This window comes from Chlorocebus sabaeus, chromosome 21 (genome assembly GCF_047675955.1).
Source record: "Chlorocebus sabaeus isolate Y175 chromosome 21, mChlSab1.0.hap1, whole genome shotgun sequence".
Taxonomy (NCBI): Eukaryota; Metazoa; Chordata; class Mammalia; order Primates; family Cercopithecidae; genus Chlorocebus; species Chlorocebus sabaeus.
Window position 1 is genome coordinate 46703820 of NC_132924.1, and position 1057013 is coordinate 47760832.

The window sequence follows — 1057013 nt, forward strand, 5'->3', positions numbered from 1 at the left end:
GAATATAAATGATTAAAAAAGTAGTCTTTGTGAAGAAAATGTATTACTTGTAAACAGAGCTTTATGCTGGGCCTCTTTTGCAGTGCTGGATTTTTTTTTTCATTTGCATGTAATACATATTTAATTAATTTTAATTGTTAAAAATATAAAATTTGACTACTGTTCTCCTCTATGTTTCCACATGCTATCAACATTTAGCTTAAAGACACTAATGTCATAGGAATACTTAGGACACCACTTAGCATGTTGCAAATTTGAAATTATTACCTGTTTATTAATTAGCTATCCTTTAATAATTCTGTCTTTAGTTCATGAAAAACACCAGGACTGTGTTCCATATGTTTCACCTTCTGACTCACTGCATGCCAAATTTGTCTGTAATTTTAGTTTCAGAGGTTCTGAAATAACAGTTAATTTCTTATTATCATCTAAATCCTATCAAAATCTTATTAATCTAAAAAAATAAAATTTGACTATCACAGTGAAGTGGTATGATCTAGTATAGACCACAGTAATGTAAAATATCCATTTTTTTACCTTTTGAATTGTTCTAATTTTAGTTTATTACATAATATCTATTAAGTCTAATGTATATGGTCAAAATTCCCTGAGTAATTGCTTTATTAGATAACTCTTAAATTATATTTTGGACTCAAAATGAGCATTGAGTTGTTCTTGTGTATTTAGTAGAGACTGGATCAATGAAACACCAATGACTTCCTGATAGACAAACTTAATATTTGCTTTTCAACCTTTATTCTATTTGATCTCCTTCAAGCATTGCATCGCACTATCAAACACCTACTGATAGATAACTGTATTCTAACTTTACTTCAAGATATTATGCTGTCTTGAATATTTTTCTTTTCTACTATTACTCCTCAGGTTCTTTTACTGGTAGCTCCTCCTCTTGTGTATCACCCTGAAGAATTCATTCTCCCCAGTGTCTGTCACTCCAAGTCAAACATTCTTAACTTGAAGGTTCATAGGCTCAAAGTTGTTCCTAGAATTCAAGGTATCTAGAAACTTGGATAAGAAAAAAAATATCTATCTATATAGATAGATAGATATAGATATATATATATATGTGTGTTATATTTTTATTATTACTTAAATTTGGAATATAGGTAAGAAGCCACAATAGTATTACAGTACCTATATCTTGTCACTGACAGAAATTGAGTATGTTGATATCATGTCATAGTTATTATAGATACTCAGTATACCTTTCACATCCATCACTAGTTTAAAGTTATAGTAGTTAGATTTTCCACAGAGCTTGTTATCCAAGTTGTGAGTAAAGATGCAGATGTATGTTCATAACTCAAATATGTTTTATAAATATTTTGGTAATTATATTTTAATAAGTGGTTTTCTTTCAGATCCTATATATTTAATATGACACATTTAGAAGATTTATCTAAGAAGTTTTCAGAGACTTTTCCATTTTATCAAAGATGCCAATAACATAGAAAAGTGAATTCTTTCCTTTGAGAGAAGAGAGAAGGAAACCCCCCGTCCCCATACTCCTCTATACTGTTTTATGCTCAGTACCTGATTTAAGACAAAGACAAGCAAGCGAAATCAAAGGCAGGCAGCCCAGTGCCAGGCACCAAACCCAAAACCACGCCTGGGTCTGCCTGACCTTAGTCTGATAGTTAAAATTCAACCCATGATTTAGCAACCGATGTTATCCATAGATTCCAGACATTGTATGGAAGGACCCTGTGAAACTCCTCATTCTGTTCTGTCTCACTCTGATTACTGGTGCATACAGCCCCATCACATGCCCCCTAGATTGCCCAATCAATCACGGCCCTGTCATGCAAAATCTTTAGTGTTGTGAGCCCTTAAAAGGGACAGAAATTGGGCAACCAACAAACTTGGATTTTGAGATGCTAGTCCGCTGATGCTTCCAGCTGATTAAAAGCAACTTCCTTCACTATCTTAGTGTCTGTGGGATTTCGTCCCAGGCTGGTCCTGCTCCATTTCTTGGTTCCCTGACCGGGAAGCAAGGTGACTGATGGACAGCCGAGGCAGCCCCTTAGGCAGCTTAGGCCTGCCCTGTGGAGCATCCCTGTAGGGGACACCAGCCCACCTGAGCGAGGCGATCCAAACAGCGCTCCCGGGTAAGCAACTGCCCTGGTGGAACGCCTCACCAGAGCAGTGCGTGGCAGGCCCCCGTGAAGGATCAAGGCAGTGGCTGAACACTGGGAAGGAACTGGCACTTGGAGTCTGGACATCTGAAACTTGGTAAGACTAGTCTTTGGAACTTGCCCACTCCATTTGAGTGGAAGCGTGGCCTTATAACCTAGGGTGTGCCTGTATCGGCACTTTTGTTCTGGTTTTGACTTGACCTGATTTGCTGGATACTTTGGTTTTGGTTTTAACTTGGCTTGAATTTGTTGGTATTCTGATTTTGGTTTGGTATAAACGATAAAAGTGTGCGTGGGGCCGGGCGCAGTGGCTCACACCTGTAATCCCAGCACTTTGGGAGGCCAAGACAGGCGGATCACGAGGTCAGGAGATCGAGACCATCCTGGCTAACATGGTGAAACCCCGTCTCTACTAAAAATACAAAAAACTAGCCGGGTGAGGTGGCGGGCGCCTGTAGTCCCAGCTACAAGGGAGGCTGAGGCAGGAGAATGGCATGAACCCGGGAGGCAGAGCTTGCAGTGAGCCGAGACTGCGCCACTGCACTTCAGCCTAGGTGACAGAGCGAGACTCCGTCTCAAAAAAAAAAAAAAAGCGTGTGTGTGCCCTCTTTACCTGTTCTTTGTTTTGTGGTGAGTGTGTGGTGTGAGTGTGGTATTTTGTCTTGAGAAAACTTGGGCCAGGCACAAAGTAAGCCCACCCCATTGGGAACTATGTTAAAGAATTTCAATGGAGACTATGGAGTCACTATGACTCCAGGAAAACTAAGAACTTTGTGTGAAATAGATTGGCCAGAATTAGAGGTAGATTGGTCATCAGAAGGAAGCCTAGATAGGTCTCTTGTTTCAAAGGTATGGCACAAAGTAACTGGCAAGCCAGGACACCCAGATCAATTCCCATATATAGATTCCTGGTTACAGCTAGTTTTAGATCTCCCGCAGTGCTTAAGGGGACAGGCAGCAGTAGTACTAGTAGCAAAGGGAGAGTTAGTTAAGGAAGGTTCTCGCTCCACCCGCCAAGGGAATTCAGCCCCTAAAGTTCTGTCTGACCCTGAGCCCAAAGACTTGTGGCAGGAGATGGCACCAACAGTGCCCCCCCCTTACCAAGCGGAGAGGCCCCCTACTCCTAAGCCCACAGCCCCTACACCACCCAGAGTAGGCAAGAAAGGAAGTGAAGTTGCAGGAGAAACTCTTCCCTTGGCGGCCTGCTTACGGCCCAAGACTGGAATCCAAATGCCCCTGAGAGAGCAGCGATACACTGGGGTAGGTGAGGATGGACACATGGTGGAAAAGTGTGCCTTTGTATATCACCCTTTCACCTCTGCTGACCTCCTCAGTTGGAAAATTAGTACTCTATCTTACACTGAAAAGCCTCAAGCTCTAATTGACTTGCTCCAAACTATTACACAGACTCATAATCGTACTTGGGCTGATTGCCACCAGCTACTCATGTATCTCTTTAACACCAGTGAAAGGTGAGGCGTGCTCTAGGTGGCAACTAAATGGCTAGAGGAGTACATTCCAGGCGATTACCAAAACCCCCAGGAATACATAAGAATTCAGCTGCCAGGAACGGACCATTGATGGGATCCAAATGAAGTACTAGACATGGAGAGGTTAAGATGATATCGGGAAGCATTAATTGAAGGGCTAAAAAAGGGGCTCAAAAGGCCACCAATGTAAATAAAGTTTCTGAAGTCATCCAAGGAAAGGAGGAAAGCCCAGCCCAACTCTATGAAAGACTGTGTGAGGCCTATCGTATGTACACTCCTTTCAATCTGGATAGTCCTGAAAATCAGCATATGATTAACATGGCCTTAGTCAAAGCACGGAAGATATCCGGAGGAAATTGCAAGAACAGGCTGGTTTTGCAAGAATGAATGCCTCGCAGTTACTGGAGATAGCTAATCAAGTATTTGTAAATAGATATGCAACAAGCTGCTGAGAAAGCCTTAAGAAGGGTGAACGCCAGGCCAGGCGGAACGCTGATTTGCTGGCGGCAGCAATTAGATGGATCCCCCAAAAGGCAAGGAAAGGGGGGTTCTGGGAGGAATGCCCAGTCCAACCGCTCACGTCTGTAGCGTAACCAATGTGCCTACTGTAAAGAAATAGGACATTGGAAAGATAAGTGTCCCCAACTAAAGGAGAAGCAAGGTGATGCGGAGCAAAAGACCACAGATAAAGATGAAGGGACTTCGTTTAATCTGGCCAAGGGGCAACTAGACTGAAGGGGATACACACACACACACACACACACACACACACACACATAAAAATACATCTATATATAAAATATATCCTGATAAATTCTGGGGGAAAGGACATAAAATATCAACAATAAATTATGCAATTATTAGAGGCAGTATGGAAACCCCAAAAAGTGGCAGTCATGCATTGCAGGGGACACCAGCAAGCTTCCACCTCGGTAAGCCAAGGAAACTCCTGAGCTGACACAGAGGCACAAAAGCAGCATCTATTCCTTACTGGACATCAAACCCTACTCCCTCAAACACTTGATCTAGTGCCTACTTATTCTAAAGAGGAGAAAGACTTTCTTCAGGCAGAGAGAGGACAGACAATAAAAGAAAGATGGATAAAGTTACCAGATGGGAGAATAGCTGTGCCACAGCTGCTAGGAGCTGCAGTCGTGCTGGCTGTACATGAAACTACCCATTTAGGCCAGGAGTCAATTGAAAAACTGTTAAGCCGGTACTTCTACGTCTCACACTTGCCAGATCTTGCTAAAACAGTAGTACAGTGATGCATTACCTATCGACAGCACAATGCAAAGCAAGGTCACTCTGTTCCTCCCGCCATACAAGCCTATGGAGCAGCTAGCTCCCTTTGAAGATCTTTAAGTGGACTTCACAGTGATGCCCAAATGCGGACGTAACAAGTATTTCCTGGTTCTAGTGTGTACTTACTCTGGGTGGGTAGAGGCTTATCCGACAAGAACTGAAAAAGCTCATGAAGTAATCCGTGTGCTTCTTCGGGAACTCATCCCTAGGTTTGGACTGCCCCTACGGATTGGCTCAGATAATGGGCCGGCATTTGTGGCTGACTTAGTACAGAGGACGGCAAAGGTATTGGGAATCACTTGGAAGCTACATGCCGCCTGCCGACCTCAGAGTTCCGGGAAGGTGGAGCCAATGAATCGGACTATCAAAAATAGTTTAGGGAAAGTATGTCAAGAGACAGAATTAAAATGGATACAGGCCCTTCCTATGATATTGTTTAAAATTAGGTACACCCCCTCTAAGAAAACGGGATACTCCCCTTATGAAATATTGTACCATAGGCCTCTTCCTATACTGCGAGGACTTCCGGGTACTCCCCGAGAGTTAGGTAAAATTAAATTGCAGCGACAGCTACAGGCCTTGGGGAAAATTACCCAGACAATCTCAACTTGGGTAAATGAGAGGTGCCCGGTCAGCTTATTCTCCCCAGTTCACCCTTTTTCTCCAGGTGACCTTGCGTAGATCGAGTACTGGAACGTAGCTCCTTTACGGCCATGGTGGAAAGGACTCCACACCGTAATCCTGACCACTCCCACAGCCGTAAAGGTGGAAGGAATCCCGGCCTAGATTTACCGCAGCCGCATAAAGCCCGCAGCCACTGAAACCTGGGAGACCAAACCAAGCCTGGACAATCCCTGTAAAGTGACCCTGAGGAGGATGACAAGCCCTGCTCCAGTCATACCCGAAAGCTGACTGGTCTACGCAGGGCGGAAGCATGAGGAAAATCATGGTGGGACTTATTTTCCGTATGACATGGACTTGTGTGGTAAAAGCTTCCACTGCCTCTTTTCATATGGAGGACTGCTTTCCATGTATACATCAGGTCACTGAGGTAGGACAACAAGTTAAAACAATCCTTTTGTTCTATAGTTATTACAAGTGCCTAGAAACTCCAAAAGGAACATGTTTATATAATAACACTCAGTACAAAGTATGTAATCCAGGGAGTGATCAGCCTGGTGTGTGTTATGACCCCTCTGAACCTCCCATGATCACGGTTTTTGAAATAAGACTAAGGACTGGTCCTTTTCTAGGTGACACAAGTAAAGTAATAGCTAGAACACAAGAAAGAAGGGTCCCCAAACATGTAACTCTAAAATTTAATGCTTGCGCCACTATTAATTTAATCAGCAAGGACTAGGATGTTGTTCTCTAGATTGGGAAAAAAGCAACATGGCAGAAAATAAGTATATCTGCTATGAATCATATTTATGTACAGATGTGTGTTAATACTGGTCTTGTGTCATCTCGGCTACTTAGAAAAAAAATAAAAAGGATCTTGTTTGGCTTCAAAAAAGAAAAAGTAGCCCCTCCTGCACAAGTGGAAGCTGTAACCCTTTAAAATTAATAATTACAAATCCCTCAGATCCAAAGTGAGAAAAAAGAGAATATGTATTTTTAGGCATTGATGGAAAAGGACTAGACCCTAAGGTAATACTTTAATAAAAGGAGAGATTTGATAGTGCTTTCCAGAGCCAGTATTTCAGACTTTCTATGATGAGCTAAATGTGCCAGTACCTGAAATGACAGGAAAAGCTAGAAATTCGTTTTTGCAGTTAGCGGAGCATGTAGCTCAGTCTCTAAAAGTCACTTCATGTTATGTTTGTGGAGGAACTGTAACAGAAGATCAATGGCCATGGGAAGCCCGAGAATTAGTTCCTACAGACCCAGTTCCTGACCCAAAAGAACCACCCTGCCAATTTCTGAGTTCTAAAAGCCTCAATCTTTGGACAATATTGCATAGCTAGGGAAGGAAAAAATTATGACTTAGTTGTCTTGGACAAAACTATATAATGGTACCACAAAAACAGTTACATGGTGGAGTTCCAATTACACAGAAAACAGTAAATTTCCACAATGGCAGTCTATTTGGGCCCATCCAGAATTCCACTGAGACTGGACCGCCCCCACCAGGTTATACTGCATACGTGGACAGAGAGCCAATGCTAAGCTACTTGATCAGTGGACAGGTACCTGTGTAATTGACACTGTTAAACCATCCTTCTTCCTACTGCCCATAAACACAGGCGAACTCCTAGGATTACCTGTCTCTGTTTCCTGTGAAAAACGAAACATAGCCATAGTTAACTGGAAAGATGATAAATGGCCCCCTGAAAAGATTTTGCAATACTCTGGGCCTGCCACTTGGGCACAAGATGGCTCGTGGGGATATCAGACCCCGATCTACATGTTCAACCGAATCATACGGTTGCATGCTGTTTTAGAAATTATTACTAATTAAACCTGTCAAGCCTTGACTATTCCTGCCTGGCAAGAGACTCAGATGAGGAATGCTATCTAACAAAATAGACTAGCCCTCGACTACTAGTTAGCAGCTGAAGGAGGAGTTTGTGGAAAATTTAACCTTACTAATTGCTGTCTACATATAGATAATCAAGAACAAGTAGTTGAAGACATAGTTAAAGATATAACAAAACTGGCACATGTACCTGTGCAAGTGTGGCACAGATTTTGTCCTGAGGTCGTGTTTGGAAATTGCTTCCCAGCAATAAGATGATTTAAAACCCTCGTAATAAAAGTTATAATAGTAATAGGAACCTGCTTACTTCTCCCTTGTTTGCTTCCTGTATTTCTTCCAATGATAAAAAGTTTCATCGCTACCTTAGTTCACCAGAATGCACAAGTATATTATATGAATCACTATCAATCTATTGCACAGGAAGACATAAGTAGTGAAAATAAAAGTGAGAACTTCCATTAATAAAATGAATGAGAATCTCAAAGGGTGGAAATGAGAGAATAGAGGAGACCCCTCCCATATTTTTCTATATTGTTTTATGCTCAGTACCTGATTTAAGAAAAAGACAGGGAAGCGAAACCAAAGGCAGGCAGCCCAGTGCCAGGCACCAGACCCAAAACCACGCCTGGGCCTGCCTGACCTTAACTTGATAGTTAAAATTCAACCCATGACTTAGCAACCGATGTTATCCATAGATTCCAGACATTGTATGGAAGGACTTTGTGAAACTTCTCGTTCTGTTCTGTCTCACTCTGATTACTGGTATATACAGCCCCTGTCACTCTGATTACTGGCATATACAGCCCCCTAGATTGCTCAATCAATCATGGCCCTGTCGTGTAAACTCTTTAGTGTTGTGAGCCCTTAAAAGGGACGGAAATTGTGCACCCAACAAGCTCTGATTTTGAGACGCTAGTCTGCCGATGCTTCCAGCTTATTAAAAGCTACTTCCTTCACTGTCTCAGTGTCTGTGGGATTTTGTCCACAGCCCTTCCTGCTATACCTTGTGTTAGTTCACCACTTCTAAGACTTCATTAATCACTAAAATGCAAGTAATCCTTCAATTTGCATCTTCAATAAAGACATTTCTCCTGAATTAGACCATACACAAATCTCACAAATTTGACTCATCCAGGTTGAGACTCTATTTGTCCATCACTCCTTCCTTTCTCCATCTCCACCTTCAAACCTGAACCCTCCTATAATCCCTGTATTTGGTCATATTGCCCACATCAATCTAGTTTTGTAAACCAAAAATTATACAATCACTCTTCCTCTGGCTTTATTTAAAAAAAAAAAAAATAGAAAAATCCCACTTGACAATTTATGTGCCAGGAGTTATTCAGGATTTGCACCTCAATTTCATTTTATCTTCCCAACAATCCTACACACAAAGACAGTTATTGTAGGCGGGAAGACTACTTAGCATAATAAACTGTGTATTACTAATGGACAAAATTAGGATTCAAGCCCATTTGTCCAATTTAAAAGCCTATGCTCTCTCTTTCACACAGGAGGTGAATAGAGTTCATTATTGTTTTTCTTAGCCCACCAGGAACTCAAGGAAGCAGGACCCACACCTCTTCCATTTATTCATTCTTCAAAAATTTATTGATCTTGTTCTATGCTTTAAAGAACCTAAGTTCTTTGTTCGAAGGAAACATAAATTTATGTGAGACAGACTCTCAAGTACCTTAGAGTTTACTTTTTCTGCAATTTAAACATTACCTTCAGGCAAAGCGATTTCCATGAATTGGAAGACATTAAACATTGCCTTAACATCCTTAACTTTAATAATAAGGATACCGATTATTATTGTTAATGCCAATTGAAATAATAAAAAATAAGTATGGCTAAGGATAGCTTCCAAGCAGCAGTACAAAATTTGTTCTGCTATGTTGGATTTGTTACCCAACCACATTTCTTTTTGGTGAACATATTCCATGCAAGGTTTCCAGCACTGTCACAGAGAACAAATTTGCTTACAAATGTGTAGACTGCTATGACAGAGACCATATATTATTGTCAGTGATAAAATCCGAGTTTCCACATTTTTTAATTTTCTTGCTGTGACTAAAATAAATAGGTTTTGTAGGTTCTTGAGAATTTTCACCATAAGAAATATAACTGTATTTAAATATTTGAATAGTGGTTTTGGAATGACTGATTTAATTTTTTTGAAAAATAAACAATTAAAAATTATATATAAATTCAAAAGAAAAAGGTAGTAGATCATCTAATATCTTATATGCACATAAATATGATTGATAGATTACCATCTCAGGCAACTCTATCACATGCACAAATGGAAGAATACATAGATAGAGACATATAGGTAGAAATTTTTAAATTAAAATTTGATTATACATGCCATTTTGACACAAAGCATGAATAAATAGTCTTTTTTTTTTTTCTTTTTGAGACAGGGTCCTGCTCTGCTACCCATGCTGGAGTGCAGTGGCATGATCACTGCTCACTGCAGCCTCAACCTCCTGGGCTCAAATTATCCTCCTACCTCAGCCTCCTGAGTGGCTGGGACAACAGGCACATACCACCATGCTCAAGCTAATTTTAAAAAATTGTTTGTAGAATCAAGGTCTCACTGTGTTTTCCAGGCTGGTCCCAAACTCCTGGACTCAAGCTATTCTCCCACCAAAGCCTCCCAAAATGCTGGGATTAGAGGCATGAGCTACTGTGCCTGGCCAATAAAGTCTTTTAGAAAGGAATATATGGCTGGATGCAGTTGTTCACGCTTGTAATCCTAACACTTTGGGAGGCCAAGGCAGGTGGATCACGAGATCAGGAGTTTGAGACCAGACTGGCCAATATAGTGAAACCCCGTCTCTACTAAAAATACCAAAGTTAGGCAGGCATCGTGGTGCATGCCTGTAGTCCCAGCTACTCAGGAGGCTGAGGCAGAAGAATAGCATGAACCTGGGATGCAGAGGTTGCTTTGAGCTGAGACTGTGCCGCTGCACTCCAGCCTGGGTGATGGAGCGAGACTCTGTCTCAAAAAAAAAAAAAAAAAAAAAAAAAGGGAATATATTTTGCATCTCTCGGCAACTTTTAATTTCCTAAATGTTTTCAAACAAAGGAGAAAAATCTGGTTCAGAGTCTAAAAATGTGTTTAACTTCTCAATTGGGTGAAGAAAGTGTGTTGTAATTGCTTATTTGACAGCTTTAGACATTGTTTATGAGGCATCCAATAAAATTAATTAAAGAAGAAAACATTAGCGTAGAGGTGGTCCTCAATAATTGAGAGGAAGAAAACCTTGCCCTCAGAAACAACCTGGAGAGCTGTTCCATTGTAGTAGCTGCCTTCATGTTCTTTCCATAATCACTTTGGCTTTTTGAGCCTTACTTAACCTTGCTGGTGGGTCTTTCTCATTTTGTCTCCTACTATGGTTACTGTTGGACACACGGTCATTATTCCTGGATTTATTTATTTTTATCTCTGTGCCACCTCACTTAATTTTCTCCTCCATTTGCAGCCATAACAATTACCTTTTTGTTAAGATTGTATGTTTATCCAGGGACTAATAGTTCCCATATGAAGGAATTGTGAATTTTCATACCTATATTACTTTCATAAACTGTATGTCCACATCACATCAACAAGAGGAAGTTGCTGAACACATATAGTTTTATACATTTGTATGGTGCTTTGCATTTTTTAGTTTATTTATTTACTAGTCTCACAAATCTTCAGAAGGAGATATGTTGTATTGCTCTTTTAAAAGAAGAAAGAATTGAAAGAGTAGCAGTTTTATGGTTTACCAGAAGGTATAAAATGGATTATAGCAGTTATAACTAAAGCCGGGAACCCAGTGTCCTGGTTCCTAAAGCAGGACATTCTCTACTACATCAAGACATACACCTTAATTGATATTGCCAGTGAAAAAGAAAATACAGTCATCACTTAGTATCCATCATTCCAGGACCCCTGTCACATACCAAAATCCAAGGATATTCAAATCCGTTATATGAAATGGTATAGTATTTGCATGTAACCCATGCATATATACTTTAAATCGTCTCTACATTATTCATATCTAATTCAATGTAAATGTTTTGTAAATAGTTATCATATTTTATTCTTTAGAAAATATTAACAAGAAAAAAAGTCTGTGCATGTTGAGTAGACACAATTATCCTTTTTTTTTTTCCTACTAGATTTTAGTAGAATCCATGAACATGGAACTCACAGATACCAAGATCTAACTGTAGTAAGAAATTCACAGAAAGTACAGCAGGAATATTGCCTATTGCATTTTAGTATATATGAGCTATTAATGTTATTACAAACTTATTCTAACTCCAACATACTATGGTTAATTTGATTCTGGAATCACATTTTACTTGATTTCTTTTAATTCATTGCAGTCATTTCCTTTGAGAAAAGCTCATTAGCTGAACCAAAAATAGAAGAATAAGTTGTTCGATGCAATTTAGAACGTCTGTAACTAGGTGCAATTTGTGTGTGTGTGTGTGTTTTAGTCTTAACGAAACCAAATATAATTATGCCTGCCAGAAAAAGAATTTGGGGTAGGCAAATTGGGTATCTTAAGTTTGATTCACTATATTTTTATGTAAAGTTATATTTTTCTTCCTGAGCTAAGATGTAAATTTTAGAGACTTAAAGGCTGAGCAGTTTAAGTATCAAATCATAATGGATCGGTGAGCTCCGAGTATCTGAGACAGGTCTTAGTTAATTTAGAAAGTTTATTTTGCGAAGGTTGGGGACGCGAACCCATGACACAGCTTCAGGAGGTCTTGATGACATGTACCGGAAGTGGTCAGAGCAGTTTGGTTTTATACATTTTAGGGAGACATGAGACATCAATCAACATATTGAAGATGAACGCTGGTTCAGTTTGAAAAGGTGGGACAACTCAAAGCAAAGGTGGGAAGACTCGTGCAGGGAGGGGCCTGCCAGGTCATAGGTAGATAAGAGACAAATGGTTGCATTATTTTGAGTTTCTGATTAGCCTGTCCAAAGGAGGCAGTCAGATATGCATTTATCTCAGTAAGCAGAGGGGTGACTTTGAATAGCATGGAAGGCAGGTTGGCCCTAAGCAGTTCCCAGCTTGCCTTTTCCCTTTAGCTTAATGATTTGGGAACCTCGAGATTTATTTTTCTTTCACAGGTCTTTAGTTCTAAATTCCAGTGATTACATGGTATTTGTCATTCCTGCATATAATAATAAGCCCAGAAAAAATTAATGTAGGAAAGTCATTCTAATGGAACCCCAATGTCCCCTTTCTTGGTTCCCTTCCTCAACTCTTTATGTCCTCCAGGGCCTCTGTATTCATGGTCTGGCTTCCCTTCAAAATCCATTAAGGCCGAGTTATTGTCCTCAAATGTGATGATGATTTATCTGAAAACAGAACTGGTTGATTGACATAATTCATTTTACTCTTGAGTTCTATTCATTGTGATTGCTGTGTTGAACCAGTATATGAAGGCAAAGTTGTTCCTCGTGGCTGCTCACCCTTTGGCACCTCCATACTTGTCTTGAAACACATTCAGCCAGCTGAAAGCTAGAGTTGGGTTTCACAGGCTCAAAAGGATTGTCTTGCATCATTATTTTGTTTCAGGTTTATAATCCTTGCACAGCTACAGACCATTCACTATAGCAGCTGAGGGACAAATCACCAAGTTTTACATATTTAATCTAGGGGACTAGAATGTCAAAGTGTGTGGCCTTGGCAACACCTGGCCTTTCCTTAATGGAATGAGAATGGCTTCCGCAGATCTAGCCCTGACTCAGCTGGGAAGCTTTTTCATTTTACTGAAGCTCAGAGGTTTGATTTAACTCGTCTTAAATGATCCTTAAATGACTCTAATTTCCAGCCAAAGTTAAGGCCTACTGGTATTGCATTGGTAATCATAAATGCTTAGCAGCTGGTTAGGAGACAGGATGCCAAGTGATACCTTAAGGTAGAACCCAGTTGCTTTACCTTTGCTATGATCTTGATTTCACAGCAAAGCAAACCTGTGGCAAGGTAAATCTCATAATCAGTGTATCTACAAATATTATCAAAATAATTGATGGCAGTTATTTGACTAAGGATTACTCCTTTGGTTTATGTTTGGTTTCAGCATAGAATATATATTCAGTCCATTTATATACCCACAATTTGGCTTGTTTTTCTATAAGTAAATTTAAATTGGTTTTAGTGGCTTTGGTCTCTAGAACTCTACTACATCAAATATTCTGTAATAGAAATACAAATATAATAATTTTAACGACTCCTGTCTTTGTTTTAAGGGTAGCTCTACTACCAACTAATGTGACTAGGGCACTTGGGGCATAATAATCATGATTTCTCAATGGTATCTGGCTTCTGTAGCTGACAGGCAATTGGGGAGATATGATTCCAATATCCACTGAGAGGTACTGGAATCATTGGCTGATGTCAGTAGTTTGGGGAGCATTTACAATTTTCAGCCTTCCTGGAGAATAAGAATCTTAGTGTGGAAATTATATACATACTGCATAGTAACAAAAACATACCTTCAACAAAGGCAATTAACAGAAAAAAGCAACTATACTTATATTGGAGTTCTATAAAATGAACTCACAAACAAAGCAAACAAATCTGAGGTTGTGAGGTTGTAAGAATATTGGAAAGTTAAGGAATGGAAAAGACACCAAAGAAAGGATAAGAAAGTAGTTGGAAAGTCAAAGTGTAATAAAATATCTCAGTTCCATTAGAGGTGTGTGTAAATGTGTGTGTGTTTATGTGTGTATGTTAAGCAAGCTTTCCCAGAGAAGGAAAATATTTTGTTAAATTTTTTAACTATCGAGTGAAATATAATAATATAAGTAGAGCAGAGCATATAAATTGTATTAGCCTCATTTAACACAAGGGGGTTGTAAAATATATAATTTGATAGTTAAGTACAATCAATCATAAAGTCACTATAACCTCAAGTGTCATTAGAACAAAGCTCTGTAATTTTTTCAAACTGAGATTATTTTTAGAGGGTATATTACTGCTAAATCTCTCCTCTTTCCATCTCCCTTCTGTAATTGTACAGTATCTCATGTTAAGTAGATGTGGGGTTTCCTCTTGGTGCCATAAAGGAATAATGCCTACTGTTTTCAGTCATACAAAAATGCCTTTAAAACAAAAATATCAACAGTTTTCTGATGATTTGTAATAGCTGTCTCTCCTTGAAATATATTTTAGGAAAGTCAGCAGGTAGGTATAAAGTTTTCATGGAGGAATTATAAAGTTTTTATATATTTCATAAATATATACGTATATTTCTGCATGATTCTTTCTTGGTGCCCTTCCTGCCTAGAAAGAAGAGCAAGTTCATTGATGAATAGTATGGGTTATACCAGGCTTTAATGCTGATGTCACTGAGCTTCTGGGGGGAATGGTGTGAAACTGGAGGAAAGCTGTGAAATAGTTACTATTATTCAGTAATGACAGTATCACACAAGTCACGACTATACAAAATACTAGCAGCTGTCACTGATGACTGGGTATTTGACTGTCCTCAGGGGATGAGTCTAGTGGGGGACTGCTTTTGTCAGCCCCGCTAGTATTTGAATCTCAAATGACAGGTAAACCAGTTTTCCAAGGCAGAGTTTTAGAATCAGATGAACTCTGCAATTTAGTACATGCTCGATGAGAAAAAGTGTACCTTGCTCTTAAAAACTGACATAGGTACAGATACCCATGTACATATATACATGTTTATAAATCCATTTACTTTTATTGTAATTTACAACTGGTCTTATTTATAAACTTAACTCAATTTAAATCATATTTCTTATGCCCCAAAGTCTTCTACTCCAAAGAAGAAATTGTCCTTAATTTACCTTCTATTTATTGTGGAAATGGATGTAAGTTTAGGATTTTCCCATATTGATCACAGAAATGTTCTTAGAAATGCTTTCTCTACAACGTAATATCAGATACTGTGAAAAAGGAAAGAGATACCATTAGCTGTTTTTCTCCTAGTGTGGATAGTTCCATGGTCTAATCAATGCTGAGATGAGAAAATTACTTTTTCTAGATCACAGCTGTGCATAGGCATCTGGCTTAGAATTAGAAGACCAGGTGTTATTTCTGGCACAGTCATGTAGTATTCTAGGCCCGTCATTTAGCTTTTCTGATTCTCACTACTCATTTTTAAAGTGAAGGTAATACTTTTGCCTCACAGAGGAATTTTGAGGATTCATTTTTTAAAAATCCTTTGTAAACTTGTAGTGAGTGGATTATGCAAATAACTGTTTGCTAATTTTTAGCATAATTTATGAAGGATATATGAAGTAGCAAGCATGTAGTGTTTCATACACTTTATTTTGGTTTGTTTTCAAAACAACAGGTTGTTTTGTTATCGATTGCCACCTAAAAAACTACCCCCAGATTAGTGGCTTAAATCTTTTTGCACAATTTTGTGCATCATGAATTTGGAAAGTCTCTGCTGAAGGGTGTGTCTCACATCCACTTGTGTTGTCAGTTAAGGCAGCTGGGACCAAAGGCTCCAGCTTCCATATGCTTCTGGACTCACATGTGTGGTGTCCCAGGGCCCCTTGGGGGTTCTCTCTCTCTCTCTCTACCTGGCTTCATATCCTTTACAGCTTCTCTATGTGGCTTCTCACAGCTTGGTGATCTCAGAGTAGTCACTCTTCTTATGTGGTTTCAAAAGAGGGGAGCAGTCGAGCTCAGTTAAGGGTTTTGTACCCAGAATTTGTTGCATCATCTCCACTGGAGTCTTTTTATTCGTCAAAAACAGTCCTAAGGACTATGTGGGTTTAAGGGTCTGGAAATATCTCTTCACCTGAAAATTCCACTTACTTCTGTTATATTGAAGATTGATAGTTGTATAATCACTTTCAGATGCTGAAATTTTTCTTGTCTGATACTGAAAGATAGAATATTTACCCTTTATTTTGGCCAAGTCACGAAGGCAGCTACCTCCTCTGCATGAAAGCAGTCATGCTTTTCATAAGTTTGAAGTGCGGAAATACATTTGTGGTATATGTGGTATATCAATGGGACTTATATCACCACTATTCCTTGGAATAGTTGATTAACTAGACCACCACTTTCCAAGTCAGAAAACAGAAGACTTGTTTTTCTAAAATTGCCATGAGTTTAGAGCCATAATAGCATGACCTCTATATGAAGCTTAGTTACCGTGGAAAAATCCTACTGTGGCCATTCTTCAATACTGTGAACTCGACGTTGAGGGACAGTTTGCTTTCTGTGTTTGTTTTTAACCTCATTATTTTCCATCTATTCTGGAGTAATCTCAATATCACTTTTCATCATCTATCCTTTGTATCATCTCTTGGCATCTGTTTCTCTTGGCATCTGTTTCTCTGACTTTCTCCTCTCGTTCTCTGCTTGCTCCCTTTCTAAAAAGATTTGGCCAGGCACGGTGACCCACAACTGTAATCCCAGTACTTTGAGAGGCTGAGGGGAGAGGATTCCTTGAGGCCAGGAGTTCAAGAACAGTCTGGGCAAGATAATGAGACACCACCTCTACAAAAAATAACAAATAAAAAAATTAGCGGGTGTGCTAATTAGTATATGGTGTGCACATATACTCCTAGCTACTTGGGAGGCTAAGGTAGGAGGATGGCTCGAGCCTAGGAGTTCAAGGCTGCAGTAGAATATAATCTCACCACTGTACTCTAGGATGGATAACAGAGAGAGACCCTGTTAAATAAATACATAATATTGTTTAAAGGATTTGGTTGTTCATCACAGTGAAGTACACCCCAGACAGAGTCACACCATTTATAAGCATCAGGATCTTAAACTGTATCATGAGCCCTCTTCTCACTTCTGTCTATAATACGGGCTGGACATAAGTGAAATTGGGCCTTCAGACTTTATCTATTTTTCCCTATTTTTTTTTTTTCATATTTGTTTACCCTCTTGAGACATGAGTAAGCAAGTATTTCTCTACTATAAAAAATTTCATCAATCGTAGGTGATACTCAGCCTCATTGTGGAGGAGACAGTGAGGTGTGGTGAACACAGCAAGTGCAAGGACATAAGCCCTATGGAAGAGGCACAGGCATCACTGAGCTCCAGGTGACAGAGGTCATGTGAAAATGCAGAGCTGCTATATTAGTATCACATCTCATTGTGATAGGAATTCTCCTGATTTATACAAGTTGATGACTATTTAAAAATTAAAAACACAACAAAATATTATATAGGCCAGTGGAACATATCTGTGAACCAGATTTTCCCCATGGACCACTAGTTTGTAAATCTGTTCATGACTCTAGACTCTTATCTTCCTCTTGAGCTCGAGATTCATACCCAACTGCTTCTAAATTTTCATCAAATATCTAAAACTGATCATGCTTAATATATCTAAATCAGAGCTTTTACTATTTTCCTTAATTTTTCCTATCTCAGGAAATGGTTATCAACTTAATAATCACTTAATTATAACTTTTTTCTATTTACCCATAACTCAATGCACCAACAACTTATGTCACTTCTAATACTCAAAAGATAGCTATAATGCATCTATGTTTCCCTGTCTTCACTACTACTAATCTTTACTGTAATTTTAAACTCCTGGATTAATACAGTAACCTTTAGATTGATCTCTGTGCTTTGATTCTTTCTCCTTTTCGATCTACACTCTGTCAGCAGTGGAAAAATATTTAACAATAGTAAGAAAAACAACAACATTTTTTCCTCCATATATCTTTCAGTGACGTCCGTTGCTGTTGAAATAAATGCCATAATTTTCTCTACGGCCCACTTCTTAAAAATAGACTATTCCCATCATTCACTATTCTTGCCACATAATCCTTCCTTCTGTTATTGAAGAAGTCAAGCTGTTGTACCTCTCAGGATCATGGTGTTCGCTTCTCTACTGGTGATTGGCTCCTTCTCTATTTCATGTCTCAACTCAAATGTTTCTTCAGAGAGACAGTTCCTGACCATCCTATCTAATGCAACCCCCTCCACTCCATTTCTCTCTGTAATATCACCCTATTTATTTCATGATTTTATTAATGAATATTAATATAAACTCTATGAAGGCAGTAAACTCTATGAAGGCAGTTACCTCATCTTTCTGTCTTGTTTGCTATAGTAGCAATAGTATCTAGCCTGGCGCGTGGTACTTTCGGAACAAATATTTGCAAGAATAAATGGTTTGAATATCTATGGAAACATACTTAGCATGAGGACATCACAATTTTTCAATGAGTTTGAAATTATTAACATGTTCTATGTCATCTGGACCTACCTACATGCATCATGTTGGTCAGCACCAGCCTTCTGCACTCTTTTGAACCAGTCATGTAACTCCCTCACTCAGTCATAGATGCTGTTTCTTCTGCCCATAGTGACCTCCCAACTCTTGCTCCTTTTAGCTAACTCTTCCTCATTCTGTTATCCCATCAAATCTCAACTGAAAGTTATTTTGTCAGTGAAGTTTTCCCTGCCTGACTCCCATCCCACCTCCTGAGTCTTGCATAGGTTCCCTCCAAACTGTGGTTTTATGTATTTTAAATTTGTATCCCTATCTAATTTGTATCCCTATCTAATTTATAATTAACCTATCTTATTGATAGAAGCATTTGTTTACCATCCTTAAGGACCAAGTCTGCCAAATTTACTGCAACCTTATCAGCTTCTTACAAACTTCCTAGAGCAGAACTGAGACTAAATAAGTGTATTAGTCAGGGTTCTCTAAAGGGACAGAACTAATAGGATAGATCAATATATGAAGGGGAGTTTGTTAGGAGAATTGACTCACACAATCACAAGGTGAAGTACCACAATAGGCTGTCTGGACACTGAGGAGCCAGGAAGCCAGTCTCACTCTCAAAATCTGAAAAGTAGGGTAACTGACAGTACGGTCTTCAGTCTGTGACCTAAGGCCCGAGAGCCCCTGGCAGATCACTGGTGTAAGTCCAAGGTCCAAAAGTTGAAGAACTTGGAGTCTGATATTTGATGGCAGGAAGCATCTAACATGGGAGAAAGATGGAGGCCAGAAGACTCAGCCAGTCTAATCCTTCCATATTCTTCTGCCTGCTTTTAATGCAGCCGCACTAGCAGCTGATTAGATTGTGCCCACCCAGATTGAGGGTGAGCCTGCCTTTCCCAGTCCACTGACCCCTCAAATGTTACCTCCTTTGGCAATACCCTCACAGACACACCCAGGAACAATACTTTGCCTCTTTCAGTCCCATCAAGTTGACACTCAATATTAACCATCACAATAAGTATCTGTTAAGTGTTTGTAGACAAGAGGCAAATGAAAATTTAGAATTCATGAATCTGTCATTCCTGTTCCCCCACGGTACAAATTACTTAACATTAATACAAATCAATTTGTATGACACTGGCTGTTATCCTCACTTACTAATACAGGATATTCATTCTCTGAAAAGTTATCTTCCATTATTTTTTGGAAGTCTTGAGGGATTTGCTTGTGTGCTCATGAGCCATTTTCATCAGCCATCATGAAGTCTGCTGTTTTGTCTCCTCCTCTTTGACCCATTGCTTTCTTAATATTTGTCACCAGCAGAGTCATGTGTAGGTACCGTGCTACTGTCCCCCAAACTCTCAGAAAGACAGACTTCCATTCGTTACCCTTTAATAACATCACCAATCTCTGCCAACCTCCATGTCACTGCTGCTCTGGAAGTGTCGGGTGAAACATTTTGTGTACACTTACTCTGTTGAGTAACATACAGAAAAAGAGAGAAGGCTCCTTGCTTTCTCCTGAATTACACCTCATGAAATAATAACATCTTGTATTCCAGTGTTCTGAAGATTTTTTAGAGAAGAGTTTAATAATTTATTTATGTTATTTAAATTCATGGCTACCTCTTTTAGAATTCAGGCATAAATCCATGAGGCCCCGAATGAGATACAAATCTAGAGACTGTTCCATGCTTTTCTCATAATCACTTTACCCTTCTGATAATTGAGGCTTTGACGTGATTCAAAAGCAGCTCTCTCTCCACGGAGAGTCGTTTTGCATCCCGTACACACATACATATCTAGAGAACAATTCTCAACTGTTTTCTGGACATGGAACACAACTGAGGATCCCCACACCTCCAAATTTTGTTTCAGTAAGGAAACAAACATAGCAGCCAGGCAGCTTCAGATCTGTGTTCAAGTCTAATTGTGAATGCTTTGCAATTCAAGCATGATGATCCACCTGGCATTGCTATGGGTTGTGACATATACAAAGGCAAAACAATGAGTGTGGTTTTTGCATCACAGAGGCAGCAATTGGCCTAGGATACAGATACAGCAAATCCATCAAAATCATCAGGGATCCCAGCCAAAACTCCTTTCTTTCTCCTTTTCGCGTACCACCACTGATGATTCCAAGGAATTTCATATACATATAAAAGGAGAAAACACTAATGTGAGCCTAAGGACTAGGAATGATGAGGACTCTGTATTTTTGCAGGGAACGTTCTTTCAATGTGCACAGCGACTAAACTTTTCCATTGAAAAAATTTTCCACCCGGATAAATCTGCCACACTTTATGAGCAAATGCAAAACAGGATGATAGACACTGAACAGTGTAGAGACAGCCTGACCTGCCTTTTATTGCCTTCAAGGAGCCAATTTGAGCTCTGAGCAATGAAATGAGTCAGTGCTTGAGAAATGTAGAAACACCAGGTGAAACTTCAGAAGAGGTTTTTTGTTAAAATGCAAAAGGTTTTTTTTTGTTAAAATCGAAGTCTTATTCTTAGGAAAATTAATAGACACAGAACCACCCTGAGAGCAAATGTTTAATTCAAGGATAATAAAAATCGTTAAGGAAAGCATAGACCGAAGAAAGACTTTACCATTTCTTAGACCTTGTTTGTAAAAAGGAACCAAAAGGAAGAATGAATATAACTGGAAACAAAAAGCATTACTGTGAACAACTTACTTTAGCACAGAACTTCTATGTGTTACTTTTTAAATACTTAGAGTAAGATTTAAGAAAGTATCCACATAGCAATTACAACTACGTGCATCACAATGTATTTGTTGATTTTTACCATATGCAATAGTGCTGTAAGCTAACACTCCATGTCAGTGACTAGAGATGATAAAACAGCATTATTTACAGTAGGTATTTATTCAGATGTGCACAGAAGCTGGGATTCTTGTTGTAATTAAATAGAACTCCCACTAGGGGGGGCAAGAAAATAAATCTCAAGGCCCTGTGTACAGGCACCTTTCCAACCGAAGGTACGCTAGATAGCAGACGAAACTGCTCGGTATTTATTTATTTATCTTTCTTCCTGGTGAATCATTTGCAGCCTGCTTTTTCACTGTGGGAAGTTTCTTTCAGATTTATTTTCTCTGGTTTTTCAGCAGCTTTCTTTGGTTGTAAATCCATGCTGTGGTTGAGCAGCAAAGCAATATTCCAGCAAGCTCCAACAGGGATATATTTTTCTACAGGATTTTTAAAACCTTGCATACTCAGTTTCAGCGGAGCCTTCCCCAGTTCCTTGCCAAAGGTAGCGCTCTGGTAACTGAGCCTGGAGCTGATAGAGGGATAAAATTAGATGAGGAGGGACACATTGCTAAGGGAAGCTTTTGGAACTGCTTAGTGACTCAGAAAGAAGAACTGGGGAAGCAGGCAGGTCAGCACAATAGAATGTAATTAACAAATGCAATTAGCATCAGCGCATAAATTCCTCCCCCTTGACATTCTCCTTTGTATTGCCAAGGCAACCCAGGCAGCCTCCTCCTTTCCCACCTCCTCCATTCCAGCAACCCCAGGCTCCCCGCCCTTCTCACTCACTGACTTTGCCCTTGGAGTTGATTTTAAATAGGTCGCACCTGGATTAACATGTGTGCGGGTGGAGAATGGGGAAGATGGAGGAGTGAAGGAAAGGCGAGGGAGAGGGTTGACCTAGGTTTAGCAGTTGCAATTTTTATTTTTTGCTGGTTCGTACTCTTCGGAATATAACCCATGCCAGTTTGGGAATATTTTATTACTATTTGTGACCATCAGCTGGCTTGAAAAATGCCTATCTTTTTATCTATCCAGTTTGCAGATGGTTAGATGTGCACTCAGGCACTTCACTCTGTGCTCTAAGTGTACATATTCTACACTTTGGTGTGTCATTTCAAGTAGTTTGTTGTCAGATAAACAATGTTTCAAGTTAATTTTCAGGATCACTAGCAGCCAGAAAAGAAATGAACAGCACTAATACATATATACTTTATTATAATATATTCAACATTAAATGTTATATCTATATAATATGTATATTTATATATGGACAGTAGTAACATCTGAGTGAGAAGTACTGTTGAAGGCAAAAGTAGGTACTTTAATTTTTATTTAAATAGTTTTGTTTTTTATCATATTAAACACAAATGTTGTGCTTTTTAAAAGCATAAAACTAATCCAAAAATTAAAATAAAATGCCTTTAAAAATAAAGATATTATGATCAGTTGGAAAAAAATATGTTATAGAATATAAATGAAGCAAATAACTCCAATCATTACAAAAACCTTTATTGAATGTTTTCTGAATGCCAGGAAGTATTTAAGTACCTAGTTAAGTCTCCAAAAATAAAAATAAAAAAAAAAAATAAGTATTTTTATCCCATTTGTTTTTCCAGATAAGGGAGCTGAAGAACAGATACTTTGTTCAATATTTCTTAGCAGTATAAACTACCATGTCGTAATGCTTCTCATAATAAAAATTATGTTGCTCTTGCTCATGACATTATATTAGTTGTATATTCATTTAAGAGAGAAATTACAGAGGAAAGGTAGGCAAGTTGATAACATTAAACATAATTAACCCTCATGTAAATGTGACTTTGGTGTCCTGAATAATCTTATGGATTTTGGAGTCACCTAGAAGTGAACTCACATCCAGGTTTCACCCGTTAGGCTTGGTAGGCTGCAATCTGGGCCTCAGTTTCCACATGTGTAAAATGATCTAGTAATAGGCATCTCTCTTCTGATCTGCCCACTTCCCTTTAGGACCTCATTTCCCCCACACCCACCACCACCCTGATTTTAGATACTGTCTTCTTTTTGACGAGGAAGGAAAGACCTGATAAATGCATTCAGATAATACTTAGTTTCGTAATGCCTTCTCTAGAGTATTGGCACTATTGAAAAAGATCCAACCAGAAGTAAAAATACTTATACCAAAGGCATGGTTTATTTATGAAATATTGTGGCTTCCCTAGAGTATTGGCGCTATTTAAAAAGATCCAACCAGAAGTAAAAATACTTATACCAAAGGCATGGTTTATTTATGGAATATTGTGGGGATGAGATCCTTAATGCAACTACACCCTGATTTGCACTCTCTTTGTTATTTGCACTTTCTGTTTGTTCTGTGGTAAGCAGGTCCCAAAGTTAAAGGAAGCTGAGAGGCTGAAGAAAGAGACTGACAAATCTAGTTTCTCAGAAAGAAACATTTAACAGAGACTTATGAATAGCAGCTATAGACTTGGGCAGCAGTGAGATACGACGATCTGCCTCACTACCCCTAGACTCAGGCTTATATACCATAGGGAAAGGGATATGTACAGCAATAGCTTAAGGACTAAATTTATGGTACATACACTAAAATCGAAGTTGTTTTGACCTAAGGGCAGGAATTACAGTAAGTAGTACATGCTATTGTACGAGGAACAAGGGATAGACTAGAAATCTTAGAGGCATTCCTGAAACTGAGGTTAATCAGAAGTCAACATGGTGAGGCAGGGCAAGGTGGCTGATGCTGTAATCCCAGCACCTTGGGAGGCCGAGGTGGGAGGATCACTCGAGCCCACGAGTTTGAGGCTAGACTGGGCAACACAGGGAGACCCAATCTCTGTTTAAAATATTGAAAAATAATAATAAGAAGTCAGCATGGTGGATAAACATCCAAGATGGAGTTGCTTTAGCCTCCACACTACCTAGGACTTAAATGTAGTTTTCCAAATTAGTCATATATGTACAGCACATACAGAGATTTAGAAATGCTGGGAGACTTCGCAGCACACTTCACATAAACGCAAAGCCTTTCCATAAGGACGAGTTCACATGGATGACGCAGCCACAAATCAGGCCCCTCAATTGTTTTCAGCTGCTTTTTCCTCCACAGGCTATTTTATGAGGAAAAAATATATATCAAAGACTCCTGTTTCACTTTATATGGTGCCCTTGAGTGTGAGCTTTAAATGGCTTATATAACTCACAGAAAAACCTACTGTCCTCATTGCAGACTCTGGACTTGAGAAGTAAACAACTATTAGTCCAAAAGGGACCCATATCGCTTTACTGGATAGGATACTTGCTTCCAGAATCCAGGAATCAGAAACTTTCCTTCAGCTATGTTCAGGCTACCACTTGTTAAACGCCAAAAACAACGTGTTAAACACCCAGAAATATATATATATTTCTGTGCAGGCAGGGAATTTGGTTGTATGCCCCAGATGCTTGGTTGGTGCCACAGGGTTTGGCAACTTCCTGATAACAGATTGTAGGAGAGGACAGTTTGAATCTGGAAGGGACCCTCCCACACACACGCTTGGGAATCCATCTTTTTAGCTGGCATTTTCAGCGAATATTAACATGACTAAGGGAACAATATCTCGGCTTATTAGAAAATGGTAGTCAAATGGGGTAGAGCTAGAGGGTTTTCTGTCCCTGAGAATGATTTTGGCTTCACCTAAAAGAAAACTTCAACTCAAAATGTCTCAAGCGATTAAGAAAATGTATTATTTCACGTTGTAAGGAGCTTGGCAAAAGCCGATTCAAGGGTGGGATGAATGAGTGAATCAACAATGCAATCAAGGACAGAGTTTCTCGCTGTCGTTCCCTTCTGCCATCCTAACAATGTTGGCTTAGTTCCTTGGCTTTTTCCCCTTATGAACACAATATGACCTTGCGCTTCCAAGAGTCGCATCCTCAAATACAACATCCAATGTTCCAAAGCAGGAGCAGGGAGTGGCATGTGGGGAGGAGAGTGTGACCTCCTTGTACACTTTTGAAGAGCCTGGGAATTCTCCTGGCAGCTGCTTCAGTTGACTTGCCTCTCACCTCTCATGGGCCCCGCATCATGTTCCTATGTCTGAATCAGTCATTGACAAGGAGAATGCCAGTACTGTGACTAGAATAGAATAAATAAGATCCCTCCCTGCCTTATCCTGAGATAATAGCCACATCTCTGGAACCAAAGGAGTTCCATTAGCAAGGAAGAAGTAAATGAATGTCAGCCAATGTTGTCTGGGCGAGGGCCAGTGAGCATGTTCCAGAGACAACCTAGGAAGTTAATTGCAAATTATCTTCTCTGCTGTAACTCTGGTCTGTTATCCTTGAACCTTGAATGATATCTGGACAACCTTTTTTCATTTTGCTGTGAGCCTTACAGGAAAGGCCTGTGGTGTACCTGAGCCAGAGGGGTAAGCAGAAAGTGGCATCTGGACAACCTTTTTTCATTTTGCTGTGAGCCTTACAGGAAAGGCCTGTGGTGTACCTGAGCCAGAGGGGTAAGCAGAAAGTGGCATAACCTGGAACCTTTAATGTCGTGGCGGCTGTGCTTAGTAGATCACAAGAGAAAAAAGAATCTGGGGCTACGAGTTGGGGCTTCGAGATCCATCTGCTGTTTCTTAAGTGGATATCTCTGTCCCAATTTTCTCCTTGGAGGATCCATTTGCTCATTCAGCAGATTTTATATGAATATCTAGCATATAATCAGGCTTAGTTCCAGGCACTAGGGATGCATCAGCAAACAAAACAAAAGTCCATGCCCATGGTGCTTATGTTTTAGTTAGGTTAGTGGGAAAAGAAACACTAAAAAACAAAATAAATAAGAAAATTATTTAGCACATTGAAAGGTCATAAGCCCTATGGGCGGGGTGGGTGGGGGGGGAAAGCAGAGCAAGGAGCAGAGGGGACTAAAAAGTGAACAATTTTAAACATGGTAGTCAGAAACAATGACACTGAGAAATAGCATTTGAGAAAAGTCTTGAAAGAGGTGGGGGAGTGACCCTTGCAAATGTAGTTGTGAGAGGAGCATTCTGGGGAGTAGGAACAGCGCATACAGCCCCACAGTATGAGGATGCTGGTGCATCCCAGTAACAGGAAAGAAACCAGTGAGGCTGGGGAGACAGACTTTGCCTATAAGAGCCACAGCAAAATGAAACAAGGTTGTCAAGAGGCCTGGCTTTTGTCTGTCTAATTTTTGGGACACCAGCTGTTGAATCTAAGATAGGCAGAAGAAAAAGAGAAAAAATACCCTTTTTATGTGTCATATTTCTATAGTGATTGCATCCTCCAGTGCAAAATGGGTTGAGGGTTTGCCTCCAATCCTGACTCTGTTAGTAGCTCACTTTCTCACCTTGGACCAAGTCACGTCATCTTTCTGGATCTCATTGTTTCTTTTATAAAAGTAAAGTGGCTTCACCAGATTATCTGAGGTTCATTTCAGATTCAGCATTCTATGATTCTTTACGTCTATTATCTGATAGAGCAAACAGCTCACTCTTCAACTGTAATTGAGAATAATTGTAAAAATATCACAGAAAAGATGGTCCAAATGACTTTCTAGATGTGTTTGGGAACCATTTTAATTCAGAAAGGAAGGCATAATTATTTTAAAGCATTACTAGTATATAAATTATAGATATTTCTAAAGGTCCAAATATTTGAGCATCAGAAATATTTGTTTACAAGTAAGATAATATCAAGTAAGATAGTATATTTTTGTAAGTTTGAATGAATTGCAATATTTTCTTCCCTCAAGAGAAGAGTCTCCTGTTGGTCTTTATAGCTTAATTATAAACCATTTAAGAAACTTCAATTAAAACCAAAGGTATTTCTCAGTAAAAGTTACAGAAAACATCATACCGAATAAGTGGATCATTGACAGATTACCAAGTTTACATTATCTATCCATTTATTTCAATAACATTTATTTTTAAATTAATCCAAAATTTAAATTTGCTGATCATGAAGCATTTATTCTATGGCCCAAATCATCCTTCAATGAGTCATTTCAAATAGTCATTCAAAATAAAGCCATTCAAATAGTCATTTCAAAAAAGTTCTCTCAAAGGGTCTCATTACAAATTTTCTGGGAAACTGAGATTCTTGTATAAATTATTCTCATAGGTTGACTGTTCAAAAGCGGTTAATTACTTCATTCACTCAATAGACATGTAAAGAGCCTATTATGTGCCAGGCACTACTTTGTATCTTGGAGACAGAGCTATAAAAATAGTTCCTCGGCCTACAGAACTTTGCTTTTAGTTTATTCATGTTTATTTTTAAGTGTGAAATAGAATAAGTTAGAAGAAACTAGGGTGCAATATTGAGTATTTAGAGATATAATTCTCAAACCAAGGTTGCTGCCTCATATGTTTAAATTCAATTATTAAGTACTGCTTTCAATTTTTTAGTTTTTAACTCTTAGTAGTACTGCCTGGCACTGATAAGTAAGGTGGAACTTTTAATAGCTTTTCACAGACAAAGGATTTTTTTTAACTAGAACAAAAAAGTGTACTTGTTTGTTTCAATAAATACAGGTACAATTATTTGGAGTGAAGAAATTGTTTTAGAATCAGAAGTTTAAGCTCTAGCTCTGTCATATACTGTGGACTCCAGCAAGTTGCTTATCTTGACTGAGCTGAGGCCTCATACATGAAATGGAGCCTAGGAACGGGTGCCTCTCAGGGTTAAATCTCCAGTAATAGGAAATATCCTATTATTCTAAACTCTAAAAGCATATCCTATTATGCAAAAGTGAAACACTAATTTTTATTTAAAACCATAACAACTAAATTTATTGTAGACCTATAATATAATACACACCCATTAACAAGAATAAAAATATAAATAGCATTTAAATAACTTGAAAATTTTATCACATCACTTCATTTATTGAATATACCAGATAAGTCCTAAAAATGTATCAATGCATTTCTATGTTTTTTTAACTTAGATCAGAATAGCACACTCAAAACAGAGTGTGACAGAAAAGAAAATGTGTTTACTTCTGCTGATCTAAAAAAAGATGAGCAAGGATAATTCATTTTAAAATGAGACTTTTATGCATCCCAAATAGAACACACACATGACCTAAGAGAACATTTTTCTCATTTCTAGTATTATATCACCCTTCAGAGATTTATTAAAGGTGACAAAAATATCCCACAGGTACTATTGATTAACTCTCCAGGATTTGTTAGACTCAATGAGATAATAAGATAAGGTACCCACTGAGAGAATTTAGAATCTAAATAGAGAATGGAAAATGAACAGCACCAACCAAAAATATATCCCCACAGATAAGTTAAAATAGTCTTTTAACCTTTCACAATCAATTTAAAGACTCCAATGAGAAGAATATAAATAACGGCAATGCCCTGTCTGGAATGAAGCATAGGTTATATACTAAGTGCCTATCACTCATCTCAAGCAGAACAAGCCATCATTTTCAGCCAAATGTCAGTCTCATATTTTACTCTCTATGTCTCCAAGAATGTCCTAGTTCTAAAGTCTTGCTAAAAAGATGTCATATTTTAAAATATATACCTTAAATATTTACAGGGTAACATCTTATCCTTACTCATTTAGCGTTTGTCATAAATGTTGTAAGATTTCAAGATGATGTCACAGAAACTAATGCTTGGAAAAAGAAAAAAAATCTAAGTATGATGATGTACATTATTAACTAGCATTTCTTGCTATAAAATAATTTGAGTAACTCATTAAGCTGAGGCAGGAGGATTGTGCGAGCCCAGAAGTTCAAAGCTACAGTGAGCTATGATCATGCCACTGCACTGAAGCCTGGGCAACAGAGCAAGACCCTCTCTCTTAAAAAAAAAAAAAAAAGAAATGCAAATAAAAATGAAAAAGAATTTTGTGCCTAGTCCTGTGATCCACATTTTACAAATTACTTATTTAGCTTCCATTTTGCTTGATGAAGTGCTAGACATAGGCTTTGTGGACCTGAGGACTGCAACAGGAAATAGACTTTAAAAAATCAACATTTATGTGATATTCAGAAATTGAATGAAGAAAATGTTTTAAAAATCATGCAGACATATGTATACATATGTAACAAACCTGCACATTGTACACATGTACCCTTGAACTTAAAAGTATAATAAAAAATAAAATATTTAGAGATAAAAAATAAAAATAAATATAAAAAATTAATAATCTCACTAAGAAAATACAAACATAAATGGTTGTTTTACATTATATCACCATTTAAATAAATGAATCAAGTGGCAACAATTTCTTCTGTAAACCAAATGCACTTGCAATCATATATTAGCATGTGATTTGTGTCCCACATAAATTCCCCTAAAGCTGTTCCTTTCTTCTATGCAATATCAATTGAATAGTCTATGGAGGAAATTTAATAGCTATGCTGCACTTGGTACACCACTTGTCTCATGCAGCTTCCCACCAATTTTGAGTAAGGAAAAGAACAAAATTAGAGTTAAACTGTTATGCCATTGACAAAATAATAAGTAGGAACCCAATAAAATATAGTGAAAGAATAAAGGCATGAGAAACCCATTACTGAAGACATTTATTTCACCCCCACATAAACCTAGTTAAATATTCCAAAGAGTAAATACAGATCAGAAAAGTGAGGTAAAAACTGCAGCACAATCATCTACATGCACAAAAGAGATGAGTAATTAATTTAAGAAAGTCTTAATATTAAGTTTAATAATAGAGACACATTCAAACTCCTTTTCTAAATAAATCTTAAGTTAATATTTAGCTTTGCTTACATTTTCAAAGGTCAAATAGAAGCTGAACAGATATCATGTCCTAAAACACGACAGTAAATAAATGTGTCAGTTTGCTGTAGTGAATTGGCTCCTTTAAGACCAAAGCACTAGTTTCCCCAGGTGCTGGGAGTGATGCCTGGCTCACAGCAGAGTCCTTCCCCAATAACTGCTTTCTTCCAAAAGGAGCGATCTCTCTCCACTGGTCCAGGAGTGGAAGAGTATAAAGGCTAAGCCCTCTTGCCTCAGTCTGGGAAAATTCTGAAGGGCCATACCAACTCCAGAGCTCCCCCTGCGGATCAGCCTAGTCCTGTTTCAAATCTGTCGCTCTTCACCTTCTCTCTCTGTCCAATTCTGTATCCTTCACTCTCTTCCTGGTGTTGCTCTGAAGAGCTCCACCTGATAAAAGAGATGCATGCAAATATAAAATCTCAGAGTTGGCCTCTGGACCTTGGCATTGATCTCCTTTCTAATTAATATTTTGAAACTGCACACACTATAACAGGAAATTGAAAAATCTGTGCATGTTCTCATTATTTTGCCATCATTTTATTATAATATTTTTCCTATTTGTCTCAAAAATCCTTATAATGCTTTCCTCTTTTTCCTCTATTACATCCTTGATCAAATTCTGATCATATCAAGAATGCAGGACACTGACTTTTTCTTTTCTAGATGATAAAAATCATGATTTAATAAGGACAAAGAAATTTGAAAGGTCATTGAATTCAGTTTTAGTTAGAGTTTTTAAAAACCAATAGACTATGAACATTTTATTTAATCCTCCAAATTAACATTAGTCATCTCTGTTCAAAGACGCCCTTGTCCGATAGTTCAGATTTATATTTGCAGACATTGGGTTACTATGAAAATTAAGTTTAAAAGAAATAAACCAGAGGTTATATCCAGAACACTGTTATATTTCTATTAGGGGTAATGTATATTTTTTTAAAAATAGAAATAAATCCAATGTAGTGATTCCTGAAAGACCTAAACACAGAGTTACCATTTGACCCAGCAATCTCATTACTGGGTATATACCCAAAGGAATAGAAATCATTCTGTTATAAAGACATGGACATGTGTATGTTCATTGCAACACTATTTACAATAGCAAAGGCATGTAATCAACGTAAGTGACCATCAATGATAGAGATAAATCAAGGATAAAGAAAATGTGATACATACATACCATGAAATCCCATGCAGCCATTAAAAGGTACAAGGTAACGTCTTTTGCAAGGACATGGATGGAACTGGAGGCCATTAACCTTAGGAAACGATCACAGGAACAGAAAACTAAATACCACATGTTCTCACTTACAAGTAGGAGCTAAATGATGAGAACACATGGACACATGGAGGGGAACAACACACAATGGGGGCTATCGGAGGGTAGAGACTGGGACAGGGGAGAGGATCAGGAAAAATAGGTAATAGGGACTAGGCTTAATATGTGGGTGATGAAATAATCTGTACAACACCCCTGTGACACAAGTTTACCTGTGTAACAACCCTGCACATGTACCCCTGAACTTAAAAGTTAAAAAAAAAAAAGTTTGACAGGAAAGAATAAAAAAGTTAATGGCTAAATATATATAATACTTAAAAGCAGATTAAATAAAGGCCAAGAAAAACAAAACCCATAAATCTATTAATTTTAAAATGATTTATTATTTACTATTTAAAATTTTTGAATCTACTATGTATCATACTGGATACTTTTTATACAGCTTTGCTAGACCTCTCAACATACTGATATATATTTATCAGTATTATACAAAGAAAAATAAATGAGGTTCATGAGTATTAAGTAACAAGGCAAGACTACGTGTTTAATTAGTGGTAGTTTTGAAGCTCATTGACCAAAGGCTGCCAGGAATACATCAGAGCTTGCTGTAGCAAGGAAGAACACTCCACAGGCAAGTTTTAGGAGTTTCTGAATCTGAGGAAGTCAGGACAGGCTTTTTAAATAGAGTCTTGGGGCTTGGTTTAAGTGGCTTTAAGAAGGGTTGTGCAAAACAGAGGAAGTTAAAAATGATAAACTGAGATAAGCAAGGGCTATTTGCTGATCTCAGCTTATATGCAGAATCTATTCACCACTTTCTGCACACATTACCCCTAATGGAACTAGGGATGTTTAAAAGGCTGCGCTCACTAAACATCACCCATCCTGAACCCTTGTGGTACCTTTTGCTGAAAATATATTATTTGACCTCATCATAGAAAAATGTAGCTTGGAAACAATTTAGAGTGCTCACATTCACCAGTTCTCAAAATGATCGACTTTAGTTATGATGTAGATGATAGCTGGAACTAGCAGAAACTTCTGACAAATATATATGTTTAGACAGGACATGAGCTCTGCTTTTAATTTTTCTAGGTCATATAATAAGTATACACATTTTTTTATTTAAGAAAAATTATTATTTGAATTTTATATACATAACTTACACTGAACTCAAGTTTGAAAATACGTTGGATTCTTAAATGGGACTATTTTTTTAAAGAGGACTTTTTTTTCCTTTGAATATTATTTACTTAAATAGATTTCCAAAGCAAGAATTTCTTTATTATCAATTTGCACATTTAAACAAAATAATATATCTAAGGTTACTAATTAAACTAATAGTAAAATACATGTGCTCTTTTTTTCAATCAACAATTCATTAACAAGTGCATAAATTTCAATGTTTGACATCCTCAAAAATCATAAATTAAGAGTTGCTGGTTTGTAAACATGTCACCAAGTAAAATCATCATTGTAAACTGTATAATTGGCAGTGAATTACAACTAGAATAATTTTTGTAAAGTTTAAATATCACCACTGGCTTTACTTTTAATAAAGCTATGTTTTATAAATTATCTTTATTATTTGGACAGATTAAAATATTTAATCTATATTTGAAATTATTTCCTATTTTCATAACTATTATTTTATGAGATAACTTTATTCACTTGGTAAGCATTAATTGAGCTTCTACTCTTGTCAGACTGTTATAGGGATATAATAATGCACGAGACCAACTCCATCCCCATTGTTCTGAAACTTACATTTTTTCTGAGTGTTGCAAACAAAAAAAAAAAAAGAAAAATAGCTAAATATAATATGACACAGTAATTAGTGTCATAAAAAGTTAAGTCAGAGAAAAAGACACAGAATAAAGGGTAGAGTGGGCAGGGATACTTTTTCAGGTCATGTGGTCACCCAAGTCTTTTCTATGTAGGTGCTATTTGCAGATGTTAATAAACTGAGAGTGAGGCATGCCTGACTCTGCATCAAATGATCTCTCCTTCCCTGACTAGATTGCTGAACTGTTTTATGGCACTAATTAATATCTCATTATATATGTAGCTATTTTGTTATCTGCTCCCTTGGAATGTGAGCTTAAGGATGACAGAAGTTAAATCAGTCTTATTCATCATTATATCTTCAAAGAGAGTACTATAAATATATCTAGTTTTACAGATGAGGCAGCAAAGGCCCTTCGGAAATCAAGTGCCTTAACCAAAATATCACATAACCTAATAAATAGGATGAGAAGTTAGGAAGAAGAACAGAAAGTATGTTAAGTGCTCATATGTGCCAGATACCATGACAGTTACTTTATATTATTAATCCTCAAAGCACATGTAGCAAGCTGAGTAATGACCCCCTAAATATCAACATCTCAATCCTTAGAAACCTTGACTACCACCACATAGGTAAAATGTGTACCATATAGGTAAAATGTGCAGATGTGATTTAGCTAAGCATCTGGAGATAAGGAGACTGTTCTGGATTGCCCATGTAGGCCTGGTGTAGTCACAGCAATTTTGTAAGAGGGAGGCAGGAGAGCAGAAAGGAAGTGACTTTGGAAACAAGAAATGGGCATGATGAGAGGAGGAAGCATGAGCCAATGAAGGCAGGTGGCCTCTAGAAGCTAGAAAAGGCAAGGAGATGGATAACTGCCTAGAGTCTCTAGAAGGAACAAGTCCTGTCAACACCTTGACTATAGCCCAGTGGAACTGATTTTTGACTTCTGGCCTGTAGAAATATAAGAGGATTCATTTTGACTTTGTGTTGTCATAAGCCATCAAGTTTGTGATAATTTGTTATAGCAGCCAGAGGAAATTAACACAGCTGCTCAGATGGGGAACTCAGGTAAAGGTTAAATAATTTGTCCAACATTACAATACCTCTGTAGCAGAAAGTTAATGTAATTTTCCTGTGCTCTCAGCCAAAGCTCCAAAGTTGATAATACTAGGCAGAAATTGCCCCCATATTTTAGAGTGTCAAGTAGTTACAAGTAACCCTTATAGTATTTAATCCAAGATGGCAGCGTTAAGTCTTTTGACCCTCACGCCCACAACCCATCCATACTAAATAAGGCCAGGTCTAGAGGAGTTTACATATAGAGGGAATTCATTTGGGTTGTTGGCTTGTCAGACCAGAGGAGAGTAATGGGAAATGGAAGCATGGGAAATGGAAGCTTTTTCTCTCCAAAGCAACGTAACCTTAGAAAAGCGTGTAGAAAGACTGGCAGTGGCTTTAAAAGATGTAGACTCTTTCTCACACCATGGTTGAATGTTTATGAGCCACAGATTTTCAGTCTCATCTTGGGGCATTTCTTGGAGGAGAGCACTAGACAGTGCTTAACTGAGTCCTATGAAGGGTGGATGCATTTATGCATATGAAAGCTTAGGCCTCTTTACTGCATGGAATCTTCAATGGATGAGAATGTGGCTTGAGCAGTCCACTACTGCACAGGAATGTGTAGGGAAAAGAATAAAGGGACTCGCACTTCCACCATTGGAACTGGCAAAGGTGCATGGGCCAATAGAGTCAGAATAACATAGCCCAGCTTAAGTCTTTTTGAATGTACCCTAAGAAAGAGGGAAGCCTACCAAAAGGAGAGTCTTCAGAGCCTGACACCTATGTGACAATAGTGTGCAATGTAGAGGTCCTTACAAGAACTCTTTAAATATTCACACATACACCTTATATAAACAATCGTATATGGATGCTGCCAGGCAACAAAAACAAAGGCACAACTATAAAAATAGGGGGAAGGAAGACATTTGTATCTCTTCTACCAACTCCCCTTTCTCTCCGCAGTCTAGAAGGAGGTAGAAAAAGAAAGAAAAGGATGATGGAAAGTGAAAAAAAGTCAACATGCCTTTTGTCACTAGAAGCCTTTGAGCCACGGATCAATCTTGAGTTGTGCAGAAGAGAGAAACTTTGAATGGAATTAGAGTTTGGAGCTCTGATTTAGATTGGAAAAGAACATCTGAATAACAGAGAGTGAGTCATAATGATTGAAAAGAAAATAGAAGTGACTTGAAAGTTATGGGATGTTCATAATGTACCATCAGGGGGTGGAAAGATTTTGAAGAGTTCATGAAAAATAAAGGGGCTTCTTGAACACATTTTTAAGTTTAGCTCACTCAATAAGCCAGTTAACCTTGTAAGGTATGGAATGAAGCAGCTGGGGCTTGAGAACAGACCTCTAATATTTTTGTCAAGTTTTCTACACCATAATTGGTTTCCAATCCTCCTAGAAATCACTTTAATATTAAAATATAATCTCTTATGGATTTTACTTCCAGTGAATATGCCTTTCTAATACATTATACGATGTACTGATTTTAATAGTCATCCATCACTTCCCTTCCTGCGTTAAAGAAACCATTTGAACTTTACACTTCCTCAGTGAGATTTTTTTTTTTTTTTCTTACTAATTTATCCTTTCATTTTCGGGTATGCCTAACTTTGTTCTTCCTTGGAAATTTGCCCATTTTTTATATAGTAGCCAAGACGGGGAGAGATAAAATTCTAAGCAATTAAAAGATTTGTTTCCAGGAAAAAAAAATTAGGTTACCTTTAATAACCTGGGGACAATTTTAGTGTAACCTTTAGGATTTATGATTAAAATGAAAGGAATGAAGAACATGAAACAACAATAAACAAGAAAACAAAAAACTGGGGAACATTCTTTTGTCTAAGTGCTTTCTTGAACAATTCAAGGTGGCTTGAATATCAACCAATCAAGAGACTGTCAATTTGAATAACTCAGTTCTGCTAGTAGAAAACAAATAAGCAATAATGAGGGAGAAAAAAAAATTGTGTTCAGTTATTAAACAGCCTATTTACATTTATAAGATATTAATTAAGCACCTCTTGAGACAAATTAAAGCACAAAATATTAGTTAAGCTGCCAACCTTATCCAACCCAGGACCCGCGGGCCACATGCAGCCCAGGATGGCTTTGTATGCAGCCCAACATTAATTCGTAACCTTTCTCAAAACATTATGAGATTTATGCATGGACCTTTTTTTTAAGCTCATCAGATATTGTTAGTGTTAGTGTATTTTATATGATGTGGCCCAAGACAATTCTTCCTCTAATGTGGCCCAAGGAAGCAAAAGATTGTACACCCCTGTCAATTATACAAATCGTCGTTGGAAGAGTGAAAGCACGCTTCTTTGTCCCTATTACTTGAAAATTGCTAAGACTCAAGATTTCTCAGTTTTCTGTTTCATATCATGAAGCTTAACACTATGGTATTTAAACTGACATATATTAAGTATAAGCCTGGATGGCTCCTTCTATTCTACTTAAACATCGTAAAATATATGTGTCTATCAAAAATGTTTCAGCCTACTATATATGTGTTATTACAGTATTTAATGGTCGTATTCTTTCCCTTCTGATAAGACAAGCAGTTAGTTACCGAGTTGCAAATTGTCAAATCTAGTTGGCATATTAGCACTTGTCTAGATTATACTCCCCTTATAGTGGAAGTCTGTTGTCCAAGATTTCTCACCTAATCGTTTGTAGAACTTGAATCCATGAGCAATTCGACTGAGTGCTGACTCCTATCCAGTGCGTCCACCCTCTCGGAACAGCATTTTTTTCTAAGCTCCGAACAGCGTATATATTTACCGTCCCCACCCAAATAATACAAGATAAATTGTGGGACAAAATATTATTTGCTATTTCCGATTTTCAACATGCAAAACCATGTTGTTTTGTGAAGTGCCTTTCCTCCTCTTTTTTTGCCTCCTCATTTCTGTGGCTCTAATCCTTAATACTTTTAATTATTCATGCATTTGAACAACTTTGAAGTAGAAACTGCTACCTGGGACCTGGGGAATCAGTTTTAAGAGACTAGCACAAAAAGTAGGAAGATGACAAACTGGAGAACTTGGATACTGTAGTTTGACCCATTTTCCAATCACTCAATGTTACCTTATAAGGGTTTGCTGTATTTTATGCCAAATTAGGTGCTCATGACAGCATAAAAATAAAATAATTTCCATCAAGTTTCTGTAATCATTTCTGAATGAGTTAGGGAAGACTAAAGCTCTTTAACAATAGACTCAAAATCTAACGACTCAGAAAAAATAGACATTTGTTTCATTCTATGCCACAGTCTAAGGCAGTGCTCCCCAAGCTAGGATCCGTGTAGCCATAACCTGGGAGCTGTTAGAAAAAAATTCTTGAGCTCCACCCTCTATCTATTGAGTCAGAAACTGATACTGAAGGCCAATAATCTGTGTTTAAACAAATCTTCCTGGGTGATTCTGATGCAAATCAAAGTTTGAAATTCACAGAGCAATCAGTCCAGGAAAATGTGTGTGCACAAGGATAAGAAGGAGGTTATCTCTCCTCCATAGAGTCATTCAAAGACCCAAACTGACTGAATCTCTGTCATCCTCAACATGCCCACATGAAAAAGGAAAGTGTAAGTATATGTGGGATGTTTTCTAGGACAGTTACAGTGCTTCTTTATAAAAAATTCAGCACATGGTCACAGATCACTGCAAGGGAGGGTGAAAAATGTAATAGAGTTTAACAATAACATACTCATCTACTGTAAAAGAAAGGAGAAAGGATTTTGGTAGTCATCTGATAGTCTCTACAATGATGACATAATTATCTGTGGATGATCAAGCCTGCTGCTCATGTGTTGTACCTGTTTTTTTTTTTTTTTTTTTTTTCTTACATTCCCATTGTTTTTGCTTTAATGCAGGTACTTGTTTTAATTCTGGCATTGGTCAAGTATATTGCATAAAGAGAACTGATGATTAAGCTGATGAAGTAACAGGGTCTGTTAGTCTGTTGGTGTTGCTAAAAAGGAATACCTGAGACTGGGTCATTTTTTTTAAAGAGGTTTATTTAGCTCATGTTTCTATAGACTGTACAAGAAGCATGGTGCCAATATCTGCTTCTGGTGAGGGCTTCAGGCTGCTTCCATACCTGTTGAAAGGTGAAGGGGAGCCAGTAGCATGTTCAGAGATCACATGGTGAGAGAGGAAGCAAGGGAGAGGGGAGCGAGGTTGCAGACATTTTTTCACAACCAGCACAGGGGCAGTGGGGCCTGGGGGACTAAGAGAGAACTCACTCATTACCACAAGGAAGGCACCAAGTCATTCATGAGGGATCTGCCCCCATGACCAAAACACTTCCCTTTAGGCCCCACCTCCAACATTGGATATCAAATTTCAACATGAGGTTTAGAGGCTCAAATATCCAAACTATAGCAGAGGATAATTCAAAAAAGAGGAAACAGTGTCAGATGTTGCTGAGAAATCAATTAAATGGAGACTAAAACTGTGCCTTGGATTTGGCAAAATGAGGTCATTGATGACTGTAGGAAGGAATGTTCCATAAAACAATGCTATAGAGCCATGTTGGCATGGAGTGTCTTAGTAATTGGAGAACAGAGACAAAAGAGTATAATTTTTTTTTTTTGAGATGGAGTCTCGCTGTATTACCCAGGGTGGAGTGCATTGGCGCAATCTTGGCTCACTGCAACTTCTACCTCTCGGGTTCAAGCAATTCTTTCTGCCTTAGCCTCCCGAGTAGCTGGGACTACAGGTACCCACCACCACACCCAGCTAATTTTTGTATTTTTTTTCTTTTTTTTTAGTAGAGACGGGATTTCACCATATTGGCTAGGTTGGTCTTGAACTCTTGACCTCAGGTGATCCACCTGCCTTGGCCTCCCAAAGTCCTGGGATTAGAGGCGTCAACCACCATGCCCAGCCATAAATAATTTTTAAAAGAAGATTATCTATAGAGTGGAGGAGAGATAGGGCTTTAAGTACAGGAAGATATGGGATAGAAGTCTGAAGATTAATATATTTGATGGAAAATATATAGTTGAGAAGTTGTAGTTGAATACTCCGGAAAAAGAAGTTGGCTAATATTCCTGAGAAAGTATAATGGAGCACAAACATACCAATGGGAAGGATGATGGAATGTAATAGAAAGTCAGGAGACATTCACAGATGTGGAGAAAATTGAAGTAATCATTGGGAAAATTGAGACAAAATTTATAGAGTAACACAGATGGATTGCTGAGCAGTAGTAAAGAACTATTTGAAGTTACCTTGCACACATCTACACAAAACCGTTATAACTGCACATTCAATTGCTATATTAACTTGGATGTCGAAAAGCCCTAAAATTATATCTATTATAGTTTCTGTTAATTTTTTTGTTTTATAAAACAATTTACTGGCCAAAATTAGAAAAAGCTATAATATTTTACTCTGCCTAATCCTGCTTAATTAATCATTGTTAAGAATTGTTTAGTCAGTAGGTTTATGATAAATACCAAACTTCATAAATTTAGTAAGTCTCCCAAAGCTTCAAAATTAACACTCATGTAAGAGGGTTTAATAACGAGACATCCCATTTCTCTTTTATTGGAATTACAGAAAATTCTAAAAAGAAACTCGTCAAATAAGCCAATACTTCATGTTTATTAAAAATAATTAAGAAAATTGAGCACACATATTAACATTCAGATTTTTTCCCCAGGATTAAAAACAACATGCATTTCTTCATCATTAAACATATTATTTTAAAAATCAAGTCTCTAGGTGCTTACAGATTGTGAGCTGGGCACTTATCTAATGCCATGCTTTCATCCTAGCAGTGGAACTGCTTTAGACTTCTGAATGTCTCATGCACTTTGCTAAAGCTCACCATGTTGCTCTGAAAAGTTGAGTCAAGCCTAGGTGTTCTCTGAGAGCAGATTCAGAGATTCTAACTACTGCTTGAGACTTAAGATTCACCACTTACCTACAGGCTGAGTAATCCAGGATGCCCTACCTCTCAAAGCACAATACACTAAAATCATGTAGAAATTATCCTGAAAATTCATTGTCAATACATTCACATACAATTTCCAACATTTGTTAGGAATTGAAATACTTAATTTGATGCATTAAACTGTATTTGCATGTCCCAGGTTGCTTATCTTTCTAAGTAGGCCTATAACCTATTTTTGAAAATAATTTTCAGATGGTTGTTGGTTGGTGGTTAACATAGGTTTTCAAATAACATGGGGCTCCTTTGAGTCATTATTGGTAGAGACATATGTAAGTATCTTTGCTACCTGAGATCTCTGTGATTTGTATCTAGTTCTTTTTCTACCTGGTCTCTACCTTTAAAAGTGGGTCTCATGAGAGGACATATTTATGGTTGGCTTTTATAGGAACATTTTCCCACCTCTTCAGCAGATGTGAGAACACAAATGGGCTTTATCAAATTAGATTGTCATAATTTTTACAAATCTATATTGGATGATTTCTTTTTTGATTTTTGCAAAGCAAAGCCTGGTTTCATCTGACTGTGAGTGTTGAAGAACTTTGTAGAATTATCAGTGCTTTCTAGAAGTAGTATAATTTTTTAAATGATTTATACTGTCTCAACTACAATAAAGGAATCCAAGAAAGACCACAGAATCAGAAGAACTATCAGTTATTTAGCCATTTAGATAAATAGTTTAATTTCTATAAGTGAATAATTCTTTTAAATAATTTCAACATATATAATGCTGTGGTCAACAAGTTAAATATCCCACCCTTAAAAAAACATAAAACAGGCTGGGCACGGTGGCTCACGCCGGCTCACGCCTGTAATCCCAGCACTTTGGGAGGCTGAGGCGGGTGGATCACAAGGTCAGGAAATCAAGACCATCCTGGCTAACACGGTGGAAACCCAATTCTACTAAAAATACAAAAAATGAGCCAGGCGTGGTGGTGGGCACCTGTAGTCCCAGCTACTTGGGAGGCTGAGTCAGGAGAATGGCGTAAACCTGGGAGGTGGAACTTGCCGTGAGCCAAGATCGTGCCACTGCACTCCAGCCTGGGTGACAGAGGGAGACTCTGTCTCACAAACAAGCAAAGAAACAAACAAACAAAAAACATAAAACAAAATGAAACAAATACAGGCAGATGGCAATTTGGCATAATTGCATTCCATTTTTATGGAATTGCATTCCACATTAATTTCATTTTTATATTCCTCAACTTTAGTGAAAATGGATTATGTATTTATCCACATAACCAATTATTATTTTGCAATTATATTTAAAAGTTTAGTAATACAAAGGTTTCTTCATTGATTATATACTAAATTTTAGTTGTTGCTGCATAACAATAGAGCAAAAATGTCTATTTTCAGGTTCACATCCTTACTGTCTTATTTGACAATGCTAGGTTCATGAATAATTGGTATTTTTATTTCTTCTCTGATCACTTATTCATTCAACAAGTAGTTATTAGGCTTCCTATCATTTGAGAAGCATTTTATAAGGATTGTGGATACATAGAGGAAAAAAAAATAGACAAAACTCTGCCTTCCTGACATTGGAGAAACCCTGAAAATAAACAAATTAATATATATTTGTTGATGAAAACTGGAAAAGAAAATAAAACAGAACAAGAAAGCTAGAAAGCACTGGGTTTATTTTATACAAGACACTCAGGGAAGATCTCTGATATGATGACATCCGAGCAAAGACCTGAGCAGGTGACTTAAATGAGGACATTTTGAGGAAAAAGAATTACCCTGGAGTGCATTTAAGGAAGTTCAGAAAGACCAATGAGACAGAAACAGAGTAAATAAGAAGGTGATACAGGTATGGTCAGATGGTTAGCAGCATCAGATGGGGAAATTAGGGATTATAGGCCGTGGTAAGGACTTTGACTCCTACTCTAATTAAGGTGAAAACCCATTATAAGAGTTGAACAGGGAAAAGACATGTTCTGATTTAGTTATAAAAGGATCATTATTATGGCTTATTTGTGGAGTATATCCTTCAGAGGAATGAGTGAAAGCAGGGAAGCCAGTTAGGAGGATATGTTAATAATCCAAGTAAAATATATTGGTGACTTGGACAAAGAAGAGGTGAGACACTTAGAAGCATACTAGGTATATTTTGAAGGTGAGTTGGCAGAATTTGCCGATGGGTGGTTGTGGGTATAAGAAAAATGTATGAGGAGAGAGTCAATTATGAATATTCCCTATCCTCCAGCTACTGGAAATTGGAAGAATAGCATTTCGACTTATTTGTATAAGCAAGAGTGCAAAATGTGAAAGTGAGGTGGGGGTGGGGGCTGGAGTTTGGTTTTAGATATGGTTAGTATGACTAATGTAGATTGATATTATTTATAATTACAAATGTAAGATAGATAATTGAATATATGAACCTGGACTTAATTGGAGAGTACCACAGTAAACATAAATTTCAGAGTTTCAGATGGCTGAGATCATCAAGGGAATGGATGTACATTGGAAAAAAATATATATATATATGTTAGGACCAAGGACTGAGCCCTTAAATATTTAAGGATTAAAGTTGGAGAAATGAGGGAAAGCCACTTAGACTGAAAGGAAACCAGTAAGTTAATAAAGCACCCAGAAGAGAGTGATAACTTAAAGACAAAGGGGGGCATTATCAACCAGATCTAATATTGATAATGATAAGAAAGAGAGGGAGTAAGAATTGGTCATCAAAAGTGAGACTGGTAAGTAACTACTTCTCTTAAAAAAAATCACAAATAAATCCACATTATTTTATTTTTGTTGTTAGTGTACTTGCAGTCTTGATGTATTTCACCTTAGTTTTCCCTCTAATTTAATGTTCCTTATATTTTGATGCTAAATTATTTTCCAATAAAAATGCAAACAAAATATTTAATATCTCTTTTCTTATTCCCAGATCTGTTATTTGGTATTGCATTTTGCTTTGAAATATAAAATTCGCAGCAACATTTTAAACATTTCATACTTGTGGTCTGTATTAAATGGAAAAGAAAGTTTTATTAGCAAGTGAAGTATCACTTATTGGAGTTTTACTCTAAAGTTAGTTTTTCATGTCAAGGATTCATAGTCCCTGATAGATTGAGTCAGTTATCTTTATTAATTTACGGCTGAATAATGCTTGGAACTAAATTTTGTATTAGACATTCCTCACCTTAAGTGAATTATAAATGATACACTAAAACACAACATAATAACATTTACAGTATTAGCAAGATAACTTTGAGGTTGAAAACCCCTAAACCATACATCTTATTACATAATACAAAACACTTTGCCCAATATTGTTACGTGACTTCATAAAATAATTAATATCAAGTTTTTTATTCCTTCATAAAAATTCCATATATTTGTTGAATTTTTATTAGAGTACAATGTGCTTTTACAGCTACACTATATATAGTATACCCACACTGTATTTTATATATATATATATCATACTGTATTTTTATTTGCAGAACTTATCAAAATTACGGCTAAATAAAGATTTGTATAATTATGCAATTCTTAATAGATCATATACTCACACAATTCAAAAAGTATTCATGCAGTTTAAAGTCTCCAACCTGCCCTGGGTGCCTGCCAATAAATCTCACCCACCTCTATCCTTGACTTTCATTTACCATCAAAGTTAATTGTTAATGTCAAATTTTTAGCATATGTATACACATGCACGCACACACACACACAAACATACATCGCTTATCAAGCAAGTACAAATAGGATTCCTGTTTTCTACCTTTTTTAACATAGAGGTTGTTGTTAGATACATTGTCCTATACTTTTTTACTTAACAATTTACTCATAAAATAATATAAAGCTTTTTGTATTACTTCATAAAATAATAATACTATATATTTTTTGAGTTTTTACTAGAGTACAATGTACTTTTATAGCTATGCCATGTACTATATATGATATATTCATACATCTATGGCGTTTCAGGTGTATTAACTATTATTGAGTACCTACTGTGTTTCGGGTGCTATTCTAATAAGTGCATATACAACAGAACACTGTAGTTTAAAAACTGCTGCCTTTATGGCTTTCACATTCTAACATGAGATAGCTTGAAGATATTGTTGTTGTTAGGGTTTTTGTTTGCAATTTGTTTTTTCCGTACTTACCATTTCGTTGAAAAGATGGTTCATAATTTAAGTAACACTTACTGCTATTACCAATAATTAAACTTTCACATTTATAGTTTTAGCATGGCTTTAGAGATAGCTGTAGAATAAATGTTCCACAGGGGGATGTCTAGATTATAGGTATTTGAATTATAACTTTTGTATGTTTTATCAAATTGTCATCCATAGCATATATAAGATGCTTCTATCTATTCTTCATTTATGGAATATTTTTATCAAGAATGATTGCATACATTTCCTGATATGAAGTTCATTCTCACATTGTTATGCAGAAAATCCTATAGAATCCACAAAAAAAAGCTATTAGACAAATAAGTGAGATTAGTAAATTTTCAGGATCATATTATCTGTGGATAAAGACAGTTTTATTTATTCTTTATCCTTCTGGATGCCTATTATGTATTGATTGCCTTATAGCACTGGAAAGAACCTCCAGTGCAATTTTGATATAAATCAAACCCACACAAAATCATCACAAGAAAACTATGTAACAATATCACTTCATGAATATAGATATACATATTATAAACAAATCAAATCTTACAATATAAAGAAGATCATACATCATGATCAAATACGTTTATCCCAGGAATGCAAGGTTGGTATTTGAAACCAATTAATGTAATACACCAATATTAACTAAACAGAAACTCCTATGTGAACAAAAAATTTTTTTGAAAAAAATTTAAATTCCATTACTAATAAAAATCTTCTTCAAACTAGGGATACCTGTATAAGAGAAGTTCCTTAACCTGATTAACAGCATCATTGAAAAACCTAAAGCAAACATTATACTTAATAGCAAAAGACTAAATGCCTTTCCTTTAAGTGTAGGAAAAAGACAATGCTGATTGAGATGTGAAAGACTTGGAAAGAACTTCAAAATAATTGTTTTTGTTAGTTTCCACTTCCCAAAATTTCTAATCTTCATTGTTTGTGTCTAGAATTTAATATTTTTGATGCTACTGAAAATTTTAATTTCAAATTGTTTATTGTTAGTATATAGAAATGAAATAAAATTTTTATATGCTAATATATCCTGCAACCTAACTTATTGAATGTATAGGCATATAGATGTTCATAATATTCTCTCATTATTTTTTAATTTTTCAATAATTTTACTGATACAACATTTCTCATTCTTGATATTGGTAATTTGTGTCTTCTGTGTATTTTTTCTTTTCAGTCTTGCTACAGATTTACCAGTGATATAGATAATCTCACAGAACATGATTTTAGATTTATTAATTTTTGTGTATTCCTTTCTGCTTTGTACTTCATTGATTTGTGCTCTGATCTTTAGTTTTTGTTTGTTTGTTTGTTTGTTTTTTGATTTTTACTTGACTTTGCATCTTTTTCTAGTTTTTAAAAGTGGAATTTGAAGTCATTTATTAAAGACTTTTTTAAAAAATTTTAAGTTCAGAGGTACATGTGCAGGTTTGTTGCATAGGTTAACTTTGTCACAGAAGTTTGTTTCATCACCCGGGTTTTAAGCCTAGTAACCATTAGTTGTTTTTCCTGATCATCTCCCTCCTCATAGCCCACTGTGTGTGTTGTTCCCCTCTCTGTGTCTATTTGTTCTCATCATTTAGCTCCCCCTTATAAGTGAGCATGTGGTATTTGGTTTTCTGTTCTTGTATTAGTTTGCTAGAGATATGGCCTCCAGATCCATCCACAGCCCTGCAAAGGACATGATCTTGATCTTTCTTATGGCTGCAGAGTATTCCTTGGGGTATATGTACCACATTTTATCTATCCAGTCTACCACTGATGGACTCTAGGTTAAGTCCATGTCTTTGCTATTGTAAATTGTGCTGTAATGAACATATGAATGCCCGTGTCTTTATAATAGAATGATTTATATTCCTTTGGGTATATATCTTGTAATTGGTTGAATCGTATTTCTGTCTTAGGTATCACCATACTGTCTTCCACAATGGCTGAACTAATTCACACTTCCACCAACAGGATTTAAGCATTCCTTTTTCTCCACAACCCTTTCAGCATCTTTTATTTTTTGACTTTTCAGTTGTTGCCATTCTGACTGGTGATAGATGGTATCTCATTGTGGTTTTGATTTGTATTTCTCTAATGATCAGTGATGTTGAGCTTTTTATCATATGATTGTTGGCCACATGCATGTCTTCTTTTGGAAAGCATCTGTTCATGTCATTTGCCCACATTTTTATGGGTTTGGGTTTTTTTCTTATAAATTTGTTTAAGTTCCTTATAGATCCGGTATATTAGACCTTTGTCAGATGTACAGTTTGCAAAAGTGTTCCCCCATTCTGTAGGTTGTCTATTTACTCCATTTATAGTTTCATTTGCTGTGCAGAAACTCTTTAGTTTAATTAGAACCCATTTGTCAATTTTTGCTTTTGTTGCAATTGCTTTTGGCTTCTTTGTCATGAAATCTTTGCCCAAGCCTATGTCCTGAATGATATTGCCTGTGTTGTCTTCTTCCAGGGTTTTTATAGTTATGGGTTATATTTAAGTATTTAATCCATCTTGAGTTAATTTTTGTATATGGAGTAAGGAAGGGGTCCAGTTTCAGTCTTCTGCATATGGCTAGCCAGTTGTCCCAGCACCATTTATTGAATAAGGAATCCTTTCCCCATTGCTTGTTTTCGTTAGGTTTGTTGAACATCAGGTGTATGGTCATATTTCTGGGTTCTCTATTCTGTTCCATTGGTCCATGTATCTGTTCTTGTACCAGTACCGTGCTGTTTTGGTTACCGTAGATCTATAGTATAGTTTGAAGTCAGGTAACATGATGCCTCCAGCTTTGCTCTTTTTGCTTAGGATTGCCTTGGTTATTTGGGCTCTTTTTTGGTTCCATAGGAATTTAAAAATAGTTTTTTCTAGTTCTATGAAAAATGTCAATATAATGGAAATAACATTGAGTCTGTAAGTTACTTTGGGCAGTATGGTCATTTTAACGATATTGATTATTTTTATCCTTGAACATAAATAGTTTTTCATTTGTTTGTGTCCTCTCTGATTTATTTGAGCAGTGGTTTGTAGTTCTCCTTGTAGAGATCTTTCACCTCCCTAGTTAGCTGTATTCCTAGGTATTTTATTCTTTTTGTGGCAACTGTGAATGTGCATTTGTTGGTGATTTGGCCCTCGGCTTGACTGTTGGTGTATAGGAATGCTAGCATTTTTTTTACATATTGATTTTGTATCCTGAGACTTTGCTGAAGCTGCTTATCAACTTAAGAAGATTTGGGCTAAGATGATGGGGTTTCCTAGATGAAAGATCATGTCATCTGCAAACAGGGTCAATCATATGTGTGTGTGTGTGTGTGTGTGTGTGTCTGTGTATGTGTGCTGAATTGCATCCCTCCAAAATTCATATGTTGAAGTCTTAACCCCCAGCACCACCTCAGAATCTGATGACATTTGGAGATAGAGTCTTTAGAAATGTGATTCAATGAAAATGAGGTCATTCAGGTAGGCTCTAATTCCATATAACTGGTGTCCTTATAAGAAGAAGAGATTATGACTGAGTAAATAGAGAGGGAAGAGCATGGGGAGAAGATGGCTATTTACAACCTAAAGAGAATGTCTCAGGAGAAACCAACCCTGCTAATGCCTTAAACTTTTAGCCTCTAGAATGATGAGAAAATAAATTTCTGTTGTTTAACCCAGGTTGTGGAACTTTGTTATGGCAACCCTAGCAAACTATCTATCTATCTATCTATCTATCATCTATCTACTTAATCTATCTATTTTTATATGTAAATATGTAGAGATGTATACTGACATATTTGATTAAGAAGTATGAAATTTGTTACTTTAAATATAGACAGCTTATTTTATATCAATTGTACTTCAGTAAAGCCACTTTTTTCCCTGAAATTTGTGCAATATACCTGTGAAAAGATATATAATTTATTGTAACTGTCACTACCATTTATTCGATATAAGAGATAAAAATTATATTAATTTATCACGTTAGCTGTATATGCAACTTTTGAGAGTCATCAACAGAACAAAGAAAGCATTAATACCTGTTCTTTCTTCTGAGACACTTTTTGTTTGGACTTATGCTGTTGTTTTAGCTAGCAATTTATGTCTGTAGTTTCTTGGGAATTTAGAAATGTAAAAGACACTTTTTTTCTTCCTCACTGTCTCAGGAATGGACATTTAAAATATGCAGATAACTTCCTAATTCAATCATTTTAGAATAAGAATTTTCAAAATGAATTTAAAAAATTAAAAATTATTACCCCTATTAATTCATAATCCTGTTTTACCTGTGGTATAATGTAGACATATAGTTTTTTAGTTTGGGATTTTTAATTTTTTAATATCTTTACTTAGTTTTGAGATTTTGGCTAGAAACTGGTCAATTGCCCTTTCTCAGAGCCTGATTTCTTCCACACTCCAGCCACTTCCTTAATCAGGTCATTATGCACAAGCTCCAATCGCCCCAGGCAAAATACCAGACAAGTAGGAACAGCATTATAGCCAACGAGAAGGCAGTCTGAGAAACCTAGCTAACCACGCCTTGCTTGCCATGGATACCCTAAATAACTGCCTCCTACAGCTCTCTTTTCCTGCTATCCTGTCCCTGAGTACAATTCCCTATATGGCCCTGCCTGGCAGCTTTCTCTTATTAATAGCTGAAAGTAATAAGATATTCTGCCTTTCATATATTTGAGTGACAGTGTGTTGTATCCTTCCATCAAAATAATCCTTAAATCTTATAAAACAATTTGCACTGTGAGCAGATAGCATGGCCGTGACTGCTGACTCTTGGATAGCTTTTCAAGAGGCTGCTCTTGGCTTACTAATTGGTTCCAGACCTCTATGAGAGTGGCTTGGACAGAACTTGAGCTTGTGCTTTAGCCTTGTTGCCTGCTGGCTGTGTCTGTCTGTGCTTGCCATGTATCCCCACATCTCTCAGAATATTCTAATGAGCAGTGCTACCAGATTAAACTCTGGAGGCTCAAGAAAAGCCTTGGTGGAGGCTCACCCCATGGATATGCGAGCGATGGGCCGCTAAAGCTGCACTTTCTGGAGCTAGGCATTCTATCCTCTTTCTAGTCACTGTGTTCAACAGAGGCTGACCCCAGATGCCCTTACCTCTTTGTTTCCTTTTTTATTATGTATACCAGAAATAAAATGTTAAGCCCACCAACTGACTCTTAGACCCTCTCCTTGGCCAAGGGCATTCCAAAGTTAACCTGAAACACTAGTTCAGGGCCACAATGGGAAGTAGAGGCTGGAAATGCCTCATTATACTCTCCTCCCTTTGAAATTCAGGCACAACTGACCAACATTAACACTAAAACAGAGACCCTATAACTGATAGAACAGACTATTTCAGTTTGATAAGAAACATTTACAATCTATTCTCTGTGAAGTCTGCTACCTGATGGCTTCACCTGCACGACAAGAACCTTGATCTCAATAAAACTTGTCTTAATGCAGTCACTTTCTTCTATTCCATATCTTTAGATAAACTCTTGCAACAAAGTGCCAATCAGAAAATCTTTGAATCTACCTGTGACCTGGAAGCCCCCACCACTTCAGGTTGTCCCACCTTTCCAGACCAAACTAATGTACATCTTACATGTATTGATTGATGTCTTCTGTCTCCCTAAAATGTTTAAAACCAAGCTGTAGCACAACTGCCCTGCACATATTGTCAGGACTTCCTGAGACTGTGTCACAGGCATGTCCTTAACCTTGGCAAAATAAACTTCTAACTTGATTGAGACTTGTCTCGGATACTTTTTGGTTTGTAATTATTACTTAGGGCAGAATGATGATTTGTCCATGTGTTTCAGGCAACCTTTAAATACAGATGTTGACTAGGTTCCCCCATGGTAAAGCAATGGCACCCCGTCTCATAGTCAATGTTGCTCTGGTCGGGTAGCCATCAACCTGTCTTCTTTGCTGCATATTTTGTTGCTGTTTTTAGGGAACTTCAAGTTCCCCAGATCCTCAGGAATATCATGGGCTACCCCGTTGGATACCAGCCATTCAATGTTTAACCCAGAGAGGCTGTCTGTGGCAAGGAAACAAATATCTCACCCCAGCAACCCCCTTCTGAACACCTGCAAAAGTTACCCAGTTGTTTAAATGATGTAAGGCCCCTAGCCAGTGTGATTGGGCTTTAGTAAGTGCCCCTGCACGTCAACATGAAAAGGGACAAAAACTTAAAGGAACTTATTACCTGTCCCAAGCAGAGGTGACTACAGCTCTCAAGTGAAATCCCAATCTTTCACAGGTAGACTGAGAAGCCTTAGGATGAAGAATGGCTACCTATGAGGCAGACCACTGGGCTCTTTCTTCCACTCCTTTCCTGTAACTGTGAGACACAGACGGAAACTAACAACCATGACTTCAGGAAGCTAGAAGCCCAAACAGAGGAAAAATAATGGAATAAAGAGAAAACCTTGACACAGGAGAAGAAATTTTAAAATAAATAGTTTGTGTACATAGATATATATTTATTTACTTATATAACTCTGTATATATATGTATACACAAAAAAATTATACATAAATTAACCTAATTAGAAATCCAAAAATCTGCTAAAATATTTTTTATAAAACTAATATAAAAATTGTACTGATTGGGCTTTTGTGTCTGTAAAAGATAGGTTCTAACTTAACTTTAAGATCTGCTAAAATACACCAACTGACACAGCTTTACAGACTTAATCATACTGGGTCTCAACTTGTAGTTCTACTCAAGGATCTCACTAAATTTAAACATAATACTTCCGATATTCTTGGGAGAGTAACTAAATATAAAATAGAGCCCGGTCCAGTAGTACATGCCTATAGTCCCAATTACTTGGGAGGCTGAGGAGGATCACTTGAGGCTAGGAGTTTGCAGTTATAGTGAGCTATGATTGCATCTGTGAATAGCCACTGCATGCCAGCCTTGGCAACATAATGAGAACCCCATCTCTTAAAAAACAAAACAAAACAAAACAACAACTTAAAAAAATTTAAATAGAGAAAAAAATAGGTATTCTTTTCTTTCATTATAGTATTTTCTAAATTCCATTTTTAGCATATATGTTCTGATACAATGAGTAATGCATTAAAATTAAGTTAAGTTTTTGGCACGGAAAAATTAGCTTGAGAAACAAGACCCTATGGGTCCCCTTATGAAAACAGTTAAGATGTTCCAATGTAAAATTTAAAAGGACCGTCAAGAATTCAAACTTATTTATATAAAACCTAACTAATATTTGCAAATCTCAAAAAAAATAGGTAAAGACAGATGCATCAGGGTGGTTTATTACAATGCTGTGGTTTCATCTATTGTGATTCTCATGTATAATACCTAATATTAAAATTATTGACATCATTTAACTAATAACCAGTAAATACTTTGCTATTATAGATTTTGTTAATATTTATCTTTGGTGGCTATTTCAATGGCCTCTTGACTGTATTTTGCCTTTATCTCCAAGGAAAAAAGTATACTTTTCCTAGGTCACCTTGTAGGGCAACTCAATAGTGTTGCCATTGCATGCAATCTTTGCAGACAAGAACTTAACTGCACCCACCTTCCTCCAGCAGCACAGGTTTTATGTTAAGTTGATAACATCTTCCCCCAAGAAGTTTTATTTGACATACTCATTATAAACATAAACATTCAACATCTTTTAGTTCTTTTTACATTCTGCAGACAATATATTCCAATTTACAAATTCTACTTAATGTCTCTGATATTGCTGTTTCCAAATAAACTCACCTTAAATGGGGATCACTCAAATAAAAGGCTCTAAATTCTGTCCATCTTAAATTTAGCTGATCCTGCAGAGGCCCGTGACTACAAAGGGTGTGGCAAAGCATTCATCAGGAGCTACCCTCTGAATTGCCACATCCTGATTCACATTGGAGAAAAGCCTTTTATTTGTTCTGCTAATGGCTGTGATAAAAAAAAATCCCACACAAAATCCAACTGGAAGAAACATTTTGCATGCAAACATGAAAATCTGCAAAAGCAATATGTATGCAATTTTGAAGGATGTAAGAAGACCTTTAAGAAGCATCAGCAGCTGAAAATCCATCAGTGCCAGCATGAAAATAAACCACTATTCAAGTTTAACCTTGAAGGATGTGGAAAACACTTTGTTTCACCCTGTAGGCTGAGAGGACAGATGCAGGTTCATCAGAAAAATATATGTCAATAGGGATGTTCTTTTGTGGCAGAAACATGGACAGAGCTTCCAAAGCACATGAGAGAAATCCATAAAAAGGAAATAACATATGATGTATGCCAGAAAACATTCAAATGTGAAGATTATCTCAAATAACCTGTGAAAACTCATGCCTCAGAATGAGATGTATGTCAACATCCAAGAGACGGCTGCAGCAGAACTGTATTTAATCTCCAGAGCTGTCTTCTTTCTTTTCATACGGAGAATCACCCATTTATGTGTGAACATGCTGGCTGTGGCAAAAGGTTGGCTATGAAACAAAGTCTCACAAGACATGCTATTGTGTATGAGCTTGACAGGAAGAAAATGAAGACCAAAGTAAAGCTATCTTCTGAAAAATGAAATTTGTCTTCTCATCTCAGTAAAATATCCCTCATAAGAGGAAACAAGAACAAGGTTTATCTTTGCATGAAAATGGAGAGTCATTGAATAGTATTGATCTCGACAGCTTCAATACTTACTGTTAGCTAAAAATCAGATTTCTCTGTTTAAAAGACTACAGACCAATGAACTCAGTTATTTTCCATCAGAAGTACATTTTTTTTGTTATTAAAATCATTGATTTAGGAAAAAAAGAATGACAGACACTTGATAGATTCACTATAGAAGATTTAGCAACCTCCTTTCATACCTCCTGAAGTCTGTAGACAACTATGATGGTCATAGGCAGCCCACAGACTTTTGAAATGAGAAACTGACATTCCTGACCCTGCACTATATATAGCATTAAAGCAAAAAATGTTGGCCACATACTGGAACCTCCTGGAAACAGAGGCCCTTGCAGACCTTGAGCCTGTGATTCTCCATAACCAGTTGCCCATTATGCCTTGGGTCATAAATGCAGCATCCCAAAAACTCAGCACTGCTACTGAGTCCTCCTTAATATAATATGGAGCTGAACCTGGTCCCTCTGGATTATTAACCTGGAAGGGGTGGTCTCCACTGTCCTCAATTCTTTGACAGATGCAATGGTGTTAGATGAAGTCACCTTTCCCTCAAACCCATTGGCTATATTAAGAGCCCCTTGGGATTAACTGAGTGTTCAGCAATGGGAGTTTGTAGGCTGTATGGATGACACTGTCACCGTTGTAAGTGATAGAACTCACTGAAATTTTGTTGTTTTACCTTCCGATAAAAGGACAGAACCCCAGGGTCAGCACGATTGGCTGGACTTCAGGCAGTCATCTTAGCACTGGATGCCCTGGTCAGCAAATTGCCTCACAAGCAAATGTTCACAAATTATTTGGTCATTGCCTAAGAGTTGTCCCTTCAGAATAAAGAACTCTGTGAATCCCTTGTTTCACAGATATCCAAAATATAAATCAAAATCACACATATATGAAACTTCTCTAGGACGTTCCTTTTTCTCCTTGGAGTTCCAGATATTAGTGGTAGTAATCAAAGCACACATTTCATGTCTCAGAATCACACTAGGCTCTTGAAAAAGGCATTCAATATAACTTTCATATCCCAAGTATGTCCAAGACAACTGGTTTAACTGTGAGGCCTAATGGGCTCCTCAAAGAACTTGTATTTAAGTTACAAAATAACCAGTTAACCCCTAAATGGATATCTCAGTCCTGCCCCAGGCATTAATATCTCTCAACTCAAGGCCCTTCAGCCAACTCAAACCACTTTAAACAAATCTTATTTTGGTGTTTTAGCCATGAAGTCTTTGCCCATGCCTATGTCCTGAATGTTATTGCCTAGGTTTTCTTCTAGGGTTTTTTATGGTTTTAGGTCTTATGTTTAAGTCTTTAATTTCTCTTGACTTGATTTTTATATAAGGCATAAGGGAGGGTTCCAGTTTAAGTTTTCTACACATGGCTAGCCAGTTTTCCCAACACCATTTATTAAATAGGGAATCCTTTCCTTATTGCTTTTTTCAGGTTTTCAAAGATCAGATGGTTGTCAATGTGTGGTGTTATTTCTGAGGCCTCTTTTCCGTTCCATTGGTCTATAAATCTGTTTAGGTACCAGTACCATGCTGTTTTGGTTACTGTAGCATTGTAGTATAGTTTGAAGTCAGGTAGCATGATGTCTCCAGCTTTGTTCTTTTGGCTTAGGATTCTCTTGGCTATATGGGCTCATTTTTGGTACCACATGAGATTTAAGGTAGTTTTTTCTAATTCTGTGAAGAAAGTCAGCAATAGCTTGATGGAGATCACATTGAATCAATATATTACTTTGGACAGTATGGCCATTTTCATGATATTGATTCTTCCTATCCATGAATATGGAATGTTTCTCCATTTGTTTGTGTCCTCTCTTACTTCCTTGAGCAGTGGTTTGTAGTTATCCTTGAAGAGGTCCTTCACATCCCTTGTAAGTTGTATTCCTAGGCATTTTATTCTCTTTGCAGCAATTGTGAATGGGAGTTCATTCATGATTTGGCTCTCTGTTTGTCTATTATCGGTGTACAGGAACCGAGATCTAAGTAAACTAAAGAGCTTCTGCATAGCAAAAGAAACTATCATCAGAGTGAATAGGCAACCTACAGAATGGGAGAAAATTTTTGCAATCTGTCCATCTGACAAAGGGCTAATATCCACAATCTACAAGGAACTTAAACAAATTTAGAAGAAAAAGACAACACCATCAAAAAGTGGGCAAAGGATATGAACAGACACTTATCAGAAGGACATTTATGAGGCCAAAAATATATGAGAAAAAGCTTATCATCAGTGGTCATTAGAGAAATGCAAATCAAAACCACAATGAAATACCATCTTACACCAGCTAGAATGCCAATCATTAAAAAGTCAGAAAACAACAGATGTTGGAAAGGATGCGGAGAAATAGGAACACTTTTACACTGTTGGTGGGAGTGTAAATTAGTTCAACTATTGTGGAAGACAGTGCAGCAATTTCTCAAGGATCTAGAACCAGAAACACCATTTGACCCAGCAATCCCATTACTGGGTAAAAACCCAAAGGTTATAAATCATTCTACTACAAAGACACATGCACACATATGTTTATTGCAGCACTGTTCACAATAGCAAAGACGTGGAACCAACCCAAATGTCCATCAATGATAGACCGGATAAAGAAAATGTGGTACATATACACCATGAAATACTATGCAGCCATAAAAACAGATGAGTTCATGTCCTTTGCAGGGACATGGATGAAGTTGGAAACCATCATTCTCAGCAAACTAACACAGGAACAGAAAAACAAACACTGCATGTTCTCACTTATAAGTGAGAGTTGAACAATGAGAACACATGGACATAAGGAGGGGAACTACACACCGGGACCCGTCATGGGGTGGGGGACTAGGGGATAGATAACATTAGGAGAAATACCTAATGTAGATGATGGGTTCATGGGTGCAGCAAACCACCATGGCATGGGTATAGCTATGTAAGAAACTTGCATGTTTGGCACATGTATCCCAGAACTTAAAGTATAATTTAAAAAAATAAAAAAATTAAAAGAAAACCTTTCTTATCACCCTCTGCTATATTTTTAAATAGAGGGAAATATCTCATTTCTGTTATTATGAAGACTCATTTTATATGTGGCCCCTTATTAATGTCTCCTCCTATCTTTTTAGATTTTCTATTTTGCTTCTACCCCATAAAGTCAATACACCAGATCTAAGCAAAGAGTCCTTTGAAACCCATTAACTATGGATTGTCCCATAGGCCAGAACACTGCCCATGTGCTATGGGAAGCATTTGAGTCAAAATTTCCACCATCCAATTAACTTTCTTTAATATTTACATTTTACAAAGTGGATGATTACTTCAGGCTCTCCCTCTGATTCTCTGTAGAAAAGTTAAAATTGGTTTTCCAGGGCCATTCCCATAGACAATGTGGACTACCAAGAAAAGAGATAGAAAACCTTACTTACTGAATAAAATAAAAGTCTTTTATTCAGTTTCTTATAAAAGTTTCAAAGATAATAGTGAAATCAATGTCATATCTCATAATGACAAAAGCAGACAACACCTCACTGGCAATAATACGTGCTGGTGTAAAATTAGCATGAGACAACAAAGTCCTGTCAGGTGCAGCTACACACCATTCTGTTGACCATTGGTTTCACTACTGTAAGTCTGGATACTTACATCGATTTGCAACCCAGAGGCTCAAACTCTCTAAGTTAGCAATTGTTTGACCACAACAAATGCTTAGGTCCAGATTCGATTGATTTTGACAAGGTGAGTAGAAGCCCTACAAACAAAATACTCACCTAGTTTTCTCATCTGCAATCAAACCAGCAACTGAAGCAAAAGGCACATTGGCTAAATTGGAGGGCCTGCCTACATGCTGATGCTGATCCTCCAAGCTCAATCACAGGTATTTTAATGGCAAAATTATGACACCCTATTAACCACATGCATGCAAATCTGGGCACATCATTTGGAACCTATTTGCAGCAAAACCCTCCCCATCACCCATCCAGACAAAACCTTGGACTATTGGGAGCTTTTTGGTTCAGGTACTCTTAAGGCCTTAATTGTGCCAGCCAGGTTACAGGATTTGGTTCAATTACAACAACATCACAAATGCCAATATCACCATTCTTAGCTATGTACTCATAAAACCCTGTCTTAAAAGATATTTATAAGTCAAATTCCCAGGTGAAACTTTGCCCTAAAATTTTCCAAGGGGTTCAGTCTTACCATAATACTGGTGAACAACACCCACAGCAACTCAAGCGGGTACCTACTTAAAAAAGATACCCTAGTTTCATAGACCACATCACATTGACCTGTCCTAGGAGTTCACCGTTGGGGATCACATCACTTCAGGCAATGTCAACCCATCCTGAGACCACAGAATTGGTGATGGCTTCATCCCCTGTGCCAAAGACAACTTCACCTCAACACCAAGACCACCATATCAACAACACTCCCGGGATACCTCCCGTGACGTTCTTTCAAATTGAACACTGGACATTTGTTACTATTTTTTCTTTTGATATTAGGTTTTATACTACATTTCCTGAGCCTGCTGTTTGGTTAGCCCAGAATCCTGGCATACTCCTTGCTCTCTATCTATACTCCCATTCCTAAAGGGAAACCTTGTGAGGTTCCTTCTATCTGCACCATTCTAAAATTAATGCGCATTATTGCCTCGTATTGATCCATACTTGGACTGGACCTCTCACTCCTCAGAAAACTTCTCCTACCCTCCCGCATCCCCCAGCTTGCCACTGCAACCTCCTGCCTTGCTTCTCTGACCATGACCACTACAACTACTCCTCCCCCCAGTTACAAATACTGTTAACCTTTATATATATCTTATTAAACTTTCAGTTCATATTCTCAGCAACAAAACTGCCGTACCTGCCACCTTGATTCAAGAAATACACTGAGTTAGTATTACCACAAAACATAATATAACTCATAATTTAAGTATACTTTATTGGAAGTCTCTGAGCGTACACTGGTGTAAGAGGTTTTCAATATACAATAATAGTGAAAAGAAAACACAGGTAATAACTCCACCAACATACTGTTAAAGACCCCAAAATTTCAGAATGTTTTTGCCATATACATGGGAAACCTGGTAACAGGATGGCCTGCAAGGACACTGCATATTTCTACTTGTTTTCTTCCTTTCTACTCTTATACTGAAATGTTTTTTCTACACTGCTTAGGGGAGCTTATACCCTACTGTTTAAAAGTCTCCATTACTCTTTGGGCCACTGTAATACCCCTGGTAATTGAGTTTATCACTAATGTCAAGACAACAAGGGGTCCAACTAGGTATCTTGACTTAGTTTTGAGTCTCTGACTAGAGGCCAGTCAGTTCCCCCTTCTGAGAAGTTAATGAAATCCACACTCCAACCCCAACTTATTGGTTTCTTGTATGCTGGGACCAATATACATCCCCTTATGCCCAGAGCCTGTAAACTTATTAACCAGCAAATTTGCAGGGGGTCCATGTAACTAGCTAAACCCATCCTACTTGCCCCTACAGCTATAGATTGTCATTACCCTGTTCCTACATACAATTTCCTATCTGGCCCTATCTGGCAGTCACATCTTGTTTTGAGCAGTAAATAGCAGAGTTCTGCCTTTATCTATCCTAGTATCAATGTGCTATGTCCAACTATCAAAAAACTCTTTACATCTCATAAAACATGTAACTTATCCTTTTTTACTATAAAGCAAGTAGAATGCCCTGCCCAAATCTGAAATGTTCTAAATGCTTAGAATTGTCCTCAAATAAAAAGTCACATCATTTAAACAGAAATTGATAATACGACATTTCCACCTTAATAAAGGCATGTAACCCAAATGTCAAAAGAAGGTTAAACTGATAGATATTGATTCTTCATAAATATTATTTTTTTGTCTTAGTGTTTATTTTTTTCCTTCTGTTCAAATCTATTGTATCTGTTTCTTCTGGACTCAATATTTTTTTTATCATTGGTATTCTAAATTGCATTCTTCAATACAGTAGCTACTAGTCAAAATTAAATACAATTAAAGCATTTAAAATTTTAAATTAACCAAAAATTAATTTGTAAATAAAATTAAAAATTAATTTCCTAGTGACTAGCTATATTTCAAAGGCTCAATAGGCACATATGACTAGTTGCTACGATATTAGTCAGTGCTAGAGAGTCTTTTTTTCACAGCAGAAAGTATGATTGGAGATCTTTTCTCTAGAATATGCATGCCTATTAATTCCTTCATCTACTACTGGTATTATTTGTTAGGAAGAGTTTTACGGAGTATACCAGAGATATTTTATTTGAATATATGTTAACCTAAGTGTAAGATCAGCTAGTCTGGGAGAAAAAGTTATGGGAAGTAAGACACAAAACACAGTTAGCAGAATTTTTTTTTCAGTTTTTTAAGCTAAAGGAAACAAAGATGAAGTGTCTGTTATGATATACCAGAAGTAACACATTATCTTAGATTTGACCTCTACTCTTCTGGGTGGTAAAGGTTTTTCTTAACATGTTTGGGAAAAACAAAAACAAAAACAAAAAAAACAAGTATATGCTGTTTCACAAAACCAAGAAGCCTTCCTTGGATGGCTCTGAAAATGTGTTCATCACAAGATTGTTAGCCCTCCAGACAGGGCTTGTTCATAATGTTAACAGTCTATCCTTTGGGATTAGACTTTCTGGCAAGGCCTGCTGAATTGAAGGATGGTTACTTTCCCAATTATGTATGCATTGCAGCAAGACATATTCACTTTGATTCAATAAATTACATGCCCATGTATGTGTTACATAACCTATAAGAAATAGTGTTCAACACGGGTACTGGTTTTGAGGTAGCCTAGTTTTCATTGTCTGAAAACTAGGATGGTACATCACATACCATGTTTAAGATTAAGCCTTGTTACATTAACATCCTTATAAGATGCAAATGATCTAATCTGTTCTTTAGAGTCAATGAATGTGGCCCTGATTATCATTCAGTTTTATGTATCTTGTATATGTGTGTATATATGTGTACGTCTATAGCAGTGTTTTCCAACTTTGGCACTGTTGATACTTGAGGCATTTGAGACAGTATAATTCCTTGTTGTCAGGGTCATAGTGTCCTATGTATTGCAGGATGTTTGGGATCAACCATGGCCTCTACCCACTAGATACCATCAGCACCCCTCCACCTCACCTAGTTGTGACAACGAAAAATGTCTCCGGACATTGTAGATGTCTCCAGGAGGGCAAAATAGTCTGTATTTGGGAAGCACTGATCTATGGTAACCTTTTAAAAGTGAGACTGCAAAAAAGTGATAATGACTAAACACAAATGATGCAAAAAGAAGTACATTTCATTAGACAGTGTATGTTTATAAATATATTTCTATAAATGAAAATATAATGTGCTATTAGGAACATTTATTTAGTGCTGCTTTTGGCCTTCAATACCTTCTTACTAACAATGTAGTAAAACTACTGGGACTGGGAGGTATTTATTTAAGGTCTGGACCTCAACCCTCCATTCTTTCATGATAATTTTTAAAATTTGATAAAAATATTATATAAATTACATAATATTCTTTACTACATGGTCAAATCTCTGTATTAGATCTTTTAATAACAATGAATAATCTTTTCAATCTCACTTTAAGCATAGTTTCACAAATTTCTAGTGAGGCTTCTACCTCTGTTCTTAGTTATCTGGTATGAACTTGGAAATAGCAGGAAAAAACAAAAAACACAAAACAGAAAACCTTCAATCCTTTGCTAGGCTCATGCAGAGGGATGTCTGGCGGTCTTTTGGTTTGAGTGGAAGGAAAGCACACTCTGAGTTGAGAATCCTTGGTCAAGTTCTCTATCACTATGCAAAAATCATTAACTCCTTGATACCTCCTGTATTGCAATAGCAAATGTCTCTCTTGAGTATAGCCACACAAAGTTATACTGTTTAAAACAGACATGGCTACATATTGTATGGCACAGTATTATAGGGTAGTGAAAAGTGAATTTTCTTTATGACTTTAGAGCTTTACTCATCTACTTTTTTTTAGTTACAACGATGTACTGACTTAGACGTAGTTTAATCAAGCTTCTCTAATTCTACATGACATTGGGCTGGGCACATTGTAATTAGAACTTTGTTTTCTTACGTATAAAACAAAAATCGGATACCAGTTTCTGAGGTTGTTAGGATTTGAAAAACTAGCATATGAAAAGGCCCTGGTCTAGTGGCATTCAGGGAAGGTCGAGTCCTTTTTCCTAATAAAGGACAGATAGAGAAAGTAGTTATTATATGCTATGCTGTAGAATGCTCTTCTTAGGCTCTGATAATATAAAGAAGCAATCCTCCTGTCTGGCTGAAATAGGCCCGGGCTCAGATTTCATAGCAGTTGTAGGTAACAGCAGAGTAGCAATGGTTGCCAATGAACCTCATCCCTGGCTCAACTCTATTGGAAACAGTTGCAACTTTCTGCTTCAGTGGCAGCCCCAACAAACATTAAGATAGGACAATCAGGGCTTAGGAAATGTGAGAGACTGGCAGGGATTCAGGCTGTACTGGAGTGTCAAATCAACTAAGAAAGAGATGGTGCTTAGAAGCCAAAATAGCCACACCATCTTCTGTCTCTTTTGTCTCAAATGGCTCACGTTTGAAACAGTCTGAGAATGTGTGGCATAAAATACATATTCAAAACATCATATGTCAAATCTGTGGCTTGTGAAAATTTCTGTACAAAAAGAAAATTCTTTATTAACAATATGGAATCAAAATTAGCTCTATGAAAACCTTTCTTAGTAGAGCCCTTAATAAACACATCAATTTTTTAATCATCTCAAAGATGGCCTTTACAATGTAGACTATTATATATGATCATATTTCTGAAGTAAAATTACAAGGGTTACAAAGGAGCAATGCTGCTTTTCAGAGTCCAACCAATGAGAATGATAAATGGAGTGAATAGTTAATTGAATGTAGTCACATTGCAATTCTCATGGTTTATCATCTACAAACTGAGAGTTTTAACACAAATCAAAAAATATTTATGAAAATAATGTTACTTTGCCCAGAGAGCCTCTGATACCCCTTTATTTAATTATAATTATTTAAAATTATCTTAGCAGATGAAGAGTTGATGTCGGTCCAGATTCACACATTCATGAATGACATCATGGTCTTCTCAAAATGAGGCTGCACAAGCCATCAGAGATACGCTTCCAAGACTAGAACAGGGAGTAACTTCCTTCCAGATGTCATCATGGGAACAATATGATCAAAATCCATCATTGATATAGTTTGAATATTTGTTCTCACCCAAATTTCATGTTGAATTGTAATACCTATTGTTGGAGGTGGGGCCTGGTGGGAGGCATTGAATCATGAGAACAAATGCCTCATGAATGGCTCGGGCCATCCCCTTGATGATAAGTGAGCTCTCACTCTGAGTTCACATGAGATCTGGTCATTTAAAAGTGTGTGGTACCTTCCTTCCCATACTCTCTCTCACTTGTTCCTGCTCTTGCCATGTGACATATCTGCACCCCCTTTACCTTCTGCCATGATTGTAAGCTTCCTGAGGCCTCCCCCAAAGCCAGGCAGGTGTTGGCACCATGCTTCCTATAAAGCCTGCAGAACCATGAGCCAATTAAACCTCTTTTATTTATATATTACCAAGTCAGGTATTTCTTTATAGCAATGCAATAATAGCCTAACACAATGGTTCATTACGAATTATTATTATTTCAAAAATAAATCTTACAACATTTGTCTGAAAAGTTCAATTATTTTTATTATAGTTTAGTGTTAAAATAGTTTACAGGAAAATATTTAAATATTTTAAAAAATTATAACACTTTATTTTTTCATTTTTGATATGATGGTGACCTAAAAATTGGAGCTCTCTATCTCTGAGAGCTTTGCTAATGTCATTCTTATTGTTTATTGTAATGGCAACCTGCATAGCACCAGAGCAGGAGGTAACTGGGCCACTAAATAACATCTGAAGTTTCAATAACAGCCCTTTGTCATGAAAGATGATGACTGAAAGCATTTTGTCAATGTTCTGTAGGATAGAATCCAGAATTCTGGGCTATCACCACTATATCACTCCTGGAGTCCAAAAAACATTAAAAAGGATTTAACAAAATAATTAAATTGAGCTCATGACTTGAGGAGATTTTGTATTTGGCAAAGGCACTTGAGAGCAAAATCTTCCCTAGCAACCGGTTAATTATGATCTCTTGGCTATGTTCACCAATACCCCCATCATCCATTCAGACACTGTTTTTGTCTGCATTTCACAGATACATATAGCTATCAATTCATCTAAAGTCCTGGGTGCTCTACTTAAGAAAGGAATTTACCTGTAATAGATTAAACAGTATACTTGATGACATTTTGAAATGTAAAATACACTAGAAATCGGTGCTGTTATTTTTCTCAGATAAATCGCTGCACTGATTATCATGAAGTACATTGATGTCACTATCACTATGACAACATTGTGACAAGAACTAGTCACTCCAAGCTACCTAGTAAAAGGAAATGTCATCTATATTTCTGAATAAAATATAACACACAGGACCTCTGCTTTTGTACATAAATTAGTACCTTACTGGCTAGGGAATGTTGAATCACAGTTGGATGAAGAAACAATTCATATTAGTGTTTCTCTAAAGGTAAGATTTGAATATTTGAAAAATGTATACTGTAACTTTTTGATCAATTAAAAGGGAAGCCTGGTTTTATCATAATATAAGGACCTATTTGATGGAATAAATGCCCTTCTCTTTATTTGATTATATTTTGCACTTAAAGTACAATTCAGTTATAGGAACAAATAGTCTAAATAGGTGAGTTTTGAGATATATTTGAAGATTATTACGTGAAGCAACATTTGAATCAGCCTTTATACTTTTAGGATGTTGCATAATTTTTAATTTTCAGCTTTTAAAGATAGAAGTGAGTCATCTACTTGTACTATTCCTTTTTTAATTAAGCAAAGATTTAAAATCTTTGTTGCTGTTGAAAAATAACTTGTTTCTCATGTATTTTCTTCCCCCTTTCCCCAGGGGTGTCCTACAGAAAATACATGCAGCATGTTATAACCGTAGGAATAAAGTATTAGTCATCACAAACACTACTCATTTACAAATGCACAGCTGCCAGTATTTTTGGGTTATTTATGCTCAATTTTGTACTTGTTTTAGTTTGTACAGTATAGTGTCAGTATTCTGACATTTGGTGTTTAAAGAACTGTATTACCACATGATATGACATGGAACAGTTGACAAATGGCAATTTTCCCAGTAATGTTTGCCTTTTTATTTGATCTGAGCCAAATCCAAAACTCTTAAGAGGAATTCCTTCCTGATAAGACTTGGTTAATTTAAATAATATATTTTAAATAATATGATTTAAATTTATTTTAAATAATTTTAAATTTATATGTTTTAAATTTATTTTACATATTTAGATATTTAAATATTTTAAATTTATTATTATAAAAATATATTTTAGATTTATTTTTATATGTAATTTATATATACACAACCTGTCTTAAATTTAAAATTCTACTATTTATTTTGGTCAATTAAGACAATGTGACTGTTATACATCATATATAATATGGGCTGTAATCTCAGAGATGGTCACTTTAATGCCTTATAATTTCTTAATTGCATAAACATGATTAAAAGGCTATTTTTTTTCTAATGCATTATATGGTGCTAGAGACACTGAAAGAAAAACAGAAATATCTTTGGTGAAGGGTGTGTTATTCTGAGTGTATTAACTAATGCAAAAACTCAAAGTATGTTTTTAGTATTACTCAAATACCTATTTAGAACAATTGAGAAATAGAAAAATTGAGCATGGAAAATAAGTAGCTCCAGGTCTCTCTGATAAATAGTATGATTAACTTAATTTTCAATCCATATGTTATTGTATCAATTTCTGTTTTAGAGTCCAGACACATATATTTTGATTATATTAATTTAACTAAACAATATTTTCTAACTTATACTGACTGTGGCTATAATATACACAATATAGACAAAGAAGAAAATACATTTAATTTCAATTAAAATGTTTTAAATATTCTTAATAGTATTTAAATAAAAATTAAATAGAGGTAAGCATAGACATAAGCAGAGAATAAATATATTCAAAAGTCTGTTGGATACATAGAAACTTCAAGATGGGAGGATTTCAGACTTGTATTTTTAGTGAAAAAAATTCAAAATTGATTGCCTTGTAAGAGATTTATTTTCTAGAGGCATACTTCCCCTACAAATTATAGTTTCTATTTTAAAATAAGCCTTTAGCAGAGCATATTGTATATCATTAAAAAAATCTGTTCCAAACCATCCATCTAACCTATTTTTATCATATAATACAAGCATTAGTTGGATTTCCTAGACCCTATATAACATTAACTCACTTTCTGCAAGCTCCCACCTATACATATATGTACACACATATGCAAACATACATTCACATGCTTTGTGTTTAGAGTGGAAAGATAAGTATGTGCATATTCTTCTTTGTAATCCAATGATATATTTCACTATAATTACATTTTAATCTCTCTGTTAAAAATTTTAAAGAGATAAACAAACTTAGAATCCAATTTCCTAATAATAATTTTTTATTTGAAGATTTAAGCAACGTAGATTTTGTCTTCTTTTTTTTTTTTTTTTTTTTTTTTTTAACAATCTTTGAAAGGACATCAGCAATCATGTTCTTATAAGAGGCATTCAAATCTTAAGAAACTGAGTTCAGATCTAATGGAATACTAGTCATGTCTTTAATTCATCACTTCAGTGTGATGATTACTCCTTCATCTAATGTTTTAAATTTATTTAAGTTCAGTGATTTTAGAGTAAGTCAGAAGGAGAAGGTAGCAAGTTATTTTTTTCTTTTCCTTTCCTATGGATTGGAAAACAAATGCTTTAGTTAACCAATCTGGAAATGAATAAAAAATTGTTGCTTATAAATTTAGGATAAAAGGAGACGCACAGTCTCTGTTAGTCACAAAATGATATAGTCCAGTTTGCCAGCAAAAGTTACATCAAATAGCTTTTAGAGTACATAAGGAATTCTAAAATTTAGAAATATATTAAATCAAAAATGGAGATTTTTACTAGTATTTATGTTATAGAATGATGATATGTTAAGCTTTAGTTTATTTTCAATACATGGTGAAAATGGCACTTGTGAATAAAATAAGCATTCCAGACTAATTTTTTTCACACCTAGAACCTAATGTAAAGTGGCCTGCCGTTATTGTCTGTAGTAACATCATCTTGAGTTGCTTTAAAAATGCCTTCAATAGGCCGGGCGCGGCAGCTCACACCTGTAATCTCTGCCCTTTGGGAGGCCTAGACTGGCAGATCACCTGAGGTCAGGAGTTCAAGACCAACCTGGCCAACATGGTGAAACCCCATCTCTACCAAAAGTACAAAAAATTAGATGGGCATGGTGGTGCACACCTGTAATCACAGCTACTCAAGATGCTGAGTCAGGAGAATTGCTTGAACCCAGAAGGCCGAGGTTGCAGTGAGCCGAGATTGTGCCACTGCACTTCAGCCTGGGCAACAAAAGTGAAACTCCATGTCAAAAAAAAAAACAAAAGTGCTTTCTATATCCTTTTGTAGGCAAGCCTAGGCATTGCTGTGACTTTTTAAAGGAAATAAAAATAAATAAAAGGTTTTCATCTATCCAGGAATTTTTCCAGTGTTGCATTTGATAAGTTTAATTTTAATGTACTTATTATTTCTTTTTTTATCCTTTTTCCTAAATAAGCCTAGTTGGTCTCACAAATGTTGCTTTAAATTCAATTGACTGTCTTGCAGTTAGAATATGAAAAATTGGCTAGGAATTTTTACTCAGCTACAAATCTTGAACCAAATAATTCTTGTAAAAGTACTGTATTTAATGTTCACACAGTCAGCTATCTTGTGGCTAGAGTTTTCTGCCAAGAGTACACCACAAGCTTTTTGTTAATATTATTCAGAAGTGGGAAAGGAGGTAGGAAACTTGATTTCCTGCAATACGAATGAGATTTTTCCCTCTAATATCTCAGAGCTCAGTCAACATAGGGGCACTTTGAAATATATTTATTTATGACTATTGTTCCTTTCATGAGCCCAAGAATTCTCCAGCTTCTGAAATACACGTCTTATTTACTTGCTATCACCATCTGTCAGAAAATATTTTGAGTTGAACAGAAGCAGCAGAAGAATAATCCCACCTGCAGATGCTGTTCAACTGAGAGATTAATCCCAGCAATTGAAATCATCAGGAAGAGAGTTCTGACTTAGTTTTCTTTTCATTGTGACACAAAAGTTTACCTTATTTGACTCTTTGGGAAAAGGAAAGTAAATGCTAATTATATTTCATTCAGATTTGCATTTGAAACTTTAGAGCTTTACGAAAATATTATTCAAGAATTCTGTGACACCTTCCCTGCCATATCCTGACCTTGTTTCCCTAGTATCTGTGCCATCCTAGTGTACACTGTCCATCTGCACTCCAGCCTGCCATTCAGAAATGGTGTCCATGGCTGGGGAGGAGTTTGGGGTTAACATTTGAAAAAGAGATTCAAAGAATACTATGCAGTGTATTCCTGGCTTCAAGATTTGCATCCCTGTTAAAGCAAGATAAAAGTATTGCCTTTGAGAGTCAGGGGGAGAATTACAGCAAGGCAGTCATTCACCTTTGGGGAAAGGGTATGAAAACAAGTGGGCAATTTTACCTGCTTTCATTTTGTGATTGATGACATGGGAGCATTTTGAGGATATGCTATGTGTTTTTTTCTCCTTTGGTTGATTTATTTATTCCTTCCTTCCTTCCTTCCTTCATTTCATTTTTCCTATGAGTAACTCACTTTTTCATGTATTCAATCAACTAACATTTATTGAACATTATAGCTTTATAAATCTTTTTTTTTTTTTTTTTTTTTTTTTTTTTTTTACTTTATTTGCCAAACTTCTTTCTGCCTCAAGTTTCTACAGTTTCACATTACGCTGTTTTATTTCTTCATAGCACTTGTCACTTCTGGAAGCCATACTATTTTTTTTTGGTATATTATCTGATTCCCTCTTAGGAAGTGTTAAGTTTCATGAGAAAAGAAACTTTATGTTGTTCATTGCTGAATTCCCCAGATGTAGGAGGATGCCTGGCATGTGATGCTGATAGTTCGTCATCATCATCATCATCATCATCATCATCATCATTGGTAGCAGCCAATCTTTACAAAACTTTTAATTTTTTTTCAGTAAATGAAGGAATGAATGATTGAAGTCACATAATATAATTTGTTGGCATTAATTAAGCCCAACCCATGTTACTGCACCTAATGATCTATTGATCCCATACATTTTCACTTTCAAATACAGTCACATGCCACATAATAATGTTTCATTCCAGGACAGGCTGCATGTGCAAGGAATTACATGATAATTACACTATAATAATTTATAGTAAAAATGAAAATTTTCTATAGTCTAGTGATGTCTTAGACTTCATAATGTCATAATGTGTTGGTATAACACATTGCCTTTTCTATGTTTAGATGTTTAAATACATAAGTACTTACCATTGTGTTATAATTGCCTACAGTATTCAGTTTAGTAATGTGTTATACAAGTTTGCAACCTAGAAGCAATAGGCTATAACATTTAGCTTAGTTGTATAGTAGACCAGTGGTCCCCAACCTTTTTGGCATGAGGAACCTATTTCATGAAAGACAATTTTTCCATGGGGGTTGGGGAATGCATGATTTTGGGGTCATTAGCCATTAGACTGTCAAAAGGAGCACACAACCTAGATCCCTCGCATGCTTAGTTTACAATAGGGTTCATGCTCCTGTGAGAATCTAATGCTGCTGCTGATCTGACAGAAGGCAGAACTCAGGCAGTAATGCTCATTGGCCCACCACTCACCTTCGGCTGTGCAACCTGGTTCCTAACAGGCCACAGACAGATACTGGTCCCTGGCCTGGGGTTGGGACCCCTGTAGTAGTCTGTGCCATCTAGGTTTGTATGAGTACAGTTACAATGTTTACACAAAGAGGAAATCACCTAACAACATGCTTCTCAGAAAGTATCCCCATTGTTCATTGAAACCTGACTGTAACTCAGTTTCCTAAGCTGGAGGGTATCTGCAATCACCCTTCTTTAGTATCACCCAGACATATTTGTGTTAGACAGGGATTAGCATCAGTGTTTTGCAAGATCTGAAAGTATGAAGTTGATATTCATCTAAATTTATTTATGATACAAGAAGTCTTAAGAAAAACTGATAGACGGTAATGTCACGATCCTGCCTTCCTTTGGTTGTTCTCTGGTATCACCATCATCTGTTGCTGCAATTGTTATGATTGTTTTTGTTAAGTCTTTTACAAATAGCATAATGCTGGTCAAGACAATGAATCATCAAAATAAATGACAGACTGGAAAACCAGTAAAAATAATTCTGCAAAAATGAATGGACACTCTTATATTTAGGTTTAAATATGTAGCTGAAAATACATAGTAAGAAAATGCCCAAAATAGTAATATTAACTTTTAAACAAATACATCACATTATTTGCATGATGCAAATATACAGTCAATATGCTAAAAACATTAAATTACCTGTGATTTAATAAATGTGTACGTTCAAATAAAGAATGTCATATGCTACATTTCAAGAGAAATGTCACGTTTTACTTCCATTTTGACAGGGTCAGTTTAAATATTCCATGCTTTTCCAGAGCAAAAGGCCTGAATTTTTTCACTGGGAATTTTTGGGTAAAGAATGAGTAACTCTCTCAGTGGCCTTGTAGGGAGAATCCAAACAATGGCTAATAGAAATGGTTGGATGACACTCAGCTTCCTTCAAAGTTGAGATTTGGTTATTAGGTAAATTACTCAAGGCAAAAAAGGAATCCCGGGAACGTGAATGGGAAAAGATAGTTAGGATTTTTATATTTCCAATCATCAAAGAACTTATTAAATATTTTTTTCACAAAGAGTCCTCTTGAAATCCTATGATTTTGATTCCATCTATATTTAAAGGAGCCACAAGTAGGTAATTTATTACCATAGATGTTTTTTACTGTGAAAACAATATTACATTTAGCTTGATTCAAGTAGTCATATACACAAACACAATAGATCAAAGATTATTCAAATAAAATATTCTAAAGCCTCAAGTTAGAAACTAATTTTAAAAAATTGTTCACGTTCTAATTGTTACTTATCAACTAAAAGCAAGCTTAGTGTTCCTTCACTAATGTGAAAGTACATCAATGGCAGTTTGTTTTTATACTTTCCATACTTTAATGTTTTGTTGAAAAAAAGGAGATGGAACAAAGATCAAACTTGTCTTGAGATAAAAAGACGTAAAGAGGATCATGTTAATATTTATTACCTATTTGCAACCAGTAGCATTAAGCAGAAAGTGGACAAAGATATTTCAGTTTTGAATTTCTCTGCTATATCGAGTGTAGCTGAATGAGCTGTCAGTCCTTTTTCCTCACTATACATTTGTCAGAAATAGAAATACTCATTGATCCTCAGCAATTATTAGAGTAAGTTATTGCCTTGCACTAACTTTAGATTTTGTTTCTTTCTCTCTCTCGATCTCTCTAATACATTTTGCTCTAATTATTTTATCTGTGTAAAATTTTCCACTGCAATTCATTAGTCTTACATAAGTTACTTACTTTTAGCATTTTAAACAATTCATCAGTAAGAATATTTCCAGTTTCTTAAGCTCTGTAATTACATTTTTACAGAAAAATAAGTATAAAATTGGGCCAAATCAAAAAATAAAGGTTTGTTTTTAATTATGAAAGATATATATATATATATATTTAAAGAGTCAATCACATGCTTCTAAAGTCAGAAAACAGGGGGTGGGGGCGGTGGCTCACACCTGTAATCCCAGCACTGTGGGAGGCTAAGGTGGGTTAATCACTTGAGTCTGGGAGCTCAAGACCAGCCTGGCCAACATGGTGAAACCTCATCTCTACTAAAAATACAATAATTAGTCAGGCATGGTGGTGCATGCCTGTAATCCCAGTTACTTGGGAGGCTGAGGCAGGAGAATTGCTTGAACCCAAGAGGCAGAAGTTCCAGTGAGCTGAGATAGTGCCATTGCACTCCAGCCTGGGCAACAAAGACTGTATCTCAAAAAAAAACAAAAATCAAAAAATATATATGAAAATAAAAATAAATCAAGTCAGAAAACATTTGTTCTTTAGGATGTGCTGTGGATGAAATAGTTTGTTTGCATTCTTATGTAGGAGTTTTGAAATACTCCTAGATTTTCCCCAGCACATATGGATTAAGGTTTTCATTTAAAATTTTCCATCTTTCAAGTAAAAAATTCTGCAGCTAACCAGCTAAAGTTTCAGTCTAAAAATAAAAGTTAAAATCAATTCAGTAGTTTAAGTGAACCAATAACTACCACAAAGCATTTCACTAAATTGGCTCATTTCAAATAACTGGTTTATTGCAAAGGTTTGCATTATATATAAAATGAATAAAATACATCAAAAGCTATTGTACAATGTACAATTCATGCATAATATTTCCATAAGATGAAATTTGAATGGGCTTTATATATTAAGCATCTTGCATCATTTTATTTTTATTTAACATTCTGCAATGTAGATTGTATATGGTATGTAATGAAATATTCTCAGTAATTATATATAGTCCCTTCTCTGATTCTCAATTATTTATCTTTATAATATCTCTATATTTGAGCTGACAAAAAAGGAATGAAATCAAAAATTAATTAGATTGCCTGAGGTTATTCCATGGAATGGAGCCAAAAATAAAAATCCAAACAAATCTCTCATCTGGTCAGTCTGTTCTAATGGAAGCAGCACAAGCTCAGGCAGTAAACAACTTTGATTGAATGTTCCCTTAAAGGCCAGGCGTGGTGGCTCAAGCCTGTAATCTCAGAATGTCAGGACACTGAAATGGGAGGACTGCTTGAGGCCAGGAGTTCAAGACCAGCAGCCTGGGCAACACGGTGAGACCCTGTCTCTATTAAAAAAAAAAAATACACATATATATGCACAAATGTATGTATGCATTCCCTTGAAAATTTCACCATTTATATCTAATTAGAATTTTCCCTTGAATAAGGAAAGGGATGTGAATCCATTCTGATAGTACCAACTTGAATCATTAAAAATTATTTAGTAAGCTTTTATTACGTCTTTCATGTTGTGCTATGTGAGATATAAAAAAGTCTCTTAAGACTTGGTTCATCAGTGTACTATATGTCTAATCAGGGGGACAAATTTAAGAGTCAAATTATATTTTACTTTTTAACCTGTAGAAAATAGGAGAAGGAAATTGTTAGCATGGACTGTTGTAATAAAAATTTTATGGAGGAAAAAACTTCAGCCAATATTAAGATTTTATTTCAACCATTAAACAGAAGATTTTAGACATTTTAAGTTTAAGAATTTTTGAAATTATTTTAGAATATTTATAAAATTATTGTCAATAAACATATTCTTCAAGGAAGAGAAAAAAAAAAAAAAAACTTCAACCAGGGTGTCAGATTTGGGAGGATACAGTTTTTTTGACAGAAGTATAGAGTCATATGATGCACAAAAATGTAATCAAAGGAGCGAAATGGAAATTGCTATTTTAGAGTATGCCTATGTGTGAGTTGAAAAATGGTTTTCATTATATAGGTCCAGTGCCAAATAAAAGAGAGCACTGAAGGGCCAAACATGTGATTTTTGAAATAATGAGACTTCTTTTTTAATAGTTTTATATTCTTTTGATGTCAGGCCAATGTATGTTTAACAAGGTATGAAGGGTGGTTTTACTGTATTATTATCACTCAGTTCTATTTCATTGCTGTGTGTTAAACCAAATTATAGTTTTACTTATGAATGTACGTGAGATTAGTAATCATTAATTGATAACCACGAATATACCCTGCTACTAATCCATAATAAAAAATTATTTTTGTTTTGTTTATTTGTTTTATTTAATGTTCTAAAACTTGGGCACATTTTTCTTAGAAACCATGCTATAAATGGTGTCAAGTTTCTATTAGCAATTTTCACAAGAACTCGTAATAAATTCCATCTACTTGAGATAAGTTATTCATATAAAAATATGCTCTGAGTTCTACTTGGAGTATTAAAAACTATTCTCCTACTCATACTTGCATATCAGTTGTACACTAATTTTTATAACTCCTCTCATTCTTAACTATATACTTATGGCAATATATTTATTTTCAAAGTACAGTGTACACAACTATCTCCCAAATCTGTGTCTTTAAAATGACTTAACCCCATTCAAGTATAAACCAATATAACCCACTGCTTCTAGGATTTTTCTACTTGCATATCTAGAGTATATTCAATACTACATATCAAAATAAAATGTATTCTCTTCCAACTAGCCCTGTATCTTATATTCTTTTCATCCTCCCAAATGAAATTTGTGTTAACATCATAAAACCAATCATCAAGAAAGAAATGTTGTGAATCCATTCCCTCTACCACTGCTTTTTTCACTACTCAGATTTAGTCAATCCATATCCCTTGTTTATTTTATCTTCTTTACTGTATTCAAATTGTCATCATAGTTGGGTTATGATCCAGTACTATCTGTTGCATAAGCCATTCTTAGTTGAGTTTCAGTCACTTGCAACTAATGAAACCCTGAATACCATAAAAGCCTATAATGTAAATCTTCAGTGTCATTGATTTGGTTCAAGAAATTATCCCTTTTGCATCTTATCTCATTTAATGACCAACAGTCAATTCGTCCTCCATATTTCCTCCTCAATCTTGCCAGCAGAATCTCTTAAAAATGAGAGCTTCATCTTCTCACTTCCCCCTAACTAGCCCAACTTCTTTTTACAAACTTCCAATTATGATCGAATAAATTCTAGTATCCTCTGCATAACCTACAAGATCACTGATTTACTGGCCTTTACTAACCATCTAAAATCTGTCTGTAATACTCATATGTTTTATCTTTTATTTTCCATTTATTTATTTATTTATTTATTTATTTATTTATTTATTTATTTTTAAGACAACATCTAGCTCTGTCACCTAGGCTGGAGTGCAATGGTGCGATCTTGGCTCACTGCAGACTCTGCCTTCTTGGCTCATGTGATTCTCCCACCTCAGCCTCCCAAGTAGCTGCGACTGCAGGTGTAATCTACCCAGCAAATTTTTATAGTTTTTGTAGAGATGAGGTTTTGCCATGTTGCCCAGGCTGATCTCAAACTCCTGAGCTCAAGCCATCTGCCTGTCTGGCCTCCTAAAGTGCTGGGATTACAGGTGAGCCACTGGGTTGGGCAATCTTAAATATTTATAACTCTTCAAAATATGATGTCATTTTGTAACTCTATGCCTTAACATACATTATGTAACTCTATTCCTTATTCTTATTCATAACTCAACTGATAAGCAGACTGATTCTTCCCAGTGTTCACTGGACATCACCTCCAAAGTAAAACCTCTCCCTATTCCCAAATTTCCACACTTTTTCTTATAAATAATTTTCCTACTGAAAATTTTTCAGTATATCTTTATTATAACAAATATCCTACATCTGTGTATATATATGTATATATAATTTTATTTTTACCTTTGTGTCTTCCTCATTGTGCTACGTGCAGCTGCAGAGCAAGATCTGTGCCATGTGCCATATGTATTCATGTTTGCCAGTGACTGATTGTAGCATGGTAAATTTTATTAATATTGATCAAATGAGAGCAAATCTCCCGGAAGACCAAAAAAACTCGATAAATGTTAGCTAAGAAATGGGAATTTAGCACATATTTAAAACCAGGAGCACTACAACAAGCCTATCTGGCAATCTAATCTTTCTCCATCACTCCCTAGCACATCAAACAATTGTCCAGCCATTGTCTTTGAATTTTAGTAAGTGAATCGATTCTCAACAGGCAGACCACCATCCCCCCACTCTGATGTGAATTTACTTTTAAGGAAACACCTGATTATTTTTTCATAAAAGGGTTAAATACTTTTTTGAATTCTCAAATATTTGTTCATCTTACCACTTACAAACTAAATAAATTGAATTCTAACTGTTCCACTGAACTTTTATTTTGGCAAATTTGATTACTTCAATCAAATACTTAGTAGGAACTTCCACTGAAATAGATCAAAGGAACAAATGTGCACATCAACTGATTTTCCCTGGCTGCCATACTTCCCGTCATTTGTTAGACAATGAAAAGTACATTTTACATATTTGCGTATTTATTTTTTCCTTCCAAAGCTCAGGGTTCTCAGAGCAACTATTTAGTTTTATATAAGGTTCTCCTTTCAGTAACCCCCCTCTTGGAAACAGAAAAGAGCATCCACCAAGTAAAATAACAAAACATTTCTGCTCAGGTATTTTTAAAGCTGGGGTTATGGGATAAGGATTCTTTATTTTGGAATGGAAACCTAAGAGGGGAGAACCTGAAAACCATCTGGTCAATGTTTTTAGCTTTATAAAGACAGTTTGAGAGAATAAGATAAGCAGGACAAGAGAAACAAATATGAGAAATGAAGAGAGAGAATGAAAGTGCTCAACTGGGCAAGTGGCTTATAAATTTTTGGCTCTGGTTATTTTGAGATCTATAGTTTAATTGATGAGTCAATATAGTTTATATCTTGCCTAAGCTCATTTTTGTTGAGTTTTTGTCACTTACAACTGGTAGAATCTTGAATTATATAATAGCTTATACATTAGTAACTGTGACATTGTATGTTTAATGAAAACATTAAAATGGAAAAGAAAAATTGTATCTCACTTGAAATCATTGTAAGGAAGTTTATTAGCCTTGCCAATTTTACTAACATGTTTTCTAGTCATTTGCCTGTATACCTGCGCACACACATACACACAAACAGCTATAGCTATTTACAAAGCACTTCATAAATATTAATCTGTTATGTGAAAGCACAGGTAAATATTTCATTACATTTTGAATGAGTAAAAAGAAAAAGACAAAATTTGACCTATCCGGATCATGATGAAAGGCATCTATTTATAAACATGAACACATACTCTCTACCTCCAAATAAATTATTTCATTCAAAATCTAAAAATATTAATGCAATTTTGATCTTTAAAAAAGATCAACACAATGCATATGTTGTTGCTGCTGCTATTACTTTAATCACTACAGCAGGAAAGGTCAGATGTCTTTTAAAATTCTGTTGCTGAAGTAAAAGATGCAAATGGAAACAGCCATTCTCACGCTGAAAATTACCTTATTCACTTCTGAAATTGAAGAAGTGGTACTCAGAGCATGGACATACAAGTTTTTTCTCTATTTTGAATATCTGGAAATGCCTCATAAAATATGTAAACCATTACATACATAATGAATTAAACTGATGATTGCGAATTATACACTTGTGTCACATACTATTCAAAGTTACAATTTTTAAAGTTCTAGACAAATGGTTTTATGTTGGTGACATTGTAATTTTAAATAATTTGTAAATATATCATCCCACTTAATATCAAGGCTGAGAGGATATGTTTTTACCCATTGGATAGATAACATAGTTAATTAGTCTGCAATACTGTGGGCTGTGTTACTAGTAGATCATTTCTGCATTGTGTGAAACTTAGATCCTCTGAGCAGCAGAGGCTGAGACTGAAGTTTAGAGGGGCTAGAAAAGTTTATTGGAGAGTAACACCTATTAAAAAAAAGTGCTGTGGGTGGGATGAGAAATAAGTAGGATTGTATAGGAGGAAATTTCAGACTACATTTAGGATTTTATAAAATCTACCAGCTCAGCAGGGAGATCTGAAAGAAACATTTCTGGTTAAGAGAGTTCCGTGTGTAGCAAAAATGGCCCAACATTTGTATCATAGTTTGCTCAGTTATCTGCTGTGGCCACTTCAAGAAGAGTGACCCCAGCTCAAAAGCTGTGATGAAACAGAAGGAGCTGATAGGTGAAAGCTGTTGATCCCAACTACACTTTTCAGATCTGGGCAGTTGGTTCTCCCTTGCATCTCCATAGGCAGGGCCATGGCTGCCACATCTCAGCCACATGAGACTAATAAAATGGAGTTCAGTTTAATCAACTTACTAAACACAATTCATTGAGACAGAACCATTTAATAAAATCCTAAATTGTATGTGCTTAAATTAGAAAGGTTTGGTTATTAAAGAGTCTTGGCGTTACCACCAGGGTGTGTCTGAAGAGAAAACGGAGGAATATGGAAATAAAATCAATGTTTTGTTCAAAACACTTTATTATATGGAAAAAAATAAAAGCTAAGCTGCATGCACACAAGTCTTCCAAACAAATAGAATAAAATGCAAATATTTTCAAAATAAGTTTAAAATTCAGGAAAAAGCAGAAATAGCATTATAACTGAACATATGTCAAAGATGGATGGAATTGAAGGCTCCCCTGTATACACATTAAATAGATTTGTATGCTTTTTCTTCTTCGTCAGTCCACCCCATGTCAGTGATTTTTAGTGAACCGTTCGGGAAAACAGCCTATAGCCCTCACAATAAACTGTAATAAATCTTTAAATTTTGATGTCATGTTCTCTGATGTTTGTCCTAAGCCCTCCGCCCGTGATCATGGGTAATAAAACACTTACCAATGGCTTATCTTTGGCTTAATTTGACAAGAGAAATATTTGTTAGTATAAATTATCACATCTGGGAGGAAGGTAAGATAAATGTATTCACAGTACAAAGTGTACAGTATTCACATTGATGTCAGAATGGACAAAAAGATGATTTGTGATATGACATTGATAGTAATAACACAGATTGACCTTCGTTGGGATCAAATAAAGTTTAGGGAAACTCCTCACTTTCACTGTTTGATTGGATTTTCTCTAATTTCATTATACAAAATTATATTTGTATAATCAATTTTTCTCAAATTACAATGTACGGGAGCTTATATTTATATTCTTCCTACTCTTATTTACCTTTACCACAGTAATATTTCTTTATTGATGATACTTTCAAAATATATTTTATTTAAAAATAATACAGTTCTTAGGTCCATCTTGTAAAACACAATAAAAAAAAAGTTAGGGGATTACTTGTAGTTTTAGTATACAAATGTAAGTACTGGTAATATTTTGGATTCATTAATAAAACTTTTTAGGTGAAAACTTGTTTTCTATAATCAAGTGGTATAAAAAATTCAGATTTTCCTTCTTTAAATAGATCACAATTTTCCAAGCTGTTATATATTCTTTAAGTACTGTTTTGAATGGCAGCAAAATATTCAAAGTGAACTAAATGCATTCGTCACACCTCACACTTGATTCTTACGTTTCACAAATTCATCTTCAAAATATATAAATACATCAAAGTTAAGAGGCTGATCTTAGTTATCATCTATCTGTAACTTCAAAGTTAAGTTAGTCTTCCAAAAGTCACACTGAGGTAAATTTCTAATTTGTAACTCATGCCTGTGTTCATAAATGACTGATAATGAAGTTGTCTTCCCTATAAAAATACAGCCAATGTGACCACTTTGTGGAAAAGTGATGAAAGAAAATGTTATGTTTTTCCTCATGAATATTAGAGTCATTTTGCTTAAGGAAAAGCATGAATAATTCTTATAATAAGGATATGTGTACATATTTAGATATTTTTATGTATATAGATGTTTTCATATGAAGTGGGATAAAATCTGGTAGGTAAATGAATTTAAAGTGAAGGATAAATACTATAGAAAATGCTGTTTGTTTTTTTGAAAATCTCAGTGATAAAATCTAATGCTATAGAGCTTTTCATTCATTTCTCTCCACAGCCATGATTGTGGAGGAAATACAATCACCTCTTCAGAAATGAAATTCTCAAATTAACTGAGCTTTCCAGTTACTTCTTTCAGGCACACTGAAAGAGCACACTGGAGCAGTTACTTAGTAAGCATGGCAATATATAATTTGGTGACAAACCTGGTTACTAGGTTACAAATTAGTTATGTTGTCCTTAGTGAATCCTAGGGCTGTAAATATCCAAATTAGTTTCCTCCCCCAAATTTAAAAATATTAAATTCAAGAAACTGGATTATGATGTCAGATTGAAGGAACAAAGGCATATAACTCCCCTCCCATCTAAAATGCCCTGAGGATAAAACACATATATTTTTAAAATCTCTCTATTTCACTGGAAAATGCAGGTATAAAATCAGTCAGCTAGGTATAAAATCAGTCTGTCAAAATCAATAGCTTTCACATAAACCAGCTGTAACCCATTAGCAAATATAACTGAAAAAAACTATAAAGTACCTAGAAATAAACTTACCAATAAATGTACTAATTATATGATGAAATGTATAATAGTTTTTCTGAAGAATATAAAATAACTGAACAAATGGTAAAATATTCTATTTTCCTAAATGAGAAGACACATTTGTAAAGATGTCACATTTCATCCTACTGTCCTCCTGTTGATCTATACAACAATAAAATCCCAAACAAACTACTATATAAAACACCACATCAATATCAGTGGTGATTCTTCAACCAAATGACAGAGATGAATGCCAGAATAAAACTTTGGAATCATGCGGTTAGGTTTTTATTTGGATTCTGATATTCTGAATCTGGATTATTCATTCAGAAATAAACACAGTCATTTTCTTGTAGATAGGATTTTAATCCACCTAAAGGCTTGTTCATTTTTTTTTTTTTTTTTTTGGAGACGAGTCTCGCTCTGTCGCCCAGGCTGTTGTGCAGTGGCCGGATCTCAGCTCACTGCAAACTCTGCCTCCCGCGTTTACGCCATTCTCCTGCCTCAGCCTCCCGAGTAGCTGGGGTTACAGGCGCCCGCCACCTAGCCCGGCTAGTTTTTTGTTTTTTGTTTTTTTTTTTGTTTGTTTGTTTGTTTTGTTTTGTTTTTTTTTTAGTAGAGAGAGGGTTTCACCGTGTTAGCCAGGATGGTCTGGATCTCCTGACCTCGTGATCCGCCCTTCTCGGCCTCCCAAAGTGCTGGGATTACAGGCTTGAGCCACCGCGCCCGGCCAAGGCTTGTTCTTAAGGGAGGCTCCCATGGAGGAGGAGAGATTCCAGCATGCTACGTGGGGACAACATCCTCACAACATACAGCTCTGTGCCCAGCAGGTGCCAGGAAACTTGCTTTATGGAAACAGTTACATTTACACATGAGGAGGTGATAAAAACATGGCAAGGATATGCAGTCATATGACACAAACAGGCTAGAGCTGAAAAGGCTTGAAGCAATGAAAAGACTGGTTACTTTCAGAAAAGGAAATGGCATCTTTGGGACATTTTGTCATAAAGCCAATAATTAAAGGAAGAATACTGAAAGAGAAGTTTCCTGAAGTTTAGGCTTCTTTTTTGTTTTTCTGACTTTATTAACATCTCCTGGAGGGTGTGTGTGTGTGTGTGTGTGTGTGTGTGTGTGTGTGTTGGGAGAGGTATTGCTGTGAGATTTGGGCTTAACAATTAGGAAAACTCATAACTGTGTAACACGTTCACTCTCTTACATCTACTCCCTTTATTTGTCTAGCATAAAACCATTGTGTTGTATGTAGGTTTCCCTCAAGGGATGAGCCCTTCCTCATGAGACCATTCAGCCCTCTCAAAAACTTTCTTCATTCTATCCTTGAAAACTTTGAGGCTCTAAGGAAAACTAACCTGTTAGATGTGTGAGTCTCCCCTATAGAGTAATATGGACACTAGGATTGACTGGATGTTGACTTAATTTTTATAAACCAGTGCTGCCAAAATTGTTTGAATAATATAAGAACAATCTAGAATTTCTATAAGGGTTACAAATTAATGCATTTAAGTGGTACATATACAATATAACAGATTCTACCCTAAACTGATTCTACATAAACACAATATTTATCAAGTAGTAATTTGTTAACAAGGTTGTATTTCTATTAAAAAAACATTTTAAAGAAATATTTTTAAAATTTATGATTTTATAGTGCTACGAGTATCAACTGAATTTTGAACTTTCACTATTTTTTATTTGTATCATTCATTTAAGAGTCTAAATCAATCTATTTACTTTATTGTCAGATAATTTCAGGTACACTATATGAAATACTTTGGGGCAAGTAAGAAAAAACCTTGAAAAAAAGTAATAAATACAAATGGTAATACAGAAAAAGTAATAAATAGAAACAGGCTTGGTTATATATTGTGGCAGTGTCATATGAAATAGAAACAGTTAACAAAGCAAGATACAGTATATGAATGGCAATATGTAACTTATAAAGAAGGAGTTTCAAGATTATTGTTGGGTGCACAAACGCTAGCCTCGGGAAACATACTCATATATTCCTCCCGATTGTTTGAGGCACATTTCTATAGTCTCTTCAACTTCTTAGTTGAAATTATTCTCTCAACTTCTTAAATTATCATGCTCTTTTGTACCCCAGTTATCACATTCTACTTTGTACTATAGTTGGCTACATAAGAAACCGTCTCCAGTGCTAGGTCACTTTATTTATTGTACCACTCCCATTAGTATCACACAATAAATAACTCTTCAAATAGACCAAAGCAGCGTTCTAAATCTTCTCAGGATATCACTAGAAAACTCCATAAGTAATGTAGTCTTTTTAAACAAAGGATTCAATTTCTGTGTGGGGAACCCTCTTTTTAGTCATTGAATCAGGCTAAGCATTTTTAAAAATGTTTTTTTATGCCCTTTGTTTTTTAAAAACTGAGATATTAGATTTAATTAGACGCTAAACTTTAAACGGAAATTTTCAACCATGAAACTAGAAAGCTCGAAAGGTTCACAGATTCCTATTTGGGCATTTGATAGCCTCTGAAAAATGTTTGTGTATGATTGACAGGCTTTAAGTGAAATTTTTAATTCCTCTGCAATGGACATGTGAAGGTTGGGTTGGAGGGAGGAAGCCAGGAGGTAGCAGACAGGAATAAAGGCTACAAGAATGTTTAATTTCGTGTTAACTGCTCATTTGCCTTAAAAAAAAAAAAATGAAATGACTTTTCCCTCTAGTAGAAGTATCACAGTTCAGATAGAAACAAAAATTCACCTTAATGATGACACTTACGGATCTTTACATCTGCTCCGTTGCACTCATGGGGATATTTATCTTCTTCTCCTCAAGTGCCTGTATATTTATATGCAACTACATTGGTCTTTGATGTTACAATAATATTTCTTGTATAGACAATGAAGTTTTGCTGAAAGCTAAGAGCTTCTAGAGGTTGAGAAGTTGTCTTATTCATGTAGCCTCTTTAATGCTAATAGAATGTGTATTAATTCTTGATTAAAAGGAATTAATTAGCAGTTCATTTTCACATCCCCTAAAGATATGAGCCCATTAGTAAATTACTCACTATTTTGCAGCATCTTTTGATTTTTAACAAAGGCTTCCTAAAATCCTTCCTAAATATTGACCAAAACTTAAATTTATTAAATTGCAGCACATAGGTGTGTGCTGGTAGTGAACTTTGCTGAGTAATAGGACTCAAACTTTTAACAAATTTATTGAGTCCTTTACTATGTGGACATAAGAGTCATTGTAGGGGGCAAGATTTATTCTGGTATTGGAAGGATCCTACTATTCAAATGCACTGCATTTGAAATTATCAAAATGTGTGAAATCTCCTTTATGGATAAATGGAAAAGGCAGTTAGTTAATTTCCTAATCTCTATTTGAAACATTTTTACATCTATCGATTATCATTTTTTTCTTAAAGTTATTCTGAGATGAGTCTTAGCATATTTTGAATTGCTGTTCATTTGTGTTACATTTTCATATACCTTGTTATCATGAGTTTTGCCAATGTTATTTGTATGATCTGTCTTAGAATGATCATATTTACTACATGACAGGTGCTACTCTTATTCAGGCTACACACACCTCATGCCTACCTCTTCAATGTAATTCTAGTAGTTCTTACAAAGTAGTTAATCTCCAATGGCCTAAAAATCATATTAGGTTATGAGGATCCTACAAATATTCCATCTGTTTATATTATTTGTAATAAGAATGACTTACATGGTGGTTACCTATATACTTACGATTACACATATCATCTGTGACGTTTTCTCTAAAGAGAGCAGCTACATTTATCAGCAGGAGCATTGTTTCAGCCAGACATTTTAACTAGGTTTATCATTGCCTTCCTGTTTCTTTTGTGTGTTGAAGTTTTCAAGCATTTCTTTCTATTCTTTCAGCTACTTCATTCTTTCCTTCCAGCATCTTGTTGGGCAGGGAGCTTTAGGCTTTACTTAAACTGAATATTTACATTAAGGCTGTTAGTTATTTCCCTGTGAGATGCCTACACTCTTCTGAGATGCCTCTGAGATATGTTTATCTTCAGTCACTTGAGGCTTCCAGAAGGAAGTTAGTTGAATATAAATAGCTCTGAGGACAAAGTTTTGCTTAAAGGAAAGCGTATAGTTCAGATAGAGTAGGAAAAGTGTATACAACAAGAGAAAAAAAGAGGAATTCTAACATTTTGGAAATTGAAAGAGAATGAGATTCTTATGAAGGAGATTAAGAAGCACTAATTTTGGCAAGAATTGTTAACACACATTTTATTTCTTCTCCTCTTATTCACTCTGAAACTGGAAGAATGGTAACAAAAAATCTTGGTTCTGCCCTAAATTTTTCATTAGATTTGTTCTTGCAAGTGATTTTTGTTGTTAAATTAAATGTCCACATTTATCTCCTAATTTTATTTGATTTCTCAGCAATTTTTTTATAGTGTTGGTCTCACCATTGTTCCAGAAACATTATTTGCTTGCCTTTCACAGTCCTACAGTCAGCTGGGAGCTCTTCCAGACTCGTTAGCTGCTTCTCTTGTCTCCTCTGTTGTACTCTTCCTGTTCCAAATCTTTTAATGTTGAAGTTTGTTCAGGCTTAGTTGTAGATCAGTATATCTTTGTATGCTCTACCTATAGTTTGTCATGGATTTGGAAAAAATACATACATACAAAGTATATGATATGTAGAATCTCAAATTTGAACTTGAACCTAAACTTCTCTTGAGCATTTCAGCTCAATGTAACCAGCTATTTACTGGTTATCTCCACTTGGCTATCTAGTAGGTATCTACAATTTTATATATTTTATTATACATATGTCTTATTCTTCATATCTCCTTTTCTTTCACCTTATATCCAACACATAAATAATTATTTGTTCTTCCTGCAGAATGCATCTTAAATATGTCCACATTTTATATCTTACCACCATTATTTTTAACCCTCCCCAAAAAATCACACTTGCCTGGATGCCTATAATAGCCTCTTAATCTTCTAACCTTCAAGTTTGGTTCTTTGGAGTTTGTTCTCAATTCAGTGGCTGGAGTAAATTTTTAAAATGCAAATCAAGTCAAATCACTATACTGCTTAAATAATTAATGATTTGCTTTAACTTAGGATAAATTAGAGGCCTTGCAAGGCTTTGCAGGATTTTGCTTTTTTTCTTTTTAAAGCCTTATCCCATACCTCTCTGACACTTAATGTGTTTCTCTACACTTTTTCATCTTCAGTGCTCACCTGCCTGAAATGCTCTACATCCTCCCTACCAATAGACTGTTCTTATGGTCAGCACCATGGACATCATTTGCCAGCTTGTTAGAAATGCAGAATCTCAGCACGGAATGAACAATTCAGTTTGAAGGTAAAGAAGACAGAGATGATGCCAAGTTTATTGACTTAGGCAAACAGGTCCACACCTCCTTCCCTTTCTACACCTATTGTAGGCCTCAGAATAGATAAAACATCTTCAAGGAAGCCTTCTTTGATCCCCTAATAAAGTGATTAGACCGGTATCAAAGTCACCTGGAGGGCTTAGTAAAACACAAATTGCTGGGCCCCAGTCCCAGAATTTCTTCTTCAGTTGGGCTGGTGGGGAAGGCTCAGAAATTGCATTTCTAACAAGTCTCCACGTGATGCTGATGCTGCAGGTCTGGGGGCCCGTACATTAAGAACTGGTGGCGCTCTCATAAGCAACTCTTAGCCTTTGCTGTGCAGTACAGTCAACTGGGGGAGGATTTTTATTTTAACCCTAACATTTGGATTCTTTACAGTTCTTGTCTAGTATGAATAATGTTACTATGAACATTTATGCACAAGTTTATGCATAAGCATATGTTCTCATTTTTCTTGGGTCTACACCTAAGAGCAGATTTGCTAGATGAACTGGTAACTCAAGGTTTAACTCTGAGGATCTGCCAAAATGTTTTCCAGTGTGGCTGCACTGTTATATGTTCCTATCAGCAGTGTGTGAGTTTTCTAATCTCTCTATTTATGGCAACACCTGTTATTATCTGTCTTTATTATAGTCATCCTAGTGTGTGGGAAGTGATATCTCATTGTGGATTTGATTTGCATTTTCCTGATGACCAGGTATTTTGAGCATTGTTTTATGTGCTTATTAACCATTTGTATATATTATTTGGAGAAATGCCTGTTAAGATATTTCTCCTATTTAAAAATGATCAGTCTTTTTATTATTGAGTTGTAAGGGTTCTTTACATGATCTTGATAGAATTCCTTCATCAGATAAATAATTTACAAATACTTTATCCATTCAGTAGTTTTGCTTTAATTTTTTTTGATGGTGTTCACTGAAGCACAGAACTTTAAACTTTTGAAGTCCAGTTCACTTATGTATTTTCTATTTTTGCTTCTGTTTTAGTAAAGTATGTAAGAAGCTATTGGCAAATCCAAGGTCAGAAATTTTACCCTGATATTTTCTCTAATAGTTTTATAGCTTTTATACTTACATGTAGGCCTATGGTGTATTTTTAGAAAATTTTTATATTGGACATGAGGTAGGTAGGGGTCTAATTCTATACTTTTGCATGTTCAATTGTTAAAGCACCATTTGTTGAAATGATCATATTTCCCCCATTGAATTGTTTTGTCACTGTTGTTGAAACAAATTGTAAATGTGATGGTTTATTTCTAGATTTCCAATTATATTCCATTGATTTATATAGTATCCTCATGCCAGAACCACTTTCTTAATTACTGTTGCTTTGTGGTAAGTTTTGAAATCAGGAACTATAGGTCCTCAAATTTTATCTTTATTTTATTTTATTTTATTTTATTTTATTTTATTTTAAGACAGAGTCTTGCTTTGTCACCCAGGCTGGAGCGCAGTGCCACGACCTCTGCTCCTGCTGCAACCTCCTCTTCACAGGTTCAAGCAATTTTCATGTCTCAGCCTCCTGAGTAGCTGGCATTAGAGATGTGCACCACCACGCCTGGTTAATTTTTGTAGTTTTAGAAGAGATGGGATTTCACCACGTTGCTCAGGCTGTATTTTTTTTGTTTTGAGGATTATTTTGGTTCTTCCGGCTTCGTTGAATCTCTATATGAATTTTAGAATCACTGTATTAATTTCTTCAGAGAATTCAGCCAAACTTCTGACTTCTTAGATGTCAGTGATTCTGTAGATTAATTTGGGAAGTATTGCTATATTAACAATATTAAGTCATTCAATCCATGTACATGGGATGTTATATCAGTTTGCTAGGGCTGTCATATCAAACTATCACAAATTGGGTGGTTTGGGCAACAATGATTTTTAGTCTTATAATTTTGGAGGCTAGAAGTCTAAGCTTAAGGTACCATCAGGGTCATGCTCCTCTGAAGGTGCTGAGGAAGAATCTGTTCCAGGTCTCTCTCCTGCTAGTTCCTTAAATTGTACCAGCATAACTCCATTCTTCACATAGCATTCCTCTGTGTATATGTATGTGTCCAAATTTTCCCTTTTTGTAAGGATAAAGTCATATTGGATTAACTGCAAACAACTGCCTGACCTCATCTACATCAATAATATCCTCAAAAATCCTATTTCCAATTAGGTTCACGTATTGAAGTACTGAGAGTTAAGACTTCAGCATATCAGTGGGGTGGGGGGGACACGGTAACCTATAGCATACCTTTCCTTTTGTTTAGAGCCTCTTTTTTTTAAATTTATTTATAATTATTATTATTATACTTTAAGTTCTAGGGTACATGTGCATAATGTGCAGGTTTGTTACATATGTATACTTGTGCCATGTTGCTGTGCTGCACCCATCAACTCGTCAGCACCCATCAACTCGTCATTTACATCAGGTATAACTCCCAATGCCATCCCTCCCCTCTTCCCCCTCCCCATGATAGGCCCCAGTGTTTGATGTTCCCCTTCCCGAGTCCAAGTGATCTCATTGTTCAGTTCTCACCTATGAGTGAGAACATGTGGTGTTTGGTTTTCTGTTCTTGTGATAGTTTGCTAAGAATGATGGTTTCCAGCTGCATCCATGTCCCTACAAAGGACATTAACTCATCCTTTTTTATGGCTGCATAGTATTCCATGGTGTATATGTGCCACATTTTCTTAATCCAGTCTGTCACTGATGGACATTTGGGTTGATTCCAAGTCTTTGCTATTGTGAATAGTGCCGCAATAAACATACGTGTGCATGTGTCTTTATAGCAGCATGATTTACAATCCTTTGGGTATATACCCAGTAATGGGATGGCTGGGTCATATGGTACATCTAGTTCTAGATCCTTGAGGAATCGCCATACTGTTTTCCATAATGGTTGAACTAGTTTACAATCCCACCAACAGTGTAAAAGTGTTCCTATTTCTCCACATCCTCTCCAGCACCTGTTGTTTCCTGACTTTTGAATGATCGCCATTCTAACTGGTGTGAGATGGTATCTCATTGTGGTTTTGATTTGCATTTCTCTGATGGCCAGTGATGATGAGCATTTTTTCATGTGTCTGTTGGCTGTATGAATGTCTTCTTTTGAGAAATGTCTGTTCATATCCTTTGCCCACTTTTTGATGGGGTTGTTTGTTTTTTTCTCATAAATTTGTTTGAGTTCTTTGTAGGTTCTGGATATTAGCCCTTTGTCAGATGAGTAGATTGAAAAAATTTTCTCACATTCTGTAGGTGGCCTGTTCACTCTGATGGTAGTTTCTTTTGCTGTGCAGAAGCTCTTTAGTTTAATTAGATCCCATTTGTCAATTTTGGCTTTTGCTGCCGTTGCTTTTGGTGTTTTAGACATGAAGTCTTTGCCCATGCCTATGTCCTGAATGGTACTACCTAGGTTTTCCTCTAGGGTTTTTATGGTATTAGGTCTAACATTTAAGTCTCTAATCCATCTTGAATTAATTTTCGTATAAGGAGTAAGGAAAGGATCCAGTTTCAGCTTTCTACTTATGGCTAGCCAATTTTCCCAGCACCATTTATTAAATAGGGAATCCTTTCCCCATTTCTTGTTTCTCTCAGGTTTGTCAAAGATCAGATGGCTGTAGATGTGTGGTATTATTTCTGAGGACTCTGTTCTGTTCCATTGGTCTATATCTCTGTTTTGGTACCAGTACCATGCTGTTTTGGTTACTGTAGCCTTGTAGTATAGTTTGAAGTCAGGTAGCGTGATGCCTCCAGCTTTGTTCTTTTGACTTAGGATTGTCTTGGAGATGCGGGCTCTTTTTTGGTTCCATATGAACTTTAAAGCAGTTTTTTCCAATTCTGTGAAGAAACTCATTGGTAGCTTGATAGAGCCTCTTTAATTTGTTTCAACAATGTTTTATGGTTTTCAGAAAATAGATTTTTTTACTTGTTTTGTTTTTATTTTTAATAGACTTTATTATTTGAGCACTTTAATGTTTATAGGAAAATTGAATACACAATAGAGTTCTGAATACACCCTTAATGCCTCCTCTCCCCAGTTCATTATTAACATCTTCCATTAGTGTGGTAAACTTTTTATAATTGATGAGCTAATATTGATATATTATTATTACCTAAGCACATAGTTTACATTGGGATTTGCTCTATATTGTACATTCTGTTGCTCTATATTGTACATACATAATGACATGTATTCACCATTATTGTATTATACAGAATAATTTTACTGCTCTAACAACTTCCTCTGCTTTGATTGTTCATCTCTTTTTCCTCTACCTTATCCCCAAACATCTACAACCCCCCTGATGTTTTTACTGTCTTCATAGCCTTTTCCAGAATCTTACATAATTTGAATAATACAGTATGTAGTCTTTACAGATTGGCATCTTTCACTTACATTTAAGGTTCTTCCATGTCTTTATGTGGCTTTGTCCATTCCTATTCCCAGTTTGTGTATCCATTCACCCACTAAAGGACATCTTGGTTGCTGCTAAGTTTTGGCAATTATGAACAAAGCTGCCAGAAATATTTCCGTGAAGGATTTTGTGTGGAGTAGAAGTGGTAACAGCAGATACTTTTGTCTTGTTCCCATCTTAGGAAGGAAAATTTTAGTCTTACCACTATTAAGTGGGATGTTAGTTGTGGAATTTTTAAAGATGCCCTTTATCAGAGTGAGGAAGTTACCTTCTGTTCCTAGTTTTAGTGATTTTTTCCCACTAATCATGAAAGCATGATTAGTGGAATTTTGTCTAATGTTTTTACTGTGTCTATTGACATGATCATATGGTTTCTGTTTTTTGTTCTATTAATATGATATATTTTATTAAATGATGTTTGGATGTAAACCAAGCTTACATACATGGAACAAATCCCACTTGATCATGGTGTATAATCAACTTTTTGTTCTCTGGATTTTATTTGCCAGTATCTAATTGAGGATATTTGTATTGATATTCATAAAATATATTGGGCTGTAGTATTTTTTCTTGTGATATCTTTATCTAGTTTTGTTATCAATGCAATCCTGTCTTAATTGAATGAGTTAGAGAGTGCTTATTTCTCTTCTATTTTTTGGAAACAATATTTATTCTTTAATATTTGATAGAACCCAGCAGCGAAGCTATGTATGCCTGGACTTTTCTTTGTAAGTAGTTTTTTGTAATTGATTTAACCTCTTGCCTTATTATAAGTCTATTTGGATTTTCTCCTTAATTATTGATTTTAGTAATTTGTGTCTTTTTTCTTGATCAGTCCAACTAAAATTTTGTCAATATCTGATCATTATAAATAAAAAGTTTATGGATTCATTAATTTTCTCTACAGCTTTTCTGTTCTCTGTTTCATCAATTTCTGCTCTAATATTTATAATTTCCTTTCTTCTGGTTGGTGAAGCTTTGATTTTTCTCTTCTTTTTTCTGATGAGTAAGCTGAAAATTTAGATTATTAATTTGAGCTATTACTTCTTTTTAATATAGGAGTTTACAGCTATAAATATCACTTTATACATTGCATTAACTTCATTTTATTGGGGTTTTCTTGTAAGAAATGAGTCATGTTTTCCTAACTGCTTTCAAGATTCTCCTGCAGTCCCAGCACTTTGGATTTTCTCTTTGTCTTTGTCTTTCCCACATTTTTACTATGATGTGCCTGTGTGGATATCTCTGCATTTATACTACTTGGAGTTTGTTGTGCCTCTTAAATTTGTAGATTAATGTTTTTCATCAAATTCTGTAAGTGTTAAGATATTATTACTTTTTCTTTTTTCTTTTTTCTTTTTTTTTGAAACAGAGTCTCGCTCTGTCGTCCAGGCTGGAGAGCTGTGGGGTATCTCGGCTCACCGCAAGTTCCACCTCCCGGGTTAACGCCATTCTCCTGCCTCAGCCTCCTGAGTAGCTGGGACTACAGGCGCCCGCCACCACGCCCAGCTAATTTTTTTGTATTTTTAGTAGAGACAGGGTTTAACCGTGTTAGCCAGTAAGGTCTCGATCTTCTGACCTCGTCATCCGCCCGCCTCGGCCTCCCAAAGTGCCGGTGTTACAGGCGTGAGCCACCGCGCCCGGCCTCAGGTATTATTACTTTGAATACTTTATTGCTTCTAAATCTCCACTCTTATTACTTCTGTTATACATATATTGATTTGTTTAGTGAGTACCACATTTTTCTGAGCGTGTGCTAATATTTCTTCTCTTTTTCCTCTTTTATCTTTGAGTATAATGTTTCTGTATTATGTTTACAATTTTTTCAGTTAAAGTATCTCTAACATAAAACTTATTAAAAATACAATTAGAAGTGGTTTTCCAAAATACTTGTACCAATTTAACACAATCATATGCTATAATACAACCCTTTGCTATAAGTCATCTCCAACGTGTGGTATTGATATTTGCTTAAGCAATGAGTGTAAACTAGCATCTTATTGCTTACTTAATTTGCATTTCTCTATTTTCTCTATTATAAATGAGATTGAATATTTATAAATAGCTTGTTTTATAATTAACGTTTCTTAGTAAAATACCTGTTTTTTTTCATATTTTTAAAAAATGTTGTTTGGTTTATAAAATTTCACTTTGTATAGTGAATATAAATTCTGTGCTGCTCATATGAGTTGCAAATGTCTTTTCTCAATTTGTGTTTTGTTTCTTCATTATTCCTTTCTGTATCTTAAATCTCTCATCTGGGTTCACTTTATTATATCTTGCAATATATCATTTAGTTGTTTCTTGTTTTTTGATTTTTATAATGCAAATCTTTTGGCATATTTCTATTTATTTCTTTATTTTTTTCTCTCTTTTTAAGGAGTTTGTTCTCTCTTTACTGAAGATGTTACTCCCCTATGTTCTAGATTCCGTTATTGCTGTTGAGAAATCTGGTATTAACCTATTATGTTGTTAATGTTTTTATTGATTCTCATTCTTAGTAGTAGTTTTGATTGTAGATCATATTTTACTAAGTGTAATCGATAGAGAATACCATAACCTTAAATTGGTAGTAGATTGGAAAGTATCTGCTTCCTGACAGAATTTTAGTCTGTTTCTGATGATGACCAGAGATGCTACTGACAAGTTTAATCTTTTTCATGGTCTTTAGATTAATGTGAAAGATTTAGCTTCAACTTCTTCACATTCCTGGAAGATCTATTTTTTAATATACAGATCTCTGATTGCTGATATCTTAAGGAAGACCATTTTATGTTTATATTTTCCTTGCCTTGTATCACTGCTACATTTGTTGCTGTTGTTTTAAGCTTCAGAAATTTCCTTAACATTCTAGTGAAACCAGTAGTGCATGACACTTATTGTGTGTTGTAGTTCATGCAGAGGCTTAGTTCTATCTGACATAACATGATTTAAATGCCATACTTCTAAATCTGAAATGTTACAAGGAAAATTCTGTGCAAAGACAAGAGATAAGAGTTGTTTAACATTTTTATAATAAATAAAGTTAAAATAAATTATCCCTTATTATAGATTAGAAAAAGAAATCTGGTAAGATTTCCTATTCTATTTCAGATGTTCTGATACATTCTTGCTCCTGAATTTCATTCTCAGAGTGCCATAAAAATTATTTGCTTTTGTTGATACGGTCCCCTTCAGATAAGGAAAATAAAATTGCCAATATATTAGCTTCAAATTTGTGAAAATGTAACCATTCCCTCTTGCAACCATTTAAAGTGTTGCTTCAGGTGTGTTGGTTGAGCAAATGTCTGAAATCCCTTCCCTAAAGGAAGGGATTGTTTAATTTTTTCCTTTCAATCATCACAATATTTTGGTTTGGTATGGAAGTCAATGAATTGGAAAGAATAAGAATGAATAAGGGGAGAAGTTCTGTAATGAAAGTAGTAGATGAATGATAACGTGTTTGTTGGAATTATGGAACATGTTGCTCAGGGAAAGAATAACATGCTTGGACCAAAAAGGTTCTGGGGAACTGAGTATATACCATTCATCTAATGTAACTCTTTCCCCAACTTCTATTTGAATATACATGTTAACATATATATGATATAAATTAAGATACCTACACACAGACACACACATAAAAACTTTCAGGTTTGTTTTGAAAGCTCTTCATATATCTATACAAGGAAGAACATTTTTCTCCTATGAGTATCATTTAATATATGCTATTGTATGAGCATATAATTACATTAAACTGACTCTTTTCTGATTCTTTATTTTAACCTAAATGCTTCAGTTAAAGATATGCATAATTTCTATATATGTTTCAAAAAATTAAGGTTTGGAGAATAAATCTTTTGAAGTAAAAGTTTACATGTTAACAATAATTCAACCAGAAACAAGTGGAATGCCAGAAACATAAATTAAAAGATCCTTAACAGAACAGTTTTGTTTTTCCATTTCTATATAAAGAAGTTTGTTTTACAAGCAAAGTAACAAATGGCTTAAAACAATTTTCTTGTTGCTAGGTTCTCAGATACCTAAACAGACCTTATACTTTTTAGGTTTAAACCTAATGAACTGAAACATTATAAAGATACATAGTAAAATAAGAAGGTGAATCATCTCAAAAATTAGAATTTTACTTTCCTAGTAAATGTCCTTGATATTGTATACAATAAATATTGATTTCTTTTTCTTTTTACTTTCTCCCTTTTTAATCCTTCTCTTAAGTAAAACAAACTCTCTATGCTAATTAATCTTTTAAAAAATATAACACTTCTTAAAATATGTTCTTAGAATGTAACTTATTTCCTAATTGTTATAAATAAACTATTTCATTTTGAAGTATTCTAAAATTATTTATATCAGGTAATAAATGTGAGTTTGATGATTTGTTGGATTATAAAATGTCAAGTATAATATAAAAATAAATTGAAGAACTTGATTCAAATGTTAGAGGAATCTTACTAAGTAGTACAGATATAGTGGTAAATAATATTGAGAAACGAGCTTAGAACTATACTTTCAGAAGACCCAAGTGACTTTCCAGTTTCTATTCTTCAATGGCAAGGATATTTGCTACAAGTCACATTCCGTTTGAAAACTTCTTTGTTTCCCACTCATATAACAGATTCCTTTGTGGTGCAAGACATTTTGAAACATGAGGGCCTGATACATGTGTGTATGTGTGTAGTTTCTAAGTGGGGTTGGGGATTGTTGGGGACTGTTATTGAACTATGTTATATTAAAAGGTAGGATTAAATATCTCATTGTAGATTTTGTTTTATTTTATATGCTGTGTGTATGTGTGTTAGATGAGGGGATTCAGCTTGAATAAAATAGTGCCATGATCTTGATGCAAATAAATATATTAAGAAGATAGTGTAAAAACAAATGGGAGCTTGGCTTGGATAAATGTACTTAAGGAAATGGAGGGTCCATCCATTTTCTCTTCAAGCCTTGGTCTATGATTTCTTTTTCTCCTTAAAACTCTGTCAAAAGTCAAGATTAAATTCTACTGGAAATGTTAAGCAGATTATGAAAAACCAAAAGTACAAATGCTATAAAACCTATATGAAATAAAACTACAAAATCAACTGGGAAAATTATGGAAAACTTAGCAAGAAACACTTAATACTAAACAGTATATATATATATATATATATATGCTCAGCAAATCAAAATGAAAGAGATCTCAAGAATACCCATATATTAATAATATTTTATCTATTCATGTCAAAATAATACATTAGATATTTAATATATATTCATTTTGATACATCTGAAATGCAAATATTTAATTATGCAGTATCTCAGTAATATCAATAATGAAATATTTTCCCCTCGAAATTCAATACTTTTTTCTTAGATTATAGATGCAGAAAACTTCAGGAAAAAGTTGTGACTTGTCTACTATAAATAAAAGTTTGTTAATTTATTTAATATAAATATATTACACATGATATTGATAAGTAATCAAAGAATAGGAATTTTACTAATTCTAACAAAAGTACAATAAATAAACATAAATAGCTGGAATATTGATGTTTGATTCTACTTTGTTTTTTCATTTATCTTCATTTTAAAAAGTTGTATTTCTATTAACAGAATATTTGTAATAACATCTATCAATTGCCTCTGTTTAGTGGCATGTGTTCTGATTTAGTTGCTTCTGATATGTGCAGTCTTCTTGCACTTTTGCGTGTGCCTGTGTGTGAACGTATAGGAGAACAATTATTACAGTTACTAAAAATAATGAATGTTTATAAAAGATCTGATTGTATGTTTGTTTGTAACCAGAGCAGTTTTTAATATTGTAAGTACATGTTTAATTGATAACGTAAAATAAAGAAAGTGGGCAAATTATAAGTGTGCAGGGCAATACATTTTTACAAATGAAACACCCCCATGTAACCAGAACCACGTTCACGAACTAGAACGTGATCAATGTGCCTACTTCCTTCTAGTTACTACTGCCTCTCCAAAAACAAGCGTACCCCCACCTTCTAATTCTATAGATGAATTTTGCCTGCTTTTACGTTTCATGTAAACACAATTATATAATATATACGTTATTATGTCTTTCTCAGCATTATGCCTGTGAAGACTTATCCCTGTCATTGCTCGTAGTTGTAGCTGATTACATTTTGTGTTGTGTAGTATCCATTATGTGAATTATACTGCAATTTATTTTTCCATTCTTCTGATGTGAATATTTAGGTTATTCCCACTTTTATGTTATTATGAATATGCTGTTATAAACACATGTATATGTACTTTAGAGAACACATGTAAGTCATTCTGTTACATATATACTTCAACGATTGTTATTTTTCTACTAGATTTTTTTCAGGTGATAATCATATGATTATGGTATGATTATCACTTGAAAAAATAAATTATTCTGATTCTTTCTAAGATTTATGCCTTCTGATATACTTATGGTCTATACAAACTAAATAAAATGCAGATTTAATTCAGGTTTTTTTCCATCAATCTTAGCATTATTGACATTTTTGATAGCATATCTATTGATCGTGGGGGTCGTCTGTCCTATACATGGTAGGCTAGTTAGCAGATCTCTGGCCTCTACCTATGAGATGTCCCTATGAGTAGCAACTTTCTCACACACACAGTCATGATCAAAATTGTCACTAGAAGTGCCAAATGATCTGGGCAAGGTGGGAGAAATCATCCTCCATTAGGAGTCACTGGGATGAAATTTCCAGAAAAATTAGTAAGTAATAGTGATGTATGTATTACAGAAAAGAAATTATGTGATTTGATTCTCAAGAACGTTCATAAACAAATTCTTAAAAAAATTTTTTATTATACAGGCAAATGTGATTATGAACTTCTCATTTTCAAAAATAATCAATTCCAAAAGAACAATGTTTAGCTACTCTAGATTTCAAAATCCCTTGTCGTCAACTGTTACTGTCTTCTGTTCTCTTCACAAATATCACAAATTCCTATTTTATTAGGTAATTTCAATACCGACAATTCTATTACCTGCTATTGGGGTTAAGTGATACAAAATAAATTCGTATTCCTGGATCTATCATTTACTAATTTTATGATCAAAAGTGAGCCGGTTAGTCTCTGCAGTCCTCAGTTCTTCCAGCTGCAGAACATTTCTGCCACTAGCATGTAGAATTATGAGAGCTAAGTGAAATTCTGTTTGTAAGGTATCAGGATAAGAAAAACAACACTAATGAATTTATTAGGTAATAGAATGAAATATAATTTTAACAGTGACATCAATGATGAGCTTTAATTCATTTATCAACCTGCAGAAAAGCTCTGCTGTGTTAGTAAATTGGCCTGTGATGAATACGTTTGTCAAGAGGGTGAGAAATAGCCTCTTAGGGTAGTGAGTTAAGAGTGATCCACTAGAGAAAAGAAATGAAACCTTAAAAGAAAATAACGAGTTGTGGGGGCCAGGTAAGGAGTTAATTGACTTAATAATAGTGAAATGTAGTAAATAATTCAGAAGTAATAGATTTTTAATATTCATTTCCTTTTATTTTTAATATAAAATTATAAGTTAATTTAATTTTAATGATAGCTGTGTTTGACAACTGCATCACAAAATTCTTGAAAATTTAATGATCAGCTCTTGTCTCTTGTGAGTGGTTACTGTGGAAACACATGAGTTATATATATATGTGTGTGTGTGTGTGTGTGTGTTTTACTTCAAAACTGGTTATTACAAATCAAAGTTATTTGTAACAAATGTCTGGCCACAAAATGTCTCTGGATTATCAAAACATCTAAAAACCCAAGTTTAAGACTTATATTTATTATTCAAGAACAATAAAAATAATGAGGATGATTTCTTCTCAGAATTGTCTGTTTAAGCTTATCTACTGGAGTGGTCCATGAACACAAAATGTGTCTATTCAATAAGCATCTAGAAGTAATCATTCTATCTATTGTACACTTCATTTGATTTATTATGTCAATATGACTTTTAATTATAGAGGTTTTTTTCTTACAGCATATTAAGCATAATACTGGAATTCAGGAAAGAAACTAATTGATGTATATGAACATGATTTTTTTCATTATAAAACTGGGACTTCATTAACTTTAGTAATGTATAATATATATCTAAGAACAATGTTATAACACAACACATAGACAAGTTTAAATATATATCTCAAGTGAAGGAATGCAAGCATGACATTTTAAAAACATTTTTCCATATCAAATATAAAAAGAAAATAAAGCATACCATTACCAGTAAGTCATTCAGTCATACAACTAATATTTAATGAGCAAATTACAATGTGGCCGTTTAATTATTCTACATATGTATGAAATAGACTACGTTCCTATACTCAAAGAGATTTTATTCTAGGGATAAAAACAGACAATGAGTAAATGAAAAAAAAATCACATGTAATTCTAGGTCACACTTTGAGACAAATTAAGTAAGTGCTATGAAATGAAATAATGCATGATAAGAAGATTGCAAGTGAAATGCAAAAAGTATTTTACGTAAAGGGATAAGGAGAAGACTCTTGAAAAAAAATAATGACTTTGTATTGGGGACTAAATTAAATAAAGAATTGAGTCATGCAAATATCTGGGGAAAGAGAACTCCAGACAGACAAAATGGAAAGGTCAAAGAACCTGAAAGGGAAGCATGTTTGGAGAAAGAGTTCAGGGAACAGAAAGAAGTGAGTAAAGCCGGAGCACTTTAAACTGGAAGAAGAGTGGTGGATGGGAGAGATACCAGGTGCAAAATCACAGCCTGAAGCTGTCATTACTTCAGCACTGTTAGAATATATCCCACTATTAAGCCACGAATGAGACTATGACCCCAATCATCCACTTATAAAAACAGAGAACATAAAAGAACTTTAAAATAAGGTTGTGATTAATATTAATAATATAAATATAATGTAATATAAATGAACAGGAATGGAAATAATGTTATTACTATTAAATTAAGTTGTATCCTGTTGCTGAATATGTCATGTTTTAAACCAGCCTAAAACAGAAGTAAATCATAAAGCATGCCTTTCTCGCCCCTCTTTTTCTTTTGAAAACGGATGGAGCCTTCTCTTCATTTTCAGTGGTAAATTAATCCTTAACAATAGTCAGATTACCATTTAGGACAAATCTGATTCAGGATCCGGAATGAGGAAAAGAGGTCACCTTAATTAAACAAATTGCTTTGCCTAATCTAAAAAATTTTCTTTTTAATCTGGGGTCTGCTAACAAGGAAGCAGGGATTGAGCAAAATAGTGGTTGAGTGGACAAACAATAAATCTACCATTTTATATTACTTAATTTACTTAAATTGACAAGTCTTTCATTCAGTTGCAAAAATAAGTTTATGAACCAATAAGCAAAAATGAATGAGGCGCCAAATACATGATTACTTACTGAAATCTAAAATTAACTGTTACTAAAGGTTGAGTTGAAAGTAATGAATTAATACTTTTTGAAATTATACCTTATTATATCTATTTTGCTTCTAATCATCCCTTTTATTCATCTGTATCTAAATCATTTAGCACAATCTTTCAGTGTCTTTCCATTATATTCAAACCTGAAATCTAGTACCGTTAAAACATTTTATGTAATCTTATTGTATGATTAGGAATTGACTCCTTTAGCTACCCAATTTGTCATAATGAATAAATCAATTGGTTTTTACATTTGGTACCATTCACCAATATTTAAAACATCCTCATTAGTTGTTTGGGTGCCATTTCAAGAATTTTAGGTAAACTGTAAACCATCTCCACATCTCCACAAATAACTATATATGTTTACAAATTATGCATACATTTTTTGGAATGAACACTCACTCACTTTGTATGAAATCCATTTAACTATGCTATAAGTCCATGGACCTCAGGATAAGAATCTTAATGTAAATTAATATTTGAAAAAAAACTCCTTCGTATTCAATTCAATCAGCTAATTTTAATTAGCTGGATCTCAAAATGATATAGTTCTATCCAAAAATCACATATCAAATACTTTTGTGGATAAGGCTGTCAGTTCATAAGACCAGATTCCACACAATCTCAGATTGATTCTTTTTCATCACATAGAGCACTACTGTTTTAATTATTTAGTTTTTTGCAAGTACTTGAAAAGTGGTAACTTTTAATGACAAAATCAGTTCTATTTATATTAATTCCTGCATCCATGCCCTACTGAAGTTAGTTGGCTTTTGTTTTTAGCCAGAATAAGTAATTCATCTCATATATTTTTATGAAAAAATATAACTCTGTCTTCCTCACATCTAGTATTTAAATTATGGTCCTTACCATAACAAGAAGTATGATCTGTACACTTTGAGAATTCAATGATACATTTATGTTCTCTCCTGTCAAGGTCTTATTTCAGACCTACGCTATTTGAGAGAGACAGTCTAATAAATTGTTAAAAATCAGTAAATATCATGCTGTAAATTCATAAAATAAAATACTTGGAATCTCATCTCTCTGTCCAAAGCTACATACCTAAACTGAAATAAAGTTTATCAATGTAAATAGTTTTTATAGACTAATAATACAAGAAATGTTAGATTTTGAATGGTGATGTTGGGTTCTTGATAAAATGTGGTCCCAGACAAATGTGCCTTACAGAGAATTTCAGAAATATGTTTGTCTTTCTGTCTACAGATTTGTTTATACATTTTATCAGATAGGAAAAATAATGTAACCAAAAATTTTCTTTATTTATTTTAGTTAGAAGGAAACTCAGTCCCTAATTATGTGCTTATCTATTATCAGTCCATCTCAAACGTCTAAACATGTTTACTCTCCAGCTCTTCTTACTTGCTCTGTATTCTGTTTAATCTCTTAGACACCACCTTTAAAATTATATTTGAAGCCATTTCAGCATCAATAGGCATAATATGCACATTTTTAAAGCACCTTGATTGTGTGTTCTGAGGACTAAGGGACCACATACAGAATATCCATAGTTTTCTAGATTCCTCTTTGCATATGGGCACACATACAGATGTGTACCTACTTAAATACTTGTGTATTTGTATGCACATATTCATATAAAATTGACCCTTAAACAATATGTGGGTTAGGGGGACCCATCCCCAGCACAATAAAAAATTTACATATACCTTTTGACTCCCCAAAACGTTGACTGTTGGCTGAAGCCTTAATAAACAGTCAGCTAATACATGTTTTGTTGTATTATATACTGCATTTACAACAAAGTAAGCTAGAGAAGAGAAAATGTTATTAAGAAAATCATTAAAGAAGAGGAAGTATATTCACTATTCATTAAGTGAAAATGGATCATCGTAAAGGTCATCATCCTGTTGTCTTCACAGTGAGTAGGCTGAAGGGGAGGAGGAAGTATATGGTTGTTTTTGCTGCCTCGGGGGTAGCAGAGGCAGAAGAAAATCACATATGAGTGGACCCACAAAATTTAACCCTGTGTTTTTCAGGGGCCAACTGTATATTAGAGTAAGGAAAAGGAAGAAACCACAAAAACAGTAGGGAAAAAAAAAGTCAAGAAACACATACATATTTCTCATTGTGTGTCAGATGCTAAGATTACTTCCTTTGATATTAGCAATGATGCTTTGAAGCTGGTATTAATCATCTTCCTATTTTACAAATTATACACACACACACAGACTATATATAATAATGTTATTTAAAAAAATAAACTTGGAGTCTCCATTAATATGTACCTGTGAATGTGATTGTTCACTGACTGGAGCTGATTTGCCTATATTATGCTGAAAATATGCAATGTATCTGTATTCTTGTAAATATAGATATACATGATCGTCTCCTTTCCTTGAAAGGAGAGCATCTTTTTATAGGGGAGTCTTCATTATAACCTTTATATTTAATCAGAATTTAAATACACTTAAAACAACCAAGCTATATTTAGAAACATGAAAACTTGTTTTATTTAAATTCTATTAGTAATAGATTAATTGATTAAAACATTGATAGTATATACATTGTAAAAACCATGAAGACATGTATTACATAGACAATAAAAACGTTAAAAATATAGCATAATTATAAATTTAACAAAAGGGGTGTGTGTGTGTGTGTGTATGTGTGTGGGCAGTGAATGGACATAATCAGATCAATAGCTGGTTTTATAACACTGAAGCAGGAAGTCATTACAAGGAGATATTTAATCATTTATATCATGTGAGAAGTAAAGACGGGGCAGGGACCACCCTGATATAAATTAAAGGCTAGTCCCTTCCAAGTGCCACCACTGCAATGATTTAAGTATTCTCTGCCCTTTTGTAACATTGCTCAAGGTTCACATTCCTAGAAAGGCAAGTTTTATTGGCCTAGAAACTTGGAGGCCTGATAAACAGCACAGCAGGATGACATGGGAATGGGAGAGTAATCATTTACCAAAGGAAAGTCTAAGTCTGTTTGCCAAAAGAAGGTGGGGGTGAAAGATGCTGAGCCAGCAAAGAGGCCTGCCCTGTGTTTCCCTGCAACCCAGAGCTATGACCACCTCCATTCCTTTCTTTCCTTCCTTTCCTACTACTTTTTGAAGACATATGAAAAATCATTATAGACAAATCAAAGCAAGGCATTTAAGACATTTGAGGATTGGTAAAGAAATAGAAAGTGTACTTTAGAGGTATTTGTCTGCCACTTTATGAGTTCCTCCTATTGTGTCCTTCAGAAGGTTCCAAAACCTGTCTTTAATTACTCTCTAAAAATGGGGACAGTGTACAAGGAAATTACGTACCTCCTATGTAATTTTGCAAAAAGTAATGACCCCATGCTCAATTTTAGCCTCCTTTTCACTTTGCTTCTGAAATAGGAGTTTCTCTTCATTCAAATGTAATACTTCTACTTGTGATTTTGATTCAATTTAGTCTATTTTTACAAAGACAAGTTCTCCATCACTTTTCAGCATTCTTGTTTGTATAGTCCAATCTCTATCTAGTGACCTCACTTTCCCTGAAAATACATTAGAGTTTACCTGTATAAACCATGTTAAAAACCTGCAGAGGCTCCTTATCGCTCAAACTCATGACTCTGAAAAATCACACATCTTAGTTTCTTCTTTCTGAGACTCATTGTCAACATCCTCTGTTTAGCCACCCATTCATTACTTGCTGCCTGGATTAGCATTTCCCAAACTGAGTTCTATACTCTTGCTACTCAAAATGTAGTCGATGGACAAGCAATGTGGGCATCACCAGAGAAGTTTTTGGAAATGTAAAATCCCTAAACATTTAGAATTTGAATTTACATTTCAACAAGGATCTAGGGTGACTTGTTTTGAGAAGCACTTTTCTACAAAATATTAGTTCCATGAGATTTTTTGGGGGAAATGGGGAGAAAGAGAGAGTGAGAAATGAGAGAAAAGGAGAAAAAAGAGGAGAGGAAAGAAGAGGAGAAGATGAGAAAACAAGTTACTTGCTTCTCGGGTATCCACAATATAATTAGTCTGTTTAAAACTAATACAAAGTCTTACCATACAGAAATACTATTCTGCATGTATATACATTGAAGATCTTGTAAAGATCATCATATACATAGTAACTATTTTATATTTACTCATTTCCTCATTTTCTATAAAATTACTGCTGCTGTTTATGGTTACTATGATCTGACTGAAAATAACTAGTGGAAAGGTTTATTTGCATGTATTTGGTAGAAAATGCATATATAGTTTCATTTGTTTTATGTAAATGTCTTTTTTTGTCAAAAATTCTCTGATGGGATATTTTAATTAAAAAAAAAAAAAAAAAAAAACCTTTTGGGTAGGCATTCTAGTCATTCATGCCTGTTATTAAGCCTTGGTGAAACTCTTGTAATTCAATCAAAACTCAAAGAGTTCATCTTGCTGTTGCTGTAAAAGAAACATTTTTCCCCTTGATAAATAACTCAGTGTGACACACCTACCTCTTTTACAATAAACACTGTCTTTTTTGTTAGTTATTCCCTTTAAAAACAGTCACAATTCACAGATCGATAAGCCTGCCAAAGCCACTTTAAATTGGAAAACCATTTGCAGTCTCATTAGAGCACATAAAGAGACAGGCCCCAGCACCACGATTTGTCAGCTGATATTCTCAGAAAGAAGCAGGCACTTGAATGTTTTCCTGTACAATAATACTCAAATTAGCTCTAAGGCTTCTCTCAATGTTAGTACATAATGTGCTTTCAGAACCAGGAGTCTCTAAATGTGACATTAGGCTGTAAGTAGAATTATGACTGCAAAGAAATTCAGTTATATTGGTTTACTTGCATTGGTTTCAGTCACTGATAAAAATGCATTAAATTTAAAAAGTTGGACAGATGTCAAAGGACAGATCAATAACCACATGGAGTTTTAAATCAAGTTAGGGGATTGATTGAAATAGACATTCTTTATTATAATAATTTGACTTTGTTTCTCACCTGCTTCAGTATTAATTCTGAAATATACCCAAATTTGCATTTTAATTTTACATGATAAATTTTATTATGTTAGGTAGAATATTATTTTAGAGTTATAAACAAAACAAAGATTGGTGGAATGTATGTATAAAGATCACTTTTCCTTGTTAAAATTAGTATTTGATGATTTCTTATTGCTTGTCTCTTCTCTAGTTTGATGTCTACTTTGCACATTCAGAAAGTAATAGCTTAACCCTAAAATGATTAAAAATAAATAGACAAAAACCAAGTTTTAATTCAATGAGATTATAGTATGCCAAGTAGTCTGGCACTCACAGAATTGATAATCTAGCATATTTTCACATAATTGCTTGCTTTTCTCTATATCACACTTTTAATTCATATTACAAACACTTATTTAGAACATCAACACACAAATACATAATGTTTCTGTTGAAACTTTTTAAAAAGAGATATTTCTCTCCTGTGAGCAATTTATTACATACGTAATTTTGGATATTAGTGAAATCAAGAGGGAAACATAATCTAAATTATTTCTCTGCTGATCAAATAAATGGAAGTTGAAATTATTCATGAGGTTGAAGCACTGAAATCTTGTTTATTGAATCCAGAGCTGACAAGTTATTCAAATGCTCATTTTTTCCTGAGGAAATTGATCTTCTGCAGAAATAAGACAACAAAAGAGTATTCAAGACCATAGTATATTGCTGTGCTATGGAAAAAAATTATTATTGACAGATCGTCATTTTTTTACAGACTCAATAGGTGGATTTCAGAGAGGGACATATTGGGATATCATATAGTTAGGAACACAAGCTTTCATAGTTTTTGGCTTATGTACCATAATTGATTTAAAAGAGCAATTTTTTTGTATTTTTTTTGTAATTTTCAGATATCAACCAAACAGAGGAACTTCTAGGGCTGTTGAAAATTAGATATTTTAAATATCTTAAATATTAATCATGATGGAAGAGCAGCAAAACAAAAGACACAAACTAGGAAAGTTGTATTCTGTAGAAGCTTGGTAAACTTATCAGGTTCCTAAAATTTAAATTCATGTATTAATAAGACCTTAGTTGCTCTTTTATCTTTTTATACATTAGTTTTGGAAATTGCATAGGTTAATAAACATTTAAATTCTGAGGACTGCAGAGAGGAATAAGACATAATTTCTAACCTGAAGGAACTTTTGGAGTGATGCAATTAGCACAACAATATTTGTTTGAAGACAGAGGCAGAAGAGAGATACAAATGTCAATGAAAAATGCATTCTATTCATTCAATACATAGAGTACTCATATATGATATGCAAAGCACTATGCTAACAGTAAGAATTTAACTGGGGGCACAGGGAGAATTTTTATAGGCCCATCAGATTTAAGAGAGGAACTGAAGGATTGATAGATCCAATTTGCAGTTACAGAGAAGGAACAGGACATGTCCTCCAGCGATACAAAATGGTTGTGATATAGTGAGCATTACGGGAAAGTTTAAATATGTTCTGTTGATAGAAAATAATCAAATAGAAAAAATTAGTGAAACTTTAGTAGTAGATTAACAGGGAAACAAAGATTTATTGTAAGGGAGGGAAATGCTGGTGGTTAGTTCCTCTCAGTGCCGGGTTCATCATTTTTATAATATGCTCTGTTACAACAAAGGTGTGAGTTTGCAAATCCATCTCTAAGATTCCTTTACCATCTGAGAGGTAATAGTGAGAGATTGAAAAGACAGAGGAACAGATAGGAGATGATTCTTACCCCCAAGTTGTTTCAGCTTCAGCAGATAGTAGCAGCTGCAGTGCCATTTGATATTACTGGACCGACCAAATAGCACTTTCCAAGGTGGCCCAAGACCACCCATAAATTCCTATCACTCACTCCCTCTTTTTCCCCCCCAGCCTCCCACTAGGTACCAACGCCAGTTGCCTGGAAGCCCTTTCGTGGTCAACAGATTAGCTTTGATAAACTCCTAGTTTCTGGTGACCCTTATGATACTTCCGTTCTCAAGCCTAAGGTGTTATAGCTACTTCTTTTATATCCTATATAGTTTTGCATTTTTAATACCTGAGGAACCAATTATTTACATTAAGTGACTTATGTTTGAAATTCCTAGCATTATGTCTATGTGTTGAATGTGCCTTACCTGATATGGAAAGCATTGAGATATTTCGCCCATAGGGATGGCATAAAGTGAGGTACTTTTAAAAGTGTAATTTTGTGGTTTGCAGTATTAACAGAATATACAATAATCTGGCTAATGATGTTCATTAGGAAGAATTATTAGTAGTTTGGGTGAAGATAGACAGTCTTTATTTGGGTGAAGATAGACAGTCTTTATTTTTTCTAAGATGGCTGAGTAGAAGCATTTCCATCATGCTTCAACCGCTTAAAAGAACCAAAACAGTGTGCGGTCAATCACACTTTCAATACACTATCAAAGAGCATACATGGGAGTTCAACAGAAAAGTAAAGGGAAGATTTGAAATCTAGGATGAAGAAGGAAAATAGGTAGCCTGAGTGTCTAGGACTGGCTGGGAATCAGGAGTAAATCCCCACCACAGGAGAGAGTGGGTGAGTGCCTTTCTGCAGTCCATCTTCCCATGTAGGATTTGTACAGTCCAGAAGATGGGAGAGCACCTTGACCCTCCCAAGCTATGAGCCTAACTTGGGTAGCAGCTGGGAGACTGTGAGGAGAAACTTCTCCAATCTAGGCAGCTGTTTTGGAGTGTCATTTTCAATCCTAGCTCTTAGGAGTCTGTCCATGGTCCTGGGAACCAGCAGTGTTTATTGCAGCTGTTGGAGAAACTCAGGTGGTACTTGCAAAACCAGGGCTTGAGCAGGGGATGGACTCCTGCAGCCATTTCTGAGAAGTGAGTGTGGAGTGGGTTCCAGAAACTGGCAATGAAACCAGGTATGCCCACCCGCCACTTACCCTCCCCCACCCTGCTCCCTGGGACCTGAACAGGAGAAGAGTTGCCACTGAGGCTTAGTCTTGAGCCTGGTGGTGTATTTTATAATCCAGGACTTAGCTGCAGAATAGGTGCAAACTTCTGGGAGTGACTGAGCGGCAGATTGTCTGCCACAGCCATGGCCTGAGAGGAATCCATGCTGGGACTGGGTCATAAGAGGAATGCAAGTTCCACTCCCTCCAGCCAAAGCTGTGGCTGCAAGGACTGTCCCACCCTCTGCATACCAAGACCTCAGCACAGCAATGGTCACTTCACACCCAAGCATTTTCACCAAAGGTCTGAGGACTACCCCACTCCCCCTATCTAGATACCAAAACCAGACAAGGACACAACAAAAAATAAAACCCTACGAACCAGTATTTCAGATCAACATAGATACAAATATGCTTTAAAAGTACTAGCAAACTGAATCTAACAGCACGTCAGAAAGTTAATACACTATAATCAAGTAGGTTTAATACCAGTGATGCAAGATGGTTTAACCTATATACAAATTAATAACTGTGATACAACACACAAACAGAATTAAGGACAGAATCATATGATCATCTCAATAGACAAAGAAAAAGCATTCCATAAAATTCAACATTCCTTCATGATAAAAAATACTCAACAAACCAGGCATAGAAGAAACATCCCTCAAAACACTGAACATTATATACAACAAACCCACAACCAACATCATACTGAACAGGAAAAGTTGAAATCATTCCCTCTAAGAACTGAAACAAGGCGAGGATGCCCATTCTCACCACTCCTGTTTAACATACTACTGGAAGTCCTAGCCAGAGCAATTAGACAAGAGAAAGAAATACAAGGCATACAAATTGGAAAAGAGGAAGAGAAACTATCCCTGTTTACTGATGCCATAACATCATATCTACAAAAACCTAAACGCTCCACCAAAGAACTTTTATATTGATAAATGAATTCAGTAAAATGTCAAAATAAAAATCAACTTACAAAAATCAGTAGCACTTTTATATAATAATGACCTAGCTGAAAACAAATTCAAAAACACAATCCCATTTACAATAGCTATAAAAAATTAAATAGTTAGGAATATATTCAAACAAAGAATAAAAGGTCTCTACAAGAAAAAATACAAAACACTGATCAAAAGAATTATAGATTACACCACCAAATAGAAAAATATCCCATGCTTATGAATTGGAAAAAATAATATCATTAAAATGACCACACTGTCCAAAGCAGTGTACAGATTTAATGCAATCCCTATCAAAATGTGAATTTCATTTTCATAGAATTAAAAAAAATCCTAAAATTCACATGGAACCAAAAAGTCACAAAATAACAAATCAATACTGAGAAAAAAAGAACAAATTTGGCAGAATTACGTGACCTGACCTCAAATTATGCTATAAGGCTATAGTAACAAAAACAGCATGGTACTGGTGTGAAAATAGACACATAGATCAATGGAACAGAATAGAGAACCCAGAAATAAAGCTACATATTCTCAGCCAAGTGATCTTTGATGAAGCTGATAAGAACATACATTGGGGAAAGGACACAGTTTTCAATATATGATGCTGGAAAAATTGGATCGCTGTAAGCAAAAGCACAAAACTGAACCCCTATCTCTCACCATATACAAAAATAAACTCAAGATGGATTAAAGACTTAAATGTAAGACCATAAACTACAATAATACTAGAAGAAAACTTAGGGAAAATTCTTCTGGACATTAGTCTAGGCAAAGAAGACCTCAAAATTATGGGCAACAACAAAAATAGATAAATGGGACTTAAGTAAATTAAACAGCTTCTACACAGCAAAAGGAAATAATCAACAGAGTGAACAGACAGCCTGCAGAATGGAGGAAAACATTTGCTAACTGCATTCTACAAGGGTCTAATATCCAGAATATACAAAGAACTCAAATAACAACAACAAAACAAATAATATTATTAAAAATTAGGCAAATGAGATGAATAGACATTTTCTAAAAGAAAGCATACAAATAGCCAACAGGTATATGAAAAAATGCTCAACATCACTAACCACCAGAGAAATGCAAATTAAAACCACAATCTTTCTCTGATCAGAATGGCTACTATTAACACATCAAAAAATAACAGATGTTGATGAGGATGCGGAGATAATGGAACATTTATACACTGTTGATGGGAAGTACATTAGTACAACCTCTATGTAAACAGTGTGGAGATTTCTCAGCTAACTAAAAATTGAATTCCCAGTTGACTCAACAATCCCACTACTGGTTAGCTACCCAAAGGAAATAATATCATTTTACTAAAAAGATACCTGCACTCATATGTTTATCACAGCATTATTCACAAGAGCAAAGCTATGGAATCAACCTAAGTGTTTATCAATGGATGACTGTATAAAGAAATGTGATGTATATACACAATGCAGTACCAGAGTGTATAAAGAAAATGTGATTTTGTGTGTTTGTGTGTGTGTATGTGTGTATGTGTGTGTGTGTGTGTATGTGTATATATGCACACACAATGCAGTACTTTTCAGCCATAAAAAAGAATGAAATTATGTCCTTTGCAGGAACAAGCCTTATCTTAAGTCAGACTCAGAAAGATAAATATTGCTTGTTCTCATTTCTAAGTTAGAGCTAGAAAATGTGTACACATGGATGTCAATTGTGGAATAATAGATAATGGAGATTCAGGTGGATGAGGGAGTAGGAAAGGGATGGATGATGAGAAATTACTTAACCGGTACAATATACATTATTCTGGTGATGTATATCCTAAAAACCCTAACTTCACCCCCATGCAATCTACACATGTAAAAAAAGTATTGTACTTGTCCCCCATAAATTTATGCAAATAAAAAAATTAAAATAAATAAAAATGAACATACACACAAAAAGAAAGAGTGTGATTCTGTTTTGATAAGAGGTCACTGATGACATTCTTAAAAGCAATTTCTCTGCCAAATTGAACACAGATTGTAGATAACGGTAGGATGAGGCACTGAAGAAGTTAATCTAGCATGTGTATATCACTAATTAGAGAAGAAGTATTTATTTGTGAAAGAACAGAGAAATTCTGTAACATAAAAAATATGTGTGAAAAGAGATTATTTTTAAGTGAACAGAGGAAACAAGATACATATTTGTTCATTATTTTGAGAAACCAACTCAAGTGAATTTCTGAGAAAATTTTAGTAAAATCAGTGTATCAGTAGGATAACTAGGTATTTAGATGGTTAAAGTTTTTTGAATATTTGAAAATTCCTTGTGTCTCCATGATTGCAACTAAATAGATTTCTATAAACTCATGCACTAAGATGCAAGCTCTACAAGTTCAGGGCTGTATGTTCACATCTGCTCATGAAATATCTGTTGAAAGAATCTATATTTTAGCATATTTATCTTAACGCTTATAAATATAATGTTAAATATATTCTGTTTTCAAGTTGAAAAGACTTCTATTTAATTAGATTTTTCAAATTCACAGACTATTTCATTAGTTACACTTGTCATGTCATCTAGATGTAGCACTATGAAGGATATATTTGTAGTAACTATCTTGCCTTTTTATAGACTTGCTCAGAATTTACTATAAATTGCCTCCAAGATACTAGCCAATAACACAATTCTTGTAAATTGAATCTTTACTGAGATCTCAAAATCAGAAATTTTAGAGCAGATTTTACATATAAATATTTAGGAAAAGAGAAGATGCAAATGTAAGTCAGCTGCTACTTTATGTACAACTTGTTATCATGTTTTGAAATATTCTTTTGATGATCCTGAGTTTGTTTTTCATTCTCTGATATTTTTCTATGAACACAGATATTGTAGCTTAAGAGAAAATGGGGAAATGATAACTGAAAAAGGTGTATTTTTTCTTCATAAAAAGCAGAAAACAGTACACCTTTCTTAAAAGTATATATAATTAAACTTTCATTTTAATATCTTTTGACCATGACTTCTGTGTTTAATACTGCCAGATTTGTGTAGGAGTTTGCTTTGAATTTTTTATAGTTTTAAAATGTTTCAATTAGGGAGCTGATATAAAGCAAAGCAAAGCAAAACAAAACCTACCTAGCATCCTCATAGATCAACATGGGTATTTTTTAAAAGATAAGGATAGTGTGTGGTAGAACAGATGTTTTGCCATACCCACTTTCAGAAAGCAAACAAACAAAAAAGTTAAATAAAATGTTTCAAACTTAAATCAATGAACTGGAAATAAAATTAATTCTTAGTGATTCAAACTAGGAAAGAGAGGAAGCTCAAACTAAGGAAAAGAAGGAAGTCATACTTAAGGAGACCATGCTAATTAGCTACTGTCCTCCTTATCCCTTAATAAAATCAAACCCCACAAATTCTAAATCATCATTTATACAGATAAGTAAAAGTATCTACCAGCCAACCCCTCCAAAAAGAAACTCCGAGAAACATGGCCTGTCTTGAAAGTTGATGCTTGGTATAGACAAATAATAATAGTAAACATCACTCCAGTGAATCTGTAATAATAAACATGCTTCTTCAAGAGTATGCAGGCCAAATTTTCACTAACCTGGTATTTCAAATTATACTCAAATGAAAGGGTCACCCTTCCAACTGGATGGAAGTAAATGCAAATCTTCTGTAGGGAACCACATTCAGCAAAGCATCAAAGGATTTCCATGGTAAATTTTAAAGGAAAATGAACAGATTGCTGAAACGTACAAAACACAATAAAAGAAAGCAGGCACTACCAACAAGAGCCAGAAGAAATAATTAATACCAGATTCATCTTCAGAGATACTAAATATTGGGTATATCAGAAAGAAAATACAAAATACTTATGTTAAATATATTTAAAGAAATAAAAATGATGGTTGAGAATATGAGACAGCAGCACAAGGCATAAAAATTGACCAATTAAATTTGTAAAAACAAACCAAAAACATAAAAAAATCTTGAAATATGGGACTTCTGGTTCCATGACGATAAAGAAGCATATTCTTCACAGATCCTCCCACTGACCACTAAAAAAAAAACTAAACATAATGCAAAACAATGAGAAAAAATAGGAAGATTCCAAAAGGTGGAAAAAAAGTAGGCGAGCTGTCTAGGAACTGCAGGACTTGAAAAATGAAACATTCAAATATTCAATCAAAAATGACTCATTATATATCAAGTGCAAGGGAAATCACAAATTGAATGAGAAAAGAAAGTCAACAGATGCCAATATGAAAATGAATCAAATGGTGTGGTTGTCTGACAAGAATTTCAAAGCAGCCATAATAATTTGCTTCCTAAAGCAGTGATATGGTCACTTAAAACAAGTGAAAAAAATGCATGAAATGTAATCCATCACAGAAACAGTTTAAAGAAAAATCATATGATTATACTAATAGATGCAAGAAAAAAGTGTTTGGTAAAAATCAATTCATGATAAAAACTACCTGCAAACTAGGATTATAGGATTTTTCTTTCAATTTGGTAAAGAAAATCTACAAAAACCTACAGTTAACCTCATACTCAATGGTGAAAAGCTGAATGTTCAAGATCAGACAAGGATTTCTATTCTCTCTACTCTTATTCAACACAATATCAGAACTTTTCTACCCACTGTGGTAAACCAAAGAAATAAAGACATGCGTATTGGAAGTGGGGGTAACCTAACTATTCCTATTTGCAAATGACATGAATGTCCACATAGAAAATCACATCAAAACTAAAAAACTAAACTAAACAATACCTTGGAACAATAAGTGAATTTTACAAGGTTATAGGACGTAAGATCAAAATATAAAATAACTTGCATTTGTATACACTAATTATGAACATATGACAACTGAAATAAAAACACAATACGATTTACAATTGCTCTAAAGAAGATGAAATATTCAGGTACGAATCTCACCAAAGATGTATAGAATATATATGCTGAAACTTAAAAATTTTTGATGCAATAAATCAAAGAAGACCTAAATAAGATGCCATCTTCATGAATTAGACAACTCAACATAATAAAATCTATCAATACTTCATTAATTGACCTAAAAGTTTAATCCCTTTCCTATAAAAATTCAAGCAAAGCCTTGTATCTGGAGTACATTTTAAAAATCTCCAAACTCTACAGTAAAAATCAGACAATCTGCCTAAAAATATGCACAAAAGACATGAACAGATATTCATCAAAGAAGATATATTGATGACAATTGCCATTCAATGGTTTTACTCTTCAGCATTAATCCCAGAGAAGTAAAGCATATGTTCACACAAAAACTTCTTATTGGTGATCACAGTAGATTTCTTTGTAATGGGCAAAAACTGGAAGAAACTTAGGTATCCTTCAGTGGATGAATAGTTGAGCAGACTTTGGGGCAACTGAATCATCAGATACTACTGGGCAATCAAAATGAAAACATTATTAATACATACAAAAACTTGAGAGAATCTACAGAGAATTATGGTGAGTGCAAAAAGCCAATCATTATAAGTTACCTATTGTATGATTCTATTTATATAATGAATTTAAAAAGACAACATTTGAGAAATGGAGAAAACATTTGTGGTTTCCAGGTTGGAGACAGGGGGAGGAGAGAAGCTATGCAGCAGGGAGGTTGATGTGCTTATCGAAAGGCAACTTGAGGAATCACTGTAAGTCTATTAAATGTAATAAAATTGTAAAGTTTCCCATGAGAGGAACTGCATAAAGGGTACAGTGGTGTTTCTGTATTATATCTTATAACTGCATGTGACTCTACAATAATCATAATAGAAAGTTTAATTTTAAAAATATGCTGTGGCAAATTACACAAAATTCAATGATTACTATTAAAACAATCTAGAAATTAAAAAATATTAGAAACCTTTGATGGATGAATTTTTATTAGATTAACCCTAGCTGAAGAAGGCACTAGTGAACTATAAGATAGATCTGACCAAATCGTCAAGAATGCAACTCAGAGAGGAAAAATATGAGAGTTTCAGGATTGTAGAATGAGAAAGAGTCTAATGGATATCTGATTAAAACTCCAAAAGGAGAGAAGAACAAAAGTAGCACAGGGGAAATCTCTGAAGATATAATACCTGAGAACTTTTTATAACTTTGGAAAGATTCAGGAACTCCATAAACTAAAAAGAGAAATAAGTATCATAGTGAAATTAGAAAATACCAAAGAAAATAGAATTTGCCTTCTAGGAAATCACAATTTGACTAACAGCGGAATCAATAGCAATATTAGAACCCATATGACAGTGGAATAAAAGCTTCAAACTGCCTAGAGAAAACACCTGTTTAGAACTGCATACCCAGCAAAAATATTTTTAAGAACTATGGAAAAATAAATACAATTACATAATAGGAACAGAAATCCACAAAACCAAAAAACTAAACAGTTGGAATGAGGACATGAGGACAGTGTCATTAGAGCTCAGTCACAAATAGTAACCAAGACAGACCTGCCTTCAGGTCATATTCGGAAACTTTATTGTGAGAATAGGACAAAGCCCTTTTTTTTTTTTTGAGATAGAGTCTCACTCTGTCTCCTAGGTTAGAGTGCAGCGTGGCACGAACTTGACTCACTGCAACCTCCGCCTCCCGGGTTCAAGTGATTCTCCTGCCTCAGCCTCCCGAGTAGCTGGGATTACAGGCATACACTACCACACCTGGCTAATTTTTGTACCTTTAGTAGAGACAAATTTGTACTTTTAGTAGAGACATTTTCATCATGTTGACCAGGCTGGTCTTGAACTCCTGACCTCAGGTGATTCACCCACCTAGGCCTCCAAAAGTGCTGGAATTACAGGCACGAGCCACCATGCCCAGCCAGGACAAAGCTTTTGTATACAGGAGTTTAAAAAGATTTTGATGGCTGCTCCATTGAGAATGCATTAGAAAAATGCAAAAATGAATGCCAGATATCAAAAGGGATGAATACAATGTTTCAAGGAGGAAATAATGATGGCTTGAACTACAATACAGAAAAGGAAAACGAGGATGTATTTGAGATTATGAATTTCAAATAATTTTAGATAAATTGTCTTCTAACTTGCATATTCTACAAATAAGGAAACAGCTTTGAGTGGAAAAGTGACTTGCTTAAAAATCATAAAACCATACAATCTTATTTATATGTGGAATCAACAAAAGACAATCTCATAAAAATAAGTAGAAAGGGTCTCGTAGATATCTGACTGGAGCTCCAAAAGGAGAAAGAACAAAAGTACAATAGGGAAATCACTCTAGATATAGCACCCGTGAACTTTCTATAACTTTGGAAAGACTCAGGAAGTCCATAAACTAAAAGCAAAAATAAATATTATAGTGAAATTAGAAAATACCAAAGAAAATATAAATTGCCTTCTAAAAAATCACAATTTGACTGACAGCTGACTCAATAGCAATATCAGAACCCACAGGAGAGTGGAATAAAAGCTTCAAACAGTGTACCAAAAATACCTGTTTATAATTGGATACCCAGGAATTCTGGAAGAATGGTTACCAGAGGCGGTGGCAGAAAAGAAGGGATGGAGAAAAGGGAGATATTAATCAAAGAATACAAAGTTTCAGTTAAACTGAAGGAATATATTTTAGTGCTCTATTGACTGCATAGTGATCACAGTAACAATATGTTGTCTATTTCAAAACTGCTAAAAGAATAGATTCTTTAATGTTCTCATCACAAAAAACGATGAGTTGGTAAAATGATGGGTATGGTTTTTAGCTTGACTCTATCTTCAATTTACACATAGCTCAAAACATAACATTGCATCTCATAAATATACTCAATTATTATTGGTCAATTTAATAAGAGTTTTAAAATCACACAACTATTTAGTAGCAGAGAGAGGATAAAAATTCAGGTAACAATAATATCCTCGCTAACAACTTAGGATATTCTTGGCTACATCACGCTGAAATGAAGCAAGGATATATGCTCCTGCCTCCTGTGTTCTAAACTCTGCTGGTATACTAAATCATTTCTGTAAAGAATTTCCCACCTTCTCTTTCTCTCTCTCTCGCCATACCCACCCTCTTTCCCTCTTTGACTGATGGCACTAGCTAGAACAATGTAGTATGACAATATTTATTTTTATGAAGAGCCATACTATTCCCCTAGTAAGTCTGATACACACACACACACACACACACATACACACACAATGGATACACATATATATGTAGACATATATACATACATAATCTTCATGTTATACTGGAGACAGTGGGAGTATAGAGGTACATTGCACCCCATCCCTGGAATCTATTAAATTAATCACCTACTCCCCCTTCCCTTTCTAACTATCATTGCTTTGGTTTAGCCTTTTTAATTCTCTGCTTCAGTCATAGAAACAGTTTGTAATTGCTCTTCCATCTTGCTTTTCTTTCCATTTTTTTTCTACATTGATATTTATAAACATAATTCCACCTCTACTAAACATCATAGTGCATATCATTCAGGAAAGACACTCTTTGTGCAAGTCATCATTTTAGCATCTCTTCTGAAAAATGCACTTATTGTAGGTTTTTTTTTTTTTTTTTTGGTAAAGATTTTTAAAGTTCTGATTGAACGATAAATAAGATAGTTTGCAACATACCTCCTAATCAGAACACAGTGGATTGGGAAGATACTGAGGTTAAGAAAAGCTTTTCTATACTGCTACCAAAATGACTGTTATAAAATGTAAATTTAATCACATTGTATCTTGCTAAAATTTCTTTGAATGACATCCACAATATTTAGGGTAAGCTTCAAATTCCTTAGTGTGGTTGTCAAAATAATCTATGGTTTAAGTCTTGCCTTCCACTCTTGGGCCCACAAAACGCATTAGCCCAAGTTTTCTTGATTTCTGCCATATTGATATTTTGGACCAATTATTTTGAGGAACTTTCCTGTGTATTATAGGATGGTTAACAGAGTCCCTGGCCTTTACTCACTTTATGTCACTAGAACTGCCCGCACCCTAGTCATGACAATCAGAAACATTTGCAGACATTGCAAATGTTTCCTGGGGAGCACCTGAGGTTCTCCTTGGTGGAGAACCACTGTGATATACAAACAACTTACATTTTTCACATAGGTTGTTATTTTCTAATTATGTTTGGTTTGGTATAGACATCACTTTTTAAGAATTAATACCCTTTATTTTTTAGGAGAATATTACCTTTGCAGAGAAATTAAGCAAGTAGTTCAGAATTCGTATATACCCTTCTCCCCCATTTTGCCAGCACACATCTTGCATTAGTGTCCTACATCTCTTGTAATTAATGAACCAATATTGGTACAATGTTATTTCGTGCATCCACAATTACAGTTTCATGTAGAATAGTTTTGACACCCTAAAAATCTCACCTACTCACCACTTCCCCTCTCCCTCCAAAACCTCTGGAAATCACTGATTATTTTCCTATCTCTCTAGTTTTGCCTTTTCGAAAATGTCAGATGGGAGGAGGTGAGGATTGAAAAACTACTTATTGGGTACTATGCTCATTACCCAGGTGACAAAATAATCTGTACACGAACACTTCACAACACACAATTTACCTATGTAACAAATCTGCACATGTATCCCTGAAAGTGAGAATGGAAAATCTAAAGTGAGAATGAAAAAAAAATTTATTTAAAAAGAAAATGTAATTTAGTATGGGAGCCTTTTCACGCTTACTCAGAAAAATACATGTAAGTTTATTTATGTCTTTCCTTGGCTTCATAGCTCATTTCCCTTTATCACCAAATAATATTTCATTTTAGAGACGTACCATAGTTTACTTATCTTTTCGTCTGTTGAAAAACATCTTGGTTGCTTTCAGTTTTTTGCAATTATGTATAAAGCTGCTATAAACATTCCTGTGAAGGGTTTTGTGTGGACATAAGTTTTCAACTCAGTTGGGTATATACTTAGGAGTGTTATTGCTGGATCATATGATAAGACTATGTTTAGCTTTTTAAGAAACTGCCAAACTGTCTTCCAAAGTCACATTTACATTTTGTATTCCCACTAGCAATGAATGAAGTTCTTGCTGTTCTACTTCCTCACCAGCATTGCATATTGGAGCATTTTTGGATTATAGACATTCTAATAACCATATCATGGCATCTTATTATTCTTATAATTTGCAATTACCTAATAACATATGATGTTTTACATATTATCATGTGTTTATTTGCCATCTGTATGCCTTCTTTCATGAGGTGTCTTTCACATATTTTTCTCATTTTTAAATTGTTTCCTTATTCTTGAGTTTTAAGAGTTCTTTGTATATTTTTAATAAAATTGCTTTATCAGATATGCAATTTGCAAATATTGTCTTTGAGGCCGTAGCATGTCTTTTTATTCTCTTAACAATATCTTTTGCACATAAATTTTATATTTAATGTCCAAATTATCATTTTTCTTTTCTTGCATGGATTTCATTTTTGGCAATGTATCTAAAATCTCATCAGGAAACACAAGGTTACCTAGATTTTCTATGTTATCCTCTACATGTTAGTATTCATTAGACTGTTTTATGTTGCTATAAATTAATACCTGAGACAGGGTAATTTATATAGGAAAGAGGTTTATTTTGACTCATAGTGTGCAGACTGTACAAGAAGCGTAGTGCTGGCATCTACTTCTGGTGAAGGCCACAGGAAACTTACAATCATGGTGGAGGGGGAGCAAACATGTCACATGGCGAGGAAGGGAGCAAGAGAGAGGGGAGGAGGTGCCAGGCTCTTTTAAACAGGTCACATGTGAATTAATAGAGTAAGAACTCATTCATCATGAAGGGGATGGCACCAAGCCATTCATGAGGGATACACCCAATGACCCTAACACTTTCCACTATGCTCTACCTCCAACACTGGGGATCACGTTTTAACATATTTGGAGGGGACAAATATCCAAGCGATATCAATGATTTGTAGTTTTGTGTCCTACATTTATTTCTATAATCTGTTTTTAATTTTTTTGTGTGTGAAACTTGTAAGGTCTCTGTATAGGTTTCTACATATATGTATGTATACATTTGCATATGGATATCTAATTTTTCCAGCAGCACTTGTTGAAAAGACTATTTTTTCTCCATCGAATTTCCTTCACTCTTTTCTCAAATATCAGTTAACTATATTTCTGTGGGTGTATTTCTTGGCTCCCTGTTGTATTCCATAGATCTAATTTTGCTATTTTTTGTCAATAACCTGCTGACCTAATTACAGTAGCTGTATAGTAAATATTGAAGTTGGGTGGTGTCAGTCCTCTGGCTCTGTTTTTCTTCAGTATTGAGTCACCTATTTCTGGGTCTTTTTTTTTTTTTTCTTTTTTGTGAGGTGGAGTCTCGCTCTGTCACCCAGGCTGGAGTGCAGTGGCATGATCTCAGCTCACTGGAGCCTCCGCCTCCTGGGTTCAAATGATTCTCCTGCCTCAGCCTCTTGAGTAGCTGGGATTACAGGCACCCACCACCATGCCTGGCTAATTTTTTGTACTTTTAGTAGAAGCGGGGTTTCACTGTGTTGGCCAGGCTGGTTTTGAACTCCTGACTTCGTGATCCACCCGCCTCGGCCTCCCAAAGTGCTGGGATTACACGCATGAGCCACCGTGCCCAGCACCATATAAATTTAAGAATAATTTTGTTAATACCTGAAAATAACTTGCTGAAATTTTGATTGGAATTGCATTGATTCTATAGATCAAGTTGGCATATAGATCAATATTGACATAAAAGAATAGAATATTCCTACTATGGATATGAAACATCTTTCTATTTATTTAGATCTTCTTTGATTTTTTTAGAACTTTGTAGGTTTTGTCATATACATCCTGTATATATTTTGTTAAATTTGTACTTAAGAATTTTACTTTACTGTTTCACTAATCTTAGAGTAAATTGTATCGTGTTTTAAAATTCAAATTCCAATGGTTCATTGTCAGTGTATACAAAGGCAATTTAATTTTACATATTATCTTCGTATCCTGCAACCTTGCTACATTTGTTTATTAGTTCCAGGAAGCTTTTCCTTTGTTTGTTTCATTTTTGTTGTATTTTTTGTACTTTTACGCAACCATGTCTCCTGTAAGAGTTTTGTTTTTCACTTCCCAGTATGAATGCCTTTTATTTTGTTTTCTTATCTACTATGTTACCTAGAGCTTTTAGTACAATTTTGAGTAGGAGTGGTAAGAGGAGACATGTTTTTATTGTTTTGGATTTTAGAAATAAGCCCTTATTTTCTCATCATTAAGTATGATGTTAGCTATAGATTTATTGTAGATATTCTTTATCAAATAGGGGAATTTCTCTCTTGTTGGCAACTGAGATTTTTCATGAGGAGTGGGTGTTGAATTCTGGCAAATGCTTTTTCTGCATCAATTAATATGATAATATAATTTTTCTTCTTTAGCTTGTTGATGGGATTTATAAAATTACTGATTTTCAAATGTTCAACTAGCCTTGCATTCCTGGAATAAATCTCATTTGGTAGTGGTGTACAGTTCTTTCCATACATTGTTGGATTAAATTTGCTAATATTTGGTTGAGGATCATTTATGATATATAATTATCTGCAGTTTTTCATTCTTATAAAGGTCGGATTTGGATATGAGGGTAATGTTAGTTTCATAGAAAGAGTTGGGAAATGGTCTTTCTGCTTGTATTTTTTGCGACAGATTTTAGATAATTGGTATTATTTCTTTCGTAAATGTTACAATTTAGTAATGAAACTGTCTGGGAATGGTGTTTCTGCTTTAAAAGGTTATTCATTGTCCATTTAATTTATTCAGTAAATATAAGCCTATTTGGATTACCTGTTCCTACTTACGTGAGTTTTGATAGATCATGTCTTTCAAGGAATCGGTCCGTTTTAACTAAATTATAACATTTGCGAGAATAGAGTTGTGTATAGCATTTCTTTATTATCTTTTTATTGTAAATGAGATCAGTAGTGATGATCTCTATTTCACTACAGATGCTAGTAATTTGCATCTTCTCTTTCTCTCTCTTGTTAGTGGCCTGGCTAGAAGTTCACTAATTTTATTGCTCTAAGATCCAACTTTTGCTTTCGTTGATTTTTTTTTCTATTGATTTCATGTTTTCTATTTTTATCTCTGCTCTTTTGTTATTTGTTTCTTCTGATTGTTTTACATTTACATAGCTTTACTTTCTCTGGTCCTAAGATGGAAGCATCAATTGTTGATTTTAGATCTCTCTTCTTTTATAATGTAGGAATCAGCGCTACAAACTTACCCTCTTAGCCTGCTTTTGTTGTGTTCCACATATTTTGACATAAGTATTGTTTTCCTACTCATTTAGTTTAAAATATTTTAAAATTTCTTCTGAGACATTTTATTTGACTCATGTTATTTTAAAATGCTGTTTAATTTCTAAGTATTTTATTATTTTCTAGCTATCTTTCTGTTATTGATTTCTGTGTAGTTCCATTTGAGAGCATACGTTGGTTGACTTATAACCTCTTAAATTTGTTAAGGTGTGTTTTATGGCCCAGAATGTGGTCTATCTTAGTGAGTGCCCCATGGGAACATGAAAATAATGTGTATTCTGTTGTTGTTGGACAAAATCTTTTGTGTCAATCAGATACAGTTGATTGATGATGATATTCAGTTCAATTGTATCCTTACAGATTTTCTGCCTGTTGGAGCTGTCAATAGCAGTTATAGAGGTGTTGAACTCTACAACTATAATAATGAATTTTCTATTTCTCTTTCTATTGCTATTATTTTTTGCCTCATGTTCTTTGATGCTCTGTTTTTAGGTGCACACACAAAAGAACGGTTATGCCTTCTCAGGGAATTGTCCACTTTATCCTTACATAATGCCTCTTTTTATCCCTTATAATTTTTCTTGCTCTAAAATAGACTTTGTCTGAAATTAATACAGTTAATCCAGCTTTACTTTGGTTATTATTAGCATGGTTTATCTTTATCCACCCCTTTAATATATTGATTGAATCTGTTTTACATATCTTCTGTCAAGTTTTTATTGTATGTATTTAGATCAATCATATTAAAAATGACTATTTATATAATGGGATTGGCATGTAGCTTGATTGTAACTGCTTCTTACACACTACGCTTGTTATTTTAAAAAAAACTTTCCCTCTTTCACAGCTTTCACTTCTTTTAATTGACTATTTCATATGATTATATTATTTTCTTTTATTAATTATACCTCTTCGAAAATGTTAAGGGTCATCTCAGAGTTTGCAATATGTATTGGCAACTAATCAGCGTCCACTTTGAAGTACAGTATACTGTTTCAAAGATGGTACATGAATGTACCAAATAATAGCATATAGCCTATTTTTCACTTTTATTCCGTATAACATTGTTGTCATCCATCTTACTTATCGATAAACTATAATCACTCCATACATTATTCTTATGAATAGTTATCTATTAGATTAAAAATAAGAAAAGCAAAACATTTTATTTTACCTTCATTCATGCCTTCTCTGATACTCTTTCTTTGATAAATTCAGATTTCTGAACTGTATATTTTTATTTTCTCTGAGGAACTTGTTTTAACATGTCCTGCAAGACAGTGTTACAGGTGACAGATTCCCTGTTTCTCTTTTGTTTGTTGTTTGTTTTTTCTGAGACGGTCTTTATTTATTCTTCCCCTTTGAAGGATAATTTTACTGGATATAGAATCCTAGGTTGGTGGGTTTTTTTCTTTCCACACTTTAAATACTTGACTCAACTTTCTTCTTGTTTGCATTGTTTCTGATTAGAGGTCCAATGTAATTCTCATTCTTATTCTTCTATAGGCAAAGCATTTATTTTCGCTGACATTTGTCAAGATTTTCTCTTTGTGTTTGTTTTTCTGCAGCTTGAATATAATATGCCTGGGAATATGTCCTGCTTAGTGTTCTCTGAGCTTCTTGGATCTGTGGTTTAGCGTCTGCCATTAATTTTGGAAGAGAGCTGTTATAACATCAACTACTTTTTCTTATTCTTTCTTCCTTTTTTTATGGCAATAGGGTCACATTCGGTGACTAAGGCTGGAGTGCAGAGGCTTGATAATAGCTCACTGAAGCCTCGAATTCCTGGGCTCAATTGATTCTCCCATCCCAGCCTCCCGAGTAGCTGGGTGAGACTAGAGGCATGTGTCACCAAGCCTGGCTAATTTTATTTGCTGTATGTCCCAGGCTGGTCTCAAACTCCTTAGCTCTAACAATTCTCCCAACGTGGTCTCCACAAATTCTGGAATCACAGGTGCGAGCCACCATGTCTGGCCTCTTGTTCTTTCTTATTTCTTCTCTTTCAGATGATGCTTATGTTTGTAATTATCCCATAATTCTTGGTTAGTATGTTATACTTTTTAAATTATTTTCCTCTTTGTATTTTATTTCAGAAAACCTTTTTTTCCTCCTATCTTCAAGCTCATTGATTCTCTTCTCAGTTCTGTCCAGTATACTGATGAGGTCATCTTAAATCTTCTCCATTTCTATTACAGTGTTGGTATTGTTTTGTTTTTTAATTTCTAGCAATTCCTTTTGATTCTTTGTTAGAGCAGTCTTCTCTCTGTTTACATTAATTGTCTGTTCTTGAATGTTGTCTACTTTCTCTGTTAGATCCTTTAACATATTAATCCTAGCTTTTTAAAAATTCCCTACTTAGTAATTTTAAAAATCTATGTCATATCTGAGTCTAGTTCTGATGCTTACTTTGTCTCTTCAGACTTTGTTTTTTTCTTGCTTCTAGTATGCTTTACAATTTTTTGTTGAAAGCTGGACATGCTGTATTTGGTAACTGAGGTAACTTAGCCTTTGATGTGATCATTTATGTTAATGTGGCTAGGAGTGAGGGTTGTGCTTGATATTTGCTATATTGTACGTGCTAAAGGACTTAGTTTCTTTTTCTTTCCTTTTGTTATTGGGTTTCCCAAAGAACTTCTTAATTAGAGTCTGTATCTTGTAGCTCTTTCAGTGGTAAGCCCTGTTGATGAAGTTCTAAGTATTTGGGAGTGTAGTTTTCTATAATCTTATTATTAAATCTCAGTTTTCTTAGTGGGTCTATTCCTTTGGCAGAGACCTGAGATGCATATATCAGCCTTTCTTTTCCTTCCCCTTATGTGAAACAAGAAGGGATGATGGAGCTGAACTTTTTAATTGATATTTTTCCAGGTCAGAGAAGGCTCTGGCAAAGTATTTCTTTTGAGAGCAATTCTTCATTATAAATACTATGGACTTATTTCAAAATCATTAATTTCTCCTGTGATATTTTAAAACAATTACTTTTTCCCTTCCTCTACCTAAAGTATGAGGGAAAGTAATTTTTCTCCAATTTTCACCATGAGAACCTAGTAGGGCTACATTTAATTATTAATACCAGTTACTTGCTCAAATGTTTTCTTCTAGGTAAGTTGATCTCAGCTGTGATTCTCTATGTTTGCTTGCTGCTTTGATTTTGTGGGTAGTAGTTTACTCTGTGAATTCCATTTGTTGATTAACCTAAGAAAAGTTATTGATTAGCTTGTTTAGCTTTTTCTTGATGTGTGGATGAGAGTGATGACTTCCATGCCCTTTATATGTTGGAGTGAGTGGAAAGTACAAGTCAAAAGATTTTACCATTATTTTTTATCTACAAAGTCATCCTTGAAAATTCTCCCCAAATGTCAGCTACCCTAGGAAAACCTTCCATGTCATTTTCTTCCCATTTTAATTTAGTTTGCCTGCTTCTTTGCTCTTCCATACCTACTTTTCCTATTGTTATCACTCTCCTCTGAAATATTAGAATTGTTTCTTGGATTTCACCTAAAGGTCCTTAACGTCAGAGAAATATGTGGCATTTGTGTTTGTATTTACAGTGATTAGCACAATATCTAGCACGTAGGACACAATTTTCTTACTCAAAGATAATAAATATTATGATGATTAGGATACATAACCTCAAGAAGTTACATGTTTTAGTGGGAGCAACAGGAGCATTCACAGAAATTTTCTAGAAAATGTAAAAAGTGCCATAATGGTGAAAACAGAATAACTGCTCAGTATGCATGTGCAAAGGGAGTCAACAGGAGGGGAAAAATCATGTATTTTCCAGAGGAGAAGAGAACAGAGCTGAATGTGACATAAGGAGTTACTGTGTGCCAAACAAAGCAAGGAAAGGTCACAGCATCACCAATGTTTCAGGGCAGGGAAGACATCTTGAGTAAGGGTATAAAGGTGAATGACAGGACAGTAGTATGAAGACTCACTGATCTACAATGCTGGAACATTATGAGTGAGGCTGGTAAAGCTAAGAAGAGTGCTAACCAGTACCACATTTCTTGATGAAATGGAAGGAAATGACATCTTCTATGAGAAAGGTTGAACAAAGTGAGACACTTGAAGAGAACCACAAAATCTGAAAGACATGGGGGAGAATAATTACATTTGACAAGTGAAATAAGGAACATTCATTTAAAATAATGAGGGATAACTTAAAGGAACAGGGAAGTATTTTCTGTACAAGGCAACATGAAAGATGGTCTGTCTGTAGGTAAGAGGTAGACATATGGGACACACATATGTGTGGGAAACTCTGCACCCTACAAGAGAAATGGAGCCTGGAGCCACAATTGACATCATAAAATGACATAAGTGATAAAACCTATGATGACAGATTTCCACTACAATATTTAGCCTTGACATTGGCATCCACTTAGTCCTACTTTGTTGAAGATAAGGAAAGAAATATTGATGAATTTTGTGGCTGAATCTACATAACACTAAATACTTTTTATTTTAACTCCTTTAAAACAGTTCTGGCTTCTCATGTAAGCTATTAACAGCCTCCTGCGTGATCCTACAAGTACTTGTCTCATTTTGTTCCAGCACATTCTACCTATTACCATTGGATGAATTGCCCCAACCAGTCCCCCAGTGAACTCATTCCTCTGAGGCACACTCTAAATGTTTCATTGTTGCTTGATCTAACTGCTAATGTTCTTATTGCAGGAAAGTGAAATAAATTCTGCTTACTTGATGCAAAATTATAATATTCAACAAATATGAAGTAGTTGACTGACTAAAAGAAACCACCATAGGACTGGACTTAGAAACATTAGGAAATAGGCCTATTTGGAGATCTAGGTATGAAACATATGAGGATGTTTCTTGAATTTATCACCTCCAACAGCTTTGAATGCTTTGGAAAGCTTAAATTTCCAGACAGAGAATCCATTTCATCTCATATATGTCCACTTGGCCTTGGAAACAAAGTTGCCTTTATTTATATTCCAATAAAATTTCATTCAAAGAAAAATCAAAATTTGTTACCAGAAGAAGGGCACTGGACACTGAGTAGAAGCAAACAAACTAAAACAAGTACAAAACAACCAGAACTCAGATGTGTTTTGAACATAATCCAAACATTTTAGATATTAGCCAGACTCCTTTTTTCTTGCATCTGCATACTGTTTTATTGACAGATAATATTCTAACATGTTATTATGTAAACGAAGTTAGAAACTCTATAACAGAGAATGGTCCATTAATTTTACTAATTGCCTTAATTTTTATTTGCACATCTTTGGTCTCCCATCTGAGATCGAATGAAACAGTGTTGTTGCAGTTTTGCTGTCCTGGATCATAGTACCCGGATGCTTTCCCTATGGCTAAGGCACTTGTGAAAACCCCAGGTGGACACATACACTTTTTCAGGTGATATAGATTTGAAAAAGCCAGTCTGTTTTTTAAAGGGAAACACAGAAAAAGAAGAGATCTATCAACAGTTCCTGAATTTGTTAATTCAATTTACACTTGGGCAGTTAATAAATCATTAAAATTCAGTGACAAAGCACCAGGCATTGAACTAGTGTTGGAGCCATAGTGGGAGAAAAAACTGAGAATCTTGGTACTTAAAGAGCTTATATGTTAATGATATTGAAAAATGTTTAAAATAATAAATATACTGTATAATTAATTATCCTAAGCCCAATGAAAAAAAATGAGAAAATATAAATAGTTATACTCCAACACCAAACTATGAAATAACTTAAGATCAACTATTTAAAATATTTTCAGCATTTGGACAGATCCTTACACAACTACGCTTATTGATACAGTGATAATTTTGGTAGTGCTTCTAATTCTATGACTTTTTTCAAAGAATTAAAGATAAGCAAATAAAATGTGGCCATTCTGTCAATGAGTTCATACTGTAATTGGAAATCACTATAAAAAATTGATAACTATAACAACATAACTTGTTTTACTACATGTATACATTGTAAGGTCAATAGATATATATAAAGATTAATGTATTAATGACTGTATACAGTTATTTCTTACTTTGGCATAAAGTGTATGATACATACTATACATTGCATTAAATATGCATATGCTTGAGATGGATTACAACATGAAAAAATGAAAGAAAGCTTGAATTTGGAGTTTAATTAGGTTATTAGATTATTACCCCCCAGATGATTTAAAGCTAATACAAAATATCAAAATTTCAAGCATTAGTGATATTCTATACTGATTAAACATAGATTAATCAACTACCTGTTGTATTGCCCTCACCATTCAAATTTCAAATATTAAATTTATTTGTCTCTTTAAAGTGGAGAGACGATATAGCAGAGGTGTTAAGAATAGGAACTTTGGAGCCAGATTAGAGAGATTCAGTGCTTTTGTCATTCCCACAGACTGTATATCTTTGGATAAATTAGTTAAGTTCTTTGTACTTCTGTTTGTTCATCTGAAAATTGAAAGTAATAAGAGTATCTGCTTCATAAGATAGTTATAATAGTTAAATAAGATGTTACTTCTTGATTATGTATTGTAGACTAAATCCTAACATAAAAGTATTTTTTCTCACTAAAATGAGCAATTTTGGTGGACAAAAAGGGAAACAAAACTTTCCATAAAGGTGTATGTCTTCCAGTCTCCTAATATATAGGGTTCTTTTCTTTCTTTTCTTTCTTTCTTTTCTTTCTTTCCTTTTCCTTCCTTCCTTCCTTCCTTCCTTCCTTCCTTCCTTCCTTCCTTCCTTCCTTCCTTCCTTCTTCCCTTCCTTCCTTTCCTTTCTTTCCTTCCCCTTTTCCTTTCCTTTCCTTTCCTTTCCTTTCCTTTCCTTTCCTTTCCTTTCCTTTCCTTTCCTTTCCTTTCCTTTCTTTTCGTTTCTTTTCTCTTTTCTTTTCTTTCTCACTGTGTCACCCAGGCTGAAGTAAAATGATGCGATCTCGGCTCACTGCAACCTCCACCTCCCGGGTTCAAGCAGTTCTCCAGCCTTAGCCTCCCGAGTAGCTAGGGACTACAGTAGTCACTAGTCCTAAGTAGTTGGGACTACAGGCATGACCCACCATGCCCAACTAAGTTTTTGTATTTTTAGTGGAGACGAGGTTTCACCATATTGGCCAGGCTGGTCTTGAACTCCTGACCTCAAGGGATCCACCTGCCTTGGCCTCCCAAAGTGCTGGGATTACAAGTGTGAGCCACTGTACCCAGCTAATACATGGTTTTGATTATTTAAAGCATCATTAAGTCATAATGTCCCAAGATTATCCCAATGGAACATAATTTTCCCCTCCTAATTTTGATGTCAGTTTCTATTGATGTAAAAATACATATTATGTGCTAATGTTTTATTAAAAAAACTATTCAACCTCCAAAGCCATTATTAGATAAATCACCCAGGACAAATATAGTTTCTGAATTCAGGTCATCCCAATTGAGGAATAAAGTGACTGATTTTTAAATATATATTTAATCCTTGTTTTAATTATGCAATGTATTCTGATTTTGCAATCTGACATGTGATAAAGGCCATTGCAGATTTAAATTTTTATACTAGCCAAGAAACATCAATTTTAAACATTGGGCTAGGTATAACTATTTTAAATATGTTAAATGAAAAACAATTTTATTTACATTTCTATGAATTATTAAAGTGCTTCTTAACAACCCTAAAAAGACCTATGAAGCTAAATCTCAATAGTGCTTGCATAATATTGATATTCATAAGAATAAAGAGGCTATTAAAAGCATATAAGAATGATTAGTAAAAGGCAACATTGCACAAAACACCCCCTCTTTCAGCATGTCTTTCTTTACGTTGAGTTTTGTTTGAGAATCTGACATTTTAAAACATGGTTAAAATATAAAGACATTATTCACTGTAGGATGCAACCAATTGGCTTTAATAGACATAGCTGTGTGAGCTGCACAGTATATACATGACTAAGTTTTTCTTCTTCAATTCTTCAAGTTGGATGCAGGGAATGTACAATAGAAAGTCATCACTAAAAGCATAAGAGTTCAATTTTAAGGACATTTAATTGAGGCTTAGAATGAGCCTTTCTATTTTACAAATACATTTTATTATTTTAATATCTGTATTTATCTTCCAGCCAGTCATAGACTGAGAAGGTTAATTGAAGAAATGCATCCTCACTTTTTCAAACTAACTTCAAGGACAAATACCACACAGATGGCTGATTTACAACAGTGAAGATAATGATAATGAATTTTGTTATTAAGTTTCCACAATTATATAGCATCTGTTTTTTCAACAAAGTGCTTTGTTAAAGTCACCCCAAAACCAGTCTATATGTATATGCATTTTGATGCATACTGTGTGAGGCTATCATTACTGTTACAAATTTTTCCACTCTTCCTTTAAAGTTATCTGTCTGTATGGAAGTTACAGAAATGTAGTATTTCATTTAATAAATAATAACTTTAAGGTTAATCATAAGATATAGAAAACTATTCAAGCCCTCCCCAACTCTACCAAAAATATCTGCTTTTATCTTAAGGCATTCTTCTCTAAATTGTAAACAATATAATTGTAAACAGATTTAATCATTCAGATGGCTTAAAGCTAATGTATTTATTTGCTTGCAATTTATAGCATGGTGTTTTAAAGATTTAGCTATTAGATGAAGGTTATCTGTTTTCTTTCAAAACTGACATTTAAAATGATTATTTGATTCAAGTCCATATCAATGCAACTGAAAATCTTTTGAGTGCCTTCTGTGTGCAGGGCTCTGTGTAAATATGAATATAATTTGGCCTGTAAGTCTAATGTGGAGACACATAAATTACCTCCAGAGTGTTAGGAAGAATGATGGGATATTGTTCAAGGGTTAGAGTGGGTATAGAAGAACTAGTTAAATAGGCCTATGTAGTTTCTCAAAAAACAAAATAAAAAATCACAACAATATGTATGCCTTCTCTTTTTTTAAACCATTGGTCTAAATAATAAAGTGAGGTCATGCAATATAAAACATGGGCATTTTCAGGAACACTGTGTAGATGACCATTGCTAAATCAATCATAGTTTACTCCACATCCATCACTGAGACAGCCAAATAAATGGCTGGGCTATATTACAGCCTGCTAATTTTCCACATAAAATTTCAGTTGGACAACTACAATTTCTCTGTCATAGAATTTCTATGCTGTACTTTAAATCGTGTTTTGCTGCATTTTCTGTGATTCCTTAATTATGCGTCCAGCTTAGGACTTCACACATTGTGGGTACCTCAGAAAGTTTGACTGAATATCTTCTTCACTAATTCATATTATGTATCATTGCTCAGACCACTTTATAATACCAGGTACCTTCACTGAAGCAGAGGAAGAATTCTCTTTCTGATTTAAAAAATTACCTACTAGGTCAACAATAAGCTTGTTGCCCCTAAGAATCATTCAGATTCTGCCACTACCATTCAATTACATTTTATGTATAAAGAAATAAGAATAATTTGAAAGTCATATACTTAAATATTAACTTCAGAAATTATGGTTTCAATGAAGATAGGGTACACGGTTATGAAAACCATTACACCTGTGCACATGTGTGTGTGTTCATGCACGTATACATGTAAGTGCACATGCAGAACGCTACCAGGCACTGTGCTATGTGCTTCACACATGACACGTTATTTGATTCTCTCAACCACTCTGTGGGGTAGGTCCTATAGGCATCCTCATTTTATAGGTGAGGAAACTAAGGTGTAGAAAAAATTATTTTCCCAAGGTCATAGAGCCAGTAATTGACCTAGCTGGGCATTGAAGCAGGTCTGTTTTGTGACAATGCCAGGAAGTCCAGTGGAAAGACCTGTAAATGGCCTGCCCAGAAATAAGTGACAGTGATCTACTTTGTTAGTTTCCTCTCCTGTAAAAGAGGAGAATTGGACCCAAAGAGATCCGAAGGCCTATCAAATCCCATATTTTGTGATCATTATTCTTTTCAAGGGGAGCGCAATATCATGTCTTTTCTAAATCTCTCCTAGCCTTCCAGTTTATGTCCCACTGATTCATTGATTTAAAACCAGTGGAAAAGTTCCCATATGACACTTTGCTAAATTTAGGAAGTAGCTCTCCTCTCATCATTAAAGCCAAAGTTGGTGAGGATTTAAATTATTGAGCAATTTAGTTTTTTGAAAGATAAAATACTCATATAAAAAATTAAAGTGAGAATACCTTTATTTATGGGATTGTATATTCTTTAAAAGACAAAGCTATATCCTATTGAACTATGTTTCTTTTCCCAATGCTTTGCAGATAATAGATGTTTAATAAATGTTTGTTAAATAAAATTAACATGACAAAGTAATTTTTAAGCACCAGTTTACATAAAGTGCTGTGATTAAAGATGGATTTCTGGAGGCCGAGTACAGTGGCTCATACCTGTAATCCCAGCACTTTGGGAGACCGAGGTGGCTGGATCACGAGGTCAGGAGTTCGAGACCAGCCTGATCAACAAGGTGAAACCCTGTCTCCACTAAAATACAAAAATTAGCTGGGCATGGTGGCATGCGCTTGTAATCTCAGTTATTTGGGAGGTTGAGGCATGAGAATCGCTAGAACCCAGGAGGTGGAGGTTGCGGTGAGCTGAGATCATGCCATTGCACTCCAGCCTGGGTGACAGTGCAAGACTCCATCTCAAAAAAAACAAAAACAAAAACAAAAACAAAAATGATACATTTCTATCTAATGTCAATAACTTCTGATACTTTACAATTTAAGCTCTATCTCTCATCATTTATTTTGTTTGTTTAAGAATTACTTTATTAAGAGTGATGAAAGATAAATGAAAGTTGTCTTGCTTGTAATCCTTGATATATGACTAACATTTTAGGAGCAAGCACACATAAATGTGTAACAATCTGTTTTTTTTTTAAGGCTCTAGTCCAGTAATCACAAGACTAGGTAGGGATATAGAAGTCAAAGGGGAGTAGAGAGCTGTGCATTTCTTAGGGATTAAATAGGACCTTGAAAATGGTCAGGAAATTAGATTCTAGATAACTTTATTGATTGAATCTGTATAGTAGAAAATTCATTTTGGAGGAATCTTAAGGACAGGCATTATTGTGCAGTTTTGTGGAGCCTGTGAGTGATAGACATGAAAGGACACTTGGAAACCCTGAGAAGTGCATCACATCCTTAAAGTGCCAGTTATTTAGCAGCAGAAAAAAAGACGAAAAGAATTCAAACACCCTTATTTCCAGCTCACTTATCTTCCCAATGCCCTGCACTCATAGATTAATTCATTCACTCACTTATTCCAAAGTTATTTTACTGTGCACATACCACTTTCTAAGCAGTTTAATAGATGCTAGAGACACATGGATGAACTAAGCAAACATAGCTTGCTTCTACTGTTGTACAGTTTGCAAACTTTTGGGTTCTCTTCAGTAAATGAGTGTCATTAAAGTACAGAATTTAGTTTGGGAATACTTGTTTTGATGATGAAGGAGATGTAGATGAAAATTAATATGATTCCTTTCTATGTATTTTCACAAACTGATGATGATGTTGACAAGCGAGTGTTCATAGAGCAAGTTCATTTTTCTCTTACTTATTTTTTAGATTGATGAATGATGAACAGATTCCCATGAAGTTTCTGATAATATAGTGATGGGAGCAGAGAGGCATCTTGGAGAAATGGGCACAGTGTTATAAGGGAGTGATTTGTAAGTTTTCCCACAAAATGGAAAATCTTGAGTGATGAGTCAGGAATAAAATTCAGTCATCAATCCTTAACTGAAAATTTTCTTCCTCTGTTACTAAATCTTGTAGTTTTAAGAGAGTGTTTTTTTTGTTGTTGTTGTTAAAGTGAATCTTAGTAATGCTATAAGCTGTGAAAAAAAAAAAAAAAACTAATAAGATAGATGCTAAATACTCATTACCAATTATTTTAACATGTTGTGATTCTTCCATCTCTACCCAGACCAGATGTTTAGACTACTTATTTAGAATGAAGATAGCTAATAAATTATGTCTCTCAATAATGTTTAAAGTGTTAGTGTTCTTCCTAAATATTATTTAATTTCAAAATAGAAGTAAAGGTAAAAACAAAAAACAATAACCAAAAAATCAAAAAGAAAACCCTGCTAATCTATAAATAGTAATATCCTGCTAGTTCTAGTAAGGAATGAATGTGTGGAGCAGGGTAAGTTTAAGTTTGTACCATTTGTGGATAAAGTTGGCCTTTTGTATCAAAATGTATTTCTATGTGCTAGAGACTTCTTTTGCCTACTTCCTTACACTGCAGTGTACACAGTTATAAAACAGGTACTCTTTAGACTTAATAATATTAATTTTGTGATATAATAATTATTTAATGGACAGACAACAAATGAAGAGAAAAAATAACCGCTATCTGGCATCATGTTTAATTAGAATTTTGACGTTAAAAAATTCTGGATACTCTTTGCATTTAAGGCATTATATGATTTTTTTTTAAAAATTAGCCTCTGATAAAAATCTGTTAAAATTGAAGTTAGACTGGCTTTGGCAAATTGATATTTATTGGATAATTGATAAATGCTTTGCTCATTAACTGGTCTTTGTTTAGCTAAAGGCAGTAATTTTCTAATATAAACACATCAGGAAAAGATATATTATTTAATCCTTTTGGGTTCTTTTCTTCCTTCTGGGTCTTTTCTTATACTTTCTTTTTTTCTGTGTTCCCCTATGTTTAATTTAACCCTGATTACACAAGCCCTAAATCTGGGAAAAAATATGGCCAATATGAAAAGTACTCAGAGGCAGAAATAATTAAAGGTGTGCATTACAAATGAAATCAAAAGGAATTAAGTTTATTTTTAGCTCAGACAACTGGAGGCTGAAAGTGGATTAAAAGTACTATTCAATTAAGCGGGGTGTGTGTGTGTGTGTGTATTTAGAAGGGCTTGTTCATGATTACTCAATCTACAGAACAAGAAAGTGAAGACAGATTATTACTACAGCAAATGTTACTAGTAATTAAGAAGTATTCTATTCTTTGGGGGATTTGAGAACGTCTTCCATTTCTTAGTTCTGCTGAATGTCATATTTTTTATGAGAATATATTGGAGATTAATGAGAGCAGCCAATAAGGAGAGCAAATGAAAGTTAATAGAAAACAGAAACAAGTTGGTTTTACCAGAGTCTGTAGCTGAAGAAGAGATGTTAATGCATTGAAATAACTGAGAATATTATATAGGTAAGTTAAGAGCAACCAAGGGACTTCTATGTCAAGATACCCTGTGTGTAAGTTGGTAAGCATATTGCTTAATAACTGTCTGGTTTGTACACAGTCCACAAAAATCTTGATTATTGACTGACTTACATTTTTCTTACCCTAATACACTATTTTACACACATGGCTCAAAATTGTTAATTTTATCTGTGCCCTGATTGGTTACACATACATAGAGTTTCCCTCAATATTTAACTGCCTTTCTACTTCATCCATCCTCCAGTCACCTGCTCCGAGGTTACCAAGCCGGAATGCAGCAAGAACGTCTGCAGCTGCTACAATTGGTAGAAGTGGGTTAGGCAGATGGTTGCTGAACAATGACCCATCAAGGACTATAGTTGTAGAAAGGAGAGGGGAGACAGGTATCATATTTCCTGCCTGAGATGTATACTGAGTGGTAGTAATTGCAGTGAATCCAGCTCACTGTCTCAACAGCCACTCACCTGCACCGTCTCCTCCCCTGTCTTATAACTGGACCAGCAGTTAAACAGCTGTATAGCCTTGTCTCCCTGTCTCGTTTTCCCCTGAGCTCCATCAGCAAGAGTAGCAACAGCAGCTGGAGAAGCGGCAGCCAGAGATAGGCAGGGCTGGTTCTCGCAGCCGCGCAAATCGCCTCCTCCTCAACACACACACACACACACACACACACACACACACACACTGCACAGACTTCCGATATCAACGCGTCTTGACATAAATCAAGGACTAAGAGAGACTAAAGAAGAGCGTTAGTCATGGACAACAGGTATTTCATCTCTGACAAATTGTTTCCTTCAGCTGCTTACTGATTTGGATGATAAAATAATCATTTGTGATAGCTAGCTTGAGTGGGAGACTGGAGGACTGGGGGGTGGCCGCGATAGAGGAGCGGGGATGAAGTGGGAGGAGTGAGAGGTGGGGAAGGGGGACGCCAAAGATGACTTTCAGGCTCCGGAAACCTACGTCTTTCAGCCTCGGCTGTTTTTGAGTTGCAAATGATCAGAGAAGGGTGAACTGCAGGCAGCCTGTGTTGCTGCCTGGAAGTAGATTTCCATCTTTCAGACACTAGTTCCAATGGGCCGGGTGTTCTGGAAGGGGGTGGCAGTGGAGAGGAGGATGCTGTGAGCAGAGTTCTTGAAGCTCCACTCCTCTGGGGAAGCCGAGCTGTGTGGGAGCCTTCTTACTGTGCGGGAAGCGTGTGAATTGGAAAGGATCCTGAGAGCTGGCTAGTCCCAGTTCCTCTCCGGAAAAGCAGTGGCTCTCGCTTCAGAGATGCGCCCAGCTTTCGCCTGCATCACACTGCAGTAAGTTAAACTGGACATGGTTGGCAAATTGAGTGGCTTCTGGGTATGTGGTGCGGGGGAAGGGAAGCTGAGAAGAAATGGGGAGGAAAGTTAGAGAAGCATAGCTTTGAATTCTCCGTGAAATGTTAAATCGGTTCGTCTCCCTGACTCCTGTCCTAGTTATGCTATAGTAGGGGTGCTCTGTGATTTGCAGGCGGATGCCGCTTGTGTATTAGCTATGCAGAAAGTGCCCTGTCCATTGTGATTTTAGGCAACACAACTGGTAAATGTTTTCTAAATTTAATTCCAAGAGTGGTCTCCTCAAAGTTACCAATGAGATAGCAGCTTGTCTTTTCAAAAGGTAATTCATAAAGAGGTTGGCTTAGACTTTCAAATGCCCTAGTTAATTGTTACAAGTTCCAGTCCAGATTTATTCCTAATCTGTGAACTAAACAAGCAAGCAAGCAAACAAAAGTCTTTGATTTACCTTATTACATTAAAATAAAATGTGAAGTAGGTCTCTAGATAACTGCTAGGCAACAGCCTAGGCCACACTGATGATATGATAAACATTCAAATACTATTTAGTGAGTGTCACATGGAGGGTTCCCTCAATTTCTTCCTGCTGTAATAATCTCCTCCACTTGCTGAACAGTTTCTTTCTTGTGATTTCAAAGTGGAGGTTTTTACATAGATGGCTCTATACTTAGAAACCAAGCAGCATTGTGTTCACTGGCAGAAAATGAAGGCTTAAAACTTTTAAAAAACAGCTTCAACTGGTTGCTCAAATTGCAGATAACCAACTCTTTTAAAAACAGGTCAGCAAGGACCAGTCCATTGTAAAGCAAATGACCGAATAAACATGAATGCAAGCAGAATACTGAAGGTCTTTTCTAGAAAAGAGATCAGAAATAATTAATCTAAAAATGTTGGGGTACCTAACCAGGTCCTGACGCATTCACCAGATTTTTATAATGGTTGTGAGTGGTGGGGAATCCCTCAAGCAGAAAGGAGATATTACATAAAAAAAGTTAGACTTAGTTAGATGATCATTGGAGAAAACACTGTATTAGTACATTTTTCTCCAATAAAAATTATTGACAAAACAGAAATTACCTAAAAGAGAACGTAGGATTTTAATCTGGATACGTCCACAGGCTAGCATAAATTCCACAGGATAAGAAGGCTTCAAATTTTATGAAATAACAATTGTGAAAAGCAAAATAATTCTAAAATAATCTGTCCTTAGAAAAATAGGTAACTAAGGACTACTCTTATCCTATAATTTCAGTTTTAAATTGTGCTACTCTTTCTCTAATCCCCCAAATTTCATGCTTTTACCAAAAATAAAACATGTCAAGAATGTCATTGGAATTGTGTTGGCTAATTTTCTACTCATCATGAGGATCTCTAGGTATAAAGGCTTACTTAATATTTTTTGGCATTGTTGGAATACCCAATTTGTTATACGTGATCCATTCCACACACATACATAGTATCCCTGTGCATAAAGTCTACATGTGACTTTGTGAATCACTGAGTAAAATATAATTCAGGAAATATATTTGCTACAATAGTGCATACATGAGGGTGATTAAATTTTTTTTGACACCAATGAGAAAGAGAACGAAAAAGTCTATATGAAGAATAGAAGAATATGGTTGGAAGAAATTTGCAAGCAGTTCCCTAATACTCTAGAGTCAACTATTATTAACTGAAACCTGTATGTAGCTAAGGAGAAGGAAAATTAGGTTAAGATCACTGATGAAAATTTGACAAAATTTTTTAAAATATAGAAACTTATGTAGTTGGAGTTGAGTGGTCGCAATGCCTTTGCTTCATGCTTTCTTGTCCTACTGGTAAGCAAAGCTCATGTTTTGACTGAGAAGAAGGTTATCAAAATCATTTGTATAATAAAACAATTATTTAAATTTTTTTAACAATTTAAGTTAAAACCATTGGTAAGTTTTGCTGGGATAGTATCTGAACTAGTATCCTATGACTGATACTTTTTCTTGCACACTATTGAAAGAAGGGAGAGTCGTAGCCAGACAAGCCAGATGAAGATAGCTGCTGATCACGAAATCTAATTTTGTCTACTAATAATGACTGTGATGTGATGGATAGACTTGAAATGACATTTTAAGATGATCTTCTCCTGGATGCCACTTCTAGCTGCCTTCAGGAACAGAGCTGTATTTATATATGCACAATACTGTTGCAGTATCCTCTAAAGAGTAATACCTCTATCTGAGAAGCACTTGCCCAGAGCAAACTCTAGGAAAAATTGTGAAGAAGCCTATTCCTGTTGCCCCTCTCCCAGCAATAGCATTTTCTTTCTCTTGTAAAACACCAATGCAAATTCTGACCAAGTGAGTCACGTATAGTATGTCCCAATACCACAGTCAATATCTTGGGTATTTACTATGAAGTAGGTTCAACTACTTGATAGCCCTGGATTATTTCCTCATATGCTTTGTTCATCACACAATGAATGAGTAGTGGGCGGTTATTTTGAGTATGGCATTTGCACGTACTGGGTCAAGAGCTTTACATATGCCTTCTCATTTATGGTATAACAGCTACAGGAGGGAGATGGCATTTTCTCCCCTTTAGAAAAAACTCAAACTCAGAGGAAATAAACAAATTTCTGAAAGCAACATATTTAGTGAATGCTGGGTTAGAATTAACCACTCAGTGTGACTAACTCTAATTCTTAATTGCTTTGCTTCTTAAAAAAAAATTAAAATGGTACTCCATTATGGATCAGGGTGGGGTTGAGCATATTATTTTGTGGATGCCGTGGGTGGGTAGTGCTTGAGTGATCTTCTTTCTCTGATGATACCCAACCTTGGATCCACCTAAACTGAAATCCACCTGCATTGACCCCAGATCCAAACTTGGCACACTCACCATTCCAATTTCAGGCTCTGCTTTGGCTACACAAACTCTGAAAATGAACATGGGGACATTGCCAGGAAGGAAGATAATGCAGTTAATATGGGAGGAGAAAAGCTGGAAGACCTAAACACAGACGGGTATAAAAAGAAAATAAGGGAATCATATAGTGGAAGGCTGGTCCAAAAATATGTCCACATTCTTTGTCCTGAGGGACACTAAATAACAAACTCTTTGGACTGTGTGTGGGGTAGAGATCTTTAGTCACAGATAAAGTGCAGACTCAAAACATCTCTTTAAATAGTTGTAAGGTCTTATTACAAAAATTAGATTATGCTTGTCATCAGATAATCTCCTTTACATACTCCTTTTAAAAGTGGAAAAACAATGATTCAAAGAAAAGTGGGGGAGAAAGGCCAGATGCTGACTGAAGAGGTAAAAGAGTAATTGGAAATATCACTGGTTCTTGCATAATCACTTTATGAAAACGTGCCAGGAAGCAAAAGGCCATCTTTAACTGGTGAGGATAAAAACAAAATGGTTCATTTAGGTAAAATGTGAAGTGTTACAGAGACTAACATGATTACTGTCACTTGTCTTCTTATCACAGAAGACAAACACTAACAAAGAATAAAGTGAAAATGTTATGGGCGTAGAGCCAAACAATATTTTAAGATTGGTCTTTCTCAGCATGCTAAATTTAAACAGCCGAAATTCTTTTTTAAGGATTTTCTGAGTCAACAATTTGAAATGAAGGATTTGCCTTTTAACAGGGAATTTGTATTGCATTGTGAATTTGAAACACAATGTCCTCAGTCAGTTATTTTTGATTGGCAATATGCCGATCACTATAGATGCAAGGAGCACAAAAGCTGTTACCTCCAAAATCAGAGAAGAAATGGACACGCTTCATAAACTAACTTGATGCTCCTGAGTTATTGTCAGATGTGTACGTGGTGACAGGGCTTTGCAAATACATTCACATTGTTGGCCCTGATTCATTCTCTTGTCATTTGTGACACTTCAGGTTAGGACTGGGAATAGAGTTAGTTTTCAGGGTTGATTTTTGAATGTGGTGCTAAAATCAGCTCTCTTGCCCATTGGCTCTCTTCTTCTTCTAGTTTAAAAATAATGAAAGTAACTTTCATTGAGTGCTTACTACATGGCATTTGCCTTTATAAATATCTTGCATATTTAATCTTGATCATACCCTTTTGGGATAATTTTATTATTATCCTCATTCCCATTTTATAAAAGAGCAAACTGAAGGACAACAGGGTTAAGTGACTTGTCACAGTTACAAACTGGTAGGAATAGAGCCAGGGTTTGAACTCAGGCAGTCTAGCTCTGGAGACCACTCTTCTAACCAAAAGGCTCTAAATCCACTATTAACTACCACTGGCTTATTATAACCCTCCACAGTTCACACAATGTTGCACCTTCTTTGTCTCTGCTTACATTTGCCTCTTTGTAATTTACTTTTGGACACCCAAACTCCTCTGCCCTCTCTCTACGCTAATGTGTTTCATTTGATAATGTGTCTTTGTCCTTTAATCTCCTACTCTAGTATCATGACACTTTGAGGTATCTAGTTGGTTTCTGCCACAGACCCAACAGTTTTTCTATGTGGTTCCACTGAAACTTGTGCTTGCCTTTATTATTGAATATGCCACGGAGAATTGAAATAATCTGTTTTCTACATTGAGGAAGGGGTTCAAACTTATTTATCTTTGAAACTTTGGTGCTTAACACAGTGTCTAATATAATATTGGAGCTTAATGAACACTTCTGTTAATAACTGTATTATTATAGGCTCTAATTCTATCCACTGAAGGAATAGGTAGTCCCACTTCTACAATATTTAGCCTTTGCCCCCTGCCCACCAAAGACAAGAGAATTAGCTTTCAAATAAAAACTATGATGTCTGATAGCAAGTGTGTATTTTAATAAGTAGAAGTCATGATTAGCATAAAATTACTCAGAACACATTTATTACCTTCTATGGTATTATATATTTAGAATACATGGGGCAATATTTTGGAATATGACAGATAAAATATTTATTTCCAGATCACAAAATCAAAATTTTTACTCGTACGTATTTTCTGGTTTCAGGTTATTAACATATCTTTAGAGGGGGAAAAAACCCAAATAGTAGAATAAGTGGCTCATCAAAGATGTTTTGCTCTTGTGGGACAATAATGTGAAGTTGTGAAAAGGTGATTTTTAATTGTTTCTTAAACTCTATTTCCCTTGAGGAAAGACACACTGATTTTAATTCAGTCATAGCTCATAAATTGTGAATCATATCTGCAAGCAGACATTCAAGACCTCACTACCACTAGAGAAAAGTGATGGTTGATGGTAGGAAAATCAATCCAGAAACCCCGTCCTACAAATTATCAGGTTATGTGATCATTCAAATTCTATTTTTAAATGTTTTTATACATTTATTTCATTTACTATTCTAATATTGTATCTATGTGAACTGTATAACACATAGGGCTTTCCAAATACATTTCTTTTTTTAAAGTACCATCTTAGGTCAAACTATTCTATTTTAGTCTTCTTTCTAATCCACATGAATCAGTTATCGAATAATCAGGGGAAGGGCAGATGGGATGAGAATTGCGTAGCTATTTAAAATGTCTTTAGAGTTCCATCAATAGAGTAATCTCGGAATGAGTTTCCCCCAGTGAGGCAGCTGGGCTGTGCTTTATAATACACGTTTTTTTTTAGAATCCCAAGTTGTGTATTGTGTTTTGATTGTTCATAATGAGATGGAATTGTGAATAAGGGTATGGAGAAGTCAACTCCATATATAATTTCTCAGTATGAAAAGAAGCTTTGTTGAGTTTCATCATTTTCTTAGGTTTGACTTGAAACTTAGTTTCTGCATTCAAACTGTCTGGATATAAAATCCTTACTTTTTGGATGAATTTAAGGAAGTAACTTAAATTCTATGCTTTAGACTTCTCCTTGTAAAACAGTGATAATGAAAATGCAATCCATTTCATAGAATTAAATGATTTAATCATGGATGTAAGGGGCTTAAACAGAATACACATAATAAACACTAAAAAGTATTAGCTATTATTTCCAACTTACTTGGAATATTGTCTCAGAGAAAAAATATCAGTAGTAAAGAAAATGTTCTAAATAAAATCTAAATCTAAAAATATTTCTTAGTTTTATATTAATAAAATATTGAGGCTACAAAATTTATTAAATACTATTATAAACACTTTGTAAGATTTCATTACTTACCATTGTGGCCCAAATGTTCTTATTAAACTATAAAAAGTGGTAACTATTAACATACATAAGTTAACCCATACACATAAACTACCCAGAAGAATAGCTGGCATGCAATTAGTCCTCAGAAATTTTAACTCCCTTTCTCTTACCTAAACTGATGATGAAAGGTCTTTCATTCTTTCTTCTCTGATCTTCTTAAAACATAGTTATAGCTATCATCATTTGATATACAAAAGGATATTCTGTTTTGCTCTATATTGACTACTCCGCTATTTGTACCTAAGCATGTTGGGGAAACATGACCTCTGATGTGAGGAAACCTATTAGTTTCTAGATCAAACTCCCTTTGGATTATATGGACTGGAAAGGAGGAAGAAACAGAGGTGCTATAGAAAAACATGACAAGATCCTTGACCTGAAAACAAAACTTCAGGCAGAAAACATGAGTTTGTAGTTTATTCAGTAACTTATTTTGCTGAGACAGAAAATATAAGGAAGTGTTTCTTGTTTGGCTCTTAACTAAGGAATCTGTTTGTTGGTTCCTTAATGAAAAGAAATAAGGGCTGGGGAATTCTCACTTGTCTTGCCTTTCCTAGTGTGTATGATGGAGATTGTCAGTAATACTCAGCTAGTTCTGGGAAGTCTAAGATTCATATAGAGATATGAAAACTATGCCGTAGGAGACAGAAGTACTTACTTATACCACAGCCCTGTATCCTATTCATCCTTCAGTCATTGATGGGCTACTCTGTCAAGCATTCTGCCAGGATCGGTGAAAGAAGAGGAATGGGTGGAAAAGTTCTTACAGTACTAAAGAGTTACACTTTGGTGGAAGACGGATGTGAATAGACCTAAACAAGGAAACAAGTGCATACTTTGTTGTGGTGATAGTGCTGTGAAAGGAACAAAGAGCTGTTGTTGAGATGAGCAAAAGATCCTATTTACACAATAGGAATAATACAATTAATAGGAAAACAAGCTGGTTTCAGGAGGCATAAGGACCACTCCTGCCCCACCTGCAAACCCCCATTATGCTTTGTTTTCATTGTAGACCTCGTCTGTCTTGTGGACAGTGAGTGTAAGAGGTGACAGTGAGTAGAAGAGGCTTAAACACCTGAAGTAATTTTTAAGACCAAAACAGATGAACTCATAGTGAATCAGAATTTTAGAATTATTAAACAAAACATTTTCATTCTGTCAAAAACATAACTCCCACATTGCTTTTCCTGTTACCTGTATATTATAGGATTATTCAGCTTTGGACAGCTTTTAAAGATTAGAAAAATGCAAGTATTTAATGTTGCTTAGTAACTTCTCTTGCCTGTCATTTTGGGTTGCACATAAACAACTTGTAACTTCCCCACACTTGTCCCAAATAGAAAAAGAGCACAATAAGCTGATGAGTCATTTTGCTATCATGTTGTTCTTAATGAGAATTCTGATTACTAGGAGGGGTGCTCTATTGTTATATAATGTTGTTTGTCATGATATATATTAAAAGTTTCTATTTGGCAAATAGAGATTTCTTCTTTGTTACACATTAAAGATAACATAACATAAAAGCCATTTAGGGGAGGACTGGCGTTTTACATTCTGATTTTGAATGTACTCTATCCAAACTACTAGACAACATGTTCTGAAAGTAAAGTGATAAGGTTTTTGAGCTTGAAGTGGAAATTTTGTTTTAGAGCTATTAATGCTTTTTTTGTTCAAGCTACCTGCATAACTGCATGGTGGTACATTTGGTGCTTAGGCAACTATATTAGCAAAAAGATAATATCAAAAGTGAAAGAGCACTTTCAGTAAACAAAACAAAACAATGACTTGAATGTGGCTGTAATTATATTGCTATTCTTTATGGCTAGGCAATGTCCTGAATTAGTGACTTTGTAGAAAACAAAACACAAAAAGAATATGTTAGATTTGATGTATTTGTCAATACATAGCAGTGCCATGTTGATAAAAAAATTTTCTCCACTAAGAAGTTTCAAAGTTATATTAAAGAAATTAGAGCCTGTATCTTATCATCATGGAGCATCTGGATCAAAGAGAAGGTGCCATCCTCTCTGGTTCTTTAATATGTGTTTTGCTGATCCTCATGAGTTAAAATTCAAACTATATTAAGAGATAAAGAAAGACTGTTTGAGGAATGCTAATACATATGTTAAAAGAGGAAAGGAGAAAGACATCTTCCTTATTTAAATATTAAATAAAGTTGAACAGTTTTTTATTTTAAGGACTTCTTATAGGCCTTCACATGTGAATCAGCATCTCTAAAACAGAATTTAGTATAAACTTCCCTGGCCTTATTTAACCACAGAATCCATCCTTCTGGGAGCATCTATTAATATATATTTGAAAACCCTGGAGCACATTTTAGGAAGTACTGGTCTATTGGCATTTAAATGTTCACTTAAAAGTTTTGAGCACCTACCAGACATTAGAGTAGTAGATTCTGGAAGAAAATTATGAATAGAACCTGATTTTGACATTATGGAGATCCTATACTGGGAGTTGGAGGAAGACACATGTATAAATTATAATACCATGGGCTATGTGCAGTTGTAGAAGTAGGCGCATGTTGCTATAGGAGATGGGGAGAACAAGAGACTCAGGAATTAATCACAGATAATTTAGAATTTGAGTTAGATCTTGAAGGAAGAATAGAAACTTACTCGAGAAGGGAAAGTAAAAGCAATTCCTAAGATATATCTAGAAATCATTATTCTTTTATCCTCTTATAAAAACTGGTATTTCTTTCATTTATTCAAGCATAATTCTAGATTGAACAGTTGGCTATGTGATTAAAGAGATAACGGCAAAAAACTAGGAAAGAGATATAAAAATTTGGTGGTATAGATGGGGAATGAAGTCTTGGCATCGCTACAAATCCCTGGGAAGAGAACGTAGAATGAAAAAGGAGGTAATTTTAGGAACAAATCTTGACATCCTAATACTTTTAAAGTGCACTGGAATAGATGAGTTTGCAAAGAATGAAAATGAATTGTCATGGAGGAGGAAAACAGCAACAGAAACCTGGCACATTCTAAAGACCAGGAAAAAAAGTCTTATAAGAATGACAAAGTATTCATCACTGTTGGATGTTGCTGAGAGGTTAATTGAGATGAGAACTAAAACATACCCGTTGGATTTGAACACTGGAAGATCACTGGTGATTATAGCTAAACGTGTATTGCTGGAGTGATGAGGGGTGAAACCCAGAAAAAAACTTGTTGAGTGAGTAGGAGTTCAGGAAATGGAGACAGAGTGACTCATTCAAAGAGTTAATCTATGAAGGTTTAGAGAAAGGTAGAGCTGTTTCTGGAGAATAATAGAAGTTTGAAAGAGCTTTTACTTTTCTGAATTGGGAACTTTTGATTATATTTAAACATCTATGAAAAGTAGGGTGTGAATAGAAATATGGGGGGAATCAACATACACTAGGGCCTGTAAGGTGTGGGGTGGGGGGAGGGAGAGCATCAGGAAGAATAGCTAATGTATGCTGGGTTGAATACCTAGGTGATTGGATGATCTGTGCAACAAACTACCATGGCACACATTTACCTATGTGACAAACCTGCACATCCTGCACATGTACCCTGAACACATATGTATATGTATGTATATATGTATATATACGTATATTTATGTATACGTATATATACATATATACACATATATGCATATGCGCATATATACATATATACACACACGTATATGCGCATATATATGTATATATACACACACACACATATATATAGGATGTTGGTTGACTTTGACTAGAAGGTACACTGCCTATAAAGAAAAAGCAGAGAAAAGAAATAATACAGCAATTTGAACAGGTATTTAGGTTTTATAGTCATAAGTTAGGTATATTTCTTTAATTTAAATTTTCTCTGTAGAGTTTGAACAAGGTGGAGAAAATTTGAAGTTTATGGATAAAATTAGACAGATTTTGGACCAGAGTCATGTATTGTGATCTAGGTTGTATTGTGGGGGCAGGTAGGGGTGGATATTTGACAAGATGATCATGAATTTATAATGATAACAATTTACCTTAATGTGTAACTTTATTCATATTTATTTATATATGTGTGTATATATATACATATATATATGTTTTTCATTTTGCCTTGACTTACATTACCACCATCTACCCCTCAGTGACATCTATTATCTTCCTTATTACTCTTTCTGATTTAGAAGTCTGTATGGCAATGTTCCTTTATTTATATCTCTTGTCATCATTAGGATTGGTTAAAGTACATAGGTAAGATAAGTCAATTACCCTTGGCAGAAATCCCTTAATCACCTTACCTTCATTGACATTCCATATCTTTCCATGTTATCCACTGGACATTGCCTCCATTCTGGATCTTGGTATTACCTGGAGCTTCTCCACTTTGAAATCATGAGATACTCTATCTTTTTTTTTTTTTTTAATTAATTTATTATTATTAAACTTCAAGTTGTAGGGTACATGTGCACAACGTGCAGGTTTGCTACATATGTATACTTGTGCCATGTTGGTGTGCTGCACCCATCAACTCGTCATTTACATCAGGTATAACTCCCAATGCAATCCACATTGCTCTCTCTTCCTCCCCCAATATCCAGTAGCTTGACCACCTCATTTTCTTCCATGACTTTTTTCTCATTCTCCCTCCCCTTACTGTCCAAACAATACCTCGTATACAACACAAATAGCTCTATTGCACAAATCTTTATTTCCCTGTATTACTCTTTTCCTTCCTTTTTCTATCTGGCAAAATCCTTACCCTTTCTCAGTTGAGCAATCTGGCTTTGCATTTTCAACTGGGGTATTGAATGCTATTGAAAAATCACAAAACTATGAAAACTGGTGTCATAATAAGTCTATGATCTCTCACTTCAGTCTGACCCTGGTAATTCTTCTAAATGTCCACGTTTTATTTTTCTTTTCACTGTCCACAGCAGTTTTCTTACAGAGCCCTGCTGCCCGTGTACTTCGTATTTTCTTATGAAAAGAGAGAGAAGTATTTTGACTTCTTCTTTGTGTCATTTATTTTTATTTTGGGTGCTGGCATTTAGACATTTGAATTAAATTTGGATTTTAATTTAAAAATCATTAATATCCACAACGACTTTAACCCTACTTCTCTCTACTCACCACCTTCTCTGTATCCATTGCTTTTAGGCAAAGCTTCATAGCATGGTCCTTCTTTATCTCTTCAACAATGTCTATTGTCACCTTGTTCTCTTCCAATCTAATGTTCCTTTGACATTAAGCTGCTTATTCATTCCTTCAGTGCTGCTTTTCCACTTTACTTGCACTCCTATTGTGTCTCTGGTTCTCTGTTTTTTTTTTTTTTTTTTTTTTTTTTTTTTTTTTTTTTTTTTCCCGGTGTTTTGAACATTGCCTGGCACAAAACAGGTACCTAAAAAGCACTGAATAAATAGGTGAACTCTAATAATGCATCTTTCTTGATTGGGGATGATGAGTTATCTCATAAAGCATCTCTCTGGGTCAATAGTGTTTTTTATTGTTTTGTCTACTTTATTAAAGAGGTAAGTGACTATTTTCTTCATTCTCTGAAATGCACTACATTGTAGTACAGAGTTTGGTACTATTCGTGGTTTCGGGCATCTACCTGGTGCTTTGGAATGTATTCCCTGTGGATAATGTGGGAGTACTGGTACATCCTCTTGGTCCATTTATCAGTATGGTTTGTATTGATGCTGAACAAGTACCTGTACATTAGCATGTTTCCCCCTCTTTTATATTTAACAGTAATACCTATGTTTTCTCATTCTGGAGATAATATTCAATAATGCTATTATATTTTGAGAGAATGAAATTATTTTTAATTCGACCAAGTGTAGTCATTGGAACTTTCTTTATTCAATTTCAGAAGCATATGTTAGATTTAGGGATTTTTTTTTTTTTTTAAATTTGTGGCATTCTGTGAATTGGCCATTGGTATTCAGATTGTGAACCTGGATATAAAGAGGAGGGATAAATGTTATTTTCAGTGTCTGACAAGAACAAGTATGGAGGCTTCGAGGTCTTACAGGAAGTAAACAGAAGGCTAAGAGGTCACACACATGGGGAGAATAGATGATTAGCTGGTGTGTTTTCCCCAGTGCTATGTCGCTTTCTCAGAGTCTCATTTAAATGATAATATGCCCATGGTAACAGAAAGAAAACATTTTTCTCAGACATATCCCATATTTACTATATGAACTGTGGAGAAATGCTTATTAAAGATTTTTGTCATGGTTTCCAGGTTCAGTTCAGGAGTGGGTGGTCACTTGTGCTAGGACTTTGTTTCTTACAGCCCTATCCCCACATCATTCTTTCCAAGGAAGCAAATATTATCTAATGAGATAAGTGAAGGCATTTTAGGGGAAAAGCATGATTTATAGCAAACTATAGCTTCAAATGGATTTATCCATAGTAGTATACTAGTCTGTTTTGCAAGTGTACATTTCTCATCTATCAAAAATCATGTTATTTAGCTTCAGAAATCATAAAATGAGATTGTCCCTGGAATAACTTTTAAATATCTGACATTTCTTTCCTATGTAATTTTACGTAAGCTATATAAATAGGGTTAGCTGCGACCTAAAAAAAGTATACTCAGTCATTTTGTCTGAAACACAATATAGCATGTGCCCTCATTAATTTTATCTGTGGGATTTTTAATGGTATAACTTCGCAAGTTAATGAAAATGGTATGGAATGAAAACACTCTCAGGCTGAGGAATATCATTAGATTTTATAATTAGGTAAATTCTGACAAGTTGCTGCATTTTTTAATGCATACTTCTTTTACTTTTCCTCTTTTTCATTGGTTTTAGATATCACCCAAAGGGGTTAATATATTTCTGTATTATATTTATCGCAGACGAAACAGAAAAATAATTGAAAAACTTATTTGACTTTGAAGAAATATTTCCTTGACATGTCTGAGTTAAAAATTATGTCTACTTCTATCAAGTCAAAGTTGTCCCTATCTTATGCTGTTCAGATTCCAATTCCATACTTTTTGTTTTTGTCGATTTGGAGTGGAATTTTATGTCTTTATTTTAGGACTCTTTTCCTTTCCATTTCAACTTTAGATTGCTTAGAGATTGAGTATAAACTATTAATTGATCCCTATGAAACTTGTTTTTTCTTTTACAATGGGAAAAACTTTGGTGGTCTGTTACTACCCAAGGATTATTTATTCTGTGCTAGCTGGATACGCAACTCCAATTTCCCAAACCAAGCACTGATTTGTGAGATGAGCTTCCTCTCTCATCTCCCTTCTCCTTTTCAAGTGGATTTTTCAGTGGGCCATAACCAGGCCTACCACACTGGAAGTTTAGATGGTCTAAGAAAGCACTAAGAAATAAAATGCAGAAGTGTTTATCTGAAATACGACAAGAAGCTCCCCAAAATGGGCTAGCCCTTTAGTCCTGACACAACCTCCCATTCAGATGGTTATAAGAGATCAAATTCCCATATTTTGAACTTTGCTGACTGAGAGGATTGCTCCCTCTGCATTGAATGCTGGTAGAGCTGAACTTTGGATATGCCCTTGTGTGGAATAAAACCAAGCCTCAGGGAGCATCTATTCACTTGCATTCTTAATCTTGTGTTTATTCTTCACAAGGATAATTTGCTGGTATGATAGTAAATCAAAGTGAATGCTAAATATAGCTGAGTCATGGTCCTCATTCTTGCCAATGCTAGAACCTGAACAGCCTTTTTGTTCTGACCAGCTTAGAGTCTTTTGTGGACTGGTTCCTACATTTCTAACTGCTTTTAAAATAATGTAATTAACATTTCCTGGCTGCTGCAATCCATGGTGTTACTCTTTCACCCAGCATCAAACATCCAGATGCAAGCTATATAGTCTAGCTAAGTGTTTTCAAAATCATTAAACTTAGAAAATTATGACAGGCCAGTAAATATTAGGCTAACCAAATACTTATGTACTTATACTTCCCAATTTCAATATTTAAATAAGAAACTTCAAACACTACCTAAATGTAGCCACCTTTGAAACTTAATTTCACAACGATGTTCTACCCTGACAATTTTCAGATATATAATACCTTCTTTACACAAAGATGAAAGTGAAGGAATAGAACCAAGGGAAATTTTGAAGAATTAACAAATATTCTTTTTTAGATTGCTCAGTCTTTTATTGGTATTCCAGTTTCACTTTGCTTTTAAATCTACCAGTGACGTTTTATTTTCCTTACACTAGCAAATAAATAAGGGGGAATATCATTTATATTTTCGCTATAAAGCCTGAAATGCAAAATGAAATGTAATGTATTCTAAACAATGATTGATCCTCACAAGTTTCAGATGTACGGATCCTTATTCACACAACGAGGAAAATGAAGAGGGGCGATACTTTAGGATTTAAGATGCCCATAAGGAAGAGGACTCTTTAAGTATGGGTGAGAGGGGCATGGCTATGTTTGCGCAGGAAATTTCAACACTGGTGTATGGAATGAAAAGAACCCATGTGTTTAGAATAGTATCTACCATATCATGCTTACCTTTGGAGCCTCTGTCTCTGTGCCTCCCACTACTTCCTTAGCCAGTTACCATCTGCTATCAGCATGCACCATACTTAAATTGGCCTTAAAATGATTTGATAACTTCTTAATTATTAAATACATTTTCCTTTTACCAGTTCCTGTCATTCTCACATTTCCTGTTTTTAATAGATTTACACCTTGTTGCAACTCTGTCCTCCTTTGTCATTGTTAAGATTGCACTATCCTGATACTATTTCTACTTATTCAATCAGTCAAAAAGCATTTAATAATTCCCATTCAACAGGTATTGGGAAAACAATGGTAATTAAACACATAAGAAGTTTCTGTCTCCATTGAGTTTTCAGTGTAGTGACAGTGATTGATATTATCTGTGATGTAATTTCACAAATATATTTTGAGCAGCTACTTGATGCCAGGTGCTGTTCTAGACACTGGAAATGCAGTTTTAAAGTAGCATACTTTAAAATTTACATTTTCTTGGAGGAGATAGCAAGTAAAAATTAAATATGTGATACAATTTTATATATATGTCATGAAGAAAATAAGTCAGGGCAAGAAGAACAAGAGTGATGGAGAGTGGGTGCTATTTTAAATAGTGTGCTATTTTAGATTTATTTTTAAAATGTGTTCCATTCTTCTATTGACATAATATATTTGAAATGTCTCTAAGATTTCCAAGTGATGATGTTAAGTAGACAGTGTGTATATGAGGCTGAAATTAAGGGGAGTTGTTGGAGACAAAAATCTGGGAGTTGTTTGTAGACCTGTAACCAGAAGAGACCCCATAGGGACTGAGTGTACATAGAGAAGAAGGTCCAATGCTAAGCCTTGGAGTAAACCAATTTTTTGCAATAGAGAAGAAGTACAGAAATCTGCAAAGTAATTAAGAAGGAACAGGAAGAGAAAGCCAAGAGAACACATTGCCCCTGGTGCCAAGAAAGGAAATGTTTCAAGAAGAAAGAGCTGTGTCAATTGCTACTGAGAAGATCGGCAAGATGATTGCGGATCAACTACAGGGTTGGGAAAGATAATCTTTGCTGGCCTTTTAAAGGGAAATTTCAGTGGTGTGGTTGAGTAAAAGCCTGATTAAGCCAGGTAAACTGTGAATTGTTGGTGTTAAAGTGGAGAGAAAACATATATAATAACCACACAATTAAATAGTAAATCACACCAGAAATGTTCTAAATAACACAGTATTATCTGTCCTAGTGAAGAAGATTGGAAAGGCTTTTTGAAGAAATAATTATAAACTGAGATTTGATGGATGATCGGTATTAACTAGATAATAAAAAGAATGCAGAAAAGCATGTAAAAACACTTTATTGTAAGACTGACTTAAGAGCTAGAAGTCCATTTTGGCTGGAGTGGGTATGATACGAGATTAAGCAGGAGTCAGATGGCACAAGGCTGTTTTATCTTTAACCTTAGAGTATTGGAAATAATTGAGGATTTAAGGGAGGTGAGGATATGTGGACAGCATAATTTATGTTTTGATAGGATTACTGTAGCTGCAATGTGCTGGATGAACTGCAGGTCGGCCAGATGGAAGGTGGTAGCCAGTCAGCCATTGTAGTAATAAAGGTGAGTGATTATTTTAGCCCAGATTACTGCAGTAATGGTGTCAACAGTGAGAAAGATAAATTGTAGTGATATTTATGATGTGAAATTGGCGGGGCTTGTGATAGTATGAAATGAATATATGAGGAAATGATATAGAAAAGTCAAGAATGACCTTTAGCCTTCTGGTATTTGCAACAGGGAAGCCAGTGCCTTGTACCAATTGAGAGAGAGTTCGAACAGAAGTCTTTGGTTTGCTATTATTTTTGTGTCTCATGAATTCAGTTTAAACGTGTTGAATTTGAAGGACTTTTGAGCCATCCTCATCTACCTACTAGATTTTTCTGTCTATATATCTTGCTGTCACCTCAAGAATAGTACCAAAACTGAGTTTATCTACATCCTTCCAAACATTTCTTCCCATGTTCGGATCTCAGTCACCTTGAAATGGTCCCTCTTTCTATTATCCTCCCAGCTTCCATATTGGCTAATTCAAATTATATCTTTTAATCTTTTCTGTCTCTATTGCGTCTCACATTTGTCCTTTTCTTTCAATTTCTGCCCGTACTAGACAAACTCCTACATTTCACTCGACTGTATTCTTAACTTGCTGTATGGTTTCTTCATTTCTAATCAATTCTTGCTTAATACTTGCATTCTATCATCCTCACTATCAATTTTCTTGTACAGGGTTTCGATTTTACCATGTTCTTGCTCAAAATAATTCAGTAGATCATTCCTTTATTTTTTGTAAGTCAGTCATAGATTCACCTTGACCTGGCATTCAAGCAAAAAGAAAAAAAATCTGTAGATTCCCCCTAGCTTGCTACAATTGTTTAGTATGGTGATTAAGAAAGACTTGGTTTAAATCCTGGCTTTAGCACTTACTAGTTGTCTGATTTTGATTAAATAATTTAATCACTATGTTCAGTTTTTCAAATGGGATTAATAATAGCTACTCATTAAATTGCTGTTTTAAGGCCTAAATCCATGATATTATGGATTATCCAACATAATCCATAAATTATCTTAGCACAGTCCATGGTACAAAGTTAGCATGAATTGATGCAATTCCTATTATTAATCTATTAATAATAGAGTAATTTTAACCGTGCCCCATACATGTATGTAGGCACATTTAACCACTTAATGAAGCACACCTTTTATTTTGTTTCTATGTGCCACTTTATACTCCTTGCATTCTCCTTCTTCTCTCACAGCAGTTGACCCTCCTCACAACGGTTTCTTCCTAATTTCTTCCATCTTTCCAGGAGCAGCTCTATTCTCACTATCTCCAAGAAACATCGTTTTCTCTCCCAAACTTTTCTTCATCCACAACTTCAGGTTCTGTTATTCCACCTTTGTATGTATTTTCATGTTAATCTTGTTTGCCTCCTGTATGTCTGTAGCTTTCTTAGATCTTCTACTACATGGTTGCCCTTGAGTACAGGAAATTTATTTGTGTAGTGCCCATAGTTATAACAATATTTGAGAAAAAGTGATTGCAGTGTTAGGAGTCCCTTCAGTTACATGTAGATATTCTCTCCTTTCCTTCCTACACAGACTGATTTTGGCTGTACTCATCATTCAAGGAACATCAAGTTACCTCGCTGGGATGTTTCTTAAATATAGGAGCTTTCAAGTCAGCAATCATCTAAACCAATCAAGGCTAATGCATTTTTCTGTGCTCCCAGGAAGTCTAAGAGCATTTCAGCTAAGCCCTTCTGTCAGTGATGAGCCTGCTTCTGTGTTCTAAGTCCTTAGTTTTTTGTTGTTTTTCATTTTCTCTGAGTTTTACGTAATTTAAAGAAAGCAGGCTTCAGAGAAATCATGAGGTTAATACTGTTTCACTCAGAGATCTCTAATCATTGGCTTCTTAACAAAAAATGACATGAAAGAGAATATTTAGTGTCTTTTCTGTTTCCTACCTAATTTCCTCTGGTCTAGGTTCTGACAATGGCCTTTGGAGCATGAGTTGCTGTTTTGTAGGATGTTCTAAAACATGAATCAGGATTGATTCTTATTTTATTCATGGCTATACTTGGCGGTAATTTACAGAGCCTGAGATGAGGGTTTATTTTTCCCTTCTGAAGGTTTCAGGGATGTTTTTGTCAGGATTTGGAAAATGTGCTCAAGGAGCAGAGTGATAAATTGAGTGCTGCCTCAGAAAAAGTCAGGCTGTCAGGGAACATATTTATCTCCACGTTTGGGAAGCAGGCAGGAGAAGTACAGATATTTTAAAAAGCTGTGTGAAAACCTTCTAAGGTAAGGGACAAGGTCAATCTGACATGGCTTTCTATCCATTTTATTTATAACTAAAGGCTGCCTGGACATAAAGAATGAACTGAAATTCACAATCATTCAAGGATGGACTTTTTTTCTCCCGTAATACTGAGAGAAAATGGATAGTTAAATGGTTCAGTTTCAATAATGGATATAGTATAAGAGAAATAAATAATTATTTTAAAAATTCTTTCAGTGTTGCCTGGAACAAGGGTCTGATTGTATTTTTAAATAAAGTTTTATTGGAATATGGCTGAATTCTTTTGTTTACATATTTTTTTTAGGACTGTTTTTGCACTGCAACAACAGAGATCACTAGTTGCAACACAGACCTATTGGCCCACAAACTCTAAAATATTTTCTATCTGGTACTTTAAGAAAAAGTTAATTGACGCCAGGTCTAGAAGGACACTTTAAGATTCAAAGATGTTTATTCCTTTTGATTCACTTTGTTTTCTATAATGACATTAATACAGAGTTGGCTCTCATTGTGAAAAGTGGCAGAATGGTGATGGAAGCAGGTATTTATTAATTGGTGGTGTTATTCTACTGATTCACTTGTTTGTTGGGTATAATTGGGTTTAGAACAGGGCTAAAAGTGAAAAGAAAATAAATTTATATGTACTTCATTCACTACAGCATTTGTTATGATCTTAGTTAGATGTGGCACATAATTAGGTATTATTTGCCGAGCTCCTGAATCCATTTATGTGCGCAAAATGCCAATTAAGGCTTTAAGTTCAGGTCTCTCCTTTTCATAAGAGATTCCGAAAAAGGGACTCTCAGATTTGTTCAAAAGTATGAATAGTCACAGTGGTTAATACAAAACCACATGGCTCTGAGTGTACACTCAAAGGAAAAATCTTGCGCTATCTCAAACTCTTTATAACTAAGTATCATCTCTGTATCTCTGTCTTCATCTCTATGTGTATATGTGTGTATTCTCCCATTTTCATATTTATTTAAAAAAACTAGAAAATTTGATTTCATTCAATATATTATAGATCTACATATTTTGTGTTATAGTATGCATTTGTTTGTGGTTCACTGACATTCAGTGATACTCATTTAATCAAACATTACCACTGTGCTCCATCCCAAAGGTGAGCAAAATGGCTTGCTTCCTAATTTTATTGAGGCTCCATACTTCAGGGGAAGACAGACTCTTAAAACTTTGCAAACAAATATATAGATATCTATTATATACATGTATACATATATGTATATATGTAACATTTATAAGTAAATTACAAATCTAAGTTAGGCAAAGACAAGAAAGGAGGAGGAGAAAATATATCCCAGAAAATATCTTTATACATTCATGATTATAACCAAGTACTCCACTGTAATAATGTTACATTTTTTCTGGAAAGCATGCTTTCACATCATCAAAAATGACACAACTTTTCTATTCTTCTTAAATCTTCAGCCATTACCTTTCACCCTACTCTCAGATAGCCATATTCTGTATTTCATATAGAAATAGAAAACGAATAATATGTCAAAAGATACCTGCGTGCCTGTGTTTATTGCAGCACTATTTAAAATAGCAAAGATTCAACCTAAGTGTCCATCAACCAGCTGATAAGATAAAGAAAATGTGGCGTATATACACAACGTAGTACTATTCAACCATAAAAAAGAATGAAATCACGTATTTTGCAGCAATGTAGATGGAACTGAAGGTTATTATCTTGAGCAAAACAAGTCAGACATGGAAAGGAAAATATTGCATACTCTTACTCATAAGTGGTTGCTAAAAACTGTACACATGGATATAAACAGTGGAATGATAGACAATGGAGACTCAGAAGGGAGGAAGGATGGGAAGAGAATGAAGGATGATAAATTATGAATGGGTCAATGCATGTTGTTCTGGTGATTGATACACTAAAAGTTCTGACTTGACCACTACACAATCTATGCATGTAACAAAATTGCACTTGTAAGCCAAAAATTTACTTAAATAAGAAAAAGAAAGTAGAAATTAAAACATTAAAACAAAAAAAAATCAATACTACCTACTAATAAATCTACCTCATCCCTACTCTTTCTACTCTTGCTATTGTGAGCAAAGAAGATATGGTCCTTGTGTGAAATTCAAGACTCTGGTATAAACTCTGACTGTCAAACAATAATGCCCTTTTGTGGACTACATCCTTCAGGTATGCATTCTCATTCCCTCCCTCTTTCTTTCTCTCTTATCCTCAATTTCTTTTTACCCTCAGTCTCCCAAATACATCCATATTTACTTTCTCATTTTTTTAATTCCAAACTTTCCTTCTCTCTATTAATCATCTTGAGACCATGAAAATCTCTTGCCTGGGAATCTTCTGTTGAAGTAGAATTTTTTGAAGTTAAAAATATAGCTTATATAAAAAATACAAAATAAGCTTATTTCAAATATGTTATTTGGCTCATTCATTAATAAAGGAACTAGAAAAATAGCAGGAATGATTCAAAAAAATTAAGAAATGTGAGATTTATAGAGTTGAACAGTTAAAGGAATGCAGAAATAAATTTGCCAAAGGTTACTGGAGTGGTTAATGGTGTACAAGGCAATATATACTAACCTTTGGGTTATGGTATAAAAGTCATTTGCACTTCTTTTGGATAAAAAAATATTTAAATTTTTCTGAAAGAAGAATCATTAGCATTTTACTCAGTCTTCTACAGGTTAACAAACTATGGCTCTTAAAGAGTTCAACATATTCAGGTCAATAGGAAATATAAAGTTGAAGAAAGGCACACAACCCTACAAAATCAGAAATCTCCACCACAGTGTTCCTGGTATAAAACAACCAGCATTCTACAAACATAATATCTAGCAATCTTTTTTTTTTTTCTGTTTCCTAATGCTAATAAATGTTTATGACTTCATTGTTCTGCATACACTCTTAATTCCCAATTTACTTTTGAGAAAATGGCAAGAATGTTCTTTTGGTAATTTTGTTACATAGAAATTTAAAATATCTTAGAAAATTTATCTTAATAAAAATCAAAAGCAAGTGACTTGTTGAGAGAAAATACTTGTCATAATAGGCAAAGGGTTAATTTCCCTAGTGTTCAAGGATGTGCTAAAATGCTTCAAAAAAGGTGACAGAACTATGGAAATAATTCAACATAATAAGAGCAATCAATTTATAGTGGTGACTGTAATGGCCAAATATGTGAAAAGATGCTCAACTTCAATAATAGTCATAGAACTGAAATAATGATCACAATACCAACAATAACATTATAAGCCAAAGTTCTCTCATCAGATTGGCAAAATTTTAAAACATTTGGTAACATCTAGTCTGGCAATGGTATAAGGAAGTGGTTTCTTATAAATTGTCATAACTGAAAATTACTGCAAAATATTAGAAATATATTTTATCATAACTTATTAAAATTCAAATTTCCTATAATCTTTGGCCTAACAGCCTCATTGTTATTTATTTATTCAATAAAATAGACACTTGAATAGAAAGACATATGACAAGGAATTTTTAATGCAGCATTGTTTACTATAACATAAAACTGGAAACGAGCAATTAAACATAAATAGGAATATGTTTGAATTAGTAGCAACACATTATTCACTATATATTATGTAGTTATATAAGCAAAGATAAATCTATACACTAAGTTTTAATGGTGATTAAATTAAAGTTACAAGCTTGGTGTGAGACTCCTAGAGACAACGTTAGTTTTGATACTTAAGCATTTTGTTAAAAAGAGCATTTATTTCATAATTATAGGAATGAATAATTATAAATTGTTATATGTTATTATGTCTCAGCTTCCCTGCTCAGAGTCTTTTGAGGGACTTCTTATGGCATGAGGATGCAATCCAAACCTCTTCCATTTGTAAGATCCTTGCAATTCGACTATGTTATTGTTCCAACTTGACCTTGAGTAACCCTAGCAATCGGTTGCTTCATCTAGAAACAATATACAACTTTTATTTGCTTTATTTTATTTATTTATTTATTTATTTATTTATTTATTTATTTGAGATGGAGTCTCACTCTGTTGCCAAGGTTGGAGTGCAATGGCATGGTCTTGGCTCACAGCAACCTCCACCTCCCAGGTTCAAGCAATTCTGCCTCGGCCTCCCAAGTAGCTGGGATTACAGGTGTGTGCCACCACACCTGGCTAATTTTTCTATTTTTAGTAGAGACAATGTTTCACCATGTTGGCCAGGCTGGTCTTGAACTCTTGACCTCGTGATCCGCCCACTTGGCCTCCCAAAATGGTGACCAACTTTCATTTTATTTTGAAAGAATGCAACTCTTTCTTACCTTAGAACCTGCCCTTTCCTGACTCACTCCCTCTGGCTGGATACACTTTTTCCATATACTGTTACTTCACTTTAAATATCACTTTCCTGAAATTACCACTTTGATCCTTCAACTGAAATTATTTCCCCCAGTTATAAATTCTCATAAGGATTCTTAGGGACATAATTTTTTAAATAGAAACCAAATTGACATCTTGTGAGGCTGAGAAATGCTAAGTAATAGGACAATTTTGAGTATGCTGGGCATGATGAACTAGAAATTAAATATAAGTTTTTAAAACTAGAGTCTCATTATGAGAGAAAACAAGAATCAGACACACAATTGTCATTTATTAGTCATTTTGCACAGTTTCTGGATTATTTCACTTTAAGAGGATTTTAACTTGTCATACAAAAGTCTTAAGAGGAAAGATTCTTTCAGCATTGAGGTATTTTACCATGGAGAAGAATAAATGGCTTATTGATTATTCTTCCCAACTAAAGGGACTGCTACTATGAATGTTTTTGTTGGGTCAAAGAAAGGGGTTTTACAAGTTTGTATACTAGCAGAAATATTTAGGATCATAGGGAGATACTTGGGGCTTCATAGCTTTAGGTCATTTCAGATATTTTTAAAGAGTTTCTGCCACTCAGGTCAGTACCTTCTAAAGACATAAATATTTACATAGAAAGCAAGTTTTACTTTAAGAGAGCCTGGCAAGATAACATATGAAATAGCCAAATAACTCAAAAAAAAAAAAAAAAAAAAAAAAAAAAGCAAAGTGTTTTACATTTAAAGAGCAAACTCACATCTGAAGTGATAGAAACAGTCATTCAAATGACTGACCCTGACCGCATTCATTTACTGAATGCAAAGCATGGAAGTTTACCATATTAAATATTCTTTTAGATAGCCTGGGCTCCCTAACATAGACAAATCAGGAGTCTAAACAGAATATTCTGTACCTCAGGTCATGGATATTTTGAAATATATTAAAATAGATTATTTTTATTTGTCATTATTTGAGAAGAGCTACTTTACCTTAATCTGAGAATCATTGTCTTGCTATACATTAGTTCTTTGCTAAAACAAATATATCAAGGATCTGCATGACATTTGGCTGTGTCTAGTAACAAGACCATGAGTATTTAATTTAGTATAACATAAAAGAATGTGTTTTTGAGCACCAGAACATAACAGTTTATAGAGCTATAAAATTCGTTTTGGTAGTGATGTTTAATTAGATATTGATGACTTTTGATACGAAGTAGAATGGCCGGCATATCTTATAACCTACAGCTCATATGCTAAAACATACGCAAGACTTGCAGTGGATTCAATAGAAGGAAAGCAAAATTAGTTTGTGAGATGTTTTAATAAATCACATGATATAAATAATAAATATTTAAGTCTTTTTTTTTTTTTTTTTTTTGAGACGGAGTCTCACTCTGTAGCCTAGACTGGAGTGCAGTGGTGTGATCTCAGCTCACTGCAAGCTCCGCCTCCCTGGTTCACGCGCCGTTCTCCTGCCTCAGCCTCCCAAGTAGCTGGGACTACAGGCGCCCGCCACCACGCCGGGCTAATTTTGTGTGTGTGTGTGTATTTTTAATAGAGACGGGGTTTCACCAAGTTAGCCAGAATGGTTTTGATCTCCTGACCATATTATCTGCCTGCCTCGGCCTCCCAAAGTGCTGGGATTACAGACGTCAGCCACCACTCTTTGATATTTTTAATACCCAAATAAAATTATAGTTTACAAGTGACTCTTCACTTACTTTGGAATTATGGAGTGAAATCTATAGTCACATAAGTGCTCTGACTGCTGACGATCTTTTAAAGCTATGATGTAGAAACAGAGCAATTGCAAAAGAGAAATATAAAGCAATCAGTAAAAATTTTACTCTACATTTCCGTTTAAGAATGCAGATGAAATCAAAAGGTGAATGTAAAAACTATTGTTAACTTGTGAATCATTATTGCCATGAATATTTTCTTGTCAACTTGGTTTAAAGATTTATATGTGCAAGGGTAATACACAAATAATTTTTGTTGAACAGGCTCTATTTGTGTATGTACATGTTTCACTGATAAGATACTGTTGGCTTTTCTTTTTTTTTTTTTCTGTTTTGAGGCAATCCCAAAGTCACCATAAGTTCGATGAGTTAAAAGTGTCTATATTTGTCCTTCTATAAGAATTATTGTCAGAAGTAGAGATTCTTCATTTGAACAAATACATAAAAATTGGCACTAAAGATAAAAACATTTATAACATGATAATCAGCCCCTCAAAGCTGGGAGTTTGATTTAATTTTTCTATATATGATTTTTCCTGATAGCAAGTCAGTATATTTTCATAATCTTCAAGGAACTATTGTTTGTGGAACTTAGCATTGTGAAGAATTATTTATTTCTTGGTAAAAGGTTAAAATTTGAAGTCAACTTGGTAAATAAACATTCCTTAAGCATTTATCACAAGCTCAGTTTTCTGCAGAACATTTGAAAACAAAGGTTATAAGTTATAAACCATTTACTTATGCAAACTTCACAGGGTGATGGAAATGCAGTGCCAGAGGGGTCACCCAAAATAAAATTTTTTGTTTACTTTTCTTTTCTTTTCTTTTTTTTTTTTTTTCTTTTTGAGACAGAGTTTCGTTCTTGTTGGCCAGGCTGGAGTGCAATGGTGCTATCTCAGCTGACCGCAACCTCCTCCTGGGTTCAAGCGATTCTTCTGCCTCAGCCTCCCAAGTAGCTGGGATTACAGGCATGTGCCACCACACCTGGCTAATTTTTTATTTTCAGTACAGACGGGGGTTTCTCCGTGTTGGTCAGGCTGGTCTCGAACTCCTGACCTCAGGTGATCCACCAGCCTCAGCCTCCCAAAGTGCTGGGATTACAGGCGTGAGCCACCGCACCTGGCCATAAAATTTTTCAAAAGGATATTTAAGTAACAATGAGACCAAAAATTTGGCCAGCTCTCAGAAATAATATAATAGGGAGTAAAACACATGTGAATTTTGAATTCTCTGAGATTAAAAAGAGCGACAACATGTGGTATATAGTTATAAAACTTCCCTAGCATCCCAGCATTGTTATATGAGAAAAAAGTTATTGATTAACTGTGGTCATATGAGTTCTTTTATGTATTTTCCACATATTTAGTGCTTCTTCGTAGCACTAAACACAGTTTTAGCACATAAAATGTGCAAAATATTGAAATCACAGGCATGTCTAATTTTTCTATTCTGTAAACAGAATTTGGAGGATATTACTAATCTGGTTTAGTAAATAACATATAAAAAAAAGTAGTGTTTTAGCTAGTCCTCAATTTGATATGGTGTCCAAAACCTGCCTTTGGAGCAGAGTCCTGCCTCCTACTTTAAAGGCAAAAATGTAGATATGATAGTTATAAAGGTCTTATTTTTTACCTGAATGATGCTCAACCATGTAAGGAGATGATTTCCTTTTATCCCAAGGGTGTCCAATCTTTTGGCTCCTCTGGGTCACATTGGAAGAAGAATTGTCTTGGGCCACACATAAAATACAACTAACACTAACGATAGCTGATAAAGAACAACAACAACAACAAAATTGCAAATAAAATCTCATAATGTTTTAAGAAAGTTTACAAATTTGTGTTGGGCCACAATCAAAGCTGTCCTGGGCCACATGTGGCCCAAGGTGGGTTAGAAAAGCCTGTTTTATCCTAATTTGTTCACTGGGGTTAAAATATCACACTCACACAAATATGCAATGTATTCAACACGTACACACTTATTAATTCACATGAATTTCATAATGATCTTCATTGATAATTATTGAACAACAAGATCAACAGTGGTCCTAACAGTTTTGCCTTATCTACTTTTACCAATAAATAAATAAGCAAAGGTGAAAGCAAAAGACATTATATTATGCTTGACATGGGCATTCTTATTTCAAAATGTTGCAAATTGGTGTATTTCAGATTATAGTGTTTAATTACCTTTGTGGCTTAATTTTTTTAAAAAGCATGGTGACTCCTAAAAAGTGAATGATTAAAGTACTCCCAGATTTTAAGTTATAAGCTGGTAGAAGGAGCAGAATTCTGTTTTTGAATTAAAGAAAATAGCATTTGGCAGTCAATGAGGATGTTAGAAACAGCCAGGTGGCAAATAAATATAGAGGTATGAAACTTATTTTGTTTGTAATTAATAGAGACAGATTCATTTCTTCATAATCATTTATCTTACTATGATATTGATCAAACTGTATGATCAGTTATTGTTATTGTTTTTGTTATTATTATTATTTTGGTGTGCTCCCTATGGCTTTCAGGGAAATTCATCTTAGCTCCATCACATCTATTTAATGGCACATCAAACTTCTCCCTAAACAATGGGTATTTTTTTCTAAAAGAAGAAAAACCCCTTACCTTGTAAAGGCCCTTGTGGGATTATGTAAAATATCTAGCTGTTTAATTCTTTTTTTTTTTTTTCCTGTTTTTCCCTTACGCTAGCAAAATAAAAAAGAGTTTGGGAAGGGAAGATACTGTAAAGCTGGTTTTTTTTTCCTGCTTCTTTTGGAAAAACAACTCGAATATTTATATGCAGGGGACTGTGTGATCTAAAACTTTATATTGTGTCTATTAATAATCTGTGTGGGGGAATTGATTTTGAATAATGCCTAGATAGGGATACAATTAATTTTATTGCAGTTCTTGCTTTTTTCAGTTGTAACTATAAAAAGCAATATTTCAGATGGCTTTAATCTTTTATAGCAATATTCCCCCACATCTTTTATTATTGTTTTTCCATACAGAGGAAACATATTATCTACCCCATTTATATATAGATATGTGTGTGTATATATATCCTTCTATATATAGAAAAAGAGAGAGACAGAAAATTATATGGTATTACGTGCTTTGTAAAATATTGTAGTGTATTCTCTACATTCTCACTATTTTCTCATAGGATTTTTGTAGATACAAAAATTGGGATACTCATAGATTATGTTCATCTGATAATATTAATACAAATGAATGAAAACTATACATTAATGTTAGTGGACTAATCTGAAATGTGGAAAATGTATGCTGTTTCCAGTGCTAAGCTATCAACTAACTTGTCTCTCTAAAAATTGTATTTTTGTAAATGTATGTCTGCTTAAATTATCAATGAGTTCAAGTGTGGTTTAATAACTCCTAATTAAAGAAAAGTGAGTAAGGCAACCAAAGAGCCTGAAACATACTAGAGAATATCAGGCTCTGATTTTTTCATGTGTTTTTAAAACAAGTTTCTCAGGGAAATGTTTGTTTATGTGTAAGTGGTACTGCTGGATAACTGAGTACATCCCTTCTTTATCTTCAACTAAAGAAACTTAACCTTTGTTTGATACATAGGTGTACTGGTAGAATTTTATTTAAAGAGAGATTACTGTTACTAAAAATGTTTTAAAATTACTACTGCCTATTATTTGTTTCATTCTTAGTAATACAGCATTCTATTTTATGTTTCGATTAATAAGATTATTATTCCATATTTTATACCAACTACTTATGTCATATTTTACAAAGAGGTTACCAATGTAAGACATAAGAGTCCTTACTAAATTCTAACTAATATATTTCTTTTTAGAAACTTAATACTTTTAAAATAATTTTCATTTAATTCAGACTGTTGACAATTGTGAATCTATAATTTTGGACTGTAAGGGCAACTTTGCTAGAAACAGTGGACTCAAAGTTAACTATAAATTGTTGTGTATGTACAGACTATTGAAAAACGTTTGCATACATATGTATGTATATATATAGTATATATAAACTTCCATAATAAGAAGCTAATGGAGATTAAGTTGGCAATATTTATCTTTATTCTTTTGATTTGAGTCTTTTCCCACCAAAATTATAGATGTATTGTTCAAAATAAAAAATCTAATGTTCTTGAATTTCTATAATTCAAGTTGTTAAACTTGAGTAAATTTCTAAATTTATAGCAGCCTTATTATCTTCCTGCCTTATATCTTTACTCTTACTGTGATCAGAATATAGAAAAATTAATTCATTATATGTTTTAAGACGTTTTCAGTTACGGCACTATTAAGCAGGCTATTATCATGATTAAGAAAAAAATATGAAAATTCCTATTTGTCTTTTATATTTGAACAAGTAAAAATGGGCTAAACTGAGTATTTGATTGCAAGACCACAGAAAGTATAATAGAAAGGGGTGCTAGCCCCACTGACCTTATGTCAAGAAAATTATTACCAGACAAGAACTTCCCAAAGATAAAAGTTATTCCTGATAAGTTTAATGAACATTCATGAAAATTCTATTTCTCAGCAAGGATGCTTTTTCATAACAAAATCTTTTAGGGTAGTTTGAATTTCCCATTACCTGAGTCAATTATTGTAGATTATTTTTTTTTGTTTACTTTTTAGAGCTTACACTTTGGCATCAGGGGAAAGGGATTACATTTTAATGTGTTAAGATTATCATTAAATATTTGTGTTCTTACTCTCTTGATTACCAAATAAAATGTTGAATTCTTAGCTCCTTTTGTATTGGCTCTGATTTGTAAATTAGAAAATCTTTTATATATTAAAACTTTATTACATATATTATATAATATATATTATAAATATAAATTCTATTATATAAATATATGTTATATAAACAATCAAATTTAGGATTTTAGGAAGCAGGTCTCCTTTCCCAGAAGCCAACAGTGAAGCTGAAAGAGTGTCCTTGAGTAAAGAAACCTTAGGCCACACAGTATCTAATGTCTGTGAGACAAGCTTCAATTTCAGAATTCAGAACTTGGGTTCTTTAAACAGTGAGTATAATGGTGTCGCTGTGCTTTATAAACATTCACCAAAATACTACATTATTCGTTTAACCAAAATTTATCCAGTATCTACATTAAATCAGGAATTACGTTAAGCATAGAGAGTTCATATAACATAAGGCAGAAACTTAGCTGTGAAGTTACTTTCTGTCAATTCTGCAATTCTAGAGCAGGTGTTGACAAATAGTTTTCATCACATATGCCAACATCGGTCAACTGGTAGTGTTTGCCTATCGTGTGCTCTGTGGAGATCCTGAGTCTGCTGCCTCTGGAATCATCAGCAAAATGTTTTAATCATTTATTTATGATTGTTGCTAGTGGTAGCAGGTGTAGCGTATGTTTGTTATTCCTGTTCTACCACTCTTATTTAGAAATAACATTTCATTGGAGATTGGTATCATTTGTAAGTACCATATTTATGCAATGAGAAATATGAACAGATTAATATATGACAGGTTCTTATTATATTAAACCCCAGAGATGACTTATGATGCTTGATCCTTCATCTTTGAAAAATTCATATTTATTTTTAGATCTAGTGAATCACCACTTTGCCCTTGGCTTCACAAATAACTTGCAAAGGTTAATGTTCTTGAGAATCCAAGTCCTGTGTCAAAGATCGCTTTATTTAGGGCAAAGTGCTGTATAAATCATAGAAGTTTTGGCAAAAACTTCAGAGAATACTTGTGTTTCAAACTTCTAAAGATTATGTAAAATAAAAGTATGAAAACTAAATGGATAGAATTGAAAATTCATTTTAATTATAATCCACTAATGTCTGTATGATGCCATCCATCCCCATACCTCCCCATATACAGCAATCTGCATAATAAAAATGTTAATATTTTTATAAAATATAGACAGTGCCAGGCACTTAGAAAAGGCTTATAAAATGCTTATTAATGATTTGATAGACAAGTGAGCTTCGTGTTCCTAAAATATTTTCTCAGCATTGTGTTATGCATATTTTACGAGAAACAAAAGGCCTAATTCTTCTCAGTCAGTCTAAATTCCAGGTACCAGATACCAAATATCTAGGCATATTAACATCCCCAAACCAGACATCAACAGCTTCATAAGTACGTGAGAAACTGTACAGGATTGACTCCGAGGATAGTAAATTGGAGTAGGCTGGATCATGGTAACTAAAGACAATCTTTTTCAAGATGATTAGACTTTTTACTCTTTGACCAGCATCTCCCCTTTCCCATCACATTTTCTCAATCCCCACCAGCCTCTAGTAACAGGAGGAATGTGTTCTGGTGGTCTATTGCACAGCGTGGTGACTATAGTTAATAAAAATGTATTACATATTTTGAAATTGCCAAAAGAATGGATTTTAAGTCTTCTCACTACAAAGAAATGATATATATACAAGGTGATGGATAAGCTAATTAGCCTGATGCAATCATTCCACAATGTATATAGGTACCAAAACATCACATTTTACCCCATAAATATATAGTTGTTATTATTATTATTATTATTATTATTATTATTATATATTTTTAAGATAAAGTCTCACTCCGTTACCTAGGCTGGAGTGCAGTGGTGCTATCTCAGCTCACTGCAACCTCTCACTACTGGGTTCAAGCGATTCTTCCACCTTAGCCTCTTGAGTAGCTGAGATTACAGGTTCACGCCACCATGCCCACGTGTTTTTGTATTTTTAGTAGAGACGCGTTTTCACCATATTGGTCAGGCTGGTCTCGAACTCCTGACCTCATGATCTGCCCACCTCGACCTCCTAAAGTGCTGGGATTATAGGCATGAGCCACTGCACCTGGCCAATTATTTGTTAATTTAAAGTTAAATATAATGTTAACAAAAGTTCGTACTTAAATCTTTGTCAGGATTTCCGTAATTAGAGAAAATAGGAAAATAATTTTTCAGAAATGCTTGGGAAATTTTTCTGAGCAGAAGGCAAAGGTATTTTCTAAAGAATTAACTCATTAATTCATGTGTTTACTCATTTCATTTTACTCATGTATTCAATATCTATTGTCTGAGCACATAAAATACAGATTACGAGAAGCTACAAGGTAGGAGAAACAGGATAGCAGAGAGGACACTTTATCTGAAGTATCTGTAGGTTACCTAGTTAAAGATCTCCAGTGAGTATATGGCTCTGTGGGCCTGGATATTAGGTGAGAATGGTGGGCTGTAGATAAGTTTAGAAAAGTTTTTCATATAGGTGTCAATGGAATCCATAGATGCGAATAAGACCACTCAGGGAATAGCATGTACAGCCAAGACACCCAAGATGGAACTCTGGGTCTCAATATTTAAAATGATGATAGACAAAAATGGATACAGAAAAATTTTAAAGTAAGAGAGGTTGGAGAAGTCAGGAGAGAGTGTAATAAAAAAATCATGGGTAATAAAATATTATTTAATATTGTCTTCCAAATCATAAACTAGATCTGGTATAGCATGAGCATTAGTGAGTAATCTCTTATTTATTTATTACTGTGTCATAACCCATCAATACTGACTGGATATGTGTAAATGTATGTAAATATAAAGCAAAATTAATTTAAATATATGAATATATATTGTGTATATAACCGTTGAAAAACATTAGTAACTGAAGTATAGGATAGAGAAGTGCCCATGTGTGGTAATTATGTATAATATATTCTTCCCTATTAATGATCTATTTTCATATAGTTCAATGAGAATAAACTCACAGAAAAGCTTCTGTTGAAGTACAATTGATTATATTTCATTTTAAAAGTAAAGCATGTAATTGCTTGATATGAATTAATTTACTTTTTCAAGAATAAGCATTAATAAAAAATACTATGATAGCACATGACAGTTTAAACACTTTCTAAAACTACAAAGAATGTTTCTTAATTGGAGGAGTGTATATTGATTGTAAAGTTGTAATACAATGTGTCAGAAAAATTGAAAGAAAACCTTTAAACTTTAAAATGCACAAGAAATTACGGACCCAGTTAAACCTTTATAATCCTATCAAAATCTGACAAGATTTCAAAGTCTCCAAGGTAAACCCCAATGTGAAGTAAAAGGCAAGGCTAAAATCTAAATTGAATTTTGTTTTCTAAGAACTACAATAGGTTATTTTTAGTTTTCGTTACTCATTTTGATGAAGAACAACTTTTTTAAATGTAATATTCCCTTTGGCAAGATGCCTTTCCTTATCTGTATGGGCTTGGTTATTTTAGAGATTGCTATGCCAGGTCAGAAATGATAACATTTAGTCATGAAGAATTCTGACAATGTTTAGATTATAACATCTACAAGGACTGTCCTTACAATTTGATAAAAATGTTCTATCTTTACCTCTAAGACAAACAGTGGTGAGGATTTCTTTCTCTAAGTGTCTTCATGGAGCTGTTTTATGTCTTGATCTTCCCTGAGGAATTTAAAATTTGCATCCGTGCAAGGAAGCAAAGAACTAACAGTTTACTAACACTGATTTAGTGCTTAAATATGCAACAGAAGCTGTGCTAGATTCTGAAGTATTGTCTTTAATTTTACCTCAGCTTTTGAGGTAGATATCACTTTCCCACATTATATTTAAGAGGGAAAATTTACCTTCTCTTCCACTTCTAAGGAGGAAGGGGCCGGGCGCAGTGGCTCAAGCCTGTAATCCCAGCACTTTGGGAGGCCCAGACGGGCGGATCACGAGGTCAGGAGATCGAGACCATCTTGGCTAAAACGGTGAAACCCCGTCTCTACTAAAAAATACAAAAAACTAGCTGGGCGAGGTGGCTGACGCCTGTAGTCCCAGCTACTTGGGAGGCTGAGGCAGGAGAATGGCATAAACCTGGGAGGCGGAGCTTACAGTGAGCTGAGATCCAGCCACTGCACTCCAGCCTGGGCGACAGAGCAAGACTCTGTCTCAAAAAAAAAAAAAAAAAAAAAAAAGAGGAATGGAAAGTGGAAAATTGGAGAAATTGAGGAGAAGAGCAATGCTCATTAAAGGTAAAATGATGAGACGAGTTTAAAGGGAAGAAGGTGAGAAGAAATTGGAATGAGGGGCAGAGCTAGAGCTACTATTCCACTTAGAAGGTCTGTGAAGTCCGAGGTCAGGAGTTCGAGACCAGCCTAGCCAACATGGTGAAACCCCATCCCTACTAAAGATACAAAAAATTAGCTGGACATGGTGGCACATGCCTGTAATCCTAGCTACTCAGGAGGCTGGGGCAGGAGAATCGCTTGAACCCGGGAGGCAGAGATTGCAGTGAGCCGAGATCCTGCCACTGCAGTCCAGCCTGGGTTATAGGGAGAGATGCCATCTTAAAAAGAAAGAAAAAAAAAAAAAAGAAAAAAAAAGAAGGTCTGTGAAGTCTGACTCTAGAAAAATGTGGCAAGAGGCAAGCGTAGGGCGCAGTGACAGAAGGGGCATTTTACTTTGAAAAATGTGTACCATAGCTGCTGCCTCTGTATTTTTCCACAAAAGCGTCCACAAAATTCACATTATTGTAAGTGAAAGACTGACCCTAGGAGGGCTCTTGGTTACATCACAGCCAGAAGAAGAAGGTCCAGTTACATGGACATATGTTGATGATGAAATGGAGACGCAGAGGTGTTAATTAGGATTAAAAATTGGGATTCAATCCAGGCCAGTCTGATTTCAAATCTCAGTTGTTTTGTTCCTATATCTCTTTGCGTGAAATTTGAAATAAGCTATAAATCCAATGGGGAGCACCTCAAGAATGCTGCAGGATTCTTCCCTGAAGCTACCTTAATTAGTGCTAATGATGTTTGACTGGGACAGCTGATTTGATTGTTTTGGCAGATAACTCAGTTAAAATTAGACATAGGTTAAGGAGTCCATGCTAATTGTTTTTACATGCATATGCTAAGGAACTGTATTTTCTCTGCTCGGCTAGTATATTTATAAAGAGCATTCTCAAAGGAGTAAACATGAGCTTAAATTAGCTTTATGATCTATTAAAAGAAAATGAAAATATGATTCATTAGGGATATTTATATGAGTTAATTACTTTTATATTTTAATAATTTATACATATTTAGAGCTTTATAATTAGTTTTCACAAACAGTATGCAGCAAACGAGGTTGAAAAAAGTTGTGCTCCAGGCCGGGCACGGTGGCTCAAGCCTGTAATCCCAGCACTTTGGGAGGCCGAGACGGGCAGATCACGAGGTCAGGAGATCGAGACCATCCTGGCTAACACGGTGAAACCCCGTCTCTACTAAAAATACAAAAAACTAGCCGGGCGTAGTGGCGGGCGCCTGTAGTCCCAGCTACTCAGGAGGCTGAGGTAGGAGAATGGCGTAAACCTGGGAGGCGGAGCTTGCAGTGAGCTGAGATCTGGCCACTGCACTCCAGCCTGGGCGACAGAGCAAGACTCTGTCTCAAAAAAAAAAAAAAAAAAAAAGTTGTGCTCCAATATCAGGAAACACAAAATCCGTTTTTAAATGTAAGAAGTAATACATTGGAACAAAGATAGTCTTTCAACAAATGAACATCTACATTTAAAAAATATGGAACAAGTGAACATCCACATTAAAAAAAAAAAAACAGAATCTAGACACAGACCTTACATTCTTCATAAAAATTAACTTGAAATTAAATATAGACCTAAATATCCAATGCAGTAGTACAGAAATCTTAGAAGATAAGAGAATACTTAGATGACCTTGAATATGATAATGACTTTTTAGATACAACACCAAAGGCAGAGTCCATGAAAAAAACTGATAAACTGAATTTCATTAAAATTAAAAGAAAAACTTCTGTGAAAGACAATTTTCAGTGAACAAGAAGACAAGGCACAGACTGAGAGAAAATATTTGCAAAACATGTATCTCATAAAGGACTTTTATCTAAATTACAAAGAACTCTTAAAACAATACGAAAATGAATAACTCAATTAAAAATGGGCCAAAGACTTTAGCAGACACTTAGCCAAAGAAAATATACAGATGGCAAATAAGCATGTGAAAAGATGCTCTACCTCATATGTCATCAGGGAAATGCAAATTAAACAACAGTGAGATATTACTACACACCTATTAAAATGGCCAAAATCTGGAACACTGACATCAAACGCTAATGAGGATGGGGAGCAACTGGAACTCTCACTCATTGCTGGTGGGAAGTAAAATGGTATATAGTCACTTTGAGAAACAGTTTGGTGGTTTCTAACAAAATGAAATATATTCTTTCTGTATGATCCAATCATCAAGTGCCTTAGTATTTACTCAAAGGAGTTGAAGAATTGTTTCACAAAAATCTTCATATGAATGTTTTTAGCAGTTTCATTAATAATTGCCAAAACTTGAAAGCCACCAAAATGTCCTTCTAGGGTGGCTAGATAAATACATGATGATATATCCAGACAATGGAATATTATTCAGTGCTGAAAAGAAATTAGCTATCAAGCCATAAAAAGACATAGAGGAAACTTAAATGGAAATTACTAAGTGAACAGCTATATACTATATGATTCCAAATGTATATAACATTCTGAAAAAGGCAGAATTACAGTACGGTACAAAAGATTAGTGTTTGCTAGGGGTTGGGGGGAAGAGGGATAAATAAGTGGAACAATAAGCATTTTTAAAGCAGTAAAACTAATCTATATAATGAAGAATACAAGTCATTACAGAATTTGTCCAAACCCATAGAATGTGCAAGAGAGATCCTAATATAAACTATGGACTTTGTGTGATTATGATATCTCATTGTGAGCTCATCAATTGCAACAAATGTACCACTCTGGTGGGGAATTTTAAAGAGTGGAGGCTATGGATGTATATGGACAGGGAGTACATGAAAAATTACTGTACCTTCCTCTTAGTTTTGTTATGAATCTAAAATTGCTCTTTTAAAAAAATTAAGTCTTTAAAAAATAAGTCTATGCTTCTCTTAGCCAAGACTCTTGTGTTGGAAGTAACCTTGCTCTATTACCACTTCTCATCTCCCTTCTATTATTATCTGTATTTTTGTATTCATCTCTGTGTCCTTGCTTATACAGTGAAATGCTTTATTTTCTACCTTAATTCATGGAAGTTATATTTTCAGTGGTCTCTTTAGGTTTTACTTTTTCTTGAGTAAATTTCAAATTATTCTGAGCCATACAAAGTCCTCTGTCCCTCAACCTTACCTCTCTCATTTTCGCTTAACTCTATTCATGGTCTTCTTTTTACTCAGCACATGCTCTTGGAGTAGTTATCTCGCTTATGCACATCAGGACTCCCAAATCTTTAAATTTGACCTCTAACTCCACCCTGGATTACCACTCTGGTATTTAATCATTCTCACTGTATATGATAGTTTGAATATTCTGCATAGAATCCACCAAAGTTCAGCCAAGATACAGGAACCATTTTAGGCATTTGGTAAAAAAGACAATGGAAAAAGAAGCCAAACAGAGAATGGCAATAGCGGGAAGCCACTAGTACTTTAGGATTGAAGACAGTAAAGAGAAGTTGTAGCAATAATCCAAATGTTAAAGCTGTCCTGGGGGAGCTTAGTCCACAGTGGGATGGCCAAGAAGGTGAGGAGCTAGAATTATTTTGAGATGCAACCAACTGCCAGAAATAGAACTATCTGCATGCAGGCAGGGCAAGAGAGAAAGAAATACCTTGAGGACTCCTACTTCCTATGCTTCATTCCTATGAGATAGTTTGGTAAACCCAGATGTCAGGGGAGTCCAGGAAATGTAGCAGGAGAAAAGGCAATGGAACTGAGGATAAATCAGCAAGAACTGGGATTCACAGATAGAGAAATGCAACATAATTTGTATTAAAGTCAGTTTTTCTTAACCCTAACACAAGTCTGTTGCTCCTCCAGAGTTCCATTAATGGAATTAACATTTACATGGGTCATCTTGATCACATTTTAGTTCACCAATAGGTCATCAATTCTTTATAATTTTAACTCTGGAATTGCCTTTTCCTCTTTATCCCTCATCTCCGCTGCTATGGCTTTTGCATCTAAGCTTAATATGTCTCTTCTAGTATCCATGCAAGGCATTCTCATTAGCAGCTCCACCTCCAGTCTTTCCTTAAATGCCAGCAGAATTCTGTCTGGAACATGAATGAAACCATGAGATCCTCCCACTTGTATATTAAAAATAGTTACCCATCCCTAAAAGATTAAGTCTTAAGACCTGATCTGGCTTCTGGCGCCACCCCCCCCCCCTTTTTTTGGTCATCATGTCTTATCCCTTTGTCCATAGCCTCTGCTCAGTCCCATTACATGGCTTGTAACACCCCTGACTATTGTACATTTCTCCGTCTTTAAGTATATTGTTCTTTCCACCTGGCTAATCGCTACTGCTTCTAGAGGATTCTGCTCTGATATCCTATTTTCTGTGAAACCTCTTCTTTAAAGCCTGGAATCAATTGTTTCCTATCACTCAATATGCCTGGGTGTAACTCTATTTGTATTTTTCTTTCTATATTCAAAATACATATATAACATTTATTTCCAATCAGACTGTATAATTTTCAAGGGCAAATATTGTGTTTCATTTACCTGTGTATCACTAGAATTTGGTAACAGGCTAGGCCTGTTGTGGATGCTACATAAAGGCATACTGATTGAAGGGTGGTGCATTTCAAGTGCTCATATGATCCTTTAAGATAGCTCTACTCTGATTACGTGGGTGTGTTTGTATGTGTATGCGTATGTTTGTTGTTATTGTTTTTTAGTGAATATTTGACATAGATTCTGCTATTTAAATGATTTAAACACAACTAGGAAAACACAGAAACTTAACTGTACAAAACTATTATGTGAAATAAAAATACTATAATTATAAAACAACAAATACAATTGGTTATAAATTTTCAAATAATTTCAATTTTCCAATGTCAATGTTCTTTTTTTTTTTTCTGAGACAGAGTTTTGCTCCTATTGCCCAGGCTAGAGTGAAGTGGTGTGATCTTGGCCAATCACAACCTCCACCTCCTGGGTTCAAGGGATCTCCTCCCTCAGCCTCCTTAGTAGCTGGGATTACAGGCATATGCTACCACGCCCAGCTAATTCTGTAGTTTTAGTAGAGACGGGGTTTCTTCATGTTGCTCAGGCTGGCTCGAACTCCCAACCTCACATGATCTGTCCTCCTTAGCCTCCCAAAGTGCCGGGATTAGAGACGTGAGCCACACCCGGTCTCCATTTTTAAGTTAAGATTTTTTTTTTTTAATTTAACATATACTACCCCAAAGTCATTCTTACCACAAAAAAAGTGAAAAGTTGATGAGGTGATGGATGTGTTAATTAGCTTGATTGAATCTTTCTATAATGTATAAGTAGATCAAAACATTTCATCATATCCCATAAATATACACTATTATTATTTGTGAATTACAAGTTAATAACTTTAAACTATATTTTAATTCATATCATAGCATTTTAATTTAGTTACCAATATAAATATGTAGTATATGCCCATCTCTATTGTGTTTACAGTGACTTTCTACTTTCTCCTATATTAAAGTGATGTGATTTAGAATTAATATAAACAAAAAATTTTCCAAATAGTGTATTGGGAAATTTTAGTTTTATAGTTAATTCTAAATTATTTAATTTTTAATATAAATATTATTACTTTCTTGAACATAGTTTAAAAATACGACTAATACTTTTTAAATCTAAATGAGAAAAATATTTATAAAACCTAAAAGACACAGATGGTTAGTACCTAACATAAACTATTGTATTAAGAAAATTGGTAGAAAAAATTCAAAACTTTGAAGAGGCAATTCACACACAAACTCACACACACACAATTACAAATGCTTAATAAATATAAAAAGTTTCACAACATCTCTAAAATGGAAGGTGATACAATTTAAATGGTTTGGGGTTTTAAACCACCACATAAAAATAAATTAAAAATAATATTATTAAAAATAATATCAAGCATTTAATTTGAGCCCTCCACCAAAACCAAATCTACATTTCCTGACTTTTTATACAAGTGTTCCTATTGTGACCTCTTACAGTATCTAATGTAAAATGAGCTCTGTTGAAAGTCATTTAAAATAATAATTTCAGAGCAAAAGCATAGAAAAAAAATCAAAGGTTAGTATACTAAATTTTGTGGCTGTATAATATGTTTAACATAGTAGAATTAAAGTGGCTGAGAGAAAACACAAATATCCAAAATAATTGAACATTGAATGAGGATGTAAAGTTGCATTATATGTTAAAAAACAGTGAACAATTTGCACAGAGAAGTTATAGGAGTTCTTGATTCTTTTCTTTTGCCTTTTTTCTCTTTGAATTCTGTACTTTTAAATACGAGCAAAAAGCATTTAGTCCGTATATAAGGGAGGCAACAGAGTATAGTGTAATTACAGTTGGCTAAGAGTTGAGACTCCTTTATTGAACTCTAAGAGTTTGAATTCTGGTTTCATTGTTTATTAACTGTGTGACTTTTGGCACATAATTTAAACTCTTCATGTCAGTTTTCTTATCTGTAATATGAAAATAATATTATTATAATACCTCACCCAGAAAGTTGTTATAACCACTAAATAAACATAAATTCTAAAAAAAATACTTAGGTTATAGAGAACACTTAGAAATCATTAGCAGCTGTTGTAATGTACAGCATGGTGATTATAGTTAAGAACACTGGATTATTTACTTGAAATTTGATGAGGGTAACATTAAGTGTCCTCATCATGTACATACACACACATACACACAGTGGTAACTATGTCTGGTGATGAGTGTGTTAATTCGATTGTGGTCATTTCACTATGTGCACACATATCAAATCACCTCCTTGTATGCCTTAAGTATACACAATTTTTATTTGTCAATTTTACCTCAATGAAGCTGAAGGGAAAGAAAATAAGATTATCAAGTTCATTAATAGCTAAGGAAGCAAAAATTTAAAATCACAATATCATCTCATATGTATCATGTCGACTAAATATAAGAAGTCAGATATTATCAAGTATTGGTTATAATGTGGATCAGTGATAAGTGCTGACAGTCATATAAATGAGAAACACTCTTTGGAAAATGGTGACGCATCACCTTACAGGTAGAAGAATGTTCCTAAGAGCATTTCCATAGGAACAAATCTTGCAAGCAGCTCAAATGTCCTTCAACAGTAGAGGAGAATAATTAAGATGTAGTCAGACAATGGAATTGCCACAGCAGTGAAAATGAAGGAATTCAGTTCTATGCCTCAATGTAGATGAATCTCAAAAAATATAATACTGAGGAAATGAACAAAACACAGACAAATAAATAGAGTATGATTTCATCACTATAAAGTTCAAAATAGGCAAGGCCATAATAGGTGGTAAAACTATATAGATAACCATAAAAACATAATGAGAAACAGTGTGAAAGGGAGTGCTCTAAGAGACAGGCAAACAAGTCTCTAATGTGCTGGTAATGTTCTATTTCATAAACCGAGCAGCAGGTACAAGGGAGGGTATTTTATTATTTTTCTTTCAACTTTTTATATAATTTTATACATTTCCTATATGTAAAATATATTTCACAAGTGAAATGTTTAAATAATGAAAAAAAAAAAGATCAGCTATGTTTACTATATTTGAAAGCTTATTGCTAACTTTTTTTTTGGTTTTTATTTGTAGCCATATCAGAAATTTCTTAAATATGGATTATATTGAAAGTCAAATATTTTAATTCATTTTTATACTTAAAAAATCTATGTAGTACCGGTATTTTCTTTTTGAACATATAACTGAGCAGAAATAGTTTTGTACATCTTATTGGATACCTTATGGTTGGAGAATATAAAATATAAAATATATAAACAGTATGATTTATATAACAAGTATGGTGGTCAGAGAATTTCAGTGGTCTAGAATTTATTATGCACATATGCCGGATACCTGGAAATACAAAGAGATTGTGTGAAAATCACTCAGGTTTTGCATTCTGAGTCTGAATTCTCCCTATATTGACCTCTTACATCTCTGCTCAGAAAGTGATTATTAATAGCAACTAATTACCAGGGATATAATGTGGCATGCAGTGTTTATGAAGGACATACACTGTGTCTTTTTTAATTCTCAGAAAAATCTATTATCTTAATATTTATAATTGTATTTTCCTGAGAAAATGTTGCAAAATCTATAAATTTTCTAGGTATGCACCCGTATTCATATAGTTTTGCACATAAAATCGGGTTGTTCAAAGATCCCCTGAAAATATACATGAACAACTTAATGCCATAGGGAAAAGTCTCAAGCCAAGGAGGTTGTTCTTGCAATCTTCTAAACATAGTATAACTGTGTGCTTTGAAACTCCAAAATCAATAAATAACTAACAGTAAAAATCATCTAATTAAAATGTTTCTCTAGATAAATATTCAGCCACTGAAATCTTAGGATTTATGTATTACTCATTTATAAGAGGTGACAAAAAAAGAATGGAACATATGTCTTTGGAAAATTATAGTAAAATACCATTTTTAAAATCCTCTCTTCCTTACCTACTTATCTTGGATTTTGTCTGCCCTTCATGAAATAATTTCCTGAAAATTAATTTATTAGGCATCAAGCATATATACAAAAGAAATAAACAATGGGAGACATATATGAATGTATGCAATTGTCATCAAAATTCAAATTTGGTCTAAGAAACACTTACGTTACAAGGCGGGTGATAAATTAGAAAGAATGAAAGAAATTTTTATAAGGAAATGCTTACTTATTTATAGATTTGAAATCTAAAATATTTTTAAGTGATTTATGCTCTGAAATTTCATAATTTCTAAAATGATATTTTAAGTATACATTATGCTGTCCTTTTTAGTCAAAGGCAGTGTTTAACAAGGAAAATAGTTGGCATATTGTTGTTAGAGTATATCACGTAAGTATGAAAATGCAGAGCTGAATTTTCCATTATTTCAGTGCTTAATGAAACTGTTTTCTTTATGTCATTTTGTTTTCGACAGTGAAAAATCAGTAAGTAGGTATCATCAAATTGCTTCTTATTTCTTAAGAAGAAAACTTTCTGGTTCATATTGCCTATCTTTTTATTTCTGGGCTTTGGGTACAACTTTGGCAAAAGTTGGTGCTGTGTCCAGTCAACTGCCCATGTTGTGTACTATAAAGTGACGTTATTACATAGATGGGATCATTGGTTTTAACACAAGCTATTGTGAAATGCACAGTTATGCATTTCAGGTATTTGCATTTAGTCAGGGAAGGAGGTAAGGGGAGATAGGAAAATATTTATTAAACAACATGTAAATTTCATAATTAAAATTCCAAAGTAAATGTTGCATCAAGATAATGTAGTTGCTTTCAGTGGGTTGGATAGAGAATGGAAAAGAAAATTTGTGAATTCCAACAACAAAAAAGAAAACAAAAACCCTGAAAATGTGTATTTTCTCTCATTCTCAGCTTTTTCTTTTATACCATTGCTTGTATATCTATTATAACCCACTAGTTACCTCTTTCTCACTCTTGCACATTCTAAAGATAGAGTGCAGTATTCCCCTGTACTTGAGCTCTCTGCTTCACTTTTTGAAGTCGTTTTCTTATCTTCTTTCTGACTCACCTATATAGTCTGTTTCTGACTCTGAACAAATATATCTAATGAAGTAATAACATTTTGTGGCTTTCACATATTGCTGGGAAATCAAATCTCATTACTGAGACTGACAAAGGAGGCTCAGACTTTGACTCTGCCTCCCTTTTTACCTTCCTCTTTTCTTGATATTCAGGTCTTTTGTCCAGGTACAAACCACCTTTTTCCCAGACTTCAGTTTCTATTTCCAACATCCACCCACAGCGCATACTCTCTGCCTCGATCATTTCTTGATTACTGATCATGACATTTCTGCTGCCTGGAATTTGCCTTCTCTCATGTTCTCTCTTTTGCTCCTGGTGAACAACACATAATCTCAGGTCAAACTTTGATTCCACTTCCTCTTTGTAGGTTTCTCTAATCACTCTAGTTAGAATCACACTTACACCTCTATGCTTCTCAAGCATTCTGTTATTTATCAAGCTGTCTCATATAAACATGAACATGTTTGTCTGTTTTCCCTAATAGACTGAGATTATTGAGATCTGAGGCACTGCTTTATCATGTTTACTTTTCCCAGAACCTATGACAGTGACATGCACTTGACACTCATTAAATGTTTGGTTAAGATATCCGTACCCCGTTTTGCTGGCTAGTCTTTATCAACTACCTTGATGATTTACTTTGTCTCTATCTTTTGTTCAATTACTTACAACTCCTACTAATATCTCTTGGCTTTCTATGGATCTGGTTGATCTTTCTCTTTTCCTCTACTCCTTGATCTTACCATTTGACACTGTGACAACTTAATATCCCTCATGGTGCTCTGCCACCTAATGATAATCCACCTTCTGCAGGCCCAGTAATTACTGCATAACCCTTTGAAGCTGCCACCCCACTTAACAAACCTTGTTTGTTTCTGCTCCACAGGGCAATATCTTAATCAAATGTGGAGGTTATTGTCCCCTTTTACAAAAGTCTTTCATTGCTTTTGCATATATTCATATTTTTCTGTACATATTTTCTATTTTTATTTTCTCAGAAGAAATACATTCATATCCTAAAATGAGTAAGAGAAAAGTATATTCATATTTTTATTTGATGTGTATTACTATTTATTTTCAAAGTCCTACAGTTAAATTGTGGTCATTCTTGAACATAGATATCTGCTGTAGACAATTTGACTGTGGCAATTAGACCCAAGAACATAAACACGTTGAAATACTGGCTGTTTCCAGTGAAGCAGCATTGTATTGTAGCAATTTAAAGCAAAAGAGAAGCCCTCAAATTGGTTCCAGGGTATGTTTTTAAACTGCTGAATGTTAATATTGGAAAACAGTTTTACCATCACATACCCATTCCTCACTCCTGCCATGAATATCCATTTGCATTACAATGAAAAATGCCGTTATATGTGACTGGAATATAAGCTTTAATTATGGCTGAGAGCTACTATCCTTTGAGCATTTATTATAAAGGTTCACCAGTCAAGTAAATAGTTATTCATATGGCCAAAGATACATTCACATTGGACACATATTTTCTAGACTTCATGTTTCTTAACTGAGATAGTTAAAACTGAATGTGGTGTGAAAAAAGTGTATAATAAATTATAAAATATATATTGATACATTTAAATAAAGTAAAATTTAAAATCCTAACAAAAAAGGCACCAACTAGTACCACCAACTGAAAAATGCTTTAATCAAAGAAGCTATATATGAGTAACCCCTATATAGAATATTTGGTGTTTCAAAAAGCACATAAAATATGTTTAGTGTTTTAGAATTTGAAATATGGAAATTAAAACAAAAGCAAGATGCCATCTCATAACCATTCTATTACTTTATGTTTTAACAAATTACTACAAATTTTGCAGCTTCAAACATCCACTATTTATTATTTCAGTTTCTGTAGATCAGAAATCTGAGCCTGGTGCAGGTGAATTCTCTGCTTAATATCTCACAAGGCTGAAATCAAAGTGTTTGTGGGCTGTGTTCTCATCTGAAGATCTGACTAGAGAAAGATCCACTTTGGGGCTCCTTCAGGTTGTTGACAGAATGTATTCCCCTGAACCTGTGGAATTCATAGAAGCTCACTCCTTCAGTGCCAGAACACACACACACACACACACACACACACACAAACACACACACACAGCAGGGGGTTAGATGAGAGAGAGAGAGAGAGAGAGAGAGAGAGAGAGATCTTACTTGCTGCTTCAATTCTCTGACCTCTAGACCTTATTTTTAAAAATTCATCTACTAGATGGAGTTCACCCAGAATAAGCTTCTTTCGATGAACTTAAAGTCAACTGACTAGGAATTTAGATTGCACTTGAGGTTGTACATATAATGTCATCTAATGCAGGGAATGACATCCCATTCATGTTGCCATGTTCTATTGGTCAGGAACATGTTTCAGGCTTTACCCACATGCAAGGGGAGGGGAGATGATGTTAGGAGTGACTCATGGGTGCTTACCCTAAGGTGTGTTCCCCATACTCATTTATGGGCAAACACTTAAGAAGCTGAGTAAAGTAAGTCCAGTTTGAGAGGAATTTGGCAGCCTATAATAAAGCATACCCTAAAACCCAGTAGTACTATGCATAACAATGTGTCCAAGAAATGTGGGTGTGTTTATTGCATTATTGATTTTAATAATGAAAAAATAAAAATAAACCCTAAATCTTCATTAATAGAATACTAGATGAATAAATTATACACACACACACACACACACACACACACACACAATGAATACTTTCACTCTATAGCAGTGGCATCAATGAGCCAGAGCCACATACACTAATATGAATACATCTGAAAAACTTGAATAAAAAATGCAAGTTGCAGAAAAAGGCCATCTGACACAAGTTTTATAAAAGTTCAAACATGTAAAATGGTACTATGAAGTGTGGATAGTTTATATATTACACATTCAGTAAAAGAATAAAGGAAGCATAGAAATAATAAACAGTAGTGTTAACATCTGGAATTTAAAAGGTGTGAGTTTTCTGTGAATGTGGAATAAAATGTAGGCTTACCAACTGAAAAAGCATCAATCATCGTTGTATACTTTTATTTTTGTATTTCAATCAGAATCTTATTTCAAACGCAGTTCAGGATCTTTGTGTTTTCTGTTCTACTGAGATAGTTTTCAAATTTTAATCTGGAATTTTACAACTCTTAGAAATAAGCCTCAGGAGACTAATAAGGAAACATTCATAAGTTGAAAGTGATTCACTTATGGATTCCTTATAAAAAGTATTCTTAATGCCATTAGACTTGTATCTGACTTTCAGATCTGATTTTATCTGTCATTAAACTTGATAAGCATATGTGCTTCAAAAATTCAAGTGCACTGTAGAGGTTTAGGAATATGTTAATTATTAGTATTTGTGTGTGTGTATATATATATACACATTATCTAAGTTAGTATATTGTGACTAAATACTACTAGTATTATTAGAAAAGCAATAATATTTTAATATAGTGTGTCCTACATACTGTATGTTAAAGTTTTATGTTTCTATTATTTATGATATATTACTCAGGATAAATATTTTTTAAAGGCATTTATGAGTTACTCTTCACAGAAATAGAATGGAAGTTGTATCAAAAGTCATATCTAATACACATCAAATAAGGTGTTAATATTTAGGAATAAAAATGAGGACAAGAAATTAAATATGAAAAGAATCTGGGCTTTCCAAAAACATTATAATCCAAAGAATCTTTTGGTAAGTAAAGCAATAACTGAGACTTTCCTTAAAGAGCTTACCTATAACCTAGGAAGGCAAAATGCTGAATCAGCATCTGACAAAATGTATGCATATGCATGGGGGTATGTATGCATTGCGTGTGGGTGTGTGTTTGTGTGTGCCTGTGTGCATGCATGTGTGCTTATTTGGGTTGGAGGTCAGCTATGTCTGTTGGTCAATGGAAATATAGATTTATGTAATGAAAGTTTCAGTTCTATATCTTTTTTCTAGTATGTCCTACTGTTATATATAGCACATATTTATAATAAATACCTCAAGATTAAAACTATGTACCTAAGTAGAAGGGATATATATTCTGTTTCTGAAGGAACCTTGAAGAAGGAATCTGTTAGTTGGAAGTCAATGTCACGGTGTGATTTAGGCTCTCCCTGGATTTCCAAGTGTTGCTAAATTTAGTCCATTCTAACCAGGAGAGGCTGAGGCATGCTATTTCTCTGCTGATCTCCAAACAGCTGCTGCTGTTCACCAATCTTTTTTTGAGATAGACCTAATTTAAAATATTACAACCTCATTTCACACCTTGAATTTGTCTTAAAAAGGAGTAATTTATTTCTAGTAGCTTTTTTTAGAAACCTACATTAGAACCTTTATAATACGGTTCAGTTTTTTAGAGTTTCTGTTCATTTGAAGGGTGTCTCTTGGGTTCCCTTGAATGCATTACATCTCATCATGCAATTATTCCATTTCACAATTTGTTCATTTTTTAAAATCATTCTTTGGTTTTAAGAGCTATTACATGTCTTTTTCCCTTCATCTTGGCCAAGTAACACAGAGTAGACCAATTTTATTAAGCAATTAGTTATTTTGTAATTCTGTGAATAAACTTCTATAGATTAAAAAGAAAATCATGGCTTGTACTAACAACCCCTCTTTCAGTTCTGTCCCTACTACAGGGGTCTCCAATCCCCAGGCCACATACCATTACTGGTCTGTGGCCTGTTAGGAACTGGGCCGCACAGCTGGAGGTGAGCAGTGGGCCAAGAAGCATTACCGCCTGAGCTCCGCCTCCTATTGGATCAGCAGCCGCATTAAATTATCATAGGAGCACAAACCCTATTGTGAACTGGGTATGTGAGGGATCTAGGTTATGCACTCCTTATGAGTATCTAATGCCTGATGATCTGAGGTGGAACAGTTTCATCCCCAAACCGTCTCCTCCACTCCATAACCACCTGCCTCCACCCCCCATCCATGGAAAAATCGTCTTTCATGAAACCAGTCCCTGGTGCCAAAAAGGTTGGGGGCCGCTGATCTACTATAATAAACATTGTGGCAGGCACTAAGTGGCTTACGCAACAGATTTAGTCCTCCTGAGATCATTTGTATTATCCTTTTGCTCACCATGAGAATGAGGTATAAAGAATTTAAATATCAAAGTGACAGTTTTAGGCTCCAGAGATTAAGCTCCAGAGTTACCTTACTGAAATGTCACATGCTAACCAGTTCAGAGTGTATGGCTAAATTATATATGTTTGAGTTTGCAAACTGCATATAATCCTATAGGTAACATAAAACTATTAAAAGATGCCAGATGAGGAAATCACATGCAGATAGACTTTTAGAAACGGTACTTTGATTTTACTGCAGATAATGAAATAAAGGGAGCTTACTGCTAATGAGTCAGGCAAGATGTGATAAAGGTGTGAAGTAATTCAATGACCAGAAGGATAAAAGCAAAATATATTTTGCTAATAGAATGTCATGTGAAGTTTCTACCAATTACCATTTTATGATAATTTTTATTTATTTATTTATTTTTGAGATGGAGTCTCACTCTGTCACCCAGGCTGGAGTGCAGTGGCGTGACCTCGCCTCATTGCAACCTCCGCCTCCTTGGTTCATGCCATTCTCCTGCTGCCTCAGCCTCCCAAGTAGCTGGGACTACAGGTGCCTGCCACCACACCAGGGTCATTTCTTTTCTTTCTTTTTTGCATTTTTAGTAGAGACGGGGTTTCACCATGTTAGCCAGGATGGTCTTGATCTGACCTCGTGATCCACACATCTCGGCCTCCCAAAGTGCTGGGTTTATGGGCCCGAGCCACTGCCCCCAGCCCCGATAAACTTTAAAGAATAATTATACTTCAAAAATTTCTGAAACTCACTTCTCAAAGTGTTTGCAATTTATGGTTTAAACATTCCTAGTCATGTATAATTTTTTTAAAAATCAAATCACGCTTAATATTCTATCAAGCAGAAAAAGGCAATATTATAGATTTTAGTACTAGTAACAGTACAGAAAATAAGTGATAAAATGATATTGTAAATGTTTCTTAATGGTGTATTTGGTGAACCAGTATGCACATGAAAGGTTTAAGGCAATGGTTTTAGAAGAAAATAAAACCATGTACAGTCAAAATATATATTTTTCTATTGGTGACATCTATGCCTGTGTAAATTGACTCCATTTCTCTGTTTTTATACTGTGATTTACTATAAGCATTATTTGTTTCTCAGTGCAAACATCAAATATCATTTGATAAAAATGTCCCTCACATACTTCAATAGTGATTTTCCTTAGGCAATTTTGTACTCTGTCTTGAGGTTGAATAACAGCATTAGAGTAGATTATTTTCCAGGGATTAAAGGTTTGAAAGATATTAGTTCCTTGCCAGCAATCATCAGTTTCCAGGAAGTGCTCATTACTAAATTTATTATTTTTTAATTAATAGAAAAATTTGTATAATTGGTTAGCACATGAATTCCTAATTCAATACAAAGTCAGAATACATATTATATCATAGTTTCCTTGGGAAAGTAGTTTTTCATTGGAAAATTATTTTTAGTAAGTTTCTATTTTCTTAAGCTGGGGATGGAAAATAAAGATAAATTTATCAACTTGCAATAATCAACATTCTAGGAAATATCTGTTTCTGTTGAAAAAACCACAGGTCAGACAGATTGAGAAAGCCATTCAACTGTGTTCTTCCTTAATTGGTATTCTATCCTGGTGGGGAAGGAAAGAGTTATACTTTATTCACAGTCATTTTTTTTCCTCTTCATTTGGGCTCATGTTTATGAAACGTCTTTATGAAAGACACAAACAAATATAACAGAAATAACAAAACATATCCTACAAAATGGATCTTCTCTCTTTCTGGGGTTAGAATCTTTTTATTTTTCTAATGTACTATGCTTGATTTCTGTTTTTTATTTTTTGACTTTCACTATTTCAACTATTCCTCTCTGTAAAGTCCAAAGCAAGAAGAAAACTCAGATTAAATATTTATATTCAACTCCCAAAGCCCTTATTCTTCACTTCAGAGGGAGATGAGAATTGATAAATGATATGCACCTGGCTATATAATGTAAGAATGATAAATTAAATTAAATACACACACATGAACACACACATACACACTTCTTTCAGTATATGCTAAAATGTAAAAATGGTAACAATAATAACTTAATAAATTAAGAGTTAAACATACACACATACATACTTCTTTCAGGGCATGCTAAAATATAAAAATAATAACTGGAATAGTAACAGTATTTTAATTTCATTTGATATGTGTCAAATGTTGCCTGAAGTAACTTGTTCTAGTTAATATTGCATAACCAACTACCAATAATCAGTGCTGTAAAATAATCATTTTACTGTGTTTATAGATTTGGTAGGCCAGGAATTCAGAATGGGCATAGTAGAATTGGCTTGTTTCTGTTCTTTGGTATCCTGGTAGCTCAGCTGAGAAAACTTCAAGGTTGGAGAATGGGGCTACTAGGCAGACAGCTTGGGCTGCAAGCATCTGAAGGCACCTTTACTCATATTTGGGGGTGGAAGCTGGTTTGTCGACTGGGACTTCAACTGGGCTGTTGCCTTGTATACTTATACGTGGCTTCTTCAAGTGATCTCTTCACATGAGCTACTTTGAGCATTCTTAGGATATGTTGGCAAGCTTCCAAGAACAAGTATCCCAAGAAAGAAAGGCTGAAGTGTGTGACAATTTATGATGTATATACAGATGTCATATAGCATCACTTCTGCTATAAGTTTTAGCTTCAGAAAGTCATAAAGGTATTCGCAAGTGCAAGGGGAGAAGCCATAGACACCACCTGCTGAAGAAGTATAATAGTGTTCCTGAAGACCATGTGAGATAAAAGATATTGTATCATCGTTCTTGAAAAATAGGATCTATCATAGCATTTTACATTATTTCATATTAAGAAATATTCTATCCCTATGGGTAGAATCTATCCTTATTTTCACCTAACCTGCCAGTCTCAATTCTAAAAAATGTTTTAAAATTATATGTGAAAAGCAAAAGAATAGAAAATTCACTGGAAATAACTTTAAGAAAAATAAAATAATAAACCAAATTCAAAATCTTAACTTTAAAAACATACACAATACAAAGCTTGCTATATTTTCCTCTTTTACATCACCAAAGATTTCCCTTGAAATTTTATTTTAGATTTTTTGTGTCAGCAGAGTCCAAAAATAACAAAATTATGAATTTTATATTAAGCCACCCACATACTCCTCTAAAAGAGTTTAGATTTCCAGTCTTTTTTCCTCCTATATGTACTGTATATATGTCCACTTTCAATTCTACTAATAAAAGCAATTCTACTTGTAAAAGCAAAGAGAAAATAACCATTATTGAGAATCTCTTATTAGTTAGTATTGTGCACGTGCTATTTCTTTAAATGCTAATGCTCCGTGAAGTGGGTGGTATTATCTACTTTTCATGAGAAAGGAAATTGAGGCTCAGATTTAATGATTTACTACACAGTGAAGACACATAGCTCAGAAATTGAATGAGGATGCAGGTCTATTTGACTCAAGTGTGTAAGAATATGATTATTTGTCCTTTAGATTCCTTCATCTATAAATTAATCATTAAAATTGTTTAAAATTGTTATAAATTGAACTACAACAAGCTGATTGTTATAGTTCTCAGTTAATGAATAACAATATGCATTGACTTTTAACTCTGTCTGCTGTTTTTACCTCATGCCTTTAGTGAGATCACTTCACCACATTTTTATGTAATTTTTTCATATCTTCACACTGTTACTTCCCTCTTCCCCCATCATTTCCTCCTAAGTCAACTCTCAGTTCATCACTAAGCCTTATACATCATTGAGAAAACAGAAATAATCAACCGGACATCCTCCATTTCCTAAACACTACGTCCACAAAACTACTCATCTGTATCCATCCTTAAGATTAATTTTGGCCCTCACAGACTTTCTGGGACTTACTTCCCCCTCTTTTCTAGGTAGTTTAAAACACTACTCAGCTTCTCTCTCCTGCAGTTTGAACCAGTCTCACTAATAAACTCTTCTCATTAACTTTAAAATTGATTCCAGTAATTTCTACAAGAAAAAAAAAAGTTTCTTGATTTCACATTTTTTCTCTGGATAGCTACTTCTCTCTCTCTACTTCTCACAATCACACTCTCCAAGGGTTGATGAGTCAGTCTTCATTTCCTATACTCAGTTTCACCATGCCACCTTTACTATCTAACATGCCCAACTTCAAAGAAATTGCTATTGCTAAAGTTGCCAGTGGCCACCATGTTGCCAATGGATGCTTCAATTGTCATTTAGTTGCTCAGAAACTTTTGAAAAGTGTCTTCTAGTCTCTCCTTGGTGGATTCTTTTCATTCCCTTCTGTTGTCTTTTTTGACATCATATTCTTTCAGTTGCTTTTAGGGGACGGGCGGGGGTAGGATAAAGTGGGGGAGGACTTTTTCCACCTCTAATCTCTAAATAAAAGAACTCATCACCTCAGAGTTTTTTTCTGTGTGCCTTTCTTCCACTACACTCTTGCCCCAGATGTGATGGACAGTGTATATTTTTCCCCTTTAGATCCTCCATTATCCTTGTCTCGAGGCTCTGTGCCTCAAAAGATTGTTTGAAATTGGTGAGACTGATCAGTGGTGGTCTGTGTCCTCTGGCTTATGATGAGTTTTGGTCAGTGTGAGGCACTGGAGGAGAATGGAGATTTGAAGAAGGATAACATTAGGGAATGTATTACTCCACCTCATGCCCAGCTAGGACACTCCAAAAATAAATGTGTCCTGTTATCAAATGAAATGACTCCTGTCTCAGTCTATTTTGTGCTGCTCTTAACAGAATTCCTGATACTGTGTAATTTATAATAAACAGAAATTTATTTTATAACAGTTCTGGAGGCTGGGAAATCTAAGATCTAAGTGCCAGCATCTGGTGAGGGCCTTCTTGCTGTATCGTCACATGCTGGAAGATGGAAGGGCAAAGGGGCGAAGGAGGCTGAACTTGCCCTTTTATAATGTCATTAGTCTCATCTAGAAGGGTGGAATCTTCCTGGCCTAAATACCACTCAAAGGTCCAACTTGTTAATATTGTTACAATGGCAATTAAATTTCAATATCAATGAGGGGGACAAATATTCAAATCATAGCTGCTCCTATCAAATGACCCTCTATATACAGCTACTCTGGGGTTCGTTAGCTAAAACATCCTTAGTCCCTTCAGGAGGTTCAATAAGTTTCCTACTATTGCTAGTTTAGGATACTTCATTAGTCTCTAATAACTTTCCTTACCTGTCCACATTTCCTAAATAATCTTTTCATTAAACTCTTAATTATCAATTTTAAGTGTGCCATCTGTTTCCTACTGGGATCCTGACATGTGGGATTCTTCACTAGGAAACAAATACCAAGATGGAGATAGGGATGCAAACACATATTAGATAATTATTCCTATGAAACATATAAATGGGGAAAAAACAAGCAGAGTTGGGCAAGGAAAGCTTTCAGATTGTAATACAAAACTGATGCTTGTGAAAAGAGAAGGGGATATGCAGGATTGGTCAGAAATAGCCTCAGACCCCAGTGCAGATCTGATAAATTCTCAACCAGCCCACTGGGGAGCTCTAGAACAAAAATGGACCATTTAAGTGGTCTCCATTGGACAGAAATATCATGGCCCTAGTACATCCATCATCTTTTTGTTATTGATTCTTGTCTGGGAAAAATGTGACCTCAGTTCAAAACCTAAGTTGACTTCTGAAGACAAGAAGTATAGGCTGTCAGAAGTACAGACTGCTAATTGCAGTCTTTGCCCTGAATGACAAGTTCTATCTTGAAGCAGAGCTTAGGGGCATAGCTTCTTTGTCACCACATCAGGAGAACAGCCATTCCCAATTCTTGAAATATCATCTATACAGGAAACTCATAATATTTTACCTATCTCTTATCTTAGCCTAAGCTTAACTCAAAATCTACTAGTACATTCAATTCAGATATATGATAATCATCTCAACTTCAATACATCCCAAAACAATATAGTGATTTTTCTGTTCTCATCAATCCTGGTTCTATTCTAGTATTTGGAAATTGTTTAAATTCTACCTTTCCATTTCCAGCACTCAAGCCAAAATACAGGAGTCACTCTTGATCCCCTCTTTCTGCACAGAACTTATCCTATTCATTATCAAGTCCTACTTCAAAAACATGTCTTGAGTTCAGTTTTTAACCTTGATCTTTATTGCCATTCCCTAAAGCCACGAGCTCTCACACAATATTGGAACAGCCTCTTAATTGGTCTTCCCTCTTCCATTCTTGTCCTATTCATATCCATTGATTAAAGTGGACTTCTTAAAATATAAATCAATCATGTTAATCTGCACAAAAATGTTTCAATGGTTTCATAATTTACTTATGACAAATTGTACTGTCCTTAAGATGGCCTCTAATAATCTCACTTATGTAGCTCTTTTTAACTTTTTCGGCCTAATTGTGTTCTCCTCTACTTCTTGCTTACCAGGATCCAGTCATAACTGACTTCTTTAGAGATCTTATAATATTTGTAGTTTTTTTTTCTTTACTTCTAAGTTTCTGCTCAAAATGTTTTTAATCTTCATTCAAGTTTACAATTATTTAACTTTTATCAGTTAGTTTAAATAAACCTTGCTTTCTGAATTGCTCTCTGAATCTCTTAAAAGAAATAAGGAGTTGCTGTTGTGTTATAGACTTTGTTGCCTTTTTTTCATATAAGTTATCACAGTTTGCATTTATTTATGGGCATAGTTGGTTTAGTTATTGTAGCTCTTTCCCACTAAACACGATTTAATAGCTCAGGTATCATATCTGTTTAGCATAACACTACATCCCCGGGATCTGACATGATGCCTTGCATCCCATTCATTGGGTCTCAAATTTAGACTTCTTTTTATGGTTAAATGAACAAGCAATTATAAACCAACTATAGAATTTATATTCCATGTAATTTCATCCTACTTTTTCTTCAGCAATTCTATAGTTTTTATTTTGGCTCTACATCCTTTCCCATCCCTAGGATTTTTTTTTTTTTTTTTTTTTCTGTTGGAAATCTTATAGTTTGGAGTTTATGACCCTTGAGACCCAGTATACATATATTCTTCAGTGTGTCTTTTTTTTTTTTTTTTTTTCACTGCAAACGCTGCCTCCTGGGTTTGCCATTCTCCTGCCTCAGCCTCCCTAGTAGTGAGTGGAGAGTAGTTGGGACTACAGATGCCTGCCACCACGCCCAGCTAATTTTTTTGTATTTTTAGTAGAGACAGGGTTTCACCGTGTTAGCCAGGATGGTCTCGATCTCCTGAGCTCATGATCCACCTGCCTCCGCCTCCTAAAGTGCTGGGATTACAGGCATGAGCCAGTGTGTCTGTCCCAGTGTGTCTTAATGTTTATTAATTTATCTTCAATGATTGAAGTCATGGCATACTGACTTCTAATAATTACTTATAAATTTACACTTGATGTGACTCACAGATAACACATCCAACCCAACAGATTGACTCATCTAGATATTGCCTAATGGCTTCTCCATGAGGAGGTTGATTTCTCCCCTAATTATAGGGATTGTGTTTTAGCCCAGGTACAATGGCCCAAAGAGTCTTTTTCAGCTCTTCCAACGCAATTATTTCCTGCTACAAACTAAGCAAAGCGGCACATCCACTGACTAGAAGAGAAAGCCAGAATTAGACTGCTTGCTAAAAGCCAGCAAAGTACATCCCTCCTGACGCTCATTTTATGTACCTAAAGAAAGAATTCTGCAGGGGAAGAGGAGATTTGTGAATGCACCATAGGGAATCTCAGCTGAATATTATCACATTCTTTCTACCCATTTATGAAGAGGCGGAGACTGTAAGAATGTGCTGCCATCATTTTCATTACCTTCTGAGGCATGAGATATAGCTGTGCCTCTGTATTTAAAATTATACATGAAACATTTATCTTTTCATAGGTTTGTGTATGCCAATTCAAATAGTAAAAAGATTTGACTAAGAAAAAATTATTCACTTGTACCCCACCCTTATTTTTACTATTTAGCTACACGTTACATCACATGATGAGAATTATGAGAAATCAATGGCTTACACTAGAAGAAAGGTGAGAAAGAGAGGATTTATTCAAAGCATTCTGGTATTGGAATAAACAAAATCCGACAGCCAAAGTAAATTTACTGTGAACCCCTCAGAGATATCATTATTTTGTAAATATCACATGTCAAAATGCAAATGGGGTAGATCAATCCAGAGAAGCTTTTCTTGTTACAAAAAGTGAAGACCTAAGTTGACCAGGTCATGCTAAATGAAAGAAAGTTAAGTAGTATTTTTGTTAGATATTGATAAATAATTTAAAAATATACTTGGTAGTCATGTGTAAGTGTTGTTATGGTAAATTGGTTAGCTGACATCACAGGGCGTCCCTTGGGAATGATGCGTATTTATATGGAGTTAGTTAAAAAAATTCAAAAAATGTGAAATAATGCCATCCATTTTCAACTCTAAAAGCTTTGTACCCTGAAAGTGCACTTTTTTTTTTTAAATGCCCATTCAGTTGAAGAAAATGGATGTAGTCCCTAGGAAAATTGAAGCCCAGAGTGACTTCTGTTCTTGTCTCCTTTATGCACTATTTTCTCTCTCAACCTCAGGGCCTCCTTCTAATTAATTCTTCCACTCAACCTTTTCTTTATGAACAAAAAGGAAATAAGTGAATTCATTCAAGAAATATTTATAGACCTGAGACTATATACCAAGCACTCTTCTAAGCACTGGGAAAACATCAGTGAATAAATGAATAAAAATCCCTGCCCTCCATGGGGCTTACATCATGTAGTGTAGGACAGGATGGTGATGCAGAATCTAACATACAGTTTGGATGAAAATCAAGGGCAAACCTACTACTTTTAGTTGCTTTGTCCTTTTTGTGAAATTCCATCAAGGCTCAAAACAACTTACATTTCCCCTAATTGTAGTGTGTGGAGATAAATGTTAAATAAAATAATATACATAAGTGAAGTATTTGATGTTAAAATATTATATTCAAAACAAATAAAAAAATGAATGAAGGGATGATCTGTATGACTGTACAATTTTAAATTCAATAACCAAGTGAGCCTTGATACATGGTTAGCATTCCCCTACAGATCTAAGGATGACAGTTCACCAGTCATTTTAAATTTCAATTTCTCATAATGAACTTAATGAACTGGGGGATATTTATCTTCCTTCCTTTTCTTTTTTTTTTTTTTTTATACAAGGCCTTGCTCTGTCACTGAGTATGGAGTACAGTGGTGCAATCAAAGCTCACTGCAACCTCTACCTCCTGGGCCCATGCCATCCTCCCACCTCAGCCTCCTGAGTAGCTGGGACTACAGGCACATGCTACGATGCCCAGCTAATTTTTGTATTTTTGGTAGAGACAGGGTTTCTCCATGTTGCCCAGGCTGGTCTAGAACTCCTGAGCTCAAGTGATTCACCTGCCTTGGCCTCCCAAAGTGGTGGGATTACAGGCTTGAGCCACTGTGCCCAGCTGGGGGATTTTAATAAATTTCAGAGCACTTTCCAGGTGGAAAGATATAATTAAGACAATTATCACAATTATAATTTATTAATTAACTTGTTGTTGGTAATTTGTCAGACAGGCCTCAGGAATCATCCTAGTTCATGACCATCCAATGACTCCAAGGGGGTTTGAGAAATGGCCATGTTAAGAAAGGGAGAGACCTCAGGGAGTGAGTTAAGAAGCTCTCACAACAATGTAAGTGAGAGAGAAAGGAACTCATTGAAAATACTGACATTTCAGAAATGTAAGAGTGATCAGGTTTGTGGGTTTTTTTGTAGTCCTTTTGTTGTATTTTATTTCCCCTGAGGATAATGCCCAAGCCTCTTTATTTAGTATTGAAATCCCTTCAAAAACAACCTATTGCTGGTTTCTCTTATGGATATGTGCTTCAATCACCTATACTTACAAAAACAGGTGGTGGACCAAATTTGCTCCCTAATTAGTTATTTGCTTACCCCTGTCTAGTTTATGTGGGCCTCCTATCCTTAATATATAGCTTCCATATTAAAGTTATCTATTTAGTACAATAAACTTCTGGATTTGCAGCCAATATGTCACCATTTCAGGTAGTAAGTTGGAGGAAAAGAATAAAAGGTTGCTTTAAAGGGCACTTGCCAGCAACTATTTCCTCTAACAGAACTTTTCTATATGCTTCACCAACATCTACTTACATCTCATTGTCCACTTCTTCATGTAAGGAACCTGGGGAATTCAGTCATTTAAACAGATTTATTTTCACCATCTTTCTTGTTACCAAGTAAGCAAAAGAGAATGGATACTGGGTGGGCTTGGAACAGTCTGTGCTACACCTACCAGATTCAGTCACCAGTGTCACTTTCTCCATTTGTCAAAAGGGGAGACTATTAGCACCTACCTCACAGAGTTGCTTTCTGAAGATTGAATGACTTAACACAGTAATGTGATTAGGAGAGTACCTTTTGCTAACTGTAAGTTCTCAATAAAGCTGACACATTGTGGAGTAACATTATTTTCATCTTTTATATGTTTTGATCTTTGCTCTATCTTCATTGCCTAGAAAGCTTTCTGGCAGACAGCAAGGCTCAACAAATATTTGAATAAACAAACTGTTGTTATCACCAGTTAAAATTTTTGCATTGTTGGCAATTGAAAACTTATTCTGTCTCACTTAATCCTTGACTTAAAAAAAAAGTTATTAACATTTAACTAACAATACTTGTATATATTTATAGGGTACAGTGTGATGTCTTGGTATATGTATACATTTAATCCTTTTTTTTTTTTTGAGACTGGGTCTTGCTCTGTTGCCCAGGCTGGAGTACAGCAGCATGATCACAGATCACTGCAGTCTCAACCTCCTGGGCTCCAGCGATTCTCCCACCTCAGCTCCCCCACTATTCCCCCGGAGTAGCTGAGACCACATATGTGCACTACTACATCCAACTAATTTTTTTAAAAAAATTTTTTGTAGAGAATGGGGTCTCATTATGTTGTCCAGGCTGGTCTCAAACACCTGGGCTCATTCCATCCTCCTGCCTCAGCCTCCCAGTGTGCTGGGATTATAGGCATTAGCCACCTGCCTGGCCTTAATCCTTTATTAAAAGAATATCACAAGCTCCTGGAAGTGACAAGATAGCTGGAGAGTCAGGTTTAGACAGGAACGAGTATCCAATTATTTCTGTTATGATTTAGGTACAGCTGTTTTCACCCTGTCCTTGAATCACTCCACTCAATATTTAAAGCCCTGGAAGACAGGGTGTAATGTGCAAATGTGACAGAATCATCTGTCTCCCTTTGGTTAGAGGGCAGAATACATCATTTCACAGTCCCACCAAAACTGCCTGTAACCAGAGAGAGACAGAGAGTTAGGATGAAATTAGTGTGAAAGATGAAATCAGCAGAAGGAAACTGGGTGGAAGATGTCCACAATTGTCATTGCATATCCCCATTCTCTTTTACTTGTATTGCATCCCCAAACCCATGGTTGCCCCTGGGAGAGAAAAGAGAAAAGATATCCAGCAATTTGGCTTCTGTGAACACATCAATATCATCATTTTCCCCATTGTATAGTAAACTACTATATTGTAAAACAGTGCAGGGATGTGACCCCACGAGACCAAAAAGAACAGTTTTTAAAGGCAAGGATGACAGGATTTAACAGTGAGGTCCTGGGGTTGATATTGGAAGACAGTAAAGAGATGTTGAAGAAAGGCAAGGTACTAAGACTAAATGAGTCTTGTCCGTAGAACTACGGTGACTTTAAGTAACGCCATATGTAATGACATAAATAAACCTTGCAATGATTATAATTTTACAAATAATTCTTATGAAATACTTCATTTTCTATAAGGAATACAGTGCCAATCTGGCTGATTATTGAGCAATTGATTATAGTCTCTGATAAAAACGTTGAAACCAGATGGTTTTTCATTTTGTTTGCCTTTACAGATATAGCCAGTAAATGTAGGTCCATGACAACCTAGAGATTTATTTTAAAGCGTGATTCACAATAGAATCATCTACTGTCATTACACAAGTCTTTCAGACATTTAGAGTTGCTTTAGTTGACCAATCTTTTGGATATTTTTTAAATCATAAAACTAAAACTTTATTTCATTGCTAGAAAAAAAAATTATATGACTTCTCCAAAATTAATTCATATGATTGGAAATATATATACTAGTGCTGATGAACATTCCAAGCAATTATTGGCAGTCTATACTGTAAACTAGCCAATCATATGCATAGGGAGCTAGAGAGCTTATTTTAGCCTCCTTGGATAATTTAGGTCTAGATTTTATATGTAATGTTTACATATTTAAAAATTGGTACAGACTGATAAAAATGATACCACTGTCTACTCTTGGAATGTGGAATTTGTAAAACTGGACATAAAAATTTACATTTATGAAAATGTACTTTATAAGATTCTCTTCACAATTTGTACTCTTAATTTATATGATTTAAAAAATATTTAACATTCTGTACCTTGACATTTTTTTTTCCTTTGTGCAATCACGTTAATCTTTTTTTTTTTTTTTTTTTTTTGCAGTTCTTTAACACATTATTGAAATTACAAACATCCAAAGCAGTTTCATGTGGACAGATTGCATATTCTGAAAGCCTGAGATATTTTATCATGAAACACGCCATGTGGAATCTTTGAAGCGTAGATCTCTGTGCAGCAGCTGAATAAAGAATCTTTCACCTGGTATGTGACAGAGCTTCTCACCACCACCATGACAAACCAGGAAAAATGGGCCCACCTCAGCCCTTCAGAATTTTCCCAACTTCAGAAATATGCTGAGTGTAAGTATTCCTATTGAAATTATGAGATTATTTGACATTTGTGCTAGACAAAGTATCATTTATTTATAAGAATGGATCATAGATCCCGTTCATCATGGGGATAGATCCAGGTCTGCCTTTTGTGTTTACAAGTCAGGTTGACTTGAGACTACCTTTCTGACATAAGAGAAAGGAAAAGATAAATCAAATCAAGTATTACATCTTGCAGGAAAGGAACTAAAATGTTAGATGCAAAATTAGGCTTGGAATACACTCTAGCTGTAATAGAAATAAAGCAGAGGATGAGACAGCCTGGCAAAATGGAGAGTGGTAATACTGTAACAGACAGGGAGAAGGACAAACAGGGTGCAGAGAGTGAGAAGGAAGGAAAAAGAGAAGAGAAAAGCAATGCTGTTCTTGAGACAGTATGGTCTGACTCATAGATATCAAGAGGGAGGGAGAAGGGAGAGGGGTGTGTGTGTGTGTGTGTGTGTGTGTGTGTGTGTGTGTGTCTGTTTCTGTTTGATAACCTAGCATTTCAAAAGAGAGTAGACAGTAGGGAGTCATAGATACATTATGGAATTAGAATCAGAGTTTGTAAAAGAAAGAGGTGTCAGGACCTCAAGTTAGGACAACACAACTTTTTTAGTGTGTGCATTGATACAAGTGATAGGCTATGATCATTCACTTCACTGTAAGTTTTTTTTTTTTAATATTGTTTCTTTGCATATGTAGAGTAAGATTTTATTTATAAGATTTTTTTTTTTTACTCTACATGATCAGGAATACATCTATTTCATAAAGTGACTTTCAACTATAAATATGAACAGCAGTTGATTCATGTGTTGAAGAGAGGAAAAGAAGCAACTGATTAATAGCAAGCACCAAAAGGCTTGCAAAATGATGAGTACAGAAAAAGCAATATATAGATAATGCAGTAAGAATAGTAAGAACAGAAAGAATAACATGGTGACAGGGAGAATAAAATGAAAGTAGTGGAAAGGAGAAAAAGAACCAAACAGCACATGATAGTGAAAGAGGTAAAAATTAAGGCATCTGGGCGACTTGTGCAGAAAGATGTTGTGGGATATAAGAGATGCGTATCAGGAATGAGTTGAATGCTATTACAAAGTAGAAGCAGAGAAAAGGGTTAAACACATATTGGGACTTAGAACATGAAGATAGATTTGATGGTAATGGTGAATACTATGACTCACGTTTATAGAGTACATATGATGAGCTGGGAACACTAATAAATGCTTCATGTATGTTATCTGAAAAGACTAGTTTCCAGGGTATTCTAGAACCTTCCTAATCTGTGGATTGAATGAGGGTATGAGAATGCTGCTGGGTATTTGTAAGGAAGTTCAAAATCTATGATTTCATGGGCATTTCAAAAAACTTTTAGGAAAATGCCTATGACTATTGACTGAGTCAATAATAATAAATATATGATTACAAAATATATGATATTTGGAAATTTTGACATCAACATATGGTTCTCACACTCAAAACTGTTTAGGGCCTCTGAATGTACAATATATATGCATTTATCATATTACGAATATTTACATTTAGGTTTGGGAGGCGTAGGCAGAAGGATTGTTTGAGCTCAGCAGTTCATGACTAGACTGGGCAAAACAGTGAGGCCCTGTCTCTGTGGAAAAAAGGAAATTAGCCCAGCGTGGTGACATGCAGATGTAATCCCAGCTACTCGGGAGGTTGAGGTGAGAGGATTGCTTGAGCCCAGGAGGTTGAGGCTTCAGTAAGTCATTGTGCCACTGCACTCTACCATGGCTGACAAAGCCAGAACCTGCCAAAAAAATAAATAAATAATAAGAAGAAGAATAAAGAAAATTTAGTTCAGAAAGGCCTAATTCTTCTTTTTCACTTGCAGTCTTATACTCAAAACTTTCTAAATTGGTTAAAAATTGATTTGCCTATGATTTCAAATTTCCATATGCTCTGCTCTTTGCTGCTGTGGTAACCCAATCATGAAGTAAATATCTCTGAGCAGCTTCTTTAGAGTGAGTTTTCTGCTTGGTGCTGCAGGAGATGCAAATATGACGAAATATGTGTCCTCCCTTCAAGGAATTTACAGTTTAAAGAAGGCTAGAAACTAATAGAAAAATAATTCTATGTCTAGCCAGAATATTGTATGTGATACAAGCAGACTTTAAGGTTATATTGGGTTTTACAATTCCACTGGAGATAGGAAAGGAAAGGGGAGTCTTCAAACACGAGGCAGGATTTGAAACAAATCTTTAAAAATTAGGTTTAAGGTAAATGACAAAGGAAATGATATGAATAAAAAGGGAAATTTAGCATAAATTTAAGGAAGGGAGGTGAGGCACATTTAGCCCATCACAATTTAAGGGAGTGAGTAAAGTCTGTAAAAATGAAATGGTATCAAAATATACCATACTTGAGTCAAACAATGAAGTCATTGTACAGTTATAAGTCGTAGAGTGACAGAAACAATGTTATGCTTTGAGAAGTTTACTTTGATGACTGAGAAGATATGGTATATGGTGATGAAAAGATACTAGAGACTAGTTAGCAGGGTGTTGGCATAGACTGTATAACATAGATTATGGAAGACGACTGGAAAAGTGAGGATTCAGATTTTATCACATTGAAATTAACAGAGGATATCTTGGAAAATAATAAAATACAACAACTGACAGAGAGAGACAGGAAGAGAGAGAGAGATCTGACATTTTCCTCCAGCTTTAAAAGAAGGGATTATAGTGGTATCTGGCAAGTAAAGAAATCACTGAGTTTGGCTTAGGTTATGTTGAATTTGACTTGTTTATTAAAATACATTTTCCATGTTTGGGTACTCATAAGAAAAGTTCCTGTATTATATGAAACATTAATATAAAATATGCAAATTATTGCTGTGATAGCTAACTTATTATTCACAATTGCTATTACTCAGATATAGAAAGAAATTCCATTTGAATTGATTAGCAGAAACACATTTCTACTAAATTATTAAATGTATTATAGGCTGCTACTTATATTTCATTGGCTAATGAATATGGTGGTGCATTTAATTATATCATAAGAATGCACAAATTAGTAATAAATTTGTGAAAATTCCTAAAACAAGTAGTAACAAAAATTATCATAAGTGTAAAACTTATACAGAGACAAACATCAATGGATGTTCAGTAAATTGGTAGTATGAAATGTCACACTGAGTGTAACAGCATTATTAAAATGGATTCAATGAGAAGACAAATTAGCAGATGAAATGCAACTTTAAAAAAAAAAGTGCCAATTCCAAGATTATTACACTCTTTTTAAATAATGAAGACAACATGAAAAGTGCTAGATTTACTGCTCCAAGGACTTTCCTGTATAATTAGGAAGCAAAGAATATCATGATTAGAACGTATTCTTGTGTGATAAATTGCCAGTGCCAAAATATAACAGGAAACAAACATCATCCTGAAGATTGCAGAAGTCATTGATTTTTCATGCTGTTCAACATGCATGATCAGTTTATCGGGGGTGTTAAAGACTAGACTTTTCATGTTGCAATGCAGTATTGGTAAGTGACATTCCTCCATACTCTATTAGAAAAATGATACATTGCGTTCACTTTCTTAATTTTAATTGATTTGTATTTTTAGTAAGAATTTCTGTATATGTGTTAAAGAAGTATAAAAAAATCAAGTTATTGATTTAAAGTTAAATTTGCAACATGCTAAGATTATATTTGGAATGTATCAAAGAAGTGTTTAATTTGCTTTATTGGGATAAGGTGGGGCTGTGGAACTCTTGGGCAAGATGAGTGAGCTCATGGGACCCCAATTCCAACAAAACCAAATCATTCAATGTTGGACCTAGAGAATACCATAAAGATAATTGTCTCAAGTTATCTGATTTTACATTTTCTCCACAATTGCCAGAATGCACCTTGTAACTATGATTGTTCTCCTAAATGCTACACTTTTCTTAAAAATAATTAAGGATAAGTAGGATGATACTGGCACAACATTCCTGGATAGGTATCTAGCATACCAGACAGCTTGTGTTTAAATACTGCTCCTATCATACTTCAGATATCTGACTTTGGGTAACTTAACATATCTGTGTTTTATATGGAAAAAATATGTCCAGTGCTGTAAGTATTAAGTTGAATGAATTAGTATATATGAAGTAATGAAAGCCGTGCCTGGCAAATTGCTAGTGATATGACAGTTTACAATTATTATCTTACTAGAGAGGGAGAGTGTTCTTCTGGCTGTTTGAACATATTGTTGATGATCAAGCAGAAAAGAGCCACATTTTGGAGCATGAAGAGTCAGTGTCTGTTTTTCTGCCACGAGATTAGACTCTTCTCACAAGGTAGAAGCTTCTGGTGTAATTGGCAGCCTCCGCTCTGTGTTGTCCCTACAAATGCGGAAGGCAGCTGATGTGGAGCCTGCTGTGGCTGCCTACAGCATGCTGTGACCGCACTCCTGTTTAGGGTTTCAGGCTGAGTCACTTCATGGGAAGCATTTCCCTTGATATGTGGGAGAGGAGTATAATTTTCTTCCTCACTCTTGATATAAAGTCATCCAAACTGTTGTTATAGGATAGAAAGCTCTCACTCCTGCCCTTTAGAGAATTAAGCTTATTACATATTGGTCTGTCAGTGCTTTCTGCTATGGTTCCATGGAACAGCAAAGGGTTAAGAAACTCCTGGGCTTTTCATGGATAACAATATTTTCTATGTGAAATCTACGTGATATTTCCAAATGATTCATTATCTGCCCACATATTGTCACTTAGGATTAGCTTTTTATTTGCTATATATAGCATGTGTTATATAGCATGTAAATTATTTTTGAAAAATACTGTGTTATTATGGTGGGAACTTTTCCAAACTTTCATAAATATCATACTGTTTATAGCAGCTGGCATTGTAAGGAGTTGCAAAATTACGGTGAATTTGTTCTTTTCAATAAGGACCAATGTGCATAATGTTCAGACCTGATCTGCAATTTCTTCCATTGGAGTGAGGTATGTGGTGTGACTTAGTGGAAAGAGCTTCGGTTTTGCAGGCAAATATTTAACGGTGTGGAATCCCAGCCCTGTTTTCTACTTATTAGTGGCACGGCCTTCGTAATGTAACATAAACTATCTGAGCCTCAGCTGTCTCACTTGAAAAAGTAGAATCCCACCTCAAAATCTTGTTGTAGGATTTATTGAGACAATAATCAGCATCATACTAAATAATGGATTTTTAGTGCCTACTGTAAATAGTATACAAGTATTAACTCATTTAATCCTCAAAATAATCCTCAGAGGGAGACAAATTACTGCTGTTTATAGCAGAGTAGCTGGACCAGAACTGTGGCACAATAAGTGATAACAAAAGTCAAGCCAGTAATAATTTGTTTACGTTTTTTATGAAGATTGATATGTTAATAAACAGATTCTTAGTCATGTTTCCAAAATAGGAAAAACTAGAATCCAGGATTCAAATAATATAATATCTCGGTCATGAAAGGGAGAGAGCCTTGACCTCCTCACAGGTGTGTAGTCAATTTATTTTTAGGCAAATTTAGATTACACGCTAGCCCTCTTGCCCATTTGTCATGCTGAGATTAGCTTTTACTTCTGTCCTGAGCCCTGTGTTAGATTGGCTCTATTTTGGGAGGCCCAGCCACTTATTGATAATTACCCTCTTTGTATGAGACAGAAGGATAAATGGCACAGGGCCATTTTGCAGTGTCTGAGAACACATAATTTGATGTCAGACAAAACTGGGTTTGAAGGCTAGTGCTGTGATGTATACTTCAGTTTCCTCTTAGGGTTGCCTTGCTGATTAAATATGGAAATGTGTGTGAAGTGCTTGGAATTCGATATATTACTGTTATAATTAGGATTGTGATAGTGGTGGCTGAGGCAGTTGAATATGAAATGTGGACTTTTAAAATATTTAAACCTTTTCAATTAAAACACTTATCTGAAATGTTTTGACTTACTGGAAATATCTTGACTTTACCCTGACACTTGGTCTGAAACTTGAATCTGAAACTCTGTTTTAGGTAATTCGTGTCTCTCATTTCTGACTCTTTCTTCTGATTCACACTGATTAACTCAGCCGTTCCTGGCTCTGACCCAGATTATATTTCTAGAATGTATGTTGGCTTCATAATCTCTTTTGCTTCATCTCTGGCTCTGGTTCCTATTTGTTGTACTGCTTCAGACACAATTTCCTGTTGGTGGCTTCTCTGTGTCCATATGTCTTAAATCTCTCAATACCTAAATTTTGCAATAGTAAAAGAAGAAAGTAACTGTGAATGTCTAAATTCCCATTATTTTTGTACCCTAAAGATGCAAAACTTTGGGTAAGTTCTTTTTAGACTTGACTCCCCCCCAAAAAAATCCATTCGAGTCCAATTTATGGTCAAGCAATCATTGATATTGAAGTAATGGCATCTGTGGAATATTGGTCAAAGTGAGCCAAATCATGCCGTGTCTGAAAAATTCACAAAGTCTCAGTGGGTTAACACACCAGAAGTTTATTTTTTGCTCATATTACATTTCCGATCTGAGTCAGCAAGTGGTTTAATCTCACATTGTCTACAATGAAGTCCAGTCAGATGGAGCAGGCATCAGCTTTAAAAATTGGCAGTTGCTGTGATAGAGAGAGAGAGAGAGAGCGCGAGCGAGAGAGCACTTGTGACTGTGTGCTGGCTCTGAGACCTTCTCCCTGGTAATGATACACTAATATTTCTTTGGCCTAAGCAATTAACGTGACCATATTTAATTTTAAGGGAGTAGCATTTCTTCCATCTGTCCAGTGCCAGGGGAGAACTGAGATATTTGGTGAAAACCATTAATTTGGCCATTATCACAGGAGTAAATAGAACCTACCATTTACCTTGGGACATTAGCCAAGTCATCACAATTTCTTTATACTTTCATTTCATCCTCTCAGTTTATAATGAAGCTAATAATCCCTGTGTATAAATGATAGCTCTTATTTTTATTAGTGATATTATAACGATTTATAACAAAAATTATCACTAAGGCTTATGTATCTTAATATGATACTTTATCCTTAACTCAATTATGGTTTAAAGGTTGTGATTAACTAGAAGTTTCCAAGTTTCCTTAGTTACCACTTTCTACATTATTATGGAAGCACCACAATAAATAATAAATAAATAGAGTACACAAGTTAGAGGAACTTAACTGTACTCATTATTCAGCAGCCTGTTCGGAGAGACAGATCCGGTGGCAAATGATGGCAAAGCAATGAAATGCATTCTCTGAATGTTATGTATGCAAGATTCTTGGAGAGCTTTTAACTCTGCTGCATATGGATAGAAGTTGAGAGAGGAATGGGATTTTAATTTGAATAGAAAGTATTGAGTAGAGGTGGGGGAAGAAGAGAAACTCCAACCAGTTATCAGAGCATGTGGAGAAGCAGGAATGAATGTTATGTATCAGGGAAGAACTTGAAGTGTGTGTTGGTGTATAGACATATTTGTGTATGAGCATGCATGTTATGCATGTGTGTACGTGGGCATGAGTATAAGCACTGAAGTTAAGGCTGAGGAATTTAGCAATAGTCACAAAAAGTGGGTCTTTAGATGCCATTGATAAAATATTATCCATCAATATTGCCTAACAATGAAATGAATACACACTTGAGAGGAGGTCAAGCCCCTCTCCCCTTTGCTGATGGAGGTGTTAAAATCTGAATCCTGGAGTCTAGCTTTTCCTATTTCTGAAACATGATTAAGAACCTATTTATTAATATATCAATCTTCATAAAAACACAAACATAAACATAAGTCTTCATGAAGACATAAACAAACAAATTTTTACTATCTCCAGAATTAATATCTTCAATATTAATTAATTCAATATTAATATCTTCAATATTAATTCTGGAGATAGTAAAATATCTGAAATACTGAAGATTTTAATTCTGGAGATAGCAAAATTGTAAGATTTAAATTTCAGAAAGAAGTAAATAAATTGTATCTTTGATGAAAAGGAGACTAAAAACCAATTAGGAGATTATTTTATTAGGGCAGCCTATTTAATATGTGGGGTTCCATGAAGGTTAAGGCATTGTTAACTGAGAGAGAGGTAAGAGGTAAGCACATGTTACGGGGAGTATCTAGAGGCAGAATGAACCAAATTCAATCACCAATTGAATATGGAGACTAAGGAAGAAGGATGGGGCATTTCAGCTTTTAGAAGTAAGTCAGTGTGGGTCACCCAATCCAGGAAAGGAAAACAAAAATAAATAATTTAGAGGGAAAGTAGAGTGGTTTGGGTTTGGACATATTGAACCCTAAGTTTACAGGTTATGAGATTGATATATAAATTAGATACTTGGAAATACGTATCTGAAGCTCAAGAAAGAAATCAGAGCCATACATATAGAATGGGTGTGCCTTTACATTGTGAGTAGTTATCAAATTATAGGCATAGATGAGATGATTTAGTGGAAGCAGATTGAGCAAGGAGAGAAGGATGGAGATGAAACTCTAGAAAGATTTATTTATAAGACAGTTGGAAGAAAAGATATCCATGAAAACAACTGAGAAATCATAACCAGAAAGAAAGAAGAGAATACGTGATTGAAAGTATTCCGCAATTCAAAGAAGGAATGTGTTTTCAAAAAATGAGATTGAACTTGAGATAATAACCAAAACACATCCAGAGTCTTTATCATTTAGAATGTCACTGGTGATTTTAATATGGATTTTTTAAAAAAAAACAGTAATAGATGAGATGGATGGAAAACAGGAAAGACAGAGAGAACACATGTAAGCTACCCTTTATATAATTTCACCGTGAAAACAAAGTGGAAGGATTGTAACTAAAGTAAATAGTGTAAATAGAGGGATTTTGTTCTTCCACATAGGAGAGAAAGACATGTTCACAGGGGACAAGTGGAAGATTTAAAACAGAAAGGAAATAATTCGTGACAAAAGATTGTGATCCTAGGGCCAAATCTTGATTTTTGTTTTTGGTTTTATTCAGTTTGCTTGAATCTATATCAATTGTTTATTTCTTCAACTTACTAGTTTTGGCCGTCAGCAACTTATGTAACCTTTTCTAAACTTTAATTTCCTCAACTGTATAATTAAGAAAATAAAAAAGACTATTTCAAAGGTTGTTATAAGACTCAAATAAAATAATATGTGGAAATGCGTTGTAAACTGCAAACCACCATATGTAAGTTAATTATGCTTTCATTGGTATGATCAGAATGTACTGAGTTATTGTTCTACTATATTTTCTTTTTCTGTAGTTCTATATCTTGGCTTCTCCCAGATATATTATTTATTGAGTTTTGCAATTGCTTTGATGAGACTATGTGAGAAATATCCTTATGCTTATAGTGGTCTGATTTTCTTCTTTTACCTCTTGGAACGTAAATAAACGAAGTTTATCTTCAAATCCATTAGGAGCAACGATTATTTTCTCATACTGAAAAATGTATTTTATAAGAAAGACCATTGCCCAGATGGTGGAAGGTCTGAGATATTTCTGTAATAACAATGTAATAAGTTAGCCTGCTGCAGATCCTTGGATGCTAGGAGAAGACATGAGACTCCTGACTCTGACACAAAGAACTGTATATTATGTCATAGCAAACAGCATGTACCTCATGTTTGTTTCTGTTCCCCTACTTCAGTTTTATTGGGAAACATGAAAAGGGCCAGGTCACATATGCACAAGCAGAGAATTGTGTCAGGAGGAAATCCCCAAATTTAAGGAATCTGAGTCTTTTATAAACACAATAAACACATCTTCTTTTTGCTCAAGGGAGAGTTATAATTTCTGTCTCCCAAGGCTTTCTACTACAAAAACATCTTTGGAATGACAGTCTGGAACATAGGCTGTAAATGCTTATACTTGTAAAATATACAGAAACATGAAGGAAACATTGAGAATTATCTTTCAATAAATATTAACATAAAGTAGCCATTAACATCATTATCAGTGTCCAGAAGGTAATGAAAATACATATTTCCCCGTCAGGTTGCCTTTTGGTTCATGTAAATATATCCTCAGATTTGTGCACAGAAGTCTCCTTGTCTTGGTCTCTCATTGTTTTGTTTTGTTTTGTTTTATCCCTTTGCTCTATGACTAAGTTCTCAGATCCATCTTATTTGTGCCCTACTTTTTCAAAGTAGAAGGAGATTTACTCACTTTTCTATATTTATCCAGGAAGAATGAAGGGGAATTCATGTATTTGCCGTGTTTAGTAGAACCTACCCATGAAAAATAGTCTTAATTCTTCCATTTCATTTAAAAAACTGAGTCTCTTAAGACACAGATATTCACACACACACACATGCACGCACACACAGACACGTACATGTGTGTGCACACAGTTTTTCTTACAAATATTAGTTACCATTAAATTATTTTCAGTACTTTATTGTAAAATGAACATAGAAAAAAAAAGAATTTCGGGCAAGAGGTCAAATGGCCCTTATCCAGCTGCAGCAACTCCTTTTGTAAAATGTCTTGAAAACTCTTGCAAGTGAATGAATCTCCAGCATGCCATTGATATCTCATATGGTGTCATAGTGTCTTTAGAGCAGGGTATGTTCCTTTTTGAGTGACTGCAGCTGCCAAATGATGAAAAAACTTCCAGAATATTTTTCAGGTTAGTTTCTTACTGAATCAAGACAATCCATTTTCTCTTGAAACATATCCCAAAACTGAGGTCAGTGGAAAATGAAAGCTTTAGGGTAGGACATCAGGAAAGGAATAAAATGCTAGTAATTATAGCTTTGACTTTGAAAGAAGAGTTCCCCAGATATTTACAAAGTTCTGCTAAATATGTCTGGTTTATAGTCTTACTATGGATATTAGAGAATAGTCATGGTATTTTTTTAAAAATTTCTGCCTAATAAAATTATTTCTCTAGAAATGGGCTCTTCAAAGCTATGCCTTGGTTAGAAGGAATTCAAGGAGGAAGTTTGTAATGAACAAACACCCACAGTATTCAAGGAACAGAGAGAATAGATTCTGATTATTCATAGGATATGATTTGGTATGACTGCTGTAAACTCTATTACTAATATCAGATTAGCTGTTTCTAATGGGAAAAAAATCAACACATACAATTTTTTTTTATTATTATACTTTAAGTTTTAGGGTACATGTGCATAACGTGCAGGTTTGTTACATATGTATACCTGTCCCATGTTGGTTTGTTGCACCCATCAACTCGTCAGCACCCATCAACTCGTCATTTACATCAGGTATAACTCCCAATGCAATCCCTCCCCCCTCCCCCCTCCCCATGATAGGCCCCAGTGTGTGATGCTCCCCTTCCCGAGACCAAGTGATCTCATTGTTCAGTTCCCACCTATAAGTGAGAACATGCGGTGTTTGGTTTTCTGTTCTTATGATAGTTTGCTGAGAATGATGGCTTCCAGCTGCATCCATGTCCCTACAAAGGACACAAACTCATCTTTTTTTATGGCTGCATAGTATTCCATGGTGTATATGTGCCACATTTTCTTAATCCAGTCTGTCACTGATGGACATTTGGGTTGATTCCAAGTCTTTGCTATTGTGAATAGTGCTGCAATGAACATACATGTGCATGTGTCTTTATAGCAGCATGATTTATAATCCTTTGGGTATATACCCAGTAATGGGATGGCTGGGTCATATGGTACATCTAGTTCTAGATCCTTGAGGAATCGCCATACTGTTTTCCATAATGGTTGAACTAGTTTACAATCCCACCAACAGTGTAAAAGTGTTCCTGTTTCTCCACATCCTCTCCAGCACCTGTCGTTTCCTGACTTTTTAATGATTGCCATTCTAACTGGTGCGAGATGGTATCTCATTGTGGTTTTTATTTGCATTTCTCTGATGGCCAGTGATGTCGAGCATTTTTTCATGTGTCTATTGGCTGTATGCATGTCTTCTTTTGAGAAATGTCTATTCACATCCTTTGCCCTCTTTTTGATGGGGTTGTTTGTTTTTTTCTTGTAAATTTGTTTGAGTTCTTTGTAGGTTCTGGATATTAGCCCTTTGTCAGATGAGTAGATTGCAAAAATTGTCTCCCATTCTGTAGGTTGCCTGTTCACTCTGATGGTAGTTTCTTTTGCTGTGCAGAAGCTCTTTAGTTTAATTAGATCCCATTTGTCAATTTTGGATTTTGTTGCTGTTGCTTTTGGTGTTTTAGACATGAAGTCCTTGCCCATGCCTATATCCTGAATGGTATTACCTAGGTTTTCTTCTAGGGTTTTTATGGTATTAGGTCTAACATTTAAGTCTCTCTTCCATCTTGAATTAATTTTCGTATGAGGAGTAAGGAAAGGATCCAGTTTCAGCTTTCTACTTATGGCTAGCCAATTTTCCCAGCACCATTTATTAAATAGGGAATCCTTTCCCCATTTCTTGTTTTTCTTAGGTTTGTCAAAGATCAGATGGCTATAGATGTGTGGTATTATTTCTGAGGACTCTGTTCTGTTCCCTTGGTCTATATCACTGTTTTGGTACCAGTACCATGCTGTTTTGGTTACTGTAGCCTTGTACAAAGCTAGAGGCATCACACTACCTGACTTCACATACAATTTTTTTTTAAAAGTACTGGTCAGATGCATTTTAAATAAGCCTTCCTGGAGGGCTCATTTTACTTTCCACTCTCATCCCCATACTCATCTTGCAGGTGCCAGAATTAAGAATAATGATTCTTACAACCTTTTTATTTCCAGGCCCAGAAATACTGCCCTGTCATCTCCAGAGCCTCCTCTCTTCCTAGGTATGAGATGATATCCAGTGCCTTCTCTCTCCCTTGGTTTCAAAGACATGAGGCATTGCTCTCAGCAACTCTGGGAAGTATTTCTAAAGTAGCAATAGCTGCTGCCACAAGCCACTTATGAGGCACTACTATGTGATACCCCTCAATTAATAATATTTTTTGTCTTTTCCAAAGCTGCTTTCTAGTGAAGGCATCTTGAAGGATTTTTTCTTCTTCTATTGGCTGCCATAATCATAGAGTTCTGTGTTAATTTTCCTTTTGTTACTTTGTCTACAGTATGACCAAAAAAGCATGGAGTTCAGAATTTAAAAAATAATACCATTAACATAAGAATTGCTTCACGCTAAGAATCCATCTTGGAGACACAGACGTTCCTAAAATGTTCACTGGTAAAATTCCATGTGTCCTAGAATTGCATGTTGCTCCACTGTTCCTGAGGCCACGTTGCACAAAACATGAGTGAGCTTTCCCTCTTCCCTTCTGGTTTCCCTGTCACAGACTCTTTCAAGTGCTTGGGTACCTAAAACCTTCCAGTGTCAAAAAAGCTTATACTTTGTGTGTGACTTCTTTTCCCAACAGCCTGTAGACTGAGATATCTGAAAATTTTCTTATGGTACTTTCTGACTTCTATCTGATTATACAAGTAGGCACAAAGGCATTTAAGGGGAGCACGATAAGATGTCAGACACTCTCTTCCATAAGTGGTAATGAATAATGGGTCAATACCAAAAAGAAGTTAGAATTTGCAGACAGCACTGGTAGCAGAAGGTAGGGTACTTTTTTGAGGGGAATGCCATGAGCTTGCCCATGATGCACCCCGACCCATGAAGGGAAAGATTGGAAATTCTCATTCCAACCATCCAACACATCCTGTCAGCTTTCAGTGAGACACATTATCTGAGTTGATTTATGATCTTTGCCTCATGAACCATTTCTATTTTTTTTTCTAGGTTGTTGATAAACCTCTGACTTATATTCTGGCTTAGCAACATTATTTAGCAACATTAGTCTGGTTGCAAGTTCTGGCTCCACATGTGTCACTTCTCTGATCTCCTCTGGCAACTTCAGGGGCTCTTCAGCACAGCTTGCCCAGGTGCAGATAGTGTCCTACATTCAGACTACTGAGTGTTATGTCAATAATCACTGTGGGAAAATGTGGACACTGATGCCCAGAAAAGGACTAAATAATAATGGTGCCTTGAGAGTCTTTGTCCAGAATTCGTCTTTATCTGTTAGTGCAGAAACTTTAGACTGCTTACACTTCTCTCAGAGTATTGCAAGATAGGAGTTCCAGTAGGATGCTATTGCCAGAACCCAAGCAAATCCAACACCATGACATTTTGTCCAACTCTAGGAAAGAATTCCTTAGAAGTATAATTTACTACCATGTACTAAATGCTTTCTCAGATAGTACTGGTAGCAGAAGGTGGGGTGTTGTTTTGAGGGGAATTCACCAGCTTGCCCATGTTACACCCCTTCCCATGAAGGTGAGGACTTGCCCATGTTACACCCCTTCCCATGAAGGTGAGGACTAGAAATTCTTATTCCAACTATCTAAGGTATCTACCAATATGCGAGCTTTCAATAAGACACATCATATGAGTTGATTTATGATTTTTGCCTCTTCAACTATTTCATTTTTTTTTCTTGGTTGTGAATAACCTCTGACTTCTCATCTTGCTTCTGTTTGAATTAATGAAAATCACAGGGATGCTCAGACATCTTGGAGAGATTGATGTTGTTAGGCAGAGCTTGGCACTAGGCTATATATTAGGGATCAGCTGTTAACTGAGTCTCAATTGGTTCTCTTTTCCTAAGCCTTCCTCTCTAATGTCCTTTTAAAAAACTTTCTAGGATATCACAAAATTGCATATGTTTTATCTACTCTTGTCTAGGTGGTTAAGAACTTGCATATGTATCTTGGCATTTTCTAAACTACTGAAGAGTTACTTTCTAAACTACTGATCACACAGACCTCAGCAAAACAGTGGTGCTGCCACCTTCTCCAAGTTTCTCCAGATTTTCCTCCATAAGCCACCTCGAAGCTGACATTCTAGCCTCCCACATTTCACATTCATTTCGGAGTTCATATTTCTGTTGTATATCTACTGCTTGTTCAAATTTTCCTTCCCTGTAACTTTCTCAATAGCCTGAAAAATATTTTGAGTTTTCAGTGCCTAGTGACACATAGCAGAAGCTATGCTACTTATCCATCACTGTGTACAACACAGGGTCTGTGTGGAGATTACCCAGGTATTATGTAGACCATCAAACTAAACCATATCCCCCATAAGTCTTTCTTCTCTGTAAGACGTCTCCACATTTTAAAAATAGAAAATGCATAATAAATAAGGGATAAGTTGTTCTATAACAGGCTCCTTGACTCAATATTTCCTGGAATAAATTTATTTGAGGGATCAGTCTGATAAACATACATAATATGGGTTAGTTATGACTTTGGAGTAGAAACAGCATTTTCAAAGAGTAGGTTCTGTCAGCAAGTCCACTGCTAGAGGCTGAGATTTCTCCGTCTAGTCTCTCTCTCTCTCTCTCTCTCTCTCTCACTCTCTCTCTCTCTCTTTCTCTCTCTCTCCCCACTCTCCTCTCTTTCTGCCCCACAAATGCTCTAAGTCTCTTTGTTATTCAGTTTAAATGCCACAGAAGAGGCTTTTGAAACTTTCAGCGGCATACTTGGATTCAGGTGTGACCATTCCACAGGTCAAAAATTCTGGGTAATGCCTTATCTAGTTGTTCTCATGCTATTTATTACTTCACACAATGTTTTAAAGGTAGTCCCTGTATAGTCCACGTTCCACAGATAATGTGATACTATGAGAAACTAATCAAAAAACACACCTGGAATACACAGGATGGCTCAAAACACTTGCTTATTAGTTGTGTGACCTTTCTTCTGTTTCCCTTCCTTCTTTCTTCTTGTAGAACATTCTGAGTATTTTGACTCCATCCTACCTGAGTCCCACAGTGTCAAAGCTGGCAATGCCATTTTTTTGGCATCATGTGTCTTCAGGGTTAGCCATTATTCATGGATGTACCCATAAGAGCAAAAGATGGCTCAATGAGCTGTTTTAGAGTATTCACAGTAGTGCATTTTAAAGACAAGTTGAGTGTTTACATGCTGATATTTATTATCACTCAGAGAATATCTTAGATGGCAAATATAGTATCTAACACTTATAAAGAGCTTATTATTATAGGTCACATTATTCTAAATGCCTAAATGTTAACTATGTTAACACATTTAATCTCCATAGCAACTCTACCAAGCCAGTACTTATTATTATTATTGTCATTTTTCAGATGAGGAAATTAAAGCCCAGAGAAGTTCAATAATTTCTTTGCCTAAGGTCAAAGAGATCTTAAACTATAGGATCATGGTTCAAATCAGGTAGATTGTTTCCAGAATCCATGCTGTAAGTCACACTGCTATACTGGTTCTTTATACGTTATCTTTTAGGTAATCATTATAATAAAAACGAACTACAAACTAGCAAAACTGCTATCCAACAGGAATGCAAATAGAAAGAAAGAAAATAAATATAGGGACCAGGAAACCCTCTTCTGCTACAAGTTCAAATTATTCATAAAAGATGAAAATGTTTGATATGACTAAGACAAAATATAAAGTATGGTAATTCCTGGAATCAGTTGGAACAAGAAAGGATAATTTTGAAAGCGATTCCTTTAAGAGAGGTTTGAGATAGTTCTGATTAACAGGGAATACGGAGTCATTTTGAAAGCATCGACAGTCTCACAAAATAATTAGAACTTATAGGCAGAAGCTTCCACAAAGAAAAGGATCTATTTCTCCCAGGCAGAATCCATTTCCAGGTGTTAGTAGGAAGAAGAATGATGAGGTCAGCCAAGTTGTTTGAGTAAGCACTTGAAGGCTTGGCTCACTTTCACTGCAAGTTTAACACTGCTACTTTGTGCAAGCCCCAGAGCAATGTAGGCAAAATCAAATAGGCTGCCTCAGGCAGCAGCAGTAAGGAGAAATGCTCAAGTTATAATCCAATAAGTGGGCAAAGGGAACTTTGGAGAGTTAATGCAATTGACAAAAATGACAAGAATTAGTCAGAAAGCCCGAGGGACCTCCGTGTTTGTGTTCCTTCAATCCTCCTTCTAATAGTATATCATCTGTTGATGTAATACAGAGGTAAGAGCTCACTTATAGTTTTGTTTTGCATAGAGAGTTAATTTTAAGGAAGGGAAAAATTGCCTGGATCATTTGTTTAAATTGTGAACTTCTTTTAATGTATTTATGGAGAGCTTAGTTGATCTAAAACAGGGGTCCTCAACACCCCTACCACTGACCTGTACTGGTTTCATGGCCTGGTAGGAACCAGGCTGCACAGCAGAAGCTGAATGGCAGGTGAGCCAGTGAAGTTTCATCTGTATTTACAGCCGCTCGTCATTGCTTGCATTACCACCTCACCCTTGCCTTCTGTCAGATCAGGGGTGCCATTAGATCTCATAAGAGATCTAATGTATGTAATGTATCTAATGTATGTATGTGCATGTAAACTGCACATGCAAGGGACTAGGTTGTGTGATCCTTATGAAAATATAATATCCAATGATCTGTCACTGTCTCCCATCATCCCCAATGGGACCATCCAGTTGCAGGAAAACAAGCGTAGGGCTCCCACTGTTTCTATATTATGGTGAGTTGTACAGTTATTTCATTATATATTACTACAATGAAATAATAATAGAAATAAAGTACAATAATTCAAGTGCACAATAAATGTAATGCACTTGAATTATCCTGAAACCATTTCCCCACTCCCTGATCCATGGAAAAATTGTCTTCCATGACACTGGACCCTGCTGCCAAAAAGTCTGGGGACCAGTGATCTAGAACACAGCCCTGCTCTGAAGGGCAGTTCCTCCATTCAAGTCAATTGCACTCCAGACATTTCACACCACTCAGGAACACATAGAGAACCATGGTGTTGATAAATTAATGCTCTATATATTTCTGCTTACCTAGTACATGTGACATACACACACACACACACACACACACGAGATAAATATATGGATCTATGTACATATTAGTTTGCTAGTTTGTCTTCAGTTTATGTGTCCAGCAAATCAGCTATTTTTCTTGAGACTAGTCAATGTAGGATAGATTATATTATTACAACAATCAAAAAAATCTAAAATTATGTAACATTGTAATCAATAAAAATAGACCTCTAAATGACGTTTTATATAACTTCATATACTGTGATCTTGAAAGACAAAGATTAGATCAATTTAATAATTTTTAAAAGGGTAAATGTACATAAACAACACATTCTCTGATTTCTCATGTAACTCACCTTGGATCAGAGCTCAGAAAACATGTTGTGACATGCTCTGACAAAGCAAATCTTTACCAATATTTCTCTAAGTCTAGACGAATGAAAACATTTTTGAGGGTCTTGATTATTTTTTCAACTATATGATATAATGTAGCTTTCTGAATTCTGATTAGGAATAAAAATAACTTGGTAATTTCATTTCGCAAAATATCTAAATTTCATCTATCTCCCACTCCCTCTTTTGCTCAGTCTGTTTTCTCACTTATTTCTATTTCTCTCCTATTTTTTCTCCCTTATACCTTCTATGTCCATACCTAATTTTAAAGCCAGACAGAACAAAACAAGTATTCTAAAAAGCAAAAACAAAATTATTGTATTTTTAACATGAAAACTTAATTCATCAATTACTGTTTAGAGAGGAAAAAAAACAATAAGGAGAACAAGGTTATACAGTGATATGCTTTGTCTGTGTCTCCACCCAGATCTCATCTTGAATTGTAGCTACTGTAATTCCCACGTGTCCTTGGGGGGGACCTGGTGAGAGGTAATTGAATCATGGGGGTGGGTCTTTCCCGTGCTCTTTCCCATGGTAGTGAATAAGTCTCATGAGATCTGATGGTCTTTTAAAAGGAAGTTCTCCTCCACAAGCTCTCTTGCCTGCTGCCATGTAAGACTTGACTTTGACCCTCATTCACCTTCTGCCATGATTGTGAGGCCTACCCAGCCATGTGGAACTATGAGTCAATTAAACCTCTTTCTTTTATAAATTACCCAGTCTCAGGTATGTCTTTATTAGCACCATGAGGACAGATGAATACATAGGGCTAAAAGAAAAGTCAATGGTGATACAGGTGATGTTAATATAGATTAGTAGGCAAAGGCAACTGATGAAATTACATTTTATTTTTAAAAGCTATATGAATTCCTTTTAGGTAACCTGCAGTATATGGAGAAGCAGGGAAGGCTTAGAAGGGAAGCTTGAAAGAAAGCCTCACTTTCTTCTAAGATTGTTTTCACTCACAGTTTTATTGTATTTTTTAATTACTGTTATTTTGTTTGGGGTAACACATTTTAAACATTGTTTGTTTGTTTTTTTTCTTTTTCCCATTGTCAAAAATAATGATGTCTTTAGTGCAGAGATGAATTTTAAAATCTGACATTTTAAAGCATGGATAGTCAACTCTTTCAATTAGTTCTCTCAGTTTTCCCAAACAGTTCTCTCAGTTGAAATTAACAAAAAATCTGAAAATCTCTATGTCTTAGTGATTTTCATCTTGAATAATACATTATAATAACTGTGTTTTTTTCTCCAAAGGCTAATTTCTAACACAGCAAAAGCATTCTATGTTTAGTCTTACCACAGAGATCAAATTTTAAAATTGAGAAAATATTTTTAATCTGCTGGTTTTGGAAAGAAAAAGTAGTAATTAATCAGAAATAGGACTTAAAAATCAGTTAATAATTATATGTTATAGCTTATCTATGTATTTCAATCCTCTATTCATTTGCCTAATTTTATATCCTATGTAATTTATTTTATATATAAATCTCACTGCTTCTTTACAAATTTTGAATAGCTTTTTGTAACTTAATTTTCTTTTAACATACAAAGATATCTTGAACTCTTTGTAGTTGTATGAAATGAGATGATTAGACATATATGTAATTCTTAATTTTTTTTTAAAAAAAGTACTATTTACATTAGAATAGGTAAATTGGGTTAAATGCTTGGTAAATTCAGCTGAAAATGGATTGAATCATCCAATTATAATTAAGATATTAAGTAGAAAAATATATTTGAAGACAACTTGATTTCTGAGATGAAAGAACAAGGTTGGTAGAAATAGATTGTCAAATCAAGTTCAAGTCTTTAATTTGCAATTTCGTGTTTGTTAGAACAGTTGTGGAAGAAACTAACACTTCGATCTGTTATTGGGTAGTTAATATTTAACCTTCTATTAACTCACTAGCTCTCAAGTTGATTGATTGCAAGGACTACCTCTCTTCTGTAGACCTACAACTACAATTCTTATTTCTTATTTTCTCTATGATTCTATCAACCTCGAAATATACTGTAGAATAGCCTGTCATATAGCAGCTTGACCAAACATATCTACTCCCCATTCTACTTATCTGTCTGGCTTCTGCTCTTAACAATCTCTAAAAGTATTAAGGCTAAGGTTATAATGGTCAATAGTTTTTTACTTCATTACCTGAGCTCTTCAAATTATTTTTGACTTAGTAACCATTCATTTCTCCCCCAAACCCTCAACTGTCTTGCTTCTAGATCTATAATTTCTTCTTTCCTACCATATTTCTGATCATCATTTTCATTCTCCTTTTTAGAGTCTTCCTTCTGAACCTGACCTCTAAATCTTTGCTGGTTCCTGGATTATGTTCCCTTTTAAAACTTAACTTTCATTTCCTCTGTGATCATCTGTTCCAAAGCTTTAAATATCACACGTGTGACAATGACTTTCAAATATATATTTCTAACCCAAACCTCTCCTCTCGATTTCAGGGTTGAATCAGCAGCTGTCTAATTGACATCTTCAATTGGATGGCTCACTGGAATTATACATTTAACAGTTTAAAAATACATTATTTATTCCCTTTCTGCCCCATTAAAATAAACTGAAAATTAAATACATCTCTCTCTCCCTTAGGCTATTACATTTTTAATTTGTGCTACCATCATTCCATAACTTTGGGGGAAAATAAAGTTATGACTCAACCTTAATGCATCCAAGATGGCTTGTCCTCATTCTCAACATACCAACTACCAGCAGGTCAACTCTCTAAAATAATTTCACCATTTCTCTTAATTTATGCTGTTCCCACTGTAAGCTTAGTCAGCACTCTTTCCTGAACTACCACAGGATCCTCCTTCTTGGTCTTCCTGCGTCTTCTCCACGCCTCTCTCCAATATGTCCTCCACACAGAGAGGCCAGTAAAATCCTTGAAAAATATAAATCCAACTGTGTCATTCCCCTGCCTAAAATCTTGATGTCCTGATGTACATAAAGCAAGATTAAGAATCCTTATTATGTCCTATAAGACGTATATGGATTTTCTCTGGCTCACCTTTCAAACCCATCTGAAAAACCACTCTCTTTTGCCTTCTATGATCAGCTACACTAGTCTTGTCGTATTCTGCTCCCTTTTTCTGAATGTATTTTTATATTTATTTTTCCCAAGCTTCCTTTTCACCTTTCAGTTTTCGGCTGAAATGCCAACCCCTCTGTGAGACCTCTCTTGACCATTTGAACTTCCTCCTCCTTGATGTTATCTACATCTATAGCCTGTTCATTTTCTTCAACACAGTTAATATGATTGGATTTATGTATTTCCTATTTAAATTATTTGCGTTCATCATCTTTAGTTTCTGAAGATAGTTTGCTTATTCACAAATACGTATTTGAAGTATAAACATAGCATTTAATATATAATAGGTGTTCAGTAAGTATGGGTCAAATGAATCAATGACACCTAGGGTAAATCGGAAAAAAAAAAAATCAAACAAACAACAACAAAAAAAACTATAATCTTCATATATAGAAGGAAACTTGTTAGGGGATAAAAGATGCTTTGATACAAAAATAAACTTTTCTAACTTTAAGATTTTACCCTTTTTAGACAAAGGTATGTTATTGACTTAAATGTGAATAGACCTTTTTTTTAATCTCTAAGTAATTAAGTGATTATGGGGTAGGAGCATAGGCCTTTCCCGAATCAGGTGAAACATGTTCCTAGAGAGGACAGATAATTCAGTATATTTACTATGTATACCTAAATTGTTTCTAAAAGCCTGGTCTAAGATAATAAGTCTGAAATTTGGCCCAAAAAGTCTTCTGTGGACTCAATGCAGTTCTCTGGGTCTAGTTTGACTTAATTATCGAGCCACCTTTTGCTCCCGAATTTTTCAAAGTTCTGTCTCTGAGTTAACTCACTATGTTAATTTTGGGTTAACATAGTTAGAGTTTCTTGCCTTAAACCCAACAGAATGGTCATGTCAAGGAAGGACCATTATCCTCCATAGCATTTCATATACAACACACTCGCATGAAACATTCCCCAACTATCCATCCAAGGATATTTAAAGTATTTGCTGTTTTCTTGTACTTTTCTTGATTAAATTTGAAATAGTTTGAAGTTTGCAATAAGCTTAGCTAATGTAAAACTTTAATTAATTGGAAACAACAAATGATAAAACACAATTTCCTGATTATATATGCAGTTTAAAATGATTTGAAATGTTCTAAAATGCCCAACCCAAGAAAATTGTTGCATGCACTGTAATAAGAGGCATTGCAGAATACCATTGCCAGGCTTTGTATAGGATTTTAGCATTTGGCACACCATACTGTAGCATTTAAATAATACACTGTGGCACAAGCAGTTCGGAAAATAATGAAAAACCATTACTAAATTCCAAGTTTATTTAATACGAAATTGCCTAGATATTATTATAATAATAAAGGAATAGTATTTTCTAAAAGATGTTTTTAAAAAACATGAATTAAAATTTGGTTTGGAAGGTTTTTTTATTGATCTAAGATCTATATTATTTATATAAAAAGTGACCAAGCATGGCTTAAAGCCATAAATCATCATTAGATAATCGAATGTTACTAGGTAATTCCTACTACAGTGAGCTAGCATCAGTCCAGTATTAAAAGAGAGATTAAAAAAATTGTAATTTCTACCTCTCTTTTCTTTACCTTCTCTCTTTTTTAAAAATCTCTCTCCCGAAAAGAACCCAAAAAATGATATGGGTTGTGTGTTTGTTGGGGTGGAGGGTGGCTGTTACAAAATCCTCTCTGAATATTTATACCTATTCTAATCTAATCTTGGTCTCTGGAATTTATTGCATTTCTTGGCTATGCCATTTATTTGACCCTTCTATTAGTTTTAATATTTTACCTAGTGTGTTTACTTCATATACTTTTTTTTTTGACTCTTAAAGATATATGGTACAGATATTAAGAACATGGGCTTGGAATTTAACTGCCTAGGTTTAAATTTTAACTCTACAAACCATACAACTTTGTGCAAGTTACTTTATCTCTGGGTATCGGATTTTTCATCCGTAAAATGTGGGTAATTATAGTACCATATGTATGTCATAGGGATGTAGTACTAGAAATTATTATTATTATTTTAGTTTTCATTTTTAAGACTGTGTCTTACTCTGTCACCCATGCTGGAGTGCAGTGGTGCAATCTCAGCTCACTGCAACCTGTGCCTCCCAGGCTCAAGTAATCCTCCCACCTCAGCCTCCCGAGTAGCTGGGACCACAGAGATAGGCCACCATGACTGGCCAGTATTTTTTTGTATTGTTTTGTAAAGACAGGGTTTCCCTTTGTTGCCCAGGCTGGTTTGAACTTCTGGGCTCAAGCGATCGCCCACCTCTGCTTCCCAAAGTGCTGGGATTATAGTCGTGAGCCACCACACCCAGCCAGCAATTATTATTATCATTACTCACTATTGTTATACACTTAGGAAATTATTTATCCAGAAAGAAAACATGTAACTTAAATGCAGGGCCCATATGTCCCATTTATCCAGCAGGGTTATACATACTAGGTACTCTGTATGTATTAGACGAATGGAAGAGAGTGGAAAAAATAAATAGAATATGAAAAGAGAATGAATCATTGGCATCTGGAAATGACGGGCATAGACTAAGAGAAAACTAGGAGGAAGTGGAAGGTAGACACATGAGAGAGCAGATAGCCTAAAGATTTGATACACTCAGTTCCATAATCAATAATTAAATATTTGCTATCATATTCATTTTTAGATTGCAGAGCTATGCCTATTTATGTAGTAGATACTTAAATCTAACTTCAAGTCTTGGTGCTTCCACGTAACACCATCCTCTCTTACTGTTTTTTTTTTTCTCTTCCTCAAATCCTACCACCCCTAATATATAGAATTTTGAGCATAGAGTAGTCCAAATATAGATTCAACTGCAATTAACATATTATTGCCTTTATCCTCATTCCCTTCTCCTCACTAGAAAACTTGCATTTCACAACTAAATGTTGAATTTAGAATCCTGACTGATAAACTAATCTGACTGGAGGTGATTGTATTTTTCCATTTTTTTTCTTTTCCAAACAGCCATTCCTTCTATTTCTGTTTCCATTATGTTGTAGCTGTTCTATAGTTCCTTGCTTCATGTCCTCTACTCAGAGTTTTACCCAATTTTTGGATGCTGCGGCAATACGGCAGGAGGCAGAAGGGAAAGGGTTACTGCAGAAGTATAGTGAGCTGTTTCTCCTTACCACTGGGGAGCAAAGTGGGCAGCATAGCCTGGCTATTTGTCACTCACTCTTTATGTTTTCAGGCTGCCATTCCCATCAGAGCCTGATGGTTCAAGATTCTAGAACTGCATGCATTAGAGGGGACAGAATTAAGTATGTGAATTAATAAAGAAAAGAAATTGGACCTCCCTTGAGTTAGTCATTTTATTCATATTTCTGGAAAATACCTTTAAACTACTTTCAATAGTCACTTGTAGGAGGATTATTCAATGGCCCTTGATGTTTTTGAAATAAATGTGCCTTAGTTGTTAAGGGGCACCCTTCAGTGAGCATATACAAGTTTAAGGCTCTTAAGAATTCACGTTCTAATCTTCTGCAATATTGTTATTATCACGGTTTCCTAAGAGAAGTCATAATTTGTGTACCCAAGAGAAAATTTGGAGTTTTTCCCAGTTGGTATCTGGGCTGCTCTCTCTTATATTAGCACCTAGTAGAGAAAGTCAGAACTAGGCTTGGCAGATACATGAAACGCCTACTGATTTTTTTTTTTTTTTTTTTTTTTTTTTGTCACCAGAATTGATTCTTTCTGTCAGCATCATGCCATAATTTGTGTGCTTCTATATGGACATGTACATTTGCTTTATTACATTTCAATAGGAAGCATTTAAAAATAGACTTTACTTTGCGCTATATCATTATTGTCAATATCTGTGGCAGCGATATGGACATAGACACTAAGTAGACAATTGGTTTTGACAATATAATCTAAACATTGTGTCATTTGTGCTTATTTTAGATGAAAACATGTATTTCCCTGGCAAGAAGGAAAAATGTATGTTAATTAAAAGACCTAACTCTTATTCAAATTCTAAAACTGAGTAAATTACTGTAGAAGCATAGAGATATGAAATGCCTCAATAAAGAGAAAAAATTTTAACATCTTACAAATTAAAATGCAATGTTTACTTCATTTTTAAATTACTTTGCTACCACTCTCTGATTGTTTTTATTGTCCGTAATACCTTAGAAGCTTTTCTTTATTTCTATTTGATTTTGTTTGATTTTTTAAAAAATATAATAGCAGCTGGCTAGATTTCATCCTTTTTGTTTGTTATTTTCAAACTAAAACCAAATTTTGAGCCTAGACACTTGCCAGTCAGTTCTTATTCTGGTGTAACTATACATGTATTATGATTGACAAATTAAAACTTTACAACATTCATCAGGCTATGAGATGAACTCTCAGTAGAAACAGTAACTAAAATATCTCAATAACATTTAGTCAGATATGTGCATGTGTTAGGGGCAACCATAAAGCAATATTATCAGAAGTGAAAGTCACGATCCTGAGGAAGATGATCTTCCAATCAAAATAACCTGGAGATGGACTTCAGGAAACTATTAACCCTTAGCTATTTCCTGAAATCTCAAAAATTAGAACTGGATCTGAGCTTTAGAAGGGATTAGAAAGTAGGAAAATAAAAAGATAAAATATTAGTGCATATTATGAAAAGAAATATCTTACATACAGAAAACTGTGTTAATAATCTGCAAGTTTTCATATTAGTGTGTCCCACTTGTAGCAGAGAACACAAACTCACCAGTTTATCCCTGAATAGCATTACATAAATAGGCTGGGTACTTGGAGAAAGTCATTGTTATTATCAGCATATATTGGTTCACAGGTGGTTTTATTTTTGCTATTACAAAGTATTGACAGAATGCAGATACCATCCTACTGGAATAATTAAATCCATGCACATGTAAAAAATCATGCTAAATCCTTTGCTCTCATCATCTCATTTAATCTTTACATCAAATGTATGAGATAGTATTGTTTTTACTATTTTTTTCAACCAAGAAAATTAAGGTTTAGAGAGGTGGCACAGTTACAACATGCAGTCAGAAGTGTAAATCTGGTCTGATTCCATAATCCATGCCCTTTATTCACTTGCTATTCTGATGAGTAGCCACGAATCCTTTTGCCTAACAACAACTAAAGACTAAAAGCAATGATCAAGGATTGTTTCAATAACTTCCAGGATTCAACATGGACAAGAGTTGAGAAAAACAAACAGCAAATTGGCAGTCTGGGTGGAGAATGAAAAGGAACATAAGGATTATTTCTTTCTTTCTTTCTTTTTTTTTTTTAGATGGCATTTCACTCTTGTCACCCAGGCTGAAGTGCAGTGGCATGATCTCGACTCACTGCAACCTCTGCCTCCCAGGTTCAAAGATTCAAGTGATTCTCCTGCCTTGGCCTCCAGAGTAGCTGGGACTACAGAACCATGCCACTATGCCCAGCTAATTTTTGTATTTTTATTAATAGAGACGGGGTTTCACCATGTTAGCCAGGCTGGTCTCGCACTCCTGACCTCAAGTGATCTGCCCACCTCAGCTTTCCAAAGTCCTGGACATGAGCCACTGTGCCCACCCGAGATAATTTTTAATAAAAGAGTAGGACTTTGTGGTTACTCTCTACAGAGATAAAATATAGCCATGCCTAATATTATAACAGCTTGCAGCGTGAGCCATTTACATTTAAAAGTTGCATATTCTTCCTTCAGTTTCACCTGAACAGTTATATTTTATCCATCCCCTGGTGCCCAACAAATCTGGTCCAGGGAATGCTTTCCCCCAGTGTGTTCCCAGCAATGTGTTCTTACCGTGATTGTACATAGTCTGTGACCTCCTCATGACCTCTTTTTGTGCTGCTGTTGAATAAGGAAATAATCAAAGGGAGGAAGAGGAAGTTCTGAGTCTGCTTGGTGGGTAGTTCTATGGCTTGACGTTCTCCATCCCCAACACTAAAACCAGGGAATGGGGTCTCCAAGAGAGCCACTAGTAGAGATCAGGATGACTGGAAGAGAAAAAGGCACACAACTCTTTGTCAGATCTCCAGTTAGACCTAGATAATGTGCCATAGCACCTATGTAAGCGAGAGAAAAAAAAATCATGTGGAATGAATAGCTGCAAAAAGAGAGGGCAGAAATGGGACAACCTGTATCTCATCTTTTGGCATGGCAAGGATGTGTGAGTTCCCCATAGGTTAAATGGATTTGCCAAAAGATATCTAGACTTGAGCTATTTTGTGAGTGCCCTAATCAACGGGGAGGCCTGCTGTAAGGGGACCTGGCAGCAAGGACTCTACTAATTTAATTTGGGCGAGAGAGGATGAGCTGGAGACACATTTTCTGTATCAGGGTCTGTGAATGGGATGCCCTGAATGCAGACTTTATACCTACACATGGGATTGCTGACATTTGATACCTGTCCCACAGTGAATAGTGACAGCCAGCAGTCACAGTTAGATAAGCAGCCACCATAAAGATGGAAACAAGGAGACTTCAATAAACATAAAAAACAAAGTGGAACATGTTTTCTTACTTTCTATATCAATCCATTTTCTGTTTATACCCTTCTGTATTCATTCTTAATTCATAATATTTCACGTGTAATAATGTAGAATGACAGGAAAAGGATTAACTATTAGAAACAAGAAGAAATATGGAAGTTAGAGAAACTATAAAATCTGTAATTAAAATGCCAGAATAAAAGAGCAAAAGGAATCGATCACAAAAATATTAATTAATTATATGTTAGAATAAAACTTTTCTGAGCTGAAGAGCATAACCCTGTTGATCAAAAGGGTTAAATGAATAAAGTTACCTGGAGTATATTCATAACATTTTAGAATTTGAAGGATAAAGAAAACATTTACAAGCACCTTAAGCAAGTAATCTAAAAGAGGAATATTTGGTCAGATTTCATAATTTACCTCTTCTGAACCAATTTTCAGAGAAAAATAATGTTTGTCAGTTTAATGTTGAGGGGGAAATGACTCCAGAATTCTTAGCTCAATCACATTTCCATTCATAAATGAGTGTAATGGATACCAATACCAAAATACTTATATAAGGTCTTTTGATCTTGAAAATTACTCATTTTTAATAAAAAAAAATTAATTTAAAAAATTCTTATTTTTAAAAATACATATCTCTGCGTTTTTTCATACAACAAGAATGGAGAGGTAATGTAGACTTCAGGCTTGATAAAAATAGCTCAGTGTTATCATTTTTAAAATCCTGTTTTTTTCCATCACTTTACTTTGCTGTTCTTGGTACTGGTTTGACCTTACTCTGGTAATAAAGTGGTTGTGACAGTCATAGCCAATGTCCAGAGAAAGAAGAGAGCCAACTTTTCTTGTGGTTATGTCTTAAGAGAGAAGACACTTTTTCTGGAAGCTCTCTGAAAGGTATCCTTTTACATCCCATGAAATAGAATTGGGTCACTCACCATCCCTGAACCAGTCTCTAGTTGTATACCTATGAAACAAATTTCTCCAACTTTTCCCAATGAGGATTGCTCTTGGGAATGTCAAGATTGGATTACCATCTTCGGTGGAATAAATATTGAGGAATCAATTATAACCACTATGGTCTTCCAACGACTGGAAAATAAACTAAAATACAGAATTGAGAAAATATATGGACTATAAAGATTAATAGCAATTACTAAAATTGAATATAAATAGAATGAATTGTAAATATTTGTTTAAAATACGGTGATAGAATAGAAATTTTCAAAATTGTTCATCAAAAGCAAACACCTAATATAAAAACACAAGTAAACAATTGCATTTCTTAGTTTTCAGATAACACCAATAAAAATGTGTAAATATAACGAATGGATCATGATAACTGCTGAAGTTAATGAAGGATTTAAAAAAATCACTACAGTAAAAGATTCAATGAAAGAAAACATTATATATTACAAAAGATATAAAACAAAACAGCTTAAAAGCATAAAGCAAGATAACAGAAGTAAGTTATTACAGTAAATGTAAATAGATGTAATTTTTCTGTTAAGTGGTATACAGTTTAGTTTTGAGTTAAAAATAACATACAGCTGTATACAGTCTGTAAGAGACAAAGGTAATACAAGGTGAAGCAAAAAGGTTAGATAAGAAAGAGGAGAGAAATGTTCTTTGGGGAGAAAATATCTGGTGGTTGCTAAAGGGCTCCACAGCCATCAATCCTGGTCGCTCTCAGGCGCACTCTGCCAGCCTGAGGTTGTGCTGCAGATTGCTTTGTTTCCATGTGATCTCTCTCATTGCTACTTATTTATGTGGTTGCTTGACATTCCCAAGAGCAATCCTCATTGGGAAAAGTCGGAGGAATTTGTTTCATAGGTATACTAAATAGGAGAGTAGTTTGTTTATTGCACTTGAAGCAAAAATTAAATGTTGCATTATTTACAACTGCTTATCTTTATATATCTTCCTTCTAAGACTTGCAAATGAAAATAGCTTAAAGCAAGGAACGACAAGCGTTAGAAATTCAGGCAGTGAAGGTCCTTCGAATAGTTCTGGTTATTAATAAAATTACTGAATGCTTCTCACACATCTTTGAACATTCCAAATATGGCATTGAAAAAGTTAGATAACAGTCTACTTTTTCTCAGGATTTTATGAGCTTTGCTCTCCTATTTTTAGATCATATTTGTTACTTCACTGTGTTTATTTATTTTTTTCCTTGGTTTGGATCATGTGTTCTCAAAGTCATATTTACTAGAGAGGAATAAATCATAATGGAAAGTGAGTTATGGATTGTGGATAAAAGGGAATTGGAGATAGGGGAAGCACTTAACTGATGCTGCAAAGTTGCTAAAGTGCAGTTTCATAGGACTAAATTTACCCTAATCAAGCACACATGACATTTTAGTTGTTGAAATTGTGTTGCTTTAAAAATGAGTTTTTAATACCAAGAATAGTTCACGTGTGGGAGCTAAGAGAAGAATTAATAGAGTGAAGAGGGTTGAAAGATTGAAACCTGGGATATTTGACAAGATAAATTCCGACAGAAAATGTGAAACTGGGATAATTTATCTGGGAGCCTGGGAGCTGTAGCTTAGAATATTCTATAGACATTTTTAATTTTCGGAATTCAGTATGCTAATATTTCTACAGGTGAAATGATTTAATATTCAAGAAGAATGACTTTAGAAAATATATAGTGGAATCAGAACTGGAAAATAAGGGGCAGAAAAAGTTTAAATGTCCACGTGAGTGAATGTATCTGTTCTATTAGGAAGAAGGACTATGAATACTATCAACATACACACATAAAAATACTTTATTTATTTCATTCTAAAGTGAAAGAAAACTTCAATACCATTTTAATGAGATGAAAGCATGAAAAATAACTGGGCCCCAAACTAAAGCCAGATAATAAAAGTTAAAGCTCATGACTCAAACAGGTATTTGGAAATTATGTTCAAAGTAGCATTATTCATAAAAACCAAAAGCTCCAAAAGCAACCCACATGTCTATAGAAGCATGATTTGGTAAACAAAATGTAGCTTATACATGTAAAGAAATATTAGCCTGAAAAAAGAAGGAAATTTTGACACATACTACAACATGAATGAAGCTTGATGACATTATGCTAAGTGAAACAAGCCAGTCCTCAAAAATACAAATGTATGATTCCATATACATGAGATACCTAGAGTAGTCAAATTCACAGAAACACAAGTAGAATGGTGGTTGCTAGGGCTGAGAAGGCATGGAAGGAGGGAGTTAGTTTGATGAGTAAAGAGGTTTCAGTTGGGAAAAATAAAAAAGTTTAAAGATACATGGTGCTGATGGTTGCACAATACTGTGAATATACTTAATGCCACATAACTGTACATTTAAAAATGGTTAAAATAATACAATTGTTATGTGTGTGTATATATACATACATATATATTTATGTTACATATATATATATTTACTTACCTAAAAATAAGTGATAGCCTAATTTTTAAAACTCTAGTGGCAGGATAAAAATGATCAACTCAGGGAATTCTGAGATTAGAATATTGTTTTAATCAATTACATAAGTAATTTAAATTGTCACCTTCACCTGAAGTTGATATGATATACTCATTTTTCCATTTCCACTCTCATATATTTGGAATAATTAAAAATCATAGGAAAAGAATTTCAGGTTGAATAATTTGAATAATTTCACATTTGAATAATAAGAATTTCATGAGAAGCATGGGTTTTCATCTAGAAAAGCCAATGTTTAAAAGCATGTAATCCTTCTTATTTTGTAATTCTGAGTAAATAATTTAAAACTGAGGGCAACTTAAATATTATTAAAAATTTCTGTCACTAGGCCAGGTGTGGTGGAGTTCTCCTGTAGTCCCAGCTACTCAGGAAACTGAAGTGGGAGGATCACTAGATCCTGGGAAGTTTGAAGCTGCAGTGAGCTATAATCACACCACTGCACTCCAGCCTGGGCGACAGAGCAAGACTACATCTCTCAAATAAGTAAATACATTATTTTTATAGGGATTATGCTAATAAATGTTGAGGAATCTGGCATATTTCAGCGAGATCTATTCTGAGCTTCCAGAATGCCACTTTTTAGTTATACCATGGCAATCAAAGAGCATTTTAATAATCTTCAAGCTCATGGTGCTCTGCTTGGACTGTTTAAAGGATTTGAAACTGTAACTTCATTGTCTCAAATGGTAGCCACTAGCCACACATGGCTATTGAGGTGAAATGTGGCTACTCCAAATTGAGATGTGCCATAAATATAAAATGAACATCACATGTCAAAGACTTTGTAAGTAGGCCGGGCACTGTGACTCACACCTGTTATCCCAGCACTTTGGGAGGCCAAAGCAAGCAGGTCACTTGAGTCCAGGAGTTCAAAATCAGCCTGGCCAACATGGCAAAACCGCATCTCTACCAAAAATATAAATAATAGCCTGGCCTGGTGGCACATGCCTATAGTCCCAGCTACTTGAGAGCCTAAGGCATGAGAATCGCTTGAGCCTGGGAGATGGAGGCCGTAGTGAGCCAAGATCACACCAAGATTGTGCCACTGCACTTCAGCAGGCTGCATGACAGTGCAAGACTCTGTCTCAAGAAAAGAAAAAAGGCTTAGTAAGAAAAAAGTATTCCTTAGTATTTTTAAAATATAAATGACATTTTCAAATGTTAATATACGGGGTATATTGAATAAAATAAATTATTAAAATTAATATCTGTTTTTATGTTTCTAATGTGGCTACTACAGAGCTTTAACTTGACATTTGCAGAACACATTTGTGGCTTGCATTATATGTAAATGACAGTGAGCTATCCCATAATGTTGTAGCCTAAACATGGCTGAGAATAACAGCGAGAGTCATGTTCAAACCAAGATCCATTTGGTCTGAATATAGATTAATTACCATAAGTGACCAGCTTTCACTAGATTGGTAGAAACCAGACAATAGGTCACTTGTTTCCAAATCACTGTAGCATCTTGAGAATGGCACCATGACTGCTTGTGCCATTGACCTCTGAGCCTAGCCTTTAAGGGTCGTATTTCCTACTTTCAGGCCAATTCCCAAATATAAAAAGTAATTCGTGTTTGCAATATGCATGAATTCTTTCAAGTCTCCAGGAAAAACTGAAATAAATTAAAGGACTCGATGAAGAAGAATCTGATTTGAACGAGTTAACACAGAATCCGAACACGTTTAACACTGATTTGCTTGTGCGTCAGATTTAGTGGAAAACAGGGAAGTCAATGCAATCCTAGAAGTTTCAGATTGAAAATCAACAGAAATACATTTTTCTTGTTAATGCAAACACCCCAATATTCCTAAAATTTGCTAGGGGATGCTGAATCAAGGATGCTATTGGTCACTTTTATACATGGTAGTTTAGAGCAACAAGACTACAATTTTCTTGAGGTAACAACTATATTCACCATTTTTAATGTTCCCCACTCCTTGCAGTTTTGTGGTCTAAGCCACTGCTACATCATTGGCACTGAATTATTATACACGTTTGATTAAGATGTTTGTCAGGCAGATATTCAAATTAATTATGCAAAAGATATTAAAATTTAAGAAAAATGCTTTTGGAAAAAAAAAATTGTCCCAGTGTTATGCATTCTTTACTCATGAAAACTAAGTAGGGGACTCCAAATTTCTTACATGTCTCTTCGAAAAGCCCTACATTTCTTACATGGATGCTATTAAAATATGACCTCCATATTCTTGGGATTGGTGACATCTCCTACATAATCCTCACACTCCTTGGTCCCAGCTTTGCTTGAACTTGAAATCTTAAACTTCATGACTCCCTCCCCCTTGTTTCACTCCCATGTTTCATGACGTTGAAAACATGGCCTCTATTTGTATTTGACCTGAAATGCCAGAGATGAGGAGCACTAGGTCTATAGCAGAAATCCAAGTGCTACCAGGTGAGTAGTTAAAACTATTGTAAATTAAATCACAGTCTGTACATATAAAATACTATTAAGTGCCTGATATAAATAATATAGTTAGAATTCTTAAATTTCCAGATAGAATTTCTCACGAGATATTCTGATCACATGTTGCTTTTTTAAAGTGGTTTTATAATGCAGTAACTGTAAAGATAATACTAAGAGAAAACTCAACCTACATTAAAGTTATCACTTTCTCATTATTTGTTTCTGGAGTTCTCTTTAATCTCTGTTAAAACTAAATGTTTTTATTTCTACAATATTTGCAAACTTCAAGCAGCTACAAGTATAATGGAGTATGGCTGATGTGGCAAAGGTACTCTGGAATTAGTAGGAATTTGGAGCTGTACCTTAGTTGTCATCTATTTCATTCCTGTTTTCAGTAGAGGAATAGATCTGCTTCTTGAGTTACACAAGGTCACATAGCTGATTTCAGATCTAAGATAAGGACTTGGAGTACCTATACCCTAGTGTAGTTAATTCCACTGTTTCATGAAGAGCCTCTTGGCATTTGCTGGCCAAATGAAACCTACAAATTAAAAGCAAACATTCTATTCTCATCAGTTTTCACCTGGGTTACTATAACAGCCTGTGTTTTACTTCTTTTTTACAATCTCTTTTACTGCATTCATTTTGTACCCAATTATTATTCCCATCAAGTCTTTATCCCATGCAAAACTTCTTCACTAATGACAGATTCAAGTTCAGTGTCCTTATTCTATCCTTGAAACTCTTTACAGTGAAATCTCTCTTTTTTTCTAGTTAATCGTATTACATTTCATTTGGACTCTTCATAGTTATAGTGAAGGATGATGAACATTTAGGAAGTATTAATGTATGATTTGGACATTTTCTATAACTACCTCATTGTGTAAGTCTATTTACTCTTTTCATGTTTCTAAGTATTTATTAGTTTTGTATAGGATTTTCTACTGTAAAAACTTAATACTATTTTCTGTGTAGCAAATATTGTCACTTTTGGGACTAGTATTTTGGGGAACATTCAGGAAATGATCATCTAATCTATTTGTTCATATAAATATCACTTGCAAAAGACTGTTTAGTTTATAATAAAGAAAACAACAATTTGCAATACTTCTGTCTATCTAAAAGAGGAACCTCTAAAGAGCATTCTTACGACAACTGAAGATATTAGAATATGGCTTGGATATTATATTGTAAATGGTTGAAAATTATTTTAGTCAGTATAATGACATTGTAGCTTTGTGAGAGAACATCTCTATTCCTAGGAGTTACATATTAAAGAATTTCTGATGAGACATCACGATATCTATTCCTGGCTTTAAAATAACACCAAAATATGCATGACCACAAATGAAATATAAACAAATACGACAAAATATTAAAATCGTTAAAGCTATTTTGAGGACATGCTTTTCATAATATATAAATTTTTATAACAAAAACAAATAAAAAACCCAAAAGGAGATGCTTTAAAGAGCAATAATGCTCAAAATTCTTCTACCATAAAAGTCTGGTTGATGACATCATCATCGAAAGCAAGAGCTTCTATGGCAGAGAAGAGAGGATGCATGTTGAGCTATTTCCAGGACTATATTTTCAAATCCATTTCTACATCATTTTGTGTCACTTCTGAAACACAAGAATGTGGATCTTATTTAATCAATATGATTTTGACACCATAGTTGATAACTATTTTTCTAATTTGAATTCTAATTCTTCATAATAATTTTCCATGGGACAGAGTAGGAGAAAAGTCATATTTATTTTCTGCCAACTTCATATATCAAACTGAGAATTATACAAAAAATTATCTGTTGATCATTTTACTTAATAACTACAGTAATATATCTATGAAAATTCATATATTTATTCATGTATTCTTTATTTATTAAATATTTAAGTTGGTCATTGGGGTAAGAACTGTGCATAAAACAGGTAATAAGAAATTATCTCTGTTCTCAAGAATCATAAAACATAGTAGGTGATACAGAGGAGAGACCAGACAATTATATAATGTGTGAGGTAGAACTCCTGCAGTTAGAGAAAAACAAAACTCTTAATTGACTACTATAGAAAGAGACACGGAAGGAATTTATAGACTTAACTGAAAAATACCAGAACTGTTATAGCTTCAGGCATAGCTTCATGCCCTCAGGAATTTGTCTTCATTTCTCACCTTTTTTTTTTTTTCCTCCAAGAGCTTCGTTGTCTTTCCTTCTGATCACAGGATTACTCCAGCAGTGATAGGTAAATACCCTACTAGTTTACAAACCTGGCAGAATAGGCTATCATTGTTTTTAATTTTTCAGGATAAGTCCTGAAACTCGTATCTCAGCACACTTGCTTACCCGTACAACAAATGCTCTGGCTCTGATTTTCTGGGCCTAGGTTATATTTATCCCTGTTGCCCTGTAATAAGGGAGACTTCTGGAGCAAAATGATCTGAGAATAGGAGCATCAGGGATTCTTAAAGGAAATTTATATGTTATCGGGAAAAGGAGGGCAGTTTATGAATACCAAATAGGCAAATATAGCAGATATTCATTATCTAGAACAAAAAGATGAGACTGTTACAAAGTACTACAGAAAAACATAGAGAAGACACTATATATCCATAATGGAGGTGCCACATGAGTTAAGAACATGAGTACAATGCCTTATTTTAATATTTTTGCATTAAAATCTAAAACAATATAGATGCTGTTCACATTTTTACAAAACAGAGAATAATTATTAATTGCCCATTTATGTTTACTATTCTCTCAATTTGAAATTACATATTTACATCACTAGTAGTAAAGAGCTAGGTATTAAATGTTATGAGCTTAACCAAATTTTAATGTATACATGTATAAGACCCAGATTATGTTTAGGAATTTTAGTGTAGACTCTATAGCCATATAATGTATATATAGTACAATGTTAAGCAATATATATAATCCTATTATATATATATAATCCTAACATATATATGAAAGTATTAATTAAAACCATTCAAATATCAATTGGATGAAGAATAGATTTTGATCTTTATAAACATCACAACACAGCACTTTGAGTTAAAGTTAGGTCTTCATGAAGACTGCAAATTAAGCTAGAGTCATAACAAGAATAGAAACTAAGCTTCTCTGCAAACCTACGATGCGGGAAGGAAAGAATTTTATGCCATTTTGTAATGTAAATTTATAAAAAAAAGATTTCAACTACTTTCTGGGTGAAATAAATTATTAGTGATATTATTACATGAAAATTTTTAGAAAAAGAATCAAAGTTAGAATAATCTGAAACCATTTGAACTAGTATAGGATATTTTCTAAAATATTATTATAATTATAAAATATATTTTAATTAAAGAATGTAAATATACTTTAGACTCAAATTCTCTAAATTTTTGGTAAAATTACTCTATACGGAAGTTTCGGAACCAGAAAGAAGCATAAGGATAATTTCCTTGGGATTCTTGCCAAGGTAGAATTGCAAGTTCGTATCATTTTATTACAAACATTTACTATGTTGATAAACTAGATATTTCAAAAATTGGAAAAAAAATATTTCTCTAAAGAATAAGATAGACATCTCCATGGACTAAAAATTGGGAGAAATAAAAATAATATATGTAACCAAATACGCACACATGTTGGACTTTGCTTTTTGTTCAAATAAAAGAGGCTGAGGCTTCCGTTGCTTTAAACCCATGGCAACTGGAAAAAAAAAAAAAAAAAAAAAAAAAAAAAAAAAAAAAAAAACCACGAAAAGTGAGACACCGGAAGCAGATTCGAAGGTCAGATCCAGGTACTATGATGAATTTAACCAGTTAGTGAAAAGAACTTTAAAAATGAAATGCCTGCTGCTTGGAACAGTACATACAGAGAAAAAAAAGAAGCAGCTAGAATCTTACATTAACCCACTCACAGGTTTATTCCCACTTTTACTGTTGGATGGTGTCCCCTAAGGCAGCAGCCTACAGTGTATAGATGGCGTATTATACAATTCTCAGAACTATCACTCACTTTGGAGTCCAATTAAATGAGTCCATTGGAGTTGCGTAGTGATAGCGTTATGCTGCAGTCCTGGAAATAGCAATTCACTAACATAAATTTTATTTTTTGGCAATTGGATTTAGGATTGAATGGAGGCAACTAAAAAAATTCTATAAAGGAAGAAGTGAGAGTAATACAAGGAGAAGAATATATTCTACTCAAAATGTGCCTAAAACATCAAAGTGCAATAACTAATAAAACCAATTGAATGAAAATCAGACAATAAAAATTGGCTCTAAGACAAGAATTAATAATTATATAATGTCTAAACATTTTGAGAGGTAGGAAAGAAAACATACAAATAGACAACAGCAATAAGAAATAATGAATTAAACAGAAATGAAACAATAACAGTGTACTTGAAAGGAGACAGATCTAAGAAAATATGGTCACTGAGATGCTATAACCTCATTTGATGGAAAAAATGGCTATATTGGAAACAATCAAAGAGATTAGTGGATTGAACGAGAGTAGAGGATTATTCCCCAAAAGTATTATAGAGGAAGTTAAAGTAACAAAGGAACGGTTAACAGATACCAACAATAGTTTGAAAATAGGCCAAATAAGAGTGTTAGGAGTGCCAAGGAAAGAGAATAGCGGTTGAGAGTTGCTATTTGGAAGATGATTTCCATGAGTTGTCTAGAATTGAAGGAGGACACACGTTTTCTACCTAAAGGTGAACACCTAGCGCTGGCTTGGAAAGATAGACACAAATGGACAAATGACGGATGGATGAATTAATAGAAATAGGTAGAAATAATAATACATGCATACATAGGCATTTATGTTTGTAGAGAAATAGATAAAAATATAAGCATAGAAACGATATACTTAGACTATCATGCTGAAGCTGCAAAATATATAGGATAAGGAGAAAAATCTTAAAAGTGACTAGAGAAAAAGGCAGGTTACCTATGTTTTTTAAAGACAGAAGATATCCCCTGCAATAAGAGACATCAGAAGACAATGGAAAAATAATCCAAAATTGTCAAGCAAATTAACTGTAAAATAGAATTCTGTAAATTGATAACAACCTGTTCAGGAATGGAGGGACATAAAGCATGCAGTCACAGAATTCAGTACAAATATGCTCTCAATGAAAAAATTACTAAACACACACACTCAAAAAGTGAAGTCAATGTGAAGAAATAATTGGCAAATGTAATGAGTTATCGGGTGGTATAAATAATAATAAGTAATTTTTTTATGTTTCAAAAGAAAAGTACTAAAATTCTGGATAATGATTCCACAGAAACTAAGGGATATGTTCACTTGTGAGTAAAGCATGCTAAGAATCTTTTGGAACAGTAATAAAGATATTGAGCTATTTTAGACTTTGTTGAAAATTGTATTGATTATTTGTATTAAGCATATAAGAGTAATTAACTTGAAAAGTGGTGTACACAGTTTTCAAACACCATAGTAAATACCAAGAAAATACAGAAAGCTTTATCTGTCTTCAGAAGCCAGAGAGGAAAAACAAGCCAAGAAAGATCTTAGTATACCAAAACACATGCATACACAACAGGTTTCAGAAATAAATTACATTAAAAAGCAATCATAATAAATTCAAACATACCTAACTCAGTCCCGAAGGGACAGTATCTGAGAGTGTTGAAAAAACAAAAAGCCATTTGATTCTTTAAAATCAACCAAAAACTAACAAATGAGAAGCATACAATTAAAAATCAACAGGTAAAAATAAAATAATGGTGAGAAATGTTTAGTTACATTGCAATCACTTTTTACGCTTCTTACATCTTACACACAAACACACTCACGTAGAATTAACTGGGATAATAATATTAGATACAAGGATTAAAAAATAAAAGCATCAATAAGGAAAAAGAGGGTTTTATCCTTGTGTTTGGAGACCCAGACCACTGTAATAGTAGATGAGGAAAATAAATCACTTTCTCTTCTCCTTTAATTGTTTGCTCAAGCCTGGTGCTGTGACTCACACTTATAAGTTCAACTCCTCCAGAGGATGAGTCTGGAGGATCGCTTGAGACCAGGAGTTCAAGACCAGCCTAGACAACATAATAAGATCCTGTCTCTAAAATAAATAAATGAGTAAATGGAAAAAAAAAAGTTTGTGCAAATGATACCTTCTCCAAGAGGCCTACATTCACCTCTCTATTTAAATTACAACCTATTCCCAGTTAACATACTCCAAATTTTCCTTATGTGCTTTATTACAGCACTATCATTTTCTAATTTTTTAAAATTATGTTTTCTTAATTATGAGTGAGATAAGTTTGTGAAAACTTTTATAGCCATTTATTTAAATATTAGAAAAATAAGCATTCTCTATGTGAACATATAAATAAATATGCAGCAACATATGAAAAATTGTGATGGTAAGGAGACACTTTACTTTCAGGAATGTAGCTATTTTCAGGGAAGGTGAGAGGAATGTATGTGCAGATTTTAGTAGATCTGTGATTTTTATGTTTATTTTTATAAATGAACTGAATAAAATGAAACATTTAACATTTGTTAAATCTTTGTGGTAGGTTCACAAGTATTCATGCTTTTTGTCTCTAAACTTTTCTGTATATTTGAAATATTTCTAATAGGATGATAATTTCATCTACCTATTAGATAATTTGGTAAGACTTCAATTCAGCATTGATTTATAAATTGAATTATATCAAGAAAGTTACCACAATTTTTTAAATCTTCAGAGACATATGCAGAAATTAAAAATAATACTTGCAAAATCTTCAAAAAGTAGTCTGAGAGAAGCCAGAAAACATACTACTGACATTATTAAGCTGACTAGTTTTTAGTGGGTCTACTAATTTAAATGCTACAATGCCCACTATAGCCTACGGTTTGCAGTGGAAATTTCCAGAAAAATGATTGCTTTTGTAAAATTAATAAGAAAAGAAAACATGAGAAAGCTAAAATTTGTGAATTACAGATATAACTACTACGTAGAAAATTCAATTTCAGTATTAGTGGTGGCAGTAATTGGAATCACTGGAAATTAAATCAAGATTAGCAATGATTAAAATTATCTTTACAGTTTGTAATAAAAGTTAAAGTAAGCCAACTCTTACTTTAAAAGGACTATAAATAAGTGGGACAAGTCCCAGACTTGGACAGCAATCGTAATATTATATATTAGCCAGGGATCTCTGGAAAAACTGAATCAGTAGCATATATTTGTGTGTTTCTCTCCAGAAGAAAACCAGAAACACATATATGTATGTGTGTGTATGTGTGTGCATGTGTGTTTGTGTGTGTATATGTGTATATACACATATATATACACATATACATACATATATACATACATATGTATATACATATATACATACGTATATATACATGTATATATAGATACACACACGCATATATACATATGTGGGGGTAGAGAGAGAAACTAATTTATTGTGAGTAATAGACTAATAAGATCATGAAGGCTGTAAAGTCCCTCAATGTGCCTTCTGCAAGCTGGCAGTCCAGGAAAGATGGCAGTGTAATTACTTCAGACCCAGTTCAAAAGCCTGAGATGGGGGGAGCTGATTGTGAAACTGTTAGTCCCAGGAAATGAGAAAATGAGACAAGATGTCCCACCTCAATCAGGCAGGCAGGAAAAATGGGGCAAATTCTTCCTTCCTACACCTTTTGTTCTATTAAAGCTCTGAGTGGACCGGATGATGCCCATTCACATTGGGAACGGCAATCTATTTTACTAAGTTCACCAATTCAAATGCTAGTCTCATATGGAAACATCTTCACAGACACACTCAGAAACAATGTTTAATTTGGGAACTCCACGCCCAGTCAAACTGACCCACAAAGCTAACCATCAGGTGTCCACTGCTTGTCAGCTGAGCATCCATGCACACCCCTTAAACCATTCTTAATCTCCAAACAAAGACAGTAACAAGATCATAATTCTGCCTAACATGATGCAACTATCCTGCATACAACCGAAAATGCATTGGCCTTTTCCCAGAAAAGGAAATAGAGTTCATGGAGTGATGTCTACTCTTCTCCTTGGTATCCTGTGACATAAGCCCTATGATGTATCCTGTGACATAAGTCCTGTGACATAAGTCCTATGATGTAGTCCTATGATGTAGATACGTCTTATGCCACATGATAAGGGAATAAAAAACGGAAGGAATCAAATATACATATGCACACACACATACACTTATTCATAACAAAATAAGGAGGAAACACTTATGAACATTACAGTCTTTGTTTCCTTGTTTCTATAGGTGATCACATGGTCATAGGTGGTGTTTATAGCTACCTTCTTCTACTACTCATACTGTATTCTCTTTGCTTTCAACATGTACCTCAACTGTTCGTGGCTCTTTTCCTGGTGGGATGACTCACACCTCCATTCCTGAAGGATTGGGGCCATTACTATTTCTGCTGGATGGGACTGTTGTAGTTTTCCATTGACAAGACATGGTAATACTAAGCCAATGTTGTAACTCAATTCTTTGCTTGTTGATTCAAAGGCATGAAAAGTCCAAGTGGCCTGGCAGTCTTAACTTCCAGTTCAGTAGAAACATTGGGCTTCGTGGTAGAAGCATTTCTCCCTCTAGAACCAAAACCTGTAGACCAGCATAGCATAAAGTCAGGAGAACAGGAAGAAAAAAAAAAAAAAATGTTAGTGAGTCTTACAAGTAAGAGAAAGTAATACCACCCACATTTCCACCCCTTGATTCATGGCCCCAAGAATCCTGGCCATGAAAGAAAGGGCACGTTTATTGGACATTGATTCAGGGCATATACAGCCTTCTGAAAAACTTGCTCCAGCCCTGCAAAGTATTGTTATGCAGCCGATGTCATAACTAAATCTTTAAAAGGCCATTAGACCAGTATATAGAGCCAATTCCTTTGGGATGATGGGGAACATGGTAAAACCAGTGAGTTTCATGAGCATGAATGGGTCCATTGCCACCCTTCCTTTGCTGTGAAGTGAGTTCCTTGATCAGAAGCAATGATGTTATAGACTACCTCGATGGAGAAGGCATTCTGTAAGTTCACACATGGTAGTTTGGGCAAAAGCATTGTATGTAATGAAGGCAAATCCATATCAGAATAAGTGTTGATTCCAGTTAGAGCAAAATTCTGTCCTCTCAAGATGGAAGCAGTCAAATTTAATCACCTTGCCACCAGGTAGCTGGCTGATTATCTAGGGGAAAGACGCCATATTATGGAGTCAGAGTTGATCTCTGCTGCTGGTGGTTTGGGCACTTAGTGGTGGCCACAGTCAAGCTGGCTTGAGTGAGTGGAAGTCCTTATTAGGGAGTCCATACATAACCTCCATCCCTCCCACCTGGCCACCTTGTTCATAGGCCTGTTGAGTGATGACAAGCATGGCTGGGAGAAGAGGCTAACTAATATGCACAGAAATAGTCAGCCTATCCACTTTATTATTTAAATCTTCCTATACTAAGGTCACCCTTTGGTAAGCATTCATATTCAAATAGCTTCATGATTTTTGCCCGTTCAAGGACTATCCACATACCTCTTCCCAAAAACTTGTTTGTTACTAATTTTCAAATCGTGTTCCTTCGAAGTTCCTGACCATCCAGCCAAATTATTGACCGCAACCCATGAGTTGGTATATAATCACAATACTGGCCATTTCTCCATCAAACAAAGTGAACATCCAGGTACACTGCTCCAAGTTCTGCCCCTGGGAAGATTTCTCTTCACTACTGCCTTCAGGAATATTCCAGGGATGGACTGTAGTGCTGTATTTGTCCACTTTGGGGTGGTGCCTGCATATCCTGAAGAACTATATGGAAATCAGGTTGGAGTCTTTTCTCCCTGTGCCAACTTATCTTAGGGAACTCTCCATGCAGCCAGAGATGTGGGCTTGGGGATAGAAAACAGTGTATAGCAGGAATGGGAACTTGGGCACTTGGGTCAACAGCTGCTCAAGCCTGATCATGTGATGAAATGTTACCATAAATACCAACTTTATGGCTTGATGAGTCAGGTAACATCCAGTTCATGGGCAGCTCAGGTTGCATGGTAGCTTGGTGACACATGGTTAAGTACTTAGTCTTTACTCTGTAAAAGGCAGGGTTCTCCAGAGGGACAGAACCAATAGGATATATATATATATATAAAGGAGAGTTTACTAAGTATTAACTTATAAGATCACAAAGTCCCACAATAGGCTATCTGCAAGCTGAGGAGCAAAGACAGTCAGCCTGAGTCCCAAATCTGAAGAACCTGGAGCCCGATGTCTGAAAGCAGGAAGCATCCAGCATGGGAGAAAGATGTAGGCTGGGAGGCTAGGCCAGTCTCTCCTTTTCACGTCCTTCTGCCTGCTTTATATTTGCTGACAGCTGATTAGAGTTTACCCACCAGATTAAGAGTGGATCTGCCTTCCCCAGCCCACTGACTCAAATATTAATTTCTTTTGGCAACGCCCTCACAGACACACCCAAGATTAATACTTTGTATCCTTAAATCCAATCAAGTTGACACTCGGTATTAACCATCACACTCCAGCCTAGTAGCAGGACCAGAGTTGTTTTGGAAAAGCAGAATAGGCCAGGCCTGGGGGCTCACACCTATAATTCCAGCACTTTGGGAGGCTGAGGTGGGCGGATCATGAGGTCAGGAGATTGAGATCATCCTGGCTAAAATGGTGAAACCCCGTCTCTACTAAAAATACAAAAAGCAGGGCGTGGTGGTGTGCACCTGTAGTCCCAGCTACTCGGAAGACTGAGGCAGGAGAATCACTTGAACCCAGGAGGCGGAGGTTGCAGTAAGCCGAGATAGCACCACCACACTCTGGCCTGGACAACAGAGTGAGACTCTGTCTCAAAAAAAAAAAAAAAAAAAAAAAGAAAGAAAAGAAAAGGAGAATAATTATCTGCATGCAGGCCCTTGCATCAAAATACTAAAGGTCCACACTGTGCTTCACCAATAGAATTCTACCAAAGACTCCTCACACTATCCCAATATGCTGGTTCATATGGCCCAATTGCCATGGCAGCTTGCACAGCAGCCTGTACTTGCTGCAAAGCCCTCTCTTATTCTGGGCCCCATTTAAAACTAGCAGCTTTTTAGGTCATTCATTAAGTGAGCTGAGGTAACATATCCAAATGAAGAACATGTTCCTTCTAAAATCCAAATAGGACCATTAGAAGTACCTCTCTCTTAATTGTAGGGAGAGCCAAATGCAACGACTTTTTCTTCACCTTAGAAGGGATGTCTTGAACTTCCCCACACCACTGGACCTCTAAAAATTCCACTGAGACAGAAGGACCTTGAATTTTAGTCACAGTTTACTTTTTACCCTCTGAAAATCAAGTGTTCTACTAATAAATCTAGCGTAGTTGCTAATTCTTGCCCCCTACCTCCAGTCAGCATGATGTCATCAATGTAATGGACTGCTGCCATATCTTGTAGAAGGGAAAGGTGATCAAGATCCCTGTGAACTAAATTATGAGGCAGAGGGAAAGAATTTATCTATCGCTGAGGTAGGACAGTAAGAATGTATTTCTGGCCTTCCCAGCTAAATGCAAACAGCTTCTGGTGGGCTTTATGGACAGGGATGGAGAAAAAGGCCTTTGTCAGATTAATAGCTGTATACCAGGTACCAGCAGATGTTTTAATTTGCTCAAGCATTAAAACCACATCTGGTACCAAAGTTTCAATTGGAGTAACCACCTGGTTAAGTTTATAATAATGCACTATCATTCTCCAAATTTCATCTGTCTTCTGCATGAGCCAAATACACAAATTGAATGAGGATATGGTGGGAATTGCCACCCTTATACCTTGCAAGTTCTTGAAGCTGGCACTAATTTCTGTAATCCCTCAGGGACATGGTATTGCTTTTGATTTACTGTTTTTCCTAGGTATTGCCAGTACTATTGTCTTCCACTTGGCCTTTACCACAATAGTAGCCCTCATTCCATAGGTCAGGGAATGAATGTGGGGAGTTGCTGACTATATCTGTTAAAATTATGCATTCTGGAACTAGGGAAATAACCACAGGATGGATGTGGGGACCCACTGGACACGCTGTAAGATGAACCTGAGCTAAAATTCCACTTTAAACCATAAGTCCTATTATAACTGGTGGGCCAAAGTGATGTTTTGAGTGTCCTGGGATTAGTGTCAGTTTAGAGTCAGTGTTCAGCAGTCCCCAAAAGTCTGATTATTTTCTTTTCCCCAGTGTGCTGTAGGGGCCAAGGGAAAACTTCCCCTTTGCTCTCTGATGATTCACTGAAAATCTACTGACAAAAGTAAGCTTAATAGGAGGGAAAGTATACAAATTTATCAGCATGCAAACGAGGGTTACAAAATATAAGAACTCAAATAAAAGGCCAGATGGTGGACACTTTCATACTCATCTTGTGGTTACAGCAATAATGTGGAACTTGAAGCATGGCAACACAGGTTATGTGGGCAAAATAGGTTGTGGGAAAGGGGGAAGATGCCTGACTAACAAAGGTAGCCTTATTGATAGCAATAGGAAACAGACAAATTCCTAGGCAGACAGGGACAGGTCTCTGGTGAAAACCCAATATTCAAGCCAAAGAAAATTTAAATCCTGAAAACACAACTGGCAGTTCTGAATAGAGTCCAAGATCGGAGGGAGAACTTCCATCCTCATCGTACCCACTCTCTCGATTGCTTACTGCTGAATTATGGCTTTTAACTAATTGAATGGTGCTTTTTCCAAGACCACCCATGAACCAATCAACATATATTCCCCCATTCTAAGCCCATAAAACTGTGGACTCGGCTTCACAGACAGCAGCCTGATTTCGGGTCCCCTCTCCCTGCTGAAAGCTTTCTTTCTGTTGCTCAATAAAATTTCACTTTGCCTTACTCACTCTCCGGTGTCCGTGTACCTTATTCCACTTGGTCTTGGGACAAGAACCCAGAACTTGGCAAGCTGCGGGCAGCGGGAGTAAAAGAGCTGTAACCCTCCCTCCTGCTCTGTGAAAAACAGGAGAAAGAGCCACTGGGCACCACTCCCTCCAACTCACCAAACAATGGGAGAGAAGAAGGAAAGTCACTGGATGCCACTCCCTCCTGCTCACAGAACTACAGGAGAGAACAAGCTCCAACATTGTTATGTAGATGAAACCTCACAGATGGCGGTCCTTAGGAAAAAAAAAAAAAAAAAAAGATGGTAAATAATCCTTTCAGAATTTTAAAGATTTCCGACTCTCAGTTATAACTTTCTGAGATCCAGACAAGGGAGAGCCTCTGAAAAGTCCTGATTTTATCCATGCAGATTTTCTTTACAGATGTAAATATATTCCACAAAGGACAGCTTTTCAGTTACTCTTATATTTGTAGCCCTTCTGGATAAGCATCTTGAAATATGTCAAAGAAGTATATTTGTGAGTGAATTATTTGGGTTTCCTTGATCATAATTATCCTGATAAAATGCCATAGGTCCTTTGGGGAAAGGTTAGAAAAAATATTAACATTATAATATTTTGGAAGTGCACAGGGGTCCTTCCTCAAGAGGACCTGGACTAGCCTTCATTCAAAGAATTCTAGGTTTGTAAACTGATTCAAATATGGAAAATGATTGAAGGGCCATGACTCAGGTTAGACTTTTGTTCACTTAACCTAGAATTTTTCTGCTTGCACAAGAAGACTTCAAAAAGATCATGAAAAACATGAAAGTAAAATATAAAAATTAAAAACATTGACTTTATTTTTCAACATAAACTCCACCAGTCAAGATGCGTTTGTAAGCAATGATTCCAATCATTTAGTCCATCCTTAAAAGACTGAGGGTTTTCAGAATTTAGCCATGTCAGTTTAGTCTCTACATTAGTAACTAAAGAAAAGTGAGTAATTTTGCCTTTAAAGATTTTTTAAGGTTTGAAAACAAAAAGATGTCAAAGGAGTCAAATCAGGACTATAAGGTGGATAATTAATGATTTCCCATCAAAACTCTTGCAAAATTGCCCTTATTTAATAAGAGGAATGATCAGGAGCATTGTTGTGGTGAAAAAAGACTCTCTGGTTAAGCTTTTCTGGGAGATTTTTTGCAAAAGCTTTGGCTAACTTTCTCAAAACTTTCTCAAAATAAGCAAATACTTTTTTTTTTAAACTTTCTAGAAAGTTTACAAGCAAAATACCTTCAACATTCCAAAGACTGTTACAATGATCTTTGCTTTTTAGCAGTTCACTTTTGCTTTCACTGGACAACTTCCACCTCTTGGTAGCCATTGCTTTGATTGTGCTTTTGTCTTCAGGATTGTACGGGTAAAGCCATGTTTCATCTCCAATTACAAGTTTTCAAAGAGATGCTTTAGTATCTCTATCCCACTTGTTTAAAATTTCCATTGAAAGCTTGGTCTGATCTGCAGCTGATCTGGGCACAACAGTTTTGGCACCAATCAAGTGGAAAGTGTGTCCAACTTTAATTTTTTTAGGCAGAATTGTGTAAGCTGAAACAATTGAGGTGTCTATAGTGTTGGCTACTGCCTCTGCTGTTAATTATTGATCTTTTTAAACTAGAGAATGCAAAAGATAAATTTTCTATGAAAAATTGACTTGTGGTCCTCTGCTGTGGGCCTTGTTGTCAAAATTGTCTTGCTCCTTCTTAAAGCAAGTTATCTATTTGTAAACTGCTATTTTATTCTGGGCATTGTACCCATCAACTTTTTGTAAAGCATCAGTGATTTCACCATTTTTCCACCCAAGCTTTACCATAAATTTGGAGTTTGTTCTGACTTCCATTTTAGCAGAATTAATTTTGAGAACAAAATTAATTCCTATTAGAGATAAGGGCTATTTTCAAACTGATGTCTTAACTTCCTTAGTGCCTCAAATTAGATCCTGTTAAGACATGTCATAATGTTAGTACAAGTTTATTTTGGTGCAAACATTTTTGAAATTCATGCCTAGTTTTTTCATAATATGCTATTAAATAAACTTTTAAAAGACCTCTTGTACAGATTAAGTAATGATTTAATAGATTTTCTATTTCATATCTAGAAATGCCATGATCAGTAAGCCTAGTCCATAGGTCAACATAAGTCAGACTATTATGATTGTTGCTTTAACTCTGCTGTCCATTTGTAGGAACCTAGTTTTTAGATTCCTTCCTGGGCAGGGGTCGTCGCGAGAGACCACTCGACACGGAAGTCACAGTGGAGAGATTTATTGCTAGCGCGCTAGGGTCCTATGTCCGAAGTTGGCCACAGGACCCCGAATGCTTGTTACAGACAGTTTATAAAGGCAAAAAACCACAAAATTTTACAAAGCTTGAGGCGCAAGATGATTGGAGCAGGTTCTGGCCTGAGCGAGATGTCTTACTTTAATTGGTTGGTTTGAACCTGGTTTGAACCCGCGCGGGGTATTTCCTGGACTTGTTCTTCTGTTTGAATTCCAGGAATTTGGGTGGGTGTTTTAGATAGCCACACGGACATCGGGCGAGTGCTTTAGATGGCCACCTGGTCATTGGGTGGGTGCTTTTAGATAGCCACCTGGTGTGGCTTTTCTAAGCTTCTAAGTTTCTAAGTCTAAAAGTCTAAAGGTTTCTAAGTTTTTAAAGTCTATAGGTCTCTAAGTTTCTAAAGGTTTCTAAGTTTCTAAATCTATTTTCATTTCCTCCTCTTTTTGTGACCAAGAGGCTCAATCTTGAGCCTCCTCTTCTGTCCTGAGGGCTTGGTACTGTTGGGTTAGGACCATAGCCTGCACAATGTTTAACTTATCTTTAATAAAGGCGAGTAAGCGGTTAAGTATACACGGCCCGAAAGTCAGGATGAGCATGAGTAGGATAAGGGGGCCTAAGATAGTGTAGACTAAGGTGCTGAACTAAGGGGACTGGCTGTACCAGCTTTTAAACCAATTTTGTTGAGACTTTTTTTCTTTTTTCCGTTTGTCTAATCTTTCTCTTAGTTTTGCCATAGAATCTTTAACCACTCCTGAATGGTCTGCGTAAAAGCAACATTGTTCTTTGAGGGCTGCACAGAGCCCGCCTTCCTTTAAGAAGACAATTTCTAGTCCTCGCCGGTTTTTTTTTTTTTTAATACAACTTCAGACAGAGAGGTTAGAGATTTTTTAAGTTTTGAAATAGAGTGTTCTATGGCTCTAAGGTCTTTATTTATGGCTGCCCTAAGTTGTTGCAGATGGTAGCTACCACGTACTAAAGCTGCTGTTCCGGTCCCAACCCCAGCTGCTACCCTCACTCCTAGCATTACAGCGAGGGTGAGTGAGACAGATTCCTTTTTGGGTCTACTATAAGCTTTCTGTTCATACTGGAGGTCAAAGGAGTCTCCAGAGTGATAGTATACTCGGGGAACAACCTGTACTAACACGCAGTAGTCTGTGCTGCGGTTAAACGCTGCTGTGGATACACAGGGAGTGAGTCCAGTGTTGCAAGCCCACCAGTCTGTCCTAGAAGGGACCAAATAGTGATTGGAGCTAGGCACTGTCAGAGTCTTGTCACAGAGATGCTGATGGCTAGTGGGCACCTTTCCTATACAGATTCCTGACCCAGAAACTTCAGCCAGGGTCAGCTTTTTATGCTGATCCCATGCACATCCAGTAGGATTAGTGGAGTTGGTGAAATTATTAGTGGAGGCAATGCCCTCATAATAAGGGGGGGCTGTCGCTAGGCACAGCCAACAAGAGGAGGTGGATTCTGGCCTGGTCTGGTTCAAGGCAAAGTAAGAGCCCTTTATGAGATTAAGGAGCCTGTCACCTAAGCCCGGGGAACTCAAGGGCAGGGTAGTGCCTTGAGGGGCCTTTGGCTGAGGGCCCTGAGGGGCCTCCGGCCGAGGGCCCTGAGGGTCCTCTGCCTGGGAGCCCTGAGGGTCCTCCGGCCGGGGGCCCTGAGGGGCCTCCGGCTGAGGAGGCCTTGCTTCTGGTAAAACTGGGTTTTGCCCTATTGAGACAGGAGCTGAGGCAGGGCTAACTGCTAGTCTAATTTGGATGGGGATCCTAAACAGTGGCTTTTGGTGTAAATATAGGCCCCGTATTAACCCTGACATCCAGCGGCCATCAGATTTCGCTGCTTTTTTGAATTTGATGCAGACCAGATTACAACCAGCCGAATACCGGGTTCTGGTGCAGGGCTTAACAAAGGACATGGATATGTACCATGGTGTTGTGGCCCATTTCCATTTTCTATTATTAGTAGTTACACAAGTCCAGCTAGCACAATACAGGGAAGTTATATCCCCGCAAGTTTGTTTCATTTTTCCTGTCCGGAATCCGGGGCAGGCATAGAACCCGTTCCGGCTTATGGACACCTTTTTAGCCTGTTTTTTCTATACTCCCCCTTCCATGTTATTTACCCCTGCTACTTTATCTAGGTTGAGATAAAGGTCAGGAAACCAAGTTCCCACAGGGGCAATTTGTGAAGTCTCATATAGGACTTCATGGGTATTAAAATTAGTTACTCTCCAGGTTAGGTTAAAAGGTTGGTGGGGGTTTTTGGTGTCAGCGACGCGAGGAAGGAGGGCTAGTAGTAAGCACAGGGTTAGGTACGAGAGAGTCTTATCTTGAGGGGGTCCTCGGAGCGACGGAGTCTCCATGTCTCAGGTGGTCCAGGCGTCTCTGGAGCAGCCTTGGCGTGGGATGCGTGGATCCAAGTGGCGATTCCGTCAACCTTTATGGCTGTGGGTGTGGTCAGGAGAACAATGTAGGGTCCTTTCCACCGAGGCTCCAGTCCTTGAGAACGGTGTCGTCTAACGTAGACGGAGTCCCCCACCTGGAAGGGGTGGCTGGTCTGCGAATGTCCTGGCCGGTACAGTTCTGCCAAGGTGGCCCAGATTTGGGCCTGTACTGCTTGTAGTCCTTTTAGCCGGGCCTGCAGGTCAGTCTTAGAGTTGGAGGGAGAAAAGGAGTCAAGTAGGGTCGACAAAGGGGGAGGTCCTCCGTAGAGGATTTCATATGGAGTGAGTCCAAAGTGGTTAGGCGTATTCCGGGCTCTTAAAAGAGCTAGAGATAGGAGGCGTCTCCAATCTTTTAAGCCAGTCTCTAAGGTCAATTTAGTAAGGGTCTCTTTTATTGTTCTATTTATTTTTTTTACCTGTCCTAAGCTCTGGGGTCTATAAGCACAATGCAATTTCCAATTAATCCCCAGTATCCTGGCTAGCCCCTGACTTACCTGGGAAATGAAGGCCGGCCCGTAGTCTGACCTAATTACCTTGGGAAGTCCAAATCTAGGAAAGATTTTTTCCAGAATCTTCTTGGCTACTATGTGTGCTGTTTCTTGCCGGGTGGGGTAGGCTTCTACCCATCCTGAAAAGGTATCTACAAACAGTAGTAAGTACTTATACCCAGCATAGTGAGGTTTTACTTCAGTGAAGTCTACCTCCCAATAAGCCCCCGGGCGGCTGCCACGGGTTCGTATTCCTGCTGGCACTCGAGTAGCCCCAGCGTTCACCTGCTGACAGACCTTGCAGGCAGAAGTCACCTGTTCTATTAGAGTACTTGCCTTAGGAATTAGAAAGTCAGTTTTTTTCAATCAACATTTTTAACTTCCGGCTACCTAAGTGTGTCCAGGCGTGCATCTGCTGGATCATAGCCACGGCTTCTCTTTGTGGGAGGACTGTCTTCCCTTCTTTTTCCCAGTTCTTGGTGTCCTTGTTTTCTATAGCTCCTATGGCTCTTGCCTCTTCCTGGTCTTCTGGGGTGTAGGTGTGTCTATCCTGGTCGGTTTTGTTGGGTTCTGAGGCTAAGGTTAGTACTTTTGCCATGGCTGCCTGCTTGGCCACGTGGTCTGCCTGTCTGTTTCCCACTGCAACTGGATCCTGTCCTTTCTGATGTCCGGGACAGTGGATTATGGCTACTTCTCGTGGGAGGAAGAGGGCTTTTAATAAGGCAATTATTTCAGCTTTGTTCTTGATTTCTTTTCTCTCTGATGTTAGGAGACCTCTTTTTTTATAAATACTTCCATGGGTATGAGCCGTTGCAAAAGCATATCGGCTATCTGTATAAATATTAGCCTTTTTCCCCTTGGACAGCTCTAGGGCCTTTGTTAGTGCTATTAGCTCAGCCTTTTGTGCAGATGTGCCAGGGGGCAGTGACTGTGCCCAAATGGTGGTGTGGTTATCTACCACTGCCGCTCCCGCCCTCCGGGTACCTGAGTCAAGATAGCTGCTGCCGTCTGTATACCATGTGTGGTCCGCGTCTGGGAGTTCTGTCTCCTTGAGGTCCTCCCGCGTTCCGTGGGTTTCTGCCAACACCTGCCGACAGTCGTGAGGGCTCAGTTGGTCTTCTGGTGGTGGCAGCAGCGTTGCAGGGTTCAGGGTGACCGGAGGGCCAAACCGGACGCAGTTTGTGTCCAATAGGAGGGCCTGGTAGTGGGTCAAGCGTGCATTGGTAATCCACCGGTCCGGGGGCTGTCGCACTATGGCCTCTAGAGCATGTGGAGTAATAACAGTCAATGGCTGCCTAAGGGTTAACTTAGCAGTGTCTTTGACTAACATGGCAGTGGCTGCCATGATGCGGAGACACGGGGGCCAACCGGCTGCTACAGGATCTAGCTTTTTAGACAGATACGCTACCGGTCTCTTCCAGGGCCTTAATTTCTGGGTTAAGACTCCTTTTGCAATTCCTTGCCTCTCATCTAAGAAGAGGGTGAAAGGTTTTGAGGTATCCGGTAACCTAAGGGCTGGGGCAGAGAGGAGTGCTTTCTTTAGAGTCTCAAAAGCCAATTGATGTTCCTCCTGCCAGGTAAAAGGGGTGCTTCCCTTGGTGAGGGTATAAAGGGGGGCGGCCAGTTCAGCGAAACCGGGTATCCACAAGCGACAGAACCCAGCAGTTCCCAGGAATTCACGCACCTCTCTGGGATTCCGGGGCAGTGGAATGCGAGCCACAGTCTCTATGTGCCCAGGGGTGAGCCACCTTTTCCCCTCACTCAGTATGTACCCCAGGTAGGTTACCTTGGTCTGACAAATTTGTGCCTTCTTGGCGGATGCCCGGTATTTTTTTCTTCCAGTTCCTGGAGTAGATGCCTAGTACCTTGCATGCAGGCTTCCTTTGTGGGGGCCGCCAGGAGGAGGTCATCTACATACTGGAGCAAGGTCACTTCTGGATGCTGGGTCCGGAAGTCGGTTAGGTCCTAGTGGAGAGCCTCATCGAAGAGAGTGGGAGAGTTCTTGAACCCTTGGGGAAGTCGGGTCCAGGTCAATTGGCCTGAGATTCCTTTCTCAGGGTCTTTCTACTTAAAGGCAAAGAGTTCTTGGCTTTAAGGGGCCAGGGGTAAACAAAAGAATGCATCTTTTAATTAAGGGGCTGAGCAAGTTGTAAGGCACTCAGCTCCTGAAGTAGATGCCTGGTAGGCACACTGGTCTTTTTTACCTTAGGCCGCCTCCGTTTTTTTTCCCTTTCTTCCTGGCCTTTTCTCCGTTACTACTGCTGCCAGGATTTTTGTTAAATACTTATCTCTCTTTTATTTTTTCCATCCTCTCGTTCCTCCTGTTCTTTCGCTAGTCTGGCTTCCCTTTTCTCGGGAGTTTCTCTTTTATTATATACTTTTTCTGCCTCTCTGACTAATTTCTGTAATCCATAGGTCTGGATCCTATCTAATTTTTGGAGTTTCCCTTTAATATCTGGTGCTGCTTTGTCTATGAACGACATGGCCACGGTAGCCTTATGTTCTAGAGCCTCTGGATCAAATGGGGTATACATTCGGAACCCTTCCAGAAGTCTTTCCATAAAGGCTGCCGGGTTTTCATCCTTTCCTTGAATTATGGTCCTTACCTTGGCCAAATTGGTGGGGCGTTTCCTTGCCCCCTTGAGACCCGCCAACAGAGCCTGGCGATAGATTCAGAGACTCTCCCTACCTGGTGCTGTCTCATAATCCTAGTCCGGGCGGGTGAGGGGAAATCCCTCGTCTATTTCGTTGGGGAGCTGGGTTGGAAGGCCTCTTGGCCCCGGCACATTTTTCCGGGCCTCCAGGAGGACTTGTTGCCTTTTTTCGGTGGTCAGAAGGACCTGCAAAAGCTGTTGACAATCATCCCAGGTAGGCTGGTGGGTGAGGAGAATGGATTCTATCAATGAGGTTAAGGCCTGAGGGTCTTGGGTAAAGGGGGGGTTGTGAGTTTTCCAATTGTAGAGGTCGGAGGCAGAAAAGGGCCAGTACTGGATTGCGCGGTTGACCGTGCGAAGGGGAGAAGGGAAGACTGCCAGGTGGGAGTGCCATCTGGGTCTTCAGTCCGCCGCAAGCGGAGATGAGGTGTTGGTGGCGGCGCGGAACGGCGGTGGGGAGGAGGGGCGCGCGACCTCTCTTCCCCCCCCCGCGCAACCTTTTCGACCTCGCCTTTCCGCGCGACAGCGGACGCCGCCACGGCGTCCCGCGGGTTACCGCCGGAGGCACGCAAACCCCGGGAACGCGGCTGCGAGCGCGGCTGGGCTGGCCGCGGGGCGGGCTTCCGGCCCCCTGATGCACGGAGCGAGCGGGGAGGACGGGACGGTGGCGGCATTCTAGGGGTTAATTTGGGCGGCGTTGGAGAGGGAGGCGAGGTCGAGGAAGGGACCGATGAAGGGGCTGGAGAAAGAGTAGGGGCTGAGGGAGTAGTGGGAGGGATTGGGGATAGGGTAAGGGACGAGGGTGAAGCGTAAGGTGGAGGCCTCAGGAGGGGGTTGTGAGGAGGAGGAGGAGGCGGAGGATCGAAAAGGAGGAGGTCTTGCTGAGTTCCATCAGGGAGGACTGGCTTAGGGGGATCCGAAGTCTGATTCTTTGGGGCTTCCACGGCAAGGAGGGTAGATTGGGACGGGGAGGGGGAATGAAAGAAGGGTTTCACCCAGGAAGGGGGGTTTCGGACCAAATCTTCCCAGGTGATTATGTAGGCCACTTGGTCCTGGTGTCCTTGTGGCCCACGATTCATCACTTTTGCTTTAACCTGTAAGATAATGGAGAGGTCAAATGTTCCGTCCTGGGGCCACCCAACCTGGAGGGTTGGCCATTCAGACGAACAGAAAGTTTGCCATCGTCCTTTACGGACTTCCACGGAGAGATCGCGGGCTTGCGCCCGGACATCAGGGAAGTGGGTCAAAGTCAAGGCTAAAGGAGTTGTTAGTGTCTGTCCTATAGTTTCGTCCAGAAAGTCACGCACACACAAGGACAAAATGACAACAATAAACACAGTGACCAAACAAACACAGAGGAGCCTCGCGGCCCGAGAGTGGCGCCACAAGTTTACAAAAGATTCAGACGGCAGGGGGCAACCTGCCTACCGATTTGAGGAGGCCAACAGAGTCGTCAGCTTTCCTCCCGACAACCGCCAGGGCGTCCCCTGGGGCGCAAGGGGGAAGGTGCCGGACACATCTGTCCCCCTTCCCCACCTGATTATTCAGACGGAGTACTCCTCAGAGCTAGCCGGCAAGACAAACAGAGCACAGAGTGAAACGAAAGTACCTGACAGAGTCCGTTCGTCAGCAGTCGGTGGCCCGGGCCAATTGTGTCTCCACCGGAGGGGTCGAGGGTCCTCGGGCGACCCCCATTCCCGGCCAACGCACCAAATGTAGGAACCTAGTTTTTAGATTCCTTCCTGGGCAGGGGTCGTCGCGAGAGACCACTCGACACGGAAGTCACAGTGGAGAGATTTATTGCTAGCGCGCTAGGGTCCTATGTCCGAAGTTGGCCACAGGACCCCGAATGCTTGTTACAGACAGTTTATAAAGGCAAAAAACCACAAAATTTTACAAAGCTTGAGGCGCAAGATGATTGGAGCAGGTTCTGGCCTGAGCGAGATGTCTTACTTTAATTGGTTGGTTTGAACCTGGTTTGAACCCGCGCGGGGTATTTCCTGGACTTGTTCTTCTGTTTGAATTCCAGGAATTTGGGTGGGTGTTTTAGATAGCCACACGGACATCGGGCGAGTGCTTTAGATGGCCACCTGGTCATTGGGTGGGTGCTTTTAGATAGCCACCTGGTGTGGCTTTTCTAAGCTTCTAAGTTTCTAAGTCTAAAAGTCTAAAGGTTTCTAAGTTTTTAAAGTCTATAGGTCTCTAAGTTTCTAAAGGTTTCTAAGTTTCTAAATCTATTTTCACATTACAGTAGCCAGGTAACCAACTCTACCTTGTAGGTGGTGGCTGAGTGGATCCCACTCCAGGATCCAATTACTCCAATTGCCTTTAGGCTTCTCAATTCAGTGACTACAGTTCCCACTCGGAGGTCTAGCCTACAGACAATGATCACAGAGTTCTTTAAGGATGACAGGGCTCCACTCACAAATTTATTACTCACACTATTGGTGAAAGGTATGCCTTCTGGACTCTCCCACTATGAATAAGTAGGCCTTAAATGACAGATCTACCCTAACATTACAATATATCTCTAAGCCTTTGTATTTCTTCTACATTTCAATAAGGCATGTCAAGTATTTTCAACTTTCTCATGCTGGGCTACCATTTGGTCCATATCTCAGCAGTTAACCAACCAACCTGTTAGAACCAAACTCCACAAGCTGCAACATTTAATACAGAACTTTTACGTAATGAGTTCATGCCAAATTCGGCCTGATCCAACATTAACTTCCTTCCACCATTATCCCACATCCAGTTATCAATTCCTGTATATGTTCTCCAGATTTCTTTCTGTGTAAATTAAAAACTCAAGTAGTTTGTTTGAGTTTCACATACTTCCTCATGGGTCACACATTGTACCTCACCTTTAGGAGACTGATGAGATTGGAGTCTAATTATAGGTCTAGAAGCAAAGAGCGGGGGTGAGGGTTGGTTCTGCAGAGAATCAGCATTGTATGGCAACTGCATTGTATGGCAATTGCCTTGGGGAAGGTCGGTGTAAGGTCAGTCTTTTATAACTATAGAGGCCGAGAGACCAGTACCACTGTGGGTGGGAATACTGCTGTCACTGTGGGTAGGAGAGGCCAATTCTGCTGGTAGTTGGGGAGATCTCTTTTACTGGTAATGAAGACTCACCAGAATTTAGGGGCTCTATGTCCACAGCTTCATCAGGATCTCTCCCACATGTTCCCTTTCCAACTTAGAGGATCCCATTCTTTTTCGATTAAATGCCTTCATTTAATTAAATGTCTTCAGTGTAGACCTCCTGCCAGACTGAAGCTCAACTTGCTTTGTAATTCAGCCAGTTTCAAGATAATGTAGATTATGTAGATTTTAATTGTTGACAGTTTCAGTCCTGCAACTCTAGGAGATAAGGCTATTCTTCAGGGCATACATAGAAGCTCTTAAGTCATTTATGCAGCACTTGAGCTGGGAATTCAAATCTTTAACTTATCCTTTTCTCTTACCACTTGATCAGCAACATCAGGAACTACCAACCCTTGTCATTTTATTAGTTAGTTTTCTGAAAATCTTCAAAAGTATTTTATACAGAGGTATTTAGCTCTTTTCTTCTTGTAAGTAGTTGATTAGGAGTATCCAATGCAGATATTTTCTATATCTCTATTAAAATTTTAGGTCATAGTCTCTCAGTGCTCCCTTTACTCCTGAGAATAGAGTTATTAGTGTCTTGAAATATTATCAAACACAGAATTGATTCTAGAGACTCCAGAACCAATTTTGAAAACTCATCTTTAAAATTAGGTTTCTCTAGAACCACTCGTGTTTCCAAAATCTATGTTAATCAGGGCTCTTCAGAGGAACAGAACAGATTTATTGTGAAGAATTGATTTGCAAGATTATAGAGGCTGAGAAGTCTCACAATGTGCTTTCTGCAAGCTGATGACCCAGGAAAGCTGATGGAGTAATTTAGTCCAAGTCTGAATGTCTAAGAACTAGTGAAGTAGTTGGCGAATTCCTATCTGAAGGCTGGAGAAAATAAGATGAGCTCAGTCAGGCAGGTAGGAAGCAAAAAGAAGCAAGTTCTTTCTTCCTGCACCTTCTGTCTTACTCAGGCCCTCAGTGGACTGGGTAATGTTCACTCACAGTGGGGTGGCAATGTACTTTATTGAGTCCACAGATTTAGATGCTAATTTATGCCACAACTCCCCCACAGTGACACCCCAAAATAATGCTTAATCTGGGTATTCTATGGCCAGCCAAGTTGACATACAAAACTAACCATCACAGATGTAATAGGATAATTCCTCATAGAGATAGTTAATTTCGTCACAATTTTTCTGTCAGCTTATGCATATACTCTTCACAAACACAGAGAGTCTGTACATCCTTCTCCTCCTGGCAAGCAGTATTAATTATCATCATAAAAACTGTTGTGTATTAATTACAGAAAATATTTGAGTTATACTTTAGAAAGTATGTAGTCATCCCTGATTTCTAGCGGCTGAAGATCCTGAGACTCAGGAACCTAGGCATAGAATACAAAGCAGACAGAAGGCAAAGTGTCTTCAATCCTTTCAGGAAATAGAAAGGAGCAATATGGTATTTAGAATGTCCTAACTGAGATGTGTAGGAGAAAAGACAGGAATGTTTTCTTGAGGTAGCTGTGGTAGGAATGCATGTCCCAATCAATCAGACAGCATTGGGGGAGAGCAATTCAACCACTGTCTTTTCTGAATCTAAACAATTTTACATGACATTTCTATCATATAGAATGCATTTCTAATATTCTTCTATGAGAATAATGTCAGTATTTTTCTTAAGTGTCATTATAATATTTATGTAGAATTGTTATTAAACCCTTTAAGCATTCTAAGAAGTCTGTGGCTCCCGTGTTTACCTTCTTTCCTCTAAAATGTGTATTACATACACATATGTTTGGTAGGGGAAGTCTTTTTGCAAAAATCTCATTTGGTGTTTTTGCCTCACATGACTTTTTGTGTCTGTGTATATCTTCACATACCTGTGTTTTTCTTCTCTATTTCATTCAAATATTAGTCCTTGTGACAAAAGAGCATTTTTCTTTATAGAGTTAATTTATATGTTCATTAATTGATGAATTCAAGGAATTTAAAGTAGCAGTAATTTCCTATAGAATTTATTTTTATGGCACTAGTATTATGAGATACGTTTCTTTAAGTGGATTGAAATGGAAGTATTTGAATAGAACAAAATGTCAGGGGATAATAATCATACTGTAGACATGGTGTCTTTTCCTAAAAGATTACGTAAAAAGATGAAGTGTAACTATATTAAGCAAGCAAAACATATTTTAACTTACATTTGCAAAGTAATCTTCAAACTTTGCTCAACAGATATTTTTTTGTTTGGTTTAGTGTTCCTCTTCACTTGACTCTCTGCCAGCCTATTTTTACTGTAGGTATGAAGATACTTCAGGGAACCAGGGTTGTCATTTACAGAAAGATTAGGAAAAAAAGGATTCATTTTGCCGAAAACGGATGAGTTCTTTTTCTTAGTTGTGCCTATCACTGTCCACCTACTTGAGTTGAGACTTTCCTAGTCCGGGGCCTTCCCTGAGTGGCTTCTAAGAGATATTATCTATTCCCATTCTACTTCTATTACCTGAATTTAGTAATAAAGGATAAGAGTGCTGGTGATGATAATGGATATTTTAAAACACCAAGAAACCACTTAATGTATACCAGATACCTTATATTCATTATTATATTTAACTTTCATTACATTCTTTTGGATTCAATAGCAAAATTACTGCAAATAATACAGTTGAAGTTTACAGAGATGCTAAGTAACCTGTAGATGTCATGTAGCTAGAAAACACAAAAGGTAGATTTCAAATTCAGGGTTGTTTGGTCTAGTGTCCAATCTTGTTCCAACTGAGATCTCAACGATGCCTCCTAACCATTCATTTGAAAGAAACAAAAAATTAGTTATGGCAAGTCTCATTTCCATAGCAACAAGAGGGTTTCCCCATTCATCCCTGTCCTCATCTCTGGTTCTCTATTGGTAACTCTTTTTATTAGTTTCTTATTTACCATCCCAATATTTTGTCTTGAAAATATAAGCAAAATCTAAATATATATTATTATATTTCCCCCTTCTTAAACACAGCTTTTCTAAGCTAGATATTCTCTTTCACTTTGCTTTTTTAGTTAAACCCTGGAACTATTCTTATAGCAGTCTACAAAATCCATTCTCATTTTTTTTTCTTTAGAGCTACATTGTATTCATTAGTATTTAATGGAATTTTCTCTCTAACAGTCCTTGGCTTCATATCCACAAAGCTATGTATTTTTTTTTTTATTAATTGGGCAGTATCCTTCTTTGACTTATGGCAGTTATCAAATTAATTTGGCAGAGGAGGTAAATGAAAATCAAAGAGGCTATCTTCTTTGTAAAATGGGGGAAATAACATATATCTTGGAATATCATATTAAATGAATTCATTTGTTCATTCTAAAGTCATTTAAAATAGATATCTCAAAGACTCAGCAAGGTTATTGAAAGAAGGTATAATTATTGAGAAGCAAAGAATTTAATTGATAAATTAGAAGATAGAAATACATAAAGGTAGGCATGGAATACCAACCATACCTACCTTAATCACACCTTGGTCTTTATCACAACTTGGTCTTAAAGAAACTTGTATTTGAAGTCTTCTCTGCTACTTACTGTATCCACAAACATAGGTAAGTTGTCTAGCCTCTTTCATTTTTCATTTATCGCCTCTATAAAATGGGGAAAATAACATGTATCTTAGAGGATCATTATAAAGATGAATGAGATGATTAATATAATTCTAAACAGTATGTGATATATAGTAGGTACAATCATTATGTTGTTTACTTTCTAGATCATATTGTTCAAATTGATATTTTAATAATGAGTATTGTATGATTTTACATCTTCCTCGTATAATTTTATCAATGAATTGTTTAAAGCAAAAATGTCTTTCTTGGAATATATCAATGTGGTTTTCTTTTCAGCTATTATGTAGTCTCTGTCCTTCTGTTGGATCTTTTTCTCTGCAAGGCTCCCAATGATTTTATAAGAGACAACATAAGTGATCAAGGCCACTCACTGTTTTTTATCAGAGCTCCAGAACTGCACATAGCTGAAAAGGCCTATGTGGCAAGGCTGAATGCTAATTGGATTTGGGGATTAGGGTGGCATGAATAAACAGCAGGATTTCCTCATTGTTATATTGGTGACTATTAGAGAATTTTGCTCTGGGAAGGCAAAACAAATGATAGGTCTGAAACAAGGTGAGTGACTGTAAAACTGTCAATCAGAATTCTGTCAAGGCTCCTTGACTTTTGTAAGCAAATCTATTTCTAGAATAGTAACAACAATCCCACCCCCCTAGCTGGCTATTTGAAGGAACACACTACTGAAAACTTTGTCAGAATATTCTTTAGACAATTCCAACTGGCTAGATGCCCTTTGATCTGTATTCCATCTTACTATCTGTTTTTGCCACAAAAATAGATCACTTTGAAACATTTGACAAAAGAATAGCCAATAAGAAGAATGACGTGCCCATATTTAATTTCCAATAGAAAGTATTAGATGCTTTATATTAAAGCTGAAAGTAACCCCTGTGGACTAGTCATAAAACTAAAGACCTAATTTATAAGATATGCCAAATAGATTTGTTTTAAAATTTATTTAAACTATACGTATACATATCAGCAAAATAAAACTGATTATTCTGCCTTTATCATGCTTCTGTTATTTCTCTTCAAGGACTGGTTTGTGCCTTCATAGGCCTCTCTGTGTTAATATCTCACCCCATTGCTCCTGTAGCCTTCCCTGTAAAAGCCATCTTTTAAAAAACATGGTTGGATTTGTTGACTTACCTGGAACACCCACTCTACTTCAGGTGTAAAGTTTTATAAACCATATACTGGCATAGAATAGCATACTAGTACAAAGATTATAAGTGAATGATATACAGAAAATTTACAGATAATCCTGTTCAACTGCAGTCTTATTGCTTCTATTTCCTTCCCCACAATTATGAATAATGCTGCTTTGAACATGTGAATACAAGTCTTTGTATCCATAAATATTTTCATTTCCCTTGGCAAGTGCATAAAGGTATGTAGAGTAAATATTTAAGACAATTATATTATTAACAAAGGCTGGTAAAGAGATGTAAGGGAAGGTATAGAACTGAATAGATAGCTAATAAATAAATCCACACATTTACAGCCAACTGATTTTTGACAAAAGCACAAGAACACACAATAAGAAAATGAGTCTTTTCAATACATGGTACTGAGAAAATTAGATATCCATATGCAAAAGAATGAAACTAGATATTTTTCTTATATCACATACAAAAGTCAATTCCAAGTGGGTTAAAGACTTAAATGTGTTACTTGAAACTGTAAAACTACTAGAGGGAAACATAGGGGAAAAGCTCCATTACATTAATCTGGGCAATGACTTTGTGGATATGACCCTGAAAACACAAGCAACAAAAGCAAAAATAGGAAAAGGAAATTACATGAAACCAAAAGGACTCTCCCCAGTGAAGATAGGAATCAACAACATGACGAGACAATCTATAGAATGGGAGAAAATATTTATAAACTATACATCCAATAATGGGTTAATAGCTACAATATAGAGAATGACAACTAAATAGGAAGAAAACAACCTGACTGAAAAATGGGCAAAGGACCTGAATAGACACTTCTAAAAAAGACACATGCCAATGGCCAAGAGGTATGTGAAAAGAAAATGCTCAACATCGCTAGTTACTAGGCAAATGTGTGTTAAAAACACAATGAGATATATTTTCACACCTGTTAGACAAAAGGTAACAAGTTTTGGTGAGAATGTGGAGAAAAGAGAGTATTTGTAAACTGTTGGTGGGGATATAAATTATAATAGTATAGCCATTACAGAAAACTATATGGAGGTTTTTCAAAAAATTAAAAATAGAAATACCATATGATCCAGCAAACCCACTATTTGGTATATATAGAAAGGAAATGAAATCAATATGTCTAAAAGCTATCTGTATTTCCACGTTTATTGCAGCTTTATTCACAATAACCAAGATACGGAATCAACCTAAGTGTCCAACAAACGATCAATGTCAAAGAAAATATAGTATACATACAGAATGTGATACTGTTCAGCCATAAAAAGAAGGAAATTTTGTCGTTTGCAACAGCATAGATAAACCTGGAGAACATTAGGTTAAGTGATATAAGCCAGGCACAGAAAATCAAGTACCACATTATCTGACTCATAGGTGGACTCTAAGAACATGAATGTCATAGAAGTAGAGAGTAGAACGATGGTTACCAGGGCTGGGGTGGTTGGAGTTAATGGTGGCAGAGATAATGGTTAAATGATACAAAATTTCAATTGTATAGGAGCAGTAAATTCAAGAAGTCTTTTATACAACATGGTGAGTATAGTTAATAATGTATTTTATTCTTAAGAAATGCAAAGAGAGTGAATGTGAAGTGTTCTCACCACAGAAATGGTAATAATATGAGGTAATGCATATGTTGATTAGCTAGATTTAGTCATTCCACAGTGTATATGTACTTCAAAAAATCATATTGTACATGGCAAATACACACAATTTTATCTGTCAATTAAAAAAAATTAAAATGTAAAGAAAAAACTGAGAATTACAGTTGAAGAATTCAATACTCCTATCTCAACAATTGGTAGAACCATTATATAACAAAGAAACAAGGATGTAAAAGAACTATCAGTCTTTGGTATCAGGATGATGTTGGCCTCATAAAATGAGTTAGGGAGGATTCCCTCTTTTTCTATTGATTGGAATAGTTTCAGAAGGAATGGTACCAGCTCCTCCTTGTACCTCTGGTAGAATTCAGTTGTGAATCCATCTGGTCCTGGACTTTTTTTGGTTGGTAGGCTATTAATTATTGCCTCAATTTCAGAGCCTGCTATTGGTCTATTCAGGGATTCAACTTCTTCCTGGTTTAGTCTTGGAAGAGTGTAAGTGTCCAGGAAATTATCCATTTCTTCTAGATTTTCCAGTTTATTTGCGTAGAGGTGTTTATAGTATTCTCTGATGGTAGTTTGTATTTCTGTGGGGTCGGTGGTGATATCCCCTTTATCATTTTTAATTGCGTCGATTTGATTCTTCTCTCTTTTCTTCTTTATTAGTCTTGCTAGTGGTCTGTCAATTTTGTTGATCTTTTCAAAAAACCAACTCCTGGATTCATTGATTTTTTGGAGGGTTTTTTGTGTCTCTATCTCCTTCAGTTCTGCTCTGATCTTAGTTATTTCTTGCCTTCTGCTAGCTTTCGAATGTGTTTGCTCTTGCTTCTCTAGTTCTTTTAATTGCGATGTTAGAGTGTCAATTTTAGATCTTTCCTGCTTTCTCTTGTGGGCATTTAGTGCTATAAATTTCCCTCTACACACTGCTTTAAATGTGTCCCAGAGATTCTGGTATGTTGTATCTTTGTTCTCATTGGTTTCAAAGAACATCTTTATTTCTGCCTTCATTTCATTATGTACCCAGTAGTCATTCAGGAGCAGGTTGTTCAGTTTCCATGTAGTTGAGCGGTTTTGATTGAGTTTCTTAGTCCTGAGTTCTAATTTTATTGCACTAGGCGGGAACTGAACAATGAGATCACTTGGACTCGGGAAGGGGAATAGCACACACCGGGGCCTGTCATGGGGAGGGGGGAGGGGGGAGGGATTGCATTGGGAGTTATACCTGATGTAAATGACGAGTTGATGGGTGCAGCACACCAACATGGCACAAGTATACATATGTAGCAAACCTGCACGTTGTGTACATGTACCCTACAACTTGAAGTTTAATAATAATAAATAAATTAAAAAAAAAAAAAAAAAAAAGAACTATCAGTCAACAGGATCCAATCACTATTTATTGAATTGTCTGTGCAATGATAGAAGAATATATATTTGTTTCAAGTGGCCCTAGACCATATCAATAGACATATCCTGGGCCATAACACAAACTTAACAAAAGAATTGAAATAAACATTGTGTTTTCCTAACCACAATGGAATCAAACTAGAAATCAATAATAGCAATGTAATAAGAAATCTTAAACAGATTGAAAACTAAACAAACACTTCCAAATACACAACTAGTCAAAGAGGAACTCTCAAGGGAAATGACACATATTGAGCTGAATTAAAATGCAAATATATCAGTATTTGTGGAAGACAGTTAATGAAGTATTGAGGGGAAAATTTATAGCACTAAATGGATATATTAAAAAAAAGTAAAAGAAAAATTCCAAATCACTCCTCTAAGCTCTTACTGCAAAAACCTAGAAAAACAAGAGCTAAGTAACCTGAAAGTAAGCAGCAGGGATGAAATAATAAAGGTAAGAACAGAAATCAGTGAAATTAAAAACAGAAAAGCTGGAGGGAAATTAATTTTTTTAAAAAGATGATTCTTTGAATACATCAATAAAATTCACAAATCTCTGGGAAGAGTGACAAAGTAAAGAGAGGGAAACAGAAATTGTGCCAGAAATGATACAGGGTATACTACTAAGGATTCATTACACAGAAAAAGGATAAGGGAATATTATGAACAACTCTTCACACAGAAATTTGATGACATATAAATAGAACAATTCTTGGGGAAAAAAAAAAAAAAAGACTACCATAACTTACCCAATATGACATGGAGAATAGTCCTACAACTATTAAGCAAACTAAATTGATAATTTTATTTCTTCCAAAAAAGAAATCTCTATGCACACACGGTTTCTCTGAGGAATTTTATCAAACATTTAAAGAAGAATTAATACCAATTCTACACAGTCTCTACCAATAAATAGAAGGGAAGGGAATACCTAGCAATTCATCTTATAAAGCTGGTATTACCCTGATACCAGAACCAAAGAGTAAAAATGTAGAAAACTGCAGACCAACATCCCTCATGAATACAATGAAAAAAAATCTTAATAAAATGCACAGTGTAGAATTCAGGAATGCATAAAATGATACATCATGTCCAATTATGGTTTAGTGCAGGGATATTAGGTTAGCTCAATATTAGAAAATGAATGTTATATTTCATTTTAACAGGATGAAAATAAAAATTTCATATTTATATTAACAAATACAGAAAATGTGTCTGACAAAATCCAACACCCATTTGTAAAATAACAAGAAACAAAACAAAACTTCTCTGATAAAACAGAAAAAGAAGGGAATTTCCTCAACTTGACAAAGAGCATCTACACAATATCCACAGCTAACATCTACATAATGGTAAAAGAAGGCTTTTCTCCAAAGATTGGAAATGAGAAAGATGTCCATTATCCCTTTTTTAATTCAACACAGTGCTTAAATTTCTAGCCAGTGCAATAAGACAAGTAAAGAAAAAAAAAAAATTATATCAGAAATAAAGTAATAAAACTACCACTGTTTACAGATGACATGATTATTTTGAAAATCTCCAGGAATCTCCAAACATAGCTCCTTAGAATTACTGAGTTTAGACAGTTTTCAGGATAGAAGATAAACATCTCAAAGCCAATCGTATTTCTATATATTGACAATGAAATTCAAAATGCAATATCAATTATAATTCCACAAAATACTTAGGTGTAAGTCTAACAAAATATGTGCAAGACTTATGTGGTGAAAACTAAAAAATTCTGCCAGGCACAGTGACTCACGCCTGTAATCCCAGCATTTCAGGGGGCAGAGGTAAGAGGATCACTTGAGCATAGGGCTTCAAGAACAGCTTGGGCGACATAGTGAGGCCCCGTTCTTTACAAAAAGAAAAAAAATGTTTAAAAAATCTGATGAAGGAAATTTAATAAAATCAAAATAAATGGATAGATATACAATTCATGATTGGGATTCTGAACATAGCAAAGATGGCAATTCTCTCTAAAATAATATACAGATTTTAATGTAACTGTAATCAAAATGCCAGGAATTTTTTTGGTAGATATAGACACGGTTATTCAAGTGTATGCAAAAAAGGCAAAGGAACTAGAATGGCGAAAATGATTTAGAAAATTAAGAATAAAGTGGAAGGAATTTGCCTACCCAATTTTAAGACCTTACTATGTACAAGCTACATTAATCAAGTCTGTGATATTTGCAGGATTAAAGCATAGATCAACAATGACAGAGAGAACCCTAAAATAAACCCACAAAAGTATGCCTAACTAATTTCCGACGAAAAGACAAGAGCTCAATATTAGAAAGATACCCTTTTAAACAAATGTGCTTGAGTAATTGGACATTCATTAAATAAATAAACCAGTCAACAACAACAACAAAAATGAGCCTAAATTATGCACCTCTGAAAAACAAAATGGATTGTGGCCTTATATTTAAAATATAAAACTGAACAGTTTTTAGGTGAAAAATGTAACATAAAAGAAAGTCTTTGGGAACTAGTGCTAGGCAAATATTTCTTAGACTTGATACTGAAAGGGCAGTCTATAAAAGGAAAAATAAATTGGACTTCATCAAAATAAAAAACTCATGGTCTTCAATAGATTCTGTTAAGAGAAATGAAGAAAAAGGTAGACAATGGGAGAAAATACTTGCAAAACACGTATAAATCACAGGACTAGCATGCAAAATATATAATGAACTTGCAAAATTCAGAAGTAAAAACAAAACAAACAATCTAATTAGAAAATGAGCCAAAGGCATGAACAGATATTTTCCTGAAGAGAATATTCAGATGGTAAATAAGCACATGGAAAGCTATTAAACATCATTACCCATTAGGGAAATTCAAATCAAAACCAAAAAGAGATATCATTATTCAGCTATTAGAATAGCTAAACAAAAAGTGGTAACAACATCAGCTACTGGAAAGGGTGTGGAGACACTGTATTGGTCATCCTTTGCTGGTGGGAATTGAAAATGGTTTTCCAGCACTCCGGAAAAGATTTTGGCTATTTCTTAACAAACTAAACATGGCACTACTATATGACTCAGCAAATGCATTCCTAGGCAAATGCACTCTGGGAGGAATGAAAATATGTTCATATGAAAGCCTGTATGAGACCCTAACTCGGCAAAAATTTTTAAAAATTTGCCAGATGTGATAACATGCACCTATAAGTCCCAGCTACTGGAGCGGCTAAGGCAGGAGGATCACTTGAGCCAGGAGGTCAAGGCTTCAGTGAGCTAAGATTGTGTCTTTTTTTATGAGACAGGATGAGACTGTCTCATAAAAAGAGAAAAAGGCCTATACACAAATCTTTAAAAGCACTTCATTCATAATAACCAAAAACTGAAAACAACCCAGATTGTCTTCAATTGGTGAATGCTTAAACACATTGTGGTAGCTCTACACCACAGAATAGTATTCAGTGATAAAAAATTGATGGATCAATAAAAAATGCAACAACCTGGATGCACATAGCATTTTTGAAATGACACAATTATAGAAATGAAGAACAGATGAAAGTTTGCCAGGGGTTGAGGAGGAAGTGAGAGACAGAGGGAATTGTGTACGATTACTAAAAGGCAGAATGAAGGACTTTTGTGGTGACAGTGTTGATCTGTTTATTGACCATATCATGTCAATATTCTGCTTATAATTTTGTACTATTATTTTGCAAGACATTACCATTTAGAGAAAATGAGGAAAGGAGACACGAGATCTCTATGACTTATATCTACAAGTGAATCTGCAGTTGTCTCAAATTTCAACATTTAATTTTAAAAAAAATTCCTCCAGTGGTAAGCTGCAACTTTTTTGTGCTTAAGGTTGGGTCTGGAGTACTGAGTTTTTCTGTCTTCCTACTCCACTGTTCTCCTTCGTCAGGCCTGCAGTGCTGTGACACAGAGGAGGCTTTATCTGTGCTGCCTCCCATCTTTGGGGAGAAGACTGCTTTTGGATTTTCCTGGGCATACGGTATTTTAAAAAGCAAGTTTTGTTATTTAGGCATCACAAAGCCAACAGATTAGGAGCTGAGTGCCTTTGAGAAGGTAGTTTGCTGTACCCACAAATCCCAAGAGAAAGGTACCCACTGTACCATTGGGCAGGCGGTACCCAGCAAAACATCATAGGAGACAAGGAGGAGAGAGGGTGAGGAGAAAAGGTGGGCAAGAAACTTGCTTGTGTTGGCTGGGCACGGTGGCTCATGCCTGTAATCCCAGCATGTGGGGAGGCAGCGGTTGCAATCCTAGTCTCTGATTAAACAGACTTTAAACCAACAAATATCAAAAGACACAAAGAAGGCCATTACATAATGGTAAAGGGATCAATTCAACAAGAAGAGCTAACTATCCTAAATATATACGCACCCAATACAGGAGTACCCAGATTCATAAAGCAAGTCCTTAGAGACTTACACAGAGACTTAGACTCCCACACAATAATAATGGGAGACTTTAACACCCCACTGTCAACATTAGACAGATCAACGAGACAGAAAGTTAACAAGGATATCCAGGAATTGAACTCAGCTCTGCACCAAGCAGGCCTAATAGACATCTATAGAACTCTTCACCCCAAATGAACAGAATATACATTCTTCTCAGCACCACATCGCACTTATTCCAAAATTGACCACATACTTGGAAGTAAAGCGCTCCTCAGCAAATGTAAAAGAACAGAAATTATAACAAACTGTCTCTCAGACCACAGTGCAATCAAACTAGAACTCAGGATTAAGAAACTCAATCAAAACCGCTCAACTACATGGAAACTGAACAACCTGCTCCTGAGTGACTACTGGGTACAATATGAAATGAAAGCAGAAAAAAAGATGTTATTTGAGATCAATGGGAACAAAGATACAATATACCAGAATCTCTGGGACACATTTAAAGCAGTGTGTAGAGGGAAGTTTATAGCACTAAATGCCCACAAGAGAAAGCAGGAAAGATCTAAAATTGACACCCTAACGTCACAATTAAAAGAACTAGAGGAGCAAGAGCAAACACATTCAAAAGCTAGCAGAAGGCAAGAAATAACTAAGATCAGAGCAAAACTGAAGGAGATAGAGACACAAGAAACCCTTCAAAAGATCAAAGAATCCTGGAGCTGGTTCTTTTGATAAGATCAACAAAATTGATAGACCACTAACAAGACTAATAAAGAAAAGAGAGAAGAATCAAATAGCTGCAATAAAAAATGATAAAGGGGATATCACCACCGACCCCACAGAAATACAAACTATCATCAGAGAACACTATAAATACCTCTTTGCAAATACACTAGAAAACCTAGAAGAAATGAATAAATTCCTGGATACATACACTCTCCCAAGACTAAACCAGGAAGAAGTTGAATCCCTTAATAGACCAATAACAGGCTCTGAAATTGAGGCAATAATTAATAGCCTACCAACTAAAAATGTCCAGGACCAGACGGATTCACAGCCGAATTCTACCAGAGGTGCAAGGAGGAGCTGGTACCATTCCTTCTGAAATTATTCCCATCAATAGACAAAGAGGGAATCCTTCCAAACTCATTTTGTGAGGCCCACATCATCCTGATACAAAAACCTGGAAGAGACACAACAAAAAAGAGAATTTTAGACCAATATCACTGATGAACAGCGATGCAGAAATCCACAATAAAATATTGGCAAACTGAATCCAGCAGCACGTCAAAAAGCTTATTCAACATGATCAAGTGGGCTTCATCCCTGTGATGCAAGGCTGGTTCAGCATATGCAAATCAATAAATGTAATCCAGCATATAAACAGAACCAATAGCAAAAACCACATGATTATCTCAATAGATGCAGAAAAGGCCTTTAACAAAATTCAACAGCCTTTCATGCTAAAAACTCTCAATAAATTCGGTATTGATGGGACGTATCTCAAAATAATAAGAGCTATTTATGACAAACCCATAACCAATATCATACTGAATGGGCAAAAACTGGAAGCATTGCCTTTGAAAACTGGCACAAGATAGGGATGCCGTCTCTCACCACTGCTATTCAACATAGTGTTGGAAGTTCTGGCCAGGGCAATCAGGCAGGAGAAAGAAATAAACGATATTCAATTAGGAAAAGGGGAAGTTAAATTGTCCCTGTTTGCAGATGACATGATTGTACATTTAGAAAACCCCATCATCTCAGCCCAAAATCTCCTTAAGCTGATAAGCAACTTTAGCAAAGTCTCAGGATACAAAATCAATGTGCAAAAATCACAAGCATTCCTAAACACCAATAACAGACAGACAGCCAAATCATGAGTGAACTCCCATTCAAAATTGCTTCAAATAGAATAAAATACTTAGGAATCCAACTTACAAGGGATGTGAAGGACCTCTTCAAGGAGAACTACAAACCACTGCTCAATGAAATAAAAGAGGACACAAACAAATGGAACAACATTCCATGATCGTGCATAGGAAGAATCAATACCGTGAAAATGGCCATACTGCCCAAAGTAATTTATAGATTCAATTCCATCCCGTTAATCTACGAATTACTTTCTTCATGGAATTGGAAAAAAACTAAAGTTCATATGGAATCAAAAAAGAGCCTGCATTGCCAAGACAATCCTAAGCCAAAAGAAGAAAGCTGGAGGCATCACGCTACCTAACTTCAAACTATACTACAAGGCTACAGTAACCAAAACAGCATGGTACTGGTACCAAAAAAGAGATATAGACCAATGGAACAGAACAGAGTCCTCAGAAATAATACCACACATCTACAACCATCTGATCTTTGACAAACATGACAAAAACAAGAAATGGGGAAAGGTTTCCATATTTAATACATGGTTCTGGTAAAACTGGCTAGCCATATGTAGAAAGTTGAAACTGGATCCCTTCCTTACACCTTGTATGAAAATTAATTCAAGATGGATTAGAGACTTAAATGTTAGACCTAAAACCATAAAAACCCTAGAAGAAAACCTAGGGAATACCATTCAGGACATAGGCATGGGCAAGGACTTCATGTCTAAAACACCAAAAGCAATGGCAACAAAAGCCAAAATTGACAAATAGGATCTAATTAAACTAAAGACCTTCTGCACAACAAAAGAAACTACCATCAGCATGAACAGGCAACCTACAGAATGGGAGAAAATTTTTGCAATCTACCCATCTGACAAAGGGCTAATATCCAGAACCTACAAAGAACTCAAACAAATTTACAAGAATAAAACAACCCCATCAAAAAGTGGGTGAAGGATATGAACACACACTTCTCAAAAGAAGACATTTATGCAACCAACAGACACATGAAAAAATGCTCATCATCACTGGCCATCAGAGAAATGCAAATCAAAACCACAATAAGATACCATCTCGCACCAGTTAGAATGGCAATCATTAAAAAGTCAGGAAACAATAGGTGCTGGAGAGAAGGTGGAGAAATAGGAACACTTTCACACTGTTGGTGGAACTGTGAACTAGTTCAACCATTGTGGAAGACAGTGTGGTGATTTCTCAAGGATCTAGAACTGGAAATACCATTTGATCCAGCCATCCCATCACTGGGTATATACCCAAAGGATTATTATTATTATTGTTATTTTATTTTTATTTTTTCTTGAGACAGAATCTCACTCTGTCACCCAGGCTGGAGTGCAGTGGCCGGATCTCAGCTCACTGCAGGCTCTGCTTCCCGATACCCAAAGGATTATAAATCATGCTGCTATAAAGACACATGCAGATGTATGTTTATTGTGGCGCTATTCACAATAGCAAAGACTTGGAACCAACCCAAATGTCCATCAATGACAGACTGGATTAAGAAAATGTGGCACATATACGCCATGGAATACTATGCAGCCATAAAAAAGCATGAGTTCATGTCCTTTGTAGGGACATGGATGAAGTTGGAAACTATCATTCTCAGCAAACTATCGCAAGAACAGAAAACCAACCACCACATGTTCTCACTTATAGGTGGGAACTGAACAATGAGAACATTTGGACACAGGAAGGGGAATATCACACCCTGGGGCCTGTTGTGGGGTGGGGATAGCGGGGAGGGATAGCATTAGGAGGTATACCTAATGTAAATGACGAGTTAATGGGTGCAGCACACCAACATGGCACATGTATATATAGGTAACAAACCTGCACATTGTGCACATGTACCCTAGAACTTAAAGTATAATAAATAAATAAATAAATAAAATAATTTAAAAAATATATCTGTTGTTTTCCTTTTATGCATCCCTATGTCTATCGCCCTTTCTTCTTGGTCTCTGTCAGTGGTGAAACAATGCATGTGTTCTTCAAGGATTTTGTCTCTCTCTGGAATGAATTTCAACCTACTCTGAAGTCTCAGCTTTTACTTTGAAATCTCAGCTAACTTACAGGATTAACATAAAAGATATACAGTGTTTTAGACTAAAAGGATTTTTGTTCTGTTTGATAAGAGTGACATTCGCTTGCAGATTTCTGTGTAATAAGTAGAACTCTGAACTCAGCTTTATTTCTAAATAATTGCATTGTTAGTGAAATGCTAATTAATTTTTAATAAATTGCTAATATGTAAGCAATTATCTTCTGCCCCAACATTCCACTATAAAATTTTGTCCTACTGTTATTGCTTAAGCTGGTCCTGAGTTCTTGTCCCACATCCAGGATGAATGAGGTATGCATACCTCTGGAGGGTCAGTAAGGTGAAGCGGTGCTTTATTGAGTGACAGTACAGCTCTCAGGACACCCAAACTGGGTAGCTTGTATCTACTGGCAGGTCGTCCCAACATCTGCTCAACTCTCAGCCAAGAAGAGACCTACAGTGGATAGTTCCTTTCCGCAGTCATGTCGTCCTGATGTCTCAACTGTCAGTGGAGAGGAGATCCACATTTGGTAGCTCTTTTTCCACCTGAGTCTGGCTGAGTCTCGGGGTTTTTAGCTGTCCATGCAAAGGGGCACCTGTAGGCCTACACCGAGCCATACTCAGTGGCCCCTTGGTTTCCCTGCCATGCTCATCGGCACCCAAAGTCCAGAAGGGGCTGAGGTGGCAGGGGACTAATGTGTCAGTGCCACCCCAAGTGCATACACATCTGGCCAGGTCATGACAGAGGCTCCGCCACAACTTTGCTCTGAAATCAGAGTGGGTGCCGGGAGCGAGGAGAAGCCAGGCAGTGAGAGCAGGTACTTCTGAGCACAGGGATGCTTGGGTCTGCAGCTGCGTCTGGGAGTGCAGGGCTTCTGGCCCACCAACTCTTAAGAGGACAGGTTTCTGCCTGTTCCTGGCTCCCGCTGGCTCCAGGGAGAACACAGCCGTGGCCATTCCTCTCCCACTGGAGCCAGTTCCTTTGCAGCAGCCACTCCAGATGAGCCACAGCTGCCATCAATTTTATAGGAGTTGCTCAGTCTGTTTTGGTAAGTAATTGACATGGAATTTAGATATTTTCAGTTTAAATATGGAGGAATAGCAAAAATGTTCCAAAGATATTACAACCTCATTGGTAAAATATAAACACACACACAAGCATGCACACATTCAACCAATTATAACCAGTTAGAATTAGTTAGAAATTAGTTATTTGTAGATAATCAAGTTCATAAGAAACTAACCACTATATACTAGAATATAATATTGTAAGGCTGTGTGTGTGTTTGTGTGTACGCGTTCCTGGAAATTTTTCTAATCTTTGATTCCTATGAAGTTTGTGACACAGGGAATCTCTGTACAATTGCTTACCAATGTCATGAAGACCAAAAAAGGGAAAGTTGGATGATTTTCAAAAAGGATTTTCTGCCAAGGAATACAAAAACTATTTTGTAAATAACTCTTTAAACTTAAGGAATAAAAACTTGAAAGATGACTTTCTTTATCCATAGATCTTATAGCTCTTGCAAAAAATAAGAGAAAATCTTCCTCCTCTAATGTCTGAAAATTGTACTTTCTAATAATATTCAGATAAATTTGATGTAGTCTACATTTTAGAGTGTAAAATAAATGGTTAATTTCATGTGGTGTTTCAGAAATAATAGCTCTCATGGCTTTTGAATATACATTGGCTGTATGGTTCAATATTTAATTTTCTATTTTAGAATTTCAGCTTGGCAAAGTAGGCTTACATTTCTTTGTGACATGCTCTTCCAGTTATATGCTTTCTCCCACATGTTTTTGAGGCAGGTGGCCTTGAATTTTTAATTCAGTTCTGAGGAAACCTCTGGCTCTTTCAGTTCTGCAGACAAAAGTATAGCAGTGAATGCATTTAATTTAATTTAATCGTGACTTATGAGGTTTATGCCATGTGTGCACATAATTATATACATATACATGTATGTGCATACATGTACACATATGATTTTGAACTAATCTATGGGTGAATAGATATTAAGAGCCAAAATAATTCAAATGACTGGGTAAGAAGATTAAAAAATGACACTGAAACTATTTTAATGAGCTAGTGAGTTTGCCTGCCATTTTCTATACTTTTTACAAAATAGTTATGATAAGATACCTGAAGACAATTTAAAAATGCCAATTTGTTATTTATAAATCTTTAAAGTGCCATATTTTATACAACATTACTTTTTTCTTTATTTTTTTTCTGAGACTTTGAAAGTTATGTGATAAAATAAGTATAAAATGTCAAGGGGAAATGAAAAATATAGATAAAATCATTCATGATGTTTAGTTGACTCTTTCTTGCCCTTTCTTTACAAGGAAACACATTGTGACCTCCATCTCACAGTTGACAGAGATAATGGACATGCTAGTGTGATACATATACAATCTTAGTTCGTAATAGCTGTGCTGTCATAAAAGAATGAGAGATCAGTAGTGTGGCAGACTAGACATATTGAAAAGTATTTCAGCAACAAACATACATAGAAATATATTGTTGGGGTCACGAGAAGTATAAAAAAATTTCCAAAGGTCAAAAGACAATTTAAAACAAACAAACAAAAAACAGCAGTTGGCACAGGAGGTAAGAAAACAGCGAAGCCAGGTTGCCCAGGGTCATTTTTTTGCCCTGGGGCAAAAAAACCAAAATTAAACAGATCTTAAGTGCATAAGTAATTGTACTAATTTTAACAATGACTAAAAAATAGATAACAAAAATCCTAATCAAAAATAGCATATAAACTGTGTGTGGCGGCTCACACCTGTAATCTCAGCACTTTGGGAAGCTGAGGTGGGTGGATTGCTTGAGGCCAGGAGGTTGAGACTAACCTTGCCAACATAACAAAACCCACATCTCTACTAAAAATACAAAATTAACCGGGCATGGTGGTGTGCACCTGTACCCAGCAACTGGGGAGGCTGATGTGGGAGAATTGCTTGAACCTGGGAACCTGGGAGGCAGAGGCTGTGTTGAGCCAAGATCAAACCACTGCATTCCAGCCTAGGCTACAGAGTGAGACTCTGTCTCAAAACAAAACAAAACAAAAAAAGAAAAAAAAAACCAAACATATAATTTGGACGGAGGTGAACGTGATCAAAAAGATTTTTATATTGTTTTGATTTGACTTTAATAATGTAAGAATGTATGTTTTTCTCTCCAGTATAACCAAAGAAAAGCTTAGAGGATAGAACATACACAGCAGTAAAGTAAAAGAACAAAAAAGAGCTTCAGTTGAAGAGGATAAGTCAGTAGATTGTAGTAAAAAAAAAAGCAATACATTTCATAATCTAATTATATTTACTTCAAGAAAGCAAGGGTGTTTTAACACTTAAAATACTACAACCACAATTTACATTAAAAGATTCATGTTTAAAACATGAAATGCATTCAATAAAACTCAACATTATATTTATGATTCAAAATTCAATATTGAATATTTGTGATTCTTGTAATTCTTTGTAAACCAGGAAAACAAGAAAATTTCCTCAAATTGATTTCAAGTATTTAACAGAAATTTAACAAGGGATCATTTTTATGCTTATTCTTGTATGTGTGTGAAATATTTTATATTAAAAATAATTACTTACTATGAAAAAGATCCAATCTCTTTCATTCCCTACTTCGGAAGCCATCAGGAAATCATTGAATCTATCAAAGTCTGTCTTCTCATCTGATAATAAATTACACTAAACATCCTTAGTATTTACTTTTTCCCTTTTTTCTACATGTACAGTCTGTGGAGAAAGGTAATTGCCAAATTTAATGATGACAAAAGGAAGGCCAAAATATTTGCACTTGTCAATGTCGATAATTCTTGTATTGGAGTTTCATAATGAGCAGAATTTATTGCAGATAGAAATGACCATACATAACCATTCCATTAATTGCCTAATGTCAAACAGCAAAATCAGGCAGTGAAAGCAAGATGAAATGGCTTCAATAAGTGAGAGGAAATTCAGATGTAAGGGTAAGTTGCAGTGGGAAGGCAAATTAACTTTTTTCCACGTTCATACTTGCAAGTGTTTCAAAACCTTCAAAAATCTTTGAAATATCTTGTGATCAGTAATTCAAGAGTACATATTTCTTCATCTTTCATTTATGTGGTGTGACAAGCAAATCCGAGTTTTGGAATTCTTGCTCAATGTACTCTCTTTGGTACAAGAATGAGACATCTTTTGAATAACCATATCCTGTAGATTTGCCTAAAATTCATGTAATTTGATCAGGTCGACAATCAACTCTTTTTATTCATTATTTCAAGTAATATTTAATCTTGTTACTATTTATTTCTTACTTACCAGGGATGGTGAAAAGGATTGAAATGATCTGAGCCTTCAAAAAACTTACAGAAGACTTACATAATAGCCAAATGAAAAGTTAAGAAAGGCAAAGTTCATAAATTCTTATAGAGAATAGTATGAAAGAAGATGTTCACATAGATGTGGCTCACATCTCTAATCTCAGTGACTTGGGAGACTGAGGCTGGGGTATTTCTTGAGCCCAGAATTTCGAGGCAAAAGGGAGCTATGATCATCACTACACTCCAGCCTGGGCCACAGAACAAGACCCTGTCTCTCTTAAAAAAAAAAAAAAATATATATATATATATATATATACACACACACACACACACACACACACACACACACATATATAATCATGTGAGCAGGCTGAGGTACAATCACACCAGCCTCCTTACTCTACCACTTTGCCTTTACACTAACCTAGAATAGACCTTCCCACCTTCTATGGGGCTTTGTCCTTTAGATCTTTGCTGAATTGTCACTTCTTTAGAGGGACATTATCCAACCCCTCTATTTAATTCACTCTCCACTACACACTCACTCTCTTCTTCATCATCTGTAATTCTCTATTACAATTTTATCCCTACTGGTGTAATATTTGTCTTCTTTTCCTCCACTCCCTTCCCCATGAATTTTTCCAAGAAGTTAATATTTCTTTTTGTTTCTTATGCTATTATTCCACATGCCTAGAGCAAAGGACAGAGTAGGCACTGAATAAATATTCTTGAAAAAAAATAAAATTATCACAAATGAGATATACCCAGTTAGAGGGTGAAAATTTTTTTCCCAAGGTTGAAGAAACAAAATATTAAACTCTAAGTATGATGCAATCATAGTATTCATTACTTGACTCATTCATTTAAAAATTCAAGCCAGGGGCACAGTGGCTCACACTTGTAATCCCAGCACTTCGAGAGACTGAGGAGAGCAGATCATTTGAGACCAGGAGTTCAAGACCAGCATGGACAACAAGGCGAAACCCATTCTGTACTAAAAACACAAAAAATTGCCTGAGTTTGGTGGCACAGGCCTATAATCCCAGTTAGTCAGGAGACTGAGGCATGAGAATTGCTTTAGCCTGAGAGGCAGATGTTGCAGTGAGCCGAGATCTCACCACTGCACTTCAGCCTGAGAGACACAGCAAGATTCTGTCTCAAATGAAATAAAATAATTCCATCAATTATGTTTTCTAAAAAATGCTTTCTATTTTTGGCCAGGTATTGTGCTAAATACTAGGGATTAAAGATGACAAAACTCTGCGTCTTCCTGGAAAGAAGGAAAGAAGAAAAAGAAAGAGGGATAGAGGAAAGAAAACACCATTTTCTGATTTAGCTTGTTATGGCCTAACACGAAAACTGCATTATTCAAAAGGATTGTAATGATATAAACTTGAGAAATATATTATTTTAGGGTACAGTAATGAGGATAAGCCCAGAGTTATATGTTATAGTACAAATATTGCATATAAGAATGGTGATTACAAGTAACTACATGCTTTTCAAGTAGAATAGTTTGTTTGAATAAAGACAGACATGCTCAAATTTCCTGATTAAAACAAGTCTCTGAGTAATTTCCATTACAACTGCAAAATAAATGTGATTTAATTGGCAGCCCAGAGCAAAGAAAAAAAAATAAGGAAAAATTGTGATTAAGAAAAAATGAATATGGAAACCACTGGCTTTAGACAGAATATTAGCAGGTGAGGAGAGCTGTGGGGAGGCAACCAGAATAGTTCGTAGAAGGGATAATGGTGAATGAGTTGCAGCAGTTTTCTCCCTTCCAGTATACTCAAAGATGTTGGATGTCGAGTATTTGCATTTAGCTAGTGTAAAGAATACTAATTTCTAATTGAAATTAGTATTAATCAAAGTGTACTTGTGGAGGACCCAGAAGGTGAATACTGAATTGAAAGATAAGTGGAATAAAGCAAATCCCATGTAGGGGTGAAATATACAAAAGCACTTTATATCAGAATATTGCCCTCCATCCTTGTTATTTTTGAAGGCTGTGAGCTAGTCGGCCCCTTACTCAACCACACATCTTAAGGGGAACGTACCTTTTGATAGAATCAGTCTTTTGTGGTTAAACAGACTTACAAAACTGTGAAATAAATCAACCATAGGTACTTATTGACATCAAGTTGGAATGTTTAATCAAAAATCACAAAATATTTGAAGAAAATGAACAGCCAGGAAGAGAAACATCAGAATAAGAAGTGACACAACTGAATCTGAACAAACACATGACAAGGAGAAGAGACCATTGGGAAGCAAAATGCATGTTTATGTATTATTGTTAGAGCTGCATTATAAAGAAAGGCAAGTAAGTGTATGCTGAGGTGGGAACAAAGATTAGCAAGCCTTCTCAGAAATTACATTATGATGCCAGCATAAAGAATGTTAAATAATGCAACTTATATGGGTGAATAAGATCTTAATTATCTAAATATAAAACCCTGGATCTATTTTGCACATAGAACAGAGTATGAGAAGTATGGAAGGTCTAGTGCTCATATAGTAAGCACCTTAGTAAGAATAAAGAAAGGCACATAAGCATTGTGAAAAGAAAAAAAAAAAAATCTGTAGAACATCATGCTCAAAATGCTATGCAAACTAAAATACAGCATGGGTTCAGCTACTGATTGAATATAAGAATAAGAATATGGAATTTACTTGATGCTTGGAACATTCTCCAAGTGGCATAGAATTAACCTAGCATCACAACTGCTCTCTCAGAGGCCAGCCACACTATTTGGTGAAGAAATAAATGACACTATTATATACCTATTGTTATAAATGGTGCTATATGGTTTTGAAATTGTAGAATCAAAAAGTAGGCAAAATACGGAAATGTGTTTGTTAGGGTGGGCGAAGATGCTAAAGCAGAGACCAAAAATTCCGAGATTTAAAGAACAAAGACATTTATATCCTTCCTGCACAAAAGAGTCAGCTGGAGAATGTTCCAGATCTGTGGGTGGCTCTCCATCACAGGGTCATTTATAGACTCATGTTACTTTCATTATGTGCTTTAGGCTGGGTCTAGGTCCTACTCATTTCCCAGCTGGCAAAAGCAGGGCAGAGAAAGCATGCAGAAGGCACACCACTATTTAAGTGTCCCAACATAGAATCAGCACAGATAACTTCCACACATTCCATGCCCCATTTCTACATCTTAACTGGCCATGCACCCAGCAACAAAATTAAATATAGAAGAAGAGGAATCTCCATGGAGGAATATAAATGTAAAAATAAAGGTAAAGTTAAGAAAAGGTGGAAAAAGAATGGTGAAAGAAGAAAAAGCTAGGTCAAACCATTTTTTGCAGAGTTGGTAGAGAACGGACAATAGATACTCTGGAATTGAAGAATTAATAAGTAGACTTCTTAGTAAAATATTTACAGTTATAAAGGGCCAATCAGAAGAATAAAACCAGAAAAAATTTTGAATCTGTCTGCGTATGTTGGATGTACATTTCTCACCTTTTATAGCAGGAAATAAATAGATACTGTGACAAGAAACGGGATGGCTAAACAGAACAGAAGTTGATAAAATATCCAATTCTGGAATTTGTGGGAGCCTTTACTTTTTATTTTATACCTTTTGTTATTTTTGAATATTTTGATTATTTTGCTTAAACTAGCTGAATCTTAAATGATGGTTATAATCATATTCTTTTTTTCTCTGTTGCCCAGGCTGAATACAGTGGCACGATCTTGGCTCACTACAGTCTCAAACTCCTGGGCTCAAGCCATCCTCAGCCTCAACCTCCTGCGTAGTTAGGACTATAGGCGTGTGCTACCAGACCTAGCTAATTTTTGTATTTTTTTGTAGAGATGGGGTTTCACCGTGTTTCCCAGGCTGATCTTGAACTCCTGGACTCAAGCAATTTGCCACCCTTGGCCTCCCAAAGTTCTGGGGTTACAGGCAGGAACCTCACCCCTCTCCACCTGCTTTTACAATTAAAAATAGAATAATGTTAAAACAGGGCAACTATGTGTCTTAAATAAAAATGACAAACTTTTCATATTTTATTTATTTTTGAGATGGAGTCTCACTGTCTCCTAGACTGGAATGGCTCACTACAACCTCGGCCTCCCATGTTCAAACAATTCTCCTACCTCAGCCTCCTGAGTAGCTTGGACTACAGGCATGTGCCACCATGCCTAGCTAATTTTTTGTATTTTTAGTAGAAGTGGGGTTTCACCATGTTGGCCAGGCTAGTCTCGAACTCCTGACCTCAGGCATTCTGCCCGCCTCAGCCCCCTAAAAAAGTGGATTACAGGTGTGAACCACTGTGCCTGACACAGAATTTATTTTTATTAATTTAAGCAATTGGAGTAAAAATAAAAAGAAATATTTTCTTCTTCCTACTATGTAACTCATACTTAAGTCACAAAAATGTGCTAATAACTACATTTAAAATACTTGGTTGTCTATAAGAGTCAAGGTTACAAGTCAACTCCCTCTTCAGCTCTTTCTTGTAACTAAATAAAACCAATCCTTTCTTAGTTTAGGCATATTTTTCTGTTAGTAAACTTTGCATGAGATCTCAATTAACTAGTTTATCTTTACCTTCTACTTTCTCTTTGCCTTCTAAAAAATCAAGCAACTAGAAGAATAATTCCATCTGCCAAAGGCTACAGAGTAATTAATACTGGAAAATCAATTATTATTTTATTTTTACAATCCTATGAAATGAAATCTGATTAATAAGTAGCCTAGCATGCTCCTTTAAAATAGACTGTAATGTGGAGTGTGTAGCACATAAAAATGACTGTTTTGCAAGGTACTTTATGCACTAGGTTCTATGAAAAAAAGCTTTGAGAACAGGTCGTGGGTATTAGCTTAATGTAGACTGCAATATAGCATACAGGGAATGTTTTAGAAATGGAAAGGCCTTGAGATTGCTCAATCTGTCATCTTTATTTACAGATAAAATAACAATAGGGTCCAATAAATGTATTTTCCCTGCTTGCACAGGTCTTCTAACTCTGAATCCTGTTCTCTTTCTGCTTCAAAGCACTTTTCTTCTTCAGTTTTTTATCTTTAAGAACATGGTGTTCAGTAATCACTCTACTACAATGCAAGTAAATCAGAAAATTTGCTAATACTGATGTCTCCTTAATTAATTCATGGTGATACAAAATCTGAATTAATGTGACATTTTTACTTAAGCATGTGATTATTGTAGCTAGATTTAAATAGATTTGCTTCACATTAGAATTATTCCCAGATTCTATATACAACAGCCAACATTTCCCTCTAATACACTGCTATGACAAATTAAATTAGTTCTAACTTACTGAAACACAAATTAAGCAGGATGTTAAAAAAGAAAAAAAAAACACCTTAAATTCTATGAGCTCTTTGACCCATTCACACTACCTTTAAGAATTTATGGTAAGGTTCAGATGAAATATGTTCTAAATGTATATGTATTAGTCCATTCTCACACTACTAATAAAGACACACCTGAGACTGTGTAATTTATAAAGGAAATAGGTTTAATGGACTCACAGTTCAGCATGACTAGGAAAGCCTCAGGAAACTTACAATCATGGCAGAAGGAGAAGCAAACACATCCTTCTTCACATGGTAGCAGCAAGGACAAATGCAGAGCCAAGAGGGAGAAAAGCCCCTTATTAAACCATCAGATCTTTTGAGAACTCACTCACTATCATGAGAAGAGCATGGAGGTAACTGCCACCATGGTTCAGTTACCTCCCATCAGGTCCCTCCCATGACAAGTGGGGATTATGGGAACTATAATTCAAGATGAGATTTGAGTGGTAGCATAGCCAAACCATATCATTCTGCCCTTGGCTCTCCCAAATCTCATATCCTCACATTTCAAAACACAACCATGCCTTCCCAACAGTCCCCCAAAATCTTAACTCATGCCAGCATTTACTCCAAAGTCCAAGTCCAAAGTCTCATCTGAGACAAGGCAAATCCCTTTTGCTTATGAGCCTATAAAATCAAAAGCAAGTGAGTCACTTCCTAGATACAATGGGGGTACATGCATTGGGTAGAAACACCTCTTCCAAATAAGAGAAATTGGCCAAAACAAAGGGGCTACAGGACCCATGCAAGTCTGTAGTCCATTAAGGCAATCATTAAACCTCTAAATTGAAAACTGATCTCCTTTGACTCCATGTCTCACATCCAGGTCATGCTGATGCAAGAAGTGGACTCACACAGCCTTGGGAATCTCCACCCCTGTTGCTTGCAGAATACAGCCTCCCTCCTGGCTGATTTCACAGCTAGCATTGAGTGTCTGTGGCTTTTTCAGGCACATGATGCAAGCTGTTGATGGATCTACCATTCTGGGGTCTGGAGGATGGTGGCCCTCTTCTCACAATTCCACTGGATTGTGCCCCAGTAGGGGCTCTGTACTGTATGAGGGCTCCAACCCCACATTTCCCCTCTCCTCTGCCCTAGCAGAGGTTCTCCATGAGGGCTTTGCCTCTGCAGCAGACTTCTGCCTGGACATCCAGGCATTTCCATACATTCTCTGAAACTCAGGCAGAGGTTTCCAAACCTCAGTTCTTGACTTCTGTGTACCCACAGGACCAACACCACATGAAAGCTGCCAAGGCCTGGGGCTTGAACCCTCTGAAGCCAAGGCCCAAGCCTTACCTTGACTCCACAGGTAGAGCAGCTGGAATGCAGGGCACCAAGTCCCTAGGCTGCACACAGAAGGTGGGCCCTGGACCCAGTCCAGGAAACCATTTTTTCCTCCAAGACCTCTGGGTCTGTGATGGGAGGGGCTGCCATGAAGGTCTGTGACATGCCCTGGAAATATTTTCCCCATTGTCTTGGTGATTAACATTCAGCTCCTTGTTACTTATACAAATTTCTGCTGCTGGCTTGTACCAGAAAATAGATTTTTATTTTTATTTTTATTTTTATTTTTTATTTTTTTGAGAGGGAGTCTGAGTCTGGCTCTGTGGCCCAGGCTGGAGTGCAGTGGCCGGATCTCAGCTCACTGCAAGCTCCGCCTCCCGGGTTTACGCCATTCTCCTGCCTCAGCCTCCCGAGTAGCTGGGACTACAGGCGCTCGCCACCTCGCCCGGCTAGTTTTTTTGTATTTTTTAGTAGAGACGGGGTTTCACCATGTTAGCCAGGCTGGTCTCGATCTCCTGACCTCGTGATCCGCCCGTCTCGACCTCCCAAAGTGCTGGGATTACAGGCTTGAGCCACCGCGCCCGGCCGATTTTTATTTTTTATTGCATCCTCAGGCTGCAAATTTTTAAAACTTTTACGCTCTGCTTCCTCTTGAATGCTTTGCTGCTTAGAAATTTCTTCCACCAGATACCCTAAATCATTTCTCTCAAGTTCAAATTTCCACAGATCTCTAGGATAGGGGCAAAATGCTGCCAGTCTCTTTGGCTAGCAAGAGTGATCTTTACTACAGTTCCCAACAGTTCCTCATGTCCATCTGAGACCACCTCAGCTTGGACTTCATTGTCCATATCACTATTAGCAATTTGGTCAAAACTGTTCAACAAGTCTCTAGAAAGTTCCAAACTTTCCAACATTCTTCTGACTTCTCTGAGCCCTCCAAATTCTTCCAACCTCTTCCTGTTACCCAGTTCCAAAGCAAATTCCACATTTTTGGATATCTTTACAGCAGCACTCCACTCCTCCCAGTACCAATTTACTCTTTTAGTCCATTCTCACACTACTAATAAAAACATAACCTGAAAATGGGCAAATTATAAAGGAAAGAGGTTTAACTGACTTAAAATTCAGCAGGGCTGGGGAGGCCTCAGGAAACTTTCAATCATGGCAGAAAAAGAATCAAACACATCCTTCTTCACATGGTGACAGCAAGAAATGCACAGCAAGGTCAGGGAGAAGCTCTTTATAAAACCACCAGGTCTCATGAGAACACATTCACTATCACAAAAACAGCATGGAGGTAACCATCCCCATGATTTAATTATCTCCCACTAGGTCCCTCCCACAATATGTGACGATTCTGGGAATTATTAGGTTGGTGCAAAAGTAATTGCGGTTTTGGCCATTACTTTCAATGGCAAAAACCGCAATTACTTTTGCACCAACCTAATGCAATTCAAGATGAGATTTGGGTGGGAACACAGCCAAACCCTATCAGTGCATGAATATCACATTTAGTTTACTGTTAATATTAATAAAAATTTAACAGTTATTTAAATGCTCAAAATAAGAGGCCAGTTAGTAAATGAAATTGTGGTACAGCTATAAAGGAATTACCATTCAAGCAATATGGTGGTAGTATGAATATATATGTATTAACATGAAAATAAATTTAAATATGTTAAATTAAAAAGTAGCTTCAAAATGCCATGTAATTCCTAATTCCATTTTAGTAATTTTGGATCCAAATTTTCTAAACATGTATTTATGCACACATATTCAAAATATTCTAGAAGGATGTCAATACAGTGATAATAGTCGTTTCCAGGTAGATAAATCATGGATGATTACATCTTTTTATATTTAAGTGCTTTTACTTTTTATGAAATGGGCATTGTTAATTATACAATCATAAAAATGCAATGATCTTGCCTTTAAACATAAAAGTCGCTTCCAGCTTAACATCAGAAAAACACATGCCACTTAATATGATGTCAATCTGGACAATACAGCCAAGGCATGCCAAGAAATCTGTGATAGAAAGAAGATTTAAGACAGGGAGGAAAGAAATTAGAGAATTTAAAACAATAACAAATTGTTTTTTAAAAATCTTACAACTTGAGATAAATTTGCTGCCAATTTCACTTAGTTAACCATCTGTCTTTATTATCTTGGATTTCCTGAGAAAATGTAATAATTTGGAGAAGACTGTCGCATGTGACTATATATATTCTAAGGTTGAAAAAAGGATAATTGATATTCAATTATGATCTAATTAAGTTTTAAATAACATTTTCAAAGCACCAGTGGTTCAAGTCATTAATCAGATAACCTCATTTATAGCAACATTCAAGTAAAATCATCAGTATGCTATAGCAAAATAATAGTGATAATAATATATGAGTAAGAGGAGACTTAAGATTTTTCACATTTTCCATTTCATATAGCCTGTTTTTGGATTTTCTGTAACTTCAGATTTCAAGTGGAACAAATATTCAATCAAGTTAGAATCTTCTTTATACTTCTGTAGTGCTTGGACAATGTGCCTTAGGCAAAGCTCTTCCAAGGTACCAATCAATGTTTATGTATTTTCTTGAAATACTCTTTATTTAGATGGCTTTTCTCCAAACCAACTTTGGAGGAGATACTTTCCAAGTGTTTTCTCTTCCTATTACAGAAGCAACAATGCCTAAGAAATTTCTCTATGGCTTGAAAATCTTTTATGCCCAGTCATTCAGACAGACTTTTAACTTGTCCTTCCACTCTTCCCAAGCCTAAGAGTGAGAATAAATAACACTAATGGAGTGTCAGGGCAAAAACAAACAAACAATCAAACAAAAACCCAAGGCAACTGACTGTCGCAAATTCTAGTAATTTAAGCCCATTTGCAAAAGCCAAACCCTCATGGAAATGAGCTTATTGTGTAGAACTTTTTTTTCCCCCTTTGCAGAAAGACTACAAAACACTTAAAAGGCAATGTGGGTTCATGAAAATGTAACTATTTAGCACTAACTTGCCTCTATCATAATGTATGAGAGGATGCAATGTAAAATAATATCCCACAAAATGTAGGCCAAGTACACACACATATATACATATTTTTATTTATGACCCATCTACATGTCCTGGTGATGTCAGCTTTTGCCCACAGCAAAAGCCATCCCATTCTTCTTTCTGGAACTTTTTCTAAGGTGGAGGGTTTTGATCATGTGTTTTTATGCCCCTCATTATTGATTATATTACTATACATGAAGATAGAACCCCTTATTTAGAGCAGCTAACAAAGGGAACTACACTGTTCAGGTTTAGTTGGACTGTCCCATCTGCTTGGTTAACTTCCAGTGCTATTTTTTGCTTTTCTCACTCTTGTGGTCTCTTCGTTACCTTCTCTGTCATTCTTCATTTACTTTAAATTCACTGACTCTATACCCTAGTTCTACATAATAAGAGTAATGCATATATCCTTCATTATCTGAATCTAATACATTATTGTAAACATGTTAAACATTGTTTTTTTTTTTTTTTTTTTTTTTTTTTTTTTTTTTTTTTTTTATAGTAGGGTCCTGTAAGCTGTTATTTTTAGTAGGGAAAATAAGAATGCATTCTCAATATATGAAAACACCCAACCAAATTTTCCCAAGTAATAATAAATACTGAAACATGTATATAAAACTCAACAAAGACTTTTTCATAATATAAAGCACTAAAGTATCAATTATTTAATCATTTAACAGCTAATTATTTAGCACTTTATCTGCTTATTAGTACATATCCATGCAATGTACAATGATTCTGTCTTGTAAAGTATTAGATGCAAATTACATTTTTCTTCTAAGCAGAAGCTTGACGAATAAATAATATGTTAAAAACACAATGAATAGAATTAATTTTTAACAAAGCAACATAAGGAGACAAGGCATGCTTTGTTTCTTTTGAAAATTAAAGCATTGAAGATATCCCAACTGAGGTACAGTGGTTGAAAGAGAAAGCTGGAAGATGTAGTCAGTGCTGCTGCTTGCTGAAGGGGAAGGATGAGCAGGAGGGAGCATGTGAGGGCTGAGAAAGGCAGAAAGTAAATGCCTGAGGTGTGACCATGTCCAAATACAGGCAAACAATGGACAATTTCCTCCTGGTTGTTTGATTCTAGAAATGGATGCCTGTCCATTATCAACTATCAGCTGATGCCATAGACAACAACAATGGTAGGATTAAAATTCACATTCCATGTCTCCTTCCATTCACTTTCCTGGTGTCAGTGTAACAGGTGATAGAGAGTGTGTGATACATTCATGTCATAATCACATCCAATTGCTACATTATTTTATCTATATGATCTAAACTTTAAAGATTTTCATCAAATATGCATGCTTTCTTTTCTAATTCACAATAATTAAGTTTAGTAATTCTTTTCTGTAATTGTATTTCACAAAAATTCTTCAACACTTTTACTATCCAATGTGGTAAAACAGGCCTCCATACCAGATTAATGTATCTGTTTTGTGTAGTTGTCTTCAAAAAAAAATTGGAAGTTTAGCGACAAACTATAAAACCATTTCTTTTTTCATACTTTATTTATTGTTAGGCACGAGATTCTTTTCATAGCCCAGTTGACCAATTTGAGTACCCACCTGCTGTTGACAAAAAGAGTCAAACTCTGTAAAATGTTTTAAAAGATTTATTCTGAGCCAAATGTGAATGACCATGGCCCTTGACACAGTCCTCAGGAGGTTCTGAGAACATGTGCCCAAGGTGATTGAGGTACAGCTGGGTTTTATATATTTTTAGGGAGGAATGAGACATCAATCAAATACATTTGAGAAATACATTGGCTTGGTTCAGAAAGGCAGGACAGCTCAAAGCCGGGGACTTTCAGGCTCTAGGTAAATTTAAACATTTTCTGGTTGACAATTGGTTGAGTTTATCAAGAGACCTGGGATCAATGGAAAGGAATATTCAGGTTAAGATAAAGGATTGTGGAGATCAAGTATTATTGTGTAGAGAAATCTCTCAGATATCAGACTTCAGGGAGAGAGCAGATTGTAAAATGTTTCTTATCAGACCTAAAAGGGTGCCTGACTCTTAGTTGATTATCTCCCGGATCTGGAAAGAAATGAAGGAAAACAAAGTGGGAAGGGGATTCTCTATAGAATGTGGATTTTTCCCACAGGAGACTTTGCAGGGCAATTTTAAGGTAGGGCAAGGAGATATATTTTGGTGAAAATATATTTTGATTTTTTCCCTTGTTATGCCAGAGTCAGATTGGAAAGTAAGTGACAATACAGAGGGTTAAATAAAACCCATCTGAGGATGGGAATTTATGGTTTGTAGGGCATGACTCCCCAGACCCCATAGAAAAGAATTTGGGCAAGACAAAAAAATCAGAGCTTAATCCTCATTGCTATCAAGACCATTTAATTAATCTTTCATCAAAACAAAGTCATCTATGTAAGCACCCCCTTTAGATACCGCATCATCAACACTGGGTAATATTGTTCCCAGTCCAAAGCGAGGGTCAGGCTGCTTATTCTTGCCTCCCAGTAACAAGATGCAGAGAAACTGGGAAAGAAGAGAGTTGATTTCTGTTACCGGGTACAGATAACTGGGAGAATGCTGGGAAAATATCACCAGACCAACTCAAAATTACAGTTTTCCAGAGCTTATATACCTTCTTAGCTATATGTCTGCATGTAAATTTGTATTTATCTAAAGACATATGTAATTAACTTCTAATCTATAACTAAGATCTGAGAGTCCTGAAGACCTTCCTCTGGAGCCTCAGTAAATTTACTTTATCCACATGGGTCCAGGTGCCAGGGGTGATTACCCTTATTTTACTCATGCTAAATCAAGGAGATTTGGGAAGATCATTTAGACCCCAATCAAACTTGTTTGTGGAGGTCTGAGGAGTTCCTTCAGATACCCCAGTAAAACTTGTTTAATTCTAAACAGATCCCGTGAAGAATTCCTTCATTATCTTGTTATGCTTCACGGCCCAGGAATGGCCTAGGCAAAACTCTTGGTGGGCTTTTGTTACATTCCATCCTTTGTATAAGAGCACTGGCTCTATCTGCTTTTAATATTTAAATTAACAACTCAGTCAGTGCTGAAATAGTTGTCATGGAGGCCTGTCTGTTCAGCTGTTAGTGAAACCTGGCCTGCCACAATATGCCTTCAAGGTTGCCAATACCTCTTGGCTCTAATCATAACAGTGGCGCTAGGAGACATAAAGATCTCTTGGATATTGTCTCATAATCACCAATCCTAGAAGGAAGTCTTGGGATGTTCTAGAATTTCCTAGAGATATCAAAAGAACTATGTTTGCAAATTTTTCCATCTTCAGTTTTTCTTGGAATTTTGATGAATAGTTACAGAAAACTTCTCTCGTGAGCTTTGACTATCTATTCTTCATTTAGGCATGACACTTTAGATTTGCTACAGTTCTGACATGGAGGCATGTTCTCCCTGGACTGCTCCCAGGCAATGACCAAATGCAGTTGTGAAGGTAAATCCAGGAGATTTCTTTATAACAGAGAATCCCAACAATGGATGATGTTTGCTGGAGAACCCCTCATTGGCCTCGTGAAGACATTCTCAGTGCTATGCCACAGTATAAAGTCTTGCTACCCAATCCTTGTCTTTCTTGTCCCCTCTTGCTGCTGTTAGACCAGCATCACAGTCTGAAGGTGCTCCTTGCCTACTCCTGCTCTTTATCCTTCACAGGTGTTTCTACCAGCTTCTTGTAACTTAAGGCTTCTCAGAGGCCCTAAATGAACATACCACTTAACAATTGTACAAAATTCCATTAGGCCCTGGGATTTTAGGGCTATGCATCAGAGGAGGTTTGGTTGAACATCACCTTTAAAGTTTTGCCTACTGAGTTCAATTAGTTGCCCCTTTAAAAGAGATATGTCCAAATCCTAACCCCTGGATACTGTTAAGATGGCTTTATATTTGGGAAAAGTAATGTAAATTACTTTGTAATTACATATAATGTGATTTGTATGTGTAATCAAATTAAATATATCAAGATGAGATTATCCTGGATTTCTGATGGGCTCTAAGCCCAATGATTAGTGTCCTTGTAAATGACAGAAAGGGAGAAGATCATGTGAAGACAGGGCAGAGATTGGAGGGATGTGTTTGCAAGCCAAAGGTTGCCAGGGATTTCCATCAGCCACCAGAAATTAGAGGAGAGACGTGAAACAAATTCTCCATGAGAACCTTCAGGAAAAAACAACCCTGCTGACACCTTGATTTCAGACCTCTGGCCTCCAGAATTATGAAAAAGTAAATTTCTGCAGTTTTAAGTCACCAGGTTTGTGGTAACTTTTTACAGCAGTGCTAGGAAACAAACAAATAGTGTTAGCTTTCCTTTGGCAGATTTTATGTTTTATGTTCTTGACAGGTTTTTTTTTTTTTTTTTTTTTCATTGCTAAATGAATTTATGAGATGGTGTTTGTTAAAAAAAAAAAAAAAAAAAAAAATCCCAATATCAACATGACTGAGAATGTTCTTTGTAATATAAGCACATTGGTCAAAAGAATTCTACAATTCACTTTGAAGACTGCTGCAGCCTCACTAATTGGAACTGCTCATCCTTGATTTTCAGATTGTGCAATGTTGCACGGACTATAAATCTCTAAAATCATCTCAAACTGGCTTTGTAACTAAACTCCTTTACAAAATTTTTCTTTCCTTTCTTTTCTTCCTTCCTTTCTTTTCTTCCTTCCTTTCTTTTCTTTCTTTCTTTCTTTCTTTCTTTCTTTCTTTCTTTCTTTCTTTCTTTCTTTCTTTCTTTCTTTCTTTCTTTCTTTCTTTCTTTCTTTCTCTTTAAAAATGTTTAAACAATGTAGGACTAGCTTTGGTTTTACCAAATAAATGTCTGAAATACAGCTAAGATACATCATAAACCATCTCACTTAAAATACCCTACACATTTAGCCAGTATTTGAGCAGGCATTTTTTAATTTGATAGCAAATTATGACAAAGTTTGTTACAACAAATATTCCAATGTAAGAACATAGATTGTGAAAGGTGCCATTTTGTACAAATGAAGATTTTAGATTTCCCTTCTATATACTATTTCACAGGGATTTTTAGAACTAAGAAACAACATGCATACCTGCAGTGTTTTGCCTCCAGTCAGTTCTCCTCCCCCACATTTTTTAAAAATATAAACATTGATTGTCACATTGTAGGCAATGTTCACAGCTTAATGCAGTCAATATAAGCTTTTAGAGAGCTTGATCAAATGATTATTTTTTACAGTAATAACTATAATTCTGAAGATATTCCTGAAATATAACACCAGTGCCAATATTACTGGAGGTACTGATACCATTGGGGAATTTGACGTGCTAGAAAATGGATCTCTTTCTGAACTGAAATATTTTCTTCGCCTTCCTTGTATTTTTCAGTTTACCTGGTGGTGGGATTAGAAACTGCCAAGTTCCTCAATGTAAGCTTGCTGTTTAAAAGTTTGGTAGGGATTGAGAGGAGTGAAAATTAGAGATAGAAATATTAGGAAGGGAATGTTTAGGAGGTGTGGGGCTGCAGGTACTTGTAAGTGTCTGGAGATATGCATTATCATAGAATCAGAGAATGCTGTAGCTGGAAGAGTCCTTAAGTATTGTTTCTTTGAAGTATCAGAAAGAGAAAATGAAGGTCTACTTTGTGAGAAAACTATGCTATAGATCATCTAAGAGCCAAGATCGGGAAGCAAATCCTTCAACTACATTTAATTATGTGTACAGTTAGTTATAGCCTCCTTCTCACATTAAAGCTTCATACCTCCTGACGTACCATAAAGATGAGGGGATGCATAAAGTCACAAGGTAAATATGACACATTCCTGAATTTTGTTCTCCACGTAAGATTTGGGGACAATATTTTTGAGTTTTATGTTCTCTAAACTATGTATGTGAGCAAATAATATTCCTTAAAATGTATATGCTCGCAGGATAAATAGACTTTGGTTTCTCCATACTGCCTAATATTGTTTGTTGGTAAATGTACAGAGAACTGAATCTTTTTATGTTCAGAAACTAATTGGAAACTTTAGTAATTTTGTATTGTCTTAAAACAGGATGTTATTAGCATTGTGACTAGAGAATACGGAATTGTTACCAGAATGTTTGGTTTCTCAGTAAGTGTTTTGCAACCCACATAAGAACTTAAAAAATAAAATAAAATGAAACTGTCATCTTCTGGACTAGCGTGGGTTTAAATATTTTTAATGTACACATTCAAAAATGTAACTCATACTTGCATTTCCTTAAACGTTTTGATCTAAACACATAAAATGACTGCATTTAATTCTGTTGCCCACAAAAGTGAATTTTCCATCACAAAAAAATATACAATTTCTATTTTACATATAACTTTAAGACATCTTATATTGTATTCAAGTTGTTGGTTAAAGAGAGGAAGTTAAAAGCATTTAGTGAAAACGTAAAAGAAAATTAAGAAAATTGTGAATAATCTGAAATTAAGGTTATAGAAAAATGAAATCCCCAGGGCTTAGCTTAAGGCTGATGGCACAGGTGATGATAAGGGCTCACTGTCAATGAATATATACTGTGCAACAGCTACTAATCCCAGCCTAAGGACAAAGATAACATTATTATTATATCCACCTAACAAAATAGCAATATTGTCACCACAAATAGTGAATGGTAGTTAAGCAGCACTTGTTAATTTTCCTTCCTGCTTAGGTAAACTGTCTATGCCTCCACTGTTAAGCCAGACCTTCTGCTGTGAAGAAGATCGCATTCTCTCTTACCCACTAAAGGATAACATTCTAGTGGGTGTTTAAAAAATTTTTTTTAATTGTTTATTTTTTCACTCTTGACTGGATAATTTATATTAGCAAGCTATTTTTTTTTCTCTCTTTTCTTAAAAAAAATTATTTTGCCTTCACTTCTTGCAGTCTAGCTACTGCCCAAATTCTTTCCTTCTATGGCAAAAAAAAAAAAAAAAAAAATGTTTTTGAATGAGTTGCCTATATTTGCTGCCTCCCATTCCTTTCATCATATTTTCTCTTAAACTCACTCTGGGTTGTTTTTTTCCCCAGCTACTGAATTGAAACAGCCCTTGAAAGTGACACAAATGATTTCCGTCTTGCTAAACTTAAAAGTCTTACTAAATCTGCTCCTCATTTAACTTGATGTTATGTGACACTTTGCTTTTAGGACATATTATTTTTCCTGGTATTCTTGCTATTTCACTAGGCATTCATTATTAGTTTCCTAGCAGATTGCTTCTCTTTTCCTGGTGCTTGAACTGCAGAGTGCTCCAAACTCAGTCCGTGCTATCTTATCTACAATCACTATCCATGTGATGTCATCCAGTTAAATACTGTTTATATAGAAATGACATTCAAATTTAGTGCTTCAGCCCAGGCTTTTCTACTGGATTCCACACTCATAAATAATTGCTTTACTAATGGCCACACTTGAATATCTAATAGACTTATCAAATATAAAATGCCTAAAACTAAAATTGAAGACTCTCTATTCCAAACATGGTTTATCAGCAGCGTTCCTCATTTTACTTATTGGCAACTATATCCCTCCAATTGCTCAAACTTGCAACTTTGGGACTCTTGACACATTACTTTCACAACCCATATCCAATCAATAAGGAAATTCTTTTGGCTCTACTTTCAAAATAATTCATCTTTCCTGCTCCACCACTAACATTTTCATGCCATCACATCTCTATACTGCATTGATATAAGAATGTCTTAATAATGTATTATGTTTGTATTCTATCTTCTTGCACTAGAATACAAACTATAGGATTAGGCATATTTTCTGTTTTGTTCAATAATATATTCCAATAGTTAGAACAGTACTCGTTCTAAACTCAATAGGTGGCTTGAGAATATTTGAAAGAATGATTAAGAAGTCATAGCTGCAGACTTTTATTTCTGTTCTTTATCTCCAGATTTGTCTTGACACACCTATTTATTCTTTCTAAAGTACATAAAATCTCATATAGATTGTTTCATTAATTATTGCTTATTAAAGTTGAATGTTAGCATTCTTTCCCAACTCCACATTAATGATGTCATGTGGGAGGCTTGAAATTGTCATGGTGGAAATATTTGCAACACAGCAATTGGCAAACACTACAGTATGTACCCTCCACGTACTGAACAGTTGTTAAACCTTTACCAGCACACTATCTGTCCACATCAGTCAATTCTGTCCCTAATAATATTTCTTAATTAGCAATTATGTTTTCAATAGAAATTTTTAGTTACAGTATAGATGACTGGCTCGAAGGCAAGTATACTCTTTTTCTTAATGTATTTTCTACACAATAAAATATGTATAAAGGTGGAAATTATTTCATAGGTTCCTAGTGTCTGGATAGGGTTTCTGAATAAATTAGCAGATATTTGTCTGGGTTGCTGGCTAAATTAGCAGATATTTGTCTTTCAAAAAAAAAAAATCACTCTTACAAATATTTTGTGCAAGGCATTGGATTAGATTCATACATCAAAACATTAAATGTAGATAGACGAAGGAGTAAAACTTGCTAGCAAATACAAGAAACAGTTAATAAAAACTGATGTTTAAGAGGATTAACAATGATAACAAATATGAAAAGGAGAAAGGAAATTTTCTTCATATTCTTAAATCTATAGTCATTTTGGAATTAACTAGTTTTTATTTTTCATAAGTAGAAATACTTATTGCTATATGTGTAACAGTTTGCTCAAATATATTATGCCCATTATCATTTTAAGCTAACAATGATTCCAAGAGCTTAGCAGGAACAGGTAGAGAGTGACTCGCACTCAGAGCAGCTTAAAGGATTTGCCCAGAATCCTGTGGTGAGCCAGAAGCAAAGACCTGAACAGAGGGTTTGGATTTTGTACAGCTTTTCCTTGTGTAGCAGTATCATTAGAATATTATTTTTAGGATTTAAAAAAATCCAAGTGTATAGATTTCAAATAGAATATAAACTGCTACAAGATAGCTGTTATTATTTTTAACAATAGTTCCATATTTCTTTTTCAATCTCTTTGTACTTTTATGAAAATTCTCACACAAGTACATATAAACTTCTGTTTCTTAGTAACTAGTTCTCTAAATCTCTTATTCTATAGTCCTGTAGGTATTTATTTCCTTTCTGCTGCTGGCTATAAGTAGAACTTCTTTTATATTATCTGGGGAATTTCATTTAATGACAATATTATTTTCTGGATCTCTCTGCTGGATTCCAAAGTGCTATTTTTGCTATTGTGACCTAAGGTGAGAGTAAATAAATCTTTAAATAAAATGTTCTCATGAGTTTTTTTTTTTGCTTCCCTAAAAGAAGTTCCCCGTGTAGCAATCAGACAAAATATATATTCATTCATAGGAAAATTTAACAGAATACAAATTGCTCATTAACTCTTACTTTCTTTATGCATGTGATTAAGGATCAGAGCAGTGATTAATTCCATCTTAGCTGCCTATAAGATTCAATTGAGAGGCTTTTTTTAAAGGTCCTCATGACTAGCCAGTTATGGAGATGTAGGCTAATTAAATCTGCATCACTGTGTTTTGAGCGCAGACATCAGCGAATATTAAAAGCTCCCCGGATGATCCTGATATGGATCCAGGTTTGAGTATTACTAGATGAAGATAAAGCGCTATTTCACCACTTTTAAGTACTGTATAGCTAAGGGAAACTTTATGAAATGTAACATTGGACTGAATGCTACTATATTGTCTGTACAACAATGACACAATTTAAGTATACAATTTTACAATTAAAGTATATAATTTAATTATAACTTTACATTTAACATTTATATCATTGATAAAGATATCAGACACATTAATGCTAGCTAAGTATTTAAATTAGAAAAATCTTCTCTTTAAACAGTTGAAGTTGCAGAGCCCTCTCTACTATAGGGTTAATACAGTTCCTGAAAAAATGCTTTTTGCTGAGCACAAGAAAAATCTTCCGGGCCATGAACATCTTTTGTGATAAGAGGAAAAATCTATGTGGGGGGCTTAGATTTTAAAGGAAACTTTTGAGAGCACTGAATTGAGAGACCCGAAATATGACTTTTCCATGGTCCCACTGAACCTCTCTCACTTTGTAAAAACTATCATATTGGCCTGGAAAACCACTATCTTTACTGAACATGGGAAACATGGCACTATTTTGGCAAAACAAAACAAAACAAAACAAAACAAAAATCATATAATGAACCTACAGTCAGTCCACTAAAAACACATTATTTATAAAAATGACAAATGCATTTTGTAAGTTGGGTCTTGACTTTAACAGTAGAATATATGATAGTCTCTTCACAGCAGCTATGACTACTATTTAGGTGGCAAAATTATTGGCCTTGACTTTTAAAATATATTTACTGTACAGGAGTTTGAATCACTACTGTACGTTCTTTTGGCTGTGTGAATTTAGCTGTGTAATAACAAGGTTCCTAAGCCAAATTATAAACTTGTATTTGTTCTTTTTCCAAAGTGACGAGAATGGTTTTGAGTCATATACAATAGTTTGAATCATTATATCAAACTTTTTTAGCTCTGTGATCCTAAGTAGGTAATAATTTCCTTAACTTTGATGTCTTCATGTGTTAAGCAGAGGGAATATTTGTTAACATTATTGTGAGTTTTAAATGAGATAACAGAACACTTTGCAAACTCTAAAATGCTCATGCATTCAAGCTATAATTAATAGCGTTACTAGTGCCCAATACGCAAATCGGATGCAGATTCTAAGAGAGTTATTATGGGGTGTCCCATGGAGCATGAGTTATGACCTACTGTGTTTGAGAAGGTCCTGAGAGATTTTGTGGATAAGCTGACAGATAAACCGTGCCATACATTATGTTGAACTTCACTGACATTGGAGGGATTCCTGAGGAAAAAAAATCATCAGCAAAAGAAGAGCTCTAAAATCATGGGATGCCTTCAGAATTGGATGAATGGATTTTGAATAGTAAATACGGGAGGTATAGAAAACAACTGTTGGAAGACAGGTTTGGATCATATTTTTACACACCTATGGTGCCAAGAGGAGGAGTTTGTGTTTCAATCCAAAGGCAAGAGGAAACTGCTGAAGGGTGATGATTTGTTTAAAGTCACGTTTAGGATGGAACAAAGGAAGAAGGATTTATTGGGCACCAGACATTCTGCTAGACACAGTACTGCCAGATCCCTATCATTATTCTAATTTTAAATATTAGAAAACTGAACCATAGAGAGGTTAAAAATATGCCCAGGGACATTCAGCCAAGAATTCCAGAGCCAAGATTCAAACCTAAATCTAGCTGGCTTTAAATCTCTCCATTACTTCATGGGGCCTTTGAGATTAATCTGACAAGTATGTGTTGAGTTTTTTGGGAATAAAGAGGCAAAGAGGCAGGAAAATCACAAAGGAAACTCACTCAAGTTGTAACAGATGCCTAAAGAGATGTGAGAGAAACTAAAAGTGTTTCATTTTTCATGTAGTACTTTTTTAGGATCCATTTGCTATTTTCTAAACATTACCAAATGCTATTAGTCCTTTATTTATTTTCAATTCAGGCTAATGTAAAGGGGCTTTAATTTTTCTTGAAAATCATGTAAAAATTCTGAACGTTGTAAAAGTAAATAAAAATTTAATATTGATCCCTAAAATGTAGCTCATTTAACTCGCATGGCATTGTTTATTACATGACTCAGCCAAAATGAGAAGATTCACAGGGTGTGTGCATTTTGGGGGGCCCCTGGAACTACTCAAGTACCAGAGCAGGTGATAAAAAGGTAAAGTATAGGAGAAAGTCAACTTATCTACCCATAAACATTTTCTTTGTTCTTTCCCAGCTCATTCCAAGAATGTTTGCTTAATAAAACACCTCCCACTTTCATGCTTAGTACCATTTTCAGCTCTAAGGTGATTCTGATAGTGATGAAAAAGACAGCCTATTGTCTCAGCTGTAGTTATTGGTATAGTATTAAATTACTTACTGGGAAAATGGATATGTTAGTCAAAGGGCAGTAATTTGTATTCACTGTTGTTTTCCAAGTATCCTGCCCTGCTAGTCAAGCCAAGCATAGGAACCTCTGAAATTAGCCCCATGTTTCAGAACTTCCCCAAGTCATACCCCTCCTTTGCTTTCCAGGAGATCCAATCTTTTGTGCTGCGCATCTGTCCAGCTCCCTTATCCCAAGAACTAAACCTGCCGTTTTCAACCTGGCTGCTTAGCACTGGGTTGCCTAGTGCTTCACTGGTCAATCTTCCAGGTTCTTTCTCCCATTACAGACATGTGTTTACTAAACTGATCTCCAAGCTCACAGCTGCCTGCCTGGCTGGCTGCTTGCCTGGATTTCTCAGCATTGCTCAGCCCAGTATCTGTCACTGTGCTCTTTCTTGAAGCTCTATTATTAGCTGAATTATGAGTGAGGCCACATCTTACTATCTGTTCATCCAGGTATAACTTCCTCTGTTTATTTTGTCCTAGAAGGCAGGTCAGGCCTAGTTATAGATCCTTTCCCCTCTCCACTGCCCCAATGTAGTTTTGGACAGAATGTAACTCAGAGTTGGCTCAATAAAAAAGATAGGAATGTTTATGGTGATAGCTCATAGGAAGAAATTTGGACAAGCAGTTAAGTTACAAATAAGATAAATGTGTGTTCCCCCCCGAAAGAAGGTAAACCATAGCAGTAGGATTTTCACAACTTAGTGCAATTTGGGTGCCCGAGAAGACACGTAGATAATTTACGTAAAAAAAGTGCTGTGGAAAGGTTATGGATATCCCGAACTCTCTGATGTTCCATATGCAAATGCTGATCTTTAGAAGATTGACCAGTCAAGTCAGGGCCTCAGTCTTAGAGAAACTGGGTCCAAAAAATGTTATTGAGACAGGAAGATAAGAACAAGATAATGCTCCAGTTTCCAAACTAGATTGTGAAATGGAGATCAGGTCATAAACTTCAGATATTAAGATATTAGAACTGGAACTTGAGAATTGGAGAGGCAGTGAGTTGAATTGATAGTGATTCATCTGAATATCAACTAGAGCAGCTTAAATTGTCTCAAGCCACGTCATTATTGAGCCCTAGTTCACGGAAAGGGGAGTCATATATCTGAGGTTTTTGGCTGTTAATTTAGCTCATGATTTCTCTACTAAGAATATTCAGTATAAACTATGACCAGTACATTTTATGACTAGTAAAATGTTGCAGGAATAATTTTATGAGCTTTCCCTTTTTCTGCATCGTTTATAAATAATTATTGCATGTGTTTTTTACTCTCATATAAACCTGAAATGAAAAGGCCATCTAAGCAGTGTCTCTAAAGTTGTGTGGGAGGCCTATGTGGGAGAAACCAAAATTGTTTTCTCCGCCTTCCATTTTATCATTGGCTTAAGATATGGTTAAAATAAACATAGTCTATTAAGATATGATATTCCATAATGTATGCATCCGTTTATGTGTGTGTCTCTGTGGTTCTGCACAGTATGGGTTACATCTACAATTACGGATAAAAAGAAGTAAAAGCGGTTCTGCCAACTTATAATAGTGCCTTATTATCCACAAAGAAGGATTTGAGACTAAGGAATCAGCTTCATGTCTCTTTTTAATATATAGTTTGGTCTCAGTAGTGTAAGTTTTCTAACAAAGTACATACAGAAGCAATTACTGTAATTTATTGTCATTTAGGAATAGCTCTGAATAATTTAATCTCAATATTTATTGCAATTCTGTTGTTTCAACTTTGTGATAAAGGTGAAAGGTGTGCAAAAATGAAAACACACATTTTCTGCCCTAGAACAACCTCCAATCTAGCAAGGGACATGACATAAAAAATTAACTCTGATCACAATGTGGAAAGTGCCAGCAAATTATATACCAAAGAAAAAATACATAGGAAGCTGTATAGGCATCAAGCAAATGCGCATGCACACACACACACACACACACACACACACACCCCTCAGAGGATGTCCACAACAAAAAGACAAACCGTCCAATTAAAAAATGGTCAAAGAACTTGAATAGACATTTCTCCAAAGAATATACAAATGACCAATATGCATATAAAAAGATGCTCAACATTATTAGTCATTAGCAAATGACTAATCAGATGTAAATCAAATCATTTCACATCCACTAGGACGGCTATAATGAAAAAATGGTTAGAAAATGACAAGTGTTGGCAAGTATATGGAGAGACTGAAACCCTTATACCTTACTGGTGGGAATGTAAAATGGTACAGCTGTTGTGAAAATCAATTTAGCAGTTCCTCGAAACATTAAAGTTACTGTATGACCTGGCAATTTTACTCACAGGTATATAGCCAAGAGAACTGAAATATATGTTTATACAAAAACTTGTACGCTTGAATGTTCATAGCAACATTCTTAACATCCAAAACCTGGAAAGAAGTCAAATGTACATCAGCTGATAAACAGATTTTTAAAATGTAGTATATTCATTATAATGGAATATTATTCAGCTGTAAAAAGGAGTGAAGTACTGATACATGTTATAACATGGAAAAACCTGGAAAACACTAAGCTAAGTGAAAGAAGTCAGACACAAAGGAAACACATTATATGATTCCATTTACATGAAGTGTCCAGAATAGGCAACTCCATAGACACAGAAAATAGATTAAGGATAGTCAGAGGTTAGAGGAGAGAAAATACAGGCAGTAACTGTTTAATGGGTATAAGATTTCTTTACAAGGTAATGAAAATATTATGGGATTAATTAGTAGTAATGATTGCACAGCATCATGAATATGCTAAAAATTACTGAATTGTACACTTTGAAATTGTTAATGTAGTCAATTTTATGTGACATGAATTTTATCTCACTTAAAAGTACTGTTTCACAGGCTGGGCACTGTGGCTTATGTCTGTAATCCCAATTCTTTGGGAGGCAGAGGCAGGCAGATCACCTGAGATCAGGAGTTCGATACCAACCTGGCAAACATGGTGAAACCCTGTCTCTACTAAAATTATGAAAATTAGCCAGGCATGGTGGTGGGCCCCTGTAATCCCAGCTACTTAGGAGGCTGAGGCAAGAGAATCGGTTGAACCCAGGAGGCAGAGGTTGCAGTGAGCCAAGACCATGTCATTGCACTCCAGCCTGGGCAACAAGAGCGAAACTCTATCTAAATATATAGTTTCACACACATACGCAAACCCGCAGAATTTACCATATAAAGAAAGGAAATAATACATTCCAAGTAAAAGTATAATTCACAAAATATAGGCATTATGTATTCAATGGGCATGTATGAGAGAGTTTTCTAGCAGGATGTTTCAAAAACTAATTTGTGAATTAGTTTTCTGGAACTGGGAAATATTTTGTGGTAGTCCACATATCACCGACTCTTAGCGAAGGTCAACAAGGATTATATGCAAATGGTAGCAAACAGTTTTCCATGCTCTGTTCCATAAAAGAAAACGGAAAAATCTACGTATTTCCTACATTTTAATTTTGAGGGTTTTTTTCATTATTATTCAAACTTGATTAAATATTCAGATGACTCATCCATATTTCTTAGCTGTTATTTCCTTCTAACTTAAAAATGCATTGTAATTCTGAGATTTCTCTATCAAAAATTATATTTCAATATGTATAATGAGCAATATTTTAGTAGGCTGAATGAATATATCTATATCATATTAATGTATTTAACTTTAATTGCAATAATACTTATGATAATTCTTTTATGACATTATTTTATTAACTTAAAATTTCTTGTCACCAACTGATAAGATGAAAGGTTTAAAAATAATAGTACTTTTGAAGAAAATAATTTATAATTCTTTTGGTAATATGTCTAAGTTTTGTTTCTTCATTAAATGGGGCAATTTTTATACATAGCAAAACTAAAATGTTATTCACAATGCATATATAAGGTAAAATACATGACATAACTAAGTTGAAGCTTACTTACTAAAGCTTTAATTACTAAAGTAAGCTTTAGTTTAGTTGTGTTATGTGTGTAGAGAAAATTCTCCTTAAAAATATCTACAAGATACTAAAATCTATAGCTTCCCTCTAAATGGACTCACCATTGAGGCTTAGCTACACATTTTATTTTTCTTATCTAGCAGTATTGTTTTTATTTAACGCAGTGATCTTTTTGTTTCTTTGTAATTTCTTTTCCAATCAAATAGCCTTTTAAAAATGACAATAGACATTTTATATGTTGGTTTTTAAATTTAGTTTCTGCTGATGCTTGTTTACATTTTAAGTGATCTCTGTTTCTGGACTGGGCTATACAATCACAATGTGTGCATATAAACAATTTTTATGTTTTCTGTTCTTTATAGATTCTACGAAGAAATTAAAGGATGTTCTTGAAGAATTCCATGGTAATGGTGTGCTTGCAAAGTATAATCCTGAAGGGGTAAAACTTCTTTTTCTTTATATCAGTTTCGTATATATGCTTGGAAGAGGATATTTCTAAATGAAAAATTCTTGGAGAAATGTATGTGTGTGTGTACACATATACATTATATACATATGATACAGATGTGTCTGTGTGTGTGTGTGTGTATGCACACCATAAACCATTTACCAGGTACCATAACATAAACGAAATGAAGTTCATAATGCAATACTATTCTAGAAGATATATTAAATGTTTTGTACAACATTTTTCATTCAAATAACTCATCTATATTGTATGCTTGAAAGAATATGAATCATTTAAGTTCAGTGTTTGTTATTTTCCTAGAAGTCAGGAAACAGCATTGGATAAAAGAGAGAAGGAATATGCTAGGCTCTCAGTCTATGACCCACAGATTTCAATCCAAAATGGATATTGGTGTAGGGGTAGGGAGTTACCCCTTTCAGGCAATTATTTCCTTGACCAAGGAAGGATTTTGTGTTGCTTATACCAGGTCTGTAACCCTAAGGAGCCAACTTGTACAAAAAGGGAGGGATTTTTTTTAATCTTCTATTTTACCTTTTACCAGTAAGCTTAAGATTTCTTGAAATTATTTTCTTATGAAAACTTTGCATGTCTTGTCAATTGTTTTTGAACACCATGCTTGAATGAATGCCTTTTCCTTCCTAATTATTTGTTAAGTAACCTATTTAATATTAGTTGAGAGATGTTACATTTTAAATGTTTGATCACCATTACTGTTAGTTCATTTGTAGGTTCAGAAGGCAACATTAGGTTGCTTCAAGATTCTCTTTGCAAAAGATTCTTTTGTTGGGATGTATTAACTAGATAGACTTGTTTGCTGACTAAAATGTGACTTATTTTTTGCGATTATTGTTTCGTTTTTGTATGTTTGCAAGAACAGACTTCTTAGTTATCTTTCAATATTGTACTTTCCTGGGATTTACAGAACTTAATTTTAGTTATCATAACCCTCAAGCTATTCAAATTGTTTTGAAATTTCCTATCAGTATTTCTCATAGTTAGTTATTTTTCATGTCATATATTCTTATTCTCTCTATATTCTGGTACATTACTGTGACTTTTAAAACTCTTTAGGCTGGAATTTATTTTCTTAAAAAATAAAATTAATATTTGGTACCTATAAATGATGGAGAAAATAAAGGCTATTTAAAGCCATTACCATTTTTCTGTATTGGAAAAAAAATAGATGTTTGACCTACATCTCCCTCATATTGTATTTTTCTAGATGGCATAAAGAAGGGGGAAAATAAAGTTAGCAGCTAAACTTACAAAACTGAGAATTTCAAAGCCTAAGAAAGCAGAGTGGGAAAAGTAAGGATGAATTATAGCACTGAATTGCTATAAGAAACAAAAATTGTCATTAATATTTATATTCACAACAATACTTGAAAACTTATTTGCTTATCTAATCTATATACAGGGATAAAACCTGTTTTCTCCCTAATGATAGCTGCTGGCTACAAACTCAGTTCAGTGATCTTGTTTGCAAAGCAGCCTTTTTGCCTCATTTTTTTTTTTTTTTTAATTTATAGGGCTCTCAAGACTTAGTCTTACTGTTATTATATATTTCATGAGAATTATCATTCACCATACGCTGCATTTATTTATTAAGGTAGTTATTAGACACATTATTAGACACTCATATCACCCTTTTCAACCATGTTATACCTTTCATAAATGTACAGATGTATTGTTGAAACATGTTATTAAAATAATGAACAGCTGAAAAACAAAAAGATCTCATTACAACTGAAGAACAGTTCCAAATTAAGAGCAAAACCACTCTCTGATCTTAATTAATTTTGATAACATTTTTCCTTCAGAAGAAAATTTTAAGGTTTCTATAACCATTTTAAAAACTAGTATGTATCTTCTAAAAGTCGATTGAAAATAATTAGGACTATCTAATGATGAGAAATAAATCTTTATGACCTTAAAGTTCTGTTCAATACATGACCTCATCCAATTTATAAAAAATTACTCTTATAATATGACAGAATTCCTAATGTCAGTTCACATGTGAAGTTATCACTCTCCATTGGCTTGTCAAGTTAACCCCAAAGTTGTTTGCACTGATGACTAGTTAATGATGCTCAATTATACAAGAAAAAATGGACAATTGAGTAATCCAGCCTGAATTTGGAATGATAATTAATTCATTGTTTTCCAAAAGGAACATAGCTTATATCATTTACATAAAATGCATTTGCAAAAATTAAATTGCTTATCCTCCTACAACATAAAGCTGTTTAAATAGTAGATGTACTATTTTGCTTATAATTCCCTTGAATTACTGAATTTGTAAAGTGCTGGGGATAAAAATTTAACCCAAAAAAGATGTGACCTGTTGAAGTCTATTTTAATAGAAAAAAAATATTAAGTATAATTTGTGAATGAATCATTTATTTTTAATTCCTATTAAAGATCATTTGATAATCATTACTTGAAGAAATGAGTAAGAGAAATCTAAACAATGGCCTTAAAGATTCTGTAGGAATAAAAACTTTTCAAAGGCTTGAGATTCCCAAATTAATGAAATTACAAAGTTTTTAAATAAAGAAACTATTTTAAGAAAAGTGAAATAATTTGTCCAAGACTCACCAGCTAGCTCACAACAGTAACCACAACAAAAACCTAATTGACTAGAATCCCAATTTAAGGCTAATGCCCTGTGCTCTTCACTTCATTGACCAAGCCATAGGGGAGAGGACTGTCCTCTTAGATACGAAGGAAAAAGGTTAGGGGAAGGCATGCGAAGATATTTCTTTTGTAGTGAGTGTGGCACTTCCCAGTACACGTACATGTTAATGACTCATGCCTGACAAGGGGAGAGAGTCTTATTAGTCTCCACCTACTCTTGTGTAAATAATATAATGTTAAGAACATTATTACAAGCTAGTTTATAGCAGATATCCAGTCTTAGTGAGATTATTAACAGTAAAACATGGTCAGGCCGTATAAAAAGTCTCCTGAGTGCAGTAGAATTTGGTAGTACGAGGGGAAGACAGTGTAGCGTTCCATGTGTTTTTTTTTTCTTTTGGTCTTGGACTTCAAGTTCAATTTCAATTTTTTTCACTCACAGCTGAGACATGGGAAGAAAGTGGCAGATGTATATAGAAATATATTTTAATCCTTAAGGGTACGGAGAGATGCTAGGTGTGATGCTGATAGAAGGAAACCTTAGGAATGGGAAATACATATTCAAAATCTAACATACCTTTATATACGTGGTTATATTTCTATTAATCCTCTAAAATATTTTAATCATACTATATGTGTTACATATTATATTTATCTGTTAGAACAGTTTACTTATTATATACAAAGATTGATCTAGTCATTGATTCTCACATTTTAGTGTACCTCAGAATCAACTGTGGGGCTTGTTAACACATGGATTGCTGCCTGCCTCCCCCCTACCCCACGCAGTTTTAGATTCAGTGTTTCTGGGGTGGGGCTCAAGAATTTGCATTTCTATCAGTTTCCCAGCTTATGCTGATGCTACTGTTTTGGAACCATGTTTTGAGACCTATGGATCTAGGGTATGTTTTAAAATCAACCTGTAAACTTGAACTTTTAGCTAAATAATCAGAGATATGAGATAATGAGTATAAATTATCTTACATTAACACATGTATTCTTTCTTTCCTTGCATGCACAGAAACAAGACATTCTTAACCAAGTAAGACATTTTCTTTTCTATTAAAGTCTGTCTTTTCTTTCTTTATTCTGATATGATCTATGAATTTCTCATCCATATCACTGAACTATACTTCTGTACCAATACGATTTCTATAGTATATGAGATTGCCTATAATACTCATAGGTTATAATTGAGTTGAATGTGACACATTTTTTTTTAATCAGTCAAAGGATTTGATGCCTTAATAGGAGCTGGTACCTTAATAGACAAAAAGGGTCTCAAGTGTGGTCTTCAGTTTTGTAGACTCTGGCATTATTTTTTCTAATTTCGCCAAGATATATCAGGCTGTGCTATTATACTTTATTTAGTAAAAGTCTTAATTTATTAATTTACCATGAGAAATTTTAAAATTGAATTTAAAATGCAGTGAGAAGGCTTGGTTTTGTTTTGTTTTGTTTTGTCTACAGTGCTGTAATAGAATCTGTGGGGGAAACATAACCAAAGAGTTGTTGATTTTTGCCCTCCTGGGAAGATTATTCAATCTGTTACTTCAACCACTCTCCCTGAAAATCTGTTTTGTAAATTAAGTTTTAGATCAGTAGTTCAGTTGGGTGCACAGAATTCCAACACATTTTCAGGTGCTCTAAATGGATATTTTTAATCACACTAGAGTAGCTATATCAATTGTCTTCGCCACTGTAGAAATATTTCCTACCAAAATGCATGAGTTGTCTAAAACTGTAATGTTGTCTCCTTTGGACAACCTTGGATATGTACTAGCTGCTTCTTATTCTTAAATTGTTTGATGGTTTTAATGACAAGATCCACAGTAATTTCCTGTCCAACATGTAAGGTACAATTATAACATCATAATGATACTGGTGGACTTAGATACAGGTCCTACATCTTACAATATCCTATAAAGAGGCACTGGTAACATGGCAACTCATTGACTGTGGCGACATTTACTAGCCTCCGTTTCAGAGGATGACCTTTTCCTGATTTCACCTGTGACTTTTCTGGAAACTTGTTTCCCCAAATATGGACTAAGTAGGCTTGATGACACTTGAGGCAATCCCTTGGAGTAAATGATTGTTTTCAAGAACGTCATTCAAGAATTGTCATTCAAGTATGTACGTTTTTAGGACTTGGCTATTAAATGGCTTTTGTTGAGCACCCAACAAACACACCTTTCTGCACAGCCTGCATCCTTTCTAGAGGCTGTCTGAAAACTCAGGTCAAAATAAGCTCTAGCTTTTTGGGGAGTCAGCAGAATGAGTTTCTTCCTTCCTTTTCCTTGCCCAGTCTTTGTTTCATGTGCAATGACTTAGCAGGCAAGCTATTGCAGTTACAGAATAGAAAGAACTGACAAAACTGAGGGTATTCGAGGGGAGAAGAATGAAAGCCTGCACATGTCACTGCTCTATGTGTGCTCTTTGTCTATCAGTGTTCTCTGAGTGTAGGATTTTCTCCGTACATGTTTCCTGTCAGTAGATGTTCCTTAGCCTGAGGCTGAGTTATGCTTTCATAACTCCACAGGGGCTTTCTTTATTTTTGCACTTGGTACTCTGTAATGTAGTTTCTCTTAATGTGTATACCCTTTACATTCAGACAATATGCTTTTACCCCTTAATAAGGAACCTGGGGATTCAAAACCTACCTTTTGTAGTGCTGCTGCCTAAAGTAATATTTTAAATGTCTTTAACAAGGATAATGACAATGATATAATTATTAACAATGATATAAAAACCTTTTTACTGTAAGCTATAATTATTCTTCTAGAACCAAATTCAACCCTTTCCCTTATGGAAAGCATAAGGAAAGTGTAACAGAGAAAATATGGTCTGAGGAGTCTGACTGACCTGAATTCATCTTAACGGGCCTTGGACAAGTTTTCTATCTGTCGTTTGTTCACCTATAAAATGAAGAGAGCATCAGCCTTATTGGACTGTTAAAAGGGTTAGATTCTAAAGTGTATGTATAATAAATAGCTCTGTGTCTTGCACATAACAGGTGTTCCACTAATGTTTAGAGACAGTGGCTGTGGTCATACTTTAATGATCAATGTGATTTCATAGAAAAGTTCTAGAGCACATGCCAAAGATGAGAGTGAGAATATTGGAGATATACCATCAACAAATTCTGTTTCCTTCATTTTCTCAGGACCTCATTTTCTCATTTTAAATTGAGGAACTCTAACTCTGCTGTCTTCTGCACTCAAAAATAATTTCCTTCCACCATGTGGTAGGAGTGGGGATCATGCCATGTAATTTGCTCCCCCTCCCAAACCTGGCCACAATCCACAGTGCTGTCCTGGTAGCAGAGCTATTATCTCTTGTATTGCTCCACTTCCTACAACTACATGGTGCTAGGACACTTAGTTAGCAAGGAACAGAAGAAGCATGTTAACCAATATTTCTGCCTCTCTTCCCTATTACCATCAATACAGTTTCAGTGATGTTCCTCTTCTTATCAAATCTATCTACAATTATAAAATACAATTATATCAATTGTGACCAATTGCTTTCTTTACAAAGAAGTTTGAAATCAAGCATAAATACATTTGGGAAATAAACAAATAACTCTCCTTAGTTTAATAATAAATGCCAACTTTGAAAAGGGGTATTTAAATTCACATTGTAGAATGTTTGTTCTTTCACTTCTTTAATAACATTTGTTAAACAATTGGTATAGAATTTAAAAATTTATGTTGGCGTTTCTAGGTGATCTTTTTGTACTTTTCCAAATATAAGTTAAAAAGTTAAAACCAACATTACTCTGTCACATCTAAATTTTATTTTTAGGGTTTATCTGTTGTTTTTACTTGTGCTTTTTCATCATTAGAAATAGCTTTTTTGGCCAGCTATGGTGGCTTACACCTGTAATCCCAGCACTTTGGGAGGCCAACATGGGCTGATCACTTGGGGGTCAGGAGTTTGAGACCACCCTGCCAGCCTGGCCAACATGGTGAAACACTGTCTCAACTAAAAATGCAAATATTAGCTGGGTGAGGGGGCAGGCGCCTGTAGTCTTAGACACTTTGGGAATCTGAGGCAGAAGAATCACTTGAACCCAGAAGGTGGAGGTTGCAGTGAGCCGAGATCGTGCCATTGCACTCCAACCTGGGCAACAGAGTGAAACTCCATCTTAAAAAAAAAAAAAAAAAGAAAGAAATAGCTTTTTCAAGCAAAAGAGCATTGCAGGGTACTAAAGGAATATAAATCTAGACATTTTGGTAAAAATGCTTAGAATGTCTATAAAGTTTAATTTTTAAAGGTGAAAGAAATCATAAATCATATTTTTAGGTGAACAAGTTAAATTTTCCATTTAGAAAAATACCTCCAGTAGCAATGTGGACCATGGACTTGGGTAGAAGAGAAGACTAGATATGAGTTACAGAGGCCGTCCAATCAAGTAAGAACATTAGATGACAATGGGTATCAGAATGGAGATGGGGGGTAGGCAGATTTGAATACATTTCAGATATATGACCCAAAGTAATAGGTTATACTTTGAACACAAAAGGGTACAAAAACAGTTACAGTCAACACAGGGTTTTCAAGAGTGGGAAATTGAATAATCATACCATTACTTTTAATTGTTATACCTTATTTGTGTATATCTTTTTTTTATCTGAAATGGCAGACCAATTTGACACAGCAGTAAATGCATCTAATACTGATAAACCAGTGGAAAATTACCTTGTACCATGTGTTATTATTGCAAAATCTGTTTAGAAAATTATACTTTAAGTATAACGTAATGCACATTGAAGTTAGAAATATTTATGTCTTCAGTGTCAATTAGAAGCTTTTAGTGTTGGGCAATTTAAGGAAATTTTCTGAGCCTCAGTTTCTTTGTCCATAGGTATTGTGATGATTAAATGATAACACACTATAACATACTTAGTGCAGTTCCTAAAACACAGTAACATGTGGATAGTGTTACATAATGAGGACCTATAATGTAAAAGACTGTGTGATGCAAAATCGTGTTGGATCATATAGCCCTTCAGGAATGAAAAGTTTTTAATTGTCTTTCTACTGAGTCTTCATAATTGTAGTCTTAGGTAAAGCTAGAGTTAGTGGAATATGTGCCTCTGAAGTGCTAAAATAGTTTTCATTTGCCAAAACTAATTTAAAAATTAAAATTCAAAGTTTTCACACTTTGCACTCTTTCTCTTCAAAGGAACTATCTATATGACAGATTTAGGGGACTATCAAGGAACTCTCTGAAATTTGAAATAATGAATAGTCAATTGCAGTGCAAGATAAGCATAAGAAATGCAATATTTAAAATATAAATTTTTTAAAATGAATTTTAATATAAAAAATTATATTTTGAAATCTCAGTAAGATAGCCATGCTGCATATTTAATCAATATACTTTCACTCAGTGACCTTCATATCAGTTTTTAAAATTTAATATAATTAGTTAATGATATAAATTAGAATGCAAAATAGAAATGCAAACTGTAAAAAAAAACTCTGATTAATTTAAATTATTATCTATTTAATTTCATCAGAGTTCTTTGCTCAGTAAGTGCATTGTATTTTACACATATAGGTACTCAGTTAACATTTGTTGATAGATAAAGTGATTTCTTTGTAGTTTCAAACAGTTACTTTAACTATAATAGTTGAATGATTCATTTTTGTGTTTTAGGGATCATTTATAATTTCTGGTGAATACAAGTTAGAAAAACATAAAAACTGCCCATAGGTTATCTTTTGTCTGATACTAGTAAGTGTTATTATGGTCACATGGTTCTGTTAAAATATGAGTCAGATCATGGAATTTCCTACTAAAAACTTACTCCACATTAAAGCTATAACTCTCTTTTGATGATCTAATATCCTGTATGCTCTGCCCGGTCCACACATCACCACAGCTTGAGTCTTTGACCTTGTATTCTATTACTCTAGTCCTCCCTCACTCCTGCTCCAGTTTCCTGCTCCTCCTCACTGGCTCCAGTGGAAATTTCTCTGGAACAGGAGCATCCTTATAACTCAGGGCCATTGTACTAGCTGTCTTCCCTGCCTGAAATGTGCTTTCTCCAAATATGTGCAAATATGTGCCTCATCACCTTTAAATCTTTACTGAAAGAGTAGCTTCTCATTTCTTGATAATTGGATTTAAAAAACTGCAAGCACATTCCCCCAAGAAATCTCTTTCTTCTTTATTTTTTTCCTATAGCACTTAATACCATTAGGAATTGTAGATTCAGCACATTAATGTTGCTGTTTTCTTATTCCTTTCATTAGAAGCTAAGCTCCTTCATGGAAGGAATTTTGTGTGTTCTAGTAACATCTTTACTCAAACACCTAGAACAGAGCCTGGTGCTGAGTGGGTGCTCAAAGAACACTTTTTGAATATGAGAAAATCCACAACCCAAAACTACGAAAAGAAATTAAGGATAGAGTGATGACATTTATTTTCATTCACTTTGAATCTGCTTGGATGAATACTAGTGTCTTCTCTTTAGTATTAACAAGGATTTAAAAACAAAGGATCCAGATGGTCAGAAATAATAATGAAAGGCATATAGAAATGTGCCTTGAATCTGTGCCAATTTGGCAGCGACATCTGAGCAGCTCCCTCAGTCAGTATTCTTTACAAATTGTCTGTTATCTCCCTAAATAGTCTGTGGCTGTTCCTTAAGGAAAAAAAAAAATGAAAAAGCAGTTTTTAAAATTTTTAACATTTGTGTGTGTGTGTGTGTGTGTGTGTGCGCGGATGTGCGTGGATGTGTTTGAGCCTACAGCAATTCAATTTTTGAGTAGTCATTCAGTTAAGTCTGACCCAATTTTCATCATTAATGGCTTCATTGATATGCATATAAATGATCTCATTCTATTTAAAGGTCACAGTCTTCCAAAAGCAATTCTAATGCTGTTACATGACAGCCGTAGAAACTCTGATGCCTAAATTTGGAAATGTTCTTGTAAGTCATGATCTAAGGAAAATATACAGATGAGGATATCATCCATTTATCAGAAATGTCTAATAATATGAACAACATAGAATTTTAGGAGATATTTGAAAAGACTTTACTTACAAGAGAAGAAAACGGATGGGTTAACCAGGAAACTCATTGAAGAAACGTTTCTCAGTGAATTGAAAACTCTGAGTTAGAAAATTTTTAAAAAAACATTAGCCAGGTATGATGGCACTATCCTGTGGTCCCAGATACTTGCGAGGCTTGGGTGGAAGGATTGCTTGAGTGTGGGAGATCAAGGCTGCAGTGAGCTATGACTGGGCCAGTGTACTCCAATCTGCAGAGAGAGACCCTGTCTCAGAAAAAAAAAAAAAAAAAAAAAAAAAGAAGTTTGTGTTTTCTCACATTGTAAGCCCTATCTATTGCCAGAAAATGTGAGATAAATTAATTTTGCTCCAAAGAACACAGTGAAGAAGTTTGAGAAAGAAATTTACATTGTCAATAACACTTCAGCAATAAATAATGTGATGTCATCTTGTAGAAATAATTTAAGAATTGAGGAAATTTTCACTTCATTCTTATATCTGTAGTAGGCTTTTATTTTTCAAAGGAAGATTTATTTTTTAGAATTATTGCCTTATAAAAGTTGTTATTTGTCTCTGTTACCTGACACAGAAATGTTATAGCAAAGTATTTGAGACACACAAAACCTGAAGTTTTTAATTCAGAAAGATGCAATGAAGTTTACAGTTTTCTGTACCAATAAAAAGGCAAATTGGCTGGGCATGGTGGCTCACACCTGTAATCCCAGTATTTTGGGAGGCCAAAGCAGATGGATCACCTGAGGTTAGGAGTTCATGAACAGCCTGGCCAACATGGTGAAATCCTGTCTCTACTAAAAATAAAAAAATTAGCTGGTGTGGCGGTGGGCACCTATGATCCCAGTTATTTGGGAGGCTGAGGCAGAAGAATCGCTTGAACCCAGGAGGCGGAAGTTGTGCAGTGAACCAAGATCATGCCATTGCACTCCAGCATGGGGAAGAAGAGCAAGACTTTGTCTCAAAAAAAGAAAAAAAAAAAAAGGCAAATTAAGATAACTTAAAAATGTATCTAAGCTTAGGACAGTACTTCCTTTTACCTACTCCTTTTATTTATTTTATATATTATGTGCCCAAGTGCATGCTAACTGCTTTAATCAATTTTTATTACATTGAGACAACTCTGTAATAAAATGATTGATTCCTTTTTTTTATATATATGGAGTCTCTGCCTCCAAGGTTCAAGTCATTCTCCTGTCTCAGCCTCCCGAGTAACTGGGACAATAGGCACATGCCGCCATGCCTGGCTAATTTTTTTATTTTTAATAGAGATAGGGTTTTGCCATGTTGGCCAGGGTGGTCTTGAACCCCTGACCTCAGGTGATCTGCCTGCTTCAGCCTCCCACAGTGCCAGGTATGATCCAGCATGCCCAGCCTGAATGATTGATTTCATATACAACTTTATATGGAGGGAATTAAGACTTAGAGCTGTCAGAAAATAAAACAGTATTTTGCTTGCTGAGCCAGAGAGAACTACACTTCAGAAATTTCAGAAAGTCTTCTTGAGTGCTGAAAAAAGAAGAGTCAAGAAGAAATGTATTGCTTATTAGGAGAAATGCCAATGATTCAGGAATTTTTACTCCTTAGTTCAGCTAAATCCAGGTTCTTGTCTCACAACCAGGAAAAATTAAGCATGCTGACACATTGAAGGCTGAGGAGGGCAGAATTTACTAAATGCAAGGAAAGTGCTCAGAAAAGAGAGGGTCCTACACACAGGTTTTCACCTCACAAATTGAATACCAGGCCACCACACATGAGATGAAGAGGTCAGGCTCCTCCCCTGCATAAAGCACGAATTTCTGGTGGCTTTCCCCATCATTCCAGTGCACATGTGGGCCCTTAGTCTGAGCCACTACACATTGATTCATTTCCCTACTGAGCATATATCAAGGGACAGAATTTTTCTCTGTGACCGCTTAGGCAAGCCCCCCTGTGCACAATGGCCTGGGTGGGTCACAGGTTCTCTCCGGACCCTCCTTTATCTGCCTAGGCATTTTTCTGCCTCCTACCTCTATTATTCTCCCCTCTAAAGTGGTACACAAGAGGTACTGCAGTTAGAATAGGGACGAAGACTGATCTTAACTACTTCCTGCTGTTAGGGGGCGCTGTTTTGGAAATATGGCAGTCATAACTCTCTCAAAAGCCTATTTAAGGTTCTCTGTAAAAAGAGGCCATCATTCGAGACTCTGTTTTTATGACTGCTTTGAGTTTGATGGCCTGAAGGTGAGAAGAAACAAACGGGGTTATTAGAAGACATATATTAAAACCAAACAAAGAGGGATGAGTAAGGGCAGCTCAAAAATCCTAAGGCTGCCAGCATGCCCAGATAACTGGTGGCTATAATTATGCCTGCAAGATTTGGTTGCATGGGGCTTGGCTTTGGTTAGCTCCTTTCCTCTTATTTTCCCAGAGGAACCTCTGGGTTATGAGCACCCTATTTACTCCTATCATCTGTCGGGATTTGCAGGATAATTTTTCAGAATTAAAATATTGATCCAGATTATTATATTACCTATGCCTTTTGTTTCTTCTGAGTTGTAGCCAGAAATTGCCGGTTGGTTCACAGGAATAAGAGGGTTAATCTAAAATGTAGGCCAAAAAAAAAAAAAAAAAAATTAAAAACAACTAATGAGACTAGAATTTGATGACAAATGTGTGATAAGTTTTGAAACATAATTTTTCTCTCCCCAGTCCTCATTTTTGTTAAAAACAAATCATGATAGGACTGAGCTGTTTGCAAAATAGACTTCAGTCTTATACTTGGCCTGACAGTTTGCATAAAATGCAGCAAGAATAATTATTTTTACGTAGGCTCTTAAAATTGCTTTCGATGGAGTTCTGCTCCATAAGGAATCTCAGATAGGACTTGTAAAGTCAAGCCCAGTCATGAGTTAGTACTCTCAATACCTAAGAATTGGGTGAATTCCTCTCTTCTTGACGTCCCTAGAATATAGAGTTCGTGGGCCCATTAGAAAGTGACATTCTTTACTCATCACAGATTAGGAAACCAGGATGAGGACTGTGTAGACAAGGTATGAAGCCAGTTTTCCCAAGGGGCTTCTATTGGCTCTGCAAGTTGAGCTTGATTACTTAAAGGGAAGCACACCTCTCCAGTCAAAATCTTAGTAAAATAACCAGTTTCTCAAATTGTGTACTGTTGCCAAAGAAAATGAATTCTTATTGCACTGATGCAAATAACCATATTGCCATAAGAACACTCACAGATAGTTTCCAAATTCTAGAGGAACCAGGCAAAGAGAAAGAAGTATGTTCCAAATTTTGTTCACATGAGTATACCTTACTCAATTATTAAAGACTGTAAATAGCTGAAAATAAAAGTTTCCTTGACTCTGAATAACAAAACAAGGATCAGCAATGTTTCAAGCAAAAAGTTTTTAAAAAGATTACTTCAGTTTTCTATATTTTATTTTTATTTATTTATTTATTTTTGAGACGGAGTCTCGCTCTGTCGCCCAGGTTGGAGTGCAGTGGCCAGATCTCAGCTCACTGCAGGCTCCACCTCCCGAGTTTAGGCCATTCTCCTGCCTCAGCCTCCTGAGTAGCTGGGACTACAGGCACCCACCACCTCGCCCGGCTAGTTTTTTGTATTTTTTTTTTTTTATTAGAGACGGGATTTCACCGTGTTAGCCAGGATGGTCTCGATCTCCTGACCTCGTGATCCGCCCGTCTCGGCCTCCCAAAGTGCTGGGATTACAGGCTTGAGCCACCACGCCCAGCGATTACTTCAGATTTCTATTAGTTCAGTCCATTCAGTTAACTCTTGTTCTGCTTAATATCCATGAATGTTTCAGCTCTTCATGAGTCCTGTACATTTTCCTTTTAGTCCAATGTTACAGTCTCCAACGTTATCAGAAACTTGTATTTGAGAACACCCATCAAAGTTTTATAGCTGATTATAAACCATCTTTTGAAGAGGATCAAAAGAAGACAATTGTGAATAACAAAATGACCAGGGTAGTTATAGTCAGAAATGTGATTGACAAAATGTGGTTATCTCTGTGGTTTACCATAACTTAATAAAATAACCTTAATTGTGATTGATAGCATATGCTCAAACATTAGAATTTTAGAAATCCCATATAATTTTGGGACATATATTAGCATTACTCACTGAAATATAACCCAAAGAAAATTAAACATCATTTTGGCAATCCTATGTACCTAACCATGTTAAATTATTCTGTTTACCTCTCTTCTTCTGGATGCTCTAGGGACCTTCTGTAGCATCCAAAAGCTAGGGGTCAGGAAAGACAATCTTGAAGCTGAAATTTGATTTGGGGAAGGCTGTTAAATGTTAGAGGTTTAAAACATTGATAATTTGAAATACAATCCCAGTTAGTTATTTTGTTAAAATGATGACTCAAAAATTTTAAAACAGGGAAAACCCGTACTCATTAAGAGGAAGGACTTAACTTTTCAAACAATTTGTCTCCTGTCTTCTCTTTCTTTTCCTTGACAGTCTATTTACAAGGCAAATGAAAATAGTTCTTTATTCTTTACTATTACATAAAAATCTTGAACAAGGGAGAGAGAGCCAAATTTTACCCTTACATTAGTTTACTATTAACACAAATTTTCTAATGAAACCTTATAGACAATTCTATACATTCTAAACCAGTTTGACCATAAGGTAAGATTCTTAAAAACCTTTTATAACCCATTACAAATTTTGCTAAAGAACAGATTAGTGCTTTAAGAAAACCTTGTTGTGCTTTTATTTCGTTGTTCACTTTACAGAAAAAAAAAAAAAAAAAAAGTATAATATCCTTTGAATTTAGTCTATGTTCATACACAGAATTTCTTTTGCAAAATTAAATTTAGAAAAATTCCACAACTTGTTTAAAGCTTTAGCTTATTCAACTTTTTTAAATTTAAAACAATCCTTTAGCCCTATGCAAAAATTTACTTACATTTCCATGCCTTCTTATAATCTTTTACTGAAAATACATTTTACTATTCTTACACACCTTGCATGTATACCTATTTTCAGTGGTGGTCTCAATTACATGTTATAATGGTAACTCTTAGCAATTTTTAACTTTAATGTGAAATCCAGTAAATTGTTTTAATTATGCACTAGGCACAAATAAAGTTTGATTCCTTCTAGCCTGTTCAAGGGTTTGGTTAATTCTATATGTCCTCAGGCCTTACCAAGTTGTAAAGCGGGCAAGTTGAACAGTCCTCAAAGGCCGAAGAAGCAGTTTACAACCTTAAAACATTTAGCAAACTTAGTATCTGACTTGCACAATTTAGATCACCTATTTAAATTTTAATGACATTTGAATTTTACCAATAATCTTTAAAACTTTTTATTTCTCAAAGATTAAAACTACATGAACCAAAAGGTATAACAGCTTTTTATTTTCCTTGAAAAAATATTTGATCTAGTGCTTATTTTTCTTTAGGTCAATTAATTAGAATGCTTTTATATAGAAATCACCTATATAATTATATAGACAAAGAAGATGCAGTAGTTTTAAGATTTTTCATTTGCCAATCTCCTAATTGGATAATTGGCCTGAGAGTGGAGCCCTTTAAGAAACAAAGGTAACAGTACCTAATAAGCAGATATAGGTAGAAGACAAAAACAGATTTTGAAAGGGATTATCTACCTCTAATTACTGGGGTTCCATGAGGAAAACAGAGGTTTCTCCAAAAATGGAATACGTTATATCTTTTCTGTTTTTCCCAAGTAGTTTCAGTTCATCAGAAATTATCTTAGGGTGTCTCATGAGTTCATTAAGAGTGACAAGACAAAATGGAGAAAAAAAGTTCAGTTGATGGGGTAAAAAACTTTCTCAGAAAAACAAGATCCATGAAGAGAAAGACATAAAGGCCTTTTAAATATCCCTATAGCTTGGATATCCACTTTTAATTAAGTTGAGCATTCTTTAAGAAAATCCTTTTAAATCCCTGGCTACCCAACTTTAGCCAAGCCAAATGGCTCATATTTCTGGCTTTTGAACTTTACTAAAAGTAGCCTCACAGGTGAAACCAACAAGCCTCAAAAGGTTATGATTTAACTGCGAGTGTATGAAGTATTTTCAAAGGGGTGGTAAGCAGTTTTTACAAAAACTAGAACCTTTAAGGGTAGCTCAGAGAAAGGAAGATTCACAAAAGAAAGCTAGAAGTTGTTCATGGAGTGGGAGAGAATCAGCAAATGGCAGAAGTCACATAGGTATCTACCAGAAACTACTCATTCCCTAAGCCAGGACTGATCCCAGGCTGCCACTGTAAAATGGCAGGGACGAAAACAACATACTGCCACATGGTTACGAGTCACCCTTCCAAGGATGTAAAACAAGATGGAGACCTGCCGAATAGTTTGGTATTGGGCAGTTTGCCAGGCTGACTTGAACAGTGGGTTTATGGGGTCCTAGGTCCTTATCACATCCTAAGGTACTCCTCTTTCTAACAGAACGATATAGAAAGACATGTAAAGCACACCAGATTGGCTACAGCTTGAGACCAACTTCATAAATTCTTTTTGATTAATCAAAACTTTACAAGGAATATAAACAGTGATCCTTACCTTTCCTTTTACTGGTTTGCACAGGGAGAGGGAGGCCAAATGTCTGACTGTTATAAAATATTTTATCTCTTTGCTGGCATGTCAGGCTTCTGGGTTCCCCTCCCCTGAGCTCAACTCTAAGCCAACTAGTTTAAGGTTTGAGAAATAAACAGGTTGAAGGATGCATCCGAGAGGAGTGTCCTGTAGTATGGAGACACAACTAACCATCTGTGAAGAGAGGACCAAGGGGGAAAAAGAAGGCATTTTTTCCAAAGGAGCCCCAGGGCTCAGAATGTATCTGTAAGGGGCACAGACTGAAGATGAATGGCTACTCATCTAGAAAGAGGGGAACAGGGCGTCCCTGGTTCCTTTCTTTTCCTAGTGAATGTCCAGGGGACATGAGAGAGAGAAGGAAAAAGCTTCCTCTTTCCTTCTTTCATCCTTATATCCCCAAGTCCTGGTGACCACAACAGGGTGCCACCCGTGGGTGTCAATGCAGCTTTCACTCACGTTAACAGGTGGGCCTAGGGCATGGGATTATCTGCACTTCCCCATGCACTCACTGCCTTTCCCTCTGCTATAAGTAGCCTTTGAGTTCCTGAAACCTCATTTACGCCATGGATACTAGCATGACCTCTACCCATGAAACGGGAGGCTTGGCTTAATCAACCAGAATTAGTCAAGCTCATGTGTGGTGTGTGCCTTTTAACTTCTGTTGTTGTCTGCCTCTGGATCCCTAAGATCCAGTTTTCTTTCCTAGGGCTTCAATCCAAAGCTTGGAATTGAGTTTGGGACAAAAGAATTGCCTCCCTATCATAAGCCAGATGCTAAGGTGAAGCTCTAAAATTGGGTCCTCTCAAACATGAGAGAGAAAAGGGTGTCCTGTGTATTGGAGTCCTGGCCTAATAAAACACCTTTCAAGAAAAATCCTCTGGCATTGAGAAGCCCCTTGTACTCACAGGGCTGTGTTATTAGGTTGGTGCAAAATCAATTGTGGTCCCTGCCAATCTAGGTAATAGCAAAAACTGTAACTACCTTCACATCAATCCCTGAACTCCTGACCTGGTGGAGATAAGAAAGGAAAAAAACAAAACAAAACAAAACAAAACAAAACAAAACAAAACTTAAGCATAGGGCAGGGAAATGCCTGGGGAAGAAACCTCTTGTTCTTATGCAAACAGAGAGAACATTTTAATCGTTGTCCCACCAAGCTGGACTCCTTGGCCAGGGGAGAGGAAGACTGTATGGATGTGTGGCAGGGAACACTGGCCACCTGTCTGCACAGGGCCTCTGGCCCCCAAGATTGCCCTGGGGCCCAGGTAGCAACTTCGGCTCAGTCCCACCCTGCATGGCTGTTGGAAGCCAAGTGTATATACAGCAGACACGGCCATGTGCCCCAGCAGGGAGGGAATGGGGCACAGGGAGCCACCACTTTCACATCTTTCCCATGTGGCAGCCATTGGGGTTGGGGTGGAACACCCTTGGTATTGTAAAAGAAAAGATAGGTGCCATTACAGTCCTGAAAAAAAAGAAGAAAAATACCTTAGCAAAGACTGTGTTGGACTGAGGCCGACATTCCCAAATCCAAGAGTGACGCAGGGGATGCAGTTTCCTCTGCCTTCAGAAAATGTCTGAGGACTGGAAGGCCTAGAAACGAAAGTGAAAGGAAGGGTTCACATTTTACTCACCCTTCCTCATGTCCCCATATAGGCCACCAAATGATGCAGGCATTTTTGGTTCTTAATTCAGCTAAATCCGGGCGCTTGTCTCACGACCAGGAAAAATTAAGCATGCAGACACATTGAAAGGTAAAGAGGGTGGAATTTATTAAGAGAAAAGAAAGCTCTCAACAAAGAGAGGGGTCCTGCATTTAGGTTTCCACCTCACAAATTGAATACCAGGCCACCACACATGAGCTGAAGAGGCCAGGATTCTCCCCTGCATAAAGCATGACTTTCTGGTAGCTCCACCCCATTTTTCTAGTGCACATGTGGGTCCTTAGTCTGAACCACTCCACAGTGATTTATTTCCCTTACTGAGTATGTGTTAAAGGACATGCTTAGACCATGGGCATGTTTAGACAGGCCTCCTGTGCACAATGACCTGGGCAGGTTGGAGGTTCTCTGAGGACCCTCTCTTATCTGCCAAGACATTTGTCTGTGTCCTGCCTCTATCAATAGATATTAAAGTTCATTTTTCCTTTTGCTTGGTTATTTTTCTGGCTTCCATCATTAAATTACAGGCAGCGATTTTAATGACCATCTACCTGGGTTCTGAAAGGCTCTGTAAAGAGCACACACTTGGGATTTGGCATATTTTTCCTTCAAAAGAACAGATAAATTCCTTGCCCCATATCAGTTAGGTGGTGAGTGGAAGTATTAGAATTTGAAACACAATTGCTTTATTCTGAACTCTGTTTTTGTTGGTTTTGTTTGTTTGTTATGTTACCAAGTTAAAATCTTGGCTTGAAAGAAGTGTTTTAAGGTATAATTATGGTCCAAAAGCAGATTCAGAGAAAAACTTTCACTAATTTCTAGTCCTTTACTACTTCTAGAAGTTCACATTTTATTACTAGCTTTTAAAGTAGCAACAAAGACAATGAACCATGCATGGCTTGTTAAATGAATATGAAAACATGTGAAGTAATGTGGCTTTTAGGCTTCTTCTTCAAATATTGTTTGGAATTGTGAATTTTTAAAATGGAGATTCTTTACACAAAAATTGATTCAATTACATACAGTGTTTACTGTGTGCCAGATGTCATTCAGATGCTTTAAAAATAGTAAATAATATGTTCCTCCTAACAAATCAAGAAGTAGGTGCTATTATTCTCGTTTTATAGATGAAGAAATTGAGGCACAGAGAGCTTAAATTGTCCACAGTCACACAGCTTGTGTTGGTTTCAAGAGTAGATCCAGGTAGTCTGACTTCAAAGACCATGCTCCTTATCATCTGTTATGTTGCTAAATAAAATACTGACTATGGAAGACCTAGGAACAGAAGGAAGTGCTACCATAAGTAACTTTGCTTCTAACCATAATGCTTGTGAATATTTTCATCCCACAGACTTCCTGCAACTTTACAATAAAATCAACTCCTGGTTCCTCATGGGCCTTCATACATGTTGAAGATTAGCTATCAATTTTGGTCACTCAGCCAAGTGAATGTGGAATACTTCTCTTTAATAGGCCGTCTCTAAGGAGCTCTCTTAGTAAGAGTAGGTGCTCCTTTTCAAGGAAACTATTTGGATCTCGTGACTGACTGTTGGCCTAATCACCATGTTTTTAAGTGTTGGCTGAATTCATTGTAGCAAATTGGTTTTTTGGAAGCACTACTCCTACCTGAGGCTATTCTTCACATTTTTTTTTTTAGAGTTTTTAGTTACGTAATTCCCTCTTCTACTAGAATTGACAATCTTCTTCTTCTTCTTCTTTTTTTTTTTTTTTTTTTGAGACGGAGTCTCGCTCTATCACCAGGCCGGAATGTAGTGACACAATCTCAGCTGACTGCAACCTCAACCTCACAGGCTAGAATTGACAATATTCTATGGTAGTGGTGGTAATTTATTAAATATGGAAGAAAATGAAATCTTCTTACTGCCACCAAAATAAATATCTGAAGTGTCCTTGTGAGAATCAATAAGCAAAGTGAAACTAAATTAAAAAGTTAGATTAAGGTATAGGCAGAATCTTGGGACTATTAATAAATAAAGTGTTTGGTTTCATTGTTTTATTGCCTGAGATTCTATTAGGTAAAAAAGCAAACATCGTATGTAAACTTAATTGGCACATGATCAAATCTATACAAATTTACTATCTCTAATGATATTCCTGAATGTCATATTTAATTTTAGGTTTGTCCCAAATAATGCAATAATAAAATTGGTCATTCTCCATGTCTTTCCCCCAGTATTATCACATTGGATAAACAAACTTTCTATTCCAAAGTTAATTTTATTCTTACCTGCCAGGAATGTGAACAGATCTAAGAGTATCAGCCAGCCAAATTTCCTCTTTGTCATATTTTCAGTTGCATCTCAGCACATTAAACTGGGGAAAAAAATTGCCCTTCAAGGGCTTACTATCAAGCCCATCCCTTGCACTCTCTTGATCTGGGTACATGTGGCTTTATTCCAGCCTCTTCTCTGTAGGTCTTCTAGTCCTTTCAAATGCACTACTGGAGAGAACCCAAGACCACTCCATTGGCCTTCTCCTCCATGTGGTCTATATCTGTTTCCCAGAAAATAATCATGCACCATTGTTCCTGCAGTCACGAGGAGTTCTGGCCAACTTAAAATAGCACCATTTTCTTGCCTTTGTCCCCAGAGCACCCATGTGCTTGTCCTCAATTTCCTAGGAAGGAATCAGATCCTGGCCCACTGCCTTCATCTCCAAGGAGAAACCAAGCTCTTCACTATGGCTCCTGTGAAAGGCTCTCATTAAGCTTGAGATTGGAAGTTGTCTTCTATCACCGTTTCCCCTAAAGGGCATGGAGATCCTAACACCACCAAAATTCTCTCCAAATAAATGTCTACTCATTTATATAGTTCTACAATGAGTATCAGAGAGTAAGGTCTTAAAATACGTTTCTTTGGAAAGTCTACATATGTAGTTTTAGAAGGTTATATCAATTGAGCTTGGCATTTAGTTGACACGTTAAGGTTAACCTCTTTTTACATTGTCAAAAGCAATAATCACCATTAGTGACAAGCAAAAAAGATGGAAAATTCCTTTCTCTCTGAGTGCCTGTTGTATATAAATGACTCTGTATTGGCTTGTTCACAGTGATTGCCTGATTTAATCACTGCAACAACTGTGTGGGGTGGGATTATTATTATTCCCAATTTAGACAGGAGGAAACTAAGTTTCAAAGAGTACATTTTTCAAGGCATTACAGATACTGTGGAAATAGAAATATCTAACTAGAAACTTATTCCTCTTCCTGCTATGCCATCACAGGTAAGACATACATATCCCAATGCCATTGTTAGCCCAGGACAGCCCACTCTATTTCTCAAATAGGCACTTTCTTTTTGTTAAACTTGGATATAAAATGGTTTGAGGTCATTTCTACTTCTAATGATTTTGAACACAGCACAAAATTTTAACATTTGGTTGGATCTTAAAATATATGTTTAAATTTTTTTTTCCAGACAATAGATTTTGAAGGTTTCAAACTATTCATGAAGACATTCCTGGAAGCCGAGCTTCCTGATGATTTCACTGCACACCTTTTCATGTCATTTAGCAACAAGTTTCCTCATTCTAGTCCAATGGCAAAAAGTAAACCTGCTCTCCTATCAGGCGGTAAGTTTACTTACTTTAAACGTTTATAAAATACAAATTTCAAAGGCTAAATAAATATCTAGTTATCATAAAAAATGAATGATGATTTGCATAAAAATTGTTTTTTTGCAGTATTTAGACTTTCACAATAAGATTGTGTGAGTTATTTAAAATGTTTCCAGTATAATTATAGCTAATTAGAGAAAATATAATTTATCCTTATCTATCACTTGCTTTAGAATTCTGTGTTTAGGTAATAATTTGAAGAGATATTTCCATCAAATTTGGAAAACTGCTCTTTTTAAATAGCTAGATAAGTATAGATTGCTGAGTATTTGAAAATGTGGTCATAAAGCAATTATATTTAAAAAACTTATAATATTTAATATCTATTGTGCTAATTGCCAATATACTTTCACATGTTTAGATTTGTAAGCTCAGAACAGAGATTTGATTTTTCTTTTAGATACCTTAAATTTGTGTCACCATGGAGATGGTGGTTCTCTCATTATGGGTAGCTTTTTAGAGACGCATAATTACACTAATACCTGTTGTATCAATCTCCCTCCAGTCAGGAAACCAGAAATTTCACTGTATTACCCAATGTAAAACAGTGTAATTGGTTAAACTGTTTTGGAGGGTTGAAAAAGCAAAAAGAAAACACAGGTGATGTAGATAGACTCCCAGGAAACATGTGCTGCCCTTAGATGGCGATAATCACAACCCAGAAGCCCTGAGGAAGGATTTCTTGGAGCTAGGATGAAATTCTGAGGTGAGGGGTTGCCTAGCGGACCCAGCTCTTGTGCTTCTGTGGCAATGATACTTCCCGGCTGCCTCTGGAATTCAAGCTCGGGAATTCAAGACGGGTCTATAGCCCAGGAACTGAGACCTATGAGGAGGGTGCATCATCGTGGCCTGTCCCAGATTGCCTAGCGGGGAGCTCATTGTGCCTTTGATGGTGTGAACATGAGCTAGAGACTAGAGCCTACACTGGACAACTCGCTACGGGGCTGAATGGCTGCAGAGATTCAACAGGAGCAGCAGGTTCTCTCTCAGGGTCTACCCCTTCTCCCCCAACTCCCCCAACCCCTGTGCCTTCTCATCTCTCTCTAGTGTCCTCTATGGACAGAACAGGAATCCACTGGCAATGAAGAAATATCTGCAACAGTGTTTCTCACTCTGATCACAGGACTCTTTGAACTCTTAAAAACTGAGGACCTGAAGGAACTTATGTTTATGTGAGTGATATCTATTGAGATTTACCATATTAACGATGAGACATTCCAAAAATAACAAGAATCAGCCCACTACCTGTTAATAAAAAATAACCCATTCTTATGAAAAATAACTATTTTCAAAAACAAACAAAAATAGTGAGAAGGGTAGCATTGTTTTGCATCATTGCAAATCTCTTTAATGCCTGACTTCATGGAGGACAGCTGGGTAAATTATATCTGGTAGCATGTTTCTGTTACTGGATCATATGTCATATAGCCTCTTGAAAACTTCACTGTACACTCAAAAGAGAATGAGAGTAAGAAAAGCAAATAATATCTCAATTCCATTATGAAAATTATTTTGACCTTAAAAATCCCCTGCAAGGAGCTTAGGGATCAAGGAGAGCCATAGGTCTAGAGATTCCCAACTCCAGAATCACAAAGTAGCATACAGAATTGTTGGTATAGAGGCCAGACACAGTGGATCACGCCTGTAATCCCTGGACTTTCCGAGGCTGAGGTGGGCAGATCACAAGGTCAGGAATTTGAGACCAGCCTGACCAACGTGGTGAAACCTCGTCTCTACTAAAAATACAAAAAAAATTAGCTGGGCGTGTGGCAGGTGCCTGTAGTCTCAGCTACTCGGGAGGCTGAGACAGGAGAATCACTTGAACCCAGGAGGCAGAGTTGCAGTGAGACGAGATCGCATCACTGCACTCCAGCCTGTGTGACAGAGCAAAACTCCATTTCACACACACCACACACACACACACACACACACACACACGTGTTGGTAAAGAGATAAGTTCAATAACGGACATTCTGAAAAATAAAAATGCAAGAACATGTAACTAAGAAATAGATGGTTGAGTCATAAATGAAACTTAGACAATATGATGAAGAGTCCATAATATTAAGCCTTACATTGTACTGCTTCCCTCCCTCCCTCCCTCCCTCCCTCCCTCCCTCCTTCCTTCCTTCTTTCCCTTTCTTTTTCTTTCTTTCTCTCTCTTTCCCTCCCTCCCTCCCTCCCTCCCTCCCTCCCTCCCTCCCTCCCTTCCTTCCTTCCTTCCTTCCTTCCTTCCTTCCTTCCTTCCTTCTTTCCTTCTTTCCTTCTTTCCTTCTTTTCTTTTTCTTTTTCTTTTTCTTTTCTTTCCAGAGTCTGCAGTGCAATGACGAGTCAGGCTGGAGTGCAATGATGTGATCTTGGCTCACTGCAACCTCTGCCTTCTGGGTTCAAGGGATCTTCCTGTCCCAGCCTCCCAAGTAGTTGGGACCTACAGGTGCATGCCAACATGCCCAGCCAATGTTTATAGTTTTAGTAGAGACAGGGTTTTTCCATGTTGGCTGGGCTGGTCTCGAACTCCTGGCCTCAAGCAATCTGCCTGCCTCAGCCTCCCAAAGGGCTGAGATTACAGGCATGAGCCACGGCGTCTGGCCTTCGCATCTATTAATGGTGTAACATATTTTTCCTAAAGTAATCATATGTTGATAGAAGCTTTTTTAAAACAAGTGTACCTATTCTACATGGTAGCCCTTCAAGATGTATGATGACTAATACGTTTGTCATCATTTTTCTCTTCTTATAAAATATTTTTAGATTCTTAAATAATTCTCTTTCAATCATGAATTGAGAGGCTCGCCACACTTTCTGTTTTTCTCAGAATGAGTGTCAGTGGATCTGTTCTTAATGTGTAGTATCACAGTTTAATAGTGTTTTAGGCTGAATATTTTTAAATGATTCTAGGAATTAAAACTTCCATGTTCTCTGCTGCATGCTATAAATGTATCACACATACCTTAAATTGAATTAAACAAGAAAGTTGTCCTGTATTTAATTCTACATGATATGATATTATCCTTGAGTTTTGAGAAAGAAGAGAAAATCTTTATGGATAATTTTGTCTGTCTAAAAACTGTATCACACATAGAAGAGAATAGTTCTGATAATTTAGATGATTTTGTAAGAAATTCAAACCTAAAACTTCCTTTTCTTCTAATAGCATATATTAACTACTGAATAGAAGATGCCAGATTTACTAGAGGTAAAAATCAAATCGGGTTTCAAAATGGAAAAACAAACAAACAAAACAAAACAAAACAAAAAAACCAAAAACAGACTGTACTTGATTTGGGAAAAATTGCACAGACTACATGAAAGGAATATGGGCTGTGTAATCCTCATGAAGCAATGATTAATTAAACTCTGATTCCTTTTCAAAGCTTGGCCTCCACATTTTAGAACTAAGTACATAGTGTACTGTCTAGGACTATTTCTAACCCTATATATTTTTTCAGGCCCACCTTTGATAGTTTTTGTTTTTGTTTTTTTCCATGAGGAAGAAGCAACAATAGACAACAATAAAATTTTCAAGGCTGAGGTAGCCTTGACTCCGAAACTGACAAAAGAAATGCCTTTCCATTCATAGAATCTTGCTTTTCAATAATCTGTTATCTAATGTATAATGAGGTGTTTTTGTGGCTGAAAAATAACAGACTTTTGAACAGAGAGGGACTATAATCTGGTCTGGTTTTCCTGTTACCGTTCACCATATTTCATTACCACAGTTCCAGCAGGAATAGAGTAGCTAGTCTTTTACTCTATATAGCAACTAAAAAATAAGAGCTTCTCAAGAAAAAGCAACACTGAAAAGGAAAAGTAATTATGCTCACTACAGAACGATAATCAATTATAAGATATGTGGTAAAAGTAAAGCATTTAGTTTTTATAGAATAAAAATTTTAAAATAATTATAAATAGGCATAAAAGTTGTATGTATTTATACATGTGCATATGTATATCTGGGTTTTATTTGACTATAGTATGTAATGATCCATTTGTCATTTAATGAAGAAGATGACTTATTTTCGTAATATAATTTGTTGTAATATAAGTGCCTCTTATCACCTATTTAAAAATAATGTCACTACTTCAACTGTTTCCATATTTGACTTTTGATTTTTGAAGATATCCCTAATGCATTATCTCTTCAGCTTTTTCATACCACTTTTGGGTCATTGCAAATGTCAGGTCTCTAATCTCTCATCTCTGCCAGTTCAATGACCAATTTCTGATCTTGCTTTCATCCTTAGGGTCCACTACTTGTTAATTACTCTGTTTATACACTTTTAAAATCAGTTAGAATCTTTCTTTTTCTACAACATGGTTGCAGAAAGATGGTTGAGGCTCACAACCTCAACTGTCAATCAAAATTGTTATCTCCTATATCAGTCCCTACAACTTGAACACTCAACGTAACCTGAGAGAAATTTCATAAATATGCAGATTTCTGCCACTATAAATTCCTAGTACCCGATGTTTATATGACCTTAACGCTTCTCCAGTTTTTTAAAAAATGTAACAATTATTTATTGGCACTGTATCCTAGATCAATTATGTTGATTTTAAAAACTTTTTAAAGTTTATTTAAATACGTCTTCTCATTTCAACATGACTGTTTTTGCATCATATAACACATTGGCACTGTCAGACATAACATACCTCAATTACTCCCCACACAACCCACACAGATCACAAATAATATTTATTTACTATATTTTAGATGGAACTTTTTGTCTGAATGTCAAAATATTTCAAACAGTTAGATACCAAACTGACTGTGTTTGAAACTTCATTACTTAGATTCTACCCAAACCTGCTACTATTCCTACCTTCTATTTTGGTGAATAGCATCCAAGAATCTGTCCACTTCCCGGTCCTAAAATATTGGAATCCTCCTACCCTCCACTGTGTCATTTCCCATATTTAGTTAATCACAAAATACTCTCTAGTACTCATTATAACTGCTTCTTCCCAAACGTTCTGCCAGTGTCATAGTTTAATTCATCATTGCATCATAAACTATCAATTAGCAGGCTCTCAGAGCAGGCCCTGACTTCCCATCTCCAAAATGTCCTTTCAAACAGAAACCTGATTATATTGCTCCTGGGTTTCTAAATTTCAGACCTTCACTGTCAACTATCATAGCATTTTTAATTAAACTTATTCTTCAAGCAAACTTAGATCCTCTATATGTAAAGCTAACTAAAGCAGAGTTGCTTTAGTGAAGGGTATGGGTGCAGGAGATACATGAGTACATGGAGTCGTAGTCATCCCCACCTTTTGAGACATTCATTCCCACCTGAAGTTACTTTTTTTTTTTTTTTTTTACTTTTATGCTAATATATTTAAAGAGCAAATCAATTTTATAGAATGATGAAATAATATCAAAAGGAACAATGTTGAAATACAATCTAGATGTCACTTTAAATGTTTTCTTTTTTTTTTTTTTTAAATTTATTTATTATTATTAAACTTCAAGTTGTAGGGTACATGTGCACAACGTGCAGGTTTGCTACATATGTATACTTGTGCCATGTTGGTGTGCTGCACCCATCAACTCGTCATTTACATCAGGTATAACTCCCAATGCAATCCCTCCCCCCTCCCCCCTCCCCATGATAGGCCCCGGTGTGTGATGTTCCCCTTCCCGAGACCAAGTGATCTCATTGTTCAGTTCCCGCCTATGAGTGAGAACATGCGGTGTTTGGTTTTCTGTTCTTGTGATAGTTTGCTGAGAATGATGGTTTCCAGCTGCATCCATGTCCCTACAAAGGACACAAACTCATCCTTTTTTATGGCTGCATAGTATTCCATGGTGTATATGTGCCACATTTTCTTAATCCAATCTGTCACTGATGGACATTTGGGTTGATTCCAAGTCTTTGCTATTGTGAATAGTGCTGCAATAAACATACGTGTGCATGTGTCTTTATAGCAGCATAATTTATAATCCTTTGGGTATATACCCAGTAATGGGATGGCTGGGTCATATGGTACATCTAGTTCTAGATCCTTGAGGAATCGCCATACTGTTTTCCATAATGGTTGAACTAGTTTACAATCCCACCAACAGTGTAAAAGTGTTCCTATTTCTCCACATCCTCTCCAGCACCTGTTGTTTCCTGACTTTTGAATGATCGCCATTCTAACTGGTGTGAGATGGTATCTCATTGTGGTTTTGATTTGCATTTCTCTGATGGCCAGTGATGATGAGCATTTTTTCATGTGTCTGTTGGCTGTATGAATGTCTTCTTTTGAGAAATGTCTGTTCATATCCTTTGCCCACTTTTTGATGGGGTTGGTTGTTTTTTTCTTGTAAATTTGTTTGAGTTCTTTGTAGGTTCTGGATATTAGCCCTTTGTCAGATGAGTAGATTGCAAAAATTTTCTCCCATTCTGTAGGTTGCCTGTTCACTCTGATGGTAGTTTCTTTTGCTGTGCAGAAGCTCTTTAGTTTAATGAGATCCCATTTGTCAATTTTGGCTTTTGCTGCCGTTGCTTTTGGTGTTTTAGACATGAAGTCTTTGTCCATGCCTATGTCCTGAATGGTACTACCTAGGTTTTCCTCTAGGATTTTTATGGTATTAGGTCTAACATTTAAGTCTCTAATCCATCTTGAATTAATTTTCGTATAAGGAGTAAGGAAAGGATCCAGTTTCAGCTTTCTACTTATGGCTAGCCAATTTTCCCAGCACCATTTATTAAATAGGGAATCCTTTCCCCATTTCTTGTTTCTCTCAGGTTTGTCAAAGATCAGATGGCTGTAGATGTGTGGTATTATTTCTGAGGACTCTGTTCTGTTCCATTGGTCTATATCTCAGGGCAGAAAAGCTGGAAGTTACTTTAATGAGACTCCAGGATCCAGAGTCACAGTGAAGAAGGTGATAAAATCTGAGTTCCATGGACATGAAGCACAATGCCACGTAGGCTATAGCATCTGCCTACAGCCCTATTTGCTCCATCTCCCTTCCCTATGCACCCCATATCCAACTATTTGCAGTGACTTAAACCTGCTCTTCTCACTCAGGACTGAGTTTTCTTATATGATGTTTCTTTGCCTTTATCGCATGAAAACCCAACGCTTCCTTAAAGCCTCAGCTAAAGTGTCACTCTTAATTAAATAGCATGCAATGTGTTCTATACTAGGAATTCAATGATTAATAAGATGGCACACCTGGAGTGTGCAACTTGGAAGCAACCCTGGCACTTTTGTACTTTTACAAGACACCATTTGTCCCTTGTAGTATCTCTGTCCCTTCTCCATCCCCACTCATGCCAACTCCAACCATTTAGTATTCATTAATTGAATTAATTGCCTTCAGAGAAATTATCTTTGTTTACATATAGGATAGCAATCAACAGCAATTACTAGTAACTGGTAGTTTCCTGAAGAATATAGTAATTAAAAAAGGGCATAATATAGTATATTAACTCACTTAAGCACTCATACTGTTTGTTTCTGTTGGACAACACAATGTCCAAAATGTTGCATCTGTAATAGGAAATGTTTGGTACTTGTTGCAGGTCAGTGTAACAGTTTTTGTTGTTGTTTCTTCCTAACTGTTTTATGAGAAAGAAAGAGAAGATTTTCCTAGCACTCTTTAAATAGTAATGGGCACTCAATTGATAGGTGTGTCATTTAGTAATTTATTTTATTCTATTTTATTCATTCATTAATTCATGCATCCCATCATCCATTTATTTAAAATCATTATATGCTAGGAATTCCATGGGAAAGCTGAGGATCCTTTAAAGTCAAGCAGAAAGATGAACAATTATGTGATCAATTATATTATAATAAGTATTATAACCCACTTTTGAATTAACTATCTGGAGAAAACAGTGAGGTGCCCACAGGAGCCCAAATAAAACCAGAGGAAAAGAGGAGGTGAACCATTGCAGGAGTCATTCAGGATAAATTGGATTTATCCAGGTAAAGTTGGGGAGGGGAGTAGGTACAGGTGAGAAATGATGCAAAAGGATTTCCAAGGAGAGAAATCAACATATACATTTCTATTCAAATATTTTTTTTAAATGTCCCATCAAAGGGCAGTGTATGAACTGTAAGACATTCAGTATTTATTGATTCAAAATTCATCACTTACAAATTGATATTTACTGTTCAAGTTGTTAGGGATACATCAGTGAGCAAAGTAAAACCCGTTTCCCATAGTCATTTACATTCTAGTGGGGAGAGGCAGACAAATTGAAAAGTAAATGTGTGTACCATATCAGATGGTAGTAACTACTATTTACAAAAATGTATACAAAAAGAGGCTGGAGGCCAGGCACAGTGGTTCATGCCTGCAATCCCAGCACTTTGGGAGTCAGAGGCAGGCGTATCACAAGGTCCGGAGTTTGAGACCAGCCTGGCCAACATGGTGAAACCCTGTCTCTACTAAAAATCGAAAAATTAGTCGAGTGTGGTGGTGCACACCTGTAATCCTAGCTACTCAGGAGGCTGAGGCAGGAGAATTGCTTGAACCTGGGAGGCAGAGGTTGCAGTGAGCTGAGATGGCACCACTGCACTTCAGCCTGGGTGACAGAAGCGAGACTCCATCTCAGAGAGAGAGAGAGAGAGAGAGAGAGAGAGAGAGAGAGAGAGAGACAGAGAGAAAGAAAGAGAAAGAAAGAAAGAAAGAAAGAAAGAAAGAAAGAAAGAAAGAAAGAAAGAAAGAAAGAAAGAAAGAAAGAAAGAAAGAAAGAAAGAAAGAAAGAGAGAGAGAGAAAGAAAGGAGGGAGGGAGGGAGGGAGAGAGGGAGGGAGGCTGGAAAATGCAGTTTGAGGCTGAAGATGACCGGGAGTCTGGGATTCTCATGATTCACTTAAACTAAGATAGGAGATCAAAAAGTTCATTTCTGTTGGTCCCAGAACAGATGATGTTCATGGCTTTGTAAGTATCGGGCATGGCCTGGAGTGGAATGAGGGAAGAGGGCCTGTCAAGGTCAGAGTCCCAAGGACCTTAGGAGACTGGAGGAAGATAGACTTGTCAAGAGCACTGAGAGGTCTTGGCCTGGCCTTGACTCCAGTTGTGCTGCTGCAGAAGAGGCGAGAGAGGTAGCCAAGATCAGGTGGGGAAGAGTTTTGCCTGTCATACTAAGTGATGCATTTTATCCAGAAGAAATTGGAAAGCCATTATGAGATTTAAAGCCAGAAAATAATTACACTGCTGGTGATGTAGAAGCTATCATGAAGGAGAATGAAGTTGAAGGTATAAAAGGGTCCAGAAGATATTTCAGATTGAGAGTAGAGTGTACTAACAGCTATCTCTGAAAAAAAATTAGGTGCCTTATCATTGGTTCCCAACTCTCCCATTGCTTGTTTGATGAGGCAATGGTTAATTTGCACTGTGATGCTACACATATCAATAAGTTATAATATCAGTAGGAGGATTATGTCATTTTATGTTTTCTGTGCATTGAAGTCACACCCCAAGTACTTTTTAGGTAGAAAAGGAAAAACGATTCTTTTATGTCTGTCAGAAAGTTAATCAATTAAGAACAGAAAATTGTACAATGAGAATAAGATACTTGAACCTTGGGTGAAATGTTCTTTCACCAAATAGACTTACTGAATGTTCTTGTCCAAAAGTATACTTTATTAATTGTGCCAAGAAGAAGATATTTCTCTTATTAGGACTGTCTTGAGGATATTAAATATATATGTGTGTATGTGTATTTTTTATTACTGTGCAGTACCTTAACAGGTTTTTTATAATTGATAAGTTATTTCAGTTTCCACAATGCAAACAAAGAAAGACAAGGTCCCCAAAACACAAACTGAACAGACTATATAGCTTGTGTGACTATGAGATCGGGGAATTCCTGACACATAGTAGATATTTTAAATATTTTGATATATTTATTAATGTCAATATACTTATTACTGTTGAGGTAATAAACTTACTGACATAGAAATGCTCCAAGAATAAAGATGAAATAAATTCTGTGTACTGACCAATTCACATTTATTTATATCAACCTTTACATTCCATATACCTCTGTAGTATTGAATTCATACTTCTAATTATTATCATTAGAAGTAATGATCCACAAATTATTTTACTTCAAAAAATATTTTATCCTGCTAGCCTCTTCCTTGCAATGATTTTGTGGTCTTGTTTTTAATACAATTACTGCCAGTAAGGGACGATTTCTCTTCAAGTCTCTCCTTTAATCATTAAATGGTTTTTAATATATTAAACTTGATTAATCAGGTTTCTTTTTTCTTCCATCTGAATATTCCAAGTAAAATTTGGTCCTCAAATTTTCTACCTTTACTTTATTATTAGATTTATTCACCCAACACACAGGGATTTCTGTATTTTCGTTTGCATCTTAATGATTGCATACTAAATGATAGTGTTGTCTTAACATTTTTGTACTTTCATATTCAAAAATATTTATTTATAGTTTGTAATATTGTAGTAAAAGGAAATAAGAGATTTAATACCCTGCAGAGGCCCAAATCCATCATAACATTTTTTCACTCATAAAAACACCTAGTCATAGCTAGAAAATATGCAATGGTGTTGGACACTTGCTTTGATCCCCTGGAATGAAAATTCTGTGGAAATGGGATTTTCCTCCTTTGTTCAATGCTTTATCCTCAGTACCTGGGATCTGGTTTTACATGACTAATCTTAAGGGTCCTGAATAGTTATTGTGTTTATGATTATAAAGGGCATGCTAGTTGTATATCTAACAAAAACGCAGATGAGCAATAAGAAAAATCATAGATAAAGATTTGGCAAATATATGTGCATGTTTACACATGCAAGCACACATATAAATACATGTTCACAAACGTATTAAGATGGATGGCCCAAGACATGGGCCAAATGGAAGATGAAAATTTAGAGTTCCCAGCTATGGCTATGATTTCTAATATTCTTTCAAATGTTTATGACTTAATCAATGTATCCACTCTTAAGAGTCTTGAAAACCAGACTCTTAAAACGAAGGTCTTTTATTGAGAGGCAGAAGACAGTTTCCTCTGATTTATTTTTCTCTGACCAGTCTCACAGAATCATGCTTAGAGTATAAAACTCCAATTCAGGCCAGGCACGGTGGCTCACGTCTGTAATCCTAGCACTTTGGAAGGCCAAGGTGGGTGGATCACCTGAGGTCAGGAGTTTGAAACCAGCCTGGCTAACATAGCAAAACCCCATCTCTACTAAAAATACAAGAATTAGCTGGGTGTGGTGGCAGGTGCCTATAATCCCAGCTACTTGGGAGGCTGAGGCGGGAGAATCACTTGAACCTGGATGGCAGAGGTTACAGTGAGCTGAGATTGAACCACTGCACTCCAGCCTGGGCGACAGAGCGAGACTCTGTCTCGAAAATAAATAAATAAATAAATAAATAAATAAATAAATAAAATGAAACTTCAATTCAGACTGCATTTTGAGTCATACCTGTGCAACTCGTTCTCACTTCTGCTTTCTTAAATGTAAAATGAGGATAATATGTGTATGTATTTTATTAACTATTGTGAGACTGAAAAAAAACATGATGCATGTAAATCATTTGAAATACTATTAGTGCACATTATAAATGCTTAATAAATGTCAGTCATTACAATTATTCATTAAATAAATTATGTTTCAATGTTTTGGTGTGCATACATAGCATAAAGGTCAAATTCAACATATTGGTTGGGCATGGTTGTTCGCACCTCTAATCCCAGCACTTTGGGAGGCCAAGGTGCGTAGATCACTTGAGGTCAGGAGTTTGACACCAGCCTGGTCAACATGGTAAAACTCTGTCTCTACCAAGAAATACAAAAATTAGCTGGGTGTGGTGGCTCACACCTGTAATTCCAGCTTCTTGCAGGCTAAGGTAGGAGAATCTCTTGAACCCCGGAGGTGGAGGTTGTAGTGAACGTGCCACTGCACTCCAGCCTGGGCATCACAGAGTGAGACCCTGTCTCAAAAATAAAATTGACATATCATTTTTCTTAAAGATATTATACATTCTGAACAATATCTGTACAGTGAAATTTAAGGAGATTATTGGAATTTATTTTCATGTGATAAATACAGAAAATTTGGCATCATGGGCTCTTTTAACATGTGGTGGTTTAATTATTTATGCCCCATACTTATATATATTCAAATTACTGAGAGTAATTTAAATAGCTTTCAATTATTTACCTGCATACAGTATATAGCCTACACAACTGTATTATCTGCATACAGTATATAGCCTACACAACTTGATATGGTACCCACTAGCTATCCATTGCTATTTAAATTTAAATTCACTAATAACTTTGGTCAAATAGTCATAGGTAGTTAATTTTATTGTATTGAAGAGTGCAGAAAGGTTTTTTTTGTTTGTGTGATTGTTTTGTTTGTTTGTTTTCAAGAGACAGAATCTTGCTCTGTTTGTTGCCGAGACTGCAGTGGTGTGATCATAGCTTACTGTAACCTTGAATTCCTGGGTTCAAGTGATCCTCTTGCTCAGCCCCCCAGGTAGCTGGGACTACAAATGCATGCTACCCTACTGGGTAATTTTTAATTTTTTTTATAGAGATGAAGTTTCTCTATTTTGCCCAGGTTGCGGCTCGAACTCCTGGACTCAAGTGATTTTTTTGCCTTGGCCTCCCAAAACACTAGGATTATGGGTGTGAACCACTGCGCTCAGCCTGCAGAAAATTTTATTGGACAGCACTTGTGTAGACAGATCTCATTTTTACTGCTTTTAAAAAGAGTCCAAAGTTTGAAATTAGATGATTTGTCCTCACCTTTTTGCTCCGTTGACTGACTGGTATGTGATCACGAACAGTTTACTTACTGACTTTCCAGTTTCTCATCTTTAAAACAGAATTGTAGGGTCAAATAAGACCACTGTACAAAAATATTGTTTGCACACAACCAGAGCTGTTATTAATATTGTTCCTTCACAGAGATTACTCTGCTTTTCAAACATTATCCCCAAAGATCTGCACTTTAAGTCCTTCTCCCTATAATTGCTTGTTTGAGGTTTTTGCCAATGTCCAAACAGATGAAAACCAGAGTGTGTTCTCAGAGAGGTTTGTCTGATCCCAGTTGCATATCGGGGACTGTAGCTCACAGTCTGTCTTCTCTTTATAAGGAATCACTATCTCTATTACATTTCTTATTCACTGAAAATGCCATCTACCTCATTTTGCTGTCGGTTTGGATAAACAAAGAACGAAAGATAATTATAATATACTACAACAAGCATAGTTGAAAGATTAAGTGTAAAAATCATGAAATGTATGATAATACTAATATCAACTATTTTTATTCTGATTATCTATGCTACTCATTATGAATAATAGTAAGGATGTTGGAAATGTGATTATATTATGTGATTGATAAATATGATACATTTCTGTAAATTGAACCAATATTTTAAAAGAAAAAGCTAAATTACGAGTGTTTTATTGCCTTATAAATTTAGAAATGTAATTCATGTTATTGTTTTTGACTATTTCATTAAGAAATAGAGAAAATGTCACTGTTTTCATTATCTGAACTGCAAGTGTTTGAAAATAAAACAAACTGGACCAGAGGCACTAATTTAACAGATACCCAAAACTTATCTGCTAAGAATTGAACCTGAGGCTGGAATTAAAATTATCTATTAAAGACAGTTTTTGAGGTTATTGTTTCAAGAAGTGAAGTGTCTAGATTGGAGGATAATGAAAATCATGTGTTTAGAAATATGATAACAGTGGGCAACATTCAATTTAACTAATGCTAACTACTTTTTGTAACTAAAGCTTTGAAGAAAAGAATGTGTATATGCATATGTATGTATGTGTATATATAATGAAATTATTTTAACAGAAATAAATGCTAAGTACAAGATAATTATTCCTAATAAGACTAATATGTTCCAGTTACAATGATTATTTTTCACTTTATTTTGTACTTTGTTGTATATTATAATATATACACATACACATATATATGTATTTTATATATATATATACACACACACACACATTTACTTCACTTGTGTGATGAAATATTTAAAGTAGTATAGCCTAGGGCAAGTAGAAGAATCTGCAGATTATACTACTTTAAGTGTCAATTGCAATATTTACTCTGAAGCTCTGAAGCAATATTTAGCTCTGATCACTTGAGGCCAACAAGCAAACAAACAAGCAAACCCACCCTTTTGTTTTGCCCAGCTTTATGTTTCGTTTTAGTTATAAAGAGAGAATTTCACTGGTGACTGTGTGGGTAAAATTGACCTTTGTTAATTAAAGATAGAATTTTGAGCTTCCTCATCAGAGGCTATTGCTGTTTAGAGAGGATCCCACTTAGTATTTCATGTTGTCATTTTGCCATCTCAGCTGTAGTCAAGAAGCCTGGCTTGCAACTTCTTGGTTGACACACATGTTGTCTCCTAAGCTTCTCAATAACCATTAGATTAGTGCAAACTTCTTAAAAGGAAAAAGGACTTTTCTTCAGGGTAGTGAACTGCATTCGAGGAAGATAAGTAGTGAGTTTCAGTCAGATTTAGGGAAAGGGCAAAAAAAAAAAAAAAAAAAGTAGAGTAGGGTGTAAAAATAATCCCTATGGAGTTAGATTGAGGACTAGGGCCTGCTTTCAGAAAAATAAATGATAACATAATATAAAGAAACATAAGAGAAAGTGGGCTGGTCTTGGGGAGGTGGTGGGAGCAAGAATAAACCTGTGAGCTTTTTAATTTTAATTTTATTTTTACTTTTATTATTATTATTATTATTTTGAGACAGTCTTGCTCTGCTGCCTAGGCTGGGGTGCAGTGGCACAATCTTGGCTCGCTGCAACCTCCACGGGTTCAAGCGATTCTCCTGCCTCAGCCTCCGAAGTAGCTGGGACTACAAGCATGCACCATCACGCCCAGTTAATTTTTATATTTCAAGTAGAGATGGGGTTTCATCATGTTGGCCAGGATGTACTCGATCTCTTGACCTTGTGATCTGACCGCCTCGGCCTCCCAGAGTGCTGGGATTACAGGCATGAGTCACGGTACCCAGCTGAGCTTTTTTATTAATTAAACACCTCAAAATTTAATCAAGTTGATGAATGAATAAACTGTAGTACATCCCAACAATGCAATGTTACTCAATGATAAAAAGAAATGAGCTATCAGGCCATAACAAGACATGGAGGAAATGTAAATGCATATTAATAACAGAAAAAAACCAGTCTAAATAGCCAGTCTGTATGATTTCAACTCTATGACACTATGGGAAAGGCAAAATTAGAGAGAAAATAAAAGGTTCAGAGGTGGGTGGGAGGGCAGAGATAAATAAACAGAGTAGAAATATTTTAGGGCACTGAAACTTCTCTGAAAGATACTATAATGGTGGACACATCATTATACACCTGTCCAAACTCATAGAATATACAACAAAAAGAGAACCCTAATGTATATTATAGAGATTGGATAGTAATGAGATGTCAATGTAGTTTAACTAATTGTAACTAATGTACTACTTAGGTGGGGAATGTTGGTAGTGGCATGTGTAGTGGGTAATAACTTTATAAACAGAAGTAGAATTAATGTGAAACATAGAGAGATATTTGAAATAAGCAAGGCTTTAGTAAAGAAAATGAAGGAAAGATGTAAAGCAGTGTTCAATCTCTGTACGGTCTCAATTTTGTTGTGAGCCTCAAACTTTTTAAAAAAGAATAGTCTTTAAAAAATTAAGTCCTGTTCTACAATTTTCTTTTTATCGGGTAATAACAATAAAAGGTCTTTGACATTTTATCTTCTTCAGTTCACTCTATAAATCAATGCAAAAGAATATATTTTACCCCTCATATTTGGCTGCTATTGGACTTAAGGAAGAGTTGATTAGTTCTTCAATGTATAGATTGAATATATGCCCATATTTCTTTTACATAAACTTTAAGCTATTTAAATGTAAAACTATTACACAATTAAATATGTGATATAACTTTAATATTCAGTTAATAATATTTCATGGAAAGAAAACACATGATACAGCTTTAAACATTCAGTTATCCATATTTCATGTAATAAATACATGATACAGCTTTAAATGTTCATTTAACAATATTTCATGAAAAGAAAATGGAAAATATTACTTATTTTTTCAAACAAAAATAATTTAGTACAATAGCATATTCCTTCAAAAACGTGGTGCTAAATACGAATTATATGTGTACGTTCATAGTCAATTTATACATTACATACAGAAAAGACAAAATTATGTGATCCTTACATTCTCAATTGTTTGTGTTCAGTATGCTGAAAGCTAATAATTAAACACCATGTACCTTAGTTGTGTAAGTACAAATGATCATGCCGTGTTCTAAACAAAGTGAAGATCTATAATATATTTGACTTTCTTTCAAATAAATGTCAGAGCTTGTTCTTTTATTTCTTTTTTGTTTTGTTCTGAATTTTTCTATAAAAGAGTTAAATCAAGCTGATTAAATCATTTCAGTACCACAGGGGGAAACGTTGGAAAAGAGGATTAGCTCATCAGCAGGATGAGTAAGGTCACAGCTTATCCGACCATAATTCAAGAGCTGTGTTCTCCAAGTCTGAAAGTTATGGTCATGTCAAGGGTCAGCGCCAAATGTTTTTTATCATAAGTTGGAACTGCTTATTCCTGCAGCTGGCTGAGCTTTAGTTGACTAGTTTCAATTATTTGGGTCATTTTTTTTTTTTTTTAAAGCTCAGGATTGTCTTCAATTTTCTGCCTTCCTTGGTTCATAAATAACTATTAATTTGTATTAGATATACATTGATACTTCTATTAAGAAGAAAAGTCTATTTACAATATATGTCTCTGTTGATTACTTTATAAACAGGAGTAGAATTAATGTAAAGCATAATGCCACATTTAAAATAAGTAAGACTTCATCTAAAAAAGAAAGGGGCCAGGCATGGTGGCTCACACCTGTAATCTCAGCACTTTGGGAGGCTGAAGTGAGTAGATCACGAGGTCAGAAGTTCGAGACCAGCCTGACCAACATAGTGAAACCTCATCTCTACTAAAAATACAAAAAAAAAAAAAATTAACTGAGTATGGTGGCATGCACCGGTAATCCCAGCTACTCACGAGGCTGAGGCAGGAGAATCACTTGAACCAAGGAGGCAGAGGTTGCAGTGAGCCAAGATCGCGCCATTACACTCCAGTCCCTGGGTGACAGAGTGAGACTCTGTCTCAAACAAAGAAAAGGATGAAAGACAAAAAGCGTGTTTTTTTTTCAAACTGTGATTTTTGATCCATTGGTGGCTAGTCAGTTCAGTTTAGATGGTCTTTGAGAAAAATTTTAAGAGTAGAATAGAATAGGAGTAGGTTAATATAGAAAAGAAAATATTTGAGCAATTATGAATCCCACTAATGTGTGTGTGTGTGTGTACATGCATGTGCACTGTGTTAAGATGGAAATTATTTTTCTTACATTTTTATGATTGACCTTGAACAAAAATAGTTTGTAAGCTACCAGTGTAGAAACAAGAAGATGAACTTCTCTTGCTGGTTATGAAACTCTGGGAAATTGAAATCTGTAAGACTCTCCCTAATCTGTAAAATGGGGAAAATGCACTCTACCTCACAGGGTTCATGTAAGAATAATGTGCAATAATATGTGTTAAAGCTCCTACCATGATTTCAGTCACATATTAGGCACTCAGTAAATAGTTCCCTTTATTAGTGACAACATCACCAATGATAAAACTAACTTGGGACATTTCACAACACATTGAATTATATGCCTGGGAATCTTCAGATGTCTTGACGAGATGATGGGTATTCATGGAAAGTTACAAATTGAAAAACTAGACTAGAGCGAGAGATACGCAGTCAGGTAGATCTGTGCTAAGAACAGGGTTCTAGAACTGTATTTTGTTCCAATTATTCCTTACAGTAGCTTCTGGTTGATTAGGAATCTAGTTGTCATTCAACCCATTAGTTATTTCTCCCAAATACCTCTAAAAACGTCATATATCCCTCAAAGGATAATTGGGGTTTGTCTTCAGGCCTTGTCAGATACACACAATCTGATTTCAGTGGCTTCTGGGTAAGATAGAACTAACAAGTTATTGTGAACATATTTCAGTTAGATTATCACCAGACAGGTAATAAGCAACCTATATCCTTGTCATAGTACCGACACAGATAATAGGTTTCAGAAATAAAGTGAGAACCATTTAAAAACCAAACCGCTAATATGTTTTTACCTCTCTAATATCCATCATGTTTATCCAGAGTTTTGCTTATGTTCTCTTTATTCTTACTCATGGGCAAATCCTTTGATGGTGAAAAAGGATGTCTTCTCCATGGTACTGGCAAATATTTGAAACAAATACATGACTTTATGAATGGATGATTGCTTATTATCAACAGAGAAATTATATTGTGAAAGACTTACATTTTTTTCTTTAGTATTTTGTGAAAAGTCCATTTTAGGTATCTTCCCAACAGATTTATAGCTGTCACTACCTAAAGCAGAGAAAGGTGGGATAGGGAAGTGGGTCTTCAAGCATTCACATGTGCACCATCTCACCTGGGGTAATATTATTCTGACCCGAATACCATCCAGTGGGTGATAGAGCAGTGCCATGTCTGTGGATCCCAAAGAACTCTCCTTCATCTACAACAGTCGTAGGCTGTGTCTAGCTGCTATACTGATATTCCAGAGAATTTGGTTATTCTATGCCTTAAAAATACAATTTTCTATGTAGCCTGTGTGTTCTTTCTCTATTTTCTTAATTTGTTTTCTGTTTGAGATCACTGTAAATAATTAACAAAATATAAAGACAATTTTTTTTTTCCAGGTCTGAGAACGAATAAAGGTGCCATCACCCCTCCCCGGACTACTTCTCCTGCAAACTCAAGTTCCCCAGAAGTAATCCACCTGAAGGACATTGTCTGTTACCTGTCTCTGCTTGAAAGAGGAAGACCTGAGGATAAGCTTGAGTGTATGTGTTTCTTCATTTTGTTTACTTATCACGGTTGGGGGCAGGAGAAAGGACTGAATATTGATTTACTTAAAATTGTATTAGTACAGTTCTATACTTTTTGTGAAATAAAGTGACACTGCTTAATAGTAAAAATTTCCTCCTGCTGAGAATCAGACAATTAAAAGATATTAAGATCTATTAATTTCAGGTTCTTATTTATCAAGTTCCATTTATTACTGATTACTTCTTGATTATGTTTGTCATATGACTTTAAAAAACTGTTCCTCAGTTCTTTGGAGTTAACAAGATGTTATTAGAAAGTAGCCTTTGAGTTGTTTTCATAAAGCATTTATTTCTAGTGTGTGAAGAAACCTTCCCATTAGTGAGAAAGAAACTTACCTATAAGTATGCAACCTGCACCTTTTCCCCAGTGGAAATCTCCCTTGCAATCTTCAGCACTAACACTCTTGTTGGCAGAGACACATTATTTCTCAAATGCTAAACCTGAAAGTGTCATTTATAGTATTCGATACTGGACATTATAAATCATTAAGCAATAGCTTTGTTTCTTTTAGGATATGGTGGATAGAGAATTTCTATTCAGTTGAGGGAAAGTAAATTACTGTCTTTAATAAAATATAGTGACAGAGCTCTCTCTGGTGGCTAACTATGCTCATTGCACTATAAGAAAATATTTTTCAAGCATTTACTCTAAACCTGCTCATTTGATCATCTGTTCTATCTCTGAGGCTCTTTCTAAATATAGTCTCGTCAGCTTACTCAATAATCTGATAAATTTGATTATATAGGATATGGTAAATTTAATGAAGAATGCTTGCTACTAGAATGATAGTGAAGATAATAGATCTAAACTTTAATACTTCTAAAGCAAATATAAATAATCATGCTGTCTCAGAATGATTATTGGGAGGCATTTTTAGTTAAATTTAATAGTAACTTTTTGATAATATTTCTCCTTCCAATACAAGATTTACTGTAATGTGATTATTTAAGAGTCACACCTGCTTAGGTTATGAATAAACCATATGAATATCATTCTTTAAATATATATTTATTATTCATAAATGTTGAATATTTGCATTTCAAGATTTATTTTGTATTCCTAAGAAGTTACAGAAATCTGTCTCATTCCAAAGTAAATATTAATGTTCAGTGAATTTCTATTGAAGTGACAGCCAGAGAGAAAGTTTGCTCAGGTGTTATCGGGAGCACGTTTGGGATGATTATAAACATATAAAGACAAACATTTTTTCCACATCTGAAAATGAATAAAGGCACCATCCATCCTCCCCAAGATGGTATTTGGTCTTACAGTTTAACTATTTCTGGGTCAGCTGGATGTATATTGCTTTTAAGGTGGAATTTCTGAGAAGAATGCTTTTGAGTTTTCAGTGTGCATCCTTGAACCCACATAGATTTTGTCCACAGTTGCAGATAGAATGTTAACTCACCGCACTTTTCAAAAAGACATGATGAATCTCGTCCAACTGACCTGCCATTTACTTTTCTTTAGTGTTCTCAACCCCCTTCTCTCTGTTTTTTTCTTTGAGTTTCCCAGCTTTTTTTCAAGCTTACACTAGATGCATTACATTTTCCTTTTTTAAAAACCATTTCTTCAGACCGTTCTTATAGTCAGTGTTGCTGTGGCCCAGAATTATCATTATCATTTTCACCAAACTCTTCAAAATACATGATGCTGTAGGTCTGTTTTCTCATATCCTCTAATTTGGTGATTCTTACCACGGCTATACATCAGAATCATCCGAAGTTTGGTTTTCTTTTTCTTTTTTAATGCCAATGCCTGGCCCTTTCCTATGTCAATTAAGTAACAATCCATCTTCCTCATCCACTTTCTTAACAATTTACCATATATTTTTACTCTTCTAAATTGCATACGTAAAAATTACTAACATGTATTCTTTTACAGTTACAGATTTTTCAAAACGAATTCTCAGTAAGACTCCAAACATTTGTATTGATGGTTAGTTTAATACATACTTACTCCAAAAGGGTTATAACTTTTTAAGTACAGTATAGACCAAAAGAATGAAAATGAGAAAAAGCAATTATAATTAACACAGAAACACACGTGAACAAGCACCTAAAATTAACTTTTGCAGGTCAGTGTTGAATTGGATCTTATTTCCAGGTAGCTAAGCAGAAAGAAATACACACACGTAGATTTAGGTTAGAGGTTCTCAAACTTTATCACACATCAGAATCACCTGCAGGACTGGTATATCTGATTCAGCTGACCTGGGGTGGGATCTGAAAATGTGCATTTCTAAAAGTTTCCAGGTGATGCTGATGCTAATGTTCCAGGGACCACATTTTGAGAAGCACTGGCTTATGCAATTCCTTCTGTCCAGTGAAAACACACATACACAAAGAATTCACCTGAAATAACAGTTGTTTTTCTTGGAGTTGATGAATAGTGACAGTATTTGTTAGGTACTTTTACCTGGGTTATTAGATAAAAGAATTACATGGTTGTCAATGTTTATATAAGTAGTACTTTGTTTCCCCAAATAATATTTTAAAAATCTATTCAGTGCCTCCCACCCCTTTCCATTGCCTGTCTTTTCTGCCAGGCATTTACAAAATGTTTATTATAAAGCTTATTCCATTAAAAAAATAGCAAACAAAAGTTCCCAAATGTTTTACTGATTACAGGAAGTCCTCACTTAACATCCTCAATAGGCTTTTGGAAGCTGTGACTTGAAGTGGAAACATGTATATAACAAAACCTTTTTTTTTGCTCATCAATGTGATAACAAAATGTCATGGAAGGAAAGGATGTTATTGGAGAACCCTCTGTACATTGTTTTGCTTGAAGTCACAGTTTCCCAGTATCTAGCAATCATATTGAGTACTTACCATGTAAGTCATGTCTTCATTTCCTTTATGCAATCCTAATTCTCTCTGAGGACCTTCCCCGTCCCAAGGCTCTATCAGGTAGAAGGTGTTTGTTACCCTTGGATGTGTGCTTTTGCATGCATGCATACATGCATGTATGCCTGTGTGTGTTGGGGTTGTAGGGAATTCCATTTTTATCTGCCCTTATTGGTACCAAGTACCAACCTCCCCTGTGAATGAACAAGGACGTGGTCTCAGGGCTGATTTGCCCTTCTAACTTCAAGTGCTCCTTCATACTTTATGGAGAGACATCAACCCCTCTTTTACCCTCAAATCCTGTGGCTTTGCCTCCATTTTATTTCAGCCCTTCACTTCTATTACAATACTCCAAGCCTTGTAACTGCCGAGAACTGCTATTATTCTAAAACTAAACTGTCAATTTTACTTTGATCCCGGCCTGAGTTCACTTAGCTTCTCACTCTTCTACTTTTAATTTAATTATTGCATAGTACAGTAATTAAGAACCTTGACTCTTCATTTATAATGATTGAATGCAAACCCTAGGTTGAGAATTAACTGTCTCAGTGATCTGAGTACATTTTTAAAACTTCCTCAGGATTCAATTTTCTCGACTGTAAAATTGGGATGATTAAATAGTCTCTATCCCACAGGATAACTATGAGTATTAGATAAACATATTTTTTCACATATGTCCCTTCACATTTATTACTTCACATAAATGCATGTTAGGTGAAATAAAAGTAAATTAAAACTGTTTTACCCTTGCCCACTTTACTCTCTCTTGAATTTGCCTGCTGACTTTTGGTTGTCCATCCTTTCAAATTTGAACTGATCTCATAATCCTTGATGTCAATTAGTTTTTCACACTTAATTTCAGATATTCAACTTATTTGCTCCTATACTATACTGAGTGGCAGAGACTTGGTGAAATAAAAATATAATTCTTTGGGTTGTAGCTCTACTCAAAACCTCAGCTGGCCTTCAGTGCTCGGTCCAGTGCTTGGTGTTTCTCTCGTCTAGTTTTCTAGTTAAAAGTTAATCCAGATAATGTTTTCTTTTTCCAAACAGCTACCTATTTAATCATCATCTTGCTCATTAAGTGTATGTTCTTGCAACTTCCTCTTATGTTACTTAAAACCTTATCAACTAATATACTTTTTTTTCTGTTTCTCTTCTGATTCAGACTGAAAAGGTCCCTTTGACAGTTCCTGATTTCATAATGCATAAAATTGAAACCCTTAACTGGGCATGCATGCACTGATCTGACTCCACACTCTGCCAGGCTTGCTTTGACTGTGACCTGCACACATATGTACAAACCATGTCCTAGTCACATGGGTCAATTTTTCTATCATCAGACAAACCCTGAACTTTTCCACTTTCATCCCTTTGATTACAATGTGCAATTGCTTGGTTTCACCCCTCTGCCTCCCCACAGTGTATATTTGATAGAGTCTAGTCCACATTTGAGGCTTACCCTGCATCATGAATCTCTTGCCATCTCCTAATTGGATTTATTTTGCTCTCTTTTGTACCCTTGCACCTACATCTGTGTGTGTGTGTGTGTGTGTTTCAACAGGTAGATGCTCAATAAATGATAGTTAAATGGAAGTGTATTAAAGTCAATGGGTAAAAATAAAGTCAATGAGTGCCTGAAAATATAAAAATAACATCAACTATTTAAGATATTGAATAATACTAACTTTATATTTTTGACTTTAAAATACATGATATTCACATTTGAATTTGTGCTTATCAAGTTATTAATGATTCAACAAGAATTTTAAATATCATCTTACATTTCCTTAAAATGTATCACTAAAGAGAAAATCAATAGGGAAATATTCAGAAAGTAGATAACTGACATACAGAGACTGAACAGTCACCTACATGTTAAAAGTTACTTCCTCGTGCAGTATTAACCTTAGAAACAATGAAATTTAATAGTGAAGAGAGCTTAAAGATCACCTAGTCAACTTTCCTATAGTTTGTCAATGAAAAAAAAAAAACAAAAACAATAGAGGGTGATTATTAATTACACTACCAGCTTATCTAGTTATTACTAAAACCCATAATTTCTGAGCTAGTTTATAGGGCTCTTTTTATTTTGAAAAGCTGTCTTTTGTTGTTTTTATTGTTGTTTCTCTTGTGAATAAAAGGAGAAACTATCTCTCCATTATACTGGATGTGAAACACACCTAAGCAGCTGGTAGTTTTCACCTCTGCTTTTAAAGTTTATTAAATCAGTATTGAAATACACAAGAGTGGAAAAAAGTGAATTAAAGAAATTCCAGCTTAAATGCCTTTTATAAATATATTTTACATTTTATATTAATAACATATATCATATCATATAATGATCATATCAACAACATATAATGGCAAGTGCAAAACACCGGAGTATGTATAGTAGGATATATTCATTATGAAAACAGATAGAAACTTGCAAATCTTTTGGAAGAGAAAAAAATTGGGATATAAAAATTTATCTTGCATAATATGCCTTTGCTCTGATCTTTTAACTAAATACATGTGTGGGCATATAATTGTTTCTATATAAAGTGAAATTACATGAGCATAAAAATAGGAAAAATGTGGGTTAAACTAGTTTAAAACATTGAAGCAGGTACCCATATTTGGAAGCTGTCATGTTGTCAGAATAATTTTAACATTGGGCTTTTTAAGTTTTTGCAGCCAAATATCTGTATATTTATTTTGTTTTTAAAAATAAGATCCTTTTGTTCAGTGATTCCCATGACCTTCGGGCCTGACTTTATTTTTAAATACTAAGAAATGGTCTTACTATATAATTTGAAAATTCAGTATTAATAATGTCAATATTATTTTTAAATATAGGTTTAAAAGGGAAAGGTTTTATAAGCTCACCAGGCCAAATTTTATTTTCCATGGAGTTAATAATTACCTTTTTTCTAACTTAATTAATTATTTTTCTTATTTATTTATTTATTTATTTATTTAGAGACATAGTCTCACTCTGTTTCCCAGGCTAGAGTGCAGTGACACAATCTTGGTTCACTGCAACCTCCGCCTCCTGGGTTCCAGTGATTCTCCTGCCTCAGCCTCCCTAGTAGATGAGATTACAGTCACATGGCACCATGCCTGGCTAATTTTTGTATTTTAGTAGAGATGGGGTTTCACCATGTTGGTCAGGCTGATCTTGAACTCCTGACCTCAAATGATCCACCCATCTCATTTTCTCTATTTCTATAACTAGTCAATTCCCAAATTCTCCACCATAAATTTATGTTCATAAACTTGCACTCTTCATTTGCTCTTGAATATTTTAATTGATAATCACTTTCACCCTTTATTTTAGTTGTTCTCTTTCTTGAACCAATATTATTTGGATGCTGAACATCCAAGACAGAACTCTGAATTATTATTGTTTTTTTTTTTTTTTTCTATTTTCCACCTTCTTTTCTTTCTTCTTATGTTTTTCACTCCATATCTGGGACATCTTTTTTTCCTGGTGATGAGATTTTTCCCAATTTTTCTTACATTTAACTTCACAGAGAATCCATTTTATTCTCAGCTTGATCCTTATATGTTCCTATTTGTATTTCATGGATTGAAACTTTCCTTTTAGTTATAAGGTTTCCCCTCCTCCCTGCTTTGTTGGTTTCTTCCAAACTACTTGTGTTGAAAGAACTTTTCTGATGGTAGTACTTGTATAGATGAGTACCCATACCGACGGTACTGATTTACTGGGGATAAGGAAAGGGACTTATTCTCTCAATATTCGGTATATTCGCTTTCACGTAATTACCTTGTTTTGGTATTGTGTCCTTACACTCAGAATTCCTGAGTACCTTTAGCCCAGAATTCCTTTCATTTTCACTTTTGCAGAACTCAAAGATCTAGTCTTCTGTTGGGGGAGAGAGCTTACATACACCCCAGATAATCCTGTGAAGATTATCTGTTAATTTTCCAACTCACCACCTTTCTAAGCAAATCTATGCTTCTTTACCTCTACCAGCTTAATTTATATTTCTAAGATGTCTAAGTCAACATATATGTGTACATATTTTCTCCAGCTCCTGAAAATTGTGTTAGTGTTTTCTGCTCTCATATTTTCTTTCTGCTTATAGATTTATTCCTATTTTATCTCTTGCTGTCACTATAGTGGTAATTCAATAGAAAACCAAGGTAAATATGTGTGTTCAATACTTCGTGTTTTGCATTACCTAGCTATAATTTTAAATTAGAAAAGTAGACTTATCACTGAAAATTAAAGTCTTAGAATTTCTCTTTCTTCTCCTGGATGAAAGAAAAGTTTTTTTTTTTTTTTTTTTTTTTTTTGGAGACAGAGTCATCGCTCTGTCGCCCAGGCTGGAGTGCTGTGGCCGGATCTCAGCTCACTGCAAGCTCCGCCTCCCGGGTTTACGACATTCTCCTGCCTCAGCCACCCGAGTAGCTGGGACTACAGGCGCCCGCCACCTCGCCCGGCTAGTTTTTTTTTTTTTTTGTATTTTTTAGTAGAGACGGGGTTTCACCGTGTTAGCCAGGATGGTCTCGATCTCCTGTCCTCGTTATCCGCCCGTCTCAGCCTCCCAAAGTGCTGGGATTACAGGCTTGAGCCACCGCGCCCGGCGAAAGAAAAGTTTTATCCTTGACCTTGACTTGGTAATATTTAGAGTACACAGTACTTGGTACTCAATATATGTATGATATTTTTATTATTGTTATTATATTAACTAGAGCTTAAAACTCTTCAAACTTTCCTCCTTGATGAATTGGACAGAATTTATAAAGAACATTAACTCTTGTTAATGTGTTTAGGAATAAATGATTTAAAATATTAGATTCTTCAGGCACTAATGAAGTAGAAATTTTTGGACCAACTCTCCTACTGGAATCAACTGGAAAACTGGAACAAATGTATAGTTTTAAAACCTGTTTAAAACTTTCAGGGAAGTATCAAGGCAACTTGGATTTTTAGGGCAAATTTTCAGGAGAAAGAAGCATGGCTTTTTCCATTGAATTTAAGAAATTAAAGTACAAGTCACTCATATATTTTTCCAGATAATGAGCAGAATGGAAGCCAGATATTAGCAATCAAGTACAGTTAAATACGTAAAGTGGCTAGAATAACATGTCCAGGTTCAAGTTGGGATTATTACAGGCATTTAAATTTGGCCTAACATTAGGAAGTGAAACAATGTATTTTGCCACATTAAGAGAATAAAGAAGAAAATCATAAAAGTATTTTATCACATTCCATATGTATTCTATTCATGGTTGAAAGCAAAACAACTGTAAAAGCAAAAATTCTTAAGTAACAGAAAGTAAAGAATTCCGTTAATCTAAAAATGTGTATACGTAGGAAACTCCCATCAGACTTTAAAAGTAAAATATTGAAGTTTCTCTCATTGATATTGGGAACAAGACAAGAATGGCCACTACTCTAAGTATAATTCAACTTTGTGTCGGAGATCATTGCCCATGGCAATAAGGCAAGAAAAATACATGGAGTTTAAGAGGATGGGAAAGAAGAAATTGAAATTCATTGTTTGTTATAGACTACCCAGTAATCTACAGATAGATCAAATACTTGAATTAATAAGTGTGTTTAGCAAGATCTGTGCCTACAAAGTAGAAATAAAAATCACTTGTATTTCTGTATGATACCAACTAATAATAAGTAAATAAAATTTAAGAAATTTTACCATTTATCAAATCAAAATTAGTAAATACCTGGGAATAAATCTTTAAAAACTATTTGAAAGGTATCTATACAGAACAGTATGAAATATTATTGAGAGAAATTAAAGCTCTAATTAAAGAGGACTATAACATGGTTGCAGATTTCAAGACTCAGCATTTTAAAGATTCTCCCCCAAATAGATCGATAGATTCAGTACAATCACATTAGAAATCCAGCAGTGTTATTTTGGTTAGTTTTTTGTTTTGTTTTGTAATAGGTGAAAGAAAAGATTGGCAAATGTTTTCTAAATGTTATATTCAATTCAAAAGAAGGGATGTAGAAGTCAAGATAATGGGTGTCTTTGGGAGAGAAGGAGAAATAATGATGGAGGAGGATGAAAGGAGCTCTGATTTGTTAGTAAGAATTTGATTTCTTAATTTAGAGGTAATAGTTACATTGGTGTGTACACTTTAATAAGGTATTAAATAATACATTTATCTGTAAGTGTAATATTTCAATAGTAAGTTCCTTTTTAAAACCAATGTTAAGTACACACTACCCTTGGGAAAGACATAGAATCAGGTTTGTTTTGACTGGTTGTTTTTAATAAAGCATGTTATTATTTTTAAGCAATATTTAGGAGCACACAGAATCATTGGGAGAGGTACAGAACAAATTCTAGAGGCTGCCTCTTCAGGAACGATGACCCAATGAAGTATAAAATTGGGCTGGGATGGTTTCTTCCAAACACCCTACTCATCCAGAACCCTGGATGTTCTCTCTGAAACCACTGCCACCTCCCATCACCAGAATGGATTCTGTGCAGGCTTCTTTTGCTTAGGTCACTAGCATCTGATTGATAACCTAGGACTGTGCTTCTGTGTGGTGGAGCCTGGGTCATGTGCACAGTCTAGCTTCAAGTCAGGCTAGTAAAGGAAAGGTATCCAGAGTTTTCATTTTCTAATGGTATTCATAAAGTGTGATTTCCAGAAAATAGGAAGAAGTTTCAAACACTGTCAATAATGAATGCCCAATATCTATACATTGTTCCCATGTGTGTTTCTTTGAGTTCATGTTCCCAGTAAGGTCAACAAATAGGAGCAGCGTTTCCACAAATTTGAGCAATGTGAAATGGTCATTTTGCAGTCATTTACTACAGTAAGGGTTAACAGAGTCATAAATGTCCCTCAATCTAAAATATATTTAGGCTTTTCTAGGTATTTGCTTATTCCTGTTAGTTAATCCTTTCTCTGAGTAGTCGGTCAATTCTTACCACTTACAAAGATATTTTTTACTATTTGCTGCTGCACTACAATCTCTTGAAATGCTCGGTATGCATAATGTTGTATGTTGCTGTTTCCTTCTGCATTTTATTTATTTATGTATTTATTTATTTATTTTATTTTATTTTTTGAGACAGAGTCTCGCTCTGTCGCCCAGGCTGGAGTGCAGTGGTGCGATGTCGGCTCACTGCAAGCTCCGTCTCCCGGGTTCACGCCATTCTCCTGCCTCAGCCTCCCGAACCGCTGGAACTGCAGGCGCCCACCACCACGCCCGGCTAATTTTTTGTATTTTTAGTAGAGACAGGGTTTCACCATGTTAGCTAGGATGGTCTCGATCTCCTGACCTTGTGATCCACCACCTCGGCCTCCCAAAGTGCTGAGATTACAGGAGTGATGCATTTCATTTTATTTATTGACTATATGAGAGGGAATCATTACCATGATTTATAAATACAGATATATATGTCTTTTAGCTGACTTAGTATTATCACCCTTAAGTCAATAGACAGACATTTGTTTTCTTACACTTTAACATCTTTAACATTTGTTTGCATCTTACAATAAATAGAATATTATAGTTACATGGCTAACTTTTTTTCTTTTTAGCAATATATAGACCAATTATGCATCTTATTAATAATCATATGTTAGAACTGGTGAAATGCAGTAACCATTAAATACAAAAATAATCACCTACAGATAGACTATCAAGGTCATTATATAATTATGCCTCTTAGTTATCAATGTCTTTATTAATATTATAGACCTCAGAATCAAGATCATTCAGGAAATTATACAAACCCAAGACAAACCCTTACTTCCATTCTTCTGTTTTTACAGCTGTGTCTTTCTTCTCTGTTTATCTCAAAATGGCAGCTGTGGCCTCTTCCACAGCCTCCTGGGGATGTGTGAATTATACAAGGGCATCCTCAGGCCCATCAGGGACCTCTGTCATCTGCTTTCCTGAATCCCCTAACAGAGAGCCAATGTTCTCCTTTTCCTTACTTGATTAGTTCAAAGATCAGTTACCCTCTGAAGCTCCACCTCAGATTTAAACAAATAAACCATGAAAGCCATGATCATAATGCAATTTTTCTGTGCTGGCTTCCTCCATCAGAAAGAATCCGTTATTTTGCACTCCTCCTTCCTCGCCCATACTGCTTGGGGATCAATCCTAACAATGGCATCTATTTGTATCATGATCTATGGCCTTCGGTTCACTTTTATATCTATAGCCTCCCTTAACTTTCACGGTAAATGTGTGTTATGGTAGAATGATTATTCTCATTTCACAGATAAAGAAAACAGTTTTTGACCAAGCTCTTGTAATACTGAATGATTGATTTCAAATTATACTTGATTTCGAAAATTTCACATTAGTTGTTTTTCCTTATGCACTCTGCTCTTTAATACCCAGGCTTTGAATATTTCAACTTCTTCCCTTTTATTTTTGAGTTGACATTTAATGATCTTGTAATGAAGAGTTTAAACAAATAATAGTACTTTTTAGTGTCTTCTAGAAACAAACAAAATTTAATAGACTTTATATGTGCTATACAGCATTTCTATTAATGAATTAATTCAATTAATTTCTATTAATTAATTAATTCAATTAAGTTTGAGAAATAATCCCACAAATTAATTGTTTGGAGCAGGGTAGAAATTTAGTATTTGTTTTCAACACAAACTAAATGTTAATGAATATACTTTAAACTAACATTGATCTTATTTGCCTATAATCTTGTTTTCAACACCTCTTTTATTCTAGTTATGTTTCGCCTTTATGACACGGATGGGAATGGCTTCCTGGACAGCTCGGTAATTTTTTGCTTCAAATTTTCTGTGAAAACTTCAAAGAGTTTCTTCTGAAAAATGCAATGAATAAATGTATAGTTATTACCACAGAAGTCACACTTAATGTAATTTACATCCACACATATGGCATTTTTATCTTTTGACGTTTTGAAAGAGAGTGATCTGAGGAAACTGCTGGGATTACAGTTGTTCTACTGAATAGTTTTGCTACCACTACACGACTTTTTAAGTTTTTTTTCCTGCACTGAAGTTAGGTAAAAAAAGAGAGGCCCCAGCCTTGTCTGAATAAAACATAAGATTAAGTTGAAACCATTGATCTAGAATGAAGGAGAAACTATTCATAACATTTGGCATTAAGGAAACTTGAGACTATAAGTAGAATTTTAAGGATTTGTAAAGTCAATTTAATTATCTCATTATTTTCCCAGTTTTACATGGTATCTTTAGTCCTATATGCTGCTGAAATAGACAAATATATTTACAGATTGCTTTCACAAACTTTGCTTTTTAAATATCTCATCCAATTTAATATTCAATTTACATTCTTACAGTCATAAAAAATAAGAAAATACCATCTTTACATGCTTAACTGAAAGGAAAAATTAAACGTTTATTTGTAATATATGGAAATCATTCCTAGCTTTCAGAGAAATAGCAAGTAGTTTTTCGTCCTAGTGCACAGATCAGTACCATGCATGAAAGTCCATCTCAGGTTCTGTCCAATAATCTACCTTATGTTTGGTAACATATTTTGCATATTATATTATTTCTTGTTCTATCAAGGAAATATAAGAATATTAATAGAATAAGTGTCATATTATGGAAATTTTGAAGTGCACCATTTTTAATATATTTAATATTAGTATAAAACAAATGTTTTGATATATTTAATAATGACTGAAATAGACATGATCTCTGAAAATGAGTGAGGTTTTCTCATCATCTGATAGACCACCCTATGGCAGCTAAAATATACTTTTAAAAGCAAAGCAATGGGTTGGAAGCCTATTTACGTAACTTTGAGTAGGATAATGGTAATATTAGCTTCTCCAGAGAGAGATTAAAATATATAACTCCTACTCTAAGAAATGACCATCACTCTGAATTGATGCTGTTACTGTGGTATTTATTATGTTTAAGTCTCAGTAATTTTTCAAATACTGGCAGGGCATGGTGGCTCATGCCTGTAATCCCAGCATTTTGGGATGCCAAGGCGGGTGGATCACCTGAGGTCAGGAGTTTGAGACCAGCCTGGCCAACATGGTGAAACCCCATCTCTACTAAAAATCCAACAATTGGCCAGGCATGGTAGTGGACACCTGTAATCCCAGCTACTCGGGAGGCTGAGGCAGGAGAATCACTTGAACCTGGGAGGCGGAGGTTGCAGTGAGCCGAGATCGTGCCATTGCACTCCAGCCTAGTCAAGACAGCAAGAGTTCATCTCAAAACAAACAAAAAAAAATTGTTTTTTTCAGATGCTATTATTTTTTAGTGCCTAGTGGTCTTCAGTTTCCCAGTAGAAATACCAAGCTACATAATAAATTTGCTCTTTTTATGGTGCCATTTCATGACTAGAACTTTTAATTTCTTTTAGATACTTTAATATGTTATTATAACACTTGTGATTACACTAATGGAAATTATATTTTAATGGAGAGTTGTTTTATTTAATGTTTCTTTTTAAATTAAATTAAAATGATGATTCTTTACTAGGCTTCAGCCACGGGTTGGCAGTTGATTTGAAAATTCAGTCAAATAGTCCTTTTTTTTTTTTTTTTTGGTCTCTGGCCATTTTTTGTTAGTATATACAGCAGATTACTAGCAATATTTAGAACTATAGTCCCAATATTAAACAATGAGTTGAAGATAAATTGGAGATAAATATATTTAGTTTTGGTTAAACAAGTCTCTACTTTTTGTAATTAAAGGTCTGGATTTCATTTCTAGGGTTTTCTTCACAATACCTACTGCTCCAATATTTTTCCTTCACTGTCAGGTTTAAATTGTACCTTCTGACATCATGTGTCTTGATAACGTTAAAGTGTGGCAGTTTACCTACTGGGGGCAAAACAGAAAGAAAATGATAATTTGAAAATTGTCACTATTTCTAATAATAATAGTTAAGATTTGTGATCATTTGCAATATGCAAATAACAAAATAAATGCATTTTGTATAATAACATGTTTAATATTTGCAGCAATACTATGAAGGAGGTAAAGTTAGAGTAACTATTTTGCCAATGAGAAACCTGAGTCTTAGGTGGGCTGGCATACCTAATATCACATGCCTACATAACAGTCCACAAAAAATAGTTTCTGTTCTTAAAAGATATCCAGAAACTTTAACACTTCCAAACCATTAATGCATATGTAAGCAAAGATGGAGTAGGTGAGAGATTAGTCAACACTTTTAACCTATAATTCAAAGGGATTTATGTTTTAAAATTTGTTAATCTGTAATAAATACATTTATATTTGTATTAGTTCTGGGGCAGCCTGTCTTAAGTAACATATTCATAATTCTATTTTTTTTCTGGAGAGAGGGAATACAGCTTTCATTAGTTCCTCAGAGGGAACCACAGCTCCCCAACAGAGAATCTGTCTTATCGTATTTCTTCTCTATTCCATGAACATCGACTACATATATTAGATTAGAGATTTGAGTAGAATAATCTTTCACTAGGCTGTACTTTCAAGCTTCATTCTTTTATACTTCTTACATTTTAAATCATACACCACTTTTCAAATTATGTCATGTTTTCACGTAGAATTACAAGCATTTCACAAAGCCATGTTTCATCTTTTCTGTAGATAGACAAAAATTAAAACATTCGATAAATAGGCAGGAAAATGTTTTAATTAATTTAGCCAGGTCATATGTATTTGCAATTTGAAGAACTTGCAATTCTTCAAAGAGTTGATAATTGAGCAGAATAATATGGAAATTTAAACTAAAATTTCATCCTCTCACAAAGTAAATGCTACATATACTTGTCCTGCAAACCTTGACCCCGAACACTCTTCTATCAAAAGCAAATTATTCGATACATGACTAGAATAGTCAATATACATTCTCAGTGTATCAAGATAAAAATAGACTTCTCACTTGTCCTCATATGATTTTTCCACCCTTTCACATCTGTTTTCAAGCCAAAGGTTCAGGGAATTCAGTGTCTTAAAAATCACATGTGACAATATATATCTGCTCCTGCTTTCTTCAGACACTCTCTTTTAGTAGAAGAAAATGTATTTTTTGTACAGTTGTGCCCTCTCCTGGTGAACATTTCTAGACAATATACAAGATAAATTTATATTTAGGATTCTCTTTTCTTTATATAGTTAATTACACCTTTAGAAAGGGTTATGCACATGTACATATTCCCATGGAAGTCATTTAACTTTTTAAGTTACACATTGAACGAAACAATTCCTGCAAGTGAAAGATTTAAAACTCACTAAGATCTTGTAGTCATATTTTTTTATCTCTCTTTCTCTTCCAGGAGCTAGAAAATATCATCAGTCAGATGATGCATGTTGCAGAATACCTTGAGTGGGATGTCACTGAACTTAATCCAGTAGGTATATGAATGATTTCACTATTGGCTAAATTCTGGAGGGCCACTCTCCTCTCCTTCCCCTTCCCCTTCCCCTTTTTCTTCCTTCCTTCCTTCCTTCCTTCCTTCCTTCCTTAATTCCTTCCTTCCCTCCCTCCCTTCCTTCTTTCTCTCTCTCTTTCTCTCTCTCTTTCTCTCTTTCTTTCTTTCTTTCTTTCTTTCTTTCTTTCTTTCTTTCTTTCTCTCTCTTTCTCTCTCTCTCTCTCTTTCTCTCTTTCTCTCTTTCTTTCTCTCTCTCTCTCTCTTTCTCTCTTTCTCTCTTTCTTTCTCTCTCTTTCTTTCTTTCTTTCTTTCTTTCTTTCTTTCTTTCTTTCTTTCTTTCTTTCTTTCTTTCTTTCTTTCTTTCTTTCCTTCCTTCCTTCCTTCCTTCCTTCCTTCCTTCCTTCCTTCCTTCCTTCTTCCCTCCCTCCTTGCCTCCCTTCCTCCCTCCCTCCCTCCCTTCCTCCGTTCCTCCCTCCTTTCCTCCCCCCGCTTCCTCCCTCCCTTCCTTCCTCCCCCGCTTCCTCCCTCCCTTCCTTCCTCCCTTCCTGTCTTTCTTTCTGTCTTTCTTTGTCTTTTCTGGGACCCTAATATATTCCTGTCACTTGATTTTGTCTTTTGATAACTAAGTTACTATTTCTAATCAGAAGACAAAGTGGATTCTGAATAAGATAATAAGGTATATGTGGAGTTCTGAAACTCTTTTTTTTTTTTTTTTTTGACAGAGTCTTGCTCTGTCGCCCAGGCTGGAGTGCAGTGGCTGGATCTCAGCTCATTGCAAGCTCCGCCTCCCGGGTTTTAGGCCATTCTCCTGCCTCAGCCTCCTGAGTAGCTGGGACTACAGGTGCCCACCACCTCGCCCGGCTAATTTTTTGTATTTTTTTGGTAGAGATGGGGTTTCACCATGTTAGCCAGGATGGTCTCGATCTCCTGACCTCGTGATCCGCCCGTCTCGGCCTCCCAAAGTGCTGGGATTACAGGCTTGAGCCACCGCGCCCGGCCTTCTGAAACTCTTAACAGTAACTTTTGCTTTCTTCCACATGGAAGTTATTTTGAATGGTGGTCTTACATACATGTGGACAAGCAGAAGATCCTGATAGACACTGCCAAGGTCATGCCATGCCATAAAAGAAGATGGTAGTTTTCTATGCACAGTGCATTGTGTTACCTTGCATATATGTGTTATATAATGCTTTCAACTCTCTGAGGTAGATACACTATTTTTTTTTTCATTTTGCAGAGGAGTCAATTAAGACACAAATATGTTAAAATTACTTGTCCAAAGCTCTTTAGCTAGTTTGAATCAGGAATTTTTAATTAAATTGTTTAGAGAAAGAGTATCTAAAAATGCTTATAAGAGCACAGAATTCTTATTTTGAATAAATTTCAAAATTTCAACATTATTCAAATACATATTAAAATATACTTAATTTGAAACCATAATTTTGGCCACAAAAATATTCTGGGGAAATTTGATAAGACATATTGAGTTTATATTATTTTTAAAACCTTTAGCAAAGTGTATATGAATAAAGGAAATACAAATAAATTTTATTTAAATGATTTACATTTTATGCAAATTCGAGAAGTGTATATTTAACCTCCGTTCACATTTATGAAGTAAACAACAGGATAATGGCATGATTATATGCTGCAAGAACTCTGATAGCATTTTCCTGTCTTACTGGGATTAGAATTTTTCCAGTTTTAAATCAACTATTAGGAAATGCATATGCTGTGCTTACAGTGAGTGGCAGATGTCATTAACAAGTTGCCATTTGTATGTGGAATAATAAAGTAGATGGTAACATGCATTTAATTTATTGTTTGACTCACTTTAATATTTTCACTGTAAGCCAGGAATTTCTGATTAGTTCTGTTGCCCTTTCAATCGACAACAGCTTTCTCCTCTCCTCTCCTACTCACCTTGCTACCTGTGCAGATGAGTCATCTATCAATCAAGCCAACTTGTTACTAGAGGGAGAGTGGGAGGGGGATTTGTTTTTCCTTTCAGATTTCTAAACAGCGAGCACTACCACTTCTCATCAAAAGTATTTTTGGTATGTGTGTGGAGGGGGGATGTTTGTAGCTTTGAGAAAAAGGAGATCAGGATGCTAGGAGGAAGAGAAGAGCTGGTGGCTGAGTAGTCTTTCTACAACAAATACCTACTGTATTTATCAGACTATTGACTGGAGAATACAAGCAATAAACTACAGCATTATTTGACATGTGTGTTACTGATAAGTCTGCTACTATTCTAGGGAGCTGAAATGGTACAAAGTTATACATTATGTCTGCTGTCATGGAAACTGCCTCATCATCTTGCCTAAGGCTTCAATAATAGCTCTCATTGTAAACAAATGTACACATCTGCAGGCTTCTGATCGTTTGCATATATAAATAAAGAGAAATGGGCCGGCTCAGTGGCTCATGCCTGTAATCCCAGCACTTTGGGAGGCTGAGGCCGGTGGATCATGAGGTCAGGAGATGGAGACCATCCTGGCTAACATGGTGAAACCCTGTCTCTACTAAAAACACACACACACATACACTCACAAAATTAGCCAGGCATGGTGGCGGTCACCTGTAGTCCCAGCTACTTGGGAGGCTGAGGCAGGAGAATGGCATGAACCCGGGAGATGGAGGTTGCAGTGAGCCGAGATTGCGCCACTGCACTCCAGCCTGGGCTACAGAGCGAGACTCCATCTCAAAAAGAAAATTAAAAAAAAAAAAAAAGAGAGAGAGAGAGAGCAAGAAAGAGAGAGAAATGAACATTCGAGGTTGATTGTAGTAGTAGGGAAGACTGGAGTGTCCCTAGAAGTTTTTATCAAATTAACTCCAGCTCTACACTCAGTTCAATCTTATTTTTTTATGAGGCCCATGTGATTTGAGACACAGTCAGAGGATGGCTTTAACGTGAGATTTATTAGGTACAAAAAGGAAAGCATCACCCATCTGAAACAAATGGCATTGTTTTATTTCTCTTATGATTGTTACATTTCTACTAATTCATCAGCAAGCTCTTGAGAATCAGGTGGAGAAAAATAATCTAATTTTCAAATACAATACTGCCTGAGTGAAGACACCATGCACAAGAGTGTCTAGGCAGACAATACTTCTACCAACAAATTAAATATTTCATGCATTGCATCTTTTCCAATCTCTGTTCCAAAGCTCTCTGCATTTCTCTTTTTTCCAAATTGATTAACATTTTTGTATTACATAAAGACAGTGAGTTCCTTTCTTCATTAGAATTCTTACCATGTTTGCCATCTTGATGCCATTAGATGGGAAGCACTTTGCTTTCCCAGCAACCAAGGGTAGTATGTTTGGAACTTATATATAATTTCCATTAATAATAACACAAACAACACTATATGACACTGACTCTATATGCCAGGGGCTGGTCTACTTATAATACATTAGCTTATTTAATCCTCACAACAGCCCTTCTGGATAAGTACTGATACTGCCACCGTACCACAGAGAGGTAAATATACTGCAAACAAACACTGCGGAGAACATTTTAAGACATTACGTGCAAGTCATCTTTAGAAACGAAGTTTAATTAAACATGATTTGATCCTTTAACTTCTTGACTCTATTAAATTCTGATAGGCAATTAAAAAGCAACTAAATTCCCTCGCCCCTTACTACTTAGCAAAGAATTATATGAGCTCTTTGCCATGAAGTTAATTTGTTCAGACATTTTCTGGCATATATATGAATCTGAAAAATAATCTGGAGAAAGTAATTAAAGACTACTTTCACACTTATTAAAGATTCTTCTTGTTTTAGCTGTGCTGTTCATTGGAAAAATAGTGAAAAGTTAAGCACTTATTTCTAAAACGTGTCAGTGTAAGTGGCCAGGTTTAGACATGCTAACAAAGTCACTACTTCATCAGTAATAGAATTAATGTTGTACTGAGTTACCAAAACAGTTATCCCAACTCTCCACTTAGCTGTTAGTCACAATTTCATATGTGGTAGCCTATGAAATTTATTTTATTGATTGACCACACATTTTCCCTTATCTCCTCTACTCCAGATCCTCCATGAAATGATGGAAGAAATTGACTATGATCATGACGGAACCGTGTCTCTGGAGGAATGGATTCAAGGAGGAATGACAACAATCCCACTTCTTGTGCTCCTGGGCTTAGAAAATGTAAGTATTTCCACAGAGGAGGGTGGCCTGGTGGTGAGTCAGTGGGGCTCTCTATTACACATTTTGATTACAAATTGATCTGATCATTTTCTACCATGAAGCATGTAGTGAGTGCCTGGAATTTTTAATAAGTATGCCACGGTGCAATTTGACAGTAACTCCTTGTGTAGTAAACTTGCCACACACATATTGATTCACTTTAGGTATTTCTTTAGGATCAAAAATATATTCTCTCTCTTTTGTTTTCCTCTATTTAAAGGGCAATCTAGTGTTTTTAAGTTACTGACCTCCTTATATTATCTAAAACAAGAGACTCTCCAATATTATTGTATTTTGCAGTTCTTGTGGTGCTTCATTATTTCAATGTTCCTCCTACCTATAAAGGTAATCTATTTTATTGATAACTGATACTTGGAGGAGGCAGTTAGATATCTGCGGTGGTTTAAAGAATAGTGGTGCAGAAGTCATTGCGGTTTCTGCCATTAAAAGTAATGGCAGAACCTATATAAACACCAACCTGCATAAACGTAAGTTTTTCTTGAATCAGCAGCAGCCAGGTTGTCATTCTATGCCTGTCAAAAGTTTTCTTGGAGTAGTTCCTCTAGTTGCAATTAAATACCATTGTGAAGGAATAAAATAAATCAGCCTAAGATGAGAATGTAATATAATAATGACGTTGAAAGCAAATCTTGCTGACCCAGCCTTGAAGCAGATTTTAGTTATTGTTAGTTTAAAAATCTGATGACATCTATAGTGGATGCTAGATTTTTAAATTCAGTATTAATAGTTGTATAATAATTGGCCGGGCGCGGTGGCTCAAGCCTGTAATCCCAGCACTTTGGGAGGCCGAGGCGGATGGATCACGAGGTCAGGAGATGGAGACCATCCTGGCTAACACGGTGAAACGCTGTCTCTACTAAAATTACAAAAAATTAGCCGGGCGAGGTGGCGGGAGCCTGTAGTCCCAGCTACTCACAGGCTGAGGCAGGAGAATGGCGTGAATCCGGGAGGCGGAGCTTGCAGTGAGCCGAGATTGCGCCACTGCACTCCAGCCTGGGCGACACAGCGAGACTCCGTCTCAAAAAAAAAAAAAGTTATATAATAATTAGATATAATATGTGTACAATAACATGTCTACTTAATTTCAAATAACATTAGGGGTGGAAAGCACAATGACATTGTAATATTTAGAGTTTTAAGGTGTAAGACTATAGTATTCACCACTTTGCTGCCAAACCCAAAACTTTTCATACTTCTTGTTACCAACTGAAACAATTTTACAGATTCAAGACTATATCATAATTATTCAAGACACCAAAGTTTTAAAAGTCATTTCTCAAGATATCTTACTGTCTGTGTTTGCGAAACATATGAGTGTATATAAAAGTATGTTGGCACATATGGCTTTAGGAATATATAAATGGGCTTTAGGAATATACAAATGAGTTAAGGGTTAAGGAATATGTATCAGTTTAGGAATAAATAATGGGCTTTAAGAGATTATCATTTGTTTTCTTTTTTACCTGGGTCTTCAAATTCTTCTAAACTCAGTTGAATCTTGCTTTTCATGAGGCCCATGGGATCTGAGACATGGCCAGAGGGTGGAAAACAATAAAATACTAATAGGTGACATATGGAAAATTACCCTTAAACTAATTTATTTAAACCAAAGATAAATATATATATATGTATTATTGTTAATAAGTATATATTTCTACACTTAAAAATTTTGTGAAACAGTATTTCCTTGTACCTGAAGTTCTTATACTACATATAACTATCTTTTAAAAATGATATTTGATATCATATTTATCTCTATATTATAAGTATTTATTTAATTGTTCATGTACCTTATGACAAAAAAGCGTTATGTAAATCAGACTGCTGGGAGAAAACAAAAGAAAAAGTAACAAAATGTTGACATTTTAAGATTTAATGTATACTTTATCCTGAAAAATTGTGTTCGGATAACTTTAGTACGGAAATTCTAATAATAATGGTTCCCTACAAGGACGTTTTATGTTTGTAATGCTAAACTTTGTATATTCTAAGCATTTACGGAAATTTTAAGATGAGAGGAGGGGAGATGCAGGAATGAGCAAGTATATCATCTGGTAGTCGAGGGTGGGATAGAAAAGTGCCGAAAGGGACAGTCAGATGGCTATATTTTAAGTATCACAAGAGATTTTTTGAAATGATGTTTTTCTTTGGAAACTATTGCTGATACATTATTTTTTATTTAATTTATCAATGTAGATATTTGTGAAGTTATAAAAATTAGCACAGGTAATAGAGTCCACAAATCTATATGATTTAACTCAAAGTATTTTAAACCAATATAATACCTCATTAGCTTCTAGTGTAGTATTATTTCAATTGTAAGGCAATTCTATGCATTTAATGTGCACTCTATTAATTATACATAATTTACTTTCTAATAGTATTTGTAAATTTATTTTTTATATTTTTAGTTAAAAGGGAGTGTTTGGAGCTAAATAAGAGAAATCTATTTAGAGTTTCATGATAGCAATCAGAACTGGGTTCCAGAGTTGTGTTTCCAGAGATGGCCGCTAGATGGCAGAGCCACATTGTTTAACCTTAAGAGAGCACCTTAAATCTGAGATCAGATTCCACCCCCGCCCTCTCTCTGTAAAGAACAACTTTAAAAGAAGAAATTTCCCTTTTCTTTCAGTTTTGTGAAAAAAGAAGCCACCCACATTTTAAACTGTCTTTTAATAAAATGTATAAGTCATATAATCATGTGTAATGATCACAAAATACAGCATCTATTTGTTAGAAAGAGCTGTTTAACTCTAAGGCATGGTAATTGTTTTAAAAAGCGAGAATGACACGGAGACAGCTGAGTGATGAGAGCCTTTTTTAGTAATTGAGATATATTTCCTTTCTGTAGGCAGTTAATGTGTTACGTTATTACCTGGAGAGAATTTGATTCATGAATCTATCCCTTCACCTTTGCTTATTTAATTGAAAATCTAGATACTGCAGTTTGAAGTTGGCCACTTATTGTAAAGCTTGTCTTGTTAGGTTGTCCTATATGTTATTGTCTATTGTCAATTATGAGCTCGGGGAGTAGGTTCTAATTGATAGTGCATATAAAATACCACAGTGTATTTGAAAGTGACTGTGGTGTCCTAGCCAAATTACACAGAAAAAGAAGTAGTCCTGGGAGAGTAATCTTCACTTCTAATGTAAGGCACAACAGTTACGATTTCAGTGCAATTTATTTTTCTCTATCAACAGTAGTTTAAAAGCTAGTCTTTTTTAAAAAAAAAGAATATCTGTTTTGGTACCAAAATCAGAAATGGAGTTGATGGGGACCAGATTCTACGCCAAATAGTAGAGAGTAAGATCCATTTCTTTTCTCTTAGAAGAGGCTCTACAAACTTTACAAAATACAAGATGAAACGGTCAGAAATGGTATAGTGTTAGTGTCTCTTACATTTGAAGGAAAATTGAGAATTTGGATGGCTTCGTGATTCTGATTACCACAATAAAAATTTATACCTGAGACTTATTCATTCTTCCTTCAGAATTCATCTCACTGGAGAATTGTTTTTTTAAAAAAAAATATCCCATGTAATTAAAACACTTTTCTTTGTTGAATGATTTTATCTAGAGGTAGATTCTGTTCCAGTGATTGGAAACTGTCTGCAGAAGGAGATATATTAAATAATTTTGGCTGTGGGGCCATAAGGTTTCTGCCACAACGGCTTAACTCTGCTGTTTTGGCACAAATACAATCACAGAAATTATGTAAATGAACCAGAAAGTTATGTTTGAATAAAACTGCATGTGCAAAAACAGGTTGCTGGACAGGTTTGACTCAGTGTCATAGTTTGCCAGCCGCTGATCTATTCTATCACCAATTTGTCAGATTAAAAAACAGATAAAGTTTTTAATTTATTTTAAATAATTTGGAAGAAAGGAGTTTAATACCTTTTATTTGGCAAAATCAGACAGCCACAGCAAGACATGAGGACAAACAGACAGAAAGCATAGGAGCAGTGAACGTCATCAAATTGATCAAATAACAGACCCTAGCTCTGTTATTAACTAACTAGGTCATTTTGTGCCAGGCAGTTGCTCTCTCTGGAAAAATGAAAAGTTAGTCAAGAAGAGAAGTTAGTGTTTCCTAATACTCTTTCAGTTCAAACATTCCTTTTCCTGCATGAACGAGATAATTAATAACGCTTCAATTTCTGAAATCTCTAATTTTGGATCATCATTTAATTTTTTTCAAGGAAAATTCTTGAATTTATATTATAGGGAAAAGAGAAATGTACGTTTAAGCAGTGGCCTAGCTTGAAATAGCGATACCTTCACTTGTTGTGGATTGTTGCACCTACATCTAGCCTGCATGGTTTCTGGATGGTTTATATTTCGGTCTCACTATATGTGTGAAAAAAATCCTGGTCGTCAATTCTTATAGGTCATTTAAACTTTGCCTTTGATTGAGATGGTTTAGGACACATTTTTTGCTTGACTCTTAGTAAAGTAATATGCGAAGTTTTCTCTGATGAAATTCCTGAGTGATGGAGAATTGAAGGCAACATACTCTTGGTAGATTAAATTATATTTTGGAAGCTGATGTTCAGCACATCAATAATCAATTTTTAAAAGTTTTTAATTTGGTTAAGAGTTTTTGTTCTGCTGTCTATACTTTGCTCAATGTAGAAAGCAGTTACAAAACTAGATGAATGCAAAAATTACCGAGATTCCAGATTGTGTCATTTTTAAAATGACTACGTGGTGTAACCTGCTGTTGATTTTGCATTTGAGCCTCAGGAATGGCAGGTGACCTTACAATGTGTGGTCTGGAGATGGACAGTTGATGACAGCTCCACTCAGAATTTTAAAACTTTTCTCTGCATTCTCTTTGCCCAGGCCTAATAGAGCTCATCTTTTTGTCTAAAAGAGAAGCTTATTTCACATTGTCATAATTTTTTTTGGAGACCTTGAACAAAAAGTAAGGTAATTTAATAGTCTTTGTTATTTAATTAGTTGGAAATAATTATTTGTAACATTAGCTCATATATATATATATATATATATATAAGTTAAATCAGTTGAAACATAACTAGGTGTGGGGAGAGAAGCATGTGGGTTAGGACATCAGTGAAATTTCTCCTTGAGTTCTTCTGAACAAAAATTATTTATAGTAGCCCTAGTTCACTTGAACATTTTATGTGATCTTGGAAGTATTTATGGAAAAACTAAAACTTTAGAATCACTAGGATAATGAAATAGGTTTTGAAAGTTCTAAACAGCATTATTTCCTTTGAAACATCCCTTTGCTTTCTAGGGAACTAAGAGTTGGGGAAAAATGTAAAGTTCCTTCTCAGCATGGAGTAGCCTAGGATTCATTAAGCATTTCTCTGTCATAAACACAGACCTGAACAGCTTCATTACAATATACAGTGTTATGTCTGGTGATGAAAAAAGAGCACATTTTAATGAAATAAAGTGAAATTTTAAGTATTTTTCTCAGTTCTTTTGGCTGAAATATTGGGATGTTACACAACGCAACCCAATGAGGGTAATAATATTTGCTGTTTATATAACACCAGTCTTCTGAGAAATCAAATTAACTTCACAGGTATTGTATAATGAAACCTCACACCACAGCCCGGAAAAGGGAAGTGGGTACTTTCCTTTCATTAGAGAGGAAAATAGGAAGAAAGGTGAAATGGTTTATCCACATTTTCACAGTAGGCTAGGAATCAAGCCTTTCTAGATGCCCTGCTTATTTCTGTTTTATAAAAAATAAATTCCCTTTTGTGATAAAAAATATATATTTGCAGTGGAAGTACTAATAGGAATGTGTTCTACTGGCTGATAGAATCTAAGGGACAGATTCTTTCTCTCCCCGTTAAGTTTACATTCTAAGCAAGATAAACAAGACAAGACATGAAAATAGAGAGCTGGAGTATAATTTGCACTGCTGAGAAGTAATTGCCTCCTGGTTTCAATTTCTTCTCTTAAAGAAGTCACATACATATTTCATCCCTTGCATATTTTGGCAATGTATCCAGCTAAGAGCTATAAAGCTATTTAATTTGTTTTTTTGGTAAAGCATTTTATGCCTGGGTAATGGATTTGTACATCAGTTGCAGCCTGTAACATGGCTAAGTGTTCTGATTGACAGAACACCCACGTTCAGACTTGTTTATTTTTTGATAAGGAAAATGCCAGCTAACTTACTCCATATGTGCTCTTCAAAGGATGAAGCTTATTCACATGTAATGGACAATCATTTAAAAATAAAATGACAAGATTACAAGAACAGTAATACGTACGAAAATTCGATTTTTGTCCTTTTTACTTAAAAATGTTTTTAAGCATTTAGCTACTACTTTTAATTTTTAAAATATTAATTTAGTTTGTGAAAAATTAACAACCCCATATTTAATCTTTCCACATAAGGATGTTTAAATGTTATTTGAGGGGATATAAATTTTAAAATATAGACAGTTTTGAAAATATAGCAAAATATAGCAAAGTTAAATATATAAAGTATTCTATTCACATGATAAAGCTACTAGAAATCTATGACTCACCCAAACCAAACAGGAGATTCAGAAATTTCTTAAGTTTTGAAAGAAAATTGGAACACCTGTGTTTTCGGAAGTTTTCTGTATGACACCTGCGTAGCTGTATTTGTTGAGACCTTTGTGAGCCCCTTGTCAGAAAGGTAAATCTGAGCAATGTCAAGAACTGTAAAGGGTTTACATTTTACAAAATTTACCCTACTGGAAATTAATGTGCTAGCTTGCCACAGTTTTATGGATGCTGCCAGAGGACATGAGACTCCTGAGTCAGAGACAATGGACTTTGTTATTCACAACAAATAAAGTAACAGGAGCTTCACGTTTAAGTTCACCTTGCCTCCAAAATCTCATGGGAACAACAGAGTGGGACCCAAGTAATGATTGTACACAGCATCAAGTTTTGGAAACCCTGACTTAGGAAAACTAAATGAATTATAATGTGTAGGAAACAAACCCATTTAACCTTTGCCTACGAGAGAGATTATTTTTATTATACTGTAAGTATAGTAAGCAAACCAGCCCTCACCTCTGGAGGGAGACATGTCTCTATTGTCCAAGGCTAGGCTGTTTGTTACTCAAACATCTTTGAAAATAAAGTCTTAAGAAGGAAAAAAAAAGAAAGGACAGTGCTTCTGCTTTCAAACATGAAGAAATTCAAGAGACCCACCGAGAATTATCTCCCAGGAAGCATTTCATTAATGTTTCATGTTATGATGCAAATTTGACATTTCTGGTTCTAATGTAAGAATCAGTTACTGTAGATTTTCTCTAGTATTACAAATTTAGTGGTTTATCCCTTGACTGGGAATAGGAAAGGTAGTTAAGACCATTATTATTAATATTTTATTATCAAGAGAAACAAGATGATCTGAATATATTTATACTGTCTCACTACTACAGGACTAATGTTAATGCCCAAGCACTTAATAGGTGCTCAAAACTTATTAGGTGAATGTGTTCTGAGAAATACGACAATTTGGCTAACCTGAAAAGTTATGACAAATAATGTTTTCAATAGAATACCAATAAATGTTCATCTGTTTGATTTAATTTGGTGATTAGACTACAAAAAATACATGTTAATGGAGAAAATGATGGTAGCAAAAGTAATGATATATAATAATTTCATTTAATATCTTGACCTTCTTGTAAGGAGTTCAAGAAATTCCTAAGCATCATATTATTTAATTTTATTTTAATCTTGAACAATGCAGCTGTGATTGAACACCTACACGAGTAACTATTATGATATAGAGAGTTTTACTCAGAAGAGAGAAAAATGAAGTGTTTTGCTAAAGTGGGAATTAATTTAAACCCACGGTTGTATTGTGGCAAATAACTATAGTGATTGTTATAAATAATAATATTAATACAGTTTTAATACTTTTACCTTCTTTCTGTGAGATTAAAACTACTTATATTTTATAAGAGGGGGCAAACAAAATGATAACATCATTAAATCCTTTAAAAAGTTTACCTTTTAAAATATACTATTTCTGGCATACTCAATATATTAATATAAATTGGAATACAGTATAAGGACTCCTGGAAGCCCTAGAATGTCACCAATAACTTATCTTTTAGTATTAGTTTTCCATCCCATCCCATTCCTCTGCCACCTTACATGACCTGATCACCATCATGAATTCTGTATATTAAGTAAGCAAGGGTTAATGACGTCTTTGCAAGTTTTTACTTATCAGGCTCTTCCACTGATGGGTATTTTGTCTTTCTATTTATTTATTTGTTCATGGAATTGTGCTGAGGATAGAGTATTTAAAGGAGACGCAATCACGTCCCTGATCCATTTGGCAGGTCATGACGATGGCTTGGGGTATGCTGTTGAGCTGTTAATATTAGACAAAAATTTGTGGGTTGCTATAGCATCGGTGATTTGTTAGCACTATCTTCTTTCACTGGAGCACATGTGTTTTTCTAAAGGCTCTGTGGTGATCTTGGAGAAAGTCAGGGATGAAGTAACAGATTGTCTTCACATGCTTCGGTCCAGCTCTGAATTTTATTGGCACTTACATCTTTCACTGTTTATTTCATTAAGTGAAATCTGTTTCTCTTACGTCCCATGCAGAACGTGAAGGATGATGGACAGCACGTGTGGCGACTGAAGCACTTTAACAAACCTGCCTATTGCAACCTTTGCCTGAACATGCTGATTGGTGTGGGGAAGCAGGGCCTCTGCTGTTCCTGTGAGTACATTTGCTCTGCCTGGACATCATCTCCTCCAGTGAGGAAAGGTTGATTTCATGGAATAGTCTTATTTGTAGATGGAGACCTAAAATAATCCGATCCAGACTGTCTCTGTACATGTGATTTACATTTTCCTGTACTGTGTTTTTGAATGTTTAGGTTACTCTAATTTCTTCAGTTTTGGAAAAACCTACCCTTGGAAAAAAATGAAGGACATTTTCCAAGTCTTCCGCAATTTTCTTTCCACTGTAGTTTAATTTATTCTTGTTTCCCATTTCTTCAGGGATTGTTTTGAAGATTTCTACTAGTTTTTCATACTTACATCTTATTCATATTTATCCCCCTCTCCTCACATGTTAGTCACTTTATTCACGTGAACATCTTATAATGAGTTGCTTCCTTTGGGTATTTTTGTAAGTTACATTAATTGATTAAAAATAGATTTGCACTAAAATTAAGAAATCACAAGATACACAAACTAATTTTACACCTCAAGCCTATTTTTTTAATGCTAGCATAAAGAAAATCTTCATATATGGTTATTAGATATTGGAATGCAAAGCATTGATGATTAATGAGTTCTGGCCATTTAAAAAATTTCAGTTCACTCATCTTTGCAATTTTCACTTTATTCTGTTAACTCAGTACTACCAATTAGAATGTTCTTATAGTGTATATAACAGTTAGTTTATAAAATCACCTAAGCAACTTTAAATCTACAGCATATATACCTGAGAAAATTTTACAATCCATGATATTCCTGATAGAGAAGAGTAGATATCATAACCCCTTCATTTAATATCTCCATTAATCCATCAGTTTATCTCTCCCCAACCTTTTCAGCTTGTACAGAATTACTGAAACTGTCAAGTTCATTAGACACATTCCATTGTTGTGCATTTAATTAAATCTAATGTCTTACCTGGCTTCCATATCATTCATGGCTTATAGGTTTTTTGTTTGTTTGCTTGTTTGTCGTTAGCTAGCAGCTTCTTTGGTAATATGTTCGAGAATTTCCTTTCTCTCAGCTGTATTATTTGAAATTTAATATCATGTTTTAGTGCCACATATGTATATGATTTCTGAACTTGTTTGCGAATTTTGATAGTTACCTGAAATTTGCCATGTGTAACATAGTCTATGACAGCTACGTTTGAAAGGTTAGTTACATGTTAGTTACATTAGAACATTCTCCATACACAAAGGAAGTACTTTGTTTTTAAAGTTCTATTATATTTAAGAAAAAGAATTTTTGTGGTAGAGTCTGTTAATAAGAACACATAAAACAAAATGATAGGTCTCAAATAAGATGAGTGATATATGAAGAATGAGAATTTTGCTCATAAGCTTTTACAGATTAGTGTGGTAAATGCAATACTCAATATTATTTTTAATATAGAGGACAAGAGAAAGCATCTTTTCTCCCTCAACGTTGCCAAAGAAAATCACAGATATGAATATTTTGGAAGAGTTTTACTATATAAATATTATGTGGATTTAGTGTTTTTCATTTTAATTTGAGGCATTGGTTAGTTTTTTGTTTTTGTTTTTATTGAGGAGGCTATATAGTTATTTTAAAGTATTGTTTTATATATTTATGCATTTAGAACTCTTAATTTGGAACCAACATTTTATTAAAAGAATACATGTAGTTGACCCTAAATCATATTCAGACTCAAACCATAAAGAACTTGAAGATACCAAAATGTACGTCTTGGTTTTCTGACACATGTTATATGTATACATAGATACATATATTTGCTTATGTGTATGTATACATTTGCACAGTAACATAAATTTTTGCATATGTATACAATATGCCGCCCAGCAAAGGCTGTTGCTTTTGGACAAATGATGCCATGATGGCCGAAGGCCTGGCATGTATGATGAAATCTATTCTCTGGAAATAGACTAATCAGCCATTTAAGATTTAGATAAGAGACAAAATAGCATAAACTCATGGGCTTTTATTCCCATGCCTGCCAGCTGCTCTCATGCCTATACTTTGTAAAATATAGATCTCTTCCTTCTAGCAAATGACACCAAGCCATTTGGCAGTCATCAATTTGTCTTTAATATTTTTGTCATCTGGGAATTATTGTGAAAAATTTGAGTAAGGACTGATTTAATTAAGCATTTCCTGCTATGCCATGATAGAGGAGCCTTGGTTTTTCACATGCATAATATTTCCTGTACTAATTGGCCTTTTATATTCCATGGTAAAAACAGTCGACTTGGACTTCTCCTTGATGTGGCTGATTGGATTGATTAGGGAGCAGTGGATATGAAATGAGGTTCTGTTAATGTCATTCTTTCTCTAAAAAATTACAACCAGGACCAGGATTAGCTCTGAATTTGTGTACCTGTTTCCTTTCAGTCTGCAAATACACAGTCCATGAGCGCTGTGTGGCTCGAGCACCGCCCTCTTGCATCAAGACCTATGTGAAGTCCAAAAAGAACGCTGATGTAAGTTTGTGTGCATGCTTGCTTTCTGAAAGTGGCCATTCTGTGGTGTGTCCTCTTATCACAATGATGTCATTCTGTTCTAGGTCATGCACCATTACTGGGTTGAAGGTAACTGCCCAACCAAGTGTGATAAGTGCCACAAAACTGTTAAATGTTACCAGGGCCTGACAGGACTGCATTGTGTTTGGTGTCAGATCACAGTGAGTAACAATTGGAAAACAAATCCCAGCATTCACCCACATTGAAGACTGTGTATCTCATGCTCTCTGAAAGTCCTGCCCTAGAAGGGCTTCCTGAGACTCAGTGTAAGCATATAACCATGGAACTTCTTATTTCAGCTTGTTTGCAAAGAGATAGTCTCAGGGTCAGATTTGTCCCCATAGAGTCCAGAATTTTAGAGCTGATGACAATCTAAGAGATGATACCATGGTATGGTTTTTCAACTGTGTTCCATGGACTGCTAGAGGTTCCCAGGAAGGTAATCAGACGCCATGGCTAGGAGTAAGCAATGCGAATAGGATACTGATTGGGTAGAACTTGGCTCTCCCTTTACTCCACAACCCTGTGTAATAAGGGTTTTCTGGTTTGCTTATTGTAAATTTATTTTAGTCATAAAATCTATGGGCTTAAAAGGGTTAGAAAAATGAACAATGAGTTTCAGTGATTTAAGTATATAGTAAAGACTCTAAGACCAAAAAAGTTAAGCAAATTGTCCTTGACCATGTGACTAGATGGAAGTGCAAGTAGGCTGTGTTTTATTTAGGTCTTGATGCATCTAAAAATTCATCTTACCGTTCTTCCCAACATATCGTTGCCTTCCTGTTTCAGTTAAATCATACATTGGGGTATAAGAGAGACTGATGTAAATGCTAGTCTTGATGGTGTTCACAATTAAGTAAGAAGAGATAAATTAGTCTTTTCTGGGACACTTTGGAATTTCACCTGGCTTGAATGATTGTCAAATCTAGCTTGAAAAAATTTTTGGAATGAATGCAGTTGTTAGATGGTACTTTTACAGTTATATGTGTAATTTCTGGAAGTTAATTAGAATCACACATTTTCAATAATAGCTATTTTTGATAATGTAGTACAAAATATTTATGGGGCTGGAGTTTTCCAGCATAGAGTGAGTATTCGTGTTACAGGACTAAAGTTTTTACTTTTGTCAGAATAAAAAAGTAGGAGGCTCTGAATCAGTTAAGCAAATAACTGTCTCCACTGGGTCCCCAAGTGCCCCACCCTCAATCCAGGGATTAAACAATTCTCTTAAATGCTCTCTCTTTCTCTCTGTCTCTCTCACACACACACATGCACACACACACACACACACACGCACACTCACACAGGATGATGAGAAAAACAACTGACTTTCTTTTCAAAAATACAATTAAGTACTTTCTTTTAAATGAACAAATTTTCTGTAATCATTTTCAGCTATTAGTTAAATTATGTTTACATTTGAAATTTTCCCAATTATGAAAGATAACTTTTTTAAAAGTGTTTGGTTTGTATAATAAAATGTCTAACGATGATTCAAATTTTACACACGAAGTACTCAAACATTGAATTCCCAGTTTTAAGAAGATCATAACTACTTCATTTTTAAAACATTCATGTACATTTTTAAAAATCAGGTGTCTTTTTTTTTTGCTAACCGTTTACAAAAATATGTAGGTTTTATTTCAGACCTCGTGGGGGCTTCCTCTTATTTTTTTCATATAGTGAATATTTCACTGGTTATATCTTAACTTTAACATGAGCTGAGATTAGAGAATATTAGAAATAATTTCTTCTTTATATCTCCAATTGTTTTCCTATTCTTCATAAGTTACAAACATATTGTCTTAGGTTTATTATTCATATTTTCTTTTTTATTTCTTAAAAAATCAATATTTTTAAGTGTGTACTCAGTTTGAACACTCTAAAAACATGCATTGCTGCCTTTTCTAATGGAAAAGCTTTCAAAGTTGTTAGAATTTTCTGTACTTGAATCCTCTCATTCTTTCTTTATTTAATCTCCATGAAATCTGTCTTCTACCCTTTCCAGTCATGGGAAACACTGTCCTCAAAGTTACCATTGCTAGTGGTCTCTTATTGGTACACAAAGCATCTTAAAATTCTTCCTTTCCTTGTTTTATATCCCATTTTGTTTTTCTCATTGTTTTCCTTTTTGTTTTAACGGTTCTTCTTATCTGGTACTCCAGAATCCACACCTAGCCCTACCATTCACAAGTTACGCATTTTTCTTTGGTCTTGATCCTGACCCTAGCCTTACAAGAAAAGAGGCACTTTCTTTTACAGGAAAAAAGATATCGCTTTTCCGTAAACTGTACTTTTAAAAATCTAAATATCATATGTCCCAAATCAGATAAGACAATATACCCTTAACATTTTATTCCTACACTAAATACCATTGAATAGCTGAATGTGATTTTGTTTGTCATTATGGCAAAGCACAACATAAACAGCAAATGTCTTAAATCCCCAAGTTCAAAATTATTAATAAATAAATCAATTAATCAATCTGAAATTTCTACTTAGGAAACAAGACTAACCAGGGATCTCTGATGGAGTTAAGGCAGAGTCAGAAAGAAAAAAAAAAAAAAAAAAAAAAAAAGCTGCCCTCTTACTAAGCTCTCTAAAGTCCTGAGACTTTTAGCCATCCTCAGCATCATTTTCTATAAACCATGAGTTCCAGGGGTCTTATGGGTATTAAGTTCATAAAACAAACTTGCGCAAATTTTTAAAAAGCTATCATATATCTGGGAGACTATATCAGTTTCTTAAAAGTCACTTCAGCCTCTGTCCAGTCTGGATTTTAAATTTTAAGCAATTTTAGGTACATATTTACTTAATTATTGATTTTTGTGCCTTGGTTAAACAGGATATATTTACCTCAGCACATTTATGTATTTAGTAGTATTTATAGTTTTCTATTGAGCCATTGCATGAAAATTTCAGCATGAAATTGATCTGCTCTTGACTGATGGGTATCTACTACTACTGCTTGCCTTTAAACAACTGAATGTACTTTCTTTTGCTCTTACACTTTCCAGAAAGTACTATGAATATAACAAAGAGCTAGCAGAAGTTATAGAAGTAATGGAATATGGCACTGCTAGTGCTGGCTTCAGAAAGGCCTATCTGAATGGGTTCCATGAAGAATATATTATAGAGAGAAACAGAAAGAATGAAGCTTGGCTTTCTTTCGGGGTTTGTCCAAAAGCCATTACTTCCTTTTATATATTACTTTTGGAAATGACTTGACTGTTGTAAGTCAGACCAACCAGATTCTTAAGATTGTCTCCTCACTTACTAGTTGTGCCATCTTGGGCCGTTTATGTAACCAGTTTGGACAAATTTCCTAATGTGTCAAATGGAGTTAATGGTACCTAAGTTATTAGATTGTTATGAGGATTAAAGGGGCTAAAAAAATCTCTGTAGATATGTTTAGGACAAGACCTCATACATATTAGTGCTCAGTAAGTAACAATTATATCTGTGGGTATTATGAAATACTATTTGGGTGCATATAACCAACCCCTGGTTTCCAGAGGGCACTCCATGAAGAACTTATGTCATTTCTGTCTCACCTGTAGAAGGATGGATAGTTGCCCAGTCTGCTTCAGAACAGCACCTGCATGCACTCAAAAAAAAACATCCAGAATCCTGTGGTCCTGAATCTCACTAAATCCTAAGCCAAACTGACTGATTTTCATTCCCAAAGAATATTACTACAACTCTCTCATTCTATCAGACCTGGTATTGTCATGCTTCCAGTCATTGGAAAAAAAGTTAGAAGTCAATTTTTTTTTTTTTTTTTTTTTTTTACTTTTGTCTTTTACCTTTATCTCATGTACACAACCTGTCAGTGAGTCTTGTCATTTCCTACTTAAAATATCTCTCTCAGATTTGAGGTTTTGTCTCCACATTCGCAGCCCTAGTGCAAACTCTTAGCACCTCTTGACTAGATTAGAGTCAAAATCTCTTGGATCATCTCCCTAACAGAAGGTACTTTTCCTATAATGCAGGCTGCATACCACCTCCAGAAAGATCTTCTGAAAATACTGGTTTGTTATATGCCTTCTTTAGCAATCTATAATAGTTCTGTGATAATAAATGCAGCCCTCAACATCCCTTGCCTCAACTTGTTTTTTAGTAGAAATCAGAACCAAACCTAAACATAACTGTATATAATATTCCTCTTCTACACACACCCTCTGCCATAGCTGTGTATTTCTGTTGACAGTCCCTTGAGGAGGTCATGTTTCCCTCATGCCTACTATTTTGTTCATCCCCTTCCCTTGAATGCACGTATCTTAAATTCTCATCATACCTTAAGAACCAAGTTAGGTTACTTGTCTTCCTTGAAATTTTTCTTGACACTAATATATCTTGATTCGGAATAGTTTCTGTACTTATATTCCACATCCAAAGGAAAAACTCAAATGCTCTCCATTGGTTTCACACTGCAGGGTAACATTGTTTGCAATGTTAACTATAGTCCGCTCCTGTTGCTTGTCCATATCACACATTTTTTCCTAATCACCTGAAGTTCTTGACAAAGTATTGAGTATAGAGAAGTCTTCAGTAAGATCACTTTAATCTCTGATATGCTATTCTTACAGTAGAATATTAAATTTCAAACATACGTCCTATTTAAGTTTTGTTTTATAATATCATCCTGTAATACTCAAATCTCCATCAGATATGCAAGTAAGCTTAAACAAACACTTAAGAATCCATTTTCACACTCATATTTCAGTTCATACTTGTGGCTTCTTGATGTACTTTTTGGCCATCTTGTAGGCATAAAATTAGGCTCTTAGAATGAAATTTTCTGTTCATTTGTAAATCTAGCCACTTCAAAATTAAAAATACGAAAAGCTTAAGAAAGGTCAATGGAAAACTGCCTTCTGATATTTAGGCAACCAGTCTCTGTGTTTTATATTTCAATTCTCTGTGACAGGCAAAATATTCGCCTCAGTTTTCTTTTCTGTCTTGATTACTAACATCCTTAATATCCCACTGCTTATACCTGTTCATTTCTTCTGAAAGTGTGTTTTCTTGACCTTCTTTGTAGAACATGTTGTGAATCATTGCTGGTCAAGGTAAGCTGTCACTGGTCGGGCAGGACTCACCATGTTGGGAAGTCAAGACATTTTATTTAGGCTTGAAAAAAGAACATCTATTTCATAGAAATGATTTACTAACTTTTGCTATGATCTAGAGATAGTATTATTTATTAAGATACTAAATTCCTAGCAGTAATATTTAAAAGTTTCCAATGCCATGGAAACATTTCTGCTTCAGTAAATGCCAGTCTTAGGAAGTACCCCAAAACTGCAAAATATTAGGGGCCAGTGTAACAGGTAAACCAATAAATATGTGCCTCCAAATCAGACCTTCAAATTTTTCTTTAGAAGAATAGTTTATTTCTCTTCTTATTTTCCTCTAAATTCCTATGAACACTTATTTTCTATTTTTCCTCCTTTTGGCTTCTTAGATTTCATTTTCTTCTCTGACCAGCACAGCCACTCTTTCCTCAACTCCACCCATAACTATATGCTGGCACACATGCACACAGACATCCGCACACTTTCTTTTTCTTTTTATCTTGAGACAGCTTTTTCTAATAAACATAGATCTGGCTCTAAATTAGGTGCTACTGGAAGTTGTCATAAACTCTGAAATTATTTCCAAGTGTTTAATTCACTTCCAGGAAAAGCTGGTTTCTATTATATGACTTTGCTACATATGGCACTGAATCTCTTAACATGAATGGGAATTTCTGGCTGTATATTTAAAAATGAGCTAAGGATTTCTGTGCCTTAGCTTGAAAAAAATACAAAGATAACTGAACAATTTTTTTTAATTTTAATTAGTAAAAAATCCCTTTTCTCTGGTGCGCTATAGGTTATTTTACTCAAGAGACAGCATCTTCAATGCTTTAGTTTATTTCTATTCTTGATGAGAATCTCTGTGTTTAGGATTTTGCTGATTTGGGATACAGGTTATCTTTAAAACAATTGTCAGTCTTCAGCATCTTATTTACACTGAGAAGGACTCAGCTGTGTCTTTTACTTATATTCTTGTCCATGAAATATGGTAACAAGTTTAAGCAACTTTTTATTGTTGATGATATTTACTTATTTTTTTATTTTTAATTTTTGTGGTTACTTAGTAGGTATATACATTTATGAGGCACATGAGATGTTCTGATACAGGAATGCAATGTGAAATAAGCACATCATGGAGAACGGGGTATCCATCCTTTCAAGCATTTATCCTTTGAGTTACAAACAATCCAATTATCCTCTTTAAGTTGTTTTAAAATATGCAACTAAATTATTACGTCACCCTGTTATGCTATCAAATAGTAGGTTTTATTCATTCTTTCAAACTATAAAAAGCTTTTTATTGAAGGAAAATGTACATACAGAAAAGCATTTATATCCAAAGGGCAGAGCTCGATGAATTTTCCCCAAATGAATATTCTATAAGCAGTACCTGATCAGGAAACAAAATATTATCAGTATCTTAAAGAAAAAAAAATTGTAGCTTTTGAATTCTATTGTATAATTTTTGTTGATTTTTGCTTTTTAAAATAGACTTTATGATTTACAGCAATTTTAAGTTCACAGCAAAAATGATGTTTGCTTTTACACTTTATAGGTAGTCCTGAAAACGATATGCATTTTTCATACTGGCTTTCACATTGTATATTTTTTCCTCAAGTGTATTTCCAAGAAATATGATGCATAAACTAAACCTGTCATACTACTTTGACTCACAACTTGTAAAATGATCCGTACTTCTACCGTGATGCCCTCAGTTTTAACACTCTTTGCTACAAACAACATCATAATGTTGATGACTATGCAAATATATTTATTAGCTGCCAGATTCTAGTCTTAATACAAGCATAAGGTATTCCTGCATATTAGCAAGTATAGTCTTCTTGGTTAGGAGAATTTTCTTACATTGTGTGACTCTGTTTAACAGATGATAATATGGTTACTAAACTTATAGATCCTACTATATCTGGGGCAGTGCCTTATGACTGCCTAGACAAAACTCAGGGATCTGGACCACAGTGGCAATCAAACTGGGAAATCCCATACTAGCTTTATTTGACTCTGCAAAGGCCAGAATTTCATGGGATCGATTGTCAGTACCTATGCTCGGAAACTCCCAAACCCTGATATACAGAGTTGTCCCTTCACACACACTCTGGTGAGCTCATCTATTGCATGATTCTATCTGAGTCTTTGATTCTTTCCTTCCATCTGGGAAACTACTCTAAATGCCCCCAAATTATCATTAAATTAATTTTATTTTTGCCATCCTTTCTTACATCAGTAACCCTCAAATAACTATAGAGAGAGCTTAGTCGTCCCTTACCATATCAGTTGCAAATTGTTGGAAACACATGGATGGAGGCGTGGAGGAGGCTGAGGCCTCTGACTGTGCATCTGTAGTCAGTGTTGGCATGAGACTCAGTATGTCCTGCCCCTGTGGCCTTCAGAGTCACATGTTTGGCTTTACACTGTAATCAAGAGTAATATTTCAACACTTTCTTGCTGTAAACACAAATAGATTTTTAACTTGGATCTGTTTTTTGTAAGGTTCTTAGAGTCTGTTTTCTCAGTTTTAAGAAAGTTGCTCAAGATTAAAGAGTAAAAGCTCTTCCTCTGTGACATCCATAGTGCAGCAGAGTCTTAAGATCCATAGTCTTTGTTTGGTTTTAGTGCAGTTTTCATAGTACTGGGTTTATTAGTTTCCTAGGGCTGCTGTAACAAAATGCCATGAAATAGGTGCCTAAAACAACAAGAATGTATTCACTCATAGCTCTGGAGGCTAGAATTCCAAATGTCAGCAGGTTATCCTCCCTCTGAAGGCTTTCTGGAAGAATCTTTTTCTGCTTCTTCCTAGCTTTTGGTGGTTTCCAGCAATCCTTGGAATTCTTTGTCTTATAGTGCATCACTCAGATCTTGACCTGTGTTATCAGATGGCCTTCTCCTTTCTGTGCCATTGTCTCTCTTTCCAGATTCTCCTCTTCTTATAAGGACACCAGTCGTTGGATTAGGGTCCAGCTAAACCAACATATTAATTTAAATACATCTAGAAAGACTCTATTTCCAATTAAGTTCACATTCAAAGGTCCCAGAAATTAGGACTTCAACATATCCTTTGGGGGGAATTGATCTATCCCAACACTTGATAATCTATTAACTCTAAATCCAGACATCCATGGCCATGGCATACTCTAAGAAAGTTAATTACTAAGTCCAATATATTAATAATACATTTTAAATCAGTCACTAATTTTATTTTGAGGAAACTATGCATTTTAACTTGCTCTTAGTATCTGTTTATTTAGTTCTATTGTGCATTTAACTGCTTCTTTATCTTCAATACTTTTTAACTCTTGACAAAGACCAGTAGTGCCTAATATAATTAAATCACTTTTTTATAGAGAAGTTTATATGCCCCTGAGAAGCAGAGCTGCTAATTATGGATGAACGTGTTAAGATACTTTTATTTCATGTAATGTAACCTAATGTGCATTAATTATAGTACAAGTCACCTTCACTCCAATGCAGGGAGCTAGCATGACAACAGTTTTAGAATCTAGGATGGCAGAAATACCTCTTTGATACTGTTCTATTACTAAAAATAAATCAACACTCATTAGACTCCTATGCTTAGTTGATAATTAACTACTCACAAAGCTATGTATGTTGTGGAAATTAATGCAGCCAAGGCTTAAATGGGGTAGCTTTTGATTCAAAATGAAAAAATAATGTGGCTCTTTTTTGTTTTGAACATGACATGTTATCTTATTGAAATGTATTTTTTTTCTAAAATATTAATAGTTCATATCAAATTGATGCATAGTACAGAAGGGAGAAATCTCTAGATGCCTTCAAGCAAGTATGATTTTACCAAATCTGTGTAATTCTTTAAAAAACTAACACTTCAGTTTTAAAACATCACTGTTTAAAACACCATGTTATAACACCTTCATGTAAACTTATGACCACGTTAATAAAAATATTAGTTTTGGATCATACATATCAAAAAATAAATAGGACATTGTATGATTATATACTAACTTAATGTTGAGCTGATAAATACAATATACAGATAAAGTTTTATAATCATAATCATCTTCTTTTATTTATATCCTGCTCCTACTGAGATGAATCTCTGGTTACATTTACATATTGAATTACAAAGTTAAAACTAATGATGGGATCAATTATGCCCCATACTGAGCTGTGCACTTTGGAATGACTTTGAGAAAACAGGAGGGTCAAAAAAAAAAAAAAAAAAAAAAGCATACACAGGCACAGTGGTTTCAAGATTATGCTAACAGATAAGCAAAGGCAGAACTGTAATGGACAATAATTTGTGTTTGTCAAAGAAATTAGGCTTCTTTGGTGCAAAACCTAAAGTACATTTTTAATATAAACATTTCTGAGAATTACAAAATGTATAGAATGGGTCACAGAAGCTGCTGAATGGTTTATTTAGGGTACATATATAAGGACAAATGTATTATGAATTATTGTATGACTGTTTATTTGTTCTTATAATTTCTTTATTGTACTTTTAATGTGTTTGCTGTATCTCGATTAAAATATAGTTTCCCCCATGTTAGACGTTGTCATGTAGAATTTGACACTATCCCCCTTTCTCTTTTTCTAGCTGCATAATAAATGTGCTTCTCATCTAAAACCTGAATGTGACTGTGGACCTTTGAAGGACCATATTTTACCACCCACAACAATCTGTCCAGTGGTACTGGTGAGTTTTTCCTTATCATTCTGCTATAACTCAGGATTGCTGTGACTAATCAGTATCGTATACCATTAAAAGCTTCTATAGATAATTTTTCATCAATCAAGGTAGAAGTATATAGATCTAAAATACATCATTCCTCTGGAACAGAACACCTTTGCCCAATATATTTCCTTTTTCCTTCATGTCACAGTACGCTTTTTAGAACGGTACGCTTGAACTGAAGCTTATTCGGGTTTTATCACTTAGTCATGCTGTACTTACCAGGAATTGTAAAGGCAGAACACTTCAACATTTTATATATTTTATAGATCTAGCTTCCCAGAATAATGAAATTATTCTTATGGGCAATTTTGCTGGAGATGCACATTGTATGTCTGCAACGTTGAGGGCTCTCATCTAGTCTACCTAAAGTGATGATACAACCATGAAGAAAGTTATGCACTGCTATTGCTGTTTTTTAAAAAAAATTTGTATTGAACAATAAATTTAACTACCTGCAAAATAATTACTTAATTACTTAATTCAATAAATATAGAAGTGAAAATGCATGAGTAAAGTAACTCTGAAGAAAATGAACCTTGGTAGAAAGAGAAGCAGATACTCAAACAATATTCATATTCAAAATCCAAATTGCCTCGAAAGTTAAGCAGTTATTTTAAAAAACAAACTATTTTATATCCATGATGCACTTCTCATTTTGAAAAAACAACATGGAAGTTAAATGGCTGGAACTTCCATTTGATATAATAAAATTATAACAACTAAGAAATGTTAGAAAAATACTTTTCTTTTTTTTTTTTTTTTTTTTTTTTTTTTGAGATGGAGTCTCGCTCTGTCGCCCGGGCTGGAGTGCAGTGGCCAGATCTCGGCTCACTGCAAGCTCCGCCTCCCGGGTTCACGCCATTCTCCTGCCTCAGCCTCCCGTGTAGCTGGGACTACAGGCGCCCGCCACTTCGCCCGGCTAGTTTTTTGTATTTTTTAGTAGAGACGGGGTTTCACCGTGTTAGCCAGGATGATCTTGATCTCCTGACCTCGTGATCCACCCGTCTCGGCCTCCCAAAGTGCTGGGATTACAGGCTTGAGCCACCGCGCCCGGCCGAAAAATACTTTTCTAAAGGTCAACCTAGAAATTAATCATATTACTCATTTTGTACCACTTGTGATTCATTTTGTAATTATCTGTAAAATACTGGTTGTATTTTAAATGCCTTTATTTAAAAAAATTATTAAAAACTCTTCATTTTCTCAAACTACAAAAATAAAGGAAAAGAAAATACCTCAGTATTGCTGAGTATAGCAATAACTAATTCTAAAATTCCTTTCTTCATGTAAGGTTTATTAGACATCCTATGGTAAATAAGATTAATTAAATATAATGAGAGGCATATATAAATACTTTACATTTTAGGTTAATTTAGTGTTGTTTTTATTCATTTAAGTATTGTCTTGAAGACTTCTAGAATTTTTGTATTATTTATATTCTTATTTTAAAATACAGCAATTTTATTGGTTTAGATGCATTTTTGATCTCAGATGTTAACTCTAAGATGAGATCTGCGATTCTTTCCTACTATCCATCTGCCTGTGCAAAAAGACCCCCCTCAGTTCATTGAGTCTGGGGACTGCCTCCTTGACCCGCTTATGTCAACCCCTAGTTATATAAATTCAAACATAAGGTGTGTTCTTTTTGTTATGCTATCATTTCTTTGTTTGAGAGAATCAAATGTAAAGAGCATGTGTATGTGAATTTTCTTGTCTTTGAACAATCTTGCAAAACCTTTCATTGCTACTTTTAGACATTTTTATTCTGAAGATTTATCTCCAATGATTAAATATCCCCATAGTTTTAATACTGATTTGTATCTCACCATTTGCTGTTTACCATTTTTGTGGTACTATCTACTCTGAAGTGTGTGATGACTATTGAGCATTCATCCTTCCAAGGTGTCTACCTTTCATTGACTTCCATTATACCTCACTCCTCGTCCTTTCTCTGTTTCTCTGGATACTTGTTTCCAGTACCTTTCCTGGGTTCACAATGTCGACATGCCCATGTTGGTGCCTTCCTAGATTCTACCCTCCTATGTCATGGCGTTCCTCTCTTATTATTCTTCTCAATGAGATCTTGTTTATTCAGTTGGTTGTATTACCATGTTAATTTATATTCAGCTCATCCTCCTAAATTCCAAACCTAGAACTGCCACTTGCAGGACCCATATTATTTTAGGTGCAATATTCCCAATATATTATTATTACTGAAATAATTTTACCTCTTTTGATTGAACATGTATACTATCCCAGGGACTATGCTAAAATATTATTTAATTTTTCAGTAAATATTCATTGCATGCCTAGTATGTGCCAAACAGTATTATAGGTAGGAAAGAAAACATTAAAAGCAAAGGTAAATCTTTGCTTTTATGGAGGTTACATTCCAGCAGGGGTAATGTAGACAATAAACAATAAAAATAAATAAATAAATTATTTAGTACCTGGTTGTACTAAAATATATAAATAGAGTAGAATGTTGATTCCTGAAGATATGAAGAGGGGAGGACGGGGGAGATGTTGGTCAAAGAGTGCAAAATTGCAGTTATGTAAGATGAATAAGTGTAGAAATCCAACGTACAGTATGATGACTATAGCTAATATTGTATAACATGGCTGGGCACGGTGGATCGCCCCTGTAATCCCTGCATTTTGGGAGATCGAGGTGGGTGGATCACTTGAGGTCAGGAGTTCAAAGCCAGCCTGGCCAACATGACAAAACCCCATCTCTACTAAAACTACAAAAAACAATCAGCCGTGCGTGGTGGCAGGTGCCTGTAATCCCAGCTACTGAGGAGGCTGAGGCAGGCGAATCTCTTGAACCCAGGAGGTGGAGGTTGCAGTGAGCCAATATTGCACCACAGCACTCCAGTCTGAGTGACAGAGTGAGACTCTGTCTCAAAAAAAAGTGTATATATCTATATCTATATATGTATATATAACTATATATATATGAGGTAACTATATGAGGAGATGGGTATGTTAATTTGCTTGACTATAATAGTCATTTCACTATGAATATTTACACTATTGAAAACAAAATAACAACAAATTTGTTTATAGATCAAATTGGCATTTATTCATGAATTAGACAGCCACCGTTCTACAGAGTAGAATGAGAGCTCCCACTAGACCTACAACAGTGGGTTTTGTAAGGTGGGAACAAGAAACACAACAATACAAAACAAAAGCTGATTGTTTAACATCATGTTATTTCAGGTTACTCTTTGGGTAAAGAGTTAAAGCAGAGGTTACATCCTTATTATACCAAGTCAAGTAGACTTGAATTTCACATTTTCAGAAACAACTGATGTGTTTGGGGATCAGTTTGCTTCCTTAAAATTTCAGCTTGATTATGTGACACTTTAGTACAAGTTGTTTGTACTAAAGTTTAGTTTACATTTTGGTTTGGTCTGGTCTGTTGGGACCTCCTGTAGGAGCTCAGTCCAAAACAATGGCCTTTGATAATTTTTATTTAACAATATCAAAACATTAATTGTACAGTAGTCATATGCCTTAAATACATACAATAAATAAGTACTGGTTTTGTTTAAATTGTTAAGGGAAAAATTAAAGCAGAGAAAGAAGAAATGTTGGTTTGCAGTGATAAAATAGGCAGTCAAGGTATTCACTGACGAAATACTTGAGTAGAGTTGAGTGATTTGAGGGAGTCACCCCTGTAGCTATCTGGGGACATAACTTCACTGACAGATTCTGAGGCAGTAGACACTTGACAGATCTCAAAGGCATTAGGGGGTTTAGTGACTAACCCTGAGTGTATAGGAGGAAAAATAGGAGTTCAAAGTTATCATAAGATTTTTATATTGAGTGGGACAATTTAGGCCATTGTAAAATCTTTAGCCTATACTCTGAATAAAATAGGAAGCCATTAGAGGACTCTGACCAGAACCAGAACTTATCTGACTTATATTTTAAAAGGAACAGTCTGTGCTGTGTTGAAGGGGCAACAATGGCAAAAAGATATAACACTTCTGTTTTCCCAAAGAAATAGAAAGCTGGGTCATTAGCTACAGTGAGAATGGTGCAAGATGTATAAGAAGCCTGTGGGAACAAAATGGATCAAAGAAACAGTGTGATTTTCAAGGAGAAAAGAGCAGCTACCTCTGGTTAGTAATCATCCATTTAGTATACAATTCCAGTCAGCTTGGATGAGTATATGTCTCTACTCATATTCATTCATATTTATCTAGTTACATTCCAGCTTTATGAATGGAATAGGCATAGCCTAGTCTTCATGTGACCGTGTCTTTTGGCAAATGTGATATACAGAGAGGGCAGCCAGAGTTGAGAATATATGCAAAGGAGTAATTGTAAGGCTTAACCATGGAATTTAAGCTGGAAATAAGGGAAGTAAGGACATTAAATGTAAGGTACAGTAATAGATTTTAGGAATAGTACATTGTAAATTACAGTGAAGTCAAAGGTTGTTGGAATCAAGGATAATGGTGTCAGGTTGAGAGTGAGTGAGGTAGGAATTGAGATTATGAAGTAGTATATAAGTAACACAATATGTGAATTCATTTTGTTTTCACAGTGACAACAGAAGATAAACATTATAATTGTTTCCATTTTACATATGAGGAAACTGAGAAACAAAGAGGTTAAGTAAATTTCCCAGTGTCCCATGAGTAGTACTTGGCAATTTAGAAGTGGAGCCCGAGTGGTTATCACTCCAGAGCTGTGCTCCGAGATTTTCATCGCCACCCTTTCTCCAAATCCTAATAGAGAGATTTTATCTGTCATATCTCAGCTACTGGACCCTTCACACCCCACCTTTCCCAAACTAGAAACCTAAGCAGCATTTTTGATTTCTCATCTGGAATATCAGATTACTCAATTCTATTTTAATGTTCTTAATCCTGCCTCTTTACTTCAGCCCAACTGTGACTGTCTCGTATACCAGCCTTACAAATTTTCTTTTAGGATTGTCCCAGTAGCATCCTTGTGAACTAACTCGTTTCTGTACACCCCAACCTGATTCCTGGGTCAACTTTCAAAGAATGCAAATATCATAAGTCTCAGTCATAAAATATTTTTGATGATTCCCTATTTGAATCCCAAATGCTCTAAAATGGTAAACAAGACTCTTTAACTGGATTAACCTACTCATTCTCTCCTACAGTACTTTATCCACTGGAAATCAAGGATAATTGAACTGCTCGTAATTCTTTAAGTACACCTGTTCTCTCAAGCCTTTGGGGTCTCGTATGTGTTAATAAATCAATCTAAATCACTTCGCTTTTAAATTTTGCCCACCTCGCTAAGTAAGAATTAAAAGGTTACTTTCTTGTCATGGAATAAAAATATTGACAATTGTACACATTAACTATTTAAATGATCATACTTCAAACAAAGTAATGAAACTGTTCTGCCCACAAAATTGCTTAATCTGCTCCAGCTGATAGGCTCTGAGCCTTTTCAGTCTGTGAACCTTCAGTAACTTTCCAGGAATAATTTCACACTTCATGACCTGTAGCCCTTCATTTAAAGCAAATCATTAGTCCTGACATATATCATGTTGTTTTGTTTTTTATTTTTTAATACCAGTTTCCTCTTTAAGACATTGTATGCCACAGTTTCTTGTGCTAATCTTCTGTAAGAGGAGCAGGTGAGGTTCAGACTCAGTTAATACAAAGTGAATATTGATATTATCTCTATCATATTATAGAAAATATTAAAGAACTTAAGATGCCTATTTTATTTTTTTCCTTAGTTTTTAACTCTGTAGTTAGGAACTGGTTATTGAATGACCTCTATAAATACAGCGTGGGTCCTTAATTTCTGGTTGAAGCTCACATAGCCTTGTAACTTAATGACATATCACAAGGTCAAGATCCATAGCCAATGTCTTCTTATATTTTTGAACACCTTCTCCAGCGTCATTAAAAAAAAAAAAAAAAAAAAAAATTGTACCATCCTTCTCAGCCTTTCCACCCCTCCCCAATAGTTGTTTTAAGCTGTAGGTTAATGATTCAGTAGATATATGCTCACCATTTCCAGAGGTTAGCAAGGTAAGCATCTCCTCTGCACTGATAAAATGCTTTTTATAAGCATGCACTACAAATGGCTTCCACAAATAATTGGCCTTGATAATGGCTATTGCTATAAAAATGAGTTAAAATCAAGTAGTCTGAAATTAAAATCATTATCAGATTTTTTTTCATTCAAATAAAAATTAAACAATGATTCCCTACATCATATATAATTAGTTTTCTGAGGTTGTAATTGGCATCCCGTATCTTTTGAGAGTACTATCAAAAACCTGTATTACTGAAAATTTATTTAATGCGGGATTTAGTCAAGATTTTTCCATGACTGTGTTTAGGTACTTAGAATGCTTTAAAAAAAAAAAAAATGTTCTGGTAACAATTATAGCTATAGTTCATTTACTGCCATATTGAAGACAGATCAGAAACTGTTTACAAAGATAGATTTCCTTAAATCCTCCCCTTACTGTACTTCCAAACAAATGTAGGATGAATCCCAACTCATCGAGACTCATAAGCTGCTTAATTTCTATAAAAGGCCATTAACCCTTCCCAGTTGATTGTCGAAACAGATGTTCTGCCTTTAATAGAATATATTTAAAACCTGCATTCTTGGTTCTTGCTACAGATAACACACTGAAATCTTAGCTGTCCAATCCAAAACAAAGTGACATTGCAAATAAATTTTAATAATCTCATATGGAATATGGCCTAATGAGGCCATATGCAAGCCACTCACTCTTCTATGTTCTAATTTACCCCTAACTCAAGACAGATGTAGTCTATGTTGTTTTAGCCCTTTGCAGTTTTGCTTAAATTAAATTGGGCTTCAACAATTATGTCATCAGCCTGTAATGAAAGGGATTTTTAAAAATGAATCATATAAAACTCCCTATTTTAACAAAAAAAGATATGTTGGAAAATCCTTCATTACCTGATAAAAGTTCTTCTCAATTCTGTTTATCACGGTGTTATCTCTTAGACTTCATCTGTCATTACCATCATGTTTCCTTTTTTTGTACTTAAGAAGCTTATAGTTAAATTTATAACAACATTGAGCTATGATGTTGGAATATACGTTATTTATTTGTATGTTTTATTGTATAACTTTATTACTATTCTCTTCATAAGTTTCTCTTCTGTTTCTCTATAATGGCTTAAGTTCATACTTTTAAAATTATTTTGGGTAGTACATAAATTTGTGAAGTCACAGAAATAGATGAAATAGGCCTATAGAATCCCTTTGATTTTAGAGTAATCTCATAGAGTAAGCTACAAATCTGATCAATTTTTCTAGAATTATATTTTAGTCTTATATTCATTCTAAGATTTATATCTTTTTTATAAGGTAAAGTGGCTCTATAAGAGTGCACATGTTTATGTAATTATTTTTCAGTTTTGGAGGAGCTTTTGTTCAATTAATTCTGCCACTATCAACAAAAGAAGACTTGAGATATCTCATGACAAAATCACATTTTAAACTTTGAAGAGTAAACTCGAGCAGATTATCACAAAAATCATTTCTGTTGTATTTGCCTCCATGATTTAGTTTTGTTTTCTGTGTGTACACATTTTGTGTTGTAATTTAAAAACAATGTTCTTATTTTAATTTAACTTTTAGGTTCAGGGGCACATGTACAGGTTTATTATATAGGTAAACTTGTGTCATGGGGGTTTGTTGTACAGAGTATTTCATCACCCAGGTACTAAGCCTACTACGCATTAGTTATTTTTCCTCATCCTCTTCCCCCCACCCTCCGCCCTCCGTCGTCATTGCCCTCTATCTGTCCATGTGTTCTCATCATCAAGCTCTCACTTATAAGTGAGAATATGTGGTATTTGGTTTTCTGTTCCTACATTAGTTTCCTAAGGAAAATGGCCTCTAGCTCCATCCATATTCTTGCCAATAACACAATCGATCTTGAAGAGCAAGGTTCTTAATTCTCTAACAAAGGGGTTAATTACTTAGCCATTTTTTTCCATATCAATATCAATATTTTAGTGTTGATAAGTTGGAATCATGAATGACATAGTTTTAATATGCTGATTATTTAAAGTTGAAGTTGGATGATATATAAGTAACCATTGTTTTATACGAATTGTGATTTTTATTTCTTAAAGGTACCTTAAAGATCATTGCATTATTTTATATACATCTGCAGTGCTAGCTTCTTACTGTTTATACTTCCTCTATTTCCTCTTTCCTTCCTTCCTTCTTTCTTTTCTTCCTTTTTCTTCCCATTAATTTTTACTAAAGTCACTGGAGCTAAACATCCACATAAGAGCAGTTCTCTTCTCTCCTGCAATTCAGAGTAAACTAGATGAAGCATCCAAAGAGATTAAATATTATGGTGTGATAAATATTCACTTATAGGAGCTCTAGAGGTGGGAATCTTAATCCATCCTAAGGGTAAACAGTAAATGTTCTGAGCATAAATAAGTATTTTGAAGCAAACTGTAATGTGACATTTACATAAATAGTCTCAGTGACAAGAGAGTACATAGTGTGATCATGAAACTCCAAAATATTTTTTAAAGGCTATGTGTAAGGGTGAGGCTGGAGAGGGAGGTCCAAGATAATGGCTTCCTGGCCTGTCTTGTCAAGGAGATTGGCTTTATTCAATATAAATATGAGCTTAAATGATTAACTTTGTGTTGTAGAAAGACAACTTTGCTAGCAATGTGGTATAAAATAAATGTAAAGCAGGGAGCAGAAGAGATATGAGAGTATCAGTGGGAGATTGCAATGTGAATAGTCAAGATATACCAACAGAGGAAGAAAATTAGGTAACCGGGAGAGAAAACTGTAGCAGAGAGTAGAATATTAGGATTTGATGTGATTTCAAAATAGATTATTTTCAGATGAAGGTAAGATCCAATATGCAGCCATGAATCTGAGTGGCTCAACTGATGTGCAGGGGATGTTCATTAGATGTTAGAAAGTAAGGGAACTCTGAGAATGGCTTATTGGATGTTATCCTTAAAACTACCCAGGATAGTTGCAGAGTCTTAAAAATAGTTTTTACTTGACAGTAATGAATAAGTGTAGAGAGGAGAACTATTAGATTTCATGAACCTCGAATGTAAAGAGAATCTACTTTGGAACTGGACAAGTGGTAATTTTGATGGAAGGCCAAGATATTGCCCTTAAAACTATAGCACTTGAAAGGATTGGGAGAGTGAGCTGCCTCTTTTCAGAAGTGTTATTAGCAAAAGTGGCAATCATTTGGAGAGGAAAGGATAATTTGTTTTATTGCACAATGGTTCCAGAGAGTCCAGTGAAAAGTTTTAGAATAGAGGAGAAGTGTGGAAGATTGATGAGAGAGAGAGAAAGGAAGGGAGGGAGGAAGGAAGGAAGGCAGGCAGGCAGGCAGGAAGGAAGAGGGGAGGGGAGGGAAGGGAAGGAAGGAGGGAGGGAGGGAGGGAGGAAGGAAGGAAGGAAGGAAGGAAGGAAGGAAGGAAGGAAGGAAGGAAGGAAAGAAGGAAGGAAGGAAGGAGAAAAGAAAGAAGAGAAGGAAAGAAAAGAAAGAAAGAAGAGAAAGAAAGAACAGCCAGAAAGTGTAGGAGACTAGAGTCTAGAGTTCTAACATGAACCCCTAATCTGTGGGCAAGTCATTTCCATCCAATAGTTTCAGAATGGTGACAAATGACTTGTGTATGAAATATAAAAAGAATTTATATAAATCAATAATAAGCAAACAAGTCAATTGAAAAGGGCAAGGGACCTAAACGGGCATTTGAACTAAGTCTATTTATAAACCACCTATAAACATATGAATATGTACTCACCATTATTACTTATCAAGAAAATTGATATTAAATATCAGGAGATAACACTAGACACTGAAGAGAATGATACAAGCACATTAAAAAGCCTAAACTTTGTTAAGGTGGAGCCAAATTGTTCATCAGAGTAAACTAGATGAAGTGAGAGAGTAAATTGGTTCAGTCACCTTAGAACTCTGGCAATATACCATTTGTATTTTAATCCTGGGATTTTCACTAGTTTTGTGATAAGAAGCAAGCTATTAACATTTTGTCCCTCTGCATTCCGTTTATAAATAAAATCAAATGAATTAATTCATGAAAATTGCTAACAACTATGCATAGCTGGTGGTGAGTGCTAGGATATCATCTAATATTGCTATTATAAGTGTTATGCTGTAATTTGAAAAGTGAATTTTAACATTTTATTATACCATAACTATGTACTCAAACAAAATTTTAAATAATAAAGAAAAATAATGTAAACACTTAAAAACCTGTGATACAGCTATATAAGAAGAATCACAATTAATATATAAATAGAAACACTATTAAAATTACCTTCCTGGTTTTTAGATTATTTTTCACCTTTTTAAAGTTAACCTGAATATACCATGTGGCATTCTATTTTAACACTTAACTTGATATCATTAAATGTTTATGTATTTCCACATACTATGGGACATCACTATTAATGCTTGCATAATCTCATTAAGTTAAGATGTCATATTTTAGTTGAAACTGTTTTTATCTAGCATCTTTTCAATTCCTCATTGTGTGATTATAAGTAACATGATAGTGAACATCTTTATGAAGAATAGTTTCTTCTGGCTGTTCTCTACTCAAAAGTGCAAAGGATCATTTTTCCCACACTGTGTTATTTTGTCCTACAAATGATTCAGCTTTTACAGTTGTTTAATTCTTTCTGTACTATAAAACCATTCCTAATGAAGAAAATAATGATTAAACATTTCCTAAAACAGAAAATTTGCCTTAGAATAGAAACTTATTTACAATTTTGAAATCATTTTTAGATGATTATTTATCTCACTTTTGAACTTAACTATATTATTACTATCCATTAGCAGGAAATGATAGGATGTGAAACAATGAACATGTGCAACACTATATCCCTTTAGACCAGTTACGGTGTGTTCTTCCTGGAATACATTCTCTTGTTATAATATCTGAAGAACCTTTAAGAATAGAGTTAATACAATGAGAACACATGGACACAAGAAAGGGAACATCACACCCCAGGGCCTGTCGAGGGGTTGGGGGTTAGGAGAGGGAGAACATTAGGACAAATACCTAATGTATGTGGGGCTTGAAACCTAGATGACTGGTTGATAGGTGCAGCAAACCACCATGGCACATGTATACCTGTGTAACAAACCTGCACATTCTGCACATGTATCCCAGAACTTTAAAGTAAAATTTAAAAAAGCAAGAATAGAGTTAATAAAAATATCATCAAAATACATTATGAAGCTTGTTAGTTCACAGAAAGGACAACAAAACTATTTGAAAATGTATATTTTAAAATATTCTTTAGTTTTCAAATGAATTAATCCTGTTTTACTCTTGTAAACATAATTTTTAAAATTATAAATATTTATTAAAATTATAAATATAAAATTATAAATTTTATTATTTATCGATACATAATATTTGTACATATTTATGGGTACATGTAATATTTTATAACATGCATAAAATGTGTAAAGATCAGGTCAGGGTATTTAGGGTATACATCACCTTGAGTATTTTATTATTTCTTTATGTTGGGAAGTTCTCTCTTCTAGCTATTTTGAAACATACAATGTGTGAAACTATTGTCATCCTACTCTACTATTGAACATTAAAATTTATTTCTTCTATCTAACTACGTATTTGTATCCATTAACCAACCTTTCTTTATCCTCCTACTCCATAAACATGCAAACTCTTCCCATCCTCTGATAACCATCATTCTACTCTCTACCTGCATGGAATTAACTTTTTAACTCCCACATATGAATGAGAACATGTGATATTAATCTTTCTGTGCTTGGCTTATTTCACCTATCATAGTGACCTCGAATTCCATCCGTGTTGCTGAAACTTAAAATGGTTCCAGTTCTACATCTCTTTTTTCTTCACTGTAACTCTGAAAACTTGGCTAAGTTGTGATGTTGCTGAAGGAGCGATCTACGTATCTCTACCTATAACACCCTCAGAAAACCATATGTCATATTAACTTCTCCTCTTCTTCCGATGTTGCTTGCTCTTCCACAATTTTAAGAATTCTACTAAATTATGCATTGTAAATATGGTGATTAAGTCTTAAATAGCATAGAGTATGTTAAATCTTTCCTTAGAGCATGTGTTTAACTAAGTCATTATTTCTCAGCAATGTCAGAAAGTTTGTTAGGAAGTAGAAGTATGGTATATGTGTCTTTCTCACAGCTCCAGTAGTATGGAAACTTTCTGTATATTTTTTCATCTGACTTAATTCTAATCAGCAAGAGTTGATCATGACAATCCCAATGCTACACATCAGCTAATTCAAGGAGGGTGGGAGATACTCAAATCCTCTGTGATTCTGAAATTTGAAATTTGAATTCTCTGTAATACTGTTTCTAGGCTAGTTATAAAACTTCCAGAAATGCAGAGTCTGGTTGGGAGGTGTGAACATATAACTAAGGATGTATCATACTGCACTGAGCTTCAGCTTTTATTTCACATCATTATGGCTGTTTCACCCTTCTTTTAAATTTACCTCTTTAACCTTTAAGCAAAGTTACTGAAGTCATCTATTTTCTTGAAATCCTATGTCATCTACCGAAGGTTTGTGCCTATGCAACATTCTTTTTTGTTGAAAGAGCAGGGATAAAGCACATTGTCAGCTCTCAATAAATGTTTCATCAGTGTCATTACTTAATATTCATTTAATTAATATTCATTATAGATCAATTCATAATTGTCATCATAGTAATGATAGGCAAAAAGAAACCTCATTTTTCCATATTTTGGAAATCTAACTCAGACTCAGTTTCATGGTATTATTCATAAAGGATAGCTGCTTTTTATTTATTTAATTTTTTAAATGTGTAGGATTACATTCTCACTGATTCAAATTCTGAAACATATTAAGAACTAGGGTGCTAATACTATTTATAAAATATGTTTAAATCCATTCTGGTTTAAAATATTCTACATGTACATATATTTTAAAGAGACATAGCATAAGAAAACTGGAAGGGACCCAGCCTCACTAACTGATGATTTGATCATCTTACCCTTGGGAGGTTAACCAACCATTTATCTGTTACATTGTCTTAGATTGGTTTTGTTGCTTTCTGACAAACTATCTTTACATTGAACTAGTTTATATTATGTAAAATATGTATAATTATAAACAGGGTCTAGTCTAAAAGAAAAAGTTCAAGTGTTACGCACAATTGTTTTTGTTTCTACCTAAGTGCATAAGGTAGGGTTGTATACTTAAAGGGTTTTTTTAAACAGGGATATGTGTGTGTGTTTATATCTTATATATTTACTATATATATAGGATATTTGTCTATATATATTATATATACTGTATATATAGGATGTGTGTGTGGATATATATCCTCTATATATACTGTATATATAGGATATGTATGTGTATATCCTATATATATACTGTCTATATATCCTATATGTATAGCTATACCCAGGGTAAGCAATAATAATTTTTTTCAAAAAACAAACTCATGCCAATTGGGTTTGCCATGATTTATGGAAAAGTCAAAACAAAAGCCCAATAAGACATGAACTGGAAGTTCAGCTAAGAAGAAATCTGATGAAAATCTTTCATTTTAATAAATGAACAATTGAGATATATTAATATATTCAGGATGCGGTGTCCTATGGATTGACTCTTGACACCCAAGAGTTCACAGTCAAGAAGATTAATTAGGCCATCATGCCTATGATTAATTTAAAATGTCAGTTTTCTTCACTGACCTCAAACCTAGAACAAACAACAAAATTTAAGTATCTAAAAACCTATTACAGGTAGAAATGTTCTAAAACTTTAAGTTCAGATCATAGGTGTCTATGTAACATCTAGAAGGTACATTGAAATTGCTGTGAAATTTATATTCCCCAAATCAAAAATAATAATGAAGTCATAAAAAATTCTTTAAAAATTGTATTTACATGATTTTGTTGCTTTTTTGCAGTTTTTGTTTTCTTCACTTTATCTTTAGTTGCCATAATAATTTTACTTATTTATAGGATGAAGAATGATATTTTGATGCAAGTATGAAATATGCAGATTAAATCAGAGTAATTAGTATAACCATCACCTAAAACACTTACCCTTTCTTTGTACTAGAAATATTCATAATTCTCCATTCTAGCTTTTTGAACATATACAATAAATTATTGTTAGCTGTATTCACACTATAGTGCTATAGAACATAACTTGTTTATTATATCTAGCTGTAATTTTGTATCAGTTAACCAGCTTCTCTCTTTGCTCTTCTCATCCCTAATTTCTCAGACTCTGATAACCACAATTCTACTCTTTTCTTCCATGAGCTCAGTTTTTTAGTTCCCATATATAAGTGAGAATGTGATATCGATCTTTCTGTGCTTGACTAATTTAACATAATGCCCTTCGGGTTCATCCATGTTGCAAAAAATAACAAGGTCTGATTTCTTTTTATGGTTGAATAGTATTCCATTGTGTGTATATAACATAATTATTTTATCCACTCATCTATTGATGGACATTTAGGTTGATATCACATCTTGGCTATCATGAATAGTGCTATTATAAACATGGGGGTGAAGATGTCACTTTGATACATAAGTTTCCTTTCCTTTGGCTAAATACCCAGTAATAGGATTGCTGGATTATATGATAGTTCTACTTTTAGTTTTTTTGAGGAACCTCCGTACTGTTTTTCATAATAGTTGTACTAATTAACATTCCTTCCAACAATGTATGAATTCCTTTTTCTCTGCATCTTACCCAGTATTTCTTATTTTTTGTCCTTTTGATAATAGTCATTCTAACTTGTGTGAGATGATATCTTATTGTGGTTTTGATTTGCATTTTCCTAATGATTAGTGATGTTGATCATTTTTAATATACTTTTTGGCCATTTGCATTTCTTCTTTTGAGACATGTCTTTCAGATTCTTTTCCACCTCTTAATGGGATCATTGCTATTATTATTAGTGCTTTTCAGTTGCTTGAGTTCCTTGTATATTCTAGGTGAAAAGCCCTTGTCAGATAAATAGTTTGTAGATATTTTCTCCCAATCTACAGATTGTCTCTTCACGCTGTGATTGTTTTCTTTTCTGAGCAAAAACTTTGAAAAAGTTTCATATAGTCCTGTTTGTCCATTTTTCTTTTTGGTATCTGTGCCTTTGTAATCTTAACCATAAAAATCTTTGCTCAGACCAGTGTCCCAAAGAAATCCCCCTCTGCTTTCTTCTAGTAGTTTTATAGTTTTGGGTCTTACATTTAAGTTGTTAATACATTTTGTGTCAATTTTTGGATCTGCTGAAAGATGGGGATCTGGTTTTATTCCTCTGTATATGAATATCTAGTTTTCTCAACACCATTTATTATAGAGGGTGTCTTTTCCCCAGTGTATATTCTTAGAGCCTATGTCAAAAGTGAGTTGACTATAAATACACAGATTTACTTCAGGGTGTTCTGTTCTATTTGTCTGTGTGTAAGTTTTTATAGCAATGCCATTGTGTTTTGGTTACTATTGCATTGTGATATACTTGGAGGTCACATAGTGTGATTCCTCCCTTTGTTCAGTATTACTTGACTACTTGCATTTGTTTGTGGTTCAATACAAATTATAGGATTTTTTTCCTTATTTATTTGAAGAAAAAAGTAATTGCAAGTTTTAATAGGGATTACTTTGAATCTATAAATTGCTTTGGGTTGCATGGTCATTTTGACAATATTACCTTTTCTAATCCATGAGCATGGGATGTCTTTTGATTTTTATGTCCCCTTCAATTTTTTTCATCAGTGTTTTGCAGTTTTAATTTTAGAGAATATTAACCTCCTTGGTTAAGTTTATTCCTAAGTAGTTTATTATTTTATTTAAGCTATTATAAATGGGATTGCCTTCTCCAGTTCTTTTTCAGTTAGCTTGTTTTTAGTAAATAGGAATGGTAATGATTTTTTGTATGTTAATTTTTATATCCTGCAACTTTATTAAACTCATTTATTAGTCATAGGAGTTTTTGGTGAAGTCTTCAGGTTTTTATATATATATAAATTATCTCATTTACAAGGAGGGATAAGTTGACAACCTCTTTTCCAATTTGGATGCCCTTTATTTCATCCTGTTGACAAATTGCTCTGCCTAGGTCTTCTATTACTATTTTGAATAAGAGTGGTAAAGGTGGGCATACTTGTCCTGTTCCTTCTTGTAGAAAATGCTTTAAGCTTTTCTCTGTTCAGTATAATGTTAGCTGTGGGTTTGTGATAAATGGCCTTTATTGTGTAGGGTCATATCTAGTTCTGTGTCTAATTTTTGAGAGATTTTATGATGAAGAAATTTTAGGATGAAGTTTTATGAAACTCTTTATTTTGATTTCTATTGTGGTAATTTTAAGACTTTTTCCTTTATTCTATTGATGTAATATATCACATTTATTGATTTGCATATACAAACCATCTTTGCAACCGTTGAATAAATCCCACTTGATCATGGTGAATTATCTTGTTAATGTGATGTTGATTTTGGTTTGCTAGTATTTGGTAGAGGATTTTTACACTCATATTCATCAAGGATATTGGCCTGAAGTTCGTTGTTGTAGTTTGTTGTTGTTTTGTGTCTATGTTCTGTTTTGGTATTAGGATGATGCTGTACTCTTAAAATGAATTAGGAAGAATGGTCTACTTTTTTGTTTTTTGGAACAATTTTAAAATAATTGATTTAGTTTATCTTTAAAAATTTGGTTGAATTCAGCAGTAAAACTATCTGTCCTGGGCCTTGTTGTTGTTGTTTTCTTTTTGGGAGACTTTTTATTAATGATTCAGTCTTGTTACTTGTCATTGGTCTGTTCAGATTTTCTGTTTCTTCCTGGTTCAATTTTGGCAGGTTGTAAGTTTTCCTGGAATTTATATATTTCCTCTAGATTACCCAGTGTGGTGGTGTATAGTTGTTCATATCAGTTTCTAATGATCCTTTGTATTTATGTGGTATCAGTTGTAATGTCTCCTTTTATGTTTCTGGTTTTGTTTATTGTGGTTTTCATTATTTTTTTTCTTAGTCTAACTAATTGTCATTTTAGTTTATCTTTTCAGAAAGCTAACTTTTCATTTTGTTGACTTTTTGTAATTTTTTAGTCTCTATTTTGTTTAGTTCTGCTCTAATCTTTATTTTTTTTCTTCTACAAATTTTGAATTTAATTTGTTCTTGCTTTTCTAGGTCCTTGAGGTGTATTGTTAGGTTATTTGTTTTAAATATTTTAATTTTTTTGATATAAGTGTTTATTGGTATAATCTTCCCTCTTAGTACTTCTTTTGCTCTATCTCATAGGTGTTTCTATTTTCATGTATTCAAGATTTTTTTTTTTTACTTTCTTCTTAATTTCCTCATTGACCTGTTTGTCATTCAGGAGCATATTGTTTAATTTCCATGTATTTGTACAATTTCCAAAGTTCTTCTTGATATTGATTCTGATTTTATTTTATTGTGTTCCGAGAAGATACTTGAGAGAATTTTGATGTTTTAAAATGTTTGAGATTTATATTGAGGTCTAAGATATAGTCTATCATTGAAATGCCCCATGTCCTGAGGAGAATAATATGTATTCTGCAGCTGTTGGATGAAATACTCTATAAAAATCTACTGGGTTCATTTGGTCTATAGTATAGTTTAAGTCCAATATTTTACAATTTATTATCTGTTTAGATTATCTATCTAATACTCAATGTGGGGCATCGAAGTTTCTAGCTATTATTGTATTATGGTCTCCAATATAGAGTGTGTATGTATATGTTTATTTTTCTATAACTGTTATATCCTCTTACTGAATTGACCACTTAATTTTTATCTAATGACTTTCTTTGTCTTGTTTTATGTTTTTTGACTTAAAGTCTGCTTTGTCTGATATAAATATAGATAATCCTGCCTACTTTTGGTTTCAGTTTGCATTGGAATATCTTTTTCTATTCCTTTGCTTTTAGTCTATGTGTGTCTTTGCAAGTGAAGTGAGATTTTTGTAGGCAGCATATAGTTGGATCTTGTTTTTTAATCCATTCAGCCAATCTCTATCTTTTAATTGGCAAATTAAACCTCTTCATAGTTGTTGATAGGTGAAGACTAACTACTGCCCCATTGGTATTTGTTTTCTGATTGTTTTGTTTCTCTCTCTCTTATTTATTTTTTGCAGTTTGCTGGTTTTCTGTAGGAATAACATTTCATTCCTTGTCTTTCTCCTTTGTTATCATAATGGCAGATATCATCCTTTTGCTTCCAGATGTAGAACTCCCTTATGTATTTCTTGTATATCCAGTCTGGTGGTGATGAATTCCCTCAGTTTTTGCTTGTCTGAGAAAACTTTACTCTTTATTTCTTAAAGATAGTTTTGCTGGGTAGAGTATTCTTGGCTGACAGGTTTTTTTTTTTTGTTTTTTTTTTTTTTCTTTTAGTATTTTGTATATCATCTCATGCTCTTCTGACCTATATGGTTTCTTCTGAGAAATGTGTTGTTAGTATAATGGGAACTCCCTTGTATGTGACTTGATTCTTTTCTCTTGTTATCATTGACTGTTGACTGTTTGACTATAATATGCCTCAGATAGTGTTGTGGCTTTTTCACTTCCACAGTTCAGTGAGGGAGAGAAAGGGCACCCAGTGGCTTCTTTGCTCCCATTATTCGGCAAGCAGGAGAGGATGGCACCCAGTGACTTCTTCTCCATTGTTCAACAAGCGGCAGAGAATGTTACCACTCTTTACTCTCACCACCTGCAGCTCAGCAAGCAGGAACATTACAGCTCTTTTACTCCTGCAGTTCAAGGATTTCCAGTTTTTTGTCTATGACCAAAAGGAACAAGGTATGCACACACTGGAAAGTGAGTAAGGTGGAGTAGAATTGTATTCAGCCACAGAAGGAAAGCTCTTGGCAACGAGAGAGTACCCCAAAACAGGTAGCCATTTGTGAGTCTGCGACTGGGGTTTTTATGGGCTTAGAATGGGGGAATGCATGCTGATGGGTTCATGGGCAGTCTTGAAAAAAGTATCATTTGATTGGTTAAAAGACATAATTCAGAAGGAACCAATCAAGAGCAAGTGGGTGAGATGGAGATAGAAGTTCTCATGCCAGCTGTGGACTCTATCTGGAACTGGAAGCTTGGTTTTCAGGCTTTAAACTGTCCTTGGCTTGAAGGTTGGGTTTCACTGGGGACCCATCACTGTCTGCCTAGGAATTTGTCTGTCTCCTGTCACTATCAATAGGACCTTTTAAATTTAAGTCTATTTGAGGATATTTGAGCATCCTGTATCTGGATGTCTACTTATCTCCCAAGACATAGGATATTTTCAAATATTATTTTATTCAATAGGTTCCCATGCCTTTCCCCATATTCTCTTTCTGGAACTCCCAGAATTTAAAAATGTAAATGTGTTTGCTTAATGTTCTCCTGTATGTCACATAGAGTTTCTTCACTCTTTTTAAAAATTCCTTTTCTCTTTTTTTTTTTTTTTTTTTTTTGTGTGACTAGGATGCTTCAAAAGATCTGTCTTTAAGCTCAGAAATTATTTCTTCTGTATGACAAGTCTATTGTTGAAGCTCTCAACTGTATTTTTTATGTTTTCATTGAATTCTTCAGTTCTATAATTTCTGTTGTATATCTGTTGAATTTCTCATTCAGATCCTGAATTCTTTTCTCGATATCATGGTGTTGCTTATCTGTGTTCTCTTGTAGTTCACTGAATTTTTGAAAGAGATTTATTTTGAATTCCTTTTCAAGTATTTTATAGATTTTTTTATATTTGTGGTCTGTTACTGCAGAATAATTATTTTCCTTTAGAGGTGTTATGTTTTACTGCTTTGTCATGTTTCTTACATCTCTACACTGATATCTACATCTCTGGTATAGCTGCCACTTCTTTCAATTTTATGAAGTAGCTTTCATGGGGTAAGACTTTTTTTTCCTATAGATATATCTGTAGAGTCAGTTAGGTAGAGTGCTTCGGTTTTGGTTCTAGGTAGGTACAGTAATGTATTCTCCATATGATTTTTTTTTTTTTTTTTTTTTTCTGTAATCAAAACAGTAGCATATGTGATTTACTTGGTAGTTTAGGCTGCAGTTGTTTGTGGAGGCTGTGTCATAACTTTCTTTGGGAAAGCCCAGGTAGGCTAGTCTTCAGGATCCTAGGGCATATTTGCAGGCATGGGTGGGTGTTGGTTGCAGTAGGTTGGTCCACTCCTCTGGCTCCTAAATGGTGTGCAAAGGTGCACAGCAGCCCCACTATTGGAGTGGTCAGTGTTTTGGGGTTGAAGTTGCAGCAATTCCTGAGGAGGATGGTCTTGGGCCCCTGGATAGCACACACTGGGGCATTGGCAGTGGACTTCAGTTAAGCTGTTTTGCAGGTTATTGACATTGCATATGGACATGTTGTGGCCCCACTGCTAGAAAGGGAGAGGTCACTCTTGGTGGTGGCAGATAAGACAGGTGGCTCTCAAGCTCTGGTGAGCACATGCTTCAGCTACCTATGTCCTGGAGGCAGCCTTCCTAAGGTTTTAGATCACCTATTTTCTGGAGTACAGGGAGCTACATGGGCTCAGATACTGAGGACACAGTTGTACTACCTGTTCCAGTTGGTTTCATGAGACTGTAGCCTTCTCAGTGGATGTGGAGGAATATCAGTGGAATACTATGGATGTGGAGATACAGGGGCTATTGGCCCAAGTCAGAATGTATTGTGGTCATGGTTCTTCTCTCAAAATAATGTCATGATGCATCAGCTTGGGTCCCAGGAGTGTGAGGCACCCAGCTTGAATTTCCTCTCTGGAACAATACAGTCATGTGAACTCCAGGAAACACTCTGTGCTAGGCTCAGGGTCTGTGAGGGCAGAGGGACTCTTCTCTCCCTAGGAATCCAGACATCTATGATGGGATTGTAGACGGCTGGGGAATCTCCCACCTACCTTTTCCCTGCAAAGAAGAGTCTCTCCTACCTCTATGCTGATTCTGGCTAGCTGCTTTACTTTTATTTTTATGGTACCATCAGGAGTTTCCATGTCTTAGAAGGTCTTCATCATTTTCTTGCTGAATTTGTGTTCTCCTTTAGATGCTCCATTTGATTTGTGGTTATTTATTTGCTGTTGTAGCCCTTCTTTGTATAAGAGATGAGTGCTAGGTTCCTCTAGTCAGCCATCTTGATGGTGTCTGGAAATCTTAAACATATAGCCATACATGAGCATTATCCAAAGAGAGATTGAAATGTATTAAAAGCTAAATTTTAAAAATAGACTTAAAACAAAGAGTATTATATATGTCTGATTCTGAAGTGAGGATGGTAAATTATATATTCATGAATGATTTAAATTATTTTACAAGTTATTGCTAACAGTATTCAAAACAGCTTATATAATATACCATATGCGGCAAAATAAAATATAGTCAGTTTGTGCCAAAATTAAGTTAAAACTCAAATTTATTTCGTAATACCATTCAAAGTTAACAGAGGTACTTTTTCAGAATTTCCCTGAGTTTCTTGGTAGCTTTAGCAAAAATAAATATTATAGGCTTGATTGTATTCAATTAGAGAAAATTTTTTTTATTATTTTGTTAGGTCTCAGGTTACTGAGACCTGAGATTAATTTTTCTGTGTGAAGTTGTTTCTGTATTGGAGAGTACCTAAACAATATTGCAATAATCAGTGTAGTTGTGTTTGTTTCCTTTGATTTTTCTCTTTTATAACAACTGCCAATGCAGACTGATGGTTTATGACCCAAGTGCATTTTGGTATTAAAGAGTCTACCTGTTGCCAAATAAAATACTAATAGCTATACAATTCGAAAATAAAGAAGGATGGCAGATAAAAGTGAGATGAATGCCATACATAAAGTTTTATTGCACCAAACAGGAGAAAATGTCAATAGCAATTGTTTTAGATGGTCAAGAATACTAAAGAAAACGTTTGCTTTATAATGCACTGACTTGAAAGAAACAAAAGAATTAAGAAAGAGCATAGAAAAAAATAATGTCTTAGCATATCTGTATTAGAATAAGGCAAAAATCAACACTGAGGACAACTAAATAAGTAATCTGGAGAAGAGGATGAAGAAAATCTCCTTTTACTACTGTGGAGAATGGCAACAAAGTGAAAAGAGATCATGTTATCCCTAAGCAAAACAGACAGACAAATGAAAAACTAAAAAAACTAAATTGTTCTCTTAAGTGTAAAGAAAATTAAACTGAATGAAAAAGAACCTACGTCACTTCAAATTAATTTATCTACTTGGTGCAATTTGCATGCAATTTTTTAGCTGGATAAAATGGTTTCTAATTTTGCCTGGAAGGATAAATGTACATAAACATTATAAAATCTTAAAAACGAAGAGTAATAAGATAATGCTTATTCTAACGAAAAATCTTAAAAATATGTTTGTTAAATTTGCAATGATCAAAATAATATGGCTCTAAAAATTGTAAAGATGTGATAGAAAGTCTAAAGACATATTGAACTATATGTAATTATGTAGTCTGTAATAAAAGTCATAAATGAAATCTGGTGGAGCATCAACAGTGTCAGGATTATTGTATAACCACATGAAAATAAAGTAAGGTAAATTCTGCATTACATCTATTACCAAAAAAAGAAAAAAAATCAAACGTGAATTAAAGATTTAATTTTCACCTAGGCATGCCTTTTCTTTTCCAAAACAAGAAGGATAAAATGTTGACTGCCTTGAGCAATGAAAATTTATTTTAAAGAAAATGCTAAATCCCAAAACTTACAAATCAAGTTAAAGATAAGGATTATAGCAACAACAATAACAACAACAAATCTTTGTATTGTATAATGCCATCGCTATATTGTAAAACAAATCCCTGTATTGTAAAAAGTAATGAAGAAATATAAATTAACACAATGAGATTTAATTTTTCTATCCATTTTGGCAAATATTTTAAAAATTGATAATACCCAGTGTTGGCAAGAATGTGCAAAACTTGTTATTCTCATTAAATATGGGTGAAACTAAATTGCCACAAACTATAGCATAAAAGCTCCCAAATATGTGAATTATGTTGATATAATATATCTTCTACTTTCACCTTTCAAAGAAATTTGGGGTTGCGCAAGGCATATATCTAGATCTAATAGCATTACACTGGAAACAAATGCTTTGTATCATTTTTATCCTTTAATTTTTAAATTTTGAATGCAGTCAAAACCAGACATTCTTAACCACCACTAGACATTGAAAGATAAATTTCCCCTTGCAAGGGTAACCTGTAGTTCTAATGATTCCTGCTGAAACAGTGGTGATCAGAAAGTATTTATGTACATGGCTTCTTTTGTTTTACTATTAAATATGGCTTGCTATTTCTCAACTTTTACTTGAAACCTGATGAAGAATTAAGTCACATATAACTTTTGGTCCACACATCAATTTTGTAAATAATACCACAATCTCTGTCTCATTCCTGTCTTTGTTCCCTAGTTCAACCCATGTTCCCCTTTTTGTGGAATAAGGATAGTTATCTTGAGCTTTCCATGACCACACCTTGCTGTCCAGTCTAGTTGATAAAAATCTATCATTGAAATTCTGTTGCTAATATTCTAAAGAAGTTTGGCTTATTCAGCCTTATTTGCCCAAGGAAACCCAAACCCTGGAAGGTTACAGCTCTGTACCTAATGATCTATTCTTCATTACATTACTCTCATGTTATCTTGACCACAAATATTTTCAAATTACTTTCCTTGGTTATCATTTCTTCAACATCTTTAAGTCACCCAATGCATATATTCTTCATATTTCTTTCATTCTAGTATTCTCTGCCTTAATTCTCCTGGAATTCCACGTTTTTCTCCCTTCATGGCATTTGTGACAAATCTTTAATAAAATATCAATTTCCTAATTTACAATAGGAAAAACCCAGACAAGGTATAATCCAGCACACTTACATAAGTTAGTACTAAACAGGGTCATGATTTGAGTCCAGTAGTTCAATATTGTTTTTACTGTTAGTGTGTTGTAGAACTCATTCCGGTGAAAGGGCTGTTTGTCCTTCTCCTGTGCAATTCTATTTCCTGTATTTGCATGCTGACTCTTGTCTGGTTCTTCACATAACCATAAGTATGTTTGTGCAGGTGTGTAGATACACCCACTGTGTCACATTCCTCTCTTCCTTCTCAGCCCACATTAGTGTAACTTCTGACTGTAACATAGACATGATATTGTTCTTGCTATCCTTACTAAATCAAATTGCACTCTTTTAGGTGGGTTTCCAAGGAGTAGAGCATTAAGCCAAGATTTGGCTTTGTGTGATTTATGGAGGGAGAAAAAGTTCTTTAGAAAAAACAAATAAACGAGCCGGGCGCGGTGGCTCAAGCCTGTAATCCCAGCACTTTGGGAGGCCGAGACGGGAGGATCATGAGGTTAGGAGATCGAGACCATCCTGGCTAACATGGTGAAACCCCGTCTCTACTAAAAAAATACAAAAAACTAGCCGGGCGAGGTGGCGGGCGTCTGTAGTCCCAGCTACTCGGGAGGCTGAGGCAGGAGAATGGCGTAAACCCGGGAGGCAGAGCTTGCAGTGAGCTGAGATCCGGCCACTGCACTCCAGTCTGGGCGACAGAGCAAGACTCCGTCTCAAAAAAACAAAACAAACAAAAAAAACCAAAGGAACAAACAAACAAAACCTTTAATGGAGGGAGGGAGGCAGAAAAAGGAGAGGCAAGCTCTAAGCAAGAAAGTTGATCATAGTGACAGTTTAGCCTTGGTCTGTACCTTTAGGGCCTTGGAGCAAAAATCCTGTCATAGGATTGTTTCCAACTTAAGGCAAGAAGGCTGGCCTTTTCTCACCTATATAAATCAGTCATTCTCTAGGGCCTCCTAGCACAGCCTATTTCTGTGGATAAAGGTTAATTCTTAGGGACGGCTGCAAGCTTTCAGAAGTTAACATTCATAGCAGCTGGTGATAGTTGCTCTGGTAAGGTAGCAAAGGATCTGCTTTGAGCTACCAACAGCATCTACTGGAAACCCTTTACAAGTATAATCTTTTTTGAATGCTCTGCAGTGTTTGACACTGAGATGCTTACCTTTCATAGCCTCTAACTCTCATCCAGCACATTTCCACTAGGTTTTCTTTTACCTTTTAAGCCACACTTTGTCAATGTTGCTAAATCCCTAGTCTTCCTTTCATTCTTTAATATGTATAAAACTTCAATTTTTTGTTCAATTCTCATCTTATTACACCCACAGTTTATAAATGATATTATCCAATCCCAGAGCTACAGCTACCACGTTTTAATGTGTCTGAGCCCACACTCCCCACATGCATCTAGATCGTAATTCTCACTTCATGTTTTTTTCACTTAATTTAATTTGATTTAATTAATAAATTTATGTATTTATTTTTGAGACAGAGTTTCACTCTTGTTGCCCAGGCTGCAGTGCAATGGTGTGATCTTGGCTCATTGCAACCTCGGTCTCCCAGGTTCAAGCGATTTTCCTGGGTCAGCCTCCTGGGTAGCCATGATTACAGGAGCATGCCACCATGCTGGGATAATTTTTGTATTTTTTTAGTAGAGATGGTTTTCACCATGTTGGCCAGGCTGGTCTCAAACTCCTGACCTCAGATGATCTACCCACCTTGGCTTCCCAAAGTGCCAGGATTACAGGCATGAGCCACTGCACCAGGCCCTACTTCATGTTTTAGATCTTCTCTCAGATATCCCACAGAAACTTAAAAGCCAACATAGCAGGAATTGAACTTGAAACGTTTCTTGTGAAACTGTCCCTCAAGCTCATTGACTAGCACCTCCATTATTCTTATCACTCCAAGCAAAAGGGTTTATCTTTGTGTCTCTAGTGCCTAATTTGATTTGGACATGGACTAGATGCTTAACAAATATTTGCTGAGTGAATGAATAACATTCAGTCAGCTTTTGAAAATTCCCATCACTTATCACTCTTTTCCCTGAGTCAAGAAAAAATATATATCAGACAGTAACATATATATTAAGTAAAAATTAAAACAAATATATAACAAGGTGGCTTAGTTTTAAAAAGTCATTGATAACTCATAATTAAATCATTTTGTTACAAGCTAATAAAATTGAGTTTAAAGTGTGTGATGATGAGGAAATGTTAGTGGATACCAAATTAGCATTGTATTTAGTTTCCGGAATGGTTCTTGCAGGATTTTATAGTTACTACTAAATTTTGATAAGCTTGTGATTGTTAGGTGTTGTAGTTATATAAAATATCCAATAGATGGTACTGTAAAATGCCTCACATGTAAAATGAGGAGTTACAACAGGTAGAGAATATAAAGGGAACATCTTCAGAATTCTGAGGAGAATTGAGATGTTTTTCTCTGGATATTAAATTGTGTTTAAAAATCTGATTTTTAAATATAATTTAAGCAATATAGTTTTCCATGTAAAATATAATAAATATTCATTCTTCTTTGTGTTCAGAAAATGAAAATTGATGTTTTTTATAAAACAGAGCTTCAAAAATATTCACATTCTCTTGTTTAGAAATTGTGGCTTTTTGGTTGTCATTACTCTTAGTTAATGTGCCATTTTAGTGAATGTTACTCCAGTAGAATATTTTCAGCAAGCAGCTATAACTACATGTATTTATTACTGAAATTCTAAACAAAATTTAAGTTAACAGTAAAGCAAACCTTTTTGAGACGATCTTCATTTGCTTAGCAGGGTGGAACCATTATTTGTCTCACTTGTGGTCTCCGCCAAGACCAGTTTAGTGTCTGAATAGACTAGTATACCAGAATGTGATTACAGCACGCATACATATATTTATGAATATATGTGTGTATATATATGTATATAAAACATATTTTTGAATGTTGCAATCACAAGTATATACATGTGTACACACATATGTGTATATATACACACATATACAAATATGTAATCTTATAGAGTTAAACATTCTTGTAAAAAAGAGTAATAATTTAAAACTGGTTGGAATTTGCTCCTAAAAGCATGTAAAAAGTATAAATTTGTAGATAGCGTGGTTTATCTTAATATCCATAATTTCCATTATGAAGTGGTGCATGTCTACTTATAAAAGTGAATGCCAAATTTTTATTACCAGAACTATGTTTTATAAAACCTATTTCTGGATCTAAAAATTTCTGAGGAATATATAATAACACTGAAAGCTTGAAAATATGTATATATCTTACTTTATTACATGTAGCTCTGAAATTTTTATGTTAACAGTTCATGACGTTGTTTCTGACTAATGCTGAGTATTCCTTTGCGCAAGGGTTACTTATTTATTTAACAAAGTTTAATTAAATATAACTATATGCCTGGAGAAATAAAGATGAATAGTTCTTAGGTAGAATGTTACTGTTTGAATAAGCAGCTTCTTGTAGGCTGTGTATCATGTGTCCCTCAGCTTCTTTGAGCATTTACTATTTTTAAATATGTTTTATATAATCAGAATGTGTGGTATGATGTATTATTTATTCTTTTAAAAAGAAGGTATTCTGAGCTGTATTTGAATGTGCTGCTTAAAGAAAATATGCTACTGTAATAACTTGAGCTAGCTTAAGGAATTCAGGTTATTTTATAAAAAGACAAAAATAATTATAGTTTTCACAAATCTGGACTTTTCCAATTGTTGTCTCCTAAGCCATATTGGGTCAAATATTTTCAGATTTGTAACATAAGGTTGTGGGTTAAACCAATAATTGCTTAGATAGTTTGAGTTAAAATGATTTTTGCCCACCAGATAGATTCTATCTGATGATAACATCTTTATGGAATAATGGGGCTCTTAGTTTCCTACCCAGTTCTTAAAGATTTTATAGTTATCATATCTTGTACTCCTTTAAAAAATGATGACATGCACTGATTTATGTACTCAGATTTCCTAGTACACTGGATGTATATAACATTACATAGCAAAGTTTCTATTTTGGCTAAATGGATTTAAATATAAACTGTGCATGCAGATCTCAAGTGATAGTCTCTTAATAGATGTCAGATACTCTTTATTGCTACCCTCTTTTATTTCAGTAACATTTTAATTAATTCACACTGATTGAATAAATGTACATTGAGACTTGTTTCCTAATGAGGGCGCATTTAGAGGAAAGGTTCTGCATCATTCTGATATCCTGTGGGTAATTATATTCTAATTATATGGTCGGGGAAAAAGAGTCTATAACTCAGAACTGATATTGTTCGTTGGACCCAATTAATTACATGCACATAATGAAAGTTCATGATAAGGTTGACTGGCAGTCAGTGTAAAATTTTAACTCAATTGAATCTTAGCCTAACGTGAGTACAGAATTGGACTTTAACCTGGTTAGAAAATACTTTGGCATGAGATCAATGGATATTTAAAGGAGCAAAAGACAAGAGCAAATTCCATTATAACCTCTTTGTTTTTTAATTCAAGATCTTTTCCAAGGAGGGTAAAAAGGAGATCTAGGCTTTAATTCTAAATATTATTATCAATGTACTTTCATTACCTATAGTGCTATTTTTGCTTTTTGGAAAGCAGCAATACACTAACTATACAATGATAAATTTCTAGAACTGGCTCATGTTTTTACAAGGAGATAAAATAGGTATAATAGGAAATATAGATTAATTTTATGAACATAAAATGTATCTGTATCAGTCTATTATATTGAGTTTTTTGAAGGGGGTGATTTTTTTCAAGTTACCAACATCCCTCAGACCCCTGTCCCAAACATAAACAAACATAATCACATATACATACACACACTCATAAATAGGTATCTATTAATGAATTATATGTAAATTAAGAGTTCTGAAGAATAATCTGAAAAAATAAATAGTCTATAGGATGTGCATGTTTCATTTTGAAATGTGTTTTGAAGGTGGTTGCTCTAAATATCAACTCCCATCTCTCTGCTCCTCAATTTCATTGTTTTCTTTGCTCAGTCTTTGGAAAGAACAGTTTCCATAATTGAGGAAAACAACAGAGAGAGAATTTTGTTCTTTCTTTCTTCTAAGAGCTTCCTCTGTCTCCATTTTTCTCCATTGCTTTCTCTCTTTGATTTGTCTCTACCCTCCTCCATCATTTCTACTGCATAAAAACAAATAGATGTTTTTATTTTTAAAAATTCTGTTGATTCTCATCCACTTATTAGCAACAACAAAAAAATGTTCAGATGAAGAAAGGGTAACCCATCGTGTCTTGCTGAGTTCTTAAGCAAGCAGTGAAAACCAAGGGAATCATTTTGGTTCTAATGTTAATAAAACCGTTAACCATTTATGGAGAACTTAAATGTGTCAGACATCATCCTTTTCATCCTACAGGTAGGTATAGTTATGATGCCCAGTGAACATTTGAGGAATGTGAAGTTTAGGGAGATTAAGAAAATTACCTAAAACCACTCAATTTGCAAGTGGCAGAAGCAATAGTTGCTTTACTCAATACCCCATGATCTAAAGCTGTTTTTATGTTCATGCTGCAGTCCCCAACAATTAACAATGCTTGAAATAAATTTAAGGAACCTAGACCAGCCTTTCAGAAAAAGAATGGAAAGAAAAACAACAGATTAGAGAAACTAGAGAAAAATAGACATGAAGAGTAAAAAGAGTAGAATATACCAGAAAGTGGGGTAAAAAGAATGAGCAGTCATTGTAAAATTATTTTACAAGTGTGTAAATATTCAAATATTCTTATGGTCACGACTTAAAGAACACCTCTTTAATGATATTTACTTCTAATGAGTTTATGAGGTCTAGCTAAGTAGAGGGTGTTACTCATTTCTAATGACATCTTTTGCTAGCTAATCGAGTAGGCAAGCCAAAAATGCTAAAATTTGTTTTAGTTGTTCTTGCTGATTGCTTTTGTATTTAGAAATCCATGTTTGAGATGATTTGGATATCTCTATAAAGATAAATTCTTTACATTTTTATTGAAAACGTTTGATATCTTTTAAGTTTTTAAATGTCCATTGCACTAGGTACCCATTGCACTAGTTTTACCTTTCCTGAAATTTCAGTTGCATGTCCTTGCCAGACACACACCTAAACACATATTGAGGGAGAAAGGATGGATGGTGCCTCATGCTCCCTTCTTGTCAATAGCCTCCAGGCAAAACTCTACAAATACAAATAGACACAAACACTCATATTTACTAAGTAAGTATGGAATATTTTGTAAGCAATTACAGTTGAAGGGTAGTGAAATAAACACAGTTAAAATATATTTTACCATTAAATTTCTGTTAATGCAAACTTTATTTATTTTTTATTATACTTTAAGTTTTAGGGTACATGTGCATAACATGCAGGTTTGTTACATATGTATACATGTGCCATGTTGGTGTGCTGCACCCATTAACTCGTCATTTACGTTAGGTATATCTCCTAATGCTATCCTTTCCCCCTCCCCCATCCCCACAGTAGGCCCCAGTGTGTGATGTTCCACTTCCTGTGTCCAAGTGATCTCATTGTTCAATTCCCACCTATGAGTGAGAACATGCAGTGTTTGGTTTTCTGTTCTTGTGATAGTTTACTGAGAACGGTGGTTTCCAGCTGCATCAATGTCCCTACAAAGTACGTGAACTCATCCTTTTTTATGGCTGCATAGTATTCTGTGGTGTATATGTGCCACATTTTCTTAATCCAGTCTGTTGCTGATGGACATTTGGGTTGATTCCAAGTCTTTGCTATTGTGAATAGTGCCACAATAAACATACGTGTGCATGTGTCTTTATAGCAGCATGATTTATAATTTGAGTCAGGTCAGTCAAGGGACCCTAGATAAGATTACAATATGTGTAGCTTTTAAAATGTTTTATTTTTATAGTTGCATCTTAATTAGACATATCGGAGTTTTTGTGAAAAAGAGAAATGATTTATGATTCTTTTCATTGTCTTGCTTGCATTATGACTGAAATAATCTTTTACTAAAAATTTTGATAAAGAGAACAATAGTATTAAAATCATTTTTATCTCATGTCCTTTTTAAAACTTACATTGTATTCATATGCATGAGTGTACACAATTAAGGACCTCAAGAATTATAGAGTTTAAACAAATTATATGAAACTGAAATATAAAAATAAAATTCATGGAAGCTAAATATGTATGTAATGTTTATATCCTAAAGATAATACATTTTATTATCTTGTGTGAGAGAACAACTTTACCTGTTCAGCTAAGACAAAGTGTCATTTTATGAAGATAATTTTTCTTTACCTTACCCTAGTCTTTGCCTCTGTCTCTTCTTTTTTGATGTCAGAGATATCCAATTGTATATGAAGGAAAAAAGCTATTTAATATAATTTTATTTGGAACACTTCACTGCACTTGAAGTTATTGTGTTAAATTAATTCATACTATTATTCAAACCAGTTTTTCAGGCAAAACAAGTTTGTGTGTGTATCACTTTGTAGATATAGTGATTTCTAAATATTTTTCATTCTTCATCAATATTTTAAAATAATTTTATTCCCAAACCACTTAAAAAATGAAGGCATGGCTAAAAATAGTAATTTTTAAAAAGTCTCTTCTTGCAGCTACTGTTATTTGAATAAATAGAGCCTGGGTTAGGGAAGCAATATTCTGTCACTAACTTTATTTTCCTGGGTTAGGCATCTAAGCTCTTTGATTTTCAGCTTCCCAACCTGAAAGATAAAGTATCTTCGTTTAGTGAGAGTATTAAATGAGGCAAGATAACAAACATGAAAAATATATAAATATTTTTTATTTATATAATATATATGTATATGTATATAAATGTAAAATATATATGTATAAATGTAAATGTTCTTATGTAGGTATAAGGTATCATTTTAAAATTTTTCCTTTAGCCTGAAATAACTAATGACCCTTTTAATGTGAGTACTGTGCTCTCATTATATCTTAACTAAGTCAAACCTCCAATAATCTCCACCAAAGATTTTTCTTTGTCCTATGACAATTTGGATTAAATTGTCAATTTAAAATGATTACACATTAGAAAATATGAAGACAAGAGATATCCTAATACTTAAGAATAATAGAATTTTAAAAAATTCTTTGATATTAAATTGAACTTAATAAGTGCCCTGAAGGCAAATGCATCTTTTAAACTAATTATCTGTACTGTGTATTCTATTTAATATTAAAAAGATACTGATTAAATAAAATCAATCACATTCCTCTGTAGTCACACTTCACATTGGATTAAATAAAAATATACAGTTTCTGTATTAATTCTGATTAAAAATATATTACATTTAGAATCATGCACTCATGATAATTTTCAGAAAAACTAAAACATTTACTCTGTTCATCTTTGATCTTTAAAAATTAAGTACAGGAGAGTAAAAAAGGAAGTAATATGATAGCTAAATTTATTTTCTAATGGGTTTCTACTTTTCTTTTAGATCTAAGTACCATGGTTTGCTAATTGTAACAGAAATAAACTACCGATGGGTGTGTACATTTAATATATAACTCTTTGTCTATGCATTTTGATTGTAAATGAGCTTAGATATATGTTGGTTTTGTCACTCTTATTCTTGGAGTAAATTTCTAGTGTTGCTCTCAGAAGGCTGAGTGTTGCATAAGAAAATTCATAGGGCTAGTGGCTTTCTTTCTTACATATTTAAAACTTCTAGCTCCAGCTGGGTCATCAGTGTTGACTGATCCTTCTACTCATCCTTAGCAAACTGCTTTTTTATTTTCAGAAAAGAAGTGACAAACCTCTGTTTCATTACCTTTTTCATTGTACCACCTCTCTGCCAACCTCACTTGCTCTCTCATATTCCTGCTGCTCTGAGAAAGAGGAAGACTTCAGGTATGTCATCCATAAATTACCGATTAATAGCAAAGTGGTAGCTAGGTTTCAAATTCATACCACAATGTCTTTTCTTTTTCTTTTCTGGATAACTTCAAATGGGATGTATATTATCCAGCATGGCATAGTGTTTGCCTTTGCAACGTCAGACCTGTCTTACCTATTTGTATTATCTTCTTGGCCCCTGTGGGTTTCTGGATTTGAAACCCAAAAGGAACACATTTGGAAAAGTGCAATGCCTGTCAATAAGATCTTCTGCTCTAACTGAAATATTGCTTTTTCAAAAAGCCCTTGTTTTTCATTTATCTTTAACAGTTCCCTTTCTCTCTCTGTTCCTCTTTCCCAGCAGCCTAGAAACTTACCTCTATTTATTCATTTCAAGTGAGAACTCTGTTTCCATGAAAATAGTGCTCCTTATTTCTCTTCCACCCACTCCCACGACTTCTCTCCCAACCTTCTAGCAACTTCATAGTTTTCACTGAGATAATGTACATATTTTTATTTCATTGTAGAAACATCTTTTACACACTTTTAAGCATTAAAGGATATAATGAAGAGGTAGAAAGAACTTTTTTCTCTCAAATTTTATTACAAAATATTCACTAACAATACAAAAATCCGAAGTATTTCCCACATATATTCAATAATTGCTATTATGTTGCCATAAATTATTTATATATACTACTCTATATATACATATATGTGTATGTGTATATGTATAAAGCTGAAGCTTTTGAAAGTAAGCTGCACATAGTGTAACACCACATCTGTAAATATTTCAGCAAGCACCTTCTAAGACGATAAGGACAGTTTTCTACCTAATAACATTATTACGTTCTCACCTAAGAAAATTAACAATGATTCCATAATATCAGTCATTATCTTGTCCATATTCAAATGTCTACAGTTATCCCAAAAATGCCTTCTGTTGCTTTTATTTGTTTACTTTTTGGGCGTGGTAAAAGTGGAAGTGGACCAGGATCTATTTGAAGCTCCTGCATTGCATTTGGTTGCTGTTGTGAAGCATTTAGACAGCTGTAATCTTTTCACTTGGCTTTCCAGGCTGCTGTCTGCAAATGTATGCTTAGTAAGCATACACTCTTCTAAGGTAAAAGGCATCTCTGATTCATACTCTGGAGGCTGCTTGAAGTCTCTTATTTTGGTTGCTTGTGACTCTCTGAGAGTTTCCTGGGTCCATGGCACAGAATAGGATAAGGATCCATAGGATTACATTCCTGATCTGAATGAGAAGAACAAACTTGTATATATTATGATAAAGATGGAAGGACTATATCCATGTCTTGCAATGTTCATTCAGACCTTAAGCTTCAACCTGAAGCTAAGAAAGAATGATAATAAGGTTGGCAAATATATTTGAATTGACTCAGAGAGAAGCTAGCACAAATATTCATTGTCCCTGGTGTTATATAGACTAATTTGGACTCAGAAGTCAAGAATGTTACTGAAATCAGGAAGTTTTCAGTAAAGGTTCTACCAAACCTACTGTCAATTCATCTTCAAAACAACAGTAATTATTAGATTCTCTTGTAGAATGGGATAGTTGACCAGAGCTCATACTCTTCCACTTCATGGCTTCTTTTGGCTAGAAATCTGCAGCTACAGTACTTTCTACTTACATTACGGAAATATCTTCCAAATAGAGCTGGATTCCTGAACACCTTAATGTTTTGTGGGGCTGTGCTAGACCTCTTCTTCTTCTGTGTCACTTCTGAGTGCACTGAATTCTTTTAGTCCATCTCTATTCTGTGCAGCTGTGAGGGTGTCAGGTTTTACCTATCTCAGGTTCAGCTATTTTTTTTTTTTTTTTTTTGGTTCTTGCTGCCTTTCTAAAATTTTCCTGGGTAAGGGAGTATAATAATATCTGGAGTCTCAGATTTTTCATACCCATCTTGGTAATCCAGCATTGCCCAGACCCTCCCTCAGTTAGCTCGTATCTAGGGAGGAAAAGGGAATATTCTGACTACCTCCTTCTTTTCAGGGACACACAAATATCTAAGAACTCCTGGCTTCCCATCCAACTTTTCTTCTCCTGCTCCAATATGGGGAATCTTTATCTAGTATTGTGTGTGTGATTTGTCAACTATTTATCCAAATTTGTATTTTATGTTCTCCTTTCCATAGAATGCAGGCTTCTGAGGTGATCCTTTATCGTTTCTTGAAAACAAAAAATACCTTTCTAATGTGAACTACAAAGTGGATAGTGGTGGTAGATAATGGAAAATACAGTCATGAAGACTAATGTCAGTATATTTCATCCCATCTTAACAAAATTACTCTCCAGTAAAAATCTTGTCACTTATTTAATTATTATTTAATTATACTTTTTATTCTTTTACTGATATTAATGGAATATGTTTTCTTATTTCCAGAGTATCGTGAAACAAAATGAACATCATAAACTATGTCTATGTTCAAAAGACACAGTATTTTTAGGAAAGAATGAGAGTTGGACTTCAAAATGAAAAGTGGGATGGGTAAAGGGGCAAGTTAAAAAAAATAGTGGAAATTGTTTATTAAAGATAATGGAACTTGGAGCTAAAGCTGGCCAAAGATGTTGATTAGCATGCTTTGGGTAGATGAAGTTGTGTTTTGGATAAATAATTTTACAACCTAACCCACTCTGTGTTAGATAATTTCTTATTCAATGAAAAGATATTTAATTATTTAATTCAAGGAAGCAGTAAAATTATACCAAGGAAATGTATTTTTAATTTACTCATTTATTTCACAGGCGTATAATGATATGAGAAACTTCATTGATACTTTGTTTTGAGTTTGACTCTTTTTCAGCTTTCATATGAACTTCTCTTTTTCAGCAGACTCTGCCCACTTCAGGAGTTTCTGTTCCTGAGGTGCGTAAGCAAAAACAGGTTTTCAAACTTACAATTATAGGTCATTATACATCTTGTATAGCTATAAAGAACATTTTGTGCTGGCTCAGTGACATTCGAATACCAGCATTTTATGTTTTATTTTTTTCATATTCTGCTAATTGGAAGTGGTGGTTTTCATATTTTCGGTGATGGGATAGACTTGAAGAATTTTCAATCTATATTTGTGATAAGCATTAAGAAAACAAGAAGTTATGTGACCCAGACTTCACAGAGAAAAATAAAGGTTACTTTACAAAAAGTTTTTACTAGCATAGAAAAATAATACCATTCCCATTTTTTCACATTAAAATGTACATACATTGCAAGAAATCCAAAACAATTTATGCTTTGAGCCGTCAAAATGTAAGTTTCAATGGCAGTATGTTGAGAGACTCTTGCTTACTTTGAAGTGCCCATCACTTTCAAATGAATACAACTACATTAATCACCTAGTCCATGCCATTGTATACAAAGACATCAGAATAAAATATAGTCACAGAATAAATGGCTTTTAATTTGAAAATAAATGTAAGCATTGCCACAACAATTATTTTCAGTAACATTTTTGCTTTATCTTTGCATTGATGATACAAAGCCTCCACATTGTTCTGTGACAATATCCTATTCAATTGTTATTATCTCTATAGGAAATGCCCAAATGGTCTTGTTTTCCTTAAAATTATAATTTAAATCTGCTTATTTTAGAAAGTATTACTTACATGAATGCTACATAAGATGATGAATTTATTTAGAGGGTAACATGCTTGCACAAAACGGTAATAACTGCTCTTTTCTCTTCACCAAAAATGGCTTTTTAATCAGTGTAGACCCCTTCGTTAAATTAAAAAAAAAAAATTCTCATTTTTAACCAGAGACATACTCAAAAATACTTGGAGATAACACTTAAATATAATGTTTCTAATCTAAGAAAATCTTAAGATGATTTTATATTCTTTGAGTTGATGACATTATTATCACGATTATTATTATAAAATAGAGATGCTAAATTACACACTTAAGTGACAAAAGTATTAGGACAGTTTATTATTTCATTGGGTTAAGTGTGAGAGAATTAAATTTTGCATCTCCGGTTCTTGAGTTTGTTTCTGCCCCTGTTATCAGCCCCATCAAGTGAATGTAGTCATTGCATTTGAGATGTAAAGTTTTCTCTTTAGATCTGTTAATCTCCAAAACATCCCTGTGTATTCAATTCTGTAATTTGTGTCATATAGATTGAGTAAATAGATCCAATTTTTTGTTTTTATATATTTTTTCAATTTTTAGGATAAAAGTCTTTATTTTGTTATGAAGTTTTCAAAAGTCTTCCTATACTTATTTTTTTTCTGGCACTATATATTGGTTTACATTAACTTAAACTTTCCAGTATCCCTCAAAGTCACTATATAAGATTTTTCAACTTTGTTGTTCCAAAATTTTCCTTAAGCCCATGCATGGATATATGCATGGCTGAGTGTGTGAATACACATATATACACACAGAGAGACAAGAAACCTTATGTTCTACCATCAGGAACATTTGCTCCTTGGTTAACGGAAAATGTGGTTAAAGTATATGTGGGAGAACATATAGAAAGATATATAGATACATTAAACGTTTAACTTAAAATATGTAAATTTATATTCATTGGCTATATTTTTGAAGATTAAAGGCTTTTCTATGAGTACAGATCTTCTAATTGGAAATGGTATCTTGCCTCTCTTGCATATATCACAAGCTTATTACTTATAATAGTTTCAATTCTTTTAAAGTATAACAAAAACTCAAGAACATCTGTGAAGTAATTTGAGTGTAAAAACACTTACTATTTTTATTATTAATACCCAAAGCTTGCACAGTTGTTCTCTCTAAACTTAATTTGACCACTCCTCAAACACGCCACACAGGCGCACACACACGCACACACATATACACACACAACTTGTGTTACTTTGTCTTTCTAAAGCTTGCAGATTATTTTTTATAAAGACAACTCTTTCATTTTGTATTCAAAACTCGATGATGTGAGTAATAATTAAATTAGACAATTACAATTACAAGGTAAGTTTTACTTAGAGCTGGCATAAACAGATTGAGGGCTAATAAGTCACTATGTTGAGCATTTAGCTTAGGTGGTACAAAGAGACAATGAGTGTGAGCATAAGAGAGCTGCCTCCTGGTACTTACTTTCAGTTTGCTGTGGAGGACAGTCAGTATGGTTTACAAAGGGATTGGAGAGTGAGGAACGTTGAGGTTGGTTACAAAGTCTGCTTTTTTTTTTTTTTTTTGAGACAGAGTGTCACTCTGTCACCCAGGCTGGAGTACAGTGGCATGATCTAGGCCCACTGCAGCCTCTGCCTCCTGGGTTCAAGTGATTCTCTTGCCTCAGCCACTGGAGTAGCTGGGGTCACAGGCGCATGCTACTAGATCCAGCTAATTTTTTGTATTTTTAGTAGAGACGAGGTTTCACCATGTTGGCCAGGCTGGTCTTGAACTCCTGACCTTGTGATCTGCCCACCTCAGCCTCCCAAAGAGCTGAGATCACAGGCGTGAGCCACCACGCCCAGTCCAAAGTCTTCTTTTGTATATAAAGTATATACATACATATACATGTATGTATACTATATATACACACACACACAAACATACAAACATTATTTTATGATGGTGCTGCAATATACTATCACATAGCCAAAATTAAATTATTTTGGCATACACCCTCTTATTCCTTAATTTCATTCCCTTCAATAAGAATTTCCTTAACAGAAATCTTGTAAGTGGTTTATACCCAGGATAATATCCTAGGAGAAAATATGAACTTCATGTATAATGTATGAAAACTGGGACTTATGGATCAAGTCACCAAGTGTACCTTCAAGTTGAGGAAGCAACTAACATCCCCAGGTACTTTAAGACCAGTTGTCATTTTGTCTGCTTTGTTCCCCCCTTCTCTCCCAAAGACACCACAGCAATTATTCTCAGCTGTGGTGACTTAGTGGGCAAATAAAGTACAGAATGTTAAATGAAAACACTTCTTTACAACACTTACCTTCTACTACTATGACCAAGCAGTTTACCTGTGATTTACTTAATAATAAAATATGTAAAAATCTTTATCTGTACTTTAAAATCATTGCCATTTACTGAGTGCCTGTTTTATGTCAGTACTTTTATCTAAATTTTCTTACTTTTTTCTAACATAAACTTTCCAATTTATAGTTTAAATAAATGGTAGCATAGCAATGGTAAATAGCTTGCCCCAGGTTACACAGAAATAAAAGACAAACCTGCATTTTGGCGTCTAAGCTCATACTTTTGCCTTTACAAAAAGTCGTTTTTGCTTTTTTTAAAAGTACTTATTTAACTAAGTTTAAAAGAAATAAAAATCTTTAGACCTTATATTGTTTATTATATTTATGTTTAAAACTTTATAATCAAAAATCATCAAGACTGTTTTTTTTCTAGTCAGCAAATAGTTTTGCTGCAATTTTTGAAGAATACTAATAGATTTAGAGCCTTCATCATTTTTGGAATGAATTTGTTTCCTGCAGCCACTAAAATGTTCAAATCCCACATTAAGTCCATATTGGTTAAAGGTGCAGCTTTACAGTTTGTTAGTAAGTTGGTGTCTCAGACAGAACCTTTGTAAGTCCCACTGAATGTGGTGACATTTCTGCGTCAGAGAGATCTTAACTGCTGTGAATCTTTGTGATACCTTGGGTTAAAACTCTAGGGTTTCAGGAAAATTCCTGTGGCCTAGCTCCAGTGGCAGAAAGGACTAAGTCTCCATTCAGGCAAGTTGTGCAGTAGTAGCAGCTAAAGTAAGTTCTACGATTCAAGTGATGGCTGCTGTTGGCAGGAAAGCACTCGCCTTTGTAGCTTTGTACCAGTGGAGGTGCTTTGCTGCTGCCAGTTTCTCATGCTGAGATTGGACAAAAAGAAGAAAACCCTGTTCTTGAGGTAATCATCACTTGCTGCTTGCAGTTTGCCAGCGATCGATAACAGCAGGCTTAAGTATTGCGGTAAACAACCCTTTTGTGAAAGCAGTTTTCACCAATGTACAAATACTCTACCTCTGAGAATCAGCATGATGTAGACAAAGATTTTTTTTTAGAGCACGTATTTAAAGTGAGGTCTTTTTATTTTATTTATTTCATCTTTCTATTTTCTGTGAATGGTCTTTTTGGCTTTTCTTCTCTGTTTATTATGATGATTATTCTTTTGGAATTCTAATACAATATAATCCCCAGTTAAGATCTGTTGTGCTGCTTGTGGAGTCTACGGATCACAAAACACTGAATTCTATATTTAAAATGTCTACATAGCAAACACAAATGGTTGATATTTGAAAATGCTCAAATATCAATAACTGTATTTTATATTTTGTAGTTATATGTTCTATATTCTTTCATGACTTTTTTTTTTTGTTAGAGTAGCTCTTTTCAGCGTTTGAATAATTTCTATTGATTAAAGAAACACTTTTCCAACTCTTTGTATATCTAGGATGATTTATCTGGCAGAAGTAAATTTGCCTTAATTACAACAATGTAATTTATTTTGTGGTTTAGAGCCCCAAAACATAAAGAAAGAAACTGAAGGTTAAATGGCAAACACTGTCCCTTATTATCAGAGAGCAATTTTATCCTGAATGATTGTGCAAACTAAGATTGGTGAGCTCTTTCTGAAAGTTTTCAATAAGTTCAACATTGGTAATTAACTCTCATAAATATCATAATAGAGGTCTGCCAGTCAGGGTCAATTGACCTCCCAAAAAAGCTAGTGAAACCTGGTGGAGAGGAAATTTCTCAAGGATGCAATTGCCTCCCCCTTCCTGTGCCTCATATAAAAAGGAGAGACAATTTTCTCAATGGAAATAGAAGAAAAATTAAATAGTGATGAGGCTCTCCTGTTTTTAAGATTTTAGCCTGGATTAATTCCACAAATTCCACACATTTGCATTTTTCCCCAAAGAATTCACTTGGTTTTCTTGATGCGTGTGTCTGTGTGTTTGTGTTTAAATGAATGCTCACCATTTCAGTATTAGCTAGATACTATAATAAAATACACAGACAGATGGATACACTGAGAATTTTAAAAATTAACTTGTTTTATGCTTCTGTCTCATATTCTGGATTTCATAAATGAAATCTCATGAGTTGAAAACTCTAGGGTTTTAAAATTTGTTTTTATTTATATATTTATTTTTTGAGACAGAGTCTCACTCTGTCACTCAGGATGGAGTTCAGTGGCACAAACTTGGCTCACTGCAACCTCCACCCCCAACTCAAGTGATCCTCCCACTTCAGCCTCCAGAGTAACGGGCCACAGGTGTCCACCACCATGCCTGACTATGATTTTGTATTTTTAGTAGAGACAGGGTCTCACCATGTTGCCCAGGCTGGTCTTGAACTCCTGAGCTCAAGCGATCTACCCGCTTCAGCCTCCCAAAGTGCTGGGATTATAGGCGTGAACCACCACACCTGCCTGTTTGTATTATTTCTGATTGCTTACGCTAAAGCAATTGTTTAGTCTCCTGCCCAGCTTACTTAGGGGGCTGACAACTTGGAGGGACATGATGCCATTTAATCAACTGCTATCTCTGCCAGTTGGAGGTTCTTAGAACACAAGAATTGCCCTAGATATATGTGTGGCTAAGAGTAAAGTAATATTAAGAGATAGTTTTGTAGCTCTTTAAAAACATATACTTGCATGTCTTAAATTTCCATTAAAACATGAATATATAATCTGGTGCAAATTTCCAGTTCCATTGTAACTAATCAAATTGAATTTTATTTAATTCTTCAAATGTACGCATTTTATAAATTGAAGGCCAAACAACAATTGTTAGATAATTTGGAAGAATAACTGTATTAAGGTATATCTTTCACATGGCAGATTTTTACAAAATATTGATTCCATGTTTTATATATGTGCATGCAAGAATGCTGGAGTAAATTATTTCCACACTCACCAATAGCATTAAGTTTTTGAACAGCTAACACAAGCTATGTGTTTTCAAATATAAGCATTGAACTTTTCAATTTTAAATATGTTCCTAATGTAACCACTGATTTTTTTTTCATACATACACACATTTGGAAATGCAAAAACAATGTTGATGAGCACCCTAATAGGCAACCACAACTATTTTACATCACTCATAGTAACTTTTATATTGAATACATACTTTAATGTAGGGACAATATTACAGACTATACATGTTCTATTAAACCTTACACAACTCTGAAAAAAAGGTATCACTATCTCTATTTTGCCAAAGTGTAAACCCTCTAGGTTACATAATACTTAAGTAGTAGAGATGAGATTCAACTCAGGCATTCTGATTCCAAACCTCATCTAATAATTCACTCCTCTTATACATTATGCCATTAACTGTCTATGAATGCAATTATAATTTGCGAACTTAAAAAGAAGGAACTTTCTTTTAAAAATCAATATTTTTGCCAGAAATTATGCTTATATGAAAGCATATCATTTTCCAAACAACTTGAATTTCAGGGATCCTATTATGGCATCCATTTGCAGCCACACACAAAATATATTCAGTGTTTTTGCACCATGGAATTGCAAGGTAAATGGACTATATGGATTAGCATTTATTTTAGTCAGAGACAATTTCTGATCCATCTAGCCCTAATATATTTAAAAACAGCTTTACTTTCAAAGCTACTTAAAAATGTCTTTCTAGGAATAAATTCAATGCTTGATAGCAGAGAAGGATGATTATATTTTAAATATGTATTGTTCTTGGGCGATGATCAGTCTAAATACCCTTACTTGATCACTATACATCATATACACGTAAAACATTTCTCAGTTACCCCATACATTTGCACAAATAAAACCCGATCTTTCTAAACTACAGAAATTGAAATGATACTCTAACAAGCAAATATAGGAACTAGGAAATATATATAGCTGAGTAAGTGATAGGAAATGTGTGGCACTAAAGCACTTAAGCACTCATGGCACACATTGCCAATCAATTAGAACAATTTTTCACATCAAGCCTAGGTCCCCAAGAATCCTTCTCAACAGTATGCTTCAAGAACTTAGAAAACTTTTTTTTAAAGTTTTCATTTATTTCTTCATTCATTTATCCTGACTTTCGTTAGTCACTGATTTAGAATCTGATATAGACCAGTGAAACAAAGGAAGTTCTTTTACTTATGGAACTTTAATTAAGATGAAAGAATGCAGGCAATTAAACAAATCAAATACATAACACTTTAGGTTGTAATAACTGATGTTTTAAAAGGGGGCCGAAAGGACTAGAGAAACTTCTCTCTGACATTTGACCACATGGTGAAGTGAGGACCAAGGTCAAGAAATGTGCAGTGGCAAGTTTTCCACCAGACTGAAGAATGTTTGCAAAATCTCTCAATTTAAAGCATGATTGTTATGATCAAGGAACAATGAGGAGGCCAGTGCAGCTGGAGTGTAGTAAAAAAATGGATGAGTTTGACTTCTGTATAGAGAACTGAGTGTAGGAAGACAGAAATGGAAGTAGAATGATTCATTAGGTGATAGATAATCCAAGCAAAAAAAAGATAACGGCTGTTTAAACCATATAATGAGGCAGGTGGTGAGTAGTCATCCAGTTTGAGATTTATTTTCAAGAAACAGAGTAGGCAGGAAATTTTTAAACTAATCTTAGAGATTTTACAATTACGTGTTTTAGGCCCTCATGTGGACATATAGAAACAGTGTCTGCATATAGAAATTAAGGCTCGGGTAGAAATCAGAACAAGAATTATACATTTAGAAATATTCATAAAAATGAAATTGAAAGCTGTGGGGATGAATGAAGTTACCTAGGGAGTAAGAGTAGATAGAGAAGATGAGAGGTCCAAGGAAGAGGCCAAGTCTTACAGGTTGCAAAGCTGGAGAAGCAATGGACAAAAGAGACTGTGAGGGCGAAGTTTTGAAGAAAGAGCCCTCAGAGAAAGAAGTGTCCTGGAAGCCACGTGAGGCAAGTTTTCAAAGAGTAAGAAGAGATCAGTTCTGTCAGATATGGCTGAAAGATTTGAGAAGATGAAGACTGACCTTTAGATGTGAAACTGAGATGAACATTGGTGATTTTAATAAGTGATAGTTTGTTGGAGTAATGGTTATACAAGTTGATTGGGTTGTGTTAAGAGAGAGTGAAAAGAGAGGAAAAGGAACAGGGAGCAGGCAATTCCTAAAAGAAATTTTTTTACTATGAGGAACAAAGTAATTAGATGGGATGGAATGTCAGTTTTAAGATATATGCTATTTTTGATATAAATAGTAGCTTAAAAGTCCATCATGCAATTAAAAATAATTTTCAATATTGCACATATTTATAAGCTTTTCTTAGTAGTCAACACCACATTCTTTAAATTATAATCCTATACCCGTTATCTGTATCATTGCATATGAAAATTACTTTAGTAATCCTTAATAACTTTTGATAAAGAGTCACAATTGGGCACATAGGGATAATACAATTTGGTATTCTTTCTCATTATTTCTTTAAATGGTGGTTCGATCATGAAACTATCATATATATTGAGCCAGTTGAAAACAACAGCTTTCACATTATTCACTAGGAACTTCAAATTAGAAAGTTGAGCCTGGGTTTGTACCCATGAAACTCTTCTATTAGTAAAACGACTTAACATTTTTTTAATGTTATTTTCATAATTTTTATTTTTATCAAAGATTTTCTTTTTTACAGGAAAGACAATCAACAGTGAAAAAGGAAAAGAGTGGTTCCCAGCAGCCAAACAAAGTGATCGACAAGAATAAAATGCAAAGAGCCAACTCTGTTACTGTAGATGGACAAGGCCTGCAGGTATGATTTTTTAAATCAAAATTTTACTAGGTTTCACATTTGATACTTCTAGGCTCTCAGAGGGGCATATGTTCAGCTATCAACACATTTGTTTAATCTGCATATTAGCTTAGTAGACTCTTTCAGAAAGATCTTTATTAATTTATCAAGATGTCAGTCTTATGGTTGATTGACAGAGTAACATTCTGGTTAAATTAATCATTTATGAGTTTATCTCCGTTTAAACTCAAATTGGCAAGTGATCTTTTGAAAGATTTGCAAATTATTGCTAAATATACACATTTATTAAATGCATATGTGTTATTTATTTACAGGTATACTTTATATCTCTCTATATATTTATATTTAGTGTGGGTATGATTTAAAGAGCCACTTTGATAGCAAAAACGTCTTTAGGAAAGAAGAAAACAAACTCTGAATACATATTTTCTAAATAAATAATTTTTAATAATAAAGAACTTATTATAATATATTTCCAGCTTTCAAAATTTTAAGTCAAAATTTAAACCCCAAATATATTTCTAGGTTAAATAAACACAGGTAGTCATTTTTTAATACTATTATATAAAAACCTATAAGTTATCTTTATGGTCTCTAGCATCAAGAATGACATTTTAAGACATTGCATGGGGTGAATGTATAACATTTACTTACCTCTGTTTTTTACCTGTATTTCTTACTTCAACAGGAAAATGGTCAATACATTTCACTTAATTTATGACATTGTGGATTTAAGTATGTTTTTCTACTTATGTTTTTGCATTCCAATTGCCTATACTTCAAGTTTCACATTCTCTGGGAATATTTACCAACAATTTAACATACAGACATTATGTCACACACTTGCTCTCATTATATTTGATTTTCTATCATTTTTTAATTTCTTACTTTATTTCTGATACTATAGATTATGTCTTTTGTATTTTTCAATATGCAAACACAGTTCAGGGCACATAGTAGATGCCTAAATCCTTGCTTCTTTATCGTCTTGAATATGTCATTAAAATTTAATAATAATTTATTAAATATTGATAACTAAGTTACTGTTTGTTTTTTATCTAAAAATCCATTGTGAATAGAAAAGTTTTCATAAATTATTTAACTCAAATATAAAAGGAGGGAATTCTGAATAATAAAATTATATATTAGAGAACAGAAAATTTAATTATAAAAAAGTAAATCAAGATGTACATTTTGGAACTCATATCCATATTTTAGAAATTTCATAGAAGCTGGCAAATATAAAATCTATCCACAATTTTATTAGCCAAAAATTTATTAATTAAATGATCCTATAAAATTTTTATTGAAAAAAATCAACATTTTAATTCAATATGTGGATGGCTAATATTGATAAGTTTAAATTTTCAGCTACTCTGGTTTCCTGGGATGAAATTAATGAAAGGGAAGCCTAATCCTGAAATCTAATTGTATTTCACATGACTAGGCACCTACTTCTCATCACAGATGGGAAACATATATCATTTTTTAAATAGGATAGCTTAAGCATTATGATGGTATTTTATATATATTAGCTTGTTTAATTCTCTTAATAAACATAGGAGATCAATACCATTATTATTATTATTATTTTCAAAATCATGTTGATGCTCAGAAGTAAGAAAAATTCCACAAGGACACAGTCAGTGGTAAAACCAAAGTTTGAATGAAGACCATCTGACTAGCGTGTATGTGTTTCATTCCCAACATACCCTGTTTCTTTGCTTAAAAATTTTTAACATGTATGTAACTGCTAAACTTCTGACCATCTTGTTCTTCTATGTACTTTTATATTGCTGCAGGCTTTGAGATAAAATTTATGTATGCAAAAGAATTTTAACTCCTCTAATCTCAGTTTTCCAAGATTTTCATAATCATATCTCAATTTTCATAATCATATCTCAATCATATCTCATAAAATACACTTAATATTTTCCCAGACATCAAAACCAAAATTAAATAGTACATACAGTGTTTTCAAGGTTTTAAACCTGCATAGTAATTTGTTTCATTTTATTTGCTATTTTAAAATGATCTGAAATATTTGACCTTATTACAACTAAATTAGTCACATTAAAAATCTTAGATGATTAACATTCTTCGTGGATGTGTTTCATCTCTCTAGCCAGATAATAACTTTTTATAACTTGCTTTGGCATACAAAAGTATCAGCTAAAATTGTGAGTGGGACAAGTATAGAAGTCAGCCCTAAAAAACATCAGTAAGAAAATACCATATGTGTAGTAATAATTTTTTGAATTAAAAAAAGTTGGTATAGAATCATGTGCAAAAGTCTGTTGTACCTCAGCAGAAAGGACCAAAATAGAATACACATATATAGCCACATAGTTTTGGAGAAAAAAAATAAAAGAATAGAGTTCTGGATAGCTATTATATGCAAAATGAAAAAAATAGTAATTTTGTGTTGTATTTATCAATTTTAAATACCAAAAGGCTTGTTCATTATCAAGAAAGGTAAAAAGATCTACCATAAAATTAATTTTTTCCATGAGCTTTAAAAAATATGTATCATTAAAAAGCATTGAGTTGCAGCCCGGTTTGCATATAACTCAGTGACAGAAGAGATCTACACTGCTTAAAGAAGACTATTAATCATAGTTAAGCACATTCATCTTATTTCTTTCCAGCTAACCAGCATAATGATCAGGATTATTATTTCTAATTAGAGGAAGTAATAGATCATGTATAACCTTAGGATGAGTCTCATTAATTAACCCAAGTCCTAGGGGACTTCAAATAGAGGTGGTTAGGCACTCTGTCTTTGTCATCACTCACACCATAGGTTTACACTTAATACATATGATCAAATGTAATTGAAACTACGACTTCTTAACATGCAAGAGATATAAAATTACAGATGGCTCTCCCACATGTGAACAACTAAGGAGAAAAACAGAACAATTGTTTAAACTGTATTTATGTTGAAGTTACCTTGATCCTAAATATTCTTTGAGAAACATTTCAAAATAAAAGGGTTATTAAGAGCTAACGAATCTAGTTTGTAACACTATTAGCACAAGAAAGAAAGGAGGACCCTTATGCTTAAATATCAAAAACTGAACCAGTGTCTTTCCTCACAAAACTGCCTCTTTCTTTTATCTTCCTTATTTGTAATATTTTATTATTTTAATCACCAAGATGATAAACCATACACTCATGCACTAAATGTAACTGTATAGTACATATGTATGTTAAATTAATTATCTCTATATAATTAATTCACTTCCTTTGATGTGTGTGTGTGTACGTGTGTATGTCCTTTGCTCGTTTTAGAATTCTCAACCCTGTTGACTCTTTCATAATTAGCCCTTCATTGACATTCTAATTCTCTATCTAAATCCAGAATTATTACTCTACAGTTTTGAACATTATAGCAAACTTTAAACTGAGTATCTCCATATATATACAATAGTAGATAATAAATGATGTAAAAATAGAGCTGAGTAAGATAAGAAGTATCAGAGCTGAGAGTCAGAATTCTCTATAATTTTAAGTACAGTGGCTAGATTAGGCCTCATTAATAAAGTGATATTTGGGTCAAGACTTAAAAGAGTTGAAGCAGTTGATCATTTGAATATATGGGTAATGGACAGCCCTAAGGTAAGTATATGCCTGGAGAGTTCTAGGGTCGGTAAGAACTGTAGTTGGAGTAGGGTGGGCAAGATGGAAAGTGGTAGCAAGTAATTCAGAGAAGTAATAGGGATGGGAATTTTTAAAGGCTTGAAGGCTTCACTAAAGACTGACTTTTGATCTAAGTGTGATGAGAAGATATTGGTGGGAGGGATGAGCCAAGGAGTTACATGATTTAATGATGTTTTAAAAGGCTTACTCTTATAAAGATTAGATTGCTGGGGAGCCAAGAGTCCAGTAGATTACTGTTGAAGTTATTCAGGGGTTATAGAATGTAGGCTTATTAGGATGGAGCGGTGGAAGTAGAGAGATGTGATGGGATTCTATATATATTTTGAGGAAAGAGCAAAAGATATGCTGATGAATTGACTACAGGGTTTACAAGAAAAGTGAGGAGTCAGGAACTTCTCCAATATATTAATAGTTTGGACCATACAACTGGAATGATGAAATTGCCATTGACTGAGATAGGGGAGCATCTGTATGAATGTTTAGAAGGCAATTTCTGTTGCTGTTAGATATCCAAATAAAAATATCAAGTAGATAGACCAATATGTGAACCTAGAAATTAGAAGAAAGGACAGACATGAATTTGGGAGTGAAAGGCGTTGATGGTAGCCATCAGATAAGATGAGATCATTAAAGAACAGTGTGTATATAAAGAGAAGTGATTGAACTGGGATTCAAAACCAGTCTAACTCCAAAATCATGCTCTTTAAATATACTATTTTTAACTGGCCCTTTATATGATTAAATACGATTTTACATGATGAATTCTATTCAGTATGGTGGAGAATCCAGCGTGAACAGTCTCCTGGAATGCCCTGCACATCAAATTTATGACCATTCTTCAAGATTTCAACTACCACAGAAGCTATAAAATCTTCCTAAACACTTTCTCTCTTCATCAGTTTTTGTTTGTTTTGTTTTGTTTTTGTTTTTTTGTTTTTTGCATGTGATACCATATTACTCTATCTCATTTATTGTTTAACTGTTTTGAAAAGACACTGGGTTCTGTACAGAGTCTCAAACACAATGGAAGAGTCATGGGAGATTGAGAGCAGGTTCAGGGTTCTTTCATGCTTTAAACAAATCAACTAAGATGTCATCTGTTCTATATGCTGTTCTACTTCAGATGATCTCAAATGCTGTATAAATATGTACTTCAAAGAATGAATAGTTTTAAGCTGACAGAATTTTTGATATAGTTGTGTTTTTGTCTTTCACCTCCTACTCCACCAAAATCTATCACAAAAGGGACACAATATCTTAGGATGGCAATAAACATGTTTTCAGAATAACTGAGTTTTACATCTTATTTCACAATTGTTTCATGAAAGTGCCATTTCTAAATTCATAGACAGATTAGATACAGTTCAAAAGAGAATTAGTAAGCTTCAATATAACATTGGTACCTAACTACATTGGTACCTCAGATCCCATTTAGGGTTCATCCGTTGTCCTAATAATAGTTTTTTTCCACAAAACTAGTCCAGAATCATATTAATTTTCTGTTATTGATGGTTGTAGTGTGTGTGTGTGTGTTGTGTGTGTGTGTATATATATGTATATATGTGTATATGAGAATGTTTTCATATGTAGGAAATACTAATGTAAATGAGAGTGGTAGTGATGGAGCAGAATTTTGGCAACTTACTCCCAAGTGGCTGAGGGAAAAAGTTAATTATAGAGTCATTGCAACTTTTCTGTAAATTTGAGATTAAAAAATAAAAATATTACTGTAAAATTTAAAAAATATTAATGTAAGATATTTCCATAAAACTTTATTCACAAATATCAGATGTACTGAGTTTCAGAAACTAATAAAACTATTTATATTCATTTTATCAGTAGACATGTTTTGCATTGCAATACAATGCAAAGACAGTTCTTACCTGAGTGACCTCTCTGAAAACCAGAATCTGCAATCAAACAGTGAGATCAAATTAACTAATTGAAAGACTGCATGTAATAATATCTACAATTTTACTTATCTCATACTTTATATGTTAGGACTGTCTGAAAATGAACTCATACTCAATAATGAGAAAAGTATTATGTAAAATAATGGTTGCTAATTGATTGATGTTATTCCTGTATATCCATATTGAATATTCAACATTTGCCACTTGTTCTAAGCTCTTTAAATTCACTGATTTTTCTAGTACATTTAATCTGTTTTTCCATTTAACTACTCCTAAAAATTACATCAAGATTTTGTATTTTATTTTGAGATGCCTTACAGACGATAATCTATTCCAATGGGATATTTGTTCATAACAGTATATAACTTAAAACACAATTTTAATTCCCCTTTACTTAATAATTTATAGTGATGTCTATAAATATTCTAACAATTAAATATCTCTGAAAGACATTTCAAAGCATAGTTTGAAAATAATTTGATACATTGGACTCAGTATGAATTTTTATATAATCTCATATAGTTATAAAATGAATGTTGACTTTAGGGAGAAAAGGAAAACTCATCCTAATGAGTATTTGGGGTTCAGATTTAATACTTTGCTCATGCTTAAAAGTCTATTTACCTTGAGATTCCCGTTTCTACTTAGAAACAATTCAAATTGACTAAAAAATCAACTAAAACTACATCTATTTATTATTGTGTATTTGCTTATGAAAACGATAGGAGTTTCAGCTTTGTAATGGGATGAGAAATAAAGAAGATCGAACGCAGGTTTTTAAATATAGTTGTTTTTTGGTGGTTTTTCTTTTTTTTTCATTTTAGTTTTTAATGGGAGGAAGGGGTACCCATTGCAATCTGAGCCACCATGGCTTAAAGATGATAGGCACTTTATATACATTAATTGATAGCACACATTTGGTTCAGGGGAGACCTGGGAAGTTAGTGCAGAAGTTTCTCCTGCCTATCCTTCTCCCAGCTGAATTGGAGACAAATTAGGAAGAAAAAAACGTTGTCCTCTTTGCAATGGAAAGTAAAATAGAAACAGACACAGTAAATTATAATGAGAGCTAGTTGGATACGAATAGAAAAATTACGAGTATCTCACTCAGTCTTCCCAGTTCGGTAATGTGAATATTTTAACATTTCCCTGTTGCCTATTCTCATTAGAAAAATGCCATTTTACTAAATAAGTGGAGGAAAATATGTTAGTAGAATATTTTAACTTATATATTTAAACAGGCAGGAAGGAAGGGCATGATATGGTAAAAATTAGTGTTTTTAATTGTCTCATTAAATATTTAAGAATACTTTCTAGGGAAGAAATAACACTGCAGTAAAGATAATTTGAATCTACTTTCAAAAAAGCAGATTGATCCAAAACTGTTCCACTTAGTATTTAGAGGACACAATTAGCTGAATATTTTGTTATTAATTTTTTTTTCATCAAACTGTATTTAGATGGGAGTTATATAGGGTTACATTGAATAGGAATACTTTTATTTTAAAAAGTCTATTATTTAACATTGGACTCAGGTAATAGACAACACTTGTCTTTTCCCACCCTATGTAAAACAACTCTACCCATACAAATACGTGCCATCACCTTACCTGCTTTATTTCCCATCATGGCATGTTTCATTACTAAATATGTATTTGTTTATTGCATATTTCTCCACTATAATATAAGCTCCATTAGGACAGCAACTTTGCCTTTCTTGTTCAACTGAGAGCTGAGTTGTGATGAAAGCAGTAGCACATGATGTACAGTCAAGTCAATTACTGTTACCTGAAAGAGAGATCAATAGTTAATGGACTCTATTTAGCAAATAGACTTGATTAACTAGCAACCTATTCAGCAAGCAGGAAAAGAAGGCACTGAACAAATTGTGTAGATAAGGACTCTTAGGCCAAAAGGGACCTCAAAGGATTTTATTGAGTTTCTTTCTAGTTCACAGGTGGTTGGGAAGATGGATTCCATATATGCCTCAAAACTCTCACTTAGGACTCCTGCATAAAAGGAGGGCTCTCTATAAGTTGATCTCCTTCTTTGCTTCTCATCCCTTTTCCCTCAAATTCTGCTTTATTTTGGCTCATTCACTTACTATCTGAAAATTGTAACTTTTGTTTTCATCTTACGGGAATTACAAATGTTATTCCCTTTTCCTGACTGCCTTCCCCTCTGCCCTCTTCCTAGATAGGCATGCCTTTCTTTGTAGAGGAAGTTTTCCTGTTGAACACACCACACACACACACAGACACACACACACACACACACACACACATATTGCAGAAGGTAATATTATTGAAATTACGTATTGGTATTTTATAATTTAGAAATAACAAGGAGTCTTATTCATATATAATGGGCCTAATAATTTTTCCATATATGTAACTTTTCTTATAGATCACTCCTGTGCCTGGTACTCACCCACTTTTAGTTTTTGTGAACCCCAAAAGTGGTGGAAAACAAGGAGAACGGTATGTTTTTAAATTAATTTTACTGTCTATTTCACATATATGTTAAAAAAATAGACAAAACGATGATGTAAAAATGCTTAAAAACAATTATTCCTGTCTGCTAATTTTAATGCAAAATAAATGATGCTAGCATGTAATATGTTTATGTAATCTTGTTTTTAGGATTGAAATTTTAATACAATGGCCTTTTGTAACTATTTTTATTATTATAGCTCAGGTGTTTGAATTATCCCTACCCCACCTATCACCCCTAACAGAGAGTCTGGCTTCATAAATACTGTTGAATGAAAATTGGTTCTCTAAATGGTTACCAAGATGAATCCAGGTAAATCATAACTCAGTACTGAGGAACAGAATTTATACCCAACTCCTAGGCAAAATATCTTATAATGATTTTCTGCATGTGCTTTTTGGAGAACATAATGCCATATTTCCTGGAGAAGTACAAGATATTTAATCTGAATATTAATGAGTTGCATTATCAGGTATTTCAGCATTCTGGTTGATAACATTTTATTTTGTAAAGAATGAATGATTAAATTATATTATTTAATACAAATATGAAAATCACTACATTGAAGAGTAAATCTTATGTCTTACTAAAGATGACATTCATGAACAAAAATGCAGTTATACCTGCCTTAATGCTTTTTAGATACCTCTCCTAATCTCAATCAAAAATAAGCAAGCAGATGAAAGCACTCATAACAAACATGACAATAGTATAACAAATTTCCTTTGTAGTTCACCAAATAACAAAGTTGAAATGTTTCCATGAATAAAGTAATTTTTTCTACCATTTAAATTTCTAGCTTTCTTTCCATGAAATGAAGAATGCTTTTCATTATTGAATCAACAAAACATTGTTGCTTTAAAGAGTGTAAGATTTTTATCCTAGCACTTTGGGAGGCTGAGGTGGGTGGATCATGAGGTCACAAATTTGAGACCAGCCTGGCCAACATAGTGAAACCCCGTCTGTACTAAAAATACAAAAAAATTAGCTGGGCATGGTCATGGGCTCCTGTAATCCCAGCTACCTGGGAGACTGAGGCAAGGAGAATCGCTTGAACCTAGGAGGTTGCAGTGAGCCAAGATCGTGCCACTGCACTCCAGCATGGGTGACAGTGTGAGACTCTGTCTCAAAAATAATAATAATAAAAAAATAAAATAAAATAAAAAGAGTGTAAGATTTTTTCTTTTCATCAATATCTAGTTATATTTTACACCTGTAAACATGATAGAAAATATTTTAAATGAATAATGTTTTAATAATTAAAAATATTCCCAATGCTTTATTAAAGGGAATAGTTTTACTCATAAAATAATAATTAAATAATGATGCTGAAATTACTTTCTTCTTTACTACTTATAGTCTGTTAGCTGTATATATTATTGATTGCTGAACAAAAAAGAAAGCCACAAATAATTAGATGAGACTTAAATCCACATTGGAAATTATAGAAAATTGAAGCCTGAAGAGAAAAAAAAAATATTTTCAAAGGAAAATAATTTTTTCTCAAATTAAGATAATATGAATCATGTAGAATGACCCTTAATTGAATATTTGCCTTCCCTTTCTGCAAGTACATATAAATAATTTTCCCTAAATTAAAAAAAAATACATATACATATATATAGTTACACTAAAATGTTAAGGAAATTAAACTTACTGGAGTCTTCAACTTTGAACTCTTCTCTATACACATCCACTTGGGTTTTGTTCTTTATTCATTGACTGGGACCATGCAAAGTCAAATGTAATGTAAATATGTTTTAAAGGTGATCTGTTTTGAATGCAAAGATAATTTTTCTGCCTGCATTAGAGGCACTTTTCACAAGGTGATTCCATTCAGTGTTTTCTTTTCCAAATTTCTTGGCTTTCTTGACTTTGGTATGTTAGACAAGTTGCAAAAGGTCACAGAATCATAAATCCACATAAAGTTTTCCATATCAGTCAATAAGTCTGAAAATGTTCACATATGTGTTCAGGCAACAACGCTTAGTTGAATCCAAACTCTGCTAGTGACTAGGAATAAGAGGCATAAGGCACAGTCATGCAGAGAGGCAGGGACATAAATAGATCTATTGCAATACTATATATTACAGGTTAAACTAGAAATGTTTAAAATAAAAGTTCTATTGAAGTTCAGAGAAAGAGATAACTATCTCTGAAGACCAAGAAGTCTTTAGAGAAGAAGTAGCTTTTGTATTGTTTCTTATATGATAGATGTTTGCCTGATGAAAGAAGGAGAAAGACAGACTTGTGAAATAGCAGGGTGTCAACCAAGAGGAATTTACCAGGATGATAATGTAAAGAGAAAGAGGGGAAAGATGAGAGATAAAGTGTGGCTGAATTGTAACGATGTCTGAATTTTATATTGTGAACAACTGGACACTGGCATAAACTTTTCATCATGGATAAGGCATGACTGTACTTAGACAATAGTATAGAGGAGGGCTGGATTGCCAAGAATTTTATAAAGCTGGTGAAAGAACTTGAAGACCTTAACTAAGGCAGTGGAATAGAATAGCCAGGTTTGATAGGCATTTTTTAAAGTTTGTTGCCAAGGACAACGTCAGATAGGGTGTTTCCTAGGTTTTCTTTTAGGAAGACATAGAATTGTCCACTAGTAAGTTCAGGTGCCAGGGAAAAGAGGGTATTGAGAACAACTCTAGGTGATATAAGCTGATATTACATACTGAATTTGGAGAATTTTATCAGTAAATATTTTAAGAAAGTGTTTATAAAATATATAATCATATTTTCATATGTGTATAAAACCAATTTAGTAACCTAAATATATCCCTTAACTTAAAAAAAATCTTTTTAATTTCAACTTTTATTTTAGATACAGGAGGTACATGTGCAGGTTTGTTACATGAGTATATTATGTTCAGGTACCAAGCATAGTACCCAACAGGTAGTTTTTTTCATATCTTCCTCCACTCCTTCCTTTCCCACTCTGGTAGTCTCCCATGTCTATTGTTCCCATGTTTATGTCTGTGTGTTCTCAATGTTTAACTCCTGCTTAACATTGCATGCAGTACATGCAGTATTTGGTTTTCTGTTTCTATGTTAATTCACTTAAATCTCCATCCACATTGCTGCAAAGGACATGATTTCATTCTTTTGTAATGGCTGTGTAGTATTCCATGCTCTATATGTATGGCATTTCCTTTATCCAGCCCACCATTGATGGAGACCTAGGTTGATTCCCTGTCTTTGCTCTTGTGAATAGAACGGGAATGAAAATAAAAGTGTATGTATCTTTTTGGTATATGGTGTGTTTTCCTTCGAGTTTACACCCAATAATGAGATTGCTGGGTTGAATGCTGGATCTGTTTGAAGTTTTTAAAAAAATATTCAAACCATTTTCTACAATGGCTGAACTAATTTATATTCACAACAACAGCATAGAGGCATTTCTTTTTCTTTGCAGCCTTGCCAATATCCACTGATTTTTGACTTTTTAATAATAGCCCTTCTGATTGGTGTAAGATGGTATTTTATTGTGGTTTTAATTTGCATTTCTATGATGATTAGTGATGATGAACATGTTTGCATATGTTTGTTTCCTGCTTGTATGTCTTTTAAGAAGTGTCTGTTCATTTATTTTGCCCATTTTTAATGGGGCTATTTGTTGTTGCTTTTTTCTCATTGATTTAAGTTCCTTATAGATTCTGGATATTATACCTTTGTTGGATGAATAGTTTGCAAATATTTTCTCCCATTCTACAGGTTGTCTCTACTCTGTTGATGGTTTATTTTGCTGTGCAGAATTTCTGTAGCTTAATCAATTTCTGTTTTTGTTGCAATTTGAGGACTTAATAAAAATGTGTTGCCAAGGCCAATGTCGAGTGGTATATTTCCTAGGTTTTCTTTTAGAAATGTGGTTTAGGGTCTTACATTTAAATTTTTAATCCATGTTGAGTTAATTTCTGTATGTGGTGAAAAATAAGAGTCCAGTTTCATTTTTCTGCATATGGCTAGCCCACTATTCCAGTAACATGTATTGAATAGGAAGTCCTTTCCCTATTGTTTATATTTGTTGGCCTTGTTGAAGATCAGGTGAAGGTTTGCAGCTATATTTCTGAGTTTTCTATTCTGTCCCATTGGCCTGAGTGTCTGATTTTGTACCAGTACCATGCTGTTTTTGTAATTGTAGCCTTATAGTGTGATCCTTCCATCTTTGTTCTTTTTAGCTTAGGCTTAATTTGGCTATCCAGGCTCTTTTTTTGGTCACACATGAATTTTAGAAGAGTTTTTTTCTAAGTCTTTGAAGAACGACATTGCTAGTTTCCTAGAAACAGTGTTAAATCTGTAAATTGCTTTGGGCAGAGTAGCCATTTTAACGATAGTGATTCTTCCATAAGCATGGAATTTTTTTTCTTTTTTCGTTTGTTTGTGTTATCTCTGATTTCTTTCAGCAGTGCTTTGTAGTTCTCCTTGTAGTGTGCTTTCACCTCCTTGTTTAGTTGTATTCCTAGGTATTTCATTTTGTGTGTGTGTGGCTATTGTAAATGATATTGTATTCTTGACTTGACTCTGCCAGGATGTTATTGAAGTGCTGTTGATTTTTATAAATTTATTTTGTGTCCTGAAACCTTGCTAAAATTCTTCAGTTCTAGCAGCCTTTTGGTGGAATTTTGAGAGTTTTCTGAGTATAGAATCATTATCAGTGAAAAGAGAGAGCTTGACTTATTTTCTTATTTGGATACCTTTTATTTCTTTCTCTTGTCTAATTGCTCTAACTAGAACTTCCAGAACTATGTTGAATAGGAGTAGTGAGAATGGGCATGTTTTGTTCCAGTTCTGAAGGGGACTGCTTCCAGCTTTTGCTCGTTCAATACGATGTTGGCTGTGGGTTTGTCATAGATGGCTTTTACCATTTTGAGGGATGTTCCTTTGATGTCTAGTCTGTTGAGTATTTTATTTTTAATGAAATGATTTTGTATTTTATTAAGTGCTTTTTCTGCATCTGTTGAGATAATTATATGGATTTCCCTTTTAATTCTGTTTATGTGGTGAGTCACATTTATTGATTTGTGTATGTTGAACCAACCTTTTATCCCAGGAATAATGCCTAACTGATTGTGATAAATTAACTTTTTGATGTACTCTTTATCTCTTTACTTTTAGTATTTGTCTAAGCATTCATACCATGTGAGATATGTGCATGCATAGAAACATTTTTATTGCATTTATTTACAAACATTGTTTTCTTTCAGAAAAAAAAATTATTTAATACATGCTGCTAAGACAGTTTAGCAATTTTGTGAGATGACTGGTCAAGATCTTGTTTATATGAAATGATTAGGCCAGATGAGGCTACATTCTTTGCTTACATGTACATATATACAATATACCGTCCCATTTCATATAGACGATAGATAATTTTCAGATCTATTAGAGATCTGTAGAGGACAAAGTATTCACAAGGATTTATTGAGAGAAGATATTTAAGCAATTTTATACTGAAATATTTAAAAAATATGTGTTTATTTGAAATCCAATTAGCTAAATAATGTTCAAAAGAGGGTTAGAGAATATTCTAAATGCATATGCATATTAAGGATGCAAGCAATATTTCTAACTTATGAACTATATTGCCTTAATAGTGACAACTAAACCTTTTAAAAAACCATTAGTTCCTATTGAGCTGTTGGACTTCTGATATTATTGATTCAAAATTTAGTAAATTGATAGAATTTTTTATTAAATTATATAATTAATTGCAACTATATGTATTTATAACACTGAGAGACATTACTTATTTTAAAAGTGTTGAATATTATTGAATTTTTTCCCATATTTTCACTTTTATAGAATTTACAGAAAATTCCAGTATCTACTAAATCCTCGTCAGGTTTACAGTCTTGCTGGAAATGGACCAATGCCAGGGTAAGTCCAAGGATAATATTATTACCATTAACTCAATTAATGTTAATTAATTAAATAAGCTGCCTGACATATCTAGAAATAATGTTATTTGAATACAGCAGCATATTAGTACATAAAAATGAAATATCAACTACATAAGAGAAACCAGTGCAAATACTGTTTTTCCAAATAGTCCATTTCTAGCAGATTTGTCTTCTTTCTAAATATGGTGAAGTAATGCTCTTTATTGTACTAATAATGATAATAGTCACACACACAGAGAGACAAACTAGCTGAATGTTAGTTTGAACACTGCCACACCATGTATTTGAAGAACCACTCTCTTTTTTGTACTTCTTATATATATTTAAAAAAAAGAGAGAGAGAAAGTAAAGAGCTAGTTAGCCCATTTATGCTGAGTGTTCCATTACTGGAGCACTAAGCATGTAGGAGTTATTTATATCCTACAGCTCAAGGTCATCACCGAGATCTGATTTTTAAATTCAAGTTAAATTTTAAAAATTGCAACCTCCAGCATAAATGGGTTAATGAAAAAAAATCTTATGATTTATTACTTACAAAATCTAATCGCTATCACTCTCTTATAACATACTTCATTGTTAACAGGTAAGATCTAGTAAAATAAAATATATTTTTAAACATAAATGTATACTTTTGATGTCACTAGTATGCACCTAAACAAATCATCATTAACTTTGCTTAGTTAAATAATTAATGTCATTTTCTTTCATTGACCTCTTTTCTCTCTATCAACATGAGGGTAAACATTAGACCACATGAAGTGGACAGAAGCTCTATAAGCTTTATGCATGCTTCATATTTTTTTTAAAAAGCCGTTGATTTAAAATAAGTCTTACATCTCATTCTCAGGAACCAGAAACCAAATATTTTAATTGTACTCTTTTAAAAACTCAGAATAAAATTTGTACCATAGTGTCTGATACAAAAAATACATTCATAAAGTATAATTAATTAGCATAGTTTTCAGTATTATATTTGGCTCTTTCTTCTACTGCCTTGCTGCCTGCTGTCTGGGATCAGTTTCCCAATGCTGAGCAGCAGTCTGCAGAACCTCCTTCCTGTAGATGACAGGCTCACCGCAGAAATTCAGTTCAGAACAATGTCTTTGTCAAGCTCCACACTCCAGAATCTAGAGGATCATGATCAGACTGTTGGCTAAGTGAGCTGGCTACATGCAGGAAGTCCCTATATAGATAAAGCCAAGCAAAAGTAAAGTTTTGTAAACTCAGAAGCTCAGTCAGAATGGCTCTTTTTCTTGTCCGTTAATATTCTCTGGAATTCAAAAAAGTAGCTCTTCTGCAGAATTAGGATATTGTGCATTCAAAACTGTTGCCATTCCAAGACCCCTGTAAGTTGAACCAAACTAAGTTAATGCAGGATTTTCCTGTATTTCATAGTTAAACAAGAGGTCAAATGGCTCTGCTAATTACAAGCCTTATAGTTTAACCTCTGTGTGACTTCATTATCTTATCTGTAAAATGAGTATTTGTGCCTGCCTTGTAGGATAGTTGTGAAGTTAAATGGGATAATGCCTATGAAGCAAATAACAATGTGCTTACCGCATAGCATGTCCTCAATGAATGTGGCTTATTATCCATATTATTTGTACAAATATGAATTAATAATTAATAAAAACATGACTATGGTATAGTTCTATGTAAATAAATTGGAATAAATTTGATTTTAGCCCTGTTCTCTCATTTCACATCTTTCCTACTACCCTTTAAATATGTACTACATGTTTCCTTCTACTCTTTCAATTCTAGGCATCCTATTATCTTCTGCTCTATCTTATTTTAAAAATGAAAGTAATATATGTAACTGTAAAAAGCCTACACTACAATAAATATTATTTAGAAAAAAATTTAACGGTCCCACTTCGAGCACTACTACTCCTCGGAAATTAGGAGTGATTGTTTGGTGTATCTTACCAAACAATCTAATACAAACATGTAAATGAGCATATTCCTGTCTATCTATACTATATTTATACACACACACACACACACACACACACACACACACGTTGGAAAGATAGGTAGATAGTTTTTTACATAACAGAATATAGATTTTATATTGGCTTGCAACTTCCTTTCTGTACTCTAAAGCAGGTGATACACATTGTTCCATTTCAGTAGATATTGATCAGTTTCATTTTTCTAACTGCTACATATTCCATAATTATGTGGGCCATCACATTACTGATGAATATTTAGATTGCCTGTGTTTTACAATTATTACCAAATATACTACATCAATATCTATCAACTTATCTGCATATTCTTGAAAGTATGTTCAAATATTTTTATGGAATCAGTGGCTATGGGTAGAATTGCCTGGCTGAAAATATTCAATGTCAAAAGTTTGTTTTAAAAAATGAAGTTAAATATTTGTGTTGAACTTTTAGCTTCATCTTGATCACCATGAGAATGTCCTGTTTGCCTCTGATACTGATGCCCACACTGCATCCTTAGTGTCAGACTCAGACTTCTATTAGAGAGCTAGTCTTCGTTTATCCTAAAGGCAAATGCCACAGGTAGTTGCTCAGAATAGGGACTCTGACCAGGCTATGATGTTATCCTTTCTTTGAACCCAGTGACTGATCTCCTCCCAACCCTGTTTCTAGCTGTATTGCCCCTCATCATGCTAAGAGTGTCCTATTGCAGTGATTCCCTTTTAATGTATGGCTTTAGAAGTTGCTCTGTTTCATAAAGTCTCCCTATTACTCTGATACCCTTGGTGATTTATACATTTTAGTTTTATCACTGTTTCTAGTTTATTAATTTTCCAATGCTAACAATAGATTTTCTGAATGCATACTCTTGTAAGTGTAGTATGCATTTTATCTATCACTTTAAACCTGCAGTTATTCATTCTTCCAAATTCTTTTAAAATTTTTATTTCCTTTTTACCACACCAGATGGATGTATTATTTTGGTATACAACTCTTCTTTTATCCCAACTTTATTTTTTTTCAAAAACTTTGTTTATAAGAGGAAATAACTTTCTTGAACTAAAACTATTCCTAATCTAAACTTTCTGGCAAATACTAAAACTTATTGGGCATTTCATTTTTATCTTTAATTATTTTTAAAACAGAAATGGGTGTGTATTACGTGTTTCCATTCTATCTCTTTATATAAATCATCTCTCTCTGATCCTGACTATTCTGTTTCAAGGTGTCTGAAACAATAGTCTATTTCAAATCATTGTTTCTTTCCTAATGGAACATGTTGTGATATAATTGAATACATTATTTGGAGGTATAGGTTAGCTAGAAGAGATGAAATATAAAATATAAATTACTCTTGGGTTTTACATAGCAATATGTTTTCCTTCACTACATTAAAATAAGTATGTATAGCTCTAGCTGTACACCAACTTCACATGTTAATGTGACTTATGAAAAGTTCATATCAAGTTTTTTGTATACTTGTGACATTACTTTTCCCCTTCTGAGTCTAATCTTCACGAAAATACAGATGGTCTATTCTCACATTATTTCTAAAATTTTAAGTGAGAAATAGGAAGTACTTATTGAATTGAAATAAAATACAAGTTAACTTTAAAATATGTAAATTATTTTTCATATTGATCAGGATAATTAAGAATAATTAATTGTTTGTGAGAAAGCTGCTCTTAGAAATCTTTGCTTTCATCTACCTGAACTAAATACAAAAGACACATATTTTAAAACTATAATGCAACAGTCAACCTACAGATTTACATATTTCAAATATCATGCATATTTCTATAGTGAAACTTTGGAATACATTCTCCTATTAAAATAAATGTATAATTTAGAAAATGCGTAACAGACTCCACAGATTTCATTACCTTCTTAATTTAAAATATCATTTTATATAACCAAATTTCTACCATATTTTATTTAAGTAAAATCTCTCTTGAATCCGAGCTTATGACCTTTTACATATACTTTTTGTTATGAAATTATGACACAGAAATTAAGAGAATCCTCAAAAGGCTAAGGAAATGTTCATCAAAATTTAATTGAGCACTTTTGCAAATTTCAAAAATAAAAATTTTTCTTTACTAATATAAAAGCAAAGCACTCAATTCTCTCCTTCTTATGATTAATCATAAAATAAAATGCAGATGATTCTGCAAGCTCTCCCCCAATTAAATGTGTAAGCATAATTCTGATTCTGCCTTGGTCACTGGAGTGATAGAGTTTGAAAATTGATTCATGCTTCTAAATTAAAGATCTACAGATTAATAAAAGTAACAAAAATATGTTATCACAATTAATAAAGTCACATAATTGTTTGTCTTTCACACAAATTCCCCCCTTGAGTCATAGTAGGTTTTAGTCACTTTTTACATGCATCCACAAATGCACTATGATTTTAAAGATGTTGGAAAGTCTAACTTTTATTATCTATCTCACCAACAAAGTCCAAATAGCAATTAGACTAGAGATCTATGTGTCACTGTTTAAAGACTATTGTCTATCAAAATTGCTGAAACACTCTAAAGAAACAAACACATTCTGAATTGGCCATTTGAAATGCCCGGTTCATATTTGTGTATGTGCTTTAACTTGTGTTTTATTCTGTTCTGGCTGCTATAACAGAATCCCTTAGACTAGCTAATTACAAATAATAAAAATAAATGTATTTCTCACAGTTCTGGAACCTAGGAAGCCCAAGATCAAGGGACCAGGAGATTTGGTGTCTGCTAATGGCTCACTTTTTGTTTCCAAGGTGGTGTCTTCTTGCTGCATCCTCTGGAGGGAATTAATGCTGAGTCCCCAGAAGGCAGAAGGGTAGAAAAACAGCTGGCTAGTTTCCTCAAGCCCCTTTATGAAGGCACTAATCCCATTCATAAGCGCAGAGTCCTCATCACCTAATCACATCCTCAGTACCCCACCTCCTAATACTATTGCATTGGGCACTAAGTTTAAGCATTAATTTTGGAGACATATGAATGTTCAAACCATAGCATTCTGGACTGGATCCCCCAAAATTCATGTTCTTCTTACATACAGATACATTAAATTCATTCCATCCCAATAGCCCCCAAAGTCTTAATTTGTTTTAATACTGACTCAAAAATCTCTAATCCGGAGTCTCATCTAAGTATCTTCTAAATCAGATATGGATGAGACTCAAGATAAGATCCATCCTGAGCTAAATTGCTCTTCTGCTGTACCCCTGTGAAATCAAACCATTTCTGTTGTTTATAAATTACCCTTTATGGACTTTTAGACTTTACAGTCTAAAGTAGTTTGTTATAGCTGCCAGAATGGACTGAGACAGAATTGGTACTAAGGATTGAGGTGCTAGTGTAACAAATTCCTAAAAACGTAGATGGTGCTATAGAATGGGTAGAGGCTACAATATGGAGGAGGAGGAGGAGAAAGAGGAGGAGGGAAAGGAGGAGGAAGAGGAGAGAGAGGAGGAGGAAGAGGAGGTAGAGGAGAAGGAGGAGAGGTTGAGGAGAGAAGAAGAAGAAAGAAGACCATAGAGAGAGCTTCAGTCTTAGAGATTACCTATGTGGTTGTGAACAAAATGTTGCTAGAAATATGGATAAGACAGACCATTGTAATGAGGTTTCATAGGAAAACGAAGAACAAGTTATTTGCAACCGGGGAAAGTCAATCCTTGTTATGAAGTGGCAAAGAACTTAGTCGAATTTTATCCATGTCCTACTGTTTTGTGGGGGGTTGAATTTGAGAGTGATGAAATACCACAGTGTGATACTTGGTAAAAGAAACCTCTAAGCAAAGTATTGAGGGTGTGGCATGGCTTCCCTTGACTGCTTATAGTAAGATGTGAGAAGAGAGAAATGAATTAATGACAGAATTTGTCATCAAAAGGGAAACAAAAATTAAGGATTTGACAAATTCTCAGGCTGACCAGTTTGTAAAGAAAGAGAAAGCATGTTCACAACAAAACACCAAGGGTGTCACCAGTGAAAGTTGGATGAGTAGATTAGTATGTCTAGAAGGAATCCAGAATGCTATTCATCAAGACAATGGAAGAGTGGCCCTGAAAATGTATCAGAGATCTTCAAGGCTGCCACTCCCATCACAGGCCCATAGTGTCAGGATCTTGAGGAGGGAAAGGCTTCAAAGGAGGGATTCAGAACACCTATGGGATCTCAGGGCTCACTCCCAGAGCTGCCTCAAGTTTCTGCTCAATGCATTCTGGTCCAGCACTCCTGGGCCACTCCATCTGTGCCTAAAGTGAGCCTCAGTGCAACCAGGGCCACCCTTCAGGAGACAGAGGTGGTAAAAGTTGGCAGCATCTGGCTGGTGCTAACTCTGCAGGCACAGAGTGCAAAAGCTGAGAAGGCATGCCTACGTCTGCCTAGATTTCAAAGGATGGAGAGGTCCTGGAGATCCCCAAGCCCCAGACAGAGAAGTGCTACATGGTTCAGGCCCCTCCAGAGAGCCTCCACTAGAGCAATGCCTGGTGGAGCTATGGGGGCTGGGCCACCTCTGAGACTCCAGGCTAGTAAAGCCAGCCTGGGAGAGCTGTCAGCATTTAACTCTAACATGTGAGAAACGCAGTGTGGGCTTCACACAGCAAAGCAACGGAAGGAATGGGGTTTTCTGGAGCCTTAGGGGCTTAAACTCTGCACAGTGTGTCCAGAAGGCAGGACACATAGTCAAAGCAGGTTATTTGGTTTTTGTTTTTCCCAGTTTTAAGAGTTAATGTTGTTTGCTTTGTCGGGCATTGGACTTACTTGGGACCTGTTAATCCTTTCTTCCTTCCTATTTATCCCTTTTCAATGGTATTGTCCATTCTATCATCCACCATTGTATTTTGGAAGGACCTAACTTGCTTGATTTCACAGGTCCACAGCTGGTGAGGAATTTTCCTCAAAATAAATTGTACCTTGAGTGGTAACTCTATGTGATTTAGATGATGGTGAGAGGAGACTCTGGACTCTAGACTTTTTAGTTGATGCTGGAAATTCTTAAAACTTTTAGGACTCCTGGGATAGAACGGATGTATTTTACATATCAGAAGAACGTAAATTTTGGGAGAGCAGAGGCAGAATGCTATGGTTTGAATACTTGTGTCTCTCCAAAATTTATGTTGAATCTTAATCACGAACGCAATCATATTAAGAAGTGGAGCAATGAGTAAATGATTAGCTTATGAGGGTTCCACCCTCATGAGTTGGATCAATGCCCTTATAAAATGGCTCAAGGGAACTAGCTCTCTCCTTTCCCTCTCTACTGCCATGTGAAGATATAGCATTCATCCCTCTGCCATGAGTGGATGCATCAAGAAGGTGCCATCTTTGAAGCAGATAATAAGCCTTACCAGACAACAAATCTGTTGATGTCTTGATCTTGGACTTCTCAGCCTCCAGAAATGTGGGAAATAAATACCTGTCGTTATAAATTATCCAGTTTAAGTTATTTTCTTGTAGCAGCACAAATGAACTAAAATAATCTGTTTCTGATTTTTTTCTATAGGAGTTAAGTGTTTAATAACATATTTAACTTAAATATCCTCCCATTTACTGTTATCTAAGCATACATAGTAAAATTACTGGCTCAAATTTACCTCCAGCTCCAGGCAGTTAAATGATCATAGCTTACCAATAATTAAAAATAAGACAACCCATACCAGATAAATTGATTCAAAACATTTATTCAGTGCCTCCCAGATACCAGGAACAATCTTATCACTGCTAATCTACACTGAACAAAACAGATAATAACTCTTGCCCTCACAGCCTTATATTTTAGTGATGGAAAACATATATTAAACTAACAAACAAGTGAAATATACATATATTAGCAGGGAATGTGAACAAGTAGTGTGCATTGTTGGTGAGGATTCTGTGGTTGTTCTTTTAAATGAGGTGGACAGAGAAGGACTGGCTGAGTATAGATGTGAAGATGAGGAGGTAGCTCATTGTCATCTTGAAGAAGAGCTTTTAAGGCAGAGAGAGCAGCAGGCATAAAAGCATCATGACTGGAAAATATTGTACAAGTTTGGGAAACATTAGCAAGAAGGCCAGGGAGACTAAAACAGAGTGAAGGGCAGTTGGATGTCAGAAAGGTACAAAGCACTAGACAGGGTTTTAGGATTACTGTGACCATAATAATTAGGTTTACCTAAGACTCTTTGGGGTTATTTCTGGTGTCCTGGCATCTGTCCCAATTTAGCATTTGCCCAGGACTGTTGTATTTTAAGTATTGCTATTAATAAATGCATTGCAATAAAGAATGATGATGATGTGTTTGGCAACCCTCCAATTTCTAAATCCAGCTTTTGCTATGTTATCCTCTTGTAATGTGTAAGACACACGTCCAAGAAACAGAGATCTTACTTTAATAGGTAATCATTATACCTAAAATGTGACCAAAAATAAACTCTTTTCCAACGTTTTTTAAACACAAAAACAAGTGACAACTTTTGAAGAATTGGTATCCCTTTTATGCCAGTCCATTATGCTGTGGTCTGGGTCGCAGAGCTCTCTGACAGTTGCAAAGGGGCACAAATATGCCAATCAGCAACGCCTGTGGAGATATTGACAAATCATAGGTTAGACGTTCATGAAATGTATGTGAGAAAAAGAGCATGAACAGTTTTACCAAGAACGCATAGTGAGTGGCTTGAATATACTTTCTCAATGTTTTATGTTTCATTAAATATATAGTTTATAAATATTTACTTTTATAATAGATTTTTATTTTGCAATAACACTTTTCAGCAAAAGATAGCTTAAAAATAAAATGTCTTTTAAATGAAAATAATCCGAATTTCAAAACAAAAATAGTTCTCAATTTCTGTTTCTTAAAGAGTTGATGAATACATAATCTGTGTGAAATATTTATGAACATTTACCATCTGCAATGAGAGCTCTAGTGATATCATTGACTATGCAGAAATCAGTAAACACAACTATGCTGAAGAAACATCAGCATCTGCTTTAAAATTAATTGTTAATTCTCTGCCCCAAAGCAATCATTTAATATGCAGAAAGTCCCTTTGCATATCACTCTTTGAAGCATGACTTTTCGTTTAGATCAAATGACTTTTCAAAATTAGTGTTCATTTTCAATTCCAAGTTTCTTTATGTGTATTATTAATGAAGTCATAGCTGTTAATATCTTGACTCCATTAGCAGAAGAACTTTTCCAAAAGATCAAGTAAGGCCATTTTTATATCAGAGTGATCAGAATGTTTTAAATGAAACATCTGTTTGTTGTAAAGATGATTTGAATTCAATTCATGCACTCTAAATGAAGTTTTTGGAAGTTCATTTGGATGAGGGCAAGACATTAGATATTAGTGATGGTGCTCTCATAAAATCAGTATAAAAGTTTAGCACTACTGATACAATGATTTCCTTCTGTTTTAATAATTTGAATGTAGGTTTTGGTGAAGCACACTATCATGGAAAAAACATGATTTCTAATAAAGTAATGAATTGATTGATAAAAATTGTGCTTTAAATTGGTTGCTCACATCAATTATAATCACATCCAAAGAAATTTTAATATTCTAATAATTAAAATAAAAGCCATAATTATCATATTGCTTGTATACATGCATACACATATACACATACACATAAATTATTCAGTTATTCTACTGATTCAGTAGTCACCCAGGAACCTTCTGTACCAAAATAATAATAATAATGACTCAAGTTTTAGGTAACTCAAGTAATAAAGTCCTGTAAAAATCTCTCTGGACAACACTCCTTCAGCCAGTCTTTTCCTGCTTATACATACCCTCCTCTTCTATTTAAAATCTGCAACTCAAGGAGCATAAAAGTTTAAGGTAATTTAATATAGAGGTAATCAGCATATAGAAATCTACAACTTGAATTATATTATTGGATAACAATGTTGTTCGTAATCAAGACAAGTTTAACCTAATAAACACACTCCGAAAAGACAGATAATTGGATTTGGTATATAATAAATTTGATAAAATTGATACAAATTATATTTACAACTGTTAAAATCATAAATATCTTGGTGTATAAGATATTAATCTTCAATTATGTACATGTCATTTCCTGAAAATGGCAGATGTTTGTTGAATTCATAATGTTTTATTCTCCAATTAAATTATTTACTTTTATTTATCTCTTCTTGATGAGTCATATTTTTTCCATTTAGTTACCTTTATGCCTATAGTTAGAATTCTGTGTAATTAAGTTATTCTTTTTTTTTTTTTTTTGAGACGGAGTCTTGCTCTGTCACCCAGGCTGGAATGCAGTGGCAGGATCACTCAGCTCACTGCAAGCTCCACCTCCCGAGTTCACGCTATTCTCCTGTCTCAGTCTCCCGAGTAACTGTCGTATTTTAAATTATGGTCTCTGACCAGTATTATGCTATAGTAAGATGTGTGCACAGAAGCAGATGCTCTTGAAGGCAAGGAATCTTCAACTTCGGTGTCTCTCCCTTGCAAGGACTCCTTTCAAGACTATAGGAAGGATCTTAGCAATGTGGCTGTATTGCCTTTCTCATTTGAGTTTTTAATATTTTAAAAAGAGGATATTTTAACTACAAGAATTTTTATGAACAATGTTAGTTAAGCCAGCTCAGTAGTAATGCATAGAGAGGCAAATATATCAATGGAAGATAATTAAGAGCCCTCCCCCATGCCCTGTATATGTATTGGCACTAACTAGAAAAATTGGGCATCAATATGGAAAAATAAAAGTAAAACAGTAACAAAGAAAGACTTCTGTCTCCATTCCAACTCCTTTTTCATCACACTTTACCTAGTGACTAGTAGCATTGGAATGAGCATGAGCATTTTAGGATTTGACTAAAAGAGGATGAGATCCAATTACATGATTGAATTCTGAGGCTTATAATATGTGGTTCACTGATCATTTTGTGTATGGTTGTTATTGCTGGTTCTCCTGGTGTAAAAATGACTTCCAGGCATATCCCCGTTGCCCAGTGTGACTTTACACTGGTTTTCTGACATAAATTTAAAGAGCCAGAAGACATGTCTTGATAAAAATGGTCCAGAGCCTGCCTGTTAACAGAATATGTGTATAGTAGGGGAGAAATGAGGTTTGAAATGTACAAAGCTCAAAGCTTATCTGTGGAAAATTCTTCTAATCATCCCATTCAGTTCTCTTTAATGCTTCATCAAAATAGAAGCATCATTCTTCCTGGAATACAGTTAACAATGCTGTATAAACAATTATAAATGTTTATTATTGACGAAAGTTACATGATATTAAATTTTTCATTATTCCTGTGCTTGTAGAGCACAGGCTATATCAGCTCCACAACCAGCAGGCATGTTTATGTGTAAAGTATATGTTTTATAAATCTCTATGAAATATCGTCATCAATGAAGATACATAAAACTCACAATATATCATGTTATTAATATAGCAGTGGTTAATGTATATCATTAATTCAAAGAGTACTTAAGGTTAATCATTGAACAAAAAATTGAAATGCCTGCAAGTCTTACAGCTTGACTGTGACCAAAAAACAAATATTGATTTTCACTTTAACAATAATACTAAAAATTTACTTTATCAATGATGACTTGTGAAGCTGAGTGGAACATTCCCAATAAATCATCAATTTAAACGTATCTTAATAAATCATTCTAGAGGAAAAGAAAATCATCTTTTAACCTCAATACAAATATTATTTAAAATTGTCGTATAAAAATGCAAATACGAAGCATTAGGCAGTTTATTAATTTACAAAACTTTGTTATTATTCTAGATCCCATGATGTAATGTTTGTAAGCTATCTTAAATTTACAATCTAATGTGATTTTTATTACATATATTTATTTATATATACATCACTTTTATAAAAGTTTATACACATTTATTTTGCATATTTTTTCTTAAAGAGAACCTCAATTTTTATACATAATCAGGATTCACTCTCCTGCTCCTTATGTATCAAAGAGAGATTATAGGAAGAAATTAACTTATTATTTTCAATACTCCATGAACACAAGTTCCATGGGTATCTCAAATTCCACATATCTATTACTAAACTAATTTTCTCACCTTTTCCCAAATTTAAACACTGTTTTTATTCTCTAACTTGATGAATGAAAAGGCCATTCACTAAAGAACCGCTTTCCCATTCCCTCTGACAGTACGTCACTTCAGGCTTTCAAGATTTGTCATCTAACCACTCTCCTAGGATCTAGATTTACCCTCCCTACATAATAACCCTTCACTCAATTTCTTCTCACATCAGTCCCCCAATTCATCAGCTAATTAACTTTACCCAAACTTCAAGATTCAACTCATGTGTCTGCAAGTCCATATTAACTGCCCTCAAACATCTTATAGTGACCCGAACTGTGTGTTTTCTTGTCTGCCTTCTCAGTTAAGCCAGTGAGATATTCAAAGGCAAGAATTCTACCTTGCTTTTGAATCTCTGGAATCTAACTCAGTTCCTAGTACATAGTTGTAGTTACTACATTTATATTAAATAATATAGATATATAGATGCAGGTGCCATTTAATTTATAGCTATTCTTTTGTATTTGACCCTAAGCAAAGTATTTTTTCCTCTAGAGAAGTCTAGATGTATTTCCTTTCAAAATACGTTCTTACTTCACACGCTAAGCTAACTCAGTGGAATGATCTGATCTGTACAAAATAAAAACACATTCAAATTGTTAATATTAAAAACATTCACACGACAGAATGGATTTCAGCAAATTTGTCAAACAGTCTTGAGCAACCTAATCACTTGTGCTGCTACATTTTAGGGATTAATTTTATAGACTATGAATTTTGGATCATGAATGGTATATATGTGCTTTCCAATTAGAAGCAATAAGAATGAATCATTTTAACTTCTTTCAAATATCAGGAAGACTGTGTAACTTTGGTTTTAATTGACACTGTATCGTATTTTTCTCTTCATTTTCAACTCATTACATCAGAATTGTCTGTCAATTCTCTATGTTTAGTCATGTAACTTACAAGTAATATTTTAAACTGCATTTCCAAACATATATATACACACACATATCAGTACACACATAACTTATGCATATTCATTAGTACTTTTAGAGATGGACTTTCATGTATCATGACCATAAATTTTACTGCATATTTGTAGCAGTAAATACAGGATGCAAATACTGAGTTCAATTAAATCCTTCCCTTTCTAGTGTAGAAAACAACTTACAGATGAGAGAAAATGACTTTTTAAAAGGTGTTTTGTGTTCTTCGGTGTCAAAAAACAAAATTACAACAAATTTAGTTTAAAGATCTCATTGGCTTATATTTGCAATTCTAGAATTGGGTAACACCTAATTCTATAGAATAGAATGAGTGTTCCAGTGAACTGAGCACAGGAGTTTGACTTTAAAAGCAGAAGAGGGCTAAAGAAAGCAGAAATAAGGAATGAAAGGTGGATTGGTCATTTCAAAGTTACTTTTCTCACAGGGTCAAAACAGAGGGGACTTCCTTATCATGCTAGCTCCGGTGAACTGGGCCCCGTGTGATTGGTTGCTGCAAATCTCCTTTTTGTTTGTTTGTTTGTTTGTTTGTTTGTTTGTTTGTTTTGTTTTGTTTTTTGAGATGGAGTCTCTCGCTGTGTCGCCCAGGTTGGGGTGCAGTAGCGCGATCTCGGCTCGCTGGAAGCTCCGCCTCCCGGGTTCCACCCGCCCCCCCGGCTAGTTTTATGTATTTTTAGTAGAGACGGGGGTTTCACCATGTTAGCCAGGATGGTCTCGATCTCCTGACCTCGTGATCCACCCGCCTCGGCCTCCCAATGTGCTGGGATTACAGGCTTGAGCCACCGTGCCCGGCCTGTTTGTTTTTTAACTGAATCATTTCAAGTTCAGTTTGACTACATGACACTTAGCACAGTGACTCCATTCTAGTTTGGTCTGGTCTGTTGAGGCCTAGTGCAGAAGTTCAGTCTAAAATAATGACCACTCATAATTTTTGTTTAACATCTGTTAGTTAGTTTTTAAATATTAATTTGTATATTTTAAAAATATCCTTAAAGGGTTATAATTTTCCATGCGGTAGAAAAAAAATATATTTTAACAAAATATATTTACAAAAGTGTTTTACTTATACTAATAAAATTATAAATATTTTCTATATGAGAGCAAGAATATTTCAACTAAATATTAATGTTTCTATTCACTCAGAAATGACTTTAAAATTTTTGATATTTCTGCCAATATTAATTTTTAAAGAAGTATGTACATTAGTCAAGAAAGGAAAAATATTTAGGCTACATCATAGAACCTGTCATTTACTGACCTTTCATTTCTAACTCATTTTATAGTAGGAGGAATATTAAAGTTATTTAATGAAATAACATTATAAGTTACCAGGAATAAATATTCTCTCATTTTCTGTGTCTCATGCTCTCTTTTGTCATTTCAGTCTGTGTTTTTCCCTTTCTCTGTCCCTCTCTCCTTCACTTTTAACACACATAAGCATAAAAGATTTGTTTGAGATTTCCAGAAATAATGAAGTGAATGTTTCACTTATTAATGGTCCACTGGAATATGTATATTTTTCAAATACTCTAAAACTTATTTCTGGTTATTATGGTAACAGAATTAAGTTGCACTGGTTTTATAAAGATTAATTCAAATTATTTTTTTATAACTATCCCACTTATCCACATGGAATGTCTTCCCAAAACAGTGTAAATTCAGCTTCCATACAGTATCTCAAAACTCTCATCGAATTTCTTGAAACAGGTGTATTTCCTAGTTTAACTAAATTTTATAATGTATTGTTGAAATAAAGTACATAATACATTAGATTGGAGGATATTATTGTAATTAATTTTACTTTTAATTAAAATGTTGAAAGAGTCACATTACATTCATGAAACATCAAAATCTACAGAGAAAAACATGAAATAACCTTTCCCCCATTTTGTAATATATGTAATAGAATGAAACTTTGGGGACTATAAATAATTCATGCATGGAGTTTTAAAAGATATTACACCAGCAATAATAATAATAATATCAATGATACCAAGGTATGTATAAATACAGTGTGGGTATTAGTAAATAAGCTGAAAGTTATTAAAAATTGGTTTTCTAGACCATAAATATTGTTTCAAAAACAATGGTAACCTCACAAATCAGAAAACTCAGCCAGATTTTATTGAGGCAATTTTGAATCCATCTAATCTTGTAACTTTAAGAATAATATAGTATGTAACTGTGTACGTGCAAGTATAAATATGAATTGAGTAGAATAATCAGAGACAAATATGCTTCTTTCTGTCTCTAAATGCTTAAATCAGAATGCAGACCTTTCTTAAGGCAAGCTCTTGAAATTATTTTTTTTCTAAAAAAGAAGGAGGAAAAAGAGAATTGATGACACATGGTAAAGTCATTTTGGATCCTTCAGCCTTGTGTTCCTTTAATACAAAGAGATATGAATATGTATAATTAACGTGAGCATTCACCATGCATGGATATGCTGAAAATATTTATGACTCTCATACTGATTTCCTCTAAGTATCAAAAATATCATTTTATAATCTGTAACATATATATATGTACTACTTATAGCCATAGATTTATTTATTTTATATACTTGATCTGTTTCTAACCCATACAGCCACATTGTATATAAGTAATAGTATTTTTTAATAATAAAATATAAGATTGGAATGAAAAATAGTATTTACATACTGAAGTTAAGAATTCTGATTTATGACACTTTCCAAGATTCTGGAATCACTACTATAATTTTCTTTTCTTTTAAAAAAGGTTTTCCTGGTGTGCTTTGTACCTAGTAACAATTAGGTACAAATGAAAATTTACTGCCTTTTCTGTATCTATTTTATCTTAACACAAAGTAAGCCTCTGAATCTTAGATGAAATTTTCTGGATTTGTTTTTGGTAATATTAAGCATCACAATTTCCCCACCTGCTCTTTTGTTGTGGTGGTGGTAAGAACAATTAACATAAGATCTACGTTCTTAAAAGCTTTTTACATGTACAAAACAGTATCGTTAACTATAGGAACAGTGTTGTGCAGTGGATCTCTAGAACTTATTCATCTTGCATAACTGAAACTTGGTGGAATGTTATAGTGGTGATTATAGAGCATACATGATAAAAAGAAGCATCTGACAGAGGGCTGCTAAACCCAAATAATAGGCCCGCTTTCAAATTTAGCTATTGCAGATACATAGGAAACTCTCTAGGTGAATCAATGCTCTAAAGGCCAACACTGCAAATTCATCATCATTCATTTTCTTCATAAATCATTTGAACTTTTAATTTCAAAAAAATTCATAAATTGATGCAAATAAATTCAGGACCCGAGCATGATTTCATTGCAAAATGTTTACGCTTATTCATTCTTCACATGGATCACTGTGGAACTGTTAGGTAAATAGTACAATACATAGTACAAAAGTTTCCCCAGAGCGAAGTCCTTCCTGACACTCCTCATTTTCTCACTTCTCCCCATTGAAATGGTGACTCGTGATGTGGAAGCCTCACAGCTGCTCCTCATCACAGCCTTCCTGGGTGAAAAATCAGTGCCATGCTGGACCCTGCATTTTGGCTCCTGCTGAGTCTCTTCGATTTACTTGTCCTCTATCACAGCTGTTTTCCTCTGTACCTTTTGTCTCCCGTGCTATAGGCAGGTCTCCCAATTGTCCACTGGCTAGTTTCAGATTAGATACAGAAAAACTCTGCTTACTGCTTGTTAGAAAATTGTGACTATTCTGCCAGAACAGTGCAGGTGGAGGAGGTAGGGAAATCGAGGAGTGGCACTCTGACCTAAAACACACCTATACTACTTTTAATAAAGAAAAAAAATATAATTAAATTAGTAATAACATGTGAATAGTAAATTGCATTTACATACGCATTTTCTTTATGTGTGTATAAAGAGCTCAGCAAACCACGTGGTGTTAACTCCATTCTAAAGTTATGGAAACTGAGGGTCAGAATCACTAGATAAATCCCAAGGATATTATTCAATGAATGAATGCAGTAAGGAGTGAATGAGTTTCTAGGGAAAACTGCATGGATTGAATGGATCAAGAAATTGAGATAAAGAGAGGTCAAATTTTCCAATTAGCAATCAATTTACAGAGAGTAAGCTGGTCTGACAGTCACATGGGGTTTATGTTTGGGGGTAGGATGCTGCTGAAGAACCAATGATGACAATTTTTAAAGAAAACAAGAATGAATAAGAGATGAAACATCATCATGGAATAGAAGAACAATGGTGAGTCAATTGGATGGTTAGGCTTTCACCAAAAACAGTTAGCTCTGTGGAAAATGTTGCAGCTACTGCCGTGTTTTACAAAGTTTTCTTAAGTTGCAGTGCCAATGTTTGAAAATCTAGGAGGGAGAATCAAATTGCTACAGAAATATAGCTGGAAAAGAAGCTGACTTAAGAAGAATTTAAAACCATAAATTTTTAAGAATAATTACTAAAGTAATTTAAACAATGATTTAAGACTTGTCTCTTAAAAAAAAAAACAAACAGAAATTTAGGTTTTATATGCAAGTGCTACCAGTTTTCATAGAACTTCAATAACTATACAAATTCTTCCGCAAAAATAGTAAAAGGGGAACTACTCTGCAACATATTTCATGAGGCAGTATAATTTTAATTTTAAAAAGCAGATAAAAGTGGTATGAGGAAGAAAAATATGTCAATTTGTTCATAAACATCAATGCAAAATTTCTAAACAAAATATTAGTAAAGAAATTCAATTATCTTAAAAATATTAATACACAAGAATCAATTTGGGTGCATGAGAGGATTGCAAGCATGTTTTAATAATGCAGATATATATAAATGTTTATTCTCACACTAACCAATTAAAGGACAGAGACCTTGTCAAATCTCAAAAATGAAGAAAAACTTAATATTGATGTATAGTAAAAATTTTTATTGTTATAGGAGTAGAAGGGAAACTTGTTAACCTCATAAAAAATCTCCATCAAAAAAAAAGGAAAGTAAAAAGAAAGAAAAATAAAATCTCAATAGCAGATATCCTAAATGGGCGGATTCCAAAAGTAATTCTTAGCTTCAGGAACAAGATCTGGATATTCACTATGAATACTCCTATTCAACAATATGTTGGAATTCTGTCAAGGAAAAAGAGACAGGGAAATAAATAACAATTACAAGGACTGGAGATTACTAATAATACTATTACTATTAACAAATGCCACAATTACATACATAGAAATTCAAATATATCCACAAAGAAAATGTAAGCAATAGAAGAACAGTGATAATGTGATTTATAAAATTAATGTGTAACAGTCAAATATGTTAATATACACCAGCAACAAAAATGTTAATGTTATTAATAAACATAATTTTTAAATGTTTAAAATATCAACAAAAGCTGCAAACAACCAAGAATAAATCTAACAAAATATGTGCAAGACCTGTTAGCAGAAAATTTAAATCTTTGTTGAAGGATTTTAAAGAATATCTAAATAAATCAAGCAATAGTACATTCATGAATAAGGAAACTTTATTCATATTATACATGTGTTATTGCTTCCAAAATTAATATATACTTTTAATGCAACTTCAGTCAAAATCATGATCAGTTTTTCTTATTATTATCTTAATTTTTATGAAATATGATGAGTTTAAATGATATGAAAATAAAAGAGGAAATAATTGGTAAGATTCTTCATGCCCTGAGATATGGACTTACTGGAAAGCTATAGTAATTGTAAGAGTTTGGTACTAGTGCAGAGATGGACAAAGTCATGAGTAAAACACAATAGAGAATACAGATAGAAATGTACCCATATGTGGAAGTAATATTTATCATGGACTTTGCATAGTAGAAAATTGAATTATTCAATAAATGAAAAGATGGATAAAAAATAAATAGAAAAAAAGTGCTGCACTACAGCTAAAAGGAAGGATGAAAGGGAGTGAGAAAGGAAGAAAGGGAGGGCCAGAGGCCAAGATAAAGGGGAGATGGGAGAAAGTGGGGAGAGAAGAAAAGAAAGTACTTCACACCACATAAAACTAAGAATTTCTATGTTGAAAGTAAAACCGACATTTTAAGGGAGTATATATGAGTTCTGAGCTCTGAGTAAGGAAGCTTGTCTTACAGAAGACTCGTAACCACTTATCAAAGGGATGATGAAATTGAATATTAAAACTAAGTTCTTATTCATTACAATGAAAATAAAAGAAGAAACTTTAAATTTGTAGAAGATATTTGAAAACAATTATCAAAAAAGAACTAAAATCGAAGACATGTAAAAATTTTTTACAAACCAACAAGGTGAAAAGGAATAGATAATAGAAACAAAAAGGATAAATAGGCATTTCATGAAAGTAAGAAATAAATAAAATGAAAAAGTGTGACAAGTGTTAAAGAGAATGGATTCAATAGAGCACATCCATTGTACATTGGTGCAGCTTCTTTGCGGAAAAACATTGACCTTATCTGGTGAAGTTGCATATTAATATGCATTACTCTAAAGTGGCCACTGCCCTTAAGCACTAAGAAGTATGTACAGGCATACCTTGGAGATATTGTGGGTTTGGTTCCACACCACCACAATAAAGTGAATATCACAATAAAGTGAGTCACACAAATTTTCTGGTTTCCCGGTACATATAAAAGTTATGTTTATACTGTTGTCTATTAAATGTGCAGTAGCATTATGGTTTAAAAATGTATATACCTTAACTTAAAAATAATTCATTGCAAAAAAATAGTAACAGTCATCTGAGCTTCCAGGGAGTCATAATGTTTTCTCTGGTAGAGGGTCTAGCCTTGACGTTAATGGGAACCAAATGATCAGAGTGGTGGTTGCTGAAGGCGGAGGTGGCTCTAGTAGTTTCTTAAAATAAGACAACAATGAAATTTGACCCATTGATGAACTCTTACTTTTATGAAAGATTTCTCTCTAGCATGTGATGCTATTTGCTAGCATCTTACACACAGTAGAACTTCTTCCAGAATTTGAGTCAGTCTTCTCAAATCCTACTGCTCCTTTATCAATTAAATTTATATAATAATCTAAATCCGTTGTTACCATTTCAACAGCGTTCACAGCATCTTTACCAGGAGTAGATTCCATCTCAAGAAACCCCCTTTTTTTGCTTATCTCTAAGAATCAATTCCTCATCCTTTCAAATTCTATGATGAGATTTCAGCAATTCAGTCACATGCAGGCTCCACTTATAATTCTACTTCTTGCTATTTTGATGACATCTGCAGTGACTTCCTCCACTGAAGTCCTGAACCCTTTAAAGTCATCCATGAGGCTTAGCATCAACTTCTTCCAAACTCTTGTTAATGCTGATATTTTGACCTCTGTCCATGAATTATGAATGTTCTTAATGACACCTAGATTATTCAATCCTTTTCAGAGGTTGTCAATTTACTTTGCCCAGATCCCCAAAATGAATCACTGTCTATGGCACCTATAGCCATATGAAATGTATTGCTTAAATAAGACTTGAAAGTTGAATTACTGCTTGATCAATGAGCTGCAGAATGTATGCTGTGTTTGCAGGCATGAAAACGACATTCATCTGTTTACACATCTCCCTCAGAATATTGGGTGACCAGGTACATTGTCAATGAAAATAATATTTTGAAAGGAATCTTTTTTTTTTTTTTTTTGAGAAGTTATGTCTCAATTGTGAACTTAAAATACTCAGTAAACCATGCTGTAAAGAAATGTGCTGTCGCTCAGGCTTTGTTCTACCATTTATAGTGCACAGGTAGAGTAGCATCATTCTTAAGGGCCCTAGGATTTTCAGAATGGTAAATGAGCATTGGCTTCAACTTAAAGTCATCAGCTTCATTAGACCCTAACAAGAGAGTCAGCCTGTTCTTTGAAGCTTTGAGGCCAGGCATTGACTTCTCCTTTGTAGTTACCAAAGTCTTAGATGGCATCTTCTTCCATTAGAAGGCTATGTTGTCTACATTGAAAAATTGTTGTTTAGTGTACCACCTTTATCAATAATTGTAGCTAGATCTTCTGGATAATTTGCTGCCACTTCTTCCTCAGCATTTGCTGTTTATGCAGCTTCTTTCCTTAAGCTTCAGGAACCAACATCTGCTTGCCTCAAACTATTTTTCAGCTTCCTCACATCTCTCAGCCTTCATAGAATTTAATAGAGTTAGGAGCTTGCTCTGGATTTGTCTTTAGCTTAAGGGAATGTTGTGGCTCCTTCGATCATCTGTCTAGACCACTAAAACCTTCTCCATATCAGCAGTAAGGATGTTTCGCCTTCTTGTTTGTGTGTTCACTGCAGTAGCACTTTTAATTTCCTTCAAGAACTTTGCCTTTGCTTTTACAACTTAGCTTACTGGCACAAAAGGGCTAGCTTTTGGCCTGCCTGTGCTTTTGACATGCTTTCCTCATTCAGCTTAATAATTTCTAGCTTTTGATTGAAAGAGAAATGCAACTCCTTGTTTCACTTGAACACTTAGAGGACATTGTAGGGTTGTTAATTAGCCTAATTTCAATACTGTTGTGTCTAAAGGAATTGAGAGGCCTGAGGACAGGAAGAGAAACAGGAGAATGGCTGGTGGGCGGAGCAGTCAGAACACACACAATATTAGCGATTAAGTTCTCTGTCTTATATGGGCGTGGTTCATGGCACCTCAAAACATTTACTATAATAACTTCACAGATCACCATAACAGATGTAATAATAATGAAAAAGTTTGAAATATTGTGATAATTACAAAAATGTGACACAGACACCAAGTGAGCATGTGCTGTTGGAAAAAATGGCACTGATAGACTTGCTAGAAGCAGAGTTGCCACAAACATTCAAGTTGTAAAAACTGCGGTATCTGCTAAGCTCAATAAAGTAAAGAGCAATACAATGAGGTATGCCTGTACAAGAATGCACTTTTTGCAAGAATGTAAAGCAAACCTATTGAAATGCCCATTGACATGGATTTTAAAAGACATATAAGTGGCATTTAACACAGCAGTAGGAGTTAAAAGAACTTCAGCTACATGTGGAAAAAGCTTCAGCTACAACATAAATGAATCTGAGTACCAGTGCTAACTGGGAAAAGTAGAAACACACATACTGATCATGTCAGATACATGGTAACTCAGTATTCAGAATAGCGCTCACCTTTGTAAATTGGAAAGAGCAGTGCTATAGGGAAAGAAAACAGAGAAATATGTAAATTATTGGAAATGTTCTACCTCCTGGAATGGGCAACTGGTACATATGTGTTTATTCTATTGTACATATATTAGTATAAGCAAAACAATAAGTATTAGAACCGAAGAAAATATTTGCAACATGTCTCACAAAGGTTAAATAGCCACAATATAATAAATGAGAAAATGCATGAAAGTTTCCTGTTCTAAATATCCATGGATATTATAATCAGATGATGGGTTTTAGTAATTTTTATACATATTCTATTATATTTATACAGTGTTGGTATTACCTTGACAAAACTTTTTTAAATGATGCAAATTTAAATGCAAAGATTGCTATAATATGCAAACAGTTTGTAAAGTATCATTAAAAGACAACTCGCCTAGCACAGTGGCTCACACCTGTAATCCCAGCACTTTGGGAGGCCGAGGAGAATGGATCACCTGAGGTCAACAGTTTGAGACCAGCCTGACCAACATGGTGAAACCCTGTCTCTACTGAAAATAAAAAAATTAGCCAGGCGTGGTGGCGAGCACCTGTAATCCCAGCTTACTTGGGAGGCTGAGGCAGGAGAATTGCTTGAACCCAGGAGAAGGAGGTTGCAGTGAGTCGAGATTGTACCATTGCACTCCATACTGGGCAACAAAAGCAAAACTCCATCTCAAAAAATAAAAATAAAAAATAAAAAGACAATTCAATAGAAAGAAAGGTGCATCTTTGAATGTTCTTTGCATAGGAGAGGTTACACATCTCCAGGAAATGTATAAAAATATGTTCAACTCACTAGTAAACAGGGAAGTGTGATTTTACAACAAATAAAAAGACATTGGTTTTCACTCATTATTACAGAAATATCATAAAGTTGTTCATATGTAGTGTTTTGTGGTTGCAAAGAAATAGACCCTTGCGTATTTGACAGTGGGAGCCATTCAGAGGGATATAATGATGTAATGGAATATTTTTCTCTAGAGTGGCCTTCAAAACACATGCGCATGTTTACACAAATGTTCTTCAAATAATGTTAAATACAATACTTTTTTGTAATAATGAGACACTAGAAAAAGCTTAAAAATTCATAAAAAGAAATCATTTATTGTATCTTGTAGTATGTGCACTTATTATAAAACATGATGCAGTGCTTAAAAATAATAATCTGACAGAATGCCACACGTGACATCTGCATATGTTATATACTGATACACAAAATTCTCTAAGACATATTTGAAGTTAAAATAAAACCATACAAGTTAATGAACAGTATGTATAGCACAATTTTATTTGTGTTGAACATATATGTGTAATAAAGACATGTATGAATATTTGTATATATAAGTACGTAGAAAAATTCCTTGGATAGTTGCATATTATATCATGTCAGTTGTTATCTTTGGGACAAGGGAGGTGAAGGGACACATAACAAAATTTCTGTCCTGTTTCAATTTTTTATTGCAATAAAGTAGGCTATGACTGTATAGCTGGCTACATTACCTGCCTTTGTTGCTTTTCACAAGGTAGGTTGCATTATTAAGCACACTGCATGCAGTAACAGCAGAAGCAGTGGGTATTTATGGCAGCTGACCCAGCAATTAGGCTGGAGTGTTCCTGGATGGAAAACGCTGTCAACCAGGTCAAAATACAAGGTGAAGCCTGACTCCTACTTGCAGATTCTCAGTCAAAAGAAAAGTTGGCTAGAACCCCAGTTGCAGTCTGATCAATTTCTCCCAGTAATGGAGAAAGTACAAAATTGTTAAAGACATATTTACTGACATAACTGTCACATTTATATATTCACTCAAAAGATAATTTTGGATTGAAGAAATTTATTAAGTGAAATAATGTAGTATATGTCATTCTGGGTTATGTGAACTGCAAATCACATCTAGGAGAATATCTTAATGAAAATTATTATGATTTGCTAATTTTATTCTTAAAATTTTAGAGTTTATTAAAGAAAAATAGAGTATATTCATTATGGAATCTAGAATATATAATTATAAAATATTTTTAAATTATAGAATCTTGAATATATAATTATAAAATAGGATTAAAGCTATGTAAGTTATGAGTGAGATATTTTAGTTTTTATAAAATAAAAATGTATTTCATCAGGTAAAATGCTAATGATACAAAACTGAAAATATCTTATTTTTAAACTATTAATCATGTGCCATAACATGCTTATTTTTCAGGTTAAACTTTTTCCGTGATGTCCCTGACTTCAGAGTGTTAGCCTGTGGTGGAGACGGAACCGTGGGCTGGGTTTTGGATTGCATAGGTAATGCAGACACATACTTAACATGACTGGGGAGAGAGCAATAGCTTTAAATCCTGTTTCATCTATGTATCTATTGCTTGTATCATTATCTTTGGAAACAGTGATATAATTGGACGTCTGGAGGTTTGTACACTATTTACTGGTTTAACATACTACTCTATAGTTCAAAAATTTAACTGGCAAAATAGTTTACAAGTATCTAGAAATCCTTCCTTTCTAATCCACTTCTTACAGTGTTTACCAAATTTTCAGAGTTGTTTTCAAATGCGGCTCTAGGAAATCAGATTGTTTGTGTGCCCCAGACAAGGAACTGAAGGAGCAGTCTTAGTATTTGTGATAAAGTCTGTGCCACATTGATGTTCTTACATTATTAAAACATAGACCCTCAAAATCTTACCCTCTGTATACATTCATATCATTATCATCCACCATCATCATCATCATAGCTAATTTTTATTCATCATGTTGTCTTATTTATTCCTCACAACTCTATGACACAGATAGTATTAATAATCCCATGTAGATAGGGAACCTAAAACTTGGTAAAAGTAAATAACTACAACAAAGTCTTATAGTTGTGAACTGAGAGAGCTGAGATTAGAACCCACAGTTAAACCTTATTCTATATTGCCTCTCTATTTAAATTGAAAAAGCTCGATTTTTATAAGCAAACAACACAAGAACATCACTGACAATGTAAGATAAGTATGCAGCACAAGCAAAACTATAAATTCAGGAAAATTATTTGGTTTTTCAGATATAGTCAGTTGTCGGAACTGGTTACTAGTTAGAAAAAGAGATCATGAATAGGCCTTTATGAGGAAATAAATCCAAAACAAATATTGACTCTCTTTGGTCTCATTTCAGTTACTGCATTGATCAATTCTTTGTTTAAAACAGGCCCTTTCATAGAACGAATTGATTCAAAAGAAGTTTTACCTTCTGTAAAAATTGAAACAGACACCTATTTAGTCAATGCAGATAACATTCTGTCTTTGCATACACTAAAAATATTCAAATTTAAAATAAATACATATTGGCAACACTTTTGATAAGGATCTAACAGCTTTAATCTAATATTTGATTTAAAAAGCAACAGTGAAAATTCTGATCTGGCCTTCCATTAAACAATGTAGATCGTATTTATATGTTTCATCTGAGAAGACAACCAGAATTCAAGAATTACAAAAGTTAATGAGTTAGTTGGAAAAGTATCTGAGGACTTGTAAGGATTTTAGAGGAAAAATAGCAGGAATTCTTAGCTTGTTTTAGCCCTCAAAATCTTGTCGTTGGCTATTTCACTGTGACATGTCCCTACCTTATCTAGCCCCTCTATCCTACACACATACATACACTGATTTTGAAGGGCTAAGGAGGAAGAAAAAATAAAAGAAAGTAATATACATTTGTGAGATTAATTCAAGACATGCGATGATTCAAGCCAAAGCATATGGGATGTCAGCGGCAGAGATCTTTACTGCTCTGAACCCAAAGCATTATGTGATGTAAAGATTAATCTCATGGAAAACCTGCTGATCTCAGTGTACTCCAGCTGTTAACGTTGTGTTCCGTTTGCTCTGACACAAAGCAGCACCATGGGTGGGAAAAAGTCAAGGACATTGTTAGCAATTTACTCACTTCTATAATTCAACAGTTTGCAAATATTTTATTCCTCTAAGTAAAATGTACCTGGAATTGATGTTGCAAAAGGACTTTATATAGGAACCCACCCATCCATCCTAGTTGTGTCTCTGTATTGTAATCTTATGCTGTGTATAATAATATCCCTGAGGATTGTAATTGAGACAAGACACACAACATTTTTTAGTTCAGTTAAGATATTTAAAAAGCTTTCTTCTTGCTTGAGTTTTGAAAATTCCATCATTCTGTGAATAATAGCATTTGTGTTTTATCAATTGCTACAAATGTTTACAAATTATCCATAATTCATTATGGTATATATCTTAAAAATACAATTATGTTTTGTTTATGAGTACCTATTGAAATTCCTTCATTTAATGTCATCAGCCTATCTTTCTATTTCCATTGTTTTATTTGAATTTGAAATTTTCTTTATTTGTATTTTTTTTTTTATTCTGCAGAAAAGGCCAATGTAGGCAAGCATCCTCCAGTTGCAATTCTGCCTCTTGGGACTGGCAATGATCTAGCGAGATGCCTGCGATGGGGAGGAGGTAAAGCAGCTGCAACAACAAAAGCAGAAACAGTACACAACACCCTTTTCCCTTGCAAAACAAAAAGAAAAAAAAAAAAAAAAAAAGCAACAAAAACCATATGATTTCAGTGAATATAACGGATGTGGTATATATATCATTTTGAGCAATAGTCTTGGATAGAAGAACAAATAGTGGTCAAAGAGACCATGGGTATTGGGTTTTAATGTGGTATTAATTACAGACTTAAATTAGATGAGTGCAAGTTTCCAAACATCTCTGGTTTTTGTTTTTGTTTTTTATTTTCTGTTTTTATTTTTTGTTTGGATTTTTTTGTTAGAAAATAAGGTACATATGGATGCACTTAATTTTTATATTTTTAATTTATAAGTTTGGTGGTAAAATCACAAAGGAAAAATGAAAGGCTTAACAAATTAGTTTCCCAGGAGTGAATACGTTAAATAATACTCAGTTTTTAAGACTCACTGTATGCTAGCCAGCTGTGCTCTGCACTTTGGATACAGAGTTGACAAAATAAAAACAAAAATACCTTAACTTTTAGTGGCACATAAAATCATACGTGAGACTTTACACTAACAAGTAAACAGATGATCATTGTAAGGAAAGAGATCACTGAGGATATGACATAGAGAAAAAAAAAAAAACCTACTAGCTAGATAATGACACAGCCATGTAAAGCTGGGTGTGAAATTCATAGGCAGAGGGAACATAGAGTTCAAAAGCCCAAAGGTGGCAAGGCACTTGACGTATTCAAGAAACTGAAACTGAAATAGTGTGGATGGAGTAGGGTAAGCAAAGAGAGAATATTTTGAGATGAAGTCTTAAAACATTTTGCAGAGTCACTAATAAGCTATATTTATCTGAAGATCACTGAACACCACCAGATAAGATCACTAAACACCACCAGACTTTGGTAAAGAAACAGGACTTGAATGCTAAATATTTTTAGCATCAAAGCTCATTTAGAGAAGTTTGAAAAGTGTCTACTAAGACAAGGTGAACAGAGTCCCTGGGGAGCTTGTTAAAAATACAGTGGCCTGACCCCACCCCAGATGTGCTGAATGGAAATATCTGGAGTTGGGAACTGAGCAGATGATTTTTTTTTTTTTTAAACAAAGTCCCTAAGTAACTCTGATTTACAGCAAAGTTGGAGAACAATTCCGTGAATATCTGACCAACTAGCTCTAAGCTGTGTACATGCTTGACTAAATCAAGAGCTTAGTATGTAATCTATTTGGGATTTTCAGAAAGAATATACTTAAGGAGTATTTTCATGAGTTGCATTAGAGTTCATGAAATCTAAAGAAATGAATAAAGACATCACCATTTCTGATAAGATACTTGTATTTGCCAGCGTTCATACAAGTGCATTGATTGAAAAGAAAGAAAATATGTGTGTCTTCTTGCCATAATCTTCGGTAACATATATTTGATGTATATGAAAATTAGTAATTTGATTTTTGTTTCCAAATTAACAAATGGCCTAAATGCCAAATTTGATAAAGAAGTCCGTTTTTGGCATACTCTAATCATTCTTGTGAAACCGCATACAAAGTACTAACAATGGATAAAGGCAAGGACATGTGTCAAAGTATCTATTAGTGTTGAATTCTCTGTGAGTGTCTGATATGTGTTGGCACTGTTCTAGGTACTAAATATACAGTGAGGAAATAAACAAATGGCTTCTATCCTTCTAGAGATTACATTTTCATTGAGTATAATGGACAATAAATCAAACGATAATGAAATATATAGTTATAAAATGATATCAAGGAATCAGAAGAATGAATAATAGGATGAACTATCTGGCTAGCTGGGAAAGAAGGTCTCTCTGAGGAGGTAACATTTAAGCTGGACCTAAAATATAAGAAGGAGCAGAAATAGCTCTCTGTGTTTCAAGGACTGAAGGGAGGAATGCAGGTGGGGTTGCTGAAGAAGCAATGCAGTGGTGGGCAATTAGGGGTAGTGAGTATTATGACTTTGGAAAGATAATTGGGAGCCAGATAATACAGGAATTTGTTTGTTATTCTAAGGGTTTTATTTGATTGAATTTGACACGCAAAGTGAAGCTTTGAAAGTCTCAGAAGCAGAGTAACACACTGACACATTTTCAAAACAGATTAATTTGGGGGTAGAAAATAAACTGGTCAGAAAATGTGAAAACATGCAGAACTATAGTTCTCCAAATGAGAACTTCTATTATAGCTGTTCTAATTACATAACAAAGTGAGTAGACTAGAGCTTGCATGATGTAAATCAGGCAAGTAGACAAACTGGAGGTACATTTTCAGGCTCAGTTTAATTGTACTTACCAGTGGATTGGTTAGGAGTTTTAGGGAAAGCAAGGTATCAAGATGCTCAAGTTTAGCAATTAGGGAAATGAAGATGCCATTTGCTAGAGATTATTAACAAAGAAATATGCTTTACAGTGGGATTATTTCTTGACAGATGTGTAACTTTGAGCACATTACTTAAAAACTGGCTGTAGATTCCTCATCAAAATTTGAAGAAAATAATAGTGCGTACCTTGTAGATTCTTGTGCTAAACTGATACATTGTTTGCACAGTGTTTGTATTAGTTTGTTCTCACACTGCTATAAAGACATACCCAAGACTGGGTAATTTATAAAGAAAGTTTTAATTGACTCACACTTCCAAATGACTGGGGAGGCCTCAGGAAACTTACATTCATGAAGGTGAAGGAGAAGCCAAGGCATGTTTTACATGACAGCAGGTGAGAGAAGCAAATGAGCAAAGGGGAAATAGTCCCTTATAAAACCATCAGATCTCATGAGAACTCACTCACTACCACCAGAACTGCATGGAGGAAACCACCCTCATGATCTAATCACCTCCCCCCAGGTCCCTCCCTTGACACATGGGGATTATAGGGATTACAACTAAAAATGAGATTTGAGTGGAGACACAGAGCCAAACCATATCAATGTTTGTGTTAAGAACTTTATGCAGTTGCAGTAATTATTATTATGCTTAGTATTTGTAGAAGAAAGTACTTCATTCCACCATTAATCATTTGGTTCACTTAAGATTCAGGGAATCTTTTGACTTGAAGCCTCTTGTTTATAAGCATATATTTTCATATTTTGGAAAAGTTGACACTGTAAGTCTGTAGGATATTCTAGCTTAATTAGCATTATTTTTGTAAATTTCTGGCAATCATTAGTCTCTCTTAACAACAATTTAATGGCAAGGAAAATCTTGTTAGTGTAAACTGAGGAGGTAAGTAATAGTTGTAAATGGGACACACTTTTATACAAATTTGTTGTTGCATTTCTTTATATGATTTTCATTTGCAATAATTTCTATGACTTTTTAGATTCAGTCATTGTAACATCATATCATTAAATATAAAATAAATATTAATTATGTTTTCATTTTGTTTCTTAGCCTGGAGTGATACAGGCTTTAAATCAAAATAATAAAAGTAAAATAGCATTGTTCTTTTCTATAAAAATCTTTTGCTGGCATATTTAGTGGATTTGATTTATCTTTTTAAAAATCATGATCTTCTTGGGTATAGGAATCCTATTAATAGTTACACATCATTATTTAACAATCTTGAGCATAGATACGTACAAGAAGTAGGGAAAAGATATTTGTTAAATGGGGGACTACAGTTTAGAGTTCATCTATATGAATCACTTCTGAATTGCAGATGTTGTAATTCTCAAGATTTATTTATTGCCTCTTTCTACTTTTGCTTGGCTAGAAGACAGATTTAAACTAGCTTTTTTCATGTTTAGTCATAAAAATCCCTGTACTCATATCTAGTGGTAAAGATTTTAAGCTGAGTGACCCTGCTGCAATCTAGCTGTGGTAATTGATTTTCATTACATTCATTCCTCTCATGTTCTCTCCTGGTTAGGTTACTGTTCCTACATTGTTCCAGTGTTATGTTGGACAGTGCTGCTATTAACCTGAGACATGACTGAGAACAAATTCAACATTTCTTAAAGCATTATTATTTACTTGTATTTCTGCTAATTGTGTATATGTATACACATACACACACGATACTCCTATATTATAATATATATTATTATATACAAATTAATTTATGTCTAAAAACTATCAAGCTTATTCTGAAATGAAAGCAGAATTTGGAAAATAGATGAATATATTTAAGTGCATTTATTTAATTCAGTAGGTAAAATAATATTATGTATATAATTTATTTGTGGAGCTATTACTTCTTAAAAGAAATTAACAATTAGAAATGAATTAAACATTTAGAATAAAGTAGCACTATTAAGAAACATGAAATGTTAGTAAATATAATTATCATAATCTTGCAGTTTAAACCATTCAGTGTTTTGCCACTGAGTACAGTTATATGCATATTATTAATACAGCTTCAAATTATACTATAAGACATGATAGCTTTTGAAATAATATTTAATGTTTTCAATGTTTATGTAATCATTACTTATTGTACCCTTTACTGTATGTATTAAATGGCACGTAAATACTTTTTAAACCTGTGTAAGGTAAGAAGTGATGATGGGCTCCAGAAGAGGTATTTCTGGTTTCTGGTGGCCTTCACCTTCTAATAGTTAATTGAACAGATACACCTTAAGTGTAATGTATTCCTCTTTAGGGAATTTTGGCATATGAGAGTGCCTGTTTTGTTTTAACCCAATGAGTTTATTCAATGATATGTATGCTAATAGTTCTAATGAGGACTCATAGCCTCTGGCATTTCCTTGTTCAACAATTAAATAATGAACAGAAAAAAGCAAAAACTGAAAATATTGTTCCAACTCAAAATATCATTTTAGGACTGTATGTGTGCTTTTATATGGGTGAAGAGAGAGATGATTTAATTTAGTACAATATTTCAAATTCTGATGGTATCATCATCAGTAGTATAATATTATTGAGAACTTTCTATTCTCTGTTTTAGGCCTCATGTACTGAGATCTTTTTAAACATTATCTTGCTTAATCTTCACAAGAAACCTAAGGTTTTGACAGGGAAGGAAACTAATGTTGAGGGAGATTAAGAAACAAAAACAGTAACTCTGTCAGGTTTAGGCTGCAGTGATAACTATAATGTTATATACTTACAGGTAAATTGAATATTGAGAATGCAATATTGACAAGACTTTTATTTTCAGGTCATGTTGCCCATCTATCATAGATTCATTAAAAAACTGATTTGTTGAGCATTTACTCTATGGCAGGCTTAAGAGGAACCTGTAGTGAGAAAAACACAAGTAACAGCAATGTGGTGTACTAGTTCTAAGATAGGGCCAGTTTTGAGAACTGTGTGTAGGGGACTGCATGAGGGGCATCTGAGCCATTATCTTGAAAGGGTGCCTTCCAGAATGAAGTGCTAGCACATTTATTAATTTTATTTAAATTTATTGTTTTAAAGATGGAATATTGCTCTGTTACCCAGACTGGGATACAGTGGTACAAACATAGCTCACTGCAGCCTGGAATTCCTGGCTTCAAGTAGTTCTCCCGCCTCAGCCTCCTGAGTAGCTGAGACTACAGGCATAAGCAGCAGCACTGGGAAGAAGTATTAGCAAATATAAAACCGTGCCAAGGAAATAGATGCAAACCAACCAAAAAGAAACGGGGTACCCTGAGTAGATAGAATAAGAAACAAAATTTTAAAACAAAGAGTAGGACCTTTGACCTAAATTGAAAGTTTTATATCACTAGAGGTGAAAAGGTGAGAGTAAGAGAGTGATGGAAAGGAAAAAGTCTAAAGTGACATCCACATTTTTGACTTTTGCAACTGGATAGAGGATGATGTCTTTGTGAAGTCAGCTGCACATAAGGAAGATATGGAAGCAGAGAATTCATTCAATTTTGAATCTATTTATATAAAATGTTGTGGGGTATACAGTAGAAATGTTCACTTGGCAGTTGTATATGCTGAGAATTGGCACCACAAAAGAGAAGAGAAATACAGTACGCGTTACAAATTAAAGTTGAGAATTAAATGTGGGTATGAGTATAATGTTATAATTAATTCTTCATTTTGTTGTAGAATGTGCTTCAAAATCATTATTTATCTTTAGAATATTACATATGCATAAACACACGGAAACATAAAAACACAGCTTTTTTATTTGGTTGGAGTTCTTTTCTCAAGGTATTTTTTTTTTTTTTTTCCCGTTAGGTTATGAAGGTGAGAATTTGATGAAAATTCTAAAAGACATTGAAAACAGCACAGAAATCATGTTGGACAGGTGGAAGTTTGAAGTCATACCTAATGACAAAGATGAGAAGGGAGACCCAGTGCCTTACAGTATCATCAATAATTACTTTTCCATTGGCGTGGTAAGATTTTCCACTAAATTTTACCTTTATACCTATACTGGATAATCACAATAAGAAAACTTTCACACTATGAAAATTTACTGATTATAAATAATTGATTTTACCTTGTGCCATCAAAACATCTCTTCTAATAGGCAATTATTATTGCTCTAATGACTAATTATTATTTTTATCATCACTTACTAATTTAAAGTCAGAGTATCAGCAACTGACATATTTTTCATGTTTTAAACAAGGAGAAAAAACTATATTCTTTTTAATTGGTTTATTTGTGTTACCAAAATGAAGCTTAGAATGATTTAATATACTTACAAGTTTTAGAGTATAAGCTAAAGCTCCATATTGTTGAAAATGTGAAAATATTGCATTAAATTTTACCTTACTTTGAGATTTATTTTATAAAATCATTATAGCTTACTAAAAATCTAAGAAAAGTCTACAAAAAATCCTGCTACTATTCTCAAGTGATTAGTAAGTCAGAAGGCTGACTTTTCACTTCATTTCTTTTAGAATCTTACACAGAGTAAAATATTATTTGGCAGTTGAAATAGTTGTTAAAATTTTAATCATAAAGGAATAATTTTAACAGTGATTATATGTATTTTTAGCCAACGATTATGAAATCTAAAAATATATAAAGCATTATATTCCATTTAATGTATGTCACACCATGCTAATTTTATGTCATGTCACATCACACACACACACACACACACACAGTAAAAGGCTATAAAAAGACTAGTAGAATATAGAAAACATTGGTTGTGTCCATGAACTTAAGAGGTAAGCTACCTGGGTAAGAATCTTTAAGCAAATTATTTAATCTCAGTATCTCAGTACCATGCTGGTTATTATTTCCTCTCTCATAGAGTTACAAATATGATTTACATTCAAAGAATCTCATAGAATGGTAGATAATAAAGGCTAAATATACAATGGTTACTAATACTGTAATGACTATTATTATTTGAAAGAAAAATGCAACGTCTCTTGATCCAGAGAAGCCCTCCTATTCACACTGGTATAAAAACAGTATTTTTGAGGGCTTTCTTAGTGTATCACTTACACACAACCTAATTCACTCATTGTAAGTGTACTTTTTAATGATTTTAGTAAATTAATCCAGTTGAACATTTCTATTATGCAAATCAGAACCCTCATGCCCGTTTTTATTCAATCTTGGCTGCTTTTCCCAGTTTCAGGAAGGAATTGATTGGCTTTCTGCCTCTAAGATTCGTCTTTTATGGACATTCTGTATTTCAAAATATCCAAAATCTCACAAATAACTGCTAAAGGACTTACTCATGTAACCCAATACCACCTGTATGTACCTCAATAACTTATGGGAAAATAATTTTTTAAATCACACAATATAGGACTTTTGCATCTGGAGTCTTTCACTTAAGATAAAGTTTTTGAGTTCATCCATGCGAACTGTATAAGTATTGTTTTCCTTTTTTGTTGTTGAATAGGATTCTGTTGCATGGAGATATCGGATACTGCTTATCCCTTCATCAATTGATGGACATTTTGATTGTTTCCAATCTTTAGATATTAATGATGCCAATCTCTTAAGTCTCTTAGGATTCTCTGTTTGTTTTGGTTACTAGACTTTTTAACTCCTGAATTTCTACTTGGTTCTTTTGTTTATAATTTTGTATCTTTCATTAACGTTTTCTATTTGGAGAGTCATTGTTGCTATACTTTATTCTTTAAATGGTGTTTCTTTTAATTCTTTTGACATATTTATAATGTATGTTTTGAAGTATTTATCTGTGAAGTCAAACATCTGTGCCCCATCAGAGACCTTGCTTGTTTGCTTATTTGTTATTTTCCTAAATGTGTGACACATTTTCCCATTCTTTTGCATATATCCTTGTTTTTTGTTGAAAACTGAAAATTGTTTATATTTTTAATTCCCTGGATTTTTATTTGCCCACAGTGGTTATTATTGTTCCTATGTTTGTCTATTTAGTGACTTGCCTGTAGAGCCTTTCTTTCTTATGATGTATATTGCTTTGCTAGAGGTCACCACTGTGTCAAAATGGTTGTCTAGAGATTGTACTCAAACACTTCGAGCCAGTAAGTCTTCTTTTCTTTGTCATCACATCCATGTGTTCATTGAAGAATATATTCAAAGTTCAGGCAATTAGAAATCACCTTCAGCTTTTAACATAATCTGCCATTTCTTTTTTCTCTTCTGCTCACGTACAAAACCTCTCATTTAACCAAGGATGTGTAGATAACTAGGATCCTCTTATGTCTCTTCTGAGCATTTGTGTAGCCTTGCAAATCCATACAGATTTTCAGACAGCCGGGAATATATAGAAGTTTGTCACAGCCCATATGAAAGTTTGATTCCAAGATCTTTTGTTAAATTTCTGGTCAATCTGCTAGTTAATTGCTTGCCGTAGAGTCAGTTTCACAAACTCAGGCTAGCTATAACATTGGCTCTCCCTGTTCATTTGCCACAGATATCACTACTGTAAGTGTAAGCTGTAAAACAATGTTCTAGGCCATAGAGATTTTCTGGCTTCCATTTCAAATCAAGTCAGCTCCACTCATAATGAAGCTACTTGTTTTCTTAGCTTATTCCACAATAAGGACTACAGCACCCAGGGACCTGAAGGCTAAGGAAGCAGCCCAAGACTGAAACATCACTAGAGAGTTCTTATCTGAGGCTCAATAATTTTTTCTAAATATTTCTCATTTTTTATATGCTTCGGTCAATTTCCAGGGATTCTCAACAGAGGAGAATTTTGCTTCTTCCCGAAGGACATTTGGCAATGTCTGCTTGATTGTTATGACTAAAGTAGGTTTTTTGGTTTTTTTTCTTCTAAGTAGTAGGTAAAGTTGGGAATGCTGCTAAATACCCTCACTGCGTAGGACAACACCTCAAATACAAAGTAAAGAATTATACAGCTCAAAATGTCAATAGTGTCGAGGTTGAAAAACCCTTATATTAGTAAACAGAAATACACTTGACCTTTGAACAACACAGGTTTGAATTGCACTGGTCAACTTGTAGATATTTTTTCAATAAAAGTTATACCCAGTGTAATTTGCCTCCCCTTTCACCTTCTCCACCTCTTTTGCCTCTGCCACCTCTGGAAAAGCAACATCAACCCCTTCTCTTCTTCCTCCCCTTTAGCTTACTCAATCTGAAGATGATGAAGATAAAGACCTTTATGATGATCAACTTCCACTTAATGAACAGTATATATATTTTCTCTTTCTTGTGATTTTCTTAACATTTTCTTTCCTTTAGCTGACTTTCTGGTAGGAATAGAGTATATAATATGTATAACATATGAAATATATGTTAATTGGCTTTATGTTATTGGTAAGGCTTCCAGTCAACAGTAGAGTATTGTTTGTTAAGTTTCTGGATAGTCAAATGTTACACTCAATTTTTTTTGTCTGCAAGAGTGGTCGGCGCCCCTAATTCCCATGTTGTTCAAGGGTCAATTCTATTTAAATACAAAAAGTCATGGTGTTTGAAAAGGAGAAATTATACAAAACCAAAAAACTTGAAAAGGAAAGCTATTATAGAAATGAGGCAAAAAAGGGCAGAGAGTAACAACAACAACAAAAATTCATAATGTTGACAAAACTGAAAGCTACATTATTGAGAAAAGTTAATCAGACTTATTGAAAAACTGATTTTGCAAAAGTACTGTAAAGAGAATTATAAGTAAGCAATATATGGTGAAAAGGAAAAAATATAACAAGTAATAAAAATAATGATAAATACATATATATATTCCAATTGAAAAAATATATAATTGAAAATATATTATGACTAGTATGAGAGTATAGCAAATTTGCCAAATACAAAATCAACTTAAATATTCCCTAGCATATTCTTATATTAGCAATAATCAATGAGTTTCCAAAAACAATAGCAAAAACAAATTGAAAGTATCTAGGAATTAATTAAAAATACACATGACCTAATAAAGAAAATGTTAAAACTCTCTGCAAAGACACACAAGATCAGAATAAATGGAGACATTTTCTATTCTTATATGAGATTTCTTGATGTAATATTCAAATTAATTTATAATTTAATGTATAACTACTCAAGATTGGAGCTGGAATTTATGGCAAACTTATTTAAAATGCATATGACAAAAAGCTAAGTCAATTTTAATAATAAGGACAGAAATAAATTTGTTTTACCAAATAAGACATGCTACAATTGGATTGGATAATTATAACAGAATGGTCCTATGAAATAATAGATGAATGAATCAGTGAGGAAGTACAGAGACACATACTGGAACTTAGTATAGGGATGGCACTAAAATTCACTGGGGGAATGACAGATTATTTAGTTGATAATGTTCAAAACTAGCTCCCTAGGAAGAAAAATACTTTGTTAGAATTCTACCTCACATTATATAAGTACATGCCAGACTTATTGCAAAACTAAATTTAAAAGACATTTGGAAACTAATAAAAACTGTGTGATAGAATGTTTAAGGCAGATCAGAACTAATTAAACAAATAAGGTGGCTTTAACTGAGTTTTCTTTTAAAGGGTCTTGTTCTCTTTGACTTGGAGCTCTTTTGGCTGAGCATCATATGGGGATTAGGAGGATGAAGGGAGGAGCCATTCCCCCCGGAAAGATTTACTCCTGCCCCAGGAACACAAAATCTCAGTGCTCAGGGCCATAATCACAGCAATAGATCTTCTACCTTGAATGTCATTCAACAAAGTCATCTACTCAGCAACTTGCATTTCTCTTCCTCAATCAATGAATCTAGAATATAATGAAATAAAATAAATTAACTATCTCAAACCATTCTTGAACATATAACAAATAGTGGAGTTGAAGGATTTAAAGTATATGGGATGCATCTCAACTTTATGCTATAACCAGCATGAAAAAGCTTAAGACGAGCACATAGTTTGTACTTGAGATTGTCTCTGGGAACCCTTCTGCTGTCTAGTTACAAAGTGATCTCCAAGTTTGATTCTACTCTCAGTATTGTTTTCATTATATCAACTATTTTCCCTTATTTACTGACTGCTAGCATTGCACAATCTACAAAGAAACTTGACTCCGATTTTTAGAAAATTCAAGGTTAGAAATATGTAGCTATGTCATCTTTATATTCATCATGATCTACCCCTTGTATTATTCAGAATGGGTTGACTGCTGGTACAAACAAACCCAAATTTTCTGTGGTCTGACAGTAATAAAAATCAGTTTTTCCTCAGACGACAGGTCAGGATGGGTTAAAAATGGGGGAGAGGCTCTGCTCTATTTTGTCAGTCAGTGACCCAGGCTCCTTCTGTCTTGACAGGTAACCTTCTGTATTCAACAACTGAATGGCTAAAGAAAGTGGATTTTTTTTAGTGGGCCCATACCTGGAAGATGTAACATCATTTCCACTCATAACTCACTGTCCAGATCTCAATCACTTGCCTGCACATAATTGTAAGGAAGCTGAGGAAATAACTTTTGTCTATCTAGGAGGAAAAGGGAAATTGATCGATAACTAGACACTATGCCAATTCCTTCTTTTTAATGCTTTTCCAATTTAGCCAGAACTATTGGAAATGATCCTGAAATCATAATTAATTCTAAAAATAGATATTCTTCCACAGCGATGGTCCATCAGTAAAGGCATATTCATTTAGTACCTTCTATGTACCAGGTACTGTTTGAGGATTAGCAATGAACATGATAGAAATCTGTGTAGTCACTAAGCTTACATGGCAGTGAGGTGAAAGAAGATTGTCATGAGATGCTAGATAGCTGGACATTAGAAGCAAAAGCCAATTATAGATAACTTTAAATATCCAAGGAATAAAACTTTCTACCCCATTAGTTTTATTTCCATAATTGATTCTTCATTCACTTGTTTAATTAAACAAACAAAAAAAACTAAGCACTTATTTTTTCCAGTCTCTAGGGTTATGGGAGTGAATTAAAGACACAGGTCATCTGGCTGGGTGCCGTAGCTCACGCCTGTAATCTCAGCACTTTGGGAGGCCAAGGAAGGCGGATCACCTGAAGTCAGGAGTTCAAGGCCAGCCTGGTCAACATGGTAAAACCCCATCTCTACTAAAAATACAAAAATTAGATGGGTGTGGTGGCACATGCCTGTAGTCCCAGCTACTTGGCAGGCTGAGGCAGGACAACTGCCTAGACCTCAGAGGCAGAAGTTACAGTGAGTTGAGATTGCATCACTGCACTCCAGCCTGGGAAAACAAACAAAAAAAATACACACACACACACACACACACACACACACACATATATATATACACACACACACAAGCCATCTCATTATTAGAACTTGGAGTTTAATGATGCAAGGAGATATTTTTAAAAAGTAAAAAACCAATGCACAAATATAACATTTTTGAAAATTATGATAAATACTGTGAAAGAAAACAAAAGCTACCATGAAGAACATCAACTATAGATTTGAGAGTCAGAAAAGGCTTATATAAATAAGATGCATTTAAGAAGAGATCCGAAGAATATACATAAGTGAGATGGACACCAAAGAGTTGTCATGAGCATACCAGGCAAGTATAACTGTATGTGAAAGACGAGATAAGAAAGGGCTTAGTGTCTTCAAAGCTCTGATAGGTCAATGTGCCTGGAACATGGAGAGTGATAGTGGGAGTGAATAACATGAAAGGCTGCTGTTAACACAGCTGCCACCATATCTTGAAGTCTCCTGGAAGACTATGGTGTGATATTTGCCTTTTAAGTGATAGGTCACTAAATAATTAAATAATTATAATTAGGGAATGAGGTAACCCAATCCATTTGCAGCAGAAATTCTTCTACTAAAGGTGATAGTTCGATATTAATTGAAAAATAAAACAATTGTCATAAAAATGACACAAACAACTTTAAATATTTTCTACCTAAAATCTATAAATATAATTGAATTGGCCATCTTCCCTAGTAAACCCGGCCAATGTCTTAGTTCTGAATGTGAGTCACTGAGGTTCTACAAACTCTGCCTTGTGTAAACCACAATACATAATAAACCATCTATTATTTTCAGTTTTAGTTTATTTAAAGTAGAGTAAAATCTCAGAAGATACTTGTGAAGCCATATGAGTAAAATCTTTGTAGATACTTACAATGGTTTTTAAAAATCTTTTATGATTATTACCCTTACATATAATTATATAGCAAAGTTTCAGCATTTCATTTATATTAAATCTTCCTAAAGCATTTGACTTAGTTTCTATGAAATGCTTCTTTTTACAATTATACTTTCCAATTATATGGAAAATTATACTTTCTAAATATATTTAATTAAATTATATAAGTATAATACAAACTAAAATAGGCATAAACAGGTTTGGAAACAACACGAGTGACTCTTGGTCATCATAAACCTCAAAAACTAAAAAGAAAAATGTGCAGATTTACTAGATGGTAGTCTATTAATAATATTTAGATTCAATATAAAGTGTGAAAAAAATATTAATCTGGCCACTCACTTAAAGGAAATTCAGTCTTTTTAAAAAATTACTATATTAAAAAAAATCATTCTGGTTGTCACATGGAGAATGGCATGGGAGTTTTCAAGAATGGAAGCAAAGAGACCATCCTAGAATATCTTCTAGTAAAATAAGATCAGATGAGGACACTAAGAGCCATGAATATCGAAAAAACTGGAGAGACTTAAGAAATATTTTGAAAATAAAACTGACAGTGTCCAGGGGATGGAAGGAAATAAAATATCCTGAGATTTTATGTTTAACAATTAGGTGGTCTCATTTACTGAGATGGGCTTAATTATTTATGATTCAGGTTTGGTGGAGGATATAAAGACTTGCTCAGTTTGAGGTGCATGTCAGTGGAAATTTCGGGGCTATGGGTGGATATTTAAGTTGGAAGCTTAGAAGACTAGCTCAATTAGGGAGAATTTGGAGTCATTGACATATTTATTATTTCTATATGGCTATATGAATCACCTTCCTAAAATTCAATGGCTTAATATGCTAACCATTTTATTATTCACAAGTCTGTGTGTCAACTGGGTGGTTGTGTCATTAGTGGAAGATTACCTGGAGCTAGTCTATGCTGGTTTCCCTCGTATATCTGGCAGTTGGTTCTGGCTGTTGGTAGGATGATGATGATAAGCGGCCATAAGATTCCCAGCATCCAACAGGTTAAGCCAGACTTTGTTACATAATGGTGGAAAGTTTTTCAGTAGAAAAAGAGGGTAAACCCCCATGCAAACCTCTTGATGCAAACCTCTGTTTGCATCCAGCTTGTTAATATGGCATTAGCCAAAGAATGTCACATGACTAAGCTTACATTCAAGGAGAGAAGGTGTAGAAACTACCTCTTCATGGAAGACAGTTACATTGCAAGGGGACATTCAGGAATGGGAGAAAAGTTTATCCGTTATTTTCCATCTACCTAAACATATACTTAAATTAGTGTGGACTGATAAGATTAATAGGGAGAGCTCAAAAAGAGAAGAAATGGAACTTTAGGATAAACCCTTGATATTTACTAAGAGTCTGCTAGAGGCAGATTACATGGGAAACGTCCTGGAAAGCAATGACCAAAGAAGCAAGAGGAAAATAAAAACTATACAATGTTTAGGTAAGCAAAAAAAATAAATAAATAAATTAAGAAGAGAATGGCTGACTAAATAGAAAGCTGCTGAGAAGTCTGGTAAAAACAGGACAAAACGGAAGAAACTGGGCCAGTGAAGATGCATTTATAAAGACTATATAGTAACAGAGATGAGATATTTTAAGCAGGAATTTTTACATTCCATTTGATATTAAAATACAAATAACGCGAGTGATATCAGCAACATGGCAGACTAGGAAGATCTTCATCTTCTTCCCCTGACAAACATATAGCTTCAGAAATATTTTACAGACTAATTCCCTTTGTGAGAAATCTGCAAATCTTTGAAACACCACTGTACCTTGGGAGAATGCAAAACCAGACTCATTTAAATTGGTAGGGAGAATCGGGTTCCCTTCTCACTGGAGACCAGGCCCAGGCACATCATCATATGATCAGTAAGAAACCCCTCAACCTCCAGCTTTACTTAGAGGAAGGGGTTAGTTTGAATGTCCAGCACTTCCACTTTTCCAAGGTATCTCCTTGGAAGACTAGCTTCTGTCTTTCCAGGTTGGAACACTAATGAGTCCAGCAAAGCCAGCCACCTAGGGGAGAATACAGGCAGTGGCTAACACTAATGGACACCATTGATCCTTCCCCTTGCTCAGCACAGAGCAGGCAGACAAAAATTTTCAGCTCTCAGCTTCTGCCTGCTTAAATAAAAAGTAGCTCCATGAGTTCATCACCCAAATTTCTCCAGGGCTGCCCAAAGAGGTAGCATTTGTCTTATCAGTCTTGAAGCTCTGATGGGTCTAACACAGAGCTGTCTTTGGGAGAATGGAAATGTTGGCTTGTGCTAGAAGAAACCATAGCTTTTTCATTCCTGTGACTGAGCACAGAGTGAGCAGAAAAATTACAGTGACCTGCTTTTCCCTGGGGAAGGAAAAGTTGGTGAAGACCCCAGAATATTTCACCTGGCTAGTTGTTGAGGGTCTTTTCCATATAAGGCTAGTCTGTGAAGACAGGGAGAAGTGAATGTTTTGTCTAATGTGCAGATACCATCAACATAGAGAGTCAAAAAAAAAATGAAAAGGTAGACAAGGATATTCCCAACAGAGGACCAAAGTAAACCACCAAGAACCAACTTAAAAAAAAAAAAAAAAAAAAAAAAAAGAGTTATATGATTTATCTGACAGATCATTTAAAATAACTCTCATAGAGATACTCACTGAGGCCAAGAAAATAATGCATAAACAAAGTGAAAATTTCAACAAAAAGATAGAAAATATTAAAAGGTACCAAATAGAAATTGTGGAATGGAAGAAAACAATAATTGAACTAAAAAATTCACTCAATTCTGTCGACTCATTAACAGACAAAATGACACCACTTTGAAGATTTCAAGAAATTTAGAAGATTTATGTCAAGAAACAGAGGGAAAACCAAATATATATTTCATTACGAGAGTTAATCTCCAAAGTATGTAAGTAATTTCCGCAAGTAAATAGTAAAAAACGAATAACCTAGTGAATTAGTCTGTTCTCATGTTGCTAATAAAGACAGACCCAAGACTGGGTAATTTATAAAGAAAAATAGGTTTAATGAACTCACAGTTTCACATGGCTGGGGAGGCCACCTAATCATGGCAGAAGGTGGAAGAGGAGCAAAGGTATGCCTTACGTGGTGGCAGGCAAGAGAGTGTGTGCAGCAGAATTCCCCTTCATAAAACCATCAGCTCTCCTGATACTTATTTACTGTCACAAGAATAGCATGGGAAAAACCTGCCCCCATGATTCAATTACCTCTCACTGGGTCCCTCCCACAACACATGACCATTATTACAATTTAAGGTGAGATTTGGGTGTGGACACAACCAAACCATATCTTCCCACACTTATCCCCTCCCAAATCTCCTATCCTCATTTTTCAAAAACCATGCCTTTCCAACAGTCCTTCAAAGTATTAACTCATTTCAACATTAATACAAGAGTCTACAGTCTAAAGTCTAATCTAAGATGAGGCAAGTCCCTTCTGCCTATGAGCCTGTAAAATCAAAGGCAAGTTAATTGCTTCCTAGATACAATGGGGGTACAGACATTGGGTAAATACACTCATTCTAAATGGGATAAATTGTCCAAAACAAAAGGGAAGTCTGAAATCAAATAGGTCAGTCATTAAATCTTCAGGTTCCAAAATGATCTCCTTTGACTCTATGTCTCACATGCATGTCATACTGATGCAAAAGGTAGGCTTTCATGGCCTTGGATAGCTCTACCTCTGTGTCTTTGCAGTATACAACCTCCCTCCTGGCTGCTTTCACAGGCTGGCATTGAGTATCTGCAACTTTTCCAGTGCAAGGTGCAAGCTATTAGTGGATCTGCCATTCTGGGGTGTGGAGAGTGGTGGCCCTCTTCTCACAGCTCCACTAGGCAGTGCCCTAGTGGGGACTCTGTGTAGGGGCTCCAACCCCACATTTCCCTTATGCACTTCTGCACACTAGCAGAGGTTCTACTTGAGGTCCCCCCCCCTGTAGCAAACTTCTACCTGGACATCCAGATGTTTCCATACATCCTCTGAAATCTAGGTTCCCAAATTTGGAACCTAGATTCTTGACTTCTGTGAACTCACAGGCTCAACACCATGTGGAACCTGCCAAGGCTTAGGGCTTGTTGCCAAGACTTGGGGCTTGCACCCTCCGGAGCCACATTCTGAGCTGTACCTTGGCCCCTTTTTGCCACAGCTGGAGTAGTGAGACAGAGGGCACCAAGTCTGTAGACTGCACACACAACAGGGGCTCTGGGCCTAGCCTACAAAACCATTTTTTCCTCCAAGGCCCCCAGTCCTGTGATGACGGGGGTTGCCACAATGTCTCTCACATGCCCTGGAGACAATTTCCCCATTTCTTGGTGAATAACTTTGGGGTCCTTGTTACTTATGCAAATTTCCACAGCAGGCTTAAATTTCTCCCCAGAAAATGGATTTTTATTTTCTATTGCATTGTGAGGCTGCAAATTTTCCAAACTTGCATGCTCTGCTTCCTCTTGAATGCTTTGCCACTTAGAAATTTCTTTCCTCAGATACCCTAAATCATTTTTCTCAAGTTCAAAGTCCCACAGATCTCCAGGGCATGGACAAAATGCCACAAATATCTTTGTATGGCAAGAGTTACCATTGCTCCAGTTCCCAAGTTTCTCATCTCCATCTGAGACCACCTCAGCCTGGTCCTTATTTTCCATATACTATCTTCTGAGCCCTGCAAGTCTCTAGGAAGGTCCAAACTGTGCAACATTTTTCAGCCTTTTTCTGAGCTCTCCAAACAGTTCCATCTTCTGCCTGTTACTGTGTTCCAAAGTCACATCTACATTTTTGGAATCTTTAAAGCAGCACCCCACTCTTGGTACCAATTTACTATATTCTTCTGTTTTCATGATGCTAATAAAGACACACCTGAGACTGTGTAATTTATAAAGAGAAATAAGGTTTAATGAACTCACAGATTCACATGGCTGGAGAGGTCTCACGATCATAGCAGAAAGAAAAGGAGGAACAAAGGCACATCTTACATGGTGGCAGGCAAGAGAGTGTGTGCAGGGGAACTCTCTTTATAAAACCATCAGATTTCCTGAGACTTATTCACTGTCATGAGAACAGCATGGGAAAGACCTGCTCCCATAATTCTATTACCTTCCACTGGGTCCCTACCATGACACATAGGGATTATTAAAATTCAAGGTGAGATTTGGATGGGGACACAGCCAAACCATATCACCTGGCTACAAAATGGGTAAAAAATTGAACAAATTTTTCTCCAAAGAAGACATTCAAAAGATTAACCAGTATATGTTTCTAAATGCTCAATATTATTAATCATCAGGGAAATTCACATCAAAAGCACAATGAGATATCATCTCATACCTGCTAGAATGTCTATTGTCAAAAACAAGAGGGGATTGTGAGGATTTGGAGAAACTGGGACTCTTGCACAATGTTGGGATGCAAAATGGTATAGCCACTATGCAATACAATGTGGAGGTTTCTCAAAAAAGAAACATAGAACTGTTGTACAATTCAACAGTTCCACTCCTGACTATCTAAAAGGATTGAAATCAGGATCTTGAAGAGAGATATTCGCACTCTCATATATATTGCAGCACACTTTGCTATAGTCAAGATATAAAAGCAATATAATTGCCCAACCACAGATGAATGGATCAAGAAAACATGGTTTATACATACAACTGAATGTTATTCAGTTTTTTAAAAAAGAAAGCTTTGCAATATGCAACTAAAAGGATGAACTTTGAGGACATTATGCTAGATGAAATAAACCCACCACAGAAAGACAACTACTTCATAATTGCATTTATATGAAGTATATAAAATGGTCAAATTCATAAAACTGAAGAGTGGAATGGTGGCTACCAGGGCTAGGAAGAGGGGGAAATGGGAAATTATTAATCAATGGGCATAAATAAATTTTCAGTAAAGCTAGAGGAATAAACTCTAGCGAAGTGTTGTAAAACATTGTACCTATAATCAACAATAGTATATTTTATACTTTGTTAAGAAGGTAGATCTCATGTTAAGTTCTGATGTTGTGTTCTTGCAACAAAAAAGGAGAAAGTAAAAAAGAAAAAGAAGAGAAAGACTAAATATAAATATTTCACTACATCACAAGGGTTAATCTCCAAAATATGTAAGTAATTGGTACAACTAAATAGTAAAACAAAAAAAAATTAATAACCTAGTTACAAAATGGGCAAAAGATTGAATAAATGTTTCTCCACATTTAAATGAAAGAAAAAGAGAGAGGAAGGCAAGAAGGGAGGGAGGGAGGGAGGAAGGAAGGAAAGAAAAGACAAGGAAAGAAAAGAGAAGAGAAAAGGAAAAGAAAAGGCAAAGAAAAGAAAAGAAAAGAAAAGAAAAGAAAAGAAAAGATTTGAAGATGCTTAAGTTAGAAATAGCCCAGTGCCCAGTGGGACTAAGTGACATCCTAAACTTTCACTAAATAGATGAACAGCTCTCTTCACGAATGTTTCAGATCCAAGGCTTTAGCATCTCAGTGACTTTAGTATTATGATTAGGCAACTGCTAAATATTTTTTTTTCAATGCATCAAGTTTTTGAAATAATTTAATAAACTCATGATCTAACAAAAAATTCAATTGACAGAAGTAGTTGAGTTTTCTAAAGATAAATTGTATAGTATAAACCCCTTTACCTCTAAGGGGCATAGGTTGTAGGTAATAGAAGGTTGCATAAGATTATTGTCTCTACCCCAAAACTAAGGCCCAACCTGAATGCATACTAAAGAGACTGCCTGAATTTTAGGTCAGCAACCTTTACAGGGAGCTTTTTGAGGGATTTCAGTTCAGAATAAGCAGACCGTTACCCTCTCCCCTGTTTCCCCTTCCTTCAAAATTATGTAGGAGGACTGCAGAGCAAAGAGTAACTGAGACTTTAGAGACATAACATGGTAGAGTGTATGGGGAGAGATTCTTTAATAAACTTGGTATATGCAATTGACAAAGAAAACTGCAAGGAAAATATAATAGATTTTATAGGTTATTCTAGCCTAGAGTACTACAGAAATTTGGAGATAGAAAAAGTTTATGTGCTAAGAAAGTTGATGTAATTACAGAGTATTTCTACATTTTTGAAAAAAATCACCATTACGTTGGAAACGGTATTAGGTCATGTTGATCACAGGGAACACACACTAGCACATTTCACACACACCTGCGGGCTTCCCCAGGGGAATATTTGGAGGTTTCTAAGAAAATAGGGACATGCACGTGATCCTCTTTCTTCAATTGCTTCAACTCTCCTGACTCAAATGGATGCTGGAGACGAGGGACAGCTGGGAGCTAGTATGCCTTGGCTTTGTTGGAGTCTTAGCTGAGGTGCTTTAGGCAGGGATTTCTCCCCAAGTGGGTTGAGTAAGCAAATGGAGTCTTAGGTCTAAGGACTGGAAAGCAGCAAATCTGAGAAACACAAGAGTCAAACATACTGAACCTACAGGAGTGTTCTGGTTCCCAACAGCCACAAAATTACTGAGCAGGTGAGTTGAGTTTCTTACTCGGATATCTAGATACAGCCTCTTGGTTTTCCTCAGCGGCTTGCTGGATTTTCAAAAGATACCAAGAAATTTACATCCTTAGGGAACAGTGTGTTTTCTGGAATATCCATGAACAATTTATTAAAATCAATTACACATGTGGCCACAAAAAAAAAATCAGTTTTTTTTAAAAAAGCAGAAATCTTAAAGGCAAATTGATCTCATATACTTCAGTCATATTAGAAGTACGCAAAAAGTTGGTCTAAAAATCTTAACATTTGAAAACTGTAAAACATTTTTGGTTAATTATAGGATCAAAGTTGAAATAAAAAGGAAAAATGGCAAACTATACAGGAAATATACAATTCTAACATAAAATCGTGAAAGGCATCCTCAGAGAAAGACTTACAAACTTTCATTTTTAAAACATAAAAAGGAATTTAATATTTATAGCAGAAATTTAGATACAAAGATAATATAAACTAAGAGAAAATTCATTACTAAGAATGCTGTAATTATGATATACTAATCCTCTATACAGAAGGTATACGTATGTATATATGTCTAAATTATTTATTATATAAATATTGATTATAAATATATAAATGGCAATTATATATAATAACTATATATAGATATATATAGAGAGACAAAAATGTGGAAATGTGGTTCCAGATAAGACCAATACTGGATGCATCTAGAAGGAATTTCTTGAAAAAGAGCTATGAAAAAAGAACACCTTAGAAATTTGATTACAGCTAACAAGTAAAAGAACAAAATAGTAAACATTGTGAACATTGAGAAAGATAAATAAGATAAATTAATCAACCAATATTGCAGGAAAATAATTTTAAGAATTTTTGCATACCATAATAAATAATAAATACGTAAGGAGTCTAAATGATAATTTCCTTGATGACAAACAAATAAATTTGGAAATAAAAATAAACCAAGGGAAACCAAAAATACTAAGAAATTTAATAATTTCCATAAGCATAATTAAAATTTTTTAAAGTAAAATGGAAATAAAAATGGAAAAAGCATTATTTACGAGTTAACAAATAGATGAGGATTTTCTATCAAAAGCCAATACGCATATGGCCAAAACTGTATATGGAGGAAAATATTATAGCCATAAAGGTGTTATTTTATAAAAAAGATAAAAATAAGCAATATTCAAATTAAGAAAGAACTAGGAAAAAGCTACAAGACAAACAGAAAGTTAAGATGTAATTGACAAAACGAAAATAACTTGGAAAAAAATAGCAGAAGTATAATGATAGACAAAGCCTAACGCTTTTTTCTCCTCTAAAAAAATGGCAAATAGAATACAAATAAACTGGCACAAGTTTTTTTTAACAGAAAGAAATAAATACACAGCATAATAAATTTAAAGACATAGCCACAGCTATGGAAAATATTTAAATAAGTATATCATCTGTGTTAATATGGCAATAATTTTTTTATATAGAAGAAATGGAACATTTTGCATCCAAATATAAATAGCTAAAATTTGCTGAAGAACAAGCGGTAGCAAATAAGACAGTGGTTCTTAAATTTAAGCGTAAATTAGAATCACGTAAACGGCTTGTTAAACTGCAGATTACTGGTCTCTACACCCAGGTTTTCTGTTTGGTATGTCTGAGATTGGGGGTGGGAGCTGAGAATTTGCATCTCTAACAAGCTTCCAGGTGATCCTAATGTTGCTTGTCCAGTATCCTATTTTGAGAACCACTGCTTTCAGTTAGCCAAAGGGGAAAAAGTAGAAATGTAGTAAGAGAACTACTAAGCTTGGTGTCAATTCCATTTACTAGTAAGAGCATAAATAGTTTTTATATTTTAACAAAATTTCAGAATGCATACTAAAAGGGAATGTTTCTCTAATTCATTTTACATATATTGAAAACCTCAATATCAATACCTCATAACCATAGCTTCCAAAATAAAATTTACATGTGAATATAAATGCAACAATTGCAGACAAAAATAATAGGAAATAAATTCAAGTAGTATATCTAAGGACAAAAATCTATTGACTCAATCAGTTTTATTTCAAGAAAGCCAAAACAGGTCAATATTACTACAATTATTTGATTTAAATAAAAATAAGAATTGCTATTTTTTGTGATTAAAAACAAATGGAAAAAAATTTAAACTTTTTTTATAAATCAACATATAGGGGCATAGTGTATGCATTCCAAATAAAATGAGGAGGAAGACCATAATTCTTCTATCACTATTTCAGTAAACAATTTTTTCCAAGTGAACTAATTTAATAATGAAAAATTAAATGTTTAAAGATATAGAGAAATCAATTATTAATATTTGAAGGTGATTATCATATATAACAAATATTCATCAACTAGAAATGAAACTAGTAAAGCATTGTAATGAATACTAAATATATATTTTTTAACCTATAACTTTCCTTTGTAATAATACCAGTTATTGTGTTAATATGAATAAAATTTTGTTAACAATACCAGGAAAACTAAAAATATGCCAAGGTTTACATTTAGTTAAAAAACCACTCAGCTTATATGAAGAAATCTAAATAATTGTATGCAAAGTTATAAAATAAGGCTTGAATATTAAGAATTTGTCTTATATTTCTGTTACAGGAAAGGGGTCTCAATCCAGACCCCAAGAGATCATTCTTGAATCTCCCACAAGAAATAATTAATTAGAAAAATTAATAATTTCACTGTAAACTGAAAGCAACTTTATTAAGAAAGCAAAGGAATGAAAGAATGGCTACTCCGTAGAAAGAGTAGCCCCAAGGGCTGCTGGTTGCCCATTTTTTATGGTTACTTTTATCATATGCTAAACAAGAAGTGATAATTCACTCACGCCTCCCCTTTTTAGACCCTACGAAGTAACTTCCTGATGTTGCCGCAGCATTTGTCAACTGTAATGGTGCTGGCTGGAGTGCAGCAGTGAGGACTACCAGAGATCATTCTTGTGACCATCTTGGTTTTGGTGGGTTTGGGCAGACTTCTTTACTGCAACCTGTTTATCAGCAAGGTCTTTATGACCTGTATCTTGTGGCAGCCTTGTATCTCATTCTGTGACTTTCAATGCCTTAACTGTTGGGGACTGCAGCCCATTAGGTTTCAGTCTTATTTTACCTAGCTCCTGTTCTATATGGAGTTGCCTCTGACATTCCTTCATGGACAGATTCAATATTATTAAGAGATCAAGTCTCCCCAAATTAATTTATATATTAATTCCTTTATTCTGAGAATTCTGATAGGGTCACTGGGGATTGTTTTTGATTAATTTTAATTTGCAGTTGAACAAAAATGCCATTAAAATATTAGGAAATAGTGTCCTACAATGGTCAATTTCCTTGCCGTGTACTAAATGCTACTGAATTTCTGTAACTAAAATATGGTGGCACAAAATTAGATTAATAGAATTGAATATAAAGCTAGACAAAAACAAAGTACAGAGATACAGAATATTTAATATTTGTTAGATGTTAAAGTATCAGATCATTGGAGAAGGATGAAATGCATAATACATGAAATGACAGAATTGGTTATTCATTTACATAAAAATAAGTTCATATTTCTACTTCAAAGCCATGTGAAATATACGTCAAATAGATTAAAAATACAAATAGAAGCAATACACTTATATTAGAAGAAAATATAGAAGTAAATTGCTATCATCTGGAACAGGAGAAACTTGTCTGAGACCAGCAAGAAATCTAGAATCTAAAAGGTAAAGGAAATTACGGTTGTGTTTTCTTGATCTTTCCTTTTAAAAATATATATTAAAACTCATTAACTTTTAAATTTCAAAGAAATGTTTTCAACAAAAATAATAGGGTTAATAAACTTAAATATTGAATTCCAGTTTAAAAAATAAGCATGTAATAGAAAAATACTGAATAGCCAGGTGAAAAAATTCCTAATATTTTTAGTTAACAATGAAAGATAAAAATATGCGATAGGTTACCGTATTTTGCCTTTCAAATTATTCAAAATTACAAAGACTCATCTCTATCAGTCAATAAGTCAATAAGTATGATGCTGTCAAACTTATTGACATGATGATGTTAATAGAAAAATTGCCACATTCATATTGTGTGATGGACTTATAAATTTAAATATTTTTATTATGTGATAGTATCTATTAAAATTTAAAAATGTGAATACCCTTTGAGCCATTCATCTCATTTTAAAAATCTGTTCCACAGGGGAAAGAATAGAAAAGCATATGCTGGGCAAAACATATTTAAAGACATAGTAGTTGGGGAAACCTAAAAATGTATCACTTTGAAAATAATGTACAACTAGAAAAGAGGTCTGCAAAATTTAACATTAAATTGCCAAAACAAATTGTCCATAAATAACATTATTTCTCATATCCTACTTTGGTGAAACAGGACAATACAGAAACGACCTTAAGGAGTTGTTTGGGACTTTTAAAGCTCTTACAACACTTAACAGTAGTGCTCAAGAAATGTTAGGGAACACAGTGTTGATCAAATATCAATGTCTTAACATAGCTGTCTCCTAAAACATATAAAGGAGTACACAAATATATATATCAAAATATATATACCAAAACATATAAATGAGTCCACAAATATATACACCTCCGGCATGCGAGGAGACAGAGGGAAATAAAACTACTTAATGTAAGTTTAAAATGTGGTGGGATTATGGGTGATCTTTAAAGTTTCATAGCGTTATTCAATGTATTTAAACGTTTGTAAGCCCATACGTACCATGATGCTAACATTCCCATTCAAATATTCACTTTCAGCCTGCTCTACAGTGCTGCCTCTTACTGAATTGTTTTAATAAGACCTTTTTAAGAATGATTTGCGATTCGATGTGGTTTTACTTGCTTAGATCACATTTTAACTGGATAGACAGAACTATAGCTGCTGCTCTACTGATTCTTTTTCATTTCATTTCACACACTCTTGTGTCTTTTCCTTTTCTTCACTTACTTATATAGCGATTTGTTTATTTAAGTGAGTAATCACTATGTGCTGGATACTCTTCAAAGCATTAGAAGATAAACAGAATTAGTATTGGAGAACACAAGAGGGAAAACCAGTTCTCATTCAGTCTACATTTTCTTAGGAATAGGACACAATAAACAAGTACTTTTATTTTCTAGCTTTCTGGTTTATTGATAGCTGTGGCCTTCCCAGTCCATAACAACGCTGACCCTGCTTTATCATGTTCTTGTCCTTGTGGCTTTGAGCTACAGGATCAATTTCTGGTTAAAATGTTGGTAGAAAGTCCATACATCTGAGAACTATAGAATCCATATTTTGTGATAGCTCTCTATTGAAAAACATTTTATTTTTCCTAGTGTAGAGAAAGGAAAACAGATTCCTTACTTAATATGCTAAGAGTGTAGTCAAATTCGTGGTAGCTGCCCGACAAAACAATTATTTTAAGTCTTTTTAAACCTGATAGCTTTTCACGTTTAAAAACATAAAAAACATGGTGACATATTCCTTATCCAAGCAACATGTGCAACAATGCAATAGGGAGAGTATCATGAGACAGGGAGGGAGGAGGGTTAGCACACAATCTTATTCCCAGTGGATAATCCAGTTAAACAGATTTGCAAAATATACTCTTTAAGGGTCACTTACTGGGCTTTACAAATGGCATTGTTGAATAAACACTTCTTAACTACTTCTGACAGTGTACTTACATTAGTTTAAAAATCTAAAATATTGAGTTATCATGGGCATTTAGCATTTAGCTCCTTGGTATTTTAATCACAAAGGAGTGCATGTATTAGTTCATTCCACAAATATGTGTTGTCTAATTGCTGACATAAGCATTATAGTGGATACAAAGATGAACATGGTGCCAGAAAGAAGTGTGAATTCTAGTATATTGGAGGTAAAACATTACACACAAGTATATTTCCTTGCATGTGGCTAGAAGAGATACAAATAAGTAAGAGCTCAGGGATTTATTACCTTTTAAACTGTTAGCATATTTATCCTGTTGTTTACTATTAAGCATAATCTTATATAGCATATTTAGCCCTCCAAAAAGAGATATAAAATATTTTTAGGTCAAATGTTGGCAACTACCTTATGGTTCTGTAATTAGAACATTAGGGCATAATAAACTAAATCCACAAACATCTGTATTATCTTTCAATTTAATTTGTGAAGAAAAAAATGTAAGATTCACAGTGAGACAGATTGCAGTAACAATAATAGTCTGACTTAGTGTTTCCACCATAATAAATGTTAAAATAATGAAAGATTTAAGCAAACCCATTTCTTACTAAGTGTAACAGTGATCATCTTTGCAACTGAGAATATGCATAATTATGCATAATTAAGACCTATGAATTATCTTCCCCACCTCTTATGTCTCTGAGGCCGAGTCTGAAAAGCTCATGTATTATATCCATGGAAATGCTTCCACCAAGATGAATTATATTTGGCTTGCTGACATGAATAGATACTCAGCCACAAAATAGTGTTCATGTAAGACCATCTTAGCCCAATTCTGTTTTCCCTACATAGAGTATTGATTTTGTAGCAGCTGTTAATCATCCCAGTAAGTTCCAATTTGGACACTCTTCAACACAGAAGTCAGCACTGCGAGAAGAAACAAGCAAGGCAAAAAGAATTGCAAAGGCTTCTGGAAAGGTCCTCTGGTTTTTGTAGAACATATCCAGAAACAAATTAGTATCACATGTTGTGTAAAATGTGAAAGCCAACATGAAAACGAAAACCTTATCCGCGTTAGTTCTTCTGAAATCAGAATTGGGTCTATGTTAACTGTAGAAATCTTCTCTAAGTCTGGAAGAAATCTGACAAAGACAAGTGGACTTTTACTGCACATATATATTACCACCCAAATGTCCTATCAAATAGATATTTGCATGGTTATGATTTAATATCCTTCAGCCTTAGTCAGTCACTAAGAGCCTCTTATTCTGCCAGTGTAGAAAAAATATGACTACTTAATTCTCATAACCATAAATTTCAAGTTAGTGGAATAGTTAACAACAGAATTTCTCCAATTTTCAGCCCTTTGTAACACATTCTCCTGTATCTTTACTGAAAACACAAAGGAAATATCTTAACCAAAGAAATTTAGCGATACTCACAGACTCATTAAAAAGGAAGAATTTTTGGTCTGGTCCTATGATGAATATAATTGGGCTTTGAAAATGATCAAAGTCATTTTTTAAATTTCATTTTCTTTTATTTCTATGTTATCTACCTCTTTAATAAAACTGTGATGTAATTTTTAGAAGCTGTCATTTTTTATTACTTGATTTATATTTGTTTTGATCAAATTCTGTTGGTCTGCAGATAATTCTGTCATCATGTTAATGACAATCATTGTTATTTGGTACTTAAGTGAGATTGGAGTTTACATTTGAGAAATTGACATGTTATGGATGATCATAGCAACCAAATGAAGACTATAAAACTCATTAAAGAGTGACAATGTCCACAATTGTATTTTTTATTATTTTGTGATATAAAGACATTTTTAAGGACATTAATGCTATACTGCTGTAATGTTTTTCTTGGAAAATCAACTTCATATCCTTTTGGAAGATGCTTTCTAGTAGGACATTGGCTTCTGAAACAGGTTATTTATCTCCAGAATGATTTAGATTATTTGAGTAAATTACCAGTCACAAAACGATTCTTAATCTCAAATATTTGATAATTTTACCTCAGAACAATTTATTTTACTCATAAAATTTCATTGCAAATGTAATTTCAACTATTTTCTTTCAATGACATTTTGTTTCTGTTTTATTAAGCAGGTCACACTAAACTCCTTAGTGAATAAATATTTTAGAAAAAAAAATTAATCTAATCTCTAATGAATGATAAATAAGTTGTATATTAAGCAGCAAATTGAATATAATAGAACTTTTTCAAAACAGATCCATAATATAATAACCAATAATGAATACTTTAATGTGTTTTTTATCTGCAATACTTAAAACCACAAACTAGAATTTTAAATGACAGAATAAAACAAAATTACTGTTTTAGTTTTATTAATGAATTTTCAAAAATTGCTTGTTCATTAAGCAACTAATGGCTAGAATTTTTTTTTTTTTTTTTAAATGGAATCTAGCTCTCTTGGCAGGCTGGAGTGCAATGGCAGGATCTCAGCTCACTGCAACCTCCACCTCCCAGGGTTCAAGTGATTGTCCTGCCTCAGCCTCCTGACTAGCTGGAACTACAGGTGCATGCCACCACGCCCAGCTAATTATTGTATTTTTTAGTAAAGACGGGGTTTCACCATGTTGGCCAGGAGGGTCTCGATCTCTTGACCTTGTGATGCACCCACCTTGGCCTCCTAAAGTGCTGAGATTACAGGCGTGAGCCACTACGCCCAGTCGGCTAGAAATTTTAATTGTCTTTCCTTTCACCAGATAACTTTTCTGTGTTTTTAAATGTTCAGACTTAAATATTTTCAGTGTTACTGCTCCCTGCATTTTCTTTATCGCTCAACAAAGTTTAAAATGGGTTTTGAATACTGAACCAGAATTTCTGATTTCTGAAAATAGTAAATGTAGTATTTAATATAAAGTATTCTAAAAAATACAAAGTATTAAATAGAATATTTAAAAATTATATAGGTTATTTGGTGAAAGTAGAAAACAGAAAATATATATCAATTTGTTTTAAAAAATATATTCCTAGGTAATTTCTGGGGGTAAAACAACTTCTTTTATGTTACCACTTCACCATTTGTGGAACCAGTGCAAACTGGTTTCTCAAACTTACTTGTACCCCTATCACATGCCTAAAACTTCTTTGGCTGTGGTCACCCTTGATGTTACATTAACCAGTCCAATGATACCATCTTTCTGAGTGTTTTGCAACACTTAACCTTGACTCAATTTCTGTTTTCTGAAATATTTTTCTTACTTCATTGGGCTTCCATGACCTTACACTGTCTCAAGTCTTATAATTCTCTGACCACCTTGCTGGTTTTATATCACTTTCAAGAGATTTTCTAACTTTACTTGTCCTTTAATTGCTGATGATCACCAGGATTGTTTTTCTGTTCTCCTCTTTCCTCTCTGCATTGCCCTGGATTATTGTACTCCTCCTCATTGATTTCAACCACCATCTATGCAGAAGACAGCATGCCCTAGATCACTCATCTAGAGTTCATCTTAGCATTTCACTTCTGACCAAGAAATCCTGTTCATTTTATCATGCAATCTTCTCTAAATCTTTTCTGTTTTTATTTGTATAGTCCCCTAGGTATCTGGGACTCTCATTACCTCTTACCATTACAATCACCGTGACTCCTCATTGTTCTGTCTGCTTCCAGTCTTGATTTCTCAAACCCTTGTTCCCCATAGCTAGTCATGGCTCCGGTGGCCCTGCTGTTGCATACAGATGAATTCCAAGCTTCCTATCATGTTCTGGGCCTGCCTCATCTCCAATATCATCTCCAGAAATTGCCTATAGTTTCTAAGATGCTTTTACTTTACTCTATTCATTTGCTCCTATCATCAATTTTGGATGACACTGACCATTCCCATCCCCTTCCTCCAATTTCCTCTTTACATCCACCTTTTCCTCATTCAGGAGTTACAAGGCTAGCTCCTCTCCATTTTTGGATAATCAGTGGAAGCCTCTCTTCCCTCCAAAAGCCTTTTCTGACCTACCAAACTGGGTTTGCCACTCATTTTGGGCACTCCATGTTAATTGTTGCATATCTTTATGTAACCTTAATCATATTTAACACATTGTTTCTCAGTTGTGCCTTTTTGTCTATTTTCCCCTAAAATCTGAGCTCCTGCAGGTGAAGGAATGTAAGTTATTCAAGTGTGCCTACTCTGCACATACACTGACACATAGTTCTCAAACAGATGTCAAATGATCGTTCACATGTAAATAAATAAATATTGTATGGTATTCAAAGCTACAGACAGATTTCTTTAGCTCTTTCTATGTTCACAATTAAGAACATGGCCATCATTAGGTAAAAACAAATGGTATAAATTTCCCATCATAATTTAAATAATACTTTCTAGGTATAGATAAAGGTAACTGTTATTCTTTTAAATATTTCTAGCAGTTTGAAAATGGGAATAGTAAAAAGCTGTGTAATGTGTACTGAGGAATTTATAATGTGACAAACATTTTTCAAACACATATTTCAAAGCAAGAGATCTTCTAAAAAATGCTCTAGGATGTAGATGAAGCCTCTGTCTGACATGAATGGTTTTAACAGAATTTTTATTTTCTTACAGTCATTTAATTTCTAGGACATGAACTTTCTTAATGTTCCATAGCTAATTTAATCTTACCTGCTTTTAGCTGTCATGTGTTTTTAATGACTAAACTTGCAAAATGTATCACAGCTAAGGAATTTTTTTAACATTAAAAAAAAGTTCTACACTCTTGCTAAAAGCTATAATGCTCCAAGTGACAATGATAAATGAGTGTATTCCTGAAGATGTAATTAATCTGTAACAGGGTCAGAACAGCTCCTTAGGTAAATGAAACTAAATCAGCTGTGTAGTCTATAATTAACTTACAAAACCATATTAGCCCAAGTGTAATATTATTCATTATATATGTAAGGTATTATTTTCTCCATACGAAAGTTGTAATTTGCTAAGTAATGATTAACAATTCATCTTAATACTTTAGTCATATTATCATAATATAATTGTCAAACATTTTCATTTTATTCCATTTACCGTTACTATTTGAAAGGCAGAAGTAACTGTATCATTTATGTGGTATGTACAGAAATTAAAAATTTGAAAATAAAGCTGATTTTGTATGATTAGATTAGTTATCACTGGCACAGGATGTAGCAGGTTTATTTTGGATTCCTTGAGGATGTGGAGGTGTATGTAATCAATATTGAGCCAAAAGCGGAGGCATAGCACTGAGGAACATTAAGTATAGAAAAACCCAAAAGAAATAGAGAAAAGGATTTTGACCTTTAAAACAGGTATCAACAATTTGAATTTCATATTGCTTATTCTGTATTGAGCAGTGAATTTATGGCAAGCTTAGTGATTACTTTTAATATTAGTTAACTAAGAAAGAGCCTATTTGGTGCAAAGTATGGTGGTTTTAGACATATTCAAGAATATTTTTGGAAAGTTGGAAAAAATATTAGACTAAGTACAGAAAGAAAACATGTTTTGATCAGGATTGCTTGGGATTCAAATGGCCAGAATGCCACTCATGTAACTTTAAACTGAAATCAGACTATATTCACTCATTTCCCTGGTCCAGGAGTGTTTCTGGCATCAGGCTGGATTTCGAAACTCAACAGTATCATTAATGCCATATCACTTGTTGAATCTTTCTGGTCCGTTGGGTCCATTCTTTTCTAGCTGGGTCCCAACAGTATGGTCTGGATTCAATTTCTCTTTCCACTTTTGGATCTGCTTGCCTCAGATGCTCCTGAACTAGTGGAAATTTGCAGCCTGAAATTCCAGATCTGTAGTGGAAAGACACAATCTTACCTTCCAGTTCCACCAGAAAACCCTAGGGGGATGTTAAAATGCAGTAGTTGAGCATTAAATTCAGGCCCTGCTGAAGGCTATGCCCTGTACTCCACCAGTTACATGCCCATGAAGCCAGCCCTGCATGTACTCAGTCTCAACTGTTTCAGAAATGGCCTGAGTTACAGTCATACTAGAGAAGAGGAGAGGTAATGTTGATCAGGATATTTCTACCTGAGCCACAGGGAGTATGTTCTGCATAGCAAAGAGAGTTCTATGTTGCTTGACAGACAAAGTCATGAAGTTGTTCACTAGAAGTTATTTAAAAACTTATGCAGTCATTTGAGAAAACAAAATTAAAAAATAAATTCAAATGAAATTAAATTGGGATCAATTGGGTTCCATATGTATGCGAGGAATTTTCCTTGGTATGAATCATGTAAGTATCATAATGAATAATATTTCCTCTAAAGATGTTTGCAATGTAACTGAAAAGATTTGACAAATCATTAGAAGAAAAACCAGAATATTGGAGATTGGAGAACATGTCTAATGATTATCAGTCAGCTCCTTTGCTTAGAAAACATTCAGTTTAATTCCTACACCACACCCAACACACTCATTCCCTTATCAAGGTTGTTAACTTTAAAGTCCCTGTGAATTCTGTGCAGACTGGTCAAAGTCCAGATGTTCTGGCCTAATCATAACTGTCTCTTCTTCAAGAGGTGATAAAAGTGGTCTGCTTCAGTGCTTCATATGGCCTTACTAGAGGTAGAGACCTAGAATCAAAAATAGCAAGTTTCCTGCCCTCTTTCTCACCCAGTATATGATGACAGATCAGGAACAAGTTGACAAAAATAAAGTTCCCAGAAAGGGAAGAATGGGCATTGCCCAGCAGATCCCAGTTTGTAGCAATTCTTAAGTCCCACTGAGCAGCTATTGTGAGGATTCCAAGTGTGAGATTTGTGGCGGAAGATGATTAAGCCTTTAATCTGGGCTCCATTGTCCCTTTTTCTTCGTAGTTCCTTTGCTCTAGTCTGTTTTATTATCCTCTTTGACCACATCTGATGTAGGCAGCTCGTAATATATGTCATTTTTGAGAGATGTTTTCTCTGTACACTTTCTGCTCACAAACTGTTGAGGCTCCATGGCTTATTGCAAGTCTGAAAGAGTCCCAATCTCTTTTCATCCATGCTTTTGGCAATATATTTCACAAACTTCATTAGATTCTTACCTGTTTGATTTCAGTCAGGAACATGATCTAATACTCATACTCACAGTTAATTGTATTTGAGGTTACTTTCATCATATAGACTTCAGTGGGAGTCTTTCACCCTTAATCATTTCTCCCCGGAGTCATCTTTTACGACTGAAAAAATGTACTGTGTATCATGTCATTAGCCTAACTTTTTTTTAGTGTGCCTTAATTGTTATCACAGCATAGATGCATAGAAATGAGCAGAAAAATAAAGCAAAATTTTAGAAAAAAATTGACAGATAAAACATAAAGAGGGAGGCTGAAGAAAACAGTGATAGAAAAGAGGATATAGTAGCAAGTATGAAGAAAATGGGAATGTTTAAAATCTGTTTTTTGTTTTTTTTTTTTAAATTTTGGCATCAACATGAAGAAACATCTTTCAGTAAAAATACAAGTGGGAGTGAATAAAGGGGAAAATTGACATTTGGGAGAAAGCCTAGAAAACAGAGATAGAGAAAGAACTGACTTACAGGGGAAAAACACAGTGTGATGGGCCTGGAAAGCAAAGATGGATTTCTACAAAAGAGACAAAAACACTCCTGAGGAATTTAACACCCTGTCCTAGAAGACTTTTCCTGTCAAAAAACAACATGTCACATTTTTATTATCATTACTATTATCCAGACTCCAACATTTTTGACCATCCCTGTAATTATAAATGTGACTAATATAATTTAGAATTTTTTCTTTGAAAACTAGTAGCCTAAATTGCTTTCCGTTAGACACCGAAGTTTGACTTGTGTATCAACAATGTTAGAGAGCTTGTGAGACTAAAAGGAGATGTCATTGATATTTTTACATACAAAAATGAGTGAATTTACAAATATGTAACTCAATATGCAATTTAAGTTAAATGATATTTAAATTTCTATAGCACAGGTTTTTCATTATTTGAATGAAACTGTATTTTACATTTATTCACTTAGATCTAAAAGCAGTGTATCCTTTGATTAAAATGTCTTCAAGGCTAATACAAGCCACTACTATTCTACTGAGGATTTGCAAACAAAATGTCAGATAAATTGACACTGTGTAATTCTTATTAGATGGTTTAGTCAGTTCATATTTCCAATAACTGCATCTAGTCCATTTTTAAAGGCCTTCAAAAGTGAGAACTTTTTTCTTCCATTATCTTATAACCAGAACAATGACAACAGCTTTATCCTGATACTCTGTTGGGGTTTTCTAAATATATGTGATTTTTATATATCAAATGATTGTCTTCTATCTATAACTCAAGGAATATTTTCAGTTATCTCTTGATTTGGATTCTCAGAAATAATCAGTTCTAGAGAAATAAAAAATATATACTAATAGCAATAGAGTTTATTTAATAAAACATGAAAATTAAATTTTAGTCTACCTATTCATGTGTTGTCACAAATTTATTCTTAAAGACACATTATATACTTCATTTTAAAAATACTCTACCTGTCCCTTATTATATTATATTATCATTCTCCTCCTTTTGGAATCCCTGTGGTGTATGCAGGTGTCTGGAAAAGATTTTTGGAGCTTTCTCTGTAAGAATTATAATCAATCAGTACCTTCTGAGCTAGGAATGTCTTGATTTTTAAATTTGTGGCCATAACAAAATTTCTGGCTATTATTTGTTGAGTTTCTATGTGTGAGAGTAACATTGTGCTAGATTCTTTACAAATAGTTTTTAATTTAATTATCTGCACACCACTGTGAGTGAGTTACTATTATTGTCTCATTCCACTGAAGAGAAAAAGTGAAGTTCAGGGAGATTAATTTTCTCAAGTTCGTGCAGCTGGTATTGAGAGGGCACTATCAAAATGCAAACAGTGTTTTATTTTCATCCTTTCAGATAGAACTTCTAACTCTATTATATTTAGGTCTTTCTTTTCTTTTTTTTTTTGCGATGGGGTGTCACTCTGTCATCCAGGCTGGAGTGCAGTGGTGCAATTTTGGCTTACCACAGCCTCGACCTCCCCAAGCTCAGGTGATCCTCCCACCTTAGCCTCGTGAGTAGCTGGAACCATAGACGCATGCCACAATGCCTGGCTAATTTTTCTATTTTTTGTAGAGATGGGGTCTTGCCATGTTGCCCAGGCTGGTCTCAAACTCCTGGCCTCAAGCCATCCTCCCACCTCCGAAAGTGCTAGCATTACAGGTGTGACCAACTATACCTGGCCATGGCCTTTCTTGACAAACATATCCTTTTCATATAGTGTAGTATTAATAAAATGGGCACTTGCTCATCATTGTGTATACATTCTTTCAAATTCTAACAGTTTTGAGATAGAATGAAAAATGATATGGACAAGTAATATGTTACAACCCAGAGTGTAACACTAGCTCACACATTGACATATCCATATCTTTATCTTTATCTCAAAATCCTTAATTGGCCCAAATGAACCCATCTCCATTTTTTAAAATCATCACTGCAAAGTCAGATGAAACAACACTCCCTGGGATCTGTGTAAACACAGATTTAAGAGCAGTGTGGCTTTAGAGATAGGGCATTTTCTTTGAGTAACAACAGATAAAATCTCTAAAAGTCCTCTGATGCGATTGGTAAGTGAGTGGCAATCTGCTGGGACAGGTGATACATGGTTAAAATCTCAGGCAGATATTCCCATTTGAAACCTTTAGCATCAGAGACCCTTGAATTCTGTGCTTGGACCCCTGGAAAGCAGAAATATTATACTTAAGTTTGAATGTCTGAATCTTTTGCCTCTGCTGGGGAGTGGCAGCTACAGGATGGTTCAGGTGACCAGGCAAAGTAGTGAAATGCAAAACTAGTGAAATTATATAGAAAATCTTCTCTAGGATCATGTAAGGGAGTGTAGGTATTAAATAGGAAAATACAGTGTGTGAGGGTTTTCTGGGCAAGAAGAATGATGTGAGTAAAGCTATGAAGTAGAGAATATAGGTAGTACAAGTCGTGCTTAGGGAAGGTGACTGTTGTGGCTTAACACAGGATAAATAGATGCAGAGGAGAAGGAGATGATCCTAAAAGTTAGGAAAAAGCAGTAGGGAGCACCTGGCTTGCACCAGCATTTTGGAAAGACGAGGCAGGATGACGTGATCACTTGAGACCAAGAGTTTGAGACCAGCCTGGGCAACTTAGCAAGACTCTGTTTCTACAAATAATAATAATAACAATAAATAGATAGAACGATGAATTTATTTAAACAGATCATGGAGGTTAAGAATGGCCCATGAAGAACCATTGTAGAGTTTTGTAAAAGCAATTGATCATATATAAGGAATGGTGTTTTAAGAAAAGTACTCTGACTGAAGACAAAAAATTCTATTTAAATTTGACAAAAATGAAGGCAGGGAGGCCAGTAACAAGTGGGGAGGCTAGCAAAGTTGCAATGCTATGAGATGATATGAAAGGAAATTGGGTAGGATAATTTGAATGGAAATATTAGAAATCTAAATGTGCTGAGAAAAAAAAGAGACTATTGACCACGTATGGTAATGAATTTGGCATTGAAATTGAAATCTCTATTAAAATATTATTACATTACAACATTCTCTGGCTTACTGATGTCAAATTGGGAATGCAGGTCTGGAACATGGAAGAAAGGGTTTCAGCAATAAAAATTAAGGAGTAGATTGATGTGGATGTGATTGCTCAGAAAAGCCTACAGAATGTGTGACAACGTAGTCTAGGACATAGTGAATTAGTCATGATGTGTTTTGGGAAGGTTTTGGATTAGGTTGCTTCTTTGTGGTTCTCTAAAACTAACTATCAGTCTGTTGTTTCTAAATATGACATATATATGTGACCTAATATAAACATGAAAATTTACTTTTAGATGTGCTATTCTATACATGTATTTGTGGTGGCATTTCAGTAATATTTTATCTGTTTATGACTTTCTTATTCTCAGTAGGTACAGTTCACTCCTGTTCTGTTTGCTCTGTTACATGAGATCAGGCTATGTTGACTACAAAACCACTTTTTCTTTTTGGTTCTTCAGCATTGCCAAATATTTTCATGCAGTTTAGAAGCACTTCAGTGTGCTCCCAAGTGAAGTGATATTGATAGCTGACCTCATGTTTGTAAATGATGTTTATTTTCATTTTTATTAGTATAGCACCATTATTATAACCATAATACTACAGCTGCCACTTGCTTGGGCTATTCTCTGCTCCCACAAGTGAAGGAATCCCACAAATCTTTAGACATGGCATCACTTGTCATATGAATGTGTCTAGAAAAAAAAAAGGAGACCAACAGTATTCTTAATGCACTGTTTCTCAAGGTGTCAACTACCTACTACTAGTGGATCATTGTGGTCTATGAAAAATATCAAGAAGGAGTCTGGTAGCTTCGGATGCAACCACAATGAAGTAGTTGCGTTCATATACGTTGCATATATTTGAAAAGGAAGATTACCATTTTCACGGATATTCTACCATACTATAAATCATTGAATTCGAAAGGTTCTGTCAAGACTGAAAAGAAGACAGTGTTGATCAGTTTGTCTCAGAACATGTTCAGTTAACAGGCTAAATTTCCCCTCAGCCAATATGTTCTTATCATTTGCCTGTTACTGCTTATGTGTTTTAAATATGTAGTTGGCATTGTTACTATTATGTTGAGTTCTTTCCACAATTTGTAGAAAATGAAACAAAAGCTTGAAATAAATCACTGCAATAGGAAAGTAATGATAAAATAAAACCACTCATAAATTTGTAACTCAAATAGTAAACTAAACTATATTACCAATGTAGAAGGTAAATTTGTATATTCTCAGATAAACAAATTAGCAAGTGTGATGACTTTGCACAAGCAGTCAAAACAGAAAAGTATGATAGGAATTATGAAGATAAAAGTCTTTTAAAATGAGCTTTAATTGGATTGATGATTTTTTTAACTTACCCCAGAGCTTTTTAGGTTAGACATCCCTGCCAATTTGGGCCATGAACTTTTGTTTAATTTTCAAACAAAGCACAATAACCTCTCTGGTAAACCAATTGAGTTATGTCAGAACATACATAATACAATGTTTACAGTATAAATTATTATTATTTTTGCCAAAGGCAAGGAAGAGACCAGCACTTCTAAGGCATCATTAAAATTGCATCTTTATAGTAAATATGTCACATGTTTGCTGATAGTATTATAGCAACAATTGCAAAGTTAATAACAAATATTATACCCCCAAAAATGATGTATGGGAATGTTCCTTTATTAAATGATACTATTGATTCTGGCATAATATCATTGGCTTCTTCCTTGGAAGACCAAGTACAGGGTCTGTGCATGTTAATAAATATTTTACTTAAGTGAAATATTAAGTAATTGATGCGGTAAGTCCACAAATGGGTAGTATATAAATGAGAAAAACATAGCCAATGACTTTTTTCTGCATATCACATGAAAATTCATGCTACAGGAGATTAGTTAAAATTATTTTTCAAATTATTATGGAAAATTAAAAAGATATATTGTGATCGGTAATAAAAACCTGAGTATTATACCCTGAAGTGGTTACCTCTGGAAGTCAGTCGACATATTATGAATATTTAGTTTGTGATAAATACAACTCTGGATTTTGATTGAGAATTAAAGCAAATCAACAATGTGAAGGTAAACAAAGGACATGTACTAAGTGTAAACCTTTATAGTGTGCTGTAATTCTAGGACTGTGCTTTTCATTACTGACTTAACATGGCTATCAAGAAGATTGTATATTATGTAAGATTTGAAATTACAAGTGAGAGTTTTAAAAAACTTCAGAAGAAATTCTAAGTTGTCTGCTTAACTTTCACATCTCAGCATTAAAACAGGGTTAGGAAATATAATTTGCATACCTCATGATTAATCCATTCTAGGGGTGAAGTTTAAGATTTTTTAGTAAATCTATAAAGTTATTCAATCTCTTTCATGAATGCTATTTTATTTTTGCCATATTGATTAAGCTTTATTAATCTTTACAATACTTCATATATCTTATTTCATGTATTAGTGCAAGGAAAACATGACAGTGTGGGATTTCAATTTGGTGAGTTTCCACATGTATACATTCTCACTACTATCACCATAATGAAGGTAACAAACATATACATTACAACCAAAAGTTCCTTTGTGTCCCTTTGTTTTGTTTTTGTTTTGGATAAAGAACAATTAACAGGATATCTACTCTGATCAATTTTTAACTGTCAGTAATTTATTATTAACTATGAGCACCATAGTGCTCAATTTTGTAATTGGTCCAGTTACAAAATGGATTACTCATTTTGTATAACTAACTTTACACTCATTAAGCAACAACTCCCCACATCCCACCTCCACCATTACTTGGTAACTACCATTTTACTGTCTATTTCTATGCATGAGACTGTTTCAGATGCATCATGCAGTGTTTGTCCTTCTGTGACTGGCTTATTTCACTTAGCATAATGTCCAGGTTCATCCGTGTTGTCACAAATGCTAGGATTTCCATCTTTTTAAAGGCTGAATAACATTCCAATGCATGAAATGCCAAATTTTCTTTATCCATTCATCTGCTGATGAAGATTTGGATTGTTTTCATGTCTTGGCTATTGTGAATAATGCTGCAATAAACATGGTGTGAAGATATGTCTTTGACGTCCTGATTTCCATTATTTCAGACACATATTCAAAAGTGGGATCATGGGAACATATGGTGGTTCAATTTTTTTTTTTTGAGGAATCTCTATACTATTTTATCACAGTGGCTGCAACATTTTCATTCTTACCAAAGGTATACAAGCATTCCAATTTCTCCATAATGTTACCAACAGTTTTTATCTTATGTTTTTTGATGATACTCATCCTGAAAGGAATAAGGTGATACCTCATTGTGGCTTTGATTTGCATTTCCTTGAGAGTTAGCAATATTGAGCATCTTTTTATACACCTGTTGAGCATCATTGTATCTTTTTTGGAAAAATGTCTGTTCAAGTCCTTTCCCCATTTCGTAACTGTGTTATTTTGTTGTTTTTTGTTTGTTTTGTTCCACTTTTCAAATACATGGTTTGCAAATGTTTTCTCCCACTCCATAGAGTACTGTTTCATTTTGTTGACTGTTGTGCAGAAGATTTGGTTTGATGTAGTCCCACTTTTTTTTTTTTTTTTTTTTTTTTTTTGAGACAGAGATTTGCTCTTTCTGCCCAGGCTGGAATGCAATGGCATGATCTTGGCTCACTGCAAACTCCGCCTTCCAGGTTCAAGCGATTTTTCTGCCTCAGCCTTCTGAGTAGCTAGGATTACAGGCACCTGCCACCACGCCCAGCTAATTTTGTATTTTTGGTGGAGACGGGGTTTCTTCATGTTGGTCAGCCTAGTCTCAAACTCCTAACATCAGGTGATCCACTCGCCTCAGCCTCCCAAAGTGCTGGGATTACAGGCATGACCCACTGCACCCAGCCCAGTCCCACGTATTTATTTTTGTTTTTGTTGCCTGTGCTTTTGGTGCCACATTGAAGTAATCATTGTCAAGATCGACGTTAACAAGGTTTTTACCTATGTTTTCCTTTTGAAAGTTTTCTTTTGTTGTTGTTATTGTTTCAAATTGTGCATTTAAGTCTTTAATCCATTTTGAATTAATTTTTGTCTATGGGATAAGTATCTGATTTCATTCTTTTGGAGGAGGATATCTAATTTTACCAACACCATGTATTGAAGATACTCTCTTTACTCTGTTGTGTATTCTTGGCATCTTCCTCAAAGATCAGTTGACTGTATATCTGTGGATTCATTTCTGGGCTCTCTATTGTATTCCATTGCTCTATAGATCTGTCTTTATGTCAGTACTAGACTATCGTGATTACTGTAGGAAATGTGATGCCTTCAGCTTTGTTCAAAATTGCTTTGGCTATTTGTGGTCTTTTGTGGTTCTGTATGAATTTTAGAATTATTTTTCTATTTCTGTATAAAAATGTCTCTGATATTTTGATAGGGATTGCACAGGATATAGAGATCAATTTTAGCTATAATAAATATTTTAACAATATTAAATTTTCTAATCCATATTCAAGGATCACTATCCATTTGTTTGTGTCTTGTTTAATTTCTTTGATAAGGGTTTTATATTTTCAACTTGCTAGTCTTTCACCTTCTTGGTTATATTTATTCTTGGGTATATTTTTCTTTTTGGTGATACTGTAAATGGGACTATGTTTCTAATTTCATTTTTTGATAGTTAATAGTTCGTGGATAGAAATGCAACTGTTTTTTCTGTGTTTAATACATATCTTGTAACTTTATTCATTTTGATTTTTAATTCCCTCAGTTTTGAGGTTTTTACAGTTTCCTTGATAGACTATAATGCCATCAGCAAGCAGAGATCGTTTTACTTCTTATCTAATTTGGATTCCTTGTGGTTTTTTTTTTTTTTTTTCCTTTCTTAATTGTTCTTGCTAGCACTTCCAGTACTATGCTGAATAGAAGTGGTGAGAATGAGTATCCTTGCCTTCTTTCACATCTTAGAGGAAAAGCTTTCAGCATTTATCTGTTGAGTATAATTTTAGTTGTAGGATTTTCATATGTGACCATTATTGTGTTGAGACAGCTTCCTTCTATACCTAAAATATACCTAATTTGTTGAGGGATTTAGCATGAAAGAGTGTTGAATTTTGTCAAATGCTTTTCCAACATCTTTTGAGATTATTGTGTGGTTACTCTCCTTTTGTTTGCTAATGTCATGTATCCCATTGATTGATTCGCATGTGTTAAACTGTCCTTGTATCCCAGGGATAAATATCACTTGGTCATGGTGCAAAATTGTTTTAATATGCTGTTGAACTTGATTTGCTAAATATCTTATTGATGATTTTTGCATCCAGGTTAATTAGGGATATTGCATTCATGTTCATCAGGGATATTATTTTCTTTTCTTATAGTGTCATTACTTTGTTATCAAGGTGATACTGATCTCATATGAGTTTGGAAGTATTCCTTATCTCTTCTATATTTTTGGAAGACTTTTAAAAGGATTGGTATTAATTATTTTTTAAATGTTTGGTAAAATTCACCTGTAAAGCCATCTGGTCCTGGGATTTTCTTTATTGATAGGTTTTTACTGCTGATTAGAACTCTTTATTCATTATTGATCTCTAAATGGTTTCTATTTCTTCTTTCTTTTTTTTTTTTTTTTTTTTTGAGGCAGAGTCTCTCTGTCGCCCAGGCTGGAGTGCAGTGACCGGATCTCAGCTCACTGTTCCTACGAATTTATTCATTTCTTGATTCTCCAATTTGTTAGCATATAATTGTTCATAATAGTCCTTTTTTTCTTTTTATTTCTGTGGCGTTGGTTTTATTGACTTTTGTTTCATTTCTGGTTTTATTTGAGTCTTCTCTCTTTTTTTCTTAATATGTATATTGATCAGAATTCTTCAATTTTGTTTATCTTAAAAAAACAGGCCAGGTACAGTGGCTCATGCCTATAGTCCCAGTATGTTGAGAGGCTGAGGTGGGTGAATCACAATGTCAAGAGTTCGAGATCATCCTGCCAACATGGTGAAACCCTGTCTCTACTAAAAATATTAAAATTAGCTGAGTGTGGTGGCGGGTGCCTGTAATCCCACCTACTCTGGAGGCTAAGGCAGGAGAATTGCTTGAACATGAGAGGCAGAGGTTGCAGTAAGCTGAGATCACACCATTGCACTCCAGCCTGGGTGACAGAGCAAGACTCCGTCTCCAAAAAATAAAAATAAATGAATTTTTAAAAATAAATAAAAAGCAACTCTTAGTTTTGTTGATCATTTTCTATTCTTTATTTTATTTTTTTCTGTTCTAATCTTTAGCATTTTCTTTCTTCTGCTAACTGTGGCTTTAATGTGTTCTTTTTGTAGTTACTTGAGGTGTAAAGCTAGGTTGTTGATTTGAGATATTTCTTCTTTGTGATTTTCTTCTTCTTCTTCTTCCTCCTCCTCCTCCTCCTCCTTCTTCTTTCTTCTTCTTTCTTCTTCTTCTTCTTCAGAGACAGGGCCTTACTCTGTCACCCAGGCCAGAATTTTATGGCACATTCATAGCTCGCTACCCCTTGAACTCCTAGGCTCAAGCAATCCTGTTGCCTCAGCCTCCTACATAGCTGGAACTACAGGCTTACACCACCATGCCTGGATAATTTTCTTGTTTGTTTTTTTGTTGACACAGTTCTGACTGTGTTGACAAGGCTAATCTTGAACTCCTTGTCTCGACAATCCTTCTACTTTGGCCTTCCAAAATTTTGGGATTACAAGTGTGAGCCACTGTGCCTTGCCATTTCTTCTTTTTAAAAGATATATTTATTGCTATAAACTTCCCTCTTCATACTGCTTTTGCTGTATCCCGTAAGCTTTGATATGTTGCTTTCATTTTTGTTTGTCTCATGATATTTCCTAATTTCCTTTTTGATTTCTTTTTTTTACCCAATGACTTTTCAAGAGTTTATTTTATTCACATGTATTTGTGATTTTTCAGTTTTCTTTCTGCAATTGATTTCTATATTTATTCCTTTATGGTCAGGAAACATACAAATAATCAATCTTCTTAAATTTTAAGATTTGTTTTGTGACTAATATGTGCTTTATCCCGGAGAATATTCTGTGTGTGCTTTAAAAGAAAATGTATTCTACTTTTTGTCTCTCTCTCTCTCTTTTTTTTTTTTTTTACTTTGTCTATTTTGTCTAATTATAGTCATATAGTCATCCCAACTCTTTTGGTTTCCTTTTGCAAGATTATCTTTCTTCTATTGACTTACTTTCAGCCTATGTGTGTCTTCAGATCTAAGGTGAGTCTCATAGAGAGAATCTAGTTGGGTCATGTTTTGGTAGAAAACATCTAATTGGTTTTCTGTTTGTTTTTGTCCATTCATCTACTCTATGTCTTTTGATTAAACTGTTTATTTCATTTACATTTAAAGTGAATATTGTTGGCTAAGGTTTTACTATTCCCACTTTGTCCATTGTTTTTTGTCTGTTTTGTAGTTATATTGTTCCCCTCCTCTTCTCCTGGCTGTCTTTCTTTGTGGTTTCGTGATTTTATTGTAGTGATATGCTTTGATTTTTTCCTCTTTATCTTTTGCATGTCTACTACCTTTGTTTATTTTACAGTTACCATAAGCCTGCACTAAACGCTTATAACAGTCTATTTTTAGCTGATAACTTTTCTTTAACTGTTCATGAGCATTCTATAGTTTTATTCTCCTCCACATGTAGTTTATATTATTGGTATCAGAGTTTACTTTTTTTTTTTTTTTTTTTTTTTTTTTTTTTTTTTTTTGAGACGGAGTCTCGCTCTGTTGCCCAGGCTGGAGTGCAGTGGCCGGATGTCGGCTCACTGCAAGCTCCGCCTCCCGGGTTTATGCCATTCTCCTGCCTCAGCCTCCCGAGTAGCTGGGACTACAGGCGCCCGCCATCGCGCCTGGCTAATTTTTTGTATTTTTTAGTAGAGACGGTGTTTCACCGTGTTAGCCGGGATGGCCTCGATCTGCTGATCTCGTGATCCGCCCGTCTCGGCCTCCCAAAGTGATGGGATTACAGGCTTGAGCCACCGCGCCCAGCCGAGTTTACTTATTTTTATATTGTTTTTTATTAAACAAATGTTGTGGTGATAGTTATAATTAGGTCCCTTAATCTTTACACTAGTATTTAAAATGATTTATATAACATTTCAGTATTAGAACATTGTTTATTTGCCTACATATTTTCCTTTACAAGTGAGATTTGTACTGGTATGTGCTTTCATGTTGCTAAATAGCACGTATTCTTTTGAACTTGAAGAACTTCCTTAGTACTTCTTGCAGGATATGTCTAGTAATAAGGAATTCCCTTAGTTATTGTTTGTCTGGGAAAGTATCTATCTTTGATTTTTGAAGGACAGTTTTGCTGAGTACTTTTGGTTGACATTTTTTTTTCTTTCAGTACTTTGTATCACTCCACCCTCTCCTGGACTGAAACATTTCTGCTGAGAAATCTGCTGATAGTTTATAGGTGTTGCCTTTTTTTGTGATGAGTGATTGCTTTCAAAATTCTCTCTCTGTCTTTGCGTTTTAACAATTTAATTATAATGTTTCTCATTGTAGACTTCTTTAGATTTAAACTATTTGGGTTACTTGCGGTTTTATGAATCTGGATGTCCATTTCCATTCCCAGAATTAGAAAGTTTTTAGCTATTATTTTTTTAAATAAGTTTTCTTCCCTTTTCTTATCTCTTCTCATTTTGTAACTTGGATAAGGCATATATTGTTTCACATGGTGGTATCTCAAAAAATCTTGTAAGCTTTATTTAGTCTATTTATCCTTGTTCTTTTTGTTTTTATGATTAGATAATTTCAAATGACCTGTTTTCAAGTTCATGCATTCACCTGATTAATTGAATCTACTATTATTTCCTCTGATTCAATCTACTATTGATTGAGTCTACTATAGAGGTTCTCTGTTGAGTGTTTTAGTTAACATTGTCTTCTTCAGCTGTAGGATTTCTATATTTTATGGTTTATGTTTATTTGCTGAACTTTCTGATTATATTCAGTTGTTTAGTTGTCTGTGTTATTTTTTAGTTCACTGAGTTTATTAAAGATAATTAGTTTGAATTCTTTGACAGGTACTTTGTAGACCTTCATTTCTTTAGAGTTGGTTATGGGAATTTTATTAGATTCCTTTAGTAGTGTCATGTAACCCTTATTCTTTGTGATCCTTTTATTCTTGCAATGGTGTCTGCACATTTGCAGAATAGTTTACAGACTGACTTTGTCAGGGAAAGATATTCACTTATAATTTTAATTGCCTAATATATTGTATTTCCTGAGTAATATTCTATGGACACTCTAAAATAACATGTAGCTCCTGTTGGTAGGTGGGGTGTTCTATGTCAGTCTAGTCTATTTGCTTGATAATGTTTAGGACTCCATGTCTTTAGTGATTTTCTAACTGTCTTATCAAATATTAAGAGAATGGCATTTACACATCTGCATATAAGTGTTAAATTATTTCATTTCAATTTTCTCACTTTTCACTTCATGCATTTTGGTGATTTATTGCTATATGTATATACACTTATTATTATATATTTCTTATATATTCACTGTTTTATCAACATGAAATACAACTGTGAATCTCCAACATTATTTTTACTTAATGTTTATTTTCTCATATATTAATAAATCCACTCCAGCTCTCTTATTTTTACTATTTATGTAGTATAGCTGTTTTCTAGTCTTTTGCATTTCCTCCATATGTATCTTTGATTCTAAAGCATGCTTCTTGTAGACAGTATGTATAGTTCAATCTTGTTTTGTATCCTGGCTGACAATCTCTGCCATTTGATTCATGTGTGAAATTATTTATGTGGTTGGTTTTTCATCTACCATTTGTTTTTGTTTGTTTGTTTGTTTGTATTTGTAGGTCTCATGACATTTTGGGTTTCTTTTTCCCTGTGAAGTTTATTTTTCTGGACTATTCTTTTGGTGTTATATCTAAGAACATTTTTCCTAACCCAAAGGTCCTGAAGAATTTCTCTTATATTTTATTCTAAAAGTACTGCAGTGTTAGTCCATTTATTTGGATGTAGGATTCATTGCAATTTTTGTATATGGTTTAAAGGGAAGGTCTAACTTCATTTTTTGCATATTGATATCTAATTATCTCACTAGCATGATAAAAGTTCTATTCTTTCCTCCATTGAATTGTTTGATGCCCTTCTCAAAAATCTATTGACCATAAATATAACAGTATTTTTTCTTTAATTTTTTGTTGATTTATATGCCTATTGTTATACCAATACCACAATCCTGATTTCTTTAGCTTCTGTAGCAAGTTTCTAAATCAGATAGTGTAACTTTTCCAATTTTCTTCTTCCTTTTCAAAATCTTTTGGCTCTTCTGGGTTTTTTCTCTCCACATAGAATCATCTTGTCCATTTCTCAAAAAAGAATCTGCTGTCATTTTGATAAGGATTTTATTACATTTATTTTTCACAATTAGTATCTTGTCATATTTATTTTCCAATCTATGAACATAAACTCTCTTACTTCATTTAAACCTTCTTCAATACTCGCAGCCATGTTTCTTGGTTTTTATAATACAAGTTTCCATTCTTTGGTTAATGCATTTCTAAATATTTTAGTCTTAGAAACTACCATACATGGAATAATATTTTGACTTTACTGTATGATTATTAATTGCTAGTATATAGAAATACAGTTAATTTTTCTGTATTGATTTTGAATTTTGTGCCCTTGCCAAACTTATTTATAAATTCCAGTAATTTTGTAGGGGGCTCTAAAATTGAAATATTCTACACAAAAAATCATTTTGTCTTCAAAGAAAACATTGTTTTTTTTCCTCTCTTTCAATTGAGATACTTTCAATTTATTTATCTTTTCCTTTATTGTTTAGTTATAGCCTCCAATGAAATACCCTCTAATGAAAGATTGGCTATATGTGGTAAAAGTCAACATTCCCTTTGGTGTAGCAGATTTTTAAGGAATAGATAAGTATATTTGGAGAAACAAACTGCCCTTTACGTGTATTTTCTAATATAGAAAGGTAGAAGTAATTATGACACATCTATGACAATATTTGGTGATTATATTAAATAGTCTAAAGTTATCATTATATTTCATATTTTATAGAAGATTTTTTGCTTAAATTTAGATTATTTGATTACATTGTATATATTCTTAAGTTATTTTGTAAAGAAAATAGCCTGGATAAAATGAACCTAGGAATAAAGTTTGCATTCATTCATGACATTTTCTGCTAGCATCTTTGTCCTATAGAAACTGACATTCTACACAAGAAAATGAATTAGTGGGAGAAATGAGAGACAAAGGAAATATTTAGTCTAATTGTAAGTTATATGAATTTTTCTTGGTGAGATTGTCAAGTAGTCAGCTTGAACTACCTTGCTGTATCTTGTATATGGTACATAGCTCCTCAGGAACTCCATATAATTGGTAGCTTGATCTCATCTGTATTTTCATGAGAATCCTAATATCATATGGTAAACTCATTTAAAACATTGTTTCATTTTTAATATATGTGATTTAATTTTCAAGTCTTACCTCTTTATAAAGGAGATATAAATTTTAAATTGAAGGTTATATAAGTTAGGAAGCAATCAAGGGAGGCATGTAAAACTATTTATATGTCAATCATACTTCAATAGAGGGTTTTTTCTGAAAAGGGATCAAGGGAGAAGGCAATTTGAGATGAGTTATTGTATATACAGAATGACAAGCCTTGTTAATTACTTATTAACTCCTTTTCTCAGGATGACCAAAGACATAACTCAGAACATGATATTTTTTTCATTATTTTCCCTTTTTGTATGCTTTGTAAAACAGTGTATATAAATTTTTTTAAAAATAGGACTGTAAAAACATATTTTTTAAAAGGCAGTTGTAAATAATTTTAAGTTACTACTTTAAAAATATAACCTTAATAAAATGGCATTTCCATTTTAGAAGCATTATTGACATTTTGATATAAAGCAGAGGCCTTTAATAAGCTCTCAATCAAAGGAAATACTTCAGTAATGATACATGATTTAATCGATCCTGATCAAATAAATCTACTCCAGTCCATTTTGATTTCACTGTATGAGTAGCTGCTGAGGTCAAAAGAGTAACAACTTCGTAAGTTACTACTAATAGCATTTCACTTGACTAAGTGTTTGTATCTAATTGGACAAGAGAATATTAGAGAGGATTTCATACTTTATTGTAGTGTACAATTCCATAGAGATGAAACATACCAGGCAAACAATGTAAATTGACAATCCAAAATAAACCATGCAACAATACTCAAAAGTGTATTTTGTTTCATGGACCTGTTGGAGAAAATAGAAAATCACTAAAAAATTATGATAGTAAAACTTTGTCAAATAAACAGAATTTGAAAGTAACCAAGTTTAGTTTTGATAGCATTATTTCTTTAGACATGGTTAAATTATTCATATTCCTTAGGTAAGGAATTTATAACTATTGCTCAAAGATATTTTTCATGTAGACTGATAAATTCATGTAGAATCCATTTTTCATTTTAGAGTTCCATACCTATATTATGTACAAAATATTATTATAATTACTTCATGATGGAATCAACATGATCTTTATTTCAGGGCTCATATTAATGTTTCTAATCATGTTACCAAGAAAAAAGTAGTTATTTATTTAAATAGACTTTAAAGATTACTCATTTTTAGCATCATTGCTCAACAAAATAGTTGATTTTTCAGCTTTTATAACAAACACACATTAAGCCATAGTTTCTCCAAACACTTATCTTCTTGTCCATCTTTAAAACTCCACCATTTCTGTATTTCTTCAGGAAATTTCTACATTCAGCCTACATCAAATGAATTTTTAGGGGAAACTTCTTTATTATTTCCTTTTCTAATTTAAAGTAGAAGCTTTTAAAATATTTTAGGTAAAAATTTTTAGTGTGTTTCAGAATCATTGTAAATACTTATCCATATACTTCTCATCATACTTTGTTATTTTAGGAAGAAAACGTTGAGGGTTTGTGAATGACTCCAACTTGGGTCCCAGTAATTGCTAATGAAGTTAAACTACCCTCTTGATTGGGTTTAGCAACTGAATCCCAGTGCAATGGACCAATTTCTCAACTCCATCTTTTTTGACCTTCCTTTTATCTGTCACTGCCCAAGTTATTTGCCATATCACAGCAATTTTTAAAGAAATATGCAAGGAAATTGTATAAGAACTATGAAAAGGTACAGTGTCACTTCTGTATGTTATAGACAAATCATAGCAATTCTAATTTAAAGTACCAATTACCTGTCTTACAAATGAGATATCCATTCACATATTTCTTTAATGAATCATGTAATATTTTTGGTTAACATATTTATGCCCTATTAGCATAAAATCTTGGTAATTTTTTTCTGTTATCACTTCATAGAATGTGTATTACCATATAACTAGTCTGCAATTACTGTTCAGGAGTACCACAATACAAATACATTTTCTACAGATTACTTCATAATTATACTGCAAGTTACTATGTAGTTCAGTGACTAATCACCATGTTACTTGCAATTTTTGTATCTTGTAAGTCTGCAGTTTAAAAGACAGAAATAATCAGATAATTAGTCTTTGATGACATAGTACTCACCCTGTTCTTAAATGTACTTAAATGGTCAATAATTACCATGTAATTACAGAGCAATTATTATAGACATTCACACCACCATATGTAAGGCATCGTGGGTGATTTCATCCCCTGTGTTTAGGGATTTATGACTCAGTCATAGAAAGGTCACTGCAGTCTGCATCAGGGCAAAAACTGCATGAGAGAGTGGGCTGTTTATATTATAAAGGTGAGATCAGGTGTCAGTGCAGTGGAAAGGCCTGTTGAAGGAAGGTTGTGGTGACTGCCTTTTAAGATTTTTGACTTAGCAAATGAATACAAAATATGTATAAAAAGAGAAAATCCAGAGCTTACACTGACTGTTGAAATTTTATGAAATTCATCAACTTGTACTTTTCAGGAAGTCATTTTTCTCTAAGGTACTTATTTCACTTTACCCAAAGATGCTTTTTTGAATAGTAACAAACCATTTAAAATCACATAGTATTGGTTTCACACACTAAAAATTTCCGTCTTACTTTCATATAGCAAGAAGTTTTTAGTGCCAGTACTCGGCACCTCTATAAAAGATCATAGTTAGCACGTTTTCTTTTTATTGAGTTGTTGCATGGCAAGAATTGATAACTTTTTACTCTGGGAGTTAAATAAAAGTTGCTGCTTCAGAAATCATTCTTCTATGATTCTAATTTCCTATTAAATATGTACTTTAATTCTACAATGTTGTATTTTATAAATGATATAATTATATTTCATTTAAAAATTGGAAGTATTCATGTTAACAGGGAAAAATATATCGTAAACCCAACAAAAATTATAGCTCTTCAGGATAATCTTATCCTACACTTCTTCTGAATTTTCCAAAAATGATTTATATAGGGCCAAGTATGCATAAGGATCTAGAGAATATTTTCAGTAGAAATCCATTCCAACTCTAATGTTCTTGGTGCATTCTCCAGTATAATAATTGCAGAATTGCTAATATGCCAGAAATTTGGATGTTTATTTTATTTTTCTCCTTTTTTCACCAGTGAATGAGAAAAATAATACCCACAGCTTCTGATAGAGCTACTAAAATGACCATAAAACAGAGGAAAGCTCAATATAAGTTTTCAAATATTGATCTAGATTTACTAAACAAATTACTAAATAAATTCCCAATTATGTTCTGTGTACAGTGGACAATGCTAACCAATGAATTGTGTCCAATAAAAGATTATCTCTCATTGGACTAATGATTGGATACATGTCCTTGGCAGATCCTTTAAGTAACTTGCTTTAATGACTTTTCAATTATAGGCATAACGCTTAATAGTAGGCAAGACCTGGTGACCCAACTGGACTAACTATGCAGTTTCAGAGATGAAAGAAAGCAACCAGAAATCAATGCTGAGATATGACAGTAAATTCAAAGTAGTGTTACACCACCTTTGAACATAAATGCTGAGGAGATTTAGCATAAAATAGAGGTTCCTGAAAGCTAAATAAATGAATTGAACATATTACTAGTAGGATTTGTAAGCATGTAAGTGTAAACCCAATTAGGTCTTCAAACAACCAGATTTAACATTTATATTTGATGGAAAAAAATGGTGGCCACAATAGGTGAACTGCTAAGTAAGTAGGAAGTAAAGTATTTATTCACATCAAGGTGTGTGTGTCTGTGTGTGGTGTGTATGTAACTAGTTTTGGTTTGTATGTATGCAGGTTTAGAATTCATTCTTTCTCTTTTATGAACTGCATTAGATGCACAGATCAAAATCAGTTTGATGAAAATGCACTGTTTAATATCCTACCATTTCTACGGCTTTGCAAGCAACTTGAATTTTTAAATATCAGTTCACTATGGCACTATCTTACATACCTTCACATTAACCACATATTATTTTTTAAAAATATTTACTCTTAAAAGTGTTTTTAATTGCAAAACCTATCTCTTATCACAATGTCTTTCTCAACATCTTTAATTCTTTTTATTTTTTGACTCTTCCCATTATTTGAGCTGTAATCTTTTGGAAAGTAATTAAAATTTAGGAAGATGTAATGCAGAACTCATTGCTTTGAAACACAGGTTGTTAGTGGAGTTGATTTCGTCCCCAGGGAGATCTCTGGCAATGTTCAGAGACATTTTTTATTATCACAACTTGAGGGTGGGAATGCTATTGGTATCTAATGGGTAGAGACCGGGGATATTGCCAAATATCCTGTAATGCACAATACTGAATAGCCCCCAACAACAACGAAGAATCCAGCTCAGACTGTCCATTGCGGTGAGGTTTTAAGAAACCTGATTTAAATGAATGAGCACACTTTGAATTGACCTTGATAGTATATAATTAATCACATGGAATTCCAGCAGAATGTTCATTTTTTTTTCCTTGAAATTATTTAAACCACAGATAAGTGAAGAAAATAATCTTTTGGGAAAATATTTACATGTGATTGAATTTGAAAAACTAATGTTACATAAAATATAGAAATTAGTTTGCTTAGCTTTTTGAGAATGTGCACATATTTTTCAGCATATGTAAAATGTCATACTAAATCATTACTGACTTAAAATTTTTAAACTTTCCATTCCCAATGCTATATTTCTTCAAATATTGTTCCTTTACTTTACAATTTAACTTTGTGGTTCCAATGTAATGATGACAACACATTAATAAGTACTGGAAAATATTTTGAAATTCTAGTTACCTGAACAAATAATAAAAAAGACCAAAACAAAATTTTTCTATTACACAAATAAAACTTTTACTTTGTCTACTGTTTTTCTTTTTTATTGTCAGTGTAACTGGCGTCATATCTTGACTACTTGTCAAGTATTCAATTGTCAGTAATTGGATCATCGTATCTTGACTATTGTCAACAGTGTTGTCTCTAATTTAAAGGCCATTAGAGCAAGTTACTTAAGTGACCTGCTAAGGACATGTACCTAATCATTAGTCTAACAAGAGAGAATCCCTTGTTGGGCAGAATGATTCTTTCCTTGCTGCTTAATGGAGACAACTTGATAACACTCTTTTCAAGATGGTATAAATATAGTAAAAGAGTATAATTTCCAGAACAGTCATTCTTTGTTTCCAGAAAAGTCTAACTCAAACTACTAAGAATATTTCCTTTTCAATCTGGAACTAAGGTCACACATGTACCTTTCAGCTTCCCTGGAACAAATGAAGATGAAGTTTGGGATCATGCACAAAGAAGTTTTCAACTGGAATGCGGAGAGCATTATTCAGATCAGGGCTACAGAATGGATAAAAAGCAAAATAGTGACTTACTTAGAAATGGTGGTTCCATTTGAATTCATGACAGGGTTACCAAACCAGGGATTATAATTAAAAATAACTTATCAAAGAGGTTGAAAGTACCAACAATTCAAAAAAAAATTCCGAACTTTTTATTATGGAAGCCTTCAATTATACCACAAAATGGAGAGAAACATAGGATGACTACCATGTACTCATCACACAGCTTCAATCATGATCAATAGTGTGTCAGTTTTATTCTTCCCACCCCATATTTTTATATATATTGCAGAAATTAGGTCATTTTTCCTACAAATATTTTAGTGTGTATATATTTCAGTGATAGAGGCTTTTTATTCATTATATATGGTATATGACCATCTTCTGTCATCTCTCACAAAATTAACAGTAATGTCTTAGTATTTTCATTGTCTCATCAGGAAAGAGATGGCACATTTAAATTAGAATCTTTTTTTTTTTTTTTTTTTTTTTTTGAGACAGAGTCTTCACTCTGTCATCCATGCCAGAGTGCAGTGGTGCGATCTCCGCTCACTGCCATTTCTGCCTCCCAGGTTCAAGAGATTCTCCTGCCTCAGCATCCCAAATAGCTGGGACTACAGGCATGTACCACCATGCCCAGCTAATTTTTCTATTTTTAGTAGAGACAGGGTTTCACCATATTGTTCAGGCTGGTCTCAAACTCCTTACATCAGGTGCTCCACCCGCCTTGCCTCCCAAACTCCTGGGATTACAGGCATGAGCCACTGCGCCTGGCCTAAATTAGGATTATTTAAGAATAGTTTAATGAACAGACTATTTCTGAAGGTGTAAGCAGGGTTTGGAGATAGCCCAAGAGACAAGGGATAGTTCAGTAGCCTGGCAAGTATCTAGGAAAAGGTATTATACTACCACTCTATTGACCTGAAGCAAGGAATGGTAGCAGTTTCCTAATCCCAGAGAGAGAAAGAAGCTGAAACCAATTCCTCATGAATACTCTTTTCCAGGAGCAGTAGGTTTTTTTTTGTTTTTGTTTTTGTTTTCAAATTTAAACTATTAGTGTATCATCTAAGAAATTTTTAGAATATGAAATAGGCCTTATATTCTGAATATAATGGAATAAATATAAAATATAAACATTAGACAATCAGGTTCTCAGTATTCATTAAATATATGTTAAATAAACATTTGTAAAACATCAGTTGGAGAAGATACAAAATTATAAGCTGATTTGATATACCCATGTGTCTCAATCCGGAGCTGGGAAATGCACAGCAATGAGCACTATTAGCTCTGGTCTATACATCAGATTGGTGTTCTCTATATAGTATAACTATTTAGTTATTGCAGAAACATAACACTGTAACCCCTCATTAATAAGATGACTAGTGTATAGCAAGGAGAGGCTAAATTACATTAAATCACATAGCTATTAAGTAATAGAGTTAGGATTCAAACACTGATATGCCTGACTCTAAAACTTAGGCTCTTTCTACTACAACACACAATGTTCCCCATGAAACATACTCAGCAGCAGTTTGACTCCATATACCTCATTATTGTTCACAGATAATATTATATTTATAATAGAATTCATTGTATTATATACATTTATATTATATAACAATTTCCAAACAATATAACATATGACTATTTCATTAATATTATTCAGATTATGTTATAATATAAAAGCATTTGTGTTTTATATGTGGCCTTGACTGGAGTATAATTTTAGCACAAATATCCTGAGATCCTGAGCTTACTACATGGAAGACTATATTGTAGACTGTTGACTGAACTATAAGAAGGAAACAGTTCAATATAGAGCACTGACCTATTTTTCAGCCAATTAAGAAGGCTGAACCTGAGAGAGCATGCATGGCTATGGCTCATACCAGCTATTGGAAATAATGTAGTCATTTCATTCTGAAACAACTTTCATGAACAAGGAAATGGTAGTCTCCTTTCGGAGGTGGTTTCCATGATGCCTTCTTCAAAGGAGATGGTGCCGAAATAAAGTGGTTTTTAGAGAAATTATGACTGCTGAGAAAAGTTTTGACTTTTAAATATGCTTTCAAAGAGAAATCATTATTTAGGAAAGAAATCTACTTAAAACCATAGTTTAAAAATATACTTAACATCAATTTAATCTTGGTTCACAGCTTCCTGTTATTAACGTTTACCTTTTATTTTATAATCAACAGCTATGAACTATGAAGTATAATTTTGAATCCTCTGGCCTCAGAAAATATGAGGCCATAGATAATATGGAACTGTTAATCAGAAAGTTGGGCTTATATTCAACTTGGTCATTAACTTTTAGTGATAAACTAGGCCAATTCCATATGCTTTCTTGTCTCAGTTCCTTTATCTGTATAAGAATACCACATATTTCTCTATCTAAACTTTTGTTATTTTTAAGTGATTTTGTACAAATCAAGCAGTCAAAAGTCAATGGAAGGCATGACAAAGTGAGAAGTTGACAAATTCTTTCCCCCAAAAAACTGTAAAGCTGGACAAACTTGTCAAAAACAAGTAATTCTTTGCTCCAGAATCCAACCAAAGGCATAAAACCAGCTGAGAAGTGTTTATGAATGGAATGCATGAACTTCGGTTGTGAGTCCGTGGCATTTTTTCCTGGTCATGCTCCCATCAACCCCATTTCCAATATGGTAGTTCAACCAGGACAGGGCAGGGCTTGCTGCCACTGCCGAAGGGGCTCATTTGATTTGGAGTATCATCAGTTTAAGTGGCCATCTCAACAGCTAGAGAACAGGAAAGTGGCAATTTTGTTAGAATGAGTGTGCACATTTATATGGTGCATTCAGTGCATCAGCGGACTAGCCAAGGATTTGACAGACATTTTTGGAAGGTTGGACAGTCAAAAATGGCTTGATAAACACTCCAAATATCCCAGGTTGAATGGAGTTTATGTGCATGAACGACAGATAACACAACAGGCCAAAGCTACCCACACCTCCTGGGCCTTTAAAGCCTCTGCATGTGCAACAAAGATGTCAGAAAGCCTTATGTAAAGTTAAAGTCTGGAAAAACTTCAAATGTAATCTGAAATATAAATGTTCTATCTCGGCCACATATATATCTATCAGCAGAAAATGAAACTTTAACCAAGGTGATAAGCACAGCTCTGACCAATCTTTGGGTGAATATTAAGCTACGTGTAACAGCAACACACTACTACACCCTTAGGATGCAAGGTTTAAAAATAAAGAACAAGAAAAAACAAAAGTAGACGAGGTCTGTGTTGCAGGAGGTCATACACAGTGAAAAGACCGACTTCACAGATTTAGTCCATGCAGAATTATGAAATAAATAACAAGCCAAAAAAATAAATACATCTTAAGAAGATAAAATAAAAATCAAGAGTTGCTATGTTACATAAAAAGTTCAATATTCAATAGAAAATTATGTGATATGCAAATAAAGAAGAAAGTGTGACTCATACTTAGGGAAAAAAGCAGTCAGTAGAAATAGTTTCTGAATTTTCCCAGATGTTAAAACACAGAAATTATTATCAAAACAGTCATTATAAATACGTTTTAAAAATAAAAGTTGTTCAAAGAATAAAAGGGATCCATGAAAATAACTCACTGAATAGATAATTTCAAAAAACAGATAACAATTACTTTAAATTAAACAACTGGAAATTATGGACATGAAAAGTACAGTAACTGAAAAATATAAAAATTCACTAAAGTGGCTCAACAGCAGGTCTGTGGTGTCAGAAAAAAGAATATAATGTTTGAAAGTCTCTCAAACTTGATGAAATACATTAATCTACCACACTCTAAAATCAACGAACCACAAATAAAATAAATATCAAGTGATCTGCACCAGGATACATTTATTTATTTATGTGCATGAACATAAACAAATATGAAACATTAACCAAGGTGGTAAGCACAACTCTGACCAATCTTTAACTGTGGAAAGACTGTGGAAAGACAAAGAGAAAGTGAAAATGCTAGCCAGTTATTCCAGCACCATTTATTTAATAGTGAATTCTTTCTCCATTGCTTGTTTTTGTCAATTTTTTTAAAGGTCAAATGATGGTAGGTGTGCATCCTTAATTCTGGGCTCTCTATTCTGTTCCATCGGTCTATGTTTTTATTTTTGTACCAGTATATTGTTTTAATGTGCATTTGGCAAATGTTTTTAAACAGAAGTATTATATATATCACACAAAGTTTGAAGGCAGCTAGATAAAAATAACTCTTTACATACAGGTGAAGGACAATAAAAAAAATTCATAACATCTAATCAGAAACAACAAAGGCCAAAAGATAGTAGAATAACATACTCAAAGGGCTGGAAGAAAAAAAAAACCCTCTCATATAGGAATAGCATGTTCAGCAATATTATGGTCTAATAATGAAGATATTGGATAAACATAATAGTGTGGTCATCAATATTTTCATTTAATAATGAAAATTTCTGAAGAGAGATCTTCCTAGATTTTAAAAAAGACAAATATTCCATTACAGGCATTTCTAGACATATATTAAGCACCCTACCAAATGAATGCAGAATGTACATTCTGTTCAAGCACTTGTGGAACATTTTCTATTAGGAACCATTTACTGTTTCACAAAACAAGTCTCAATGAATATTAAAAGATTGAAATCATACTATGTGTTGCTCTGACCATGACAAAATTTTATTAAAAATTCACAACAGAACAAAATCTGGGAAAACAATAAAGAGTAAAAATTAAATAAATATACTTTGAATCTCTCATGGATCCAAAAAAAAAAAAAACACAAAGAAAAATAAAACATATTTTTACCTGAATGAAAATTTAACTCTGACATATAAAACTTTATGTGAGGTAGCTAAAGCAGGGTTTAGAGGAACATTTATAGATGTAAATGCCTATAGTAGAAGAGAAAAAAAAAGGCCTTAGTAACCTAAGTTTTATACAGAAAAAAAAAAATTGTATCAGAGATTGCATGAGGCTGGTGGTCAGAGGAGAGATGGTTTGCAAACAGATTTGAAAAAAAAATTGTAACTCTAAATTTATCTCTAAAATGGAATTTTGGTATAGCTACACAACTTTATAAAATATTTACCAAAAATTATTGAATTGTATATTTACAATGAGTGAATTTTATGATACATACATTAATATCAATAACATTGTTTAAAAAGTTAATAATGGTTTGTAATTTATTCCTTTCATTTAAATGGAAAAACTCCATGTGTAGGGGTTTCTCAAATTATGACCAAAGTAGGTCGGTGATTCTCAAAGTATGATCCCTGGAACAGCAACATCACAATCACTTGGGAACTTGGAAATGCAAATTCTCAGACCCTATCCCATGCCTACTGAATCAAAATGTCAAGGCAAGGACCCAAAAAGTCTGTATTTTAACAAGCTCTGGGTGATTGTGGTATGTGCTAAAATTTAAGAGCCACATTCCTGCAATGTGCATGTAATAGAGTTCTCTCTCTTCTTGGCAACAATTCTTATCTCCTGAGTCCCCATGAGCCAAATGTCCTGGCAGATGGTGGTACATACTAAAATTTAAGATCCACATTCCTGCAAATTCCTATAGTAGTAGAACTCTCTCTTTTCTTGGGAACTACTCTTATCTCCTGAGTCCTCACAAACCAAATACTTATTTTTTAATGTGAGATTGGCAAATATTTTTAAATAGAAGTATTATATATTACACACAAAGTTTTAAAGTTCACATATCTCTTGAAGAATCACAAGATGTGTCAGTATTCCTCTCATCTTTTTTTTTGGTTTGTTTTAACTTCTAGGTTCAGGGGTACATGGGCAGTTTTTGCTATATAGGTAAATTATGTGTTGTGTGTCATGGGGTTTGGTATACAGATTATTTTGTTACCCAGGTAATAAGTACAGTACCCAATAGGTAGCTTTGCCATCCTTACCCTCCTCTTCATCTTCACCCTTAAGGAAATCACAGTGTCTGTTATTCCTTTCTCTGTGTTCACATGTACTCAATGTTTAGTCCCACTTATAAGTGAGAACATGAAGTATTTTGTTTTCTGTTCATGTGTTAGTTTGCTGAGGATAATGGCCTCTAGTTCCAAACATGCTGCTGCAAAGGACATAATCTCATTCTTTTATATGGCTGCATAGTATTCCATAGTGTATATGTACCACATTTTGTTTACCCAGACTACATTGATGGGCATTCCACATCTTTGCTATTGTGAATAGTGCTGTAATGAACATATGCATGCATATGTCTTTATGGCAGAATTATTAATATTCCTTTGAGTGTGTACCCCAAAATGGGATTGCTGGGTCAAGTGATAATTCTGCTTTAAGTTCTTTTAGAAATTGCCAAACCACTTTCCACAGTGGTTGAACTCATTTACATTTCCACCAGCAGTGTGTAAGTGTTCGCTTTTGCCCACAACCTCGCCAGCATCTGTTACTTTTTTTTTACTTTTTAATGATAGCCATTCTGACTGGTATGGGATGGTATCTCATTGCAATTTTGATTTTCATTTTGTTAATGATTAGTGATGTTGGGCTTTTATTTATATGCTTGTTGGCTGTGTGTATGTCTTCTTTTGCAGTGTCCATTCATGTTTTTTGCCCACTTTTTAAAGGGGTGTTTTGTTTATACTTGTAAATTTGTTTAAATTTCTGGTAGATTTTGGAAATTAGACCTTTTTCAGACGCATAGTCTACAAGTTTTTTTCCATTGTGTAGGTTGTCTACTCTATTGATAGTTTCTTTTGCTGTTCAGAAGCTCTTTAGCTTGAATAGGTCCCATTTGTTAATTTTGGGGCTTTTTTTTTTCCCCCAATTGCTTTTGGTGTCTTCATTGTGAAATCTTTGCCAAATCCTGTGTCCAGAATGGTATTCTCTTGGCTGTCATCCATTATTTTTGTAGTTTTAGATTTTACATTTAAGTCTTTAATCTATCTTGAGTTGATTTTTGTATGTGATATAAGGAAAGGGTCCAGTTATGATCTTTTGCATATGGCTAGTCAGTTATTCCTGCACCATTTATTGAATAGGGAATTCTTGTTTTTGTCAGTTTTGTTGATGATCAGATGGTTGTAAGTGCATGACCTTATTTCTGAGCTCTCTATTTTCATTCCACTAGTATATGTGTTTGTTTTTGTAACAGTACCATGCTGATTGGGTTACTGTGGCTTTGTAGAATTGTTTAAAGTTGGGTAATGTGATGCCTCCAGCTTTGTTCTTTTTGCTTAGGATTGACTTGACTATTAAGTTTCTTTTTTGGTTCTGTATGAATTTAAAAAAAATTTTTTTTTCTAATTCCGTGAAGAATTCGTAGTTAGATTGGAATAGTATTGAATCTGTAAGTTGAGTTGGGCAATGTGGCCATCTTAACAATATTGATTCCTCCTGTCCATGAGTATGGATGTGTTATCCCTGATTTCTTTAAGCAGTATTGTGTAATTTACATTGCATAGTCTGCCTAAAAGCTCCCTGATCTGATATACTACTTCAGCAAAGTTTCAGGATACAAAATCAATGCATAAAAATCAGTAGCATTCCCATACACCAACAACATTCAAGCTGAAGTCAAATCAAGAATGCAATCCCATTTATAATAGCCACAAAAAAGAATACAATTTCTAGTGATACAACTTTCCTGACATCTTTCTTACATGGCAGTGTTGAACTGAAGCAGGGTACCAGATTTCCCTTGAGAGGGGAAGGGCTCTTCTTCAGTGTGCCTCTGAACCACACAGCTTTCTTCACTTGTCTTCACTATGTGAATGGCCTATTCCAGATCAGATCTTCAACTTATTCCCAAACTATGAAGCAAATTACAGATTTTGGAAAGTACATTGAACGCTTCAAGTAGGCAAGAAAGTATTAACAGTATTGTTACAAATGTCACTGGGAGAGACTGGGTAGTTTTATTTTTATAGACATTTTTTTTGGCTTCATTCAATGACTGTTTAAATATGCACTTCTTTAAAGTTAACTTTTTTTGTTTCATTTGCTGAGAATTCCAACAACATATTTCTCATAACTAGAGTAATACATTGTTTAGTTTACTTGAGATATGAAAAATTGTTTTTCTTTAAAAATATGACTGAGCACAGTGGCTCATGCCTGTAATACTAGCACTTTGGGAGGCCAAGGTGGGCAGATTGCTTGAGCTCAGGAGTATGAGACCAGACTGGGCAACATGGCGAAACCCCATCCCTCCAAAAATGAAAAAATTATCCAGGTGGTGGTGGTGGCACATACCTGTAGTCCCAGCTACTGAAGAGGCTGAGGCAGGAGGATCGCTTGAGCTTAGGAGGTCAAGGCTGCAGACAGCCATGTGCTTGCCACTGCACTCCAGTCTAGGCAACAGAGCAAGACCTTTCTCTCAAAAAATAAATAAAATAAAATCTATCTCTTCTAACATAGCAATTTGGAATGATAAGTCTTATAGTTCTGTAATAACCACATTATTTACATACAATCCAAGTAGCCTTAAGAAAAATAGTCAAGGTGATTATTCAAATAATTTAGTGATGAAGGTTTTATTTCTAGATGACAAAGACAGAAGGTTGAGTTTGTTGGTCAGATTACAACAATGCCTAGTAAACACTTTGGTATTGAACACTTAAAATGTGAAATTTATTGATTTTTTTCTTTTCCTTGATTTATACATTTTTGGATAAGGTGCCTAAGTCTCTTTTTGAAATTAGTTGATGTGCAAGTTTAGTAGATAAATGAAAACATAGTTTAATATATTTTAATTATTAAACATGTTAGATTGTTTGATTCAGTTTCTGACTTATTCATAATAGCAGGGAAAAAGTGTTTGGTCTGCCTGTCAAGGACATCAAAGATACAATCCATCTCAATGCAAACAACTTTTTTCCTTACTATGGGATCTCAAATACAGTTATCACTGTATTCTGATTTCATGTTTTCCTGGCAAACAATCACAGAATCTACCATAATCAATTTCCTCAGAGATATTGTGTCATTTTTCTACAGTTGCTAATTGAGGAAAAATAATGAAATAATATATTGATGTCATAATGTGTTTATACTTTTTATTTTTATTTGATTTTGATATTTGTTAATCAACTTTTCCTAACCCTCTAAACCTAAAAATTGTTAGTTAAGAAATATCCATTATTCAGAGAATGTCCCAGCTCTGAGTTGGAGATCTTGAGGCCACTAACCCTTAGTATTATTTTCTTTTATTTGTTATTTGTTTTTGTTTTCATTTTGAGACAGGTTCTCACTCTGTCATGCAGGCTCACTATAGCCTTGACCTCCTGGGTTCAAGTGATCCTCCCATCTCAGGTTTCTGAGTAACTAGGACTGCAGACTACCACTGGACAATTGTTTTTTTTTTTTTTTTTTCCTGGAGTTGTGTTCTCCGCATGTTGCTCAGGCTGATCTTAAACTCCTGGACTCAAGCAATCCTCCTGTCTTGGCCTCCCAACATGTTGAGATTGCAGGTGTGAGCCACGGTACCTGGTCTCCTTTTTTTAAAATGGGACACTAATGGTATCTTTCTCACAAGGTTGTTGAAACAATTAATTGAGAACATGCATTTTCTTACTATATGTGATACAAGATAAAATTAAAAATTATTTGATACAAATAAGATCTCAATATATGTGATTCTGATGAGCATCTATCTTAATAGTAACAGAAATATTTAATTATGTGCTGGTTTTATAATTAAGTTACCCATCCATATTATATATTCAAATCTGTCAATAAACAATTATTTGCAGTCATAATCAAATTCTATGAAGTGCGAGTAAACGCTGAAATTATCTTCACATTGTCCAAAGAATGCAAGGGATAGTTCTAGAGTTCTACTTGTAAGTAGCTTTGAGGAAAGTCAAGTTAATATCCTATTTTTCAAAAGATTATTTCAAGGTGGAAAAATGACCCTCATATATTTATGCTTTCATTGTCAATTCTGAACTAAATGTTTAATTGGTGAAGACAGCAGTCTGTTCAATTTTTTGTATATTTTGGGAGGAAATGTATCATCATGGTTCAACAAGAAAATAATATGTTTTTAAAATTTATATCACAATTTAGAAAGAGATTATAAAAAGAATTTCATTAGCTAGAACTATAAAAGCCTTATGATTTAAGTGGTACCCAAAATCTAATTGGTTCTCAAGTTAATTAGTAAGGTTTCCATTGGCATTTTATAGATGTTTAACATTTATCATTTATCTCATGGATTTTAAGATCTTAATTTACATTGATATAAAAAGTAACATGTTAAAAAAGAATCAGATTACTTTTGTGGTAATTAAATGCTGGAAATGTCAGTAGACCGAAAGCAATACCAGCAAATATTGGGATAAAATAAAAGGTAGAACATTTTAACTAGTTAGTAGCTAGTAGAACATTATAACTAGATAAAACATTTTTATATTTAGAAAACCATCCATATGCCCATTATTTTAATTTAATTCTACATTTTTTAACTTTCTGCTTGAACTAAACATTATTCTAGGTCCTAGGGAGTATACAAAGATGAACAACATGTAGTTCCTACATATAAAGACATTCACAATCTAGTAATAAAAGATTGTGTTTTATTTCTATTTTAATGTAAAATTTGACACTTCTTTTGTTTAAAAATGGCCTTCAACTATAGTGCCCGAAATGCAATTAATGTGTTAAAAATATTGTTTTAATAAAATTGTTGTGTTGGCATGGTATGAAAATATAGGTAATAATTATCTGAGTGCTAATTGCTCCCAGAATGAGACTGTTTGATTATGTCTTAAAGTTGAATGAATAAACTCTCAAAGGTCTTATGTGATTGAGCTCACATAACTAATCAAATCATTTTAATTTTATGAGAAATGACAAAATACACAACAAATTTACACTCAGAAAAGACAAGTTAAGCTGTTTACATAAATATGATAGCTTAAAACAGGCACAACCATCTACTGTGTCCCATATGGATTAAAAAAAGAGAACTTTAGCTTTATTCTTAATTATATGTAATACACCCGAATGTGGTCAAACCTACTTAATACATGTAGAAGATAGAATAATAAAGTATGGATTCTGTCTTAATCACTCTTCCATATTAAATATTAAAAGGCTGTTATTAATAGCACTTTTATAATGGATGTCATTTTCTACCTTGAATGAAAACCTCATCTCCTTTCATGTATTCATTGCAGAAGTTATATAATCTTTTCAATTCTGAACCTTGTACTAAGGAGGAATTTTCTTTTGGCGACATGCCATGTCTTCTTTGTATCTACCCCAGTTCTTGACACATAGTAAATTTTCAACAATTACTTGGTGAATGAATAAATGACCACATGATTGAAGGAAGGAAGGAATATAGAAAGAGAGTAAAATCAATGATCATAAAGGAAAACCTCCTTGTTTAGTTCAAATAAACTCTTTCAGGTTTTAGTGTGTAAACTTTGGCTGATAGGGAGATTTTATAATTTCTGGTGTTTCAAAACCTGTATAAAAATAAGCTGTGTTATAATTGAGTTCTGCAATATATAAGGGACAGGGAGCCATTTAATCACAGTTAGTAGAGAAAAAAGGGTGTTAAAACAGTAAATTTTGATATGTACACCTTAATTATAATTTGAGAAAACCATACTAGTTTCTTTGTTTTCTCAATGGCTGGAGGTCAGATTCTAAAATCTGAGATATCTGTAGGAATGCTTTAAGAAAAATTAAAAAACAAAAATAAAAGATTGACTTGTCAGGAAGAGATTTTAGAAAGAGCATTCCAGAAAGCTAATGACATTTTAATCTATCTAATGTACAAGTTGAACTTTAAGAGTAAGGCTATCTCTTAACATGTTAATATATTACAAGAAAAACACAGTTCTGATAGAGAAAATTCTACTCTTTGGATAGTCATTGATTATGTATAACTTATTAAAATCCTTCTTGGTAATCAAATGAATCCCAATAATTCCATCTTGTAAAGAAAGTAAAAATAACGTGGATTTCTCAAACATCAATTTCTATGATTGTGTTTCACGTTTTGCAAACGTAAGTATGCTGGTATTGTTCTGAAGTACAGGCATACCTCATTTGATTGTGCTTTGCTTTATTGTACTTTACAGACACTGTGCTTTTTATAAATTGAAGGTCCATGGCAACTCTATTTTGAGCAAATCTATCAGCACCATTTTTTTAAATGCATGTGATCATTTTATGTTTCTGTCACTTTGGGTTAATTTTTGCCATATTTCAAATATTTTCATTATTATAGCTGCTTTGGTGATTTGTGATAAGTAATCCTTGATGTTACTATTGTCATTGTTTGGGAATACTACAAATGCACCCATAAAAGAGAGTGAACTTCATCAATTCTGCATTCTGACTGCTTCACTGACTGCTGGTGGAGAAGCTGCAGCCATTCCTCTGTCTAGCCTTCTTCTCGGGCTTCCCTGTTCCCTGAGACACAATACTGAAATTAGGCCATTAATAACCCTACAGTGGCCTCTAAGTGTTCAAGTGAAAGGAAGAGTTGCATATCTGTCACTTTCTATCAAAAGCTAAAAATGATTAAGCTGAGTGAGGAAGGCAATTTGAAAGCCAAGAGACACTGAAAGCTAAACCACTTGAGCCAAACAGTTAGTGAAGTTGTGAATGCAAAGGAAATGTTCTTGAAAGGAATTAAAAGGGTTGCTCCCATGAACTATGAATGTTAAGAAAGTGAAACAGCCTTATTACTGATATGGAGCAAGTTTTAGTGGTCTGGACAGAAGATCAAACTAATTAAACTATTTCTTTAAGTCAAAGCCTAATTCAGAGCAAGGCCCTAACTCTCATCAGTTCTATGAAGGCTAAGGGAGGTGAGGAAGCTGCAGAAGAAAAGTTAGAAGCTAGCATAGGTTGATTCATGAGGTTTAAGGAAATAAACCATCTCCAGAGCATAAAAGTACAAAGTGATGCAGCAAGCAAGTGCTGACAGAGAAGCTGCAGCAAGTTATCCAGAAGATTTAGCAATTTAGCTAGATTGATGGAGGTGTACACTAAACAACAGATTTTCAATGTAGACAAAACAGACTTTTAATGAAGAAGATACTATCTGGACATTCATGGCTAGAAAAAAGAGGCCAGTACGTGGCTTCAAAGCTTCAAAAGACTGGCTGACTCTCTTGTTAGGAGCTATTGCAACTGGTGGCTTTAAGCTGAAGTCAGTGCTCACTGACCATTCTGAAGATCCTAGGACCCTTCATAATCATCTCAAAATCTACTCTAACTGTGCAATATAAATGAAATAACAAAGCCAGAATAGAAGCACATTTATTTACATTATTGTTTGCTGAATATTTTCATCCTACTTTTGAGACCTACTGCTCAGAAAATAAGATTCCTTTCAAAACGTTATGATTCATTTGAGATATACCTAGTTACTCAAGAGCTCTGATGGAGATATACAAGGAGATTAATGTTTTTTTAATGCCTACTAACACAACATTCATTCTGAAAGCCATGGATCAAGGAGTAATTTTACATCTTATTATTTAAGAAATACATTTTGTAAGGTTATAGCTGTCATAGATAGTGATTTATCAAATGGACCTGGGAAAAGTAAACCTTTCTGGAAAGGATTTGCCATTCTAGATGCTATTAAGGACATTTATGATTCTTGGGAGGAGGTCCGAATAGTGACAGTAACAGGAGTTTGTAGAAGTTGATGACAACCCTCATGTATGACTCTGAGGTCACACATGTAAGACTTGAGTGGAGAAAGTAACTGCACATGTGGTAGAAATAGCAAGAATAAGAAATGGAGACTGAAGATGTGACTGAATAACTGCAATGTCATGAAAAAATGAATGAATGAGAAGTTATTTTTATGGATGAGCCAAAAAAAGTGGTTCCTTGAGATGGAATGCACTCCTGGTAAAAATACTATGAACATTGTTGAAATGACAACAAAGCATTTAGACTATTATGAAAACTTAGTTGGTAAAGCAGCAGCAAGATGCTGCAGAGAAATCATTTTTGAAAGGAAGTGGCAATAGATGTGGCAAACTTGATTGTCGTCTTACTTTAAGAAATTGCCACAGTCACCCCAACCTTCAGCAACCACCATCCTTATCAGTCAACAACCTCAGCATAGAGACAAGACCCCCTACCAGTAAAAAGATTATGAGTAACCAAAGGCTTAGATGATTGTTAGCATTTATCATCAATGAAGTATTTTAAATTAAGGTATGTCTACTTTTTAAACATAATGCTATTGCACATTTAATAGGCTACAATATAAAGTGATTATAACTTTTTTTTTTTTTTTTTTTTTGAGATGGAATCTCACTCTGTCGGCCAGGCTGGAGTGCAGTGGCTGGATCTCAGCTCACTGCAAGCTCCGCCTCCCGGGTTCACGCCATTCTCCTGCCTCAGCCTCCCAAGTAGCTGGGACTACAGGTGCTCGCCACTACGTCCGGCTAATTTTTTCCGTTTTCCAGTAGAGACGGGGTTTCACCGTGTTGGCCAGGATGGTCTCAATCTCCTGATCTCGTGATCCACCCGCCTCTGCCTCCCAAAGTGGTGGGATTACAGGCGTGAGCCACTGCGCCCGGCCAAGTGATTGTAACTTTTATTTGCACTGGGAAACAGAAAATTTTGTTTCTCATTTTCTTGCTGGACTTGCTGGGGAAGCCAGCCCCACACCACCCAGATGGTACCCCGTGTCTAGCGGAGACAAAGGAGTTAGAAAGAGACACAATAAGCGTTTAAAAAGGCGGGTCCAGGGGAACGGAGCGCTGGAGGCTTTCTCACCGCCCAGAGCTCCCGGGCTCCGCCCAATTTATTGGTTTACAAGCTCTTTGTTCTTAGGGCAGGTGAGACTGGGAGGAAGGGATGAGGAAAAGTATTAATTGGTGAAGGAGAACTCGGGAGTCATTCAATAAGATGTATAGCAGTGGCGGTTTCTGTGAATTTCCTTGAGCAAAGACGTGTGTCTAAACTACTTAAGATCTTTAACTTATCAGGACTGAAATGGGTGGGAGTGGATTTCAGGAGGAGCCAAGATGTTTGATTATACTCCACTGCTTCAAGGTAGTGTTATCTCCCTGAGCAACCTGTGGCATGCCCCTGAGCGGTTATGCTCTCGGGGCATAAAGACATGAAGGCAATAAGAAGACTTTTCTCTTCAAAGACTGCCCATGGCTCCCCATGGGTGCCTCATACAGGGGAGACCAACTCAACTGGCACCCCAGAAACTCTCTTTCCCACAGTATTAGCTTTATGTGGTGTTCTAGAACTGAACCCTCAATATCTCCGAGGTATTCCTACATGCCTTCAGTGTTTGGTATACAAGATACACCTGTAGGCAATAGACATAAATTGACCAGGAATCAAAACATAAATGGCAGTATGGTGTCTAATCAAAAGAGAGACCCAATGCTATGGAATTTAAGTAATTTATGGAAATATGGAAGGATGTAAAGACTCACTTTTGAAAGGGCAAATTATTTTTTTCATGCTAGATTAAAATTCTAAATTTATATGACATTGTTCATAAAATAGATACTCACTTGAAGAGTGAATATGATGTTCCTACATATACCTTAAATTGAAAATTCTTATATAAATGAACCAATTCAACTCTGTAAAATGTCAGGATGATAGTAGAGTAACAAAAACACTAGATTTCGGGTCAAGAGACATGATTAAATTATATGACTTATTAAGCAACATATTAAATAGGTCATCTATACCGCAAATTAATTTTCAAAGTATTTTCAACCTTACCTCTAGAAGTTCAGTATCAACTTATCTAACAGATGCCCTCTCTAAAACTGATTTAATAGGAATTGTCCTTATGAAAGCTCTTAAGTAAGGTGTAGAGATTGTGGGAGCCTTTTACAGTAGTTGCTAAGGAGTATTTACTGCAATGATTAAACTTCATCCTACCTATATTCAAAACCTAATTCTATTCTTTTCTCAATAAAAAGTTTTCCTTCTAAAATCGACAGCTTCAGGAGATACAATAGCTTAACCTAAGTGGCAATAATTTAAGACATTTCAGGCAAACTGCCAAAACAGCAGAAAATGGATTATTTAAATGAAGAAGCCTTTTAAAGATCTTCAGATCAGGTACTATTCATTTTATGTGTTCACAGGTCCAATCCTGATAATGAAGTTTACTAGTTTATAAAACACAATAAATTTTTTTGATCAAGCAGGCAGAAGAGGCCAAGGAAGAGTATTTAATAGAGCCGCAATTTGAGCCCTACTGTCCTAACAGTATTTAGTCTCAGTGTATAGTGTCTTAATATTTTTCTTGTGTTTTAATCATATAGTTTATATAAATAAAGACAAGACACACGTTTCTCCTTTATTCATAACTAGTATAGGCAGAAATAATTGTTTAAATGTGCCACCTGATTGTCTATTGAGAAGTCATCTGGGTAAAGACAAAAGACTAAACACCAACCTTTGTTGAATCATTGCCTTGTTGTTACCCACAGTAGCCAAAAGTAGATTTAAAAATCTTTTAAATAATTGATCTAACTCAGTGCTAGATTATTGTTGACAAATCTGTGTCTCTGTAAGTATGTACTATAAGCTTAGGATGGACAAGTGTTTGGACCTGCATTTCTGGGAATTTTGCCATCAGTACCCACAGTTGACTCACATGATTTTTTGGCTCTTTCCCCTCCTGCCATCTGCATGTTTGGCATTGTGCCTACTTGCGAGTTGGTCAGACCTGTGCCAACATAATGGAATTTCGATAGATAGTACATAGAATGCTGCAAGATGTAGCATACTAAAGAAGAAAGCCTGCTTCAGGGGGTATCACATTGGTTCAACATATGGCCCTCCCTGTATACCTGAAAAGAAAGGGTGAAAGAAGAAATGGAAACCACAGATACTTCCGAACAGCAGTAAAAGAGAAAACTGTGAAAATTTCTGTGCAAAGTGTAATACAAAATGCAAATATCTTCATATACTTCATGGTTGGACATATTTAATTATTAACTAGTATGTGTATTTTCCATTAAAATGTTGATTAGTAAGAGACCATTGAGACTTTGATATAGCACATTAAAAATTTTTGGAGCATTTCTGATAGTATGCTCAGGGGAATTAAGTATTTCATTAAAACTGGCAATATGCCCTTTAGAAAATATCAGAATCTAAATACTACTTTTAATTTATGAGGGCCAGTGAATAAGATACTAGATTCTGAATTGCCATAAAAAGCACCAAAATAAAAAAAAAAAATACATTGCTCTTAATTTTAGATGTCATTGAGTGAGATTAATAATAATATATAGGTACTTAAGTTAAGCACACTAGGCTAGGTTATGCTGCAACAACAAGCAGGCCTTCAAATCTCTATAGCTTAACACAATAGAAGTTATTGTGTTATATCTTATCTATTGGTCAGTCTGTCCTCTTTTAAATAACCCAGGCACCAGGCACTTGCAGCTAGTACCTCTGCCATATTTCTCCTCACAACGTTAATACAAACTTGTATGTCACCTTGGCATCATCCAGCCTGCAGATGGAATAGAAAAGAGGGCAAAAAATGGAACTCTTGATACATAACTACTCTAGGCCAGAATTGATATATATATGACTTCTACTTATAATCCACTGGGCAGAGCTAGTCAATGGTCAACTTGCTGGAAAAGATAGCAAATCACAGGATATCAAGGAGTACCAGCAGCCTTAGCCATAGCAGAGAATATCAGCAGTCAGTGTTCTTTTTTTGTGTGTGGAAAATTCCAAGGAATGGTATGTCTATTCACCCACTTACAGTATCCTGGTCTGGCAGGGACTCTAGGGATTCCAGGTATGCTGCCCTCAGAGGCTACTGCAGGCTCTCCAATTTTCCAGTGCCGTGCTCAATCTATGGCACATCTTTGTTTTGTGAATGAATGAATTCATGAAATCAAAACTCTTATTTTGCTTATCAGATCAAGAGAGATTAAATGACTTGCTTGAGTTCCCAGAGTTAGCTAGGCCTTCTAAATTCTGGTACAGCTCTCTGCCAATGTACAGAAACTTTATTTGCATATTGTCTACCTTTTTGTAAATAAATGTTTTATAGCTACATAGTCTATTTTTTATCTTTAAGAAGTTTAAAACATGATTAAGCAATAGTTTTTGACTGTAGGAATTTTCCATTTTGCCTTACAAAAACTTTTACATCATATGAAGGTCTGGACTTGCGCTAAGCTTGCTCTGTTGAGTCAAGACAACATCCTTTATGTGGGTGAGCTTACATCTATTGATTTGTGGGAGGCATGAAATTTTATACTCTAATCCGAAAATTTTGCCAAAATCTTTATTCTGAGTTACCAGGAAGTATGGTTAGTCATAGTGTCTAGGGAAGTGTTTTATTGTATAGTCTTTGGCTGTTTGCACTAGAAACAGCTGGAATCCACAACTGGAATATTTTTTGTGGTTCACATTGTGAACTAGAGAGTATACATTTAACAATGAATGCTATAGGCCTGCTTTGTATTACTTACACTTGAAGATATTAGGCAGAATTATGAAAAAAATCTGGATATGAATAAAAGTGAGAACATTTTTAATTACGCTACTGACAATGGAGGAATGCGGCTCTGCCTTTGAAATCAGCAGAAAAGAGACTTGGAAAGTAAGCAAGTGTCCTGTAGATCAAGAAAAGTGAAAGACAATTTACACATGAGGACATGGTAAAGAAGCAAATTACTGGGCATTCGAGCGTCATTCACATTTTATACTACTCTAGCATTTTCTACTTCCATATCTTCTTGAGGAAGTTTTGCTGACGTTTTCTTCTAGCTTACAAATAGTCTAAAGATGTTATCATAGTCTAAGGCAGATAATTATACACACACACATTCAGGAGGCAATTTTACATTGGTCTTTGGAGGCAAACGATGGGTAGCATGGACCGAGTGTTTTCAAAACTTTCACAAGACAGCAAAGTTGTAAAAGGTAGAAGTTATTGTGTAAAGACAACGAGTGGCGAAGTAAGTTTGAATTTAGTCTTTTATTTATTTTTTATTTTTTTATTTTTTTTTTGAGACGGAGTCTCACTCTGTCTCTCAGGCTCCCAGGCTGGACTGCAGTGGCACAATCTCCACTCACTGCAACCTCTGCCTCCTGGGCTCAACTGATTCTCTGGCCTCAGCCTCCTGAGTAGATGGGATTAGACTGCATGCCACCACGTGTATTTTTAGTAGAGATGGGGTTTCACCTTGTTGGCCAGGCTGGTCTCAAACTCCTGACTTCAAGTGATCTGCAAGCCTTGGCCTCCCAAAGTGCTAGGATTACAGGTGTGAGCCACTGCACCTGGTCAAGTTTAGTCTATTCTTGAAACAAGACAAAACATATTCTTAAGAACATAAACTGCATAGGGTATGAGGGCAAAGAATAGATATAGTATCTGAGCTCTATGCCTTCGTTGTGGCCAGGGATTAAGAGATAGCACTGTAGAGCTTTTTCAACATGAAGGCTTATTCTTCACTTCTGACCCAACAGGTGTTGATTTCTGGCTCTCGTTCCTTTGAGGATTTGGATAAGTGTCAACATGTTCAAGAGATGACTATAGAATTAACAAAATTACCACTGACTGTTCTTATCTATCCAATTTGCTTGGTTGAAAGAAATCATCTAGTATTTAGTGGCATGTTGACTAGTGTAGATACAGTCAACTCTTAGAAGTTATCCAGTAAAATACGTATTAGAATATTTAAAATAAAAATCAGCCTCAACTCAAGTTATAAACTTTTGTGGGAATCATACCTTCTTTTTACTTGTTTTAAAGAAAAATAGCATTTTCTGATTATTCTTTGTGTTTTCATATACCGACAACTTCTTATTGATGTGACTACTTGCTTCAGAACATTCATTCACTTTGAAAATTATTAGTAGAAGAGCGCTTAAAATTTTACAGTGCATTAGTAATCACATCTCAAGTAGACAAATGACATTCTGTGAATCACAAAGCAAAAGCTATAGGGAAAAAAGAGTCAACAAGTTCATTTCTACATGCCTCTTAGTTGTAAACCTCCAGCCACTATTTGTCAATACTAAACTTTAATGAGTCCGGATAAGAAGCTAGTCAATGGATATCCATTTAGCTAGTGACAATCTGAACTCCAGCTGATTGTCCTAGCAGCTGTGTGACTTCATTACCATTAGAAAGGCGCACAGCCAAGCCAGCTGGTATCCAAACCAGCTACTCCACACACAGAGCCTCTCTGTTTGTTGGTTTACACATCGGAATTACACAAGGCTCCATGAAAAGTTTGAAGTATAAAATAGAATCTGCATAAAGATTTAATTTAAAGGGCTTATCATTACTATGCCAAGTACAGCTAGTTTGTTTTGTTTCTACTGTGATATAGTATATTGTGGTTGTTTTCAGTTCTTCCATAAATGCAGCCTACATGCAAAATTTGCATTTAGATACCAAACATAACAGCACATCATAATTTCCCAGTTAAGAAAACATCTTTTTGGTTGTGTTTGTTTTAGTGCTTACAACAGTACATTTTCATTTTCTAAGGCAGCTTTAATAGAAAACAGTTTCAGGAACTTGTTAATAGCTAGTTTAGCTTCCATCTGTCCCCTCCTTTCTATTCCTAATACTTCTGCATAGATCAGGCCTCTCCTGATATCTTCATTGGACTTTTGCAAAGGATTTTTAACTGGACTCTGCCCTTTAGTCACTCACTGCCTTACATTACTGTAGGGTATTGTCTTAAATCACATCCGCATTGTCTAAAGCAGCATTTTGTTGTACAGTTTTTGGCCATCTGCACCAGAAACAACTGGAATCCTAAAGCAAGTGAAATGCAGATTCTTAGCCTCATCTCAGACCCATAGAATAAATCTAGGAGTTAATCTCATTTATACTATTTGTTGAAAACCACTTTTTTATTTATATAACTTTTTAAAACCACTTCTATAAAAAGATAAGAATCTATTTTTTGCCTCAAGGGTACTCCCAATATAATTAAATGATTAACAGTTTATATTAAGTAAAAGTGAGTCAAAATATAGATCATGATATAAATTTAAAATAGGTAAAAAATAAGGTAATAGAAGTAATTCATGCAGTGTTATAGAAGAGAGAAAGCAGTCTGTTCAAATGACCATCTCCTCTTTGGGAAAATGTGATAGGCAGGGATTGACTAATCCTTGGAGATAATAGACACACAAATGTGGAGTGAGTTTTCCGAAAGAGTTTTAAGAATCATGTCTTACCAAACTGTCTCTCTAAACTTACAAGTTTTAAGCTTGTAAGTATTTTTTTGTCTCTATAAGAACAATTAATATCACATAGATTCAGCAATAGATCTAACACAGATGTTGAAATAGGTAAGAAACATATTTTTTGAGCAATTGAGCAACAAAAAATGGTAGAAGCACAAGCATGCAGATATTTTACAGAAATTAGATTATGGAGAGGCATAAATCACAAGGGAGAAAAACGGTTACCGGAGTGAAGGCAGAAAGTCAAAGAAAGAGCTAGTTCTCTGAAATGTTAAGCTGTCTAGTGGTTCTTTTGTTGATTCCAGTTTTCTGTAAGTAAACTGATCCTTTAGGGGAAGACTGGAAAGTATTGAAGATGAGAGGAGTAGGTGAATGGGAAAGAGTATTGAAAGCCAGAATCCTAGCTATGTTTTTTTCAAAGGAGAAAGAAATTGTGATGGGATTTGAATGATCAGTGCCTACAGGCAGTGTGCTTTTGCAGTTGGGGTGCTCTGTGAAGAGAATAGTGGTATACATTACATCATATTTTTAAGAATTATGCATATAGATACTTTATATATAACCTAAATCAGGCCTCAAATTAAGTTTCCAATCTAATGTCAAAATTTGTGATCTCTATATTTCTATCAACTATATTTAAGGCTCCAACCTGTAAACATAATATTTTCCCACCAGAAAACTAATTATTGCCAAACATACTTCAGAATCATAAATGAATCCTGAAATGACAGTATAGCTATGTTTGGTTTACTTAAGAGTTATATAGTGTATAACATGTGACTTCGAAGTGTAATGGCTTTAAACAACCATTTTAGTTTACTCACAATTTTGTCGGGGGAGAATTTGGAAAGTGCATAGCTGGATATTGTTTTCTTAATTATGGGCCTTAACTCTGGAAGCTGGTGTTGGGGATAAAATTCTAAAATACTTTCTTAACATGCCTAGAATCTTGGTTCTACTTGACTTCTGTCTCTCCAGGAGAAGGCTTCTTTCTCATCTCAAAACATGAAGGTAACAGATTAGTTGCACTTCTTACATGAAAGCTGTTTTTTCCAATACAAGCTTTCCAAGAGAAACAGGTGAAAGTTGCAAGGCCTAGAATGCCACTTTCGTTACATTCTATTAGTCAAGCCCGCATCCAAGACATGAAGATAAATGGACTTCCTCTTTCACTGGGATATGACATGTGTGAATAAGCAGGGAAAAAATAATGGCAACTACTATTGAGACAAGCTACAATGTCCACTCTCTTAACCCCAAAATATATTGCAATTCCATTTGCAAAATATACTCACCATTTTCCAAGACCCTCAAGAACCTCATTCCATTGTGGCATTTGTTCAAAGCCCAGACCCCATTATTTAAATCAGGTCAGGGTATAGATGGGGTTCCTGAGTGTACTTCCTCAGATACAGCTCCTTGAATATAATTCATCTTGAAATCCAGACCTATTAACTAAAGAGACAAATTATCTGCACCCCATATATACATCCAACATAAAATGATATAGGATAACGGCAATAGACACTCCCATTCAAAAAGTAAGGAAACGCAAAATACATAGCAGTCATTTGTTCATAGCAATTCTGAAATCCAGCAGAACACGTATTGCTAGTTTCTTGTTTATAATTCAGTTCAGCTTCCTGGAGATGATTCTCTGAGCTCTTGATTCTGCTGTTTCAGTCATTACTTCTTTTCCAGAGGAACATATTTGTGTTGTTCATTAAGCAGGTTTCTCCACCTGCTGCCTTCTCACAGTAGATTGGGGGTTCAACAACCTCTTTTCATTTTGTACTGTATCTATCACTTTTAGCCAAACTATAAGCATTCCTTTAAAAACTTTGTATGTTTCTTATGTATTAAATTATAAGTCTGCTCAATCAGACACAAGCCATAACCATATACCTCTTCCTGATGATATTTCTCTAACTTGAGATGCTACTTTGAGACACTGTCCTTAAGAAAATCCCTATTAATTGAATCCATCTATAAAGCATACTCTTAAGAGCTTTAGAAGCCCTCTTGGGCAGGCTCTTAAATATTTTTAAGGTCTCAACAAAAATCATACAGTCACAACCTTGTGATTCCTATAACCCTAAATCCCACCATTTTATTGGTAGTACACTGGATTTGATTTTTTCCCTGAAGCCAATTGTTATCTTGAGAATATTTTATCTGGGATGGTCTCAGGATGAGAAATAGTTTTATCCTCAAACTCATCAAGCTTATTAATATTTTCTGTAAACTTTGCCTTAAAACTTGTAAATTCCTTTATTCTTGTCCTGTTTATTATTATATGCAGCTAGAATATGTCTGAACACTTTTGTACATTTTGCCTAGAAATATTTGCAGCTATTGTCATATTTATAGATATCTTTTATATTTTTCATGTAAAAAGAAGCAAGAATATTGCAAAAAAAAAAAAAAAATCACCACTATACAATAGGAGTCCTCTTTCCTCTAGCCCCCATAACACTTTTCTCCCTGTCCTTCAAACCTTCACCAGTAGACTCCATAAGGTCCTTTGAGCCTCTGTCCATCACCTAGTACCCAAACCAATTTCACACCCAACTACCAGACACCATGCTTACAACACCACTAGATTGCTTTCCTGTAGGAGTAAAGATATTATTTACTTTTTATTTTTTTATGGTTAATAATATTAATAGTGGAATTAAAAGCATAGAGGTAAAAAGATTTTTACCAAATATATGGAAATGCTACTTGAAATAAAACTTGTACTCTTGATTGTACTATTTGAGGAAAGATGATAGCAATAAAAAAAAAGAAAATAAACTTTTTAATTTTGTTCATTTTCTTATCTTAAACCGTTACTCCAGTACTACACATAGAATAGGGGTTCAATGAATAAACAAATTTGTAATAAAAAGATCTATTTTTAAATGCTGATAAAGGTAAAATAGTTTTATTTAAAAGGCTAATCAATAAAAATAATATGAAAACACTTTTTTTTATCAAAAAGGTGAAGTTTAAGAAAATTTGTAGTCTTGGTCAATACAGTTAAAGGGCAAAGATGTTAATAAAATTTAGACTACAAGAAAGGAAGATATTTTATTTTAAAAGTTAGCATTGATTTATAGCAAATAAAAATATTTAAAAGTTTAAAAATGTTATGGAGCATATAAAATTAGGGAACATAAAAATATGTGAAATATTGAAAAAGGCCAGAAGGAATTTGTGACTATTAACTCCACAAGGGAAAATAACCTGTTTAGGTTATAGTAGTCCTGGTTCAACTTATTTGAATTTCTAACATTTGAAGTTGACCTGTGGGAAAAGAAATGTATTCTCTGAAAGCCAATGCCTAAAAGAAAACACCTGGATGGGCCACGGGTCTGATTCACTATGACAGTTTTTATGTTCTTTCCACATGTGGAAAATATTTAATCATTCTTTCCTTGATCTTACTGCACTAGGCTATGCTTTGAGCAATTTCTGCCATTTACGTTTCAGAAGAATATTTGATTTCTCCACTCCTTGACATTAAAGTTAGTTTATGTAGTATAAAGGTTATACACTAGGAATCATGAGGCATAACCCTGCCGCCAGCTCATTATTTGTAAGTCATTCCATTTAAGGTGTTTCCTCAGTTTCCTTTCTGAGGAATTTTCAAACAAGATGATCTGTGAGGCTCTACCTTTGTGATTTTTTGTGATTATGTTAATCTATCACTGATCTGCCATGTCTTCATTTTCACTTTTGGTATTCAAGAAGACTTAAGCCAGAGGGAGAGAAATCAAACCAAAACTAATCTTTTGGGGGTGATAGCTAATAATGTTTTCGTGGATTATGGTAGCAAATACTCACCCATCTTTTTTTTGAAGAATTATTCTGAATGAGCAAAACATACCACAAAATTAACCATATTTTTCAAATCAGATGAAGACTTGCTTCTTGCCAAAGTTATTAAGTCTCAGCCTCAAGCAATAATAATAAATGATATTAACTCCTAGATGCCAACCCAGAACAAACTTAGTTACCTTTCTGAGCTAAAAGCAGTAAAAGAGACAGAAAATAATTTTAAGCATGTAGAAGATTGCAACTATTTGCTACATTTTACTACTCAAGCAATCAAAATTTATCATTTATAAAATAATAATAATAACTCAAAAACAGAACCACAGTTATCTTTTTAGAATGATGCCCATCTCTAAGAAACACCTTTTCTCTACCTCTGTTCAAGATTTTTTAATTCAGAGGACTATACTTCCAATCAAATAAAATTAAAACTCTTTACCTTCATACTTTCAAAATCCTTCATGTTTACACACAATGTCTTTTCTTCATCCTCAAAACCCAGTTTCCAGCCCATCTCCAAGTGATTCCTTTCTCTTGACCTTCCTTACCAAATACAATCTATTTCCCTCATGTGAGCAATTGGTAAACTTACTGCAAGTAAATAAACTATATTGCTGTGCAAGGTAATTGGTAATTCTGGCATTGTTATTCTGTTGGAATTAATATATTCTCATTGCAAAATACAAATTAGTTGGATTCTCTTTTTCTTGCTACCAAAAAGTTTACTACTACTACTGGATAAATTATAGCATGCATTGACAGAATGCTGTAAACTTTGAGGCAAAAAAATCAACTAAGTTAGCAATTCCCCAAAATTACCTTCAGTTGACCTTAATTCTGATGATTAATCCTAAAATTGAAAAGGATGCCTGCATTTTAATTCAGAACACTTTAGTTGTACTCCTGCTCAGCGTTAACATTTAGACAGGTTATTTTTTTATCTGAATCTCTGGTCTTGACTTTCTACAGACCATTCAAGTTTTTAAAATTTGATGGCTTGTTACCTATTCCATTTTCCTTTTAAATTTGTATCATTATGATTGTATAATACTTTGTGTTAATTAAGTTGTCTATATTAATATATCCTTAGCAGAGCAATTTTAAAAATGGAGCACTTGTTTGTGAATATATTTTAATGAGATTTAAACACATTTGAGCAAGGTAAGCATCTTCAACAAATGCTATTAAGGAGAATGTGTAAGGTGGCAAATTTGCTTCACCCAGACAATTACTGTTTCCTTTAAAGATTGTTTTCACAAATTAAGCAGAAATAGATATAAATTACCTTTTTAAGTGAAAAATATTTCTATACTTGATTAAAACTCTCAGATACAATAAAGCATGAATATTCCCCATGTATTATAACCATTAAGAATCTAACTCAAAAATGGAATATAATCCATAAATAAGAATATATTAAATGCCTCTTTGTGTCATTAAAGTTAAATGTACCACAAAACTTGTGCTTTGAGTGCTAGAAGATCAGTTATCCTTCCATGGGTGTCACTGGTTATATAAAGCAATTTTTTCAATATTCAGTGGGTATTGTGGAAATAAGATAACTAGCCATCTCCTAGAACAGAAGGAAGCAATTGAACTGTGTTCAAATACCAGCTAAACCCACCTATTGGTTTTGCAGTATTGCACAAATTACCTAGCATTGTTGAATGTCAGTTTGTTCACTCTTTGCATAGTAACATACAACATTCAATAATTTAGTGAATTATTGTTATTCGGGTGATGCAGCAAAGTTCGAATTCTTGTTTGTTAGCTCCAGGCCATTTGGTGCTCTGGGTTATGCAGCAGTGGCTATTTATGGTCATTTGTGCCTGGCTGAAAGTGCACTGAGAAATATAGTGACACGATTGTTAAATACCATTAGGAGAGCCTAGGAACATAATGCTAAGGAAGGCATTTTATGATATGGGGGGATGGACTTCATAGTTCTTTGTAAAGTCATCCCAAAAGTATAATACAGTCTCAATATAGAGGGCTAGCATAGAAACTAAAGATGTTCACTTTGCTTTTTTTTAAACATTTTCTAGGTTTTATTTTAAAATTTTTATTTTAATCGCTTTAGAAGTAGTTTTTGGTTACATGGGTGAATTGTATAGTGGTGAAGTCTAGGATTTTAGTGCACCCATCACCCTAATAGTGTACATCATATGCAATAGGTAGTTTTTCATTCCTTGTCTCCCTCTCTTTCTCTCTGCTTCCAAGTCTCCAATGTCCATTATACTACTCTGTATGCCTTTGTGTACCCATAGCTTACCTGCCACTTATAAATAAGAACATGCAGTATTTGGTTTTCGATTTCTGAGTTACTTCACTTAGTATAGTGGCCTGCAGTTCCATCCAAGTTGCTGCAAAAGACGTTATTTCATTTTTTTATGGCTGAGTAGTATTCCATTGTATATATTATACCACATTTTAAAGATGTGCACTTTGCTTACCCCTCCTCCACCTCCTACGATATAGACCTCGAAGCACCCTCACATATTTTTAGAAATATATCCTTATTATCTGTAGTGACTTTGGATACCATACCTAAAAATGGAAGTGCATAATCACCAACATAATTTTTTAGTAGTCAAATTATTTTAAATATCTGAAGCAGCTTTATCTTCTGTTTTCATCTTTGTAGCAAAAATTATTGCTTCTGTTTTCAAAAACTTTAGAATAATGCTTCTGCCTCTTTGTCACTGATGCATTCCCAGTAAGTTTCAAAGAAAAATGAGTAGTGAAGGGAAGAAGAGATTTACAAATACTATTTTCCTAACAGAAGGTCTATGTTTTATTTAATTTTTGTCTTTTCAGAACCTAGCACAGTATTTGGCATACAGTAAGTGCTCAATAAATGTTCTGAAAATGACTTTGCAGGTTATTTTGATGGGATTGCATTGGGAGTTATACCTGATGTCAATGACGAGTTGATGTGTGCTGACGAGTTGATGGGTGCAGCACAGCAACATGGCACAAGTATACATATGTAACAAACCTGCACGTCATGCACATGTACCCTAGAACTTAAAGTATAATAATAATAATAAATAAATAAATAAATAAATAAATAAATAAAAAGAAAATATTCCTTTTGTGCAAAATATTATATTGTACTCATATACCATTCATTTTTGCTTGATCATTCTGATATGAATAAAAGAACCCCAAAGGCACCATTTTTGTAAATCATAGCCATTTGTAACTGAGAAACAAATACCCATCCATCTATCTTATCACCTTTTATATTTTCATATTTTTAATATGCCACTGAGGTTTATCTTCATAAAAACCCAAGAACAAATTGCTTCAGGCAATTATTATAAGTTTGACCATATGGGCATTACTTCTGCAATCTACATTTGAAATTCAAAAACAAATCTTATGCACATGTTTGATGAAACATGAACTATTTATTTGTTAAAGGTAAGGCAAAAGAAAAAGCTACTTCAGTAAATTTTTAAAAATGCAAGTCAGTAGGTTAATTATTAATTTGAATGTCTACAATAATGGGTACCTCTGATATTTAAGGAAGTCGTTATTCCACTGTGTAGTCAACAAGTATATTGATTAGAATTAATTCACTACAAGAAGTCTCCAATAATTTTTAACATAAGTTTTTCCTCTTTAACAGTAGCCTGAAGCTTGTCTCTTTTCTTGTGTGGTCAATTTAGCAACAAATTTACAATTAATCATTTACTGATTGCAATGAATGGTCTGTCAATAATATGCAACTCACATTGCTAAAAGGGTTATACTAAGCTTTATTGTTTTCTTTTTGTCTTGGGAATCTTTGTCTAGCTGGGCTTCCTAGAATGGATTTTGAATAGTTGTTTTGAAGTAAACCATGCCAGTTTTAAAGAGACACTACAGGCTGCTCTGAGGGTATTAATCAAGATATGCCCTAACTTTCTTTTGGCATTACAATATTTGGACATCTGTTCTGACTCCTTGTATGTGAAATAAAACTCATACCAGATAGTAGAATAAATGAAGGGTTTCATTATCTTAAATGTCATAACATTTGTTTGAATTATCATGTGTAGATTTTAAATGCTGAAATTGTCATCTTGGTTTTGTTTCGTCTATTTTGCTGTCCTTTCAAATGACTATAAGCCTGAAAAATTCTTTTTTCAATTGCATTAATAATTTAAAAGAAATAATTTACAATTTTGTGTAATAACAGTGAAATTGTTGTGCATGGGCTATGTAGTCTGGTAATTTCTAAAAGCATAAATATTTTACTGAGAAACATACCCTTTTAAAGCACAAAAGGTTTCTTGGTTATAATGGCAGTGTATTTAGTGACAAATAATGCATTTTAAAAGAGCCATTTGTTGACCATTATTCTCTTTGTGCAATGGTATTATAGATTCTTATGTGTTCACTTATTAAAGTATTTTCCATTGTGTGTATCAGGAAGGATTTGTCTCTGAATTCAATGGTGCCACTGATTAGTGGGGACTACATCTAGAGAATCATGGGTCAACTTGAAATACAATAGGAATATATTTGTGCTTTTCATTTAAGCAACAGAAAATAAATAATTTGATTCTGATAGATATCAACAATACTATCAAATTTGGTCTATTTAACCTTTGTCTTTCTTGAAGACATTTTAAAAATAGTATTACTAATCATGTGAAGATAGTTTACTGTTGTATTATGAAGCCATATAACATGCAGATCCATGTGGATTGTATATATTAGTAAGAGTAGATACTGGTTAAGTGTATGTATTTTTTAAAATTTCATGTTAGAGTGAAACAAAGGCATACAATTTGAAATACATGAAATGATTTAACTAAATCATGGAAGCAAAGCAGTGCTTTACAAATGTATAATTTTGAATACCTTTAAAAAGTCATAGGCGCTTTCAACCTTCTACTCACTTTGCATATTTGATGTCAGAGAATGAGTGATGTTTTGCCTGGCAAAACATTGCAATACAAGGTGTCCCATAATATTTTGTTTGCGAGACTAATTTAAGGTGGTTATCATTCTTAATAAGTGAATGCCATATTAAGCCATAAGTGGGGTTAACCCATAAATATTGCTTATTTGAAATGATGAAAAAAAGGTAGGCTAAATTTATATTCTTATATTTGCAAAGACTAATTTTTATTTCTTTTGGGGGGATAGGGTCACAAATTAAGATTAGCACAGCACAGAAAAAAAGTGTCCCATTTGAATCACTAAATATAGATTGTCTCAAGATGCTTATACATTTTGTTAGGCATCTAAAATCTCATTTTATAAAATTCAAAAATTAAAATACTATACGAATATAAAAGATAAAATGCCAAATAAGAAATGAACTAATACTAATACTTGACTACTAAGTTAATATCATAGAAAATGTAGACTTTTAAGGAGTACTTCCATAAGACAATATATTTTGATTATATATCTTTTCTGAACAAGGGGGCTTTTAAAATAATTTAATATGTGGAGGGTTTTCATATATTTTAAACCTTCAAAGAGCTTGAAACATTGAAGCTAATACATTGGTGCCAAAATAACGTGGAACATTTTAGCCATACATGTAAGTATAGATTTCATATTGGATATGACATATGACTAACATCACATTTCAGTTTAATTGCTATGATGTATACATAGCCGTGTGTGTGTGTGTGTGTGTGTGCACGTGTGTGTGTATGATACCATGATAGCCATGGTATTTTATGATGACATTTTAATATGTGAAAAGTTTACATGGTGGGTAAGTCCAGAAATATAGAAGGCTTAATATGACAGTAGTCCCCTTTATCTGTGGTTGTGCTTTCCATGGTTTCAGTTACTGCAGTCAACCATAGTCTGAAATGTTAATCAAATATTCCAGAAATAAACAATTTATATGTTTTAAATTGCACACTGTTCTAGTAGCATGATGAAATCTTGGACCATCCCTGGACCTCCCACCCAGGTCCTGAATCATCCCTTTGTCCCGGGAATCCATGTTGAATATGCTACCTGCCACTTAGGTCACTAGTAGCCCAGTGCTACCTTCATGGTGCCTATTCACTTCGCTTTATCTCATCCTGTAAGCTTCATATCATCTTGTTTCATCACAAGAAGTAGGGTGACTACAGTACACGAAAATATTTTGGGAGAGATAAACACCACATTTACATAACTTTTATGATAGTATATTGTGATAATTTTTCTATTTTGTTATTGTTGTTATGTACTGTACCCAATTTCTAATTTAAATTTTATCATAGGTATTTCCATATGTATGGGAACACCATATATACACATATATACATGATTCTGTACTATGTGTAGTTTCAGGCATTTACTGAGAGTCTTAGAATATATACCCTGTAGCTAAGGGGAAAATATGGTATTAGCTTTATATTAGCATTATATTAATAATGTGGTTAATTTCAGTTAGATATCTCAAAGTGACAGCATAGTTTATTTATTTGCATCTCATTTCATCTAGGCAGCCATGTGTCCAGCTAATAAACAAAATGATGAAACACTATTTCATCAAGCATTACAATCTCTTCCTTTTAGTTTTCAAATAGCAAAGCAGAACGTAAAACTCCATTTTCAATCCATAATTTATTCAAACAAACATAATTGATCACATATACATGCCTAATTAGAGAACCATTTTGCTGGAAACTAACATAAAACTATTTTATCAAAAATACTAACACTAGGCAAATATGCCTCTGAAAGTTTGCATAGATTAAGCATTCAAAGTAGATGTATTGAAAAATGGTTATGTCTATGTAAACATACAAGGATAGTTCCATGTTTGCAAAATTTGACTATGGCTATTACTACTTATTACAATCTACAAACAGTATAATTATAATATTTCTTTCAATCCATTAAAGTTTAACCCGTTTTTGTCATGTCCTTTATATGTGTAATTGAATTGAGTTGTTATTGCTGTTGAATGTTAACTGTCAAAAGGATTTAAATTTCTTGGCCCCTGTTATTTTTGAGGTGAACCATGTGTTTTATTTTTAGAGGTGTTTGTTAAATTACTTTATCGTGGCGTAATAGGTCAGACCTAGAAAGACATCAGGTCTAGAACTGTAGAAACCCATCTTGGGGGGTTCATTTGCAGAAAACAGAGATTAAAGTAATATATCTAATATCCATTAATTCTGTGGATCCCTGTAAGCTGTACCACACTAACAAATGTGTCAGTTGTATTTACTTTTCTTCAAACAATCCAAAATATAGATAATTTTCCTTGCATAAAGATTAGACCTTTGTTTTTAGGTTGGAAAAACATGAGCGAACTTTTTAAATGCCACCAAAGTAATATCTTATATATGTTCTTTAATTGACATTTTTAAATTTTCCCTCAGGGCTTTCAACTCCAGCTGTAACCCCACCCTAGATAATAGCTACCCCCTCACTCCATCAACAAGATTTGATCCTTCTGCAGTACATAAAACCTGTTCATATTATTGTTCTTTTCTCTGCTGCCCATAGGAGAATCTTCAATAGACTAGTTATAGCCCTGTTTTGGGGTAATAAAAGCAAAGATTAACAGGAGCAATTTCCCCTTATAGGTTTTATGTCTAGAATTTTTTCTAGATACACAATAGATTTTAATTTTTATATTACATTATAAACAAAACACTTTTATCTCTGTAATCTTTTATGAATTAAATATTAATCATTTATGAGGATAATGTAATAGGCCTATATTCTCTTTCAAATAGTCGTTTAGTGTTGTGGGAGTTCTGCAGTCACTTTTTGCAATGTTCTTTGTAGCACTGAGGTATGAGATATTTTTGCTGAGGGATGTTGGATTCAATTTTTCTAACTTAAGTTAGATAAATTAGGAGTCTCTCATTATGGTTTTAAGCTATTCATTTACTGATTTGATTTTCTTTAATTACTATGATTACAATAAAGGACATTTAAAATAATATTATTATTGAGAACAAAGAGTAAGGACAAATGCTATTTATCATTTAAAAAGAAGTAATCAACATTATTTTGTTTTTTAACATCCTCCAGGAACTAAATCATTAATTAAATAAAACCTACTATTAGGTTAAGAATAGAATTATGGACACAAATTTCTGAATAATATGTGTTCTTTTAGGAAATATTGGATGCTAATGGCATTGGCAACAATAAATGACGAAATACCTTAGAGAAAAAAGCAGAAGTGGTTCTTCATGAAAATTAACATCAAGTGAATTATCCAGTAATCCATATTGCTTGGTGAGATGTGTATTAGTCCATTTCCATGCTGCAGATAAAGACATACCTGAGACTGGATAATTTATAAAGAAAAAGAGATTAAATGGATTCACAGTTCTATGTGCCTGGGAAGATCTCACAATCATGGCAGAAGGTAAAAGGCACATCTTACATGGCAGCAGACAAGAGAGAGAATATGAGAGCCAAGTGAAAGGAGTTTCCCCTTAAAAAACCATCAGATCTCATAAGACTTATTCACTACCATGAGAACCATACGGGGGAAAACGCCCCCGTGATTAAATTATCTCCCACCTACTCCCTCTCATAGCACATGGGAATTATGGGAGCTAAAATTCAGGATGAGATTTGGGTGGGGACACAGCCAAACCATATCAATATGGAAGTAGCACCATGAGTTATGGATTGGGAGTGTAAAGACTAAACTCATTCTCACATCTAGGGAGCTGCATAATCTCTAGAAAGTCCCTTAAACTCAGATCCATTCTTTCTAAAAGGCAGACATTAACATCTCTCCTTTTTCTGCATTAAAAAAAAATTCCCGCAATTAATCAGGTCAAAATGTATAATTTACCAGAAAATCCTTTGGAAATCACGCAGCTCTATATAAATATAAAGTTCTGTAATTTTGTCTCTAAAGAAAAGTAATTAAGTGAAATATTTTGTAGAAATCTCCATTACAGAATTCACTGACTCCCTAATTTTATATTCTCACAGGAATGAGACACTGAATAAATGATAACCTTTGTTTCAGTTAGGATCGTGATAGGCTTTATGGAACAATAACAAAGTTCTAAGTCCCAGGCTTCTTTTCCCAGGACAACTGAAAGAAGTTAGTTCAAAGCCAGTATGACAGCTTCAAGTTGTTTTAAAGCTGAAAACTTTAAAACATAATTTTTTTCCCCTTTTTCACTTTTCAGGAATTAAGTCCACATTCCCATGAGTAAAGTGGTAGTGATGAAGGGTGGAATGGACCTCTATCTAGACAACCATTTCTAGTTACAAAGGAACCCAGGAAATTCAGAATTTATTTGTTCATTAGCTGGGCACATGGCTGCCTAGATGAAATGAGATACAAATAAATAAACTATGCTGCCACTTTGAGATATCTAATTGGAATTAACCAAATTGTTAATACAATTGTCTTTCAGGTATAAGGAATATAACTATATTTTGGAAATTATTCTTATAATAAAGCTTGACTCTCTTTGGAATTCATATGCTAAAGCCTTTTGAGATAGAAGACTATGTAACTATGTGCTATTTACATATAGCTACATATATTCTGGTTTAAGTTTTGGCTACTTTAACTCAATTTTTGCTGAGTTATGTAAACGAATTAAGTTTCAGTTTTGTTTTTTTTTCTCGAAAACAATATTTACCTCATAGATTCACTAAGGAAATTAAATGGGAGTAAAAACTATATAATTGCACTTTGCACTCTGTTCTTGGTACAGCATCGATACTATTGGCATTCTTGAGTTAATGAATGTTATAGAAAGCCTTACTTTCAGACTTTTGCCATGAAAGTTATATTATTTCTAGTTGTGGTTCCACCACACTATCCAGCTCCCTTCTCTCTGTCCCAGTGTAACTCTCAAGGGACCCCTTAGCCTCAAATGCAGGCTTATTTCCTCCCTCACCTTTGAGATCTATTCTCATTCCTACTTGTACATAGTAAACATGGTTTTTCTTCTCTCTCATTTCCCCTCCTCCTTTGTGTCCACCTCAGACTCCACTGCTGCCTGTATCCCTACATCTTACTCTCCCATCTCATCCCAAGTTACTGGCGACCACTCATACCACTTTGGTCATTCCCCACTTCAGTTTAATGATTGCAAATGCACATGAGGTTTTGACTTGGATTTATTTTGCAAAGTAAGTATTATGCGGTCACATTCCAAACCCTTGGGTATTCAGAGATGATACGTCTTTCTTTGCAGATTTACGGAAATTACATCAAAGCACTGAACGCATTTGCAGCTTTTATCAGATTGAATGAATACAGTAATGACCGATCAACCTGAGACATAAATGTAATTGATGGATACAACCTTTGTGCATTAACTGAAAAAGATATCTTGATTATTGAAAATAATATATATCAGCAAAAACACTTAGGGTTTCCAGAAACTAAAACAGAGTTAAATATCTAATTTACTGTGAAATGAATAGTTTAAAATATATTATATTGACTTGATTTCTCAATTCAAAATCTCAAGCAAGTGATTGTAGTAAATATTTTAGCTATGTAAGTTTATATACCTGTCATTATTTTCTAATTGAGAAACAGGAATGGAAACTGTGAAATACGGATTCTAAAACACATTGGAACCATACATTATTCAATAGATACAGGCAGAGTTTGTGAAATATTCTAGGCCTATGATCATCTTAGTAAAGATTTTTGTTAAGTATTTTCTTGTCAGATGAGACTCAGGGAAGTAGACTGATTCTATGTTAAGACACAGATGATCTGTTTCTTCTGTGATATGTTGGATTACATTTTTAATTCAGTTGCTGATTGTATGCTCTGTATAATTTTCTTCATTTTCAATTTCTAGACCTAAATCTGGAGGTTTTTGTTGTTGTTGTTTTTGTTTATGTTTTTTTTTTTTTTGGAGACAGAGTTTTGCTCTGTCATCCAGTTTGGAGTGCAGTGGTACAAACTCGGCTCACTGCAATCTCCTCCTTCTGAGTTCAAGTGATTCTCCTGCCTCAGCCTCCTGAAGAGCTGGGACTACAGGTGCGTGCCACCACACCGAGCTAAATATATATATATATGTATAAAATATACTTTTTATCATATTTTATAATATATTTTAAAATATGTACTTTTTAATATATTTATATGTATTTTATATATATAATATACTTTTTTTTTTTTTTTTTTTTTTGAATAGAGATGGGGCTTCACCATGTTGGTCTTAAACTCCTTGTCTCAAACTCCTGACGTCAGGTGATCTGCCCACCTCAGCCTCCCAAAGTGCTGGGATAACAGGTGTAAGCCACTGAGCCTGACCTAAATCTAGAGATTTTTAATTAAAATATATGCCTTGAGAGAAATTCCATCTCTTTAACCCATTAAAAATGAGTCTGGAATTTGCTTGGTAGAAGAAATTTAGTATTTAAGGGAGCATTTTAATCACAGAAATGATATATTTGTAGTTATAGTAAGTGTATGGTAAATTTATTCTTTCTACGAGTTTGTTCCTGAAGCTTACAGTTAATTATGTGAAAAGACCATACAGAAGTTTTCTGGCATTGCTAATGCTATGTATTGTATGCAGGAAAGAGCAAGAGTGGGATTTATAATTTATATTCTCTTCTTGGAAGTTGTCTCTAGACTCTCTGACGTCAATTTTTTTTCATATTTTGAGTTAGACTACCCAACTTCATGAACTCTTCTGTATGAAATACTTGTAACCTAGAGAAATTCTCAGTAAGATTATTAGAACGTAATTCAAATCTCCTCATCTGATTCCCTAGCTGTAATCATGGGTTTCTGTTTTGGAACTGAAACTCATAGTAATCATTTGTACATTTGCTTTCAATCATGACATATTCCGTCGTAATTTTCTTAAGTTTTTGTTTACAGCAGATGGGAAATATATTTTATTTCCAATAATAATTGATTTGTCAAAGGTAATTTTTGCCAGGTACATTGGCTCGCACCTGTTAATTCCAACACTTTTGGAAGCTGAAGTAGGAGAATCACTTGAGGCCAAGAGTTTGAGAGTAGCCTGGGCAACATAGCTTGACCTCATCTCTTGTCTCTAAAGAAAAAAAAGAAACATTAGTCAGGCATGATGGCTCATGCCTATAATCCCAGCTTACTCAAGGGGTCAAGGCAAGAGGACCACTTGAGCCCAGGAGTTCAAGTCTGCAGTGAGCTGTAATCACACCACTGCACTCCAGCCTTAGTGACAGAGAGAGATTCTGTCTTTCAAAAAAAAAAAAAAAAAAAAGTTTCTTAAGAGCTTTGACTTTTTGGAGTAAAATGCAAATCTAGGCAGTAGGCATAATTAAATATTTAGAAATAGTTACAATGATCAACTTAAAGTTCACATAGATAATTACTAACATTCGCTTATGGTAGAAGCCCATAGAGTTTTAATCCAGCTCCTTTTATGCTTATTTGTCCTATTCTAGATTCATCTTGGCTTTTTAAAAACCACTTTACTTGTCTAACCTATAAGCATTATTTAAGGTCAATTCAAATTTAAAATTCTTTTCAATACATGAAAATTAAAATCAAGCAAATAGGAGGAAACTGCTAGGGACAGGCATGTTGTTTGCAGCAGGATGTGAATGTTAAACAGTCTAATATGATGGAAGAGGAAATAAGTTAAAAATCCTGAAAAGATTAGAAGTCACAACTACCACTCGGCAGTCTGGAGTCATTTCATGGAAAGTGAATAACCCTACACACTCTGCCCACCACAGTACATGGCATGTGTTACTAAACAAGATGATTCTTGCCATTATGAAAATGTTAAAGGTAATGATAAGACACAAGATTAATCTTTTACTTCAATTAAATTAAATCTATAGATTTAATGAAATATTTTAATCTAAATTATTGAAATTTAAATGTCAATGTTTAATGCATAATGTATAGTGGAAAATATAAAAATTTATATTGATACTCCAGTGGTCACCTTAATTAATAATTGTCAATACTTTATCATAGATTTGGTACTGGTGCTTTTTAGACTTTTGTGCACACACAGCTCTCCATTCTACCATAAGCATTAAATCTCAAGGACTGTGGTCCCTGTGTTCTGGGTGCTTCTGTTTGCCTCTGTAGATATTCTCTCTGCCCTTGTCCATTCGGCTGTCTCCCTGAGAAATGTCCTGTATAGAAGAAAGCAAAGTTCCCTTGCCCTCTGTCTTCTGGTGGAGATGGCCGGTTGAGATCTCCGCAGTAGATGAGAGGAAGGAAATCAGGGTTCGGGTTCTTATGTTCCTGGATACCTCAGTGAAAAAGTCACCTGGGGCTGGATGTTTTTTCTTCCCAAGGCTGTTTTCTCTATATAACTCTTTCCCTCTAGGTCTGGTAACTAGCTCCTCACATTGTCCCTTTGGACATACGAGTGTTTTACCTACCACAGTATTCTGCATGATCCTATGTGGTTTCCCGCAGACTTTTTGGTAGTCATTTAAAAAGAGTAAACTTTCCTCCAATTACAATAGTGCACTTCTTCAGATTAGAGGCCACCTTCTGTTTTTGATGGAATAATGATATTTCACCTTCTCTCTGTGTATAATTACTACTCTCCCAAGGGACCCTTCCTGAGTGGGAGAGACAATGGGAAGATGCTGAAGTAAGGCAGGCCTTATCTCACAGATAACCCAGTTATCACTGCCTTCTGTAACATAATCACAAGAATGATATGACTGTATCCAACATTATATATCAATAATTATTATTTTTAAAAAGACTAAAGTGGATTGTAAAGTTTGAAATTAATAACTTAAACTGAATTCTAATATAAATTTTGCCATCACCCAATATCAAATACCCAAGAAATTAAATAATTCACTTGGAACCTGCTCACGGGTGCAGCCTCCTTTATACAAAGGTGTCCCTATTTTTTTTTTTTTTTTGTGAGATGGAGTTTTATTCTTGTTACCCAGGCCAGAGTGCAGTGGTGCAGTCTTGGCTCACTGCAACCTCCGCCTCCTGGGTTCAAGTGATTCTCCTGCCTCAGCCTCCCAGTAGCTGGGATTACAGGTGCTCACCACCATGCCTGGCCTTTTTTGTGTGTGTATTTTTAGTAGAGATGGGGTTTCATCATGTTGGCCAGGCTAGTCTCAAGTGATATGTCTGTCTCAGCCTCCCAAAGTGGTGGGAATACAGGCGTGAGCCACTGTACCCGGCCAGGTGTCCCTATTTAAAATATGCTTTTAAATTTTCATGTACCATTCAGCAAATCCAATATCCTACTCTGGGGATTTGCTTTATTCTAAACCCCATTAACTTGCTTTCAATCATGTATTTCTCCAAGTCTCTAAGTTATTTCATTCTAGAAAAACGCTCTGATTGTTCCAGCAATGTAATCCAAAACTAAGTAACAGAAATCCACAATGGGTTCCATCTGAAGTATTCACAGCAGGCGAACTTGCAGATGTGCAACATAATGCATCTGAGTTCCTGTGGAATCACACACACACACACACACACATACACGCACATATACACACACACACACACACCCCTCATGAGCATTAGTTCCAATACAAAAAATGCAGTCTAACAGAGAAAACTCCAAGTGCTCCTACCTATGCTCACATTTAGAAGAGCTTCTATCATTTCTCAGATACTGTAACATCAACTCCCTAAATATTTGTAACTCAGGATAGTATGCATCTCCACTGATTGTGTGTGTGTGTGTGTGTGTGTTGTATCTTTCAGTAATTATCATTTTTCAACCATAGGACTCAGATTGGCAGACTTTTTGTCTATATATTTATAATTACTTTTGCCATTCTAAATGGTATTATTTTCTGTTACTTTGTTTTAATGTTGTCAGTTCCACTAATTATTATACACTATTCCTATATCTGGGAAACTTTAAACTCTTCTCTCAGTTTATGTGGATTTCAGTTTATTTCTTTGAATTTGCTATATAGAACATTATATCATGTATAACTAATGATAGCCTTTCTTTTTCTTTATGATACATGTAACTTTTATTGTTTAACTCTGGATCTGTTATATTTCTAAAGACCACACATACAATGTTAAATAAATACTCAGCAGTGCTGTCTGGGGTGTGTTAGGCCATTCTTGCTTGCTATAAAGAAACACCTGAGGCTGGGTAATTTCTAAGAAAAGTGACTTAATTGGCTCAAGGTTCTGCAGACTATACAGGAAGCATAGAACCAGCATATGCTTCTGTTAAGGCCTGAGGAAGCTGACAGTCATGGTGGAAGGCAAAGGGACAACAGGTGCCTAACATGGCAATAGCAGGAACAGGAGGTAGGGGGGAGATGCCACACACTTTAGGAAGCCAGATCTCACGAGAACTCACCCACTGTGGCAAGAGCAGCACCAAGGAGATAGTGCTGAAGCACTCATGAGAAATATGCCCCCATGATCTAATTGCCTCCCATGAGGCCCCATCTCCAACACTGGAGACCACAATTCAACATGATATTCAGAGGGGAAAACATCCACACTATATCATCACGTTAAAATAAGTCTTTCTTTTCAAAACAACCATTTTTACCTCTAGAGTTTTGCTGTTTGGTCTTTGTATGTTGACTTAGTGGAACTGACATATATATAGACTTTGCTATGCCTGTTCTAATGTGCTCATATGCCTTTTTGCTAAGTTATAGAATCTAAACTGCATGTTAAATACAAAAAATAATGCAAATTCGAATTAAGAGGATGAAAAAAAACATGGATTCAAGAAAGAATTGAAATATTATAGAATAATGTTTTCCTCAAAAAAAAAAAAAAAAAAAAAAAAACCCTACATGAACAGATGAAGTATAAGTTTCCCATGCCTGCTATAACCAAATTACCGTAAACCTGTTGGCTTATAACAGGTGAGAAATGTATTGTCTCACAGTTCAAGAGATGATAAATCCAAATTTAGTATCCCTGGACTGAAATCAAGGTGCTCCCAGGTTTACGTTCTCCCCAGAGGCAATGGGGAAGAAAACATTTCTTGCCGCTCTCGGCTTCTGGTGGCTTTCAGCATTCTTTAAGTTGTAGCTGCACCACTCCAATGCCTGCCTTTATAGTTGCATCGTCTCCTCCTGTCTAATCTCTGTCTCTGTCTCATAAGGAAATTGTGAAAGGAATTAGGTCCCACCTGGGTAATCTTCTCATCACAAAAGTATTAATCGTATTTTCAATAACCTTTACCAATCTAAGGTAACATTTCAAGGTTCTAGAGATTAGGACCTGATATGTTTAGGGATCGCAGTCATCCCACTGCTAACTGTCCTCTGGCCCCCAAAGATTCATGTCTGTGTGCAAAATACATTTACCTCATCTTGATATCCCCAAATGTCTCAGTCCTTTACATCATCAACTTAAGTAGAAAATCTGATCTAAATATCTTCAGCTCCAACTTCCAAAGCTTATCATGTAAATAATCTAAATCAGATATAGATGACACTTGGTATGATCCATCTTCAGGTAAAATATCTCTCCATTTGTGGACATGTGAAAGTAGAAAATAAGTTATGTGCTTTCAAAATACAGTGGCAAAAAAAGCATAGTATGACAGTTGTACACATTCCTATTCCCTCAAAAAGAAAGTGCAATGTAGAGAGGAGACACTGGTTCCAATCAATATCAGTCATGAACTTGGTCACTTCTGTAAAAAAAAGTTACTAGGTTCCAGCTATTAGGATCTGATAACTTTTTGGGGGGCACCATTGAGCCCACTATAGATGAGGTTATAAAAAACATAATTTATGAAGAGATAGAAAAACTAATACATCAGAAAAAATAAGAAAACCAAAATGTTAATTTCTCCAAAAAAAAAAAAAAAATGCCAGGCCAACATTTCACAGATGATTAAAGAGCAAATAATTCCCATGCATTATTAACTATTCTGCAGCATAAAGAAGAAAACCTTCTGGCTCTATTTATCAACCCAGCACTACAGATAGCAATATCTGATACAATCTGCCTGGGAAATAATCCCACTTGTGGCTATTAATTGTAATTTTCTTTAAAAATATTAACAGGTAAAAATAGTGCCTTATATAAATAGTATATTCAGGTAATGATTGTCAGGAGAGCACAGTACATTCAGGTAAAGATTGTCAGGAGAGCAAACATTGTTTTATTCCACATGGGAAATACAGAACCACAATCTCTTATCTAAAAGCTCAATCTAACAAAGCTCTGAAAACCCGGTTTTGTATAGTTTCTTGGTGAGAACTGTAACCCGAACTAAGCTGCTCTTTGTAGTATTACAAAGTGTAGTGTTTCTAGTGTAACTGTAATTACAGTTAGCTCTATCTCACATTGTTAATTTATCTTTCCTTGAGTCAATATTCATATGTACTAGTGCAGAAATATTTATGTGAAGTTTAAGTATAGTGTGATATTCCTGACCCTTTTGAGTTTGTTAGATAATTTATCAAATATGAATGCATAACCCATAAAATTCTGAATACCAAAGCAAAAATTTCCTCATGTACTTCCTCTTAAAGATTATGCAATTTATTTAATTAACCATCTCAATAAACCAAAGGAGAAGAAGGTATTATGAGTCTCAAAATCATGAATATATATATTTTTTTCTTTTTTTCTTTTTTTTTTTTTTTTTGAGGTGGAGTCTTGCTCTGTCGCCCAGGCTGGAGTGCAGTGGCACTATCTCGGCTCACTGCAAGCTCCACCTCCTGGGTTCACGCCATTCTCCTGCCTCAGCCTCCCGAGTAGCTGGGACTACAGGCGCCTGCCACCACGCCCGGCTAATTTTTTTGTATTTTTAGTAGAGATGGGGTTTCACCGTGTTAGCCAGGATGGTCTCAATCTCCTGACCTCGTGATCCACCCACCTCGGCCTCCCAAAGTGCTGGGATTACAGGCTTGAGCCACCGCGCCCGGCCAGAATATATTTCAATAATAGTAACAGCTAACATTTATTTTCTTGCTTTCTATACACCAAGCACAGTTCCAGTTATCTTCCAGGTATTAGAACAGCAGATCTTCAAAGCAAGGCAGATATTAAAATTATTCTTATTTTAATATAGGAAAATGACAATAATGAAAATCTAAGCAAACTTTTCGAGGTAAAATATTCAGTAAAATTTAGAGCTGGGTCTTGAACCCAGTCAATTTAATATACAGAGACAAATGGACACAGACTTCAATATGTAGTCCACGTAAGAAGAAATATGAATGAACAAAAGCATAGGAAAAGATTGTTGTTACTGTATACCTTTGACAAAACTTATTGAAGTGTACACTTAAAATTGGCAATTTTCTTGTATGCAATAACACTTCAAAAAATTACTGGAAATCTTTAATAAAATATTCAACAAATATAACACTGAAAACTTCAGCTTTTGAAACTTCTTAGTAAATTACAATTTTTGAGGAAAAGAAAAGTTTGCACACAGGGATAGATTGGAATTTATTCCTCCAAAACCAAGAAAGAACTAAATTATTTCAACAGTAAAAACCCCTAGAGTATGCAAGATTATTTTTAATTTTAAAATTTTAATTCTAAAATTTAATTCTAAAATTAGATTTTTAATAACTCATTTCTAATTGGATACATTTATATTCTATTCTAAAATGGATTAAATTGAAAAGATATTTAATGTGGTACAATGTCCAAATCATCAAAAACCAGAACAATTTACTTGAAAAATTTTAGAAACTATTTGTGAGAGAAAGAGTCTTTAAACAGAATAAAAGATAATATTGATGACAATATTTGGGTAGATATATTTTACATTTTATAAAAACAATATTCTCCTCAGCAGGATTTGCTATAGACTCTGGGATCTCAACACATATAGAATAGTCTTTCAATTGAAAAGTTATGATCCATAGAAAATAATCAGCTTTTCAAGTTAATATCATAAAATGCAAATTTGGAGATTTAGGGCAATTTTATTTAAAACATAAATAAGCCTATAGAGAAAAAGGAAAAATACGTTTCCGAAAAATACTAGTGACCAAGTATTGGAGACAGATATGGCTAATAAACTGATTATTTGATATACATATATTAGTATATACTTATATATGTAAATATAGCAAAAATGTTGCTAATTACTTTTTTATTGTTTGAATAGCACAATGAGGTTTAAATTTGTTTTGCTTTAATAAAATTGATTTATTTTCATTTCTTAGATATGTTTTTTAAATTAAAAATAAAGCTATATAGGTTAAGGAAATAATAAAAAGCAATTTGAGTCTGTAAAAATATATTTCAAAAATATGTAACTTAACCATGTTTAGCATTCTCTTTTAACTTTAAGAAAATACTGGTTTGTATATAAGATGTATGAAAATCCCAGCTATATAGAATACTGTTCCAATTGCTATAGAGAATGATATTAAATGTCCACCAAGGTACTTTGAAGGGATATCAGTATCCTCTTTTAAAGATAAGGAAGCTGTGATTCTCAACGAATAAATAATTTGTTTAAAGTCACAAGGCTTGGAAGTAGAAATTCTGAATTCAGAGTTTCTGCATTCTAGGAAGCGGAAGTAATGCTGATTTATTTCTGTTGTCTAAAAACTATAATGCATTCAGACAGAAATGATAAAATTTATTTTAAAATGACATTTTAGCTTTTTCTTATTTGGTCTGTCTTTAGAGAACCTTTAGTGTCTCTTGAAAAATGGCTGCTGGATAATGTTGCAGATTTTGGCAGTACTATCAAGCCCTTTGGGGTTATGCCAAAGGGACAGGGTCCCATGTGAATTGGGTCTGAATTCTCATCCAAATGAACACCTGCTGTCATTGTTCCTTATCAACCCTGTAGTCGGCAATGCCAGCTCTCTTTTCATGGTGGAACCTATTCAACACAAGGAAAAGACCTGCTAGTGTTTGACACTAAGTTTTATTTTTTCCCCTCTTAACTAAATGATCCATTGCCCAAGAATCTTGAAGATAGATAAGCTAATATTAGTTTTATCTTTGACTATGCAGTCCTGTGTTTCTAGGAGTTTACCCAATTATAGTCAGTCTACTTAAATGGTCTTTTGCTATCTCTCCCCTCTCTTCTCCTCCTTCCTCTCTTCTTTCCTCTCTCTCTTTCTCTATTCTGTTTATGTTGCTTTGAAAAAGGAAGAAATTTGTTATTACAAAAATATACACTTGTAAAAAAAAAATACTACACAATCTATTTTTAAAAGTCTCAGCCTCCCCAACTTAGCAGAAACAAATAATTCAAGCAGAAGTAAATTCAATGATACTCTCCCTATGGGAAGCAATATTGATCATTCATTTTTAGTGTTTGATTCATATTCCTTTGCTTTGTTTAAATAGTCTGCTGAATGTATGCATTTAATTGGAAGATATTCCAAATTGATTTTGTACCAGATTACAGATAAAGTAAAAATAAATGCTTTTCAAAATTAATTAATTGATCATGCTACATATACCATAAATAGCCCAGTTCAGATGTTTTTTCTGTAATCTCATACCACAGTAAGACAACTTCATATTATAAAGTATAATATGTTTATGACTTAACAGAATTAAACTTATAAAAAGGAACTCTGGACTAGTTTGAGAGTTATCATTGGACCAACAAAAGTGAACCATCTTGATATTTGTACTTCCTAGCAAACCAGGAAGTTGGCCATGTGTATATAGCAAAATAAGGTCTTAAATATTAAACCGTAGAGGGGGATTTTTGTAACCTTTATTATAAGCATTGTTTCTGTACACCTCTATCTATGTGTCTGGGTGATTTTCATTCATAGATTAATTCAATTACTTGACAAATTTTAGGGTTTCAAATGTTTGCACAGAAAAAATTACAGTTAGCTCTATCTTGCAACTCTCTGCCATCTGCAGTGGGCATTGGTCCCTCTCTTTTTGTGCTTCACGCTTTGTTATGCATGAGTAAGCACATTAGCCTTTCATTTCATTCATTAGACTTTTAATCCTTGATTAGTGTTTTCAAGATTCTCTCAAATACACAACTTCTTTATTTCCTTGCGTTTGGTTTTCTTTTACTTTTATCTCCACTTTGAAACAAAATTAACAGTGAATGTCAACAATAGCCCTTTTCTATTGAGGTGACTGGTAAATATATTAGTTTCTCATTTGAGTGATTAATCATGTGTGGATGAAGAATGGGAAAATATCTCCACACTTGGAATAACAGAGATAATTGTTTAGAGTCAGTTGCAGCAGTCTGTGCTTGAAAAGCTTGGATAGCAGTATTTCACCAGTCTCACACATTGAGTACGATTTCTATCTCATGAAAAAAAATCTGTATTTGCTAAAAGTAAGAAACATCCATTAGGGTCAGAACTGATGCACTTGGAGTCTAAGAGACAAATGGTATTTGTCAACAGTTCCCCCAAAATTTGCTCTTTGTTGTTGTTGTTTTTCTATTCAACGAGATATGCCAGAAAGTTGCTTGTGGTACAAACTATTATTAATTACACATCAAGACAACCTAAGCAAATTCTGAAGTCAAGTATTGCACTTATCTTTACTAGACATGCACCCTCACACCATCTTTTTACCCATAATTAATCTCAAATAATTAGGAGCTTCTGTACTGATCATTTCTCCACTTAGGCTATCCTTCTAACTCTTGTTTAACAATATTTTCAATTACTATTTGACATTTATGCTCATATGTGCTATCTTCAACATACGTTGAACATGAGGTCAAAGCTGGTCATTAAAAGGAGATATAGAAATTAAATAGCAATAAAGTCTTAGATGTAAATGTAACAAATAATCAATTGTGAAATTATTACATAAATCACTTCTGCATATAATTTATATGGATCACACATTTTTGCCTAATTTCACATAATCTTCTTGGCAATAATATTGTAAAGAAAAGTTCATTTTAAAATGTTCTTTTTTTAAATTTTAGTCTACATTTTCATGAGATAATAGGACCATAAACCATCCTGTTTTTGTTTTCTATTTTCTCCCCTTAGGATGCCTCCATTGCACACAGATTCCACATCATGAGAGAAAAACACCCAGAGAAATTCAACAGTAGGTAAGGCGACAAAAGAGATGAAATTATAGATATAGTTGCTGAATTTTGCCATAAAAAGATCACTAGATGGTATAGAATATTTTATAATGTAGCGGCTTAATGAGGCTTTGTGTGTGCGTGTGTGTGTGTGTGTGTAAGTATGAAGATCATAGGATAAATGAATTAAATTTTTCTTAGGTTGTGATGAAACTATAATGAGGAATGCAATGGGTCATCTCTATTTCATTCTCATATACTATAAAGAAAGATTTCAAGTAAAAGATGAAAATAATAGTTTTAAGACACACTGGAAGTTTGCATGACTTATATGAACAGCAATCAACCTTAATCCCAAGGAAAAACACAGGGTTTTGATTTGATAATGCTAAGTGTATATTACACAGGGATTATATATCTTCGGACTATTAGCTTCAAACTAGTCTAAACTAAATGCGAAAGAAATTATAGTAATATCAATGCCAATATAAATTAGTTTTAGAGACATTTCTTCAAGGGGAAAGCCTTGACGAACAAAATTACTTTCCTCATAAGAGCAATAGGCAAACATTTTTTATTGAAAAATGTAGACATTGGCCGGGCGCGGTGGCTCAAGCCTGTAATCCCAGCACTTTGGGAGGCCGAGACGGGCGGATCACGAGGTCAAGAGATCGAGACCATCCTGACTAACACGGTGAAACCCCGTCTCTACTAAAAAACACAAAAAACTAGCTGGGCGAGGTGGCGGGCGCCTGTAGTCCCAGCCACTCGGGAGGCTGAGGCAGGAGAATGGCGTGAACCCGGGAGGCGGAGCTTGCAGTGAGCTGAGATCCGGCCACTGCACCCCAGCCTGGGCGGCAGAGCAGGACTCCGTCTTAAAAAAAAAAAAAAAGAAATAAAAAATGTAGACATTGTCCTTCACAGTTACTTAGGGAAATAAGGAAAGCCTTGGTTCCGTATCTTCCCCATTTCTAGAAGGAAATAAGGCTCTCTCCACCTTACTCCCCTAGAAAAGTGGGGCAGAAGAAGTGAATTATCTTTTGCTTCAATTATTTATACTCATTTCCACTCTATTCAGCTCACAAAGTCAAAATCATAACTAGCATTTCTGTATAGATATTTAAGTGACTTTATCTATCTATTGATATTCAAAGCCAGGGACTTTATTATCTCTGCATTTGACTTACATCTTGCCATAAATGTTACAGACCATTTATTATATACCGGCCCCTGGACATTCTTACATTTATTTCAATTTTGTCACTCATGAGTACATTGATGTAATCTTCTCCCACGTAGGTTCACAATAAATAAATGCTGTTGAAAACTATTTCAAAATTGTTTTATAGTTTTCTAAATATTAGAATTGAGTGCACTACTTTATGCATAAATCATCACAGCAAATATTTCATGATTAGTGAGTTTGTATCTAATTTTTCATTAAATTTACCAATTAAGATATTTTTACTAGGCCAGACGCAGTGGCTCACGCCTGTAATCCCAGCACTTTGGGAGGCCAAGGCAGGCAGATCATGAGGTCAGGAGTTTGAGACCAGCCTGACCAACATGGAGAAACCCTGTGTCTACTAAAAATACAAAAATTAGGGTGTAGTGGCGGGTGCCTGTAACCCAAGCTACTTAAGAGGCTGAGGCAGGAGAGTCATTTGAACCCAGGAGGCAGAGGTTGCAGTGAGCCGAGATTGCGCCATTGCACTCCACTCTGCGCAACAGAGCGAGACTCTGTCTCAAAAAAAAAAAAAAAAAAAAAAGTTTTTAGTAACTAAAAACATAATCTAACACCTATGTTAAATATTGCCTTGATTTGTTTTTTACCCTACAAATAAATCATGACCTTATGATTTGCTTTTTTCCTCATAGTTCAGAAAACTATACTTTTTATTATAAAGAAAATGAAATAAATGCATATATGGATATATATATATGTACATGTATTTTCAGAACAATTCACACAGATTTTATAACTCTGGTTCCTTCTGGAGAGGGGAGCAAAGTGGTTGTGGTGACAAATGTATTTTTCTTTATTGTACTGTCTGAATTTTGCTCCAGGTGCATTTCAAAATTAAATCAAAGTAATCTAATTAAAATTTTACACCTATAAGTTGTCTTTGTACCTAGAATAGACATTTTTATTTTACAAGATTCAGTTCAGTTCAGGAAACACATATAAAAATACATTGACATAATAGTCAAAGTATATGTCCTGTATAGATTTCAGCACTTGATTATATACCTGGAATATCCTGGAAATGAATATAGCTATTAATGTATCCAAAACACATTATAAGATAGAGTAGCCTATGCTTTCCATGTCATTCTATTAAGCATTAATATTTATACTCATATATATTATTTATGTTATGTTTATAAAGAAGTGTATATTCATATATTAAAATAGGTTTCAAGCAAAAAATCAAAAGCTGTGTTTGGATAATACCACATGGAGCGTGCCTCTTAGAGAGTTTAACATAAAAAAGTTCATTAAAGGCTCTAAGAAATATACCAAGAAAATAAATGTTTGCAATTTGTAAGGCATTACTGTCCTAAACTTATTGAGGAGAGAGGGAAAGAGAGAGAAAAAGAGAACCATAGCAACAGAAAAAGGAGACAATTGTAGCGGGGTGGTGAGAGGGTAGGGGAGAATTGAATGTATGGAGACGTATATCAATATATTTATGTGCTAATCAAATTTGACAACCTATATGTAAGAATGCCAATATTTATTACTCTCTTTCAAGTGTCAGAGGTTAATGAATTTCTTTCTACAGAATAATTTTTAAGTCTTCTTAATAATAAAGACTTCTATTATTCACGTATCTATTTAATTTTTTATTATTAATAGCTCTACTAATTGGTGACATTCCTCACTGCTCAGTATGTGATTAGATGCCATTTACAACAATGTGTTTGTAAATTTCAATGTTTTTTATAAGACATAAAGCTAACTTTATTAAAACTTCTTTGCAAATTTGAGTCATGAATGAATCTTGCTTATAAATAGCTTATAGGGACTCTTTGCTAGAGATTGTAACATAAAAAATGCCTTCTAAAATGACACAAAGTCACAGATTTCTATTGTGAGTTCAAGAACTGAGTATAGAGTAGATGTTCAATGAATTATTGGCCAAATATTTTTTAAGATAATGGTCAGCCGCAGAATTCCATATACTACCAAGTCAATTAGGCATGTATGTTTCAGTCTATACATTTGCAGATTAATTCTACACTTATCATTTGAAGCATTTAGGCAATTCCCTGAACCATAATGTGATATATTCAGTATATTAACATTTTCTGATGAATTTCTGCGAGGAAGACATATTGTACATAAGCAATTTTGTACCTACAATGGCAGATAGTTCAGATTTCAACATTGCTACAGGCTCAGTCATAGCACACTTTCATATTTTCAGGAATTTGCAAATGGATTTTTTTAAGTACTCCTAATAATGGTATTTCAGATCAGATCTCTTGTCACAATAAATCACTTCCATTAATATTATCCTGCAGCATGCTCACCTTGAAATTCATTTATATTTTAAAGAACATGATGTTTCTAACATTATCTTAAGGAAATTAATTACCAAAATATATGGTTCTGTTCTCTATGCTTCTTTTGACAGAAATTGAAAGAACTGGGAAAGGTAATGATTTTTCCGGTGCTTAAGAGAGTGCTAGTTGAAAGGTTTATATCATATTCTTTCCAAATTTCTATATAAATCTAAGTTAACTATTAAAACAAAGCATGCTATTTAACTTTCTAAACTTTAAGATATTCTTCCATCAAACTGAATTTGAATAAAAACTTCCAGTCCTTTAGACTCAAGGAAAAACAAATTAAATATTTATGCTACTAGAATTTTAAACTATTTTTTACATAATATTGGTATTTAAAATATTTATATAAATTGACAATTAGTATTCACAAACATATTTCCATTCATAATACACATACATAATACTTCTCATGGTGCTATTTAGATAGATGACTTTAAATACTTCCTTTTTTAAAAAAAGGATATTATAATTGTTTATTACCACACTAAAATAAGCAACATTAAAAAGGGCAATTATAAAGGTGTATAATGATTTTAGAAAAACATGCAAAGCACTGTGGAATTCCATGTGTAAAACTATGTAACATTGTAAAGGACTTCCAAGTAACATGCAAAATGGAACCAGTTATAGGAAAAGTATTGGCGGTGTATTAGTCTGTTTTCACGCTGCTGATAAGGACATACCTGAGACTGGACAATTGACAAAAGAAAGTTTGTTGGACTTACAGTTCTACATGGCTGAGAAGGCCTCACAGTCATGGTGGAAGGCAAGGAGGAGAAAGTCACATCTTATGTGGATGGCAGTAGGCAAAGAGGGAGAGAGCTTGGGCAGGGAAACTCCCCCTTATAGAACCATCAGATATCATGAGACTTATTCACTATCATAAGAACAGCAAGGGAAAGACCTGACCCTATGATTCAGTTACCATGCACCAGGTCCCTCCCACCACACATGGAAATTCAAGATGAGATTCTAGTGGGAACATAGCCAAACCATATCATTCTGCCCATAACCCTTCCCAAATCTCACGTCCTCACATTTCAAAACCAATTATGCCTTCCCAACAGTCCCCTAAAGTCTTAATTCATTTCAACATTAACTCAAAACTCCACAGTCCAAAGTCTCATTCGATACAAGGCAAGTCCCTTTTGCCTATGAGGCTATAAAATCAAAAGCAAGTTAGTTACTTCCTAGATACAATGGGAGTACAGACATTGGGTAAATACAGCCATTCCAAATGGGAGACATTGGCCAAAACAAAAGGGCTACATGCCCCACATAAGTGCAAAATCCAGCGGGGCAGTCAAATCTTAAAGCCCCAAAATGATCTCCTTTTGACTCTATGTCTCACATCCAGGTCATGCTGATGCAAGAGGTAGACTTCCATGACCTTGAGCAGCTCTGCCCCTGTGGCTTTGCAGGGTATAGCCCCCCATCCTGGCTGCTTTCACGAACTGGCATTGAGTGTCTGAGGCTTTTCCAGGTGCATGGTGCAAGCTGCTGGTGGATCTATCATTCTGGGGTCTGGACGATAGTAGCCCTCTTCTCACAGCTCCACTAGGTGGTGCCCGAGTAGGAATGCTTTGTGGGGGTTCTGACCCCACATTTCCATTCCTCACTGCCCTAGCAGAGTTTCTCTGTAAGAGTCCAGCCCCTGCAGCAAACTGCTTCCTGGGCATCCAGGTGTTTCCATACATACTTTGAAATCTAGGTGGAGGTTTCTAAACCCCAATTCTTTACTTCTGTGCACTCTCAGGCTTGGGAGCTGCCAAGGCTTGAGGCTTGCACCCTCTGAAGCCATGGTTTGAGCTCTATGTTGGTCCCTTTCAGCCAAGGATGGAGCAGCTGGGACACAGGACACCAAATCCCTTGGCTGCACACAGCATGGGGACCCTGGGCTTGGCCCACAAAACCATTTTATCCTCTTATGCCTCTGGGCCTATGATGGGAGGGCCTGCCACAAAGGTCTCTGACATGTCCTGGAAACATTTTTCCCCATCGTCTTGGCGATTAAAATTTGACTCCTCATTACTTATGCAAATTTCTGCAACCTGCTTGAATTTCTCCTCAGAAAATAGGATTTTCTTTTCTATTGCATTGTCAGGCTGCAAGTTTTCCAAACTTTTATGTTCTACTTCCCTTATAAAACAGAATGCCTTTAACAGCACCCAAGTCATTTCTTGAATGGTTTGCTGCTTAGAAATTTCTTCCACCAGATACCCTAAATCATCTCTCTTGAGTTCAAAGTTGCACAAATCTCTAGGGAAGGGGCAAAATGCCACCAGTCTCTTTACTAAAACATAATAAGTCACCTTTGCTCCATTTCCCAACCTGTTCCTCATCTCCATCTGAGACCACCTCAGCCTGGATGTCATTGTTCATATCATTATCAGCATTTTGGTCAAAACCATTCAACAAGTCTCTAGATTGCTCCAAACTTTCCCTCATTTTCCTGTCTTCTTTTGAGTCCTCCAAACTGTTCCAACTTCTGCCTGTTACCCTGTTCCAAAGTTGCTGTCACATTTTTGGGTATCTTTTCAGCAGTGCCCCATTCTACTGGTACCAATTTATTGCATTAATCCATTTTCATGCTGCTGATAGATATATTAGAGACTGGACAATTTACAAAAGAAAGGTTTATTGGACTTACAGTTCCACATGGCTAGGAAGGCCTCACAATCACGGTGGAAGGCAAAGAGGAATGAGTCACATCATACGTGGATGGTGGCAGGCAATGAGAGAGCTAGCTTGTGCAGGGAAACTCCTCCTTACGGAACTGTCTGATCTTGTGAGACTTATTCATTATCATGAGAACAGCATAGGAAAGACCTGCCTCTGTGATTCAATTACCTGCCACTGGGTCCCTCACGCGACATGTGGAAATTCAAGATGAGATTTGGTGGGGAAATAGCCAAACCATATCAGATGGTCTTACGAAGATTTCTTAAAATTGTAGTCATAGCATGATTTCGATGATTCAATTCAAATTCTTAATGTATAACACGTAAAAACTATTTTACAAGAATAAACTAAAAGAAATTAGCTAGTAAGCACTCATGGCCAGTGATCACAATAATACTGTTTAAGTCCACTCAGCTTATTTAAAATTATCTGGTCTCTAATTTTTGGAATGAAACAAAGATAGTTTCTCAGCCCCCCGGTCAGAAGTATGTGATTTATTTCTGTTCTACTTTCTGCTTTTCTCTCTTGGGCCTTAGTAACTACACAGTTTGTGGAACATACCATGTACTCAATAGATATTTATTCTTTAAGTTATTTACTATTTCATGGTATATTTATCTTCTGTACATTTTTCTATATATCTTACTGTCTTTACAGTTTATGCTTTTATAGTGCAAAAAATGCAATAAAGGTTGAACTGTGATATGTAGAGTGAGTCTTGATTCTACATAAGTCTTATTTCAGGTATTAATATCTTTTAGTTTTCTCAACCTTTATGCACCTAACCTTCAAGAACCAGCAATGCAAAACAAACAAAAATTCTTCAACATAAATCCTTGAGCATTGTGTCTTACAAATAAATAATACGAGATTACTCATAGATTAGTTTGTGCTTATTATCAATTTATAAGTCAGCAGTATGCAATTTTCAACTTATTATTTTTTATCTGTTGATGGTATTGTACTGAAGACTAAATGTAAAATATAAAATATCACTCTCCTTATACATATATGTATGCTTATATATGTGTGTGTGTATATATATATATACACACACACACCATTATATATGGAAAATTATCATTTCTAAGAATAGAAAAAATCAAACTTGTGTTTTTTTTAACTTTCTATTTTGCTATAGAGACAAAGAAAAGCCCACAGATGAGAATAATACAACACAAAATTGCCATTTGTTATCCAGAGATAAAAAATTCCATTAAAGTTCTAGAATATAATGAGAAGTTAAAGCTAACATATTTCAGTAGTGACAGAAAACTGATATATTAAAGCCAAACATTTTTACTTACCATGTAAAGTGCCATTGAGAAATTATTTCTGTGAATTCAACAAAATAATTTTTGAAGTTCCAGAGCAATTCAAACTGCCTTACATTATGATGGTATATTCTGTTGATGTATTCATATTTATAATTTTCTCGATCTTCTGTAAGAATTTTTAATGTACAAATGATAAAAGCCAATTGAAAATTGGCATCCAATGGATTTCATGACATATTCTCTTATATTTATATCTTACATATATTTTTGAGTCAGATGTGACATAGCAAATACAATATAGAAGATATTTGTATTTATTTTCCTCTGAAGGCTTTTAACATGTATCTTTGTAGAATCGTATTTGTAGGAATTCACGTTTTCTTTCACTTTAAACTTTTAAGAAGTAAACTGTTATTTCAGGAGTACAATTGATTTTTAAATTACTGACATTCACGATCTATTAAAAACAGTGAAAGTAAAGAAAGGATGAAGTCTATCACAGTGTCATCATTCAGGTATTTGACCTCACTTTCTCCTCAGTCAAGACAACTTCATTAATGTAGACTGTTTTTTTTCGTTTAAAAATTTAAATTATTATCATGTTTTAAGGCACACTTCTACCTGTATGTCACTATCTTTTATAAGCCAACTAGGTGAAGAGTACTACTGAAATTAGAAGTTAAATGTTTGTCATTTTTAGTGTTCTGAATAAAATCAGTTTTATTAGAAATAGTGGTGTCGTACAGGGACCTTTTGAAGAGAATCGTATCTTCATGAGAGTTTCATGTGCTGAAGCACTTTTATGTCTTTAGTTTCTGTGTACTAGAACGAATTGGCGTGTTTTTAAATAAAGAACATACTCATTTTGCATTCTAACTTAGAATACTTTGCTATATCATTCAAATGAAATTTTCGAAATTTGTGTGTGTAAGCATTATCATGAGGCTAGTTTTTCCATATGACTAAGTTATGGTTTGCCCATGAATCGTGTCATGTACAGATAAATAAATAGGTAAGCATATAGATGTATATATGTGTATACATATATGTATTTGTGATGCATAGATTTATATATTTGTATACATATATATTTGCTAAGAGTTTTCATTTTATCATATTTATATAAATCTCATAATTATGTGTGCTCTTCTATGTGTGTATTTCTAATGTAAAGCTTTTACAATAATTTAATATGCTCCTCAATTCATATATTTTTATTTGTATGTTGAGACTTGTTTAAATACTTTGTTGGATCTGAGCAGGTAAAAATGAGAATGGTAAAATGAGTCAGGACCGTATGTGTTCTCATGCAGGGGGTTTCAATTCACCTGAAGCTTCCTGCATCATTTCTTGGCACCATTAATAATACCAGAACACTTACTTCTCTAACCAGGCTGTTTAAAATCATGTTTGTAAGGTGGCTCTTTGGAATAGAGTGAGTGAGGACTGGAGGATGCATAAAGAAGAGAGTTAGTAACTTTTCTCCCTTCCTTTTTTGCCCCTCATTCCCTTTCTTCTTTCACACCAAATTTTTTATTCTCCTGTTCATTTTTTACTTTTGCCACTTCAGTGAAGTAATAAAAAATATTAATGAAATTTCTGAGGCTTGGATAAAATAATACTTATCTGCTATTGATTTGGTTGTTTATTTTTCTGCAAACATTTACTAAGGAGCCCTGTTTATGTGATGGACATTCAGCTAAAGCCTAGATTTTTAGAATCTAAGGCAAATGAAAAAATGGAACTTGGGATTACGGAGAGCTTAAATAATCATAAGTTCTGCAGAAGAATATAAACCAGAGAAAAATTATACTTTATAACTATACAGAGGGAAGATATTTCCTTGGGCTCCCAAATTAACATGACCATTGAGCTCTAACAGATATATGCTGAAGAAAGGGTTGATTGTATATTCTCTAATTTAAATAAAACAGAAATATTTATTTCTAGTTTCTGTTTGCAAGACACTTACATTTTATTATTATCATTTCCATGCAAATATTTTAAATATTTTCCCCTTGATTTTGCCTTTCTATTCCTAGGGTTCGTATTATTACTTTACATGAATTTGCATGTGGTCTATGCAAAAATTTTATATACACACACATACAAATACTTCCAGGATAACAAATAAAGAAACAAGATTTGTAAAGTAACAGTAATTAATTCAGAGATGTCCACAAGATTACAAAAATAATTCAAGTATCATCTTATAGGGAAGAGTATTAAACAGTAACAAACCACTTTTAGAAAAAATTTCTACTCATTACTGTAGCTTGTATGCCTACCTGCAAACTTTCAGGAAGTATTTATTAAATTAAAACACAAAGACAATTATTTATTGTTCCTTATAAGCTGACAACAATATATATATGTAACAGATATATAACATAGATAATATTATATATATATATAATTTTAATTAGTCCATAATAAGTAAACTATCAATTTAGTTTAAAGGGAAGAAACTGCAGATAAGCTTGGACAACAGTTAAATATATTATTTCCAAAAACCTTATCCTCGATTTACATAGTTATGGTGAAAACACTGAAGCTTCTGTTCCCTTGTGTTCAGCCTGACACCTAGGTTAGCATCAGCCTCTCCAACTGCAACAAAATTCAGTTGTGTTCTGGAGACAGAAGGGATCCTCTAAACTAATTAGACAATGGATAGTCTACTTTTGGGAATAAACCTGTGACCTTAACCCATATCAATGATAGAATTTTCTTTCCCTTTGATGTTCATAGATAGCCGATAGATCTGCATTTGGAATTGACTAGAGTTCAATTGCTATTTTGTTAGTATAAGTAAAATCAGTGCCATATAATTTAGTTAATTTGATATGAAATTTAAATACTTACTTTCTAGTATCTAGATGTGTTAGGATTCATTCTATCAACAATATAATAAAAATGCTTTTTCGTTCTTCTGGAATAGAATCAATTGATTCTTGGTGGAAATTATCCCAGGAAACAATTTTGAGGACCCTCGTTGTAACACTTCTTTACAGGACATATTAAGTAGAAGGTTAGCCTGGCTTGAAGTTTTTCCAAAGAGGTTAATCACCTCATTATAAGATAATCTTACTTAGAAAGTAATCCTCTGGTATGACTAATTAGAACTAATTAGACCCTCTGCGTTGCTTCTCCCTCCACATAAGCAGTAGTTACTCATGCATTTCTTTTGGAATACATGTAGTTATGTGAACATGTTCAACATTATTTTCTGACTGAACAAAGCTAATTCTACAATATTAACCTTGAATGTCTGATTTATTTTTTAAAAATGGTTCACTCACAAACATTGCTCTTTGAAGAGAAAAATAACATTCTCACATACGCAGCATTTTGAAATTTGTATTTTCTGCATTAACAATGTTTTCATATTGGGATATGTAAAGCCATAGTTCCCAAACTTCAGTCAGCATAATAATTATATCATATAGAATTAAAATATGTATGTTATGTTTTGTATAAGTATATATATGTGTACATATATTTGTCTATGTTACTTATATTTTATATTTTTTGTCAAAAAATATAAGTTGTATTTATTTATGATGTACAATAGGATTCTTTGATATTTGTATACATTGTGGAATGGCTAAGTCAAGATACTTCATGCATGCATCAACTCATATACTTTTGTGGAATTAACACTTGAAATCACTTTTAGAAAATTTCCAGCAATTTTATATAAATAATATAGTTAATAATTATATAAATTAGTATTTATGTAATAAAATACTTAAAATAGTAATAAAATTATATAAATAAATGTATTTATGACAATTAGTTTATATAAATATATAATAGTTATATACATAACATATAAAAACTCATAAGTATAAATATGTTATATGTTTATACAACTTTCTGTCCTTTTATGCTTTGATTTAATTGGTTCAAGCTGTAGTCCAGAAATTTTCATTTTTGACCGTGTGCCCCAGAAACTCTGATGGACATAGTCCAAGAACTGTGCTTTGACAAGCACAACTCCACATCACTCTCTAGATAGGAACTTTGGTAGCTTGACTGGTCAAATAAGAGACATCTAGCCTCTCTATGTAAACACCATCCTTAGTAATGTTGCTTTTTATTTATTTATTTATTTTGAGACAAGTCTCGCTCTGTCACCAGGCTGGAGTGCAGTGGTGTGATCTCTGCTCACTGCAACCTCTGCCTCCCAGGTTCAAGTGATTCTACTGCCTCAGCCTCCTAAGTAGCTGGGACTACAGATGTGCGCCACCACACCCAGCTAATTTTTGTGTTTTTAACAAAGACAGGGTTTCACCATGTTGGCCAGGATGGTCTCGATCTCTTGACCTCGTGATCCACCTGCCTTGGCCTCCCAAAGTGCTGGGATTACAGGCGTGAGCAACCACGCCTGGCCTTAATGTTGCTATTTTAAGTATGATCCAAAGCTCTGTTGATCAAAGCTTGTTGAATGTTCCTAGGCACTCAATCAGAACTTGTTCATATTTTTCAATGAAAGTTAAGACCAGTTTGATTACCTCATTCCTGTTTCATCATCACCAAACCACTGACAACTCCTGCCTTATTTAACCTTTTTTGTGTTTGTGATCCCTGGAAGTAGATGTGCAACTGAAATGTTTAGGTTTTATATGATAATTCCCCCTCCCAGTTGATGGCTCATTTCTGTTCCTAGGCCAGCTTGTGTGCACATGCAAACATCTACTTCCAACTCATGCAAATCCCATGGATGATGCATCACAGAAAATCTCAGTATTTGTGGTGTACACCAGCAGCTAGGAGTAAGGCTCACACTACATATATTATATGTGAGCAAGTGTGACCTATGGGCCATACTTCACTATGAAGAATTAAGACAACACTAATAAGTAGGGCATCTTATTAGAGAGTCATGCTTGGGTCTCCTCAATTTATCTCTTCTTTCCCCTAGATATTTATAATGTGCTAGTTAGGGCTCCCTGGCTTCAAGCAGTGGCTCTTCCACCTCCTAGCTGTGTGACTTTAGAAAAATTGCTCTTCTCTCCATGCCCCAGTTTTCTAATCAGTATAATGAGGATTGATATTAATGGCATCAACCTGAGGGGTGTGTTGCAAAAATAAATTAACACTGGATGAAGAACATTTTAACAGTGTCTACCAAATATTGTGTTCCCCCAAATACTAGCAGTTATGATTGATCATCTTATCACTTATTGCCTCCAAGTCCCACCATCTGGCATTTCCTTGGATTCATTCTATACCTATTCCCAGGACATTCTGACTCTCTTTCAAACTTTCCTCATTTTGCCTTGATTGTTCTTTGAAAGTCTGAATTCGTCATCAGGATCATACCTGCAGACTCTTATGTTTTCTTTTCATTATTTTATATAGCTTGAGAAATGTTTATTATAGTCCTATAATGTGAAAGTATTTGGAGAATGAACAATGTTAATATGAAATATCCTCTCTGCTCTTGAAAAGCCTTTGGGCCTACAGGGAAGACAAAAGTCAAACATGTAATCACAATAAAATATGGTAAAGATTATCAGTGAGGTAAATGCAAAATTGAGTACAATATGCTACTGGGAGGAGGTGCCCCTTTCTGTCTGAGGGCTAGAGAAGACATCCCCAAAAAGTATTCTTCTCATACTCATGTCCAATGCCCACAGCATCTTCACCAAGTTTTTCTACTGGGAGTCACCCATGTCGCTGCTACTCATATCATGACTTAGTGACCCAGCCACTCTTAAAGGCAAGAGCTCAGGAAAATGTGATCTCTGGCTGGGGGGTGGCGGTGTCATGTGCTCACATAAAGTCTGAGAGGTTCTTGTGCACACAGAAAGAAAGAAAAATGAATAACAGGGGTCAAAAAGCACTCTTGGCCAAAATCGGCATATATTTAAAAATTGAGTTGGGCTTTGCAAAGACTGGGTTTTGCAATTCATTTCTCAGCTTTAAGGCAGTCACTTAAATTGAATTTCTATAACTTTGTAATGATATGATAAAAATACTAACAAGTACAAGGAGAAATCCTGATGTAACAAAACCATTTGCTGCACAAGCAAGCATCTCTACATTTATATACTTTTTAAGAATAAAGCTTTACATGTACATTTATGTCTACGCAGAACACACACCACTTATGTACCCTTCTTATTTACTGATAAGTTTATTAGCCACTGTGATGGCATAATTTGTTTGGTTTTTAATATATAGACACAGTTTGTTCTTTATAAATATCCTTTTAATTTTTGGGTTTACTTATTTTTCATCTTACTCTTACTTTGTCTCATTTAATTAATTTGGCTTTAATCTTTAAGGCATATTTAAATTACAAAAGTCATTTGGAATTTTGGCAATAACTTCTAAAATACCAGGAAGTTTCATTTACTGTGATTCATGTAGTTTGCAAATTTATGAATGTAAAATTCATATATGTTCAAATGCAATTACTTTAATTATTTGGGCTGTTTTACTTTTCAACCTGGATGCTTTAGCCTGTTTTCTACTCACCTAATGATCAAAATTATTTTCAAATATATCTAAAGTAATTTAAAGTAATTTAAAGTATCATATGATATACAGAAAAGAACACAAAGTTAAAAAAAAAAAAAGAAAGAAAAGCTCTATTTTTTTTCCCAGATCTATAGATCTTACTACTCTTTATCAGGGGGAAAAAAAGCTTGGTTACCATGAAAACTTAAGCTAATATCATTAATCATTAGTCCCAATCTTATTTTTATTCTTAATTATTATAGCCTGATAAACACTTGTAAATCTAATAGTTGTGTGTCCTTGTGCCAATAGAGAAAATAAATCTCATCATTTATATTTCTTAAAGGCTGGGCTATGTTCTGGATACTCTACTAAATGGATTTTTCTGGATTATTTTATTTAATCCACACACAACCTTAGGAGATAGTTACAATTATGACTTTTACTTTACATATTAGAAAACATATTCAGAAGTGTAACTTGCTCTAGTTTACATATTTAGCAAGTTACTAAACATTCTGTCTAGATAAATACTCATTTGATGCACGGCTAATATGTGCCAGAAAAGACTTCTTTTGTTCAGGGTAGAAGATGAATTTGACACCATTACAACCACTTAGAGTTTATAGCTTAGTTGGGAAAAGATACATGCAAACACATACATAATACTGTAAGATGAGTGCAATAGTTGGAGTATCATACATAGAGGATACAAAGGAGAAAATACTTCTTATGCAGTGATGGGACAGTGTTGATTAGGAAGGTTTTGTATAAAACCTAATACATGATTTTAAAAGATAAATAGAAGTTTTACAAATGACTTTGGAGCCATATAACATATCAATGAATAGTGGTGACCACAAACACTTCAAATAAATACAAAAATAAGTAAATAAATAAATGTGAGAAACAGAAGATTTAAAGGAATACGTAGATCATAGTCAGATCTCAAAGAACTTGAGCAGTCCTACTGGAAACATGCCTGTTATCCTTGACACAATGTGGAACTATAGATTTTAAACAAAGACTGGATAAGACCAAGGACTTTGATTTGTAGAAGAGAAAAGGGGTTGCTAACATCAAGTTTGGTCATTGATATTGGTATGAATGTGAAAGGGAATGGAATGATGAATGAAAATATGTGAATGAAGGCAGAACGCTGGCAATACCAACCAACAAGTGCTTGTAGAAGAAGAGATGCTGTGTGGGATCAAGATTATGCATTTCATTCTGTGTCTGTTAAATGTGAGGTATTGGAGCATTATCTAGGTCAATTACATGGACAATACATTTTACTGGCCTGGATTTAGGTGAGATATGGTGAGATATGATGAGTTTTTATGAGTTTTATGATGGAGTTGAATAGTCATTGCAGTAAAGGAGCCATTATTGTTTTATTATCTGCAAAGTGTAGTATCAGTAAAATCCAGAGTAGTGGTAATTCAATTAGTTGACAAAATTTTGTTGTTTTGAACCATACTCATTGTAATCTGATTTTTTTTTTTTTAAAGATTGAAAAAGTCATTGGCAAATTGTACTTCATATATAATGAAAAAAAATTACTAGGCACCCTAAATTATTATTTTTTATTTTTTATCATACTTTAAGTTCCTGGATACATGTGCAGAACATGCAGGTTTGTTACATGGGTATACATGTGTCATGGTGGTTTGCTGCACCCCTCAACCCATCATCTACATTAAGTATTTCTCCCAATGCTATCCCTCCCCTAGCCCCCTACCTCCCGACAGGCCCTGGTGTGTGATGTTACACTCCCTGCGTCCATGTGTTCTCACTGTTCAACTCCCACTTATGAGTGAAAACATGCGGTGTTTGGTTTTCAGTTCCAGTGTTAGTTTGCTGAGAATGATGATTTCCAGCTTCATCCATGTCCCTGCAAAGGACATGAACCCATCCTTTTTTATGGCTGCCTAGTATTCCATGGTGTATATGTGCCACATTTTCTTTATCCAGTCTATCATTGATAGACATTTGGGTTGGTTCCAAGTCTATGCTATTGTGAATAATTCTGGAATAAATATACATGTGCATGAGTCTTTATAGTAAAATTATTTATAATCCTTTGGGTATATACCCAGTCATGGGATCACTTGATCAAATGGTATTTCTGGTTCTAGATCCTTGAGGAATCACCACACTGACTTCCAAAATGGTTGAACTAATTTGCACTCCCACCAACAGTATAAAAGTGTTCCTATTTCTCCACATCCTCTCCAGCATCTGTTGTTTCCTGACTTTTTAATGATCACCATTCTAACTGGCGTGAGATGTTATCTCATTGTGGTTTTGATTTGCATTTCTCTAATGACCAGTGATGTTGGGCTTTTTTATATATGTTTGTTGGCTGCATAAATGTCTTCTTTTGAGAAGTGTCTGTTCATTTCCTTTGCCCACTTTTTGATGGGGTTGTTTTTTTTCTTGTAAATTTATTTAGGTCCCTTGTAGATTCTGGATATTAGCCCTTTGTCAGATGGATAGATTGCAAAAATTTTCTCCCATTCTGTAGGTTGCCTGTTCACTCTGATGATAGTTTCTTTTGCTGTGTAGAAGCTCTTTAGTTTCATTAGATCCCATTTGTCAGTTTTGGCTTTTGTTGCCATTGCTTTTGGTGTTTTAGTCATGAAGTCTTTGCCCATGCCTATGCCCTGAATGGTATTGCCTGGGTTTTCTTCTAGGCTTTTTATGGTTTTAGGTCTTACATTTAAGTCTTTAATCCATCTTTTCTTCTTATTATTATACTTTAAGTTCTGGGGTACATGTGCAGAATGTGTAGTTTTGTTACATAGGTATATATGTGCCACGGTAGTTTGCTGCACCCATCAATCTGCCACCTACATTAGGTATCACGCCCAATGCTATCCCTTCCCTAGCTCCTCACCCCCTGACAGACCCCAGTATGTGATGTTCCCCTCCCTGTTTCCATGTCTTCTCATTGTTCAACTCCCACTTATGAGTGAGAACATGCAGTGTTTGGTTTTCTGTTCTTGTGTTAGTTTGCTGAGAATGATGGTTTCCAGCTTTAATTCATCTTGAGTTAATTTTTGTATAAAGTGCAAGGAAGGGGTACAGTTTCAGTTTTCTGCATATGGCTAGCCAGTTTTCACAACACCATTTTTAAAATAGGGAATCCTTTCCCCATTGCTTTTTTTTGGTCAAGTTTGTCAAAGGTCAGATGGTTGTAAATGTGTGGCATTATTCCTGAGGCCTCTGTTCTGTTCCATTGGTTTATATATCTGTTTTGGTACCAGTAGCATGCTGTTTTGGTTACTGTAGCCTTGTAATATAGTTTGAAGCCAGGTAGCATGATGCCTCCAGCTTTTTTCTTTTCGCTTAGGATTGTCTTGACTATGCAGGCTCCTTTTTGACTCCATAAGAAATTTAAAGTAGTTTTTTCTAATTCTGTGAGGAAAGTCAATGGGTTGCTTGATGAGGATAGCATTGAATCTATAAATTACTTTGGGCAGTATGACCATTTTCACGATATTGATTCTTCCTATCCATGAGCATGGAATGTTTTTCCATTTGTTGGTGTCCTCTCTTATTTCCTTGATCTGTTCTCCTTGAAGAGGTCCTTCACATCCCGTGTAAGTTGTATTCCTAGGAATTTTATTCTTTTTGTAGCATTTGTAAATGGGATTTCACTCACGATTTGGCTCTCGGTCTATTATTGGTGTATAGGAATGCTCGTGATTTTTGCACATTGATTTTGTCTCCTGAGACTGCTGAAGTTGTTTATCAGCTTAAGGAGATTTGGGGCTGAGATAATGGGGTTTTCTAAATATACAATCATGTCATCTGCAAACAGAGACAATTTGACTTCTTCTCTTCCTATTCGAATACCCTTTATTTCTTTCTCTTGCCTGATTGCCCTGGCCAGAACTTCCAATACTATATTGAGTAGGAGTGGTGAGAGAGGGCACCCTTGTCTTATGCCAGTTTTCAAAGGGAATAGTTCCAGCTTTTGCCCATTCAGTAGGATATTGGCTGTCAGTCTGTCATAAATAGCTTTTATTATTTTGAGATACGTTCCATCAATACCCAGTTTATTGAGAGTTTTTAGCATGAAGGGCTGTTGAATGTTATCGAAGGCCTTTTCTGCATCTATTGAGATAATCATGTGGTTTTTGTCAATTGTTCTGTTTATGTGATGAATTATGTTTATTGATTTGCATGTGTTGAACTAGCCTTGCATCCCAGGGATGAAGTCAACTTGATTGTTGCAGGTAAGCCTTTTGATGTGCTGCTGGATTAGGTTTGCCAGAATTTTATTGAGGATTTTGGCATCAGTGTTCATCAGGGATATTGGCCTGAAATTTTCTTTTTTTGTTGTGTCTCTGCCAGGTTTTGGTGTCAGGATGATGCTGGCCTCATAAAATGAATTAGGGTGGATTCCCTCTTTTTCTATCACTTGGAATAGTTTCAGAAGGCATGGTACCAACTCCTCTTCGTACCTCTGGTAGAATTCAGCTGTGAATCTATCTGGTCCTAGGTTTATTTTTGGTTTGTAGGCTATTAATTACTGCCTCAATTTCAGAACTTGTTATTGGTCTATTCAGGAATTTGACTTCTTCCTGGTTTAGTCTTGAGAGGGTGTATGTGTGCAGGAATTTATCCATTTCCTCAAGATTTTTTAGTTTGTATACATAGCGGTATTTATAGTATTCTCTGATGGTAGTTTGTATTTCTGTGGGATCAGTGGTGATATCCCCTTTATCATTTTGAACTGTGTCTATTTGATTCTTCTCTCTTTTCTTTACTAATCTGTCTAGTGGTCTGTCTATTTTGTTTATCTTTAAAAAAAAAAAAAAACAGCTCCTGGATTCACTGATTTTCTTGAAGGGTTTTTTTGTGTGTCTGTGTCTCTATCTCCTTCAGTTCTGCTTTGATCTTAGCTTTCTTGTCTTCTGCTAGTTTTTGAATGTGTTTGCTCTTGCTTCTCTAGAGCTTTTAATTGTGATGTTAGGGTGTTGATTTTAGACCTTTCCTCCTCTTTCCTGTGGACATTTAGTGCTGTAAGTTTCCCTGTAAACAATGGTTTAGCTGTGTTCCAGAAATTCTGATACAGTGTGTCTTTGTTCTAATTGATTCCAAAGAATTTATTTATTTCTGCCTTAATTTCATTATTTACCCAGTTGTCATTCAGGATCAGATTGTTCAGTTTCCCTGTAGTTGTGTAGTTTTGAATGAGTTTCTTAAGCCTGAGTTTTCATTTGATTGCACTGTGGTCTGAGAGACTGTTTGTTATGATTTCTGCTCTTTTGCATTTGCTGAGGAGTGTTTTACTTCCAATTATGTGGTCAATTTTAAAATAAGTGCAATGTGGTGTTGAGAAGAATGTATATTTTGTTGATTTGGGGTGGAGAATTCTGTAGATGTCTATTAGGTCCACTTGGTCTGGAGCTGAGTTCAAGTCTTGAATACTCTTGTTAATTTCCTGTCTTGTTGTTCTGTCTAATATTGAGAGTATGGTGTTCAAGTCTCTGTGTAGGTCTCTAAGAGCTTGCTTTATGAATCTGCGTGCTCCTATATTGGGTGCATATATATTTAGGAGAGTTAGCTCTTCTTGTTGGATTGATCCCTTTACCATTGTGTAATGCCCTTTTTTGTCTTTTTTTTTTTTATCTTTGTTGGTTTAAAGTATGTTTTATCAGAGACTAGGATTGCAATCCCTGCTTTTTTTCCTTTGCTTTCCATTTGCTTGGTACATCTTTCTTCATCCCTTTATTTTGAGCCTATATGTGTCTTTGCATGTGAGGTGGGTCTCCTGAATACAGCACACACAATGGGTCTTGACTCTATCCAATTTGCCAGTCTGTGTCTTTTATTGGGGGATTTAACCCATTTACACTTAAGGTTAATGTTGTTATCTGTGAATTTGATCCTGTCATTATAATGCAAGCTGGATATTTTTGCCCTTTAGTTGATGCAGTTTCTTGATAGCATTGATAGTCTTTACAATTTGGTATGCTTTTATATTGGCTGGTACCAGTTTTTCCTTTCCATATTGAATGCTTTCTTCAGGAGTTCTTGTAAGGCAGGCCTGGTGATAACATAATCTCACAGCATTTGCTTGTCTGTAAAGGATTTTATTTCTTCTTCCCTTATGAAGCTTAGTTTTCCTGGATATGAAATTCTGGGTTGAAAATTCTTTTCTTTAAGAATGTTGAATATTGCCCCCAACTCTCCTGGCTTGTAGGGTTTCTGCAGAGAGATCTGCTGTTAGTCTGATAGGGTTCCCTTTGTGGGTAATCCGACCTGTCTCTCTGGCTGCCCTTAACATTTTTTCCTTCATTTCAATCTTGGTGAATCTGATGATTATGTGTCTTGGGGTTGCTCTTCTAGAGGAGTATCTTTGTAGTGTTCTCTGTATTTCTTGAATTTCAGTGTTGGCCTGTCTTGCTAGGTTGGTGAAGTTTTTCTGGATAATATTCTGAAGAGTGTTTTTCAACTTGGTTCCGTTCTCCCTGTCACTTTCATGTACACCATTCAAACGTAGGCTTGGTCTTTTTACATAGTCCCACATTTCTTGGAGGCTTTGTTCATTCCTTTTCATTCTTTTTTCTCCAATCTTGTCTTCATGCTTTATTTCATTAAGTTGATCTTTAGTTTCTGATATCCTTTCTTCTGCTTGATCGATTCAACTACTGATACTTGTGTATGCTTCACAAAGTTCTCATGCTGTGTTTTTCAGCTCCATTAGGTCATTTATTTTCTTCTCTAAACTGGTTATTTTAGTTAGCAATTCACCTAACCTTTTTTCAGCGTTCTTAGCTTCCTTGCATTGGGTTAGAACATACTCTTTTAGCTCAGAGCAATTTGTTAATACCCAGGTCTGAAGCCTACTTCTTTCAATTCATCAAACTCATTCTCCATCCAATTTTGTTCCTTTGGTAGTGAGGAGTTGTGATCCATTGGAGGAGAAGAGGTGTTCTGGTTTTTGAAATTTTTAGCCTTTTTGCACTGGTTTCTCCCCATCTTTGTGGATTTATCTACCTTTCATCTTTGATGTTAGTGACCTTTGGATGCGGTTTCTGTGTGGCCATCCTTTTTGTTGATGTTGATGCTATTCCTTTCTGTTTGTTACTTTTCCTTCTAACAGTCAGGCCCCTCTGCTGCAGGTCTGTAGTTTGCTGGAGGTGCACTCCAGACCCTGTTTGCCTGAGGATCACCAGAGGAGGCTGCAGAACAGCAAAGATTGCTGTCTGTTCCTTCCTCTGGAAGCTTTGTCCTAGATGGGCACCCACCAGATGCCAGCCAGAGCTCTCCTGTATGAGGTGTTTGTCGAACCCTGCCGGGAAGTGTCTCCCAGTCAGGAGGCATGGGGGTCAGGGATTCACTTGAGGAGGCAGTCTATCCCTTAGCAGAGCTCAAGTGCTGTGCTGGGGGATCTGCTGCTCCCTTCAGAGCCAGCAAGCAGGAAGGTTTAAGTCGCTGAAACTGCACCCACAGCTACCCCTTCTGCCATGTGCTCTGCTCCAGGGAGACTGGAGTTTTATCTACAAGCCCCTGACTAGGGCTGCTGCCTTTCTTTCAGAGATGCCTTGCCCAGAGAGGAAGAATCTAGACAGGCAGTCTGATTACAGTGACTTTGCCAAGCTGTGGTGGGCTCTGTCCAGTTCAAACTTCCCAGTGGCTTTGTTCACACTGTGAGGGTAAAACCACTTACTCAAGCTTCAGTAATGGTGGACGCCCCTCCCCCCACCACGCTGGAGCATCCCAGGTGGACTTCCGACTGCTGTGCTGGCAGCCAGAATTTCAAGCCAGTGGATCTTAGCTTGCTGTGCTCTGTGGGGGTGGGATCTCCTGAGCTAAACCACTTGGCTCCCTGGCTTCAGCTCCCTTTCCAGGGGAGTGAATGGTTCTGTCTTGCTGGCATTCCAGGCGCCACTGGGGTATGAAAAAAAAATCCTGCAGCTAGCTCACTGTCTGCCCAAAAAATGGCCACCCAGTTTTGTACTTGAAACCCAGGGCTCTGGTGGTATAGTCACTGAAGGGATTCTCCTGGTGTGCGGGTTGCAAAGACCGTGGGAAAAGCTTAGTATCTGGGCCGGAATGCACCATCTCTTATGGCACAGTCCCTCATGGCTTCCATTGGCTAGGGGAGATAGCTCTCTGACCCCTTGTGCTTCCCGGGTGAGGCGGTACTTCAGCTCACCCTCCGTGGGCTGCACCCACTGTCTAACCAGTCCTAATGAGATGAGGTGGGTACCTCAGTTGGAAATGCAGAAATCACCCGCTTTCTGCATTGATCTCGCTGGGAGCTGCAGACAGGAGTTGTTCCTACTCAGCCATCTTTCCAGTCACCGCTGGGCACACTATATTATGGATTAGTTTCATCAGAAGTATTTTTTCAGAATTCATTTAAATAACTTATTTAAATTATTTTATTTATTGTTACACTGCTTTATCAGATGGTTCACTTATTTATTATATAGTCATAAGAATTTATTAAATTTTTAATTTAATTTTATGATAAGAAATTTGGGAATCTAATTTTATTATGAGCCTCACATATTCAGGTGGTTAGAATACCTAAAATCAAATTAAAATTTAAATTTTTAAAAGGCTTCCCATAGATTCCTAATTCCGGAAAGAGAAAGAATCTTTAGGGCATCGTTTTTGTTATCAAGGCTAGATTCTTGATTTAAAGACGTTGAAGAATCCAACCAGCAGAGGGCGCTAGTCCACATGCACTCAGCCTTGCCGCACTTCCCGCAATCCAGAGAACACTGGATGAGTCCTTCCTATTAAGCATATTGGCAAAGTCATTGTTTTGATTTGAGTTGCGTTGCCGGGACTTAGATTTTTTACACTAGTAGTCCTTCTCATGTAGATGTATTCAATTCTTTTAGCCAAGTGTAATTTGAGTTATATTTGAATGTCAGCCGGCATACTTGAGAGTCTGTTGTAAATGCTAAAATGTTAGCAATCTGTCACAGGAGGTCAAAGGACATATGTGTACCTTAGTCCAGCCTACTAATTAAGGAGCTTTTGATCACATTTGATGAACAGGACCAGTTTTAATCTTACGTGGAAGGGACTTTGCTTCAGACCAACTAAAAGTCAAAGTGTTGATACTCTTTCGTAATTGCAGTATTGCAAATTAAATAAATGCAAAATGTCTGAAATAATTTGCTAATTGGAACTGAGATCAGTCTTTTAAGAATTCTTTTTTTATTTATAAGTAATTAAGTTTAGAAATAATAGCTTTAATATAGCAATTAATAGCAAGAATATTATTTTTAAAAGTTTCCAAAATGCAAGCAATACTATACTTACTTTAAGAGCATTTTAACAAATTTGTGCATTTTAGGTGCCTTTATTCCTGTAATTGTAATCACTTTCCCCATTTAGATAAGTAAATAAGGAAAACAGTTTTAACATGTGCCAGCTCTTTATTGTACAGAAATTATAGGCAGGTGTCCATTTTAGGTAATTACTTAATAATATCAACTATTTGTTAATAATGCAGTCATTTTTACATACCCTCTTTACTAGTGCACTATGATGTCATATTATTATAACATGCAGCATACTTTTTAACTTGTGTAAAATTAAATATATGAGGTATCTGTGTAGTGACTAAAGTCTGTTTATTTTTCAAAGCTGATATGAAAGATATTTGCTTCTTATCTCTTGAAAAGCAGTTAATGCTGTCATTTCTACTTTATGATTCAGCACAGTGAAAGTGTAAGAAACTGTTTAAAAACCTGTGGGAAGTTAATTTTAATGTGTAATAGTATGAGGGGGGTCCCATCTCTTTTCTTCATTCTATGAAGCTTATAACAAAGATGATGATTATTTAAGCAAGTGACAAACTGTCCCACTGATAGGATACATTAATTTGCCTGCAAAGCTGTTCCTTGTCCTCTATAAGAAGGTGATAATTAGGTTTTCAGATTAGAAAAAAAAAAAATCATGTCAATTATGTAGATGCTTGTTAAAATGTATTTAATTCTTTATATAAGCTTGAAAGAATTGCAAGTTGAAAAATATTTTTGTGTAAACTTTTAAGTGAATACAGCTAATATATCAAATGAATATTAAGTTAGCACAACTCTTGGAAAGACTAACATTTGGAAAAATAATGTAAGAAGTGATTAACTTCTCAGGTAAAGCATTAGGTTTTCCTAGAACATCTACCTAATAAAACATCATTTATTCATAGCATGATTTAATTTATTCATTTGGCCATACCGAGTCTGCAATTTCATCTTTGGAAAGTTACATAGAATTATTTTGTGCATGTATATTAACATCCCCAAATTCTAATGATGTTGAAAACTTGAATTACCACTAGGTACTGCCAATGATTATATTTTTTGGCTTATGTTATACACAATTAACTTCACTCTACATTTGAGTGCCTAAAAGAGTACTACAGGTTCAGTAGCTCTTATATGAAATGTTTGGGATCATAAGTATTTCAGATTTCAGATTTTTAACATTTTGGGATATTTCCATATACATAATGAGGTCTATCTTGGTGACATGACCCAAGTCTATCACAAAACACAAAACTCATTTATGTTTCATACATACCTTATACACAACCTGAAAACAATTTCATGCAATATTTTTAATAATATTGTGCATGGAACAAAGTTTGAGTTAAGTACTTATGTGTTGAATTTTCCACATGTGGCATCACGTTGGCCCTCAAAAAGTTTTAGATTTTGTAACATTTCGGATTTTGGATTTTTGGATTAGAAATGCTAAACCTATATACGATATATACATTTTAAACAGTGAAGGCACAATTTATAAACCCAAAACACTAGTGACTTTTTAAAGGAAGACCCTTTCATTGCCTTGGAGTTGATTTTAGCACGTTGTCTTAAAGTTCTTAAACCCAATCTTTTCTAGCTTTAAATAACCAAAGGTAATTTCCTCTTCTTAAAAATTTCAGGGTATTAAAAACTTTCCTATATCTATTTCCTGAACCAAGTTGAAGAATGTTCAGTGCACATTCATTTAAAATACCTTTAAATGTTCCGACTCAATTACTTTTAATAGAGTGGAGAATGTTTGCTGTTTCTCAGAGTGCACAGCCAGAAAGGTTGGGTTTTAGTTAGAAAACATAGAAAATTACTTCCTGTGCAAAGGTACTCTCTAGAGAAATATAAGTAACCAGAAAACCCTACTGAAGACCAGTATATGTACGGTAAATGTCACGTAATTTCTTTGCACTTGTTGTGAACAGAATAATGGCATAAATAATGTTATGGTAAGACATTGACAAGATAAAATAAAAAGAGATTTTTGTTGATAATATGCAAAAATGCCACATCTGTTTTTATTCATTCTGCACTTATTTCTTTGAGGGAACATTTCTACAGCTGTGAAAAACTAGGGAGTTTTTTACAAAACAATTTTAACAAATGTTCATGATTCCACACCAATGAAATGCATTTTAATTCCATTCAGAATGTTCCAAGCTCTCTAGCAGATAACCAGTAATAAAACTCATATTGAAGTTATGTCTGTGATTTTTAACTTCACTGCTCAAATGATATAAGCAAGTTTTCCTGGTTGTCATAAAGAAATACAGAGAATTCTAAACAGAGTTTATAGAAAATTAAAAAGTACATTGATGGTTGGGAAGTTCAAACCTGATATTGGGTTCCATAGATAGCCAGGAGACACTTCTGATGTCATACAAAAAAGACAAACTTTCAGTTCTATCTGTGTCTGAGTTCTGCTTCTGCCTCTTACCAGCTCTGAAGCCTAGGGTCAATTATTTAGAATTTAGCAGCATCCATTTCATCACCTATGAGATTAGAATAGTGATTCTTAGTTCTCAGGATTGTTATACTATTAAATTAAATTGAATAATGCGTATCATGTAGCTAAAGTAATACCATTTCTTTTGTCTTTTATTCCCATCAGAATTTACTATCAAAACTAGCATGTGACTCAAGTGTATGCTATGCTATAATGCAGGGGTCCAATAACTCTCTGGGATTTAGGAAGATGTGTCAGAAATATTAGATGATTCTTGGAAAGTGAAAAATGCAGCTGAAAGTTCATTGAAAGCTTTATTATTTAAAAGTTAACATGCATCTGATAGTAATCATATGTGATTTCTATACAATGCAAAGATAATGCCACATAATCACAAGAGCACAAAATTTAGATTAAAAAGCCATGTTATAACTCTTGAATGTGGAAGCAACTTTTGTAAATTGAAATGGTTTTCTTAAGACAATCTCACAGATTTACTGCAACTATTGAACATGAATGTTTGTAAAAACATAGGCTACTAAAGAATTATCTTAAAATATGTTTGCAGTCAAAATCATAGTCAAGAAAAGAATATAGGTTTGCTAGAGACATATAGGAAATACCATAGAATTAAGTGATTTTTTAAAATGGGAAGTATTTTCAAATTAGAAGTGGATTAATGGGTACAAAAATATACTTAGATGGAATAAGTTATAGTATTCAATAGTACAGTAGGGAAATTATAGTTAACAATAATGTATGGTATATTTCAAAACAGGTGGAAGAGAAGACGTGTAATGTTCCAACACTAGAAAAGTTGAATGTTTGAGGTGATAGATATTCCAGTTACACTGACTTGATCATTACACATTATATACCTGTTTCAAAATAGCACATGTATCTGCAATGTGTATAACTATGATATATCAATAAGATATAATACAAATATAATAATATTAATGAAACACCTCCCCAAAACCCCTTAATTATACTCCCCTCAAAAAAGACAAAGCAAGATATAAACACTTCCCACTGTTGAGTAATAAGACAGATCAGAGGTCAGTCTTAAACTGACTATGGCCTATATGCCAGTTCTGGCCCTCTGTTTACTTTATAAAAGAAATGTTTTGTCGGAACACAGCCATGCTCACTTGTTTTTCTGCTATCTATGGCTACATTTGAACTACAAGGGCAGAGCTGAGTTGTGAAAGAGACCATATGATCCATATAGCCTAAAGTGTTTACTATCTGGGCCTTTACAAAGAAAGTTTGCTACTCCTGTGATAGATGAAAAACTGTAGTCTGAGAGAAAATGTTCAAAAAATTACAGATAAATTTCAGAACATATGAAAGGAGTAAAAACTTCAGGTTCTGTCATATAGGGAACTATACAGTGGAGATGGTTAGAAATGCAGTGGATGGGGAACTTAAGGAGATTTCTTGTCTTAAGTAGCATGGGAATTTTGAGCCATGGTGGAGAAACTGAGACTCTGCAAAGTGAAATGCTTTCTAGTCCGGATCCGTATATGCTACACAAAATGTACGGAATAGAGACTCTGGAGTAAACTAGTCACTTAGCTGTGTTGATTTGGCTTTTTTGTTCATTAGAAAAGGTAATACCTACCAGAATCACATAACTGGATGCTTGAAATAGCTGTGGTCATGACAAGAAATGACTGTAGTGGCTCTGGAACCTGACAGCCCAAGTCCAAATCCAGGCTCCTCCACTTATTAACTGGGTGACCCTGAACAAGCAGCTTAACCTTTTCTGTGCCTACTTTCCTCCTCTGTAAAATGACACAATAATAGTTCTTACTCCATAGAGTGCAAAAGAGTAAATGAGTTAATGCATCTAAAGCACTAAGAACAGTGCCTGGCGTGTAGTCATCACGATATGTGTAAGCCATTGCAGTTTCCATTTATATGCACATGCATACAGTCATGGACCATGTTACAATGTTTAAGCCAGTGACGGAACACATATGTTCTGTAAGATTTAATGGAGCATTTATAGAAACTTATTATAGGGCATTTGATATTGGTTTTGCAAATCAAGTAGAGGAGATGATTGATACTCAGTAATGGTACCTGGACATTTCGTTTTCCATATATTATATATATAAAAAATATACAGGTTTGTGTAAGTACACTTTATGATATTTGCACATTAATAAAATTTCCAAAAAACACATTTCTCAGAAGGTATTTCTGTAAAGTGACGCATGACTGTAAATTAGCTTATATTAGTTGTTTCCTTTTTTTGCATTCTACCTATTATTTTTATTATATAATATAAATTCAGTCAGTTTCACTTGACCCATTTTTGTCTTTATAGTGTTCTGAGTTAAATTCACCTTCAGGTGACTCTTATTAAAAATTTCAGGAAGAAATGCCCTTATCAAATTGCACTAAAAACAATTTGCCAAGAATAGTTATCCAAATGTTAGCTGCTATCCACATATTGCTTTAGAGACTTAATAGATGAAATGAAGCATAAATATTTCATTCCAAATGATACAATTTGAAATTCTAGGATCACAGATATTTTTCTCAATTTTAAAGTAAATATTATTTTTAAATATATACTCAAATAATTTGGAATGTATGTGAGAATAAGGTTGTTCATAAATTCTAGGTAATTACCCTAGTTGTTTTTACATTCTGAGAAGCCTATTGATCCTTATTATTATTGCTTCAGTAATAAAATAACATATGCTTACTGATTTATAGTTTTAAATAATTGCTTTTGTATAAATTATTTTATTTGCTCTTGAGATATTTAAGCCCACATATGTATGTCATACATGCTCTTTTCTATTTGGCAGGAAATATTGCAAGCATATTGATGGCGATAATTAATATTTTCTAAACAGCCAAAAACAGGTGTACCTTTCCAAATAAATCTAAATAAGATTCAAAACAAACTTGTTGAATGACTTCAGAAAAAACTCAAAAATTCTCTTGATGGGCTTCAGATAGCAATAACCACTTTAATACAAGCAGTAAAATACAAAACAATCTTAAGTCTGACTTTGCAAAAGAGTGAGTTTCATTAATTTCTATAATTGATCCCATTTTGTTTTTGAGTCATCACTCTTACTGATGAAGTAAGAGTTTGGGGCATCTGACTTATTAAGTAAACAGCTGGTCTTGTTCATTAAAAGCACTTCAGTCTTCTCTGGTTTAACACATTTTCTCATTGATGTAATTACCCAGTTTTTCTCGGTGTCTTTCTCAACTCACTGGTTTTGACTTTCCTTTCTTCTTTCTCGAAACAATGTTTAAGTACAAAGGTTATAGCACAGCTACTCATCATATAGGAGTATTTTAGGATACTCCAGAGAAACAGAACTAATTGGAGATTAGATGGAGAGTGAGAGCAAGAGAGAGAGATTTATTATAAGGGATTGGCTCACATGATTGTGGAGGCTAAGAAGTTCCAAGATCTGCAGTCAGCAAGCTGAGCTCAAGGAGAGCTGATGCTATAGTTCCAGTCTGAGTCCAATAGCCTGAGAAGTAGGAAAGCGTAATGGTTTTAGTTGGAGTCCAAACTTGAAGGCAGAAAACCAATCTCCCAGCTTAAAGATATCAGTCAGAGAGAGCAAATTCTCCTTTACTCAGTTTTTTTGCTCTGTTCAGACATTCAACACATTAGATGAGGCCCTACCCATATTGTGAAGGGCAATCTGCTTTACTCCATCTACCAATTCAAATGGTGATCTTACTCATAGACACCTTCACAGGCACACACAGACTAATGTTTAACCAAATATCTGGGCACCTCATGGCTCAGCCAAGTTGACATATAATATTAATAGTAACAATAGGGGAAGATTCTGTCTCCCAGATGGCAGATGGTCTCCACTTCTGCTGAAGTGTAGCAGAAGCCACCTGGTCTCTGGGCATCTTACACTGGTATCTGCTGTGGAGACCCATCTGATATTTTGGGCATCTGACTGATAGCTATTCCTGATGGTTGTAGACTGTGTAATTACCTTCATTCTCAACATCCCACCAACTACTTGTCCTAGTTCCTCCTAGTTTCCTCCGAGTTCCTCCTAGTTCCTCCTAGTTCATTCTGTTTCCTCCTAGTTCATTCTCTCAGCATTTTTGTGTCCACATTGTTCAAGGGGCTTGTCATTGTAAGGTGCTTTTTTCCTCCAACATAATAAGGTCTATGTGACTCTGTGAGGACTTCCCTCAGATTCACTTGATAGGACACCTCATTCTGCTCTTTGATACTTTCTACTTCCATGCAATCCATGGCATAGAATTATGAAAATGGGCATCATTCTTCTCAGTCACAGAAAGGGTCTCTCAAGACTACCCCTAGGATTCTTTGATTGCCATATTTTACTTAAGAATTTTTTTTCTGCTCTTAGGTGTTGACCTGAAGAATAAGGGGACCAGTCCTGACATCTAATCTCTTGTCTCTCTAATCCCATGATTTGGGCTTTGCCACCCACCACCTCCAGTCAGCTGCTGTAGGGCTTTGCCCTCTTAGTTTGGCAGAAATCTCCCACTATGCCTTCTTATTATTAACTTTAGCATATTAATTATCTTGTCCTCAGTCCTCTGGGACTTGTCTCTTGATCTGAAATCTCTGCTGTGGAAATACAAAGAAAAACGCTTTATCATTCAATAAGGCCTAACACTTGCAAAAGTAAAAAATACATGTCTTTAGATTATTACCTGGACAGTGGCATCCCTATGAAGACATGCATGTTGTTGACATAACTAGTATGAGATTCACAGGCATTCAGGAATCTGGTGTTAACCAGCATGGCAATATATGGACTTACAATTTCAAAAATTAAAAAGAAATTGTCTCCATTTCATCTATTTTGCATATTGATAAAATGTGTTCTTGTCATAGCTTATTTTTTTAATCCCAGGGAACAATTTATCCAAAATACAAAATCGAAATTAGTTCCTGTCGCCTAGGAAGTAATACATAATGAACTTTGAGAAGCAAAGTACACTAATTTAAAAACAATTCACTACTTTGTTTACTTTCCACACCATCATATGTTCATAAAGAACTAATTAGATAGTGTCACTCAACATTCTCCATGAGAGTTCGGCATTAAATCCTAATCAGAACACCTAACTGGGTTGGCTGAACATTTTGATACAAGAGACAATGTTAATGCTCTTATTCTTGTAAAGCTGATATTTCTTTAATCTGTCATGGCAGAAATATTTGTAAGAATATATTACTACTCTAAAGGAATATAGATATTGGAGAGGAGGTTACATACCTCTGCAAGATATTTAGAAATTATCTTGTCTTATGGATTTTACAATGGTAAAAGATGTAAGCAGTGTTCAAGAAAGTGAATGCTGATATTATAGGCAATTGAAAGTAGTAGGTGGTTATTGTAGCTGGAATGCCTCCCAGAGCAGATGGTTTTTTAGGAGTTTTTGAAGGAGAAGAGCAAGGTGGCCTGCATGGCGTATATTAATTGGGTGCCTGTTCCAAGTGTAGGGGGTGTTTGGAAGAATGTGTGATGTCTTGAGTGGGCGAATGATACAAACAGGCATAACTTCAAAATAACCTGGAATTTATATCCCAGAAGGCTTACAGACAATTCTCAAAGACATAGTTTCGTCTGTAGGGAACCAGTAAAATGCAAAGGTACACAAACATAAAGTTAACACCACGTAAAACAGAACATGACAAACCATAGGCAATGTTTTCCACATTTAAACTTGGCTATTGCTCATGAACAAAAAATAATTTTTCCCTAATTAGGAAAAATTACTAAAATTACTTGCTGAGTTTGTATGTAAAAAGAACAGATCTTATCAAGCATTTAAAATATGTGATTATTAAGTTCTAATATTTTCTATGTATGTTTGATAGACATAGATTCTTTAAGAAATTACATGGTTTAACTTACTCTGTAGTTTTTGTATGTAGTTGTGAGTTCCTAAGGACACTTGTATCTATTTCATCCATCCATTTCCTACAGCCACCACTCTGGTTTAAATAACATTATCTCATGTTCACACTGCTGAAAATTCTTCTAATTGAATTCTATTCTTAGTCTTTCCAGTTCTTTGAACATATCTATATTTGCACTCAAATTAATCTTAAAATCTAACTTTGTTCCCTCACTTTGATAGTGTAATAGTTAATAACACAGAATTTGAAACAGACTTGTCTGGATTTGAATCCCAGCTCTACCACTTCCTAATTGTGACCTTGAGCAACTTACTTAATGTATCCATTTTTTAGTTCTCCAAGTATGAAATACCTGGACAATAAAACTAATCATCTTAGAAAGTTGTTATGAAAAGTAAATTACTTGTTTATTGCAAAAGTATTTTAAACAATGTACATCACAAGTGCATTTGTAAGTGTTTAACTTACAATGTCACGGTCATGCTCAGGAACATTTAGGATTCCCTGTTGTATAATGGAGCATTCAGAATTCTTAGCCAGACATTCAAGATCTTTACTACCATCTGCCTTCCACTTTCCAGTCTTATCAAAACTAGAGGCAGACATTCTAATCAGTGTTCAGTGTATGTTGTGTTTTCTTGCTTGTATCTTTTAACCTGTAGTTTTCCTCAGACTAGGATGCTGATTATCATTCCAACACCACACCCATCTCTACCCCCAAATTACACATGAGATCAACCACAACTTTCAGCATCCTCCTTTAACTCCACTTTCTGCTTAATGCTTTCTTTCCCCACCCCATTTTCCTAAGTATCTTTCTCTTCCAAATGCTCCCAATACTCACAGAGGAGGTCATAACAGCATTATGTAGCTCTTCAATTATTTTTGTAATTCATAAACTCCCACTATATTGTTAAATTCCTCGAAAACATCACACCAGCACTCAGCGTACTGTCTTGCACACAAAAGTGCTCAATAAATTTATGGAGAGTGAGAAAATTAATGAGCAGATTAGTGAATGCATGCATAAGCTGGAGTATTCAACAAAGAGTTTTATTGTGTTTTAAAGAGATTGAAATGTCTAAGTTTCATGGCATTTAAATGTCACTCTGTGAGTTTTTCGATAGTTTTATTTTAACCAAGCACCCTCTAAAAATCAGATTAAATCATCAAAAATTCCCAGTGAACTGCGGAAATTAGGATTTCCTGACACCGTCAAAGTCAAGAAAAAGCTTTTGGATACACAAAATAAAAGCTTAGAAAAAATCAGTGGTTATAACTAATAAGTGTGCTGTGACAACTTGGCTGTGATACATTGTATGATTATTAACATAGGTTTTTTGGTATCTAGAAGTGTTTTGAATATCTTAATGTGTGAGATCTGGACATGTTGCTAGCTCTACTTTTAGGACGTAATGACAGAGAAGATTTAAAAAATGATAAAATGATGCAAACTAAACATGAATATACCAATGCTTTAAATTAAATTTATCTTATAATCTAACTTAAAATAAATATCTTCACAAATTATCAGTATATATCATCACAAAACTATTTCTATAGATAAGTAACTCTGCATATGTGAATTTTCAGACCCATATCAATAAATTAATGTACCTGAGTCCTTATCCACGTTGTGGAAGCTGTTGTCACCATCTCCTTATTCTTTAGTTTAGGGAGGTCCAGGTTATTGTCCTGTGACCAAGAAGAATAAGGCACACAGACACCAGAAAATGAGAAAGGCAGAGTAGGATTTATTAAGCAACAGAAAAGCTCTCAGCAGTGAGAGGGGCCCCAAAAGAGGGTTACCAGTAATGGGGCTGAGTTCTGTTTCTTTTATGTGGAAAAAACAAGGAAGTCTTCTGTGGGTTCCACCCTGATGGGGTAAGTAAAGTTGCCCCCTGGGGTGAGGCATCGGTGCATACCTGGGGTTGGACATAGTGACTCCGTCTTGGTTACTACCCTTTTTAGCCTAAGTGAAACCCACGAGGAATGCCAAAACCACAACGATAATGATATTACAATTAGCAGTGGGTCAAGTTAAGGACATTTAGTCAATTTATTGTGCCTGTGCCTAAGTTGGGACAGTCCCTTCTGAGCAGACATCTGATATAAGAGGAAGTTCTTAACCACATTTCCACGTGCTAGTTACACCACAGGGGCGATACAGGTGCATTCCCTTGGGCACTGTCTCTCTCTTGAAACTCTCCCTCTCTCTGCCTAGCCAGCTTCTAACTGCCTCCCTCTTACTATTGGATTAGAGCCTGGCATTAATGAGGCCAAATGTATGAATTTGTTTTTATATGAGCCTCTATGTGTCCCTGGACAAAAGTCTTTGTGACAGAACCCTGTACCAGGTACTTTAAACACATCTTTACATACAAATTGAGCAAATATTGAGCTAAGTAAGAGGAAAACTTAGAGAATGCTCAGAAAGCATGGCTTATAAATTTGTGTTTTATTATATTTTGTTGAATATATTACCATTCAAAAATTTGATCATAAGTCAATGTTTAGTTGAATTGTTTTTTAAGTTGCCATTAATGATCCCACTCAGTGTCCATCTACATGTCATGTGCTAAAGTAATATATGAAAGGTGGTAAAAATTAACAAAGTGAATTTCCATTAAACTGTTCTTTACCCTATTGTATCACTCTTAAAGAGTAAACAGAGCGATTGGTGAAAGACTAAGTAAATCAATTTACCTAAGTTCTCAGGAAGCTTTGATAAGGATCTTAGAAGAGATTTCAAGGATGTGCAAACAACTATCCAAGAAAATAACCCCTTTTGATTGAATGAAACATCAGTTAAGTAGCTGCTTTTTGAAACACAAAAAGTTTGTTTGGCTCTCGGGTCTACTATTGCCCGGATTTTCTCTAAGTCATTTGGAGGACAAATTGACTTCAAAGAGAATTCCCTTCATGGGATACCTAATACATTGACTAAACAAGAGCTTGCAAGAAGTATTTGGAGAAAGTTTTAGTTGGGATATGTGTGAAAGGAGAACTAGATACTCAATTAAGTCAACAAAGCATGGGTTTTCCTTATGTCATAAATTATAGTGATAGAAATTTAACTTAAAAGTAGAAAACGTCTGTGAGCCCTTCAATGTAGATATGCACTTTTGGTAGAACTTAGAATTCTAGTTAATTCCTACAGCATAAACAAGTACACTTTCATGGAAGGCAACTTTAAGACTACGTTTCAGAATATTAAAATTATTTAAAAAGGATATAGCATTTTCATAATATGATGATGGTTTATAAAAAACATGAAACTTATACCTGTGTTTCATGTATGTAAGTCGTTAGGGACATTATTTTTTAATATACAGATTTTGCTTTATGATCCTTGGGAAAAATTTCTACCTGTTAAGATCAGAAACTGTAATCATTATGGAGCAGTTCCTTCCATTTATCTTATAATCACTGTTAATTAAAGGCAAATTGTGGCCAATGTACACAGAACTTCAGATTATGCATTTTACCTTAATGTTACTACCTCTTCATTATCTCCTTTCTGCTGGTTCTTCTTCTTTAAATACATTTCTGAATTTTATATCCTAGTAAAACATTTTGAAGTAATTTAGGAAAATAAAAAGAAACACGGCTGACAAATAAAGAAAAGGGCTATTGCAAAGTTTGGGGGATAGTTGATTTGGATTTTTTCCTCAGTACCAATTGACTTTTCCTTGATAATAATGACAAGTTTCCTCTTCCACATAATAAATCAAAGCAATGTAGCAGCTCTTGGGTGAAATATTTAAAATATGTAGTGGGAAAAGGGAAATCAAGAAATTAGAAACTTCACTCTTTCATTTCCTTCAGTGTTTTTCATCCTAGAAGACTTGAAAGTTTTTACTCTATACATTATGGTGAGGAGCTACAAAGAAAAGAAAGAACAAGAATAAAGGAATAAGATAGAGAAAAGATTAAAGTTTTTACAACTATTTTCTCAAAGGAAGAATAAGAATATATAAGTGATAGAGGTGGGGACAATAGTGGTACAGGTAGAGAATCTGAAATACATAAGGAATTAATGCCATATTTCTATTACTCAGCAACTGAAAAAAATGGCACTGTGAACTAATAACTAAATAGTTATGATATTTCTCAAATACACTTATTGCAAGGAATTAACAGAAATATTTATTAGTGGCCCAGTGAATCTTGGTTGTGACAGTATATCATCTATATTTTATGTTTTTCATACCACTCTTAAGAATACAATATTCATGAGTTCATCCTAAAATTGAAGGGTTGTAAACATAATAATAACCATTATTCTTTGGAGAATTTATAATGTAGTAGGCAATATGCTAAAAGATTTATGGCATTACATATATTTGTAAAGTGGGGATAGTAACAGGACTACCATCATATTCTCCTTTGAGGATAAAAATGTCTAACTGATATCAAAGGCTTAGTGTAATTTTCAATAAACATCAGATGTTAATTATATTGTTATTATTTAATATTTTAGTATTTAATGCTACCAATTTACTATCCAAATTTTCTAGATTAGGAAACTAAAGTTTAGAGAAATAGAGTAAGTTACAAAACTTGTAATTGTTGGAGACTGCATGTGAATTCTTATCCATCCACCTGAAAAGTCCATACGCTTGTCAACTATTATATAATGTTGCTAATGAACACATAGCTTATCATTTTGTCATACAGGATATTGCTATAATATTCAGTGAAAATTTACTAAGAAAAAAATAACTCATATATACAATTATCAATAAGATAATGCATGTACATACCAACTGAATAAAATTAAGATAATAACTATCATATACAATGTCAAAATTGTACACAAAAATGTTAGAATCTTTAGGGAAGGAAAATAAAAATGTTGCAGTTATAGGTATAAAGAGGATTTATAAAACTCAGGTGATATTATACCAATATTTTTGACAAGGTCTCACTATTGTTTACAAAGCCAATTTATTTGAAAAACAAGCCAAATTCAATGTCTATAAATGTAAAATATGAATATTTAAATTTGAAAAAATCCTTAGTAGAGGATTGATAAATATTAAACACAGCCTAAAAGAGTATTAATGAAACAGAAGATATAATTAACATCTGATGTTATCTTCCTCCCACAAAATTGTTTGCAGATATAAATTTCCTGTAAATTTCTACAACAATTCTGTCATAAGAGTTTTAATATGTAATATTTTACCACATATTATTTCTAACTTTTTTTCTAATGTCAAATATGATTCTTTCCTTTTTGGGATAGGATAATCTATAACTGCAACATTTTTATTTTGTATTATTGTATATGATCGTTATTATCTTAGTTTTATTCAGTTGGTATGTACATGCATTATCTTATTGATAATTGTATATATGAGTTATTTTTTTCTTAGTAAATTTTCACTGAATATTATAGCAATATCCTGTATAACAAAATGGTAAGCTATGTGTTCATTAGCAACATTATATAATAGTTGACAAGCGTATGGACTTTTCAGGTGGATGGATAAGAATTCACATGCAGTCTCCAACAATTACAAGTTTTGTAACTTACTCTATTTCTCTAAACTTTAGTTTCCTAATCTAGAAAATTTGGATAGTAAATTGGTAGCATTAAATACTAAAATATAAAATAGTAACAATATAAAACTCTTAAGACAGAATTGTTGTAGAAATTTACAGGAAATTTATATCTGCAAACAATTTTGTGGGAGGAAGACCAAAAAATTAATGAGCCAATTATCAACTTTAGAAGCTAGAATGAACTCCAAAAATTTGAAGAGAATTAAACCCATTTGTAAGAGATGATATTCAAGTTATAGAATAAAAACCTAGAGAGAGTAAACAAAGTTAGATACTTGTTTATTGAAAAGACAAATATTCTACCAATATAAGTTGAAACAACAGAAGTGATCATGAAGAATTTTAAGTCATTATTAAGAATATTAAGAATTAAAACATAGAAACCCAAATAACAAAAAATATATTATAAAGAAATTTATTTCAGTGTACTTGAAAACTAGAACTAGAACAAATAGAAAAATGCTATTTACGAAACTGATAACAAAAGACATGAAAACTTTAAAAGAAAAAACTCATGAAGGAAATTCAGTCAGTAATTAAGAATCAATTCACTCCTTCATTCACTGATATTTTCAAAGGCAATTATAACAAATATTCTGAAGCATACTTACAAATCTAGAATGTATAAAGAATTTCCAACTCATTTTATGACATTTGAATCTAAGAATGAGAAAGGAAATTAAAAGCTAATATCAAGTACTAGCATAGATGTAAAATTATAAGGAAATACTAGGAAATCATATCCTAATATATATCTACTGTGTTATGACAAAGTTGTATGATATCTCCAATATACAAGGATGACTCAATATCAGGGTATTTATAATAGAATAAATCTATCAAAGGAGAACATACATAAAAATAATTTGTTAAATGTGTCATTAAAAGCAAAAAATAAAGGCAGTTGATAAGAGAGCAAAAAACATGTGACTGTACAAAAAAACTTTAACAAACCAGACACATAATGATGAAAATTAGAACCATTCCTTTGATTCAGGAATGATCCTAAATTTTAGCTCACAAGTATTATTTCTGTAAATTACACAAAATAATTTGCACTGCACTGAAGATCTAAATGTAATAAACACAATTTTAACACTTTTACAAGAATATATAGGAGAATAATTTATGAGTCCAGAGTAAAAAATAATGTCTTAAGCAAGACAAAATCATAAATATTTTTATAGTTAAAAATTTTTAACTTTATCAAAATTGAAAATTGTGCATCAAACAAATGCAAAATGAAAGACTAAAGATAAACTTTATTCAGAAAGTTCAAGGTCTATAATTGACAAATGATAATTAATTGTAATACGAAAATAACTTCTGTGAATTTGAAGAGGAAGACCAGCCAATCTGCAGCATGAGGGTCGGGCGCGGTGGCTCATGCCTGTAATCCCAGCACTTCGGGGGGCCGAGATGGGCAGATCACTCGAGCTCAGGAGTTTGAGACAAGCCTGGCCAACATGGTGAAACCCCGTCTCTACTAAAAGTACAAAAAATTAGCTGGATGTGTTTGTGCACGCCTGTAATCCCAGCTGCTATAGAGTCTGAGGTAGGAGAATCGCTTGAACTCTGGAGGTAGAGGTTGCAGGATCATGCCACTGTACTCCAGCCTGGGTGACAGAGCAAGATTCTGTCAAAAAAAAAAGGAAAAAATAATTCTAAAAGAAGAAAAATGAATGCTCAATAAACAGAAGAAAAACTATTCTACTGGTTTCAATTAGGAAAAATCAAATAAAAATAAGAGCTGATACTTCACAACTATCAGAATACTAAAAATGGTATCTTACTATACCAAGTGTTGGCATGAATCGGGTAGCAAAAGCAAATGTTAAACAATGTCCATTTGTATATACATTGATGTAAACACTTTGACGAGCAACTTGTCAGTAGACATAAATTTAAAGACATGCTCATGCTAACACTCAGCAATTTCTTTCCTAGGTAGGCATAAGGATAATTGTTTAAGAGTGTTAAACATTTGCATTACTTATGCAAAATTAATTGGAGCCAACCTACTGTGCCATCAACAGTGGATGAGTAAGTAGACTGTGTTAGCAAATTCAAGCAATAGAATATCAGTCAGCACTGACAATGAAGGAATTCAAGTTACCTCTGTCAATCGGAATGTATCTCACAGACCCACATTTTGGTTTTTAAAAGAACAGACTACAAAATAAATACAAACCTTTATTTGTTGAAGGCTGATAGGATGAGGGTCATGATCAACTCAGTATATCACTGGAGGCTACATGAGTGAGGGTGGTGATCAACTCAGTATATCACTGGAGGCTACATGAGTACACAGCAAACTGTTCTCATGAAAGCAAGATGTTGACAAACTAACAAACTGCATCTGCTGCCAAGAAAAATTGCTGAGGGCAGTCACGACCCAGGCACAAGTATTTCTTGTGGTTAGACAAATCTGAAGCCTGTTAGCGATAATGTGAACCTGTGATCAGTCAGGCAATTGACCAATTGTTACCTCCTCCTCCCTGCTCTTTCTATCCAATAAATACAAAGTGCTGTAGAAGCTCAGGGCTGCTGCCTTTGCTTACTAGAAGCAGGGAGCTCTCTTCTTCTTCCCCGGACCCTTCCTTGAAAACAGTTTCTTTTGTTTTTTGTTAGCATTTCTGCATTCGTCCTCCCTCGTTCAGTCTTGTAATGATGGTCTTAAGTAGTAACAGTAGTGACTGTGGTAATGACAGTCTCAGTCTCAAGTAGTAACAGTAGTAGGTGTCCTAGTGACAATCTCAAGTAGTAACTGTTGCAGTTTGCCACATTTATTCATTACTTTTTTTTTTTTTTTGGAAACAGAGTCTCACTCTGTTGCCCAGGCTGGAGTGCAGTGGCATGATCTCAACTCACTGAAACTTCTGCCTCCCAGACTCAAGCAATTTTCCTGCCTCAGCCTCCCAAGTAGCTGGGATTACAGGTGCCTGCCATCATTCCTGCCTAGTTTTTGCACCTTTAGTAGAGATGGAATTTCATCATGTTGGCAAGGCTGGTCTCAACTCCTGACCTCAAATGATCCATCCACCTCGGCCTCCCAAAGCGCTGGGATTACAAGCATGAGCCAGTGTTTCTCTAATGTTTATGTTTTAGAGACCCATACATACATAGAGAAAGCAGAAATTCATGGAACTGATGAATGCCAGACTGAGGAAAGTGCTTGTCTATGAGGACAGAGGATGAGAGAGGAAGTGAGGAAGCCAATACAGGGAGCTTCACTCATTATTTGTGGCATTTCATTTCATCAAGGGGTGAAGAGAACACAGGTCTTTTTTGTGAATTATTTCTATTCATCATTGTTTGGGCAAAGGTTTTAGATACTTTAGAAAGATTTCTATTTCTATTTCCTTTACTGTATATTTAAAATTTGCTTAAACAAACATTCAGAAGTATCGTGAAAAGGCACATTTTCTTCTCTACTGAAATAGAAGTAACACCGATGACATTAGCTAATACCAGGAATGAGGCCACTGTCAAATGTAAAGAGGAGAGTTTAGGGATTAGTACCTGTAATGAAAGTAACTCCTCCTTTAAAAATCCAAACCCCCTTAACGTATTTTTGTTTGTTTGTTTTGTAAAGACACTTTAATTGTAGACATTTCATCTGGCTATGTTGTTTCCAATGAAATACAAGAAACTCTTGGAAAAAACTTGAACTAAAAGAAAAAAAAAAAAAAAGCGAGGTTTCCCCCATTATAATATAATTTTCTCACATAAAGGATTTGAAGTGTTAAAAAAAAAAAAAAAAAAGGTCTTAGAAATTTAAAGGTTAGGGAGTATATTCAGGTCACTACATTTTTTTTCCTTATTACTTAGATTTTAAAACATGAAAGTGTTAACCTTTCAAAAGATATAAGGAAGATAATTAGGTGACAATTATCTGCTTCTTTTAGACATGTATTGTTGGATTGAAACCTATTCTTGCTGCCAACACTTACTAAGATTGCTAGAAGGACATCTTGCTTCACAATGTCTGAGTCTAATTTGAGATAAAATAATGCATCTAACTATGCTGTTATCTGTAATTCCTGGCCACTCATAATTGTAGTTCATTGAAATCTCACGCTCCAAGCTCTGTCACTCCAGGAAGCAAGATTCATAGCACTTTTTTCTTTCTGTTTTTATCTAAATTATTGTGCTAACTGTATAGTGGCTTTGAGCAGTAAATTGTTCTCAGTAAACACATAATCAAAGTCAGGCTTGACAATATCTCTTTAATGAGAAGGTCTGCGTTTGATCCTTTTTATATAATGTTTAGAACATGAGTACAAAATTAACAAAATGTTTTCGGTGGATTCTGTGCTGAGTCCTCCAAATGTGACGTGCTTGGTAGCACTGTTAAAAAACTGACTAGCTTTGCTCTCTTGACCTACTAATTCGACTCCATCAGTCTCACTAAGAAGCAGTGACAACATAGAACCCGATAACGAGGCAGAGAGCTTGAGCCCCATTTTCTTAATCCTAACTATTCTAGTGTTACACTGACAAGTTGGGTCAGAAATCTGTCAAGTTTGAATTAATTTCTCCTAGTATCCCTGAGTTTTATTTGATTTAGATAGATACTCGTTCTAGGGGTTGTGGTGTGGGGAGACTTGTTTGGAAACTTTAGAATTTCTCAAACTACAGTATAGTGGTATAGATAATAAGGCTTTGTCATTTATGTACTAGAACACCATTTTTGTCATTCTGTAATGCAACAATGAAGGAATTTTTGTAATTTTATCACTCCTATGCTGAAGAAAAAATATTGAACTCTGAGCTTCTGTTTCTTTGATGTGTTTTTCAGTTACGTAAAGACCAATAAGTCCTGTCTTTAAAAAGCTTTCTCTAGAATTCTCTAAGGCACAATCTTATAGTCATTTCCTAAGAAGGGCTTACAATATAACCCTAGGGAAAACTTTGGGGGTTATAGAGTAAGTGGGGAATTAACGTTTAAAAATTATATCATAAATTATTGAAAAATATATTTTTAATTCACCAGAGATTACCTTGAAGACAATTCTGTGTCTTGAAAGATTCCCTTTCAAGATGCAAATTAACACAATTATCTTAGTTGAAAACATATTTAGGAGGTATGCAATCAAAATATTAAATCAGTTAAATAAAGCCGACATGTGCAATCATATTTGGTAAGTAAATAATTTTTAATTAGAAACTTTAAAGAATATATTTAGCATACTTTTAAAAGTGGAGCATATTTTCTGCACAATTAGTACTGCTCCTCAATTTGTGTTTAACTTTATTTTTCTAATCCAGAAACCAATGAGCTGGTAAGTGTGTAGAAAACTCAAATACAAAAGCATGGATAGTTTTATAATTATCAGAGTGATTTAATGTTAATTCTGCATTACTGACTAAAGAAAATGTTGTTCTCTACTCTTATGGACTAGGTTACTAAATTAATAAACTCTAGCTTAATCTTTAATTGGAACCACTTTTTCTGGGACTGATATAAAGTTTTTTCTTGTTGTTGTTTTTCTTTCAGATCCCCTGTATATTTAAAAATAAAATATCTCTCCATAAATCATTAAGTCATGGCTCCCAGGAAAATATTTTGTGTTCCAAAAATAAAATTTATAGTTTGCTGAGATTGCAGTTCTTTACTGCTAAAACACATAAACAAGCAGAAAGAAACCCAAGAAAGAGGAAAAAATGCCAAATGCCAATGGAGTTACGTTCATTAAGAAAGGTGAAATTAGTTGTGTTAATTAATGGATACTAGGAAAGCATTTTAACTATAATATAGTTTTTAATAATTCACCTAGCTAATTTTACTCTGGGGTTCATTAAAATATTTTTGAGGACGACTCTCATTTTTTTTTTATTCCAGTACTTTTAATAATTTAATATTGACACTTCATTAATTAAAACAAAGGTCAAACTCTTAAAATTTGAGCTAAGGCTAGACTATCTTTAATGAGTTTTGTGGTAGAAATATGTGTACCTCTTGCAAATGAATCACAGGAAAATCACTAAGAGTGAAATAAAAAATCAAAGTAATATACTTACATCTAATAGCATTTAAGTATCTAATTACTGAATTTAGGTTAAAAACAAAATGCTGCACTTTGGAAAGAAGGGGGGCGATCTGCTTTTTCTAGGGAAAGAGGCCAGAGAGTGGTCACAGCTATAGCAACTTGTCCCCAAGTAGATAGCATACCAAAACAAATGTCCAGGGGGTCAGAAATGCTTATGAAGAGAGAGGGCAGGAATTCTCAGTCCTCAGCCATGGTCCAGAGAAAAAGCAACATCCATAGTGTTGGTAAGTCAATCAAACTCTTGTTAAACATTAGTTTGATGAAGTTAGTATTCGACTGTATTTATTTAAAAATTCTATTTGGTCAAAGAGTTAAACATTCAATACTATTAAAAATAAATCGACAATAATTGTTGGTATAGGAAATTAATTTTTAGAGTTCTCTGATTTATTTTCTTTTACTGTAGTAATAACACTTAACATGAGATCCACTGTATTAACAAAATTTTAAATGTACACTACAGTATTTTTAATTATAGGGACAATGTTATGCAGCAGATCTCTCAAAGTTTTTTATCTAGCATAATCAAGACTTTATGCCAATTGTAAAGGTCTATAGTATCTAAGTTAATATGCCAACACATACCATGGGGAAAAATTAGGCATTAGATTCCATTTGAAATATGTTGTGCCAAAAAGACTGATAATTTCTATTGAATTTCTCTTTGATATTATTCTAAGTCCTAGTCTATTAGAATATCTACTTGCCATAGATGTCCAGAAAAGAATATTACAATAGTAGGTGCCAAAATTCAAGTTATACACAGTTGTTGGAAGCTCAGAACATATTTCCAAAAATAGTTTTATAAATAATAAACTTGCTTTCTGACATAATTTATACTAGAAATTTAAATATAATTTTCAAAAACCAAGTTTCAAGTTGATAAAACCAACTATTCAATTTCACTTTTTTCTTGGTTATTGTTGCATGAATAATAGACCATAAATTAGAAGAGTATGTGAACATGGGCACAAAAGCTATCAAAGATAACATGGCATTGAATATAATATTGGGAGCTTTTTCAGGACAGTGTTTATTATGTCAATTGTTCTTATAATAAAAATAATAATATTTATTTAAAGTTTATTATTCTATTATCTTGCTATAGTACTTTATGTTCATTTACTATACTCACGTAACTCTGTTGGGTCAGTATAGCCCATCTTTCATAGGGGATAAACTGATTTAGACATTTAAATAATTTCCTTGACATGAGATACTGACCGATTGTAGGAGCAGGAACTGAACTGGAGTATGTGTGATTTTAATTAGTCCTCTACATACTGCATTCTTCTCCTGAACTCTGTATTTTGTTCAAATCACATAAAAACTCAGGGATTCCCTTTCTTTAATTTTGATAAATCAATGGATGTTTAGTTGTGATTATAGTCTTTCCTCATGATACAAATAAACTATGACAACAAAACAAGTGAGAGCAATGCTTATTTCTGCAGACATATGAAGAAAAAAGTTAATTTAGGTAGAGGTTGAGAGATAAAAATCTAGATCAAGAGCTAGTTTGAATTAACAGGGTGTTAATATTAAGCAAAATAAGGTGAGCAATAGGAGGCAAATATAAGGAAAGAAAGTTTTCAAGTATTTCTCAATGTGATGGAAAATATAACTTTTCTGGTTATGTATACAATTGAAAGGAAATGGGGAAGAGAAGGTACATCTTAGAAGGTCAAGAGATGGAACTGGTAAAACAAGTTTAGTGTGAAAGAAACATGTTGTAAATGTACAATCAACCACTGGTATATGCCAAATATATTTTATTCCAATGATTAATGTCATGTTCTTACTGGTTTCCATCTTGTTCCCTTTCTTTCCATGTGGTTGAGGCTTTTTGGTGCCTAGACATGGCCAACTGGTTGGTAACCTTTCCATGAGTTACGAAAAGTGTACTCATTTTATATTTCTGCTGTAATAAATCAACTCAAATTTAGTAGCTTAAAATAACATACACATTTGTTAAATGTATTATCTTACAGTTCTGTAGGTCAAATATTCAACACAGGTCTCACTGAATAAGAATCAAGGTGTCTAGCAAGCTGCTTTCCTTTCTGGGGCTCTATGGGAGGAGCTACTTTTGTGTCTTTTCCAGCATGGCTCCTTTTCTTCTATCTTCAAAGCCAGCAATGACAGGCTGAACTGATCTCATATTGCATAATTCTAACCTCTTTTGTAGTCACCTCTCCCTCTAATTCTCTTCTGCCTCTCATTTTTGAGGACTCTTGTGATTACATTTGGCTCACTTAGAAAATTCAGAATAATCTCCCCATCCCAAAATCCTAAAATGTAATCACATCTTCAAAGCCCACTTTACTACATAGGGAAACATATTTATAGGTTGTAGAGATTGAGACGTGTACATATTTGGGACAGGGAAGGACTTTCTGCCTAACACAAAGGGTTTACTATGTTCAAGTCAAAATAAAGATAACTGGGCAGTGGCAAACTGTCCATCTTAATTTGTTTATATCCAATTAAAGTAACGGAAAAATCTCTTTGATTCTAAGATAAATATCTTATGCTCCAAAAATGAAACTGTTGACCATCCCTAATCTTAAACTCTGAAATGCTAAATGTTCCAAAATCCAAAATTTTCTGAGCACTGATATAGCTCCACAAGTGGAAATTTTCACACCTAACCTCCTGTGACAAGTCATAGTAAAAATACAGTGAAGACTTTGTTGCATGCACAAAATCATTAAAATATTTTATAAAATTATCTTCAGGCTATGAGTGTAAAGTGTATATAAAACATAAGTTAATTTCATGTTTAGACTTAGGTCCCATCTCCAAGATACCTCATTGTGTATATGCAAATATTCCAATGGCAGAAAAAAATGTGAAATCCAAAACAATTCCAGTCCCAAACATTTTAGATAAGAGAATATTCTACCCTTAATTAAATTCTTAATTAACTATTTTGCTTGGTTACCTTCTTATTTCCCTCAATCTGTCCGAAGTTAAAAGAGGGGAACAAAAAATGTATTAAGTGTCTACTCTGCAACAGTAACTGCTTTAAATATATGATTTAATCTTTCACTTATGTAGTGTTTTTTTTTAGGGAATTATGTTGTACAACTTCAAGGATGTCACCACCATAGGATACTTCTGCTTTCTTATTACCCATTTTTGCCTATAGAGATAATAAACCCCGAAGTACCACAGCTAGCAAGTAAAACTGCAGTTGAATTCAAACCCAGATCTCTCTGACCCCCAAAGCCTATTGTTTCAGGTCAAGTTTATTGAATAAAAGATTCTGATATGGAAATTTGCATGCAAGAATCTTATTGCGATCAATACTAGCAAAGCAGTGGAGGAAACTGGATTGAGAAGAGTTGAATTGCAATGAAGTCTCAAAAAGGCATCGGCTAATCTCATGGGGAGCTCTAGAATTGGAATGACTCTTGACAGTAATCCTTGAAGCAGAGGAACCAAGACTTTTATCTTCCTGCTAGCCAGTCAATAGATGTGACGTGCTCCCAGGGAGAGTCTGTGACTTCAGACAAGGAGGCTCCCCCTGCCCAGTTGTTGTCTGTTGTCAGCATTTACAGCAGCTGGGAAGAATGAGTACTTTAGTTTTTAAGGAAGGGGATCTGGGAATATCACCAAAGCATCCACTCCACCATGCTCTTGTCATGTGTGTTTATTACAGTTCCTTCCATTCGTTGCATTTGATTTTCTTCCCTAGGTTTCTAGGCTTTCATATTTCCTCATTTCTCCCAGGTGATACTTTTGGAGTGCGTTACTTGACACACACACACACACACACACACACACACACACAACCCGTTCTGGAGCATTTAAATAGCAGAAAGAAAGACAAGGGAAAGAGAGAGAAGCATGAAATGAGGGAAATAGAGGAGATAAAATAAAAACTGAAATAAAGCTAAAAAAATCTAAACTAAGGCACAGGATGAAGGTCAACATGGAAACCACATCTCAAATTGTTCTCCTTTTGGGATTATGGTTGATGGATCCACTCTTAGAGATCAATTTCTGTCTATAAATTTTAAAAAGTAGTTGCAAGCCAGAAAATCTGGTGGATACAATTCAAGCCAGAGGCCACAAAGAGTAACTACCAGTCACTATTTAGAGAAGCGAAAAATAAATCTGAGGGAGTAGAAGTAGGATAATAAATGAGAAACAGAGTGAAGAGCTAAAAGTAGTTTGAGCTGGAATTAATTTAGGAGTATATCTTGAAAGAGTAAAGGCATGTGGAAAAGTGCCACAGACATGGATGGTGTTTACAGCCTATTGTTTTGCGTGGAGAGAATGATGATAGGGCTTGAGTGCATGGCTCTTAGAAGGGTTATGTCTACTCCTCATTATTGCCTGTTTTGCAAATTGTTCTATTCTTACTCAAGGTAAAAAAATCCCTTTACAGGGATGGTACGGCAACAGTAAGTACAGAAACTTACAAAGGGAAATACAGCGATTTCTGTACTTTGCAGTGAGAAACCAGTAATTGTTTGCAGGATATTTTGTAAATCAGAAATTTTTCCTGTATAGATGCTACCACACTGAAGTCTATTATATCAACAGATACAAAAATGTAAATATTAGGAGAAGACACATCATTGTTTTTATATTTCTGGGCAAGCACTTTCATTTTCCACTGAAACATACCTGGCATAGTCTTTCACAGCTAACAAATGTCAAGACATTGCAAAATGTACATTTATAAATAACACATGTAAACATAGATGTGAAGGTTATAATAAGAACATGATCTCTTATACCATAACTACAATATAAATCCATGTGGCTTTCCCGTTATTGCATATGAGGGGTTATTTTTCTTTAATATAATTTTTATGAAAAATCTCATATGAATCAATATATACATATTTCTCAATAATGTATCAGTTCTATAGTAATGTAGATAAAACTTAATTTGATTATTGGATTAAGTGCAAAACTAAGATATTGTCAGAAAATTTGCTAGATAATGACTTACCACAATAAAATATAATTTTAAAAATACTTTTTATAGATAAAACTTATTCATTAAGACACCTAGAGTATTGCCTTTTAAAAGTAAATATTGTTGTTTGATAATACTTAGAAAGTCTATTATGTAAGAGCTACTAAAGTGTTTCTTTGGTTCATGACATGGTGTCAGAGCTTTCAAGTAGAGGAGTTTGAATTTCTGAACATTTTCAGCAGCACAGTTTATATTTACACTTAATATTAGGTTGATCCAATTAAATTGCTAATATTCAACTTTTCACTTAAAAAAACAGAAAAAATATCTGTTGTAAATGAATATTACAAGCTTTAATATTACAGTTTAAAGTTATATCACAGTCTCAGCAGATAAAAATGTAAGGTTTAAGGAGCCCTAAAAGGTGTTAAAAGCTCCACTGCAGAAGGGGAGATGGTTCAGCGGTCAGGTAAGTGGTCATGATGATCCAGCTTCCAAAACGGGAGATCAGGGAAGAAAGTCAATCAATCATGCGGAAGGAAGGCTTACACACATAACAATGAAAGAGAAAACCAGGAGACAACACAAGGGAGAAGAGGCCTTTTTATGTTGGGAGCTGGTCAGAGGCCTCGGAGAGCAACTATAGCCAGGAAAGTCACATTGCCTGAGAGATCAAAATAAGAAGTCAAGAAAACAGGTCACAGGAAAATGATACTTCAGAAGGAAATTTCTCTCTGAGGTAGACTCTTCTAGGTAGTTATGTCTATGCAGAACAGAACAAATCTAGTGGTAGAATTGTTGGCAGGATAGTTATAATTAGATAATAAAGGTAGATTCTTAGATAGCATGGTAGGGTATGAATATTAAAGTAAGTATTCTTTTCACCCAATCATAAAGAGCTTTTGTGACACATAAAAATGTGCCAATGAAATTACTCAGAAATGTGAAAGTAGTAATATATATAAAATGTGGATATCTGAATAAAGTCACTTGGACAGTTTGCCCAAATATACAACAAATATTCAACTAATAAATCAATTTATATTGTATTCATCTAAAATGAAACTTTATTGACATCTTAGCACTGAACATAATTTAATAAACATTTACTGAATCAGTATGTTAGAGACTTGGCATGGAGGATTCTGTAAATTATTAGTCAGAGAAATTTGAAATTTTAAATCTTAAAACTATGTATGTAGCTTCCAATAACTTTTTCCTGGATAAAATTAATGGACCAAATTCACATGTGAACCAACTATGATTTTGGATCCAGATGTCATTGAAAAGAATAATAAATTGGCAGATTGTGACTTATATCTCAATAGCCAGTGAAATATTTTAATCACACAAAAATATAGATGTAAGTCACATGGATCTCAAAGATTAACAATCTAACAAGCATTGTTAGTCTTTCAAGACAAAGAACTTTGATGAAATATTTTTAAAAGACCGTTTCATAGCCTGATCTAAAGGTGTATATCTTGGTCCAAGTCTGACTTCATTTTCCTTTGAATTTTGTCATCAGTGTGTGAAAGTGCAAGGAAGTCATCAGCCACTTGCTAGGACCCAAAATGGGCCACAGAGAAACACTATATATTTTAATAACAACAAGTCGAACATAGTTCCTGTGAAAGAATGTAACTAAAAAGTCTAGAAGGAGCAAACAATCAGTAAAAAGCAATCATTTCCCAAGTGAAGGCACACCAATACTTGCTAAAAAAAAAGTATACTTGCAGGAATTTCCCCAAAATACATTTTGCTTTTTTTTTTTTTTTTTTTTTTTTTGAGACAGAGTCTCCCTCTGTAGCCCAGGCTGGAGTGCAGTGGTGTGATCTCGGCTCACTACAACCTCCGCCTTCTGGGTCCCGGTTCAAGCAATTCTCCTACCTCAGGCTCCGGGGTAGCTGGGATTACAGGCATCCACCACCATGTCCAGCTAATTTTTGTATTTTTAGTAAAGACAGGGTTTTGCCATGTTGGCCAGGCTGGTCTTGAACTCCTGACCTCGTGATCTGCCCGCCTCGGCCTCTCAAAGTGCTGGGATTACAGGCGTGAACCACCATGCCCGGCCCCAAAAATACATTTTCATGTGCATCCACTATAAAGTGGAAAGGGCCCAGAGTGAAGAGGTGATCAGACTCTTCAGATACATCTTCCATGTGACAACCAGGACTAAAGGCACCTAAAAGTGATCATAAATGTCTTAGCTCAGAGTGCTGTATTAAATTTCCATAGGTTGGGTGACTTAAACGTTCAGGACATACAGGTTTGTTACACAGGTAAATATGGGCCATGGTGGTTTGCTGCACCTATCAACATATTACCTAGGCATTAAGCCCCACGTGCATTACCTATTTATCCTGATGCTCTCCCACCCCCCACTCACTGACAGGCCCCAGTGTGTGTTCCCCCTTGTGTTTTTTGAGTGTCTCACTCTGTCACCCAGGCTAGAGTGCAGTGACACTATCTTGGCTCACTGTAACCTCTGCTTCCCAGATTTAGGCGATTCTGATGCCTCAGCCTCTTAAGTAGCTGGGATTACAGACATACTCCATCATGCCTGGCTAATTTTTGTATTTTTTTTAGTAGAGTTGGGGTTTCCTCATGTTGACCAGGCTAATCTTGAACTCCTGACCTCAAGTGATCCACCCGCCTTGGCCTCCCAAAGTGCTTAGATTATAGGCATGAGCCATCATGCTTGGCCCATAGTGGAATTTCTTAACAATACAGAGTTAGTGGAACTAAGTACACAAATTCAACAAATTTTAAGTTCAAGGCCCCAGAATAGCTTTCGTCAGTATGTTTAGCCTGTTAAATAGTTTGCCTTTTCTGAACTCATAATTTTAGCACGGTTGCCTAGGATACTTCATTCTCAACAAATCACTCAGATCCCAGTAGGCAGATAGGTAGTAGTGGGGTAGCATTAAAGCTGTTTTAGTCTGGTCTCTATAAAGACTTGTTATTTCCAGCTGTGCCCCCTAACTATTGAGGTACATGACTTTATTGTGCAAAGAGGCCGCTCCATGCATTCATGCATCCATTCAGCAAATATTTGCTGATCCCCCATGGTAGGCTAAGCACACATGAATGCTACTTCCTCACAAATAAAGCTTAAGGGTTTGATTCTTATGTCTCACATGTACACTGCATGGCTTTAAATCACTTAGCTTAACTTACAGATTTCTAAGTCCAATCTTATCCTTTATACATAAATAGCAAATTTTCAGTGCAATGTGCCAGCATCTCCAATAGTAGACAGAGCCACTGTCTTCCAGGCCTGTAGGTAATCTGAGCCCAATAATTCATAAAACTTTGAATTGACTACACATGAAACTAGCTTGTGGTGTATTTCTCTTAGAAGTAAATCTTTCATTTTCTGTTAATTCATATATAGCTGTTAGCGGTAGCCACAATAGTTGTTTAAATCTGGATTAAAAAATACAGGAGTTTCAGGTTAATTGGATAATATTTGAATTTCAACAATCTAAATACCTGTGGCATTTTCTTTCAAACTGTTACCCACAAAAATTGAATTAAAATATTGTTATTTTGTTTGAGTTGGCTTTGAGGGAAAAGGGACATAATGATTTTACTACTATAACACTGACTTAAAGTGATCTGAAATACTCATTTTTGTACATGCTATGAGACTGCACTGATTAGGCACCAAAGAAGATACTGTTAATCATCTTTAATGCAAGTTTAATTATAAGATAATGTCAATGACATACTGCAGGATGTTGTCACAAGATAACTTGTCTTCTCTCTCCTGCTGTTACATAAATGCTGAGACAAAACTGAAATGTTTATTCTCAAAGCAGGAGACATTGCTCTTGTAATCAAGCTCTATTTCAGTCACTTTATGTCTAATATTGACTATCAGATTATTGCTTGTATTGATTGTTTCTATATGTTGGATATAGGTGTTCCAGTAGTAGCACCATGTATCTTTGCAAAAAATTTTAAATTTATGATCTTTATGTCAGGATTATATTTGATTTCACTATAAAAATGGCATTTTTTTCACCTGTGACAATTAGTAAATTCAATTAAATATATACAGGCTGATTTCTGTATAAAGCAACTATATGGTGCAATTGATCTTATTCTTTTACCATGTATATACAGACAAGTGAGAATTTTTATTATGGCGTTAGTGTAATGATACATTGCAAAGATTCTAATTGAAAATGTTTTATATTATGGATAAATATAGTTGAAATGTATCCTACTTATTATTTTAGGGAGATTTTAATTCAATGATCAAGCATGGATATTGAACAAAGCAAAGTTTAGCAGTATGTTATTGAGAGGATAGAATATTAGCAAATAAAAGAAGAAAAAATTCAATGAAAATCATATAAATTTCAAGCCTTAATTTTATAATTTCTGTAATAATATCAATATTGTTAATGTTCTATATCATATGTGCACTTTTCTTATATTTCTACATCAACCAAGTTATAGATCTAAGATAAGTATGTATTTATATGAGACTTGGGTAAGTGAGCAAAAATAAAGCTCAGAAAAACGGAAAGTAAACACATGTCTTATCTTTGGCTGGCAACTGGCAATAAGGACATCACCTTGTCCATAGGAAGGCAGTGTGGTACAGGAGAGTAATCATCAGATTTGATCAACCTACTTTTGAATCCCTGTTCTACTACTTACTTGCTGTGTGATCTGGGCAATTATCTCAAACCGTTGAGCCTCACATTTCCTATGTGTTAAATTGGGAGAGTTTTGAAGCATAAATGGAATTACGCAGTTGATGGAGAACAAGGACTGAGGAATCCAGAGACCCAGTTTGAACCTTAGTCATACCTTTAGTGTGTTAAATTTTATTCAGTTACTTAAGAGAAATAATAAAACCTACCTCTCAGTAGTGTCTTGAGGATTATGAAATAGCAGATATAATACATTTAGTGGAATGCCTAGAATATAAGGGATGGTTATTATTAATATAAAAAAGCTTGCAGAGAGTGATACACCTAACTCTTTTATATAGGGTGGTCAGAGAAGGCTTTTTGTTAAATGATATTTGAGCACAGACTTAAAAAAAAAAAGAGAGAGAGATGAAGAAAATGTGACAGGTGGAAATCTGGAGGAAGAATATTTTGAGCAGGGAGGAAAATGGGCATGAAGCATCCAGGACAGATCCAGATTAGGTGTACTCAAGGAAAGACCAATGCAGCAAGAGCTGAGTGATTGAAACAAACAAACAAACAAATAAACAAAACTGGGCAGGGAGAATGAGGACAGAAAAAGAGCAGAGGTTCAGGCCACACATGACCCCAGAGATAGTGATGAAGATTTGGTTTTACTGAATAGTAGGATTTGGCTAGATGAACAGGGGCCAATCCTGGTTTTTGCATGGAAGACACATAGAGTAAGGATTTAAATGCTGAAACCAGTTAGGGGCCTATTGCCCAAGACCAGGCAGGGAGTAATATTGGTTGAACTGAGGTGATGGTGTTGAAAGTATGAAATATGGCTGGATTCTGGATACATTTTGAAGTTGATATTAATGAGTTTTACTGGTTGATTTAAATGACATGTAGAAGACAACTAAATGATAAAAATTTGGGCCTGAGCAACTACAGGAGTAGAGTTACCATTTACAAAGAGGAAAATACCAGGGCAGAAATAGATTGATGAGAAAGCAATTAAGAGTTTTAGATTCAATATATTGCCATATACCAAATTCAAGGGTTAGAGCAGTTATGAATGTTAAATGTGTGTCAATGATTTTAATGCAGTCATCATTGAGTGAAATATCAATTATCTCTGTTAACTTTTTAAGAGAAATTCTGTTCTGAATTTTAGTCCAACTTAATACTGAATCACTTTTGCATGAGTTAAAAGTTGCAAAGTTATTGCAAATGCTCTCAAAATATATCGAAACCAATTTTATGAACTGCTAATCAGTAATTACACAGTTAAATGAAAATGTATGTGCACCTAGATTCACTGATTTTTACGTATTAATTATAAAGCAGATGATATTTGAACACTCATTTTGTGAAATCTAAAAGTATAATAGTTAGGAGACCATTTAAAACCTCTTAAATGCCAGAAAATTTTACTAATTTTCACATAATTAATATTGCTAACTTCAAAGATAAAGAACACTATTCTTTTTGACATTTATTTTAAAGAAGAGCCATTTTTTAAATCTTACATTTTGCAACTGAATAACAAAGTATGTAGTGACTAGTTCCTAGGATGGGAAAAATATTTATGAATTTTTAATAATAGTGATATTATTCTAGCTATTGTCTAGGAATCCAGCTATCTTACCATATAGTTTTCCAACTATAATTTGGGTCAGCTATTTCCTTCTTGTTAGAGTATCTAATTTAACCAAATCACACTGGTTTTCTTCTAAAGTAGAAAGAGTGGTAGAACTTGATTATTAAACACAGGCTTCATCTTCAGAATGTAATTTGGGTACCAGCACTGCCAATAGTTAGCTATATAATATTGCATTAGTGATTTCATTCCATAGAGCCTAGTTTCCCTAGCAAAACAGGCACTGATCTTGTGGATTTATTTGGGGACTAATGTATGTAAAGAACTTCACCTCATACCAGTGAGGTAGAAAGTACTCAAAAAGAATGTTTGCTGTTTGTATTCTTTATATTGTTGCTATTTCTTATTACTACTACTATTATTATTATCATAAACATTATATTGTGAAAAATCTATTCACTATTCTACCTTCCACCTTTTTAATGAACCAGTCTCATGCATGACAACCATAGGATTAAGTACTAAAATGTTTTTATTGGAAAACTTTTTAGCTAACTGCTAAAACAAACAAAAAACCTATGAGAGAAATAGAACCTTAAGACTTCACTATCAAATAAAATAATATAAAGGTATTTTCTTCTCAAGACAGTTTTGGACATCTAAAATTAATAAAGCCTGGAATGATTTTGTGTCCTCTGTGCTGTATGTGAGTAATTGTAGAAAAATTATATGATCTTCTGCCAAAATAAAATGTACATGGGTTTAAATCTTTCTAAGAAATAATCAAAAAGTACACATGTATTTGTAATTGTCTGTTTCTTTACTAGCAGTTTTTGACTGTACACAATGTTTGTAACAGAAAAATCTCAACAATAGCAACAAAAAGTTAACTTCACAAAAATAAATATGTATTTACTCTATTAAAAGTTATCACCCCTTCCTTGACCTTTTAGAGGCCAGCAAGCAAATTCTGAAGTACAGTGATACTTTGTTGACACCAGATTAATCATATTTAGAAACAATTGAAAGGAGACTAAATTTAATTGTATTTTTCCTTTTAGGTTAATGGAACTGAAGAAGGTAATATGATTCAGCAAATTGATAAAGGAGATTAGTTGTCACAAGTGCATTTTTAAAAATAGGTAAACATAATATATCAGTATTTTTATATATAACTTCTATAAATATGCTTATTATTTTCCCTGGAGACTGTAATAGCTTTTTTGGATACTAAGGAGTGCCTGAAGTGAATTTTTATGGCCCAGTTATAAACGCCTAAAGAAGGGTTTATAATGGAAACATCGTGAGATATTTAATATTGGTACTGAAATAGATACTTCTGAGCCCCATATTTGTTTGAAAATAGTGACAGCAGTTACATTTTCTCCCAGAGGTATATTTTCTTTAGCAACATGTCTAAGTATCTCTAATTACATCAGTGCTCTTTGTGCCTATTCAATGTTGATACTAAATATTGCTTTCCATTATCATCACTTTCTTATTTTAGAGCTTTTTAAAAGTACTCTACCCAATAAAATATCTGTGGAACTTGCATTTTGAGACTCAGTGAAAGATTTTCCATTGATAAAGATTGAAAGGCAAAATATTTCCTTTTCTTAAAATCAAAACTCCTAGAGGCAATTGACATTTGAATAAGGCAAAGGCCAAAAAACATTTGAATAACTTATTTTACAACAGATATTATCTACTTTGATTAGAAAAAGATAAGGATAACAACAATAACTCATTTATTACATACATTTACAGTTTACTATGCACTTTATAAACATACATTACTTAATTTAAAAAGTTATTTTAAAAATTAAAAAATTAAAATGAGCATATATGTTTGTAAAATATGTGTTACTAAAGGCTTCTGAGTGTGAGTCATCTAGGCTTTTGGTGTATTGAACAAAGAATTGAACAGCATGCATGAACAAGCAACAAAAGCATAGGTTTATTGATGAAAAAGACAACAGAAACATAGATTTATTAAGGTGAAAATAAACTCTACAGAATTGGAGCGGGCCCAAGCAAGCAGCTCAAGAGCCCTAGTTACAAAATGTTCTGAGGTTTAAGTACCTTTAAAGGTTTCCCATTGCTTATATCCTATGTAATGAAGGATGGAAGTGGAGGTTTTGACTCTGGCCAATCAGAGGCTGAAATGGATTGGCACCTTATGCAAATAAAGGATTGGCCCACGCTTGGCCCACATCCAGTCAGAGGTACTTTCCATTTTCCATTTGTGACGCAGTGGGAGGGGTGGAAGTTGTAGAAGGAGTAGCATTTGATCCTTTGTCACTTGGGCATGGAGAGGTGGGGTTTTCCTTTTGATCCAGTTCTAGGAAGTCAGCATGAATTGGTCTTAGCTTCCCTGCCTCCAGACCATATTCTCCTGCTTCGTATGGGCAACTCTTTCTTTCTCATCAGTCAGGGAAGGATTTAATTAGTTAATATTTGAATTGAACTGAATCAGCATGTCAGCCACATATAGGTGAAACTTAAATTAGAAGTTTAATGTAAATGAAACTTCATGCAGTAGTCCATGTCTATAATAATTTCCAACGAAACTGAAGCTTCTGAGATCATATCACAAATGGGATAGCTTTAGAACAATAGCAGTCACTTTCACTTTTAAGCTACTGTGATGATTTATTTTTCACTTCAGAAGTACAGAGAAAAAAACAGATTCTAAAATATATTTACTAATATAAATAGAATCGATACTGCCCCCTGCCCAAATCTGCTAACTTTGTAATAAAGGAGATATTTTACCAAAACTTACTCTAAATGTGATTTTCTAGCAGTTATATTGACAAATGAATTAAAACGGAAATCTGAAAACCCTCTTGCAGATTAGCTTTAGGAGCCTAAGGATCAATAAGACAAGAGAACTTAACAAAATGTAAACATATTTTTGAGCCATGTCACAATGAAAATATTACCACTTGAATTCATCTTTAATACAGAATAGATGTATTACAATACAAAACATAAAATACATATACAAACAAAAACATTTGTTTATATAAAATATAAACAATGTGTGTATATATATATTGTTTAGAATAAGACTATTTCTTTTAAACACAAGTTTTCTATGCCCAGGGCTGCATTTTAGTTAGAATCTCTTAAAAAATGTTAAAATAACCAATAATATTGATGTTTGTTCTTGAAGTTTCAGTTTGGATGTATTCAAAGCCTCATGCATATCTGTCCAATAAAAGCATGGCAGTATAAGTTGACATTATTTAAGAAATTAGATGTCCCTCTCCCATGTCCCAAATACCAGCCAGACACAATGTCCATTTTGCTCTTTGATCTGGACAAGCATATTTCTCTTTGGAGATCCATGGACCATATGGAACACAAGGACTTTGAGACTGCTCTTATCTTCATGAAACAAAGCCAATGCTTTGGTATTTTACACTCATTTGTCACATAGTTTATATCTTGATTGTAAAGGCCACTCAGAGCTAACTGAGAGCCTATATGTCTCCATGTCTAATAAGATTGTTCACTGTTCCCTGCTCATGATTTCTTTCAACTTTCCTGGAACACTATCAGTTACAGTCCAACATTTTTTTTGAAATTAAGCCCATTTATCTTCAATCATTTCAACACAACTTTCAGGATAATGTAGAGGCTGGTAATGATCACCAAAACCTCACTAAATAACATTTTTCATATTGTCCTTTGCCACATAGCAAATATAAACAAATAGATGGTCATAATTTCCTTAACTGTAACTAAAAGCCCAAAAGGAGTAATGATCTGAGTTTTGCAAAGTTTGTATCTCCAAAACTCAGCAGTTTTACAGTTGACTGAGAATTGGACAAAGAAATATTCTGAAGTATCTTTGCATTTGTATTTCCTAGTACAATTTTAATTACATTATAGTTTCTTTTTTTAATTTAATTTAATTTAATTTAATTTTTATTTGTTATTATTATTATACTTTAAGTTCTAGGGTACATGTGCACAACGTGCAGGTTTGTTACATATGTATACTTGTGCCATGTTGCTGTGCTGCACCCATCAACTCGTCAGCACCCATCAACTCGTCATTTACATCAGGTATAACTCCCAATGCAGTCCCTCCCCCCCTTCCCCCTCCCCATGATAGGCCCCGGTGTGTGATGTTCCCCTTCCTGAGTCCAAGTGATCTCATTGTTCAGTTCCCACCTATGAGTGAGAACATGCAGTGTTTGGTTTTCTGTTCTTGTGATAGTTTGCTTAGAATGATGGTTTCCAGCTGCATCCATGTCCCTACAAAGGACACAAACTCATCCTTTTTTATGGCTGCATAGTATTCCATGGTGTATATGTGCCACATTTTCTTAATCCAATCTGTCACTGATGGACATTTGGGTTGATTCCAAGTCTTTGCTATTGTGAATAGTGCTGCAGTAAACATACGTGTGCATGTGTCTTTATAGCAGCATGATTTATAATCCTTTGGGTATATACCCAGTAATGGGATGGCTGGGTCATATGGTACATCTAGTTCTAGATCCTTGAGGAATCGCCATACAGTTTTCCATAATGGTTGAACTATTTTACAAGAAAAAAACAAACAACCCCATCAAAAAGTGAGCAAAGGATATGAACAGACATTTCTCAAAAGAAGACATTCATATAGCCAACAGACACATGAAAAAATGCTCATCATCACTGGCCATCAGAGAAATGCAAATCAAAACCACAATGAGATACCATCTCACACCAGTTAGAATGGCGATCATTAAAAAGTCAGGAAACAACAGGTGCTGGAGAGGATGTGGAGAAATAGGAACACTTTTACACTGTTGGTAGGATTGTAAACTAGTTCAACCATTATGGATTACATTATAGTTTCTATTCTAAACTAAAAAAATGTGTTATATATCATATTAACAGTTGAATTTACTCAATTACTTTCTCACTCTTTTTCTTTTCTTTTTCCCATAGTATAGATAATTTTGCAGAGGTTTATTTTCTTCATACATTATTATAGTGAATTTATTTTTTGAATAAAATTATAATTGTGTAAAGAGGTTTTTTAATAGTACAAAACATTCTGCTGTCCCAGAGTAAGGATTTGATTATTCTCCTTCCTCTGCTCTCTCAATCACAACAATCATATTCAATGATGGGTTTAATAGAAGTGGGTCTTGTCTCCCTAATATGCTATGCAGAACATGTGGCCTGGAACATTGTGAATGTTTATAAATGTTTATATTTTAGAAGCAGCCTTATTTCCTGATTTCAGGTTCAGTTAGCCCTTACTGAATGCCTTCTGTGTGATAGTTTTGTGATAGTCAATTTCTCACCTTTTTGTCACATTTATTTTTAATTTGCTACTCATAACGAGTCTGAGAGATAACATTATTGTCCTGCTTTTAAAATCTAAGACAACAAGCTTAAGGGTAACCATGCTAATGAAATTAACCTAGCTATGACGCAACATATCCAGGATTAAACCTAGTGTGTTGACTGCAAGCCTAACCCATTTTTCAGCATAGTCCAAGATTGATTGTTATTTATGTTTGCATCAGAATGATAGCCTATTAAAAAGAAATAAATGGATTGATACAAACCATCAGGGTTTCTGTAGCTATTTAATAGTATGAATGACAGCTAACATTTGTAGGGTGGTTATTTTGTAGGAGACACTCTGGTTCACTTTGTATTGTATGCTTTATTATTATAATTAGAAGGAATTCCTATTTTACACCCTGCCGTAAAGGAAATTTGTATACTCACACGAATATATGTGTGTGTGTGTGTGTATATATATATATATTTAAAGAAAAAACCTCTAACTCTAGAAGCATTATAATCAGAGGGTGTGTAATGTAATGCAGCAATATAGAGATGTACAGAGTCCTACAAACACCACTGTGATATAGAAAGCTGCATTCCTTAATAAGCAAATGATGACCAGGCATCAGCACACCTAAGTTTACCTACATTTATAACTCTCTGACATTTTTTGAAAGAAGCAAATTAGTGTATAATGAATTCGAGAAGGTTTGCATCCAAACTAAATAAAAAGTTTTTTTGTTTTATTTTCTCTCCTTTTTTACTGCAAGGTATAAACTCTCAAATATCCTGAAGACTTTGCTGTCCAACTATCCTTCTCATCCAAAATGTTACAGCAGAAAGCTTTACAGAGGTTTATATTTAATTATTTATAGTCATAGTAAAATAAATGTATACTGTACAAGTTAAAAAATAAAGTAAAAATCACCAGAAGCAATTTATTATACTTTCCAATTTTCACATGTCCATGCAAAAATTTAACCAGAATTGAGCTGCAGATTATTATTTAGGGAGTTTCTTAAATTGGGTGAATGATTTTTAATCATTTTAAATGTTATTTATCAAACTTCTCTGTTGAGGTTCAGGAATAATTTTTCCCAGCTGAGATATGTTCATAAAGTATATCTCAAATTTAATATTCTGAATTAGTGGATACCTCATAATTCTAACAGCTCTTACCATTCAAAAATTTTATAGCTTAGTTCACTGAGCCAGGATAACTCCACTTTTGTTATGTGTCTTGAAGTCTTTTGTGTGAACATTAAAGTTGCCAGTTACTTCACAGTTTTTATTTTGTTCTAATACAACATCTGCATATAACAATCTCAAAACAAGTTTACACTAAATCTTTGAAATTGTGGAATTAATCATAATTATAATATATTCAAAAATGTAGAAGCCTAAAACTTTAGAGGAAATGTAATCTTGGAAAACACCTAATCATTATGGAAACCAGCAGGGTGCAGAGAACTTAAGTGTCGTTCTGAAGGTCACAAGGTAATTTATTAGAAACAATAAAATACCGTATCTGTTCCTGTGGTCCTAGTTCTTTCCATAAAAAAATGTGTATCTTTATACTCAAGAACATGTACAGTAACTGTGAGAATGTGACATTGTTGGATTGCTTACACAAAGGAAGAAATTGCCCAGTGAGTGATGCCTGGGGAGCAGACAACCATCTTGTTCATTGAAGGCAATGATTACCTTCAATGAAGGTGGATCACCAGAAAAAGGTGGATCACCAGGAAAAGGGGGCCTTGAGTAAAATTACATGTACATGTAGAAACTAACTAATTTAAACCCAGTAAAAAGGGACTTGTATTAGTCCATTTTCAGACTGCTGATAAAGACATACCCGAGACTTGGTAATTTATAAAGAAAAAGGTTTAACGGATCACAGTTCCATGGGGCTGGGGAGGCCTTACAATCATGGTGGAAGTCAAAAGGCTCATCTTACGTGGCAGCACACAAGAAAGAATGAGAGCCAAGTGAAAGGTGTTTCCCCTTAAAAAACAATCAGATCTTGTGAGACTTATTCACAATCATGAGAACAGTATGGGGGAAACCACCTCCGTGATTCAATTACCTCCCACCCAGTCCCTCCCACACCATGTGTGAATTATGGGAGCTACAATTCAAGATGAGATTTGGGTGGGGACACAGCCAAACCATATCAGGACTTGAGGCCAAAGGTAAGAATTTGGTCATAATCCATAATGTAAATCAATTTGAAGGGTATATATATTTTTAAACAGCATACATTTTACAAAGTTCTTAGCAATGAGTAAGAGTGGGAGGGACATCCTCTTACCTTCCAAAATTTCAGAAGTTATCCTGATTCTATGAAACATAACTGAAAAAAAAAATAGAAATTTTTCTTAAATGTATTGACATCAAAAGCTAAACCCTATATAATAAATATATGAATGTCATTTGACTCAACATTAATCATTAATTTGATACATAAAACCAAGCTAATCTTAATATTCACCAGAAAATAGTCAAATTCCAAAAAGAAATAAAAATATATTTATATGTAATCACTTTATATAATATGTATTATATATTCATTATTTCATATGCTTATTTTAATGCATTTACTTTTAGAAAGACATATTTTAACTTTTAAACCTGTTCTCTGTTGAGACTCTATAGGAGGGTTTTTTTTTTATTGTTTGTTTGTTTCAACATAGATCACATCAGAAAGTCTTGAAATGAGTAGGCTCTTTCTTCAGAGTATTTAAATTTTATGTAGTTGTTAAAAATTATGTGCACAACAGATAAAATTTTAATGGATAAGTTACACAGGGATTAATGTCAAATGACTCAGCTTGTCAGAAATGTTAAGTGCCCTTCACACATCCCCAAGACTGGAGAATGTCATTTCACACCCTGTCAACCTATTTTGAATTAAGTCAAGGACTGTGTGGAGCTTTTATTCTCACTTACACAGGACCTACAAAAAAAGTTCGATAATGTTATGCTCTAGAGATACTTAAGTTTACCTCAATGTATATTTTTTTTCTTGCAGCATACCTATTCTCTTAGTTATGGAAGCAAAGAATTTTAATGCTGTAAGAAACTTACAGAAAATGTAGGGAAACTCTTTAAATATACAGGTTAAGAAACTAAAGCTCTTATTAATTAAATGACTTCTCCAAGCTACTGCCTTTTATTATTGACAAAGATAAAACCAAACCTGGTGCCTGGCTTCTAGGGAAGGGCTGTTTTGCAGCTGTACCACGCTATGCCATCTCCAAAACAATTTGGATGTCATATAATATTGAAATAACCTTCTTACTATCACAGGAGTCTTTTCAACTCTCTCATTTTTAATTGCTCAAGTAAGTTTTAAAATCTTCCCAGGGCCTGCTCTGTTTTACTTTTGGAGGGTAAATTTTCCTAACCCCCTCCAGATTCTTTATACTCACTTATCTCCAACTTGTTCTATCCCAGTCTCTTACAATGATTGTTCACCTTCTAACCTCCAGACATTTGTAAAGGGTATACTGATTCCTCTAATTCATCTACTTTATATTTTTATTGATATATTTTGAAACTTTGTATCTTTTGTTGTAATCTATTTAATATTTCTTTTCTTGAATTATCTGTGAGATATCACAACTTGTAAACTTAAACAATGTACAAAAATCTGTTAAAACAGTGTAAATATTGAATAAAAGGACTTAGTGTGGATTTAGCCTTTAACTTCCAAGAGCGGATCTCTACTCTTAATGTGCTGAAATCTCTCCCATTAAGAAGCAAATTCTACACTAATTTGCCTTGCACATGTTTTTCTGGTGAATATCCTTTGTTGTTCCTCCTCTTTACAGCCAAAATACTGAAGGCGTTTTTCATATTTTCTATTTTCACAGCTCAAGTCTGATCCAATACTGTCTACACATTCATCACTCTTGCCCTGGCTGCCAATGACTTCCATCCCTCTTTCTTCAGGGAGATTTCTTTTATCTACATCTTAAATGAGTTCTCAGCAAGATTTATTACAGTTAGATACCTGAAACCCTTTTTTCTCCCTTGGTTTCTGTGACATTATGTCTCCTACTCTTATCTCCCTTCAGGCTTATTCTCCTTTACCTGAAATACCTCAAGACTTGTTACTGGGCCCTTTCACCTTTAGCTTTATTGACCACATATGTAACCTCATAACTTCTGTACACAACCCAGACCTCTCCTCTGAGATCCAGGCTCATTTTCCCTACTACTACATTGGCATCTCCTCTTGAATATTTTGAAAATAATTTAAAGTTATTACATGTAAAACTGAATTTATGACTGTCCCCTAAAAACTAATACTGTTCCCTATCTTTCATCTCCATGAATGGCAATGCTATTCATAGTGTTATGCAAGTAAAGGTTCTATAACTCACCTTCATCAGCTGCTTCCCACTCAACATCAGTCCCTTTCTGTGCCTGGCCCCGTGTGGGATGATGAAATGGCGTATTGTTTTTTTCATTCTTATATCCTTGTGTGGTAGATATTATTATTTTTTCCATGTTGCACTCTCCATATCCATTCCATTGCTATATCACTTTAGTTTTGCCCTGTAAGTAGCTCCTAGATCCTTCACTTCATTTCATTTCACTCCATCCTAGTCCAGGTTGCTGTCATCTCTCATTTGCATTATTCAAATGACTTCACAGTACTCCTCACCTCACCTCACCTCACTGACTTTTTTTTTTTTTTTTTTTTTGAGACAGAGTCTTGCTCTGTTACCCAGGCTGGAGTGCAGTGGCGTGATCTCAGCTCACTTCAACCTCTGCCTCCTGGGTTCAAGTGATTCTCTTATCTCAGCGTCCTGAGTAGCTGGGATGACAGGCATGCACCACCATGCCTGCTAATTTTTGTACTTTTAGTAGAGATGGGGTTTTGCCATGTTGGCCAGGTTGGTCTCAAACTCCTGACCTCAGGTGATCCACCTCCCTCAGCTTCCCAAAGTTCTAGGATTACAGGCGTGAGCCACCGTGCCTGGCCTTCCTTGGTGACTTTTGCTCTCCTTCAGTCTATAGTTCAAGTGATGTTTTCCTAACAGATCTCTGATAATTTCTCTTCTATGATCACCTCCTCAACTCTCCTTAACAACGTATTTTAAATCCAGTTTGATCTATCACATGCCTCTCCAGACTGCCTGAGCCCCAGGCTCATCTATTAAAGCCACGCCAAATTCCTTTGCTCCTTTCCCTGGGCTCTCTCTCCTCCCGTTTTTGCTATGTATGTCTTGCACTTTTTGCAGATTTCAGTTCAACTGGGTCTTGAGCAGGGAATTCTGACCTGCTTTCAAAAGTCATTGTGCCTGTTATATTCTTCCACATCATATTGTCCCTTTGTAGCATTGTCCCAGTCGCAGTTTGAAATCTATTTTACAGATTATTCTAACAACATCTAGCTTCCCAATATCTTGTTTGCTGTACAAATTTGTGTTCGTCTTTTCTTACTTTTTATCACCAGAAGTTAGTATGGTATCTGCTTCATAGCAGCAATTCAGCCAATTTTTTTTGCATAGGTGAATGTTTATAGACTTCTTGTCTTTCTCTGTGCCTATGCATACACATACACAATCACACATGCATATACATCATATCATGCTCATGCATGACCCATGCAGAGAAATGCCTGCCCTTTATAAGGGCATAACCACCCCCGACACACACACGTAAACAAAATTGTGATAATAAAACACATATTACTTTAACAACTTGATTTTCTGGTATATCGATATCACTTGAGCATTTTACTAAATAATCTCATTAATTTTTCTATAATATGGTTTAAATGGTCACATATTATTCTACTATATTAATATGACAATAATGTATTAAACCAATGCCCCCATATTTTACTGTAAGAGATGATACTTTGGTTAACATCTTTGCATACAGAGCTTTATATATCTATAATTATTTCCAGAAAAAAAAGAGGTAGGGGAGAATGATGAGAAACTATTAAAAACTATTAGAATGATGAGAAACTATTTAGGGCAAAACTAAAGTGATATAGCAATGGATTGGATATGGAGAGTGCAACATGGAGAAAATAAAAACTGTTGCCTGAAGAAGAGTCATCATTTGTCAGAAAATGTGTTAAGGTGTTTCTATTATACTGTTTGTCTTACAGCCACCTTGAAAGATGGTTGTTATGATCCTATTATGCAGAAATTTAAGCGAAAACTGATGGAGTAAAATGAGTTACTGAGATTACATAGCAATCAAGTGGTAGACCAACAATTTGAACCCAGAACTCTGATTACCATAAGACTTGTTAAATAATACACTTTAAGTATTTTGATGTTTGTAGTCAGACATTCTCCAGAGATTTTATATTAATTTATAGTTCTTTACTCCCATATCTGAGCCATTACCAACTTATTAAAGAAAAATATTCTGGCCATTTGAAGATACAAATGCTCCTTGACTTACAATGGGTTTACATCCTGACAAACCCATTGTAACTTGAAAACTACAACAAAATGTCAAATAAGTTAGATGCACTTAATACATCTAACTTACCGAACATTATAGGTTAGTCTAGCCTAACTTAGACGCACTCAGAACTCTTATATTAACTAACAGTTGGGAAAATCATCAAATGCAAAGTTTATTTTATAATAGTGTTGAATTTCTCATGCAATATATTGAATACAGTACACTGTAGACTACAGTATTGGCTGTTTACCCTCCCGATGGTGTGTGGTTGACCAGGAGCTGCAGAAACCTGCCACTGCACAGCATCGGAGGGGTATTGCATATCACTAACCCGGGAGAAGAACAAAATTCAATACTTCAAGTAAGGTTTCTATTGAATGTGTATATCACCTTATCAACATTGTAAAGTCAAAACAATCACTTTAAGTCAAATGAGCATAAGTTGGGGACCTTCTGTATAGGCATTCATTTCAATACAATTTTATATATTTGTATTTCAATAGAAATTCAACACATTTTCATTTTTCTGTGAGTTATCTTTTATTTTAATTTGATATAATTTTTAAAATATTGATTCCTCAGAGCTCTTTTTATATTAAAGATATTTATGTAGCTCAGATATTGTAAATATTTACTCATTTTGTCAAATTTCTTTTAATTTTATTTGTGGGATACGTATGTGCACATATATGTGTACTTTTAGTGTTACAGTCATTTTAACATTTTTAAGTAGCCAAATTTATTCAGTCATAGCTTTTGTCATATACAAGATTTGACATTTGAAAACACTTTAACAATGGATAAATGTTAAATAATTCTTGAAAGAAATGTGTCTGGAAATATAAATATGTTTTGTTATATAAGTGAATGCAGATAAAATCTATTTTAGATGTGTCTTGCTGAATAAAAGTGTCTTAGAGATAGGAATAGCAAAAGGTTTAGAAATAGAATGAATGTACACATGAGATGAATTTGGAGAAAAATGAATAGAAAGTTCTGTATAAACCAGACTTTATAAAAATATACAACTATATTAAAATTTTAAAATATGTTAAGCTTATCTGAAAGATTATAAAAAGAGTATATATATATATATATATATATACTTGTGTGCATGTATGTGTGTGTATATATATTTATATTTTTGTGTGTGTGTGTATATATATATATATTTAGTATAATTAAAAGGTCAGAAAAATTGATGGAACTATACCTGAGACATTTGAGTGTGAATACAGATTTTGTTAATTGTGATATCAGAGTGTGTTGGCTTATAGTTGACCCCTGAACACTGCAAGGGTTAGGGATACCAACTTCCTACACAGTCAAAAATCTTTGTTTAACTTTTGACTTCCTCCCAAATTTAACTACTAATAATCTGTTGTTAAGTAGAAGCCTTAGTGATAACATACACCATCAATTTACACATTTTTTGTTGTTGTGTGTACTATTACACTGTTTTCTTAAAACAAGGTAAGCTAAAGAAAAGACAGTGTTATTAAGAAAATCATAAGGAGGAGAAAATACATTTATAGTACTTGTCTGTTTATAAGATGGATCGTTTTTGTCTGAAATGGGGACAAATGCAACTGCAGACTTCAATTTACAGTACATATCAAGCAATTCAACTTTTTCTTTAATGTCATGACTTTTTTCTGCTTCTCGGGAGCACATCAAGCATCATGACTAGCACTTCAGGCGGGTCTCATGGTATTATTCAAGGTTTATGGTATTGCCCTACACACGATGAAAATTACGCAAGGACTGAGAAAGATGGCTTTTTATTCTGCTACGGAATTTACTAGAGAAAGGAACTGCTCCCTCAGGATGATGAGCTTCATGTGGAGTTTTAAGCAGATACTCGCAACACTTGAGCCCACCACAATGGCAATAAGAGATAGTGACAAAATTATTTCAGTAGTACCTTATGTACTACAGTTAATTTTATGCAAGTCTGATTTGCCACTGAATCTTTATGTTTGTTTACATTTCTCTCAGCTGCAAATAGTACCATGTACTGTTTGCAAGTGTTCCTGTGTGTATGTTTCAATGCATTTTCACTTTTAATAATAAATTTATTTATACTTTGTGGTAGTAAATGATAAACTAAACCAGTATCTACATATATTTTATGCACTCATGACATATCTAACTTTTTCTTCATGTTTTTCCATATTTCTCGGTTATAGTGTTCATCTGTGAGTTTTTTCAAATTGTCCCAAATCTTCAAAAGTTTTCCAATATATTCATTGAAAAAAATTCACGTACAAGTAGACTCATGCAGTTAAAACTCATGTTGTTCAAGGGTCAACTGTATTTACTCATTTTTTAGCTTATTTTTAATGCTTGGATTCATTACTGAATAATGAACCAAAAATATGAAATTCAAAATACTATATTTGAAATTTAAAAGAATCAGTGAGCTAGAAGAATAGGATTATAACATAACTTAGAAATGGCAATTGTTCTATGTATTTGGAAGGTTGTTAAATGTATCCTCCAGTGGTATTTTACCTGCACCTCAATATATAAATTATTCAGACTTTTCCAGTTGAGCCTACAACCAGGTAGTATTAATAGTGTGCCTAATTTTACCCTGTGAAAATGATTGCTTTGTCTTACAAGCCTACTATATTCCCCATATTGCTAGTCATATAAACATACCAGTCACATAAACAATTGCTTATTGATTTCAGAAATGTACTTATTCTGTTCTTACTCCCTCTAAGACAAAAATCCTAAGTACTTCCATGATAATTAACCAGGCTATGGGTGCTTTTCCTGCCTCCAACACCTAGGGTTTATTAATGACAAGTTCTATAAAATCCCAATCAATCACACTTACTCTGATATCCTCAGAGAACAAAACTTCAACTTATCATTAAATCCTGAAAGAGGGATGTGCCTACTTTGTCAGGAACCACCATGTTTTTTCTTCATAACTGTGTTTGATAAAATATATTTTGTCTTCTTACAGGGTGTGTTCCACAAGTTAGCTTCTAATGACTAATAATTATCAGTATGACCCCACAACCTGTTATTTATGGTTTGTGAGGATTGGGGGATGCTACCTTCTATTTTTCACTGCCTTAGGCCCTATCCAGACTGTTATTCTTCTATGTTCTTGTAGGGGCATGGAGAGGATCATGGGTTTTCTTGAACATTAGTCCCTAATTTTGTCTATTCTATCTCTCTTGTTGCTGGTCACTGTTGACTTCCATTCACTTGCCAATAGTCTCAAAGTCTACTGAAGTACATGATTTATAGCATTTGTCTTCATTCTTATTGCATCATCATTTGAAATATTTACTCTGTCTTTAATCAAAGATTTTGCCATATGATTTTATAATACAACTCATTAGAAAACCTCGTATTAATTTGTTTTCAATTTATTTTAATAAAATATGAATTGTTTTGGCCATCAAAATTTTAGCAGATGTGAAGTGAGTTGAGGCTTTAATTTGCTTGTGTGGCTAGGTTTTGCCTCCTGTACTCTGTCACTCACAATGAGAAGAGCATACCCAGGTAGCTTCTTCTCTATCAGCCAGCCCTCTAAAATGAACACGCATAGAAAAGACTGAAATCCTGGAGCAAAGTTCTCCAGACCCACACTGTGGAGCCAAATGGTCCAGCGTAGATCAACTGAAAATAGTCAAACCACAGTCTGATAAGCACAAGACACATGTTATTGTAAGCCGATAAGATTTTTGAGGTTGTTTGTTATGCAGCAGCATTGACCAATAGACATAATAGCACTTACTACATTTGATGAATAAATTAAGGACAAATTTCAAATCCATGTGGGCAACTTTCTAACTCCCTAACATGGTAGTTCCTGGAGCTCCTGAACAAGAACTATCACTTCCATTCTCTTCAGCCACTCCCTGTCACATTCATGGACTAGAATGCCTCATCGCCCTCGCTGACTTCTACTTCACATCCTTTAGCTTTCACACTTCTTCACTCCTTCTTAACTACTGTTTGACCTTCTGTAGACCCCATGTACTTGATCCTGCATTTTCTTTCATAACTATAATCATCTTCTTGGACTAAATTATCTTCTTGGACTAAATTATGAACCCATAATCACTTGATTATATTTTCAACCAATCTGTTCTTCTTTCATTTCCTATGTCTTCTCTGAAAACCTCAAACACAGATCAAGCCCTCAATTTATTCTCTTCACTCCTACATCCAGACTAGCAATAGCACTTGAGAAAATTGTATATAACTTGAGTAATTCCGTAAGATGAGATGCAATATGGTCATATCTCATATTGTACAAATAAGTTGTTCAACGTGCTAGTTAGCTTAAAAGCAGAAAGTTTAGCATCTTCTAAAGGTTTCTCTCATTCTGTGCATCTTACAAGATCCCAAGGGATAGACAATCCCAAAGTGGGTCAGTCTACTTGAGCCTAAGAGCATGTTTTTTTTAAATAGAAACAACGATCACCAGTGATTGTTATGTGGTTTTCCATGTAACAGCCACTTTTCAGGAAGTTAACCATTTAGAGCCCATAAGTGCTGTCATGATCAGTAGTACATGGACATGTAGAGCCAACACTTTTTTCTGATATCTTCATTTCTTTATATCAGGGTCAGGCAAGATTTTTCTTTATATACCTAACATACGACATTTTAAAATTCATCCTCTTTCCCTGCATAGTGGGATTATTTTCCCAAAGTATTAAAGTAGTTAACCCTTAATGACTTCAAGGGTCTACTGTTCTGAGCCAGCTTGCTCTCTGGGCAATTTCTTACCCTTTGTTCTTTCTATTGGGTGTATTGGAGATTGAATTCTTAGATTGCATTTGCTAGGCTGTTGTATCATCTGGCATCTTATTTGATTCAGTCACTGGAAGTCATTGGTGGTATAATGAATGGAGAGATTAAGGGAAATTTTCAAGGTATCTCTCCTTCTCCCTCTGGGGCAGCATCTCTAATCATGGCTGTATCTCTTCTTTGGATTCAACTTCTCTTGAATATACCAACTAAGATTCGATGTTTTGCTGGGTTACTCCACCCCTGGGCTCTGGTAATACAACCTCCTCATTTTTCTCCTGTAAGCTAAAGATAGTAGCAACGTCCTGCCATTGCTAATCCTGTGTTGCTTCATTAGCCTAAGATTGGATTTTCAATTATTCCTAAAAGACACCAAGCTCTTTCCTTCCTCAGTTCCTTTGTCTTTCCGGACGTCTCTGGCTTAGAATGGGCTTTTCTTATATTTTTTCATGGACAGTTCCTTCTTGTTTAGGTCTCATTCCAGACATCATCTCTTATAAAGCTGTGTCTGGTTTCCATTACTCTCTCACATACAAAGTCCTCTTGTTTCATGAGGCACAGCCTATATAGCTTGAAGGATTATTGTTTACTTGCATGCTGACTTTTTTCTCCAAATTGATTGTAGCTCAAGGGTGGTTAAAACCTTGTCTGTCTTGCTTGTTTCTGTATCCTCAACACCTACAATGAAACATGTTAGATTTATGAAACAGATTTCTTAAATGAGTAAAAGAAAAAAAGAATGAATAAAATCTGATTATAGCCTTTAAGAAGCCTATCTCATTTAATTCTTACTACAAGCTGATTTCATAATTGCTATTATTATCCAAATTTAACAGTTGAGGGAACTGACATTTATAGAGATTAAGTAGCTTGTCATGAATTATTTCAGAAGTCATAAGATTAAGTAACTTATTAAAAAGCTAATAACATGGTGGATTCTGTATTTTAAAAGCAGGTTTTTGTGATTCCCCAGCTCATACTCTTTACTGTAATTTATTTTTAAAAAATCATTAGAATGATACTGACAAAGTCATGTAGAAGAATATTACCCATTCTTTTGTTGACTAGATTATGTCTCAGTTATCCACATATGCAATACTGTACATAATTTCTAGTCTTGAGAAACTTGAGGTAGAAGAGATTTGAAATGTGGAAATCAAGAATTTCAATTTAGATATATTAAATATGAGGTCCAAATTGTGGAATCTAGTATCCAATTGGAGTTTGAAATTTTAGATATAAATCCGGAAATGGTCAAGTTCTATGTGATGCTTTCAGCAGCAGCACTATATGAGATTACCCAGAGATTAACCAGGGAGAGGGTGGGGACACAGCACTGGCCTAAAGCTTGGGTTGCATTAGTGTTTAATGGCTGAAGTGAGAAGTGGGAGTGACTAAGGAAGTAGAAGAGGAGCAGCCATCGAAAGACAAGAAAAAGCAGAGAGTGTAGGTTCCCAGACATGAGCAGGAGGAGCAATTCAAGAAGACATAGTGGTGAAGGCCCAGTAAGACAAGCAGAGCAGAAAAGAACACTTCTGGTATACAGGAGGGGACTGAAGGAAGGCATTGAGTGAGAAGCAAGATGAAGTGATGGAGAAAGTGACTAGAGACCACAGCCTTGGGAAATGTTGTTTCAAAATGAGGCCGCAGCCCTATTTCCATAATTAAGCTTAGTTTCTGGCACAGAGTGGCTACTCAGTAAATGTTAATTTCATGCAACTAGATTAAATGGGATGCTGAGTTATAATTTGTTTTAAGGAACAGTGTATAGCAGGGTGAGCAGTTGAGTGTGCATGCTAATTTGTTGTTGGGTAGAATGGACAATGAGAAAAGGTCCACTTGTAGATTTATTCTTCTAATCATTTGACTCCCACAAGAGTTGGAAAGGTGTGTATGTAACAGCATAATATTCAATAAAAAGAAGGCCATGATAACATTTCTTGTTTCAGAGGTTGAAAGAAAAAAAGGGCATTGCATCCAAATTGAACAGTAGGTTAAATGGGGATATCTGAGACATGTGTATGATTCATCTCAAAATATCAGCATCCAACAGTTTCTCACATATTCTGTTACTTTTAATCTAGTATCCATCTATGTTTGATTATTAGAACAAAGTAGATATCCAACCTTACTAAATAAGTAAGCTTAATTTTGCACCTTACACTAAGCATGCCTTTGGCCTGAAAGTGACCCACTTCTCTTTGATGTGATAAAATACCTTGACTTTTTGAAGACTACTTTCTTCTGTTTTAGTAAGAGGTTTTATTCTGGTGCCTAAGGAATTATAATAATTATTTAAGTGGGGTATCATTATAATGTTAGTTTTACATATGAGAAAGGTGAGGGACATCATCATTAGGTGAATTAACAAAGCTTAGATGAGTATCACAGGTTCTGATTTTAGCTGTCTTTGTCTGGTCAGATTCCATGACTTATGTAGGGTTTAGTGGTTTCAATAACAGTTCTCATCAAAGGATATTTGAAAAAAGCAAGCTAGTGTGGTGGTTGATAAATGGCAAAGCAGTCATATGTAAATAGTTTCCGAGGTTTTTACATAAGAAGTTTACTTCCTTATTGAAAACTAATGGATACAATGGGACACTAATTAGGGTTCCCTAAGAGTTCTCCAAGAGGAGTTGTATTGGAGTTGATGTGAATTGGCAGAAAGCAGCATGAATTGATTTGATCACTAAAAGGCCTTGCATTTGGGGCTTTTTTTTAAAATGGAAAATGGTTCCCCAAAGAAAACATATATCATAGGAGAATGAGAGGAAGAGAAGATAAAGAAAATTGAATGTTCATTGCTGATCAATTATTCAGAATCAATTATGGTTTGCTAGGGAAAGCATACTGTGCCAAAGCCAAACCAAACTCCAGTAAGCATTAGGATTAATTACTCTCATGCCTGTATAAGCTAGAGGAAGGAGGGGCTGGCATCTACTGGCAGAACTTGACTGTTCTCTAGGAGCAGAAAATGATTGTGACACAAAGAGAGAGAACATCCTGTTTCAGAATATCAGGCTTTTTAAAAAAAAAAAAAAAAATTAAAAGAGAGAGTCTGTGTTCAATTTATGGGAGAGGTATGTAAATATATATAATTTCTTCTAACAAACACTGTATTAGTGTTCTCCAGAGAAGCAGAACCAATAGAATGTGTGTGTATCTATGTATGTATATACATATACAGATAGATGGGGTTGAGAAAGATACATAGAGAGAGAAAGAAAGCAAGATTTATTTTAAGGAATTGGATCATGATATTGTGAAGCTGAAATGTCCGAAAACTGCAGGGCAAGACAGCTGGCTAGAAATTCCTCCAAGAATTGATGTTGCAGTGCATAGTCTAAAAGGTTAGAAACTCAGACAAAATTTTCAGGTTGCAATCTGGATCCTTTGATCTCTTTTCTTAAGGCTTTCAACTGATTAGATGAAGGCCCACCTACATTAGGAAGGATTATCTGCTTTATTCAAATCTAATGGTTTACATGTTAATCATATCTATACAATGTCTTCACAGCAACATCTAGACCGGTGTGTGGCCAAACTGGGTATTATACCCTAAGCAAACTGACACATAAAATTAACCATCACTCTTACACTACCTACTTATGGTTCAGGTCAGTGCTATAGATAATAACTTTTCACATTTTGAGAGCTATTTTTACATACTGTCATAGTCATAAATTTAATATTCTCATAACAGTAGTGCAGGTTAAACAGAGTAGCAAATTTTACTGTAATGACATAAATGAAGAGACTGAGACATTTAAAATATACAATTCCTAAATTGTAGACTAGAGCCCACACCCAGTATCATAAAGAATTTTATTAGCAGTCAATAAGGAAAAAAAAAGCAAAAGCAATGTTAGTAAGAAACTATGTTCCTGGAATTAAAATTAGGCATTGATATGGAGTATCATCTTTATCATTAAATTAGAATTATTCTGTGAATTTGAAATTGCAAGCAACTTTCATTTAGCTTGAAATATTTTCACTTACAGAAATAGCTAAGCTGTGATAAGACAATTTAATGGTAAGAATGACGCAATCTTCCTAATTTCTTTTTAAAAAAATAAGGATTGAGTGTTATATATGAAATGAAATAGATCTATCTCATATAATCTATGTCTATATATAGAAATAAATAATTAAAAATAGAATAATAATTATTAGTCCCTGCCCAAGAATCTGTAGTACCCCATAGCCCACTCACTAAGAAGGATTTAAAAGGAAAGGGGCAATGATTCATCATAACTGAATAGGGTGTGTGTGTGTACAAATTACTGTGTTTTGTTTTGTTGACATATATTTCCTCCTCTGTGGAGGCTCTCTTTATTCACAGGTATCAGACATAAAGGAATAAAAATCCTATCAGTATTAAAAAGTCTTCCCCAGTGAGACAGTATTTTCCTTTCATATTTGACTGCCGTTGAATGGTCTTTTGAGTTGAGAGAGATTGAGAGATCTTTCTCATTTTTAAAGGGTGAATTAGTTAACTATAATGCTAGAAAGGGACTATTATAGCAATTATTTGAAACATTTAAAAACTGGGCCTATTGCAAGCGATTATGTTTGGAGTTAATGAAGCGCTGATACCCCTAACGTAGTAAAGGGAAGAAAGATCTTTTGCCAATAAAATCTCATCAGGTGATGGCCTTGACGGAACATCCCACTATTCCTGTCAGCCAGAACTGTCATAAACAAAACATTGATGAGACAATGACAATAATTAACACAGTGTTAATGGGGTATGGAGCCTCACAGTTATTTTTTCAGCTACAATGAACTTAATGCATGCCAAGCAGTGCACTGGTTTAGCATCATAACATGTTTCTCTTGTATTTACTGTGGTTATGTTGGCTCTCTTGTGTTACAAAGCACAGATACGCTTTCTCAGGCTTACGAGAAGGTAGATAAGGGAACAAGATGCTAGAAATCCAACAGCTATGCTCACATTACTATTAAAGGTTGAGAGTTAAGAAATTGGCTTGATCTGAACTGTTTAGATAAGACTATGGCAATTTGGCCGTGCACAATGGAAGACACTTTGGATTATGATTGTAAATCTAGTAGATAATATTCTTTTAAAAGTAGAAACCTTGAGCCAAAAGTTAAAATAATCAGAGACATTGGATTTTATTAGAGATGTTATCACTGGCAGAATTAGGTTAATAAGGTCATGCAAGGTGTTGGCTGCCGCTGCTATAAGCAGACATATTTGGTGGTGATTATGTAGGCAACAAGACAGCATATCTGGTACAGGATAACAAATTGAGTGGGAAAGCAGTCAAGGATAGCTCGGTAGGTTCCCTGAATATAAATCTCTGGACCCCCCACTGAGTCTGACCTGCTTAAACTTGACTACTTTTTCAAGGGTATATCTAAGAGGCCTCTCCCTCTTGGCATTTCTGTTTTTCAATAAGATACTTATAAAACATATAAATATGTCCTTAAGTCACATTTCAGGATTAATAAATTTCATCTCACACAAGAAATATACATGGTACGTCTAGACAGATTTTTTTTTTTTTTCATTTTAGCCTTTCTGCTTGAACTCGAATCAAAGGAAATAACTGCATTACATAAAACGCATTCACTTGTGGAAATGGTAATGTTTTGATCTCCATTAAATACTGGAAATAAAAAAAAAAGTTTGAATGTACGCTGAAAAGCAGGATTATTTTTACCATCCTGAATGACAAATCTTTCTGAACAGGCTTTCCAGCAATTAGTCTTGCTCTAATGCTATTTCTACACTGGCAAGATGAAGTCTGTTACTTGCCAGATCTCTGGAGAATATGGTGCTTTCTGTAGAGGCACAAGTATATGTCCAAATGCCAGAGTATATACTTGTACTTGGCTAGTGTAGAAACAGCAGAAGAGACCTGAAATACTCAAATTTTTATTGGATTAGCTCAGTGATTTCTCTGAGGAATCATGCTTAACTTCTCTAGGAGTCACAAATTATTAAACATAATGTAAGGAAGTCTGTGGGTTATTCTGACTGTTTGCTGAACATGCATTATGTTTGGCATGACTGAGAGTCACAAGGAAATGAAATCATGGTCCTTACTCTAAAGGAGACCATAAAGGGTGTTTTCCTCTTTGATTTGCAATTTAATTGAAGAGATTTATATGATGCTTCAAAATGGATTTTCAGAAACTATTTTTACACGCACTTCAGCATACAAATGCTTTTCTATGGAGAGTCTGTTAAATACTTTAGAACTTCTTTTAAAATAATATGAAAATATTATCATTCTAGTTAAAATTTATGGTGTTTTTTGTAATATTCTAAATTTCTTGTTAATGTTGTCCTTAGTGTATCTCTTCTATCAAAAGAGAAAAATCTGGCAGTCTATGAAGATTGTTTAAAAAAAAACTTTCATTTTGTCATTTTGTTAGATTCAAAGGCTTCAGAATAGTCTGTTCCCTATTCTGTCTCTTTTGAGAACTTCAAGAGGAATGACTTTTTCAAAGAACACCCTGTTGAAGTAGATTTTCATTGCCACTCTAGAAACACATAATTTGGATGTCATCCCATAGTCTGTCTCAATTAAAGTACTATCAACTCTAAGTTTTCTTTTATCTCAGGCTAAAATCAAAGCTTGCTTTTTTATACAAGTAAATATATAGGACAGTCACTATACATGGTACTCAATTCACTTTTTTTTCCTTAAATCTTACACTTAGTTATAAAATTAATTAAAAGTTGTTTGTCTTATAGGTACTACTGTTTCACGATGACGGGTACTATAAGTATTATTTTAATAAAATATATTTTTTTCTAAATTTAACTAATATCAAACAAGTTACATACTTCTCTCTAATATTTAGGTTTTAGGGCATTAAATGGAGTTATTGATTATAAAATAACTGAAAACTCAAATATGGTAAGTTATTTTTTTCTCACATAAATAGCTCCATATACAAAAAATTGTGGATATTTAACCATTATTATATATTTATAATAATGAATACTAACATATTGTTTTCTGTACCAAATGCTTTCAAATATGTTTTTGATATATCTCAATAGCTTTAGATCACTTTTATTCTAGGAGCAGTAATGGTGGTGGTAATAGTGGTATAGTGGTATTGCCATTTTGCCAATCAGAAAATGAGCCTTAGAGAAGTTTAAAAATCAACTCGGATACATATGTTTTATAAGTTGCCGAGGAAACTCTTGAGTCCAAATCTCTTACTAATTTCGCTATACTTTCTCTTCATGTCTATGGGTTGTAAATGTGAGATATTCAGATCTGCAAGTTTTACAGGCATATAACTTGTTGGGGTTGCATTCAAGCAGCCCCTAGATCTTTTCCTAAGCATTAGTCTGGGCCCACAACCAACCTGAAAACCTTAATGAATTTCAAAATCATAACCTTCTGCAAGTCAATGTCTTGCCTCACTCTTGTTTCTGCAACTATTTTTTTAGTCATAGACCATGTGTTAGCATCCTGAGCTCACATTACTTCATAGATGACTCCAGATAACAAATGCCAACAACTGTTCACTCTGATTCCATCCCCTTGATGAGTTTCTAATCTCTATTCTGGCTCTACTCTCATTCTAGCTCATCAGAATAAAGTTACTACTAAATCTTTTACTTCTGTAGATGATTTGCTCATTTTGGAAGAGCAAAATGGTAATAAAAACAGAGTCCAAGATTTTGCCTTCACACATCCCAGTAAGTTTTCTTTTTTATAAAAGAATTTTATAGCTTTGCCTCACTATTTCTTTTGAAAATGATAGTGTGAATTTGTCAAAATCATAACGTGAATTTGTGCTCAAAGCATTGATTGTCAGTTGCTCAGCCTTTTGAATGAATTATGCCTTTAGTACCATATACAGATCCTACTGATGTTCATTATGAAGTGTCTGTTTTTCTAATTTTCATTTTATATTCACAAGGACAGTCTCAAGGCCTCAGCTCAAGGAAACATAGAAGACCATTTATTTATTGATAAATGTGGTTTAATGTAATGTTTCACAATGGGATACTGTCAAACTTGGCATTTCTTCATTTTTCCTATCTTTAATCTCTTCACCCAGTCATTATCATTGATCAAAATCATTCAAGAGGATGAGATCAAAGTAGATATTTAGATAGTTGCAGTAGGTGAGCATTTATGGTGTCTATCTTGCATTTGTCCAATGCGTAAAACATTCTTTGAAGTGATTCCAATGTTTATATTGATGCTGAGTGTTCAGATATTTCAGCAAAATTGTGGCCATCTGAAATCAGATTTTTTTGCACCACTATTTTTTGTAGCAATATTTTATACCACTATTCATTTTGAAATAACAAACAAAAAAGAAGGCTCCCAGTTCCTTGAAAATGAAGCCGAATTGTTGAGCACCCAAGAACAATTAATTTATCTAAAATGAGAAAATCCAAATATTACACTTGATAAAAGAAAGCATTCATATGAGAAATCTTCAAATTACCTAACAATCACAATCCACTTTTTTTCACACGAAAGCTAAGAAGTACAAGAGAAGCAACACGAAACAAAACATACCCAAACAAAAGTGAAAAATATATAATCAAAAGGAGCAATATATGGCAAATAAGGGTCCATTGGACCCTGGTGGTGAACATGCAGGTCACACATAGTGACAGAAGTGGTAAAGAGACTGTAAGGGTAAAGAAAATGAGCAATGAAGAAACACAATGACAAAAGCAACTTTTTGACTAGAAGGACACAGCAGTTCTAGACTCTCAGAGAGGTGATCTTTACTATCTTAAAAGGAGTAAAGAAGAAAAGGACTAACTTTCCACAGTAGAACCCGAGAATACACTCACAGAATATTTCTAACAACTGGAGTATGGAAAGAGGGAAAGGTGCAAATATGCACTAGTACTTCTATTCTCCTAAGATAGTCCACATGTTAAAAGTAGGCCAAACACTATGCTTAAACCTTCAGAGAACAGCAAACTCCCATAGGTCAGTGCACTCACAAGCCTTATTCCCTGCCCAGTCTTGTACTAATGAAACTGATAGTTGTAACTTTACCTCTTCATATAGTACACTACGATTATTCATATTAATAGTCTAATGTTCTATCATCAAGAGCATTTAAATCATGTCCTGTTTACCTATGTAAAATTGCGAGAAAATATGTAACCCTTAATAGAGACTTCCATGCCCCCCAATTTCTTCTGTAAGTAAACTTCTCTCTCTCTCTCTCTCTCTCTCTCTCTCTCTCTCTCAGAAAACTTGAAAAGCTTATTGACTGGAATAATTTAATCTGTTCAATATTTCCATATAAAATAATTTTTGTAAAAAAAATCATGGAAATGAAGTCATAGCAATCTTCTCAACCTTGTTCAAAGTCAGGAATTCTTTTTCCTCTGAATTAGTAAGATACAGAGACTAGGGCAACTATTCTGCCTGTTTTATTCAGAGAAAAACATGTACATGTTCATTCTGGCTTCAGTCTTCAGAGTTTTATTACTCTATAAACTCAGTAGATAGTCACATAGCATGGCAACTTTAGCTGAAAGAGAGCTTGGTGTGGATTGAAGCATATTGTCACCCTGGTGCGAAATGTGGCCAGAGCACTTTAAAACATACTTCTTATAGCAATTTTAAAAATAAATACTGGTTCTGTTTAAATATGCCATCTGCTTTAACCTACATATCATTAAGGTTGTTGAATATCATGTTTTTTGAAGAAGCTCGTCAACAAATCCAAGCTCAAAACAGCCTTTTGGTCCATGGCCACACAGATGTGGGGCTTTGAACCTTGAGGTGAACTTGAGTATCATCTTTGCATTAAATCTCAGTATGTAAGGTCTAACAAAGAGTGCTGTGAATCTAAAATTAATGGAGTCCCTGATGGTAAGGCAACATAGCTTTCTTTTTCTAGAAAATATAATCTGTTAGCGATTAAGTGAATGGCCCAAATTATTTGTTCCATGTAGGTTTTGATAATTTAGTCACCATGAAAGGCTAGGCTACGGTGCCTCTTGTTACTTACAAGATATGCTACTTTATTTCACCTTAAAATTGTTTTATCAAATAAACAAATCTTCAGTAAAATTTAGAAAAAAATGTGAATCAGGTAACAGACTTTGCATCTATTCACAGTTAATATATTTAAAATATATTAATTCCTAACCAATAAATATACTTTCATAACAGAAGAAAATCTCATCCTAACCAACATGTGAGGTTAACCTGCTCTACTGTTCTCCAGTGACAGTCATGTAATTACAGCCTAGGAAACTAAACAATTCACACATTGATGACTCATAATGAGAAAAGTTATATTGAAAGCAATCCTTCAAATGTATATTTTAAAACCAAGAAATTTTACCTTATTGAAGTGAGATACAATATAACTCACAATGCAGATAGTTAGATCATTTTAAGGAAATATAGCATTAACCCTTTTTCTTAGAGAAACTAGTAATCCAGTAGGTTATATATATAGATGTTCAAGAATTTTTTCTTAAAAAAATTCCTGTTTATTATCAAGAATTTCTGTTTATTATCAGTAAAACAATTTATATCTTAATTTCTTTCAGAAAAAAAATGTGAATAATGAATGAATGGAACCTAAAAATGTCTTTAACAGACTTAATATGTCAGAATACAGAATATTACATGTTTGGTATTTGCACATATTTTTACTTATAGTAAAATATCATTTAAACATGGTAGTTCTCTGAAATTTTTTACTTTTCTGGATTTTAGAATGCTAAAATTCTTGTTTAAATCTCATCACTATGTGGTGTCTGAACATTAACTTACAATAAGCAACTTAAAAATGTTTACCCATATCTTTAAAACTTTAATAGGGATGTCCAAGTGTTATCAAAGATGAAAAATCAACTCAATTTTGCAAATAAATTCCATAATACATTTTTCCTTTTTGTTACATTTATTCTAGAAATAATGTCAAAATATTGTGTAACAGGTTTATCTATTTAAAAAATATATTTACTAAATTATAAAAATTATTTTGTTCCAAAAATAGCTTTGAAGAGATTATTTTAAGTGTTTCTAATGTGTGAGAAAGAAAAACAGCAAAAGGTAGGGTTGGAGTAAGAGATACTAGTCAAAATATTTCATCATTGTGTTCATTACCATAAATCAAAGGCACTGTAAGATTTGCCTTTATGTTTGGAAGAACAAGCTTTTTATTGACTGTCTTTCATAATTAATAGCATTTACTCTTTAAATCAAATTAGTCTACTTTCCTATTAAAGCCTTACTGTAGGATCATTTTTTAAAGTACAAAATGACCTTGACAAAAATGAAGGATCGATAATACGTTGATTAGGAGTCTGTTTGCTCTAAGAGCAAATGTTTCCTTGCTGTTAGTTCCTGTTGCAACACTCTCAGAGGTCGTAGTTCATTACTATCTCCTGGCAGTGGTATTTTCTACATACAGAAAAGTTGAACCTACTGAGCAAAACACTGATGGATTGACTTAGTCATATATATGGATTTCCTTAATACTTCTTTAATCAGCTCATTTTTGGATTCAAGATTGTGTTACAGGATATCCATCAATTGGGCAGGAAGAAGAGAACAGTATGCTGTTGAATCTAGTATCCTTAGAATATCTTGAGTTAGACTTAATCAATGAGGGGTATGAGAGCCATGTTTTATGGCAGAAAAAGAAAAGCTTAATGTGATTGAGGTTTCAGAAAATAAAAAGATGGTCATTGATGGGGAAATGAATAGCAGGAAGAAAGTTAAAGATATAATAACTATGTAGCATTCATGTTCGATGGGTTGAAGCTAGAAAAGGTGATACACAGCAACTGGAGCTCTTTCTGAATTTAAGAAAATTTCTTATGAAATATTGTTATTTTTAATACAAAGTAGCCTCCTTTCCACTGTGGTTTCTGAGCAAAAGAACAAAAATATTTAAGCAACAATTCATGTAATGAACAGAAACAATTAATGGTATATTCTTTGTCAATAATATATGTGGATGAGCTGGTCTAAAATAAATCTATTCAAAGAAAAACAAAGTTTACTTTGAGTAGCCAAGAGGAATAAAGGAAAAATGAGACGCGATTAAGCAGAGAACAATTTAGTATAACTCTAATAGCAAAGTCTTTAATGATGCTTTGGTACAGATAAATTTGATTTAGAAATATCTCCCAAGTAAGTTGTGGAAACCCATCTCTTTAGTCACTTAAATTTGGACAGGCCAAAGTTAATATGCTGAAAGAGAAAATTGGAACCTTGGAAAGGAGCTAAATGACCTAATTGATCTTTTCCATCACTGATTTCTAGATACCACTATGAATTAAATGACAAAAAGATAATTTTGTGCTATTTAAGATAAAAAGAAATGAACTGAACTGTTTGTTTGGTTTTTTTCTTTTTAAAAATTCACCATACAGCCATGTCCAGCTAGCTCCCCTCAGATTTGGTCTGTGTCATCAGACTCATGTTGTTCTTAATTGCATGACTCTAAGGTGGTATACACAGTCTTCATGTTATATGTAACATCAGTTCAGAGAGGTTGCTTATGGTTTTTCTAGACCAAACCGTAGACACAAGAGTTTCTCATTCAAATTTAGAGCAAAGAAATGTTAGACACTATAAAAACATTATCCTTGAGGGTTCCCTAAGCAAGGTGGATTAATAAGATAGTTAAATAGATGGTGAAGTGAAGGGAGAGAAGATAAAGGCCTAAAGATGTTGGATGAGCTAAATTAGCAATGTAAATATTTCATGATCCTTAGAGAGCAGTGTGATACACTGGCACTGGGATCGACAAACTTTTTCTGTAAAGGCCAGATAATGAATTCTTAACCTTTGCAGACCAAGATGCAAAATTAAAGATATTTATGTAGATTATTACATAAAAAGAAAGAATAAATTTCTACATAGTATGCACTAATAACATTAAAAATATAATATTAATTGAGTGTTTGTTTTAATCATATGGTATACTAATGAGAAAGATGGTTATCTGTTTTGGGGAAATAACGTTTTTCTTAATAGTGGTCCAAAATTTCTGTTCCTTGTCATCAAATCACTTACACATTCACAAGCTGTATAGAAACAGGTCTGTTTTGGCCCTCAGGTTATAATTGGCTGAGCCCTTCCCTAAAATGCTTTTGATGTAGCACAGAGCTATTTCTGTAGAAGTTTTATCTCCTATGTGAAAGAATGTTAGAGAAATTCGTATTCCAAAGCTATCTTGGTGTATAGAATAAATGTCTTCTAGTCAGTTGAATGTGACTGATCAAATTCTTACTTTATTCATTGTAATTGTTTGTTATAGCCACTTTTTGTGAATGAGATTTGGAATTTCCAATAGGATTTGACCAAAATGTTTTATTCTCAACCACTACCACTCTCCACTCTCTGAGTTTAGACGACAGCACCAAAACAGCTTCACTCAGTTAATTCATTCTGTCAATGCCACTGCATGCCCTGGTAAGACCCCAGGGACACAATTAATAAATTGTCTAAGCTTCTGCTGCAGAAACAAAATAGTAGTCTTTATTTATAATCATATATTCATTTACATATTCATTTATTTATGTTATTTTAACAATCATGTGTTGAATAGATAGTATATTCCATTCACTGATAATTATGAGGATGCAGAAATAACTTATGAATGTTTCTTAGAAAAGTGATTATATTATATTAACTCAAATAAATAAATAAATAAATAAACAAACAACTAGGTTCTCACTACCTTTTTGTGTTGGCAACCTTATCCAGTACTGACAACTGCCAGATAAAGGCTATAACCTTACAATCTTGAAAGGTTTTGACTGGCAAATCAAATCCTATTGATATAAAAATATTTATCTATATATGTTAGTGTTTCTCAAACATCAGAATAAAAATGAAGCTAATACAGAGAAAATTTACATGCATTCATACTTCTAAATCAGTTGGTACTAAATATTTCCTGAGAAGTAAGAAATAGATACATTTTGGTATTGTCAGGTTTTGGAAAACATATGAAATTTATATTATAAATGTACTAGGAGTTATAGTTATTATGTAAATTTTCACACAATTTAAGTAAAACTTTAATAGGGACGTTCAAGTATAATCAAAGATGAAAAATCAACTCAATTTTGCAAATAAATCATTTCTATCTGATTATCATTTCATATGATTAGTAAAGTCTCTCAATATTATATCATTCCAACCCAATTTTAGAATGAGAATACAGTGAGCATTTTGCCTTTAGCTTTATGCATGTGAACACTACTGAAGAATTAAAAGTATGAAAAGCAAGTGTCGATATAGCTAAAAGACAGAGAAGAGCCCTTTGTCTTTACCATTCTTTCTTTCTTTCTTTTTTTCCTTTTTTTAAATTTTTTTTTTCTGAGACAGGGTCTCATTCTGTTGCCCAGGCCAGAGTTCAGTGGTGTGATAACTGCAGCCTCAACCTGCCAGGCTCAAGTGATCTTCTCACCTCAGCTTCCTGAGTAGCTGGGACTATGGGTCTATAGGCATCTGCCAGCACACCGGGCTAATTTTTTTCCCTTTTTTTTTTTTTTTTTTTTTTTTGTAGAGACTGGTTAAGCCATGTTGCCTAGGCTAGTCTTGCCTGGGCTCAAGCGATCCACCTCCTCAGCCTCCCAAAATCTGGGATTACAGGCATGAGCCACCATGCCTGGCTTCCATTATCATTCAAGTCACCTTTTTCTCTCCTCCTGGGAAGAATATCAGCCATCAAATAAGATAGAGAATATGAAAGGTGATAGTGAGAAAGTTGGCGTGGCTTATGAGGAGCAAAATCTGTCACAGTCAGATTCTCGGCATAGACTTCTTCAAAATACAGCAAAACCCAAAATAGATAAAATTCTACATTTCCATGAAAAAATAATTAACTGAATTCTTAAAAGTGAATTTAATGTGGCATTAATAATTAGTAAAGTTATTATTTAATCACAAAATACTTCTAGCAAATGTAGTTAACAAATGTATCAAATTGAATACAAACTTTTAGGTTGATTTTTATTGAATTTAATTTTTCCCCATACCATTTCAAAATGATTAAGAATTATCTCTAAAACAAACTTTCTGGAAATTGAAGAGGTGAGTCCTTGAAGAAGGCAGCAGCAAAAATCTCTGCAGGACAAGTCAGCTTCATATGCTAGCTCAGTATTAGTCATTAATATAATAACTTTCATTCCTAAATGAGTATATGTTGCATACATATTCTACCTTCTAAATTCTGTTGTGACTATTTTATCTGAATAATTTATTTCCTTTTATTAATTCTGTTGTGATAATTTTACTTAAAAAAATATGAAAACGATCTCTAAATGAAATACATACCAAGACATAATAAGAGATACCTGGGCCCTTTGGAAACACGATTGTTGTTGTTTTGTTGAAGAAATGTCTTGGATACCATGAATACCTACATTTGAAATTTTCAAGTAATCACAATTCATTTTTGTCTTTGTGGCTCTTATCAAGAAATCAACAAAATGACATAAAAATTAAGTGTATAAAATAGTTCAAAATAAATTATTCCTACATTATCACTTCTTCATATGAAGCCATAATTATGAAGCCAAGATGGAATTTAAAGGATAATTTTAGCTTATCAAGTTGAAAGGCAAGGGGAAATTAATTACTTTAAGGAATGGTTTTTTATCCAGGATTCTTATCTTCTAAAACCCTCAAAACCTGCATTGTCAAGTTGTTATTACAGTCATTATTAAATTATTCAAGTAAAAGTAGTAAAAGTATGAGATTCTCCATTTGCTGACATGGAGAGGTGGAGGCATGTTGGTTTAGTACATCAGGAAAGTTCTGAATAGTTTTTACTGTTCAGAATCACAGGAGTATTCAAATAAAAACATTCGGGAAGGACTGGTAGGAATAATGAGAGACTCTCTAGCAAAGAGCCTTATGTATGTATCATAGTATACGCAGAAATGGGCAAGTAGCATTTCCTAGCTTGAAACAGCAGTAAGATACGCCTCCTCACACTCAAATTACTGCCTCACCCCCACTTAGGGTTTTTAGGCCATCTGCCAGCCAGTAGAACTTTGAATTATAATTTCCCCTTCACTGTGTTGGAAGTGTTTCACTCTAAAGGGGGTTGAATGGGATGCCCTCATCCTTTAACTTTAACAAGGGCTGCTGATGGATGTAGTCCATTTGAATGTACAACAGAGAGCTGAACTAGATAACGAACTTATTATTCCTCTCAGAGGATTATAGGCTAGTCCCGAAGGAGTTCAGTAAGCCAGAGAAATCCATATCTACTGGCTAAACAATAGCCAGAAGGCTGACTAGAAATATTGATTTACTTTCTAGGCCATTTAGGCCTTAATGGCAGAGAAAAGCTGAAGTGCTGTTTACTTTTCTGCCAGAATCGACCAAACAACCAGTCCATTTTTTACAGGTTTTTGATTGATTTCGCTTAGAGGAATTAGAGGTGATTTATTTTTAAGCTGAAAGCAACTTGTAAATATCTTCAACAGCACAGGTTCCCTGAGAGGAAATGTTAAGTGGAAATACTTATTGAGAAAGACTTTGTTGCAAATCAATGGGAACAGGTACCATGGCTCGCTGTGAGCCGTCAGGTGTCAGACACCCTTTCCAGAGCCCTGTCAGGACTATAATCTCATCCCTTCAGCTACTCTCCTTTTGAAAGCTCTCAAGTTCACCAAGCTTGAATAAATTTAATCGCCTGACTGAATTTCAGCCAGATGCACCCTGCTGACTTTCAAAGGGTCCTAGATGGGACAACATAATGGTGTGCAAGGCTCACATGGAGCATTTTCTATGTTTGATGGGTGAAAACAGTAATTTATCACACAAGTGGCAATTTTCCGTGATTCCTTGGTCCCACACACAGAAAATGTGGAACTTCAACAAAGGAATAAAGCAGACACACAAAAGAGGCCTCGTCTGAAATGCTGCCATATTAGTCTGACTTTTCTTCTAATACATCAACTCTTAAATCAGTGATAATATTGAAAGCTATACCTCAGCAATAGCAGCAAAAAAATGATTTGTAATTTATTGTTCAAGCTGGCAAGGTTTGAGGAGGCTATCATGAAAGGGCAGTGAGTGTTTTAAATGATCGTTCCAAGAGTGCTTGTCTTCATGCTTAGAATGAGTTAACAAAGGGGTAAAGGACAGCACTTGGAATTCTATATAAAGGCTCTCTGTTCCAGGTTGGCAGGAGAGAGAGAGAAGTAGTTCAACAAGCTTCTGATTTTGTCTCTGTGCTCTTTCCTCAGTTGTCACCACCACATCCACTATCTTGTAAATGTTTCTTGAAACGGTACTGCTTGGGAGCCTTGTCAGTGTTATTTTTTCTCCATCTTCCTGAAAGAATTTTTAAAAGTCTATTATCAATAGAAGTTAATTTTTGAACTTTGGAATTTACTAATTAACTTATTCTTACAATTTTAAAAGATATACCATCAATCATCATTTTTCATAAGAATTTCTCTTCCTCTCAATAAAAGCATACTTACTGTAGAAAATGTAGACAATACGTAAAATTTTAAGTGTTGAAAAGATGACTTATAAACTCCTCAGACTAGAATCAGCACTGTTGTCTTCTCAGTATTTTTAATTTGTCTTTTTTTCTTAGATATATATTTTATATATAATATATATCCACATATACAAACACACATCTATATACATATATATTTAAATATATATACTTAAATAAATATATGTGTATATTTAAATGTGTATATATATTTAAATGAATATATGTATATATTTGCTTAATATTTTTAAAAATGGAACAACTGCATATGTACTTTTTTTTGGCTTAACATTATTTCAGGACCATTTACCAAATCTGCAGAAGATTTTTTTTTCCCAAAGTATGGCACCACCATTTTCTAGCAGTGAGAGATTGAAAAGGACACCTCATGTCTGTAATCCCAGCACTTTGGGAGGCCAAGGCGAGTGGATCATGAGGTCAGGAGTTCAAGACCAGCCTGGCCAAGCTGGTGAAACCCCATATCTACTAAAAATACAAAAATTAGCCGGGCGTGGTGGCAGGTGCCTGTAATACTAGCTACTTGGGAGGCTGAGGCAGGAGAATCACTTGAACCTGGGGAGGGAGGTTGCAGTGAGCCAAGATGACGCCACTGCACTCCAGCCTGGGCGACAGAGTGAAACTCTGTCTCAAAAAAAAAAAAAAAAAGGACATTTCTTTTTTTTTTTTTTTTTTTTTTTTTTTTGAGACGGAGTCTCGCTCTGTCGCCCAGGCTGGAGTGCAGTGGCCGGATCTCAGCTCACTGCAAGCTCCGCCTCCCGGGTTCACGCCATTCTCCTGCCTCAGCCTCCCGAGTAGCTGGGACTACAGGCGCCCGCCACCTCGCCCCGCTAGTTTTTTGTATTTTTTTAGTAGAGACGGGGTTTCACCGGGTTAGCCAGGATGGTCTCGATCTCCTGACCTCGTGATCCGCCCGTCTCGGCCTCCCAAAGTGCTGGGATTACAGGCTTGAGCCACTGCGCCCGGCCTAAAAAAAAGGACATTTCAACTGATGATACCTGTACTAACCTATAAAACGGGAATAATAGTAGAGTCCACACCTTATAAGATTATTGAGACTATAAAAATGTAAAAAAGGAAAAAAAGTAACAAGAATGGCAACCCAGCATTTAAGTTTATAGCTCTAAACTGTTTTACATGAGGCTAGGCATGATGGCTCACACCTGTAATCTCAGCACTTTGGGAGGCTGAGGCGGGAAGATCTCTTAAGCCCAGTAATTCAAGACCAGGCTGGGCAGCATAGTGAGACCCTGTCTCTACAGAAAACAAACAAAACAATCTGAGCATGTTGGCACAGACCTATACTCCCAGCTACTCTGAAGGCTTAGGTGGGAGGATTGCTTGAGCCCAGGAAATTGAGGCTTCAGTGAACCTAGATTACACCATTGCACTCCAGCCTGGGCAACAGAATGAGACCCTGTCTTTGTTGCTGTTGTTGTTGTTGTTGTTGAGATAGAGTCTCACTCTGTCACCAGGCTGGTGTGCAATGGTGTAGTCTCGGTTCATTGCAACCTCTGACTCCCTGGTTCAAGCAATTCTCCTGCCTCAGCCTCCTGAGGAGCTGGGATTACAGGCACACGCCACCGTGCCTGGCTAATTTTTGTATTTTTAGTAGAGACGGAGTTTTTCCATGTTGGTCAGGCTGGTCTTCATCACCTGACCTTGTGATCCGCCCACCTCAGCCTCCCAAAGTGCTGGGATTACAGGCATGAGCCACCGTGCCCAGCCGAGATCCTGTCTTTAAATAAATAAATAATCAAAACAAACAAACAAAACTGTTTTACATGAGTCTCACATACATTTTACTCTCACAATAATTAGCTCCCTGCCTGCTTTAGACATCTATTAATAAAAATAGCAAGTACCATTTAGTACTTAATATTTTAACTATTTTAATAGTCATTAAAATAACAAGTATCATTTAAAGAAATCATAACTGAGAAAGAAGGCTTCTACTAGATAATTTTAAAAGAATAAACTTAAAAACTACTTTAATTGATGTAAATAATGTTTCTCTTTCCTTTTTCTTCATCTTTTGTCCTTCTGCAACCCACCCTCAGAATATTTGATCATTTAGAAGAGGCCAAGCCTCCCCAGAGAGTTGTACCTGAATATGCTGATAAACTTAAAAGACCATTTTGCTAGAGATCATCGGAGGGAGAGTTATCTACAGCTTCACTGTAATTACTGTAGACTGAGGGCAGCGGTAATTTATGGGCTGACAATTTTCACTTTCTTACTCACTCATCTCTTGCATTTCACTAAAATCTGTGCAACTATTTCAGCAACTGGCACATGGTTGTGTCATATTCCTGTGGCAAAAATTACCTTATCACCACAGGTCTTTCTTGATGAATGAGGTTGCTTAATTAGAAGGGAGTTATACATACGTGATGCAGGAGTCACATGTTAGGGCAAGGGGCCACAGGCAGCCTAGATTTTCTAAGTGTGGAGGTGTGAGACAACTCATTTTTATTTTCATTCTGAGAATTTAAATGGAGATACTTGCTAAGAAAAAGTATGAAGTTCAAAGAAATTTTTTAAAAATCATATCTGAAAGTGAAATACATCAGTAAAGAAAACAACAGCTGTTATCATGGAGCTGAACTGGATTTGAAAACGCTAGCTTAAAACAATGATTATAAATGCAATACCGCATCATTACATTAGAAGCTTCCAGGCGTACAGCACTAGCTCAAGGCAACATTTCCCACATGGCATGTGAAATTATCTTTTCAAAATATATTAAAGTTTCTATATTCAAATAAGTTCAAACAAGTCCCACAACCCTTACTTTTGGAAATTCACAAGCAACATAACATTTTAAAGGCTCTACGATGGTTTAAACCTTAGTTTTCACTTCACTGAAATTTAGCATTTTCTTACACTTGAATGAAGACAACAAGCTATAGTAATATTATCAGTACTTGTGACTTTGTCCCCCCAAAAAATGACAGATGTTTTCATATCACATCACAGATACTGAAGCTGTCTTGAAATATTCTTTATACTCACTACTATTTTATGTTTTTCTTTCAGAATTTTTTTTTTATTATTATACTTTAAGTTCTAGGGTACATGTGCACAATGTGCAAGTTTGTTACATATGTACACATGTGCTATGTTGGTGTACTGCACCCATTAACTCATCATTTACATTAGGTATATCTCCTAATTCTACCCCTCCCCACTACCCCTTCCCCACAATAGGCCCTGGTGTGTGATGTTCCCCTTCCTGTGTCCAAGTGATCTCATTGTTCAATTCCCACCTATGAGTGAGAACACACAGTGTTTGGTTTTCTGTTCTTGCGATAGTTTGCTGAGAATGATGGTTTCCAGCTGCATCCATGTCCCTACAAAGGACACGAACTCATCCAGCACCTGTTGTTTCCTAATTTTTTAATGATTGTCATTCTAACTGGTGTGAGATGGTATCTCATTGTGGTTTTGATTTGCATTTCTCTGATGGCTAGTGATGATGAGCATTTTTTCATGTGTCTGTTGGCTGTATGAATGTCTTCTTTTGAGAATTGTCTGTTCATATACGTTGTCCACTTGTTGATTTTTTTTTTTTTCTTGTAAATTTGTTTGAGCTCTTCATAGGTTCTGGATATTAGCTCTTTGTCAGATGAGTAGATTGCAAAAATTTTCTCCCATTCTGTAGGTTGCCTGTTCACTCTGATGGTAGTTTCTTTTGCTGTGCAGAAACTCTTTAGTTTACTTAGATCCCATTTGTCAATTTTGGATTTTGTTACCATTGCTTTTGGTGTTTTAGACATGAAGTCCTTGCCCATGCCTATGTCCTGAATGGTATTACCTAGGTTTTCTTCTAGGGTTTTTATGGTGTTAGGTCTAACATTTAAATCTCTAATCCATCTTGAATTAATTTTTGTATAAGGAGTAAGGAAAGGATCCAGTTTCAGCTTTCTACTTATGGCTAGCCAATTTTCCCAGAACCATTTATTAAATAGGGAATCCTTTCCCCATTTCTTGTTTTTGTCAGGTTTGTCAAAGATCAGATGGTTGTAGATGGGTGGTATTATTTCTGAGGGCTCTGTTCTGCTCCATTGGTCTCTATCTCTGTTTTGGTACCAGTACCATGCTGTTTTGGTTACTGTAGTCTTGTAGTATAGTTTGAAGTCAGGTAGTGTGACGCCTCCAGCTTCGTTCTTTTGACTTAGGATTGTCTTGGCAATGTGGTGTCTTTTTTGGTTCCATATGAACTTTAAAGCAGTTTTTTTTTTCCAATTCTGTGAAGAAAGTCATTGGTAGCTTAATGGGGATGGCATTGAATCTGTAAATTACCTTGGGCAGTATGGCCATTTTCACAATATTGATTCTTTCCCATGAGCATGGAATGTTCATCCATTTGTTTGTGTCCTCTTTTATTTCACTGGGCAGTGGTTTGTAGTTGTCCTTGAAGAGGTCCTTTACATCCCTTGTAAGTTGGATTCCTAGGTATTTTATTCTCTTTGAAGCTATTATGAATGGGAGTTCATTCACGATTTGGCTCTCTGTTTGTCTATTACTGGTGTATAAGAATGCTTGTGATTTTTGCACATTGATTTTATATCCTGAGACTTTGCTGAAGTTGCTTATCAGCTTAAGGAGATTTTGGGCTGCGATGATGGGGTTTTCTAAATATACAATCATGTTATCTGCAAACAGGGACAATTTGACTTCTTTTCCTAACTGAATACCCTTTATTTCAGGCTAGGCCTGATTGCCCTAGCCAGAACTTCCAACATTATGTTGAATAGGAGTTGGGAGAGAGGGCATCCCTGTCTTGTGCCAGTTTTCAAAGGGAATGCTTCCAGTTTTTGCCCATTCAGTATGATATTGGCTGTGGGTTTGTCATAAATAGCTCTTATTATTTTGAGATACGTTCCATCAATACATAGTTTGTTGAAAGTTTTTAGCATGAAGGACTGTTGAATTTTGTCAGAGGCCTTTTCTGCATCTATTGAGATAATCATGTGTTTTTTGTCTTTGGTTCTGTTTATATGCTGGAATACGTTTATTGATTTGTGTATGATGAACCAGCCTTGCATCCCAGGGATGAAGCCCACTAGATCATGGTGGATAAGCTTTTTGATGTGCTGCTGGATTCGGTTTGCCAGTATTTTATTAAGGATTATTGCATAGATGTTCATCAGGGATATTGGTCTAAAATTCTCTTTTTTTGTTGCATCTCTGCCAGGCTTTGGTATTAGGATGATGTTGGCCTCGTAAAATGAGTTAGGGAGGATTCCCTCTTTTTCTATTGATTGGGATCGTTTCAGAAGGAATGGTACCAACTCTTCCTTGTACCTCTGGTAGAATTCGGCTCTGAATCCGTCTGGTCCTGGACTTTTTTTGGTTGGTAGGCTATTAATTATTGCCTCAATTTCAGAGCCTGCTATTGGTCTATTCAGGAATTCAACTTCTTCCTGGTTTAGTCTTGGGAGAGTGTAAGTGTCCAGGAAATTATCCATTTCTTCTAGGTTTTCTAGTTTATTTGCATAGAGGTGTTTATAGTATTCTCTGATGGTAGTTTGTATTTCTGTGGGGTTAGTGGTGATATCCCCTTTATCATTCTTTATTGCATCCATTTGATTCTTCTCTGTTTTCTTCTTTATTAGTCCTGCTAGTGGTCTATCAATTTTGTTGATCTTTTCAAAAAAACAGCTCCTGGATTCACTGATGTTTTGGAGGGTTTTTTTGTCTCTATCTCCTTCAGTTCTGCTCTGATCTTAGTTATTTCTTGCCTTCTGCTAGCTTTTGAATGTGTTTGCTCTTGCTTCTCTAGTTCTTTTAATTGTGATGTCAGGGCATCAATTTTAGATCTTTCCTGCTTTCTCTTGTGGGCATTTAGTGCTATAAATTTCCCTCTACACACTGTTTTAAATGTGTCCCAGAGATTCTGGTATGTTGCATCTTTGTTCTCATTGGTTTCAAAGAATGTCTTTATTTCTGCCTTCATTTCATTATGTACCCAGTAGTCATTCAGGAGCAGGTCGTTCAGTTTCCATGTAGTTGAGTAGTTTTGATTGAGTTTCTTAGTCCTGAGTTTGACTGCACTGTGGTCTGAGAGATAGTTTGTTATAATTTCTGTTCTTTTACATTTGCTGAAGAGTGCTTTACTTCCAACTATGTGGTCAATTTTGGAATAAGTGTGATGTGGTGCTGAGAAGAATGTATATTCTGTTGCTTTGGGGTGGAGAGTTCTGTAGATGTCTATTAGGTCCGCTTGGTGCAGAGTTGAGTTCAGTTCCTGGATATCCTTGTTAACTTTCTGTCTTGTTGATTTTTCTAATGTTGACAGTGGGTTGTTAAAGTCTCCCATTATTATTGTACGGGAGTCTAAATCTCTTTGTAAGTCTCTAAGGACATGCTTTATGAATCTGGGTGCTCCTGTATTGGGTGCATATATATTTAGGATAGTTAGCTCTTCTTGTTGAATTGATCACTTTATCATTATGTAATGGCCTTCTTTGTCTCTTTTGATCTTTGATGGTTTTAAGTCTGTTTTATCAGAGACTAGGACTGAAACCCCTGCTTTATTGTTTTGTTTTGTTTTCCATTTGCTTGGTAGATCTTCCTCCATTCCTTTATTTTGAGCCTATGTATGTCTCTGCATGTGAGATGGGTCTCCTGAATATAGCAAACTGATGGGTTTTGACTCTTTATCCAATTTGCCAGTCTGTGTCTTTTAATTGGACCATTTAGTCCATTTACATTTAAGGTTAATATTGTTATGTGTGAACTTGATCCTGTCATTATGAAATTAGCTAGTTGTTTTGCTCATTAGTTGATGCAGTTTCTTCCTAGCATCGATAGACTTTACATTTTGGCATGTTTTTGCAATGGCTGGTACCTGTTGTTCCCTTCCATGTTTAGTGCTTCCTTCATGATCTCTTGTAGGGCAGGCCTGGTGGTGACAAAATCTCTTAAGCATTTGCTTGTCTGTAAAGGATTTTATTTCTCCTTCACTTATGAAACTTAGTTTGGCTGGATATGAAATTCTGGGTTGAAAATTATTTTCTTTAAGAATGTTAAATATTGGACCCACTCTCTTCTGGCTTGTAGAGTTTCTGCCAAGAGATCTGCTGTTAGTCTGATGGGCTTCCCTTTGTGGGTAACCCGACCTTTCTCTCTGGCTGCCCTTAACATGTTTTCCTTCATTGCAACTTTGGTGACTCTGACAAGTATGTGTCTTGGAGTTGCTCTTCTCGAGGAGTATCTTTGTGGCATTCTCTGTATTTCCTGAATTTGAATGTTGGCCTGCCTTACTAAGTTGGGGAAGTTCTCCTGGATGCTATCCTGCAGAGTGTTTTCCAACTTGGTTCCATTTTCCCCGTCACTTTCTCGCACACCAATCAGACATAGATTTGGTCTTTTCACATAATCCCATATTTCTTGGAGGCTTTGTTCATTTCTTTTTACTCTTTTTTCTCTACACTTCTCACTTCATTTCATTCATTTGATCTTCAATTACTGATACTCTTTATTCCAGTTGATCGAGTCGGTTACTGAAGCTTGTGCATTTGTCACGTAGTTCTCGTGTCATGGTTTTCATCTCTATCAGTTCTTTTAAGGTCTTCTCTGCATTGATTATTCTAGTTATCCAATCATCCATTCTTTTTTCAAGGTTTTTAGTTTCTTTGTGCTGGTTAAGTATTTCCACCTTTAGCTCTGAGAAGTTTGATCGACTGAAGCCTTCTTCTCTCAACTTGTCAAAGTCATTCTCCGTCCAGCTTTGTTCCATTGCTGGCGATGAGCTGCGTTCCTTTGGAAGGGGAGATGTGCTCTGATTTTTTGAATTTCCAGCTTTTCTGCACTGCTTTTTCCCCATCTTTATGGTTTTATCTGCCTTTGGTCTTTGATGATGGTGATGTACTGATGGGGTTTTGGTGTGGGTGTCCCTTCTGTTTGTTAGTTTTCCTTCTAACAGTCAGGACCCTCAGCTACAGGTCTGTTGGAGTTTGCTTGAGGTCCACTCCAGACTCTGTTTGCCTGGGTATCAGCAGCAGAGGCTGCAGAAGATTAGAATATTGCTGAACAGTGAGTGTTGCTGTTTGATTCTTGCTCTGAAAGCTTCGTCTCAGGGGTGTACCCAGCCATGTGAGGTGTGAGGTGATGGTCTACACCTAGTAGGGGATGTCTCCCAGTTAGGCTACTCAGGGGTCAGGGACCCACTTGAGCAGGCTGTCTGTCCGTTCTCAGATCTCAACCTCTGTGCTGGGAGAACCACTGCTCTCTTCAAAGCTATCAGACAGGGACTTTTACATCTGCAGAGGTTTCTGCTTTTTGTTTAGCTATGCCCTGTCCCCAGAGGTGAAGTCTACAGAGGCAGGCAGGCCTCCTTGAGCTGAGGCGGGCTCCACCCAATTCGAGCTTCCTGGTGGCTTTATTTACCTACTTAAGCCTCAGCAATGGTGGATGCCCCTCCCCCAGCCTCGCCCCTGCCTTGCAGTTAGATCTCAGACTGCTGTGCTAGCAATAAGGGAGGTTCCGTGGGCATGGGACCCTCTGGGCCTGGTATGGGATATAATCTCCTGGTGTGCTGTTTGCTAAGACCCTTGGTAAAGTGCAGTATTAGGGTAGGAGTTACCTGATTTTCCAGGTGTTGTGTGTCTCAATTTCCCTCGGCTAGGAAAAGGAATTCCCTCCCCCCTTGCACTTCCCAGGTGAGATGATGCCTCACCCTGCTTCAGCTCTCACTGGTCGGGCTGCACCCACGGATCAGCACCAACTGTCTGACATGCCCCAGTGAGATGAACCCGGTACCTCAGTTGAAAATGCAGAAATCACCCGTCTGCTGTGTCACTCGCACTGGGAACTGGAGGCTGGAGTTGTTCCTATTCGGCCATCTTGGGCGCCCCCCTCACTACTATTTTAAAAGTATGGTAGTTAGTAGACCTACTGCTAGCTCTTATTATTTAATGTGATAATAAAGAGATACTTAAATTCATATATCACCAACTTATTTTTATGTTTTGTTAATTACACTTCAATACAATTTATTTCCTTTGATACCCTAAAAATTTTGCTTTATGTGTTTAATCACATTAATTTGAGAAGGGATCTGTGATTGTCAATGTGGTTTATTACACACAGAAAAAAGTGGGTAAAAACACTTGCTATAATTAAACGTGTTAACCTCTGTAAAAGCTAGTAATCTCCAAACTCATATACTTAGGAATTATTTTATTTTTCACTCTGGGAACGTTTGAATAAGTCATCCATGAAACACTGTTTAGAAGATTCTGCCATGATTGCTTCTCCTCTGACCTAGTACATCTTCCCTGGAACTAGTCTACAAATAGCAGCCTCATCAGGTTTCACATCTCTAGAGTTCCTAGGTTTCTTCACCACCAGTCTTCTGAGTGCCATTAATATCCAGGAGGTAAACAGTGAACCTCCCAGATGATGATATTGTGAGTGTTCTTCCTCTAGTTCTTTTGGCCATGGAATTCATTTTTCTCTCTCAGAACACAGCTCAGGAGTTAGCATACAGCATGCATGACATTGTGTGTGAAACACTGTGTCAGCCCATTTGAAGTGATTAATGATAAACTTTGAGCTACTAATTCAGGTAAAAATGGTGTTTTCATTTAGGGAATAAAAACAAGGAAGGAATACAGCAAAATCTCCACCACCAAGAAAGAATGCCACAATTATTTTACCTTTAAGGAAAGTGATTTCTCCTTTTGATTATTGACAACTACCTATTCAGTCCTATGGAGTTCTCACTTACCATAGAGTTTCTCAGTCTTAGCACTAGTGACTTTTGTGCCAGATAGTTCCTTGTGTTGAGTGGCAGTCCTGTGCATTGTAGGATGTTTAGCAGCATCCCTGACCTCCACCCATCGAATGCCAGTGGCAGTCACCTCCCAACCCCAACTTGTGACAACTAAAAAGGTCTCTACATATTACCAGATGTCTCCAGCAGACACAATTGACCCCCGTTGAGAACCACTGAGGTAAAGCTTTAGTCTGTGTTAGGAAGGAATTTGCCATTCTTTAGGAACATCAGAGTCAAGTTAAAAACTGATTAATCTGCTATATAATTAAATAACTATTAAGCAACTTTTCAGGTGAGTTCTGCGGGCCCTAACTTCTAAATATGAGGGAAATTCATTGTGTCCTGTATTTTGTTTTGCCTATGCCAGGGATCAGCAAACATTGTCTGTATGAATCCAGATAATAAACACGTTGGGTTTAGTGGTGGGGGTGTCTAATGCAACTACTAGGTTCTGCTGGTATAGAGTGAAAGCAGCCACTGAAAATATGTAAACATATGAGAGTAACTGTGTTTCAAAAAAACTTTATTTACAAAAAAGGAAGTCAAAACAAACTTGGTCTGTAAGCTGTATTTTGCCAATCCTTGCCCTAAATATTACATAATAATTTTAGGTCCAGAATTTTAAAAATGCTAAGGTAGAAAAAGTTATTTATTTGATATATGTTTAACTAACTGATCATTAAACCACACTGATTTTCAAATTTATCATTGTCTTATCTAAAAATTTACTTACATAAATTAAATTAGATTGGACTGTTCCTCAAATATGCTAACATTTGGTATCATGTGCCTAAAATTAAGGTAGGAATGACTAAGTGTGTTGTTACTGAATGCTGGTCGGTACATACCTCATCTTCAAAAGCCTTTCAGTCCATGATTAATGATGACCAAAGTATAGTCAATCTTGTTCCTCATAAGCACACTACATGCTTTATTAAAACATCAGTATGAATGCCAATTAACATGTCCTCTGTTGACAGGCTATGCCAAATGACACCGCTTAATAGCCACGCTCTCTTTCTCCCTTACCATTAGAACCCAGATTTTAATTCCAGGATGATAATGCATTCAGCTAAAAGATAACACCTTCCAGCCTCTTCTGAAATTTTGTGTGGCCACATAACTAAGTTTTGGTCTATAAGACATATGCAAAAATATTGTGTGGGACCCTCAGGACAAATGCTTGAAGAAAGTTGACTCAGTTAGGAAGGAGCCTCCTTTTGTTCTCCTTAGTTTCTTCATTCAACTGGCCTGGTACATTGATATGTGGGCTGGAGCCAAAGTAACCACTTTGGATCATGAGGTTAGAAACCACACATTGAAGATGGCAGAGTAGAAAGACAGGAATCTGGGCCCCTGATGTCACCGGAAAACCAACATATAAGACTACACACGTCCTGATTTATTCTAAGTGAAAAAATAATACACCTCTGTTTTCTTTAAGCTAAAATGATTTGGACTTTATGATATATGCTGTAAAACATGATCATAATTGATTGAAATACTCTACAAGTTTAAAATTGATTCTAAATATCATTTGATGCAAGTCAAGTTTACCTAGGAAACACTGACTTTCTTAGGTATTGCTTTAGGAACTGGTCTACCTCTGATATAACCAGACATCAGTTCCCCCAAAAAAGATGTGGAGAGACAAGAAATGATATTTAGAGACCCTGTGATCTCCTCAGATGGTCTTCCCTGAGAGTAAAACAATCTATTTTAAACAGGAGATCTTATTGAAAATAGAAAAATAAAAAGCAGTATTCCAGTTGAACCTTGTTTTTTACCACAGGTCTTTCACTACCACAGTGTACTCCAAAAGAAAAGGAGAAGGAAGTTCTTATTCAAAACTATCAAAATATTACCATATTGTCAGTAAAAACAGGGATGAGGTTATCCCATTTCTTGCCTGGACACCACATTTTTATCATATTTTTATCCTTCTCTTAATTTCCTAAAGGATCCCTTCTGGCCCCTTCCTCACCCTCTGTTCCACTGTTGCTGTCCACTGGGCACCATTGCTGCTGCACAGTTCACTCTGGCTGAGGGTCACCACCATGGGCCATTCAGAGATTCAGAGATATTGTCCTAGTCACATCTATTCTTCAAGCACTCTCTGTTATTTCTCCCCAATCTAGAATTACAAAAGAAAACCCACAGGAGTAAAAACATAAGCTTTATGTTCCTTCATATCATAAATACTCCTCTCTTAAAAGTTATCTGTTGGGTTCTCTAAATGTTCAATTTCCTATGAGTTGCTATTCTGGTCCTTAATAAATCAGTAAATTTTCTAAGCTGGTTATACCTATCAATAGCGATATCTAAAAATTGCCCCTGTGAATAGGATCAAGTGTTATCCTTCCATAAGGCAAACTATAGTTTTACGAACTTAAGGATATGTGTGTGTGTGTGTGTGTGTGTTTTGTGTATGTGTGTGTATAGGCATGCACATATGTAAGCACTGAAAAGATTATGAGCAACAGATAATGGGAAATGCAAAAAAACTATGTATTTGAGTGAATAGAGAGGAATCTTCCTCTCTATAGGTTGTATGTGGCTTGCTGAATAATCCTTTGGTGGACAAAAAAAATGCCACTGTTTATGTATCTGTGCACAAGGGCTCGGCTCTACTGATTATGGATAAGAAATTCATGGCAGGCATATCCCTAGTCTCCTCTTCTAATTGTGCTCTTTCCTACTGCATCTACATGCAACTACTTGGTCCCTCCTGACAGGACTATTCAGACAGCTGCTACCAGCCTATCAGAGGTGAAACCTGAGACAAAAACTACTTGTAGTTTAGACTTAATTGTTTTGTGTAAATACAAAGGAGACGAATGATGATTGAACTTGAATTCATGTCCGATACATACCTCAGACTCCAGAAAGAAGTCATACTGACAAAACAAAAAGATTTTATTATGATAAAAACTTTGCAGAATCAAGAACTAGAGCTCTGAGTTTGGGTGCTATTCCTCCTTAAGTACAGATGGAAACTGAAACTGTAGCAAATATCATTACTATTCCTCTGGGACCAATATAGTTTAAGAAAACTTTTGTGATTTTTGATTAGAGTGTGGCAAGAAACAGGAGGAAGCTGAGCACAGTGGCCTACACCTGTAGTTCCAGCTGCTGGAGAAACTGAGGCAGGTGGATGCACTTGAGCCCAGCAGTGCAAGGCTGCAGTTCACTATGATCATGCCTGTGGATAGCCACTGCACTCCAGCCTGGGCATCTCTAAAGAAAATAAACAAAACAAGAGGAAATTGGGGAAGACAACTATTTCTACCCTCCCTTTAGTCAACAGATTTCACAGGAATGCTTTCCGTTAGTAAGATTCGTTAGTAAGATCACTCTACTCCTGTAATGTCATTTACTCATCTCTAAAATGTGTATACGCATTATTCCTACCTCAAAGAATTATCTGAATTAAAAAAAAAATAGTGCATGCCAAGCTGTTTGCATGATATCCAACACACAGAGGACATTGAGTAAGCATTCAATAAGCTTGTTCTTCAAATTATTATCTCAGGCCTACACCTGAAATTGCCAGGACCTGGAGCAAAAGTACAAATGGAGGTCCACATAGCACATTCCTATATATTTAAAAAGTTTTAAATCACACTGACATACTTGCTTATTGGAATTAAATAAAAGAGGCTCTACATTATTATGACAACATTGAAGGCCAGGTTTCAACACTGGAGTTTCTCACCTAGAGATGACAGCACAGAGAGAACGAGCCCCTGAGCTCTCAGCCAATGGCCTTCTCTCTTGTTTTCCCGCCCACAGCTCCATCACACACCGTGAGGAGCCTTCCTTCCAACTACAGGGTGCCCCGGTCAGGACATATCTTCTGCATGTAGTAGTTCTTCACTTTGAAGAATTTGTTGGACTTAATCTTCCTATTTTAAAGTTCTTAACCTTAATTACATCTGCATAGTTCCTTTTGCCATGTACCAAAACATAATCACAAATTTCAGGGATTGGGTACTGGTAGTTGTTCTGCCTAACACAATGTCTGTAGAATTAAAATACAATCCATATGCTTTGATTGCTAAGGAAATAAGAAATCAAGTTAGAAAGAAAAATTGGAAAAAATATATACTATTACAGCATAATTCTTTGTACTCAACAGACCCTCAGAAAAATATATTTAATCAATGTGTGATGAAAGCAATGAATACTCCTTATTTTTAAATTTGTTTTCTAATAATCACAAAATAAAATATTTAAAGTTAATAAGAATAACATTATGTTGTGATAATTAACCACATAATTATATATTTGGATGATGTGCAGAGCTGGTATATATCCCATTTGAACACATAAAGCAAAATGAAAACAATATGAGTGATATTTATTTTCTATGCTAAAGGGAACTTTTGCCATAACAGTAAAACAGTATGATTATTTAACTGTATTTTTAAAGCACTCTGGTATTGTTTATAAAATTTACATTAAGAAGAATTTTATTTTCTTTAGCATAACCACTGATTATCAGACTTTTCATCCCCTTTTCTTCACCTAACTTCCAAATGATTTCACTCCTTTTTCAATTAGGCATAATTAAAAACATGCTGCCATTATCTTTTTTGTTGTTGTTGTTTTGTTTTGTTTTAGATTGGCAAGGGATTTCTAAATGTATACAGTGTTTATAAATCTTTTAGGGCTGGGCAGTGATAACTGTTTTAATCACTGAAGACAAATTTCTGCCAGTTTTGGATATAGCTAAGTATGCAACATATATTGGATCAATTCAATGGGGACATAACTATAATTGCCAAGCGCTTATCAGTATAGAGTTTCCACCAGCACTTCAGCTGGACTTTACAATTACCAAAACCAATTCCTGACTGCAGCCTCACAGTTAATTTAGAAGAGGAATTATTGTATTAAAAGCAAGTGCTTAAGGTGGCTCACACCTGTAATCCCAGCACTTTAGGAGGCCGAGGCGGGCAGATCACGAGGTCAGGAGATCGAGACCATCCTGGCTAACACGGCGAAACCCCATCTCTACTGAAAATACAAAAAATTAGCTGGGCATGGTGGCATGTGCCTGTAATCCCAGCTACTCGGGAGGCTGAGACAGGAGAATTACTCGAACCCGAGAGGCGGAGGTTGCAGTGAGCCGAGATCGTGCCACTGCACTCCAGCCTAGGTGACAGAGTAAGACTCCATCTCAAAAAAAAAAAAAAAAAAAAAAAAAAAAAAGCAATTACTTAAAGCCAGCTGAAGTCATCCACTAGGGGGTTACTAGACACTAGTCAGAGCGCTCCCCACTCTCTTTCCTTATTCTCTGAATCACCAAATTTCTCAATAACTGGCAAGAAACAGAAAGTGGAAAAAAAAAAAAAAAGACACTCCATAATTTCTTTGAGTCGCCTAATGATGGATTTCATCCTAGAATTTCTAGTAGCAGTGGTGCGTGAACTGGAAAGTTGGTTCAACAAAAATGATTTTGTACATGGTTAAGAACTTACAGATGATGAAAAGAAATGGGAGCTCTTATTTAAAGAGGGTTTCAAAACAAACACTCGCTGAATTCAGCATAATGAGACAAGAAAATGAAGCCAGAGAAATGAATTCCATTTACAAATAACAAATTTAGAAAATGAAGAAGTCTACTGTAATGGGAAAAAGTCTTAAAAATGTGTATGTGACATAATTGTCTGCAGTACTCTCAAAAAAGGATGTTGGTAAAAACTGAAAAAAAAAAAATGAGATTTTTTTCCTCAGATGACATTTTCCCCAATCTCATTATGCTTTACTTTATTTTTAATCAAAATTTCCTCCTATCCATCCAAATCAGTTTTGCTAACAACCACTTTCCTACTTCACCAAAATGCGTAAATATTTATAACGGACAAGAGCAAAAACATAGATTGTTTTTTTCCCTTTTAAATTCTATTTGCATAATCATCTAGTATAAAGGAAGTCTGAAGAAAATGAGTAGGTAAATATTTTCAAGTACACTGTTGATTTAAAATAAGGGACTTTTTGTACATTTTGAATTTTAAGTTTTCAGTATATGTCCTGCTGCAGACCTCCTTCTAGTTCTGAGTGTTTTACACAGAAACATACATAGGTTGAGGCATTTGATGTCAGTCTCTAATGCAAATTAATTATCAATGTATCTAGGAGAGGTGTTGGATCACTTTCTATCCTCTACAAATATTGATTGTATCATTCTCTGGGATTTAAGTGACTTTTTGAATCACTGGGGTCCCCTTCTATCATCCACAGATTTTTTTAATTTTTTTTTTTTATTTTGGAGTAACTAGAGTTACAGAAAGTTTACAAAGATGTTACATAGATAAACTGCATCCATTTTATCTATTTTTTCCTAAAGTTAGCGTCTTACATAATCATGATACACTTTTCAAACTAAGAAATGAATATTCAAAACCAAGAAATTAATATTACTGTGCTTTTTGACTCTGTTTATGTGGGCAAATGGATTAGAATATCCTTTTCTCTTCCCCTTGAAACGACTGGATCTCCAAAGAGAATCAATGTTCATAAAGAGGTCAACTTCAAAATTAGTAGCCGAAAAAAAAGGACCCCATGAGCCTAGAATCAAATGCATTTGTCTTCCAATATGTCCTGCTTTCAGTGGAAGTCTTTCATTTTCGTGGTTACAAAATGTAACACTTTTGGCTCAGTCACCCCCTGTAAAGTCTAATCTATTTCAAGAATGTCTGACTAAGTAACTCTGATGTTTCTACTATACTCCAGAATCACAGAGGGATTTTAGTAGGTTAGCAGATCCAGAAAATTCTGAACCTAGGAAAAATCCTTTGTGGATTAGAAAGACAGAAGTTTTAGGACATTATCAAAGGAGCTCTCCTTTGATAAGAAAGGGACAGTATTATATTGACCACAAAGACTCTTCTGTGGGACAATCCCAAACCATGACTGTGAAGAACTGGGCAAAAGGAGTATAACTTACCCTGGGAACTGGAAACTGGATTTGGCAAGAATCCCAGGAAGATCCCAGGGATCCAGGAAAGTGATCTAGCCAAAGTAAGGTACATGGTGAGCAATGGGTGTCAGTCAGGGTATTTCATTGTTCCCACAGGTATATTGAGGGCCTAGCTAGGTATATGGTTTGCATATACACTGTTTCAATATGCAACCTTTTTGGCTGCATTTGCCACCAAATTATAAGTACACAGTATATGTTTTTGTTAAAATCACTTATCAAGTGTTTTCATAACTGTCCTAAAAGATAAGAATGGTTATTTAGAAGTTTTAAAATAGAAGACAGAAGCATGGCCCTCAAGAAAAGAAAGTCCATACTTTAAATCATAAAGCAAATCGAAAAAGTTTAACAAGACTACTATCAATGCAATTTTTCATTTTAAATTAAATCATGGGAATAAAACAATTTTCTTTTTTCTTTCTTTCTTAAGAGCTTAGTACATTATAATAGATATGACATTGAGTGATTGTTAAATTAATGAAACCATTGTTAGAGTTCTCTACAAGTTTAGAGATAGATTTTAAAAAGGTACATCTGGCTGGCTGGCTGCTCAGCCCTATTTTAGTCCCTTTTAGCTTCGAAGCAGCCTAATCAGGAAACAATTCTGCACTATGGGTCACAGGATAAAATCCCTTGAGACAGAGCTCAGAATATCATGACACAAAATGGTCTCAAATTTAGGGGTTCTCATGGTTCAGAACCCCCCGTCCTATAACCCAGATGCTGTCACATCATATCACTTAAACATGTAAAATACAGAGACAATTGTACTCACACTTAAAAGAAATTAGCTGAAGTTACATAGTCCACAAGGTGGCCTTGCTTTATGGGCCTCTTGAAAAACTTGCCTCTGGCTTTAGGGACTGAAACTCAGACTCTCCCTGTCAGCAAAATTGCCCTTTCAAGTTCGGTCATTTATAGAAAGCTTACTTCTGCTTCAAGGAATGAGATTACAATTTGAATGTCACTAATCTGCCTCTGTGGAAATATCTAGGCACCCTTACTCATCCTAGGGAAGTTATTTAGCACAAAGTGTTCATAAAATGGCTTTGCACAGGTTTAGTATTCAAACAAGCAACACATGTGCTGCTGAAGGGGATGGGGGGAGTCATGATTTTATAAGGTTTTTATAATTCTAGTTCCTAAAATTTAAAGCACTGTAACAACGGTTTCATTAATTTGTGAATCATTCAATGTCATCTCTGCTATAAAGTACTGGACTTTTAATGGGTTTAGGGAGAGAGGAAAATTATTCCTATGATTTAATATAAAATGAAAAATTGCATAGTTAGTAACTTTGTTAATTTTGGGGGCATGAGCTGGTAAAATTTTCATCTGGTGTAAGGTTATTTTTGCGATGAGAGTATACATCTGTTTCTATAATTTTTCAGACAAGAAAGATAGAAAATGTATTTTAAAAACAGCATGATGGATTTAGGCTACCTATATAAATTAAGGCGAGTTTTGAGAAATATAAAATGTTACCAAGGTAGATTATCACAGCAGGTGATTTTGGTGCACCATGAAAAATTATCTTGGCCCAGTCTAATTTTGGCCACAGCTTCTGTGGGTGCTCCAGCCCAGGTCAAACTCAACCCTGGCTGACAGGCGGCCAATGCAAGTGAAAGCAGGTTGTCTACCTGCTTTCTGCCTCAGGGTCCTCCTCTCTAGAAATAAACTATTGAGGCAGGAAAGAGTCACTTCTACTCTCTTGAACCCTGGATTATCTGTATGTACCCTGGATTACAGTCTTACAATTTGCACAGTCTTGTTTATAGAAAACTAAAATGAAAGCATTCTTGAAACAAGTTTGAACCAACATTTCACCCCAAGGATGTATGCCTAGTTCAAATACTAAGACCTTTATAATGAGCACTGAAATTTACTCATCATTTATTCAACAAATGTTTATGGTGAACTTACCAAGTGTGAAGTATGTTTCAGGTACTGAGGATTTAGCCTTGCAACAAAATCATTGCCCTCGAGGAACTTCCAGTCTTTCAGAGGAGAGAGGCAATCAAAGTAAACCAGCAGCATTTCAGATGGCAGGAAGTGCTATGGAAGAAAGCAAGGCAGGAAATGCCAGCATGAGGCATCTATTTATAACTTAAAATAGAGCACTCAAGAAATCCTACCCGAGAAGGTGACATTTGAAGAGAGACCTGGAAGGTGAGGAGGAAAGGCATGTGGTTAATTGGGGGAAGAAAATTCCCAGCAGAGGGAACAGCAGTTATGAAGAATGAAGGCAGATCTATGAAGCCAATACCTGATCTGAAACAAATACTTTATTCTCTCTGAGTTGTGATTTTGTCTTTTGTAAGATGAAGCTAGCTAGTGCTAATTCATTGTAAGGACTGAATGTGTTATTTTATGTAAAGCACATAGTACATGTTCAATACATTAGCTCTTATTATTATCTCTCACTCAGTTTCATCCATTCCACTTACAAAAGAAACATCAGCGAAGGCTTTTGATTCAGCCAATGACATATCTAAAAGAGAAAAGAGAAAATTAAAACAGTTACACTGCCTGGAAGGTTCTCCAATGAGGTCTGGGTGTTTCCTCAAACTTCAGCTGCATTATAAAGGCCTAATCCTGTTGTAGTGGCTGGGGTATGTGGCATATGCCATACACCAATGCTCCAAAAGTATCTCTGTGGGAGGCGGAGAGAGGGAGGGTTGTAAAACACCTGTGTAACTACAAAGGAAAAGTAATGTATAAGATGCTTTATCACCAGAAGAACTGACTTAGTTTTGGGAAATCATTCAGGAATAAAGATGAGTAGGAATTTTTTAGGTAGAGAATGAGCAAGATAGACTTTGAGACAGAGGGAATATCACATATGAAGTTTCTAAGGCAACAGATGGACAATCTGTGCCCTCCTCAGGAGACATTCGGCAATATCTGGAGGCATTTTTGATTGTCACGACAAGATTGGGGGTAGTAATCACATATAGTTGATAGAGGCCAGGGATACTGCTAAACATCCTACAATACACAGGACCGTGCCTTATAACAAACAGGTACTTGTCCAATCAATGTCAGTAGTATTGAGATTGAGAAACCCTGCTCTACAGCAAGAGAGTTCTTTCATAAGAGAATAGAAGACTTATGTGACTAGCTCTTATTATCATACCAAAGGGTTGTTAAGACAGGCAGAATTTAGATCATGTAGGATTTAATTAGATTTTAATCCTAAATTCAAATGAAGTCTCTGAAGACTTTATCAGAATGTGTGTGTGGGGGTGGTAGTGGTGAGTGTATATGAGACAGGTGGAGTTGGCAAGACTTGATTTCTGTTTGCAAATGATTCTAATGGAAATTTCAGCTGAGGAACATTGCAAAGAGAGATGCTAATGCAGAACCGGTTTGAGGACTGTTAAAGCACTCTATCAAACCAAAAGTATGGAAGAGTACCCATGGGGAGAGGGGAAAGGTTTTTAAGAGGTGCCTCTGGAGAAAGATATGCTGTCAGGTCCACTTCTTTGCTCCCGGTGGGGTAACCCCTCCTAACCCAAAGTCAAAAGAGGAAGTTTAATGTCTCGCTTGGAGGTCTTAGAATCCATTGCTTTGTGGGTCATCAAGTATGAGTCACGTATGAGCAAGTAAAGGGTGGGGAGCTACTCATAGTAGAGTAGGGAATTGCAGTTCGTGGAAGTGTTGTGGACCCTGAGTTTGCCAGGGTGAAATTCAGCATGTGGGCTAAAGAGAGAGATCAGAAGAGAAGAGAAGAGGAGAGCATGAGTGGCTTTGTGACTGTCTTAGATCTTTCAGGAAGGGCAAGGGGACCTCAGCAGAGGAAATGAGAATTAAATTGGCAGATGCCCAGGGGATAAGGAGAAACTCAAAACATGCACTTGAGTGTGTCAGGGGACTGGTTGTATGTAAAGGATTGGGAGAAATCTCAGAAAAATGAAAGAATGAAAGCATGGGCCCATCAAAAAATGAATTTAAAATATGGAGAAAGTAGAAAATACTACTGGGAGTTGTCTACCATGGTACCAATCAAGGAAGAACTATCCCTTCTCGCCTTACCTCTTCAACCGCTTGTTCCAAATTGGAGGAGTCAGAGAATATGGAAAGCCAAGATAGAGCAGGAGAAAAGAAGTCTTAGGTGAGAAATGAGTGAAGAAGTTGTCCCGTCCCTTTCTTTTTCATGAGCTTTATTCTTGCATCAGCCAATAGCTAAGGCAGGGAAGTAACCTCAACTTTAAATTAGATTCAGAGCTTTGATGAGACTAGCATTTTAATTACTGAACTCAGATTTTATTTTTGGCAAAGACCAAAAATATTGGTTATATATATATTGGTTATATATATATTGGTTATATAAATATTGGATATATATATATATATATATAAAACCAAAGTTATTCCATAACTCTATGGAATAAATGTAAGACAAATTTTAAAATTTTATTTACTTTATGATGGCATCTTTCTGTCATTTTTATTCAATAAAATAGTTACTGTTTCACAAATAGAAACAAACACAAACGTGGTTCCTTTCTGAAGAATAATTTGGAAGTGGAGCAACTGTATTTGAAAAGACACATGAGTGCATGTTTTAAACATGTTAGGAAGCGTTACACCAAGGTAACAAAAAGCCCCAAAATAACAATGACTTAAATCCACAAAGGATTATTCTCTATCATGTTCCAAATTCTTTGCAGGGGTTGCGGAGCTCTGTTTCTGTATTTATTCAAGGGTCCAAGATGACATAGTGGCCGTTAATTTGAATTTTGTCATTCAGTGTGCAAGAAGGAAAGAGAATTCCAGTGACTCTTATGTAGGCAATTAAATATTCCAGACTTGAAATTACCCACATCATGTTTCCTAACACCTTATTGATCAAATGTAGACTTGTGGCCTTATCCACTCCATAAAATGGCCAGGAGATATACTCCCACCTTGCTCCCAGAAGGGGGAAAGTGGAAATATTTGCCAGATTTCATTGATTCAATAATCAAGGTAATAATTAATTGGATAATTAGTAGGACTAAAGAAGGACAACAGATATGGATTGGCAGATTCAATGGATAAACTTGAATAAATCTTTCTAGAGCTAAAATGTTTGAAAAAATAGCCATTTATACTATTTATATGTTTTCTAAGAAAGTATGTGAGCCTCTAAAACAAGGTGAGTAGATAAGAGTATAGATTAATAAATATAAATATAATTTATGTTTAGTACCTATTACTTTAAGAAATCATCATCTGTAATTCTTTCTGTTATACACATTTCTAATAATGATTAAGATATCAAAAAGCAAGTAGCAGCCAAGTCAAAGGATGTAAAGATATTTATTAAGGTGGTACCTTGCCATGTGTTTCTTTCACTTGTCAGCTACTTGTTGTCACAAGTGATGTACATGTGCTACTCAACTTATGATGAGGTTAAGTTCACCATAGACCCATTGTAAATTTAAAATATACTGCCCCCCCCACCCACTCCCAAGATGGCAGATTAGAGGTAGCGTGCCTCAGCCACTTGGAAGTAGCAGGATAGTACATAAACTATGTGAGTTTTAATTCGAGAAGGAAAAAAGGAATCAACCAGAACCAGGAAGGACACCCCAGGTCCTGGGGTTGTTGGCAAACAGCTCCCTTGGTAGCACCTGGCTGATAAACATAACTGAAGCCCAGGTAGGTGAGAGGGGCAGAGTCTCCCTCTGTGACTCACATTTCCACTGGGGATCTGAGCAACCTAGACCGAGGAAGAGCATGTTGTTTCTCCTGAGCACTGGAACTGCCTTGGAGACTTGGAGGTGGTGAAAGAGAAAGACACTGGGAAAAGCTGAAGACATTCTCCCAGACTTGGGACCAAGAGCAGGATGCCATTTTAAATCCAGGTGCACACAAAGTCAGTCATTCTTTGGAGACCTGGCAGCATGGCCATGGAGGCATTTTAGTCTCATGCCAGAGATTGGAGTGCCTTCTCTGGAGTGAAGTAGGAGCCTCCACAGCCAGAACTGGGGAAAACACCTCAGCAGTAGGTGCTGAAATTGTGCTCTCCCTCATTGCTAAGTAATGTTAATATAAAATTTAAAACTATAAGAATCCTAGAAGAAAATCTAGGAAACATCAGCTTGGGAAAGAATTTATGACTAAGTCCTCAAACGTGATGGCAACAAAAGCAAAAATTATCAAGTGAGACTTAATTAAACTAAAAAGCTTCTGCCTAGCAAAAGAAACTATTAGCCTACAGGATGGGAGTAGATAGACAACCTACAGGATGGGAGAAAATATTTACAAATTATGCATCTGACAGAGTTCTAATATTTTGAATATATAAGGAACCAAAATAATTCAACAAGCAAAAAACAAGTAAACCCCATTTAAAAATGGGCAAAAGACATGAACAAACACTTCTCAAAAGAAAACATATAAACTACCGACAAACATGAAAAAATACTCAACATCACTAATCATCAGAGAAATGAAAATGAAAATCACAATGAGATACTATTTCACACCAATCAGAATGGCTATAATTAAAAAGCCAAAAAGCAACAGAAGCTATTGAGACTGCTGAGAAAAGGGAATGCTTGCTTATATACTGCTGGTGGGAATGTAAATTAGTTCATCCACTGTGGAAAGGAGCTTGGAGATGTCTCAAAGAACTTAAAACAGGATACCAATCAACTCAGCAATCTCATTACTGGGTATATGTCCAAAAGAAAATAAATGATTCTACCAAAAAGACACTTGCACTCATATGTTCATTGTAGCACTATTCACACTAGCCAAGACATGGAATCAACCTAGGTGCCCATCAGTGGTGGACTGGATCAAGAAAATGTGGTATATATATACCAGAGAATACTATGCAGTATTCATGTCATTTGCAGCAATATATATGTAGCTGGAGGTGATTATCCTAACTGAATTAACTCAGGAACAGAAAACCAAATACCATGTGTTCTCACTTATAATAAGAGCTAAACATTGGGTACCCATGGACAAACATGGCAACAGTAGACATTGGAGACTACTAGAACATGGAGAGAAGATCAGGGACAAGAGTTGAAAAACGATGGAGTACTATGTTCACTACCTGGGTGACAGGATCATTTTTATCCTAAACTTCAGCTTCATGCAATATACCCATGTAACAAACATCCACATGCCCTCCCTGATTCTAAAATAAAAGTTGAAATTATGTTTTAAAAATCACAAGGGAAGAGAAGGACCTCTTTAAGAATAACTACAAAGTGCTGCTCAAGAAAATAAGAGGGACACAAACAAGTGGAAAAACATTTCATGCTCATAGATAGGAAGAAACAATATCATGAAAATGGTCATACTGCCCAAAGTAATTTATAGATTCAATGCTATCCCCACCAAGCTACCACTGACTTTCTTCACAGAATTAGAAAAAACTAAATTTCATACGGAAACAAAAAGAGCCCCTATAGCCAAGACAATTGTAAGTAAAAAGAACAAAGCTGGAGGCATCACGCTACCTAACTTCAAACTATATTACAAGGCTACGGTAACCAAAACAGCATATATAGAGCAATGGAACAGAATAAAAGCCTCAGAAATAATGCCACACATCTACAACCATCTGATCTTTGACAAACCTGACAAAAACAAGCAATGGGGAAAGGACTCCCTATTTAATGTATGGTGTTGGGAAAGCTGGCTAGTCATATGCAGAAAACCGAAACTGGACCCCTTCCTTACCACTTATACAAAAATTAACTCAAGGTAGATTAAAGACTTAAACATAAGACCTAAAACCATAAAAACCCTAGAAGAAAACCTAGGCAATACCATTCAGGACTAAGCATGGACAAAGACTTCATGACTAAAACACCAAAAGCAATGGCAACAAAAGTCAAAATTGACAAATGGGATCTAATTAAACAAAAGAGCTTCTGCAGAGCAAAATAAACTATCATCAGATAGTTCTTTCCAGACAGATGTGTGTATTTACATAATTTTACATAATGGGATAAAATTTTTGCAATCTACCCATCTGACATAGGGCTGATATTCAGAAGCCACAAGGAACTTAAACGAATTTACTAGAAAAAAACAAACAACCACATCAAAAAGTAGACAAAGGATATGAACAGACACTTCTCAAAAGAAGACATTTATGCGGCCAACAAACATATGAAAACAAATAATCATCACTGGTTATTAGAGAAATGCAAATCAAAACCACAATGAGATATCATCTCATGCCAATTAGAATGGCGATCATTAAATAGTCAGGAAACAACAGATGCTGGAGACGATGTGGAGAAATAGGAACACTTTTACAAAATTGGTAGGAGTGTATATTAGTTCATCCATTGTGGAAGACAGTGTGGCGATTCCTCAAGGATATAGAACCAGAAATACCATTTGACCCAGCAAACCCACTACTGGGTATATACTCAAAGTATTGTAAATCATTCTACCATAAGCACACATGCACACGTATGTTTACTGCAGCACTGTTCACAATAGCAAAGACTTGAAACCAACCCAAATGTCCATCAATGATAGACTGGATAAAGAAAATATAGCACATAGACACCATGGAATTCTGTGCAGCCATGAAAAAGGATGAGTTCATGTCCTTTGCAGGGACATGGATGAAGCTGGAAACCATGATTCTCAGCAAACTAACACAGGAACAGAAAAATCAAACACCACATGTCCTCACTCATATTTAGGAGTTGAACAATGAGAACGCATGGACACAGGGAGGGGAACATCACACACCGGAGCCTGTCAGAGGGATGGGGGGCTAGGGGAGGGATAGCATTAGGAGAAATACCTAACATAGATGATGGGTTGATGATTGCAGCAAACCACCATAGCACATGTATACCTATGTAACAAACCTGCACCTTCTGCACATGTATCCCAGAACTTGAAAAACAACAACAACAACAACAACAACAAAAACACAGCACCATTGTCCAGAACTTCTTTCTCTTTCTCTTTCACAGAAATCGGATCTGCATGATGGTCTGAGGGCTCTCCCAGGCTCTTCCTGTGCCTACCTACTTTTCCCTCACAAGCGTTTTCCCTAATAAATTATCTTGCATGTCTAATCACATTTGGGCTGCATCTCATTGAGTAAAAACTAACATAAAAGGCTTGATTCTTTGCACTTAGCTTTTTTTCTCTGTCTCCCACCTGTAGTCAGTAACTTTGTCCTAGTGTTTTCTGTGTTACCTCTTTTTCGTTATATCTGTGTGTGTATTTACATAAACTATCTTTTTTCATACACACACACACACACACACACACAGAGAGAGAGAGAGAGAGAGAGAGAGAAAACACCTTTTGTATTTTTTCTTTATTTCTTTTGCAACCATTTACTTTTAGCCCTCACCAGTCAACTCAAGCTGACGATTAATGCTAATGTTGCCTATTGTTAGTGAGCACTTTCTCTGGGCCAGGTCTTGTGCTAAATACTTTACCTATATCTCATTTGATTCATAAAATAACCCTGAAAAAATCTGGATGAGTTGGTGGAGCACAGAGGATTTTTAAAGTAGTGAAATTATTCTGTATGATACTATAAAAGTGAATACCTGTCATTATACAGTTATCAAAACCCACAGAATTTACAACACCAAGAGTGAACTTTAATGAAAACTCGGGATTTGGGGTGATAATTAAGTGTCAGTGTAGGTCCATCAATTATAATAAATGTACCACTGATATAAGGTTTTGATGGCAGGGGGACTGTGCATATATAGGGGTAGGGAGTATATGGGAACTCTCTATATGTTCTGCACAATCTTGCTGTGAACCTAGAACTGCTCCAAAGAAAATGAATTCTATTTAAAAATAAAAATTAAAAAGAGAAAATATCATGTCAAAAATGCATTTAGTATATGATATGGTTTGGCTCTGTGCCCCCACTGAAATCTCATCTCAAATTGTAATCCCCATAATCCCCATGTATCAAGTAGGAACCTGATGGGGGGGCGAATGGATCATGCGGGTGGTTTCTCCCATGCTGTTCTCATGATAGTGAGTTCTCATGAGATCTGGAGGTTTAACAGTGTTTGGCAGTTTCCCCTTTTCTGTCTCTCCTGTCACCCTGTGACAAAGGTCCTTGCTTCCCCTTCACCTTTCAACCATGACTGTAAGTTTCTTCCAAGCCATGTGGAACTATGAGTCAATTAAACCTCTTTCCTTTATAAATTACCCAGTCTTCAGTATTTCTTAAGAGCAGTGTGAAAACAGACTAATACAATATATCTAACATCATATGAGCATCATAGCTTAGCCTAGTGTATTAGCCTATTCTCACATTGCTAATAAAGATATACCTGAGACTGGATAAATTGTAAAAGAAAGAGGTTTAATGGACTCACAGTTCCATATGGCTGGGGAGGTCTCACGATCATGGCAGAAGGTGAAGGAATAGCAAAGGAACATCTTACATGGCAGCAGGCAAGAGTGTGTGCAGGGAAACTCCCCTCACTAACAGGAGAACAGCAAAGGAAAAACCCACCTTTATGATTCAATTACCTCTCACTGGATCCCTCCCAGGACACATGCGAATTATGGGAGCTACAATTCAAGATGAGATTTAGGTAGGGACACAACCAAACCATATCACCTAGCCTATCTTAAATATGCTCAGAACACTTGCATTAGCCTACAGTTGGGCAAAACTATCTGGAAACACAGTACACTACAGACTATCAATTGTTTATCCTCAAGATAGCATGGCTAGGAGCTGAGGTTGACTGATGCTGCCTGGCATCACAAGAATATTGCACCACATGTGTCTAGCCTGGGAAAGGGTCAAAATTCAAAACCTGAAGTATAGTTTTTGCTGAGTGTGCACTGCTTTCACACCATTGTAAACTATGAAAATCATAAGTTGAGCCATGTAAATTGGAGACCACTGTCCTTACACTGCAGGCTATAATGCAAGTTACAGGTTTCTTCACATTTTGTCATTAATTTTCTACAATTTTGACACAATAAAGTATATTATTACGAACATATGTTCCTTTCCAGAGAAAATCTTTGAAGAAAATTGAAGTTCAAATCTGATACTTAGCTTTACTAGCATCTATATTTAATATTAATTTTTCTTTAAAAATATGCCTAATTAGATGCCACAAAATCCTTTCTCAGTTCATCCTATGTGTTGAATTGAGAATAGATTGGATTTGGCTTCAGGTACAATAATTTGCATTATGAAACAAAAATTTGTCAATTTTTTGTCATGTATTAAGATAAATGAAAGAGAAGAAAGCAGTAAATGTGAAAATAATGTGTTGTAGGATGCGAATACAGATGTTCCTCTCACTAACAGCAAGTTAGCTTCCCATAGGTCAAATGCCAACACATTCAGGATACAGCAATGTCAATTTGCCTGAGGCAGGAGTATGCATTAACTAGGTTCTGAGGGTTAAAAACCCACTCATCAGATGTAAGCAACTCTAATTTTGTGAATGCTTATTAGTACTGCATAACATTACCTGAATACAACTCTGTATATCACGTCCAGACATATACAGTGATGGTAAAATATGTCTGTCTTCTCAGTTTTAAATGAAAAGATTCATTATTTTGTTTTATGTGGATTTCATGTGGATATATGAAAACACAGTTTAAAATTGTAAGCTAGCATGATAAATTCTAGTATTGACTAACTTTTTGGATAAGAAATAAAAGACAATCTACATCTAAAGTCTGTCATGTATGATGAATTCCACCTAAGATCTTTGTTAATTTCTCAGATTGCAAATACAGCTATAGTCAGAACTTCTGATCTGGACTTACACAGTCCTGGGCACTATTAATAGATTTCAAGACTGTAAAACTCCTGAAATTTTAGCCATAATTCTGCACATATATATCATGTGTTTATATCAGGGCAGATGGTTCACACCTTTCATCAAATTCATCAAGTATCTGTGATCCACAGAAAATTAAAAACCACTGCTCTAAGTATTAATATTTACCTAATACAATTTATAAAGCTATTTTCAGACTAATTGGCTCTAGCAACCAGATTTCTTTTTTGTGCTAATTGTATTTTTTACAGAAAAGAAATGAAAATAAAAAGCTTATTAACACTTGATTAAGATTTCTGCATTCATGGAAACAAGTAGAGAATAATGAGGCTAAGTGAAGTGTTGGATGGTATAGAACTTAGGTTGGTTCAAGAGTTAATAGAGAGCTCATACCTCGTCTTTACCAGGTCTTCGCTTTTGTATTATTTGCCAGTAGCTAAGAGTATAATCATTAATAATTACAAGGTAGATATGATCTATGTATTATATAAATATACATATACAAATATACCATATACAAAAAGGAAATTATTTCGTCAAGTCCTTAGACTTGCATCACTTTGTGACAGGATTTGAATTTATACTGTCGGTTCTGGGCTGTCCCTTCTCCTTCTAACTCTGTTCTGATTCTTTTACATATATCACTCCAGCAATGAGTGAGCAAGACGTGAAGTTAAGGATTATAATTACTGAGAGACAAAAACTCTTAGAAGATATAGGTATATTTATTGACTCTCAGAAGACAAATTCTGGTACACATTCTACTGCATTAAGACTTGGCTTCCTCCTCCACTGGAGAAAAAAATTCTGCAAAACTTTTCTGCCCTAAAAATAGGATTTCACCATTAATAAATTTATTCTCATTATTAATTCTCCAAATATCAAGTACGTATAAGGACAAACCACTATGGAAGTGATAAAAATTAAACTGGAATGAAGAGCCCCTACCCTCAAGATGTTGACTATCTAGGAGGACATAAAAAACCATAAATGATCACAATATTTGAAAGTAGTAAGTTTCAAAAGAAAAGTAGAAATTTGATGTTTACAGCCAGTGTCATAACGTGGTATTAGGCCTACCAAATATATTCACTTATGTGACACATTTGCAGATGGTGACCTTCTATATGATAATTTTGGTGCATTTCCTTAGAAAATTCTGTTTTTCTGAGGTCTGTTGCTCCACGACTTTTGGTTCTTGAGATTTATGCTCCTGTGCAGTCTGGGCCTGAGCTTCATTAGCACCTGATTTACCATGAGTGCAGATGGTTATTGGAAATAAAAAGTCAGCCATTTCCTATGATTAAATCTCTCATGGGCGGCATCTCCCTCTTAGCTATTTCCTTACTACTGCATATGATTCATTCGCAAGCAGAACAGTGATTATTATATGATTGTTAAATCTAAAGTGGAAAGGAAAGTAGAATATTAGAAAAAGTCTAGTAGCTTATTAATATATATTATGTGCTACAATGAAAATGATTTTACCTAAGTATTAGCAAGATGATAGATTTATGGATGATGAGAGAAAATTACTCTATTGTGACGACTGAATGTAACAAAAAGAATACAGATTTTCTCTTCTTTTCCTTCCCTTCCCTTCCTTCCTTCCTCCCTCCTTCCCTTCCTTCCTCTCCTTCCTTCCTTCTTTTTTTCCTTTGCTTGCCCTGTTTGAAGGAGTTATTGTTTAAACCAGTAATCCCCCAAAATGCGTCCTCATTTTGGTCACTTGCCAGCACTTCTGGGCAATAATTTTATTGTGATTCTTCCAGGCAAAGGACAGGAATTTCAGGGGTGTTAATTGCTATGTCTATATTTTTAGAGCTTAGAGGAAAGCAAACCTTGTTTTTAACAGAAATGTGCACTAGTTGTTTTATTGGAAATAATTGTTATTTTTTCATTTGGCACATTTATGAGAATAATAGTAGTATCGGAAAAATTTCATCACTTTCAAAATTTTGCATATTCTTTGTATTATACTAAGTCAATAAAGTCGATGGCCACACAGTATAGAGCTAACCTGTAGAATAGAAACTTGTTGATTTGCCTGGTTATATACAGTATTTAACTGCCCTATCATATTTCTTTTCTTCCCTGTTAAAGTCTAATTGTACAATTGAAAGACAGTCACAATTACCAAAGTTCATTTCTCTCTAATTCATTTTCATTATTAGATTTATTTAGGTTACTTAGTTTCCACTCTAAGAGTTTAGATATGAAAGAAGCCTTAGTAATGAAATTTAAGCACTGCCTCTGCTGATTTTTTGGAGCATGTTTTGCTTCTATTTCCTGAATGTTTTTGTAGCAAATAATTGCCTAAAAAGATAAAATGCACATACACAAAGAAACCCAAATTTATTATTTTTTTTTTTTAATACAAGCGCTACCACTAACTGTATCCTCCACATGCCAAATATGCTACACAGCTAAATGCCTGGCCATAACCTACTAGCACAATCTTATCTCTTCATGAGCTAACCCTCTATCGCAAGCTCATAGGCCTTCTTTCCACTGGTTTCTGGTATCAGCTCCTTTCTCCCACAGTGACTTTGCACTTATAAGTCGCCTGTGCGAGAAATGTGCTTCCCTCTAGGAAACACAACCTATCATAAAATATTTCTACTTTTCTTTCTTTTACATGCCACCATAGCAATTTCATAATATTTGTGTGACTATTTGAAGAGTTTGTGTCTTTTCCTCTATACAATACGTTAGAGACTATAGGCAAAGATTATGAAAGCTTTTGCGGAGTTTTGCATATGTTGCATTTATCACAGTGTCTGGTATATATGTTTTTGTGTCTTTTATCTATTTGTTCTTAGCACACCAGGCTAGTTTTAGTTTTATTTGTTCTTAGCACACCAGACGAAGTTTTTAGTAGCTTTAATCAGCAGTAAGTTACTGTTTCTCATATTTCTGTGAATTAGCCAGGCAGTTCTTTAGCTATAGTAATCTGGTGGAGGAGCCGGAGGCTAAGCCCAGCCAGGATACTGCGTCTCCCTTTCCTAGTGGTTTTCCATTCGGGGCTTATTAACACAGAAGTCTCATGACAATGCTCCAAGAAGGGGAAGGTGGCATTTATGAATCCCACAAAGCATAGGATCTGGAGCTTACACATCACTTCCGTAATGTTCCATTTGTCAAAATAAGTCACAAGGTTAGTCCTGATTCAAGGGGGCCTAGAAAGAGATTCACGTCTGGAAGGGAGAAGCAGTAGCACAGTCTCACTGCATAGAAGGAAACTTACAGGAATGGGAAGAACTCCTGTCCATTAAACAATCTACCACTGTATTAAATAGTACATTGTGATACATTAATAGACATGTAATACCAAACAAAAAAATATAATAATATGAATATAATTGTCATTTAATTATAAAACTTAGCCCAGAAATTAACTAGATTAACTGTTTTGTGTTTTGTTGAATTTTGTTTTGGGTTTTTATTGTATATACACTTTAAGAATCAGAAGAGGTGGAGAGAGTGTTATATTAATTCTAAGTTATATAGGCAATCTAATCTCACAGTTACATAAATAATAATTATAAGCAATATGAAGGCAGAAACTTTATATATTTTAATCATTGATGAATTTCTAGCAACTAGAATAGTGCTTCATGCATAACAGGTATTCAATAAATACTTGTTGAATGAATGAATGAGCAAAAATAATAGACATTTTCTCTGTGGTCTTCCCTTTTATGTTCATTGGGAAGTTGCCATTTGTTCTCATCTGTCTCGAATGATTAAATTCCAAATTTTTAGAGAAATAACTTAACAAGAAATAGAGGTCCTGCTCACATATGTTGTTCAATGAATTCTTGATAATCAAATGCCAAAATGTAGGGACATTAAAACTTATAAGAAAGAATCATCTTTATGAGTTATTTTATGAACATTTGATCACCCACTAAAAACAGCTTCCAGGAGATTTTGCTTTCTTATTGATTGGTACAAAATGACAGTAATATATTTTCTCTAATCTCTGTAATCTGTTCAGTATAGAAAGCATATCTAAATGAGTCACTAACCTAAATGAGTGACCGTAAATATCCAATAATATTCAAAATTTGATTTCAATACTGTATCTAGATTCAGGCTGCAGTACTATTTCTCTGGACAAGAGTCTCACTTTGTTCTGACTCGTGTAAAAATACAGGTCATTTTTAAAATTTAAATCTGGTAAATCAATGCCACATGTTGCTAGCATTTTAATATAGGAAAAAAGGGTGATTTGGCTATTTGTTGATGGTAATGCAAATTGAAACTAGTTTTATCTTATAAAAATATTCCCAGTTGGAATTCATCTCCATTTATTATCTGTTTATATGGACATAATTTCAAATAGGAGAAAATGGTATAAGGGCTAGGCATATTTTAAAAATAAAACATTAGATAATATTGGAGAGAAAAAGAGAAGGGATGTTTCCTTTACATACATCTTAGAATTATTTAACATGTACTTGAATGTACGGGCAAAATGATTAATCCCCAAATGACAATTCCAACATCTGTCAATTAGTTTATGTACAAGTCAGCTTGAATATTTTATATAAATTATAGCATCATGACTGGAAACAAAAACAGATCACGATATTTCAGGGAGTCATCTGAGTCCCTCAAGATGTAAATCAATGACAAAAAATGCAATCTAAATAATAATGGATTTACTGATTCATGTGTTAGACTATATAATTCTTCAATTTGATTAAAAATATCAATATTTTCAATATAATTCAAGTAGCCTGACTCTTATTTCTTATCATTTTTCTACAAGATAATTAATGTGTATGTAAAACCACTCTTTCATAGCATTAGAAAAAGGAGAATTGTTCTGTTTTTTTCTATTTCTAGCATGAGAGAACTTTTAAGGTGATTGGCATTTTCAAAATGCAAAGTTATGCTTCTTGTTACAGAATTGGAAAAAGACTGCTGATGTGTGAAGAAAAACAAAAGGTAAAAAACACTTAACTAATTTTCAGGGAATAGAAACAAGTTTTATTAGAAGTATTTCTTTTTAAGTTGTGAAGCTGTGGTATTCTTCACAGAATATAGGTAAGGGAAATAATGTGTGAAGGAGCTAGAGAGGTGTAATTCTTTTCTCGATTTTTGCAAGTTTTACAAAATACAGCATCTAAAAATTAAGAAAAACAGATTAAAATGTAGCAGATATGTTTTAATGTTACACAATTATTGATTTAAAATTATTATATACCACTGAAGACATTTGAAAAGTATTAACTGGCCTTTCAGTGATGAAAGTAAAGGTATTTTTCCAAAATAAATGTATACTCTCTTTTTTCACATGTTGAACTGCCTATGTTGCATTTTGAGATTGCTTTGTCTGGTGATTTGGGGTGTGATTCATATTTGAATATGCCAAGCAAATATTAATAAACAAGGTTATTTAGCTTAATAATCTGAATCCCCTTCAAATATTTGTTAGGTGCCCAAAGTTACCAATTAATGTCTATACTAATTGCAAAAAGTAGCCCATGATTCAGGATGGGAAATCTGACCTGTCTTTGAAGTCTACTGAAAAACTTACATTAAATTAACTTCCTGAAACTTAGTAGGTGCTCCTTAAATATCTATTGAACTCTATTTAAACTATTGAACTTTATATTCTTTTTTAAAATATATACTTTAAGTTCTAGGGTACATGTGTGCAACGTGAAGGTTTGTTACATAGTTATACATGTGCCATGTTAGTTTGCTGCACCCATTAACTCGTCATTTACATTAGGTATTTCTCCTAATGCTATCCCTCCCCCAGCCCTTCACCCCATGACAGGCCCCAGTGTGTGATGTTCCCTTCCCTGTGTCCAAGTGTTCTCATTGTTCAGTTCCCACCTATGAGTGAAAAAACATGCGGTGTTTGATTTTCTGTCCTTGTGATAGTTTGCTCAGAATGATGGTTTCCAGCTTCATCCATGTCCCTGCAAAGGACATGAACTCATCTTTTTTTTATGGCTGCATAGTATTCCATGGTGTATATGTGCCACATTTTCTTAATCCAGTCTATCACTGATGGACATTTGGATTGGTTCCAAGTCTTTGCTATTGTGAATAGTGCTGCAATAAACGTATGTATGCATGTGTCTTTATAGCAGCATGATTTATAATTCTTTGGGTAAATACTCAGTAATGGGATCTCTGTGTCAAATGATTTTTCTAGTGATAGATCCCTGAGGAATAGCCACACTGTCTTCCACAATGGTTGAACTAATTTACACTCCCACCAACAGTGTAAAAGCATTTCTATTTATCCACATCCTTTCCAGCATCTGTTGTTTCCTGACTTTTTAATGATCGCCATTCTAACGGGTGTGAGATGGTATCTCATTGTGGTTTTGATTTGCATTTCTCTGATGACCAGTGATGATGAGCATTTTTTAATGTGTCTGTTGGCTGTATAAATGTCTTCTTTGAGAAGTGTCTCCTCATATCCTTTGCCCACTTTTTGATGGGGTTGTTTGTTTTTTTCTTGTAAATTTGTTTAAGTTCTTTGTAGATTCTGGATATTAGCCCTTTGTCAGATGGGTAGATTGCAAAAATTATCTCCCATTCTGTAGGTTGCCTATTCACACTGATGGTAGTTTCTTTTGCTGTGCAGAGGCTGTTTAGTTTAATCAGACCCCATTTGTCAATTTTGGCTTTTGTTACCATTGCTTTTGGTGTTTTAGTAATGAAGTCTTTGCCCATGCCTATGTCCAGAATGGTATTGCCTAGGTTTTCTTCTAGGGTTTTTATGGTTTTAGGTCTAACATTTAAGTCTTTAATCCATCTTGAATTAATTTTTGTATAAGGTGTAAGGAAGGGATCCAGTTTCAGCTTTCTACATATGGCTAGCCAGCTTTCCCAGCACCATATATTAAATAAGGAATACTTCCCCCATTTCTTGTTTTTATCAGGTTTGTCAAAGATCAGATGGTTGTAGATGTGTTGCATTACTTCTGAGGCCTCTGTTCTGTTCCATTGATGTATATGTACACACATATATACACACACACACATATATGTACACACACATATATATATGTGTGTGTATATATATGTATTGGTACCAATACCATGCTGTTTTGGTTACTGTAGCCTTGTAGTATAGTTTGAAGTCAGGTAGTGTGATGCCTCCAGCTTTGTTCTTTTTGCTTAGGATTGTCTTGGCAATGCAGGCTCTTTTTTGGCCCCATATGAACTTTAAAGTATTTTTTCCAATTCTGTGAAGAAAGTCATTGGTAGCTTAATGGGGATGGCCTTGAATCTATAAATTACCTTGGGCAGTATGGCCATTTTCACGATTCTTCCTAACCATGAGCATGGAATGTTCTTCCATTTGTATTTCGTTGAACAGTGGTTTGTAGTTCTCCTTGAAGAGGTCCTTCACATCCCTTGTAAGTTGGATTCCTAGGTATTTTATTCTCTTTGTAGCAATTGTGAATTGGAATTCACTCATGATTCGGCTCTGCTGTCTGCTATTGATGTACTTGTGAATTTTGCACATTGATTTTGTATTCTGAGACTTTGCTGAAGTTGCTTATCAGCTTAAGGAGATTTTAGGCTGAGATGATGGAGTTTCTTAAATATACAATCATGTCATCTGCAAACAGGGAGAATTTGACTTTCTCTTTTCCTTATTGAATATGGCTAACTATAAAAAACAGTGTAGAGAAGATTTTAAATGACCTGATGGAGCTGAAAACCATGGCATGAGAACTACGTGAGGCATGCATAAGCTTCAAGAGCCGAATCAATCAAGTGGAAGAAAGGGTATCAGTGATTGAAGAACAAATTAGTGAAGTAAATCAAGAAGTTTAAAGAAAAAAGAGTAAAAAGAAATGAACAAAGCCTGTAAGAAATATGGGATTATGTGAAAAGACCAAAGCTACATTTGACTAGTGTATCTGAAAGTCATGGGGAGAATGAAACCAAGTTGGAAAACACTCTTCAGGATATTATCCAGGAGAACTTCCCCAACCTAGTAAGGCAGGCCAACATTCAAATTCAGGAAATACAGAGAACACCACAAAGATACTCCTTGAGAAGAGCAACCTCAAGACATATAACTGTCAGATTCACCAAGGTTAAAATGAAGAAAAAAACGTTAAGGGCAGCCAGAGAGAAAGGTCGGGTAACCCACAAAGGGAAGCCCATCAGACTAACAGTGGATCTCTCAGCAGAAACTCTACAAGCCAGAAGAGAGTAGAGGCCAATATTCAACATTCTTAAAGAAAAAGAATTTTCAACCATAATTTCATATCCAGCCAAACTAAGCTTCATAAGTGAAGGATAAATAAAATCCTTTACAGACAAGCAAATGCTGAGAGATTTTGTCACCACGAAGTCTGCCTTACAAGAACTTCTGAAGGAAGCACTAAACGTGGAAAGGAACAACCAGTACCAGTCACTGCAAAAACATGCCAAATTGTAAAGACCATAGATGCGATAAAGAAACTGTATCAACTAATAGGCAAAATAACCAGCTAACATCACAATCACAGGATCAAATTCACACATAATAATATTAACCTTAAATGTAAATGGGCTAAATACCCCAATTAAAAGACACAGACTGGCAAATTGCATAAAGAGTCAAAACCTATTGGTGTGCTATATTCAGGAGACCCATCTCACGTGCAAAGACACACATAGGCTCAAAATACAGGGATGGAGGAAGATCTACCAAGAAATGGAAATAAACAAACAAACAAAAAAGGAGGAGTTGCAATTCTAGTCACCGATAAAAAAGACTTTAAACCAACAAAGATCAAAAGAGACAAAGAAGGCCATTACATAATGGTAAAGGGATCAATTCAACAAGAAGAGCTAACTATCCTAAATATATATGCAACCAATACAGGAGCACCCAGATTCATAAAGCAAGTCCTTAGAGACCTACAAAGGGACTTAGACTCCCACACAATAATAATGGGAGACTTTAACAACCCACTGTCAATATTAGACAGATCAACGAGACAGAAGGTTAACAAGGATATCCAGGAACTGAACTCAGCTCTGCACCAAGCAGACCAAATAGAGATCTACAAAACTCTCCACCCCAAATCAACAGACTATACATTCTTCTCAGCACCACATCACACTTGTTCCAAAATTGACCACATAGTTGGAAGTAAAGCACTCCTCAGCAAATGTAAAAGAACAGAAATCACAACAAACTGTCTCTCAGACCACAGTGAAATCAAATTAGAACTCAGGATTAAGAAACTCACTCAAAACCACACAACTACATGGAAACTGAACAACCTGCTCCTGAATGACTACTAGGTAAATAATAAAATGAAGGCAGAAATAAAGATGTTCTTTGAAACCAATGGAACAAAGATACAACGTACCACAATCTCTGAGACACATTTAAAGCAGTGTGTAAAGGGAAATTTATAGCACTAAATGTCCACAAGAGAAAGCAGGAAAGATCTAAAATTGACACCCTAACATCACAAAATTAAAAGAACTAGAGAAGCAAGAGCAAACAAATTAAAAAGCTAACAGAAGGCAAAAAATAACTTAGATTAGAGCAGAACTGAAGGAGATAAGAGACATAAAAAAACCCTCAAAAAATCAATGAATCCAGGAGCTGGTTTTTTGAAAAGATCAACAAAATTGATAGACTGCTAGAAAGACTAATAAAGAAGAAAACAGAGAAGATTCAAATAGACGCAATAAAAAATGATAAAGGGGATATCACCACTGATCCCAGAGAAATACAAACTACCATCAGATAATACTATAAACACCTCTATGCAAATAAACTAGAAAATCTAGAAGAAATGGATAAATTCCTGGACACACACACTCTCCCAAGACTAAACCAGGAAGAAGTGGAATCTCTGAATAGACCAATAACAGGCTCTGAAATTGAGGCAATAACTAATAGCCTACCAACCAAAAAAAAAATCCAGGACGAGATGGATTCACAGCCAAATTCTATCAGAGGTACAAAGAGGAGCTGGTATCATTCCTTCTGAAACTATTCCAATTAATAGAGAAAGAAGGAATCCTCCCTAACTCATTTTATGAGGTCAGCATCATCCTGATACCAAAGTCTGGCAGAAACACAACAAAAAAAGAGAATTTTAGACCAATATCCCTGATGAACATCAATGCGAAAATCCTCAATAAAATGCTGCCAAATCAAATCGAGCAGCACATCAAAAAGCTTATCCACCACTATCAAGTTGGCTTTATCCCTGGGATGCAAGGCTGGTTCAGCATACACAAATCAATAAACATAATCCATCACATAAACAGAACCAACAACAAAAACCACGATTATCTCCATAGATGCAGAAAAGGCCTTTGACAAAATTCAAGAGCCTTCATGCTAAAAACTCTCAATAAACTAGGTATTGATGGAACGTATTTCAAAATAATAGGAGCTGTTTATGACAAACCCACAGCCAATATCATACTGAATAGGCAAAAACTGGAAACATTCCTTTTGAAAACTGGCACAAGACAGGGATGCCCTCTCTCACCACTCCTATTCAACACAGTGTTGGAAGTTCTAGCCAGGGCAATCTGACAAGGATAAAGAAATGAACTTTATATTCTTACAGTCTCATACCTGTGCTTAAACAATTGATTGACTTAATGCATTCAATAAAGACCACTAAATAGGATGAGGGGTGGTGGAGAGAGACAGGGAGGGAGAGAGGGAGAGAGAGAGAGGGAGAGAGCCAAGAAAGTCAACTGGTGAATAGCAGAAAGGGGATGGGGAAACAAGCAATTCTTCCACTATTTGTTGTCTAGCTCAACATAGTCAGCTAGTATAATCCAGCTAGTTGTTTCTGCTGCCTAGGAAGGTTATTTGGGTTTTCCAGTAGGCACTGTCTTGATTGTGTGATCATCCATAGTCCAGAGTCTCACTCTCATCTTGGTAAATGCAGATACATAGTTGAATCATGACACCCAGAAATGGTCAGGCTCTTATTCACTTGCTCAACTTTATCTACTATAAAATTTATATACCACTTAATATATAGGGGAGCTGGTGATAATTCCTTTCCAGGGATTCAGATACACAATTCCATAATTTAAAACAACCCATTAATGATATCAAAATCCATAGAAAGCCAAATTAACTTCCAGATTTCTTGGTTACTATAGAATTTCAGCAAAAGGACCTTTGGAAGGCCTAGCCAATTTCCTTTTTAGGAGAGCTCTCAACTTGCTTTTATTGTATACACACATACCATCTTGTGTATCTCCTTTATAGTACTTGATCTCAATTTATAGTAAATAATTTAATGTATTTTTTCTAATACAAAGTAAGTGTTCTGCAGAGATTTTTTCTTGTATAAACATAATTCCAATTCTTATCACAGTACTGGACCTATAGTAAATGCTCAGATTGTTGAATAAATGAATTTATATTCTACTAGAAAGAGGGTTATGCTAACCTCCCCTGATATCCAAAGTCAGGAGTGGAAATGTGCTAATATATAGTGCATTACATATTACATTACATATTACATTAAAAAATAAGAGGCATTTGTAGTGCCCTCTTATTTTTTAAGACTTATTGAAAACAATTTTTGTTTGTTGGAAACTTTTTATTTATGATTATTATTCAATTAAATAAAATACAGCTTTTTGTGTATACAAGAACACATACCTTATTACATTTTGCTATCAGTTTTCACTAGGCTGTACATGTTCCTATTTATATTATAGAGAAATACCATATCTTAAATATTTTTGCAGATAATCTCAGACATCAAAGTATATTTTATTAATTCAAATACCACAAGGTGACTCTATTTGTGAAGTTATTGGATGTAGGATGGGGGAACATGAAAAGTGTCAACTTACTCACCACTCACTAGTCTATACAGACTTCACTGACAATGATAAAATATCAGATGCAAATTGGGAGTCTTCCAAAAAAGCAGCATTTTATTTATTTTTTTTTTAAAATTATTTCACTCATATAAGTGTGAAAATGACTCTTAGAAAATTTAGGGGGACAGCAAGTCAGATGAGGAAAGTATATTCAGTGATATTTGCGTATCTTGGCACAAGATATAAACAAGGAATTATGCTCAACAGAAATTCTCTACTTTACCTCCTTTATTTCAGCCACTACCAAGTTTCATATTTAGAAAAATAATATTGTATGAAAAATATATCACTTTATGTTTTCTAGTATCTCAATAATATATGTGAAAATTCTCTTATAAAACATAATGGGTTATGTTTTGAGTGTCCTTTGGCTGCAAGTGGCAGAATATGCAGAATAAATAATGAGTCTATTTATAAATCTCTCATGAGTAGAAATTCAGAGACTATTTCACGGTTACTGATGAGCCAGTTCAGCTCTGTCCATCATCTGGATCATCTCTGGGTTTACCTTGTCTTTTCCTTCATGGAGGCAAGATGGCTGCTTCATCTTCAGTTATTTTTCCTTCACAACATGCAAAAACAGGAAAAGAGAGGCAAAGCTTTTACTTTGTATGTGTCTTGATCAGAGAAAAAATCTTTCCTAGATGCCCACTGTATATTTCCCTCAGCTTCCATTAGTCAGCTCTAGGTTACATTGTCTTCTTTAGTTGCCTTATTTCAGAAGAGGGAAATAAAGACACTTAAACAGAAATATGAACAAAGGTGTCTTCTAATGATGAGCTTTCTGGCCTATAACATTTTCCTTATGACTAAGGAAAAAAAGGTTCAAGTGATGCTGCATTCATTATCGTATGTAATGAGATACATTTGGGGAAAAAAAGCTAGGGTGTCTTGAGCTAGATTTTGCTACTTTCCATGAAATATTGGAAGCATCACTTCTAAGCTCATTTGAGACAGTGCTATGATCTGTAACAGCAACAATTATTACTATCATACATTTCATTAAATCTTTCTAACAAATTTCTTAGGAACACTTTTATTATTATGAAACATTTATTTTTGTTTGTTTGTTTTTGAGACAGAGTTTCACTCTTGTTGCCCAGGCTAGAATGCAATGTCGCGACCTCAGCTCACTGCAACCTCCGCCTCCTGGGTTCAGATGATTCTCCTGCCTCAGCCTCCCAAGTAGCCGGGATTACAGGCACACGCCACCATGCCGGGCTAATTTTTGTATTTTTAGTAGAGACTGGGTTTCACCATGTTGGTCAGGCTGGTCTCAAACTCCTGACCTCGTGATCCGCCTACCTCCGCCTCCCAAAGTGCTGGGATTACAGGCATGAGCCACTAATAGTAAAGATTTAATTATTATTGAAATATATTCAATTCTCAACACGATTGGTTGTTTAAACATTTTATAGGTTTCATTTTACATTTCATATCATTATGAATTTATCACTGCTCTTAGGGACTTTGTGTACCTTTTTGGTATGACTCTGCAATGTGGGATCACTACTGCTTATATACTTTTTCCATTTTCATTCTATTAATTAGTTCTAATGTACAATACAAATAGAGAACAAGAGAACATTTAGGTAAGAAATAATTAGTATTATGATAGAAAATTCTTATACATCAAAACACTTAAATAACCATGCTTTTTCCATAGGGAATTGTTGAAATAATTAAAAACTAAAATATTTGATCTTTGGGTGCATCCTTCTCATACACTTACATATAAAAAAAGTTTCTTTACTCCTGTAAAAGTAATTCAGGTTAAAAATTATAGTTTTAGAATATCCATCTTTTCTTTTACAAACTAAGATGGAGTATCATATGATTCTCTCTGAAGTTTCTATAGCTTCTTTCATTGTCTCCCTGGGACTTAACAAGCACATCTTATGAATGAGTATTAGATACAAGCATTTTTATATGTCATTTGAATAAATTTATATCTCTACCTGTTGTCTGGAAATATGAAAAGTGTTTGCTTTCTTCGGTATGAATATTAAATGTCTCCACTGCAGTGATTATAGCTGTGTTTCCTCCTTATAAAATAATATTGTCAACATTATTCTCTTACTCCAAAAACAGTACACATTTCTATGAACAAAAAAGCCTGTGTTTAGGGGTTTAAATAAAATGGAGTTCTTTCTATAACATATATAGAATTTAGGGTCACTTCCACCACTAATGTGTCATATGAATAGTAATTGCCATAAAATTGTAGTTTCAAGTTTCTACGAGCAAGTACATAACTTTTTATATACTTAAATTTGATACTATAATTTTTACAAATTTGAGTAAAAGTTCCCATTCATGCCACTATTACATACTTTGAGCAACCTTTTTCATAACTCTTTATTGGTAATTTATAGTTGCCAATAAAAAAAATTACATTGCTGATTTTATTCAACTGGGCCAGGACTTAGTTCTTAACAAATACCTATGGCCATAGTTCATACAGATGACATTTAATTTCCCAGGGGACTTCAAGAAGTGATGAAAAACAAACTACAAATGTATCCTCCCTTTCCTTCTGCACTGACCTAGGGCTCCTTTGCCCACCAGGCCCCCTGTGCCCTGCCAACATTCTCCCTGCTGCAGCTACTCTGGGAGTGCTTTTCCCTCCCTGAACTGCAGCTTTCAGAAACTGCTCATTCACTGGTGAATCAGGTCCCACCGGGGCCCTTCCATTTGACTTGTGGTGTATTTTTTAAAGTGATACCTCACTACATTTAGGAATAAATGAGTAACCCTATAACCCATGTTTAGTGTAATGTTTCTTGGCAATGAAAAAGTGAATAAAACCGAATTGATTCTATGACGTAAACGAACCACTTGAAATACTTACTCTGCAGTATTACTGTAAGTCAACATTTCCCATTAACCACCATAGTTAAGCAAGTCCAAATTCCTGCTATCCTTCAAGGGTATGGCATAGAATTATGAGACTGAGTTTTAGTACTAATATAAAGTTATTGCATAACATAGTTAAAAACTATGTTCTCCATGAGAAAATTATTTTAAAACCAGATTTGAAATGAACTTAAAATATTTTAATAGCAGAACAAAAGTAAAAACAACGAATTAAAAAGATGGTATTTCTGAAACATCCTTAGTAATTAAATATTTAATTTCATTTTAACTAAACTACTTAGAATATTATTGTTTTTATTTGAAAAGCAAATATCAAAAGAGATTTATTTTCTCCTCTGTTGAGCATGTTATCTACACAATATAAGTCAAATCACTTAGTTAAGGATGCTTGAAAATGAGTTCAGTGTCTAGTAGAAGTCTTTCTGTTTTATACATAATAAATTATCTTCCTGTGCCACCTAAATCCCCACTAAATACATGAAAAATAATAAAACAAATGCACTTGTAAGATAAAAATATGACTTCTCAGAGTAATTTCACTAAGTTAAAACTTTTTTGTTTGCTTATGACTTTTGAGCCTTCTACAGTAAGACAAATGAGATAATTTCATAGCCCTCTGTATGTTACATCTTTGTTAGAAATGAGTTTCATGTCTGATTAGGTAACTTTGTATTCTTTTCGGAAAATGCACTGGTACTTTAGTTTCGTTTGTTTGTTTTGTTTTATGTTTGCTGCATTAACGTTACTAAGCCAATGAAAGCCAAAATAAAAGACATGTAAGGCAGGAAGGAAAACTCCAAGGAAAATATATTGCTGGAAATTAAATTACCCTTTTGAAAGTTAAAAACTTGAAGAACTGAATATTAACTAAATTTCATAGCAACAAGGATTTTGCTTGAACAAAGTCTCTGATAGTTCACATTACTCAGGACATGTAAAAGAAGCAAAATTACAGTTAGTATGAAAATGCCAGGTAAATGGAAGCAAATTTCTTCATCTTTACCTTACTATCTGGTAGCCAAGCACTTTAAGCATTAAATGGAAACTTGTAGATTTGCAATTACATCCATTGGCATAGGGTTTACTATGTCAATTCAAATAATAATTACATGAATAACTTTTTGTGAGGTTTATAGGACCTTTGTTACTATCTTTGGAGTCACAAAATCTGTCCAGGAATACGATAAACTTGACTTTGCTGTCACCATTTCACAGTAGGTTAAATGTCCAGTCACCATATTCTTAAAGCCCAAAGCTATGTTTTCACTGACAAAATTGAGCTTGAATTATTTGGCTCATTTTCTAATGTGAGCCATAAAAGCAGACAGCATAAATGCTTCAATGTGCTTTTTTGCATTTCTACAACCTAAAACCAGTTTGGTTGAAAAAAAAATAAAATTTAACAGCCTTTAATTTGTCATGTGGAATCTGATACCATGTGCATTTTATTACCTCCATATATTTATCTAAGTGAAACATAAAATGGTTGTAATAATGGAGAATTTAAAGTAGCTTTGGCACATGAGCAGTAATGCTAACTAATATGGTGAATAAGGGCTGAATGTAAATTCTCAGAATTTCTGTTTCTTGTGCTATGTTTGCTAACGTGAGTATATCTTGGATAACTGATAGAAACACACATAATCCTAATTAAGCTGTGAAGAACTTTGATGGACATAATGTAAATACAGGGAATAATCATTTCTATACAAGCCAAAGCCTTGTGTGTGTGTGTGTGTGTGTGTGTGTATATATATAAATTTTCAAACTACAATACAGTGTACATTAAATCACAGAACCTGCCAAAATATAAACCCATTATCTCTTTGTATGCTGAATTAAGACTCTGGTATTCTCATCTATGCATTCAGAGATAATCTACGTATGGCATATATCAGTATAATCAAATATCACCAGTTCCTATTGATTCTACCTCATTTATAGCTCTTGAATTGAACCCTTTTCCATTTCTGTTGCCATTTGGTTAGGCCTTCAATTATATTTTATATGAATTATTCCAATAACTACAGTTCTCTTAATGAGACCAGCATTTCAACCCTCCAGCCCATTTTTGTGTTTTTGCCATATTTGTTTGCCCATAAAACAAAGTTCACCATGTCACCCCTCTGCTAATAAACTTCTGTCAGCTTCTTCTTAATCCATAAGATCAAGTCTAAAACCATTAACTTGACTTATGTGTTCTGAAACAGACCCTACCACACTTGTTAGTCTGTATTCAGCCTACTCTTAAAATCATACAGCACTCCCAAATGTGCACAGAACTTGTCTATTCTTCCTTCTCTGCTTGCCTTCTACTACTTATTCATTCACATGCTACCTTTTATTCTAAAGCTTGCAGGACTCTTGAGATAAAATTAGTTGAATCATTGAAGTGTGTTCCTCCTACAATAGTTGGCTCATATTTCATTTATAAATTATATTTATTATATTTTATAATAGACCAATGTTTTTATGTTCAGCTTTATTGAGGTACAAATCACCTGAAAATTACATATATTCAAGATTTTTTTTACTATTTTTTTATTTTAGTCATTCTCATAAGTGTGGGGTGATATTTCATTGTGGTTTTAACTTGTATTTCTTTAAAAGTTAATGTTGCTGAGCATCTTTACACGTTTTTTTTTTTTTTTCCATCTGTATATCTATTTTGGTGAAATGTCTGTTTATGTCTTTTCTTTCTTTCTAATTAAATTGTTTGGGTTGTTTTTACTGTCAAGTCATCAGAGTTCTCTATATATTCTAAATACTAGTCCTTTGCTATGATGCATTCATATCGTATACTACTACTCAGTGATAAAAGAAACTGTTGATACATGAAACAACTTGGATGAATCTAAGTGAGAAATTCAAATGCCAAAATTTGCTTATTATATAAGTCCACTTATATCCATTCTTGAAATAAAAAAATATATATATAGAACTGGATGACAGATTAGTGGTCATCAGAGTAAAGGAGGGAGTGGGGGCAAGTGGAAGTGGATGTGGTTATAAAAGGGCAACATGAGAGAACCTAAGGGAACCTTGTGGTGATGGGAATGTTCTGCATCTTGACTGTGTCAATGTCAGCACTGTGGTTGTCCTGTTGTACTAGTTTGCAAGATATTTTCATTGGGGGAAACTGTAATGGGCACATTGGACTCCTCTGTGTTACTTTTTACAATTGCACCTGAATTTAAAATTATCTCAAAATAACGTCTACTTATTATTCTCCAGCTTTATTAAGGTATAATTTACAAATAAAAATTGTATATATTCAAGATGTACATTATGTTTTCATATATTGTGAAATAATTATCACAATGAAGCTAATTACATATCCATCACTTCATGAAGTAACTTTTTGTGGTGAGAATATGTAAAATCTACTTTTCTAGTTAATTTCAAATATATAATACATTATTTTCCCCCTTGCTACCATACATTAATTATAGCCATCATACTGTACATTAGGTCTCCAAAACTTACTCATCTTATAACTGTAAGTTTGTATCCTTTGACCAACATTTCCTTATTTCCCTCCATCCTTGACCCCTGATAACCACAGTTGTACTCTTTGCTTCTATGTATTTGACTTTTTTTGATTCTGCATATAAGTGAGATCATGCAAGATTTGTCTTTATGTTCTGGTTTCCTTCACTTAGCATAAGGTCCAAGAAGTTCATCTATGTTGCAACAAATGGCAAGATCTCCTTCTTTTTTAAGGCTGAATAATATTCTGAGGGGTGTGTGTGCGCGCGCGCACGCGTGTGTGTACATATATCCATTGACAGACTCTTAGGTTGTTCATTTATCTTGGTGATTGTGAATAATGCTTCAATGAACATAGGAGTGCAGACACCTCTTTGAGGTACTGATTTCATTTCTTTGGGGTATATATACAGAAGAGAGATTGCTGGATCATATGGTTGTTCTATTTTTTAATTATTTTAGGAAACATAGTGCTGTTTTCCATAATGGCTATAGAAATTTATATTCTCACTAACAGTATACAAATGTTCCCTTTTCTCCACACCCTTGCCAGTACTTGTTATCTGAGGTGTTTTTGAAAATAGCCATCCTAACAAAAAAAGAGGTGATATCTAATTGTGGTTTTGAGACAGTATAGGGAAGAGACTCAGTCCTGGCAAATAAAGGACATAATAACCAAGATCCCAGTGAGCCTCACATGTCCAGGCATACTCCCTCCAGTACCTTCCTGCCTCCCTTAACAAACTGATATGCCCATAAATTTATAACATTCTGAGCTCCTTGGGGACAAAGGTAACTGCATTTATATTTGTATCTTTAGTGCTTAACACAGTGAATGTTCTCATTAAACTTTTGTTGAATGAATGAATGAATCCTGGAAGATCCGGAGAAAAGAATAACACAAAAATGTTATTAGGAAGTTGCTGAATATAGAAAGACTATTCCAACAGTCATAACGTATTCATTAAGAATGTCTTCAGACCTCTTTGTTTAAACCAATCTTTTTCTCGCCATCTACAGAATGATATGTTTTTCATCAGAATGATAAATCTCAATAGCAAAATATTTTAATTTTACATGACTTTAGCGTATAAATTTACAAAAGAATATTGATTCTATAAAATAGACATTTACATTAATTTAATATAGACTCATATGTAGATACAGGCCCATAGATCTTGTCATTAAATGTTTACCTCCTACCGATCTCACTAACTATAATCTATTTACATCTGCTCACATATATGAAATCAGGCCATAAACTAGTCAAATATTCTCTGGAAAAGATTAAAGATTCATGGTGCTAGAATACTATGAAACTTATACTGATCTTCAGATTACTGGCCTGAATATGACTGATTCATGAAGGGATTGTGAATTTTGTAAGCAAATAAAACCTTGTGAAAGCCTAAACATTATTGACTATGTTTAGATAGATAATTTAACATTACTTTGTATTTTATAATTTTAAATCAGAGAACTCTGCATAATAAGAAGCACTCTATTGGGTTTAACATAGCATAATAATAAGCACTCTATTGGGTTTAACATAGCATAATAATAAGCACTCTATTAGGTTTAATGTCATTTTCCAAACCAATAATAGGCTTGAATTAAGTAGTAAGGCCCTTGCCAAATGTCTTTTTAATTGTCAAAATGTTTTACATTCTAATGTAAGAAGCAGATATCAATATTTATAAGTCAAACAGAATACTTCAATTTGATATGAGAGACATACTCGAATACCATAACAAAAACTTCTTTGTTTCATTTCTATGTGTGAAAATATCTGTCACTTACATGTATTGTCTTCTAATTGAGGGCATGATCACTATTAGAATTATGTATAATCAAATATTGCATTTTTTCACAAGAACAAAGTTTCAAATCCAATCCTAGATAATATAAAAATCTATTTGACCTTTGTAAAATTACATTCAGTGATAACAAATTTAATTACCTCGTATAAAAAGCCAAAAATATCATCAAGTCATAGAAGAAAATAAATTTTGAGTCTTTTACTTTAAGATTAAATACTGAAATTATTTTAATTATATTTTCTTTGCAACTTTTATTGATATAATATTATTATATTCTTAGTTTTTTTATTCTATATTAGTTCTTGAAAAAACTAAAAATACTTTATGCTGTATCATAATTTCCCACTATTGCACACTCTTCACTTGTTGCCTAAGAACAAGCTAAGAATCATGAGCATTAAAACCATTTTTTAAAATGTGATGAACCAATAAAAAATTAAAGGTGCACTTGAGTCTGCTAGATCAACACATTCTTATAATCCCCTCAAGGCCATCATACAGTTTGGCATCAACATTAAAGCTTTGAAAATTATATGACCATCTATTACATTTTAGATGTCACATGTCCTCAGACCGTTTCTATTATAACACAAAACAGAGTTACACCATTTTTTAAAAGATCCCTCTGTTGTTGATAGTTGTCTAAGGTGCTTCTTCCTTTTCTTTTTCAGAATGAAGAATAAATTTTGGTATTTTGAGTTTGGCACATCTGAAACTTTCTCAGCCACCTGCAAGAAGCTACATGAATCTGTAGAAATAGAAGTAAGAAAAAAATGAATTCTCTTTTGTAATACAATGAAATGGCTTGAGCTTGGTTGTTAGTATGTTTGCATTGGAGCCCATGGAATGAAATATATATTAGCAATCCACAGAGACTTACTCAAGATTTTAAATTGTCATTTCATTCACTCATTTGGAATATAGCACTATCTGACATATTAAAGTTAAGTGTAGATATGGGTTGTTTTATGATAGTATAAAAGAATGAGAAGTGGAACACAACTTTGGAAATCGATGCAGTTGTTACTGGGCATAGTGCAGCTAGAAAGGTATAAGATAAAAGCAGCTGAAAAGAAAAAAGTTGCAGAATACATAAAAAATATTATTTTCGGGTCTCAATATCGTATAACCTTTAAAACACAGTTTGCTAAAATTGTACTTACTTTTATGAATAAAGGTTAAAAAGTATACTTTTCCATTCCATTCCCATTCATTAACTAGGTTTTCTCAGTTCCCAAGGTTGCCATTTCCCCATTACATTTATAGAAAGTGGAAATGCCAAGAAAGAGAGCAAAGATAGCAAGAAAAGACACATTTTTAAAAGACTTGGAGCAAATAGGTCTATAAAAAAAAAAGACACTGTAGGACTCACAATTTTGGAGAAATATTATAAAAGAAAATGACTGCGTTATATTGAGAGATTTTCAGGGGTCAAAGAAAAAAGAAAAGTTGTATTTTGATAAATGATAAAGACAAAACCAGAAGAATAGAATTATGAAACATGAACACTTAATGACTAGTTGATATAAATTAAGAAACATTGGCTTCAACGCTTTTCATTTTAAAAATAAATGCAAAAATTTGCTACTGATACTTAAATCATTAGTTGCTTATATTCAGGTAATAAGTTTGGTAAACAGAAGTAGTTATGGACCACATAATGGCCTGACTAGGTCCTTCATTATCCTAACTTTCCAATTTGCTGTTATTAATACTACTACTACTCTCAGTGTAACCTTTTAGCACTTTTATCTCATCATGATTGGTAAACATAATTAAGTATTAGAATTGATGGTCACTGAATGGGAACAAACCCTTCATAATGGGATCAGATCATAACCTTTGAAAGGAACATAATAACAGAGGTGAAGGATTTGGGTTCAACATGGACTTTCTGTTATTACTATTTAGGATGATATATCTGTGTATATGTATGATATATGTACACATATAACTGTATACAAAAATGATATATATAACACATATATAACTATATACATGTATATCTATGTAACTATATATGTACTACAGTTACATATTTAGTTATATATTATATATGACATATAACTACATAGTTAAATATTTAGTATATATAGTTATGTGTCATATGTATTTTTATATACATATAAATATTTATGTGTATACATATTCAATAAAATATATACATTCCCCCTTTACTCTGAGAATCATTGTTTTTTTAAAAAACTGCTTTATATACTAGATTTTAAGTATTTCTTAACCTCAAAAATTATGCTCAAATACAATTTGCAGCAGAAGCTGAAAAGTTTTAGAAAAATTAGAAGTATGGCTTTGGTTGAATGTACGTGGAGATCCTGAATCCTCCTGCACCTCCCTTTACTTTATTCTACCCTTGAGCACAGATTGAAAAGCCGTTGATCTATAAAATAAGATTCTATGTGTCACAAAGTAAAAAAAACAAACAAACCAACAAAAATCTTTAAGTGTTGTATTTACAGCAAAATATTTTGAATGAAAATACATTTGAAAATGGTGATTTGTAATGTGATAAATAATGATAAAATTAAGTGGTTTTGATCCACAGAGCTTGAGATCTTAAACTATTTAGAATGTTCTCCAAGAAATCTGGGTCTATAGAACTAAGTTATGTTTCTTGGAGTGCTGTTTCCACTTACTCTCTCAACCTGGCCTTGTAGCTCTGCATCCCTGGCTTATTTTGGGTGCTATTACATAATATTTATAAATCACAGCTGGCACTGTGTGCATGCCCCCTTGTATTTTTGCATATCTTGGGGTGTGTGTGTGTGTGTGTGTGTGTGTGTGTGTGTATGAATAGCAAGGCAAAATCTGCTTCTCTGCTCACTTTTTAATGAATCCTGTCTATCATATTAGCAGAATATGCCTTTCTACCCTCAAGGTTAGTTTATAATTAAATATAACAAAAACAGCAATTTGAAGATTTGATTCTGTTTGTTGTTGCTTCCTATTTGTCCTAAAATTATACCTACTATGGTTTGAAAAATATATAACAGAATAAACTACTTCAGTAAAAACAGAACCTCCAGCAATAGATACGTGTTTTATAGGCAGCTTTTTCAAAATCAAACTCTCTTTTGTATGTCTTTTTTATTTAATATTTCTCTTTCACATATGAGTTCCTTCGAAAGAGGGCAGACATTTGGGTTGATATGACTATCATGGAATAATAGTTAAGATTTACCTATTATTAACTGCTTCACAGGTGATGCTAAACAATGCACATATATTATTTGATTTAGTCTTCATCAAAACCTTATGATACTATTATATCTCCATTGCAGAGATAAACATTTTCTTCAGTAATTTAAGAGAAATAAGAATTATGTTGCTGCCACAATCTTTAAATCTAATGAGCAAATTGATTGAAAAATATACATATTTACACATATATGTAGAGTTAATGATACATAAAGTAGAATTTTTAAAAAATATTCGTTTATCTTCTAACTTTATTACAAAAGATAAAAATAAATTTTTTAAAGTTACAAGAAAAATATTTTAAAACCGATGTTTATATTAAAGTATTTGTGGGGGGGGGAGGTGAAATGTGTGCCTAAGAAACTCAGGTCAGCATTTGGAATTGAAGATATAGAGTTCATGAATGTTTAGTTTGCTCAGAGTACTGGGCAAAGTTAATGAGAGAATAAGAAAGCCTATTCTATAGATATTTCAGTCTTCTGGTTGACAGGGAGACTGGGAAAGATGGTAAATTTTAAAGCCAAGAATTTCCATCCCAAAATACTGATTTATTGTAATTATTAAATACTCCTAGAAACCTAAATGATCTCGAGAATTAATAAATGGCATGAGTAGCATCAAAAACACAAAATAAATTAGCAGGATTCAAAAGACAATTGCTCAGTAACCTGGAAAACAGAGTTCTTAAAGGCAATAGCCAGAATTCCCAAGCACAGTCTCTGCCCTATGTGTCCTAATACCGAAATTACCTATAAAATAATGTTTTAGGTTTCATCGAGTAAAAATAGAAATTTTTATCTGATATAGACATAGAATCAGACCCACTATGGAAAAAAATTACAGTTTATCATTAATTGTATCTCATCACATTTACCATCCATACTCCAAAGTTCTTCACATGTTTTAAATAGTCCTATCAACTGACATGTTAAGTGGATCTGAAACACTAAAGTCACATATAAAGCTTGTTTTTAACACCTCTGTACAATGTGACTCAGGACTCATATACATGGATTAAAACACATTGGCAGAAAAACTGAAACTGTCTTTTCTTTTAGATAAATTTGTCTCTGGAATAAGATCTTCCATTTTAAAACTGAAAAGAGTGGACAATGGCATCACAGCCTTGCACTCTATAAATAGCTCCCATAGTACTATATGTTAACGACCTTTTTTCTACCTAATAAAAATACTCAGGATTTATTGACTAACTGAGGCTGTTAGCTTTTAAGCTTTTATATTCTTTTCCTCTGTAGCTACCTTTTTAAAAGTCATAAATCTCAAAGGGAATGAAAATATTATCTGACACAGTACTATAACTTGTTTATATTTCATAGCCTTCACCTCAGCTTTTATTTTCATGCACTCAACTGGTGTGCTACAATTACTGGTCTCCATCAGAACCAGCACTGAAATTTTCCAGACTAATGAACATAACGTTAAAGCAAACAGAGGAAGGTAGCCTGGGGTCAAGAACAAGTGGAAACAAATCATTAATAAATAGCAATTTATTTAAGTACATTGTCCTGCTCTCAAAGGAACGTCAATGTTCTTCATCAGTCCTTGTTCTTTGTGACTCTTTCAGAATTTTTTTTTTCACTTCTCAGAGAGCTACTTACTCTGTTTCCCTAAAACTAAACATGACAAGACTCTGAAGAGTGAAAACATGAATAATGGCATACACTGATGTTTTTCAATTGTCACATGTAACTCAGCTGCTTCAATTTTTTTTTTTTTTTTTAAAGAAGCCTCTTTGCAACATGCCCTCCTTTTCTGCAGATGAACAAAGGAATCCTCCTTCACTAATTCTGAAAGTAACTTGTCACAGTGGGGTTCTAAGGCCTAGTCAAATAATTGTCTTAGTGTACTACCTGCTGTGTTCAATATTGAGTGAAAATGGAAGCCAGGCCCCGACTCCAGCTTATTTCATGATTCTTCTGTTATTTAAATGATTTTAGTCAGTTTGGGGGGAGCCAGACCTTTATAAATTAACAGCAGGGAAATACCAAAGGTGTCAGATTGCATATTTATCATCTTTTTCGTGTAATACTTAAATATGTATTAAGAAGTGACTGACATAAATTAGGCAGATTTCAGAAGCCACAGGCCGTGGCTTGTAGAGGACCCCCTTCTGCTTGACATTTCATCCTTGTCAAAGATCAAATTATTTTAATTTAGGCTGCAAATTATAAGGAATGAAGACTTCTTTGTGGGAATTCCCTGTGGTAATCTGACTTTTGTTGTTACTGCTGCTTGTCAGTGTGCAAAAGATATAATATGCATGCAAATAAGGTTAAAAAATATGTACTATCTAATTATCCAGCCAGTACATTCCACTTGAAGACAGTGGGAGGCCTGACACACAGTATGTGTTTGATTCATTGAGGCCTGCAGGGTATTTACACAAGATTACTTTTAATTATGAAATTAATATCTGTTTATCTAGAATATATAGCGGTAAGTGAGTATACACATGACCAGAATTCTTTAGTAAAAGGAAATCATCTTAATTTAGCACAAGAAAAGGAGGAAAAAAGCACTGCTTTCTGGGGGTGGGGGGGGAAGCATCATCCAGATCTTGGTTTCGCCCTCATTGAAACAAATTAAATGAAACCTTGGCACTTTCTCTAGAATTTGTTTCTACCCCTGCCAAGGAGTCTCAAGATGTGTTTCTTTATTTCACAGTTTTTATTTTTCGGTGAACAAGATGCAATCCTAGCTTCAGTATGATGAGGCGAATGTGGAAAAAGAGAGGGCTTTTTTTGTTTTGTTTTGTTTATTTTTCATCATTTTCATGGAACGTTGTGTCTTCTGAGTTCAAAAATCATGACTGCCATGAGAAATGATGAAGTTAGTGTCAATAGCTTTTTCTGTACTAAGACATGGCAAATGAAATAATGCCACTGCAAACATATTTCAGTTTAGGAAATGCATATCCCTCACAAAATTCTTTTAAAAACAAAGTGCTTTTATCTCTTTTCATATTCACTTATAATTGAAAATGGGATAATTTCTAGAATGTATAATAATAACTAGCATTTTAGAGAAGACAAATGAATAAATAGTAATTTTAAAAATACAGAATAATCTTGTCACTGTCCACATATGTCCATTAGTGGAAATGAATGGAAAATCCAAAAAACTAAAAAGTGACCGCTCTGAATATAACAAAACGTTGTTAGTGAATTTTACATTTTTCATAATCACCAGGGTGTTTTGTCACTAGGAATTTAAGAAAAAATGGGCTGATTAACCTTCTTTCTTTTTAAACCCATTTTTGAAGCAGCTATAAAATCATGCTGGATTGAAGGTCTTTTAACTGCTACTCCTATTTCCCTCACTCAATCTGCCCGGTCCTCCATATTCATTTGGACAACTGTGCCTCTCATGGCCTTTGACATCTGCTTAGGACTTCATCTAGTCCAAGAAGTCATCCTTGGTAAATTCAGTGTGATTGAAATCTCTCAGAATCACTGTTTTGAATTTTACTTTTTTTTTTTAAACAAAAGTATTTTAAGCTACTTCTTTCTCTGCCCCAAAGGTGTGAGACCAGGAGGCATCAATTTTGTTTCTTTACTTTCCCCCAATAGTACCTTGCAGTGTGTTCTAAATAGGGGCAGTCATCACAATTTCTTCCTAAAATTTGACCATAGTTTCCAGAATTAACCTTTGTGTAATACATTAGAAACTTGCAGCTGGTCAAATATATATGCAGATACTAACAAGTCTCTCCCAAAGGTTTTCTACAAACAAAGATATACTGGTGACTTAATTTGATCATTTTTAAGGACTACTAGAGATTGTTAGGGGCTATTTCATCTTTTATATTGACTCAGGGTAAGTGTTTAACTGTTCTTGAAAGCCTTGTGCAGAAATGACAACATTATGGATTTCAATGCTCTTATTAAAAGATAAGGAAATGAAAAAGAAGAAATCAGGGAAATAAATATAAAATATTTTACTGTTTCCGTTTCTTTCTTTTTACCCATCAGTGTGATGGAGTACAGATAGATTTAATAAACATCTCTCTGGAAGGAATTGCTATTTTGAATATACCAAGCATGCATGGAGGATCCAATCTTTGGGGAGAGTCTAAGAAAAGACGAAGCCATCGACGAATAGAGAAAAAAGGGTCTGACAAAAGGACCACCGTCACAGATGCCAAAGAGTTGAAGTTTGCAAGTCAAGGTCAGTTTTCTAACAATTAATTGTTAAATTGCTTGTTAACCTGCTTTCAAAGTCTTCTTTAAAAGTTAAGAGTTTTCCATTGCACTATAGTAATATATATATTTTTACAGTTGTATTTTTGATATTATGAGATACCCATGTGTGATTAACTTATATCACAATAGATTATAACTCAAGTATAAATTGGCTACATTTTTCATTATTCTTTGTATATAGCTCTTCCCACAGAAAATAAAATACATTTGGGGTATTTCATGGATAATAAAATAGAAGATATTATACATTAAGCTCTTCTGAAATGTGATTGTCTTAAATAGGACATTTGAGTTGCTGGAATAAGGACCTAGTTAAGGCTTTTCTAAGGTTGTGTTATAAGAGATTTTGTTCTTTTATGCTTTGGTCAGGCTATGAGATTGAAGGTATTTTACATAGCTGTTGTTCTAAGTTCCACATATAACAGAATGTTTAAATATCCCATGATAAATTTTGGTTATCTGCTGAATTTTTCCAGAAAGTTAGTAACAAGTAGGAGACCTGGGAAACAGAGAGCAAAGACCTAAAAAAATAGACTATACTAACTATGGGTCGGAATTTTCAACTCTATTATAATATAGTTCTCATTGGGACATGATAGCTAATTCTTAAAGATTTTATAAACTAAGATATCAATGTGATATTCTGATAACTAATCATGTCCCAATAGTTTATGTATATAATTCTACAATATCATTTTTACCTTCTAGAATTTACCTAATACTATTGATGACACTGAGAAATCAAAACATGTTGTCTCAGCTCAGTGTACCAAGGACAAAATATGAAGATTTCAGTGTTAATAGACTAATATAAATAAATTACTAAAAAATGAAATAGAATAAAGTGAGAAAATGGTTGGTGGGCTTTATGGTGGTGGGCAATAGCTTTATGTTTTGGTGTCTTTGAGTACCTGGTTCAAGTTTCAGTAACAGGCAGTGACTTCTGTTATATAAAATTTGGTACCATGAAAGTGAAAAAGATTGATGGAGAAAGTGTTAGGTATTCTCTTGAAAGAAATGCTTATCACAGCCTGCCAATGACAAGTGGTTCTGATGCCCTTAAAATGTGTAAGCAATCTTGGAGAACTGTATTAGTACAAGCAAGTTTATAACAAATCAATTAAAAATTATATACTCAAAATATAACTATGAAAATATGAAGGAAAATAATATTTTGAAGGAGAAATATAGAGAAAAAATGAGAGGTTTGTGCTATATGAATTAGAGGAGGAAAATAAACATAATTATTAATTTCTAGAAGTTATTGACATTAATTTATATTTGTATTTAAATATACATTTAAATATAAAATTAGATTTCTTAAAAGGGTAGTGAAAAATTCTAAGTATTGGAATTAGCTTAAGGATCATACTAAGACCAAACTTAAAAAACTCTTTTGTAATCGTGTAGGCTGTATTATTAGGTACCACATATGTACTCCTTGCTTCCTTCCTTAAAACTATTTTTACTAAATAATATATACAAAATAATTTCCAGGTTAAGTTTTCTGTTTGGTCACTACATCCCAATACTTGTTGGTATGTCATTCTACACATTCCCGATACTTATACAAATTGATTCTCAATGGCTCAGCTGCCAACTACATTCACCGAGTTGCCAAACATTTCTTAGATACACGACTGTGCTTCACCCAAACACATGTCTGTACATTCTGGAGCTGCTGCATACATGTCATTTACCTGGGCTCACTCACCCTCCTTTGTATGATTTTTTTCAGGAACACACATTTAGAATAAACTACAGACAAACCAGACTCAAATATTGTCATAGGCTGTCAGCGCCTGTAACTATTGGAAAAGCGCTCTCTTCCCTTTCTGTCTTCTTTCTTTCTACTGTGGAACTATTAGAACCAATTTCCCATAAATACTGGGAAATGAGGAAGTGAGAATATATAGGCCTGGTGACTCAGTAATACATTTTTCTCAGTACACAGATGGGAAAAAGTTAAAAAACAGTAGAGCTCCGAGAGGTTTCAAAGGTCATTATATGAGCAAAAACAGAAGTATGGTAGGCTCAATTTTTGCTCCCTGACTTAACTGACTAGCTTATAGTTTTGATTTAGTATTATTTCAGGATAAATATAATCTCAGAACCAAGAATGGCCTTTTGAGTTGATCATTTTTTAAAAACCTGTAATATATTAGTCTTTTCTTTTTAGCGATTTCAGTATTGTTTTCACTTTGAGATATTTTGCAACAGAATACCAAAAGTATCTCAGAATGCTTCTAAGTTTTGATTTCATATTTATTCTGCTAATTCTTCAATGTTATACTTAATAGTCAAAAACAAAATTTGCTACTGAGTTAGTCACATTTACCCCTTTCCTAAATAGTAATATTTCTATCACTTGATTTTGTTCTCAATTTCTTGACACAAAAACAGCGATAGGGCAGGCATGGTGGCTCACACATGCAATCCTCACACTTTGGGAGGCCAAGGTAGGAGGATCACTTGAAGCCGGGAGTTCAAGCCCAGCCTAGGCAACATACTGGGAAAGGAGGAAATAGAATAGCACCTAGTGGGTAGCACAGGCCTACAGTCCCAACTACTCAGAAGGCTGAGGAGGGACAATCCCTTGACCCCAGGAGTTCAAGACTGCAGTGAGCTATAATTGAGCCATTACACTTCAGCCTGGACAATGAAGCAAGGACTCTGTCTCTAAAAACAACAACAACAACAACAACAACAACAAAAAGCAATAGTATTAAATCTGAGGATCAATCAGTATTTCAAATTTAAATGTATTTCAAACTCACACAAAATTATTATAAGCACTGACTTTAGAATGAATATGGCCAATATGGCTCTAGTCCAACTCATTTTTAACTTACAATAAAATTAATAACTTTCATTGTTAGAAAATACATGAAATGAAATGAAAAACTTAATAATGTAATTTTCTTCTTGTTCTTTCTTAAAATATTAACTAACACTGTTTCTCATATGCCTCTGTAAAAAATCATCAGAAGTTTCAACTAAATTTTTACACTGTTGAAATAGATACTTGCTTTCATAAACTTTAGTTTCTTTTGGAAGGGGAGAAAATGGGGGAAGCATATAACTAAATTCATGTAATAAATGTACTTATTTTATTTAATAAAAGGATTTAATTTGTTTTAAGTTTACTCTTTTAATTTAAAGAAGTATCATAGTCCAAAGGTATGAGATCAGGTTTGGATCATTAAGTCCGTATTTATACTAAACCATACATAATCTGGGACTTATGCATAATTTATTTGCTTGCAATCTTTGAAGACACTCACATAATAAAATCAGAATATCTTCAATAAGTTCATTGGTTGGAAATTTTACTGATTACTTTAGAGTTGACAAAATTATAAGTAATTCATTTAATTACATTATTCCAGCAAAATATTCTAAAATAGTTGGATGCAATTCTGAAACATATTCACATTCACACTCAACTAATGCAGTAGACATTTTCTTTCTGTGCATATGTGATTGTAAATACAAATAAATGTATTATATGTAGATGGCATAGTCTTGAAGCAAAACTGTAAACTAGGCCAAATTAGTCTTCAGTTCTCTTAGCTTTAACATTCGATCTTTCCCATGTCTTTCAGTGACTGAGTTCATCTTTTTCTCCCCCTCTTCTGAATTAAACTCAGAAAGATGTCTAATAAATTCATTCACATTAATGTATAAATGACTGATTGCAGATGAAAGTAGAGGTATTTGCATTTTAAAAGATATAAAGGCCTTCAGCTAAAACATTATTTTTCAAACTGTATTCCACTGAGTTATAACTGCAATTCTTCAGCAGTTCTGTAATAAATGTAACAAAAAATTCATTGCCAGATTTGGGGACAATAAAAAAAATCTATAATAAAAAATATATTTATCATATTAACAGTTATCAAATCATTAACTTGTGTTACTAGACAAAAACAACTTCTCCTTCTCTTCCTCCTCTTTTTTCTCTCTATATAGGTAGATGAATATATAGATAGTTATACATACCCATACACACACACGTATATATATGCATATAAAGAAATGAATAACTGGCATTCACTGGAAAGTCTGTCGATCTGCAATGGACATTTAAAAATATGTTTCTGCACATTTCGTGAGAAATACTGTGCAAATGGGCACATTAGCACTACAGTGCATGGGAACCACATGCAATTAAAAGGCCAGCAAATTCAGCTACTTTGGCATGTCACAAGCACCAAACAACATATGGCAATCAGTGTACATGAAAACAAAGTGACAATACCTAAATGAAAATGTGGACCACCATAAGATGTATTTTTCTTCATAAAGAAATTGTATCAGTTAACTAACTCCCCCAAATATTAATAATTTTGTACTGGCTTATATATCAAGCACACTTTTATCAGAGAAGATTTAAATATGCTCACAACTGCATGTAAGGAGCCAGCAAATGACATTGGAGCATTTCAGGTATGTACGCAGAATAAAATAAATTTGACTAATTGAAGCTTTGCAGTTCAATTCAATTCAATGACACAGCAAGTATCATTATGTCATGAATTTGTTTTGTCGAAGGTGAAAAATTCTGTTAAAAAGATACTTTCGAAAAGTATGTTTTAACCAAGAGTGAGGACCTCTCAAGGAATATGAATCAATATAGTTATTCTAATTGATTTAGCTTTGAAGATCCAAGTCCAACTATTCCAGTTTTCGGTAGTGGAAACAGAATGGTTCAATATGGCTGAAAAGCAACACATTCATACTATTTAATTATATATATGTGTGTATCAGGATATTGCCAATACCACAAAACCAAAACAAAGTGCAGGAATCTATGAAAAATAAGATATTATCGCATTGCAATTGTCTTCATCAAAATAGATCCATATTCTCACAGATTGACTGTGGGTTTTTTGTTGTTGTTGTTTGTTTGCTTTGTTTTGTTTTGAGACGGAGTCTCACTCTGTTGCCTAGGGTGGAGTGCAGTGGTGCTGTCTCAGCTCACTGCAAGCTCCACCTCCCAGGTTCACACCATTCTCCCGCCTCAGCCTCCAGAGTAGCTGGGACAGGCGCCTGCCACCATGCCCAGCTAATTTTGTTTTTGTATTTTTAGTAGAGGCAGGTTTCACCAGGTTAGCCAGATGGTCTCGATCTCCTGACCTCACGATTCACCCTCCTCGGCCTCCCAAAGTGCTGAGATTACAGGCGTGAGCCACCGCGCCTGGCCTCTCACAGACTGATTGTACTGAGAGTGTTAGCAATTAGAACTCCTAAAATGGATTTGCACAAATAAATTTTCAATTTTCTCTTTTACTTACTGGTTTATAAAATGTTGATTTGTTTAAAATGAAGTTGTTGACTGCTTTAAAAAGTTTGATAACCACTGAGCAAAAGTAATTATATTCAAATTATAGAGTTTCAAACATTTGCCAGAAGCTAAGGGAGCAGCTGGACTTTCCGCCTGAAACCTCATTAAGTAGGTGACTGTCTACCCTGCATATGGATACAACTGTCCAGGTACCCATCATGCAAAAGTTTATTTAAAAACTAATTAACATATTATATTGTCCAGACAAGTTTCAGTGATTTCATTCACATTTAACAATGCTACTCTTTTCTTTGGGCAGAATTTCCCAAAACCCAGCAAGGACTCCACTGATGGAAAATGAGATGGGTTAGTGGGTACATGGACGAAAATTTTAAAAGTTTAATGGTTTTATATTTACTATTACAGTTGTCTTCTCTTTGTGGTAAGAAATGCTGAGGTTTTTACTATCATATAATATAAATCAAAATTTCTTTTAAAAATTAATTCATTTAAGTAAAAATAGAGTAAAACAACCCACCTGATAATTTAGAAGATACTTAGATATTGCCAAAATGGTGAAGGTGAAGTCAGAAAGACTGACGTTCAGAAAACTACACTCAGCTGTTGCAGTTTTCACCACCTTGATAGTGTCTGCATAGCCCCATGTGGGATTACTTAATCACTTCTATGCATTTCACGAAGGCGGCATAGTGTTCATGGTTCTTGGTGCAGGCACCAGATTCCAGCTGGCTGGGCTCAAACCCCAACTCTGCTGCTTATCTGGACAACTTTGGGCAAGTAACTTCATCTCCTTGTACTTTAATCTCCCTATCTCTAAAATGGGCACAAAGAATGATGCCTTCTTCATATGGTGACTGTGAGGATGAGAAAAGACAGCCCAGATTAGAAGCTTAGAATAGGGGCCAGTCTGTAGCAAATGCCTAGTTAATGCTAGCTAATATCTCTCATGGAAACACTCAGGACAAAAAAAAAAAAAAAATCAAATAAGTAACCCCACGTGGAAATACTTTACTGTAAACATTGTTTTTATTCTTCATCATCTTGGATAAAATTTACTATGTATCATTTCCCCCAGAATAAACTTTTCCATACACTTTGCACCAAACATCCTCATCCTACCCTATTTGATCTCTCTGTGCACTGTTGGGAGAGACTGTGTATCTGACTGGCTGTCAAGGAGTCTCTCTACTCAAGTGACTTTATTACTATTAATTTTGTTAACTCCCAGAAATTATGAAGAAAAGCAAAACAAAGCAATACAAACCAAATTGATCAAAGAGAATAAATGAGCTGATGTCTGTGAAAGCTTGGCAAAACTTAAATTTCTTTTGCCTCTAAAGATAAATATGGTTTCTAGCTCCAATGTCTTCATCTTTAAAGATGAGTTTTGGAAGAGCTCACTGGTGGTGAGTGCTAGAAGAAATGAGATTAATCTATGTGTGCTTTACATTATATTACCCAGATAATTGTATGAAGTATTTCAATATTAAGATTCTCACACTTTGTATACCTTGTGAAAGTTATTCTTATTTGAAAGTTGATGGCAATGGATATTTGTCATCCATTATTATCAATTTTTCTAGACATTTCTGTGGGTTATTTAGGGTAATTTAGAAAGCAGTGTTTTAAGTTGTCTAAATATAAATGCAATATTCATTTTAGAACTGTAGACGATATATTTGGCGTTCGAACACCGGCAAGCAGAACAATTTCCAAGCATTTAATTTCAGTGATTAAATCAATTAAATTTAGAAACGACAAAAGGATTTCATGCAGCATTATTATACCTGGTTGTTAGAATTGTTGAAAAAGATAATGGCATTTGAGATGCTGCATTTCACAAAAATATATGCATACACTAATACCATGATATTTTCATTGGTTGAAAATAGATAGATCCAAACATTTGCTACCTAGTAACCTTTAAGTAGATGTCTCAAAATGAGTTCCTAACTATGTTTTTAAACTGCTTCCTTTGAAATTTTTTAGCAATGTTAATGCAAATAATAGCACATGCTTAATAAGACTAAGTATCAAAATTGCTGTTAAATTTAAGATTACATCATATACCCGGGTATCTTAATGTGATGGCTCTAAGATTTTTTTCAAGTTATAATTTTAAAGTTTGTAAAAACTAATAAAAAGAAATTAGAAAATATAAGGCATATTTCTAAAATGTAAAAATAAAAATATTTTCAATATATAATACCAGGTACTCTTATCTTTTGTTTGGCTATCCTATAAAAGCATATACATTATCGAGACGCATTAATGAAATTTCTATTTGTCATAGTACTGTAAAAACTGCAGACACTGGTAGCTCCTAGAAATTTAAAAAGCACAAACTAGAAATATGAATAATATTTTAGAGGAACTGAGCCACTAGATGACAATATTTAGAACATATTTTCATATCCCTTCTGAAGCTATACAAATTACCTTTTCATGACCATCATTATTGCCCCCTTTCCCCTTGTTCAACAGTAAAATTTTAAAAATCTGATGTGCTGTATAATTTTAAAAACAAAATCTGACAAGCAGTATAATGCTATAACCTTTTACAGTAGAATTGGTAGGACTGCAAAGTCATTTTAAATTGAATATAAAAGATAAGTAATCATTTAAACAGAAAAGTGGTGTTTTCTAGTACATAAATGAAATCATCACCATTGATCATCAACTTCTTCATTCCTGAAAAGAACTTGAAATTAGGAAAATGGACAAAATCCAAAAAGGTACACAGGAATGGCAGAATAATGAGCAACTTTCTATCACCTAATGAATGTAGGGAAACAAGAAAAATGAGTTTTTAGCACCAGTCGCATTTTGAAAACTATACGGTTTATTAATCAATTTAATAGTTGCAAGGGAAAAAGGAAATGAATGTGTTAACTCGGGATTTTAATTAAGGCTCAGATTGTTAATCTTGTATGACTTCTGAGGAAGAATACCTTGTTTATTTTCAAAATTCTATATGCTATTCTAAAACCCTTCTATATTTCTAGCTATTGAATTTTGCAACTGCAGACAAGGTTAGAAAATACAAATGCTTTAATGGGTATGTTCTGTAGACCCTGATATCTGATATCAGTGTAAAATTATCATCTTATTTGTTTCTGTGGCACAGTTGTCCAATCCTCTGTCTATTGAAAATAGTGGCAGATCACCTACCTAGAGTAAGGCTGCATCTTAACTTTAAGTCAATTTAACATACGCAGTGGTAGAAATATAAAACAGATTTCCAAACTAAATAAATATTGCCTGATAACATAATGCTCAAGTAATTAAATAACACATATAGAGTATACCTTCTAATACTAGACACATAAAGTTTCCAAATATGAATCCATACACATTTCCTAAATATAAAGCTTGATAGCAATCTCGCTCTTTGAGGGTAATGATTTGAAGCTAAGGTGGTAGATAGCTCCCCAGAAAATTACAATTATTTTTTTCTATCATCAGGATATCTGACAATAAATTGGGGAGGATTTTTAAAAAACATAAGCATTAAAGGACTATTAAAAAGACATGAAATCAATTACAGAAAGTATGAAACATAAGTCATGGTTTTTTTTATTGATATTAAAAACCATTTTCCTTGTTCCTCCAGATAGAGAATAGTAACTGAGAAAAACTATAACCTAATTGAGAATAAAACTTCAATTGTACCATTTTGTGAAATGACATCTCACCAGCAATTTAAAGTTATACCAGAAGAGATATCAGGCTTTTATTTTACCTTCTTTATTTATATTTTGTTTTCTAATAACTTTAATGGATGTAATATAATGGCCACACTCTAGCACTTGATTCTTCTTGCACACATTTATCTAAGAAGGGTGATAGGAGGGTCCAGTGAACTGCAAAGAAACTTGTTTCTTGAAAAATCAAATCTCATCATCTACTAGTATTTGAGCTGTATGAATCTGAATTAAACAAAGCAGCTAACCATTGGAGTTCCACTGCCATGAGTTTAGTCTCCATGAATATAGTCTTTTATTATATAGAGCTAATTATCACATGAATAGTAGCTCCTTGGAAGTGTGAAGCCATTCCGTTTCGTGGAAATACATAGAAGCTCATATAGTTCACGAGTTCCACCACATTGAGAGTAATCATTCTCTTGGCTTAATGAAAATAGTTCCATTGTTCTTCTTTTAATAAATTCGAGTTTATCAACTCAGGTTATTATTTTAATGTCTGCTTTAGGCAAGGTTTGTTAGCTGTTGTACAGTATCAGATATTAATCAGATTAAGTATTGACGTCTGAATATCATAAGGTGACAGGCATTTGCAGGAAGATTACAAATCTACATGGATAAACATGACTAATTTAAAATAGCCCTGGGGAGCATCTTTTAGAAAGTTCAAATACCTGATGAATGCTGCACTGTTATTTTAATTATCCCATAATATGGCACAAAATAACAATCTCATTTCATCCTTTTATTTACAAAGCTGTTTCCATTATCATTATATTTTACCTGCTCAGGCTCTGAAAGATTACTCCTCGTTGAGAGATTCATTAAAAGAGAATAATTATATTATATTTCACAGATTGGCAGAAAGTAAATGTATCTTTGAACAATTCCATTTCCCTGAGCAGTTGTTCATTTCAGAGTTGAAGACAGGTCTATTAAGTACTTTCTACCCTTTTTAAACATGTCAAAGCTAACTATTAATACTGAAATTAGTAATTTGGCTCTGGTTTAATAAAAAATCAGCTGCTATTTGTAAAACTGAATTTCTGTGAATAAAACAAACAATATTTTCAAAAATACTGACTAACAAAGAACATTAAGTAATTTTATTTTGCAGAATATATAAATGCATGTCTCTTCTGATAATTAAAGCCCTTAGCACACTGTCTTGCTTTCCTACTAACGCTTCTTAACCCAAAAAGCTACATAAAACATATTTTCTTACTAAGTCTATGACATTCAAATTTTCAGAGTATCCTGTTAGAAGAATAGTAAGAGATGGAAAGTCAACTAGTATCAGAAAACATTCCATTTTTAGATTTACTGCAAGAACATTTCATGGAATTTGTGATAAAAAGTTTTATTCAAAATTAAAAAGTCATGTGCACAAAAATGTGACTTCCATATAAAATAGATTTGAGAAGTCATTTCATATTTTAACGTGTTTTTGCCATGAAATAACCTAACTATGTTCACTTGCAAGTAACTGAGGATGCTACTTATACATTTCTCTAGTAAGTAATTGAGCAAAAATGAAATATTGTGTTAATCAGTGACGGCTTTACAAGAATTTTTATACTTGGTGATAAATACTTTTTTCCCCAAATGTCCTCAGTATTTTTGTCTTTTTTTTCATGACATCACTTTGGCCAGCTCACCACGAGTGCAGTATTAGAATATCTAGTGAGTCTAGTGGGAAGCAAGGAGTCAATGCATCTTTTACTCAGTCTGAAAGTATGAAAATGCTCTTTTGATTTTAAAAAGACAGTAATTGTATCAAATTTAACAATTTAAAATGTGTGTAGGATTTGAGGAGCCCTCAGATATGCAATGAAGTAATCTGCGTGTCTCATTTTAAAAGTATGTTAACTAAAATATACTGACATATTAACAGTGGTGTTTTGAGTTGGATATTTTATACCTTTGTGTAGTTAGATATTATTTTCAATTCTTTGTTAATACATTTTCTCTTTCTTTTTAAATTACTGGAAACAGTTTCTTCCAAAGGTTTTCAATAAATTCCTTATTGTAATTGTTTTGTTAAGATAAACTATTCTAAATTTCTGTTTGCTTTTTTTTTTGTTTCTCATTTCTGCTGTTTGTCTTTTGAATATTTTATATGTTATCTTTGTAAACATTACTTTTCATCCAAATGTTCATGTAAAAGTCAGCAATCAAAAAGGAACTATAACAGGTGTTTTCGTTCTTGAGGAATGAAATGAATGTGCTGTTTATGGTAGATACTGAAATTTAACTTCCTTTGCAATTCAAGAGCCATTCTGTTATCCAAAACATTTTTAAAAAATCAAAACTGAAATAAATGAATTACTCTAGGTATAAAAGTTGAATTAAACTAAAAAACAAAACTGATATTTGAAACCCCTGTGGTAGACTTTAGTACACATGAGTATTTACTAGTGAGTACTCAGATATGTCTTGTGTATATGTGTTGTAATAGAGTGTGTGTGCATGTGTGTGTCTGCATGTGTATTTATATTGTTAATGGGGACAAGCTAATAATGGATATGTAGATATCAAAATAAAGCATGGAATAAAAACATACTTGAACACAAATTATTTTGGAAGCCCTAATCAGAAAATCAGGCATGCAAAGTATCACTTCAAGAGGAAGGCGGGTTCGGTGGTGTTTTTGTTTTGCAGAGGAAGCTGATAGTAGGAAACAACAAAACAAGGTTCTCTAAGAAAACAAATCATTACGCCATTACCCCAAAGGAGAGGATGAAAATGTATAGTCAGGAGAAGGGAATTCCCTCTTTTGTCTTAGTTTTTTTTTTTTTTTTTTTCTTCCACTAGTATTATCTCTTAAGAATAATGTTTTCTTCAGATTTCATTACTAGTCCTCCTCCAGGTGAGAATGTCCATTCTGTGGTGATTCCTGCCACAGTAGTTGAACAACCCACTCTTCTCGGTTGACCCTTGTAGCACTGCTGCACCTGACTCATGCACCAGAACACAGTAGCTTGGGTGGGAAGACATTAATTCTAGGACTGTACTGACTTTTCTTTTGGTATTTTTTGGTTTTCAGTCTTCCCAAAGGTGCATGATAAAAAATGAGTTATCATATTCCATGGGCAAGGGAAAAAAAGAGCAAATTAGTATCATATCAACTGGTTTATCAGAATGCTCAACTTACCCAGGCTGCCTTCCTTCAACTTTCTTTTCCACTTAGTAGCCGCTGATAGGGAAGACTTTTGACATGGACATTAAAAGCTACTGCCTTTCCTACACACAGCTTTTAGTTTTTAGTTTTGCGCACTATAAGTGAGAGATAACAACGTGCTAGCAGCCCTCGCTCTCTCTGGTCGCCTCCTCGGCCTTGGCATCCGCTCTGGCGATGCTCGAGGGGCCCTTCAGCCCGCCGCTGCGCTGTGGAGACCCCTCTCTGGGGCTGACCAAGGCCAGAGCCGGCTCCCTCTGCTCACGGGGAGGTGCGGAGGGGGAGGCGTGCGCTGGAGCCCGAGGTGCGTGTGGCGCTCGCCGGCAGGCTCTCCGTGGGCGCAGGCTCAGTGGACCAAACTCGGTGCGGCCAGCTGCCGACGGCTATGCTTGACGAGGACGAACTCCCTCTGGGCTGCCGGAGCGCCTGGGCTAGGTGCTGCGAAGTCTCACCGTGGGTGCCAGTGAAAGGTCAAACCGGCTGGGCTTCTAGGACAGGTGGGGACTTGGAGAACTTTTCTGTCTAGCGAAAGGATTGTAAACGCACCAATCAGCGCTCTGTGTCTAGATAAAGGTTTGTAAACACACCAATCAGCAATCTGTGAAAACAGAACAAGCATCGCTCTGTGAAATGGACCAATCAGCTCTCTGTAAAATGGACCAATCAGCAGGATGTGGGTGGGGCCAGATAAGGCAATAAAACCAGGCCATGGGTGCTAGCAGCAGTAACACGGTGGGTTCGTGTTGCAGTGTGTGGTGTCTTTGTTTTGTTGCTCTTTGCAACAAGTCTTGCTGCTGCTCACTCTTTGGGTCCGGTGCTGCTTTTATGAGTTGTAACACTCAGAGCAATGGTTTGCAGCCTCACTCTTGAAGCCAGGAAGACCACGAACCCACCGGGAGGGATGAACTCCAGATGCCCCCACCTTGACTGTGAAGGTCTGCTGCCTCACTCCCAAAGTCAGCAAGACCACGAACCGACCAGAAAGGAAACTCCGGACGTCTGAACATCAGAAGGAACAAACTCGGGACAGACCATCCTTAAGAACTGTAATACTCACAGTGAGGGTCCGTGGCTTCATTCTTGAAGTCAATGAGACCAAGAACCTACCAATGCCAGACACATAAGCACATGACTACAATAAGTTGTATGGTTAAAAACAAAAAAGAAATCTGCAATCTAATTATCTTTGCCACGTCAGTCTCATAACCTATACAAATGGGCATAAACATTTATGACTTTTCTACCTCCTTGTGTGATTTTTACAACTCTACATTTTAAACAATGATTAAGTAGAAATGTAAGATAAACTCTGTAAAATTTAAAATATGCACAAAGCTACCCATCTAGAATATTTGAAGCACATCCAAACATATAGCCCACATTTACTGCAGAGGTGAAGGAGCCATTTTCTAACTGCACCAGTAGCCCTTATAGAAATGAGTCCTGGCACCACAGAAGAATAAAAATAAATATCCATTTTTTAGTTTATGGAAAATTTTAAGTTTTCTAAAAAGTTATGATTAAAGTAGAGTCCTCATGACTGGACATCTTTAAGTCAGTTTTAATGAAGAGTTAGGTTCTGACTGGTTTCTGGTCCAGCTTTATGGATTGTTTTAATCAGATTTATGATGTGTTTTAATCTTCCTTTCTGAAGAAAGGGGCAATTCCTATTAAAATATTTGTCCCAATAAAAGTTGACTAAAGTTCATTCTTTTCAGGTATTGGGATGATTAGAACACCTTATTTATGCAGGTAATTTCTTACTGTCTCGTCTGCTCATTTGTTGCTTTCTTCTTCATGGTGAATCGTGGGATATCGTATTTTCTTACTGCTTTCCCTTCCGTTGCACATCTACATCGCTCACTTTCTTAAGATTATATTGGCCAACAGCACTGATTCCCTCGGAACCACATAACCAAATCACCATGACGACCCTCACTGATCTAGAAGCAGAGACCATGTCACCTCAGCAAATAGTTCAGGTTGTACCTGCTGCTCTTAAATTTCTGATTTCTCGGTAGAGGTGTAATGCGTTTCTGGTGATGCACAGAGCTGTTCATAAGATCACTGTCTAAGTGGCTGTAAGGGAAAGTACAGGCTGCCTAAGAAATTAATGTGAGGTGTGGCTTGCTGGGGTGAAAATAAAGTGTAAGAGAAGACAGAGAACCGGTAATGGGCCCTACCTAAGCTGCAAAACTCTTTTCAAACAGATGCTTTGTGCGTGCCAATAGATGTGGCAATAACTGTCAACAAGATTTATGACACTTTAACATAGACTCAATACGAGAGGGAAGGTTGAAAGAGTTCTATGATTTTGTTTAAAGTTTAGTGTCTCCTGCTTCTGCAGCAACTCTTTCTAGGCAGAACTCTTGTCTCATTGCAGGACACTCGCAACTCTCAGGGAAACGTGCGGTCTCAGGACTTTGAATATGTATCTTGTTCTCGCATGTGTTATTGTTTTATTCTTGGTAGTGATTGTTGATGCCGCTATTTTTAAATTAAAAAGGAAAACATAACAGGGTAAAGTGCAGTATGTCTAGGTTCTTAGAAAGTGTAGAATGTATAATTATTGTTTTTTGCCACCTGGTAGTGAGCTTCCACCTCAAATGACGTTACTCATTCGTCATGGACAACCCTAGATAATTATGTCTTTAAGAGAAATAAATAAGTCCTTGAAAGAATAATTTTCTATTGTTCCGTTTCCATTGCTGCTGGTGTCGTGTCTTAAATCTGACATTCTTTCTTTCTTTTCTTTTGTTTTCCTTTTTCTTTTCTTTCTTTCTTTCTTTTTTTTTTTTTTTTTTTTTTTTTGGTGGTGGTGGCTGTTGAGACAGAGTCTCATTCTTTTACCCAGGCTGGAGTGCAATGGTGCAATCTTGGCTCAGTACCACCTCTGCCTCCTGGGGTCAAGCAATTCTGCCTCAGCCTCCCAAGTAGCCGGGATTACAGGTGCATGCCACCATGCCTGGCTAATTTTTATATTTTTAGTACAGACTATTTTGCCATGCTGGCCAGACTGGTCTTAAACTCCTGACCTCCAGTGATCTGCCGGCCTTGACCTCCCAAAGTGCCGGGATTACAGGCATGAGCCACTGTGCCCGCCAAAACTTTCATATGTACATATAAAATTTACATATGGCTCTTTTACCATAAATGATCAGTAAATGAGGAGATTATGCTTTTATTAACATATTTATCCCTCAACTTAATGAATATCTTGATTAACTGCTGGTTTCTATCTTTTTCCTTCATTAGGAATTGTGTAAGATGAACAAAAGATTTTGTCTGGACTTTGAGGATTTAGTAAAATGGAATTCAGTTCTTGAACTGAGTGAAGTGATTACCCTGGTGTTAAATCTGTTGTTTTCTAAGGCTAATAGACAGGTGTTTTGAAAACCATTTTACAATGTTTCATGTATATTTAATGGACAGATAACAAGAAATAATCATGCCAGGACCAGAAATGTCAATCTTCATATAAGCCATTCACTCAGTAGTTTAATATGTGTCAGCCAATCTAATTTGTGACAACTCTTCTCACTCTACTCAAGCCCAAGTAGCCTTTTGGATACTCATCAAACATGTCAAACATGATATCATCTCAAAGCCTTTGCATTGATGTTCTCTCTACCTGGAATATTCTTATCTCAGATCTTAATATGACTTTCCGTGGCTTCACATGGCTTCTCACTTGCTTCTTTCAGGTCACTGAAAACAGGTCATTGTTAAAATATGCTCTCTTAGGAGAAGCTTTCTCTGATTCCCTGTCTAAAATATCACCCCATCTCCTCCCATTCCCTACTCCCTCTCTATGTGTTATCCTTTAAATGAACCTGAACGCTGTCATAAACTATAACATGTGTGCAGAAAAGTGTATGTGTCTTATATGTACAGTCAATGAATTTTGACAGTCAATACACCTATGTAACCACTCTCTCAGATCAATAAATAGAACATTACCAGCACCACAGAAACCCCTAGTTCACTTGCCCTACTCAATACGCTGACTTTTTTCACTATGAATAAATGTTTCCAGTTTTTATATTTTATAGTAGAATGATATAGCATATATTCATTTGCATCTGGCCTTTTAAATTCCATATTTTCATTATTTTATAGTATTCATTTTATGAGTATGCAGTTTTTTCCAGTGGGAAGCTATTACTAATTTACGGCTATGAACGTTATCATTGAACATTATTTATTTTTCTAGATATAAATTGAATAATTAAAATTGCTAGGTCATAAGGTATGTGCATGTTCAGTGATAATAGACACTACTAAAAGTGATTGTACTGATTTGCGCTACAATCAGCAGTGCACAAGAGCTATTGCTGCTTTACATCCTCTCCAATACTTTGAATGATGAGTCTTTTTAATTTAGGCATCCTAATTTATTGTTCTGTAAATATGCATTTTCTGATGACTAATGATGTGAAACAGCATTTTATGTGACCAGATCATTTGGACATTTTCTTTTGTGAAATATCTGCCCAAGTCTTTTGCCTATTTTTTAACTGGTATCATATATTATTTATATTTGAAGGAACTAGAACCTTTTGTTGTCTCTATGGGTTACAAATATATTCTTTCACTGTGTGCCTTGCCTGTAGTTTACAAAGTCTTAAACATCAGAACATCTTAATTTTATTAAAGTCCAATGTATCAATTTATTACTTTTTTCTTATTGCTTTTTATCTGTAGTATTTAAAAATAATTTTGAACATCTGCTATATTATTTTTGAGAAGCTTTATCTGCTTAACTTTAACATTAAGATGGAATTGATTTTTGTGCATGGTTTAAATTGAGATCAAGAATAATTTCTTTTTTCATGTAATTATCCAACTGACCCAGCACTATTTATTGAAAAGACTCCTACACCCACTACTCAGTGGTAACATAATCTTAATCCCAAGTTTCTATTTATGAGTTTATTTATTTCTGAACTCTGTATTCCACAGTAGGGGTCAGAAACCTTTTCCTGTAGTGTCAGATAGTAGATATATTAAGCTTTGGGTCATGTACTCTCTGTCATACCTACTCATTCCTGCCACTGTACCTCAAAAACAGCCAAAACCAATACCTAAATAAACGGGCATGGCTCTGCTCCAACAAAAACAGGCAGCAGGAAAGATCTGGCCCATAGCCACAGTTTGCTGACACCTGTTCTACCCTATGGGTCTATTCATCAGTCTTTACGCCAATACTACAGTTTCCTAATTAATGTTTTGTTAATCAATTTGTTAATGTCTCTCCTCTAAAATAAATAAATAAATGAGTAAATAAATAAATAAATACCACAGGGATTTTGAATACAATTACGTTGATCAATTTAGGGAGAATTGGCATTTTTACTATCTGAGTCTTCTAAATGGTGAACATGGTGTAGCTTTCCATGTTTTTCATTTTAGTTTCTCATAATGGTTTATAACTTTCTGTGTAGCTGTCTTATGCCTAGATATTTGGTGTTTAATGATGCCATTCTAAATAATGTATTTTCCAACTTTTACTCTCTAATTGTTTTTGTTGTACCAAAATACAAAACTTTCTAAAATCACTTATCAATTCTAATACTGTATCTATAGACTGTTGGACTTTAAATAAATATAATCATGTCATCAATAAATGATGACGGTTCATTCCTACTTTTTTACCCTTAATTCTTTTCATTTTTTTTTTCTTATTTCTCTGGCTAATGTCTCCAGTGCAAGACTGAATACATGGGATGATAATGGACATTGGTGTCTTGTTCTTGATATCAGAGGCTGTGGGGGAGATTTCAATATTTCACCATTTCTCTAATGTTCCTTATATACTTTTATGGATACACCTTTTCAGGTTAAAGATTTCTTTATTTCAAATTTACTATGTTTTTGTTATAAAAACATGTTGATTTTTATAAAATTATTATTTTTCATCTATTGAGAGATTCATACTTTTTATTCTTTATCCTGTGGATGTGGAGAATTACATTGCTTAAATTTTTTTTTGAGACAGGGTCTCACTCTGTTGCCCAAGCTGAAGTGCGGTGATGTGATACTGGCTTACTGCAGCCTCTGTCTCCTAGGCTCAAGAGATTCTCCCACCTCAGCCTCCCAAGAGACTGGGACCACCGGCGTGTGCCATCATGTCTGGCTAAGTTTTGTATTTTTTGTAGAGACAGGGATTTGCCATGTTTCCCAGGATGGTCTCAAACTCCTGGGCTCAAGTCATCCACACGCCTCATCCTCCCAAAGTGCTGTGATTACAGGCATGAGCCACATTTCCTGGCTGCTTAATTTTTAAATTTTAAAGGAACCATATATTCCTTAAATAAATCTACTTGGAATGATATGTTATCTTGTTATACAACACTGGATTTTATTTGTTAATATTACGTTTAAAATTTTGCATCTATGTTCATGAGAATGGTCATGAATTATTTTTCCTATCATGTCATCATTAGGTGTATTTAATAAAGTTCTGCAAACAAAAAGGGCAAAGTTGGTAGGCAGTATGATCTGCACTTGTGAGTATGGCTCTAACTACTTTATCTTATAACACAGAGGTTTACAGCTTTGTGTCAGATGCAGACCATAAAATGATTCTATTATAGGTCAAACTGAAATGCAAGCAGCCCTGTAACTTAAGCTATAGGACAGACCCTACAGTACTACACACACACACACACACACACACACATACATTTTATTTTGTTTTCCAAATAAAAGATAAAATATATATATGTATGTATATGTATATATGTGTGTGTGTATGTGTATATGTGTGTGTGTGTATATATATATATGGAAAAGATGCTTTGTGGAGTTGATGACACACTTTAATAAGAGAATCACAATGTAGTCTAAGGCTATAGAGCAAGGCTATGGCATTGGCAGCAGAAAACTATATGTCAACTGAGAACCATATCTGGACATGCTACTTGGACTCTACAAATATGAACATCTGACCATAGCAAGTGACCATAATGAAATCACAGGGCCCACCATATGCTGAGTTTTGTTAGACCAACCAAGTCATAAGCTCAACAATTCATTGTAAGATAGAAGTAGAACACCTGGATCAGACATGTATGTGTAGGACCAGAGAGCAAGGAAAGCTGCATGAGTGTCTGTTGTTCCCACCACTGCTGGATCCCCATCTCTCCCTCAGCTCCCACCTATGACTTTTAGGACCAAATGTCAAAGAAGGAAAAACTTTAACCGTGGTTCATGAATGGTTTATCTTGCTTTGTTAGTGTGCTTCAAAACAAGGGCTGCTATTCCAGCAGTGTTTCTTTTGGGGTAGTGGAAAGGAGAAATTCCCAATGAGCAGAGCTCTGGGAAGCCTGCCCACTTATCCTCAGTATAGAGAGTAGCCCAAGGTGAGAATACACAGGGACCTGTGTATCTTAACAAAGTGTTCCAAAGAAGATGTTTGTAGATGAACTTATAGGAATGGGGACAAGGTACGAACATTGCACTTTTTCTTTTTTCTTTTTTCTTTTTTTTTTTTTTTTTTTTTTTTTTGAGAAGGAGTCTCGCTCTGTCCCCCAGGCTCGAGTGCAGTGGCCAGATCTCAGCTCACTGCAAGCTCCGCCTCCCGGGTTTACGCCATTCTCCTGCCTCAGCCTCCCGAGTAGCTGGGACTACAGGCGCCCGCCACCTCACCCAGCTAGTTTTTTGTATTTTTTAGTAGAGATGGGGTTTCACCATGTTAGCCAGGATGGTCTTGATCTCCTGACCTTGTGATCCGCCTGCCTTGGCCTCCCAAAGTGCTGGGATTACAGGCTTGAGTCACCGCGCCCGGCCACATTGCACTTTTTCTTAGTGGTGGTAAATACAAAATACAATAGTTTATCTTTTATTTTGGAGAACATGTCCTGACATACTACAGACCACTGGATCCATAATACAAAGATGAATCCCTGACTCTTTACAGAATTTATCTTTCACACCCTGGCAAGTCATTATCTTACAAGATCTACAGCCTATACATATCACTTATTGCTCATCTAGTCCAGTGAGCAAAAGAGTACACTGGTTCTCAAACTTTTAGTCTCAGGATCCCTTCATACTCTTAAAAATTATTGAAAATCCTAAGGAACTTTTGCTTATGTGAGGTACATCTGTTGTTACCATATAAAACATTAAGGTTGAGAAATTATAAAAATATGTATTCATTTAAAAGTCATGATAAACCTATTACATGTTACTATAAATATATTATTTTTAAATAACTATATTTAAAAAACAAAAATGTAGTAAGAAGAGTCGCACTGTGTTGCTTTTTATAAATTTCTGTAATGTATGGCCTAATAGAAGATAACTGGATTCTCATATCTGCTTCTACATTCCATTTATTGCAATATGTTGTTTTAATTGAAGTCTATGAAGAAAATCAAGCCTCACACAGATATGTAGTTGGAAAAAAGAGTGATATGTTAATAGTCTGTTCAAATACTTTTGGATATCATTCTTTGACATTATATCAAAATTCAACAAGTGGTAGTTTCTTAAAGGTTACTTGCAATGTGAAATATAGAAATAGATCAATTTTTGTACTCTTTTACATTAAAATCTACATGTATGTCTTGAACTTGAATGGATTTCTTAACTATGAGTGATTTTTAACACTATGAATTTATCATTTGAAAATAATATCAGTTCTGTTAGGCAGGCTTTCAAATATTGACACAGTTTATTATACCATATCAAAAGTCATACTTGTTGATTTCAAACTAAGACTGGTAAATACAAAAATTTCTAAATTCCTAATTTTCACTTGAAACATTGAATTTTATTTTTGGGAACAAATACTGTCAGTTGTTTTCCATCAAACTGAAAAACTCCTTCCATTTTTAAGAAAGTATCTGCCAACTACCCCAAGATACCCAAGTCTGAATAACCGTAATTTTACCATCAGTACCTTTGAAGGTGTTCCATGAACAAAGCGGCTGATTTTGTTCTCAATCACAGGAGGTTTTTCTTTAGACAAGTATCATGGTTTGTTATGCAGCACAATTACTTTATGCATATTCCCTATTTCACCCCAAACAATACTAAAAAATTGTACTCAAGCGTAAATATTTAATAAATTTTTTACTGCTTCATCAAGGACATTTTAAAGCTTTGTTTAAAAACTGTAATTCATGGCAATGAACAAGGCATTAATAACAGGTATAGTTAGCTGCTACTTGTTTCATGCTAGAGATCCAGCAATTTTACAGAACATTGTTTTTCCTCATCAGTGCAAATGTTAACACAATGCATATAAAAATAATTCTGACCTCATTAATCTCTTGAAAGTGTTTCAGGGACCTTCAAGATTCAAAGACCATATTTGCAGAACTGCTGATATAATGGACCAATGTGGTGTTCCACAAACTGTGTAAATGTTTCAGGTCTCTATACTGCATTATGATAGGGGTCAAGAGAGCTAACAGAACTCAAGTTAAAACTCTGTAAGTGTGTTCTTTTTGTTCCATGTGGATCTAAACTGATTCTGATTTTTCTTTTTGAAATGGCTGGAAATAAATGCATTTTCCATTTTGATGGCTTTATATCTCACACTGAAGGCTGTGTTAATCTGCTTCAGAAAAAAATAACGTATCTGGTGCAGCAACAGCAATTGGTGTTACTGTCTGGATAAGTTTACAGTTATCCACCGTCATGTACCATTATCTATCCATATTTTTATAGTTGCTAGACTAGTGTCATAAATGGGAATATTCCAGAGACCACTTCCCCTGCCTTCTTTAAGAAGAAAATGGCTTTAACCCAAATGATTTACTATAGAAGTATTTTGATATTATACCGAAAATATGAAAACATTGTAAAAAATTGTTTCTGATAATACAAATGTTAGGAAAATCAGTAAAGATTTAAAAAACTAGCCAGGCATGGAGGCTCATGACTTTAATTCTACCACTTTAGAAGGCCAAGGTGGGCACATCACTTGAGCCCAGGAGTTTGAGACCAGCCTGGGCAATGTGGCAAAACTCTGTCTCTAAAAAATATACAAAAAGTTAGCCAGGAATGGTGGCATGCACCGGTCATCCCAACTACTAGGAGGCTGAGGTGGAAGGATCACCTGAGCCCAGGGAGGTGGAGGCTGCAGTGGGCCATGAACATGTCATTGTACTCCAACCTGGGAGACACAGTGAAACCTTGTCTAAAACAAAATAAATGATGAAAAATGAATAAAGTTGTGGGTGAAGCAATAGCTGTTACATATAGAACAAAAAACCAGTGTGGGGGATCTGCCAACTACCAAGGATGTATAATCCAGTAATACCTTGGAAGATCTTCGAAAACACTATCTGGTTGGTCTGTGGACCCAGTGATTACACTGTGAGCCAAATGCCAGCCAAAACTCTACTTACTGTCTTGCTCCCATATGCCTTCGTTCTATTAGGAGAACTATGCAATCAGTTTGGATGTCAAAGTATTAATTTCAGTATTTTGTTTTGTTTTGTTCTATTTGGATATAGGGTCTTGCTCTGTTTTCCAGGCTGGAGTGCAGTGGCTGTGACCTTGGCTCATTGCAGCCTCAACCTCCTGGGCTCAAGTGATCCTCCCACCTTAACCTCCTAAGTAGCTGGAACTGCAGGCGCACATAACCACACCTGGCTAATTTTTGTATTTTTGTAGAGACGAGGTCTCACTATGCTCCCCAGGCTAGTCTCAAACTCCTGGTCTCAAAGCATCCCCCCACCTACCCCAAAGTGCTGGGATTACAGGCATCAGCCGCCATACCTGGCCCAATTTGAGATTGGATTCTGAATCAAGCAAACCTCAAAAGTTCTGGATGTTCCTTATTACCTAGTATATAGTCACCTGAGTAAAGGGTCTCAGGTCCCATTGGAAAAGGACTGGGGAAATTACAACTTCATATGTTAATGGTATTATTAGGTTATTTCCCAAAAGATCTGTCCTCTACTTTATCAGTCGTCTTCAATTAAAAGTCTGAGAAGCAATGCAGGTCTAGAAACTGAGCAAAAGATAGAGAGTTGTGGAAGAAGAAGAAGGGTTCCTGCCCTTAACCTCCTGATTATCCATTCTTGATTGGTTTTGGTTGTACAAATTAATCAAAATCCTTGGTGGCTGTCCATCTGTCTTGCCTACAGGAACTCCATACTCTATTTATTATTCTACTGTTTTCTAAATTTTAGACTCCATGTTTGCCACTCCTGTCTTCCTTCTCATTTCCAAATCTACATCTGTGTTTCTTCTGTCAGTGAAATACCACCTCTTGGTATCTATTATTTAGAGATGCTATCATTCTCATTTTTATTCAAGAATCCCTGTTCTGTAATGTGATCTCCTACCAGCTGGCCTTCAGAAGATAGTTACAACTGAGCTTCTCAACAAGATTGATGTCCTTCTCCACAACACACTCTTTATATTTTGGTAAATGGAGTGTCCAATGGTCCATCCTTTAGAATATATTTATCTTGCGGGATTTCTAGCCTTCTGTATATATATTTTCTGAGGCATGCTGAATACACTGAGTCCTTTGATCCCTTCTTCCTTCATCTTCCATGGCAGTTCTGGAATTTCTACCTCACTTAATGTGAGCCATAAATTTTCCAAGTACCATCCTAGCAACTGTTAACATCATCTAGTGTGTGTGCCAGGATTTTAAATCTTAATATCATAGTAGAGTGCTTCCATATCCATTAGCTACTGTATCCAAATGTATATTCTTTCAGCCTTTGTCAGGGTCCCTCAGGCTGCACGCTCTGTGTAGTCTTCTTCCTACACCTGCAGATCCTTCAGCAATTTCAGTGATAGCCCTTCTCCTGTCTTATCCCGTAGCATCTTTGTTCCAGTTGTGCTGATATTTGACATTCAGTATTTGACTGGTTGTCAGAGGGAGTGATGAGAGTAATCCCTGAAGGGCAAGGATTATCCTATAAGAAATCTACCCCTTGTCAGCCTCTGTATGACCTTCAAGTAGGTGGAAGATACTATCTTGTGAAAAGAGGAAGTGAACCATTTCTGTAGGCCCAGAGAAAATCTAGAAATCTAGAAGTTCAAACTTTTAAATTGCATTGCTCCAGATATTCATGTATCATTATAAGAACTATCAGAGTTCTCTGATCATGGCATAGACCAGAATTCTTTGAAGTCTGCTGTTTTATGATTAGATTCTGAGCCAGGTTCTCTGCTATCCTTGCTCTTTGGCTGCAGAATCTTGTATAAGAGGTCTTTTGACTTTTGCTTTTTGCTTTTAATTAGTGTTTAATCAGTGTGATGTTTGCTTTTACATAGAACCATTAACATAAATATATTGAAGATCTACTATGTGCTAACCCCTGTTGATACATGGTGAAAAAGACAGATAGGGCTCTACTTGCAAAGAAAACAGTATTTTACTTTTTTTTTCTTTTGAGACAGGGTCTCACTCTGTCACCCAGGCTGGAGTGCAGTGGCACAATAATAACTCATTGCAACCTGGACTTCCTGGGCTCAAGCTATTCTCCCATCTCAGCCTCTCAAGCAGCTGGGACCACAGGCAAGCACCTTGACACCAGCTAAGTTTTTTGTATTTTTTTGTGAGATGAGGCCTCACCATGTTGCCCAGGCTGGTCTGGAACTCCTGGACTCAAGCAATCCTCCTGCTTCAGCCTTCCAAAGTGCTGGGATTATAGGCGTGAGTCACCATGTGTAACCTATTTTACCGTTTTTAAAGCCGAAGAAACTCAGACCATTTAACTCAAATGCTGTAACAAAAGAACATCGAGATTGTTAGAAACCTACTTGTGGAACTGAAAAAAATGAGTCTCATTGTTTCATTTATTTTACAAAGGAGACCTCATTCTATCCTGGCATAATCTCTAAGGGCTTTCTTCTCTTAAGTTTCCCACGAGGTTTAATAGTGCCTGATCCCTCTTTCATGTCCTTAATATAGCCCACACATTTCCCTTTCATCTACCTTCATGTTGACAAATTCACACTTGTTTTTAGGTTTAGCCGATAACTTTCTAACTGTTGTTTAATGTTTGTGGTCTTGTAACTAATTGCATATCCCCATTCACTCATATAATATATTAAAGAAGATAATTATGCCTTAATATTACTTTCTTTAAGATATGGCAAAGATATTTCTGATAAAAGAAAAATTTCATTTGTAATTTGGATATTCTTTTAAACACGTTTTTATACAAGTTAATAGTATCTTAACATTAGAAATATCCTATTAGAGGTTTAGGTGTTTTCATTTCATAATCATTATAGAAAACATCTATTACAAATTACCAAGTACAGAAAACAAATTATATACAAATATCTTCATTGCGTAAGGATAAATAATGAAAATATCCAAATTTAGAGGTATTGTTAAATTATTCATGGCATAGCCATTAAAAATCTGAGGTTAAAGCTTTTAATAACATTTGAAAATGTTTGTGACATGAAATTACATGAGGAAATCCTGGTATAAAACTATACTGGGTATCTTTATGATTTTATTTTTAAAATATATACATTCTTGAAGTATATAAAAAAGGAAAGCAATTATCTCTAAAACAGTATAATATAATTTTTACATTATTTTAATTTTCTCAGATTTTCTGAAATTAATCTGCCTTTTAAAATCAGGAAAATGTGTTATTTCAAAACTTTTTATTTCAAAAGATTCTTACTGTATTTGTTCTTAAAGTTCTAAGCCAATAAGATCTTTAGATAAATTCATTGATGCATATGAGCTGGGGAGAAGGAAACTTCCACATTTAATTTAAGGAAGTCAATGTGGGAATATTTGAATGCCAGAAAAAGCTAGGGCTTATATCAGATTTTGACTAAGACATTATGATTCTAAAAGAAAAAGAAAAACTCTATGTGATACAATTCTATGTTCAGGGAAAAGCACACTAAATATAGTTAGCAATGTATAAGTGAAACAAATTACCTGCTTTAAATTGTCTAATATTCCTTTCATTCATATTAACTACAAATATTATATTTTCTCCACAGATTAGTCCATTTGTAAATTGATGTTCACTACAATACTTGGTAAAGATCTGTATTTTATTTGTACAGTTCTAAGCACATTTCTTTATCCTAAGAGAAGTTCCAGCTGTTCTTTGCCTATATGCATATACAGCAGTGAACTGCTCATCTTTCATTTAGAACATCCTCTAATCTTTAACCTTTACTGTTATTTAACTCTATTCAATTAATATGCCTAGTCATACATTAGAAATATGTTAAAACTCGAATTAAATGTCTTGGATCAAAGCTTATAACGCCACATCATTTTCTAAGAAAGACTTTAATTAATTGAAGTCAGAAAATATTAAATGATTATCAGCATTTTCTATAATATTAAAATTCTTTTGTTTTAGAAATTAGAAAGAGGTATAGTTTGAGATAGTGACCATAGTTATTAGGTATTGGATTCTTACTATAGTCCAGACACAATTAAATGTAACCCTCAATTATTTATCAATTTTCTGCTAATATTATTGTGCTAATATTATATGCCAAGAAATGTGGTAGATTCAAATAGAAAGAAGGTGGAAAAGAAAATTAAGTTGGTAATTATAATAAAGTATGATAAGTGCTATAATAAGAAAGTACTGATAATAAAGGCACACTAAGGGCATCAAATCTTGTTGAAAAGATTAGGGAAGTAAGAGAATACATGATATTAAACTGAGACCTGAAGAACGGGAACAAATTAGGTAAGCTAAGGGGAAGAGGAATGCTCATGTTATTCCAGGTTCCCGGTAGGGCAAGAGGACACATTTGAAGAGCCAAAGGCATCATAGCATGAAATCACGATGGGATTAGCTAATTATCGGCCCCTACAGCTTTTGTTTCTTTCTTTCCTAATAAACTTTAAGCACCATGAGGGCTCATAAAGTTGGTGTATAGTGAAGATAAGAACTCAATTGTCAAAGCTGATGTGGTTTCCCACACAACATTATGCCTCTTAAAAGAAAACCCATGGTCCAGTTCTGAAGCACAGAGCCAAAGGATGCAGGGAACACTTTATTTCAATTATCTGCTATAGCGACTGGACTATCCACAGATTCTCAGGAAAAAAAAAAAAAAAAACAAAAAAAAACTCCAGTGACTTTGTGAATCCCAAATATGAATGTGGAATAACCATTTAATGGCTAATATCCTCTTAGGCATTGATTTTATTGTTATTAAAATTGGCCAGAAAAAAAGAGTGCACACTTAAAACCCCAGCTGACTCTTGTGAAATCAATTAGCACCTCCTTCTTAACAAGGAAATATAGAATCATTTATCCCTCTCCTAACTCATCTACTTTTCCCCTAATGTTTTTTTTAATTTTATTCCTTGCTTACTTTCTTTTGCTATTATGCGTTATTAAGCTGATTCCAGTCTATTTAACTTTTAAAATCTTGCTTTATTGACAATATTAATTCATATATTTAAATATATGTGTATATATGCATATATTTAATATCACTGTAATAAAATTAAATTAGTACAAATAAGTAGATAGCTACTCAAGAATTTTAGCTGCTTTAGAATGAATTTAAAAATCTTATTTGGGAATATTATCTCGGAGGAAAAAAAGAAAAAAAGAAATAAAATCACTTAGATTTCAGGCCAACTAGATGAATAAATCTAATCTTCAAAGTTCTAGAATTAACCTAGGTCTCATGAATTCTTTTTATTCCTTGAAAGTTTGTCTGCTTTCACTGTCTTCTATTCTCATGCTAACCAACACTAATTTTTTGGAAAAATGCTTAAATATAGACCTCTGAAAAAATACATTTGAATAGACTGGTAGTTTAGTCATCCTGTCTGTTAAGACCTGGTCAAGCTATGATATTAGTGTAAACCTGCTTTCTAATGTCAGTATTGTAAAATGAGAAAGCTAAAGAGAATATAGGGATCACTACAATGATAAGATCATTGGCAAATCAAGGTCTTGAAATTACATTGGTACAATCGTGGGACCACTGCCAGGAAGACCATCTACCCTGAGGCCAGTAGCAATTGTGTCGTTTGATGGATCGCAAGCCACTAGAACTATAAATAAATGGTGTCGTTAACATGTTTAGAATGCTTTGAATTCCAGGTCTGAATAGGAATCCCAAATGTATATCCATGTATATGAGAGAGTTAACCGTCTCTAAAATCATTTCAGCCTAAATATGACTGTCTTATTCTCCTCCATGTCAACCTCAAACTTGACCACTAGATATTAGACTTTTATTTAATAATATCAAAAATGAAGCAAGAAGGCAGAGAAAGACATATATCACATGTTCCCAGTCATATGGAGAAGCAAAAAAAATTGATCTCATGGAGGTAGTAAGTAGCATGGTGGTTACCAAAGGCTGGGAAGTATATCAGAGAGAAGGGGTCAAAAAGATGTTGGTTAATGGGTACAAAAATACAGTTAGAAGGAATAAGTTCTAGTGTTCAATAGCACAGTAGGGTGACTAGAGTTAACAATAATTTATCGTATATTTCAAAATCACTAGGGGAGAAGATTTTGAATGTTCCCCACACAAAGGAACAATGAATGTTTGAGGTGATAGATATCCCAATTACCCTGATTGGATCATTACACATTGTATGCATATGTAAAAATAGCACATGTACCTCATAAATGTGAACAATTATTATTTATTATTTTTTAAAATGGTGGCAATCTCAAATGGTGTCTTTATGAGATATGTATCTACTTTGAGTGAGCTAAAGTCATAGATAATACAGTAATAATCTGTGTAAACTCCAAAGCTACAAATTGCTTCTGTCAAAATGGTTTTATAATAACATATTGTCAAAAATAGTCAATATCAATATCATAAACTCCTTAATAGTTTTCATTAGGATTAAAACAGGCCTATGAAAAAAATTTTCCTTCATTGAATGACTGAGAAATTCCAAAAGATTTCCATTAAAATTTACAGAATATTGAAAGAAACATTTTATTTCTCAGGTTAAAAACTGAAAATCAAATGACATTTATGAACTGTAAACATACTACTGGACACTAAATTGGCAATGCTGACCTACCAGGGGAAAAATCTGTGAACTGAGCATTGGTTAGTTATTGAAAAGAAAACAATCTGTTTGGGCTGTGATGTAAAAAAACTAAACCAGCAATTTCTTTTTTCTGAAGCTCAGCTCATTACCTAGCCTTCTGAGGCAGAAAAGTAGATGTAAGTGAATGCTATGAGATTTGGCACAAAGTGGAACTGTGGGATGTTGTGTATTATGACAAGAAAATCTGGGAGTATTGCAGAAATCACAATGCTCTTAATGGTGCAATAAAAAAATCTATAAAATACCGCAATATAAAAATAAGCTGTCTTACATTAACTGGGTGTAATGATGCCAAATGTGGAACTCTGACAGCCTAGGTGGATCTCAAAAAAAATAAAAAATAAAAATAAAAAGATAATCCATCTGAAAGGTAGTAATTTTAACTTGAAGCAAACACATAAACCTTACCGTTAGTGTGAAGAATTACAGGTTGATTTGTTATTTTTGAGAAAAAGAGTTGCAACCTCCTTTGCTTGAGGTAGGGGTGAGAGTGTGTGTGCGTGTGTGTGTGTGTGTGTGTGTGTGTGATGTTAGTTCAATAAGAACAAACTGTGAACAATAGCAGACAGGTAACATTAAAAAATTGAATAAAAGAGAGAAGAAATGTATTATCTAATCCAGGGTTTCATTAAAACACTAAATTATCTGTATCTGTGAACCTGTTAGCTTTCTCTCCTCTAATACTTGATAGACTTTTCAATCCTTGAGTAATTTTCATGGTAGTGATAAATGCAAGCAAAGTGCATGAAAACTCTGCAGCGAGTGCTGGGCTACCTTCAGTGAAAGGCTCCTGGGCCACATCACTGTTCACAACTAAAGAGATGATTAAGTGTTTACCTGGAGTCAATGTTGCAGCACAAGTGGCAGGGACCTTTGGAATATCTCTCCCTATTCTGGTTGATTTTCTTTGATGCCTGTAAGGTGATAGAGAGTACTGCCATGATTCACTAGATGCATTTGAACTTGAATGCAAGCACAGTGCAGCTAGATCAAGACTAGGTTTGGTCTGAGCAAAGAACAACAAAGGGTAAAGAAAAAAATTAAATGGGAAAATAAATTAGTATTAAAATAGTAAATATGGCAGGTAAGTTATTTAATTTTAAAGAAATGGAAAGAGATACAGTATTGAAAAGACCAATAATAACAAAAACATAGTTTATTAATTTAAGGATAAATACTCATTTTTTACTCCGAAAAGGTGAATATGGCTTTAGATGAAACATTCTTTCTTAAAAACTAACTACGGAGGGAAATATAGTCATTCACACCAAAGTAAAGTTTCTAAAGCAGCATATGTAATTCCTCAAGTAAAAATGAAATGCAATAACTTTAGCATTACAAATAACTTTTATCATTACAAAAACTTTGTCATTACTACCTGAAGTAAGATATTTACTTTTCTTTGTGTATAATGTCCCTGAAAGAAATATTTCACTTAGGTGTTGCCACAAAAAGATGTCATTTTGAAAAATGGCACTGGACACATATGAAAATTTGTCTAAGATAATTCTACATATCTAGGCTAAATAAATATTTGTATTATTTAGCAACATAACTAGGACAACTACATTATATGATGAGATCCTAAGTTTCTCCTACCACCCATGGTATAATAGACTAATTTTTAGGAATTGCCAAAGTCTTTTCTCAAAATAATTTTTATTGGCCTATGATTCATTTAGTGCTGAGAATAAAAACCAAAAGTATACCTCCCATCAAAGATCTTACATTACAGCAAATATTTTACATTGGATAAAAGGTATATTAATTACAAATTGAATTTCATCATCTGCTTTCCAATATACAAGGTAATAAGGAAATAAACAAAGTGATATGGAGCTTTTGTAGGGTTTTCAGTTGTCAATTTAGAATGAGTGGTCAAAGAATACATCTCTAAGAAGGCTACAATTAATAGGAGGCTGAAGGATTGGTAAACAATTATGGATCAAGTCAATGAAAGTGTATTGCAGGAAGAGAAGAAAGTTCAAGTCCAAAGACTAAAATGGGCAAGATTTTTGTCCTTTTGAACAAGAGCAAGGAATTCCATGTACCTAGAGTACAATGAGCAATGTGGCCGGGGGTAGACTGTTTCCAGATGAAAACAGGGAGGTAGACAATCACAGGTAACTGGAATATTTTCAGTACAGAGTAATATGATCTAATTTACAATTTAACATTCTTAGTATAAGTACAGCACACAGGTACACACATTTCAAAATAAACTATATACTTACTGAATTATCACCAAGTGATCACATTGTACACACATCACTCCAAAATAGAGGAAGATCAGCAGCAACACAGATTATCTTATGTTCTCTCTCCTCTCTACACCAGAGGAACCATTATATTGACTTTTATTGGAAATACTTTCTTGATTTTTTCATATGACCTTAACAACTAAGAATATATTCCTAAACATTATATTTTAATTTACTTGTTGAAATAAATAAAATAACTTAGTATCTATTCTTTTGCATCTAGATTCATTTGTTCCATATTATGTTTGTGAAATTTGCTTTTTGTTGCCTTTGCCTTTGGTTTGTTGATCATCATTGCTCTGTAGGATTACAGAGATGGAGAGAATCAAAGCAGAGCTGTGGTCCTTATGAGAGTACCTGATTCTGATTTTCTTTTATTGCTAAAGCACTGCCATTTGGGGTCCCAACCCAAGACCAGGGACATTTGCCAAGCCCCATACTTTGGGAGACCCTGGACTCAGTCCCACAAGTCTGACAAAAGCACTGTACAACCATCCCTTCTGAAATGAATGAAAGCCCATAAGGCAAGAGTAGCCCATCTCTCCAAATCTCCATCTTTAGCCAGATGGTGACCCAATTTTTTTTTCTCTCTCTTATTAGCCTTCTAAGCCTTCAAATATGTGTGTGTGTGTGTGTGTGTGTGTGTGTGTGTGTGTGTACACACCTTTTCATGTATATATACACAGAGGTGCATCTGGAAATGTATATGTATACAGCAGCACAAGTTGTCCACATTGGTAGGATTGGCCCCAATTACCAAGTTCTTATTACAATAAGTGACATTCCCTAATCTATCTTTTTAAAAGATTACTGACTGCTCTTATGAGGATTAATTTAAACGGTAAGATTTGGAGATAGGATTCAAATTAGATCAGTATTGCTGTTGTCTCTGCAGTACATGAAGATATGACTGGGTATGGTATTTGTGAAAATAGAATGTTTTTTCTTTTAAGTAGAAATCTCACGACTTGCCAATTGTTAGGATGTATAGGATATAGAAAATAGAAGAGATAGGGAGACCAATGCCCAAGAAAAGTTGCATTGAGGATCAACTCTTCTATCCCATTTTTACTAAGTAGCCTAGTGAAATGAAATTTTCTTCTTTGGTGTCAGTCATTGTTTAACATTTTAATGTAAAAATATATCCCAAGATTTTAGGCTTTGGAAATATATTTAAAACAAATAAAATATCAAATACTGCAAACAGATAAACTAGAGAAAAAGTGTAATCTTTTATTTTTAACACCATGGCTATTAAAATCCTGTCAAATATATACAAATATATTACAGACTGTGTGTGCCATTTGAAATGGTGATGTCTAATAGTGTAGGAAAGCTAAAATCCAATCTAATCTGCCTCCAGTTCGAGGATTTCCTCAAGAAAACCCATCTGGCTCAAAACAAATGTCATCTTTAACTGATAAACCAATGTGTAATGAATTTCTGTGTTGAGTGAGTCATTGAATTCAAGTCATTTGCTCTAGTTGAAATGAGGTACCTTAAAGTTCATTGTTGATGACAGAAATAAGACTATTCAAAACCAGGAAATGGAAAAAGAGTACAGCCATATAGGAGACATTTTTTAAAAATGATGCACTTGTTAAAACTGGATTCTCCATGTCCTTAAGTAAGTCAATACGTTTAATATTAAAATCAAAAGTGGCATGTCTTTAAAAAACCAACAAAAAGATCTAATGTAGAGAGGAATTATAAAATTAAGAGATTATGTGAATTTGGCTGAAAGTATTCAGAGATGTATAAGAATATATAACTCCATTAAATGGCTTTATAATGATTAATTACTAATAAAAATAAACAGTCATTTTCACACAGGGCTTTTAAATGTAGAGTGATACAATGGGTGATTTTAACAATATCATTTTATGTATCAATGTATGAGTCATATCATTAACCATTTAAGAAAAGTCTGGTTGTACCAGCTGCACAGTTGATTAGTACATGGTATTTATGATGCCAAGGTTGTAAGTTAATGCCTCACCTAGAGTATTCCCTATAAAAACAAAGTCAGATTGATGAGGAAAAAAAATGAAATAGCAAAAATGGGGTTCACTTTGCTATTATATGTTAACATTTAAAATCATAGTGAGATCTAAAATAGGCAACATTTGTCGAGTCAATTTTTAAGAAAATTTTTATGTAACATAGGATTTGAAAATATTGGTGGACTTTGGAAACTACACTGGAGCTCTTTTATAATATTTTATACTATTTTTTGGTAGATGTCTGTCAGAAGTCATTAAAGTATGATAACATATTCTTCCGTGTATGTCTGGAAGTAGTTGCTATATGAATATAGTGGCCATATATCCTGTATTATAGAGGATCATGCCATTTTAAAATATTTTTATATGGTGCTAAATACAAGGTTTTTGCTTTTTTGTATTTTGTGTGTGTGTGTGTTTTGCTTTACTTTGAAGGGTTTTTTGGCTGAATAACTTTTAGAGAAATAATACCTTGATTAATATAGCTCACTGGCTAGTGCTTCTCAGAAATCAGGAGTGAAGGGCATGCCTTATGGGGATGTTTAACAAAGTGGGAGGGAAGTGGCAGGTGTGAAAGCATTCCTCATGAGCTGAGTCACTGTGGCTTCTTCCCTTTCTTTCAGAACCTCTTCCCCTCGTACCCTTTCCTTTTCATTCAAATGATGTGACTTAATTTTTTATTAAGAAAATGTTATCACTATGGGTATACATTGTGGGTGAGGAGCAGCTAAAACAGATAATAGGTTTTCACCTGTTAACTATTGTTCTTGTTGGTCTGCATGAAGCATCTTTATAGTGTTAAGTTTATTTAGCTTTCTGTATTTCAACAAAACTGCTTTTTCTTCAAAATCTCTCACTAATGTGTTCTGTAATTTATCTATCCATTCATTTGATACTGAGTCTTTAAAATTTATCAAAAACTGTTCTAGAAGATTGTGATACATTGGGGAAAGGATTCTTGTTACAGGAATGTAATTCTACATATTAAACAGGCTTTTCTATCTAGGCATTTTTATGTTTACTTTTCCTCTGAAAACTATACATTATAGACAACCTGAAATGATTATGAAACACCTCTTTACTTTTTCTATCTGCTACTACTTACCTTTTCTCCAATACTCTCCTTCTACTGTCATGCCTCACTATAATTTGATAGATTTGAAATAGAGTTATGAGGATTGGTTACTATTATATAAAATAACATTAAAATCTTAGAACAAATGTACACTCCCACCAACAGTGTAAAAGGTTTCCTATTTCTCGACATCCTCTTCAGCATCTGTTGTTTTCTGATTTTTTAATGACACCATTCTAACTGGTGTAAGATGGTATCTCATTGTGGTTTTTGATTTGCATTTCTCTAATGACCAGTGATGATGAGCTTTTTTTCATATGTTTACTGGTACCATAAATGTCTTCTCTTGAGAATTGTCTGTTCAAATCCTTCACCTACTTTTTGATGGGGTTTTCTGTTTTTTTCTTGTAAATTCGTTCAAGTTGTTTATAGATTCTGGATATTAGCTCTTCGTCAGATGGATAGATTGCAAAAGTTTTCTGCCATTCTGTAGGTTGCCTGTTCACTCTGATGATAGTTTCTTTTGCTGTGCAGAAGCTCTTTAGTTTAATTAGATCCCACTTGTCAATTTTGGCTTTTGTTGCCATTGCTTTTGGTGTTTTAGTCATGAAGTCTTTGCCCATGCCTATGCCCTGAATGGCATCGCCTGGGTTTTCTTCTAGAGTTTTTATAGCTTTAGGTCTTACATTTAAGTCTTTAATCCATCTTGAGTTAGTTTTTGTATAAGGTGTAAAGAAGGGGTCCAGTTTCAGTTTTCTGCATATGGCTAGCCAGTTTTTCCAACATCATATATTAAATTGGAAATTCTTTCTCCATTGCTTGTTTTTGTCAAGTTTTTCAAGGATCATATGGTTATAGATGTGTGGTGTTATTTCTGAGGCCTCTGTTCTGCTCCATTGGTCTATATATCTGTTTTGGTACCAGTACTATGCTGCTTTGGTTACTGTAGCCTTGTAATATAGACTGAAGTAAGGTAGCGTGATGTCTCCAGCTCTATTCTTTTTGCTAAGGACTATCTTGTCTATACAGGCTCTTTTTTGGTTCTATATGAAATTTAAAGTAGTTTTTTCTAATTCTGTGAAGAAAGTCAATGGTAACTTAATGGGAATAGCATTGAATCTATAAATTACTTTGGGCAGTATGGCCATTTTTGAGATATTGATTCTTCCTATCCATGAGCATGGAATGTTTTTCCATTTGTTTGTATCCTTTCTTCTTTCCTTGAGTAGTGGTTTGCAGTTCTCCTTGAAGAGGTCCTTCACATCCCTTGTAAGTTGTATTCCCAGGTATTTTATTCCCTTTGTAGCAATTGTGAATGGGAATTAACTCATGATTTGGATCTCTGTTTGTCTATTATTGGTGCATAGGAAAGCTTGTGATTTTTGTACATTGATTTTGTATCTTGAGACTTTCCTGAAGTTGTTTATCAGCTTAAGGAGTTTTGGGGCTGAGATGACGGGGTTTTCTAAATAAACAATTAAGTCATCTGAAAACAGAGACAATTTCACTTCCTCTCTTCCTATTTGAATACCCTTTATTTCTTTCTCTTGCCTGATTGCCCTGGCCAGAACTTCCAATACTGTGTTGAATAGGAGTGGTGAAAGAGGGCATCCTTGTCTTGCACCAGTTTTCAAAGGGAATGCTTCCAGCTTTTGCCCGTTCAGTATGATATTGGCTGTGGGTTCATCATAAACAGCTCTTATTATTTTGAGATACGTTTCATCAATACCTAGTTTATTGAGTGTTTTTAGCATAAAGGGGTGTTGAATTTTATCAAAGGCCTTTTCTGCATCTATTGAGATAATCATGTGTTTTTTTGTCATTGGTTCTGTTTATGTGATGGTTTACATTTATTGATTTGTGTATACTGAACCAGCCTTGCATCCCAGGGATGCAACTGACTTGATTGTGATGAATAAGCTTTTTGAAGTGCTGCTGGATTTGGTTTGCCAGTATTTTATTGAGGATTTTGGCATCCATGTTCATCAGAGATATTGGCCTGAAATTTTCCTTTTTTGTTGTGTCTCTGCCAGGTTTTGGTATCAGGATGACGCTGGCCTCATAAAATGAGTTAGGGAGGAGTCTCTCTTTTGCTATTGCTTGGAATAGCTTCAGAAGGAATGGTACCAGCTCCTCTTTGTACCTCTGGTAGAATTTAGCTGTGAATCTGTGTGGTCCTGACTTTTTTTTTTTTTGGTTTGTAGGCTATTAATTACTGCCTCAATTTCAGAACTTGTTGTTGGTCTAGTCAGGGATTTGACTTCTTCCTGGTTTAGTCTTGGGAGGGTGTATGTGTCCAGGTATTTATCCATTTCTTCTAGTTTTTCTAGTTTATTTGCGTAGAGGTGTTTATAGTATTTTCTGATGGTAGTTTGTATTTCTGTGGGATCAATAATGATATCCCCTTTATCATTTTCTATTGTGTCTATTTGATTCTTCTCTCTTTTCTTCTTTATTAGCCTGGCTAGTGGTCTATCTATCTTGTTAATCTTTTTTTTTTTTTTAAAAAAAAAAAAGAAAAAGAAAAAAGAAAAAAAAACAGTCCTTGGATTCACTGATTTTTTTTAAGGGTTTTTTGGGTCTCTATCTCCTTTAGTTCTGCTCTGATCTTAGTTATTTCTTGTCTTCTGCTACCTTTTGAATGTGTTTGCTCTTGTTTCTCTAGTTCTTTTAATTGTGAAGTTAGGGTGTCGATTTTAGATTTTTCCTGCTTTCTCATGTTTGGCAATTTCTCAAGGATCTAGAACCAGAAATACAATTTGACCCAGCAATCCCATTACTGGGTATATACCCAAAGGATTATAAATCATTCTACTCTAAAGACAGATGCACAAATATGTTTACTGCAGCATTATTCACAATAGCAAAGACTTGGAACTAACTCAAATTCCAATCAGTGATAGACTGGATAAATATAATGCGGCACAAATATACCATGGAATACTATGCAGCCATAAAAAAGAATGAGCTCAGCCGGGCATGGTGGCTCACAACTGTAACCCCAGCACTTTGGGAGGCTGAGGTGGGCAGGTCACAAGGTCAAGAGATCGAGACCATCCTGGCCAACATGGTGAAACCACATCTTTACTAAAAATACAAAAAGTAGCTGGGCGTGGTGGTGCACACCTGTAGTCCCAGCTACTCAGGAGTCTGAGGCAGGAGAATTGCTTGAACCCGGGAGGCGGAGGTTGCAGTGTGCTGAGATTGTGTCACTGCACTCAAGCCTGGTGATAGAGTGAGACTCCATCCCCCCGCCGCCAAAAAAAAAAGAATGAGTTCATGTCCTTTGCAGGGACATGGATGAAGCTGGAAACCATCATTCTCAGTAAACTAACACAGGAATAGAAAACCAAACACCACATGTTCTCACTCATAAGTAGGAGTTGAACAACGAGAACATATGGGCACAGGGAGGGGAACATCACACACTGGGGCTTGTTGGGGTTGGAGGGATAGCATCAGAAGAAATACTTAATGTAGGTGATGAGTTAATGGATGCAGCAAACCACCATGGCACATGTATACCTATGTAGCAAACCTGCATGTTCCACACATGTATCCTAGAGCTTAAAGCATTAAAAATAAAAATAAAAATTCTTGGAACCAGGTAGATGGAGGATTGAAGGCTGGCATATTTATTTATTGGGAAGCAAGAGGATGCTCAAAATTTTGAGATAGTTGCAATGAAAATAAACTATCACAGAAAACTTGTCTATAGAAAAAAAAAATAGGTGAGCCTCCAGGATCCATAGCTCTAAGCTTAGGCAGGAAACAGATATAAGGGAAGCTATAAATAGACTCTTGTTAAACAAATGCAGATTTTAGGCTTTGGAGAATTACAATTCAAACACACTTTTGGCCCCCAAAACTCCTTTAAGAACTAAAGGAAACAATGTTTATCCTTCCATAATTATAAATAAAGAAATCTAACATAGAAAGCTCTGGTTGTATAAATATTTATTTGAGATTGAATTTCTGTCAAAATGGTTATCAGGCAATGATGGCTACATATTGCTAACTAAAAGCAAACATGTTACCAAATAGGCCATTTTGTATGTTTCCTTTCTATAAAGTAAAACTGCATATTTTGTATACATATATTATTCTCATATTCAGTAGATATCAATAGAGAACTTACTATGTGCCAGAAACCAGTCTACAAGCTAAGGAAACAGTGATGAGATGAGAGAAGTAAGAGCCTTTCATAAAGCAACTTCTAGGGGAAGGAAAAATATAACACAGAAAGAAGTCTGATACCTGTTGACAGATGCCCTTCCTCAATCGTTGGTTCATCTCCATTTGGAAAAATTAGGGGAACCTTTCTAATTTAGACTGCATTAGGTCACTCTTTCTGCTTAGACTCTTTTGAACTCCAACAAAACTCTCCAAAACCCAGGCTAACTCCTATGTAGTCTGTATTTTAAGTGGTCACTTACCTGATTATCTCAGTAAACTAGTGAGTCACTTGAAAGACAGTTCTAGTCTCATTCAAAACTATATCCCCAGGGCCATCCCATATAATATATTCAATAATCTTTGAAGTGGTTGTATAATAGGTTGCAACAAAATGTATTACCTGTTTTTGAGGAAGTTCTCTAAAAAGAAAAGAAAGCTAAAGTCTGTATTTGGCTTATTACAATAAACTAATGTCAGGACAATGAAACAAGTATTTTTATTAGCCCTATAAATTTTAGCTGAATAAACTTGCACTTCCTCCCAATGTTTCTCTCACCTTATGCTGTTTGCAATATTCCAACAGGTCTGACTTTTCAATTTATTCATTTGGCCACGTATGGTAATCTTTATATCACAGTGGCTATCGCTAGGCTAATGCAGAGTCTCCATGCTTGGTGAAATTAGGATTAATGGATAGTCATCTTTGACTCTCTAAGGAATGCTTCAGAGTGTGATAGAATATGGTCCCTCTCCAAAGATGACTGCATCCTAATCTTCAGAATCTATGAATACATTATGTTATAAGTAAGGGAGAATTGAGGTTGCAGATGGAATTAAGGTGGCTAACCAAGAGATTATCCAGGAATATTTGGGTGTGCCCAATATAATCCCAAGGGTCTTTATAAGTGGAAGAGACTCAGAAGGAGGACCAGACACATGACAGGGTGAGACTAAGCCAAACATTGCTGCCTTTGAAGGGGGCCATGAGCCATGCAATACAGATGGTTTCTGGAAGCTGGAAAAGGCAAAGGAATGGATTCTTCCATTGAGCCTCCAGAAAGAAATGGAGCTTGCCAACACTTCAGTGTTAGCCCAGAGAGACCTATTGTTGACTTTTGAACTCCAGAAGAAAAAGAAAAGAAATCTGTGTTGCTTTAAGCCACTAAATTAGTAGCAATTTATTTCAGCAACAGAAAGCAAACAAAAAGGAAGAGAGCAAGAAAATCAGACTGTACAAAGTCAGAGAGGAAGGTTGTAAAAGACTCAGCAAGAAGAACATAAGGACTTTGAAATGTATTCCAAGTACAGCAGGAAGCCATTGGAGGGTTTCAAACTAGAGAGTTTTTAAAAGTAAACTCCATCTAGCCTGTGAAGGATGGATTATAGGCATGCCTGGAGGATATCACCTAGAAAAAGAATGCAGATAGAAAAGAGAAGGCGGCCAAGGAAGAGATGAGGCACAGACATAGAAAAATTACCGGAAGGGCAAACCATATGTTACCATTAGTTATTTTTGGTGGTGACGTGACAGATGATTTATGTGTTTTTTATTTCTTTCTTTCTGTCTTACAAGTTTCTTTATTGAGTACATTTTACATGGTAATTTTTTAAAAATAACAATAAATGACATAACATATGGAGAATAAATCAGACACAGGTATGTTAGTTCCTATTTTGTAAAGAAGGAAGACAAAGAATAACCCAGCAATGCAATAGAAAACAGAAACCATTGGAAGATCTTAGGTGTATTTATTTGCCTTCATCTAGGCAGGTACAAATATAAGCTGGGCACTGGGATATTTTTATCATGCACCTGCAAATTCAGGTAAACTGTTCTTGACATGATTTCTGCAGAGCTTTCCTGCTTTTATGTGAGTGAATTTATAAAAGAAACTTTATTCCCAAATTATTCAATAATTAAAATTTTGTTAACATAATGCCTGTATTAAACTGACTATGCATATTTAACAAATAGTGTTATCTCTAAGTAAAATATAAAAAATATAATTTTTAAACATGTACTCAAAAGGACATGTCAATATGTATCCAATGAATCTTTTTCTTTTTTTCCTCTTTGTCTCTCTCATCCTAAGAATGATTTACAGGCAGTAATTTTAGTCTTCTCAGTCTCTGAATTGGCCGTCCAGAAAAGCCCAGAATACTGAATGACTCATTTATGATCTGGCATTTTGCATCATGTAGAAATGGCCATTGTGGAACAAGTAGTGGTCTAACCTCTGTTTATTTGTCTCGTTTTTTCTTTAATAAAGAGTAGCCACTGTCAAAGCCAGTACCTCTGAAAAACTGATTTCAAAAACAGAAGCCTCTCATTTCATGGCTTGAAATCAGACAGCAGGTACACAGAGGCACTCTCTAAGTGCAGATAGGTTAAATGGTTTTCTTGGGATAGCAGCACAATTCAGCCATAAGTAAGACCACCCCAGGATCTGAATTAGAATGAGCCATTTAATAAAATGTAATCTCACCTGCTGGTTTAAGGATTGATACTCCCAAAGACGGAATGGTATATAGATTTGTATAAAAATTGGTTTCCTATTTGGGGGCTCAAAAACACTGCTAAAATATGCCTTTTGTTTTGTGACAATTGATAAAGAAACAAATAACCAGGTTTAAATTGTAGTCAATCCGAGATATGAATATGAGATACAGTTCAGCTGACACAGAATGGGAGTATTGCTGTGACATTTTTCACAGCTTGAATACACATAAAATACCGTGAGAAAGGCAGCCTCGCCATGTTCCGCATTCTGAGTCAGTGCTGACAGTGCGGCGCCATTTTGCAAGGGAAGACCCCGTAGGAGGGAGAAAAGATGACATAAATAATCATGTCATATCCACCATAGATGAAAACGCATAAATGAGAAAATTTCTCACAGAAAGGGACTCTTGAATTTAAACCTTAAATTCATATTTTCCCAAAAGACTTTCACAATTATTTCTTTAAACCCAAAAATAAAATGACTTTTCATGAACAGAGCAAATAAATTATCATATTTTCTGCTGCTTTCCATACCAGTTCTAAAAATAACGTTCACACTTTAAAAGGAAGCATGTGTCCTTCAGAGATTGTGCCTTTTTTTGTGAAAAAATTGAAAAGGAGGTAAACAGTAAAAGCTACTGACAACTTTTAGAAGTTACCCATCTGAAACTCCTGATATTACCTCCTGCTTCTCTATGCCAGTGTTTGCCTTGTTGTCTAAAATGACAACCTGAGCTGCTGATTAGAGAAGCAAAATGTTTAGGGCAACAAGATCTTTGCCCCACAGGGTTCATGATTTCTCACTCATAATGGTGGTGTTTTCTGCTTTCATTGAATAATTCTGTTGGATGTATTCCTGGTATTCACTGTAAAAATCTATAAAAATGTTCTGGGAGTATAATTTTAAATTTGGAACTTTTATCTGGGTCCTATAAAAGTGATTACATTGAAAAATTTTTCCATCAAAACAAAAATGTCAGAGAGAAAGAGTTCAAGCTTCGTTAAAGATCAGGTCTTCAGGACCTCAAAACTGTAGATTCTCTATAATAATGATAGGAGAATTCACTGATTTCTGAACCAAATCAATTTTGGGATTACCAAGGAAAGAGCAAAAATCTGAGAAATATTTTAGACCTCATTTTACTTCAAGCAGTGCAGTGTCATGGCTACTTAAAGCATGAGTAAAATTCTTTCCTATATCTCGGTCAAAAATGAAGAAATTCTTTGAATTAGCAAGAAAGGAGATTGCTTAATATTTCATCTCCCTATACTTAATATTGAATAGAATTTGCCTGTTTTGAGATAGCATGATACTTTGCCACGTCCTCCCTAATACTTTAATGGTAGCTCCGTAGATCTGCTGTACTTGGCCTTACTTAAGTCATAGCTCATCCAAGTATCGTATCAGTCTAACATTTTCTCTTTTTTTTTTTTTTTTTTTGAGATGGAGTTTTGCTTTTGTTGCCTAGGCTGGAGTGCAGTGGCATGACCTCTGCTCACTGCAACCTCCGCCTCCCAGGAGCAAGTGATTCTCCTGTCTCAGCTTCCCAAGTAGCTGGGATTACAGGTGTGTGCCACCATGGCTGCCTAATTTTTGTATTTTTAGTAGAGATGGGGTTTCACCAGATTGGCCAGGCTGGTCTCGAACTCCTAACCTCAGGTGATCCACCCACCTCGACCTCCCAAGTGCTGAGATTACAGGCATGTACCACCACACCTGGCCAACATTCTCCACTTAAGTCCATAGTAGCAGGCCATTCCTCTACCTAACTCTCAGAATATATGTTGCCTGTTACTTCCTGTGGTAAACTATATTATTGTCCACAGACGTGTTTTCTTGATAGGAGATAGTTATATTTGCTTGTATGACCTGTTGACATTCATCATGACATGACACTCTGCCCAATAGCATGTGAAGAGTAGTTAGTGTCTCCTCTGGGAAGAAGCTTTAAGAGCTAACATGTGGTTGGTATGTCCTTTCTCTCTACATCACAACCACCAACAATGATCTGGTAGAGGGTACCCAGGCAGCCTGAGTCTGAGGGAAGGAAAGATGAAGCCAATTCATGACTCAGCTTTGATGGACATGAGCATCAGTGAAAAATAAAACTCCATGGTTGTAAACCACAAAGACATTGAGGTTCTTTGTGTGCAGGATAACCTAGCTTTTTGTGAGTAGTAGTATATCTCTCTCTCGTAATTTATAGGCTTTCAGGCCATAAATGAAGTCTACACTAGATGTGCAAACTGGAGAAAACCAAATAATTAAATTTCAATCAGTCATTCTCTGGAATTCAATTATATATCTTTCATCAAGAGGGATAAGAAATGTTATTTTTACTCTTTTATTTTCCAGATCTCTTTCTAGGTATTAAATCCATTGAAACTCTGAGGTTGTTTGGAATGAGGCACACAGTTTTTCCTCCAGAGCCTGTTTGGGCTTTGAGGTCAGGTTCCTGCAGTTTGTCCGTGAACACAGGCAAGAAATTGGTTGCAAACCCTTTAAACTGGTGGTTGCATGTTGCCCATGTTGTATGACAAATTCATAGACTTGCTACATACATTTTGGGTTGGAATATAGCATTTGATTTTGCCTACATCTTGAGTGTCAATTAATGAGTTTGTAGTTCAGATTAACCACCTGAAGTAACAAGCATGAAAGGCAGAAAAATGCTACCGTTTTTTCCTCTTAGTAATGATGATATTTGATTTGCAAAGTCCTGTTTGCCTTTATCAAGATATTTGCTTAGAATAAGCTAAGGACATGTTTCTCTAACCACATTTACCTCTAGAGAATTGCTTTCATTAGGGTGTTTTTTTTTTTTTTTTTTTTTATGGTGCATTTCTGATTTATGTTTGTTTTGTTTATTTTAAAACAATAGTGATAGGTAAGAAAGGGACTTTAAAAAAATGAAACCAAGATGATTATTTTTAATAGTATTATCCTTCTTTATTATGGCATAGTGCCATGATGTAGATGGAAATTTATAACAGATTATTCTTTCAAATCACTGATGACAAAAATATGTACTGATATAATGTGCGTTATTAGACAATATACATCATCTTCTGAATAGAATGTGTAAATGTTATGCTTATTTTTTAAACACTTTAGTGTAGTGTATAACATGAATGTATACTCATGCAAATATGTTATTATTGTTCAGAAACTGCCAATATTATATTTGTGAAATGTCTTTAAATATATTTGCTTTAGGTTTTAAGCATTTTACTTTTATTGATAAATTTTCACCGTATTTCTCTAATTAGAGTCAAGGATCACTGTATTTGTCTCATTACTAATGTTGCCCTTTTTACACCCTGGAGAAATATTTAAAATTAGGTGGTTTTTTCAAGCACGAGTCACTAATGTAACATTTCAAAATAAATTTCCAAGATATGTATACTAAATATTGAGTTCAATATTAAGTCAACCAATTGCCTTCAAATCTATAGTCATTTTTAAAGCCTGATTCTATAATAAACAATATGTCTTGGGAAAATTAGGAGAAATCTGTTCTTACATTCTGAAAAAGTATGCCAAAGAACAGCATGCTACAAACAGTATTCCAAAACTCTGTCGTTGTCACATCATTCTGTATTGCTGTATGTGCTAAAGGCTAAGTTTTGGCTGAGGCCCAGTCCATGTGGATGCTATCACAAGCCTTCCACTCAAGAGCAACAGTGCATATGGGTGTGGGCTGTTCTTTCTGATAGCAGAACCAGACTGACCCACCACAACACGTCAAGGAACCTCCTGTTTGGATGCGTCTGTCTGTGGGGAGGTTTCCAGCTGGTCTATTTGCTATACATTTGGATGCTTTCATGTAAACAATGAAAACACTGAGGGAATTGCCCATGGATGCTGACTAACAATCAAAGACTGACTTGAGCTACTCTACAAGGACAAAATGATTCTGAAGGCAAGGAGAGTAGGAATAAGGGGTGTAATGTGGGTGGCCATGAGGAAAACAAAGAAAATCAGGAAAAACTTTGCAAGGGAAGAAAAGGAGAGAGTAATGAATGATTGAAAGTGCAAGAAGCACTTTATCCCTGGGACTATTAAATTGGCCAGAAGTAAATGACAGCAATTGTCAATTAGGCATAACTACTAGAAATATACCTTTACAATCGATACCTGAGTGAGTTCTTTTTAAGTTGAGGAATTTGAATTCAGTATATGAAATATAACACAGAAATGACACTAAAATTTATTTTAAAATAAACACTGTAATCCTTCTCTCCCAGGTCGCAGCAGTATAGAGTTATACCAGTAAAAAAACTCAGGATAGTTTGTCTCTTTTTTTTTTTTTTATTTTTTAAAACAACAACAACAACAGCAACAAAAACAGATTATCAAGAATTCTAGAAACCCTGAAATTCTGCCTGATCAGTTCAGGTAGTTCAAAGTATAATTTCTTATATACAAGCAAACATGGTCTTTCTGGCTTCAATATGATACTACCTGCCATTGCTTCTATTTCTAATTTTAGCAATATAAGAGTCATAAGAATCTTAAGAAGCTATTTGCAGAGAAACCTTGCACTATTCCTGAAGCATCATAGCCTTGGCTGGTTCTGTCATTCCTCTTCATTATATGGTTCAGTGTATTCCAACAGGACTAATGTGGAAATGAGGCAGTATCAAGGGGATAATAATGTTTAAAAATCTCACCTTTTAGATATACTTCACAATGATTTCTATGAGGTCAGGCTGTCCTATTAATTAAAATTCTCAAAATGTCTTAGATCTAAACATGTTCATGAAATATTAAATGATAATTGAACACCAACTTCTGGAAAGCTCCATTTCAGGACCCATGTGTTCAGAGATACTTTTCTATTTTCCATCTTCATGACTCCTCACCTAGTTTAAGAACATGCTTAACTTTAAAGCTTTGATTGAAGTCTATCAGTTGTCTGTGTATTCCTGTTGAGAGTCTAATATCACATTAACCACAGATACTACTCTTGTATTTATAGTGATGCAGTTTCATTATCAGCCATGTAGACCATGCAGTAGAGATAAGTAAAAGACAACTATAGGGAAAGAAATTGGTATTAATTCAACAAATCTTCATTGTGCATTTACCAAATGCTAACCATGGTGAAAAATCATTTAGAACAACTTAGAAATTCCTAGAAATTTTCTATTAAAAATTCTAGATATAAGAAAAAGTGGCATCACAAATGCTATTTCATTGAGATAAAGCTAATCTTAACAGAAGAGATACTGAAATGTAGAACCCAAGAACCCATTAAAATGTTTTAAAAGGACAGATGGTAGAGGGATCAATAAAATCTTAAACTCTCTAGTTTCATTTTTTAACATCAGTTATATTCAACATGCTCAAAACCTAAATTTTATTCTGTCATGTTTGAATTCTAGAATCTTTAGGGTCTGATTAATAATTCTATAATAATAATAAATTTACAAATCTGCTTTTCTAATGGACAAAAATACTATATTTTACATCTCAGGCACAGAATTTTAATGCTGAAATGGTAGAGATCACATGGCCCTGCTTTTCCCCCACTCCCACATACACCAAAAATAACATGTTTTGTTATAAAAGTTCATGTGTGTATGTATATCACTTTATATAGGAAGATGTGACCAATAGGAAAGGTAATGTAAGTGGGGAATGTGTTGATTGCAGGTGAAAAAATGTCATATTGTTCATGCCTTTTTGTCCATTGAAACATTTTTCTAAAATCATCTTAGGTTGTTGGCACATATTTTATAATTCTAATAATAACCAAAATATGTTAAGTTATAATATGCTTATGTATTTATAACTACAGTTATTGAAACACAGTCTGGAATCTCAGAAATTATCCAGACATTTAATGTTCAATAAACTTAGGAAAGTTTCCTATCCAGAAAGACTTGAAAAACACGTATTTTACAGCATATTTAAAGGACTGCAAAAATGGGAATTTAGGGCAAAGAAAAGTATTGAGTACAAGTAACAAAGTCAACTGTAAGTTCACAAGTAAACTTTTCCATTATGTGACTATTTACCCAATTCCTAATTCAGACATATTTCCCATTTTAAAATAGTGATAGTTAACCATAAGAGATTCTAACATCCAATTCCAAATATTGGTTTATCTTATATCCTTTAGAGCAGGACTTTAGAACCCAAGTAATACATTCTCTGTATTCTTTCACTATTCAAAGTTTAGATGCCAAAAAGTTGGTATCATCACCATGCTAACATGTGAAGCTATATTGCGTGTCTTCAGTTATAAATACTCTGTCCTTCCAAAGTATTATGCCCTCTCAGTGAGGCACATTTTTCAGATGGATAGGAAGTGAAATGACATAGCACTGGGCGAGGCTGGCTCACAGGTATTGTGTGAAATCTATAAGATAGATTTCATGAAGGGCTTCTCTAAAATTTCTTTATGGTTAGAGAGAGCCTCTGGTTGTGGAGAATGCTTGGTTGTACACTGGCATTAATTGTAAATAATGATTTCTGACACTGCAAACTTTGTGAGTCAATAGGCAAGGAGATCTCCAGCCTCTAATTTCTGTCACTTTCTAATGGGAGTTAGAAAACAACAACAACAGAAACCTATACTGATCCATTGATGCACAATTTCTAGTAATAGAGAAAAAGCGGATCCAAACACAGGAATTTTTTTTTTTTTTTTTTTTTTAGCACAAAGAAGATGTGATATTTAAGCATTTGAACCTACTCCAAAAATGCTGACTGCCATTAGGGATTTTAAGGTCAAGGATTTCTCAAATATGCTAAATATGGATTTGTCTCATAAATGTGTTGTTTCTCTAAATTATTTATATAACATCTTCCCACATACATAGATGTACCTTCCAAAAAATATTTCATAATTGTTTTGAAATATAAAAAGCATTTCCTATCTGTCCTTTGGCACATATTAGTGTCCAATTAATATACAATGTGAATTATCAGGTGCAGTTTAGTACAACCTTTAGTGAACCCAGCCCAATTGATACTTCATCCATGAAGTAGTCTGTAAGACTTTCAGCTGAAAATAATATTTTATTGGCCTTTGCTAAATCAGTGTATATTTAATTTTAGGCTTTTTAGTCTTTACTCAGACTTCTGCACTTGTAATGCCTTGAGAAAGATGAATAGGATGAGCAGCTGAAACACCAGTGAAAAGGGCATTTCTGTATGAGACATTTACTTACTACATCCTCCCACCTCTTTGCTCCAATAGTAATATGTATACCCTCTACTAGAGCAGTAATTGTGGTGGGCTCAATCAGTGATTTGCCTCTGGACAAGCTAGTAAGTTGCACGTCTTGTTCAACTTTGTAGCACCTGCCTAATGGCAGTATATTTTAGGAGCCCTATTAGGGCAGAGTATACGTATATGGTTAAATCAATAAGGTACATATGTTAGAAAATAGTAAATCATGTTATTTTTGATTCAATGTAAAGAAATAATGGTCTCTAAGGATGCAGAGTGAGAAAATATCACTAAGTAAGGTTTAGAAGTAGAATTTTCCAATTCATTTCTTAAAAATAATAAACATTTTACCCACTGTTAATTGGGTTATTTATTTTCTTCCTATTGAGTTGTTTGTGTTTCTTATATTATTATCATTATTATTATTTTGCTTATTAAGTCCTTATCAGATGTATAATTTGCAATATTTTCTTCCATTGTGTAGGCTGTCCTTTCCCTCTGTTATTTCATTTTCCACGCAGAAGATTTTTAGTTTGATGCAATCCCATTTGTCTGGGTTTTTTTTTTTTTTTTTTTTTTTTTTTTGACTGTGCTGTTGGGGTCATATCCCCAAAACTCATTTGCCAGACCAAAGTCATGAACATGTTCCCCATGTTTTATTCTAGTAGTTGTATAGTTTTAGGTCTTGTATTTAAGTGTTTAGTCCATTTGAGTTGATTTTTGAACATGGTATAAGATAGGGATCAAGTTTCATTCTTCTGCATATGGATATCCAGGTTTCCCAATGCCATGTATTAAAGATACTGTCCTTTCCCCATTGTGTGTTTTGGCATCGTTGCCTAAAATCAATTGATCATAAATATATGGGTTTTTTCTGGTCTTTCTGTCCCATTCCATTGGTCTGTGTGCCTATTTTTATGCCAGTACTATGCTGTTTTGATAGCAATTACTTTATAATACTTTTTAAAATCAGGGCATGTGATGCCCCAGTTTTGCTCTTTATACTCAAAATTGATGTGGTTACTCAGGGTCTTTTGTGGGTCCATGAGAATTTAAAGAGTGTTTTTTTCTGTTTCCAAAATGACATTGGGATTTTTATAGGAATTGCATTGAATCTGTAGACATTTCTGAAAAGAATACATACGAATGACCAACAAATTCACAAAGAACATTCTCAGAATTACCAATCATTACAGAAATGCAAATTAAGACCACAGTGAGATACCTCACATCTGTTAAATTGGTATTTATAAAAAAGATGAAAGATAACAAAAGTTGGTGTGGATGTGGAGAAAATGGAACCCTTGTGTACTGTTGGTGGGAAATGTAAATTAGGGCAGCCTTTATGGAAAAATGGTATAGAGATTCCTCAAAAAATAAAAATAGAACTACTATATGATCCAGCAATCCTACCTTGGGGTATATATCTAAAGAAATCAAAAACTGAAATCAATATGTCAAAAGGATATCTGCATTCTCAGGTTCATTATAACACTATACACAGTGATTAAGACACGGAATCAGCCTAAATGTTCAACAGATGAATGGATAAAGAAAATGTGGTATGTGTACACAATAAAATACTATTCAGCCTTAAAAAAGAGGGAAATGCTGACATTTGTAATGACATGAATGAAGCTGGAAGATGTTATGATAAGTGAAATAAGCCAGACACAGCAAGACTAATACTGCATTATTTCACATATATGCAAAACAGTTGAACCCTTGCCAGGTGCAGTGGTTCACACCTATAATCCCAGCACTTTGGGAGGTCGAGGTGGGTGGATGGCTTGCAGCCAGGAGTTTGAGACTAGCCTTGCCAATATGGCAAAGCCCCATCTCAACAGAAAACAAAAACAAAAACAAAACAAAACAAAACAAAAATTACCTGGGCATGGTGGCATGCACCTGTAATTCCAGCTACTTGACTGGCTGAGGCACAAGAATCGCTTGAACCCTGGGAGGTAGAGGTTGCAGTGAGCCGAGATCATGTCATTACATTCCAGCCCAGGCAACAGAGTGAGACTCTATTTTGAAAAAATAAAATAAAATAAAATAAAATAAAATAAAATAAAATAATAAAAAAATCAAAAAGTTGAATTCATGGAAGTATAGGAAAGGAATAATGAGTTGTTGGTTAAAGGGTATAAAATTTCAATTAGATTTTTTTAGAAATAAATTTAGAGATCTATTGCATAGTAGAGTGACTATAGTCAATAATAACATATCTTATATTTTAAAATAACTAATAAAGCAAATTTCAAATGTCTCACCACAAAAAAGGTATGTTAACTAGCTTGATTTAATCATTCCACATTGTAAACATATGTCAAATCATCACATTGTACCCATATATATACAATTATAATTTTCATTAAAAAGAATATTAAAAGATGTAAAGTTACAAAGCAATAATAATAATTTTAAAAATATAAATGTTTTCTTCCTTTATCTCTAAATTAAAGATCATAATATTATCTACATCATGTGATTATTGTGTTAATTGAGATAATCCATAGAAAATATCTTAGCAAAGTGGCTCACACATTCTCTAAATGTTAATAATTACTATTTTTATAATACTTAAAAACCATTCATAGTAATGCAGTTTAGCCTTGATTGCTCTAATAATTTACTGTATGTGTTCCAGTAATTTTTCTAACATATGTGTGATGTATATTCTCCATAAATGTAGACTAGTAATGTGTATATAATATTGTAGAACTAAAATTTTCACTTATGTACTCTGGGTATTTCCTTTATGTCAGAAGTGTTTTTAAAAATATGATGGCAATGGCATTATAGTATTCTATCATGTAGACATACTGTAATCAGTTTAATTCATATTTTATCTTGTCTTTATCGATATTGAGAAAATATCTATATTTTTGATATTTTGAAAGAGCAATAGCAAGAAATATTAAACTATTAGAAGATATTGGTTTGCATGGTATAGATACAATGTAAGAAAATGTATAGTCCTGCAATAAGAATGATGCATAGACTTACTTGCCTTTATTTTAGGAAATGGAGAGCTGTGTGGTATCACTGGAAAATTTTCTGTTACTAAATGGTGAGGCAGAATTCTTTGCAAGGCAGATTACATGTAACTGTGCTAAGTTAAGAAACAATAAAGCTTCAGTAATTTACCTCATAGTGATATGAACTTTGTACCATCTAATTTTTGAATATAAAAAGCCCCCAAATATTCCCCCGTATACGAATAGCTCTATCACTACTGTATGTGAGGCTAACAACTAAAAGCATGAACAGGATTTCAGAAATTTGTGTTTATGTTAGTAAAGAATCATTTCTTTACTCTATGAATTAGATAAGAATTAAACACTCACCTACTGTACAAAGGCAGGACTAAACGACAGGTTATTCTGCTATTTAAAATTTGCGTTGTGCCAAAATTTGGCCTCATCATCATATCATGGCAATTATGAATTAGTTTTAAAGGTGTTTCCAAACTTGGAATTCTTCTAATCTGTTACTGGTGGGACATCACTGACATTATGTGATTGTTAAACCTAGCACTATTAAGAATTGCTAGTTGATTTTTTAAAAGACACTATTTATTTCAGCTGTTGCTTGTCTTCTGCAAATATCAGAGGCAGAGGAAGTATGGCCTTTCTAGATGGCAGGGACCCTATGTGAATTGGCGCTATTAAAAGTTCCACACATGGACACTATTTGACTCATTCCCACACGCGGCAATTAAGTGCTTGTTAAATATTGCTTTCCTCTGTCTGAATAAAAAGCTATTTGAAGGAAAAAAAAAAATGTGGAAAGATTTAAATGTAAGCCTGGATTAGTTGAAGAAGTAGACTCATGTCAAATTGTGACCAAGGACTTTGTGTTTCATCCTTGGTGAAAAGAATGCTCACAATCCAATATTATTTCAAGAAGTATTCATATGAAAACTTTTATTGTGTGTCAACCCTATAACAGGGCCTATGTTAGGAGTTGGGACTATAAAGATGTATGAAATATGGTAACTGCCTCAGGATGAGAAGACATGCACATTTAGAAACAAAACAATACAAAGCAAAACAAAACTATAATATCATGAGAATAAACATAGAAGTTAACTATATTCAAGGCAATGGTAACATAAAAACCGTGAATTATTTCTGCCCAGAAGTGACAGAGAGATGCTTCAGAGAAAGTGATGTTTAATCTGAATTTTAATACTTTCTTCTAGGCCAACAGAGAAGGCTATTTCAAACAGAAGAAATCACATTTATAACACACACACACAAACACACACACACACACACACAGCTATGGACTGAATGTGCAACCCCCCAAAAATGCATATTTGATCTTCTAATCCTCAATGTGATAGTATTTAGACGTGGAGCCTTTTACAGGTCATGAAGTGTAGATGAGGTAATGAAGATAGAGCCTCTATGATGGGATTAGTGCCTTTATGGGGGGGGGGGGAAGCAGACCAGAGCCCTCTCCCTCTTTCTGCCATTTGAGAATACAAGAAGAAGACAGTGTATGCAAACCAGCAAGAGGGCCCACCAGATACCGAATACCAGATACCAAATTCACTGTCACCTTGATCTTGGACTTCTCAGCCTTCTAAACTGTAAGAGATGAATATTTATTGTTATGTCATTCAGTCTATGGCACTTGTTTGTAGCAGCAAACTAAGACACCTAAGACACACATAAAGTTAGAAACAATAGAGTGAGAAACTGTAAGTCTGATGTTAATGAGGAAAGGTATCAAGCAATAAAGATAAAATAAAAGCAAGCAGAGAGGGCCTTTTATGCCATGCCAACAATTTTGAGTTTGGGGTAACTAGGATTCATTGAAGGGTTTAGTAGAAAATGACTTGAGGAGGTCTGCATTTTAGTAAGAAAACTCCAGCTAGGTGGATTAACGTAGGATTCGTTGTTGCCAAGAGAAAGAATAAAATAAAATTTGGAGGCTGTTGCCAAACACAGAAACCATCACTGCATATCACCTTCAAGCAATCTCCTGAGTACAGTGCCAAGAGCAGAGGAACGTGTGGATCATGGGACTGTCACACTCTTTTGAGGAGCTATTCAGGAGCTAACAGCCATTCATTGACCATACTGGCAATCACCTGCTGCTGCAAATCCTGGAACCGGCTTGCAATTGAGCAAAGCAAATTATGAACACCTATTATCCAAAGCCCCACAAGTGTATCTAAAAGGGATATTGGTCATGAGGTCTAGGATAATCTTCGACAAAACAATGAAATACAAATATGTGTCTAATAATTTAAAATTCTATAAAGAGTAATTCCTGAAGTAAAGTTTGTATATAATCTTAGATATTGTCATCTTGATTATCTGTGAGTACAATGAGAAATTACCAATATTCAGATATCTTTTTTGCACACATATATACTTACTCACCTCAATATGAACTGAATTTTTAAAAAGTAAATTAAATAAATAATGAACTTAAAGCTACTTACCAGTAACAACTGAGTAGTATCATGTCTGTATAGTTTTAGAAGACACCTTTTCAAAAGAAAAATGAGCTTAGCCAGTGGAGATACAGCCAGCATTTGTATGTAGAGTTGTCATTCAGTTAAAATCTGTCTTCTGAACCTTATCATGTGCAAGCTCATCATTCAACTAATATCCCAAATTATTCTCAAAACTAGCACTTCTGCCTTGTGTAAATACAACAATATAATAAATCAGAAAGCCCACAGTACTTGATATAAATATCTTGGCTATGCCTATAGAACAATGACCCTGAATCCATAAACCACATATGCACATCGTTTCATATCTTTACTATTACATCTGAAATGAGATTGCCAAACATACTATCATGTATCCTGTTATAGACCTTTCTTTTCTTTCTTTTTATGTATTATTTATTTTTTATAAAATAGATCTAGTTCTGTCACCTAAGCTGCAGTACAGTGGCACAATCGTGGCTCACTGCAACCTCCACCTCTGGGACTTAAGCAATCCTCCCACCTCAGCCTCCTGAGTAGCTGGGACTACGAGATTTCCCCACCATGCCCAGCTAATTTTTTGTATTTTTTTGTAGAATTGGAGTTTCACCATATTGCCCAGGCTGGTTTGGAACTCCTGAACTCAAGCCGTCCACCTGCCTCCACCTCCCAAAGTGCTGGAATTAAAGGCATGAGCCATCATGCTAGACCCCATTGTGATCTTTCTAATGAATTCAGAACTTAGAGTGTAACAAACATATTTGGTCACATTGGCTCCATTTCCTGGTCCTGGTGTATCAGATATTATCAGGTGCATCCTTTCAACTATTCCATGTATTCCCCCAAATAGATTTCTCTAGTCTCAATATGCAAATCTACACATTTTATATCTTTTTTCTTTTTCCTTTCAAACTCATTATTCAGAAAGAATTTGCAATTGGAACTTATCTTTCACTTAAGGATGGTAGGGCAACAGCCATTTCTGCAAGATAAGTGAAATTGTTAAATAGTTAAAAACCAGCAATATGCATTAAGATCATCTCCTAGTTCTTATGGGCTTTACTTTTTTATATATGTCTCATAGACACTAATGGGTCTATAAGAAAATGTTTTCAGTTATGTAGGACATCTGCTTTAAGCAACAAAAGTAGAGTGACAATACATTTAGTTAAGGAGGTGCTAACAGTATGGCAGATAAAGATAACTACTGTGCAATGAATCTTGAAGTCATTATGTGCATAGCTTCTTCAAAGACATAAATCTCAATAGGAAAATGATTGGAAAATAGGTTTTTCTGAACTAAATCTTCAATTTTTTATCGTTTATGCCACCTATAAAGATTTATAAAATGTATTTCTCTTTTATCATATGAGATTTTTCTTCAAAGCTCTAATTTTACATATATGTATTGCTAATAATGATGCCTGGTGTTCGTGTAGAATTTTCCATAAAGAGTGCTAGTACTGAGAATCTATGAACAAACACCTTCCCTACCTGAGTGCGGATACTAAAAGATTTTACATGTTTTATATTGTCTTAAATTGAAACACCATTAACTTACCTAGTTCTTCAAATAAATACACTGTCATCTTGCATTATTTATGAAAAATAGTACATAAATAACAATTGATTAGCATGAAGTGTTCAGTTTTTAATCTCTTTTTGTCTTGCACATCAGATTATTAAGTTGTATATGCATATATGGTACTGTATGGTTATCTACTGGTTTTAAATCAAAATATCAAGGAGAGGAGATAACAGAAGACATGCAAATATAGTGCTAACATGGTACAATTATTGTATGAATGATCTTTCAATACCCAAATTAGTAAGAACACAGGAACATCAGTTTTGCCGTCTTTATCCTTATTAGCAAAATGTTGGGTTTTGTTCTAAAGAAGAAACATAATTCAGCTAGATTTTGGAAAATCACACTTTGCCTGTACCCTCACCCTCTTGGCACCAGCACACACAAAAGGATACTAGTAAAACCAATTTATTGGGAGCTATTTTCTTTTTCCCTTCTAAATCCCAACTAAAAGCTTTTGTGTTTGGGGCATTTAAGCTGAGAATACCTTTTTTGTAGTGCTCTCTTTCAGAGCACTCAGTTCATGTGCTTTGCCATTATTTTAGAATGGTAATGCTTTCCTTTTAAATGATGCTTCCCTTGCCCCTCAAAGGCCCCATTGTCTGCCTGGGATCCTAAGTTTGGTTGCTTTTAGCCCCTGATAAATTAGTAATGGAACAGAATCAGGAGGCTTTGTGGCCTCTGTGCCCTGTTATTAAATTGTGGTTTGGTGCTAAAATGTATGTGTACACCGCAGCCTCTGTAATGACAGGTAACTGTTTGACTAATTGGCCCAGGCTCAATAGAATCACAGAGCTACAAGGACCTTTAAGATGCTTTGGTCTAATCATCTCGTATTTTTAAGGAAGACTGAGGCCTTGGATGTTCAAAGATGCGCACATGATCATAAAAAATAGCAACGCAGTTTGGACCACTATATATTCTGCTTCTCATGTTATCTCTCTTTGAATGGAAGTTCAGATTTCTGTTAAAATACAAGGGAAAGTGAACTTAAATTTGTTCACATTTTATTAAAAAAGATATGAATCTTATAAAAATATGTTATGTAATTCAAGTCAGTTTAAAAAACATTGCCCTGTAAACAATTTCTGTTATTGTTTACTCATAAGACAGCTTGTATTTCTGTTCTCCCCAAAATCATCCTTCTAGGCTTGTACCTGTATTATATCAGTTAACATGTTAGCAGTTCTATAATATGGGAAAGAAGATATTATTTTCTCTGATTTACTTGGTTTTAATCTGGACTCCAGTAACCATATGTTTAAGTTTTCTCTTTTCTTGAAAAATCACTTTCTACATCATACTTTACTTGTTTGCTTGAATACCTAACCTCTCTACCCGACCCCCCAGAAAGCTTTTGAAGGCAGGAAATCTTCTTAAGCAACTTTCAAGACCCACAAATTCCAGCACAGGGCTTCACAGGCAATAGGCCTTCAGGACATCTATTTAGTAAATGATGAAATGAATTTCTGTTTGAAAGATGAGAAAATATTTCTTATGTATATGTTTTCTTAAGATCATTAATTAGTAAAAGAGAACCAAAATGCAGTTTTTAACTTATGCACCTATTTATTTATCATTGCACCACATGGACAAAGACTCAGATTGCCTGTACTACCAATAACTTACTTTTGAAAGGAATGAATGTGACCACAGCCGTTCCTGAAAAGGAAGTGTTTTATAAACCCTGGGTGCCTGTCTACCCCATCTAGAGCTGATTGGTTGATAGGATAAGAGGGACCCTGGCCCGTATTCCACACTACAGATATAGACTGACCAGTGACGTAGAAGCTAACAACAAGGTATAAAGAGAGGCAAGAGAGGCTAGGAAGTTTCATATGCCAGTTAACATTGTGAGGGAGCAGAAACTATGAGTAAGCAGAGGAAAGTGGTTAGAAAGGAGAAAGAGAACACAGTATATGTGCACTAAAAATGGAGATGCTTTCAGAGACAGCGTGCATAGCCTATGAGAGAGAAACTGAGTAACCTAAGGCTAAAACTGCATAACTTTTGACAATTTTACTTTTCTGTTTCTACTACCATCTCTCATGCACATTATATATAAAACTCCTTTATCGTGAAGTACATTCAGGAATCTCTCTCTCTCCTCTCTCTCTCTCTCTCTCTTTTGCAAAAAAAAAAAAAAACCTTATAATAAACTTAGTGAATGGCATAGAAATCAATGACCCTCAACTGAGAAAGGTCAGTACATTTTAATCCTGCCAATGTACTTACTTATTAATTCCTTGTCTTAATTTTATGAAGTGTTACAGGCTTTTAATACAGATAATTGAATATTTGCCACATATTTAAAGAAGCTGTGTTATAAAGTCTTCTCCATGTAGTTGATTTTAAGATTTATTTTGGACTAAAATCATATTACAATATTCCTCAGGAGTGAAAATAAAATTTCCCTAACAAACAAAATAAAGAAGATATATAGATAGAATTGAAATAGGAAGTTTCTACATCCATGAACTGCAATTCCATTTTGGTTGTTTTCAGCCTTGCACTATTTCTCCCGATCTAGTTATCATCTTGACCTATAATGGTCCCGCTCTTCCAGATATAAGGTTGCATTCTGAGAAGATATATTTGATTCTTGTAAGACTCGGAGGTGGAGTCAGGGAAATAGTGAATTCAGATAACATCTCTGAAAGAATATAGCCTTCAAAATATATACTAACCATGGCTCATAGCAGCAAAATGTTCACTAGTTACATTGTCACCTCTAATTCAGAACCAAATAGACCATTTAAGTTGATTCTTGGAAAGTCTTTAAACCTACTTGTGGTGGTCCTAAAATTTGTCCAGAGATTCTTTGATGCTGCTTCCATTAAATGGTGGAGCTTAATTTCCCTCTCCTGGAGTGTGGGGTGGACTCAGTGGCTCACTGCTAGTGAACAGAATAAAGCACAAGTGTTAGTGTATGATTGCAGAAACTAGGTCGTAAAAATCACTGCAGCTTCCTCCTTTCTTCCTAACTGTGCACTCTGGGTAAAGCCAGCTGCCATGTCATAAGGAGATCAAGCAGCTCTACAGAAAAGTCAGCATGGCAAGGAGCTAAGGCTTTCTGCCGATAGCCTCTAAGGGACTGAGGCCTCCAGTCAACAGCCACGCAAATGAGCCATCATGGAATCAGATCAACCCAAGTTAAACCTTCAGCTTCTTGATGATGGCTTACCTGCATCATCATGACAGACTCAGTCAGAGTCACCTGACCCTGAATCCTTGACCCACAGAAACCGTGAGCTAATAAATGTTTATTGTTTTGAGCTGCTAAATGAAAAGATAATTTATTATTTACAATAGGTAACCAATCAATACACTGCTCTTACATATTACAGAGACACTATCAAAGCAAAAGTTAATGTTCCGATATTCAAATTATTTTAATAACTCTTTCTCAATCAAAAGTGATACATAAAATGTCCAGTATATGTTCTAAATAAGTTATGCTTTGTAGGAGTTAATTAGATTAAATTGCTAAACCAACATAAGATGTACCTGCTTCCTTAAAGGAAAGGCAAAATCTCCCCAAAACTGAATGCTAGGAATCCCCAAAGAATCTACATCTTCTAACATATTTCTTTTATTCATTTCTTAAATTGCACTAATCTCATTTTTAAATCTTAGAAAAAAACAACTGAAAGAAGAATTTCTCATGTGCTTTTACATTGTTATTCTGAGAACTCTTTGGGCACCTCCTCCTGCTGAATTCTAAATCAATAACCTTGCATATGCTTGAAGTATCTCCGTGTATTTATATATGTATATCTGAATATGAAAATACGTATGTTGTTTTTCATTTCATGTTTTATTTTTTTATTTATTCCTGTTGTAGATTAATTCCTCTTCAGAGCAGCTGCCTGTGGGTGGTGGGTGAATCTCACAGCATCCTTATAAAATGTCTTATAATCTGGTGATGTGAGAGAAATATTTGAAGAGAGGCAGTATGTGTGTGTGTGTGTGTGTGGTATGGTGACTATGGGTGTGTGTGATTTTAATGTGTAAAATAAAGGTTTTAAAATCCAGAGGTCATGTAGTTCTATACAGTGGTTAGATCAGTGAGCTAGATAGTAAGCTAGCAGACTTGACTCATCTCCAAAATGAATATGGAAATGGGGTAATACTTGCCTGGCAACATCCTGGCTTTTTTCATTAACCCTGGAATTACAGACTTAATAGTTTCAATATTTCTGTGTACCATTGTGAGTCATTTTCTGGTATTTCAATATTTATCTTGTTGTAACCTAGTTACAATTGTTCTAAAATAGTTTGATGAAAAAGAATCATAAAATGGGATGTCAGCCCAGATAATCACGCCATTTACCCTATGTTCTAGTTATCTATATTTATATAACACATCCCTTGAAATTTAGTGACTGAAAACAATAAGCCGGGCGCGGTGGCTCACGCCTGTAATCCCAGTATTTTGGGAGGCCGAGGTGGGCAGATCACAAGGTCAGGAGATCGAGACCACCCTGGCTAATGCAGTGAAACCCCATCTCTACTAAAAAATACAAAAAATTAGCTGGGCATGGTGGCACATGCCTGTGGTCCCAGCTGCTTGGGAGGCTGAGGCAGGAGAATGGCGTGAACCCAGGAGGCAGAGTTTGCAGTAAGCCGAGATCGCACCACTGCACTCCAGCCTGGGCAACGTAACAAGACTCCCTCTCCAAAAACAAATAAATAAATACATAAATACATAAATAAATAAGCACTTATTACAACTCATGGTTTTCTGGGCCAGCAGTTGGGCTAGTCCTCTTTCTGCTCCATGTGGCATGACAAGATCACTTGGTATCTTAGCATGGGTCTGAAAGGCTGACTTCACCTAGGTCCACATCCCTCTCCAATGTAGACTCATGGCCTTTTCACATGCTTTTTGTAGCTGAATAGCTAGTTGAATTTCTCACATAGTTTCTCAGGGCTCCAAGAACAAGTGTTGAGACAGGAGGTGGAGGCTGCCACTCTCCTAAGATCTGGCCCAGAAATTTGCAGTTGTCTTCTGTTAGTTTCTATTGGTCAAAACAGTCATAGAATCTTCTAAGACTTGATAGGAAAAACATTAAAAAATTTGTGGCATTTTTAATCTGTCACACCATAAAATACATACAAAGACATGTACTCATTCACAAACATGTTTCACATATCATCGATATCTCTAGGGGGAAACCAACTCATTCATTATCTATATCACAAAATAAATTGGCTTTAAAATATAAGATAATGTTTAGATAACAAAGAAATTAAAACAAAAAACCTTCAGTTACAGTTATGTACCTCAGTCTGCTTAAGTATCAATGTATTTAAACATAGTGGTGATCATAAATATCAAAGAAATTGATTACAGAATGAATACCTTAGGTTATATTAAAATAAACAATATTGTCTATTTAGTTAAACAATTGTATATTCCTTTGTATATTAAAAGCAACTGAACCGTTGAAGCAATCAAAGGGTTAAAGAGACATAAATTGATACAGTGGAATGATAAAATGTTGTCATTTTATTTTGAGTGTTGCTGGATAAATAATGGTAGATGTATTTTGGTACATTGGTATTTAGAATCTCAGTAGAAATACTTAAAAGGTCAAAACACAGATGCCTCTTTACCTGTAATAGCAAAAATGACATCATCGCTAGCCTTTATAACTATAAACGTTTTTCAAAGACAGCAATTTATGGATGGTCTTCTAAGAATTAGTCAATATATTAGCTTTCTTTAAAATATACAGCTGCAGCAGTAAGCCACATATATTTTATTTGGCCTTGCAAATTTTCTGTTGAGTTCTAGGAGCTATGGATTTTTGAGATATTTGGCTGAAACTCAAAATGAAAAAATCATTTTAAAAAATAGAAATGCATTTCATTCTTTAAAAATGCTAAAAATATATGATGCAAAATGTCATAGTTTGGCTGTAATAGCAAAATTCTTAGAATCAATCAGTCAAAAATAACTGTGTTATTTAGGCGCAATTTGAAGGCATACAAACTAAAAACAGTATTTTAAAACCAGCTATAAGAGCTTGATGGCTTCTCTACACACTGATAGCTATTTGCCTTATAAAAATAACAATTGAATGAGCACAGAGAACAGACCATCACAGAAAAGGTTGCCTTTTATGTAGCACTAACATGTACTCAGTAGCATTTACCTACTGAGTCTGGGGCAGGGGCAAGAGGATGCTTCAAAAACAAAACAGGCTACCCTCTTTTGCCACCATTCTCACTATGTAATCCTCTTGCAGTAAAGACAAGAAGCAAACTAAAATTCACATAAACACCCCAATTTGGAAATTGTTTTATGTATGTTTACTTTTCCAGAGTGAGCATGGTATTTGGAAAAAAGTAAAAGTACACAAGTACGTGGCCCAATCATCTATTCATTTTTTATTCATTCATTTAAAATATATTGATAAAGAACCTCCTATGCACCAGATACTGTTGTCAACCATGAGGGTATATCGAAAAACAGACACAATTCTTGTCTTCAATATTCTGAGTATCTAAGGGAAAGGCAGGTACGAACAGGTAGCTATACCAGAGCTTAAAAAATGTAATTATTAGAGCAAGGATGAGATATTATGGGATATATGAAGAAGTCATCTAACTCAATCTTAGAGAAGTGGGTAAAGATTTTCCAAAAGAAGCACGAGAAGGGCATGTGGGAATTAGCCTGACCAAGGAAGGGGTGTAGAAGACACAATAGAAATAAGATAATATGAAACTGTCACAGGATTGTGGGGGAAATGTGCTAGCTGGAGTAATTAGCACAGTATGGGAGAGTAGCAGAAAAGCATGGCTAGTTAATTAATGTTAAGATGGGTAATATCTGAATGAGACTACTAAGAAAAAAAAAATTAAATGATGCAAGAGAAAAGAAAGCATTCCAAATTGAGAAAGTGTATGCTAACCAGTAGGATCAGAGAAATAAGCTCAAGCCAAACAATGAAGCTCCCTGTATGAAACTGAAAAATATTGTTTTGTGTTTAGTGAGTGTCTCTGAATGTTTTAGAATTATTTTTAGGGGGAAAAAAATGATCTCCAACTTGGAGGCAGGAAGATTAAGATGCTGTTGCATAAATTTCGGTGGGGCGGGGATAGAAACTTGAAAAAAGAAGTCCCTCCAGCTTTTACTGACAGTCTCCTTAAAGTCCTTACAGATTCTGCCAGTGTCCATCACAAAGCAAATGCCATACATTTTTATTTATGTTACAGCAAAGCCCTACTTCTGGTAAAGTCTTTGTTTCAGTTATTTATTACTATATGACAACACTTCACACATTTTAGTGGTTTAAAACAACAACCCCCATTTTTCTCATGATGTTGTGCATTTATTTGGGCCAAACTTGGCAGCTTTTCTGCTTCTAGAGATGTTGGCTGTGGCTGTGGTTATCTGGGTGCACAAATGGACTGAAATATCCAAGATGTCTCATTTACGTAGCTGCCATCTATACTGGGATGCCTGCACACCTTGACCTCTCTTTCTCTCAGGGACTATCACTCTTGACATGACTTCTCTAAAAGTCACCGTGTAGAACAGCCAGACTTCTTATATGGCAACTCACAGTTCTAAAAATTACAAAAATAGAAGTTCTTTGACTTTCTTAAGATTTAGGTCCTGTTCATTAATAATCTCTAGTACTCATGAATTGAGCCTCTACTCTGGGTGAGATATTTAATTACAGTCAGGACTTACCAATATTCTCTTAGGACCTCTGCCTATAAAACAAAGCAACAGAGGCATGCCTATGTGTGTCACCATCAGGCTACTGAGGTCCCAGAAGCACCTGTGTTCATTTGTCTTTAGGATCTATTTAATATAGACATCAGGGCCAACCTGAAAGCATGTGGTTTGGCTATATCAGATAAATTTCTGATAAAAATGCATTCATCCCAAGAAAAGCTGTGAATTATCTTTTCCTGGTTCTCTGCTTCACCTGGATATGTCATCATACAATAAAGAACAGAACATATAACAGTCAATCCACTGTCATCTACCAATGTCTAGTTCATACCATTAAGTCCCTCATCTTACTACTGGCAACTCATTATGAATCTGCCTTGATCACATGGAGCTCTGTGACTCTACCTGTTGGAAGTCCCTGATACATTTCAAAAGTAGAACTGCACTCCCTCTACAAACTTCATAGAGGCTCTTCCTATTACAAAAATCTTGATATTTCTGCAAAATATTTTTTTCTAGATGCCAGGACTCTGCTCACACAGAAGCCTTGCTGTACCTAAGAATAAATAATCAGCATTACTTGGAGACTTAACTCATGTTTCAGTGTAAACCTCCAGTGTGTGAAGTGGCATATAACAAAGGATTCCTTTGGCCAAAGAGGCAAACACAATAAAAAACGATTGCCTAAGGGATAAAGAAACTTCAAGTAGCAATTCTTAGGACAGTGGAGTTCCCAGATTAGGAAGATCTTGCCTTTAACTTTATGAATCCACAGTGTTCTCAAAAATGATCATTTCTCAACCTGGATTCTGAGGAGTCCTCAAGAGCAAGAAAGAACATTGCTCTTCTGAAGGTGGCCAATGTAGATTAGGAAGATTTTTGGAAAAGGTAATGTCTGAACTGATTCCTAATAGATATGCAGGATTTAGCCATGCATAGCATATAAGGAGAGCATGTCATGTACAGAAACCCAGAGGCAAAAGAGAAAATGGCATGCTTCAGGAATAGCAGTCTAAAAGTATGGCTGGAAAATGAGTTGTGGATTGGGGCAAAATGGCAATAGATGAGTCTAGGGAGATAAATAGGTTTTAAAAAGCAAAGGTTCATCCCATCATTATATATCCACCAAAGTATTTTAAAGAGAGCTATAGCTATAGTGTATTAGAAATAGTAGTCTGAAAGGAAACTGTAAGACAATACAATGAAAAAGATGATGACAATTGTAGCAATATTACCTGCTGTTGTAGGGTTGCAAACACACAGTTTACTCGGGCACATAGAAAACATTTAGTTTATGTTATCAATAATTATCTAGTTGAATTTACCTCCATTTGCTGAGTAGTGGGGAAGAAAAACAAGATATACTCCTACCTACTTTAAAACATATTTATTCTGATTCTTAATGAATCCCTTTACATAATGCATAGTATTTCTAAGATAAAATGTGCAGCCCTTCAGGGTGTTAGCTACCCATCTTAGTCCTCAGATTCTTTCCAAGATGTCATCTTGATGTGTGGTGGGAAAATTGTGGCCCATGCTACCTCTTACTGGAAAGGGAAAATATGATTTGTTTAATAAAATATCTTCTGATTTTCTTGGGCAATGACCCCTGTTCAGTTTACTGCTGCTGGCCCAGTTAGTGTTCTAAGCTTCAGTCTGGTTCTACTTTAAAGTGGTCGGATTAGTTGGAGTTAGTTTGGCCCTAACTCTGAGTTTATCATTCCACATGCACTCCCTATCTTGCCCCTTCCTCCTCTTGGACTGTCCTTTGCAATAGCCCTGAGAAAGATGCCTGGCTCTGAGCCCAGAAATCTTCCAAGCTATTCTTCCACGAACAGTAACTACATTTGGGTCCCATATATGTTAGTTTGTTTAGGCTGCTGTAACAAAATATCACACACTGGGTGGCTTTTAAACAACATAATTTATTTTTCAGGGTTCTGGAGGCTGGAAAGTCTGAGAACAAGGCCCAGGTAGATTCAATGTCTGAAGAGGACCTGTGCTTTCACTCTCACTCATACACAGCTTCTTTTCATTGTGTCCTCACAAAGTAGAAGGGGCAAGCAAGGTCCCCTGGGTGTCTCTTACTAAAAAAGTAATCTCACTTATGAAAGTCCTGCCCTTATGATCTAATTACCTTCTAAAGGCACCACCTCTTAATGCTATCACATTTATCATATGAATTTTGAGGGGACACAAACATTCAGACCACAGTACCATCCATTCTACAAGGTAAATTCTACAGGGCTCAATTATGCTAAACTCTTTCTACCCAAAACCATTGTACTATTAGGTTTCCTTTTTTAGGCTGCAAATGCAACTGATATTCCATTATCTTGGGAGCTCCTATATTCCAGAGGACTCGTCTGCCCTCACTTATACTTTCTCCTAACCTAAGACAAGAGAGGATAAATACATTTTCTTGATTATTCGCCACACAACCCAGGATTCATTCAAAGTTTTCTGGAGTGTGTAAGGCACATTTCACTATGCATAATCTTATTATCATGGCTTGCTGTTAAGGTATTTAATTGAGGAGCTTTACATGGAAGAATTTATTTTTGCTTTGTGTTCTTAATGACATTTAATGCCAATTGCTTTCCAAGAAAAATATGGAATGTAAACTTTTGGAATACTGTGCTCAGTTGTAAAAGAATCAGGCTGACAGATTAAAATATTGAATTCTAGAAAATTCAAAACTATCACCAGATTATTTTACCCCTATTAAAACATCACAAATTATATCTATACAAAATATGTTTTGGTTTCTTTCCTATATCCATTTTAAGGAAGAAGGTGCTGTTCTATCTTATTTTATATTTAGTCATGTATAGACTATATATTGTATTGATTATGGATTAATTGAATCCAAATATAATATCTAGTTTTTCTCCTAATTGAGGATTGACTTTCAAGTCAATCACTAGAAAGGCAAAAGTATCAACTCCAGGTGTTTTTGTTGAATAGATGTGTCCAAAGCTTCTATTCCTCATTCATCCTTCACCATATGGTATATGATATCTAAAGTTTACAGACAGAGAATATTGTATTTGCTTGGAATGATCTATGCCAACATTTAGGTATTTCTGCAAAAAAATATGAAAAGACCACCTATACATTATGAAAATCATTGATTTAAAAGCCACAAATTCAGCCTACAACACTAGTTATTTTATTTCTATGATACAAAACATTTACAGCTTGGCTTTTTTTTTTTTTTTTTTTTTTTGTTTAACTGAAATGACAGATTTTTCCCACTGTAATATTTGTCTGAATTATTTTGGCAGTGGGCAACCCAACATGTTGGAAAGAGACTGAAAACAATTGCCTGCATAACTTATACCAGTTCAAATATCCTTAAGAAAATCTAGCAATTGCCCAATTAACTTTTTTATATTTTCTTATATTCTCCATATGTAAATACTACCATTCTGGATAGGGTTTGTCATTTATTTAGCTAATTTGATCAAGTAAACTACTAGACACACTTAGTGAATAAGATCTCAGGCTTGTTTTGGTTTTAAGTGGTTTTCATGACTTTTTGATTTCACTAAATGTATAACCAATCATAATCCACTTTACTTTGTGTAGACAAAATCTTCATGAGCAATGAATTAACTTTTTGCAGACATAAAACAAGTTTTGGTTATAACCTTACCTGATACAAATGTTAACGTTTTGGTTAGTGGCGACATTTACTAAAAATAAAATGTTGCTATTATCCCATGGTATTAAGGAGCTCTACTTAAGCCATAAGGGTTGCTAAAATTAACTAAAAGTGCCTTATTGCCTGAACTTTAATAAGCTGAGGTCTCACCCCTAATTATACTGGTAGAAAGTTCCTAACCTAACTGATGTAATAGGAAGTGAAAGCTAAACAAACTGGCTTATTTTATTAGTTGCAATAATGCCTATTGTTTTAAGGATTAAAAATGCCCAAGACTTCTTATGAAATGATAATCATCATGAAAACAACAGCCCTACTGAGGTCTGAGTTTATTGGCATGTGCTGCTGGATGATCAGCAGCAGGCTTTGATTTTAAACTTGCTAACACAAAATAGCAACTGGAAAGCAATTTGTTTCCCTTATTCTTAGTAAAATTATGATGGAAAACTGTTCACCTGGGAAAATCCAAATTCATACCATAAACATAATGCTGCTTATAAGGAGTCCTAATGATATACTTTATGAATTTTAATTTCTGTTTGGAAGTCAGCAAGTGTGCATTCTATAAATGTAAACCATCTGTTGGCACCTCCTAAAAGACTAGATTTCAGTCCATCCCAACATGAATTATTTATTTTGATGGATTTCTTTCCTAAGCAAATTCAACCGTGTGTGTGTGTGTGTGTGTGTGTGCATGTGTGTGTACACATATGTAGGGATGTATATGTTTTAATTTGTTTTTAATCTGCAATGAAGTTTCAAAGTCAGGACATGAATAATTGCAAACCCAGAAGGTAAAAGTGCTCAAATATTTGAAATGTATTTATTTTACATAACTTGCTTGTGAAATCAAGGAACACCATTTAATATTGGATCAAAGGTAGAAAGAGAAATGGTAGCAAACAATAAAACATTCCTATAATTTTAATGCTTCAATGACAATGTCAGACATTCCTATTATGAACCAGAAAAGAGAACCCCATAGCTACCCACTGGGCACTACCCAAGATCTATAGTTACAAGGCAAATGCAATGACAGTGAACATTTGAAATACATTGACTTTGGCTGGGCATGGTGGCGCATGCCTGTAATCTCAGAACCTTGGGAGGCTGAGGTGAGTGGATCACTGAGGTGAGGTCAGGAGTTCAAGAACATCCTGGCCAACATGATGAAACCCGTCTCTACTAAAAATACAAAAATTAGCTGGGTGTGGTGGCTCACACCTATAATCCCAGCTATGTGGGAGGCTGAGGCAGGAGAATCACTTGAACCTGGGAGGCAGAAGTTGCAGTGAGTCGAGATCACGCCACTGCACTTCAGCCTGGGTGACAGAGCAAGACTCCATCTCCACATACATATATATATATATATATATATGTGTGTGTGTGTGTGTGTGTGTGTGTATATATATATAGAGAGAGAGAGAGAAACTTTACTAGGTGAGAATTTACTATATTTTGAATAAATGCAAAAGATTTGATTGATGTTAACTTAATAGACCTTGTTAAATTGCCAGTATTGCATTTTTACATAATTTTTGTTCATAAATATATAAAATAGGCTCTTATATGTCAACAATTTCTACACATAATTGCACTATCATCTTTGAGTTGTATTCACCTTTTGCCTTTCTATGAAGAAATTCATTAGGTAGGACAGAGACAGTCAATGCCCATTTGTGAATCTGTTCTCTCTACTAGGAGAGACACAGATGAGTGTTCAAGGGTTTTTTTTAAAGCATGTTCAACAAGGAAAGTTACACTGTATAGAATTGTTGCTTTGAATCTATTGAACAAATTTCATAGACAAAGCCATCTAAAATCTACATTACAAATTAGAGCAGGACTTAAATCAGGCTTTAAGAGTCAAAATTTTCTTGGTTTTTTTTAAAAAGTGCCTCCCAATAATAATTCAAAAGCTGCAAATTTTCCTAGGAAGAATCGCATGTTTTTGAGGGTTAGGCACAGTTGAAGCAACACACGTACCCTAGGGCTATGGATTCTTTTTTATTCCTTTATATGATTACGATTCCATTTATAACATAGACAAATTAAATCAACTGTGAAAAGTCTGTTCCTTTTTGCACCAAAGACCAAGTTCCTGCTGTACATAGACTTGATTGTGCTTATGTGTATTTCCATAACACTTGTTGCCATTGGAGAGCTGCAGCTGCATTTGCCGTCTCTGGGGTTGTTCCCTCCCATTCCTTTCACCGTCTAGCAATTCTTGTTCTCTTCCATTCAGGCAAATTTGAACTGATTAAATGTTCTTGGATTATGCAAGGAAGCTATAGGACAAAGTGGCAGAGAATATCCTGTTGCATTTCCCCCTAATTTCAGCTGTTTATAAATTTCATCTGTAGTCTTTGAAAATGTATCTTTAATTATTCTTCTAGTCAACAAATCTAAAAAGTGTTGAATCCAGACTATTTACTGACTCTTAACTTTAAAAAACTATAATGTACAAACAAAACTAATCTATATTCTTCTTCTCATCCAAAATACCTTCTCCAAGCATGATTACCTCTATTCTTAACACACAGTCTTCTTATTCTGGTATTCTTTTAAAAATTAAATTCAACCACACTTGAATACATGGTATCACAAAGTCCTACTGGTCTACAAAACTGTGAATGTTGAACAAAATTTATATTAATCCCTTTCACAGTTAGAGGAAATGTTTCTGTTAAATATGTCAACTTTTACTCATTTTATTAGTCAGTTCTCACACTGCTATGAAGAAATACCTGAGACCGGGTAACTTATAAAGAAAAAAGGTTTCGGTCCGATGCGGTGGCTCACACCTGTAATCCCAGCACTTTGGGAGGCAGAGGCAGTTGGATTTCCTGAGGTCAGGAGTTCAGGACCAGCCTGGCCAACATGGTGAAACCCTATCTCTATTAAAAAATACAAAAATTAGCCAAGCGTGGTGGTGGGCGCCTGTAATCCCAGCTACTTGGGAGGCTGAGACAGGAGAATTGCTTGAACCCGGGAGGTGGAGGTTGCAATCAGCTGAAATCGTGCCATTACACTCCAGCCTGGACAACAAGAGCCAAACTCCATCTCAAAAAAAAAAAAAAAAAAAAAAGGTTTAATTGACTCACAGTTCCACATGGCTGTGGAAACTTATAATCATGATGGAAGACGCCTCTTCACAGGGGTGCAGGAAAGAGAACTGCCAAGCAAAGGGGAAAAAGCCCCATATGAAGCCATCAGATCTCATGAGAACTCACTATCACAAAAACAGCATGGGGGTAACAGCCTCTATGATTCAATTATTTCCCACCGTGTGCCTCCCACGACACATGGGGATTATGGGAACTACAATTCAAGATGAGATTTGAGTGGGGACACAGCCAAACTGTATCACGCGACATAGTCCATTGGTTAATTTGGTTATCCTACTCAGAGACTTTTATAAAGAATGCCATTCTTTTGTAGTGACAACACTTACAGTCTGTTTTCCAAGCTAATAAAAATGTCTGTGTTTTGTTGAGGGTAGAAATCATAAATGCATTTAGTGTTCAGATAACAGAAAGCCTAGAACTAATATGAGTTATTCTAATGTAAAAAAAAATATAATACAATTTTATTCTAACAACAGAATACATTTTTTATTTCATTCTAATAAATGACAGAATAAATTCTGTCTAATAAATGACAGAATAAAAAATCTGTCACCCAGGCTTGAATCCATTGGCAAGATCATAGCTCACTGTAACCTTCAATTCTTATGTTCAATTAATCCTCCCACCTCAGCCACCCCAATAGCTAGAACTGCAGGAGTGTGCCACCACTCCTGGCTATTTTGTTTGTTTTTAGAGATAGGATCTCACTATGTTGCCCATGCTGGTCTCAAACTTCTGGTCTCCAGCGATTCTCCCACCTCAACCTCCCAAAGTATCAGGATTACAGATATAAACCACCGCGCCCAGCTGAGTTATTCTCAAAATTTAATTAGAAGAGATACATATAGAAAAACCAAGGAGAAGCTACTTGGCCCTGGTCCTTGCTCCCTCTTTCCTCACTTTTCTCTTTAATGTTATTCTTGATGCTACTACTTATTTTGTCCATTATACCTTCAATGCATGTTTGAATCTGTCTACATCTCTTCTGCCTTTACTGAGTATCCTAATAAAACTACCATCTTCTCTCAATCTATGCAATAACCTCCGATTTATTTTCAAAGTATCCACTCTGGCTATATTCCATTAACTATCATAACAACCTCAGTAATCTTTTAAAACACATAAAACAGATAATTTCATTTTCCCACTTAAAATATTTTTTATAAAATTCAAAAAATAGCACTTGAAGTATTCATACATTTGGAAATTCTAAACTATCAAAATGAAAAAAATAAATAAAATATTTTAGAATGGGAATAAAAATTAAATACTGTAGATTAACTTTAAGAGAGGCTTTCAAGTGGTATTTAAAGGGAAAATTATATAAGTACTACAAAAAAGATTAAAAATTAATGAGCTAAGAAATCAATATGACTCTAATACAAGTACTAGAAAAGAAGAACGTACTAAGAAAGAAGTCTCAGGAAAGAAGAAAGCATAAAAGTAAGTAAGTTAAGAGATCAACTCAGAAATTTAGGAAAATGGCAGAGTTAATGCAGAAAATGTGGAAGAGGAAGATAATATAAGAGATAAAAGTAAAAACGGATTCAGTAAAAAGCAAAGATTCAATAGATAAGCAAATAAAACAAACAAGCTAGTTCTTTGAAAGTCTAATGAAATGGATCAAACTCTGCCAGTATTTAGACAGAATGATTAATAAACAACGAGGAGAATCATAAGGGAACACCATCTTAAAAAGCTAGAAATAAAGGTTTCTGGCACATAGAATTATTTCATGAGCTTCAGAAAGGTCAAGAATATAGGGACAGAAACATTTGTACTGTGTCTCACACTTAATAGAACCTCAGTGATCTTTGCTGCGATAGGTTCGTTGGGGTTGGAGCACATGCTCAAAGCCTGATTGCAGTTTAGAGAACAGTGAAATGGAAGGCGAGAAAGGGAAGAAAAAAGTACAAATAACCATGCTAAAAGCTTAGCTGCAAGGAGAAGAGGAGAAAAAAAAAACAAGAGATGAGAAGACAGTGTAATAAAGATGAAGGGCTTTTTTACAAACGATGGTGAATGAATCAATAGAGAGAATCAACATTAAGTTCAGGAGCTTGGAGTAGGCATACATTATATTATTTTTTTATACATGAAAGGTTTTAGCAAGGGCATTATTGTAACCTTGTTATTTATTCTTACTTTTGCAGCAACATAGGGGTCACCAAGTAATCTCTGCATGTGCTTCCTGTTTCACAGTGCTCTGAACAGATTTCAAGAATTCTTATTCTTTTTTTCTTTCTTACCACTTAATTAGGGGCCAAGGGAGATGCTGCAAGTAGAGTGAAATGTCTTTAATTGAATTCTATGTCTTGATCTTTATCATCATAAGAGTATACACATATTGACTCTGCTGATTGCATTATGTGTAGTAGCAATAGGAGGGTGATTAATATTAAAATATTTAATCACTAAAACACCTCTAATTAAATTATTTTATTTTTTCCAAGGCTTAAATGCGAATGTTTTCATTTTTGTTTCAAGTTTACATCTTCTTTCAAAAGGAGTTTCCAAGCTGGTTGATTACAAATAATTCTTATCCAGGCAATGGAGAACAGTTTTAATAAAGCTACTTTGTTCTGATACCATATTCAGACTTCATCACATTGTCGTACCCATTTGTCTTTTTTTCATAACTTATTATTTACTTTAAAATTTTGTAAATTTTTTATATTGTTACTATAATGAATTGAATGTGGGACTTCCTCCAACTTCTACTGGCTGCCTTGCCACTTTTAAAAGGAAAACCCAGTTGTTTACACTACCCAGTGCTAGGGACATTGTTAACTCTAGGGAATTAATCCGATTTTGTGAATACTCACGGTAAGAAAATTCCTTACAAGGTATTAGGGAAGGGCTGAAGACGGGGTAAAGAAGGAAAAATCTCAGATGGGTTCTATTTCTCATTTCTCATTTCACTTTTAGAATATACTTGATCACATACTGCTGCATTTGCTATGGAGGAAAACAAACAAAGAGACACAATTTTGCACAGAAAGAAAGATTTTTAGGTATGTAGAAGTAACTAAAAATAATAATTGAAATACACAAAGTACTCTATGTATATATATGTAGGGTTGATAAAATATATAGAGAAGTACTTTCCAATATATATTACAACAGTTTAAAATAGATCACTGCTAATTAACATGCATGTGGTTAAACTGAGTAAGATTCAGGGTTGTTGGATGATGTAGCTAACATTTTATCTACTGTATATCTGAGTTGAAACTCAAATGCAATCATCTGATTCTATATTCTGTGGTCCATTTTAAATAGCACCCTTCCTAATTAATGAGGATAAATTCTATGTTCTATCATGTGATGTCAAGATCAGAGAAATAGATTCATTTTGTCCAATAATTTACTAGCTGTGTGTATCTCCCTGCATTCTCAACAAATGGCTGAATACTTTCATTGAGGTTGGATTGAGGATGTGAAGAAAGCATGATAAAAAGAATCTGAAATCTCTTCTGGATGTAGCAAGAGAGTATAAGGCAGGTACAATGTTTTCAACTCAAATCTTGGTCCTTTCTCTTGGTTCTATAGCCTCAGAAAAGCTACTTGCTCCTCTAGATTGCAAATTTTCATCTATAGAATATAGTGCCCTCCTACTTCTTTTGTACCTCTCACTCCTTCTTTCTCTTTGTCTTCACAAGTTCATATCAATGAAAGTGAGACCCACATAATATTGTCTAAACAACTTAATGTCAGGGAAATGTTTATCAGTTGCATTGGACAGTTATAAATAAAACGTAACCTTTATAACCTAGGCATACTTTGTTTTCTGAGCATAAGCTATCATTCATTTTAATATGATCTTATTAACCTGGTCATAACTGATACTGGCAAGTGTTAGTACCTAAACTAAAGGCACATACTGTATATTTGAGAGACAAATGGACACATAGAAGAGAAGCCCCATGGATGCAGTCTGACAGAAGTCTAACACAAAGGAGATGCATACGTCTCAGCGGATAATAAAAAGTGAAGAGGTCATTTTAGTTTTCAACTTCAAGTATAAAATATTTTAATTGAATATATTTTAAAATTTCATTTGTATCACAGTATTCAAAATCTAATCCCACTGAGGGTAAGATAAACTTGATGGCAGAGAGATTTCAAACATAATAGCAATAAGGATAAAGGATAGGAAACTGTAGTTATTTCAGATGTTAATAATCAGTTGTTAAGATTAGACAATAGGGCCCTTAATGAATTGTTAGACAATCTAGTGCTAATAGCCTGGGCCAGACAGCTGGAGATGCTGATGACATCACATATACAAAAGTCAGGGGGCTCCTCAAGTGACAGCAAGATGGCAGAATAGGAGTTGGCAGCACTCTTGCCCTCACATGCAAATCAATGTAAGTGGCCAAGTGCGGTGGCTCACGCCTGTAATCCCAGCACTTAGGGAGGCTGAAGCAAGAGAATCGCTTGAACCCAGGAGGCGGAGGTTGCAGTAAGCCGACATTGCACCACTGCACTCCAGCCTGGGTGATACAGCGAGATTCCACCTCTAAAAAAAATAAAAAGTCAATTTGAACAACCATTTACATGCAAAGATATCTTCACGAGAGCTAAAGAATCTGGATGACAGATTATAGCACCTGAGTGGAACACAGAAATTAGAAAACACACATTAAAGAGGGTAGGAAGAACATTTTCACCTTACCCACAACACCAGTTTGTCCAAGCCCATATAGCACAACATGGAGAGAGAGATCCTCACATGGGAAAGAAGAGTGAAATGAGCACTCCTCTTTCTGTCAACCCCAGAGCCATGCCCATCCCAGTGGACTCTGGCCCCAGACTGGCTCCTGTGTACCCAAGCTCCAGTTAAACCCCATGGACCTAAGTTCTAGGCCCATTCCAGAGGCATACCTGCCTCCACAGTCCAAGGCTTCAGGCCCTGCCTCACAGGCCTAGGGACAAGGCCTATGTCTGTGGAGCCAGGCACCTGGTTGAGCCCTGTGGACCCAGGTGCCAGCGATGGCTACCCACTGTCCCAGGCACCAAGCCAGCCTGTCAGAGTATTCTAACATCAAGCCTGCCCCTGGAGCTCATCCAGAATCTCTGGATAGGCTAACTTGTGAAGAGTTTTCCCTTCCTGAGTAGTCTACGCGGACTGAAAGAGCTGTCATTTCGTTAAATAAGCAGACATCAAGCAAAGCCATAAAATCGTGAATAATCAGGAAAACATGATAGTATCGAAGTATCAAAGTCAAGCACCAGTAACCGACCCTAAGGAAATTGGTAACTACAAGCTGCCTGACAAAATAATTTTAAATATTTATCTTAAAGAATCTCAGTGAGCCACAAGGGTTCAAGAGCAGACTTGATCTGGGTAAAATTTCAACAGCAGACTTAATCTGGGTAAAAGAATTAAAAAGAAGTAAAAGAAGCCTACAGGACTTATGAGACACCATCAAGAACACCAAATATGCATTATAAAAGATTCAGAATGAGTAGAGCAAGAGAAAGGGCAACAAGCTTATTTAAAGAAATAATGACAGAAAACTTCCCAATCTGGAGAGGAAAATGAACATCCCAATCCATGAAGACCAAAGAACCCTAACAGATTAAACATAAAGATCTTCATGGAGATACTCATAATCAAGTTCTCAAAAGTTGAACACAATTGTGAAAGTAACAAGAGTGAATTGTTACACAAAGGAAATCTCTGTAAGACATTCAGTGGATTTTTCAACAGAAACCTTGCAGGGCAGGAGAAGAGATGTGACATATTAAATGAGATAAAAGCAAAAAATAAAAGAAAGCAGACTAACCAGAAGTATAATACCTAACAAGGCTGTTCTTCAGTAACGAAGGAGAAATATTTTCCGAGACAAATAGAAGCTAGGAAATGGATCACTATCAGACCTAACTTAAAAGAAAAGCTAGAGTTCTTAAGTTGAAACAAAAGGCTAATTAACATAAAAGCATATGAAAGTAAAATAAAGCTCCCTATAAAGGTAAAAATATCGTCAAATTCAACATACTCTAATACTATAATAATAATGTATACATTATCTTTAATCTAGTCTAAAAGTTAATTGGCAAAACTTTAAAAATCCATAGCTACAGTAATTTGTGAATAGATACATAATATAAAAAATGTAAATACTTAAAAAAAATAAAAAAAATAAAAAATGTAAATACTGACATCAATAACATAAAATGTGGGAGAAGTAAAAGTGTAGAATTATTATCTATAGTCAAAGTTATCAGCTTAAAAAAGGACTGTTATAAGATGTTTTAGATAATCCCCAGATAACCACAAAACAAAATCTGTAGTAGATACACAAAAGAGAAATGAATCACAGTATAGCACTACAAAAAGCCATCGATTCAGAAGTAATACAGTCAGAGGAAAACAAGAAAGAAAGAAATGCAAAGCAGTCAGAAAACAACAAAATAGCAGTGGGAAGTCCTATCCTAGTAACAATTACATAAAATTTGAGTAGATTAAAGTCTCCATTCAAAAGACGTAGAGTGGCTAAATGGATAAAAATACAGTATCCAGCTATATACTGCCTAAAAGAGACTCACTTTAGCTTCAAGTACATACATAGATTGAAAGTTTACAGAGATCAAGAGATATTTTCTGCAAATAATAAAAGCAGCAGGGTGGCTCTGCTTACATAAGATGAATTAGATTTTAAGTCAAAACCTGTCACAAGAGACAAAGAAGGTTATTATAATAAAGTGTTCAATTCATCAAGAGGATATAAAAATTGTATGCATATATGCACCAAGTATTGGCACACCTAAATATATAAAGCAAATATTTACTGAACTGAAAGGAGAAATAAACCACAATGCAATAACAGTAGGGGATTTCAATACCCCATTATCTTCACACAGACAGAAAATCAATAAGGAAACAGTAGGCTTCTACAACACTACTGACCAAATGGACATAAGAAACATATACAGAACATTCCATCCAACACAGCAGAATGTACATTATGTTCACATGCACACAGAATATTCTCCAGGATATATATGTTAGTTCACAAATTTTAACACAGTTAAGAAGATTGACATAATATTAAATATATTTTCTGACTGAAATGGTATGAAATTAGAAATCAGTAACAGGAGGAAAATTGGAAAATTGAAAATATGAGGAAACTAAACAACATACTCCTGAACAACCATTGGATAAAAGCCAAAATTAAAATGGAAATTAAAGAATATACTGAGACAAATAAAAATAGAAACAAAACCTACTGAAACCCATGTGTTACAGCAAAAGCAGTTCTAAGATGGAAATTTAGTAATAAATGCTGACATTAAGAAAAGAAGCCAGGCATGGTGTCTCATGTCTGTAATCACAGCATTTTTAGAGGCTAAGGCAGGCAGATTACTTGAGCCCAGGAATTCGAGACCAGCCTAGGCAACATGGTGAAACCCCATTTCTACTAAAAAAAAAAAAAAGAAAAAGAAAAAAAAATAGGCAAGTGTGGTAGCCCACACCTGCAATCCCAGCTACTTGAGAGGCTGAGGCAGGAGGATCCATTGAGTGCAGGAGGTTAAGGTTGTAGTGACCCATGGTTGCATTACTGCACTCCAGCCTGGGTAACATAACAAGACTGTCTCAATAAAATAAGATAAAATAAAATAAAATAAAATAGAAAAAGAAAATAAAGGAAAAAGATTTTGAATAAACAACCTGATGTTCTACCTCAAGAAGCTAAAAAATGAGGAGCAAATTAAACCCAAAATTAGCAGAAGGAAGGAAATAATAAATGTCAGAGCAAAAATAAATGAAATCAACATGAGAAAATGATTTAAAAAAAAAGACTGATGAAATTATGAGTTGGTGTTTCAGAAAGATAAAAAAAATTACAAACCTAAAAAGAGAAGATCCAACTAAAACCAGAAATGAAAGCGAAGACAGTACAACTGTTACCACAGAAATTCAAAGGATCATAAGAAGCTATAATGAACAATTATATGTTGACAAATTATATAACCTTGAAAAAATGGATAAATTTCTAGAAACACACAATCTACCAAGACTAAATTGTAAAGTAATAGAAAATTTGAACAGATCAATAATGAGTAAGGAGATTGAATCAGTAATCAAAACCTCCCAACAAAGAAAAGTCTAAGAGCTGATGGCTTCACTGGTGAAGTCTACCAAACATTTAAAAAGAATGCCAATGCTTCCTAAACTCTTCACAAAATGGAAGAAGCAGGAAGCAGAAAGAATACTTCCAGACTAATTTTGCAAGGCCAGGATTACACTGACAACAAAGCCAGATACAAACACTACAAGAAAAGAAAATTAGAGGCCCATATTCCTGATGAACATAGATGCAAAAAACTCTACAATATACTAGCAAACCAAATTCAACAGCACATTAAAAGGGTCATACAATCTGATTAAGTGGGACTCCAAGGATGTAAGGATGCTTCATCATACACAAATCAATAAATGTGATATACCACATTTCCAGAATGATGTACAAAAACCATCTGATCCCTTAAATAGATGCTGAAAAAGCATGTGAAAAAAAATCAACATACTTTTGTAATAAAGACACTCACCAAATTAGGTATAGAAGGAATGTGCATTCCTTAACATAATAAACACCATATAAGAGAGACCCAAAGACAACACACTCAACAGTGAAAAGTTGAAAGCCTTTCTCTTAAAATCAGAAATGAGTCAAGACTGCTCTCTCTTAACACTTGTTTTCAATATGGTACATATAGGAACTTCTAATCAGAACAATTAGCTAAGAACAAAATAAAAGTCATTCACATTGAAAAGAAAGAAGCAAAATGGTATCTTTGCAAATGGCGTGATCTTATATACAGAAAACTCCAGACTATACCAAAAGCTGTTAAAACTAAAAATGAATTGAATAGTACTGCAGTATACATAATAAACACACAAAAATTAGTTGCACTTCTATAAACTGAAAAGGAACCATCAGAAAAAGAATTTTAAAAAATTCTATTTAAAATAGCATCAAAACATAAAATATTTAGGAGCAAAGTCAAAAGTGGTAAAATATTTATACACTGAAAACTAAAAGCATTGATGAAAGAAATTCAAGAAAACATGAATAAATGGAAAAATACCCATGTTCCTGAATTATAAGAAATAATATTGTTAAAATGTCCATACTACATACAAAGCTATCTACAGATTCAATGTAATTCCTACCAAAATTGCAACGGCATTTTTCACAGAAATAGAAAACACAATGCTAAAACTTATATGGAACAACAAAAGACCCCAAATAGCCAAAGCAATCTTATACAAGTAGAAGATTGAGGCATTGATGCATCACACCACTTGATTTCAAAATATACTACCAAGGTATAGTCATCAAAACAGACGTGTCAACCAATGAAACAAAATAGCCCAAAAATAAATCCACTCATTTATGGTCAATTGATCTTTGACAAAGCTGCCAAGGACACATAATCAGGAAATCACAGTCTCCTCAACAAATGGTGCGGGGAAACCTGGATATACACATCCTGAAGAATAGAATCGAACTCCTATTTCACAACATATTAAAAAATTCAACCTAAAATGGATTACAATTTTAAACATAAAACCTTTAACTAGAAACTGCTAGAAGAAAACATCAGGCAAAGCTACTCCATATTAGTCTACGCAATGATTTTTTTTTTGGCTATGATCCCAAAAGTACAAGCAACAAAATCAAAAATAGACAAGTGGTATTGCATCAAACTAAAAACCTCTGCACAGCAAAGGAAATAATCAATATCATAAACAGACAACCTACAAAATGGACGAAAATATTTGTAAATTATATGTCTGATAAAGAGTTAATAGTCAAAATATATAAGGAACCTAACAACTCAGTAGCAAGAAAACAAATAACCAAATTAAAAAATTTGCAAAGACCTGAAGAGACATTTTGCAAAAGGAGACATACAAATGGCAAAAATATATGTGAAAAAATGTTCAACATCATTTATTATCAGGAAAATACAAGTCAAAATCACAATGAGATGTTACCTCACACCTCTTAGAATGACTATGATCAAAAAGACTAAAGATAAACGTTGGAGAAGATATGGAGAAAGGGGAACCCTTGTAACCTCTTCCTGGGAGTGTAAACTGCTACAGTCATTATGGAAAACTGTATGGAAGTTTCTCACAAAATTAAAAACAGAACTACCATATGATCCAGCAATCTAAATGCTGGATATATATAAAAAAATGAGATCAATGTGTTGAAGAAATATCTGTACTCTCATGTTCACTGCCACATTATTCAGAATAGCCAAAACATGATACCAACCTTAGTGTTCATGTGTCCAGGCATAGATAAAGAAATGTGCTACATGCACACATTAACACACATACACACACACAGTGGAGTATTCTTCAGCCTTAAAAAGAAGGAAATTTTGTCATTTGTGACAATACGAATGTACCTAGAGGACATTATGCTAAGTTAATAAGCTAGACACAGAAAGACAAATATTGCATGATCTCACTTATATGTGTAATCTTAAAAAACAACAATATCTGACTTCTAGAATTAGGGAATAGAAAGATCATTAGCAGTGACTAGCCGTTGGGGAAATGAGGAGACTACGTTTTAAAAAGGGTACAAAGCTTTAGTTATGTGGGATGAATATATTCTGAAGATCTAATACAAAGTATGTATTGCAGTGTCAATAATAATATACAGCAGTATAGTTAATAGTATTTTGTAAACTTCAGATTTGCTGAGTATAGATCTTGTAACACACACACAAAAGGTAACGATGTGTTATATTAATGAGGTGATATGTTAATTAGATTGTGGTAATCATTTCACAGTTTGTATGTATATCAGAACATCATGTTGACACCTCCAATATATACAATATTTAATTATACCTCAGTAAAGCTGGAGGGGTGATAAATAAATCAGAGGACTAATCTCTGAGCAACATTTGCTAAAGTTACCCAAAGTTTCTTAGCCAACAACAACAACAAAACTGAGTAGGATTTCAAAACTTACAGAGTATACTCTTTATAATTTGTTACTTATAGTGAATCATATGATATTCTCAGCACGGAAGATGGATTTAAGCATTGTCAGTCCAATCTGACAAGCCGTTTGCCACAGGGGTTAAGAATGTGGGTTCAGAAGCTAGATTATCTTCTTTTGAATTTAGGCTCCTTCACTTACCAGCTGTGTGATGTTGGACAAAGTACTTAACATTTCTGTTCCTCGGTCCCTTTGGCCATAAAATTACATTAATTTTAAAACAGAAAACATAAAGTCCTGTTACAGATTAGATGTGAAGCACTCCATGCAACATTTGTCAAACAATCACCACTCAAAAGTTATTAACTAATATATGTAGGCTTTATTGTATATAATAGACTAACGAAGAAAACCCATTCAAGCAGTAATATATAGAGAACCCTAGGCTAATTGAAGCTTTCGTGAACATTACAGACAAACCAGTACAGAAATGTCCCCTAATAAGGCTCCTTTCTATATGGAAAGCTAATTTGTAACCAAAATGCCAATTCTTATGTACAACTTGAAATAACTGTGAAATAATTCTATTCTCAGTCCAATCTAACCAGCACATTCTCTTCATGAAAACATGTTTGTTGTTGTTTTGTTTCTGTTTTTGTTTTTTGAGACAGGATCTCATTTTTTGTCCAGGCTAGAGTGCGGTGGCGTGATCTTGGCTCAGTGCAACCTCTGCCTCACGGGTTCAAGCGATTCTCCTGCCTCAGCCTCTCGAGTAGCTGGGACTATAGGCGCATGCCACCATGCCCAGCTAATTTTTGTATTTTTAGTAGAGACGAGGTTTCACCACGTTGGGCCAGGCTGATCTCAAACTCCTGACCTCAGGTGATCCACTCATCTCGGCCTCCCAAAGTGCTAGGATTACAGACATCAGCCATTGCGTGTGGCCGAAATCATGTTAAATGGAGGAAAAAAATTATTATAATTTTTTTTTATAAACTTGTCCCTTAATTAAAATAGCCTGAAGCACTCTTACTCATTATACCATTAGTCTTGCCAAGGAACCCACAATATTTGAATATTGGAGGCTGCTTGGAGACAGGTTCCTTACCTCTTGGCCAGAACTTACCTCTGTGATATCCCTTTTCCGATGCTTACCTGGCTTATTCAGCTGCATTCTTTTAGTTTTTGAGTACTTTTTCCGATACGGTGTATTTAATTAAAAATGCTTTCTATATTTTTGTTTAATCAATTACATTCAAATGTACATCATCCTTACCTGATATCACTGTTAAATAATCATAATTAAATATAGGTTTTTAGTAAACTTTTCAGTAGGATATTTATTTTAGCCAGTAGTCTTTTCTCTTATTATTCTTAAAGTCTAGCACAGTGTGTGTTTTGTGTGTGTGTGTGTGTGTGTGTGTGTGTGTGTATGTGTACATATGAACATTTCCCTAATATAAATACAGAAATCTGGAGGCAAAATTAATTTCAGATTTGGGGAGATTTACTCATGACATCTTCATGAATCTCAATTTTCCTGCCATTCAAAAAGTACTGCATACGTGACTCTCCCTCATATGTGATATGAAGAACAGAAGTAATGAGAGTCATGGGGTAAAAAGAGTGGCCCGAAATTCATTACTGTCTTAGTCTATTTGGGCTGTTATAACAAAAATACTGTAGACTGGAGGATTACAGATAATAGAAGTTTACTTCTAACAGTTCTGGAAGCTAGAAAGTCCATTATCAAGGTACTGTCAAATATTTGGTGTCTAGTGAGGGACCACTTTTCATAGAAAAGAGAGCTGTCTTTTCTCTGTGCCCTCACATGTGAGAAGGACAAGGAAACTCTCTGGAAAGGGACCAGTCCCACTCATGAGGGCTCTACTCTCATGACCTAATCAACTCCCAAAGGCACCCCCCTTTTTTTTTTCCTTCACTCTGTCACCCAGGCTGATTGGAGTGGCGCGATCTCGGCTCACTGCAACCTCCGCCTCCCGGGTTCAAGTGATTCCCCTGCCTCAGCCTCCCCAGTAGCTGAGATTACAGGCACATGCCACCATGCCCTGCTATTTTCTTTTTTTGTATTTTTAGCAGAGACGTGGTTTCACCGTGTTAGCCGGGATGGTCTCGATCTCCTGACCTTGTGATCCGCCCACCTCAGCCTCCCAAGGTGTTGGGATTACAGGCATGAGCCACCGCACCTGGCCAGCACCCTCTTCTAATATCACGTTGAGGATTAGGTTTAACAGATGAATTTGGGAAAGACACAAGCATTCAGTCTATAACAGTGTCATTGTGCGAAAGGCTCTTATGAAAGAATAAATTTTGAGAAAACGTTTGACAAGAGCAATGGTGGCTTAACCTTACTGCCTTTTCCTCTGACTTGTTAACATTCTGCACATTATTCAAGGCCTACTCCACGTTCTATATCCTTTTTATGTCTTCTCCAATCACTCTGTCAGAAGCCAACTTCCTCCTCTTATGTGATAATAAGTACCTGGAAAGTAAATTGATCTCTCTCTCTCTCTCTCTCTCTCTCTCTCTCTCTCTCTCTGTCTCTGTCTCTCTCTCTCTCTCTCTCTCAGAATCTCTAATAACACTTTATTTTATAGAAGGAAAATCCGAGTAAGAGAAATTTAGATTTAGATTTAGAGGTCTTCCACTCCATTTTAATCAAGTTAGGTGATTTGACCAATATCAAATAGCAAAGGTGGTACAATCAATCAGTTATCATGGATCCCAGTTTAGTTTCAAGTTATGACAATGGCTGTAGAAATAGAAAAGACAAAGTCAGGGTCATTTTGAAGCAAGATCTGACAATATTGTAGATGAATTGGAAAGAGAGGCTACAGTCAAAGAAGATTGAGTTATCATCAGTCTTATTGAGAGAACAGAGGTAATATTAAGAGGAGATATTTTTACATATTTGATGCAATATGTTAAGGAGATAATCCAAACGTCATATTTTATCCCTGAATGAAACATTTAAAAAGAGACAGTCTCAAATATTTGCTTTGGAAAATGAAATGCCACGCCAAGGTATAAAACTATAGCTCCTATATTTCTAATAGTGTCTTAGGTGGATGCAATACATGACTTTGATTTTTAAAAAGAATCAGGATATTTGAATGAGTTATTCATTATTAAAATTGAATATGTTAGCATCCATATGGTTCTAAGAATTTTTTAATGTCTCTGCATTGCTTGATTCTCACCACAAGTTTCTATCACTTATTCACTGTCTTTGGCCTTTCCCTTGAAGGAAATTAGTTCAGTTCCATTCACACTAGCGACAGGCTTCTAGATTCCAGAGTCACCACTGTACAATTCTTTGAGTGGGAACTCTGTTTCCCACACTAGAGTAGGCATTGGGCATAGTTTTGGCAACATTTATACAACCTCAAAGCAAGAAACAAGTTTTCACTTCAGTCTCCCCTTTTTATATATTTTTTTCTTTTCCTACCTCTCTTTTTGTCTTGGAAAGGTAAATTACCTAAAAATAGGCTTACAGCATTTCCTCATAGACTTTTCCATTTATTTACATTTAATGTATGAACTTCCTTTCTTAAAATATTATTCTTTCCCTCTATTTTACCCTTTTCCAATCTCCAATCTTCATACTGTCACCTCTGTTAACAAATGTGCATATGCTTCCTATTTACATAAAGTCCAAATTCCAAACATTTGCAGTATTTCAGAGACACTCAGAAAGCTTCACATTCTTAAAAGAAAAAAACAGCCTTCATATATTTGGGTGGGTTTCTTGTACATTAACTGCTGCCGACACTTCTATCAAATTTAGTAGCACTAACATCATCTTCAGTTATTATTATTGACTTGGAGGTTATGAAGGGTATAGGTGAATTTAAGAACTATGACCTTGCTCTGAGGACACCAATTAAATTTTATGACTTATCTTATGAGAAGCTGGAGTCAAAAAAGGGACAGAATAACTTTTTCTCCCTTCAGGTTGTAATATAATTTATGAACAACCGTCAGGATTTGCTCAAAGTATTTCTACAATGTAAGATATTGCTTTGAAGGGCCTGGGTGGCATTACTGAATGAATTCTGACCTAGATTCCTAAGAGAAGCAGGTCTCACAGCTCTCTGCTCCTTCTCAGATGCACAGTAATCGGAGTCTCAAGCTCGGAAAGCTGTCAGGATTTGTGACCTTTACTGTGAGTGATATAAGCTAAGCCAAAGTAGAGGCAGAATTACCTCTTACCTCGCAGAAAGTCACACAGGAGGTCACTTTCAGGACAATGTAAGGACAGGTGCCCTACTGCTTCTTTGCCCTGCAAGGCCTTTCGGTTTGGCTGATTTATCCATCCTCGCATACACCCTGCTCCAGTAATTCAAAGAGAACTCATTCTACCCTGGAAGATCAAGATTGGTAACCACTGGAGACTGGTCTCTGTGAAGGAAAATTATGTCAGCCTGTAGGCAGGTCAGGGACTGAAATAATCAAATGAAAATGGCTAAGGTTTCTGCATTCTTCAGGCATCATCTGCCTAATAATTATAAATTAAATAAAGTTGATTTGCTCCATATTGGCTTTTCAATATAAATATGTTGAAATATATAAATTAGGTCACTTTTGCGTATATATATATATGTCTGTGTGTGTATATGTTGATGCTATTTGTCTTGTTATCCCAATTAATTGTCTCTGCTTCTAAAAATAATTTGTGAGATATTTTCTTAATTATTTAATCATTAATTTTCAGTCATGTTATAATGTTAGTAAAACTGTTTTTCTTAATGTTTTTTCCCATACTTTGCATATTGTATCTCTAATGTTCTCCTTTTCTGTTATTTTGTCTACATAAATGTTCTCATGACATATTTATAAACTCCCTGGGGTTTAGGGAAATAAATTTTACTTGTTCATTTTACTTTGCTTTCCTACTTTCAGGTAAAATCAAATCAGTTATATAAAAAAAAATTCCAATTCAACTTTAAAAAGCTTTTCATTTGCAATATATTTTTATTTAGTATTTATAAGCTACTTAAAGTCAACTGATTTCTTAAGGACAATTTCCTGATGTATGTATTCTATAGGTTATTACTTACATGTCGTTTTTTATATTAAGCTGTATGACTTAGGTTTAGGAACATAGCATTTATATATTTAATTGTAATACATTAGGATTTATGTTTAACCCTTCTTTGCATGGCCAAAATAGTTCAGTATTTTGCTGATCTCTATAGAATTACAGATAGCCATGAAAGAAAACGCCAAAGTAAAAATTTTAGGTAGGAGAAATTGTATGTTTGGACTACTAAATGTAAATTAGGCTGTTGGTTGTTTTTTCTATTGTGATTTTGTCTTATGTATAGTATACAAATTATTAATTTTATAATTCATAACAATAACAGTAATGAGCACTTACTTTCATTAAATGCCCATGGGGCTAGGTTAGATGAAAGCGCTGTACATTTATAGTTGCTCTGAAAGGCTTAATCTGGGCCAGAACACAATTTAAGTCACTTTCAGATCATTTCTTGATGATGCTTGAGTTCCAAACCTCTACTTGGCATTTATGACTGAGAGTCAACAAAAGGGCAAAGCTGACTTGATATTAAAGCCATATCTGTTGAAGGAAACTTGGAGAGACCCTATCTAAAGGGTTAGTGATTACCTAAACAGATTCTACAAATTCAGTAAGGAGAATACATAAAATTTTTTAGATACCTCTGTGCTTATTAAATATATATATTTTAGTAGCAACTTTTATTAATCCTCCTAAACTGTAACCGTTTACTGTCACTCAGCTTATTAAGAGTTAATTACTCGGCAACTGAAAGACAGCAACAGAGAGCAAGATGTCAGAGTAGAAAGGTAGCTTCTCGCCACTATAAGTAAATAAAGTGACCCAAATGGCAGAAACTAAGTTTTTTCACCAAAGGTCTTTCTCTTGGGGAGGGAAGAAAAGGTAAGGGAGCCCTTTCTGACATTTTTGATTTAGGAGATAGAGAGACGTAGTTCATTTTTCCTTAGGAGTCATCTTACACCGTGATGACAGGGATAGCTCTGATAATGATCTGGAAGTATGAACTGAGGTTTCTTAGGAGAGTCCGGGATGGCACAGGTCAAAATAAAATTATGTTGCTATTTATCACTTAATGATAGCTTTAGCACTCCAAAGATGATAACTTTAAAAAGAATTATGCAATTATTGAAACATTGACACTTCTTGGTTGTTTTGGGTGCAAATCAAATGCTTTGTTAAAATTCTCCGATTTTTCACAAATATTACATAATGATCATACAAAATGTATTTTACATGGAACCTAGACTTTGGGGGATTACTGGGTTGTTCTTTTACAAGAGTGGGATGTAGAATGTAGAAATTATTTAACAGAGAGAGAAAAAAGTGAAATCTCTTTGGCAGAAAAGTTTTCCACTTATTGGGTGTGTATATATTGATATTATGTAATTGTTGATAAGGGAAGATACAGAACATATGTGTGCCTCCATAGTGTTATCTTCTCCACTTTGCCACAGTTTTCTTTCCATTATTTTCTAAACAAAATGTATATGCAGTGGCTGGTAAGGTAGCAGAATCAAATTATTTTTAATTTTATCTTCTTGGCAAAAATAAGACCTAAAGTATATTCCTTTAAGCATTTATGAAGGTAATGTGGTAAAATAGACACATGTTAGTCCTCTTTCCCAACTAAACTTCAATCCCCTGATAATAGAGTCTTAATAAGTTTAGGTACACAATAATGATTTAAAATCACACATAAGACTATGCTAACATAATCTAAAATCCCCAAACCTTATCTTACCACTTAGGCTTATAGGAAGTCTGGAGCAACTGTATATTGTGAGGATTTTTCTGACCCATACCAGGCTAGGCTATCAAGTTAATGTAGATTCCAGGCTCAGAGATTCATTGACCTTTTGACCTTAGCATATCATTTAACAAAGTGACTACCGTTTTTTTCCCTATCCTTAAAATGAAGATGCTAATTATCTACCTAGAAAGATTAGAGGACATAATGAATGAGTAATCACACAATAAAATTATGAAGTGCTATATAAATGTAAGGAATTACTATGACTTCATTGCTTGAAACTTAGGTATTAAAATGTACAGTAAACAGAAAATTGCACAAGGCAGCCTGCCATGTGAAGATCAAACAGTAGTGAGCTGTTTTGGAAACACTTTTTAAATTTCATTTTCTCAAATTCTCAAATTTATCATACCTATGAGCTTTAAACTTTGCTGAATACATTTTAACATTTAAAAAAAAAACTTTTTGAAATCAGCAATAACGTTCTTAGAGCTGTAAAAACATGATGTTCCAACTGCACTTTTTTATAAGCTTTGTACCCTTTTCTTGGTTTTATTGCCAAAACAACCCATGGAAACAAAAGATGCAGAAAAGATATGAAAGGAAGTAACGACTGCTGAGCAGTTATCCTGTAGATGAATAATAGACAAGTAACATAAACAGATGCAAGCCTAACAGGAATGCAAAATGAATGAGAGGAAACAAACAGCAAAAGCAGTTACAAAGTTAGGCACTGGGAGTGGGCATTCATCTATCTCCCTTGGAAAATGCTCTGTTGCTGACAAAACAAAGTCCTTCTTCACTGTAACATAATCATTGTTTTAGATGTCTCGATCTTTTTTTTGACCTAGTAAAAACAACAAATACAAAATTATTTTTAAACATGCAAGACCCAATATAAAGCATGCTAACATTCTTAGTTTGTATTCATGATATTTCAATAAGCATCTAAAAATTAATTACTAAGTACACATAGATATAATATGAAATTCAACTATTTGTAACCATTCAGCCATTCAACCACCCAGAGAGAATTGCCTGTAACTACCCTGCCTAGATTAAACTTCACGTCCACCTCCTTTCTCTCTGCAGAAGACAACAACTGTACTCCTCCGTCCTGTACCATTTTGAGAATGATTTGCTATGATCATTGCTAAGTTTGATTTTTATTAAATCAGAAAATATACTCTAAGAAAAGTTATTCTTGTTAAGCCAAAAATGTAGCCTGGAAATTCCTGGAAATTAAGTAAAAAAACAAAAGTATTAGTCTGTTTTTGCACTGCTATAAAGAACTACCCAAGGCTGCATAATTTATAAAGAAAAGGAAATTTAATTGACTCACCAATCCACGTGGCTGGGGAGGCCTCAGGAAACTTACAGTTATGGCAGAAGAGGAAGTAAGGCACAGTCTTCACATGCCAGAGCATGAAAAGAGAACGAAGGAGGAAACTGTCAAACACTATTAAACCGTCAGATCTTATGAAAACTCACTATCGTGAGAAAGCATGGGGGAAATCCGCCCCATGATCCAATCACCTTCCACCAGGTCCCTCCCTCAAAACATGGGAATTACAATTCAACAAGAAATTTCGGTGGGCACACAGAGCCAAACCATATCAAATAATTTTCATTAATTCTTATTTCTGATAAAAAGTTATGAGTTTCAGAGAAATTTTTCTTTCACCAGTCCCTGAGAGATATTTGTCATATGGTTGTATATATAGGAAACACCAATTTAATAGACATATTCAAAATGTGTTAATACAAAAATAATATTGTTAAGTTTTAGTGATATATGTAGTAATATAAATGGCCTTTAATAATTATCACCTCTACTAGGGACAAGATTCTTGCCGGGCGCGGTGGCTCAAGCCTGTAATCCCAGCACTTAGGGAGGCCGAGACGGGCGGATCACGAGGTCAGGAGATCGAGACCATCCTGGCTAACACGGTGAAACCCCGTCTCTACTAAAAATACAAAAAACTAGCCGGGCGAGGTGGCGGGCGCCTGTAGTCCCAGCTACTCGGGAGGCTGAGGCAGGAGAATGGCGTAAACCCGGGAGGCGGAGCTTGCAGTGAGCTGAGATCCGGCCACTGCACTCCAGCCCGGGCTACAGAGCAAGACTCTGTCTCAAAAAACAAAAAACAAAAAAAAAGATTCTTGATTACTTTTTGTGTTTACATTACTATTGAATGAATGAATGATTAACATTCCTTAAACACTACAAAGATTATCAAGAAAAATAAAAAACAACTATCTTGTTTTTTATGTTATCTTAAACAGGCAAATTTAAAAAGATGATCTATTTTTAGGTGCCAAGATAACAATGCATTTAACATCTTGTTTCATATCTTAGGTAATCATATTATTGATTCCACCATATAAACAATTTTGTTGTTCTCAGGCCTGTTTCTGATTAATATTCCAAATAAAAGCATGAATTATATATGAATAAAAATTCAAATGGCATTTTAAAAACTACCTTGAGTAACTGTAAAATATTATAAATAAAATATATATTATCTATACTTACTCATGACTGTGTTCTCACATTTAATGCCTATTTGGTGGCTAGGCAGGCATGTTAGTGGATTGAATACACTACATTAAAGAATAAATTTCTCATATATTAGCACTTTCACAGCCTGCCTCTTGAAGGAATAAAGGACAATACACAAACCAGAAGGAAGTCAAAAATAATGGAAAGAAGGAAGGAAAGAGGGAGAAAGGGAGGAATGGAGGAAGGGCAGAATGAAACATGAACACACTGAGCGTACCATTTATAGCCCATGTTTCTTGTTTCAGTGAAGGAGTCCATTTCACCTTCACATTTATACATAAATAATATATATGCATATAAATACTTATATATAGAGGTATATATATTTTAAACAAAGTAATAGCATATCACAAATGATTCATGTAGAAATGTGCTGGGCAAGTGTAATGTTGGACTATGGAACTTTACCTGTGGTTTATAAAATGAACCTCATTTACAAGAAGAGCACAAATTTAAGCAATAGCAAAAAGAAGTTTATCCACATTCCAAACTGATTACTAGGGTTAATATGCCAGATTGGTTTATTGATGCTCTACCACGTTGCCAAGAAATTAAGAACTGGAGGATAAACATCACATTACAACTAAGGAAAGGAAAAAAGAAAAGTGACCATGAGGAAAAAAAAAAAAGTGCTTAATGTTAAACTCTGAAAATGTTTAGGGGTCTACACGACTGTTTTCACTGCATATTTTTCTATTTATTTTCAATTTTTATTAGATGTGTGCTGGTGTAAGAATTGAACTGGCTTTCATGTGTTAAGTTATTGGTTTATAAATTCTGTTTTTTGTTTGTTTGTTTGTTTGTTTGTTTTTGAGACAGAGTCTCACTCTGTGGCCCAGGCTGGAGTGCAGTGGCATGATCTCGGCTCACTGAAAGTTTCTCCTCCTGGGTTCATGCCATTCTCCTGCCTCAGCCTCCCAAGTAGCTCGGCCTACAGGCATCCGCCACCACGCTCGACTAATTTTTTGTATTTTTTAGTAGAGACGGAGTTTCACCGTGTTAGCCAGGATGGTCTCAATCTCCTGACCTTGTGATCCACCTGCCTCAGCCTCCCAAAGTGCTGGGATTACAGGCTTGAGCCACTGCACCCGGCCGGTTAAGTTTTTTAACTATCACAGGAAAGAGAAAGTTGGAATTGAATTACTTGTTTCTAATATATTTATTTCACAGTGGGGAAAAATTTCATGGCTTTGATTTTTAGAAAATTTTATGAACTTTATTTTGTTTCCTTTAGCTGAGATTTCCCAGCATTTCTAAAATTATTTTAGGAAAATTACAGAACTATAGTACATCTATCAGCTGTAAAAAATTTGACTCTTATTGAACAGAAAAAAATTGTTCTTTTATCAATGTATATGTTGTTTCCATTTTTTTTCTTCTTTAGTGTATTATAATAACTTTATGTTCTAGAAGACAATATTGAAAGGGTCTCTGGTTCATCCCACCTTTGCTATTAATTTTCCTTTTTTGGCCAAAATACTAGTTTGTTTTTTTAATTAATTGGAATGAATACTCCCCATTTTTCTATGAAAATTGTTCTACCTTCCATGCTTATTTCGAAAGTGATAAGCTGCCTTTCATGTTGGCAGTTTACCTGTTCTGAAGCTTGGTTAATTTGTAATAATTTTTTAAATAATGATTTTGAAGTATTATTGGTTCTTCCAAATACTGTCTTTAATTTGAAAAGCCTATAACTGCAAGACAGGTACATCACTCTCAATTTTTTTCTTAATTTGCAGTAAAATACATATTTTATAGTAATTTTTGACAGAAAAGTAAAATAAGTGAAACAGCTTATTTCTTATTTATTTCAAAACTCTGAAGCATAAATTGTTTTTGTGCTTCTGCATGTATGTTTTGTGCATCCATGTGTGTGTTTTGTGCAATGTGTGTGTCCATATATGTGCACACATGCACTAGGTAAGCATTCCAGAAATGTGGTCTGTTATTTACACCTATTACATATGTTGCCACTAAGTTTTATAGCTTCACGGAACAGCTAAATTAGTTTCAAGGAGCTGAACATTAATACATTGTCTTTTAAGTATGCAAGGATGGATTAGCTTTTTAGAGGAGAAGCTGAAACAGAATTCAAGAAAGAAAAACAATTAAGGATATTGGGAAAAGTTGCCATTTTCCAATACCCTTAACTGTTTAATGGTCCTTTACTTCAGGTTTCCACGTTACACTCATAGCAAATATTATAAACACTATGCTGCAATGACTTTGAGTTGCACATTTTTACTTACAAAACTACATGAGTCACTGATTTTCAAAACAGTAATGGTCAAATATTGGCATTCTACTTCACTGATGAAACCTCTGATAAAATTGATATCCACTCTTGTATTCTGAAATAAGGTCCCATTTCTGAAGCCCTTCTCTGTTGTATAGAATGAGTTTTGTTTCTTAATATCAAATTCTTTCGCCTGTTCCAAGCAAAACAGATGGTTAAGATAATTATAATAGAAATGGCATGCTGAGAAAACTGTAGAGAGACCATTCCATTCTTGTATTTTTCCTTTTCCTCTTTCTAAATGCAGTGTAGGACAGTGTGGGACAATGAACAAAACATGCAAGTGAAATAAAAGTGATTTCTAGACTTGGCTCTGCAGATGTGACCTGTGGTATTCAGATCAAGTCAACTAACCTCTGTGGTCTCAGCTTCTTCTGTAAGATCAAGAGGAAGGGGTTTGTTTACCATGTGACCCTGTTAGTACTCAGGTATAATATCTGAGAAAGTCTTCCTGAAAGAAGAGAAGTCAGTGTGAGAAGGAGAAGAAGAGAAGGTTCCTGCAAAATTAAATACAAGTTACTTTTTTGTTGACCAAAAGAATTTTTATGCAAAAGGCATTTAAAATGAGTTTCAAACAGAGAGCAGAAATGAATCTGAAATGCCTACCGTATGCTTTTTCAGCACTTTCTAGCAATTATGACAATTTAGGTGGTTATGTAAATTACACAATTCTTGTAAAATGACATAATTATGAAATGTTGGGGCAGAAACAGAAAAGGACTACATTGCTTTAAAGTGAATACTGCAATGATATAAGATTGAGACTACTCCCCCTCCATCACCTTTTCTAAGTCCCTTGAGATTTTACTGTTGCCAATAGAAAAGCATCAAAATAAAGTAACCTTCTGAGGGGTATAAAGGTTAGTAAAAACCGGATACGGTGGTAAAATATTTTGGAATGATTTTTTGTTATTTGGATTCAGATAATTAAATCTATGTTTGCATAAACAATTCATTCACATAAAACTATATTCAAAAATATTATTCTTTCCTTGCAATTTATTTTGCATTTGGAGTGTTTAAACCACTGGAAAAGTATTTGTAACAAATATTTCACTTAGCATTGTGTGGGTCATGTTTTCAAGAAGGAGAGGAATATTTTATTGAGGGATATTTTACTGCTAAGATAAATTCAAGTAGTTTAAGAACCATAAATATACACATAGTATACATGTTTGTAAATTTCAGAAATCTTAACATTTACTTTTGGAGAATAGTGTATGAAATTTATTTTCCTTTTAAATCTGTAGTTACTATCTTATACTTCATTCCTCAGTCAATTAGCAAAGACAAGGGTACATGCAACTGTGTTTGTGAAAGGGAGTAGAGCATTCTTTTTTCTTTACTATTTAGGTATTATGTTGAATTTCAAAGTCCAACACAAGGTTCCTTACTTTTTCTCCATAGTTGACAGTTTCATCCCAAAGAAACATAGAAGAAAGAACTCATAGCCAGAGGTTTGTAGTTCACAAGGGTTTGTAGCTCACAAGGGTTTGTACTTGCCTGGCAAGGGGGACCACAAAGATACCATGCCTTCCAGGCATTTGGGGCTGTTTTGTTGAATCTAAAACAGGTGCCCTTCTGACTCTGAGGTTTAGGGTTAAAACTGCCTTTGCCAGGCCTTTGTTTAGTTGAGTGTAATTGTGATGTCAGGAGTGACAAACAGAAGCTTTATTTCCAGCTTTCGCTCACTCTCTGGGGAGTAGGTGTGGAGTGGGAGGGGAATTGAGAAGTGGGTGGCTCTTCTCTTCATCAACCTGTGGATCCACCCCACACGCTCCCTGGATTCTGGTTTCTCTGCTTTGACAGTTGGTTCTTAATGATGCAGATAATTTTTCTCTTGGACTACCTGTCCACTTTTTCTCCCCTCCTCCACGCAGTGTATGCTTCCTATTCTCAGATGATAATCATCATCTTTAGGCAGTTTACAGAAGTGTGTAGAAAATTCATTTCAAAACATTCCTGCTTTATCAACCTTCCTTCAATGATTCAGTTCACAGCACGTCTGACTAAGGGAAGAATCATGAGTGTGGAGTGTGGACTGCCAATGGGGGATATTATCCCCAATCACACCCACTTTACACTTGCAAGATAGCAAAAAGGAAATTCTGGGACTCAATTTATAGGCAAGAACAAAGGACACTGGCATGAAATATTGCTTTACAAAATAGCAAATACGAACATCCTCCCTTGGCAAAGAAAAAGAGAGACAGAGAGACTTTGATGCTGCTCTTCAGTCAGAGTTGCTTCAGACAGTCTCATTTGTCATTGGATCACCAGACTAGGGTGGGGAATTGTCTGAAAATTGTTTCCCCACCACTTCCTTTCTATGTCCCTTTTTTCCTTTCTTTGCCTGTGCATAGCTTAAGGCAAGTCCCTTCTTATACATAAGCTTGCATTGTCTTGAGGGATCTTCAGTGTGTTCCCCTCTGTCTTCCAACTCAAGCCAAGACACCTCAAGAAATTAATATTTCTTTTTGCAACCACTAAGGCAAAATAACAAGCATGAATAATGAGCTTGAATATTCTTTGTGTAGCAAAAACAAAATGCTATTTCAGAGTGACCAGCAGATTCTTCCTGTTACTCTGGATGTAGTCAAGAACTTAAAATTGTTGGAGACTAGAAATTGACACGTTAGAGCTTGTAAAGAAGTTTTGCTTGTAGAGTAGAGTCTAGAATTTGTCACTAAAACAGACAGATTCATCATTCTGGGAGTTGCTACTTTAGTGAGCACTTTTTTGTCTTACAAGTACCTCTTCATTATTTTGAGAGCAATGAAACACTAAGCTAGTAAAGTGATAAAACACTTTAGACTAAATATTGTTTTCTAATTAATAACACATTTGGGGTGTTTCTAATCAGACTGTGCCCTTTAAAAAGTTAGTTTTTTGCTTTCTGAATTAGGAATTTGAATTAGTCCTGAGTGCATGCTATACGCTAGGTAGTTTAAGATGGAATCACACAAATTTTGAGATGCATTTGGTTCACTCTTATGGTTCTCTTGCTTTTGTCTCCAGGGTCTGGATATAGTGCCATGAGATTCTTCCCCTAAAGCAAATGCATGGTCATATGGCCAATCATCCTAAGTTCAAAACAAATAATAACAATAATAAGCCAACATTTAACCCCTGAAGATATTAAATTCTTTTTTTTTTTCTTCACTAAATTACTCTAGATTTTGAGGGCAAGGAATTTTGAGCAGGGCAGCCTTTTGCCTAAAAAGACATATGGATTCTAAAACACCAAAACATTGAAGGATTGAGTACAAAATGGGCCAGTATGTAGGGGTCTCTGAGAAAATAAGACATATGGATTCTAGGGAGCTCGAGTATCTAATCTCCTTTAGCCTTTTATAGTTCTTCATTTAATCCTCTTATATTACTCTTAGATCTTCACTTCATTTTATCACATGTAGGAGAGGAATTAAGGGGGAAGCAAAAGGATATGAGAAGATAACAGCAACCTGAAGTGGTCCTTAGCAAATCGGGATGGACCAATAGAAAAATTTGGCCAGTGGTCTGCAGAACACAACCACCTGGCATATCTTTGGGTCTTGCAAGCATTCCTAAGAATTCTCAGAAAGACTAAGAGGAAAATCCAGTAAACACATCAACTTCTCTCAAACCCACCGAATGAAACTTCGGCTAAGTTGAACATTAGGAGGAAGATTTGATTACTTTGGGATAGTTGAATAATGTTACAGACATACCTCAAGCACAAGGTATTTTTTCCTTAGAAATGTCAAAACTGCACATCAACTTGACTTATTTTTCCTCCCTTTTTCTTTGAAAATCAATAAAGATGACCATCTCTAATCAGAATCACATTAAAGTGAACCTTCAGACACTATTCGGGAATAGAACATAGTATGAGTTTTTAGTGATTTTTTTTTTTTCTGTATAGCAGAAAATTACCATCCATTTCATACCAAGAGACTATATATAAATATATATATATACACACACATTCACACACACATGCAGTTACACTTATATATATGCATAATACACATATTCACACAAAAAATATACATAATTTTATAACATAGAAATTATTTTCCTGAAGAAATCTTTTCATGATTTTCTGATATAGTTCTTTAAAATGCTAATAAATTATTTTTATTAAATAGTTTTTTATAGCATGTTATCAGAAAATATAATGTGAACTGGACAGTCATTAAAAAGCATATTTTGGCGGAGGCCAAGGCAGGAAGGTGGATGGAGGCCAGGAGTTCCAGACTAGCCTGGGCAACATAGTAAGACCTGGTCTCTACAAAAGATTTTAAAAATTGGCTGAGCATGGTGGTGATGCAGGGCTGTAGTCTCAGCTACTCGAGGGGCACAGGTAAGAAGATTGCTTAAGCCCAGAAGTTCAAGGCTGTAGTGAGCTATGATTGTGCCACTGTACTCCAGCCTGAGCAACACAGTGAGACCTTATCTAAAAAAAAAAAAAAAAAAAAAAAGTGTAGTTTTAACCTTGCTTAATATAATTCATCAGCCAGCAATGAACAACAGAGACTTAGAGACTTAGCTCTTGTCCTCCTGGAAGATCACAGCATAATAGTCAAGACACAAATTATAACATAGTAATTATTTAATTGTTGTGAAAATATTTATAGTAGTCTTACATATTAAGAACACATCTCATCCGGTAGGAGAGGAAGAAAGACTTCCCTGAGGTACTTCGACTTCGTAGTAAATATGGAGAGGGTAGCTTTCCAGACAGAGGTAGTAATGTGTATAAAGGTTACTCTGAATAGAGAATGGTTCTTTATAGGAAGTGAAATGAGCAAAGTAAATAAGGAGAAGGAAAAGAGATAAGACTAGTAGGAAAGATCTGTTGATCTCAGAAGCTTATTCTAAACTTTAAACTAAGGTTTTAAAGTATGTTTGAATCTGTAGTACTATCATAAAATGTGGCAATGTTACAATAATTCTCTTATTATATGTGCTTTTCACTTGAAAGAGTTTGGTTATTGCTCTATCTTATTTGATGGCATTAATTTCTACTCCTGTTTTTTAATTTGTGGAGTATTTTTGACTTTACAGGTTACCTCACGCAATAACTCTTTAATTAATGAAAGTTTACATTAAAAGCTTTTGAAAACATATACCATTTTTCAGGTAAGAGAAATTTTTCCTCCAGTATAATGGTATTTACCCCAAAACACACTACATGACTAGGCCATGATAAGTATTATTCTGACATCATGGTTTCAGGCAAAAAAAGCATTCATCAATTTATGTGAAGTCACATTTTCTAGAAAGATAAATCGTATGGAATAAATTTGAATTGTGCATATTTGCCAAGTAAAAGAATGAAGACAAAGTACTTCAGTTTATTTCACATGAACTCTACTATTGTTGTTTTGAGGCACTCTTTCATTAAATATTTGTTTTGCCCTAAAAATGTTAAGTTCAGGTTTAGTACAGGATAAGTACGAGCCCATAGGAGGTAACAATAGTAGAAAAAAATGATCCAGCAAGACTTTTCAAAAGACCAACTATTTTTCACAACTCCTCCACCACAAATCTTTCACTATAAAGCAGTTTTGCCTTTTGTAAAGATAGTAAAATTTCATTACATTGCATTTATATACACAGTACCTTTACTTTTGCATTATTATTATTAATACATATGAAATTTGTCTAATATTTATTTTTTATATTTTTTTCTATCAGTTAAAACTATTTGGTTGTATTGGCATCAGATGAAATATATCATAACTTATTCTGTTACACTTAACAAAATATTTTATTTAACAACTTTACACTTAGAGACAGATTTCTTGGGAATGAAGGACAGTCATTGATCATAAGTGTATTTTGTAATTGTTACAAAAACAATATTCCAAAAGATTAACCTCAGTAATTTTCTCCTGGGATAGCTTAATTTTCTGGCATTTCTATAGTGGTATAAATTTCATAGAAACAAATAAATAATGCTACAGGCACAAATATAGAAATACATGTTCATATATGTCCATATCTAGTCACGTAGGCCGTGCATAATGACATTTCAGTCAATGACAACTGCATGTACAACTCTAGACCCATACGATTATAATACCATACTCTTACTGTACTTTTTCTATGTTTAGATACACAAATAATTGCCATTATGTTACAATTGCCTACAGTATTCAGTAAAGTAACCTGCTATACAGGTTTATAGTAAACTGTACCATCTATATTTGTGTAACTACACTCTTTGATGCTCTCACAATGACAAAATCGTCTCACAACACATTTATCAGAATGTATCCCTGTTGTTGAGCAATGCATTAATGTATATGAGTGTATATATGTGTGTGTAATACTGACTACATATTATAAAAAAGTAAAACAATATAGAATGTGTAAAATTGGAAAACTTCTCTAACAAAGAAATAATCAGATTTGATGGATTTTATATATAAGTAAATTAATCTGGGCTAATACAAAATTTGTTCTGCCCTTCTTTTGTAGAATAGACTTTCTCATACGTATACGTTGGTTTTGTGTATAATGTCAGCACAGCCTGATCATTTTCTTAATGAAATTTATATGTTCGGATTTACTGTGAGTACTTCTAAATGCTATTTTTCTTAATTCATTATCACCATTCACAGAAAATTATTTTTGAACACATACACACAGGGAAAAAAAAAATGATGCTAGGTAGTTGGAGCTTTACTCTTCTTTGGTGATGACAGAAGTAATGAGTTTTGAGACAGAAAAGAATATATTTTTTGAAAGTGTTTTAATATGTCCAGAGTAATGGCAGAGGTTGAGTATTTATTTGATCCTGAAAATCTTAGCGTTAATTTCTCTCATGATTGCTTTTACTGATAGCTACAAAATTCAAAATCATCTACCAGCTTCACTTTTGCTCACAGCCATTAGTTTTGGGCAAAGCCAGTGTGCTTTGTGGGTAGTCCTGTCTGAGTGGCATTATGAAGCACCCAGTGTAACATTGTACCATGTGTGTAAGTGTGTGTGTGTGTGTACTATAAACAGCTCTAAAGTTGTTTTCAGATTACTCATGTTAAATTTAGTGTCTCTTCAAGTTAGAGTCTTAGGTTTCACAAAACAATAATGAGTTGAAGCTCCCATTCACAATAGACAGGATACTTCAGAAGATTACAGCATTAAACTAACAGTAAATAGTTAATTTAGAACTGGTTGCAGTGGGAGGTGGCCTATGTGCCAGAGTATGCCCAGCAACAACTTTGTCTTTGTCCTTCACTGTTGTCAGCCTCTTATTTCCTTCAAAGTGAAAAATAATAACACTAACTCCAGTTGTTTCTACCCTGTGTTCTACAAACCTAACATGCACCCATTTTAAAAATAAAATAAAAATAAATGATGAAAAATCTTGTCGTCACTGGATTTAGTGAGACACAGAAGCTGATGATATAATAACCTTCATCTTGAAAGCCAGAAATTCTCCATGATTCTGAAATTGAGTTATCTGAGCCTACAGGATAAGATGGGTTAAACTACTCTATACCGTAGCTAGTTCAGCATAGACAAGGGCTTAACAAATGCCATCTTAATTGATATTCTTGTCAGACACAGCTGACAATGATAGCAAAAAACTTGCTCAACTGTTTCATTTTATATTTTCTTGTGGCATACGTAGTCATTCAGAATTCTGAACATAGCATGATCTTATATGCAAGAGATAAAAGAGAATAGATAAAATTTTAATAGAATTTCACATCTTAAGTGCCCCCTCATTTTGCCTGCTGCTTTTTGTTTTAATGAAATTATGGATAAATGTTATCACATAGGTATGTGTGAAATATATATGCCCTTATATGCCCTTGTTCCATGCTTTTAGTATTTGCATTTTTAATATACTCCAGCACAAAGGACTAGGCCAATAAACAAGATTGCTGCCTCTTTCTCCTTTTTGCCACCCTCCTTCCTTCTTCTATTTTCTGTGTAATTTTGTCAAGATAAAACGATATAAGTTTTAGTGATACCATATGTAAAATAGAAATTTAGATCACTTGTATGCCTGGTAGATTGACTTTAGCAGATCCTTTTGGGATACTTTCATTATGATCTATTCCTTTTATTTGCATTGACTAGTTTGTTTGGCTGTTTCTCATAGATTTCTCTGGTAGTTTGCATATTTAGGAAATGTTTTGAAATTCAAACATTAGCCACTATAATCATTTGAGTAAGAATGTAGGAAAAAATTGCTTTCCAAAGTGTGAATCTAGTTCAATTTACAGTGTGGTGTGCATGAAGTTTGGGCAACTACATATATTCTCAAACCCTCCAAAGTGAAACTTTTTGAACAAAAGTTCATCAGGATTGTGAAGGAAGCACAGTAGTGTCCAAGGTAGAATGGACGAAGGCTTGGACCACTTGTAGTCTAACCCTGAACTTCTCATCAAATAGCTGTGGGCCTTGAGGTAAGTCACATACCCTTTATAGATGGCAGCTTTCTCTTAAAACAAACAAAAAAATGAGATTCTTGCCTGGTGCCGTGGGGACATCTGTAGTCCCAGTTACATAGAAGGTTGAGGTGGGAAGATCACTTGAGCCCAGAAGTTTGAGTGCAGCCTGGGCAACATAGTGAGACCCCCATTAAATAGATAAATGAGATTCTTTTTTAACTGCATGACTTAGAAACTCCTCTCTTTAAAATTTTGTAATTTAAAGTAAATGTTAAAAACAGCAAAAATTCTTCATTTTCAAAAGTAACCACAAACATGAATTGCAATCTTATATGTGTTATATAATTGATTAATTTCATGTATTATAAGTTAAATGAAACTGGATATTGATAAATATTTGATAATTGTCTGAAAAATTTGGCCAACATAGATTTAGTGAGCTATGAGATTCCATTTGACATGTGTATAAATCATAAGATAATTATGAAAATCTTTATCATTTCCTCTAGGGAATCTTAATTTATAATCTTCAAGGAAAATAGTCATGGTGTTAAAATTTAAAAGAGATATTGCAGAATGCCAGTTCAAATACTTCATTGTTAAAGCAATGTGTAATTGCTTTAATTTTAAAAAACATATTACTAGAAACTGTCTTTTCTCTTTACCAGTTTAATTTTCACATTTCAAACTTAAATAATCTACACGCCTTTAAAAAGTCTTAGAGTCAGAAGAAGAAAAAAAAATATCTATTTTGCTTACATATAATCCTCTTAGTATGCACATGCCAGATGGTGTTTCATATCAGGTCAGAAATAATGAAGGAATCTGGCTTTAAATCTAAGAATCAAGAAAAAAAAAAAAGTAACTAGGGATTACATGTTTGTAATAGCATTTTTCCCTGAAATTCAACCATTTATAATAATTTCTGATAGGCTTCTGTCTCTGTGTGTGGATTTATTTTCACTTATTTCATTTCTATTATACTTTCTTGGGATTCTGAAAGGTTATTTATGATGTGATTGGACATTTTCTAAATCCTTGGATATCTAGAGCCAAATAATAATTTGACCTTCAGATATTTCAAATGGAAACTTACTAACTAGTTTAGAAACTAGGAGATTGGGGACTTACAGGGAGGCAAAAATAAATAGAAATTCTACCAAGTATAGAGGACAGTAATATTTTTAAATTCATGTTAGAGAAATTAATTAGAAGATTAAATGGTCTAAATTGTTAAGTAATAAATAAATAATTCCCTTTATATAATAGTACATTTTATTATCATAACTTTTACTGACTATATTTAAAGACTAAATTTAGGCCTTTGTGTCATAGACAAAGTAGAAAATTATGTTCTTAATTAATCCACTAATTGCTATTATTTTCTTAATCTCTCACTATCACTTTTTAAAAATATATCATAGGATTGTCTATATCATTAACTAACCTGATCAAAAGGAATCCATCACAATATTCTGATCATTCTTGTTAATATCTATATATAAGAAATATTTGCTTATGTGGCCTTGGCCACGTTCAAGCTATAAAAAAAGGGCAAACATTTCATTAATACAAGTAGCTAGATTTTTTTAAAAGTAAACATTTCTCTTTCAACATAAGGAGTTCTGTGGACCCACTCCTTGGTGAAACTGATAAAAACTGCTTTATGAAAGTGTTTAAGTCTCTCTACATGGTCTTAGGGGCAACAAATCTCTGGAAATATTCCTTCAAAAGGCACACATGGATCATGTAATGAATAAATAAATAAATATGTAGTCAATAAAATCTGTTAAAACTATTGAGTCTCCCATACTCAGCAACTAAAGTTAGAGTGTCAGGCAGAAAAGACTGTACTATTGTCCCCACGCCAGTTTGAAAGCTGTAGTTCAGAGGTTTTGCAAAGGGAAGAAACAGACTGCAAAACAGAAAGCTCCGTATCTCTTCCCACAGGAACTGACTGACTTTGTCATAGAGTGTGAATAAGTTCAAACCTACGCGTGCTTTCAAAAACAGTGAAGGTAATGATGAAAGGCAATTGGGAGGAGATTGGTGGATTCTTTGGAAACACATGCTGCACTGTAGGCTGCCTGCTTTGCTGGAGTGAACCATGAATAGAGACAACTAACTAAGACAACTAACTAGGACAACTAAGTGTCCTCCTAACTTCAAAATGTATCTCAAACACCGACCTCAGGAACTCTCTCTTCAAATAATCCTGAATTTGATTGGATCTGTTGTTCAAGCAATCTATGCACCAGGGCATTGTTAAAAACAAGAGCGTAAGAGGCTGGCAGTTAGTACAACTGAATATGGTCAAAGAAAGAGATAGTCAAAGAGTGTCCTGAAAAAGTCACTATCATTTCAGGGCATATAGCCAAGGTTGTATTCCCTTAGGAGCCTTATTAGAAACTTCACACAAGAGGGAAAAATGGGGCATGTGGTAGTGGTGGTGGACTAGAATTCACAGAGATAAGCCAGACAGTCCACAAAACAAACAAGCAAACAAGTTCCAATGTAAGTACTCAGAATAGCTAAAATACATTATCTAAAGTGTCAAGTTTCTAATACAAAAGTATGATACCTAAAGAGAAACAAAAATCTGACCCATACACAAGGGAGAAAAAACAGGCAACAGAAACCACCTGTGATTGCAAGCAGATGTTGAGTTAAACAGACAAAGCCTTCAAATTAGCCATTATAAGTACATTCAAAGAAGAACGAAATCATGATTAAAGTAAAGGAGAGAATGATAACAATAACACGCAAATAAATGCTATCAATAAATTATAAATAAAAATAGAAACTATTTCAAAAGAAACATATTTAAATTCAAGGGTTGAAAAATAACTGAAGTGAAAATTTCCCTGGATTGAACTGGCAAAGAAATAACTAATAACTTGAAAATTGATCAGTAAAGATTATATAATCCAAACAATTTTTAACAACGAAGAAAAATGCTACTCAGAGAAATATTAACATATGCATGATGGAGTACTAGAAGAGAAATAAAGGCAGGAGGAAGCAGAGAAATATTTTTTAAAAAGGCTAAAACCTCCCCAGCTTCATTGAAAAATATTAATATACATATCTAGTAAGGCTAACAAACTCCAAATAGGATAAACATGAAGAAATCCACACATACACACATAGTAAAAATATTGCAGTCCTAAGATATGAAAAAAAAATTTAGAAGCAGCAAGAAGTAACCTCCACTTGATAAATTACAAGTGAATTTCAAGAAAACTAACAGATAGCTTCCCACCTAAAACAATGGAGGTCAGTATGCAATGAGATACTGTATTTAACGGGCTGAAAGAAAAAAAAATCAACCATGAATTACGTGTTGATCAAAAGTCTCTCATAAGTGAAAGCAAAATAAACATATTCTCAAATAAACCAAAACTGAGAAAATTTGTTGCTAACAAACTCACTTACGTTAAGTAATAAAGGCAAGTCTGCAGGTTGAAAGCAACTGACCCCAGATGTTATAATAACTTGAATCCACATTATAATGCAAAAGATACTGATAAAGATAGTTATTTAATTATAAAAGATAGTATAAATACATATTCATTGCCCTCTTTTAACTTATTTAATACATAATAGCATAAGAAATTATGCATATAGTATATTATTCAACCCATAGCTCGGAAATGTAATGTATTTGACAGTAATAGCACAAAGGAGATGGGTGAAAGCAAAGCTCTATTGGCTAAGAAATTGACTCCAGATTGTAACTTGATCCACAGGAACAAATGAAGAGATCCAGAAATGATAATAAGAAAGTTAATTAGCAAAAGCTATAAATGTTTCATGGCTATTCTTTCTTCTTTCAGCTTCAGTAAAAGATACAAAATTATATAATGTAACAATATAGGAAAGTAATGTGTTTGTAACATTTATAGATGTAACAGGAATAAAAATATAATAAAAATTCAGAAAGGAAGTTGCATTATGTAGGAGTAGCAGTTCTACATTTCACTGGAATTATGTTAGTATAAATATTAAGCTGATTCTAATAAGATGTAGATGGTAAGCCCTAGAGCCACCACTAAGGTTACTTAAGAAAAGATAGTAAAAAGATCATTAAGGTAAGATAAATTCTGCATTTGAAAATAGTAAATGCAAAAGAAAGTAATAGATGTACAACAAAGACATCAGACTTATAGAAAACAAAAATTAAGATGGCAGACACAAATCCAGCCATATGAACAATGGTAGTAAGTGTGAATGGATTAAATAACCTAATCAAAGGCAGAAATTGTCAGAATGGGGAGGAAAAACAAGATCTATTTGTATGCTGTCTTCAGGGGACACACTTTAGATTATAAGATAAAAATAGATTGAAAGTAAATGGGAAAGATAGATCATGCAAACATCAATCACAAGAAAGTTGGAGTGGTTATACCAATAGATTTTAAAACAAAGAATGATACTAGAGATAAAGAAGGACATTTAATAATGACCGTCAGTCCTTCAGTAGGACATAAGAATTGTAAACCTATATACCCTAACAACAGAAAATCAAAATAAAGCAAAAAATGATAGAAGTGGAAGGAGAAATAGACGATTCAGTAATAATTGGAGACTTCTATATCCCAATTTCAAAGTGGTAGAATAATTGGATAGAAATCAACAAGAAAATAGAACATTGGATCTCTGTGAACCACTGTATATGTATCAGGATCTGTACAAACACCAATATAATAAATATCTGTATAACATTTATATAAAACTCCAGCCAACAACTGTAGACTATGCTTTTCTTTTCAAGTGTACATCAAACATTCTCCAGGATAGACCGTATGCTAGCACATACAGTAAAGCTCAAAGATGAAAAATAATACAAAACATGTTTGGCAACAATGGAATAAAATTAGAAATCAATAACAAAAGAAATTTGGGAAATTTACTAATATATAAAAATCCAAAAACATACTCTAAAATAACCAATGAATCAATGAAGAAATCAAAAGGTACATTAGAAAGCACCTTAAGATGAGTGAAGACAATACATACCAAATTTGGGGGATGCAGTGTTTTGAGAGAAATTTGAAGCAATAAATATATGCATTAAAAAAATAAACAGCATAGGCCGGGCGCGGTGGCTCAAGTCTGTAATCCCAGCACTTTGGGAGGCCGAGACGGGCGGATCACGAGATCAGGAGATCGAGACCATCCTGGCTAACATGGTGAAACCCCGTCTCTACTAAAAAATACAAAAGACTAGCCAGGCGAGGTGGTGGGCGCCTGTAGTCCCAGCTACTCGGGAGGCTGAGGCAGGAGAATGGCGTAAACCCGGGAGGCGGAGCTTGCAGTGAGCTGAGATCCGGCCACTGCACTGCAGCCTGCGCGACCGAGCGAGACTCCGTCTCAAAAAAAAAAAAAAAAAAAAAAAAAAAAAAAAAAAAAAAAAAAAGCATAAATAAATAGCCTATACAATCTTCAGACACTGCAAACAAAAAAAAGAAGAGCACACTAAGCCTGAAGCAAGCAGAAGGAAGGAAAAAACAAAGATTAAGATAGAAATTAGTGAAATAGAAAAGTGAAAAATATATAAAAATCAGTGGAGCCAAAAACAGGTTTTTTTTTTTTTTTTTTTAAGATCAACACAATTAACAAACCATTAGCTAGACTGGCCAAGAAAAAGAGAAAATTCAAACTAGTAGAATCAGAAATGAAAGATAAATTATTACTATCAGCCTTTAAAAAAGAAAAGACTATAAGAATACTATAAAAAATTTATTGCCAATAAATCAGATAACTTACATAAAATGAACATACACTTAGAAATACACAAACTACTGAAACTGACTCAAGAAGAAATTGACTCAATCTGAATTGATAAGTGTAGAAATCAGCGTAGTAATCAAAATCTACCCACAAAGAAAAGCAAAGACCCAGATGGCTTCACTGGCAAATTCTACCAAATGTGTAAAACAAGAAATCAATATCCACTATTCACAAACCCTTCCAAAAGATGAGGAGAAATACTCTCTAATTCTATGAGGCTAGTATTATGTCACCAAAATCACATAAAGATATAACAAGAAAAGAATATGACAGACCAATATTTTTATGAATATAGATGCAAAAATTCTTAGCAAAATACTAACAAACTGAATTCACAACATATAAAATGAATTATACAACATGAACAAGTGATATTAATCCCAAGAATGAGAGTTGGTTTAACACCTGGAAATCAATCAATGTAATGCATTATAGCAATAGAATAAAAACCAAAAATCACATGATCAACTCAGTACACACAGAGAAAGTACTCAACAAAATTTAATAATTGTTGTAATAAAAAACATTCGACAAACTAGAAACAGAGGCTACTCTTCAACCTGATAAAGGGCTTCTGTGTAAAACCCACAGCTAATATCATACTTAAAAGATGAAATACTAGATGCCTTCTTTCTAAGATCAGAAATAACACATAGATATCCATTTACATCACTTTTATTCAACATTGTGCTGGAAGTTCCAACTAGGGCAATTAGGCAAGAAAAATAAATAAAAGGCATCAGATTGAAAAGGAAGAAATAAAATTATTTCTATTCGCACAGAACATGTTCTTATATATAGCAGATCTTAAGGAATTCACCAAAATAATATTAGAACTAATCAATGAGTTCAGCATGCTTATAAGTCACAAGATCAATAGGTTGTATTTCTAGACCCTTGCAATTAACAACAAAAAATGAAATTAAAAAAATTTTTATTATCACCTCAGAAAAGAATAAAATGCTAAAAATAAATTTAGCAAATGAAATTCAAAACTGCAAAACATCATTGAAAGAAATTTTTGGCCGGGCGCGGTGGCTCAAGCCTGTAATCCCAGCACTTTGGGAGGCCGAGACGGGCGGATCACGAGGTCAGGAAATCGAGACCACCTGGCTAACATGGTGAAACCCCGTCTCTACTAAAAAATACAAAAAACTAGCCGGGCGAGGTGGTGGGCGCCTGTAGTCCCAGCTACTCGGGAGGCTGAGGCAGGAGAATGGCGTAAACCCGGGAGGCGGAATTTGCAGTGAGCTGATATCTGGCCACCGCACTCCAGCCTGGGCGACAGATCAAGACTCCGTCTCAAAAAAAAAAAAAGAAAGAAAGAAAGAAATTTTTAAAAAAATTTTTAAAATTAAATTAAAAGAAAGAAAGCATTTGAAAACTGCAAAACATTGTTGAAAGAGATTAAACACGATTTAAAAAAATAGATAAACATTTTGTGTTCATGGACTGGAAGACTTAATATTGTTAACATAGCAATGCTCCCCAACTTGATCTACAGATTCAATAAAATCACTATCAGAATCCTAGCTGGCTTCTTTACAGAAATCAACAAACTGATTCTAAAATTCATTTGGAATTGCAAGAGATTCAGGTCAAAATAATATTGCAAAAAGATTAACAAAGTTGGAGTATCCACATTTTCTGATTTCAAAAACAGAGTACAAAGCATGAATAATCAAGACAGTGTGGTAGTAACATAAGGATAGACATATATATAGCATAGAATTGGGAGTCCATGAATAAACTCATGTATCCGTGGTCAACTAATTTTAGATAAGAGCACCAAGACCATTTAATGGAGACAATAGTCTTCAACAAAAAATGCTGGGGCAACTGAACATCCACATACAAAAAATGCAGTTGGACTCTTATTTCGTACTATACAGTCATTCCCCACATTAACAATCTTTAGTCAATGATGGACTGCACATATAATAGTGGTCCTATAAGATTTTAATACCTTATTTTTACTGTGCCTTTTCTATGTTTTGACATGCAGAGATACCTACAATTGTGATACAGTTAGTTGTCTACAGTATTCAGTACAGTAAACATGCTGTACAGTTTTGTAGCCTGGGAGCAATAGGCTATCCCATTTAGCCTAGACATGTAGTAGTAGACTGTATCATATGTATTTGTGTAAGTGCACTCTATAATATTCTCATCATGACAAAATCACCTAATGATGCATTTCTCAGAATGTAGTCCAGTCATTAAGAGACACACAACTGTATAGAAAGATTAACTAAAAAATAATCAAGGAAGTAAGTGTAAGATCTAAAACCATAAAATTTTTAGAAGAAAACAAAGGTAAATCTTCATAACCTTGAGTCAGCAATAGATTCTTATATATGACACCAACAGCATGAACAACAAAAGGAAAAATATGTAAATTGGACTTCATCAAAATTTAAAACTTGCATTTCAAAGGACTCTATCAAGAAAGTGAAAAAAAATCACAAGTAAGTGAGAGAAAATAATTGGAATCATATATCTCATAGAAATTTATTTCTATAATGTGCAATGATCCCTTACAACTCAATAACAAAAAATAAATAGCCCAATTCAAGAATGGCAGATGTCCTTAATAGACATTTATCCAAAGAACACATACAAATGGTATATATGAGTAAAGAAGATATACTAATCAGCACATGAAAAGGTGCTCAATATCCTTAGTCATCAGGAAAATGCAAATCAAAACCATAAAGAAATACCACTGCACATCCGTTAGAATAAAAAAGTCAGATAACACTAAGTGTTGACAAGAATGTGGAGAAATCATAACCCTTATACCCTGCTGGTCACATTGTAAAATAGTGCTGCCAATTTAGAGAACATTCTTTTGAGTTTATCAAATGGCTAAACACAGATTTAGAACATTTACTCAGCACTTCCAATCTTAGGTCAGAGTCTATGAAAACTGAAAGCTTATGTCTACAAAAAGCCTGTACATTAATGTTTAAAGCAACATTATTCATAATAGCCAAAGGTCAAAACAACCAAAATGCCAATCAGGGGAAGAGTGGATAAAGGAAATATGGGATATTCATACAATCAAATACTAGTCACTTACAAAAATGAATTAAATGCTGATGCAAACTAGAACACGGAGTAACCTTAAAAACACACTAAGTGAAAGAAGTAAATCACAAAATACTACATACGATTCCATTGGTATGAAATATTCAGAATAGGAAAATCTACAAAAGCAGAAAGTAGATCGTTAGTTGCTGGGAGAATAGTGGACTGAGGGTGGGAGGTGGGGGATTGGAGGATACAGCAGCAATATCTAAAAGATACAGGGTTTCTTCCTGAAGTGATGAAAATGTTCTAAAATTTACTGTGATGGTGGTTACACATATCTTTGAATATACTAAAAAAAAACTGAATTTCACACTTTAAATGGGTGAATGATATGTGGATTACATTTCAATAAAGCTATTAAAAAAAAAAAAAAAAAAACCTCTGTCCCAGGAATGGTGGTTCAGCTTCTTTCTCAAAGGATATAATGTAATATTTTAGTTTAGAAAGTCCATAAATGGGCAAAACTATGATCAGCTTCCCCTTATCTTCCTTCAAGCCATCTCTTATTCATTGTAGGCAGGATTCACTTTCAAAGCAGATCAGGTATTCATTTCCATTAGCATTTGGCCTTTGGTCAATTCAAAGCACAAAAAGAACTTTTGTTGGCAGACATCTTAGACCACCAACAAATTCACCTCTGCGGTTGAAAAATATCATTGTGGTTTTCACTAGTTTTTCATTAGAATGATATTTTTATTTAACTATTGAGTGTTTTTGCGAGGTGGTTTCAGTGTAGAGACAAATAGAGTAATCCTGATCAAGACGTATCTCCTTTTAAAACTATGACTTTGTAAATATGACTTCAAGTATCACAGCTACGTTAAGCTAGAAGTCAAGTGTATGATCTGTTTGGAAAATATTTCAAATTCCTTCTCCATTTCTTTTTCTTTTCTCTATTTTGAACACATTAATATTGGAATACCTCATATTGAAAATGATTATTATTTTCTCTCAAATTTTACATAATCTGAACTCTTTGAATGCTTAAGTGCCATGAACATGAAGTTCCACCTGGGACATGTGTCTGTTTTCATATGAATCAACCTTTCCAAATAAAGCTTAGTTTATTTTAAAGCCAAATGAAAGCTAATATTTGCATATTAGTGATGATCCTACTAGGAAACAAACATTCAAGTTAGAATAATTTAAGAAGGATTTATTTACAAAGGTAGTTATTATTATAAAAGTATAGGCAGGATCATGGATTCAGACGCAATAGAGTGCCACCACCTAGACTTCAATGGACAAAGAAAGAAAAAGATAAAAAGTGAGAAAGACAGAGACTCAAGTGTCTTGAGGAGAGCCTAACTTTCTATCAAGCACCAGTCCATTCATTAAGCCCATGGTGACCTCACAGGAAAAGCGTAAGGGACTAGATAGTTTAAGTTCCATGTCGAAAATATTCATACAGATCTATATGTGGAAGAATGATTTTTTTTCACTTGCATCTCACTTTTAGCTTAATTTGAGGCCTGTTCTTCTCCTTCTCATGTATGTTCCAGTCTTTTTTTTTTTTAATTTCCCATATAACTGGTCAGCATATAACTTTTATATAAACCTGGTATAATTACTCATTTCAAAAGTTTACAGTGGTCTTAGAGCTTTGGAATAGTTGAGAACACTGGTCCAGATAAACAACCAAGAATATTTGTGATTTTTTTTCTTTAATGTTACTAAAAATGGAAAAAGTGAAATTACAGAGATTGCAACTGGAATAAGGTACTAGCTTCAGAGATTTGGAGTCTAGGAAAAAAAGCCATGTCTCAAGGGAAGCAAACAAAAATACAAACATTAAATTAAAATAAAGGTAGAGGAAAGTAGTGAACAATTGTTCACAATTATATAAAGTATTACTAAAAAATATATTACTTATAGACAAAACTGAATTATTCTCACTTAAAAATTTTAACATCTAAATAGGACTTTAGAATACTTAGGCATCTGCTTTAGATATACTCTGGATCTCTAGGGGCTACTTAGAGACTAAATTCTCTGGCCTTTTCTCTTGTCATTCAATGTGAAGGCCGGGGAATGAAGTGGCTTTCTCAATCCGTAAGTTTTCATTCAGTGTGTGAGATGAAATGAGATTCTAGCTTAGAGGTTCAGAAGAACTTTTAAAACTATATATTTGTACATTTTTCTTGTATGATATACTACATAAAATCTGATAAACTGTATAGAAAATAGATTGCTGGAAAGAAACAAAAAATCATTCATAATTCCACCTACCAAAGGCAATGATCACCAACACATTGGTGTAAGTCCTGTAAAAGACCTTTAAGTTATTTTAAGAACACACACACCTCTCTCCCCACCCACACATACACATACACATTGAAAAAAGAGGGAACTTGTTATATGCTTCTCCTTTTTTTTGTTGTTGTTGTTTTTTTTTTGTTTTTTTTTTTTTGTTTTTTTTTTCTGAGACGGAGTCTTGCTCTGTCACCCAGACTGGAGTGTAATGTTGCAATCTCGGCTCACTGCAACCGCCACCTCCCAGGTTCAAGCGATTCTCCTGCGTCTACCTCCCGAGTAGCTGGGATTACAGGTGCCTACCACTGCACCCAGCTAATTTTTGTATTTTTAGTAGACATGGGGTTTCACCATGTTGGCCAGGCTGGTTTCAAACTCCTGACTTCAGGTAATCCACCCACCTCGGCCTCCCAAAGTGCTGGGATTACAGGTGTGAGCCACCATGCCCAGCCTGCTATATGCATTTTCATAGTCACCTTTTTATTCTATAATTTAGGTTCATAATAATATTTAAACCAAATTTATTACTCGTGACATATAACAGTACACTAGTGTGACCTTGAAAGTCCAAAAAAATTTTAGACATGACTGAGAGTTGAGTAATGTTTACTGATATTTACCAGTGTCATTTTATTTCTTCTCTAACCACATTCCTTATCTCCACTTCTGTCCCGATTAAAAAGTTAAAGTAGAAAAATTTAAATTATTTCTTCTTATTATTCTATTTCATAATGTGTTCATACTATTTCCTTAATGGCATTTGTTATATTTTACAATTGTATATCTTAGTTTTTGTTTTAAATTTGTTATACTCATTAACAGTAGACTCCAGGAAGGCAAGAATGTTATCTGCTTATTTTCAACTCTTTAAAGTTCTAACATAAAACTTGACATATAGTAAGAGCTTTGTAACTGTTTGTGAATGAATCTGAAAATTAATCTGCTTAACGAAACAATATCCAGGTCATATATACAAAGTGGCAGACATACAGAGAGAAACATGCTTAACATTGTATAAATAAATATTTTTTAAATGTTTGACTTTTGTGAATAAAATGCATAGCTTTCAAATCTTGTTTTTTCCATTTCCATAATTTCATTGCACAGAGAAGTAACACTGGTTACTAATTACACTTCTAGTTACTATTATTATCTTGGAGCTCAAATCCTAAATCAGAATGGCTGATTGCAAATCCCACCTCAACCATGAATTAATTAGGCCAGTTACTTAACTCTGTGTCTCAGTTACCTCATCAGCAAAATAAAGGTAATACCAGTAGCCACCTTATGAAAGTAATTGAAGATTAAATGAGATAAAATGTATAAAACACTTGTATACTAATTGTACTTATTATATATTAGTGGTTATTTTTACTATTATTACATCTTTATTATTATTTGGAATACATCTGCATGACATAGACTTTTATGAAATTTGAAAGGGAGTGTACATGTAAGTGATGGAAGAGGAAGAATGAATAATATTTATTCTTACTATGGGGCCCTGCATCTTGTGGGGCACTTTATAAATACCTTACCTCTATTTTACCCTTGAGAATAATGTGACTTGAAAACCTTAATTTTCTCCCAGGTTCATCATTAATCACCTTGACGCACAGGCATGCCTATACTACAGGTTCCTTTCTTATGGGATTGTTTATATTTGCCCTAGATTGCCATATTCTTCCTGTTTATTCTGTATGAGAAATCTCACTACATCTCTCAGCCACCAGGCAAGAGTCCACGTTTTTCTCAAGACCACTTAACTGCTGCCTCCGGTCATAATCATTGCCTTCATGCTTTTGTCTTTTCATTTGCCATCAGGATGAGTGTAGGTACTTACAGATCAACTCCTCTATTTCAGCATGAACTTCTTGGACTTTCACTTCACTGCACATAGACAGTGCTTATTAAATGTTGAGTGGGAGGAGAAGCAAAGGAGTGGGAGAAGGAGGGAGGAGTGAATGGAAGTCAGGACAGTACTGTGTGACTCTGACTCTAAAACTGATGAGGCAGGCATTGGACTTTCCTCTCAATTCAGCACTGTATTCCCTTAGTCTTATTCATTTGAAATTCGCCTAGGTGATGACAAAGAAGCTGTTGGGGCATTTAGTTTTCATTTGGTATTTTTGAAATTGTGCTGCATTTTGTGGGTAAAATTATATATTTTCTTCCTAAACTTCTTCTTTTGAAACTTCATTAGTTGCTTTGTTGTAATTATGTAATAAAAGAGAGCAGGATAGAGATGAAAAAAGCAGGTTTTTTAAGATTATTTTTTCTAATTAATAAAGCAAAGTATGTTTGTTGGAGAAAGAAAGAATAGAGAAAATTTAAATAACTAAAATAAGAAAATGCATTTATCCCATTATCCAGAAATAAGTACAATATAATATTTATATATATTTTCTTCGTAAACTTTTTCTTTTCTTTTCATTGCAGTTTACAACCAAAACATATTTTTTTTCCTTATTTCCTAAACAGTAAAGGGTAACAATTTTCTTTATTAAAAAACATTAATTTGAAATAGCACATGGAATTCTTTTTCTAAATGAATTAAATCCCCAAAAGAAGAAAGAGTGTGCCATATCCAAGAAAGTGAAAAGCTAAACGTAAGTTGAAAATGAAAACAAGAGTGTCAACAAATAGACACAAGATTATATCGGACATGTAGGCCCTGTCACAGGTTTCAAGTTGTATCCTAAAGACTATTGGAAAGACCAAGTGTTTTTAAGGAAGGAAGCCATGTGATCAGATCTGTGTTTGAGGGAGGCTGAGTAGACGTGGGGAGACCAGTTAGGAAATAATTGCAGCTACTTTGAACTAGGATGGTGGCATCAGAGATGAACAAAAGTGAAAGTGTAAGGAGTACATGGGAAGAGATAAATGGCAAGAGAGAAAAAGAGGAAGAAGAAAAGAGAGAGAATGTAACATGTAAAACCAAAATAATCAGCATTTCTGCACTAGTTCTTGAAGTCCCGGTTCCCACAGAATGAAACTAAGGGGGCCAGGTAACACCTGCTTCTGCAATGGTTTGCATCATAGGAGAAGAACACCAAGCTTAAGGGAAATGCTATTATACTGAAGAGCTAGTATGCCTTCCCCTTGCTCTAGAGGGAGGCATGTTATCTTCAAAGGCTGTTCACTCTACATCTTTTTAAAAGATATTATGGAATCAATGACAGACAATGCTTTGCTTCCCAGACATACAGAAAAGTGACAAATCTATAGAGAATTTTCTCCCAGTACCACTTGGGAATCTAATCTCTCAATATCCTTTCAATCTCTATTTCTCTATCTTGAGAATCATTCATATAAGGAGCCATGCTTGAATATATTCATTGCAGCATTGTAACAGAAAAAATGAGAAAGCTCAACTTTAAATAGAAGAAACTCTAACAGAGAGATATACATAGTGTACTATTTTGGGCATTAATTAAAGTGAATCAAATTGATATATATACAAAAATAGCTTTCCAGGACATGTTTTTGCATGAATAAATCAAATTTTAGAATGTGTTACCATTTTTTTTATAAAAATTGATATACAAAACTGATATATTTCAAATTGAACTGGTACATATATGAGTATAAGAATAGACAAAAATTTGAATGAATATATTTCATAATTAGTATTACCTCTGTGTAAAGAAAGATGCCCAAGGATTAGGAGTGATGATGAAAGGGCATTATTGCAATTTTTTATAAAGTACATAGTCATATATAATGTTTAATTTTTTTAAAGTTAATTGGCGATACTAATTGATCCATTTGGAAAAGGAACAAGACAGAGATGTCAAAAATGGTGAATTATCTAGCTTAATCAGTTAGATGGATGGTAGTGAAATTTGGAAGGACTAGGTACTTTAGCGAAAAAAAGTATGTTGGTGGCAAAGAGAATGATGAGTTAGATTCAGAAGTATTAGATTCAGATGTTGAATGAAAGATTTGATGCGAGGGCTTGAAGTTTAGAAAACAGATTTGCTCTAAGCTGGGGATTAAAATGTGTAGCTCATCTGCAAGATGATGGCAATTGAAGCTGTATTGATGAATGAGAATTTCTAAGGAAAAAGTATAGTGAAGAGATGACTCAGGACAAATCCCTGCGTAATTCCATCATTAATTGTTAAATACAGTGAAAAGGGAGGCCAAAGAAGACTAGGAATAAGTGTCCAGAGATGTAGAGGAACACAAAACATGAGAGTAAATATCACAAAACATAAGAGTAAATATCACATAGTAGAAGCTAAGAAAAAGACTTCATGAGGAAGTAATGGTCACACGTTTCAAATACTGCAGGAATAGCTATCAGGGATGATGAAGCCCTTTGATTTTAGCAGCGTGAAGAGTTGGGACCTATAAAATTAATATGATACAGTCTCATGAAATGTTGGGGAAAGGAGCCAGATTTGAACAGTTTGAGAGGTGAGTAGGAGGAGAACACAGTGAAGAAACCTATAAAGATGTTTGATTGTGAAAGAATACCTTCACCCTGGGGAAGGTGATAGTTGTAGGGGAACACAACATCTACAGAGGTTTTCTTTGAAGAGGATTGCAAGTAGATTAATATATTCAGGTGGTAAGGATACAGTGGAGAGGGGGAGTGCATGCAAAAATCAGGGAAATGTGGGTATATAAAAGCAGGAAGAGATGGGTTTGCTTTATAAAGTCAAAGACAGAGGTGTCATACATCTATGGTAACAGGAAGCAGAGAGGAAAGGTAGGTGCTGGTTTATGTAGATTCTTAGACGGTAGACTGCTAAAGCAATGCCCATTGATTTTCTTTGCATTAGGTGACACAGTCATCTCCTGAGGTGAAAAAGATTTGAAGGCTTGAAGAGAGGGGCATAATGTTTGTGTTGTTGGACATGTGAGATTTGATGTTGTGGAGACTAATGGATTCATGGTCTCCACACTTCTTACCCAACCACATTGATTCATTCTGAAAATCAGATGTATGTTGAGACTTTGGATTGAGCCAAGTCACGTTAAAGCTCTGTTGTAATTCTGGCAACATATTAAAACCCTGTTATTTTCCTGGAAAATATTAGATATATTATTTAGGATATCTAAATATCCTGATATTTAGAAATAGGATTTTAAAATGAAAAGTTAAATGTCTCCAGATTATGCACATGGATATGTAAGTAAGTAAACTGAAAGGACAAAGCAGCCATCACACTGGAGTGCTATCTGCTAATTAGTCTTGAAGAGTTGGCTGGCTGCCTGTGGGTCTGAAATGAATTCCTGTTTGCCTTTGTATTGAGTTAAAGAGTCAGGCATTTGCCCCCAGTAACGGAGGCATTGCTACTTCTTGCTTGGCCATTGCACCACCAGATGTATCATATAAATACTCTAATGGATAGTGGTGGACTAGGAACATAGGAGATAATCTGATGCAGGCAGATGCTAGCAGTCAAGATTACTCAAGCTGTATTGAAATTTCCTTTGCACCTGGCACTGGAGGTGTTAGCCATGCCAGTTCAATCCCCCCAACACAGATGTTCTTGTTGTACCACTTTGTATGTATAACATTTAGGTTTCTGTTCAGCTTTGCCACAGTACACATAAATACTGTAATCCAAAGACCACCCATTTATTAGTGCACCTGCATCTTCAACCAGATTTCTTTCATTCTTTTCAATGAACGCTCAACATTAAAAAAAAAAAAAAAAAAAAAAAAAAAACCAGCCATAGGGTGAATAACCTTTTCAATTTGCCAGATAGCTTAACAAAATGATAATATAATGATAAAATAACAATACCAGAGCCCCCCCGTCATGCAAATTCACTAAAACAGTGTGGCCAAAACATGAGAATAAAGTGAACTGTTTAATAAAAAGGATATTTTATTAACTTATGTCTTAAGCTTTTCTTTATTTCTTATTAGGGAAGATAGATTATTTAAGTAGGTTATTTTTTCCAAAGATAAATACTTCTTTTTTCCTTCAAATGGGAGATTGGTAAAGCTTACCTCTTCAGGGGCAGATTTTGCTGAATGTGAACCTCTGAGCCCCCATTTTAAATTAATAGGAGTGGAACTCTGTGCAGCTGAAGACTGCATATGACCTCCTGAATACAGGATAAAAAAGCCTTTGGAAGGAGACAAGATCATTACTCCAGAGAATAGCCTTGTATAGTTGCTGTCCTACTGAAATGGAGAAAGGGCATCCAAATGTTTTGATCTTGTTTTTATAGTTGCAAGTAGTGTCTGTATCTTTCCAAATACCCAATTTTGTCATATATATCTCTCTATGAAAAGGAATTTCAATGCTACTTAATTTTGGTTTGGGGGAGATGGGACTGACTTTAATTATTCATTTGAAGCAAATAAATGTTTAAACATGAGATATAATTTAAAAATTGATGAATGGTAATGATCTTTAAAATTTGGTATTTTCTTTCTATCAGTAGTAATTGTTACTCAGGCTTATACTCATGTCCTAAATATACAAGGACTGCTTATTTCCCACTCAGCATCTAGCTATAATTGTATTCTGTTTGAGGCATGTGCCCCACAGAAAAAAAAAGAGAAACGATGTATGCAAGTATGTCAATATTACTCCAGAAATTTAGTAAGTCATTGTGTAGAATATATAGGCCACCAAGAAGCTAGCCAATTAGGAGATGGAGTGGAAAGAAGAGGATAATCCAACAGGAAGAAAGTAAAAAGGATAAATGGAAAAGAAAACTAGCTATTTCCAAGAGGCTATGAATATTTTTTGTTTATTTCTAACAACTCTTAGAGCACTCATATAGGACTGAAAAAACACTAGCTGTGTTTTCAGTGAATAAAGAATCAAAGTAGCTACAGAGACTACCTAGTACTTCTATATTTCAAAACTAAAGAGAGAAGGCAAGAATGTAGAAAAATGAAGAACGGAACCAATAAAGCCGGTTCCTTTAACTATTGTAAAATTAATGCGACTATTCTCATTTTGAATTATTTTGTTCAATACAGAAATACCAGCATATGTGTACTCACAAACATGAAGAAACATCAATGCATAACACAGAAGAAAGAGGGAAGAAGATGTATAAAGAGGGAGAAATTGAGGCTGTTTACAATCCCTTGCAATCAGCAAAAGGGAGGGAAAGTGTTTGAAGTGGAAGTTGAACCCCCATTAATCCTTCCTGCCTCCTATTTCAAACATGAAGATTAAATAGAATATAGTTCTTTATCCTAGACTGATCTTTGTTTTCTTCAAGTTTTTAAGGCATTCTAATATTACACATCCACCAGCAGTTTAAAAACCTGAGTACTAGTCCCCACTATTCCTGTTCCATTCTTGAAATATTTTTTCAAGCTCAAGTAAATATTTTATTTTAATTGTTGGCAGTACTAGCAACTATTAAAGGTCTGTCTTGGGCCAAGCACAGCACTAAGTGTGTTGAATATACTCTCTCACTGGATATTTTGCTTTATTTTACAGGAGAGACAGGTGCTTATACAGATTAAATACTTTTTTCAAAGTCACACAATTAATAACTTAAGGAGCAACAATCTGGACCCAGAACTCATATAAAAGCTTGCATGTTTGATCACTATAAAACTTTACTGAGAATATCATACAGTAGAGCTTTACAAACAAATTTCTACAGAAGTTCATCTACAAAGTTCTGTAGATGCCGGTTCAAGGATCAAATAAGAAATTGTGCTGACAAGTCATATACAATTTGGGGGGTTATTCATTTTAATTTTTTAATTTATTTTTAGTTCACTTTGAATCTAGAGTATTAGAATTCATTTCTTTCCCCTCTTTTGTTTCACATTTATACACTCATCCTCATGGTTTTTGTGCCCTGGTTCCTAAGCACAATAAAGGAGTTAAAAAAAGGTTGCCACCTTAAGATGAAAAAATAGTGTTATTTTGACACATACATTAGTCAAGATTTTTACTTGTAAACAACAGAATCCACTCTCATTTGTGGGAGGAGAAAAGGAATATATTTACTGATATTATTTACCCCTGAAATCTCTCCAAAGGACAGATAATTAGGCTTAAAAGCCATACAGCCAGGAACCACTGACAAAGTACATTGCCTGGCATGCCCACAGGTAACCTTACTGTCTCTGCTTCTGTGCATGAGTCCAGCACCTCACCACAGAGAAGCTGGTCACAGGATGCTACTCCTAGGACTTCAAGCTCCATGCCCTCAGAGAACAGAATGTCTCCATGCCATCCTGGCCAGAACTGTTTCTGCCTGTTATCTCCCTCTTCAAGCCACTGCATTCCAAACATCTCAAACCAAGGCACCCGACCTGCAAAGCTTAGGTCATATGTTGGCAGATTACACTTTGAAAGATCCCACACACAATGGCTCACACTCTGATAGATTACAGTCTGAGGGATCAGGTGCTATCGGATCATATGTTGATGGATCACATGCTGATGGATCACATGTTGACCTCAAAGGAGGCAGAGGGAGAGAACTTCTGTAGCCATCTAAAGGCAGGGTTCCTATTTTTGAAACATAGAAGTTGCCTAAAAAGTGTTTGGCAGCAAGAAAGCATGACCAATCTCTTCAACTCCCAGTAAGAGAAACAGTATAATAAAAGATTAATTAAAAGTTATTGCCAACATTTATAAATTCCATCTCATACATTTTTACCCTAATACTTAAGTTTTCTTCACATGTTTCTTAATTGAATGTCTGCTAATAAATGATATAAGTTGTGCTTTACTACTCATTGTCATGTAGTATAATCTATTTGCCTATCAGAGATTGGCTCACACACTTCCTACAAAAAATAGTTGCAACATTAAATAAACTTTATGCAATATAATATTACTTGCATATTAGAGTTTGCTGAATTTTAGCATGTATCATTTGATTCAATCTTTGCAGCAATTCAATGAGGCAACCAGGATATATGACACTATTCCTACTTTATGGATATAGAAACTAAATTTCAGCAGGTTCATATGATTTCTCAACATCAACAATCTGATTATGTTGTTTACTGTAAAAAATATTTCAATGGGCACCCACAGTCCCTTGTATAAGTTCAAACTCTTTAACAAGATTTATAAGGTCATATGCCCAGGTATTGCTTAACTTATTGAGCCTAATATGCCTTTTCTCCCTCATGCCCTGAAATTCCGTGCTGCAACCATATTGAATGGTTTCTAGGTAGATTTAAGCACCAGATTTCATCTCACCTTTGGCTGTACTTTTGCACTTGCTGTTTCTCCTCCTGAAACCACCATCACCTGCCTGTTCACCTGGATATGAGTCTCACATGCTTCCAGTTGTTGCTTACACATGAATTCCTCAGGCAAATCTTCCCTTAATGTTGGTTAATTTTTCTTCCTGCAAACTATCTATCACCTTGAACATAGCCCTGTCATAACCCCTATCATGTTTTTCAATTGGTGTTTTAATTACACATTTTTCTATGTGGATTCCACATCTCTTTACAGTTTTTCTTAGTATAGACAGTAATCTCTAGAGGACACATATTATGTCTGTGTAGCTCATTTCAGTAAAGCCAAGTTTTAAGAGAATTTACATTTTGTAGTTAATATGCAAGCTTTTATTTTGAATATGTGCATTATTAAATTAATTATCAACTAATTGATATTGTATATCAGAAATGATCTTATCCAAAGTCTATAGTTTTTCTTGCCTCTATCTACCTATCGATCAATTGATCTATCTTCTATAACATACATACACACACACACACATATATATATATATATTATATTATTTGGCTTATCTGCCTGTATTTTGCCATCCTATTTTAGTCAGCTGTAGTAAGACTACTTCCCATATGTAGTAAGGTTCATTCCCTCATTCTGGCTGTGTGATTTTTTGCAAAGCACGAGGTAGAAGCAGTTGAGAATGAAAGATCAGAAGACAAATCATAAATGCCTTGTGGGGCCAGAAATGAAGCACCCTGGGCAGGGATTTGGGTGACAGGAAATAGCATGTCCTGTCTAAAGGTGGAAAGGTTTATAAGAAGGATAAGTTGACCCAATGTTGTCTGATCCTCCAATCTTTGAAGATAGTTTCAGAATCACATGTTTATGTAGAATCCACTTTTTAAAACCTTCAGCAAATGTTGCAACATTTAGAACATAATATGGTATGAGCCAAACAATTCTGTGAACTAGATTCAACCCTCTGGCCAACAATGTATAACTTCTGCTCCCAGAAGGGATGATATGAGATGTCCCCAAGAAAGAGAAGCTTTAAAACATAAGAAAAGAGACAGGAGAGATTCTGATGGTCCAAGCAAAGAAGATGGTTACTGTGGGTGGGTCTCAAGAACAATGTAGAACCACAGTTGCTCCCTGGAAGAGTTTTGAGGAGGTGGAAAGACATCGTCAGCTGAAAGAGATGTGAATGCATCTGGGGAGGCAGGTATCAGGATAAATCTTCACAAGTGTCCTCAGCCCCACATGGATATGACATCGGAATGCAAGCTTGTGTCACATGAATGCAGTGACAGTATGACACACTAAGATGAGAAGCTATTTTCACATCTTCCTAGCTATTATACAATCTTTAGAGAGGAAATAAGCCTGTAAGATATTGAGAGTGGATTTACTGATAGGTTGGAACAATGGGAACATGAAGGCAGAATGAAGTTGATTAAGAGAATAAAAACATATGATATTTTTTAAATAGCTAATGTTGTGGATGCATACACACACGATTATAGCTTATGCAAGTGCTTAAAGTGTTTCCAAATAAAAATACATTCCCTGATATCAAAGAATTGCTGGAAAATAACTACCAACAATTTATAGTAATACATTTCTTGTTCTCCTAGAGTTGATCTACACGAACATAAGTTCTCTTCCTATACTCATGGCTCTGTTTTTAACATCCCTTTTTCAATGTGGAAAATAATTGCTGCCCTGTTGTGACAACACAGGTCTTGGCTATTTTGTAATGTTCCAGAAACACGCTAAACTCCCTTTTAGCCAGTTGACTAGACACTTGAACCTCTTAGTTCTTATGGGCAAGGGGCCAATGAAGAGTTCACCAAGACAATTTAGGCTATATTAACTCATCACCAAATTATAAGCCCTATATTTTCTCAGCAGTTGTATGTTTCCCTATTTAAAATGTGAGTAGAGAGGTGGTCTCATCTAATGGATTGAAGTATGGTTAGTGATTTAACCAGAGACTTCAGGCTAATCATTTTCTTGCTCAGACCAATCCATATAGACACACTTAGAAATGTGTCAGCTCACCAAGCTACTTGTAGAACTGTAGCGAAGAGCTGCAATAAATTAGAACAGTTGAAGCCTTGGGCCACATCAGGATTAAACATGGGTACATATATAAGGCCCCTCAAGTTTTCATGTATTCAGATTTTATCTAGGATAGCAAAGCATGCTGAAATTTGTAGACAAAAGCACAGTCCTCAAAGTACAGTATTAATTTACTATAACATAGATCAATGTTTTCATAAATGTTAATTATGTTGAAAAACATTAATGGACAATATTTTTAAGTAAAATTATATCAATTCATTTTCTCCCTATCTAGGAATGTGCTTGTCAGTGAGTGCCATTTCCACTCCTCATTTTCTTAAATAGATGTCACTGGGAAGCTCAGTTAAAATAATGAAGGAAGAAACATCCTGCAATTAATTCACTGGGGAAGGAAGGAATAGGGATGAGATTTGGGTAGCTTTTATCCATGCTATTTGACCAGAAACTTTAGACTGTCTAAATATTACAGACTGTCAATTGGCATCAAGGTTTTCTTTGCTCCACATCTACTGAAGTAGGTGAAAACTGGACATCCTTCCAATGGTCACCAAAATACAGCTCATGGAAACAGAGATGAGGTTTTATGAAGCACTTTGATCTCAGTTATCCTATCTGAACAAACCTCTTTACATTTCCTTCCTACTCATAATATTTTCCATGGCCCCAGTGCATTATAATTGTGCAGGATGTGCTCTATAAAATTCAAGAAGATGCCATTAGGCTGGGAGCGGTGGCTCACACCTGTAATCCCAGCACTTTAGGAGGCCCAGACCGGCGGATCACGAGGTCAGGAGATCGAGACCATCCTGGCTAACACGGTGAAACCCCGTCTCTACAACAAAAACAAAAAATTAGCCAGGCGTGTTGGCAGGTCCGTGTAGTCCCAGCTAGTCCGGAGGCTGAGGCAGGAGAATGGCCTGAACCCGGGAGGCGGAGCTTGCAGTGAGCGGAGATCGGACTGCTGCACTCCAGCCTGGGCGACAGACAGCAAGACTCCGCCAAAAAAAAAAAAAAAAAAAAAGAAGATGCCATTCATTTAGCCCACCGTGTGAATGGTGACCCCTTCAGTTATGCATTATACAACCTGCAAAACTGCATGACTGCATGCATGCACTAGCTTGCAGATTTATTAACCTCTAGGATCAGAAGCTCTTTTTGTCTTTGTTATTTTATCCTAGCTGGCTAACTTTTCTTTAAATACATTGGTGCTAAATATTCTGGTTTTACATGTGTACTCTTCTCTGAACAGAGGTGAATCATCGCTGCTTTGGAATATATTCATCATCAGAATAGAAGAGTATAAGAATCAGAAGAAAACAAAATATATATCCATCTTTAAGTTCTACTGTGAATATTATAGTTTATTATTTGTTCCTCAACCCAATTTATTATTGACCAATCCAATTATCATCATAAGGAAATGTCTTATGACTGTTTTATGTGTGTGTCCTTTAACTTAGGTATAGAAAACCTTAGAGGATAGACAGAAAATAAATACTGAAACTTTTAACTTTTTTTTTTTTTTTTTTTTTTTTTTTTTTTTTGGCTACTGTACTTTTTGATACTGGCCCCAAAGTAGAGATTATTCGCACATCTGTTGATTTTTTTTCACGTTGCACACATTTGCACCTTTTTTTAAAATGTTGACTGAATCGCTTAATTGTAGACGAGCATTCATTTTAATGTAAATCTTACAGTATTACATGAGTGAATGTATGAAAATAGCTTGGAACAGTTTAAATTGGGCAGAATTCTGCTTTGATCATAATGTGCCTCTTCAGCATTAAAATAAACTTGCAACATATGCTGAAAAACATGTGTAATAAGTGCCTCTTGCATGGTGACTTATCTGGAAAAAAATAAATCACCATTTAATAAAATTCAAAATTCATAAAATAACAGCTAGAAATGTGATAATATGATTGGCATCTTACAGTCACAGATCAGTACCTGGCTACTTCTGTTTCAAAGATGGAATTTTTAAATTTTAATAATACTATCAAATTGTAATTATTTTTAGAAATATTTGAAAACACAAAACATTTAATAGGCAGTTCTATACAATATTTTGCTATGTTGTTACAGATTTGGTTCTAATTTATTTATACTATTTAAAAGATACCAAAAATGTAGTAAATTGATTTCAATCTTTAGAGAAGTCAGTATAAAAACAATGAAGTTATCAGTTTTCTTGAATCACTGTCAGGATTGACAAGAGTGAGTTAGTCATGACAAAGGGGTTTTTCAGTAGTGTGGTTAAATAACAACAGCTTTTGCCTTTGAAAAATACCTTGGTAAGATATTAGTAATTAATGAAAGATACCTAAAGGCACTTTCCATCAGTAGCCTCATGATGTTGAGAGGAATTATGATATCATGGGAAGAACCCTAGACACTGCTGAATTACTGTGAGCAAACAATTCATCTTCTCTGACTTCTTTCCTCCATCTGTAAAATTGTATCAGTAAGAAATGCTGTTGGTTACCAGTAAAAAAAAAAAAAAAAAGAAAAGAAAAGAAAAAGAAAAAAAAAATCCAGTTAGCAATGGTTTAAGCATATAAATACTATGAGTATATTAAATCATAAAAAAGAATGGGAAACTAAACAGAGCTAGATAAATATAAGAAGTGATTATCACATTAAAGATAATCCATTAATGGTTACCTTTATCAAAAGAAATACATTTGCAACTTCAAGAAGTGTTCTCCGAAATCATGAGCAATTATTTTGTTCCTAGCTAGTACTCATTGTAAGCCAAATTTAAAGGTGAGTCTATCCTTTATTGGAGCCTCTTATAGAAGACTATCAGGAAAGCTTCAAGTGTACTTAATATAATACATTATTACTAATTCAACATATGCTTATTGATTGTCTGCTCTGTGCCAGGTTATGCATTTGGACATCTAAAAACAAAACAACAAACTCCAAAGCAACATGATATATGATTCTTATTTTTTAAATTTGTAATTAATTTGGAAATAATGTTCACATCCACAGATATATATTCACTAGGCCAGCCTCTCTATAAAGAGCTCCATGTGAATGTTCCACAGAGTCCACAATACCAGCATATCCAAAATCAAACTTACCATGTTTCCTACTTTCCACTTGCTTTTCCCCCAGGATTTTGCACCTTAGTTGGTGACATCATCGACAGCTAGTCACCAACCCTGATGCGTTCCGACACTCCCCAGGTGGCTATTCATGATGCCGTCAGTTCTACCTCCTAAGCAACTTTCACTCTCATGCACCTGGTCACAGCTTACTTTAACTCCTTATCATCTCTCATCAGCATTATTTCAATGCTTCTCTAATTGATCACCCTGCTGTTTCTTACCTCATTGCCTTTGAATCCATCTGCAATGGTCTGAATGTTTGTGTCTGCCCAAAATTCATATGTTGAAATTCTAACTCCTAGGTGATGTTACTAGGAGTGAGACCTTTGGCAGTTGACTAGATAATGAGGGTGGTGCCATCATAATTGAGATTAATGCCCTTATAGAAAGGGACCACACAAGGATCTCTCAAGCCTTCTCTCCTATGAGGTTACAGTGAAAAGACAGCTATCTAGGAAACAGGCCCTCACTAGACACTGCCAGCACCTTGATGTTGGATTTCCAGCCTCCAGAACTGTGAGAAACACATTGTTGTTTGTATGTGATTCAGTTTATGGTGTTTTTGCATAGCAGCCTAAAAGAATGAAGAAACCATCTTCCACAACTCCCTAAATGTCCTTTATAAAATGTGATCTAACTGCTTCTCTACTTAGCTTAGAATTCTTAACTACACCCTAGTCAAATGTAAGGAAAATCTAAGCTCTCAGGCCCTTCATGACTGAATCTTCATTACCTAATTTCTCACGACTTTTTAGGCCTTCCCTAAGCTCCTACAATCCCAACTCTTTCCCCACCACCAACCACCCTCCATAGAGTTGAATTCTCTCCCTTTTTGACAATGCTACATTACATTTTTTTTTACGTTAGTGCTCTTAAGGAGACTAATAACTTTTTACATCTATCTCAGTCACATTCCAGAGTACCTGGCACACATTGCTCTACTAAGCATCTGTTGGTGCTCAATGTAACTTTGTTGGATGAGGTGAATGGGTAAATTGGCAAAGAAATCATATGTAGTATTATGAAACAATATGTATAAGAAAATAAACATGGAGATAAAATGTAAGCCAGGAAAATAAAAATTCTTGCCAAATTCCTAATCAAGAAGAAACATAAAGAGACAATTAGAAATTCATAACAGCTATGTAAAACTGAGGACAGCTCTTGTGGGTAATGTGGAGAATAAATGAGTTGCACTAAAATATTCCTAGTGATTACGCTCAACAATGAGGAGTTGTCTCACTAGGTAATGAGGTAGTCAAAGTGCAAAGTGATGGATCATTTTTTAACTTCTAGGGCTTGCACTCTGGGGGCATACTATGTGAAGTTTTGACTCTCTCAATTTTGCCTCATAGTATAGGTTGAGTACCAAAGAGTCAAAAACATATCATGTTTTTATAACATTTAGCAGAGGGCTGGCAACATAAAAGAAAATATTAGAGGAGAATTGTTACTAAACAACTTTAAAGAACTAGATTCAGGAATGGGTGAATCCTCGTGCTCAATTTATTAACCAGAATGACCTCCATGCAGTGGCATGTTGGCCTCCAGAAGTTCTAGACTTCTGGCCAGCTGTGAATCTGGAGTGAAATCTGAACATCTCCTTGTCAATTATTGTAGTAAAGATCTCTTTTTATGCCCTGTACACCACTATATACTCAGGAGCTTGATTTTGTTTGTTTGTTTGTTTTGATCCTTGTTTTTGTAATTTCTGACATTGTAATAAGTATTTGCTAAATAACAAATATCGTGCGTTGCAATATTTTTATCCAGAAAGCTAAGAAATTGTATACTTTGTTATCACTATTGCTTTTATTTCAAAAATCTGAAAGCAATAACATAGTAACATAATTATCTTAAATTATTAGCTTAATTAAGAGCTTCATTATACTGCACTGCCACTTGCCCAGTTATAGTGAAGCTTTGTTCTACTTACTAATTGAATCCCACTGAACTTTTTGCTCTGCAATGCCTTATGCCTACAACACCTGGGCATCATCTATTTGTTTCATTCCTTCTGGAAATGTAACCATGTGGATTTTATTTCTGCTTCTAGGTTCACAGTGAGCCCAGTCCTGTCCCAGGCAGCCTGCAGAGTGCTGACCTAGTTACTCTATCTTTCTTTGATTTCATGGTGGAAATGCTCATATTCTCGCCCTTTCCTGAGGTGTCCAGCCTAATTACATTTCCCATTCATCTGATCCAAATGCTTTCTTAGATTAGGCATTTTTTATTTGCTGTTCTTTTGTTTTTCTATTCCTTTTTCCTATTTGTTCTACATTCCCCCCATTACTTTAATATTTGTAGCCAAATGTCTTTCATCTGAGCCCCACCATGCTCAATTACTCCACTTTCAACATTTTTCAAGCTATTCTCGTGGATATGTTTGTCTATCAAAAGTGGAATAATCACAGAATTTATAATTTTATTACTTATACATAAAGTATATTTAGTCTAGGGGAGAAAGATAATGAGCAAAAAAAGTTACTACGTAACTGATTGGAACAATATATTTAATCACAATGTAAGGTCAGTACCATTTCTCTTTTAGAGATAGGGTAACTGGGTCCCAGAAACATTAAATGACTTACCTGAAGTTGCCCTTTAGTTAAATCAAAATTTAGGACAAGAAATCAGAACTTCTGAGACATATTTCAGTTTAGTACCTTCCACTTGGACCTTCAGCATAGCTGTATCAAATGTTAAATTATTTAAATATTTCTGTACAGTTGGCCCTGTCCTTCCAGGTTCCCCCATCCCTCCTCATGACCTCCCAAACTTTTTCAGATCCAACACCTAAAGTGTCAATGCCAGGTACCTTAGAGACCTCTGGGACCCTATTTTCTTACAATATCTAGGATACACTGTGGCCAGTACTCTTGCTGATTGTGAAATATTTTGATATCTCCTCTATTTTAATACCATCATGGTAGCAATTCACATATGACCATAAAAATGTTAATAAGAAGTTCATTTTTTAGCCAGTTTGGCAGCTGGGAAGAGATCAGGCAGGTTTATTTTCTATTATGAAAGATCAAGGTGTCCTAAGCCATGGGTTCCTCTTCTATAATGCAGCCTATTATGTATGCAGGTGTCTCCCAGACCTCTTTGTTTCACCCTATGGAAGTTGGGATTTGGGGGACTGATTTAGACGTTAAGACTGGCTACTGCTATTGCTATGGGTAGTAAAGTCTTGGGTCTCTGACACAGGGGACTCACATCTTCTGCCAGCCTCAACAAAGCTGTGGCAGACTAATATGTTAGCTTTCAAGAAAGGTGAAATCTGGGATGTTCCCATACCTTGACAACTGGTGTATATTTCCCTAATGAAATTTTCTCTTCTCACCTTAGTTTTCCTTAGACCTCTGCTTTCTAATTTTTTCTTACTATTTTCAATACCTGGAATCAAAATTCCTTTTTATTGATGATTTATGCAAAGCAGATCCTTTTTACTTACAACTCAAATTAGGACTCCTACATGAATCTGTTTAGTCCCAAATGCTAATTTCAGTCCCTTGTTGAGGCAAAGGAAAGAACTGAAGAGATGTGGAGGTCAACTCTGAAACATCACTGAATAACTCAATTCTTTCACCCTTTCCCCGCACACTGTAAGTCCAATATGAGTCCCCAGACTCATTTTCCTTGGGCAGATCAGTCTGTTTCACACCTTGTGACCTTAGTTAGGAGGCCTATATCAGAAAGAAGTTATGATTCCATGTGTAGCATTTGCTCAATAATACCTACCTTTTCACCCGATGAATGCCTGTGAGCTTGTCAAACAGAAACCACTAGTAGGTATTCTTTGAAATGTGTATTTCAGCTGTACAATTGTTATTTGAGAAACAGACCTTTCTAATAATATTTTTCCAATGAAGTTGATACTCATTTTGCATTTTTACCTAAAAGAAAAATAATACGAAGGTTCTATATGGAAGCTTTAAACTATCTGGTAAAAGTGGCAATCAGTCCAAACACATTAAAATTCTATTTTCCTTTACAAGTGTTTGCTGCAGATGACCCCCACTGATCTTAAATATATTTCTGTATCTGTAACTGAATAGAGGTTTTCCGTACAGCATGTTCTAATGGCACTCTGGCCTTTAGCCAACAAGGCACTGAATAAGGCTATTTTTAAAATACAGAAACTGGGAACAGCTGCAGCAATCAAATTTGATAAAAACAGAGAGGAACTTTGCTTTTTTTTTTTACGGTTTGTTCAAGTTTAGTCTTCTTTCATAGAACTGCTTTTGTTCTGTTGTATGAAGGGCTGCAAGACCAATACAGTGAAGCCCTTTTAAACAAATAACTTTTAAAAGAATACGACTAAATAGAATAATTTTCCTTTGTACCAAGAGTTTCACTGCAATAGTATTTTTAAACTATTAAAAAGGGGATATATCTCTTCTAAGAGGAGGTAGAAAAAGAATCAGATATATTGGCAAAGTTTGTACTACAAAAGAGGTTTTGGTTTCCCCCGCCCCACAAAGCAACTCCTTGAAAGGGAAGATAAAGTCCTTAGTTTTTCAGTGTTGAAAATCTGAAAGTTTGCATTTGAACCTCTCTTAGGGTTTCAAGTGTTGCTAGAGGTGATGATACTTTTAATGTCCATTTCTACTTTTCACATTACTATTAGTCACGAATGTTGCTGTATTTTCCAAAAGCTAGATTAGTGTTAGTGCAGTTCCTTTGTAAAGATAAAATAACATGCTTTTTTAAACATCAATGAAAACTTTTTCACAGAGACTTTTTGTACTTATCTAAGTCCTTCAACATGTCTATATACAAGGGCTTTTTTTTTTTTTTTTTTAATTCAAGCTCTTTGGAAACTTGTCAGTACATTATTAATACATGTCATAAGGTGACCAGATACTGAAAATCTCTTATGCTGTAGTAAGTTGCAAGTTCTCTCTTCTAAGTGATTTTATGTGTGGAATAGATTTCTCTGCTACTTTGTGATCGAAATGACAAAGGACATTGTATTTCTTATGGGTATTTACAAATGGAATTAATTTTAAAATTCCGTCCAAATAAAACTATTTATGTCAACATTAATTCAATTTAGTAATCCAAGACAGTAATACAATTCTTTTTCTGTAGACATAAGGTCATGAAAGAAAATTACTTCAAAAGAAAAGAAGGGTGGAGGGAGGTGAAAATATACAAAATAGAAGTATTCAGGTGTATTCTAAACTGTACTAACTTGTTAACAGTTAGTTTATTAGATATGATGGTCCATCCGCCTGCAGTCTGTTCATAAGCTTTAAAAAAGAAAACTGTAGCAGTCTTTTCTGACTAGAATAATTCTTTCTTTGAGGCATGAGTCAAGAACTGCTCATCTTTAATGGTGAGGCAATGAGGAAAGTGTGTTTAGTGCTTTTGACAATAGCGGTCCCTGTCTTGGTTCATGAGTGAGGGGTCCTCAGTCCTGCATTAACAGCAAAACTCCTTAAAGACACACACTGTTCTAAGCAGAAACTATGACATTCCTGTTGTGCAGAGCCTTGAACTCAGCAGGTTTTCAAGGGTTCTCTGGCAAGTCACCAGACTTCATGATATAATCCTATATTTTTCGGCACCAAACAGTTCTACATGAAGGTTGCTGAGATTTAATTCTATTTAGTCATGTAGCCTATTCTCCGAAGACAAACTGCCAAGATAGTAAGATTTACTTCTGACCAGCAATACTTTTATGCACAATAACCTCAAATATTATAAAGTCTTTCAATCTCTTGCTAGGCATGTAAGACTTATATGTAACCAGGGTAAATTGGATACCAGAAACAGTTCTGTTATACAAGGAAATGTTTACTGTAAATCACTTTTCCTCATCATCATGTTCTGTCCTTATTTTAATTTGCAGCATTATTAAGTTTATAAATGAGTTCAAATGTACTACCATGTTTCTAAAATTTTATTTGTATGTGTTTTTCATGTTTCACTGAAACTAAAATAAAGGGACTATAGAAACATCTCATTATAGTTTATAATATATTTCAAGAAAATACCTGATTTCCACAGTACTTCTGGATATTTAGTGTAAAGACCATGTAGTCATATGTAAAGTAATGTTGGCACTGCCCTGTATTACACTGCATTTTAATTTGAATATTTGTTTGTTTGCTTTGTATTGCTTTTCATTGCTGGAACTGCTCAATTCTTAGGAGAGTAAGAGTGGGTGATCTCCCTGGTGACTTCATCCCCTTAGCTGGCACCAGTGTTAGGGTGCAGGATGCCCCTCCAGAAGCTATTCAGAATTTGCTGACATCAGCCTTCATTCATGAGTGCTTGCTTTGTTTAGTGATGGCACTAATATGAGGAGACACGTGAAGTAGCTCGGTTTATAGAAAAGGGCAGAAGAGGCATGGTGCTGTGAAAACATTCCCACACACACTAACGGCTCATTCACACAGAAAACAAGTGAGAGCCTTCAGTCCCTTCACGAAGCTTAACGAGAACAAACTGCTTCAAGAACCCAGAAGCAGCAGTGTTCATATTCACCACTAGTTTATCCTCATAAACTCTATTTACATTTACTGATAATACGCATGGCCAGTGGCAGCAAACGATTGCCGTGGGGAGTCTTTAAACTCTTTCTTTATGGTTTTTGTCAATGAAATACTCATGATTTATTTGGTTGTGTTCCTGTGGTGAAGATGACTTTTCAAGTACACTATAACACGGTGACTTGCAGGCCCTGAACTCCTTTGGTCACAATAAAGAGGTTGTTGACAATATGCTGTACTGGGATTTCTGGTCTTTCCTTAGTTTTAGACTCATTTAGCGGAGTTCAGAATTTTAGCACCAAAACAAAGTTATAGTCAGCTCTGGCTGGTTGTTTTCAAAAACTAGATAGCTTTAAAAGAGATGATCAAATCCATTCTATATATATATATATATACACACACACACACACACACTTTAAGTTCTAGGGTACATGTGCACAACGTGCAGGTTTGTTACCTATGTATACATGTGCCATGTTGGTGTGCTGTACCCATTAACTCGTCATTTATATTAGGTATATCTCCTAATGCTATCCCTCCTCCCTTCCCACACCCCACAAAGGCCCCAGTGTGTGATGTTCCCCTTCCTGTGTCCAAGTGTTCTCATTGTTCAGTTCCTACCTATGAATGAAAACATGCTGTGTTTGGTTTTTTGTCCTTCGATAGTTTGCTGAGAATGATGGTTTCCAACTTCATCCATGTACCTACAAAGGACATGAACTCATCCTTTTTTATGACTGCATAGTATTCCATGGTGTATATTTGTGCCACATTTTCTTAATCCAGTCTATCACTGATGGACATTTGGGTTAAAAGTTCTTTTTAAAGTCAGGCTTCCACTATGAATATATATGTATTTCTGTATATACACCTTAACCCCTCATTTTTAAGATTTCAACAGGGAATGGGACATTTCACACTGCTAGATTTTTAAAATGACTCCTGTTAATCCATTTATGGACCAGATTCTAATCTTCTTAATTTTTATATTTAAAAATTATATTTACTATTCCACATCTAAAAATGAGTGAGATAACATGGTATTCATCATTCTGTGTCTGGCTTATTTCGGTTAACATGGTGTCCTCCAGGTTCATCCATGTTGTCACAAATGACAGGATTTTATTCTTTTACGGCTGAATAATATTCTACAGTGTATATATGCCACATTTTTTATCCATTCATCCATTGTTGGGCACTTAAGTCAATTCCATATATTAGCTATTATAATAGTGCTACAGAACTTGAGAGTACAGATATCTCTTTCGACATGCTGATTCCATTTCCTTTGGCTATACATCCAGTAGTGGAATTGCTAGATCGTATGTTAATTCTATTTTTACTATTTTTGGGGAACCTCCATACTGTTTTCCATAATGGTTGTACTAGTATATATCGCTACCAACAGCGTGTAAGTGTTCCCATTTCTCCACATCCTTACCAGCACTTGACTTCTTTTGTCTTTCTGGTAACCACTAGTCTAACTGGAATGAAGTAATATCTCATTGTGGTTTTGGTTTACATTTCCTTTACCATTGGTTGTATCAAGTATTTTTTTCATATACCTAACGGTCATTTATATGTCTTCTTTTGAGAATGTCTATGAAAGTCTTTTGCCCATTTTTAAAATGAGTTATTTGGACTTTTTTCCCATTGAGTTGTTGACATTCCTTTATATATTCTATATATTAACCCCTTGTTAGAAGTATAGTCTACATATATTTTCTCCCATTTTTCTAGGTTATTGCTTTACTCTTGAATAGTTGCCTCTTCAAAGCTTTTTAGATCAATGTAACTCCATTTGTCTCTTTTTGCTTTCGTTGTCTGTGCTTTTGAGATCTTATTTAAAAAGTCCTTGCCCAGCCTAGCATCATAAAGCATTTTCCCTGGGATTTCTTCTAGTCATTTCATAGTTTCAAATTCTACATTTAAATCTTTAATCCATTTTGAGTTGATTTTTGTATATAACATGAGTCAGGGTCTAGTGTCATTCTTCTGCATGTGATTATTGAATTTTCCTAGCGCCATTTATTGAAGAGACTACTTTTTCCCCAATGTGTGTTTTCGGCATCTTTGTCAAAAATCAGTCAGCTGTAGGTGTCGAATGTATTTCTGGGCTCTCCATTCTATTCTATTAGTCTATGTGTCTGTTTCTGTGCTAGCGCCATGTTGTTTTGGTTACTATATCTTTGTATAATAGTATATTTTGAAGTTAGATAGTGTAATCCTTCTATTTTGTTCTTTTTGCTCAATATTTCTTTGGCTATTTAGGGTATTTTGTAGTTCTACAGAATTTTATAGTTGTTTTTTGTTTGTTTGTTTCTTTGTTTTTCTATTTTTCTGAAGCAGGGGTCCCTAACCCCCAGGCCACAAACAGGCATATGGGTCTGTGGCCTGTTAGAAACTGGGTCGTGTAGCAGGAGGTGAGCAGCAGGTGAGACAGTGAAGCTTCATATGTATTTTATAGCTGCTCCCCATCACTCACATTACTGCCTGAGATCAGACTCCTGTCAAATCAGCAGCCGCATTAGATTCTCACCCTATTTGCACTCCTAATAGGAGTGCAAACCCTATTGTGAACTGCTCATGCAAGGGATCTAGGTTGAGCACTCCTTATGTGAATGTAACACCTGATGATCTGTCAGTGTCTCCCATCACCCCCAGATGGGACCATCTAGTTGCAGGAAAGCAAGCTTAGGGTTCCAGCTGACTCAACATTATAGTGAGTTTTATTATTACATTGTAATACATAATGAAATAATATATAGCTATATATTACAATGTAATAATTAATATAAATAAAGTGTGCAATAAATGTAATGCATTTGGATCATCTCAAAACCACTTCCCAACCCTGTGGCTCGTCTGTGGAAAAATTGTCATCCATGAACCAGGCCCTGGTGCCAAAAACCTTTGGGAACTGCTGCTCTGAAGAATATTATAGTTATTTTGACAGAAATTGCATTAAATCTGTAGATCACTCTGAGTAGTATGGCCATTTAAAAAAAATTCTTCCAATTCATGAATATATGTCCTTCCATTTATTTGTGTCCTCTTCCACTTATTTCATCAAAGTTTTACAGTTTTATTGTAGAGATCTTTCACCTCCTTGGTTAAATATATTCCTAGGTATCTACATTTTTTAGCTATATTAAAAGAAAGTTTTAAAATTTCTTTTTCAGAAAGTTCACTATTATATGGACATACTGATTTTTATATGTTGATTTTGTAGCCTGTAATTTTAGTGAATTTGTTTATAGTTTGACTAGTTTTTTGTAGAGTTTTTAGAGTTTTCTTTATGTAAAATATTATACCATCTATAAATAGGGACAATTTGACCACCTTTTTCCCAGTTCGGATGTTTTTTATTTCTTCCTCACCAACTCTGGTGACCTTTCCACCATTAGCAGCCTTCCTGTCCACTGCTTTGTTGACACCCACAGCGACTGTCTGTCTCATATCACAAATAGCAAAATGACTCAGAGGATAGTCAGAAAAGCTCTCAACACACGAGCTTGCCAGGAACCATATCGACAATGGTAGCATCACCAGACTTCAACTATTTAGGGCCATATTCCAGCTTTTTACCAGAATGGCAATCAATCTTTTCCTTCAGCTCAGCAAACTGGCAAGCAATGTGAACTGTGTGACAATCCAGTACAGGGACATAGCCATCACTGATTTAGCCTGGTTGGTGCAGAATAGTCACCTGAGTAGGGAAGCCATTTGTTTCCATTGGTGGGTCATTTTTGTTGTCATCAGCAATGTTGGCACAGTGAACATCTTTGACGCACATATCCTTGACATTGAAGCCCCCTTTGTCCCCCAGAAAAGTTCCACTCAAAACTTCATGGTGCATTTCAACAGACTTTTCTTCAGTTATAGCATTGATTGGAACAAAGGTAACCCAGTCACCACTCAGCACACAGGAACAGTACCAAAATCACCAATTCTGTAGAAATCCAGGAGAGACAGGCCACAAATAAGGGCTTGTCAGTTGGATGAGTTGGTGATAGGATGCATTGCAGAGTTTCAAGCAACATAGTTCCACTGGCATTACTGTCTTTACAGGTGATTTTCCAGCCCTTGAACCAATGCATGTTAGCACATGGCTCTAGCATATTGTTACAATTCCAACCAGAAATTGGCACAGATGTTACTGTGCTGGCATTGTAGCCAATTTTCTTAAGTTTCAGCTTTCTTAATGATTTCTTTGTGTATTTTCTGGCTGTAGGGTGACTCAGTGGAATCCATTTTGTTAACAATAACTGTTTCACACCCAATGTGTAAACCAGAAAGACATGCTCATAGGTCTGTCCATTCCTGGAGATACCAGTTCAAATTTACCAACACAAGCAGCAACAATCAGGACAGCACAGTCAGCCTGAGATGTGGCTGTATTCATGTTTTTCACAAAGCATCTGTGTCCCAGACTATCAATAATAACCAAGTAGTACTTGCTGGTCTCAAATTTCCACATGGTATCAATGGTGATGCCATGTTCAGGTTCGGCTTTCAGTTTATCCAAGACCCAGGCATACTTGAAGTAACTCTTTCTTAGCTCAACAGCCTCTTTCTCAAAATTTTTGATGGTTCTTTGATCAATCCCTCCACATTTGTAGATCAAATGGCCAGTAGTGGTGGACTTGCCTGAATCTATGTGTCCAATTTTGACAATGTTGATGGGAGTCTTTTTCTTTTCTTTTCCATTTGACTTTAGGGATGGTTTTCATGACACTGTTGTTCTAACTGCAAACCTATTGTAAAAAAGGTTGGTATCAGCTTTAATATCTCCTGCTTCATCCTTGATTTTATTTATTTGAGTCTTCTTTTCTTTTTTTGGTTAGCCTAGTTCGTGGTTTATTGATTTTCCTTTATCATTTCAAAAAAACAAACTCTTCATTTTGTTGATCTTTTGAATTTTTGTTCTTAATATCAGTTTTATTTCTGCTCTGAGTTTTATTATTTCCTTCCTTTTGTGAATTTTGACTTTAGTTTATTAGTAATTCAATAACAAATCCTAGGTCTTTGAGGTGCATTGTTAGATTGTTTCTTAGAAATCTTCTTTTGTGATGTAGATAATTATTACTATAAATTTCCCTTTTAGTACTGGTTTTATCGTGTCCCATGGGTTTTGGTAAGATGTATCTCATGCTCATTTGTCTCAAGAAAATTTTAATTTTTCTTTTAACTTATTCACTAACCCATTGGTTATCTAAAAGGATGTTGTTTAACTTTCATGTATTTGTAACATGTCCAAAATTTTATTTTATTAATTTCTAGTTTAGACCATTATGGCCTGAAAAGATAGCTGATATGATCTCTCCTCCTACATTTGTTGAGATTTGTTTTGTGGCCTAATATGTGATTCATCCTGGAGACTGTTCCGTGTGCAACAGAAAAGAATATATATTCTACAATTGTTGGATGAAATGTTCTGTAAATGTCTGTTAGGTCCATTTGGTCTGTGGTGCAGTTTAAGTCCAATGTTTCTTTGTTGATTTTTTTGTCATTAGCTTCCCATTGTTGAAAGTGGGTGTAGTCCCCTACTATTTTGTATTGTGGTCTGTCTCTCCTTTCAGATCTAATAACATTTGCTCTATATATTTGAGTGCTCTTGTGTTGGTTGCATATATATTTATAATTGTCATGTCCTCTTGTTGAATTGATCCCTTTCTCATTATACATAATAACCTTTCCTGCCTCTTTTAACAGTTTTTGACTTAAAATATCTTTTATGTGATATAAATATGGCTTATTCTGTCAATTTTGGTGTTTGTTTGCATGGAATATCTTTTTCTATCCCTTTGCTTTTAGCCTGCCTTTACTGGTGTGGTGAGTCTTTTTTAAGTAGTATATAGTTGGGTCTTATTTTATTTTATTTTGCTTATTCAGCCACTCTGTCTCTTAATTTGAGAATTTAATCCATTTACATTCAAGGTTATTATTGTTAGATAAAAACTTATTTCTGCCATTTTGTTAATTATTTTTTCCTTATCTTGTAGATTCCTTATTTCTTTCTTCTTCTCTTGCTATTTACCTCCATGGTTTAATGGCTTTCTGTGGTACTAAGCTTTATTTATTTTCTCATTCTCATTTGATTGTCTGCTTTACTTTATTTGTGATTACCGCAAGCTAACACAAAGAGTCTTGTAGTTAGAACTGATTGTTTTAAGATGATGGAAACTTAACTTTGGTCGCATAAAATTAGACAGTTCTCCTTCCCCCTAAAATTTACACTTTTGTTCACTTAATTTACTTCTTTATCTGTGATGTGTTCCTTAGCCATTAATTGTAATTCTTGGTTTTGACCATTTGACATTAAACGTTCATACTAGAGGATTGAAGAAGTATATAGCACTCATATCACTGGAATATTATGAATTTGATTTGTTAACTTACTCTGCTGTTGAGTTTTATATTTTCACTGGTTTTCCTGTTAGTAATTATGGTCCTTTTGTTTCCATTTGTAGCACTTTGAAGCATTTTTTGTAAAACCAACTCTATGGTAATGAATTCCCTTAGCTTTTTCTTATCTACGAAGATTTTTATTTCTTCTTCATTTCTGGAAAAGAATATCTCTGCTTGATACAATATTCTCAACTAACAGCTTTTATTTCTTTCAGCACTTTAAATATACCATCCCATTCTGTCCCAGCTTTAAGGTTTCTGCTGAGAAATCTGCTAATAGTGTAATTCAGATTCCCTTATATGTGACTTGATGCTTTTCTTTTGTAGATTTTAGAATTATTTCATTTTCTGTGACTTTTGACAGTTTGATTATAATATGCCTCAGAGATAATTTTTTGGATTGAATATAATTGAGGATCTTTTAACTTCCTGAATCCGGATGTTCATAACTCTATCAATACCTGGGAATTTTTCAGCTATTATTTTGTTAAATAAATTTTCTGTGCTTTTCTCCATCTCCTTCCCTCAGGCACTCCTATTATGAGAAAATTTATTCACTTGATGGTGTTCCATAAGTCCTGTAGGCTTTCTTCATTCTCTATTATTCTTATTTCTACTTTCCCCCCACCGAACCCTCTGATTGGGCTATTTCAAAAGACTGTCTTCAAGTTCATAAATTATTTCTTCTCCTTCATCTTGTCTGTTGTCGAAGCTGTCAGTTATGTATTTTTTTTCATTTTGTTCATTGAATATTTCTGCTCTAATTCTGCTTGGTTCCTTTTTTATTTTATGCATATCTTTGTTGAATTTCTCATTCAGATCATGAATTGTTTTCCTGATTTTATTGAATTGTTTCTCTGTGTTCTCTTATATCTTGCTCAGTTTCCTTAAAATCATAATTTTGAATTTATTTTTCAGATAATATATGAATGTCCTTTTTGGGAGTCTGTTACTGGAGACATTTCGTGGGTGCCATGTTTATTTGCCTTTTTACATTTCTTGTGTCCCTACATTTATATCTGTGAATCTAATTGAATAGTCACTTTTTTCCAACATTATGGAGTAGCTTTCGTAGGGATAAATATTTTCCTGTAAACAGGTCCTAGGGTTAAGTGTGGTGCATTGGCTTTAGCTCTAGGTCGACTCAGTACTATGGTCTTCATGCAGTTTCTTCAGCTGTAATCCTCATCAGTGGTATATATTGCCTCAGTGCTCTAGGCTTCAGGAGTTTGTGATGGCAGCAGTGTAGTTTTGCTGAGGACAGGAGCACTAGGCTGGTTGTTGGACTCTGTGGCAATCTGTCTGGGAAAGCAGAATTATTACTGGACCAGCTGTTGGACCAGGCATGAGAGCAGTGATGCCAGGCATTCCTGCAATGGTATTTGCAGGGATATGGGACCACTACCAGACTGGCTGTCAGGTTGGGCTCAGGTGTGTGCAGGTGTGGTGATGCCAAGCAGGCCTGTGGTTGTCTGTCCAAGGAGGTAAGGCTGCTGTGAACCAGCTGTTGGGCCAGGCACAGGTGTATGTGAGTACAGCAAGGCCAGGCTCTTAGCCTTCTTACTGAGATTCTTCAGAGTATTCTTCATGCATCACCCCACGTGGTATTATAAATGGGAGCTTTGTACCTTGTTTTAATTTTGTGATTACATTTGAAAAATTTAGTGGTAGGATTGTTTGCTGGACTATTTTAAGGGGTTATGTATTCATTCCTTTGTAGCACTTTTTCTCTTCCATCACTGATAACATTTATTTATTTACTTTTCCATAAGTTATTGGGATACAGGTGATATTTGGTTACATGAGAAAGTTTTTTAGTGGTGATTTGTGACATTTTGGTGCACCCATCACCTAAGCAGTATACACTGCACCATATTTGTAGCCTTTTATCCCTCGCCCCTCTTCCCCCCAAGTCCCCACCGTCCATTGTATCATTCTTATGGCTTTGCGTCCTCATAGTTTAGCTCCCACATATCATTGAGAACATACAATGTTTGGTTTTCCATTCCTGAGTCACTTCACTTAGAATAATAGTCTCCAGTCTCATCCAGGGCACTGAAAATGCTGTTAATTCATACTTTTTTAGAGCTGTGCAGTATTCCATCATATATATAAACCTCGGTTTCTTTATCCACTCACTGATTGATGGGCATTTGGGTTGGTTCCACAATTTTGCAATTGTGAATTGTGCTGCTATAAACATGCATGTGCAAGTATCTTTTTCTTTTTCTTTTTTTTTTTTTTTTGAGACAGAGTCTCGCTCTGTCGCCGGGGCTGGAGTGCAGTGGCCGGATCTCAGCTCACTGCAAGCTCCGCCTCCCGGGTTCACGCCATTCTCCTGCCTCAGCCTCCCGAGTAGCTGGGACTACAGGCGCCCGCCACCTCGCCCGGCTAGTTTTTTTGTAGTTTTAGTAGAGACGGGGTTTCACCGTGTTAGCCTGGATGGTCTCGATCTTCTGACCTCGTGATCCGCCCGTCTCGGCCTCCCAAAGTGCTGGGATTACAGGCTTGAGCCACCGCACCCGGCCAAGTATCTTTTTCAAATAATGACTTCCTTTCCTCTAAGTAGACACCCAGTAGAGGGACTTCTGGATCAAATGGTAGCTCTACTTTTAGTTCTTTAAGGAATCTCCACACTGATTTTTATAGTGGTTGTGCTAGTTTACATTCCCACCAACAGTGTAGAAATGTTCTCTATTCACCACATACACACCAACATCTACTGTTCTTTGATTTTTGATTATGGTCATTCTTGCAGGAGTAAGGTGGTATAGCATTGTAGTTTTGATTTGCATTTCCTGATCATTAATGATGTTGATCATTTTTCATATGTTTGTTGGCCATTTGTATATCTTCTTTTGAGAATTGTCTATTCATGTCCTTAGCCCACTTTTTAATAGGATTGGTTTTTTCTTACCAATTTGTTTGAATTTGTTGTAGATTCTGGTTATTAGTCCTTTGTCAGATGTATGGATTGTGAAGATTATCTCCCACTTTGTGGGTTGTCTGTTTACTCTGCTGACTGTTCCTTTTGCCATGCAAAAGCTCTTTAGGATAATTAGGTCCCAGCTACTTATCTTTGTTTTTATTGCATTTGCTTTTGGGTTCTTGGTCATGAAATCCTTGCCTAAGCCAATGTCTAGAAGGGTTTTTCCAATGTTATCTTCTAGAATTTTTATAGTTTCAGGTCTTAGGTTTAAGTCCTTATCCATCTTGAATTGACTTTTGTATAAGGTGAGAGACAAGGATCCAGTTTTATTCTCCTAGATGTGGCTAGCCAATTATCCCAGCACCATTTGTTAAAAAAGGTGTCCTTTTCTCACTTTATGTCCTTGTTTATTTTGTCGAAGATCAGTTGGCTGTAGTATTTGGGTTTATTTCTGGGTTTTCTATTCTGTTCCATTGGTCTATGTGCCTATGTTTGTACCAGTACCATGCTGTTTTGGTGACTATGGCCTTACAGTATAGCTTAAAATCAGGTAATGTGATGCTTCCAGATTTGCTCTTTTTGCATAGTCTTGCTTTGTCTATGTGGGCTTTTTTTTCGTTCCATATGATGTTTAGAATTTTTTTTCTAATTCTGTGAAGAATGATAGTGTGGTATTTTGATGGGAATTGCAATGAATTGTAGATTGCTTTTGCAGTATAGTCTTTTTCACAATATTGATTCTACTCATCCATGAACATGGGATATTTCCATTTGTTCATGTCATCTATGATTTTTTTTTAAAAGTGTTTTGTAGTTTTCCTTGTAGAGGTCTTTCAACTCTTTGGTTAGATAAATTCCTAAGATTGTTTGTTTGTTTGTTTTGCAGCTATTGTAAAAGTGGTGGAGTTCTCGATTTGATTCTCTGCTTGGTCATTGTTATATATAAGGGCTACTGGTTTGTGTACATTACTCCTGCATCTGGAAACTGAATTCTTTTATCAGTTCTAGGAGCTTTCTGGAGGAGTCCTGAGGGTTTTCAAAGTAAAAGATCATATCATCAGCAAGCAGTGACAGTTTTACTTCCTCTTTACCAATTTGGATGCTCTTTATTTCTTTCTCTAGTCTGATTGCTCTAGCTAGGACTTCTAGTACTATGTTGAAGAGTAGTGGTGACAGTGGGCATGCTTGTCTTTTTCCAATTCTCAGAGGGAACGCTTTCAACTTTTCCCCATCAGTATTATGTTGGCTGTAAGTTTTTAATAGATGGCTTTTATTACATTAAGTTATGTCCCTTGTATACCGATTTTGCTGAGCATTTTAATCCTAAAGAGATGCTGGATTTAATCAAATGCTTTTTTTTTTTTTTTTTTTTTTTTTTTGCACTTCCTGCCTAGAACTCCCAAGATTATATGCCCTTTGTCTTCCACTACCAGGGTGAGTAGGGAAGGACAATCAGGAAGAGGGCAGGGTTAGGAGTTTCTGAGCTCAGACTCTCCTTGGGTGGGTCTTGCTGCAGCTGCAGCATGGGGGATGGGGTTGAGATTCCCAGGTCAGTGGACTTGTGTACGTAGGAGGATTATGGCTGCCTTTGCTGAGTCATGCAGGTTGTCAGGGAAGTGGGGGAAAGCCCACAATCACAGGCCTCACACAGCTCCCAAGCAAACTGAAGGGCTGGTCTAACTCCCACCATGCCCCTACCAACAGCCCCGAGTTAGTTTCCAGGCAGAAGGTATGACGGGCTTGAAAACCCGTCTCCCATCTGTGAAAGAAAAGGTCTTGGTTCTTCCCCGGTCTGTGGAGTTTGCACACCAGATTTGCGCCCTCTCCTGAGTTCTAACCAGGTGGCTTCTCACCACGTTCAAATTGTTACAAAGTTTAGCTAGAGATTTCCTTCTCCCTGTGGAGTTTTACACCCTGCTCCTCTGGTCACCCTCCCGTTGGATCCCTGTGGTGTGGTGCCAGGCAGGTATGGCCGGTTAGGGGACCCTAGGAGCTTCCAGGGCCTTTCTGCTGCTTCCTCTACCCCTGTATTTGGCTTGGCTCTCCAAATTGACTCAGCTCCAGGTAAAGCCGGAAACTTCTCCTGGAAAGGGACCATCAGCTTCTCTAGTGGGGGTGTGTGTTGGGGAGAGGAGGGTCTCCCTTTCCCATTTCCTCAGTTGGGCCCTCACAGTATTTGGGGGATTTTCCGGGTTCAGCAGGAGCAGTCCACTTCTTTCAGAGGGTCTGTATGTCCTCTCGAGATTGCTGGTTTGTTCTTGCAGTCTGTCGAGCTAAAATTTACAATGCGAGCTGCTCTGTCTGGAGCTACAATCTAGTCCTGCCTCCTGTCCACCATGATGATCCAAGAGAACTGTTAACATTTAATTGGTTAGTTATTACTGTTGTCACAGTAAGTGAATTTAGTAATGGAATTTAGAGTCAAGCATATCTATTTAGAAAACCAGATTTTCAATTCTATGTAAAGACTTGAACAAGTGACATAGTTTCCCTGTCAATAAAATGAAGAGAATAATACCTATCTCAAAGGACTGTTGAGAGTCTTAAATGGAAAAATGCCTGTAAATCCCTTAGCAGGGAGCCTGCTCATAGCAGACACATAGTAGAAGTATTAGTCCTCCCCATACAGTTTCTCCTTTATTAATAGACCTACAGTTGGATTGTATGTTCCTTCAGGTGCGAAAAGCCTGCCTTTACGTTTTACACACTTGTACTCTGAAACACAGTTTATATTAATAAATTTTTGTTAAAACTCTTTCTACCCACCCCCTTTTAAAATTTGTGTCTTCTGGGTAGATAAGGAAAAACAGGTATTTATGCTTGTGAGAAGTATATCTAAATTAAGAATCAATTAGAAATAGATGGACATGTTGAAGACAAATCCTTGAATTATTCACTTTAGTGAATGGGTTTCATATGTTCCTTGGCTTTTTGAAAGTTTATTCTTGGTCCTCAGACATGTTTCATAATGTTGCTGGATAAATGAAACATCACTGGAAGGCGTGCTATCTACAAACCCTCAAAAGGTACAACTCCATAGGTAGCCTGGTCTTACTATGGCCAAATAATGACTCAATAAGTGTCAATATAATTAGCAATTTATGTTGATTTCAAAATGTTCCTGCTGAGTCAATGAGTACCTCCACATGGCCTCCGACAGTGGTGCGGAATGTTGCTGGACACACTGCACAAAGGGGTTTATCCTATTCTGCTCCAGCCTTTCTCCCCCTTTCTTCAGTACCCACTATATTTTGCGAAATGCTACAACCCATATTCAGTCTGTGTTTGTAATGCATTCTCTTCTGTTCCTTCACATATGGCAGTCTGAAACAATTACATAATGAGACATATTATCAGGGCATAACTGAAAAAAATGAAGACTAAGCTATGAATAAATATTACCCACTTATTAGCTAAGCTGCTCATGTGTCCTCTAATCTATATGTGCCCCGACTTTCAGATTTACATTCATATCCCTGATTACCTGTGTAACAAATGAATGCAGCACTAATTATGTTCAGAAAGAGATTTATAAAGTTTATAAAGACTTACAAACTTTAAAATGATGAATTCCATTCTAAAGTAAGGTTCCTTACCATTTTTGTGTTGTAGTCTTTTTTGCCAGTCTGGTGAAATCTACTGACTCTTCTCAGACATAATGTTTTAAAATTTATAAAATAAAATATGTAGGCTAAAAAAGGGAGTCAGTTAAAATACTGTTAGAAATTTTGATTTAGAGATATATATACTTTCTTATTAACAAACTAAAATCTAGAAGTTCAATAATTATTAAAATTTGACATAATGAATATAAATAACATTTTGAAAAAATACATAAGATAAAAATAAAAAATAAAATAAAATTTAATGTATTATTTTATTTTATAGAGACTATTGTAGATATTTTAGTATTGTGGATAATTAAAATATGTTACCTTTTCTTAAAGTAGGAAAAACTGTAACAACTATAACGTGATACTTATCAGTGACAAAGTCACAGGCATTCCTGACTACATTTTTGGTTGAAAGAAATGCTTAATTTCAATTACATGTTAGTGAAAATAAAGTTGCATTTTTCCTATTCAGATTCACAGACCATGTGTTAAGAATCTTGATCGAATATGACCCAATTTTGATGATTTTATTAAGTTTCTTTCCTCTGAAATACCTTAGATGCTCTGTTTTAAATGTGAAAATACCTAAATTGAAAGCTTGTCTTGTCTCGCTTTACTCCCATGGAGGTATTTAAAAAGACATGTAAACTCTTTCAGAAATGTACTTTGTTTTCCTTCAAAAGTATACTTTAGAACACTAAATTGAACAAAAGCAACATCTTCCTCTACACAGACACAAATGCGTCTCAATATCATGGTGTCAGGATTTCACAGTTCTTGACATATTACTTTTGAAGGTAGAGCTGCTTCCCGCGTGAATCTCCAGGTCTGGTTGCAACCTCTGCCTTCCTATCTATGATTCTTCTTTTTCTCACACTCAAGAAAGCCAACCAGAGGCAATGATTGGGCACACTAATGAATGTTAAACTGTTCTACTTTCTTTTGTAATGAAATTATTTGGAAACTTGTGATGTTCCGTGATAAATAACCAATGAATTGTGGCAATGTTCCTAGTATACAAGTGTGGTGAAGCTCCCTGGTAGAGAACAGTTGTTCTGTGCATGGTTACATACACTGTGGAATTAATGCTGGAACATTATGTCTTTTAGGCCTTAAAAAATAAATTGCCATTTAGCATTTATAGCAGCAGTACTGAAGTGACAACCTTAGTGATCTGAAAGTGTTCCTGTTTCTCTAAAGCATAGGTTGGCAAACTTTTCCAAAGGTCCACATAGTAAATATTTTCAGCTTTGTCGACCATATGGTCTCTACTCTGCCTTTGTAGTACAAAAAGAGACATAGACAAGACCTAACCCAGTGAACGTGGCTGTGTTCCAATGAAAACTAATTTATGGGCACTGAAATTTGAATTTTATATAATTTTCAGATGTTATAGTACTTTTTTAATATATAAACACTATTCTTAATTTGTTGTGAGCCATACAAAAAAGGCAAGGGGCCAGATTTGGTCCATAGGTCATCTTTTGCTGCTCGCACTCTTAAATATGAAGCCAATAGCCAGGTAGCAAGCCAATTAAATAGGTTGATCTAGCTGGCTAGGCCATCCCAAGGAGAACTGTTCTTAAAATAACTCTTAGCTAGAATATGAGGTGAGGAAGTCTGATGTTCCAAAGGATACCACATATAGAAACAGAATTCAAAAAAAAAAAAGAAAAGAAAAAGAAACAGAATTCAAAATTGCATAGATAGAAACTCTCTCTGTCTGAAATCAATCAGGACCCTGATCTCAAAGATAACATGTAGGGGCATCAATTGTATACAGACAGATTGCAGATTGTGCTGTATCAAAAAACGTAGAAGTGTTATGGGAGCAAATTTGTACAACACAAATTTAGAGCTTTGTTTTGTCTTTGTTTTCTCTCCCTGAATGCCTAATTAAAAGGAGTATGGTATTTATTTGCCTTTGCTAGAGTTAGTAAACATGGCACTATTCCTATAAAATTATTTGTGTTAGCAAGAACATGAAATTTTAAAAGGCTTGGTCTTCTAAATCTATGAGAAATATCTTTATTACTGATTATTAACAGCAGAATTAATTTTCAAGGCATTTTTGCAAGCAGAAAAACAAAGACAAATTAAAGAAAAAAATCAGAAGGAGGGTGGTAGACAGTAGCAATATGGTGTGGGTGTAGACAGATCCCTGTGATTCATGAAAAAGTTAGGGCTCACAGATTAACTCTGTCTTGAGAACGTGTTTCATTTCTTATAGAATGATTCCCATCAACCAGTTTCAGATCATTGCGGAAATTAACACAGAATTCTACCTATTTAGAAATCAGGCTGTGCAAAATCTACAATACTAAATGTGAACTCCAATCCTGTGGTGGTGATCATCATGGTGGTAGTTGTTGTTTTATAAATATCAGCAGGCACACATCTGGGACTTTAGTGCTTGCCACAATGTCGTTTTCTGGTTGACATATATCTAAGAAATGCGTATATTAACACCCAGGCTATAGAGCCAAGCACATTTTAGTGCCGGCTACAGCTGAAAGAATATGTTTCCATTCCTTGTCCATCTGTTCTTGGCAACATGAATTTAAACTAGAAACACAGAATAAGTTTCATGAGAAATATGTCTAAATGGGGTTTAGAACAGCAAGGTGGAAGCTCTAAGTTAACATTTGATTTTGTAGCTAAAATATTGTTTTTACTTCGAATAATCTCATGCTACAGCTACAGCTTAAAGTTAAAAATAATAGATTTTTATTATTCACTTAAAAGTTTGGTGGCTTGGTCTCATATTCTTTTTAAAGTGCTTTTATTAAATTTGCCTATGATCCTGGGCTTTGAGATTGCAAAGCACTATTTGCTGCCACACAGTTGAACTACACTGAAAATAAATCATTAGCATCTCTAAACTCTATGCTAAAATTGAGTTATTAGAGAGGAGTGAGCACTTTCTGTACAAAGTGGATTCCATGCAAAACACATTTGCTTGTTTTTCTATGAGTCCAACCTCAAATATGACCAACTATTACGTGGCTATCTTGTATAATAATCATGCCTCCCACTGTATTCCACCCCTCTAGCTTTTCTGCTACTAAACAATATAAAATTAGGTATTTACATTTGAAAATACACAAAAACACATAAGAATATTAAAATGGAAAAGAACCATATATGTGCACCTAGACTTTGGCCTGCAAATCAAGGGTCTCAGGACTCTGAGTTAAATAGGTGAGCAGAAGGGCTGTCACTGAGTCTTGGGACAGGACTGTCTGGGATTCCATTGATGTGAGTTCAACTTCTGATTTCCGGCTGAATGCAAATATTCAGATTGGAAAGGAACCTTGAAGCTCACACAGTCCGACCTCCACCTTTATGTTAAGATGATTTCTAAAATTGTATAGAGTCTGCCCTTTTCATATGATTGACTTATCAAATGTAGCATAGTGCATCAAAGCAATAGGGTTCACATTTTGGCTCTGTCACTTTCTAGGTATGTGAGTATGAATAGTTATTAACTTCTCTAATGTTTAGCTTCCCTATCTGTAAATGGGGAGAATCACATTTATCTTAAATTGGTCTGGAGCAGGAGTACATGAGCTAATATAATTAGTCCTAGTAAATACTCAACAAGCAATAACTCTTACTATTAGCACTTTTCTAATGTCCTCTGCTAAAAAAAAAAATTAATAATAATGATTGCATGAGACTAATTATCTAGTATACTACCAAACAGTATTTTGGTAGAATATTCCTTAATATTGGAAAAACATTTCACAAAACTACTATTGTTTCTTGAACTTCTGTACAGTTACCTATTACTGTGGACAAGTTAACTCAAAGATTTAGGGACTCCATCTTCTAATGCATAAAATAAGAAGCTTCAACTCCATGATCTCTAAGGTCTCTTGTTCGAGTAATTTAACAAAATCATGTTTGACAGCATATCCTCATATTTTATTTATAGTGTTGAAATGTGTATTTGCTGCCAAATGTCTGATGTGGGATGTATAAATGGTCCTTATATACATGTGGAATAACATTAAGTTTGTTGATGTTAAAAACTACTGGGTTTTTTTTTTTTTTTTTAAGTATTATTTGGCTCAGAATCTGTGTTTCCCGTTTTGTTTTAGAATAAGCTGACAGTAAATCATTTCCCACAGAACCTCAAGGTTTAGTTAAACTGAGAGTTATAAAAGTAGGCCATCTTTTTATTACTTTAAGTTTCTAAGACAAGTTTTCTTTGTGAAGTGGCTGTTATTTTTTTTTAAATCTCCATAATATCAAATGGCATTAAATTGTGGATATATGTATACACATTGTAACTTAAAAGGCATCTACTTTCTTTCAGATCTCAGTGACCAGCTGCTGGAGGTGGTCGGCTTGGAAGGAGCCATGGAGATGGGGCAAATATACACAGGCCTGAAAAGTGCTGGCCGGCGGCTGGCTCAATGCTCCTGTGTGGTCATCAGGTAGTTCTCCTTCTGTAATTGACAAAGGCATTTGATATGGCATAGCCTCAAACTAATTAAAAGTATGCAGAACTCTCATAGTAACATTGTCGTCTTTGGGTTCCAAATGATCAGTGACTAATACTAATATATTTCAGAATAATGGACATAGGCAGATTGTATAAAATATTGGTTAGCTATTACTTATCTGGTTTGTTGGAATCTGATTCTCTCTTGTTGACTACCATGGACACATTGATGCACGAATTCAAACATACAAATTTTATGGTTGATACTCATATTAGTCTACTGAAGCACCAAACTATTTACTGGGCAAATTATCTAATGAAAATAATGACAAGACACCATTGACTTAAATTCTTTCAAGGATTAAAGTGCTGCATTCAGATTTTATGTATGTTTTAAATTTTAACTTTTTCAAGCATTTTTTTCCCCAAAATTTCACCTGCAGGAAAAAAGACAGAGTTTCACTCTTGTTGCCCAGGCTAAAGTGCAGTGGCACGATCATGGCTCACTGCAACCCCCACCTTCCAGTTTCAAGGATTCTTCTGCTTCATCCTCCCACATAGCTGGGATTACAGGCACCTGCCACCACACCTGGCTAATTTTTGTATTTTTAGTAGAGATGGGGTTTCATCATGTTGGTCAGGCTGGTTTCAAACTCCTGACCTCGTGATCTGCCCAGGTGAAACCACGGATTGTAGCACAGACATAATTGATGTTATTTATCTGAAAGTATTGGTGCTGGAAAATCTGAGACATCAAACACCTTTCTCCCAGTTTGCAATGTGGGGTTATAAAAACAAGGAATCTCTTTTGGCTGTAGAAATTCTGATCGTGTCATTAAACATAAACCCTGAAATTTTTCTTTTGGCATCCAGAATTTTTTTTAATATCACTACATTTAACAGGAAACTCATAATATTCCTGTGACTAAAGTACTTTTCAGGGGATTTATTAATAGTGGAGAGTTGAAGCTCCTTTCACAGGAGATAAATTTAGAGCCCAACTATTACCATATTTGCCTTCCCTGGTCTCATCATCTTATATCTCACATATAGTCTGTAATATAAAGTATTTCCTTGCTATACTTAAAATGAAATATTTTCCCCCAGGACTAGCAAGTCTCTGCCAATGCAAATTGATGGGGAGCCATGGATGCAGACCCCATGCACAGTGAGTACAGAATAGTTGATATGCTATGTCAATCTCAGTTTTGCTTTCCTCTTTGACTAATCACAATAACTGATTTTTTTCTTTATGTCTTTTCAACTTATCACCAAATAGTCTTTTTGTTGTTGTTGTCATTTTTGTGTCAGAGCCACTGCATTTAGGTTTTAGACATTATATACCCTTGGCAATGATCTAGCTCTTGAATGTTTGTGTTAGCCTAAGTATAAATAGATCTTTTACATAGATCAATTATAAACCATCAATCAATTATAAACTCTGGAGCTAAACAAAATATTAATAAAAGTTTCTCTTAAACATTTTTGTGTTTATTTCAGAGCACATTATGAGAATATTATTTATGAGAACTGCAAATATAAGCTTACATGTGAATTTATTTCTCAGCTGTTCTATTGCCTCCATTTGGGGGATTTGAGGGCTTTCTTCTCCATAAGAAAAAAATTTCTCTCCAGTTTCTACCATAGTTGTGTTTTCCAGATTGAGATATTAGTTAAGTCAGACATTTTGACCTGCTCAAAAAAATTCAGTTTTCATTTGCATGGTGAATATTTTATTGCATTTCAAAAACAGGCTAGGAACTGCTTTTGGCACTGGGAGTAGAAACATGAATGGGAGTAGAAACATGAACAAGACCAACAATGTAATTTCCTTCAAGTTTCTTACATTCCAATAATAGGGGACCAGATAAATAAACAAATATTTGATAAATATAACTTCAGACTGCGAGAGTTATTAAAAAATAAGGTGAAATGATGAAGAGAAACTGGATTAGGTGTGGAGAATACTACGTGATATAAGGGAGAACTCTTTGAAAGGACAGAGCCGAAAGCTCAGTATAAAATACAAAAAAAAAAAAAAAAAAAATTTGCTGGACTTGGTGGCGCACACTTGTAGTCCCAGCTACTCAAGAGGCTGAGGCAGGAGAATCACTTGAACCCAGGAGGCGGAGGTTGCAGTGAGCTGAGATCATGCCACTGCACTTCAAACTGGGTGACAGAGTGAAATTCCATCTAAAAAAAAAAAAAAGACACTAAGGAGGGTGGTGTGACCAAAGCTTCTAGAATTAGGGGAGATGGTAAGAGGCTAAGTAGAAAAGGTAGACAGAGAACAAATCATGTAGAAAAAATGATGGTAAAGAGCTAAATTTTGATTCTAAGTACAACAGGAAACTACTGAAAACTTTAAGCATCATCTGATTTACATGTTTTTAAGTTCACATTGGCTGCTCTGTGGAGGATTGATTATACTGAGCAGCAACTGAGAGATGGATCTATGCTAGTACTCTGGGCTTGGGCAAGGATGGCAGCAGGGAAGTAAAATGAAAGTAGATGAATTTAAGCTATATTCCAGAATTAGAACAGGAAAAATTTATTAATGAGTTCCTGGGGATGCAGGTGGTGGAGGAAAGGGCTGAATTGAAGTTAACTCTTACCTAAGTATGATAGTGTCATTTACTGAGTAAAGTTCAGAGAGAAACTGGCTAGAGGGCAACAGGGGAAGATCTTAATCTTGCACAAGCATTGTGTTGAATGCTTGTGTTATATGTGAGTATTTATTAAATATTCACTAAATTCTAAATAATGAAACCATCATTTTTGAGAAATTTTGGAGAAAATACAAGTCCTGGGAGGTTAAATAGCATACTCAAGGTCAGGTATGAAGTAGATATGGAAGTAAAATCCAAGACTCTTTAATTAAAGCCCATTCTCTCAACCACTAGTGTAAACAACTTTAGCTGCAGATTTCAAACAGCACAGATTAGCATGTAAGAAGGAATTTTTCGTTTTGCCTTTGTAATGGTTTTACTCTAAAGCTATTGGCTCAAACTTTGTGTATAACACATAAACATAACTTCTTGTTTGTTTCTGGTGTATTCCTTTAGCTACCTGAACACTTCATCTTTTTCCTCCCTTCACCAGTATGTGTACATATACATCTTTTTTGTAATCATTCACTCTCCAAATGGCACTTCTAAATTCACATTATTCTATTCACATGGATGCTTAAAATGTTGTTGTTAGTGAAGGTGATCATTAACATCATTAATGATGGTGATGGTTATAGTGATGATAAAGGTGGTAGTGATGGTGGTGATGGTATTGCAGGGGTGGTGATGGTTTTGATGGTGGTGGGGGTAGTAGTGGCTATTGTAATGATGGAAATAGTGGTAAAACTTGTGCTGATGGTGGTGATGGTAGTTGCAATTGTGGTGGTTGTGATGCAAGATAGTAGTGGTTGGTAGTGGTGTTGTTTTTAATGAAAAGTCACTTTTCATCAGCCTTGGTAACAAAAGAATAAGTAAATCAAAGAAAATAAAATCAACTAGCTTCCATGAATACTCTTTGCATTATTTTGGACTCTTCTCAGGAGAAGAGGCGTTTAGCCTCTTCTTATGCCATGTTTTGAGCCAAGAAGCGGTCACAGCTATGATAATATCTAATATTTATTAAGTCCTTAGAATGTCCTGTACACACAGTTGGAGACACTTGACCCATGTTGATGCATTTAATCCTCACAAAAATTCTATGGTTAGCCTTGTTTTATGGATGAAATAACTGAGGAAGACAAAGGTTAAATAGTCCATCTAATTCTACACAGTTAATAAACAGCAGAGTAGAAATGGAAACCCAGGTAGTCTGGCTCTAGCATCTACACGCTTCATCGCTGCTCCTCATTGTGAAGTTCAACACGAAATGGCCCCAGTGCATGCTGGAGATCTCCATCCAGAGTGTGTGACCTTTGGTAAATGACGGACTACCTTTCTCTCTGACTAACTTTCAAGCTTCTCCCGCTTGAAAATCTCTGCCTATTGAAATTTAATTAATGTGCTAGAATAATTTAAGCTTGTTTAACACAAGTACTTTTAACACTACTTTTGTTAATTTTTATTTCAATAAGTAATAAGACATTCATTTCACCTGTTAACTATCATGATTTACAATTGTTAAAATACTAATAATTTTATGTAACTTACATTGAATTTTCTTCCCTTGTAAACTCACTTATTCATTTAAAACATTTATTGCAGCTTATAGTAGACCAAGAATCATAATAGACTATGGCTCATTATTGTGATTTTACGTTCTGGCATACTCTACTTTTCCTAGAGCCACATGGGGTTCTGAACTTTAAATTTCACTGTAATTGAAGAGAATATTTAGTATTCATAACATTGGTATGGTTAACTATGGAGCGTCTTTGCTTCAATTGAATAACCCAATATTTTTCTTACAGAACATAAGAATGTTGCAATGTTAAAATTCTCTGCTGAATTTAAATATCTGTAATCTGACATTCAATTTATGAAGGAATTGCTCTAGACATAATTTTAGAGGAGAATAGAAGTTCTGTTTTTTCTTTAAGTAGAATATATAAAATAGAAATAACAATTAATGCTTTCTTAAAAATCAAAATAATACAAGTTTTGGAGTTGGTGGGTAGTGATGATGACACAACAATATGATTGTACTTGGTGCCATTGAACTGCACGCTTAAAAATGTAAGTTAAAATGGTGAATTTTATGTTGTGTATATTTTGCCACAATAAAAAAAGTCACTGAGAAAAATATTAGTGTAAGATTTATTTATACATTTCACTGATTGAGTTCAAAGATCAGGAAAAGAAAAAGACTGAAGAGCTTAATACTAACTCTTCAAATATGCACTTGGTAATTATTTTTAGGACCATCTAGATTCTGTCACTGTAAAGCCATCAACATAAATTTTTTAAGTGCTCCTATATTCATTGTTTTGTAATAGTCACTGAGTTAACACAATTATTTTATCCATGTAACTATTGCTTGTGATAATAAGCATATCAAACTGAAGACAATATTAATTCTAGAAGAGTGTATATTGAAAATCGTTTTAGAAGAGCTGTCTTTAGGCCAGACTCCAGAGCCTATTTTATTCTTTCTTCTTCCTCCTCCATCCTTCCTCCTGAGCACATAGAACATATGATTCTATAGTCAATATGTTCTTGTAAAGGGAAGAAGAAAGAGCAGCTTGGGGTGGAGGGTAGAGGGAATAGAGTGGTAGGATAGGAGAGGACATAGACTAGGTAAGATTTTATTTTCTATCTGTACAACCAGCACCCCTTCACTACCCATTTATTTTAAGTGATACATGACCAGTAAAGTTTAAGTGAGAAGCAACTATTCAAAGTCTCAGGAACCTCAAATTTATTACAACTAAAATGGACTCATCATTTGCCTCCCGACATCTCTCCTTCCCCAAGTGAGGTCTTCTCACATCCTAGATCTGCGAATCTTCCCTATATCATACTGAGATAGTGAAACAATTGAAACACCTGGCGTTTCCTAAGCTAGAAATCTGAAAGTCATCCTGTACTTCTCTCTATACCCTCAAATCCAATTTACATGTCCATATAATGATATGACCTATTTCTGGAATCTTTTCCTTTCTTTCTCTCCCTACTAACCACTGTCTTAGATTTATTTGGTCCAATTCATTTCTCTCTCATTCCTGGCAAAATCACATCGATATTTCCCCATCTCAATTTTTGTTCCAATTAAGTCCATGCTTCACATTTCTATCAGAATGGTCACTATAAAATATGAATCTCACCGTGGCACTCTTCTACTTAAAATATCCTTTAGTTACTTTCTGCCTCATAAAATGTAGTTGAGTGAGGATTCCTGTTTTACCAATATAATCTCTTACTTTTTAAAAAGTCTTTTCTTTTTGTCCAAACAAATTTTTCCTCTTCTTTAGTTTGGTAACCAACTCATCTTTTGAGACTCATTCCTTGCTGTCCCTCCTCCATAAATCCTTCCCTGAGCATGACCCCTCCTTCCACTTCTCCACTCCTTTTTCTCCAAATAGCCTAAAAGCTCAGCCTCAGTGTTTCACAGTTTTATCAAAACAATAACAACATTACGTTGGAATTCTCAGTTATATGTCCAGCTCCTTTTAGACACAAGCTTACTGAGGTCATGGACCATGATTTGGATCATCTTGGTAGCCCCGGAGCATAGCACTGTGCCTCACACATAATTATATTGCCAATACCAAATGCACTTTGAATTTGCAAATTTCTGAAATACTTCTTGGGGTAGTATAGCATTTTTTAAAAGTGTTTTTCTACTAAATCTTCTTTCACTGAACATAATGTAGGTTGGCTAGCAATTCATTCACATATTTTTATATATAAATACATGTAAAAGTTATTTTGAGTTATCTTTATTCATTATATTCTCAAAGCAAAGAATTTGAATGTATCAGAGAAAAAATTCTTTCTCAATCTCAAAAGATTTAATCCTTCTATTTCCTGTATGGTATGATTAAACTTCTTTGGGCCACTTCCCGCTGGATTATCAATTATATATTGCTTTTGCACATTCAAAAAGCTGCATTCTGTTAATTATTTGAAATATTAATAGGCATGTATTATTACTCATGACACATTTATGAAAAGTAATGCCAACAAGATTTTAATGCAAAATTACTCTGAGTTTTTTGTTTATGATGAAGACATAAAAAACTCCTGAAACTTCCTTCCATGTGATAGAGAACGGAAAGGAAATCATGAACAGATTACACATTAAATAGCGAAATGATCACAGGGAGACTAAGAAGACTCTACAGAGAGATAGCTGAGGCCATGGCAACTTCTAGAAAACATTTATGTATGTCTTAACCCCTCTTTGCCTTTTTCTGTACCTTCCCTGGCATAATACCTCTTAAGATCTTAAACCTGTTTGCCCAATCTTAGCTTACAACTACTTTCAATGTGCAATTGAGCCCTAACCTGGTGTGGGACCAATACCCACCAAGCCTGGTAGTCTTGCTGCCTTAGGTACGATCCTTTCAAATCCTGGGTACCCTATGAGCACCTGCCTCCTGCTGCCCAGATTTCTACTGTGTGACCCATTCCATGGGATGCTATTTTCTGACTTGACTGCCGGTTCCCCTCCCTGGCACTAACACTTCCTTGACTTGGACACTGACTACTTGCTTTGCCTTTGTTTGCATCCTCTACTAGGAAGACTAGGTCCTTTTTCTATTGCCCTAGCCACTACAGTTATCTAGACTTCATTTTGACACTTGTTTTCACATATTCCACCATAACTTTAAAATACAAACTATTTAAAAAGAAAAACAGTATTCTGGAGCTTATTACATTTTTTGTTTATGTGATGGTTTTTTCAATGTTAAAATGATCATAATTCTAAAGTGTTAGTTACTGTTTAATCACTTGCTAAATACACAATAGTCTCAGGCCATTAAGATATAAAGTAAAAGGTTGCATAAATTTAAGTTTTTCAAGACCCAGCAAGTTAATATCAGCTAGACAAAGGTTGCTGGATTTTTCAAGACATAAGAACAGCCTGGAGATATTTGGAGTAAAACCCTGGTGACAATGCCTAGATATAACATTTACCTTGCTTACCATGTACCAGTTTCTGTTGTATGTGTACATGTTTATTACTTATTTAATCCCCATAGCAACCCTAAGATGTCAGTAAAGTTGTTATAATCCCCATATTAATAATTTAAGAAAAACCTAAAGCCAGAGAAGTCAAGTAACTTTCCCAAGGCCACACAGCAAAAGGCAGAAATAGGCCATTGGGTTTTAATATCTTAATTATGATGCTTTGCTACCTCACTCAGCCACTCTTCAGAGGCTTAATGTATTTTTTTTTTTTTAAGATGGAGTTTCTTTCTTGTTGCCCAGGCTAGAGTGCAATGGCGCAATCTCGGCTCACCGCAACCTCCACCTCCTGGGTTCAAGGGATTCTCCTGCCTCAGTCTCCCGAGTAGCTGGGATTACAGGCATGTGCCACCACGCCTGGCTAGTTTTGCATTTTTAGTGGAGACGGGGTTTCTCCATGTTGGTCAGGCTGGTCTTGAACTCCTAATCTCAGGTGATCCACCCGCCTCAGCTGCCCAAAATGCTGGGATTACAGGTGTGAGCCACGGCACTCAGCTGCCTTAATGTAATTCTAATACTAATAATCAATTACAACTCTATCATTTAAAATAGAAAATCCCTTTTCATCTTATTTATATTATTTATTTTTATGTAATGCATATTTTGTTTTCCAGTGCAGCCAAAGCTATCCATCATATTGTTGCCAGAATTACTGCTGATCAACACAGCTGTGATGATCTTACTCCCTTGATCTCAAAGTTCAATGCCTCCTCGTTTTACATAGAAAAAAGTTCAGAATCTTTGTCATGACATTATATTATTTTCCCAAGGCCGGCAACAGACTGCCATGCCTCATAGGAACCATTTCCCAGAGGTTTACCATGCATAGTACTTCCTTTTTTGCCTCAAATCCTTACCCGCTATTTTGTGCTTTAGAAATAGATTAATTCTTCTGGTCTCCAGGCAGGCTACCTCCAAATCTGAGGCTTCTTCCAGTAGTTATCTAGGACCCATGGTTTGCATTTCTTTCATCTAGTCTTACCTATGGTTTATTAATTTCATATACTTAATTTTTCCCTTTTACTCAGATTGCCTGAATTAATTATTCTGTCCTATTGGGATATATGTATTTTTATAAGTTACTTCAAAATCTTTCTGGAAGGCAATGAGATATAAATACATACATACTAAAAATAAAATAAAATCTCTTCCTTCAATGCCAAGCTTAGAAGCAATTTCCTCATAAAGCCTTTTTAACTTCCCATCTGTCAGAAATATTTGCCTGATCCTTTGTACTCCTGTGACTCTGTTGATATCTTCTTAACAGCATTCCAATTCACAGACTTGTATTTCGGCTACGCATGCCTGCGTCCAGCTCTTCTGACTTAATTGTAAGCATTTTTAAATTTCATCTTTAATTCCCCTTCATACTTTGCAAATGTCTTTTTACATAGTGCAATTTCTGATAAGAAATTCATAGTCGTTTGAATCATTGCTTCACAATATGTAATACGTCAGTTTTCTTAGGCTGCTTTCAAGATTTTTTTCTTTGTCTTTAGTTTTCAGCAGTTTGACTTTGATGAGTCTGGGCATGGGTTTCTTTGAGCCTATCTTGTTTTAGTTTCACTGAGCTTCATGAATCTGTAGCTGTATGTTTTGCCAAATCGGCATATCTCCAGCCATTATTTTTTCAAATATTGACTTCTACACCACACACTCTCTCTTCTCCTTCTAAAACTCTGATGACATGTGTTAAGCACTTTGTGTATTGTCTCATAGATCTTTGAGTCTGTTCATTTTTTATTTCCTTCTATATTTTCTGTTGTTTACGTTGGATATCTATTCACCTGTATTTGAATTCACTGACATTTTTCTCTTATATCTCCATTCTGTTGTTGAGCTCTTTCAGTTATATTTTTATGTTGTTCATTGTATTTTTCAGTTTTAAAATTTCCAATGATTCATTTTTTAAATATCTTCTAGTTTCTCAGTTCAGGCTCTCTGTCTTTCATTTCATTTCATTTCAAGAGTATCTGCCATTACTTCTTAGAGCATGGTTATAATACCTGTTAAGTCTTTGTTTGTTAATTCCAACAATTATATCATCTCAGGGTTTGCATCATTGACTATATTTCCCCTTGTGGGTTTTTGAGACTTTTCTGTGGTTCATATCTTGAGAAACTTTTTAGTATATTCTGAATATTTTTAATATTGTGTTATGAGACTCTAGGTATTTTCAATTTCCACAGGAAATGTTAATTTATTGTTGTTGCTGTTATTATTTTAGCAGGTAATTGACTCTGTCAGGTTCAGGTTTCAAAAGCTGATCTATCTTCTGTGAGTTGTGGTTCCAATATTTTTGGTTTTCAAAGTGTTTGCAATGTTATTCAGATGTATCTTACTTGCAAAAGATCCATATACCTGTCTGAAAACTTGGTGGTGATATAACCCCAAATGCAGTTCTCAAAGTCATCAGTATGTTCGTTGAGGTCAAATCTATGCATACACAGCTCAGGGGTAAACTCAGGTGATCAAACGCAACTTTATAGGATACCTTTCTCAAGCCACCTCCTCTCCATGATCTCTTTGATATTTTTTTTTTTTACTCCCAGGACTCTCATATTGTTTCTCTGACTAAGAATCTAAGGCTTTTGTTTCCTTGCTTTGTCATATATTTCCTGAATGAGCATCTGCCTCCAGGGCTCTGTGATAAAGGAACAGAGAGAGGCAAAAGGAGTAGGAATGTCCCATGCTTTGGAAACATAGTTTCTCTAGTCAGAGAAAAGATGTCTCCTCCATTGGAGTTTTAATTACCTTCCACTGCCATGGAATTGCCAGAGGACTGGGATGGAAATGATTAACAGAACCTTTTTTTTTTTTTTTTTGAGATAGAGTCTCATTCTGTCACCTAGGCTGGAGTGCTGTGGCATGAAGTTGACTCACTGCAACCTCCGCCTCCTGGGTTCAAGTGATTCTCGTGCCTCAGCCTCCCTAGTAGCTGGGACTACAGGCACGCACCACCATGCCCAGCTAATTTTTTGTGTTTTTAGTAGAGACAGGTTTTCGCCATGTTAGCAGGATGGTCTCAGACTCCTGAGATCAGGCAATCTGCCTGCCTTGGCCTCTCAAAATGCTAAGATTACAGGCGTGAGTCACCCACCACATCTGGCCTGATTAACAGAATATTTTTCCCATTCACTCTGATCTGTAGGGTCCTTCTTTCCTATTTTTGTACCAGTAGGACAGGGTTTTTATTGGCACTTTCTATCTGTACCTGCTGTACAATTCCGGTTTTTGGTCTGCTTTTAAGTCCAGGCCAGGAGATACAAGAGGAGAGAAAAAAAAACAAAAACTAAAAACTCATCACTGGTTTGATGGCATTTCATGTTCTGTTTTTTTCCCCCAATTTTCCTTTTATTATTTTCTTTCCAGCAACTTCAGATATCTGCTACATGTGTTCTGCCCAGGGTTTATAGTTGTATTCAGTGGGAGAGGCAGAGTGAAGAGTGCTTACTTCTTCTTAACTGAAATTGGAACCCACACCCCCACCCCATTAGATTTTCTTGTCTATGGCTATTTTGGGATCTGGCTAAATTCTCTCCATCAGATCGGCATATTATTAGCTAGATGTACTTACATGCCGACTTGGAGATTTCATAGATTATTCCCCATTTTCATATTCCTTACAAAAATTCTAAGTAAGCCTAATAAAAAGCCTAAACTTTGAATCTTAAAACATACTCAATTTGAGAAAACATCACTGATATTTTTTCTGGTCTTGTGCCCTATATTTAAGCAGTTTGAGACAGCATTTACCATGTTGAGAGAAAATAATTGACCAAAAAACTTAGTTGTTTTTACTCACTTATAAGATTAAGGTTTTAGGTATTTCTATAGGCTAGTAATGATATGGATGACCACATGAGATTTTCTTTTTTAAATTACATTGTAGGCAAACACATTTTAGGACTATTCCAAGTAAGTTATCTGTTAGTATGAGAGACTTTTAGACTGTACGGATGAGGTTAGGTGAATGTCCAAGGTCATGAAGCAAAGAGTTATACAACCGAGACTGTTCCTAACTTTACTTATTCCTGAAATTGTGATCAGTTCATTAAACTTGTTTGCCTAAGGATAAAGGGTTCAGAAAGGAAGAAACACCATGCTTCTGAGGCTTTCTGAAATGTGCAGCGATGAATAAAGGAGCACAGGTGTAAAACAGACAGTAGTCCAATGAGACTCCTTTATATTTTGGCTTTCTTTAGCAGTTCCACACTTAGCAAACACAGCCTAGGGCATCTACACAAAGAAGCAACATAAACCATTATAAGAAGAGAATGTTTTAATGGTCCTTTCAAAGGCCCATTCGAAGTTGAATATCATGAAAATCCTTTCTATTTCAAATACCATTTAAATGAGCACTTCACATAATATATACTGGAAAAATAATGGAATCCATTGATCACTTTTTTCCCATAGTCTATGTGCTTTTATCTTAATTTTTAGTTCAAGAAACAATAGGTATTTTTTAGTTTAACTTGGGGATAGTACTATGTTTCTTGACTAGAAGCTTCTAAAGCCTAAATATAAACAGTACCTGAGAAAAGATTTATAGCAGGAATAGGGCAAATTTGAGAAATTAAAAAATAGCTAGAATTCACATTTTTTTGTGATAGGTGGATCTCCTTTTACCTACTACATAAATTAACTAATCACAGACCAGAGGACTGGAAACAAATTGGTAAGTTATACAACCTTACCACTCTCTTAGTACAGAATCTCAGCCATTTTATTAAAACTTCTGTTTACCAGATTTTTATTTAAAACCTATTCTAGGTTCTACTATTTTAAAAGTTAGTTTGAGAAAGTTGGCATATGCAACTGAAATAGTCAACTTTGCTAGCACTTTAACAGACATTCAGTGTAGTCTGAGGTTAAAAATATTTTTCACTCCTTGAAAATAATGTTTTCTGGGATATCGGTAAGGAAGGAGAGGAAAAACTGCTTAGGAAGATTACTATCCAAAGGGGTAGAAAATAGCAATGAGGGCTGGAATCTATGATCGTATCTTTGCTTTTACAGTGACTTCTGGACTTTGGGGAGTTATTTAATATTTTTCTTGGAATTATTTTCCTAGTCCTAAAACCTGCTACCTACAAGTCACAAAGAAGTATTGAATGGTTGTTGAAAACTACCATATATCACATTTAGTGATATTAAGAAATCATTAATTAATTTCTGGTATATATTAAGTATTGTTACATTTAATAATACATCTGAATTTTCTTCTTTTTCACAATTTAGACTAACTTCCCTGTAATCCCCAATTATACTTCCCCAAAAAGTTAAACCCATGTTATGCTACAGTGGGACAATATTTGACATCTTTGAAATTTGGCCAAAGTGTTACAGAAAATGTAGCAATATCATTATTGTTTCCTCATTATCATTTACAGTTAAACTGTTATTAAAGAAGGACCTTGTTTTATCATAATATTTAACTTTCATAATTACATACAAAGAAAATTATGTTAAAACTTATCTAGAATAGATGCACTGAAAATAGTGCTCTGAAATAGTGCAATGAAGGTTATCCGCATAGTTACATAATTCTTGAATCTCCCAAGACCCTTGCATTAAATTGTTTAACTTTAAATATCATTAAATAATTATTAATGTACAAGTTTCATTATCTGGATAGTAGCCTTGTGTTGAAAATGTGAAAAAAATATTATTTTCTTTCTTTTTTTTTTTTTTTTTTTGAGACGGAGTCTCGCTTTGTCGCCCAGGCTGGAGTGCAGTGGCGCGATCTCGGCTCACTACAAGCAGCGCCTCCCAGATTCACGCCATTCTCCTGCCTCAGCCTCCAAGGAGCTGGGACTACAGGCGCCCGCCACCACGCCCGGCTAATTTTTTGTATTTTTAATAGAGACGGGGTTTCACCGTGTTAGCCAGGATGGTCTCAATCTCCTGACCTCATGATCCGCCTGCCTTGGCCTCCCAAAGTGCTGGGATTACAGGCGTGAGCCACCGCGCCCAGCGAAGAATATTTTTCTAATTAAAAGTTGCACAGTAATTGTAACTTAACACTTGCTGACTTGGTAGACACACCATTTTTAAAGAATCTTAAGTTGCTCTAATGGCTTATTTTACCACGGTGGGAGACAAACTCAGCAGAAGAACATGTGTCTTTTTAGTGATGAAAGAAAAAGAAAAAGAGTAACCCATAAGTAATCAGTAAGAAAATGCTTTAACAGGTAGGTGTAGATAATGAGTATTTTCCTGATGTACCTAGAAACTGCATTTTGCCCCATATTTAAATACTATAGATATCTGTTAAAGAAATAAATACTACAGTTTGTTTTTTGTTGTGGTGGTGGTGGTGGGGTTTTGTTTTTGTTTTGTTTTGTTTTATTTGAGATGGAGTTTCTCTCTTTTTGCCCAGGCTGGTGTGCAATGGCATGATCTCGGCTCACTGCAACCTCTGCCTCCCAGGTTCAAGCGATTCTCCTGCCTCAGCCTCCCGGGTAGCTCAGCTTACAGGAGCTCGCCACCATGCCCAGCTGATTTTTGTATTTTTAGTAGAGACAGGGCTTCACCATAATGGTCAGGCTGGTCTCGAATTCCTGACCTCAGGCGATCTGCCTGCCTTGGCCTCCCCCAAAGTGCTGGGATTACAGGCGTGAGCCACTGCACCCGGCCAGTTTATTTAATAAGCCTAAATGTTGATATTTTGAAGAGAGAGAAAATTAACAGTCTTCTGCCCCCTTGAAACATACTGGCGTGAGCAGACTGCTGCTCTTGTGAGTATATGTTTTAAGGTATGAGTGGTAGTGAGATTCCAAAAGCAATTAACTAAAACATAGACTAAATGCACCTTTTTACCTAAATCTTCATTAGTAAATGCTTTTGCATAAATTTACATTTTTAAACGTTTATTTTTCCAAAGACTGGCACGTTAGTGTTTAGTCGGACATTATTTTGTGCGTTCCCCTGTTACTTATGCATTAATTAGTTTTGTTTACCTGTGCATAATTTTTCCTAATTTCACAACAGTTGTTGTTTTTTGTAATTGACAACACAATTTACTGCATGTGTGCTTTCTGGCCCTCAAACAAGAATGTTAAGGTGGAAAGCACCAATCTTTTCATTTCAGATTGGCAAAAAAAAAAGGATTGATTGTGACTAATTTCCAATTAATTTGCAGTAGTTACAGGGGAACAAAACCATTGCACCTACTAATTAAAATTTAAAATATTCCAAGGTGTCATCTTTAGGTGTCTCTGGAATATATAATTTCCATTTTGGTTCATTGCTGGATCTGTAACACCCGTGAGCTTGACAGCTCTATTAATTTAAAGGTTCAGTAATACCTATTAGTACAAAACATGAAAAAAAAATACCATTAATCATTTATTTTAATTTTGCAGCTCTGTCATTTTCTCAGTATGTTTTAAAATTATGATGACACCATAATGTGCACAAATCGACCTGGATAAAGGGGAAATGGATCATACTACTTTGGAAAGATGCTGAAGTACATTATTAGAGCTTAATTAATGCCAAGCTGATTAGATATGATTGCTTTTTGTATAAAAATATTTTAAAGACTTTTTTCTTGTCAGAGCATATTTTAAACGTTATCCATCCCAAATGTTATGTTTACAATTAAACTTACCTTTTTGTCATTCTTCACTTTAATGCATTCAATTTAAATATTGTTCAATGAATGTAAGTTTCTTTTATTCTTTATTTTGAAACCTGAATTAATCTAGTCATTAGTTTCCAATTCAAAAATTTAATTTCATTTTGGCTAGCAGATAGTAATATCTCTCCTAATCATATTCTCATGTAGGAACTCCAAACCTATGTTGGACACAATATCTAAAAATATGAAAGGTTAAAAATTAAATGAGAAATATGCTAGATATGTAATACCTTATGTATTTATATTGATGTGACCCAAGGCTGTAAGTATGATAAAAATGATAAAACTGTAGGTACTTATCAGAATTTTGTCATTAGTTTGCAAGAGGACCAATATTCACATCCAGTTCGAAACTGAATATCTTCCTCTGGAATGTGCAAAATTGGAAATAATCTCCCAGCTGATGGGTATCATCACAATAATAATGCACAGGTTTGATTGCTCTCAGCAGTTAGAAATCTGTCTGCTGGTGGTTACAGACTATAGACTCACAAGGTCTGGGCCTGACTATTCTCTCACATTTGCCTTCTGTCCTTGCCTTTTCTAACTATTCATTTTCTCTGATCTCTGATTTTGTGTATTACAATTAGAAAACAAGGCTACCATATTCTAAGCTCTTCATTAAAAGGCAATAATCTGTATTGTTGAAAATTTTAAAGAGTGAGCCTGCTTATCACTAATACAGAACTAGTCGTGTTTCATAGGGATCTTCCTGGGATAGAATACCAATTTTCAATAAAATTTTGAACTTAAAATTCTTAATAAAAATGAACTGACTAGAATATCATAGTTATTACTTTTATTTCTTTGAATATTTAGAAGACAGTTGCACATATTTCTTTTGAGGAGACCTAAAAAACTCAAAGACTTTTTTTTTCTTTTCTTTTTTTTTAAATTATACTTTAAGTTCCAGGATACATGTGCAGAATGTGCAGGTTTGTTACATAGGTATGCATGTGCCATGGTGGTTTGCTGCACCCATCAACCCATCATCTGCATTAGGTATTTCTCCTAATGCTATCCCTCCCCTTGTCCCCCACCCCACAACAGGCCCTGGTGTGTGATGTTCCACTCCCTGTGTCCATATGTTCTCACTGTTCAATTCCCAATTATGAGTGAGAACAAGCGCTATTAGGTTTTCTGTTCCTGTGTTAGTTTGCTGACAATGATAGTTTCCAGCTTCATCCATGTCCCTGCAAAGGACATGAACTCATCCTTTTTTATGGTTGCATAGTATTCCATGGTATATATGTGCCACATTTTCTTTATCCAGTTTATCATTTATGGGCATGTGGGTTGGTTCCAAGTCTTTGCTACTGTGAACAGTGCTGCAATAAACATACGTGGGCATCTGTCTTTATAGTGGAATGATTTATAATTATTTGGGTATATACCCAGTAATGGGATTGCTGGGTCTAATGGTATTTCTGGTTCTGGATCCTTGAGGAATCGCCACACTGTATTCCATAATGGTTGAATTAATTTACACTCCCACCAGCAGTGTAAAAGTGTTCCTATTTCTCCACATCCTCTCCAGCATCTGTTGTTTCCTGAGTTTTTAATGATCACCATTCCAAGTGGCATGAGATGTTATCTCATTGTGGTTTTTGATTTGCATTTCTCTAATGACCAGCAATGATGAGCTTTTTTTCATATGTTTGTTGGCTCCATAAATGTCTTCTTTTGAGAAGTCTCTGTTCATATCCTTTGCCCACTTTGATGTTTTGTTGTTGTGGTTGTTGTTGTTGTTGTTGTTGTAGATTTGTTTAAGTTCCTTGTAGATTCTGGATATTAGCCCTTTGTCAGATGGATAGATTGCAAAAATTTTCTCCCATTCTGTAGGTTGCCTATTCACTCTGATGATAGTTTATTTTGCTGTGCAGAAGCTCTTTAGTTTAATTAGATGCCATTTGTCTGTTTTTGGCTTTTGTTGCCATTGCTTTCGGTGTTTTAGTCATGAAGTCTTTGCCCACGCCTATGTCCTGAATGGTATTGCCTAGGTTTTCTTCTAGGGTTTTTATAGTTTTAGGTCTTATGTTAAAGTCTTTAATCCATCTTGATTTAGTTTTTGTATAAGGTCTAAGGAAGGGGTCCAGTTTCATTTTTCTGCATATGGCTAGCACTGTTTATTTATTTTAATTTTTTTTTATTTTTTTTATTATTATACTTTAAGTTCTAGGGTACATGTGCATAGCATGCAGGTTTGTTACATATGTATACTTGTGCCATGTTGGTGTGCTGCACCCATAAACTCGTCAGCACCCATCAATTCGTCATTTATATCAGGTATAACTCCCAATGCAATCCCTCCCCACTCCCCCCTCCCCATGATAGGCCCCTGTGTGTGATGTTCCCCTTCCCGAGTCCAAGTGATCTCATTGTTCAGTTCCCACCTATGAGTGAGAACATGTGGTGCTTGGTTTTCTGTCCTTGTGATAGTTTGCTAAGAATGATGGTTTCCAGCTGCATCCATGTCCCTACAAAGGACACAAACTCATTCTTTTTTATGGCTGCATAGTATTCCATAGTGTATATGTGCCACTTATCTTAATCCAGTCTGTCACTGATGGACATTTGGGTTGATTCCAAGTCTTTGCTATTGTGAATAGTGCCGCAATAAACATACGTGTGCATGTGTCTTTATAGCAGCATGATTTATAATCCTTTGGGTATATACCCAGTAATGGGATGGCTGGGTCATATGGTACTTCTAGTTCTAGATCCTTGAGGAATCGCCATACTGTTTTCCATAATGGTTGAACAATCCCACCAACAGTGTAAAAGAGTTCCTATTTCTCCACATCCTCTCCAGCACCTGTTGTTTCCTGACTTTTTAATGATCGCCATTCTAACCGGTGTGAGATGGTATCTCATTGTGGTTTTGATTTGCATTTCTCTGGTGGCCAGTGATGATGAGCATTTTTTCATGTGTCTATTGGCTGTATGAATGTCTTCTTTTGAGAAATGTCTGTTCATATCCTTTGCCCACTTTTGGATGGGGCTGTTTGTTTTTTTCTTGTAAATTTGTTTGAGTTCTTTGTAGGTTCTGGATATTAGCCCTTTGTCAGATGAGTAGATTGCAAAAATTTTCTCCCATTCTGTAGGTTGCCTGTTCACTCTGATGGTAGTTTCTTTTGCCGTGCAGAAGTTCTTTAGTTTAATGAGATCCCATTTGTCAATTTTGGCTTTTGCTGCCATTGCTTTTGGTGTTTTAGACATGAAGTCTTTGCCCATGCCTATGTCCTGAATGGTACTACCTAGGTTTTCCTCTAGGGTTTTTATGGTATTAGGTCTAACATTTAAGTCTCTAATCCATCTTGAATTAATTTTCATATAAGGAGTAAGGAAAGGATCCAGTTTCAGCTTTCTACTTATGGCTAGCCAATTTTCCCAGCACCATTTATTAAATAGGGAATCCTTTCCCCATTTCTTGTTTCTCTCAGGTTCTCAAAGATCAGATGGCTGTAGATGTGTGGTATTATTTCTGAGGACTCTGTTCTGTTCCATTGGTCTATATCTCTGTTTTGGTACCAGTACCATGCTGTTTTGGTTACTGTAGCCTTGTAGTATAGTTTGAAGTCAGGTAGTGTGATGCCTCCAGCTTTGTTCTTTTGACTTAGGATTCTCTTGGAGATGCGGGCTCTTTTTTGGTTCCATATGAACTTTAAAGCAGTTTTTCCAATTGGGAATCCTTTCCTCATTGTTTGTTTTTGTCAGATTTGTCAAAGATCAGATGGTTGTAGATATGTGGTTTTATTTCTGAGACTTTTGTTCTGTTCCATTAGTGTATACATCTATTTTGATACCAGTACCATGCTATTTTGGTTACTGTAGTATAGTTTGAAGTCAGGTAGTGTGATGCCTCCAGCTTTGTTCTTTTTGCTTAGGATTGTCTTGGCTATACAGTCTCTTTTTTGGTTCCATATGAAATTTAAAGTAGTTTTTTCTAATTCTGTGAAGAAAGTCAGTGGTGGCTTGATGGGAATAGCATTGAATCTATAAATTACTTTGGGCAGTATGGCCATTTTCATATTGATTCTTCCTATCTGTGAGCATGGAATGTTTTTCCATTTGTTTGTGTCCTCTCTTATTTCCTCGAGCAGTGGTTTGTAGTTCTCCTTGAAGAGGTCCTTCGCATCCCTTGTAAGTTGTATTCCTAGGTATTTTTTCTTTGTAGCAATTGTGAATAGGAGTTGGCTCTCTGTTTGTCTATTATTGGTGTATACAAATGCTTGTGATTCTTTCACATTGATTTTGTATCCTGAGACTTTGCTGAAGTTGCTTATCAGCTTAAGGAGTTTTGGGACTGAGACAATGAGGTTTTTTAAATATGCAATCATGTCATCTGCAAACAGAGACAATTTAACTTCCTATCTGAATACCCTTTATTTCTTTCTCTTGCCTGATTCCCCTGGCCAGAACTTCCAATACTGTGTTGAATAGGAGTGGTGAGAGAGGATATCTTTGACCTGTGCCAGTTTTCAAAGGGAATGCTTCCAGCTTTTGCCCATTCAGTATGATATTGGCTGTGGGTTTGTCATAAATAGCTCTTATTATTTTGAAAAACTCAAAGACTTTTAATAGATTGTATGGTATCATTCTCATGACAAATCTGTAAGGTGAACAAAATAGCTATTATTAAACATGATTTTTAAATCCATAAATATAATTTAAGAGGAGAATACAACTATTTTATCCAAGCCAAGTCAAGAAAATCAGTGATTGGCCAGGCGCGGTGACTCCTACCTGTAATCCCAGCACTCTGAGAGGCTGAAGTGGGCAGATCACCCAAGATCAGGAGTTTGAGAACAGCCTGGCCAACATGGTGAAACCCCATCTCTACTAAAAATACAAAAAATTAGCTGGGTGTGGTGGTGGGCGCCTGTAATTCCTGCTACTCAGGAGGCTGAGGCAGAAGAATCGCTTGAACACAGGAGACGGAGGTTGCCATGACCCAAGATCATGCCACTGCACTCCATTCTGGGTGGCAAGAGCAAGACTCCATCTCAAAAAAAATGAATTATCAGTGATTCATTTATTCATTCTTTCAACAAACATTTATTGAATTCCATCTCTATGAAGCTGCTGACATTTTGTCCTAGTGTCGGCAATGGAGAGAAAACAATACAAAGTGAACCAAAAAAAGACATGATCTCTGATCTCAGTGTGGGTACACACATAACTCAAATAGTCCCACAAATATAAAATTTCAATAATGATATAAGGTCTGTGAGGGAAAGTTCATGATCCTTTGAACTGTGATACTACGGTACTGTGGTACTATTGTACTGTGACAGGTTATAATAGAAGTGTTTGATCTCGTTGTAGGAGGTCCAGGAAGGTTTTCAAAGAAACTCGAAATTGACCTGAAAACTAAAAGAGGAGGAGGATATAACTAGGCCCCAAAGAAAGGGAAGAGTGTCTTATGCAGAGAAAACAGCACAATATGGGAGGGAAAATGATGTGTTCAGGGTGCAGAAGGAAGACATGAAAGAAGAGAGGCAGCGTGGGTTGAGGCACACGGTCCAGTGGGAGCAGAGCAGCAGGACCTGGGAGCCCTCAGGAGAAACGTTTAGCTTTAATTTAAGGGTAACGTGGAAGTAAAGAGAGGCTTCAACGGGAAAGTGATGTGAGTAGATGTGCACGGTGACAAGATCATTCTAGGTGAGGAATTAATTGGTGGGAGAAGCAACGACCATTTAGAAGAGTTCTATAATTGTTCAGGCCTTAGAACACGGTAGTAAAAAGGAAAAAAATTCAAGATATACGAAAAAATTTGAGGGATGAAAATGATTAGATTCAGTAATAGATGAGTGGTTATGGGAGGTAAGGAAAAGAAGGTGTCAAGGATGATCTGGATTTCTGGATCATTTCGAACAACTGAATAAATGATGAAACAATACCTTGAAATAGGAGGACTGGAAGAACAATCAGTTTCCTCTCTAGTCCAGTACTATTGCAACTGAATTATTCTCCCTGTTCAATGCCTTAAGCACATTATTAGAAATATCAATTATCATAACACCAAGCAATGGCAATTTTTTGTGGATAAGTTATCAAAATTGAACATCTGTATCCAATTTTATTACCATGATGCAGTTTAATGCTGAGGAGAAAGTCTTTCAGATCAGTGCTGTGATGCTCCAAATAGCCAAGGTTATGGCTGAATCTAGAAATTGGGCCATTAAAGAAGTTTCTTCTTTTAATAAGACAGTGTGAGCTTATTGGACTCCCTTGATTAAACAAACAAACGAACAAAAATAATTATGCTCTCTGATGGTTAGTAAATGTCCCATATTCATTTTTTTCTAATCTTTCTTTTGGGTAAAATTGGTGTCTGGCATGTGGCAGGAATGCTGCCAGGTGCCACAGGGAGAAGACAGATGGCCATAATATGCCATTTCCCAATGCCACCCAAGGGACACAGAAAGCTGTTATTGTCTCAGATAGAAGAGGGGTTAGCAAAATGGGTTTCCACAGGACTAAATATAGTGATGCTAAAAATAATAACATTTATTAAGCATGTATATGACATGCATAGCCTTATTTGGTATTTGTAGTGGTCTTTCAAAGTAGGTGCTATTGTTGTATTACTTTAGCAAATAGAGACTGAAGGTCAAAACTGAGATTCTTTGGTCAGGGTTTTATAGCTGCCAGTGACTAATCTGGGAAACAAATCCTTGCCTCATGTCCCGGGTCTATGTCCTTAACCCCATTACTACATGAAAAAAGGCCATATAGAAAATTTTAGTTGAAATATTACTCAGCAAGAAAAGTCAAGTCACAAGTTGTAAATATTCTCTAGTTAGGAAAAGAAGTGTTTTTGTATTGTTTTGTTATGTTTTTGTCTTCTATTTTCCATGTGCCCAAAGATTTGGAGATGCTCTAAGAAAAGATAAACAGTTACTGGTTTAAAATTGTGAGGATCATTTCTCTGTAGAAACATGGAGTAACAAAAATGTTTTTAAAATGTCTTTGACCTTCCCTGGCAACCAACTTAGAGCCACAAAAATATTTTGGAATGAAGAACACAATTTATATGTTTAAAGCGATTTCAAATCCAGGTATGAATATTTCCCATGCAATGTGGCCAAATAGTCCATCGCTTTCAGGAATAAGTGTTCTCTTTTCCATACATATTTAAACTTCCTGTGAATTTCATTGGCAAGTAAACCTATCAACCCCATTTTTGAAGGATTTTATTTTAAGTCTTCACAATGATTTCTCTGAATTTGATGTTAGATCAAAGACTTTAACATTAAACTTGGAAATTATCATTCCAGAAAATAATGGCTAGAATTATTTAAAAAAAAAAAACAAAACAAAAACAAAAAAACTAGCACACGGATTTTAGAAAATTGTTATGTTTCATTGCTTTGCTTTTTTGGCAGTTATGGACCTGAAAAATTTAGCATGTACTTTATTCCCGCTGTCATATGGCTCAGCTACACACATGAATTCAAAATGGTTTCCATTATTAGAAGGAGACAATTTTATTCCAGAATCAAGCTAGGTAACTTTTAATGTTTCAGATAATTGCTAAATTAAGCTCTACTCACAGATATTTTATGACATTTATTTTGCTCTGAAAACTCCATTCATTTTTAAGGTAGCTTAATAAATTCAGTGATAATAAACTCTTAAAGAGATGAAGCAAGGAGAAAATTTTTGGCTAGATACAGGGTGAATATTTAACAGGAAAAATGCTACCTGCTGAGGTATGTTTGAAGAACCATAATATTATTAAGCCCACCCTGGTGCAAAGCAATGAGAATTAATTAAAAAGAGAATGCATTTAAGCCAAATTTGATCAGTTGGTACATTATCAAAATTGAGGAATGTTAATATATATTCTAATTCAGAATTTTCACACAATGATTTCTGAATGGTGGTAATTAGTATAATAAAGATATGCCAAAGAGAATTATTTCCACTTTTATCCATCTTTTACCTATTGACCCAATAAATCATGATTTTAAATTAAAATTATTTCTTCCACCTTATGCCTCATAATTCTAGATTTAATTTTCAGTATTTGATGACTTAAGGGTCAAATTTGACTCAAGGGTCAGCAAATTATGGCCTGTGAGTCAAATCTGACCAGTTGCCTGTTTTTGTGTAGCCGGAGTTAAGAATAGTTTTCATATTTTTAAATGGCTGAAAAAATCGAGAGAGGAGTAATATTTCCTAATGTGAAAATTATATGGAATTAAAATTATAGCTTTTAGACATAGAGTTTATTGGAACATGGCAACATTAATTTATTTACATGTAGTCCAAAACTGCCTTTGCTGTATAAGGGCAGTGCTGAGTAGTTCAGAGACCACAAAGCCTAAATCATTTAATATCTAATCCTTTACAGAACATGTTTGCCAACCCCTAAGGCAATATGAACGACTACTTAAATATCATTCAATATATCACTCTCAAATATAATAATTCTATATTTAGAATTAAGTTAAATAATTTAATAGCTTGTATCACAGACATATAGACCATTGTACCAAACTGAGGCATGCATCACCTTATTGGATGTAGTTTGAAGGTTTCACCCTAATTAATAGAAGAGGGCCTCATTAATAGGCACTCTGAGGATTGATTGGAAATGTTTATAAAATAGCACTTCTTTCAGTTTTTCTCCTACCTCTCCGACTGTTTGTATTCTCCTGCTGCACTCTTAAATGGCAGCATTCCCCAGTTACAAAGTCTAACATCTGCTATTCATACTTGCCACACTGGTCTTCAGTAATTTCTTCTCAATTGCTGACATTGTTATAAGATAATCAAACCCAAATCTATCTCAAGACCTGTTCTCCCTTCTGAACACCATATCCACAGACCCAAAAGATACTGAGCATCTCCTTCAGAATGTCACCCTCAACAGTGGGTTCACTGGATTTCTGGTTTTCACCCCTTCCTCGTTTTCACCCCTACCAAAAATGCTTCTCTTTCTATAAAAAGCATCACTACACACATTATGAAGACCAAAAACATGGAAATTGTAGTAAAATCTTCGTCTTTTTCCAGTGCCCCACACACCCACTCACTCATCATATCCTGCACTTCTGCCTCCACAATATCTGTTAAATCTGCCTCCAGTCTGTTCCCATTGGCACTGCCATGACTAAAGTGTATTTCACTTCTTTTCTGGATAACTACATTAACCTTCCATCTGATCTTCATACCTCTGGTATGGCACCAGCCCTTAACCTCTGCTGTCAGAGTCATGTGACTAAAACTCAATTTTAATTCTGCCACCATCCTTCCACCATGATCTAAATGGCATTTTTTTTTTTTTTTGCTCTTATTGTACCCTGAGAATATCCCTAGCTAAAGCATATTACAATATACCATCACATGTCCTCTATCATCATTATACTACAAACACCTCAGTTAGGTTTAAAAAAAAAAAAAAAGTCTATTTAACTTGCAATCCTCCGTACTAAAATAAGGTAGGCTGGTACCTAGTACATTACCAATAAAGGTAATTAAAGTTGAGTAAGTTAGGATATTTGTTTTCATGTGTTTTGGGCATGTAGAAAAGGGAACTTTCATCCATTCATTTATTCAATTGGTCAGTCAACAGATTCTTATTGGTCTTGCCCCTTAGGAAGAGAAGTACAATGACAAATAGTCTGGGGCTTCTCAAATTTAAAAGCACAGAGGAATCACCTGGGGTTCTTGTTAGAAAGCAGAATCTGAATCAGAAGATCTGGGGTGGGCCCGGGGAGTCTGCATTTTTAACAGTGATGTCAGTGTGCCTAGCCTGTGGATCACATATGGAGAACTAAAACACTAGAGTGCAGGAGAATCACCTGCAGAGGGATTTTTAAAAAGTATTTAAAAGTTGGTACCAAAATAGTATATGCACATGTAACAAAAAAAAAGCAGAATGTATAGACTTGCAAGAAAAATAGCCATCCTGTGTCCTTTTTTCTGTGTCAACAGATCTTCTCATCAGATGCTACCACTTTGATTCTTGGACTATTTCTTCTGATCGTTTACTCCATATCTGGAAATATGCCTTGCTGTTACTTTTTTATGGATTAGTTTTAGGTATACTCTACTTACTTAGTGCCTATAGAAAGGTGGTTTCTAACACTCTTACATTACTGTGTTTAACTCTATTACTAATAGTTAATATTTACTGAGTGCTTTTTTTGTACCAGGTAACAGTCTAAGCATTTCGTGTACATTGATTCATTTAGTCCTTACAAAAAACCAATGAGACATGATATTAAAAGCTCTACAGCACTGATGAGGGAAATGAATCGTAGTAACTTGCTCATAGCCCCTAGATAGGAAATGGTGGGCCCAGGCAGCCATTAAACTGTTCTGCTTCTGAGAAGTAGATAATAATTGTATTTAAATCAATAAAAAATATATAATCATTGAGACTATAACAATGTTGTCAACTGCAGAACCAAGTCCTGACCTACCATCAAGTTTTCTTTCCTGTAAAGCTTTAGAATTTTTTCCTTCTCTTTGCAAAGTGATCCTTTTAATAGTTTTCATTTTTCTTTTTTTTTTTTTAAAAAAAGACAAAACTCTACCATATCAATTTATCTATTATCCACACTCCTTTTGTTTATATGCCAGAAGTCCTTCCCTTTAGGTTTCTGTCTAGCTCTCTTGCAAATCTGTCATCCTGGATCTGAGTTGAATCCTTTGTTTTTTGACTCTCCTTCTTAACTCACTCATTTACTTTGCTGGAGAACACCCCAAATACATTTTAAAGGGTATATAAGAGGAAAATTCTCTAGATACTTTTGTGACTGAAAATGTCTTCATTCTACCCTTGCAGTTAATCAATACATTGACTAAGTATAGAGTTCTCAGATAAAATTAACTTTTCCTCTGGGGTTTGAAGGTGTTTCTTCATTGTCTTCTAGCACTAATGTTTTTGAAAAGCCTGATGCCATGCTGATTTTTATTTTTCTGTAAGTGACCTATTTTTTTTCTCTCTGAGGACATTTAGAATCTTCTTTTTATCCCTGCACTTTGAAATTTTACAATAATGTGTGATTTAAGCTGGGCAGGACAGGGATAGAAATTTGATTGGCAAAAAAGAGAGGGAATGCTCTCTAGGGCAATAACTAGCACAAAGGTGCAGAGGTGGGAATTAGCAAGGAGGGCCTAGGAGATTTGAGAGTCAACTATCAAACCCAGCTCTTGCATTTACCCACTTGAGTGATGTTATGCAGGTAGCAGAACCCTTTTAGGTCTCTTTGTCCTCCAGTGTAAAGTAAGGATGTTGACAGCTACCTCCCAGAGTTGTTAGGAGGTCAAAATTAGATATTATAAAAGTAAAATTATTTTTAAAATAATTTCAACAGCAGGTATAAGAATTCCTTAAAGAAAATAGACCCACCTCTGTTCTAAACTTATCAGAATGCTTCAGTAAATGATTATGGAAAGGATGTTGAGCAGTTGTTCAGATAAGAAAAGAAAGAGAAAAGCTACTTTTCATAACAAAGGGTTTGGAAATATTTGATGTTGGAAGACAGGGAAGCAAGAAAGAAATCACCAATGAGCTGAACCAAGTACTGTCTGGGAAACTAATCAGGGAAGACCCATTTCTCTTCCCTCTGATTTTAGTTGTGCTGAAGAAAGTCTTTGAAGAGAATTCAAATACCTGGGGAATAAACATTATTTGCTATGTGCTGTGAGATATAAATACCCTCTTCTATCTCTTTTATGAAATTCTACTTCAGTTTTACACTCTTCTCTAATAATACTTTTTTTATGGGAGTGGACTTTGAGGGCAACTCAAAGAAGTGAATGAATTAGGTGGCACCTGAATAACGTGTAAAACACTTAGCAAAAAGCTCGGCACACAGTAAGAGCCAGATCAATATTATTTTTTATTCTGGTTGTTATTCTTAACATTACAACTATGAGGTGGAAATATCACAACTATCAAACTACTCAACCTTAACAATGTAATAGAAATAAGAAGATGAAGACTATGCTTTGTAATCTTTGATTCTCTTACTGATTTCTATATGTGCATCCTTATTTCATATTGAATAAGTATAAAGTGAAACTGAACCCACATTTTTGGTATTTTTATTCTTAGAAGTGGCCAGTCTTAATCTGAAATAGGAAGACAGAAGTAGAAATAGTCACGGGCAGTAGAAGAACCTTTCTCTGCCACTGTTGCTTTTCTAAAAGGGTACATGATAAGGAGAATGAAGAGTTTTATAGGAGGCCACCATTCTGTATCTGAGAGTATTTACCTTGCATGTTGCAAGCAATGCTACTCCACCTTCACGGAGTCATTCCAGTTTCTAGGAGTCCCATCACCACTGTTTATGAGTGCCCAGTATTCTCTTTCAAATAATAATGTCAGAGTCTCTTAGAAACTAAATAACCAAAATCATGTTGCAAAGTGCCTTGTTCATACCCAGTGCCCCAAAAATATTTGATGTATCAAGGAATAACTGAGAAGTAATTACCTGACTCTTAATAGAAGGAAGCATTCAAAGAGAGGCCACTTGGTTCATGTCCTTAGATTGCTGAAACTTAATATATCCTAAGGTTTTTGAGGATAAAATTTTTACTCATTGTTATTTCTCTAGTGGGTAGAAAATTAAGAAGAATAATAAGACAAGAATGTTCAATGTATACAAAACAGGCATCAGAGTCATAATCATAGGCCTTGTCCACCCCCATTAACCAGAATTTTGCCACATGAGCAACCTGAGTCTGCAGGTTCACTTGAGTCTCTGCAGCTTCCTAGAGCCTACACCTGGAATTTCTGTGACTGTGACACCGACAATCCATGTGGCTTGGAATTATTCTCATCTTTAGTAGAGTGATTTTGCTTCTGCCCAAATATACTAAGACATGTAACTATCCAGTGAAATCAGCCATGTGAAAAGCCAGGATTCATAATAGACATTTATTGAATGCTAGTTTCCTCCATGTGGTCTCCCCTAACAAAGAAGAAAATAAAACCAATTGGTTCTCATTTCCATAAACAACAGACAAAAAGGATGTGGATTTCATTTTTTACAGAAATAAACTTAAATTAAATAAACAGTTGTGTACTTTGACTACAGAAATGATTAAACAACCAAGAAGACAGGTTACCTATAATTTTTAAAATAGTACTGGCCATTATTCTGATGAGTGACTGGAAACTCGAACTTGTGTTTTCATTACTCACATAGATGAAAGGCACCATTGTATCAAGAGCACCGAATGAGATACTGTGCTATTTTTCAAAGGCATAAAATCATGTAATTTCTTTTTTTTAAATAAAAAAAAAAAGGTTTTCAATATAAGAATAGTCATAATCAAACAAAATTTATATGTCCCCCCCAGAAAAAAACACAAAGAAGCAGCTAAATCTTATAGCTAATAATTATGTGACAGTTTTGCTATACTTTGTCATAAATTGATACTAACTTATATATATATAAATGGCTAGAAAGATAGATTTCTTTCATCATCTTAACAACTATTTGGAAATAATGATCGAATTTCCCAAAATGCCCTAATACTATTATACCCTGTAAAGCATTTAGTCCAGAAATTATGAACCAGAAATCTCAATCTTCTTACTTTAGCTCTCAATGTTCTATTTGAATCTAAGGTTATCATGTAAGTAATATGTGATAACTGCTTTCCCAGTGCTCATTTAAAAATGACATTTGTGCATAAAATGATTCATTTTCATTTTCAATGTTAAAAAATAGTGCCTTTCTGCTAAGCCTCCCATTTCAGCATCTGTGACACTATTCCGTGTGCTTGTTCAATTTACCTTTCCTGCTAGACTATAATTTCTTGGGGGCAGAGATTGTATATTGTCTATTTATTCAAAGTTCCTGATACAGTGTCTGAAGCATAGTAGGGGCTGAACAAATTTTGTGAAATGAATAAATGATGAATGATGCAGTATTAGATCCTGTCTACAGCTAGAATTTCGGAGGAGTTTAAAACTCAATGATATAAGGTACAGTATAATCTAATGCTGACTTATTGAGAGAAAATCTGGTATAGATCATTTTCAGTCTACAGAGTTAAGTGCATTCTGGTGTCTTAACTATATGACTATCAATTCCCTAGTTCATTATATAACAAAAATAAGATGAAGTCAGATATCCATGGAGTTTGAGGCTGGGTTAGCCTTAGTGGCCTTTTACAGGTGCAATTTATTTTTGCAGGAAAAAGAACACTGAATCCTTCCCGAATAACCTGATTCCAGCAGACTTAAATAAAGTTGTTCATTCTTTCAAGGTTTTTCACATACTTCTGTCTTTCTAGACTGTGAAGTAAATTTCCATTTCCCAAAAGCCCCACTGCAGATTTTAATGATCCTGGCCACGTGATATACATTTTTTTTTTGTTTCATTGCTATTAGTGAATGACAAGTGAAGGATATTCATTTTAACTTGAAAATGTCAGGTATGCACTTTAAGAGATATATTTTTTGCAGCTTTTAATGAGGTGGTGTTTCTTTTTGAAAGAAATACTCATCTCTGATGCGAATGCTGTGCAGGTGACAACTGATATTTAATAAGCGATGGTTCTTGTATTAGTTGCAGTTCGCTAAAGAAAATGTCTCAGATTGCTTTTGAAAAACTCTTAGCGTCACTAGCCCAAAGGCAAGATGTGACCTTTTTATTACATAATGAGAATCATTTATTATCTTACAATGTATCTTAAAGTCACAGACAAAATGCCACTTTGATAATTGCTTTCAATTAGCTTTGAGCATAGCATATATTCATAAAATGTCTTCTCTAATTTAGAGTTGAATTAGAGAAAATTGCAGACGTAATCTACTTTAAGGTTGTCTCATTTAAGGTGATTCGTAGTTTTATATCAAAGAAATCAAAACGAGTAGCTTTAGAACAGTCTCTCAAAGTGTTTTAAGCAGGCTTTTCAATATTTGATTCTATTCTATTACCAATTAATTAACAAATTAGAAAGCTAGTTCATCATTTCTGACCTTTTATGCATGTTAACTTTTAACTTTCATTTCTAATGACTGTTTTGAAATTAAGCTTTGCAGTTCATGTTGAAAGACAGAAACAATCTGATTAGCAAGATAAATAAGGCTTGCTTTGATACCAAGTACATCTTGATATTGGGCTATAACTAGGACTCTGTAAACTATAATGGTGCATTCTTTCCTGACTTCAATAAAAAATACATAACCAATGGTCAAGAAATAATACTAGATAATCATGTAACCTAAGTAAGCAGTTCTGGAATATTACTACAGGTGAGGTTAGAGGTAACATAATATTTAAAATGTGACTTCAGATAATTTTTAAAATTATTATCCTGAGCATTGGGATAGTATTTAAGTGCATATCTCTATCTCCCTTAAAAATATTTTTGAAATAATAGAAACTCTGAAATTACATTTTACACTTGTGGTGCTTCAGTCACTCATGAAATATTATTAACCTTAACAGAGAGTCTCACAAATTGGTATTGTATCTGGAGATTGCTCTACTCTCTCTCTCTCTTTTTTTTCTAGATAAAAATTACACACAAGAACCAAGCTCCGATGCTGATGGGCCCTCCTCCAAAAACCGGGTTATTCTGTTCCCTCGTCAAAAGGACAAGAAACCGAAGCAAGGAATAATCCTGTATTGTTTCATTCTTAGAAATTGAATTAGCATAATTGGGCCATGGAACACATATGCTGGAAATCTGAACCATTTCAAGTCTCCTGCTCATACACAATCATGGAAGTTGTTTAACAGGTTTTGTTACTAAGCTAATGTAAAGTTCAGCTATTAGAAAATTTATTGTCTCAGTTTTTATAGGCATCTTTGCATGAAGAAAGCAGCTTACCTGAAGTGATACTGCATATTTTTGTTGCATGCATTCCAATAGATTTTTACATCTCCCACCCATCTCTTCCCCAATTTCCATTTACTAACCTGTGAGAAAAACCTGTGAAACATGAAAAAGGAAATACCATGGGAAATGTGATTCTCAGTGTGATTCCAATGATTACGAAGCACTAATCAGTAATGCTACAATGATCATAATTGCAGACTGCTATACGTTTCCCTTTTAGAATCAGTGTATCAATGACCTATGACTTGAGGAGAAACTTTTAATTCAAAGATTTTATTAAATAGTTGACTACAATACCTTGCTATATATACATAGTTTTTCTTCAACATCTTAACTCTTCTGAGCGGAAATAAAAATATCAGGTATAAAGTTTTCTTGTGCTGAAAAATAGAACGCGGTTTTTATTTTGCTTAGCTTTCTTTTTAATTCCAGAAATAAGTGAAAATATGTTACTTGACAGTCAAGTGTGGTAATATGGCAAGCCTTGTTCCTTTCTGCATGAGAATCTAGGAGAGAATTCATAACCACACCAATAACCAAATAGATATTTTAAACTACGTGCCTAATCAATGTGTTTCCCACCAAAGATTCAGAAAAAGATGCTTGAGAGAAATGGGTTAATGCATAATTAATTAAGCATTGTGGAACAAATTTATGGTTCCTGTGATTAATTTTGTGATGACTAAGATGCTGGAAAGAGAGTGAGTTACCCATTAATTATGATTAAAATTCTCACCTTTCACAGACAGACAATACGCCAGACAACACAATGAAAGCTCAATAGATGATTTCTTGCTTTTTTTAGTCATTTATAAATATAGATGTAATTTTTCATGGATCAGTTAAGTACACTGGAAGGAAGTAAATGATTATATCAGTTTCTTTCTAGTATAAATTGGTACTTGTAATAATACTGAGCTCTTGGAAGGGAATCATGCATGCAATTAGCTCCCTCCTCCTCACCTACTCCACTCCCATCTTTATGACATTTCAAATGTTTATTTGGCAACAACAGCCTAGATCACTGTTGAAGGTGTTCATGGCATAGCTGGAGTCTCTGATTGTTTTTAAAAATCATGGAACAGTACTTTTCTTTTAGTGTTTCATTAAGCCTATGTTGTAAAATGAAATGCTTTTGAGCAGTCTTGTAATATTGTTCATTCATATTGACCTGCATCTCATCATTGCATGTTTTATGTTTTCAAACATGCCATAAGGAAAATGAGTGCTTGAACTGCATGATTTATTAGTTTCTCTCCACTCTGCATTAAAGTGCTAATGATTTATCAGTTCTATTTTGTTATTGATTCATTCATCTTTGAATAACAAATGGCATTTAGTGATTCTGTTGAACACAATCCTGTGCATGGATTTATGGATTTCAAGTGAAATTGCTATAATTTTAGTTCTTTGGTTTGAAAACTCAACTGAATGTTGTTATATCAAATAGCTGCTCTCAAGCACTGTGCTATAATGGAAGATTATGTACAAAGTGTATTCTTTTAGTGTTCCTGGAACATTGAATGGTAAATATCAGTCAACAATAAGCTTAATTACTTTAAAAATAAAAGCTTTTGAATAAAATTAAGACATAATTTAGCATTCCCCGGAAAATTATGATTACAATTGCAAATTTAGTACAGCAATCACTTGCCCTGGTATAATAAAAAATTGTTTGGCAGAACAGTAATCTAGACCAAAAGAAATCTCAAAACAGTAACAAGTACATTACCGACATAATGTTACACAACACACACATTGATTTTTTGTATCTATGGTTACAGGTAATAAATATTTTCACATGAATTGACAAAATTTTCTACAATGGGCAGGCAGGCTTTGTGTCAAAAACATATTTTGAAGCCACAAATTATTTTATGTTCGCTACAACATACAATTACTTCTTGGCTACCTTTTATAGTATATAGTTTGAAGGCAGCAACAGTTTGTGAATCATTCTTAACAATCTGTGCAGTAGAAAGCTGTTGGATAGACAGTGGGATGAGACAAATTAAACAACCTGCCTATAAGATTTCAATAATTGAAATAATGGGATGCAGCTTCACTTCAATGTAGCTGTATAACTACAATTAGTGCTAATAGTGGTTACATTTTCAGTCAGATGGATTCTTTGGTACCAATAATAAACGTTCAAATATGAATCCAATTTGACTTTTCTCAACTCATTTTCTAAAGACACTGATGTGCTTGCCCCCTCAAGTATACTGCCCCTGGGGTTTGGAAAGTAGTTTTTAAAAACGTAACTTGATGGGTTTGAAATCAGAGAAGATATTCTTCTCAGTTTTATGACAGCTTCGTATGAAAAATATATAGTTTAAGGAAAATTCTATAGTACATTAAAATATTGAATGATGAATGTTAGCTTTACAAGATGGAAACTTCTATGTGTGTGGATGAATTTTGAGCTGTCGAGTTGCCCTCTTTCAATATAAGAGACATAGTGGTATAAAGTTTTAAGTGGATGAAACTCTTAAGTGTAAATTAATGCTGGACTTAACAGCAGTCAGAAACAAAGAGAAAAAAGAGACATACACTCTGCTAAGCATTGCTAGGCACTGAGTTGATGAGATTCCAGAGAGAGATTCCAGAGAGAGATTCCAGAGAGAGATTCCAGGGTAAACCTTGATATCCACACTTCTAAGAAATAGGAAGGGAGGTATCTACCTAGAAACAGAAAGTTTAAAAGACATAAATTTATTTTTTCCACTTCCATGTGTACACCATATATTTGATGTGAAAATGCTGGTCAATTTATTGTGGTGAAAGGAGATATCTTGTAGGAAGTTTAAAAACTAATATTTTAAAACAGTTTTAATTTTATTTAAAACAGGTTCATGTGATCATAGCCAGAATAAAACAAAAGCCTCAGATGTTTAGCGTAGTCTACTGCAGACAGAAATTTAAATCCAGTGAGGGCTAATGAATCACATGCATGTTTCCACATTTTATTTTATTTTCGTTTTTTAGGCATATGGGAAGTAGTTGCAATTTTTCAGGGAAGAATATGTTTTGAATCTCACACTGTATTCTCCTTGAATGAGACAAGATTTTGAGATCATTCTTTTCTTTTTTGTGTCAATGTTAGTTTGTTGTTCATTGGTTACAAAAAGGAAAATGTGGCCGGACGCGATGGCTCACGCCTGTAATCCCAGCACTTTGGGAGACTGAGGCGGGCGGATCACAAGGTCAGGGGTTTGAGACCAGCCTGGCCAATATGGTGAAACCCCGTCTCTACTAAAAATACAAAAATTAGCCAGGCATGGTGGCGCATGCCTGTAATCTCAGCTACTCGGGGGGCTGAGGCAAAAGAATCACTTGAACCTGGCAGGCGGAGGTTGCAGTAAGCCAAGATCGCTCCACTGCACTCCAACCTGGGTGACAGAGCCAGACTCTGTCTCAAAAAAAAAAAAAGAAAAATGTACTTTTCATGGCACATATAACCCCTAAAGGATTATTCAGTACCGAATAATTAAATAATAATTGAATAATATTGAATCATATTCACCATTATTATTCAAATAACTGAATAATATTCTCTATTAAAAGATTAAACATTTGTAACATATATTAAAGCTGTAACTTTAAGGAAATAAATAAATAAAACCCTGTAAAGGAGCTTCTATTTTGTGAGAGGCAGAAATCACCACTTAAAACTCCCAATTAAATTCTGCTATATTTAAATAAAGTTTGAGTAAACTCACATTTGAGAGATTCTGTATAACCTTATCGTGTTTAAAAACATGGAACTCATTTAATTATAGTACCTTAATTATTTTCTCAGAAAGTGATATATACAATATCCTGCTTTTTGAAATAAAAATGTTAACCACTCAGTTCAGTGTCATTTCTTACTGCTATTTTGGACAGATTTTGTCTCTGAAATGAACTCCTTCAGCATCTCAACAATCCATCTACCCCACTGAATATATCCACTAGGGATATGAGGCCAGACACCCTACCTTTTGTCAGGGAGTAATTAGGGACTGAATTATATGCAATTAAGAACCAAATTATTCCAATTTGTGGTGCTTTGGGCCCCAAGTTGCTGCTGTGCATATTATTCCAGCAATTTTAGATTCCAAGAAGGCAACAACCTGAATGATGGAATTGTGGGAACTCAAGTTGAATTTTCTGGATGAAACCAATTTCTTATTTTATTTTGTGTAACAGACTTCAACAAATATCTCTTGGGCATTGACTAGGCTAAACATATTATGCAAAGGGACTGCAACAATTAAAAGATGTTTAAGGAAACAATTTCTTCTCTGAACACCTTTGAATCTTTTAGAAGAATTAAGTAAACAGATGACCATATTACACAATTGGATAAGCGAAGAATGAAGGTAAGTAAAATATGATACAACCTATTCAAAGGAGGAAAAGATGATTTGGTGAATAAATTTGAAAAGGCCTTTAGAGAAAGTAGATCTTCAAGTGACTTTTTGAAAAGCTAAAACTTTACATAAGGAAAGAAGTCAAATCAAGGAAATTCAGAACAAGAGAAGGAGAATGGGAGTAGGGACACAGAAATCAAGTCCTAAATTCTTCATTGACTCGTCTTATAAAAAAGTTAGGGAATTTACAGATGAATCATTTGGGTAATGCTTATACTTAAAATTATTAACTAAACAAGGAACAAGAGAAGAAGAAAGTACAAGAAAGAGGCAAGAAAGCAAGTAAGAGAGGGAAGGAGAAAGAATAATGCAAACCCCCCAAATTAGAAAATTAATTTTACATTCTGGAAGAGAAAGAAATGAAAAAAAAAAAAAAATAATTCCCAGATATTTTGGCTTGAAAACTCTGAAAGCAGTATCTGGCCATTCTCCATTTCCAGGGAGTTTGATTAGATTATATTCTGTGAATGTAAGTGACTTCATAAACTCTCTGAAGCTCATGAAACTAACTACAGAACACTAATTGTAAAGTGTTGATGCTAAGTGTGTAAAAAATTAAGTATTAAAAATACATATAAAACAATATAAGTTAAAAATTTGTAATAGAATATTAAATCTTTCCAACAAATTACCACTGGTGGCAGAGGCACTAGAAGTTCCCAAAAGCTCTTTCTCTTTTACTCCATATTTGTATTCAAACATTCATTCCTTGAAGTCAGTTGATCTCAGAAAAACATTTCTGTTTAAAATAGTATTGGTAATAATAATCCTTAAATTACCAAGGACTTTATAATATGTTGGTTGAAAAATTAGAAACCATGTTTGAGCTGAAAGAAGACTGTCTGTCCAGTGCTGGCTGGGCGTGGTGGTTCATGCCTGTAATCCCAGCATTTTGGGAGGCCAAGGCGGGTGGATCACCTGAGGTCAAGAGTTCGAGACCAGCCTGACCAACAGGGTGAAACCCTGTCTCTACTAAAAACACAAAAAATCAGCCAGGCGTGGTAGCACATGCCTGTAGTCCCAGCTACTCGAGAGGCTGAGGCACAAGAATTGTTTGAACCTGGCAGGCAGAGGTTGTAGTGAGCCGAGATCATACCACTGTACTCCAGCCTGGGTGACAGAGTGAGACTCTGTCTCAAAAAAAAAAAAAAAAAAAAAAAAAAAAAAAAAAAAAAAAAGAAGAAGAAGAAGAAAAGAAGAAGAAGATTGCCTAGTGTGTATATTTTTTCTACTGTAGCTGCATTTTTAAGATCTTCCACCTTCAAGTAGCATGTAGTGCTTCTACATCTTTTTTGCCACTCAAAAAAAGATGGGACTTTACAGTCTCACAAAAGTTTCTTTCAACGTTTTGTGAAATGGTCGACAACCACCCCATGGTGCGTCTCCCAATGACCTCTCAGCTTCACAGTTGAGGGCATCATACTGACATATTTCAGCATGAGATTTCTGGTGCCAGACCCGGGTACAACTCTTGGATCTGCCGCTCACTAGCTGTGTGACCTCAGGCAAGTTATTTAAGATCACTGAGCCTCAGTTTTCTCAACTATGAAGTTGAAATATGTATTGAAAATTAAATAAATTAATACATCAAATAATTTAGAGCAGTTCTGGCATGTAGACATTAATATGCCAGGCCTGGGTGTGTAGTATAGCAGGACAATAAAAATCCATAATGTAGAAGATCTTATTCTGTTCTGTAAAAGCAGTTGACAAATGGTTGGTATTTATCTGTTAGAAAACTAGTAGTCAACTTCAGGTTCAAAATAACTTGTCATTGTATGTTCAGGTTATGTATGTAGTGTTTGACTCTTCCTAAACTAATTCCCTCACAAAATTATCTGGACATAGGCATACATGTCAGAATAATCTACAATCTCGAAATCTGAGCAAATGTTATTAGACCACCAAGAGAATTCTACAGTTGTACAACTTCATAGCATTTTGAGAATTAAAATAATATAATGTTGTCATGAGACACATCACCAGAATCCATGGCCACTGTCCAAAGGCATGCCTTTCTTGAAGTTTCCATTAAATTTCCATCGATATTCTTCTGTGTGCTTCTCCCTCCACCCCACACATCACCCTTCAAACCCAAATCAGTTTTATCCAAATTTCATTGTCAACACTCAAAGTCTGCAATGAGTACACGTCTTACCTCTGACATTCCTTAGACTCACCTCTCTTTGGAAAACACCAGGACCTATAATAGTTGATTGGTGCTCAGACCTGTCACATCCCAAAAGCCCCATATCATTGGTATTGCTTTTGCCAGTCTTTCCTCCCACTAACCCACCCAGCAGGGATCCAGAAAGCTCCCCGTGTTCCTGCTATACCATACACCCAGACCTGGAAGGCCCTGGAAGGCCCTGTCTATAGCCCATTACATCTCCATGGCTCCCACACACTGGTGTCTTTCTTATTTGTCCCTGGTCAGACACCAGCAAGGACATCAGCAGGCTTCACCCTGCCAGCCAGCATTTATCCAGAGCTGCCCTCTCAAGGGCTCTGGTAGAAACTGCAGAATCCATGGACTTCATGGACTTCAGGCTGTGAGAAAACAGAGGCGAGGCTGGTAAAGTAGGAGGGTGGGCAGTAAGGAGAGGCCACTGTGGCCTAAGCAGGGCCGTTGAGCTACAAAAAGGAGGCTGCAGTGGATAGAGAAGGCCAATGGAGCACTATGGAATCAGGGGCGGCCCCTCATAGGTATCTTATATTGCATTATCCTGATCAATTACCCCTCCACTTAAGTGGACAAGTTTGTTGAAACCCACCAAAACCTGACTCATTACAGGCATTGACAATGTTAATTTTAGTAATAAAAATAGAAGCTGATATTTATATAGTGCTTGCTTTGTTCTAGGCATGATTCTACACATAAATGAACTCACTCGAGTTCTGTAATTATCAATACCATTTGCATTTCACACATTAGGAAACTGAGGTCCACGGGTATCATTTAGAACTTCTAGTTAATCTCATAGAAGTAAAAAGTAGAACAGAGGACACTAGATGCTGGGAAGGGAGAGATAGGGGGAGAGATTTGTTAAAGGATACAAAATTACAGCTAGATAAAAGGAATAAGTTCCAGTATTTTATACCACTGTAGGATGACACTAGCTAATGATACATTATGTACATTCAGATAGCTCAAAAGAGGATATTAAATATTTCCTACACAAATAAATAAATGAGATGATGGATATGCTAATTACACTGATGTGATCACTATACATTATATGTGATCTGATCACTATACACTATATGTATCAAAATATCACTATGCACCCCATGAATATGTACAATTATTCTTAGTCAATTAAAAAATTATAACAAAAAAAAATCTTTCTCTGACAGAGTCAGTAATGGAGACCTGAAAAGCAACAACAAATCTTTTCATAATCACCATGATACACCCATCTTTCACCTGGCCTGAAGGATTAGGTTAAATGTAACATGATAATCAACTATATTTATTACTTAAATTGTAATAGAAATATTAAACAATAAAATTCTCATCTCATAGTATGAGTAGAAAAAATTGATTCAATTGTTACTAATACAGCAATTGCCACAAGAAGATTCAAGACCATGAACAATATCACTGATGTTAAAAAGACATTATTGAAATTCAGAATAACCTAATGACTATCAATTTAATAGAGAAGTTGTTGGTGATGTTTCTTATGTCAAAACATAGCTCAGAGGCAAGTGGTACTCATCTGGCAATAACCACATCAAATAAAAGATCACATCAGCAACTTCTGTATTGTAACAAGTAATTTTAAAATCATTACAATGATTTGATGGATTACTTGCATTCAAATGATAAAATGTATATCATTTGAGAAACAGATAGATCAATGGATGGAAGGAGAGATGAATAGATACCTTTTTTTGAGAATTAAAAAAATAAAAACACTTTTGATTCATAAATTCATTTATATTGTTATGTAGGCCAGGGGTCCCCAACCCTAGGGCCATGGATCGGTATTGGTCCACGGCCTATTAGGATCCAAGCTGAACAGCAGGAGGTGAGCAGTGGGCAAGCAAGTGTTACTGCCTGAGCTTCACCTCCTGTCAGATCAGTGGTGGCATTAGATTCTCACAGCAGCACAAACCCTATTGTGAACTGCACATGGGAGGGATGTAGTTTGCACATTTCTTATGATAATCTAATGTCTGATGATCTGAGGCAGAATAGTTTCATTCAGAAACTACACACTGCTCCCACCCTACCCCTCCTACCCCGCATCCATGGAAAAATTGTCTTCTACCAAAGCTGTCCCTGGTGCTAAAAAGGTTAGGGACCACTGATGTAGGCTATTGAATACTTCAGGTTTTAGCCCTGGGTCACTGATCTATCAGTTTAATAATGTTTTTTTCAACCCTCTCTCTATATATACATTTCCTTATCCATGGATTTAAATATACCTATATGCCTAGGACTTCCAAATTTACACCTCCAATCCAACCTTTTCTGAACTCAGCTGATAATTTGGCGATTCCTACAGCTTTACTTAAATATCTCACAGGCATATTAAATTAAAGTCTTCCAAATGAATCTCATCTTACCTCCCAACATTAACCTACTCTACCACCTTTGTAACTTTCCCAGTGAATTTCACCAGTCAGTACCCAACTAGTTTCTCAAGTTAGAATCCCAGGAAAATCCTCAACCACTCGTTCTTCTAGATTGCCATTACTATGAGTCCCATCCAGTCTACTTATCAACCTAATATTTGTCAAGTCAATTCCTTTTCACCACCTCCATTGGTGGAGGCCTTTTTTCAGATCTTCATCATTTCCTGCATAAATTATAGCTGTAGGCAGGAGTGGGTCCAATTTTTGTGGGTCCCGAAGCTCCCACATTTAGTGAGATCTCACTAAGAAAAGGAATATAAAATTACAAGGCAAAACAGCTATTTAGAAAGAAAACTAATGTCTGATCCATTTCCATATTGTTTCCTGTATTTTGGGCTGCAACCCCTTTGATCCTCTCTTTGTAGACAACAATTTTATAACATTTTTCTACCGAGAAGGTATAAATATAACTCAATATTTCCTCTAGAATGGCTAAAAAGGTTTTAAATTGATAGCTTAGAAATTTATTTTGGCTTCCTAATTTCTGTTGGTAATGTCACAACAGTAACTCCTTTACAGTGTCTTGCCCAGGTGGTGTCTATGAGAATTCCAGACCTATGACCTTGCTGGTCATGATCCAGCTCATTCAGGTTTTCACAGGGCCAGGAGAATAGGTGGCTGGGGTCAAAATGCCCAGTAAGCATGTTCTGCAGTACCATCTCTTTGTGATCTTCCTTCTTGGAGTCAACACTGGTGAAGATGCTCATCTAGGCTATTCAGAGTATTGTCTGGTGGATATAGTGGCTATGGTGGATATGATCCTGGTGGATATAGTGGGGTGGCCCCCATAGTGGGGCAGCAGTCTGTGGCTCTGCCATGTGAATGACTGGGTTCTTGCTCCCTACTAGAACTCATCAAGTTTGGGAAAGGACTTATACAAATGAGGGAACTGGTAGCTTCAGCGTGAGGACTTCAAGGTAAGTTAGCCTGTGGGGGCTGTAAGAGGATCCTGGGGACAGTGGTGTAAACCTGTATCCCAGCTGCTCATTTTTACAGGATGTGTGTCCAGGGAAAGTTACTAAATCTCTCTGAATTATAGTTTTCTCATCTGTTCAAATAAGGATAAGTATAGCACCTGTTTCAGAGTTGTTGTGAGGATTAAATGGATATAATTTTCAAAATTATTTTCTACTGGCACAGCATTCAAGTAGTATCTTTAGTGACAGTGGTCATAGTTATAGTCATAATAGTTCTATCAGCAGCTGATGGAGACAAAGATAAAGTCTTCTTTATCTCTACTATCATTCTTCTTCTACAAGGCCAATTGTATTTTTTTTTTTACAAATAGGTAATCTCCCTTATTAGATCACCATTTTTTATATGATAAAAGTCCAGCATCCTCAAGTAAGCAAGGACGTTCATGAGCTGGACTTTGTCAACCTTTCATGTTCCCACTTCCCTTTTATCCACATGTACTTAACTACAGTGATGCTGTTTCACTTGCATTTCACCCATGGTCTTTCATGATTGTGCACTTTCGCAAGTTTTATACTCAGTGCCACATTCTCTTCCTCAAGGATTGGTTCACTTTCTTTGGAAGAATGTCTGGAACCACTGTGACCCAGCAGAGATTATGTTGACTCTTCTAGTGAGTCTCTTTTGCACTCCCTTAAGGCCTCCTGTTACCCATACTAAAGTTCTTCTTATTCCGTATTTTAAATGATCACTTATTTTATTCTTTTATTGAACTGGTGAGTCCCCTGAAAGCCAGTCCTGGGTCCTATTTACTACTCTTCCCCTCAGGCAATCTCATATTACATATCTAATCATTTTTGAACGAATAACTGACAGCTGCCAAAAAAATTTCCTGGTTGCAATAAAATATATTACTTGTTTCAGATATAAAAAGAAGAAACATAAACCATCTATATTGGGGAAAGCATAATAAATTTATGTCAGCATTATAAAAGAAGTATTTTTATTATTCTTTATAAACTTTGGCTGAATAAACTTATACCTCATCCTGATGTCCTTTTTACCTCGTGCCGCTTTCCTGATGCAGCACCCAAACATTTCTAACTTTTCAGTTGATTCAATAATCAGTATGGCACACTGTAACTCACAGTGACAATCACTGGGCCAGTTCAGGATCTGCATGCTAGTGGGGTGGAGAGTCATTGACAGCTGTCTTAGATTCTCTAAGGAGTGCTGAAAAGTGGTAGGCAGAATAATGGTCCCCAAAAGATGTCACATCCCAATCTTCAGAATCTGTGAATATGGCACAGTACATGGCAACAGGTAATTTATGTTGCAGATGGATTAAGGATGCAAATCATGAAATTTCAAAATGAAGAGATTTTCCTGGATTATCCAGGTGGGCCTACTGTAATGCCAAGGATCCTTTAAAGTGAAAGAGGGAAGCAGAAGGGGAGCTCAGAGTCAGAGAGAGATTTGAAGATGCTACACTGCTGGCTTTGAAGATGGTGAAAGAGACCACAAACCAAGGAATGCAGTAGGCCTTTAGAAGTTGCAAATGACAAAGAATCAGATTTTCCCCTAGAACCTAAAAAGGAAACACTGCCTTGTCAATACTTTGATTTTAACTCAATGACACCCATTTTGGACTTCTGACCAGAAATGCTATAAAATAATAAATTTGTATTATTTAAGCTATAAAGTTAGTGGTAATTTGTTGCAGTAGCAATTGGAAACTATGATAGGGAGATATTAAAGTAGGATTTCCTGTTCAGAACTGCTGCTCTAGGCAAGCAGACTATACACTGATGCTTTTTAAAATAAATATCATCTCACTTAATCCTTAAAATGTTTGGATAGTTTAATCCTCACTTACTGCATGTGGATTGCTAGAACCCAGTACATATATGTTCTTACCTTTGATTCTAATAAAAATTGGTGAGAGAGAGAGAAGGATTGTTTTTATTGCCTGGTTCACAGCTTTTCATTGATATCATTCTCACAGGGAAAAAAGTGAAAAAGTAAAAGCATTTGTTGTAATGAGACCTACCTCACTGAAGACAGCTATCTCAATTTATTTTTCCAGGTGATTTAGTTAATTCTGGGTTTAGTATTGGGAAGTTTGCCGTATAATGTGTATTTCCCCATTCTCAGGACAATTAAGGCACTTTCTTTTGTCTGTAGGTATAAGAAAATTATATAGATGGCTGTAAATGAGAGGGTTAGAGTGCTCCTCTTAAGTTAAATTGTTTATGTTATGTCTGCTCCACATTTTCTGGTACATTCATTTCACAAGTTCAGCTTTAGCGGGAACAATAACTGAACAGAGCTGCTAATGAAGGCGCCCTTGCAAGCTGGGTCAGAGTCCTCCTTTTGCATTTGGATTGATATTCCAGTTTGAAGCTTCAGAAGAAAAGTGTACTGACAAACGCTAATGAATGTAAACTAGTTTATGTGTAAATTACTAAGTGTTTAGAGGGAAAATTAAAGTTCTTTGTATTTTACAGTATAAAAATTTTCTAGATTTCTTGTCTTGTTCATAGATCAGAATTTCTAGAGTCATAAAAAGGTCGCCTGCCAAATGAAAGTTTGGCATGTTCTTAACGAGATTTTTCCTATTCCAGGACCTTCATTTTCACTCTTGTAACTGAGTTAGTTCTAACTATTAGAGATCCTATTGCTATCCATATATATGGAAGAAATTAATTGATCTATTCAATGGTCTTTTGAGTACAGCTTTTGCTTTGGTGTAATGGAAGATTGGTATAAAGTTTGTATATTATCAGAGCGTAAGGAATGTTCCAGAATTGCAGTTATGTAAAATAATGTTCCCAGGCTGGGCATGGTGGCTCACGCCTGTAACCCCAGCACTTTGGGAGGTCTAGGTGGGTGGATCACTTGAGGCCAAGAAGGCTTAGGAGCAAGAATCATTTGAACCCGGGAGGCGGGGATTGCCGTGAACCAAGATCGCACCACTGCACTCCAGCCTAGGCAACAGAGTGAGACTCTGCCTCAATAAATAAGTTAATCAATTAATTAACATCCCCTTAAAGGCATTATTCACCCTACACTCCAAGTAGATTTACAATAATCGAAAAAGTAAATTTTAAATGGGAAAGTAGAAATAATTGTTTTTGCCCATGCAAAGCTTTAAAAAATTGATGATTTGCAATTCCATGACATGAACAGTTGTCAGAGGGCCATAACTCTCAGGACCCACCTGAGTTTACCTGTGGCTGTGGAAAGTTCCCTACTCACTGACCACTTCTCTGCCTGAGAACACTCTCCTACAAGGAAGCAAGCAGGCCAAGGCATGCCTAGGCTCAACCCAGAAGTGCAGCAGAGTAGTATCCCCCGGCTCAACTTCCAACCAATTGGAGATGGGAATCCATTGCGAAATGTCCCAGCCTCCCTGTTCTTTTAGGTCTGACAATCCAAAGGTATGATCCACCCAGTGAGACTGAGCCCAAATTGTCCACATTAGTAACCCACTCGTTTATGTACCCTTTATTAGTTTGTTTCCCCTCTCTGTCTCACTTTTCTCTATTTCTTACATTAGCTTCCTAGTTTTATCGTCCAAATAAATTAGCAATTCTCAAGATCTTGTCTCAGGCTCTACTTTTGAGGGAACACACAGACAGTATAAATGTCTGGTCTAAGCTTGTTGTTCTTTTAGAAACCTAAATATCGAAGGTTAAAGGAAAAGTTGCAAATCAAATGCCTCAAGAGGCCAGAAGAGTAACATAAAGAGTGAAATCCACTGGGTAAAACTGTATAAGCAGGCAATGGATGATGGTGAGGACTGTATTGCAATTGGAGAATGCATACTTTGCTTATAGCTGGCCATAGCTACTCAGGATAAGCAAATTGTTGCTATATGAAAAACTTGGATTGCTATTGCCATTTATCCTATTATTCAAGTGAAGTGACAAATTAATATTTTTATATGACATCTCTTAATGTTAAAATGCTGTGACAAATAGACAAAAATACCTCTGTAAGTTTCATTTAAACCATGAAATCTAAGTTCTCATTGCCTTTTATTTGAAAATATTTTTCCTTGGAAAATATCAGATCTGAAGTCAGGAGTTGAACTATGTGTTTTCCTGACAATGGTAAGACTCACTACTGTCTTACCAGCTCCAATTTGTTTGCAAAATTGGACCATATTCAGAATCACAATTGCCGTGACTTATTTCAACTGAAATACTGAAATTAAATGTGCTGAAACACGAATGTACCAAAAGTGTGTATCTCTTGAATCCTTTAATAAATTTACAACATGTTTATTGAATGCCTATGAACTAAACAAGCATCCATGAACAAAATAGCCAAAGTCCACTGACCTCATGTGGATTATATCCTAACTGGTATGACTATTGAACCATTTCTGTCAACCATTTAAAATGGCATTATCTAATCTAAGAATTATAATTTATAACTTTCACGACCTATACTATACTATACTTGGGAAGCTTACATGCAAATATTTTTATACCAGAAGCAATGGTTTTCGTATTATATTTTTTATTAGGTTTGCAGTGTTTGTTTCATCCTTTGCTCTTTCCTTATTTTACTCAGGTTTTCTAATCAATTTAATTGACTCTTATTTTACTCAGGGTTTTTACCACTACTCCCACATAATAAAATGAAAGGGATAAAAAGTCAATGTGGTAGGTGATTTATTTACATTGTATAATGTTGCTATATTTTATTATTGGAGCTAATGATAATCTTCTCATGATCACACAGCTCAAAGTAGGAAGCGAATACAGCCCTGACTCCCTCGAATACTTTTCACTACCCTGCATGAATGCATCTCAAGGTAGGGTAGGTAACAATACGCCAGAAGGGAAAGTTAGTTTCTTCTAGAATGTAAGATTTACCTAACATTGGGGGAAAAAAAAAAAAAAATTACACAAAAACTAACACAAATCCATACACGTGTAAGATGGAAAAAATAAAGTAAAACAAATTAAAACTTCATGTTTATAGTAGGTCACTTAAATTATTCCCCCAAGCTCCCCAGTTTATGCAGTCAGAACTTTGGAAGGCACTTTGGGAAACCATTGACCCACACTCAAATCTTTACCAACAGCTGAGATCTCATTTGTAAGTGACAGACCAGTAGCCTACTCGTATTTCTACTTGGATGTTCCAGAGGCATCACAGACTCAACATCTTCAAAATGGGACTCAACCACATTCTCACATGACAATTTGCTTTCCTCTTTGTATTTGATTTTCTACCTTAGCAGAAGCATGACGCACTCCTTTGTATCTAGTCGTCAAGTCTTTTCCATTCAATTTATTTCACACATTTTCATTCATCTTCTACTTCTATTCCTACTGCTATTGTCTAATTTTTGGTCCTGATCTTTCATTTGAACTTTTTAAAAAATTATATAACCTCCTTGCAATAATTTCTGCTTTCAGTTGATTCTACCACATGACACACTACATTTTTTCTGAAAAAATATTTTCATGCCATTTACCTGTTCAAAACCTTTTACTGGTTCCCATAAGCTACTATAAAATCTAAACATATTAACCCAATGAATGAGGCCTTTAATGATCAACTCTATGGCTTCCTATACAGTTGGATCTCCTACTACTCCAACTTTCTAATATTCTATAATCAAACTATTCTCTAATATAATTCTCAAGAGACTTCATCTTACAAGACACTTCTGTCTTTGCTAGTTAACCATACTGATCACCATGCAAATTTCCATTTCTCTTTTACTGATCAGCTTAATGATCATACTGAAGCCCTTTCCCAATCTAGAATCTATTAATTTCACCATGTAAACTCTCTGCTTTATTGAGGTACTGCAATAATTTATGTAGATAGCTAATTCTTAAATAGATTTGAACTTTCTCAAGGGTAACAACAGATCCTTGTTCATCTTTACATTCCCAGGATTTATAATATTAGGTACACACACAAGCACACCAGTCTTCTCCTCAAAAGAATCCCCCTTGTTTCCAATGTCAACTCCCTATTTATTCATCTCAGCTATTAATATTCCAATATCTTCTTATTGTCCCCTAAATCTGAGGAGTCTTTAAGCAGCTGCAATTTCCCCCTTGTTTCTTCCTCTGAATTAAATGTGGATGGAAACTCATGTTGATAAGTTAATAAGATAAAGGTCTGTCCTTCTAGAGTTTGAAGCTATGATCGCCAAAGTGTGATTTTAAATGATTCAGGCCAAAATTATACCATGGGAAGCTAAAGATAGTATAGTAGAAATTATTATACTATTAACAATAAGTCGATCTCTCAGGCCACTGAAATAGGAGGAATTCTTCTGAAATAAAGGTGAAAAGAGAAGAGATATTGCAAGTGCAATAGGTTCCAGGATCCAGTTTTACAGCCTCAATCACAGAGTTATTCTAGAACAGAGTCCAGACTACCAGCAGTTGTATTTAGAATGGACCTGCCCAAAGAAGGTGCAGAACACTCTAAATCAAATACAGCTGGCCTGTCTTCTACTGGCCAAGATAGTTAACATTAGGTCATATTTTTAAAAAAACAAATCTCAGTGGTAACACGAACAAAAAAGAAAAGTCTATTTCTCACTCATATTATAATCTCTCATGAATTGGATGATATGATGCTATTAAATTAAGCATAAGGCCTCTGAGGTAACTACAGAAAGAAAGGACAGTGGGGATAAACACAGAGATCCTTTACAAACAGGCATGTAAGTTACTTGCATCTTATCTGCTCACATTCTATTAGCAGAACAAGTCACACCAGACCCCATCCACATGGCCGTAACCTAACTGCAAGGTATTGAAAAATCTAGATTTTATGTGTGCCAAAATTAAAGAAATTAAAAAAGAATTTGGTTAGTATGGCATTGTAGCCATCACAGTAACCTTATGTGTATCATACTTTTAGTTGTTCAAAGACAATGCCCCCTCTTTTGTAATCCACTTATCCCATGTTTAAACATGTATACAGGTGAAATTCGGGATTAAATATCTTGAAAACACTATATGGGGGGAGGGGGGAGGGATAGCATTAGGAGATATACCTAATGTAAACGACGAGTTAATGGGTGCAGCACACCAACATGGCACATGTATACATATGTAACAAACCTGCACATTGTGCACCTGTACCCTAGAACTTAAAGTATTATATATATGCGTGTATATGTATGTGTGTGTGGGTGTGTGTATATATATATATATCTTGAAAACACTATATAACTGAGAGAGGAAAAAAGAAAAATTTACTTTTAGTCAAAATATCAACGATGAGCAACATATTTGTTCCTCTTTTTTAAGAAAGTAGTTAGAAAGCAGAAAAGCACAAGGCTAAAATTATAGGGAATGGGACAGTATTATACCATATTAGCAATTAGACTTCTGGAGAGTTACTTAAGAGCACTTAAGTTCAGTTTCTTCATTTATAAAGTGAAAACAAATTAGATTTTTCCACCCAGGTTAATTCTGTTAGAATTACCACATACATGTTAAATGCTTATAACAGTATCTGCTACAGAGAAAGTGCTCAAAAACAGGGACTATTATGCACAGTATTATGACCATTGTTACTGTTGCTATCATGGTTATTATTATGTAGATCAACTGGACAAACAAAATCCTGTTATGTCTCAAAGAATGAGAACTCCATTTCAAGTAATCTAGAACAAAACTTCCCATATATTATGTGGCAGTCTTTTAATGGCAAAGTTCAAAGTTAACATTTTGAAATGAAAAACTGAAAATATGTATCTCTCAAATCCTTTTATGGCTTCTCTGTACTATGAGAAGGTACTTAGAATTATCTGCGTATTCATTCACCTACCTTCTTCTCCAACCTTTTCTCTTACTACTCCTCCCCCTCACTTTCTGGTCTTCAGCCATATAGACGTTCATTTAGTCCCTAAAATATACCTCCATAGAGGGCTTCTTTGCATCCCTATTTGCTTTGATAACAAGGGAAGAAAAATGTATCTTGCAGGCAGAGCAAGTAGCCTGTACTTTCTGATAGCTAAAACAGCCCTTTCTAATAAAAGCTTTCCCTGGGCTTGCTGTTGTTCAACTATGAGAGGTGCCACCAGTGTAACTGCAGCTGCTGGAATCACAATGTCACCATTTAGCAGAAACTTAGGAGCCCAGATTTTCACTGGTGTTAAATCTCTTCTGATGTTGCTGGGACGAGCCTGGAGTCTCATATGGTCACCGTGTCTGCTGATATTACTACACCAGCAGCCACAAACTGGCAGCAGGAAAAGTAAAGTCTTAATGCCTTCTTTTTTGCTTTGAGCCTCCTGAGAGTACCTCCTATTAGTAAAGAAGCCAGATGGCAAAGTTTTCTAAGAAATGTAGTTTGCAGGTTTCCAACCCTGGAGGTACAAAAGACAACATGTGTGTAGTGATAACCAACAGAAAATCTGCAAAAAATCCTACTATATATTCTCATAGTATTATATATCTCAACTTCAAAAAAATTCTGCTATATATTATCATAGTATTGTACATCCCAACTTCATGGCATCTAACACTTTTCCAACTCACTTACATATTTTTTAAATTAATCTCTCTCTCAGAGAAAAATAATCTTCATAAAGATAGTGAAAACCATCTTATATTTACATTTTATTTTACTCAATAATTAGCATAAAACCTGGTTCACAGAGGTCATGCAACAAAATTAAGGAAATGAATAAATGATATGACAATTAATTTTAAGGTATCACAAATCATTTGATAAAAGAATTACTAACATTCTACCAACACACACTGAAGAATTACTATTGTTTTATTCATTACTGAATAAAGTGAATTTTTTATTTTTCACATATTTGTGAATTAGCTGCAAAGTTCTTATATGATAATGTGTCTTTAACCCTTTGTATTAGTATACTATACTTTGAATGACTTAGGAAAGGACAAGAGTATTAGAAACACATACCAGCAACATCGTATCAAAATCAGAGTCCAGAGTTCAGTTAGGTGAGTGGTAGTGAAGAATGGACCACACATTGGTAGAAAACGTTGTTGGATAATAGCTGACCTAGAAGACCCTTCTAGCACAACTCAGAGCTCTCCAAGGACTTCCAAGGCTTCTGTCCTCATATTTTGTTTTCTACCCTCTTCTATCCTTACTATGTTAGAAAATGCATGTCTTTTAATGTGTACTTGTTCCCTAGAGAACTTGTTAATGCATTCAAAGCTTGTTTCACTGTATCCAGTCATAAAACAAATTTGTGACTTATCATGGATTGGTGTAAGGAATAATGGATAAAATAGGAGTTTAAAACACTTAGCATCTATAAAGAGCTGCAGATGGGTTAAATAATACTTTCAAAATGTTTATACATATTTGCAACTTTTTCTATGCTCTCTAGAAACTACGTGCTGTGAGCTCTATTTGCACATCTATGAAGAATTAGTTGGGTTTTGGTTTGTAATATTTTGGATTACCTTAACAGATGTAGTTCTAAATACCTGGCATTTCTTTTAACGTTGTTATAGACATTTTTTTTTCTCTTGTTCTCAATCTGTGGTGACTACCTTTTAGAGGCTTTTTTAGAACAAGACAAGTTTTGTCTAACACTCATTTCTTCACACACACACAGACCACCTCACACAATTTGGCAAAGTAAACTTAATTGAGAAGTGGAAGAGATTGCAGTCATGTATAACATATTTTAACTATAAAGCATTAAAATTTATATTAATAAATGGAATTTAAAAGTATTATTGATACATGTTCATTTGGTTGTTACTTTATATCTTTCATCTTTTTATAGAGTAAGAAAATACATTGGCCAAAAGAGATATTCCCTTTTGTTCATGCAACTAAAAAGGCAGTGGTAACCCTTTGATCAAAATGGTTTGTTGCTTAATAAATGCTTAAATGAAGTTTCTAAATAATCCTTTGATTTCAAATTACTTATTTTTGCTGCCAAATGCATACTATTAACATTTTAGAACAATAACATGTGTAAATTTAAGAACAAACTTAGTTCTTTTTATGTTATTCTGAGTGTTAGTCATTCTCCTAGTTTATCAATGTTCTTAAATTTAAAACTCCTGTCAACTTGAGAGAAATGAAAATAAAATTTAAAAATAGAAAACGGGGGGGGCAGAGCAAGATGGCCGAATAGGAACAGCTCCAGTCTCCAACTCCCAGCACGAGCGACACAGAAGACTGGTGATTTCTGCATTTTCAACTGAGGTACTGGGTTCATCTCACTGGGGAGTGCCAGACGATCGGTGCTGGTCAGCTGCTGCAGCCCGACCAGCGAGAGCTGAAGCAGGGCGAGGCATTGCCTCACCTGGAAAACGCAAGGGGGAAGGGAATCCCTTTTCCTAGCCAGGGGAACTGAGACACACAACACCTGGAAAATCGGGTAACTCCCACCCCAAAACTGCGCTTTAAGCAAACAGGCACACCAGGAGATCATATCCCACACCTGGCCGGGAGGGTCCCACACCCACGGAGCCTCCCTCATTGCTAGCACAGCAGTCTGTGATCTACCGGCAAGGCAGCAGCGAGGCTGGGGGAGGGGCGCCCGCCATTGCTGAGGCTTAAGTAGGTAAACGAAGTTCGAACTGGGTGGAGCTCACAGCAGCTCAAGGAAACCTGCCTGTCTCTGTAGACTCCACCTCTGGGGACAGGGCACAGTAAACAATAACAAACGCAGCAGCTCTGCAGACGCAAACGACTCTGTCTGACAGCTTTGAAGAGAGCAGTGGATCTCCCAACACGGAGGTTGAGATCTGAGAAGGGACAGACTCCCTGCTCAAGTGGGTCCCTGACCCCTGAGTAGCCTAACTGGGAGACATCCCCCACTAGGGGCAGTCTGACACCCCACACCTCACAGGGTGGAGTACACCCCTGAGAGGAAGCTTTCAAAGCAAGAATCAGACAGGTACACTCGCTGTTCAGAAATATTCTATCTTCTGCAGCCTCTGCTGCTGATACCCAGGCAAACAGGGTCTGGAGTGGACCTCAAGCAATCTCCTACAGCTACAACCTACAGCTGAGGATCCTGACTGTTAGAAGGAAAGCTATCAAACAGGAAGGACACCTACACCAAAACCCCATCAGTACATCACCATCATCAAAGACCAGAGGCAGATAAAACCACAAAGATGGGGAAAAAGCAGGGCAGAAAAGCTGGAAATTCAAAAAATAAGAGCGCATCTCCCCCGGCAAAGGAGCGCAGCTCATCGCCAGCAACAGATGAAAGCTGGACGGAGAATGACTTTGACGACATGAGAGAAGAAGGCTTCAGTCCATCAAATTTCTCAGAGCTAAAGGAGGAATTACGTACCCAGCGCAAAGAAACTAAAAATCTTGAAAAAAAAGTGGAAGAATTGATGGCTAGAGTAATTAATGCAGAGAAGCTCACAAACAAAATGAAAGAGACGAAAACCATGGCACGAGAAATACGTGACAAATGCACAAGCTTCAGTAACCGACTCGATCAACTGGAAGAAAGAATGTCAGCGATGGAGGATCAAATGAATGAAATGAAGCGAGAAGAGAAACCAAAAGAAAAAAGAAGAAAAAGAAATGAACAAAGCCTGCAAGAAGTATGGGATTATGTAAAAAGACCAAATCTACGTCTGATTGGGGTACCTGAAAGTGAGGGGGAAAATGGAACCAAGTTGGAAAACACTCTTCAGGATATCATCCAGGAGAACTTCCCCAACCTAGTAGGGCAGGCCAACATTCAAATCCAGGAAATACAGAGAACGCCACAAAGATACTCCTCGAGAAGAGCAACTCCAAGACACATAATTGCCAGATTCACCAAAGTTGAAATGAAGGAAAAAATCTTAAGGGCAGCCAGAGAGAAAGGTCGGGTTACCCACAAAGGGAAGCCCATCAGACTAACAGCAGATCTCTCGGCAGAAACTCTTCAAGCCAGAAGAGAGTGGGGGCCAATATTCAACATTCTTAAAGAAAAGAATTTTAAACCCAGAATTTTATATCCAGCCAAACTAAGTTTCATAAGTGAAGGAGAAATAAAATCCTTTACAGATAAGCAAATGCTTAGAGATTTTGTCACCACTAGGCCTGCCTTACAAGAGACCCTGAAGGAAGCACTAAACATGGAAAGGAACAACCAGTACCAGCCATTGCAAAAACATGCCAAAATGTAAAGACCATCAAGGCTAGGAAGAAACTGCATCAACTAACGAGCAAAATAACCAGTTAATATCATAATGGCAGGATCAAGTTCACACATAACAATCTTAACCTTAAATGTAAATGGACTAAATGCTCCAATTAAAAGACACAGACTGGCAAACTGGATAAAGAGTCAAGATCCATCAGTCTGCTGTATTCAGGAGACCCATCTCACACGCAGAGACATACATAGGCTCAAAATAAAGGGATGGAGGAAGATTTACCAAGCAAATGGAGAACACAAAAAAGCGGGGGTTGCAATACTAGTCTCTGATAAAACAGACTTTAAACCATCAAAGATCAAAAGAGACAAAGAAGGCCATTACATAATGGTAAAGGGATCAATTCAACAGGAAGAGCTAACTATCCTAAATATATATGCACCCAATACAGGAGCACCCAGATTCATAAAGCAAGTCCTTAGAGACTTACAAAGAGACTTAGACCCCCATACAATAATAATGGGAGACTTCAACACTCCACTGTCAACATTAGACAGATCAACGAGACAGAAAGTTAACAAGGATATCCAGGAATTGAACTCATCTCTGCAGCAAGCAGACCTAATAGACATCTATAGAACTCTCCACCCCAAATCAACAGAATATACATTCTTCTCAGCACCACATCGTACTTACTCCAAAATTGACCACGTAATTGGAAGTAAAGCACTCCTCAGCAAATATACAAGAACAGAAATTATAACAAACTGTCTCTCAGACCACAGTGCAATCAAACTAGAACTCAGGACTAAGAAACTCAATCAAAACCGCTCAACTACATGGAAACTCAACAACCTGCTCCTGAATGACTACTGGGTACATAACGAAATGAAGGCAGAAATAAAGATGTTCTTTGAAACCAATGAGAACAAAGATACAACATACCAGAATCTCTGGGACACATTTAAAGCAGTGTGTAGAGGGAAATTTATAGCACTAAATGCCCACAAGAGAAAGCAGGAAAGATCTAAAATTGACACTCTAACATCGCAATTAAAAGAACTAGAGAAGCAAGAGCAAACACATTCGAAAGCTAGCAGAAGGCAAGAAATAACTAAGATCAGAGCAGAACTGAAGGAGATAGAGACACAAAAAACCCTCCAAAAAATCAATGAATCCAGGAGTTGGTTTTTTGAAAAGATCAACAAAATTGACAGACCACTAGCAAGACTAATAAAGAAGAAAAGAGAGAAGAATCAAATTGACGCAATTAAAAATGATAAAGGGGATATCACCACCGACCCCACAGAAATACAAACTACCATCAGAGAATACTATAAACACCTCTACGCAAATAAACTGGAAAATCTAGAAGAAATGGATAATTTCCTGGACACTTACACTCTTCCAAGACTAAACCAGGAAGAAGTTGAATCCCTGAATAGACCAATAGTAGGCTCTGAAATTGAGGCAATAATTAATAGCCTACCAACCAAAAAAAGTCCAGGACCAGATGGATTCACAGCTGAATTCTACCAGATGTACAAGGAGGAGCTGGTACCATTCCTTCTGAAACTATTCCAATCAATAGAAAAAGAGGGAATCCTCCCGAACTCATTTTATGAGGCCAACATCATCCTGATACCAAAGCCTGGCAGAGACACAACAAAAAAAGAGAATTTTAGACCAATATCCCTGATGAACATCGATGCAAAAATCCTCAATAAAATACTGGCAAACCGGATTCAGCAGCACATCAAAAAGCTTATCCACCATGATCAAGTGGGCTTCATCCCTGGGATGCAAGGCTGGTTCAACATTTGCAAATCAATAAACATAATCCAGCATATAAACAGAACCAAAGACAAGAACCACATCATTATCTCAATAGATGCAGAAAAGGTTTTTGACAAAATTCAACAGCCTTTCATGCTAAAAACGCTCAATAAATTCGGTATTGATGGAACGTACCTCAAAATAATAAGAGCTATTTATGACAAACCCACAGCCAATATCATACTGAATGGGCAAAAACTGGAAAAATTCCCTTTGAAAACTGGCACAAGACAGGGATGCCCTCCTATTCAACATAGTGTTGGAAGTTCTGGCTAGGGCAATCAGGCAAGAGAAAGAAATCAAGGGGATTCAGTTAGGAAAAGAAGAAGTCAAATTGTCCCTGTTTGCAGACGACATGATTGTATATTTAGAAAACCCCATTGTCTCAGCCCAAAATCTCCTTAAGCTGATAAGCAACTTCAGCAAAGTCTCAGGATACAAAATTAATGTGCAAAAATCACAAGCATTCTTATACACCAGTGACAGTCAAACAGAGAGCCAAATCAGGAATGAACTTCCATTCACAATTGCTTCAAAGAGAATAAAATACCTAGGAATCCAACTTACAAGGGATGTAAAGGACCTCTTCAAGGAGAACTACAAACCACTGCTCAGTGAAATAAAAGAGGACACAGACAAATGGAAGAACATACCATGCTCATGGATAGGAAGAATCAATATCGTGAAAATGGCCATACTGCCCAAGGTAATTTATAAATTCAATGCCATCCCCATCAAGCTACCAATGAGCTTCTTCACAGAATTGGAAAAAACTGCTTTAAAGTTCATATGGAACCAAAAAAGAGCCCGCATCTCCAAGACAATCCTAAGTCAAAAGAACAAAGCTGGAAGCATCACACTACCTGACTTCAAACTATACTACAAGGCAACAGTAACCAAAACAGCATGGTACTGGTACCAAAACAGAGATATAGACCAATGGAACAGAACAACAGAGTCCTCAGAAATAATACCACACATCTACAGCCATCTGATCTTTGACAAACCTGAGAGAAACAAGAAATGAGGAAAGGATTCCCTATTTAATAAATGGTGCTGGGAAAATTGGCTAGCCATAAGTAGAAAGCTGAAACTGGATCCTTTCCTTACTCCTTATATGAAAATTAATTCAAGATGGATTAGAGACTTAAATGTTAGACCTAATACCATAAAAATCCTAGAAGAAAACCTAGGTAGTACCATTCAGGACATAGGCATGGGCAAAGACTTCATGTCTAAAACACCAAAAGCAACGGCAGCAAAAGCCAAAATTGACAAATGGGATCTCATTAAACTAAAGAGCTTCTGCACAGCAAAAGAAACTACCATCAGAGTGAACAGGCAACCTACAGAATGGGAGAAAATTTTTGCAATCTACTCATCTGACAAAGGGCTAATATCCAGAACCTACAAAGAACTCAAACAAATTTACAAGAAAAAAACAAACAACCCCATCAAAAAGTGGGCAAAGGATATGAACAGACATTTCTCAAAAGAAGACATTCATACAGCCAACAGACACATGAAAAAATGCTCATCATCACTGGCCATCAGAGAAATGCAAATCAAAACCACAATGAGATACCATCTCACACCAGTTAGAATGGCGATCATTAAAAAGTCAGGAAACAACAGGTGCTGGAGAGGATGTGGAGAAATAGGAACACTTTTACACTGTTGGTGGGATTGTAAGCTAGTTCAACCATTATGGAAAACAGTATGGCGATTCCTCAAGGATCTAGAACTAGATGTACCATATGACCCAGCCATCCCATTACTAGGTATATACCCAAAGGATTATAAATTATGCTGCTATAAAGACACATGCACACGTATGTTTATTGCAGCACTATTCACAATAGCAAAGACTTGGAATCAACCCAAATGTCCATCAGTGACAGATTGGATTAAGAAAATGTGGCACATATACACCATGGAATACTATGCAGCCATAAAAAAGGATGAGTTTGTGTCCTTTGTAGGGACATGGATGCAGCTGGAAACCATCATTCTCAGCAAACTATCACAAGAACAGAAAACCAAACACCGCATGTTCTCACTCATAGGCGGGAACTGAACAATGAGATCACTTGGACTCGGGAAGGGGAACATCACACACCAGGGCCTATCATGGGGAGGGGGGAGGGGGGAGGGATTGCATTGGGAGTTATACCTGATTTAAATGACGAATTGATGTGTGCAGCACACCAACATGGCACAAGTATACATATGTAGCAAACCTGCACGTTGTGCACATGTACCCTACAACTTGAAGTTTAATAATAATAAATAAATTAAAAAAAAAAAATAGAAAACAATAACATCAAATCTATACTTCTTTCTAGACCTCAGTCTTCTACTGGTTTCTAGTTAAAATATTTTTTGCAAAGCATAATAGCATCTAATTTTGTAGCTATAATGAAGTTCCTGGGAATTTGTTTTACTTTAGAATAATGCTGGAATTTTATTTTTCAAATTTGAAAATACTGTAAATATATTAACATTTTAAAGCATATAACTTCATTTTAATTTTTTAAATTATTATTTTTCTAAGTCTTGAAGGATGGGTATTTCAAACAATGAATACCATGCTCACTCTCAGTATCTTAATCTGAACAAAAGTATTATTTATGTTCTATTATATGTTTAATTTCTATCATAATTCTAATTTGCACATTTTAGAATCAAAAAATATTTAGAGCTGGAAGAAGTCATTACTAAACACTTTTTAAAATTATGCCTGTATCAACTTAAGTCCTTGGCCACATTCTTAGAGTTAGCTAACGGTAAAGCTAGAAATACAGTACCTAGTACCTAGTACTCCAGAACTACTCCTATCTCCAGAAGTAGCTCAAATTGGCAAAAAAAAAGAAAAAAAAAAAAAAAAACCCTGAGACTTTTAAAACAAAAGATGTATAGTCAAATCTGAGTGAGAGAATGGTTATTTCCAAAATATTTGGTTTTAGAGAACAGTATGAATAATTTTAGAGGCAATTTACATAATTATGTTTTACTAGGCAAATATTAGAATTACTTTGCTTCCCCTGAATAAACAATGTCTGATGATAATGAGGATAATTGAGGAGTGGGATTGACAGTAGTTGGCAATTTTTTAAGATAATTTTAATATATGTCTTAGGTAAAATGCAAAACCCCAAATCATTTTACTTAATTGAAAGCTATAATTGAAATAACTGAAAAATAGCAGTAACAACAGAAGAAAACGTAATCATATGAGAACAAATAGACATATGATGGGGAACAGCACACACTACAGTCTGTCAGGGGTGAGCAGGGGAAGGGAGAGGATCAGGCAAAGAAGCTAATGGATGCTGGATGATGGGTTGGAACCTAGGTGATGGGATGATCTGTGCAGCAAACCACCATGGCACATGTTTACCTATGTCACAAACCTGCCCATCCTGCACATGTACCCCGCGGCTTAAAATAAAAGTTGGAGGAAAAAAAAAAATTAAAAGAAAAATAGACTACCCCTCTCTATATACACTTATTAGAAAACAGGACATCTGAACAATACATTTTGTGCTGGATTAGCTAAGTAGCCTAGCGGGGCCTTTCATGAACAATATTACACTTTAACCTAAAAAGTTAATACAATACTTGGATATTTTTAAGTAACTGTGCTATTTGCAAGAGTCGAGGAATGCTGCTTCCAATTAATTCACTGTCTATTAGGCCCTTATTAACATATGGTGATCAATTTTAACTTTTTATATTTTCAGGGTAATTTCTTTTTACCCAGAGAATTTAAGGAAGAGCAGTAGAATTGATTAAAGTAATATTAATTGGAAGATTAAATCTGATTGAGCTGTTTATACTGAGGAGAAACTAAGATGGTTATTTATTACTTTTTTAGGTGTACTAGCTATTACAGTGGCCAAAAAGAGTGATTTCCATTAGTCACCTCAATTTTATTTAGAACAGAGGTTCTCAAAACACGGGCTCCATACTAGCAGCACTGGCATCACTTGGGAATTTGCAAGAAATGCATATTCTCAGGGCCCATGGCCAACCTACACATCAGATCGTATCTGCACATAGGGCCCAGAACTTGCTTTTAACAAGCCACACTGGTGATTTTGATAGTAATAATAACAATAATAATAATAATAATAGAGAACGAATGTTTTAGAAGTAGGCTGGGGAAAAGAACCTAGTAGTGATACTAGGCCAAGCGCTATGTCTCACGCCTGTAATCCCAGCACTTTGGGATGCAAAGGCGGGCAGATCACGAGGTCAGGAGATTGAGACCATCCTGGCCAAAATGATGAAACCCTGTCTCTACTAAAATACAAAAAATTAGCCGGGGGTGGCAGCGCGTGCCTGTAGTCCCACTTAATCAGGAGGCTGAGGCAGGTGAATCGCTTGAACCAGGAGGTGGAGGTTGCAGTGACCCGAGATCGCGCCACGGCACTGCAGCCTGGTGACGAGCAAGACTGCGTCTCAAAAAACAAAACAAACAAACAAACAAAAAGAACAAGTGATACTAATAGAGATACATTTTGTTAAGAGGAAAGAAAAAAAGAAAACTTAATCATGCACACACATATATTAACTGCTAAGATATTATTTGTTAATTTAAAAGTTAGGCTACTGATTCTTTCATGATTTTTTTGGTTTAGAAACACCACAGCCAGGTAACAAAAATGTTGTCTAGCCACAATCATCTGAAAAAGCGAAATTAATATTACATCACTTGATTTTAGATAGAGAAGGGCATACTTTTCTTACTTTATTGAAACAAAAAATGTATTTATTAAAAGCTGATTTGAAATCATTTTGCCAATAAAATAGAGATGCATAGTTCAACACTTAAAAGAGTAAATACCGTAAGTATATTTTGTAATATGCTAACTCACTTTTAGCTTTTCTTTACCAACTTAATATGGATTTTAAACTACAGTCAAAAGCCACCTCCAAGGCTCATCTTCAGCCTTTGGTTTTACCTGGAAATGGCCAGGAAGTGCGCTTCCCTCTTAAGCCACTGCCTGTGCTTGCTCAGCCACTCCCCATCTACTTCTGTTCTGCAGTGGTGTCTGGACCAGTTGTTAGTGTGCTTTCAGTGGATTTACAGGGTCTTTTTTTCTGGCTGGAGGCAGATAGAGAAGAAAATGGGTATATGTTTAAGTCTACCTTCTCCACCAACCCAGAATTTAAATATAATCACATATTTTTTTTTGTGACCATGAATGGCTCACTTTATCACACTTCCTGTCAGCACAGAAACCAATCAATATCTCTTTTTGCTGGGGGAATCACCAGGACCTTGTAATATGTGAGGAAAGGTAGGATGACACAGAGTAAGGCCAAGATGAGTTGTGAAATACAATTGTGGTGTTGCACCCACTAGGTGACAGAGTTGAAGATTGTCTTGCAAGCTTGACAATCTGCTTGTGCTGGTGTCTGTGCTAGTGTAAGTGCTTGACAGTCCTGAAGGAGCCACAACACCTCAAGTGTAAGCTCTGAAGCTGTATTTCTCTTCCTTACTCATGCCTAACCATCATTACCCCCAAATAGGACACTAAGCAATGTTTGCTCTGTGGAATTTGGCTTTCTCCTTCACATAAACATTGCACACATACCAATTCTCTCTCATTACCAGTAGACTTTTGTCGTAAACAAAAACACCAGCTTAAATTCTACTTTTCCTCAATATTTTATTTTGGGAGATGGTTTCTTTTTCCTACTAGTAGGCCTTTTGGAAAGTATCCTGTTCCACTCTTGCTTCTTTACCTTTAAATCTCAGGGAGGAGCAAAGGGTCGAGATTTCTGTCTAATGTCTCACAATCATCTCATTATTTCCTTCTTATTTCCTGTAACCAGTGAAGAAAAGTAAGACCCTCAAGAACTCATAGTTGTGATGGATTCACAGGAAGTTTTATTATATCATTTTACAGATCTCTCACCTTCCTCAGCTCCTTTTGTTCACATTCCGTAATTTAGATGTCTACTTACCCGCAGCTTCTCCTGGGGCATATAAGTAACTAAATCCTTGCTGCTCGAGCACTGTTTTTTATACCACTGTGTGTACCCTTGTCTGACCTGGGTAAAAACAGTTTAGCAAAGATTACCCTCCTTCAGTGTTTATTCCCCTCTTTCAGAATCTCCTTGCCAGTGCCAACTGTAAAAATGATGAATATTTCCCACTGAAACTGATATTACTGATTCAGCGATCAAGCAATTGATCATGTTACCCACATTAGTGTGGAATATTTCTTACAAGGTCTTTGATATGTAGGGGTTTAGTTTTTACAAAATCTTTCCTTTAAGAAACAACCTAGAATAGCAGAAAGCTCACTGGGTTTGCAGTCAGCCAGACACAATTCTAAAATCCTGAAAAAATGAAAGTAAAAAGAAAGGGAAAAGAAGGCACAGAATAAGTGTGCAATGACAAATGAGAAAAGAAGTAAAAGTTGCTCTTGTACTAATCGTTATTATTACATTTGAACTGTGCCACTAGGAAACAGAAATGAATGATGCAGTGTTTATATTTCAAGGGAGTTTACCATGAACTTGAGAAGTATAAATAATGAATACTGAATTTTTTTAAAAAGTATGCATAGTGAAACTTAAAAGGAAATTCCAGAGGGAAAAAAGGTATTCTGATTTTGGCCATTATAAAAAGTAAATCTGTTCATAACAAATAATTCAGATGTCATCAGAATCAGATGGCAATGAAAGATTTTACTACTGAATTCAATAGAAAGAAGCATCATCTATGACCATTTCCTTCTGTAAAAAAGGAAGCCAGCCAGATCCTTGGGATACAAGCCCATGTGTCTGAAGTGAAATTCACTAGTAAAACCAATTCAAATGAAGAATAAAGAAACTCTTGAGAAGTTCTAAAAGAAAATGCTTTAAAAGTACAGGATAGTTATTTGCATATCACAGAGGAGATTGAAATGCATTAAATGAAAGAGAATTCATGAGTTCAACATTTTTGTAACTCTAATTTGGTTTAGAATAGTTAGACTTTAATTCATGGTATTTTGCACAGTGTTTTTTTTTCTGATTTCGTTTTTTAAGAGTCAGTAGCTCTCTCAAACTTTTGATGTATATACATACATATACATACATATTTATTTGCTTACACATATATAACAATTTATACATAAACCTAACTTTCCAACTTTCCTATCTTTGTTATTTAATACCCTAGCAGTGACATATTACATTTCATAGGTAGATGTTGTCATTAATTTATACCGAAGTAGGACTAGCTAATTATAAAATACTCATCAGTTCTAAGAAAAAAATATTTTCAGATTCATTGCGGCTTAATAAAATTTGCTTTAACATCAAATAAAAATTATTATTTTATTTTTCCAAATTATGTTTTCTTAGTCATTTTCCAATGGTCTAATTTATTTTTTCATTCAGAAATAAAGCTATTCTTTGGTTAGTAATTCAGGGAGAATAAATTATCACCAGGCTAGGGTTTTGGTAACCTAAGTGTTAAAGTTAGCAAATACCACAATCTGCATTTGATTTCTGTGCTTTTCCTGTTATTTACCAAGTGTCTCCTTCTGTGCCATAAATAATTTAGAGTTCAAAGTGAACCATGCCTCTAACTGCTAGAAAACCCCGAATCACGTTTATTTTATTCACTAATGTTTCCCTCATTTAACCAGAATCTGAAACCATTCCACTTGCCCCTAATTTTAAATAAAAGTCTTTTATAATGCCAACTTTCAGAATTCTTCTGGAAAACAGTAGAAGAGTAAATTTAATGTGCAATATTAATTGATTACAGAACACTTTTTATATGTTTTGTTACTAGTGGCACTAAATTTTACATGCCATTCATATAGGAAAATATACAGTTCATATAACCAAAAGATCAGAGTATGAAAGCAATTAATATGGATTGATTTGGAAAGGGTTTTATTGATATCTGTTATTCAACGATGGCATTTACAATGTAAGACAATTTAAATTTAGATGTAATTTGAGTCAACGTATACATAACCAACCTGCCACCCTTGCAAGAATAAAATTACAAATCTAATTGAATAGTTCTTATGAGAATGTCTTGTGAATAATTTCAAATATTCACTTCACCATGTTGTGGAAATGAGACAGCTGATTCTTCCCAGTATGAGGAAGGAAACATTTTGCTACTTTACTATGGTAAGGTCCTTACACTGAAGAGCAGTCACTCCAAATGGTTTTTGTTAGTTTTTTCATGTGATCTTGAAACAATCTTTAGAATGAGAAAAGACATAACGGAAAATCTAGCCCATACTCTCATTTTCGTGACTGAGAAAAGGAAGGTCCAGAAAGTTTTACTTTCTCAAAGTTACAAAGTTAGATTGCAGTAGGTGTGGAATTAAAACCCCAGGATCCTTGTGAAAGGTTAGTGAAATTCTAAAACTCTCAAAAATATATACCCCAGGCAAGTTTAAGGTATCATTATTATGATGTCATTATTAAAAATAAACAGTACTTCAAAACAGTATCTAACTTCCTGTCAGTAATTTAAATGTCTTACTTGAAACCAAAATATGGAAAATTCTTATGTTCCTCTTCTGTCTTAGGTCAAATTAGAAAATAAGAGTTTTAAGAAAGTGAGCCAGAACTTGCCTACCTATTTATGTAAATGGGTTGCATCTGCTTTTTCTTTATCTTATATATGTAATGAGAGTAATATTTAGCATTAACCAAAAAGAAGAGCACAGCGCTAAATCTCTCTAGGCTTGTTTGCTCATTCTAAAAATGTGAGTAATCACTGTCATAGGGCTTTTGTGAGGACTGGCTGTGATGATGTATGTAAAGAACTTAAAACAGTGTCAGACACGTAATAAGAGTTCAATAAGCTAGTTTTCAATTACTAAGTGTTGGGTTCTACTTAATTATTTTCTCCTAATACCATCTGATTCAATTACTATATTTTACATAAAACATCTTTTCTTATTTATATTCATAAACTTTTTAGCGACCTCATCCCCCTGGTTTACCATAATAGCTATTGTTATTAAATGGAAGGAGATTAACATAGTATGTCTCAAGCACCTACAATAAGGCACACGCCTAGGTATTTCATACATCACTCAATTTTATTTTCACAATAATCATATAAGGTAAATATTAAAATCCATCATTGTCTCAACATCGACATTCAGTTGCAAGAAACTGACTTGACTAAAATCTCCCTAGCCATATGAGATGCTGAATTCAAACCTAACTGTGACAGCTTTGAAAGTCCATCAATTATCTAGTAGACCTCAGAATCTGAAAGGATGTGCAACTTTTAAAATTAAAAAATATATATGTCTGTTTTAGCTACTCTTCTGGTACAAAAACAAATTTTGTTTAACTCACATACAGTTCCATCCTTCTATGTCATCCAACACCAATGAACAATAGAAGGTGACAAATAAAGATACTTCCAAATTCTACCTTATAATGCTTACATTGGAGAAGCAAATTCCTGAGTTGGTCAGGCTTGAGCCTAAGACCATCGCCTTGAAGAATCTACACCAGAAACAAAGAAAATATTTCCTCCAAGCTTTTTGAACAAGAAAATAGGGAATCAGGTATTTAAAACTGTGTGCATTGAAAATAATAGCCTGTGACAGGATGTGATCATCTCCTTAAAAATATTAAGTTAAGACAGTCTTACTAGCCAACGTCTCTCTAAGCAGTACAGATACCTTGGTTCATGAAAGTGACTCTGTTGTTTTCCTTCTCATCTATTAAATGTGCTCTCTTCTGAAACCATAGTGTTTATGTAAAACAAAAATAAATAAATAAATAAAGATCTCCACAAAGTTTACACTCTAAAATTTACTATGCATGCTGTCAGAAACTTTCCAGCTTATGATATAAAAACCTTTTGAAAGTTTAGTTATGATGCATGTTGTTTAGGAAATTTTGGACTTGTTCTCTTAGTGCTCAGATGGCTGTAATAAAGACAGCTGCTGGGGAGATTTGGCAGGTGTACAAATGAAGTTAGAAACGTACATGTTTATCACTTAGAAGCTGCATACACCTACTGTTCTTCTTCGCCAAAAGATAACAATTCCACATTTTATAGGCAATTGTCTTTCCTTTTTTGTCCCAGAGGCTCACCAAAATTCAATAAGTTTATTTTAGTGAAAACCACCTTGCTGCACTCAGCACCTTGCCTAAGCAAAATTCCTTAAAATAAAATGAGTAAGAGCCATTACTGCAAAGTGAACAAAGCCAAAATGATCACGAGCCCATTTCTTTCTAAATGAGCTCATTACTATTAATTTCTCCTGTCCTTAGAGAATATTGGAAAAAGCAAGTTCATCAGGAGAGTAAAATAAATGTTAAAAATGGAGTTGGTAAAAAATATCTCTTCCCCTCTAAACTGCATCCTAAGAAGGACATCCCTTAGGACACTAACTCTCAATAGCACAGGCTCTGAATAATAATTTTAGATGAATAAATAGTTTCAGAATCGAGCTACACACGATTCTGGAAGCACACATGGGTGTTTTGACATTGGATTAAACAGAAGCTAAATGGTTGTAGAACCACCTCTGTAAATCCATATAATTCAACAGATTCCATTCTCAAGAAACCTGTGAGGTTCCCTCCTTGGAAGTCTATGCAAGTCTGTAATAAGAAAGAATGTAATAATAAATGCAAAAAATTAAAAATAAATAGTAACATTCAAAGACCTTCTCTGTGGACCAAATTCTCTGACTGTCCTTACAATATCCTAAATAAGAGGACTTTAGTGTGCATGGTGGAGCGGTATGGCTAGAGAGCAAGGCTTTAGGTGGGAAGAGTGAGGTGAATAAAGCATTTCATTTCTGTGACACTGTCTCAAAATTCCCCATTGAACTGCAGCTCCTCCACTAGCTTTTTGACATTGACCTTCTACTACACTCTTAATTATCCCTAGTTTTTAATCTACATGATGGCATAAGTGAATAGTTCTTACATTCTATGAAATAAAATAAGATACTATATATAAAGAGCTTACATGTACTCTGGTATAAAGGAAGAGCTAAAAAATTACATATTATATTAATGAATTTGGACAGCATTTTCATTCTTCTGTATGTTCCCTCCCAAATGGAGAATGTAGAGAGACAAGCATAGACCTGCTTCTCCTCCTTTGAAAAGACTAGCAGGTCCAGCTGAGGTCTGGGACCACGGAGAACACTTTTATGGAGATAGGCATTCTTTCTTTCTTTCTGTGAGTTACATTTCCTATGATTCCTAAACATATGAGGGTAGTAAATCTTCAGGTCTAAGACCAGGAAAAAGAGCAAGGTACACTGTTTTGCTGAACTTAGTCTCAATCTTAAGTTAAAGATGCAAAAGGAATTTTGACTCACACAAGGTCCAGCCTACTTTGGTATATGATGAAAGAGTAAACAAGGATTTGGGGTTATTGGCACCATCCTATATTGTAACTTTTCTTGTAAGCCTGTAATACCAGAAGGCCATCAAAAATTGATGGTTTGAGATTCTTGTAATTGCCATCAAGATAACACCTCAATTCTCTCTTTCCCTCTTTCTCAGTCTATCAGTCTAAGTATCCATCTATCTATATTCAAATGATTTTTTTCCGGGAGAGATCATTTTCATCATTATCCAAACTTCTTCTGGTCCTTTTCCCAGGTGAATTCATTTAATGATATCTGAGTTCAAAAAGCCATACATAAAAGCTAAAATGCTGCTGATTAACCTACACATCTTTATTAGGATTCAAACTGCTCAAGGTAATAAAAAATGTCAAGGAAGAAAGTATTATCTCGTTTAAAAGCTAGAAATGCCCAAGTATTAAATAAGAAAGTGTCACACTGACGACGAATGAGTGTCCAAATCCAAAGCAGAAAAATCAACAATTTATTATTTGACTTCTGTTGCTTACAATTATATTTCAAATGCTTATAAACCTATATATCACTAATATAATATTTTCAAAGCAAAGCAAATGTTCTAAACCAAACAAAGGTGGACTGACCCTTGAAATGTATATATATTTTTATTTTAAAAATGTATAACATTGAAAAATGTTAAAATCACAATCTTTCCTTAGTCTGTCTGATAGTGTTTACATTACTCATATTACCAAATAAGTTAAATATGAAATAAAACCTTCCATGCTATGCTTCTCACACCTTCCAGGCTATGCTAACCTCTACAACATTTCTCTGAAGAAAGTCAGGTGGAACATCTTGGAGAAAAAGGCTTTGCCCCTGATCAACCAAAATATATAGAGCTTTGAATAATTTATCTAAAGCTGTCAATTCATATGCCCTAATGTACTCTTTCAACATGAATGCCATAGAAGGTGAAAGATCCAACTATTGTTTTTCCTTCAGGCTCTAACGTTTTACCACTGTTTGGAAAATATCCCAATGGTAGCTAAAAAACACTTGTATAAAGAAGGAAATCAGAAAAGATCATCAAATAATCAAAACTCAGAAGTTGTGAAAAGGAGATTGTACCTTATTTGCAGGCCTTTGAATATTATTTTGTAGGTTTTTCTTGTTGGGCATCAAGCAAGTGATTAAAATGGGATTTAGTTTATAATAATGGCATTCAAACTCCAGGAGCTTCCCTCTTTTGTGATTCTATGCATTGCCCACATTTTTTTGTTGTTGTTTGATTTTCTCAAAGGTGTATTCTGAGTCATATGAATGAAGTATAATGTATAGCTTTTGCCTAACTTTCTGGGTAAACCACACTCCAGCCCAAATGCTATTTGCGCTTGGTTCAAAATAGTCAAACTACAAAGACTCAGATATAAATTGTAAAAGAAAGATGAACAATGTTGAGGAACTGCTTTTCATTATTTTGTTTATTTGAGAGGTCCAAGATAAAATTATCACAGAGAAACTAAAAATAAAACAAACAAACAAACCAGCCAATCTGGGTTATAGAGACAAAAAGGCAGAGTCATTATGTGCAAGAGTCGAAGAGCATGACAGAAGTGACTTTAAAACTTTTACACACAGAATAAAGCAAGAAATATATCCAACTTCATCATCCAGTAGTGTATACACATATGCCCACACACCATCACAAACAAACACACACACACTAGTAGAGAAAGAGCTAAAATACAATTTTCATGAAATAAAATTTATCATTATGTGGTACATATTCTAGTATTTTCCAACCTATCTATCTTATTGTCTTAGTCCATTTTCATGATGCTATGAAGAAATACCTGCTACTGGGTAAATTATAAAGGAAAGAGGTTTAATGGAATCACAGTTCCACATTGCTGGGGAATGTGAAAACTTACAATCATGATATAAGGGGAAGCAAACATGTCCTTCCTCACATGGCAACAGGAGAGTGAAGTGCAGGGCAAAGTGGGGAACAGCCCCTTACAAACTCACCAGATCTCATGAGAACTCACTCACTCTCAAGTAAACAGTACATGGGAATTGCCCCATGGTCCAGTTACCTCCCACAATATCCCTCCCATGACACATGAAGATTATGAAAACTACAATTTCCATGTTATCTTATCTCATCCCATCCTATTCTATTATGTTTCACCTGTGTTGGGGCAACTTTTGTGCTCCAGATATTTGCTATTGTCATTACACATCACATGGTAGATGTCCCCCAGCTGCATCATGTATTTCTTGCTTTCTGCCCTGAGGGTTCTTAATGACTCCTGCTCATGACTAGATAAGAATGTCATCAACCATTCTGATAGATGCATAAAACTAAAAGTGTGAAGTAAATAATGTATTTTGGAATAATCCTTGACTGTTAGATGACTGGAGTCAGTGAAAAAAAATATTCTTCTCTCTTCCCTTCTTCTGAAGCACATGAATGACAATGTGACAGAATAACACACCTGTGGATTATTTCTTCCTTCTTGCCAGCTTCACTACTCTCAGTCCCCAACTGTGATTCCTGAGGATCAAATTCCATATAAATGACTTGCACAGATACTGTAGTCTCCATAACTCCTTTTGGGGGAAACCCAGACTAAGATATCGCTTGATTTTTTTAAAAAAAAATGTTGATTATGAATTGATTTGCATGATCCATTAATATTAATTTGCAATACTGCAATCTAGGCCTTGGGAAGAAAAAAATTCTCAAATACAAAAAAGACATCAGGTGATGGTAGAGATGAAAAATATTCATATTAATTCTCATACCAATTGGCTTGTGAACTACCAATTGATGAGTGTTACTTAAGATGCCTAATATAACATGGCTATAAGGAAAGTGTTCTTTATCAACCCGACTCATTCTTGGCTGCTTTTATGATTTCATGTAAAGACAAAAATGCAAATTCTGCATTTCAATTCAATGTAACAAATATTTATTGAGTTTCCACAATGCTGAAGGCTAGAATGTTTTTAGAAAAGAACTGAAACATATCTTACATCTTTTTGTGATAAGAAATTGGAAGTCATGTGGGTACCATTGATGGTTTCAAACTCTTCATTACAGGAAATTGGGCGTTTGGAAGGGAAATAAATGATACAGAAGTGACAAAATTTCTGTATCTATTTATCTATCTATCTATCTATCTATCTATCTATTGGATTAAAGAAGAGATTTAAATGAAATTTGAAGCCTGGAGCTTAAAAATCTCAGAAAAAGAAATACATAGAAAAAAAGAAAAAAGAATTTTAAAAAAATAACAATTAGAGTAACCCAAGATAACTACAACAACTGAAAACAGTATCAGGAACACAATTTTGGCATCAGATTCTTACATATGAATACCCAGGGAATGATAAGATAAACATGAAATTTTATCATAAGTAGCTACATATGTCCACATAATTATTACAGGACTTCCCTGATTACTAAGGAGGTTTATTGGTTGTGCAAATTTCCTCTTCTGTGTATTTGTAGTCTTATCTTTGCCCATCAATCTGCTGGTTAGTTCTTTTCCATGGATCTCTAGAAACTTTTTTTTTTACATATTCTGAATAGTAATCTTCTGTCAGTTATATGCGTTACAGATGAAGTAGTCTTACTTCATTAGTATTCCAAAAGAGTCCCAGTAGCATCTGACAAACTCTTCACTTGCCAGGCTGAATTCAGTCAAAAATAGATGAGGACTCTGAAAGAGGGCACTGACTGTTTTAAGAAGTTTTATCTGTGGTCCAGAAACATGATACCCCAGGATTCTAAAGAGTCCCTATCATTATATTTGAAGCTCTATGAAGATCAATGGAGAGGTCAAAAGGTGAAAATTGTGCAGAGACAATCCTGTTAGATCAAAGGCTTAACAGCAGTTCCTACCTAAATTTCAGAATATTTAAAAAGATCTGTAAACACTTTTAAGGGAAAAGAAAAGAAAAAGTGCCACCTGTACTTGTGCTGTTAAGCACAGGGCTAAGTAGAGTCTTGCCCAGTGCAGTGACATGCAGTAAGTGCTAAATAAATATTTACTAAACAATATGGTGGTACTGTGGGCATTGCATTTTAAGAGCGATGTGAACAACTGGGAGCACATCTAGTGATGGATGCTGAAGGTAACAAGCAGTCTGTTAACAGAAAAAAAAAAATCTCTTAAAGAATTTTAAAGAGATTTATTCTAAATAGCTAGTATGAGTGACCATAGCCCCAGGAAACAGTCTCAGGAGATCCCAAGTAAGTGCGCCTGAGGCAGTTGAATTAGTTTAGTTTCATACATTTTAGGAAGCCAAGAGTTACAGGCAAAGATACAAATCAATGTATGGAAGGTAGACATTGGTTTGACCCAAAAAGGTGACATACCTTGAAGCAGGGGTTCACAGGTAATAAGTGGATTTAGAGATTCTTTAATTGGTAATTGGTTTAAAGAGTAAGGCTCTGTCTAAAACTTGGAGTCACCAGAAAGGAATGTTTTAAGTTAAGATACGGATGCTATGAAGCAAGATTGATGGCCTGCTGGCATCACTTAACACTTGCCTGGCATAACCTTATGTCTTGTTTATAATTTGATATCCTATTGCCACAAAGAGTCTGTTTTGTCAGTTTTCTAATGTCTATATTCACATCGGTGCTGATCAGTTGTGCCTAAACTCCAAAAGGAAAGGAGTATAATGAGGCATGCCTGAACTCCCTTCTCATCTAGGACAAGAACTCAGATTTTCAGTGTTTTCTGGGGGTCAGTCCCCTTGACCAACAGGGGTTCTGTTCAGTTAGTTGGAGGGATTAGGATTTTATTTTTGGTTTACAAATCTGAGGACCATGTCAGGTGAGAATCATTGAAAGAACTGAATTTATTAAACCTGAGGGAAAAGATAAATTTAGTGCCATGATACCTTTCTGTAAACATTCATGTGACTTTGATATGGAAGTGGTACTAGAATCAGTCTCCCCATGGCAGGATAGGCCCATGGAAGGAAGTTTAAGAGGGAAAGCTAAGGAACTTTCTGATTTAATCCAGAAAAAAAAAACAAAAAAACAAAAAAACAAAAAAAACAAAAAAAACATTTCTTAAGCATATGTTCTATGTTGCAACACTGCTAGATGCTGGGGTACAAAAATACATAGGACATGATATAAGTTCTCAAAGTGTTTTAATTAAGATAGAATAGAAGATGTCAATAGCTACAAAATTAAAAGTAATAAACTCTGGTAAAGTAATATAAATAGTGTGCTACGGGAACACAGAGATGTGGTGATTAATACATTTAAATGTGGCTAATCAGTTCATGGGTTACCTGGAAAGCTACTAAGATCCCCAACACAGGAGGTGTTGAAGTCAAATCTGAATTGGACCCAAATGCATTTGCAAGTGTACAGTAAATACACTTGGGTAAAAGCTGGTTGCATTTTGAAAAAACAGGAAGTAAGGTGACTGTATTTCCAAGAATGTTTTTGCTTAATGTGCTTCATTCTAAAACAACGTGGAATCAATAAACAATTAACAAAACTAACACACTGTCCATATATTAAGTCTGAGTTGTCAGTGTATGATGTAGATTGGAGGCTGGCAAACTTTGGCCCATGGGTAAAATCCAGCTTGCTGCCTGTTTTTGCAAGTAAAGTTATATGTAACACAGCCATGTTCATTAACTTATGAATTACTTGACTGTTTTCACACAAGTACATATTTTAGTAGTTTGCAGAAGACCTGGTAGTCTGAAAATCTAAAACATTCACTATCTAGTTGTTCACAGGAAAAGTTAGCTGACTGCTGGTCAAGATGCTCACTTGTTAGCCATGTTGAAAGAGGGGTTATTGGGTTAACTGTTAGATGAGATTATTTAAATTTTTATGTGACACTTTAAAATTATAATTACTGTGTATTTTTATTGTTTGATTCAGAGCAAATTGTTTTGCTAATGTAGATAACATGTTCTTATCTGTTAACAAATAAAGAACAATACTAACTCCCTAAGAGTAATTAAATTCTCAGTGCAATCAATCCCATTCAATTGGATCATGTTTGTTTTTACCTCCAATCTAAAACTTATACTGTAAATCTACAGATTACCTGGGTTTCACCACCATCTCCACTAAAAAGTACATTTAAATTGATTAGAAAACAGTTGAACTGATAGTGCTGTATCAATAGGACCTATATGATGAGGTAATGTTTGCTGGATATTTAATGTTAAATTAATGAGGATTATGCAACCATTACTACACTTAGAGTGCCAGTAATAGATGTTTTATTATTATGTGAGTAGAGAGATTCCGTCTGCTCACTATTTTGCTTATACACTAATTGATGTGGCACAGCTTCCTGAAGAAGTGAATGCTGAGGTGCATTTTGAAAGCAGGCAAGGAAGTGTGAATTCGAAACTACTTTTCTGAGTTAAAGCAACTAACATTATACATTAGAAAAGTTCATTTTTCTCTGTCTCATCATTCATATCTATCCTCTTATAAATATAATGCTCTCAATAGAAATGTGGGAACAAGTTCTCTTGTGGGCAGCTGTGGCAGTCAGCCTTCAAAATGACACCTGATGATGCTCACCTCCTGGTATTCACACCTTTGTGTTGTGTCTTCTCATGTCAAATACAGTTCTCTTGTCTAATCAATAGGATTCTGCAAAAATGATGGCATCTGATGTCTTCAGCTAGTTCATAAAAGACACTGAGGCTTCCACTTTGCTATCTTGGATCACTTATCACAGGGAAGTCAGCTGTTATTACATAAGGATAGTCAAGAAGCCTTAGGGCGAAGTGCTATGTCAAGAAAATGAAACCTTTTGCCAAGAGCCAAGAGCAACACTCCAGATACACAAGTGAGCAACCTTAAAAGTAGATTCTCTAGTCCCAATCAAGCCTTCAGGTGTTTGCAGATATCTTAACTATAACCTCATGACAGACCCTAAGCCATAATCAAACAAATATTCTACTCACAAATCCATAATCCACAGAAGCTGAAAGATAATAAATGCTTATTATTGTTTTAAGCCACTAAATTTTGGGATAAATTGTTATGCATATTAGGTGACTAATACAGCAGCAGTACCCCTTCTTGAATAATTATGGAGCCCTGCTTCACTGAAAGGATTTGTCCACATGAAATAGCCCATAGCATTTTGGAAGAGAAAGCCCCAGCCCAAAGGCTGTACAGCAACTTCATGCAAAATAGACGAAGGCCATGTCTCTGTGTACATTCAAGTCTATCAGGGTTCCTGAAATAATGTCTGGAATGTTGAAAAGGGAAATGCTTGGGTTAAGAGACTGGCAAATACACTAGCTCTACTCATTTGAAGACATGTGACATGGAGCATGGCACATAACTTCTAAACATCATTTCAGTAAAACTGAAATGAGTCTTTTCCTTGTTCCAAGTGTTATGATCAAATAAGTGAATTCATGCAAAAATATCTTTGAAATCAGTAAAGAGTAAGAGAGTAAGAGTCCATGTTAGTAATCGCTAGTCCTCAGTACCTAGTTTAAAAGGTGTAAACTGGGTCCTGCTTGTGTATTTTTATCAGCCTATAAGACTCTGTCCATTTTTGTTGGTCTGAATTACTGGACATATGTGTGGCTAATAAAATTGTCTTTCATGCCTTGATGTGTGCATATGTACTATATCTATTTGCTCTGTTTTAGCTCTGAACCCACAGGAAAAAAAAAAAAAACAGGCCTTCCTTACCTATACTAATTGTCCTCAGGTTTCCCCTCTTAACCATGTTCAGGCCAGCTTGCCATATCTATCCAATATAAGAAGAATCCTGATCTTCCACTCTTGTTCATCTCTGGACCTATGCTAGGAACAACCCAATGTTAAATAAAATAAAGAGTTAAAAGTAACACACTTTCTAGTACATGTTGTTCATATCATCATGGATGTAAAAACAATATGATATTTCGTAAAGTTACTTCAGCTCACATTTATTACTCAATTTATTCCTTTGTGTAATATCACTAATAATATAAATCCTGCTAATATTTATACTCTGTATCAGGGACTATTCTAGGTGCTAGAAATAGAGTAGTGAAAAGAGCAAAATCTCTACCTAATCAAGAGTTTCAGTTTAGTGAGTGGGTACAGGCTGTAAATAAACTGTTTAAAACACACAGCATAATAGATAGTGTTATCAAGAAAACCAAAGAAGGGAAGGATTGTAGGGAGTGCATAGAAGTGCAATTTTAAATAGAGTTGACAAAAAGCATTCATGGAGAAACTGACATTCAAGCAAAGATCTGGTGGAAGTAAAAAATGCCACGTGAATGCCAACAGAAGTGCAAGTGTCAGTAGAGGAAACATCAGTGCAAAGGCTCTGATGTGGGAGCATGTCTGATTTGTTTAAAGAAGAGTAAGGAGGCCAATGTGGTTGAAGCAAAGTGAGCAAGGTGGAATTGTAACAGATGAGGCCAGAAGTTTTAACAGGAGTCTAGATCTTTTCCAATAACTTGGCTTTTATTTGAGATGAGATGGAAAGCCTTTGAAGAATGATGAGTAGAGAGTTGATCTGATCCAATTTATGTTTATAAAAAGCTATGGACAGTTGTGATAAGAACAAACTGAAGGGGATCATGGCAGATGCTGGTAACTGGTAGAGAGACTTGAGAATGATGGTAGTGGATTGTACGGGGGTGGTAAAAGAAGATATGGTGAGCAATGATGAGATTCTGGATATATTTTGAAGATAGAGCCAAAACAATTTACTGACAGACTGATTTATGGTATTAGAGAAAGAGAATAATTCAAGGAATTTTAGCATGAGCAACTGGAAGGATGGAACTGTCTTTAAGCGATGAGAAAGACTGAAGAAAGATGAGCTTTTAGAATGAAGAATATAAGGAATTTGTTTCTGAATATGTTAATATTGAGATGTCCATTAGACCATTAGATGTACAGGTGAAAATGTCAAATAGGCAGTTAATTATGCAAGTTGGAATTTCAAGGATGGGATCTCGGTTCATTTAGGATTAGTCAAGATTTGATTATCTTAAAGTTGATATTTTATTAAACCTAAAGCTAAAGTGTGAATTAAAAACAAAAGATGGAACCCTGGAACACTTTAGTTTTAGATAGGCAAGTAGAGGAGATATCAGCAAAAGAGCTTGAGAATGAGCAACCTGTAAATCAGGAGAAAAACCATGACACTGGGGTATCCTGAAAGCCAAATGAAGACAGCATTTTCAGGACAAGAGGCCCTTCAAGTCTGTTGAATGCTATTGATAGGCCAAAGATGGGACTAAGGATAGGCACAATGCAGAGGTCATTGGTAACTTTGACAAGAGTGATTTCAATGGAGTTGTAAGCATGAAAGCCTGAATATGATGAATTCAAGGAAAATAAAGGCAAGGAAATTAGAAAGTATTGGTGACAACTGTTTTGAGAAGTTTTCTTTTAAGTAATGGAAAAATCTAGTGTGGTAACCACAGAGAGGTAAAAGATCCAAGGAGAATTATTTTAAGGTGGGAGATATATAGAAAGTTTGATTTATGAGAACAGTTTCAGTAGAGAGAAAAGGAACAATGATACAGCAAAGAGAGATTTTCTTAAGCAATATGCTTGAGTGGGCACACAGAAACTGACAAATAGATGGAAGAATTTGCCAGTGCTTGCAGTAAAAGATAGGTTTCAGCAACAGACACAATTCACAGGCACTGGTAATGATAGGCAAATGTGTTTGCTGAGTCTTTCTGTAATTCTCTTTTGAATGCTTCAATATTCTCAGAAAAATAGCATGTTGGGTCATGGACTAAGAATGAGCATAGAGGAGTAGGTGTTGAGGATTTGAAGAGAGGAAAGACAATTTGAAATAGTCATCAAGGAAAATGGGAGAGTGACTAAATTAGGAAACCACAATGTGAATCCTAGGCATCATTAAAAGCTCTCTTTAAATTTGTGGTCATGTTTAAAGTGATGTGGTATGCTTTTCTCTAGCCAGGTTTCTACTGGGCAGAAGTGAAGGGAGACAAGTTAGATGTATATGTGACACATGCTGGCTTTGCCAAGAGAGTACAGCAAAGTGAGTGAAAGGCAAGGGAGATAAGTGTAGGAGCCAAGGAGTGGTTGCAGCAAATAAAAATGGAATTTAAGCAGATAAGAAGAGAAATAGAAATAGGAAGAAGGGTTTTTATTATTAGAGAATAATAAAAAGTGATTGGTCAATTGACTATAGGCCCATGAGTTAAACAGATTATTGGAGCTGGGGTTTTATACTAAGTGAACTGGAAAGATAGGAAGTGGTTGTTGAAAAATGAGATATAAGTTAATGACATTTAGAGGAACTGCAGTTACTGGCAATGACAAAATTTAAGATGTGATCTTGCAAGTGAGTAGCTGGGGACACAAATATTGAAGGAAAGGAGGTCAAAACAAATGAAGGCCAAGATAGGGAAAATATCATCTAAGTAGATATTGAAATTCTTAATAATTATGGCAAGAGTTGTGGTGGAGAAAGTGACCCTAAGCCAGGGGCTAATATCTTCAAAGAATAAGAGAAAGTGACAAGAGAATCAGTGTTTGGAAAGAAACTCAAACACATTCGAAAGTGATTTTTCCTATTCTTTCAATACAACAATAATCACCAACACCGGAGAAAACTTCTGTAACCAAATGTTGGGTTCTTCCCATCAGTATGCAAGCAATCAGTTCTGTGGCAGACACCAACTGGGTGTCTTCCAATTTAATTCCCACATTATCTAACTGGAGATAGTGCCTCATCCTACAGGTTAAGGGTTCAGTTCCCAAGAAACCCCCGCTTCAGACACCAGTTGCAAATCTGGGCCTCCAGAACTTCTGAGTGACTGGCATCAAGTTGGAGTTCCCACGACACCTTGGGTTAATTTGCTGGAGTGACTCACAAAACTCAAGGAAACATTTACTTACATTTATCAATTTATTACAAAAGATACTGATGAAGAGATATATAGGGCAAGGTATGGAGAAAGGGGCATGAGCTTCCATGCTGTCTCTGGGTGCACTACCCTCCGGGAACCTTTATGTGTTCTGAATAGAAGCTCTCCAAACTCAGTCCTCTAGGGCCTTCTATTGAAACTTCATCAGATAGGCATGACTGACAACCATGTAGAAATGTGTTAGGACAAAAAGGGTATGATCTCAACCCAGAAAGGCCTGTCTAAAAATAGGTGCTTTTTAACTCTTTATTTTATTTAACATTGCGTGATTCCTAGCATAGGTCCAGAGATGAACAAGAGTGGAAGATCAGGATTCTTCTTATATTGGATAGATATGGCAAGTCGGCCTGAACATGGTTAAGAGGGGAAACATGAGGACAATTAGTATAAGTAAGGAAGGCCTGTTTTTTTTCTGCAGCATTTATTCTTCCAGGATATGGAGGAGGACCCTCTCTGGAATGAGAATCTTATGACCCACAGTCAGATTAGAGTCCTGCTTTGGACCAGTGAAAGAAGGGCAGGAGAAGTTTAGAGACAGAGATTCTGTTTTCTGAGGGCTAAAGCACCCCAACACTGTAACAAAGAGCTATGGGAGTTAGGAGCCAGGGGCTGTGGACAAAAACACATAGATATGATGTCACAGTTAGATACTGATATGGTTAGGTTTTGTGTCCCCACCCAAATCTCATTTTGAATTATAATCCCCATAGCCCTTACACGTCAAGGGAGAGACCAGGTGGAGGTAATTGAATGATGGTGATGGTTTTTTCCCATGCTGTTCTTGTGATAATGAGTGAATTCTCACAAAATCTGAGAGTTTTATAAAGGGCTCTTCCCCCTTCACTTAGCATTTCTCCTTTTTGTCACCTCATGAAGAAAGTGTTTTGCTTCTCTTTCACCTTCTGCCATGATTGTAAGTTTCTGGAGGCCTGCCCAGCTGTACTGAACTGTGAGTCAATTAAACCTCTTTCCTTTATAAATTACCCAGTTCTGAGTAGTATCTTTACAGCAGTGTAAGAATGGACTAATACAGTAAATTGATAACGGTAGTGGGGCATTACTATAAAGACCCTGAAAATGTGGTATCTTTGGAACTGGGTAACAGGTAGAGGTTGGAACAGCTTGGAGGGCTCAGAAGAAGACAGGAAGATGTGGGAAAGTTTGGAACTTCCTAGAGACTTGAACAACTTCAACAAAAATGCTGATAGTGATGTGGACATTGAAATCCAAGCTGAGGTGGTCACAGATGGAGATGAGAAACTTGTTGGGAACCTGAGTAAAGGTCACTTTTGCTATGCAAAGAGACTGGTGGCATTTTGTCCCTGCCCTAGAGATTTGTGGAACTTTGAACTTGAGAGAGATGATTTAGGGTATCTAATGGAAAAAATTTCTAAGCAGCAAAGCATTCAAGAAGAAACAGAGCATAAGTTTGGAAAATTTGCAGCCTGACAATGCAATGGAAAAGAAAAATCCTTTTTCTAGGGATAAATTAAAGCCCACTACAGAAATTTACATAACTAATAAGGAGCCAAATGGTAATTACAAGACAATGGGGTAAATGTCTCCAGGGCATGTCAGAGACCTTCATGGCAGCCCCTCCCACCACAGGCCTTGAAGGCTAGGAAGAAAAAATGGTTTCATGGGCCAGGCCCAGGGCCTTGCTGCTTTGTGCAGTCTGGGAATTTGCTGCCCTGTGCCCCAGCCATGGCTTAAAGGGGCCAACATATAGCTCAGGCTATTGCTTCAGAGGGTGCAAGCCCCAGGCTTTGGCAGCTTACACATGGTGTTGGGCCTGTGGGTGCATAGAAGTCAAGAATTGAGGTTTGGGAACTTCTACCTAGATATCAGAGGATGTATGGAAATGCCTGGATGTCCAGGCAGAAGTTTGCAGTGGGAGTGGAGTTATCATGGGAGAACATCTACTAGGGCAGTGTGGAAGGCAAATGTGGGGTCAGATCCCCCACACACAGAGTCTCCACTGGAGCACTACCTAGTGGAGCTGTGAAAAGAAGGCAACCATTCCCCAGGCCCCAGAATGGTAGATCCCCTGACAGCTTGCACCATGTGTCTGGAAAAGCTGCAGACACTCAATGCCAGCCCATGAAAGCAGCTGAGATAGGAGCTGTACCACACAAAGCCATAGGGGCAGAGCTTCCCAATACCATGGGAACCCACCTCTTGCATCAGCATTACCTGGATGTGAGACATGGAGTCAAAGGAGATGATTTTGGAGCTTTAAGATTTGACTGCCCCACTGAATTTTGGATTTGCATGAGGCCTGCAGCCCCTCTGCTTTGGCCAATTTCTCCCATTTCAAACAAATGTATCTACCCAATGCGTATACCCCATTGTATTTAGGAAGTAACTAAATTGCTTTTGATTTTAAAGCCTCATAGGCAGAAGGAATTTACCTTGTCTCAGATGAAACTTTGGACTTGGCCTTTTGGGTTAATGCTGGAATGAATTAAGACTTTGGGGGACTGCTGGGAAGGCATGATTGGTTTTGAAATGTGAATGGGACATGAGGTTTGGGAGGGGCCAGGGACAAAATGATATGGTTTGGTTGTGTCCCCACCCAAATCTCATCTTGAATTGTAATCACCTTTATCCCCCTATGCCCTATCTGTCTAGGCAAAGACCAGGTGATGGTAATTGAATCATGGAGGCAGTTTTCCCATACTGTTCTGATGATAGTGGGTGAGTTGTCACAAGATCTGATGGTTTTATAAGGGGTTCTTCTCCCTTCATTTGACACTTTCCCTTCCTGCCACCTCACGAAGAAGGTGCCTTGCTTTCCCTTTGCCTTCTGGCATGATTGTAAGTTTCCTGAGGCCTCCCCAGCCAGGCTGAACTGTGAGTTAATTACATCTATTTTCTTTACAAATTACCCAGTTCTGGGTATTATCTTGATAGCAGTGTGAGAATGGACTAATAGAGACACCAACTGCAGCAAGGAGGGACACTGGATAGGATAGCCTCATGACATGGAATTGTCAGATTAAAAACTGGATGCTTTTAAAAGCAAGATAGGAGAATTGTTTATATGGTTTGGCTCTATGTCCCCACACAAATCTCATGTCAAATTGTAATTCCCAATTTCAGAGGAGGGACTTGGTGGGAGGTGATTGAATCTGGAGGCAGATTTCCTGTTGCTGTTCTTGTGATGGTGCATTCTCATAAGATCTGGTTGTTTAAAAGTATGTAGCCCTTCCCCTTTTACTCTCTCTCTCCTGCTGTACCATGTTAAGACATGCTTGCTTCCCCTTCTGTCATGATTGTAAGTTTTCTGAGGCCTCCCAGTCATGCTTTCTGTATAGCCTGTGGAACTGTGAGTCAATTAAAACTCTTTTCCTCATAAATTACCCAGTCTCAGGAAGTTCTTTGAGAACTGACTAATAAAATTGTCTTCAAACCATAATGAGGAGTAAGGAGGCCTACTGCATCTCCGGGAAAGGGATATGCAGTGTGTGAAGGAGCAAACTTCGGCCACTTGAGATGACTACAGGAGCAAGAAAGTGAAGAGATTGTTTATACAATGTGAGAAAGTGGGTAAGTTTGCTGATGAGCAACCGTGTATAGAACAATCAATTATATAATTTTCTATTCTTTAGTAACTTGAGTACATATTCAGGAATATAGATGTAGAGGTGAATATAGATGTAGAGTAATGCCTACACATGCAGGCATTACTGAACTGGAGCTGAGTTCAGCTGTATTAATGAGTTACCTGGAGTCATTCACTAGCAATCCAGGAGGGACAGAGTCAAAACAGTCTCCGGCTTTAGGAGTTCCTTCTACTTCTATAGCTCCCTAATGTTTTTATAATAGACAAAAGCTTATGTTCCATAGCCTAGTCAGATGGGAAGTAAAACAATGGTATACTATTTTGACAATAAGATACTGACTCTGGTAACAAATGTAAATTTGGTAAACTGATACAAATATTTTCAAAATAAGAAGCAACATGATAAAGTGGAATGGACACTCTACTAGACTTGCATTCTAGTATTATTACCCCTGCTATTTGCTCAACTTACTTGGGCTTTAATTTTTCATTGATATAAACTGAGAAGATCATACCAGATAAATTTGAAGGTCCTGACTCCAAAATTCCAATATACTAGCCTACTGACAACATAAATAATCAAATTATTTTTTATACATTAACTTTCTTTTCTACTTACTCTGCTTCTCGGTATTTGAAAATCATATTTGTTTATGTAGTCAAAAATTGGAGTTCTAAATAAATAATATAAATAAATATTGCATTTATATTAGAATACATTTGAAAGAATGAAACAAAATGAATGCTTATATCAAACAAAAAGGATTTTAAAAAGTATCTTCCCCTATTCCCAAAGGACAGCATTTTCCTGTCTTTCAACCATTACTGAGAAATTTATTAGTCAGCATTATAACTGATTTCTTATTAATATATAACTAATATAAACCCTAGAAAACAATGATGAAAGGAAAAATGCCTAGTATATAGAAAAGGTGGTATAGCATTAAATAAAATGAAAAAGCAATGTAAACCATTTCCGGAAAACTTTGGTTGTAAGATTTTATCCTCTATCCATCAAAAGTGTCAGTTCTGAAATAAGCGCTATTCTTGAGAGTGCTTACAGCATCATAGCTAAAAACCCATCTTTAATATTAACCTTTATGTTTGTTTCCATTAAACATTTTTTAATTTTGTAATCGAAGTGGAGAAATAAAAGAACCAAGTTGATAGCAGATGATATATAAAATAATAGACATTTCTCTTCAGCTTTAACTCAAAGAGTAGATAGCAAATAATTAAAATATTAATATTGTGACTAAATATTAATTATCCATTGCTATGTAGCTATTGCTATTACTCCAAAGCTTTAATGTCTAAAAACAGCAGTATGCATTTGTTATTTCTCAGTTTCCATGGGTCATAAATTCAGGAGTAGTTCGGATGAGCAGTTCTGGCTTTGGGTTTCCTGTGATGTTGCAGTCAGATGTTGGTTAAGCCTGCAGTCAACTGAATACCTGACTAAGGAAGAAGTATCCAGTTCCAAGTTGGTTCACATATGACTGGCAAATTGACATTGGCTGTTGTAAGGCCTTGCTTCTTCTCCATGTAAACCCTTTTCAAGAAAGTTGAGTGTCTTCATAATATGGTAACTGGTCTCCTTCAAAAGTGATACAATAGAACTACAGCCAAGCAAAAGCTATCCCTTTTATGACCTATTATGCCTTTTATAATCACATAGCAAGATTTCCAGCATATTCTAGCTGTTAAAAGTGGGTCACAAGTCCAGCCCACATTCAAGAGTAGAGAAATTATGCTTCCTTTTTAAAAGGAAGGAATAGTAGTGAATTTGCAGAAATATTTTCAAATTATCAAAGAGTACATGGTAGATTGATTTCCCTATTGTCTTTTTTTTAAATTGAGTGATAATTCTTTTACTCTTACATCTAGGAAATTCTTTTAAAAATATTTGGTATTTTCAGAAAATTGATTTTTCTTCCATTTTTCTCATTTTTCTCTTTCTCTTCCTCCTCCTCCTCCTTCTAAAATCGGCTACTAATTTGATCACCTCAGCTCTCTGTTTTGGAATCCAGTAGATCTAGCCTAAGTGTTTCTTCCAAGGTCACCAAACCAAATGTGGGATCCAATTTAAGTTTTCCAAGTGACAGATTTGCTCGTATTATTTTTAGTTATTTTGAAATAACCTATTGATGACAGGAGCTTGGCTTTTATTCCTAGGCTCTGTGATTGTAAATATAAGATCCAGGGAAGTGAGTTTCTAGTGAATATGAGATAGATACTCAGGTGAGGGGGAGAATTTATGAAATCTTAAAGTGACAAGGTCATAGAGAGAATTTTGGCATCCACATAGTATAAATTTGGTGCATGATGTGGTAAAAGAAATTGAACTGATGACTAGATAATGCACTACAGACCTTTCAAATAGCAAGAGCAAAAGTCATTTTTTCTTTTATTTCTTATTTATTTTAATTAATAATGTATGATGGTGATCTCAGCAGTTTAGCACAGCAAGTTCCCATTCTCTCATTTTCTATCTGCAGTACAGAGATGTGACTCTGCTGTCAATATAGGTTGTGGCATTTGTTATATAATAAAAACCAAAACCATATTTAGTGTGGCTAACTTTTTGAACCTCTCTACATCAAAAGGATAAATTGTTGTCTGTGCTAAGAGATGATGTCACCTCATGGCTTGTTTAAAATAAGAGGTAAAGTTATATACTGAGCAGAGGCAAGGGGTAAAAGAGTCATTCTCTGCATATAACAAAACATAGAAAGCAAAGAAAAAATATTTCAGATTTTCATGTATATCATATATGTAAAATAGCCTATTGGAGAAGTATAAAATATATTCAGTCCTGCAAAACTACAATGTGTACTATTATTATATTCACATTTAATTTCCAGTAAATTATTTTTTGAAAGCTTAAATGTTTAGCCAAGACCAGCAAACTTTTTCAAATACATAAATATCTTTGCTACTCTCAAGCTAGATTTATGCTATACTTTCCATCTGAATTACAATGCACACGGATCAAAGACTGGCATCAAAAGAGCTTTCACTGGCAGTGAAGGTCAGAAACTTCAAAAATAGCGCTAATAGAACAAGAAAGTAACAGAAAAGTGCTATCCAAGGATGGCTGTGTTTAGTGTACATCCAGGCAGCTGAGGAATTTTTCTATAGTTTAGTTATGAAGTACATATTCTCATTCCAACTTGTATTTGAAGAATTTTAAGTGATTTTTTTCAGGAAAAAACTTCAATCCCTGTTATTAAAAAGTAATATGATTCTCAGTGTTTATTCTATGTTATTTACAAAAATGGGAATGCCCTGTGAACATAAAGCAATAACTTTTTATTTTAGAAAAGTACATTTTAGTGTAAGAACTTAATTGACTTTGTGACTTATGGAAAATAAATTAGCAACTGATTATTGATTTTCAGGCTCATCTTCCAGTATAAGGCTCCGGATGTTAAGAGAATTCTGAAAATTGAAAGAATTCATTTAAGTATTTCTAAATAAAACAATAGTAATCTTTTTTAGCAGAGAGCTATACCAGACCAGTATTTTCCAGAAGGTGGGTTTTGCATACTGCAACATTTTGTGGAAGAAGAAAATACCTGAATTAAATGAAAATTTTATCACCCAGAAAATTGTTCTAGAACAAAAATGAAAATTTCAAAGTTTTAGATTGCTCCCAAAACCCCAGTGGGTAAATCTCATTGTTTTTTTTTTTTTTTTTTTTTTTTTTCTCTCCTCAATCTTTTCTAACACCAAACAATGAAAGAGCTAAGATGTTTAAGAGAGACAATAGAAGCCCCATCTGATTTTTGTCAGACTAGGTAAGAGCTGAGTCAGTTGCTATAAGAAGACACTGCCAAACAAAGCCAGCCAATAAAAGGAAAGCTTTCCTTTATGAGTGTGAGTTTCTAAATAAAATCTTTTCACGATTTGGCTGAGTATGGAAGTTCTCTAGAATCTATGTAGCCCACAAACTGAACAGGAAACAGTGACCTTGTGAAGTTTTGTATCATTGCAAGTGAATTGGAGAATGGAGGCACTATTTTAGATGGCAATTCAAGAAGTATCATAGGAGGTATAGGGTCAAAATTAGCCTAAAATTTTTCTTTCAGAGAAGGGGTTTTCGAGGAAATTAGTGTAGCTCTTCAGTAATGACATACTGAATGGTGACATATGCAGCCACTATTTGTCTTCAGCTGGCCTGAGGGGAGGTGGAAACAGGACACCTGTCAAGCCTGGATCTGAAACACACCACGTGAGAGCAGGATCAAATTTCTTTGTGGCTAAGTTTGCTCTGAGTGACATTCATCTATGACCCTCTCAGAGGTATCATTGCTTGACAGAAAGAGGAGGAGGTTGTCATTGGTTGTGCAGCGGAAGTGCAGCAGGGGAATAGGGTCTGGAGGCAGGGAACCTAAGGCCAATTCAAGCTGACTTCTTAGAACTGTATCAAAAGGAAAACTCCACCTCTCCATGCTTAAGTAACAAACGGATCATAGGCCACTCCTTTGGCAACCCCTCACCTTTCCGCATCACAGATGAAAAATGGAAAGTACCTCTGACTGGTACCCTCCTGCAACCAATCAGATTGGTCATGAGCCAACTCTATAGAGGCAATACCTTTGTAATTTCACTTCAGTCTCTGATTGGTTGCCTCCCACAACCGACCAGACTGGTCACATGCCAAGTCTTCATTTACATAGAATGTAACCAAGTAACCAATGGGAAACCTCTAGAGAGTATTTAAACCCCAGAAAATTCTATAACCAAGGCTGGTAAGCCACTAACTCAAGCTGGCTCCCACTCTATGGAGTGTACTTTTGTTTTAATAAATCTGTGCTGCCGTTGCTTCATTCTTTCATTGCTTTGTTAGTGCATTTTGTCCAATTCTTTGTTCAAAATGCCAAGAACCTGGAAAACACATCGTCAAGACCCTCCTTCACCAGTAATAGAAGGAGAAAAAACAACAATGGAATTTACCACAGCTTAAGGACCAAATTTTCACCTGAGTTTCAAGAACCTTGCAAGCCTCAAAGATTCTCATTATTGGAAATCAGAGTAAAACTCGTTTTTCAATAATAATAATATGGTACTTCTTGCTCCCAAGTGTTGGGGAGCAAATACTTGTCCATTAAATACATAAATTATGCTTAGTACACTGTAAAAAGCTTTCTGTCTGAGTGTGACATGGGTTTTATCTGTACATGAAAAAAACCTTACAACTTTAGAGATCTGAAATGGACAAACTGAAGTTTTTTCTCGTGATCAAAAAAAGTGAAAGTAAAATGGTAGCAGTATGGTATACATCAGAAATTTAAAAAAATCTGTGAACTTGTATAGAATAAATTATATAATAAAATAAAGAAATGGCAGTCTGTGATTCTGTGCCCCTCAGATCTCTGAGAAGAAAGCAAAAACAATGAAGTTCACAGTAGAAGACAATATACCCAAGGAAGTTGGACAGCCCTCAGTAACCTTTGTGTGAGGCAACTTGCTTGTCTCTTTCTAAAGTTTTTTGCTTATTTTTTCTTTTTTCTTCTTCTCTTCTGTCAATCCTTAATTTCATTTCTTTAAAATGTTTATTAAGTCTTTATCTTTTCGGTATTAGATTTATCGTAACTTTATCATTTTTTTTAAAATCTCCCTAATTTTTACTTTTTTTAAAAGTATTACTTCATTGTAAAATATTAAATCTTTAGCCTCATAATTTTCCATATTGTAGCTTCTTGTTTTAATTTTCATTTTCTCTTTTTCATTTAAACCAATTGGTTTACAATTTCACTTCTCTTTTGATTTACAACTATCCCTTCTTTTTGTAACCATATTTCTCTTCTCATAAATTTATCTGCTCTTTATTTTATTTTTATGATTTCTCTTGATGATGACTGAACAATGAAGAGAGTGGCTACCATGTATAAAAGGATAGCATATCTTCCTGTTCTGATACGTGCCACCTCTATTTTCAAAGCCTTGTTGTTTATTTGTTTTTGTTTAAGTAAAGAGTGTTTTTGTATGAATGGTGTGATATAGACATCCAATTTAATTTTGTTCCATACACAGAATTAATTGTCCCAGTGCTATTTACGCAATAGTTTTGCACCAATGTTGTCTAGTACCACCTCTGTTATATGTCATATTTTCACATCAATGTCAGTTTCAGGACTCACTATGATATTTTTATTGATTAATTTTTCTGAAATTAGAAATATATGTATTTCTATATATGTTCTATCTATATCCATATGTCTACTTATGTATGGGGGAGAGTCATATAAAGTTATATTTAGCTACCTGCCTACAGATACACATACACAACTTTATTGATGTCTACATACATATATGGAAGAACTATAAGGAAAATCAAGAGAAGTCAAGACTGTGATTCAAGGAGGGAGTTGGGAAAGGGACACATCTGAGGGGAGCACACAGGGGACCTCAAAACCACTAATATTGAGTCTATTTCTTAAGCTCAGTAGGAAGCACAGGTTGAGCATCGCTAATCTGGAAATCTAAAATCCAAAATGCTCCAAAATCTGACACTTTTTGAACACCAGCATGGCACCACAAGTGGAAAATTTCACACCTGACCTCATATGATGGGTCTCAGCCAAAAGGCAGTCAAAATTTTATTTCATACACAAAATCATTAAAAATGTTATATAAAATTACCTTCAGGCTATGTGTGTAAAGTGTATATAAAACATAAGTAAATTTGTGTTTAGACTTGGTTTCATCCTCAAGATATCTCATTATGTATATGAGAATATTCTAAAATCTGAAAAAGTTCAAAATCCAAAACACTTCTTGTTCCAAGCATTTCGAATAAGGGATACTCAATCTGTATTAATAACCATTACATTTTACATAATATATCATATATACTATACATACATATCTTTCATACATATGCTTTATTTTCAACAGTAAATACATGAGCACAAATATAATTTATTATGCATATTTACTAAAGTGAAGAATTCATGTGGAATCCAAGGTAGAGTTTAAGAGGGGAAGGTAAAACCCTACTTTGTTCAGGTAAGTTTCAGATGGTTGTGAAATATCTAAGTTGAGAATGGTATTCATTTCTGAAACTCAAAGGAGCAGTCTGCTATAAACATGAGTTTCAGAATCTTTAGCTTGCAATCGGTATTTAGCCAATGAATGAATGTGGAGAAAAAGAAGATGGCTTAAGGTTGAACTCTGAAGAAAACTTTTCTTCCGAATTAAGAAAGAAAACTCTGGGACAGCAAAAATTTCTGCCAATGAAGTAGAAGGCTATTTCAGGGAAGCTCGGGGGGCGGGGGGTCACCTTTCAAAAGAAAGCCAATGAACAAGTGGTAAACTATGTTGAGATATCTAGGAAGACAATTTCAAAGAAAGAGGTCACTCCACCTTTGAAAGGAGCAGAGAAGGTGCAGGGTTTCTCTAAGAAATTCTTCACAAAATGTATGTCTTCTTTCCTCAAATACAATAAAACCTAGGAAAAAATTTAAAAATAGTAGCCAAACAAGTGGTAATAACAACCTAAATCAGTAAAGGTAGAAAAGAAGAAGTCTGAGACTTTATAGAGAATGGGAAAAGGGAGCATGGAATAGATCCTATCCCCCAGGTCCCAAAATCATTCTGGTGTTTGCACAGAGTCCTGAGCAATATCTCAAATTCTTAAATGAAACAACCGAAGGTAGTACATTCATTTTTTCTTCTCACCATGAAGCAAAGGAAACTACATCTGGAAAGATTGCTGTAAAGTAGAAACAGAGAACAAAGAGGATGACCTCTCTAGAAGAAAAGACTTCTGGACTACATATTCCATAAGAAAAGTAATCTAAAGTCACACGGGTACGGAGTGGACCCAATTAAGGAAGATTTTTAAAGACTGAGGAAGCTTAAGCTTCAGGCTTCCCTCACTGACATGAATCTTTTCTAAGACTTTAAACTTAATTTTATCTTCAGAATTTTGCATTATTTTCCTTAATGAGGGCACTTACATTTGTATAAACTCACTAAACCTCAGTTCACCATTGTCTCTAACTAGGAAAAGTAAACTTTTGTATGGTACACACACACACACACACACACACTCGCAAAATTCATAAAAGGAAAAGCAGAGACCCTCCTACAAATGACATTGCCACCACCTTTACTCCCATTTTGTTCCCTATCCCACAAAAATTGGATAAAGGCAATATCTCCAGACTTTACACCACATCTCTTAGAGAAAATTAAACAAAACTGGCCTCAATACTGTGGGAAGAGAGCCTAGTTACTAACCCAATTATCAAAACAAATAGAGTGTTCAGGCAGAGACAACAGGGTATAAATGAGACAGATACAAGGAACTGGCATGAGAATTAAGCAAGTATACTAAGGCAAAACTATTTAAGAAAAAAAGTATGAAAAAGAAAGAAAAAGAGTACATCCAACAAGGAAACATAGCTTGAGATACAGAAGGAAACTCTTTAAAATTGCTTCACATAGCAGAACAAATTAGGAAAAATATGATTTCTATAAAATAGAAGCTCCAAAGTAAAACAATAAAAGAAAAATCAATTTGACTATAATTGCAAATGTAAGGGGAAAAATGAAGATTAAATTGTTGTCATAAAATTAATACATTAGAAAACACAAGAAAACAAAAATTACTCAGCTAAAAATAAAATTGCTAACATGGTGGAAGGGTTTGAGATCATCACAGTATACACAAAAAAGATTAAATAAATTAGAAAGAGACAAATTGGGCACAAAGGATAGAGCAAGATAAGTCAACATAAGTATAATTTGTGTTCTTGAAGTAAAAAAAAAAAGATGGAATAGAAAATTATTGTAAAATTTAATGCAAGAGAATTTCTCTGATAAAGAAATAACTGAATCTGCAGATTGAAAGAAAACACTGCTCCAGGGTAATTTGATGTAGAAATCTCAATATCAAACTATAAGCTAAGTTAGATATTTAAGTATTATTTATTAAAAGGTGTTTTTGGGCATTTTAAATTAAAAAACAAATCACGTATAATAGGAGAAAATCAGTGACCTGCCAAAGTTCTTTTCAGAAACCTTCAAAGCCAGAATACAATGAAGTGATTTCTACAGAGTTCTTAGAATAGTGTGTGACCCAAAAGATTACACTCAGCCAAAGTATCAGTCAAGTATAATGGCCATAGACATATCAGATTTGAAAAATGTCAAGGAATATACAAACCCTTCTCGACAAAAATTTGGACAAAGCAATTTAGCAAATTAAGAGAAAGCTCAAATAGAAAACTCAAAATAAGCACAAAGTGCTTAATGGTAAGCATTAACCAAGTAAAACAGAAAAACAAATCAGAACAATGTTAAAAGTAATCATTTCTATAGAAGAAATAACTAATAAATACATAGTATATATAACAATATAGAAACACTAATTAAAGGCAATAAAATTCAATTAAAATAAAATATTTTATATAAAAGAACTCAGACAGTATAATTTCATTTTTAAAAATATTTTATCAGTCATTTCTTTATGTATAGAATGACATATATATTTGCTTTGTGTACATGAAGGTAATTTTTGAGGAGTGATATTCAGAATTTTTTAAACTTTCATTTTTATAATTTCTTTGCATAATTTGAAAACTTTATAATTAGTATTTATCACTTTTGCAGAAACAATAAAGAGATTTGTTAAAAAATTAAAAAATAATAAAACACAAAAACAAAAACCTCACAATGTTAAACATCATTAATTACAAATGGTAGAAATGTAAGTTACTATTTCCTCTTTGTGTTTTTCTACAGTGTTCTGGTTCCCTCACCCCATCCTACTGTCAAAAAATTATAAAACCAATGCATGGAAGTAAGTGAGTAAATGTAAGAAAGAGGATAAATGTAGAAAATTATTTGAAAAGGTTTGGTGATGAATAAGACAGAGAAAAGGCCATAATGGAAAGGACATATGGACTTAAAATAGGGTTTTTATTAAAATAGAGGAAACTAGAGAATGTTTCTATTCTGATGTGAAGGATCCTATATATCTAGAACATTGATACTGAAGGTGATAATGGAGATAACAAAGTGAAGGAAAACAGTTTTCTAAAGAGGTTATAAAGGACTGGACCCAGAGCACTAGCAGTGATTGTCCTTGAAAATAAGGAGCGCCGGTTATTCTGTTGAAAAAGAAAGGAAGAAGGGAAAAACAGACACAAATATAAGCAGGTTGCAAGTCTAGGGATGGAAAATAAAGAGAATCTAATTTTGGTGGTTTCAGTTTTCTTGATGAATTAAGTAAAAGTTAATTGTCTGAGAATACTGTAGGAGGAGAGGATATTGGATTAGTTGGAATAAATAATAGCAGTTATTTTTAAAATTTAAAAATGTACAAAATGCATAATGTACCATTTTTTCAGAAGGTTAAAGAAACAAAAAATGTATTTATTGTGTACACAAAATTCAATGAGTGTTCCTAATGGTCAAGCTCTCTTCCTCATAGTCACTTACCACCCAGTTCTTTCCAGCCTGTGACTTCACCATCTTTTAGTTCTTCAGAATCTTCTCTATTCAGTCAGCAGATGAAGAAAGAGGATTGTGTGTAGAAGATATTTTTATGGATCAGGTCTGACAGTGATGGATATAACATTTGCCTACATTTCACTGGATGGAACTCAGGAAAATGGCTACATCTAACTGCAAAGGATGCTGAAAAATGTAGTCTGTGGGTCCAGGAGAAAGAGGAAATTGGAGAGAAGCTAACTACTTTCTGCTTCTGATGAATAATTATGTGTTTGATAACCAAGAAAGTGGTGTAAAACAATTTCAGAGAACAAGGAAATCAGCCAACTTGACATATAATCTGATTGTTGGGCCATGTTGACTATAAGGCAAAAAATGTATTAAGTTAATAAGCTTAAATATGTAATCAAAATGTATAGGAGAACCCCTTAGCTCAGCTGGGTAATTTCCTCCAAGCTTTGCAGTTCACATTAGACACAGAAAAGAGAGGTGGTAGGGTTGACCCAGAGCTAGTTTTTTTCCTAGGTGAATAAACCAGAGGGAGAAACAGACAACCATTTTAAAATATTTGCAAGAAAAGAAAACTGTTTATGGACCGTAGAAGCAAGGCAGATCTAAGAAGCTGACGGATATTTAAAAAGTGATGAAGTCAATGCATTGGGAAGCTTAGTGAAGCCAGATATTTGTGGCCATAGAAATATTTGATAGAAGAGCTATAGAAATAAAGTTCTTTGCCTCAGAGTAGATTACTTTGGGTCTCATTTTTTAGTCTGTTTTTAACAGGACTTGTGAATATTATCATAAAAGGGAAAGGCAGCAATAGAATAAATGTAAAGGTCACTGGAAGACAGGATGTCAGGAAGCTGAGAGGCCAGGGGATAAGATTTGTACATATTAAAGTTATCAAGGAAAGTGACTTGAGTAAAAATGAAAATCAAGTTTTAGTCTTTCATGAACAAACTTGGTGAAAAGTCAGTTGTTAGATGACAGCAGAAATGAAATGGATAAGGTATTTTATCCAGAGTAATGAATTTCAAAAAATGAATTCAAGGAAGTAATGGATTATAAGTAACAATGGAAAGTAAGAAATTCTAAGAAATATACCTAGATCCTGTGGTAAGTAAGAAGTGAAACAGCCTCAATTTATGAAAAAGAAGAAGAATTGAACCTAGTAAATGTCTAGATTTCACTTAAGGCAAGAATGAAAGAAAACTATTCTAAGAGGAGACTAAAGATACAAGGGAGCTTTCTGATTACAGAGAGGATGACCTAGAAGCTGTTGTTGGAAAGATTTGTGGGTGCTTAGGCCTGCTTAGTGTATATCAAAGGAGGTACAAAGATAAGACTAGAATAATAACATAAACTGCAGAGCTCCAACATCTGGTGGTAACTGGTGACTGGAGTGAATAGCGAAAAAAAGCATACACGGTTTGTAAGATGGTATGGAGTCAATACTCTTCATATTGTTCTAAATTATTCTCTAAAGAATCTTCTCCTAGCATGAGGGAAGAACAGAGAGAAAGCAAAAGAAATGGGACAAATGTTAGAATATTTGAATGGTAGAATATATAGTTATTGGTGATTGATTATGAGATAAGAGAGGAAGAAGAGAAAAGAATGATTCCTTATTTGTGGCGTAAGCCATGGAATGGCTTTTGGTGTCATTATCAAATACAGTCAAGCACCCCATGACAAACTCTCAGTCAATGACGAACTACTTATGCAGTGGTGGTATTGTTACGTTATAATGGAGTTGAAAAATTCCTATCACCTAGTGACAGTGTAGCTGTCATAGCGTCATAACACAAGGCATTACCCATGTGTGGTGATACTGGTATAAACAAACGTAATGTGCTGCCAGCCATGTAAAATTTAGCACTTACAAGTACATACGGTACATAACACTTGATAGTGATGATAAATGACTGTGTTCCTATTTTCGAGTGTATTTCTTCTACTTAGGTTTTTTAAAAGGTAACTGTAAAGCAGCCTCAGGCAGGCCCTTCAAGAGGAATTCCTGAAGAAAGCGTTACTATTATAGAAGATGACAACTGCATGCATGTTATTGCCTCTGAAGACCTTCCAGTGGGTCAAGGTGGGGAGGTGGAAGACAATGAAACTGATGATCCTGAGCTTGTGTAGGCCTAAGGTAACGTGTGTATTGTGTCTTAGTTTTAATTTTTTAAAAAGCTCAACAAGTAGAAAAAGAAGTTTAAGAGTAGAAAAAAGTTTGTAGAATAAGGATATAAAGAAAATATTTTTGTATAGCTATATGTACCCTGTGTTGAGTTTTCAGCTAAATGTTTTTACAAAAGAGTCCAAAAGTTAAAAGAATTAAACAGTTTATAAAGTAAAAGAGTTACAGTAAGCTAAGCTTAACTTATTATTGAAGAATTTCTAAAAACAAAGTTAGTGTAGACTAAGAGTAGTGTTTTTGAAGTCTGCAGTAGTGGACAGCAATGTCCTAGGCCCTCACATTCAGTCACCACTCACCCACTAAGCATAGCAACTAATAGTACTATAAGCTCTGTTCATGGTAGGTGTCCTACACAGATGTGTCCTTTTTTATCTATTTGCTTGTTTGTTTGTTTGTTTGTTTGTTTTTAAGGCAGGGTCTTACTCTGTTACCCAGGCTGGAGTGCAGTGGTACCATCATGGCTCACTGCAGCCTCAACATCCTGGGTTCAAACGATCATCCCACCTCAGACTCCTTAGTAGCTGAGACTACGGGTTCGCGCCACTACATCTGGCTAATGGGGTAGAGATGGGGTTTCATCATGTTGCCCTGGCTGGTATTGAACTCCTGACCTCAAGCAATATGCCCACCTCAGCCTCCTGAGGTGCTGGGATTACAGGCATGAGCCACCATGCCTAGTCCATTTTTAATTTTCCTACCACATTTTTACCACGTATATTTTATGTTTAGATACAAAAATACTTACCATTGTGATAAAATTGCCTACAGTTTTAGAACAGTAACATGCTGCACAGGTTTGTAGCCTAGGAACAGTAGGCTATACCACATAGCATAGGTGTGTAGTAGACTATCCCATCTAGGTTTGTGTAAGTACACTCTATGCTGTTCACACAATGACAAAACCATCTAATGATGCATTTCTCAGAATGTATCCCTGTCATTAAGCTATGCATGACTGTACAGGGAACATTGCCCAAGGACATAGATATTGTAGCCTGTTCATTGAAACATTTTTGAAGCAGGAAAAAGATAAATTAATGATTCAAATGGAGATGTTGAATTGAATATCTGCCAAAGGAAAAAGCTGTCTGGGCTATGGAAATAGAGGCATATCAACATTTATGGATTGGGTAGAGGTTGAAGAACTGGCAAAACAGACTAAAAAGAAGTAGCCAGACAGGTCGGAGAAAAACCTTCAGAAGCTTGTGTTATTACAAGAGCCATACAACAGGAAGGAGAGAGAAATCAATAGTCAGAAAGATGCCAGATGCCAAGAGGTAAATAAAGAAGAAGATTTTAAAATGTCAGTTGATTTTTATGACATGGAACACCCATAGTTTCTACTGGCGTAGTTGCCCAGAATTTTCTGGAATAAGACCCTACTAAGTATTCAGATTTCTTGAACATTGAAAATTATTCCATTATTTTCAATGCACTGGGAAGCTTAGATTATTATAAGATATTATACTCAATGGAGAATTGAGTATAATTATACTCAATGGAATATTGAGTATAATATCTTATAATAATTTCACTGCTCTATTCGTAGTCTGTAATTTAAAATATTTATTTCAGGCATAGTGATTTAAATAGCATTATTGTTAGACAATGCATTTAGCAGTTTAAAAACTAATAAATCAGCCTCTGCAAATGCCATTTTCAGTACAGACATTAGTTCAGTTTTGTTAGAATATACTCTAAATATGTATCAATAGTGGAAAAATAATTTGTAGAGAAAAGTAATTTATCACAGACGACTGTTGTGCAGCAAATCTTCTATACTAAACACAGTATCTATTGAACTTGAGTAAACAACTTTTTATTAATATTGATAATATTAAGTTGATAATATTTTGATGATAATAAGTTAACAATATCAACTTCAATTTCCAAATTAAAAAATTATTATATGTAGAGTACCTTAAGTGGCTTTACTTTTTCTTAAGCAAAACAAAATTTAGCACTCAAGGTAATGAAAATGTAATTTATTCACTAAAGGGAATTTACTTATATCTACTATAAATCCTGTCAAGTCCTGAAGTCAAGTCCTGAGATACTAATTTACAGTAGTTAGGGTTTACTAAGAAGAAGCTAAGTCGCAGAAATAAGAAATCCTTCCACAATTTAGGATATGCCTCCTTAAGTCTGACAGCTTTATTAACACTTTTCAGTTTAAAAAAAAAAAAAAATATATATATATATATATAAACCACATGATATATATTCATAATTTGCTCGATATTGTAATGACTTTTGGACCTAGAAAATTCAAAATATTTTACAATAAAGGCCAAGTGCATGTTTACTTTTGGCTTTTTTTCTCCTTTTCTCCCATTCCTTTAGGCAACCTTAGATTAACAATACATTCCCCTCAATGCTGAAATACAATGTAGCAATCTGCTTGTGAGAGTTACAGGGAGTCCCAGTTACTAGCTCTTCATAATTGTCCAAATTATTTTCAATATTTGGACCATCGAAATCCATATTGTCATACTTTCACTATTCTTCTGTTGACAAGGATCACTAGGCAGCCAACATAGTATCGGGAGGTCAGTGAGGCAATTTGGAAAACAAAAATCATGAGTGGGTAGCCATGGGACAATTTTCAAAGCTTCCTTGAATTGCTTATTGATTCTACAACTTAGTTGCAATAACTATGTGGCAGGGCTGAGTAGTACACTTTCTCAGATTTTCAAACCAATGTCAAAGGCAAAAGATTGTTTAAGAAACCAGTTCTTTCTAATTAGAACAATCTTTTGCATTTATTCTATAGAACTAATTATTTTTAAATAATATAAACAACTCAAATGAAATATATTAACTGGTAGAACTGACTAAGGATTCCTCTGAATAATGTATTGCAACCTTAATTATTTGTCAGCTTTATTAATTCTAAAAGTATGGTTCCACCTGGCTGATGACAGCATAATTCCAAGGAACCAGAGCATAATGGTTAAGAACATGAACACTGAGACAAGACTGCATGCCTTGGAATCCTGGGTCTATCAGTTTCTGTGTGGCACTGATGAAGTTATTTAGCCTTTCGGTATCTGTTTCCTTATCTACAAAGTGGGAATCATAATGCTATTTTTCACATATGTTTGAGTAAGGACTAAGTTAATACATATGAAGAATTTAGGACATAGCCTGGCATAAATTAGCCTCTATATGAATATTTGCTATAATAAACATTAGCTAGAATAGTTTCTCTCATTTTCAGAAAGACCTCAATGTCTCTTAAATTCTGACAATTAATTTGTTGGGCAAAGCGCCACCATCATCTATTGAAGATCTGTAAAAGAAATTCCGGAGGGTACAACTAGAATTTGGCAAGCATGGCCCATACATTTATTCAATCTTCATTTATTAAATACCCAATATGTGCTAGGTGGCTTCTAGTGTTTAGATTAGAAACGAATCAGCAAGTCCGTCCTCAAAAACTGCTCCATTGTATTTGTGAACATGTAAGTAGATAGATTTCATTTAATAGTGATGGTGCTACAGTGCACGTATCCAAAATGGACTATGGAACCGGGAACGGAGGAGAAACGCGCAGCTACATCTGCTCCACAGGAACAGCCCAGATTCACAAATGTGGTCAGACCTGAATGGATCCTTGAAGCCTGACTGAAAAATCCATTCTAGTTTAGTGATTAAACATCTTAGCTATCAAGAAGCATTATAAAAGTTTCTGCCCTTTAAAATTAAATGTATCATAAAACTTTATCTTGACATCTGTCTTGGGACTTTAGGCGAAGGCATGGGGTTGACACCAGCTCTAGATTTCTTGCTCTTCTTTAATTCTCTCTAACAAAAGTCACAGAGGAATATAGAGCATAAGTGATTTGTATTATCAAACCCATTACTTCCTCCTCTTTACATGTCTTCAAAGATCAAAGAAAACGCCACAAACATTATTCTTAAGGATAAAAGGATGAGGGGGGAAAGCTACAGAAATATTTGAATACCAAAATGTATTAAAATGACAGAATCCCATCAATGAATACTTAGTTGAAGGGTAGATGGAACTGTAGGCAGTTGTAATAGCATTTAATTTTTTCTGTATTTTAGGCTAATGTTCAAATACACAGTTTCATCAAGTTTGGCTTGGCAGTCACATCCCACTCATTCTGAGGGCGTATGGCAGAGAGAAGAGAAGCCAGTCTGCTCACAGAGTAGATGGATCTCAATCTCTTACTCATCTCATGGCAGAAAAGCTTTTTTTAGTTGTAGTGCTGCCAACATGCAAAGTGAGGAGCAGCTGAAGTGGCTTATAATCATCTGCACACACTTTGGGACATTGATAACTTCTTTTGTGTACAAAGAACATCAGAGGAAGCACAGCAACTTAGAATTAGAAGGGTTATATCTACCTTTACTACTTCACTCCCTGCAGTTAAAAGAGAAAGGGTACAAAGCAGGGAAAGATCAAATGGGCTGAACTAAATTACTCATCTAGCCCATAGTAAAATCAAGCATAGAATCCAGATTTCCTGGATTCCAATCATGTTTTATTTATACTACATTATGAATTCTTCCTGATAATGGTAAGTGAATATAGAACACCCTTCAAATTCTGGTAAAGTGCTTTCTGAAACCTTCTCAAATTCAAGAAGCACGAATTTTGTTTTTTCAAATGCAACGGAATATAACTGAAACATGTCAATGATACCTTCAGACTTTAAATGTGTCTATAATATGGGACCACAGTGTATTTACACAGCAATTAAAATAAATGTCTCCAAAAGCACATTTTCTTCTAAAGTTACATGTTTCATATTACAAGTTAATTGCTTTTTCAGATTTTTACTAAAGTTTTATCTTTCACAATAAGAACAAATTTTGTACTATTTGGAACATTTGCTGAATCAGGTTCACAATCAGTTTTTCTTGTTTTCATATAGTACTTATGTTAGGATTGATAACTTCAAATTTTCATGTCGCCATAGAGTTTGACATACTCATTTTTAATTTCTGGATACAGGCATTAATACTTTTAATAAAGCTCCACCACTGGCACTTGGATTTGATTCCAGAGTCATTTTTATAAAGAAACAGTTTTTTAAGCACTCTACTGGAATTTTGTATGCAGTACATTTGAGAAGAGAATGTAAAACCGCAATGAAATGTGGGTGTTCAGTGGTCACCTCACTCACTACCTGGAGCTCATTTGTACACTCTAGCCTTTTGCTTTTAGTTGCTCAAGCTCATAATTAGCTAAATCACAAATTATTATATAATATAGACTTCTATCATTTGAATGCCCCTTTCAAAACCCATGTTGAAATTTAACTGACAGAATAACAGTATTGGGATATGGAACCTTTAAGAGATGATTAGAGTGTGAGGACTCCGTCCTCAAGAATAGATTGATGCTGCTAACAAGGAATGGGTTAGCTATCTTGGGATTGGGCCCTTGATAAAAAGAACGGGTTTGACCCAATTTCTCCTCTGTCTACCTTGCATGTTCATTTACCCTTCTTCCATGAAATGAAGCAACAAGAAGGCCTCACAAGATGCCAGTACCGGGTTCTTGGACTTCTCAGCCTTGACAGCAATAAGCTGAATAAATCTTTCTTCAATATAAATTACTCAGTCTGTGGTAATTTATACAGCAGCAGAAATGGATTACTACACAGACCTATGGAATCTCTCAACAATCATCTTAAGCAATGTGTTAAATCTATCATGTCAAGAGTATCCTACACTCTATTATATTCATCTTCTAGCCTGCACCTCAGAATGCACTGTTTTCCTCATTTGAAATAGCATTGTTTGGTTACATAGGGTGTGTCCCTGTGTACCATTTTTTTTTTTGCATGTATATATATACACAATAGATATTCAATACCTGCAAAGTTTTCCAAAGCAAGCACAGCACATTACATAATAAAACCTTTTCTTCTCTCTCTTTCAACCAAAGAACTTTTGGCTGTTAGATAAGGTCTCTGAAGAAACCCTTCAATGATGTATTTAAAGCATTTTTTGAATGGTACAACAAAATTTCAGCAAGTTCATTTCAAGAGGAGAGAGCTTATTTCTATGATCTCCTCCAGCAATTTGCTCTTTGCAGTTTTTCTCTCATCAGCACTTTGATCCTTTTCTGAAATAGACTTTTTATCTCTAGGTTAGAGCTCTTCTCCTTATGCAATTGTCCCAGGTTCATGCTGATCTCCACAGTTCTTTCTTCAACTTCTCACTAGTTGGTAGCAATCTCTTTGTACTGAAAATATGTCCCTTTCCAATAGGCTAGTCCTCCTATCCTAAATCAATACAATTTAATCTATAACTCTACTGATGTTTTAAACTTTGAATAATTTATAGATTTAATAGTAAATGGATTACATTATACCAGATAACCATTCTTTGAAGTCATAAGTTATATATGATCTTTTAAGTTTATAGAACTCAAACTAAACCCTACAATAAATGTGAACTTATGAACCAATTATAGTAAAAAAATAATGATTTCTTATAGTTATCAGTCTGTATTTTGTTCTAGTATTCCATGTAGGTTCAGGAATAAATGCTCAAATATAGAAGATGTAAATAAGTGGTAACATTTTACATTTTCACAGGGTTTCACCCTTTCATCTGTGTTCTATGAAGAGAACTGTCTAATATCTTGGCATTTATTCTAATGGAAAAAAACTCATTTGTGATATCATAATATATCAAAAGGCAGAATTTTAAAGCCTTGAGTTACATGGAAAAGAGTGACAGCAATTTGAAAAAGAAACATTTACTTTTTAAATCTCATTGGAAAAAAATGATTGATTTCTATAACCCAAGACTTTGAAAAAATCTATCTCATAGTTTGAAATAAGAGTGGGAGGACTATTTTTGAAAGGAATATTATGTTTGATTTAGGATTGAAATGTGTTATACTTAACATGTATTTTCTTGGTAATTCTTTTATAATGAACTTATGGTATGTGATCTAAATCAGGCTGAACAGATTATTTTCTGGAATATTTGCTGAAGTTGTCAAAAGCAAAGCTAGTGTTTTGGTGTTGTTAGATGGTATTATACAGCCTGGAATTGGCAGAGGCCATCTCTACTACTATGAGATTGCTGTCTGAAAATAAAAAGAACCTATAAGAAAACAGAGATTTGAAATGGAAGAGAGAGATCTTGTTTCAGCATGCTTCATCACTCCTAGGGATTCCATATATAAAAGTCAAAAATACTCCTTATTGCTTAAGCAAAATCTAGCAGATGATTAAGGTTTTTTTTCTGTCATTATGGAAAAGAGAAGGACTGAGAAAAATAAACAGAACAAATAAGCATATAGAAAAGGAATATAATTTAAGAAATTGACACAAATTTAAAAATTATAATTTTTTGAAGTTATTTGGGAAGTTACTGTTAACACCATAAGACTAATAAGAGAAGATGAGATTATGGAAATGAATCAGTATGAGAAAAAAATAAATAAATATCATTGCCAAAGTTAAAAATTTACTAAAAAGCCAAACAGTAGAATAAATGAAGAAAATCAGTACTGTGAAAATTTAAATCGAATGCATTTCTAGAATATAGAGGCAAAACACAAAGAGATGAAAATAGTTAATGTCAAGTTTGAAAGACATAAAGTATGTATTCAGGAACTCCAACATCATGTCCCCAGAAAATTGTTAGAAGGAAAGAATGAAAGGAAGAAATGTAAAAGTGAGAAAGAAATACTAGAGAATATTTTATTTTCAAGCTGAAGAAAGACTTAAGTCTTCAGATGGAAAGAGAATATCAGCAACAAAATTGGAATATATTATAGAACAAAAGATTTATATAAAGATACCTTCCATTAAAGTTAAGAATAAAAAGAATAAAGGTAATAAGCTAAGGACAAGAAGAAAATTTTAAAGTCTTCAGAAAGGAATAGTATATGATCCCTTAAAAAAAACCAATAACATTGACATTAGACTTCTCATCACAACTAGGAAGTCAGACCAAAACATTTTACATTTTAGAGTAAAAATACTTTGAATTTATAAGTCTATACATAAAAATTATAAGTTGGATGAATAAACCAATAAAGTTATTTTCAGACGTATAAGAAATCTCTATTATAACCACCTTTTAAAAACATGATTCTAGGCCAGTCATGCTGGTTCACATCTGTAATCCCAGAACTTTGGGAGGCTGAGGTGGGCAGATCACCTGAGGTCAGGAGTTCATGACCAACATGGTGAAATCCTGTCTCTACTAAAAATACAAAAATTAGCCAGACATGGTGACAGGCACCTATGATCCCAGCTACCTGGGAGGCTGAGGCAGGAGAATCGCTTGAACTCAGGAGGCAGAGGTTGCAGGGAGCTGAGATCATACCACTGCTACCCTGGATGACAGAGCAAGACTCCATCTCAAAAAAAAAAACAAACAAACATATTTCTACAGCTCCCAGTCAATGTAATAAGGACAGGCAAATAGTAGGGAGTGGTATCTTAGCTTAGATTTCCAAAGAAGTAGACCTTGAGGCAAAAATGTATGTGCTACTATTTTTTCAGAAATACAGTTGGTTGACTGTAAAAAACTTTAGTAACCTTGGATTTTGCTATCCTTGAAGGTCCTATTACCAATCATCAGTGTGTGTGAGTGACAGCAAGAGTCAGCCAGGAAACAACAACAACAAAACAAACAATACAAGGTTGCACTACTGAGTTGGCCACTATTTGGAGTCAAGCACAACTGGTTGCTCTGTCTCACAGTGCTGTCTTCAAAAAGTCTAGTCTTGGAGAAAAAAATGGGGTTAAGATTCATCCATTAATGCCTATGCTCTATTGGTTTCTCATTGAGAGTTAATACCACTAAACTTTTGGTTTTCAAATGCTTGAAAATGTACAGTATCTTACATTTTATTATCAAGAGGGAAGCCATGAAGTTTGAGGCAAGGATTGAACAGTGGAGGACATTATGCAAGACTGAGGACAGGTGAACCCACAGAGGACCTAAAGCTGCACATAGGACAAGTCTAATACAATTGGTATAAACATTGGAAAAAAAGAGATACAACTATCTTGTTTGGAGAATGTACAATTGCCTGGTTAGAAATGTAAGGCACACTAGAATCTGATAAGTGATTACCTCTGAGAAGATAGCAACTGGGGAGACTGAAGGAGGATTTTTATATTTTGTTCTAAATATATGGGTTTCTTTCCTATAATGAAAAATCTCACTGTACAATTATCATTAAATGTGAAAAAAAATTCACACAAATTTTAAAAGTAAGAAAAGGTACTTCTTCACAGCCTTCCCTGATCATTTCACTGGAAAATGGACTGTCTCTCAAAAGGACTTATTTTAAACTGCATTACTGTCTAGCTGTTACCTGATCTTCTATATAGGAAAGAAAACATGCAAATGATAACTTAGCCATCAGAATAGCATTGGAATACTTCTCAAGTATTTGCTTTATTTCTTCACTGTGATTTATAAGTATTTTCACAAATATTGTTTGAATGAATGGAACATAATAAGAGAACACATTTCCTTAATTTGTTACCACAGCCACAGAAAATAATTTAGTACAAAGAACCTCACATAAAAATTGCATTTCTAGATTTACTAATGTAAAGGTCACAGAAAATTGAAGGTTTTGGCACTAAAACCAGTTAGTAAATGTTACAGATGACATTTTAAAAATAATCCAAAATTATTTATGCTTTATGCTTATTTTGGAAAGCAATAAAAACTAGCAATAATTTTATAAATTTAAGTCTTATATGTAATCTGACTTTAGATGTACTAATTGCAATTGCAACTGTTGCCATAGAATTATTGTAGAAGTGTAAACCAGCCATCTACATTTGATATTTATTTGCTTAATATATATTGTTAATATGAAGTTCTTTTTACAAAATAAATGTCAACCACTTCTTAAATAATTGTTTTTTAAACAAAGAGGATTCAAAATATCGTATGAAGAGGGACAATTAAATGCATTCAAGATTTCAGAGTCTAATACTGGGTTCTTTTAACCAATGTTCTCCAAACAGAAGTATGTGAACCGAAATGGACACACAAGATAATACAGCGGAATGCAAAATGAAATAGTAAAACTTATATATGTGCTTATTTCAACCTCCTCCTTTTTAATAATCATTTTTTCTCATTTTTTAGCTTTATGATTTTACATTTTTATGCTATTATGTTAGTCATTAGCCTAACAATCTCAATATGCATCTTTAAATTATTACAATATATTTTAAACTAGAAATTTTCCACTTCCTATAAAATGTCTTATATGCAAACACACACACAAACAAGCAGGAAGTTTTAAAAATATAATTTTCCATTAATCCACATCTGTAAACTTTACAATACTCTTTACTTTTTTTTCACCTGTAGCTCCATACTTCTGACTTAGGATCTTCTTTCCTTTATCCATCTTTTATTTCTTAGTGTGCAATTGCTGGTAACAGAATTTCTTGTTATTGGAAAACATTTTAACTATGCCTTCATTGTTTTATGAATATATTTTTGTTGGATATAGAATTTTGAGTTGATATTTACTTTTTCTTTCAGTATTTTACATGTTATTCCACTGTCTTCTGGCTTCCATAGTTTCTGTTGAAAATCATCCATAAGTCTTCAGTATTAGCTATGATATTTAATTAGCTTAAAAGTCATCATTTCTATGCTCACAATGAGAAAAAAGCTGAACAAACTGAAAATCAACAGCTATTCTTAGAGCTATCAGAGAACTGGGATGACAGGAGAGCCCCAAACCCTGAAAATTACAGAGACAAACAAATAAATAGAACATCAGAGCTGAGTTCAGCTTATTGGAAGAATAAGGTGCTGGAGCTAATAACTTATAAGCAAGGTTAAATGATAGTTAACAAATTGCTGCAGGCTGAGCATGACTAGCTTGAGGGTTAAAATTCCTGGCAGGACAATTTTTGGAAGGTTGCTCACATTTTTGTGAGTTTTACCTCCTGAAGTCCCAAATGATTCTCCTGGTAAAGAACAGAGAAAAGATTCTCTGTGCTTCTGGAAGGGAGAAGGAAAAGTAACCACTTTGGAAAACACACAAGGAAAAAGTAAACACTTTGAAATATGCCTGGAATATTCAATTCTCCATATCAAAGGCCTACCCTGAAGGCAAACTGCTTTACCAGAGCCTTATCTGACCTAGAAGGGCAATGAAACAACTCCAGCCCATGCTATTCTTCCTGTTTCAAATAAAGAGAGGAAAAAACAAAGACTAAGAAACTCTTCTGAAAGTCACATCCCAGGGATTCAGGCCTACTAAAAAAAAAATGTGAGATTTAAAGAAAACATGCACTGTAGAAAAGCTTCACCTCCCCTATGCCTACTACCACATCAACAGAGCCCAGTATAATAGTGAATTATAACAGAGAGAGGTAAAAGGTATACTTTCTATGGAAATCCAGTAATAGTAAATTTATAACAGAGAGAGGTCAAAAATACAGTTTCTATGTAAACTCAAACACAACAAGGAAGGCAAAGGAATTAAGTCTAGAAGAAACTTCTGATAACTACATCAAATGTTAAGCACAGCCTAACTCCTAGCAAGATAAACATAAACTTCACACCAAAGTCCTATTTAGTGTGGACTTAGTTCTTATTACCTGATACATTATGTATGGCTTTCAAGAAAAAAAAATGCAAGGCATGCTAAAATACAGTCTGGAGAGGCAAAGCAAGTTTCAGAACCAGACATAGGTATGGGTGGCAGAGAATTTGGAATTCTCGGGCTTGGAATCAAAAATAACTATTACTAATATACTTAAAGCCCTAATGAAAAAACATACACAATAAGCAAGAACAGATTGGTAACATAAGCAGAGCGATAGAAACACTAAGGGGGAATTAAAATAAAATGCTAAAAATAAACACTGTGAACAGAAATGAAGAATGCTTTTGATGCCCTGATCAGAAGACTGAACAAAGCCAACCAAAAACAAAAAGGAACAATAGCAGCAAAATAGTAATAGAAAATCCAAAAACTTTGGGGGTGATTACAAAAGATGTAACCTTCACATACCAGAAGGAAAACCAGAAAGAGACATGAGAAAGAGGAACACAAAAATGTGAAGTAACAATGGCTCAAAATTTTCCAAACTTAATCACACACCAAACCACAGATTCGCATAGCTCAGAGAACACTAAACAAGATAAACCACTAAAAAGTCTACATCTAGGCATATCATATTCAAGTTTCAAAAGTCCAATGACAAACAGAAAATATTGAAAGAAGCCAGAAGGGAAAATAATTGCTTACCTATCTAGGCACGGAATAAAAATTACATCAGATTTCTCTTCAGAAACCACCAGCAAGAAGAGAGTGGAATCAATTATTTAAAGTGATGAAAGAAAAAGAAATGGTAGTCTAGGTGACTTTGGGTTTTAATTAGGTCTTCATCTAAGTTTTGATTGAGTGCCTAGCTAATTTCTGCTTCCTTGGCTGTGAAACATTGTAGGAGACTCATTTCCACCATTAACAGGCTTTGAGTTTAGCTTTTTAGTCTCTCAGGCCAAAGAGGTTCAAACATGTATCCTGAGGCAGAGATAAGCAAGCAGTTCCTCCAGGAGGATGTTTCAAAATACAGAATATTTCACTCTCTTTTAAAGATGCCTCTAACTCAGTCTCCAGTCTCCCATACCACCCCATGAGCCTTCAAATATGTCAAGGTGAATGCCGGTCATATATTTGGGATTCCTCAAGTGTCAATCTAAATTTAAAACTATGCAACTGTTAAAAGCTCTGCTGACTTCTCTTCCCCACAGCAGAGTTCCCCTATCTAAACCAAACTATTCTCACCTCATACCAGTGTTTTCTAAATGCCGCCAGGAAAGAAAAAACTGGAGGTCTAGAGACTGTAGCTCTCCTAGGAATGTCTCTTTCATTTCTGGGATTTTATTTCACCTAGTCTTCACCCACATGGAGTACTCTGATATTCTCAAAATTCTGACTTTAGAAGTTATCTATGATTTTCATCTGTTGTGGCAGATTCATTGGCCTATCACAATGTATTACATCTGACCCAGAAGCCACCTTTTTCATTTTAAGTGATATTTTAAAATACATTTTATAATGTAGTTTGAACACTAGAGTAGAAGTACAAGTTTATTCTTTATTGCCCAAATTAATTCATGTATACTGGGGGAACATACTTTAAAAATTGTTTTACGGATATGGGTATATTATAACAGTGTTTGGTCATCACAATTCATGAAAATTATACTCTTACACTTCTCCAAAGACCACTCATGCTTGATTTCTTAGCATGTTCACAAATCAGCTTCAGATGAATTCAAGCCCTTCAATGGTACTTGCTGAGAAATATTTATACATATGAAGAAACTGATTTTTATAGAAAACATATGCACACAGATATTTGCAACTGTCCTTAAAGATAAAGCAATATTCCTCATTGGTGGATTTCCTTGAAAGAATGATGAACTATAGGAACATTTTAAAATAAATTTCAACTTTTATTTTAGATACAGGGGGTACATGTGTAAGTTTGTTACATGGGGATATTGCTTGATGTGGAGGTTTGGGGTATGAATCCCATCATCCAAGTAGTGAGCATAATACTGAATAGGTAGATTTTCCACCCCCACACACACATCTCTACCTCCTTACTGTACGAGTCCACAGTGACTATTGTTCCCATGTTTATGTCCATGTGGTTAGGAACATTTTTTTAAACAGATAAGAGCCATATACTTTTTGCAGAGAATCATTTTACTTATTTAAACATGTACCTATATGTTAAATTTGTTTTCTTCTTGAATTCTTGACATTTATATTAAAGGCCTAATAAAAGAAAGATATTGTATATTTTACTACACAAAATAAACCAATTATGGTGAATTTTATCTTCCATACATGAACCTAAACTACTAGTGGTTCTATTTCCTACTGCATCTCCTTCTACATATCTTCCAGATGTTCCCATCAGTAAGATTTTTTTGGATATTCAGTCCTTTATGGTAGTTTTATATTTCTCAAACTTCAGTAATTTTTTGATCTCTTATCTTATTTTACTTTCTTGGAACTATTCTGCAAAGCTTTCTGTACTGTCTGAAAAGCATTCAGCTATCTGAACATCTGGAAATAAAACCTTGCAATTAACAGTCACATTTTCATCACTGGAAGTCTGTTACTTTGTGAACATCTTACTCTTGCTTTTCTACTAGGTATGTTGAGAAACTGCACCATCTGGATCTAATGAAACAAAAATTAAACTGAGCATCAGAATACTCATGACATGGTTGCCCAAAGCATCTCTGTACCTTATTTCATCTAGGCATTTGTTTTACCTTTTCTGGGCTGAGTGCTTTTTTACTCCGTGGTGCTGAATTGCCTTTGACACAAAATGAGAGTATACCATTGTCCTCTCAACAATGATTTAAAATTTAAATGTTCTGATGGAGCCAGAGTTCTTAAGACAAGTTCTGAATTTTAACAACACAACACATTTATTTTGTGCATCTAGTCTTGTTTTGACTTGAATTAAATAAAATAACTTAGGAATCTTACACTTTCTCTTGGCTGTCACACACAGGAAAGAATCTACTTTAATTTATGAAGCTATAAGCTACTGTATCTCAAATTCTGGCTCCCTTAGAACAGAAATATAAAACTACATAGTCTTGTATTGTTATGTTACTTTGTCCTGAAGCCTTTCAGGAACAAAATATAAATAACATTTTATTTAATTCTTGTAAATTATTAATTAGAAATGTGCTAAAATATTGATTTTCAGGTGAATCATTAGAATGTAAACTAAGTTTTGTACTTAGAACTTTAGGTCAATAAATGAAGCTGGAAATAGTTAAATCCACAGGTTTTCTAACTCAACTAAGTGGATTTCTGATAATTTTGAAGAATCCTTTTGGGTGGGGATTTGATGGAAACAAGGGCATGACAAATATGGGTAATATAAATAAGTAGGGTTCTTAGACGCCTCCACGTCCGCATGAAAGAAGTTTGATTTTCATCTGGTTTACATGCTAAGATTCTTGGTACACTTCAATAAACTTTTCCATCACTTAAAAAAGAAAAAAAAAAAAATCTAATTGACGCTATCAGTGCTTTACTCTAGATTTTTTTTTTTTGACAAAAGGAGGTCTAGAGGTCTTTTTCAGAAGCTAGTTCATGGGAGAATTAGGATGCTTCTCCCACCTTTAAGTTTTACAGTCTTCAAAATGGACCAATTAGTGAAATGAAAAAAATACACACAAAAAAATTAAGAAATTCAAGAAAGCACCAAATTTATAACATAATTCAAATTAATAAAAACTTTGTAGAGGCTTTTGTTAATGTATCATTTTTGAAGAAAAGATTGGTTGATGACTATTGATAATTGTAGCTTCAGTCTTTACACAGACACATACACATAAGGGATCTTCCCAAAAGCTCATAAACAATGCATATTATGAAAAAACCAAGCATGAATTTCTGGTTTTTGCATTTTAAAAATGGTACTAACTTGCTATAACATGTCTGAACAGGATCCGAGTTTGGGTCACTGAAAAGGATAAGATATCAGTTTGAAAAGAGTTCAGAGCAACTTGAATTCTGCTAAAATTAAAGCAAGAACAAATATCAAATTTATGGTGAAGCTTAGGTGGAAAAATGGTAAAATTGTTGGCGCTTTATAAAAAGTTTTTTGAGACAATGCCCCAAAGAAAGCAGCAGTTTACACATTGATAACTCATTTTAGGAAGGGACAAGAGGATCTGGAGGATGAAGCCTGCAGCAGCGGGTCATCCACATCAGTTTGTGAGGAAAAAATTAACCTTATTCTTGACTTAACTTGAGAGGACCAATGATTAACAGCACAGATAAAAACCAGCACCATACTCATCTCTATTAGTTCAACTTCACAATTCTGACTGAAGAATTAAAGTTGAGCAAATCTTCCACTGAATGCATGACATAATCATTGTGCCCAGATCAGCTGCAGACAAGAGCAGAGCTTTCAATGGAAATTTTAAACATGTAGAATCGGCCAGGCGCAGTGGCTTACGCCTGTAATCCCAGCACTTTGAGAGGCCGAGGCAAATAGATTGCCTAAGCTCAGGAGTTCGCAACCAGCCTGGGCAACACAGTTAAACCCTACTAAAATAGAAAAAATTATGTGGGCATAGCCGCATGCACCTGTAGTCCCAGCTACTCAGCAGGCGGAGGCAGGAGAACCCCAGGAGTGGGGTGTTGCAGTGAGCCAAGATCGCACCACTGCACTCCAGCCTGGGCAACACAGCGAGACTCCCTGTAAAAAAAAAAAAAAAAAGTGAAATCATGATTCTGAAGCATTTCTCTGAAGAATTGTAATAGGCAATGAAACATGACCTTTCCAGTACAATCCTGAAGACAAAGCACAATCGATGACTAGCAAGGGCAAGAGGTAGAAGTGGTCCAGTCAACGCAAAAGCAGACCAACCAAGAGCAACAATCATCGCAACAGTTGTTTGGGATGCTGAAGGCATTTTACTTGACTTTCTAGAGGGCCAAAGAACAATAACATCTGCCTATCATGAGAATGTTTTGACAAAATTAGCCAAAGTTTTAGCAGAAAACACCTGGGGAAGCTTCACCAGAGAGTCCTTCTCCACCACGACGATGCTCCTGCTCATTCCCCTCATCAAACATTAATTTTGCAAAAGTTTTGATGGGAAATCATCAGGCATTCAACTCACAGTCCTGATTTGGTTTCTTCTGACTTCCTTGTGTTTCCCAATCATAAAACATTTTAAAAGGCATCCATTTTTTTTCAATTAATAATGTAAAAAAGGCTGCATTGACGTGGTTAAATTTCCAGGACCCTCAGTTTTTTAGGAATGGACTAAATGGCTGGTATCATTACTTACAAAAGCGTCTTGACCTTGATGGAGTTTATGTTGAGAAACAAGGTTTATAATTTTTATTTTTATCTTAATTCCATTTTGTTTTTGTTTGTTTGACACGGAGTCTTGCTTGTTGCCCAGGCTGGAGTGCAGTGGCAAGATCTTGGCTCACTGTCACCTCTGCTTCCCAGGTTCAAGCGACCTGCCTCAGCCTCCCGAGTAGCTGGGACAACAGGGGTGTGCCACTACGCCTGGCAGATTTTTTTGTATTTTTAGTAGATACGGGGTTTCACCATGTTCGCCAGGATGGTCTCCATCTCCTGACCTCAGGTGATCTGCCTGCCTCGGCCTCCCAAAGTGCTGGGATTACAGGCATGAGCAACTGTGCGCAACCCAATTCCATTTTTCTGCAAACTTTTTGAAGTCCCCTCGTATTTGTGTATACACATATGTGTATTTGGTGTATATATTTATATACAAATGAGGCATTATATTTATATATATCTAGATATATTCATAGATTATATAGCTTTAGGGAGGCATATTAGGAAATGTATATATAATATACATTAGGAAAGCTATATATATGAATATATTTAGCTAATGTATATTGTGTATATATAGTTAACGCATACATATAGAGAGATGGCTGAATAATTAAATATGCATTAGGAAAGCTGGTAGAAATATTTACAGCACTTTTTACTTAATATTTCTTTTTCACTCAAAACTATTCTGAAAATTCTATCCCCAATCTGTTCAATAAGAATCTCACCAAAAAAAATTTCAAATACACGTTATAGTCAATATTAATAATCCAACATGCTATTAACTGTTCTAAACAGGGATAAAAGTCTCAAAACTATGAAGGCAGCTGAACAGTCAAGTTCTTTAGTGGAACTATGCAAAAGGCAATATTAATTACTGTAATTGTACCATTGATTTAAAAAAAATGTGTAAGTGGGAAAAAGTCTCAGATTTTTTAATAATTATCACAGCAGTTTTTGTCATTTAAAGAAATGGACTTTTCACCTGTATTTCTTGAAATCTAACCAATTTTTGGTAAATCTATTAGCGTTCACTGTCTCAAATAAAACAATAGAGCTCTAAAGTGAAATCTTTCTTGTATAGGAAGATGGGCTAGTAAACGACATTTACCCCTGATTATTTGTCATTTCAAAAAACTTACTAGCTGAAATGACAGAGTGCTCGTGTTCCCCCAAAATTCATAAGTTGAAATCCTACTCTTAATGTGATGGCATTTGGAGGTGGGGCCTTTGAGAGCTCATTAAGTCATGTAAGTAGAGTCCTTATGAATGGAATTAGTGCCCTAATTCCAGAGAGCCTGCCATTTGAGCTGCAATGAGTAGTTGGCAGTCTTCAAGTGGAGGAGGGCTCTCTTCAGAACCCAATCATGCTGGTGCCCTGATCCTCAAATTCCTGTCTTCAACACTATGAGACATTTTTGCTGTTTAAGTCTGGTGGCTTAATTCATTACAGTCGCCCAAACTGATTAGTACATTATTACTGGAAACGAAGAATGCAATTTGGGCTCGAATGTGCATTTATTATGGTGAAATAATAGATTCGGGGATGATAGCGATACTATTAGTTATTAACCACTCACTAGTCTGATAGCATTGCATAATCAAATAGATAGTAGGTCGGGCATGACTGACTCATGCCTGTAATCCCAGCACTTTGGGAAGCCAATGTGGATGGATCATCTGAGGTCGGGAGATCAAAACCAGCCTAGCCAACATGGTGAAACCCCATCCCTACTAAAAATACAAAAATTAGCCAGGTATGGTGGCGCGTGCTTGCAATCCCAACTACTCTGGAAGCTGAGGCATGAGAATCATTTGAACCCGGGAGGCAGAGGATGCAGTGAACAGAGAGTGCAGCACTTCACTCCAGCCTAGGCAACAGAATGAGACTCTATTTCAAAAACAGGAAAAAAAAGATAGCAAAAATCCACCTGCAGATTACATTTGTACTTTTGCAATAGCCTGCTAAATGTTGGTATGTATTGAAATAAATATCAGCACAAACTTTCTTGTTATTTTTATACAAGCTTTACAAGTCCTTTGCTTCTCTAATTTTCAGCTATCTGTATTTTATAGTATACATCTGCTAAATCAAGTCTGAATCCTCTTCAGGTCAATTCTCCTCCATAGGCATAATTATCTGAGGAGTTTTTTATTACTCTGCCAAAGTATTTGACATAACATCAATATTAGGCTATTTTTTAAATTTTTTAACTTTGATGAAAAACATGTAATAGAGTAAAAACAAAGTAAACAATTATTTGTATATAAGACACTGTAACAGATGGGACATACAGCCGGAAATCTATGATCATAGGCCAGCTCATTTCTTTTTTAATCTTCATCATCACAATTAATGGCCACACAATGTTCGTTCAGATTACTATGAATCTGTGTTCTTCAGATTTCATTTGATAAATATTCTCAGTAAGTTGTTTCCTTTCATGGGTCTTTGTTAATAGACATATCTTGAGAAACAATAATCAAAATACATGGCCATATTAATATTGTTTCATGTAGTCATAGTCAGAGCTTTTATCAGTTTATCCATTTTGAGGACATAGACCACTTCTACATGTGTGTTTGTTAGTATGCCTGTTAGCCAACTCAGTTTAGTCCTTCTCTTCCTTTGGAAGAGAAAGGGATTCCAGCAGAGTGCTTGCCCCAGGGCATCTGAGTCAAAGCTAAATGAGCTAGTATTCTTTTGCTCGAAGCCTCTCACAAGGAGAGACAAAATTATATTAGCATTTTCTTTTTTTTTAACAGCCATTAATTGACTCTCTTTCCCTCATTTACAATCTCACTTTTCTTCCTTCTATCATTAATTTTTATCTAAAGCTTTTCCACTGAGATGGGTCTCTCTGGTCCAGCCAATGGTCTAGTCCACATTGCTGGTAACAAGATGACGCATGTTAAGGCTTCCTCTTTTATGCTATTCCCAGTCACAGTGAATTAGATGGGAAAAATTCAAAGAAATAGAACCATTACGCAAAATATTTGTCACAAGTTGTTAGGCCAAACTTGGCAAAGTCTGGAGAAGAAATAATTTATCCCATCAATCTCTTTGGGATTCTTTCAGTTATATTCAGATTAATAGACATAATTTCTTTTGGGGGATATTACCAGCCTCTGGGACAGTAACTCTAACCTAGGAATAATTGGGTATAACACTGAAAAGAAATTGTTTACATACAAGGGAAGATTTTAATGTAAGCTCCTGCATCATCTCTTCTTCCTTCTTTACCAATTTTACTTCAAATGCACAATAATTTATCTCAAAGAGAACCATAATAATCCTCTTGGTAAAATAAAATTAATAAAGACAAAGCTGGAAGTCGTAGGGCAACCCTGCAATCCTTTGTTACCTGCATCTGTTTAAATAGGTGTTTCAATTGCACATGTCAGTTTTTATTAACCCACTACTTTGGGAATATATTTTAAAAGTCTATTGAGTGTGATGTTTCTGTTTCTTTACCCATCATTTCTCTAGAAGTTAATAACTTAATCTGATGAAATGTATTTTCTTAAGAGGAACAAAATGATACTGTTTTGTTTGTTTGTTTGTTTTTTGTTTTTGGTCATGGTTCTTTGCTAACATAAACAGCTTTGGCTTCAGTTAGTGAGTATGGGAATCCAAACCCAGGATGTGTATCAAGTTCTGTCAATATCCATTTAAGTACCCTCCCCTGGAGCAATAGGTTAAAAGCCAATGTAATCTACTTGCCAACTATATGCTGGCAAGGTTGAACTGCAGATTTTGCCTTTTCCATTAGCATACAGAAAAAATTATATTGGTAGGGGCCACCAAAGTGTGCTGTAATTTGACACATCATTGCATGGTTTGAATTTGTCTGTGTTCACCCATGTCATAGACCTAGGTTGCCACTTCAAGAAATCCAAGTAGGATATGAACTTCTTGAGTTCAGTCATCTCAGACCCTGACACAGTGTTGCTGTGTTGAGCATTAGTGTGCCTTTGATTTTTTTCTCAGAATTTCCATAGAGATTTACAAAGAGCAGCACACCATGTGGAGGCCACTCTGTGGTCCATTTGATCCATTTTTCAGAACAAATTGAAAGCCTAAAAGTCAATATGGTCATTATAAAAAGTCAAACAGTAGAGCCTTTTTTTGGTTGTTGTTAAGTTCTTCTGTCATTGCAAAGAACACAGCCTGTAAATCAGGCTCTGTACTTTTCCATGAGTATTTTACTGTTTGCTGAATGCAGAACAGCTGATTTATTTTGCTGTAGAGACAGGGTCTTGCTATGTTGACAAGACTGGTATCAAACTCAAACTCCTGGTCTCAAGCAATCCTCTCACCTCAGCCTACCAAAGTGCTGGGATTACAGGTGTGAGCCATTGTACCCAGCCCTGATTTTTATGGTAAGTCTTGGCATTAGCTTCTGGAACTGTCCTTTGTGAATCAGGGCAATTGCCTTACATTGTAAGACAATTGCTCAAAAATATGCCCATTCAACAATAGTAACAAGCAAGTCCTTAAGCAACTTTATAGTAGGTCATAGGAAGAAAAAGGCTACTTGCTTACTAATGTAAGGAGTCTTTCCTGTAAATTATCTGGTATGATGCTCTTACATATGAACTTTTTATTCTGTCTTATGTGGAAACTTCTTTTGGCAGCTTCCTCTTTTTTGCAATGTTTTACTGGGGCTTTAATATGGCCTTAAACCATTTACTTATTTGGGCTGTCTGTGTAGGTGCCCAACAATAAGCCAATAACTATCTTTTAAAAGGAGTATACCAGAGAGGAGCATCTGGTCATTTTATAATTCAAAAGACAAGAGATAACTGTTGAGAAGAAGCGGTTATGGGATTTTATGAAAGACTCCAGTTGGCTAAATATGAGTGGCCAACACTTCTAGTATCATTTCAACATTAGGACCATGTTATCCAAAAGAATAACTAGCATTACAGCCCTCAATTAAATAAGGCCTTATTTAAATGATTTTAAGGATTAGATCCAACAGTATTCCAAAGTGAGGGATGTGATTTCTCTAAAAGTCAAGAAAGGCCAATAGACATTGTTCAGGTTAAGAAACAGGCAGTAAAACTAATTCATTTTTAGTGGTCTGCAATAAGTCATAGGTTGCTCAAGTCCATGCAATGCTCAAAAGAATCACTGTTTATGTGGGGCTCTGAATTTTTGTGAAGTCAGTCAATGATTCCTGATTATCATGCAATTTATGCCTGAAGTAAATTTGATTTTGGCTTGATACTTAGGTTCTAAAATAATTATAATATCATCAATAGAAAACTGCTAGCTGTACTAGATCTACAACCCATGTTATCATATCACAACATTATATGAGAGAATTCAAGGGTTTTTAATCATACATTACAATTGTTATCCAGATGTTAAATTTTTACCCTATTACAATAGCAACCCCACATCCCTGTAAATTGATTTTGCTAGCCCTAAAAGACTCATGAGCAGGACTAGGCAGCACTATACACTGTGCTTCTTTATCTAATATAACTAAAATAGTTTCCATTCCACCTCCAGGCCATTTCAACCACACAATGTATTACTGGAGATTGGATCTAAAGACACTGACCTTCATGTCAATTTTATTCTTACATTACAAAATAAATGTTAAAAGAGAGCATTTTGGCATCTAATACTGGAAACTCATTAGAACTTTTCTTTGCTTGTATTTTATCTAGGTGCAAATAAGCTGAGCATATCTTTCTTGATATTTTTAACATCAGGGGGTATTTGAGGAGAGATGGTTATGAGTCCCACAATTTCCTATGAAATTCCACCAAGCTTCAGGTGATCACACTACCAATTTCCTCCTTTTGCATACCAATTTTAATCAGTCATCCCAGGACTTCCCTTTGATGTTATTAGACACTGAATAGTTGCCTCTTTTATTATCTTGAAGTTTCATATGAGGAAGTGGAAGGAAAAAAGAGTTATTGCCTGCCTCCCATGAGGGAGCTTGTTTCTATGGAGGTTAAGAGTTAGAATCAGGGAGTATCCCACTACATCAAATGCCAGGAAAAGAAGGCCTCTTTGTCCCTCTGGACCTGAGACTTTCTTCTCGCATTGAGCAACACCAGGCAGCCCAGCCTGGCTAAATCCCTCTCACTTCCATCCCTTCAAACAGTATGAACAGGGAGCAGTGGGAGCCTCAGTAGTCCCAGATAAACCAATCAGGCCAAAATAAAAACCACAAAGACCCAAAAAAAGTATAAAATTAAACTGTTATTAGAACAGCAGCCCACAAAAGTAGGCTAAGATATGCATGCTAAAGCTTAACAGCGTGACTGACTGCTAAAATAAAAGATTTAAATAGGAGGCAGAATCTCCTAACACAATAGATAACAGTTCCAGAATACAATAAAAAAAATCACCCATCATACTAAGAATTAGGAAAATAAAAATTTGAATGAAAAAAGACTATCAACTAATGCCAACACTGAGATAAAGCAGCTGTTGGAATTATCTGACATAAAACTTTAACACAGTCATCAAAAAACATTTCAACATCAATTATAGATTTTCTTGAAATAAATAAAAACAGAAAACTCAGAAAAGAAATAGAATTTATAAAAAGAACCAGTGGAAACAAATGGAAAATATAGAACTGCTGGCTTGGTTCAATGTAAGACTGGAGATGAAAGAGGATAACATCAGTGAACTTGAGGACAATCAATAGAATTTATCAAATCTGAATAAAAGGCAGAAAAATAGACAAAATATATGTGAACAGAGCCTCAGGAGCCTGTGGGTTAAAAACAAATATACAGCAATCATATCATTAGAGTCCCATAAAGAGAGAGAAAAAAGAATGGGACTGAAAGAGTATTTAAAGAAATCATTACTGAAAACTCTCCAAACTTGACAAAAGACACAAACCTCAATCTAAGGAGTCATGTGAACCCCAAACAGAATAAACGCAAGCAAATCTACACTAAAGCACAGAATCATTAACTTCTGAAAATAGCCAGAGAGACAGCACATGATCTACAGGGGAATACCAATTCAGATGATTTCTTATCTGTAAACATGAAGGCCAGAGCATGTGGCACAATATTTTTCAAGGGCTGAAACAAAAAAACTGTTAACTTTCTTCTCCAGGAATTAAGGAGTAATTTGCCAGGAACCTCAAATCTCTCCTTTTGGCAACTAATGGTACAACTAGACAGAAAATAAGCAAGGCCACAGATGAATTGAACAAAAAAATTAAGATGAAAAACTTACATAGAACATTCGACCCAACAACAGCATAATGTACATTTTTTTAATTACCCATGGAAAATTTACCAAGATAAGTCATACCCTGACCAGAAAAAAAACCTTAAGAAAAATCAAAGAATCAAAATCATAGAGTGTGCTCTCTGACTATAATGAGTCTAGTTAGAAGTCAATAACAGAAATACCACAGAAAAATGTCTAAATACATGGAAAGCAAACAACAAACCACCAAAAAATCCGTAAAAAAGGTAGAAGGAAGAAAATCATAAAGGACAGAAGTCAATGAAATTTAAAAATAGAACAATAGGGACAATCAATGAAACAAAAGCTGTTTCTTCCAAAAAAATTAATAAAATTGACAAACGTCTGCAAGACTAAGAAGAATAAAATAAACACAAATCATCAATATCAGGAATTAAACAGAGCGTATCATAACAGATTCTATTGCCATTAAAAGAATAATGAGAAAGTATAACAGACAATTTTACATACATAAATTTGACAACTTAAATGTAAGAAATTCCTCAAAAGCTGCAAACTACCTAAACTGACCCAAGGTGAAATAAATGTTCTGAATATTCCTATAGCTGTTAAAGAAATTAGATTCATATTTTAAAAGGACACAAAAAGCAAATCTCTAGCTCCAGCTGGTTTCACTGGTGAATTCAACCAAACATTTAAAGAAGAATTAACACCACTTTTGCAAATTTTATACTACTTATTTCAGACTTGGAAGAAGGGACACTTTCTAATTTATTTTACCAAAGCCAAAGATGGTACCAAAAAAAAATTACAGGCCAATATCTCTCAAGAATTTACATGACTCTTTCTCATCTTGCAAGATGGCAGATGAAAAGGCTGATAAGCGAGATACTAAAAAGAAGCAACTCAAAGCTAAGAAGGCTGATGGTGACAGAGTGAAAAAGGGTGACCTCAAAGCTAAAAAGCCCAAGAAAGGGAAGCCTCATTGCAGCTGAAATCCTGTCCTTGTCTGAGAAAGTGGCAGATATTCCCAATCTGCTATGTACTGCAGAAGGACCATGTTCAAGAGGAAGTACTTAGCCACTAAATCCACAGTTGGAAAAAAAAAATGAAGGAGAACGTGTGTGGTGACAAGTAGAGTGGTACCCGGGTAGTTAAACTTCACAAAATCCCTAGATATTATTCTACTGAAGATATGCCTCGAAAGTCATTGAGCCACAGCCAAAAACCCTTCAGTCAGCACTTGAGAAAACTGCGAGCCAGAGTCACCCCCAGGACCATTCTCATCATTCTTACTGAGTGCCACAGAGGCAAGAGAGTGGTCTCCCTGAAGCAGGTGGCTAGTGGCTTGTTATTTGTGACTGGATCTCTGATCTTCAATTGAATTCCTCTACAAAGAACACACCAGAAATTTGTCATTGCCATCTCAACCAAAATTACTATCAGTAACATAAAAATCCCAAAACATCTTACTGACACTTACTTCAAGAAGAAGCGGCTGTAGAAGCCCAGACACCCAGAAACCAGGAAGGTGAGATCTTCAACACAGAAAAAGACAAATACGAGACTACAGAGCAACACAAGATCGATCAGAAAACTGTGGACTCGCAAATTTTCCCCAAAATCAAAGCTATTCCTCAGCTCCAGGACCATCTGCATCTGTGTTTGCACTGACAAATGGAATTTATCCTCACAAATTGGTGTTCTAAATTTCTTAATAATCCAATTACATAATTGATAACAAAAAAGAATTTACATGAACTACCATCAACAAAAATATTAGTAAACCCAATCTAACAATGTGCATAAAAAGAACTTTCCTGCAATACCAAACGACATTAATTCCAAGTATGTAAGGCTGATTAAACACTTCAATATCATTCAGTGTAATCCATTGAATGAAGAAATACCTGAGACTGGGTAATTTATAAATGAAAAAGGTTTAATTGACTCACTTCTGCAGGGTTGAGGAGGCCTCAGGAAACTTACAATCATAGCAGGAGCGGAAGCAAACACATCCTTCTTCTTCACACGGCAGCAGGAGAGAGAGGAATGCCTCTTATAAAACCGTCATATCTCATGAGAACTCATTCACTATCACAAGAACAGCATGGCAGTAACTGTCCCCATGATTCAATTACCTCCCACTGGTTCCCTCCCACGACACGTGGGGATTATGGGAACTACAATTTAAGATGATGTTTGGGTGGGGACACAGTCAAACCATATCACAATCATATCAATAGACTAGAAAAAAATCATATGACCATTTTAAGTGGCCCACAAAAATAACAAAATCAAACATTGATTCATGATTTATAAATAAAGGGATTTTCAGCAAATGAGTGATAGAGAAGAAGTACCACAGTTTGCTGAAGAGCAACTGTAAAAAATCTACAGTCAACATTTTACTTAATGGTTGAAGACTATACACTTTCTCTTTAAGATCAGGAAGAAGACAAGAATATCCACTCTCATTACTCTTATTGAACATATTACTGGAAGCTTTAATTACTGTGATAGTGCAAGATAAATAAATAAAAGGGATACAGCATATAAAGAAACTGCTCCTAAAGTTCAACAATGTTGTACAATAAAAGATCAAATCACAAAAATGAATCATGTACATTATACACTAATAATGAACATTCTAAAACAGAAATTAAAAACACAATATCATTTACATCACTCCAAAGAAAATGAAATACTTAGGTCTATACTTAACCAAATATATACAGAATTCACATGTTATAATTTTTTTTTTTTTTTTTCTTTAGAGGGAGTCTTGCTCTGTTGCCAGGCTGGAGTGCAGTGGTGTGATCTCGGCTCACTGCAACCTTCGACTCCCTGATTCAAGGATTCTCCTACCTCAGCCTCCCAAGTAACTGGGACTACAGGCACACACCACCACGCCCAGCTAATTTTTGTATTTAGGGTAGAGCAGGGTTTCACTGTGTTGGCCAGGATGGTCTTGATCTCCTGACCTCATGATCTGCCTACCCCCAAAGTGCTGGGATTACAGGCGTGAGCCACCACTTCCGGCCTACATACCATAAATTTGAAGATACTGACAAAAGAAATGAATGAATATCTAAGTAAATGGAGAAGTATATGTTGCATGAATTGGATTGGAATTTTCTTCAAATTGGTTTATAGACAATGTAATTCCACAGGACCTACAATAGCTTACGCAATTTTGACAAAGAAAGAAAGAAAGAAAAACAGAAGAAAAGAGAATAATGTAAGAGGAGTCAGTCTACTCAACATTAAGGCTTACTTTATAACCATAATTATAAGTACACACACACACACACACACACACACACACACAAAGATTTTTACAGTCCAGGAGTAGGCAATGAATTATTATTAGACTTGACACCGAAAGCCCAATCCATAAAGAAAAAAATGTGTAAATTCAATCTCATTAAAATTAAAAACTTTTGCTCTGCAAAATACTATTAAGAGGGTGAAAAAATAAACCAAAGCTTGAAAGAAAGTATTTTCAAAACACGTATCTGTCAAAAGACTAGTATCTAGACTAGATAAATTACTCCCAAAACCTAACAGTTAAAGAAACAAATAATCCAGTTAGAAAATGGGCAAAATACAAAGAGATACATCACGCATGAAGACAGAAAAATTCTTCAGTAATAAGCATACGAAAACAAGTTCAATATCATTAGTCATTAGGAAAATGCAAGCTCAAGCCACAATGTCATGTCACTAATCTTTTTTCTATTTTTAAAATTTGTCATCTTAAAAGGTTATATAGGCCGGGCGCAGTGGGTCACACCTGTAATCCCAGCACTTTGGGAGGCAGAGGCGGGAGGATCACGAGGTCAGGAAGTCAAGACCGTCCTGGCTAACACAGTGAAAACCCATGTCTACTAAAAATACAAAAAATTAGCTGGGCGTGGTGGCGGCGCCTGTAGTCCCAGCTACTCGGGAGGCTGAGGCAGGAGAATGGCCTGAATCCGGGAGGCGGAGCTTGCAGTGAGCCGAGATCGCACCACTGCACTCCAGACCGGGCAATAGAGTGAGACTCCGTCTCAAAGAAAAAAAAAAAAAAAAGTTATATAAATGGTACAAAGTAAAAATTATAAAAATAAATAAATAAAATGTTATATAAATGTTTTAAATTCAATAATTCCCTGGAGATGTATCCAAGTTGGTATGTAGCAATAGTTCCTTCCTTTTTGTTGCTAAGAAGTATTCCACAGTACGGATGTGCCATAGTTTGTTAAACGTGGAAGAGAGGTTAGTGGTCAGCAAGCAATAGAAATGGAAAAGTTTTGTGGGGAGGGAGGTGGCTGTGATCATAAAAGAACAATAGAAGGGATCCTAGTGGTGATGGAAGTGTTCTTTCTCTTGGCTGTGGTGGATACATGAAATCACTATGTGAGAAAATCGTACAGACTGAATACACACACATACACCTACCAATGAGTATAAGCAAAAACAGGTAAATCTGTGTGAGACAGGTAGATTATATCAGTTCCAATATCTTGAATTTGATAATGTAATAGTGACTTTGTAAATGTTATCATCTCTCTTATAAACACATATGAATCCATAATAGTCTTAATAAAATTTTTCATTGAACAATGGATTAAAAATCAAGGAGTTTATTGTCTCTTATGACAGAACTTCCAAAGGAATGTGGGCTTCAAAATAGGCTCGATCAAAGTTGGGATTCTGTTTTCTGGGAGTCCCCTGGCTCTATCTTCTTAGCATTTCAGCTTCTACCACAAGCTAATTGCCCTTGGAGCAGCAAAATGGCTGCAGCAATTCCAGATTTCATAAGCATATACCATACTCTCCAGAGCTACTCTGATTTATACAACTGTGGTTAGGGGCGTCTGTTGCATGGAAGCCCTAGGTTACTGCCTTTTACTGAACCATTTAATTTGCAAGGGTGGAGAAATTAGTTTGATGAGTTTGTGCCAATCAGGTCCCACCATGTATCTGGGAATGTATCAATGCCAAGTAACCACATCACTATTGTCAAAGGATGTTGCAGGGGGAGGACAATGCAAGTCTCCACTTCACTAGTAAATCCATCTCTGGAAAGATACTTTCAGATAATAGTAAAATGCTATAAAGACTAATCAACAGGTATTATGATAAATACTGACTGTGGGTAGCTTTTAGAGAGGATGGCCAAAAAAAGCATCTTGTAGAAGGTGATGTTGGAGCTGAGATCCAAATGATGAGAAGGAACTGGCCTTGTGAAGAGTTTGGGGAAGAACAATCTAGGCCGATCAATTATGGCCCAGTTGCTTATTTCATTGTTCACCTCAAAGTCTGTAACGCCAACAAAGTCAGGGGCCATGCTCACTGACTCTCTGCTATACCTACCTGAGTCTTGCAATGATTTGGTACTTAATAAATATTTCTGATTAAAAAATGAAGAGGGGCTGGGTGCGCTGGCTCACGCCTGTAATCCCAACACTTTGGGAGGCTGAGGCGAGTAGATCACGAGGTCAGGAGTTCGAGACCATCCTGGCCAGCATGGTGAAACCGTGTGTCTACTAAAAATACAAAAATTAGCCTGGTGTGCTGGTGCATGCCTATAATCCCAGCTACTCAGGAGGCTGAAGCAGGAGAATTGCTTGAACCCGGAGGTGGAAGTTGCAGTGAGTGGAAATCACACCATGGCACTCCAGTCTGGGAGATAGAGAAAGAGACTCTATCTCAAAAAAAAAAAAAAAAAAAGAAAAAGAAAAAAGAAAAAAAAAAAAAACAACAGAATGAAGAGGATGGCAACTCCAGCACAAAAACAGCTTGATGAAATATTTTGGAATTGTCTCTGAAAGACTGGAAAGGAGAAACACTGTTTTAGTCCAGCAGGATAGATGAACAAAGGCATGGCACGTTAGGAAAGAGTGGGAAATCTAAAGTGAAACAAATGGGCTGTCGCACTGGATAAACAGGAAAGGAACTTAAATAAGTAAGATTGGTTTCAATTATAGAGAGTTTTAAAGTCCAGATGTAACTTACCTCTGATGGCTTAGGCACTGGGGAATCATTTTAAGTTCTTGAGCAATGAAGTAGAATTAAAAAAAAAAAAAAAAGAATTTAAACGAGACTATTCTGGAAGAATCAAGTAGGCTCATATATAAAATTAACAATTACATTCTTCAGTGATAATTGACATATATATATATATATACAAATACTGTTGAAAAGACACTAAATAACCAAATTAAGGTATAATATTATTGAGTGGTTATTATGGGTTCAATATTATTCTAAATACTTTACATGTACTTATGTAATCCTCATGCAACTCTATGAGGTTAAGTATTTTTTTCTATTACAGATGGAAACTGAGGCACAGAGAGCTAAGAAAATTGTCCAATTTCACCTCAGGTAATAAGATATGGAGCTGAGTGTCACTGTATTCTTAATCAATACTTGATCTTATCATTCCATAAGCCTACGGAGATAACAGGATTTTAAAGCTTTTAAAAAACAGTAGGAATAGACAACATGTGGACTCACCTATAAAATACTTCAAATTTTGGCTCAGCATTTCTAAGGAAGAGATGAAATCTTTTTATCAAATGTCACCTATCAGCTCTTGAACTATGTTTACCAGACATTCAATTATCTTTTTAAAAAGGCATGAAAACTTTACTTTTCTGTATATATTTTCATTGTGTTCTTTTCATGAATTCCTTTTATGTAGGCCAGAGTTAGTTATTAAATAATTAAATATTTTCTCCTGAAACCTTTCCTTTTTCACATTTAAATATTTTCACTAATAATCTATAATACTTAATTTTGAGGTGTTTCCTTATGATCTTTTTATTTCAATTGTATTAAACTCTTTTAAAATATCTGAACACTTCTGACTTATACTCTAAGTAGATAATTCTACCTGTAAATAAAATGTTTAAGTTAGGGAGAATACCCACAAAATATTGCATAAAAGCATGTTCTTTAGAATACAGATACTTGCTTTAGAAATTCATTACTCTATACAAGGAAATTCATTACTCTATACAATTCATTACTCTATACAAGAAAGCACTCCTGTGGTATCGAAATTGGTTGTTCACTTCTCCTCACCAAAAACACTCATGCCTTTATTATTTTCTTTTTCTTTTTTATTTTTTTGAGATGGAGTTTCACTCTTGTCGCCCAGACTGGAGTGCAATGGTGCGATCTCGGCTCACTGCAACCTCCGCCTCCCAGGTTCAAGCGACTTTCAAGTGATTTTCCTGCTTCAGCCTCCCAAGTAGCTAGGATTACAGGCACCCGCCACCACGCCCAGCTAGTTTTTGTATGTTTAGTAGAGATGTAGTTTGACCATGTTGGCCAGGTTGGTCTTGAACTCCTGACTTCAGATGATCCGTCCACCTTGGCCTCCCGAAGTGCTGGGATTACAGGCATGAGCCACTGCAGCTGGCAAACTTTATTATTTTCAACTCCAGGTAGTAGAAACATAGATTTCAGTTGAGTGCTATTTCAAAAATGTATTTTAAAGTATTTTAAAAGCTTTTCCCAAACATTTGATTTGCTATTTTAATCTAATTTTATACTTTACAACTATAAAAAAGTAAATTATTCAGACAGACATTTTTTAATGTCTCCTTTCAATGTCACTTTCTAATATGGCATCATCTAGCCATAATATTCTTTGAGGAAGTTAATATTTAGGTACTAATTTTTGATTTTCTGCAAATATGATATTGATTACACACTATAATGTTTAATCAGCTTTTCTAAGCAGAGATGCTCTTCAGTTTTTCAAATTCTATATGATCTTTTAGCTGTAATTAAAGAGTCAGCTATACTGGAAGCCATTGTACTTTGCTTTTTCCAGTATTATCGCATAATTATTGATTGCCAGACTACTTTTAATTCTCTCTTGTTGGTATATACTATATCATTTAAAAATATTTATTGTATTAAAAAATCCCATGAATTACCATGTTGTATCCTTTAAATATTTTTCCTAATTCTGTTCTATACTTTTGTATCAATGTTTACCAAAAACAATTGTACAGCAAATTTTTAGCCTATTAACTATGTAATTAATGATTAAGCACATTCACATGGAGAAAAGCTTCACTTCTACTCTCTATTTTGTAAAGTTTTCCATGCCACATGGACTAATATCTACAAATCTAATTCTGCAGAAATTTTTTGGGCACTCATCCTAGAGAAACCAATCATTGAATAACCAGTGAAGGTATTTTGGGATTTTTTTCTTTTTTTTTTTTTTAATGAAAGAAATATATATATATATTGGCTGGGAAGGCCTCAGGAAACTTACAATCATGGCAGAAGGAGAAGCAAACATGTCTCTCTTCACATGGAGGCAGGAAGAAGTGCCAAGCAAAAGCGGGTAAAGCCCCTTACAAAACCATCAGATCCTTGAGATAGTTTGCTCAGAATGATGGTTTCCAGCTTCAGCCTATTGTGGGGTGGGGGGATGGGGGAGGGATAGCACTAGGAGATATACCTAATGTAAATGATGAATTAATGGGTGCAGCACACCAACATGGCACATGTATACATATGTAACAAACCTGGACGTTGTGCATATGTACCCTAGAACTTAAAGTATATATTTAAAGAAAGCATCAGATCTTGTGAGAGCTCACTCACTATCACTAGAACAGCATGAAGGTAAACACCCCCATAATTCAATTACCTCCCACTGGGTGTCTCTCACAACATGTGGGGATTGTGGAAACTACAATTCAAGGTGAGATTTGGGTGGGGACACAGCCAAACCATATCAGTCCTATTGTACTCCTTTCTGCCCTTAGGTGGAGTACAAGTTGTCATTTTTTATTATTATTATACTTTAAGTTCTAGGATACATGTGCAGAATGTGCAGTTTTGTTACCTAGGTATGTATGTGCCATGATGGCTTGCTGCACCCATCAACCCGTCATCTATATTAGATATTTCTCTGAGTGCTTTCCCTCCCCTAGCCCCTCACCCCCCAACAGGCTCTAGTGTGTCCTGTGTTGACTTACAGCCCCAGAGCATATGGGTATATCAGCAAAATTACATGCTTTCTCAAAGAATAAATTAACCTGCATAGCTAACAATTCATTTAAGGAAACTCAAGAAAATCCTGTTTAGATATTTACTCTTTTTACATATCTTTGCTTTAGCTCGTTGATTCATGAGACTGAACAAATTAAAATAGAAATAGGGACACATTAAGCCTCTCTTATTCAATTACTCCACATATCTTTAACCTTAATTATATTGATTTGCCCTTCTCCTGTGACTGTTAAGTATTATAGTATGCAAAACTATTCCTGGTACTATTGACAAATATGTCAAGCCTTGTGTTCATCAAATCTAAGTGTTCTGCATTTTGTCATGTGCAGTCAGTTGTAGGCACTGAGGTCAGTTTCATAAAATTCTGTGAGAGTCAAAGGACAAGAGCAAGAATCTCAAACAGAGGAAACTCAGTTGTTGTGTCCTGCCTATTTGTAGCCAGCTCTTGTGATCACAAGAAACAGACATTCATTCAAATTAGTCCAAGAGAAATGGAATTTATTATAAAGAGGATATATCCATCTAAATTCAATCAGGAAAAAGAAATTACAGTAATTTGAACAGGAACTTTTTAATGTAAAGAATTATTAAATATGGCAGGGAAGTAACTAAGGATGTGAAGAGAACTCTGCTGGTTAGCCTAGGACTCAGGGAAAGGATGCAATGAAGGACAAGGTTGAAGTGGGAATTCCAAGGTGGGGTTCAGGCCTTGTTGGATAAGGTATAGTTGCAACCTCCACAGAAGTTTCCTAGGACGCTTGGATCAGAGTTGGTCCACAGTCTCTGGGGAAGCAGGAAATGAGGTGGCAGAGAGCCACAGTTCATAAGTGAATGTATACAGAGGGAGTGAGGATGGGGCTTTGCATAAGAATTGGAACATGTGGTCTTCAGGTAGAGAGGGTCATGGAAGAGGGTCTTAGAAAGGTCATGCTTTTCTAGGCAGGCAGATGAGGTGAGACTTTGGCAGGTGTTCAGAATTAGAAGAATCCTTCATCCTCTCTCAATATCTCTCCTGCGTCCTCTACTGACAATACTTAACATGTGTTCACCATAACAGAGAAATGCTTGGAGATCAATCCATTATTGCAGTGCAGGTACAACAGGGTGAATTTAAAGCTGAGGGACAATAAAATGACAATTATGGCACAGATCAGAATGGAATAACTGACACTAAAAAATCATAAGGTATGAAGTCTGTACTTAGAAACCAGAATCCAAAAACCATTTTTTTTGTTTGTTTCTCTCTCTCTCGACTGAAAATTTTTTCTCAATGTAATTCTCAGTCTACTTTTCTGGCTCCATAGTTGGCTTCCTTCCATATTATTTTATTTTATTTTTTGAGATGGAGCTTCACTCTTGTCGCCCAGGCTGGAGTGAAGTGGTGCTATCTTGGCTTACTGCAATCTTCACCTCCCGGGTTCAAGTGATTCCTCTGCTTCAGCCTCCCGAGTAGCTGGGATGACAGGCATGTGCCACCACGCCCGGCTAATTTCGTATTTTTAGTAGAGACAGTTTCTCCATGTTGGTCAGACTGGTCTCGAACTCCCAAACTCAGGTAATCTACCCGCCTCAGCCCCCCCAAGTGCTGGGATTACAGACATGAGGCACCGCACCTAGGCTCTATATAATTTTACCTTGTACATGACCGTCATGAGCTCTCTAACTGTTCTCTATATGAGATGTTTCAGTTCAACTTCCATTTCTAAATGATGCTTTCTATCAGTAGTTTATATCCTAAGTTCCTGAAAGTCTATTTAACAAACTTTATTGTTTTTGTGCCAGACTCATTAAGCATACAGATGAACTGTCCTGGGGCCCATTCCTAGTCTAATTGGTTCTGTACCTGGAGCTGAGTCACATGGTAAAAAACATGCTCCCAGAAAGCCCTCTACAGGAGTCATAGATGGATAGTTCCTTATTGCAAGGGGCCATGGCCTGAGAGAGTGATTGGAGTATATATAAATTTAATATATGTTAAATACATATTATATTATATTATATTATATTATATTATATTATATTTTGTTGCCCATTCCAAAAATCCTGAGACAGGTTCTGAACAACCAGACTTAAGTCCAAGGCCCACCTTTGGATTGAGAAACTATGAGAACAGGCACAGAGAGATGCTCTGCCAAACTTCTCCTGCCTCCCCTCCAACCATATGCATGAGAGTAGAAGGTAATTTTCAAAAGAAGAAATCACAGGTCACCAATTTCTTAGGTGCTCTGCATCATCACACGTAGGGAAATCAAATGTCTAGAAAAATCACACATATGCTTGCCATTCTCATATGTTATCACTTGATTAAAAAAAAATTGGTTGCCTTAGGTAAAAATGCTTCCCGAAAACCTCTGGTAATCACCCTTCTCAGTGTATCACTTCTTTTCTGCCATCTTCTCCTACCCACAAAAGAATTAAGTAGTCCAAAAAAATCCTATGAATTGAAATTTATTGAAGAAAGCCTACTCAAACTACTATGCAACCTGAATATTTCACTGTTTTTAAGTTTTTTTTTTTTTTACATTCAACAAGCAGAACCAAAAAACTTAGATATTTTACCTTACTGGGTAGAAAATAACTTAAAATTATTTTTTTCAAAATACCAATATGAGCTGAACAGTACCTGTCAAAGACTAAAATTATGTGGTTTATAGTGAAGATATAATTTATACTCATGGAAAATTCATCAAAAGTTGAAAGCATCTGCTTTTCTTAAGAGAATATTTTCCTCTGTAACATAATGCATAATGTTCACTTGTTCAGCAAGTCCTTTTGTTTTCCTTAGAGAATAAGAAGAAAATTCTATCCAACCGTACTTGTCCAACATATCACAAATTCTGAAACAGAACTTCATTAGCAACTGTAGAAGAACCTTAACCATGACTTCTCCATATAGACTGTATGGTGATATAAGCTTGGGTGCCACATGAAAAAATGATAAACAACATGGCAAAAACTATCCCAGCTATGTCGATTTTACATATGAAGAAGAAGAACTGTCTCGGACAAGTATTGTGTTCTATATACATTAATTGACATAGCCATCTATTAAGTAAAATAACAATCATGGCCTGATAGAATTACTAAAGATGAAATATTTCAAGATTTATAATTAACTTGATTTTTAATTAACAAAGCATTCTATTCAGCCAGTTACCTTAATGATAATTTTTAATCATTATCACATCATTTCATTAAAAAGGAAAAAGTTCTCCAACCTAAATCTCATGACTGTTCAATCTAATGATAAAGTTAAGGTCAAGTCAGTGGAGTTCACAAGGTGCAATGCAGACTGAATGAGTGAATAAGTTGGGCAGGGAGAAGAGGTAATCAGCTAGAAAAGCTACTGATAATTTCTCAAATATTGACTTAGAAAGTAGAAATAGGATACTTATTGCCTAAAGGATCCTTACTTCTAGACTACTCTGGAGGCTCAAAACCTTCCAAACTGATAAAACTTTGTCCATCTGGATTTCTTGATATGACAGTGCTGCCAGGGAAAGTCTTCATTTGTATTTGAAGGTGTGTTTATTATACTTAATTTTAAGTATGTGCAAATAAATAGTTACTGAGTCACAGTTTAAAATAGTTTAAAATAGAAAATAAATGATAAACTTTAAACTTTATATATAACTGGTATATTATTATTTTGGAGCAGATATAATTTTTTAAACTAAGGAGCTTAATTTGAAAGGGATATTACAATTAGTATATTATTTTGAATGGGTCTAACAATTTTTAAATTCTGCAGGGCATAATATCATTTCTTTTCCTTTTGCAAGAAAGATTTGTTTTGCAAGAAAGATTTGTTTCCTATATTATATGCTTTATTTTTATTTAAAAATAAAATTTTTAAAACTGAATAAATACAGGTACATAAATATTTATACATATCTTTCTACCACCAGTTTAAGAAATCATCCTACCGTCATAAGATTCTTCTTCCGTCCATATGGTTGGAGTGAGGTGAACACAAAAGTATTCAGTCTTTGTGGCTGGGGTGAAGTGGACACCATGGAATTTAGTTCATAGGGTCGTGATTCGGTGGAAGCAGTGCCATTCAGGCTATGCAGTTGCAGGGAAGTGGATACCTGCTCTCTGTGCTTTGTGGGGAGATTCGTGAGTCAGGCCTAGTCAGAGTATTCTGTTCAGCCAGTTACAGCAAATGACTGAAGGCTGCATACGGGACACAGCCAAGTCACTTCAAGTCTTACTTAGACCTTCTTAAAGGTGATTAGGAGCAAAACTCAATCTTTATGCCATTGCCATCATAGTAGGATCTGAGTTTGAGCAGCTGATTGCCATGTTTTTTTTTTTTTGTTTTGTTTTGTTTTGTTTTTTGTTTTGTTTTGTTTTTTTTTCTGTGTAGGGAGGGCCTGAATAAGAAAGAAGCCAATATAAAGAAAGAACTAATAAGTAAAGAGAGTAATTTTGAACTCATTTCAGCCCATAGAACCAACCATATCTGAAATGTCTGTTAGACTTTTATTTTATTATAAATGGAAATAAATTATGCTCTGTTTCTTAAGCTATTTCAATTTGAACTTCCATCATATGCAACCAGAGTGCTGTCAAGTTCAACAACAATTACCAAAAAAGGTGATCAAAACTTAGACCTCCCTAAAGCCCATTCAGTGTGACATATTGAATTATTTAATGCATGGCTAAAAACAACTGAGGGGGAATGGAAATATTTTTCCACTGTGTGAACTTCATGATACATTCACTCTCACAACATTATTTATTGGATGCCTACTATGTAGCTGACTTTATATTGTTAATGGAGACACAACAATGAGCATATTTTTCTAATCTTACTTTGCAAAATCATCATAGCGAACTTTGTGTGATACCAGATGCTCTTCAGGAAGATTATTCCTCAACCGCCAAAAGTTTTAGTCACTGAAGGCCCAGACCTCAGTCCCTTGCCAGGAACTGCTTTGGTCTAAGGAGGTTGCCTGTTTAAAATTACAGCCCATATAATTTTTACAAGAAAATATAGGCTGGGCTCGGTGGCTCGCGCCTGTAATCCCAACACTTTGGGAGGCCAAGGTGGGCAGATCACGAGGTCAGGAGATGGAGACCATACTGGCTAACACAGTGAAACCCCGTCTCTACTAAAAATACAAAAAATTAGCCAGGCGTGGTGGTGGGTGCCTGTAGTCCCAGCTACTCGGGAGGCTGAGGCAGGAGAATGGCGTGAACCTGGGAGGCGGAGCTTGCAGTGAGCAGAGATCGCACCACTGCACTTCAGCCTGGGGGACAGAGCGAGACTCCGGCTCAAAAAAAAAAAAAAAAAGAAAACATAGTTTTCACAAGACCCCAAAATCACGAACACTAAAGTAATTTATTCTTTTGATTACATCAAAATTAAGAATTCCTCTTTATCAAGTAAGATCATAAAAGAAAAACAAGAGCTACAAGTCACATGAAAATATTTCAAATTATGTAAATAATAAATGATTATTATTGACAACATTAACACCTCCATATTAAGACTTTTTAAAAATCAAATAAGCCATTAAAAAAAAGTCAAAGGTAGAACATCCTCATTTTACAGAAGTGAGAGACTTAAATGACAATCATACGAAAAAGTGTTCAACCTTACTAGTGCTCAGAAAAAATACATTTTAAAACCAAGATTTGCTATTGTTTTACTAACTACATGGGCAACATTTAATATGTCTGAAAATTCTTAATTTGGTAACGATGTGCTGCAATTAGAATTCTAATGAACTGCTAGTAAAAATGTTAATTGCTATAACTACTTTGGTAAACAATTTGGCGTTATGTTGCAAAGTTGAACATGGCAGTAATCTGTGGCCTAGCAATTCCAATCCTTAGTTCACCCTTCAGAAACTTTTGTACAAGTTATGGGAGACATATTGTCCATAAAAATTTTTCATAGTGGAAAAAGCTAGAAACAAACAAAATATCCTGTTTACAAACAGAACAGATAAATAAACAATGATAGTCACTCTTTGAAAGATCACAGCCATAGAAATTAATTAACTATAGCTACGCAAAACAATTTAGATGAACTTTAGAAGCATTATGTTGAATAAAAAAAATCAACACAGTATATGATATTTTTCTAAAGCTTAAAAACAAGGAAAACTAAACAGCATATTGTTTAAGAACACATACATTTGTGGTAAAACCATTTTCTAAAAAAGAAGAAAAGAGAGCAAGGGAATAATAAATATACAAGTCAGGATAGAGCTGTGAAAAAGAAAAATCTTAGACAAAATAAATTGAACAGACTTTAATTGAGCAATGAACAATTTGTGAACGGGGCAGCCCCTCAACCAGAATAGGTTCAGAGGGACTCCCATGTAGCCATGTTATGGACAGAAAAAGGAAAGTGACATACAAAAAGCAGAAGTGAGGTACAGAAGCAGTCCGATTGGTTACAGCTCCGCATTTGCCTTATCTGAACCCAGTTTGAACAGTTGGCTGTCTTTAATAGGTCAAAACTTGGTGATTGGCGTAAGAATGGGCAACAGTCTCTTTACTCATCCAGTTAGGTTAGTTTACTACATTCAGAGAAACATTTTCGCGATACTTAAAATATGTGAGGCGGCTTTAGATGAAATTTACATTAACAGTGCTAGTTAATGTTTGATACAATGGTACAATGTTTGGATAGTGGAGGGAAAAACAGGTAGATTTATCAGCATTGATAAATTCTAGCGTTTGAGTTGGGATTTGGGATTCAGAGTATTTGTTTTATTATTATACTTCATATCTTACATATGTTATATGTATACTATTTTGTGAGTGTTAAAGTTACATATTTTTAAAAAGAGAATTGTCCACATAACTGGAATACCAATTCAAACTAACTAACAAAAAAATTATGAAAATATCAGGGGAATTTGAAGTCTGGCCAAACATTAAATGACATTAAGGAATAATGTCAGTTTTTAAGATGTGTATGATATTACTTTTTTTTTTTTTTTTTTAGAGTTCTCTTTTAGAGACACATATAAAACATTTACAGATTAAATGATATAACGACTGGAATTCACTTCAAGGTAATATGGAGATTGACATGAAGTAGGTGGGGCAATGGTGAAACAAGACTCAGCATGTGTTGATCATTGTTGAAATGGATATTAGAAACACAAAGACTTATGTATTGTTCTACTTTGGTATTTGTTTGAAATGTTCTTAATGATGAGAGCAACAAAGAAAACCAAATTCTTTCCAAATAAAATTTTTATTAAATGACTCTTAACTTTTGACCATTATACTATATTTAGAAATGTCACAGAGCACAGTGGCTTGCACCTGTAGTTCAAGCTACTCAGTTGTCTGAGGGACGATTGTGTGAGTTCAGGAGTTCAAGACCAGGCTGTGCTAGACAGCCAAACCCTGTCTCTAAAAAATAATTTTTAAAAAAATTTAGCTTGAACCCAAGAGTTTGGGGCTATAGTGAATTATGACAAAGCCACTGTATGCCAGCCTCGGTGACACAGTGAGACTCCATCTCTTTAAAAAAATAAAATCACCTCTACAAAAAAAGGCAGTATCAGTTTCCTCTTCTGGCTTCCCTTTTTATCAATAATATTATCCTATTCTTAATCAGTTCAACTTAAAACTGTTAAAATCATCTATTTTATGTCCACACCTAAGGTCATCAAAGCCTACTACATGTCTTCCATCAAAATGCCTTTTGCTTATCTCACCTTATTTTCTCAATGGCCTGCCCCACTCATAACCAACACAGTAACTTCTAGTGACTCTCTTTGCTTACTTAAAAAGTCCAAACTTCCTTGGCTGCCTCTCATGGCCACCTGCAACTGATCATCTTTGCCTTGCTGTTTCTTTTACACTCTCTTTTTCGCACTATTCCATCCACAAGGTTCCCACATGCATTAGCCCTTCTACTTTCATGTTCACACTCATCTGGCTACCTTCAATAAGCAGCTAAACAATTGTTCCTTTCTAATCCAACGTACATTCACCTCATACATTCACCTTTCAAGGCCCCTTTTCTTTCTTTCTTTCTTTTTTTTTTTTGGTGGAGGGAAATTTATTATTTTTATTTCTCTCTTCCCACAACTAGTTAAAAAAAAGAAAGAAAGAAAGAAAAAAATTACAATCAATGCAATTACAAAGATCCAATTTTTAAAAATCATTGGTGTACAAAGACAGCCACAGCTCCTGTCCTGGTTTAACCCACATATTTAAAGAGTGTGTGGGGGCAGGCATGGCCACAGAGATAGTACTACAAAATACACAAAATGTTTTTTTCCCTCACATTTCATAGAATCCTGCCTCAGTTCCAAATGAGAGCACTAGAAGCACAAATCACTCAGACCATTTACTATATAACTTATGAAAAATGCTGTACAGGGGTGTGACTATAAATATAGAGTAAAAAAGACTCTGTTTGGGAATTGGTATCTACAAGGGGGAAGGTCATGGGAGGGCTGTCTGATATTTTGACTTGCTGGGATGATGGGGGAGCTGGGATAAGGGAAGACCTGCTCTTGCAGCATGGCTGCACCCCACTTTCCCTTTCCTAGATAAGGCTGAAGCTCACTGGCCAGGGAGAACTGGGATGGCTGAGCATGGGGTGGCAGTAGTGTAATAAGACAGGGGGCGATAAACGGCATGGAGAAGGCATCTAGGATGCGAAGGAGCACATCCCTTTGATACATGAACACACATGACTTGACTGTACTCAATGATCCCAGTTCACTGGGCAGTCCAGTCAGGTCCAGGTTTCTTCTTCCTGAGAAAAGTTTGGATCTTTGCAGGCATGGATAGGGGGCAGAAAATCAAAGTCCATCTGTGAGAAAATGGAAAAGTTCTTGGAAAAAGATTCCAGTGGGTCGGGGGATGGAAAGAAAGAAGTTAACCCAGGAAATTATCTTGCACAGAAAGTGAGGAGGAAGCAAAGAGGTGGAGAACTATTCCATGCACAGGTGCTCTCTGGGATTCAAGGTGACAGCATGCAGGCTACTGAGCCTGGAGAATTTGCATGTTTTATTTCAAAAGATCCAACAGGGAGGGTTTTCTATGTGACCAAGAGAGTAGCAGTAGACTTTAGCCATAATCCTCTTTAATTTGGTTTCTAAATTAGCTAAATTAAGAACCTGGGGCCCTTTTGGCAGATAAACCAGCTCCCCTAAACACTGCGCTACCCATTTCTTACACTCCTTCTCCATCTGCAAAGTCCCCTTTCCTTCAGCGAAAACTTCTCTAACCCATCTAGCCTTCAATGACCTCCCTTTGAAACAGTTAGGTATGAAGAGGTCCCCGGAGAGTCTCCTAACTGGCCTGCACAGTGGGAGGAGTGGACACTGGTGTGGAGCCTTGGGAAGTCCGTGTGTTTGCAGGGATGAGGAGCGGGTCCCTCATCTTCCTGGGTCTAACCTGGGATTCAATCTGCCAGGCGAGAAGAATTTTCACCCAGTAAGTTTTCTTTTTCTCACCTTTCAAAGTGTCTGCGAGCCTAATATTTCATGGCCGTGTGACAAGGACCCATCTCTTAGCTGAACTAAGGAGAAAGGCCTACAACACCTTCTTGCTGAAATACTTTCTTCTTTTGGCATTTATAATACCATATCCACCTTAATTTCCTTCTGATTCACTGACCTCTCCTATTTGGTGTTCTTTTCTGACTTGTCTTTTAGTTGGCTTCAAAAGGTTTATATTCCCTGGATTCCCTCCTGCCCCATTTCTCTTTCTCGTTTGTTTTTGTTTTTGTTTTTTTTGGGGGGGGTGGTTTTTTGAGATAGAGTCTCACTCTGTCACCCAGGCTGGAGTGTAGTGGCACAATCTCAGGTCACTACAGCCTCTGCCTCCTGGTTTCCAGCTATTCTCCTGTTTAAGCCTCCTGGGTAGCTGGGATTACAGGCGTGTGCCACCATGCCCAGCTAAATTTTTTTTGTATTTTAGTAGAGACAGGTTTCACCATGTTGGCCAGGCTAGTTTCGAACTCCTGACCTCAGGTGATCCACCCTCACGGTCTCGGCCTCCCAAGGTGCTGGGATTACAGGAGTGAGCCATCACGCCCGGCACCCATTTCCATTTCTCTTATCTGTAAAGAAACCTCAATTAGTCCCATATGTGTTACATAAACACCAGTGACTCCAAAATCCTTATCTCCAGCTCACATCTCTGCCTCTAGAAGTCCAGAAAGCAGAACTATTGATTATTCTCTCTGTGTCAGTCAGAGCTTGTTGAGGAAAATATTAACCATGCTAAGCATTTTATACAGGAAATAACTTAACTCAGAGAACTAGGCGATTATTCCGTATTCATGGTTTGACATGCCTTAGTTCAGTTACCTGATGTTAACCACAGTCCAAAGATATTACATGCAGTAAGATGTTTTAAGAAAGACCACATTCACATAATTTTATTACAGTATATTGTTATCATTGTTCTATTTTATCATTTGTTATAGCTGTTAGTCTCTTATTGTGTCTAATTTATAAATCAAAATTTATCTTAGGTATGTATATATAGAAAAAAAACATAGTACATACAGGATTTGGTACTATCCACAGTTTCAGGCATCCACTGGAAGCTGTGGAGCATATCACCTGTGGATAAGGAGGGTACTGTTGTACAACCATTGGCAAGACTGGGGAAGCCACAGCAAGGGACAGGAAATCAGGATACACAGAAAGCACAGAAACCGCTGTTCATAGTCTCAGCTACTTGCAGCACTCAAGGAGGTGATTATCAGGAGGACACCTTAAAGCCACTGGGGAAAATTCCATACCTGCCATCTCCAATGCCCATATTGCTGCCTGCAGCTCCCACTGAAGAACAATGGCTGCTACTTCTTGCTCGCCTTCCAAGTCTCACACACCAATTTCTCATTGGCAAAACCCAAACCAGTAACTGCTAGTGAATCTAAGAAAGTTAGATTCCAGGTTTTCTGTCACTGCAATATAGAGGATAATTTAAGAGTAAAGTTTCTGAGAATCGATAAGCAATATCTAGACACAACCAAACTTCATACTTTTCAGTCTTTCTAACTCGGTAAGTAATATTACAGTACATTCAGTTCTTCAAACCAATTATTTTGAGTTCAGGGGCACATGTGGAAGATGTGCCAGTTTGTTACTTAGGTAAACATGTGCCTTGGTGGTTTGCTGCACAGATCATCCCATCATCCAGGTATTCAGCCCAGCATCCACTAACTGTTCTTCCTGATCCTCTCTCTCTTCGCACGCCCCATCCTCAAACAAGCCCCAGTGTGTGTTGTTCCCTACTATGTGTCCATGTCCTGTTTTTTTTTTTTTGTTTTGTTTTTGTTTTTGTTTTTTTAATACATATAATTCACATACAGCGCATCAGGCAAGTCCTATCAACTCAACTTCTAAAACAATCCTAGGTCCCTTCCTTTTGCTATCTCCACTAATACCTCCTAGTCTAGGCCACTCTCATTTCTCACTTGGATGGTTACAACTTGAAGATTCTCACATCAGAGTGTCTCTTTGGTCTCATGGCATATTACTCACCACCTCAACCAGTACGCCCCAGCCACAATTTTATCAATTATCTTTGAACTTGCCAAATGTATTCCACTGGTCTGCAATGCTATCCCTTCAATATTCACATGGCTGATAACATTTTATCATGCATATTTCAGCTTCATACTCATCTCAGAGGGATGTTCTTTCCTACTCTAAAATAGTACCTGATACCTTAACTTTCTACATAACATTTATTGTTTTCAGAATTTCTTTAATTACTTGTTTATTGTCCATCTTGTTCTTCAGCCTTAAGTGTCACAAACAAGGAACTTGTTTGTTTGCCACCATGGTATAGTGCCTAGAACAGTATATGGAGATTAAATATGCTTGCTTAATGTGCTCAACGACTGACCAATCCAGCATGTGTTGTTGTAAGTGTGATATTTCTAGAATAATTGCGATTTTTTTTATATCTTTAGATCTTACTGAACGCAACAGCTTTGATGCCATAATTTTCCCATGACTCTTTCTAAGTACCATGCCTTGTTTATAGCCTCTACTAAACAAGTAGTCCTTAGGAAACCATTCTATACTATAAGACAGCACTGCCATTGTCACGGATGGTGTCCTGGGAGTTGGTCTGAAGACAGTCAATTCTTAGTCTGGTCAATTACCTAAATTGTAAAAATAATTGCTAAGGAAGATACTGTCTCTTATAATCTTCATATAGGAGACAGAGAAAAGCAAACAGTAGTGGAAACTGAAGCCAAAAGTTTGTGATGACCAGAGACAGCAGTGTGGTTGTGTGGGGTGCAGGGCAGACAAGAGCTACATTTAAGCCGAAAGCGTATGCAAATAGAAACTAGGCAACACAGAAAGTATGTTCTGTCTATATTATATAACTGGATGAGAGAAAGAAGAACAAGACCTTGCTGGAGTTGCTAAATCGAGGTCATGGTTCAGCATGAGAGTAAGGATCCACAAAGGCTTACACTCGACTGCCTTGAATTGACTTGGAACTATCACAGAGTAAACCTCAAAATTCCTGGCGTCCTGGGCATATGTACTCACAGTCACTTCCTCATAGTGTGGAGAAGCTTGGCTGAGTTTCCCTTTTCATACTAAAATAGACCTAACTAGATAGTTCACTGCTCTAATTTTTAGATTTGTGTCTTAATCTTTTATTCAATAAATATTTATTTAGCATCTGCTATGCATTAGGCACTGTTCTGGGTTTTAGGGTAAGACGTTGAATGAAAAAAGAACAAAAAATCCCTAGTCTGCTGAAAATTACATCATAGAAAAAGAGATAAACAATAAAGAAAATAAATAAGTTAAATATAGTTCATAGGATAGTGATAATGCTAAGAAAAAGAAAATAAGACAAAGAAAGGGGGTATAGCATACTAAAATAAAAAAGGAGGGATGACTTTTAGATAAGGTGGCTACGGAAGGACTCGGCAAGAAAGTTACTTTTGAGTAAAAGTTTGAGGAAAATAAGAGCACTACTATGAGCACCCTTGAAAACGATTCTAGGCAGAGGGAAGAACAAAGAGGACTTGTGTTGGCAAACTGCCAAGTGTGTTCAAAGAACAGTAGAATAACCACAGGTAAGAATGATGTTTGGCATTCTCTTCTGAGACTTTCTCCTTTCATTGTGGAATGTAAAGTGAAGTCATCATCTGAGAGTGAGGATGGGGAAGGAGGTATTAGGTTTTTCTGTAAATTCCCAGTTATGATGTCTTTCACATAGTAGGTACGACACTTAATATTTGTTGACTATGTAACTGACCAAAAAAAAAAAAAGGCAGTAGCTATGCAGTAGAGGCCCAACACTAGTCACTACTGTGTTGAGTAGGTTGATTACTTACCGTATTTAAGATACAGTTTGGGGGCTGGGTGCGGTGGCTCATGCCTATAATCCCAGCAATCCCAGCACTTTGGGAGGCCGAGGTGGGTGGATCACCTGAGGTCAGGAGTTTGAAACAGCCTGGCCAACATGGCAAAACCCCATCTCTACTAAAAAATACAAAAATTAGCTGGGTGTGGTGGCATGCACCTGTAATCCCAGTTGCTTGGGAGGCTAAGGCAGGAGAATCACTTGGACCCGGGAGGCAAAGGTTGCAGTGAGCCAAGATCGTGCCACTGCACTCCAGCCTGGGTGACAGAGTGTGACTCCATCTCAAAAACAAACAAACAAACAAACAAACAAAACTCAGTTTTTCTCATTAGTAAAGTTTGGCTGATAATAGCTACTTTATATCAGTATTGCGAATATAAAGGTAATTGTTATAAAGAACTACCTAAGACTGGGTAATTTAGGAAGAAATGACGTTTAGTTGACTCACAGTTCCACTTGGCTAGGAGGTCACAGGAAACTTAAAACAATGGCAGAAGGCAAAGGAGAAGCAAGGCATGTCTTACATGGTGGCAAGAAAGAGAAAGAGAGAGCAAAAGGGGAAGTCCCACATCCTTTAAAACAACCATATTTTGTAAGAACTCACAATCACAAAAATAGCAAAGGGGAAGTTTATCCCCATGATCCAATCACCTCCACCAGATCCCTCCTCTGACACGTGGGTATTACAATTCTAGATTTGGGTGAGGACACAGAGTCAAATCATGTCATGCTTACAATAGGGGAAAAAGTACTATTGACAGCATTTGTGACAAAGTAATTAGAAAATGATGACTCCTGAGTGTTTAGTTCCTTTGTTTTAAATATAATTTATGTAATTAGAAGTTTATATAATTTAATTTTTAATATTATTAAAATTGTTAACTTTAATAAATTTTATTAAAATTGTTGTTACTTTTAATAAAATTTAACAATCAGCTTTCAGGAAAGATAAATTGACTCCAAGACATCACTATACCTACTCTTGACCTCTAGTAAGAGTTGGATAAAATAATAAGGGAGAGCTTAGGCTGGGCGCAGTGACTCATGCCTGTAGTCCCAGCACTTTGGGAGGCTGAGGCAGGCAGACCACGAGGTCAGGAGTTGGAGACTAGCCTGACCAATATGGCGAAACCTCGTCTCTACTAAAAATACAAAAATTAGCTGGGCATGGTGGTGTGCGCCTATAATCCCAGCTACTCAGGAGATTGAGGCAGGAGAATCACTTGGACCTGGGAGGCGGAGGTTGCAGTTAGCCAAGATCACACCACTGCACTCCAACCTGGGTGACAGAGCAAGACTCCATCTCAATAATAATAATAATAATAATAATAATAATAATAATAATAAGGGAGAGCTTAAATTTTTTCAAAAGCTATATCAATATAAAGTGTTATTTTGAGATGTTATAGAGGAAACAAGAAAAGCAAAAGATATGGTACCACCTAATTTTGTTTGAATTTATCATGTATCCTCAAACAGAATAATTAAAAATTAATGAACAAGTCCAATTTCTCACTTAGGTGAGATAGAAAAAAAGCTTTCTTACCATAAATATGGAAGAAGATTTTAATCTTTTCTTACTCAATGTCTAAAGAGTTGATCAATTTACTGTTTTTTGTTTCATTATTTTACTGTTTAGAGATGCATCTCTCTATACATAGAAGGGCCAGCTATACAACTTCTAAGAGATTCCTTTAAGTTATAAGCTAGTTATCTTTGGAATTTTGAGTACCATTTGATATTAAAAATCCTTTCCATCTGGTAATAAGAGACACAAATGGTGAAGAAGCTTAAGTAACACCTTTTTCACAGTGCATAGACAGTGAGCTATGTGTTAATTTTGGTGAACTCTCTGCATATTTTATTGTAAGCTTGTGGATTGCACGTTGTTTATCAAATTGCAGAAATAAATATAAACTAGACAGTTATTAATAATACATGTGGCTTTAGTTTCATAATATCTAAATATATTTACCTTTTTTGAAAGGCATATTTATTTTTAGTTTAACCTCTCATAAAATGCACCTTCAAAAAATCTCTAAGTAGAGATTAAAGGGTACCATAATATCTACCTTAGTATATATATTATGGTTAGAGAGAAATGGTATCTACCGCACAGTATTCTTTTCAGGCAAAATTAAAGGGAACTTTTAAAATATTTCATTATCCCTCTTCTCTTCCTCATTCCTTCACTCCCCATAAGTTTAAGAAAAAGAAATACAGAGAAAAAAACTTGGAAGACCTTAAGACACATTCATGTATAAATCATAACTAATATGCAAATGATGCAATTGGAACAGAGTATGGCTTTTCTAAAGTAAATAATATGTATTTACTCTATTTTTAAGCCAACTAGTTTTTAAAAATAGTTAGTAATTCCTTGACCTATCAGTCTCCTTTGTTATTGATGTTGGGGCTTATTTTGTTTTGTCAGCACGTTTCCTTCACATCTTCAGAACCAATCTGGTGATTTTTCACTGTCCTATACACATTTATTTAATATAATGGTTAACATACAACTCATTCACCTCTACTTAAAAAAAGAAAAAAACAGAACTCAAAGTAAGAAACAATACCTCAATAATTCTTCAGAAATCAAAATAAAAAGAATTCAGTTATATCTTTCTAGAAATAGAGATGGATGTCCTCAAAGTACAGATTGATATACATCGTATTTGTATTGTCTCAAATCCAATGTTACATTTCAAAATTTCTTTTTTTAGATTTCTAAAAAAATAAAATTTGTTTTTTTATTATGTTTTCATAAGAAAACAATATTGTCTAGGAAATTTCTTAACAAAAATGTGCAAATAATAGAAGAGTTAATGTTAAATATATCAAGAAATCTAATCATCCTTGAGTGACTTATACATGTGTAACTTTAAAGGTAGTGTAAAGACAGTGGAAAGTCTTGCTGTCTGTTCTCTGGAAGGCCATATGCATACTATCGACATGCTCTGACCGGTCATAAAGCTTTCCTTTTTGCCACAGGATTATTTGGATGCTCCTTATTGGAAGATAGTTACCTTCCCATTTATTTTATAATATGTAAATTTATAAGTTTAATCTATATGCTTTTTGATAATGCTTTCTTATGTTGAACTCATTACAATATCAGTTTCATAATTTTTAAGAAATCCTTTTCCCCCCATTCTTAGTATTATCTTGCCCTTTAAATTTGTTTAAGACCGGGTGTGGTGGCTCAGCCTGTAACCTCAGCACTTTGGGAGGTCAAGGCAAGTGGATTGCTTGAGTCCAAGAGTTCGAGGCCAGACTGGGCAATAAAACCCAACTCTACAAAAAATATAAAAATTGAACTTGTGGCAAAAGCCTGTAGTCCCAGCTGCTTGGGAGGCTGAGATGGGAAAATCACTTGAGCCTGGAAGGCTGAGGCTGCAGTGAGCCAAGATCACACCACTGCAGTCCAACCTGGGCTACAGAGCAAGACCCTATCTCAAAAAAAAAAAAAAAAAAAAAAAATTAAAAAACATATCTTGGCTGAATATGTAATTCAATACAAAATGCCAAACTATCAGAGATTCTTAACCTCTTTTTGTACCATGGACCTTTTTGGTAGTCTGTTGAAGCCTAAGTTACCAGAAAAACATTTTGGAATGCATAAACCAAATATGTAGAATTATAAAGGAAACCTATATATTGAAATACTGATATTCAAATATTTTTTCAATTATGTAATTCTGTTAACACATTAAATAACAAGACATAGCAATATGCAAAATAACTCCCAGAGCAGTGATGATCATAAACAATAATTTGTGATACCACCAAGAACTGTAATGTGACTTAAAAATATCTCTAATATCTATTCATGATAAAATTATAAGTACTGCTATTGCCATTGCTGCCTACATTCATAATTGAAGGAAATGCTAAATTTCTTTTGGGAGCTAATGAGAATAAAGATGTAATTTTTCCCCATCCAACTTCGCACAGCCCTTGAAATCAATTTGTGGACCATGGGGTTGGTGGCCCTAATGTTATGAACCTGTGACATAAAATTTTAAATTTGACAAAAGTGCCTTCCTTACCTTATAATACCTTCAATTTAGAATGCCTTCCACTAAGTTGTTTAGGTTTTTTTATTCCTTTCATAATGAACACAGATTTAATTCCTTCTTTATCTTTTTCCCCATCCCTCTAGCTGGTAATCTGTTTGACTCAAATGGAAAATTTTCTGAATACTTGTTATTTGGGTGAATCTAAAGGCAAAAATATCTCATTTTTTTTTTTTGTTTTAGTGTGCGTGGTATGATCAAAATGTAAAGTTTAAGTGAGAAAACCATAGCCTGGATTCCCTACTGTGTGCTAGTTATATGTCTACTTAACTTTTCATTTTAGGAAGTGCTACAACTTCCTGGGACTGTCTGTGCCATGTATTTTTGCTTTTAAAGAAAAGGTTGAACTCTCACATACAAGTATGAATAAGACTTTGTTCAAAGAAGAGATGAATAAGGCTCTCCTTTTCATTTATCTTGATGAGATGCTTTGAAGATAATACATAAGAAAGTGGAGATGCCAAAAGTTTAAGTCATTTGGTTCTAAATCACAATTATTATGCAGTTAAACCTCAATCTGATTTTCTGAAATTTAGTTCAGGGTCTCCTATTGCTCAGCCTTATTAGGTCAAAAATTTTCCAGAATATTTCCCAAAACTATAACCATTTTAGTGAAGTTATGCATTTTCTTTCTTCTCTGGTAAGGGATCACTTTGTCATCTATATGGTATCAAAAACCTATTTTGTTACGTTTTTCATTTGTCCATAAAGAACAAAGTTATGATTTATGAAAATTATTCAGTAAAAGGTTATTCCATTTCTTAATTATTTATAATGTATCTACTATAACTGTTTCTGAAACATGTATGGAAGTGTTTGTAATTCTTGTCAGTATGAGAGGTGTCCCAGCTAGAAGGCCCTGCTCCATTACAAATGTGCTCATTCATTTAGTTATCTTATACATTAATATTATGGCATGTTGAAAACTGAATATACAATAAGAAAAATAAGATATGAGAGTGAAATAAAATAATTTGATAGCAGAAAAAGTAAGAAGTAAATTCAAAATCAGCAATTCAAGGGCAAGACCCTTTTCTGATATCTAACAGAATAGTGATCTAAAGTTTCAAACAGAGCCTATTTTGGAGCTCCTCCCCATCATGAAATGGGAACCTCATAGGAATGTAGCTTCAACAAATAGTTTTTGAAAACCTGCTGTATTGAGGACAGGATGCCAGGGGATAGGTAATGTAAAAATGGAACATGAAATGATGCCTGTCATTGAAAAGCTTAAGAATATTGATTCATTCACTCAGCATACCTACTATGGGGCTCTTCCCATGCTGAGAATACAGCAATAAGCATAATAGACAATGACCCTTCTTCTCAGAGCCTATATTCTAGTAGCAAAGGACTATATTCCCTATAAATAGGCAATAAACCTGTAATCTTAGATATTGTTAAGTGCTACGAGGAGCAACGTAAGTAGAGCAGAATACAGGACGGAAAGTAAAGTATGTTGCTATTTTAGATAATGTTGTCAGTAAAGGCCTCCTCCAGGAGGATGGCACTTGAATGAAGACTTTAAGAAGAACAAGCCATAGGAATATATGGGGGAAACAGTTTCACAAATGTCCTAAAATCTATTCATTAATAGATTCAAGGCTTATAGCACAGCAGATCAAAAATCCTGAAATGAGAAGGTATGTATAGTATGTCAAAAAACAGCAAAAAGACTATTTTAACTTGAGCTGAGAGAGCAAATGATGGTAATTGAGGTCAAGACTTGATGACTCTGCCAAGGACTTTGGGTGTTATTCTGAGTGTGACAAACACAATTGGAGGTTTTTGAGCAGACAGTTGATTCAATCTTTCTTTCATACATATATGTATAAGGCACCATGCTAGATAAAACAAGTAAGACATAAATCTTTCTCATCACTTAGGGAAACAGGAGAGTGTAGACAGACACATTAAGCAAGGCAATGCTATGAAATCTGACGCTTTTGTACCGCAATGAAAACATCTGACTGCACCAGATACAGGCTGCAATCCTGGCACTTGAGAAAGTGCTGAGTGAAGAGGGAGACAGGATGACAACTGACACTGATTGTCCAATAAAAAATGTCAGAAGGAAAAAAAAATAGACTGTGAAAATGTCCACGTAAAGAGGAAGAAGATGACACAAATCTAGAAAAGAGATCAAGAGTGTGAACAGAGATGGAAGAGCTCAGGGTACCACGTCACAGAAACCAAGTGAAAGATAGTTTGAGGTAGGAGGATTGTTTAACCACTCAAGTCATATAAGCCTAGAATAAAGACTGGGAAGAACCAAAGGGGCATTACACTTAGGGCCATGTATTCATTCATCTATTTGGTCAATTTTTTTGCTACTGTTTCCATACCAGGCACTGAATTAGTTTCTTACCAGGGACAGTGTTGAGTAAAAAGAAGCTGTCATGTCTTCATGACATTTACAGAAAAGTGGATCATGTCAATGGTAAAAATGAAAAAATAATCACACAAATACAGTTTTAAAATCTAATAATAATAACTGCTATAAAAGGATAGTGTATGGTAATATTAAAATATATAATGTGGAACTTGATCTAGAGTGGGAAGCCGAGAAGAGTTTTCTGAGAAAACAATGAAAGATCTGAGGTCCTGGGTAACCCAACAGGGCAGCTTTAGTTCAGAGTTGGGAATGGAGGGAGTCAGGGTCGTCCCAGTGGTTTTTAAGAGAGTCTTATTTTGTTCTGGAAATTAGAAAAATAGTTAATGTCTATATCATTTATTTTCTGAAAATCTGTTTATGAAATTTCAAATCTATATAGTATTGAAAAAGTAATAATTTCATTTCATCCAACCTAAACTACAATAATGGCCAGAAGATTAAGTAAAGTGAAAGAAGGAGAGAGAGAGAGATGAAGATAGAAATATCACTAATATAATTATTATAATGTCTTAGAATAACAAAGATAGAAACTTTGAGTTGCAGCCCCTGAAAAAGTATAAGAGCATCATTTTGGGTGACTCAGAGCATGAGTGGGATTCTAGAATGCTTAAGAGTTGTAAAATTAGAGAAGATTTACAAAATAACAATCACAAGACTTTTACTTTGGAGATACTTAAAATTATGTTGAATCCTCCTCTCCCATCAACTGTGGGAACTTTGGGAATGTACTTCCCAAACTTCTCTTTCAGCAACAGTTTCATCTTCTTTAAATAGGTTAATAGCTATTTAACACGGGTCTTGTGTAGATTATGTGGTATAATATATGAACGGTGCCTCGTTGGCTGGGTGCGGTGGCTCACACCTGTAATCCCAGCATTTTGGGAGGCCGAAGCGGGCGGATCACAAGATCAGGAGATCAAGACCATCCCGGCTAACATGGTGAAACCCCATCTCTACTAAAAATACAAAGAAAATAGCTGGGCGTGGGGGTGGGCACCTGTAGTCCCAGCTACTCGGGAGGCCAAGGCAGGAGAATGGCATGAACCCAGGAAGCAGAGCTTGCAGTGAGCCGAGATCGTGCCACTGCACTCCAGCCTGGGGGACAGAGTAAGACTCCGACTCAAAAAAAAAAAAAGGCACCTTGTTTAACCCTATAATAATAAATAAACAGTAGCTGTATTAATGGTGTATTAATGGTAATGACGGTGACGATTATGATAGTGATGATGTTTATGCTGTTGATGATGACAGTGACAACATGATGTACATGAATTTATTCACTGTGCTGGGCAGTGGAGAGCTAAAAGACATAGGTCCTGACCTCAAAAGTCTTACCATCTAGTTGTCGACACAGGAAATATGTTAAAACACATACAAATTGCATTGTGCTTTTAAAAACTGAAAAGTGTAAATAAAGACTAGAGGAGATCAGAAGAGGGTCTTCTTACACAAAATGTGGGATCTCAATGAAAAACTAAGACTGCTATGAACCTTAACCCCTTTCTTAGTGCTGTACTAGGTTATTAGAACTTCTGCAACAAGTTACAGTTACCACAAACTGGAAAGCTTAATACAAAGTGAATTTATTGTCTTGCAGTTCTAGAAGCTACCAATTTGAAATCCACATGCTGGCATGTCCATGATTCCTCTGAAATCTGTAGGGGGATCCTTTCTTGCCTTTTCCTAGTTTCTGGTAGTCTGACAACTATCACTGGCATTATTTGGCTTGTAGATACATCACTCCAGTCTTTGCCTACATTGTTAGGTAGCATTCTGCCTGTGTATCTCTGTATCTTCACATGGCTGTCTTATTATAAAGACACCAGTCATACTTCATTAGAGGCTCACCAGACTCCAGTGTGAGCTCATCTTAACTAAATATAACTGCAAAAACCCTATTTCCAAATAAGGTCACATTCTAAGGAACTGGGGGGTTAGGACTTCAACATATCTTTTTGGACGGGGAGAAGAACATACAACTCAACCTGTAATGTGTCAACTCTGTTGATGCAAGGATTCTTTTTTCTCATGGAATTGTATGTTCAGTTTTATAACAGAAATGAAAAGAGTAGTAGGGATTTCTTTGAGTTAAAAATTACAATAAGTCAACTTCAAAAGAAAACTTTTTGGAGAGAAGTTCACAAAATTAAAGACAGTTGTTGAAACTAAGGGTAGCTCTGGGACTCTCCCTCTTTGTCTTTCACCTTTTCTTCTATTTGAGTACCATTTCCTCTCAAGCTTGTCTTTGTATCACTGGGTATATGTTCTAGGGCCACAATTTTAAGCAAAGAATTATAGAATAAACCCATGTCCTTTAACAGAAAAAGCCTGACTAACTCTGACTCTGACTAACCTTGTTTTGGGCCTGGGCAAATGACTGTGGTTGCTATAGCTACTATGATCACGGGCTAGCATAGTCGTAGGCCCAACACTTTTGTCCAATGCAATAAGTCTGTTCCAAACACTGGAGAAGAAAGTTGGCCTGGGTAGGCATATTTGTTTGCTAGGGATTCCATAACAAAATGCAATCATCCCTTGGTATCCATGAATGATTTGTTCCAGGACACCCCCGCAGATATCAACATCTACAGATGTTCAAGTCCCTTATATAAAATGGAATAGCATTTGCATATAACCTACACACATCCTATCCTATTACTTAAATTATCTCTAGATTGCTTAGATTTACTCATAATACCTAATATAATGTAATTACCCTGTAAATAGTTGTTAGATGTTCATTTTTAAATTTTATTATTTTTTATTGTTATTGATATTTTTATTGACTATTTTCCCCCAAATATCTTTGGTCCATGGTGGGTTGAATTCATAGATGGGGAACCCAGGGATACGGATGATGGACTGTACCATAGACTAACTGGCTTAAACAATAGAAATGGATTTTTCACAGTTCTGGAGGCCAGAAGTCCAACAACAAGTTGTTGGCGGGGTTGACTTCTTCTGAGGCCCCTCTCCTTGACCTACAGATGGCTGTCTTCTCGCTGTATTCTCACAAGGACTTCCCTCTGTGCATGCTCATGTCTGTGTCTTTATTATCTCTTCTTATACAGACACCCATTGTATTGAATTAGGGCCTACCCATACAACTTCATTTTACCTTAATTGCTTCTTTAAAGGCTCTGTCTCCAAATACAGCTACAATCTGAGGTACTGGGGATTAAGGCATCCGCCTATAAATCTTGCAGGAACACAATTCAACTGATAACGATACACAAAGGTAAGAGCCATAAAGCATTTTTCTTATTAATCACTATCTCCTGATCGTGCCAGGTGCTCTGCTAGGCAGAGTATATCACACAATCTTTATAAGAATCTTGTAAGGCTAACTCAATCATTGCCTGGAATGTTACATATGAAGTTGAAGCTGAGAAAAGTTCATATTTTGTCCAAGGCAATACGGGAAAGCTGAAATTCAAACCTAGGTTGTTTATCTGATTCCAAATTCTCCGTGCTCAACAACCACATTGTACTTACAGAATTTTTTGCAGCTGGGGATTGGTTCATTTTTCGTTTTGTTTTAGATGTGTTATTTTTTTCTCTAAAGACGAAGAATGATGTTAAAACAAAGAACAAGTTTAAGTCGTATAGTCTTTTGTATTATAGACCGTGGACAGCCTTAGAGAAAATGTGGAGGGTTTCCATATGTCTCTTAACAATTTCTGTTCACAGGCAAAAAGAAGACAGATCATTCTGGGGGAAAACTGATAATTTTTTTAAAGAAAACATCAAAAATTTAAAGAACAGATATACTTCCCCCTGTGGAGAAAATTTATTTTAAAAAGAAGCTTGTGTTATTCTGTATGTTATTACTTGGAAAGCTGCATTAATTAGCAAAATATAAGTCTTATCTTTTGATCAGTGAATAACTGAAGACCAGTTCAGGTCACTGGCAGCTATACAATTGCCTTATACCCCAAAGACCAAAAATTCAGCACAATTTATTTTAGTTGAAGCATCTCTTAATGTTTATGCTTGTATTTCCTAAACACAGAACTACAGCTAACTATTTACTATTTTAAAAAATAGTGTTTTAAAAAATAGTAATTTTAGAATCTTATCACAAACATAAACTACACATTCATAATATACAATAATAAAAAACACATTAATCATTGCTTTTTGTAGCATATGTGCACTAATCGTTTTAGGGGCAGAGTAAAGTTTGTGGTTGGCTATAATATCAGGCTAATTCTTTGTAGAAAATAAAGGGGGGAAAGAGGGCCACATTCACTTATTTGCTTGTTGATGATATGCTCAAGATCAATAACTGAAACCTCACATAACGCAAGAATACTAAGCAATATTATTTCATAATAGGCTGTGGAAAGTGACCACACTTTGCATTTCCTGACTTTGTGGTAGTTTGGGGCTTTCAGTGGCTCCATCAACATAAAGAAAATGAGAGTCTAGTGATCTTCACCTTCATAGTACTGCAAAAATACATGAAAAAACTAACAATCAGGAGGAAGCAGACAGATCTATATAGCAGTTCAAATTTCAGCCCAAACTCCATCTCCACATATACTTTCACATTATTTCAAAGTGCTTAAAACTTCTAAATGTGATGCAGGCCAAACTATTAGCACTTGGAACCTATTAGGTCTCTATAGGATGTTGCATTGCCTTTGAGCAGAGATAATATTCTTTTGAATTCAGTTTGTTAAACTGACTTCAGTGGGGCTCATTATTTAATTGATGGCTATTACTTAATATTATTAAACTAACTTTACTTACTGAGAAAAATTAAGTTCAGAATTAAGAACTTTATCATGGTCTCAGCTAACCTTTTGAAAGAATGAAATTGAGACAGTCAAAATACGTCTGATCATTCTTTATATACGAGTTATCTAAGACTGAATAAATTTAAAAAGCTGTCAGGATGGCATTATAGAATATGTATTTAATAATTAGCATTTGAAGTTGGAAAATTAATAAGACAATAAAAGAGCAAAACACATGATGTTTAATATTAAGAATGTTGTGTTAATGTTCATTAAAACGTAATGTAAGGTAACTAGTATTTGATTTCTGTTTGACTGATTTAGTAGCTAAGACAGAAGAAGAAATTCTAAGATACCTCTGGCTGTACAGAAATTAAAGAAGGGAATGAAATGCAGCACACTGTATAGAAATGCACAAAGCATAACCATTTCAAGGCCCTTGAGATGATTATATTTGATAATGCTTATGTCTGAATGCTCACCAGAGATGTAGACTTCTAAGCACACAAAAGAAAGTAAAACACTCCTCTTGGCCTCTTTTTATGTGGTGTCTGGCTAAACAAGAAAATGTCTATCTCCAGTTTTCAAAACATTCTGGCTACATTGTTATCCTGACTTAAAAGCAACATATTGGCACTGCCACTAATGAGAAAAATGGGAGAGACTTGGGTCATCATTGATCAAACTTGACTAGTGGCAAAAACTTCAAGGCCTACTTAACCAAAGTGATACCTAGTTCTTATACCTCCTAGTGCCACATGTTAGTACAGTGACAAAATATTTAGACACGTATTACTCCAAGTAAACTTTAGACTCTATTAAAATTTAATATGGCCTTTGCTGAACTTTATATATGACCTTTGGTCTAAATAGAAAATAGGCAATAAAAGACCTCATTTCAATCTGTTTTATTTCATGATTCCATCTCAGAAAGGTTTAAAACATATTTAAATGCTTTATGTACAAAATCCTACATTATTTTGATTAAAATGTTGGCAATTTTACAAAATGTTAGTTTTTAATTACCCAAAGGAACCAATCCATATTAAAAATTAAATGGTTGCATTTTTTTTTAAATCTCTGGCTGCTTAATAAGCTTGAGCTAGCCATAAAAACATTTTTGGCTCCCCTACAACAAAAGAAAGATTTATCTAAGCTACACTATTAAAAAAAAAAAAAATCCATTTACGCTGTCAACAAGTATGTCAAATATCAACCCAATATGATTTAAAGTTTCAAAGCGATAAAAGAGAAATATTCCTTGGACTCTTACAGAATCTGCATAGTTTTATGGAATCAGAGGAGATTGAAAGTCTGGCACAAATACAAGAGGAAGATTGACAGTTGCCTGGGGTAGCAGAGTTTAAGAGACGATCAAGTCCTCCTGTGTGTGCCTGTGTTCTGGGCCAGCCTAGATATGACCTCTGCTTTTCCAATTCTCCCCCTTCTGTGTGCACATTCCTGTTCAGTCTCTATGCCAGTTCACCTTTACAACTGCAGTTTAATTAGTCTCATTTTAAGTATATTTTGTACTGTAATTCCATTTGTCTTTTTCCCACATGACCACTTTCCTTCTATCATATGCACAGTCATTGAATATTCTCCACAATTTTTAGGAATGATAAGTGACAAGAACTTGATTGTTGTCCTTAGGGAATTCACAAGCTAACAATTATCTGGTAAAGCTATTCAGGAAAAAGTACACCATGAATAAACTTTACAATGTCATCTTTTCAACTTTTATTTTATTCCTAAAGACCTCTAAGTATACTACTTAATTATTACAATCTCTCCTTTCATAGGTCAAAATTATTAGTCTGTATTCATAGCTAAGTAAAGTAACATTCCCTGATTTTCAATCACTATTCTACCCATTAAATGAACAGCAATGTAATAACAAGCATAAATTCAATATCTTAGAAATTATATTTTTACCTCCTAGTGAAATTAATATTGCTTACTTCTTTTACTGTTAGATTCCAATATCTGTTTAAAGAACTGCACATACATTTTGTTGACCTGACAAGCACAGGCAACAAAAGCAAAAATAGACAAATCGGATTTCACAAAACTAAAAAGCAAAGGAAACAATTAACTGGGTGAAAAGGCAACCCATGGATTAGGAGAAAATACTTGCATATCATGAATCTGATAGTGTTAATATCCAAAATGTATAAGAAACTAAAACATCTCAACAACAAAAGAAACTAATAACTCAATTTTTAAAAACGGGCAAAGAACCTGCCTAGGTATGTCTCAAAAAAGAACATACAAATAAACAACAGGTATATAAAAATGCTAAATATCACTAATTATCAGGGAAATGCAAAGTTAAAGTATGAGCTATTATTTCATGGTTGTTAAAAGGATTCTCAAAAAAAAAGTGTGGCAAACATGTGGAGAAAAAGGCACTCTTGTACACTGTTGGTGGAAATTTAAATTAGTATAGCCATTATGAAAAACAGTATGAAGGTTCCTCAAAAAATTAAAAATTGAACTACTGTATGATCTATCAATCCCACTACTGGATATATAGCCAAAGGAAACTTTATATATAAAATCTGTATGTAGAAGAGATATCTGCACTCCCATGTTCATTGCAGAATTATTCACAATGGCCAAAATAAGCAATCAACTTAAGTGTCCCTCAAGACACTTGGGGACAAATACAAATGGATAAAGAAAATGTATAGATGCATAATGGAATGTTAGTCAACCTTTAAAAAGAAGAAAATCCTCTTATTTGTGACAACATAGATGAACCTGGAGGACATAAGTGAAATAAGTAAGGCACAGAAAGACAAGTACTCATGATAATCACTCGTGAAATCTAAACAAGTTGAACTCATAGAAGCAGAGAGTAAAATGGTGATTACCAGGAGCTTGGGTGGTAGTGAAGAAGATTGAGGAGATATTGGTCAAAGAGTACAAGGTTTCAGTTAGACAGAAGGAATAGGGTTTTGAAACCCATGGCACAGCATGGTGACTATAGTTAATGATAATGTAACATATACTTCAAAATTGTGAAGAAAGCAGATTTTAATTATTTGCACTATTAAAAAATGTATGTGAGGTGAGGGCTATATTAATTAACTTGATTTAATCATTCTATAATTTTTGCATATCTCAAAACCTCACTTAATATATGCAATTAATATAATAAATATATACCATTATTATTTGTCAATTGAAAATTACATTAAATTAAGTTTTTAAATTCACATTTTGGTAGTAATGTCATCCAAAACATTAAAGTGATAAACTCGAAAGTCAAGAATTTTGTGTATGTAAAAATGAAACATTGCATATGTAATGTTTATCATTGAGTTGTCTTTATCAAGTTGATGTATTTACTTCATGATGATCAATACATTCTCCCCTAAAGTACTCCAAAAAGTAGAGTATGCCTAGGAGACATTATACTCAGAGTACCCTTCATATTGGATAAATGAACATCTCTTAGTATAACTTCCAATGTCATAACAATGGTGTTTCCTTTTCAGAAAATTTTAATTCATCACAAAGTGCTCCAGCAAGGAGAGTTATTCTACGTATGTTGTCACCTTTGACCTTGGATGATTGCTCCAGAAATGACTGGGAACCGAAGTAGAACCAATCTCATACTTCATCCTAATAATATATTGTTTAGAATCCAGAGACATGAGAAGGGGACCTGTAGACAGTTGAGTCATACTTACTGACTCTAGCATTATGTAAAGAAGATAATAGATAATTACCAAGTGAGGCTACCTCAGGAGTTAAATATTAACGGCACAGGACAATTTAGTGTATAAACTGCATTTATACACTAACAGTTTAAAGGTGGAAGTAGAAAAAACAAAAAAAAAAAAGACAAGGTTATCTTATACTGGTGCAGAAAAACTGCTAGAACATTCAGAAACCGTGATGAAAACTAGTAGCAAACTCGAAATGGAAGAGAACTCTCTCACCTTTCAAGGGTATCCATTTAAAAAACAAAACTTACAGCAAACGTCTAATTCAATAATAAAAGGTTGGAAACTATTAAATAGACTAGCGTGCCTACAATCTAGCAGCCTGATGGACCCTTGATCATACAGAATCAAGTTGGTAGCATCTTGGCTATGGGAAAAACAGTACCATATATTGGATGCTGATTCAGAGCATATGCAGCCTTCTGGAGAATTTTGCCCCCACCCTGCCAAGTATTGTTTCCTACCTGACAATATAACTGTGATTTTAAAAGGCCATTTCACCATTCTATCAAACAAGCTGCTTCAAGTTAATGTGGAAGATGGTAGGACCAGTGACTTGCCCAAGAACAAGACTATTGTAGCATATCTTTGACCATGGTAGAAGTGTTTGCATTATGGAAATTGGCAATACTACAAATTAGGGATTGGGAGAGTAAGGAGGTGAGTAGAAGGGCATTGGTTTGTCAACATACCATTGAGTAAGGGCCAAGTTAGAACAATTAGATAAGAAAAATAACTGGAATATTAGTTGGGATGGAAGAAATAAAAGTGATTACTTGTTAAAGTTATGACTGTCCACTACATGGAAAATACATGAACAATTTATTATAATTAATGATAGCGTTCAGCAAGTTTTTTGAACATGACTAGTGAAAAGAAATGAACTACAGCTACAAATATCAACATGAATTATATTTCAGAAATATACTATTGAGTGAAAAAAGCAAAGTACACAAGAATAAAAACAGTAGAAATTCATTTTTGTAGAGTTCAAAAACAAGCAAAATTTAGCACCATATTGCTTCTAAATGTGTACATAATTTAGAGATATAAATATATATTTTATATAAAGAGAATGTATATATACATATATATAAATATATATGGTAAAATTGTGTGTGTGTGTGTGTGTATATATATATATATTTTTTAAGATGGGGTTTGGCTCTGTCACCCAGGCTGGAGTGCAGTGGTGCTATCTCTCCTCACTGCAACCTCCTCCTCTTAGGCTTAGGCGCTTCTCCCACCTCAGTCTCCCAAGTAGCTAGGACGAGAGGTGCACACCACTATGTTCTGCTAGATTTTTGTATTTTTGGTAGAGTTTCACCATGTTGCCTAGACTGATCTCAAACTCCCAGGTTCAAATGATCCATGCACCTTGGCCTCCTAAAGTGCTGGGATTACAAATGTGAACCACTGTGCCTGGCCAACTCAAGCCTTAAAGTCATCACTGCTGAGTGTTTAATGTTTACAGCATTTCCAACTCCCTCCACCTTGTTCTTTTGTTCTCCTCATTTCCTGGCATTATGCCACATACTTTGATTTCTGATAACTTCGTATCATTGACGTTGTTCTGGATCAACACAAATGGTCCTATCCCATTATTTTTAATAACTGAAGAATATTCCCGTATTGTATTTAATGATTTCTTTATTAATAATAATGTAAGATGCATTTCTGGTTTTCTCTGTTGCAATATTGCAGTGAAAATTCATGTATATACAAACAGAGGGACAAAGAGACTATTTTTTACTATGAAGCATAATTCTGGAAGTGGAATTGCTGAGTAATTTTTAAAAAATTACCTGCCAATAAAAAGTTGTATCAATTTGTACTCTCACAAACAGTTCTTGAGAATATCTTTTCTCCAATAATCCATGTCAAAGTATTTTTAAAGTTTAGAGCTTTAATAGGCAAAAAAAAACTTCAGTTGGTAATTATTGAATGTTTAGTGGAAGCAATCATTGTCACATATTTACTTGTCATTTGCTAGTTTCGTAATTTGACTATTTATATTCTCTGCCCACTTTTGTATTGGGTTGTTTGTATTTTTTGCACTGATCATGTCACTGTACTCCAGCCTGGGTGACAGAGTGAAACTCTGTCTCAAAAAAAAAGAAAAGAAAAAAGAAGAAAAGGGCTTGAGTTTAGTGAAATAGTAGAGAATTATTCTCACTTCTTATCTGATATATTCTCCTCAAGTTTGTTGTAAATATGGGTTGCTGTTTACCAGTAATAACACATAAAACATGGACCGGCAAAAATAGTAACTACTGACATCTCAGGTAAGTGAGGGATGTTCTTGCTGAATCTGAGGAATGTGCAATAAGTATTTGAAGCATGGATTGCTTAAGTGTTAGAAGAAGATACACAAATTAGGTGCTGGAGTTACTGAAATGTGACCATTTTACCTTAAATTGTTTTCTATTTTGTGAGTATAAATAAAGTGCTGGGTATTCTGACTGTTGGAAAGTGAGGACACAAACCAAGGCTCACAGGAATCGGGAAGGAAGTGCTGCATAAAGGATCCTGAAAGACCTGTTTTGATTATTCACATCTTCATAAGATATAGGGAAAATACTGGAACAATTATATATATATATATATGTATATGTATGTTGTGTGTGTGTATATATAATTATATATAATTACATTATATATTACATTATATTATATATAATACATATTACATATGTATATGTGTGTATATATGTATATATGTATTATATGTAATATATATATTGGATATATATATATCAAAATTAGAAATTAGAAGTTCGTTTAGAAAGTTGAGGGAACAAGGATACTACATGGGTTACCTTGCTGCAAAACATTGCTGTCACTAGTATCTAGAACTTTGAAGGGAGAATTCCTTAGACAGCGTAATTATAGAACATAGGGAAATATTAGTAATGGATGTATTAGAAGAGACATCTGTATTAACAGAAATTCCTCAAGGAAATAAATGTCAATCATGCCAGCCAGAGCATTTCCAGATAGGAAAATAGGCAGGCAGGCATACCTGTGCATTGTTAGGTCACAGTCGAGCAAAGCCTGAGGAATACATGAGACCAAGTCACGCCATCTTCCCAAGCACCAGAAATGCCCTCCTCCTCACTTAACCTGCTTCAACAAAATGACACACCCACACTGAAAATCTGTGCAATTCTAAATTTGATTGTGGAGGAAACCTCACTCAGAGCCTTGCTTGCTCGTAGTTTGTCCTGCTTATACTACAAATATCTCTTTTAGATTGACCTGATTTACCTGCAGGGTGCGTTTTCCATTTGAAATTTTAAAAATAATCTTTTATGGATAGCTTTGTTTTTATTCTTTCTGTGGTCTTCCATCTGCTGAATTTACAATACAAAAGTCTTGTTACTATATGAGTAGGGAGGGATTCATAAAAGTGTGGATGTCTCTTTATCAATAACTTTCACCATTATCATACTGGAATCATTCCCAGGTAAAAGCTAAATCGAGAAGTAGCAGATGCAGGAGTCTGCAGGAAATTATCTACCTTGCTTATTGGACCTAGAGTTTGTCTTTATCCTGCCACTAATGTACAATTGGATTAGGTAATGCAACATTCTTCTGGTTGTTCAGTCATATTTCTCTCTGAAGAGCCTGAATATAAACTCAGTTAAAAATGCAAGAGGTTGGGAGGTAACCATAGATTTTAAACCCACAGCTGTAGTAATTTATCCTCCTAGGAAAGATATACTAGTTAGGATGCTATAATAAATGGAAAACTGTGAGGGGAGGGAGCCATTTGAGCCTGAATAACTCTGAAACCAAGTAATAACTTCACAAATAGGAATTTCAGATGAAAAAGATTTATGTATCAGAGAGGAATAAGATGAAATAGATATTCTGAATGCAGTACAAAATTTTACATGAGGAGATAAATGCTGAGGTGACATACTATGTTAAATCAGTTGTACTGATTTGTTTTTTCTTTCTTGTGCTATGGCTACTTCTTTGTCATTGCTTCTTCTTCCTCCCTGGAGTCTCAGTATCTCCCAAGGTTCTGTTCCTCTTCTCTTTTGTTCTTCTCCCTGTTCATAAACTCACAACTGAGGTGAGTCATTTAGTCACAGATCATTCCCAAACGTAATATCTAGTCTGGACCACCAACTTATGCTCCCTACAAATTGTAAAGACTCATAGGGATCCAGCCCTGGAAGAGACATTAAAAGTCATCTAACTAGTGTCCTTCTATAGCAAATCTCTTCGCCATATTCTAAACCAGGGCTGTCCAATCTTTTGGCTTCCCCGTGCCACATTGGAAGAAGAATGGTCATGAGCAACACATAAAATACACTAACTACAGCTGATGAACTAAAAAAAATTACTAAAAATCTTACGTTTTAAGAAAGTTTATGACTTGTGCTGAGCCACATTCAAAGCCGTCATAGGCCTCACGCAGCCACGGTCTGTGGGTTGGACCAACGTATACCTAAAGTCTTCTTGTGATATAACATTTCACAATTTTTAAAGAGCTGTTGTTTGCATTGGGCATAAATCGGCTTTATCAAACTTTCATCCACATCTTTGATCTGACCTTCAGGGTTTGTGAAACAAAGAATATCCCTTTAACATTACAACACTTCAAATGTCCAAAATAGTAACCATAGCTCCTATACTATACTGTAGGCTAATCAGGCCTAAATTTTGTTTGTTTGTTTGTTTGTTTAAGACGGAGTCTCACTCTGTCTCCCAGGATCGAGTATAGCAGCCCCATCTCGGCTCACTGCAAGCTCCGCCTCCCAGATTCCCACCATTTTCCTGTCTCAGCCTCCCAAGCAGCTGGCACTACAGGTGCCTGCCACCATGCCCAGCTAATTTTTTGTATTTTTAGTAGAGACAGGGCTCACCATGTTAGCCAGGATGGTCTCGATCTTCTGACCTCGTGATTTGCCCACCTTGGCCTCCCACAGTGCTGGGATTACAGGCATGAGGTACCGCACCCAGCTGGCCTAAATTTCTTTAACTATTTTTCATGCGATGTGGTTTGGAGTAAATACAGTCGATTGCAAAACAATAGTCACAAATTCTTTCCATCCCTGAATGCACATGCATCTTGTCCCAAGAAGTGGGGGATACATGTGCTCTAGAACTTTGAATCTGGGTTGGTCTTTTGGCCTGCTTTGGGCGTCACAGCAGAAATAATGTTAGAGGAATTTCAACCAGAAATCCTGAGAAGACTTACACTTCCACTCTCGCTTTCTTGGAACCTGAGACATCCTTGTGAAGAAGCCTGAACTAGCCTCCTTGTGGAGAGATCAGTTCTGCTGTCAGCCATCAGCAACCTTCAGCCACTTATAGGAGCCATTCAGCCCCAGTATAACAACCAGATGCTACAGTTGCATGAATGACCCCAGATGAGACTAGCAGAAGAGCCACTCAGCTGAGCCAAGCTCAAATTGCTGACCACCAGAAACATGAACAGATAAAATGATTGTTGTTCGAAGCCAGAGTTTTGGTGTGCTTTGTTACCCACCAATAAATAACAAATACAATGAACTGCCCTTTCCCCTTACCCAATCCCTTAGAGTTTCTTTCCCTATGAAATTATGGAATCTAACACAGAATACAATACTCTCATTTGAGGTCTGACTAAAACAAAATAGATCAAAATTCGTCTTTTTTACATAATTTATTTCCATTGTAAAAGTTTTAAACTTGCTCTAAATTTCAGGTATCACATTCTTAGATATATAATACAACTACTCTTTCTATATAAAAAGAGCATAGGCTGGTTGCGGTGACTCACACCTGTAATCCCAGCACTTTGGGAGGCCAAGGAAGGTGGATTACCTGAGGTCAGGAGTTCAAGACCAGCCTGGCCAACATGGAGAAATCCTGTCTCTACTAAAAATACAAAAATCAGCTGGGTGAGGAGGTGAGCACCTGTAATCCCAGCTACTTGGCACCTGTAATCCCAGCTACTCAGGAGACTGAGGCAGGAGAATCACTTGAACCCAAGAGGCAGAGGCTGCAGTGGGCCAAGATAGTGCCATTGTACTCCAGCCTGGGTGACAAGAGTGAAACTCTGTCTCAAAAAAAAAAAAAAAAAAAAAAAAAAGCATAGATTAGAAAATATTCAAATAGTCTTGGCACTTTATACGTTTCTTTAAAACAGGCATAATTTCTCAAAAATGTTCCCCTTATTGCTTTTTTTAATAATTTACTCCTTCTCTTGTCTCTTCCTGGAAACTATTTGTTGGATGTTGGCCTTTTAGGATCAATCTTATAAGTTTTTTTTTCCCCCATTTATTTTTCACTTATTTGTCTCTGTTACAATTTATGAGATTTTCTCTTTTTTGGTTTCCTACCCATGATTTATATTGTCATGTTTTTAATTTTAAGAGATTTCTCTTAATTCTATTACTGTTTCTTTATAATAGTTTTCTGTTTCCATTTCAGGGATTCAATAAGTATTTTCTTCTCTCTGATAACATTAAATGTAAATTTCCTTCCATTTCTGTGTTGGGTGTGTTTCCTCCAGGTTTCTGTTTTGGGAGTTTGTTTACTGTTTTTAACTTTTTATTTGGTGTCTTTTTTCTTCATATTGGAGACTTTCTTACATTAATTGGTACTCCTTAGCTGATAAATCACATCTAATAATAAGAAGCTAAAAAGCTGATAGAAACTGTGGGCAGGGGATGGGGGAGAGGAAGAGATTGAAGGAGGAGAAAGAAGTTTGGGAACTTAAAGTTGGATAATTGGGACCCTCATATGTCAATATATAATGATTGTTCTCTATTTGATGTTTTTTTCTGCAGGACCACGCATTGTCTAAGAGGAGAATCCTCTGGCTTTATGAGTGATGTTCTAGAAACAAGATAGAAAAAGAATGCCAGAGGATTTCATATTCACTGTGCTGATTGCGACTTGATTCTTTGCTTCTGTTCCATTCATCTCTGCAGTTCCCCATTGGGCTGGCTGTCCCTGGGCCCTGAGCTTCTATGGCTCAGTTTCTTCAGAGTAAGTTTCCAGACTATTTACAGAGGTGTCAATGAGATTCGGGGGAATGGAAAAGAGTTTGGGATCTGGGTGGGCTAAGGATACAAGTACACATTTTACATGCAAACTTTAACCTGATTTTCCTACTTTTTTCCCCCATGCTTCATATCTTAACTTCCTTGTTAATTGGTACTTCGAGTTCTGAATCTCCCTGAAATTTTGCACTTCGAAGTTTGAATTGGCCCACTTCTCATTCATGCTCTCCTCTGCAGCACTTGATGCTAGCCTCCTCCACTAATCTGAGTCACCATCACTCCTCCTTTTCACCTTCCAAACTGTGCTGAGAATTCTGCTCCATTGATTTATCTCCTGTTCTCTACAACTTAGTGGGCTTATACCTTTTAAAATTATTTTATTGACATTTCATAGGGTTTCTCAAGAGGCAGAGGTGAGAGATGAGACAAATCAGGATGAGGATAAAAGGTTTTAGAATATTTTTGTTTAAATTAAGAAATCATACAATGTGCTATTTAAACCCTATGTATTGCCAAATTCTTGGGTTTTCTCGCCTACAAAAAAATTATGCCAATGATAATACTAAAGATAACTTTACAAAAAAAAAAAAAAAAGAATCTCAGAGAGGATAAAGATAAGTTTTATTTTTAAAAGGTATGCCAATTCAGCAAGTCGATATACATAACTTAGAAAAATTTGAGCTCCAGACTTTGATGGTGATTTTATTTCAGAACTAAAATACTCTTGAGCTGAAATACCACAAGTTGTCATCATCTTGGTTCTTCATTCTGCAATCATCAGGCTTTAGATTAGGGTTGACAAATCATAACCCATAGGCCAATCACGTATTTTCGTAAAGGAAGTTATATTGGAACACAGCCACTTCCATGTATTCACACACTATCTATCGCTGCCTTGGTGTTACAAACAACAGTAATTACACCAGAATTGAGTAGTTACGAAAACATTTACTATCTGGCACTTAACAAATAAATTTTGTTGACCCCTGTTTTTGATGATTAAGCTGCAGGAATACAAGATTAGTGACGTTGTTTGGTAAATGAAATAAATAAATAAGTAAAGTGGAGTATAAGAACTGAAGAGTAGTGAATATTTTATCTTTCTGGATTATGCAAAAATAATTTTTAAAATTGTGTCTTACATGTAAAAGGTGAGTGCAAATAATGCCTCAAGTGCATATTATATTTGAAACATATTAAAGTCAGAATCTACTATAACAAAACTCTTTATATCATTAATCCAAATACATAAAAGATCAAGGCATCTGGTAGCCTGATTCAATTTTTCGCTTTAATCATGGTGGACATGGCACTGTACAAGGAATGGAGGACACCTGGGTTTCAGTGTAGTCTGTGCTGTTAACATACTGCATGGCCTCGGGCAAGTCACTATCTTTATAGATTTAAGGTTTCTTGTCCATAAGGTCAGGCAATTAAATTGCATGATCTTGCATTAACTGTGATTCCATAATGTCTTGAAAACAGTGCAGTTAACAGCTTCGTCCCCTGCACATGATGTTATTAGGCTGTTTTACTGGTTTTGATATTTTAAAGAAAAGTATCAAACACTAAAATGAGGAATAGTGAAGCTGTGGCTGTATTGATTCCTATGCTCCTATACTTTATTTGGATTGTCTTAGAAAAATCATTTATGCAATTCCATGCTCCAGTTTTCTTTTTACTAAAACAGCAATAACAGTGTTTGTATCTTTAGTGTATCAAGATATACTATTCTTTTTGGCAAAGCTATTTGAAAAAACTTGGAAGAAAAGAGGTACATAAATATTAAATTCTTGTTTTTAAATTAATTTTAGGTTATGATAATATTTCAAAAAATACTTAACCTTGCCCTTTAAAATATTGCATATAGAATGCAAATTAAATGCTAAATTTTACATAGTCCTTACTCATGTGTGAAAAAATTAGATATTCTGCATCGTAGACAACTCTTCTGAAATAATGTCACCATGTAATATCACTGTTAGCTTTCCCAGCTGAGAAATGCTGTTTTCATGAATAGTGATAAGAAAGGAATTTGAATGGAATTTTACATTCTCATGCCTTGTTACATAAAATTGTCACCCAGGACTATAAATTTTATCCCTTTTACACTGAATATAAACTATCAATTTCCAATGTATAGCATAGATTTTGATGCATTTCTTTCTATTTAATTTTCAAATGTTAAGTAAACAATGTTGGGTAAAGAGGACTCAGAATATGATTAGCAAGTAGTAGATACATTTATCAAAACTATGGCCCCTTCCTGTTAATATATAATATTTAAAACCTTCCTCTTTGTGCACTATATAGAAATTGGGAAGTTTGCTTTACTAATCTAACTTACTGTAAAATTTTTCCAGAACAAAATTTTTTTAAGTTCTAGGCTTTTAAAAAACATACTGAAATTATTTTTTTAAAATATTCTTTCTTAGCATTCGATACTTTCACTAGCAATTATAATATTCAAAGGTTCTGTTGATATTTAAGTAGAAACCATGATTTCATAATAAATGAGCTATGACTGTTTTATAGGAGATAGCAAATTAATGAAGAAGAAATATTTTAAATAAATGTCCTATTCAATCTTTTAAAAAAATCAATTTATTTGTATATAACATAATGAACAGGAAAATGTAGTGCTGCTGCTGAAGTTCTTGTCATTGCTTGCTGAATTGAAATTGATTATTTAATATTTATGAAACATCTATAAAGTTCATTGGAAACCTACAAAGCCTGATCCTTCTCTGAGGGAGTGTGTAGTAACATAACCAACCTTTGTAATGAGGTACTAATGAAAGATCTAGTAGAACAAAGACAAACATATAACCAAAATGACATTCTAATAATATTTACTTTTTAGACTTGCTTACTTCCTATCACTGTTCTATCAAAACAGATTATTAATGCACATTGTTTTTATAGTTACAATTCAGGGCCATATCTCTGGTTTTGTTTCCTTAATAATGGCTTATTTTACCCATATCTTTTCATACTAAGTTTTTCACTTCATTTATGAGGACTTTTTGGGTTGTCTGTAGACTCTGCTTCAAGTTCTTGTGAAGCTCAATCTGTTTAACTTATATAGTAGTTGTTTTGTTTTCCTCTTCTTTTTTGATGAATAGCTAGATAGTATGTTGTTTCTTTGCTTTCCATCTGATTTTTGTACTTTGATGTTTTACACAGCATTTCTCCTCTGATCATTCTGGGCATTGGAGACATCAGAGAATTCTTGTCTTAATGAATAAACAAGCTCTGGGATAATAGAGATTCACTTCCTCCTTGTTAACAGAATTGTAACTGGTCAAGGGAATCCTGTAATTGACAAATCCAGCTCCATATGACTCCCGAGATAATTTTCGTCATGGATGATGCTATAAATTCATGGTAATATGTTACAGAGCCCACTCTCAGCAACAAGACTCAAAACATACTACTGATTTCAAGACAACAATGGAATCCTATGATGTTGATATGAGATCACCGCCATCCTCATTGTGTCAGATAACTTCTTAGAACTTCGATGTAACTTTTAAAAATCAAACATCTCTTTACATGTCTAGCCCAAATGGCATGAAAGGGTATGACTCACACATGGCATAACGAAGGAGCCAGTGTAATTGAAGCAGAATGATCAAGCAGAAAGTCGCAAGACATAAAGTCAGATATATAATGGGAGGGGTGCAGTTTATTTCTGGTAGGCAGCTTTTAAGTTGACTCTAATGTATCCCACCTCCTGGTATTCATGTTTTTGTTTAACATTCACACTTTGAGTGTGGGCTGCACCTAGTGACTTGCTTCTAATGAAGAAAGTACAGCAAAAATCATGAGATATCCCCTCCAAGATTAGGTTACAAAAAGCCTCTAGTTTTGCTCATGTTCTCTTACTTCCTTGTTCACCCTCTGATGGAAGCCAGCTGCCGTGTTGTGAGCTGACCCAAGGATGAAGAGAGGCCCCCATCCAACAGAAATGAAACCTGCCAACATCCTCATCAGCAATACTGGAAAAGGATCTTCCGCAAGTGGATTCTTCACAGGACACAACAGCCTCAATGGACACCTTGTGAGAGACCCTGAGTCAGAAAAACCAGCTAAGTTGCATCCAAATTCTTCACCCACAGGAACTGTGATATATGTTTGTTGTCTTAAGCTGTGACATTTTTTGGCAAGTTGTTATGCAGTCATAGACGACTAATATATGCTACTGAAGATCTTATAGGTCATTTTGATAACTTTTCATCTCTCTGAATGCCACGGAAAACCACTGGAAGATTTTGGGAAGACGAGTGATGACTTAGGTTTTAAAAGGATTACTGTTGCTGTTGCATCAAGGATGATTTTTGGGGAATAAAGGCAGAAGCATGAACAAGAGTTTAGAGGTTATTTTCCTAGTTCAAGTGAGTAATGATGAAGACCTGAACTCCAGTGGAAGCAGGGGAAGTGATGAGAAGTGGTCAGAGTCTGACAGATTTGTAGAAAGAGCCAAAAGGATTTGTTGATGGGATAGAGGTAAGCTGTAAGAAAGAAGGGAAAAGTTAAGAAGGTCTCCAAAGTATCTGACAAGGTTAATATTCTATACACAGAGATGGGGAAAGTTATAAGAGAAGCACATTTAAAGATGAAGGATATGAGAGCTCAGTTTGAGGTCTGCCCCATTAAAAAAACCTGTTAGACATGCAAATAGAGCTCCAAGTAATCAACTAGATGCGTGAATCAAATGATCAGGGGAGAGGTCCAAATTGCAAATATAAACTTAGGAATATGCAAAATACAGGTGTCATTTAAAGCCTTGAATCTGGATAAGACCTTCTAGAGCTACACATCAATAGAAAGAGAAGTAATTTAAGTACCAAACTGAAAATCATCTCCAAATTTAGAGGTCAGGGAGCTGCAGAAAATTGATAACTACGATTCTGAGAGAGAGCAGATTATCAGGAAATAAGACCAGGGAAGTGCAGTGTCCTAGAAGTCAAGATAAAAAACTGCTTAGGTAAGTTGTGTTTAAACACATCTGTTTTGTCAAATGCTGCTGACAGGTCCTGCACAATAAAAACTGAGAATGGACCATAGGTTTTAGCAACGTGGAAGTCATTGGTGGCCTTGATAGCAGAATTCTGGTGGAGACATGAAGTGAACTGAAAAAAGCATAGTTTTGTAAAGTGGGTAACGGGATTTTTTTTTTTAGATGGAGTCTCACTATCTCCCAGGTAGAAATGCAGTGGCACAATCTCGGCTCACTGTAAGCTCCGCCTCCCGGGTTCACGCCATTCCCCTGCCTCAGCCTCCATAGCAGCTGGGATTACAGGCGCCCGCCACCACGCCCAGCTAATTTTTTGTATTTTCAGTAGAGACGGGTTTTCACCGTGTTAGCCAGGATGGTCTCCATCTCCTGACCTCGTGATCCACCCGCCTCAGCCTCCCAAAGTGCTGGGATTACAGGCGTGAGCCACCGTGCCCGGCAGGTAAAGGGAAATTTTTAAATGTTAGTACAGACAAATCTTTGATAGAGTATTGCTGTAAAGAGAGGAGAAGAAACAAGTGGTAGTTTGAGGAGTTAGTGAGGTCGAGAGAGACTTTTTTAAACTAGGAAAAATAACAGGAGGTTTGCATGCTGATAATTCATTTAAAGAATATAAATAGTTGCCAGAAGATGAAGTAAAAGTTGGAAGTAGGAAGTCATTTCATGAAAAAAAAAAAAAAAAGCAAAAAAAAAAAAAAAAAAGCACTAATTTCAAGGAAGAAACTAGTCTGTCATAATTATTTTTTAAGCTAAAAGAACAGATTTTTTGAATTCTACCCTAAGTGTTGAGTGGGAAAAAATGCAAACGGGAGCACAATCTGATGAGAAAGCAATAAATATCTTTATTACAAGGGTTTTTTCCCCCTCTGTGTGTGTGTGTATGTGTGTGTGTGCACACATGTGTGTGTATATATATGTACTTGTATTCTAATATGTTAATAAAATATTTGTGATTTTTATTGTTGACAAACAAGTAAAATTATGACTCATGATTCAGGGTTTGTGTAACTGATATTATTTTTCATTTTGTATAATTTTTCCACAATTATGCAGCACCACATAGCATTTTTTCCCCATCTGTAGCAGTGGTTCTCAGATTGTAGTGTGAGTAATCACCACCTGGAGAACTGGTGAAAAAGTGAAGATTTTCTGCTGATAATATTCAGAAAATGATTTAGTAAGTTTGGAATAGTGCCAAGGAATTTGCATTTTTAATAAACATGTCCAGATGATTCTGATGATATAGTCCTGAATGAATGTGATGAGAAACTCGAATAGAGTTAGACCTACATAGGTCTTCGAGATTTTGATGAGATGTTGGGCAGGCATGCTATAATACTGGGGACTAGACAGGGAAGTGGACTATAGTGAAATTGAAGAAGGCTCCCAGGTTCTATGGGTTCAGGTTTAATCTTTCTGGATTAAAATATAGGCATATTTTATGTTTTAGTTATTTGTCCCTTTGATTTATTTTCTGTCTCCTATGAATACCAATAAAAGAAATAATAGTTTAATCCTAACTGAGATTACGGAATTGTTTATTAGTCTTCATTTTGGAGTTTATACCTAAATGGGTAATGTCTTTACTAGTAGGAGTTTAAAGCAGTTTATTACACTCTAGCTATTTGCTCTTTAGAAGAGGAGTTGTGGTAGTGTTAAGCCATCAATTCTCAACTATTCAAACCAACTTTTATCCAATTTATAAATTGCTCATATTCTTTATAAGTGATTTTTCTTCTATTCTTTTCACTTTAGATTCTCTCCATTTTAACAGTCACCTACTAGATAGCAAACGGAGGAAGAAGGCAAACATGAAAACAGAATACCCATGATTAAACATTCACAATCCTTCATGTTTTATGTGTCTTCTGCACAGCATCATAAGTACAGCAGCAAATAGTAGGCCTTGAAGAAATAAAGTAATAAAGTGGTAAGTGTTTGGTCATTAGTGTTATTATATTAGGGGACTTACAATTACTATAAAGATCAGAAAATGAGCCATACTCAAGGATTGTGAGAAATAAATAAATGTGAATTTGTTCATCTTTGCCAGGTGCAAAGGGACAGAAACACAAGGAATTTGTTAACATCTATTTGGGGCAAGGAACTGCGCAAGAATCTTAGAATAATAGATGCAGTGCTTGTCTTCAAAGAATTTGTAGTTTAGTCTGGAGAAGTATATATGTGTATATATATATAATTTAGTATAGAGAGGTATATACATCTATATATAGATATAATTTAATGTAGAGAGTTTGCAGTATAGAGAGTTTGTATTTTAGTATACAGATTTTGTAGTTTAGTGTAGAGAGGTAAATATATAATTTGCTCCATGCAAATACATATGAGGGTCTGTGAAAATCTAAGAAAGGAATACAGCTTAAACTAAAGGTGAAAGTTAGAAATGCTTCCTGGGGAACATGGCGCCTGAGTTCTACATGAGAAGAGCTTTTCAGAAAATAAACAAGTCGGAATAGAATTCAGACAGAAAGATATGACATGCAAAAACATTGAATTGAGTGCTGTGCATAAAGGATTGAAAGCAGCCTAGAAAGTTTGAAGAAATAGATGAGGAAAGACAGGATCAGATCAAAGATGGGTCTTTCATGCCAACCCATGTAGTTTAACGTTTATCCTGAAAGCCTCAAAAGGTCAATCAAGTTGATAACTTTAGACCAGACTTACTTGCCTGTGTATGTACTTGGTTAAAACAGTGTAGTGTTTACAGAGGAAACTTCAGTTGACATTTAAAAATCAGAAAAATTCATACAAAATCCAGTTCTCCAGACTGAAAGTGAGAAAACTGATGTACAAAGTACTCAGAATTTCACAACTGGCTGAGAGGCAAAGTTAGAATTTCAATCCAGACATACTGGCTGTGGGGTTCTTGTACATGATCATCACCTCATGATCAAGATAATCTAAGATTTAGACTGCCTGGCATGGAATGTCCAGGTGACTGCCCATGCCATATCAAAGAGAAGTTAATGCCTGTGACATGACAAACAGCAGAAACATTTCTACTTACCCTTTTGTTCTGTGGTCTATGACTAAAGAAAGTTACATTTGGAAGAGACTGGAGAGGATATGGTATACTGAAGTTTTTCAAAACATTCCCTCTCTTTTCCCTGTGCAAAGGTGTTGCCTAACTTTCATGGCAAAATAGATGTTATATAGTTAGTTGAATCTCCTAAGATCCTCCAAGCCAAATGACCCCACTTGTTCTGTGTTCTCCTGAGATACAAAATGGTCTTTATAACTCAGTGAATGAGTCCTGGTACCAATAACTTGGGAATTTACTCTCACAAGACTGTTGTGGGTAGAAAACTCATCAGAATGGCAATGTAAATTTATATTGCATTGAAAGATATTTATTTTCCTAATTTTTCATGTGTTCCATTTTACAGGTGGAGAAAAAAATGAATATTTTTGTTCCCTTTTAATATTAAAAGCAGAGCATATTTACAGTTGAAAATAAGAAAATTTATATATAAGCAGAATAAAAAAAAGGAAAGTGTTCTCAAAAACAAGTGTTCATACAATCAAGAGATAACTAGTATTAAAATTTCTATGTATTTCCTTCAAGGTGTGTGCCTTTGTAAACATTTTAAAATTATATTACACGCACAAGAAAATTTGGTACATTGAATAAACAGGATTGAATAAACATTCCAGTCCTCATACTAAATGGTTATGTAATATTTCATTGCATAATATTTACCATAATTTATCAAAAAAATTCTCAACTATTAGCCATTTAGTCAGTTCTAATTTTCCCTATTAAAAATATGATAAATTTTTATACATGAATATTTTCACATTTGTTCGTTTTTCTTACTATAGATGCTTAGGAATTAAATTATTAGTTTCACATGTGTGTTTTAAAACTTTTATTACACTTTGCCAAATATTTTTCAAATTTTTCAACCAACAATATTAGCTATTATTATCTTTAATCCTTTTCAAATCAAATGGCAATAAAGTAGCATGAGATTAGGAACTCTTAATACATGGTTCCTAAATGATTTGCCAGTTATCCCAATACCAAACATTTAATTATATTCTCTATTAGTCAAGAGCTACATTATTATATTTTGAGTTATTACATATGTCAGATTCCATTTCTAGATTTTCTCTTTCGTGCCAGTTATCTGCTTGTTAAAACTTGTGCCTATACCACATTGCATTCACTAATAATGATAAAAAGTACACTTTAAATTGTACCTCAAATACTCATCTTAAGACAAAATTTGAAGGCTCTTTAGAATTTGTTCATTTTATAAGAAAAATCTAATTGGGATATTGAGTGAAATTATACTAAATTTATAGTACACTTTGAAAAAATCAACATATTTACAATTGAGTATTTTCATGTTACGTCTCATTTATGCAATAAAAAAGATACTAATAGTCTATTGTTTTTCCATATAAGTTCTGTCCATTTTTATACTGGATATGTTGTTATTAAGAATAGAATCTTTTTATTTTCTAGCTATTTTTGGCTATTTGTAAGGATGTTATTGACATAAATATATTCATTTTTATTCACTTTTTATATTTATACATTAGTTTTATGCTGTTTCAGTTGATTTTCTTTGGTTTCCCAACAAATAATTTTATTTTAAGTATATAATTATATTGCAATTCTGTTCTCAGTCTTCCATGTCTATAAAAAGCTGCCAGGCTCTCTCCACATTATCAGGGAATCAAAAAGTATGTTTCCAAGTGTAAATCAGAGGACGTATGTGGAATGGGACTTGAAGGGTTATCCAGCACACCTTCTGTCCAGCACCTGTGATGTGTGATTCATTAAAAGCAATTTTTAAAAATCTGCAACTTCTGCATATGGTATTTTTTTTCAATTTAATTTAATTTTTAAATTAAATTGTTTTATAATCTAGTTTTTTATATTTTTTATAATATACTAAACTTTCTGTCTCTGGTATCGAGTAGGCTTTTTATTTTCCTGTCTTTTTGGGGTGGTTAATAAGTTCCTTAAAGACATAAGAAGATACCCAGCAACTGGATGCAAATGGAAAGTAAAGCAGAGAAATCAGTGTCCACTGGTGTCCTGCACATAGTTTAGCACAGTGTCTGGTAAACAGCTGATTCTGAATAAATTTTCAACAAAAGTGATTTCCAAAAGGCCTAGACAAATAATAAAATCTTGATACATTGACTTTTATTACTAAGTTTGAAATTAAAAGGAGATTTTTTCTAACATTATCATCTTCACTTCTGGGGACGAAGGCAAAATATCACCACATGAAAAAACACCACGGATAAAAAAGCACATTTAAATGCTGTATCAATTCAAATGGACACATACTACCACCACCACCTTTTCCTCAGTCACTATCTTCAAGAGCAAATAAAATCAAAATGAAGAACTGTTGGGTTTTAAACTGGAAAATTACAGCTGATGACAAATATTAATTGCTACCCCAACTCATGGAAAATTTTTTGTATTTTTTTCTTCTTAAGTTTTGGGAGGAAAATTTATATTAATGATTTCTTTTTTAAGCCTGTTTCTCAAAGTGGAGAGAATTAACATCTGTGGTGGGTTGATTGGACTTTGAATATGACTCATAACATATTTTACCTCATTTTTTTTCTCTTGAAGAAACATAAGCTACTATGTTTCCATTACCATAGGAAATGTAGATAAATGAGTGGCCTTTCAGTCTAAAAAGACACAGTAGTTTGGGCCAAGAGATAGTTAAGAAGAATAAAATTAAATCTGACTTTTATCGTGTTTTATTGTGGGCCACTCCTTTAGACAATTAATTCTTAGGCTTAAAGACCATGAATTTATTTTGAGATGTCAGTTTTAAGACAGGGAGGAAAAAAAATGTTCAAGGCAATGATAATGTCCCACTTTAAAGTTCTTGTGTTTTTGCTTAAATGGTTATAATAACACATGCTGTAGAAATTTTCTATATTTATTTTGGAATTACTGCTATGTGCATATGTATTATTCTTGGTAGGATGGGCATCTTCATATCTAGGGCATCCCACTATGATGACTGATTATGTTCCAGCTGGTCTTTCTCTACTTAGGAATGAAATTTTTTACTGGAGTAAATTTAATCAGGCAATCTTGTTAAATGTGGCACTGGTCCCAATCAGTTGAAACTTTTGGAAAAAAAAGAATGTACAAGAGAAAAGACAAAAGCTGCACTCTTTAATATCATGAACTTCTCCATTGTGAGTTCTGAGGCTGGACAGTCTTTGGTTCATATCCTGAATTCATCGCTTAACAGCTCTGTGACTTGCAAAGTGCTGTTGAACCCCTCCTAGTTTTGATTTTCAGTAAGTTGGAAAATAATATTAATAGTCACTTCTTAGGCTTACTATGGAGGGTGAAATGTGGTAATGTATATATGCACTTAGCCAAGTGTTGGGTACACAGGAAGTGGGTGATAAACGTTTCCTTTTATTATTAATATTATGTTCTCCAACCAGCGTCAAGAGTGATTTGCAGACCACCTGCTTCCTTATAACTTGAGATACTTATTAAAATACAGATTCATGGGTCTGTCACAATACCTACTATTTCAAGAATTCTAGAGTTGAGGTCCAGAAATCTGTATTTTTCATAAGAACCCGGGTAATTCTTATGCATATTAAAATTTCAAGATAATTACCAAAATAATTTCATTTTTAAATACTGTTTTCCTGTAATCTAGCAGCACTATAAAGCCTCTTTTAAGTAACTGCATCATGTTATCTTATCAGCAGGCTTTCTTCTTCCTGGAAGAAAATAAATGCACACTGCTGGGTTTTCTGTTTGAAATGCCCAACCCCACCGCCATCTGAGCTCAGGCCCATGTAAAACTGCTTCTGTTCTGAGGCCATCTTCTCTTGAGTCTTACTCATCTCTTTTTTCCCTGCACATTACGAGTTGGATTTTTCTAAAACACTCATTAGACACTCTCTTTTTCAAAGCCTTTTAATAATCATTCTCTACATGATAAATTCTGAGCTCCTGAACATAGAAATCAAAATCCTCAAAGTATAGAGCCCCGGCCTCTCTGTTCAGCCATTTTTCCATCCTGTCCATGACATAGTATACTCCACTGAAACAAACAAAAAAATTATCATTTTAAATAATTTCTTCTGTCCCGCTTGCAAGCCCTTCCTTCTATCAGCAAATGACATTAAATGTCTTCCTGTTGAAATCATATCCACCAAGATCCAGCTCAAATACCATCTCCTCCCAAGAGCTTTTTCTGATCTCTCCAGTGGAGAGTACCCTCTTAAAACCCTTAGTTTGGAGCACTTTTATAACCCTAAGATTTTTATTTGTATTACTATTCCCCCATTAGGTTTTTAATTTCATACAGGTGAAGAAGACATTGCCTCTTCATCCTATGATCGCTCATAGCGCTTGACATAATTCTGAACTCCATAGTTGTTCTAAAGTAACCACTGAATGAATAAATGATAGTAACATGTAACTTGCAATAATGATTCTCTAGAGATACACAACTGATGAAATATTTATCTTTGGGTACTTTTAATTATTATTGGAATGAAAAGGCATTCTTACTTTATTGAAAGTGTATGGACCTTAGAATTCACCTCATCTAAATATTCTCACTACAGTTAATAAATCTGAGAACCACAATGTCTTGCTTAAATCATAGTGGTAAGAATGACACTGGGACCAGAAGTACTTTGAACTAATGATTTACATATTTATACTACCCAAATGATTTATACATTTATTTCATCATGAATTGGCATTTTTTTTTTATTTTTGTAGAAGCTTATTCTATTGCTACAACAACACTGTATAATTAACAATCACAAAGATCCAGTAGCAAATAGAAGCATGTATCCTCATACTTAGGAGACTGTGGTTGATTGTGGTTCAGTTGAACTACACTGTATTCTGCTTCAGGTTGTAGTTCAGTGGGCTTAGCTACAGACCGACAATGGGGTTAATGTTTTATTCATGTGTGTGCTTTCTGAGGGGCCAAGTTAAAGAGGCAGCAACTACCTGGGGCTTACCTTTTTTCTTGGCATGTCACTAGACACCATCATTTACGCCCACGTTCCATTGGCCAAAAGAAGTATTTGGTCAAGCCCAACAACACCACTTCTAGTGGAGAAAACTCCAAAGCCACATAGCAAAGTGCATGGAGGCATGTGAAAGATGTGATGAGCACAGTGACCAGCCTACCACCTGTCTCTAAAATTACTTTTTATTATACATACATTTATATTTAATATCTAAAAAGTGGATTGCATGTATTTCTAAAGATAAAATTGTAAAGATGTATAAAGATAAAATTGTAGTTACTCTTCGTAACATTTTGCAACTTGTAGGAAATTAAGTGAAAATTAGCCATATAGAAATATATTTTCTATGTAACCATTATGAAACTGAAAAATACATAGTTCATTTTGACTTTGAACTTGACAAAATGTTCATATGTATGGCTATACTATTTATTATTCATAGTTCTGTTACTGTGAAAGATTACAGTGACTCTATTCAGGCTAGCAATTTAAATGAGTAAAACTCTAAAAATATTGAGAGGCCGAGGTGGGCGGATCACGAGGTCAGGAGATCGAGATCATCCTGGCTAACACAGTGAAAGCCTGTCTCAACTAAAAATACAAAAAATTAGCCAGGTGTGGTGGCACATGCCTGTAGTCCCAGCTACTCAGGAGGCTGAGGCAGGAGAATTGCTTGAACCAGGGAGGTAGAGGCTGGAGTGAGCCAAGATTATGCCACTGCACTTCAGCCTGGCGACAGAGCAAAACTCCGTCTCAAAACAAAACAAAAACAAACAAAAAAAGAAACAAAAAACATATATATATATGTTTATGGGCATTTATATATATATATATAAATGGATTTGGAGTCTAATTCCTGTTTGCCCAAACAGAAGAATGAAAAGATATAATTTTTAGTCTCCATTGATAAAATTTGTGAGAAAATTCCTTAAGATCTGAATTTTTAGCAATTACCTTGGTTGACTCTGACACTTGTTGCTCAAGATTAGTTTCAGTAAACCATTCTTTAAAGAAAACTTCATGGATCATGCACATAAATAAATACACTGCAGAATATTTTACACGTGTATATTGACTTTCTGGTTGGTCTGATGATTACGGATTATCAGAACTTATTAACATTAGTGTCACTAAACTTGGTATACAACCCCCACAGCTAGGTTTTACTGACTTAAAAATAAAATAAAATAAAAATTATTTGACTTTCCATGTGAAAATGACACCACTTTACAAACTAATCAACATTTAATAATTTTACCAAATCTTTGACTCCCTGCATAATTGCCTACAATCTAAGCAACATGTTATATATAAATACTTTGCTAGATCATCTTATTTATATATAATTTTATTTCAGAAAGTTTACTACTTTGCCATGAAACTTAATAAAATCCATAACTGCATATTTGGCTATATTTTTGTTAATAATGCGATGATGGTCAAATGCTGAATTTCCTCTCAAGCCTCTTTTATATAAGATAGGACAGTATTAGAAAGTGCGAAGTGATTTGAGAATTTAGAGCTTAATAACTATTTTTTTTAATTAACATGCAACTAGTAACTGCTGTATAATGGTCATACCTAAAACCTAGAAGCTGAAAATGAAAGTAAAATAACAGTTTAAAGTAAGCCAGGCATTGTGACTCAGCCTATAATCCTAGCACTTTAGGAGGCTAAGGTGGGTAGATCACTTAAGGTCAGGAGTTTAAGAACAGCCTGACCAACATGGTGAAACCCCGTCTCTACTGCAAAAAACAAAAATTAGCTGGGCCTTGTGGTACACACCTGTAATCCCAGCTACTTAGGAGGCTAAGGCATGAGAATCACTTGAAACCAGGAGGCAGAGGTTGCAGTAAGCTGAGATCACACCACTACACTCCAGCCTGGGCGAGAGAGTGAGACTCTGTCTAAAATAAATAAATAAATAAATAAATAAATAAATAAATAAATAAATTTTTGCCATATTATTACGGCAAAATTTAAAAATTAAATTCTGAATCCTCTGTGTTATTTTAAATCCCTTGAGATTGGCTATTGAAAATCCTTAGCTGACTTCTACAATAAATGCTATAGTTTGGATATGGTTTGTTTGTCGTCATCAAATCTCATGTTGAAATTTGATTCCCAAAGTTGGAGATGGGGCCTAATGGGAGATGTTTAGGCCACGAGGGTAGGATCCCTAATGAATAAGTTAATATCCTGAGGGGCTGGAGGGAGGAGTGAATGAGTTCTCACTGTTCCAGGTTGTTAACAAAAAAAAGCCTAGCATCTTCCTCCCCTTTCCCTTGCTTTCTCTCTCCCTGTGTACTCTCTGCACACAGCTCCTTTTTGCCTTCCATTGTGAGTGAAAGCAGCTGAGGCCCTCTCCAGATGCAGGCATCCAATCCTGAATTTTCTGACCCTCAGAATTGTGAGTCAAATAAACCTTTTTTCTTTATAAGTTGTTCAGCCTCAGGATTCTTTTAGAGCAACACAAGATGCCTGCAACAATAAATTTCATGTCCAAGTGAACAATTCTGACTTTGTTTTTCTTTGGCCACATACACTTTGATAACAGCAGGTTCTCTCTCTTTCCAAGAATTCTGAAGAAGGTGACACATTGAGTGTGTTATTCATTCCGAGTCACCATAGGTAAGAATGGGTAAAGGAAGTCCCATAGGAAAATGGACCTCCATTCTCAAACTTTCATCATCAAAAAATATATACCCAAAATTATTTATTATTGTCTAAACATTTCAATTATTTTGCAGTGTCTATAAGGTGGGGTGGAGAGGCAAGAGGAGAATTCCAATTTGAAACAATTTGTGATGAAAATAAGTTGTTTATTTTTATATGATTACCCAATGTTTTATTAATTGGTTTATCCAGGGTTCAGGTCAAGGCAAGAGCTATGTGCAAATTACTCTGAAACTATTGCTAACTTTGGCAGAGTTGGTGCTTTAAAAATTTATTCAGCTTTCATTAGGATCATTTATTCCTATTCACAAGAAAAAGCCTTTGAATTTTTCTAATACAAAAAATGCTGTGCTGGTAATTAATACTAACTTCACCAGGCGACAAAGTATTTAATGGTAAGAGGTCCCACTCTGGTCCTTAATTTTATTTCCTGTAAAATAAAGAATTAGTGCAACGTCATCTTCAGTGCTTCCTCTAATCTTAAGATATTGCAGTAATAGAGACTTCTGTTTAGTTATTTTTTAATATCAATCCATAATTCTAAGCTGTCCTAGGTGTCAAGCATGTGACAGGATAGTTTGTTGAGATACTATTTTGTGTTTTGTTTTCACTGCTACATGAGGATTAGAAAAAATCAGATCTATTTGTATTTTTATATCATATTCCCCTCCTTCCTCATTCCAAAAAGTAGGCAGAATTTGTGTTCCTTTTGTTACCCGAAGGTAAACTCTTATTCCAGCTTTTGTTTTCAAAAGGCTTAGCTTATTGAGAGGTGATGCTGGAGGTTGGAGAGGGAAGCAAAGAATTGGGGGAAGGTGCAGGGTACCACAAACATCAAAGAAGAGAAAGAACGTTGTCTTGACTAGGAAAGGGATGGAGACCTGCTGGGCCCAGGATTAACAGGGATCCATGCCCCGGTGCCTGCTGAAGCCCCTCGGGTATGGAAGAATTGGGGGAGGTTGGCTGAGGCGTGAGATATCCAGGGACGTTCCTGAAGGACTTAGCAAAGTTCTCTATGGCTGTCATTATCTACCTTCAAGAAGAAGTGGGTTTGGCATAAAGTAAAATGAAATCATGTCTTTTGCAGCAACATGGATGCATCTGGAGGCCATTATCCTAAGTGAACTAACTCAAAAGCAGAAAATGAAATATTTCATATTCTCACTTGTAAACAGGAGTTAAACAATGGATATATATATATATGGGCATAAAGAAGAAGATAATAGACCCTGGGGACTCCAAAAGATGAGAGGATGGGAGGAGGGTGAAGGTTGAAAAATAACCTATTGGGTACAATGTTCAATACTTGGGTGACAGGTATACTAGAATCCCAACCCCCACCATTATGCAATACACCTATGTAACAAACAAATATGTGTCCTTCCTGAATCAAAACTAATTTTTTTTTTAAAAAAAGAAGAAGTGGGTTTGGATAATGAGCATGTCATCATAGTCATGCTTGACTGAGCCACTGAGATCTTCCCTCATTTTTCAGTCATCCAGCAAAATCCTAAATTCCCCAGTGGCTTTAGAGAGGTGGATGGATGTTGCTAGAATAACTAAGGTTGGCTCCCTTAACAGCAAAAAAAGATAAGATTTGGAATCAGATTCAATTTGATTTAATGACATAAAGATAATATGACATTTCTTGCTTGTGAGTTTAGGAACTAAAAATTATCATGACTGTAAGTATTGAGCAATAAAAATGTCCTTAGCAAATGAATTATAAACATGTCTGAATAATGAGATTAAAATTATTTTCCTCAGCTGTACACACCAAAAAGCAAAGTTCAAGCCGTATATATTGAATAAACATATATGTTACAATAGAATGAAAATACTGTTATAGTTTGTTAGGATAGATTATTCTAGGTAAGATCCTCTAGGATTTTTCAGTGCATAGAAAAATTTAAAGCTCTTGAATTTATTTTTACAAACCTAAGTGATGAAACCTAAAATTTTAAAAATGCAGCATTCTTTAGCACTTATCTGTATATATAACGAAACATTTAGGAGGTTTGACTCTATAAAGCTTAGTTATTTTGAAAGAGAACCCAGTGAACTTGTCACCATTCACATACTGTCAAGTATACTGACTCTCGTCCCAATTCTGATCTTAACACGGTGGATTTGGTTAAATCAGTTAAATCTTCTGATTCTCAGTGCTATCATCTGTAAATTAAAGAGATTGTAATAAGCGATTCTTACAAAAAATCATAAATTTGAATTTTTACAAAATAAAAATTCAAATTTATTTTGTAATCGTAATTCTTCCAAACATTTTATTTTCCTGATCTTTAGTCAAATATCCCAAACCTTGCCATCTTCACTATCATTTATCTAAAAGAAATACTGCCAGTTAAAGTAGTCACTAACATGATTCTGTCATCAACTATCACTTTCAGAATTCCCTTTTCTTATCGTCTTAAGAGTCCATTTGAGTAACACATCAAAGTCTCAATGCTACTAGTTAAACTCACATCACTGTTGAATGAAGGCAGCATTACCCACCTTGTTTTGTTCACAAGAAGCCCTCCAAATAGTTTAAGTTGTTTCAGTGAAAACCCACACTCAAAGACTCTCTTATATTAAAATTATTTACCAAAAGTATGTTGCCAGACTTGACACCAGCTACAAAGGATGAGATCTGAAAATGTTTTAGGCAATAGCAGCATCTTTGAAATCAGCATCATCCTTTAGTGTATATATTGTATTCAGTTCACTAAAAACAAGGAATGTGCATTAGTCTCATTTATGATTTTCTTTAAAAAATGCCTTTTTCTAGACACGTCTATTAGGCAAGTGCCAACTGTGGAGCAAAGATCCAGAATCTCAGAGAACCAGCATTCTTTTAAATCTAAAGTTGTTAAATATTTGCTGGAAATCGGTCTAATCACTGTAAAAATCACAATTTTGTATACATATTTTTGAACGTTAGCTCTTACCAATGAGAATTATTTGTAATACTTTATTGAGACTAAAATGAAGGCATTCATTTGAACTCCAAATATTTGGATTTGCCCACATGCTTTTAGGACTGGAAAGCAGAGAAAAGTAGTAATTCCGTTTTATAGTTCAGAAAACTACAGCATGGACATCACTGATTTCTGAAAAATTATAGAGTAGGCACTATCAAGTCTAGAATACAAATAATCTTATGCTATTTGTCTTTCATTTTGATGATAATAGATATTACGATTAACGTCAGATAGATTCATTCTCTCGGTAAACCTTTCTGGTTATATTTTGTACTTACTGAAGTGCAAGAATATTTAGTCAATAAAGTAAGTTTTCTCACATTCTCTAAAGAAACAATAACAGAAACAACTAATACAAAATAGAGAATACTGTAGGGACAGAAAAGTGTAATACTTCTCCTCACCCATCGTAAGTGTCAATGGCCAACACTCCAATAACAAAAGACAGGTTAACAAGAGAAAAACATAATAAATGTGTTTAAATTACATGGGAAACCTCAGAAATGAAGACCGGAAGATCGGGGAAAACTGTCTTTCGATGCTTAGATTTGATGAAGTATGGACAGTCAGGTAGAAATGTGATTGAACAAAACAGTATGCTCTTATGATAACAGACTGAGGGGGAAATCCAGCAAAGCCTGTCTGTTCATATTCTTCTTGGTGCTTCAGTGTAGCATTTCTCCTTCCCAGATATGAGGCAGGATCCCTCTGGAATAGAGATCATCAGGGAGAAGGGAGAGGGAAGAGAGTGACCTTTCCAGGTTTTATGGCTTACTTTGGGGAAGAAGGGTTCTAGTTCTTTGACCTGCCTTGGGGAAGTTGATCTGCTTTCAATAACTTGCTTCAGTAGAGAAAGTGGGGTGGGAGACAGGAGGATTGGAGAAGGTCAGACAGATCTTGTTTCTGAGGCTTTTTCAGTGTCCTTCAATTCAAAGTACTTATCACCCCAAGCCACCACACTTTGGGGTATTGTGTTCTGAACCCCAATAATACCATGGGTGATGCAGCCTGTCTTATTGAAGTGTCTGTGAAAGTTTTTTTTGTTTTTGTTTTTGTTTGTTTCCTTCTTTGTTTTTGAGACAGAGTCTCACTCTGTCACCAGGCTGCAGTCCAGTGGCATGACCTCAGCTCACTGAAACCTCCGCCTCCCTGGTTCAAACGACTGCAACCTCTGCCTCCCAGGTTCAAGTGATCCTCCTGCCTCAGCCACCCGAGTAGCTGGGACTACAGGAGTGCACCAGCATGCCCAGCTAATTTTTTGTATTTTTAGTAGAGATGGGGTTTCACCATGTTGGCCAGGATGGTCTCGATCTCTTGACCTCATGATCTGCCTGCCTCAGCCTCCCAAGGTACTGGGATTACAGGTGTGAGCCACTGTGCCCAGCCAGTTTTACATCTAAACAACAAAGAAATCATATAGTTGCTTTCCTTGACCTACAGAAAATAAGCTAAGCAGTCAAACTGCAGAAAGTTTTTATAAATAGACAAATATGTAAAAATATGTTTATTCTCCCCTCCCCATGTTATTTTTGAAACATGTATTTACCTTTATAGGTTTATATATATACACACAAAGACTTACCCTAAAGTACCTATATTTTTAATTCTTGGTTTAAAATTCTCAATTCTTTCCTTTATAGACACAAAAATTAAGCCTATATATATGACTTCAGTCAGGAAGTAAATCTTTTGTAATAATATACAAACCTCCTCCTGACAATATTAGCAGCCACTTCTTAAATTCTATATATTGTATTGATTTTACTAAACAGAAAATACAAATCTCCCTTCTTTGTAATTCTTCCATCAAAGATGTACCACTTCATTGAATTAGAGACTTTTGTTGAACACAAACCAGCCATTAGGATGAGATAATGAGTACCAAATATATGTATATATCCCATTCTTTTTTATTCTTAAAAGTGTGAGAGAAGAGACTGGGAGAGACTGATGCCTCTAATCAGTTTCGTCTTTAGATTCAGCCAAGAAAAATTCATTGCTTTATAAATACAAAAACAGTGTGTGTGTGTGGGTGTGTGTGTGTGTGTGTGTGTTTAATTTTCTGTCATATAAAAAAGTTTTCTTGACAGTTTGGTACCCTGTTAAGTAAATGGGAATTACAAAAAAACAGAAATATAGAAGAAGATGTCCTCAGGCCAGAAGACCAGGGTAGAGAGCCCAGGAGTCCATGTTGGAGAGGACACCATTGAAATCACAGGTGGAGTGGGGAGTTTGCTTAAACTGGCAACACCCAATCACCCCCGGAGAGGTATCTATACAGACTTGGTTGCTCAGATAACCATTTCCTTCTCTCTTCTTGGTTGGTCTAGTTTTGATAGATGCTTAGAACTGCTCAAAACTCTTGAGAGGCAGAAGTAAGATACAGGAGATGGAAACCTGCCTGCCTGGCTCCTTGAAGTGCTGGAATGGGACAGTCCCCATCCTAGGCTGAGGCAGATTCAATCCCCACCTGGAACCAACTTCCGTCCTGCTCTGCCCAGCCATAGCACAGACTCACAGACAACAGTGCTCAGGTCCTCTGGCCTCTAGCAAATGGTCTGTCTTGGGATGAAGGCTGTTGCTGGGATGTGAGTTTAGCTTAATTCATACTTTTTAATGAAATACGATCTGTGGCCTTTGACTTGTACTTTTGTCCCAGGTCCCAAAGATATTTAGGATTGGCCTGCATTAAATGTTATCGCAATCATTCTTGGTTATAGTTATTTATCTAAGATTCTTCTTTAGAACCAATGATATATATGGTCAATGTAACTGGAAGCAGTGCAGGCATGAGCCACTGCACCCAGGCTTTTTCTTTCTTCTTCTTCTTCTTCTTTTTTTTTTTTTTTTTTTTTTTTTAACACTAATTGGATCTAGGGAAAAAACAGGAGAACACTGCAGCCTCCTCAATTAAGGAAAAAAATACCCAGGGCCCATGAAAACCAATATGCAGCCATTTTCTTAATCTTTGTGCCATGTGCCTCTCATCAATAAATAATGTTCACAGTCAAACATTCTTAAATGTAGCTGTGAAAATAATTTTTCCCAGTAAGTTACCTATTATTTACGATCTTCCTTTTCTTGCAAATATCATTCATTACTGCTAAATCTCATACTCAGAATCATAAGGGAAAGTGCTTGTAGACTCAGTAACACATAGGTGAGGTAAGTTTCACAAATTCTGAGACTGAAATTTTTTTTTTTTACTAGGCCAGATTAATGGAAAGCCAGATGTATTGGGGTGCAGAAGGTAGTTGGGGACAGGGTAGACAGCATAGGTCCAAAAACGCTCTGAAAACCAAAAGGTAGTTTTTTTGGGTTTTGTTTTTTGTTTTGAGACAGAGTCTCACTTTGTCGCCGGGCTGGATGCGGTGGTGCTCTCTTGGCTCACTGCAACCTCCGGCTCCCAGGTTCAAGTGATTCTCCTGCCTCAGCCTCCCAAGTAGCTGGGATTATAGGTGCACAACACCACGCCCAGCTAATTTTTATATTTTTAGTAGAGACGGGATTTCACCATGTTGGCCAGGCTGGTCTTGAACTCCTGACCTCAGTTGATCCTCCTGCCTTGGCCTCCCAAAGTGCTGGGATTACAGGCATGAGCCACTGCACCCAGTCACCAAAAGGTAGTTTTGATCCTGCATCTTTATGTAAACTGACATTAGGCCTTCTTATAGTCTATATTTATTCAATTTTTAATATATATACATATATTTTCCTACAGAAGTATTACTGTGTTATATTCCAGAGAGTTTTCCCATACTCTAAGAATTACACAATGCATAGTATATTGAGATATAGATTTCCTTTCCATATGTGAAAAATAACAAAAGTTTCAAATAAGAGATTGTGGGTTGGTACTTTGGTTTAGAGATTTAAGTTAGAAACGTAGTTTTCCAGTTGTGGTCCACAGTGAAGTGCTTTTACAGAAGAAAGTGTTTTCACAAATATGAGGCAAAGTGAAATACATACACACAACACACATGCAGGTTTTAGGAGGTTATACCATTTAACATATAGAACTTACTCTAAGTGCATGTTCTTTGTACCATTTTATTTTTTGTTAAAATGCATCAAAGGACAAAATTTAAACAAATATAGTATAAAGATCATAATTGGCTTTTATTTACTATTCTAGAATCTTGCAACGCCACATTCCATAAAATAGAGTGTGAGTTCTGATGAGCCCAGCAGAGAAACTTGGTTTTATTAATGCAGACAGAAAAGAGCTGAGGAAAACAGAATCAAAAAACAAAAGCAGACTGGTATTTTCTAAGGATGTTTTTGTTTGTTTGTTTGTTTGTTTGTTTGTAAAGGTCTAAGCAGAGGGGACTTCCTTATCATACTGGCTAAAACTAGCTTGTAGGGAATTGGCTATTATCTCTCTTCCATGATTTCACCGAGGATCAGATAAATGCTTAACTTCTACCTGGTGGTTTGAAATGTCAGTGTGAATAACTCCATTTTGTTTTGGTCTGTTGAGTGTGGTACAGGAGTTCATTCCAAACCAATAGCTTCCTAGAAACTTAATTGAACAACTGTATTCTTTTCATAAAATAATTTGATAGTCAAAAGTAGGTTATTCCCCCCCCCGCCTTTTTTGTTGTTGTTGCTTTTAATTGACAAATAAAATTGTATATATTTACCATATACAACATGATGTTTGAAATATACATACATTGTGACATGGCTAAATGGAGTTAATTAACATATTCACTATCTCACATAGTTATCATTTTTGTCGTGAGAATACTTAAAATCTACTCTCAGCATTTTTCAGTTTTTCAATATAATACATAGTGTATTCTTGAAAAATGTAAGAGTATGATAAATCTGTATTCACTGTGTTTACAATAGTTTTGTTCTTATCTAACAAAATAAAATATTGTTAGCTTAATGTTGACGTTTCAATACCTTTTTAAAAAATTTTATCAACCTAAAATTTGAGCAAACTGATGAGCTATTCAGAAACCATCAAGTCTCTACAAAAAAACTGTTCCTGGTATTCTAAATGTGAAACAATTGCTCCATTTTCCTAGGTGACTAAGCGGTACTTGATGAACTGACAGACTTAGGGCACCATAGAAAAAAAAGAAAAATAGAGATGGGAAAAAAATGCAAAGAAAAAGAAATGTGCCTCGAACAATCATTTCAGATAATATTAATTGACACCAACTTACACTATTCTTATCATAACCTTTTCTTAGAAAACAGCATCTTTATGTCTACATGGTCATATCGAATCAATGTATTTAGCAGTCCTCGTGGTAAACTCCCTGAACATTATTTGATTGTTTCTACTCTCACAATTTAGACACGTATTTCACAAACTGTAATCCATAGAGCATCAGTCTTAGAAGATGTTTTGCCAAGGGCATACAATAATCAAACACATTAGGAAAGTTTAGCATAGTCTGTCTTTACCTCATCCTGGCTCCCCATCCCCATCTCTTGGAGGCACCCTCCCCACCAAAATACTAACCCTGAGATTTATTCACAGGAAACATTTGCTTGTTAAAGGTTTTGAAAAGGCCGAGCGCGGTGGCTCATGCCTGTAATCCTAGCACTTTGGTAGGCTGAGGCGGGTGGATCATGAGGTCAGGAGATGGAGACCATCCTGGCTAACGCGGTGAAACCCCGTCTCCACTAAAAATACAAAACATTAGCCGGGCGTCATGGCGGGCGCCTGTGGTCCCAGCTACTCGGGAGGCTGAGGCAGGAGAATGGCGTGAACCCGGGAGGCGGAGCTTGCAGTGAGCGGATATCCCGTTGCTGCACTCCAGCCTGGGTGACAGAGCGAAATTCTGTCCCAGAAAAAAGGAAAAAAAAAAGGCTTTGAAAAGTGCCAGAGGGTTTTTTGTTTCATATTTTTAAAATCAATTTCATTGTGTCCAACCCAACATTTCTCAAACTTTCAAACTTACCCTGGCAACTTTTTGTTTTTCATTTCCAGAAAACTTCCATTATCATTCCAACATAATGTTCTTTCCTCAGGATATACTTTGGGAAACTGTGTCCTGTTCATTGTGTAACCACAGGTGTTTAGACTGCACATTAGAAAGGGCTTGCAATGAGACCCGAACAATTAACCAGCAACCAGTTATTCATAGTCTGAGGGGCTCTGTTGGTTCATTTGCTGGCTCTGTGACTTTGGGTGAATCCTTTCACTTTCTTGAGCATCTGATTCCTTCGCTGTAAAATGGCACACTAGTCTGCCGAAGCAGGGTTGTTCTAAACATCCAGTGAAATAATTCATGCAGTAAATGAAATGTCCAGTTCATAGCCTACCAAGCAGAACTGCATTAAATGTCTATTCTCAGCCCTCCACCACCCAACATTTAAAAAATGAACAGGTAAAAATTAAATAATAAAGAAAATGCTTAGCATAGTCAAATTTTATAAATTCCAAGGAAATGGTCTACTCTACTAGTCTTGGGTTAGTGGGCTACCTGTTATTTCCATGACTACTGAAAAATAATTTTACATATGGATAATTGCAAAGCAGATCAATTTTCAGAACAAATGTCCTTGAAAATGTCTCTTTAATTTCCATTTAATTTGAAGAGATTCATTTGCAGCCCTTATTCATGCAAAACTCCCATTGACATCACTTAGTTCTTAACTAAATTAGGTAATGTAAATTATAAAAGCAAAATCATTGAATAGACACAAGAATCTCGTGCTTGTGTTGTGGCTCCACAGCTTAAATTTAAAAACTAGGGAGAGTATGAGGACTCAGAGTAAAAACGAAACAGTGATTAAAATGTTGAGAAGTAAGACTTTAAGTGAAAGCATAAATGAAACAAAGCAGAATTTTCCACCTCGTCACGGAAAATCTGAAACAGGATTTATAGGAAAGAGTAATAGATTCCATCTTGCCTCAAACAGGCCAAATCCTATGATGAAAATAAAACAGATTAATATGTTACGGACGGAGTTAAAGGTGTCAAAGATCAAAGTTTCAACAAATTGAGTTTCAGAGACATAATTAGCTTTTTACTAGTGATTCATGAATCAGACAACTTTCAATCTGTAAATTAGAAGGGAGCTCTGATGAACTAAACTGAGTGAGTGAGTTTAACAGGCAGAAAAAAGGGAAAGAAAGCAGCAAAAAGGGACAAATAGTGGATTGGCTATTTTAAGGTTACTTTCCTGGTAGGGACGTAAACAAAAACATGTCGGTTTAATGAGATTTGGCTATTATTCCTCTTGATTTCTTGGAAGATCAGATCTTACAAGTAATCAACTTAGGTTTCAGTTTGGTGGTGTGGAGCCTTAGCATGAGTAACTCCATTTTGAACTTGCTATCTTCTCTGTAACAGAGGAAACATGAGGGAGATTACAGAAGACCCTCTGAAGAGGTGTTTCGCTGTTATTATGTCTCTACTTTTAGTTTACGCTCTTGATTTGGTGGGGGTATGTTACATTATCTGTGCATTCCTAATATAATACAGTGTTTGCACACTGTAGATGATGAATGTGAATAGAGATTTTAATATGAAGAAATAAGTTTAAACTTCAGAAAACAGATTTCGTTTAGGTATAATTAACATAACCTAACCGCAAGATGTTAATTCCCTAAATAAAATTCTTACTTGAAGCTATGGATTTGCTTTGTTTTCGCTGTTTTAAAAATAGTGTGTATATTTATTAATTCCATCAAAAAATAGTCATTGAATATCTACAATGTGGCAAACATTCTGCTAGATGATGAGAATACAATCATGAATAAGATAAAATGCCTGTCCTGCTGGAAGTCATAAGTCTAACTGTGGAAGCAATATTGCATAGACAAGGACAACAAATAAATTTATTCAATCTGTGATAGGTTGAACATCCTAAAAAGAAAAAAGATCTTTAACCAGCTTCTAAGATGACCATTAATGATCCCAGCATCCTGGTATTCACAACCTTATGAATTCATACCGCACCTTACATTGGAAGAAGATTGACCTGTGTGATCAATAACATATGGTAGAAGTGATGGTTAAGTCACTTCCAAGATAAGATTGCAAAAGACCATGGACTCCATCTTGGGCTCTCTCAGCTTATTCACACAAGGAAGGTCATGTTGTCAGCAGCCTTATGAAGAAACTCACAGGGCAAAAAGTGAAAGTATATGGCCAAAAGTCAACAAGGAACTAAGACCTGCCAATTGCCATTAGTGAGCTTAGAAGCAGATTTCCTAGCCACAGGTGGCTGTGCCCTACTCAACGGCTTGACTGCTACCTCAAGAGAAACTGTGAGGCCGAATCTACCAGCTATTTGCCCCTAGATTCTTGAGTCATAGAAACTGTAAGATTATAAATGTGTAATAACTTAAGCTCCTAAATTTTGGGATAGTTTGTAACTCAGTGATTGATAACTAATACAGATTCTTCACTGCAGATAGTTTGGGAAGCAATAATTTAGAATGTTTTTGGCCAATAAAAAGATTTTCAGGGCTTAAATATGAATTGACAATTCCTATTAAGCATGGCTCTGTGTTGGAAAATAAGAAGAGTAGTTATGCCATTGATAATAAAATAGATGATCTACTGATGCCTCTTCCTGTTCTAAGATTGAAGTATCCAGAATCCAAGCACTGATATCCCCCATTACGTCAGAAATGAGTCAAGTAGCAAGAGCTATTTATAATAAATGTCATGGCCTTTTCCTGTATTTTAACTGATAACACATTATTTTAAGAATTCTCGGTAGATTTTAGTAGGAGTGGGTGTGACAATGTGCACATGTATAGAAAAGAATATTTTTGTTTTAACTCTAAATGCAAAGATTATTTTTAGGTCCCATCCATACACGCACCTGAAGTAATGGTATTCTGCTTCCTGAATGCCTTTCTGAAAATGCTGCCTGCCTTTATTGACTTAAATGTTGTCAAGTGTGTTACACACAAATTTTTCCTAACCAAGGTAAGACTCTTGTTCCTAAATAACTTATTTTTTGGGTGGATCACTTGCTTCCAAATATATTTGATAAACCAGTGAGCATTGATGGGATATGACACAATAGAAATGAGTAATTTTAACTTACAGTGTAAAAGTGAATCAAGAACAAAAATCCGAGTTTTATTTAGAGTGTGTCATAAGATACAAAGAAGATTTGTAGCTTTCTTTGATGTGCTCACATGAAATGCCTGTAGTCAAACGGCTATTTTTAAACTTGAGAAGAAATTCAGGACAAAAGGAACATTTTAAATATAAAAGGGAATTCAGGGAGATCACAAAGAAGTGAAATCACTATTACAAAAGTTCAAAGACACATTGTTCTTCAAATATCAAGAAGCTGACTTAAATACCAATTCTGACCCTTCTTCAGGGGATACTTTCTAGGGTTTAAGGAAGTGACAGACATGAGGCCATTCTTTTGCCCCCTTTTCAGAAACTCTTGGTTTTGGATCACTATTATGTTTAGCTTCCTTAAGACTAATTCTCCTGTTGTGCTAGACATTTTGAACTCAGCGAGATCTCAGCTGCAATGTAATTGGTATGCTGTGTCAGGCATCAGGTCAGCTGACCACCAGAGACCAGGAAGAGGACTCTGATGTGGCAATCTCCTGTCTGGGCAAAGTGAGTATTGCATATCAGGAATTTGTTCCCACATGGATGGGAAGCTAGAAAATTTTTTTAAACATAGGCAGGATGTCAGGCTATTGCCAGATGTAAAGGACAGTCCTAAAAGCCACCCAGAAGGTCTTATGGATAGATCTCAACGGGAACAGGCCATGGAGGCTGAACTAGAGAGTAGAAGTCTATTGTCAAATGTTAGAGAAAAAGCTCTAACAAGCAAGAATGGCAACTTTTACAGAGTACCAGCTCTGCAAGGCGGTTTCAATATGTTAGCATATTTCCTTCTCACGGCAATTTTGGAATATGGGTTTTATATCCATTATCCACATGTGGAAACAGACTCAGAGAGATGAAGTAGTTAGACCTGTGATGGAGTCAGCATTCAAATCCATGACTGTCTCATGCTAAATTTTCTTTCCACTACATTGTTTTTTTTTGTTTTTTGTTTTTTGTTTTTTTTCCTTAGTGAGCTCAACATAACCAATGATTAAAAATAAAAATAAAAAAATCAGGAATTTCTTTTATAATGGATCTTAAGGGAACCCAGTACAAATCCTTTATTTAATAAGTTAAAAAAAGAGAAAGAGAAAGAAAGTTCACATTAGTATAAGCTATGATTCTGAATTATAAACTTCAGATACTCTGTGTTGGTCACATAAATATCACATCTTCAGAAATCACAAAGAATCTGTTTCTGTGCCAAAGGAAAAAAAAAATAGGAAAGAAACCTGCGCATTAGAGAAATGTATTTATTTCAGTACAGCTTTTAATTTTCTTTTGATAATGATTTTAAGAAAAAACTCATTTCTTTTTATTTTTCAGTTTTATTGAGGTATGATTGACAAATAAAAATTGTATATATTTAAGGTATATAACGTGATGTTTTAATATACATTCATGCACTGCAGAAGAATCTTTTAGTCAACAACAGACTGCATATTCAATGGTGGGCTCATAAGATTACAATGGAGCTGAAAATTTCCTATTGTCTAGTGGGCATGGCATCATAGTGCAATGTGATACTCACCTGTTTGTGTTGATGCTGATATAAACAAACTTGAGGCATTGCCAGTCATGTAAAAGTATATCACACACAATAACATACAGTATATTATAATAATAAATGACTATTATTGGTTTATGTATTTGCTGCAGGGGCGGGGTCCTCAGGGAGAACCCCTGCTAGGGCAATGCAGAAGGGAAATGTGGGGTCAGAGCCCCCACACAAAGTTCCTACTAGGCCACTGCCTAGTGGAGCCATGAGAAAAGGACCACAGTCCTCCAGACCTCAAAGTGTTAGATCCACCGCCAGCTTGGATTGTGTGCCTGGAAAAACTGCAGACACTCAATGCCAGCCCATGAAAGCAGCTGAGATGGGCGCTGTACCCTGCAAAACCACAGGGATGGAGCTGTCCAATACCGTGGAAACCCACCTCTTGCATCAGCGTGACCTGGATGTGACACACGGAGTCAAAGGAGATCACTTTAGAACTTTAAAGTTTAATGACTGGTCTATTGGATTTTGGAATTGTGTGGGGCCTGTAACCCCTTTGTTTTGGCCAATTTCTCCCATTTGGAAATGGTGTATTTACTCAATGCTTGTACCCCCATTGTATCTAGGAAGTAACTAAATTGCTTTTGCTTTTACGGGCTCATAGGCAAAAGGGACTTGCCTTGTCTCAGATGAGACTTGGGACTTGGACTTGAGTTAAAGCTAAAATCAGTTAAGACTTTAGGGGACTGTTGGGAGGGAAGGCATGATTGGTTTTGAAATATGAGGACATGAGATTTGGGAAGGCCAGGGACAGAATGAAATGTTTTGGCTGTATCTCTCCCCAAATCTCATCTTGAACTGTACTTCCCATAATCCCCAAGTGTTATGGGAGGGGACCTTCTGAGAAGTAATTGAATCATGAGGGGCGGGCTTCTCTTGTACTGTTCTCATGATAGTGAATCAGTCTCACGAGATCTGATGGTTTTAGAAAGGGAAGTTCCCCTGCACACGCTGTGTTTTCTGCCACCATGTAAGATGTGTCTTTACTCCTCCTTCACCTTCTGCTATGATTGTGAGGCCTCCCCAGCTATGGGGACCTGTGAGTCCATTAAACCTCTTTTTCCTTATAAATTACCCAGTCTCAGGCACTTCTCCATAGCAGTGTGAAAATGGACTAATACTCTAACCAAACATTTTTTTCAGAACATATCCCCATCATTAAGCTATTTATGATTGTATATACGTTGTGAAGTGATTCGTACAATCAACTTAATTAGCATATTCATCACCGCACATAGTTACTTTTTTGGGAGGAGAGTATGGTAAGAGATCTACTCTCAAAAATAAGAAAAATCTGTTAACTAAAACTTATTTGTACTCACATATTCAGGCTGTTTTAATTATCCAATAATTTTCTGTTTGTTTTCAGAAAAGTCATTTCCCAAAACATTGCTTAGGTTAATATTGAAAATTAGTTTAAATTTGTAGAGAAAGGCAGTTCAAAATATGCTATCCTTCCATTAATTCATTCATCCAAAAACATGCATTAAATACATTCTATGTGCCAGTGAATAGGAGCTCAAGGTCCTAAAAAGTTTATCAAATGAAAAAACAGTAACAAATATTTATACAGAATATAATGCTATAGAGAAATGCCAGCTTTGAAAGTTCACAAGATGAGATTCCCTAAGACTAATTTGAGGTTCAGAACTGGGAAAAACCAACTTATTCTGGAAAGATCTTACAGAGGAGGTACTTCAGGCAACCAGGCTGGAAATATTATTCCTCCTAATGGCTAATACACATAAAACACTAACTTTACTGTTGTGCTTTAAATCATTCCAAATCAAGTTGTAACTCAGGAGAATAAAATTAGCTTTCAAAACAAACTTTTGTGATGCTTTTTTGTCTTTGTTACTACTCTGTCTTTTACATTTAAAGAAACCATAGCAACCACACCTGCATCTCTCACTGTTGTCCATGAAGTGGAGATTAGTGAAGTCTGGTGATGTTTTACTGTTTACTTTAAAGTCACCAACATAATCATACTTTTCATTCTAAAAGAAATGCAAATGATTTTTTTTTTTTTTTTTCTCTCACAAGATCGTGCAATGGCACGATCTTGGCTCACTGCAACCTCCGCCTCCCGGGTTCAAGCGATTCTCCTGCCTCAGCCTCCCAAGTAGCTGGGACTACAGGTGCACACCACCACGCCCAGCTAATTTTGCATTTTTAATAGAGACGGGGTTTCACCATGTTGGCCAGGGTGGTCTTGATCTCTTGACGTTGTGATCCGTCCACCTCAACTTCCCAAAGTGCTGGAATTACAGACGTGAGCCACCATACCTGACCAAACGATCATATTTTTAAAGGCAGGTAGAGATTCGTGTTTTGTTTTTTGCTTATCAGTTACCAAACTTTATGTATCATTCAAAAATTAAGATCTATAACCACCTAGATATATTGCTGTTCTATAAATAAAAATTTCTGTTGTCCTTGCAAACTTTAATTTGAACTCTAATAATTTATCTCAAATCAGTTAACTCTAATAAACTACTAATTTATTCCTTCATATAGTGGATTAAGAAAAAATAAGTCTATGAAACATGCATGTTGTAACAAACCATTTCAAGTATTAGAAAAAATATTATCTTTTGATTCCCACTTGCAATCCAACCTATTAGAAAAATGTAACAGTGTAAAAGATAAGTGTGCATCCTTCCCTGCCATTCATTTGATTATAAAAATTTTAGTATTTATAGGTAATATAGTATCTTAAAAATTAAGATACTACAGATATATACCATACACTCTTAGTGGGGGTGATATTGCCCCCAAGTGTTGAAAACTGGTTCTTGGAGGGATGTATCTTAGGTATTATAATGGTTTGTGACACTCTAAAGGACTATAGGACACAAACAGACACACAGTAAAACTGTGGTATTAAAATATAATGAGAAGGAGGTGATAAGGAATAAAAATGTCTAAAAAAGCTCCTTGGGGGCAATAACAAAAAAAAAGATTGTGAATACACATATATGTGTAAGTGTATATACACATACCTTTATGTACACTATTTTTTCTTTTTAACAAAAACAGAATATATGATACAGTATATTCTGTCTCTTGCTTTTATTATTATTCAACGTGCTATGTCACATGTAAATCACAGTTGCATGCAAATCATTTCAGAGGTAAGGTAGGTAACATCAACAAGACAAACAGCGTTTGAGGAAGAGTGTGGACCGTGGCAAAAATGTGAGCCCATGCTTCTTTATAAGGAACATCAACTCCTCTACATCAGCTCCAGCTGATGGTTGCTATGTGGGAATTTAGGCCCACTGTTACCTTATTCTCTAATTTTTCAACCAATGGAAGTCTACATTTTTATGTATAACCTGAATTTTGAATGTTGACAATAATTTTCCCATGAGGGTCAACATTATGTGGGTGAAGCAAAACAGGTCTGGACTAGCACACAATGCTGGCTTCCCTTTGGACTTGTTAGGTGGAAGTTCAACTCAGGGTTTTTCAATGAAATGTTGACAGACTAACTGCAACACAACTTATGTGATTTGCTCAAGCCTAAGGAAACAGAAACTCTGTGAATCTCACCCAGGGATGTCACTTTGTAACAAGGAGTGTCTTACATAATCTCAAATTTGAGAACCAACTATATAGCATACTTTTCAACAGGTATATAATGATAATTGAATTCCGAAGTATGGGAGTATCATACTTTGTCAAATCAATTTCCTTGTTGGTGGATATTGAAGTTGCTGCCAGATTTTTTCCTTGGTACCTAATATTGCAATAAATGTCTTTATGCACCATTGTTTTTATTTTTGTAGGATAAATTTCCCAAACGAGGATTATTGCATATAATGTTAGGGTCTAATAGATGTTCATTTTAGAGTATAGTAGACATTGTAAACTTACTTTAAAAAGAT

General features: G+C 35.1%; 2 protein-coding genes and 2 pseudogenes across 11 annotated transcripts; 2 read left to right on the forward strand and 2 right to left on the reverse strand.

Moving 5' to 3' along the window:
• Positions 1-5026: 5026 nt before the first annotated feature.
• On the forward strand, positions 5027-53077 carry LOC103227378 (transcription factor IIIA-like; annotated as a pseudogene).
• Positions 53078-63588: 10511 nt separating this feature from the next.
• Positions 63589-896844, forward strand: DGKB (diacylglycerol kinase beta). 10 transcript variants are annotated; one of them, XM_073009083.1, is made up of 28 exons: positions 63589-63690; positions 84526-84656; positions 90466-90743; positions 195849-196105; positions 299988-300064; positions 303753-303773; positions 321455-321608; positions 340429-340572; positions 352169-352218; positions 355716-355790; positions 359857-359976; positions 368632-368749; positions 371128-371216; positions 371300-371416; positions 380931-381029; positions 416691-416726; positions 425467-425583; positions 433566-433639; positions 439467-439541; positions 463853-463938; positions 466041-466130; positions 472284-472444; positions 566934-566998; positions 704734-704824; positions 711271-711466; positions 861752-861872; positions 862988-863048; positions 892662-896844. In XM_073009083.1, exons 4-28 carry the CDS (start codon positions 196036-196038, stop codon positions 892767-892769), a joined length of 2415 nt encoding a protein of 804 aa, XP_072865184.1. In that variant the 5' UTR covers positions 63589-63690; positions 84526-84656; positions 90466-90743; positions 195849-196035; the 3' UTR covers positions 892770-896844. The 10 variants fall into 10 exon arrangements, with proteins under 10 accessions (XP_072865184.1, XP_072865185.1, XP_007980185.1 ...); XM_073009084.1 differs by lacking the exons at positions 63589-63690; positions 84526-84656 and having other exon boundaries at positions 90344-90743; XM_007981994.3 differs by lacking the exons at positions 63589-63690; positions 84526-84656; positions 90466-90743 and adding an exon at positions 134190-134593.
• On the reverse strand, positions 250676-252732 carry LOC140709663 (uncharacterized). The gene is made up of 2 exons (XM_073009082.1): positions 252105-252732; positions 250676-251589 (listed from the first exon to the last, which is right to left on the reverse strand). Exon 2 carries the CDS (start codon positions 251572-251574, stop codon positions 250750-250752), a length of 825 nt encoding a protein of 274 aa, XP_072865183.1. The 5' UTR covers positions 251575-251589; positions 252105-252732; the 3' UTR covers positions 250676-250749.
• On the reverse strand, positions 847307-849205 carry LOC140709537 (elongation factor 1-alpha 1 pseudogene; annotated as a pseudogene).
• Positions 896845-1057013: the final 160169 nt, after the last annotated feature.

Coding starts and splice junctions, on each gene's coding strand:
- LOC140709663 (XM_073009082.1), bottom strand. CDS start 251,574: ATGAATCGTGGGCCACAAGGACACCAGGACCAAGTGGCCTACATAATC.
- DGKB (XM_073009083.1), top strand. CDS start 196,036: ATGACAAACCAGGAAAAATGGGCCCACCTCAGCCCTTCAGAATTTTCC. Junction 300,065..303,752: donor CAAAGTATAATCCTGAAGGG/GTAAAACTTCTT, acceptor TTGCATGCACAG/AAACAAGACATTCTTAACCA. Junction 303,774..321,454: donor AACAAGACATTCTTAACCAA/GTAAGACATTTT, acceptor TTTTTTTTCCAG/ACAATAGATTTTGAAGGTTT.